General features: G+C 46.4%; 16 protein-coding genes, 6 long non-coding RNA genes, 3 other non-coding genes and 13 pseudogenes across 154 annotated transcripts, besides 125 other annotated features; 16 read left to right on the forward strand and 22 right to left on the reverse strand.

Moving 5' to 3' along the window:
- Positions 1,487-2,082: an enhancer, noted in NCBI's record as "H3K4me1 hESC enhancer chr3:46702285-46702880 (GRCh37/hg19 assembly coordinates)". NCBI's record gives its function as "activates a minimal SCP1, AML or CMV promoter by ChIP-STARR-seq in naive H9 embryonic stem cells {active_cell/tissue: H9 hESC(naive)}" and the evidence as "EXISTENCE:reporter gene assay evidence [ECO:0000049][PMID:30033119]".
- Positions 3,063-3,708: an enhancer, noted in NCBI's record as "H3K4me1 hESC enhancer chr3:46703861-46704506 (GRCh37/hg19 assembly coordinates)". NCBI's record gives its function as "activates a minimal SCP1, AML or CMV promoter by ChIP-STARR-seq in primed H9 embryonic stem cells {active_cell/tissue: H9 hESC(primed)}" and the evidence as "EXISTENCE:reporter gene assay evidence [ECO:0000049][PMID:30033119]".
- Positions 9,687-34,371, reverse strand: ALS2CL (ALS2 C-terminal like). Of its 4 annotated transcripts, none has more exons than NR_033815.3 (26): positions 34,335-34,371; positions 30,030-30,157; positions 28,790-28,988; positions 28,311-28,376; positions 27,675-27,840; positions 27,000-27,131; positions 26,217-26,336; positions 24,681-24,739; positions 24,474-24,540; positions 23,822-24,018; positions 22,721-22,786; positions 22,196-22,290; positions 21,938-22,099; positions 21,122-21,233; positions 19,902-19,979; positions 18,951-19,081; positions 17,541-17,714; positions 17,334-17,430; positions 16,937-17,094; positions 16,310-16,668; positions 15,258-15,431; positions 14,031-14,073; positions 12,832-12,893; positions 12,576-12,725; positions 12,180-12,276; positions 9,687-11,756 (listed from the first exon to the last, which is right to left on the reverse strand). NR_033815.3 is itself a non-coding variant. In NM_147129.5 (26 exons), exons 2-26 carry the CDS (start codon positions 30,130-30,132, stop codon positions 11,676-11,678), a joined length of 2,862 nt encoding a protein of 953 aa, NP_667340.2. In that variant the 5' UTR covers positions 30,133-30,157; positions 34,335-34,371; the 3' UTR covers positions 9,687-11,675. The 4 variants fall into 4 exon arrangements, 2 of the variants coding, with proteins under 2 accessions (NP_667340.2, NP_001177636.1); NM_147129.5 differs by having other exon boundaries at positions 16,310-16,378; positions 22,192-22,290; NM_001190707.2 differs by having other exon boundaries at positions 16,310-16,378; positions 22,192-22,290; positions 34,181-34,371.
- Positions 12,362-13,172: an enhancer, noted in NCBI's record as "H3K4me1 hESC enhancer chr3:46713160-46713970 (GRCh37/hg19 assembly coordinates)". NCBI's record gives its function as "activates a minimal SCP1, AML or CMV promoter by ChIP-STARR-seq in naive H9 embryonic stem cells {active_cell/tissue: H9 hESC(naive)}" and the evidence as "EXISTENCE:reporter gene assay evidence [ECO:0000049][PMID:30033119]".
- Positions 16,472-17,020: an enhancer, noted in NCBI's record as "H3K4me1 hESC enhancer chr3:46717270-46717818 (GRCh37/hg19 assembly coordinates)". NCBI's record gives its function as "activates a minimal SCP1, AML or CMV promoter by ChIP-STARR-seq in naive H9 embryonic stem cells {active_cell/tissue: H9 hESC(naive)}" and the evidence as "EXISTENCE:reporter gene assay evidence [ECO:0000049][PMID:30033119]".
- Positions 19,387-19,886: an enhancer, noted in NCBI's record as "H3K4me1 hESC enhancer chr3:46720185-46720684 (GRCh37/hg19 assembly coordinates)". NCBI's record gives its function as "activates a minimal SCP1, AML or CMV promoter by ChIP-STARR-seq in primed H9 embryonic stem cells {active_cell/tissue: H9 hESC(primed)}" and the evidence as "EXISTENCE:reporter gene assay evidence [ECO:0000049][PMID:30033119]".
- Positions 32,935-33,726: an enhancer, noted in NCBI's record as "H3K4me1 hESC enhancer chr3:46733733-46734524 (GRCh37/hg19 assembly coordinates)". NCBI's record gives its function as "activates a minimal SCP1, AML or CMV promoter by ChIP-STARR-seq in naive H9 embryonic stem cells {active_cell/tissue: H9 hESC(naive)}" and the evidence as "EXISTENCE:reporter gene assay evidence [ECO:0000049][PMID:30033119]".
- Positions 34,171-34,465: a silencer, noted in NCBI's record as "tiled region #4085; HepG2 Repressive non-DNase unmatched - State 10:DNaseD, and K562 Repressive DNase matched - State 4:PromP". NCBI's record gives its function as "represses a minimal TATA promoter and a strong SV40 promoter by Sharpr-MPRA in HepG2 and K562 cells {active_cell/tissue: HepG2 | K562}" and the evidence as "EXISTENCE:reporter gene assay evidence [ECO:0000049][PMID:27701403]".
- Positions 34,196-34,445: a silencer, noted in NCBI's record as "silent region_14291". NCBI's record gives its function as "represses an Ori minimal core promoter by ATAC-STARR-seq in GM12878 lymphoblastoid cells {active_cell/tissue: GM12878}" and the evidence as "EXISTENCE:reporter gene assay evidence [ECO:0000049][PMID:35858748]".
- TMIE (transmembrane inner ear) lies at positions 34,470-51,578 on the forward strand. 3 transcript variants are annotated; one of them, NM_001370525.1, is made up of 5 exons: positions 34,470-34,827; positions 35,138-35,310; positions 46,482-46,599; positions 49,818-49,967; positions 50,271-51,578. In NM_001370525.1, the coding sequence occupies exons 3-5, from the start codon at positions 46,548-46,550 to the stop codon at positions 50,378-50,380; spliced, it is 312 nt and encodes a 103-aa protein (NP_001357454.1). In that variant the 5' UTR covers positions 34,470-34,827; positions 35,138-35,310; positions 46,482-46,547; the 3' UTR covers positions 50,381-51,578. The 3 variants fall into 3 exon arrangements, with proteins under 3 accessions (NP_001357454.1, NP_001357453.1, NP_671729.2); NM_001370524.1 differs by having other exon boundaries at positions 34,470-35,310; NM_147196.3 differs by lacking the exons at positions 34,470-34,827; positions 35,138-35,310 and adding an exon at positions 42,084-42,272.
- Positions 34,596-34,675: a silencer, noted in NCBI's record as "silent region_14292". NCBI's record gives its function as "represses an Ori minimal core promoter by ATAC-STARR-seq in GM12878 lymphoblastoid cells {active_cell/tissue: GM12878}" and the evidence as "EXISTENCE:reporter gene assay evidence [ECO:0000049][PMID:35858748]".
- Positions 35,308-36,097: an enhancer, noted in NCBI's record as "H3K4me1 hESC enhancer chr3:46736106-46736895 (GRCh37/hg19 assembly coordinates)". NCBI's record gives its function as "activates a minimal SCP1, AML or CMV promoter by ChIP-STARR-seq in naive H9 embryonic stem cells {active_cell/tissue: H9 hESC(naive)}" and the evidence as "EXISTENCE:reporter gene assay evidence [ECO:0000049][PMID:30033119]".
- Positions 37,187-37,686: an enhancer, noted in NCBI's record as "H3K4me1 hESC enhancer chr3:46737985-46738484 (GRCh37/hg19 assembly coordinates)". NCBI's record gives its function as "activates a minimal SCP1, AML or CMV promoter by ChIP-STARR-seq in primed H9 embryonic stem cells {active_cell/tissue: H9 hESC(primed)}" and the evidence as "EXISTENCE:reporter gene assay evidence [ECO:0000049][PMID:30033119]".
- Positions 47,105-47,862: an enhancer, noted in NCBI's record as "H3K27ac-H3K4me1 hESC enhancer chr3:46747903-46748660 (GRCh37/hg19 assembly coordinates)". NCBI's record gives its function as "activates a minimal SCP1, AML or CMV promoter by ChIP-STARR-seq in primed H9 embryonic stem cells {active_cell/tissue: H9 hESC(primed)}" and the evidence as "EXISTENCE:reporter gene assay evidence [ECO:0000049][PMID:30033119]".
- PRSS50 (serine protease 50) lies at positions 52,809-58,561 on the reverse strand. Its single transcript, NM_013270.5, has 6 exons — positions 58,411-58,561; positions 58,129-58,329; positions 56,227-56,389; positions 54,910-55,193; positions 53,593-53,759; positions 52,809-53,174 (listed from the first exon to the last, which is right to left on the reverse strand). Exons 1-6 carry the CDS (start codon positions 58,514-58,516, stop codon positions 52,938-52,940), a joined length of 1,158 nt encoding a protein of 385 aa, NP_037402.1. The 5' UTR covers positions 58,517-58,561; the 3' UTR covers positions 52,809-52,937.
- Positions 54,619-54,868: an enhancer, noted in NCBI's record as "active region_19798". NCBI's record gives its function as "activates an Ori minimal core promoter by ATAC-STARR-seq in GM12878 lymphoblastoid cells {active_cell/tissue: GM12878}" and the evidence as "EXISTENCE:reporter gene assay evidence [ECO:0000049][PMID:35858748]".
- Positions 58,647-58,716: a silencer, noted in NCBI's record as "silent region_14293". NCBI's record gives its function as "represses an Ori minimal core promoter by ATAC-STARR-seq in GM12878 lymphoblastoid cells {active_cell/tissue: GM12878}" and the evidence as "EXISTENCE:reporter gene assay evidence [ECO:0000049][PMID:35858748]".
- Positions 60,275-77,119, reverse strand: PRSS46P (serine protease 46, pseudogene; annotated as a pseudogene). Its single transcript, NR_147121.1, has 4 exons — positions 76,999-77,119; positions 74,757-74,934; positions 74,328-74,587; positions 60,275-60,695 (listed from the first exon to the last, which is right to left on the reverse strand). The product of NR_147121.1 is annotated as a serine protease 46, pseudogene (transcript).
- A 5,663-nt stretch (positions 77,120-82,782) lies between these two features.
- On the reverse strand, positions 82,783-85,447 carry PRSS45P (serine protease 45, pseudogene; annotated as a pseudogene). The gene is made up of 4 exons (NR_160553.1): positions 85,335-85,447; positions 84,663-84,832; positions 83,605-83,774; positions 82,783-83,275 (listed from the first exon to the last, which is right to left on the reverse strand). The product of NR_160553.1 is annotated as a serine protease 45, pseudogene (transcript).
- An 8,287-nt stretch (positions 85,448-93,734) lies between these two features.
- Positions 93,735-97,547, reverse strand: PRSS43P (serine protease 43, pseudogene; annotated as a pseudogene). Its single transcript, NR_160552.1, has 6 exons — positions 97,466-97,547; positions 97,097-97,321; positions 96,734-96,890; positions 96,102-96,364; positions 95,180-95,340; positions 93,735-94,613 (listed from the first exon to the last, which is right to left on the reverse strand). The product of NR_160552.1 is annotated as a serine protease 43, pseudogene (transcript).
- Positions 97,548-149,331: 51,784 nt separating this feature from the next.
- Positions 149,332-153,266, reverse strand: PRSS44P (serine protease 44, pseudogene; annotated as a pseudogene). Its single transcript, NR_160551.1, has 3 exons — positions 152,914-153,266; positions 151,798-152,565; positions 149,332-150,281 (listed from the first exon to the last, which is right to left on the reverse strand). The product of NR_160551.1 is annotated as a serine protease 44, pseudogene (transcript).
- Positions 152,222-152,846: an enhancer, noted in NCBI's record as "H3K4me1 hESC enhancer chr3:46853020-46853644 (GRCh37/hg19 assembly coordinates)". NCBI's record gives its function as "activates a minimal SCP1, AML or CMV promoter by ChIP-STARR-seq in naive H9 embryonic stem cells {active_cell/tissue: H9 hESC(naive)}" and the evidence as "EXISTENCE:reporter gene assay evidence [ECO:0000049][PMID:30033119]".
- Positions 153,244-153,323: a silencer, noted in NCBI's record as "silent region_14294". NCBI's record gives its function as "represses an Ori minimal core promoter by ATAC-STARR-seq in GM12878 lymphoblastoid cells {active_cell/tissue: GM12878}" and the evidence as "EXISTENCE:reporter gene assay evidence [ECO:0000049][PMID:35858748]".
- Positions 170,234-174,787, reverse strand: PRSS42P (serine protease 42, pseudogene; annotated as a pseudogene). 2 transcript variants are annotated; one of them, NR_160554.1, is made up of 5 exons: positions 174,574-174,787; positions 174,212-174,368; positions 173,639-173,898; positions 172,568-172,728; positions 170,234-171,185 (listed from the first exon to the last, which is right to left on the reverse strand). The product of NR_160554.1 is annotated as a serine protease 42, pseudogene, transcript variant 1 (transcript). The 2 variants fall into 2 exon arrangements; NR_148409.1 differs by lacking the exons at positions 172,568-172,728; positions 174,212-174,368; positions 174,574-174,787 and adding an exon at positions 174,403-174,515 and having other exon boundaries at positions 170,235-171,185; positions 173,684-173,898.
- Positions 170,749-170,878: an enhancer, noted in NCBI's record as "active region_19799". NCBI's record gives its function as "activates an Ori minimal core promoter by ATAC-STARR-seq in GM12878 lymphoblastoid cells {active_cell/tissue: GM12878}" and the evidence as "EXISTENCE:reporter gene assay evidence [ECO:0000049][PMID:35858748]".
- Positions 186,429-186,528: a silencer, noted in NCBI's record as "silent region_14295". NCBI's record gives its function as "represses an Ori minimal core promoter by ATAC-STARR-seq in GM12878 lymphoblastoid cells {active_cell/tissue: GM12878}" and the evidence as "EXISTENCE:reporter gene assay evidence [ECO:0000049][PMID:35858748]".
- Positions 186,579-186,858: a silencer, noted in NCBI's record as "silent region_14296". NCBI's record gives its function as "represses an Ori minimal core promoter by ATAC-STARR-seq in GM12878 lymphoblastoid cells {active_cell/tissue: GM12878}" and the evidence as "EXISTENCE:reporter gene assay evidence [ECO:0000049][PMID:35858748]".
- Positions 186,951-187,684: an enhancer, noted in NCBI's record as "H3K27ac-H3K4me1 hESC enhancer chr3:46887749-46888482 (GRCh37/hg19 assembly coordinates)". NCBI's record gives its function as "activates a minimal SCP1, AML or CMV promoter by ChIP-STARR-seq in naive H9 embryonic stem cells {active_cell/tissue: H9 hESC(naive)}" and the evidence as "EXISTENCE:reporter gene assay evidence [ECO:0000049][PMID:30033119]".
- Positions 189,385-190,212: an enhancer, noted in NCBI's record as "H3K4me1 hESC enhancer chr3:46890183-46891010 (GRCh37/hg19 assembly coordinates)". NCBI's record gives its function as "activates a minimal SCP1, AML or CMV promoter by ChIP-STARR-seq in naive and primed H9 embryonic stem cells {active_cell/tissue: H9 hESC(naive and primed)}" and the evidence as "EXISTENCE:reporter gene assay evidence [ECO:0000049][PMID:30033119]".
- Positions 198,564-222,874, reverse strand: MYL3 (myosin light chain 3). 6 transcript variants are annotated; one of them, NM_001406939.1, is made up of 9 exons: positions 222,766-222,874; positions 207,200-207,292; positions 203,954-204,088; positions 201,652-201,679; positions 201,368-201,517; positions 200,167-200,340; positions 199,076-199,153; positions 198,923-198,964; positions 198,564-198,793 (listed from the first exon to the last, which is right to left on the reverse strand). In NM_001406939.1, exons 3-8 carry the CDS (start codon positions 204,080-204,082, stop codon positions 198,936-198,938), a joined length of 588 nt encoding a protein of 195 aa, NP_001393868.1. In that variant the 5' UTR covers positions 204,083-204,088; positions 207,200-207,292; positions 222,766-222,874; the 3' UTR covers positions 198,564-198,793; positions 198,923-198,935. The 6 variants fall into 6 exon arrangements, with proteins under 6 accessions (NP_001393868.1, NP_001393867.1, NP_000249.1 ...); NM_001406938.1 differs by having other exon boundaries at positions 207,082-207,292; NM_000258.3 differs by lacking the exons at positions 207,200-207,292; positions 222,766-222,874 and having other exon boundaries at positions 203,954-204,136.
- Positions 200,988-201,488: an enhancer, noted in NCBI's record as "H3K4me1 hESC enhancer chr3:46901786-46902286 (GRCh37/hg19 assembly coordinates)". NCBI's record gives its function as "activates a minimal SCP1, AML or CMV promoter by ChIP-STARR-seq in primed H9 embryonic stem cells {active_cell/tissue: H9 hESC(primed)}" and the evidence as "EXISTENCE:reporter gene assay evidence [ECO:0000049][PMID:30033119]".
- Positions 213,946-214,800: an enhancer, noted in NCBI's record as "H3K4me1 hESC enhancer chr3:46914744-46915598 (GRCh37/hg19 assembly coordinates)". NCBI's record gives its function as "activates a minimal SCP1, AML or CMV promoter by ChIP-STARR-seq in naive and primed H9 embryonic stem cells {active_cell/tissue: H9 hESC(naive and primed)}" and the evidence as "EXISTENCE:reporter gene assay evidence [ECO:0000049][PMID:30033119]".
- On the forward strand, positions 218,413-244,491 carry PTH1R (parathyroid hormone 1 receptor). Of its 8 annotated transcripts, none has more exons than XM_011533967.4 (16): positions 218,413-218,535; positions 221,754-221,810; positions 224,204-224,326; positions 234,599-234,701; positions 236,388-236,561; positions 238,547-238,657; positions 238,766-238,884; positions 239,070-239,164; positions 239,354-239,549; positions 239,995-240,148; positions 241,717-241,777; positions 242,106-242,172; positions 242,458-242,552; positions 243,218-243,359; positions 243,441-243,482; positions 243,962-244,491. In XM_011533967.4, exons 3-16 carry the CDS (start codon positions 224,252-224,254, stop codon positions 244,346-244,348), a joined length of 1,821 nt encoding a protein of 606 aa, XP_011532269.1. In that variant the 5' UTR covers positions 218,413-218,535; positions 221,754-221,810; positions 224,204-224,251; the 3' UTR covers positions 244,349-244,491. The 8 variants fall into 8 exon arrangements, with proteins under 8 accessions (XP_011532269.1, XP_016862423.1, NP_000307.1 ...); XM_017006934.2 differs by having other exon boundaries at positions 243,222-243,359; NM_000316.3 differs by having other exon boundaries at positions 236,427-236,561.
- Positions 228,577-229,334: an enhancer, noted in NCBI's record as "NANOG-H3K27ac-H3K4me1 hESC enhancer chr3:46929375-46930132 (GRCh37/hg19 assembly coordinates)". NCBI's record gives its function as "activates a minimal SCP1, AML or CMV promoter by ChIP-STARR-seq in primed H9 embryonic stem cells {active_cell/tissue: H9 hESC(primed)}" and the evidence as "EXISTENCE:reporter gene assay evidence [ECO:0000049][PMID:30033119]".
- Positions 229,335-230,092: an enhancer, noted in NCBI's record as "NANOG-H3K27ac-H3K4me1 hESC enhancer chr3:46930133-46930890 (GRCh37/hg19 assembly coordinates)". NCBI's record gives its function as "activates a minimal SCP1, AML or CMV promoter by ChIP-STARR-seq in naive H9 embryonic stem cells {active_cell/tissue: H9 hESC(naive)}" and the evidence as "EXISTENCE:reporter gene assay evidence [ECO:0000049][PMID:30033119]".
- Positions 230,851-231,606: an enhancer, noted in NCBI's record as "H3K4me1 hESC enhancer chr3:46931649-46932404 (GRCh37/hg19 assembly coordinates)". NCBI's record gives its function as "activates a minimal SCP1, AML or CMV promoter by ChIP-STARR-seq in naive H9 embryonic stem cells {active_cell/tissue: H9 hESC(naive)}" and the evidence as "EXISTENCE:reporter gene assay evidence [ECO:0000049][PMID:30033119]".
- Positions 238,559-238,628: a silencer, noted in NCBI's record as "silent region_14297". NCBI's record gives its function as "represses an Ori minimal core promoter by ATAC-STARR-seq in GM12878 lymphoblastoid cells {active_cell/tissue: GM12878}" and the evidence as "EXISTENCE:reporter gene assay evidence [ECO:0000049][PMID:35858748]".
- Positions 249,751-250,326: an enhancer, noted in NCBI's record as "H3K4me1 hESC enhancer chr3:46950549-46951124 (GRCh37/hg19 assembly coordinates)". NCBI's record gives its function as "activates a minimal SCP1, AML or CMV promoter by ChIP-STARR-seq in primed H9 embryonic stem cells {active_cell/tissue: H9 hESC(primed)}" and the evidence as "EXISTENCE:reporter gene assay evidence [ECO:0000049][PMID:30033119]".
- Positions 250,311-250,605: an enhancer, noted in NCBI's record as "tiled region #5172; HepG2 Activating DNase unmatched - State 8:EnhW, and K562 Activating DNase matched - State 8:EnhW". NCBI's record gives its function as "activates a minimal TATA promoter and a strong SV40 promoter by Sharpr-MPRA in HepG2 and K562 cells {active_cell/tissue: HepG2 | K562}" and the evidence as "EXISTENCE:reporter gene assay evidence [ECO:0000049][PMID:27701403]".
- Positions 259,499-259,627, reverse strand: BLVRBP1 (BLVRB pseudogene 1; annotated as a pseudogene).
- Positions 262,422-322,686, reverse strand: CCDC12 (coiled-coil domain containing 12). 3 transcript variants are annotated; one of them, NM_144716.6, is made up of 8 exons: positions 322,624-322,686; positions 317,329-317,535; positions 281,690-281,757; positions 266,148-266,227; positions 264,299-264,360; positions 264,021-264,055; positions 262,928-263,004; positions 262,422-262,831 (listed from the first exon to the last, which is right to left on the reverse strand). In NM_144716.6, the coding sequence occupies exons 2-8, from the start codon at positions 317,461-317,463 to the stop codon at positions 262,749-262,751; spliced, it is 540 nt and encodes a 179-aa protein (NP_653317.2). In that variant the 5' UTR covers positions 317,464-317,535; positions 322,624-322,686; the 3' UTR covers positions 262,422-262,748. The 3 variants fall into 3 exon arrangements, 2 of the variants coding, with proteins under 2 accessions (NP_653317.2, NP_001264003.1); NR_102269.2 differs by lacking the exons at positions 317,329-317,535; positions 322,624-322,686 and adding an exon at positions 317,045-317,193; NM_001277074.2 differs by lacking the exon at positions 322,624-322,686 and having other exon boundaries at positions 317,329-317,437.
- Positions 265,327-265,828: an enhancer, noted in NCBI's record as "H3K4me1 hESC enhancer chr3:46966125-46966626 (GRCh37/hg19 assembly coordinates)". NCBI's record gives its function as "activates a minimal SCP1, AML or CMV promoter by ChIP-STARR-seq in naive H9 embryonic stem cells {active_cell/tissue: H9 hESC(naive)}" and the evidence as "EXISTENCE:reporter gene assay evidence [ECO:0000049][PMID:30033119]".
- Positions 267,918-268,297: an enhancer, noted in NCBI's record as "active region_19800". NCBI's record gives its function as "activates an Ori minimal core promoter by ATAC-STARR-seq in GM12878 lymphoblastoid cells {active_cell/tissue: GM12878}" and the evidence as "EXISTENCE:reporter gene assay evidence [ECO:0000049][PMID:35858748]".
- Positions 271,297-271,812: an enhancer, noted in NCBI's record as "NANOG-H3K27ac-H3K4me1 hESC enhancer chr3:46972095-46972610 (GRCh37/hg19 assembly coordinates)". NCBI's record gives its function as "activates a minimal SCP1, AML or CMV promoter by ChIP-STARR-seq in primed H9 embryonic stem cells {active_cell/tissue: H9 hESC(primed)}" and the evidence as "EXISTENCE:reporter gene assay evidence [ECO:0000049][PMID:30033119]".
- Positions 271,319-271,368: an enhancer, noted in NCBI's record as "active region_19801". NCBI's record gives its function as "activates an Ori minimal core promoter by ATAC-STARR-seq in GM12878 lymphoblastoid cells {active_cell/tissue: GM12878}" and the evidence as "EXISTENCE:reporter gene assay evidence [ECO:0000049][PMID:35858748]".
- Positions 271,813-272,328: an enhancer, noted in NCBI's record as "NANOG-H3K4me1 hESC enhancer chr3:46972611-46973126 (GRCh37/hg19 assembly coordinates)". NCBI's record gives its function as "activates a minimal SCP1, AML or CMV promoter by ChIP-STARR-seq in primed H9 embryonic stem cells {active_cell/tissue: H9 hESC(primed)}" and the evidence as "EXISTENCE:reporter gene assay evidence [ECO:0000049][PMID:30033119]".
- Positions 272,519-272,628: an enhancer, noted in NCBI's record as "active region_19802". NCBI's record gives its function as "activates an Ori minimal core promoter by ATAC-STARR-seq in GM12878 lymphoblastoid cells {active_cell/tissue: GM12878}" and the evidence as "EXISTENCE:reporter gene assay evidence [ECO:0000049][PMID:35858748]".
- Positions 274,457-275,224: an enhancer, noted in NCBI's record as "H3K27ac-H3K4me1 hESC enhancer chr3:46975255-46976022 (GRCh37/hg19 assembly coordinates)". NCBI's record gives its function as "activates a minimal SCP1, AML or CMV promoter by ChIP-STARR-seq in primed H9 embryonic stem cells {active_cell/tissue: H9 hESC(primed)}" and the evidence as "EXISTENCE:reporter gene assay evidence [ECO:0000049][PMID:30033119]".
- Positions 276,191-276,485: an enhancer, noted in NCBI's record as "tiled region #2536; HepG2 Activating DNase matched - State 5:Enh, and K562 Activating DNase unmatched - State 25:Art". NCBI's record gives its function as "activates a minimal TATA promoter and a strong SV40 promoter by Sharpr-MPRA in HepG2 and K562 cells {active_cell/tissue: HepG2 | K562}" and the evidence as "EXISTENCE:reporter gene assay evidence [ECO:0000049][PMID:27701403]".
- Positions 277,174-279,448, reverse strand: LOC124909375 (uncharacterized). Its single transcript, XR_007095901.1, has 2 exons — positions 279,415-279,448; positions 277,174-277,402 (listed from the first exon to the last, which is right to left on the reverse strand). It is a non-coding gene; the product is annotated as an uncharacterized LOC124909375 (long non-coding RNA).
- Positions 280,489-280,990: an enhancer, noted in NCBI's record as "H3K27ac hESC enhancer chr3:46981287-46981788 (GRCh37/hg19 assembly coordinates)". NCBI's record gives its function as "activates a minimal SCP1, AML or CMV promoter by ChIP-STARR-seq in naive and primed H9 embryonic stem cells {active_cell/tissue: H9 hESC(naive and primed)}" and the evidence as "EXISTENCE:reporter gene assay evidence [ECO:0000049][PMID:30033119]".
- Positions 280,991-281,490: an enhancer, noted in NCBI's record as "H3K27ac hESC enhancer chr3:46981789-46982288 (GRCh37/hg19 assembly coordinates)". NCBI's record gives its function as "activates a minimal SCP1, AML or CMV promoter by ChIP-STARR-seq in naive H9 embryonic stem cells {active_cell/tissue: H9 hESC(naive)}" and the evidence as "EXISTENCE:reporter gene assay evidence [ECO:0000049][PMID:30033119]".
- Positions 288,931-289,225: a silencer, noted in NCBI's record as "tiled region #10220; HepG2 Repressive DNase matched - State 5:Enh". NCBI's record gives its function as "represses a minimal TATA promoter and a strong SV40 promoter by Sharpr-MPRA in HepG2 cells {active_cell/tissue: HepG2}" and the evidence as "EXISTENCE:reporter gene assay evidence [ECO:0000049][PMID:27701403]".
- Positions 301,158-301,257: an enhancer, noted in NCBI's record as "active region_19803". NCBI's record gives its function as "activates an Ori minimal core promoter by ATAC-STARR-seq in GM12878 lymphoblastoid cells {active_cell/tissue: GM12878}" and the evidence as "EXISTENCE:reporter gene assay evidence [ECO:0000049][PMID:35858748]".
- Positions 301,305-301,806: an enhancer, noted in NCBI's record as "H3K4me1 hESC enhancer chr3:47002103-47002604 (GRCh37/hg19 assembly coordinates)". NCBI's record gives its function as "activates a minimal SCP1, AML or CMV promoter by ChIP-STARR-seq in naive H9 embryonic stem cells {active_cell/tissue: H9 hESC(naive)}" and the evidence as "EXISTENCE:reporter gene assay evidence [ECO:0000049][PMID:30033119]".
- Positions 305,323-305,880: an enhancer, noted in NCBI's record as "NANOG hESC enhancer chr3:47006121-47006678 (GRCh37/hg19 assembly coordinates)". NCBI's record gives its function as "activates a minimal SCP1, AML or CMV promoter by ChIP-STARR-seq in naive H9 embryonic stem cells {active_cell/tissue: H9 hESC(naive)}" and the evidence as "EXISTENCE:reporter gene assay evidence [ECO:0000049][PMID:30033119]".
- Positions 305,937-305,986: an enhancer, noted in NCBI's record as "active region_19804". NCBI's record gives its function as "activates an Ori minimal core promoter by ATAC-STARR-seq in GM12878 lymphoblastoid cells {active_cell/tissue: GM12878}" and the evidence as "EXISTENCE:reporter gene assay evidence [ECO:0000049][PMID:35858748]".
- Positions 306,790-307,720: an enhancer, noted in NCBI's record as "H3K4me1 hESC enhancer chr3:47007588-47008518 (GRCh37/hg19 assembly coordinates)". NCBI's record gives its function as "activates a minimal SCP1, AML or CMV promoter by ChIP-STARR-seq in naive H9 embryonic stem cells {active_cell/tissue: H9 hESC(naive)}" and the evidence as "EXISTENCE:reporter gene assay evidence [ECO:0000049][PMID:30033119]".
- Positions 307,252-307,423: a silencer, noted in NCBI's record as "fragment chr3:47008050-47008221 (GRCh37/hg19 assembly coordinates)". NCBI's record gives its function as "represses an EF-1alpha promoter that drives an FKBP-Casp9 reporter gene in an ReSE screen in K562 erythroleukemia cells {active_cell/tissue: K562}" and the evidence as "EXISTENCE:reporter gene assay evidence [ECO:0000049][PMID:32094911]".
- Positions 307,721-308,650: an enhancer, noted in NCBI's record as "H3K4me1 hESC enhancer chr3:47008519-47009448 (GRCh37/hg19 assembly coordinates)". NCBI's record gives its function as "activates a minimal SCP1, AML or CMV promoter by ChIP-STARR-seq in naive H9 embryonic stem cells {active_cell/tissue: H9 hESC(naive)}" and the evidence as "EXISTENCE:reporter gene assay evidence [ECO:0000049][PMID:30033119]".
- Positions 315,921-316,623: an enhancer, noted in NCBI's record as "H3K27ac-H3K4me1 hESC enhancer chr3:47016719-47017421 (GRCh37/hg19 assembly coordinates)". NCBI's record gives its function as "activates a minimal SCP1, AML or CMV promoter by ChIP-STARR-seq in primed H9 embryonic stem cells {active_cell/tissue: H9 hESC(primed)}" and the evidence as "EXISTENCE:reporter gene assay evidence [ECO:0000049][PMID:30033119]".
- Positions 316,624-317,325: an enhancer, noted in NCBI's record as "H3K27ac-H3K4me1 hESC enhancer chr3:47017422-47018123 (GRCh37/hg19 assembly coordinates)". NCBI's record gives its function as "activates a minimal SCP1, AML or CMV promoter by ChIP-STARR-seq in primed H9 embryonic stem cells {active_cell/tissue: H9 hESC(primed)}" and the evidence as "EXISTENCE:reporter gene assay evidence [ECO:0000049][PMID:30033119]".
- Positions 316,624-317,459: a biological region, named in NCBI's record as "H3K27ac-H3K4me1 hESC enhancer GRCh37_chr3:47017422-47018123".
- Positions 317,150-317,459: an enhancer, noted in NCBI's record as "active region_19805". NCBI's record gives its function as "activates an Ori minimal core promoter by ATAC-STARR-seq in GM12878 lymphoblastoid cells {active_cell/tissue: GM12878}" and the evidence as "EXISTENCE:reporter gene assay evidence [ECO:0000049][PMID:35858748]".
- Positions 317,550-317,689: a silencer, noted in NCBI's record as "silent region_14298". NCBI's record gives its function as "represses an Ori minimal core promoter by ATAC-STARR-seq in GM12878 lymphoblastoid cells {active_cell/tissue: GM12878}" and the evidence as "EXISTENCE:reporter gene assay evidence [ECO:0000049][PMID:35858748]".
- Positions 318,029-318,729: an enhancer, noted in NCBI's record as "H3K27ac hESC enhancer chr3:47018827-47019527 (GRCh37/hg19 assembly coordinates)". NCBI's record gives its function as "activates a minimal SCP1, AML or CMV promoter by ChIP-STARR-seq in naive H9 embryonic stem cells {active_cell/tissue: H9 hESC(naive)}" and the evidence as "EXISTENCE:reporter gene assay evidence [ECO:0000049][PMID:30033119]".
- Positions 320,085-320,274: a silencer, noted in NCBI's record as "silent region_14299". NCBI's record gives its function as "represses an Ori minimal core promoter by ATAC-STARR-seq in GM12878 lymphoblastoid cells {active_cell/tissue: GM12878}" and the evidence as "EXISTENCE:reporter gene assay evidence [ECO:0000049][PMID:35858748]".
- On the forward strand, positions 320,358-350,393 carry NBEAL2 (neurobeachin like 2). Of its 14 annotated transcripts, none has more exons than NM_015175.3 (54): positions 320,358-320,604; positions 329,361-329,449; positions 329,534-329,662; positions 329,777-329,858; positions 329,952-330,073; positions 330,203-330,285; positions 331,911-331,996; positions 332,098-332,380; positions 332,532-332,638; positions 333,167-333,247; positions 334,629-334,712; positions 335,147-335,245; positions 335,724-336,325; positions 336,406-336,538; positions 336,624-336,743; positions 336,963-337,284; positions 337,443-337,525; positions 337,646-337,738; positions 337,951-338,125; positions 338,253-338,386; positions 338,759-338,918; positions 339,155-339,257; positions 339,409-339,571; positions 339,651-339,809; positions 340,007-340,166; positions 340,322-340,407; positions 340,581-341,096; positions 341,693-341,871; positions 341,971-342,130; positions 342,381-342,518; positions 342,612-342,980; positions 343,063-343,212; positions 343,337-343,494; positions 343,649-343,773; positions 343,866-344,001; positions 344,508-344,668; positions 344,769-345,085; positions 345,187-345,282; positions 345,664-345,788; positions 345,873-346,013; positions 346,181-346,311; positions 346,430-346,539; positions 346,638-346,755; positions 346,857-346,954; positions 347,025-347,141; positions 347,758-347,847; positions 347,933-348,042; positions 348,217-348,389; positions 348,508-348,602; positions 348,762-348,878; positions 348,975-349,133; positions 349,212-349,360; positions 349,681-349,816; positions 349,911-350,393. In NM_015175.3, the coding sequence occupies exons 1-54, from the start codon at positions 320,554-320,556 to the stop codon at positions 350,010-350,012; spliced, it is 8,265 nt and encodes a 2,754-aa protein (NP_055990.1). In that variant the 5' UTR covers positions 320,358-320,553; the 3' UTR covers positions 350,013-350,393. The 14 variants fall into 14 exon arrangements, with proteins under 14 accessions (NP_055990.1, XP_011531835.1, XP_006713135.1 ...); XM_047447785.1 differs by lacking the exon at positions 320,358-320,604 and adding an exon at positions 328,682-328,769; XM_011533533.3 differs by lacking the exon at positions 347,758-347,847.
- Positions 320,375-320,714: a silencer, noted in NCBI's record as "silent region_14300". NCBI's record gives its function as "represses an Ori minimal core promoter by ATAC-STARR-seq in GM12878 lymphoblastoid cells {active_cell/tissue: GM12878}" and the evidence as "EXISTENCE:reporter gene assay evidence [ECO:0000049][PMID:35858748]".
- Positions 320,375-321,412: a biological region, named in NCBI's record as "H3K27ac-H3K4me1 hESC enhancer GRCh37_chr3:47021430-47022210".
- Positions 320,632-321,412: an enhancer, noted in NCBI's record as "H3K27ac-H3K4me1 hESC enhancer chr3:47021430-47022210 (GRCh37/hg19 assembly coordinates)". NCBI's record gives its function as "activates a minimal SCP1, AML or CMV promoter by ChIP-STARR-seq in naive H9 embryonic stem cells {active_cell/tissue: H9 hESC(naive)}" and the evidence as "EXISTENCE:reporter gene assay evidence [ECO:0000049][PMID:30033119]".
- Positions 321,413-322,193: an enhancer, noted in NCBI's record as "H3K4me1 hESC enhancer chr3:47022211-47022991 (GRCh37/hg19 assembly coordinates)". NCBI's record gives its function as "activates a minimal SCP1, AML or CMV promoter by ChIP-STARR-seq in naive H9 embryonic stem cells {active_cell/tissue: H9 hESC(naive)}" and the evidence as "EXISTENCE:reporter gene assay evidence [ECO:0000049][PMID:30033119]".
- Positions 325,502-326,254: an enhancer, noted in NCBI's record as "H3K4me1 hESC enhancer chr3:47026300-47027052 (GRCh37/hg19 assembly coordinates)". NCBI's record gives its function as "activates a minimal SCP1, AML or CMV promoter by ChIP-STARR-seq in primed H9 embryonic stem cells {active_cell/tissue: H9 hESC(primed)}" and the evidence as "EXISTENCE:reporter gene assay evidence [ECO:0000049][PMID:30033119]".
- Positions 327,735-327,794: an enhancer, noted in NCBI's record as "active region_19806". NCBI's record gives its function as "activates an Ori minimal core promoter by ATAC-STARR-seq in GM12878 lymphoblastoid cells {active_cell/tissue: GM12878}" and the evidence as "EXISTENCE:reporter gene assay evidence [ECO:0000049][PMID:35858748]".
- Positions 328,575-328,754: a silencer, noted in NCBI's record as "silent region_14301". NCBI's record gives its function as "represses an Ori minimal core promoter by ATAC-STARR-seq in GM12878 lymphoblastoid cells {active_cell/tissue: GM12878}" and the evidence as "EXISTENCE:reporter gene assay evidence [ECO:0000049][PMID:35858748]".
- Positions 331,287-331,536: an enhancer, noted in NCBI's record as "active region_19807". NCBI's record gives its function as "activates an Ori minimal core promoter by ATAC-STARR-seq in GM12878 lymphoblastoid cells {active_cell/tissue: GM12878}" and the evidence as "EXISTENCE:reporter gene assay evidence [ECO:0000049][PMID:35858748]".
- Positions 338,305-339,198: an enhancer, noted in NCBI's record as "H3K4me1 hESC enhancer chr3:47039103-47039996 (GRCh37/hg19 assembly coordinates)". NCBI's record gives its function as "activates a minimal SCP1, AML or CMV promoter by ChIP-STARR-seq in naive H9 embryonic stem cells {active_cell/tissue: H9 hESC(naive)}" and the evidence as "EXISTENCE:reporter gene assay evidence [ECO:0000049][PMID:30033119]".
- Positions 349,812-350,321: a silencer, noted in NCBI's record as "silent region_14302". NCBI's record gives its function as "represses an Ori minimal core promoter by ATAC-STARR-seq in GM12878 lymphoblastoid cells {active_cell/tissue: GM12878}" and the evidence as "EXISTENCE:reporter gene assay evidence [ECO:0000049][PMID:35858748]".
- Positions 349,812-350,748: a biological region, named in NCBI's record as "NANOG-H3K27ac-H3K4me1 hESC enhancer GRCh37_chr3:47050749-47051546".
- Positions 349,951-350,748: an enhancer, noted in NCBI's record as "NANOG-H3K27ac-H3K4me1 hESC enhancer chr3:47050749-47051546 (GRCh37/hg19 assembly coordinates)". NCBI's record gives its function as "activates a minimal SCP1, AML or CMV promoter by ChIP-STARR-seq in primed H9 embryonic stem cells {active_cell/tissue: H9 hESC(primed)}" and the evidence as "EXISTENCE:reporter gene assay evidence [ECO:0000049][PMID:30033119]".
- Positions 350,749-351,545: an enhancer, noted in NCBI's record as "NANOG-H3K27ac-H3K4me1 hESC enhancer chr3:47051547-47052343 (GRCh37/hg19 assembly coordinates)". NCBI's record gives its function as "activates a minimal SCP1, AML or CMV promoter by ChIP-STARR-seq in primed H9 embryonic stem cells {active_cell/tissue: H9 hESC(primed)}" and the evidence as "EXISTENCE:reporter gene assay evidence [ECO:0000049][PMID:30033119]".
- Positions 352,234-354,159, forward strand: NRADDP (neurotrophin receptor associated death domain, pseudogene; annotated as a pseudogene). Its single transcript, NR_024046.1, has 4 exons — positions 352,234-352,276; positions 353,013-353,203; positions 353,315-353,457; positions 353,525-354,159. The product of NR_024046.1 is annotated as a neurotrophin receptor associated death domain, pseudogene (transcript).
- Positions 353,501-354,000: an enhancer, noted in NCBI's record as "H3K4me1 hESC enhancer chr3:47054299-47054798 (GRCh37/hg19 assembly coordinates)". NCBI's record gives its function as "activates a minimal SCP1, AML or CMV promoter by ChIP-STARR-seq in primed H9 embryonic stem cells {active_cell/tissue: H9 hESC(primed)}" and the evidence as "EXISTENCE:reporter gene assay evidence [ECO:0000049][PMID:30033119]".
- Positions 357,128-505,532, reverse strand: SETD2 (SET domain containing 2, histone lysine methyltransferase). 12 transcript variants are annotated; one of them, NR_146158.3, is made up of 22 exons: positions 504,546-504,805; positions 467,340-467,355; positions 460,874-465,240; positions 457,315-457,446; positions 454,568-454,696; positions 446,689-446,812; positions 444,038-444,115; positions 442,150-442,247; positions 438,647-438,773; positions 428,805-428,939; positions 426,887-427,006; positions 424,412-425,074; positions 421,608-421,775; positions 407,762-407,810; positions 402,855-403,038; positions 397,513-398,182; positions 387,179-387,313; positions 383,253-383,392; positions 378,358-378,469; positions 360,452-360,532; positions 358,330-358,431; positions 357,128-357,946 (listed from the first exon to the last, which is right to left on the reverse strand). NR_146158.3 is itself a non-coding variant. In XM_047448045.1 (21 exons), exons 3-21 carry the CDS (start codon positions 465,193-465,195, stop codon positions 357,785-357,787), a joined length of 7,563 nt encoding a protein of 2,520 aa, XP_047304001.1. In that variant the 5' UTR covers positions 465,196-465,240; positions 467,340-467,355; positions 505,492-505,532; the 3' UTR covers positions 357,128-357,784. The 12 variants fall into 12 exon arrangements, 6 of the variants coding, with proteins under 6 accessions (XP_047304001.1, NP_054878.5, XP_024309255.1 ...); XM_047448045.1 differs by lacking the exons at positions 421,608-421,775; positions 504,546-504,805 and adding an exon at positions 505,492-505,532; NM_014159.7 differs by lacking the exon at positions 421,608-421,775.
- Positions 360,107-360,186: a silencer, noted in NCBI's record as "silent region_14303". NCBI's record gives its function as "represses an Ori minimal core promoter by ATAC-STARR-seq in GM12878 lymphoblastoid cells {active_cell/tissue: GM12878}" and the evidence as "EXISTENCE:reporter gene assay evidence [ECO:0000049][PMID:35858748]".
- MRPL57P3 (mitochondrial ribosomal protein L57 pseudogene 3) lies at positions 369,536-369,731 on the forward strand (annotated as a pseudogene).
- Positions 382,031-382,240: a silencer, noted in NCBI's record as "fragment chr3:47082829-47083038 (GRCh37/hg19 assembly coordinates)". NCBI's record gives its function as "represses an EF-1alpha promoter that drives an FKBP-Casp9 reporter gene in an ReSE screen in K562 erythroleukemia cells {active_cell/tissue: K562}" and the evidence as "EXISTENCE:reporter gene assay evidence [ECO:0000049][PMID:32094911]".
- Positions 408,109-408,714: an enhancer, noted in NCBI's record as "H3K4me1 hESC enhancer chr3:47108907-47109512 (GRCh37/hg19 assembly coordinates)". NCBI's record gives its function as "activates a minimal SCP1, AML or CMV promoter by ChIP-STARR-seq in naive H9 embryonic stem cells {active_cell/tissue: H9 hESC(naive)}" and the evidence as "EXISTENCE:reporter gene assay evidence [ECO:0000049][PMID:30033119]".
- Positions 424,444-424,945: an enhancer, noted in NCBI's record as "NANOG hESC enhancer chr3:47125242-47125743 (GRCh37/hg19 assembly coordinates)". NCBI's record gives its function as "activates a minimal SCP1, AML or CMV promoter by ChIP-STARR-seq in naive H9 embryonic stem cells {active_cell/tissue: H9 hESC(naive)}" and the evidence as "EXISTENCE:reporter gene assay evidence [ECO:0000049][PMID:30033119]".
- Positions 424,444-424,969: a biological region, named in NCBI's record as "NANOG hESC enhancer GRCh37_chr3:47125242-47125743".
- Positions 424,830-424,969: an enhancer, noted in NCBI's record as "active region_19808". NCBI's record gives its function as "activates an Ori minimal core promoter by ATAC-STARR-seq in GM12878 lymphoblastoid cells {active_cell/tissue: GM12878}" and the evidence as "EXISTENCE:reporter gene assay evidence [ECO:0000049][PMID:35858748]".
- Positions 429,300-429,439, forward strand: LOC124906375 (uncharacterized; annotated as a pseudogene).
- Positions 454,402-454,909: an enhancer, noted in NCBI's record as "OCT4-NANOG-H3K27ac-H3K4me1 hESC enhancer chr3:47155200-47155707 (GRCh37/hg19 assembly coordinates)". NCBI's record gives its function as "activates a minimal SCP1, AML or CMV promoter by ChIP-STARR-seq in naive H9 embryonic stem cells {active_cell/tissue: H9 hESC(naive)}" and the evidence as "EXISTENCE:reporter gene assay evidence [ECO:0000049][PMID:30033119]".
- Positions 454,910-455,418: an enhancer, noted in NCBI's record as "OCT4-NANOG-H3K27ac-H3K4me1 hESC enhancer chr3:47155708-47156216 (GRCh37/hg19 assembly coordinates)". NCBI's record gives its function as "activates a minimal SCP1, AML or CMV promoter by ChIP-STARR-seq in naive H9 embryonic stem cells {active_cell/tissue: H9 hESC(naive)}" and the evidence as "EXISTENCE:reporter gene assay evidence [ECO:0000049][PMID:30033119]".
- Positions 482,966-483,065: a silencer, noted in NCBI's record as "silent region_14304". NCBI's record gives its function as "represses an Ori minimal core promoter by ATAC-STARR-seq in GM12878 lymphoblastoid cells {active_cell/tissue: GM12878}" and the evidence as "EXISTENCE:reporter gene assay evidence [ECO:0000049][PMID:35858748]".
- Positions 504,098-504,407: a silencer, noted in NCBI's record as "silent region_14305". NCBI's record gives its function as "represses an Ori minimal core promoter by ATAC-STARR-seq in GM12878 lymphoblastoid cells {active_cell/tissue: GM12878}" and the evidence as "EXISTENCE:reporter gene assay evidence [ECO:0000049][PMID:35858748]".
- Positions 504,458-505,207: a silencer, noted in NCBI's record as "silent region_14306". NCBI's record gives its function as "represses an Ori minimal core promoter by ATAC-STARR-seq in GM12878 lymphoblastoid cells {active_cell/tissue: GM12878}" and the evidence as "EXISTENCE:reporter gene assay evidence [ECO:0000049][PMID:35858748]".
- On the forward strand, positions 505,062-584,808 carry KIF9-AS1 (KIF9 antisense RNA 1). The gene is made up of 7 exons (NR_033373.1): positions 505,062-505,289; positions 509,861-510,088; positions 572,459-572,555; positions 576,749-576,851; positions 579,096-579,261; positions 580,307-580,886; positions 583,671-584,808. It is a non-coding gene; the product is annotated as a KIF9 antisense RNA 1 (long non-coding RNA).
- Positions 505,258-505,307: a silencer, noted in NCBI's record as "silent region_14307". NCBI's record gives its function as "represses an Ori minimal core promoter by ATAC-STARR-seq in GM12878 lymphoblastoid cells {active_cell/tissue: GM12878}" and the evidence as "EXISTENCE:reporter gene assay evidence [ECO:0000049][PMID:35858748]".
- Positions 516,442-516,501: an enhancer, noted in NCBI's record as "active region_19809". NCBI's record gives its function as "activates an Ori minimal core promoter by ATAC-STARR-seq in GM12878 lymphoblastoid cells {active_cell/tissue: GM12878}" and the evidence as "EXISTENCE:reporter gene assay evidence [ECO:0000049][PMID:35858748]".
- Positions 528,357-528,557: a silencer, noted in NCBI's record as "peak4632 fragment used in MPRA reporter construct". NCBI's record gives its function as "represses an SCP1 promoter by STARR-seq MPRAs in K562 erythroleukemia cells {active_cell/tissue: K562}" and the evidence as "EXISTENCE:reporter gene assay evidence [ECO:0000049][PMID:32103011]".
- Positions 538,128-538,628: an enhancer, noted in NCBI's record as "H3K4me1 hESC enhancer chr3:47238926-47239426 (GRCh37/hg19 assembly coordinates)". NCBI's record gives its function as "activates a minimal SCP1, AML or CMV promoter by ChIP-STARR-seq in naive H9 embryonic stem cells {active_cell/tissue: H9 hESC(naive)}" and the evidence as "EXISTENCE:reporter gene assay evidence [ECO:0000049][PMID:30033119]".
- Positions 568,643-568,902: an enhancer, noted in NCBI's record as "active region_19810". NCBI's record gives its function as "activates an Ori minimal core promoter by ATAC-STARR-seq in GM12878 lymphoblastoid cells {active_cell/tissue: GM12878}" and the evidence as "EXISTENCE:reporter gene assay evidence [ECO:0000049][PMID:35858748]".
- KIF9 (kinesin family member 9) lies at positions 568,690-623,491 on the reverse strand. Of its 18 annotated transcripts, none has more exons than NM_001413975.1 (22): positions 623,187-623,491; positions 621,644-621,887; positions 617,974-618,071; positions 616,017-616,182; positions 614,244-614,350; positions 611,929-612,153; positions 607,872-607,955; positions 607,668-607,760; positions 606,422-606,569; positions 604,978-605,042; positions 598,175-598,252; positions 588,710-588,778; positions 588,065-588,169; positions 586,889-586,944; positions 586,113-586,203; positions 585,483-585,616; positions 583,743-583,937; positions 581,493-581,707; positions 577,135-577,311; positions 576,726-576,841; positions 576,205-576,309; positions 568,690-569,394 (listed from the first exon to the last, which is right to left on the reverse strand). In NM_001413975.1, the coding sequence occupies exons 2-22, from the start codon at positions 621,678-621,680 to the stop codon at positions 569,344-569,346; spliced, it is 2,415 nt and encodes an 804-aa protein (NP_001400904.1). In that variant the 5' UTR covers positions 621,681-621,887; positions 623,187-623,491; the 3' UTR covers positions 568,690-569,343. The 18 variants fall into 18 exon arrangements, with proteins under 18 accessions (NP_001400904.1, NP_001128350.1, NP_001400905.1 ...); NM_001134878.3 differs by lacking the exon at positions 621,644-621,887 and adding an exon at positions 622,832-623,077; NM_001413976.1 differs by lacking the exon at positions 621,644-621,887 and having other exon boundaries at positions 617,974-618,067.
- On the reverse strand, positions 591,209-591,301 carry SNORD13J (small nucleolar RNA, C/D box 13J). The gene has a single exon (NR_145712.1). It is a non-coding gene; the product is annotated as a small nucleolar RNA, C/D box 13J (small nucleolar RNA).
- Positions 591,217-591,318, reverse strand: SNORD13P3 (small nucleolar RNA, C/D box 13 pseudogene 3; annotated as a pseudogene).
- Positions 600,564-601,470: an enhancer, noted in NCBI's record as "OCT4-NANOG-H3K27ac hESC enhancer chr3:47301362-47302268 (GRCh37/hg19 assembly coordinates)". NCBI's record gives its function as "activates a minimal SCP1, AML or CMV promoter by ChIP-STARR-seq in naive H9 embryonic stem cells {active_cell/tissue: H9 hESC(naive)}" and the evidence as "EXISTENCE:reporter gene assay evidence [ECO:0000049][PMID:30033119]".
- Positions 622,815-624,014: an enhancer, noted in NCBI's record as "CDK7 strongly-dependent group 2 enhancer chr3:47323613-47324812 (GRCh37/hg19 assembly coordinates)". NCBI's record gives its function as "activates an origin of replication core promoter dependent on BRD2, BRD4, P300/CBP, MED14 and CDK7 cofactors, with strong dependence on CDK7, by STARR-seq in HCT116 cells {active_cell/tissue: HCT116}" and the evidence as "EXISTENCE:reporter gene assay evidence [ECO:0000049][PMID:35650434]".
- Positions 623,230-623,619: an enhancer, noted in NCBI's record as "active region_19811". NCBI's record gives its function as "activates an Ori minimal core promoter by ATAC-STARR-seq in GM12878 lymphoblastoid cells {active_cell/tissue: GM12878}" and the evidence as "EXISTENCE:reporter gene assay evidence [ECO:0000049][PMID:35858748]".
- KLHL18 (kelch like family member 18) lies at positions 623,636-687,508 on the forward strand. 8 transcript variants are annotated; one of them, XM_005265001.4, is made up of 10 exons: positions 623,636-623,786; positions 660,345-660,475; positions 663,260-663,400; positions 670,643-670,841; positions 673,849-674,009; positions 675,375-675,511; positions 677,212-677,449; positions 681,249-681,368; positions 683,411-683,522; positions 684,247-687,508. In XM_005265001.4, exons 1-10 carry the CDS (start codon positions 623,658-623,660, stop codon positions 684,631-684,633), a joined length of 1,755 nt encoding a protein of 584 aa, XP_005265058.2. In that variant the 5' UTR covers positions 623,636-623,657; the 3' UTR covers positions 684,634-687,508. The 8 variants fall into 8 exon arrangements, with proteins under 8 accessions (XP_005265058.2, XP_005265059.2, XP_005265060.2 ...); XM_005265002.6 differs by having other exon boundaries at positions 681,264-681,368; XM_005265003.4 differs by having other exon boundaries at positions 677,227-677,449.
- Positions 632,392-632,501: an enhancer, noted in NCBI's record as "active region_19812". NCBI's record gives its function as "activates an Ori minimal core promoter by ATAC-STARR-seq in GM12878 lymphoblastoid cells {active_cell/tissue: GM12878}" and the evidence as "EXISTENCE:reporter gene assay evidence [ECO:0000049][PMID:35858748]".
- Positions 640,417-640,466: a silencer, noted in NCBI's record as "silent region_14308". NCBI's record gives its function as "represses an Ori minimal core promoter by ATAC-STARR-seq in GM12878 lymphoblastoid cells {active_cell/tissue: GM12878}" and the evidence as "EXISTENCE:reporter gene assay evidence [ECO:0000049][PMID:35858748]".
- Positions 664,411-664,705: a silencer, noted in NCBI's record as "tiled region #13740; HepG2 Repressive non-DNase unmatched - State 15:Elon, and K562 Repressive DNase matched - State 25:Art". NCBI's record gives its function as "represses a minimal TATA promoter and a strong SV40 promoter by Sharpr-MPRA in HepG2 and K562 cells {active_cell/tissue: HepG2 | K562}" and the evidence as "EXISTENCE:reporter gene assay evidence [ECO:0000049][PMID:27701403]".
- Positions 703,039-704,238: an enhancer, noted in NCBI's record as "MED14-independent group 3 enhancer chr3:47403837-47405036 (GRCh37/hg19 assembly coordinates)". NCBI's record gives its function as "activates an origin of replication core promoter dependent on BRD2, BRD4, P300/CBP and CDK7 cofactors, and independent of MED14, by STARR-seq in HCT116 cells {active_cell/tissue: HCT116}" and the evidence as "EXISTENCE:reporter gene assay evidence [ECO:0000049][PMID:35650434]".
- Positions 719,784-722,184, reverse strand: PTPN23-DT (PTPN23 divergent transcript). Its single transcript, NR_185912.1, has one exon. It is a non-coding gene; the product is annotated as a PTPN23 divergent transcript (long non-coding RNA).
- Positions 721,099-721,776: an enhancer, noted in NCBI's record as "H3K27ac-H3K4me1 hESC enhancer chr3:47421897-47422574 (GRCh37/hg19 assembly coordinates)". NCBI's record gives its function as "activates a minimal SCP1, AML or CMV promoter by ChIP-STARR-seq in naive H9 embryonic stem cells {active_cell/tissue: H9 hESC(naive)}" and the evidence as "EXISTENCE:reporter gene assay evidence [ECO:0000049][PMID:30033119]".
- Positions 721,286-721,345: an enhancer, noted in NCBI's record as "active region_19813". NCBI's record gives its function as "activates an Ori minimal core promoter by ATAC-STARR-seq in GM12878 lymphoblastoid cells {active_cell/tissue: GM12878}" and the evidence as "EXISTENCE:reporter gene assay evidence [ECO:0000049][PMID:35858748]".
- Positions 721,516-721,735: an enhancer, noted in NCBI's record as "active region_19814". NCBI's record gives its function as "activates an Ori minimal core promoter by ATAC-STARR-seq in GM12878 lymphoblastoid cells {active_cell/tissue: GM12878}" and the evidence as "EXISTENCE:reporter gene assay evidence [ECO:0000049][PMID:35858748]".
- Positions 721,713-754,127, forward strand: PTPN23 (protein tyrosine phosphatase non-receptor type 23). Of its 3 annotated transcripts, none has more exons than NM_015466.4 (25): positions 721,713-721,872; positions 736,835-736,909; positions 745,344-745,471; positions 745,697-745,773; positions 746,441-746,490; positions 746,607-746,738; positions 747,017-747,097; positions 747,173-747,304; positions 747,395-747,442; positions 747,822-747,878; positions 748,001-748,059; positions 748,197-748,276; positions 748,389-748,503; positions 748,582-748,647; positions 749,037-749,182; positions 749,468-749,779; positions 749,855-750,009; positions 750,109-750,260; positions 750,347-750,526; positions 750,620-752,378; positions 752,475-752,659; positions 752,786-752,890; positions 752,975-753,113; positions 753,206-753,319; positions 753,398-754,127. In NM_015466.4, exons 1-25 carry the CDS (start codon positions 721,789-721,791, stop codon positions 753,875-753,877), a joined length of 4,911 nt encoding a protein of 1,636 aa, NP_056281.1. In that variant the 5' UTR covers positions 721,713-721,788; the 3' UTR covers positions 753,878-754,127. The 3 variants fall into 3 exon arrangements, with proteins under 3 accessions (NP_056281.1, XP_005265088.2, NP_001291411.1); XM_005265031.3 differs by having other exon boundaries at positions 746,637-746,738; NM_001304482.2 differs by lacking the exon at positions 745,344-745,471.
- Positions 721,777-722,452: an enhancer, noted in NCBI's record as "H3K27ac hESC enhancer chr3:47422575-47423250 (GRCh37/hg19 assembly coordinates)". NCBI's record gives its function as "activates a minimal SCP1, AML or CMV promoter by ChIP-STARR-seq in naive H9 embryonic stem cells {active_cell/tissue: H9 hESC(naive)}" and the evidence as "EXISTENCE:reporter gene assay evidence [ECO:0000049][PMID:30033119]".
- Positions 739,224-739,405: a silencer, noted in NCBI's record as "fragment chr3:47440022-47440203 (GRCh37/hg19 assembly coordinates)". NCBI's record gives its function as "represses an EF-1alpha promoter that drives an FKBP-Casp9 reporter gene in an ReSE screen in HepG2 liver carcinoma cells {active_cell/tissue: HepG2}" and the evidence as "EXISTENCE:reporter gene assay evidence [ECO:0000049][PMID:32094911]".
- Positions 745,639-746,138: an enhancer, noted in NCBI's record as "H3K4me1 hESC enhancer chr3:47446437-47446936 (GRCh37/hg19 assembly coordinates)". NCBI's record gives its function as "activates a minimal SCP1, AML or CMV promoter by ChIP-STARR-seq in naive H9 embryonic stem cells {active_cell/tissue: H9 hESC(naive)}" and the evidence as "EXISTENCE:reporter gene assay evidence [ECO:0000049][PMID:30033119]".
- Positions 746,332-747,197: an enhancer, noted in NCBI's record as "H3K4me1 hESC enhancer chr3:47447130-47447995 (GRCh37/hg19 assembly coordinates)". NCBI's record gives its function as "activates a minimal SCP1, AML or CMV promoter by ChIP-STARR-seq in primed H9 embryonic stem cells {active_cell/tissue: H9 hESC(primed)}" and the evidence as "EXISTENCE:reporter gene assay evidence [ECO:0000049][PMID:30033119]".
- Positions 754,373-817,819, reverse strand: SCAP (SREBF chaperone). Of its 19 annotated transcripts, XM_047447739.1 has the most exons (25): positions 808,745-812,207; positions 807,068-807,139; positions 784,914-785,026; positions 783,564-783,783; positions 775,700-775,829; positions 769,205-769,362; positions 768,139-768,359; positions 767,849-767,954; positions 766,689-766,861; positions 766,177-766,303; positions 764,625-764,737; positions 763,134-763,228; positions 761,623-761,721; positions 761,246-761,464; positions 760,020-760,396; positions 759,347-759,535; positions 759,013-759,214; positions 758,826-758,941; positions 757,996-758,515; positions 757,814-757,899; positions 755,790-755,872; positions 755,519-755,685; positions 755,264-755,344; positions 754,872-755,078; positions 754,373-754,791 (listed from the first exon to the last, which is right to left on the reverse strand). In XM_047447739.1, exons 4-25 carry the CDS (start codon positions 783,683-783,685, stop codon positions 754,546-754,548), a joined length of 3,837 nt encoding a protein of 1,278 aa, XP_047303695.1. In that variant the 5' UTR covers positions 783,686-783,783; positions 784,914-785,026; positions 807,068-807,139; positions 808,745-812,207; the 3' UTR covers positions 754,373-754,545. The 19 variants fall into 19 exon arrangements, with proteins under 19 accessions (XP_047303695.1, XP_047303693.1, XP_047303688.1 ...); XM_047447737.1 differs by lacking the exon at positions 784,914-785,026 and having other exon boundaries at positions 808,745-809,709; XM_047447732.1 differs by lacking the exon at positions 784,914-785,026 and having other exon boundaries at positions 757,996-758,518; positions 808,745-809,709.
- Positions 756,471-756,972: an enhancer, noted in NCBI's record as "H3K4me1 hESC enhancer chr3:47457269-47457770 (GRCh37/hg19 assembly coordinates)". NCBI's record gives its function as "activates a minimal SCP1, AML or CMV promoter by ChIP-STARR-seq in naive H9 embryonic stem cells {active_cell/tissue: H9 hESC(naive)}" and the evidence as "EXISTENCE:reporter gene assay evidence [ECO:0000049][PMID:30033119]".
- Positions 756,973-757,472: an enhancer, noted in NCBI's record as "H3K4me1 hESC enhancer chr3:47457771-47458270 (GRCh37/hg19 assembly coordinates)". NCBI's record gives its function as "activates a minimal SCP1, AML or CMV promoter by ChIP-STARR-seq in naive H9 embryonic stem cells {active_cell/tissue: H9 hESC(naive)}" and the evidence as "EXISTENCE:reporter gene assay evidence [ECO:0000049][PMID:30033119]".
- Positions 762,204-762,253: an enhancer, noted in NCBI's record as "active region_19815". NCBI's record gives its function as "activates an Ori minimal core promoter by ATAC-STARR-seq in GM12878 lymphoblastoid cells {active_cell/tissue: GM12878}" and the evidence as "EXISTENCE:reporter gene assay evidence [ECO:0000049][PMID:35858748]".
- On the forward strand, positions 807,041-807,140 carry LOC124906372 (small nucleolar RNA U13). Its single transcript, XR_007096339.1, has one exon. It is a non-coding gene; the product is annotated as a small nucleolar RNA U13 (small nucleolar RNA).
- Positions 807,628-807,729: a silencer, noted in NCBI's record as "fragment chr3:47508426-47508527 (GRCh37/hg19 assembly coordinates)". NCBI's record gives its function as "represses an EF-1alpha promoter that drives an FKBP-Casp9 reporter gene in an ReSE screen in phorbol 12-myristate 13-acetate-treated (for megakaryocytic differentiation) K562 erythroleukemia cells {active_cell/tissue: K562(+PMA)}" and the evidence as "EXISTENCE:reporter gene assay evidence [ECO:0000049][PMID:32094911]".
- Positions 810,469-810,679, forward strand: SPMIP3P1 (SPMIP3 pseudogene 1; annotated as a pseudogene).
- Positions 816,181-816,720: a silencer, noted in NCBI's record as "silent region_14309". NCBI's record gives its function as "represses an Ori minimal core promoter by ATAC-STARR-seq in GM12878 lymphoblastoid cells {active_cell/tissue: GM12878}" and the evidence as "EXISTENCE:reporter gene assay evidence [ECO:0000049][PMID:35858748]".
- On the forward strand, positions 816,637-823,162 carry LOC105377073 (uncharacterized). Its single transcript, XR_940821.3, has 3 exons — positions 816,637-817,056; positions 817,334-817,394; positions 823,028-823,162. It is a non-coding gene; the product is annotated as an uncharacterized LOC105377073 (long non-coding RNA).
- Positions 828,905-829,406: an enhancer, noted in NCBI's record as "H3K27ac hESC enhancer chr3:47529703-47530204 (GRCh37/hg19 assembly coordinates)". NCBI's record gives its function as "activates a minimal SCP1, AML or CMV promoter by ChIP-STARR-seq in naive and primed H9 embryonic stem cells {active_cell/tissue: H9 hESC(naive and primed)}" and the evidence as "EXISTENCE:reporter gene assay evidence [ECO:0000049][PMID:30033119]".
- Positions 829,407-829,906: an enhancer, noted in NCBI's record as "H3K27ac hESC enhancer chr3:47530205-47530704 (GRCh37/hg19 assembly coordinates)". NCBI's record gives its function as "activates a minimal SCP1, AML or CMV promoter by ChIP-STARR-seq in primed H9 embryonic stem cells {active_cell/tissue: H9 hESC(primed)}" and the evidence as "EXISTENCE:reporter gene assay evidence [ECO:0000049][PMID:30033119]".
- On the reverse strand, positions 836,332-854,404 carry ELP6 (elongator acetyltransferase complex subunit 6). Of its 31 annotated transcripts, none has more exons than NM_001424222.1 (8): positions 854,229-854,404; positions 851,840-851,918; positions 850,876-850,946; positions 846,608-846,714; positions 845,022-845,140; positions 842,342-842,543; positions 838,978-839,124; positions 836,332-836,889 (listed from the first exon to the last, which is right to left on the reverse strand). In NM_001424222.1, exons 5-8 carry the CDS (start codon positions 845,123-845,125, stop codon positions 836,761-836,763), a joined length of 582 nt encoding a protein of 193 aa, NP_001411151.1. In that variant the 5' UTR covers positions 845,126-845,140; positions 846,608-846,714; positions 850,876-850,946; positions 851,840-851,918; positions 854,229-854,404; the 3' UTR covers positions 836,332-836,760. The 31 variants fall into 31 exon arrangements, 30 of the variants coding, with proteins under 30 accessions (NP_001411151.1, NP_001411155.1, NP_001411140.1 ...); NM_001424226.1 differs by lacking the exon at positions 854,229-854,404 and adding an exon at positions 854,013-854,104; NM_001424211.1 differs by lacking the exons at positions 846,608-846,714; positions 854,229-854,404 and adding exons at positions 852,004-852,059; positions 854,013-854,104.
- On the forward strand, positions 840,533-841,099 carry BOLA2P2 (bolA family member 2 pseudogene 2; annotated as a pseudogene).
- Positions 845,219-846,112: an enhancer, noted in NCBI's record as "H3K27ac hESC enhancer chr3:47546017-47546910 (GRCh37/hg19 assembly coordinates)". NCBI's record gives its function as "activates a minimal SCP1, AML or CMV promoter by ChIP-STARR-seq in primed H9 embryonic stem cells {active_cell/tissue: H9 hESC(primed)}" and the evidence as "EXISTENCE:reporter gene assay evidence [ECO:0000049][PMID:30033119]".
- Positions 853,819-853,928: an enhancer, noted in NCBI's record as "active region_19816". NCBI's record gives its function as "activates an Ori minimal core promoter by ATAC-STARR-seq in GM12878 lymphoblastoid cells {active_cell/tissue: GM12878}" and the evidence as "EXISTENCE:reporter gene assay evidence [ECO:0000049][PMID:35858748]".
- Positions 854,259-854,368: an enhancer, noted in NCBI's record as "active region_19817". NCBI's record gives its function as "activates an Ori minimal core promoter by ATAC-STARR-seq in GM12878 lymphoblastoid cells {active_cell/tissue: GM12878}" and the evidence as "EXISTENCE:reporter gene assay evidence [ECO:0000049][PMID:35858748]".
- Positions 863,128-863,317: an enhancer, noted in NCBI's record as "active region_19818". NCBI's record gives its function as "activates an Ori minimal core promoter by ATAC-STARR-seq in GM12878 lymphoblastoid cells {active_cell/tissue: GM12878}" and the evidence as "EXISTENCE:reporter gene assay evidence [ECO:0000049][PMID:35858748]".
- LOC105377074 (uncharacterized) lies at positions 873,687-878,363 on the forward strand. Its single transcript, XR_940822.1, has 3 exons — positions 873,687-873,747; positions 874,696-874,814; positions 877,560-878,363. It is a non-coding gene; the product is annotated as an uncharacterized LOC105377074 (long non-coding RNA).
- Positions 883,637-884,137: an enhancer, noted in NCBI's record as "H3K4me1 hESC enhancer chr3:47584435-47584935 (GRCh37/hg19 assembly coordinates)". NCBI's record gives its function as "activates a minimal SCP1, AML or CMV promoter by ChIP-STARR-seq in naive H9 embryonic stem cells {active_cell/tissue: H9 hESC(naive)}" and the evidence as "EXISTENCE:reporter gene assay evidence [ECO:0000049][PMID:30033119]".
- RN7SL870P (RNA, 7SL, cytoplasmic 870, pseudogene) lies at positions 900,921-901,216 on the reverse strand (annotated as a pseudogene).
- On the reverse strand, positions 902,930-920,932 carry CSPG5 (chondroitin sulfate proteoglycan 5). 6 transcript variants are annotated; one of them, NM_001206942.2, is made up of 5 exons: positions 920,582-920,932; positions 917,525-918,620; positions 913,378-913,566; positions 909,844-909,919; positions 902,930-903,453 (listed from the first exon to the last, which is right to left on the reverse strand). In NM_001206942.2, the coding sequence occupies exons 2-5, from the start codon at positions 918,301-918,303 to the stop codon at positions 903,292-903,294; spliced, it is 1,206 nt and encodes a 401-aa protein (NP_001193871.1). In that variant the 5' UTR covers positions 918,304-918,620; positions 920,582-920,932; the 3' UTR covers positions 902,930-903,291. The 6 variants fall into 6 exon arrangements, with proteins under 6 accessions (NP_001193871.1, NP_001193874.1, NP_006565.2 ...); NM_001206945.2 differs by having other exon boundaries at positions 909,763-909,919; NM_006574.4 differs by lacking the exon at positions 920,582-920,932 and adding an exon at positions 919,289-919,557.
- Positions 912,976-913,476: an enhancer, noted in NCBI's record as "H3K4me1 hESC enhancer chr3:47613774-47614274 (GRCh37/hg19 assembly coordinates)". NCBI's record gives its function as "activates a minimal SCP1, AML or CMV promoter by ChIP-STARR-seq in naive H9 embryonic stem cells {active_cell/tissue: H9 hESC(naive)}" and the evidence as "EXISTENCE:reporter gene assay evidence [ECO:0000049][PMID:30033119]".
- Positions 913,477-913,977: an enhancer, noted in NCBI's record as "H3K4me1 hESC enhancer chr3:47614275-47614775 (GRCh37/hg19 assembly coordinates)". NCBI's record gives its function as "activates a minimal SCP1, AML or CMV promoter by ChIP-STARR-seq in naive H9 embryonic stem cells {active_cell/tissue: H9 hESC(naive)}" and the evidence as "EXISTENCE:reporter gene assay evidence [ECO:0000049][PMID:30033119]".
- Positions 916,871-917,165: a silencer, noted in NCBI's record as "tiled region #12920; K562 Repressive DNase matched - State 8:EnhW". NCBI's record gives its function as "represses a minimal TATA promoter and a strong SV40 promoter by Sharpr-MPRA in K562 cells {active_cell/tissue: K562}" and the evidence as "EXISTENCE:reporter gene assay evidence [ECO:0000049][PMID:27701403]".
- Positions 918,768-918,857: a silencer, noted in NCBI's record as "silent region_14310". NCBI's record gives its function as "represses an Ori minimal core promoter by ATAC-STARR-seq in GM12878 lymphoblastoid cells {active_cell/tissue: GM12878}" and the evidence as "EXISTENCE:reporter gene assay evidence [ECO:0000049][PMID:35858748]".
- Positions 918,908-918,967: a silencer, noted in NCBI's record as "silent region_14311". NCBI's record gives its function as "represses an Ori minimal core promoter by ATAC-STARR-seq in GM12878 lymphoblastoid cells {active_cell/tissue: GM12878}" and the evidence as "EXISTENCE:reporter gene assay evidence [ECO:0000049][PMID:35858748]".
- Positions 919,008-919,057: a silencer, noted in NCBI's record as "silent region_14312". NCBI's record gives its function as "represses an Ori minimal core promoter by ATAC-STARR-seq in GM12878 lymphoblastoid cells {active_cell/tissue: GM12878}" and the evidence as "EXISTENCE:reporter gene assay evidence [ECO:0000049][PMID:35858748]".
- Positions 920,182-920,886: an enhancer, noted in NCBI's record as "H3K4me1 hESC enhancer chr3:47620980-47621684 (GRCh37/hg19 assembly coordinates)". NCBI's record gives its function as "activates a minimal SCP1, AML or CMV promoter by ChIP-STARR-seq in naive H9 embryonic stem cells {active_cell/tissue: H9 hESC(naive)}" and the evidence as "EXISTENCE:reporter gene assay evidence [ECO:0000049][PMID:30033119]".
- SMARCC1 (SWI/SNF related BAF chromatin remodeling complex subunit C1) lies at positions 925,961-1,122,585 on the reverse strand. The gene is made up of 28 exons (NM_003074.4): positions 1,122,295-1,122,585; positions 1,113,509-1,113,628; positions 1,086,600-1,086,685; positions 1,078,721-1,078,802; positions 1,076,726-1,076,818; positions 1,069,717-1,069,786; positions 1,061,358-1,061,427; positions 1,055,107-1,055,182; positions 1,051,375-1,051,500; positions 1,047,101-1,047,222; positions 1,041,970-1,042,094; positions 1,033,933-1,033,992; positions 1,030,079-1,030,116; positions 1,026,741-1,026,862; positions 1,021,129-1,021,200; positions 1,018,890-1,019,003; positions 1,017,321-1,017,474; positions 1,016,167-1,016,280; positions 1,011,350-1,011,409; positions 1,003,026-1,003,284; positions 1,001,986-1,002,147; positions 979,417-979,472; positions 976,714-976,828; positions 975,882-976,036; positions 962,899-963,033; positions 950,758-951,019; positions 931,353-931,529; positions 925,961-928,998 (listed from the first exon to the last, which is right to left on the reverse strand). The coding sequence occupies exons 1-28, from the start codon at positions 1,122,487-1,122,489 to the stop codon at positions 928,901-928,903; spliced, it is 3,318 nt and encodes a 1,105-aa protein (NP_003065.3). The 5' UTR covers positions 1,122,490-1,122,585; the 3' UTR covers positions 925,961-928,900.
- On the forward strand, positions 940,915-955,067 carry LOC124906234 (uncharacterized). The gene is made up of 3 exons (XR_007095902.1): positions 940,915-940,975; positions 944,561-944,625; positions 954,992-955,067. It is a non-coding gene; the product is annotated as an uncharacterized LOC124906234 (long non-coding RNA).
- Positions 1,002,257-1,002,386, reverse strand: SNORD146 (small nucleolar RNA, C/D box 146). The gene has a single exon (NR_145791.1). It is a non-coding gene; the product is annotated as a small nucleolar RNA, C/D box 146 (small nucleolar RNA).
- HIGD2AP2 (HIGD2A pseudogene 2) lies at positions 1,003,412-1,004,626 on the forward strand. The gene is made up of 2 exons (XM_047449430.1): positions 1,003,412-1,003,443; positions 1,004,305-1,004,626. The coding sequence occupies exons 1-2, from the start codon at positions 1,003,412-1,003,414 to the stop codon at positions 1,004,624-1,004,626; spliced, it is 354 nt and encodes a 117-aa protein (XP_047305386.1).
- Positions 1,009,272-1,009,475: a silencer, noted in NCBI's record as "fragment chr3:47710070-47710273 (GRCh37/hg19 assembly coordinates)". NCBI's record gives its function as "represses an EF-1alpha promoter that drives an FKBP-Casp9 reporter gene in an ReSE screen in K562 erythroleukemia cells {active_cell/tissue: K562}" and the evidence as "EXISTENCE:reporter gene assay evidence [ECO:0000049][PMID:32094911]".
- Positions 1,083,813-1,083,952: an enhancer, noted in NCBI's record as "active region_19819". NCBI's record gives its function as "activates an Ori minimal core promoter by ATAC-STARR-seq in GM12878 lymphoblastoid cells {active_cell/tissue: GM12878}" and the evidence as "EXISTENCE:reporter gene assay evidence [ECO:0000049][PMID:35858748]".
- Positions 1,122,059-1,122,298: a silencer, noted in NCBI's record as "silent region_14313". NCBI's record gives its function as "represses an Ori minimal core promoter by ATAC-STARR-seq in GM12878 lymphoblastoid cells {active_cell/tissue: GM12878}" and the evidence as "EXISTENCE:reporter gene assay evidence [ECO:0000049][PMID:35858748]".
- Positions 1,122,479-1,122,698: a silencer, noted in NCBI's record as "silent region_14314". NCBI's record gives its function as "represses an Ori minimal core promoter by ATAC-STARR-seq in GM12878 lymphoblastoid cells {active_cell/tissue: GM12878}" and the evidence as "EXISTENCE:reporter gene assay evidence [ECO:0000049][PMID:35858748]".
- Positions 1,122,479-1,122,825: a biological region, named in NCBI's record as "Sharpr-MPRA regulatory region 56".
- Positions 1,122,531-1,122,825: an enhancer, noted in NCBI's record as "tiled region #56; HepG2 Activating DNase unmatched - State 1:Tss, and K562 Activating DNase unmatched - State 1:Tss". NCBI's record gives its function as "activates a minimal TATA promoter and a strong SV40 promoter by Sharpr-MPRA in HepG2 and K562 cells {active_cell/tissue: HepG2 | K562}" and the evidence as "EXISTENCE:reporter gene assay evidence [ECO:0000049][PMID:27701403]".
- Positions 1,123,109-1,123,158: a silencer, noted in NCBI's record as "silent region_14315". NCBI's record gives its function as "represses an Ori minimal core promoter by ATAC-STARR-seq in GM12878 lymphoblastoid cells {active_cell/tissue: GM12878}" and the evidence as "EXISTENCE:reporter gene assay evidence [ECO:0000049][PMID:35858748]".
- Positions 1,123,269-1,123,328: a silencer, noted in NCBI's record as "silent region_14316". NCBI's record gives its function as "represses an Ori minimal core promoter by ATAC-STARR-seq in GM12878 lymphoblastoid cells {active_cell/tissue: GM12878}" and the evidence as "EXISTENCE:reporter gene assay evidence [ECO:0000049][PMID:35858748]".

Below are 1,126,413 nucleotides of genomic sequence, written 5' to 3' on the forward strand. Positions count from 1 at the left end.
CTAGTGCTGCACTAAAAAGCCATCCCAAAACAATGGCTTGAAACAATAGCCGAGGTTTATTTTGCTCAGGAATCTGGGGCTGACTGGGCTGCTAGGCAGCTGTTGCCTGGGGGCATCTCTAAGGTTCCAGTCCATGGAGGCTGCAGTCACACGCGAGTGTCCTCACTCACGCGCCCAGTGTCTGGGCTGGTAAGACTCCAGGCACTGGATGCTGGATAGGCTGGGCCTATTGGGTCTCTCTCTCTGAGGCGTCCCCACACAGCAGCTCAGGGCTGCCAGACTCCCAGCATGATGGTTAAAGGCTCCCAGAACAAGGATCCCAGGAGAACTGGCAGGACCTATGTGGCTTTCTATAAGCAGCCTCAGAAGGCACTCGGCTCTCTCCTGCTGTAATCATTAAGGGCTGTGGTTTAAGGTGAGGTTCGTGGCCTCTGTGTCTTGATGGGGAGAGTGTGGAAGAATTGGTGGATATGTTTGAAAGCCACCACCAGGGCAGAAAAAAAAATACTGAGAGGCTGAACATTAGGGGATATGGGGAAATGCCCCTGCAGGTTTTGAAAGTCTTTCTCACTTGGGGTTTGCCTGACCTCCCTGCAACTCATTTCCCAGCTCTCTGCATTCTGGAAAGTCATGCCCTTCTACCTCTGGGCCTTTGACTCTGCCTTCCCCCCTGCCAGGCAAGCCATTCCTCCCTCTGGCAAATTCATTCTTCAAGATCCAGTTTCATGGTGCTGTCTGCTAAGACAGGGCCCCCACCTCTGCCCTCTTCCTGCTGTGACCACACAGACTAGGCATGTTTTGCAGACTCTTTCTCCAGAAGGACCGGGCACACAGGAAACCAATGACCACTCACTTCCCCAAGGTCATCTTTCCTCAGAGGCACTGGCAAGACTCACTGTGTAAGCACAGGTTGATTTCAGCTCACCTGCTGTCATCCGTGCTTGTCCCTGGGGATGCCTTGGCCAAACCTGAAAGAAATGCAGGAACCAGTGATGAATAGTCCTGTGCTAGTGCCTGAGACAGGCCGGGGGCCTCCTGCAGCCACTTGTCCGCACTGCTCATGTACAGATGCGTGGGTGCACCTGCTTGCTCGTATGTCCGCCTGGTTTGGCTGCATGACAGCAAGGTATAAAAGATCCTTTCTGGTTTGAAACAGTGGTTCCCTGAGGTCAAGGTATCTCCCATGTGCCTGCTGGCCCCTTTCTCTCTCCTCCAGTGCTCTCTGCCGCCCCTTAAAAGGGTCCACCACATTTCCCACGAGGATCAAAGCAATTGTGTGGGAGAGAAGAGCTTGCCTCTGAAGGCAGGCCTTGGAGATGGCCTCTTATTGATGGTCCTCACCCCTTCCTCATGGTCCTGTGCTAACCAGGCCACACAGACCGAGTCCTCACTGCACCAGGCACCGCTGCCCCAGCTCCAGGCTGCCACCCTCTGGGCTCCAGCAGCTGGGGGTGCAGAGAGCACCTGGCTCCTCAGGACACAGAGGAAGCACCTCAATGCTCCCCTGGGCAGCTCAGCCATGCAGGTCCTTTCAAGCTATCAGAGCAGGGAAAGATGTCACTGTCCCCAGAGGAGACAGTGGGCAGGGTGCATCTGTCCCAGCCATCAGCAACCTCCACCCAAAGGCACCCCATGCACTCCAGTTAGCTCTGTCTTCACATGCCCTGGCATGAGCTGCAGCACTGCTCTGAGCTCCGGGAGCCAAGGAAGACAGCCAAATCCCCTGGGGCACTAGGTCACATGGCCCTGCAGCTCGGTCCCCGTTGCCCAAGCTCTGACTTCCCACTCCTGTTCCCTGCCCTCCAGGAAAAGCCACATGTTATACTCACCCTCACCTGCACCTCCCTTCACCCCTGGGTCTGGAATTGCTGGTGGGTTCAGGGATGAAGGATTTCCCACTGAGCAGACCTTGGGTGTGGACTTGAAGCTTCAAACCCTCCTTGCTCACTTCTCGGCTTAGTGCTGGGGCAAACAACCTGAAAACCGATCTGAGTCTCCAGGAGTGCTGCCCTCCCCCACTCCACCCCCAACACAGAGGGGCCCAGTGGGTCTTATTTCCATTGGAAATTTCACTGCTGGGTGGTTTAGAGTCCTTGTCATTCTCTTCCCTGTCCTAGCTCATGGATGTGTGTTACTGTTTCAGTTCGGAGCAGGGTCCTTAAAGGGGCAGGGTCATGGCTCCCCAGCCTCAGGGGTGTCATCAATAATGTTCTGGGCCAGGTGTGGTAGCTCATGCCTGTAATCCCAGCACTTTGGGAGGCTGAGGTGGGTGGATCACTTGAGGTCAGGAGTTCAGGACAAGCCTGGTCAACATGGTGAAACACTGTCTTTACTAAAAATACAAAAATTATCCAGGTGGTGCATGCCTGTAATCCCAGCTACTTGGGAGGCTGAGACAGGAGAATCACTTGAACCTGGGAGGCAGAGGTTGCAGTGAGTAGAGATCATGCCATTGCACTTCAGCCTGGGCAGCAGAGTGAGACTCTGTGGCAAAAGAAAAAAAAACAGTGTTCTGAATTATTCAAGCCCTGTCCTGGAGTCAAACTGAACTCTTCCCTCTAACTCCCCAACTAGCGCCACACTGAGGAGCAACAGCTGCCTTGAATCCCCCGCTGTTCCATTCACTAAACTAGATTAGATGGGGAGGGGGAGGGCATAGAAGGTGCTGGGGAGCTGCAGCCTCATTGTTGTGATTCATTCACTTAATGGATCTTGTGCAGAGCACAGTTCAAGGCCCTGGGGATGAAGTAGTGACCAAGACAGAGGAGGCCTCTCCCTGCCCTCCCCAGGCACCCAGTCCAGCAAGGAGTGGGGGATTTAGCCAGGAGAGGGTGTCAGTGAGGACAAAACGTGCTCAATGACAGGATACAGGGAGAGGGCAGAGGCGGCAAACCGCGGGTCAGGGAAGCCTCTCGTGGGAAGCACTGTTTAGCCTGGAACCTGAAGGACAAGAATGAGACTGCTCCAGGGAGAGTGAGGGCCAGGAGGAGGACACCAGTGCAGGGCCATGAGGTGGGAGAGGCTCAGGGGGCTCCAGGAGCATCAAGACAGGTGGCAAGAGTGACGAGAGCACAGAGAGGAAAGGGGGTAGGAGTCATGAGGGGCTGGCAGAGGGATTCCAGGGCGACCCCAGGGACCGGGCCTGTGAGTCAAGAGAAAGAGGCTGGATTGATTCTAGGCACTGGGAAGCCATGGAGGGATGTCAGCAGGGTTGATTTCACGAAGCTGCCTCTGGCTGCAGTGTTGGCACCTGGCTGGGATGGGGGCGGGAGAGGCAGCAGGAAGACCAGGGAGGAGGCTGGGGCAGGAGGTGTCCAGCTGGGAGGGGACCAGGGCCTGGAGAAGGGTGTGCATGGGCACGGAGAGAAGCAGATGTGCCCAAGACCCATGTTGCCTTCGGGCTGACAGAGGTGCTGATGGAACAGAGGTGTGGACGAGGAGGGAGGAATCCCAGATCAGAGTGCTCAGCACTGAGGGGTGCACTCTCAATCAGGGCCTGACCAGGGATGAAGGGAAGCTCTGAAGATGGGTGAGGGAGGGTGTCAGATCTCCATTAGGAAACGGAGTGGAGAATGGTCTGTGACTCTGCACGACTCCCTGGGAATCTTGCGCGTATCCACGCAGGCCACATAAGCAAGGCTCAGCTGCGGTCCAACCTGTGTCTCGGCTGAATGCCCTACAATTCCTCCTGCAGCCAGGGGAGCTAAGACTTGGGAGAAGCCACTGAGAGGTCTTTCTCAGCTGCAGGCTACAAAATTGTTTGGCTGTAATATGGAGGCAGCTCCTAAATGGCTGAGTGACCCTCTGCTCACACTGTCATCCGATCCCTCCGGGTCAGAGTCAGACTGTGGGATGAGGGACAAGGGAGCTGACCTCCTGCCCATTTTGCTTCTGCTGTTCTTGTAAATAATAAACTGTCTAAATCCACGTGGGCTCATTGTCTCATCCCTGGCTGGATGCATGGAAGTGCGCCAAATCCACCAGCAGCTGCAGTCATGTAGCCACCCACGCTGTCGCTTGGAAATTGCTTCACAGTTTGATAAATTGGTCCCAAACGTGGGGCCAGTAAGGGTACAATGCCTTTCTGGAGAGAAGACAGAAGAGGCCCACGTGGCCGACCAAATGAAGAGATGTGGAAGACCCCAGGATCGCCCAGGCATGCTGTCACCCAGGGAGGGTGAGAGGAGGGGAACAGGGTACCCCTCTGTCCTACCTCCTGAGGAATGTTTGCAGGCTGAGTAGCAAGAGGAAGAATTGAAACCAGCCAACCAAATGCTGCCCCTCCTGATGTCCAGAGAGTTCTTGGGCTCAGGGAGATGTAAAAATGAAAACAAAAACAAAACCAGACAGGATGAAATAGAGGAGGAGGCTGGGTCGGGGGCCTGGAAGGAGAGAGCAGCTCTGCACATCAGCCGATGCTGTGACTCCTGACTGCAAGGTCTGCTCCCACAGGGGAAGGGCCACAGTTAGGACAGTGGCCGGTGGGACAAGCACACACCTGGGAGCCCACCAGGCTTCACCTGCCCAGCCACTTGATGGCAGTAAAGCAGCATAGAATAGAAGAGGGCAGGGGCCACAGCACTAAAGAGCTGTAGAGGAAGAGGTGCGTAAGGAAACCATCCAGCAGCTGTGCGGACTGCCCTCCCCAGCCAATTAGTCCTGAAGAGCCTTGAAAATTATGAGTGTGCGTGGCGGACAATTACTCAGCCTGGAGCCAGTTGCAGCAGGATGCTGGCAGTCAACAAAGGTGACCCCTGGTGTTCTGAGTACAGCAGTGACTTGACAGACAGGGCCCAGCACACCCCCTCGAGTGGTAATTACTGACTTGCAGCTGGGTGTAGGTAGACACTGAGGGTAGAGCTCCCCATGCATGGTTCCTCCCAGGCAGACCCTTATAGGGTGGGTCTGGAGGAAAGACACCAACACAGTGGACACTGCCCAGCAAATGTCTGTCATCAAATGACAGGGGGACAGCCAAGAAAGGAGGAAGCCAGGCATCAATGGAATCTCCCATCAGCCTGAAAAAGTGGCAATCACCCGCCAGGGGCAGCTACCCCAGACCTGGGGTCTGCACCAGCACCTCAGGCTCCTTGTGAACTTCACCACAGCGCAGTCCCTGAGGAGGCCTGGGCCTGATTCACAGACAGATCAGCCAAGCTACAGGACCCACAGAAAACACTGATGAAAGCTGCATATGAAGAAAGAAGTCTGGCCAGGGGCAGTGGTGCAGGCTATGGTTCTTGCCCTGGAAACAGCCCCCACCAAAGTTCACAGCCAGTGGGCTGACCATGTGGTCTGGCACTTGACAATGGAACAACTGGATGTCAAGTCCCAACCCTGGTTGGGACAAACATTAGGCTTCAGATTGCACAGGGCCCAGGGCCTCTGAAAACCCAGTGAAAAGGACCCCTTGGCAGTGAACGTCAGTGAAACCAATAAGCTGACCAATTCTGCATAGCCCAGGTAAGCATCAGAGCCACCTGGATACACCATCACACGAGGCCTGGCCATCTGTCCATAGCTCAGGACTGGGGCCCACGTCAAAGCCTAGTGAGGCCAGCACATGAGGCCAAGCAAGCCTGCAAGTGTACCAGCTCCACAGTCAAGGGACAAAGTGACTCCAGTGCACACAGCGACCTGTGCACTCCAGTACACTGACCTGGCCAGTCCTGGAAAACAGACTCCACGGACCCCTTCCCCTTCTGCCAGGAGCACCACTGGGTGCTGACGACCGTAGATGCAGCAATTCCCATCTGCGGGGAACGTGGGCCGTGCTGCTTGACAAGTCCTAAATGTACTGCTGCATATCTGAACTCCTGGAGCACATCCAGTCGGACAATGATGCCGCCCTCATAGCCAAGAGAACCAGCAATAGGCAGCTATCTGAGGGCTGCTGTGTGGGACATTTCATGTCGCCTACCACCCACAGACAGCAGGTGACTTAAAAGATGAACTAAAAAAAAAAAAACTGAAAAGATAAGTGGACTCTAATTGTGGCAATTCTCCAGGAAGGTACCATTCATTTAAATAAAATATTTAGTTATGAGGTAGGGAGGGGGAATAAGAAAAGACCCACACTGGCTGTGAGAGACCCTGCTGCATAATTCATCCTCCTCACTCTTCTCTGCCCACCTCCATCCCTGCATGGAGGAACCCGGGCTACTGACCCGTGGGCTGCAAGGTGGGGGTTGGTGTGGGAGATGCTAATCCGGTCACTCTTACCTCCTGGCTCTGCGTGCGAGCGCTGGGCAGTTGTGGATATTGATGATAATGATCATGATCATTATCTCAGGCGTGATCACTCCTAAGAGTGCCGCTGGCGCAGCCCGCACGTCTGGGGTGATACATAGTAATCACCTCCAGAAGAACACTGTGGGTTAGGAATAGTGAGGATTTCGAAAAGCGGAGCAGCTCTGCTGGAGGAGAAGGAACACCCTAGGCTCCCGGAGGCATAGAGAGGCCAGACCATTAGCGTCTTTTGGCTCTCGCCTGCAGGACACCTGGCCCACCTGTCGTCTCAGAATGCTGTGGTCACCTTGTCCCAGACCATTACCACTGCCCTCAGTCTAACTCCTGGACACCCATTCTCTCAAGAGAGCCTCAACTGAGGACTGTTGACTTTGGAGGCAAGACAGCCCCCGCCAAAGCAATGAAACATGATTAATTTTCCAGACACTGATGAGGCCTCCCTTGGCCTCATCTTATTATCGCTGGTACCCTACTGCCAAAACAAACGAACAAACAAACCAAACACTCTCTTGTGTGCTTTTCACAGATCATAGCTACTGCTCTGAATTTAATGAGCCACTGGACCTATCATCCTCCACCTGACCCTGATGACTAGACCGCACTCCCTCATTTCCACCTCCTCCCAAATACTTTTGGACATGAGGGGCCAGGCCTCAGCCAGGGGGCATATGAGAAGATCACTTTGGGAGAAACTTGCCTGTCTTGAAGGCAAGGAACAGGGACAGGTGGCCAAACACCTGGGCTCCAGCTCTGCACCTGGTAGTGCTGGAGTCGTGCAGTCACCCAGCTGGCACCTGGGCTCTGGTATGAGGCCGTGTGGGTCCAGTCCATCATAGCTACTCAGCCCCCTGTTTATTGGGGACAGAGTGTGTGTTTCTGCTTGCTCCTGAGGGCCTAGGTTTCCTGGGTTGTGACTCCTGGGGCTTTGGTCATGAGGAAGTTGAGATAAAGCCCATAAAGTGCTTAGCCCGCACGTGGGTCCTCTTCAGTGCATCCAGAGCCCAAGCGGCATCTCTTGCCTGCCCTTCACAGCAAAGGGTGCTCCTCATGGCAGAACAGGGTGTCTGGGCAGCTCCTTTGCTTACAGACAACAAACAGGACCCAGTTAGGAAAAGGACTTGGCCAAGGTCCCAGAGAGACCAAGACCTGGCAGCCTGGACCCCATCCCAGGTTCTCGCCCGCAGCAAGAGTAAACACCAGAGTACGTGTCTGTACAACCCTTGACAAAGCCAACCAGAAAAGCCCTGACCCGATCTGAGCTTGACCTTGACCCTCATTCTCACTCCAGTCCCTAAATCTAACTTGACACTGACCCTGACTTCAACCCTAATCCCTAATTGTATCCCTCACACTGACTTTAACCCAGACCCTCGCCTTATCCTTTCCCAGGTGCCCATAAGAGGGCAGCCCCTGTCCCCTGCTGGGCCCCAGTGGTCAGCCGTCCCTCTGGGAGAGTGACAGCTGAGGTCCTGGGGCCCTCCTTAGGGCCCTACTAGTGAGCATCTGCTTCACTCACACAGTGACACTAAGCACCTCTCCAGCAGCCCCTGGTCACCCCTCTGGCCTCAGCATCCCTCCAGCCTTCTCTGGAGCTGCAGTAGGCAAGGGGCATGCACAGTGGGCACCCTGCTCACGCACTGGCTCCAGCATCCTCGGGGGTGGTGTGAATGAACAGAGGCTTGGTCAGCACTCGGGTCCCTCAGATGCCTGCCAGCTCCCACTGTGGGGCAGCTGTTCCAGACCATACTCCAGACAGGGAACAGGGCTGCCATCCAGGAGGCCCCTGGGGAGGCTCGCTGACAAAGAAGTCAGCAGTCCCTTCAGAGGACTTCATGGGGCCATGCTGTGCCCTGGTCCCTTTCAGAACGCCCTCTCCATCCACCACTACCTCTGGGTCACTGGCTATAGCCTGGCCACGCCACTCTGTGGCTTTCCTGCAGCTGGAGCTCCAACCAAGCAGTAGGGCAGTGCCTGGAGGTGTCCTGCCACACTGGCATCATAGCTGCCTGGTGTGGGCACACGGCCCCAGGAGGGCCAGGCCTGAGCCTCTGGTGCCGTGTGTGACTATGGAGCAAGGCACAGAGGGTGTCCATCTTTTCTTCCCCTTCTCCTGAGGCATCAGCATCAACTTGCTGTCTACTCCTGGCCTGTGTTTGCCCGGGGCTCCATTTCCCTGGGGCCCGTCCATCCTGGACACACCAGAGGGGTTGTTTGCACGGATGCTTCTCCAGCCAGTCTGAGATGCTGACCTACTCTGGGGGTCAGGCCCTTCAGAGTCCAACCCCTCCCGTGTCAACCTGTATTCTGTCCTCGTCCCCAACTGCTGTGGAGCACAGGCCCCTGGCGAGGCGGCCTGCACTGTGCCCGGGGGAAGGATGGGAAGAAGACACCACAGAGGACTGTTGACTTTGGAGGCAAGAGAGCCCCCGCCAAAGCAATGAAACATGGGCCCAGGTCTGGAAAGGGGCTGTGAAGAGAGAAGCCTTCTTCCTAGGGGAACAGGGGCTTCATATGACCTAGGCCTGCAAGGATGGATCTGCCTAGGACCTAGTGGGACTGGAGGAGGGCATTTCTGCAAGAAAAGAGATGAGTGAGAGGGGCAGGAGCAGGAGGGCAGGGCAGAACAGGGTGGCAGATGGAGTTGACTGGTGAAGGGAGTAGTGGGCCTGGGGGAAGCAGGACTAGAGGTTGTATGATTGACTGCATGCAGGCCCGGGTGCAGTTGTGGGTGGGGCGGTTGTCCAGGGCCAGGGCTGCCGTCTAGGATAAGCAGGTGGTCCGGCTGTGCAACCTGGACACATCTGCTCACTGAAAAGGCCTTTGGCCCCTTGGGTATCTGTCATTCTCAGCCCCACGTCCTGGCCCCCGAGGGCAAGGCCAATGTGTTTGAGTCCCACTGTAGCCTGGGACTCAGCCCTTACAGGAGAGGAAACTGCCTGAGTCCGTGAATGGGCCGTGTCTCCCTGTGCCTCTCTCCACTCTGTCCCAGGTGATTGTGAAGTGCCATTTGGGATTATTAGGAAGAATCTTAGCACTTCCTCAAGATCACCACTGAAGAGAGAATCCTCATCCCGGGAAAGAGGTGGGAACTAGAATGGTGGAGGGACTGGAGCTAGGCCCTGCCAGGCTGCTCTGAACATCAGTGAGATCACTGAGGTGCTAGGGTCCCTGCTGGCCAACCCTGCCATCCAGAGACTGGGCACCAGCAGGCTCTCTGGGCAGCCAGGGGCTCCTGCAGCAGCTGGGAGAGGTCACCCTGGAATGTGGACTGGGTGGGTCTTCTGTGCATGAAGCACTCACTGCAGTGGTCAGGCTCATCTACAGCAAGGACTCCTGCCTGCCTGCCTGCTCTGTGGGTTTCGTTGTAAGGGTCTGATATAGCTCTGTCTGCCCTTGGACTCTTCCAGGACCCTTTTAAAACACTGCAGCCCCCTAGGCTCTGTCCAGATGCTCTTTTTTATTTATTTTATTTTTATTTTTATTTTTATTTTTGAGGCAGGGTTTCATTTTGTCACCCAGGATTGAGTGCAGAGGTGCGATCTCCGCTCACTGCAACCTCGACCCTCCAGGCTCAGGGATCTTCCCACCTCAGCCTCCCGAGTAGCTGGGACCACAGGCACACACCAACACACCCAGCTAATTATTTTATTTTGTATTTGTAGAGACAGGGTCTCACTATGTTGCCCAGGCTGGTCTTGAACTCTCAGTTTCCAGCAGCCTTCCTGCCTCAGCCTCCCAAAGTGAGCCACTGTGCCCAGCCAGAGGCTCCAGTTCCACTGGTGTTGGGTGAGGCCTAGTGAGAGGGTGGGCAGAGGGCCTTGTTGAATCTGAACTGCAGCAAGGGCTCGCAGATCTCAAAGGAGGCAGGGAAGTGTGCTGGGGTCCCGTCAGCATCGCATGAACTCAGGGATGGCTGCATTTGAGGCCAGGGTCAGGCTGTCCTCACTTATCAGGGGACAAGAGCTGGCTGATGCCGATTGGAAAGGATAGAATCCTAGTGAGCTGCCCCAGTCCCGGTAAGCATGAGTGCCTGCATATCCTCGCTCTTCCTCAGTTCCACCCCCTTCCTGGGGGTGTCACAGGCTCCTGGCAGAACCAGAGCCCATGCCCTGCATTTGGGCTGGCACATTTAGTGGAACCAGCCAGAGAAATGCTGTCCCTCCTTCCTGGGGAAGTGGTGGCAAACAGAGGCGCCAAGGCTCTCTCTGCCCACTGCCCACATCATCTCTGGGACTCTGCGGGTGCCCTCTGCCCCAAGGCTACTGCCAGGGACTCAGGTGTGGCTGGGCTTTCCAGAGCCTCCCTCAACCCTCCCCTCACAGGCTGAAGTCAGTACTTCGTTTGGGGGAGCCACACCCAGAGCCAGGAGCCTGACTTGCTCAGGGCCTAGGGAATGGGACCAAGAGTGATCCAGCTTCTTCTCCAGAGCTGCACCCTGCACAAATCCACCCTCTCCCTACGCTTTGCCCTGGACACTTTCAGAACACATCACACTGCCTGTCATCATGCATCTCCGGCTAGGGCAGAGGGAGACCGTGCACGTCACCCGGCACAATGTGACGGAAGATAAACTGTGTGGGGAAGAGAAACTGAGGCCCAACAGGAATAAAGCTGCCCCAAGACCCAGCTCCTGCCTCTCTTGGTCCCACACTAGAACCACTGTTTAAATAAAGTCCTCCCCTCCCAAAGGTACTCCTGCTCCCCAACTACAGCAGGGTCCTGGGTCCTGGGTCTGAGGGTTTATTGGTCAGGGCCCAGGCAGATGTCATGTGCCCCTGTTGTCCCCACGCAGGCCCACAGACATCACAGGAGAATGATTTACAAGCCACTTGGGGCCTGCTGGCAGTGAGGGTTTACCCACCCCCCGCCCCAGCTTGCTCCAGTGCCGCCGTTTACGTCATGGGTACGTGGCCTGCAGTTCACGGATCTCCAGGCCCATCCTGTTGACTGCATACCCAGTGAGGCTTCGAGCCTGCCAGAGGTCAATACAGCCCAGCAGACTAAAGTCAGTTTTCCAAAAGGACTCTGGAATTCAGCAAAATGAATGGAAGGTCCTTTACAGCGTACTCACTCCACCATTGTACAGATGGCAGCACTGAGGCCCGGAGAGGCTCTGGAACTTGGGAGAAAGGCTCAGGCTAAGAGAAGCCAGGGACTCCTCACCCCCAGCCTGTGAGCTGCTGCAGATTAAGGGGTCATTGAAGATGGGCTAGTGGCCAAGGGAAAACCACCACATCCAGGGCCACACCCGTCACCCCTCACCCTCATCCCAGTCAGGGCAGCAGCAGCATCTTCCTGTGCAAAACAAAATGCTCATCTCCTCCAAGAGCTGCTTCTGAGGGCCTGTCCTGCCCCTTGCCTTGGGTAATGAGGGACAGGCTGGCAGTGCCCTGCTCAGCTCTTCAGTCTGTCCAGGAAAGGCCAGGCTACCAGAGCTCCCTGGAGTGCCAGTGGCCAGGTAAGCGGTGCAGCCTCATGTCTTCTTTCTGGATGTGCTCGTAACAGGACTGGAGGGAGAGAGGCAAGGCTGAGGCCAGTTGACCTGCCTGATCCCAACCACATGCACAGGATCTAGGGCTCAATAGCTGTGTGCACCCACCTCCCAACCCAGAGGAGGCGTGTCTCCAACTCAGCCCTCAGCCACAGTCTGCGAGGAAAATGGGGCCCTTCCTCTCCCACTGTGCTTGGGAATGCAGCATGGAGCAATCATGGCCCCAGGGTCCCCAGGGCTGGGATGCACTGTGGGACCCCTCCCTGGCTCCTTTAATAAGAGCAGGATCAGGGACACTGTGAGGACCCTTCCCAGAGTCACACATGAGCTGTGAATTTGAGCTCCCTCCCACTATGGTGTTATGATGTCTGGGAAGGGAAAAGGGTCTGCCCCAGGGGCCAGGGCATTTCCACCTCGGTCCACAGCCCCTGTCCCTTACCTCCAGGGCTGTGAGCAGGAAGTCATACAGGCCTCCTGTGTGGTTGGGGTCCATCATGTCACGGATCAGGTGGATCTCGGCTCCCAGGTGCTGAATTCTGGAGAACACCGCCCCACCAAGAGAGCGAGGGAGACAAGGAGAAGAGGCCTGTCGCGGACAGGCAGCTGGGGAAGGAGCGCTGGCCTGGATGGCTGGACACCTGGGGTGTGGTCCTCACTCTACCTCTAGCACCCCAGCACCCTGGCTGGGACCCTCCCTTTTCTGGGCCTTGGCTTCCCCATCTGTACAGAGAGAAGCTGCATCCATAAACCCTGGGGTTCAGAGGTATCAGAAGATATCGTGGTTGGGGGTGGGACCCTGCCCCTGCCCTGCACCCCCAGCTCCTGACTGCCTCACCGGGCGCGCGACACCACGTAGATGAGAAGTGGCAGCAGGTCGTCCATGGGCAGCTTGTACTCCCGGCCCAATACCCTCGACACCGTGCCCTCAATTTCCCCGTATGTCCTCTCCAGCACCTCCAGCTTCTCCCGTGGGTCCACCGTGGTCCTGCAGCAGGGTAGCTGGCTCCAGGTCAAGGCCCTTGGTTCAGTCCCAACCAGGAGCACCCCACACTCTGCCTCCGGACCCCCAACCCACTACGGCTCACACTCACATGATCTTCTGCAGGCACTCGGTGGCTGACAGGAAACACTTGTCCCTGACCAGGGAGTACCTCTGCATGGTGGAGGGAGTGGGCTGGATGAGGCCATGGCCCCCCAGCTCTGACATCCCCTCCTTCCCAGGGCCGGGCCTGAGTCCCCCGCCACCCTTCCCTTCACTGCCAGCTTTAGTGCAGCCCCACCCTGAGGGCTGAGTGACCCAGGGCAAGTCACAGCTCCACTGTGGGCCTCAGTTTGTGCAACCATAAAACGGGGTGAATAGTCTCCATGAGGTTGGGAGGATCCAAACGGATAAGAAGATAATAATCATAACAGGCACTGGCCACTGGGTGCCGCCCAGTTCTGAGTGCCTATGTCGATGGTTCTCAAACCCAAGGGCTTAGTGAAACACAGGTTCCCGGGCCCACTCCCTGCATTTCTGACTCGGTAGGTCTGAGGTGGTTCCAAGAATCTGCTTTCCTAACAGGTTCCCAGATGATCCTGATGCTTCCAGCCTGGCAGGCACATTTTGAGAACAGCTGCCTCATGTGCCCACTTCACCCTCACAACAATTTTGAGGTGGTTCTGGCCAAGCGCAGTGGCTCACGCCTGTAATCCCACCACTTTAGGAGGCGAAGGCAAGCAGATCACCTGAGGTCAGGAGTTTGAGACCAGCCTGGCCAACATGGTGAAATCCTGTCTCTACCAAAAATACAAAAATTAGCTGGGCATGGTAGTGAGCACTTGGCAGGCGCCTGTAATCCCAGCTACTCGGGAGGCTGAGGCAGGTTAGTCACTTGAACCCGGGAGGCGGAGGTTGCAGTGAGCTGAGATCGCACCACTGCACTCTAACCCGGGCGATAAAGTGAGACTTTTTCTCGAAAAGTAAATAAATAAATAAATAAAATAAGAATTTTGAGGTTGTTCTAGTGTTGGCTCCCTTTTACTGATGAGGCAGCTGAGGCACGGTGCACGAGCCTCTTGCACACGGTCACACAGCCAGGTAAGAACCTGTGTTTGAGCCTGGTGGTTACAGGCCAACAGCTTACCTCCACCACACTGGGAGGTCAGAATGACAGTGTCTCCTCCCAACCCACCCTGCCCCTCCCCAGCTCCTCTGCAGCCTCCGCCCAGCAATCATGAGGCAAAGGGCTCCTCAAAGCCTGCAGGACCTCTGGGGGCCCCTGGCTTGGGGCTCTGGCCTCCCTCTCACCTGATTGCTCGTCAGCGTGAGGTCCTTGAGGGGCCACAAGTGCCTGAAATTGAAAAAGTGAGACAGGAGGCTCTGCCTCGACAAGGGGCAGAGTCTGAGGTCAGAGGGCAAATTCCCTATGCCACTGTTTCCCCCGGCAGATCTGGGTCCTGAAAAGGGGAAGGAGATCAGCCTAGGTCATGGGGAGGATGGAAGGATTCCTGGAGAAGGCAGAGCTCCAGAAGCTCCAGGGAGGTAAGGGCGGCCCAGGGGCTTGTATGAGCCAGGTCGTGGTGACCAGTAGAGAGGGAGGGGTGAGGAGACTGCACTCCATCCAGGAGGCTCTGCTGAGCCAGCACAGGGCTGTGAGCAGGGGGATGCAGCCCTCATGCAGCAGAGGTGGAGGCTGGTGTGGGGAAGCGACACTGAGGTGGTGAGGGAGGCGGGGCATGCTTGGGAAGCACTGGCAGCCAGGTCTTTAGGCTGGTGGCTGGTCAGATGCAGGACACAGTCACCAAGATAGAGGAAGAAACAGGGATTTGCAGGGTGGGTGGGAAGCACCATCCCTGTGTAACAAAGGAGACCTGGATGTGGGAGCAGAGACAGTGCCCGTGCCCTCTACTGTGGACAGTGGGGTCACTTGTGGCATCAATGGATAGATGGGACACTGAAGAGAAAGGACATTTTGGAGACTGAGGGTGGAAGGGAGGCCCTGGGGTGTGGTAAACACCTCCCGACATGCACCCAGAGCAGTCCTCAGTCTCCCCTGAGGGACCTCCTCTCCCCTACTCTCAGCCCAAGTGCTCAGAGCAGGTGATCTTGCCCCAGCCTCAGCAGTGGATATTCAGGCAGGCCTGGTCAATCACGGCTGGCACTCAGGGGTGGGCTCAAGACCCAAGCCCCAAGCCGAGCCAGTGAGGGACTTCAGGGGCTCTGAGGGAGCTGTTGGAAGGCAATGCCAGCTCCTGTGGGGACTCTGGGAGAGGAGCTGGGAGGGTATGAACCTTGAGCGGTTGGTGCTTATGGTGTTTGTCACCACAAGGGGGAGGCTGAGAAAGACCAACAGAAATGGAAGGTGCTTCCCTCTGTCATTCAGTTGAACACCTAGATCCAGCCACACCTGAATGCATAAGCTTAGAACTTGGTGGGTACATGAACCTATCAACCCCAGCCCCACCTTTTGGCTGAAGACAGTCTGAGTCGAGTTTGAGTCCTGGCTAACACGGCACGGGGGAAGGGAAGGCTTACTTCTGCACATCCAGGAACTCGAGCAGTTGGGTATCAGGAAAGAGGCTCAAGTTGGCAATGCCCTGGCTGTAGAAGCTGTCCTCCCGCTCATGAAGCAGCAGGTAGAGCGTGAAGAGCTCTGAGTAGAAGCTGGGCAGCATGAGGGGCAGCACCAATCCATGCACCTGGAGGTCCCTGATGGGGAGACCGGAACAGGTTGGGATGAGCAAGGTGGGGTCTGGGATTACTACTTGGAGTCTCGTCTCAAAGAGCTCCTAGTTCCACAACAAACAGTGTCCTGGCCTCCAGCCTCCTCCTCCCCAGAAAACCTTTTCCAAGCCTGTTCTCAGTCATCATTTGCCCAATTCAATTCATAACTTCATTCCCTCCTTTGACTTTGACAACCAAGATGGCAGGTGGGGCAGGAGTTGGATCCCCATTTGACTGAAAGCAAAACCAGGGCCCCAGATGGACCAGCAACTTGCAGCTGAGCTCTCAGCAGCCATTCCAGGCTGATTCAGTTCCACCTCCTGGTTTGCTGTGCTAGGACTCCGGGCGGGGAATCCTCCCTAATGTCTAACCCCATTTCCCTTGCCTCCTGCAAGGCAGTGACAGGAAGGCCTCTCTGATCAGGAACACTTTCAGGTCTAGAATCTAAAGGCAAATTGTAAGGTTTGCTCCAGGGACTGGGGGAAACAAATTTCATGCCCACCTAACTCCTGTATAACCTCAGGCTCATCCCTACCAGCCCTCGGTTTCCCCATCTGTGTGCAGGGAGAGGAGGGTGCCTCGGGGAGCTACTCACCTTCTGCATGCGAAAGATGAGATTGGGATCATACATTTAGAACAAAGATGCATTCAATGCATTGTAGCAGTGCCCCCTCCCTGGTTCCTCACAGAACAGAGGTCATGGGTCATTCTAATCCACAAACGATCAATGCACAATGTTTGGTCAATAGAGTGAATGCCCAGCACTTCCCCAGAAGCACCTCTTTCCCCAAGGGAGGTCCTAGGAGCAGACGCATGAGGCCTCCCTGGACACGGCAGGCCCCAAGGAGACCTGCGCCAGTCACCTTGTCTCTGTGTCTTCATCCTCCTCCAGGGCCTGGCCCTTGCGCTCTAAGGCAACTCGCAGCAGACCCCTGTGAGTCAATGAGAGAGAAATGGTGTGGCTGCCCCTTGCCACAGAACTGGAGTTCTACCACCAGTCAACAAAGGCAAAAGCAGGTGGCCTCTCAGAACTGTGGACATGGCCTGCAGGGTTCATCCTCTCAAACCACAGAAGTTAGAAGGTTGGAGCTCCAGGATGTTAGCCTGAGAATCCAGCAGCAGAAGGAACTATAGCATCTAAGGCTTCTATTTGCAGTGTTTCATGGGGTCACAGCCCAGCCTGGGACTGCAGGTGTGTTCCGAGTCCAGGGCCAAGCTCAGCCTACAGTGGGGTGAGAGTGCACCTGCGGTCAGAGTCAGCCCAGCGCCTGGTTGGGTCTTGGACTCTAGCTGAGGGCTGCAGCTGGGCCTTTGCTCTCACCTCCCCACCCTCTAACCCTTTTGCTCAGCAGCTGCACACTGACCAAGCCTCTGGTTCATTGTTGAATCAGACACTTGGCATTCCTCCCAAATGCAAGGCAGAACTGATGCCTGGAAAGGGCACACTAGTGTCACAGGGCAGTAGCTGTCCCGTTTGCCACCGAGCCCACCTGTAGGCAGCCCAGAGTTCCTGGGCATGCTGCTTCACCTCCTCCTGGGCCAGCTCCTGCAGGTGCTTGTTGGCCCCGACACCTGCGTAGGTAGCCTGGAAGGTCAGCATCAGTGTCCGGAGCAGCTTTCCCAGGGGGTGCAGTGAGTTGCTCAGAGCCTGGGCCAGTGCATAGGCAACAGAGAGAGACTAAGCACTGGGGTCTGGAGCACAGCATGCCCACACCAGCCTCCCAACACTTCTCCCATCTCATACACGAGAACACTGAGGTCCTCTGAGGACAAGGGATCCACAGGCCTGTCCCCTTCAGTCAGCACCCTGCTATGAAAAATGGGAGCCCTTCCCCACCAGGGACAGTGACAATGTCACCCCCTTGGCCACCCCAGCAGGGCTCTCACCTTCCTGAGGTACAGCTGCAGGGCCTTGGGCTCCCGGTGCTGCAGCAGCTCCTCCAGGATGTCTTCCATACTGCCCACACTGTCCTCAGGGTGGGTCCTGGGCACCACACACAGCATCCCTCACCCACACCTCGGCCCAGCCCCCTCCCCCCAGGAAGCCCTCCCCAGCCCACCCTAACCTGTGCATGCTCACACAGCCGGCCTCACCTCTCGCAGGACAGGTAATCCTGAGACCTACGCAGCTCCCTGGAGCTCTGCACGTCGAAGCCCAGCAGGGCCTCCTGCAGGTCCCTGGGGCAGCCAGCACACACAAAGTCCCGGAAGGGGCTGTAGACTCCCTGCCAGCGGCTTTCCACGGGGAAGGCACCCACGCCCAGCTGCCTGCGATGGGGATGGAGGGTGGGTGATGGGGCAGAGAGAGATGGAGCTGAGGTAGGCAGGACTCTGCCCAGGCCCTTGGAGGGGTGGGGGTATGAGCCTGGCCCAGGATCAAGCCCCAAGAAGGGTGGATGGATTGAACCATGCAGAGGGGGCTGACCTCCACGGCTCCAGGAGGAAGAGCAGCAGAGAAAGGGACAGAGAATCTACCCTGCGACGAGAAGACAGACAGAAGCATATGGAATCCTGGAAAGACGGAGACAGAAAGGTGGGCAGATCTGGAGGCCAAGCCAGAGAGGGGGTCTTGGTCCAAGAGAGACCAGTGTCCAAAGTCTGGGATTCCCCTCCAAGACATCCCCCTCTGCCCTCCCTTACAGCTGGTTCCTTCCTGTGGTTGATCCCGCCCTGGCCAACAGGCTGGGGCCTGGCTGCGCATGTCTAATGGAGCCCTGCACTCCAGTGTCATGCTCGTAGGCTACACGCAGCCCACACTCACACCCAGGCTGGGGCCTGCCCCTAGGGATTGCTGTCCACTCCCAGCTCCTGCTGTCAGGGAGAAGCAGCATGCAGGGACAGCGGGCCAAGTAGTCAACTGTACTCCCTCCCTACATCTGAAATGCTGCCTGGGACCACTTCCCATTAGAACTGCCACCCACACAGATTCCTTCCTCTGTGCAATACTGAGTCTTCCTCAACAGACGCAACAAGAGCAACTGTTTTCCAAGGAGGAACTCTGTTCCTACAGGAAAAGAAGTCTATCCTTCTCTGGAATACTCCTTGATAATGACTGTGATTCCACTTAGCAAGTTTCCTTCTTTACCTTGGCTGCCAGGAAACTCAGAGCCAGGCTCAATGATCAGTTGTAAATGCCGTAGGACATGTCTACATATCCCTTTCTTTTAAGGTTAACATATGCTCTTATTTTCTATTTTTTTTTTCCTGTATGTTTGGTTTGTAAACCGTATTGTATCCTTTCGAGACAAAAAAAAAAAAAAAGCAGGACCTAAGCAAAGCCTACAAATAATATTTCTCTCCAGTTTTGTGGTGTACCGCATTATATCCACACAGCCCCTGATCCCAAGAGTCTCTGACTGGAGTTGTACACCCTGGGCTCTCGGAACTCTCTAGAGGGCTAAGAGGTGGGTGCAAAAAGGCCCCTCTGAGGAGACCTGAGTCTTTGGGATGGAAACACAGACACATCCCCAGATAGGCCCAGAGCCAGAGGGGCCAGGCACTCACCTCTTGCAGGTACTGCTCGGGTCTGGTGGGAGGGCAGCCGTGTCCAGCACACCCTGTGTGTGCAGTCCTCTCCCTGCCCCACTGCCGAACGAGCCCTCCAGGGTGAAGCCATTGGGGAAGGTGACCTTGCCCTGGGAGCCAGGAGAAGGAGCAGGGATGTCTGTCTGCCCAGTTACCCTTCCAGCCAATCATGACAGGCCACAAGCCTGTCCATCAGTGTCAGAGAGGCTAAGGACTAATGAATGGGCTTCCCGCCATCCATTCAAGCTGCTCCATGCTGAGGGGTTCATAATCCTCTATGCCTGCCAGAGCCCCCCACCAACAGCTGTGCCCACGTCTCAGGGGCTCGCTCACCTCTGAGGTAGGAAGAGGAGAGAGATGCAGAAGGGACTCACAGGCAAGAGTGGGGAGACCACCACTGAGGGGCTGGGGTGGGGGTAAGCCCAGGGACAGGCAACGCCTGAGGAGGGCGGTGTCTTGCCACATGAGGCTGTCCCATTCATAGCAACCTGATCTCCACCCCTTTGCTCCAGTCATTATGAAACCAAAACAGCCCCTACATTTCCAAAGGCTCCAGCGGGGACACATTGCCTTTTCCTGGGTTAGCTCAGGGAGGCACACACTGAAGGCCAGTGCCTCCAGGGACAGCTGCTCGAGGCACTGGTACTGGTGGAGGGCGTGTATTCTGAACTAGGAGGGTATGGAGGGACACAGCCAGGAGACCACCGGTACCCTCTGGATAGCAGGCAAGGCCACTGGTCCCCTCTCACCTCACTCCAGAATCAATCGCAACTCTGTGGCAGGGTGGAGTTGCTGTGCCCACTCCTTGGCTCCAAGGGAGGTGGGACAGGCCCTCCCCTACCTGCCCCCAGCCCTGAGTCTAAGTGGGGAGATTACAGACACCAACCAAGGCCTTGGCAGGGTGTGGAGGGGGGCCTCAGTGGTCCTCACCTTCCCCATGAGGGTCAGGTCCCTGGTGAAGGTGCCCTCATACAGGGAGTCGTCTTCAGAGAGGAGGATGCCCGGGCCCTTGGGGAGAGGAAGCCAGGGAGGGTAGAAAGGGTGGGTGAGGAAGGGCCAGGAAACTCAGGGTGGAGAGAGATGGCCAAAGAAGGGAGATGTGCCCTGACACATGGCGAGAGGGGCCCTGAGCCTCATCACGCCCCACAGGACTGTACCTAATTGGGACTCTAGCCTTTGGCCTGCTAAGCACCAGCCCCGAGGACCCCATCCCTGGATTTCCCCAAATGACACCCTCCGCCCTGGCTCCTCACCCCAGCGGCTTCTTCAGGAAGCCCTTGGGAGCTCAAGAAATGTGGGGCTTTCTCTGAAACATCCCTGCTTCCCTGCTTGTCACTGGCCCTGGGAACGGCAGAGCTGACCAGGCTCCCTTGCCCCATGGGCTGCCGGGAAGCTCAGAGCCGAAAGGGTTACAATTAGTGTTCGGCTTATTTCCAAATCTATTTTGTGTACTTATTCTTCCCCTTGTCTTCCTCTTTCCTTGAAGGCCTCCTTCAATCCTTTCGAGAATGAAGTAGAGCATAAACAAACCAACAGACCATAATAACAGGAACAGCCATCAGGCCAGAGCCCCACATTCCCCAGGCACCTGGAAGGGTATGGGTGAGGCAAACATGGGAGTCCCAGGCTCGGCGGCCAGGCTCAGCAGACCAGGGTGTGAGTGTCAGCTCTGCCACTCAGTGAAGGTGACATGGAGCAGGTCCTCTGATCCCTCTGAACCTCTCATTTGTCATTCACTAGGGACACACTAGGGATAATAATGACATCAACCTGCAGGGCTCTTGGGAAGATCCCACAAGATCAGGGTGGGAGCTTAGCCCAGAGCCAGGTGTCAAGTTAGGACTCTGTGAATGTCAGCTAATGCATCATCATGAGCAAGTGCTCCATTCTTGTTAGTTCATTGAGTCTATGGTAAGTATTCTTAACCTGAGTTGCTGATGGGGAAACCAAGGTCAGGCAGAGCAGGGATTGGCCAGGGCCAGGGGAGGTGGGTGGTAGAGCTGGCTTCCTGCCCAGGTTCTGGCTCCCTCCAGCACCCAGGAACACAGCCCCCTTTCCCATCCCTCCCTGAAAGGCCTCAGCTCAGCCTCAGTGCCCCCAGCGGGAGTGGGGTGCAAAGAGAGGGATAGCCCAGGATACACTCCACTCACCACCGTCTTGTCCGCCTGGAAGGTGCCCTGGTAGCAGACACCTGCCTGGGTGACCATGACCCCTGGGCCGTGGCGCTGACCAGCCTGCCACATGCCAATGTAGCGCTCACCTCTGGAAGGAGAGGAATGTGGCCAGAGTTGGATCAGACTCATTCCCATGTACCTCCTGGGCACTCTGCTGGCACGGGGCGGCAGGGAGTGCAGATAAGGGGCAGTGACATCACCTGAATCCACTCAACAGACACAGTGCCAGAGAGGTCAGGACCCCCAAGAGGAATAGAGAATGGAGGAGGGAGGGAGGCAGCCTGGGAAGGGCATCTGGGAGGCTTCTCCGTGGAGGTGGCAGGAAGGACAGGGGGAATAGGAGTGTGTGCAAAGCCATGGAGGTAGGAGCATGTGATGGATACGTGGGGACTTCAGTGGTCCAGAAAGGCTGGAGGGGTGCCCAGGAGACGCAGCTGGGGTGAGGTCAGAGAAGCAGGCGAGGCTGTGATTGCCAGGCCAAGGATCCAGGGCTTTATCACACAGCCCAGAGAGCCAGCAAGGGCTGCAGTTTTTAGACGTGACAGAGCAGGGGGTCAGAAATGCCTCTCCAACACCATGAGGAGGGGTGAGGGGCGGGGGCGACCCTGCAGTCAGCGTGACCAAGATTCGCTCAGCCTGAGCCTCCGCAGCAACCGAGGGACTGGAGGGGAAGTGAGGGGCTTAAGAGAGACACAGTGGGGGACAAACAGGAGCCTGTGTCCTGCAACAATCTGGTCTGTGAGGGCCCGGTCCACCCCTCCGTCCTGGGAGTGGTGGCTGCAGGGCGCTCACCTGTCACCATCCTCCTCAATGCCATAGCCGCTCCTCTGGCCCCTCTCCCAGTGGCCCGTGTACCTGAAGGGCTGGGGGGCCTGCGGACCACTCTCAAGGACCCCAAATCCGTGCCGCAGGCCCTCCTGGAAGTAGCCCTTGTACACCTCGTCGGTGCTGTACCTGGGGAGGGCCATCAACAACGAGCTCTGCCTCATGGAGCTCAGCCCAGAGGATGGGCCCAGCCCATGAACCCCCCAGCCAGGGTCACTTACTCACAGATGCCGTAGCCACACATGCTGCCTTCTCGCCAGTGACACTTGTAACAGTCGAACTTGTCCTCAGAGGCCTGGGGCAGCAGGCGGATGCCGAAGCTGACAGCATGGTTGTGGGGGTGGGGATCAGCCCTGACCTGAGACGCCCATTACACCTACTCCATGCCACCCAGGAGTATCCCTGCCCCCAAGGAGCCTTCCAGACAACAGGGAGACTCTCAGAGGCCCTCAGCCTTCCTATCCTTCAAAGGGCCCCTCTCAGGACCCCTCCCTCCAGCCTGGTCCCGAGCACCTTGGAGCACCTTTTGGCCTGTACCACTCCCTCTGTGACCTCGAGCTGAGACGGGCCCCCTATTCAGGCCCCCGGTTCCCCTTTGGTACAGTGGGCGGGGGCTGGACCGGATTGTCTCTAAGTTCCTGCTTGAGGTTTGGGAATTCAGGATGGGGCCGGGCTGGTGACCACAGCAGGGGAGGAAAGCACCCTTCAGCCCACTGCACGCCTCCCAGCAGTAGCCCCAGCCAGCCTTACCCATGCTCCAGGCCCTGGCAGAAATTCCCCACGTGATTCCGCCCATCCGGCCATTTCAGGGTTCCCCTGGAACACAGTGGAGGTTCACGAGCCTCAGGCCTACCCACCCCTCAGCAACCTCAGCCACCTACTTTCTCAGACGCCCTCCCTTCCTCTTCCCTTGGACTGGGCTCCCTGCACCCACCCAGCCCTCTTGTCTGAGCTCCGAACATTCCTTGCAGAAAGCCCCTTTAGCCCTTTTCTACTCCTGGCCCAACTGTACCAGCAGCCTCATGGGGCACACTCACCACATCCCATAAGGAAAGCCCTGGAGACATCTAGGTTCCCTTTTTTCCCTTGACCAACAGGAAGCTCAGAGCTAAGAATCAAGCTCAAGTTTAATGCTGGTCTGTGGGGTTTCTACCACCCTCCTCCCCACTTCTGTGTTTTTTCTGTCCTTTTGTTCATAAGTCTTCTCGAGCCCTTTCTGAAAGGAGGCAGGGTATCAGAAACTAGCGGAGGTGCTTGAGAGTGTAGCCTTGTGAGTCCCTTCTGCTCTCTGGGTCTGTTTTCCCAGCTGTGGCATGGGGTGGGGCCACATGGTCTATAAAGGCTTGCCTGTCTGTGGGGTCACACAGACCTGTGATTGAGGCCGGCTCACCCTATCACTTGCCCTGAGACCTTGGGCAGGTTATGCCCATCACTAGGCCTCAGTGTTTGTACCTATGAAATGGGTAAAAGCACTCCATACAGAGCGTCTTCATGAGGACCGATGGAGATAGAATGTGTGCAAGCCATTTCAACACTGCCAGACAATGAGGTACAGATGTGAGAATTATTCTCCCACCCTCCTAAGAATGGAATGGCACCTGCAGGCTGTAAGGCCAGCGCGTGGTTGCTGCCCCTTGTCCTCTAGCGTCACCATCAAGACTTTATTTGGCACAGACTGTCTCTGGGCCAGGCCCAGTCCAAGAGGACTTAAGAGGGACTCTGAGAATTGACTGTCCACAGAGAGTAACCGCTCCTGGAACATGTCCTGAGACAATTAGGCTTGTGTGCTGCTCTCTGCCCCGCAGACCCCCAGGGAGTCCCACCTTGCCACCCAGAGCTCCAGCCACTCACTTGCCGTGGGGCCGGCCCCTGCACCACTCGCCCTCGTAGGTGGCCTGGCAGAGCCGGCCCTCTGCCTGGAAGGTATATTCTGCGCAGCGGCAGTCGGGAGGCTGGGAGGGCTCCAGGCCAGCCCCCAGCACGGGGAAGTCCTTCTTCCCATGCAGGGCCTGGTGAACAGCCCAGGTCACCTTCCACTGCCAGACTGCCTGGTGGGAGGGGGAACATGGGGAAGGGGATCACTGCTGCTGGAGGCTTTCCCTCCAGGAAGCCTTCTGGGGTAGCTCCAGGTACCACCCCCTCCACCCTCCACCTCCTACTCCATTTTGTCACCTTGGGGACCCTTCAACTGCTTCTTGCTACTCTCTGGGCCCTCCACCCAACCTGAGATCCTCCTCTGCAGTTTCAGGGCCTGCCCAGAGGGGCCAAACAAGACCTCAGGGCAGGGATCAACACAGGACCCAATTCTGTCTTTAGAAAGAAAAATACCCTGTTCTTTTTGACATTCTAATTCTTGACCCCGATTTACTCTGACCAGGTCCCCAGAAGCCTGCCAGACACTCGCCGGCACTCCTGTGGGGCCCTGCAGGGTTGCATACTTCTGCCCTCTTCCTACCCTGTCCTCTGACCCCGCTCCCGCAGTTCACAGCTCACCCACACTCACCTGGCCCTGGGAGTCCTTGGCACAAAAGGAGAACTCTTCTTCGGGCGTGAGGAGGTGAAACGTGCACCTAGACAGACGGAGGTGATGAGTAGGCCCCAGCTTTGTCCAGGAGGGTGGAGGGGCCCAAGCCAGAGTCCCAGGGTGTGGGCAGGTGTCATGGGGGTAAAGGGAAGAAGGCCTGGGGTGTCAGCCGAGGGGGTTGCTCACCCGTCCTGCCCAGGATCCACCCACACCAGCTTCAGATCAAAGGTGTGGACATTGTGGCCCTGGAAGAGGATGGACACAGGAGTCATCCAGAGCCCAGGCCAGATGCTCACCTACCCTCTGGCCAAGGCTTGCCCCAAGCTCAACCTTGTGTGGCCACCAAGGCTATTCTGCCCAGCATGTCCAGGACTGAGTCCCTCTCCCCTCTGGCTTGCTCCCCACCTCAGGGACAGCTCCTCCATGTCCTTTCTACCCCAGAGCTTGGCCAGGAACTCAGAACCAGCCTCTAGCCCCCTGTGGCTACCAGAGTGGTCTACAAATGAAGCTGGGACCTGGTCAACCCCTGCTGGAAACCTCTCTATGGCTCCTACTGCCTGGGGGTTGAGACACTGCTGAGCCTAACATTTAAGACCTCACAGACCACTACGCCATCAGGGCCACTCCACAATCACACCTTCATGAGCTTGCCCCAACCTCTCCTCACTGTGAACTTTTGCTCATACTGTTCCTTCTACCTGGAATGCCATCCTGCTCTGACAGCCAGAAAAAAAGCCCCTTCCTATGGGAAGATTTTGTGTAGCAACTTCCTACCCGGCCCAGTCAGGCCAATCACTGCTCCATACCAGAATGGGGAGGACGTGGGAGGCCCAGGCCTGAGGGGTGAGGAGGAGCTTGCCAGCCGCAGGCCAGGGACAAGAGATGGCCCACCAGACACAACAGCATGTGCAAAGGTCCAGCGTCAGGAGAGGGCTAGCACAGGGAAGGGACAGTAGCTCATCAGTGTACCTGGAGTGGAGTGTGAAGTTGGGAGTGGAGGGGAATTCAAACTAAATCAGAACCAATCCCAAAATCAGGCTTCAGGGGACACAGGTCTAGGCTGGGCAGCAGCTTCCTGCCAGGCCCCGGCCACCTGTCTGCAAGGGGGTTCCAGGCCAACCTTCTAAGGGGTAGAGAAGACTGTGCTGTGGACCTCACCAGGACAACATGATTTCAGGATGGATGAACCACAGTTGGTGACTGGCCATGTAACAATTCCCAGCCTCAGGCCTGGCTCCCTTCTGACTTCCACAATGCTGAAAGCCCAGGCACTGCTCCTGTAGGGTACTTTTCTCTAGAAGCCTTCTCATCCAGCCCTCCTTAGTCACCCCTCAGTCACCCATGACTTTCTGTCTGGGGTTCCTCTCTCATTTGAGTACAATGGGAACTAAGAGTTGTCTGGTGTCTACTGTAGAACAAACTCACTCACAATGACCCCCACATTCCCGATGGGAAAACGAAGGTGAAGACATGTAACCAAGGACACCAGCTGGGAAGGGCTGAAGCCGGGACAAACCCTGGACAGCCTTTCCCCTCAGCCCATGCTCCTCTGGGGACAGCTCCAGTGGACCGCCCCTCCCCAACACAACGCCTTTCTATCCCTGACCATCCCTCCCAGCCCACTTTCTCAGTCCCAGCAGCATGCCCCTTTACTGCTCCTTTTCCAGCCAGACCCCAGAACCCTACTGTGGCCTCAAGACCTTGGGTCAGCCCCACCCCAACCTGCAGCAGGACGAGGGCATCATCAAAGAGCAGCACACGCTCAGCCCGCAACGGTGCGACCGTCACGGGTACGTCCTGGCTGTCCTGAAGGAGTCTGTGAGCAGGGGTGCAGAGCACATCCTGGTGGGGCAAAGAGGACAGTACAAGGCTTAGGCACCTCTGTCCTGCAAGCTGCCTGCCACTCTGCCACCTCCCAATGTACCCCAGACACCTCCCAGAGGCCCCCTCCAGTAGACCTGGAGCGGACCCTGGGTCAGAGATAGGCAGAAATGCACTGATTATACATTCCTGGCTCTCTTGAAGCTTCAGTGTCCCCTCCCACACCTCTGTGCCACGGCCCCAGCCATGCCCCTATCAGTCCTCTCCCAGTACTCGGCCACCCCTGCCTCCCTTCCACAATTCTCGTTCCTCTACCTAGTCTCCTAATTCTCCACACCAGGTCCAAACCTCAGGGCACAGGGGACTCTCCTCCCTGCAGGGGCAGTCCATGCCATGGTGGGCAGTGACGCAAGGGTGTGATCGGTGATATCCCCAGGGGAGAGGACTGGTTCTGCTGATTGCCTCTTCCCTAGGCCGGGTCAGGGCCTGGCCCAGGACGTGCTCAGCAGACAGATAAGAATGGCTGGACAGAGGGACCTTACAGCCACCTGCTTCAGCCATCACTCCCCCTTCCATATAGGGAAACTGAGGCCCAGAGAATACAGCAAGCAGCTCAAGCCCCCCAACATCTCCATGCCCAATGTGGAACCCCCTCCCTAACTGCCCCTCAGGCCCCCAACTCACCCTCAGCCGGCCTCTCAGGGTGTGCCAGAGAGCCTGTGTGGCCACAGCCTGGTCCAACTCCTGCTTCATGAAGGACTGCAGGTTCCCAAAGAGGGTGACTGCGTTCACCACCAGCTCCCGGGTTGGGTGATGCTGAAGGGGGACAGGGCAGCCAGTGAGAGGAGAGCTTACTGGAATCTTCCCTAGCCCAGTCCTGGTCCCGGCTGGTGGGGAGGCCTGAATCTAGGCCAGACCTTGCCCTTCTCTCCCTGACAGCTCCTCTTCTGCTGGTGGGGCAGGGGGTGGAATATGAAGGTGCTTCCCCAGCTTGGCCCTGGGCCCACGTGTCCTCATTCCCAGGACGTGATTCTACCCCTGCTCTCTGGGTCTCTGCTGGCTCTACCAGGGCAGGGCCACGTGCCTCAGACACCGCAGGGAAGGGCAGTGCTTTCACCCACTAAGATTCCCTAGGACAGAACCATGTCTTCGGACCCCCTCCTCAGGGCTGGGCCACGTCCCCCATGTCCCCTGAAAACCACAGGACAGGCCTGTGACTTCCTCAACCCTCTCCCACCTGCCGGCATGGCTGAGTCCTTCTTGTACTAGGGTTCCTGAGTATAGGCTGAGCCCCCTGAGTCTGGGCCCTATCCCTCCCTTCCCTCGGCTTCCCCACATGCTGCTGCCCCTGGTACCCACCTCCCCAATGGTGTCCCCGAGGCTCAGCAGGAGGAGCACGTACTGTTGCACGTGATGGGCGAGTGGCTGGTGGAGGGCCTGGCCCAGCGATGCGCCCACCGAGCCCTCTGAGCTCACACCTGAAAGCAGCTGCCGCAGCGCCTTCCGCTGGCCCCGCCAGTACTCGCTGCGTGTAGAGAGGGCCACGCACCACCTTCACCCCTTCCTCCATTCCTGCACCCACACCGCCACCTCCCTGCCCCAGCTAATCCCCTCAGATCCCAGGGCCAGCCCCAGGCCCAAAACCTCTACCCTATCAGATCAACACAGTACCTGAGTTGCCCTCACAGGTTTAAGAGCAATATCTCAGAGTATGAAGGGATTGCTGATCACAACCATCCACCCTGAAGGGATTCCCCTCCTTCCCCGCCCCAAGGCCAGCCCAGCTAGAGCGGGTCTGGATTCTGTTCCTGGCCTCACTGGGCCTTCCCTGTTTCTCTTCCAGTGTGGATCAGTGCAGATTTGTAGAGCCAGGAGTCCTCCAGGATGAGTTGTGGGCTGTGACACCTGCTGCTCTGGGGAGGGGGCTTCCCCGACCCCACCCTCACTCAGGCACTCCCACCCTGTCAGGGGCCAGTGCACCAGCCCTGTGCTCACCTTCTCCTCTTTGCTGCCTTCTGGAAGGCCTGCACCACCATGCAGCTTGTGTAGGACTCAATGTACCTGCAGGCAGCACAGGGGACACCCTGCAAACCCAGTCCTCAGCCCCAGACCTAAGCCCCTGGTCCCTGGGATCCCCAGATCCCACCCACTAGTCAGCTGCAGCCCTGAGGGCCCACACAGTGGCCTGGCTCTGGGCACTGGAGACCTCAACTCCTGGGCCAACAAGACAATTCTAACATACAGTCTGTCTTCCCTGAGAGGCCCCAAGCCTCAGGTCTGGAGTGTCTGAGCCTGCTGTCAGGCGAATACCCAAGCCCAGGTGAGGCTGAACCCAGGTGAGCACCAACCATGGACTGAGCCCAAACCTTTGCTTGAACCCTGACCCATGTGAGCCCCAACCCCAGGTGAACCTTAATGCCAGGTGTCACTCTGACACCAGGGATGAGCCCCAGCCCCACCTCCAGTGGTCTTACTCTATGTGGGCCTGCAGTACACGGTCAGCACCTCGCAGCAGCAGCAGGGACTCCAGACCGGTGGAGTCCGGGTAACGCAGCCTCTCCTGCAGTGAGTGCAGGCTTTCCTCCGTCACCTCCCAGAGTTGCTGGGAGCTCTTGTGCAGCTGTTGCAAGAGCCGCAGGCACTCTCTGCCCCAGGGATCCGAGGGATCTGGGGCTGGGGAAGGAGTACAGTCACACTGTGAGTAGAGGACGTGGGCTCCATCTCCCAGGGAACATGCACAGGCCCCAGGTGTTCACATGAGAGCCACCAGCACCGGCCAGCCCTGGAGCTGCAGCAGGGTCTGCATCCCTGGGATCCGCAGGACAGAATTGGTGAACCCTAGAGCTGAGCAGGGGAAGGGCAGGCTGGAGCAGTGGGCAGTATCCTCGAGGAGGAAACAGGAGACACACCCACTCCTCACTAAACAGGGACAACCCTGACAGCCTCAGGGAACTAAGTACATACACGAATTCCCCCCTGGCTCTGGGCCTCCTCATCCTGGACTACTCAGATCCAGAATGTGAAGTCCACAGGGTCACACAGTCCTCTGCCATTTCACAGATGCACAGAGGCACCTGTCCAAGGCCTCACAGGTGAGAATTAAACTGGAAGTAAAACCTAGGCATCCTGTTCCAGTCAGTCTTGTTCCCCTCCCGGCACCATCAGGTGCCCTAGGTGGGAGCAAGATGAAAATTCAAGCAAAGGGCAGTTTCCAGTTTTTTACCCTGGGAAAGGAGGAATTCCATCTCTTTGTACAGCCTGGTCTGGGCTACAGGTAGGTTCATGGCCTGGCCCCTCAGCGTTCCTTTAAAAAAGGAGCAGTCAGACTTGGCGCAGTGGCTCATGCCTATAATCCCAGCAATTTGAGAGGCTGAGGCGGGCAGATCATTTGAGGTCAAGACTTTGAGACCAGCCTGGCCAACATGGTAAAACCCGTCTCCACTAAAAATATGAAAATTAGCCAGGCGTGGTGGCAGGCACCTGTAATCCCAGCTACTCAGAAGGCTGAGGCACAAGAATCGCTTGAACCTGGGAGGCAGAGGTTGCAGTGAGCCAAGATCGCACCACCTGCATCAGAAGATGCTGATACCAGGTGTCACCACTCCTATTTGAGGTTGAGAAAGCTGTGGCTCAGCAAGTCCAACAAGGTAGGTCTCCTGTCCCTGGGATCATTCCTCGGTGCCCTTCCCTCCCCACTAGAAAGCCTAGACTCACCGGCTGGGAGCAGGGGCTGGAGGACAAGGCTGTTGACATGGGCGAGGGTGGCTGAGAAGACCTCCTCCAGCCGCAGCAGAGCTGCCTCCTCAGGGTTGCACATGGCCAGGTGCCGGACTCAGGGCCTCCTAGGTAGGGCACAGGTTACAGCTAGATAGCACAGACAGGAGCAAGGCCAGTGCCCATCCTCTCAGGCAGGGTGCCCAGAAGCAAGGTCCATGACCACCCACATCAGAACTGAGCAGTGAGCCCAGATCGCCTCAAAGGGGAGTTCCTGGACTGGCCACTGACCTCTGCCCTGCTCCCTGCCTAGGCCCAGCTGAGGGGTCCCTGAAGGAGAGAGAGAGCTCAGAGCTGCCAAGGGAAGCAACCCTTTCTTCCCCAAAGGGTAGATGTTCTTTAAGCCCAGTTTGGCCTGCTCATTCCTCTGCTCAAATATCCACCATGGATCCCAAGTGCCCAGGATAGTATTAGTAGTGCCCTGGTCTTAGCCTCCTTTCCATCAAGTCTCCCTTCAGGGATTCTGCAGTCTCTATAAACAGGGTCATACTGTCAGAGGATCCCAGCCCTGTCCTCTAGCCCATGGTTCGGGACTCCCTGTCACCCAACCAGGCTGTGTAAGCAAGGAGAGTTTTGGAGGTATGGGGGAGTCCGGAGGCCTCCTGCTAGAGCCACGAATGATGGGCAAGAAATGAAAAGGAAGACAGGACCCAGCAGGCAAGTGGAGGAACCCTGAGAGTAAAGGCTCATGGGTGTGAGGGCCCAGCCTCTGAGGGCAGCCCACCAAGCAGCACCCCAAAGGACCACAGCTTCACTGTGCCTCAGTCGGCCGTGGACAGCCATGGAGGACTTTAGAGCAAGGTAATGATGGGATCCAAAGTCACATTTGGGGAAATAAATGTATGACAGTTGTAGAGGAGATAGTGCCAGGCAGTGAGAGAGAGTTCAATGTGGATGGGAGCCTGGACCCTCCATGGTCCCCTAACCAGACAGAGGGATCACTGATCACAACCATCCACCCTGAAGGGGTGCCTGCTGGATGGGTGGGGGCCCTTGGGGTGGGCAGGTGGGCTTGAGCCTTGAGATTTCCTGCCCTGGAGTGAGGGACCTTCCAATCAGGCAGGAATCACCTGGGAATGCAGTGTCCTGCCTAAAGGGAGGGGTGAAGAGAGGCCTGGGCTCAAACCTACCCCCACAGCCAGGCTACAGGCTCTACTCCAACAAAGCCCTCCCCTACCAGACCCTGGTACCCTCACTTGGCAATGTTCATCTGCCCAAATGACCTGATCAGGTATCTGGGGCGGAGAGTTAGAGGGTCTTTTAGCCCAAGACCCGCAGACTGTCTCTCTCCTTGTCTCTGACACGCTGAGGCTTTGGAGTTAGCCAACCTGTGTGGGGCAGGGGACAAAATCAGGGCAGCCAACGATGGGCAGGTGACACAGGCAGACCCAAAAGGGTGAGTGGGAAGGGGTCTCAGCCCTCCCCTCTCCACCCTGCCCCGAGAGTGCCATGCGGGCATCCCAGGCCCCTGGCAGAGCCTACAACTCCCAGGGAATTGGCTCTGGAATGGAGTGGGGCGGGTCCCTCAGAGCTCTGGCCAAAGGCCCAGGCCAGGCATTCCTGCCCCACCTTTCCTGCTACTGCTGCTTCGAGAGGGTGAGGCTGCAGAGAGAGAGGCAGGAAGGGGAAGCCACCAGACACCCAGCTGCAGCTTCTGTGCTGCAGCTTCTTCTCCCTCTGTGGGCCCCTGAGGCAGACCCAGGCCCCCAGGACACAGGGGGCTCCAGGTCAGCTCAGGCAGACAAGGAAAGCCCAGCCAAGGGAATAGGGGTGCAGCCAGGCCCACCTAACTCTCACCCGTATCTCCCGAAACTGCTGGAATGGAAAGGCGCTTTGGGGGTGACCTTTTCACTCTCAGCTGGCAGTCAGCTGGGGTCTAAGCTAAGAGGTGAGGATATCCAAGCCTGGTTGGGAAGGTAGAAGAAAGGGTGAGGCTAGGATAGGAGATGCAGACTAGGAACCAGATCAGTGCACGTTGAAAAGATACTGCAGTAAATAACTCGCTGCTAGGAAGACTTGAACACCAACATCCCTACACTCTCCGGGGGGCCAGCACCATGACCCCAGCCGACACCATACCCTGGCAAGGAGCTCTCTGACCCTAGAGATAGCCTCTCCTCCTCAGGCTTCCTGTCCCTCGTCCCCACTGCCCAGTCTCAGCTGCTCCCCCAGGAGCAGCCCTCACCTGGCTGCTCAGCCCTGGACATGCTTCAACTTATCCACAGCCTTACTCCTCTCTGTACCTCAGCCACCCCTCTACGAAATGGGGGTTCAACCAGATCACAGCATTTTTTTCTTTTTATTTGTTTGTATTTCTTTCTATTCTTTTTTTTTTTTTTTTTTAGAGATGGGATCTCACTATGTTGACGAGGCTGGTCTCAAACTCCTAGCCTCAAGTGATCAACCCATCTTGGCCTCCCAAAGTGCTGGGATTACAGGCGTGAGCCACTGCGCCCAGCCAAAGAGGATCACAGCTTTTCAAACTACTTAAGTCTCCCCTCAAAAGGACAAACAGGTGGAAGGGGGCTTCTCTGGGTGTGGGGATCTGGTCCTTAGACTCCCCACCCCACAAAGCAGCCTATGACTCCGGGGGTGAGTCCTCCAGACTCAAGTTGGCAACTGTTAATCTGGGAGTCTTCCACATCTGTGGCCCCAAAGGGATCTATAACCCTGGGAAACTGAGTCACACCACCCAGAGGAACGGGCAGAAGTTAAGCATGGCTGGTGAGGCAGTGGGTTGGGGGAAGGCCGCAGTGGAAGCTGGGATTCTGGTTAGGTGACCCTGAGGGACCCAGCTCCCAGGCTAGGGAGTCTGGGGCTTCATCCTGGAAGTGATGAGGAGAGTGTAAGTGCAGGGGTGAGGCAGCGTGAATGTGCATGAGTGTGCACGTTTGCAGGGCAGGAGGAGGAGGTGCTGAACCTTAATATGAGGAGGATCCTGCAGGAGTACCCCCCTCCCCAACCCCTGTCCCATCCCTAACCTTCCCCCTTCCAGTCAAGGGCATAGCTTCCTCACCCTCTCCCTCCCTCCAGTTCAAAGGTTCCTTAGTGACAGGCTGTGCCTAATGTACAGATGGGGAAACTGAGGCCCAGGAACAATGGGAGGGTCCAGAGACCCTTGTGTAGAACTTGTGCAGGGCTCAGACCCAGACTTCTGGCTCCAGCCCACCAGGTTCACCTAGCTAGATGGCTCAGAGAGGGTGGGCAACTCACCTGAGGCACAGAGCAAGATCCTGACGGGCCCTGCCTCACAGCTGTCCTCAGGCAGCCCTGATGCTCACCACGGGGTGCGGTGGGGTGGGGCAGGGTGAGGACAGAACTGGCCAGTCACGGCGTGCCCAGGTGAGTCAGCGGCTGCCCCTGTGGCGCTCTAACCAGTAGCCAGACCTGGTCTCTCCTCTGCATTCCTGGCCTCTGTCCACGCTAGGTCCCTCCCGGGCAGGGTCACTGGGGCCTTCCCTGTCCTCTCCCAGGCCTGGCTCCTTAGGCCCCTGACACACCTTGTCGTGACACTCACTCACTCTGGTATTTCCTGGTCTGAACAGGCAGGGAAGTTCTGCCTGCTGTGGAGGCTTTTTCATGGGCTGCCGTGGCAGCCCCTTCGTTGTCTGGTGCCCAGTGGGGGAGAGTAGAGACACGCACTGCCCCAGGGAGGGGGCGCTGAACTGTCACACCTGATCCCTCAGTCTCATGCTCGCCTCTCCCCGCTGCACCCTTCCTCGGCCCCACCATGGCTACAAGCCTCTTGTCCTAGACAAGCACCCCTCCCTGCTGTCGCATATGTCCCAGCTTCCCTTCCTCTCCCTGCCCAGGCACACACTCAGTCGCTGGAGTTTCCCAGACCCGAGCTCCTGTTCCGGCCGCCAGGCATTTGCCATGCCGCTCCCATGCGAAAAGGCCACCTCCTGGAATCCCGGGTCGGGCCCTTCCGCCCTAACCAGCCGGCGTCACCTCCTCCTGGCAGTCTCTCCTGCTGGCTGGGGCCCCGTGGCCCTGCCACCACGGCTCAGGTCAGGCCCGGGGCGCTGCCCCGAACCCAAGCAGGCTAGCAGCCAGGCAGGGAGGACGACGCTGTGAGCGGGGTATCTTACGAGGGACTCGGACGGCCGGGGGATGACTGCCGCCGGGACCAAGGAGCTGGGCGGGGACCGCAGCAGCCGAGGAGGCGGGAGCCCCCACCTGGACGAGCTAAGCGTGGAGCGCAGACACCCGTCCGCAGACGCGCGCCCTTCGTCGCGCCCTTACCTGAGCGCTGTGGTTGCCCCGCGCCGGGACTGCCTGTGCGGCTCCTCGCTCGCACCCCCACCCTGCCCCCTGCCAGTCCCGCCCCCTGCCAGCCCCGCCCCCTTCGCCCAGCCCCGCCCCGCCCCGCCTCCGGGTGTTGCTCTGGAGTTGCGGGGGCCACGGGCGGGCCACCGAGGAGCTGGCGCGCGGTATTGATCCGTCCCGCCGCCCCAAGCCTCTCCTGAGGCCTCCCTCTGGCGTCCCCCGGGATCCGGAGGCCCCTGGGACCCGGCGCGGGGAGGAAAAGTGGGAGTCTTGACCCCTCCGCCCCCTACGCACCCACGCGCACACTCAGGCTCGCCTCTCGCGCCCCGCTTCCCCTGCAAGGCTCCGAGGCCGCCGTGCCACCACCTCGCCCCGCCAGTCAGTCGCTCTGCGAGCCTGTGGTGCAGCCCCGTGACCTCCCGGGTCTGCCCTGAGTCACAGAAGCCAGCACACGCGGAGCGCTGTGTGGGTTCGTGGAACTTGGAGCCTGTAGAGGGGTATACTGAGGCGCCCTGCGGCCCCCTGGGCTGGGTGTCCACGGCCGGCCGCCCCTCCTGTGCGACCTTGGGGAAGTCCCCTTTCCTCCCCACTCCTGAGTCTCAACAGGCCTAGTAGAGCATGAAGCCGGCCGCGTGTGCTTTGTGCGAAGGCCTGAGACCTTGGAAAGGGTGGCTGAAGACTTATCTGGGACAGACCCCCCGGGAGCGGGAGGGAACTTAGTTCAAACCTGTAACAAAGAAGCCCCCCGTCAGCAGCCTGATTCCCCCTCTGGCCACCAGGTTAGTCACCCATTGCTCTCAGTGGCACTCAGGTTCCAGTGAGGGGGAGGCTCAGGGTCCAAGGCGGCCGTGGAAGAGCAGAAAGGGTGGCCCACCAGCCCCCTACTCAGCCCCCTACTGAGGAGGTGGGAGGCATCCCCCAACCTGCCAGGCTGAAGAGACCCCCAGTGGAGGTAAGTAGGGGCCTGGGGCCTGCCAAGCTCATCCCCTGGCTCCCTTGGGTTGTTGCGAGGTGGGAGTTTACTGTCTGCCAAGCTGCACATCACCCCTTGGAGGGTTTCCAGCCTGGGACCCTTGTCTGAGTGACTGCAGGTCCCAGTGACCTCACCCTTTTGCCCCACATTGCTCTCCTCCTGGGTCCCAATCCTGCAGAGCCGCCCCTTCCTGCTTCTCCATCCCTCCCCACATTGCCAAAGCCCGCCCTAGCTCTGGCCTCCCCTTTTCCAGCCTTGTTTTCTTGCCCCCTTCTGCACCCCCTGCTGCCTGAGGGGCTCCACTCCCAAAGGCCTTGCTCCTCTGGTCCCTGCCTGCTAGAGGTGTTGCTGTGTTGGTGGGTGGGGGCTACCTCAAGGAGGCTTCTGGTGAGGTGTCCCTCTGGCCCTCTGGGAAAGCCTCCCCTCCCCATGCCCTCCACCCCCAGGCTCCGGACCTTGGCCCCCACTCCCCTTCACAGCCCTGTTGGCCTGCGGGACTGTCTGCTGGGGCACTTGGCTCCCTGAGTCTACAGCACAGCCTGGCAGAGCCACCGCCCCAGCAGGTGGAATGAACTGAGGCTTCAGGTTCTAAACAGGCCTCCAAGGTCTTCCCTGTGGGGATCCTTTGTGCCTGTGGGGCAGTGGGAGGTAGCGGTACATTCTGGAAGAGCTGGTATGGGGCCTTGTGCTGCTTTCCTCTTGCTGTGTGATCACAGGCAGTGTGTGGCCTCTCTGTAACGTAGTGCCCCTGCTGGTGAAATATCTTACCTGCGCCTCCTTCTCGGGGTTATGTGGGACTCTGAGAGGAGGGGTATGGTGGGTTCAAGGGGCTCCTTCAGGGATGAGCACGGTTTAGAGGATCTATGGGTCCCCTAGAGCATGGGTGTGGGCCACCAGGCATCCCTGGGGCTTAGGAGGGAGGCAAGGGCTGGAGAGTGGCCATGGCCTCAGGAGGAGCATATGGCCTCACCACTTGTGACGAACAGGGACAGGTGGGGCAAGGCCCCGAGCAGGACAGATCTGATCTTATGCTAGGTGTCTCTGGGCCTCACTTTCATCATCTGCACGTGCAGCTGAGGGAAGGCAGTGCTGCCTGGGCTCGAGCAGGAAGGGAAGGGCTCCCACGGCTTCCTCCCTAGAGCACAGACTTCCTGTTCAGCCACATCTAGGGGAATAGAAAGGCTGACTGAGCTCTGGGCAGCAGACCAGTCCTTCCCCCATTCCCTGGGTGACCTCATGGGCATTGCAAGCCCAGTTTTCCTATCTGCTAAATGGGGCAAGACCTGCCCAGCCTCTCTTACAGCTCATTCTTGGCTTGGGGCCAGGTAAGGCCTCTGGTAGTGCCCAAAGGACAGCCTCTGCTGAGTCCACCTGCCTTCAGTCCCCTGCAGCACAGCCAAGGGCCCCTAGCCAATCCCACCACAGATGTGTATACCCACCCACACCACTCCCACACCCGCTGCACACAGATACAATTCCACAGTCAGGGAATGGGTGGGTCCCTGTGCCACATGGACCCATCTACCATTGAACCCACTGGTAAGGACTCCAAGTTGCACAACTCTAGTGGCAGCCCTGGGTATGCGTGTGCAGATCATGTGCCCATCCACAGGGACACAGACCTGCACACTACTCCAGGGAACACACACGTATGTGAATGGCACCTGTGATTCTGGAGCCATTGAGACTCATACCCAGCCACACACAAAGCTGCATGCAGAATGCACATGCACTCCCATGTGCACCAGTGCCTTAGTACACAAAGCACATGCTCAAGCACACGCAGGTCTGACACAGGCCTGGCCCAGCCCCACAGCTATTCTGAGCTGAGCCTGGGGCTGATGAGGTCAGGGACAGCCAACTCCCAGCAGGCCCCAGCTGCTGTGGCACAGGCCTAGGCTGCCCAGCTCCCACCCCCACCCTAGGCTGAGTCCCTGGATCCTAGCCTAGCTTTGTGACTGGGGGTCCTCATTTCCTACCCCCAGCTCCCCCAGAGCTAAACTTTAAGCCCTGGGATTTCAGGCTCCAGGAGAGAACATTCCACAGGGTCCTCTGGCCACTACCCCCTGCCTTGCTCACAGCTTCCAGTTCAGAGGCCCTGGAGGCTGGACTGGGTCCCTACAGGAAACTCACAGGAGCTAAAATTAGTACAGGAGGGAGAAGCAGGGATCTGCAGACCAGCATTCACAGCACCATGTATGGAGGGGACACTGTCTTCCAGGGAGCAAGGGTGGGGGACTTGGAGTCCAGAGGTCCCCAACCCCAGATATGATGGGCCCAACTGATTTTGGGGTGCAGGGGGATGTGGAGGCCTCCTAAGAAGCAGAAACAGTACTGGACACTGAGCAGTGTCCTGGGTTGGAGGCAAAGGCTGAGGTGGAGGCCATAGTTCCTGTGTGACCTTAGGCAGGGCATAACCCCTCTATGAGCTTAAATTCCTCACTGAAAAGCCCTCAGAGATGTAAAGTCCCTCAAAGATGGGGGAAAAAAAAACCCATGTGGTGTTAGGTATTGATTTTCATCCTCGGCTACTGGCTCATAGCTCCCATTGCCCTTGTTACGGTCTTTGGCTATAATGTGTTGGGCCTCAGGGCAGGCCCCAGGAAACGGAATCTCTCTGACCTTCTCCTGCTCTGCTTTCACCTGCCCCAAGTCAGGACCCTAATTTTCCCACACCTTTCTGATTGCGAGTCTTAAGACCCTCCCCAGAGAGGGTCCTGCCCTATACTCTGGGAGGAAGGAATGCAGATGTCGTGAAGCCTCCATAAACCCCAAGAGGACAGGGTTCAGAGGGCTTCTGAATAGCTGAACGTGTGGAGGCTGGGTGGCATGCCCAGGAGGGCATGGAAGCTCCATACCCCTTCCTCCATATCTCGCCCTATGCATCTCTTCAGCTGTATCCTTCGTAATACCCTTTACAGTAAGCCAGTAAAAGTCAGTCAGTGCTTCCCTGAGTTCTGTGACCCACTCCAGCAAATTAAGCCCAAAGAGGAGGTTGTAGGAACCCCAGCGTGAAGCCAGTTGGTCAGAAGTTCCAGAGGCCAGACTGGCAACTGGTGTCTTGGGGCTGGGTGGGCAGTCTTGGGAACTGAGGCCTCAATCTGTGGGATCTGACACTATCTCCGGGTAGATCATGTCAGAATCGAATTGGAAGGCACTCAGTTGGTGTCTGCTGCTTGGCATTTAGGGAAAAAACCCACACATTTGATCACAGAAGACTTCTGTGTGGATGATTGTTGTTGTGTTGGTGTACGAGCAGAGGAAAAGATATAGTTTGAGAGAGTTTTCAAAACTACTTTAACTTTCAGGATGTTCGCCTTAACGTGGTGTTTAATACTGGAGAATTGGAAGCAATGGAAATGTCCAACAATAGGACAGAGATCCAACAAGGTTTTTTGTTTCTTTTGTTTTGTTTTGTTTTGTTTCTTTTTTTTGAGATGGAGTCTTGCTTTCGCCCAGGCTGGAGTGCAGTGGCGCCATCTCAGCTCACTGCAACCACCTCCTGGGTTCAAGCAATTCTCCTGCCTCAGCCTCCCGACTAGTTGGGACTACAGGCACGTGCTACCGGCTAATGTTTTGTATTTTTAGTAGAGATGGGGTTTCACTGTGTTAGCCAGGATGGTCTCGATCTCCTGACCTCATGATCCGCCCACCTGAGCCTCCCAAAGTGCTGGGATTACAGGTGTGAGCCACCGCACCTGGCCCTTGCTGAGTTTTTATACAGTGTAGTATCACACAGCCTTTAACAAGAATGATAATAATTATAATGACTAGCGTTTAATGAAGGCTTGTGATATGCTGGTGCATGATACTGAATTAAAAAAAAAAATAGAGATGGCGTCTTGCTATGTTGCCCAGGCTAGTCTTGAACTCCTGGGCTCAAATGATCCTCCTGCCTTGGTCTCCCAAAGGTGTGAGCCACTGCACCTGGCCCATGATCCTGAATTATATCTGTTTTACAGATGAGGGACTGAAGCTCAGAGGGGTTAAGTAGCCCACCTGAGGGTTCACAGCCGGCAGTATGCTCATGTCCCAGAAACCTTAGTGCAGTTTTAAGCTTTAACAACTTCAGAAGTTAGGACATATAAAGCTATGAATTTACCAAAAAATTTTTTGGAAAGTTTGTTTAAATTCTCTTATGCTACTTTAGTTTTGTGAATTTTGAATGACCTAAGTTTCTTTTTCTTTTCTTTTCTTTTTTTATTTTTTATTTTTTATTTTTTAGAGAGACAGGGGTCTCACTATATTGCTTAGGCTGGTCTCAAACTCCTGGTCTCAAGCATTCCTCCCACCTCAACTTCCCAGTGTTAGGATTACAGGCATGAGCCACCACACTCAGCCGACTTAAATTTCTTTCAGTCAACTTTTACCATCTTCAGAGGGCACAAAAGGAAACTTAAACTTTCAAATGGTGTTTCTTATTTTTTTTTTTTTTTTTTTTTTTTTTGAGACAGAGTTTCGCTCTTGTTGCTGCCCAGGCTGGAGTGCAATGGCACGATCTCGGCTTACCGCAACCTCCGCCTCCCGAGTTCAAGCGATTCTCCTGCCTCAGCCTCACGAGTAGCTGGGGTTACAGGCATGTGCCACCTCACCCAGCTAATTTTGTATTTTTAGTAGAGATGGGGTTTCTCCATGTTGGTCAGGCTGGTCTCGACTCCTGACCTCGGGTGATCTGCCCACCTCGGCCTCCCAAGGTGCTGGGATTACAGGTGTGAGCCACCATGCCTGGCTAAATGGTGTTTCTCATACATTTGTAGCTTTATACTTCTGAGGTTATTAAAGCTTACAACTGCACTGAGACTTTTGGGACACCCTGCTGTTTAAGTTCAGTCAGTTTGATTTTGAAGCCCGTGTGATAGTATTTGGCTGTGGTGGGGTCAAGGAGGATCTAGAGTACTTGAGTTGGTTAAAAAAAGTTCTGGGTACAAAAGTATACTAGAAATAGTGTACTGTAAGATCTCAGCTGTGTTCAGGAGTCTGCAGAGAAGTGGAACCCACGCAGAGCAGTGGCCATCTCAGGGAACACCGGGGGACACATATGATTGTATTTTCTTTCAGATTTCTTCACTAGGCTTGCCCTACTTCTTGATGGATGGATGAACTTTACAGAAAACAGAAACAGCTCTCCTCTGGGCTGAGCTGTGATTGGGAGCCTGTAAGCAGCAGAGCACTGCCTGTCCTGCTAAGGAGAGCCAGCACTCCCATATTCATTAATTCATATCATCCTCACATCAATCATGGGAGTCTCACCCTCCCCATGCCATGGATAAGAAACAGAAACAGAGGAGTAATGCTTTGCTCAGTGCATTACTGACAGGCTCACTTAGTCCTCACCCTGTCCAGCCTCCCTGACCCCATGTCCCGAGGGTGACCTCCCTGACTGGTCAGTGTGGCTTTCCCTAGCCTGGCCTGTGACCAGCAGCATGAGGAAGTGGGGATTGGAGTGCTGCAACAAGTGATTTGGATTTTAGCAGAGTTCCTGTTTGCCTGGCCAGGGCATGCCTGGGGAGGACTGGGTGGCCCAGCCCACTCAGTCCCCAGACTTTACCTCCCACTGTTGAGCGTTTCCTCGATGGGTCTCCTGGGCTGCAGTCCTTCTCCAACAGCTCTCGTTTTCCTGCCTGGCTGTCATCTCCGGGCCCTGACACTGGCAGGTGACCGCAGGTGGCCCTCCGCTCCCTGCTGCAGCCTGCTGTGGTCCTTGCCCATTCATGGCATGTCCAGGCCAGAACCTCACAGGGCTCTGGAGCCACAGGGTCTCCCTGGTTCTCAGGGCAGGCCTTGCTGGGCCATCCCCAGCCTGCGCAGGCCTTCACCAGTGCCCCTGGTGATAAGGGTTCCAGGGGCCCAACACCTGGGCTGCTTCTCCTAACACTCAGCAGCAGGAGATAAATAAGAATAGAAGGAAGGAAGAAAAGGAGGGAAGGGGAGTCTACCAACTCCAGGCCTCCCCACTCCTCTTCCTAAGTCTTCAGCCCCCACCCAGGTCTCTACATCTCCTCAGAACCTCCCTCTGTCCCTCAGTTGTCAAGGCTCAACATGGGGTCAGGGCCAGAGTGCAGTGTGGGTCAACTTCAGCATGAGGTCAGGGTCCTGGCTTAGACTGAAGTCAGAGTCAGTGTTCAGGCTGGGGCAGAGATTGAGGGCAGCCAGGGTCAGAAAATGGTCCTCCAGCCCTTCCAGGGACAGCCCACTTCTGTCCTGTGGGGCTGAAGATGCTGGCTTCTTCTGGAACCCTCCATAACACTGCCGGCTGGCAGCTCTGACCATACCATCCCCTGCTCTCCAGCTCTGGTGTCCAGGGTGACCAGAGCCGCCTCTGGGCAGGAAGCCAAGCCAGAAAGCCCAGGACATCCCTGAGCGCCTGTCACCATGGCAACCTGCCCGCTCTGCCCCCCCCCCAAACTCAAATCCAGTATATTTTTCAAATCCAGCATGACAGAATGGGAAGGGCCTCCTAGATCAGCAGATTCCAGTCCCACCCCCTTGTCCCAGATGGAGAAACTGAGGCCCATTTGCAGAAGGGAGGGGGACCTGTTGATTAGGGACCTGGCCCCAGCCTGTCCTCCCTCCCGCCCACCCCCACCTCAGTGTCCCTGGGGATGCGGAAGGTGGGGGCAGGGAGGGGGAGCCTGCGGCCCGATCTCCCGGGAAGGAGGGGGCGGGCCCTCCACCGCAGCGATGGCGGGGGCGGGCGGCGCGGGAACCTGACACCGAGGATGAATAAATGATGCTCGCTGACTACCCGTGGCCAAAGCCCGTGGCCACCGAGCGCCGGCTGGCAGGGGCAGTGACCGGCGGCCGGCCCGTTCGTCCCTGGGCTCCGCAAGCGGCGCGGTGGCACGAAGATGGCGGGGTGGCCGGGCGCGGGTCCCCTCTGCGTGCTGGGCGGCGCCGCACTCGGGGTGTGCCTCGCGGGGGTTGCCGGGCAGCTGGTGGAGGTGAGGCCGCGGCACGGAGGGACTGGGGAGGCTGTCACCCTCCAGGCAGGGGGCTGGGGGAGAGGGGACGCCTTTTTGATCCGGAGCTTGTTTGATCCCTTACTCTTGCCCTGAGAGATCCAGTCTCCCGGGCGATGCAGCCCTGCCCCAAGCCCTGCCAGGCTGTGAGAGAGACTCAGCCCCACTCTTAGGGTCCCTGGTCTGATGGAAGGGCACAGTACCCGATTTCTGGAACATTAGTCTGACGGGGGAGACTCACCTTGACCTTAGGGATTCCCAGCCTGACTTGGGGACACAGCCCTGCCCAGACTGATGGGGGATACTGGGCCCCCATCCTCCAGCCTTTGGTCTCACTGGCAGGGAGGTGCACAGCCCTGGGTTTCCTGGACCTCTAGTCTGATGGAACAGACCCTGAATTTAGGGTCTTCTGGAGGCAACAGCCTCTATCTCCAGAGATGTTCCAGGGACCCCTGTCTAATGGAGGGGGAGACATAGCCTTAAGATGGAGACGAGGGCATTCCAAGTTGGAGGGTGGGGGCAGCAGGATGAGGAGACCCTTTACAGAGAAGCTATGTGGAGCACTAGGTCCAGAGGGGCAGGCAGGGCAGGACCTAGGGACTGGGAAGTCTGACTTGGTCCTGGTGATAACCGGGAGCTTTAGAAGGTTTCTGCTCAGGGACAAGTCATGATGAGTTCTGGTTTGGAAGGAGGGTAAATTGGGAGCAGGCACACAGTGGGAGAGGTGGGAGGAGCTGCTGAGATAGCACAGAAGCTGGGGGAGAGCCCTGGTGGAGAGCCTGGCTGGGGCCAGGAAGGGTGGGGCCATCTGTAGCCTCCCTAACCCCCTTGTACCCCACTCCTGCGGAGCCTGAAAGGGGAGCCAACGAGGGAGCTGGCAGACCAGACCTAGAGTTCTGAATTGTGAGGCCAGAGGGAGAAGGCCCAGGAGCCAGGGCCAGGGAGGAGCAGGGGATGGAGGCTGTGCAGGCAGGGGCGGACCAGAGGGAGCAGGAAAACAGAAATGCAAGAGGCAGTGAGAGGTGCCCAGGGAAGTCCTGAGGGGTGGGGGCTTGGGGACAGTGTGGGATAGAGAGGACAGAGCCATGGGGAAGTTGTTATGGGGGGACACAGCCCTGAACTGGAGGGTTTGATGGGGACATAGGGACAGAGCCCTGGACCCAGATGTAGCCTGTCCCTGCTGTTGCCCAGAGGGCATGACCACAAGGCTGGGCTAGAGTCAGGTGTCAGCTCCAGTGTCCCTGTAAGGGGAGCTATGCTGGCTTGAGCCCTGTGAGGCGTACTTGGGCCCCTCACAGGCTGCCCTGAGGCCTGGGTACAGAAACTGAGCTGGCCTAGGTGCAGACAGAAAGCTGGGGGTGGGGGTTAAGTCAGTTCTCAGCCAAGGACTCTTCTCCCTCACCCCCAGGAACTCATCTTTTCCCAGTTCTAGGGAAATTGCATTTGGAGGCCATCTGCCTGACATCTGCCTACAGTCTGAGCAAGGCCTTAGCTCTTCCCTCACGGAAGCACCAAAGACATGGGCAGGGCTGGGGGCCATGTCACCACCCACCTTAGCCCTGTGTGGGTCACCATCACCCTCCATCAGCCCGTGAGGCTCTGAAGGAGGTGGGGACCTCCATGCTCCAGAAATCAGACCCCAGCAGGGCCCAACATGAGGAGAAGACCAGCTGTCATCTGCTGCCGTCCACCCAAGACCCCTATCAGTAAGAGTAGGCCCAGCTCCACCCACATCAGGGCTGGGGCAAGAATGTGTAGGAAGTGAGCTGCCTTGGCTCAGAACCTGAGAACTTTGCCATGGCCCTCAGAGTCTTCCAGTCATACAACCAGCCGGGCCAACACATTGAGCCTTAGAATTAGGGCAGCTGCCACCATCAGGGCCCTAACCCTAATGGCACAGACATGTCCCTGACCACACCCACATGCATGCCAACCACACATGTGCCCAACCTCACACATGTTCCCCAACTTTATGTACATGTCTGACCCCACACATATATCCAGGGGAAAGTACTGAGGAATGGTGTCTTCTTGTCAATAGCTCACCCTGGCAGGGAGAAAAGAGCCTGAGAATCAGGTACCAATCCCAGCCCACAGATCCTCTGGGTTACCTGGGACAGGTTGCTGATCCTCTCTTGAGTTCTGCAACCCACGCTGAAGGGTGGCATTCACTAGATGAAGAAGCGCCTGGCTCATGACAGATGCCTAATCCATGTTTACGGACCTGGGGGAAGAAGGGCTGGATGGTCGAACTACAGGTTGCCTTTCTTCTCAGAGAACCAGAAGGGACTTCTCGTGTCTGTCCTTATTTAGTAATCAGTGCACAACATCTCGCTCATATGCCCCAGGGTTCTCTCTCCCTCAGAGGACAGACCCCTCTCCCTGTCCCTCAGCCACACTAAGTGACAGACATGGGGTCATATCCATCTCTGGTCAGGGACAGATCTTACTCAAATTCTACAGTGTGGGTCCATGTCCCTTCAGACCTAGGCAGGACTGTGTCCCCTAGACACCCAGGGTAGAGCTGTGTCCTCTAGACACCCAGGGCAGGACCGTGTCCCCTAGACACCCAGGGTGGACCATGTCCCTAGACACCCAGGGTGAAGCATATCCCCTAGACACCCAGGGCGGACCATGTCCCTAGACACCCAGGGTGGACCATGTCCCCTAGACACCCAGGGCAGGACCATGTCCCTAGACACCCAGGGCAGGACCATGTCCCTAGACACCCAGGGCAGGAACATGTCCCCTAGACACCCAAGGTGGACCATGTCCCTAGACACTCAGGGTGGACTATGTCCCCTAGAGACCCAGGGTGGACCATGTCGCCTAGACACCCAGGGCAGGACCATGTCCCCTAGACACCCAGGGCAGGACCATGTCCCTAGATGCCCAGGGCAGGACCGTGTCCCCTAGACGCCCAGGGCAGGACCGTGTCCCCTAGACGCCCAGGGCAGGACCATGTCCCCTAGACGCCCAGGGCAGGATCATGTCCCTAGACACCCAGGGTGGACCATGTCCCCTAGACACCCAGGGTGGACCATGTCCCCTAGACACCCAGGGCCAGGGTCATGTCCCTAGACACCCAGGGTGAAGCACGTCCACTAGACACCCAGGGTGGACCATGTCCCCTAGACACCCAGGGCAGGACCATGTCCCCTAGACACCCAGGGCCAGGGTCATGTCCCTAGACACCCAGGGTGAAGCATGTCCCCTAGACACCCAGGGTGGACCATGTCCCCTAGACACCCAGGGTGGACCATGTCCCCTAGACACCCAGGGCCAGGGTCATGTCCCTAGACAGCCAGGAGCAGGGTTGTCTCCCCTCAGACCTGGGCAGAACTATGTCCCCTAGACACCCAGGAGAAGGGCTGTGTCCTCTCAGACCTGGGGCTGGGCCATGTCCCTTAGATATCCAGGATGAGGCCATGTCCTCTCAGAACTGGGGCAGGACTGTGTCCTCTAGACCCTGGGGCAGTGTCCTATCCCCTCAGTCCCCCAGGGCAGGGTCATGTCCACCTGGAAAGTGGGAGTGTCTGGCTGTGCTCTATTCAGGCTTGCTACAGCCGCACTTCTGCCTTTTGGCCTCCAGGTGTCGCCACAGCACTGCAGACCTTTTATTTATCCAGTGCCTGTCCTGTGGACACTCTGGGAGAGTCTTCTGTTCAGAGTGACTCCTAGTAGGGTAGGCGACCAAAGGAGGCCACCTGGCAGGGGTCCAGGCCAGCTGGCAGAACTATGTGGCCCAGACTCCTAGCTCCACACCCCACCCTCACTGGGGAGATGTGAGAGCAAAGCCAGTTAGCCAGCACCCCCCAGGCCTCGCCTTGTCTCTGGCCTTGGTCCTGAGACCCCATCTGCCTGGGTGGAGCCCAGGACTGGAGTAGGAGGGTGTGTTCATAGGGGCCTTGAACCTGGCCAGGACAAGCCATCCACATTTGCTCCTCCAGGCCTTGGTTTCCCCAAGCATCAACCACCCTCCCACTTCAAGTACCTGGCTCTGCTCAGTTCTCTTGCTCTAAATCTGGAACTTTCCAAGGTCTAGGGTGTTGGTAGTGCATGCTTAAGAGAGTTGATTCTAGGAGATTCTGATATGCTTGGGCTGAGTGTTTGCTGAGACCTGGGCCCTTCTCAGCTGGTTCCAGCCAGCTGGCCTCTGCCTAACTCACTCCCCTCTCTCCTGACCCACAGCCCAGCACGGCCCCACCCAAGCCCAAGCCGCCTCCGCTGACCAAGGAGACAGTGGTGTTCTGGGACATGCGCCTGTGGCACGTGGTGGGCATCTTTTCGCTCTTCGTGTTGTCCATCAGTGAGTAGCTGTTCCCTTCCCTCTCCACCACACTGCAGTGGGAACACAGCACCCCCTGCCCCCCAGAGGGCTCAGAGCAGCAATTCCGGGCAGTGCAAGTAGGCCAGGCACCCGCAGGAGACCCGCGGTGGTTTCTGGCACCTCCTGATCCACACAAACTCCCCGTGGAGGGCTGACAGGCCGGTGGTGACCTGAAGTATTCTGCAGGACCCAGGGAGGTAGCCACATGGCAATTATGGTAATTACAGGGAACTCCACTGAACCAAGGACTGGGACGAGGACGTGTCATTTTTCCCTATGGCTGGCCTCCTGATGCTTTTCCTGCAGTTTGGCCAGCTTAAAGGCCCACACCCAGGGGCCCCAGCAAGGCCATCCTCCACTAGAGGCTCCCCAGACACCCAGCAGATGTGGCTCCCAGGCTTCAATCCCTGCCTTGTCAAATACCATTTTCCGGGAGTGACTCACACCCGCCTCAATTAAAAGCAGGAAACCCATTCCTCTCCTGGGCTCTGGGAGCTTCTTGATGCAAAGTCGCAGCAGAAATGGGCTTGGCCGGCTCCCCTTAGCCCTCCCCTCAGAATGGAGGTCTGGAGTTGGGGAAGGGGACAGAAAGGCACAGGAGACAGAGGCCAAGTGGGGAGGCTGCCATGGCACAAAGCAGTCTGACAGAGGTTCCCACGAGGCAAAAGCAGAGTGGGGGGGAATGTAGGAGGTAAAGGGAGAAGCAGCCCACTCCCCTGCAAAGGCATCACAGAGGAGGGTCCTCTGAGGAGGAGGGTCCTCTGAGCTGCAGACCGGTGGGAGGGTAGGTGGGGTTTTGCAGGAGGGAAGGCTGGAAAGGCATTCCGGGAGAGGGGATGTGAGCAGAGGCTGGAGGAAATGCAGCCTCACGCAGGGTCTCAGATGAACCCAACTGGACATTTGCTGAGTGCACCCTGGGTGGGGAGGCAAAAGCTGCACTTCGTCCCAGCCGGAGCTGTCCCGGGATGAGGTGCCCCAGAGAGCTGGGTGGCCCACAGAGAGCCCACCCAGATGTGAGGGGCTCCAAGGAAGACGTGACATCTGATTTGCACGTGCTTCTCCTGGCACCAGAAGTGCTGTCCCAAGAGAAAATATCTGCCCTGCAGAAAATCCCCGCCCCCCATCTGAGCAAGAGCCTGTGCTTTGTTCCCAGCCGAGGCTGAGAACCAGTCAGGCATCTTTGTGGAGGCCCCACAGACAGATAGGTGTGCCTGCAGCCTCAGCCAGGTGTCCAGAGAGGGAAACAGCCCGCTGCAGGGCTCGGGGGTCATCTGCCCTACAGGAGCCACAGGCACAGCCTAGGATGCAGGTCTACGGAGCAGCAGGGAGAGCACTGTGGGCCTCAAGACACAACAAAGGTGCCTGGGGCCACATGAGAAAATTGCAGTGTCAGACCCCAAGCGGCACTTGGACATCAACCACACAGACCATCTCTAACCCCATTTCCTAGAAAGGGTAAAGGATAGTCCCAAGACACCTGAGCAGCAGGCAGCACTTGTTACCTTCCATTGCCGGATCTAGGCAGTGGGGGCAACACAGCTCCCTCTCCTGGGGGGAAACATTTTTCCTGCTTCCCAGTCTGCCTGGGCTGTTATTGGAGCATCACCCCCAAAGCCCTGCAGGAAAAGGGGCTGGGGCTAGATGGGGTGCCCCTGGAGGTCTCCTCCAGCCCCAGGGACTTATATCCCAAGCCCCTGCCTGGGCCCTGGAACTTGACCCAAAGCTCTTTGCATCTCCCCTTCTTTGAAGAGAAGCAAACAGGCCAGGCTGTGCGGGGCAGGCCTGAAGTGAGGGGTGGTGTTTGAGCCCGGCTCTGGCTGCCGTCAGTGGCCCACTGAGCTCCTTAGGAAGCCCCAGCCTCCCGGGGCCTGGGACCAGCCTGCATGGAGCCTGAGTGGGCATAGTCCCAAGGAGGTTCCTGGTGGGGTGGCTAGAAGAGGTGGCCTAAGCCGGGAGGGTTAGGATTGGGTACCAACTTCGAGTCTCAGGCATGAACACAGGTTCTGGAGAAATCCAGGACCCAGCTTCTTGGATAAGGCCTGCTGTCTGCTCAGGTCCACCCCTGGACAGTCGGATCTATAGCTGGGGCCCTTGTGCAGCACCCTCCTCCAAGTGTATGCCTGGATGCTATTGGCTCCCCAATTCATTCACTCTAGTCCAGTCCTGTTCCCAACAGCAAAGGCTTTGAGATCATCCCATTCATTCATTCATTGATTTTTTTCTTTTATTCTGAGCCTGGGTGAGACCTAGTAGGACCACAATATTTGTCTGAAGGGGTTCTGACTTGGTTGCATAAAATGACCCCAGAAGGTACTCCAGTCCAGGCTACATAGATCTGATCCATCTTCCCCAAAATAGACCTGGTTAATCCTCCGTGGGCCCTTCTGCCCCCAGGAGTCTGCCAGGAAGTTATGTCTGGTCATCTGATTTATAATAGGAACCAGCTCCATCCCCTCCTCTAGGGCTGGGGCCAAGGTGGTCAGGCTGTGGGGGCCTTAGGAAAATAAACTCAGTCCAGCCAGGTCCTGGCAGCCCTAACCTGCCCTACCCATCCCTAGACAGGCCAGCTCCATGACCTGGCCCAACTGGCGTGGGTGCAGCTGCCCTCAGCCGGAAAACCACTCCTGAAATAACTCCGTCTGAGGTGAATGCCTCAGGGCAGGGTCTGTGCCCTCTCATGGGCTCCCGCCCTAGCCAGGGAGAGCCCAGGGATGTCCTCAGGGAGGCTGAGGAGGACATGCAGAGCCACGTCCTCTCATGACTGAGGCAACTTTGGCCTAGCTCTCAGTGGTGTGGGAAGGAGAAGCTAAGTTGCACACCCGGAGGCCTGGGTTGGAAGTGCTGGATGGCCCCCAGGAAGCTATGGCTTAAGTCATGGTGCAGACCTCTGCCTTACCCTCCAGTGACTCTCAGTCTAGTCAGAAAGACCCTCAGGACCAGGACTGGTGACATAATTTAGCCAGGGTCCCTTCCAAGCACGGGGGCCTGTGCAGCTGCATGAAGTCAGCCCTGCTTAGGAAAGCCACCTTGGTCATCATAGGGTCCACAGGGGTTTTGTCAAGATGCTGAGCCTCCTGCCAGGGTCTGGTGGGTGAGACACATGTGGGTGGATGGGGGCGGGCCTGAAGGAAGGCGGATGCCATTCCTTGGGTCTCTGAACCCCAGCCCCAGCCAAGCCTGCTCTGTCCTCCCTACAGTCATCACGCTGTGCTGTGTCTTCAACTGTCGTGTGCCACGGACCCGGAAGGAGATCGAAGCCCGGTACCTGCAGCGAAAGGCAGCCAAGATGTACACAGACAAGCTGGAGACTGTGCCACCCCTCAATGAGCTCACAGAAGTCCCAGGAGGTGAGTTGGCCCTGGCTTGAGCCCTGCTGCGCCAGCCAGTTCCTCAGTCCTGCTGCCTGGAGTCACCCTGTTCCTCTGCTCCAACCAAAGCAGGTTCAGGGAGGGGCCCCAGCCCTGCCCCTGGAGACCAGAGCACAGAAATTGGTTGGCATGAGGCAAATAGAACGATGAGCCTATTCTCCAGTAGGAAGAAGGAAGAAAAAGGCAGAGTGTAGGAGGTTCTGGGGCTCTTCCCCTCAGGACAGTCAGACCCCAGGACCTTGTCTCACCACTATCACATGGTCTCTTCCCCCTGCCCCACAGAGGATAAGAAGAAGAAGAAGAAGAAGAAGAAGGACAGTGTGGACACAGTGGCCATCAAAGTAGAGGAGGATGAGAAGAATGAGGCCAAGAAGAAGAAAGGAGAGAAATGAAGACATCCTGGGCAGCTTGGGCTGGCGGGCCCTGGAGCTCAAGCCGTGGCCGGGGTCCAGGCATGTTGGACTCTGAGCTCATTTGGGGACCACAGAGGCTGTGGTCAGAGAGGGAAGCTGAGGCCCATGGCCACATCCTCATGGCCCATCAGGGGCAGGAACCAGACAATCTCGTAGGTGTCCTGCCCCCCAGCCTAGGCTTGGCTCCTTTCACCCCATCCACATGGGTACTGTCTCGGCAGAGGTGGTCTGGTGCCACCGTCCCTCTGCAGATACACTGCTCTCCCCACCCAGACCTGCCTGTCTCCCACCCTTTCTGCCAGGGATGGCAGTGGCTGTGAAGGAGTAATGGGATATGGGGTTACTTCAGCCACCCTTTCTGGCACGAAATGGCTGAAGTGCATGGGTCAGGGTGTGAGGCCACACCCAGAGTAGCCATGAGGAGGCAGAGAGGGTCACTGGGGGACACTGTGGCAGCAGGAGGGACTCTGTCTGGCCAGGGAGGAGCCCCAGTGGTGAGAAGACTTCCCCAAGCCTGGCAGGGGATCCAGCTCAAGGGAGTAAGTAGAGGTGGCTTCAGAAATGGAACCCCCAGCCCAGCAGACATCAAGCTCAAGGCAATGGGCTACCCTCATTTCACACGTTGTGATGAAGCTGAGGCTGCTGCCAGGCCCGGCATGAGGCCCCGAGGCTCGAGCTCGGGGCTGGGGGCTGCAGGGCTGGGTCAGGGGTACACAGAGCTAAGGCCAATGGGCTAGAGGGTGCCGGAAAGAGAGCTGGAGTCTGGGCTCCTCTTGGGAATCAGAGTATATTTAAGAAGCCAAGGGGGACCTCGGGCTGTTCTGGTGGCCCCTTCTATGCCCAGCTGTGCTGGGAGGTCCCAGGGCCCTAGAAGATCACAGCAGGGCCTTCTGCCTGCTGACCATAACAGTGCCAGCTTCTTTGCAGCTTCCTCTTCTACCATTTCCCACTACGGGCACCTAAAAGAAGCATCTCTGACCAGAAGACAAAGGCCCAAATAGCACCTGGGGGAGGGAAGATGCACAGAGGCACTTCCAGATGGCATCGAACAGACTAAGGCTCTGAAACCTAGGCCTGAACACTAAGGTCTCGAGACACCAGAGGTTTCTGAGCCAGGAGAGCCTGCTGGAAAAGCAGCCTGCAGAGATTTGTGAATAAAGCTGATTGCCTTCTCAGAGCCAGGCCTAGAAAATGGCCTCCTGAGATGACCCCTCAGGATGCGCTATTCCTGGGGCATTTATGTGGAGGGTGATGCAGCAGTCAGTGACAGATGGCTCAGGCCAGGCCAAAGTCCCCTCCCTGACTCTTCTGCCAGCCTGAATTAGGATGAGATAGAGGGAGAAATGGGAGCCAAGAGGCTGAGGGGCAGCTGCAGTCACCTGGGCCCATCCCGGAGGCAGGCACAGGACTCGGGAGGGACGCTGCCAGCTCTCTGGGTGCTGAGTTCACAAGGCTGCATTCATGATTTTCAATAGACCTGTGATGGTCTGTGCCCAGTGCTGGGGACACAGAAGAGTCAAACCTGGCTCCTGACCTGGACCTGGATCATCACTGTACAGGGAGGAGAGTGATCCAGGCTGATGAGGAAAGCGCATGACATGGGGTCTTAGGAGCAGTGAGGGGCAGAGCCATGGCCAAAGGCCCCGCCATGGAAGCTGAGGACTCTGACACCAGATGGAGGCAGTTGACCGACCTCTGCCCTTGGGGTCCAACCCATGGGCTTCTCATACATAGGGGTGAAAAAGGCCATTCTATTTATGCAGAATTTTCCCATGTGGCCAGGCAGCAGAAGTCCAGAGGGGTAGGGGCCACTCAGGGTCACACAGAGCAGCAGTTGCTGAAGACTGGGGAAGTCCAGGCCTAGGCTCCACCTGCCCTTCCCCTGACATGGGGCCACCACTAGCCTTTTATGGGCAGGCCTGGCTGCTGGTGGTTGGAATAACATCTGACTCCAGTGGGTGTCTGTCACTGTCTCCAGACAGGAGACAGAGACAGAGGGTCAAAGTTCACTATGGCTCTTTGGGGCAATGAAATGCTGTGTTCTAGCCTCTTGCCAGAAATCAGCCAAAGTCAAGGAAAGCCCGACTCCCACAGTTATCACAGAAAGAGCACCCACTTTCCAGCCCAGACAGCTGCACCCCAGCTGGGTCCTGGCAGCCCCAGCTTCAGCCTGGGCGGTATGTTCCAGGCCCCTCGATCATCTGACCCTAATATCACCCCTTCACACCCCCTCCACCTTCTGCGGGAGCCACCCCGAACCTTTGAATGGGGGAGATCCTGGAGGCTCTGCAATTTTCAGTGTAAACTGCCTGGAGTTCCCCACTTCACCCTCATCTGGTTCACCTGTGGACTCCCAACAGAGCAGGCCCAGGAAACGTGGGGCCTCTGAGGCCGGGGAAGAAGGAGGCATGGAAAACAGTAATGTTTAATTGAGCACCTCATCTCCACCCTGACTCTCAGGGCTGTGACAGCTGCACCCACAGCAACCTGGGCACGGAGGCAAGGGGGGCCCACAAGTGAGGGAGGGCACACAGAGTCAGAGGGCAGCAAGGAGGCTGAGGGGCAGTGGGAGTGCCAGGAGCAGGGTCCTGGATGGGGCTGGCAGGGCCAGGGCCTGCCCGTTGAGGCAGTCCCAGATCCAGTGTTGGTAGGAGGAGACCTGTAGGTAGATGGGTGGGGCCTCGCTCTTCTGGCAGCCTGCACCCCAGCTCACCAATCCCACCAGGTACCACGTGCCCTCCATGGAGCAGACCAAGGGCTCTCCAGTTAGCTCCTGTGGGAAGGGTTGGGGGAGTAAGGGTCAGGGAGGCCAGGCAAGGCCAGAGACGACCCAGCTCCAGGACAGGCGGGATGTCCTCACACCACACCTCCACAGTCCCCCAGTGCCAACATAGGTGAGAAGTGCTCCAGACCCAGGAGCTCTTCCTCAAAGGGTTTCATCCCCCACCTCTTAACACCCACCCTCCATCTCCCCACGGACCCCCCACTCCTCTCACCTCCAACAGCCATCCCCATTCCCAGCCCCCATCTGTTTCCTCCCAGTCTCCCCCGACATCCTCCATCCCCATATCCCAGAGTCCTGCCCACCCCCTTCCCTTCCCCTACCCAACCTCCACCGTTCCGCTCTCCCTCCCCAGATGCCTCTCCCCCAGGTGCCCCTGAAGGGGAGTGAGCGAGGAGAGGCCGCTCACATAGCAGAACTTCTCCCTGTGGGTGTCCTCCGCACACATCATCTGGGACTTGATGATCTGAACCAGAGTGGGGATTTTGGTGAAGTTGTGGTAGAAATTGTCACACTCTTTGTTGTTCAGGATGATGACTTCCTTCTCCTGAATGGTCCGGAACTGAGGCCACATGCCTGTGGGACAGGGCCCCATTTAGGCGCAGCCACTCACCGCTGCCCACTACCGCCAGCCTCACTCGTCCTCTCTCCACTGTTCCCCACGTCCCACCTTTTCTGCTTTAGCCACACACCTCTGCCCTCGTTCTAGCCCATACCCATCTAGGGCCCTCAACACAGAGCCCCCGGAGCAGAGTACCCCCAACCCAGCCTTGCCGGGCCTGCTCTCGCTTCCTGCAGTGCCCAGGCCACTGGGGCCCTTGACACCACCTCCACCACACTCGGCCTCTTGGCTTTTGCCACTCCTTCCCTCCTGAGGGCCTGCCAAGCCTTCCTTCTCTTCAAGCATCCCTTCTCCCACAGGCCTCTTCCCTGCTGAGCCTTCCCAGACCCCTCCATGGAGGCCAGGCACTGCTTCTTCCTTCTGCCTCCCTGAGTAGTGTGTCCCTGTCCCTGGCCTAAGCTCCTGGGAGACAGGAGACAGGCCACAGCAGGGATGACAAAGTCACTCCCAGGTCCTCCCACATGGGCTGAAGCCCCCTTGAGCTGTTTTGAGAGTAAGTTGGTTCCTTGAGGCCACAGGGAAGGGCATCTCTCTTATGGGCTGGGGACCCCCTGAAGGAAGTAGACAGTTCTAGGGTCCCCTGGATGTTCCTGAGAGAACACACCTGCTCTCTGGGCCTTGCTCCTGAATTGGGACGACCAGGAGTTGAGGCCCACTGAGGGGAGGGGAAACCATGAGCTCCAGCTGCAGACGGCCCCTAGCCAGCCATGTGGGCCTTCTGGGCAGCATTTTACAACACAGAAGACTGCTCCCCCGACCTCAGGTGCTCTGCTGCAAGCTGCCGATGCCTGGGCAGTGGGTGTGGACTGTGAGGTATTACTCTGTGCCTCTCTGCCTTCAAGGAAGTTCTGTTTACATGCCCTGGCCTGACTCAGGATTCAAAGGCAATCAGGGTCCCCTGAGGCTGGAGCAGCAGTGAGGTGTTCCCCACGAGATCCTCAAGGGGAAGGAGACCTCAGAGATGAGAGCCTGGCAGGAAGGTCCCGGGAGCGGCAGGCTCCCTGGGGAAGGTGCCTCAGAAACATCCATCTGTGGTGGCACCCTGGCCTGCACCCACGTCCTTTCTCACAGCACCCGCCCTGGTCTGCAGAGGCTTTGACTCACCGTCAGCCTTGGAAAGTCCCCAGCCCGTCACAGTGCAGCGGGAATGGTCCTTCAACACATAGTCCGTGCCAGGCAGGCAGATGGGCCGCACGTAATTGCTGTACTTGAGTTCCTGCTTGAGCTTGAGGAGGCCGATGTCGTTGGCCTGGCCCACCCAGGACCAGAACCGCTGGGCCCGGTACCTGCTATGCATGATGACCTGGAGCACCGGGACATCGGAGGCGGTCTGCGTCATCTGGTCAATCCACGGACTCCCCACCCTCACTGAGTAGATAACATCACGCCTAGGGGGGCCGTGAGGGGAGGCCATGATCAGCTCCAGGCCCCCTGCCCCAGCCTCCAGCCTGGGCCTTCCCCCACTCTGCTGCCCTCCCAGAAGATCCAGGAGGGGCCACCCACCCGCTTCAAGCCCCCTGAGCCTACTCCTCACCACAGACATGAACAGGGCCCTGCACACTCACTGTGTGGTCCAGTCCTCAAGACCCTTCATTTTATGGAGGGGGAAACTGAGGCTCAGAGAAGCCCAATGAACCACTCAGGGCTGCATAGCTAGGAGGCAGTGGAAGGGATGCGGACCCAGTTTTCTCTGGTTCCAAACTCTACTCTCAGTCCATAGCATGGACTCTTTCACCCCATGCTGTGCCCTGGAGGAGGCAATTCTACTCCTTCCAGCTCCATGGAATGTGCCATGGCCTGGCTATCTAGCTGCGCACCCCGGGGTACCCCTTGGAGTCTGTATGTTGGCCCTTAGGCCTGGAACACATTTCACTTGTCAGCTCTCACAGCCAGCACTCCTGGCCCCAAAACATCAGAACACTCCCTCTTTTGTCCCCACACCAACCAGGCACCCTTGTGAGCATCTATCTTCCTTTCTGTCTCCCCCAACAAGCTGGAAGGAATGATCCATCCCTCCTCTGCCCCCAGTGTCCAGGCCAGGGCCTTGCTCAAAGAAGTGTCAGAGACGGTTGATTGAAGGGAGGAACAAGGATGTGGGTGCAAAGGGGGTGAAATGAAAGAACTAGGAGCTTCTTCCCGTGGAGAGGAGGCATGAGGCCAGACAAATGGCTTCTGAGCTTCCATTTCCCATCTGCGGAATGACTGCACGGGACTGAGAGGCCAGACGAGGGGAGCGAACGGTGGGACACTGAAAAGACTGGAGCTCTGAAGGAATTTTCAGGACTCAGCCTCCACCTGCTTGGAGCCCAGATGAGGCTGGGGCTGGGACTGTGGGCCCAGAACAGCTGGCAGGGAGGGGATGACTGGGCCCACAGCAGCTCCAAATACCTCTCCACCCACCCCACCTCAGCCTTGACTCACCAGATCAGGCAGTGGGCCACAGTCAGCACCCACTGGGAGGCAATGATGGTGCCGGCACAGATGTGTGTGCCATTGGCCCGCACGCTGACCATCCAGGGCCACCGCCGAGCCACGGCTTCTGGGTCCCTGAGGGTGGGGTCCTGCTCGTAGGAAAAGCCACAGGCTGAGGAGGAAGGTGAGAGCTTGATGAGGGATGGATCTTTCCCTGTCCCTCCCCTCCCCCAGCCTGACCTCGTGCCTCTCCAGCCACTGGCCTGCACCCATCCAGGGGTGCTCCCTTTTCACCTGTCACCATGGAATGATGCTGTCCACATGTGGACTGGAGTCTCATGCCTCAGAAGGGTCCAAGCACTGCCCAGATATCTCTCTCCCTGTTCCCACAGCCCGGGCCCTAGAGCATCCCCAGCCGACCAGCCCAGTGTACCACTGGCCCCTCTGCCGTCACCAACACACTCTCAGCTCCAATCAGATCCTTCACTAACTTGTTCTCATTTCCACCTGGTTCCACCCTCACCATGTCCCCTACTTCAGCCAAGGCAGAGCTCTCTCCCTCCTCTGGGAACCCCTTTCTGTGGCTCAGTGAGAGGAAAGTGGATGCCCCAACAGAAAAATGGGCATAGTCCAAGGAGAAAATCCCAGTAGCCAATGACCACAGAAGCTGCTCCGCCCTTAGTCTGCAGGGAAATGCAGACTGCTTCTTCTTCTTTCCTCTTCTTCTCTCTTCCCTTTTCCTCCTCCTCTGATGAGGTCTTGCTCTGTCACCCAGGCTGGAGTGCAGTGGTATGATCATTGTTCACTGTAACCTCAAACTCCTAGGCTCAAATGATCTTCCCACCTCAGCCTCCTGAATAGCTGGGACTACAGGCACACACAACCACACCCAGCTAATTTTTTTATTTTTTAATTTTTTGGAGAGATAGAGTCCCACTATGTTGCCCAGGCAGGTCTCAAACTCCTGACCTCAAGTGATCTTACTGCCTCAGCCTCCAAAAGCGCTGGGATTATAAGCATGACCCACTACCTCCAGCCTGAAAATGCAGATTTCAATCATGATGAGATTCTGCTCTGTACCATCCGCCTGGCAAAAACGCAACATCTGTGACACCGAGTGTCAGTGAGGATTATCACCCAGAATGCCTACCCACGGCTGGTGGGAGTGCTCACTGCTGCAGCCGCTTTGGAAAACAATTTCTCTAGATTGAAGATGCACATATCCAACATCTCAGGAGTCCCATTCCTAGTGTTTTCCAAATGGATTCGTGGATTGTAAATGTAAGTGGGCCGTGACCAGCCTTTTTAAAGGATAACATAGGCAAGAAAACATCGGCATGCACAGCACAGGGTACTGGAAGTCCTGTTTGGGTGACTTTCTGTGGCAGTTAAATGCTATGTGCTGAGTCCCAGTCTTATGTGGGTCTGTTAAACATGCCTGAAAGCCACTGGGCAAGAGAACGTCTTACGTGTGCACCCTGGAGACACCACAGGAAGGCTCACACAGCCTGGCCCTGAAAGCTGTGCTGGAGATCCCAGAGGTCCCTGGCTGGGAGCCTGGGTCAGAGGCATGATGGGTGTCAGGGCCTGGAGCAGGGTGAGAGGCCACCTGCCCCACAGCCAGCTCAGGCGAGGCGGGAACACACAGCCGGCCCCAGGCCCCTCTGACTTTCCTGCCCCCTACCTCAGCAGGAGGGGAGGCCTGTGAGGACAAGACACCCAGAGCTCTGGGCCTCCAGACAGGACCAGGCCTGACCCACAGGTGTTTAGTGCTCAATGAACACCTGTAGAAGGAGGCGCTCCTCTATCCTGCTCGCCCCCGTCCCTTCTGCTCCCCTAGCCCCAGCCAAGGTCCTTAAGACTCCTCTGTCACCCTCCTTGCCCCACGGAGTCTACACCCCTGGTACTCACAGCGGTATGGGTCGACTTTGCCTTCAGAAACTGGGAATTGGGTCTCCATGGTGGTCGAGGGCAGTGTCTGGGTGGTCGGGGTCTGCCAGAGAAGGCGAGGCCGGCTGGAAGGACAGGTGGCCTTGGGGACACACTGGACGCTCTGGTCGGCGGGATCAGCAGTGGACAGCGCCCCCGGGGCTTCCCCTGCGCCCCAGCAACCTGCGGAGGACGTCGAGCGGATTAGAGGTGGAAGGCGAGGGCCGCGTCAGGCGGGTGGGGTAGGGATCGGGAGGGACTCACCTGCAGACCTCAGCAACAGAAGCAGCAGCAGCAGGGCACCGGCGCGGGAGGGGGCAGACGTCCGGGGGCGCTGCCCGCGCGCGACGGTCTGGCACCAGCGACCCATCCCGGGGTGGCAGCCGACTGCGTCTCTCCGGAAGGCGCTCCCAGTGCCGCCCCCACGACGGCGCCCCCTGTTGGCCGCATGCCGCGGCCTCTGGTGAGCTGGGTGGGGATGCTCCTAGTGCCCCGCCTGCGTGGCGCCCCCCAGGGGCCACCCGCCACGGCGCTCGTGGTGTCTGACCCGCAAGGGCGCCCCTAGTGACAGCCCTCCCTTATACCTCCCGGGCTGGGTACGCCCCGGCTGACTTCCCTCCTTGGCCCCTCCCTCTCCTCACTCCGCTGGTCCAAGCAGTCTCCTGGAGTCCCTCAACTTAATCTCGGCCGATTCTCAGACCTCCTCACCCTCGCAGCCCATTGCCCTGGACTGGCTCATGGTGTCACCCCTCCCGCAGTGAGATGAAGACCAAACCTCAGGGGCTGGCATCCAGGATCTCCAAGTGACCCTACTTTCCCTCCAGCCCCTCCAGTGGGGCTTTGCCCAAGGAACTGAAATTAAGCAGATAGATGTGTTTTAAATAATGATTTTGAAAGACTGCTTCATTCTAAGCAACTACACCCCACCCCCACCCCATTCAGCAGATGCCCTTGCCCCACAGATCCATCTGCTTAGGAAAGAGAGTGCAGGCAAAGGGTCCCTCCACAGAGGAACACTGGTGCTTACCATTGCGCCACTGTGGGATGAGGAGGTCACTTTGCATGTTACAATTTGGGGAACACATTGATGGTTCAGTGACACAGGAGGGTAATACATTTAAAAAGTCATGTGGGGTACTCAAAGCTGTTGGAAAATTCTAGCCTAATAGAAGATAAGGTGATCCAGCATTGTGGCATGCACCTGTCCCAGCTACTCTCAGCTACTCAGGAAACTGAGGCAGAAGGATCACTTGAGCCCAGGAGTTCGAGTCCAGCCTGGGCAACATAGCACCCCCATCTCTACAAGAAAATATTTTTTTCTAAGGTACGGTGAAAGTTAAATCAAGCCAGGATATTCTAACATGTGTCCAGGCTTGTGGTCTTGGGATACACACTTGAGCTGGCCAATCCATGCTCCAATCTCTGAAAAGACAGTAAATCACACCCTTCAGGTGCCCTAAGGGATAGGGGTGGCTGGTTGCTCAGCACCTGAGGACCACCAGGTCTGAGCAGCCCCTCATTCCTCACACAGGGGCAAGGCTCTGTCCTCAGCTTGGCTACCTCCAGTAGCCTTGCTCGTGCTGTAGAGTCTAATGGAGGTCACCAAGGCAGCTCAGGAGCTCAGGGCATAGTGATCTCACACATTCATTACCCAGGCAGGCACTCTGCCCTATCCCCACATCACCTACCTCTGCCAAAGAGGGAGGAGGAATTGGTCAGGCTCTGCAGACCCATGGAAGGATATGAAGGGTAGGGAGAAGCTAGTGGGTTCTGAAACATGGTCCATGGTTGTGGGTCTGTGATCTGGCCATGGTGAGTTACTTGGGAAGAGGCCAGGCCTCGCAGGAAGGCCTGAGGGAAAGTGTCTGTCACATACCCAGGGGAGGGCCATGGGGACCTGGGGATTACTGGATTGCTGGGATGACTAAGAAGGAGCTGCAGTCCCACATTTGGAAGAAGAGGGAGGGGAACAGTCTCCCAGGGTCACACAACAAGCACAAGACAGACATGGCATAAAGCTATCAGAGAAGGCTCAGCTTGAGAGAACAGCCAGGACTGCTTGGGGGTTAGGAAGGTTGTGAAGGGCTCTGGCCGAAGTCAGGAAGCAAGATGATCACTTGAGTGGCTCAAAGTTCAAAAGCATCTTCATTGAACAACAGAAAGTAACAGTGGCTCTCGGACCCTCCCCCTCACTCTGCCCTGCCATCCTGGGCAACCTCTCGTCTCCACTTCTGAGGGTAGAACAGAGGGGAGGGAGAAGCAGCCTCTGGGAGGGACTGTCCTTGAAACACCGCTCACAGGAGCCACAGGGAGCTCAAGGAGCCCAGTAGAATGTAGCCAGTGAGGAAAACTGGGCTCAGGAAGGCAGGGCCAGCCCTACTGATGAACCTTATGTTAGCAACCTCAGTCCTGATCCACTGGTTGAAGTGGGCAGTGCTGGTGTAGATACCTGGGAAGTGGCGCTGGCCACAACTAAAGCTCCAGCTTACCACTCCTATCTGAATCCAGGTCTTGTCCATTTGGCAGACAAGGGAGCTTCCAGAGTCAACCTGTAGAGAAAAGGAGGGAGGGCATAAGGATGGCAGCAGGAGGGCATCCCTGGCCTGAGCCCGCCCCTCAGGATGAGCTCTGTGACACATAAGCTCTGCACTGGACCACGCCAGCCTCTGTCTTCATTTTCCTGCTAATTCTGACCCTAACTCCCCATCCCATCCCCTCCTCTGCCTTCCCCTTAAATCTTGGTGGTCTTTTACTTTCCTGAAATCCTGCTTGCAGAGTGAGCTGTTTGAAATGCAAACCAGTTCTCCTCTTTTTGTACAAACATGGGTTTACAGATAAGAATACTGTTTACAATGACATACAACAAAAGGTCATAGCTGTTATTGCTGCTGATAGTGGGTTTCTTATGATTTTTTAAAACTTTCTTTACACTCTTCTGTAATGTCAGAAAATTTTATAAATCAGAAAAACCACTCAATTACATTTATTTTTAAAACATAATGCACACCAAGATTTACAGGACATAATCTAATGAAGAATGCAAAAGACTCTTAAGGAAAAAAGTAATAAACTGTGCCTAAGAATATAAAAAAAAGACCTACATCAATGTATAGATATACTGTTGTTCAAAGCTGAGATAACTTAAAGCAATGTGAAAATGTCAATTCTCAGCATTTGGCTTCCTGCAGTATGGAAGACAAGATACCCTAACCAAATTTATTGCTAAAGATACCTACAAATGTGAGACTTTTTTTAAAATTATGATTTTAAATGCATGGGTAAGCTAGCAAGAAAATAAAGACTCTTCAAAGTCCAAAACCTAAATGAGGGTTAGAATATAGAGGTCAGTAGAGCCCAGAAGACAGCTTTTGTTCCAAGGCCCTTTGTCAAACCCAGCAAAACTGAGCTTCAGTTTTCATAGCCTTGTTCATGGGCTCAGGAGACAAAAGACAAAACCCAGGGCCTAACTAAGGGGAGGAGCCTCAGAGTAGACCCCTGCAAAAAGTTATGCCTTCAAAAAATGACCACACCCTCACAGTGAGGGTGAACTGGAAACACTCTCGTATGAACTCACAACATGACTTCACACTGTCTGGGTGGTTCAAAAAACCTGAACCAAGGATGGATGTGGTTTAAAGTGGTGCTGGGATATTCACAATAGCAAAGACATGGAATTAGCCTAAATGCCCATCAAGGATAGACTGGATAAAGAACATGTGGTACATATATACCATGGAATACTACGCAGCCATAAAAAAGAACATGATCATGTCCTTTGCAGGGACATGGTTGCAGCTGGAGGCCATTATCCTTAGCAACCTAATGTAGGAACAGAAAACCAAACACCACATGTTCTCACTTGTAAGTGGGAGCTAAATGATGAGAACTCATAAACACAAAGGGAACAGACACTGGAGCCTACTTGATGGGGGAGGGTAGGAGGAGGGAGAGGATCAAGAAAAACAACTAATAGGTACTAGGCTCAAAACTTGGGTGATGAAATAATCTGTACAACAAAGCCCCATGACACAAGTTTACCTGTGTAACAAACCTGCGCTTGTACCCCTGAACTTAAAAGTTAAAAATAAGTAAGTAAATAAAGTGATGCTGGGTTGGTCATACCTGCAGGCACCTGGCTGAAGCAAATGTAGATTCTGTCTGGAGGAACCTATCTTTCAAGCCACACCTCAGAGTAGTCGTATAATTAACACTCTAAGGAGCATGTCCTCCCTCCTCAAAACATTGCACACCACACAAGGAAGTTGAGGCACCATGAGCAAATGTCAGCCAGCAAAATAACTGGGAGCAGTCAGAGCCTTTGAGGCTTGAGATACAGGAATGGCCACGGGGAAACTTTAACATGCCCATAAGGGCACTCTTTCTTAGGCTTGCTGATGGGTACGTGGATGTTGCTAATGTTATTCTTTATTCTCCATATATGTTTTATAAATATCCTTTTGTCTATTCAATACAGAGTAAAAGCAATTAAAAATCATAACAATGTCAGTTCTCCTTACATTAGTCTCTCAAAGCAATTCCAATTAAAACGCCAGCAGGGTTTTCTCAGGAACTTGACAATCTGATTCTAAAATTGATATTGAAGGATAATAGTCCTTAAATTCTAGGATGGTTTTGAGAAAGGGGAGAAAATTGGAGAGTCAGGTTGGGGGCAGATTTGACCTACCAGATAGTTACACATATTTTAAAGCTATAATTATAGAAATATAATTAAAGATGAGAAAGCTATAATTATAGAAATAGTGGGGTACTGGCATAGAAACAAAAAAAATAGCCCAGTGGGGGTCGCGGAGAGCCCGTAACCTGATGCCTATCCAGGAGGACACTTGACACATGTCACACAAAGCATCACGTCTGCGGGAAATGAGGGCTCTGCGGTAGATGGTGGCAACATTGGCTCACCAGAAGGAGAAAAGCGAAGTTGTATCCTACCGTAACAAAACTTCAGAGGAATTAAAACTCTGAATGTGAAAAGTAAAAATGATAAAGCTAATTAAAACATATAAGACCAGCACAGTGGCTCACACCTGTAATCCCAACACTCTGGGAGGCCAAGGTGGGAGGATCACTCGAGCCCAGGAGTTCAAGACCAGCCTGGTCAACATAGTGAGACCCTGTCTTCACAAAAATGAAATTAGGCAGGCATGGTGGCACACACCTTAGTCCCAGCTACTCTGGAGGCTAAGGTGGGAGGATCGCTTGAGAGCAGGATTTCCGGGCTGTCGTGAGCCATGATCATGCCGCTGCCCTCCAGCCTGGGCAACAGAGCCAGACCCTGTCTCTAAAATAAAAAATAAAACCAAAACCAAAATGCATATAGGACCATGTTTTTATGACTTGGGATGAAGCATATTTTTAAAAATAAGATTCAAAACCCACAAACTGCTGGGTGCAGTGGCTCACACGGGTAATCCCAGCACTTTGGGAGGCTGGGGTGGGAGGATCTCTTGAGCCCAGGAGTTCAAGATCAGGCTAGGCAACATAGTGACACCCCATGACTACAAAAAATTTAAAAATTAGTTCCAGCTACTCAGGAGGCTGAGGTGGGAGGATCACTTGAGCCCAGGAGGTTGAGGCTGCAGTGAACCATACCACGCCACTGCGCTGTAGCCTGGGTAACAGAGCAAGACTCTGTCTCAAAATAACAAAACAAAAACAAGCGAACAAAACAAAACTCACAAACCTGAAGAAATGTGTCAGGCCTGATTACATCAAAACTAAGGTTATCTGTTCAGTAAAGGACACCAAATCTCAATGAAGACTGATGAATTAAGATAGGGCTCTGTCTAAAACAAACCAGAGGTCAATATTGAACATATCTAAGGACCTCTTGAAAATAACAAGCAGACCGGGCGCGGTGGCTCATGCCTGTAATCCCAGCACTTTGGGAGGCCGAGACGGGTGGATCACGAGGTCAGGAGATCGAGAGCATTCTGGCTGACACGGTGAAACCCTGTCTCTACTAAAAATACAAAAAATTAGCTGGGCGTGATGGCGGGCGCCTGTAGTCCCAGCTACTCGGGAGGCTGAGGAGGGAGAATGGCGTGAACCCGGGAGGCAGAGCTTGCAGTGAGCCAAGATCGCGCCACTGTACTCCAGCCTGGGGGACAGAGCAAGACTCTGTCTCAAAAAAAAATAAGAAAAGAAAATAACAAGCAGAGTGAGTTGGGGGAGATGTGAGGCTTCCATGGCCTCACCATGGAGATTACACCAGGCCAGCTTCCTGATCTCCTAGCAGGGCAGGGAACCCCATCCCCAGGAGCACCAGAGAGTGGGGGGCTCCTGAAGTGAGGTTTAAATTTAAATAGAAACTTCTAATGGCACAAGGCATTTCATAACTGAAAGTGACTCAAAATTATGAGCTCTGCCCAAAATGACGTTTGGGGAAGAAAGGAAAATTTGACATAGGATATGTGGGGGCAATTATTTGAAAGAATAAAACCATTTAATGTGAATACCTTAACAAATTCAGATGCCTCAGTAAACAACTACAGGAGGAGATATGCAGCACAATATAATTTATACCAACTAAAACACACACAGCAGCACTATGCATTCTTCAAAGACACAGATATCTTTAATTTCACTTTATTATCATTATGATTATGATTATTTGAGATGGAGTCTTGTTCTGTCACGCAGGCTGGAGTGCTGTGGTGCGATCTTGGCTCACTGCAACCTCCACCTCCTGGGTTCAAGTGATTCTCCTGTCTCAGCCTCCCGAGCAACTGGGACTACAGGCGCGTGCCACCACGCCCAGCTAATTTTTGTATTTTTAGTAGAGATGGGGTTTTGTCATGTTGGCCAGGCTGGTCTCGAACTCCTGACCTCAGGTGATCCACCCACCTTGGCCTCCCAAAGTGCTGGGATTACAGGCCTAAGCCACCGCGCCTGGCCTAATTACACATATTAGACAGATTTCAGTTGATGTTCTTTTGCGGGGAAGGGCAAATGGAAGATGCAGGAGAAAATGAAGCCAGTGATAATCACACCAGCAATGATAGTGTGAGGGCCCTTGCCTGAGATAGGACTGATGGGACTCTAGGGGCCCAGAGAAAGTAAGAACATGAGAAAAGAAGAGAGAGAGAGAGATCCGCTGTAGGTAAGCATTCTCTCACCTCAGTGAAATAAAACCAGAGTTTAGTAACAAAATGTGAGTCACTCCATCAACAGGAAAAAAATAACTTTCAAAACGTTAAAGTAAAAACGAAATCTACAATTAGAATGTAGAGTAAAGAGAGCATCACGTATTGCACAGGATGTGGGCCTAAACTGCACACAGATTGTCCTGGTCTAAAGTACTGTTAATATCAAGCAAGAGAGAATAAAAATAAATTATTTGTTATTATCATCAATTATCACTGCACATTCAGCTCAAGACACTTGAAAAGGAATTAATAAAGACAAAAAGAGGATAGTTCATGTGTTACAAAGCAGAAAAATCATAGACTTGAGAAATAAAAATCAATAGCTTATTCTTAAAAAACAACAAGGCTGGGCACAGTGGCTCACGTCTGTTATCCCAGCACTTTGGGAGACTAAGGCAGGAGGATTACTTGAGCTCAGGAGTTCCAGACCAGCCTGGGCAAAACATAGTGAAATCCTGTCTCTAAAAAAAATTTAAAAAATTAGCTGGGCATAGTGGCACACGCCTGTAGTCCCAGCTTCTCAGGAGGCTGAGGCAGAAGGATTTCTTGAGGCCATGAGTTCAAGGTAACAGTGAGCTATGATCACACCACTGTACTCCAGCCTGGGCAACAGAGTGAGACCCTGTTTCAGACAAAACAACAACAAGAACAACAAAACAGATAAGCACCTTGTGACTCTTACCAAGAAAAACAGAAAGAGAAGGAAAAATGGAAACACTTCATGATTTGAGTAGAAAATAAACTAGAACACATCCAGGGAAAATATACTTTATCAGAATCTCAAGACTGTTGACAATTTCCTCTTTGTGGATTTACACTCTGGATGAAATGACCTTTTTCTATGAAACAGAAATCATTTAAACAAATTTAAAGAGTGACAGAAAGCCCGACAAGTCCAATAACTATGGGTGAAACAACTTAAAATATTCCCCAAGAGCAACCACTCAAAGGAAAACAGGCTTATGTGGTTTCACAGGCAACTGCTATCCAGCGTTCAAGAAGGAGATAATTTGTGTTATTTCAAATGTTCCAGAACATGAACAAATATTTTTCAAGTGAAGCATCGTCCTGATACTATCACTTGACAAAGGGGTGTCTTTCTCTCTACATACCTTAAAGTGGAGCCCAGCGTCCCTGGAGGAAAAAGTAAAAAGGTTGTGTGCATTGTGCTGTGTGGACTGTGCCACGTGGTACCATTTGTTCCCCGGGCCCAGACCTTTCTTAAGCCCAGTGTTATCCATGTCTGGCCCAGAGCCCAGCATACGGTGTCTGTTGAGTGAATAAATAAATTAAAGTGTGCTCCACAAAAAGATATTATGAATCTGAATCCAACAGATGAATGAAACAAAAGTACACCATAAGCAGGGAGGAATGATCTTGGAATGCAGGGCGCATGGACATGAGGAATCTGTTTAGGGAACAGACTCTGCATCCTGAGTTAGAGCAGAGAGTCAGAAAACATGTGTATAAAGGAGAATGTTCTTTCCTGAAATCAAATGCTGTGGTCAAACAGAAAGGAATGGCTCTCCCCTCAACAGATGACAGGCCAAATCACCACCATGGCATGCTTCAGGGTGAAGTGTAAGAAGCACTTCCCATCAAAGTGGGCAGCAAGAGAAAACACAGCCATGACTCTAGGTTGTTTTGGGGAGAGAGGGGGACTCAAAACAATAAAAAAGTAAAACACAAATAAAAGAGGTGAAATCGTTACTAATTACAACTCATATGAGCATAGGCCTAGAAAGCTCAAGAGTCCACTAAAAATTCTTCGATATAATAAAAGAGTCAAGCAAGCTGAACTCCCAGATATCTTCAACAAGAGGGGGAGTCTGGAGGATGGAAATGAAGAAAGCAAAAATGCAGGAAGTCTCTGGCCCCCTGCTAAGGAGGCTGTAGACACTGATTAACTACGTGACAATTCAATTTTAAATATATATGTGGAAAATACAAGGTGACCAATAGCAGAAGGAAATGTACATACGTAACTTCTAAACCGCTAGAGGATAAAAGTAGAGTGAAGAAAAAAAAATCAAACCAAAATGTAAGGTGAGGGAACAAAAAAAATCCCCAGTCTTCTTGGTAAATAGATTAAAGAACAATCTCTCAGATGTGTTGAAAAATAATAGCATCCAGCTTTGTATTGTTTACAAGAGATACACCTAAAACTAAATGACACACTGTCTCATGGGAAATAATAATTTTTCTGGAATACGGTTCTGAATATTTGCAATTACACAAAAGAAAGAAATAAGAGGAAGACTTACAGGATTTTATTTTAGGAAAGAACGCTCAGCTTTATAAATGTGTTTTCTGACTGTATGCTCTAACTCAATGTGCAGTCGATTCCCTGAACAGATTCTTCACGTCATGCACATACACATTGGCAGGTGATGTGTCTGTGGTCCACTCAATTGAAGAGAATCAGCTAGGTCCAGGAAGGTTGCTTATTACAAAGTAAATACACAAAAATCTAAAATAAAAAAACAGAAAATACAACAAAAGAAAATATACCAGTCTGGGCACTGTTGCTCATGCCTGTAATCCCAGCATTTTGGGAGGCTGAGGAGGGCGGATCACCTGAGGTCAGGAGTTCGAGACCAGCCTGACCAACATGGTGAAACCCCATCTCTAATAAAAATACCAAAAATTAGCTGGGCATGGTGGCACACATCTGTAATCCCAGGTACTTGGGAGACTGAGACAGGAGAATGGCGTGAACCCGGTAATCGGAGGTTGCAGTGTGCCGAGATCACGCCACTGCACTCTAGCCTGGGGCCACAGAACGAGACTCTGTCTGAAAATAATTAATTAATTAAAAATATATATACACCACTCACAATAAGGACATAATATATAACATTTAGGAATAGACTCAGGAAGCAGCATGCAGTAAATACATGGAGAAAGCTACAAACTCCTGCTCTATAGACATAAAGAAATAGTGCAAAATAAAAAGTCTTTATTTCCCTAAAAGGATCTATCAATTTCCACCAAAATCCCCATGTGACTTTCTTTTTGACAACTTTATTCTAAGACTGTGAAAAGGAACGTGGGAGAACAGCAGGTAAATTCTTTAAAAGATGGAGAATGAAGGAGGACTTGCATTACCACATAAAAAAGAATTCTAAAGCTACAATAATTTTCAGAGTGGTGGCAGCATAGAGATGTAAATGGTAGGAAGACAACAAAATAGGGTGGGAATTTAGAATACAATAAAGGGGGCATTTCTAATTCATAGCCAAAAAAACAAGTATTCAACAAAATATTTTTATATAACAGGCTACCCATTTGGAGAAAAATAATACTGAACTTCCTCTCTCAATCATCCAGATGAATCAAAATTTAAAGTATTTAAAGAAAAGAATTAGAAAATGATGAGTAAATAATTTTATAATCTTAGGACAGGAAAGGTATTTCTTTGTTGTTGTCATTGTTGTTGTTGTTTGAGTCTCGCTCTGTCGCCCAGGCTGCAGTGCAGTGGCGCGATCTCGGCTCACTGCAAGCTCCGCCTCCCAGGTTCAGGCCATTCTCCTGCCTCAGCCTCCCGAGTACCTGGGACTACAGGGGCCCACCACCACGCCCGGTTAATTTTTTTGGGGGGATTTTTAGTAGACACGGGGTTTCACCGTGTTAGCCAGGATGGTCTCGATCTCCTGACCTCGTGATCCGCCCACCTCGGCCTCCCAAAGTGCTGGGATTACAGTCGTGAGCCACTGCGCCCGGCCAAGATAGGAAAAAAAAACCTAAAATCATGGAGGAAAATAACGATAGATACAAACACATAAAAATTTTACATAACCTTATGGGAAAAAAAACCTACACCAGAAAAAAAGGGTAAATGAGGTACAAATAGGGTAAAATATTGTAAAGCATTTTACAATGGGTTAAAACTTCCAGTAACCCAAAGTTTTGGGGTAAATTTGTATTCTGAAATAATTTGAGACTTTCAGAAAAGTTGCAAGTATAATATTTTACCCAGATTCACTAATTTTGATGTTTTACCATATGTTTTATGTCTCCAAATGTATGTATACATATACACATATATATATAAATGCTTATGAGCCATTTGAAATTAAGCTGAAAGAGACATAATGCTCCTTTACCACTAGTTACTACAGAATAGAATATCCAGAGTTTTTGTAAATCAACAAAAACAAAAGTAGTTTAATAGAAGAACATGGGCAAAGGACGTGGAAAAGTGTAAATGGTACATTAAATGAAGCAAGCATTTTATTTGGACTTCCTTTGTTCTTTTAAAATTGATTTAGAAGGTGAGGTTTTTTCCTTGACCCCTGGTAAAAACTTGGGCAGAACCAGAACATTTTGCCCACTGTGGTTAACGTAATCGTAATTGCCATGATTATACCAAGTGTCATATGAACATCTCACTTCAGAAATCAGAATATTCATTTCCATATAATAATCACAATGTTAGACTTGATTTAAAGTAAAACTCCCCATTGCCATCAGGGCTTTAGCAAGTAGGAGGCTTCCCTCCCTGTAGCTTCCACTCCTCCTACCCCATCTTACTAACCTGATCTTCCTAACCTGCCAAGGTAACAGCAGCAGAGTGAGAGGGAAAGAACTGTCTTAACCGCCCCCACCCCTCCCCTCCAGGCCACTGTGAGCTCTCTGAGCCTGGAGGGATTTAGAGCTGACTCTCCCCCTACCTTGAGGGGTACGCATCAGGCTTTCTGAGTGATCCTGCGGGTACCACTCCCAGTAGACTTGCAGTGTGGAACGGGCACCCCCAGCCTGCTCATCCCTATCCCCTTAAAGGGAGAAAGGTGAGCTCATAGATGCAGTTCTCTCCAGAGAAATTCTCCTCACAAAATCACCTCCAACCCTACCCTCTGGACCCTTTGATACAGACATGTAGCCAAATATCAGTCACACAACTCTTTGAATTCTGATACTTATTGTATTTTGATATCTTTATTGAAACTTCCTACTTATCCTATTAAACAAGCAATTTACAGAATTTCTCAATGTCATGAAATAACAACAAAAATATGATACAAGTTTTAGTCTACCAAAAAGACAAAAGTTAAAATAAAAATAATACCTAGTTCTGGTGATGATGCAGGAAAAGTCATTTATCTACTGTTGGTGTTAATATAAATGGATCAAATCTTTGGGAGGCTAATTTGCAAATATCTATTGAAATTTTAAATATATATACAACTGATTTTGTAATTACACTTCTAAAAAATTATTGTAGCTAAATGTTTGAACAAATGTGAAAAGGTATTCAATTTTTTTTTATTCTGGTATAGTAAAAAAATACTGAAATGAGCTCAAATATCTGTCAATAGAAGAATGGTTAAGTAGATTGTGGCATAGCCATATGAGAAAATTATTATTCAAGGAAGATGGAATATATTTATATGTATAGACCTAGAAAGGAGTCCAAGATATATTTTAAGTAAAAATTTAAAAGTTGGAGAATAAAATTATATAACAGTCCTTTATTAAAAATCATAACCAGAGGCCGGGCACGGTGGCTTACACCTGTAATCCCAGCACTTTTGGAGGCCGAGGTGGGTGGATCACCTGAGGTCAGGAGTTCGAGACCAACCTGACCAACATGGTGAAACCCCATCTCTACTAAAAATACAAATTAGTTGGGCGTGGTGGCGCATGCCTGTAATCTCAGCTACCTGGGAGGCTGAGGCAGGAGAATCACTTGAACCCGGGAGGCAGAAGTGCAGTGAGCTGAGGTTGTGCCATTGCACTCCATCCTGGGCAACAAGAGCAAAACCTCGTCTCAAAAACAACAACAACAAAAAAAATCAAAACCAGAAAAAAAAAAAAACTAATGTAGAATTTTATATGTATAGAAAGACATGTTAGGAATATAAACCAAACAATTTAGTGTAGAAATTTCTAGGTAGTTTGATTATAGGAGAGTCTCATTTTCTAATTTTGCACTTACGTATTACTTTTTAAACAAAATGTGTGCTTTTTTTTCAAAATCACAGAACATATTTTAAAATAAACTAGTGATGATGGAATCACAACAGTGAAAATTTAAGAGATGAATTTAAAGTTCAAATCAAAACTGATTTTATGATCTTAAATTCTTTAAACACAAAACTAGAAAGAGTAAACCTTCTCAGCATATTCCATATAATTGATACCACTTTAGAACTAATTTTAAGACAAGGAAACTGAGCTGGAAATCAATAACAACAACAAAAAAACCATGCATAGGTCAAAATAAAATCAAAATAGAAATTTTATAAAATATTGTGGCATGAAACTAAAGCCATACTTAGAGGGAAATATGTAGCCTCAAAAATTTGTATTGAGAAGGAAGAAAGAACAAAAATAAATTATGTAAGTGTCCAACTGAAAAAAACTATCCCTTGTGTTTACACAACCTTGATATATGAGAGAGGTAGTGACAGCCAGTGCAGGAAATGACTTTTTCAATAAATAGCATTAGGAAAATTGGTAGTCCACATGAGAAGATAAATAAAAATAGATTCCTATCTTACACCATTCCCAAAATGAATGCCACATGGTTTCAATACGTGAAAACCGTAATTTCCAAATTCTGAGGAAAAAAATATAGGAGAATGTCTTTATGACCTTGGGAAAAGGAATGATTAAATAAGACACAAAAAGCATAAATCAGAGACATGATATATTTGACTAAAATGAAACCTAAATTGCTGTTCAGCAAAGTACAGTACAAACATAATAAAAAGATACATGGGAAACTGGGAGAAGATTTTGCAGTATACACAATGAACATAGAACTTGTATCCAGAATATTAAAAAATAAAAAAAGAAAAAGGAAAACAATAGTAAAATATCCAAAGTATATGAATAAGTGCTCATAGAAGAGGAATCACAAATGGTGAATTAACATGTGAACTGCACAACCGCATTAGTAACTGGGGACGTGCACATTACAACCGCAACGGGTGCTATTTCCCGTCCATTGGAATGGAAAACATTTTATAGTCTGACAATACCAAACGCTGGCAAGAAATGGAGCAAGGAACTCTCAAATACTACTGTTAGAATATAAATTAATACGATCACTTTGGAAAACAATTTGACCATGACTATTAAAGATGAAGGTAAACATAGCCTATGACCCAGCACTCCTGTGCAGATACATCTTGCTGAGAAATTGTGGAACATGTAAATAGGGAGGTGTGTGTGAGAATACTTAGAGTAGCAGCAGAGTTTCTGATATGAAAAAATTGGAAACTCCCTCAATGTTAATAAACAAGAGCTTGGGTAAATTGCGGCATATTCACAAAAGAGAATATTGTAGAGCATTTAATGCATAAAACCTGCACGTATCCATATGAATAAATCTCAAAACCAATGTTGAATAGAAGGTGCAAGTGGCAGGTGGCAGAAGTATTCATTCTGTGCTGGCAGAATGAATGTCACTTATGCAAAACAGGTTCTGCCCGCACATGGCCCACATCTGGGCATGTAGCTGATGCCCAGAAGTGGTAAACTAACCTGAGAAGGACTGCCATCACTACCTTCACTGTGGACAGGGACAAGAGTATTTTACCCTTATTTTACAGGCTAAATGGAAGCCCAGGGGAAGGAGATTTTCTTTTCTTTTCTTTTCTTTTCTTTTTTCTTTTCTTTTTTTATTTTACTTTAAGTTTCGGATACATGTGCAGAACGTGCAGGTTTGTTACATAGGTATGGTGTGCCATGGTGGTTTGCTGCACCTATCAACCCATGATCTAGGTTTTAAGCCCTACATGCATTAGGTATTTGTCCTAATGCTCTCCCTCCCCTTGCCCCCTACCCTCCGACAGACCTTGGTGTGTGTTGTTCCCCTCCCTGTGTCCATGTGTTCTCATTGTGCAACTCCCACTTATGAGTGAGAACATACGGTGGTTAGGTTTTCTGTTCCTGTGTTAGTTTGCTGAAGATCATGGCTTCCAGCTTTATCCATGTCCCTGCAAAGGACACAATCTCATTCTTTTTATGGCTGCATAGTATTCCATGGTGTATATGTACTACGTTTTCTTTATCCAGTCTATCATTGATGGGGCTATTTAGGTTGGTTCTATGTCTTTGCTATTGTAAATAGTGCTGCAATAAACATACGTGGCATGTGTCTTTTTTTTTTTTTGAGACAGTCTCACTCTGTCACCCAGGCTGGAGTGCAGTAGCACAGTCTCGGCTCACTGCAACCTCCACCTCTTGGTTCCTCCTGAAGACTGTAGGGGGTACTTGGGGTCACTGAGGAAACAGAGAGCCAGCCTTGTCATCCCCTCTGCTTTTCGGCACATCCCCATCACAGAGTTGTCCACGTTTGCTAAGGTGGGAGGGAGGGCCATTTCCTGGGATGGTGATTGATAAAGGCCCCAGCCCACAGCCTAACTTTTGAAACAGCCCAGCTCATTAAAAAAGACTACACAAAAGTGTCCCAAGGGGCTTGGAGTGATATCCAGGCACCAAAGGACAAATAGGACAAGAGGGGATTTCTCCAGGAATTCAGGTTCCATGAGGGTGAAGAGTTCAGTTCTGCCCCATGGCCACCGGCAAGGTGCCAAGACCCTAGAGCCCCAAGACGGCACCCCCTGGAAAGCAGGCCCCCACAAAGCCTCCCAGATTCTAGGACCCAAGGAGAGCACCAACAGGGGCCGGACCTCCAGGAATTTGGGGGTACCTCAGGATAACCAGTACACAAGATGGATAGAGAAACCTCAATACCTCAGTATGTCCTGAGATCGTGGCCCTCATGCCATTAATGGGAACTCCATTAATAACCAAGAATTCACTTCCTGCCATGCTGCAGGGTAAGCACTTGGCATTTCATTTAACTTCACTTTGGGAACTGAGGTCCATGCAGGTCACATGTGTCTTTTACACTAGAGCACTGGGTACATCTTTGTATTAAGAGGTCAGGAAATGTTTGCTGCCTGAGTGAATGAGTGAATAAAGGAATGAATGAAGGAGCCCGTGATGGGGCTGTGTTCTGAGGAGGCGAGTGTCTTGTAACCTCTGCCAGCCTTCACTCACCTTTTTTCCCTGTAGTTCCCCAGCCGATTACCCAGCACATGCTTCCAATGGATGGCTTGAATTTGATGTTAGGGAGGCAGACAGGCTGGACGAAGGGGGACCACGAGATGGAGTCCCTGAGCTTTAGGAGGGCAATGTCCTGAGACATGAGATTGCTGAAATCCTTATGAATCACCATGCGAGTGAGCGGGAGCTGAGTGCTATTTTCTGGGCGCTGGTGGACTCCCACCATCACGGAGTACAGGCTGAGGTCCTTGAATCTGCAGGACCATGGGTAGGAGGCAGGTCGCCAATGGTAAGGCCATAAGTAAAGGAGGAGACAGGCCCTGAGCTCAGGACCACCCAGCCAGGCCCCCTGCTCCCAGATCCCTAGATTCACCAGGGACTCCCCAGGCCAGAAAGCAAAGTCCCCAGCCCCCGCTGACTGACCTCTGCAAGCAGTGCGCAGCCGTGAGGACCCACTGGTGGTGGATGAGGGAGCCACTGCAGATGTACGTGCCCAGGAAAAGGATGCTCACCTGCCATGGCCACTTGCCTACCTCTACCAGCTTCCCCTTCACCACCCTGCAGGACACGTTGGTCTGACCGCAGGCCCGGAGCCAGGGCCCTGAGGAAAGAGGATCTCAGGCAGCAAAGGGCAACCCTCACACCCCTGGACACAGCAGATTTGAGACAGAGAGAGCTGCCTTCCAGCCCTGTCATAAGCAGCCACTGCCACATGCACATGTGAGAAGGGGCTTTTCCCACTGCCTCAAAACTGGCAACCAGCCGGGCGCAGTGGCTCACACCTATAATTGCAGCACTTTGGGAGGCCAAGGTGGGGGGATCGCTTGAGGTCAGGAGTTCAAGACCTGCATGGCCAATATGATGAAACCCCATCTCTACTAAAAATACAAAAATTAGCCTGGCGTGGTGGCACGTGCCTGTAATCCCAGCTGCTCAGGAGGCTGAGGCAGGAGAATCGCTTGAACCTGGGAGGTGGAGGTTGCAGTGAGCCGAGATCGTGCCACAGCACTCCAGGCTGGGCGACGGAGCCAGACTCTATCTCAAAAAAAAAAAAAAAAAAAAAAAAAGGCAACCAAAGGCCAGGGTCAGCAGGTACCCCACATTCTAGAGTTCCCAAACAATGAGGACCAGACAACTCCTCCTGGGCTTGTTGTAAGCCATCACCCAGGACTCATCCTTGCCCGTAGTTTACACAAACAGATGGTTGGGGGAGAGAAGCAGAAGAGAGAATCACCACAGGGGCGAGCTGTCAGCCAGGGGATAGGTGATGGGGCACAAGTCGGCCAGGCTGCCTGTCCCCAGTGAAGAGTAATGTCACACTGCACTGCTCTAGGGGCCACCCATGCCCCTGGAGGTGCAGTCCTTGTGACCGTGTAGGGAAGTGAGTAGAGATGTGTGTCCATTCCCTCCTTGACTCTCACTGGCCCCAGCAGCAGGGGTGAGAAGAGAGCAGGCTGCACTGAACCAGGTGTGAGATGGAGATTTTAAACAGGCCCAGTCTGGATTGCTACAGGTATTTACTAACTAAACATCATAAAGGATAAGAAAGGGAGAAAGTCACACCAGTAATCACAGAGCTTTGGAAAGCCCAGGAGGGAGGATGGCTTGAGGCCAGGAGTTCAAGGCCAGCCTGAGCAACATAGCGAGATCTTATTTCTACAAAAGCAAAATTAATCAGGTGTGGTGGTGCACACCTGTAGTCCCAGCTACTCAGGAGACTGAGGCGGGAGGATCACTTGAGCCCAGGAGTTCAAGGCTACAGTGAACTAGGATTGCACCCTCCATTCCAGCCTGGGTGACAGAGCAAGACCCTGTCTCTAAAAAAATTTTAATCTTTTTTTTTTAAATATGGAACGCTTCACGAATTTGCATGTCATCCTTTTTTCACCCCCAAAGAGTCTATTGAACACAGGTATTGAATTCTGGCTACAGCACTCGCAAACCACTGAAGCTCTGTGAGTCTCAGTTTCTCACTGTGAAATGGGATGCTGGTGAAGCTCGCCTCACAGGGTGTTGCGACCTCACTCAGTCTCAGCCGCGCTGATACAGAGTGGGCACTAAGCCTCACTTCCTCATCATCGCAAGATGGGGTCTCCTATGACTGTGCCTCCCAAACAAGCTCACTCGTTCCATGGATGTTAGTGTTAGTGTTAGTGTTAGTCTGTTCCTTTTTTTTTTTTTTTTTTTTGAGATGGAGTCTCACTTTGTCACCCAGGCTGGTGTGCGGTGGTGTGATCTCAGCTCACTGCAACTTCCACTTCCCAGGTTCAAGCTGTTTTCGTGCCTCAACCTCCTGAGTAGCTGGGATTACAGATGTGCACCACCATGCCCAATTTTTGTATTTTTAGTAGAGACAGGGTTTTGCCATGTTGGCCAGGCTAGTCTCAAGTGATCCGCCCTCCTTGGCCTCCCACGGTGCTGGGATTACAGGCGTGAGCCACTGTGCCCACTGCGTTCCCCCATTTTTAATAAGGCTCTTCCCTCCTGTCATGGTCACCCTTGAAATTGGAACCGCCCTGACACCGTTTGGGTCCCCAGTCTGCTGAGGATGTACCACCCACCAGGACATGGACACACCAAGGCCCTTCAGGCATGAGGACAGCCCGACACAGGCACCCGGCAAACAGACCCCTCCAGCCTCCGTCCCATGCCCCTGAAGCCTTACCTTCAATAGACGGCTGATAATCTAATCTGGCAGAGGAAAGCGGAGATGTAAGGCTTTGAAGATCCCCCGGCCCACAGGCCATGGCAAGTGGGTATCTACTCCTCAATGCTCCTTCTAACGGATGTGGAGGCAGAGGGGATGGGGCACCTCTACTATGCCAAGATTCTAGAACTCATGCTTTGTGTGTTCATGACTGTGGGGAGTAGGCATCCGCCCCAAGGTTGGAGGCCTACCTGGCTGTGGCAGTCACAGGACTCTGAGAAGGAGGCAGTGTGGTCATGGCAAGGCCCTGCCAGGGCCACAAGGTGATGCTGCTGTCAGGAACCTCCCTGGAGTGGTACTCCCGGTGCTCGGCCCGTGACAGTGCCTCCTAGGCCCAGCTCTCTGCAGTGTACCCTATGTCCAGCCTTGGCCTTGATGGTGCCCCCAGTGTGTAGTTCTGAGCCTGTGACAGTACGATGTGCCTGGCTCGTGACAGTGCCTGGTACCTGGCCCATGAAGCACCCTAGTGCCCAGCCCAGGCTCCTTTGTGAACCCCCTCTCACGCCTCCCTGGAGGTGTGGAAACTGAGGCACTGAGAGGGAGATAACTAGTTCTTGTAGTATGTGATGTGATTGAGGTGGAACTGGAGGTTTCTTTTTTCCCTCAGGGTCTGTATTTTCTTTACTTTTCTTTTTTTTTTTTTTTCCAGACAGGGTCTCATTCTGTCACCACGCTGGAGTGTGATGGTGGTGAGATCATAGCTCACTGCAGCCTCCACCTCCCAGGCTCAAGCAATCCTCCTACCTTAGCCTCCCGAGTAGCTAGGACCACAGGTGTGCACCATCATGCCTGGCTAATTTTTTTTAATTTTTTGAGAGACAAGGTCTCACTGTGCTGCCCTGGTCTCAAGCTCCAGGGATTACAGGCATGAGCCACTATGCCCAGCCCAAGGTCTGTATTTTCAAAGGAAAGAGCTCCTGGGTTGAGGAAATCTAGGTATGTTTAACCTGGCAGGGTGGCTTCCTAAGAGGAAGCCACTTGCAGACTTGGGTCTTCACAAATCAGCAGAATGAATGACATCTGGGGACACCTCGTCACCACTCCCCCGAGGTCTCCCTTCCCAAGGATCCCAGGCTCCTCACACTGTCCATGCAGGAAGCTCCTGCTCCACCCTGCAGCCAGTGCTGCCAAGGACACGGAGTGACGAGGTTGTTCACACACTGCTGGGGAGATAAACTGACATGACCACTATAAATGACTGTTTGGAATCATTTAGCAGAGCAGAAAGTGTGCCTACCCCACAACCCACAGTTCTACTCCTGGCTTCATGCCCTAGAAACTGCACAGATGCAGCAGGACAGGTGCAAGAGACTGTTCACTAGCAGTGCTGCTGGGAAGGGTCCCAGCTGGAAACTACCCAACTGCCATCCAAGGTGCAACAGCTACGCGGAATCTTCAGCGGCAGTGAGAATGGATGAGCTGCTGCTACACCTAGCTGGAAGGTGACGCTCATAACCCTATTCTGAGTGAGACAATTCAGATACAAAAGTCAGATACAGTCTGTGTACTGTATGAAATTAAAAAACAGGCAAAACAAACTAATTTTAGAGCTATATGGTAGAAAATCAAGGAAATTATTATCTGTACAATCAAATTCCCTCCAGGGGGAAAGACATAGAAAGGGAAAGAGGGAGAAAGAAAAGAGAAACTTCAGAGAAGAGAAACGCTATCACTCTTCTGCCTTTGCAGAAAATAATTCTTTGGGGGAAACAACCAATCAATAAAACAAAACAGGATAACTGAATAAAGATCAGGCATATCTGTTATCACAACCAATGTGAATGCATAGAATTCTACTTTTAAAATAAAAAGATCTTCATGTTGGGTAGAAAAAAACCCATCCACATACTACTTATTAAAGACACACCAAAAACAAAGTGGCATAAATAAGGTGAAAGTAAAAAGATGTGGCTGGGCTTGGTGGCTCACACCTGCAATCCCAGAACTTTGGGAGGCTGGGGTGGGTGGATGGCTTGAGCCCAGGAGTTCGACACCAGCCTAGCCAACATAGTGAGACCTCGTCTTTAGAAAAAATTTAAAAAATTAGCCAGGTGTGGTGGCATGCACCTGTGGTCCCAGCTACCCGGGAGGCTGAGATTGTGGTGAGCTGAGATCACGCCACTGCACTCCAGACTGGGCAACAGAATGAGACCCTGTCTCAAAAAATATTAATTTTAAAAATTAGAAATTAATTAAATTTTTAAAAGATAGGCAAAAATATATTTATATGCAAGCAAAAGTGGCAATGGCAATGTGAATCTCTAAAAATGATTCAAGACAAATTATTTAAACAGAAAAAGAAAGCTATTTTGTGTTGAAAAAGGCACAAATTGCAATATGTAACATCATAAAGTTCTGTCCATCAATAAAATAACATCAAACATATGAAACAAAATCAATCAGCAACACATGAGAAGCTGGAAAATCTCTCTTGCAGTGGGAGAGTCTTCTCCAACTCACTCTGTCCTTGAGAGACGGAATAGCTATAAACTACTAATAAAATAATACTAATAATTAGAGCAATACGTTATTTAAAAACCTTACTGGGTGTGCCCAAGGCAAATTCATAACCTTAAAGATATTTAGTATTGAATAACAGAGAATGAAAATAAATGACCTAAATACTCAAATCTAAAAACTATAAAAAGTGGAAAATAAACCAGAGGAAAATCTGAAGGAAAAAAAGTACAAAATATAAAATTGTACCTCAATCAATTAGAAGAACTGCCAAAATTAAGAATGAACTCTGATCTGGATCTTTGAAAAAACAAGTAATGTTACATAGGACAAAAGGCATGTTTTATATTGATAGGGTGTAACCCACTAAGATAATACAGCAGGCATGAACCCTGTATTCCTAACAACACAGCTTTGAAACATAGAAAGCAAGAATTGTGCAAGAAGAAATAGGCAAATTCTTAAGTTTTGCAGTAAACTTCTTAGAAATCAACAAATTATGCAGCCGTAAAATATGTCAGGTGTTGAGATAATTTGAATAACACAATCAACAAGCCTGATCCAATCAGTTATGGCTCAAACTTCGTTCTAAAACACACACTTTTAACTATTTTAGGTTCAGGAGTACATGTGCAGGTTTGTTACTTAGGTAAACTTGTGTCACAGGGGTTTGTTGTACAGATTATTTCATCACCCAGATACTATGCCTTGTATCCAACAATTATTTTTTCTGCTCCTCTCCCTCCTCCTTTGCATCACTAAAACCAAGGAGGCTCCAGGAACAATGCTGCTGTTGTTCCCCTCTATGTGTCCATGTGTTCTCATCATTTAGCTCCCACTTAGAAGTGAGAACATGTGGTATCTGGTTTTCTGTTCCTGCATTAGTTTGCTAAGGATAATGGCCTCCAGCTCCAACCATTTTCCCGCAAAAGACGTATCTCTTTCTTTTTTATGGCTGCATAGTATTCCATGGTGTTTGTGTAACACATTTTCTTTATCCAGTGTCATTGATAGGCCTTTAGGTTGATTCCATGTCTTGGCTATTGTGAATAGTGCTGCAATGAACACTTGTGAAAACACACACTTTCATTTCAGACGCACAACACTCACTAAGACTAACCAAATACTAAGCCACAAATAAAACCTCAAAAAATTCAAAAATGCAGAAATAATTAAATTCATACACAGTCGTGCATCACTTAATGACAGGGATACAGTATGAGAAATGCATTGTTAGGCAATTTCATCACCATGCAAACATAAGACTGTGCTTACACACGCCTAGATGGTACATATATATTTTTATGTATATGTATTTTTTCATCAGGAAAACCAAATGTCCCAGCACCATTAGTGAATGTCAGTCATTCCCTTACTTGTCTGCAATGCCACTATCAACTACCATATATCAGGTTTCTATATATGCTCCATTATAATCTTATGGGACCACTCTTGTATATGTGGTCTGTAATCGACTGAAATGTCATTATGTGGCATATGACTGTAGTGATATAGAGAAAAAGAAGCCCTCATTCCTCCCAAGAACTACCCATCAGGAAATTAAATAACACCCTTCTATATAACTCTTGGACTAAATAAGAAATATACTGTGAAATTATAAACAATACAGAAATGAATGACAATGAGGCCAGTACGTATCAAATCCTGTGAAATATGGCTAAAGTGGGACTCAGAGGAAAATTTATGGAATTAACTGAAAATACTAGAACACAAAGAACTCTAAAATAATGAACTAAGCCCACTACTCAAGAGGTTACAAAAAGAGCAATAAAATAATCACATGGAGGCATCCACTTCTCATTTTGGTATATTTTCTTCTACATTTTTTTCTTAAAAAAGAAGATTATGAGATATATATATATATCTAGATATATATATCTTTGAAATATATATATATATTTGAAGGCAAATTCATAACCTTAAAGATATTTATTATTGAATAACAGAGAATGAAAATAAATGACCTAAATACTCAAATCTAAAAACTATAAAGAGTAGAAAATAAACCAGAGGAAAATCTGAAGGAAAAAAAGTACAAAATATAAAATTGTACCTTAATCAATTAGAAGAACTGCCAAAATTAAGAATGAACTCTGATCTGGATCTTTGAAAAAACAAGTAATGTTACATAGGACAAAAGGCATGTTTTATATTGATAGGGTGTAACCCACTATATATATCTAGATATATGTATCTATATATACAGATATATAGACATATATGTAGATATATATCTCTCTAGAGATATATGTAGATATATATCTCTCTAGAGATATATGTAGATATATATCTCTCTAGAGATATATGTAGATATATATCTCTCTAGAGATATATGTAGATATATATCTCTCTAGAGATATATGTAGATATATATCTCTCGAGAGATATATGTAGATATATATCTCTCTAGAGATATATGTAGATATATATCTCTCTAGAGATATATATAGATATATGTAGATATATATCTCTAGAGATATATATAGATATATATCTGTATAGCTCTAGAGATATATATAGATTTTTTTTTTTTTTTGAGACAGAGTCTCACTCTGTCACCCAGGCTGGAATGCAGTGGCGCAATCTCGGCTCACTGCAAGCTCCGCCTCCCAGGTTCAAGCCATTCTCCTGCCTCAGCCTCCCGAGTAACTGGGACTACAGGTGCCCACCACCACGCCCAGCTAATTTTTTGTATTTTTTAGTAGAGACGGGGTTTCACCATATTAGCCAGGATGGTCTCGATCTCCTGACCTCGTGATCCACCCGCCTCAGCCTCCCAAAGTGCTGGGATTACAGGCATGAGCCACCACGCCTGGCCTATGAGCAATAATTTTTAAGAAAAAAATGTAGAAGAAGATATACCAAAATGAGAAGCGGATGCCTCCATGTGGTGGGACTCCAGGGGACGTCTATTTTCTTTAGGCTCGACTATGTTTTCTAATTTTCTACAATAAACATGCACTACTTTTATAATTGGTTTAAAAAAAAAGAAAGCTGCTTTTGGAGTACTATTGTGAGTCACTCCTACTGCAGCCTAAAAGCCTGCATGTTTCAACTGTTCCCTTAACAGCATGCCCACTTTACAGACAAGGAAACTGAGGTCACAGGCCCAGACTTTTTCCTTAAACCCCAGCACTAATGATACAGCAAAAACCAGCAGTCCCCACTCCAGACAGCCTCCTGGCAGACTTAATTCCAGGAAGCTCTGCCATCCCACCCACGGCCAACCCCCAGGACTACCCCAGAAAAGAGAAAAGAGTCAGCTCAAGTTTGCACATGTTTAATCCCTGCTCTCCTGGTCCCAGATTCCAGAATCCTTCTAGGCCACACTTCCCTTCTCCTGCTCACCCAAGGCCTAGTCATCCACCACACTTCTCCTCACCGGGATGCCAAAGCCAGACCCATTCTCCCAGGGGTTACTCTTCCCCACCCTGACTCTTTTTGAAGATGGACACATGACCTTGGTCAAACCATCTGGCCCCATTCAGCAGAGGCAAGGCAGGAGGAGGAAAAGGTAGGGAGGTCAGGAGCCCATCTGGGGCTGCAGCAGCCAGCACAGGAACAGGAGGCAGGCAGAGGCACAGGGACCTGAGAAGGCTCCATTGCTCATTTGCTTCTTGATCCATTTGGTGTATTTGGTGATGCGGGTGTACACACCTGGATTCTGTGCCTTCACGCAGGCCTTTTCCCAGGACAACACCCCAGCCAGAATCCATCTGCCCTCAACTTCACAAGCCAATGGCCCTCCAGAATCCCCCTAGGCAAAAAGAGAGGAGTGATGGAGGCTGTGGGTCCAGCTGGGCCTGCTGGGCCCTGTGGACCCATGCCCACCCTCTGAGCTCTGCTGGGAGGGTTTTCACTCCTCCAGGACCTCACTACTTGGGGTCCTCTTTTGGCTCCTCAGTTGGGACCCACACCCCAGAATCAGGGCAAAAGTCAGCATCACAGGGGAAGGAAGACAGGAGCAGAGCACTACTGGGTGATGGTAACGGAGGGAGGCCGGGCCAACCCCGCCCCAGGGAACTGCCTCCACCCAGGAGTGGTTCCCAGCAGAAGCAGAGCTACCAGAACCTCCCAGAAACTCACATAGCACAAGTTTTCCCCATAATTGGTGGCACAGATCATGTCCCCCAGGACAAGGGGGACAACTGGGGGGAAGAAGGACTTCTTGTAATGCCGGTCACACCTCTTGTTGTCCATGATAAACACCTCAGCCTCCTGCAGCTCTGGGGTCAGCATGGAGTTGGCTGTGGAGCCTAGCAGGGTGAGCAGTGACCTCTCACTCCACCCAACCCTGACCTCTGTCCAGGGTCCTGTCCCCTTCACCCTGGAGACTCAGCCCAGCCACCGCCTGTCATACCTCCAAGCCCTCCCCTCCTTCACCGGCCCCTCCCCCTGCAGTGCAGGCCTTGTCTGAAAAGCCCCCGCCCTCGAAGGCTCTGAGTCCAGATCCCCTTCTTGGGAAACTTCTGCTTCTGAACCAAACCAGCCATAACTCAAGTCTCAGTGCAGCCGCTTCCAATCTGGGGCCCAGCCCCGCGCTGCTTCCCTGCAGACTCTCAGCTCTGCTGGCACGGCCGCTCTCCCCACCTTCGTTAACACTCGCTCCTCCTCCAGGGCCTCAAGGCAGTCCCTCTGCCCAGAGCTCATTCCAGATCCCTCCCAGCTGGATCTCAAGACCACCAGACAAGAACTTTGCCTTGTTCTCCTCAGCCTGTGCCCACACCCACACCCAATCATGACTTCCCTCCAGGCAGGGCATGCATTTCTAATCCCAAGGGCTGGGTGCCGACACTCAAAGTGTGTCAAGTGAAGGAATGAGTGAATGCCCAGCTCTGAGCTTCTATAAGACACAGATGGTCATGCCCAGCCCAGGCACTACCAGGCCTGAATGAGGTGTCCACATAAACAGTGACAATGGTCACCACATGAGGAGTGGTCAACACATTCAGAGAACCAGGTCCAGCAGGAAAGGCCCCAGAAGGAAAGGAGTGTGCTCTCGGTGGTACTGCACCCACCCCCCATCCCATCCTGCTCATCTGAAAAGCGCTGCTTAACCTGGCTCCAGCCAGTCACCCAACACTGCGTCCCAACCTTCAGGTTGAAATTGGGCTCCGGGAGGCAGATGGGCTGCACGTACTCACTGAAGGTGACAGGTGTTTGAAGGTGGACAAGGGCAACGTCACCCATGATGAAGGCCCGGCCCCAGTACTTGGGGTGCATAATGATGTCCCTCACAGGGACCCAGAGGGCCCTGCTGAAGTTCATGGGCTGCAGCTTGGAGGTGCCAAGCACCACTGAGTACTCTTTGGTGCTGTGGGAAACAGAGAGCCCCACCTGGTAGGTATCAGACTCCCAAGCAGGAACACACTCCTACCTCCCCGTGGCCCTACCCCTTTAGCAAGAGTCCTGCCTCCACCCAATCTGCCTAATCCAGCCTGAGGGCACTGAAGATCTCAGAGCTGACTGCCTCCTCATTCATCATTCAAATTGATTCAAGGTGGCCTGGTCTGTGTGTTGTGCGTGCAGGTGTGGAAGTGTTGGTGTACACATATGCTCTCATGCGTGATGGGGTAGGGGGCGTGTTCTGGGTTTTCCTGTTGCTCAGCTTAGGGTGCAGTCTTTGTTGCTAGGGGCTCCCGCCCTAGCTCAGTCCCTGGCCCCCAGGAGACCCCGAGCACAATTCTCACTTATCCCAGATGCCCTTCCCACTCCCTACCTCCCTCCCACACTGTTTCACTCAGGAAATGAGGAAGCTGGGCTGGGCCCATGGTAGCTTGAGGTCTCCAAGCCCTGCACACATGGGCCATACTCACCCTTGGATGCAGTGGGCCGCAGTCACCACCCAGCTGGGGTCAATGAGGGCCCCTCCACACACGTGCTCATTTTCCATCCGGAGGCTCACCTCCCAGGGCCAATGGCGGGTCATTTCCAAATCCTCCGACCACCAGGGCTCACCACAAACTTCAGGAAGAAGTGTGCCAGGGAGACACAGGAACCACATAGAGGAGGATGAGAAAGACTGAGACCTAGATGCCCTACAGGGCCAATTTGCACAAAGCTGTAAACTCGGGGCCTCTTCCCATTTCAGAGATGGGGAGAGTGAGGGTGAGAGAAGGGCAGTGGCCTGCCCAAAAGCACTGAGCTTGACGGAAAGTGACAGTGACAGAGGTAAAAAGCATCAAGGCAGAGACATGGAGAGAGAGAGATTCTGAGTCACAGGGAGCCTTCAGCCCAGGACCTCAAAACAAAGGCAAGCAGAGAAGGAGCCCCAAGGCAAGCAGAGAAGGAGCCCCAAGGCAAGAAATGCATTTTCTTGCATCTGGGGAAGTTCCTCCGCCACTTCTGAAAAGCTATAATGCTTGCTGCATTTCTTAGATGCAGAAGGCCTGTGTCCCCTACACTGCTAAGAGTCAAGAAAAGCTCCTGACTTCTGTGTCAGAAGTTTTCACATTGAACATTCAAAGTGCCAGCAGGGAGACCCCAGAGGCCCCTCATTCACAGGTCACACACTCAGTTTTCACACAGTTCTATCAGTCAAGTTATATGGTTGTATGAACGTATGAAGAAACACAGATGCACGCATTCTAAATAAAATAGTAGCTCATGTTGTATTTTTAAAAAACAATGCACCATGATGATTAAGGATTGGCCCAGGAGTGCAAGGGTGGTTCCACATTGAAAGAATTCTCAGTGGATTCTCCACATAAAAGGTTCTAACAATCTGAAGACAGAAAGACCATGTGCTTTCCTCCACGGACACAGAAAAAGTCATTTGAAAAATTTAACACATATTTATAACTTACAAAAAAACCCCTCTTACTTAAACTAGAAATAGATGGAAAACCCTTAACTTTACAAAAGTTGGATATACCCCAAACTTACAACAAACATCATACAACACTAAAGAACAGGCAGAAAAGAACCTATCCCACCAGAGACCAGGAATAAGGACACTTTGTGGAAGGAGGGCAGAGGAAATAATTGAGAGAACGCAAGGGGGCTGCTGGGTGCTGGTTTAGCCTTTTTTTTTTTTTTTGGGACAGGGTCTCACTCTGTCACCCAGGCTGCAGTGCAGTGTCACAGCTCACTGCAGCCTTGACCTCCCAGGCTCAAGCGATCCTCTCACCTCAGCCTCCCAAGTCACCAGGACTACAAGCAGTTGCCACCACACCTGGCTAATTTTTAAAAAAATTTTTATAGAGACAGTCTTGCTATGTTGCCAGGGCTGGTCTCAAACTCCTGGGCTCAAGCAATCCTCGCACCTCAGCCTCTCTACATACTTATTCTACTTTTTAACCTGGGTGGTGATAACACAGGTATGCTCACTGTGTGACAATTCCTTCAGCTGGGCCTTCATAATTTGTGCATTTTTTTTGGAATGCATATAATACTTCAATAAAACAATTTCCTTTTAAAAACAATAATGTTTTTTTATCCCAGCACAACCAACTAGAAAATATACTGAAGTAACATACATTTTCAGCAGCGAAAAAATGATAAAAGTTCATAGGAATTAACTTACCTAACACCACATAAGACTCCTGTGGTAATAAATTTAAAACTCTAATAAAGGACACAGAAAATGATCAGCATAAATGGCAAGACAGTCCCTGCTCTTAAAACAACAGCTAAGGCCTGGCGCGATGGCTCACGCCTGTAATCCCAGCACTTTGGGAGGCGCAGGCAAGTGGATCACAAGGTCAGGAGTTTGAGACCAGCCTGGCCAACATAGTGAAACCCCGTCTCTAGTAAAAATACAAAAAAATTAGCTGGGCGTGGTGGCGGGCACCTGTAATCCCAGCTACTCGGGAAGCTGAGGCAGGAGAATTGCTTGAACCCAGGGGCCGGAGGTTGCAGTGAGCCAAGATCACGCCACTGAACTCCAGCCTGGGCAATAGTGCAAGATTCTGTCTCAAAAAAAAAAAAAAAAAAAAAAAAGACCAGCTAAACATTTTAGATGTAATTTTTCCAAAATTAATCTATAAATTCATTTTGTAAGTTAGAATTTTTAAGAAACTTGATAAACTTATTCTGAAACTGAAACAGAAAAACAAAGGTCTATGAATAGTTCAGTCTTTGAAGAAGCACAGCAAAGAAGGGTCATTTGTCCTAGCAGATATTAAGACACATGTGAAAGCCATAATAATAAAAACAATGTGGTACTGTCACAAGGACAGACAATGGAAAGTGACAATGGAAAAGAATAGAGAGCTTGAGATTGTTTCATGTGCTGCACAAACTTGATGTAAAGAAAGGAGCCACCACTATCAGTGGGTAAAAGAAGGACTGTTGAGTACATGGTGTTGGGAAAACTCGCTCACTATAAGAGAAATAAGAAAACCAAAACTGGATTCTTTGCTAATAGCACTTGAAGATCTAAAGGTAAAAGGTAAAACTGTAAAATAAATAAATCATGTGACATGGGGTAGGAAAGGACTCCTTAAAACCTCAAACACAAACCATAAAGCATAAACTGATTAACGTGATTATATCAAAATCGAGAGGTTTTGGCCCGGGAGCAAAGTTAACAGACAGAGGACAGATAGGGAGGAAATATTTGCAATATCTAAAATGAATACAAGACTTTATGCAAGAAACTTTAGGAAACCAACAAGAAAAAAAAAGATAATAGGCAAAGGATAGAGACAAGCAATTTATTAGAAGAGGAAACTCAAGAAGCCAACAACATATTGAGACATGATCAAACTCATCAGTAATGAGAAAAATGAAAATTAAATCAATAAGTGATTTTTCAATCTATTAGATTGGCAAAAAACATAAACGCAGGATCACACTAAGGGTTGGTAGGTCTGTGGCAACCTATACACCTTCATGCACTGCTGAAGTAGGAGTTTAGAGAACTGACCAAATTAGAATATGGATAGTAGATAAAAGTACGGTATGAATGTAAACTTTTGAAGTTGTTAAGCACACTGTAGTTATGGAAGAGAATATTCTCAGAAAATACATACCAAAGTATTTAGCAATAAAGAGCCATGCTGTATGTTACCCTCCACTGATTCTGAAAAAAATTATATATGTATGCGTGTTCCTTGTACTACTTGTATTTTTGCAGTGTTTTGTAAGTTTAAAATTATTTCCAAATTTTAAAAAGTCTTAATGAGGCTGAATTAAAAGGGATAACCGAAAGAGATACAGAGAACATACCATTTATGTAAATTAAAAATACATGCACACAAGACAGCAATATGTATTTTTACAAGAGCACACACAAACAGAAAGATCCCCAAGAAAGATTAAGCGGGTGGAGAAGGGGAATGGGAGTGGAGCTTGGACAGAAGCAAGGATAACTAACTTAATCCATCAGTCATCCATTCTATAATGAATTAGGGTAGAGTTCTGGCAGGACCGATGAGAATAGAGGCCCATAAACTGAAGAACAGGAGTAACCCAACGCTCCATGCCTAAGGTGTAAGGAAAAAGACAGGAAACCCAGAAGAGCTGGGCTCTACTGACACTGCCACAAGGCCCAGGAAGTTCTATCTGCAACTGAATGGCTTAGAGCTCAAAAGGTTCTGTGTGCAAAAGGGTCTGAGATGAGGCCTGGGCTGAATTCCAAGAGGCTCAGCATTCTTATGGGAGGCCAAGATCCTCTTTCCTCTAGACTGTTAGGTCTATATGTTCTGGTAGCTGCAGGCTGTTCTTTAGAAAACAGACCCCTTAGACCAAATGCCTGCTTCCTACAAACCCAGCACCACTGTCTATGTGACTCCCTTCAGACATACCCTCCCAAGAGCTTCAGCTTTTCCTGCAGCAGGGTCTCACCCTACCTACCTGGATTGGTTGTGTCCTCTTTATAACCTGGAGGAGAAAAGAGGGACAGAGATGAAGCAAGCATTCACGACAGGATGACAGCAAAGAGGTGCATTTTTAAATTAGTTCATTCATTCATTCACCAAATAGGTCCTAATCTCCCACTCTGTTCCCAGCCTGGAGCCAGAGGCTGGGGAGACAGAGGTGTGTCAAATAGAGCCTACTCTCAAGGAATACAGTGTCCAGCAGGGTGGACAGAGGTAAATACACAACCACCTGCATGAGATCAGTGCAGGGACAGGGTGGCAGGCTTCAGGGGAGCCCAGAAGAAGTGGTGGACAGAAAAGACCACTTCAGTGGGAGGAGGGCTTACTGTGCCAGGTGTTAAAGATGAGAAGGTAAACAGAAATGAAAAGTGATCATCACATTCCTTGCAGGAGAAACATCGTCGTGTATGCCAGACTGCAGAGGATGAAGGGCAAGACCTGTGATGGCAAGAGATGAGCCAGGGGAGGAGAGTCAGGCATCAGTCATGAAGGCCTCGAAAGCCTGGCCAAGAAGCCAGGGTGAGACCCTCTGGGAAAAGGGAGATCAACAGAGGTATGACTGAGCCAGGCTTGCATAGGCAGCCCAGATATTAGACAGGAAGATGACAAGACTGAGGCACTGAGATCCCACCAGAGGCTCTGCAGAACCAAGGCAAGAAATGAGGAGGTCCGAATGAGGAAGTGGCTGTGAGAACAGACACGGTGAGCTGTCTGGGGGACTTAGGCACATGGGTGGGTCTAGGATCACACCGCAGTTTCTGATTTTGGAGAAAAGTGGCTGCCATCCACTTAGTTAGGAAACAATGAGAGAAGTCAGTTGGCAAGAAGAAGAAGACCTCAGCATTGACCCCAAGGGGTTGAGATGTTCCTAGGTCTTTCAGGTAGAGATGTCCAGGAGGCAGCTGCACATCCAGACATGTTTTATGAGGCACCATCACATAAATGGCAGCTCAAGTGAGTTCACCCAGGGAGCAGTTAAGAGGGGAGGAGCAGGAAAAAGAGAGCAGCTTAGGGGACACCAACACGTCTGGGATGAACAGAGCACGGTGGCATGGGACAGACACAGAGGAGAGGGGGAGTTACCCTTGAGGTAGAGGAGAATCAGGAGACCACAGAAAATGAAAGAGGAGGGGGTGGTACAAAGGTCAGGGATGATCAGGGTGGAGAGAGCCCAGGAAGGAACTAAGGGTTAAGTGGAGAGCGAGGAGGCACTGGCAGGAAGCATGGAGTGAAGACATTTGGGAGGTCTCGCAGTGAAGGGGCAAGAGATGGGGGAGAAAAATCAGCAAAGCAAAAACAAGAGGATACCTATGAGAGAGGATGGTGGAGGGAGTGTCGCACAGGGAGAGCCCACACAGCAGGGCACAGGTGAGCCGCTGGCCCTGCACCAGAAGCAGGCCTCTCTGACTCCTAAAGAAGTAGGTGAGGGTGGTGTTGAGCAGTCCAGTTTGGAGGGGCCCCTGTGGGTTTGGGGATTGGGTTCAGGAAGACAGCACCCAAAGCCTGTGTTTTCTGAGGGAATGATGGGCTGCTAGGGAGGCAAGCTGGGTTGGAATAGAGGATCTGGGAAGAAGGTGAATTTTAGAATATTCCTGTAGTGGATGGGGACCAAGAATTTTCCTGGGCCAAAGAGCATGTCCAAGTGGGGTCTCCAGTGGGGCTCAGCTCCATGAGAAGATCAGAGCGGGGGGTGGAGGGGGAGCCTATGAGAGGCCTGAGGGCGGCTCGGGTGGTAGGGACATTAGCCACGGTGTCCAGACTGGCAGCGAAAGGGGTTCCCGCACCGCTGGTTCAGGGCGCTGTAGGACAGGTGTGCCCTGACGGAGGAGGCCAGAGAGGGCAGGAGTTTAAGATCCTGGAATCGCCCTGGCGAGGTCCTGGGCGCGAGTAGTAGAGGAGAGCTGACCGCGGGGTGCGTGGGCCGCAAAAATCCCCGACCCAGGAGTAGGCAGCCACACCCCGGGCCAGTCCCCCGCCTCCAAGGCCAGGCACGGAGCTGGAGGCGGAGCAGGGCTGGGGCCGGGGAGAGGGAAGGTAGAGCTGCGGAGGAGCGCCCACCTCACCCGAGCTCAGCGGCAGCAGAAAAAGCAGCGGCAGCAGGACGCGGCGGCTCAGGACCGAGGGCCTGGAGGTTCCGGGCCCCACGCCCGGCCATGAGGCTGGAGGGTCGAGGCCATGAGGCTGGGGGCCATCATAAGGCCATGAGGCTGGGGGATCGAGGCTCGACCGTGAGACGGCCATGAGGCTGGGGAGGTGCCACCTGGCGGCTGCGGAGACGGTTCCCGAGAGCCCGGCATGTGCCTGGCGTCTGCACACGTGACCGCACTGTAGCACGTGATGGCGCCGGGAACTCCCGACAGCTCCCCGCAAAACTGGCGCATTTCCCTCACCTCTATCTCCTGCCTGTTCTTGAGGACGACCTGGGAGTCCTGAGTCTGTGATTGCTCCCAGGGTGGCGGGCCCCATGAAAGCACCCCCAAGGGTTTTAAGTTGGTGACAATGCCCAGAGAACCTGGCCGATGAAGGTGCACCGCATCCCTGGACTACTAATGGCATCCTGTTGCCCAGCCTCTGACTACACCCTTGGTTCCCTGGTCCCAGCGCACTGGAGAGTTTCACAATTACTCTTGGTTTGAGAATCTGGAAAGATGGAGAAAGCACAAAAAAAGGAAAAGAACTGTAAGGCTATGGAATCAGAGAAGATGTCTTTGAAAAAGTGATATTTGAGCTGGATCTAAGACTACTGTAAAACAAGGACTCTTGGGGGAGACCAGACAAAGGAAAGACATGTGTCCTCTTCCACAGACAACCAGTAAGATCGTGGCAGCTAAAAGGAATGGTGGCTTGTGCCAGGCCTTGGGCTTCCACAGGGATTTTTTGCAGAAGGATGCTGTCTTTGGATCTGCTAGGCATGGCAGAGATTGGGAAGTGATCAGCTGGACTTGGAGCCACATTCCCTCCCCAGCCTGGCACCTAAGTGGGTCCACATGAATAGAGGTGATGTGTGCCACTTCCATGCCAAGGCAGTCAACAGGAGGTTGCCTTTTCTATTCTTGTTAATGCAGAGCATTGCTTCTCAAAGTGAGGTCTCCAGACCAGCAGTATTAGCATGAGCCAGGAACTTAGAAATGTACATTCTTTAGGTCTTTCAGGTAAATGTACATTCTTGTTAGAAACGTACATTCTTTTAAGGTCTTTCTACCTGAAAGACAGAGAATGTAGGCCCCGTCCCAGACCTACAGGATTGAAAACTCCAGGGGTGGAACCAGGAACCAGCAATCTGTAATTTTGTTTTAAGAGATGAGGTTTCCTCCAGTCCCCCAGGCTGGAGGGCAGTGGCATGATCATATATCTCTGCAGCCTCAAACTCCTGGGCTCAAGACTTCTTCCTGCTCAGCCTCCAGAGTAGCTGGGACTACAGGCACAGGCCACCATGCCCAGCTAATTTTTTTTAAGAGACATGCTACATGCTCCTGGCCTCAAGGGATCCTCCTGCCTCAGTCTCCCAAGTAGCTGGGATTATAGGGATAAGCCACTGTGCAGGCCAGTAATCTGTATTTCACAAGCCTTAGGGGATTCTGATGCAGGTAAAGCATTAACTACAGGACTGAGAGCAAGCCACGAGATGGAGAAAGCTACCTGCTGACCAAGAACGCTGTAATGGGATGTTCTAGGGAAAAAAAGTTAAATTTGTTTTATTAATCTATGAATAAATCAGTGGTTTCTTAAAGCAGGTAGTGCTATATTCATTAAGAGACTGGGTTTGATGTAAGCTCTCAGTCTCTTGGCCTCAGCCTTCCTCAGGCAACAGAAGGGACTGATACAGACTGTCCACTGAAGCCCACCCATACCTGGGGGTTAAACATTCAACCCTAGAAGGGCAAAGGGCAAGAGGCTGGGAGGGGGTTGATCAGTAGCTAGACAGAGAGACTCCAGGACACCAGACTTTGTAATGAGGGGAGAGAACCTATGTATACTACAGTGAATCTCTCTTGCCCTTCTCCCGGTGGGAACGCCTATCTTTGGTAACCAAGTGGGAGGGAGCAGCAAGGAGAAGCAGTAGATGAGGAGGAATGTTTCTCACACCCGAACTTCACTCCTGGGCCTACTTCCAGTGTCTCTTGATCCCCTATCCCTAACTGTAGAGACTGTTAAGCTCAACTACAGAGCTCCCTGCAGAGATGCTGATGGCTATAACAGGCATACAGGGAACAAGACCCATTGGCTCAAATCATCCCTAGAGCTCATGTCTGAGGAAGCAGGGCCTCACCTGTCCTTCTACATTTTAATAAGAACCACAAATAGCTTCCTTAGTTAAATGGGAAGCCAGTTCTCTATAGAGTATGTTATATTCAACCAAACTCGCCAGTGAGCAGAGCTTCAGAAACAGGAGACTCTCCAAACATTTATTCAGTTGATTTATGAAAACTCCACACTTCATAACTGCCTCAACACAACTTGTGGTGTCCCTGAAAGTGGCCACTAGGGCACTGAGGAAGGGGGTGCCAAGAATGGGTTGCTCCAAAAGAACTAGTGTGGCAGAGGCTGTCCACTCACAGATGGATCCACACTGGGCTGCAGGGGAACTTCTCCCAGCCCCAGACAACTGAGCCAGAGTGGAAGTCCCAGGCCTCACACGTCTGCAGGGACCTGGTAACGCCTCCTTCACTCTCTGTGAGCAATCACCCAGCTGGCTGGTTTCACAAAGTCTCAGGTGAGAGCCCTGAAACCAGAACCACATCTAACGCTTGCTTCACCGTTGATGATGTCTCTTCTTTGATAGATGTTCCTCCAGATATTGACGAGTCACCGTGGCCCACCTGGCAGAGCAGCTGGCCCTCTAGACCAGAGCACCAGGCAGGGGCACTTTCCAGGCCCCAGTCTCCCTGCCATGCTCTATTGTACGGATCTCCAGAGGGCCCGTGGATTCCAACTGGGATTTGCGGAAAGGGCATTGAGAAGGAGTGGGAAGTTGGTCAGAGGAGACACCTAAGTGTGAGACTCAGAAACAGCAGAAGAGTGGAATGGGGTCTGATCACGAGGTCACCAGGATGCCCAGGGGCATCACCAGACACAGGACTAGGATGAGGAAGTCTTTGAATTCAAACAGGAAGCTTGTCTCAGGTGATCAATAATCCATTTCTTGTAGAAACTAACTTCTGTGTAAACTCCAGGGTATCCTTTGCGACCGCAGCCAATGCCCCAGCTCACAATCCCCACCTGGACCCATGTGCCATTTAATTCACAGACCAGGGGCCCCCCAGAATCTCCCTGGAAAAAGAAAGACAGTCACTGTAGGAAAGAAATAGGATCCACATCAGAGCAGGCTAATTGCACTGCAATGCGCTACAGAGCTAGGCACTCAGGGGGCTTCCCCAGGAACCCCTAAGACCCTCCTAGCCTTAGGTATCTGTCAATATGAGATCTGAGAATTGACAATTTCCAATAAACCAAAATCATGTACCTACTAAAAAGGCGTGTTCCAAAAAACGGAATATACCTAATGAAATCGTGCCTACTCTGAGACAATAATGAGTCAAGTGCTAACCTGAGTACACTGCCTGTCACACAGAAGGGTCTCAAAACATGGAGCATGTATTGTTGGTGGGACCTGCCTGATTCACCCCTCCTCCCACTCCAGGCTGTGTCAGTTGCTCTCTCCTGAAGGATCAGGTAGGCTGCCCAGGAGAGCCTTGGTGGCTTGTCCTCACATCCCATTACCATGAATAAGGGTAAACAGAGGGGCTAGGAGATAACCCAGGCCCTACTGGCTGGGAATGAGGAAGCTTTGAGGAGACAATTGCAATGCTGAGGCAGCAAGACGCCCATGAACTGACCTGACAGGCATCCTTCCCTTGGTCATTATAGCCACAGACGGTCCCCCTCGTGACCATTTTACTCTTGGATATATTCTTGTTCTTGAGCATCTCACAACATTTCTCATGACGCATAATGTTTAGCTCAGTCTCCTGAAGAACAAGTGGCATTGGTCCTGAAACTGCAAAGACACAATTTACAAGAGAGTGGATCTTCACAAAGGGATAGAACAGGAGCCCCCAGTGCCCACTCTGAGTCCTGATTGGTGTGTTTAACACAACTGCCCAAATTAAAGGAAGTCAGGGCAGTGGACAATGTCACCACTTGACATAGAAGGAAACTCGAGCTTAATGTTGACATGGAGAAAGGAAAGGACAAGAAGCAAAATCAAGACAGTAAAAGGAAAAACAGATCAGGAGAGGGAGAGGCAAGGCCTTGTCAGCCTGAAAAATGGCAACCAAGTATCTGTCACTCTGAGTATCAGCAGAAATGACAGGCTGTCCTGTGCATCAGTAAAGCATCTTTACTTTCTAGAGCAGGATCACAGACTCTTAGACAGGTAGTGCCTCTCCCTAAGGATAGGAGTCCCCACAGCCTCACTGGCAGGGTTGCTCTGGCTTGGCCTACACTGCTAGGGTGAAGAAGTTCAACCCATCAAGGCAGGTCCTTCTAGTGGGGGTTGGCTCCTATTGGCAGACAGCTCATCACCCTGAGCTGAAATTTACCCTGAAGAGAACCCACTACACTTGGCCCCCAAGCCCCAAGGTCCCAATATGACGACAGAAATTCATAACATAGTTGTTAAATTACTTCCTGGCAGCATCTTCTCCACCCTCCTCCCTCACCCACCTGCTAGAAAATGGCCTCCCTGCCTCTCCCAATAGCTTGCAGGCCAAGCCCAGCCCACCAGACTGTCCCACCTCAGCATCCTGCCTGTCTCACCACTCTCTGACACTTGGCCCCATCCAGTCACCCAGCACTCTGTCCCAGCTTCCACTTCAAAAAGCTTTTCGGGGAGGCACGCAGGCTGGATATGTGAGGAATAATTCACAGAGTAGGCGAGCAGAGCAAGGGCAATGTCGCTTGTCAAAGTGGCAAAATCAAAATTGCTAGGAAAAATGATGTCTCAAACTGGGATCACCAGTGCCTCTTTGGAACCAGCATGCAAGTCAGGGTCTCCCAGCTTCACCTTGTATTCCAAATTACTGTTGAGAGAAAAGATGGCCTTCACAGAGATCCTGGGGGGACGTCTATGCTCCCCTTCCACACCTTCCAGGTGCTTCCAAGCCTGGTCCCATCTTCCTATGCCAGCCAGCAGCCACCTCCCTCCCTCCCAACCACATCCCCTCAGGACCCCTGACCACTTTAGCCAGTGGTCCCCAGATCGGCGGCGGCGGCAACACCCGGAAACTTGTTAGAAATGCAAATACTCAGGTCTCACCCAGACTGGATAAAAACTATGGGGCTGTCACCCCCTTTTACAGATGAGGAAGAGGAAGCTCAGGGAAGGGGACAGACTGGCTCCAGGTCCCACAGCCTGATCAGGGCCCAAGCTCTGAGCCCCAAACACTCACCTAAAGACACAGTGGGCGGCAGTGAGCACCCAGCGCCTGTCGATGAGGGAGCCTCCGCAGTGGTGTATGTTGCTGGTCTGCAGGCTCACCTGCCAGGGCCACTTCTTGTTTGGGGCTGGCAATCCTCCAATCATCCTTGAAACACGGTGGCCACAGGCTGGTGGGCTCAGTAAAGAGAGGGGACTGGAAGTGAAGCCACTACCTTCCCACCACCCCACCAGGCTGCCCAGGGCGGAGGCGGGTTATCTATCCTCTCTCTCAAATCATCTAGGTCAGGGTCTGACCCTCAACCTCCCTGAGCCAGGCTGTGTCCCCTTTGACCTACCCCGCAGGCCAGGACAGATCTAGCACCAGAAACAATACCCTGAGAAAACTGCCTTCCAAGGTCAGAGATTCCGTCGGATTCCAAGGCTTCTCCCACTGTAGATGCTGAAGTAACCCAGGATCCTGGAGGCCCTGCGGTCGCTGGAGACCCTGGAGCTACAGAAGTTTCTGGAATTTTGGGGAATTTCGGGTGCACAGGAGACGTCCGGGCTTCTGGGCTTGCCGGGGTCATTCTGGAATCCTCCTCGGGTCGGTATGGCTCACCTGGTGAAGACGGGGACCCGCGGCGAACAGGAGCTGGCCTGGCGGCGCCTCCTCCGCGTCTGCCTGTTCCCACAGCGCCCCCACTGCCACCCCACACCCAACGTGGGTGCAGCCCAGCCCCGCCCTGTCCACTCCCAGCCTCACTGAGCAGGGGTTGAAGGAACTGAAGCCAGATCAGGAGGTGGAGGCTCAGGCGTGTGCCTCCACGGCCCCTGCGGAGGCCGTCCTGGGACGCCATGGGCACCGTCAGCACGCCTCGTGGTGCCCCCTCGCGGCGGCTCCGCCCTGGTCGTGGTGTTGGCGGGACCCCAGTGTGCCGGCGGAGACCTGAGGCGGCTCTCGCGAGCCCCGGTCACTCAGCAAAAACTAATCCGGGTAGTGCTGTGAAGGAAGTGGCTTTCAATATGTAATTCGTCCTGTGAACCTTAAGATAGAGATTTTCCTGGATTATCCAGTTGAGTGTAATTTTTTTTTTCTATGGAGTTTCACTCTTTCGCCCAGGCTGGAGTGCAGTGGCATGATCTCAGCTCACTGCAGCCTCCACCTCCCAGGTTCAAGCAATTCACCTGCCTCAGCCTCCCAAGTAGCTGGGATCCCAAGCGCGGGCCACCACGAGCGGCTAATTTTTATATTTTTAGTAGAGACGGGGTTTCACCATGTTGCCCAGGCTGGTCTCAAACTCCTGACCTCACGTGATCCTCCCGCCTCGGCCTCCCAAAGTGCTGGGACTATAGGGGTGAGCCACCGCACCCGGCCCAAGTTGAGTGTAATCTAATCACTGGATACCCTTCAAAGCAGCAAAAAATACAGTCTACCCAGTGGAAGGTTTCAAGCAAAACAGAAAGAGCCTGCTTTCCTGCAGCCTGGGGTTCCAGCTACTCCGAAGGCTGCGGCTGAAGGATCACTGCAGCCCCGGGGTTTGCGTACAGCCTGGACAACATATTGAAATGCCATCTCTTTAAAACAAAACAAAACAGAACAAAGTATGATAAATAGAAAACACAAAACAAGATGGCTCTAATCAATCCTAATACAATAGCAATTGTGTTACATGTAAATGTGTTGGAAAAAAACAAACAAAACAAATACTTTACAATTAGAGAAAAAAGATATCATCCAGAAATATACTATATGGAGAGACAAATTTAAAACAAAAAGATACAGATAAATTGAAAAAGGGGGATAGAAAAAGAAATCCCAAGCAAATCTGAAACACAAAGTAAGTAGTATAGCAATTTTCTTCTTAGATCATAGTATTTAAGGCAAGATCATGATAAAGGGACAAAAAGGAATCTTATTATATAAAGTATAAATAAGAAATGACCAAGAAGATGCAGAAAAAAGCCTATAATACTCAAAGAAACAGGTGACCAATTAATGGGAGACTGGAGTTTTTGATATGTTACCCTTAAGAAACTGCTGGATTACACAGACAAAATTAAGCAAAGATAAAGAAGATTTGACTATTAATAATCTTCACCTTAGCTATATAATAAATTTTACAACTACCAACAGAGAACACTTGCTCAATGACCACTAAGGGAACATTCAGAAACGATGCCACAGAGAACAACAAACTCCAGGGAATGATTGGTATATAGATTCTGTTCTTGAGTCACAAGTCAATAATATTAAAATCAATTTTTAACATATCAAAAAATCCCATCTTTCTGAAACAAAAACAAAACCCTTCTAAGTGGTTCTTCTATAAAAAGAAAATCATGAGGGAAATAATGAACATTTAGAGGTGACTGCCAATGAAAACACTACATATCAAAGCATATGTGATGCAGATAGACCAGTCCCAGAAAGTAATTTACAGCTTTGACAAGATCAGAAAAGAAAGACTGATAGCAAATGAGATAAACATCCAACTCAGAAAGTGAAAAGGATCAATGGAGTAAACTCAAAGAAAGAATTTGCGACGAAGGAGAAAATAATGGAAAAAGGAGGCAGAAATCAATAAAGTAGCCAGGCACAATGTCTCAGGCCTGTAATCCCAACACTTTGGGAGGCTGAGGTCGGAGAATTGCTTGAGCCCAGGAGTTCAAGACTATCCTGGCAACATAGTAAGACCCTGTCTCTACTAGAAATAAAAAAACCAGCAGGTGTGGTGGCGTGCACCTATAGTCCCAGCTACTTGGGAGGATGAGACAGGAGAATCGTTTGTGCCCAGGAGTTCAAGGATACAGTGAGCTATGATCAGGCTGCTGCACTTCAGCCTGGGTGATAGAGTGACACCCTCTCTCTTAAAAAAAAGGAAATCAATAAAATAGAGAAAAAATTGTGGAGAGAATTAGCACCATCAGAATTTTGTTATTTGAAAAGCCTAATAAATTAAACAACATTCTAGTAAGATTAAAATAAAAGAAAAAAAGCAAATACAGAATGAAAAAGGGAAAGCAACTTAAAGAGATATTTTTAAATTACCTATGATAGATATTTTTAATTATAAAGGAATATTGGCTGGGCACTGTGGCTCATGCCTGTAATCCCAACACTTTGGGCAGCTGAGGCAGGATTGCTTGAGCCCAGGAGTTTGAGACCAGCCTAGGCAACATAGTGAGACCCTGTCTCTGAATCAAATAAAATAAATTAGCTGAGGATAGTAGTGCATGCCTGTAGTCCTAGCTACTCAGGAGGCTGAGGCAAGAGGATCACTTGAGCCTAGGAGGTTGAGGTTATAGTAAGGTATGATTGTACCACTGCACTCCAGCCTGGGTAACAGAGCAAGACCCGGAAAAAAAAAAAAAGAAGAAAAGAAAAGAAAAAGAAAAGAGAGAGAGAAAGAAAGAAAAGAAAGAGAAAGAAAGAAAGACAGAAAAAGAAAGAAAGAAAGAAAGAAAGAAAGAAAGTAAGTTATTAAATGCTGACTTCTCCTTCTAGCCGTGGAATATAAAAAGACTGACCTTCCCACCTGAAACAACCAAAAATGGACAAACATCTGAAACAATAGTTTTTAAGATACTGGACACCCACCAAAAAAAATAGAATCCCTAATAGATGGGAAACAAATGGTGTAAGCCCTGTGACTGCCTCAGGTTTATGACTTGAGAGAATTTCCAGGCCACAGTACAGAGAAGGAGAACGTAGGCAGAATCCAGCAGGCTCCTGGATGTGAGCAGGTATTGCTGAGAGGCCAGGAACATGGAAGCGGCTGTGCTGATAAAATACTGCAGAGGAGAGTGGCACAAAGAAAGAACACAAAGATCTGCAGAGGCTCCCTGCTGTAGTTTGGATGTTTGTCCCCTCCACATCTCATGTTGAAATTTGATCCCCAGTGTTGGAAGTGGGGCCTAATGGTATGTGTCAGGGTCATAGGGGTGGATCTCTCATGAATAGATTAATACCCTTCCTGGAAGAGGAGGAGTGAGTGAGTTCTCACTATATTAGTTGCCAAGAGAGCCGGTTGTTAAAAAGAGCCTGGCACATCCATGTCCCCTCTCTTGCTTCCTCTCTTGCCATATGATCTCTACATACTAGCTCCCTTTTGCCTTCTGCCATGAGAAAAAGAAGCATGAAGCTCTCATGAGAAGCAGATGCTGGCACCATGCTTCTTTACAGCCTAGAGAACCATGAGCCAAATAAACCTCTTTTTCTTATAAATTATCCAGCCTCAGGTATTCCTTTATAGCAACACAAATACTCCCCCTTGAGTATTAAACTGAGTATTGGTCAGTGCATGTCTGTGAGGAAACGACCTGAAGCTAGAGAAATAACCACTGAAAAGAATTAGAAGTAACAATGCCTGGTGCTCACACAGGGCCAAGAATAGAGCCTGCTTCCATTAGTTGGACAAAGAAACTCAAGATTCACAGAGCACTGGGTAGAGTATCCAGGAAGGTCTTGCCTCAGCAATGGGGAATAATTAGGCCTAGACTGAGAATTGTCCTGCTTAAAAAATCTTAAAAGCAAGATCTGAAAAGATCAAACAGTTTCCAAGTAATTTAAATGCATCCCCAAACAAAGCTCAAGAATATTTATGAGAATATGAAAATATCAAACAGCCAACAAGGTAAAAGTCACTATGTCCAGTATCCAATCAAAGAATACCCAACATGCAAGAAGCATGAAAATACAACTGATTATGAGGGGAATCATCAATTAATCTTATCCTCTCCAAACTGACACAGATGTTAAATGCACAGGCAAGGGCATTAAAACAGTCATTATAACTTTAAGTTATACATATACATATATATTCAAAAAGTTCAGGAGAGATATCTAAGATGAAAAATGACCCAAATCAAACTTCTAAAAATGAAAACTACCATGTATGTCAGAAACACACTCACGGGATTAGTAACATATTAAACTTTGTGGAAGAAAAGATTAGTAAACTTGAAAACCTAACAATTAAAAAAAATTTGACCGGGCGCAGTGGCCCATGCCTGTAATCCCAGCACTTTGGGAGGCCGAGGAGGGCAGATCACCTGAGGCTGGGAGTTCCAGACCAGCCTGACCAACACAAAAATTAGCCAGGCATGGTGGTGCATGCCTGTAACCCCAGCTACTCGGGAGGCTGAGTCAGGAGAATTGCTTGAACCCAGGAGGCAGAGGTTGCGGTGAGCCGAGATTGCGCCGTTGCACTCCAGCCTGGGCAACAAGAGGGAAACTGCATCTCAAAAAAGAAAAAAAAAATTCAAAATGAAACAGAGAGTGTTAAAAGAAAAAAAGAGAGAGAGAGAGAGAACATCAGTGAGCTGTGTCCTAATGTGTGAGTATTTGGACAAAAATATTTAAAGAAATAATGTTCAAACGTTTTTAATTTGATAAAAACTATAAGCCCACAAATCTAGTAAGCTCAATGAACACCAAAGAAAGAAACATGAAGAAAACTAAACCAGGCCAGGAGTGGTGGCTCACGCCTGTAATCCCAGCACATTGGGAGGCTGACGTGGGCAGATCACCTGAGGTCAAGCGTTTGAGAACAGCCTGGCCAACATGGTGAAAGTCTGTCTCTATTAAAAACATGAAAACTAGCTGGATGTGGTGGCATGCACCTGTAGTTCCAGCTACTTGGGAGGCTGAAGCAGGAGAATTGCTTAAACCCGGGAGGCGGAGGTTGCAGTGTGCCAAGATCGCGCCACTGCACTCCAGCTTGGACAACAGAGAGAGACTCCATCGAAAAAAAAAGTATATATATGTGTGTGTGTATATATATATATATATAACAAGTATGTGTGTGTGTGTGTGTGTGTGTGTGTGTGTAAAACTAAACCAAAGCACAACTTAATCAACTTGCTTAAAACCAGTGATAAAGTAAGTACAGAAGAATAAAGATAAGGATGACAGTAGATTTCTCATCAGAAGCTGTACAAGCAGGAAGACAGATAAGCACCATTTTTTAAGTGCTAGAAGAAAAAAACTTCTAGAATTTTATTTCAAAAATGAAGGCAAAATACAGATTTTTTTCAGGCATGCATAAGATGAAAGACTATCACCAGCAGATCTGCACTATAAAAAAGTTAAAGTCATTCAGACAGAAGGAACACTAAACCAGACGTAAATCTGGATTTACATAAAGAAATGAAGAGTGCTGGGAAAGACAACTGCACGGGAAATATGTAAGATACTTTTCTTTTATGTAAATATCTTTGAAAGATAATTGAATTGACTATTTAAACAAAAATAACAATGTACAGTGAGGTTTGTAACACGTATGCAAGAAGATGTATGACAGTAGCACAAAGATCGGGAGAGAGAGAAATATAAATACATTGTGTGTGTGTGTGTGTGTGTGTGTGTGTGTGTGTGTGTGTGTGTGTGTGTGTGTGGTTGGGGTTTTTTTTGCGTTTTTTGTTTGTTTGTTTTTGTGTTTTTTTTTTGAGACAGAGTTTCGCTCTTGTTGCCCAGGCTGGAGTGCAATGGCACAATCTCGGCTCACTGCAACCTCCGCCTCCCGGGTTCAAGCAATTCTTCTGCTTCAACCTCCCGAGTAGCTGGGATTACAGGTGCCCACCACCATGCCCGGCTAATTTTTTGTATTTTAGTAGAGACGGGGTTTCACCAGGTTGGCCAGGCTGACCTCAGGTGATCCACTGCTTCGGCCTCCCAAAGTGCTGGGATTACAGGCGTGAGCCACTGCGCCTGGGAAATATGTTGTTTTCAACCTGAGAAAGCTAATTGAAAAAAAAGAAAAAGAAAAAGAAAGAAAAAAGAAATATGTCATAAGTTTTTTATCCTAAACGTGAAGTGGTATAGTATCACATTCAGCTGCAAGAGCTACAAAGTTCTCCAGGATAACAGCACAAAGAGAAGACCAAAAGCCAAGTGGAGGAGGCAAAAACAAGGTATTACTGACAGACTTTTAAATCTCTGGTGCCCATAGCCACAAAAAAATTCAACTCTGGTAGCTACAACAACAAATTAAAGCACAGCCCACTCCCGATTAGAGTATCACAAATCTCCGTAATAACCACCAAGCAGAAGGAAGCCTGTGTTTTTCTCCAAGCATAGAAAATATTTATATTAGTTATCTCCTGATACAGTAACAGAAATGGAGAATGTCTAACTTTCAACAAAAATTACAAGGCAAATCACAAGGCAAAAAAAAAAAACACAGTCTAAGAAAAAGCAATAATCAGTACTAGACTCAGATATGACATAGATGTTGGAACTGTATGTATATTTAGGAAAGACCTGAGAAGACCCTAATCTCTCACCTCCAGCTAGCCTTCTGACATGTCTATGCATGTCAGAAATGAAAACTAAGAATGCTAGGGCAAACTGAAGTGTTGTAGACATGCCCCAACAAACAGAGCTCCTTAGCACAGGCTGGAAAATTTGTTGATTTAAGGCACTTAAGAAAATCTCTAATTATTAGCTGAGCACTAAAGCTAACAAGCAGAGATTTCATGGCCATATATGACAAAGAAGAGGCTTACAGAGTTAGTTTAGAAAAGTCACTAACCAAACAAACAGCAGCAGCAACAACAAATAGCAACAATAACAAAACAAAACAATAACAAAACCTGAGGAAGGTGAGAATGTGATTCCCATACTTACAACATATAGTATTTAAACTGTTTCTGTTAAAAAAATTATGTAACATGCAAAGAAACAAAAAAATATGGCCTGTACCAAGGGTGGGAAAACAGGGAAAAAAAGTCAAAAGAAACTGCCACTAGGAAGCCCAGAAGTTGAACTTACTAGACAAACAATTTAAGTAAGCTATTTTAAATGTGTTTGAGGAACTAAAGTATGCTGTCTACAGAAGTAAGGAAAGTATGAAAATGCCATCTCGCAAAATAAAAATATTACCAAAGAGAAATGATTTTTTTAAATAGAAAATCTAGAGTTGGAAATTACAAACACTGAAATGAAAATTCACAGGAGGAGCTCAGAAGTAAACATGAGCTGGCAGAAGAATCAGTGAACTTAAAGATAGGTCACTTGAGATTATCTACTCTGGAAGACAGAAAAGTAAAATAATGATGAAAAATAAACAGGGCCTCAAAAACCTGTGGGACTCCATTAAGTATGTCAACATACATATAATGGAAGTTCTGTGCAAAGAGGAGAGAAAGGGGGAAGAAAAGATATCTAAAGAAATAATTGCCTACCATGTCTCAAATTTGATGAAAAACATGAATCTACACATCAATGAATTCCAAATAAAATAAACTTGAAAATATGCACATTTCAAAATTTTATAAGCAAAGAGTTGCAAGACAATGACAAAGAGAGACTCTTCAAAGCAGCAACAAGGAAGCAATGCATTACATACACGGAATCCCCAATAAGATTATGAGCTGACTTCTCATCAGAAAGTATGGAGTCTGAAGGCAGTTGGGTGACACATTTAAAGTGCTGAAAGAAAAAGACTGTCAACCAAGAATTCTATATGCAACTCAAGTATCCTTTAAAAATAAAAAATATAGGGAGTTATGTCAGGGAAGATGGCAGAGTAGGAAATTCCAGGAATATAACTCCTTACCTAGATGACAATTGTATTGGCAGGAACTGTTTGAAGTAACTAGAGTCTGGAGTCTATTTGAACCCTTACAGCTTCAAGGAGAAAACTTGGCTAGTAGATTAGTTAGTTTCTACCAATTTAAGCTTTAAACACCCCTTACTCCTAGCCTCATGGCAGCCAACTATGCCCATGTTCCTGGTGCAGCTTACTGGAGCCAGAATGGGCAATCACAACCTTCTCCTCCAAGTAACAGGAATCAGTGTTCTGTAACTTATTGCTGCTTTTGATCACTGAGGTGTAGGCACACAGGCTAGCCACCATTGATTCAACTGCCACAGGCTGACACAGCTTTCAGGGGATTTAAAGGAACCACACCTGCTTATTTGTTTGTATTTCTTTTTTCCCTTTTTTCCCACTGGGGAGCCAGAAGTTTAAGGATTCAGACATTTCAAAGCAACTGTGAGCTGGGCATGGTGGCTCACACCTATAATCCCAGCCCTTTGGGAGGTCAAGGCAGGAGGATCACTTGAGCCCAGGAGTTTGAGAGCAGCCTAGGCAACATGATGAAACCCTGTCTCCACAAAAAATAAAAAAATTAGCCAGGCGTGGTGGGATGCTCCTGTAGTCCCAGCTACTTGGGAAGCTGAGGTGGGAGGATGACTTAAGTCCAAGAGGTAGAGGTTACAGTGAGCTGAGATTGTGCCACTGTACTCCAGCCTGGGCAATGGAGCCAGAACCTGTCTCAAAAAAAAAAAAAAAATTATTGAGTCTGAGGAACAGAAAGGAAAAAATAAAAATGAAAGGAAATAAAATATAGACCAGGCCAGGCATGGTGGCTCACATCTATAATCCCAGCACTTTGGGAGGCCAGGGCTGGTGGATCACCTGAGGTCAGGAGTTCAAGACCAGCCTGACCAATATGGTGAAACCCCACCTCTACTAAAAATGCAAAAATTTGCTGGGCATGGTGGCACGTGCCTGTAATCCCAGCTACTCAGGAGGCTGAGGCAGGAGAATCACTTGAACCCGGGAGGTGGAGTGAGCCAAGATCATGCCATTGCACTCCAGCCTGGGTGACAAGAGTGAAACTCCATCTCAAAAAATAATAATAATAATAATAACATATAGACCAGTATTTCTTAAGAATGAATTTAGATGTAGACATTCTCAATAAAATAATAGCAAACTGAATGCAACAATAAATATAAAAGGTTATACACTATCAACACCATGACCAGTGGACTTTATCCTAGGAATGCAACTTTAGTATAACATCCAAGAATCAATCAATATAATATACCACATTAATAGGATTTTAAAAGACATAATTATCTCAATAGATGAAGAAAAAGCATGTGAAAAGATCTAATGCCCTTTCATGATAAAACATTCAACAAAATAGGAATAGAAGGAAATTTCCTGAACTTTATAAAAAGGCATCTATGAAATCCCCACAGGTAAAATCATACTTAATAATGAAAGAATGGATGCTTTCACCCTAAGATCAGGAAAAAGTCAAGGATGTCTGCTTTCAGCACTTCGATTCAACGTTGTACTGGCAGGCCTAGCAAGGTCAATAGACAAGAAAAATAAATGAAAATCATCTAGATTAAAAAGGAAGAAATAAAACTCTCTCTATTCAAAGATGAAGCTTGTATGTAGAAAATTCTACAGAATTTTAGAGAAATTTTTACAGAATTCTACAGAAAATTCTGCATGGATAACAAAGTGTCAGGCTAACATGACACAAGCAAAGGAAACTAATAAAGCTCCAGTAGCTGAGCCCACAAAAATGGAGCTCTACGAATTGCCTGACAAATAATTTAAAACAACCATCTTAAAGATGCTCAATGAGATGCAAGAGAACACAGATAGACAACTAAACAAAATCATGCATGAACAAAATTAGACATTTAATAAAGAAATTAAAACAATAAAAAGTCCTGGAACTGAAGAACACAATGACAGAGCTGAAAAGTCAATAAAATTTTTTTTTTTTTTTGGACAGAGTCTCGCTCTTTCACCCAGGCCGGAATGCATGGCACTATCTCGGCTCACTGCAAGCTCCGCCTCCCAGGTTCACACCATTCTCCTGCCTCAGCCTCGTGAGTAGCTGGGACTACCAGTGCCCACCACCACGCCAGGCTAATTTTTGTATTTTTAGTAGAGATGGGGCTTCACCGTGTTAGCCAGGATGGTCTTGATCTCCTGACCTCGTGATCTGCCCGCCTCAGCCTCCCAAAGTGCTGGGATTACAGGCATGAGCCACTGCATCCAGCCTAATAAAAAATTTTAACAGCAGAAGAGATCATATAGAAGAAAAATATCCGTGAACTCAGTGATAGGTCATTTGAAATTAGCCACTAGAGAAATAAAAATACAATAGAAGTAAAAAGAATAAAGGGGCTTAGTGCAGTGGCTCACATCTGTAATTCCAGCACTTTGGGAGGCCGAGGCAGGTGGATCACTTGAGGTCAGGAGTTCGAGACCAGCCTGACCAACATAGTGAAACCCCATCTCTACTAAAAATATAAGTATTAGCCAGGCATGGTGGCACACACCTGTAGTCTCAGCTACTCAGAAGGCTGAGGTAGGAGAATCACTTGAACCCAGGAGGTGGAGGTTGCAGTGAGCCAAGATTGCACCACTGCACTGCAGCCTGGGTGACAGAGTAAGACTCCATCTTAAAAAAATTAAAAAATAAAAAATAAGAGATCTATGGGGTACCATCAAGGTAATGTATTTATGAATTATGGGAGTTCCAAAAGAAGAAGAAAAAGAGAAAGAGGCAGAATGTTTAATTAAATGTAGTTTAATTAATGATTCCTGATGCCTAAAGGATCCCAAGCAAGAGCAACCAAAAGAAGAATATCCTGAGACACACTACAGTGGTCCTTCTGTCTCCATGGAAGATTGGTTCCAGACCATCCACAGATACCAGAATCCATGAATGCTCAAATACCTTAAATAAAATGCATAGTATTCACATGTAACCTATGCACAACTTTCCGTATACTTTAAATTATCTCAGGATTACTTATGATACCTAATACAATGTAAATGCTATGTAAATGGTTGTTATATTGTATTTTTGTATTAGCTTTTATTGTTGCATTATTATTTTATTTATTTTTTAATATTTTCAATCTGTGGTTGGTTGAATCCATGGATGCAGAAATCACAAATTTGAAGGCTTGATTGTATAGTCAAATTATCAAACGCCTAAGACAAAAAATCATGAAAGCATAAGAGAAAAGAGATTAATCACAAAGTCTTTTAGTCCATTTGTGTGCTATAACAGAATACCACAGACTGGGTAATTTATAAAGAAAAGAAATTTATTTCCACCACAGTTCTAGAGGCTGGGAGTTTCAACATCAAGGTGCTTTGGCAGCTGGGCAGGTTGTTCTGCTACATCCTAACATGGCAGAAGGCATCATATGGCAAGAGAGCAAAAGAGATCAAACTAGAAGCCTCTAACCCTTTCATAATCAGCATTAATCCATTCATGAAAGTGGAGTCCTCATAGCCTAATGACCTCTCAAAGGTCACACTTCTTAACACTGTTGCACTGGGGATTAAGTTACTAACACATGCTTTTGTGGGGACACATTCAAACCACAGCATGAGAGAACCCTCATAAGGATATCAGTAGACTTTTCAGTAAAAAGCTATAGGCTAGGGGAGGGTGGGTGAAAGATTTAAAGTGCTAAAAGAAAAAAAAAGCTGCCAACCAAGAATACTATTGCCAGCAAAGCTGTAATTCAGAAATGAAGGAGAAATAAAGACATTCACAGACAAACAAAAGCTGAGGGAGTTCATCACCGCAAATCTGCCTTACAAGGCTGGGCCCAGTGACTCACACCTGTAATCACAGCACTTTGGGAGGCTGAGGCAGGAGGATTGCTTGAGCCCAGGAGTTCAAGACCAGGCTAGCAACATAGGGAGACTCCACCTCTACACAAAAAATTAAAAATTAATCAGGTGTGGTGGTACACATCTGTGATCCCAGCTACTCAGGAGGCTGAGATGGAAAGATTGCTTGAGCTGGAAGGTCAAGGCTGCAATGAGCTATGATTATACCACTGCACTTCAGTGTGGGTGACAAAGCAAGACGCTGTCTTTAAAAAATAAACAACAACAAAAAAATAGAATGAAAAGAAAAAAGAAAAAGGAGGCCAAGCACGGTGGTTCACGCCTGTAATCCCAGCACTTTGGGAGGCTGAGGCGGTTGGATTACCTGAGGTCAGGAGTTCAAGACCAGCCTGGCCAACATGGTGAAACCCCATCTCTACTAAAAATACAAAAATTAGCTGGGCTTGGTGGCACAACCCTGTAATCCCAGCTACTCGGGAGGCTGAAGCAGGAGAATTGCTTGAGCCCAGGAGGCAGAGGTTGCAGTAAGCCGAGTTCATGCCACTGCACTCCAGCCTAGCCGACAGAGTGAGACTCTGTCTCAAAAAAAAAAAAAAAAAGAAAGAAAGAAAGAAAGAAAGAAAGAAAAGAAAAAAGAAAAAGGATAAGAAGTTCTTCAAGTTGAAATAGAAGGATGTTAAGTAACAATGTGAGAACATGAAAATATAAAACTCACTGGTAAAGGTAAGTATAACATCAAATCTATATATTATAATGATGGTGTATAAATCACTTTGAAATCTAGAATATAAAGTAAAAGACAAAAAGATTAAAAATAACTGTAGTTACAATAATTTGTTAATGGATACATAACATTAAAAGATGTAAAGTGTGACATAGCATAAAATGTGGAGATGGGGGAGAAGCAAAAGTGTATAGTTTTGTATAAAATTGAAATTAAATTGTTATTAGGTTAAGATAGAATGTTATAACTTTAAAATATTTTATATAAACCTCATAGTAACCACAAAGAAAAACCTCTACTAGACCTGCAAAAAATAAATAGAAAGGAAATGAAAGCATACCATTACAAAAAAATCAACAAATCACAAAGGAAGACAGCAAGACAGGAAAAAAGGAACTAAAAAATAGAAAACAATTAACAAAATGGCAATAATAAGTCCTTACCTATCAACAATTACCCTAAATGTAAATGAATTAAATTCTCCAATCAACAAATAGAATGGCTGAACAAATTTAAAAACAAGATCCAACAATATGCTACCTACAAGATACTCATTTCAGTCTTAAGGACACACATAAGCTGAAAAGTGAAGAAATGGAAAAAGATATTCCATGCAAATGGTAACCAAAAGAGAGTACAAGTAGCTATACTTACATCAGACAAAATAGAATTGCATTCAAAAACTGCCTCAAGAGACAAAGGTCACTACATAATGATAAAGGGACCAATTCATTAAGAGAGTATAACAATTGAAAAATATATACATTATGTATATTTTATTTCTATCTATGTATGTATGTGCCCCAGTATTTAGAGCACTTAATTGTATAAAGCAATATTAACAAAATAGAGGGGAAAATAGACAGCAACACAATAATAGTAGGGAACTTCAATACCCCACTGCCAATAGTAGATAGATTATACACACAGAAAAACAATAAAGCAACTGTGGTCTTGAATAATACTACAAACCAAACAGACCAAATAGATCCAACAGACAAATACAGAATATTCCATTCAACAGCAGCAGAATACACATTATTCTCAAGCACACACAGAACATTACCCAAGATAGATTATATATTGGATCACAAAACAGTTCTTAACAAATTTCAGAAGAAGATTTTAATTATATCAAATGTATTTTCTGACCACAAAGATATGAAACTAAATGTCAAGGCTGGGAGCGGTGGCTCACGCCTGTAATCCCAACACTTTGGGAGGCTGAGGTGGGTGGATCACTTGAGGTCAGGAGTTTGATACCAGCCTGGCCAGCAGGGCGAAACCCTGTCTCTACTAAAAATATAAAAATTAGCCAGGCATGGCAGCACATGCCTCTAATTCCAGCTACTAGGGAGGCTGAGACAGGAGAATTGCTTGAACGTGGGGGGCAGAAGTTGCAGTGAGCCAAGATCAAGCCACTGCACTCCAGCCTGGGTGACAGAGTGAGACCCTATCTCAAAATAAATAAATAAATAAATATCATTAACAAGAGAAATTTTAGAAATTTCAGAAATATGTGGATTCTACATAGCCAATAGGTCAAGAATAAATCAAAACAGAAATCAATAAGTGAGACAAATGAAAATTGAAACACAACATACAAATGTGTGGAATGCAGCAAAAGCAGTTCTAAGAGGGAAGTTTGTAGCAATAAATGTCTACATTAGGGAAAAAAAACTCAAATAAACAACCTAACTTTACACTTTAAAAAACTAGAAAAAGAACAAACTATGCCCCAAATCAGCACAAAGAAGGAAATAAGATTAGAGAGCAGAAATAAATGAAACAGAGACTAGAAAGATAATAGAAAAGATCAACAAAACTAAGAGGTGATTTTTTGTAAAGATAAACAAAATTGACAAACCTTTAGCTATTAGTAGAATAACCAAGAAAAAACTGAGAGGACTCAAATACATAAAATTATAAATAAAAGAAGAGACACTACAACTGATACCACAGAAATACTGAGGACTGTAAGAGACTATGAACAATTATATGCCAATGAATTGGATAACCTAGAAAAAATGGATAAATTCCTAGAAACATACAACTAAACAAGACTGAATCATGAAGAAATAGAAAATCTGAACAGACTGAGTACAGAGATTGAATCCATCAGCAAAAGTCCCAATAAAGAAACAGCCTAGTGCCAGACGGCTTCACATGTGAATTCTGCCAAGCATTTAAAGAAGAATTAATGCCAATTTTTCTAAAACTCTCCCAAAAAAATTGAAGAGGAGGGAATATTCCCAAAACTCATTTTATGAGGCCAGAATTACCTCATACCAAAACCAGATAAAGACACTATAGGAAAAAAATTACAGGTCAATATCTTTGCTGAACATAGCTTCAAAAACCCTCAGCAAAATACCAGCAAGCCAAATTCAAGAGCACATTAAAAAGAATCATATACCATGATCAAGTAAGATTTAGTCCTGGAATGCAAGGATGGTCCAACATATGCAAATTAATAAATGTGATACACCATATTAACAGAATTAAGGATGAAAATCATATGATCATTTCAATAGATGCAGAAAAAGCATTTGACAAAATTGAAAATCTTTTCATTATTTTTAAAAAACATCCTCCCAACAAATTAGGGGAGCCAGGCATGATGGTGCATGCCTATACTCCCAGTGCTTTAGGAGGCCAAGGCAGTATGATTGTTTGAGGTCAGGAGTTTGAGACCAGCCTGGACAACATAGCAAGGTCCCATCTCTAAAAAAAATTTTTTTTATTATTATTATTATACTTTAACTTTTAGGGTACATGTGCACAATGTGCAGGTTAGTTACATATGTATACATGTGCCATGCTGGTGCACTGCACCCACTAACTCGTCATCTAGCATTAGGTATATCTCCCAATGCTATCCCTCCCCCCACCCCACAACAGTCCCCAGAGTGTGATGTTCCCCTTCCTGTGTCCATGTGTTCTCATTGTTCGATTCCCACCTATGAGTGAGAACATGTGGTGTTTGGTTTTTTGTTCTTGCGATAGTTTACTGAGAATGATGGTTTCCAATTTCATCCATGTCCCTACAAAGGATATGAACTCATCATTTTTTATGGCTGCATAGTATTCTGTGGTGTATATGTGCCACATTTTCTTAATCCAGTCTATCATTGTTGGACATTTGGGTTGGTTCCAAGTCTTTGCTATTGTGAATAGTGCTGCAATAAACATACGTGTGCATGTGCCTTTATAGCAGCATGATTTATAGCCCTTTGGGTATATACCCAGTAATGGGATGGCTGGGTCAAATGGTATTTCTAGTTCTAGATCCCTGAGGAATCGCCACACTGACTTCCACAATGGTTGAACTAGTTTACAGTCCCACCAACAGTGTAAAACTGTCCCTATTTCTCCACATCCTCTCCAGCACCTGTTGTTTCCTGACTTTTTAATGATTGCCATTCTAACTGGTGTGAGATGGTATCTCTGGTATCTCATTGTGGTTTTGATTTACATTTCTCTGATGGCCAGTGATGGTGAGCATTTTTTCATGTGTTTTTTGGCTGCATAAATGTCTTCTTTTGAGAAGTGTCTGTTCATGTCCTTCGCCCACTTTGTGATGGGATTGTTTGTTTTTTTCTTGTAAATTTGTGTAAGTTCATTGTAGATTCTGGATATTAGCCCTTTGTCAGATGAGTAGGTTGCGAAAATTTTCTCCCATTTTGTAGGTTGCCTGTTCACTCTGATGGTAGTTTCTTTTGCTGTGCAGAAGCTCTTTAGTTTAATTCGATCCCATTTGTCAATTTTGGCTTTTGTTGCCATTGCTTTTGGTGTTTTAGACATGAAGTCCTTGCCCATGCCTATGTCCTGAATGGTAATGCCTAGGTTTTCTTCTAGGGTTTTTATGGTTTTAGGTCTAACGTTTAAGTCTTTAATCCATCATGAATTGATTTTTGTATAAGGTGTAAGGAAGGGATCCAGTTTCAGCTTTCTACTTATGGCTAGCCAGTTTTCCCAGCACCATTTATTAAATAGGGAATCCTTTCCCCATTGCTTGTTTTTCTCAGGTTTGTCAAAGATCAGATGGTTGTAGATATGCGGCGTTATTTCTGAGGGCTCTGTTCTGTTCCATTGATCTATATCTCTGTTTTGGTACCAGTACCATGCTGTTTTGGTTACTGTAGCCTTGTAGTATAGTTTGAAGTCAGGTAGAATGATGCCTCCAGCTTTGTTCTTTTGGCTTAGGATTGACTTGGTGATGCGGGCTCTTTTTTGGTTCCATATGCACTTTAAAGTAGTTTTTTCCAATTCTGTGAAGAAAGTCATTGGTAGCTTGATGGGGATGGCATTGAATCTATAAATTACCTTGGGCAGTATGGCCATTTTCATGATATTGATTCTTCCTACCCATGAGCATGGAATGTTCTTCCATTTGTTTGTATCCTCTTTTATTTCATTGAGCAGTGGTTTGTAGTTCTCCTTGAAGAGGTCCTTCATGTCCCTTGTAAGTTGGATTCCTAGGTATTTTATTCTCTTTGAAGCAATTGTGAATGGGAGTTCACTCATGATTTAGCTCTCTGTTTGTCTGTTATTGGTGTATAAGAACGCTTGTGATTTTTGTACATTGATTTTGTATCCTGAGACTTTGCTGAAGTTGCTGATCAGCTTAAGGAGATTTTGGGCTGAGACGATGGGGTTTTCTAGATATACAATCATGTCGTCTGCAAACAGGGATAATTTGACTTCCTCTTTTCCTAACTGAATGCCCTTTATTTCCTTCTCCTGCCTAATTGCCCTGGCCAGAACTTCCAACACTATGTTGAATAGGAGTGGTGAGAGAGGGCATCCCTGTCTTGTGCCAGTTTTCAAAGGGAATGCTTCCAGTTTTTGCCCATTCAGTATGATTTTGGCTGTGCGTTTGTCATAGATAGCTCTTATTATTTTGAGATATGTCCCATCAATACCTAATTTATTGAGAGTTTTTAGCATGAAGGGTTGTTGAATTTTGTCAAAGGCCTTTTCTGCATCTATTGAGATAATCATGTGGTTTTTGTCTTTGGTTCTGTTTATATGCTGGATTACATTTATTGATTTGTGTATATTGAACCAGCCTTGCATCCCAGGGATGAAGCCCACTTGATCATGGTGGGTAAGCTTTTTGATGTGCTGCTGGATTCGGTTTGCCAGTATTTTATTGAGGATTTTTGCATCAATGTTCATCAAGGATATTGGTCTAAAATTCTCTTTTTTGGTTGTGTCTCTGCCCGGCTTTGGTATCAGGATGATGCTGGCCTCATAAAATGAGTTAGGGAGGATTCCCTCTTTTTCTATTGATTGGAATAGTTTCAGAAGGAATGGTACCAGTTCCTCCTTGTACCTCTGGTAGAATTCGGCTGTGAATCCATCTGGTCTTGGACTCTTTTTGGTTGGTAAGCTATTGATTATTGCCACAATTTCAGCTCCTGTTATTGGTCTATTCAGAGATTCAACTTCTTCCTGGTTTAGTCTTGGGAGAGTGTATGTGTCGAGGAATTTATCCATTTCTTCTAGATTTTCTAGTTTATTGGCATAGAGTTGTTTGTAGTATTCTCTGATGGTAGTTTGTATTTCTGTGGGATCGGTGGTGATATCCCCTTTATCATTTTTTATTGCATCTATTTGATTCTTCTCTCTTTTTTTCTTTATTAGTCTTGCTAGCGATTTATCAATTTTGTTGATCCTTTCAAAAAACCAGCTCCTGGATTCATTAATTTTTTGAAGGGTTTTTTGTGTCTCTATTTCCTTCAGTTCTGCTCTGATTTTAGTTATTTCTTGCCTTCTGCTAGCTTTTGAATGTGTTTGCTCTTGCTTTTCTAGTTCTTTTAATTGTGATGTTAGGGTGTCAATTTTGGATCTTTCCTGCTTTCTCTTGTGGGCATTTAGTGCTATAAATTTCCCTCTACACACTGTTTTGAATGTGTCCCAGAGATTCTGGTATGTTGTGTCTTTGTTCTCGTTGGTTTCAAAGAACATCTTTATTTCTGCCTTCATTTCGTTATGTACGCAGTAGTCATTCAGGAGCAGGTTGTTCAGTTTCCATGTAGTTGAGCGGTTTTGAGTGAGTTTCTTAATCCTGAGTTCTAGTTTGATTGCACTGTGGCCTGAGAGATCGTTTGTTATAATTTCTGTTCTTTTACATTTGCTGAGGAGAGCTTTACTTCCAACTATGTGGTCAATTTTGGAATACGTGTGGTGTGGTGCTGAAAAAAAATGTATATTCTGTTGATTTGGGGTGGAGAGTTCTGTAGATGTCTATTAGGTCCGCTTGGTGCAGACTTGAGTTCAATTCCTGGGTATCCTTGTTAACTTTCTGTCTCGTTGATCTGTCTAATGTTGACAGTGGGTGTTAAAGTCTCCCATTATTAATGTGTGGGAGTCTAAGTCTCTTTCTAGGTCACTGAGGACTTGCTTTATGAATCTGGGTGCTCCTGTATTGGGTGCATATATATTTAGGATAGTGAGCTATTCTTGTTGAATTGATCCCTTTACCATTATGTAATGGCCTTCTTTGTCTCTTTTGATCTTTGTTGGTTTAAAGTCTGTTTTATCAGAGACTAGGATTGCAACCCCTGCCTTTTTTTGTTTTCCATTTGCTTGGTAGATCTTCCTCCATCCTTTTATTTTGAGCCTATGTGTGTCTCTGCACGTGAGATGGGTTTCCTGAATACAGCACACTGATGGGTCTTGACTCTATCCAATTTGCCAGCCTGTGTCTTTTAATTGGAGCATTTAGTCCATTTACATTTAAAGTTAATATTGTTATGTGTGAATTTGATCCTGTCATTATGATGTTAGCTGTCATTATAACGAGCTGATTTTGCTCGTTAGTTGATGCAGTTTCTTCCTAGTCTCGATGGTCTTTACATTTTGGCATGATTTTGCAGCGGCTAGTACCGGTTGTTCCTTTCCATGTTTAGTGCTTCCTTCAGGAACTCTTTTAGGGCAGGCCTGGTGGTGACAAAATCTCTCAGCATTTGCTTGTCTGTAAAGTATTTTATTTCTCCTTCAAAAATTTTTACCTAGCCGGGCATGGTGGCATGTGCCTGTAGTCCTAGCTACTCAAGAGGCTGAAGCAAGAGGATCTCCTGAGTCCAGGAGTTTGAGGTTATAGTGAGCTATAATCACACCACTGTACTCCAGCCTTGGTGATAGAGCAAAACTCTATCTCAAAAAGCAAAACAAAACAAAACAAAAAAACAAATTAGGCATAGAAGGAATGTACCGCAACATAATAGAGTCCATATATGACAAGTTAACATCATACTCAATGTGAAAAGCTGTCTTATTCCTCTAGGATCAGGAATAAGACAAGATTGCCCACTCTTGCCACTTCTATTTAACATAGTACTGGAAGTCTTAGCTGGAGCAATTAGGCAAGACAAAGGAATAGAAGGCATCCAAATTGGAAAGGGGGTAATTAATTTTCTATGTTGGAAAAGAAATAATCTTACATATAGAAAACCCTAACGATGCCACAAGAAAATGATTAGAACCAGTAAAGGAATTCAGTAAAGTTGAAGGATATAAAATCAACATGCAAAAATCAGTTATTTTTCTACACTCTAACAACAAGCTATCCAAAAAAGAAATTAAGAAAACAATCCAGCCAGGCGTGGTGGCTCACGCCTGTAATCCCAGCACTTTGGGAGGCTGAGGCGGGTGGATCACAAGGTCAGGAGATCGAAACCATCCTGGCTAACATGGTGAAACCCGTCTCTACTAAAAATACAAAAAATTAGCCGGGCATGGTGGGGGACACCTGTAGTCCCAGCTACTTGGGAGGCTGAGGCAGGAGAATGGTGTGAACCCAGGAGGCAGAGCTTGCAGTGAGCCGAGACCGCGCCACTGCACTCCAGCCTGGGCGACAGAGCAAGACTCCATCTTAAAAAAAAAAAAAAAGAAAGAAAACAATCCCACTTACAATAGCACCAAAAATAATAAAACACTTGGGAACAAATTAACAAAGTAAAAGATCTATATATGGAAAATTATAGATAAAAGAAAACATTGATAAAAGAAATTGGAAAAGACATAAATAAATTGAAAGATATTCTGTGTTCATGGATTGGAAAAAATAGTATTGTTGAAATGTCCGTACTACCCAAAGTGATCTACAGATTCAGTGCAATCCCTATCAAAATTCCAATGTCATTTTTTTCAAAGCAATAGAAAAAGCAATCTGAAAAGTCATGTGAACCACAAAAGACATTGAATAACCAAAGCAATCACGAGAAAGAAAAAACAAAGCTGGAGGCATCACACATCCTTATTTCAGACTATATTACAAAGCTATAGTAATCAAAACAGTTTGGTACTGGCATAAAAACAAACACATAGACAAATGGAAAAGAACAGAGAGCCAAGATATAAACCCACTCATATAGAGTCAACTAATCTTTGACGAGGATGCCAAGAACACTCAATGGGAAAAGGATAATGTCTTTGATAAATTGTGTTGGGAAAACTGGGTGTTGACATGCAAAAGAATAAAATTAGACCTTTATCTTAAATCATATACAAAAATCAACTAGAAATTGATTAAAGACTTAAATGTAAGACCTGAAACCATAAACTCCTAAGAAAAAAAATTAGGGAAAAAGCTCCTTGACACTGGTCTTGGCAATGATTTTTTGCATATGACAACAAAAGCACAGGCAACAAAAGCAAAAATAAACAAGTAGGACTACATCAAACTAAAAAGCTTTTGCACAGCAAAGGAAATAATCACTATATGAAAAGGCAACCTGTGGAATGGGAGAAAATACGTGCAAACCATATATCTGATAAGGGGTTAATATCCAAAATATATAAGGAACTCATAAAACTCCACAGTTTAAAAAATAACCCAATTTTAAAAATCAGCAAAACCAGGTGCAGTGGCTCATGCCTGTAATCCCAGTACTTTGGGAGGCCAAGGCAGGGGGATCGCTTGAGGATAGGAGTTTGAGACAAGCCTGGGCAACATAGGAAGACCCTATCTCTATTTTAATAATAATAATAATAATACAATTAAAAATAGTCAAACTCATAGAGGCAGAAAGTACAATGGCAATTGCCAGGGGCCGAGGGTGGGGGAAATGTTAGTTAAAAGACCTGAGCAGATATGTTTCCACGTGGCCAATAAGGAAATGAAAAGGTGTTAAGCATCACTGCTCATCAGGAAGTTGCAAGTCAAAACCACAATGAGCTATTACTCCATACCCGTTAGGCTGGCTATTATCAAAAGAATAAGAGATAACAGGTGTTGGCAAGGGAGCTGAGGAAAAGACACCCTAGGACACTGTTGGTGGGAATGTAAACTGGTACAGCCATATGAAAGAGTATGGAGGCTCCTCAAAAAATTAAAGCTAGAACTACCATGTGATTTAGCAATCCTAATTCTAAATATACATCAGAAAGAAATGAAATCAGTACCTTGAAGAGATATTTGCAGTCCCATGTTCATTGCAGCATTATTTACAACAGTCAAGATATGAAAACAACCTAAGTGTACATCAATGGATGAATGGATAAAGAAAATGTATCATTCACACACCCACACAAACATACACACATATACACATTTTACATATTACATATATTATATTTATACGTTATATGTGTATATTTGTGTATATTTTATAGGCCCATATATACATTGAAATACACACAGACTCATATGCAATGGAGTATTATTCAGTCATAAAAAAGAAGGAAATACATGGCCAAGCATGGTGGCTCACACTGTAATCCCAGCACTTTGGGAAGATTGCTTGAGTCCAGGAGTTCAAGCCCAGCCTGGGCAACATGGTGAAACCCTGTCTCTATAAAAAATTTAAAAATTAGCTGAAGGTGGTGGTGCATGCCTGTGATCCCAGCTACTTGGGAGGCTGAGGTGGGAGGATTGTTTGAGCCCAGGAGGATGAGGCTGCCATAAGCTGTGATCGCACCACTGCACTCCGGCCTGGGTGACAGAGTACTATCCTATCAAAAAAATAAATAAATAAGGAAATCCTGTCCTTTGTGACAACATGGATAAACCTGGAAGACATTATGCTATGAAATAAGCCAGGCACAGAAAGACAAATATTGTATAATCTCACTCATATGTGGAATCTGAAAAAGTCAAACTCATAGAGGCAGAAAGTACAATGGTAATTGCCAGGGGCTGAGGGTGCCCCAGATAAATGAGAAGACGTTGGTTAAAATTCAGTTATAAGGTTTATAAGCTCTGTAGATCTAATGTACAGCATGGTGACTATAGTTAATAATACTCTATTGTTTACTTAAAATTTACTAAGAAAGAGTTGTCACTACACACATACCCAAAATGGTAATTATGTGTATAGATGTGTTAATTAATTTGATTGTGGCATTCATTTTATAATTTATATGTACATCAAATCATTATGTTGTACACCTTGGATATATACAATTTTTTTTGTCAGTTATCTCTCAATAAAGCTGACAGCAAAAAAAAAGAAAAGAAAAAGAAACACAAGGGACTCAGAACAACCAAAACAATTTTGAAAAAGAATAACAAAATTGGAGGCCTCACTGTTTTTGAGACTTCATATCCAGAATACATAATACATAATAAATATTAGAAGTCAAAAATAAGTCCTTTGCTGCTTAGAAATGTCTTCTATGAGATTGCTATTTCATCACTCTTACATTCAGCTTTCCACAAAGCTCAAGGGCATGGACACAATGCAGCCAGGTTTTTTGCTACTATATAACAAGGGTGGCCTTTACTCAAGTTTCCAGTAAGCTATTCTACATTTCCATCAAAGAACTCATCAGAATGGCTTTTACTGGTCATATTTCTATCAGCATTCTGGTCATGACCACTTAACCAATATCTAGAAAGTTCCCAACTTTCCTTAGTCTCATTTCCCATTTACTGGACCCTCACCAAAAAATCACCCTTAGTACTCCATTCATGGGAATACAGGCTTTTTCTAGCCTGTTCCTCCTAATTCTTCCAGCTACAACCCATTACCCAGTTTCAAAGCTGCTTTCACGTTTTCAGGTATCTGTATAGTAACACTCCAGTCTCAGTACTAATTTCCTGTCTTAGTCCATTTTCTGTTGCTATAACAAAATATCTGAGAGTGGGTAATGTATAAAGGAAAGAGGTTTATTTAGCTTATAATTCTGGAGGCTAGAAGGTCCAAGATTGGGCAGCCCCATCTGGACAGCCTCTGTGAAGGCCTCATGCTGAATCATAATATGGCGGAGAAGCAGGAGTGTGCAAAGTGGGCAAAACATGAGAGACAACCTCGCTTTATAACAACCTACTCTCATGGGAGCTAATCCATTCCCAAGAGAACTAACACAGTGTTATGAGAAACACATCAATCCATCTTAATGACCTAATCACCTCTTAAAGGAACCACCTCCCCACACTGCCATATTGGGCAGCCTCAACCAAGCCTCAACATGAGTTTTGGTGGGAACAAATCATATTTTAACCATAGCTCTGTTAAATAAATTTAATTAAAAAGTAATAAACTTCCAAAATAGCATCAGGCCCAGATGGGTTAATAAGATAATTTTACCAAATACTTAAGGAAGAAATTAAACCAACTGTAATTGGTATAATCTCTCCTAGAAAATAGAAACAGAGGGAATACTCCCTAACCCATTCTATGAGGCCAGCATTACCCTAATATCCAAACCAAAGACATTATAAGAAAGGAAAACTACAGACCAATATCTCTCATGAACATAGATGCAAAAATAATCAACAGATATTAGCAAACCTAATATAATAATGTGGACAAAGATGATACACCATGACTACGTGGGATTTATCCCAGGTATGAAAAATCAGAAAATCAGTTAATGTAATCCATCACATTGACAGGCTAAAGAAGAAAAATCTCATAGTTATGTCACTAGATGTAGGAAAGTCATTTGACAAAATCTAATATTCATTTATGATTTTAAGTTTCTCAGAAAGCTGGGAATAGAAGAGATTCTTATTCAACTTGATAAGGAACATCTATTTTTTAAAAGACCTACAGCAAACATCATATTTAATGGTGACAAACTAGATGCTTTCCCACTAAGATCAAGAATGAGTCAAAGAGGTCCACTCTCACCATTCTTATTATACATCCCTCTGGGAGTCCTGGTAAATGCAACAAGAAAAGAAATGACATGAAAAATATACAAATTGGGAAGGAAGAAATAAAACTGTCTTTGTTCACAGATGTCATGAGTGTCTGTAATGGAAATCCCAAAATATCAACAAAAAAGCTCCTGAACTATAGCAAGGTTGCAGGATATAAGGCTAATAAACAAAAGTCATACTCGTGTCTCTTTGGGCCTGAAAAAAGACCCAAAGAAATGAAAAAAGAAATTTTTTAAAAGTCAATTTCTTTCTTTTATACTAGCCATAAACAATTGGAATATGAATTTTTTTTTTTTTTTTGAGATGGAGTCTCACTCTTGACGTCCAGGCTGGAGTGCAATGGCGCAATCTTGGCTCACTGCAACCTCCGCCTCCTTGGTTCAAGTGATTCTCCTGGTTCAGCCTCCCAAGTAGCTGGGATTATAGGTGCCCGCTGCCACACTCGACTGATTTTTTATTTTTAGTAGAGACGGGGTTTCACCATGTTGGCCCAGCTGGTCTCAAACTCCTGACCTCAGGCAATCTGCCCACCTCGGCCTCCCAAAGTGCTAAGATTATAGGTGTGAGCCACCACGCCCGGCCAAAATTTGAAATTTAAAATGTAATACCATTTACATTAGCACCCCCAAAAATCAAATACTTAAGTATAAATCTAACACAATATCTACAAGATGCATATGAGGAAAACGACAAAACTTTGATGAAAGAAATACATGTTAAAAACAAAGATCTAAAAACAGAGAGATGCTCCATGTACATATATGAATTGTACATTGTCAAGAAGTCAGTTCTTCTCAACTTGACCTACAGATTTGATGCAATTCCAACCAAAATCCTTCCAAGTTATTTTGTAGTGGCAAACTGATTCTAAAATTTATATGGAGAGTCACAAGACCCAGAATGTCCAACACGATATTGAAGGAGATCAAAGTCAGGATCAACACCACTCAACTTCAAAACTTACTACAAAGCTACATCAATCAAGACAGTGTGATGCTGGTGAATGAATAGACAAATAGATCAATAAAGCAGAATAGTAAGCCCAGAAATAGACTCATAGAAATAATATAAACAACAGATTTTTAACAAAGGAACAAAGGCAATTCAAGTAAGAAAGGATAGTCTTTTCAATAAATAGTGCTGGAATCCATATCCACGTGCCAACACAAGGAGAACATGGGGGAGGGCAGAATCCAGTCACAGACCTTGCATCTTTCACAAAAATTAGCTCAAAATGTATCACAGATGCAAAACTATAAAACTCCTAGAAGATAACATAGGAAAAAATCTAGGGACCTTGGGTTTGACAATGACTTTTTAGATACACCAAAAGCATGACCCCATGAAAGAAAAAAAATATGGTAAGTTGGATCTCATTAAAATGAAAAATGTTTGCTCTGCAAAACACATTGTTCAGAGAATGAAAAGACAAGAAGCCATAGACTTGAAGAAAATATTTGCAAAGCTCATATCTGATAAAGGACTGGCATCCAAAATATACAAAGAACTCTTAAAACTCAACAATAAGAAAACAACTAGATTTACAATTTTTAAGTAGATTTCAAAACAGACAAAAGATCTGAACACACACCTCACCAAGGAAAATGCACAAATAGAAAATAAATATATGAAAAGATGCTCCATATCATATATCATTAGAGAAATGCAAATTAAAACAATAATGAGATACCACTATACACCTATTAGAATGGCTAAAATCCAAAATACAACACCAAATACTGTCAAAGATGTAGAACAGCAAGAAGCTTCATTTATTAATGGTGTGAACACAAACTGGTATAACCACTTTGGAAGACAGTTTGGCAGTTTCTTTTTTTTTTTTTTTTTTTTTTATTATACTCTAAGTTTTAGGGTACATGTGCACATTGTGCAGGTTAGTTACATATGTATACATGTGCCATGCTGGTGCGCTGCACCCACTAATGTGTCATCTAGCATTAGGTATATCTCCCAATGCTATCCCTCCCCCCTCCCCCGACCCCACCACAGTCCCCAGAGTGTGATATTCCCCTTCCTGTGTCCATGTGATCTCATTGTTCAATTCCCACCTATGAGTGAGAATATGCGGTGTTTGGTTTTTTGTTCTTGCGATAGTTTACTGAGAATGATGGTTTCCAATTTCATCCATGTCCCTACAAAGGATATGAACTCATCATTTTTTATGGCTGCATAGTATTCCATGGTGTATATGTGCCACATTTTCTTAATCCAGTCTATCATTGTTGGACATTTGGGTTGGTTCCAAGTCTTTGCTATTGTGAATAGTGCCGCAATAAACATACGTGTGCATGTGTCTTTATAGCAGCATGATTTATAGTCCTTTGGGTATATACCCAGTAATGGGATGGCTGGGTCAAATGGTATTTCTAGTTCTAGATCCCTGAGGAATCGCCACACTGACTTCCACAATGGTTGAACTAGTTTACAGTCCCACCAACAGTGTAGAAGTGTTCCTATTTCTCCACATCCTCTCCAGCACCCGTTGTTTCCTGACTTTTTAATGATTGCCATTCTAACTGGTGTGAGATGATATCTCATAGTGGTTTTGATTTGCATTTCTCTGATGGCCAGTGATGATGAGCATTTCTTCATGTGTTTTTTGGCTGCATAAATGTCTTCTTTTGAGAAGTGTCTGTTCATGTCCTTCGCCCACTTTTTGATGGGGTTGTTTGTTTTTTTTCTTGTAAATTTGTTTGAGTTCATTGTAGATTCTGGATATTAGCCCTTTGTCAGATGAGTAGGTTGCGAAAATTTTCTCCCATGTTGTAGGTTGCCTGTTCACTCTGATGGTAGTTTCTTTTGCTGTGCAGAAGCTCTTTAGTTTAATTCGATCCCATTTGTCAATTTTGGCTTTTGTTGCCATTGCTTTTGGTGTTTTGGACATGAAGTCCTTGCCCACGCCTATGTCCTGAATGGTAATGCCTAGGTTTTCTTCTAGGGTTTTTATGGTTTTAGGTCTAACGTTTAAATCTTTAATCCATCTTGAATTGATTTTTGTATAAGGTGTAAGGAAGGGATCCAGTTTCAGCTTTCTACATATGGCTAGCCAGTTTTCCCAGCACCATTTATTAAATAGGGAATCCTTTCCCCATTGCTTGTTTTTCTCAGGTTTGTCAAAGATCAGATAGTTGTAGATATGCGGCATTATTTCTGAGGGCTCTGTTCTGTTCCATTGATCTATATCTCTGTTTTGGTACCAGTACCATGCTGTTTTGGTTACTGTAGCCTTGTAGTATAGTTTGAAGTCAGGTAGTGTGATGCCTCCAGCTTTGTTCTTTTGGCTTAGGATTGACTTGGCAATGCGGGCTCTTTTTTGCTTCCATATGAACTTTAAAGTAGTTTTTTCCAATTCTGTGAAGAAAGTCATTGGTAGCTTGATGGGGATGGCATTGAATCTGTAAATTACCTTGGGCAGTATGGCCATTTTCACGATATTGATTCTTCCTACCCATGAGCATGGAATGTTCTTCCATTTGTTTGTGTCCTCTTTTATTTCCTTGAGCAGTGGTTTGTAGTTCTCCTTGAAGAGGTCCTTCACATCCCTTGTAAGTTGGATTCCTAGGTATTTTATTCTCTTTGAAGCAATTGTGAATGGGAGTTCACCCATGATTTGGCTCTCTGTTTGTGTGTTGTTGGTGTATAAGAATGCTTGTGATTTTTGTACATTGATTTTGTATCCTGAGACTTTGCTGAAGTTGCTGATCAGCTTAAGGAGATTTTGGGCTGAGACGATGGGGTTTTCTAGATAAACAATCATGTCGTCTGCAAACAGGGACAATTTGACTTCCTCTTTTCCTAATTGAATACCCTTTATTTCCTTCTCCTGCCTGATTGCCCTGGCCAGAACTTCCAACACTATGTTGAATAGGAGCGGTGAGAGAGGGCATCCCTGTCTTGTGCCAGTTTTCAAAGGGAATGCTTCCAGTTTTTGCCCATTCAGTATGATATTGGCTGTGGGTTTGTCATAGATAGCTCTTATTATTTTGAAATACGTCCCATCAATACCTAATTTATTGAGAGTTTTTAGCATGAAGGGTTGTTGAATTTTGTCAAAGGCTTTTTCTGCATCTATTGAGATAATCATGTGGTTTTTGTCTTTGGCTCTGTTTATATGCTGGATTACATTTATTGATTTGCGTATATTGAACCAGCCTTGCATCCCAGGGATGAAGCCCACTTGATCATGGTGGATAAGCTTTTTGATGTGCTGCTGGATTCGGTTTGCCAGTATTTTATTGAGGATTTTTGCATCAATGTTCATCAAGGATATTGGTCTAAAATTCTCTTTTTTGGTTGTGTCTCTGCCCGGCTTTGGTATCAGGATGATGCTGGCCTCATAAAATGAGTTAGGGAGGATTCCCTCTTTTTCTATTGATTGGAATAGTTTCAGAAGGAATGGTACCAGTTCCTCCTTGTACCTCTGGTAGAATTCGGCTGTGAATCCATCTGGTCCTGGACTCTTTTTGGTTGGTAAACTATTGATTATTGCCACAATTTCAGAGCCTGTTATTGGTCTATTCAGAGATTCAACTTCTTCCTGGTTTAGTCTTGGGAGAGTGTATGTGTCGAGGAATGTATCCATTTCTTCTAGATTTTCTAGTTTATTTGCGTAGAGGTGTTTGTAGTATTCTCTGATGGTAGTTTGTATTTCTGTGGGATTGGTGGTGATATCCCCTTTATCATTTTTTATTGTGTCTATTTGATTCTTCTCTCTTTTTTTCTTTATTAGTCTTGCTAGCGGTCTATCAATTTTGTTGATCCTTTCAAAAAACCAGCTCCTGGATTCATTGATTTTTTGAAGGGTTTTTTGTGTCTCTATGTCCTTCAGTTCTGCTCTGATTTTAGTTATTTCTTGCCTTCTGCTAGCTTTTGAATGTGTTTGCTCTTGCTTTTCTAGTTCTTTTAATTGTGATGTTAGGGTGTCAATTTTGGATCCTTCCTGCTTTCTCTTGTAGGCATTTAGTGCTATAAATTTCCCTCTACACACTGCTTTGAATGTGTACCAGAGATTCTGGTATGTTGTGTCTTTGTTCTCGTTGGTTTCAAAGAACATCTTTATTTCTGCCTTCATTTCGTTATGAACCCAGTAGTCATTCAGGAGCAGGTTGTTCAGTTTCCATGTAGTTGAGCGGCTTTGAGTGAGATTCTTAATCCTGAGTTCTAGTTTGATTGCACTGTGGTCTGAGAGATAGTTTGTTATAATTTCTGTTCTTTTACATTTGCTGAGGAGAGCTTTACTTCCAACTATGTGGTCAATTTTGGAATAGGTGTGGTGTGGTGCTGAAAAAAATGTATATTCTGTTGATTTGGGGTGGAGAGTTCTGTAGATGTCTATTAGGTCTGCTTGGTGCAGAGCTGAGTTCAATTCCTGGGTATCCTTGTTGACTTTCTGTCTCGTTGATCTGTCTAATGTTGACAGTGGGGTGTTAAAGTCTCCCATTATTAATGTGTGGGAGTCTAAGTCTCTCTGTAGGTCACTGAGGACTTGCTTTATGAATCTGGGTGCTCCTGTATTGGGTGCATAAATATTTAGGATAGTGAGCTCCTCTTGTTGAATTGATCCCTTTACCATTATGTAATGGCCTTCTTTGTCTCTTTTGATCTTTGTTGGTTTAAAGTCTGTTTTATCAGAGACTAGGATTGCAACCCCTGCCTTTTTTTGTTTTCCATTGGCTTGGTAGATCTTCCTCCATCCTTTTATTTTGAGCCTATGTGTGTCTCTGCACGTGAGATGGGTTTCCTGAATACAGCACACTGATGGGTCTTGACTCTTTATCCAACTTGCCAGTCTGCGTCTTTTAATTGCAGAATTTAGTCCATTTATATTTAAAGTTAATATTGTTATGTGTGAATTTGATCCTGTCATTATGATGTTAGCTGGTGATTTTGCTCATTAGTTGATGCAGTTTCTTCCTAGTCTCGATGGTCTTTACATTTTGGCATGATTTTGCAGCGGCTGGTACCGGTTGTTCCTTTCCATGTTTAGCGCTTCCTTCAGGAGCTCTTTTAGGGCAGGCCTGGTGGTGACAAAATCTCTCAGCATTTGCTTGTCTATAAAGTATTTTATTTCTCCTTCACTTATGAAGCTTAGTTTGGCTGGATATGAAATTCTGGGTTGAAAATTCTTTTCTTTAAGAATGTTGAATATTGGCCCCCACTCTCTTCTGGCTTGTAGGGTTTCTGCCGAGAGATCCGCTGTTAGTCTGATGGGCTTTCCTTTGAGGGTAACCCGACCTTTCTCTCTGGCTGCCCTTAACATTTTTTCCTTCATTTCAACTTTGGTGAATCTGACAATTATGTGTCTTGGAGTTGCTCTTCTCGAGGAGTATCTTTGTGGCGTTCTCTGTATTTCCTGAATCTGAACGTTGGCCTGCCTTGCTAGATTGGGGAAGTTCTCCTGGATAATATCCTGCAGAGTGTTTTCCAACTTGGTTCCATTCTCCACATCACTTTCAGGTACACCAATCAGACGTAGATTTGGTCTTTTCACATAGTCCCATATTTCTTGGAGGCTTTGCTCATTTCTTTTTATTCTTTTTTCTCTAAACTTCCCTTCTCGCTTCATTTCATTCATTTCATCTTCCATTGCTGATACCCTTTCTTCCAGTTGATCGCATCGGCTCCTGAGGCTTCTGCATTCTTCACGTAGTTCTCGAGCCTTGGTTTTCAGCTCCATCAGTTCCTTTAAGCACTTCTCTGTATTGGTTATTCTAGTTATACATTCTTCTAAATTTTTTTCAAAGTTTTCAACTTCTTTGCCTTTGGTTTGAATGTCCTCCCGTAGCTCAGAGTAATTTGATCGTCTGAAGCCTTCTTCTCTCAGCTCGTCAAAATCATTCTCCATCCAGCTTTGTTCTGTTGCTGGTGAGGAACTGCGTTCCTTTGGAGGAGGAGAGGCGCTCTGCGTTTTAGAGTTTCCAGTTTTTCTGTTCTGTTTTTTCCCCATCTTTGTGGTTTTATCTACTTTTGGTCTTTGATGATGGTGATGTACAGATGGGTTTTCGGTGCAGATGTCCTTTCTGGTTGTTAGTTTTCCTTCTAACAGACAGGACCCTCAGCTGCAGGTCTGTTGGAATACCCTGCCGTGTGAGGTGTCAGTGTGCCCCTGCTGGGGGGTGCCTCCCAGTTAGGCTGCTCGGGGGTCAGGGGTCAGGGACCCACTTGAGGAGGCAGTCTGCCCGTTCTCAGATCTCCAGCTGCGTGCTGGGAGAACCACTGCTCTCTTCAAAGCTGTCGGACAGGGACATTTAAGTCTGCAGAGGTTACTGCTGTCTTTTTGTTTGTCTGTGCCCTGCCCCCAGAGGTGGAGCCTACAGAGGCAGGCAGGCCTCCTTGAGCTGTGGTGGGCTCCACCCAGTTCGAGCTTCCCGGCTGCTTTGTTTACCTAAGCAAGCCTGGGCAATGGTGGGCGCCCCTCCCCCAGCCTCGTTGCCACCTTGCAGTTTGATCTCAGACTGCTGTGCTAGCAATCAGCGAGATTCCGTGGGCGTAGGACCCTCTGAGCCAGGTGTGGGATATAGTCTCGTGGTGCGCCGTTTCTTAAGCCGGTCTGAAAAGCGCAATATTCGGGTGGGAGTGACCCGATTTTCCAGGTGCGTCCGTCACCCCTTTCTTTGACTCGGAAAGGGAACTCCCTGACTCCTTGCGCTTCCCAGGTGAGGCAATGCCTCGCCCTGCTTCGGCTCGCGGACGGTGCGCACACACACTGGCCTGCGCCCACTGTCTGGCACTCCCTAGTGAGATGAACCCGGTACCTCAGATGGAAATGCAGAAATCACCCGTCTTCTGCGTCGCTCACGCTGGGAGCTGTAGACCGGAGCTGTTCCTATTCGGCCATCTTGGCTCCTCCTCCAGCAGTTTCTTATAAAACTAAATATATTTTGCCATATGATCTGGCAATTGCACTCAGTCTTTTTAATCAGGTGAGTTGGAAGCTTATGTCCAAACAAAAACCTACACACACATGTTTATAGCATTTTTTTAATAATTGACAAAACTTGGAAGGAACCAAGATATACTTCAATAGGTAAATAAATAAGCAAACTGTAGGATAGCCATACAACAGAATATTATTCAGCAATTTTAAAAAGAGCTATCAAGCCATGAAAAGACATGGAGGAACTTTAAATGCACATTGCTAAGTTAAAGACACCAATCTGAAAAGGCTACATACTGCATGATTCCTACCATATGACATTCTGGAAAGGGCAAAACTATGAAGACAATAAAAAAGATCAGTTGTTGTGAGGATTCGGGGAGTGGGGAAGAGGGAAGGTGAGATGGATAGGGAAGACAGGGTATTTTTAAGGCAGTGAAACTATACAACGTGATACTCTAATTGTGGATACATTTTATTATACATATGTCTAAAGTTATAGAATATACCAAACAAAGAGTAAACTCTATGAGCTTAGTCAATAATGTGTCAATATTCACTCATCAATCGTAACAAATGTACCACACTAATGCAAAATGTTAATAAAAGGGGAAAGTGGATGGGGAGGTTAAAAGAATATATGTGAACTCTGTACTTTCACTCATTTTTTCTGAAAAACTAAAACTGCCCAAATATAGAGTCTGCTAATTTTTAAAAGATAGAAATGAAAAATAGATCAGTAGTTTCCAGGGGTTGGTGGCTATGTGTGGTTGACTATAAAAAAGGATGGCATAGGGAAATTTTTAGAGTGATAACACTGTGCTACATGGTACAGGGTGTTTGATACACAGGCTCTACGCATAGAACTGTACATCCACAAAGAACAAATTTGAAAGTGGGAACATTTTAAAATTCAACCAAGAAGTCAGGAGGTCTTGGTCTGAAACACAGACTGTGATGAAATAATCTAACTATATTACAAATGTTGACATAATCTTACTGAAGGGGATGTGGGAAAAGGTAACCGACTTAAGTAAATTTGGAAAAATGGTATTTGACTGGAATCTCTACAGAGTTAACACTAGTTTGTAAAGTTTTTCTCACAGAGGTACAGGTTACAATTCTGAAACTGCTTTACATGTACAGTGGAGTAGAAAAAATGAATACTGTCATGTACTGCAGAGCAACCATTTGGTCAAGGATGGACCATATATATGACAGTGATCCCATAAAATTATAATAGAGCTGAAAAATTCCTATTGCCTAGTGATGTCATAGCCATCGTAACATCATAGCGCAATGCATAACTCACCCGTTCGTATTAATGCTGGTGTAAATAAAACTACTGCACTGCCAGCTTCAGTAGACTTAAACATTCCTGCCTGCCAGCTCTGAGAGCAGCAGATCTCCCAGCACAGCTCTTGAGCTCTGTTAATGGACAGACTGCCTCCTCAAGTGGGTCCCTGACCCCCATGCCTCCTGACTGGGAGTCACCTCCCAGCAGGGGTCGACAGACACCTCATACAGGAGAGCTCTGGCTGGCATCTGGTGGGTGCCCCTCTGGGATGAAGCTTCCAGAGGAAAAAGCAGGCAACAATCTTTGCTGTTCTGCAGCCTCCGCTGGTGATACCCAGGCAAACAGGGTCTAGAGTGGACTTCCAGCAAACTCCAGCAGAACTGCAGAAGAGGGGCCTGACTGTTAGAAGGAAAGCTAACAAACAGAAAGCAATAGCATCAACATCAACAAAAAGGATGCCCACTCAAAAACCCCATCCGAAGGTCACTAACATCAAAGACCAAAGGTAGATAAATCTACAAAGATGAGGAAAAACCAGCACAAAAAGGCTGAAAATTCCAAAAACCAGAATGCCTCTTCTCCTCCAAAGTATCACAACTCCTCGCCAGCAAGGGAACAAAACTGGACAGAGAATGAGTTTGACGAATTGACAGAAGTAGGCTTCAGAAGGTGGGTAATAACAAACTCCTCCAAGCTAAAGGAGCATGTTCTAACCCAATGCAAGGAAGTAAAGAACTTGAAAAAAGGTTACAGGAACTGCTAACTAGAATAACCAGTTTAGAAAGAACATAAATCACCTGATGGAGCTGAAAAACACAGCACGAGAACTTCGTGAAGCATACACAAGTTTCAATAGCTGAATCGATCAAGCAGAAGAAAGGATATCAGAGATTGAAGAGCAACTTAATGAAATAAAGTGTGAAGACAAGATTAGAGAAAAAAGAATGAAAAGGAACTAACAAAGCCTCTAAGAAAAATGAGACTATGTTAAAAAGACCAAACCTACATTTGATTGACGTAATTGAAAGTGATGGGGAGAATGGAACCAGTTGGAAAACGCACTTTAGGATATTATCCAGGAGAATTTCCCCAACCTAGCAAGACAGGCTGACATTCAAACTCAGGAAATACAGACAACAACACAAAGACACTCCTTGAGAAGAGGAACCCCAAGACACATAATCTTCAGATTCACCAAGGTTGAAATGAAGGAAAAAATGTTAAGGGCAGCCAGAGAGAAAGGTCAGGTTACCCACAAAGGGAAGTCCATCAAACTAACAGTGGATCTCTCGGCAGAAACTCTACAAGCCAGAAGAGAGTCGGGGCCAATGTTCGACATTCTTAAAGAATAGAATTTTCAAGCCAGAATTTCATATCCAGCCAAACTAAGCTTCATAAGCTAAGGAGAAATAAAATCCTTTACAGACAAGCAAATGCTGAGGGATTTTGTCACCACCAGGCCTGCCTTACAAGAGCTCCTGAAGGAAGCACTAAATATGGAAAGGAAAAACCAGTACCAGCCACTGCAAAAACATACCAAAATGTAAAGACCGTCGACACTATGAAGAAACTGCATCAACTAACGGGCAAAATAACCAGCTAGCATCATAATGACAGGATCGAATTCACACTTAAACAATATTAACCTTAAATGTAAATGGGCTAAATGCCCCAATTAAAAGACACAGACTGGCAAATTGGATAAAGAGTCAACACCCATTGGTGTGCTGTATTCAGGAGACGCATCTCACGTGCAAAGACATGCATAGGCTAAAAAATAAAGGGATGGAGGAATATTTACCAAGCAAATGGAGAGCAAAAAAAAGAAAAGATTTCAATCCTAGTCTCTGATAAAACAGACTTTAAACCAACAAAGATCAAAAAAGAAAAAGAAGGGCATTACATAATGGTAAAGGGATCAATGCAACAAGAAGCGCTAACTATCCTAAATATATATGCACCCAATACAGGAGCACCCAGATTCATAAAGCAAGTTCTTAGAGACCTATAAAGAGACTTAGACTCCCACACAATAATAGTGGGAGACTTTAACACCCCACTGTCAATATTAGACAGATCAATGAGAGAAAATTAACAAGGATATTCAGGACTTGAACTCAGCTCTGGACCAAGCAGACCTAATAGACATTTACAGAACTCTCTACCCCAAATCAACAAAATACACATTCTTCTCAGCACCACATAGCACTTATTCTAAAATTGACCACATAGTTGGAAGTAAAACACTCCTCAGCAAATGCAAAAGAATGGAAATCATAACAAACAGTCTCTCAAACCACAATGCAATCAAATTAGAACTTAGGATTAAGAAACTCACTCAAAACCGCACAACTACATGGAAACTGAACAACCTGCTCCTAAATGACTACTGGGTACATCACAAAATTAAGGCAGAAATAAATAAGTTCTTTAAAACCAATGAGAACAAAGACACAATGTACCAGAATCTCTGGGACACAGCTAAAGGAGTGTTTAGAGGGAAATTCAAAGCACTAAAATGCCCACATGAGAAAGCGGGGAAAGATCTAAAATAAACACCCTAACATCACAATTAAAAGAACTAGAGAAGCAAGAGCAAACAAATTCAAAAACTAGCAGAAGACAAGAAATAACTAAAATCAGAGCAGAACTGAAGGAGATAGAGATACGAAAAATTCTTCAAAAAATCAATGAATCCAGGAGCTGGTTTTTTGAAAAGATTAACAAAATAGATAGACCATTAGCCAGACTAATAAAGAAGAAAATAGAGAAGAATCAAATACACACAATAAAAATAATAAAGGGGATATCACCACTGATCCCACATAAACACCTCTATGCAAATAAACTAGAAAATCTAGAAGAAGTGGATAAATTCCTGGACACATACACCTTCCCAAGACTAAACCAGGAAGAAGTAGAATCCCTGAATAGACCAATAACAAGTTCTGAAATTGAGGCAGTAATTAATAGCCCACCAACAAAAAAAAAGGCCAGGACCAGGTGGATTCACAGTCGAATTCTACCAGAGGTACAAAGAGGAACTGGTACCATTCTTTCTGAAACCATTCCTAACAATAGAAAAAGAGGGACTCCACCCTAACTCATTTTATGAGGCCAGCATCATCCTGATACCAAAACCTGGCAGAGACACAACAAGAAAAGAAAATTTCAGGCCAATATCCCTGATGAACGTCAATGTGAAAATCCTAAATAAAATACTGGCAAACCAAATCCAGCAGCACAATAAAATCTTATCCACCACAATCAAGTGGCTTCATACCTGGGATGCAAAGCTGGTTCAACATATGCAAATCAATAAACGTAATCCATCACATAAACAGAACCAATGACAAAAACCACATAGTTATCTCAATAGATGCAGAAAAGGCCTTTGATAAAATTCAACATCCTTTCATGCTAAAAAAACACTCAATAAACTAGGTATTATGGAACACATCTCAAAATAATAAAAGCTATTTATGACAAACCCATAGTCAATATCATACTGAATGGGCAAAAGCTGGAAGCATTCCCTTTGAAAACTGGCACAAGACAAGGATGCCTTCTCTCACCACTCCTATTCAACATAGTATTGGAAGTTCTTGCCAGGGCAATCAGGCAAGAGAAAGAAATAAAGTGATTCAAATAGGAAGAGAGGAAGTCAAATTGTCTCTGTTTGCAGATGACATGATTTTCTATTTAAAAAACCCTATCGTCTCAGCCCCAAAACTCCTTAACCTGATAAGCAACTTCAGCAAAATCTTGGGATACAAAATTAATGTGCAAAAATCACAAGCATTCCTATACACCAATAATAGACAAACAGAAAGCCAAATCATGAGTGAACTCCCATTCACAATTGCTACAGAGAAAATAAAATACCTAGGAACACAACTTACAAGGAATGTGAAGGACCTCTTCAAGGAGAACTACAAAATGCTGCTCAAGGAAATCAGAGAGGACACAAATGGAAAAACATCCCATGCTCATGGATAGGAAGAATCAATATAACAAAAATGGCCATACTGCCCAAAGTAATTTATAGATTCAATGCTATTCCCATCAAGCTACCATGACCTTCTTCACAGAATTAGAAAAAACTACTTTAAATTTCATATGGAACCAAAAAAGGGCCCATATAGCCAAGACAATCTGAAGCAAAAAGAACAAAGCTGGAGGCATCATACCACCTGACTTCAAACTATACTACAAGGCTATAGTAACCAAAACAGCATGGTACTGGTACCAAAACAGATACATAACCAATGGAACAGAACAGAGGCCTCAGAAATAATGCCACACATCTACAACCATCTGAACTTTGACAAACCTGACAAAAACAACCAATGGAGAAAGGATTCCCTATTTAACAAATGGTGTTGGGAAAACTGGCTAAGCCATATGCAAAAAACTGAAACTGCATCCCTTGCTTACACTTTATACAAAAATTAACCCAAGATGGATTAAAAACTTAAACGTAAGACCTAAAACCATAAAAACTCTAGGAGAAAACCTAGGCAATACCATTCAGGACATAGGCATGGGCAAAGATTTCATGATTAAAACATCAAAAGCAACTGCACAAAAGCCAAAATTGACAAATGGGATCTAATTAAACTAAAGAGCTTCTGCACAGCAAAAGAAACTATCATCAGAGTGAACAGACAACCTACAGAATGAGAGAAAATGTTTGCAATCTATCCATCTAACAAAGGGCCAATATCCAGAATCTACAGGGAACTTAAACAAATTTACAAGAAAAAAACAACCCCATCAAAAAGTGGGCAAAGGATATGAACAGACACTTTTCAAAAGAAGACATTTATGCAGCCAACAAACATATTTAAAAAGCTCATCATCACCGGTCATTAGAGAAATGCAAATCAAAACCACAATGAGATACCATCTCACGTCAGTTAGAATGGTGATCATTAAAAAGTCAGGAAACAACAGATGCTGGAGAGGATGTGGCGAATTAGAACACTTTTACACTGTTGGTGGGAGTGTAAATTAGTTCAACCATTGTGGAAGACAGTGTGGCAATTCCTCAAGGATCTAGAACCAGAAATACGGTTTGACCCAGCAATCCCATTGCTGGGTATATACCCCAAGGATTATAAATTATTCTACTGTAAAGACACATGCACACATATGTTTATTGCAGCACTATTCACAATAGCAAAGACTTGGAACCAACCAAAATGCCCATCAATTATAGACTGGATAAAGAAAATGTGGCACATATACACCATGGAATACCATGCAGCCATAAAAAAGGATGAGTTCATGTCCTTCGCAGGGACGTGGATGAAGCTGGAAACCATCATTCTCAGCAAACTAACACAGGAACAGAAAGCCAAACACTGCATGTTCTCACTCATAAGTGGGAGTTGAACAATGAGGACATATGGGCACAGGGAGGGGAACATCACACACCAGGGCCTGTCGGGGGGTTGGGGGCAAGGGGAGGGATAACATTAGGACAAATACCTAATCTAGATGACTAGTTGATGGGTGCAGCAAACAACCATGGCACATGTATACCTATGTAACAAACCTGCATGTTCTGCACATGTATCCCAGAACTTAAAGTATAATAAAAAATAAAAATTAAAAAAAAAACTACTGCACTGCCAGTCATATAAAAATATAGTTCATACAATTATGTACAGTACATACTTGATAATGATAATAAACAATGATGTTACTGGTCTATGTATTTACAATACTATACTTTTAATCATTATTTTAGAGCATACTCCTTCCACTTATTTTTTTTTAAGTTAACTGTAAAACAGTTTCCGTTAGGTCCTTCAGGAGGTATCTAGAAGAAGGCATTGTTATCATAGGTGATGGTTCCATGCGTGTTATTGCCCCAGTGGAACAAAATGTGGAGGGAGAAGACAGTGATATTGAAGATCTTGACCCTGTGTAGACCTAGGCTAATGTAAGTGTTTGTGTCTTAGTTTTTAACAACAACAACAAAAGCTTAAAAAGTAATAAAGAAATTAGCCAGGCGTTGTGGCTCATGCCTGTAGTCCAACACTTTGGGAGGCTGAGGCGGGTGGATCATGTAAGCCTAGGAGTTTGAGACCAGCCTGAGCAACATGGCTAAACCCGGTCTCTACAAAAAAATACAAAAAAGTTAGCTGGGCACAGTGGCAGCACTTGTGGTCCCAGGTAATTGAGAGGCTGAGGTGGGAGGATCGCTTGAGCCTGGGAGGTAGAGGGTGCAATGAGCTGAGATGGCACCATGGCACTCCAGCCTGGGTGACAGAGTAAGACCCTGTCCAAAAAAGATAAAAAATAAAAATAAATTTAAAGTAAATGAATAATTTTTAAAATAGAAAAAAGTTTGTAGAATAAGGATGTAAAGAAAGAAAATATTTTTGTATAGCTGTACAATGTGTTTGTGTTTTAAGCTAAGTGTTATTACAAAAGAAGCAAGTTTTTAAAAATTTAAAAGTGTACAAAGTTAAAAAGTTAAGTAAGCTTGCCGGGCACGGTGGCTCATGCCTGTAATCCCAACACTTTGGGAGGCCGAGGTGGGCGGATCACCTGAGGTCAGGAGTTCAAAACCAGCCTGGCCAACATGGTGAGACCCCCGTCTCTACTAAGAATAGAAAAATTAGCTGGGCATGATGGCAGGTGCCTGTAATCCCAGCTACTTGGGAGGCTGAGGCAGGAGAATCGCTTGAACTCAGTAGGCAGTGGTTGCAGTGAGCCGAGATTGCACCACTGCACTCCAGCCTGGATGGCAGAGCAAGACCCTGTCTCAAAAAAAGAAAAAAAAAAAAGTTACAGTAAGCTACAGCTAATTTATTATTGAACAAAATATTTTTATATATTTAGTATAGCCTAAATGTACAGTGTTTATAAAGTCTACAAAAGTGTACGGTAATGTCCTCAGCCTTCACATTCACCCACCACTCACTCACTGACTCACCCATAGCAACTTCCAGTCCTGCAAGCTCCACTCATGGTAAGTGCCCTATACAGGTTTTCCATTTTTTATCTTTTATACCATATTTTACTGTACCTTTTCTATATTAGATAGGTTTAAATATACAAATATTTACCATTGTGTTATAATTGCCTACAGTATTCAGTACAGTAATATGCTGCACAGATTTGCAGCCTAGGAGCCATAGGCTACACCAGATAGCCTAGGTGTGTAGCAGGTTTGTGAAAGCACACTATGATGCTTACACAATGACTAAATTGCCTAATGATGCATTCCTCAGAATGTTTCCCCATCATTAAGCAGCACATGACTGTATATAGATAAATACAGAAATGATAATATGTATGTGTGTTTACTTGGGTTAGTATATATATCCTAGCTCTGTCTGCTGAAAGGTCTAATTTCCCCACTCACTTCAGTGTTGGCAAGACTTAGTAACTTGCTTCCAAAGAATTGGATATTGAAAGAGTTTTTTTATATGTAGAAATGTAACTTTAAAGTACAGAAACCTGGCAAATATAATCTTAACCAAAGACAAAAGTTAAGATCACCAGTGATGCCATGCTGATAGGATGTAACCTCTGATACAATGTGACAAGAAGGGTACTTCATCTCTGTGGTATTTTCCCCCAAAACCCATAACTCCAGGCTAATCATAACAAAAACATTAGGACAGTGGACATCCAAGACTCCAAGATGGTGTCAGTTCTACCAGTTTAGGAAAAGAATTGTACTCAATGGATGTCAAAATAGAGGGATGACATGCTGGATACTGATGTGGGATTTCATCCCTAAAGGCACTGTTGGGGCATTTCAATACAGCCACAACTGGTATTACAAGTATGTCAAAGTGAAGAAAGGGAGCACTCTCAGGGTTTCTATGCTGTTGGCAGCTTACATGTTTTTCAACTACTGCCTTTCTTACAAGGAGCTCAAACTTGAAAGGTTATACAAGTACTACTGAAGTGGAAGCCAATGCAAAGGACATACACTGCATTTCTTACTGTGACTTTCTTTGCCCTGGCATCATTCCTTGAGGAATACAGTTGTTATTGAAACTTTTCCTATCTTAATTGAGAATTTATGCCTATGATGATAAATTGTATGTGTCAGCTTGACTGGGTTAAGGGATATCCACATAGCTGGTGAAACATTATTTCTATTGATGGTGTTTTTGGAAGAGATCAGTATTTGAATCAGTAGACTGAGTAAAGATCTGCCCTCGCCAATGTGAGTGGCATCATCCAATCCAATTAGGGATCAGACAGAACAAAAATGTGGAGGAAGGGCAAATTCTCTGTCTCCTTGAGCTGGGACATCCATTTTCTCCTGCTTTTGGACATCAGATCTCCTGGGTCTCTGGCCTTCAGAGTCCAGGACTTATTCCAATGCACCACTGGCATAAGAACTTATTTCTCACCCCCAGGTTCTCAGGCATTTGAACGCTGAATGAATTACACCATCAGTTTTCCTGTTCTCCAGCTTATAGATAGCATTTCATGGGGCTTCTTGACCTCCATAATTGTACAAGCCAACTCCCATAAGAAGTATCCTGTTACATATACTTAATATATCCTATTGGTTCTGTTTCTCTGGAGAATCCTGACTAATACAATGCCCAACAAAAAATAACCAGTATATATATTTTTTTAAAAATCAGACAAACCCAAGTTGAAGGACATTCTACCAAATATTTCATCAGAAGTCCTCAAAACTGTCAAAGTCATCAAAATAAGGTAGGACTGAGAAGACCAGAGGAGACTGAGGAAGAATTGTGACTAAATACCATGTGTATCCTGAACTGGATCTTAGAACAGAAAAAGAACATTGTGAGAAAAACTAGTAAAATTTGAACACAGTCTGAAGTTTAATTAATATTAAGGTACCAGTGTTGATTTCTTAGTTTTGACAAACATACCATGGTAATATAAGTTGTTAACATTAGGGAAACCTGATGAGAAGTATACAGGAACCTCCCTGTACTATCTTTGCAACATTTCTGTAAATCTAAAATTATTCCAAAGTAAAGCTTTTATTTTAAAAAATGCATGAAGCAAAAACTGATAGAAGATGAAGAAGAAATAGCCAATCCACAATTATAGTCAGATACTTCAAGACTCCTCTATCAATAATTGATAAAACAGGTAGAAAAAAGCCAGTAGAGAAAGGGAAGATTTGAACAATATTATCAACAAGTGACATTTATAGAATATGCCACTCAACAGCAGAATACACATCCTTTTCAAGTTTTCATAGAACTTTTACCAAGAAGGGTCATATTTGGAGTAAATTCATAAAAAATCTGTCATCTCATCACAGTGGAATTAAATTTGAAATAAATAACAGAATAATATTTGGGAAATCTCTGATATTTGGAAACTATATAACACAACTCCAAACAACTGATGGGTCAAAGAATCAAGGGGAAAATTACAAAGTATTTTTAAGTGAATAAAAATGAAACTACAACATATCAAAATTTGTGGGATACCTCTAAAGAAGTACAGAGACAATTACAAAACATTGCTTAAAAAAATTAAAGGAGACCTAAATAAATGAAGAGATAGATCAAGTTCATGGGTTGAAAAATATCAATATTGTAAGGTGTCAATTCTTCCCAAATTGATGTACTACAGATCCAATGCAATCCCAGTAAAAATTCCAGCATACTTTTTTTCATAGAAATCAGTAAACTTATTCTGAGGTTCATATGAAAATGCAAAGAACCTAGAATGCTTAAGCAATTTTGAAAAAGAACACAGTTGGAGGACTAATACTACCTCACTTCAAGACATATTATAAAGCTACAGTAATCAAGTTGTTGTGGTATTATCATAAAAACTGACAAATTGATAAATAGAACAGAATAGAGAAAGAGTCCAGAAATAGACCCACACATATAGGGACAGCTACTTTTTGACAAAAGTGTAAAGACAATTCAATGGCAAAAGGATAGTATTTTCAACAAATGGTGCTGGAACATTTAGATATTCATGTGCAAATAAATAAATAAACTTCAATCCATTCCTCATGATATATAAAATGTTTAACTTAATATGCATCATAAACCTAAATGTAAAACCAACAACTATAAAACATATAGAAGAAAGCATAAATGAAATCTATTACCTTGGGTTGGGCAAGATCACATTGATAAACTGGACTTCATCAAAATTACAAACATCTACCCTTCTTAAAATATTCCTATGGTAATGAAATGGCAAGTCACAGATTGGGAAAAAATAATTACAAACCATGAATCTGATAAACAAGTTGTATCGAGAATATATAAACTCTCAAAGCTCAGTTTAAAAAGATTTAAACCCCAATTTTTAGAAATAGGCAAAAGATCTGAACAAACACACCAAAGAATATATAGAGGCAAATAAGCACAAGAAAAGGGGCATATCATTAGTCATTAGGAAAATGCCTTCTTTTGAGAAGTGTCTGTTCATATCCTTCACCCACTTTGTGATGGGGTTGTTTGTTTTTTTCTTGTAAATTTGTTTGAGTTCATTATAGATTCTGGATATTAGCCCTTTGTCAGATGAGTAGGTTGCGAAAATTTTCTCCCATTTTGTAGGTTGCCTGTTCACTCTGATGGTAGTTTCTTTTGCTGTGCAGAAGCTCTTTAGTTTAATTCGATCCCATTTGTCAATTTTGGCTTTTGTTGCCATTGCTTTTGGTGTTTTAGACATGAAGTCCTTGCCCATGCCTATGTCCTGAATGGTAATGCCTAGGTTTTCTTCTAGGGTTTTTATGGTTTTAGGTCTAACGTTTAAGTCTTTAATCCATCATGAATTGATTTTTGTATAAGGTGTAAGGAAGGGATCCAGTTTCAGCTTTCTACTTATGGCTAGCCAGTTTTCCCAGCACCATTTATTAAATAGGGAATCCTTTCCCCATTGCTTGTTTTTCTCAGGTTTGTCAAAGATCAGATGGTTGTAGATATGCGGCGTTATTTCTGAGGGCTCTGTTCTGTTCCATTGATCTATATCTCTGTTTTGGTACCAGTACCATGCTGTTTTGGTTACTGTAGCCTTGTAGTATAGTTTGAAGTCAGGTAGAATGATGCCTCCAGCTTTGTTCTTTTGGCTTAGGATTGACTTGGTGATGCGGGCTCTTTTTTGGTTCCATATGCACTTTAAAGTAGTTTTTTCCAATTCTGTGAAGAAAGTCATTGGTAGCTTGATGGGGATGGCATTGAATCTATAAATTACCTTGGGCAGTATGGCCATTTTCATGATATTGATTCTTCCTACCCATGAGCATGGAATGTTCTTCCATTTGTTTGTATCCTCTTTTATTTCATTGAGCAGTGGTTTGTAGTTCTCCTTGAAGAGGTCCTTCATGTCCCTTGTAAGTTGGATTCCTAAGTATTTTATTCTCTTTGAAGCAATTGTGAATGGGAGTTCACTCATGATTTGGCTCTCTGTTTGTCTGTTATTGGTGTATAAGAATGCTTGTGATTTTTGTACATTGATTTTGTATCCTGAGACTTTGCTGAAGTTGCTGATCAGCTTAAGGAGATTTTGGGCTGAGACGATGGGGTTTTCTAGATATACAATCATGTCGTCTGCAAACAGGGACAATTTGACTTCCTCTTTTCCTAATTGAATACCCTTTATTTCCTTCTCCTGCCTAATTGCCCTGGCCAGAACTTCCAACACTACGTTGAATAGGAGTGGTGAAAGAGGGCATCCCTGTCTTGTGCCAGTTTTCAAAGGGAATGCTTCCAGTTTTTGCCCATTCAGTATGATTTTGGCTGTGGGTTTGTCATAGATGGCTCTTATTATTTTGAGGTATGTCCCATCAATACCTAATTTATTGAGAGTTTTTAGCATGAAGGGTTGTTGAATGAAAATGCTAACTAGAACCACAATGAGACCATTATAAACTTATTCAAATGACTACAAACGGGAAAGACTGACCATACCAACTAGTGGCAAGGATGTACAGGAAATGGAACTCTCGTACACTGCTGCGAACCTAAAATTGTACAACCACTTGGAAAAAAAGTTTGGCAGTTACTTAAAAATGTAAATATACACTTATTCTATGATCCATCCATTCCACTCCCACATATTTACCTAAGAGAAATGAGAGTAAGTGTACATGCAAAGACTTGTACACAACATGTTCATACCAAGAGGAAAAGGTATTCAAACTTCAGCACAATTTAAGACAAAAGTATAGTATTTCTTCAGTGTAGATTTATTAAATGCCTATAGAACAGGGTTTTGATTTGCTTTTTCTGTTTCTTGAAAGAGCTAATGCAGTTGTTGAAGCTTCTAACCAAGACAGAACTTAAGTAATTGGGAGACTTGGTCCCCTTGTTTTCAGGGCTGTGCCTATAACTCCCTCCCCACCTTTGGATATTGCTTAAATATGGCAAAAGGATTTCTAGTTTTTATAACTAATAGTTTTTGTTTGTTTGTTTGCTTGCTTGCTTGCTTGCGGATTTGCATAATCATTGATGCTTACTATTGCTGATTCATAATATAAAGAATGACTCCTGTCCTCCATATTTATGCATGTGCTAGAAATAGTATACATGATATAAAGAGTATGAAGTTTTCGTAAGCATTTATATTTCAAGCTCTTTATTTAAACATTGTTGAAACATGTGGCATAAACCTTGTTTCATTTATTTAATAAACTAGAGTAGTATAAAATAATTTAAAAACAGACACTTGTACACAAATGATCATAGTAGCTTAATTTGTAATAGTATAAACCTGGAAACAACCCAAATGTCCATCAATAGATGAATGGGTAAACAAATTGTGGTATATCCATACAATGAAATACTACTCGTCAATAAAAATAACATATTGATACACACTGTGATTGTGGATAAATTTCAAAATAATTGTGCTGTGTGAAAGAGGCCAGACCCCCCTGAAAAAGAATACTCTATGTTTCCCCTTTACATAAAATCCTAGGAATTACAAACTAATGAATAGTGACTGAAAGCAGATCACCAGTTGAGGACAGAGGAGCAACCAGAAGGGCTGGGAAAGAGGGATTACCAAGGCTAACAAAGAAACTTTTGAGGGAAATGTTCATTTTCATGATTACAGTAATAGCTGCAGATGTGTGTCCATATATCACAACTTATCAAATTGTACATTTTAAATAAATGCAGTTTATTGTATGTCAATCATACTTCAATAAAGCTGTTTTCTTTTTTAAAAAAAGTATGCCAAAAATTTGAAAATCTAGATTAAATATATTTCTAAAAAAAATTAAAATATCAATAATAACACAAGAAGAGATTGACAACCTGAAGACCAATAACCATGAAATAAATAAATAATAAAAGGCTCCCCCCACCCATCCCCACAAAGCTTCACACAATAGCAGTTTTAAAGATGAGTTCCACCATTTTCCTTTTACCTTTTACTTGTTTAAAAAAAAATGATACACAAAAACCATTTCATTTAAGTAATTATTTTAAGGGGGCCATACTTGTAACTGCAATTTTGGTCAAGAAATAGAGCTATGCCAGTCATGCTTGAAGCCCTTCCATGTGCCTTCCATAACACAATTGCCTTCTGTCTCTCAAATATAACCTATTAATCTGACTTTTAAGTAATTCTTTCCTTGTGTTTCTTATAATTTTATCACCCAAATGTGTTTTCCTGAACACTACACTTTTGTCTTGCTATGACTGTTTCATATTTGATATGTCTTTAGAGACACTCTTCACTTATAATTTTCCCCTATATTGCCTTACAGTTCATCTGTTGAAGAATCTGGGCTGCCTGACGTGTAGAGTCTCCCACAATCTGGACTTTGTTAATTGCCTTCATGGTGTGGTTCAACATGTTCTGTTTTCTGTATTTCCTGTAAATCAGCAGCTAGTCTCAGGTTCAATCCCTTTGTCAACATAGTAGGTGTTGCATTCTTTCACTTGGAGACACACAATGTCTGGATGGGCTCATTTTCTGATGTTATCAGCTGTTGATTATTTTTGCCTGGATCTACTAATTCACTGAAGGTTGAAAAATAGTAATCTAATGGTATCATTTCTCTTTTTGAGGTGGAAAAGTTTTATGAAGATTTTGGATTTTAACATATTTTATGAGTTTTTATGCATTGTAATTGTTATGCTTACTGTGGTAGATTAGAAAATATGGACACAATATTTTGCATATTCTCCCATCAAGAAATGAAATTTAGTTCTCCATCCTCATTTAAACTGAACTGGCCTTGTGACATGCTCTGACCAACAGAATGTGGTAGAAATTAAGTTTTACAACTTCTGAATCTAGGCATAAAGAGGCCTGGCAATTTCTGCTTTCACCCACTTGGAGCACTGTCCTGAGTCCACCTGATCTAATCTACAGGAGGATGAAAGGCCTTTGGAGGAAAAGTTAGGGCACCCCTACCTATATTCCCATATAACCACTCACCATTTGAGCAAGAGCATCTTGGGACATCCCCACCATGCTTGAAGTGTAACTACAGGAATTAGCTCAGACTAGACCAGCAGAACTGCCAACTATTCTACAAAATTATGAGGAATACAATTGAATCTCATTATTCACAGAAGTTATGTTTTATAAAGTCATCATGAGGACTGAATGCGTGAATACTGAATCATTGCTCCTAGAGGAAATGTAGGGTTAGATTCCTGTGAGCCTCTAGTCAAAATAGACTCATCAACCAGTCAACATATAACCTTGTTTTATGTATGTTCCTTTAAAGACATCTCCTTTAGCACACTCGACTGGTTGAACTCCCAGGCAACAGAACTATGCATGCCTAAGGAAAGCTTATCTAACACGCCTATTTTTCCTCCATAAGGCACATCACAGCCTTATTGCACTTAGGAGCACTAACCAGCATTTCAGCAGTACTCTTGGGGTCCTTTTATTTATTTATTTTGAGATGGAGTCTTGCTCCGTCACCCAGGCTGGAGTGTAGTGGCATGATCACAGCTCACTGTAACCTCTGCCTCCCAGGTTCAAGCAATTCTCCTGCCTCAGCCTCCTGAGTAGCTAGGATTACAGGCATGCGCCACCATGCCCAGCTAATTTTTGTATTTTTAGTAGAGACCGGGTTTCACCATGTTGGCCAGGCTGGTCTCGAACTCCTGACCTTATGATCTGCCCGCCTTGGCTTCTCAAAGTGCTGGGATTACAGGCGTGAGCCACCGCACCTGGCCCCAGGGCCCTTTTAAACAGCAAAATCACCAACAACAAGCACAAAAATGTTTTTTTAAAAGTGACAGTTAAGAGATGACAAAAAAGATACTTGTTTACAGTAAGAGAGATGAAAGCAGACAAAATAGCACATTGTACAGCCTCAGCTAGGAACTTAGGCATCAGAAAACTCAAATTTTTCCATGCCCTGGGCATGTCCAAAAATCACTCTGAGTACTGATTTGGGGGTTAAAATAAATTTCAGCAAGTAGGTGAATTTGCAAGTACGAATGCTTGAACAATGAGAATTGACCATAATACAATGTGTTGTTTTAGGCCACTGAGTTTGGGGTGATTGTTACACAGCAATAGAATCCTGAAACACACAAAGACATCTTTTGCCAGGCAGGGTAACTTAGATTGGGTTCCCTGAACATAGGCTCTGAGAGAGAATTCTGTCCAACGGTTTGTTGAGGAGTGCTCATAGGAGAAGCTGCTCACAGAAGGCAGTTGCAACTGACATCTCAGCTGATCCTACAAGAGGCCTTTCCAAGTTGTCCCAAATTGAGGGAAGAAGACTGGGCCTTTATATCTCTGCATAGCAATTATTTGCTATGGGATACCCCTGTGAAGAGACTTAATCTTGAGGGAATCAGTTCCCTGAGGCTGAGTGCCCATTTTGTGAGGGGTGCAGCTGTGAATCAGTATCTTCAGAAGCTGAGGGATGGCTGTGATTTCTCTGCAATGGGATCTAGCAGGAACACCACATGTCAGAACACAGGGTGCCTCTTCTGATTGGTTCTGAGTCCTGTTGACATGATAGCTTCCTTGCTATCTGGTATGACAAGAAATTTCAGGCTTATTTTATATATTTCCTGTTTCATACCTGTAAATTTTTCAAGCCATTTCTCCAAGAAGCCCTGGTTTCTTTTGGTGGCAAACAGTATTTCTTGTTGTTGTTGTTGTTGTTGTTGTTGTTGTTGTTGTTGTTGTTGTTTGGGGGGGGATGGAATTTTGTTCTTGTGGCCCAGGCTGGAGTGCAATGGAGCGGTCTCGGCTCACTACAACCTCTGCCTCCCAGGTTCAAGCGATTCTCATGCCTCAGCCTCCCAAGTAGCTGGAATTACAGGCACCTTCCACCACGCCTGGCTAATTTTTTTGTATTTTTAGTAGAGACGGGGTTTCACCATGTTGGCCAGGTTGGTCTCAAACTCCTGACCTCAGGTGATCCACCCACCTCAGCTTCCCAAAGTGCTGGGATTACAGGCATGAGCCACCGTGCCTAGCCGGCAAATGGTATTTCAAGACCACTAAAAATGCTTATTGCGCCCTATGTCACTTGCCCCTTATGACTAGAAACCCATAGGGAATTTTGTTGTTTGTTTTTATTTCCTTTTTGTTCAAGTCTGGCATTTTTAGTAAAACTGATTGCCTGCCAGTCAACAACTCCTCTCCCTGTGTCATCTATCTCTTTCAGGTTCTACCTAGCCACCAAGCTCCTTACCTAGGAGTCCTCCTAATGACCACCTCTATCCCCCAACTGCCATCTACATCTTATCTGTGGATGAAGGCCAGTGCCTCATTCATAAAAGATAATTCAAAATTTTTGTTGGAAAGAGTAAAATCGACTAACGTTTACTTGGCACTTGATGTTTTGTTCCCTGGGGGGCCATGCCCATCTTTTCTGGTAGCCAGAGGCTATTCCTCAGTAGCCAAGATGCTTGAATGGAATTTCTATTCTCCTATAACAAGAAACATGCTCTAATATTGGCAGACCAAAGGGCACCCCATCCAGAACCATAAACTTCCTGGAGCCTGGGACTTTCCCCACTGCAGGGGCTGTAACCCTTGCCTACCCAGTTGTGTTTTTTCCCCCCTTCACGAAGGCAACCTGGAAAGCAAAAGGAGGACAAAGCAATGAGGTGAAAGGGCAGAGAGAGAAAAAAGTAAGGCAATAGAGGATATATGAGCACCTAATTATCTATATATGAGCATCTAATTATCTATTATCACTCACTCACTCACCAAATAGTTCCTAAACTCCTGCTCTGTTCCACACCTGGAGGTGGAGGATGGAAGATAAGGAAAGATTAGACAGAGTCCCATGGCCATGAGGAACAAAATGTCAACCAGTGGAAACAGAGAAATTAACAGGCACAGAGACTGCAGAGTCCAGGGAGCCCAGAAGAAGGCACATTACATTACACAGCCCAGCAGAGTCCACAGGAGTGGTCTGTGGAAAGGGGGAATGCTTTTACTGGGGCTGAACTGATGAGGAAGAAGAAAGAAGGAAATGAGAAGCCATACTGGCATTCCCCGCAGATGGAACATGGAAAAGGGTCAGTCAGTCTGTTCTGAAAGAAAGCTGCAAGTAACAGAAATATGTGGCAAGTCTTGGGCATCCAACTTTTCTTCATGGGCATTTCTGTAGGTCATGACCTAGGACTTGCTGGGTTTAGCTGTAACCATGTAGAGTTTGAAAAGCAGAGTGTTTTCGCTCACTGAGCCCCAGCTCCCTCAGGCAGCAGGTTTTTTTTTTCTCTCTCTCTCTCTCCCCCTCCCCTCTTTCTCTCTCTCCTGCATGCACACACAAACACACACACACATACACATACAAAGAGAGAATGAGCTCTTCCTTCCCACCCTCCTCCCTGTGGGTACTCAGCTCTCTGGGCTCAAGGACCAGCCCATAGTCCATTTTGTCTCCTCAAGGCACACTTGTTATAGAGCAGCAAGGAGAAGCAGGAAGGTGTCTGAGTGTGCTACACCCCAGTCTCTGTCCCTCTTGATGCCCCACTCCTGATGCAGGGTTTGTTAAACTCAAGTACCACACTCCCAGCTACAGAGATGCTGATGGAAAAAAAAAAAAAAACAGGCAGCAGGACCCACTGGGTAAAGCCACCTGTCAGACTTAAATGAAGGCAGACAAGCTCCTCATCCCTGGCTCTGCCAGAGTTTAATAAAAACCATGAATATCTTCCTAATAAATGGGAAGCCAATTCTTTACAGAGTATGTTATATACAACCTCACACCCCAGTGAGCAGAGCTTCAGAAACACAGGAGACTCCCCAAATATTTATTTAGTTGATTTCCGAAAACTCCACACCCCATAACAGACTCAATACAATTTGTAGTGTCCCTGAAAGTGGCCACCAGGGCACTGAGGAAAGAGGTGCAAGAATGGGTTGCCCCAAGAGAGCTGGTGTGGCAGAGGCTGTCCACTCACAGATGGATCCACACTGGGCTGCAGGGGAACTTCTCCCAGCCCCAGACTACTGAGCCAGAGTGGAAGTCCCAGGCCTCACACGTCTGCAGGGACCTGGTAACGCCTCCTTCTCTCTCTGTGAGCAATCACCCAGCTGGCTGGTTTCACAAAGTCTCAGGTGAGAGCCCTGAAACCAGAACCACGTCTAACGCTTCCTTCACCATTGATGATGTCTCTTCTTTGATAGATGTTCCTCCAGATATTGATGAGTCACCGTGGCCCACTTGGCAGGGAGGCTGGCCCTCTAGCTGGAATCGGTTCACTCCCTCCTTCCCACCAGCCAGAGCACAGCCCTGGTGCAGGCATGGCTGAGGCAAGTGACCAGAGCACCAGGCAGGGGCACTTTCCAGGCCCCAGTCTCCCTGCCATGCTCTATTGTACGGATCTCCAGAGGGCCCGTGGATTCCAACTGGCATTTGTGGAAAGGGCATTGAGAAGGAGTGGGAAGTTGGTCAGAGGAGACACCTAAGTGTGAGACTCAGAAACAGCAGAAGAGTGGAATGGGGTCTGATCACAGGGTCACCAGGATGCCCAGGGGCATCACCAGACACAGGACTAGGATGAGGAAGTCTTTGAATTCAAACAGGAAGCTTGTCTCAGGTGATCAATAATCCATTTCTTGTAGAAACTAACTTCTGTGTAAACTCCAGGGTATCCTTTGCGACCGCAGCCAATGCCCCAGCTCACAATCCCCACCTGGACCCATGTGCCATTTAATTCACAGACCAGGGGCCCCCCAGAATCTCCCTGGAAAAAGAAAGACAGTCACTGTAGGAAAGAAATAGGATCCACATCAGAGCAGGCTAATTGCACTGCAATGCGCTACAGAGCTAAGCACTAAGGGGGCTTCCCCAGGAACCCCTAAGACCCTCCTAGCCTTAGGTATCTGTCAATATGAGATCTGAGAATTGACAATTTCCAATAAACCAAAATCATGTACCTACTAAAAAGGCGTGTTCCAAAAAACGGAATATACCTAATGAAATTGTGCCTACTCTGAGACAATAATGAGTCAAGTGCTAACCTGAGTACACTGCCTGTCACACAGAAGGGTCCCAAAACATGGAGCATGTATTGTTGGTGGGACCTGCCTGATTCACCCCTCCTCCCACTCCAGGCTGTGTCAGCTGCTCTCTTTTGAAGGATCAGGTAGGCTGCCCAGGAGAGCCTTGGTGGCTTGTCCTCACGTCCCATTACCATGAATAAGGGTAAACGGAGGGGCTAGGAGATAACCCAGTCCCTACTGGTTGGGGATGAGGAAGCTTTGAGGAGACAACTGCAATGCTGAGGCAGCAAGAGGCCCATGAGCTGACCTGACAGGCATCCTTCCCTTGGTCATTATAGCCACAGATGGTCCCTTTCTTGACCATTTCACTCCTCATTCTTATCTTTTCCTTGAGCACCTCATTACATTTATCATGAAGAATAATGCTTAGCTCAGCCTCCTGAGGCTCAGTTACTATCTTTTCTGATGAATCTACAGAGAGACAATTTACAACTGAGTGGGTGTGTATAAGTGGGACAGGACAGGAGAACCCCATACCCACTCTGGGTCTCAATACCATGTGTTCACACACAGACACGCTCTTAGGCATTGGATATTGTCCCATTTGACAAAGGAAGATATGAGGCCCAATGTTGACATGGGGAGATAAGGACATAAGATCCAAACCAAAACAGGGGAAATAAGAACAGACAGGAAAGGGAAGGCAAGGCGTTACCACCCTGAGAAACCAAAACCAAGCATCTGTCACTTTGAATAGTAGTACTAATAGTGACACAGTATCCTGTACATCAGTAAAGCATCTATACTTTCTAGAGCAGGATCACAGACTGTCAGACAGGTAATGCCCCAAAGGTACCAAATCCAGCCTCTCCCCAAGGATAGGAGGCCCTACACCTCTCTGAAAGGTCTCTGGCCTCTTCTCACACACAGGAAGCTTCCTATCTACCAAGGCAGGTACTTCCAGGGAGGGACAGCTTAAAAGGGCAGACAGCTAGCTCATCGCCCCCAGAGGTAAAATCCACCCTAGAGAGAACCCTCCATGCCTGGCACCCAAATCCCCAGGTCCTGACAAACCAAAAGAATTTCATAGACCAGTTGTTAAAATTATTCCCAGGCAGCATCTACTGCACCCTCCTCCCTGACTTACTAAAAAAATCTGCCTCTCTGTCCCTCCCTTTAGCTTGTAGATCAACCCCAGGGCACCGAGCAACATTTTCCCTGGTCTGGGGCTGCTGTAGTCTTGCTTCATAGTCTCACCTGTTTCATTTACTTTGCCCCATCCGGTCACCCAGCAGTTCGTACCAGCTTGCACCATGAAAGCCTGTTCAGGGAGGCACACAAGCTGGATGTGCGTGGAGTAATTCACAGGGAAGTCAAGCAGGGCAAGGGCAATGTCATTTTCAATTATTCCAGGAGACGTAAAATATCGGTGGATAACGACGTCACGAACTGGGACCACAAGTGCTGTTTTGGAGCGATGATGCACATTTGTGTCTCCCAGCTTCACTGTGTATTCCAGATGGCTGCAGGAAGATCCTCCAGGGTCTACACTCTGCTTCCACACCTTCGAGGTGCTTCCCGCCTGGTACCATCTTCCTATGCCAGCCAGCAGCTACCTCCCTCTCTCCAAGCCACATCCCTCCAGGACCCCTGACCACTTTAGCCAGTAGTCCCCAGATCAGCGGCGGAGGCAACACCCAGAAACTTGTTAGAAATGCAAATCCTCAGGTCTCACCCAGACTGGATAAAAACTATGGGGCTGTCACCCCCTTTTACAGATGAGGAAGAGGAAGTTCAGGGAGGGGGACAGACTGGCTCCAGGTCCCACAGCCTGATCAGGGCCCAAGCTCTGAGCCCCAAACCCTCACCCAGAGATGCAGTGAGCGGCAGTGAGTACCCAGTGTCTGGCGATAAGGGAGCCTCCGCAGATGTGTCTGTTGCTGGTCTGCAGGCTCACCTGCCAGGGCCACTTCCTGTCTGGAGCCGGCAATCCTCCAGTTATCCTTGAAGTCCGCTGGCCACAGGCTGGGGCAGGTCAATGAAAGGAAGGGACTAAGAGTAACGCTGCTGCAGCACCTTCACCAGAGCCAAATGCGCCTCGGAACCCTCAAAGCAAGGCCTGCATCCCCTGAGGCTCTTCGGAAAATGGCTGTGTCCTCCCAGGTCTCAGGGAGCCGCCCCGCCCCTGGACAGATCGTGTCCCCTGAGCCCCTCCTCCTCTAGGGCAGGTCCCCTCCCCCTCAAACCAGGCCAGTTCTCTGCGGCTGGGCATGGCCCAGAAGCGTCACCTGACGTTTAATGCTACTGTCCCTTTGGTCCATGTTGATGATAGTGTGTGTGGGATTGCCAGAGCCTGGTAAGAATCAGACTCACCTGAGGGAAGTAACACCGAAGCGGGGCGCACTGCGTTCCCCCTGGACTGGGGGGCCGCTGGGGATCCTGGAGCCCCTACAGGTGGCGGCTCCCATCCGCTCGCTCCGGGGTCCTGGCCGCCTGGCCCTGAGGGGAGCGCGGAGGGGAAGAGCAGTGCTACGCCTCCCTGCGCACCCACCCTGCCTGCCCGGGCCTCTTCGAGCCATGGCTGAAGAAGCAAGAACCAGGCCAGGAGCCCCAGGGAGCTGCCGCTCTGGGACGCCATGGATACTGCCGGCGACCTCAGCCTCCGTCGTGGCGCCGCCTCGCAGCGGTTTCCACGCCGGCCATGGGTTCTGGCGGCAACTTGGAGCGCCCGGGAGGGACGAGGGGGCGGGGCGGGGCCACCAGGCCGTCCGAGGGGCGGGGCCTGGGCGGGGTCGCGCCGTGCAGTCCTGACTCAGATGAGTCCTCTCTCTCTTCGCAGCTCTCCGTGGACTCAGGGCCCTCCACCTCATCGGGAGCCTCCCAGGCACTCAGCGTCTCCTGGCCTAGGGCCCTCGCCTCAGAGTGGCAGCTGTCTAGCCCTTTGTTCACACAAAAATGCGACCACTACTCTACGGCAGAGCTTCCTCCAGCCAGGGCTTTAGAGTCTCCTTCCCTTACTTGTTTGCAATAAAAATTAAAACTCTTTAACGTGCATGTTGCACTTAACATTACTAACCACTGCGTTAGAGACGATACTGCTACCTTTTTGAAAATCAACACCCACATTAGAGACGACACTGCTACCTTTTTGGAAATCAACACCCACGTGAGAAAAGGGGCATTGAGACTCTAAAGCAGTAGACAATCCCCAGATACCATCTGTAGAGTTGGAACTGCATTATTTTAAAGTTTTATATGCATATATTTTAGGGCTGTAGACTTACTTTCCTATTTTGTGTTCCAAGGCTTATTCTTGAGCACAAAATGATAATCATTACATTTATACATCACCTTTTTTACTTTTCCAAGCCCTTTTACAGCTCTTGGCATTTTCCTCACCCAGGCCTGTGAGGTAACTGGGATTGCACCTTTTATACCAGAAACCTGAGGCAGATGAAATTTATTTCCATCTAGGACTAGAAAAACTGGTACAGCAGCTGCAATTGGAGTCACCACTTGGTTAAACTTATGATAATCCACTGTCATTCTCCTAGATCCATCTGCCTTCTGCACAGGCCGAATGGGAGAGTTGAACAGGGATGTGGTGGGAATCACCACCCCTGCATCTTCAAGTCCTTGATGGTGGCACTGATCTCTGTAATCCCTCCCGGGATGCAATATTATTTTTGATTTACTATTTTTCTACATAGAGGCAGCTCTAAGGGCTTCTATTTGGCCTTTCCCACCATAATAGCCCTCACCCTACCAGTCAGGGAGCCAATGTGGGAGTTCTGCCAGCTGCTAAGTATGTATATGCCAATTATGCATTCTGGCACTGGGGAAATGACCACAGGACGAGTCCAGGGACCCACTGGACCGAGGTCAGACCTGAGCTAAAACTCTATTAATTACCTGACCTCCATAAGTCCCTACTTTAACTGGAAGACCACAGTGACATTTTGGGTACCCTGGAATCAATGTCAGCTCAGAACCAGTGTCCAGTAGTCCCCAAAATATCTGACCATTTCCCTTTCCCCAGTGCACAGTTACCCTGGTAAAAGGCCATAGGTCTCCTTGGGGAAGGATGGGAGAAATATTAACAGCATAAGTTGTCGGTAGTGTAATGGGGTCCTTCCTCAAGGGGACCCAGCCTCCCCTTCATTCAAGAGGTTCTAGGTCTGTAAACTGGCTCAAGTTTGGAAATTGACTGAGGAGCCGTGATTCTCTATGTTTATAATTCAAATTAGTCTGTTGTCCATCCGATCTAGAAGTTTTCTGCTTATATAAATTAAGTAGGAATGCAGTGGGCTTCCTATCAATTTCATTTCTAGAAACACCTTGATTAATTACCCAATGCCAGAGCTCTACACGAGTCAGACTATTCTGATTGCTGCTTTGCCTCTGCTGCCCATTACAGTAGCTATGCCCACCTTGCCTTTGATGGTTGAGTGCCACCACTTGGCCCCTGCCACCTTGGGATCCAATTATTCCCAATGTATTTAAATTTTGTAGTTTAGTGACTGCAGTTCCCACTGTTAGATCTGAAATACAGAGAAGAACAATTACAGGACCCTTCAAAGATGCAGGTACTGCCCTCACAAACCTATTTCACAAGGCAGTGATCAAGGGTATATCTTCTGGACCCTCTCAGCTGGGATGAGTAGATCTAAAGTGACTAATCCACTCCACCATCTCAATCTCCCTAAGCCTTTGGATGCCTTCTTCTATATTAAACCAAGGGAGATCAGGCATTTCCAGCTCCCTCACAGTGGGCCATCTTTTAATGCGTATTTCAGCTAACCAAGCAAATAAACTATTAGAACCTTATTTTAACTCACTGAGCTGCAACATTAAATGCAGAGTCCCTACTTAGTGGGCCTGAAGCAATAAATTCAGCCTGACCCAACTCTATGTTCCTTCCACCATTATCCCATACCCTTAATATCCATTCCCATGCCTATTCTCCAGATTTCTACTTATACAAATGAGAAAACTCAAGTAGTTATTTTCAAGTGTAGTGCACCTTCTCATGGGTCACACTCTCAACCTCACCTCTAAGGGCCCACCAGTACTTTAGTCTAGTTACAGGTCTAGAAGCAAATGGGGGTGTTGGGGGTGGCTCCAGAGGAGAATCAACATTACATTGTCTGGCAACTGCCTCAGAAGAGGCCATCACTTTTGCCTCAGGCAGCACAGGGTTTATCTCCTTAGACAAAGGTAGAAAGGCTGATGGCAGCATGGGTCAGGGAGGGGATGTTGTCACTACTGGGGATGGGAAAGCTTTTCTTCTAGCCAAAAAGGTTCAGCAGAGTTTACAAATTCAGTGTCCCCAGCTTCATCAGGGTCCTCTCACAAGTCCCCATTCCAAGTTGCAGGGTCCCATTCTTTTCCAATCAATGCCCTCACTTTAGCAGTACACACCTCAGGTGGCTGTGCGTGCATCTTTTGTTGCAGGTCAGCCACTCGCATGATAAGCGCTTATGTCTGTTTTTCCACAATTTCAGCTCTTTCTCTACAGGAGATAAGACTCTCACTCAGGGCAATCTTGGCAGATTTGAGGCTCAGTATCTGCTTCTGAAACTGGGTGTTAGAATCCCTGAGTTCATCATTTTCTTTCATCACTTTGTCCACTGAACTTAAGAGCAAACAACCAGCTTCATTACGTTCCTTGGCTCTCCACATATGGTCAAAGGTATTATGTATAGAGTCACTAAAGTCCTTGCCTTTCATGAGCGGTGAATCAGGAGTGTCAAATGCATTTATTTTGCATAACTCTCTAAACAGTTCATGCTGAGGACTATCATGTTCTCCATACTATTAGTAGAGTCCTGCTGGGCATGGTAGCTCACGCTTGTAATCCCAGCACTTTGGGAGGCCAAGGCGGGCGGATCACGAGGTCGGAGTTCAAAACCAGCCTGACCAAGATGGTGAAACCCCGTTTCTACTAAAAATATTTTAAAAATTAGCCGGGTGTGGTGGCCCGTGCCTGTAATCCCAGCTACTCCGGAGGCTGGGGCAGGAGAATCGCTTGAACTCGGGAGGCGGAGGTTGCAGTGAGCCGAGATCGCACCACTGCACTCCAGCCTGCGCAACAGGGTGAGACGCCATCTCAAAAAAAAAAAAAAAAAAAAATTTAGAAGTAGAGTCCGCATTTTTGGGACTAATCATATTAAGCAGCCAACTCCAGAAACCCCAAAACCAATGAAAGAACTCCATCCTTAATATTCTGTTCCTTTAGAACCACTCCTGGTATCAAAATCTGTATTAGTCAGGGTTCTATAGACAGGAGACATATATATACATACATACATATATATATGAGAGTTTGTTAAGTATTAACTCACACGATCACAAGGTCCCACAATAGGCCATCTGCAAGCTGAGGAGCAAGAAAAGCCAGTCCAAGTCCTAAAACTGAAGAACTTGGAGTCTGATGTTCGAGGGCAGGAAGCATCCAGCACAAGAGAAAGATGTGGGCTGGGAGGCTAGGCCAGACTAGTCTTTTCATGTTTTCTGCCTGCTTTATATTATAGCTGTCCTGGCAGCTGATTAAATGGTGCCCACCCAGATTAAGGGTGAGTCTGCCTTTCCCAGCCCACTGACTCAAATGTTAATCTCCTTTGGCAACACCCTCACAGACACACCCAGGATCAATACTTTACATCCTTCAGTCCAATGAAGTTGACACTCAGTATCAACCGTCACAATCCCCCATTCATGAGTGGCCCTAAAAGACAGTGGTGAGGGGAAATCCTGTATGTAGAGCTTCACACAGTACACCTGGTCATCAGCTTGTTGTAAAGGGAGAAGTGGCCTGAGTAAGAATACATATGGACCCTCAAGCAGTGATGAATGGCTTGTCTGGTTGGTTGGGCCTTAGAGCAAAATTCAAACATCTGGGGAAGAAGCACATGGCTAGACCTATAGGAGTGGATATAATATGTGTGGCTTTTTAAAATCTCATACCAATGCCCACCAATGGGTATCCGCTGAAGAGGAAGTACTCAACAACCAAGTGGATAGGATGACTCCTCCAGTAGAGGTCAGCTAGCTCCTGTCCTTGTCAACCTCTGCACTACACACTGTGCTCAGGAAAAGAGTATAATTGTGTTGGCAGGATTGGAGGCTATTCATTCACCCAATAAAACAGCACCAGTTTCCTCTGAACAAAGGTGATCTAGCTACTACTGCTCTGAATGTCTAATCTGTCAGCATCAGAAAGCAATGCCAAGCCTTTGATGTGCTACATTCCTGAAGGAAACCAACTAGATATTTGGTAGGAAGATGATTATATCAACCCCCTTCTACCCTGGAGGGCCAATATCTCATCCTTACTGGGGTTCATACATATTATAAAAAAATACATATATGTATATCTTATAAATAATCTTTGTAAAAATTACTAATTTATTAAGTATTGATCTTTTAATGCACATGCATTTAATTATTTTGTGTGATGAAATGGCAAGTATGCATAAAGCACTGCTGCTGTACACAGAAGTATGATGCTGACTCAAGAAAACACATGTGCAGTTGTTTGAGTTGTGAACTGAACTAGCTGGTTTTATCATGGGACATCATTTTTACTTTCAAAGAATGAATCGCAATAGAACTATTGTTATTTTGACCTAAGTATTTGGCAGGCTTTTTCTCAAAAATAAACTAAGTTAGAATCTGTGACTTTAAGAAAAATGACTGAAAGTATTTGTTGCCAATATTAAAATTTGAGCTTTCAAGTGAAAATTTGAATTTTGGAAAATGTGTATGTGCTACCATGAACACAACAGCTTTCCAATAATTAAAGACTTTTCTGATGACACTGGTGGTGATATGAGTGAAGGCAATTCTTTTTTGATATTGTACAGTACTGTATAATGAAATGTGTCAACTTTTGGAAAATCTGCATAACTAAGTAAACCAATATTTTCCAATGATTTTACAAAGTTATGCATGGGTGAAAGGCCCATTCACAGTGAAGGGCCAACTGATTTTAACGTAATGAGTACAAAAGTTCAGTTTTATATTCTACATTACAAAAATCTACCACTTGTCAAGTTCTGGCAGAGTGTAAACAGTAATTTGAAAAGGCACAATTACTTGAAAAGGCTATTAAACTAGCCCTTCACTTCCAACTGTGTATCTGTATGAGGCTAGGTTTTCTTCATAAACTTCAATCAAAACAATAAACAATGCAGAAGAGACATTAAGCCTGACATTAAGGAAATTTGAAAAACTAAAAAGTAATACCATTCTTTTCACTAATTTTTTTCTTCTGGGAAATATAGTTTTTTCATAAAAGTCCGTCATTCATGTTTACATGTATGAGTTTATTTTTATTCTTAAATAAATAATAAAATAATTTTTTAATTTCTGTTTTAATTTCTAAAGCAGTAAACATTGGTAGATATATAACACATCAACCAGATTCTAGGATTCTCAATAATTTTTGAGAGTGTAAGGTGATCATGAGACCAAAATGTTTGAGAGCTTCTCTATTTGTTATCCATTTACTGTTTCATTGATTTTCATTTCAGTCTTTATTTCCTTCCTCTTTTTCATTTGAGAATAATTTTCTTTTTCTAGCTTCCTAAAGTGGAAGTTTGGATAATGAACTTAAAATCTTTCTTCTTTTTTCATAGGCATTTGAAGTCATAAATTTATATCTTAAGCATTGCTTTAGCTACATCCCACAAAATTCGATATTTTATGTTTTCATTATAACTCAGTTCAAAATATTTTCTAATTTCCCTTGTGATTTATCTTTGATACATAGGTTATTTGGAAGAGTATTCTTTAATTTTCACATATTTGGGGATTTTTCAAGATATCTATTTGTTACTTTTTTATTCCATTCTCATCAGAAAACATACTATTAATGATTTCAGTCATTTCACATTTATTAAGACATGTTTTATGGCTCAGGACATGATCTTTCTTGAGAAATATTACGTGTGCACTTGAAAAGAATCTGTTCTGCAGTTGTTAGATGAAGTATTCTATACATGTCAACGAAGTCAAATTGTTTAATAGTGCTACTCAAGTCTTCAACATCCTTACTGATTTTTTGGTCTACTTGTTCTATCTATTATTAAGAGAGGAGTGTTGAAATCCCCTATTATAATTATAGATTTGTCTATTTTTCTTTGCAGTTCTGTCCATTTTTGCTTTATTGCTTTTGTTGAAACTCTGTAATTAGGATTATTAAGTGTTCTTGGTGAATTACACATTTTATCATTATGAAATGTCCCTCTTTGTGTATGGCTATCTTCCTTTCCCTGACGTCTACTTTTCTAATATTAATATAGCCTTACATCTTTCTCATTATTAGTATTTGCATAGTATATCATTTTTCTTCCTCTTACTTTTAATCTAATTATGCCTTATATTTAAAGCGCATTTCCTGCCAGGCACAGTGGCTAACACCTGTAAATCCAACTTGAGGAGGCCAAGGCAAGAGGAGCACTTGAGCCCAGGAGTTCAAGACCATCCTGGACCACATGGTACAATCTCATCACTACAAAAATTTAAAAATTAGCCAGGTGTGGTGGCACTTGCCCGTGGTCTCCGGTACTCAGGAGGCTGAGGTGAGAAGATCACTTGAGCCTAAGAGGTTGAGGCTGCAGTGAGCCATAATTGCACCACTGCACTCCAGCCTGGGCAACAGAAAGATTCTGTCTCAAAAAAAAATTAAAAAAAGGGCATTTCCTGTAGACAGCATATTGTTGGGTCTTTCTTTTTCCATCTAAAAATGTGTCTTTTAAATGGATTACTCAGCTTCTTTACACTTAATGTAATTATTTATGTGGTTGAGTTTAAGTTTACCATCTTGCTATTTCTTCTCTATTCCATTTGTTCTCTATCCCATCTTTTCTCTTTTCCTGCCAAATCTTGGATTAACTCTTTGTTTGTTTGTTTGTTTGTTTGTTTTAATTCATTTAGTATCCTAAACTGCCTTATTATATATATATATTTTTTTTTATTTTTTAGTGGTTGCTTGAGTGTTTTCAGTATGTCTTTAAATTATTACAGCTTACCTTCAAATATTGATATGACTTGGCTCTGTGTCCCCACCCAAATCTCATCTTGTAGCTCCCATAATTCCCACGTGTTGTGGGAGAGACCCGATGGGAGATGATTGAATCATATGGTGGGTCTTTCCTGTGCTGTTCTCGTGATAGTGAATGGGTCTCATGAGATCCGATGGTTTTTAAAAATTGGAGTTTCTCTGCACAAACTCTCTCTTTGCCTTCTGCCATCCATGTAAGATATGAATTGCTCCTCCTTGCCTTCTGCCATGATTGTGAGGCTTCCCCAGCCACATGGAACTGTAAGTCCAATTAAACCTCTTTCTTTTGTAAATTGCCCAATCTCAGGTAAGTCTTTATCAGCAGCATGAAAACGGGCTAAACAATATTATACCACTTCGCATTTGATGTAATTTTCTAAAGAATTTTTTTTTTTTTTTTGAGACGGAGTCTTGCTCTGTCGCCCAGGCTGGAGTGCAGTGGCACAATCTCGGCTCACTGCAAGCTCCGCCTCCCGGGTTCACGCCATTCTCCTGCCTCAGCCTACCGAGTAGCTGGGACTACAGGCGCCCGCCACTACGCCCAGCTAATTTTTTGTATTTTTAGTAGAGACAGGGTTTCACCGTGGTCTCGATCTCCTGACCTCGTGATCCACCCACTTTGGCCTCCCAAAGTGCTGGGATTACAGGTGTGAGCCACCACGCCCGGCCTAAAGAATTTTTTAAACAAATTAGATGGGCATGGTGGTGTGTGCCTGTAGTTCCAGCTATGTGGGAGGCTGAGGTGGGAGGATCACCTGAGCCTGGGGAGGTCGAGGTTGCAGTGAGCCATAATCATGCCACTGCACTCCAGCCTGAGCAACAGAGCAAGACAATCTCAAAAAATAATAAAAAAGAAATTTTAAAACAAAGGCTTTAATATTTACTAACAAAGCTATCATTTCTGGTCCACTTCATTTCTTTGTACAGATACAAATTTCCACCTGGTATCATTTCTGTTCACCCTGAAGAACTTCCTTAACATTGCATGAAGTCCAGGAAGGTATTCACTCAGCTTTTGTTTATAAAAGTTTTTATTTCACTTTCAATTTTGAAAGATACTTTTACTTAATAATGGAATTCTACATTCACTTTTTTTCCTTTCAGCATTTGCTGATACTCTACTGTCTTCTGACTTGCATTGTTTCTGGAGAGAAGTCTGTAATCATTCTTATTTTTGTTTCTCTGTCTATGTCCTTTTAAACTCTACTACTGAGTTTTAAATAGCAATTCAATTATTATGTTCTGTAGTGTGGCTTTGTGTTTACCTTGCTTGAGATTCACTGTGCTTCTAGAATCTGTGGCTTTTAGCTTTTATCAAATTTGAAAATTTTTAGCTATTATTTCTTCAAATATATATTTTTGGCTCCTACTATTTTCTTCTGTCATTCTGTACTCTAGTTTCTCACATGTCACATTACTTGCTATAGACCCCCAGGTGAAATTATCATACCTAATTTTTTTCAAATTTTTTGGTCTGTACTTCAGTTTGGATAGTTTCCATTGCTATGCCTCCAATTTCATTAATATTTTCTTCTGCAGTGTAATCTATGGCTAAAACCATCCAGTTAATTTTTCATTTCAGATGTTGTATTTTTCAGCTCAAATGGTCCCATTTGGCTCTTTTTACATCTTGAATGTCTCTCCTAATTATGTTAATGTTTTCTTCTAAATCCTTGGTCAAATTTATAATATTAATAATAGATATATTAAAGTATTTGTCTAAAATTTCATAATCTCTGTCACTTCTGTGCCTGTTTCTATTAAATAACTTTCCTCTCAATTACAGGTCACAATTTCCTGCCTTCTCACATATCTATAATTTTTAATAAATGCTGACCACTGTTAAATGTTACATTGTTGACTATTTCAATTACATTGTCTTTCTTTAAGAAATGTTGAAATTTGGCAGACAGCTAAGTTACTTCCAATTCATCTTGATCCATTTGAGGTTGATTCTGAAGTCTGTTAGGATGAGTCTAGAGCAGCCTTTATGCTAAGACTACTGCATTAGTCCGTTTTCACACTGCTATAAAGAACTAACTGAGATCAGGTAATTTATAAACAAAAGAGGTTTAATTCACTCACCATTCCACATGGCTGGGGAAGACTCAGGAAACTTACAATCATGGCAGAAGGAAAAGGGGAAGCAAGGCATGGCTTACATGGCAACAAGAGAGAAAGTGAGTGAGCGGGGAACTGTCAAACACTTTTAAACCATCAGATCTTGTGAGAACTCACTCACTATCACAAGAACAGTATGGGGGAAACCACTCCCATGATCCAATCACCTCCCACCAGATGCCTCCATTGACACATGGGGATTACAATTTGAGATGAGATTTGGGTGAGAACACAGCCAAACCATATCATTCTGCCCCTGGCCTCTCTCAAATTTCATGTCCTTCTCACATTTAAAAACCAATCATGAGCCAGGTGCAGTGGCTCACACCTGTAATCCCAGCACTTTGGGAAGCTAAAGGGGGTGGATTGCTTGAGGCCAGGAGTTCAAGACCAGCCTGGCCAACATGGAGAAACCTCATCTCTACTAAAAATACAAAAATTAACTGGGTGTGGTGGCACACACCTGTAATGCCAGCTACTCTGCTTGAGAAGCTGAGACATGAGAAGCACTTGAATCTAGGAGGTGGAGCTTGCAGTGAGCCAAGATCATGACACTGCACTCCAGCCTAAGCAACAGAATGAGACTGTGTCTCAAAAAAATAAAATAAAATAATAAAAAAACAATTATGCCTTCCCAACAGTCCCCCAAAGTCTTAATTCATTCCAGCATTAACCCAAAAAGTCCAAGTCCAAAGTCTCATCTAAGACAAGGCAAGTCCCTTTCATCTATTAGCCTGTAAAATCAAAAACAAGTTAGTTGCTTCCTAAATAAAATGTGGGTACAGGCATTGAGTAAATGTTCCCATTCCAAATGGGAGAAATTTGCCAAAACAAAAGGCCTACAGGCCCCATGCAAGTCTGAAACCCAACGGGGCACTCTTAAGGCTCCAAAATAATCTCTTTTGACTCATGTCTCACATCCAGGGCACACTGATGCAGAATAGGCTCCCAAAGTCTTGGGCAGCTCCAACCATGTGGATCTGCAGGGTACAGCCCCCGCAGCTGCTTTCATGGGCTGGCATTAAGTGCCTATGGCTTTTCCAGGTACACAGTACAAGCTCTCAGTGGATCTACCATTCTGGGGTCTGGAGGACAGTGGCCCTCTTCTCACAGATCCACTAGGCAGTGCCCCAGTGGGGACTCTTTGTGGGGGCTCCAACCCCACATTTCCCTTTTGCACTGCCCTAGCAGAGGTTCTCCATGAGGGCTCTGCCCCTGCAGGAGACTTCCACCTGGACATCCAAGAATTGCCATACATCCTCTGAAATCTAGGTGGAGGTTCTCAAACCTCAACTCTTGTCTTTTGTACACCCACAGGCCCAACACTATGTGGAAGCTGCCAAGGCTTGGGGCTTGCACTCTCTGAAGCAATGGCCTCAGCTGTACCTTGGCCCATTTTAGCCATGGCTGGAGTGTCAGCAACTGGGACACAAGGCATCATGTCTCAAGGCTGCACAGAGCATCAGGGTCCTGGGCCTGGCCCACAAAACCATTTTTCCCTCCTAGGCCTCCAGGCCTGTGATGGGAGGGGCTGCCATGAAGATCTCTGACATGGCCTGGAGACATTTTCCCCATTATCTTGGATATTACCATTTGGATCCTCCTTACTTATGTGGATTTCTGCAGCTGGCTTGAATTTCTCCCCAGAAAATGGGTTTTTCTGTTCTGCCACATGGTCAGGCTGCAAATTTTCCAAAGTTTTATGTTCTGCTTCCCTTCTAAACTAAGTACTAATTTCAGATCATCTCTCTATGAATGCATACAGCTGACTCTACACTTTCAGAAAAAGCCAGGTCACCTCTTGGATGCTTTGCTGCTTAGAAATTTCTTCCACCAGACACCCTAAATCATCTCTCTCAAGTTCAAAGTTCCAGAGTTCTCTAGGACAGGGACAAAATGCCACCAGTCTCTTTGCTAAAGCATAGCAAGAGTGACCTTTGCTCCAGTTCCCAATAAGCTCCTCATCTCCATCTGAGACCACTTCAGCCTGGACCTCACTGTCCATATCACTATCAACATTTTGGTCAAAAGCATTCAACAAGTCTCTAGGAAGTTCCAAACTTTCCCACATCTTCCTGTCTTCTTCTGAGCCCTCCAAACTGTTCCAACCTCTGTGCATTACCCAGTTCCAAAGTTGCTTCCACATTTTCAGGTTATCTTTAGAGCAGTACCCCACTATTCCAGTACCAATTTTCTGTATTAGTCCATTTTCACACAGCTAAAAAGAACTAGCTGAAACTGGGTAATTTACAAACAAAAGAGGTTTAATTGACTCACAATTTCACATGACTGGGGAGGCCACAAGAAACTTACAATTATGGTGGAAGGCAAAGGAGAAGCAATGCACAGCTTACGTGGTGGCAAGAGAGAGAGCAAGCAAATGGGGAACTGCCAAACACTTTGAAGCCATCAGATCTCATGAGAACTCACTCACTATCATGAGAACAGCATGGGGGAAACCACCAACCTTAATCCAATCACCTCCTACCAGGTTCCACCATAGACACACAGGGATTACAATTCAAGATGAGCTTTGGGTGGAGACACAGAGCCAAACCATATCAGCTACCTTACCCTTGATATTAAGGTATGAATCTTGTAGGATCTCTACTGATCACCCAAGTATTCAATGAGATCCCTCCTCTCTGGTTGGATGAAACTTGAATGTCTCCTGGTACTGTGTAAGTTCTGATAATTGCTCAGCTTATGGCTCCCTAGCATTTGTTCTTTGCCTAGTCATCTGGAAATTTACCCTATTCATGTGCAAATTAACATTCAGCCAAAGACTGAAAGGGAGTGCTCCGCAGATTTCTGTAACTTTCTCTGTGTATCTTCATCCTATATAGCAGGGTTTGGCAAACTTTATACATAGCTAGATAGTAAATATTTGAGGCTTTGTAGGACACACATAGTTTCTGCTATATTCTTTTTTAAAAAACAAGTCTTTTAAAAGTGTATAAATCATTCTTATCTTAGGCCTGTAAAAAAAAAAGACTATGTCTTGAATTGGTCCACAACCATAGTCTGCCAACCTCTGCTCTACAGTATTCTGATCTGCAAACTCCAGATACCTAGCCTTCCTGAACTCCAATCTCTGTCTCCTTCACTTAGTGATATCAGTGCCCTATTTGGGTTTCCCTCTCTGTGCCATCGGAAAATTGCCTCCACAAAGGAGGCCAATATAATTATAGAATTCACTTCACTTGTTTTCCTTCTCTCTAGGATCACAGTCCTATACTGGCTATTGTCCTAATATCTGAAGTTATTTATTTTATTCTGTCCAGTTTTTTCTAATTGTTTGTAGTGGGAAAGCAAGTTCTTTAGTGAATATTCCTTAATGGCCCTACAATATCATTTTGTGTCTTTTAAAAAATAGGTAATAGAATAATGCTTGGACTGATTTCTAGGTCTCTTGATCTGAAATTTCCACATCACTCTTTTTGTTTTTAAAAAAATGCCTAACCAAAGTCTAGAGTTAGCCCAGATTTTGATAAATTCCTAATCAATCTGGTGATGAAGTTATCTCAGAATCTCTTTGGCTACTCCCTTCTCCTCCCATACCCCTTGCTGTGAGACATCTGACTTTCTTAGATAAGGCAATCACATAGAAATGTAGGAAAGAAAAGAAGTTGGGTAACTTCGGAATCTTCGTTCTTTCCTTGTCATTACTCCTCCAGCTACTCAAGACCCAAGTGTTTAATGGTCTGAAATTTCTGTTTTGCAACTGGTGACCTGCAGGAAAGTAACATGTGTGAAAGGTAAAGCTAGCTTTTTATGTGTGTGTAAAAGGTAAAGCTAGCTTTTTTTTTTTTTTTTTTTTTTTTTTGAGACAGAGTTTTAATCTGTCACCCAGGCTGGAGTGCAGTGGCGCAATCTCGGCTCACTGCAACCTCCACCTCCCAGGTTCAAGGGATTCTCCTGCCTCAGCCTCCCGAGTAGCTGGGACTACAGATGCAAGCCACCACACCTGGCTAATTTTTGTGTTTTTAGTAGAGACAGGGTTTCACCGTGTTAGCCAGGATGATCTCGATCTCCTGACCTTGTGATCCGCCTGCCTCGGCCTCCCAAAGTTCTGGGATTACAGGCATGAGCCATCGCTCCCGGCCAGTAAAGCCAGCTTTTAAAGCTCATGCTGTTGACCTATAGGAGGAACCTTAAAGGTCATTAAGTGAAGACATAGCACTTGCACCAAAGAAGTCATCAAGGACAAACGTGTGGTGAGAGAGTCCCTAACCTGCAATAGGAAAGTCCTCAATTGTTCTGCTAACTTGGAAGACTACTTGCAATCTAAATTGAGGGAGTCTAATTTCTTTCACTCAACATAATGTTTTTTAAATTTCATCCATGTTATTTTGTATATTCATAGTTTATTCTTTTTCTTACTTTTTAAATGTTATTTACTTTTTCTTTTCATTTATTTTTAAATAAACAAAAGTTTATTATTTTATTGCTAAGTAGTATTTCATTGTTTATCACTCAACTGTTGACATTAGGATTGTTTCCAGATCCTGGCTGTTATGAATACAGATGCGATAAACATTCATATATAAGTCTTTGAATGGTGACAAAAGTTATTTGCCTGGCCAAACTTTAGTCAGGCTTCTAAATCTTCTCCTCGGTCTGTCTGTGCACTTCCTCATAAAATCTACTTTTAGCAAAAGAATTCTGCTAAGTCCATTTAGCCAGAACTCCCATTCTTGATATCTGATTATCCTCATTATCTGATCAGGTTCCTCATCCTCTCCCGTCCCCCAGGTGATGTCTGATCACTCTGGTCTATCTTAAGCAAGAATTCTGTTAGGTCAGATTAGCCAGGATCCCTCTTACCCCTTACTATGGTTTCACTGTGTCCCCCAAAGTTCATGTGTTGGAAACTTTATCCCTAAAGCAAAAATGTTTGGAGATGGGCCTAATGGGAAGTGTTTAGGTCATGAGGGCTCCACCAATTAATACATTATAATCAAATTTTATAACAGAATTAATGCTGATTATGAAAGGGCTTCAGGTTATAAGTTATCTCTCTCTCTCTCTCTCTTTCTCTCTCTCTCTCACCCTTCTGCCTTCTGCCACAGGATGACACAGCAAGAAGGCCCTCACAAGATGCCAGCACCTTAAGACTGGACTTTCCAGCCTCCAGAACTGTAAAAAATAAATTCTCTTTTATAAATTACCCAGACTGTGGTATTCTGTTAAAGCAACACAAATGAACTAAGACACCCCTGATGTTTCTTCTCAGTAATTTTCCATCCACTGATCCCCACACTGCTCTTTGGTTATAAATTCCCACATGTCTACGCTGCATTCAAAGTTGAGTCCAGTCTCTCTTCCTCATCCTGGGAGACCCTATTGCAGTGATCCCTAAACCTGTTTTAATGGTCTTCAATAAAGTCTTCCTTGCTGTGCTTTAATAAATATTACTGAATAATTTTTTCTTTAACAGTGAACATTGTTGCTATTTTCTTCAGGTCTGTGGCTTTTACTTTCATTTTCTTAATACTGTCTTTCTAAGAGCAGAAGATTTTAATTTTGTTAAGATCCAATATATCATTCTTTTCTTATGTGGTACATACTTTTTGAATCTTATTTAAAGAATTTTTGCCTACTAAAGATCAGAAAGATTTTTCTTCAAGCTTTCTTAGAGAAGCTTTATAAATTCAGGTTTTACATTTAGTTCTATAATATGTTTTCAGTTAATTTTTCTACATAATGCAAGATAAGGACCAAGGCTCATTTTTTTTTTTTTTTTTTTTTTTTTTTTTTTTTGCATAGGAATATCGCATCATTCCAGCACCGTTTATTAGACTTACCCTTTCCCCCAATTAATTACCTCAGCACTTTTGTTGAAATCAATTGGCCATATGGGTGGGGGCCTATTTCTGGACTCTCTATCCTGTTTCATTGATATATATACGTATGGCAGATGCACCTGAAAGCAATAATTTAACTTAAGCATACCTGGAGAATGACCCTACCATCTAAGAAGAATGTGTATTCAAATTCCAGAGCTAAGGAATCCAGGAGTGGCCATCCTAGAGATTTCCTCCTTGTCTATGAAGAACATCTGAACCTCCAGCCCATCCCTTGGAACACAGGCCATATAGGGGGATCAAGGCCCTTTGTTTTGGATTAGATGGAGGTTGCTAGGTGGTGGGTGCTAGGTGAAAATGCATGTTTCTTACAAACAGTAGCAGTTCTCCTGTCCAGCCTACTGCCACTGGACCACCCCTGTATATAAGTCCCCCCAATAAACCCTATGTCTCATTCACTGCCTCCAGCTCTTTTCTTCAGCCTCGTGGATACAGTGCCATCCCTATTAGAATCAACAGGGCTCCAGCACAACACCTTATGCCAATACAACTCTGTCTTAATTACCATACCTTTATAGTAGGTCTTGAAATCCAATAGTTATCTGCATCGGTTAATTCTAGGTCCAATATGGATGAATCTCAAAAACAATGTGTGGAAAAAATATGTGGAGGGTAAGAAGCCAGACACAAAAGAGCATTTGCTATATGGCTCCATTTATATGAGGTTCAATAACATGCAAACCTAATCTGATAGTAATCAGAACGGTAGCTAGCCGCCAGTCTCTACCCTTTTTTTTTTTAAACAGAGTCTTACTTTGTTGCCCAGACTGGCATGCAGCAGCACAATCTCGGCTCACTGCAACCTCGACCTCCCAGGTTCAAGCAATCCTCCCACCTCAGCCTCCTGAGTAGCTTGGACTACAGGCATGCACCAACATGTCCAGCTAATTTTTGTATTTTTAGTGAAAAGACGGGATTTCACCATGTTGTCTGGGCTGGTCTCGAACTCCTGGGCTCAAGAAATCTGCCTTCCTCAGCCTCCCAAAGTGCTGGGATTACAGGTGTGAGCCACTGTCCAGCCTCTACCAATCTTTATTCAAGTAAATATTCACATGCACCTTCTTTCCATAGGCAAAACACACTAATCCTCTCCTAAAAGGAGGCAACTTCAATGTTTCATAAACAAAGAAGGAAACTGGAAGCAATAATGGGCTCTGCATCATATCAAAGAACTACCCTGGGACCCATAGGGTAATGAGGGAAATGAGCCAGAATCAGTAAGCACCCCAACCTGTCATCTCCCTAACCCTCAGCCCTGTGTTTTCCATAGAGCCTGATTAAAGTGATCTGGTGCTCAAGGCTTGGAGAAGGAGGGGCAGAAATAGGCAGAAAATGGAGGTTGCAGTTTGGGGTGTAGTGCCCTGACCACTCTCTTGCTTCCAGTTTCTCTCGCTTCCTCCTTCCCAGATGCAATGACTAGCAAACTCAGCTACAAAGCTCCATGCGGAAATGCTGATGGCCATGGAGAGCATAGGCAGCAAAACCCAACTGTCTAAAACCATCCATCCAACTCACAACTGGGCAGGCAGAGACTTCCTCTCTCACTCTTTAGTTTAAAAAGAATCATCAACATCTTCCTAAGCTTAATGTGAGGTAAGTTGTCTTCAGTGTCCCCAATAACCAGGCCAGTAGACATGGAGAACATAGGAGACTCTCCAAACATTTATTTAGTTGATTTCTGAAAACTCTGCACTCCATAACTGCCTCAATACAACTTGTAGTGTCTCTGAAAGTGGCCACTAGGGCACTGAGGAAGGGGGTGCCAAGAATGGGTAGCCCCAAGAGAGTTAGTGTGGCAGAGGCTGTCCACTCACAGATGGATCCACACTGGGCTGCAGGGGAACTTCTCCCAGCCCCAGACAACTGAGCCTAGAGTGGAAGTCCCAGGCCTCACACCTCTGCAGGGACCTGGTAACGCCTCCTTCACGCTGAGCAATCACCCAGCTGGCTGGTTTCACAAAGTCTTAGGTGGGAGCCCTGAAACCAGAACCACATCTAACACTTGCTTCACTGTTGATGATGTCTCTTCTTTGATAGATGTTCCCCCAGATACTGATGAGTCACTGTGGCCCACCTGGCAGGGAGGCTGGTCCTCTAGCTGGAATTAGTTCACCCCCTCCTTCCCACTAGCCAGAGCACAGCCCTGGTGCAGGCATGGCTGAGGCAGGTGACCAGAGCACCAGGCAGGGGCACTTTCCAGGCCCCAGTCTCCCTGCTGTGCTCTATTGTATGGATCTCCAGAGGGCCCGTGGATTCCAACTGGGATTTTCAGAAACGGCATTGAGAAGGAGTGGGAGGTTGGAGGAGAGGCCTAGTATGAGACTCAGAAACAAAAGGGGAGTGGGCTGGGGTGATCACTGGGCCACCAGGATGCCCAGGGGCAGCACCAAATGCAGGACTAAGATGAGGAACACTGCTGGATACAAACAGGTAGCCTGATCCACCACTGCAATCAGCCACTTACTGTAGACACCAATTTCTGTATAAACTCCAGGCAACCCTCAGCGACCACAGCCGATGCCCCAGCTCACAATCCCTACCTGGACCCATGTGTCATTATATTCACAGGCCAAGCGGCCCCCAGAATCTCCCTAGAGAAAGAGAAAGAAACGAACTTCAGAAATTGAATAGGATCTATATCAGAGCAGACTGACTGTACTACAAGGTGTTGAGGAGACAGGCACACATAGGGCTTCCTCTGGCACCTCAAAGGCCCCACCACCCAGATTTCTGTGAATATGACAACTGAATATGTGAGCATGGGAACTAAAAAGTTAATGGGAAAACTTTAATATGCTCTGAGAAAATGATGGCTTCTCATTTTCCAAACTATAGTGGCTGTTAAACGTCTTGAACCTCTGCATGGCAGCCCACTAAATCCTCATATTTAGCCTGAAGTTTCTCTACAACTCCTAACCTACATAGCCAGCTCCCTCCATATTTTCAGTTCCACTCTCAGACAGCCCCACACCCTCCAACTCAAGCAGAATTCTGCGTGTCCTTTCCCAAACCTCCTCTGCTGACCAATCATCTCAGTCAGAAAAACAGGGTCCTCCTGAACCTCTCCCTCACCCCCACCCCTACATGCAGTCAGTCAACAAGAATGAATGGGTCAAACTCAAAAACACCTTCACCGGCCTCCCTGCCCCAGGCACTGCTCAGGACTCCATTTATCACAGCCTAGGTGATGAAAACAAGCATTTAGACTTCTATCTATGCACCACACAGCTCAGGGAGTCATTTATCTAAAAGGCAAATCTAATTATGCTCACCAAGCCTCCCTCCCAAGTCCTGCCAGAGCAAAATCTAGAAACTTGGCACCGCACTCCAAGCCATACACATTCTGACTCCAACCCACTTCTCAGCCACATTTGCTGCCTCATTTCTCCAAATGTGTAAAGTGTCCCTTAACATGAGAAGTTCCCTCAGACCTCTGAGCCACTGTACATGCTATTCCCTCTTCTTACAATGCTGTTTTCCTCTTTCCAAGAAATCCAAATACTCATTCTCTAAGACCCAGCTCTAATGCCTCCTCCTCAGGAAGGCAGCTTGGTGCCGAGGGAAGAGCATGGGTCTGGGAGTTGGTACTCACAGGAGGATCCTGAAGTAATGTCCTTGGATATCACCTTTCACATTCATCCAAGGGGTGTGATGTTTATGTTGCGGGGTTGTGGTGTGGTTTAACTGAGATAATGAGGGTTAATGTCCACACTGGCATGGTGAGCGTCACATAGGAGAACCTCAATTAGTACAGCATATGTTATTAGCATTACCCACCCCAACTTTCCCACATGCCAGCAGTGCCCCCAGGCAGTGCAATCTCCCTTTTGAAAGAACAGACCAGGCCAAGTTAGGGCAGCCATGGCAGGTTTCCCTCTATGAATCTCTTTAACTCAACTAGGTGTGAATAGAGGAAGCAGCAAATAACCCAGACTCTGCCATCTGAGAATGGGGAAAGGATCCATGAATTTACTTGACAAGAATCCTTTCCTTGTTCTTTATAGCCACAGACCATCCCTTTTATTATTACATCCTTAGTAGATGACAAGGCCTTCTGTATTATCTTATTACATTCCTCATAGCACATGATGTATTGGTCCACATCCTGAAGAATTTCTGATGCAAGTTTCTCTCCTATCAAAGAAGATCATCAGATCTGCACAAGTGGACAATAGGCCCCTAAGCACCCAGCATCCCTCTGGAAAAAGGCCAAGGCAGTGAGTATTATTCTCATTTGACACAGAAGGCCCAAAGTTGACATGGAGAGAGGAGGACGTAAGAAACAAAACCAAGACAGGAACAGGAAGAATATTTCAGGAGAGGGAGAGGCAAGGCCTTGCCAACCTGAGAAATGACAACCAAGTATCGTCACTGTAAGTATCAGTAGTAATAGTGAGAGTGTGTCCTGTGCATCAGTAAAGCATCTTTACTGTCTAGAGCAGGATCACAGACTCTCAGGCAGAAAATGCCCCAGAAGTACCAAATCCAGCTTCTCCCCAGGGATAGGAGGGCATACACCCGACCCATAGGAGTCTTCTGGTTCTCTCTACATCCCCAGGAACAGAAAATACCCTATCCACCAAAGCAGGTGCTTCGAATGAGGAGCAGCTCTGACTGGCAGACAGCTCATCACCCTCTGAGCTGTTCCTGGGGAGAACTTTATAGCATCTTGCTCTGTCCAGGGAACCTAAAAATCCCCCAAACCAGTCAAGCACAGTGCCCCCACGAATCCACAGAAGGAGATGTTGCCCATGTGTTTCTTCTTCTCCTGGCTGAGCAACTCCAGTTCCAGGACAGAAGTCTTCCTAAATGGCTGCCATCAAATATTTGTGTTGCAACAAAAGAACTCAACCCAGTTTCTGATGTCACCCAAGCCAACCAGGAACCATGACCCTGACTGCTGCTAAACTGCGTGCCCCTCACCACCTGCCACTCACCAGGCAGTTTGCCTCCCTGCCCCTTTCTGTGGCCTTCATGTCTACTCCAGGAGTAAGGGTGCCTCCTCTCTGCCCCAAGTTTGCTTCCTGCCTTGAAGTCTCACCACGTTCTGGTGTTTTGCCCCATCCGGTCACCCAGCACCTGGTCCTACCTTCCACCTGGAAATTCTCCTGAGGGATGCAGATAGGCTGGATGTTTGAGGTAAAATTCACAGGATGTTGGAGCTGGAGAAGGGCAAGGTCATTTCGAATGGTTGTAACTGTTGAGAACTTAGGGTGGACAAAAGCTCTTTGGACTGAGACCACCACACTTGTGTTTTCATTATAGACACTCCGATCTCCCATCTTGACACTGTAATGGAAACGGCTGTGGAAGAGATGCCTCTAAGAGAAGGCCTGGGAAACATCCTTTGTGCCTTTTCCATACATTTCCAATGTTTCTGAAACTGGCCTCAACCTCCCGGGCCACTGTCCCTACCACCCCATCGCCATCACCAAAAACCCTTCCTTGATCACTCTCAAACTTGGTTTGTCTGCCCGACTTAGACATGCCTACAGCAAGACGACCGATGCACTCCGGCTTCACTGTGAGTTTTGTTTCTTTGTCGCCAAATTGCCGGGGCAATGGAACTGTGTGTGCTTGAGGGGGCCGGCCCCCAGCCCCGCGTGCCGCTCCTCACCTGGAAATGCAGTGGCCTGCCGTCAGCACCCACGTGGCGGTGACCAGGGTGCCGCCGCAGATGTGCCTGCCTTTGGTCCTCACGCTCACCTGCCAGGGCCACCTCCCTTCCTCCGCGTCCACTCCTCCCACGATTCTCAGAGGGGTTCGGCCACACACTGGGGTGAGGATAGTGTAGGATGAAGAACTCACTCAAAGACACAGGAGTTGACTCCCCCGGGCGCCCCGACGACAGCCAAGAAGGAGGCCATGTCCCCCGGGGCTCCCGAGCCACGCTTCAGATTCCCCGGGCCGCGGACCGCAGGCTCCCAGGTAGCACCTGCCCCAGCCTGGCGCCCCAACCTCCGCCTCCGGGCCTCCCACGCAGTGAGTCACCTGGAAAGGACGTAAACAGATTGAGTGGGGGGCCCGCTTCAGGTCCTGGAGCCGGGCTCGCTTCGGGGTTCTCGCCGCCCTCCTCTGAGAGGAGAGGGGACGGGAGGCGTGGCGCCGCCATGCCCGCCCAGTTCTGCCCGGGCCAGGGCTGAAGGAGCAGAAGCCACGCCAGGAGGCCCCGGGAGCCGCCGCCAGAGGACATGTCATGGATACCGGCTGCCCCTCTCCAGACAGCTCGCGCCCCTGCCAGGGGTTGGCTGGAACCAGGGCGCCTGCGAGGGACGAGGGGGCAGGGCCGGTGCCTAGGGGGTGGAAATGGCCGAGCCGACTTGTTGGACCCCGGTCCTGCTAGATTCCTTGTCTGAATGGGAAATGTCGCCCTCGCGGTTTCACTCAGATCCTCACTCCAGACTATGTCCAGCCAGAACCCTGCCCAGGGCCAAGGGATTAGGGTACTTCTGAGGAAACTGCCCCTGATGGAGAACTCCCGCTTTAGGGTCGGCACTTAGGAGGCTGGTGCGATGCTGCCCCTGACCTTGTAGGCATGGTACCTGGCCTGGAGCTGGTCAGGATGGGCCTTCTGGGAATTCATGGAGGAGCCCTCATTCTCCATAGCGTCCTCAAATCAGGGCTTCATTCACCAGACCTAGATATCGGGGTAGGAGGGCTTTACAGATTAAGCAGGCTAGACAGAGGAGTGGGCTGCTCTTCTGTTTCAGTCGCAGGGACATCTTTTAAACAGCCCGCAGGTCAATCCACTCTTATTAGCTCTGTGTCCCTAATGTCTAATCTGTCTGTTCTGGTAGCTCATCCTTTTGTCTGCTGCCCAAGAGCTACTACCAAGCCTCTGCCTCTCCTGGCTTCATCTTTGTTGAAGTTGGAGGAAAAACAACAACAATAACAACTTTTGAATTGCTGTATGTTCCACTTTTTCCTGTCCAAAAGTGGACAGCCATGACAGTGTTTTCCACGGATGCCAGTGCTCTCCTCACCAATTTATTGTTCTAAGTCTTGGTGAAGGGGGCATTCTCTATGGCCCTCTTGGAGCTCAGAGGAGTGGGCGAGCAGGTCACACATCATGAATCCATCCCAATATTTGCCTCTCTCTAACTCTGTCTCTACATTGAACAAGTGTAAGGACCAGCCCTACCAGGCCTGTGGGTTTTTCTCCTCGTGTGCGGAGACAAGAGATCGTAGAAATAAAGACACAAGACAAAGAGAGAGACAGACAGCTGGGCCCAGGGTACCACTACCACCAAGACGCGGAGACCGGTAGTGGCCCTGAATGCCTGGACACGCTGCTATTTATTGTATTCTAGGCAAGGGGGCAGGGTAAGGAGTATGAGTCATCTCAAATGATTGATAAGGTCACGCAAGTCACGTGTCCACCCGACAGGTAGCCGAGGGAGAGAGGAAAGGCAGCATACATCAGCATTTCTTCTATGCACTTATCAGAAAGATCAAAGACTTTAATACTTTCACTAATTTTGCTACTGCTATCTTCTAAGAACTTAAAAGGAGGAGCCAGGCGTACAGGCAGAATATGAAAGTGGACAAGGAGCATGACCACTGAAGCACAGCACCACAGGGAGATGTTTAAGCCTCCGGATGACTGCAGGCAGGCCTGGCCTCCCACAAGAGCTGGTGGAGCAGAGTGTTCTCTAACTCTTCCAGAGAAAGGGAGACTCCCTTTCCCAGTCTGCTAAGTAACAGGTGCCTTCCCAGGCACTGGCACTACTGCTAGACCAAGGTCTGCTAAGCAACGGGTGCCTTCCCAGGCACTGGCGCTACCACTAGACCAAGGATCTCTCAAGAAGCCCTTATCTGGGCATGACAGAGGGCTCACGCTCTTGTCTTCTAGTCATCTCTCACAGTGTCCCTTCAGCTCCTAATTCTGTATGGCCTGGTTTTTTCTAGGTTATAATTATAAAACAGAGATTATTATAATAATAGAACAAAGTAATACTACAAACTAATGATTAATAATAATCATACCTATATCTTATTTCTAGTATAACTTTTCTTAATTTAATTATTTTCTTTATTATACTGGAACAGCTTGTGCCTTCAGTCTCTTGCCTGGGCACCTGGGTGGCTTGCCGCCCACAAACAAGGAATTTCTGACATATCACACTTGGTAGTCAAGTGTGGGCCACCACTGAGTTCAGGTTTAAAACAACCAAGTGGCAGCCAGGTGCGGTGGCTCACACCTGTAATCCCAGCACTTTGAGAGGCCAAGGCAGGAGGATTGCTTGAGCCCATGAGTCACGAGTTCATATCCAGCCTGGGCAACATGGAGAAATCCTGTACCTACAAAATATAAAAAGATTAGTTGGACATGGTAGGCTGTGCCTGTAGTCCTAGTTACTCAGGAGGCTGAGGTGGGAGGATCCCTTAAGCCCGAGGGTTCCAGGCTGCAGTGAGCCATGATCGCACCACTGCACTGCAGCCTGGATGACAGAGCAGGACTCTGCCTCAAAAATAAAAATAAACAAGTAAACATGTAAAGCAAGGGTGTCCAATCTTTTGGCTTTCCTGGGCCACACTGGAAGAAGAATTGTCTTGGACCACACACAAAATATGTTAACACTTATGATAGCTGATGAGCTTTAAAAAAAATCACAAAAAATTAATGTCTTAATAAAGTTTATAAGTTTTTGTTGGGCCACATTTAAAGCCGTCCTGGGCTGTATGTGGCCCATGGGCCGCAGGTTGGACTAGCTTGATGTAGAGTCACTTTCACCTGCCTGTTTGGTATCTACAAATGGACACCAGCAAACTGAATTCAGAATTTCTGGTAAATGTACTCTTGGTAAATTTAGGCCCAAGCCTCTCTAATCAAGAGTCTGTAGAATCCAGTCCTGTACATATCTCCCATGTTCTTTCCCATGAAAGTTAGCAAAATCTTGCAGTTCTTTTTGTAAGGAAGCCTTCTCCCCCTGGGTTATACTTTGTATCTGTCCTTCTAGAGTTTGCTGGGATCTGACTGTACTTATTAGGTGTAGAGGCAGTAAAGATTTGCTGGGGTGGTACGGGTCTAGAGGCAGTAGACCTTTAGACCTACTAGAGGTAGGTATGGAACTGGCATGCCCTTACCATGTAACTTCCTCAGTTGAAGTCAATACAGTAGCTCTAGGGTAGAGAAGACCACCCTTGTCAAAACAGAAGATGCACTGCTTCTGTTAGCAAGGGAGGTTCAGTGTGGCTGGGGGTCAGATGTCCTAAATCTATCCAAATATGCCTCATTGAAATTTTCATGGTCTCACTCTTTCCCAATCAATGCCCTGACTTTTATGTAAGAATTATAATGAAGCTGTTAATTCCATTTATGTTGAAATTCAGCAGCCCAAAAGATGAGATACTACATTTTATTTTCAACTACATCAATCCTGCAGTGACAAGGAATATGAAATTATTTCAGGAAATCATAGAAGCTTTTAATCCAAGAAACTAAAATTCAATATTGCCATTTGCCTTCTTTAAAATTTTCGTGTAGTAATAAGTAACCAGTCCTCCCCACAGTCCTTATATCTTTCATTTCCACAATAACATCTATTGTGGCAGCCTGTTATCTTTTAATGAACTGTGAAAGGCAGAGTGTGGCCTAGAGTAAGACTTTAGAATTTGTGGGAGCTGCAAACGTGAAGCAAATTTGCATCTACTCACAGGCCCTTCTCCACAAATTTCCACCAGGTCTTCAAGAGAAAGATTAGAGGAAGGGCAAGAGACCAAAGAAAGCCTTGCCCGCAGTGCAGTCTTTGGGGAGGTGAGCAAAAGCCACTGTGGGAAAGTCATGACATCTGGCCTGGATCCTCTACTCTGATTCCCAGCAACCCCACCACCACCACTAACACTACCACTACCACACACACACACACACACACACAAAATACACCAGCCCTATGCCACCGGGGTGGAGAGGGGGCATAAAAATGTCACTTCCAGGGCACAGGTAAAAGCCTGTTATAGCTGGGTGAAGATAACATTAAATACCCTCTATTTCTCGGGGAAGAGTAGCAAACTGTCCTGCTCCAAACTTTTAAAGACTATCTATTCTGGGAGAGGGGCAAGGTCACTTAGAAGGCCCCATGACTAACAGCCAAGAACATAGCACTTGCCTAAGAGTGAGGCTGAGCCAGAACAATAAAGAAAGCCCCCCAGTACCAGGATAGCAAGTGTCCAGGAACAAGTAACAGCAGTCTACTGCTGGAAGAGTGAGGGTAAAAGCACAGAAAGATATCCTCTCTTAGACGTAGGCACAAAGAAAAGACCAATAACTGTGATTTGAACAGACACTGAGAAAAACTCTCCAACAAACCAGCCACTAAGCAAAAAAATAATACTGGAAGAATTTGAATTATGTACTTTTTGAGAGTAACCATACTAACAACAAAACCTGACAGAGTTGTCTCAATGCCTCCTCCTTAAAGAAAAGGCATGTCCATTTTTGCACATAAATAGTGTTTACCCAAGTCTCCACTAGCCTTCACAAGAAGGCTTTAGCTTTCAACCAAAAATTATGAGACACATAATGAAACAAAAAATAACACACTATCAAGAGACAAACCAATCAACAAAACCAGACTCAGCTGTGACATGGATTTTGGAACTATTACACGGGGAGTTGAAAACACTATGATGGATATATCTGTAGACTCTAGTTCATAGGTCAACAAACGTTTTCTGCAAAGGGCCAGATAGGAAACATTTTAGGATTTGCAGACCATGAGGCAAAACTGAGGATATTATGTAGGTTCTTATATAGCAACAAGACAATTTTCCCACAAAATTATTGTCATAATACTAATTGCATACAATATTCGCTGATTCAGATCTACTAATGAGAGGAATAAAATTGTTTTGAGGGGAGTATAACATTTTACTTATTGGGGTTCAAGTTAGTGTTCTCTATTGTCAAAATCAATTGCACATTTTCTGTTAATGGTGAGCTGTAATGATATTTTGTGCACTTCATCTTTTCTTTTTTTATTTTTTATTTTTACTTTTTTAAGACAGGGTCTCCATCTGTTGCCCAGGTTGGAGTGCAGTGGTGCAATCTTAGCTCACTGCAGCCTCTGCCTCTCTGGCTGAACATGGGGGGAAATAGTAAATTCTCTAAACTGTGAAGCAGTCTCCCAGCCACACACACATCCAGTGGTAAATAGTGGAAGTAAAACTGACTAAAGGAGCTTACCTACAACCACCAACAAATAAGTGATGCATGAAAATTGAGAGGGAAAATGGCTTCACATAATTATCTCACCCAAGTCACTAAACAAACAAAAGACCAAACAAACAACAAAACAGGTTGGGGCCAGCAAAAGGCAGGAATCAGTGCCTGGGCTTGCTACAGTATATCATCTAAGATGTCTTCTTCGAAATGGAAAAATTACAGAACAGGCAAAGAAACAGGAAAGTTTGGTCACTTCACAGGAGAAAAAAGCAAGGTAATAGAAATTATCTTTGAAGGGCCCCCTATCTTTGGCATAGTAGACAAAGACTTCAAAATGACTATTTGAAGTATCTTCAAAGGACTAAAGAAAAGCATGTTTTAAAATTAAAGGAAGGTATAATAATGGTGATTTATAAAATAGACAATATTTAAAAGAACCAAATGGAATCAAGTGAAGAAGCACAATAACTAAAATGAAAAATTCATGAGATGGCCTCAACAGTGGATTTGATTTGGATCAGTAAACTTGAAGATAAGTCATCAGAGATTTTACAATATGAAGAAACAAAAACAAAACCTCAATGTAGAAAGATGAACAGAGGCTGAGCATGATGGCTCATGCGTGCAACCCCAACACTTTGGGAGGCTGAGGCAGGAGGATTGCTTGAGACCAGGAGTTTCAGACAAGCCTGGGCAACATAGCAATACCTTATCTTTTAAAAAAAAAAAATTTTTTTTTTTTTTAGACGGAGTCTCGCTCTGTTGCCCAGGCTGAAGTGCAATGGCATGATCTCAGCTCACTGCAAACTCCGCCTCCCGGGTTCATGCCATTCTCCTGCCTCAGCCTCCCGAGTAGCTGGGACTACTGGTGCCCGCCACCATGCCCAGCTAATTTTTTTGTATTTTTAGTAGAGACGGGGTTTCACTGTGTTAGCCAGGATGGTCTCAATCTCCTGACCTCGTGATCTGCCTGCCTCGGCCTCACAAAGTGCTGGGATTACAGGCGTGAGCTGCCGTGCCCAGCCACAAAAAAAAATTTTTTTAATTAGCCAAGTATGGCGGCATATGTCTGTAGTCCTAGGTGCTCTGGAGGCTGAGGAGGGAGTATCACTGAAGCCCAGGAGTTTAAGGTTACAGTGAGCTATGATCATGCCCCTACACTCCAGCCTGGGTGACAGAGCAAGGCCCTGTCTCTGAGAAAGAAAGAAGGAAGGAAGGAAGGGAGGGAGGAAGGGAGGGAGGAAGGACGGAAGGAAGGAAGGAAAGAAGGAAGGGAGGGAGGGAAGGAGGGAGAAAGGAAGGAAGAAAGGAGAAAATGAATAGAGCCTCAGAGAAATGTGGAACACCATTAAGCACACAAACATAAACATAATGGCAGTACCAGAAGGAGAGAGAAAGGAACAGAAAAATATTTGAAGAAATAATGGCTAGAAACTTCCCAGATTTTATGAAAAACATTAAGCTACACATCGAACAAGCTTAATGAACTCCAAGTAGAATAAACTCAAAGAGACCTATACCCACACATCAGAGTCAAAATGTTGGAAGCCAAAGATAAAGAGAACATGTTGACAGCAGTAAGAGAAAAATGACTCATCACATACAAGGGAACCATAATAAGATTATACCTGAGTTTTTACCAGAATAAAATGGAGGGCTGAAGATAGTGTGACAACTTACTTGAAGGACTGAAAGAAAAATGTTCAATCCAGAATGTTATATCCAGCAAGTCCATGTTTTTAAAATGAAGATGATGAAAGTGAGACATTACTACTGATTTTACAGAAATAAAAAGAATTAAAATAGAATACTATGAACACTGTACACCAATAAACTGAATAACCTAAAAGAAATGGACGAATTCCTAGAAATACACAATCTACCAAGATTGAACCTTGAAAAAATAGAAAATCTGAGTAGACCTATAACTAGTAAGGAGACTGAATTAGTAATCAAAAATCTCCCAACAAAGAAAAACTGTGGATCAGATGGCTTCACTGGTGAATTCTATCAAACATTTAAAGAATTAATACCAACTCTTCTCAAACTCTTTCAAACAATTCAAGAGGGGGAAACATTTCCTAACTCATTCTATAAGGCCAGCACTAGTCTATTACTAAAGCTAGACAAATACATTATAAGAAAAAACTACAGGTGCATATTCCTTATGAACATTGATGCAAAACTCCTCAGTCACATACTAGCAAAATGAATTTAGCAGCATATTAAAAGGATTATACCCAATGGCAAGTGGAATTTTTCTTTTAATGAAACTAGAGATGGGCTCTCACTGTATTGTCCAGGCTGGTCTTGAATTCCTGGACTCAAGTGATCCTCCTGCCTTGGCCTCCCAAAGTGCTGGGGTTGCAGGCATGGGCCACCATGCCCAGCTAATCAAGTGGAATTTATTCCCCAAAAGCAAGGATGATTCAATATACAAAAATCAATCAATGTAATATGCCACATTAATATAATGAAGGGGAAAAAATCACTTGATGATCTCAATTGATACAGAAAAGCATTTGACAAAATTCAACACCCTCTCACGATAAAAACACTCAATAAACTAGGAATAGAAGGAAACTTCTCCAATGTAATAAAGACCACATACGAAAAACCACCATCTAACATCATGCTCAATGATTTAAGACTAAAAGCTTTTCTCTCAAGATCAGGAACAAGACAAGGATGCTTACTTTCACCACTTCTATTCAACATTGTATTGGAAGTTCTGGCCAGAGCAATTAGACAAGAAAAAGAAACAAAAGGCATCCAAATTGGAAAAGAAGAAGTAAAATTATCTCTGTTTGCAGGTGCCATGATCCTATATTTAGAAAACCCCAAAGACTCCACCCTAAAACTCCCACAAAAGCCTGTTAGAGATAATAAACAAATTCAGAAAAGTTGAAGGATACAAAATCAACTTATAAAAATTAGTTGCATTTCTATAACTGTGAATGATCAAAAAGGAAATTAAGAAAACAATCCCATTTACAATAGCATCAAAAAGAATAAAACACTTGGGAATAAATTTAACCAAAGATGTGAAATACCTGCATACTGAAAACTGTACAACACTGCTTGATGAAATTAAAGAATACTTAAATAAATGGAAAGATATTCCATATTCGTGGATTGGAAGACTTAATATTATTAAGGTGACAATAATTATCCAAATTAACTCAATTCAATCCCTATCAAAACCCCAATGACTTTTTTTGGCAGATATAGAAAAACCGTCCTAAAATTCATTTGGAATCTGAAGCACCCCAAATAGCTAAAACAATCTTGAAAAAGAGAACAAAATTGGAAGACTCACACTTTCTGATTTGAAAATTTACTATAAAGCTATATTAATTAAAACAGCATGGTATTGGCATAATGACAGACATACAGACCAATGGAATAGAGAACCCAGAAATAAACCCTCTCATATATGGTCAAATGATTTTCAACAAGGATGCCAAGAGCATTCAATGGAGAAAGGACAGTCTTTCCAAAAAATAGTTCTGGGAAAAATGGATATCCACAAGCAAAAGAATAAAGGTAGAACTTTACCTTACATCATATACAAAAATTAACCCAAAATGTATCAAAAGCCCCATGTACGAGTTAAACTATAAAACTCTTAGAAGAAAACATAGGAGAATATCTTCATGATATTGGATTTGGCAATGATTTCTTGGATATGACACCAAAAGCACTGCCACAAAAGAAAAAAGTAGACAAACTGGACTTAATAAAAATTGGTAGCCTTTGTGCTATGAAGGACACTATCAAGAGAGTAAAAAGATACCCCACAGAATGGGAGAAAATATTTTCAAATCATATACCTGATAAGGGATTAATATCCAGAATATATAAAGAACTCCTACAACTCAAAAACAAAAGGACAATTCTATTTTAAATGGGCAAATAAATTTGTAAATAAACCTCTTCTCCAAAGAATATAAATAATGGCCAGTAAGCACATGAAAAGATGCTCAACATTGAGACACTCAATCATTAGGGTAATGCAAATTAAAACTAAAGTGAGATAACACTTCATACCCACCAAGATGGTTAATTAAAAAGAAACGAGCAGAACAGAAAATAACATGTATTGGAGAGGACATGAAGAAATTGGAATGTCGTGCCTTGCTGGTAGGAATGTCAAATGGTGCAGTGACTGTGGAAAACAGTATGACAATTCCTCAAAAAGTTAAACATAGAATTACCATATCATCCAGTAATTCTGCTTCTAGGTATATACCCAAAAGAAGTGAAAGCAGGGATTCAAACAGATACGTGTTCGTGTACCCAAAATCTGTGAATATGTTACTTTACGTTGTAAAAGGAAATTTATAGATGTGATTCAGGTTCAGGACCTTGAAATGGGGATATTATCCTGGATTATCTGGAAAAGCCCAGTCTAATCACATGAGTACCCAAAAGTGGAGAATGTTTCACAGGGAGATAGGACTACCAAAGGGTCAGAGAGATGTAACATTGCGGCTTTGAAGATGGAAGAAGGGGACCAGAAGCTAAGGAATGCTGGTGACCTCTAGAATCTATAAAAATCAAGGAAACAAATCCTCCTCTTGGCATCCAGGAGGAACTGGCCCTACCTGGCTAATTTTATTTATTTATTTATTTATTTATTTATTTATTTATTTATTTATTTAATTTTTGTAGAGGTGGGGTTTTGCTATGTTGCCCAGGCTGATCTCGAACTCCTAGGCTCAAGCAATCTTCCTGCCTCAGCCTCCCAAAGTATTGAGATTACAGGCATAAGCCACCAGACCCAGCTGCAAATGTTCTGTAACAACCATTCTCAGCTCATGGGCTAACAAGAGGCGGCCAGATGTGGTCTATACTCAAATATTGCCTCCTCAATGAGGCCTTCCTAGGACACCCTCAAAAACTGTGTCCCCCATCCTTCCAAATCCTCCTTATCCTCCTTTAATTTTTCCCATAGTACTTCGCACAGTCTAACATACTATGTATTTTTCTCACACATATTACGTTTTCTGGGGCAAAGATTTTTACGACTACTTTCAATGGTGAAAATCGCAATTACTTTTGCACCAACCTAATACATTGGGTATCTTCCTCTTTCATAAATTCTTCCTCTTGTAAACTTTATGTGGGCAGATTTTTTTGTCTGTCTTGCTTATTGCTGTATTCCCAGCACCTGAAACATGTCTGGCACTCGATAAACATCTGTTAAATGAATGAATGAATCAGTGAGTGAATTAATAAATAAATAGATCCTATATAGCCTAGCAGTTAGGAAAAATAAAGAAATAAATAAATAGAAATGAAGTGGAGATAGAACACATTGATACCTGTAAGTGCTTAGTGCACTGCCTAGCACACACTAAGTGCTCAATAAATATTAGTCACCCTTATTCCTTATTGTAGTTATAGTTGTTACCTTCACGAGGAGCCTCAAGCATCTGAAAGGTGCAGGCACCAGAGCAAGCAAAATCTCCCAGCCACTATCTGTATCCAGCCGCCTGCCTCCCTGTCTACTGCATCTCCTCTCCTGGTTTCCCTGCTCCTTCTGGGGCTGCTGGTCTCCCTCTCTGCTACTGGAGCCTGTGTCCCCCTCTGGTTCCCTCAATCTTTGTCCCTCAATTACAGATGGGACTTCTGGACTCTCCACAGTGCCTCAGGCAGAGTCCCCCTAAGATATCCTGAACCCGACTGCCTGCTTCTACTCTCCTCCATTCTGTTCCCCCCATTCCACCCCTTCACTTGTTCCAGCGTCCAGGCTGTTGCCTTAGGATTCTGCTCCCACCCTGAGACCCCCCACCCCACCAACGCCGCCACATTCCACCTAAGCGCCCATCCTCTAGAAAGCCTTTGCTGACACCCTCCCCAACCTTTTGGTGCCCACAGCCTCCCCCCGACCCCCCACCGTGCTGATCCCTTACGAAGCACTCTCATTCTGCTGGAACCTCTGTGCTGTCCCTGTCTCCCCCAAGGCTGACAATTTCCCAAGCTCCCCCTCCTCCCACAATGCCCCACCCAGGAAGCCCAGGGCCTGATCTCTGGCGCCTCAGCTCCTGAGACCCCCCTCCCCCTGCCGTCTAGAAACGTTCCTGGAATCCACCGACCCTCCCCACAGTGTTCCCTCTCTAATCCCCACAACAGTCTCAACCCTACAGTGGAGGAAATGAGTGGCGAGAGGTTAAGCAATTTGCCAAGATCACACGAGGCAGGAGTAAAGCGGGGCTTGAACCCAGGGCCCTGGGCAGGGCTGGGGTGCGGGGGCTGGCAGGGTATCGACCCAGGGTACACAACACAGCAGTCAAACAGATAGACAGAGTTTTGGATGAGCCAACGGCTGAGATGGGACGAGAAGCCAGCGCCTCCTCCCTGCGCGTCTGTCTGCAGGCCAGGGGCTCACACGGGAGCCGGCTCCTGCCCCCTGGCCCAGGGCCAGCCGTCATCCCCATGAGGTCAGCCACAGCTGGCGATTTCGGGGAAATACCAGCTCCTTATTAAAAACAGGCGGTGGTCAGGCCCCCGCTGCTTTCCCAGTAGAAACTGGAGTGTTTGTTCCAAAAGGAACAAGAGTGGGCAGGGCCTGGCCAGGGCCCTGAGGCGGGAGGCTTGAGCTGCAGTACCTGGTCAGGGTGTCCCGGGAGCTGCGGGGAGAGGAAGTGGAGGGGACAGCCCCAGTCCGGCAGTCGCGGGTGGGGGCTAGCAAAGGCAGCCTGTGTGAGGGGCGGGCACCGGCCCGGGAGGGGATGGTCCCACAACACCTCGAGGCTGCGCCGACCAGGGAGGGGTTGTGGACTGTGACCTCCACAGCTGCACCCCCCACCCCGGCCCGGGGACAAATCTCAGGCAGTGGGCAAGGCCTGAGAAAAAGCAGGCTCATGGCGATAAGTCCCTCCTCTTCCGGGGTAGGCAGCCGCCACCCGCGCCCCTGTGCCCAGAGCCTGCAGCCCCCGCCTCCAGGAGATCTGCGGAGGCCTCCCCTGCAGGGGGCGCGAGTGGGCCATGCCTCCCCCGGCCCCGGCCCAGGCCCCGGCCCACCCCGCCACTCTCCGCGCCAGCACAGGCCGCCCTGCATCTGGAGCGAGTTAGGGTTGGCGGCCTGGCGGGCGGCGGCGTGAGCTCATCCCGGCCCGCCCCGCTGCGGTTTCCACGCGGCTGTGAAGGGAACAGAACACAGAAACGCCGCGCCGAGGGCCGGGCCGGAGGAGCACAGAGGAGCGGCCGCTCCTCCCGGGATGTGGGTGGGAGTGGGAGAGGCGGGAGTGTGTATCACTGGCGCGTCGCCGAGGGAGGCTGAGCCCTGGGAGCCGGCCACCAGCATGCGTCGCTGGTGTCACCGTGTGTGGTGGCTTGCGAGGGTGTGTGTGTCCCGAAGGGAAAACACTGTGCGTGTGATAAGTTGCACACCTCCCAACACACACTCCTCGTTTTACAAAAATCAGCAGCTGAGGGCAGAGGACAAGGAGGGCTGGCCAGTGCACAAACTGGGGCTTGGCTCCCACCCGGGGCCTGTGTCCCTGAGTGGATGCAGAAGCTCTGGACCAACCAGCCCAGGTGTCTGGCAGGGCCCAGGGCCCACCTCCCCAGACACACACATACTTTTCCTGGTCACTGCCCCCCTCACACTCCCCCCAAGGAGCCCAGGCATCTTCTCCTTCAGGAAGGAGAAAGGAACCCCTCACACCAGGGTATTGGCTAACAGAGACACTCACAGCCCACACGGAAACAGGAACACATACCTGGACACAGGCTCACACCTGGAAGCACACCCAAGGAAAGCACTCCTGCTCTTGGAATCCTAGTTGGGAGAGCCCACCAGCAGGCTGTGAGGCAGTGGCAAGGCTTGAAAAGGCTTCTTGGTGAGATGCCCCTTCCCTCTGCCAGGGGCTGGGAACAGGAAGGCTGGAGGTCACTGAACCTTGAACCTTAGCGGCCCCAGCACCTTGTGATGGGCCCTGAGGGTACCGCCCTGTGTGAAGGGCCTCAGAACCCCAGCACTCCCAAGGACCGGAGCCAAGGTGGGGATATGGGCACTGTAGTGATATTGATCACCAGACACCGGGGGGGGAGCTGGGCTGGAGTGGGTGCTTCGGAGCATCCAAGGTTCCCTCCACCCATCAGGCCAGTCCTCACCTTGGGCACTCGCCTCAGGGACCTACTATCCCAGCTTCGGGTAGATGTCACCCAGCTGCACTGGGAACTATGGGAGGTAGCCCAGGCCATGCAGCACCTGCCAGCCTTCCCGCCTGGGCTCACAGGGCTGTCATGCTCCCATCCTCCTCCCTTCACCCTACAGCTGGGCCATGGCTCTGAGACAGTGACCTTGCCTGCAGGATGGCACACATGAGTCTTTCACCCCTCCTTACCAGCTATTTCCCCTGGGCCCAAAGCACAGGATTGCAGAGGGCTGGTGGGGCTGAACTTGCCAGGAGCTTGGGTCCTCCATGTCCCCACCTGTGAGATAGAGAGGACACCCTATCCTGACCACTCCACCACAGGGTGCCTAAACTGTAAAGTGCATCTGCAGTACCCACGGGGGTCTTCAGCTCCCAAAACACTGGGGCAAGCTGGGTGAGGGATGTTATTTAACTGGAATGGCTATGGTTTGCAGAACCAGAGCTTCCAAATTACTTAGCAAAGCATGTTTGCTTTTTAATTAACATGTGCTTGAAAAACAATGGTTTTCATTAAAGTGGGTGGGGGAGAGAAGGGACTGTAGGGGAGAATATTTCAAGGAGCTCCAAGTTCCAGGCCAGACTTCTTAAAAATAAAGTGGGAGTCTTGCCCCAACCCGGCAGAGGCTGGGAGGCAAGAATCCCTGCTGGAGAGCCCAAGGAACAGCCCTACTACCTGCCTCCACCACTCTCCGGCTCCCTGGCTGAGAATTTGCCCTTTCGCTGATGGCTCAGTTACTTACCTACTATTCCCTGGGCCACTCTGGGAAGGGGAGGTCTTTTTTTTTTTTTTGGAGATGGAGTCTCACTCACCCTGTCACCTAGGCTGGAGTGCAGTGTCTTGATCTCAGCTCACCGCAACATCCGCCTCTGGGGTTCAAGCAATTCTCCTGCCTCAGCCTCCTGCATAGCTGGGATTACAGGCACGCACCACCACGTCCAGCTAATTTTTCTATTTTTAGTAGAGACAGGGTTTTGCATTGTTGGCCAGGCTGGTCTTGAACTCCTGACCTCAAGTGATCTGCCTGCCTCGGCCTCCCAAAGTGCTGAGATTACAGGCATGAGCCACCGCGCCTGGCCGGTGTGGTCTTTTATAAAGCAGTCTTGGCGTTCAATGAATGAGGTCCACCAGGCAGATAAGCAAAAGGAAACAGCATGAGTAACAACCTGAAAGCATGGGCCTGGAAGCCACTGATGTCCAAGCCCCAGGGAGATTGGGGCAGGGAGGCTGAGCTGGTGCCAAGGACAGAAGGGTGGGAAGGGAGGATGACCTCACATGGAGCAGAGGGGATATGTGAGGAACTGGCCAGAGGAAGTGGAGGGCTGGGAGACTGGAAGCAGGACGCATTCCAAAGCCTCAGGGCTTGCTCCCCAGAGGCTGATGGGCAGGACTGCAGGTTCAGTCAGTCCAACAGGGGGCAGCGTTGACTCCATCATCCAGCATGGAGAAGGCATGCCATCGGTGTTCAATAAATGCATGTAGAAGGGTGAGAATGAAGAGATGATCCCTCCGAGTCAACCACACCTTCTCCTATTTCTGGCCTTTTGGGGACAGGGTTAGCACCAGCGTGCAGCCTGAGGTCAGATGTCAACATAGGGTTGGGACACATTTCACCCATTCACCCATACAGACCAAGGGAAGGTGGAGGGGAAGCTTCTGGGGAGTGAGGGCATCCCCAGGGGTCGGGTCAGATGCCCAGAACCCCCAGCTCCCGGCAGCCTGCCCAGGACCCTGTTTCTCATTTGGGGCCTTCTTGCTTCCCCCAACCCACACCCCCACATGAAACGTGCCTGCCTATACTTAATTCATTATGCTCGGCTGGGTGGGAGGCCTGGCGAGCAGGGTTTTTTTTTTCCCCTGAGCTCAGACATTCCTCACTTTATTATTCTCCACATTTCAAAGCAGCTGTCGCCTCCCCCAACCGCCCCCAGCCCGAAGCTCAGAGTCCAGAAGGGGCCTCTCTAGGGCTCAGAACACCAGAGTCTCCAACACCTCCAGCCCGGCACAGGAGGAGAATTAAGGCCAGAGATGGATAGGGTAGCACCCCAGGGAGACCTGCAGGGCTCTTCCCCAACAGTCTGCACCTGAACTTATCCTCCCCTAAGTGCCGCAGTCACCCTCCCATAACACTGTCTTCTTGCCTCTCTGCACCCACTCTGTTCCACCCTCCACACAGGTGACCACAGTGGTCCCTTCATAACACAAACACAACCCCTGCCTCCCCCACTGGAGCAGGTGCTAGAAGAATTATCAAAGTCCCTGCCCTGCTCAGGCCCCTGGCAAACTGAGCCCTCACTGAGTCAGTGGCCTTACAGAGGGCAAGGCCCATCCCTAGAAAATAGCAGGGCCAGGGTCAGCCTAGTGAACCACCAAGGGGCCAGCCAGGGGAGAAACAGTTCTGGAGACTCAATTTCAGAGAAACGGGGAGGCCCTAGACAGATTTCTCCCCTACATCTGAGAGCTGCCCATGCAGAGCTTCCTTAGCAAGGGCTAAGATCCCTGTTGCATTTAAGCAAGCAGCAGCTTAGTCAGACTTGCCCTGGAAAAGAGGTTGGAGGAGGGACTTTGGCCCCAGGAGAAAATGGGGGAGGGGTCCAAGTGGGGCAGGCAACCCGGGGGCCTGGAAACTGAGTCTGGATGTCCCTGTCCCTGTCAGCACTCAGGCTGTCTTGCCCACACTCACCCTATCACTGGGCATGCCCACTCAGGCCTGGGGCTTGATGGTAGCATTCTCGAGTGCCCAGGAGGGTAAAGGTGACTCTGTAATGTGGCCCTGGAGGGTTCTTGGAGTCCACTGCAAGCCTGGGAGCCGAGAGCCCTCCCATACGTCCAGCTCTACTCTGTGAAACACCCCAAGGACTCCATCACTATGAGAAAGGCCCCCTCTTGAAGACGGACTGCACAGAGCCTGAGTCAGCCCTCAGAGCAGGCCCCTTTCCAGCAATAGAGCTGTCCCAGCCTAGAGCTTGGGATCCGGCCATGTCACCCTCCCAGAGCTCCCAGCCCAGGGCCCCCCACTGAGCCTGGGCCATACAGAGGGAAACCTTGCTTCCCCTCTCATCCCTCAGCCTCAAGATCCATCCACCTTTCCCGGGGCTAGAAGCCATTGAACATTTGCCTTCCTGCCACAGCAGCCACCATCCCACACCTTGTGCTGCAGCTATGGATGAGAGGTCACTGCCATGAGCTTCCCCACCTCCAGCTGCAGGCCCCAGAGGTGAAAACAGGTATGGACATCCAGAGGTTTGGGGACACTCAGAATCTCAGGATCCCAGATACTCCAACAAAGAGCTGAGGCATCTTCTCCCTTGTGCCCCACCACCCCCTAGCCCTGACCTCACAGCACCTGGTTGTCCCACAGGCTCATCAGCACCTCCCTGCCAAGTTCCCATTCCCCACTCCATCCCAGTGGCAAGGCTGGGCCTCTGTTACTTATCACAGGTCGGCACAGTTAGCACCTGAAAATTACATGATGGATGGATGGAGGGAGGGAGGGAGGGAGGGAGGGATGAAAGGAGGGAGAATGGATGGATGAATGGATGAATAAGCTGATTCAAATGAGCCTTGGGCCTGGCAAAGATCTGCTCCATTCAAGGGTCTCTATCCAGGGGTTTTGGGAAATGCTGACTACAACAAACCGTGAAATTTCTTCAAAACTTAAAAACTGACTTGTAAGGTAAGCTCTTATTTTGCCAAGTAGAGATATGGAAAACAACAGCTACCGTCGTTATTGTTTCTGTAAACAGAGGGATATTCTCAAGGCAAAAGAAAGTAGGCAGGATGCAATCTTGGAAGAAAGACAGGCATTGAAGATGCATAGATTGGGCTTCTGGAAAATATACAAGATAGGACATTTTTTCAAAACTTTCTTGGGTATTGTGATAAGTTGGGCCTTAGGGCTTGGAAATGCCCAAGTGCTTCCAATCTCCACCAGGGTAAGAGCCCCTTCTGCAGCCTTTCTGGCTCGGATTGGTTCCCCTCTGCTTGCATATTCCTCAGAACAGAGGGCTCACCACCTCTCCCAGTTAGCTCAGGAGCTGACGATGACATTCTAGAGCACCTTTAAATGCTTCCAAGCCTACCACGGGAGAGAGGTAAGGAGACCAGGAGCAGGGTATGATGGCAGAGGTGTTGAGGGGAGGGAAGACCAAGGCTTCCAGCCCCAGGGCATAGGTGTGGTAAGGTAAAGGGCATACTCATGTTTAGCTGGACCAAAGTAGAAAAATCAGGAAGCTGCCAAGACCTGAACTTGCCCAAGGGGCACCTGGAAGTGCAGAGTCTGGAGTCTGAGTCTTCCAGCTGCCACATTCCACCCCAACTAGCCCTCCAGAAAGGTTCTGATGGCCCCATGGCCACGGCCTTGGTAGATATGTGAGGTACCCAAGCCCATAGACCAGAGGTGGAGGTGGAGAATGGAAAAAAATGGTGGAACCTCAGGAGTCCTCAGGCAGTGGAGAGGAGGGTGCAGGCAGGAACCCTGCCCAGACCTGACCTTCGAGGGCCTTCTCTGTCCAAGAGGCCCCGGGCCCTGGCTGCTGAGACTGGAGGGGCCCGCTGGGTGATCCGGCCTGGGGGAGTATCGTGTGCACACACTCACACACACATGCCACATTCCAGTTGTGCTCTGTCAGCGTTTGGGCAAACCAGGATTGTGTGGCTTTGGGAGGGCAGGGAACAAATAACCCCCAAAAGTGGGTGAGGGAGGGACTGGGGCTGGTTGGAAGGAACTTGGGAGAACCCCAGGGAACCACTTCTGTGGTGGGTCACCAGGTTCAAGATCCGGGCTTTCCTGCTGTGCTCTGAGGTGACTGGATCAGCATTTCCCCTGTTCCCAGGCAGGCCCGCCCTCTCCCTGACCCCACAACTCTCACTACTACCCATGGCCCCAGGACCGACCACGGAGGACACCCCAAACACCCCCTTATGCAACACAAGGAGCTCCTGTCACACTGCTGCCAACTTTTTTTGGCCCCTCCTCCCCTGTTCCATACATTCCGTCACCCCCGACCTCTCTTAAGGCCTCCATCAGCTTTCCATAAGACTCTCTGCCACTGAGTGCTTTGAGCACTACAGTCCACTTTCCCACAGCTGCACTGATTTCCTTCCTTCTTGTGGCCTGGCAAAATTTTCATCCAATGCCTGACTTCTTCAAGATCCCACCTGACTTCTTTCTATCTCGGCCTGAATTTCTGGCCTTCCTGGCACCGCTACTCCATGCCATCTCATTCATGTCCCAGTGGTAACCCCAGGATCCCTGGGGATGATGTCTGGAAGAGAAGATGCAGGGTGCGGCAGGCTAACAAGAGCCATGAGCATCCATGCAGGAACATCCGAGCAGCGGAGGGACGCTTTGTTCTGGGACCATCGCGGGCCCAGCTCCGATAATCCTCTGTCCCTTGTGCTCAAGTTCTAGATCCCCAAACTCTGCCCTAAAGCTGTGAGTGTCAAGGGCCCATCAGAACCTTGTTCCTGCAATGTCACTGGACCTTCTGTGTTAGGTTTTGCAGTTTCAAGGGGACTGCCTGGCCCTGCCTGGGGTGCTGAAGCTGAACTCTGCCCCTGGACTACCCCACTGACCCTCTGATTCAGCATGGACTGAGAATGTAGTGGTGGCTCCTCCTGCCACCTTGAGGAGACCTCAGAGATCAGGCCCCAGGCCAGAGGAGGAAAGTGAGGCATAGAGAGACCCCAGAACAGACCCCAGCCTTATGGGGCACATGACAGGGCACTTGAGGCATGAGGGGTATCAAGGTAGCCCAAGGGCAAACCCCCTGCCCCCTCCCACCCCTCTCTACCAGCCACAGGGCCATAGGCTGGACCACCCTGCTTGAGGGGGAAGCTGGGACCAGTGTTTATGCCACTGTAGGGAGGCCACAGCCTGCCTAGGAGTGCCACCTGCCCAGCGCCAGTGCTGATTCAACAGAGCCCCCCCAGCACATATGCACTCAGACATAGGCACACACACTCACGCACACACAGTGGCAAACACACATGTACATATGCACAGACAAATGGGCACCTACACACTCACAGACACAGACACACATATACAACACACATACAAACACAAGCCCACATTCACTTACAGACACAGATCCACAGGCATACATGCACAACTGTGGACCTATGCACACATACACACGCACATTTCACCCAGCCAGGATGGGAGGATGCTGAGTAAGGAGAAAGCTCACCTCTGCAGCTGAGTCCCACCTTTAGGTGCCTCCACCCCATCCATTCTGATGTCTGCACCCACAGCCAGTGAACCAAACCCAGGAACATGTGGTCAGCAGAGCCACATATGAGAGGTAAATGGCCCCAGGGTAGCAACATGGCCATGGCTGGGCCAGAGGCACATTCTAAGTGGAGCTGAGCTGCAACAAGTGGAACCAAGCTGCCCCTGCCAGGGCTCATCAGACAACAGCTCCATCCCTGCCCTCACCAAGGGGCCCCCAACCCGTCCCCTCCCAGCTACGCAAGAAGAATAGGGGCTGGGAATTGCAAGATGCTCCCTTCTACCACCAAGCCAAACCAAGTGGGACAGTAGCTCCCAGGGACTAGGGAAGCCTGCAAGAAGAAGGGTATGTTTGGGGAAGGCCTGGGAGTACTGTGGGCCACCCTGGAAACCAGAAGGGCAGGCATTCTTGAGAGAGCGGGACGTGTATGCCTGAGGACTAAGACACATGTGAACTTGGATGCAGGGCACTCCTTGCTGGAGACGACTGAGAGCAGGTGCAATCTGTGCTCAGGACACCAGCCCAGGGTAGGCATACCCAGAAAGAAAATGCTGAAACTACTCAGTCCCATGCAGAATTCTGAAGGGGAGCTCAGCACTTCTGGGCTTGGTTTTCAGGAGCAAGGTGCACCGGACAGGCGGGAACTGGGGACTGCCCGGGAGAGTGTCAGCCACTTCAGGTGGTGCCCTACCCCGGAGGTGGCTGGAGGTGGAACCTGATTGGGATCTGCTCCCCTCTGTGTGGGTCCTCAGTCACTCATGGGCCAGGAAGGCTGGCCAGAGCCCGCCAAGATCACACACACACATGAAGATGCCCTCATTGGCCAAGTGCACTGCAACGGGGCACAGGGCGTCTTTATCTGCCCCACCAGCCGACAGACTGTGCACCTCTCAGCACAATGGCGGTAAACTGTGAAAGAGCAGATTACGACTCCTTCCCCTGAATTAGATCTGAGGCTGGAGTGGACTGAACCAGAAGGCCTTGAAATCTGTCCTTGATGTTGCTGAGGATGTTTTCAAAACAGCCCTGGAATCTGACCACTTACGACCATCACCCCCACCAGTACCCTGGGCCAAGTGTGCATCTCCTCTCTCCTGGACCCTCCTCACTGGCCTCCCTGCTGCCCCTGTGGCCCCCACAGTCTCTTCTCCACACAGCGGCCAGGGTGGCACTGAGAAAACATCTCCCCAGGGCGCATGCTGCAGCCCTCCCTGACCTCTCTGACTCAGGACCTGTCCCTCTCCATGGCACTTTCTGCTCCCATCACCAGGCCTCTGTGCCCTCTGCCAGGACGTCTTCCCTCAGATGCCCACACAGCCTCCTGAAGCAGATGCTGAGGTGCCGCATAGGAATGTTCCAGCCAACCTAGGGGCCCTGCCCAGCCAGTGACAGATGGGAGTCTGTAGATAGTCTGCCTTCCTCATCCCTCAGTGAGACAATACCACCATCTCCCGGAGGTTCCCAGCAGGGCTGAGACCCCTTTGCTCATAGTGTCATCTGCTCTGCATGCACCCCTTTGGGGGGATTTTCTTTCTTCCCACGCCCCCCACCCCACCCCTCTCCCACGCTCCCTGGAATCACCTTCCAGGGAGACTACTTGCAGGTAGTCCTTGATCTGGTCCTTGTCTCAGGGATTACTTCTGGGGGAGCCCAGCCTAAGACACTTCATCTCTCCCTTTTCCCTTTAGCAATAACTCCCCATCTCCCCTCCCCCAGCCCCTACCATTTACTTTCTGTCTGTATGAATTTGACTACTCTAGGACCCTTAGATAAGTGGACTCTACAGTATTTTGTGTGTGTGTGACTGGCTTATTTCACTTAGTGTAACATCCTCAAGGTTCACCCGCATTGTTGCGTGTGTCGGCATGGCCTTGCTTTGTCAGGCTGAGTAATACTCCCTTGTGGATAGACCACATTTGCTTACCCACTCACCCCTCCACGGACACTTGGGTTGCTTCCACCTTTTAGCTACTGCGAATAGTGCTGCTGTGAACGTGGGTGTGCAAATACCTGTTCAAACCCTGCTTTCAAGTATTTTAGGTACATGCCCAGAAGTACAATTGCTGGTCATCTGGTCATTCTATTTTGTGGGAAAATGCTATAGCGTTTTCCACAGTGGCTGCACCATTTTACTTTCAAATTTCAACAGTGCACAAGGGTTCTAATTTCTCCACATCTTCAACAACACTTGTTATTTTCTGCTGTTTTTTTATAAAAACCATTCTAATGGGTGTGAGGTGGTATCTCATTATGGTTTTAATGTGCATTTCTGTAATGATTAGTGATGTTCAGCATCTTTGCATGTGCTTATTGGTTATCTGTATATCCTTTGGTGTTTTGTTTTGTTTTGTTTTGTTTTGTTTTTTTGAGATGGAGTCTCGCTCTGTTGCCCAGGCTGGAGTGCAGTGGCGCAATCTCAGCTCACTGCAACCTCCGCCTCCCGGGTTCAAATGATTCTTTGGCCTCAGCCTTCCGAGTAGCTTGGATTACAGGCACCGGCCATCATGCTGGGCTAATTCTTGTATTTTTGTAGAGGTGGGGTTTCACCATGTTGGCCAGGCTGGTCTTGAACTCCTGGCCTCATGTGATCCACCCGCCTCAGCCTCCCAAAGTGCTGGGATTACAGGCGTGAGCCACCACGCCCAGCCTGCACATCCTCTTTAGAGAAATGTATACATACAAGTCCTTTGCCTATTTTTTAGTTGGGTTGTTTGGGGGGTGGTTTTTGAGTTATAGAAGTTCTTTATATATTCTAAATATTATCTTCTCTCCTTTAAATCTTTGCTCAACTATTTCCTGCCCAGATAATCCTTGACCTCATTATTTAACATGTCACCCACCTCCCGGCTTACACACACACATGCACACACACACCACAGCCCTCCCTGCTTTCAGTCCTTCTCTGCCTTTAGCACCATTCGATACTCCACTGTCAGGATTTGTCTGGTTTGTGTGAGTTCTACACAAAGGGCAGAGGTTTCCACTGCCTTCTCCACTGCAGTGTTCCCAGCACCTAGAACAGAGCCTGACACACAGTCGGTGCTCAGTAAATGCTGAGAGAATGAAAGGAGGATGCAACAGACTCCTGCGACACACTCACCCCTAACATGCACTCTCTCCCACACACTGCCAGCAGCCCCCATCCACACACACTCACTCTCACACACACTCAGGACTCCCCACACAACACAGCCCCTTGGACAGTCTGATCCACGCAGGCCTTCCAAGTTGCTCTCACCCCACCACATCCCCCCTGCCACGCAGACACGCGCATCCACACGAGGTCATGAAAAGGCGCCCCCTGGAGCTGCCCTGACTCCTGGGTCCTGGCCTGCAAGGTGTTTCCCATCCAGTGTGGCCCACTCCCCACTCAAAGCCTTTGATCTCCCCCACATTTCTATATCTGGGGCCCCCAGCCTCTCTGCAGGGCTTTGCTCTCTCTTCACATCAAGCCTGCGTGAATCATCTCCTCGAGGAAGCCTCCCCTCTCTATCCTCATCAGGCTCCAGGACTCAGGGGAGGGGCCCTGGCCCCAGAGCAGGGGATAGAATGGGGCAGGGGTCTGCAGGTGTGTGCACCTCCCTCCACCACGCAGGGATTGCACGCTGTCTTCTGCTGAGGAGCCCGGGGCTATCCCCACAAAGCCTCTACCTCTGACCTAGAGCCACACTGCTGGCAGAGTGGCTCAGTTTCACCATCGGAGTCAGGGCAAGGGGTCAGCTCTGACAGCCTGGGGACAAAGTTAGCTCCTGCCCTGCCACCCATTCCCAATGTCACTCAGGCAAGGCCATTCCCTGTGCTGGGCCTCAGCTTTCCCACCCGTGACAGGGTGGCTCTGGGCCAATGCCCCATGGTCACCCAATTGGTGGACATGCAGTGAGACAGCTCAGACAGTGCTCTCAGGCTCCCAGCAGCCCGCATACCTGTGTTAGCGGCCCCAGCATGGCTGCCTCCTGCAGAAGGCTAGGTGAGGGGCAAGCGCAACAGAGAAGCACTCGGCCTCCTCCAGCTCAGCGTCCATGGGCCACAGAATTCACATAGGCAAGCCAAGGGCCACAGAGAGGAAAGAAGGAGAGAGGGAAAGAAGGAGGAAAGGGAAGAGGGGAAGGAGAAATGTGGGACAAAGAGGGAAAGGAAGGAAGGAAGGAGGGGAGGGAGGGAGAAAAGGAGGGAGGAAGGAAAAAAAGGGGGAAGGAAGAAGGAAAAGAGGAAAGGAAGAAAGGAAAGGAGGGAAGAAGGGGAAGAAGGGGAGGAAAATGGGAGGGAAGGCAGGAAAGAAGAAAGGACGAAAGGGAGGGAGGTGGGTAGGAAGGGAGGGAGGGAGAAAAGGAAGAAAAAAGAGGAGGGGAGGGAAGGAAGGAGAGAAGGAAAAAAGAGAGGGAGGAAGGGAAATAAGTCAGAAAGGAAGGCCGGCAAGAAGCCATTTATTCATGAGGCCCATGGGGTGGGGACAGAGCTGCTGTCACAGGTAAGCACAGCCTGAGAGGGGCCAGAGACGGCAACCACGTGGAGAGGTCCAAGGGTTTTTGCAGGAGTCTTGGTAAGGCTCCCCTCCTTCCCACGACTCCAGGCCGCTGGTGTCAGCATCACACATGGGAGATGAGACGTCCCTGCACAGCCTTCCCTGGGCTTCCTGAGAGCAAAGGCAGTGCAGATTACAGAGGAGGAGGGAGACGGAGGCAGCAGGATGTCAAGTGAGCACTGCAGCTGGTGGAGTGTGGGCAGGTGGCAGCAGCGGGTTCAGGAGGGAGTGGGTGCCTACCTGGGCACGAGGTTTAGCTGGACATGATGTGCTTCACAAATGCTGGAAAGAAGAGGAGAGTGAGTGGCAGGAGTGCAACATGGGGAAGCCATGGCTGGGAGCCTGGGTCCCAGCACTCCCCTCCCAGAAGACCCCTGCCCCTGCTGAGCCCACCTTCATAGTTGATGCAGCCATTGGAGTCCTCTTGCCCAGCCATCAACTTCTCCACTTCGTCTTCTGTCAGCCTCTCACCTGGCAGGAGTGGGAGGCTGAGTCAGCACCGTGCGTGCAGAGGCATGATGGGGTGGGGGCACCCACTGAATCCCTCTAGATGGTGGCTCAACCTCTCCAGTATTCCCACAACCAGCACTGTTCACAAGACCTTGGCCATCACCCCATTTCTGAGGCCAGGAGAATCAGTGACAAGTTAAGAAGGGGCCTGGGGTGCAGTACGTGCTGTCCTCTGTCCCACTAGGCTGGGAGGGGGTCCCTCCGCCAGGACGAAGCCAGGGCTCCCTAGAAGCAGTCCCTTGGGGCAGCCCCTTGAGGCTAGAGGAAGGGCCCATGGGGTGGAGTTGGGGATCTTGGGAGAGGGTGGTGGAGGGAGCCAAGAGACCACCCGCTGCTCCCCAAGTCTGGTATTCTCCTGCCTCCGTACTTCTGTGTGCTGTGCTGGCCCCCCTTCAAAATGCCAGCCGCAGCTCCCCCTTCTTACCCCCACCTTTAGACACACATGCACACACAGAGAGAGAGAGGAGAGAGAGACCAGCACGGAGCTGAAACAGTAGACACTCAAATGTTTGCTGCAGGAAAAAATCACTTTGAAGAGGGACCCCCTGCTGCAGGCAGCCGATGGTAGGGGTATAAGTGGGAGGTACACAGGGCTCCACAGAGGTCAGGATCCCCCCAGGCGGCAGGCACTTGACCTGCTTGACCACTTAGGGCTGTGGCCCTGGAATTTGACCTTGGAGTAATGACCACCAGGACGGTGGCCTGGAGTCGTGGGAAGGAGGGGAGCATATCAAGACGGCTCCTTCCTGCCCTGCTCTGTCCCCAGAGCTGATGTCATCCCCCTTCTGTGAGCTGCACCAGCATGCTTGCTTTACTCTCCTCCTAAGTAACATTTCTGTTGTCTGCCATTGAGGCTCCCTAATTATGTAACTCTCTCCATTTCACCAATGGGTCACAGGCCTGGGGGGCAACAGAGTGGTTTCTCCCAGGATGTCCCTGGAAGGAGTTGGGGTAGGGGAGGAGGCTGCCCTCACCCAGCGTGGCCAGCACGTGGCGAAGCTCAGCACCCATGACAGTGCCATTGCCCTCCTTGTCGAAGACCCGCAGCCCCTCCACGAAGTCCTCATAGGTGCCTGTGTCCTTGTTCTTGGAAATGTGCTGGAGCATAGGCAGGAAAGTTTCAAAGTCCATCATCTTGGTATTGAGCTCTGCAGAGAAATGGTCCCAGGTTCCAGGGTCTAAGGCTGGGGTGGGCACACCCCTCCCCCATGCCTGATAATGAGGAGCTATCCCCACCTCTCACACAGTTCTACAACAGTCTACACCAGTTCTCACAGCAGTCTACACCAGTTTGCCATTTAAAAGCAAACTACCATCGCGAGGCACTTTACAGTCTACTGAGCAATGCACTGTTTCCATAGCCCTTTGCTATTCACAAAGGGAGTTTGCTGCCCTGAGCCACCACGGAGGGCTCTGTCCAGAACCCCTTGCCTACTTTTGGGAAACAGTCCTCCCCTCGTGGCATTTTCTTATAGACCTCACCCTCCACCACCTGTGATTGGGTCAGGAGCAGCTAGGCCAATCAGAGACCTTCCCTGGGACTTTTGAACCCTTGGTGGGGGCTTGGGCCTCACTCCTTTTTTTTTTTTTAGCTTTAAAATTTTATTCATTTATGTATTTATTCATTCATTTATTTATTTTTAGACACGAGGTCTTCTTGTTACGTCACACAGACTGGAGTACAGTGGTGTGATTATAGCTCACTGCAACCTCAAATTCCTGGGCTCACGGGATCCTCCTGGCTCAGCTTCCTGAGTAGCTGGGACCATAGGTGCATGTCACCATGCCAAGCTAAATTTTTAATTTTTGTAGAGATAGAATCTCACTATGTTACCCAGGCTGGTCTCACTCCTGGCCTCAAGTGATCCTCCCAAAGCATTGGGATGACAGCATCCCACTGCCCACTGCTGTCACTGCCCGACCTTCTCACTTCTCCATAGGTGTCAGCGCCTACCACCAGGGGGCCTGGCAAATCAGCATGGATCCAGATGCTCCAGCAAACCATTACTGCATGTCACCTGGTCGGCATGGCCCTGTGACTGGCCTCGGTGCCCTCATCGGGACAATGCGAGATGTCAGGAAAGATTCTCGTGCTATCCCGCAGGATGGATGGCAGCCCACCCAGCCAGTCTCCCCGGTACTAACACTATGGGGGCTCTCGGGCAGGTGCACTACCTTCCTGTCTTGGCTTCCCCAGGACACGGAGCACTTCTGCCTGTGTGGGGTTCTGGCCCAGCGCCCGCAGGACATCCCCACACTGCCCGTAGGTGATCTTCATCTCACACTTGGGTGTGCGGTCGAACAGCATGAAGGCTTCCTTGAACTCTGCCAGGAGAGGGCAGTGAGCCACAGACACTCCCAGGGTCAGCCTACCCCACTCCCCACACCCCTGGCAGGACCCTCAGACCAGGGAACCCCAGCCCAATCCTGCAACCCCTGGGTTCAAGACCCCTGCTCACCTTCAATCTGCTCAGGTGTGAACTCAATCTGAAAAGAGACCCCAAAGACTCAGATGCCCGGCTTAAAAGGTGGGGCCACACCTCCTCCTGGGCACTCGGTGGCCAGCCCAGAATGTCAACTGTCTCAGCCTGTCCCATTCCAGCATCCCAGCCTGCACCCCCAGGACCTCCTGCAGTCCATCTTGACGCCCTCCTGCCTCCTTGCCCCCCTCCACCTCTCCAGCCAGAAGGCCTTGAGGCTGTGTGCACCGAGGCCCTGATGCTCGGTGGACCCTGGCAGGGGTAGCAGTGAGGAGGGAGGCCACATGCCCAAGGCCTCAGGCCAGCGTGGGCCTTACCTGATGCTCCCGGTTCTGGACAGATGTACCTTAAGCCACAAGCCCCAGTCAGGCTGGCTTTGCTTGGGGCCTGGTGGGCAGGACTGTCAGCAAAAGTGAGATGGGAGGGCCCAGGGTGGTAGAAGGAGTAAGGGCAATGGTACAGGCCGAGGGCTGGTGGCTGGAAGCATCGAGGGTGAGCACAAGTGTGCATGTTTGTGTGTGAGCATGTGTCTACATACGTCTGCCCTCACAGAGCCCCCTAAGCCCTAAAGACCAGGCAGTCACTCACCAGCCCCACTATACCTATTTCTCACACACCCTGTCCGTAGGTCCCTGGGAAGCTCCCACACCCCAGGACAGCACAGGGCCAGGGCAGTGCTGCTGAGTGTTTGCTGAAGTCACATTGGGGCCACCTTGATTGACGTCAATCAAGAGGCCTCCCGGGATCCAGTGTCCCCCTCCTCACCGGATACCAGGTCTATTTTTATCACTGCAGTCACTCGCCCCAAGGTCAAGGTCACACAAGGGAAAGGAGGTTGGGGGAGGGGCATGACTGGCGTCTCTCTCATGGCTGCTGCCACGGAGCCCCACCAATCTCCACAGTGCATGCCGGCACAGAGGGACACCCTGTTCAGGGCCACCCTACCATGACTGTCCCTCCTGGCTTCTGGCTTGACCCAGTGTTGGGAAGAACAGGTTGTCATTCCTGGCTCCCTGAGAGCTCTCTCCACCAGGAAGCCTACTGAGATTAGGGTCTCTGGGCTCCTGGCAAAGGCTCCCTGCCCTTTACCTGCAACCTGGGGATGGGGGAAGAGGGCGCATGAGGGGTCTCATTGTCCCCACCTCTCAGAAGGAAGTCTGTGCCAACCTAAGGCCTGGCGAGAAAGGACAATGCCACTATGGGCCGTGGCTGTGGTCACAGCCTCACCATGAGGCCTGCAGAATGCAAGCCTGGGACCTGGGTGGCCAACTCCAGGTGCATATACTCTGAATGGTTCCCAGCAGCCCTGCAAGAGGGGACTTGCTGTTCTGTTTCACAGCTGAGGAAACCACGCCTCAGAGCAGCGAAGAACTTGGCAACTAAAATGGAGCAGAGTTGGGATTTGAACCCTTGCCTCAAAGGACATGGTAGGTGTCTCTGGGAAGGGCTCATGAACAGGAGGCAAGACTTCACCGATGGAATGTAGGTCCTGCTGGGCATGCAGGGATGGCGAGGGTTCCACAGGGCTCCTGAGGAGGCAGCCAGGGCAGCAGTGGTCCCAGCCAAGAACAGGGAGCAGGCAGGACACAGGGTACGTGCTGCTATGCAGATACCACAGGTGGGAGTCATGGCTCCCTCCAAGTTTAGACTCTGAGAAAGACTTTGCAGTTGGGGAAGGGCTCCTGGGGCCACTGGTCATAGCTCCATGACCAGCTTCCTGCACAGCTTTCAGAATGTCCCCAGCCAGCTGATGCTTCAAGTTCCCTACCTAAAAGCTGAGGCCTGGAAGTGCTCTACCAGCTCTGGGCTCGGTGATTTGAACGAGACCCAGCCTGGACAGGGGCCCTGCTTCTTCTTACTCCCTATCTCATCCACGCTGGGAGCGTGTATGGACTTGGGACCCCTCAGCTGAACAAGGAAAATCCCTGCCTGGCTCCAGCTGACTCCAGGATTCCCCAAGGATGAGAAGTCCAGGAAGAAGGGCAAGGGAGAGTCCATTTCCAAAACCACTAAAAAGACAGTCCAGACTCAAACCCCAGTCTAGACTCCACCTTAGTTCTCAGCAGCACCAGAGGAGTCCTGCAGAACGTCTGACCACCATCCCTCCTGCTGCAGCCCTTCTGATGCCTGAAGCAGTCAGGGCTTGTCTGACCTCTGCACAGAAGCTTCCAGCGTCAGCTCAGTGCTCACCTCCAGAGCCTGACCTGCCTCTTGCTAGGTCCACTCTGGGATCCACTCACTTGCCCTGCTCCTATTGCCACCACCCAGCTTCCATACCCACCTTGATCTTGGAAGCATCAAACTCGACCTCCTTAGGGCGCTCAGGCTCAGGGGGAGGTGCGGGAGCTGGAGCTGCCTTGGGGGCTGCCTTGGCATCATCCTTCTTGGGCTCTGGCTTTTTGGGGGCCATTGGGGGCTGTAAGTACAGAGAGGGATGTGGAGAGAAGAATGCAGAAAGCAGGGTAGGTGAGCCGCCTCACCCAGGCCTTTATCCTGCCCGGATACCTCATGACCCCAGCCCCACCCCTGCAGTGCACAATAGGGACAGGGCCATAAAAGGATATGGCTAGGCTTAGGGGCTATTTTGGGGCCTGGGGAGGGCATTGTTCAGGCTCAGGAATGGGTAGTGGAGGAGGGATCTCCATTCCTCCCAATCACCTGTTGGGAAGGGGGAGGGAGAGAGGGGGACAAAGGCCACTGCTTAACACACACATACACACATACACACACACTCATCTGCACACCCGCACATACCCACACAGGGCCCTGCTGCCTCTCTGCAGGTCCGTAAGTTGAAGAGGTGAAGAAGGGTGGACCAAGTACATGCTACGTGTTGTGTTGGGGCCAGAAGGACTGGGATGATCTAAGGGCACCTCTGAACTTAAGCTCTCCAAAGTCCCCTGTGTCTGTGTCTGTGTCTATGACCGTGTCCATGTGGGGGAAGGCGGAAGTCAGCATGTGTCTGTGTGTGTTGTCTGTGTCTGTGTCGGGGTGTCTATGTGTCTGTGGGTCTCTCTGTGTCTGTGTTTGTGTGGAGGGGGGTCTGTGTACACCTGTGTGTATTGTCTGGGTGCCTCCGTGGTGGGGGGCTCTGTGCGTGCCTATGTGTGCTCCGTATCTGTGTCTATGTAAGGGATGGCCCGGGTGTCTGCATTTGTCTCTGTGGGTCTGGGTCTTTATGTGTGCGTGGTGTGTCTATGTGTCTATGTGAGTGTGTCTGCGGGTGTTGCTTCTGTGTGTTTATGTCTGGGTGTTTACATGTGTCTGTATGTGAGTGTCTGGTCATGGCAGGCAGCTGTAGCCCTGGCTATGGGTCCAAGGGTCTCCAGGAACCCCCACAAAGGGCAAGAGAAAGGATGCTGCTCCCTCTAGGGCAGTCGCCCCAGGCCAGTTCAGCAGCCTCCCTCTTCAGCCCCTGCTGGCCCAGGGACCAGTTTCTCAGCTTTCACCCCTAGATTCCTACTTCCCCTCTCTACAGGCCCCAGGGATGCACATTTCCCTACACACCCCAGGCCTGGCTCCCCACTGCACCCTCTGCCCAGAGTGCCCTCGCCCCCTCTGCCTGACATATTCAAGGCTTGGCTCTACTGGCCCTCTTCCAGAAAGCTCTCTCCAATGCTATTCCACTGCCACATGTTGCCCTCTGCCGACCCTTTTGGCAGGGGCTCTGAGAGGGTCTGCCTCTCTGAGGAACCCCAAGCTGCCAAGCAGGGTCTGCCCCAGTGCAGTGATGCTCATTCCCTGTTCCTACCACTCAGTGCCCACCCCCAGTGCCCATCCTGCAGTGCCCGGCCCCCAGGGTCCATCCCAAGCCCAGCCTTCAGCAGATGACAGTGACAGAGTACAGCCTGACGGGACTGCCACTTGGGGAGGTGGGAGGGCTGAGGTGGCACAAGGCTCTTCCCGCATGGGGACGCCAACAGTGGGGACATCTTGTAAACACATTGGGCTCTGTTCCTTGCCCAGCATCTGTGCCTGGGGGGTGGGAAGGAGGTGCTCCTGGTTACTTTTAAGTGCCTGGAGCCTTTGATAGAAACTTCAAAGCCAGGGATTTCCCTGGTGTGGCAAGGGGCTAAGCCTGAGGCTGAGAGGTGCTGTGGGGCCCAGGGCCTCTACCTGGCACGCCCTGCTGTCTTCCTACTGGGCCCAGTCCCTCTCATCCTGTCACTCCGCCTCACAGGGAGGGACAGCAGTCCAGGGCTGGGGCCAGCCCGCTCCTGACTGGAACACGTTCTGCCTCTCATCTGGAGGGCAGAACACCCACATCTGGAAATCTGACAACATCCGGGACTGGCGGGGGGGCAAGTTTTTCACTTTTCTTCCAAATGTTTGGCAACAGTATTGAGAAAGAAAGGGGTGGGGGGATGGTCAGTGGAGACGAGCCAGAAATACCACAAGAGGAGAAGACAGCCAGAGGGCCACACAGAGGGGCCCCGGGGAGGCCCCACCACCCAGGCCTGCCGACCCTCAGGACAACGGGCTCTGGAAGTCACACGGGAGCCCCAGCCACCCACAGACACCGCCAACAAGACCAATTTCCTTGTGTTCATCATGAGGGAAGCAGAGGGCCAGAGCAGAGGACATATACAGGGCCCTCTCTCCCATCTCATTTCTTTCATCCTCACACAATTACCACCCCTTGGAAACCACCCAACGTTGGCCCAAATGGGGGTAAGCCAGTGACAAGAGCATCCTGGGCCTCAGTGTCCAGGTCTGTGATCTGGGATGGGCAGGCTCATGCAGCCAGCCAGAGCCACATAGTGCCACCTTCCTCCACCTGTGTGTGGCAGAGTCAAGGCAGTGGCTTGGGCCCCTCCTGTCACACACAGGGCAAACGTGGTCCTGCAGCAGGGACAGGGTGCACAGAGCCATCCTCACTCCCTCATCAGGACCCAGATGAAGGCTAGGGCCAGGATGGTGACTGCCTGAGCTCTGATTCTGGGCATGTCCCTGCTGGCTTGGGAACAACAGTGCCCCAGGACTCACCCACAGGCCCACCCTCAAACCTATAACAACTGCCTAGCCCCCAGTAGGCACTCTTCAGGACCAGCCAGAGCCCTCCCAGGCACACCGAGACCAGGAGCAAGGCATGGGGTGAACAGGAGGCAGGAAGGTGGGCAGGGAGTTGGGGGTGGAGGGAGGGAGGGTGGGCAGCAGTTGGCGGTAAGAACAGGCCACACCATGCCTGGCACTTCCCTCTCTCTCCCACATCCCAACCTGAGCTTTGTGCCCTTCAGGAGTCAGCCTAGCAGGCAGGATCTGGGCAGGGCCTCGGGGGCCTGGAGAGCCAGGGCTGGGGGTCTGGGTCCTACTGCTTCAGCTCCCAAAGCTCTGATGTCTGAGCTGCAGCCCAGTGTGCTGCAGGCTGGCACACGCCATGTCCCAGAGCCCTCTCAGGCAGCCACTTACCTCTCCCTTCCCCCAGCCAAGGAGAATGCGGGGAAGATATGGGCCCTGACTTCTGAGGAGCCTGTGGACTAAGGCAGGAAAGCCCGGCCACGCCGGCCTTCTTCTGGGCTCTTGTTACCTGGCGTCTTCCGTGTGTCCGCCTTCCTATGAATGTCAGCCATCACAGGAGGGAGGAATGTTCTGCTCTTCCACAGCTACATTTTCCCAGGACCTGGTACACCACAGGCATTCAATAAATGCTGGATGAACAAATGTTCCAAATATCTCAGTTTACCCACCTCTCACAGAGGTACTGGAACCCCTTGCTAAACCCTGTCCTGGAGTGGGCCCGGAGAGATGGGGAGATTTGCCAACTGACTGACAGGAGCTCTGGCGGTGCAGAGGGCACTCTGGGACAGTAGTGCGGCCAGCAGCTGCCTCCAAGCCCACCCACCACTTCCCCATGCCCACCCCAATTCAGGCGTGCTCTTCACAGACTAAAGAGGTGAGGGTGACCCCTGTGGTACAGGCAGTGACTGGACCACGATCAGCCAGCAGGGGGCGCAGAAGGGATGGGAACCGACCTTTGGTTCCTGAACTCAAACCCCAGAACCCAGAATCCCAACCCAGACCCCAGATCAGGAAACCGGAACCCCAAGCTCAGACCCCAGACTCAGGTCTCACAATTTGAGTGCCAAACTCAGAACCCAGAACCCAGATTCCAGGACTAGACCCCACTGTGGAGACCTAGACCCAGATCCTGGCACCCAAACCCTGACCAAAGACTCCAAGACCCAGGATGGTAAACCCGGACCTTCAACCCAGACTCCGGACCCCAGACCCCAGACACAGGAACCAGGATTCTAAACCCAGACCCCAGATCCAGGACTCAAGCCCCAGGACTCTAAACCCAGACTTCCAGGACTGCAAACCCAAACCCCAGACCCAGGACCCAGGACAAGGGCTGACGGATTTCCAGATCAGCGTGGCCCTGTGTGGACAAGGCCAGTGGGAAGGGGCACCGGGGGGTCACACTCTTGGCAACAGCGGGGGTAGCTGCTTGGCAGACCTCCCTGGTAGCGTTCAGAAGGGCATGAAGAATGTCCATCATCCTGTCAGAGCCAATTTGGGGAGCTCAGACTATGGTTGCCACGTGGAGGGTGGGCAGAAGGAGGTAAGGGCCAGCTGTCCCCTGGGCCTAAGAGCCAGAGGCAGGGAAACAGGGTCGGGCTCCCCACGTGCCCTTGTCCCCTGGGCCGCAGTCTCCGCAGGCAGCCATGGCCCGCCCTGGCCTGCCGGTCCCGCCCCTCCTGGCCCACAGCCTCTGGGCTGGGACGCAGGCCCACACTTCCCGGAGGAGTCGAGAACACGGCCTGGGCCAGACCCAGAGCCTTAGAAGTAGGTCAAATGTTGCCGCGCAGCAGGTCCTGGGGACCCTGTCCTGGTGTGGGCAGGCCCGTAGGCTGCAGCTCACTTACCAGGGCCCACTTGTGTGTCCACATAGATGTGAACCCACCGCTACACACTGGACACCCATGAACACAGACCCCACGCGGGGCCCCTAGGTCCCTGTCCAGTTGCACAGATGGGGAGACCGTGGCCCCAAGGAGGCAAGAGCTGCCCAGCAATTCTGACTAGAGATGGCACGAGGCAGGTACAAGGACCAGCAGAAGGAGATAAATTTCTACACCATCCCATGGCCCTGGAGCCTCAGATGAAAGTCTGACTCCTAGGAGGACTTCCCAGCAAAGCCGCTCTGCCACTAACAGGATGGGGCCCACCTCCCAGAGGCACAACCCCGGGCCTTGAGAGATGGAAAAGAGTACCCAAGGGGAAGGCAGTAGACTCCCTATGCTCCTGTGACCCGGGCTGGTCCCTGCTCCTCTTGGCCTCAGTTTCCCCACCTGTACCATGGCCATGGGTGGGGCACTGTGATTCCAGGTTCAGAGGACAGTCTCTGCCCCTGAGTCCCAGCCCATCCTCACTACCCCCACACCACACACAGACAACTCTGTCCTCGAGCAGGCCAAACACAACCCTCAGGCCCCTCCCTCTGCCCACTGTGCTGACGGGGACCAGATGCTCCAACCTTGTGGTTCTAGGGGTGGGGGTGGCAGGGCCCAGCGGGCTGGCAGGCAAACCCTGGTTTTGGCCCAGGGACCTATAATCAGCTCCTGCCCCTCTGATCCCGGCCCAGGACTGACGCTTAGGGCTGTGGTGTCCTGGCCGGCTGTGGCCACGGCCGCTATATTTGGGAGCCCAATTCAGCATGAGGGAGGGGTGGGCAGGCAGAAGCCTCTAGGGACCCAAGCCTCATGGGGGACAGGATGGGGACAGCATTGGCCAGGCTTGGTCCATTCTGGAAGAAGGGCATGGCCCTGACTTCTCAGGGGCCTGGACTGGGGGACCTCAGCCCCACTCTCAGCAGCTAGTCTCAGGAGGGAGATTGAAAATGTGTCTGGAGATACTGCACCCCTGTTTAGTCCAAAGAGTGAGCATCAGTTGGGTCTGTGCATTCTGGGTGCATGAGATGGAGTCTCGGGCTGCCAAGGGTTTGTGGGAGCTCTGGATGGGTGAGGTTCGGGATACCGGGGTCTGGGATGGGAGGAGGGGGTGCCAATGTGCTAATCAAAGGAACTGAGAAAACAAAGGCCTGGGGCTTGGGTCAGGAGGAATGGAGCAAGATGCAGCCCTGAGCCCCAGCTCCCCAGCTCTGCCTGCTGGTCCAGCTTCCGGACAGGGGCCCGGCCCCTCCCCCCACAGCATGGCCTGTGGCCTCCCTGAACTGCCCTGGACATTCCCTGCCACTGGGCCAAACCCTGTACTCTCCCACCAGCAGCTTCCCAAAGAGCAAATATTTATTGTCCTTGGAAGAAAAAAAAAGACTCCCCTTTTAGGATCGGGGTCTGGGAGCTGCTATTGAGGTTTGCAGGGGCTCAGCAGCGGCCTGAAATGACCAGAAGCCCCACCTAGACGGGCTGAGGAAGAAAGGAGGGTGTTCCATGAGCCGGCCTTGGAGGAGACTGCAAAGGCTGCCCTGGGTGCTGGGCTGGGGCTCTGCCCAGCGCTGCACCCTGGGCCACATTCCTCCCTCCCCTTGCCTCCATTTCCCCAAGGTTTCCCCAGAATAGGTGTGAGGACATGCAGACACTGCCACACGAGGTGTGAACATGTGTGACTGGACGGGTGTGGATAGTCTATGTGTGTGTAACCATGGACAAGAGGATGAGGCCACACGTGTGATTGTGTGGGAGTGTGTCGTCTTGCGTGCTTCCACGTGTCACCATGGGCACGAGGCTGTGACTCTGCGTGGGCGTGAGCATGTCTGCGTGCTCCTGGCTCTGTGTGCATGTCTGTCTGCAAGCCTGTTCATCTGTTGGCATGGGTGGGGAAGGGGCATGTGGACACAACCTCTGTTGAATGGCCAATTCAGTCAAAAATGCAAGTAAATTTAGCAGGAGAAAAAAAAACCCGTCAGTCAGACGAGGAGTCTGAATTGAGTGGTTGTTTGAGTGGATGGACCGACTGTCTCAGGCAAACAGTTCACACTGGCTGGGAGGAGGAACCGGCTCCCCTGGGCCATCACGGAGAAACTGGAGACAGGGACCCTTGGCTATGGCAGAGGTGAGACACAGAGACTGAGACAGAGATGGGAGGATGGAGAGAGACAGAGAAAGAGAGAGATGGGGCAGTCAGAAACAGGGGGGAGAGAGGGTTGGTAGGAGGGTCAGGGACAAATGTTGCCCCAGGAAAGGATGTACCTTCCTGGAGCCTGCAGACACGTACGCATGCACACCATCATGCCACCCCTCACCCCGGCTCCCAGCCAGCATAACCCAAATTCATTCCCACCTCTCACCCATCCTCAAGCAGCTCCAAGTGGACAAGAAGTGGGCACCAGACCAGGATGCAAGGAGAGAGGGTGGGCATGGGCACCTGGACAGAGGGACAGGATGACAGATGAAGAAGGCAGTGCCGAGGACAGGGACAACAGTGATGGAGGTGAAGACAGGAGGGTGACAAGAAGGCCACAGTGGTGGTGACAGTGAAGAGGGAGTGCTGGCTGGGAGGACCTCCCTGACCCCTTGCAGACCCCACCTAGCCATGGTGGCCCCCTACACCCAGGGCTCTCCCCACTCTGCCCCCGCCAGAACCAGCTGTGGCCTTGCCTCCAGTGGCCATACAAAAATCCTCTGTGGCCCAGGGTGTGGATGCTGCAATAAAAATGGCCCAAGCTCCCAGCCAGGAATAGTTAGGGTCAACTCTGGTACCTGCCTGTGTGAGTATTTATGTATCCACCCTCCCAGTGTGGCTATGTCTGAAACACACACGCACTATCCCCAGGCAGGCTAACCCACCCCTGATGTGTGTCTGTCTGGAGATACCTATGGGCCCCTAGACACTCCCTACTCCACCTACTCCACCTTTGCCTAGTCCCTTTCCACCAGTACTGGGACAGCAGGAATCACACTGAAATGTGTGTGTGCACACGTAGCTTCCTGGAGCCTGCAGACATGCACTCAGGAATCCTGGCCCAAGGGAGCTTGGGCCAAGAGCAGGCACGCTGTACCACACACCTTTACCATATATCCTCATGCTTCATAGAAACCTTTGCATGCATGTTCACGCGCCTGTGCACACATATCCACACTCCTTTGTACACATATACTTTTGCACACATGTATACACACATTCACATGCCTTTGCATACACATCCATGCACTCTCCCACATACACCTAATGCACCACATCTTTTAGCTCACGGGTATAGAAAGAACACCCAGGTATAATTTCCAGGCAGAAATGAGCACTGGGAAGGAGGAGCAGGGCTGAAGGCAGCAGAAATCAGGGAACCCTACCAGGCCTGCCTGGCACGGTAGTGTCCGCATCTGTTTGTGTGTGAACGTGTGTGTCTGGACATTTGGGAGCTTTCCACTGCCTCCTCTCACCCCACCCTACCCTGTTCACAGAAGGGGAAACAGAGGCCCAAGCAGAGTAGCTGAGCCGGGAGGTCAGCGTCCTGGTTTGGGGCTTTCGAGCTTCAGCATCTGTGTTGTTCTTGGCACATCCGGGCCAGATAAGGACGGGGTCAGAGCTTGGCTCTCGTGGGAAAGGACTCTCTGGAAGGCTCCCGACCCATTCCTTTCCCAGATCTTGGACCCCAGTGCAAGCAGAGGGAAGACAAAAGGGAAGGAGAGATGGTTGGGAGACAGGCAAGCTCCCATCAGGTCAGCCTTGAGGGCTGTGGGGAGACCACAGCAGGTTCAGAGACTCACGGGTACCCAGGAATGTGTAATAACCCCCTCAGACCAGCACAAGAACCCCCAAATGCAGAGCCTAGAGCCTACGGGTAAGGGTGAGGCCAGGAGCCCAGCTCTCTGCAGCATCTGGCCTTGGAGCCCTCTGCTCCAGGGAGCCTCATGCGGTTTTAGAGCCAGGGCTGAGGTAAATACCTCTGTGCCCCAAAGGTCTGGAGCTCGGTTGGATGAGAAACTGTTCTGGGAGGACAGTGGAATGTTAGGAGACACTGGAGCATCATCCTCCCATCCAAAGCTGATGAGGGTACAGGTCCTGGGATTGGGGTTGGGTTGGCTGGGGAGAGAGAACTCAGTTCTGGTGCTGGCCCCTTCACTGACTCCTGGAACCTCTTCCCCTCTGGAGACCTCAGTGTTCACACCTGCACAGTGGGGCGAGAGTTCCCTAAAGGTGGGCTCAGCAGGTGCACGGTCCTCCCAGTGCAGCCAGGGTGGGGCATCCCTGGACCTGAGTGTCCTCCTTCCCCACTGCCTCAGCCTGTGCCCCTGGCCAGGTCTCAGTGAGGGGCAGAGGGCTGGAGCTTGAAGCCAAGACAACAGGGGAACAATTGGCTGGAATTCTGCATAAACAGAGGGGCTCATCCAAGGCTGCAGATGAGCTGGGAGGGGCTGGGGAGTTCCTGCGCCCCGAGGGAGCCCTGCCTAACAGTGAGCCCATCCATCCAAAGGGAGGCCCTGCCTTCGGGAGTCCTGGTCTGAGAGCATAAGCAGGACAGCCTCTGTGGGGGATTTAGCAGGGGATGCTGTAGGGCCCCAAGACCCCCCCCCTCAGCCCACCCCCAACCAGCATGCTCGTGGCCCCTGCCCCACCTAGAATCATTGGAGATACACCTCCCAGGGGCAGGAAAACAAGGAGAAACCATCATTGATTGCGGCTGCCAGAAGCCGTCACCACCTCTCAGGCCCCTCCTCGCCTGACCTTGGGGTCCAGAGAGAGGACATGCCAGTCTCCCCACTCCCATGGTCTCACAGCAGCAGCTGCAGGGACAGCCAGGCTGGTCTGGGATGGGGGTCGAGGGTGGGTCCTCTCTGCCAGCTCCAGGTTCAGCTGCTGTCTCAGGGTTAGGCTCCAGCTCAACCCCTGGGGCTGCTCCCTGGCTTTCTGAGAAGATGCCGTCAGGCAGATTCCATCTCATAACGTTTCCTGGAGGAAAACGTTCCGACAATGAGCGTTCCAACAATGAAGGGATCTGTCTCTGATCCTGGGGCCTGCTCATGAGGAAACTGAGCCTACCCATGGCAACTGAGAGACAAAGAGGTAAGGGAGCAGGGTGTTTGGAATCCACAGCTCTGGCCAATAGGTGTGCCCTCCCCCAAGAGATGGAGGCTTCTCAGCAGAGCCACAGAGATAACCTAGCCCCTGTCCTCAAGGGCTCGCCGTCTATTGGGACAGAGGCAGCAGCATATCATGCCGTGCTAAATTTTCTAGTCATACCAGGAGGTCTGAGGTCTCACTCTGCTGGGAGTTGAAAGGTGCAGATCCAGGAAGGCTTCAGAGAGGAGGGGGCCTTTGGAGGGCATACAAGAGCCACCCAGGCAGAGAAGGGAAGGACAAGTCAGATGGCAAGAAGTGCAGGGGCAGAGGCCAAGAGCTCATGGAGGGTTCAGGGAATGGGAACACAGGGCAGTGGGGCCAGGCAGGGAGTTGGCTCCCCCAAACTCTTGAGTCTCTGCATCTCCCAGCTGAGCCCAACACACAGTAAGGTGCAGGCAGGGGCCACGGAAGGCAGGGCTGAGCTTGCAGAACACATTGTTCCTCCTCCTCCTCTTCTTCCTCCTCCTCTGTTTGCGAGGTCATCACTTCCTTGCCCCCCTCCACCCCCAAGGAGCCCTGTGTGGTTACGCTTGATTGGAAAAATTGATGTGGGGCCGCTGAGTTTAAGGGCGGGGGTGGTCACCCTTCCATCTTGAACCCAGCTCTGCTCGTTGGGCCAAGAGTGGCTTCCAGAGCCAGCTGTGCTGAGAGAGGGTGCTGCTGTGAGGACAGGATGTACTGGATGGCCCTGAGTTCAGTGCTCCAGTCCCTTGCCTCCACAGCCCCCACACCAGCTCAGGAAAGGAGTGCAGTGGGACTGGGGGAAGCCTAGACCACTGACCTCCCCAAAAAGATCATGACTAGTCCGGGAGGCAGAGAGGCCCCAGAGATAGAGCAGAGGTCAGGGCAGGCAGGAGCTGGGTGTGTGACTTTGGGCAGAGGCCTGACCTCACTGGGCCAGACCAGCTGCCAGTGTCCCCTCCAGCTTCAGGGAGGCATCTGAGTTATGCCTAGCCACCTCCCGTTAAGCCCAGAACCTCCTCCACACTGGCGACCCACCTGTGCCCAGTGAGAGCCCTTCGGCCTCTTCCAAAGAGGCTCACCTCAGAGGGCACGGGTGTCGGAAGGCCTGGAGACTTGCTCTGGATGAGCGGGGTGACCTCTGGCATGCCATTGCCCTTCTCTGGATGTCGCTTTCCCATACACGGTTTTATAAACTTCCCTGAGTGCTTCCCCTCTCCAGCCAGTTCAGCCAATGTCCACGGTGCCTCTGGGCCAGGCTTGGTGCAGCCTGCAGGATGGCCAGGCAGACACAACCCTGATTCCAGCCCTAGAGACATTCCCAGTGTCCGCCAGCTCATTGCCTTGCCCCAGCCAGTGTCCCCTGAGGCATTTAGAGTGAGAGGAAACTGAGGCCCAGAGATTTGGCAAGGCACGACAAAGGACCACCCACATAGAGGGTTCCTCCAGGCCTAACAGGGCAGGAGTGTCAGGACTAGGGGTTCTCCACTCGAGGGCTCCCGGCCACAGCCCCCGGCAAGGACCCAGTGTCTGAGCTAACCCCCTCCCCACCACCTCCTCCTTCCTGGCCCCCTCCTCCCTTCAAACCGCAGGGCCCAGCCGGCCTCTGGAACGCGTGCCCGGGACCTCGGTGATATTTTGAGTTTAAGAAAACTTTGCAGTCGGCAGGAGCTCTTAAAGGTTATAAATAGCAGCAGCGGGAGCCCATGCAGGGAGAGGCGGAAACACGTGTCAAACACGCCTGGGAGGGGGTATTCCGAGGCACAGACCCCCCCCCACACACACAATAGGGACGCACTAGGCTTCTGGGGATTTTACAACCACTGGAGCGGGAAATCACACTCTACCCAGAAGGCGTCTGGGAAACAGGACCCGCTTTGGACCCCCAACCAGTGTCCCCAGTGGCTGGCCAGGTTGCCCGGGCATGTGGGGGCACTGATGAAAGGGGATCTGGTGGGGAGGCCTTTCTCCTACCCCACTCCCCGCCACCATGCCACCAGGGATCTCCCTCAGAGCTGCCCTTGGGAACAGCAGGGCTGGGGGTGGGTTTGGAGAGAGTCCACTCTAACCCGTCTGTGGCAGGGAGAACTGAAGACCTGAGTGGGGACAGAATTGTTACCAGGTCATGGGAAAGCTGGACAAGATTTGGACCCCCAAGCCACAGTTCTTCCCATTGAACACTGTTGCTGCCTCCCTTCCATTTCCAGGGACCACGGGACGGTGCTCTAACTCACCCAAAGAAAGCACAGAGATGGGCACAAAGGTAACAACACGCAACACTGAGGGATGCAGACCTGAGGGCCCCATCCCTCAGCATCCAATCCCAGTGCTTCCCCTTCCGGTGAAGACCTCCTGCTGAACAGATGAGGAACAGACCAGAGACTTGCCCTACTCCAGTGGGATGCAAGCCCATGCCCACACTGCCAGGGAGTGGACTGTCAACAACCCAAGGCCAGGTATGCAGCCTCAGCAAGGACATCAGCTCCGCTTTGGACACAGCAGTCTCAGCCTTGCCTTGAGGGTCATGCAATTTGAGGACATGCCCTCAGGAGCCTAGTCTGAGGAGACACCCTTCTGGGGCCTGATCTAAGAGAAATCAGTTTTGATGGCCTCGTGGCCATGGAAGGAACCCTTCAACCTCCACCACCTCCCTGGATTTCCCAACTGCTCCACAATGTGCATGGGGCAAGAACTGTTACGACGCTGCAAATACCTGGAAACTCAGGCGAGTCTCAGGCTCCCACCCACCATCCCACTTATGCCTCACTCATGCCCCACCTGCTGCCCACAGCTCCCAGCAGGTCTGGGGGCGGCATCCAGCCTTGGCATCCAGGCGTTCTGAACCTCAGGGAGCCCCAAAGGGTTTATGGGTCTCCCAATGAATGGGAGCCTGTTGAGCTCGGAGGGGGCCGGGCCCGAGTAAACATGGCTGGGTCTGAGCTGCCATTCTCCCCCTACCTCTTCCCCAGAACCCAGGACCAAAATACAACTTCCTGTCCCCGGAGCTGAGGGCCAGACTTGCCCCCCAGAGCCCTGGGCTGGGGCCCACAGGAGGAACGCAAACTGGCAGGCCCAAGGCTCGAGGAGAGAAAGGCCTTCAGGTTTTCAGACTCCCAGGTCTGCTTGCATCCAAGACCCAAGTGCCTGGGCACTTTACAGATCCCCTTTGAGCCTGAAACTGCCCAACTGTTAACAACAGATCAGGAAACTGAGGCCATGAGCAGGAAGGCGTCTGGCTCAGGGATCCACAGGTCAAAGCAGAAAAGGCCCCAGCCTCCTGCTTCCCTGGCCAGTGAGGATGGGGCCTGTGGGCAGGGTAGGGCAGTGCATGTGGACTCAGGGGAGGTAGAGGCTCTGGCAGTCAAGAGCCAGGGCAACAGGGAGGCTTGACAGAGCACAGGGGAACTCTCCCTCCTTTGGGCACAACTGCCCACTGACCTCCGCTGGCCTGGTCACAGAATAGCCTACGTGTCCCAGGATACCCCTTGGAGCAGTGCACTTCAGAGTAGCTGGGGCAGGAGTCCCATAAGTGCTGTTTGTCATAGTTTCACTATGTCCCCTGGCCAGTCCATTCTGCTCTTTGGTCCCGTTTCCTCCACCTGGAGGCCAGGTATCACCGAGCCTGCCTCCCTGACTAACTTGTGAAACAAAAAGTACTTTGGAAACTCTAATGAGTGGTACCCTCCCCAGGAGCCTGGAAGACCCAGGGAGGGGGGCCCTAGGAATGTGCCCAATGGCTGGGGGTGGTTGGGGCCAGCTGCCTCACATGCAGGGCACTGGGGGCTACAGCTGGAATGTGCTGAGTGGCAGCTGCCACGTGAATCATTATACCTCATCAGGCTGAGCCTAGGACTTCCAGACACAAACCAGCTCAGACTGGGCTCAGGCAGAAGGGCAGCCTCCAGCCGGGTCACAGGGCCTGGGGGTGAGGTTTCTGGGATCTTGCAGGGTCTCTGCCTCCCTGTCTGCCCACATCTTCATCCTGAGCAACCAGCCCTGGTTCTGAACACAGCTCGTTCTACAGACCCACAGAGAGAAGTCATCCTGTCCACAGCCCCCTGCCTTTGAGACCTGTGACAGCTTAAGCAGACCCTGGGCCTGGAAGGGCCTGGGAGGCAGATAGGGAGGGCTTCCTGGCTGACTCCTCACCAGGAGCCCACATTCCAGTGGGCAAGGAGTCAGATATGAGGTGGCTGTGGGGCTGTAGGGGTCAGGACACGGGCTGGAGTGGAATGACGGCCCCCTCCATCTCTTCCGTCTAGGAGCCACTGGGTACCCAGTGCTGGCAGATCAGGCTTTCTTGGGCCTCAGTTTTCCTGCCTGTGACACAGGCAAGAACCACCTCCAGCCCCCCTCTGATTTCTCTGGGTGCCTTAAACTTGAGTGAAGTCACTAGTAGGGGCTGTGTTCATACCTCGTGGCAGCCTGATATTCCTGAGATGTGGAAAGGACCAGAGGGTTAGACAGGGACACAGAGACTAAGAGAGAGGCATGGCAGGGCAAGGAGAGGACTATTGAGGCACACACACGTGTCTGGCAGCCTGAGTGGGCCCAGTTACCTGGCAGGCAGACCCATGGGTGCTGAGGGGAGGGCCCAGCCCTGGGCATCTGAACACCGGCACACTTGGATCTGCCTCTGTTGCCTCCTACTCCTGACTAGGAGCCTGGGACAAAGTCCTGGGCCAGTGTAGGGCTTGGTAAAAAATAATTAATTTTCTTTTCAAGTGGAAGCTCTGACTCAGGTCTTTTCTTGTCCCCAGCAGCACTATCCTTGCTTAGGCCTGAGCCACAGAAGCTGCTCAGGGACTATCCATGGCCTCCCCGTGGCCAACTTGAGTCTGCTCTGCAGCTTTAGGCCCGACTTGGAAGGCCCATGGGCTGCAGGTGAGTGGGGGCCAGGGGAGCCTAGGGGCCTGAGCACAGCTGGGAAGCCCAAGTCTGTGGTTTCCCTGGGGGTGAGTGTCTAAATACCTGGGCCGTGCTATGGGGCAGACAAGACATGCCCGCATGGAGACACATCTGTGGACCTGGTGTTATGACAGCAGGGGGCTTGTAACCATGAGGCCAGCAGGGACAGAAAGCCCATACCTCTAGCTCCTTGGGAGCCTTAGGAGTGCTCCCTGGTTGGGACAGAGCCTGCTGGCCCCAGGTGCCCCCATCGCCCCTCCCTTCACCTTCCTGAGAGGCAAGAAAGCCAGGCAGCCATGCTTCTGCTGCAAGGGAAGGGGGCTACCCAGCCAGCTGCCATGGGAGCCTCCAGCGACTCAGCTGGGTGTCAGGGGGTGTTTATGAGCAGCCGAAATGGCTGTAAAAGTGGCACCTCGCTTCACTTATGGCCTAGCCATCCCCTCCCCTACTGGGCTCTTGCCTCAAAAAGTTTCCAGAGGGGCCTAGAAGCCGAGAGAGGTCTGGGGTTGAGGGCTGGGTGGAGGCACAACCTGGGGTCAGAGTTCAGCCAGGGGCTAGAAATCAGACTGGGATAAGAACTCAGCCTGAGGCTGGGGCTCATGATGGAGATAGAGCTCAGTCTGGGATCAGGGCTAAGCTTGGATGCAGCCTGACTTTGGGGCTAGTGTTGGGATGAAGCACTGGGGAAATATAAGGACTCAGAAATAGATGTGAGCCATTAGTCCCAGAGAACCCCTGGTCTGGCCAAGGGGTTTTCTGAGGGAGGAAGGCCAGGCTGCATTGCTCAGACAGCTGAGCCTCTTGCCTTGCTTGTTGGTGTCTGATGCCCACCCTGGCCCCAGGGTCTGTGTACCTTGGCCAGAGCCCTACTCACGGTGGGATGGCTGCAGCAGAGGCCTGTCAGCCTGGGGCTGCCACACCAGCAGGGGTGGGGCCAGAGTCTGGCCCCTACTGCAGTTCTGAGATCCAGTGACCACCCTGGCTCCTCCTCCTAGGCCCCAGCCTGGGGATTAGAGACAGGGACTCACTCCTACTCCCCACCCCCAGCCAGGCCTTTTCAAACCCCATTGAAACTAACACTGACCTGACACTAACCAGAAACTGACTCTGAGCCCCTGGGGCGTGCTTGTCAAAAAGGGCAAGCTGACTCTGCCAGGTGCTTGGGTGCTACCAGTTAATGTGTGACACCCCCACCCTCATGGTAGCACTTTAACCAGAGGCCCGAGGGTGAGAGAGATGATCTGTGGCCCCACCCACAGCTGTGGAATGTCCAGCAGGGGACTCTGGGGTGAGGCACATGAGTTATGGCAGGAGGAATGCCCTTAAGGGACCCAGCACCCATCAGATTCCTCTCTGCAGCCCTCTCCACAGCCCACCCTCATCCTCCCAAGTACAAGTAGTATGTTTCCAAATCTCAAGTTTTCCCTGGTGTCAGATCTGAAAAGAACTCCTCCCCTCAGCCTCTAGTTTTATCTCTCAGTCCTTCCAATCCCTCCATTAATGTTCTTTTCTCATCACCAAGGGGGAAAGCAGGGTGGAAGATCAGTGGTCACAGAACCATAAAACTTAGAGACACTTAGAAACAGAGGCATAGGCCAGGTGCGGTGGTTCATGCCTGTAATCCCAGCACTTTGGGAGGCCGAGGCAGGAGGACTGCTTGAGCCCAAGAGTTGGAGACCAGTCTAGGCAACAAAGTGAGACCTCGTCTCTACAAAAAAAAAATTTTTTAATTACCCAGGTGTGGTAGCTCATGCCTGTGGTGCCAGCTACATGAGAGGCTGAGGTGAGAGGATTGCTTGAGCCCAGGAGGTCAAGGCTGCTGTGAGCCATGACCGTGCCACTGCACTCCAGCCTGGGTGACACAGCAAGACCCTGTCTGGGGAAAAAAAAAATGCTGCGTGTGGTGGCTCACGCTTGTAATCTCAACACTTTGGGAGGCCGAGACAGGATCACTTGAGGCCAGGAGTTTGAAACCAGCCTGGCCAACATGGAGAAACCCCATCTCCACTACAAATGCAAAAATTAGCCAGGCGTGGTGGTGCACAACTATAATGCCAGCTACTCAGGAGGCTGAGGCCAGAGAATTGCTTGAACCCGGGAGGTGGAGGTTGCAGTCAGCCGAGATCGCACCACTGCACTCCAGCCTGGCCAACAGCCCTGTCTCAAAAAAGAAAAGAAACAGAGGCATAATAAAGCTGAGACCATTAAAATATAACACTGAAGAACCACAAGTGTTCTTTAGGTGCCCATTCTGGCACCTGGGCCTCCGTCCCAAGGAGGCTACATACCATAGGAGGCAGCCCTGAAATCACAACCTCCCTCCCCAGTAACGGAGGATGTGGGCACACAAGGAGGGAGGGGAGTGTCCTTTACACCAGGCAGAAGAGTATGATCCTGGCAGAGGAAGCAGCAAGGACAAAGGCAGGAGAGTGGATGTGTGAAGAAGACCAGGAGTCTAGCAGACAGTTCCTGTTAGGGAGAGTCATTTTTGGAGGAAACTGTCTCAAATAGCACAGCCCTTGAACACCAGAAAAAGAAATGAGGGCAGTGGGCACAGAGAAGGGAGGCAGCCATAGAAATGCATGGGGAGGGCCAAGGCTGGTGGTTCATACCTGTAATCCCAGCACTTTGGGAGGCTGAGGCAGGTGGATCACTTGAGGTCAGGGGTTCGTGACCAGCCTGGTCAACATGGTGAAACCCCGTCTCTACCAAGAAATGCAAAAATTAGCCAGGTTGGTGGTACACACCTGTAGTCCCAGCTACTTGGGAGAATCACTTGAGCCTGGGAAGCGGAGGTTGCAGTGAGCAGAGATCATGCCACTGGACTCCAGCCTGGGTGACAAAGTGAGACTTTGTCTTGAAGAAGAAGAAGAAGGAGAAGGAGAAGAAAGAAGAAGAAAGTAGCAGCAGAAGAAATACATGGGGAATGCACCTGGGAGTGCAGTCTGGAAGCTGGATGGGCTTGAGCCAGCAGAAGGGTGGCTGCAGCTGGATCCTAGGCCTTAGGACTTGGGCTTGACAGATTTGCACTGAGGGTTGGAGGGCAGGTTTGCAGGCTCCGAGGAGCTCAATATCCACAGGCTGAGTCTTGAGAGCCCCTGGAGCCCATGGGCCAGGATGCCCACCCTCGTGGAAACTAAACAGTAAAGTTAACATTGCCCTTGAATCAGCTGGCCAACCTCTCCATTTTGCAGATGAGGAAACTGAGGTCCAGACAGCCGAAGAGTGGTAGTGTCCAGGACACACAACTGGTAAGCGGGCAAGCACAGGCTGTTGCTTAGCCCAGACTCATTTCCCAGGGCCTCATGCATTCGCTTCCTCCGCGATCCTTAAAGCCCTGCGCTCCAGGCATCCCCAGCCCCTCCCTCTGCCTCAGTTTCCCCACTTGGTACCGGGAGGTGGTAGGTTTGGGGTCGAAGGGCCCCTCCTCTTAGAGCTCCAGCGTGCCCTCCCCAGCCAAACACAGAAATCCCGCCCCGTTCAGCCCCAACCCCCGCGGACTCCTCCTTGCCTTCCCCTAAGTCGAGGGTCCCAGGCGGCCCGGTCCGAGCCGGCCGATAGCTTTTGGGAGTGGGGGTGGGAACGGGGGAGGGAGGTGAAGCCTGAGAGTGGGTGTCTGGATTGAGCCCCAGGTCTGGCAGCCTCGAGCCTCCGGGGTTGGGGCTGGGCAAGCTGGAGAGGCCCGGCCAGCAGCTGAATGGGTCGAGACTCGGAGACCCGGACCCGAAGAGACGCTGGGCAGGGAGGGAGCGGGATGTGTGGCTGCAGACCTGGGCGGGGGTCGGGGCTGGCCTAGGGCCGAGAGGAACGACAGGCCTGGGATGGGACTGAGGGCAGGGGACGAGGCGAGGGTGGGGCTGGACGTGGGGGAGGGCGGCAGCAGCCAAGCCGGGCTCGGGGCTGGCAGCCGAGCGGCCTCCCCAGGGACCCCGACCCGGCCCGAACGGGAGCCCAGTGGACTGACAGCGTCGCGGCCGGGGGCGCGCGGGGGTACCGGGCAGCCTCCTCAGGGGATTCGCCCATGATGAAAGAGGGCTCGCTTCTCGGCTCAGGGTCTCTATTCGCCAGCGGGGGCCGGATGATCAAGGGAAAAAAAATTTAAAAGCCCGTGCTTTCCAGAAGAGAATGAAGCGGCGGCGGCGTCCCGGGTTCCCTGCTCGGGTCTCGATGTTACAGCTGCCCCCGCCCCGTCTCCCCAGCACTCACATCCCGCCGCCGTAAGACTCCGGGCCTCGGCCTCTAGCGCAATGTCCCGGGGCGGGGGGCGGAAGGCTCCTCTCGGCCTCTCCACACTCCCGCGTCGGCGGCTGCGGAGGGGGTGGGGGCGGGAGAGGCCCGGGAGGGCGCGGGGGAGGGAAGAGGCGCCCGGCCGGGGAGAAGGGGAGCGGCAGACGCCGAGGCGAGGGATGCGCGCGGCGGGCGGTGGCTCCGAGCGGCGGCCGGGCGGGGGGCGCTGGAGGCCAGGCCGGCCAGCGGGGGGTATCCCGAGAGCTCCATGAAGTCCCCCCGGGGCCGCGGACGGGGCGCTGGCTTGGGGAGGCTGTCGGGGGGGCCCCGACATCCATGGCAAGGCGGGGGCCGCGGCGGCGCGCTCGGAGTAAGTCGGGGCTGGGGACCCGCGCCGAGGGGAAGTGGCCGGAGTCGGGGAGGAGCGACTCCGGGCCTGGCCGGAGCAGCCAGGCTGCTCTGTCTCGGTGTCAGTCGGCGGCGCCTCCTCGGAACCCGGGGGAGTCGCCAGCCCCGCGCCGCTCGGCTCGGTGGCTTTTTTGGAAACTTGCAAATGTTTTCGTAGAGAGAAAAGGGGGAGGGAGGGAGCGAGGGAGTGACCGAAACGGAGCTTGGGGCCGCTGGAAGAACTGAGGCCAAGGCCGGGGGAGCTAGAGACGGACTGACAGACAGGCAGACCGACAGAGCGTCGGGGCCGCTGCGCGCCCGAGCCGCACAGGCGCAAGCGGGGCTCTGGCCAAGGATGGGGAAGGGGTGCGGGAGGCGGCTGCCGAGGGTCTGGGATCTCAGGAGGCCGAACGGCCGGGGGCTGGCGGCCGGAACACCTAAGGGCTCAGTGTGGCTGCAAAGTTGAGATCGCACCCCCTAACTGCACGCCCCGCGCGGCTCAGAACGCGCCCCCTGCCCGGCCCTGACTCCCTACGCCGAAAGTCGCGGAGCTAAAAATAACAGTCCTGCGCGCCCCCCGCAGACCGCGACCCCGACCCCTCCCCCGCCCCCTCCCCCCACTGGGCGTGGGGCGAAGCCACAGCTCCCATTTCCCCAAAAGAAAAAAAAAGAAAGAAAGAAAGAAAGAAAGAAAGAAAAGGCGGCGCGGGAGGGGGGCGGGGGGCGGGCCGGGGGCGGGGGGCCCGGCCATATGGATGTGATTTCTTCGCTCCGAGGCAGACGGGCCGCTCCGCAGCGCTCGGCGCCCGCCCGCCGCCCGCCCGGCCTCCGGCTCTCCCTCCCTCCCTCCTGTCCCTCCCTCCCTCCCTCCTTTGCGCTGCTCGCTCGCTCGCTCGCTCGCTCGCCCTCAGCGCATGGGCCCCGCGCCGGGCCCCGGGGCCTCGGGCCGCCGGGACGCCGGGGTCCCATAGGCCGGGGCGTGGGCGGGGCGGCCAGCCTGACGCAGCTCTGCACCCCCTACCACCACCAGGGCCGGCGGCGGCGGCTGCCCCGAGGGACGCGGCCCTAGGCGGTGGCGATGGGGACCGCCCGGATCGCACCCGGCCTGGCGCTCCTGCTCTGCTGCCCCGTGCTCAGCTCCGCGTACGCGCTGGTGAGTCCCCCGCCGCCAACACTCCGGGACAGGCTGCGGGCTTACCCTAGGGTCCGCGGGATAGGTCTAAGGCACGCAGTCTTGAGTTCCCCCAGTAGTTCGAACTTTGGGTGAGAGTCCCCTCTGATCCAGGATCCTGGGTGCCTGCTGTCTCTGGGATGTCTGGACTGTGGGTTCCAGCTGCCTGAAGCCTCCCTATTTCTGAAGCCTCGTTTGGGGTCCCAAATCTGGCAATTTGTGGTTGAGTTTTCACCATCCTCTGCTTCTGTGAGCACCATGGCTGTTTCTCCCTGGAAGATGACAGTGTGACCCAACAGAAGGCTGGGCTTTGGCCCTGCTGCGTACTCCCACAGACTTTGCTTTGGGGACCTCTGTTTTCTGCAAGTTTTGTTGCAGTCCCGGACACAGGGAATGTAGGTCTGAGGTCAGAATCATCCAGGCAGGGGGTAGGATTTAGGGGCCCCCTCCAGCCCTCACACACACACATGCACACGTCTGGCTTCACCCAGGGTAGAAGCTGTTTCCCCAAGGAGGTGGGTGTGGTGTGGCATGGAGAAGGGATGGAGTTCCCTGAAGGAGACTGACCTCACAGTGCACCCCTGTAGGAGAAGCACAGCATATCCTGTGGGGAAGTGAGGAGACCCCTGGAAAGACTGTCACTCCCTGAGAGTGACCTAAAAGCAGAATGGTAGGGAAGGCTAGAGGGAGAGGAGAGACAGAGACAAAGCCGGGTGGGGAGGAGAGATCCCCCCAGCTGGAGGGGTGGACAGACTAAGAACAGCAAAAAAAATAGGGAGACAGGCAAAGGCAGAAAGCTGGAGACACAGAGTGGGCAGCACCTCCTCCTCCTGGGCCAGGGTCTGGGGCCCACTTGCTGGGAAGGGGGCTGTCCCAGCCCCTCAGTCCTATTCCACAGCAACCCCATCCCCTGGGACGAGCCCGTTCCTGGGGAGGCTGTCTGCCTGTGCGCCTAACTTCAAAGCCTCTTCTCCCTGCTCCCCAGTGGGGGTATCTGCCTGCTAGAGAGCAGGGCAGTCAGGCAGCCTCCTCCTCCTGACCAGCAGCAGCTCCCTACACGGGGCAGAGCTCCAGGCAGTTCCAATGAGCCTGGGATTCCTCCACCTTTGCATGATGCCTGTGTAAGCCTGGGCTGTCCTTCTCCGTGCCTCAGTTGCCCCATCTGTAAAAGAGAGGGCCTGGAAGAAACATCTGCCTGAGAATCCCATCATCAGAGGCTCTCCCTTCCTCTGAGGTCCTCAGCACTTCCCACTTACCTGTGCCTACACCCTCACAATTCTGGCCCCAGCAAAGGCTCCCCACCAAAGACAGCCCCATACAAGGCCTTGTGGATGGGGAAACTGAGGTTCAGAGGAGCTCAACACCCTCTGCAGAGACACTCCAAGTACTGACGAATGCCAGGGGATAGAACTACCACCAACCCCACCCCCGGAGTTTGGTGTGTGACGGCCTGAGGGGTAGACAGGGTGATGGGTGTGGGTGTCCTGAGAGTAAGTCTATGTGTCAGAGCAGGGTTCTGTGGGACTCTGGGCATGGTGTTCATCTGGGTCTGTGTGATTGTGAGTGTCTGAGTCCCTGTGTGAGTTCACGTGTCTGAAGTTGTGGTGCATGACTTGGAGGCGCAGTTGTGTGTGTTTGTGTGTGCCTTTGTGAGCGCCTGTGCACCCGGGCCTGTTGTTTTCTTATGTGTATTTCATAAATGCTTCTGTAGGGCTTTCTACTTGCCATTGTTCTAAGCAATTCACGTACATTAGCTAGTCTAATCCTCCCAACCACCCTCAGAGGAAGGTTATTGTCCCCATTTTTAACTGGCCCGAATCACACAACCACAATGACCATTATTTATCTCATGCCAAGCCCTGTGCCTCTATGTGTGTGTGGAGTATGGGTACCCAGAGCCCCACTGCTCTCCAGGGAAGCTGAGATATATGCAGAGAATCTTCCTGGCTTTGCCCTGGCCCATGTCTGAGAGTAGAAGGACAGATGCCAGTGTTCAGTCTGCCCAGGACCTTGTTGGGGCATGTGAGTTCACTGGACACTCCCTGGCTTCGGGGCCAGAAGATTGGGACTGAAGGGCGGGGGCAGCCTACTCACCCATCCAATATCCTATGGGCCCCCTGGACTCATCTGGGGCCAGCAAGAAGCTGGCAGCCTGCCAGCTCCCTCTCCTGAGCCCAGAGGGCTACTGCCCCCCTTTAGATCTGCACCTATGCCCCTCAAGCCCACCAACCTTATCTCATGGCCGGTCACCAAACCTGTATGCTACCTGCCCAGCTGGTCCCAAGACCAGGCTCACATCTCCAGTGACCTCACATTTGGGGGGCCAAAGAGCATTCCATCTGGAGGACACTGGTTGTGGCCAGACTCAGCTGGTCCATCTTCTGCTGTACAGGAAACAGTTACCTGGGAGCCTGGAGTCTGGGGCGGGGTGGAGTTTGGAGGAAGTGATAGACCCACAGATTGTGAGTAGGAGGCAAAGGGGCACTCTTGTCCTTGAGGATGCGTCCTCCTAAGGACCCCCCCAGCATGTACACATGTGGAGGAGAAACTGCAACAAGAGAAGCTGGAGCTCAGCATGGGGCAGGCCTTGAGTGTGAAGATGTGACCACTGGGTAGGACTCACAAGAGACTGTGGTGTGGACTCACAGGCTGGGAGTGTGTGGGACCTTTTCCAGCCTGCTCCAGGGGCAGCTTGGCCATGTTGCTTGCTTGCTTTTTTTCTTGAGACAGAGTCTCACTCTGTCGCCCAGGCTGGAGTGCAGTAGTGCGATCTCGGCTCACTGCAAGCTCTGCCTCCCGGGTTCACGCCGTTCTCCTGCCTCAGCCTCCTCAGTAGCTGGGATTACAGGCGCCCGCCACCATGCCCAGCTAATTTTTTGTATTTTTAGTAGAGATGGAGTTTCACCGTGTTAGCCAGGATGGTCTCGATCTCCTGACCTCGTGATCCGCCCGCCTCGGCCTCCCAAAGTGCTGGGATTACAGGCGTGAGCCACCACGCCCGGCCGGTTGCTTGCTTTTAAAGACAGGAAGAAGCCAACATGTACAGAACAGTGGCTGTCCCCAGATTCTGAGCTAGAAACTGTCACAGATTGTTTTCTTATTTCATCCATTCACCCAGTGATTTCTACGCTAAAGGGCCCTGAGAGTCACACAGTGAGTCTGTGGCACAGCAGGATTTGAACCCAGATCTTTAGACCTTTGCACTGAATTCCTTCCTCAAAAGCAGCACGAGATTTGCTGCTGGCAGGAGATCCTCATGTCTCACTCTGGGTTTTCTCTTTCTTTTTTCTTTTTTAAAAATTAAATCATGGCCGAGTGCAGTGGCTCACACCTGTAATCCTAACACTTTGGGAGGCCGGGCAGATCACCTGAGGCCAGGAGTTCGAGACCAGCCTGGCCAACATGGTGAAACCCCCATCTCTACTAAGAATACAAAAATTAGCCACGCGTGGTGGTACGTGCCTGTAATCCCAGCTTATTGGAAGGCTGAGGCAGGAGAATCGCTTGAACCCAGGAGGCAGAGGTTGCAGTGAACCGAGATCACGCTGCTGCACTCCACCCTGGGCGACAGAGGCTCTGTAAAAAAGAAAAAAAAAATTAAATCCTTCTGTTATTTTGTTAATTTTTAACTTCACAACTGATATATGAATATGTTCTTATAAAAGAGTCAAACAAGTCTGTAATCCCAGATACTTGAGAGGCTGAGGAGGGAGAATTGCTTGAGCCCAGAAGTTCAAGGCTGCAATGAGCTACGATCATGCCACTTCACTCCAGCCTGGGTGACAGAGTGAGCCCCTGTCTCTGAAAAAAAAAAAAAAAAAAAAAGAGAGAGAGTCAATCAATAAAAATTAAACAGAAGCCCTCCTTGATCACTCCCAAGCCCCAGTTCCCTTCTAGGGAAAACCATTTTTAGCAGTTTGGGTAGAGGGGCGTTCTCCTTCCTCTTTCTGTGTGTTTCCAAATGGTACCTCTTTGTGTACATATCAAGTAGATAATTTTGTCATTTTCTATTTGTCTGGTTGTTTTTAAATAAATGGCATCGGTTTCTAGATAGGGCTCTGCCACATACATATTTTGACGTAAATGTGTGTCTTAGAGATCTTCATTTCAGTAAATATGAATCTATATTTTTAAATGCTGCATAGTATTCCAAAACCTGGGACTCATTAAGTAGTCCATAGGAATGTACATTTAGATCATTTCTGCATAATTTGTGTGTGTGTCTATATGTGCGTGATTCCAGATGGTGGCAGGGAAGCTCCTTGAAATGCCCTCTAGTGTCCCCATGTGACTATTTCCTAGTAGGATATTTCTAGATTTTGTCATTGCTGGGCCTGAGAATATACATATTTTTTATTTTAATAGCATGGCCAAATTGCCCTCTAAAAAGCTTGTGCTGCTTTGTACTTATACAACACCAAGACCAACCAGGAGGGCCTCTCTGCCCACACCCACTGTCTCATAGGATGTTAAGAGGATTCTTTGTGTTTCACCTTTGCTTGGATAGGTGAAAATGGTGTCTCTTGTCATTTTAATTTGCTGATTACCAGTGACTTCTGGGCTTTACAGTGAGAGCTTGCTCGGGGCCATTAACCATCATTCTATGGGTTATTTGTCTTTTTCGTATTGATTTGTTGAAGCTTTTTATATCACCTGCTCTTAAACACATTCACCTCAGCTCTTGAAACGGCTTATGGACAGAGCAGCAGGAGGGTGCCGAGCCCTCCGAGGAACTGGGGTTTTCTTCGGAATGTTTTAATGAGGCGTCAAGTAGCCTCCCTCAGATTCCTGTTGTGGGCCTTCTGGGGACACTCCCTGGTCCAGCCACCACATCAGGAAGGCAGCTATTTCAGAAGGAGAGTCCTCAGGAAAAAGAAAAGGTGGGGCGAGGGTTTTGCAGACCTCTGAAATTGTCTGCAAAATACGGTGTGATTGGGAGAAGGGCGCAAACTTTTGCTCAGGTTTGCAGAAACATCAGAGACCTTCAAACCCTTAAAAGCCCCAACTCTGGGGCCAGTCTTATGCCCGAGGTGAGACCTAGTGGGATCCCATTCTGCTGAGCAGGCGATGGCTTAGATTAGGCCATACTGTTCTTCTGGGCCTTGATTCCTCAACCCAAGTAGGGCCTGCTTATGAAGATCCACCAGGTCGTAGCAGCCAACTCCGCTATCCCAGGCTGCATCCCACTGCCTGCCCCGAAGGCGGCCACGCTGGCTGGCCAGGATGAGAGGCGTCACAGTGCCTCTTCCCCCCCAGCCCCTCCCAGCCCCAAACACAGGCAGCCTGTTCAGGAAAGCCTGGCGAAGGGGAGGAAAAGTCAGCACTTGTCAGCGGTGGCGGGGCAGGACGAGGAGCCTGCTCAGGCCAGCCGGACAGAGAGAGGGCAGCAGGGGTGGGGGAGCAGTCCCAGCCAGCTGGCACGGGAGACATCCAGGGGTGCCAGCATGGGTCCCAGTAGTAGAACCTGGAGGAGGGCTGTAGGAAGGCCAGGAGGTCATGAAGGGGTCTCCTGTTAGCCAGGGTTTTCTCCTTCTGGCTGTGCTGGAGGCATCAACGGCCTGGTTCCCAACACCAGAGCCCAACTGTCCTCTACCCAGTTACAGCTGGGGACAAGCCGCCATCACTGGCATCACCGGCACCTTTATGTCTACACACCTCTGCTCCTAAATCGGCTTCGGGGAGGCTGCCTTAGGGGATCTGCAAAGGGAGACTTGCTTAATGTAGCAGCTAAAATCCAGGATTATGGAAAGATGATACCGTGGCTGGTGCCAGGGTACCCGTGTGGCTGGGCACTTCCTCCTCTCTTTCCCTTCTTCCAAGGCTGCTGCTTCAGTGTCAAGCAGATCTTAGCTCCATCCCTGGCCCTCCTCTTTCTGTGACTCTTGGCCTCAGTGTCCCTGTCTGTAAAATGGGGATGTGGTAGAAGGTGCAGGAGGCATGGGTTTTAAAGCTCCTTGCTGACCATGGGGAGGATGTGCTACAGTGGAGGGTATTGAAGCCAAGCACCATGATGGCTGGGTTGGGGGAGTCAAGTCAGCCCTAATCAGGACCATAGGAGGAGTGTTGGGGGGATATGGGACAGCTGGTGCAGGGCTGGGTGGCCTGTAAGTGGTGGGTATGGACTAAGTGACCCCTGGCCACAGCCCAGCCCCAGTCCCTCAGTCCTCACCCCTGAGACCCAAGATCTGCAGATCCGCTGGATCTAAGGGGACGCAAGCCTGAGTCCTCTGCACCCTGGCGCTGAGCCAAGAAGACAGGAACTCCTCAAGGGAGAGAGGGTTGGAGGGGCGGGGAGAAGGGAGTAGCAGACAGGGGGCATGCCAGGCTGAGAAGAGATACAGCTGTCAGCATTTCCCCTTCATCCCCAGGAGATAAGGCCTCCTCAGTCAGGGCAGAGGCAGAGGAGGGGGTCCTTTTTCCTCCTAAGCTCAAGCTTGGGGCCTCTGGCAGTAACCTTGAATCCTAATGTAAGTCCAGAGTGGATCCAGAAATGCAAGGAGCCATTGGGATACTCTTCCATCCCAAAAGCTTGCCAGGAACACCTTATCTAGCAGGTCCTCCTGTAGTCCCTGCCCCCAGTCCACCCTGGGGCCCCATCTCCCATCTGCCCCTCACTGTCACCTGCTGGACTCAGCCATCTACCCAGATAATCTCCCCCAGCCACCTTGGGTCCCTGGCCTGGCTGGGAGCACCCATGTCACCAGGCAGCAGGGGTGCACATGGCGGGGATGTGACTTGCTGCTGCTGCTGCTGCTCACAGTATCAACAATAGCAACCAGCTTTTCCTGAGCTTCACCCCTGCACAGGCTTGTTGTGAAGTACTTCATTTAATCTTCACAGCAGCTTTTTTTTTTTTTTTTTTTTTTTTGAGATGGAGTTTCGCTCTTGTTGCCCAGGCTAGAGTGCAATGGCGCGATCTCGGCTCACTGGAACCTCCGCTCCCAGGTTTGAGCGATTCTGCTGCCTCGGCCTCCCGAGTAGCTGGGATTACAGGCGCACCACCACACCCAGCTAATTTTGTATTTTTCAGTAGAGACAAGGTTTCTCCATGTTGGTCAGGCTGGTCTCGAACTCCTGACCTCAGGTGATCCACCTGGTTTGGCCTCCCAAAGTGCTGGGATTACTGGTGTTAGCCACCGTGCCGGGCCAACAACAGCCCTATTATTACCCTGATTTTACAGGAAAACTGAGGCACACGGGTTAAGCAACTTTCTCAGACACGAAGCTAGTCAAGGGTGGAGGTGGGATTCACATTGTGGGGCTGGTGGCAGAATCTCCTTGAAGAGGAGGGCACAGCTGGAGGGAGGAGTGAACAGGAGTGGGGGCATTCCAGGCACGGAGCTGTGAGCTAACGTTTGGAGGGGTAGCGCACTTGGTGTGGGGTTGTCCTCCTCTTCTTGGGAAAGTGCTTCCTTAACTTTAACATGAGTTATTCTTGTTGCAATGGCTGTGCTAACAGATAAATAGGTCCTAAAGTTCAGGGAGGCCAGAGGTGGGGCCACCACCCCTATGGATGAATGAAGGAGTGTGGGAGTCATGCGTGCTGGAAGCACATATCTTTCCCTCTCCTGAACATCCCAACTCCAGAAAAAGGGGTGTGCCTCCTCCTGGCCATGGAGAAGGTGAAGCCAACAGCTGGAGGTAGAGGCTGAGCCAATTCCTTGAGCCAGTGAGGGGTGTGTTGGTCAGCTTTCGGTGGTCAGGCTGCCCAATGGCCACTCAGTTTTCAACCCATGACTGCCTGCCTGCAGTCTAGGCCATCAGGGGTGACCCCCAGTCATATCAGTAGGCTGGTCTGTCTGTTGGGAGGCCCAGGGAGTCAGCAAGTCTCTAAGGATGTGTGGGAGCCTCCGTCAGTCACTCCAGAGCTCTCCATCAGCTGGAGAAAATACAGCACAATGGGTTTGTCTTGAGAGGGGTGGAGGTGGCAGAAGAAGAAGGATAGTGGGGAGGGGGTAAGACAACAAGATGGCAAAGGCAGTGTAGATGGTAGTTGTTGGGCAGGTGGCAGTATTGCTGATGGTGCTAATGTTGCCTTGGTGATGCTGGAGGTGGTGGCAGTGGTGCTGGTGCTGGTGATGTACCAGTTGTGATGGTGCAGATGGTGGTGATGGTGGTTATATGGATGGTTACAGTAGTGCTCATGGTGGTAACGGTGATGCCAGTGGTGGTGGTGGTAGTACTGGGAGGGACTGGTGATGCTGGTGTTGGTGTTAGTGACAGTAATGATGGTTATTGATGGAGGTACTAGCAGCAACGATGGAAATGGTAGTTAATGGGTGCTGTAAATGGAGTGAGGTGGACAGGGATCAGCCCCCTCACCAGCATGGATCCCCCATGTCAGAGGCACAGGGAGAGCTTCAGGTTAGTCTTGGAGGCCCCTGGATCCTGGCAAGTCCAACTTGTCCTCCCTTAAGCCATCCCATCATTCTGTGTCTACCTCTGCCCCAGCCAGCTCAGCCATAGCTGGGGAAGCAAAGAGACTAGGATAGAGGAGCTTAGGCCAGCCGCCAGCACGTGAGGATCTGCTCCAGCCCTTCCTGGGGTCCATAGTACCAGCGGAGATCTCAGGGTCCACCTCAGCCCCCAGAGACACCAGAAGCACGGGCCACCCACAGACGCAAAGGCTAAGGAGCTGCCGCCTCACTCACAGACGCACACACGCCGCCCTATGCCCAGAAATACATGTGCACGTGCATGCTCACAAACACGTCCGGCTCGCGTCCCATACTGACAGGCTGGACAGTCTCCATGTGAGAACGCGCACGGACGGGCACACACAAGTGCACGCGCCGGCCACTCGAGAATGCGCTGCCACTCGCGCGCGCACGCACAGGGACGCGCACGCGGCTCCGCTAAGTGGAACCAGCAGAACCCAAGGCCGGCCGAGCCAATTGGAGACTCCTTGGCCCTGGAAGCCCTCGCTGCTGCCGCCAAGAGACGCGGTCAATTAACTTCTCCCTGCAGCCAGGCTCTCTGACCCGGCCTGCCCGCCCCTCTCGCCGGTGCCCGCCCCATGCCCGACCCGCCTTCTTCCTCCCCTGCCTCCTCTGGGTCCTCCCGCCCTTCACAGCCATGCTCGGACTGCAGGGCCCCGGCCCCGCCTTGGCGCGTCTGAAGGATGCAGCTCTGCCGCGGAGCTGAGGAGACGTAGCCTTCTGGGGTAGGGATGGAGGGGGTCGTCTCAGGGGACATACCCCTGCCCAGGGGTCTGAGGAAACACGACCCTGAATTAAGAGGGATGGGGCTGAGGGCTTCACAGCCCCGCCCTGGGGAGGTTTCAGAGACCGCCTTAACCTCTGCGGGTCACATTCACGGGAATGGCTGGGCTAGGCACACCAGGCTGCTCCCAAGTCAGAGGACAGAGGCTGAGACCCCTCAGCAGCCACCTGCTCTGGGTGAGCCTCCACCCGCATGATATTTCATTTCCTTTCTTATAATGAGGCCAGTGAGTCCCGGTGGGTGGCAGCCAGGGCCCAGGGTGTGCAGGTTGGAGGGAAGGGAAAGGACATTCCAGGCAGAGAACAGCAGGAGTGAGGGCCTGAGTGTCATCAGAACTCCGAGTCTGGATGGAGGGAGCTCCCAGATAAGCAGTGGAATGAGAGGGACTCCCACCCCCAGCCAGCACCAGAGTGCCCAGCCCAACCCAGGCCGCATGCCAACAGTTCCTCCATCCTCTCTTTCTCTCTCTTGGGATTGTAAGGAGGGGAGGCATTGAGGCACTCACCGTTCACTGGGGACAGCATTGACTGGGGAGCTGGGCCAAGATGGAAACTGGTGACTCCCAAGACCCCCCAGGGTGCCAGGACTTGAAGGACTCCAGGCTGGGTTTGTCTCCCCACAGTTCACCACTCCTTATCCACCCCCTGCCCCCGACTCATGTCCCCAGCAGGCAGCCAGGATCCTGTGTGGATCCATCCTGGGACATTCCATTCCAGTCCCATGTACCCCTGGGGAAAGGACTGGACAGAGAATATCAGTGACTGCAGCCTACAGGGTTACTGGCGGGCAGGCAGGAGAGAGCCCCTGCTTTTTCCCTTCGATCAGGCAGGCCCTACCCCTCAGAGCCACAGCTTCCCATCTGTAAGGTGTGAGCTCCATAGAGCAGATTCCCCACATGCAGGGGAAATCCCACCTTCCCTCTAGAGTCAGGGCCTTTTGAAAGGGGGTAGTCCCTCTGGGAAATTGGGATGTCTCTGGGACCTGCTGCTGCGCCGGAAAGTCCTGCCTGTGGTCTGACCTTCGGCTTGGCAGGTGGATGCAGATGACGTCATGACTAAAGAGGAACAGATCTTCCTGCTGCACCGTGCTCAGGCCCAGTGCGAAAAACGGCTCAAGGAGGTCCTGCAGAGGCCAGGTGGGGGTCAAAGGAAGAGGGTCTGGGGATGAGGTCAGGTGAGGGAGGGGCCAGTCAAGGGCGGGACCCAGGATACAGAGCCAGGTGAAGGCTCTCTGTGGGGGCGGACTTAGGTAAAGGGGGCCAGGCCAAAGTGAGAACCAAAGTGGGGTGCGTGGTGCAAGAGTGGAGTCAGCAGGCTCGGGCATCCATGGCTTGTCCTAAGTCTCGAGCTCAGGTCCCTGTGTTGCCCACAACCAGCACTCAGACTGATAGCTGTCGGGTTAATCTCATCAACTGAAGAGGCCCAGACCCCAACTGACTGAAGGAGAGGAGCCGCTTCCTCCCCTGACAAGCCCTTAGGGTTCTGCAGGGGTTGAGGCTGGTGATCGCCCAGAACACAAGCACACAATGACAAACACACTCTGTGGCACACAGATTTTGCTCACACTCACAGAGACTCACATGGTCTCTGCAGTCACAGCCCCACCGATGCCAGCCCCAACAGTGGCTCCCAGTCACATCGAGATCTGGGGGGTCAGATGGGCCCCCTCATTCTGGGTCCTGAACCCAGCCCCTCTTCTTAATTGTGAAAGCCTGGAGGAGCCTCTCTTTGCCCCTCATCATCCACCATGGAGCCTCTCGCTTCCTACTGTACCCCACCCTGCTACCCACATCCCCACACTGAGGCCCGAGGGTGGAGGCAGGAAAATGAGCACAGTCATTCTCATCCCAGTCCAGGCTGCTTGGACTCAGCTTCCCATCATTGCCACAGACCCGACATGTAAGGACCAGGGGGGCCTAGCTTGGGCGGTGGCTGAAGGAATACAAGTCAGAAAATGAGGAAGACTTTGTGGCTAGGAAGAAAGACCTCTCCAGCCTGGGCAACATAGTGAGACCCCATCTCTAAAAAAAAAATTTAAAAATTAGCGAGGTATGGTGGTGCACACCTGTAGTCCCAGCTATAGGGGAGGCTAAGGTGGGAGGATCACTTGAGCACAGGAATTTGAGGCTGCAGTAATTTGTGATCATGTCACTGCACTCCAGGCTGGGCGATAGAGGGAGACCTTGTCTCAAAAAAAAAAACAAAAAAAACAAACAAACAAAAAAAAAAAACGTCCAGCATCTCTCCAATGAGAAGAGAGGCCAGGCTCCATCTCAGATTAGGCATCTCAACGGCCACTGTGGAAGCTGTGAACCACATACTTGAGGATCCAGGGCAGGGGATGGGGTGGTCTTCTCTGTCCACTCTTGACTGTACCACCTTGCTCTTGTCTTCTCACCACCAGCTTCTTTACCTGCACAGCACTCAGGCCAGACTTAATTTTCGCTATGTAACCTGTCCATTGACATCACCCACTCTGTCTGCTTTCACCGTGCGCCCCCTGGTGGGGCCTTCACTGCTGCGTGGCCTTGGCCCCCACCCACTCCTGACTCCTGGGTGGGAGGATACCACCTCTGCTCTGTCTTGCCCAGTTTAGTGCTCACCCCACTAGCTGATCCTGCACTCCCATTCCAACCCTGGGGGACAATCTCCACCTCCTCTTATTACTTCACCTGGCAAGCACTTTACACTTTGTTAAACACCTCCTCACCCATCGTCTCAGATCTCCCAACAGCCTAGGTGTCACCAGGGCAGGAGACAACCCCCCCATTGTACAAAGGGGGAGTCTGAGGCCAAAGAGTACCCTGGGTCTCCTGTTGTAGCACAGCTGACAGCCATCATTACCACCCTGGTTTCTCCAGCCAGCATAATGGAATCAGACAAGGGATGGACATCTGCGTCCACATCAGGGAAGCCCAGGAAAGATAAGGCATCTGGGAAGCTCTACCCTGAGTCTGAGGAGGACAAGGAGGCACCCACTGGCAGCAGGTACCGAGGTACGTCTCTGCTTCCATGCATCCAGCTGGCATGGGCTTGGATCCACCCACCCCCATTGCACTGTCCCTCTGATGTGAGCTCATGCTTCTTGGCTCTTATAGAAAGTAAAAGGCTGCAGCCACATCCCCAGGCAAGGGGCTGGGAGAAGACAGAGTGTAGTGGGAAGGAAGGGGAGCTAGATGGCTCAGGCCTCAGAAAGAGATGAACAGAGAACTCTCCAGCACCACACCAAGAGTGGACCCAGGGCTACGGTCCCACCCATGGAGAGAAAGAGAGATGACAGAGAACCCTGGGGGACAGAGAGGCAGGGAGAGATACACAAAGACAGACAGATAGTGACAGAGAAAGACGGGGAGAGGCATGGAGACAGAGATCAACAGAGGCAGGGAGAGACAGTCACAGAGATAGAGGGGACCAGGAGGCACACACTGAAGTCTGGGCTCAGTGTGTCAGAGGAGGTACATGGGGACACATAGTGGATAGGGCCACAGAAATAGAGAAGGAGAGGAGGGCAGTGGCAGAGGGTGGGGCCAGAGGCAGTGGGACAAGGAGGGGAGAAGAGAAGGGAGGGAAGCAGATGAGGAAAGGCAGACAGAGCCCAGGCTTTGGCCACAGGGCCGGTTTCAGCCGGCCGGGTGGGCAGCAGATTCCAGATGGGCCACATCTGGGAGGCTGTGGTCACCCTGTGGCTCCCTGGGGACCAGAGGGAATTGTGGGCCTGGCTGGGTGGGGCTGGGAATATGGCGCCCAGGACAGAGAGCCTTTCACCAAGCCAGGGCGGGTCCAGCCATCAAGGCAGCCTTCCAGGGTGGCTGGAGAGTCCTGTGGTTGGAGCCCTACAGAGGGAGAGAAGGGGGCTGCAAGCTGGGAGTGGAATGTGGAAGATACAGAGGCTGGGGACCCTCCAAGGTCACTTAGCCTCCCTGCAGTGAGGCTGGGGCTCCAAAGTGGGATGTCACCCTACTTTGAATCCCACCATTAGCACTTAGATTTGGGGAATCGATCTCCCCCAGCAGTGGCCGTGGGAGTCTCACAGCAGGTACTCAGGGCAGGCATTGAGTGGTGGTAGAAGCATGGGCCAATGTGGTTAATCCCAACTTCCCAATGAGGAAATGGAAATAGAAAGACTTGGGACACCTGCGTGAGGTCAGCAGCTCCTTGGAGTCCAGCTGGCACTAGAAACCAGACCTCCTGCCTCCTGTCCATGATCCCAGGGGAAGGGGCACACAGGGAGCCTCCCAGCTGAGGGAGAGTTAGTCTGGGTACTTGCCCTTCTTCAGAGACACCTGGAAGGTGGTTCCAAGAGCAGAGAGAAAGGCGAGAGGCCTGGCCTGGGGCTGAGCACTTGAAGAGGACAGGGCCCTGTGTTGTATGACCTCAGCAAGTTGCCTACCTCTCTTGGCCTCTGTCAGCCCATCTGGAAAATGGGGCCAGTGCCAGTACCTGTATCGCAGAGGCCATAGTAAATTCTATGAGGTGGGTACAGCCCACAGAAATACATTTTCTCCAGAGTGCTCCAAAGCCTGAATTTTCCTGCTTGGGGCACACCTGTCCCTGCAGGAACCAACAACCACTGATGGGCCGGGTGCAGTGGCTCATGCCTGTAATCCCAGCACTTTGGGAGGCCGAGGCAGGCAGATCACCTGAGGTCAGGAGTTTGAGACCAGCCTGACCAACATGGAGAAACCCCATCTCTACTAAAAATACAAAATTAGCCAGGCATGGTGGCGCATGCCTGTAATCCCAGCTACTCGGGAGGCTGAGGCAGGAGAATCGCTTGAACCTGGGAGGCGGAGGTTGCAGTGAGCTGAGATCACGCCATTGCCCTCCAGCCTGAGCAACAAAAGCGAAACTCCGTCTCAAAAAAACAAAACAAAACAAAAACAAAAACAAACAAACCACAGATGTATTCATCCTTCTGGGTCACTAATCATGGCCTTGACTCTCCCTTGGTATCCCCTACCCTGTCTGTCTCTGGGCACAGGGCGCCCCTGTCTGCCGGAATGGGACCACATCCTGTGCTGGCCGCTGGGGGCACCAGGTGAGGTGGTGGCTGTGCCCTGTCCGGACTACATTTATGACTTCAATCACAAAGGTGAGGCCTGCTGGAAGGGGTGGGGATTACAAGGAGGCTGAGACTTGGAGCTAGGGGTTCAGTGCCTCGAGACCTCCCTGCCGGCCCTGACCTCCCATGGACCTGCAGGCCATGCCTACCGACGCTGTGACCGCAATGGCAGCTGGGAGCTGGTGCCTGGGCACAACAGGACGTGGGCCAACTACAGCGAGTGTGTCAAATTTCTCACCAATGAGACTCGTGAACGGGTGCGAGCCTTTCTCCTCCCCAACCTGACCAGGATAAATTCACTCCCACCCCACGGGTGACCCCTGACCCAGCCCTGACCCCTGACCTTGACTCCTCCAGCAACCTTACCCTGGCCTCTTGCTCTTACCCTGATGCTCTCCCTGGGTCCCAGGGCTCTGACTGTGTCTCCCCCCGCCCCGCACAGGAGGTGTTTGACCGCCTGGGCATGATTTACACCGTGGGCTACTCCGTGTCCCTGGCGTCCCTCACCGTAGCTGTGCTCATCCTGGCCTACTTTAGGTGGGCGGGGCGGGGCGAGAGGCGGCGGGACATGGTGGAGGGGGGGCGGTGGCCGAGGTCTGATGCGACCCCCTCCCTGCACCCATCACCCCCGGCGGGTGTCCCTACCTACGGCGCACAACCCAGCTTCCTGTCCACCCACCGCGCGTCCCCGTGCCCCCACCCACGGTCATGTCGCGCGCCCCGCAGGCGGCTGCACTGCACGCGCAACTACATCCACATGCACCTGTTCCTGTCCTTCATGCTGCGCGCCGTGAGCATCTTCGTCAAGGACGCTGTGCTCTACTCTGGCGCCACGCTTGATGAGGCTGAGCGCCTCACCGAGGAGGAGCTGCGCGCCATCGCCCAGGCGCCCCCGCCGCCTGCCACCGCCGCTGCCGGCTACGTGAGTACCCCTCTGCCCGCCCGCTCCCGGTGCCGCCACTGGCCTCGTGGGGCCCCGCCCCGCCCCGCTCCAGCCCGGCCCTCGCCCTGCCCGCCTCCTGCCAGCGCCACTGGCTTCAGCCACTCAAACCCGTCTTATAGGGTCCCTCGCAACCCTCAGCTCTGCCGCCGACCCTGCTGCCAAGGGCTCCGAGTGTCCCACACGCCCCGCGCTGCCATCAAGGCTCCTACCTCAACCCAGTACCCTCTAGCCACTCTACCTCTTCACTTTGCCTCCTGCCCCTGACACCGCATCCCCCTGAGAGAGCCCCCCAAACGAAGCCTGCCCCTTCCTGGCCTGTTTGGCCGGCACCACTTGTCCTCTCCTGCCGCCCCAGCCCCCCAGCCCAGCCCTGACTTCCCGGAGGCAGGCCCTGCCCTCTGACTAACACCAGCTGGTCTCTTAGGCGGGCTGCAGGGTGGCTGTGACCTTCTTCCTTTACTTCCTGGCCACCAACTACTACTGGATTCTGGTGGAGGGGCTGTACCTGCACAGCCTCATCTTCATGGCCTTCTTCTCAGAGAAGAAGTACCTGTGGGGCTTCACAGTCTTCGGCTGGGGTACGCGGGCACAGCGGGTAGCGAGGTGCCGGCAGGGGTGGGACCGTGGGTGACAGGGAGAGGGCAGCCCCTGGGGGGAGGCGCCCACACAGCACATCCCGCCCCAAGTGGAACAGCAGGAGAGAGGCCTGCCGCCCTTCTGTGATCCTGACCCTATTCCAGGCTCAGGAAACAGCAGGGCTTGGCCAGGGATCAGGTTCACCTGAGGTTAGATTCACCTGAATTGAGGCTCGGCCCAGGAGAGGGAAAGGAGGAACCATCAGGCCAAGATTCAGCTCAGGATCAGAGTAGGATACTGGGTCAGAGGTCAGCCTGGGGCTGGAATTGGGATCCGGGACCCTCCCTCTACCCTGAGCCCCATGGACTAGGCCAGCATCTATTACCCCACCAGTCCCCTTGCTGGGATGGGGCGCGGGGCTGCCCACACCATTGCCAGCCTCAGCAGGCCTGCGGGGTCCATGGCCCAGAGCCGTGGGCCCAGCACCTCAGCATCACCTGAGCTTCACAGCACCTCTGCAGAATGGGTTGCTGGAGCTGCGCACTCCTCCCAGCCCCCCACAGGCTCTGGGATCCAGTTACCGATAATTGTCCATTATTGTTGGCAGCTGCAGAGCTTGGCTGGGCTCCGGGACAACTGGCCAGACTGCAGAGGGGTGGGCCGGGTGGCTGGAGCCCTCTCTGCACTCAGCACCCAGAGGCCCACAGGTCAACAGCCACCGCCTCCCTGCCCCTCGACATACATCCTGACCCTGACCTCACCATGACAAGCCCCAGAGTTGGGGAGACCTGGGCCCAGTCCCAGGAACAGATGCAGGCTCTGGGGCTAGGAGGTGTCCTAGTGGACTGGCGACATGCAGATTGGGAGTGCATAGAATCCTGGGGCACAGGAATGTCACAGCTCTTTTTCTTACCGTAAAGCCAGGTCATACCCTATCCCTCCAAGGGTGTACCAGGCCTAGAGTCAAGTTGGTGGTATGTGGTCGGGGAGGACCTGGGGCTCCCTTCCCAGAGGCACAGCTCACCCAAATATACCATGTGCCCCTTGAGCTGGCGCAGGCCAGGACATACTGACACACCGAGGTCTCCCTGTGGCCTCTGCTTGGGACAAAACCTCTCACCCCATCCAGTCTCATCCACGAGGGCTAGGACCTTTCAAACCAGGTTGTGGGGGGTGCTGTGCTGGGGCAAAAAAAAATGCGGAAAATAGGCTGTCTCCCCATGGGAGCTGCAAGTCCAAAGCAGTGCCCTCTGCAGAGGGAGTGGACAGGGCATGGATCAGTTAGTGATACCTTATTATTATATTATGCCTTGTACCCCATATATGTGCATATGACATGGAGCCAAGATGAGGGCAGAGGCTGAGCTGGGTTTTGAGGGCTGGAGCCCCAAGGGGAAGCTGTTAGGGCACCACATGGCAGAGTGTGGCTCTGTCACCAAGTGGACCAAGTGCCCAGTGTCAGGGGTTCAGGGCAATGGTGGGGTAAGCTGGGGGTCATCGAGGATGAGGGGGGAATGACCTTGTGGACAGCAGCCACAGTCCTGCACACTGTCCCCCTCTGTGCCCACAGGTCTGCCCGCTGTCTTCGTGGCTGTGTGGGTCAGTGTCAGAGCTACCCTGGCCAACACCGGGTAGGTCCAGGTGGAGAAGGGGCCCAGGCAAGAAGCACCCCTGGGTCCCTTTTCTTCCAGGAAGCATGTGAGAGGGCCTCCTGTACCCTGGCCTCAAACGGCCCAGCCTCAGGAGTTCTCAGTCCAGCCTCAAGCCAGGAGCACCCTCAGGGTCACAGGAGGCTACTTCCAAAGAGGCCTGTGAGGGAGGCCTCAGGCCTGGCCACACCCAGCACCCCTGCCCTGTGTCCTCAACAGCTAATGTCAGACCAGACCAAATCTGGGTCTCTGTGGGCAGTCTTAGGATGGGAACAGGAGGGATGGGAGCTAATGCCTCAACCTCCCCCAGGTGCTGGGACTTGAGCTCCGGGAACAAAAAGTGGATCATCCAGGTGCCCATCCTGGCCTCCATTGTGGTGAGCAGGGGTGGGCTGCTGGCCACAGGGGTGGGTGGGATGTGCGCCTGCGTCCCCTGGAACCAGCCCCTGACAGGGACCTAGGAGGCTTCCCTGGACCCCAGTGTCAGAGCTACAGAGGCCGGAGGACCAGCTGATCCACACTCCAGCCCAGAAAGGAAAACCAAGGGCTCAAGGAGCCACCCAGAGATGCAGTGACAGAGCAGAGCCTATGGCCGTGGCTGCCAGGCCTTGCCCCGCCCCACTAGGGTGCAGCCTCCAGACGCAGCCCCCTCACTCCCACAGCTCAACTTCATCCTCTTCATCAATATCGTCCGGGTGCTCGCCACCAAGCTGCGGGAGACCAACGCCGGCCGGTGTGACACACGGCAGCAGTACCGGTGAGCCCACCATGCCTGCCATGCCCTGGCTCCTCAGGGGTCCCTGAGTCCTGGTACCATGTACCCCAGGAAAGACAGTGGCCCCATGAATGATCCTGGGGCAAGGGAAAGGACCCAGCGTCTGACTCCCTGGCTGTCCTCACCCACCTGGCCTGCCCAGCAGTGATGGGAGGCCCTAGGGCACCCCAAAGCCAGCCTGCCCACTTGTACCAGGCCCTGCACTAGAGCTGGAGTCTGTGAGTGTGCAACGAACTTGAACCTCTCCTCAAAGAGTTGGTTGCAGGGGGTCTGAGGAACAGGTAGGCGGTGAGTGGCCCCGGGAAGGCTGCAGCTCAGCTGAAACCTGAGGAGCGGACTGTGGGATAGTGAGGTTCGACCGTGGAGGGGAGTGCTTGCCAGCTGAGGGCTCCACAGGTGCGAAGGGCCCAGGGACAGGGGGACTGTCATTTGAAGTCCGCTCCGGGACACCGCTGAGAACCAACGGGCCCTATTAGCACTTAGCCAGGACAGCAGCCATGCAGGTGAACTGGGTTGTCCTCCCATGGTGACTGGAGCCCTGGGCCCCTTTGAGCTTCCGGAGCCTGGGGCTCGCAGGGTGGGGGGTGGCACAATGCTTGTTGAAGGGGAAGTGGCTTGGCCCTGACCTACCTGCCCCGCTGGCCCAGGAAGCTGCTCAAATCCACGCTGGTGCTCATGCCCCTCTTTGGCGTCCACTACATTGTCTTCATGGCCACACCATACACCGAGGTCTCAGGGACGCTCTGGCAAGTCCAGATGCACTATGAGATGCTCTTCAACTCCTTCCAGGTGCGCAGTGCTGGCCCGGGCCTGGCTGAGGGTGGGAGGGGTTCCGGGGGCAGGCCTGATTCGAGACACCCCTCTTCACAGGGATTTTTTGTCGCAATCATATACTGTTTCTGCAATGGCGAGGTAAGCAGGAGACAGTGTTGGCATAGGGCAGGGTGGGGCAGATACCCCAGAGGCTTCCTCAAGGCTCATTTCTCCATTCTTCCACCCTGTTATTTCTTTGTTCCTCCAAGAACACCCCTGAGGACATTCTGAAAGCAGAGAAGTCTTTCCAGATGATGCAGGTTCAGGATGTGCTAGGATGTGGGGACTCTTCAGTCACTGGCATAGCCAAGTGTCTTCCCAGCCCCATGGTTCAATTATCTGTGACCCAGATTGGAGGACTCAGCCACCTTTGGGGCAATTTGAGCCTTGTAGATTCTGGGTGTGTCGGCTGCCTGTAGCCAAACACCCTGTTGTGAGGATGGGATTTCACTTGGCCTTGGAGTTTCCCAGGAGTCCCCTATTCCCATTTTCATTCCGTGCTGGGTGTCCAGGGGCCGGGATGGGGCATCGCTGGGGTTGGGAGACACACCTGACTGCCGCACCCTTACTGCCCCAAGGTACAAGCTGAGATCAAGAAATCTTGGAGCCGCTGGACACTGGCACTGGACTTCAAGCGAAAGGCACGCAGCGGGAGCAGCAGCTATAGCTACGGCCCCATGGTGTCCCACACAAGTGTGACCAATGTCGGCCCCCGTGTGGGACTCGGCCTGCCCCTCAGCCCCCGCCTACTGCCCACTGCCACCACCAACGGCCACCCTCAGCTGCCTGGCCATGCCAAGCCAGGGACCCCAGCCCTGGAGACCCTCGAGACCACACCACCTGCCATGGCTGCTCCCAAGGACGATGGGTTCCTCAACGGCTCCTGCTCAGGCCTGGACGAGGAGGCCTCTGGGCCTGAGCGGCCACCTGCCCTGCTACAGGAAGAGTGGGAGACAGTCATGTGACCAGGCGCTGGGGGCTGGACCTGCTGACATAGTGGATGGACAGATGGACCAAAAGATGGGTGGTTGAATGATTTCCCACTCAGGGCTGGGGCCAAGAGGAAAAACAGGGAAAAAAAGAAAAAAAAAAGAAAAAGGAAAAGGAAGCGGTGTGTGGCTTCCTGTGGCCCAAACTGGGGACTCACTCCGAGAGGGTGGGGCTGGGAGCCAGGGAAAGCTGTGGCGGGAGGGCCATGAGTCATGGAGGAATCCTCAGGTCTCACTTCAGAATGGGGAGGGATCTGGGGCCTGTGGTATCCAGCAGAAAGGGCCCAGAGTGGCTCAAGTCTGCAGGGGTCACACAGCAGCCAAGTGGACCCATGTGGAAATCCAGCCTCAGCCTCCGTTGCTGCCAGCTGTGGAGCTGCTCTCCACACTTGTACCTAGACCCCATGGGGGACCCAGGCTCCTCTGGGCCAACTCTTCTGACTGCTGCCCCCATCACTGCCACCCAGGGCTGCTGGCAGATCCCTCGGGTCCCTGGCCACACCCCCAAGCCTACGGCCCTGCCACAGAATGGACCTTTCCTGGCTGTCCAGTGGCCACTCAGGGAGCCCTCCACGCAGGAGCCTTAGCATCCACCCGTGACCTGACATGCCTCTGTGACTGAGGTTGCAGTAGGAGCACCAGGCCAGCAGGTGAAGGGTGGGCTGGGTCCCTGCTCTGGCTCAGGACTTGTGGGGAGCCAGGAGTCTGAGCCCAGAGGGCTGGCTGGGCAGGGGCCTGCAAGGTGGGACACATCCATTCACTATGCATCTGGGACAGTCACTAAGTGTCCTCACCTGACACCCACCTACCACCTTACTCACCCCCCCGGACCGTGCCCTCTCCCACCTTGGGCCATTCGTGGGCCCCAGAGTGGCACAGAGCCCCTCAGCCCGACACCCTGAGGACTGACCCTACAGCATGCCCACCCCGGGCTCTGGCCTGAACGAGCTTCTTGCTCTTGCTCCAGCCTAAAGACAGCCCCGCACGAGCCCTGCCCTGCCTTCCCATCTCCCGCTCAGCCCGTCTTACTCTTCTCCACGGACTCGGCATCCAGGAGTGCACCTCATCTCCAGCAGCCCACACACACCCCATAGGGCATAGGGGAGGGGTCAGGAGGCCCAAGACAAAAAACTCAGGTGGGCGTTAGGAGGTGTGGGTGCCTGCTGAGCAGCCCCACACCCAGCCCTGCCTGCCCTTCCAGATGACGGACAGGACCAAAGGCTGTCCAAGGGCCTGGTGCACCCGTGGAGCTCCATGCAATGGTTGAGGGAGGCATAGGCCAGTCTTGAAGGGCTGCAGAGCCAGGCTGGGAGCCACTGGAAGTTCAAGAGGGAGAGCAACAAGGTCTGAATGTTTAAAAAGTCCCCACAGCAATGTGGAGACGAGAGGAGGCTGCACAGGGGTTGGAGAAGAGGTGGCCTGGCAGGAGGCGGGTGGCCTCGCAGGGAGATGGTGACAGGGAGGGCAGCAAGAGTTAGCTGGGGGAAGGAGACCTCAGCAGGGCAGACCCTCATCCTCCTCCCCAGGGATGTCCGATGCCACTCTCTAGGGTCTGAACTGAGGTTTCTGAAGTAATAAGCCAATGAGGCCCACTCACCTAGAAGCATTCAGACTGGGCACCCCGCAACAGGGCTGTGGCTTCCCCCTCAGACTGGGTGCCCCCCCAGGTGGAGGTGGGCCTCTCCTCTCAGATTGGATTCCCTCTAGGACAGGGTTTGGTCTCTTCCTACAACCAGGGAGCCCCAATCCCCACCCACACCCCAGGACAGGGCTGTGTCTCCCCACTCAGTCTGAGTACCCCAAGGTCAGGGCTGAGCCTCTGTCTCAGGCAGGGTGCCCCCCAGGGCAGAGGTGCGCCTCTCCTCTGCCCTACTGGGTCACCCCAAGACAGGGCTGTCACCCCCATTAGACTTGTCTCCATCTTCCCTTTAGATGGAACTCCCCTCCAGATAGGGCTGTCCTTCCCCTTTGAACTAATGCCCCCAGGACATACTGGGTACCCCCATCTCAGGTTTGGTGTCCCCAGGCCAGGGCCGGGCATCCCACACCAGCTGGATGCCTCTAAGAGGAGGACTGCCCTGCCCTGAGGATATCTGCACCCAGGGCAGTGCCAGGCCTCCCCCTTTAGACTAGGCACCATTTTTCCCCTCAGTCTGGATGTCCAAGACAGAACTGGACCTCTCACCTCAGTCCAAGTCCCCTAGGCTAGGACCAGTTCTCTTCCCTTAGACTAGGAGCCCCCAGGCCAGGGCTGGCCTCCACTCAGAGAGGCCTCAGAGCCCCACCTGGGCCATCCAGGTATTGGCAGTGGAAGTGGAGCCCTCAGCAGGCCTGGCAGGCAGGCAGGACCCTGTTTGCCTTGAGCAGGGGCTGGATCCAGGTGGTCACTTCTCCCTTCAAGGCCCCACAGCAAAGCCAAGCCACAGGGAACACGTAAACATTAGCAGAGCTGGGCGGGGTGGTCAGCAGGGTGGAGGGCACCTAGAGACCCCAAATCCTCAGCCCACTTGGCTATGGGATCCGGCACCTTGCAGGCTGCCCCAGACTCCAAGGCAGGCCAGTACAGTGGCCAGTTTCTGCTCCCACCTGTCTTGAGCACGTGGACGGCCCCATCCCTCGCTGGCCTGTCTCCCTCAGCCCAGGCTGCGAGAAGAATCGCTGAAGGCCCTTGGAAGGAATGGACCTCCCGGGGGTGCTCGTCCAGCCCTGGAACACAGGCCTAGCCTCAAGGGGAAGCTGAGTGGATGCAAAGCTCCCAGCTCAGAATAGGGTCGAGCTCTGCCACCCACCACCTGCCAGTCCCTGTCGAGAGCAAGGACTGAGCTGGGCCCCAAGTGCCTGGAGTGGGCAGGCTCTGAGGGGCCACAATCTTCAGCCCTCACCCTGGGAGGTGGCCAGAGGGGGTGTGGACAGACAGGAAAGGGGGCTGAGTTCTCTGGAGGTTCAAGAGGGACATGACCCTGCCCCTCCCTCCCTGGGATCTGGGAGGACACAGCCCTGCTCTGGGGGTCTGAGGGGACATGGACCCATCCTGGGGATCTGAGAGTGCATTGTCTCTGCGTGGATTCCTGGAAGAGCTGTCTGGCTGCAGGGACCCGTTGCGGGGGGCTGGGGTGAGGGGGTACAACTCTCTGTCCCTGGTTCCTCCTCAGCCAACTCCAGGAGAATGATCCCAGCCCAAGGCTGCCATGGCCAACTGAAACAAACCTTGCCTGAGGGACTGGTCCCACTGGCTGGGAGGGACAGAGGAGGAAGTTACTCCAGAGCTAGGCAGGGGCCTGAGCCCTGGCTGGCTCCAGGTGTGTGCTGTGTGGCTCTGGGCAAGCCACCTTCCCTCTCTGAGCCTCAACTTCTCTTCACAGGTCAAGCCCCTGCTCAGGCTTCATGACCTGAGTGGACTCAGGATCCTACCTCGCTCCTCAACAAGGATAGGGACAGGACCCCTATCCTTCCCTCAGGCAGGCGTGACAGCCTAAGGACCTCCCCCTTAGCCTCAAATATGTCTATTTGTGTATGTCTGTGTGTGTATTTATATGTGTGTGTCTGTGTGTATGTCTATTTGCATGTGTATTTGTTGTCTATGTGTATTTGTGTGTGTCTATTTGTATGTGTCTGTGTACTTGTGTGTATGACCGGCTCCTTCCCTCTTCAGTGCCACGGGCATGCAGGCAATGGAGGCCAGGTGAGGGTGGATTCTTCTTGCTCCAGCGTTTTTAACAGGCAGGGCAGGAGCAGCCTTGGCATGGCCCGGACACTGGCGCTTGCCCGGAGGCCACAGTCAGACAACCTGTCCACAACAAACTCATATCCATACATCAGCAAGACAGTGGGGCGTGTTGGGTGTCATTCTCCATGTGCGAGCGTTTGTATGCGCGTGCTGCTTGTGTATTTCTTTGTGTTTGTGTACACGAGTGTCCATGTGCCTATCTATGTGTGTCTGTGCTTGTGTACCTGTGTGTGTGTGTGTGTGTGTGTGGCCATGTGTGTTTCTATGTGTGTGTGTCTGGATATGCCTGTATGTCCATTTGTATGTGTCTGTGTCTTCTGGCATGTCTATGCGTGTGTGGTTGTAGGTTTGTGTACCAGTGTGTCTATGTGTGTATTTGTGTGTGTGTGTGCATTTGTATGTCTATTTGTGTATTTCTGTATGTGTGTCTATTTGTGTGTGTGTATCTGTGTCTATTTGTATATCTGTCTGTTATGTGTATGTGTGTGTGTGTATGTGTCTATGTTTCTGTGCTGGTGTACGTATGTCTATCTGTGTGTATTTATATGTATTGTGTATGTCTGTGTATGTGTATTTGTGTATTTGTGTAAATATGTGTGTCTGTATATGTCTATTTGTGTATGTCTGTGTGTGTATTTATGTGTGTGTATGTCTATTTGCATGTGTATTTGTTGTCTATGTGTATTTGTGTGTGTCTATTTGTATGTGTCTATTTGTGTGTATGTCTCTGTGTGTGTCTATTTGTGTGTGTCTGTGTATTTGTGTATGTCTCTCTGTGTGTGTCTATTTGTGTATGTCTCTACGTGTGTATGTGTGTCTATTTGTATGTGTCTGTGTGTTTATGTGTGTATGTCTCTGTGTGTGTGTGTCTATTTGTGTGTGTGTGGACTCGTGGTCTAAGAACGCCGCCTGTGGGTGGAATTTGGCTCATAGACATGTTTGGTTTGGCACCTACAGTATTTTCAACATCCTGAGCCAACATTTAAAAATCAGGATATTTCACATAAAAATTCAGCTTTCCAACTTCTCTTAAAAATTCAGAAGCCCTGGCAGCCCTGGGCCTGCGTTCCCCTGAGGCCACGCTCCTCCCGAACTGTGCAGGGCTGCCCTCCTCCGTGCACCCTCCATAGCCTCGCCCACTTGTCTCGCCCAGCAGTGTCTTGAGGATGGCTGAGTTTGTGAACCCAGTGTGTGGTCACAACTACGTGTGAGCCTGGCTGTCAGGGAATACGTGCATGAGTGGGGTGTGTGTGCATGTGTGTGAATGTGTGTGTGCATGTGCAAAGCAACTCTGTGTATGAGGCAAACCTGAGTGTGTGCGGTGCGTGTGAATGCCTGCATGTGCGCGTGCGTGTGTGAAGAGTCTGCGTGGGGGAACACGTGTGTAAAGGCATGGATGTGCACGTGTGTGTGCAGGGGAGTGGCCATATTTGTGGCTGTGTGGAGTGTGTGGGCCACAGCGGACTGGCATGCTCTGCCCAGGGGCCTCTTCCGGTCTTTGAGGGGGAATTGGATTCCCGGCTTCTGGCTGGGCCGCCTTGCGGGATTTATTTCTGTCTCAGTGCCCACTGGAGTCCTGAGTAATGGGAACATTTAAAGAAAACCAGTAAATAGATACAGAAGGGGCAGGCTGGCTGGGAAACTCAGCCCAGACACCCCTGCCCAGCCCACAGCTGCCAGAGCCCCTGGGGGCAGGCCTGAGCCCAGGGAGAAAGGAGCTCCAGCATGCGACAGCACCCCCTCACTCTGTGGGGTGCCCACTGCTACCCATGCATGCCCCCACCACCTGGATGGATGGTCCCTGGGTCAACACTGGGCATCTTGAGAGCTTCCTTGGCTCCGAGCAGCAGATGTTCAGGAGATTCAGGGGATGCCAGCTCAGGCCTGGCCCAGGGGCCAAGAGGACCTGACCCTCCAGGGGTGCCCTTTCCCAGCCAGGCTACAGGCATTCTGCCCACACACACCCTCTGCACATGCAGACGCACCCACAGTTCAAGGAGGGGAGAGGCTGTGCTGACCTGGCAGGGCTGGGCGGGCACTCGATACCCCACCCGGACCTCACACACCCGGCAGTGCCTTGGAACCTCATCTGCCAGGACACGGCCCCTGCTGTTCTGGGTCTCAGGCTGACTGGACCCCACTCTCTGGATCGTCTCTGATGAGCAGTCACTTACAAATGACATAAACCCCACAGGAAAGGATAGGCGTGCGTCATGCGGTGGGGTGACCTGCTTTACAGAAGACCCGCTGCTGGCAGGAGCTGTTTGGACCAACGCGCCCTGTCAGGGACCCCATCGGGGATCTCCTGCTGCCCCCCAGTGGCCATGGGAGGACATGGGGAAATAAAAGTCAACAGCTGCATGGAGTTGCTCATCCGCGTCTGAGTGGACTCTGAGGGCCCCACGTGGTTCCCAGCCAGACAGTTATGGGGAAGCAAGGCCTTTCAACTGGTCTGAGGGAAGGGGCTTGGATCCCAGCACAGATCTGGAGACCACCTGGAAGGTCAGCTCCTCGAAGGCAGAACCATCGTCAGTCACAGCTGCATCCCCGGATACAGTGCCCAGCATGACATGGGTCCTCGGGAAGCATGCTACACTAATGGCCCACTCCCCAGGCTCCTGGGGGTGGGCAGCGCTGTAGCAAGCCCTGGGCCCAGCTCAGAGCCCCATGGAGAGGCCGCCTGAAGGTGAGCGGGCATCTCACATGTTGAAGCCTCCAAGGCAGTGAGGGGCTTGGGCTTGAGGCTGGACAGTAGTTTTCCCTTGTGACTTCAGGGGTTGTGCCTATCTCTGATCCCAAGCCCATAGTTCCTCACTGTGGTTACAAGGCCCTGTCCTGGCTGGTGACCTGCCTGGTCCCTGACTCTGCAAGCCCAGGTGGGACTTCCTCCCAGCCCTCTTGCTGCCTCCCCAGCAAGAGTCAGAACCGAGAGGCCCTGCGCCTGGGTCTCTGGTCTCCTGTCCTCTTCTAGGGAAGGAGCATCCGTGCTGCTGTGGAAAATATCCCAGGCCTGACACCTCTCCCAAGATGAAGAGGCTGGGTGTCCTAGAGAACCCCAAGATGAAGGGACCTGAACACTGCGAGGTTGGTCAGGGCTGTCCTGGAGAAGTGCCTGGGCAGTGATGGACCAGGCAGTGGCAGGCACACCAGGGCTCCATCCACAGTGCTGGACACTGGCCCCTGGCCCTCGCTGGCCCATCTTAAGCCTGAAGGGCTTACGACAAAGGGGCTGCCAGGGCCTCAGGGCACCCTCCCCACCTAGCCCTCCAACCAAGGCTAGGGCTGAGACTTTTTTTTTCTTTACCAAATTTTCAGGGGACTATGAATCACTGAGACTAACTCTGAACTATCCTCACCTGGATGAAGACTGTAGTCCACACCCCAGAATGTTTGTTTTAAATGGAGAAAGCATACTTTAAAGAAACACACATTTTAGTAACATGTTTTACCAGTTTCTTTGCTCACCACCTGTATTTTTTAAACCTTTTTATTTTGAAATACGGATTCATAGGAAGTTTTGTTTTTGTTTTTGTTTTTGTTTTTGTTTTTATACAGAGTCTTACTCTGTTGCCCAGGCTGGAGTGCAGGGGCACGATCTCGGCTCACTGCAACCTCTGCCATCAGGATTAAAGTGATTCTCGGGCCTCAGCCTCCCAACTAGCTGGGATTACAGGCGTGCGCCACCATGTCCAGCTAATTTTTGTTTTTTTTAGTAGAGATGGGGTTTCACCATGTGGGCCGGGCTGGTCTTGAACTTCCGACCTCAGGTGATCCGCCCACCTCAGCCTCGTAAATTGCTGGGATTACAGGCATGAGCCACTGCACCCAGCCGATAGGAAGTTTAAAAGTACAGAGAAGTCCTGTGTAACATTCACCCAGTTTCCACCTGGTTACATTTTCCATAGCTGCAGTACAATATCGAAACCAGGAATCTGACATTGGTGCAGTGTGTATAGTTCTATTCCATTTCATCGGGTGCATAGATACAGGTAACCACCACCACAATCAAGATACACAGAGGTATTCCATCACAACCATTCCAGAGATCTCCTTGGAGCCACCCCCTTTAGAGTCACCTGTCCCCACCATCGCTAACCCCTGGCAACCACTAATCTGTTCCCCATCTCTATAATTCTGTCACTGTCAGAATGTTACAGAAGTGGAACCATACAGTATGTGACCATTTGATACCTACTGTTTTCACTCACCATAATGCCCTTGAGATCCATCCAAGCTGTGGCAGGTGTCAGTCCTTGGTCCTGTTTTATTGCTGAGTTGCATTCCATGGTACGGATGAACCCGAGCTTAACCTGTCCCCTATTGACAAGACCTTTTCCCTAGCCTTTGGCAACCTACAAATAAAGCTGCTATGAACATCTGTATATGCATTTTTGTGTAAACATTCGTTTTTATTTCTCTGGGATAAATGCCCAGGAGCATGACTACTGGGCTATATGATAAGTGTACGTAAAGTTTTTAAAGAAATGGACAAACTATTTTCCAGAGTGGGTGTTCCATTATACATTCCCACCTACAATGTATGAGATTCAATTTTTCCACTTTCTTGTCAGCGTTTATCACTATTTTTATTTGTTCGAATACGTGTGTAAAGATATTGTGGGCCAGGCGCGGTGGCTTACGCCTGTAATCCCAGCACTTTGGGAGACCAAGGCAGGTGGATCACGAGGTCAGGAGATCGAGACCATCCTGGCTAACGGTGAAACCCCATCTCTACTAAAAATACAAAAAATTAGCCGGGCGTGGTGGCAGGCGGCTGTAGTCCCAGCTACTCAGGAGGCTGAGGCAGGAGAATGGCGTGAACCAGGAGAATGGCGTGAACCAGGAGGCGGAGCTTGCAGTGAGCCGAGATCGCGCCATTGCACTCCAGCCTGGGCGACAGAGCGAGACTCCGTCTCAAAAAAAAAAAGATATTGTGATCTTTACTGGTATATCCGTAATGGCTCGTAATGTTGAACATCTTTACCATCTGTATATCCTCTTCAGTGAAATATTTCTTTATGTCTTTTGCCCACTTTCTAATTGTTTTTTTGTTTGTTTTGTTTTGTCTTACCGTTGAGTTTGGGAGTTCTTTATGTATTCTTGATATAAGTCCTTCTTTATTTGATTTGCAAATATTTTGTTTGTAGCTTTTCATTCTCTTAACAGGGTCTTCGTTGGAGCAAAAACTTTTAAGTCAAATTTATCAATTTTTTTCTTTATGGATTGTGCTTTTGATCTCAGGTCCAAGAACTCTTGACTGAGCTGTAGGTCCTGAAGGTTTTCTCGTTTACTTCTAAAATTGCATAGTTTTACATTTTACATTTAAGTCCACAGTACAGTTTGAGTTAATTTTGTATAAGATCTGAGGTTCAGGCTTGGGTTTTTTTGTTTGCTTTTTTGCCTATGAATTTCCCTTTGCTCCAGCACCATTTGTTGAAGACTGTCCTTCCTCCAATCAATTTGTTTTGCACCTTTGTCAAAAATCAGTTGGTCAGCCTGGGCAACAAGGCGAAACCCCATCTCTACCGAAAATACAAAAAGTAGCCAGGTGTGATGGTACACACCTGTAGTCCCAGCTACTCAGGAGGCTGAGGTGGGAGGATCGCTTGAGTCCGGGAGGTTGAGGCTGCAGAGAGCTGAGATCTCCCCACTGCACTCCAACCTGGGTAGAGTAGAGCAAGACCCTGTGCCCTGTGTCTCAAACAAACAAACAAACAAAAAAAAAAAAGTTGGCTGTGCTTGTGTATTGTCTTGTTGATCTGCCTCTTTTTCCACCAACACCACAATCTTGACTGCTATTACTGTAAAGTAAGCCCACAATAGGTAGTGAAATGAGTAGTATTCCTTACGCTTTTTTCTTCTAGTTAAAAATTGTTCAGCTATTCCAGTTCCTTTGCCTTTCCATATACATTTTAGAATAATCTTTATATCCAGAAAAAAAATAACTGGGCTTTTGGTAATAGTTACATTAAACCTATCAATACTCCATTGAAACACCTGGGCTTGGAGGTTTTTCAAGGCTTTAAAATAATAAATTCAATTTCCTTAATAGTTATAGAGCTATTTAAATTATCTATTTCATCTTGGCTGAGGTGTGGTATTTGTGCTTTTCAAAAAACTGGCCCCTTTGAACAACCTGTGGAATTGATGTGGGTACAGTTATTGACAGTGTCCTCTTCCTGTCCTTCTGATGTCTGTGGAGTATGATGCCCTTATTTCATTGCTGATATTCGTAATTTGACTTCTCTTTTCTGTCAGTCTTCCTAGAGGCTCATCAATGGTATCCGTCTTTCCAGCGTTTGCCAGTCTCTTTGCACACCACTCTTCCCTGCACCCTGTAGCTCACTGCTGGCTGCATTCCCAGGATCTTCTACCTTCCTCAGACAGTCTCAATTCATTGGCAAAGTGCCCAGCTTAAAACACCCATATCCGGTGCCTTCACGGCTGCTGACACAGTCATGGCCAATGCGAAGTGAAGACAGGTCTGTGGACAGGGTTGGAGCCAGGGTTTCCTCAGCTGGCCTGCCCTTCGCCCTTCTCCTCCTAACGGTACCTCGAATCTGTGATGGGGCAGAAGCTCCCATGAGGAGATGAGGATGGCAACTGGGGAGACAGAAGGGACTCACATCCCTGGTGGCCTCAGGGAGCCATGGTACCACCTTGGACTTAACACAAGACAATAAAACCCCTTCTTGCTTAAGCCCAGTCGTGGGTGACTGCCAAACAGTCCCGATTCCCATATCCACTCCCCGCTCCCGGACTGGTTTTTGCTCAGCATCCCATCCTTTAGTTCTTTCAGCAAAGATCAGTACATGGTAAACACTTAGTGTCATAAGCTTGGAAACGTCTGTCATGCCCCTACTTATGGTAACTGAGCAGACTTGACATTTGTTTCCTGAGCACTTAGGAAAACTGTCTTCTGGTATCTATTGTTGATGAAAAGCGAAACTAATTCCTTTGTAGGTAATCTCTTAAAATTTTTACATGTAGCCTGTTGTTATTTTTTCCCTTTAGCTTCGATGTTCTCATCTAGAACACTGGAGTCAAACTGCAGATGTAGTAAAACTGCTCTTAAAAAAAAAGAAAAAATAGGCTGGGCACGGTGGCTCATGCCTATAATCTGAGCACTTTGGGAGGGTGAGGCGGGAGGATCGCTTGAGGTCAGTTTGAGACCAGCCTGGCCAAAATGGTGAAACCCTGTCTCTACTAAAAATATTTAAAAAATGGCGCGGGCTCACGCCTGTAATCCCAGCACTTTGGGAGGCCGAGGCGGGCGGATCACGAGGTCAAGAGATACAGACCATCCTGGGCAACATGATGAAACCCCCTCTCTACTAAAAATACAAAAATTAGCTGGGCATGGTGGCGTGTGCCCATAGTCCCAGCTACTCAGGAGTCTGAGGCAGGAGAATCTCTTGAACCCAGGAGGCGGAGGTTGCAGTGAGCCAAGACCGCACCACTGCACTCCAGCGTGCCGACAGAGCAAGACTTCATCACAAAAAAAAAAAAAAAATTAGGCACGGTAGCACACAGCCACAGTCCCAGCTACTTGAGAGGCTGAGGTTGGAGAGCTGCTTGAGCCCGGGAGGCGAAGGTTGCAGTGAGCTGAGATCGTGCCACTGCACTCCAGCCTGGGTGACAGAGAATCCATCTCTAAATAAAGATAGATAGATGATAGATAGATAGATAGATAGATAGATAGATAGATAGATAGATAGATAGAAAAAAAAATAAGCCTGTGTGTTGAAATACAGCATATACAGCAAGTTGTATAAAAATAAATACATATAGAGAATAAATTCCCATCACTCAAGCCAAGAAAAACACTTTGCCATTATCTCAAAGGGCCCCACTCCAGAGCTAACTACAAGCCTGAAGTTGACGATCACCACCTTGCTCTTCTGCCCTGGCCTTACCACCTGCGTGTGTCCTTACATTGTCTCACTCCGCCTGTTTGGAACGTCACACAAATGGCTCATACTCTATTTCTTCCGTGACTTGCTTCTTTCAACATCTATCCATTTGTTGCACATGACTGTAGCTCTTCTCACAGCTATGGAACATCACACTTTCAGAATGACAACTTATTATTACCACATTCTGGCTTTGATTTAGTGTGTGTGTGCACACATGTGCCCGTGCTATTACAAACAATGCTTCTACAAGCATTTCTGTCCCTGTCTCCTGGTGTACATGTGCAAGTTTTCTAGTGCACTAAGAGCGCAACTGATGGGTCCCAGCGTGCACATGTTCAACTTTCCCAACGTGGTTACACATTTCACACTCTTATGGCTGTGGGTGAGAGGTCCCACTGCTCCACAGTACAGTGGTGTAGCTAATGACACTTCTGAAAGTCTCCCTTGCCTGGCCTCACTCCTGCCACCTCCACTTTCTTTTGTTGATCCTGTGCTTGATAGAGCTTTTCTAGTCCCATTAATCTTTGTTTCTATTAATTTATGAGGCAGGGTCTCACTCTGTCGCTCAGAACTCCCAGGCTCACATGATCTCCCACCTCAGCCTCCCAAGTAGCTGCGACTACAGGCAGGCACCACCCCGCCTGGCTAATTTTTTTATTTTTTATTTTTGTAGAAGACGGAGTTTCACCATTTTGCCCAGACTGGTCTTGAACTCCTGGGCTCAAGCAATCTGCCTGAGACTCGAGCAAATTCAGCCTTCTCAAGTGCTGGGATTACAGGCATGAGCCACTGCACCCAGTCGGCTTCAGGTTTTTTTAAACTCAGCAAACTGAGTTTAAAGGAAAAAAAAAAAGAAAGAAAAGCAGTCTAATACCTTGCTATTACTGATATATCTGGATTCAACTACTCAATCCACCTTTTCTCTCTGCTTTCTTTTGGATAGTTACTTTTTTCCCATTCTGGTTTTTTTTTTTTTTTTTCCTCTCTCATCTCCTCTGAAAGTGGTACACTCTGTTTCTACTCTTTTCAGGTTACCCCAGAAATGTCAAGAGGCCTGTTTCCTAGTCTTATCCCTCTTCCTAAGTGAGCGTCTTCAAGGACTGTAACCCCAACCACCTCCTACCTCTGAACTTACATACCATTGTTGTTATGTATTCTAAATAGCCCCTGCTTTACCCCACAACACATTTTTGTTTTACAAGGTCAGTGCTTATTTACATTTATACTTCCTTTCTCTGGACTTTCCATCTGGGATTGTGCCCCTCAGTCTGAAAATATCCTTTATGATTTTTTTAAAAGGAGAATGCTTATTTCATTTTTAAAAAACAACTTTATACATATACAGCCCACCCATTAAAGTGTACAATTCAATGGCTCTTGGCATATTCAGCATATTCACAGATTTGTGCAACCACAATCACTTTTAGAACATTTTCATTACCCCAAAATAGATTTTCATTTAGTGAGAGTCTGCTGGTGACAGAATCCCTGACTTCGTTGGTCTAAAAACATCTTAGGCCAGGTGCGGTGGCTCAGGCCTGTAATCCCAGCACTTTGGGAGGCCAAGGTGGGCAGATCACTTGAGTTCAGGAGTTCAAGATCAGCCTGGGCAAAATAGTGAGACCCCATCTCTGCAAAAAAACAAAAAACACGTCTCATATTTTCCCTGAGTATGCAATTCTAGGATGACAACTTTCTTTCATTCCTGTTTACACTGGTTATAGCTGAGATATCTGCTGCTATGTTGCTCCTCAAAAGGTAGTATGTCCTTTCTCTCTGATTTTAAGGTATTTTCTTGGTCTTTGTGCTCTTTAATGTTATTACAATGTGATTAGGTATGTGGTAGTTTTTAAATAAGTCCACAAATTCTTACACAGTCCTCCCTTCAGGAAGTGGAAGCTAATTCTTCTAAGTGTCGACTGGGCGTAGTGACTTGCTTCTAACAAACAGAATGTAGCAGAATATCACTTCCAAGCCCAGATCATAAGAAAGCCCCACAACGCTCCCTCCTGCCTTCTTTCTTAGACTGCCACTCTGGGAAAGCCACCTGCCATGTCTTGAGAACACACAGGCCGATGGAGAGGTCCATGTGGCAAGACACAGGGGCCACCAATCAACAGCCCCATGAGTCATCTTGGAAACAGATCCTCCAGCCCCAGTCCAGCCTTCAGATGAGTGCAGCTTCACAACTGACCCCAAGCTAGACTTACCCAGCTAAGCCACTCCTGATTCCTGGCCCACAGAAACTGAGGTAATAAGTGTTTGTTATTTTAAGCCCCCGAGTTTTGGGTAATTTATGTGTAGCAACTGATGATTAATAAAAAGTGTAGAATTTTTTTAAGTAAATTTGCTTACTTAGAATAAACATACAAAAAGGGCATAAAACATGTATACAGTTCAATGAATATTCATAAAGTAAAAATACCTAATCATCACCCAGATGAAGAAACAGAACATTTGGATGTATAGTTCTTCCTATTAACCTGCCTGAGACTTACTGGTCTTCTTGAATCTGTGAATTGGTGATTTTTTCTGGAAAGTTCTCAGCCAGTTTTTAAATATTGCTTCTGCCTCATTTTCATTTTTTTTTTTTCCCACCTGGAACTCCGTCACTTTACGTTGGATCTCTTCATTCTACTCTCCATGTCTCTCAGCCACTTGCTTTACATTATCACTGTTTATCTTGCTGGGCTGCATTTTGGAAAACTTCAGATCTAGCTTCCCATTCACTAATTGTCTCTTCACCTTTGTCTAATTCACAGATACAAGGTTTTTAATTGCCATAATACACTATAGTGCTATATAGTCACTCCTTATCTATGGGGGGATGTTCCAAGACCTCCAACCCCAGTGGATGCCCGAAATGGTGGCGAGTACTGAACCCTATATATGCTGTGTTTCCCCTTTACATACATACCTATGATAAAGTTTAATTTATAAATTAGGCACAGTAACAAATTAACAATAACTAATGAGAAAACAATTATAACAATACACAGTAATAAAAGTTATGTGAATGTGGTCTCTCTCAAAGTATCTTATTGCATGTGATAGTTTCGGACATGGTTGACCACAGGTAGCTGAAACCACAGAAAGGGAAATTGGAGATGCCAGGGGTGGGGGCCAGACTACTGTATTTTTTATTTCCAGAATACTGGTTTGGTTCTTTTGCAAATCTGCTCCTATGTTCACATCTTTTAGTTCTTAAGTAATTTTTAAACATACCTAAATTCCATGGCTGATAATTCTGATGTCTGAAGTCTTCATAAGTCTGGTTCTACCATGTGATTTTCGATGTTGGTTATTTTGCACCTGAGGCTCTGTTACCTTGTGTGTCTGATGAGCTTTTCTGCAACCTGTTCGTTTCTCTTTTCTATTTTAAAAATAACTTAAAGCTCTTGGCTCAAAATGTATTGCTCCCTTCCTTTGATGCTCATTTCCCAGCAAGCTATCGTCCTACATGGGGCCAGACTCCTAGTCGCACTGTGGGGAGGGACAGGTGCTGTGCCCATCATACTCAGCAGCGGTGAGGCAGTACATCATGAAGTGGCCCAGGTCATGTTTGGGGATGATCCTTGAGGGTCATTGTCCATCCAGGGTCACTGAGTAGGCCCTAAGATTCTCATATGTCTTGAAACTTTATCAGGGAGAATTCTTTGAGAGCTGATATGAATAAAGCTTTGTCCAGGTAGGATCTACATTTTCTTCTATCAAGTGTTTGAGACTTCCAACATTCTGGGACCAGTGGGACCACTTAAATTCTTGGATTCTCATGTACAAAAACCCACATGAAGGTTGGCTCAGTTCTCAAGGAAGACCTTTTTTTCAGTCCAGTAAGTGGCAAGGTTTAACTTTTGTATGGGATGCCAGGAGGGCAGATTTGCTATTAGTTCACAGAGGGTGTCACCCTTTGGGGCCCCAGCTTTACAGAGAGTTCTATTAGGGCCCTCATTTTGCAAAGGTTTTGGTTTGTCTTGAGCCCACGCATCGAGAACCCCAAAAAACAATGTTCAGTTTCACCTGGTTTGTCAAATACCCTCAAGGCAAAGGTCAGACTTTGGCATTCTGCTACCTCTTTTACATTCTGCCAAAGTATTCCTTATTTTCTTGCCAGCTCATTGCTGTATTTTTAAAATATTTGTTGCTATTCTTTATTTACCTAGTATTTTTAGCTGTTTGCATAGAGAGGATCAGATCAGGTAACTATTCCACCATGAAACTAGAAACAGAAGTGGCTGGCCGGCTGGGTGCAGTGGCTCATGCCTGTAATCCCAGCACTCTGGGAGGCTGAGGCAGACGGATCGCCTGAAGTCAGGAGTTTGAGACCAGCTTGGCCAACATGGTGAAACCCCATCTCTAGTAAAAATACAAAAATTAGCTGGGCGTGGTGGCACGCATCTATAATCCCAGCGACCTGGGTGGCTGAGGCAGGAGAATCACTTGAACCCGGGAGACAGAGGTTGCAGTGAGTCTAGATGGTGCCACTGCACTCCAGCCTGGGCGACAGAGTGAGACTTTGTCTCGGAAAAAAAAAGAAGTGGTTGGCCATTCTTTCTTCAGGTACCTTCTTTCTCTGGTTTCCTTTTCTTGGAACTCCTGTCATCTATAGGACAGGTATCAGTATAACAAGGTTCTCAAGCTACCCTCCATCTCGCCCTCTTTATCTCTCACTGCCACCTTCTCATGACCGTCTCAGCTTTAACTTCCAATTTACTAATCCTTTCTTGGACTGTAAGTTAATACTTAGCTCTCTGGTGAGTTTATTTTAAGAGCTGTATTCTTTCTTTCCAAAATTTCTAATCAGTTCTTTCTTATGTCTAATCTCTGTTCTTAAGGATACCACACGCTCTTTTATCTCTCTGATGTAAAAACAAATGCTCATTTTTAAAACCTTGTAGGCTGTTACTATTTCAGTTTCCTTGGGTATAAATCCTCCCACCTGGGTTACTGGTCATTCTTTAAGGCATTGGATTTTCTCGTGTATTTTGTAAATTTTGTTTGAGTACTCATGATGCATGGTACTTTGTTTTTCCTTCTAGGACAACACCCAGGGTCATGAAACCAGAAGCACATCTTTCATTAGCTCTGGGACTGTCGTACTGGGGGATAACCCTACTCTAGTCCCAGAGCTGATGCTGAGTGGCAGCTTAGTTGCCAGTCACCAGGTATCCAAGTCCTTCAACTGCTACAGACACGGATCCTGTTTCCAGCTGCAATCCCAGGAGACGCAGGGAGTCTTTTCACCCTTTTGTTCATAGGAAAAAAAGCCCAGCTCCAGTTTTACCAACTGGACAGACGGAGCCTGGCTCCAGTCCTGCATGTACCCCTGGACCTAGGAAATACTGGAAGGGTTTCTGCCCCATGTGGGAGTCAGGGTCTTGGTCTTGTCTTACTACTCAATGCAGAAGGTGGCCAGCTACCACTTTAGCCCTCACCCACAGCTAGAAGTTTCTGTTTCTTTTCCACACAGGAATTACCTTCCAAGAATAGTTGCATAATTTTAACTTAAAGGGTTTTTCATTGGTTGTGAGCGTGCTGGTCTCTGTGTGCACAAACCCACTCTGCCTCTATGACCAGAGTGCTTGGCACTGTCCGCCAGAGATGGGCCATTGTGTTTCTGGAATACTGCGGAGAGGAAGAACACACTAGATGGCTTAGGGCAGAGGCAGAAGGCTCAAGGAGAAATCCCAAAGGAAACTCAAGGGTGTAAGCATCCTGGAGGAGATGCAAGTCCAGCTGGCCACCGGTACTGCAGTCAGAGATGATGCAGCCAGCCAGGTACTCTGGAGAGTCAGTTCCACAGAGAAGGCTCATGTCCTAAAGCCAGAACCTTGGAGATCTAGGGTCCACAACCACACCTGAAACCCAGCCTACAACGTCCCCATCTCTAGCAGAATGGGCCACCCCTCCCATGCAGGGTCTCTGTCCTAGGGGAGCCACAGTCTAGCTCTGACTGGTGGAGTAGGGAGAGAGGCCGCCTGGGGCTGGGGAGAGTGGGGAAAGCAGTGCCAGCGGCATCAAATCTGGAGTGGCCCTGAGTTGGGGCTTGCCAAGGCCCAGTCTCTCTCACACTGAGGATCCCCAGAGGACCAGGGTGGGAGCCTCTCCAGCTACTCCATAGACTACTACAAGGCCTAGGTCTGGGGGAGGTCTTAAAAGGACTTTCTCAGACCCTGTCTCTATCACCCAAGGATCTTGAGATGACCAGCACTGACCATGGACTGGGCCAGGACTTGGCCGCAGAAGGCAGCCCTGAGTGTTTCCCACCCCTCCGGCCTCAACATGCCCAGCCCAACACAGGGGTTATTCATACATATTAAGTACCAGCTCTGCAGTCACCCTGTCTCCATCCTGTGGAGCCCAAATCCACTGCACCCTCAGACCTAGGAAATATCTGACACATTTCTGCCACACACAGGGGTTTACTTGTTTCTATTTCCAGATTTTTTTTTAGAAAGTTCAAAATATATACATATATACAGACATATGTACATCCACATGTGCAGACACAGGCACGCCCAGAGTTGTTGCTGGTTCTGCCTCCATTCAGAATGGCAGGGGCCACCCAGCAGACAAGGAGCTGACCTCATCCATGGGGGTTTCAGACTTGATGGGCAGGGAGTCTCTGCTCAGAAGCCAAACTGGAGGTGATGGCAAGCCTAGCCCCCATCCCTGCCCAAGACCATCCTCTGCAGGACAGGCCTGATGGGCGAGTGGTGGGGCAGGGCATGCCTCAGTCGGAGTCACAGGTCTTTTGTTCGGTGGCAGCATCCACTGCAGAGGCTAGGCTGTCTTCCTGGCCTTTCAGCCTTTCACCTGGGATGGATGGCAGACAGAAGGGGTGGGGAGGGGCCCGGTGCTTGGGCCACCACCCAGTGGGCAGGACCCCACCTTCCCAGGCACTGCACTTACGGATCAGCTCGGCAATGGCCCTCTGAGTCCGCTTTTTTAGTTTCTCCAGCTTCTTGGCCACATCTCTCTTGAGGTCCCTGGAGCAGGGAGGCAGGGAGAAGCAGGAAGGTGAAGGCTGGCCTGATGTGGCATTGGGTCCCCTCCCCTCTTGCAGCCCTCTGGCATTAGGAGTCATGCTCGGTTGCTGGAGGGGGCTGCCCTGGGGAAGAGGCCAGGACATTCCCCTTCTGTACCCTCCGAAACCCAGCATAAACCATCATTCCCTGTCCCACTGAGGCAGGGGGACTAGCATCACAAACCCACCCAACACAAGGGACTGAGCTAAGGCAAAGGTGGATGGTTTCTCAGAGACCCTCTCTTGCTCTGGTCCTCTGGTCACCATCAGGGAGTGACTTGCTCCTGCCCACTGTGGGCCCTGCTCCTCCTCCAGCCACCGGCCCAGCCCCTCCACTGTGGGCACCCAGAAGTGCACAAGCACTCAGCCCATTCTCTCTGGCTCTGGGTTTCCCAGGACATATGCCCCATGCTTTTGTTTCATCAAATTAAAACAGCTGGTGTTAACTCGACCAAGAATCAGGCGAGAGGGATATAGCTCTACCTCCGGCTCAAGGTGAAGACAGACACAAGCCTCCCGGCCCACAGCACCCTCTCTCCCACTCTCTCTCAGCCTAGCAAGAAGGATGACGACCTCCATTTCACAGAGGAGGAAACCAGGGCCAGAGGGAACAAGCTATGGTGGTAGAACAGGAACAGAAAACTGTGTCTGCCCTTCCCTCCACTCCTGGCCCCCAAAGACAGCGGTTGGCCTTGCTCAAATGGGAGCTCTGGAGCAGATGGGCTCTCAACCTCTCAGGAGGGCCTTCATGAGGGGCCTGCTGCTCCCCGCGCCTGAGCCCCACTCCATCACTCCCCTCTCATCCCACCACTTATGTCCTCCTCAGCACTGGTTTCCAACAGTAGCTATCTCGTGTAACTCTATGTCTGTACTGCCAGTCTCTGCACTGTGACGGCAGGAAGGGCCAAGCCCCAGGCCCATGCTGGCACCAAGAGTCCCCGAGTCAGCCTGCACCCGCCACGCACGGGCAACACTCACCAGTCAGGCTTCCGAGGAGCGAGGTTGGCCAGGTCCTGGGAAGGGAGGAGACACACATCAGGGTGGAGGGGCCACCCCAGGACAAGGGGGAGGGCAGGCTCGAGAAGGAGGGAAATGGGAGAAAGAGGAGGAGGAAGGAGAGGGACGAGAGCAAAGGGGCTGGTGGGAAGGGAATAAAGAAGTGACGAGAAGGAATGGGGGGCAGAGGGAGAGCAAGTGGCGAAGAGAAACAGGACACACAGAAGCAGCGAGGATGCCAGGGTGGTCCAGGCACTCACCACCTCCTCGATGACGGGCTCGGGCTTGGCGGCCTCCAGCTGCTCCTTCACCTTCTCCTCCACTAGAGGGTGCAATTAAACAGAGAAGGCCTGTGGAAAACGCGCTGCCACTCTGCAGGGACACTGCCTACCGTGGCCCCCAGGGAGAGACGGGACCCCAGGCTTCCTTGCTCCCACCTCTGTGTGGCCCGCAACCAGCCAGAGGTGAAGACCCTGCAAAGGCAGCTCTGGAGGAGGGGCCTGGGTTTCCCAGGATGAAGCATTCCCCACAGGCCAAGAATGGGACAGCAGGAGGCAGCCAGCCACAGTCAGTCAGGAAGCATGGATGCTGACAATAACTACAAGACCAGAGAGCTGCCTGGATACATACAAAGTGAGGACTGGCTTCTCACATAATCCCAGGGCTCCTGGGCTCTGAGGATGTCCTCTGGGTCCCGGCCTAGCCAGAGCCACAGGTGGCTTTTCCTCCATCCCACCTCAGGTGTATGCTCCCAAGACCAGGGCACAGGCACCTCCCAGCTCCTCCAAGCTACTGCCAGCATAGTGGGCCTCTGAGCAATCTGACTAGGAGGGTCCTGCCCCTTGGGGACAAATGGCAGAAGCACTAACAACTCTGGGCTCTGTGGGCTTCCTCCAACCCCTGGCATTCAGTGGGCCCATGAGTGCCCTCCTGCTCTGCCTCACCTCCCTCCAGATACAGATGAGAGTTGAGGGCTTCCCCTGACCTGGGCAGTTCCTCACCTCTCTGTCCTGCCTACTATCCCCCAGTGCACCATTACCCTACCAGGTGGGGCCCAAACTACAAAGCAAATCACGGGGAAGTGTCTGGATTTCAGGGATGAAGGAAGTGGGGAAGCAGACCGGGATGTGGCCAAATGGGCAACACTTTACTTTTTCCCAAGATAAATGTATTTATTCACTTGTTACTTATGCAATTCAAAAAAAGTTGATAACAAGGCAAGGCACAGTGGCTCACACCTGGAATCCCAGCACTTTGGGACGCCAAGGCGGGTGGATCACTTGAGGTCAGGAGGAGTTCAAGACCAGCCTGGCCGACATGGTGAAACCCTGTCTCTACTAAAAACACAAAAATTAGCCAGGCGCAGTGGCACACACCTGTAATCCCAGCTACTCAGGAGGCTGAGGTTACAGTGAGCTGAGATTATGCCACTGCACTCCAGCCTAGGCGACAGAGCGAGACTCCATCTCAAAATAAAATAAAATAAAATAAAATAAATAACAAACATAAAGAATTAAAATGGGGACCCTCCAGGGCAAGGGCCCAGGGATCCGCAGGACTAAGAAACTTCCTGGCATGAGTGGTGTGGACGGCCAGAAGCTCCTGGTGGCTGTGCTGTTCCCACGCCATGGCAAGAGTCTAGGCAAGCCCTGGGCCAGGCCCTCTCCCCTGCCTCAGTGCTCCACACTGCCCGTCCACTGCTGTGTGTGGCTGAATGACTGGCCCCTGTCTCTGACCCACCCAGGGCCCACAGGACCCATCACCCTGCCCTGCTGCCCAAGGGCCCCATGACCACATCCACTTCTCAGCCAGGAGTCCTCTGAGAGGATGTGGCCTTTTTCAAACCCCACTCAGATCCCTGGGAGGCCTCGGTCTCAGGGTGTGAGCAGGACTGAGAAGGCACAAGAGGACTCTTCAGTGCCCCGACAGCCTCTGCTGCTGCCGAAGGCCGACTGTGTGCATCTGCCATGAGATGGTAACAAAGGGTCCTGCCTGCAGGCCCAACTCCTGTCCTGGTACTGCTGGTTATTCTCAGAGAGCAAAGCCTGCTGAGGTGGAGGGTGGCTGACAGTGCCAGGAAGCAGAGGTGGAGAGGGACAGCTTGCTTACCTGCAACCGGTTTGGCCTGGGGCACCCTCCTCTTCTTCAGGTCCTCATCCTCCGGGACATAGTTCCGCAGCCTAAGTTCCCTGCAAGAATAGAGGGAACAAGCAGAGATGAAGTCAGTGTGTGACATGGTCTCATTCATTCATTCATACAATTTGCATAGCCCGTGAATTCCTGAATTTCCTCTGCACTCTCTGGAGATAGCCTGGTAAGGAGGAGAAGCACAGAATGGAGTGTCATCAGGCAGGCCCCTTGGCACCGTCCCCTGCCACTTAGCGGGACTGGCTGCCCTCCAGAGGCCCTGTCTACTCTGTTGGAGTACGGTTCTCTTCCAGAGCTGGGCCAAGGACGCCTAGGGAGCATTCACAGGGTGTCTCTCCTGGATCATCCCATTTGACAGATAAGGGGACTGGAGGTCAGAGAGACTGTACCCTTTTCATAGGATCACACAGCAGTGGCTGCACATCTTAGCTCAAGGCAATGTATAACTCCCAGCCAGGGCTAAAGCTCCTAGGCTGAGTGATTCCCAAAAGAGAAGGCCAGTGGTCACCCACAAATTCCCCAAGTCTGGCCCCTCTTCAGAGCCTTCCTGCCCTGGGGCTCATGCCATGGAATACGCCTCAACTACTTAGAGAAAAGCATCTGGGTGTGCTGGGCCAGGGGCATGTGGCAGTGAGGAGTGACATGTGGACAGAGAAGCAGGTGCTGGAGGGCTCCAGAGGGGCGTGGCTGCCTACAGCTGTGGGAATGTGGAGGGGAGACACTCCAGGAGGAGGTGGCGCCTGGGCCTGCAATGACGCGGACAGGGTCAAGGCACAAAGCACACGAGAGGCTGACTCAGCTCCAAGACTGTTGAGAGTGGCCAGTGAGGGCTGTGAAAATAGGCATGACCATGTGCAAGGCTGGGAAGGCCACAGTCCACCAGGACAGCAGTGAGAACTGAACAGCCCCAAAGGCCTCCATGAAGAGAGAGGAGCCACAAGGGGCCAGAATCTCCCGGCAGGAGCTGCGGCTAGCTACTATGTTTTTATGTTCTTCCTGCCTCAGTCTTTTCAGGCAGGGGTGGCTGAACCAAGAACTCACTGGGGTCCTCTCTGGCTCAGGGGCTCATCAAATCCTAGCCCCACACACACAGAAGCAGGCTCCCAGGAAAATGTGTCCCTGGTAACTCCACAGGGCGGCAGGGCGAGAGGTCCTGGGGGCTGCAGGGTCTAAGAAAGGCAAGGCAGAGGCAGTGGGACAGACCCCTAGCCCCAGGGGATGCAGGAGTGGCCCCTCAGATGCTGGCCAGGTGAGACTAGGCCGCAGGTCCTCCTCCTTCCCCAGTACCTCTTTCGGTTCTTGACCAGTGGTCCCTCAGAAAAGTCCTGGGCCTCTAAGGCAGGAAACAATTTCCCAACAGGCCTCCCACAGTCTGCCATCTCCCAAGCCCTCTGTCTGGACCAGGTAAAAGTGCTGCTGACTTCCTCAGGCCCTGCAAAAGCAAGCTTTCCCAGAGGCAGGGGTGTCTGTGGCTACACAGCTAGCAAGCGGCAGTGCTTTGGACTCAGGGGCTTTCAGATGCTATTCACTCTCCTATTTAAGGGCTCCACCTGCTTCCTGCCCCCAGCTTACTTACCATCTCCTTCCTTCCTGCCAGGGCCCCTGAGCCTGGAGCCTTGGGGCTGGGCTGAACCACTGCGGGCGATGGGGCAGTACCAGCATAGCCTGTGTGGAGGAAGCCCACCTGCACTCCCAGAAGGCCCAGAGATACCCCACCCCGTCCCCCATCCTTGAACACCTGCCTCGGGCCTGGAGGTACATGTCAGGTCACAGAGGTACAGGGAGACAAAGTGGGGCATGACTGGGTGCAAAGGCTTTCGTTCACAACAGGGTGGGGAGAAATGAGGAAGAGAAACTGGGTGTGGGAAGAAAACTGCAGGGATTAGTAAGAAAAAAAACTGTCGCTTTCAGAAACGGTCTCCAGGGTTCTGTGAGAAATCAGAAGGAGAGAGGAGAGGCCACAGGGAACTGTACCCAGAACTCACAGCAGCAACACGCACCCATGCCTCCAGACCCACCCACTGCCCGAGGCTTCAGAAGGCCAACTGGAGGAGTGAACCAGAAGCAAGAGGCGGGAGCAGAGCCTTGCGCCCACTGTGCCCTGCCACCCCCAGAGCGGAGCACTGGCCAAGCAGCCAAGAACATCTAGATCCCGACCACCATGGGAAGGTCTCATTCTGGGCCTCAGTTTCCACATTTAGAAACATTACGGCTGTGCTGGGTGCATCCAGCTCTATCAAGCTGGGTCCACGCCCTCCCCAGACTCACTCTTGGAGGGTTAATCTGATGTGCAGCCACTGTTGTGTGATCGCGTGAAAATGGTGCAGTCTCTGACCTCCAGTCCCCTTAGCGTGGAGAGCTAAGAGACTTCCCCTCCCTAATGCCCACTTAACTGCCCACCCCCGGAATTCCACCACTACCAAAGGACAGGAGTCTCTGGGAGAGGTCAAGGAGCATGGGGGGGTTCAGCTTGGGGACCTGGCCTTTCCAACACAGGCCCAAGATTTAACCTCCCTTATAAAAGCAGGTGGATCACTTTAGGTCAGGAGTTTGAGCCCAGCCTGGCCAACAGGGCGAAACCCGGTCTCTACTAAAAATACAAAAATTAGGTGGGTATGGTGCCACATGCCTGTAATCTCAGCTATTCAGGAGGCTGAAGCAGGAGAATCGCTTGAACTGAGGAGGCAGAGGTTGCAGTGAGCTGAGATCGCACCACTGCACTCCAGCCTAGGCTGCAGACTGTCTCAAAAAAAAAAAATGTATATATATGTATTTTAAATGGCTTTAGAGAAGTACCAAGACAGCAAGGATTTCAGGGGCTGCAATCATGGAGATAAGGGAAGTACAACAAAGTGAGCCTGACATCACGTCCCTCTTTCCCCTTAAAGCATGTCTATTTACATGCAGCAGCTGAAAAGCTGAGAGACTGAGCAGAGCTTCCCATTAGGTTGATGCAAAAATAACTGTGGTTTTTGCCATTGAACATAGTGGCAGAAACCACAATTACTTTTGCACCAACCTCATATAATCTCATGGGCCTGGAGAGAAAAAAAAAAGTGTGTTTAAGCAGAAACTAAAACAGACTACTGACTTCTCAACTGCAACTATGGAAACCATAAGACCATGAAATGGTATCTCAGAAGTGTGGACAAAATAAATGTCACACAAAATTCTAAATCTAGTTAAGAAGCCTTCAAGAGAAAGACTTTTTCAGACAAAGAAAGGTTAGGAGAATCAGTTATCAGTGAATCCGTTATTCAAGAAATACTAAAAGGAATACTTTAGGCTAGAGGAAAATGATCTCAGACGGAAACATGGAATTGCAGGGAAAAAATAAAATGCCTCAGAAAGGGTAAATACAATGGCTTGTGTCTGTAATCCCAGCTACTTCGGAGGCTAAGGCAAGAGGATTGCTTGAGCCAGGCGTTCAAGGCTGCAGAGAGCTATGATCACACTCTGCACTCCAGCCTAGGTGACAAAGCAAGACCCTGTCTCAAAAAAAAAGCAGGGGGAAAAGAGAATTTAAATGAATATTGACTGTATAAAAGAGTAATAACAACTTATAGTATTTAAAATATAGCAACAATAGTGTAAAAGGCAGAGTGGCAAATAGCCTTAAAGTGTTCTAAGGTCCTAAGCACTGTAGAGGAAATGGTAAAAATACTACTATTTTCTATTAGACTTTGATAAGTTAAGGATGTATGTTGTTATGCCTGTGGAAATCACTAAAAGAAAGGGAAAACAGCATACAATTAACAAGTTAACAGAGGAAGAAAGTGGAATAATTAAAAACAAAAAAATCCAAAAGGAGACAAGAATGGAGATAAAAAAGGAAAGTCAAGAAACAAATAGTAGGACAACAGGTTCACACACAAAGCAGGTCCAGGCTGCTATCCTAGGAGCTCCCATAGCCTTACAGTGTCCGGGGCCACCACAGCTCTTGGAGACTGGGCAGGGTGTGACGAGATGGTGCCAGCCAGAGCAGTAGGGCAGGCCAACACCTAACACCTTGTCAGCTGGCCAGGAAATACTGAAGCAGCCTGCACTCACCAGCAGTCACTGGCATCTGGAAGCCACCTTTCTGAGGACAACTGGAGCCAAACAATGGTTCTGCCACCCCCATTTTAGAATGAGGAAGTTGCTAAGGGGAGAAGGTACTAGCTCTAGCTAAAAGAAAAGAAATAAAAACAACAAAAATGTTGACAGTGGTTATCTCTAGGACTGACTTTTTTTCAAGAGATGGGGGTCTTGGCTGGGCATGGTGGCTCACACCTGTAATTCCAACACTTTGGGAGGCCGAGGCGGGTGGATCACCTGAGGTCAGGAGTTCAAGAACAGTCTGGCCAACCAACATGGTGAAACCCCATCTCTACTAAAAAAACAAAAATTAGCCAGATGTGGTGGCGGGTGCCTGTAATCCCAGCTACTCAGGAGGCTGAGGCAGGAGAATCACTTGAACCTGGGAGGCAGAGGTTGCAGTGAGCCGAGATGGTGCCACTGCACTCCAGCCTGGGCGAGAACAGCAAGACCCCATCTCAAAAAAAAAAAAAAAAAAAAAAAAAAGAGATGGGGGTCTCCCTATGTTGCTCAGGCTGGACTTGATCTCCTGGGCTTAAGCAATCCTCCTGTCTCAGCCTCCTGAATAGCTGGGACTACAGGCATGAGCCACCATGTCCAGCTCTGAGTGATTTTTACTTGCTTCTCTGATTTTCTGTAGTTTCCGGAATTTCTAATCAGTATTCTTCCTACACAGAAACAACCAACGAAGTACTCAAAAACATAAAGAGGAAACAGGCAGAGGGGCCATAAGGCAGCAGAAGACTGTGGCAGGGTTCTGAGTCAGGCAGCACCAGCACCTCAGCTCTGCTGGTGGCCAGTCTCTGTGGCTTAGGGCCAGGCTGTCCCCTAGCCAAAGGGAAGCAGAGACCAAGCCATGCTTTTTTGGGGCTTTCTGCCCCCAGAGTCTATGGGAAGGAGGGCAGCCCAGAAAGCCCAATGGCTTCTAAGACACTATCCTTTGCACCAAATGCCCTAGGCCACCCAAAGTCCACCCTATACCGGCAGCCAGTGTCTGGGTGGAGCTTTGCTGTCTCTCCACAGGAGCAGACACATCAGCCACCTCAGTGCCTCCACTGGCCCTCCCTCTGACTCAGGGACCCCAGTGTCCCCAAAACAAGTCTAAGCTTCTTCACGTGGTCCTGGCCCCACAGCCTGCTCACCCCCTCAGCTACACACTTCCCCGTCCATCACGCTTAAAGAGCCAGCTCCAGGAGGTGGCCCTGTGGGCCCCTCCCAGTGTCCCTACTCACCCTGAGGCACAGTAACCGCCCTTCTCCTGGGCCCCCTTTGCCCCACTTGCCTCTCTACCCTCTCCACAGCAGGCCCCACTCCATGCACGTGGCCCTGTGTCGGCTGCATGTCTGTCTTTCACAGCCTGCCCTAAATGCACCAGGCAGCTCCAGGAGGGGCTCAGCATACATTGCCTCAAGCTGGATAAAGGAATTCAGAAGGCACTCAAGAAAGAGCTTTATGGGTAGCCTGGGGCTCTCTGAGCCTTTCAATGACTTGAGAAGACATTTGGAAGCAAAGAAGTTGTGCCCAGCAGAGAGGGCAGGAATGTGGCTGGGCCGGGGCAGCCAACCCCTAAGCAACTTCTTTGTGGCAAAGCAACAGGGAATGCCAAGTTTGCATTCCATAGAGTTTCCTTCTAAAATGGGTAGCTGACCTTTTCTATTTACTTTACTCTGCTTCAGGCCAGCTGCAGGAGCCCGGGACATGGGCTGGCCAGGGAGGTTCAGGGGAAATCACCCCTAGGGTGCTTTTTCACATGTGCCAATGAGAGGAAGCAGGTGGAGAAAGTTGATGTTCTCTGTCAAGTATAGAACCAGAGTAGAGTTCTAGAATGGCGAAATGAAAGGAAGCTTTGAGATTATGAATCTGATCCAACCCCATCACTGGCAAACTGGCCTCAAAGCCTACACTGCTCATGGGGGTTTCATGGCCCCTGGTCCACTTCACTCACTCATGCTACCAGGCTTATCCTTTGGGGCGCTAGCCTCCCTTCTCATCCCTTATATCTTGAGGCTACTCCACATTCACCTGCTGCCCTGGGCCCCTGGAGGGAGGCAGAGAGGATAAGGACAGGACAGTCCCACATGGCCTGTTCCCTGAGAACAAGGTCCTCCACCTGGCCACCCTGGTCCCTCCTGGCCATACAGGCCCCATCAAGGGCCAGAGAGAGAACTGCTGTGAGGCACTCCTCCTAGTAACAGACCACAGGGAAGGCCACGCCCAGGATGCGCCTGCAGGCCTTGCAGAGGCCACCACTGACCAGAGAGACTGGCAACTTTGATCAAAGAACACTTTCATTTTTAATATTCAGAGTACAGAGACACTGGAGCTCTGCCAGGAAAACACACTCATGACACTCAGACATGCCCCTAATAATCCTCTGTTTGCTTTAGGCTCTGCACATAGAGACCTACCCCTTGTCCCCAATATAAATAACAAGGCTTCAGTTGCTGCTGCCAGAGGCCAGACTCGACAGAAGCATGAAAATGAGGGGAGAGGCAACTACCCCAAATGAGGTACACAACTGCTCTAGAGGCTGATCTGGTCTTTCTTTCAAGGGCCATTAAAATGTTCAAACTCCCTGACCCGGTAACCCTGCTCTGGGGAAATTATTCCATAGAAATAGTAACAAGACAGGAGCAAGCAAAACAAAGCATTCTATATACGCACGATCCTGGCAGCATAATTCATAATAGCTACAACACCTCTGGGATCTCTTCTGGCAGAGTGCCCTAGAGTGGCCTAAAGTACCACCAGGCTATGAGGGCAAAGGACAATTTAGTACAGGGATGTTTTTGTTTGGTGGTTGATATTTTTCTTTAGAACACTCAATGGCTGGCTTTGCAGCAAATGAGACTTTTAAAGAGCCCAGTGGCTTCCCCACTCGTGGGCAGAGGAGACTGTCCTCCAGCTGTCACCCAGCAAGGCAACTGTGGCCCCAGCCTGAAGAACGGGTACAGTGTAAGGCAATAAAACCTCCCTTCCCTTCTCTTATCCAGCCCACCCCAAGCCTCCTGTCCTTCTGGCCACACAAAGAGGACAAGGTCTATTGGAGCACATGACACAAGAAGTGACCATGGGCAGGACAGGGCCACATCACAGCCTCAGGGGGTGGACAGGCCTCCAAGCAAGTCCTGGCAAATGCGTCCTCAGCGGGTTTCAGAAAAAGGAGTGGGAGCGCCTTTGTGCCCCCACCTGAAACCACAGGCCAGAAAGCATGAGATAATGCACCCTCCCCAGTAGGGGCAGCCTCCACACATGGCCTCTCAGAGGCCACCTCTCGAGACCACCCTTCCACAGAGGAAGAGGGTGTCACTGACATTTTCTCAATGTGGAAAACAGTCCAGAAAGACTATCCAAGGTGCCAGAGTTGAAGGAAGAGCCGGAGGCAGAATCCACACCCTGCTCTCTGGCCTAGGGGTGGACCCCACACCAGCTTCCTGCATCTGGCTCCTCAGGGACCAGCAACTGCAGTAGAGAAGCTACCTGACACAGTGACTGGGGCCTGGCCAGGGCTGCAGGTGGCTGTGCCAGGGCTCTGAGTGCTCAAGTGTTCCTCAAAGGAAAAACTCCTGCAGCCTACCCCACAGTGGAGTTCAGCCTACAGCATTATCCTGGAAACTCCCTCCCTCAACGGGAGCCCAGCCTCTCAGCTCTCCCCACTGCCAGGAGAAGCCTTCCTCAGCCCTAAAAATTACAATTTTAGGTCACAGGTCTTAGAGGCAGAAGGAGCTTCAGAAGTAGTACAGTCAAGCCCTTGCCTTAAAAACAAGGAGGCCGGAGAAGCCAGAGCTGGCTGGGGATGAGATCTGTATGGGAGCCCCCACCAAGACAGATCAACAGCTATGGCCACGTGTTGGCACCAAGGCCTACCCAAAGGCCCCTGAGGGATGGCTTATAAGCAGCCAACGGCTGTTCCAGGCAATGACCAGGGCTGAGTGTTAGTTAAATGAGGCCCCTGCCCTGCTGGAGCTGCCATCGCATCTGCATCATGCGGTCTGCACCCACTCTCATCCCAGACGCTGCAGAACCTAACCAAGGTGCTCTACACTGACAAGTTTGAACTTTGCACCCATCCCACCTGAAAGCCCATAGCTAGTGGGTACTTAAGGCGTTAGAAAAAACTGGTCTGCCAAAAGCAAAACAAAAAACCCCAAGACTGAAAAATAAATCATGGTACTCTCAAAGAAATATTAAGCTGCCATAATTTCATGAAAGTGTATTTACCAAAAGATAGTCATGACACGGCTCATGAAAAAATGTTACAAAACAGCATGATATGCACAGATACATGTTGATCTGTAGTTTCTAAGTTTTCTACAATAAAAAAATCTATAATTTATGTAAATATCAATTGAAAATTTTTTTTTTTTTGAGATGGAGTCTCGCTCTGTCGTCCACTGGAGTGCAGTGGAGCAATCTCGGCTCACTACAAGCTCCGCCTCCCGGGTTCACTCCATTCTCCTGCCTCAGCCTCCCAAAGTGCTGGGATTACAGGCGTGAGCCACAGCACCCGGTTGTAAATATCAATTTAAATTTTAAAACAGGAGAGGAGTAAACGTTTATGGCAGATGAGCTAAGCCCCAAAGGGCCCATAAGGTGAGAACTGGATTGGTCACACTGGCCATGTGGGACCCAGATGTTGGGGGACAGGGGCCTGCATAGCCCACTGCCCCTCACCCTCCCAGGGCCCAATCTAGCCCACAGACCACTCTGGGAAAGTGGATGGTGCTCAACCCCATAAGGCTGCCCTGAGTGGCAAACTGCCAGCAGCTGCTGCACTCTGCCAAAGACTCTTTTCCCCACACAGGGAGGGGTCTCAGTGCCAGCTCCACTCCCTTTCAAAAGTTGGAGGATTTTAGCCAAGGAAATTTTAGCCAAGTCACTTCACCTGCCTGGACTGTAGTTTCTTCACCTATAAATGCAGATCACATTAGTCCCAGAACAGAGGTGAAGACTTCATAAGAGGGGCTTTGGAAGCTGAGATCAGGACATACAAGATATCAAGACTTAATGCACACAGAAAGGATTCAGCTGTGCTCCTACCCCACCCTACCCAGAAGGGAGGTGCCCGGTGCCAGCACATGGTGAGTCGGCTTCACCATCTTCCTTAAACCAGTTCTCTCTTGATTCATTCTCCCACATTCCCAGGCCTATTCCCAAGAAACAGGGTCAGGAAAAACGAGGCAGTCGTGGGTCCCTGTGCTGCTGCTTCAGCAGGAGATCTCCACTGCCCATGACTGGGACATCACCAGATGTAGACATCCTCTACAGTGGGACTGAAAGAACTCAGGAGGCGTGATGGGAGCCGCCCTGGTCGGTACCACTACGGTGGAACAATGCATGCCAAATCAAGCTGATGTCATGGATCAAACAACCATGATCTGTGATACACCCTGGTGTGTGGAAACCATCAGTGGGGCCCAGCACACAGAGCAGAGAGGCCTGGCATTGGCTGGACTCAAGGGTTTGGGCACTGGGCCAGGGCTGGGCCTTAGCTGGGGTGGGAAGTCTCTCCACAAGAGGGTCATGCACACATTGAGCTGGGGAACAGATTTTCCATCTCTGAAGAAGGAAGGCTAGTGGCCTCATTGCTTTTGCAATATGTGACACCCAGCACCGGTCAAACAACTATCTCTGATGGTGACCGACTTTTCCAGCTGTGTGCAGACCTCCATACAAAGCCACAGGGAGGTGGTGGCTGTGGAGGTTGGGAGGTCGGGACTTGCTTGTTCAGGCACTTTCTGGCATAGGAGGAGGCGAGTGCTCCTGGTTAAGTGCCTCCTCCCTTCTCCTCCCACCTGTCAGCCCCAACCCAACAGTCCATCCATCCCACAAGGCAGGGTGGCAATGGCTGTCAGCCACAAACGCTGCCCTAGACATGCCTCCATGGCACATATCAGCCAACCTCCCATCAGGAAGAAGTGACGGAGAGCTTTTTAAAAAAAAAAAAAGCAGCTAAGCAGCTGACACTGACATGAACGCCCCTGAATGCCCTCTTCCATGGGCCAGCTTTCCAGGGCACATCTTATCTGGGCAGTACACAGGGGGCTGGGGGAAGGGAGCTGCCTTAGGGATGAGTCATCCATGCCTCTACAGAGTTAGCTACAAGAGGGCTGGCAGAGACAGGGAAGAGTCAGCCCAGAGAAGTAGGGCCCATCTAGGGGTAGGAATGCATCCTTTCTTCCCACAGAGCCTGGGCTGGTGGAGCTGCTGGAGCTCACTCCCACCCAATGGGGATTTGGTTGTATGGGGATAGGACAGGATTTATCCTAGGAGAATAATACAAATTTTAAAAAGGAATCTGGATCTATAGATTCAATGCAATTCTATCAAAATCCCAGCAAGCTTTTTCTAATAGATATTAACAAGCTAACTATAAAATGCATAAGGAAAGGCAAAGGAACTGTTAGAATAGCTAACATAATTCTGAAAAGGTCTCCTCAGGCAGTGGGGCAGGAACACAGGCAGGCAGGCGAGTGGCTCTTCAAGATGGCTGGTGAGGGGCAAGGTCCTGGGGTGGCTCCCTCCAATCCTGCTGGATTTTCATTTACTTAGCCACAAACCCTGGCCCTACAGTGTATCTGGTTAGACAAATGAATCTGCAAAATGAGACCACTCAGCTTATTTCCAAGGACTATCTAATGCAGCAAATAAGCGAGGCTCTACAAAGTGGTTCCTAATCACAAACTTCTAAGTCACATTTCCTTATTTCTACTCCCATCCATTGCCTCACATTTCCCCCAACTGTTGCCTTATTTGCAAAGCTGGCACATGCTTTATGTAAAAGTTACTTCTGCCTTTTCGAGGTGTGTCCAGAGTCCTTTCACTCTCTCGGGAGGACCTCACGGTGCCTTCCTTCTGCCCAGAGCCCCAGCACTAGCTGGGCAAACAGGTATGGCATTTGCTCTGTTCGTCAGGTGAAGCAAGTTTTATTTCATTTTTTTCCACCTTTGGTTGAAGATTCTGCGGCTCACTGAGGCAATGTGACTTGCCCAGGGTTAGAAAATTAACTGGCAGGGCTTGGCCTCAAACCCGGGAACTGCTTCCAAAGCTTGACCTTACTCCATCTGTCTATGTCCTTTCATTTCAGGGACTGCTGCTGAACCAAGAATCTTCTCAACATGTGTTCTTCCCCTAAGTCCCTAAATTAAAGCAGAAAAAAAAAATTTAAAGCATGATGAACTAGCTACATCAATATATGGAACTGACCACCAGGCAGGGGACACTGAGTGACCTGGAGAGTAACTGAGGCAGATGGACCCTGCTCTCTGCCAGCTAATGGGACATAGGGAGCCGAGACACTCACAGGCAGCAGGCCCTGGGGTCACCCAGTCATTAGAGTTCAGAGCTGAGTGGCCGTGTGGGATGGAATGACTCAGGGAGGAATCCTGGTCAGGGCATAAGAGGAGAAACTAGGGAACAAGAGGAAGAGGAGGGCGCCCCCTCCATCTCTCTGTAGGGCCTGGGTCAGGGACGCATCAGAGACAACTTAGTCTTTCCCATCCAGGTTGGGCCCTTGGTCTCAGATGCAGATCTGTGTAACTCCCTTGGCGTCACTCCTGAGATGGTGAGGGGGTCAGACTGGAAGGGGCCCCCAGGGACACTGTGTAAAGGAGAGTTGGGGTGATGTCTGTTCATGCCTCCCCAACAAGAGGCTATACCACCCACCCTTTCACACTGCAGATTCATGCCTCTGGACCTTTGCCACCCAAACCCTACCATCTGGATTCCAGACTTAAAAGGTATGTTCTCCATAAGGCCTTGTCCCACTGAAGGCAGGACAGTGTTAGTTGAAAGCACCCCTGAGTGGGCACCACACTCCTCTCAGCACACTCCAGAATGGCGGGTGCTGGTGGGGCTTCACACCTGGCACCTGGGCTCAACCCAGAGTGACCCTGACTGAAGTAGGCTGTTCTCGCCTCCCAGCAGCCGAGGAAGAAGGATGCTCACTGGCGAATGGCCTCAGGGGTCATCTCTCCAATGGACTGGAAGGTCACTTCTTTCTCTCCAGTGGCAAAGGAGGCTGTAGCAGGGGCTATGGCCTAGGGGGTTCTCTGGAATCAGCTCCCAATCCATAAGCATCCTGCATGAGAGCCCCTTTCCAGACTTGGGGTACAAATAAAAAGCAAGATCCCCTGGGATGGACACGGCCTCTGCTGCATCCTGCTCTTCCTGGAAAGTCCATCATCCCCAATCCCTGGACCCTGCAGTCTAAAGTTACGTCCACATAGGTCTGGCCCTGTGTTAGGCAACCAATGTTCTAATCTGCCTTCCTAAATAACCTGAGCAAGCCCTCTGCTCTGGATCTGTTAAAGTCAGAAGAGTCTGCTTTTCTCTGGGGCCTACAAATACAGGCACAACTCCTTGCTAAGGCTAGGCTTCCTGGCAACCAAGGGAGTGACCGAGTAGCAGGCCCTGCCAGGTACAGGATGCTAGAAGTCCACCTGCCCAAAGTCTCTAGAAGGACAGCCCCAAAAGCCAAGCTCTCAACGACTGGGAGGCAAACCTGTTCCACCATGCTCCACTGCCTCAAAAGAGGCCAGATTAGAGCAAAGCAGAAGAATATGATGAGCTGAAGCAGAACCCAATTCAATGTCCAGCATGGTTGGTCCCTGGGCTGCGGTGAGAAAAAACAAAACAGGGCCCTGCACCTGCCCAGCTCAGTGGGCTCAGGACAGGGCCTCAGAGCAGGTCTTGTGCTCCACTACAAATGACCTGTAAGACCTAACAGGAAGCAGGTCCTCACATGGCAGGGCCTCTTTTATCTAGAACTCACTGACAGGAGCCTGGAACTACACATGCCCTTTGGTTTTTTTCCCACAGTTTTCATTATGATATATCTCAGGCACACAGAAAAGTCCGGAGAATAACCTAACACATATACTCACCTCCTGCAGAGTCAATAAAAGTAATGTTTTGCCATATTCCAGACAGGTTTGTTCCCCTCCTGTTTTTTTTTTTTTTTTTTTTTTTTTGGTACAACAAAATCACACATCATTGGCCAGGTCCACTGGCTCACACCTGTAATTCCAACACTTTTGGGAGGCTGAAGTGGGTGGACTGCCTGAGCTCAGGAGTTTGAGACCAGCCTGGGCAACCTGGTGAAACCATGTTGTTTTTGTACCAAAAATTAGCTGGGCATAGTGGTGCGCACCTGTGGTCCCAGCTTCTTGGGAGGCTGAGGTGGGAAGATCGCTTGAGCTTGGGAGCCACGTGGAGGTTGCAGTGAACTGAGATAGCGCCACTGCACTCCAGCCTGGGTGACAGAGCGAGACCCCATCTCAAAAAAAAGAAAAAAAAAATCACACATCATAGAGCCTTTCCCTAATCCTGTTTCCTCCTTGCTTCCCCAGACAGCAATCGGAGGCATCACTCCTCATGTATGTGTTTACACTTCTGCTTTCGCTTTCTTGGCAGCACCTGACACTGTATCACACGCCTGCTTCTTCGTTAACAGCCTGTCTCCTTCCAGAAAATGTCAGCTCCATGAGGGTAGGGGCTGTACTTTGTCTGCTGTTGCCTTCCAGGGGCCCACAATGGTGCCCTGCACAGAGCAGACAACCAATAAAGTCAGTACTTGCCAACTGAGTAACACACATATATCATTTTGTGTTCCTAAATTTGATATAAATGTTCCTGCCCTGTATGCCTCAATTCTGAAACCTGCTTTTTTCCTTCACTCAACACCATGTTTGAGATTCACAACCATATGGTTCAACATTCAAGCCTCTTACTGTATGACCCACCCACCCACCTGCTAAACCAGCGACCCTTCTCTCTCATCGAGGAGGGGGAGGGGTGGGGATCAGAGAAAACACCACCAGCAAATCAAAGCCCAGAAACTGGAACTCAGGCTCCAGCCAGAGTTCCAGTTTTTGAGAAACTAAGAATAAACCAGAAGACCAAAGGGCCTCTAATATGTAGTTACCACAGAATGGGGGAAACTGTGCCAGCACCCACCCATAAAGCCACATATGTTGGGGTCACCTGGCAAAGGAGCAACTAACTGGCCTTCATCTTCCCATCACCAGCCAGGGACCTTCAAGAGCTGGGGGCTGAGGCCCAACAAAAAGCCCCAGGCCCAGTGCCGGCAGACCCACTCACTGTTTAGCATCACCAGCCTCTAAGCATAGAGCTGGTAGCATGTCTGAACCCGAGTAGGGGGCATGGACTCTGCAGGGCTCTCAGGATGGTGTGAAAACACTCTGTAAGTCGTGTCTGTGATTGCTCCTGATTACAAAGGCAGAGATGAGGCCCGCATGTGGGGAGGTTCTACTCATACTGGTGAAGGTGAAAAAAGGCTGTGGCATTAGGAAAGCCTGCTCTGGTGTGGCTGCCCAGCTTCCTCTAAAGAGCATTCCCTCCCCTCCCGCTCCCCCTGGGCAAAGCAGAGCCTAAGCCCATCAAGATCTACACCCCCCTGTGCCTGAAGGAAGCTGCTCAGAGCAAAGGAAATCAAGGCAACCTGTCCAGAAAGACACACAGTCTGGCCCCAGGAAGAGAGCCCCATCTCAGGGCTAGGCATGGGAGGGAGGACATGAGACCTCTGGAACTGCTGACACGGGAGTGGTAGTCAGACACTCTGCTCACAAAGATCAGCAGCACAGCTTTGCCTCGCTCACCCCACACACTGGTTCCGGCAACAGTTTCCAGGCTCCAGATTTTTGGGAGGCAAAGCAGCATCTGAGGCTCTGTGGAGGTTGCAGCCCTCAAGACTGCGGGGGAAGACCTTGTGCCTGCAATCACGAGGGAAGTGTACCCAAGACCCTCACGTGTGCTGTGTTTAGGCAACTTAAGTGGACCCAACCAGATGAGAGTATTCGACAAAATAAGATAAATACTACAGAGGGAAATGAAGCCAGAGGGACACAGACAACGAGAAAGGCGCCCTTTGAGCTGAACTCTATGTGAAGACCCAGACATCAAAGGTATAGGAGAGATGAGAAGGACCTCCAGGCTGAGAGGACGGACAAAAGACTGGTCAGGAAATGCTGAGTGGCCAGAGGTGGCAAGGGCCGACCACAAAGGGCTCTGGCTAGAGGGAAACCAGAGGAGGTTGGATGAGGCTAGATGGTCCAGGCAGAGCTTCACATGCCAAGTGCAGAAGGGGCACTTACTCAGTAGGCAATGGAGAACCACGCCACAAAAGGTGTATGAGAAGGGTAAAAAGGCATAATGTAAGGGCTAGAAAGAAAATGCTGGGGGCTGAGTAACAGCCAAATGGAAAATGAGGGAAAGGAGGCAGAGAAGGCCTCGACAAGGGCCTTCTGAGATGTTGAGATTTTAAGGTCTGAACAGGACAGCCATGGGCAGAAAGAAGAGGGGAGGGAACAGGGCAGACACTGAACAGAGTTGGGAGGACCCAGAGACTGGGAGACCGATGAGTGCTGGAGGAGAGAGCAGACCCTGGAGCTGCACACGGGCATTACCTGTGCTTCTCGCCTTCTTCCTCCTCTTCTCTGAGATGCTTGGTCTTTGGCTCCCCATCTTCCTTGTCCTGCAAAGAAAGGGAGAAAACCACCAGCTCAGTTGAAAGCTCCTACTTCCAGTCCACGTGGCCCAGGGAGCTAAAGAACAGGACATCTCAGAAGGGGGGCACCTGGCAGGGCCCAGCTTGGTGTCCCAGACTCCAACAGGGTACACGCCTGCTGCATCTCATAGGCACAACTGGAGCCTCATTGCCTGTGCAGAATTTAAAAATCCATAACTCTTGGCTGGGCGCGGTGGCTCATGCCTGTAATCCCAGCACTTCAGGAGGCCGAGGTGGGCGGATCTCGAGGTCAGGAGATCGCAACCATCCTGGCTAACACGGCGAAACCCCATCTCTACTAAAAACACACAAAAAAATTAGCTGGGCGTGGTAGTGGGCGCCTGTAGTCCCAGCTATTCGGGAGGCTGAGGCAGGAGAATGGCGTGAACCTGGGAGGCAGAGCTTGCAGTGAGCCGAGATCAAGCCACTGCACTCCAGCCTGGGCGACAGAGCGAGACTCCATCTCAAAAAAAAAAAAAAGCAACAAAAAAAGTCCGTAACTCCAGCCCAGTCCCAGGTACCTGGTAGCCCTTAGAGAACACTCACAGAAAGAGCTGGATGGCTTTAGGTGGTGAGAAATGCAGCCACTTGGTGCCATGGAGGGGCCATGCTGGCAGGCCAGCAGTCACCTTCATGGGTCTAGACAGAACCACCTGCTAAGCTAGGAAAGACTGGGGAAAGAAGTTACCAGCAACCAGGGCAGGATGAGAGCTCAGGCCTCCTGAGACACCTTTCAGGCCAGAGTCCTCTCCAGAAATACCTATTTGATTCGCTTTAGAAGTAACATGAACTAGGACCAGGCTTGCAACAAGATTCACTGCCTAGGCCTATGCTATATTCAGGGAGACAGAGGCAAGGGGAATTAGTCTGAAGTTTCCATGAAAATTTTCTTAATCTGGTTCTTTTGACTTCCCACCAACTGCACCTCTTTTTGAAGTCTACAGAGTCATGTTCATCTCAACCTTGACATGTTATGCTTGTTCTCAGGTGCACTGGGGGCCACAACAGAAGGAAACTGCCATACTGCTTCCACCTGAAGCAGAAAATGTCTTCCTGGACTTTATCCTTTATTATGTGATTACCTCTGTTAGGTCAGCCTGCCTGTGGACAAACTGACGCAGGGCGTGTGTGCACATGCACAAATTCGTGTGACCACACCTGGGGCCCAGGGCATGGACTGAGAGGCCCCAAGACAGAGCTGTCGTGGGTCTCCCTGCATGCCAGGGTTGGCACTCCAGAAGGTGACAATGCTCACTTCACTATGGCAGCGTCCTGCCTTTGACTCTCGCAGAGCAGTGTTCTAAGAGAGATCTGTGAGCTCCTTCCATTGGGAGCCTGCTCTGGTGGACACAGAATGCGCTGGAGCCTGCATATAAATTATAAGTAAAACAGCTACTTGAACTACCTTTCCTAGACATTTATTTATGCCATTGACAACTGCCTTCCTAAGAATGGTATCTGCTTTATGTGGAGACTGCAGGCATCAACCAGACCCTGCCATTCCTTGGCCACACAACCTCCGGGGAGCAGACTACCAAAACCAGGTCGGAGGCCTGGCCCAGAGAAAGGCTTCTGTCATGAGAACAGATCAACATGCCCCCCACCCCAACTCAGGGCAGCTCATCTCATGGCAACGAGGCAGCGAGAACAAAATAACTGACCAAGTGACAGCAGCTACACGAGAGAGGTCAACATGGAACGTGGTTCTTGGGCGATGGGTGAGAGGTTTCCTACTGAGAGATGGGCTGGGCAGAATTGGGTGATACAGCATAGGGGGAGAGAAGTGGGAAGGGCATTCCCGGTGGGAAGCAGAGCTTGAACAAAGGCAGGGTGTGGTCTGAAGAGCATGCAGGTGACTGGGGTTGGGGGAGGGGGTGACAATGATTGCCAGGTAAGACAGTCAAGGCAGGCAATGGCCGAACACAGAGGGCTCTGGCCGGTGTTCTTAAGCAATGGAGAAACCGAGGAGAGACTGGAGAGAGTTCACTGACCTCTGCTGGGGAAGGCAGGCCCTGGGGTGGACAGGCAGATGCTTGGTGATGGCCAAAGAGGGAAGGGAGAACAGAGTATAAATGCTTCACTGAGAAACAAGTCAGGATTCTCCAAATGGCTCCCAGGGCTGCTGGGACCTGGACGGGGCTTCCACAAGGGCCCTGCTGACACATGCAGCCCTCCCTGACTAAAGACTAGCCGATGAAGCAAGCCAGAGCCTGCAAATTCTAGCAAAAAATTCCTTCCCAACTCCCAACCAGCGGACACCCTGAAGGCTACTCCCTGCAGTGCCTACCTCAGGGGAAGGAGCGGCAGACACCTGCCCTGGGTAAGGGCAGAGAAGGAAAAGCAGAAAGGGCTCTTCTTTCCCCACACTGGGCTAGTGGGGCAAGACCCCCAGCCACAAAGACGACTCCTTTCCACAGGGGTTCTGTTAACCCGAACCACCTGGCAGAAGTAGGTGGGGACTACGGGAAAGTGTCCAGCCTTTGGGAGGAGTGCTTTGCAAATACCATGCCCTTTCTCGGCTCTCAAGCAAGGTCAAACAGCTGTCACCACCCTCCTGGAGCCCCAGAGACATTCAAGTGCCTCAGCAAAGGCCAAGTTATTCATTAATAAATGAGAAAACACCCAACTATCTAAATGACTTTTAAAAATGCCCAGCAATCTGGTGGGTGGGGGGCAGCACTAGCTCTGCAGACAGCATGAGGTTAAAAATGACCCCAGCCTGGGATGCTGTGCAAAGAGCAGGGGCTCAAAAAAGATAAAGATCCACATCTGTGGCAGGAGCAGGTGAACAAATGAACAGGCCACACAAGTGGGGGAGATAAGGTGTACCTCAGCCTTCCTGACAAAGAGTGATTCATAAATAGGACAATGGGCATTCACGGGAAGGAAAATCGCTTTTGGTGACACTGGCCTGAATCACAAGATAAGGCCCTTTGCTGCCCGGGATAGTGGAGGGAAGCGCAGACCACTTGAAGCTCACCCCTACCTGAGAGACTCAAAGAGCCTCAGACCTGGAGGGCTCGCAGGATCACCCATTCTAGGTCCTCAGTTTAAGCCATGGGAAAACCTGGGAAATGGCAGTCAGGGAAAAGGAAAAGATTTGTCCAAAGTCACAGAACCCATCAGCGGTAGCTGCAAGTCTGGATCCAGGTCGTCCTGATGCCTGGCCCTCAGTCTTGCCAAGGAGACGAGAGAGAGGCTATCAAGAGTGGAAGAGTGGCGCTGAGTTTCTAAAGAGCTCTGATTCTACCCGCCTCTCCTGCGCTCCCCACACAGTTCAGACCTGGTCCCATGTGCTCAGATGCGGCCACAGCCAGCCCAAGTCCAAGCCTAGGCCCTGCTGGACACTCAGTAGGAAAGCAGGCAAGGCCCTAGGTGCACAGCCTCCCCAGGAATTTAGAGACACTTCGCTCACCCTGAGACCTTTAAATCAGACTCAATGCCTCACCACCCCCACTCCCCACTCAATACCCTTCCCAAATCTTGCCATCTTCTCCCTCCTTCCCAATCCCTAGTCTCGTCTACCACCTCCTTAGCTCCCCACCACAACCAAGCCCCCAGCCATTCCCCTCCACCCCTGCCTGCCAGCCAGCCTTCCCCTCTACTCTGGAGAATACAGCTGCCTCCTGCATTTTTCCCTCTCTTTCTCCAACCTGTCTCCCCTAAGTCTCTCTTCAACTTATCAATCCACATTCCTGGCCTCCTCTTCAAAGATACTGGTCAGACCACACTGCACCTCCGCTCAAAGCTCTCACTGGGTCTCCACACCCCCAGGACAACAGCCATTCATCTCGACCTCACATCTGCTCTGTCCAGAACACTCTTACACCCCACATTTTGTCTCAAATCCTGAAATATCTACTCTGATAACCCCCAAGAAAACACACCATCTGGCCAGTCCTAAAGGCCAGGCCAAAGGCCACCTCCTCAAAGCAGCCTTCTAAGATTCCCAGGCAAAAGAATCCTCTGGGCCTACCCAGTGCATATCAGGGTCTGACCGTAGGCCCAGGGCACAGGCCTGTGGCCATTCCTATTCACATGTAGGCTTTACTACCCCTTCCCTTCAAGAACCTCTCAGCACGGGGCATCTCCTAGAGCACCTCAAGGCCTAGCCCAGAGCCTGGGCTAGACAACCTTCAGAAATGCTACCAATTTAACTGCTACCCTCTCCACCAACTCCAGAAGAGTAAACCTCAGGAACGCTGATGGCTGGAGGGCAGGAGAGTCATGGTCTGGGCTGGGGCCCTCCCCATAGCCTATCTGCCTATTAATGGAGGTACTCCCCCATTTCTCACCCCTGCCCACATCTCCACACCTAGACCTTGCACCCCTGCCCTCACCTCCTCCCAGAGCCTTCAGCAGGAAGAAGCCTTTGAGGCAGGATTTCAGGGGGTCTCAAATACAGCCCTGCTCAGGACAGAGTCTGACTGACCTGTTTCCTAATGTTTGAAATCCTTTTTATCAGGGACAAAACTGTTACAAATAAAATTAGAGCTGTGCAAAGTTGGTATTGTTTCTTCCTTAAATGTTCAACAAGACTTCAGTGAAGCAATCTTGGCCTGAAGTTTTATTTGGGAAAATATTTGTTATAGGACTGTATAGATTTTCTATTTCTTCTCCAGCCAGTGTTATTAATTTATGTCTTTCAAGATGTCTGTTTCACCTAAGTTATTGAATTTACTGGCACAAAGTGACTTATATTGTTCTCTTAATAGCCTAATGTCTGTAAGATCTGTAGTGATGTTCACTGATATTGATAATTTGTGTCATTTTTCTTTATCAGACCAGCTAGAGGTTTATCAATTTTGGGACGTGCCTCCATCTCATCTCCTCAGACTCGGTGTTTCAACAATGGCTTTGCTCCTCAGTCACCTCTCTCTGGAAGGATCCCTCAATGGATGAGTACACCTGCCTCTGGATGGCACATGAAGCGTGGGGGCAGAATCAATCCACATTGCTGTCTGAATGTAGTACCACTGCTAGAAGCAGGTCAATCAACAACCAGGCCTACAGGAGGAGGGAGGAAGAAGAGAGGCTGCTCTATGTCCTCCTCTTGCCCCTTCCCACCCACAGTAAGATGAAGATCTCTTTCCTTGCACCCCTCAGTCTCCTTTGTGGGCCAGGTCTACCTTGGGCACAAAGATAAAGTAAGAACCCTATCGTCAAGAATCTCAAGTCTACTCAAAGGATCAGACTTAGAAAATGTAACTCTGTGCCATGAGTAGTAAGGAAAGCTTTACTAAATATCTTGTACACTTAGGGAATTAGCAAGGGATAGGTGTTGTCGGGGAAGGAAGTAATGCTTAAACTCAATTCTAAATGTCCACTGGGGGATTATGAGGCAGCTAAAGAAGGCAGAGCATTCCTGGGAGTGGTAACTGCCTACAAAGACATGAGAGCGGAGCAAGAGCACTGTCACAGCCTGCAGAGCAGGCCCACATGGCTGGCCCAGCCTCACCTGATGCTGTCAGGGGCAGGGCTCACAGGGCATTCCTCCAGCACCGTGGGAGGGCTGAGCCCAGCATGAGGGCCGACACCCTGAACGGGCACTGTGGTAGCCTACAAGATGTGTCATGGGAGGAACGGGGAAGACCAGAAGTCAGGTGAGATCCTCCACTCCCAGCCTGGACCTGCCCCAGCCTGCTGCTGTCTGTGTGTCTGTGTTTGGGAGGGGGGTTAAAGTTAAAATGAGGGCTGGGAACTGTCACTGGGGGCGGGTGTGCCGAAGCAGGAGGACTTGAGTTCAGGGGATGAGGAATAAGCCCCTCCCTCTCCCTAAGACTTCCCAAGGACTCAAACTTTTAGGAGCTGCTGACTAGAGCTCTCCCTTCCAGAAGGAAATAAGAGAAGCAGGAAAGGGTTAAGAGAGAGACATTCAACTTCTCATCTAGGGTCTTCCCACCCTTCTTTAGCTTCCTGAAGAAGCTAGAGACTCACCAGGAACTCATGGGTACAGAAACACTTTCCAATCCCCAGGTGATATGCCCCATTAGCTCTGAGTACGCCTGCTATAATGTCCATGGGAAACTGCCCTCTGTTCAAAAGTTAAAGAGAAAATAAGACCTCGAAATCCTAGCCCCCTAAGAAGAGGCCAAACTGGCCCCACTTTGAGCCTTTCCAGTTCTGATTTGGGCCCAGGGTGGGGAAAAAAGCAAAAGAGATGGGCACATAGTGCCTGAAGGTGACAGGAAGAGACAGACAATGCTGGGGCAAACTTGGCAGGCTCCCCAGTGTCACCTTGTGCCCATCCTCAGGGCCACTGCAGCCCCATGCCGGGGTGGAGGGACTTCCTGTCGGGTGCTGCCGTGGTGGGAGCTGTGTTCCAAGGGCACTTAGCGGGTAGGGCAGTCACCCGGAGTCTGACTCACCCTGAAGATGGAGTGATAAGAAGTGAGCTGAACACCACCATGCCTGGGACCAGAAACTGCACAGATCTCTACTGCCCAGAGACTGGCAGGGGGAAAGGGGGAGAGACTCTGCTTCTCCTGGGCAGGCTGAGATCTCGTCAGGCTGCAGAGCTCCTCACTCTGGGTCCCCTGCACTCAATGTGCTGCTAGGATGACTTGGTCCGAGTATCCACTCTATCTGCTGACCAGACCAAGAGTTCCTAGAGGGCAGACGTTTGTTGTACCAGTTTGCACCCACAGGCCTGACACCAACTACAGCAGGCACAGCACTGTGGTAGAGGAGTGCACAGGAGCGGGGAAATCCCAGCTCCATTTCATCTTGGCTGTGTGACCTTGGGCAAGTTATATGACCTGTCTGGCCTCAGTTTCCTCATCTACAAAAATGAGGATAATCATACTGACATCATATCACCATTACAAGGAAATGATGAAGGAGAAAAGCCTGCAGCTTAGGGAGCCTGAAGAACAGGGAGAATCAGGCCAGGGCAGGAAGGAAAGGGCTGCAGAAAAGCCAGCGGGGCACAGGCCCAGAACGGTGTGCCTCTGCAGAGGTCATGGGAAGCTCCCATGCCCATCATCCTTATCAGATGTTCTCAGCAATCCTGTAAGCAGACAGGGCAGTGTTGTAATACCTGCTTCACCAAGACATTAGGAGATGACGTCAGATGATCTGTGCAGTGTAGACAGATCTGATTCCCCATTCAGTGCTTCACCAAGAGTCAGCAGGAACAGGTGGTGACTACCATCCAAGAGGCTGGGATTAGCTAAGAGCCACTGCTCTCCTGTGGGTTCATGTGTTCCCTAAAGGCTTCTGAGCAGAGCAAGAACAAAGCGCTGAGCGGGAGGCTGGGAGAACAGCGAGGCTAGAGATAAGGACTGGAGATAAGGACGGGAACTAGGTCAACAGCGGTGGACTAGAACAAGGAGGTGCCTCAACGCTGTGGGGAGACAGGGAGGAGCAGAAACAACTGAGGTTCTGCTGGTGACTCACTGGGGGAAGGAAGGCGCCTTTGACAAAAAGGTGGTGGCACTTAGGGGACAAAGAGAAAGGGTGTGGCAGCCTTCAGGCATTCTAACGGTGAGGCTTGACACCCAAGGCCTGACGAAGGTTGGTGCCAAGGGATAGCACCTGTCAAGGTGCCCTCAGCGGTGGAAAGGAGGGCCCGCTCCACTCAGAAGAGAGGCACGCTGGGCCCCACCATCCATATGGCACCTCAAGGGCCAGGCCACGGCATGCCTAGTGCAGCTCCTCGCCAGGCCCGTCACACGGCCCTGCCCAGATATCCTCCATGTGTCTGTCAGGAGTGTGGGGAGCCAGCCCAAGTCAACTCTGATCCTATTCTTGCTGCAAGTGCTCAAGGGAGGCACTACAGAGCTCCTCCAGCAGACTTTATCAGTCGACAAATACTGACTGGCTCCCCTGTGGTACTCCATGCTGTACTCAGATACTCCATGCTGGGTACTGAGGAGGAAGAGGAACGAGTAGGCACCTAGTGCCCACAGAGCAGGGCAGGGGTTCTTATCCTCGGTGCACAGATTCCAGAGGTCAATGACCAGACAGAAACACAGGCGAGTGTGAGAAGGTGAATCTTAGTGGATGAGAAATCTGGAGCTCTTCAGATTCTCAAGGGGGTGGTGACCCACAGGGGAAAAGGGAAGGTGTCAACAGCCAGGGAAGGCAGTGTTTTTTTGGGTGGCATTAAGAGGTGTCTACAGAGGCTTTCCAAAGGAAGTGTCACCTTAAAGGATGAGTGACAGTGGGGACAGAGGGACGGAGGGGGAAGAGAGCAGAGGGAACAACCAGAACCATTAGTATGCAAAAGGCCCCTCCCACTGCCCTGAGACTTCACCCACACTGGCCCCAGCAGGAAATAACCTCTTGAAAGGTCACACAGAGGGCAGGGCAAAGACCAGTCTCTTCCCCTTCCTTCATATGCAGCCAGACTGGACGAGTTCCTCTGGGAAGTCTGGCCTGGCTCCAAACTCCCTCCAGGGTCCTCCCTGTAGGGGCACTGTGGTATGCAGGAAGCCCAGCCTGCAGCCCTGGACTGGGCAGGTGGTGGGAACATCAGGACACACTGCTTACCAGTGGTGGGACCTCCCTGAGGCTCTGTCTCCTCCCCTGTCAAAGTGGGGCTGGCACTACTTTAACAGGGGCATGTGAGGATTATACAAGGCAACTTGGGTCCACCATGTGGTACAGGGTCCCGCATGACCCTGCACCATGAAAAACTGCCTGCTGGCCGGGCACAGTGGCTCACGCCTGTAATCCCAGCACTTTGGGAGGCCAAGGCAGGTGGATCATAAGGTCAGGAGTTCGAGACCAGCCTGGCCAATATGGTGAAAACCTATCTTTACTAAAACTACAAAAATTAGCCGGGCATGGTGGCGGGCGCCTGTAGTCCCAGCTACTCGGGAGGCTGAGGCAGGAGAACTGCTCGAACCCAGAGGTAGTGGTTGCAGTGAGCCAAGATTGCGCTACCACACTCCAGCCTGGGTGACAGAGTGAGACTCCATCTCAAAAAAAAAAAAAAAAGAAAAGAAAAAAAAACTGCCTGCTGACATCTTGCAGTGTCCCAAGTCCTGCTGTCCCTCAGCGATGGGCCTAATTCGAACCCTGGTTCTTGCTGCATCCCTCTTAGGGAACCTGATGCTCCTTCTGTTCTCACCCACCCCTTGCCCTGACACAAAAACCAAGAAAGCACTTAACAAGAACCCAGGACCCAGCACCCAGGGCCCAGATCCATGCTGGGAAACAGAAGGCCTATTAGTATTAGACCAACCAGAAGAGAAATTGATCTACATTTGCATTTTTTTGAGATAGGGTCTCGCTCTGTTGTCCAGCTGTCCAGGCTGGAATGCATGGTGCAATCATAGCTTACCACAGCCTGAAATTCCTAGGCTCAAGTAAACCTCCCACCTCAGCCTCCTGCATAGGAGTAGCTAGGACTACAGGGGCATGCCACCATGCACAGCTTTTTTTTTTTTTTTGGGGTAGAGACAGGGTCTAACTATATTGCCAAGGTTGGTTTCGAGCTCCTGGGCTCAAGTAATCCTCCTGCCTTGGCCTCCCAAAGTGCTGGATTATAGGCATGAGCCACATGCCCAGCCCATTTTTTAAAATGTAACAACATTCATGTGAATGGAGCACATTATCCTTTTCTGAAAGTGCTACATTTTTTTGGCTAAGTCTCTGTATATGCTAAACTTAATTTTTAAAAGTGAGGCTCAAATGGAAATAACCTGTGTCCATAAATGGATGAATGAGTAAGAAAATTTAGTATATACACACAATGAAATACTATTCAGGCTTCAAAAAAAAAAGAGGAAATCCTGTCATTTGCAACAACATGGACAAATCTGGGGAACATTATGCTAAGCGAAATAAGCCAGGCTCAGAAAGACAAATACTGCATGATCTCACTTATATGTGGAATCTAAAACAGTAGAACTGGCCAGCCACAGTGGCTCACACCTGTAATCCCAGCATTTCGGGAGGCCGAGGCGGGTCCCAACTACCCAGGAGGCTGAGGTGGGAGGATCAAACAAGGCCACGAGGTCAAGGCTGCAGTGAGCTGTAACTGAACTACTGCACTCCAGCCTTGGCAACAGAGTGAGACTCGTATCTCAAAAAAATTAAAAATTAAAATAAAAAAATAAAAAGTAGAACTCACCGAAACAGAGACTAGATGGGTGGTTACAGAGGCTGGAGTTGCAGGAGAGGTGGAGAAAGTGAAGATGTTGGGCAAAGGACACAAAGTTCCAGTTAGGCAGGAGGAGTGTGTTTAAGGGAGCTACTGCACAGCATGGTGATCGGTTAATAATAATGTATATTCAAAATTGCTGAGCCTAGATTTTAAAGTCTCACCACAAAAAATGTTAAATCAGCTTGATTTAATCTTTCTACAACGTATATTGTAGAAACATCACGTTGTACACCATAAATATACAGCTATTATTTATCAATTAACAATTTTTAAAAAATCATTTTAGGGCTGGGCACGGTGGCTCAGGCCTGTAATCCCAGCACTTTGGGAAGCCGAGGCGGGTGGATCACGAGGTCAGGAGATCAAGACCATCCTGGCTAACACAGTGAAACCCCGTCCCTACTAAAAATACAGAAAATTAGCCGGGCGTGGTGGCGGGCACCTGCAGTCCCAGCTACTCGGGAGGCTGAGGCAGGAGAATGGCGTGAACTAGGGAGGCGGAGCTTGCAGTGAGCCAAGATTGTGCCACTGCACTCCAGCCTGGGCGACAGAACGAGACTCCGTCTCAAAAAAAAAAAAAAAAAAAATATATATATATATATATATATATACTTAATGAGGATCAAATTAACAATGATCTATCTGCTATCTGATTCCTTTAGGATTGTCAAGAGGCCCCAGGCTACAAGAACAGGCACCACCCATCTGTGAAGTTTCCCCACAGAATCCTTAATTCTGACCCCACCACAAAACTCGGTGGGTGGGTTTCAGCACATTCTCCTGTGTGGGCCAAAGGTCATGACCACTTTTAGCACAAAGGTGTTCTTCCCATGCCTTCTAATGATAACCATCCCAGACATATGATTCTACCTTTATTTCCCCACATGAGATTTTGTTTGACATCTGTCTTCCTTCCTAGACTGGAAGCTCTCAGAGGCCTCTCCATCACTGCTCACAGCACCTGGCACTAAGAGCAGCTGGACCAATAGTAAAGGAACCACCTGGGGAGGCAGAAGGCACATGCTAACTTCCCATGTTACAGGAACTTCTGTTGTGTGAGCCTTCCAACAGCACCCACGTATTCGGTTATCACTAGCCTTGTTGCACAGATGCAAGAACTGAGGCTGGACCAGGTCTGTGCATGTCATACCTAATACTCTTTCCATTGGGTAGAGCACAAGTTTTGGGAAATAAACAGAAGCCCAGCTCCCCGCTGCCACATCCTCAGTTCTTTCTACCACACATGCTGCTTGTTTATCCTTTAGTTGTCTGTTCTATCCTCTTTTCCAACAACTATCTGCACCTCTGCTTCTCTCCTGCAAAATGAAGACAAAAATCCCAACCCTGCCCACTTCTTGGGAGTGTGGTTTTAACTAGGTTCCATAAAATTGGAAGATTTTCCATTAGAAGGTGAGCCCTGGGCAGTGCCGAACCCAAATGTCACTCTTCTCTGTTCTGCATGTCTTACAACACTGTCAATTCTTTGGTAATAACAGTATGCCAGGCAACTGATTATTCCATTAATTAAACAGTAGTACTGATATTATCAAAAATAATCAATAATTAATCACTATGAAAATCTAATAAGGTCAGCACTCCTTTCTCCTACCACAGATGAGAAAAATGGAAGCCCAGGACAATTAAGTAACCCATCCAGAGTCACACAGCTAGAGGTTGCCAGGACGCAAATGGCAGGGCAGGCTTCAAGCATAGGCTGATTCCCTCTAGAACCCCTGCCCTTTGCTCTTGTCCCACTCCTGTCCCTACCTTTCACATGCAAATGGTTTCAAGTGTGTCTAGGGTGCCTCCATCTGTCATCACATGAGAGTTGACAGCTCTTTCTGGTGTCATTTCAGAGAGATACAATCAAACCCATCGAGAGCCCCAAATATTGTCATTTCTTGGCCAAGAACTCCAGTCCCAAAAGACATCACAAGGAAATAAAAGAGCAATGCATGCAGAGGTGTTTAGAGCTGTGTTTCTCACAGTAGGGAGAAGTGGAACTATGCAGTGAGCCCAACACCGTAGGGCACAGTTATGCAGGCCAGCATTCACATGATGGGCCAGGGGAGGCATTAAAATAGCGAGGCAGCACTATGCAACAGACAAACACACAAACGCCAGGGGTAAGAGTCCTATATTACATACTCATGATTGCAACCATGGCAATACCATACATACAAATGGCCAAAGACTTCACAGACTCGCACTCAACCGTGGGTAGTATTTTTTCCATCTTCCTTAATTCTGCTGTCAAAATGACTTAATAATAAAAGTAACCAGAGGAACCTAGCTGACTATGGCTCACTATCTTGACTCATACCCTAAACAGATTCTCTTGACCCTCACCTGGCTAAATGGGGAAGCAGGAAACCATGGCTGGCACTCAGGCCTGACACAGCCTTGTCAATGCCTAATGACTTTTCTCAAGCTTGGAAAAAAAAAAAAAAAAAAGTCCAGCTTTGCTGGTGCAGAAGAGGACAGGTTGAGCCTGCACACACCAGCGTCCCTCTGCAGCCTGGGACTCTAACCACAGTAGCAAATGCAGCAGCCAATTGTAGACTAAGCCCTCTTAAATCAGGATAGACATCTCCATTACTGGGGGGCTAAAAATGTCGGTTAAGAAACTAACTGGTGATGAGCAATGAAGTCACCTCCCCACCCTCTCACCCTACCCCACCATTTCCCTTTTCTTGGAGGGGAAAAAAGCCTCCTTCACCACAAAGCAGAATTCACAACCACTAGGACTTCCTCACCATTCTAAGCTCACGAGGGGAGCAGCAGTGAGCAAATCACAAAAGCAAATGATAAGGTCCATGCAGATTGGAAGACCCCTCCCCTGGTGGGAGACAGCTTCGTGTGGCACCCAGAAACCCCTTCCCCATTGCCTCACAGTGGACAGTCAGAGGAATCAGGCACAGGGGGCCCACCTGGTCAGTTCCAGGGACTGGAACAACCACCCAGACTCTCTGGTCCTGAGGACATGTGGCTGCTACCTGACCATCCCCAGATCTGTAAGGCCTGTAGAACAAAAGAAGGTGACCTTTCTCCACAAACTCTGGCTGGTAGATAGGATCCTTAGGCTGAGCCCAGGAGGGAAGAGGAGGAGAAAGCCCAACCACTATGTGTTCACTTTCGCTGGATCCAACAGAGACAGCAAGCAAGGACCTGAAAACCTCAGTGGGTGGCCCCTGTAAATGATACCCTTTCGCCTCCCACACACACCCTAGTCCCATGGCCCTGTTTACATCAATTCTGGATCCCCTAAAACAGTTTCCTTGATAGCTGCCAACGGCCCTCACTCAAACCTGGCACCAGATGCATCAACCTCTATAGCATCTATGTGACCTTTCATGTGGGTAGATTTGTTCTTAAAATGGGGTGGGTCAAGGGAATAAGAGCTACCATTTATTAAAAGAACAGGTATTTCCACCGGGCACGGTGGCTCACGCCTGGTAATCCCAGCACTCTGGGAGGCCGAGGCGGGCAGATCACAAGGTTAGGAGTTCAAGACCAGCCTGGCCAACATGGTGAAACCCCATCTCTACTAAAAATACAAAAATTAGCTGGGCATGGTGGCGGGCACCTGTAGTCCCAGCTACTCAGGAGGCTGAGCAGGAGAATCGCTTGAAACCAGAAGGAGGAGGTTGCAGTGAGCCAAGACTGCACCACTGCACTCCAACCTGGGCAAAAGAGCGAAACTCCGTCTGAAAAAAAAAGTTATTTCCCAACCAACCGACAGCCAACACCACAGCTGGGACATCAGTGTTCCTGGTATCCACGTCACACCACTGGCTTATTCAAAGCCTGTGACCAACTAAAATGCCCAGTTCTTTTCCAATGTTAACGGCTGTCAAAGCACCCCTAGTCCATGCCTAAACTACAGATCGAAGAAACCTAACTGACTTCACAATCACCCAGTGAAGTTCTTCTTGCTGTTAGCATCGCCACAGCCTGCACTTTTTAAATAAACTCTTGGACTTGTCCTCGTGGGCAAGTCTGTTTTTCCTGAGGAAAATCTCAGCCCAACTAACTCCCAAATCCATGTGCCTGCCTAGTTGCTTCTTCATTTGAATGTTTACGGAGTCTCTGAGTCTTGTCATGGGGCAGACAAAAAGGTGACTAAAGCAAGATGGCTGCCCTCAGGGAAGTCAGGGGCAGGGAAGAGAGAAGCAGACAGTGAACAGATAACCACCCTATAGTGCATCCAAAGCCTGAATGCCACTGGGAATGAGAGAAGGTGGGACCCGAGAACACCTGGAAGGCCAGCCAGGTGGGCAGGCTGTCCAGGGAGAGAAGAGGGAAGATGCAGACTGAGCGGTCAGAGAGGGGAATGTCAGGGTCACTAGAAGGAGCGGGTGTGTCCAGGCAGAGAGTGGTGATATCCAAGGGCACTGGGGAAGTGGGATGGGCCTGCCTGATGGGCTACAGACTTTATCTCACAAGCACTGAGAACCTGGAGGACAGGTAGAGAGGTGGCAACAATATGATTCGAGTATTTTATAAAGAGCATTTAGCAAAGCCCAGAAAGCAAAGGGGCCCCCCGAAAAACAAGCTGGATGTGAGTTAGGAGAGCCACCTTCTCACCCCAAGGACAGCAGAAGAGCAGCTGTCTCTGAGTCTGTCGGGAGGAACAGTCCCTTCCAACTGCAAGCTGCCATGTGGTACTTGCTCATCTACTCACACTTCACTCTTGTGCACACCAGGGCCTCTGGCCCCCACCAATACCCCGGAATCAGGTATTATCACTGCATACAAATGACCAGGTTCAGAACAACTAAGAAACTTAACCAGTGGCTCAGGGCTAATAAAAGATAGGCCCACATTTAAACAGGGGCTTTCTGATTGCATCAGGCTTTCAAAATTCTCTCAAATAAACAGCCCTAAGGCTTAGGTCTGCTTTCTGCCTAACAGCCAGAGAAGTGTGATCACATCTATTCTTACACCAAATGAGAAAAATAAGAAAACCACCAAACTGGTAGGGCTGCAGAGGCCTCAGATATGAGCTGATAGAGGATAAACTAGCAGCAGCCCAGGGAACGGTTATAAACAGCACCTGCCAAATCAGAATCTTCCACGGTAAGACCTGGGAATCTGAATGTTCAAAGAGCCCACCTACTCCTGGGTCACATCTCTAATACATGGCCCAGTTGAGGAGCCTCTGAGTGAGACCACATGCTGCCTCCTCTTCAAGAGGCTGACCTAGAAGAGAAAGCGGACTGCATGAGGCCACACTCAGCTGCCTGAGGGCTACTGTGGTCACCAAGGTGGGCTCTGGACACAGGGCAGGCAGGATAGGAAGAAACACAAAGAAATCATTCATAAGGGGCTAGGCTCAGTAGCTCACGCCTGTAATCCCAACACTTTGGGAGGTTGAGACAGGAAGATTCCTTGAGCCCAGGAGTTCAAGACCAGTCTGGGAAACATGGTGAAACCCTGTCTCTACCACAAAAAAACACAAAGCCAGGAGTGGTAGTGTGCACCTGTAGTCCCAGCTACTTGGGGGGCTGAGGTGGGGGAATCATCTGAGCCCAGGAGGTTGAGGCTGCAGTGAGATTGCACCACTGCACTCCAGCCTGGTTGACAGAGTGAGTCCCTGTCACCACCACACCCACCCCCCCAAAATAAAAATCATTCATACAACGTAAATATCCGGAGGGCCACAGGAGATCCAGGTGAAGTGTGCAGCAAGAGAAGGGGAGAAGCCAGGGCCAGACCTCGGGTCTCGACCTCAAGTAGACTGGTGTGTCCAATGCACCATGTTCCCAAGTTATTCTATGGGCTGCCCAGAGCCCGAGCTCCTCCCTTCACTTACAAAAGCTCCACCTTGAGTCTTGGGGGAGGAAGACCCTGCCCCTTACTACAGAAGCCAAAAGTGCCCCACTCACTTTCCCAGCCTGCCTTGAAGCAGGAAGGTAACTGTGGCCCTATTGATCCAATATACCCATAAGAGACTCCAAATGGTGAGTTGTGACCTGCAGAGAGGTAGGGGTGGGGTGGCACAGACTTCTCTCTAGGGAAGCTGCAATAAGATTTGATTCAAGATTGATTCCAGGGCACAGGGCAACAGGGCTAACTGTAGTATCTAGTACTCGAAGGCAGTAGCAGTTTCCTCATTGAGCCATTTTCCATTTTTCTTATGAAATGTTGGGCTTCTTTCAGGCTGTGTACCTCTAAGGCTGGCTCTCTTTCTTTTTAATTATTTTTTTTTTCTTTTACTCCTGGTAAGCTGTAAGTGGCTCGATTTCTAAAACAACAAGCACTTTGTATTCTTCTACAATCAGCCAGAATGGATTTCTGTTGTTTGCAAATAAGTGCCTTGGCTACACATGGCCATTTATAGCAATAACCTAACAACGAAGTGTGTGGCAGGCCAGGTCTCACTAACGCAGGCCTCCGTTACGTTTCAGTACTGACTGAGTAGCTAGGTTAAATATTAAAAGCTAGCCAGGGCGGCGGTGGCTCATGCCTGTAATCCCAGCACTTCAGGAGGCCAAGGTGGGTGGATCACCTGAAGTCAGGAGTTCGAGACCAGGCTGGCCAACATGATGAAACACTGTCTCTACTAAAAATACAAAAAATTAGCCGAGCATGGTGGCAGGCGCCTGTAATCCCAGCTTCTCGGGAGGCTGAGGCAGGAGAATCACTTAAACCCAGGTGGAGGAGGTTGCAGTGAGCTGAGATCGTGCCACTGCACTCCAGCCTGGCCAACAGAGCGAGACTCCATCTCAAAAATAAAAAAATAAATACACACACACACACACACACACACACACACACACACATATATATGTAAAGCTAATAGAACCAGTGCCCTTACACAAAGGCTAGAATGTAACAAAAGCCCACCAAGAGTTTGGCCTAGGCCTTTCCTGAGCCTTGAAGCACGACAAGATAACGAAGAATTCTTAACAGGATCTGTTTAGGATTAAATAAGTTTTATTGGCGGTCTGAAGAAACTCCCCAGGCCTCCACAAACAAGTTTATTGGGAGACTAAAAGGAACGCCCCAAACCTCCATGATTTAGCAGGAGACAAGATAAGGGTAATCACCCCAGCACCTGGACCCATTATATTAAGTAAACTTACTGAGGGTCCAGAGGAAGGTCTTCAGGACTCAGATCTTAGTTATAGACTAGAAGAAGTTAATCATTTAAGTCTTTAGATGAATGCACATTTACACATAGATGTATAGCTTAGAAGATATACAAGCTCTGGAAAACTTTGTAATTTTGAATTGGTCTGGTGATAATTTCCAGGCCTTCTCCCTGTAACCAGCTGCAGAAATAAAAAAAACTCCCTTCTCTCCCAGTTCATCTGCATCTCGTTATTGGGCCAAGGGAATAAGCAGCCCGACCCTCGGTTTGGTTCTGGAACAAACGCATCCAGCACTTTATAGAGCTCAAAGTTGCGTTACATTCCATTGTTCATCCAATCCCCAACGAGAACCCAAGATAAGGGCAGGGCAAAGGTTGTGATGCCCACTCCGCGAAAGGAGGAGCTGAGACTCGGGATGTTTGTTAAGTGTTCTATGAGCTTGGTCCCAGCATCCTCCCCAACTCTCCTGACCACCACAAAGGCCAGTCACTGATGTAAGCCAAGGCCCTTACCTGAGCTAGGAGCCATCTCTCCATTCCCTCCATGCCAACACACAGCTGAGCATGAAATATACCAGACCCCAGCATCAGGCACCCCAGTATGAAATGCAAAATTCTTTACAAGTCAATTTCCAGGCAAGTCAGAGGTTTACACAGCAACAAAATGTGCTGAAGCTCCTAGACTAGAAGCTATTTTAACCTCTGGTCAGCTGCTTCTTGGAGTGTCACAATCTGAGAAGTAAAGGTAAGACAGCTGTCTGCTCTCTGGTGTGATCTACAAGTGATAAAAATCCTAATTAAACCAAATTTAAACAAGTCAGAACTGGCACATTTTTTTGTGGGGGGAAATACTGCTTCACAAGGTCTTATCCCCACCTACACACACTTCCTTTAGCTACAAAGCGTTTTTAAAAATCCACATGCTCAGCATATGGAAAGGTTGAGAAAGCAGAACCACATGAGGAGTCAATACCCAGCACTAACAACTGTGTACTGTGGTACTCTGGGCCAGTTTAGCTTCTCAGAGCTGCAGTTTCTTCAACTGCTAGATGGCATGACTTAAGGGTACGCATGTGAGTGACAGCCCTACACTGTGGCTGGCACAGAGTACGTCCTCAGTCAGTAGGCGCCAACCACAGTGATGATGATGGTGGAGCCTGAGACTCTCACCTGTGTCTTCGGGGTGAGGCCCTCTCATCCCGTGACAAAGGGGTCACATAACAGATCCCCACATTCATGCCTTGTTCCTTCCCTCAGTTCACCCAGAGCAGCCATCAGTGTCACCCGGAGGAAGCCCCAGCCCTTGCCCTCGAGCTACCACAGTTGAGAAGAGCAGACCCTACACGTGTGCAGAGAATATGAATCCAAGTCAGAAAACGCTAGCCAGTGTGGGGGGACAGGGAGGTGGCAAGGAAGAAGGGCCTTCCACAGATCATCTTCCCAAATTCAGACCACCTCCATGCCTGCCTGTTCTGCTCCTGCCCCTCCTCTGCCTAAAATCCCTCCACCTCTTTCACACCTGGAAACAGCTATCACTCTCCATGCCATCCACTCAATCCCTCAAGTGTTTTCTCAGCACCTCTACCAGCTCAGGCTCTGTCTTGTGAGTTATGCAGCCTGGGACAAAGCCCAAATGGGGACACTACTCATAAGCCAACCAATGAGATAAAGCAGGGTATGTATATCGATACTGGGTTGAGCGCTCTCCTCCACGCGACATGCATGCAAGTGTTGTCCCCCATCCCCTGTCCATGCCCTCCCTCCAAGACACTGACAGCTCTCCTCTGCCCCTCCTCCGTGGATGGCAGTATACAGTATTATACCTGGGGGTACACAGATCAGCCTTCCCACAGGGCCCCAGCCTGACCGTGCTTGAGGCAAGGGCCAGCCTCACTGACCCCATTTCCCACCCAGGCTCTGTGCACAGAGAGGCCTCAACAATAACACTTGTAACAGCCAGATGTGGAAACTGACTCCTCACCCCAGACACAGCCCAGCATTCACTCTCACTTCCTACATAGATGGAAGCTGCCTGAGTCATGGACTCCTGGGCCCAGGACAGGAAAGTCCTGCTTTAACCAGATGATGTCAAACACAGGTGCTTTTTCTTCAGGATTCAAATTACCCTGCAAGAAATCTAGTGGTGCCCTGCCCTGAAAACAATGGGAGGGGGGCTGTCCTTGAAAGGACAAATGTTTTCTGCTCCAGCCACTCACATTTTCTCTAGACAGAGCAGCTCTTTAGAGCCCTGAATCAAAACAGCCCAGGAGTGTGGATGTTACTGCCACAGGGCACCGTTGCCGAAGCAACTGTTTTTCCTCTTGGAATTCTTTCAAGGATACAAGCTGTTGCTTCCCTCCAAAACAAAACCAGGGAGAAGCCAGGGCCCCAGAATTTAAGGGAAAGCTCCGAAGGAAGGAAGAGGGCCAGGCATGACTGAGCCTTATCAAGCTCGCTATGGGGTCTCCCAGATCTCCGAACAACTGGCTTAGAAACAGCAAGTCCGTCTCAGCTGCTGAAGGTGTATGTGTAGGGAAAGGCAAATTGTGGGTATGGAGGTATAAAGGTGGTGCTGCTTATGTGTGTTTTGAGGTGTGTATGAGATATGTATTGGTGTAAAGGGGTTGGGGTTTGTAGGTGTGGGTTGGGGGCATGTGGAGGGGTGCTGTGGAGTGTTGGAGGTGTGCAGGGAATGGGAGGGTGTGGGGAGAAGGGAGGTACTATTGTGGGGGGAAGTGTGTGGGGTAGGGCCTGGGGTGTGTGGTGGTGTTGTGAGGTTAAGGGAGTGTAAGGAGGTGGGATGCACTGTAGGCAGGGGGCTGGGTGTGGAGAGTACATGCTGTATGTGCATGTGTATATGCGCTGGAGGTGGGTTGGAGGTATGTGGGATAGGTTACAGAAAATATTCCAAGATGATATATGAGACATCTTCTCCAGAAACAAAAATATGAATTGCATTTCATTTCTGTATTACAATTCTTAGTGCTACAGAATCACATGCTGCTCCCAATGTCTGCAGGGTCAATGGAAGAGCCAAAAACCATTTAAAACATACAGCCCCAGTTTGAAACAACTGACCCTGAAGCAACTATCGGAGGTAACACATATTTCTAGTCAGAACACCCCTGGCTCGGTAGGTCCAGAGTATGGACAGAGTCTGGCTAGCAGGTCAGGAGGCCAGCACTGGAGGGCCTGGCTCAGCAGGTCCTTGTCTTCCCTGGGAGTCCATGTTGTCTTTTCTCTAGTGCACAAAGCCTAAGGGGCTCAGAGTCACAGGACGCAGCATACCCACTACAGTGCCATGGGGCACCCAGGAAATGTCTGAATGTTTTGTTAAAATAAGTTTAAGAGTTGTCTCTGCCTACAAGGAACTGCCTGTCCACTGAAGGGGTGGCATGAATTGGGACTTAGAAGCATGAAAAAACAAATATATTTTAGCAGCTACCACTGCTACTACTACTACTACTATATGTACAATGACAATTATCAGGATGTTATGGAAGGTTAACAGCATGATCATAAACAGTGCATGCCAATTAAGTCACGGGAAACTCTTCTAAAACACAAATGTCAAATATCAAATAGTGCCAAGTCACTGATACCCATATGGGGAGAAAAAGAATCTTGATCCCTACGCACACCACACAAAAGTAAATTCGAGATGGGTTAGAGGTCTAAAGGTTAAAGTAAAACAAGCAAACTTCTAGATTATAACATAAAAGAATATCATCTAGACCTATATGTAGGCAACTATTTCCTTAAACAGGCCACAAAAGATATTAGAAAAAAATGATAAACTACATTAAAATTAAGAACTACTATTCGCCAAAGAATTCAATTTTGGGCCAGGTGAGGCGGCTCTCGTCTGTAATCTCAGCACTTTGGGAGGCTGAGGGGGGTGGATCATCTGAGGTCAGGAGTTCAAGACCAGCCTGGCCAACATGGTAAAACCCTGTCTCTACTAAAAACACAAAAATTAGCTGGGCATGGTGGTGGGCACCTGTAATCCCAGCTATTCAGGAGGCTGAGGCACAAGAATTGCTTGAACCCAGGAGGCGGAGATTGCAGTGAGCCAAGATTGTGCCATTGCACTCCAGCCTGGGTAACAAGAGCAAAACTCTATCTCAAAAAAAAAAAAAAAAAAAAAATTTAATTTTAAGAGCCTGAAAAGTCAAAGCCAAGGCAGGCAGAAGAGATAGTCACATCACATACACAGAACAAAGGACACATAAGGAACTTCTAGAAATCAATAGGAAAAACAGGCAACTGAATAAAAAGGAGAAGAGGTGAAAGACATGAACAGGCACTTCACATAAACATATGAAAAGATAATCCAACTTCATTAGGTAGGAAATACAAATTTAAACCACAAAAGGATGCCACTATACCTCCACCAGCCTGGCTAACATGAAAAAAACTAACTATACCAAGTATTAGAGAGGAACCGCCATACAGTGCTGGTCAGAGTGCAAAATAGTAGAGCCATTTTGCAAAAGTGTTTGACAGTATCTGTCCTATATACACCCTACGGCCTAGCAATTCCACTCCTAGGCATAGATCCTACAGATGGGTACATATGTTCACCAAGACATGTACAAGACTGGGAAGAGCAGCACAATCCATAATAGTTCCAGCCTGAAAATCCAGAGGAGAATGGATAAAATCTGGTCTGTTCAAACAATGGAATACTATACAGAAATAAGAATGCACTAATTCCACACCCAACAACTGACAAACATATGATGAATGAAAGAGGCCAGATACAGAAAACTACATACTGTTTAATTCCATTTATATAAGGTTCAAAAGGAAGGAAGGCAACTTCTCGTGTTACAAGTCCAGAGTGGTTCCCCTTGAAGAGTGAGCACCTGAGAAGTGATTCTGGGATGTTATCATGTTTCTTGATCTGAGTGACTGATGACATGGGCATGTTCACCTTAGGAAAATTACTGAGCTGATTTATGTACTTTTCTCTCTGTATAGTTTGTATGCTTAATTAAAAAGATTTTTTATGCCACTATAAAGTCATTAAAAAGAAAAACTTAAGCCCACTTAGAAATCAAAAATAAAATAATTAGCCCTCTCCCTCTCCCTCTCCCTCTCCTCACGGTCTCCCTCTCCCTCTCCTCACGGTCTCCCTCTCCCTCTCCCACGGTTTCCCTCTCCCTCTCTTTCCACGGTCTCCCTCTGATGCCCAGCCGAAGCTGGACTGTACTGCTGCCATCTCGGCTCACTGCAACCTCCCTGCCTGATTCTCCTGCCTCAGCCTGCCGAGTGCCTGCGATCGCAGGCGCGCGCCGCCACACCTGACTGGTTTTCGTATTTTTTTGGTGGAGACCGGGTTTCGCTGTGTTGGCCGGGCTGGTCTCCAGCTCCTAACCGCGAGTGATCCGCCAGCCTCGGCCTCCCGAGGTGCCGGGATTGCAGATGGAGTCTCGTTCACTCAGTGCTCAATGGTGCCCAGGCTGGAGTGCAGTGGCGTGATCTCGGCTCGCTACAACCTCCACCTCCCAGCCGCCTGCCTTGGCCTCCCAAAGTGCCGAGATTGCAGCCTCTGCTCGGCCGCCACCCCATCTGGGAAGTGAGGAGCATCTCTGCCTGGCCGCCCATCGTCTGGGATGTGAGGAGCCCCTCTGCCTGGCTGCCCAGTCTGGGAAGTGAGGAGCGCCTCTTCCCGGCCGCCATCCCATCTAGGAAGTGAGGAGCGTCTCTGCCCGGCCACCCATCGTCTGAGATGTGGGGAGCGCCTTTGCCCCGCCGCCCCGTCTGGGATGTGAGGAGCGCCTCTGCCTAGCTGCGACCCCGTCTGGGAGGTGAGGAGCGTCTCTGCCCGGCCGCCCCGTCTGAGAAGTGAGGAGCCCCTCCGCCTGGCAGCCGCCCCGTCTGAGAAGTTAGGAGCCCCTCTGCCCGGCAGCTGCCCCGTCTGAGAAGTGAGGAGCCCCTCCGCCCGGCAGCCACCCCGTCCGGGAGGGAGGTGGGGGTCAGCCCCCGCCCGGCCAGCCGCCCCATCCGGGAGGGAGGTGGGGGGTCAGCCCCCGCCCGGCCAGCCGCCCCGTCTGGGAGGTGGGGGGCGCTTCTGCCCGGCCGCCCCTTCTGGGAAGTGAGGAGCCCCTCTACCCGGCCACCACCCGTCTGGGAGGTGTACCCAACAGCTCATTGAGAACGGGCCATGATGACAATGGCGGTTTTGAGGAACAGAAAAGGGGGAAAGGTGGGGAAAAGATTGAGAAATCGGATGGTTGCTGTGTCTGTGTAGAAAGAAGTAGACATGGGAGACTTTTCATTTTGTTCTGTACTAAGAAAAATTCTTCTGCCTTGGGATCCTGTTGATCTATGACCTTACCCCCAACCCCATGCTCTCTGAAACGTGTGCTGTGTCCACTCAGGGTTAAATGGATTAAGGGCGGTGCAAGATGTGCTTTGTTAAACAGATGCTTGAAGGCAGCATGCTCGTTAAGAGTCATTACCACTCCCTAATCTCAAGTACCCAGGGACACAAACACTGCTGAAGGCCGCAGGGTCCTCTGCCTAGGAAAACCAGAGACCTTTGTTCACTTGTTTATCTGCTGACCTTCCCTCCACTATTGTCCTATGACCCTGCCATATCCCCCTCTGCGAGAAACACCCAAGAATGATCAATAAAAAAATAAAATAAAATAAATAAAATAAAATAAAATAATTAAAATCTAGAGAGAACTAACTCAGTCAAGAGGACCATAAGGAAAAAGTCCTCCAAAGAGAAGATTAAGGACTCCCAAGCACACCCAGAAGACAGCTACTTGGACACTGAGAGGGAAGCACATCCCATTCACACCCTCCTGGCTCCAGGAGACAGGAGAAAAAAACTGAGGGATTCACCATCAAGACCATGCAAATTCTTTTGTTGCAAAAGCTAACAGAAAGATTAAAAACCAGCTTGAATTTCAACATTCCTTTGCTTTCCAATTCCCTGCCCCCTATCAGTGAGGCCTGGGGAACACAACTTACACCTTGTAATACCACAGAAGTCAACCAAACGGGAGACTGTGGCGGAACAACTGTGTCACTGGCACAGCAAGAAAGAGGAACCTTGTCTTGTGGCTGTCTAGTGCCTCTTCTGCTACATGGAGGGTGCTTCAGCCACCACAGGTGAGCTAAACCGTGAAGGATCCTGAATAGCCACCCATCTGCCTCGATGGAAACCGTGCCCTCTGAGGGAAATCCAGAGAGAGGCTCACCCTTCGCCCAGGCCAGGTGTTTCTCCCCAGCATATCAGACCAAACTGAACGGGGTCCCATTCTCTTCCCTGTAGCTCACTGCAGAGCCCCTCCTTGCAAAGCTCCAAGGGATGAGGGCAGCACCAATTCTATCCCAGAGGAAGAGCACCCCCAAACTTGGCCAGGAGGCGGTGGGCTCCCTGGCCCATCCCTCTGGCTCCATCTCCAGAGGACAAGGGATTGGCCCTGTGTGATTGTGTTTGGTCCCTTACTTCTCCACATCTGTGGTGTCTCAGGTACAAGTTAAAGGGGCCCTCAACCAGAGGTAAAATAAGAGTATAGGAGAAAGAATAAATGCACACATCACACTTCCCACCTCTCAGCTCCCTTCTGCACACACCATCTCACTTAACCCTTATCCTGGGAGGGAGGAGGTACTGTGGCCATCTTCCAGCTAAAAAGGATGTGAAGAGACTTACCTATCTACACATCCCAAGGTGAGCAGGGTGGCGGAGCCAGGTGGGCAAAGCAACCTGTCCAGAGAGCAGGGAATCATGAGAGAAACGGCCAGCCTGACCCAGAAGCAGTGGTCATATTGTAGGAGCTGCAGTGCAGCCCTCAGGACCTACGTGCAGGGACAGAAAGGACAGGGGAGGGGGGAGTGTACATTTACGGCAACTTGAATCTGTGCTCCCAGGTTGAAAAAAGAAAGAAAGAAAGAAAGCGGGCTGGGCACGGTGGCTCACGCCTATAATCCCAACACTTTGGGAGGCCAAAGCAGGGAGACGACTTGAGACCAGGAGTTTGAGACCAGCCTGGACAACATGGCGAAACCCCATCTCTACTAAAAATACAAAAATTAGCCGGGCGCGGTGACACACACCTATAATCCCAGCTACTCAGGTGGCTGAGGCAGGAGAACGGCTTGAGCACGGGGCGGGGCAGAGGCTGCAGTGAGCTGAGACTGCGCCACTGCACCCCAGCCTGGGCGACAGAGTGAGACTCTGTCTCAAAAAAAAAAAGAAAGAAAGAAAGAAAGAACGAAAGAAAAGGGCTAGAGTTGCTAGAGTGGCAATATGAAGACCTGAGCACTAGCAAGAAGGCTGCCAGCATCCAAACACCAGGTGAGTTCAGACAGCAAGGCTATAAGGGCACTGCCTCAGACTGGCGCTACCCTCCTGAGAGGAGGGATGGATGTCCCGGCTGGGGTCCAGTGAGGACTTCAAGCAGTGGAAAGGAGGCTTAATTTACAGGAAGGCTTTGGCCAGCATGCTGCACCTCAACCCAGCTGGCCTGGATTCCACTGGCACCACACACTTCCCTGAAACAGCTGGACCAAGCTCACCTATCACCTTGTCTTGCCAAAACCCATCCCCAGTCTTCGCCTGGCTTCTCTCAGCCCCACTGTCCTCATGCCGCCCCACCCCACCAAGTTTCCTTGGATTCTTCTAACTCCTGCTAAATACCTGCAGAGCGAGCCTCAGGGCACAGAATGATCTCCCAGTCCTCTGTCTCTGTGGTCTAAGCTCTGTCACCAGAGGGCCTCGTCTAGCCCCAGGGCTTGATATCCTGTATCTGTTTCTAGTCCAGATGCCTGCTTATGTCTCTCTTCGCTTACCTGTCTAACAGTCATCTCTGGCTTAATGTGGCCAAAGCCAGACTCTTGCCTTCCCCTTCAAAGCCCCTCTCCCCTGTACTTTGCCATCTCAGGAACCCTGTCTGTGCGCACTGCCTCACACCTGGGCTCCTGCAGCTGCCTCCTACCTCCACACACAGTCATCCAAGGGCATGTCAGCTTTGCTCAGACCTCCAGTGGTTCCCCAACCCCCTTAGCCTGAGGTCCAGCCTTGGTGGTCTGCAAGGCCCCCTTCTAACTAGCCCAGCCTCCCAGGCCCTCTCCACCCTCATCCCCCTTCCATACCTCCCACTGTTCACTCTACTCCTACTCCTCAAACATGCCAAGCTAGTCTTGCTCAGCTTGGAATGCTCTTCCCTAGATCTTGGCATCTCACTCCTCCATCCCCGTCTCAGAACTCCCAGGTGGTGGTCTTCCCAGCCTGGGCAGCTGCACAGCCTCTCCCCAACACACACACCACATTCCCAAGTTCCTGGGACACATAAACAGGGACACCATGTTCCTTGTTTCTAAGTATTCCCACTCCTTCCATAGAAGCCCCTTGAGGCAAGGAGGAAGTCTTGTTCATAGCTGTATCCCCAGGGCCTGTCATACAGCTGGTACTCAATAAATACTTATTAGTGGCTAGCTGCAGAGTTCCTGCAGTGAGCATGGGCAGCTAAGGTTCCAAGGGAAAAAAAAGTATCCTTCTTCCAATGAGAGAATGCCAGGGACTGATCAGAGATGTCCAGAAAAATTCATCAGAATCACCTGGGGAACTTTAAGAATGCATGAATTTATAGGCTATATACCAAGACCACAATAGGTCTGAGGTAGGGCCAGAAAAAAGGACTGCAAATTGTCTCTCAAGACAACCCAACGAACAGGTAGGTCTGAGAAACTCAGATAAATCCAACACCATCATTTCATACGTGAACATATTGAGGGCCTCAGAAGGAAATGCTGGCTCACCATAGGTATGTGTTGGGAACCCCAAATCTCCCACCCAGAAGATTCTCCCTCTCACTGCCTCCACAACCTTGGAGTCTGAGAGCTTGGGCAGAAAAGCTGAGTCCTTAGGAAGAACGGGCACTCACACTCCACCTCGGCTGTGACTGCAAATCCATTTTCTTCTTAATCTAACACTTTGCACTAACACTCCATCTTCAAAAAATTAGGGCTAGGATGAGTAAAGCCAGGGTGCAGGAGAAGGACCTCTTTGCTTCCACTGGAACCGGGCCAGTTCCACCCACTGTCACCCAGCGGAGAAGGCTGCAGGACCACCTGGATGTCCCCACTTACAAGAGGGTAAAGAAGAAAGGACAGGCATCCACGTTTATAAAAGGCCTGTGTGCAAGATCTCGAGCTAGACACTTCATAGACAGCATCTTTCTCTGTTCTCCTAGCTACTGATGAGTTCAGAAGCTGTATCTCGATTTTATAGACAAGAGAGAGGCTCAGATTTTTCAAGGCTTGCTCTGAGTACCATAGATGCGATTAATGGAGCAGAGGTTTAAATCAGATCTGTCTCCAAAGTCCATTCTCTCCACTCCACCACTAGGCCTCCACCTGGCAGCCTGGTTACAGTTTATATGTGTGATGGGTGGAGGCTCCTTCCCGGGAGGTACTTATTCCCAAGCACCTGGGGGTGAGAGGTGTAGAGGGATAGAAGGCCAGAGCCTAAGGGACAATCTAGGGTCAGCAACAACTCAAAGCACGACTGTGGGATGTTCCTTCAGCCCAGGGTTTCCTGGTCTATCAGACAGGGATGAAGCAATACACCCTGCTTCAAAGTCCTGCTTCAGGGATGGAACACGATTCTGCCACAACTGCCACGCAAATGTTATGACTGCCAACCTGCCAAAAGCTGTCAATACAGGCGGCAGTGATCGCCTTGGCTGACTTTGCAACCAGGCTGCTGGGCCTGGGGATGTGGCCACATGGGATGTAGATAGAGGCAACTTCTTGAGACATGATCAGGACACGGACAAGTCTGACTCCTCACCCAGCATACTAGGCCTCTCACCCACTGCCTCTGTTCCTCCAGCAAGACTTGCTAGCCCCTCCCTCTGGTTCCCTCTTTTACCCTCCCCCAACCTGGCCAGGGACCCTCCCTAGTACTCCCAAGTCAGAGAGTACTAGTGCATGCCTTCTACCTTGGCATTGCTCCCACTCTCTGCACTGTGCATTTTTTTCTTTCTGTTTGTTTTTTAATCCTCCCACCTCAGCCTCCCGAATAGCTGGGACTGCAGGAGCGGGCCACCATGCCCGGCTAATTTTGTTTACTTATATTTGTAGAGATGGTGTCTTGTTATGTTGCCCATGCTGGTCTTGAACTCCTGAGCTCAAGCGATCTGCCCACTTTGGCCTCCCAAAGTACTGGGATTACAGGCGTGAGACACCACACCTGGCCCGCACTCCCATTTCTTGAGTGTGTAAATCACAACTATACCACTCTGAATCACCAGCACTTAACTCCACAGGGTACATACACAGATGGCCCCAAATCAGCATCTGATGGAGATACCAGCCATGAATATGGCCAACTTCCAAGCCCTCTGCCCAGCTTTGGGCTCCCAAGGCTGATGTGATGGTCATCTGGGTTTCCACTTGCCCCTTAGCGCTCAACAACTGGAGCTCAGGTAGAGACACAGTTTCTTGTAAGTCAGGCTGAAGGGAGCAAGTCCTCCAGAGATGCACCGTCGAATAAGGCAATCACGAGTCAAGTGTGGCTGTTTAAATGTAAACTAACTAAAATTAAATGTCGCAGTAGCCATATTTCTTTTTTTTTTTTTTTTTTTGAGACAGGGTCTCACACTGTTGCCCGGGCTGGGGTGCAGTGACGTGATCTCAGCTCATTGCAACCTCTGCCCCTACCAGGCTGAAGCAATTCTCCCTGCTCAGTCTCCCAAGTAGCTGGAACTATAAGTGCACGACACCATTCCAGGTTAATTTTTTGTATTTTTTGTGGAGATGGGGATTTGTCATATTGCCCAGGCTGGTCTCAAACTCCTGGACTCAAGTGATCTTCCTGCCTCCACCTCCCAAAATGCTGGGATTATAACAAGCTTGTCCAACCCGCAGACCAAGGCCCAGGACCACTTCAAATGCAGCCCAACACAAATTCGTAAACTTTCCTAAAACATTATGAGATATTTTTTGTGATTTTTTTTTTAAAGCTCATCAGCTATCATTAGTGTTACTGCATATTATGTGTGGCCCAAGACAATTCTTCTTCCATTGTGGCCCAGGGAAGCCAGAAGATTGGACACCCCTGGATAACAGGCATGAGCCACTGTGCCTGGCCGGTAGCCACATTTCAAGGGCTTGAAAGTCACAGGTGGCCCATGGCTACAGTACTAGACAGTGCAGATTAAAGAACACTATCACTGCACAAAGTTCTAGTGAGCAACACTGCTGCTCTAATCTCTAGAGCCAGGTGACAACCAGGAATTGCTGGTTGCCTGGAACCTGCAACTTGACAGCCAGACCTCAGCCCCAAGGGCTGGTCAGCCAGACAGCCAGTCTCCCTGTCTCAGAGCAGCAAGAGACAGCCCAATTCAGGGCAATCGCTCAGGAAAGCTTGGCATGTTTATGCCAAGTTAATCATCACCTTTAGAGAGCCTCCATTTGGCTGCTGAAGAAGAAAGAGGTCAAAGGAGGACAGAGTGGCCTCACACTGCCCTGCCGGACAGCACTGTAAAGAGATGCCAGAGTTTCATCCACACAGCCTTGAACTGTTCACCTACTCACCCAGCCAGGAACTTCTGGATGAGCATCAGGAAATGAGGTTCAAATACAATACAGAAAAGTGTGCCCAGGCTGGCTACCATCCCTGCTGGAAACCCTGGCTCTTGCAAAACTTGGCTACCAGAGTACCCCAGTCCAGCACTTTCAGACTGTACCCCTGCCCCTGTATCACTGCCAAGTGCTTGCTGTCAAACTCCCTGGAGCATCTCCACTCTCACCTCTATGCACCTGAATGTTCCCACCTCTAAAATGCTCCCTGGGAACACTCTCCTTTCCAGCTACCTCGATGACCTTCTCCCACTTCCCCATCCTCCGTGGCTCAGCTCAAGTTCCATGCTGCCTTCCCATGAAGCTTCCTCAGGCTCTGCCTGGCTTTCCCAGAAAATGAACCCCAGCAGTACTGTCTTTCTGCGTGTCAACGGGAACTGGCTGACCTACAAGATGCTGCTTCAGGCAGTGCTGTGTCCTCTACAGAATCCCCTTCCCCCAGGGGGTCTTGCATGGGCTGGAATCCTGGAATCCAGGAGACATTACTTCCCCTCCTCAGCCTTGGACATCCCAGCTCTCCTCAGCCTCTTGCCTTGCTCCTCTCACTAATAAGTGGCATCAGGTGGGCTGACCAGGACGTCTTTGTAAAACTACAGCTGCATGACTACAAGAGAGTTTTGCGCAGAATAATACACGGAAACATTGCAACCCCTAATCTTGTCTCTTTCCATCTGCCACAACCTCAGGACCCTGAATTGTCTTAATATCACTAAATTATGAGTTTATAGTCTGGTGAGAGTTAGGAAGAAAGATAAAACTGTGAGGAAAACCAACTCCATGCCTGAAATTCCTAAGGCCTCCAGCAAAACCATGCCCACAGTAAGAACTCAATGAAGGACCTGCCACTGAGTGCTAGGAAACCAGCAAGATGCCATCCTCATGGGGCAGACAGGTGCTCTCCAAGTGCAGGCAGAGAAGGTGCTCAATCCTGGTGTCTGTTGTCACATCAGAAACCTGAACTAAAAATGTGAAGCCGCTTCCTCTCTGAAGGAGGAGACTCAAGGGGTTTTATCTGGCCACAGCAGGCAGTCATACTTCCTCACCAGACTCCCCACTTAAAAGGTCCAGCAGAAAGGGCCACAGGCTGGAAAATCAACTCAAAGGTTAGACCCTTACCTGTCCTGTCCCCAGGCATTCACCTTAATAAAAAAAATCACTCAAGAACTATAGGGATTAAATATGACACTAAAAATACATGCAACAAAATCAAAAACAGATAAATTGAACTTCATCAAATTTTAAACTCTTTGCGCAGCAAATGAGACTATCCACCAGGTGCGGTGGTTCACACCTGTAATCCCAACACTTTGGGAGGCCAAAGCAGGAGGACTGCCTGAGGCCAGGTGTTTGAGATCAGCTTGGGAAACACAGTGAGACCCCCATCTCTACAAAAAATTAATTTTTAAAAAAATGACACTACTAAGAGAATGAAAAGATAATCCAGAGAATGGGAAAAAATATCACTAATCTCATCTCTAATAATGATTTAATATCCAGAATATATGAACAATTCAATGACAACTCAATAACAAGAAAAAGAGCCCAATTAAAAATATGGGCAAAAGGAATCTGGATACTTCTTCAAAGAAAATATATATACAAGTGGCAAACAAGCATATGAAAGGATGTTCAACATCACTCATCACTGGGGAAATGCAAATCAAAACCACAATGGGATACCACCACTTCACACCCATTAGGAAGGTTATAATTAAAAAAACGAAAAAAGAAGATGGCTGGGCTTGGTGGCTCACACTTGTAATCCTAGCATTTTTGGAGGCCAAGGCAGGAGGATCACTTGAACCCAGGAGTTCAAGACCGGCCTGGGGCAACACAGTGAGACTCCTGACTCCTTTAAAAAAAAAAAAAGAAAGAAAGAAAATAAAATAATAAGTGCTGGGGAGGATGTGGAGAAACTGGAAGCCTTGCACACTGCTGCTGGGAATGTAAATGGTGCAGCCACTACTGAAAACACTATGGTGTTTCCTCAAAAAGCTAAACAGAATTATCATATGATCCAGCTGTTTTCCCTACACATAATTACATTCCTCTCCCTGCTATATAAACCCCTGATTTTAGTTCGTCGAAAAGACAGATTTGAGACTGATCTCCCTTCTCCTCACCTGACATCACCCGAATTTAAAAAAAAAAAAAAGGCCCAGTGTGGTGGCTCACGCCTGTAATCCCAGCACTTTGGGAGGCCGAGGTGGGTGGATCACCTGAGGTCAGGAGTTTGAGACCAGCCTGACCAACATGGTGACACCCTGTCTCTACTAAAATAAAAAATTAGCTGGGCGTGGTGGCATACACCTGTAATCCCAGCTACTGGGGAGGCTAAGGCAGGAGAATCGCTTGAACCCAGGAGGTGGAAGTTGCAGTGAGCTGAGATCGTGCCATCGCACTCCAGCCTGGGCAACAAGAGCGAAGCTCCATCTCAAAAAAAAAAAAAAAAAATTAATCCCAGCTACTCGAGAGGCTGAGACAGGAAAATTGCTTGAACCCAGGAGGCGGAGGCTGCAGTGAGCTGAGATTGCACCATTGCATTCCAGCCTGGGCAACAAGAGCGAAACTCCATCTCAAAAAAAAAAAAACAAGAATTACCATATGATCCAGTAATTCCACTTCTGGCTATCTACCCAAAAGAATTTAAAGCAGATACTCAAACAGGTATCTGTACTCCCATGTTTCTTCTTTTCTTTTTTTTTTTTTTTTTTGAGATGGAGTCTCACTCTGTCGCCCAGGCTGGAGTGCAGTGGCGCATCTCAGCTCACTGCAAGCTCCGCCTCCCAGGTTCACGTCATTCTCCTGCCTCAGCCTCCCAAGTAGCTGGGACTACAGGCGCCCACCACCGCGCTCGGCTAATTTTTTGTATTTTTAATAGAGACAGGTTTTCACTGTGTTAGCCAGAATGGTCTCGATCTCCTGACTTCGTGATCTGCCCACCTCGGCTTCCCAAAGTGCTGGGATTACAGGCGTGAGCCACCGCACCAGGCCTTGTACTCCCATGTTTATAGCAGCGTTATTCACAACAGGCAAAACGTAGAAGCAACCCAACTAAACAAAACATGGTATACACAACGGAATATTATTCAGCCTTTAAAAAAGGACTGAGATTCTGACATATGCTACAACATGGATGAAGTGTGAAGACATGCTAAGTAAAATAAGCCAGTCACAGAAGGACAAATACTGTATGATTTGATTACATGAGGTACCTAGAGTAGTCAAATTCAGAGACAGGAAGTAGAACAGTGATTGCCAGGGGCTGGGGAAAGGGGGAATGGAGAGTTATTGTTTAACGGGTACAGAGTTTGGGATGATGAAAACGTTCTGGACATTGAATTATACATTTAAAATGGTTAAAATAGTAAATTGTATGTGTATTTTCCCACAATTTTAAAACATAGAAAAAATAACAATCAGGCCATACTTCCAGCCCACTGAGAGGATCCCTCTTTAAAAGCCAGTTCTCCTGATGATCTAGCACGTCCTTCCCTGGCAATGGGCTCTGTGGATGCTATTTTGTCCGTTGCATTCCGACCTCAAACCCGGCCCCAATAACCTGCCCTAAATCCAAGCGAACAGCTCAGGTGAACTAGCCATTGTTTGAAAGGCTGAGGTTTGAGCTTCTCTGGGACAGGCAATTTAGGGGCTGTCTGATATGTTCCACAGGCAGCCAACAAAAGCAGAAGCCACTCTAGCCAGCTTTCACACCCTATTACTTCCCTTTTCACTTTCACACAGGACCCCCAGACTGCCATGCAGTAAGGAAAATAGGGGTCAGACTGTCCAGCCTGTTTTTTCAGTTGGAAAGTGGGAAGTGCCCCCCATCTCTGACAGGTCTAGCTATTTAACATTCTTTTACTTCACACACTGAAGGACACAGTTTTCACCCATCTAAAACTACGGCCCTCATTGGTCTGTCTCTGTAGCCCTTTCACACAGATTATCCCATTAGATCTCACAATAACCCAATGAGAATGAATGTGTACGGACTGTCATTCCCCACTGGAGACATGAAGAAACCCAGCTCAGAGAGATGAAGCAATGTGTCCCAAGTCCAGGTAAAAAAGCAAACTAGGGTTTGCACACAGGTAGTGAACTTCAGAATTCTTCTTCCTCTCCATTACGTTGGAAAGATGAACAAAGTAGAAATGGAACTTTTCATTTGCTGTTAAACGACAGCAAAGAAAAATGCTTCCGAATATGGCAATTAATAGGCTAGTAGGCCCATCCCCAAAGAAAGAACTAAGGCCCTCTTCTTTTTTCCCAATTTTTTTTTTTTTTGAGACCAGTCTCACTCTGTAACCTAGGCTGGAGTGCAGTGGCGCGATCTCGGCTCACTGCAACCTTTGCCTCCCAGTTCAAGAAATCCTCCTGCCTCAGCCTCCCGAGTAACTGGGATTACAGGTGCCTGCCACCACACCTGGCTAATTTTTGTATTTTCAGTAGAAATGGGGTTTCACCATGTTGATCAGGCTGATCTCGAACTCCTGACCCATCTGCCCGCCTGGGCCTCCCAAAGTGCGGGATTACAGGCACCAGCCATTGTGCCCGGCCCTCGTTCCCAATTTCTAAGGCCCACCCTTAGTTAGAAATAAATCTTTTCTTTTTTTTTTTTTTTTTTTTTTGAGACGGAGTCTCGCTCTGTCGCCCAGGCTGGAGTGCAGTGGCAGGATCTCGGCTCACTGCAAGCTCCGCCTCCTGGGTTGACGCCATTCTCCTGCCTCAGCTTCCCAAGTAGCTGGGACCACAGGCACCCGCCACCACGCCCGGCTAATTTTTTTGTATTTTTAGTAGAGACAGAGTTTCACCGTGTTAGCCAGGATGGTCTCGATCTCCTAACCTCGTGATCCGCCCACCTCGGCCTCCCAAAGTACTGGGCGCGTGAGCCACCGCGCCCGGCTAAATCTTTTATTTTCGATTTTTTTTTTTTTTTTTTTTTTGAGACGGAGTCTCGCTCTGTTGCCCAGGCTGGAGTACAGTGGCGAGATCTCGGCTCACTACAACCTCTGCCTCCCAGGCTCAAGCGGTTCTCCTGCCATAGCCTCCCGAGAAGCTGGGATTACAGGCGCGCACCACCACGCCCGGCTAATTTTTGTATTTTTAGTAGAGGCGGGGTTTCACCATGTTACCCAGCCTGGTCTCGAACTACTAACCTCAAGTGATCCGCCTGCCTCGGCCTCCCAAAGCACTGGGATTACAGGCGTGAGCCACCGTGCCCGGCCTCTTTTTGATTTTTGCACGAAACGACTCCGGCTGTATACCCACTGCTGTCACTTGCTGCCCTGTCCAAGGAGTGCTGCCGGACTGGGGAGTCTGTCTGACTCAGAATCGAAGGCGGGGGTTAAAGACCAGCTAGGCCATAGAGGAACGGAACAAATCACGCCTAACCCAACAAGCATCTGAACCTACAGGCAGCCCTAGATACCTACACGAGCAACACCCGGGAAGCAGGAGTCAGATGGACTGCGGGTCGCTGACCACTGCCTTGCCCACCCCCGCGCATGCGCGACGACCGCACCAGCGCCAGAGGAGTCCCACGCCAAGCAGCCCCAGACATCGTGGGAGGGCGCCGTCTTCTCGCGCATGCGTTAGCGCCCGCGCATGCGCGCCCTCGGCAGCTGTCTTTCCTTATTAGCCCTTTGCTCTCCTCAAGCGCGACCCGGACCCCGAACGCTGGACGCCTCAACTGCGACCCTCACTCCACACTTCTCACCTTGCGCCCGGTTTTCTCCCGTAGGGCCTTCAGCCGTTCCTTTCGCCGCAACGCCTCTTCCTCTAGCCGGCCCACACCAGCCGTAGTTGCCTCCATCTTGCCCGCGTACGCCCCTCCTTTTCTCCCGTCTTGCATCGCGCAGGCCTAAGGAGAGTGGATAAATGTCTCGCGGCCAATCCAAGGACGAGAATGAGAGACTGGGAGGTCCTGAAAGCCAATCAATGCGGGGTTATTATGGGCGAGCCCTCCCCGCCTTGCCCCGCCCCGCCCCGCCCCGCCCTTATTCTTCCGGACAACTTGCCTAGTGGGTGGGGAGCCAGCAAAAAAAAAAAAGAAAAAAAAAAAAGCTAAGGCTCGATTTATCCAACGCTGATCAGTGAAAGAGCAGCAAGTGGAATTCAGACCTGAGAGAAGGAGAAAAGAGTGCGTCGATCGCTCCGGTTTTGCCCAAGTACTAACCACACTAATCACTCCATGCTGGCCTCTTGGAATGCCCTGACTCATCCTTGTCCACTTGACCTGACAAGGCTCGAATGCCTTCAAGAAACCTTCCCTGGGCCGGGCGCGGTGGCTCACGCCTGTAATCCCAGCACTTTGGGAGGCCGAGGAGGGCGGACCACGAGGTCAGGAGATGGAGACCATCCTGGCCAACATGGTGAAACTCCATCTCTACTAAAAATACAAAAATTAACTGGGCGTGGTGGCGCGTGCCTGTAATCCCAGCTACTCGGGAGGCTGAGGCAGGAGAATCGCTTGAACCAGAGAGGCGGAGGTTGCAGTGAGCCGAGATCGTGCCACTGCACTCCAGCCTGGCAGCAGAGCAAGACTCCGTCTCAAAAAAAAAAAAAAAAAAAAAAAAGCCTTCCCTGATCCTCCACTTCGATCCCACCCTAATACAAGGTATGACTTACACCTCTGCAGCTGTCAGTGGCTCCCCGGACTCACCTGACAAGCGCCCCTAAGCCCCTCTGTGACCACTCTCAGCTCAGACAAAGCCTGCACAGTGAGGGGGACCTGACTGTATGGCTGTTTCCCTCTGGACTCAAAGATGATCCCCTCTCATTCCCATCCCCTCCTGGAGCAGCAAAGTCCTCAGGGTCAAGTTACCTTTCCCGGGGAAGAGCAAACCCCAACCTGGGTCCAGTGGGCCTCAAGTACTGCCCCCAATCCCCAGCTTAGAAAGACTTGGGGTGGCCTCGACTGCAAGTCGCCACAAGATTCATGGCTACCCAGCAGAAGCTGCCAGAGTCTTCTTTCCTGCATGAACTAGAGTGTCCTGATAACCGCGAGACCACTTAGGCTGAAGTCAAGATATTCTTTCAGTATGTGGGGGTCCCCAAAGCCACACCCCCTCTCACTTGGGAATAGGAGACCATGCCGCCCCCTCTCCACCTCCACTGCCAGGGGACAACTAGCCTCTTAGGCTGTTCCCTCCCTGAGTCTTCCCTTCCCAAGCTGGCTACAGGTGGACATCCACTCTTCCCCTTCCAACTCCCTTCAGAGGCCCATGGGCCACAGACTGCAGATCTAGCCCTCCCTTCACTAACCCTCTTGTCCTCACTAACCTGGGTCTGTCTAAGCCTTCTTCCCTGTAGTGGATGGGTTGCTCTGCCAAGGCCTGGCATGCAGTTTGGAGGTGCTCAGGAAACCTCAGCTCAGAGCTATGATGGATGAAGCAGGACAAAAGGCCAGAGGTGAACCAAGAAGCTGGGAGAACAAAACAGGACAGGGTCTCTGTTGTCTTGGCCAACCAAGGTCTAGGAGTCTCCAGACTGGTCAACTCCTGGAACGAGTAGCACCCCTCTGGGCCCAGAAAACTTCTCCCCAGCCCCAACAAAGAGCCTGATCCCTGCCCAACACCAGGGGTTGGGTCCCTGCCACCATCACCCCGTGCCCCTTTCCCCGTGTCCAGACTGTGAGGTAAGGGGATGGGGAAGGGGGCACGGGGTGATGGTGGCAGGGACCCAAAAAAGAGTCAGTCAAGCCTGGGTCCCTGCCCCTGCTGCCCAAGTGGTCCTCATTTGGTCAACTTGGGCCTCAGTTTCTCCATCTGTAAAACAGAGCCGGCCGGGTGCGGTGGCTCATGCCTATAATCCCAGCACTTTGGGAGGTCGAGGCGGGTGGATCATGAAGTCAGGAAATCCAGACCATCCTGGCTAACACGGTGGAACCCCGTCTCTACTAAAAATACAAAAAATTAGCTGGGCCTGGTGACACGCGCCTGTAGTCCCAGCTACTCAGGAGGCTGAGGCAGGAGAATCACTTGAACCCAGGAGGCGGAGATTGCAGTGAGCCGAGATCGAGTCACTGCACTCCAGCCTGGGCGACAGAGTGAGACTCTGTCTCAAAAACAAACAAAAAACAGAGCCATGAGGCACCCACCTGTTGAGGTTAAAGAAACAACATATGTGAAGCAAGTTCTGGGCCCTGGAGTTGGGGAATGGGGGGAGCCCCTCCACTGGAGCGTTTGGGAAGGCTTCCTGGAGGAGGGAGGGGGACCCGTGGCAACGGTCTAAGCCTCTCTGGGATCTGGGAGGGCACCGCGGCCCCGAAGGTATTTCAGGCTAGTCCTGCTACTCTCTAACTTCCCGCCATCACACTCCACAAACAGCTAGAGCTCAAAAGTTGCGTTTCGGTCTTCCCATAAAGCGACAGAGTAGCACCTGGCATTTGATAAGCGCTACAAGGGGTCGTCATGGTGGTGGTGGAGATTATTGTTGAAGGACCCTCGCCACCTCCACGCGGCCCGCCGCCCCTTCCCTGAATGGCGGCAAATGCAGTCAGGCGAGCAGCGTCCTGGGCGGATTCAGACCCTGGGGAAGTCTGGAATTCCTCACCCCGACCCTCGTCCCGGAGGCTCAGGCTGGCCCTTCCAATGGCACTGGTGGGGCAGGGCAGCGGGGCACCCTCCCGGGCCGCCCGGCCCATAGGCCCCTCCTCCTGCCAGGCTCTCCGCCCTTTACATGGTCCCAGGAGAGGCGGGGCGGCGGTGACTGCAGCGAAGTGCAGGAAGCTGGGCGGCGGCCGGCAGTGAGGAGGAGGAGCGAGCAGACTTGGGTGGCTCTGCGCCGCGGAGGCCACAGCCGCAGACTTCCCCAGTAGTACCGCGCCGCTCCGCCCCGGAGTGACGCCCTCCGCCCATGGGCCTGGCCGAGGGCAACCGGCGGGCGGCGCGGAGGAGGCGGCGACAGGTGGCGCGCAGCAGGGCCGGAGCCGGGCCGGGCCATGGCCGCCTCGGAGCGGCTGTACGAGTTGTGGCTGCTCTACTACGCGCAGGTGAGCCCGCCCCGCCCCGCGCCCGCACCCGCACCCGCGGTGCCCCCAGCTTCGCGCGCCCCGCGCCTGCTGCACCTGGCGCCCCGCGCCGCTGGGGCCGCGTAGCCGCGCGCGCGGGCGCGCGCGCGCAGGGCATGCTCCGGCTCCGCACACACGTGTGTGCCCCCAGCCCGCCGGGTGCCTCTGGCACTTATGCCTTGGGGACAGAGCTCGCGGTCGTGCACTTCATAGCAACCCACCCCCGCGAGCAGGACCGTGCAGCCTGAGTCTTTCTTGCTAGAGGAGAGTGGCCTGGGCCGAGGCGGCCGGACACTTGGCCTTTTTACAAATGGGGAAACTGAGACCTGGAGAGACCTGGAGACTGGCCAGGAGGCTAGGGGGAGGGGGACTCAATTTGTCTATGAGCTGCCTCTCCCTTGGGCGCGGCCTGATTGGGTGGTCGTGGCCAACGGGTCTGGGGGTGTGGGCCAAGGTAGGGAGGTGTGTGGAAGGGGAATGCTCCCACTTCAGGTCCTTCTTGAGTTGCATCCCCCCACACCCCAGCGAACAGGCTGTGATAAGCTCTTCCCTGACTTGAAATGACCCACCCCACCCCACCCCCATTCTGAGGGGTAGACCCAGGACCTCTCTAGGAGCAGAAGAAAAGGTTTTCCTCTGGATGCCCAGGGTGAGGGTGGGTCCTTGAGGCCCTGAGGGATGTCTGAAAAGGTTGGAGGGAGGCCCGTTCCTCCTGAGCTCCCCACCCATCTCAGAAAATACTTCAGGTGGAGTCAGAAGGTGAGGGGAGTGACTCAGACGTGGGTGTCCCATCAGCTGAGAACCTGGTATCACTCACACCGTCTCACACACATAGTCCCCCATTTTCCTTCTGTACCCACAGCAGGGAGGGATCCCAGGGTAACACTCCCCTCCCCTTCACCCAGCACCTCCCTCCCTGCACCTGCCTGGCATCATGCTCCTGGCTCAGGTGTGCCCTGGGCACAATGGACCATTGTGTGCCCTGAACAGTTTGTCAGTGGGGGGAATTCATGCTCAGACACGCTGGCCCTCCATAAGGAGGCTGGCCCACTGTCTTCCACGGACCTGGAGTCCAGGCCAGAAGGACCACAGCCTCTTCAGTCCGCTCAGGTTGTGAGAGGTCCAGGCCCCAGCAGGAGGCCAGGCATGGAGTAGAGTCCCTCTTTGGTATAACTCAGATCGAACTCGACTTCTGAGCCTCTGCTTCCTGCCTGTAAAACTGACACAGCCCTGGCCGGGCACGGTGGCTCACACCTGTAATCCCAGCACTTTGGGAGGCCGAGGCGGGCAGATCACAAGGTCAGGAGATCGAGACCATCCTGGCCAACATGGTGAAACCCCATCTCTACTAAAATACAAAAATTAGCCGGGCGTGGTGGGGTGTGCCTGTAATCCCAGCTACTCGGGAGGCTGAGGCAGGAGAATCGCTTGAACCAGGGAGGCAGAGGTTGCAGTGAGCCGAGATCGCGCCACTGCACTCCAGCCTGGTGACAGAGTGAGACTCCGTCTCAAAAAAATAAAATAAAAATAAAAAACTGACACAGCCCTGACCTCAGGGGCTTCCTGGACTCTGTGGAGAGGTAGCCATTATAGCTGGTCCAGACCAGAGAAGGCTCCTGTTTTCCTGGCCCCATTGGGTCCCCTCGCCCCAGCTTCTCTGCCTGCATCCCCAGTGGTTGTGAAGGAGCAGAGGGTTTGAAGAGAAGCCTACCCTAGTCCTCCTTCCTCGGACTGCCCCATAGCTATGGGCAGGCTCTAGGTGCATGGGCAGGTAAAGGGGGCTTAAACCAGCTGGTGAGTGTGAGGGATGTTAATGATAGGTCTTCAGCCTGGGTGGCAGGCTGCTGGGAGTGTCTTGGTATCTCCCAGGACAGTAACTCCAGCATGGTTGCCTCCTGATGCCCCATCTAGCTGAGCTCTGTACATGGCCACCCCCCATCCCCTCAGGAGGTGGTTATGGCTCATATCTGTGCTGAGCCTCCCCCTCCCGGAGCTCCTCACCTCGCAGGGCAGGTATGGAGCATAGGCTGGCAGGTTGTAGCTTTGGAAGCCTGAGCAGACAGTGGGCAGCCTGGGGCCAGGCAAACAAATCCAGGATGTAACAGCAAACCCCCAAGCCAGGCGGGGCCAGGCTGCCTGGGAAGAGGAAGCTAGGGCCAGCCTCCCAGCTCGCCTTCCTGCCCGCCTGCTCCTGACCCTGATCCTGGAACCCCCAATCCAGGGAGGAGTAGGCTATGCAACTTTGAGTCCTGTTAGGGACCTATTGTGTGTGTGCTTGGGGAGGGGGAGTGCAAGGTAAGGGGCAGAGCTGAAAGTGGGTGTTTAGAGACCCTTTAGTTGGCCAGCCACCCAGCCAGCAACACCTGCACCCCTCCCTTCAGCAGTGAGAGCTGACATCAGCTGGCAAACCTGTTTCCCCAGTTGTGGGTCTGGGTGGGGATGGAGAGGGGGGAGTAACTCCTTCCTGCCCTTCCTCTTCCTTAAAGACCCCAGGTTTAGACCCACCCACCCCCTCCCCCTGGGGGCCCGGCTCAACTGGGGGCCTCATAGTGAGGGAGGGGGCTGTGGGTGGCTGCTGAGGGAAGAGGGAAGGGTCAGAGCATCCCAGGACTTCACTCAGTTGGAGCTCCTTAGGGCCCTGGTGGGGAAACCAAGGCAGGGTCCTACTACGATTGTCAGACCTCACATGCAGTAGGTGCTCCTTGGGTATTAGCTGAATGACTGGATAGAGGAGGTGGGTCCCATGGCAGTGACCAGTCAGGAAGTCACCCCAGAGGAGGCTGAGTTTGGGCTTTGAAGGCTGAGAGGAAGAAACAGCAGGAGCAGTGGGACAAGAAGCAAATTGTCAGGAGTTGGGGCAGGGCAGAGCTAGTCAAGCAGGCCTGGTGGACAGGTGGGGGCTCATCTAGAGGACTCAGAGCCCACCAGAGCTCCCCCAGGGTAGGCATAGGAAGGGCAGGAGAGTCTTGGGGGACTGGGGACAGCACCTGACAGGCTGGCGGTTGGGCAGCCCATAAAAGTTAATGCCACATAGCATGCAGATGAGTGGCCCCTGTTCAGGCCGGAGCAGCAGTGATGTTCAGCAACCCCTCCAGTGAATGGGGTCACAGAGTGAGGGGGCACTGAATGTGGAAGGGCACTCAGGGTCACAAAGTTCAGGGCAGAACAAACCCTCAGGTGACAGGAGGGAGCAGAAGCTGACCTGTCCAGCTATGCCACTGAGGCCTCAGAAGGGTTCAGGGAGGTTAGGTCAGGCTGGAGGCAACCTCGTCCTGCCTACACTTCCCTGAGAGTTCCCTCTCCCTAACTGATGATCTCTACTGCCTCTCAGAAACCTGGTCAGGCCCTCCACTCCCCCGGTACTTTACCTGGTCATATTCCTTTTTTTTTTTTTTTTTAGACAGAGTCTCACTCTGTCACCCAGGCTGGAGTGCAATGGCATGGTCTCAGTTCACTGCAACCTCTGCCTCCCGGGTTCAAGCAGTTCTCCTACCTCAGCCTCCCGAGTAGCTCAGACTACAGGCGTGTGCCACCACACCCGGCTAATTTTTGTATTTTTAGTAGAGACGGGGTTTCACTATGTTGGCTAGGCTGCTCTCAAACTCCTGACCTTGTGATCTGCCCGCCTCAGCCTCCCAAAGTGCTGGGATTACAAGCGTGAGCCACCGCACCTGGCTTTATCTGGTCATATCCTTTTTGGGCTTCAGTTTACCTTCCTGAAATGGGTAAAGGGAAGGTGGAGTCACTTCTTTGGTGCTTGGTCCCCTGCCTCTATTACCAAGGCACCTGAAGGAGAAGGGCCTGTAGTGATAGGGAGATGAGCACACAGCCCAGGCTTGGGTGGGCACTGGTGATTCCTGGAGTTGTTATGACAACTGGGGAGCTGATGGGGAAGTGTGGGGTCCCCGTAGAAACAGGGTCAGTTACCATGGGGTCTATGGGGACCCTAGAAGGAAATTCCCATTTTCCTTAGTGATAGTAAAAGGGATTGGTCAGCTCTTGAGCCGCTTGCTTGAACCTACTTCCATTCTGTGGAGTGTACTTTCATTTCAATAAATCTATGCTTTCCTTGCTTAAAAAAAAATAGTGTCCAGGCGCGGTGTTTCACGCCTGTAATCCCAGCACTTTGGGAGGCTGAGGCGGGCAGATCACGAGGTCAGGAGATCAAGACCATCCTGGCTAACACAGTGAAACCCCATCTCTACTAAAAAAAAAAAAAAAAAAAATTAGCCAGGCGTGATGGCGAGTGCCTGTAGTCCCAGCTACTCAGGAGGCTGAGGCAGGAGAATGGTGTGAACCTGGGAGGCGGAGCTTGCAGTGAGTTGAGATCGCGCCACTGCACTCCAGCCTGGGCCGGCGACAGAGCGAGACTCCGTCTCAAAAAAAAACAAAAAAAACAATAGTACAAGGGGATGGTCAGGCCCTGGGGCAGGGTGGGTGTCATGGAGATCAGAAGGTCCACCCTTTCAGCACCCCCTCTCCAGGTAAGTGGGAGAGACTGGCCCAGCCACCCAGGCACTCAAACCACTATCCTCAGTTGTCCCTGCCCCAGCAAAGTCCCATCTTCCTGCTTCATCCCATGGCCTAACATCCTCCAAGCCTGACCTCCAGTCCTGGTGATGTAGCCAGAAGTCACGTTTAGCTTGACATTGTCCTCCCCGTCCTGATACTGAATGGGGGGACCCCCTAGGCCTGGGATAGGCTATTCCACATAAACACCACCCTGTCCCACTTCTGCTTGTCTGTCCCTGAAGATGGAGTGCTCACTACCGCCCAGGCAGCTCTGACTGAGAGGAGTCACCCACTCTTGAGCTGTGCTCTTCTCTCCCTTCCTGCTCCTAGCTCTTCCCTGGGGTCCATTAATGCCTCTTACTGTCACTCACAGAGGGGGCTGGGGGTTGTTGCCTGGAATTCAGGGAGCTCGGGCAGGCCAGAGCCCCTGGATCTGGAACTCCACTCACCTTACCCTGACCTCGAGTTGGGTAGGTGTGGCTGGAGAACTTTTACCCAAGAAGCAAAGGGATGGTTTTAAAGAGGTTAATGTTAAGTAACAAGCTACTGAGAGTTAGAACGGGGACTGGACTCCGGAACCCATGCCCTCACCTGATTCGGTTGGTGAGAGGCACCAGACAGGAATGGGTCTTACAAAGGGTGCTGATGCCCCTGATGGGGGCATTCCAGCAGAGCAAACAAGAGCAAAGCACAGGCAGACCTGTGGGGGTAGAGACAGTGATTCACGCCCTTGGGCCCAGGCATCCAGCGGGTTTGGGGTATGGAGGCTGCAGGTGAGGTGGGCACCACCCTACAGGGCCTCAGATGTGAGCTTGTGATAGGGCATGTGACTGGCTGATCAAGCCGTGATGGTGACAGATGTCTACTCGAGGCCCATTGTGCAATGGCCTTGGGGTACGTCAGGCAGGGTCTGGGAGCAGCATGGTGTCAGGCAGCTCAATGATCCCTGTCAGCTTGGCAAACAAGGTGTACTCCCTGTACTCCCCACCAATGTCACAACCACCAGCCCTCAGCCCTCCAGGTTACTTCAGAATTCCAGAGGAGTGGCAGTTCCATGCCCACCCAGGGACTGTTTGAGCCTAAGCAGCCCTCGGGAGCCCCTCACCCCCAGCACTCTCAAGTGCCCTCACAGCTAGTTGGGCATAAGTTGGGGTCTCTGTGGTGGTGCACATGAGACCCCCTCTTCCCAGGGACACCGGCCTTCCACATTCCCACAACCTTCTCCCCTGCTGCAGGACCTGGGCATCACTTACCTATGGACCCTGGAGAGGGCTTGGCAGGTGTGGCTGCTCCCGACCTGCCTTCAGTGGGGGACAGGGTTGGGGCCCTGACCCAGTTAGGTTGGGGCAAGGGGCTGGACTGTCCCTGACCCGTGTTCCTGCTCAGAGCTGGCACAACCGACCAAGGCAGAAGCTCTGAGAGGGGCATGGGAAGCCTGAGCATCATGGCCACTCCTCCCAGGCCCTGGACCCTCACATGCAGCACTGCCACCATGCTCTCGTCCCCTGCCATTCTCTGCCCTCTGACCCTGGCTCCCTGAGGGACTCCCGTACCCCGACACATTGCAGTCTCAAGCCATGGGGCCTAGGTCAGAGTTGGCCTGAGGTCTTCCAGGGAGAAACAGTGAGACCCAGGGAGGCAGGACAGGCAGCCACCCCACCCCTGCCTAATACTGTGCTTTGGAGACCTCGTCATCCCCTTTCAGAGCCCCTGAAGGCTGTCTTGATTGTCCCAGCCCTGAACCCAGCTCAGCCCAATCTGCTGAAAGTTTACAGGACTGGACAGGCCAAGGGTGTGGTTCTAGGGACAGAAAGTACTATCTACATACTCTAGGAGTATGTAGAGATTGAGGGACCCACCCCTGTGCTGGGAAGGCTGATCAAGGTGATGGCCACCAGGAGGGTGGGAGGTTCCTGCTCAAGTACCAAAAGCCCAAGTCACACAAGGCAGTGGGGCATAGGGTGGGAAAAGGCCTGGATAGGAGGATGTGAACCACAGAGGGGGAGAGGTGGAAGCTGGAGAAGCAGGTTCTGGTTGGACCAGCAGCCTGGAATGCTGCTCAGCAGTTGAGCCTTTATGGGGAGGGGTTAGACACGGTCAAATTTGGGCTTTCAGGTGCTCAGTAGAGCTGCAGCTGGCAGGAAGACTCACATTTTGAGTGACTAGCTTGACTGAGGGGCAGAAGAGAGGAAGACAGTATTGGGACATTTTTGAAGGCAGCTAGGGGTCTCTGTGGGGCCACTGAGGCAAGGATCGGGGCCCGCATGGTCCTCATGGGCTGGCTTGCTAGCAATCATGAGTGGTCCTGGCCTAGAACTAAGGTCTGGCTTTTAGCATCCTCAAAGGTACACTGAAGACAAAGTAGTAGATAAGGCATCCCCTGTGGGGCCTCCTGTTTCCCCATCTGCAATGGGAGAGGTTCAGAAGAAATGGTCCAGGGCCCCTGGCCACCTCTGCTGTCTCAGGATCTGGGTATTTTGGGCTCCTTGCTGATTGTTCGGGAGGAGGCTGCCAGCAGGAGAGGGTGGAGAGGTCAATAAATGTAACTGACAGACAAAATGTCATGGTTGTGTGGGTCTGCACCATGGTGGCCCTGGCACCTCTCTGAGTTGTCTGGGCTTCAGATCTGCACTAAACTGTACCAGGGAGTTCCCCAATCACAGGGTGGACGGCTGCTCTGCCTAGGTTTTTTGGGGATCTGGCTCAGGTCTGCTGCAGTCAGGCCTCTTGCCCTGGGGCCATTCAGGCCTTGCCCGTGGTCTGGGCCCATAGGCTGCAAAAATTAGCCATCCATCCAAAGATAGTTCTGGAGGTCCTTGGGTATGAGGCCCATGGCCCCTGGGGAGCAGCCTGAGGCCTGCTGAGTGCTGACTGTGATGTGTCCCTTGCCTCTTCATCCTTTTCCACTCTAGCTCCCCCTGTCCACCTCTCTGACTCTAGGAAAGAAGGCTGCCTTTTGGACTCAGCTGGTTAGGAGCTCCATATGGGGCCAGCCTGGAGGAGCTCCTGTATAAGCCACAACCCACCCCTGGCCCCTGGGAGGGGCTTAGAGATTAGAGCAGATACGGGCTAGGCTAGGATTTATCAGCTGTGTTCCTGAGCGAAGAGAACTGCAGAGTTCAGATGAGGTGGCCAGGACATGGCGGGCGGCGGGGCGGGACAAAGGTATGGCTGAGTCTTCTACATCGACCCCTGTGGCCTGAGGCCTTGCGCGCAGGTCAGGGAGCTGTGGGTGCCTTAAGTGAAGGGTACTGCAGCAGCAGGATCAGAACCCTCACCTGGATAAGAGCTCTTCCAGGCGCCAACCTCATGCTTGTAAAACTAGTCTTGGCCCACAAGCCCCACCCAGGACAGGTGACTCCACCCCTCTGTAACAGGTCCCACCCTCTGTGCAGGCCAGGTCGCTTGCAGCCTCTCTCACTGGGGCCCAGGGTGCCCCGGCCCCCCCACATCCCTGCGGTCTGCCGGGAGGAAGCGGTCCCCCTCCCCCACCGTGACTCTGCGCTTCCTGCCCCAGCCCCGGGGCGGGAGGAGACATTTCCCGTTCACACCAAAGTTTTCCTGGCAGCGCCTAGACCTGGGCTTAGCCACTGCCCCTCTTGCCCATGGAACCAGCTCTGGGGCCTGGGGTCCAGGTAACCAGCAAGGGTGGGTGGAGGTTCCCGGGGCAAGGCAGGGCCGCACATGAGGATGTGCGCATGTCTGGGTCTGCCTGTCTAATGGTACACGTGTGTCCTGGGATCCACAGTTAAAGAAGGCTACTGAAGGTGGTGGCTGCTGGGCTGGGTGAAGATGGCAGATGAGGACCCAGCCCAAGGCTCTTGGTAGGGGGTGGCTGCTGTGTGGGACACCTTCTCCAGCCCTAGCACCAGTGTGGGCCACAGCCACACCCCACTTACGCCCCTCCCCTGGCTGTGTCAGACCTGCCTAGGACTGCAGGCATTAGGGAGGTGGGAGCAGAAACTGGGAGGCTGAGAGAAGCAGTGGGGTGCCTGGAAAAGTGGTCAGTATGTACCTAACTCTCTGATGCTGACCTTCCAATGTCCTGCCCTCCCTCCCCCGTCCCCCACTCCCCTTCTCCACACCCTCCACTCTGCCTTTAACCCCTTGTCCATGCCCTCTGTCCACCTCCATTCATTCTTCGCCTCTGTCTACATCCCCTTGTCCCTGCCCTGTTTACTGCATCCCTCCTGCCCCCCACCACTGTTCCCCTGTTCTGCCTACAGAAGGACCTGGGTTACCTGCAGCAGTGGCTGAAGGCCTTTGTAGGTGCCTTCAAGAAGAGCATCTCACTGTCCTCTCTGGAGCCACGAAGGTGAGGCTGGATCTGCACTGAGGGCAGGGACAGAGCAGGGAGATTGAGGGGTCCTCAGCACCCGTGTCTCCCCTTTCCTTGCAGGCCAGAGGAGGCAGGTGCAGAGGTCCCGCTGCTACCACTGGATGAGCTGCATGTGCTGGCCGAACAGCTGCACCAGGCTGACCTGGAGCAAGCCCTCCTGCTGCTCAAGCTCTTCATCATTCTCTGCAGGTGTCTCTGTTGTCCACTCTACAAGCAGGGGCCTAGAACTGTGGGCCAGAGGGAGAGGGGACAAGGAGGGGCATGGTGTATTATTGTGACCTCTCTCATCATTGACTCCCCCAGGAACCTGGAGAACATAGAGGCAGGCCGGGGCCAAGTGCTAGTGCCCCGAGTGCTGGCACTGTTGACCAAGTTGGTGGCGGAGGTGAAGTGGCCTCTACCTTGGGGGGCAGAGGGTGTATGCAGGGAGGCAGGCGGTAGCCATGGCGGGGCTAACCCTCTCTCCCCACACCTACAGCTGAAAGGATGCCCACCACCCCAGGGCCGAGGCACGCAGTTGGAGAATGTGGCCCTACATGCTCTGCTTCTCTGCGAGGGCCTCTTTGACCCTTACCAAACCTGGCGGCGCCAGCGCAGTGGGTGAGACCCAGCCCACAGGAAGGGAACCCAGAGGAGGGTGGGGAGAGGATGGCCGCGCTGGGCCCAAGGAGGGGTGACGGCCAGGAGTGGTGAGAGCCGGGCTGATGTACTTGGCCTCACTGCCCCCAGGGAAGTCATCAGCTCCAAGGAGAAGAGCAAATACAAGTTCCCTCCTGCTGCTTTGCCCCAGGAATTCAGCGCCTTCTTCCAAGGTCAGGCCCCGCCCCTGCCCCCACTTGGCTCCACCCCCAAACCTAGGCCCCTTCCTGTCGTTCCTTGATCCTGCCATACACAGGAACCACTTGGTGGTGGCTGCATGCAGGACTGGGAGAACCAAAGACCAAGCAAGAGTTTAGGGACAGAGACAAGAGAAGACATCTTGGGCTGGAGCGAGGGCCTCCCATCAGGTGGAGGGGTGGGGTCAACCTGCCTACCCAGATTTCTCATCCTCTTTCCCCGCCATCTCCTGGATCCTTCTAGCCACTTGTACCCTACTGTGATCTTAAAACTCTCTGGTCCAATCCCTTTGTCCCCATAGCCTCCACGCATCTCCACCCATCCCGGAGACACAGGAGGTATCTCCACCTCCTGTTCCCTGGCTGCTGGAGGATCTGGTGCCCAGGACAGCTGTGGCTGCCTGTTCACAGGTGGTCCTGTGAACCTGTTCTCCCTGGTGACCCTCCACCCCTGGGTCCCCTCTCTCCTCTCATTGGAGGGAGACTGGCCAGGACTTTAGATAGGCTCAGGGTGGGATATGGCCTGGACAGAGGTGGGCAGGGCTGTGAAAAGGTGGTGACCTATTGGGATATTAAATGTCTCAGTGATGCCCCCATGGAGCTGTGGGCCTGGATCTAGAGTTGGGGCAGCAACTCCAGGAGGGGAGGCACCCCTAGGGAGCTCCTCGACTTTATTTTCCCATAGCCTGGGTGCTGTTATTAAAACAAACTGGATTTCATTTCTCCTCCCATCATATCCCTTGATGTCAACCTGACGTCCTCAAGATGAAATCCTACTCCTCCCACAGCCTTTCTCTCCACTTGCCCTGCTGCTCAGCCTGGCTTCTGTCCTCTCATTCCCAGACTGCTACCACTGACCCCACCTCAGGGTCTTAGCCCATGCTGTGCCTTCTCCCCTCCAACTGCATTCTCAGGTCTCCCCTCAAAAGCCCCATCCCCAAGGAGGCCTCCCACCCATCCAGCCGGAATCAAGCCCCAGCCCTACTCTTCCTCCTCTGCCAGGCATGTGACCCGGGGCTAGTCCCTTCTGCCCTCTGAGTTTCAGTCCCTGGCCTGGCATCCTGTCCAGTTTTGCTGGCGCAGGGCCAGGTGGGCCTCCTACGTATTAGGTTGTGAAAGCCCCTAGAAGTCCCAGGCAAAGGCATGGGCGTGGGGGGAGGTGGCATCAGTATAGTAGATACAGCAGAGTCCCCAGAGCACGGCATGGGAAGCACCAACCGTCACAGGGCAGAGGCAGCAAGAGATTTGCATCTGAGAAACTAAGCCCTGGTCATCATGGGGAAGTGGAAGGGTATGTGCTCATGCTGGGGCCCTCACTTTGGGGCTTAAGGATCTGGGAAGCTGGCTAGACTCTCAGGGCTGGTCTTTGTCACCCTTAAGTCCCCCAAAGAAGGGTTGTCCCTTTCAGGCCCTCTACTATACAGCCATAACTCCTTAGATGCCCCCCAGGGCAGAGCCAGCTCTTATCCCTCACACTGGATCTTTTACTTGGCCCAGCTCCCTCTCCCCTCCACCCCAGGGCACTCACCTCTTGTGCAGCCCCCTGGGTCCATAGCCCTGCAACCTTGGTGACATTACCCTGCCCACACCCCCCTACCCAGAGAGCCTACAGAATGCAGACCACTTGCCTCCCATACTGCTGTTACGTCTCATCCACCTCTTCTGCGCCGTCCTCGCTGGAGGAAAGGTAGGCTGGGAGGTGAGCCTGTGGACTAGAGAGCAGCTCTTTCAGTATCTCTCTGCTGGGTGAGCCCCTTGCCCACTGCCCATCTCTGTCCACACCTGCAGGAGAACGGGCAGATGGCTGTAAGTGATGGCTCTGTGAAGGGCCTGCTGAGTGTGGTGCGGGGCTGGAGCCGTGGGCCAGCCCCGGACCCGTGCCTAGTGCCACTGGCTCTAGAGGCACTGGTAGGTGCAGTCCATGTCTTGCATGCCAGCCGCGCACCTCCTCGTGGCCCAGAGCTTCGTGCCCTGCTTGAGAGCTACTTCCATGTCCTTAATGCTGACTGGCCAGCTGGTCTGAGCTCAGGCCCCGAAGAGGCCCTTGTCACCCTCCGGGTCAGCATGCTCGGTGGGTATGGGCTCCCAGGCTCTTGGGGAAGGGGCACCATGAGGGAAAAGCCTAAGTGATGATGGAAGGTCTGGATAGGGCAGCATAGGAAGGAAGGCTTAAGGCTGCCTAGAGGGGTCTGGGCAGGGCCTGACCCTTGACCCTTCCACAGACGCCATCCCCATGATGCTGGCATGTGAAGACCGGCCAGTGCTGCAAGCCACCTTCCTCAGCAACAATTGCTTTGAACACCTCACTCGGCTCATTCAGAACAGCAAGGTGGGTAGGGCCCAGCCTGGGGGTGAGGGTCTGGAAGCCAGAGGCTAGGGGAGCCACGCATAGGTGCCAGGCTGCTGCTGAGCAAACATGGGCTGGACAGAGTCAGTGTTTTGCAGCTGGTGGGATGGCTTGCAGTTCAGTGGGAGGGTGTGGGGCATGGACAAGGGCCCATCCCTTGGGGCCTCTATAGGACTGGGCTTGAGGCTTAGGACATCTTTGTGCCCCATGGAAGCGGGGCTTGTTATGGAAGGAAGGGAGCTGCTCTGGTGCCTTGTTTCCCTTTCCGTGGCCCCAAGTACAGGGGCTAGAGGAGGGCACCACTGCTTTCAGATGCAGTGCCTGCTCCCACCCGCTCATCCCCCCGACTGCCCATCTGAGCAGGGCACAGGGGGCTCAGCACCCTACTCTTCCCTAGTGCCGGGCAGGGCACCTGGCAGCTGCCCCTGGTCCTGCTCTAACCCCACCCTCTCCCATCTTCCTCCTCTCTTCTTTGCCTCCTCCACCCTGTGCCTCCCCACTTCCCCACAGCTGTACCTGCAGTCCCGGGCGCCCCCCGAGGGGGACAGTGACCTGGCTACCCGGTTACTGACTGAGCCCGATGTCCAAAAGGTACCATCCTGGGGCTGACCAGCTCAGACACCCCCTGGGACTCCCTCTTTGAGCTTTTCCTGCACTATAGCTGGGGAAATGAGCAGATGTGTGTAAGGCCTGGTGTGGTCTAGAAATGGGTGTGGGTCCTCCATGCTGTCTCGCCTGCCTTCCAAGTCCCCATCCTAGGGAACAGGACAGAAGGTGGTCTATCCCCTGCCTGGTGTTTGATTGGGTGTTGGGGGTCTGGCTGTGCCAAGCTGGATGGAACCTTCGAAACTCAGCCACCTACCTCATTTCTCAGAAGGGGAGACAGAAGCCCAGACACTCAAGGATTTGGCTATAGTCACAGAGAAAGGGGTCTCCCTCATGGTGCCATTTCTTTCTGTAGATTCTTGCACCCACCCTCAGCGGGTCACTGGGTGTCCCCCAGCCCCTGATGATGTGATCCCTGATTCACCTTGCATGTGGGCTGTAGGAGGCTGCAGGGTGTCAGCTGGCAGCTTCACAGCGGGCACCCTTTCTGGGGGCTCAACCTGTGGGCCCCAACCTCCATAGCCCCTACCCTGGCTCTGTCTTCATGAGGTAACCCTATGTGTTCACCGCATGTGGTCATTTTCTTAGAGCTTACACGTCTATTCATCTGCAAAGCAGGCAGGGCAAAGTGACTCCCCTCTGTTTTTACAGATGAGGACACTGAGGCCTGGAGGGGGAGGACTGATGCCTTAGGTCACTTGGGGAGTCAGGCAAAGCTGGGACCAAAGGCCCCATGGAGCCGAATATGACCTAGTCCCTGCTGAGAAACTCTCCAAGCCCTCCCAACCCCTGACCCCCTCAGGGTGGGGCAGGAGAGGCAGCAGCATGCCTCTGGCTGTCAGGTTCAGCCAGGCTGAGCCTCAGTGCCCCCACCTGGATCTAGGGGGAAGGGGCAAGGTGGGACTTAAAGGTCTCGAAGGTTCTTCTGGTTCTAACATCCTGTGATTGATTGTCCCTAAATCTCTGACCCCTGTCAATCACTGTGGGTGATGGGGCACTTGCTGGCCTGTCTGTACTCATGTGTCTAGCTTTAGGGAGACAGGTTGGGGGTAGGGCCCTAACTCCACTAGAGAAAGGGGGACTGGAGGGTGCAGTCAGAGTGTCCACCATTAATCTGTCCCAGTGAGGCCCTTCCCAGCCTTTGTTAGAGTGGGTCTTGCTGAGCTGCTCAGAGAGGGCCCTAGGTCATGATAGGGTCACAGCAGTTGGGGCAAGGAGTAGAAGGCCTGGTGCTCTGACAGAGTTGCTGATCCAGCACATGCCACATGCCTTGGGGTGCTTGGCTCTGCACCTTTTTTACTGCAGGGGGCTGCCAGCTGTGACACCCTGGCCCCTGCCTCTCCTGATGGCCCCTCCCCACCCCAAGGTCCTGGACCAAGACACAGACGCCATTGCAGTCCATGTAGTCAGAGTGCTGACCTGCATCATGAGTGACTCCCCCTCGGCCAAGGTGAGGCTGCTGCACTGCAGCTTTAGTAGGGGTGCGGGGTGGAGTTCAACTGACCATATCCCCAGAACAGGCCTGGCCGGTGGCCATAAGCATCCTGCTCCCTGGAGCAAAGCAGGCGAGCTGGGAGGTGACTGCCCTGCCCTAAAGCTCACTGGGCAGGTGTGGTCGCCAGTCTGTCCTGGGAGCTGCATCTTCTCTGTCAGGGCTGGATGGGGAATGGACACTTGTAGGCCCACCTCCATCTACAGCCTTCTGAGATGTACTCACGTCCCCCCCATCCCTCTGCAGCCCACTGCCCACCAGCACTGTCACCCAGAGGCAGAGCTACGCAAGGGAACCCCAAAACATGATGCCCCTCCAGAGTTTCCAGGGGGTCTGAGTTTGCCCTCCGGCCCATGTATGTGTTCACTTCTTCCCCATACTACCTTACACAGGAGGTGTTTAAGGAGCGCATCGGCTACCCTCACCTGCAGGAGGTTCTGCAGAGCCATGGTCCCCCCACCCATCGGCTGTTGCAAGAGCTGCTCAACATGGTGAGGGAAGGGGCTTGGGACCAGGGTCCCAAAGGCAACCAGAACTGAGTCAGGGTTACCACAGATGGTGAGCTCTCCACCCTGGGGGACCGTATTGACTGCGGCCAGTACATACTGTTACCTGTAGCCTGGCCATGTCTGTTAGTGTCACTGGAATGAGGATTCTGGCCCTGTAGGGGTCCTGGAAGCAACTGCATGTGAGCAAGCCCCAGGATTATCTTAGGAACATGCAGTTAGGGGTTAGGCCAACCCAGGCTGAAAACTAAGGTTGAGGGATTAACAATGCTGAAGGACTCTTAGTAGTAGTGACTGTCATCTGTGCCCCTCTGACTTTCCTGAGCCTCACACACAACCTGTGGGCAGGATGGAGTAGATCATGTTGCTGACTGCTGCCGTAGGCAAGTAAATGGAGCCAGAAAGTCCCACTGTTGACAGGGTGCCACAGCTGACCAGGGACTGTCATTCTCTCCACCCACAGGCTGTGGAGGGTGACCACAGCATGTGCCCACCTCCACCAATCCGCAACGAGCAGCCGGTACTGGTGCTGGCGCAGTGGCTGCCGTCATTGCCCACCGCTGAGCTGCGGCTCTTCCTAGCGCAACGCCTCAGGTGGCTCTGTGACAGCTGCCCTGCCAGCCGTGCCACCTGTGTGCAGGCAGGCCTGGTGGGCTGCCTGTTGGAGACACTCAGCACAGGGCTAGCCCTGGAGGCCCGCTGCCAAGAGCAGCTGCTGGCACTGCTACAAGCACTGGGCCGTGTATCAATAAGGCCCATGGAGCTGCGTCACCTGCTGCGCCCCCGGCCAGGATTGGACTCGGAACCAGGCGGAGCTGAGGCTGGAAAGGCCCGACACGCAGGTGCTGTCATCCGCACATTATCAGGCATGGCCAGGCACCAGGGTCCTGCACGTGCTCTGCGCTACTTTGACCTCACGCCCAGCATGGCGGGCATCATGGTACCCCCTGTACAGCGATGGCCAGGGCCTGGCTTCACCTTTCATGCCTGGCTCTGTCTGCACCCTATGGATACAGCACCTACCCCTGCCCCCACCCGACCACTCCAGCGAAAGCAGCTGTACAGGTGGGTGACTGCCAGGGGCCAGGGACCTCCTGCCAGGGTGAGCAGGAACAAGCAGACATAACTGGCTTGCCTGCCCCCAGCTTCTTTACCAGCAGCGGCTCAGGGTTTGAGGCCTTCTTCACGGCGGCCGGGACCCTGGTGGTGGCTGTGTGCACACGGAAGGAGTATTTGACCATGAGTTTGCCCGAAGTGTCCTTTGCCGACTCTGCCTGGGTGAGACCCCATCCTTCTCATGTGGCCCAGTAGAGAGAGGGGTGCTGAGTCCCAAGTATGGCCTAATGTGAGGCTTCTGTTCTAGCACTGCGTGGCTATCGTCCATGTGCCTGGGCGCCGGCCCTTCAGCCAGAACCTGGTCCATGTCTACAAAGACGGCCATCTGGTCAAGACAGCACCCCTTCGCTGCCCCTCCCTCAGTGAGGTGTGCCAAGCAAGGTTTGGGGAGGCCTTGGGTAGATGGGAGGACTTGGAACACAGTGGGCAGGTGTAGCCTGGAGCCCTTGTGTCCCGTGCTGCCCCACAGGCCTGACTTTAGCCACTGGGGTCCATGCAGCCATGGGGGTCACTGTGAGGAACTGGTTGTAGGCGGAGCCCCAGGTTCTGCTGTGACCTGACCGCTCCCCCAACCCCGGCCCCACAGCCTTTCTCCTCCTGCTGTATCGGCTCCGCTGGATACCGCACAACGACCACCACCACAGGGCTGCCCACACCACCAGTCCCCGCCACCCTGGCCTACACTCACCCCGCCCTCACCCGCTCCCAGTCAGTCCCAGCCTCCACAGGGCTTGGCTGGGGGTCCGGGCTGGTGGCCCCCCTGCAGGAGGGCAGCATCGACTCTACCCTCGCAGGCACCCAGGACACTCGGTGGGGCAGCCCCACATCCCTGGAGGGTGAGCTGGGGGCTGTGGCCATCTTTCACGAAGCCCTGCAGGCGACGGCTCTGAGGACCCTGTGCACCCTGGGTATGCAGCATTCTCCATCTCTGCCACAGCCCCAGGCCAGAAGCTAGGGGTCCGGGGGGAGAAGGCATCTCTGGGGGTCTCTCCTGTGGTCAGGCAGTCTCTGGATGGGGTTTGGCCAGAGGCCTAGCAAGGTCTGAAGCCCCCTGCCCACCTCCCAGGGCCCAATGAGACGGCACCCTTCAAGCCTGAGGGGGAGCTGCATGAGCTCAGCACCAGGCTGCTCCTCCATTACTCACCTCAGGTATTTGGGGGCCCCAGGGGAGTGGTTGGCTCGACTGTGCTACTTCCCCGGCTCCCACACTCTGCCTGCCACCCCCTCCTCCCTCTGACCCTGGCTGCCTGCCCATTCCCCTATCCCTAGGCTTGTAAGAACAACATCTGCCTGGACCTGTCCCCCAGTCATGGGCTTGATGGGCGCCTGACGGGCCACAGAGTGGAGACCTGGGATGTGAAGGTCTGTGAGCACGTGTGGGTGGTGTGTGCAGGAGGCATGAATATGGGGCACATGTGTGTTCGGAGTCAGCTGGGGAGCAGCGCTGTGCCTGGGGAGGATTTGGACAGTCCAGCTCAAGAGAGCAAAACTTCCTTTCTGGGTGGTCTGCTGGGGTGGAGTAGGGCAGGAAACTGGCTGGAAGGTCCCCCTCACTGCCATCCTCCTTCCCCCAGGATGTGGTGAACTGCGTTGGGGGTATGGGTGCCCTGCTGCCCCTGCTGGAGCGAGTAGCTGCACAGCCCAAAGAGGCTGAAGCAGGTCCAGCTGAAACGCATGACCTCGTGGGTCCTGAACTGACCTCTGGTCACAACACCCAGGGCCTGGTTCTCCCATTGGGTAAATCTTCAGGTAAGTGTTCCTGGTGCCTATGTTGTGGAGAGGGAATCTTGGCATGGTAGGGGGGTGGAATGCCCAAGGTCTCCTGGCCACTGGCAGGCCCTTGACACACATCTGTCCCCTTCCTGATGGCTGGCAGAGGAACGGATGGAGAGGAACGCAGTGGCTGCTTTTCTGCTGATGCTGCGGAACTTCCTTCAGGGTCACATGGTGAACCAAGAGAGCCTGGTGCAGTGCCAGGGGCCTGCCATCATCGGGGCCCTCCTGCGAAAGGTGGGGCCCGGTGGGACAGGCATGGGGGTTAGGGGTATGGTCAGCCTGTCTGACCGAGGGGACTGAGTGGGGAACCCTGTCAGTCATGAAGAACCTCCTGGGAGAGTTGCCACTTGAGTGGGGCCTGAAAGGCCGAGCAGGGTTGGGTCTGGAGGATCTGGGGAAAGGCCCAGCACAGGTCGGGGCAGGGACCCGCACAGCAGGCAGGAGGCTTGCGTGTCAGAGGCGGCAGGAAGCCCCCAAAGGGTTCTGAGCAGGCTGGTGGCCATGTTTGTGGCCGTCATGGCTGTGCAGGGAAGAGTGGCAGCTGAAAAGCTCAGACAGCAGACAGGCAGAGCCTGAGCCCTCACTCCAGCTCCTGTCTTATCCCAGGTCCCAAGCTGGGCCATGGACATGAACGTGCTCATGTCCGCCCAGCTGCTGATGGAGCAGGTGGCAGCTGAGGGCAGCGGGCCCCTCCTGTACCTACTCTACCAGCATTTGCTCTTCAACTTTCACCTCTGGACCCTCAGTGACTTCGCCGTGCGCCTCGGTAGGTGTGAGGACCTGAGCAAGGGGCCGGCCATAGGGCAGCTGAGCACTGAGAAGTTAGAACTCTGCTCTGGGGGATCTGAGGGACTCACCTGTTAGGAATCCAGAATGCCATGGGGCGGCTGAGGGGACTATGACCCTGCCCTGGAAGTCTGACAGGCACATGGCCCTGGCCTGGAGGATCTGAAGGGCCCAGCTCAGCCTAGTGGCCTGAGCCCTCTGCTCATTCCCGCTCAGGTCACATCCAGTACATGTCCAGCATAGTTCGGGAGCACAGACAGAAGCTGCGGAAGAAGTACGGCGTCCAGTTTATCTTGGATGCTCTGCGCACCCACTACAGGTGAGGCCAGTGGGGCCAGATGGGCCATGGGGGGCTGACACAGTGGCCTCCGGCCTTGGGGACTGGGCGGTGCGCTTCCCTGACTCACCTGCCCACCCTCTCTCCCCGCCTTTCTTTGGGACCTGGCTGGGTGTGCCTACTGACCTGCCAGCCCGCAGCGGGAGCGCCCCCTGGCTGCTGACGACCTACGCACCGTGCAGACCTCCCTCCTGGGCCTGGCGAGGGAGTTCCTGGTGCGGAGTCTCTCAGCAGATGACGTGCAGGTCACGCAGACCATGCTGAGCTTTTTGGCGGCCACAGGCGATGACGGTCAGGTAGGCTGGAGGTTGGGGAGCGGGAGGCTTGGGTGAGGGGAGTGGGGGCCCGACACAGTGTGAGACCCTGCATCCCCAGGCGGTGGGTGCGCTGGACCTGCTGCTGGCCCTGCTGCACGGTTCCCTGGTGCAGGAGTCCTTGGCTGTCTTTCTGTTGGAGCCAGGGAACCTCGAAGTGCTACTGGCCCTGCTAGTGCGGCCAGGGTCACTGCCCCTGCTGCCCGATCGAGTCTGCAAGGTACACCCAGCCCACCCCCTCCCCTGGCATCCCATTCACTGGGGCCCCTGCCTGGGGTTCAGGGAGGTACAGCAGGCCTTGGGCCAGCGGATGAAGCTGCCTTCAAGGGCCTCTTGAGCCACACACCTGCACGGTGACTTCCCCTCCTACAGTAACTCCTTCCACATGATGACAGTCCTCCGATGACCCCCACACAGATCCTGCGCAGACTGCAGCAGAATGAGCGGCTACCTGAGCGGAGCCGCCAGCGCCTCCGGCTGCGGGAGTGTGGTCTCCAGGGTCTGGTTGCCTGCTTGCCTGAGGGGACTGTTTCCCCCCAGCTCTGCCAGGGCCTCTACAAGCTGTTCCTGGGGGCAGGTACAACCTGGTTAAGGCCAAGTGGAGGGGGTGACATGTCAGAAAAACAGGGCAGGCAGGCCGGAAGAAGGAAGATAGTGGCATAGGGGCCAGGGCTGGGCCCTGCCCTTTCTAGTCTGGTCAGTCCCTCAGGTCCCCCCAACCCATCCCCCCAGATTGCCTGAACCTCTCAGATCTGCTGGCTGTGGTACAGCTGTCCCTCCAGGCTGACCTCAGCGTTCGCCTAGACATCTGTCGCCAGGTGAGCATGAGAGGTAAAAGCTTTGGGGGAGGGGGAGGGTGGCTTCTACCCTCTGGCCTTCCACCTTGCCTGTCTCATGAGGGGTCTCTGGAGCCCTCCTCTGCAAAGGCCCTGGATGAGGGTCTGGAGCAGGCAGTTGGATGCGTCCTCACTTGCTGTGCTCTCGCCTGCAGCTTTTCCACCTCATCTACGGACAGCCAGATGTAGTGCGGCTTCTGGCCCGACAGGCTGGCTGGCAAGATGTGCTGACCCGGCTATATGTCCTGGAGGCTGCCACAGCCGGCAGCCCCCCTCCGTCTTCCCCAGAGTCACCTACCTCCCCCAAGCCAGCCCCACCCAAGCCACCCACTGAGTCACCTGCTGAGCCTTCAGATGTCTTCCTGCCCTCAGAGGCCCCCTGCCCTGACCCTGATGGCTTTTACCATGCTCTCTCCCCATTCTGCACGCCCTTTGACCTGGGCCTGGAACGGTCTAGTGTAGGATCAGGCAACACTGCTGGTGGTGGCGGCAGCAGTGGGACTCTTACTCCAGCCAGCCAGCCCGGCACTCCTTCGCCACTGGATGGGCCGCGGCCCTTTCCTGCTGCTCCTGGCCGCCACAGCTCCAGTCTCTCCAATGTGCTGGAGGACGGCAGCCTCCCGGAGCCCACCATTAGCGGGGATGATACCTCGAACACCAGCAACCCACAGGTGAGGTGGGCCCACCCTCTGCCACTGCATGGTACCCAAGGGAGGACACTTCTGGTACACAGGGCTGGCAGTGTAGCCTCTCCAAAGGTGTGGCCCTGTCTGACCAGGGTTGCAGCCACTGGTCAGGCCTATTGCTGTCCCCTCATAGCTCTCATCTGCAGTTGTGTTCCCAGAGGGCTCCTGGAACAGGGTGAGTCATGATGAGCCACAGTGGGTGACACCAGCCAGGCTTCAGAAGGGCCCTCAAGAGAGCCTGTAGGGCAGACACCTCACAGGGTCCAAGGGCAGCAAACTCCAAAGGCCCTGCCCTGGGCTTCTGGGTTTGGGGATGGGCCTCTGCTTGTTCTATGTGAACTGCCTCATCTCCTCTTGGGAGTCTGGCAAGACCCCAGGATTCTGCCTGGAACTCAGGTAGTAGTTGAGACCCCTATACCATTCTTCCAGGCCCTTAGTGCCAGGCTCACTGTTAGCCAAATGCTCTGACTCCTGGGTGGCTACCCCAGGAGGGGTGCTGAGTGGGGATGGGTGGGCGTCAGCCTGATTCCCTCCCTTAGCCGCCCACAACCCACGCCCACACCACCCACCTGTGCCCACAGCAAACCTCTGAGGAAGAGTTGTGCAATCTGCTCACCAACGTGCTGTTCTCGGTGACGTGGCGTGGCGTGGAAGGCAGCGATGAGGCTGCCTGGCGGGAGCGTGGCCAGGTTTTCTCAGTGCTCACCCAGCTGGGGGCCTCAGCCACACTTGTGCGCCCACCAGACTGCATCAAGCGCAGGTGAGAGGGAAAGTCTGGAGGGGGAGGGGCTTCAGGAAGCCTCGGGGGAAGGAGAGAAGATAGTCAGGTAGACCCTTGAGTTCCCCACTCACCCGCCAGCCTCCTGGAGATGATGCTGGAGTCAGCCCTGACCGACATCAAAGAGGCCCCCGTGGGGGTCCTGGCCAGCCTCACCCAGCAAGCGCTTTGGCTGCTGCGTCTGCTGCAGGACTTCCTGTGTGCTGAAGGCCATGGTAACCAGGAACTGTGGAGTGAGAAGGTGCGACCCCTCAGAGAGGCGTGAGCCACATGAACACTCATGTTCATGCAAGCCTGCAGGGATCTGGTCTGGGAGGTGGATGGGTACACGTGCGCAGGTGTGGGTGCATCAGCATGAATGCCTGTGAGTGTGGACTTGCCTGTGTGCACAAACCCTACCTGGCCCCCAGCGCAAACTTTACTTTGCTCCCTTTCCATGGACTCCTGGCCTCCCCTGGTGATGTCTGTTGGGAACCTGTTTTCTGTGGCAGCTCTTTGAAGGTGTATGCAGCCTACTTGATCGCCTGGGAGCCTGGCCCCACCTGGCCAACGGCACAGCTGATCTCCGTGAGATGGCGCAGATTGGCCTACGGCTTGTACTTGGCTACATCCTGCTGGAAGACCCACAGGTGAGCACAGGGTGAGCATGGGGGCAGGGGGCGTGTGAGATGTCGGGAGCTCCAAGAGTGGCTGGGTGCCACTCATCTCTCTTGCGCCCACAGCTGCATGCCCAGGCCTACGTGAGATTGCACATGCTGCTACAGACTGCAGTGCCAGCCCGCCGCGAGGAGGCCTGCTATGTGCTCTCCAAGCTGGAGGCTGCACTGGGGCGGGTGCTGAACACCTCTTCCTTGGAGTCAGCCACTGATGAGGCAGGGTCCCCACTTGCAGCTGCAGCAGCTGCAGCAGCTGCAGAGCGCTGCTCCTGGCTGGTGCCACTGGTGCGCACGCTGCTAGACCGTGCCTATGAGCCGCTGGGGCTGCAGTGGGGACTGCCCTCCCTGCCACCCACCAATGGCAGCCCCACCTTCTTTGAAGACTTCCAGGCTTTTTGTGCCACACCCGAATGGCGCCACTTCATCGACAAACAGGTGCCTGGAGGTTGGGGCCCAGGAAGAGGAGTGGGGGCTGGGGCCCACATCGAGCACTGTTCTCCTCTGCCCAATCCTCCAGGTACAGCCAACCATGTCCCAGTTCGAAATGGACACGTATGCTAAGAGCCACGACCTTATGTCAGGTTTCTGGAATGCCTGCTATGACATGCTTATGAGCAGTGGGCAGCGGCGCCAGTGGGAGCGCGCCCAGAGTCGTCGGGCCTTCCAGGTGTGCCACCCGGGGTAAGGGATGGGAAACTGCTCCACACATGCACCCAGGAGATGACTGACAATGTGGAGAAACGGGTAGGGCAGGCAGCAGCCAGGGGACTGACCTATTACCCCCACCCCAGGAGCTGGTGCTGGAACCTGCGCAGAGGCGGGCGCGCCTGGAGGGGCTACGCTACACGGCAGTGCTGAAGCAGCAGGCAACGCAGCACTCCATGGCCCTGCTGCACTGGGGGGCGCTGTGGCGCCAGCTCGCCAGCCCATGTGGGGCCTGGGCGCTGAGGTGGGCCGGGCTTGGGGCAGGGTCGCTGTGGAGGGGTGGGGCTTGGGAGGGAGGGAGCCACCTGGAGCCCCAGACTGCCTTTGGGGTGAGGCCAGGGAGGGATGGGGGTGTCTACAGCCTTCTACCGACCCATGACCTGGGGGACATTCTGCAGGGACACTCCCATCCCCCGCTGGAAACTGTCCAGCGCCGAGACATATTCACGCATGCGTCTGAAGCTGGTGCCCAACCATCACTTCGACCCTCACCTGGAAGCCAGCGCTCTCCGAGACAATCTGGGTGAGGGAGTGTGCTGAGATGGGTCCACCCAACTCGATTGTCCCGTCTCCTGTCCTGCCTTGCTTCTGCTGAGTACCCTTGGCCCCTTGCAGGTGAGGTTCCCCTGACACCCACCGAGGAGGCCTCACTGCCTCTGGCAGTGACCAAAGAGGCCAAAGTGAGCACCCCACCCGAGTTGCTGCAGGAGGACCAGCTCGGCGAGGACGAGCTGGCTGAGCTGGAGACCCCGTGAGTGGGGCCCTGGAGAGATTGGACTGGTGTGGTGGGCAAGGGGTCTGCTCCAGTGTGTGCATGCCTCTGTGGGATCAACTCCCTGAGTGTGTCCTCTTCTGCTGCCCGACTACGTCCCCCTGAAGGGACTGTCCAAAGCCAGATGGTGAGTGGGAGAGTCTCCTAACAGGGCTGAGAGTTGCTCTTTTAACAGCCAGGCACCTGAGGACAGCACTGAGAAACACAAACCAGAGCAGGAAGGGGGCCCAGGGAGTGGGCAGGGGCTGGGTGAGGGGAGCAGGGGACAAGGGTTGGCATCCTGGCAAAATATTCAGAAGCCCAGTGGGTGGCAGGTGGGGGACAGGGGCTGGGACCAGTAGGTTCTGGACCCTAGGCAGCCCCTCCCCATCTCTGGGAGTCATGAGAGTATATACCCCATGACTCAATGGCACTTGGATGCCCTTTGGGCTTGTGAAGAAGGGGGTCCCAGAGCCTACAGCGTGAGGTGGGTTGCTGGTCTTTAGGATGGAGGCAGCAGAACTGGATGAGCAGCGTGAGAAGCTGGTGCTGTCGGCCGAGTGCCAGCTGGTGACGGTAGTGGCCGTGGTCCCAGGGCTGCTGGAGGTCACCACACAGAATGTATACTTCTACGATGGCAGCACTGAGCGCGTGGAAACCGAGGAGGGTGCGTCCTGGTGGTGTGGTTTAGGAGGATGGCAGGGAATGGCTGAGCTCTGGGTGGGGCTGGGGTGAGTGACTCCCGTACCTGCTGTTCCTCCCCATAGGCATCGGCTATGATTTCCGGCGCCCACTGGCCCAGCTGCGTGAGGTCCACCTGCGGCGTTTCAACCTGCGCCGTTCAGCACTTGAGCTCTTCTTTATCGATCAGGCCAACTACTTCCTCAACTTCCCATGCAAGGTGGGCACGACCCCAGTCTCATCTCCTAGCCAGACTCCCAGACCCCAGCCTGGCCCCATCCCACCCCATACCCAGGTACGGAACCAGGTGTACTCGTGGCTCCTGCGCCTACGGCCCCCCTCTCAAGGCTACCTAAGCAGCCGCTCCCCCCAGGAGATGCTGCGTGCCTCAGGCCTTACCCAGGTGAGAGCCCTGGGTGTGAGGGATGTGAAGTCGGGACCCTGAATCACGGGGCAGTGCTGGACAGCCCACCTGGCTCACATCTTGTCTGCCCCTGTCCCCAGAAATGGGTACAGCGTGAGATATCCAACTTCGAGTACTTGATGCAACTCAACACCATTGCGGGGCGGACCTACAATGACCTGTCTCAGTACCCTGTGGTGAGGGTCCCACTCTGCACCCCTCCACCCCTGCCCCTCTGACCTGTCAGCCCTTGGTTCCCCCAAGTGTAGGTACCTGCCAGTGGGCCAAGCTCTGAGCTTGGTCAAGGGTAGATGTGCCAATGAAGACCTGGCCTCTGTTCCCTGCCAACCCCCAGAGGTCCCCAGCCTCACTCCCTTCCCCTCCCTGCCTAGCCTCTATTCCTCAAAAGGAATCCTGTTCCAGGACACTCTGTCCTTCTCCCCTGTGACCCCTCTAAGTGGTGCTCCCCCAACCTGTGGGCAGGCTCTGTGCCCGCCTTCTTGAGGGTGTGGGCAGGGCAGGGTGGGCTGGTAGGCCATCAGGGCCCTCATGCAGCCCCTGCTCGGGTGGGTGGCCAGTTCCCCTGGGTCCTGCAGGACTACGTGTCCCCAACCCTGGACCTCAGCAACCCAGCCGTCTTCCGGGACCTGTCTAAGCCCATCGGTGTGGTGAACCCCAAGCATGCCCAGCTCGTGAGGGAGAAGTGAGCATGTGGGCAGGGCTGGGCTCAGCGGGTAGGGAAAGGCGAGGGGAGGGCTTCTGCTGACACGTCCAACTGTGGCCCCAGGTATGAAAGCTTTGAGGACCCAGCAGGGACCATTGACAAGTTCCACTATGGCACCCACTACTCCAATGCAGCAGGCGTGATGCACTACCTCATCCGCGTGGAGCCCTTCACCTCCCTGCACGTCCAGCTGCAAAGTGGCCGGTGCGGCCCAGGGGCTGGTGGGCAGACTAGGGGGCAGATAAGGGGAGGAGGCTGGTCCTCCCCACATCCTGGGCCCACCCCTGGCTCCCTTCTTCCCTCCAGCCACAGCATCTCCCTCCCTGTCTCCATTCTCCCCACCTCACCTTGGCCCCGTGCCCCTCCCCCAGCTTTGACTGCTCCGACCGGCAGTTCCACTCGGTGGCGGCAGCCTGGCAGGCACGCCTGGAGAGCCCTGCCGATGTGAAGGAGCTCATCCCGGAATTCTTCTACTTTCCTGACTTCCTGGAGAACCAGAACGGTAGGTGTGAGGTGCTCACACTGGAGCGGGCAGGTGTAGGGATGGAGAGCAGATGGTGGAGTGGCCAGGGGGCAGTCGGGATGGACAGGGAGACAGCTGACCCAGTCCTCTGTGCCAGGTTTTGACCTGGGCTGTCTCCAGCTGACCAACGAGAAGGTAGGCGATGTGGTGCTACCCCCGTGGGCCAGCTCTCCTGAGGACTTCATCCAGCAGCACCGCCAGGCTCTGGTGAGGAAGGAACCACAGGCAAACGGCAGGCAGCCGGGGTTCTGAAGATCATGGGGGGTCAGCTGTCCCTGCACTGATTGCTGCCTCCCTACTCTCAGGAGTCGGAGTATGTGTCTGCACACCTACACGAGTGGATCGACCTCATCTTTGGCTACAAGCAGCGGGGGCCAGCCGCCGAGGAGGCCCTCAATGTCTTCTATTACTGCACCTATGAGGGTGGGCAGTGCGCTGGACTCCAGTCAGGGCCAGGACAAGATCAGGTCGGGTGGATGCAGAGGGCACGCAGGGAGCCCTGACTGCTCTGCCTGCCTTCCCAGGGGCTGTAGACCTGGACCATGTGACAGATGAGCGGGAACGGAAGGCTCTGGAGGGCATTATCAGCAACTTTGGGCAGACTCCCTGTCAGCTGCTGAAGGTAAGGCCAGCTTAGAGGATAGTGGCCAGGGATGCCCATGCCATGGTGCTGACCAGCCACTTACCCACAGGAGCCACATCCAACTCGGCTCTCAGCTGAGGAAGCAGCCCATCGCCTTGCACGCCTGGACACTAACTCACCTAGCATCTTCCAGCACCTGGACGAACTCAAGGCATTCTTCGCAGAGGTGAAAGGAAGACAAGACCTCAACTTTATATTCTGTGAAATGGGTTTAACCCCACTGTCCTTACCAACCACGTGGGGCAGATGGGAATCCTAATCAAGGTCACTGATTTCAAGGCACCTTAGAAAATGAGCTAAACATGGGAAGAGTATGGGGGCAGGAGGGGTGCCTTCTTCATCAGGGCCAGGATAAAGTGTCGACTCAACAAGCTCTGAAAGCCTTAGGGAGATCAGGAGGGAGATCTGTCCTTGGACCCCTTCCATCGCCTTCCTAGACAGGAACATTCCTGAATGTTGCCCCCAGGCCTGACTTTTTTTTTAGGTTTCCCTCTCTTCCTGCCTTTGGGCTAGGGGGACAAGGAATAACAGGGTGAGAGGACCAAGTTGAAACTAAGTGTGATACTCTGGAAGCATCTTCCATGTCTGTCCCAGCTTCTCACCCACTTTCTGAGATGCCCTCCTAAAGTCTCTGCCTGTTTCTTGGAGGGAACCTCTGCATCTGTGACACCTACTCTATGACCCCTGGGGACTGACAGTAAAGGAAGGGATGATGCTTCAGGGAGCAGATAGTGTAATCTGATAGTACTCAGGCATAGCTAGGCCTGCCCTTGCCCCTGCAGGTTGTCAGTGATGGTGTACCCCTGGTGCTAGCCCTGGTCCCCCACCGGCAGCCCCACTCCTTCATCACCCAGGGTTCCCCAGACCTGTTGGTAAGTGCATTGTGCAGAGCCCCAGCTCAGCTCCACTCCCCCTTGCCTCTGCCAGAAACCCACCTCTGCCCCCTCCTGCCTGCAGGTGACTGTGAGTGCCAGTGGGCTGCTGGGCACCCACAGCTGGTTGCCCTATGACCGCAACATAAGCAACTACTTCAGCTTCAGCAAAGACCCCACCATGGGCAGCCACAAGTAGGACAGAGGGCTGTGGGTGGGGTGGGCTACAAATGCCCTGCACCCGGAATTATTCCCCTCCCTAATCAGAATGTAGGCCAGCTGCAGGGGAAAGGTCTGGCCAGGCTCCCTGAGGGCCTGGGTCTCTTCCATGTGGCCTGGCCTCACTTGCTATCCCCCTCACTGGGTCAGGACGCAGCGACTGCTGAGTGGCCCGTGGGTGCCAGGCAGTGGTGTGAGTGGACAAGCACTGGCAGTGGCCCCGGATGGAAAGCTGCTATTCAGCGGTGGCCACTGGGATGGCAGCCTGCGGGTGACTGCACTACCCCGTGGCAAGCTGTTGAGCCAGCTCAGCTGCCACCTTGGTATGAACAGCCTTGGAGCTGGGGAGAATGAGGCACACAGGTATGGGGCCGGGTTCTGAGGCTGGCCAGGGCGGATGTGACTCCTCCGTTCTGCCTGTACCCTCCCCTTCCCATGCAGATGTAGTAACCTGCCTTGCACTGGACACCTGTGGCATCTACCTCATCTCAGGCTCCCGGGACACCACGTGCATGGTGTGGCGGCTCCTGCATCAGGTGTGCCTCGTGGGCAGCTCTGTGGGGCCCCCGTAGCCCAGACCTGCAGCCCATCCGTCCCTCAGTGGCCTTCCAGTCCTGTCCTCCTCTAGTCTTGGACAAGGCCTTCATTTCCTGAGCCTCAGGGGACAGTCCTAAGCCAACCCTGGTCCTCCACAGGGTGGTCTGTCAGTAGGCCTGGCACCAAAGCCTGTGCAGGTCCTGTATGGGCATGGGGCTGCAGTGAGCTGTGTGGCCATCAGCACTGAACTTGACATGGCTGTGTCTGGATCTGAGGTGTGTGTATGCATGTGCCCTGGGGAGGGTGAGTTTCCTGGGCAATCCCCCTGGAGCCCAGACTCCTGCCCAGGACCCTAAGTTGCCTTCCTGCAGGATGGAACTGTGATCATACACACTGTACGCCGCGGACAGTTTGTAGCGGCACTACGGCCTCTGGGTGCCACATTCCCTGGACCTATTTTCCACCTGGCATTGGGGTCCGAAGGCCAGATTGTGGTACAGAGCTCAGCGTGGGAACGTCCTGGGGCCCAGGTATGGGGAAGGGGTGCCCAGCAAAGATGGAGGGGCAGTTGGGATCCTGTCCTTGCTGACACTCCCTGCTTCCTCCAGGTCACCTACTCCTTGCACCTGTATTCAGTCAATGGGAAGTTGCGGGCTTCACTGCCCCTGGCAGAGCAGCCTACAGCCCTGACGGTGACAGAGGACTTTGTGTTGCTGGGCACCGCCCAGTGCGCCCTGCACATCCTCCAACTAAACACGTAAGCCCCCCATTTATGGGTTCATGGCCCCTGAAGGTGGTGGTCATTGGTGTAGGATAAAGGCCCTAGGAACCCACACACCATACATGTTTGTGGGCACATATTTCAAGGTTTGTTACCTGTCCCTTCATCTTCCCATGGGGAGGTCTTGCCCTGGGCCTCCGCTTAGCCACAGTTGTGGGAGATTTCTTTGTGTATAAGAATTTCAATTTAACCATCCTTAAAATGAGGACAGAGAGGGTATATGGGATAAGGGATATCTGCTGGTCGCAAAGCCCCCTTGCAGTCGCAAGTTGGTGTATATCCCCTCTCCCTTCCAGACTGCTCCCGGCCGCGCCTCCCTTGCCCATGAAGGTGGCCATCCGCAGCGTGGCCGTGACCAAGGAGCGCAGCCACGTGCTGGTGGGCCTGGAGGATGGCAAGCTCATCGTGGTGGTCGCGGGGCAGCCCTCTGAGGTGAGGATGGGGCGGGGGTGGGGAGGCCCCTCGAACGGGGCGGGGCGTGGCGCGGCGATCCCAGCTGATCCTACTCAACCCTTACGCCCACCAGGTGCGCAGCAGCCAGTTCGCGCGGAAGCTGTGGCGGTCCTCGCGGCGCATCTCCCAGGTGTCCTCGGGAGAGACGGAATACAACCCTACTGAGGCGCGCTGAACCTGGCCAGTCCGGCTGCTCGGGCCCCGCCCCCGGCAGGCCTGGCCCGGGAGGCCCCGCCCAGAAGTCGGCGGGAACACCCCGGGGTGGGCAGCCCAGGGGGGTGAGCGGGGCCCACCCTGCCCAGCTCAGGGATTGGCGGGCGATGTTACCCCCTCAGGGATTGGCGGGCGGAAGTCCCGCCCCTCGCCGGCTGAGGGGCCGCCCTGAGGGCCAGCACTGGCGTCTGCGGCCGCAGCAGCACTTTTTGCACAGTCTGGGGCGGGGTTCCCCGGCTTCCAAGTCGCTGTTTCGTCAAAGCACGAGGGCCGCCTGTGGCCTTAATTCCTAACGGCGGCCCCGGTTCTCCCTTCTCGGCAATAAACCAGGCCTAGTTTTGTAGCTGCTCCGTCTCCGAGTGTGCGTTCGCGCGCAGCGTCTCGGCCTGCCATGGCCACCGTCCCAGGGTCGCCGTCTGAGTCTGGCCTGGCTCGCGTTCCCCTGGCCCGTGACCCCCTCTGGGCCCACTCGCCCCCCCTCCGCGTGGCCGTCGCTGAACTGGGGCCTCAGTTTACCCGGCAGTGTAGCCCCTGCCCCACATCTCGCCCCGGCTTGTGGTTTCCCCACGATCTCTTCATGGGGTCGCCTTCGCACGCCATTCGTCCACAACCGCAACCCGGCCAGGCGCCCCGCAGGCGCGTTTGCATTCCTTCGCCGGGCAGGGGCGACAACACCCGAGGCCGCGCCCCTCCAGCTCGGCCCTGCCACCTCATTGTCTTGCCTACTTCTTGGGCCGCCCTGTGGCGCCGCTGTGGTCTCGGGGTTGGGGGTGGGGGGCCAGAACCACCCCAGAGAGTCCACGTTGTCTTCCCGGAGGGCTCGGTCCTGCCCTGCTGAGTGGATCCATCCTGGCGGCCACTGGTCATGAGGAGTTGGGGGCAGAGCCCTTGCTGAGCGGAGGGAGCCGGGGGCTGCCTCTCTGTCCCCCATCTCCAGACTCGCGATCCTGCGGGTGTTGTATGTGCTGGTGTCGGCGTGTGCGTGAGAAGTCAGGGGTAGTGTGGGTGTGCGGGGTGGTTGCATTGTGTGTGCGTATTCGTGGGCCTGGAGACAGGTGGGAGGCGGGAGGGGTTCCAGTCCCGCTGCTCAGAGTAGGCTGGGCGGAAGCCAGGCCTGTCTGCTGCTGCGTCCTGGTCACAGGCCCATCCACTATCCAGGATCCTGCAGGGCCCCTTAATGTAAGTGACACAAAGGTACACACCCATATGTGGCAAGGGCTACCAGGTCGCACCCACTTGGCCACAGCACTGGGTTGCTGATTTAGCCATACACATGGGCACATGGTGTGGGATAGATCGGTACCCAATATGTGGTGGTGGATACTGGGGAGCTGGAGGGCCTTCCCGGATGTCTCCTCCATTCCTTCTCCAGGCAAGCTCTCCTTAGTCTAGACGAGGAGCTTCTCTTCCCCAAACCTCAGGAAGTGGGTCCCAGCAGATTCAGCCCTATAGGATCCAGGTAGGACTGAGCGGTCCTATCCTTTGAGTCTCAGGCCCTCTCTGAATTTCTGGATGAAGCAGGATCAACTAGGGAGTCTCTGGGCCCATATCCCCTATTCCCTCGCTGAACCCACCAGGGTAGCATTCCACCCAGTTCCTGATCAGGAGAGGGCTGGACACTGACCCTTGAGGAAAGAGTGCGAGCATGGTCACTGCAGAAAGTCCTCCTGCCTTGGGGCTTTAGGATGTTGGGTTCCTGAACTCTAGTTTAAAAGCCTGGTGGTGAGCCTCCCACTGGCCAGTACATCTCTCCAGCCTGGTTCTGGCCAAGATGGAGCTAGAAGGCACGTCTCCCCTATCCTCCCTACCATCCCTGGACTCAGACCAGGTGTTTGGCAACGTCTTTGAGACAGGGTGGTTTCCAACCTGTCTTCCATCCTGAGCTGTATCTGACCCTTCTAATTTTGGCCAGCTGGGACCAGCTCTGTCACCTCCGCCCCATCTGACACAGGAGGAAACTGGTCCAGCCCTAGAATGAATCAGGTTGAAGTGAGAAAAGGGGGACAGACTACCCCAAGGGACTGCCAACGTCAGGCCTGGAGATTTCCCCCATATTCCTCCTGCACACAGCCCTTTTTGGACTGAGAGAAGCAGCTCCCAGCTCCCCTGCCTGGGCGCTGCCTAAAACTCTCTAACGTCTTCTCCAAGAAACAGCCCCAGGAGTATTAACCACTAACAGAGCCATGATTCACAACTCTAGCCACAGCAAAGTCCTGGCCTATGTGGGTAAGCATCCGTTGATCCAGATCATGGGCACTGGGCAGGCTGGGAGGTACCCCAAGTGGGTAGGTCACACCCAAGTCCAGCCACAGGTTCTGGAGTCTCTGCCCCGTGTGCCCTGACTGCACTAGATTGGAAGGACAAGTCGCTTCCAGGCAGAAGAAAGCAACAACACTTCCTTTCCAGTTCAGCTTTATTTTGCAAAAATTTACAAGGCCTCCTTTGCACAGAGATGCTTGTGGGGACCACATGAATCAATGTGCCCTCACAGTCCAGACTTGGTGGCGGAGACAGGACACAAGTGCCATGGTAGACAGTGCCATGGTCTTTCTTCCTGTGCCCTGGATAATTGGATAAAAAAAATTGGATTTAGTGCCGTGGTAGACAGGAGGTGCAAATGGACCCCAAAAAGGAAGAGATCAAGAAGTCTTCCCAGAGTAGAAGATTCTTGCCAATATGTCAGATGGAGAAGGGAGATTGGCAAGAGCAGAAGTCTGGAAGGTTATGAGAACAGGGTGCATCTAGGAAGGACAAGGTGTCCAGAGTGGTAAGCAAAGGGGAAGAAGTAGATGAAAATGGAAAAATAGGCCAGACAGCTCCTGATGCTGTGGTATAAGCTTTTGACTCTAATAGTAGGGACTACTGGCTTCAAATCTTTTTGGCAACAAAGTTTAGGTGAGGCTACCCAGGGACCCTAGCCTTTGTTCCTTGCTCCTGACCTGATCTGTCTTTTCTTCCACAGGTAAGATCCTGAGGAGGCAGGAGAGGGACAGGGAAGGAGTATGGGTAGGGGCAGGAGGAGCCCTGGCCCCCAATACCTCCTCCCCTTTCCTCCTGGAGTCTCCAAGAGGTCTCAGGCAGCATCATCCCAGTCTACTGTACCCTTCTGGCCACTGTGGTCCTCGGTCTGCTTGCCTACATGGCCTTCAAGTGGTAGGTGGTCTGGGCACTGCCCTGTGGCACCCCCTTCCCTGTCTGGACTCCCAACCAATTCCCTGTCTTGAAGGTGGGGGCAGGTTGGTAGGTCTCCCTTTCTCCCCACAGCTGGCGCTCACATAAACAAAGACAGCAGCTGGCCAAAGCTCGAACTGCAGAGCTGGGAGGTCTCAACAAGGACCAGATGCATGGGGATAGCAGTGTCTTCCTGGACTCTCCTAGCAGTCTGGAGCCCTGTGCCCCCAGCCAGGGTGAGCCCCTTTCCCAGAACTGCCTCACCACCCAGCCCTTGTGTGATCCTCATGTCTCCTGCCCCAGGACCACATCCTGAGCTTGGGTGCCGACTTCACCTTGATCTCCCTCGGCAGCACCAGGAGAAAGTGGAGCGGCTGTTAGAGGTGTCACGTGAACCTGACAAGGGCTGGCGGGGACTGGCAGACCATCTGGGCTACCAAGCTGAGGCTGTAGAAATCATGGCCCAAGGCCAGGTGTGAGCCTACACACTGCTGAGGGACTGGGCTATCCAAGAAGACAGTGGTGCCACCCACAAGGTGCTAGAGAATGCCCTGGTTGCCATGGGCCAGGAAGATGTGGTCCAGGTCCTGGGCCCCCAAGCTGAGGGCTGTTCTGTGGTGTGAGTGCTGTCTCCATAGCCTGCACTCTCGGAGACTGCTCCGGTGCTCCCCTACCCCCATCTCATATATCTTTCCCTTTGTGGGCTTCCTGGGGTTGCTGGGCTCAGCCTGCTCTGTTCTGGGGAAGAAAACCGAAGATCCAGCCACCATTCACTTCCCCTTATCCACCCATCCCCTCCAGAAGAGGGCCCAGGATATGGTGGGGAGTGGGCAGTGAGGAGTGGTTCTGCCCTTTGGATCCCTACTCCACCTCCTCTTATTAAGCCTCAGCTGGTTTTGCTACTTTTGTAACCCATATTAAAGGTGATTCGGACTTTTCCGCTGGCTCTATCTGGCTCCTTGGGCCTGTGAGACAGTTGAGTGGGTGGCTATGAGGCAGAGGCCCAGAAAAGGGGTGGGGGTCCCTAGGCTGTGGGAGGGGCCTCTCCAAGCAGCACCTGGGATGGCAGGCAGTGTGATCCTATAGGATGCATGGGCTCTGGAGGCACAGATCAGAGTTCATATCCTGCGCCTACTACCATTTGCTGGCTTTATCATGTTTGGAAGGTATTTTACCTTGCTGATTATTTTACCTTGCTGATTATTTTACCTTGGTATTTTATCAACTTCCTTAGCTGGAGAACAGTAAGTTTAAGTGACACATTCAGTAGTTTCCCCCACACCTAAGACTCCCAGGTTGGTGCTGAGGGACCCTGGGTTTGAGATCATTTTCCTGACTTGTTCTATGAGCAGCACCAAGGGGAGGCTGGAGGCCTGTTCCTCTAGACAGGAGGCAAGAAGCAGGCTGGTCCTGGGCAGTTAATTACCAAGGGCCTCAGGTCACCTCTAGATAAGAAAAAAGAAAACGCTCTCTTTACAAGACCTGAACTCAGGACAAGGAGTTCCAAATGTACTTCCACATCTGCTCATGTGGTTGCTACACATGCCAAGGACAGGTGGGTCTCCTGGGCAGCTCAGGACAAGGCAGGTGCAGCCAAGTCCATGCATATGCACTCCATACATATGCCCACCCCAAAGGGGGAGGCAGGTAGGTTGGCACAATAAGTGCCTTTTGAAGAAGGTGCTATAAAAGACAAGCCTTGCCTAGGAAGGAACAATGGCTACCATCCTGGCATCTATCAGCATAAGTAGGCTTCAGAAGCACAGCCATCCAAACTCACTCAGAAGACATGGGTTCCAGTCATGGTCTAGGGGGGCCCAAGGTAGATCCTGTCCCTCTGCTAAAATGAGATGCAACTAAGATTGACTACTCTGTGAGTACCAAGCTCATCAGATTGCTGCTACTGCTACCCTCAGAAATAGTTGACCAGGGCTGCTTAATACTCTGTAAATCTTTCCCTTAAACTAAGGAAGAACCGGAAGTTTATAGCCACCTTCCTCCTCAGATGACCTTAGGGCAATAACCCTGAAGAATCAGGAGAGAAAGCAGGGAAGATACGCACCAGCTGCTGGAGACATCATAACCTGGAGATTTGGGTCAAAACCATGCATTTGATTTGGTTGCAAGCAGCAGTGCATGTGGCTGTACCCCTGCACTGTAAACCCACTGAAAAAGAAATGCCCCCTTTCAATGTGCTTAAGCATATTAACTAAAATATTCTCTGTAACAGACATAATTCCAAGACGTTAAGAGGGTTGAGCAAATTACCATCTGCGCATGTGATATAATAATATGCTTTAGGCCAGGCGTGGTGGCTCACGCCTGTAATCCCAGCACTTTGGGAGGCCGAGATGGGTGGATCACCTGAGGTCAGGAGTTTGAGACCAGCCTGACCAACATGGAGAAACCCCATCTCTACTAAAAATACAAAATTAGCCGGGCATGGTGGTGCATGCCTGTAATCTCAGCTACTAGGGAGGCTGAGGCAGGAGAATCGCTTGAACCTGGGAGGCAGAGGTCGCAGTGAGCCAAGATCGTGCGACTGCACTCCAGCCTGGACAAGAGCGAAACTCTGTCTCAAAAAAAAAAAGTGCTTTACAGTTTTGAAGGCTGCAGTATCATGAGAAAACAATAGCATGTCTAAGTTTAAAATAAGGATTTTCCCCTCTTTTAACACTTCCTTTAATATGAGGATATTAGAAGAGTTACTGAACCTCTCTGACCCTTAGTTTTCCTCATTATAGTGCCAATTCCTGTGCCTCAGGACTGTGACCACAACCTGAGCTCTAAGTGCTCAGCACAGTGCCTAGCAGGCAGTGACTGCTCTAATTGCTACTCACCCTGCCAAAGATTTGGCAGGCCACAACCTGACCTGACCTCAAGAACACTGCTGCAGCAGGCAGAATAACCCTGGTGAGAAACAGGTGGGACCAACCTTTTTGCAAAGATGGGCCCAGTCTGGCCTGAAGCCCTTAGCCTTCCTCACTGCCTAGATAACTGATCCAACAAGTGGGAGAGAGGTCTCTCACCAAGCCCTGCATCTTCCTGGAAATGTTCACTATCATCATAACCTGTGCACTATACCTCTTTTATAGGGGTCCTATCCTGTCCTCTAGTGTCCAACCCCAGTGTTAGGGAGCACAGTGGGAAGCTAGGGAACCCAAACATCAAATGAGCATTTCAAACCAGGTGTCCAACACTTTGGGAGTCTAAAGCAGGAGCATTACTTGAGGCCTGGAAGTCAAGACCAGCCTGGGTAACATAGCAAGACCCTGTGTCTCTACAAAAATTTTTAAAAAGTATTAGCTAATAGTCCTAGCTACTCCAGAGGCTGAGGCAAGAAGACTGCTTGGGCCCAGGAGTTCAGGGATGCAATGAGCTATGATCACACCACTGCGTTCCAGCCCGGGCAACAAAGCGAGACCCTTTCTCCCCACCCCCCTCCCCCACCCCCCCCCAAAAAAAGCATTCCAGTGGGCTCAGAAAAATCAAGTCCATGGGGGAGAAAAGATTCAATGCTTCTCTCCAGCCAGGAGAAAGTATCAAGGGAGAAGATAAATTTGCCTTTCTCTTGACTGATAATTAACCAAAATAAAGAAGCCTAGTGCCAAAGAGGCCCTAGATGCTGCTTCTTTTGCTCTGGAATGCATGTGCAAATTGACCCAATGCCTGAGCACAGCCAAAAGATCCCAAGCCTACAAGTGTCAGTCACCTGGCAAATGTGCAAATGTCTGCCCCAGTCATAGTAGGACCTGTGGAGAATGAACAAGTCCTGTAATAAAATCCAATCACAGGGATTAACCTTGGACTTCACACACCTAAGGCCACTCACTATCTCTCCTTCTTCCAGTGACATCATTACACACAAATATGCTTGATTAACTTTTAGGGAACACACATGCCAAGTTCTTTAATTGATTTTATTTTTTTACATAAAAAGTTCAGTAAAAATTGGATAAAGTAAAGTGATTTTAAGCAGTAAATCAATCTTATCAACATAGCACAAGGCTGGCCAAAACCACAAGGCAGCCTGCTTTAGAATATTTACATGATAACAAATTAAACCTTGCAGGAGAACTTAAACTGTCCTTACAAAGTCTTCCTGTGATCCTAGCATGTAGAGGCTAAAAGCAAAACGAAAACCAAACAAAAACCAGGAAAAAACAAATTATTTTCAATATATTCACATATACATTAAAATATAATACAGATCATCAGGGTAAAGGGTTGTGGGTGGGGATGCGCATGGGTCTGTGCGCTGACAGCACCGCCAAGGAGAAGACCCAGGTTTAAGAGTGGAGTCAGGTCTGGCCAGGGTCTTTTCTAAGCCCTTGCACCTCTGATGGCTTCTAACCACATGCCAACAGCTCACAACTAGGTAATCACTTGTAGATGGAGTTCATTTTTGTGGCCTTCAGTTGACATCTGCAGGGTTGAATTCCCCAGGGTGATGTATCATCAGTAGCACAGTGCTGACAGGGGTGGGACAGAAAGGCCCACAGGATTTCCTCTCCCTAGAGTCTGTCTTACCTGACCACCCATCCTCCCACCCTGGCCCAACAGTCACTCTAATTCAGTGTCCTCTTTGGGTTTGTAAACAGCCCCAAACTTCTGCATGTACTTCTTAATGTACTCCTTGGTTTTGTGTTTCACATTCTCATTGCACTCCAGGTCCTCAGGATTCTTACAGTACTTCAGCTCCTTATTCATAACACCGTGAGTCAGCTGTCCAGGGCACAGGAAGAGAGACCACAGCCACCAATCAGAGCAGAAATTATATGAGGGGGAGGACAGGGGTGGTAATCCAGCCTGCTGCTTCAGGGCCCTTCTCACCAAGACAGGAAGTTAATAAGGGGGTAGATGTTGGGGCAGGCTGGTGCTATGATCACCAGAAAGGACAAGCTGAGCTCTGAAAATTTCTTAGAGAACTACTGCTGTCATGTAAGGTACGCATCCCTCCCCAAACCTTCCCTCCCCGTTCCTGGGTCCCCAGCTCTGACATCTGACAAGAAAAAAAAAAATACTTTCTATGATGAAAAGGGCTTCTTAGAAGGTACACAGTTTGCCCAGAACATTGCCTGGTGGGCTACCAAAAGCAAGGGGAGTACCTTGCGAGCCAGATGTTTAAAGTCTTCAGTTGTGGTAATTCTTCCCACTTTGCAGTCAGGTTTCCGGTAAGGGTTCAGGCACTGGACGATGAACTGGGACATCTGCAGGCAGAGAAAAGAGAACACGTTGCTCAACAGTCCAGAGAGGGCAAGGAGTTGTACTGAGGAAATAACTAGAAAAGGTAGTGAGTAAAGCCAGCCAATCCTTCTCCTTTTCCTCCCTCAGGTTAACTGGTTTGGACAGTGGAATACTAGTAAGCCAGTAAGATCTGAGAAAAGGATACGGGCTCAGCCTGAGAGGGAAAGAGCTCCCCTGGATGGACTAAGCAAGCCTTAAAGGAGGCTGGAGGGACTCAACAGCATGACTTCAATGCTGAGTCCTTCAGCAGCCCCAGGTTTCAGTCAATGAATTTTGTGTCCTTGGCATAAAGACAGTAGCTGGGTTCTCTGGGCCCTGGAGGCAAGGCAGAGCACAGCAGGTGTTCCAGAGCTTCTATGAGGCTTAGCAATCCCAGGAACCACAGGAATTTTGTCATTGAAGGGTACTTAGATTCTTTAAGTGGTCATACCACAGCATGTGAAGCAGATGGAAGCATGATATGACAGCCAGCAAAGGAAAACCTAAGCAGAATCCTTTTCCTTCCACCACTTACTATGTCCTCCCTGGGCTGTCTAAGTATGGTCTGTCCTACCCAGGTGCTCCCAAACACTCTAGGAATAGGACCTTCAGAGGTATTTGTGGTGCTAAGATCATAGGGGACAAAGAGAATAAAGAGGCCAGTCATAGCCATTTCATCAGAGAGCACTTTGAACAAAGTCTACCCATCACTAAAATTCAGTGAGCCTTCAGGTGTTCAAAGAACAAGGCTATATCACAAGGTAGGCACTAAATAAACAGCTGCTGGTTCAATGAGCTGAAATACCAGTATGTTCACAAAGGGACCATAAGAAACTAAATTTTATCCCTGCATAAGCCTTTTAACTCAAGGTTTTTCTGGGGTTTCCTGGCCTCCAAACTCTCTTCCTTCAGTCTATCCCCTCAAACACAGATAGGGATTTCATTACCCCCTGCTTAAAATTCTGCAATGGTTCCCGATAACCCACAGACACATAGTTCCTATATGAAGAAGAACAATACCATTCCACCTCATTTTCAACAGCCCTCCCATATCTTGTGCTATAGCCCATCAGGCCACTTACAACTCCCTGGAAGGGAAGATGCTCTCTCTTGCCTCTGTACATTCTATTGATATAAGTTAGATCCCCTGCTGATCCATCTGGCCAATTCCTACCCCTGATTCAAGCGCCCTTCCTGACTGCCCAGATTGTGGCTCCCAGCCCTAATATGGCATACTTTTCACACAGCTGTCGCTACTTATTTACAGGTCTGTTTCTTCCAAAACACTACAAGCCCCTTCAGTGAATGAAGATTGGAGTTTAGAACCTAGATGCTATGAAGCAGACAAGTTTAGTGTCTTGATGGTTGGTAAGACACACTTCTGGTAGCATAAAAAGGAGCAGCATTCTCCCAAGCCCTGGAGAATTAGGCAGCTACCAAATGAGATATTACAGAAAGAGAACTGGACTTTGAGCCAGAACGCCTGAGTTCAAATCTTTTGTCTAGAACTTGCCTTCTCTGAACCTTAAGAGTTCTTTCACCTGAATAAGAGGAAAGGCAATCTGTCTTGCCTACCTCAAGGGCTGTTGTGGGGACAAAATGAGTCAATGGGTACTGAAGTGCTTAACCAGTTGAAAAAGGCCACACCTCTTTCACCAATGTGTCATTCACATAACAACTAAGTCAAATCACAGAAGCAAGAGGAATACCCAAAGACAAGGCAGCCTACCACTACAGACAGCTTTCTTTTGCCATAGATGCTACAGAAGGCCCACAGTCAAACAAGCAAATGTGGTCTGAGAGGGGCTCCTGTCAAGCCAAGAAAAGATGGCTGAGGAGTTTTCAGTGCTAAAAGAAGCACTTCAGCAAGACATACACACAAGGAACACCTTGTGTTCCTGCCTATCTTGGGGCAAAGGAGATATTCGACATACTTAGGACAAGAAATGAAAGGGTTCAGATTTAAGCCTGAGGAGCTTAGTGCTTATATCCACCAAACCTTACCTCTTTTCTGAATACTTCTTTGCTTTTCTTTGCTAGTTCACTGGAGGTGTCTGCTTCTGCTGTCTTGGGCTTTTTCGAGGCCTAAAAATGGAGGAGAAAACACAGTGGTGCTGGCATGAGAAGTCAGTTTAGTGATGCCCTACTGTCCCAGAACCCTCCTTTCTTTCCCCTAGCAGGGATACCTGATTCTTGGTATTAGAATCCGTTTAGAGGCCCTGACTCAGGTACAAGGCCTGGAGTCAACTTGGCTATTATGTTTCAAATCCTGTTACATGGTTTGGCTCTCCTTCTTATAAGTTAAGTTCCAATTCTCTACCCTAAGTCAAAGCTACAACTTTGATATAGCCACACATTTCAGAGTCACTCATGTCCCTGTTCTGGGTTCAGCTCCCTGAACTATCAAGCAAGGCCGGCACAAAACAAGCTCCATCTCTCCCACCTCTGACACTCTAGGATTCCAGGACAGAGGCGAAATGCTCTGTTCTGAAGACTCTTGAATACTCATCACCTTTCCTCCAAAGGTGGAGTTGGCTAGACTGTAGAAGACAGTCTCAGTATGCAAGAGAGGCTCCTTGGAGGTTGGTACCTTCAGTTTAGGAACAGAAAGATTAAGGAAGTATCACGATATTGACGGGGAGGTGATGAAGGTCATCAAAGCCAGTGAACAGATAAGTAGATGATGACACAGAAGATACTCTATGTCCCCAGCTGGCAAGATAATGACAAACCCAGGAACATTCCCTTCCAGCACTGCTAGAGGGAGGCTTCCAAGTTCCCTCTAACTAGGTACTGCACCAGGAGGCGATGAGTTGGAAGCTTTGGTATTCAGAGCACCTGTCATGCAGGCCATCTCCCCATACCTTTGCCCACCACTAGCCATCAGGCCCCTTCCCAGTAAATGTGCTTTTCCACGGAAAATAATAATTATGAGCATTCCCCTCCAAATATAAGTTACTTCATAATGGATCTAGAAGCTGGAGTTGATATTATAGGTACTTCACACTTTTTTGTTAGGGGCACAGGGTAGAATAATTTTCCTGCTCCCCACCCATCTCCTGGTTCTGCTTCTTCCATTTCCATAAACAGTATGAAGGCTCTGGTTCTAAAGCAGCTGGACTAGCTCCAGAGAAAGGTGGCACTCCCTTGGCTTTAGGCTGTTACAAATCAACTTTCTCTGCTGTGTCATAAAAGCTTTACGTATTTTCTATTTTTCCAATTTCTTCATGTAGCTGTATGGGGAGATTAGGGGGTAGAGTAAAAAGAATATAAAGATCCAATTTGTTTTTTAAGAAAACAAAACTAAGCAAAAATAATGCTAATAATATAAGTTAAGTCTATTTTCAAGTGTTTTGCTTTGGGATTTTGTTATTTTTTTTCCCCCAGTTGTAGATGGTATGAGTATGCTCCACAGTAAGACCTTAGGTAGCAAGGGATCAAGAATTATTTGAGTAAGTCAAGAAAACTTCAACACATCCCCAGCTACTCTCTTGTAGCTCTCAGAAGTCAGCAGCAACAGAAATGAGTACAGAAAGCCCCTTCAGGTCTGGGTATCTCAAAGATCTGGGTCCTATAGAAGAGGCCATGCTCTCAGCGAGGGTACTATGTAAATAGAAATGTCCTGTTTCACTCTGGATAGGGTATGCACTCACAAAGCTAAATGAACCCAAAGCACTTTTAATAGATTTATAATTTAATCCCTGACTTGATGAGGTTGGCGGGGGATTGGTGGGGGGTGGCCTTTAAAAACACAATTATAGAATACAATCCACTGAGCTCTGTCTAGGAGCTTTCTTGGTCCTCCTGAGTGCTGAGCAATTGGGATCGAGAAAGGAAATGATAAAATGAGGGGTCCCCAGACTTACATCATGGAAATCATGAACCAAAATGGAATACTCTTGAGAGTACTGAAATTCATGAAACCCTCTCTTCATGGTCTGTGATTTGCAAATGGCATGGGAAATAATTTCAGAAACTGGCTAACATTTACTCAAATCTAATGCCAGGCAAAGTAACCAGAGTCTGAGTTGAGGACAGCACTTGTTATTGACATGAACAACCTTAGGACCCCCCACTCCAAAAAAGTCCCATTTAAAAATTTAGCAGGTAAGGCTGGGTGTGGTGGCTCACGCCTGTAATCCTAGCACTTTGGGAGGCGGAGGAGGGCGGATCACGAGGTCAAGAGATCAAGACCATCCTGGCCAACATGGTGAAACCTCGTCTCTACTAAAAATACAAAAATTAGCTGGGCGTGGTGGCGCGTGCCTGTAGTCCCAGCTACTTGGGAGGCTGAGGCAGGAGAATCGCTTGTGCCTGTAGTCCCAGCTACTTGGGAGGCTGAGGCAGGAGAATCGTTTGAACCCGGGAGAGGTGGAGGTTGCAGTGAGCTGAGATCATGCCATTGCACTCCAGCCTGGGAGACAGAGCAACAATCTGTCACACACACACACACACACACACACACACACACACACACAAATTTAGCACGTGGGGTTCAGTGACTCATGCCTGTAATCCCAGCACTTTGGGAGGCCAAGATGGGGAGATTGTTTGAGCCCAGGAATTCGAGACCAGCATCTCTATAAAAAAACTGAAAAATTAGCTGGGCATGGTGGCTATGCCTGTGGTCCCAGTTACTTGGGAGGTTGAGGTTGGAGAGTTGCGCGAGCCTAGGAGGTTGAGGCTGCAGTGAGCTGTGATCATGCTACTGCACTCCAGCCTGGGCAACAGAGTGAAATGCTGTCTCCAAAAAGAAAAAAAGCACTTTTAAGGAAACCACCAGAGAACAGGGTAGGGGCTCTGATACATAAAAAAGCGAGTGCTTCCAGATCCTCAGCAATAAACAATAATCAGTTTGCCTTTTCTCTGTGTTGGCTTATATAGAGTATCAGTCAATTAAAGATTCTGGTGGAAATCTATGTGAGGCCGTGGACAGTTAAGAGTACACAATGAAATGAGCAGGCAAAGGGCCTGGCAGAAAGCCAGAGCTTACTGCCTTTAGAAGCTGACCCTGCTGTCAGCCTTCACCTGTGGCACATTTGGATTCCTAGGAAATCTGTTCTGATTATGACAAGGCAGGCCTGAGTACCTTTATATTACCCAAGGTGAAGCTTGAGACCTTCTGGATTAGTTGGCAATGGCCTTAAGCTTATTGGGCAGTTCTGGTAACCATACACAGGCTGTGTAACACAACAGAATCACCCTTTATTATAAATATTGACATGACTATGTCACAAAGCCCATGTGACTTGGAACCAAGAGGGTATGGCTTGAGTTACAGAAATGAGTCCTGACAAAGGCAGAGCAGGACATACCCAGCTAATACTTCTCTCTCCCTGTATTTAATTAAATACTGATTAGAGGGCTGGGCACGGTGGCTCATGCCTGTAATCCTAGCACTTTGGGAGGCTGAGGCGGGTGGATCATGAGGTCAGGAGTTCGAGACCAGCCTGGCCAAGATGGTGAAACCCCGTCTCTACTAAAAAATACAAAAATTAGTCAGGCGCGGCGGCGTGCACCTGTAATCCCAGCTACTCGGGAGGCTGAGGCAGGAGAACTGCTTGAACCCGGGAGGTGGAGTCTGCAGTGAGCTGAGATCGTGCCACTGCACTGCAGCCTGGGTGACAGAGCGAGACTCTGTCTCAAAAAAGAAAAAAAAAATACTGTTTAGAACATAAAATGTAAATCATTCAGTGAGGAACTACATCTTTTGTGGCAGCATGAATCCAGAAGCAGGAGGAGAAGCTGAGCCATCATAAACACTATCCACACAATTCAACCTAAGCTCTGCAGCACATGAACCTGTACATGTCAATTTTTAAAAGGTTAAGATCATTGAAAATAATAAAAACTTAGTACAGCTGGTGTTCTGCATCTGTAGGCCAGCCATGGATAGAAAATATTGAAAAAAAATACAATAAAAATAATACAAATAAGAACCAATTTTAAAAAACCCCAATGCAGTATAACCACTATTTATATAGCATTTACATTGTATTGGGTATTATACGCAACACAGAGGTGATTTACAGCATATGGGAGTATGTGCGTAGGTGACATACAAACACTACGCCCTTGTATATAAGGGACTTGAGCATCTTTAGACTTTGGCATCCATGATAGGGTGTCTTGAAATCAATCCCCTATGGATACAGAGTGACAACTGTAATGTGTCTCAAGGTATTCTTCTTTTGGTTGATTTTACTTGGGATCCTTTAGGCTTCATGAATCCGTATGCCTATTTCCCTCTCTCAAGATGGGAAATTTTCAACATTATTTATTTCTTAAACAAATTTTATATAGCCTGGATGTGGTGGCTCAGGCCTATAATCCCAGCACTTTGGGAGGCCGAGGCGAGCAGATCACTTGAGGCCAGGAGTTTGAGATCAGCCTGGCCAAAAAAGCAAAACCCCATCTCTATTAAAAATACAAAAAGGCCAGGCGTGGTGACTCACGCCTGTAATCCCAGCACTTTGGGAGGCTGAGGCGGGTGGATCACGAGGTCAGGAGATCGAGACCAGCCTGGCTAACGAGGTGAAACACTGTCTCTACTAAAAATACGAAAAATTAGCCAGGCGTGGTGGCAGGCGCCTGTAATCCCAGCTACTTGGGAGGCTGAGGCAGGAGAATTGCTATAACCTGGGAGGCAGAGGGTGCAGTGAGCCAAGATCACACCATTGCACTCCAGCCTGGGCGACAGAGTGAGACTCCGTCTCAAATAAACAAATAAACAAACAAACAAACAAATTAGCTGGGCCTGGTGGTGCATGCCTGTAATCCCAGCTAATTCGGAGGCTGAGGCACAAGAACCACTTGAACCTGGGAGGCAAAGGTTGCAGTGAGACCAGATCACACCACTGCACTCCAGCCTGGGCGACAGAGCAAGACCCCGTTTGAAAAATACATTGGCTCTTGATGCCACCTCTCTGCAACTCCCTCAATGCAACAAATACTCTAAAACTACTATTTTAACATAACATAGTTAGAGGAGATCTATTATACCTTATGACTGTTAATTAAAAGCCAGGAGGCAGCAGTAAATAAACTGCTGCCTCAATTGTGCAAGTAGTAATAATTCAGGTCAGAGGTGCTCAAAGGGAAGACCTGACTTTACACTTTACACTTACCACCACTTACACTTATCTTGATGGTGAGTACAAGACAATGAAGGGAACAACAATGGATGGAAAAGAGAAAAGGAACAGTCTCACAATGTTTAGTCTCATCATCAAAAGCTTTTACTACCAGACAGCACTCTTCAAAGAATTATCTGACCATTATATGCCTTCCCTATGTCACTCCATACAGCTCTGTCTCCAACAAGCACCAATTTACTGATGACTCAAACCCAGATTTGCCTGCCTAGCAGCCACTGCAGGGAGCTCAAACTCCACAATGAACTTAATCTCCACACCTCCTCCTCCTCTTTCTTTCATTCCCTAGGCTGAATGATGGGATCTTATCCACCCAAGCTAAGAATGAGGGTGCAGGCCATCCATGACTCCCTTACTCACTTGTTTGCTAAACCCTCAATCCTGCTTTTCAGTCTTGGCAAGATTCCCCAGCATCTCCAGTCGTAGTTCCTAACTTTGCCTAACTATTAACACTCTCCAATTTGATTTCACTATTACTGATCTCACCTTTATTAATGAGCCCATTTCACTAGAAGGACACACATTTGACTGTCTGACTCCCTTGCATTAAAACCATTTATTGACTCCCAAGTACCTATTATACAACATTACATTAACCATACTAGCAAAGCACTAAGACTTCAGACAATTTAAATCTAACCTACTTTTCCATATCTTTGTCTTGCTAACTTCCCTATATGCATCCAAACTCTCACCAAACCAAATTATTTTTCAGTCTCCTATATATACTGGCTTGTTCTTTCTTAAGCCTTTGCAAAAAATCACCTTATCTACCTAGCATACTCAGTCCTGGTTACCTATAGGTGAAACTGTACTCCTATACATCTCAAACCATGTATCTCTCTGTTCCCAAAGCATTTCATACTTTCTTCTACTATAGCAATTACCCCACTGTATTCTTGCTTTATAAACTTAAACATAAGACCTAAAACCATAAAAAGCCTAGAAGAAAACCTAGGCAATACCATTCAGGACATAGGCATGGGCAAAGACTTCATGTCTAAAACACCAAAAGCAATGGCAACAAAAGCCAAAATTGACAAATGGGATCTAATTAAACTAAAGAGCTTCTGCACAGCAAAAGAAACTACTATCAGAGTGAACAGGCAACCTACAGAATGGGAGAAAATTTTTGCAATCTTTCCATCTGACAAAGGGCTAATATCCAGAATCTACAAAGAACTTAAACAAATTTACAAGAAAAAAACAAACAACTCCATCAAAACGTGGGCATGGATATGAACAGACACTTCTCAAAAAAAGATATTTATGCAGCCAACAAACATATGAAAAAATGATCATCATCACTGGTCATTAGAGAAATGCAAATAAAAACCACAATGAGATACCATCTCACGCCAGTTAGAATGGCAATCACTAAAAAGTTGGGAAACAACAGACACCGGAGAGGTTGTGGAAAATAGGAATGCTTTTACATTGTTGGTGGGAGTGTAAATTAGTTCAACCATTGTGGAAGACAGTGCGGCAATTCCTCAAGGATCTAGAACCAGAAATACCATTTGACCCAGCAATCCCATTACTGGGTATATACCACAAGGATTATAAATCATTCTACTGTAAAGACACATGCACACATATTTTTATTGCAGCACTCTTCAAAATAGCAAAGACTTGGAACCAACCCAAATGTCCATCAACTATAGACTGGATAAAGAAAAGGTGGCATATATACACCATGGAACACTATGCAGCCATAAAAAAGGATGAGTTCATGTCTTTTGCAGGGACATGGATAAAGCTGGAGACCATCATTCTCAGCAAAATAACACAAGAGAACACAAAACCAAACACCACACGTTCTTACTCATAAGTGGGAGTTGAACAATGAGAACACATGGATACAGGAAGGGGAACATCACACACTGGGGCCTGTCAGGGGGTAGGGGACTAGGGGAGGGATGGCATTATGAGAAAAACCTCATGTAGGTGATGGGTTGATGGGTGCAGCAAACCACCATGGCACGTGTATACCTATATAACAAAACTGCACGTTCTGCACATGTACCCCAGAACTTAAAGTATATATATATAAAATAAATAAATAAAATAAGCCAATCACAAAAGGCCATATATTGTATTATTTCATTTACATAAAATGCCCACAAGAGGCAGATCTATCAAGAAAGAAAATGGATTGGCTCATGCCTGTAATCCCAGCACTTTGGGAAGCTGAGGTGGGCAGATCACAAGGTCAGGAGATCGAGATCATTCTGGCTAACACGGTGAAACCCCATCTCTACTAAAAAATATTTAAAAAATTAGCCATGCGTGGTGGCGGGCGCCTGTAGTCCCAGCTACTCAGGAGGCTGAGGCAGGAGAATGGCATGACCCGAGAGGCGGAGCTTGCAGTAAGCTGAGATCGCACCACTGCACTCCAGCCTGGGCGACAGAGCGAGACTCCATCTCAAAAAAAAAAAAAAAAAAAAAAAAAGAGAACACATGGACACAGGAAGGGGAACATCACACACCAGGGACTGTTGTGGGGTGGGTTGAAGTGGGAGGGATAGCATTAGGAGATATACCTAATGCTAAATGACAAGTTAATGGGTGCAGCACACCAACATGGCACGTGTATACATATGTAACAAACCTGCACATTGTGCACATGTACCCTAAAACTTAAAGTATAATAATAATAAAATTTAAAAAAAAATGGATTAGTGCCTGGGCTAGGAAGTCACTGCAAATGGGTATGAGAGGTCTTATTGGGAGGAGGAAAATGTTCTAAAACCAGATTATGGTAATGGCTGCATAATTTGGTAAATTACTAAAAGCTATTAAATTGTAAATCTAAAGCGACTAGATTTTATACTAGGTTTATTATACCTCAATAAAGTTGCTGCTGCTGCTGGTTTTTTTTTTTGTTTTTGTTTTTTTTTTTGAGATGGAGTCTCGCTGTTGCCCAGGCTGGAGTGCAGTGGCGCGATCTCGGCTCACTGCAACCTCCGCCTCCCGGGTTCACGCCATTCTCCTGCCTCAGCCTCCCGAGTAGCTAGGACTACAGGCGCCCCCCCGCACACCTGACTAATTTTTTGTATTTTTTTTAGTAGAATTGGGGTTTCACTGTGTTAGCCAGGATGCTGGTTTTTTTGTTTTGTTTTGTTTTTAAAAAGCTTGTCCAGACTTGTGCTTCTGGTCATGACAGATTAACTGTTAAATGAATTAGCCCTCTCAGAGTTAAAAACTGGAAAACTAGACAAAATACATGAAAAAGGCAGTTTGCACACACTGGACATTAAGCAGCACTAAACTATGATCCTGAGACAAGGGACAAAATGAGGTAAGCCCTATGATTACCTTGGCTTTTCTGCGTGGAGAAATTTACCAGACTCTGGGGCAGAGAGGAAAACCCACGCACAGCATGGAGTTCTCAGTGAGCTAAGGAGACAAGGATTGGAATTTAGAGTATCTGAGATAAACTATAAGCTAACAATTCTCAGAGCTCACAAAAGGCTGGGAAACATGTGAGCTTCCATCAGCTAAAGTGAAGAGATATCCATTAGATAACCTGTGGCATTCAGTGGAGATCCCAGACAGGTGATGCCTTAGGAGATACCCTAGAGAAAAAATTACTCTGGACTCAACCCGACAAAGATTAAGAACAGCCTCTAAAAAATCAAGGTGATCCACAAGTAACTTGACTGGCTATCAGAACAAAGCTCAACATTCTTAATGGAAAGTAACAAAATTCTGAAACTCAACAATGTAATGGTCACAATGTCCAGTGTTCAACTGAAAATAGCAGGCAACTATTAAAAAGCTATTATAAATGCTCACAGTTATGAAAGAAAACATGAACACAGTGAAGAAATTAAAACTACTGGGCCAAAGGGACAGACTCCTGAGAAGCACAGGTGGCATCATGTTCCTGACTGTCCTCCCCAACCACAGTAGCATTCCTGGTGGCAGTAGATTGGTCATCTGGAGAACCACTACTGGCTGAGCATGCCCTACCTGACCACAGGGCAGGAGTAGGCTACACTGTAGTGCACAGGGCAGAGGCCTTTGAGGCCATGAAGACAGCCAACACTTCCAAGTTCCCCTCACATAGATTTGTTGTAGACTAGCTCGACCATCTCAATGTCACCAACAAATGGTCCTAACCCTGAACTATCAAACACCCCCAAACTTTTAATTTTTTTTTTTTTTTTGAGACGAGGTCTCACTCTGTCACCAGGCTGGAGTGCAGTGGCATGATCTTGGCTCACTGCAGCCTCGACCTCTGGGGCTTAGGTGATCCTCCCACCTAAGCCCTCCAAGTAGCTGGGACTACACATGTGCACCAACATGCCTAATTTTTTTTTTTGCATTTTTTAATGGTTTTGCCATGTTGCTCAGTCTGGTCTCAAACTCCTGGGCTTGAGGGATCCACCTGCTTTGGCATCCCAAAGTGCTAGGATTATACAGGTGTGAGCCACTGCGTCAAGCCACCCTTCAATCTTGTAGATCACAGGGCTGCCCTGTCTTTATCTGGTCATGGAACTCAAACTGTAGCTTCTATAAAAATGTAAGCCTATGGATCAGAAACTTATTAAAACACACAAATAAAAAGCAAAAAAAAAAAACAAAATAAAAAACACACAAATATAAGTATAGTGGTCTGCATATAGAATACCTGGGACTCTAACCCCCTTAATACTTAAAAATATAATCACTGTCCTATTGTGTTTCTTGTTTCTTTGACCTGACAGGAAGATATCAGGGATTTCCTGGGGAACACATGGTATAAAATGTATTTTGAAAAAAGCTACAATAAAGCTACAAACTATGATTTGGGGGTATTTGCTTAAGTATGAGATACTTGATAGGGGCTTTATCATGCAAAGTTAGTTTGCTTAACTGCCAACACTTAAATGCAGTTTTTCAGTTAAACATATTCCTAAAAATAGCATTTTATTCTGGGACTTGACTACAAAAAGCGGACATTTAAATGAAGTAAAAATGGCTGGGCACGACGACTCACACCTGTAATCCCAGCACTTTGGGAAGCCCAGATGGGCAGATCACTTGAGGTCAGGAGTTTGAGACCAGCCTGGCCAACAGGGCAAAACCCCATAAAAATACAAAAATTAGCTGGGCGTGGTAGCAGGCACCTGTAATCCCAGCTACTTGGGAGGCTAAGGCAGGAGAATCACTTAAACCTGGGAAGCGGAGGTTGCAGTGAGCCGAGATCGCACCACCGAACTCCAGCCTGGGCAACAGAGTGAGACCCTGTCTTGAAAAAAAATAAAATAAAATAAAATATGAAAAATACAATGAAGTGAAAGGTATTTATCAGCACTGTTAAAAATAAAAAAGAAATTAAAACTATTAAAAAATATGCAAATTAAAATTTGAGAGCAGAAAAATATAACTGAAATTTTAAAATGAATCAATGGATGAGCTTAGCTAATTCAATACAGCAGAAGGTAAATCAGTGAACTTTAAATAGAGGCCAACAGAAACCACGCAAACTGAAGCACAGGGAGAAAAGAGCTGAAAAAAATTTGACAGAGATGTGGTGCTCTGTGAGACAGTATCAAGCGGTTTAATAACATGTATGTAATTGGAGTCCCAGGAAAAGGGACAATGGTATAAAAAGATATATTTGAAAAAATTTCCATATTTGATGAAAACTACCAATCATGGATCTAAAATGTACAAGAATCACAAGCAGATTAAACACAAAGAAAACAAAACCAAGGTATACCACAAACCGCTAAAAACTGTTTATAAAAGGCAAAATCAAGACATATGGGGGAAAAAGATAATTATATTTTTATTAGAAACTATTATTAAAAAATGGAAACATCTTTTAAGTGTTGAAAGGAAGAAAATATAAATTTAGAATTCCATATCCAGTGAGAGTATCTGTCATAATAAACCTGTACATGGATGTTTTTAGTAGCTTTATTTATAATTGCCAAAAGTTGGAAGCAACCAAGATGTCCTTCAGTAAGTGAATGATAAACAAACTGCGGCGCACTCAGACATTCAGTGCTAAAACGAAATGAGCTATCAGGCCATGAAAAGACATGGTGGAAGCCTCAATGCATATTGCTAAGTGAATGAAGCCGATCTGAAAAGGCTACCTACTGTAGCTAACTATATGACATTCTGGAAAAAGCAAAACTATGAAGACTGTAAAAAGATCAGTGGTTACCAGGAACTGGGGAAGAGGGATGAGGAGAGAAGGCATGATGAGTAAGCAGCAGCTCAAATGATTTTTAGGGCAGTGAAACTATTCTGTACGTTACTATGATGCTATATAGATGACACGATACCTTTGTTAAAACCCACAAATGTACAATACCAAGAATGAACCCTAATGTAAATTATGGACTTTGGGTGGTAATAATGTGTCATAGTAGATTCATCAATTGTAACAAAGTACCACTCTTGTGCTTTGATGTTGACAGAAAGGGAAGCTTGTGCGTGTGTAGTGACAGGGGGTATATGGAAACTCTCCGTACTTCCTGTTCAATTTTGCTATGCCAAAACAGAACTAAAATTGCTTTAAAAATAAAGACTACTTTTTAAAAAGTGGTAAGATAAATACCTTTCTTCAGACAAACAAAAGCTGACAAAATGCATCAACAGTAGATCTGAAATACTAGAAATGTTAAAGGAAATTCTTTAGGCTAAAGGAAAATGATTCCAGATGGAAATTCAAATCTACATGAGAGAATGAAGAGTGCTGGAAATGGTAAATATGTGGGTAAATATAGGACTTAATGGTAGATTGTGATAAGATAAATATGCATACTGTAAACCTTACAACACTGTTTTTTCAAATGTGTAGGTACAAAGAGTATAAATATCCCTTTATATTCTTAAAACACTGAGGACCGCAAAGAGCTTTTATTCGTATGGGTTATAGCTATCAAAATTTTTCATATTAGAAATTAAGTTAAACTGAGAAAAAATAAAGCATTATTTTAAAATAACATTAGCAAATCTATTATATAACAATACATATAACAATAATATAATTTTTTGTGAAAAGTAACTGTTTTCCAAAACTAAAGCAATTCAGTTAAGAGTGGCAGTTTTACATTTTGGAAATCTCTTTAAACATCTCGCTTAGAATACAGCTGAAGTCTCATTGCCTTCTGCATTCAAATATGTCATGTGCCCCCTGGAAAATTCCATGGTATATTTGTGAATGTACCAAATGTGACAGAGGCATGTAATGTTTTCATATTATTATTAAAACAGCTTTGACCTTGTGGCTCCCTTGAAAGAGTCTTAGGAACCTAGAGGTCCCCACACCAAACTTTGAGAACCACTGTCTTAAAACCACCACCAAGAAGTAAAGCAGGCCAGGTGTGGTGGCTCACACCTATAATCCCAGCACTTTGGGAGGCCACAACAGGAAAATTGCTTGACACCAGAAGTTTGAGACCAGCCTGGTCACCAACACCACCAGACCCTGTCTCTACAAAAATGTACAAAACTTAGCTACTTGGGTGGCTAAGACGGGAGGATCATCTGAGCCTGGTAGGTGGAGACTACAGTGAACCCTGATGGTGCCACTGCACTCCAGCCTGGGAAACAGAGTGAACCATGGCTCAAAAAAATAAAAAATAAAAGAAAATAAAGAGGTATGGCTAAGCCAATAGGAAAAACAAAAACAAAAAAAAACCAGAATACTTGAAATAAATTCTAAATCAATCCAAAAGAAAGCAAAGACAAATAAAAATTTAAAAACAAATAATAAAGCTGGGCACGGTGGCTCACACCTATAATCCCGGCACTTTAGGAGGCCGAGACAAGTGGATCACCTGAGGTCAGGAGTTCGAGACCAGCCTGGCCAACATGGTGAAACCCTGTCTCTACTCCAAATACAAAAATCAGCCAGGCGTGGTGGCAGGTGCCTGTAATCCCAGCTACTCAGTAGGCTGAGGCATGAGAATCGTTTGAACCCGGGAGGCAGAAGTTGCAATGAGCCGAGATCGCACCACTGCACCCCAGCCTGGGCAACAGAACTAGACTGTCTCAGAGATGAAAAAAAAAAAGCCATCCTTAAAGACTGAATTGCTTTCCACAAGTACTTGTCAATTCCTTTATTTACAGTATCATTTCTGAATTTTAGGGCCTATAAACATAAGCCTTGAGATAAATTTTACTAAAAAAAAATTCAAAGGTTTCCCACCATACAAAGGTTCATATTCTTTTACATTTTCAAATCCCCAAGATCTATCCCCAACAATGCCCTTCCAACCTCATGCTGGATTACAAGTTTTATGATGCCTATGTTCCCATACAAGTAAACAGAGCTATTCCCCAAACATATCCCGAACACTCCCTTCCTTCCCTGCCTTTGCTCCAGCTTTCCTTTTAGCCTATCTTTGCTTACTGAAAAATTCCTCATCCTTTAAAGCTCAAATGCCACTTTCTCACAAAGTCCTCCTAACTTTCTCTGGTTGAGTTTCTTCTATGCTCCCAGGATGAAAAAGCATAACAGAGCTATAAGCAACCATTTGTACCATGCTGAGGAAGCACATGGTGCAGGACTGCCAGTGTAGGCAGGGACAGGCTTGAAGGAGAAGTAATCTAGAAGGAGGCTGGCTTGAAGCCTAGGGGAATGTGTGTATCTCCTAAGAACTGAGGGGGACTCAGCTCTTGAGTATAGAGAAGTTAATCTGATTGATTGTATATGTGAATTTCTGACTGAAAACCAAGACCAAATCTTAACACTTGCACTCAAGTAACTAAAGTTATAAGCCCTGTCATGGTTTGATTTTTTTTTTTTTTTTTTTTTTTTTTGAGACAGAGTCTCGCTCTTGTTGTCCAGGTTGGAGTGCAGTGGTGCAATCTTGGCTCACTGCAACCCCCGTCTCCCGGGTTCAAGCGATTCTCTTGCCTCAGCCTTTCAAGCAGCTGGGATTACCATGTGCTCAGGCATGTGCCACCATGCCCAGCTAATTTTTCTATTTTTAGTAGAGACAGTGTTTCACCATGTTGGCCAGGCTGGTCTCAAACTCCTGACCTCAGGTGATCCACCTGCCTGGGCCTCCCAAAGTGCTAGGATTACAGGCTTGAGCCACAGGGTTTCACCATGTTGGCTAGGCTAGTCTTGAACTCCTGGCCTCAAGTGATCGGGCCACCTCAGCCTCCCAAAGTAGGCTGCCGTGCCTAGCCTATGATTATTCTTTTTGGGAGAGAAGACCTCTACCTTTATTTGTTCACAACAGGAAATACATTTGGCAGCTTAATTCTTTCTGCACTCTCATTATTATTTGCGGATTTATTTATGTATACATACAATGGCAGAAAAGAATAAAAGTGCCTCTCCAATCTTCTCTAACAACTGAGTGAAGCTGATACCTTTGAATCTCCATTGGAACTACTACTCTATAACCCCCCGAGGCAGTTAAGAGCTAGTATTAGGAGGAATGTTTTCTCTTTATAATCTCCCGTTCCCTTTCGTTTTTATACATGTACCTCCCCCAACACACATGAGCATATCAATATATCAGAATTAATTGTGAATTAAGTGTTAGATTTAGTTTAGTGCTCTTTTCCTTCCTAGGATAGACTATATTTTCTTTTGCAGGCCTCTAAAGTCCTTGTTTGTTGTCTCTACAACAATTTTTAACAATTAGCCAGGCATGGTGGCATGTACCTATAGTCCTAGCCACTCAGGAGGCTGAGACGAAAGGATTACTTGAGCCTGAGAGTTCGAGGTTACGGTAAGCTATGCTTGCACCACTGTACTCCAGCCTGGGCTACAGAGTGAGGGAGACCCTGCCTCTAAAAACAAAGCAAAGCAAATCAAATGACAAAATAAATAAATCCCTCAGTTTACCACTTAACATATAATACCGTACATTTTCAAACCTTACCTTCCTATGACCCCTGGGAGCAATAGCCTTGCCTTATACTGTTTTTGTACCCCCAGGTCTGGGCATGGCATTTGTGCTGAATAGGAACTCAAATGTCTGATAAATAACCAAAATGTGAAAGAGTGAGATGAAGTTCAGATCTGTGTGTATTTAAAATGTGTATTTAGAGATCCAAAGTTCCAAGCTAGTAGATTATAATTCAGGCATTGCCTTTTGGATATAATACTTTCAAGAGCCTACTCCCCAGGCACACATGCACCTATGGTAACAGAGGAGTAAAGATCAAACATAACCTGACAAATATACTCACTCTGGGTGGTTGGATATAGTAAGGTTTTATGATCATACTTCTCTTACAGTTGATCACAGACAATACTGCCAATTATTTAGACTTGAATGTGTAATTACCTTGGGACCTTGTATCACTTCAGATTCTGATCTAGCAGGTCTGGGACAGGGAGTGAGACTCTGCATTTTTAACAGGTGGTGCCTGGTGCTCTTGGGTGCTGAGCAGACCTAACTACTACAATAAGCTCATTGTGAAGGCGCCAGCTCCATGGTCAACCCCTCCAGTCCATCTCCAGCAGAGAGCCTTGTAAAAGGCAAATGTTACTGATCAAATCACTTTAAAGGTTTCCCTTTCTCACCAGCTAGCCAGAGAATGAACGTCTAATTGTGTAGCATGGCACATAAGCTGCCCTTTTACTTGGCCCCTACTTCTCAGCTCCTACTTTGTGCTTGGCTAGTTTGATGACCTGGATTTCCTAACACAGGTCTTCATATAAGAAAGGCAATTCCTTGAGCATTAAATAAGCAACAGTGAACTTCATGCCCATTCCTCATTCGCTTTGAAAGGCCTAATTTAATATGCATATACTAGACCAAAAGACTGAATCAAGATTAATAGTTACGGTGCCCATGAACTTGGGCTTTTAAGAAGGGTAAGGCCTCCAACATGCTTTATAAACTTGGCCCCAGAACTCAGCTGTATTGCTGCACCAGATCTTATCTTAATCCCTTTGTTTATTTTTCAAAAGATATAACTAACACAGTACAGAAGTCTGGAAATGGGAGTTGTGATTTTTGTTTGTATTTAAGCTTACATATAATTTAAATGTCAAGTGCCTAGCAGTCTTGGGCATATTCCTAAATGATTCAGGAAAACAAGACAGCACAACAGCTGGAGTGAAGTGGCTAAGTGATTTATGTGATTCATTTGAAATTTAGCAAACTCCACATGGATTGAACGTAAGTGTGTATCTTTTTGCAAATGCCAAACACATGTGAAAAGAGGAAAATATTTCCTCCAAAAGTGAATAAAATATAAACAAGAATGAATTCATTTCTACTTTAATCCCTTCTCACTCCAGCTCCTTTTCTTCCCTCTTCCTTCTTCCACCTATTCCCAATAATTTAACCACTGAAGTACTTAATTCTTTTCAAAATTAAAAAAATATTAGTCAGGTTTTAGAACATAAAAATATGATATCTGATTTCATTCAAGACACTTCATACGGTCAGCTGTGGTGGCTCATGCCTGTAATCCCAACACTTTGGGAGGCTGAAGCAGCCAGATTGCTTGAGGTCAGGAGTTCAAGGCCAGCCTGGGCAACACGATAAAACCTCATCTCTACTAAAAATACAAACATTAGCCAGGCATGGTGGCGCACACCTATAATCCCAGCTACTTGGGTGGTTGAGACATGAGAACTGCTGAAGCCCAGGAGGCAGAGGTTGCAGTGAGCCAAGATCACACCAAAAAAAACAAAAAACACAACAACAAAACCCACCCCTCCTATTGGTTTTGAACAGACCAATCACGAAAGCATATGTTATGGGCACTAACAACAGAATGCAAAGAGAGGCCGGGCGTGGTGGCTCACATCTATAATCCCAGCACTTCAGGAGGCCAAGGCAGGCAGATCACCTGTGGTCAGGAGTTCAAAACCAGCCTGGCCAACATGGTGAAACCCTGTCTCTACTACAAATACAAAAATTAGCCGGGCGTGGAGTGCACATCTGTAGTCCCAGCTACTCGGGAGGCTAAGGCAGGAGAATTGCTTGAACCCAGGAGGCAGAGGTTACAGTGAGCCGAGATTGTACCACTGCACTCCAGCCCGGGCAACAGAGTGAGACTCCGTCTCATTTAAAAAAAAAAGGCAAAGAGAACAAGAGAGGCCCTGAAGCGATCATAGTAATGGGTGTTTTGAACACCCATCACAATTCTTGGCCATATATCTCCCTCAAATGAGTAAGTAGTTAGTATGCATCTGAGTCTCTCAATGTCTAAAAAAGGCCATTCTTTTTTTTTTTTTTTTTTTTTTTTTTGAAAAGGGATTCAGGGTTGTAATGGGATTATTTTTTATATTTTTTTATTTTATTATTATTATACTTTAAGTTTTAGGGTAGATGTGCACAACGTGCAGGTTTGTTACATATGTATACATGTGCCATGTTGGTGTACTGCACCCATTAACTCGTCATTTAGCATTAGGTATATCTCCTAATGCTATCCCTCCCCCCTCCCCCCCACCCCACAACAGTCCCCAGAGTGTGATGTTCCCCTTCCTGTGTCCATGTGTTCTCGTTGTTCAATTCCCACCTATGAGTGAGAACGTGCGGTGTTTGGTTTTTTGTCCTTGCGATAGTTTGCTGAGAATGATGATTTCCAGTTTCATCCATGTCCCTACAAAGGACATGAACTCATCATTTTTTATGGCTGCATAGTATTCCATGGTGTATATGTAAAAAGGCCATTCTTTCTCCCTGACTTCATCTCTACACCTTGATACATGCATAGTCACTCACTTATTTTTCAGAATAAAGAAAAAAGAATCCCAAGACCATGCGGGATGGTCTTGGACGGACTCCCAAATGATCAGGAAATACATGTGTAAGCCACACTCACCTTCATGGGGTTTTCATCATATGTTGGAGTTCCCAGGTCCATCTCAGCTTCATGCTCAAGGCTGGCATCATCTCCTGGGCTTTCCCAAGTAGGAGGATCCCACTGAGTCTGCCTAGAAAGAGACAAAAACAGCCATGCTGTCAGGGCTAGGAAACAGAGAATCCTGACATAAACATCACTGCTCATACATACATAAAATACAACATACAATAAGACATAGAATAAGTCAGCTCCATGAGTTAAAGACAAACTTTTTCTATCTTCCTAACAGCAATGATTCTAGCACAGAGATATGCCCCTCTTCAATGACTGTATTTCTGTGGGCAATGATGTGGCAACACTGACTGGGTGTCAAAGAGAGCAGTAAACCCAAACATCCTGTCTGTCTCTCACCTGACTCTTAATGTCATGCAAATAAGACTGGGCAAAGCCTAAAATGTACAGGAAATAGGTCCCTGCCTATGTCACCCCTCTGTAGATGAAGAGGTAAACAGTGACTGTACCTAGCATATAAATGGAGCAAAATAAATCATGTAACACCTCTCACAGTCCTTGACCACGTGAGAAAATTATCCCTTGCTTTAGGAGTTTTCTTTTTAATAGTTCTGCCCCTCTGGTTTAATGACTGACAAGAAAAATACGTACAGGTTAAAAACTTGTACCCCTGGCCAGGCATGGTGGCTCATGCCTGTACTCCCAGCACTTTGGGAGGCTGAGGCAGGTGGATCACCTGAGGTCAGGAGTTCGAGACCAGCCTGGCCAACACGGTGAAACCCCATCTCTACTATAAATACAAAAAATTTGCCAGTCGTGGTGGCGGGCGCCTGTAATCCCAGCTACTCAGGAGGCTGAGTCAGTAGAATAACTTCAACCTGGGAGGCGGAGGTTGCAGTGAGCCAAGATCGTGCCATTGCACTCCAGCCTGGGCAACAAGAGTGAAACTCTGTCTTAAAAAACAAACAAAAAAAAAAACAAAAACTTGTACCCTCTGCTAAAAATATTCCCGACCGACTGCAAAAAGAAGGTTTCGGCCATGTTAACCCTTTAAATGTTTACAGTCATTTTGAAAATAAGCAAGCAAAGATTTTTCTTTTTTAAAAAAGATCTGTAGGATAAAAAGTGGAAGTAAGGATATTCACGTTCAGGAGTCTGAAGCCAGCTGTAACAGAGAATGTTATGAGGACAGTGACTTAAAATGTCAAAAGCCTCAAAGGATCTAACAAATCTGGCAGGTCAGTCTTGTCACTACAGTCTTCTGCTTTACCACCACATCAATCTTCAGTCAACAACATAACAACATTAAAGACACTTGATATAAATCAGTGTATATACATATATATAGACTATTGTAAAAATAGGCTTACCTCTGACCTATGGAACTCATTTATTTTAAAAGGCTCAAGATTTCTACCATAATAAAAGAACCACAAGCAGCTAAGGATGTTATTATAGAAACTGAACAAATATATACATGTCTGTTCTTAGCTACCAGATAAAGAAAACCTAGAAAAGATGGGAAAGGTACACATATAAATAAGAAATACAAACTTTTTTTTTTTTTTATTCTGATATGGAGTCTCGCTCTGTGACCCAGGCTGGAGTGCAATGGCGTGATCTCAGCTCACTGCAACCTCTGCCTCCTGGGTTCAAGTGATTCTCCTGCCTCAGCCTCCTGAGTAGCTGGGATTACAGGTGCGTGTCACCACGCCCAGCTAATTTTTGTATTTTTAGTATAGGTGAGGTTTCACCATGTTGGTCAGGCTGGTTTCAAACTCCTGACCTCATGATCCGCCCACCTCAGCCTCCCAAAGTGCTGGGACTACAGGCGTAAGCCACCATGTCCGGCCCAAACTTTTTTTATTTTTGGAAGATTGATAGAATATTTAAAATTTGTTTTGGTGTTAAAAAACAAAGTTCTGGCCAGGTGTGGTGGCTCACACCTGTAATCCCAGCACTTTGGGAGGCCGAGGCAGGTGGATCACCTGAGGTCAGGAGTTTGAGACCAGCCTGGCCAACACGGTTAAACCCTGTCTCTACCGAAAATACAAAAAAAAAAAAAAAAAAAATTAGTTGGGCATGGTGGCAGGTGCCTGTAATCCCTGCTAGTCAGGAAGCTGAGAGGCAGGAGAATTACTTGAACCCTGGAGGCAGAGGTTGCAGTGAGCCGAGATCACGCCACTGCACTCCAGCGTGGGCAACAAAAGTGAAAACTCTGTCTCAAAAAAAAAAAAAAAAAGTTCTGGTTAAACCACACGTGGTTTTTAAAATCATTACACATTCAATTAGCAACATAATGAGGACTCATTTTATAAAAGCCTTTTTGTTTTTTGAGATAGAGTCTCACTCTGTCACCCAGGCTGGAGTGCAGTAGCGCGATCTCAGCTAACTGCAACCTCTGCCTCCAGGGTTCAAGTAATTCTCCCGCCTCTCGGCTTCCCAAGTAGGAAGGATTACAGGCACCTGCCACCAAGCCCAACTAATTTTTGTATCTGGAGTAGAGACGGGGTTTCATCATGTTGGCCAGGCTGGTCTTGAACTCCTGAAATCAGGTGATCTGCCCATCTTGGCCTCCCAAAGTGCTGGGATTACAGGTGTGAGCCACTGCACCCAGCCTATAGAAGCATTTTAATGCGAGTAAGGAAGGCCCTTCTAAGCAGAAAGGGAAAATATATGAAAATTTTAAGCTTCTTTATGTCACAAGATATCAGAAACAAAACTCTTGATAAAGAAATCTAACACTGGACAGAAAATGGGTAGATGGCCCACACAAGTAACTCACAAAAGATACAAATGACCAACAATCGAATGAAGACATCCCATCTCAATAGTAAAATAACTGAAAATAAAAATATTTCCCACCTGTTAGACTTGCAAGGTTAAAATAGATGACATGAGGGAAAAGGATTTTTTTTTTTTTTTTTTTTTTGGAGACAAGGTCTTGCTCTGTCACCCAGGCCGGAATGCAGTGGCGCAATCATGGCTCACTACAGATCTGACCTCCTGTCTCAAGTGATCCTCTCGCCTCAGCCTCCCAACTAGTTGTGACTACAGGTGCACACCACCATGCCAAGCTAATTTTGTATTTTTTGTAGAGATGGGGTTTCACTATGGTGCCCAAGCTGGTCTCAAACTCCTGGCCTCAAGCGATCCTCCTGCCCCAGCCTCCCAAAGCATTAGGATTATAGGCATGAGCTGCTGTACATGGCTAAAAGGAACTTATACATACTTCTTTTTGTGAGAGTCCAAATTGATACAAACTATTGTTTAATGGTAAGCTGACAATATTTCTCAATTTAAAATGTGTACCTGTTTTGCCCAACAATTCCACTTCTAAGTACCCTCTCGAAGAAGTAGTAAGATTAGTGTCCCTAAGGATGCCCAAGGTTATAGTTAGATATAAAATAGTGAAGACCTATCAATGAGAGTGAGTTAAATACAATTTGATATAGCTATACAATAGAGCAGGGGTTGGCAAACTTTCTCTGTAAATGATTAGATGATAAATATTTTGACCTGTGGGCCAAATGGTTTCTATCACAACTACTCTGTCATTGTAGTGTGAAAGCAACCATAGACAATTTGTAAGCAAATGTGCATGGTTGTGCTCCAATAAAACTTTATTTGCCAAAACAAGTGGCCTGTGGGCATAGTTTGCCAGCCCTGCAGCAAAGTATAAACAATTACTAAAACTAACAGTTGTAGCTGGGTGTGGTGCCTCACGCCTGTCATCCCAGCATTTTGGGAGGCTTAGGTGGGAGGATCGCTTGAAGCCAGGAGTTCGTGCAGATCAGTCTGGGCAACAAAGAAAGACTCTGTCTCTACAAAAAAAAGAAAAAAAAAATTTTAAAGAAAAAATTCCATAGTTCTATGTTAATTGATAAAGCTCTATGAAATAGATTAGTAAATAAAGCAGACTACAAAAACATCTATCTTAACAATTTACGTAAGATTATATAGATGGGTGTATATATACACACACACACACACAGAGACACACACACACAAAGTACATATACCCACATAAAGCTATCTGTCTAAACGGTATTTTTTAAAAACATTAAATGAGTTATCTCTGAGTAGTGGCAGTTCCAGGAATTATACTTCCTTTTTTAGTACTTTTCTACTATATTTGCTTTCTACAGTAAGCATAAATAATGTGTGTCAAGGATAAACAATCTAGCTATTTAATTTGGAAATAGAAAAGCGCTGTCCGTAAAAAAAATTGAACAGCAGAGTTGAGTAGCTATGATATAGACTGCTTGGCTGGCAAAACCTAAAATGTTTATTTTCTGGCCTTTTACAGAAAAGATCTGTCTATGACCCCTGATACTTATACAATATTAGATGAAGGAGCATTTAAAAAATCTCCTCAGCTTTCTCCAAGAGTCTTGCAGATTAGAAATACACCAAAACTGCCAGGTGCAGGGGCTCAATCCCAGCACTTTGGGAGGCCAAGGCGGGCAGGGCAGATCACCTGAGGTCAGGAGTTCGAGACCAGCCTGACCAACATACATGGTGAAACCCCGTCTCCACTAAAAACACAAAAATTAGCCAGGCATTGTGGTACATGCCTGTAATCCCAGCTACTGGGGAGGCTGAGGCACGAGAATCACTTGAACATGGGAGCAGAAGGTTGCAGTGAGTTGAGATCACACCACTGTACTCCAGCCTGGGTGACAAAATAAATAAAATAAAAATACACCAAAACAAATACAAAAAGAACCAAAGTCTAACGTCTAAAATACACTTAAGATGTGATTCTGGAAATCCAGCAGCCTTCAAGCACAGTGAAAAGCTAATGACAAGAAGTTTACAACTGTAAAACTCCCCTTATAGTGGCAACTTCTTTGATTAAGTAAAAGCAGACATGGGAACGCCCATACAGCTCCTCTTACCTTGTGATCACATGGTAGTAATAAATCTTCCCTTCTGGATCTCGAGCTGTCTTCCAGTTGGGAGGTAAGACAATGGTTTTTGGTTTGGGAGGAGAGGGGGGCGGCAGATCCAAGAGATTATTTGTCACAACCATTTCAGACTACAAAGAAAACACACACATTTTTGATCAGTGATCTCTCTCTTAATCTGGCTGAATAGGACAAAATAGCCCACTTAAATATGTAAAAATGTACATCTACCTCCTCTTAAAAAAAGGATAAAGGAAAGGTACAGTCTGGGAAATAAGGGACAGTATATATAAAGAGGTTTACAGAGCTATCAGAAAATTGACAGTTGGCTCTAAGTTTACCATCCAAGATACCATATAGTTTATCATATAGAGCAGCATTTTTCAACTTTAAAACACCAATTCTAAGGCATATCAACTGCAGGATACCAATTAACTAAATGGGATACAGAAATATCTTTATCTTTAAAAAAAAAAAAAAAGAAAAACCAAAAAACCCCCTGAGAAGCAAATATGACAGAATGTTAACATTATCCATTATATTTTTTCCGTACTTGAAACCTCAAAACTATAAAATATTAGTGCCACATTCTGAAAAACATAAAAACCTCATAATCACTTATGGACTGATTTTTGTTTCCCCAAAACATGTATGTTGAAGCTCTAATCCTGCTGTGACTGTTACTGGGACACAGGGCCTGTAAAGAGCTAATTAAGATTAATGAAGTCAAAAGAGTGAGGACTTTTTATCTAATAGGATGGTGTCCTTATTAAAAGAGAACTGACACCAGAGGACACTCACAGAGAAAAGGTATATACAGCAAGAAGGCAGCCATTTGCAAGCCAAGGAGAGAGGCCTCAGGAGAAACCAACACTGCTGACACCTTGATCTTGGACTTCCAGCCTCAAGAACTGTGAGAAAATTTCTGTTATTTAATCCACTCAGTCTGTGGTATTTTGTTACCGCAGCCCTAGCAGACTAGTAATCACCACAAGGATATATACTTGTTCCTTCTTTCAAGCCTATTAATGAAGAATACATTTTTTACCTTTACCTTTGCTTGCACAGTTAAAGAGGAACCTGAAGACCCCAGGCTCAGATAAAATGTGTTCACTTTTAAGCAAACACGGGTCTTTGAGCATTCTTGCTTTGTGTATACTCTTTTTTATCTCTTATTTCACCCAGCTGGGGTTTTCTGGCCCAGCTTAAGTTTCAATTCCTCCATTACCCTATCCTTTAGCTTATAAAGTGACCTCTTTTCCCCAAGCTTCTGTGTCCCTTAATATTCCAAACCATTTATCTCTTAATAGTTTAAGGCAAAAAAGAAAAAATATATATTCCAAACCATTCAGTACTTATTCCCAACACAAAACTTTATTTTTAGTGTAGTCACCATCTTTCTCTTGTGATCATCATCTCTCTTATTTGAAAGATCAGCTTTTAAGAATACAAATGGAAACTTATTTATGTTTGTATTAAAAATGCCTAGTCGGCCAAGCACAGTGGCTCATGCCTGTAATCCCAGCACTTTGGAAGGCCGAGGCAGGTGGATCACGAGGTCAGGAGTTTGAGACCAGCCTGGCCAACATAGTGAAACCCTGTCTCTACTAAAAATACAAAAGTATTAGCCAGGTGTGGTGGTGTGCACTTGTAATCCCAGCTACTCAGGAGGCTGAGGCAGGAGAACTGCTTGAACCTGGGAGGCGGAGGTTGCAGTGAGCCGCGAGATCAAACCACTGTACTCCAGGCTGGGCAACAAAGCAAGACTTCATCTCAAAAAAAAAAAAAAAAAAAAAAAAAAAAAAAAAAAAAAAAAAGGCCTAGAAGGGCTCAACTCGTAACAAGCACTCAAACATCTGCTCTAAGTACACATTATCTTATTATCCTGTTATTTCACATATAGTATTTTTAGTCCATCTTCACTAACTGTCCTGTCTAAAGTCATCATCAATTGCTGGATTGCTGCAAGAGCTTTCTCCAGAACTGTAGGTGTTCTAAAGTGCTGATTTGACCATGCTATTCTGTTTAGTTTTTTCAGTTGTTTCCCATGCCAACCTCTTATTTTCCACTTTATCCAAAAACAACAACACTTTGAGATTTCACCATATCCTCCTACATATGTTGCAGAATACCAAAAGCTTATCTTAATATTAAACATCATATAAAAAACTTTTTTTAAACATTGTACAACATGTATAGTGAAGTATATCACACAATTCTACATGCCTAGTCCATGGTGACTAGTACAGTATCATATTCTAGTACAGGTTAAGCAGCCCTAATACAAAAATACAAAACATTTTGAGTGCTGACATGACACTCAAAGGCCATGTTCAAAGGAAATGCTTATTGGAATATTTCAAGCTATACATTTTCAAATTAGAGATGCTCAAGTGGTAATTATAGTGCAGATATTCCAGAATCCATAAAATTCTGAAATGTGAAATACTTCTGGTCCCGTGAAGCTCAGATAAGGGATACTCAACCTGTACGCGGTAAATACTGATAGATAGCTGGTCTAGGAAATTGTTACTTCGGCCAGGTGTGGTGGCTCACGCCTGTAATCCCAACACTTTGGGAGGCTGAAGCGGGCGGATCATGAGGTCAGGAGTTCAAGACCAGCCTGGCCAACATGGTGAAACCCCGTATCTAAAAATACAAAAATTAAGGTTGGGCACAGTGGCTCATCCCTGTAATCCCAGAACTTTGGGAGGCCAAGGCGGGTAGATCACGAGGTCAGGAGATTGAGACCATCGTGGCTAACACAGCGAAACCCCGTCTCTACTAAAAATACAAAAATTAGCCAGGCGTGGTGGCGGGCGCCTGTAGTCCCAGCTACTCAGGAGGCTGAGGCCGGAGAATGGTGAGAACCCAGGAGGCGGAGCTTGCAGTGAGCCGAGATCATGCCACTGCACTCCAGCCTGGGCGACAGAGCAAGACTCCATCTCTTAAAAAAAAAAAAAAAAAAAAATACAAAAATTAGCTGGGTGCAGTGATGCACACCTGTAGTCCCAGCTACTCAGGAGGCTGAGACAGGAGAATCACTCGAACCCAGGAAGTGGAGGTTGCAGTGAGCCAAGATCGTGTCACTGCACTCCAGCCTAGGTGACAGAGTTAAAAAAAAAAAAAAATTATTACTTCAAAAATTCATAGTAAAATATAAAAATACAAGGTCAGGGTAAACAACAAATAAAAAGGATCCTAGGAGCATTTTTTTTTTTTTTGAGATGGAGTCTTGCTCTGTCACCTGGGCTGGAGTGCAGTGGCGCGATCTTAGCTCACTGCAAGCTCCGCCTCCCAGGTTCACGCCATTCTCCTGTCTCAGCCTCCTGAGTAGCTGGGACTACAGGTGCGGAGCAAAATATGTATTAACGGAACTATAAATTCCACAGAATTAAAAAAATTTTTTTTTTACAAAATGGTTGAGTTCACGCCCTCAGGGTGGCTCAGGTGAATTTGGTGGCTACACAAATTTAAAAACGGGCCGGGCGTGGTGGCTCATGCCTATAAATAATCCCAGCACTTTGGGAGGCTGAGGCGGGTGGATCACCTGAGGTCATGAGGTCAAGACGAGCCTGGTCAACATGGGGAAACTCCGTCTCTACTAAAAATACAAAATTAGCCAGGCGTGGTGGCACACACCTGTAATCCCAGCTACTCAGGTGGCTGAGGCAGGAGAATCGCTTTAAACCAGGAGGTGGAGGTTGCAGTGAGCCAAGATTGTGCCGCTGCACTCCAGCCTGGGTGACAGAGCGAGACTCTGTCTCAAAAAAAAAATAAAATAAAATAAAATAAAACAAAGAACACGTGAAAAAAAAACCCAAAAATAAAACCCAAAACAAATCCAAACCAAAAAGAAAACCTTCCAAAGACAAAGTAGACAGCCAATGAGTTTTAACAACTGAAACATTTCTTACTGGCTGCAAGGGCTGAGGCTGCCCTGGTGCAACTATTGTAGTCACTGCTGCGGCTGGCTGTACCACCACTCCTTGTGGATGAGCTGTGAAAATCTGTTGCCCCTGGATATACTGAAGACTTGGCTGGGCATAACTCTAAAAGATAAAATGAAGAAATCAATAATTTAAGCTTTTGTCACTTTAATAAACAGACTGACTTCCAAGTTGGCACAATCTTAAAGATATACCCATAACATTTTAAAATTTTTTGTTTATATATTTGGACATAAATGTGCAAAACAATTTTTTGTTTCAAACCCCAAAGTTTCTTTTTTTACTAATTCCCTATTCATTTACTTACTTTGATTTTACTTTATCATAAGAAAATAAAAGCTTTTTTTTTTTTGGTCATAGAAATTCTCCAACTGTTTAGCTTTCAATGACATTGGAATGACATTGAAAATTAAACAGGTGGACAGTTTCTATAAGCAAAAACCAATGAAGTGCTGCTCCTGGGATATCCAAGAAACAATGCCACGCTGCTCTTTTCAGGAAGGCTTTTGCTACCAACTTGTAATAACAAACAGGTTGTTTGGATCAGAAAAGGTCAAAGGGTGTGAATCATAGTAAATAAGATGATCAAATTTTAAGCTACCTTTTGTTTTAGCTTTTTGTAGTCTTCTATGATAAAACCCCTTGGCAGAAAGCAGAATCAATGCATCTGAAATTCTCACAACACACCAATTTATACAGTGTTCTATGATGCAAGAAGCCCCTTAACATACATCATCTCATTTAGTGCTGACCACCATCAAAACCAGGTACTGCCCATGCCTGGAGTTTCATAAGAAATAAGTACTATGCTAGGGCTTAAACCTACTCTGTAATTATTTCTCAAGCATAGAAAATCTGCTTAAATAAGAAGAGGTGATAAGAAGACTGAAAAATAGCCTTGCTGTCCTAAGAGGTGGTGACTGTTAAGGAATTGAATAGACATGTATCCTGTGCTTAAGGAGAGATTTTGCTCCTATGGACTGAGATTCTAGCAGGTAAAATGATTACAGAAACATCAAATGCTAAGTACTCAAAATACAAAATATAATTCCAAATGACACCAGTAAAAACTCAAGTAGTCTGAATAGGCAATGCAGCTATCTAGCAGGTTTCTGAATGAATAATTACTGACAGGACACAGGAAAAAGGAAAAGAACACTTAATTTGGTATTCTGGATCAGCTTAATCTACTTGGATAATAAACCAGACTGAAAAACATTAATTGTTAAGGCAGAATTACCATCAGAATAGTATCACAAAGCCTGAGAGGAAAATGTACAGTCATGTATTGCTTAACAAGGGGGGTACATTCTGAGAAATGCATTGTTAGGAGATTTCATTGTTGTGGTAACATCATATAATGTACTTTCACAAACCTACTAAGTGTATGAGGTACTTACACATCATACAGTGTACTTCACAAATCTATTAGATACCTAGGCTATATGGTATAGTCTGTTGTTCCTAGGCTACAAACCTGTACAGCATGTTTCTGTAATAAAGACTTGTAAGCAACTATAACTTAACAGTATCTGTGTATCTAAACATGGAAAAGTTACAGTAAAAATACAGTATAAAAATTTTTTAGGCCGGGGCACGGTGGCTCACACCTGCAACCCGAGCACTTTGGGAGGCCAAAGTGGGCGGATCACGAGGTCAGGAGATCGAGACCATCCTGGCTAACACGGTGAAATCCCATCTCTACTAAAAATACAAAAAATTAGCCAGGCATGGTGGCATGCACCTGTAGTCCCAGCCACTCAGGAGGCTGAGGCAGAAGAATCGCTTGAACCCAGGAGGTAGAGGTTGCAGTGAACCGAGATGGCACCACTGCACTCCAGCCTGGGCAACAGAGCGAGATGCCGTCTCAAAAAAACAAAATTTAAATGGTACACCTGTATAGGGAACTAACTATAAACAAAGCTTGCAGGACTGGAAGTTGCTTTGAGTAAGTGAGTGGTGAGTGAGTGAATATGAAGGCCTAGGACATTACTGTACACTACTGTAGACTATAAACACTTGGGCTACACTAAGTTTATTAACATTTTTTTAATAAATTAACTGTAACTTACTATAACTTTTTTACTTTATAAACAAATTTTTTCAACTTTTTAACTCTTTTATAACACTTATCTTAAAATACAAACACATTCTACAGCTGTATAAACAACCCTCCTCCCTCCTCCTCGCCAGGGTGGAGAGCAGTGGTGCGATCTGGGCTCACTGCAACCTCCACCTCCCGGGTTCAAGCAATTCTCCTGCCTCAGCCTCCCGAGTACCTGGGACTACAGGTGCGTGCCACCACGCCTGGCTAATTTTTTTTATTTTAGCAGAGACGGGGTTTCACCATGTTGGCCAGGATGGTCTCCATCTCCTAACCTTGTGATCTGCCCACCTCAGCCTCCCAAAGTGCTGGGATTACAGGTGTGAGCCACCGTGCCTGGCCTATATTTTTTTTAAAAAAGAGTCTCATTCTGTCACCCAGGCTGGAATGCAGTAGTGTGATCATAGCTTACTGTAGCCTTGAACTCCTGGACTGAAGCAATCCTCCCATCTCAGCCTCCCGAGTATGTGCCACCACGCCCAGCTAATTAAAAACAAATTTGTAGAGACAGGGTTTCGCTATGTTGTCTAGGCTAGTCTTGAACTCTTGTGTTTGAGTGATTCTCCTGCCTTGGCCTCCCAGATTGCTGGGATTACAGATGTGAGACAACACACTGGGCCAAATATTTTTTTTATATCCTTATTCTTATTCTATAAGTTTTTTATAGAATAAGTTTTCTAAATATATATATATATATATATATATATATATATATATATATATATGTATTCTTATATATATAAACTTATTCTTTTTTTTTTTTTTTTGAGACAGAGTCTGGCTCTGTCGCCCAGGCTGGAGTGCAGTGGCACGACCTCGGCTCACTGCAAGCTCCGCCTCCCGGGTTCACGCCATTCTCCTGCCTCAGCCTCCCGAGTAGCTGGGACTACAGGTGCCCACCACCACACCTGGCTAATTTTTTGTATTTTTAGTAGAGATGGGGTTTCACCTTGTTAGCCAGGATGGCCTCGATCTCCTGACCTTGTGATCCGCCCGCCTCAGCCTCCCAAAGTGCTGGGATTACAGGTGTGAGCCACCGCGCCTGGCCTATATATAAACTTATTCTATGAGTTTATATTATATATTAAATATATAAACTTATTCTGAGTTTATATTATATATTATATATATAAACTTATTCTATGAGTTTATATTATTATATATAAACTTATTCTGAGTTTATATTATATATATTATATATATAAACTTATTCTGAGTTTATATTATATATAATATATAAATTTATTCTGAGTTTATAGTATATATTATATATATAAACTTATTCTGAATTTATATATTATATATAAACTTATTCTATAAGTTTATATATTTGTACATATATTTATATGTTTTTCTTATATATATAAATTTATGTTTCTTATATATATAAACATATATATATATGGGAAAAACATACATTTTGATAGAGGAAACATGACCAAGTATTTCATAGATCAGTAAGGTATCTATATTTTAGAATAATCTTATTGTATATTTCAAAATAGCTAGAAGAGAATAATTGAATGTTTCTAGCATAAAGAAAAGACAAATATTTATGGTGATGGATATCTCAATACACTGATTTTTACAAATTATATGAATATATTAAATTATCACATGTACCCTGAAAATATGTACACCTATTATGTATCAACATAAAAAAACAAAAACTAAGATATAAACACACACACTAGCCTAGGCTTACACGGAGTCAGGATCATCAAGATGTCAGAAGGCCAGAAGAATTTTTCACCTCCATAATAATCTTACGAGGATCACTGTCATAAATGCCATCTGTTGTTGACCAAAACGCCATTGCATGGCACATGATTGTATTTATGTACAGGCTGAGCATAAACATTTCTGATTTCCCTAATCAGAAATCCCAAATGCTACAAAATATGAAACTTTTTGAGCGTCCACATGGTGCTCAAAGGAAATACTCGCTGGAATATTTTGGATTTTGACTTAGGGATGCTCTACCACTAAGTATATATAACGTAAATATTCCCAAATCTGAAAAAAATCCGAAATACAAAACACTTCAGGTCCCAAGCATTACAGATAAGGGATACTCAACCTGTATACATTTCCTCTCTCTTTTTTTTTTTTTTTTTTTTTTTTTGAGACAGAGTCTCACTCTGTCACCCAGGCGGAAGTGCAGTGGCGCAATCTCAGCTCATTGCAACCTCTGCTGCCTGTGTTCAAGCAATTCTCCTGCCTCAGTCTCCTGAGTAGCTGGGATTATAGGCGTGCGCCACCAAGCCCAGCTAATTTTTTTGTATTTTTAGTAGAAACAAGGTTTCACCATGTTGGCCAGGCTGGTCTTGAACTCCTGACCTCAAGTGATCCCCACACCTCGGCTTCCCAAAGTGCTGGGATTATAGATGTGAGCCACCGCACCTGGCCTATTTTCTTATCCCTCTACTCATACCATGTGCAAGTGACCATATTCTCTTGCCATGACCATTATTTGTCTCCCTACATTTTTTTTTTTCTGAGACAAGGTCTCACTCTGTTACCCAGGCTGGAACGCAGTGGTGCCATCAAGGCTCACAGCAGCCTTGACCTCCTGGGCTCAGATGATCCTCCTGCCTCAGCCTCCCGAGTAGCTGGGACTACAGGAGCATGCCACCACATCCAACTAATTTTTGTATTTTTTGTAAAGATGAGGTTTCGCCATGTTAACCAAGCTGATCTCAAACTACTAGGCTCAAGCGATCCTCCCACCTCAGCCTCCCAAAGTGCTTAGATTACAGGCATGAGCCACCATGCCTGGCCAGTCTCCTACTTTTGCCCTTGACTCCTGCAATCTCTTTTACCCAGAGCAGCCAGTGATCCTCTCAAAATATGTCAGATCACGCTATTCAATTCTAACTGCTCCAGTGGATTTCCACATTACTCAGTCTAACAACCAAAAATCCTTTTAAAGCTCCCCCTAAGACCCTATTGTAACTTCTTTGACTTCATTTCCTACTACTGGTATCTTCACTTATTTGGAATAGAATGGGTTTCATAATTACCTAACATATTTTGAGTGTGAACATTTAATATTCTGATATTGATTTTATAAAATAATAAAAAAGCTAGTTCGAATTCTAGTTTTGAAAAAAAAAAAATCACCAGGGTAAAACATGTTATTTCTAGAGTGACCAGGAAGTCAATCATCCAAATGTACAATAGAAAACTGCTAATATTTTGGAAGACAAAATTTCTTTGGCCATCAGTGACAATATGTTCATGAAGAATTTTTCTGACAAGACCGGATGTTTAAGTAAGGCTCATTATGCAGACACTAGTATTTGATTCATATGGAATAAAGCTGTGGTTTAGAAGAACACTTCCAAATGTTGGCTGGGAGATAACAACAGCAGTATCTACTTATGTTAAAAGCCTAGACTTCTAGGCTTTTAACAGTATTAATTTGGTTTCTATAAACCAGTTTGACTGGAATAATGCAGAAGATATACACGTTTGTTGACACATGTACATATATCATGTGACTTTTCTATTTGCTAAGGAAAAACCTATACGAGATTTTTGTTTTTTCTGTATCACAGAAAAACATGAATGTTCGTTTTTTTGTACCCAGGCTGGAGTGCGGTGGCACAATCTCGGCTTACTGCAGCCTCAACCTCCTGGATTTAAGCAATCTTCCCACCTCAGCTCTCCCAAATAGCTGGGACCACAGGCATGTGCCACCACACTCGGCTAATTTTGTTTACTTTTTGTAGAAACAGGGTCTCACTATGTTGCCCAAGCTGGTTTCAAACTCCTGGGTTCAAGTGATCTTCCTGCTTCAGCCTCTCAAAGTGCTGGGATTACAGATGTGAGCCACCACGCCCGGCTGAAAAACCTGTATCACATTTAAAGAGCCCACTCATTCAAATGACTTAAAATTACACAAATGTGGCCAGGCATGGTGGTTCAAGCCTGTAATCCCAGCACTTTGGGAGGCCGAGGCAGGTGGATCACCTGAGGTCAGGAGTTCGAGACCAGCCTGACCAACATGGCGAAACCCTGTCTCTACTAAAAATACAAAAAATTAGCTAGGAATGGTGGTGCACACCTGTAATCCCAGCTACTAGTGAGGCTGAGGCAGGAGAATCTCGAACCTGGGAGGCAGAGGTTGCAATGAGTCGAGATTGCACCACTGCACTCTAGCCTGGGTGATAAAGCCAGACTCTGTCTCCAAAAATAAAAAAAAATTGTTACACGAATGCTAGTTTCTCAAATATATACCCACTAGAAGTATCTTTAAACTGTGACTTTTTTTTATTTTTTGAGACAGAGTCTCGCTCTGTCTCCCAGGCTAGAGTGCAATGGCGCAATCTTGGCTCACCACAACCTCCACCTCCTGGGTTCAAATGATTCTCCTGCCTCAGCCTCCCCAGTAGCTGGTATTACAGGCACCCACCATCATGCCCAGCTAATTTTTGTATTTTTGTAGAGATGGGTTTCACCATGTTGGCCAGACTGGTCTCGAACTCCTGACTTCAGGTGATCTGCCCACCTTGGCCTCCAAACGTGCTGGGATTACAGGAGTGAGCCACCATGCCCGGCCTAAAATGTGATTTCTAATGGGAATTACAGAAGAAATGTGAGAAGGTCCAATAGGTTATAGAGAGAAAAATACAATTTTTCTGTTACCACCTCTAGAATAATAAAAAATCATTATTACTTTATATCTGGATCACTTCACTTTATACTATGTCAGTGCAAAAGTAGTTTTCACCATTTTTAACAGCAAAAGCCATGACTACTTTTGCACCAACCTAAAATGAAAAATTATAGTCTAAGCACTCAAACTCTTGAGATGTAATTTTGTATAACTTTGTGAGAGTAAGTCACTTATTAGTGTCACAAGACCACTACAAATTACGTGACCTCTGTTAAAATTGAGCTTTTATGTTTAGTATGCAGTTGTGTAAAAAAATCAGTCACCTCTGATAACACATTTGCTCCAAATATTAAAGATACTGAATATGTAGATACACAGACGTAAATGTATATTATATCATGTTACATATTACTTCACCGCCAAGGTTATCACAGCTTGCAAACTCTGAGTAGCCATGTTGTATGGTTAACACTGGGCTTCAACAACACAAACTTCAAGGCTCCTAGAGGTCAGATTTTTAGGGCTAGACAACAGATGGATGAACATGACCAGATGTTACTTCACAGCCCATTAATGTCAATAATCTCCCCTGAATACTATTAAGGTAACTATTTGTGTAAGTAACCATCAAGGTATATGGTGCTTTGAATCTATCATTATTAATATCCCTTATCTTAATGCAAATCAAACCATTCTGAGGCATTCTGCTCATTTTATAGATGAGAAAACAAAGACTCAAGAATATTAATGCCTGTTTCTAGGATGCACAGTAAATGATAAACCAGGACTCAAAACACATACTAACAATATATTCTATGTTTCTCAATACCCCCAAAGCCCAGTATCATCTGATCAATTAATCTCACACAGTGGGGAACGGAAGGATAGTTGAACCACCACAGCCCATTTACCTACTACTTAAGTACACACAAAGTAGATTAGGGAATCAGTAAGTACTTCTTGATAGGGACAGAATGAAAGACTAGAAGCAAGTAAATTGTGATGCTTGGCTCTTAGGGCTAATGAATAAAACCAAGAGAATCTTTTTTTCTCATTGGGAAGGAATAAATGGATTTTATTTTATAAGAAAAATCATATGACCAGGGAGCTCTTTACTGAGGAGTCTTTAATGGATATCTTTCATTGCTGTTGCTTAGGCTCTAGTACTGAGATGGGACCTATTTCAGGAATAGGAATGGGGATAGACATAAACCATTTTTACTGTATCCCTGATACATATTTTTAGGGAAAAACTCAAAACTAATGGCTTGGTCCAAGAAAGAATATGGCTCATACCCAAGTCAAACTGACAGTAAAACAAAACCAAAACCAAAACCCAAAACATTCTGTAGGAGGGAGAATGAAACATACTCTCTCCCTACACACACACACAAACAATTCACACCTGATGACCAATAATGCCCACATTTTTACTAGCCTTCTGTAACAACAGTCATTTTAAACCAAACAGCAAACAAAAAGCAGAAAAAAACTATAAGCATGTTTAATGGAATGCTATTTATAATTATGAAAAATAACTTTTCATTTAAATGACTACCCCCAGTAAAATGGATGACTATATAAGCAAATAGGGTATTATACCCATTAAAACATTTATGTATGTATATGTATATGTACACACACACATATAGTATAATAGTAAATAATTTGAAAAAGTGGTTACAAATCATTTTAAGGAATTGAGTCAAATCTCTTTCCCCTACTCCAAGATCCCATCACAGTGGTCCCCATACTTATCCCCACTGGCTCCTCTTAAATAAAGTCTGACTTACTATCTTAAAAAAAAATCATTTTAAGTAGGAAAACATGGGATAAAAAACTTCAAGTCAAGACAAATATATAAAATACATAAAACTTGCTTTAAAGGATCATAAAAAATGAAAGTAGTTAATACAGTTAGGGTTTTAGTAATTAAAACAGGATACCTTGTCATGGCCATTTTAACAAATGTTTTAATACAGCTTCATTATGAAAATATGAACAGAAGTAAAAATTACTGTTTAATACTAAGTATTATGTGCAGGAAACATTGTTGGGAGTCTTCAACATCCACAATAATTCATTTTTAAGGGGTAATGAGGAGTGCTGGGAGAGAGACAGAAATGTGGTGATGATAATGCTTTGAACATTTTTTTTTCAAAGCTTTAAATGTACTGCTGGCCAGGCACAGTGGCTCACGTCTGTAATCTCAACACTTTGGGAGGGCCAAGGCAGGAGAACTGCTTGAGGCCAGGAGTTCAAGACCAGCCTGGGCAACACAGTGAGACCGCATCTCTTAAAAAAATTAGCAGGGTACAGTGATGCACACCTGTAGTCCCAGCTATTTGGGAGGTGGGAAGATCACTTGAGCCCAGGAGTTTAAGGCTGTAGTGAGCTATGATCGCATCACTGTACTCCAGCCCGGGTGGCAGAGCAAGACCTAATCTCTTAAAATAAAATAAAAAATAAAAAAAAGTTCTGCCGGCCAGGCACGGTGGCTCACGTCAGTAATCCCACCAGCACTTTGGGAGGCCGAGGTGGGTGGATCACGAGGTCAGGAGATTGAGACCATCCTGGCTAACACGGCGAAACCCCGTCTCTACTAAAAATACAAAAAAATTAGCCAGGCGTGGTGGTGGGCGCCTGTAGTCCAAGCTACTCGGGAGCCTGAGGCAGGAGAATGGCGTGAACCCGGGAGGCGGAGCTTGCAGTGAACCGAGATCGCGCCACTGCACTCCAGCCTGGGGGACAGAGCGAGACTCCGTCTCAAAAAAAAAAAAAAAAAAAAAAAAAAAAAAAGTTCTGCCTTGTATAATCTAAAAAAAAAAAAAAAGAAAAGAAAACATGATTTTTATTTATTTATTTATTTATTTATTTATTTATTTATTTATTTATTTTGAGATGGCATCTTGCCCTGTTGTCCAGGCTGGGGTACAGTGACGCTATCTCAGCTCACTGTAACCTCTGCCTCCTGGGTTCAAGCGATTCTCCTGCCTCAGCCTACCAAGTAGCTGGGATTACAGGCATGAGCCACCATGGCCGGCTAATTTTTTTTATTTTTTAGTAGAGATGGGGTTTCACCATGTTGGCCCGGCTGATCTCAAACTCCTGACTTCAGGTGATCCGTCCACCTCGGCCTCCCAAAGTGCTGGGATTACAGGTGTGAGCTACCACGCCTGGCCTGACCATGATTTTTAGAAAACACAAAAATATTACCATGATGAAGGGTTCTCCCTTGGGAGAAATGGAGGCCTGCTAACAACAATGTGAGTAGGTTGGAAAGTGAATCTCTATATCTAGTTCAGCCTTCAGATGACTGCAGCCATGGCCAACAGCTTGACTGTAATTTCATGGAAAACCCTGAGCCAGATCCACCCTGCTAAGCTGCTTCTGAGTTACTTATTGTCTTAAGCTGACAAGTTCTGGCAATATTTCACACAATAGATAACCAATACATATAAAGTTGATCAATATATACAAGTAGTCCATGGTAAGACTTCCTCCCCTATACCAGATTTAACTAACATCCCATGAACAGACCATAAAGCAGAAAAGAAAAGTTTCAGAATTAGTTACCTGTACAATTGGTGGAGTTGTCTGTGAATAAGGTGATGTCACACCATAGACTGTTGGACATGTCTGTCCTTGATAATATATGGTTGCTTGAGACTGTGCAGGAGAGTACTGCTGCTGTACACTGACAGACTGTTGGTTTGAATCCCAAACACTATAATTCTGTCCCTGAACTGGGCCGGGGGCCGGCACTGGCAAGACAGCAACGCTGGAGTCTTGGTGTACTACACCATCACTCTGGGCCACATACTGGGAACTGGAAACTTCCACAGGAGCTGCCACATGTGGCACCACTGGTACTGGTGGAGGGGCAGAAAGGGGTTCTGTAGAATGTCCCACCAAGGGCTGAGCATGATCATAAGGAGCAGGAGAACACACTGGGTCCATGCTGGGTGTGGGCAGGAGCACCTTTCCAGCATTAGGGTTGCTGGGATCCACATAGGCCTGCATGGGATAACCTGGTGGGTAACCAGCAAAGGGATGATGCGGGGCATTATAACCAAGAGAGTCATAGGGCAGTGGTGATGTCATTCCCAGGTTCTGCATCTGTTGCTGTTGTTTCTGAGCCTCCCGTTGAGCCACCTCTTGCTCAAACAACTTCCGGCGTTCCTCTGTAGAAAGTTTATTGCGGTCTTTAATTCGTACTTTCTTTTTAGAAGTTGGTGTATCATATCTAGAAAGAAAATAAGGACCACAAAAAGTTGCTCCCTAAATCATAGACACAATCAAAGCACTAATAAGTATTATGTCACTCATGACTAAACCACTAACCACATCAAACCCTATTTGGCACTGGTTTACAACTATACTCAAAATTACTCAGCTTGTCTTGCACACAGAACAGAATCCCAAGGAATTGACAAAGAGATGAAAATAATTTCATCTCTAATTTCATCTCTACCCTTAGTTTCTAGAATTTTAAGATTAAAGATAGATACAGCATCCTATTCTTTATAGCTGGGGACATTTCTATAATCACAAATTCTAAAATTAAAATAAAAAACAAAATAAGTGTCATAAACCAAGAAATAATCCAATACTCAATCCAATTTATTGTCCCTAAATTCCACAGTACGGTTAAGCAGGAGATTAGATATGAAGAGAAATAGTTGAAAAATAACCTTCAAATTCAAAAGTCCAATGAATTCCAACTGGGAAAAGAAAAAGAAATCCTCATAAAAACATACAGCAGAAAGACATATACAAAGAGAGCCTCTTAAAAGCAGACCAAGAGAAAAGCCCGATTAAAGAAGGATGAAAATTAGACCAAGTCTCACAAAACCAGTTAAGGGAAGCCAGAAAACTGAAGAATAAATAGAGTCAGAATGTTGAGAGAAACTATTTCCCCAAAAAAACTTCCTTTCAAAAATGAGGGAGAGGCCAGGCATGATGAGGCAGGCAGATCACCTGAGGTCAGGAGTTCAAGACCAGCCTGGCCAACATTGTGAAATACCCATCTCTACTACAAATACAATTAGCTGGGCCTGGTGGTGTGTGCCTGTAATCCCAGCTACTCAGGAGGCTGAGGCAGGAGAATCGCTTGAACCCAGGAGGCAGAGGTGGGAGTGAGCTGAGACTACGCCACTGCACTCCAGCCTGGGCAACAGGGCAAGACACCGTCTCAAAAAAAAAAAAAAAAAAAAAAAACACAAAGAGGGAGAATATTCACATAAGACTTGTACATAGCAGCAACATTCACAATAGCCAAATGTCTCTGAAATGATGAATTTATAAACTATGGTACATGAATACAATGGACTACTCAGCAATTAAAAAAAAACCTACCGAGACACAAAATAACATAGATGAATGAATCTAAAATGCAATACGACAAGTGAAAGAAGGCAAATTCAAATGCTATATACTATATATCACTTTTTTGACATTATGGAGAAGACAAAACCAGAGGGTCAGAAAGCAGATCAGTGGTTGCCAGGAGTTAGGGATGTGGAAGGGACTGACTACAAAGGGGCACAGGGGAATTTTTTTTTTTTTGAGATGGAGTCTCACTCTGTTGCCCAGACTGGAGTGCAGTGGCGCGATCTCTGTTCACTGCAAGCTCCACCCCCCGGGTTCATGCCATTCTTCTGCCTCAGCCTCCAGAGTAGCTGGGACTATAGGTGCCCGCCACCATGCCTGGCTAATTTGTTGTTGTTGTTGTTGTTGTATTTTTAGTAGAGACAGGGTTTCACAGTGTTTGCCAGGTTGGTCTTGATCTCCTGACCTCGTGATCCGCCTGCTTCAACCTCCCAAAGTGCTGGGATTACAGGTGTGAGCCACCACGCCTGGCCTTTTTTTTTTTTTTTTTTTTTTTTTGAGAGGTTGTCTCATTCTTGTCACCCAGACTGGTGTGCAATGGTGTGATATCAGCTCACTGCAACCTCCACCTCCCGGGTTCAAGTGCTTCTCCTGCCTTAGTCTCCCCAGTAACTGGGATTACAGGGGTGCATCACCATGCCTGGCTAATTTTTGTATTCTTAGTAGAGACAGGTTTCACCATGTTGGTCAGGTTGGTCTCAAACTCCTGACCTCAAGTGATCCGCCCGCCTCAGCCTCCCAAAGTGCTGGGATTATAGGCGTGAGCCACTGCGCTCGGCCGCAAATTTTTTGTTTTTTTTTTGAGACGGAGTCTTGCTCTGTCACCCAGGCTGGAGTGCAGTGGCGTAATCTCAGCTCACTGCAACCTCTGCCTCCCGGGTTCAAACAATTCTCCTGCCTCAGTCTCCCGAGTAGCTGGGACTACAATCATGTGCCACCACACCCGGGTAATCTTTGTATTTTTAGTAGAGATGGGGTTTCACCATATTGGCCAGACTGGTCTCAAACTCCTGACCTCATGATCCACTCGCCTCGGCCTCCCAAAGTGCTGGGATTACAGGCACAAGCCACCACGCCTGGCTGGGAATTTTTTAAGGTGATGGAAGTGCTCTGTATCATGATTGTGGTGGTGGTTACAAAACTGTATGCATTTTATTTATTTATTTTTTCAGACAGTCTTTCTCTGTCACCCAGGCTGGAGTGCATGGTGTGTTCTCACCTCACTGCAACCTCTGCCTCCTGGGTTCAAGTGATTCTCATGCCTCAGCCTCTCAAGTAGCTGGGATTACAGGCATGAGCCACCATGCCCAGCTAATTTTTTGTATTTTTAATAAAGACGGGGTTTCACCATGTTGACCAGGCTAGTCTTGAACTCCTGACCTTAGGTGATCCACCAGCCTCGAGACCCAGGAATTCAAGACCAGCCTGGGCAAAATGGAGAAACTCCGTCTCTACAAAAAAACCAACAAAAAAACCGGGCATCGTGGCACTTCCTTGTAGTCCCATCTACTGGATGGGTGCTGAAGTGGGAGGACTGCCTGAGCTGGTGCAGGTAAAGCAAGGCTGCAGTGAGCCATGATCATGCCACTGCACTCCAGCTTGGGCAACAGAGTAAGACCCTGTCTCAACAGAGACCTCATTAGACAGAGATAAGCATACTCAAAATTGTATCAATGTCAAGTCGCTACAGAATCATCTCTTTGGTGGGTAGGGTTCTAAGGAAGCAGATTTTAAAGAAGAGTAAAAGTCTGAGAAAAGACAAGATTTCCCAGAGGAAAACCAAGAAGGCAGTAGTGATTTGCTACCAAGACCTAATAGAAGCTACAGTCATCATGAGCCCCAGAAAGAGATCTTCCCATATATGAAAATTTGTGGGAGAGAGGCACCACTGCAGACAAGTGAAAAGGATGGGTTTTCAAGTAAATGGTGCTGGGACAATTGGGTATTAAATAAAACTGAATCCCTCCCTTATAATATATACAAAAATTAATTGCAAATGGATTAAGGATTTAATTCTCTTAAAATACAAAAAAAATCACCTCCTCAAGGGAGGATTTCTAAAAACACAATTTAAAAAACCATAAAGAAAACATACCATATATGACACATTCAGCTAAACCATAATTAATAAATTCCATGTATCAAAAGGTACAAAAAGTGTCAAAATACAAGCCGTAAACTGGGAGAAGATATTTGCAACAATTATCACCAAGACAAAATTATATTTAGAATATAAAGGACACATAAAACTAAAAAAGACAAATAATTCAATGAATGAACAACACATATAAGATACTTCACAGAACAGCCAGGCGCAGTGGCTCATGCCTGTAATCCCGCACTTTGGGAGGCTGAGGCAGATTACGAGGTCAGGAGATCGAGACCATCCTGGCTAAAATGGTGAAACCCCATCTCTACTAAAAATACAACAAATTAGCCGGGCATGGTGGCGGGCACCTGTAGTTCCAGCTACTCAGGAGGCTGAGGCAGGAGAATGGCGTGAACCCGGGAGGCGGAGCTTGCAGTGAGCCGAGATCATGCCACTGCACTCCAGCCTGGGCAACAGAGCAAGGCTCTGTCTCAAAAAAAAAGATACTTCACAGAACAGGAAACAGAAATGGCCAATACAAACCTATAGTAACCAAAACAACATGGTACTGGCATAAAAACAGACACATAGACCAACAGAACAGAATAGAGAATGCAGATATAAATCCACCCGTTTATAAACCAACTCAACTTCAACAAAGGCACCAAGAACTTACAGTAGGGAAAGGACAGCACCTTTTCAAGGACAGCACCTTACAGTAGGGAAAGGACAGCACATTTTCAATAAATGGTGCTGAGAAAACTGGGTAACTACATGCCAAAGAAAGAAATGGACAATAAATACATGACACGATGTTCAATCTATTTAGTAATTAGGGGAATGCAAATAAAAATCACATTACATACCGAGATACTTTAAAACTAAAAAATTCTGCCAAATGCAGTATATAAATGCTTTATCTCAATTTTTTAAAAAGCAAATTTAATTTAAAAAGAACTTGTCTGGGATAAATGTTTTCTAGCCTCCAGTAAACGATTACATGGTTTGTTTTTCTACCAGCATAACAAGAGAGCTTCTGACTAGATTTATTAAAAATCAGCATTTTAATTAGTATGGCACAAAACTCATAAGAAAACAAAGTTCTAGCTTTTAAAGAATAACCATTATCTTTGAAGACTTATCTCCCACCAACCCCCATTGCGCTCGAAAGAACAAATCTTTGGCTCCCAAAACGACATTTAAATATTATCAAATAGGAGCCATTCAAGAATCAAAACCTATTAATCTTCACAGCTACTACTACTGTCAACAGAGAATCTGTCTTAAGATTATCAGTAAAGTTGTATACTCACTCATCAAAATGCAAATACTAATTCCAAAAGCCCTTGATGTTCACAATCAGAAGTATATGACTTGGGTACTTTTTAACTTGCTCAAAACAAAAACAAAAACAAAAAAACTCACACAGGCCACTTACCTGTCATCTGGCCTTTTTGTTCCCCGCTCATAGGCAGAAGAGGGTGGTGAGAGGGAGCTTCTTCGTTTCCTTTTCTCTTTATTTTGAGTTTGCTTGTCTGGGTCTCTCTCTCTTGACCTATTAGGAGTCTTCGGGGCAGGTGTTTGATCTCTGAAGCCAACAGCATCCCTTCCTCGTTCAGTTGCTAAGGGAAAAGGGTGGTTTGTTTGTTTTTTTTTTTTTTAAGTTTATTTGGTGGACTTTTCTCCATCATGACAATGTATCAACTGTATAATAAAACTTCTATCCAACAAATGTATCTATGGACTCCTCCGTCATCTACCCAGTTCTGAATTTGAAAGAGATACAAGGTCTTATGTCTGTGTTCACTCTACTCACTAAAAGTCTCTTTCACAAATGCCCTTTTCTCCTCTTTCCCTCCAAAGACTCAGTCTAAGCCGTTAACATTTCTATAATAAGTTCTGTGAGCACATGCATGCAAGATATTCCCATTACATTTAGCAAGGCAGTTTACTTGCCAGTTCAAAAATGTAAAAGCCTTCAACTACCCTATAACTCTTCATATTTATAATCTATAGAAAAGCAGCCTGATGTGCTAAGCATAAGAACCTCAATGAGAAAAGTTTATTTTTTTTTTTAAAGGTACGCATGGTGGCTGTAGTCCCAGCTACTTAGGAGGCTGAGCTGGGAGGATTGCTTAAGCCCAGGAGTTCAAGGCAGCAGTGAGCTATGATTGCACCACTGCAGTCCAGCCTGGGCAAACGAAGCAAGACCCCATCTCTTAAAATTAAAAAAGTGGCTTATCAGGCAACATTTTAATGAACTACAGTTATCTCTTGGTATAAATGGGGGACTGGTTCCAGGAACCCCCTTCTCTCCATACCAAAATCTGTGCATACTCAAGTCCCACAATCCACCTCACGGAACCCACATATACAAAAAGTTGCCCCTCCTTATAGGCTGGTTTCATATCTTATGAATACTATATTTTCTATGTAGATTTGGTTGACAAAAAAATCCACTGTATGTGTGGACTTGTGCAGTTCAAACCTGTGTTGTTCAAGAGTCAAAGGTATAAATATAAAAGGAAAATATATCAAACCCAGGTGATAACTTTGGAAGTCATCAAAGCCAGAGAGCTACATCTTAAAAAAACATAATACCAGGCTGAGCATAGTGGCACACACTTGTAGTCCCAGCTACTTGCAAGAGGCTGAGGCAGGAAGACTGCTTCAGCCCAGGCATTCTAGGCTGCAATGAGCTCTGTTTACACCACTGCGCTTCAGCCTGGGCAACAGAGCAAGATCCTGTCTCTTAAAAAAACAAACCGACAAACCAAAAAATCAGAATGCCAGCTTCCTATTCAAAGATGGTATTAATAACCTTCTTAATTTACAGTGTCTCTCTTTACCTAGAATCGTTCTTAATCTCACTGTTTTCACTTACCCAATTCCATTCCAGTGCTCTCCAAAGCTGTCCTAAGTACTACTTTTCACTGATCACACCTCCTAGTTTCTCATCTCCTTAAGAAGTCAATCTCGGCCGGGCACTGTGGCTCACGCTTGTAATCCCAGCACTTTGGGAGGCCAAGGCGGGCAGATTATGAGGTTAGGAGTTTGAGACCAGCCTGGCCAACACAGTAAAAACTCTCCTCTACTAAAAATACAAAAATTAGCTGGGCACGGTGGCAGGTGCCTGTAATCCTAGCTATTTGGGAGGCTGAGGCAGGAGAATGGCTTGAACCCGGGAGGCAGAAGTTGCAGTGAGCCGAGATCGCGCCACTGCATTCCAGCCTGGGCGACAGAGCTAGACTCCATCTCGGGAGGAAAAAAAAAAACAACAACTACTAAATCTCACCACTAAACATTTCAGTATCAATTGACTGGCATAATATGCTGTTGCTTTGTGTATGTTAGTATTGCTCTCTTATTGAGAATTTCTCTCATAGGACAAGGAAGAGTCTCAATAAACATTTACTGCTTTTTCTTTTTCTCATCTCATAAAAATGTTCTATGGGTTGTTTTACTCCCTCAGCAACCGAGTTAGGTTTCATAAGCATTTCTCACAGTTCTTTTAGGTGGCCCAAAACCCCAAGTATTTGCAACATGGTTACTAAACTACAGCCAGGTATGAGCATTCGTCAACAAGAAGCTAACAGAACTCATTTGTACCACATCCGGGTAGAAAATGCAGTATAATTAAATTAAGTGCTCCAGTTCACAAGGTATTAGCACTATATCCTTTTATGAGGTACCATTATCCAGTTGCATCTGGATCTACCCACGTCTATCTTGCTTCCTCCTGCAAACCCAGGTTTCTTACCTAGTATAAATTTCCTTAAAATGTGACTATTTCTTCACTATACCCTGATAAAACAAAAAAGGAATCATACCAACAGTTCATATTCTGACTCTGCACCTTAGAATATGTGAGGCAGACAAGTCATTCCATTTATTCAGGCTGATTTCCTAATATTATAAAAATGAGGGTAAAGTTAGACTACGTATTTCCTGAAGTGTTTCACAATCCTTCCAAATTTTAAAGGTTCTATGCTTTGTTTGACATTAAGAAATGGAAACCAGGCTTATATATATTATATATATGTAAATATATATAAAATATATAAAATAATATAATATATAAAAATATAAAATAATTATAAGCATTATATATTATAAGCATTTTCTTATTTTAGAAACCTGAGACTGAGATGAAGGGTTCTACATGTGAAAGAGAGACTAAGGTCGGCAGAAAAGAGGCTACTCCCTGAAAAGATATAGTTGTTCATTACAGATCATCCTCTGCATCTCATGGATGCAAAATATTTCTCCACAATAATTTGCAAATATCTAGCCACACCAGACTAGATATTTACAAAATATTATGGAGAAACGCTCATAGGTATTTAAGCTTTGCTTGTGTGCTACTAATAGTTTTAACTCAGTGATCCCAGAAAGCTAGCTTCTGATAATCAACCCTATAGTGGTGCCACTGGTTTTGCCAACCACTATTGCCCAGTCCTGCCTTCTTTTTTATAGGAAGAGTTATTTGCAGCCCTAAGTAGAATGTGAGGCTATGAAGAGACTAAACCAGAGAGTGGAACTAAAAATATTCGAAAGACAAACAATGGTGCAAAGGTTATCTCACAGGTCTTTAACCAATAAGACTAAGATTATATAAAAAGTTATGCACACCAAAAATAAAAAGACAAAAAAAAAAAATCACACTGGCTTCTTCATTCTACTTTTAGTGGGTCAGTGGTGGAGGTACTCATGAAACCAATAACCACCATAAGTGACCCTATTCCTTGAATCTCTAAGTAAGTGTGCTGGAAGAAAGGAAGGAAATTCTTAAGGCTGGGCATAGTGGCTTACATCTGTGATCCCAGCACTTTGGGAGGTGGAAACAGGAGCACTTAAGGACAAGAGTTCAAGCCTAGCCTGGGTAACATAGCGAGACTCTGTCTCTACAAAAAATAAATAAATAAATAAATAACCAGGCATGGTGGCACACACCTATAGTCTCAGCTACTCAAGAGGCTGAGGCAAGAGGATTGCCTGAGCCCAGGAGTTCAAGGCTGCAGTGAGAGCTATGATGGTGTCACTGTGCTCAGCCTGCATGACAGAATAAGACACTGTCTCTAAAAAATAAATCAATAAATAAGTTTGTTGGAAATGTAACTAAGTGGTAAAGTCCAGAAACCAGATTCCCATGGCCTCCCTGCTATCCATTCTGAAACAATGATTCTAACTTTTTCAGGGGTGACTGAGAATCTGATCAAAGTTTTGAACTTGCCTCAGAAAAGTAAATACAGTCAACCCTTGAACAACATGAGTTTGAACTGGATGAAAGTCCACTTATATGTGGATTTTCTTCTAACTGTGCCACCCAAGACAGCAAGACTAATCCCTCTTCTTCCTCGTCAGTCTGCTCAAGGTGAAGATAAGGATGAAGACCTCTATGATGATCTATTTCCACTTAATGAAGAGTAAATATATTTTCTCTTATGATTTTCTTAATAACATTTTTATCTAGCTTACTTTATTTTAAGAATACAGTTACATAATACACATAACATACATAATATGAGGAGTCAAAAGTTATGTGGAATTTCGACGCACAGGGTATCTGTATCTCCTATGTTGTTCAAGGGTCAACTGTGTACATACAGAATTTTACATGTAAACATCTTTTTTCCTTTTAGAGACAGGGCCTCACTTTGTTGCTCAGGCTGGAGTACAGTGGCACGATCATGGCTCACTGCAGCCTCAATCTCCTAGGCTCAGGTGATCCTCCTACCTCAGCCTCCTGGTAATTAGGATTATAGGCACACACCACCACACTTAGCTAATATTTTTGTATTTTTTGTAGAGACAGGGTTTCACCATGTTTCCCAGGCTGGTCTCAAACTCTTGGGCTCAAGCAATCCACCTGCTTCAACTTCCCAAAGTGCTAGGATTACAGGTGTGAGCCACCCTGCCCAGCTGCATATAAATATCTTGAGGTAAAGACCCTCCCAAAGACATCTAGAAGTATAGGTTTAAGAATGTCTGCTCTATCTGGTGCGAAGGAAAAAAAAAATCAAAATCACAATAATAAAAGAAAAAAAGACTAAATAAAAAAAATAAAGAATGTCTGCTCTAGAGGACAAACGAATAGAAAAAAAGCTAGTAAAGACTGAGTTCAAGGAAAGCGACAACAAAACAGTGTAAGAGACATTTCCTTTGGCAAAATGCATTAAGAATAAAAGCACAAGTTTCCAAACTTTTACACCAAATATTTCATTTACCTAGTTATATATTCTCTAGTTTCAAAAACAAAAACGCTTAAGTTCTTATCAGTTACCTCTGCACATAACAAAAGAATATTTGTAAAGCCATCAACACAGAGTATCTCTGAATACCTACTTGTGTTTTCCTTTTCAGTTTGACTTTTCTTTGGAATTCGATATACCTCCTGCAAAAAATAAACCAGAGGGAGGGTTATTAGTGAGGGTGGAAATGGTGATTGCTTTGAAACTGACTGTTTTCACATGACAATAAAGAAATGGAAAGTAACAAGCTGGTACTTATTCTCTAAAATTTGACTTATATCTGGGCTTTAAATAAGAATATATCCTGGCCCCTTAAAAACAAGAAAAAATATATAGCAGAAATACATATATTTACATCTATCAAGCTTGTACGATCTCACTAGCAAAGCAGCATACTAAATGACTGGGCAAGGATACGCTTCCTGAGCATCTTTTTTTTTTTTTTTTTTTTTTTTTTGAGACAAGGTCTTGCTCTGTCACCCAGGCTGAAGGGCAGTGGCATGATCTCGGCTCACTGCAACCTCTGCCTCCCAGGCACAAGCAATCCTTCTGCCCCAGCCTCCCAAGTAGCTGGGACCACAGGTGGATGCCACCATGCCCCGCTAATTTTTTCTATTTTTGTAGAGATGGGGTTTTATCACATTGCCCAGGCTGGTCTCGAACTCCTGGGCTCAAGCAATCTACTCAGCCTCCCAAAGTGCTGGGATTACAGGCGTGAGCCACCATGCCTGGCCAAGTATTCATAATTCTAATGTGCACTTGCCATCTCTACTTAGAGAAAGAAAAGGTTAATAACTACCCAGTTATATAAAAACACTTCAGAAAAATTGTATGTGTAAAGACAATTCCTACTATTCAGTGTATTTTTCTATAAATGCAAAACCAACATGACTAATGGCCAATGTAATATCTACTTTCACATTGTGTTTGTTATAAAAAATAAAAAATATAAAGGATAAGCATTAGATCACTGCTCCTCTTGATCACTGTACCAAAATTGATCCTGAGAAATGTGAACTGTTTTAAAGGCTTTTAAGTACCTTTTCTTGTGTTATCTAAGGCCTAGAACCTATTTTGTTCTTTAACAGCTCTTCACTATTCCACCGTCCATCGAGTAACTATTGGGCACAATACTTTCTTATCCAGTCATCTTAAGTGGGACAGTAACAAGCCTACACACTCTCAATAGTACATAAGGTGATATCATCCCTTCAGAGGAATCTCATAATATTAACCACACCTGTGGCCTCCTCTCCACAATTGTTGCTTCTCACAATATTTGTGAAAAATAATAAGCCACATGTCACACAACTGAGGAAAGGTCATGATGTAATATTCAGTTGCCATTAAAAAGGATCAATATGGACTGCACAGATCCAGGGAAATCTATATAAATGAAAAATTTTTTTAAACCTCCAATACTATATGCATGCTGACAAATTAATAAAGATGATTATAATTAATTGTGCACTTATACTGTGTGCCAGATATCATGCTGAACATTTCAAATACACTATCTTTTTTTTTTTTTTTTTTTTTGAGACGGAGTCTTGCTCTGTCATCCAGGCTGGGGTAAAGCGGCACAATCTCAGCTTACTGCAACCTCTGCCTCCTGGGTTCAAGCAATTCTCCTGCCTCAGCCTCCTGAGTAGCAGGGATTATAGGCACACACCACCATGCCCAGCTAATTTTTGTATTTTTAGTAAAGACAGGGTTTCACCATGTTAGCCAGGTTGGTCTCGAACTCCTGATCTCATGATCTTCCCACCCTGGCCTCCCAAAGTGCTAGGATTACAGGCGTAAGCCACTGCGCCCGGCCTATCTTTTTGTTTTGTTTTGTTTTTTGAACCGGGGTCTCTGTCGCACAGGCTGGAGTGCAGTGGTGCGATCTCAGCTCATTGCAACCTCCACCTCCCAGGTTCAAGCGATTCTCCTTAGCCTCCCCAGTAACTGGGATTACAGGTGCATGCCACCATGCTTGGCTAATTTTTGTATTTTTAGTAGAGATGGGGTTTCATCATGTTGGCCAGACTGGTCTCGAACTCCTGACCTCATGATCTGCCCACCTTGGCCTCCCAAAGTTCTGGGATTACAGATGTGAGCCACCGCACCCGGCCCTTCAAATACATTATCTTATTTGAGCTTCAAAACGACCCTATGAGGTAAGTACTATTACCTCAATTTTCCAAAAAGGAAACTTACTTAAAAAGCTTAGCAATCTACCCAAGGTTATGATGCTACCAGACAGTCTAACTCAAGAGCACTTTTATCTTCTGTATTAGATGACACAGGACATGCCTAACAACATTATTTTGAGAAGGAGTACCATTCTGAGATTTATGCACAAATGCAGGTGACATCCTCCATCCCCTTAACCTCTCCTTCCTATGTAGAAGAACTTTCATTAGAGCTGTGATTCTCTACCCTGGTTGTACAATTAAACCACCCAAGAAGCGTTCATGGAAATACCACCCCAGACAAAGTGAATCTAAATCTCTGGATGTGGATGCCAGACATGCGTATTTTTTAGAAGCTCCTCAGATGATTCTGATGCACAGAGAAGGCTGAGAACTACTGAACTACTGGCTATTCTTATCCTCACCCACCCCTCCCCACAAGAGAGAATCTGGGAGAAAAAACTAGGTAGGCCTGCCCTCAGCTAAGAGACATCTGGGCTCTCTTTTCTCTTGATCTGCTTTTGCCTTTAGAGAGGGGGTACATTCCCATCTGCTACTATGAGGGACATCTGAAGTTACTGAGTTGTCAATTTCTAGCTGTGGGTAATACTGAATCAGGAATAAAGACAGGAAGGAGCAAGCTGGCACTCTTAGTTCTGTGTGTCTTACTCCTCTGTCTGCCTCTCAGAGGGGTTATTAGACAGGAAAAAGTAAGAACGCCATTTATTACCATCTACCCACACTATAAGGGAAAAAAGGTATTCTGCTAATTTTAAGAAGCTTGGAAATGACATTTGCATTAGGTACTCTGTAAACCTAGGCACTCCAAAAGACAGCAGGTTCATTCACAAAAGGTACTTAGAATTGGTGTATTGAGGGTCCCACTAAGAATAACACAATTTTGACCTAGTTTCTTTTGCATAATATCTTGGCATTATAAGCATTTATTACAAAAATTTAAAGTAATTTATTACATAGGCCTCAAGTTGGGGACCCACTCTGTAGCGGCAGTTAATGTACCACCAGAAACGCTTCTCAAAGATAAATTCTTAGTTACGTTCAAAAGTTTAGATCAACTACTAAGTTGAAAATGTATTTTGATGTTCACAAAATAATGATTACTACTGACTAATGACCAGGAGCTACTATTTACTGTGTGCCTAATCACATGAGAAACAATTTCTATCAATATGTACCTAAGCACTTGGAGCTGCTAACTTGATCCTCTCTCTTTCTAGTCAAGGCTACATACAAAATTTAAGCTGGCAACTCAAATTACCTACTGTCTCCTCCTTATTTTATATATTAAGAGAATGGGGTCCTGAAAATACAACTGAAGTTTTCCAAAGTCCCACAACATTGAAAGCTGAGAAGGAAGCAGCCACGCGAGGATAACTTTGACATTTCTTAAGATCATTCTGTCTTGTGAATAATAGTATTAGTCTCAGTGATACTTGAGTCTGTCTGGAATAATGTCACATCCATAGGCCACAGAGTCTGTTACAGAAAATGTTTAAATTGGCTTCATTCATGTTAACCCTTAATGTAAGATCACCTTACTTTGTTAAATATTCCACTCAAGAGACTGGCATACTATAACAGAAGATTTCAAAATGATAATTATATGATCTGCCAAACAAGGGAGAATAGAATAAGGACATTTTTCAGATCTATAAGGTCTCAAAATGTTATTTACTGGAAGAGAATACTGAAGACAATACTGTGGATGTTCTAAGATTTAATATTGTGTGTGTATATGTGTGTATAGCGATGGGGTCTTGCTCTGTTGCCCAGGCTGGTCTCAAACTCCTGGCCTCAAGTGATCCTCCTGTCTTAGCCTCCCGAAGTGCTGGAAGCCATCATGTCCAGTGCAGTGGTGTGATCATAGCTCACTGCACCCTCAAACTCCCATGCTCAAGGGATGCTTTGATCTTCAGCTTCCCAAGTAGCTGGCCTACAGGTGCGTGCCACTATGCCTGGCAGGTTTGATATTCTGTAAGTTAGGTTCTAGGACTGCTCTTGCCCTCAGACAGACCTAAAAGAATCTGCTTCCACACTCCATCTGATACTTTTTACATATTGTCCTCTTATTTCTTTAGTGTCTAGGTGCAAACCTCAACTAACACACAATTCATACACACTCAAGCTATAATTATTATGGGCCCATACTGTCTTATTCTTTATTGTATCTCTAGCACCAAGAACAGTGTCTGGCACATAATCAACACTCAATTCCTTTCTGAATGGACCAACAAGTGAAATTCTACTTCTAATTTATAGAAATCACCTACACAGTGCTACATAAACTCAAAATACTGCATATACCCTACGCTTTTATCCCTGGAAAGAACTACTGTTTAAAGGCCTCACCTACAGCCCAAAACATTGTGTTTCCAGGGTCAGAGTGATAAATATACATTTGAAATTCAGGAAACAGGCTAAAGCAAAAGATCACAATTTGGGGAAATTTAAGAAACAATAACATATAGTGATACTGCTGGAGATTGCCCAGACACAAAACATACAGAAAAAAAAAAACAAATAAAAGTAAAAGGTAGAAAGTCTTTAACTCGAAATAGTATGTTCCATATAGTATGTTTTCTATTAATAAACACTTGAACAAGTTACCTACTACTACCAGGTCACATGGCTTACTTTACAACGTTTTCTTATGACAGGCTCAAAAGGTACTCATTGGAAGCAATGCAGCACTTCATTAATACATCCCAAATAAACTCTAAAAATATACTGTAGAAACAGGATTAAAACAAAATTATTAAATAATTTATAAGAAATCTTTTTCTGACAAGAAAAAGGTTACCACTGGTTTAGACTGTTCCTGAGCTAAACAACACTTATAAGAACAAAATAATTGGTGGGGCGCAGTGGCTCACGCTTGTAATCCCAGCACTTTGGGAGGCCGAGGCGGGCAGATCACGAGGTCAGAAGATCGAGACCATCCTGGCTAACACGGTGAAACCCCGTCTCTACCAAAAATACAAAAAATTAGCCAGGCCTGGTGGCGGGTGCCTGTAGTCCCAGCTACTGGGGAGGCTGAGGCAGGAGAATGGCATGAATCCGGGAGGCGGAGCTTGCAGTGAGCTGAGATCACGCCACTGCACTTCAGCCTGGGCGACAGAGTGAGACTCTGTCTCAAAAAAAAGAACAAAATAATTTACAGGCGCAAGATTTCCACCTTTTGTTATATAGAGATCAGATTATCTGTTCTGTAATAACAGATTTATTTTTGAAAACTAAGACTAGATTTAGTTATTCCTTGTTAACAAGTACAGATCAAATCTCGTATAGGCCAACCAAACCTTTTTTCCTAAATATTTTCCTAAATGACAGCAATACTGAGAAAGAGAAAAAAAGACTGCAAGCAAGCCTGGGTGCAGTGGCTCACACCTGTGATCCCAACACTTTGGGAGGCCAAGGCAGGCAGATCGCTTTAGGCCAGGAGCCTGGGCAATATAGCAAGACCTCGTCTCTAGAAAAATGAAAAAATTAGGACCGGGCACGGTGACTCAAGCCTGTAATCCCAGCACTTTGGAAGGACGAGGCAGGCAGATCACGAGGTCAGGAGATTCAGACCATCCTGGCTAACACGGTGAAACCCTGTCTCTACTAAAAAAATACAAGAAATTAGCTGTGCGTGGTGGCGGGCATCTGTAGTCTCAGCTACTCAGGAGGCTGAGGCAGGAGAATGGTGTGACCCTGGGAGGCGGAGCTTGCAGTGAGCCGAGATCTTGCCACTGCACTCCAGCCTGGGTGACAGAGCGAGACTCCATCTCAAAAAAAAAAAGAAAGAAAGAAAGAAAGAAAAAAAAAAAGGAAAAATGAAAAAATTACCTGGGCATGGCAGCCCATGCCTATAGTCCCAGCCACTCAGGAGGTTGAGGCAGGTGGAGCTCTTGAGCCCAGGAGGTTTGAGGTTCCAGTGAGCTAAGATAGCACCACTGCACTCTAGCCTGGGTAACAGAGTGACATTCCATCTCAAAAAAAAAAAAAAATACTGTGAGTAAACTGTCACTTTCATAGCTAAAAGAACAGACAAAACGCAGTAGGAATGGATAAAAAGAAAGTAGAAAAGCAAAGCTATGGAGCCTAGAAGTTCAGGTGCCAACTTCAGGTAAAAGGCATTCTAGGAAAGAAGAAAATATTTTACAAAATTAAGCAGATAAATTTTCCAGAATTAAAGAAATATGAAATACTACTGAGCAATAAGGCTAAGAGGGCCAAAGGGAAAACAGAAGGATTATGACCTAGCAAGTCTGCACCTGAGTAGAGGGGAAGCGCAAGTAGGTCAAAGAGATTTGATTAGAAGATACTATACATGTCTGGAGGGTTTCATAAAAATCACATACATGGGTGGGAAAGAGGAAGAAAAGAGTGAGAGGGAGAAGAGGAAAAGGGGAATGAAATAATTTTGTTTATGCTTTTAAACCCCTGAAGAAACACTCTAACTTCGAATAGCAGGGCTCCGAAGAAATGAAAGGTAACAAGATCTGTGCAGTTTTCAGCCACTAAGAAAAATGGGTGAAGAATATGAACAAAGTTCTTAAAGTAGGAAATACAAACAGAAAGATGTTCAATACCTAATACATATGAGAAAAATTAAATCAAAACTGCAATATTCCATTTTTGCCTATCAGTCTGACCAAGATAAAACTTGACAGTACTTGTGCTGGCCAGGGGTGGTGAAATTCTCATTCTTACGTATATACACTGCCAATGAGAGCTGAATTGATATAATAACTATGAAGAGCAATTTGGCAATGCTTATCAAAATTACAACACAGACTGTAGCTCAACAACACTAATTTTTAGTAACTTAGCCAACATGCATATTCCTACGTGTGAATGTGTGCAATGACTTAGGTGAAAATTACTTGCTGCTAAGGCAAAGAAAGCAATCAACCTAAATGGCTATGAGAATGATTAAATAAATTATGGCATACCTATACAGTAAAATAATATGCAGTTCTGAAAAATAAATTCTTTATAAATTGATATCAAGTAATCTTCACATTCTATTAAAAAGGAGCTGAATAATGCTGCCAATTTTATTTTAAAAAATAAAATATATGCATAATATGCATAAATTATCTCTGGAAAGCTACACAAGAAACTGCTTGATTGCCTCAAGGAAATCAGATGGAAGCCAAGGGTAGGGAGGAAACATTTCACTGTATGTCTTTCATATTTTGCCTCATGTGCAGAAATAGCCTGTTTTTAAAACTAAAAAAGAAGAAGAAAAGATAAAATACCTCAGAAAAAGTCCTAGGCATAGTACCAAAGACTCTTGTGCATTATGGGTGTATTCTTGGTAAAGACCATAGCTACTCACAAGGCAACTTGTAAATGTTGTTCTTCAGTAAGTGCCATACCTAGAAAGTCCTCCTAGTTCACTGCCTCTATTTAAACTTGGTCCCCCAACCACCTTCTTTTCTAGCCTTACCCACCCTTCACTACAAAGCTAAGAGTAGGAGCCCTCCTGATACCCAAATCATCTAGAAACACTTTTTGAACCACAGTTCATTCCTTTCTCAACCCAGATATATACACGCCCCTGTTAGAGAAATTGCTTATATTTATGGACCCTCACCCCAGAAATGCTATAGTCTTACATGTAATTTTAGAGGTTCTAAACATCTCCTGAAGTTCAATTATGGATCACAGATTAAAAATCTCTGCAGTAGGCCGGGAACGGTGGCTCACGCCTGTAATCCCAACACTTTGGGAGGCTGAGGCAGGTGGATCACGAGGTCAGGAGATTGAGACCATCCTGGCTAACACGGTGAAACCCCGTCTCTACTAAAAATACAAAAATTAGCTGGGCGTGGTGGCAGGTGCCTGTAGTTCCAGCTACTCCGGAGGCTGTGGCAGGAGAATGGCGTGAACCCAGGAGGTGGAGCTTGCAGTGAGCCGAGATTGCGCCACTGCACTCCAGCCTGGGCGACAGAGCGAGACTCCGTCTCTTAAAAAAAAAAAAAAAAATCTCTGCAGTATTAAAGGAAAAAAAGATACTTGAACAAAACACTAAAATGGTTTCTATGACATTAGAATGAATTCAGACTTATTATAGTTTCTAAATCAGAAGCAGATTAAGAATGATCTAAAAAGGCTGGGCGCGGTGGCTCACACCCGTAATCCTAGCACTTTGGGAAGCCGAGGTGGGCAGATCACCTGAGGTCGGGAGTTCGAGACCAGCCTGACCAACATGGAGAATCCCCATCTCTACTAAAAATACAAAAAGAAATTAGCCGGGCGTGGTGGTGCATGCCTGTAATTCCAGCTACTCCGGAGGCTGAAGCAGGAGAATCGTTTGAACCCAGGAGGCAGAGGTTGTGGTGAGCCAAGATCATGCCATTGCACTCCAGCCTGGGCAACAAAATCAAAACTCCGTCTCAAAAAAAAAAAAAAAAAAAAAAAAGAAGAATCTAAAAAGTATTTGCCAAAGAAACACAATTGCATGAACTGCCTAGAAAAGACAGAGAAATAGTTATTTTTTGGACCAGAAAAGTGAGTGGAAGAAGGCAGTATTTAAATCAGAAGACATAAGTCAATTGTCAGCTGTCACTTAAAAGCTAAGTTACAACCTCATGGGCCTGTTTGATTCCACTTTACAGCTGATAAAAACACCACCACTTAACTTCACAGGGTTGAAAAGATAACAATGTGCTTATGAAAATATTTTCTGACCATCTATCAAATAAAAAATATGTTCTAGGGATTCGAGAAGCAGTATGAAAGAAAGTATGAAGTTACCACAGAAAAAGATGGACTTTCTTCATATTTTCATTCACATATTTTTGAAATGTCAAACTACATTACCAAGCTCTTCACAGGACACTGGGAAGACCCAAGTGACCAAGACATAAGCAGTCTCTTCCTTCACTCAATGTACCACTATAAAATGTTATCTGCCTTTGATTGGAAAAGATGTTGTGAGAGCCTATACAAAGGGCAAAACAAACACTCTATCTTGGAGAAACAGGAAAGACTTTCCGGGGGGGAAAAGGAAGAAATTTAAATGAGAAGAGACATCCAAAACAAAAGAGTTTTCAGGAATGAATGTATGTGTGTGAATATTAGCAGCAGAGGTCTACTGCCTGTCTACAATGGCTTGAGAGGAGACTGCAGAAATAAATGGAAACCAGACCATGGCCAGGCATGCAAGCCACGTTAAGAAAAATGAACTTAATTTCAACAGTGTAATGGTGAGCCATTTAAAAATTTTAAATAGGAAACTGAGATGAAGGATTTATATTTCCGAAAGATTGCTCTAGCTACTGAATGTAGCACAGATTATAGAGGGCACATAGTAGTCACTCACTATTAGTAAGAAGTAATTTATAATAACCATTACTGCCAAGATGCCACAATAAAAGTAACTCTTACTACAAAGATTAAAAAATTGTCCATGCCTTTGAAGAAAGCAATTCCATGGTCTAGTGAGGGGAAACAAGCATCTACACAAGAAGTTTTAGTAATCGGTTAAGATAATTACAGTTGTATAGAAGTACAGAAAAGGACAAAGCATGAACTGCAACTCATTCAAAAGAAAAAAAAGTATTCCAAGTAAGGAGAACAGTATGTTCAAGGACATGAAGAGGTGAATATGTATGAGAAGACTGATGTGCCTCATGCACTGAGTGTGTAAAGAGAAACTGCCTGCTAGGCAAGAAGTTTAGACAGATACGGAATTACTTTCTCTATCATACACTAAAGGCTTTGTTCTTAGAGTAATGGAGTCTCTGAGATGTTACTAGAGGTTCCTGTTAATCACATCTATGTTTTTAAAATACTGTAGCATAATGAAGGGTTACATGAAAGGGGAAAAGAATGAGAGCAAGAAGGATAAATGTTGTAAAAGTGTAAGTAAGAAATGGCAGGAGCCTGAATTAAAAGTGGCAAAGAAGAGATGCTGTGCCTTATTTATTTTTCGAGACAGAATCTCGCTGTGTCACCCAGGCTGGAGTGCAATGGTGCAATCTCAGCTCACTGCAACCTCTACCTCCTGGGTTCAAGCAATTCCCCCTCCTCAGCCTCCCGAGTAGCTGGGATTACAGGCACTGCCATCGTGCCCGGCTAATTTTTGTATTTTTGTAGAGACAGGGTTTCACCATGTTGGCCAGGCTGGTCTTGAACTGTTGACCTCAGGTGATCCACCTGCCTCGGCCTCCCAAAGTGCTGGGATTACAAGTGTGAGCCACCACGCCCGGCCTGCTGTGCCCTATTTAACATGTAGAACAAAATACATCTCAGGTACCCCAAGAAATACAACTTTTTAAGGGACAGGCAAAAGAAGAATGAACAACTGAGAGTTACAGAAGGAATCTCAAAAGATTCAAAGGAGGGTATGGTGTCAGATTAACAGATGGAAACAAATGATAGATAATAGAGTGGTGAAGTACATTGTGTGTACGTACATGTTAATTGATACACACACACATATATTTTATACAATCTACTGACGGGTCCTAGAAACACTGTCCTAGTATCGACAACTTCATCTAGAATCCAGATATTGGTTTCAAAAACATTTCCCAACGCGAGGAACAAGAGATTCTTGAAGAAATGACCAATTCCGGGGCTGGGGAAGGGACAGTACAAGATGAGCCTGGAACAGCATATTGTAGCAAAAAGGTAAAAGAAAATAATGGAGATATGTCAGAATGACACAAAAGCCAACATGAAAGGGCTTCTACTGGCCAAATATGGGACAATGAAGGCATCAAGTAAATAATGAAGTTAATGGATTATAATCTATTGGGTAAAATAAGAATCTATGAGTAAAATAGTATAAATCAATGAATGAACAAATAGGAGAACAAGTAAACTTCTTGCTTAAAAAAGAATGTCCAATAAACAAAGTAAAAGGAATAATGAATTAGAAAATCACCATTTGGCAACCACCACAGTAAGTAATTCAAGCAAATCACTGGATGCTAAATCTAATGGATACATTTTATGAAAAATAGGGTATTTACATATTTCCAAAGTTGCTCATATGTGATGCTTTTTAATTATAAAGGGAAAAATCGTAACTTTACACTGGAAAAGTCTGGCAGACTACTGCTTAATCGAGTGATAAAAGTTGACAATGCTAGTAATGGGACAATTCAGTACCATGAGAAGAACACTACTGTAATATTCCTGACCAAAAAAATGTATACCTGAATCCAAGCAAAGGAAAGTTTCAGACAAACCCAACTGCGGGGTATTCTACAAAAATTCAAAAATACTTTAAAATGTGAACTTTATAAAAAATAAAGGCAGACCGAAGAACTATTTCAGAGTAAAGGATACTAAGGAGACATACAACTCAATTAATGTGTGCTCCCATATTAGATTCTCAGCCTTTTTTTTTTTTTTTTTTTTTTTTTTGCTATAAAGGCCATTATGTGAACAACTGGCAAAATCTGAAAGAGGTCTGCTGATTAGATCATAGTATTTTATCACTGTGATTTGCTGATTTTGGTAAGTACACTAAAGTTACACAGAAGAATATCCTTGGTTTTAGGAAATACACAATATCCAGGGGCATCATATCTATAACTTAGTTGTTGTTGTTTTGTTTTGTTTTTTTTTACACAAAGTCTCACTCTGTCATCCAGGCTGGAGTGCAGTGACACCATCATGGATCACTGCAGCCTCAACCTCCTGGGCTCAAGCAATCCTCCCACCTCAGCCTCCCAAGTGGCTGGGACTACAGGCATGTGCCACCATGCCTCGCTAATTTTTTAGTTTTTGTAGAGACAGGGTTTTGCTTTGTTGCCCAGGCTGGTCTTGAACTCCTGGGCTCAAATGATCTGCCCACCTCTGCTGTAACTTACTTTTTTAAAGTTCAGAAACAGAAAACAATAAAAAAAATAAGGTAAAATGTTAACACTGGGGAATCTCAGTGAAAAGTTTAGAGGAATTTTTCACTGAATTTTCTCTAGACTCGTCACTAGAATGTGTGTAACATGTAGAATATGTACAGAATGCTGTTCTTGCAGTTTTTCATTGAGCCTGAAATTATATCATAATTAAAAGTTTAAAGTATTAAGAAGGAAAATGTATGTGTTTTCATTATGGTTACTATAAGACTTAAATTATACTGCCTACATCTATACTAAAACAGTCTCAAGTTTCTGACTTGGTCACAGTCCTAAGGGAATAACAATATTCCTTAATGATCACTTCTAGCTTGGAAATTCTATAATGTATACACCCTCCCACCTCTCAAGATAGTTGTACAACCAAATCACTTCCTAAACAGCATCAAGACTTTTTTAAAAAAACTAATTTCATGGGCAGCAATAGAAACATGATCATTATGTCTTTAGGGAAACAGAATTAAGAGCTCACCCAAAAGAGTAAAGTGAAAATGACTTCATTCAAAACCAGAATGTTTAGAGCAGCCAGATTCTGCACTTTATCTTTTAGATCAGATGTTGGCAAACTTTTTCTGTAAAGGACAAGATAGTAAATATTTTAGGCTTTGTGAGCCATCCAGTCTTTCTCACAACTACTCAACTCTACCACTGAAGTACAAAAGCAGCCACAGATGATAGTACATAAATGAATGAACATGGCTGTGTTTCAAAGAAAATTTTATTTACAAAAACAGACAGTGGGGCAGATTTGGCCAACCCTTGATTTAGATGAAAGTATTTGGTTAAAAAATGGACCAATAAATTTTAGACCATTTTTGCCTTCTACCAAACGAGACATTTATTTAAAAATTTCAATGTTGCTGTAGCTAAAACAGCATTCTTTAGGGGCAATTCTAATTTTGTTAAAGGATAAGTAATATTAATCCTTATGGATACAGAATAATCTTACTCTAGTAAGAATTCAAAAATTATCACAGAAATCCAGGAAACATAATTTCATTTTCAAATGTTGCACAGCAGATTTCACATACAATATTAGCGAGGGAGTGAAATTCCAAACAGTGACTCAAAACTTCTCAGTTTAGGCAACTCTATGTTTTATTTTAACTTTTCATAGAGAGTTTTAATACATAGCTTTCTAGGGAAATACTTGATTTGCTGAATTAAAGATAATGTCTTGAGATAAAGATGAAATAAGAGAAGAATAAGAATAGTCATTAGGAAGAGTTCAACTTATCACATGTAGGTAATTTTGTCCCTAAATCATCTAAATCCAGATGCAAATGGAAATACCCAGACTTCATTCTAAGGAGAAATGCACATCCTATAATCTAAGTGTTTATAAGAGAGGCTCTGGAATCACTAACCATTACAATCTCTCGGTGTTTAATGGCAAATGAAATTGCCAAGTTCACAGGAACCTTACCTCCTCTTCTTATGATCCAAATGAATGAAGATATTCCAGTCAAGTTACACTTAGTCACCACTGGTAACCAGCTGTTTTGCCCTATGAAGTCTAGGGTATATTTTCAGCATGAAGGGTGATATGCAACAATTTCTTCTGCAAACAGAAATATATGCACATATCCCTGCTGAAAATGTAGCCTAGTAAATTTTCACATGAAAATGAATACATGCTCACAAGTGGCAATGTGCTAGGTGATGTTTCTGGTTGAGGTCTACTTTAGGAGTCAAAATGTGTAAGCCTTGTGGAGTCAAGGCAGTGGTCCTGTGTATATAGGTATAGAAAAAGTAGCTCACTTAATCCTTTCTCGCCAGGAGTAGGGATTTTCCCGGAACGACATCCATTGTCGGCAATGGACGCACCAAAATAACGCCGGCGCCAGTGAGTTAACCACCTCTGTCCTCTTTTCACCTATTATATTTTTCATGCATCATCCAACTTCCCAACCATCTTCCTGTTTCTTCACAGAATGCACGCTAGGTTCTCGTTTTTCTTCAGCACGAAGTTGGAAATGGAGTTGAGAAAAGGAGACACATGGTCAGCTGGTGATGTTAACAAGCTCCTTGCTGCCCTGAGAAGCTAGATGGAAATGGTTCAAGTTACAAGGGGGATCATCATCAGATCTGGGAGGACAAAGAGTAATTCATGAAGCTTCATTCCCTTCCCTCCCACCCTCTTTCATTTACTGATGATTCCTATAGTCTGCCATCACAGCAAAACCAAGATTAAGGAATCTGAAGCAATCCCTTTCTGTTCTTCACTCCATCCAGTGTGTAGAAAAGCCAAGCGGAACACATGTCCACCAATGTTATGGTGGCCCCCGGTTGGCTGGGGAGACTTGAAATGGCCATAACCACATAACCACAATCTTAGACCAATGCTTTTTAGTACGATCTTGGAATTAAAGATCAGCAACTAACACAGTGTTTGACAATAGGTGCCTAATAAAGGTTGGTTGAATAAGACATTTTCTTTTCAGCCAATGTCTACTCGAACACATAGGTGGAAGTCAGACAGAAGTAGTTAACTCTTTCAATGCCGGGATCGTATGGATATACAGTAATCACATCATGTCAATGTGTTTCTCTAAAACATGTTCAAATTATGGATTCCTGATTTCAGACTTCTGGTTAAATGCTATCTATGTTTGTCTGGTTTTTTTAAGAACCACCATAATCAGAGTTTTGAAAACAGAGCCATAGTAAATGTTAATTAGAATGATGGATGAATTAAGAACCCCAGCACCAATGTATAACAAAACATCACAGTTCACAGTCAAGTAAAAACATTTCTCAGTAATACAATTCTAGATGGGTAATGATTCCAGAGCAAACTAAAGTTTGAAGAAGAGAGGAGAATTTTACTTAACGGCTCCCTTGACACTAAGAATCAGGAAAAATCCAAAGTATGAAGGATAAGAAGGATATATTTTAAGTACAAATAAAGTTTTAAACCTCAAATCAAGAGGATCATCAAGCTACATATAAAATTGCTTTGATGTTTCAGATAGGAGTGGGGAAGATAAGAAGAAGGGGAAGAAATAATTTTGTAGGACTCAAATGTGTGTCCAGAGTGTGAGTTTAAATTACCATGGTTACATCTAATTGGGTTAAGTATATCCTAGAGAGTAATTCATACCATCACAATTACAGAAACCCACTATCATACGAAGAAACAAGAATATTTACTTTTTCCAGATTTTAAGATAGCTTTACAATGATTACTTCTTAGCAGTTTTAAAAAATAACATCAACCAGAGACTTCTCCGGCAAAAGTAAACTACTGGTCTACAACCCTACTTATTCTTCCTTCCATAAAAGTACAGCTATAAAGGCCTTTTCTGTGTCCATTTGTGTACTTGTCTTCATCTCCACCTTCTTAACTGAGCTTCTTTACAGGCTCCACTAGCAGCCTCCAAACACAAGAGGGACTCCTTTTAGGGACTCCTGTGCTGTCACAAAGCAGGCCTTAAATAAAAATCCATCAAGTGACTATCCCAGCACTTCTTTCAATTAACTGCAATTCTGATTCCTGCAGTTCACATACTGACTTCATAAGTAAATTTACTACGAACTCTTCCTTTCATATTTAGAAAAAGGCCTGATTTCCTAAGACATAATAAGGCTGACTTTATACTGAATTGTAAGTGATGAAAGTAACATGAGTAAGAGCTCAAATGGGTAAACAAAAGCTGAAACCACAACATACTTAAAGAAGGGTCTCAACACAGCAAATGAGGAAGCATAGTACACAACCACCAACTACTCATTTTGCTCAGTGTTTAAGGCCAGTTTCATTGGGTCAAATCACAGGATCTAATGGAGTGAGCTTTGTCATCATAATTAGGGGCAGGGAGGATTCAGGTGTTCATCTTGCTGCAAAGAGTCAGGATTGCTGGTTTATTTGGTTGCTTCATCTCCGGCAGAAGAAAGGAGGAACAGAAAAATAGAAGCTAGTTAAGTAACCTGTTCCCACAGGGTCCTCAAGACGTGGATCCCAAGTCCAGATCACTTACAAATGAAATGTACCACACCTCTCCTAGGTTTATCCTGTTATTCATTCTTGTGTTTATCCAAGACTCAGTCTGGGTTTTCTGCAAAGCAAACCCTGCACATCTTGCTACATTCTTCAACAAGAGATTATGTATGTAATAGGCATAAGAGTTCCAGATCTATTTTTCCTCTTTTGTCCAAAGAAATAGGCATTTAAAAGCAGGCCCATTTCAGAAACAATAATAGAAGTGAATACGAACTAGTTCCATAAAGTTGTTTTTCTAAAATAAAAATTTACATTCAATCATTTTTAGTAAGCTGCTAAATTATCTTAGTTTTCCAATTATTTTTAATTTTCCATTAATACAACTGATTTCCAATAAATTTAAACACTAATTTTTTCTCATTACAAATAGAATCCTAAGTTTGCTCCTCAAAGGATTTTTGTTTTTAATGTGAAGAGCACTTAAATGACTGAACTCACTATTGTGATGTACTTTTCTAAGTGACAGAAAAGAAGACATTTGTATATTAGTTTGGCTAATATGACTCTTGCCACGGTTTAGAGGATGTTTGAGACACTTATAAATAAAACAGTAAGAGAGACAGTATTCCATTTTTCAGAAATATGCATGGCTAAAAAAAGTAGTTAATTTTGCTTAGGTTTGTAGAACTCTAAACCTGAGTAATTCAAGTTGAAATGAACAAAAGATGCTTCCTTACCTTTAGGTCTTTCCAACTGTCCAGGAGTTTGGTGGCCAAATCACTTATATCCACTGTTTTATCTGGCTGTTCTTGGCTCCTTTCACTCTCCACATCAGACACACCCTCCTCTTCATCTTGGGATGGTGTTTCTTCATTAATAGGTTCTTCTAGTTTTGTGCCGTTGCTCTCTTTGGGCTCTATTTCAGCGTCAGCTTCTGGTTCAGATGTAGGTAGCTTACTAGCTTCTATGTTGGTTTCACTATCAACTTTGCATTCAGGCAGCTGTTGTGGGAGTAGCTGTTGTGACTGCAATTCTTCCTCTTCCTCTACAGGGACATTTTCTAATTGATCAAGATCCTCTTTGCCATCCTTGCCTTCTAGCTCACTGGTTGCATCAGAGATTGCACTGTCCATGCTATTTTCACTTATAATTTTCAGTCTGCGAAACATTAGTTTCTTGGGAGTGTCTGTGTCAGCTTCTGTGCTCAGCTTGGTGGAAGGATCAGGTGTGTTGAGTGGTGTATGAGCACGCGATGTATTCTCACTAGAATACCCATCTCCTTCACTCAACGGAGGGACAGCAGTCTTAGTCTGAGACCAGCGTTGAATAATTGGAAGTACTTTGCTTTCCTCCAACATATTTTTAGTAGGAATGGGCAAGTGTTCCAAAGTCTTTATAATCTGATTAAACATAAAAAAAAATTACATCACTTTGTACAGTTGACTTTTTTTTTTTTTTTTGAGACAGAGTCTCACTCTGTCACCCAGGCTGGAATGCAATGGCATGATCTTGGCTCACTGCAACCTCTGCCTCCTGGGTTCAAGCAATTCTCCTGTCTCAGCCTCCCAAGTAGCTGGGAGTACAGGCGCTAGCTGCCACGCCTGGCTAATCTTTTGTATTTTTAGTAGAGACAGGGTTTCACCATGTTGGCCAGGCTGGTCTCAAACTCCTGACCTCAAGTGATCCACCCACCTCGGCCTCCCAAAATGCTGGGATTACCAGCATGAGCCACCACACCTGGCTACAGTTGATTTTGTTTTTTTTTTGAGATGGAGTTTCGCTCTTGTTGCCCAGGCTGGAGTGCAATGATGTGATCTTGGTCACTGCAATCTCTGGCTCCCTGGTTTAAGCGATTCTCCTGCCTCAGCCTCCCGAGGAGCTGGGATTACAGGGATGCACCACCATGCACAGCTTTTTTTTTTTTTTTTAGTAGAGATGGGGTTTCTCCATGTTGGTCAGGCTGGTCTTGAACTCCTGACCTTAGGTGATCCACCTGCCTCAGCCTCCCAAACTGCTGGGATTACAGGCATTGAGCCACAGCGCCTGGCCTACAGTTGACTTTTTCAATTTCTGGATGGGACTCAGATTATTTCTGCAAGAGTAGTGCAGTTTTGCTACTGCTTTATTAAGAACTACATCTCTGTAAACACAAGCATATTTAAAAATCATAATATTGTTTTCCTTAAGAAAGAAAAACTTTTAATAAGACTGATCAGCAAGAATCACAACATCAAATAGGACTGATTAATATTCTCTACCAGTAGTTCCTAAACCTGGGTAGCTTTTTAAACATATACACTACTGGACCAATCCTGGGTATCTTTTCTTAAAAAGTTTACCAAGTGTCTGTGATATACACTTAGCAGCTATGTAACAACATATTTAAATGATGTCTGTCATACACACAAAAATGCAGACATCTCTTCAGCTTTTGATAAACAGCTGTCTAGCAAAGAGAGATCCCCTCCTCATTCTTAGACAACCTCCCCCATTTTGAAATCCAAGAATTTTTTCTGAAGTATTCCTCAATGTAGTTCCACAGAAACCCCAAGGCTTCCTCAATTTCCTCAAGCCAAATCTCCTGGGAGAAGGACAGAGGCAAGAACAAGTACTTATCTGCCCATTCCTTTTTGTTTGTTTTTAAAAGTGTTTTATTAAATAAAAGACTCTGGGATTATATTACAAATTAGAAAGTTAGAAAATTTTATTAATTTCATAGAAAGGTAAAGACATCGTAACTCCACTAATAATGCTGCCAATGAACCTTTACTTAGATCTTTTAAAACACTTATTTAAAAGATTCCTCAAAATGTTCATACTCTTGTTATGCAGAATTCAGATCTTTACCAATTCTTTAGACCCCACAGTTCAAATTTTATATGACTTCCCATCTTTTTAAAACTCTGGTTTTAACAACAAACTGGATCTTTCACTTAACTATGTTGTTGTTATTATATCTTGCTCTTGTAGTTCCCTGCTATGTAGTACCAACTTTAAAAAGATACTATAGGAAAACCATGGGACAAACTACTAACAAGGTGTATGTACGGTTAGATACGTTAAAGGAATGATACTGAGATGAAAAAATTATTTGATTATTTAATACCAATGATACAGTGCTAAATTCATAATTACTGATATTATCACATATCCACAACCGAGGCAATCAATATAACAGTTTTAAGAAACAAGCAAGCTAAATGTGAACTGACCTCTTCCTGAAGCTTCTGGTTACTTTCCCGGCCGTCACCTAGCTCTGCCATCCAGATCCACAACAAAGACAGCCCATGACGTTCCAGAAAGGACTTCAGGCAGGACTGTGAGTGTGTGTTCTTTCATGGGGGAAGGGAGACACGATGCAGAGCATTGGGAGGCAATATCAGAATATTACAAAGAGCCCGAGGAGAGTTCATGTATACGTTACACATTATAGGGTTCACTTACATTCACAAAAAAAACCTAGAAACTCTGTTTTCATTAGCCTAAATAGAACTCTACAACAAATGCTTTAAACAGATTATAATCTTCTCTGATACACAAAATACAGCCAGTCAACTGGGATTTTACTAACGTAGAAAATTATATGAATATTAATAGGTCATTTATAATGAAAATTCTGAAGAACTAAGAAAAAATTGCATCTAACTTTTTAAATAAAGCTAAAACCATAAAAATTAGTCCTTAAATAATTCTTTCTTCTCTCCCTTTCAGATGATTGTTGAAAAGACCTCTTTTTCCTGTTAGTTTTTTTTTTTTAATCATCATGGTTTTTTTACACTGTGGCTTACAACTACAATCTCAGCACTTTCGAAGGTGGAAGAGGGAGGGACTGGTTGAGGCCAGGAGTTCAAAACCAGCCTGGGCAAAATAGCAAGACCCTTATCTCTACAAAAATATAAATATAAAAATTAGCTGGATGTGGTGGTGTGTGCCTGTAGTCCTAGATACTCAGGCAACTGAGGCAGGAGGATCACTTGAGCCCAGGAGTTCCAAGGCTGCAGTAAGCTATGATTGCACAACTGCGTTCCAGCCTGGGCAACAAAGCAAGACCCTAAAAAAAAAAAAAAATCATTTTGTGTTATCTAACATCTTGTGGCATACTTAATAAACTGGTGTAAAAAAGGGTACCGTTAAAATTTTGTGCTTGGAGATCACGTAGTACAAATGGCTTTGGGATGCTAGTAACTGGAGGGTAAAAGGCTATGGCAAGTGTGATGAATTATTACAAAAAAAAAAAAAAAGCCACCACATTCTTTGAATATAGACAGAAAGCAAACCAGGTCTAATAATGCCATGGTCCCCAACCTTTCTGGCACCAGGAACCAGTTTCAGGGAAGATAATTTTTCAACAAACTGGGTGGGGGATGGATTCAGGATGAAACTGTTCCACCTCAAATCATCAGGCATTAGATTCTCATAAGGAGTGTACAACCTAGATCTCTCGCATGTGCAGTTCACAATAGGGTTCGTGCTCCTATGAGAATCGAATGCCGCTGCTACTCTGACAGCAGGTGGAGCTCAGGCAGTAATGCTCACTCACCTCCTCCTGTGTGGCCCCGTTCCTAATCAGCCCATGGCCTGGGGATTGGGGATCCCTGTACTAATAGATTAAATGATACTGAACTCTTTAGCCATTTTAAATAATATGGTACAAGCTTTGAAAGTCATACACAACTCACATATCCATTTAAAAAATAAAACTGGCCGGCCATGGTGGCTCACGCCTGTAATCCCAGCATTCTGGGAGGCTGAGACGGGTGGATCATCTGAGGTCAGGATTTCCACACCAGCCTGGCCAACATGGTGAAACCCCATCTCTAATAAGAAAATACAAAAATCAGCTGGGCGTGGTGGCTGGCGCCTGTAATCCCAGCTACTCAGGACGCTGAGGCAGAATTGCTTGCACCCAGGACACAGAAGTTACAGTGAACCGAGACTGCACCACTGCACTCCAGCCTGGATGACAGAACAAGACCCCATCTAAACAAACAAACAAACAAACAAACAAACAAATAAATAAATAAATAAAATAAGACTAACTCTTATCAGAATTATTCCTTCTTCATTCATCTTCATTCATTCATTCCCACCACAAAACCAGAAATAAAAAACAAACATTAAAGTGTTCACCTGTATGAGTTCCAGACAGGTAAGTTTCTGCTCCAAAGTTTCAATTCTAACCATTAGCCGGGATAAGCTGAGCACCTGGTTTTTATCAGAGAGACCCTCACCATTTTCCATCAGAGCTTCTAGCTCTCCATCCACCTACCACAGCAAATAAAAATACCTTTTTATAAAACAACAACAACAAAAAAAAAAACCAAAAACCCAAAAAGTTGCTCAACCTTATCAATTATCAGGAAAACACAAATGAAGACCAAACTGGGAAAGTACTAGACTGGGGGAAAAAGTTAAGAAGGCTGATAATAACAAGTCTACTGTTGATGAAAGTATAAAGTGGTATAATACATTTGAAATGCATTTCATTCACTCATCAAATACGTAGCAAGAACTTATATGAGTCAAGTATAATTCTAGGTGGAGATCTGCAATGAGCCAAAACAGAAAAACCTGCCCTTATGGGAGACCATGAACAAATTACATTAAACCAAAAGGACTTCAGAGATCCTTTATGGTTCATAAATATGATGAATGGGTTTTCACGCTGCTGTGTGAGATATATCTCCTTCAAACTTATATAATTTATATGTTATAATATATAATGACCTTTTTATGATGTCAGCATATGAATGACCCAGCTGATAGGGGCCGGGTGCTTCAGAAAAAAATAAAGCATTAGCCTGAAAAATAAAATAGTTGTATCCCCATGCACAGAAATTCTACTTATCAGAATAAACTGTAGAGAAATTCTGCACATGTGTACCTGGAGATTCATAAGAATGTTCATTGAAGCAATATTTATAATAGCAAAAAATTGCCAACAACCCAAATATCTGTACAAGTTGGATAAACGGCCATGTTCACTCAATGAAATATAATACTACAGTGAAAGGAATCAAGTACAGCCAAATGCAACAACATCCATCAATCTTAAAAATATGTCATTAAGAAAAAGCAAGTTCCAAAGAATTACATGCTATATGAATCCATTTTTATGCACCTCAAAGCTGAACTTTTTAGTGATACATATGTGAAAAACTGCTTTTAAACAGGCAAGGATGACCGGGCATGGTGGCTCACACTTGTAATCTCAGCACTTTGAAAGGCTGAGGCAGGAAGATGACTTGAGCTCAGGAGTTTAAGACCAGCCTGGGCAACACAGCCAGACTTCATCTCTACTAAAAATCAAAAAAATTAGCCAGGTGTGGTAGCATGTGTCTATAGTCTCAGCTATTCAGGAGGCTGAGGCAGAAGGATCACCTGAGCCTGGGAAATTGAGGCTACAGTGAGTTATAATTTTGCCACTGCACTCCAGCCTGGGTGACACAGTGAAATCCTGTCTCAAAAAAAGGCAAGGAAGTAAGACCCAAAATGTACAACAGTGGTAACCTCTAGGTAGGGAGAAGGAAGCAGAGAAGCACTAACAAGGATTTTATAATTATGCTTTGTAACATATATATTCTTTAAGTATTTTAAATATTAAATGTAAATAACGGGGGGTGGGAATCAACCTACCAAAGGTTATTTCCAGCCCTGCATTATGGCAGTTACAGGACATAAAGATTCTTTCAAAGAATTTATTATGGGTGAGATTAAATTAATTCATATGAAACCAAACAAGGAAGCATTAACTGCAAATGTTACATAGAACTAAGAGGCCTACATAAGGGAGTAATTAGAATGAGTCACTGAAATAAGATTAGAAATAGGTAAGATAAAGACAAGAGGAAAGGGTAAGCAAAGTAGTGGGGAAAAGTGTGAACAAAGGAAAATAAGAAATCATGACAGTGCTTAGGTCAACAAAGCTCAAACAGGTAAGGCATGGTGACGGACTGAGAAAAACCATACCAAATAAAAGACTGGGCCAGATGCAGTGGCTCATGTCTACAATCCCAGAACTCTGAAAGGCCAAGACAGGCGGATCACCTGAGGTCAGGAGTTCAAGACGAGCCTGGCCAACATGGTGAAACCCTGTCTCTAATAAAAATACAAAAATTAGCCGGGCATCGTGGCGGGAGCCTGTAGTACCAGCTATCGGGAGGCTGAGGCAGGAGAATAGCTTGAACCCACGAGGTGGAGGTTGCAGTGAACCAAGATTGTGCCACTGTACTCTAGCCTGAGCGACAGAGTGAGACTCCTTCTCAAAAACAAACAAACAAACAAACAAATAAAAGACTGGTGTTAGATTAGAAGATCTCAATTTAACATAAAATAACTTGAATTTGATAAAACCTGAACAGAATCCTGAACAAGGGAATATATATGATCAAAATGGATTATTATTTTTTTATTTTTTATTTTTTTGAGATGGAGTTTCGCTCTGTCGCCCAGACTGGAGTGCAGTGGCGCGGATCTCAGCTCACCGCAACCTCCACCTCCCAGGTTCAAGTGATTCTCCTGCCTCAGCCTCCTGACTAGCTGGGACTACAGGCCCGTGCCACCATATCCAGCTAATTTTTTGTATTTTTAGTAGAGACAGGGTTTCACCATGTTAGCCAGGATGGTCTCGATCTCCTGATCTTGTGATCTGCCCGCCTCAGCCTCCCAAAGTGCTAGGATTATAGCCGTGAGCCACTGCGCCCAGCCCAAAGTGGAACTTGATAATAATTTGTGCGGCAATAACAGAATAAAATTCAGATAAGCTAGAGACTAAGGAGAAGACAGGTAACATTACAACTTAGCAGGAAATGATGAAAGTCTAGAATGAAATGATTCAGAGAAAAGCAAGCTAAAAGGAAAGAATCTTAAGAAAATTTTCTATTACTTTTTTCTTTTACTTAACTAGCTATTTATCCCTTAATATAATTTCAGGCAAGGCACTGAACATTTTTATTTCATATTGTACCCAAAAATTCACATTCTGGTAAAGAACAAGAATAAATGAGAAAAAATAAAGTGCTGCCTGAGAGAGGTTGTAGAAACTCAAACCCATTTTTCTTTCTAAAATGTACATTTAAGGCTCATTCTTTTTCATTTCCAATACCACTTAAGTTTTTGAGTAAATACATGAACAGAAAAACCAATTTAAAGTTGTCTTAATCCAAGAAAGACAATTTCATTAAAGATATCTTTTCCTTGCATATCCTAAATGTAAGCCTTCCTGTGTCCCAAATTCTACGGTATTAGATGAGTTCAAGGGCTTTAAAATTCTACTTTCCCCCTCAACTGTAACAGCCAGAATACTGCTTTTGACAGATTTTTGAGACGAAAATATTCACAGGGCTAAAAAATGAGATATTTTCAGCCAGACACAGTGGCTCACACCTGTAATCCCAGCACTTGAGAGGCCAAGGCGGACAGATCACCTGAGGCCAGGAGTTCGGGACCAGCCTGGCAAACATGGTAAAACCCCATTTCTACTAAAAATACAAAAATTAGGCCAGGCACGGTGGCTCACGCCTGTAATCCCAGCACTTTGGGAGGCCAAGGTGGGTGGATCACCTAAGGTCAGGAGTTCAAGACCAGCCTGGCCAACACGGTGAAACCCAGTCTCTACTAAAAATACAAAAATTAGCCGGGCATGATGGCAGGTGCCTAAAATCACAGCTACTCAGGAGGCTGTGGCAGGAGAATCACTTCAGCGCGGGAGGCGGAGGTTACAGTGAGCCAAGATCGTGCCACTGTACTCTAGCCTGGGCGACAGAGCAAGACTCTGTCTCAAAAATAAATAAATAAATAAAATAAAATAAAAATTAGCCAGGTGTGGTGATGCACATCTGTAATCCCAGCTACTCTGATGGCTGAGGCAGGAGAATCACTTGAACTTGGGAGGCGGAGGTTGCAATGAGCTAAGATCATGCCACAGCACTCCAGCCTGGGTGACAGAGCAAAATACTCTCTTAAAAACAAACAAAAAAAAAGAGGTATTTTCTTTTTAAAATTAGGCATGTTATGACTGTTTAAAAACTCTAAATTATGTTATTTACATTCATTCAATAACATTTATTGAATAGATATTGTGTAAGGCATTTCCAGGATATAAAGAAAATCACGTTCTAACTAAAGAAAAATAAACCGTAAAAATGCAGAAACTGCAGTATAAATTAAGTTTTGCAAACAAAATAAAGATGAATAACCCTTGAACATTCCTCAGCGGTTATACTGTAACACACATACACATAAATGCATGCCAATTCCAGTGGTGATAATACAGCTTCCCTAATTTTGGGTGCTCAAGCATAGCAATCAATTGTGCAATAACTTTTAGGGTACCTGGGAGACAGAGGTGGGAAGACTGAGTTTGTCTCCCTTCCTTTCAATTAAATTACATTTATTAAAAGTCTTAGATTTTATGTATGGGTCAACATCATCCAAGAATATGAGGTAAGTAACTAAAAGTAAACATAAATGTAAGAATGATTAGGGTGTATTTTTAAATTATTGATAAACTGAAAATTTATATATATTAAATATATATTTATACATTATATATTTATCTGTAATTTATAGATAGTATATATTTACTATATATAGTGCATATATATGCACAATTCTATAGTACTTGAAAATGTATTAAGTACCTAATCATTGCAAGATACTATTTTTTAATACTTGAATATTTGTGGCACTAAGGGGTCTAAGTAGCATTTTAAATACTTCTTGATGGAATACAACATACAGTATGCAGAATACACATATAGACAGAAATATATAAAAACAATTAGTAAATAGGTTTAATAAACAGGTGAGCAACACCCATACAGCCACCATCCAGGTAAGTTTAAAAAACAGAATACTGCTAGCATTCCTGTAGTGCCCCATGTACCTACCCCTTCCTGGTTATAACAGCAACCCTTCCTATGCTTTGGAGATAACTTATCCTAACATTTTAAGAAATAGGTCTTCAATTTTCTTTATAGGTTTACTATCCATATGCAAATTCCTAAATATTAATTTTTTTTAAGTGATGGAAGCTAACTTTATTAGAAATGAAAGGTTCACTCTTGTCCTTGCTCCCTAATTACTTTAATTTTACTTTAAGTTCTGGGATACATGTGCAAGAACATGCAGGTTTGTTACATAGGTATATAAAATTTTGTCTATCTTTATGGAAATGAAATCATACTGGACAAAATATTTTGTCATGCTTCTTTCACTCAACCTTACATTTTAAGAGTTATCCATGTTACTGTATGCAGCCAGTTTATTTTCATGACTATTTCTTTTATAATTTATCCATCCTTTTTTTTTTTTTTTTTGAGACTGAGCTTCACTCTGTCGCCCAGGTAGGAGTGCAGTGGCATCATGTCAGCTCACTGCAACCTCCATCTCCTGGGTTCAAGCAATTCTCTTGCCTCAGCCTCCCAAGTAGCTGAGATTACAGGCACCCACCATTACACTTGGCTAATTTTTGTATTTTTAGTAGAGACAGGGTTTCATCATGTTGGCCAGGCTGGTCTCGAACTCCTGACCTCAGGTGATCTGCCCACCTCGGCCTCCCAAAGTGCTGGGATTATAGGCATGAGCCACTGCGCCTGGCCCATTCTTATGTTAATAAATATTTGAGTTATTTCTACTTTTTCTGATATCATAAGCAATGCTGTTGTGACTTCTGATATACATTATAGCTAGCCTCTCTGCTTATACACCCAGGAACTGCTGGCTCATATGGTATATGTTCTTTCACTTCAGTAAATAATGTCAAAGTATTTTCAAAAGTGGTTGTCCCTCATTTACACCCCTCACCAACAGTGTATGAGATCTGTTGTTCTTATGTACCATGGAACTTAATTTTTATCAATCTGGTGAGAGTGTAAATAACATCTAATAGTAATTTTAATTTGCACTCCCCAATTACTAATAAAGTTGAACAGCTTTCCACGTTTATTGGCTATTTCAATTAGTAAAGTGTCTCTGGAAGTTGTCTATTTTTCTTTTGTGCTGGCTGTTCTTTTCTTATTAATAGGATACTAGTTACACTCATTATGCATATTCTGGATAGTAGTATTCATTTGTTATGAGTTGAAAGTTAAGTATTTCTTCTCACTCAGGTGGGTTTTCACCCTCTTTATTACATAAATTATTATTGATTTGTTTCAAAAACTCAAACAATAGAGACTAAGGGAAGTTTCAGATTATTTTCTGTTCGTACCATAAACTACAAATAACATCAGGTCATAGTAGGGACATATTATACTTCCATCAAGTAAGTAAGTACTTAAGTACCCAGTGTGTGACATAGCCAAAGATAATCACCTGTCCTGGAAGAGCTTATAGTTTGGTTAAGGAAAGAAGCTGTATACAGATGCAATCATAAGAACAAGGATAAAAAATGTTTAGCAATCAAGGGGTAACATGAGGGATGTGGATTATAGTGCAATCATTATTAACATCTTCTTGTCAACAGTTTATACATGCAAAACTGCATTCTGAACTGCTAGCTATCTTGTCCTTTCCATGGCATCCTTTACCCAAGAAATTCCCAAGGCTCAACCTTGTGAGTTCAAACAGTTGAATTCTGTGATTCTGCTTCTGTGATTCTGCTCAACTGTAACTGACCAAAACTCAGAATCCAGGCATGCAAAAAAGAAATTTCTGCAGCAGATAATCCAAGTAAAATTAAAGTACAATTAACCTCTGCATTAGAGTCAAGGGCAAATGATCTTTCACATCATTCTAGGAACCTAGGTTCATTCTGGGATATTCCTCTATCTGGGCAAAGTTTCATATAAAACATCATTGTTCCGGAATAACTTCAAATTCATATCTGGAGCAACCGATGACTGTAGCCTATGGAATGACTGGATACAAGTTACATCTAATTCAGTCCAAAGGCACTAAGACCTATCCTGAAATTGGCACACTATTACCTGAATACAACCAACCAACCAATGACAGAAATATCTAGTCCTTAGTTCTTCAGAGTTATCCTTAAATCTTCTCAGAAAGGTAAAAAGCCACCTAATGGAGGTATGATACAGATATAATGCCACCTCTTAATCCATAGTAAGGTCACTTCTCATCAATAAATTAGTTTTAAAAATGTGTTTATTCTGTAAGTTTTGAAAATAGGAAACAGCCATTGGGAAGTTTTTCTTTTTGTTATTTTTTTAGATGGAGTTTTGCTCTGTAGCCTAGGCTGGAGTGCAGTGGTGCCATCTCGGCTCACTGCAAGCTCTGCCTCCTGGGTTCAAGCAATTCTCCTGCCTCAGCCTCCGGAGTAGCTGAGATTACAGGTACCCGCCACCACGCCCAGCAAATTTTTGTATTTTTAGTAGAGACAGGGTTTCACCATGTTGGCCAGGCTGGTCTTGAACTCCTAACCTCGTGATCTGCCTGCCTCAGCCTCCCAAAGGGCTGAGATTACAGGCGTGAGCCACCGTGCCTGGCCTGGAAAGTTTTTATGGAGATACTAGTTTAGGTCAACATGTTTAATAACTACTTTGTGGTTGCTCTGGTAAACCATGAATTATATGAAACAAGAGTTAACAACAAAAGCAATCTAATGGAGTTTAAAGAAAAATGTCCGGTAGTCAAGTGAAGAAAGCTAACAGACTAGGTATGACCCAGTGACTACACTTCCATAGATAAATCTTAAAGAAACATGTGCAAAAGAGACATGTGCAAAGATACTAACTTTGAAATTAATAGCAAAAATTGGAAACATAAGTATCCATCAGTAGGAAAATATGTCAATAAACTGTTACATGATGAAAAAAAAAAAGAAAAACTTTCAAATGACCATCATGCAGAAGTTGAGAAAAAAAAAGAAAAAAATTACAGCAATTAGAAATAAATGTTCATCTACATATATGAATACAGATCAAATTCAAAAATAAGAGTAAAAAATGCACACAAATACATCTATATTATCTCATTTCTTTTTCTTTTTTAATAGAGATGAGGTCTCACTATATTGCCTAGGATGGTCTTGCACTCCTGGGCTCAAGCTATCCTCCCGCCTTGGCCTCCCAAAGTGCTGGGATTATAAGCAAGAGCCACCACGCCCAGCTATATTTTACCATTTCTAAAAACTTTTAAAATGCCACACAAAACAATATGTTCTAAAATGCAGAAACATCTATTGTTATGGCCATAGTTGCCTCAAAGGTAGGAGGGGACTCCACTCTACAGTTTAACTGTAGTTTAACACAATGGTTAAGAGCAGAGACAAGATGCTGGATTGGAGCTTATTTCCACCACCTATTTGGGTGACACTATAATCTCTCTGTGCCTTAGTGTGTTCTTAACTGTAAAAAAGGAAAGATCATTACCTAATTTATGAGCTTATTGTGAGAATTAAATGAGCTAATACATCAAGTGCTTAGAAAAGTGCTTGGCATAAAGTTACACTATATATGCTATCTAAAAAGAGGGCTGAAGGCTGGGTGTGGTAGCTCATGCCTGTAATCCCAGCACTTTGGGAGGCCAAGGCGAGAGGATCACTTGAGCCCAGGAGTTTGAAGCTGCAGTGAGCTATGAATGCATCACTGAATTCCAGCCTAAGCAACAGAATGAGATTTTGCCTCAAAAAAAAAAAAAAAAAAAAAAAAAGGGGGGCTGGGCACTGTGGCTCATGCCTGTAATCCCAGCACTTTGGGAGGCCAAGGTGAGAGGATCACTTGAGCCAGGAGTTCAAGGCTGCAGTGAGCTGTGATCACTCTACTGTACTCTGGCCTGTGGAACAGTGCGAGACGTTGTCTCAAAAAAAAACAAAGCCAAACCATTTGAAAATATATACATTTTTTAAAAGAGAGAGAGAGAAAGAAAGAGCTAAAGAACACATGACATTCCAATGCATTTGTTCATGTTGGGTGGTGGAAATACAGGTGTTTGTTATATAAACTGTCCTTTTCTGCTTTTTTTAACGGACCTTTCCAATGCTTTTTTTAACTTTTTTTAACTGAATCTTCTTACAGAATTCAGATTCTTAATACTTAATTCCCTCAAATTAATTTGTGCTCAATTGATGTTACCTTTTAACCATTATACTCTCATCACCTCCCTCATGTCTTTTTCTATCTCCCCATCTAAACAGAAAAATTGCTGTCATCTATAGTTCTTATGAGTATTAAGTTCCTGAAAAGTCCAGGAATGAGCTAACTGCAAAAGAATCACAGGGGAATTTGCTGACTAACACCGGTAAACCCTCAGCCCTTCCACTAAGATTCACAGGTCTAGAGAGTAGCCCAAAAATGTGCATTTTTACTATGGATCCAGCCAGCTGGTTCTAAAGAAAGTGATCCAAGGATCACATTTTTGAAAAACAGTGCTCTAGCAAAGGGATCCTCAAAAAAGGGAGGAGAATATTTTTTTAAACACAAAGTCCTTTTTGCAATTGATAGTCCCTTTAGTAACAGGATATTCCCCACCAACAATCCCATCCCCATCCCAGGAGTAACTCAGGCAAGACAGGGTACAAAATGAGGCTATCAACTGCTGTTTCATTAAATAAAAAGAGCATCTGTGACTACTCCTGTTGGTCTTAGGTTACCTACTTCCTCTCAAAACTTTTCTCACACTCAAAAGAGGATTTTCAGAGATTTGAAGAACACTCAAAGTTTAGAGTACCAAACAAAGACAAACCAATAACAAGAGATTAGAAACGTACAGCAGACATAGTGAGCTATCAGGGAGAAAAGATATGTTTTACTTGTACTTAGGAGTTTTAAAGAATCTGAAAAACTATTAGTCCAGGTGTTTTCAATAATACTTTAATAGTTCTCAGTACCCAATTCCAATCTCTATGAATCTGAAATAAAAATAGCAATTGCATCTCTTTTCTGGTAACAACTCATCTGATCTTGGATTTCTCTGGTGGCAGTAGTATGACTTTATAACCTTCAATCAGAAAAGCCACCTCGCTTTTTAAATTTTTTATTGTGAAAGTTGAAAGAAAAATGCAAACTTACTGAATCCTTCTTACGAGATCGTTCCTTCTTCATTTTCCCTCCTGCTGCTCTGATGCTGACTCTGTTTTCTCCTCCCAGGTAACCCCGGCAATTGGCTGATCCGCAGAAACATTTCTGGGCTTCTTTTCTGTTCAAAGAGCATAGGAAAGAAGTCAGCTATGTGGAAGTAAACCATACAAAACTGTTGGCAATACACACAAAAGTCATACCAGTCTAAACAAAATCAAACAAACAAAAACCATAACTTGAAGAGATTCCAACAAGTCTGCTATTACTAATAGAAATGTCTGAAAACTGCTCTTTAAAAATATTCATTATTTTTCCAATCATCTTTCTTTGGGAGACAAAACTAGCCAAGAAATAAACAATTCTTCCATTTTATGAGAATACCTAGTAATATGAAAATAAGAGATCATATACATGTTTGGATTAAGAATAAAATTGCTTAAATAGTTCAGAGAACTATTACTTATATGTAAATGTTTAATTGGCACATAGAACAAACAAACATGCATTAGTATAAGCAGACATAAAATGATTAATACAGGATACTTAAAAGGAAACATTTGATTATTAAAAGACTGGCTGGGCACAGTGGCTCACGACTGTAATGTCAGCACTTTGGGAGGCCAGGAGTTTGAGACCAGCCTGGCCAACATGGTGAAACCCCATTTCTATTAAAAATACAAAAATTAGCTGGGCATGGTGGCACACACCTGTAATCCCAGCTACTCAAGAGGCTGAGGCATGAGAATTGTTTGAATCCAGGAGGCAGAGGTTGCAGTGAGCCGAGATTGCACCACCGCACTCCAGCCTGGGTGACAGAGTAAGACTCTGTCTCAAAAAAATAATAATAATAATAATTGAGTATTCTAATAGTAAACTGGTGGACTTAGGATATGATAGTGGCAATTAGAGGGATAAAAATAAATTGTTCAATAAGTAGAGCAGGAATTCCCAAACAGCACTTGATTTCCACTTTTCTTTCCCTCAGAGAGGACAATACAAGCACAGAGGCAAAAAAATGGAGCCCGACACAGAACCTGGTCTGCATTCATGCCCTGAATATCTGACAAGAGAAGCAGACAGAATCGGAAACAACCATCTGGCATTTGTCCTAGATTATAATCAGATCATCAGTTTCAGAGTTCACTATGTTTAAGACATGAAGCATGTATGAAACAATGTGAAGGAGTATGTAAAAGACCTTCATTGCCAGAAGTCTGGTAACTGTCACCAGACTGAACAGAGTACAGGAATTAAAACCTCATCATATGGTAGCATTAAAAGAATTAAAATATTCAGGAAACTCTGCAGCTGTGTGCTTTTCTAGCATAAACACCAAAAGCTACTAATTGATATAGGTATAATCTGAAAAAAATAAAATAAAAACTTTTAGGGTTTTGTATCTTACTTAAATTTTCCAATATTTTAATTGTACTGGTTTCTTAATAATCAGAAAGTATCTTGCATAGGTCACTGGTCCTAAAGACCCAAAGAAGATAGACTGTTTCACGGGTAATGTTGTGTTCTTTCATTATGAGGCACACATTAGTTGTCTTTTTCTGATATTAGCGGCCACTAATGACCACTGTTTAGGACCCATACCTTACTAAGTGTTGCAAAATGGTGATATTTTTACTACTTAATTTAGTTTTATCTTTTTGTTTTCTGAGACAGGGTCTTGTGCTATGGCCCAGGCTGGACTGTAGTAGCAAGGTCATGCCTCCCTGCAGCCTCAATGTCCTAGGCTCAAGTGATCCTCCCACCTCACCCTCCTGAGTAGCTGGGACTATAAGCATGCACCACTCACCTACTACTACATTTATTAACTGGAAGACTTGTACAAAGAAAAACTTCTTCTCATCAACTATTTGGTTTAACCTAAAGCAGAAGTCACTTGAGAAAGGCAGAATAAATGTTTAAATGCTTAATTTTTTTCCTTTTTTATTTTTAAACTAGTCTTCAAAGTCATGAATTGGTTGACTAATATACCTTTTTTTTTTTTTGCTTTTTTGTTTTTGTTTTGTTTTTTTCGAGACAGAGTCTTTCTCTGTGCCCAGGCTGGAGTGCAGTAGCACGATCTCAAGTGATTCTCCTGCCTCAGCCTCCGGAGTAGCTAGGATTACAGGCATGTGCCACCCCACCTGGCTATTTTTTGTATTCTTAGTAGAGACGGGGTTTCACCATGTGACCAGGCTGATCTCGAACTCTTGACCTCGTGATCTGCCCACCTTGGCCTCTCAAAGTGCTGAGATTACAGGCATGAGCCACCGCACCCAGCCTCCCAGGCGTAGTTTTTTGTTCGTTTGCTTTTTATTTTTTTTAGATGGAGTCCCTCTGTCACCCAGGCTGGAGTGCAACAGCACGATTTCAGCTCACTGCAACCTCCGCCTCCCAGGTTCAAGCTATTCTCCTGCCTCAGCCTCCAGAGTAGCTGGGATTACAGGCGTGCGCCACCACGCCCAGCTAATTTTTATATTTTTAGTATGGACGGGGTTTCACCATGTTGGCCAGGCTCAAACTCCTGACCTCATGATCTGCCCGCCTCAGCCTCCCAAAATGCTGAGATTACAGGCGTGACCCACTGCAACCAGCCTGTAGTTTTATTTTTAAGTAGTCATTAGAACACAGGGATTTTACATAATGTGCTTCAAACCTCCTCAGTATCTTTATTAATGCTTCAGTGTTAATAAGAACTCTCACACTTTTTGCTTAGGCAGTCTTTGCTATTGCATCGGTTACTGTTTTTAGGAAACAGAACTAGGTAACCAGGCCGGGCGCAGTGGCTCAAGCCTGTAATCCCAGCACTTTGGGAGGCAGAGGCGGGCGGATCACAAGGTCAGGAGATCAAGACCATCCTGGCTAACACGGTGAAACCCTGTCTCTACTAAAAATACAAAAAATTAGCTGGGCGTGGTGGCGGGCGCCTGTAGTACCAGCTGCTCAGGAGGCTGAGGCAGGAGAACGGCATGAACCTGGGAGGCGGAGCTTGCAGTGAGCCAAGATCACGCCACTGCACTCTAGCCTGGGCGACAGAGCAAGAGTCCATCTCAAAAAAAAAAAAAAAAAAAAAAAAAAGAACTAGGTAACCAATTATATTTAAGAGTACAAAATGGTACAGATGAAATAGACTGGTTATGAGTTATGCTAACTGTTAATGCTGAATAACGGATACAGAGGAATTTATAATACTGTACTATTCTCTTCAGACACAAAAAGAGTTGGCATGTCTAAAGTTTTTCAGAATTACATAAGAAATATAATTATACAAGTAGACCATATGAAGTTGAGGAGAAAATTATACAGTTCCTGTACAACATCCCTTAAGGGTCAGAAGTGTCATACAGTAGAAAAACACACAAAACCAAAACAATATCTTATAGATAAGAGTTAAGAGTAAATATAACTTTTAAGTAATTTATATTAAAGTTTTATATCCTTATATCTGAACAGCCTATTTCCCCATCAGAAGCAGCAAAATTAGTAGAAACAATACTTACCCATATCTCTGGAACTGATAGTCAAACGTTAACTCTGAGCCTGAAGGAACCAGTTTGGTGGTAAAAAACCCAACCCTCAGTTGTCCGTTCACAGTCCACTGAGATGATGTTTGAAAACAAAAGAAATTAGTAACTTATTAGTGTGTGTGTGTGTGTGTGTGTGTGTGTGTGTGTGTGCGCATATATAAAGATCATCATCATCTGCCTTAATTATGCAAGTGGGTCTTTAGGCAATGAAGGTTTTCCCAAATAGCACATGGAGACTTTTTTCTTTAAAAGAACTAAAATATTTAAGTGTAACTCTCATTTAATGGACTACCAGATTGCATATATCTCTAATTCGTCTCTAATAAAAGTAACTGCTAAAAAAAAGAAAAAAAAGTAACTGCTATTTTAATTTATCTTAACATTTCCATACAGTAAAGATTCACTTGTACTAAAAATTGGCAAACAGAGGATGCTTGTGTCACTGAGTATCAAAGGCAAGTCTATATTAACATATGTTAAAAGTAACCATGTTGTAAGATAAGATGAGATATAGAAACTAGGAAACACTGATCCCAAAAGTTTAATTCCATGAAGTGGTGGTCATCTGGCTGAGTATAGTGAAAGGGACATCAGAACAGATGCATAAGACTCAAGAATTAAAATGGGGGCAGATACATGTTAGGCAGATCTTTTAGTTCCAAAACATGTAAGCAAGTCAAGGACTGAGGAGCTCTGATCCAGACAATTTGCACATGTTACTAATGAAAACTCTGGACTTGCAGAGATTAAGGGACACTGTACAGTGAGAGTCTCACAGCTAGACATGTGGCCACCAGCTCTGGCAGAACTATAACCAAAACCTAGGTTGAATGATTCCACAGTAGGTTCTCCTTTTTGTTATACAACTTGGCTCTTGGAAGAGCCATGCATAAAATCTATTAGTGTATAGTTCAAAGGGCAAAAAATATCCAGACTCAAAAGTGCTATTTCAACATGAGAGGAAATCAATGATATACATTTGCAGAGCGGGTTCATAGCTTTAACCTTAAAAAGTTACAATCCCAGCTGGGTGCGGAGGCTCACGCCTATAATCTTAGCACTTTGGGAGGCTGACGGGGGTGGATCGCTTGAGGCCAGGAGTTCGAGACCAGCCTGGCCAACATGGCAAAACCCCGTCTCTACTAAAAATACTAAAAAAATTAGCTGGACGTGATGGCACGCACGTGTAATCCCAGCTACTTGGGAGGCTGAGGCAGGAGAATCGCATGAATCCAGGAGGCGGAGGTTGCAGTGAGCCGAGATCATGTCACTGCGCTCCAGCCTGGGCAAAAAAAAAAAAAAAAAAAAGATACAATCCCTCTCAATGTTAGTCCTTCAGTCCCTCATCAGTGTTATTAAAAGTCAAATGTTGCACCTAGATAAGACCTAATAAAGAATCCAAATACACACTGAACTTTCAAAATTAAAATTTAGTTTTGTATTTTGGCACCATTAAAATAATATACAAAATAATTATGGGCAAGGAAGGAGAGGTGACAACTAAATGCAATGTGAGTTCCTGGATTGGATCTTGGACCAGAAAAACAACAGCTGTCAAAATTGGAATACGGTCTTCATATTACTTAATAGCATTCTCTGGATCTGATCCTTTTATTATGGTTATATATGATGTTAACATGGGGAAAGCTAGGTGAAGACTGATATATGGGTGTAGTCAATACTATTTTTCTAACATTCCTATAAATCTAAACCTATTTCCAAATAAAATCTTAAATAATAAAGTAGAATAGGAAAAAGGGACTAAAAAATTCATGAGTACCTTAGATATGGGATCTAAAATTAATGGTCAGAACAGCAATCGTGAACAAATACCTCAAACTCTAAATCCACCTCAACTTACTTTTTGGGTTTCACAATTTGGTTCACAGCTGTGATTCATGAAACGAGAGCAATTTCCTTTTTGAGTGGCATCTATTATCTGGGAGAAGAGGATCATTTAAGAATTAAAAAATAATACCTTAAATATTCATGCAATTACCTGCAAAACTACATACATCTCTTATGCATCAATTAAAAAAAAGATTGTGCTGCGAAACCTAACCAGTTAAGGTAGGGCAGTGAGGCCTCCTGACTACCAGCTTCAAAGTTTTTCCACTGTAAACAATGGCTCAGTTTCCATTATTTCTAACTGAAGACAGATGACACTGTGAATTAAATTAACCCAATCAAAAAAAATTTACACATTTTACAAAGGAAAAGCATTAAGACAAATGTAAGATACATGCAATGCACACGCACGCACACACACACACACTCCCTTATCCCCACTTTGCCCTTGCTTCAGAGAACTGTCACACTGCTTCCCACTTCAAAGCAACAAATACCTAACTGATGCTTTTGGAAGATCTGCTAATTATTAACTTTTGCCCATAGGCAAAATTATCTTTATCAGTGTCTCTCCCATTTATCCTTAGCCATTTCTTATATTCTATTACATCCTAATCTCACTGCATGGTATAATACTTCACTTTAAAGTGTGGGCTATGTCACAATGCCATAGGTCTCAACCTTGAGTGTGTATCCAAATCCCATGGAGAGTTTGTTAAAACTTGCTGAACCCATCCCTAGGGTTAAACTAAACAGCTCTGGGGTTAGGTCCCTAGAATTTACATTTCCACACTGAATACAGAGGCAGATATATGAGAATTGAACTGAATTTTATTAAGCCAGACATTAAAGAGATTTATAAAAATGTAAAGCGATGCAACTCTTTTCACTAAAAAAAAAAAAAAAATTTAAATAATCATTTTCCAAGGCCAGGCACAGTGGTTTATGTCTGTAATCCCAGTGCTTTGGGAAGTTGAGGCAGGAGGATTGCTTCAGGTCAGAAGTGAGACCAGCCTGGGCAACACAGCAAGACCCTGTCTCTACAAAAAATTTAAAAATAAGCCAGGCATGGTGGCATGTGCCTGTAGTTCCAGCACCTCAGGAGACTGAGGTGGGAGGACTGCTTGAGCCCAGCAGTTCAAGGCTGCTGTAAGCTATCATCATGCCACTGCACCCCAGGCTGGGCAACAGAGCAAGACCCTGACTCAAAAAAAAAAAAGTTATTTTTCATAATACCATGTTATTTTTATCAATAAGTAATGGGCTTACTATTGTTACAGTTAAGTCCTCACTTAAAGTCATCAACAGGTTCTTTGAAACTGCAACTTACAAAAGCAAAACAACATACAAGGAAACCAATTTTACCATAGGCTAACTGATACTAAACAATAGTTAAGTTCCTATGGCAGATTTCTGGCCACAAAACATCAACAAACTTCTAAATAAAGACCAAGATGGGCTGGGTGTAGTGGTTCATGCCTGTAATCCCAACGCTCTGGGAGGCCAATCTGGGCCAACACTCAAGTGATTCTCTGTTTTAGCCTTCGGTCTGAGCCCTTGGAGCAGCTGTAACTAGATGCATGCAAAACCATGCCCGGTTAATTTTTTTTTGTTTTTGTAGAGATGAGGTCTCACTATGTTGCCCAGGCTGGCCTCCTTTGGCTTCAAATGATTCTCCCACTTGGCCCTAATGTGGTTTTAAACAGACATTCTAAATTTCTCAGTTGTGATTTTTAATATGATTAAGTATAAGTAATTATAACCCACATAACCTATATAAGCAAAAGCACTTTGGGGCCAGGCACGGTGGCTCACACCTATAATACCAGTACTTTGGGAGGCTGAGGCACATGGATTGCTTGAGGCCAGGAGTTCAAGACCAGCCTGGCCAACATGGCAAAACCCCGTCTCTACTAAAAATACAAAAATTAGCTGGGCATGATGGTGTGTGCCTGTAGTCCCAGCTACTCAGAAGACTGAGGCACAAGAATCGCTTGAACCCGGGAGGCAGAGGTTGCAATGAGCCAAGATGGCACCACTGCACTCCAGCCCAGGTAATATAGCAAGACACTATCTCTAAAAAAAAAAAAAAAAAGGCACTCTGGGGGTCATCAATAATTTCTAAGAGTTGTAATCTAAAACACACTACGTTTATCTTTACATATATATATGTAAATTCCTCTCTCTTCCATGTTTTTATTTTCTACCTTGTCATGCAACAGTAACTTCCACGCTTTTTGAAAACAAATAGACGCTATTTATACTGCTCTGCCCCTCATTTTTGTCGCTTAATATATTTTAGAAATCAGTCGGCAGGACACGGTGGCTCATGCCTGTAATCTCAATGCTTTGGTGAGGTCAGGAGATCGAGACCAGCCTGGCCAACGTGGTGAAACCCCGTCTCTACTAAAAATACAAAAATTAGCAAGGCGTGGTGGCGGGCGCCTGTAATCCCAGCTACTCAGGAAGCTGAGGCAGGAGAATCTCTTGAACCCAGGAGGCAGGGGTTGCAGTGAGCCGAGATCTTGCCACTGCACTCCAGCCTGGGCGATAGAGCGAGACTCCGTCTCCAAAAAAAAAAAAAAAAAAAAAATCAAATCAGTATCAATGGCTCCTTCAAACCTAACAGATCTGTTTCAAGGCAAACATATCCAAGCTGCTTACCTCATCATTCTTCAGGGCCATGAAATAGTAATGGATGTTTTTGTTTCGTGCATACTCCTTCACTCGAGCTTTAAACTCTTTATGATCGAGTACCTCTCCACAATATTCTAGGACAAAGGTGTTCCTGCAAACCAAAAGGAAAAAAATAGCACTTCCTACCTAGGAGCAGTAGGGAAAACATATATGCTCAGGCAAAAATAAGGAATTTAAATAAATACTGCAATGTGGATAAATTCAGTTATTACACAAAATAAATTTCAAACACATGTCAAGTATCTAGCTTCTAACCAAGGTTACTTTTCTCCTTCACAGTACTTTTCAAAGAATGTTGATTCTAAGATGCTTTTATAATTTATACCTACTACCAAAATATATATCCTTTAACTAGATACTAAATCATTCAAGTCTGGCTTACAATATCAAAAAAAGTTATTAACAGCTGGAAAACAGCTCTGAAGAAATCAAGAGACACTGAAAAGTTAGAGGATTTTTGCTCTAAAAAAAAAAAAAAAAAAAAAAAAAAAAAAAAAGGCAGCCGGGCGCAGAGGCTCATGCCTATAATCCCAGCACTTTGGGAGGTAGAGGCGGGTGGATCACCTGAGGTCACAAGTTCGAGACCAGCCTGACCAATATGGTGAAACCCCATCTCTACTAAAAATACAAAAATTAGCCAGGTGTGGTGGCATGCACCTGTAGTCCCAGCTACTTGGGAGGCTGAGACAGGAGAATTGCTTGAACCTGGGAGGCAGAAGTTGCAGTGAGCCGAGATCGCGCCACTGCACTCCAGCCTGGGCAAGAGAGTGAGACTCCGTCTCAAAAAAAAAAAAAAAGGAAAAAGAAAAAGAAGAAGGCAACTTAAATATAGCAGCCCTTCTGCTGTCTTTACTCTCAAAGGTCTCTAAAAATGTTAAAGATCAAATCTAATTCCCTTTATGTAATGACATTCTCTTTGACGTCTCTTTAGAATGTTATCAGTAATTGTTATTTATCTTCTTCTTTGGCATCTTTCAGTTACCCTTTATCTTTGAATGTTCTTTTCTTGATTATTTACCTATTTATTCTGAACTGAAGATATTAAATTATCAGTCTTTTCCCCTTCTCTTAATTCTCTAAAAGCTCATTCTAACCAATGACTTCAACTATTAGTTCTATGTAGACAAATGTTATACTATGTTTTACTCTGAAGTTCTGACATAAAATGGCCTGCCTGAAAGTCTTTTCTTATCCCCTCAAAATAAACATACCCTAATTCTAATGAAAGAAATTTTTTTAATGTAAATCTTTTGTATTTGTTTACAACATACTGGCATAATCAATGTACTTATTAAAGGAGTTAACTTCGCCAACTGAAAAAAATTAAATCCTTTTACTTTAAAAAATAAAGCAATTAAAAACAAATGAGAAAAGAACACATATATTAAAAAGCAGAGCTCAAAAACAGGATTGGAGAAGTTTATAGTGGATGTATATATATATTTATATAGTAGTCCATCACAAACACATTTAGGTCTCAATAATAAAAATCTGATTATTCATGGGTAAACCTAGAAAGTCAAATTATTACCTCTATAACCAATATTTGAAATGTCCTTTCTAACCCCAGAAGCTTATCATCTTGCAAATAATTTAAAATGATGACAAAATTTGAGGTCCTACAATGTTGGACTCTCCACTTCCAGGATTAGTGCCCTCCCTCAAGAAAAAGAAAAGTCACTTTGGGTGGCGGGGGGGGGTGGGGGGGGGGTGGCAGGATTGCTTTGGCCCAGGAGTTCAAGACCAGCCTGAAAAACACAGGAAGACCTCATCTTGACAAACAATAAAAAATTAAAAAATTAGCCGGCCATGGTATTATGTGCCTATAGTCCACTACACCAGTTGAAAGCCTGGGGCAGGAGAATTGCTTGAGCCCTGAGTTTGAATCTACAATGAGCTACAATCACATTACTGCACTCCAGGCTAGGTGACAGAGCAAGACCCCATTGCATTAAAAAAGAAAAAAAAGCTGGGCACAGTGGCTCAAGTCTGTAATTCCAGCACTTTGGGAGGCCGAGGTGGGTAGATCACTTAAGCCTGGGAGTTTCCGACCAGCTGGGCAACATGGTGAAATCCCGTCTCTACCAAAATAAATAAATTTTAAAAAATGTTTTAAAACATTTTTTAAAAACTTAAAAAAGAGAGAAAAAGAAAAATGACATCATGGACTGCCTTGTGAATTAAATGTGGTGACTACAAAACATATATTATCCAGGATCTGGAACTGCACACATAAAAAATATTTCCAATCCCTCTTCTGCCAAAAATCTATCTTCCCTAAACTTACTCATTTAAGGCTTGATTACCTGCTTTTGAAAGGTAGTATGAAAAATAAAAATAAAGCATATTGATGTCATCTGGCATCGATATTATGCCCATTTGACAAATAAGACAGAGTTTGGATAATGTAGGTGATCTATCCAACTTCATAAAGCTCAATTACAGCCTGGGATTCAAACTCCACCTAAATAACTATTTACCTCATTATATTATAAAGATGCTTTCTTGAATTTTACTAAAATATTCAATTCTAATGATATTACTCTCAAATCACCTTATTTAGAAAAAGTTCTTAAATATCAGAGCCTGACCAGCCAGTAAATCACTCAGAGTAGAGACCCCACATCAGGAAGTTGGAAGGATATACCAACACACATGGATCTAACAGTTTGAGCTTGAGGAAGCAGCTGAGAGAAGCATCTCAAAGTCCTCAGGAATTTGGGGAATGTAGGAAGAGTGGCTAGACCCTCCAGCTGCCTGACCTCCAAAAAACTAAATGAGGCCAGTGTAAAAGTCTATCATGCAGTCCTTAAAACTCTAAGATTTAGGTTTCTTAGAGAAGCTACGTGTCTCAATTAAAAACCAAAATAAAAACAAAAACAAAGCAGAAAACATCATATTGCCTGGCATGCAGTGACTAAATCCCATGAAGGCAAAGGCAATGAGAAGTGTGATTCTTATGATTCTTATTAATCTTTTTCTAAGCCTGAAATTTGCTCCTGGCTGAATAGGGTCACTTCATTGAACTCCTTCTCCTTAAAGCCTGTTCAGGGCAACAGGGCTCTACTATGGCAGGTGGGTGGGGACAGAAATTGTCACTGTCACTGCAAAGCTATGGAAGGTTTAGGGGTTAAGGGTAACGTCTGCAACTCCCTTTAAGCTTCATCAAAAAAAGACTGATAGATAAAAAAGAGACGGGCAGACAGAGAATGTAAAATAAAGCAAACAGAACAAAATGTTAATAACTATAAAACCTAAGTGGTGCTTACATGGACACTAACTGTTCAACTCTTTCAACTTTTCTGTAAGTTTGAAACTTTTTATTAATAAAACGGGCCAGGGGTGGTGGCTCACGCCTGTAATACCAGAACTTTGGAAAGCCAAGGTGAGAGGATCACTGGAGCTTAGGAGTTCGAGACCAACCTGGGCAACACGGCAAAACCCTGTCTCTACTAAAAATACAAAAAAATTAGCAGAGTATGGTAGTGTACACCTGTAGTCCCAGCTACTGAGGAGGCTAAGGTTGGGGGATCACCTGAGCCCAGGAGGTTGAGGCAGCAGTAAGCTGTGATCGCGCCACTGCATTCAAGCCTGGGCAACACAGTGAGACCCTGTGTCGGAAAACAACAAAAAAATGTGGAGGGGAAAGATGGCTTCTAAAAAAGCCTCATTTCGGCCAGCCACGGTGGCTTACCCCTGTAATTACAGCACTTTGGGAAGCCAAGCCAGGCGGATCACCTGTAGTCAGGAGTTCGAGACCAGCTGGGCCAACATGGTGAAACCCCCTCTCTACTAAAAATAGAAAAATTAGCTGGGCATGGTGGCGCACACCTGTAATCCCAGCTACTCAGGAGGCTGAGGCAGGAGAATCACTTGAACCCGGGAAGCAGAGGTTGCAGTGAGCCGTGATCGTGCCACTGTGCTCCAGCCTGAGTGACAGAGCAAGACTCCATCTCAAAAAAAAAAAAAAAAGCCTCATTTGCCCAAATGTCCATCAACTAACAAAAGGATATACAAAATATCGTATACCCATACAAGAGAGTATTATTCAGCCATAAATAGGAATTAAGTGCTGACACATGCTGCAATACAGATGAAACCTCAAAAACATAATGCTAAGTGAAAGAAGCCAGACACAAAAGGCCACATATTGTATAATTTCATTTATACGAAATACCGAGAATAGATCAACCCACAGAAACAGACAGCAAATTAGTGGCTGCCAGGCCTGGGAGGAGGCAGGTATGAGAAGATTCTGCTTAACAGGCAGAGTTAGTTCCCTTTTCAGATGATGAAAATGTTTTGGACACAGACAAAAGTGGCAGTTGCACAAGATTATGAATGCACTAAATGGTACTGAATTGTAAACTTTAAAATGGTCAATATTATATTATGTGAATTTTACCTCAATTAAAACCCTATCTGGTATCCAATTACATTAAGTCAACCTGGACTGCCTTCTCTTCCTACAACTGGGAGATTTCCTAAAACTACAGGGGTTTTGGTAATAACCTGCTTTTTTGGTGGGGTCTGCCATGGCACTTTAACACTAACTAGTAACTTAGCTCCAAATAATTTCTCATCCTGTGTAGCTCTGACAATCTGTCCTTATTAAATGGTAATACTCTACCAGTAAACAACGCAAGAGTTTTGACTAGTTTATGAAATTCATAAACTATTGGTATTACACATCATCATGTGGCAGTTATAGGAGTAGGAAGGTATGGGAAACATGGAAACATTAAGTCCTAGTATATTTTACCAAAGCAGGGTTCTCTGTGAATAGCTGAAGAAAACGGAAGAGCTTTAGGAAATTTTAACCTGGCTTATAAACTGGAGCCATATATCCTTTCCTCCCTTCCCCAGTCTCCTTTCCCCTTAATATGAGAAGAGCACTGAGCTATCAAAGAGTGTCTGTTGCAAGTAACAGAATTTAGATCAGGTTTGAAGCTATGTGTTTTACTGCAGATACCACAAAAGACCAGCATCCAGACAGCTCATCCACTATTGTCCCTGTAAGAGAGGCTTGTGTCCAAACTGTGGTTCCTTTAAAAAAAAAAAAAAAAAAAAAAAAAAAAAAAATCTCAAGAAGGCCTGGCTGGCTAGGGCAGAATGAAAGAAGGCATCTTTGAAAATGTGCGTCTGGACTAGAACTAGTGATTTTGGAAATTCAATGGGCTGCTTTGAGAGGTATTGAGTTCTGTATCAACAGTGTTCAAAGGAAGTGTAACCAATTATTTGTTTAAAATATTATAAAGAATCCAATGAATGGATATGGGGCATATGACAATTCTGTGGGATATTTGCTTCAAATAAACAATTAAAAACCAGTTATGAGAAGCCTAGGCAACATAGTGAGGACCCCATCTCTACAAAAAATAGAAAAATAAAGTAGCTGGGCATACTGGCTCACACTTATAGTCTCAGCTACTCAGAAGGCTGAGGCAGGAGGATAAATTGAGCCTGGGAGGTCGACACTGCAGTGAGCTATGATTGCGCCAGGATACTCCAGCGAGGGTGACAGGGCAAGACCCTGTCTCAAAAAAATAAAAAACAATAAAAACCAGTTATGAGCCAGGGTGTGTTTTTACAAAACTTAGAGGAGAAGAGAAATCTATGAGGTTCCTACTAGCCCCCTTTTTGTGTAACAAAACATGTTGCTTTCTGATTGGTTCCCAAAAGGATAGATTAATATCAACATCATTTCTTATCTTCAAAGGAAAAAAAAAAAAAGAACAATTTGCTTATCAAAAGATATATGAGGATTCCTGTCATAAAACTAAATTATTGCCAAGGGGAAAACAGTGAGAAAAAAAAATTATTGTCTTTATTACCTGTGTTTTGAATTCCCACAATAAACAGATTAAACCCCACCAAGTCCTGCCCCAACTCCAACTCCCATCCAACTGTGGCCATATGCTCAGAGGGTTCTGAAAGAATAGTTATGTCTAAGTTACTAGAATCCAGCAAATGTTTTATTTCCTTCCATTTTTTCTTTTATATATTTTTTAAATGTTTCAACCATAAACACATGTAATCTGTTTATATTTAACTTCAAAGAGGCACTTGACCTTCATTAAGAATACTTTTTTTTTTTTTTTTTGGAGACAGTCTCGCTCTGTCCCCCAGGCTGGAATGCAGTGCCATGATCTCGGCTCACTGCAACCTCCTCCTCGTGGGTTCAAGCAAATTCTTCTGCCTCAGCCTCCCGAGTAGCTGGGATTACAGCTGTGCGCCATCATGCCTGGCTAATTTTTGTTTTGTTTTTTGAGACAGAGTTTCACTCTTGTCACCCAGGATGGAGTACAATGGCGCAATCTCGGCTCACTGCAACCTTCGCTTCCCCGGTTCAAGAGATTCTCCTGCCTCAGCCCCTCAAGTAACTGGGATTATTGGTGCCTGCCACCACATCCAGCTAATTTTTGTATTTTTAGTAGTGACAGGGTTTCACCACATTGGCCAGGCTGGTCTTGAACTCCTGACCTCAGGTGATCTGCCCACCTCGGCCTCCCAAAGTGCTGGGATTACAGGCGTGAACCACCACGTCCAGCGTAATTTTGGGTTTTTTGTTTGTTTTCGAGATGGAGTCTTGCTCTGTCTCCCAGGCTAGAGGGCAGTGGCATGATCTCGGCTCACTGCAACCTCCACCTCCCAAGTTCAAGCGATTCTCCTACCTCAGCCTCCCAGGTAGCTGGGATTATAGGCGTGCGCCACCACACCCATCTAATTTTTGTATTTTTAGTAGAGACGGGGTTTCGCCATGTTGGCCAGGCTGGTCTCGAACTCCCGACTTCAGGTGATCCACTCACCTTGGCTTCCCAAAGTGCTGGGATTACAAGCATGAGTCACCATGCCCGGCCAAGAATACTTTAAATATGCTATATATAAGAAAATTAAACATTTCCAGGAAATACTGAATATGGTAGAAAATAAAGTGAACCTTTTGCTGTATTACATTAAAAACTTACATCAGTTACATGGAAAGCAACATTTATTCATTCAAGAAATGTTTAATGATTATCTATCAAGTATGTTTTAATTCTTAACCTTGATATGCTCAGGTATTCTCTTCTACTCTTTTTTTTTTTCTTTAAGAGACAAGAGATCACTGCCATCCAGGCTAGAATGCAGTGGCGTGATCACAGCTCACTGTAACCTTGAACTCCCAGGCTCAAGCAGTCCTCCCACTTAGCTTCCCATAGCGCTGAGATTACAAGCATGAGCCACTGCACCTGGCCTTCTCTTCTACTCTTATCCCAACTCAATTTTATGTATACTAATGGATTCTGTCCCAACTTCTTTTTATATAGCTTCATAGAGATTCTGGGGGTCCACAGTAAACACTTGGTAGTTGCTTGGAATTAAAGAAAACATAATTACCAAAAAAGAAAAAAAGATTTTTTAACAACAAACTAGCTACCAAGTGGTCATTCTACATAATAATCATCATTAAACCTCAGTGTAATAAAGAAATTGTTTCCCTACAAAAACATCTAAGTTCAACAACACAAAAATGAAGTGAAGCCCAGGCGCGACGGCTCACACCTGTAATCCCAGCACTTTGGGATGCCAAGGTGGGCGGAAAACTTGCGGTCAGAGTTCGAAACCAGCCTGGCCAACATGGTGAAACAACGTCTCTACCAAAAAAATACAAAAAAAATTAGCTGGGCATGGTGGCATGAGCCTGTAGTTCCAGCTACTTGAGAGGCTAAGGCAGGAGAATTGCTTGAATCCGGGAGGTAGAGGTTCCAGTGAGCCAAGATCGTGCCACTGCACTCCAGTCTGGGTGAAAGAGTGAGACCTTGTCTCAAAAAAGGAAGTGAAAGGTAATTAAAAAAGAACTTACGAAGGAAGGTCTTTGGCAGCTCTCAAGCCCCAGCCTTTCTTTTCTGTGAGTATGACTTCCACATCTGCATGCTGTTTTCTCTGAAACCGTCTATTGGAACAATAATCCCCATTTGGACACCGAGAAGAACTGAAATGAGAAAAGGAGGAAATTTAATTCTTTAAAGCAGCAAAAGAACCAAAGTAACTTTGAAAAAATGTGTTAGTATAACTACATATATACATACTTTTATGGTATAATTAGCATATGTATGACTAACCCCCAACTAAGTCTTCCTTTCCTTCCATCACAAAGGGATTCCTTAGAACTGAGTATCTACATTGTTACTTAAACAGATCATACCCACAATACAGCCTTGATATCTGGTCATCACAGAAATATCTACCACTCCCTAGGTGTCTAGAATACATTTTCAGGCTGCATGTAAGCTTTCAGTACATTGACAACTCTGCAGAACTTATATTCTGTAAGTGCACCTTCCCTTCCTTCTACTCTAATCACTTTTAATTTCATTTTTTGAATGCAGCTAACTACTTGATCTACAATTGAGAAAATCTAAAGTCATTATTAAATATATCCTTGTTCAGAGTAAACAGAATAACATGGCATGGCTCTTCTCCCATGGATCCTAGAGTAAAAATGATAAAATCGAACACTGATTGACTTCTTAATATGTGATAGATATAAAGGTTTTAACGATGATTAAAACTACACCAGAGGGGGCTGAGTACGGTGATTCATGCCTGTAATCCCAGCACTTTGGGAGGCCAAGGCAGGTGGATCACTTGAGGTCAGGAATTCAAGACCACCCTCGCCAACATAGTGAAATCCTGTCTCTCTGAAAAATACAAAAATTAGCCGGGCATGATGGTGCACGCCTGTAATCCCAGCTACTTGGGAGGCTGAGGCAGGAGAATTGTTTGAACCCAGGAGGCAGAGGTTGTAGTGAGTCAAGATTGTGCCACTGCACTCTAGCCTGGGCGACAGAGGGAGACTGTCTCAAAAAAAAAAAAAAAAAAAAAAGACCACTGGAAATTACCAATCATTTTGAATATATTATTATTTATTGCCCACCCAGCAGCAAATAACATTTTTAGCAATGGTCAAAGGATGAAGGATTTGCTCTAGAGTGAGGCAGTATAAAGGAAAGCTTTCAGGAGGGAAGAGAATTTAAGGCAGAATCTCTAATGATACATAGGATATGCATAAAGAAAGCTGGAGATACAACTGTCCCTGTCTGTGTGCAGAAATAGGAAAACAATCCCTGTTTGGACAAAGAGAAATGAAACAACTAAAGATAACTGATAAGAAAGGTGAGTTGCTGGAGGATGAAAAGACAGGCTGATGATATGCTACCAAGGGCTCTGAATACAAGGCTAAGTTTGAACCTAATCATGAGAACAACCGAGAACTACCAAAAGCTTAAGTGTGTGAATAATATGAAGAAATATTTTTCTTCATGTATGCTTCACAAGGTTGGCAGGAAAACCCAGAAGAATGACTAGGGCAACAATATGAAGTTAGAATAATGCTAACTCTATGTCTTCTCTTCTTACATCTGTACTGTCATCTCTCTCTCTAGTTTGGATAAAAGAATACCAAAAATCCTTTCTCTTTATTTTTTCAAGGTATATATATTTTATTTTTGCAACACTATAACATGAGCAAAACCAAAAACTGAGCTTTGGGGAAAAAAAACCTTCACTAACATCAAAAATAAGGTATACTCTTTCCATGTAAAAGACAAGAATATATTTTTCATCAATCAGATTGGTTAAAAAAATTTTTTTGAGACAACATCTCGCTCTGTCACCCAGGCTGGAGTATAGTGGAATGACAGCTCACTGCAAGCTCCACCTCCTGGGTTCAAGTGCTTCTCCTGCCTCAGCCTCCAGAGTAGCTGGGATTACAGGTGTGTGTCATCATGCCTGGCTAATTTTTGTATTTTTTAGTAGAGATGGGGTTTCACCATGTTGGCCAGGCTGATCCTAAACTCCTGGCCTCAAGTGATCTGCCCGCCTCAGCCTCCCAAATAGCTGGGATTACAGGCATGAGCCACTACGCCTGGCCAAAATTAAATTTTTTAATGTAAAGATATTTACTATTTATAAGAACAATACAGAAGCAAATGTCTGTCAACAGACTAATTACCGGCTAACTATGAATAGAATACATAATGCAGTCAAGAGAAAGATTTAGGCAGGTCTGTACACAGAGCTCTGATTAGGTCTGATTAGCAAATCCAAGCAAGTATATAGAATAAGATTTTATCTGTATACATAAAAAGAGGAAAACATCTACCTATGCTAGCATAGGCATTAAAAGTTTTCTGGAAAAATGACAAAACAATGGGACTGATGTTTGGGAGAAGACATTCACTTTATGCATTTCTGAAATGTTAGGGTTTTATTTCACTTTATAGTGAAAGCTAAAAAATACCAACATTTACCTCTAGGACATAAATATTATAAAAGATAAAAAAGTACTGAATAGAAATTAATATTATAGGACTACTTTACCAAGCACTTAAAACATGGTGGGTACTGTAATCTAATGCACAATGCAAGGGATATTTGTTTCCCTATTAATATGTTTTCTACTATACATCAAAGTGTCTACTATACTTTTTTGCTTGTAGTCATCCATAGGTAGGAGAAAGGTTAAATTTTATTCTTCATTGATAATTCAATATTTAGAGACATTTAATAGAAGTGTTGAGCAAAAGCCGAGTATTCTAATTTACTTACCATTCAATCATGAGAAGACGATTAAGACAATCTTCCCCACATGCTATTTCACCTTGAGCTCTTTCATCTTTAGAAAGAGGTGTACACTCACACTGCATTCGCTTAATATCTCGATGAGATTTATTCTTCTTTCTATTGGGTAAAATTTCATAAAAACTGATTAAATAAATTTCCTGGTAAAGATATAACATATATAATCAAATATGTGCCAAATCTCATTAGATTCTTTTGGGTTTTTTTAAACAGGGTCTTGTTCTGTCACCCAGGCCAGGGTGCAGTGATGCGATCATGGCTCACTGCAGCCTCAACCTCCTGGATTCAAATGACCCTCCCACTTCCACCTCCTGAATAGCTGGGACCACAGCTCATGCCACCACGCTTGGTTTTTGTTATTGTTGTTGTTTGTTTGTTCTTTAATATTCTGTAGAGACAGGGTCTCTCTATGTTACTCAAGCTGGTCTTGAACTCCTGGGCTCAAGAAATTCCCCTGCCTCCACTTCCCAAAGTGCTGCAATCGCAGGCATGATCCACTACGCCTGGCTAGATTCACATTTAATGATTCCTGTAAGTCAACCATTCAAAATAAAACATCTAATTATTAGTACTTGTGAGACTGAAAATCCTAAGACCTGCATTACCAAAAAAAAAAAAAAAAAAACAAACAAAAAAAAAAACATGAGAAGGGCAACCTTAACCTTGGCAAATGGGGAAGATGAGATGAGTTCAAGACTACTCATTCTGGAACTCAGCCCTTATTTCCTACTCCAGGTCAGCTAAGCCTTGGATTCAGAACAGTTTCAAGTGTTAAAGTCATACTAGGTTCTAGGAAAAATAGGAAAACTCATGCATTTCAAATAGTGACATAGCTGGTTAAAGTTAAGTTTAAGAATCAGACCTCATGGATGAGCAAATAATAGTTGAGATATAAGATTGAGGGAGAAAAGGGGTTTCTAAAAAAATAAGAGTGAGTTCTAACTCAATCCAATATTTTAGAGAATCTTTCAGTAACATCACATCTGCATAAATTTTGTTTAAAAGCAGACTGAATTTTTTAAATGAAGTGTAATTACAGAATAATCAGGTAAATGTTTAAGAGGGCTCAACTTTCTCCATGCAGACAGATTTATTTTGGAGAAGAACATAAACTGCTAAAATTTGATTGCGTTCATAATAAGCCATGCCAGAGTGTGCAAAGCAAAAGTGAAAATGTGATTATTTATTGGCCTTTTTGCTGATGAACTAGTCTTTTACCCTGGTCTAAAAACAAAACAAAACAACCAAAGATGGTCAAAAAAGATCTGTTATGTTTAAGATTAGGGAACTATAAGAACTATAACTCACTCTTTGACTATCAAACAGGAAACAGCATAGCTGCTCTAAATGGTTATCTAATCTCCTACCTCTAATCTGCTTTGATCTTCAACATATGTTCTATTCTAGTGCCAATTTTATGAAGTGCCTCAAGAGTGTTATGATAGTTTTAACTAAGTTTAGGTGAAAAGAATGATTCCTCTTGATTAAAGACACAATTCGTTAATGAGTATATGAATATGCTTAGCCTGAAGATGACTAAACGAAATTATCTATTTAGAAGTACTTAGCTACAATTTTGAAGAATCAGCAGCAGCTTTATTTTGTATTGCTCTAGAAGGCTGGAATAGGACGAATGGGCATAGATTTTGGCAGGTAAGCCCTTTTCCATTAAACATAAGAAAAATGTTTTCATTATATTCATATTATTTTTTATAAGAGTTTGTCTTCTTAGTGGCTCCTAAATGCCTAGCATATAACAGGCACTTCAAAATTTTGAATATATAGGCCAGGCGTGGTAGCTCACGCCTGTAATCCCAGTACTTTGGGAGGCTGAGACGGGCGGATCACCTGAGGTCAGGAGTTCGAGACCAGCCTGGCCAACATGGTGAAACCCATCTCTACTAAAAATACAAAAATTAGCTGGGCGTGGTGGCACCCGGCAGAGGTTGCAGTGAGCTGAGATCACGCCACTGCACTCCACCCTGGGAGACAAAGTGAGACTCTGTCTCAAAAAAAAAAAAAAAAAGTTAAATATATATAAATCCTTCCCACTGCAAAGTGGTGGAAGCCCTCTTATGCCTCCACTAACCAAATCTATGTGCACAGTTTTATATATATATATCTGATTCTCAATGCTAAAGAAAAGTCAGAGAATTGGACTGATTAGTTTTATTTATATTCTTTTACAAAGATCTTGTAAGTTCCATTAGTCTACTCACACAATTCCTAAAGGGTACTACTTAAAATATTGAATATTTTAAATGTAAACTTAATTTATAACTAGATATAAATGAAAATAGCTGTAAAAGGCTCTCTGTTAAAAGGTTATTTTGTAATAGAAAAAAATTTCTGGTAGGACCTACCTTTAAAATTAAGTCTTTTACCTTATACACAGAGGAAAATTTGATTTAATAACATTTTGATCCTTAAAGATACAATGGCTAGGTTGATTCTCAACTAGCAGGAAAACTTCCAAAAAAGGAGAGTAAGGGGGCAGGATACTTTTTGTTTTGGTTTTTTAAGCACAATCAATATAAATTTACATCAGGAAAATGAGAAAATTATCAAGGAGGGGTTAAAGTTAAAACAGACTGAGAAGCCCTGCTCTAGAGGACTATGTTTTCATTACTCTTATTCTCATTATAATTTGTTTCATGTTAGGGATTTTTTGATAAACCACTTTATCATTTCTAAAATATTTATTACACTATTGCCAGATTTAATCTATTAACAATAGTCTAAAAAAAAATGAGAGAAGAAAATTATGTTCTAGTCTAGTTCTAACTTTATAAGTACCTGATATGGTTTGGCTGTTTCCCCACCCAAACTCAACTTGAGGAGGTAACTGAATCATGGGGGCCGGCCTTTCTCGTGTTATTCTTGTGATGGTGATTAAGTCACACAAGATCTGATGGGTTTATCAAGGGTTTTCACTTTTGCTTCTTCCTCTTTTTCTCTTGCCACCACCATGTAAGAAGTGCCTTTTGCCTCCTGCCGCAATTCTGAGGCCTCCCCAGCCATGTGGAACTGCAAGTCCAATTAAACCTCTTTTTCTTCCCAGTCTCGGGTATGTCTTTATCAGCAGCATGAAAACGGACTAATACAGTACCCAAAGATACTTCATTCTGCACATTTTTGAAAATAAAATCCAAAGTAACCACTTTTTTCTTCTCTAAGTACAGATTATTTTGCTGGGGTTTTATTCTGTTTTTTTGGTCAGACTTTCACATGTAAAAGGAATTACAGAAATACTGGGCTAGCCTAAATTGTACCTTGAAAACCAAACAAGTAATGAAAGAAAAAAATAGACATCTCCTTTCCTGGGGATGGGGCGGCGGGGGGAATGGGGAAAGGAATCTATACTATCAAATCTAAATAGGTAAAAACACTTTTTTAGACTTTTAAATTTACTTTATCCCACAACTCTTTCATGTGTTTAATCTCATACAGTCTGAATTGTTTAAAGGCTTTTTCTAACAACAAAAAAAGAGTTAAAATTTGTCAAACAAGTATTAATTAGACTTACCTTTCTGTTAAATAAACATTTTCTTCAATAAGATCAAAGTAACATGGCATTTTCCCTTGCTTGGCACATTCCTTCCATCGCTGTGGGTCCCTGAAGTCATCCATGACACAGGAGGGCCCAACCAGTGCTGAACCTGGGGGCACTGATGTCTCTCCCTGCTCTACCTCCACTCTAACTTTCTTTCTGTCCTGAAGCTCACCATCACTTTCAGAATCACTCTCTATTTCCTGCCTCCTTTTTTTAAGAGGCCCTCTATCTTTGATATCATTTTTTTCTAAGTTTTTTGAAAAATCTTTCTTTTCATTCACAGCTAAAGTGTCCTTAATGGAATTGCTGCTTATTTCAGGTGCTTGCACTGACCCCTTGTCTTTCTGAAGGGATAGAAGAAATTTATCGGACTGGTCTGAAAAATGGGATCCATCCTGTTGATCCCAATTCTCCTCTTCTTCACGATCATCTGTTAGGGAATCTGGTACTTGTCCTTGAGTTCGATCATACACAACCCCAGTTCCAGGAGGTCTACCTGATCTTGGATCCCAGTAACCATTGCCTTGCCAGTAATCACGTGTCCCACCATACTGTTCTGCATTTTGCTGATACTTGTGTCCACCACAAGCTCCATAGCTACTGTCAGGTTGCTGATACGTGGTAGAAGGCTTTTCTTGAGAGAAGTCCCAACCTAAGTTTCTGAGCTCTTCTGATGAGTGCAAGCCATCCACATGTGGTATCTCACAAGAGGAAGAAAAACTCAATTCTGTTTTTCCCAGTCTACTATCTGGCCTGTTTTGGAAAGTGGTCTGTTGCCAAGACTTATTTGGGACATCTTCAAAATCAGAAGAATAAATTGGCAGCTCTTCTTGCTGCCTAGAAGGTATTTTGGCTTTCACGGTTTCCTCTGAATTTGGGTGACCCAGAGGGTCAGATTTCACATCTGTATGACTTGTACTATCAACCCCATCACTCTGAGGATGAGAAAGTTCAGGCAGGCGATTATCTATTTGTTTTCTACTGGACTGTGTAAAAGAAATTTCCGGATTCTTCTCTGTTCCTTTATGAAGGAAAAACTTATCAGTTTGAGGACAGGCTTTACTTGCTATACTTTCAAATTTTTCCTCATACAAATGTCTCCTTGACTCCAATCTCTCATCTTCCCAATGGTCAGAATAGTGTCTATAACTTTGACTGCTCCGAGAAGAACAAGGACTTGTTTCTTCCATGGGCAAAGTAGAATTCTTTGGCACAACCACAACAGACTGGAGACGGTTTCTTGGAATACTGCTATCATCCGAATCTGTATCTTCTGAATCACTTTCATCATTTGAACTTTCAGAAGAGCCAGAATAATCTTCATGAACTGTAGACACAATTTCTGGGGCATGACCACTACTGTCACACTTTAATGCATAAGTTACACCATCACTGTCTTCCATGGTTAAATTCAAATCACAAGAAGAAAATACAACTTCTGAGTCATCAGAAGTATGCACATGTCCTCCTTCTCCTCTTTCATCTAAAGAGATTTCTGGTCTTCCTCTTCTTTCAGGCAATATGGAATTCCCTTCTTCTTGAGCCTCTTGCAAACATTTCCCAGATAACCCATTATTACGCCTGTTCTCCCTGGAAGCAAATCCCTTTCCTGAATCAGGAAGGTCACTACCTACTTCTACTATTGTTTCTTTCCCTGCATGCTTTAAAAACTCTGAACTTTTTTTACTCTTTAGCACTGCATCCAGAACTGGAGATGTGTTCTCTCCGCATTTCAAGAGAGTTAGACTGTCCACCTTTATTCCTGGTGGAAGACTCTGAAGAGATGAAGCAATACCTGAACTCCCAATAGGTTGATATAAATCATCAAAATGATTAACAGAAGCTGAACTAGTGCTACCGATGCTCTGCTTATATTCTTCACATGCAAATTTTGAGTGATCTGTCAAATTTCTACTATCACATATAACTGGTTTTGATTCCAAATGCACATTCATAAAGCTATTTGAAGAAATCTTCATAACTGAAGGCTCAATATTTTCAGCTTCAGAGTTACACAAAGAAGGGTTGCTATCGTTCAAAGTACAGTATATGTCTGAATCTTTGGTTTTGCAGCAAGAAACCCTCGTATCAACTGGTTCTTTAACTACTGTTTTGGAATAATCCACAGTCATAACTGGCATAGACATGAGTTTATCTTGGTGTGGTGACACCAGAGGTTCTGTTTCTCTAAATGGGCTTTCTGACTTCTTATGCAGCATGCAGGTATCATCCAAGTCTTTTTCTTTGCACCTACTAATATTCTGAAATCCATTTGATGAAAGCATGCATGCTTTGACCAAAGGGGATAATTCCGATCCAGTCACACTATCATCAGAAGTCATTAAAACAGCATCAGTTTTAGAAGTGCAAAATGTTGCCAAATCAGATTCTGCCCCAGGAGATCCATTTATATTTAATTCTATGGGACAAAAACTTCTTAATTGATCATTCTTCACTTTAGATAAAGAGTCTAATTCCTTAATACTATCATGGCTATCATGTGTTATAAATTCGGACTTAAAAATAGGCAATTCATCTAGCTTTTTTAAAGTAGGTGAATCATTTAATCGATTTGATGGAGCTGGAGACCCAGCCTTTTCTCTTTCAGGATTTTTATTAATCATTCTTAATTCACTACCTTTTGAACAAGGTGTCTGTAAACTAAAAGAATGAGACTGTTTGATTTCTTCATTTAATTCTGTACAACAGAAAGAATTTTTAAATTTATCAGACTTGGGTATAGGTTTTGAAAGGGTAGATTTATAACGGGAAGCACTACTGTCATGCTTAGAATATGATGACCCTCGTCGGAATCCCAGTTCATTAGGGGGAGAACAACATCTTTTAATTGCTTCATTTTCTGAAGTCCTTTTAGATTCTCTTTCTAGTTTTGAAGAATACTTGCCTCTTCTTTCCATCTCTAAGTAAGAGGTCTCAGTTTTACAGTCCCGATCAGATTTAGAATAGGATGATGTCCTTAGGTCTCTGTAAGAAGAGGAATGAGATGAGGTACGCCTTGAGTATGTCTTCTTATACTCTTCTTCTGAGTCAGAACTCTCTCGTGCTCTGTTATCTGTGTATGGCCGAGAATAGCGCGTCCTCTCTCGATAAGGGGAGCTCCTATGGTAGCGACGATCAGAGTCATAATAATGAGATCGTTCTGACCTGGAATAGGATAAATTAGTTCTAGAGCCTCTCTCAGACCTAGAGTGAGATCTGCTCCGCCGTCGCTCTCTTTCTGATCTACATCGGGAAGATACATACCGAGTATCTCTTTCAAGTTTTGAATAGCTAAAATATTTATCATCTCTGTCTGTTTTAGATCGTGAAGGTTTCCCTAGATCCTCACTTTTTAAAGGTGCTGAGCTCTTTTTAAAATCTCTTTCCTTTTCAATGCTTGCTGAAAATTTTAAATCATGTGATCTTTGACTTGAAGAAGTCCGTACAGAATCTTCATCAGATTCTGAACCAAGAAAGATGCCTTCAGATTGTGAGGATTTCTTCTTAGAACCTGTTTTTTTACAGCTCAGACTAATCTTAGAACTATCTGGAATTTCTTCATCCTTCCCAATATGGGAATCTTCTTTTTTTGAGGAAATATCTGCTTGCTCATTCAATATTTGAGTTACGTGTTCTTCTAAACTATTAGATATAGTGTCCTGCTTAGTATCTGCTTCTAAAGATTCTGGTACAATTATAATTGGTGGTTCTTTCAGAGATCTAACTGCTACATCTACTGGTAAGGGTACTGGTGCTGCCATTAGAACTGTTATTGGTGTATGTGGCAAGGCCACTGGCTCTGTTACTGGTGCTGGTGATGAGAGTGTTGTGGCTTGGGCAGGTGGAGGCGGTGGAGGCGGAGATGAGGGCGGTGAGTCTACAGTTGTTGATTCTGCTATCACTGCTGGTAATGGTGCTGCATGAGTAGGTGGAGATGCTACTGCTGTGGTAGTAGCCAGCAGTGGCCTGGATGTTACATGAAGCAGATGTTTCTTAAAATGAATTTTGCCCAATTCCACCCTTGACTTTGGTGGGGAAGATTCTTCTGCAGTAGATAAGGTATCACCAATTTCCATTTTCATTTTAGGAGTCGAGTCTACCTGAAGAGGTACAGCTGGAGGGTTTGGAGTATCACTTTGCTTTTCATTGCCAAGTGCAGTGAGAAACCTATTCTGCAAAGTTTTCTTTGTAAGGCTGAAGCTGAATGACACCTTCTGTCGTCCCTGTTCTTCCAAATTAACTTTTGTTTTGGTGCCTTTGGGCAAAAATCGACTAGAAGCAACACCTTTGAACATTGGTCCTTTGATGAAACCTGTTTTCTGCACATTTTCAATCTTTGCCTACAAATGAACAAAATAAGCAATTACTACTACAATAAATAGTTACTTTCAAATGGACTGCACAGTTTAAAATGTTTACTGGAGAAATGAAAAGCCCTTTTTAATAACAAATAGTATGAATTTCACTAAGCTATATATATCTTTATTATGAAAATTTTCAAACACAGTCAAAAGTATAGAAAATGGTATAATAAATCCCTAAGTATCCACTCCAAGCTTCAACAATTACCTATTTTCCCCATTCTTACTTTCTCGTACATAAATAACTTTTTTCAGTTTTATAACTATTTTCCAGGTAGCATTTTTTAAAAAGAATTTTTTAAAAACCTGACATATGTTTGAAAGACATTTGTATAAAGGGCAATATCTAACATCTCAGTACTCAATATGGTTTGTTCTTGTGTTCTATCAGAGATGAAAAATCAGAGGTCATCAAGACCAGTGGTCTCCTGGCATCACATGGAGTGCACAGTAAAAATACTCATCTGGGTCGAGCACAGTGGCTCACACCTGTAATCCCAGCACCTTGGGAGGCCGAGGCGGGAGGATCACTTGAGGTCAGGAGTTCGAGACCAGCCTGGCCAACATAATGAAAACCCATCTCTACTAAAAATACAAAAATTAGCAGGGTGTGGCAGCATGCACCTGTAACCCCAGCTACTTGGGAGGCTGAGGTGGGAGAATCACTGGAACCCCGGAGGCAGAGGTTGCAGTGAGCCAAGATGGCACCACAGAACTCCAACCTGGGCAACAGAGCGAGCCTCTGTCTCAAAAAAATAAAAAATTTAAAAATTAAAAAAAAAAACATACTCATCTGTGATCCACACTCTAGGAAATATCAAATATCAACGAGCTATTGAGCTCTAAGATGAGGAAAGGGTTTGTTTTTTGGGGTGTTTTGAGGTTTTGGTTTTTAAAAAAAACAAACAAACAAAAAAGCATTACATAGGCAATTCTAATCAATGTCCCAGGTTTGGGAAACCACTGATACAGAGGAACTTCCCACCTTACTTGTTTTACAGATGAGGTAACCAAATGAGGACCAGGCCTTCTGCCTTCCTGGAGAGTACTCTGCCTTGGCACATATCACTGTCTCTGCCTGGGCCCCCCACCCTCAAGTAATAATACTGCTGTATAAGCAACAGTTACAAAGTATAAACCTAAGAAGACTACTTTTCTTCCATGTTTGCCAAATCACCAAAGGAAATGGTTAGCCTTGGAAGTTCAAGGCATAACGTAGGTTGTACAAAGAGCATCAGAAAAATCTACAGCAACAAACTCAATCCTAAATTAAAGATGGTGGTATACTTCTCATATGCAAAATTCTTCTAATTAATGTTCTTTAATCCACTTTGGCTATTTAAGAGAGTAACTTCCCTTTCAACACAGTAAAATCTGAAATCAGTTTTCAAAATTACATAGTAGTCATTCAAGTTGGAAAGTAAATACTTTCACATATATTATCATGGAGCAGTGAATTCCAAATACTTTATTTTTTTGAGACAGAGTCTTGCTCTGTTGCCCAGGCTGAAGTGCAGGGGCACCATCTTGGCTCACTGCAACCTCCTCCTCCCCAGCTCAAGCAATTCTCCTGCCTCAGTCTCCTGAGTAGCTGGGACTAAGCCACCATGTCTGCCTAATTTTCTTATTTTTAGTAGAGATGGGGTTTCACCATGTTGGCCAGGCTGGTCTCAAACTCCTGACCTCAAGTGATCCACCTGCCTCAGCTTCCCAAAGTGCTGGGATTACAGGCATGAGCCAAATACTTTTAAGAAACAGAATCCACTTTTCAAGTTAAATCTTAAATGGAAGCTCAATACATAAAAAACAAGTAAAAGATATTTTTAGAACTTCCAACTTTCTCTACCTTTCCTAAATCTCTTGAAGCTCTAAAGTTTAAAAACCATTTTTCTGAGATACACAACATCCCTCACTGGGATAAGTTACCATGGCTCTAAAAACAAAATTAAAAACTATTACTTCATTTCACATTCAAAATGATAGCTACATTTTGAGTGTTTTCAGCTTTTACCCAATTTCTAAAATGTGTTTAGTGGTCCATCTCATAATCATTGAATGACTAGTTAAATTATACTTACCTCATTTTCTTCTTCTCTATTTCCATTCAGCCAAGAAAACATGCAAAAGAATAAAAAGAAATCATAAATACTTAAAAACGATTGAAATAATAGTTATTTGTATTAAAACTTGGGATACTTACTACCTACAGGTATATTCTATATGGATTGTCCATTCCTTCACACTCAGTTACATTTAGTTTAACAAATATTTACTCAAGATAGTGTCACATACTGTGCTAAGGGCTGGAGACCAAATTTGAATAAAGCAGCATCCCTGCCCTCAAAAAGCTCAGCTTCCTGTAAGTCACAAAAAAGAAATTTGTAACAAAAGTAATACCAACATAATGGAGTAAATATAAGAATAGAAATATATATAGTAAGGCAGCAAAGAGGACGATAAGCAACTCAGTTTAGTGGGAAAATAGGAATGCAAAGAATTTTTCCTGCCTAGGTGTGGTGGTTCACACCTGTAATCCCAGCACTTTGGGAGGCTGAGGCCGGCTGATGGCTTGAGCCCAGGGGATTGAGACTACACTGGGCAACATGGTGAAACCCTGTCTCTATAAAAAATACAAAAAAATAGCCAGACATGGTGGCGTGCACTTATAGTCCCAGCTACCTGGGAGGCTGAGGTGGGAGGATCACCTGAGCCCAGGAGGTCGAGGCTGCAGGTAGCCATGATCACACCACTGCACTCCAGCTGTGGTGATGGCTGTCTTTAAAAAAAAAAAAAAAATCCTGAAGAGACGATTCGTTTTTGAAGAATACATTTGTGAGAAGATCCCAGGCAGAGTCAGAGATTAACACATAAAATAAGGCTGGGTGTAGTGGCCCACACTTGTAATCCCAACACTTTAAGAGGCTAAATTGGGAGGATCACTTGAGTTCAGGAGTTCGAGACCACCCTGGGTAACATAGCAAAACCTCATCTCTCTTAAAAATAATTTTTAGGCCAGGTGCGGTGGCTCACGCCTGTAATCCCAGCACTTTGGGAGGCCGAGGTGGGCAGACCACCTGAGGTCAGGAGCTCGAGACCAGCCTGGCCAACATGGTGAAACCCCATCTCTACTAAAAATACAAAATTAGCCGAGCATGGTGGTGCGTGCCTGTAATCCCAGCTACTCGGGAGGCTGAGAATCACTTGAACCCGGGAGGTGGAGGTTGCAGTGAGCCAAAGTCGTGCCATTGCACTCCAGCCTGGGCAACAAGAGCAAAACTCCATCTCAAAAAATGAAAAATAATTTTTAAAAGGAAGGCTAAGTTGGGAGGATTGCTTGAGCCTGGGAGACAGAAATTGCACTGAGCCAAGATCATGCCACTGCACTCCAGTCTGAGCAACTGAGTGAAAACCTGTCTCTCTCTCTCACACACACACACACACACACAAAATAACATAGAATAATATGTGTAAAGTATCTATAAACAGTTCAATATTACCTGAATATAAGGTGTAAGGCAGAAAGAAGCCAACAATAAGATGGAGTAGGAGGCAGTGGTCAGGTTTCTCATGAGAAGAATCATATTTCATCTTATGGATCAATGCTTCTCAATCGTTTTTGGTATCTGTTCAACAGTTCCAAAGGCAAGACTATTCCACATTACAGTGCATCTGCTCCATAACACAATGCGCAGCTCTCTGGGTTATGTTCTAACAAAGGTAACCACACTGACTAAGAGCAATCAAAAGCCACAAGTCTAGTGTACACTAGCACACCAACGCATACTGAGGGACTGTCTACTTGGAGAAAAGGAAGCTACAAAAGGACATGACAGCGAGATTTGTATTTTCAGCTAGTCACTCATTGGACTATGTGGCAAGACTGGAATACAACAATCTGTTTTCAATGTTCCTGAAAGGAAACATATAAAACCCTTTTCCCCAAATGTAGGCCTAACTTCATCATAATTCATTCCATTCGCCAGTGTCTGTGGTAGCCATACAAAACCAAGTAATGACAGGGGGAGAGGGGGCAGTAAGCTGATAATACATGAATGAGATCTGAAGCAGTGCCAAAATTAACCATTTTTTTCTACTCCAAAACCACTAAAAACCTCATAAATGTGATGTTAGCACTACTGTACTTCATCAATTCTATGATGTACATTTTGCCCACAGGATGCATGCTATCAATGGTATAATAGTTTTAACTGAAAATTTTTTTCACGTCTCAACGTTCATAAAATAATCATTTTCTTACAATCGATGGCATATTAGAACCTATGGTATATTCAATTTGATTTAAATTAGTACCATTTGAAATTTTTTCAAGACAGAAGGTACCAGGAGATGTCCAACCAAGGCTTATCTGCATAGTACGCACACATACGAAATGCTAGAAATACAAAAGTGACCAGAACACTTTCTTAAGCCTCAGCAGTTCTATTTTGGACAGGCAGATGAAAAGAATAATCCTGACAAAATATGATGAAAATAGGCTCAGGTTATATTGTAAATTTGTGGAGTTGGGAGGGAAGGGGGCATAATGAAGGTCCATTTTAGAAATCAAAGAATTGTTTGACAGAAATGACAAGACAGGAGGGGGAAGTGTTTAAAAAAGAAAAGAAAAGAAATGACATTTCCCAGAACTTGATAAAATAAAATGTTTATAATAAAAGAATATAAGCACAATCAGAAATTTGGAGGGAAATTTTCTCATCATTAAAAGCATTTAGTGTTAATAGATAAAAATCAAATTACAAACAAGCAAAAGAAAAGTCCACAATCCAACTTTCCAGAGACAACTACTGTTAACACTTTGATCTACAGAGCTTTCTGCACTCGTTTGTGCATGCACTTGAGTGTGGTTTTTAAACAGAGATCATTGTTTTTCTTTTTAAAAACATACAAGCCATTCTGTATCTTGCTTCCCTCCCTCATGATAGAGCTGGTGAGCAGACAAGTTGTTTAGATCACAGAAAAAGTATGGAATCACCAAATTAGATTGAGGAAGTGATCTCAAGAGAAGGAGATACAGGCTGGGCGCAGTGGCTCACGCCTGTAATCCCAGCACTTTGGGAGGTCAAGGCGGGTGGATCACCTGAGGTTAGGAGTTCAAGACCACCCTGCCCAACGTGGGGAAACCCCATCTCTACAAAAATACAAAAATTAGCCAGGCATGATGGCAAGTGCCTGTAATCCCAGCTACTTGGGAGGCTGAGGCAGGAGAATCGCTTGAACCGGGAAGCGGAGGTTGCAGTGAGATCACGCCATTGCACTCTAGCCTGGGCGACAGAATGAGACTCCGCCTCAAAAAAAAAAAAAAGAAAAAAGAAAAGAAAAAATTGGTCTCTACTTTTCTGACATAATTAGTTGAAAGCTGGGGGAAGAGACAGGGTAAAAGACAAAGAAAATTCAAGCGTTAGGCAACAGAAGTGGAAGTAGACTGTAATCCTCAATGTTGCTGCCCAAAGTTGGACATTACCAATTTATAATTGAGCTCATTAGCATACTTATTCTATTTTTGTTGAAGGGATTAAGCCATCAGAGGTAACAGCTAGTGAATTAATCCAGCAAGATTGGCGGGACAAGAGGGGTAGAAGGCAAGAAGTTGAGAGAACTGATTTCTCAAAAATATTAAAATAACTGACCTAAAGATCCCTAGATAATAGACAGGGAGTGAAATCTGAAGGAAGCTCATAAACTCAATAGGGTAGGGACAAGATATTGGGGGCTTTAAAGAGTGGATTTGGTGGAAACCAGGAAGAGAGGTAGAAGGGTCAATAAGGTGGAAGAACTGGAAATTATGGTCAGAGTATTATTTTAGAGTTGAAGTACATTTCCAGGAGAGTCTTCTTGGGTAGGAGACCTAGGTACGGCCAGGAAGAGTAGACTGCTGCAGCAATAAGAAGGCAGGACCTTTTTGAAGAAATTAATACAATTGTGAGACCACAATTAACAGCAAGAATTAGCTACAAATGTTTTTAACATAAGAACACTTGTTTCGGTAAATAATATCAAGAGCAAAGAAGAGAGTTTTTGAAGAAAGGTTGATGAAACAAGGGTATAGAAACAAGAAGTTAAGAGTATTAAACTTCCTGTACTCCCTACCATAAAAAATAAGGAGGCATGTGAAAACAAGTATTTAACTCCACAGGATGAGATCATGCTAGAATAGCCTATTTCTTCTTTCAAAAAACTACTACAGAGAAAAAAAAAAGAATATGTTAGCCAGTTATCTGTCAAAAAAATAGTGAAGTGGGCAAATCTGCAGCTTGCTGATGGAATTATATATTTAAAGAATCCATATCAACACGAAGATAAATCTCTATTAGGTCACATGGTATATATAGAAAAAGACTTAGTTAAGAGTTTTAGTCATGGCAAGCTCAAGGAACCAAAGAATGACATGACTTAAAAAAAACCAACCAACCAATCTCTCAGGCTAGGACATTAGAAGTAAGGTTTACAAAGGGAAGCCCTATAAATGAGAGCAATTTGGCCCTATCAAGCGCATTAATAAATATAAACAAGTTGGATAGTAAAGAAATCTATTCTGGATACCATGTCACACAAGAAATGGTTAAAGCTAAATAGAAGTATTTTTATCTACCTTAGAAGAAAAAAGATTTACAGGACCATAGTAGTTTATTTCAAACTACCAGAAAGTTTAGAAGATGAAATAATCTTATTTTGTGCAATTCTGAAAGTCAGAACTGTGACCAACAAATAGAAGTTACAGAATGACAGCTTTTAGCTCATTTTTAGTACATTTTAAATTAATTTTTTTTCTTTGAGACAGAGTATCGCTCTGTCGCCCAGGCTGGAGTGCAGTGGCGCGATCTCAGCTCACTGCAAGCTCCGCCTCCCAGGTTCACGCCATTCTCCTGCCTCAGCCTCCCGAGTAGCTGGGACTACAGGCGCCCACCACCACACCCGGCTAATTTTTTGCATTTTTAGTAGAAACGGGGCTTCACCGTGTTAGCCAGGATGGTCTCGATCTCGACCTCGTGATCCGCCTGCCTCGGCCTCCCAAAGTGCTGGGATTACAGGCGTGAGCCACTGCACCTGGCCAAATTAATTTTCTTTATTTGAAAAAGTACTATATGTAGCTGCGGGAAATTTTATAATACAAAGAGATATACAACTAAAAACAAATCACTCTCCCCAGAGCAACTATTGTTAAGTTTGCATATTCTTTTTTTTTTTTTTTAATTTACTTATTTTTTGAGACAGAGTCTCACTCTGTCACCCAGGCTGCAGTACAGAGGCGTGACCTCAGCTCACTGCAACCTCCACCTCCTGGGTTCAAGCAATTCTCCTGCCTCAGCCTCGCGAGTAGCTGGGACTACAGGCGCGAGCCACCGTGCCCAGCTAATTTTTGTATTTTTAGTAGAGACAGGGTTTCACCATGCTGGCCAGGCTGGTCTTGAACTCCTGACCTCGTGATCTGCCCACCTCAGCCTCCCAAAGTGCTGGGATTACAGACGTGAGCCACTGTGCCTGGCCTAGTTTGCATATTCTTATTCGAAAACTTTGTGTGCATATATGAACATACACATATCTTTTTTTTTTTTTTTTTTTGAGACAGGATCTCATTCTGTCTTCCAGGCTGGAGTCCAGTGGCGCAATCTTGGCTCACTGATGCCTCAACCTTCCAAACTCAAGTGATTTTTCTGCTTCAGCCTCCTGAGTAGCTGGGACTACAGGTGTGAGCCACTGCACCGGGCTAATATTTTTTGAGACAAAGTCTACTACAAAACTACAAAAACTAGCCAGGTGTGGTGGTACATGCCTATAGTCGCAGCTACTTGGGAGGCTGAGGCAGGAGGATCCCTTGAGCCCAGGAGGTGGAAGTTACAGTGAGCAGAGATTGTGCCACTGCACTCCAGCCTAGAAGATAGAGGGAGACTCTGTCTCAAACAAAAACAAAACTAGATGTGTCACTGTACAGGACACTTAAGATTCCTTGACATCAAAAATGTTTAAGAATCTGGATAAGAACTTAACTAAGATAAGACAAAGAATATTCCTGTCCTCAAGGTGGACAGCCAAAAGTGAGGTCCTAGGTCTCACTCCAGACCTTCTACTGAATTTCGTAACTACAAATCAGAAATAGCTTTTTACTTTACCTTGATTTTAATAAGCAAAGACTTCAAAAATTCACTCCTACCTAAAGATTTCTTACTAAAACTAAAATACAGTGTTTCTTACACTTGAGTGTAGTATAGGCCTCATTTAAAGAAAAAAACTGTCAGACATATAAGAATAGATCACAGTTCAAGATTTCTGACAGAAAACAAAAATTAGCCTATTAAAATTTATTTCATTTGAAAACTGTCATTGCAGAGAATTTTAAACTTAAAACTTGTCAAAATAATTTTTAAGGTCTATAGGTTAGAAAATAATATTGTATCAGTGTTAATTTCCTGAATTTGATCATTGTAATGTTGTTTTTAGGAAATACATATTTGAGGATATAGGAGTAAAGAGGCATCATGTCTGCAAATTTCCAGCATTCCAGGAAAAAAGTAATGATGTATACATATATGTATATAAACAAAGAATGACAAAACAAATGTGGTAAAATGTTCTTATCTCGGGAATCTGGGTGAAGGGTATATAGGAAATCTCTGTGTTTTAAAAAAATATATTTTAATACATATTTTTTGTAGAGACAGGGGTCTATGTGGTCCAGGTTGGTCTCGAACTCCTGAGCTCAAACGATCCTCCCGCCTTAGCCTCCCAAAGTGCTGGGATTACAGGCATGAGCAACTGTACCCAGTGGAAATCTCTATTTTTTAAACCATTCTGTAATTATTTTTTAAACTTAAAGATAATCAAATATGAAAAGTTGTTAAAAATTCTCACAGAATCCCCCCCAACCCTTAAGAATATGTGGGCCAGGCGTGGTGGTTCACTTTGGGAGGTTGTGGCAGGCAGATCACATGAGTCCAGGAGTTGGAGACCAGCCTGGCCAACATGGTGAAACCCCATCTCTACTAAAAATACAAAAATTAGCCAGGCGTGGTGGCACATGCCTGTAATCCCAGCTACTCAGGAGGCTGAGGCATGAGATTCGCTTGAACCCAGGAGGCAGAGGTTGCAGTGAGCCAACATCACGCCACTGTACTCCAGTCTGGGCCACAGAGTGAGACCCTGTCTCAAAAAAAAGAGTATGTGGACCCTTGGAAATCCTAGAGCCTCAGCTGGAAAAACATTACCTCAAATCTTCCTAAATTTATATTCTGGTAAGCACTGATAAAAATAAGCTACATAAAAACTAGACTCTGGAGTATGAGATTACAGGGGTAACGATACTGTGAAGAGAAAACTCAAAGACAGGAAAACTGATAACAAAAGAAAGGAAGCCACCAATTACAAATCAAAGAGTATTTCATAATATTGCTTTTAACATATCCTAGCCCAGAGGTAGGATAGCAGTACCCTTAACTTCCTAGAAGAAAGGTGCTTGTTGTCCCCTGCCCAAAGCAAGACAGAAACAGAAATATTGGCAGGGAACTCTTCTCAATTACTAAGTGATTACCTTCACCATTAGGAAACCAGGAATTTCATTGCTCCTGCTGCCCCATCCTACACTATACCTCATGTTTTGTTTTAATTTTAGGATTCTAAATCCTTGATCCGCTTCCCAGCAAGTACAGGTGGAAGCCTCTGTTGTGGGGGGGAAAAGTTTGGAACGAATGAGTTAAAGTCATGCATGTTTTGACATTTATACATTTAAGCACCTATGGCGTTATATATTCAAGAGTTAAACTTCCTCCAATCTTCACTGATCTAGAAATATGCATCAGGCAGAAATCTTCAAAATTAAAACTTTTATCACAAAAGGTCACACCTACCTAGCTCTCTGCTTGGACTATGGTCATACACATTTGCAAACCTCTTCTAAACACACTGAGCCAATCCTTCTGTAGGCTAGAGTTTTGGTAGGGAATGGATGTCCTAGCTAACTACCAAGAGTGAGCTGGGCTTATGGCAAATGTGAAAACTACATCAGAACGTATCTCAGTAGCACACAACCATGCTGATGGACTGCTCAATGACTTTTTTTTTTTTTGAGACAGAGTCTCACTCTGGTGCCCAGACTGGAGTGCAATGGCACGATCTTGGCTCACTGCAATCTCCGCCTCCCAAGTGATTCTCCTCCCTCAGCCACTGGAGTAGCTGGGATTATAGGCATGTGCCGCCACACATGGCTGATTTTTGTATTTTTAGTAGAGACAGGGTTTCACCATGTCGGCCAGGCTGGTCTTGAATTCCTGACCTCTAGTGATCAACCCACCTCGGTCTCCCAAAGTGCTGGGATTATAGGTGTAAACCACCACACCCGGCCTGAATGACATTTTAGAAAGGTAACACTTAACTATAAATATCACCTCTCATATCAATCAGAGGCTATTTGTTCAATAATTATTTAAGGATCCACCTTGTAAAAGCAGTGCTAGGTCTGTAAAGGCAAAATGTCAGTTCACAGTCTCTACCCCACCAGGAATTTCATACTTACTTGAAGTAACATGGCACAGAGGTACATCAAATAACTATAATACAAGGTAACAAATAATAATTGCCATGAGTAGAAAAGCCAGTAAGGTGCTTTCTTTTAAGCTTCACTTTTGGGCTCACCTGGTCTCAATTTTTCTGATTCTCTATGAAAACACACCTTTAGTATTTATTACTTTGCTTGTTAGGGTGGCTTTTTAAATTTGAGACAGGACCTGGCTGTCACCCAGGCTGGAGGCAGTGGCACAATCTTGGCTCACTGCAACCTCTGCCTCCCGGGCTCAAGCTGTCCTCCCACTTCAGCCTCCTGAGTAGCTGGGACTAGAGGCACACGCCACTTACGTCCAGCTAATTTTTATATTTTTTGTAGAGACAGGGTTTCACCATGTTGCCCAGGCTGGTCTCAGAACTCCTAAGCTCAAACAATCTGTCCGCCTTGGCCTCCCAAGTGTTGGGATTACAGGCATGAGCCAGTACAGGCACGCCTGGCCTAGGGGTGGCAATTTAATACAGAAAAAAAATCAAACTTGATACCTAGGTCAGAATCCTATCCCTGCCATTTATTAACTCTATGGCTTGTGCCACTCTGTTCCCTTACTCTCCTAGATGCCTATTTCACACATTCCCCTACCCCAAATCTCTATCACCATGATCTCCATGACCACTCTCAATTGACGATCCCACCACTTTGCTCAGTGTCCTATCCTCTTGCCTCAAGGACTTCCATTTTCTATTTATTTCCTCTCCTCTATCATCAGTCTCTCTCTCTTTCCTCTCTATTCATTCTCATTAGCCAAACAGCTTTTAGTAAGTTACTAGACCAGCATCTTAAAGCTAGTGATCAATTTCTTTCCTAGGCTTTCACAGACCACATTCTTCAGTTTTTCCTCCTCCCCTCACTGCTACTCCTCCTTAATCTCATTTGTTGGCTCCTCCCACCCATCCAACTAATAGGTACTACTTGGATACCTCCTACATCTCAAATATAGCATGGTCAAAATTGAACTGATGACGATTATCCCATATACCTAATTCAGTCCTCCCCCAAGTCGTTCCTATGACAGTAATACTACCATCTACCCAATTGCTCAGATCAAACCTCATTTGTCCTTAATTTTTCTCTCTCCACTCACAGCCCACTCCACATACCTGCTTATCCTCTTTCTGACCTTACCTCTTTCCATAGTCCCTCCTCCTCATTCTCTAGGTTTTAGCCACATTAGCCTTCTCTCTGTCCCTCATACATTCCAAGATAATTTCTGGCTCACAGCCCTTTCACCTGCTTGTTCCTTCTTGGAATACCATTCCCTCCAGATCTTCACCAGACTGCTGCTTCTCGATAATAAAATGACATCTCACACAGCCATAAAAATGAATGAAATCATGTTGTTTGCAGCAACATGTATGGAGCTGGAGGCCATTATCCTTAGTGAACTAACTCAGAAACAAAAGACCAAATACTAAATGTTCTCACTTGTAAGTGGGAGCTAAACAATGGGTACACATGGACATAAAGAAGGAAATAATTAACACTTGGGGCTCCAAAAGATAGGGCAGTGGGTTGAAAAATTACCTAATGGGGGCTGGGTGCCGTGGCTCACGCTTGTAATCCCAGCACTTTGGGAGGCCAAGATAGGTGGATCACCTGAGGTCAGGAGTTCCAGACCAGCCTGGCCAACATGTCAAAACCCCGTCTCTACCAAAAATACAAAAATTAGCTGGGCATGATAGCGGGTGCCTGTAATCCCACCTACTTGGGAGGCTGAGGCAGAAGAATCACTTGAACCCGGGAGGCAGAGGTTGCAGTGTGCCGAGATGACGCCACTGCACTCCAGCCTGGGCAACAGAGCAAGAATCCATCTAAAAAAAAGGATTACCTAGTGAGTACAATGTTCACTACTATTTGGGTAATGGGCACACTAGAAGCCCAATCCCCACCAACATGCAACATACACGTGTAACAAACATGCACATGTACCCTTTGAATCTAAAATAATTTTTTTAAAAAGATGACACCTCAAATGTTATTTCCTTTGAGATTCTCCCATCATTCTATATTATAGTACCTTATTTTATTCCTAGCATTTATTATTATTTTTATTTTATTTTATTTTTATTTTTGAGATGGGGTCTTACTCTGTCGCCAGGCTGGATTGCAGTAGCGTGATCTCGACTCACTGCAAACTCCACTTCCTGGGTTCAAGCGATTCTCCTGCCTCAGCTTCCCGAGTAGCTGAGACTACAGGCAAGCACCACCACACCCAGCTAATTTTTGTATTTTTAGTAGAGATGGGGTTTCACCATGTTGGCCAGGATGGTCTCGATCTCTTGACCTTGTGATCCACCCACCTCAGCCACCCAAAGTGCTGGGATTGTAGGTGTGAGCCACCGCGCCCAGCCTTCCTAGTATTTATTACTATAAGAGTTGGTTGTTTATTTTTTATTTATAAATATTTTATGTAATGCCCATTTCCTCCCACTAGCATACAAGCTTCTTTAGGACAGAGATTTGGTTTTATCTTGTTTACAGCTGCATTTAACTGCCAAAAACACCACTTAGAAGATATGGAGCACTCAATAAATATCTGACATTATTATAAATTTTTCTTTTTTTCTGAGACAGAATCTTGCTGTCGCCCAGGCTGGAGTGCAATAGTGCGATCTTGGCTCACTGCAACCTCTGCCTCCCAGGTTCAAGCAATTCTCCTGCCTCATCCTCCCAAGTAACTGAGATTACAGGCACCCGCCACCACACCCAGCTAATTTTATTTTTTTTTTAGTAGAGATGGGGTTTTGCCAAGTTGACCAGGCTGGTCTCGAACTCCTGACCTCAGGTGATCCACCCGCCTCAGTGTCCCAAAGTACTGGGATTACAGTATTATCACTTTCTTTTTTTTTTGAGACGGAGTCTCGCTCTGTCGCCCAGGCTGGAGTGCAGTGGCGCGATCTCGGCTCACTGCAAGCTCCGCCTCCCGGGTTCACGCCATTCTCCTGCCTCAGCCTCCCGAGTAGCTGGGACTACAGGCGCCCGCCGCCACGCCTGGCTAATTTTTTTGTATTTTCAGTAGAGACGGGGTTTCACCGTGTCAGCCAGGATGGTCTCGATCTCCTGACCTCGTGATCCGCCCGCCTCAGCCTCCCAAAGTGCTGGGATTACAGGCGTGAGCCACCGCGCCCGGCCCACTTTCTTTTTTTTTGAAACCAAGTCTCACTCTGTCGCCCAGGCTGGAGTACAGTGGCGCGATCTCAGCTCACTGCAACCTCCACCTCCTGGGTTCAAGCGAATCTCCTGCCTCAGCCTCCCATGTATAGCTGGGATTACAGGTGTTATTATTATTATTATATTTTGAGATGAAATTTCACTCTTGTTGCCCAGGCTGAAGTGCAATGGCATGATCTCGGCTCACCACAACCTCCACCTCCCAGGTTCAAGTGATTCTCCTGCCTCAGCCTCCCAACTAGCTGGGATTACAGGCATGTACCATCAAGCCTGGCTAATTTTGTATTTTTAGTAGAGATGAGGTTTCTCCATGTTGGTCAGGCTGGTCTTGAACTCCCAAACTCTGGTGATTCACCCACCTTGGCCTCCCAAAGTGCTAGGATTACAGGCGTGAGCCACCGCGCCCAGTCAAGCCTGGCTAATTTTTGTATTTTTAGTAGAGACGGGGTTTCACCATGTTGGCCAGGCTGGTCTCAAATTCCTGGTCTCAAGTGATCTGCCCACCTCAGCCTCCCAAAGTGCTGGGATTATCATTTTCCTACCTAGTTAAGCTGCTTTTACACTACTCCCCAGAAGGAATCTCAATAGCTATGGTGGTCTCTTTTAAGTTCAAATCTAGATCAGTCTTGTTCAACGTCTTTCTTTCTTTTCTTTTTTTTGACAGGGTCTTGCTCTGTTACCCACTGTCACCCAGAGTCTAGGCTGGAGTGCTATGGCACGATCATAGCTCATTGCAGCCTCGAACTCCTGGGTTCAAGCAATCCTCCCTCCCAAGTCTCCTCAGCTGGCTAATTTTCTTTAACTTTTTATAGAGACGGGCTCACTTATCTTGCCCAAGCTCTCAAATTATTTTTTGTATTGCTCGTTTCATCACCTTCCTCCCTCTCAGCCTCCACACTACACACATACCACATCACCCCCATATCTACCTTAATCCACTCAGGGACCACTAAAGCCTTTCCTTCCTTTGACAATTATCTGAATGTCTAGTAGGTACTCAGCACTATTATGCCTTTTCCTATCCTTTTCTTACCTTTCCAGATACTACTACTAAATTCAACTCCTACAGCATATACTTTACAATCTGACAATCACATACAGCCTTGACTTGCATTTATTGTTCTTGTCTCCCCATATAGAGTTTAAATTTCAAAGAGACAAAGGCAACATCTTGTCCTTATTATATAATCTCCCCTGGGCCTAACATTCCCGTTCCTATCATACATTCTCGTTACTTTTTGAATCAAAGAAACTCCTTAACAACAGTACTAGTTTTTAGCTTCCTCACTTCAAGCAATTCTTAAAGGAAAAGAGGGAAACATCTCAAAACTGACATGTAGAAAAAGCAAGATATATAGGCCATAAAATTTATGAAATTTGCCGCATTCTCATCTAAGAACAAGGACACGTGAAGACAAGTGAATTAAAAAAAAACACTGATGAAAAATATACGTTATTTATGTGGTCAATAAAGCTATGAGTGATACACTGCTTTATCAAAGACATTGAAATTTCAGGTAAAGCACTTTGGAGTAAGTATGCTAACCTGAACTAGCATGAGTAGACTTGATATACAAGCACTCCTTCTCACTTGTTTAAGTCCACATCTTCAACTGGTATAGTATCTCAAACATACAAAGAATCCTATTGATCAATATATACCGACTAAATCTAGAAAAAAATAACTTGATCATACTCACCAACTATTCTTACACCCCAAAAATAGCTGAAACTTTATTTTAATGTGGAATTACTACACAAGTGAGTAAAGCTAACTTATTTTCTTTAAAAAAGTCACTTCTAACAAGAAGTGACTTTGTTAAAAAGCTAATCTCAAATGTGTCACTACGGAATTCTAATCAGTGAGGAAAGGTTAAGACTATAATCCCAAATGTTAACAACTGTATTTATGCCTGAAATGTTTCTCTACTTGTCTGCCAAATAGATACACAAGAATACCTACCTAAAGTGAATGATATTCACCTGTTAAAGCCATCTGCTTTTTCCAAAACCCATAAGTTGGAACGTTGGGTGACCTAACCTGAACATTTTAGAGCCCAGTGTTGAAGACTATTGTATTCAATTGAATTCCAGTAATTTTACTCATTACTCTGAGTTAATCTTTTCAATTATCCATTTGTTTTCCTCATTAGCAAAAAGTGAGAGAGGAAAACCTCCAATACCAAATAAGCCTCAAAAGATAAATATGCATAAATGCTGAAATTCATCTTTAGTACAAGCCAGTGAATCACACAGAAAGAGTTGACTGGCCAGGTGCAGTGGCTCACGCCTGTAATCTCAGCACTTTGGGAGGCCAAGGCGGGTGGATCACTTGAGGTCAGGAGTTCAAGATCAGCCTGGCCAACATGGTGAAATCCTGTCTCTACTAAAAATACAAAAATTAGCCAGGCATGGTGGCAGTCATCTGTAATCCCAGCTACTCGGGAGGCTAAGGCACAAGAATTACTTGAATCCCAGTGGGGTGGAGGTTGCAGTGAGCTGAGATTGCGCCATTGCACTCCAGCCTGGGTGACACAGCGAGACTCTGTCTCAAATAAAAAATTAAAATTAAAATTAAAAATTCTAAGTATCGAATACGAAGAAAGACATGAGATAGGTTTCTGAGGGAGATGGCTTGTTATAATTAGACTATTATAATTAGACTGTAGACTCTAAGCTCGCTTGGTTAATATTGTTTTTTTGTGAGACAGGATCTCACTGCCCTCACCCAGGCTGGAGTGCAGTGTCATGATCTTGGTTCACTGCAACCTCACACCACCCACCCCCGCCCCATTCTAGTGATCCTCCCACCTCAGCCTCCCAAGTAGCTAGGATTATAGGCACACACCACCATGCCTGGCTAATTTTTGAATTTTTAGTAGGGATGGGGTTTCACCATGTTGCCCAGGCTGGTCTCAAACTCCTGGGCTCAAGCGATCTGCCTGCCTCAGCCTCCCAAAGTGCTGGGATTACAAGCATGAGCCACTGCACCCAGTTGGTTAATGTTTAAACTGTACCTATCTTGTATTGTACCAGACTAAGTACTTATGTCAGCCTTCCTGTCCTACTCTTGCTTAACCACATTAAATGAGAATACAAAAACAGCTCTTTCAAGTTACAGCCTTTCATGCAAATTAGCTCTGAAAAACCCACCTTCTAAATAAAAACACAGAAATAAAACCTGTGATGTGATTAAATGGAAAGACATGAGAAAGACAAGGTCTCTCTTTTTATACATATTTCAGATCTCTTTCCATCATAAATAACTGCTTACTTTCATCTTAATACTAAAAATGCTTCTGAAAATAATTTTATTATTTCATGTTTCACAAGTAAGTTTTCTTTTGTTATAAAGAAAAAATAAAAAAATGTGTGGGCTGCTTTCTATTTTAGAAACATACCAAGTACAACAATTCAAAAAGTTTCTAGCATAAGTTACCACCCGACCAAAATCAAAACACATTAAAAAACAATTCAGTACTCTTACGGAACAAAAGCTTAAATGCAATAAAAATAGCCATTGTTTATTTTCTGGTTTTGGTAAAGAGTTTAAGCATTTTTTTTTCATTGTAATTAATGTCTGAGGTATAGAAGGAAAAGGTTTCAAGTCAACTAACACAACTACAAGTAGGGTAAAAGCTATCCATACCTTAAAAAAAACACTTGAAACACATATTCTTACAAGGCAAAGCCAAATGATAATATAGGATGATTGTGAATTACAATGCACTGAATGCACCACTATCCATCATTTCATACAGAAAAAGGTTAAAATAAACTGCAAAAGGCTATCTGTGTGCTAGTAAAAGGTTGTAACAGTGACTGAATAACCCTGGTACATCCGTTCAATGTGGTAGTATGCAGCTTCAAAAAGTTCTAATTACGAACTTTGATCTAAAAGATCATAATAATGGGCTGGACGTGGTAGCTCCCCCATCTGTAATCCCAGCACTTTGGGAGGCTGAGGCAGTAGGGTTGTTTGAGGCTAGGAGTTCGAGACCATCCTGAGCAACATAGTGAGACCTCGCCTCTACAAAAAATAAGCAAAATTAGCCAGGTGTGATGGTGTGCGCCTGTAGTCCCAGCTACTCAGGAGGCTGAGGTGAGAAGACTGCTTGAGCCCCAGAGGCCAAGGGTGCAGTGAGATGACATGGTGCCACTGCACTCCAGCCTGGGTGACAGAGCAAGAATCTAAGTTAATTAATTAATTTAATTAAAATAAAAGGTCATAATGAAGATCTCTGTATACTGCTCCGGAATGTACTGTTAAGGAAAAAAAGCAAGAAACAAAACAGTAAATTTAGTATGCTACTTCGTGGTGGGGGGAGGTGGGGAAGGGGAATACCATATATACATTGTCTTTTTTTTTTTTTTTGAGATGGAGTTTTGCCCTTGTCGGCCAGGCTGGAGTGCAATGGCGCAATCTCGCTCACTGCAACCTCCGCCTCCCAGGTTCAAGCAATTCTCCTGCCTCAGCCTTCTGAGTAGCTGGGATTACAGGAGCCTGCCACCACGCCCAACTGATTTTTTGTATTTTTAGCAGAGATGGGGTTTCACCATGTTGGCCAGGCTGGTCTTGAACTCCTGACCTCAGGTGATCTGCCCCACCTCAGCCTCCCAAAGTGCTGGGATTACAGGCGTGAGCCACTGCGCCTGGCTCATTGGCTTCTTATTTTCAAAATGGAAAAATGAAAGTTGGGGCTGGGCATGGTGGGTCACACCTGTAATCCCAGCACTTTGGGAGGCTGATGCTGGAGGATCACTTGAGCCCAAGGAGCTCAAGACTAGTCTGGGCAACATAGTGAGAGCCCATTTCTACAAAAAATTTAAAAATTAGCCAGGCGTTGGTGATGCATGCCTGTAGTCCCAGGTACTCAGCAGGATGAGGCAGGACCACTGCTTGAGCCCAGGACGTCAAGGATGCAGTGAGCTACGATCTCACCACTGCATTCCACCGTGAGCAACAGAGCAAGACCCCGTCTCAAAAAACAAAACAAAAAAACTTTATTGGGGAAAAAACCTTAACAAAAGTAGACATAAAATTCTGCTGTGTTCAAGGAGAGAAACACTAATATTCCAAATATTTAAATCCACTTTCCACCTATCTGTAATCTTTTAGGATAAGGCACTACAGTGCTAAATTTTCATTTCCTGCAAAAAATATCTTTTGTGCTCTTAAGGTAAACAGAAAAATAAGAGTATTTTTGAACATCATTTTGCAGATTAGAATTGCTATCTAGTCTACTGATCTTTTTAATTTCTGTAAGTTGCTCATTATTAAATACTAACAGTATATAACTGCATATTCATATAATAAAGCTAGTTGATCTATAAAACAAACTTTTATCAGAACTTTATCCCATTGGTTTTATATCTCAAATGTCAAGTTACATTATACCAGAACTTTTTTTTTTTATTTTGAGACGGAGTCTCGCTGTCGCCCAGGCTGGAGTGCAGTGGCGCGATCTCGGCTCACTGCAACCTCCACCTCCCGGGTTCATGCCATTCTCCTGCCTCAGCCTCCCGAGTAGCTGGGACTACAGACACCCACCACCACACCCGGCTAATTTTTTGTACTTTTAGTAGAGACGGGGTTTCACCGTGTTAGCCAGGATGGTCCCGATCTCCTGACCTCGTGATCTGCCCGCCTCGGCCTCCCAAAGTGCCGGGATTACAGGCATGAGCCACTGCGCCCGGCCACATTACACCAGAACTTAAGAAAATGCAGTTGTCCCACAGCTCTAGCTGTCAAGTTTCTAGCCACTTAATCAGAGACAAAACTTAAGTGCTATAAACAGCTCACTTGAGGAGGCCAAATCTTATGCTCTATGACAAAGAACTACTCCAAGCTGACAAAGTAAATGTATACCTCACAGAAACAACACAGGGCAAAATATCAGAAGCCAGGTGCAGTGACTCACACCTGTAATCCCAACATTTTGGGAGGCCAAGGCAGGAGGATCACTTGAGCCCAGGAGTTCAAGACCAGCCTGGGCAGCACTGTGAGACCCTGTCTCTAAAAAAAATTATAAAAATAAATAAGTCCAGCCGGGTGCAGTGGCTCATGCCTGTAATCCCAGCACTTTGGGAGACCGAGGCAGGCGAATCACGAGGTCAAGAGAGCGAGACCATCCTGGCCAACATGGTGAAACCCCGTCTCTGCTAAAAATACAAAAATTAGCTAGGCGTGGTGGTGCATGCCTATAGTCCCAGTCTCAGCCACTTGGGAAACTGAGGCAGGAGAATCGCTTGAACCAGGGAGTCAGAGGTTGCACTGAGCCGAGTTCGCACCACTGCACTCCAGCCTGGTGACAGAGCGAGACTCCGTCTCAAAATATAAAAATAAAAAATAAGTAAGTCCAGAAAAAGAAATAAGGCCAGGCACGGTGGCCCACACCTGTAATCCCAGCACTTTGGGAGGTCGAGGCGGGTGGATCACTTGAGGCCAGTAGTTCATGCCAACGTGGTTAAAACCCCATGTCTACAAAAAATACAAAAATTAGATGGGCACACACCCGTAATCCCAGCTACTCGGGAGGCTGAGGTACGAGAATCGCTTGAACCCGGGAAGCTGAGGCTGCAGTGAGCTGAGATCACACCACTGCACTCCAGCCTGGGCGACAAGTGAGACTCTGTCTCAAAAACAATCAATCAATCAAACAAACAAACAATAAATAAATATTTTAAAAATAACAGAATATGGCTTGGAATTAAATAGTAGACAATATTATATCCAAAAGTTAAAGTACGCAGCTGGTTTTCATGCCTACATCTACAGAGGTGAGAACACTGAAAAATCAAAACTGACAATGTGTAAACATAACTAGAATGATGAAAAAAACTGCAGGTTGAGTAACGCTTACTGAAAACACTTGGGACAGTAAGTATGTCCAACTTTTTCAGATTCTGGAATATCTGCATATACACGAGATATCTTGGGGCCAGATATCTTGGACCCAAGTCTACACACCAAATTTGTTTATGTTTCATATACCCCTTATACACATGGCCTGAAGGTAATTTTATACAATATTTTTTAATAATTTTGGGACATGGAATAAACTGTGTTGTATGCCTGTGTTTTGTTTTTGTTTTTAAGAGACGGGGTCTTGCTTTGTTGCCCAGGCTGGAGCAAGTACAGTAGTACAATCCCAGCTTGCTGCAGCCTTGAACTCCTGGACTCAAATGATCCTCCTACCTCAGGCTCCTGAAGGGACTACAGGTGCATGCCACCATGCCCAGCTTGGCTGTGTTTTGACTGCAGCCCCTCACATCAGGTCATGTGTAAAATTTCCCACTGTGGCATCATGTCAGCATTAAAAAAGTTTTAACTTTTGGAGCATTTCAGATTTCACATTTTTGGATTCAGCTGAGGCCTGTATACAGTTTAAGAACTATATAACCTAAAAGGAACTATGCAGCTGAACAGGTGTGGTGGCTCATGCCTGTAGTCTCAGCACTTTGGGAGGCCCCCAACAGGAGGAGTGCTTAAGGCCAGGAATTTGAGACTGGCCTGGACAACATAGCGAGGCTCTGTCTCTACAAAAAATAAAAAATTAGCTGGGTATAGTGGCTTACATCTATAGTCCCAGATACTCAAGAGGCTGAGGCAGGAGGATCAGTTGAGCCCAGGAGTCTAAGGCTACAGTGAGCTATGATGGTGCCACTGCACTTCAGCCTGGGTGACAGAGCGAGACCCTGTCTCAAAAAAAAAAAAAAAAAAAAAAAAAAAGCTATACAGCCTAAATTGTCTGCTATGGTCTTTCTAGTGCCTCTGTCCAGAAAGCATATCCCACTTGCTCTTATCTCCCATCTTGTACTCTCAAAATGTCAGCTGGAGAGGTACCACCCACAGTACAATATATTAGGAGCAAAAGCTCTTATATTCAGTCAACCTGAATTTGAATACTGACTCCAAAGTTTTTTAACCTAAGTTACTAAAAGAAATGGAGGCCAAAGAAGCTAGCTATAAAACTGAAATAGTACTATATTTACTTTAAAAAGAGAACGAGTGTCTATTTAAAATCCTTCATATAGCCGGGTGTGGTGGCTCACGCCTGTAATTCCCACACTTTGGGAGGCCGAGGCAGGCGGATCACCTGAGGTCAGGAGTTCAAGACCAGCCTGGCCAACATAGCGAAACCCCGTCTCTACTAAAAATACAAAAATTAACCAGTCATAGTGGTAGTCGCCTCTAATACCAGCTACTCGGGAGGCTGAGGCAGGAGAATCGCTTGAATCCAGAGGCAGAGGTTGCAGTAAGCCGAGGTCATGCCACTACTCTCCAACCTGGGCGACACAGTGAGACTCCGTCTAAAAAAAAAAAAAAAAATTCCTTCATATAGGCCAGGCATGATGGCACATGCCTGTAATCCCAGCATTCTAAGAGGCCAAGGCGAGATGACTGCTTGAAGCCAGGAGTTCAAAACCAGCCCGGGCAACATGGAGAGATCTTGCCTCTACAAAAAAATTTTAGAATTATCCAGGTATACTGGCGTTTGCCTGTGGTCCCAGCTGCTTGGGAGGCTGAGACAGGAGAATCACTTGAGAGTCCAGGAAGTCAAAACTGCAGTGAGCCAGGTTTGCATTACTAGTCCACTCTAGGTGACAGAGTGAGACCCTGTCTTCAAAAAAAAAAAAAAATTCCTTCATATAGTGCCTGGCAGAGAGTTTATACTCAATAAATGAGAGCTGTAACATATTTGTTTTTGTTTGTTTGAGACAGGGTCTCACTCTGTTGCCCAGGCTGAAGTGCAGTGGTGCAATCTCAGCTCACTGCAACCTCTGCCTCCCAGGTTCAAGCAATTCTCCTGCCTCAGCCTCCCAAGTAGCTGGGATTACAGGAACTCGCCACCACACCCGCTAATTTTTTTTGTATTTTTAGTAGAGACAGGGTTTCACCATGTTGGCCAGGCTGGTCTCGAATTCCTGACCTCAGGTGATCTGCCCTCCTCAGCCTCCCAAAGTGCTGGGATTACAGGCGTGAGCCACCAAGCCTAGCCACTGCATGTCATTTTTTTTTTTTTTTTTGAGACATAGTCTCACCCTGTCGCCCAGGATGGAGTGCAGTGACGTGATCTTGGCTCACTACAACCTCTGCCTCCTCGGTTCGAACGATTCTCCTGCCTCAGCCGCCCGACTAGCTGGGACTACAGGCATGCACCACCACGCCCAGCTAATTGTTGTATTTTTAGTAGAGACAGGGTTTCACCAGGCTGGTCTGGAACTCCTGATGTCAGGTGATCCACCTGCCTCAGCCTCCCAAAGTGCTGGGATTACAGGTGTGAGCCACTGTGCCCAGCCAGCATGTCATTTTTTAAGATAGTTTCTAGGCCGGGCGCGGTGGCTCACTCCTGTAATCCCAGCACTTTGGGAGGCCAAGGCGGGCAGATTACGGTCAGGAGATCGAGACCATCCTGGCTAACACAGTGAAACCCTGTCTCTACTAAAAATACAAAAAAAATTAGCCGGGCAAGGTGGTGGGCGCCTGTAGTCCCAGCTACTTGGGAGGCTGAAGCAGGAGAATGGCATGAACCCGGGAGGCGGAGCTTGCAGTGAGCAAACACCACTGCACGCCAGCCTGGGCGACAGAGCAAGACTCTGTCTCAAAAAAAAAAAAAAAAAAAAAAGATATTTTCTTTCAGCTCCTATACTTTCTGCACTCTTGTTCATAAAGGTATGCTTAGAACCCTCTTACAAAATTAAAGTATTATACTCATTGGTGGGCTAAAAATATATTTTAGTAAACCTAGGCTTCAACTATAACATAACCAACTGAAACTTGTTTTTTTGGTTGTGTTTTGTTGTTGTTGTTGTTGTTGTTGTTGTTGTTGTTTTTGATAAAGCGTCTCGTTCTGTCACCCAGGCTGGATTGCAGTGGCGCGATCTCAGCTCACTGCAACCTCTGCCTCCTGGGTTCAAACAATTCTCCTGCCTCAGCCTCCCAAGTAGTTGGGATTACAGGCACCCACTGCCACGCCGGGCTAATTTTTGTATTTTTAGTAGAGACAGGGTTTTGCCATGTTGCCCAGGCTGGTCCCAAACTCCTGACCTCAGGGGATCCGCCCACCTCAGCCTCCCAAAGTGCTCGGATTACAGACATGAGCCACTGTGCCTGGCCCTGAAACTTTATTGAAACAGAACAATGTTACTCCCCTCAAACTTTCTTTTAATGAAGACAAAAAATACAAAAACAGGGAAATTTCAAAGTACAATCTGTGTTCAAGTATTCTCCAATTTTTTATACCTTCTTTCTACCTCTATACTATTCTAAAATGAGCACTGGTTTTTAAATGAACTTCAAATAAATGCACATTTCTGAATCAGACAATCATTAATTAGGGTCTTAAATTAATGATGTTTGACTTAGAACTGAGGTTAGAATAATAAAAACCCCATTTTCCAGTAGGAAAAACTTTATAGACATCCAATCGACTTACATACAAGTTTCTTTTTTAAAAGTGGCCATAGGCCAGGCACGGTGGCTCACGCCTGTAATCCCAGCACTTTGGGAGGCTGAGGCGGGAGGATCACTACATGGAATAATGGTGAATGAAGGCTTGAGTTTCATACGGGATTAAGCTCATTTCCAGTAAAGATTTCAGACTACTTAAGGCACCTGGACAGAAAAACGGGCAGATCTGAATGATCCCCATATCCAGTTTACCTTTTGCTGAATGATATTCATACCCATAATCCTCCAGCATATACATTTGCAAAGTCAGAGGAAAGAACCAATTCAAATACAGAATCACCTGCACCCTCCAAATTGAACAATTATAAGTACATCAAGGTCAATTCTGAAGACCTTTAGGAAAACAAGTAACTCAATACAGAAATCCAGTTGTTTATGAATGGCAGCTATTCTAAATGTTATTCCTTAACATCATTAAAAAGTCAGTTTTGGACAAACTGGTAAATGAATATTACCCAAGTTCTGATATGCCACTAAACTAGCTAGTGAGCACAACCTGTATGTCTTTGGACTTCCTTTTCTTCCCTTTATAAAATTAGAGGCACTAGCTCCCCTTGCCCTTTTAAAATCACACTCATGGCAAGTCACAATGAGCAAGCTAAAGGGGAAAAAAAAAAAGTTGGGAGCCACAGAAATGAGGAATTATTAGATATAGTAGAAGGACTCCCTACACTAGACACCTCTTATAGCACTCAGCAATTTACACTTGGTTAAAAACTGAAGGGGAAATGGGCATAGGGTTCATCCTCTCTCTGTATCCTCCCCCATAATGTAGCCCTACAACATCCTCTACCATCTGCCTACTCCATTTTTGCCTAAGTCCTACTCTTCAAGGCTAAGTTCAGGTATTCTTCTGGGCTGCCCTCCCTGATTGCCCACCTGATCCCCATCCCAGTAGAAGTCAGATATCCCTGCCATAGCACATTGTGCTTACTTCTGTATCCTTAGCACAGGTCTGGCATTCAACAAATGTTAGCTGAATAAATTGTCAAGAGTTCAAGAGTTCAATCTCAGCTAGTTGTTCTAAACATTAGGTTAAAAGGCTCGATATAATGAAAAGAGTTTAAATATAACGTTTTTAATTGCCTCATACAGTTAGAAACTGACAGACTTTAGAAAACTGAATTTTTTTGTATGCTAGGTATAAAAAGTATCAGCTACCCTAGAGAAGAACAAAAGCCTCTATTTTTGGAGTACTAAATTTTCTATCATTTTTCAGTGTCTTTTGGCATATCCAAAAATACTTTTTTTTTTTTTTTTTTTTGAGACAGAGTCTCGCTCTGTTGCCAGGCTGGAGTGCAGTGGCGCAATCTCGGCTCACTACAACCTCTGCCTCCTGGGTTCAAGCAATTCCCCTGCCTCAGCCTCCTGAGTAGCTGGGACTCCAGGCACCTGCCACCACGCCCGGCTAATTTTAATTTATCTTTTGTATTTTAGTAGAGATGGGGTTTCACCACGTTGGCCAGGATGGTCTCGATCTCCTGACCTTGTGATTCGCCCGCCTCGGCCTCCCAAAGTGCTGGGATTACAAGAATGAGCCACCGTGCGCGGCCTCAAAAATATCGTTTGATTTACCACTGCATCTGAGGTTCCTCACTTCCTTTTTGCCCGTAATATTTTGCCCATAATATTTATAAAGAGATAAATGAGATTACTGATCTGAGAAATTTGGATAGAAAGTCAACAGAACAAGGGTAAAGTGCAGCTTACCCTTAGTTTAAGGATTACCCATCCTGGAAAATACACAAGTACAAAACAACTGAAAAGGCTGGGAGAAAAAAGTGGTCTAGCATACCAACAGAAGAAGCATAAAAAGTGCTATGAGCACCAAGTCACTGCCATTAGCCCAACACATACCACTCAATTCCCTGACCTCTGTCCTAATCTTATAGTTATTTAAGAATGTCTGGTAATAGGCTGGGCACGGTGTCTCACGCCTGTAATCCCAGCACTTTGGGAAGCTGAGGTAGGGAGACTGCCTGAGTCCAGGAGTTCGAGACCCTGTCGCTACAAAAAATAAATAAATAAAATTAGGCGTAGTGGGAGGATTTCTTGAGCCTGGGAGGTTGAGGCTGCAGTGAGCCGTGATCGTGCCACTACATTTCAGCCTGAGTGACAGAGAAAGACCCTATCTTTAAAAAAAAAAAAAAAGAAAGAAAAAGAAAAAAGAAAAGCATGTATTATAATAGAGGTCAGCAATTATTAACAATGCTGCTGGTAATCAAATTAGAATAATGATCGTTACAAAGAATCAGGTCAATTCAAACATTTACTAAGCATGTACTACCATGTACCCAACTACTAGTTACTAGGATTCCTCCATTAAAAGAGAAGAACATATTCTATAATATATTCATCATGGGTCTTGAATTTTCTGATACATAGATCTACAAAATCCCTTAGGTCCTAGCAACAAAACCAAACAGGTCTAATGAGAATAGATGAATGCTAAGATAGCCAGGCTTCAATGAAATGTTAGCCTTTCTTGAAACTTCGTATTAATAATCAACCAAAACATCTTAAAAATTACAGAATTATAAAAATACATATATAAAAACATATCTTTTAAAAACTTATATGAAAAAATAGCATCGATGAAAATAAAAAAGCTTAAGCAATCGGTACATTTCAAAAAAGCACACAGCTAACAAAAAAATTGTGCAGCACACATACGCACAACTGGAAAAAAAGTCCTATCACAGATTCTAACTCCTGCTCCCAGTTTCATATCCTGACACCATCATGATCTTCTCTAAGAGCATGCCGCGTACAGTGGCTCATGTCTATAATCCCAGCATGTGGGGAGGCCAAGGCGGGTGGATCACCTGAGATCGGGAGTTCGAGACCAGCCTAGCCAACATAGTGAAACTCCATCTCTGCTAAAACACAAAAATTAGCCGGGCGTGGTGGTACGCGCCTGTAATCCCACCTACTTGGGAGGCTGAGGCAGGAGAATTACTTGAACCCGGGAAGCGGAGGTTGCAGAGAGCCAAGATCGCACCACTGCACTCCAGCCTGGGAGAGAGACCAAGACTCTTGTCTCAAAAAAAAAAAAAAAAAAAAGTTTGGAAAGAAAATAGGTAGTCAAAGAAGGAAGAGCACCAAATACTTCTTGCAAATCTCATCATCTCCCTAATTCATATGAGCAATACTATAATTGGGGGAACAGTCTTTTTATATTCAATCACTACGGTTTGAATGTGTTCAAGGTGTTCATATCAGCTAGTAACACTACTTCCTTACACAAACTGCTAATCTGCCAAAAAGTATACTATACTTTTCATAATTGTGACAACTGGTTTCCTGAATAATTGTACAACAAAAGTTGTTTTGTTTTTGTTCCTCAATAGACATGGTAAGCTTAAGCTTGAAAATATACCTATTATGGTTACCTTGAGGCAAACTTGAAGAGATTTTCACCAATTTCTAAAATGTTGTATTGTACCTCAAAGAAATTTGCCTTTACTACAGATAATTCTTAACTACATTTTCAGCACAGAACCAGTACCATAAAATGTGTAGCTTATGTTTTAGAGTTGATACTCCAATCAAGTATTGATAAATTAATGGAAGAGTCGTATTTTTAACCAGGCAATTTTTAACCAGATGTATTTTCAACCAGGTCTGTGTGTGCTCAAGGCCAGAATAAATGGATTTCTATAGAAAGAGTTTTTACAGTCATTTAATATAATTTGTGAAAAACAGTATTTGCTCCACTTTACATTCACACAAAACTCATAAAAAATTTAAACTTTAAACCTAGCATCTTCTGCTTCTTCAAATAGAGTATGTAATTAATAACTATTCATCATGAGGCCAAATATCAGACAAAAGCCTCAAAACACAAGTTAGACCACGGATTCACAAAGAGCTAACCATGAAGCAAATAGTGTTGATTACGATAATAGTCCTCCCCAAAGAGAGGGTCCAACCACACTTGGCAGGGAAGTGGGCCACAGGAAGAACTACAATTGGAAACCACCACTTGCTCTAGGTTCTTGCAAGCCCAGAGCAGTGCTCCCAGTAAGCAGACCTCCCAGAAGCCTGCCAGCACAATTGCAGTCTTATCAACACCCACATCATCCCAAGGATATTTTCACTTGCAAGATGTTAGCATTTGACAGAAAAAGCATTCTAAAATAAAAAGCAACTATGGGAATTCAGACCTATCTTAAACCTCCATTGAAATGACAATATGTTTGCTCAGCTGGAAAAAAGACTGAAGTAACCATTAGCTTGACCAAAAACACAAAAAACAGGCATGGTGGCTCACGCCTGTAATCCCAGCACTTTGGAAAGCTGAGGCAGGAGGATCACTTGAGACCAAGAGTTCAAGACCAGCCTGGGCAGTGAGGTGAGACCCAGTGAAGTGATTATCTAATTTTTAAAATTAAAAAATTAAAAAGCAAAGACTACCAAATTAAACAAAGTAAATTTACACAAATTCCAAAGCTAAGAGACTCAAATACAACATTTTATTACACAATTTTTATTAACCAAAAATTATACAAGGTAATTAACCAAAAATTATACAAGGTAATTGCCTTTCATTTGAATGAGAGACTTCCAAATACTGTATAAGTCCAACTATGGAAAAATGACAACAACAAACCTATCAAATTTTGTCTTAGCTCTGTTGGCCAGCCTCAAACCAACCATTTTCAAGAGACTCCCCACTTAAGGCCAGGCACAGGGGTGCCCAGCACTGTAATTCCAGTGCTTTGGGAGGCCGAGGTGGGAGGATTCCTTGAAGCCAGGAGTTTGAGACCAGCTTGGGCAACATAGTAAGACTCCTATCTCTACAAAAAAAATTTAAAAATTAGCTAGGTGTGGTGGCGCATGCCTGTTGTCCCAGCTACTTGGGAGGCTGAGGCAGGAGGATTGCTTGAGCCCAAGAGTTCGAGGCTACAGTGAACTGGGATCATACCACTGCACTCCAGCCTAGGTGACAAGGGAGGCCCTGATCCAAAAAAGAAAAAAAAAAAAAGAGATCCCACTTAAATGCCTTCAGTTTCCTTTTTAAAAGAAACAAGTAACTAATCAAAGTAAGGCAGGAATAAAAATTATCTGCTTAATCCATCAGTACCATATACAAATAGAAATAAGTACAGATTTTTTAAAAAACTCTAAACAAAATCCCCCAAACACCATCATAACCAGAAAAACTCACTCTGTGGAGAAATACATTTGGAAAGAGACACCTTCCACGTAGCACAATATGCCCTAAGGCTCTTTTAAACTGCCTAATATACTAACCAGACATCTTAAGAAAATCAAACAACTTAACATGGTACATCCATACTACAGAATATTGTTCAACTATTTAAAAAAATAAGCACGTCTTGGCCAGGCGCGATGGCTCACACCTGTTATCCCAGCACTTTGGGAGGCCAAGGAGGGCGGATCATGAGGTCAAAAAATGGAGACCATCCTGGCCAACATGGTGAAACCCCGTCTCTACTAAAAATATAAAAATTAGCTGGGCGTGGTGGTGCGCGCCTGTAGTCCCAGCTACTTGGGAGGCTGAGGCAGGAGAATCGCTTGAATCCAGGAGGCAAAGGTTGCAGTGAGCCGAGATTGTGCCACTGCACTCCAGCCTGGGCAAGAGAGCGAGACTCCATATCAAAAAGAAAGAAAGAAAGAAAGATAAGCATATCTTATATGTAAATGGAAACAAATACAGAATGTAGGAAAAAGGCAGAAAAATACATACAGTAATATGACTCCATTTGTGTAAAAAAATAAAAACCAAAAAAAGGAAAAGATCTCGAAAAATACATTAAGTTCTTGGATATGGTATTTGGAGAGGTGGAGCAGAGAAGAGATACTCAGGGAGGATTTTTACTTTTTCTTCTATAAACATTTGTATTGTCTGACCCTTTTGCAATAAGCATTTATTGTTGTGGTAATTAAAAAAACAAAACATTGGCCGGGCGCGGTGGCTCAGGCCTGTAATCCCAACACTTTGGGAGGCTGAGACGGACGGATCACAAGGTCAGGAGATCGAGACCATCCTGGCTAACATGGTGAAACCCATCTCTACTAAAAAAATACAAAAAATTAGCTGGGCGTGGTGGCGGGCGCCTGTAGTCCCAGCTACTCCGGAGGCTGAGGCAGGAGAATGGCGTGAGCCCAGGAGGCGGAGCTTGCAGTGAGCCGAGATCGCACCACCGCACTCCAGCCTGGGCGACAGAGCAAGACTCCATCTCAAAAAAAAAAAAATCTTAAACATACTATCAGACCCTGTTATTGTTTTTAAAATATCACATTCATGGTTAGTACATAGTAATAAAGTACTTCCAAAACAAATTTAAAGTTATCCTCAGAGATTGAAAAAGACTAAGAGACATGACAATTAAATGCAATGTGTAATACTAGATTGAAAAAAAAAGACATCTTTGGGACAACTGGCAAAATGTATAAATTACATATCAGGTAATAGTAGGGTTACAAATGTTAAAATGTCTGAATTTGATTACTGTATATTGATTATCTAAGACAATACTTGTTCTTAGGTAACACTATCAGATATTTAGGAAAGAAAGATCATGATGCCTGCAATTTACTCTCAAAAGGTTCTGCCAAAAGTAAATAAAACTTTTTTTAAAATATAGAAAGGTAATACAAACGTGGCAAAATTCCAATTACTGGTTAATCTAGGTTAAAAGTACATTATGGGAATTCACTGTGCTATTCTTGCAACTTTCCTGAAAGTTTAAAATTTTTTCAAAATAAAAAGTGTTTTCTGACAGGCGCAGTGGCTCACACCTGTAATCCCAGCACTTTGGGAGACTGAGGTGGGTGGATCACTTGAGGTCAGAAAACCAGCCTGGGCAGCATGGCAAACCCCATCTCTTCAAAAAATACAAAAATTAGCCGGGTGTGGTAGTGTGCACCTGTAGTCCTATCTACTCAGGACACTGAGGTGGGAGGATCGCTTGAGCCTCAGAGGCAGAGGTTGCAGTGAGCCAAGATTGTGCCACTGCACTCCAGCCTGGGTGACAGAGTGAGACCCTGTCTCACACACACATAAAAAAGTGTTTTTTTGTTTTTGTTGTTTTTTTTTTCTGTCAGAAAAACATTCTAACCTGATTTCAGTGACTTAGGTGTAAATGGCTTAGTTTCCAATATAAACTATCTCTCAGGGTTTTACAATAATAGTTCTTAGTGTATTACAAAATCAAGTACTCTACGGTACTCTTGGAAGAATTAACAGAAATGAAGCTAGTCAACTTTTTTAAGAAACTGAGCAAAGAACAATTAGCAAATTGAGCAGCCTCTTAACCAGGATAGGTTCAGAGAGGCTCCAGCAGAGCCACGTAATAGATTTATGGACAGAGAAGCTGGTCAACTTTTGATTCTCAAACCCAGGCTGGCCATCCTGCTTCCATCCAAAACCTGACAATGCTCATGGAACAATGAATATTAGGGTTGAGAAAATTTATTACAAATATCTATTACAGAATAAACTGTAATGTATTAAACAAAATTTTTAAGTGAATAAATTAAATCAACGAGTCACTACAGTGAAAAATGACTGAGAAGATCTGGAAACACCAAAGTCCTGCTAAGGAAACTAGGAAAGTATGACTGATAGATAATCTTGTATGTATAAAATACGGCTTGGCAACTAGAGACAATTCTTAGGAAAACACAGTTGTATCAACAGTTGCTTGATACTTTTCTAAAGACATAATGTGTCAATAAAAGGAGAATGGTATGCCTAAAATGTAGCAAAAGCAAATGGCAAAGAGGGACATGAATATTAAAGAGGTATACCCTAGCCTAAGCACTAGGATAGTTCAACAGGCTTTCCATACTTACCAGCAAACCCTCCAAGTACTATACTGGCCTCCTGTGCATCTCAGTAGCCCAAAGAAGGTAACCTGGCCTGTAGCACCATACCTCCATCACTACAAAGCTCTCTCTCTCATCAGAAAAATGGATTCAACTGTCTATAAAGCTACTAAAGGTCCAGATTATATATGAAATCTGGTAACCACATGATACTTTCTCTCAGTTGGCTTCCTAAGGTATCTCTATCTTCTCCATTCTAACATGAATTATAAGAATTTGACTTGCTGGGCACGGTGGCTCACATCTGTAATCCCAGCACTTTGGGAGGCCAAGGACAGGAGTTCGAGACCAGCCTGGGCAACACACCAAAACCCTGTCTCTATAAAAAATAAAAAATTAGCCAGGGCCAGGTGCAGTGGCTCACGACTATAATCCCAGCACTTTTGGGAAGCCGAAGCAGGAAGATCACTTGGGCTTAGGAGTTTGAGACCAGCCTGGGCAACATGGTGAAACCCCATCTCTACAAACAAAATTAGTTGGGCATGGTGGCATGTGCCCACAGTCCCCGCTACTCAGAAGGCTGAAGTGAGAGAATCACCTGAGCCTGGGAAGTTGAGGCTACAGTGAGCCATCATCGCGCCACTGCACTCCAGCCTGGGCAAGAGCGAAACCCTGTCTCAAAACAAAAAAATTAGCCAGGAGTGGTGGTGCACATTTGCAGTCCTAGATACATGGGACAATCACTTGAGCCCAGGAGTTCAGTTACAGTGAGCTATAATCTTGCCACTGTACTCTAACCTGGACAACAGAACAAGTCCCTAAAAATAAAAAATTAATATAGAATCTGACTATCCTGACTGCTTTGTATCTCATTTGAACATGCTGAAATATTCTTTCCCAGTTAAACTTTCTTTTGACCAAATTTGCCATACTTTCACATCATGGCGCCTCATAAGTACCGTTCTTTCTAGCTGACTTGTTCCATTCAATACTAACAATAAAAGAACTGACCAGGGGCGTGGTGGCTCATGCCTGTAATCCCAGCACTTTGGGAAGCCCAGGTGGGTGGATCACCTGAGGTCAGGAGTTCGAGACCAGCCTGACCAACATGGAGAAACCCCATCTCTACTAAAAATACAAAAGTAGACAGGCATGGTGGCGCATGCCTGTAATCCCAGCTACTCGGGAGGCTGAGGCAAGAGAACTGCTTAAACCCAGGGGGCAGAGGTTGTAGTGAGCCCAGATCACGCCACTGTACCCCAGCCTGGGCAACAAGAGCAAAACTCCATCTCAAAAAAAAAAAAGAAAAGAAAAAAAAAAGAAACTAACACTGTCCTAATTCTTAAATTCTCATAAAACCCTTTGCAGATGATACTACCATGATCCCCACTTTATAGGTAAGGAGTAATTAAGAAACTTGCCTAGGTTCACAAAGCAATTAAGTAAAAGAGATGAGATTCTAAACCAGGAGTTCTGTCTCCAGAGCCCAGGGATTTAACTTTTTTTGTGCCCTATACCATTTTGGCAATCTAATGAAGCTTGTGGATTCCTTCTCAGTCTAATATTTTTTAATGCATAAGATAAAATACATATGATTGCAAAGGAAGACAATTATATTGAGGGGAAAAAAACCAATGTGTCATATTGCTTAGTATGTGCTTCTCAATCTAGTGGATTTTGATATAATGATAAACATATTTCAAGATTCTATAAAAACCACAATACAGTTTGCCTTTGAACAACATGGGCTGGAACTGTCCAGGTCCACTTATACACAGATTTTTTTCAATAAAAGTTACACACCTTGTGCCTGCCTCCAGTTCTACCTCCTCCACCTCTGTCACTCAAGACAGCAAGACTAAAACCCCCTCCTCTTCTTCCTCCTCAGCCTACTCAGTGTGAAGACTACAAGGATGAAGACCTTTATGATGATCCACTTCCACTTAATGAATAATATATTTTCACTTCCTTATGATTTTCTTAATAACATTTTCTTTTCTCTAGCTTACTTTCTTGTAAGAATACAGTATATAATACACATAACATACAACAAAGTATGTGTTAGTAGACTATGTTCTCAGTAAAGTCAACAGTATCCTAGTAGCAGTTAAGTTTTGAGGGAGACAAAAGTTATATGCACATTTTTGACTGTGTTGCAGATTGGTACTTCTAACTCCCATGTTTGATCAAGAGTCACCTGCATATTTTATTATTAAAATATCTGATTTCTACACAAATCACAATTAATACTACTGTAGTTTGTTATTTATATTAGTAATTGAAAGAAATGCTAACTTCTAGTCAGAGGTTACCGAAGAGGTAATTTTCCCAAGTTCACAGATGTCATCCATGTTAAAACCTCAAACTGCACACTAAAACAGTTCTCTTAACACAGGCATTTAAAAAACCAATCAAGCCAAGTGTGGTGGTACACATCTATAGTTCCAGCTACTCAGGAGGCTGAGGTGGGAGAATGGCTTGAGCCCAGGCTGAAGACCAGCCTGGGGAAAATGTAAGATTCCATCTTAAAAAAAAAATAAAAAGACCAATCCTTGGCCCTTCTCTCTTTCTACCAAGGATTCTCTGGTAATCTCATCCAGCTTCATGGCTTGAATAATACCTAAACTGGTGAAAACAAAATTTATCTCCATTCCAGACCTTTCCCCTGAACTTCAGACTTGGTTATCAAATCAACTCAATATCTAACAGGCAATCTCAAACTTACTATGCCTAAAATTGAACTCCTCCTAATCTAGTCCTCAAATTTGCTCCTTTTAGTCATCACTGTCTTTGTTGATGGCAACTTTCTAACGCTGAGACCAGAAACCCTGGAATCATCCTTGGTTCCTCTCTCACATGTCATATTAGTTCCATCTTCAAAACATATCCAGTATCCATCCATTTCTCACTACTCTTATATTACCATCTTGGTACTGGCAGCATCTCTTTTCTGGATTACTAGCTTCCTTACTAGTCTCCAGGCTTCCACTGTTGTTCCCTTTGCAATTCAAATGATCCTTTGAAACTGAAAGCAGACTATGTCACTCTTCTGTTCAAAACTCTTGGCAAAGTTCTTAGAATGGCTTTACAAGACTGTAAAAAAGCTAAACCTCAGCCGAGAGCAGTGGCTCACACCTGTAATCCCAGCACTTTGGGAGGCCAAGGCAGGTGGATCATGAGGTCAGGAGTTCAAGACCAGCGTGGCCAAGAAGGTGAAACCCCATCTCTACCAAAAACACAAAAATTAGCCAGGCACAGTGGCAGGCGCCTGTAATCCCAGCTATTCAGGAGGCTGAAGCAGGAGAATCGCTTAAAGCCAGGGGGCAGAGGTTGCAGTGAGCCGAGATCACACCACTGCACTCCAGCCTGGGGGACAGAGTGAGACTCCATTCCAAAAAAAAAAAAAAGCTAAACCCCATCTCACCCTAACCCAGTTTATTATTACACCTTCTTGCTCATTCCATTCTAGCCATAATGGGCAAAACTCACAGGTCTGCCTCAACACCTTGAAACTATTCCCTCTTATTGAAATGCCTTCACCCCAGTTATTAACATGGCTACTTCTCCTTTAAATCTTTCCTAAATATCACTCTCTCAAGGATACTCACCCAGTATACCTCACTTTAAATTGCAACCTCTTCCTCAACAATTCTGAATCCCCCTTACTCTATTCCACTTTCCAAAGCACTTACCTTTGAACACTCTACATTATTTATTTAATTTTATTATTTTTTTTTCGAGATGGAATCTCCTTCTGTCCCCCAGGCTGGAGTGCAGTGGCACAATCTCAGCTCACGGCAACCTCCGCCTCCAGGTTCAAGCAATTCTCCTGCCTCAGCCTCCCGAGTAGCTGGGATTACAGGCGCCTGCCACCACACCAGACTAATTTTTTTTTTTTTTGTATTTTTAGTAGAGACGAGGTTTCACCATCTTGGCCAGGCTGGTCTCCAACCACTGACCTCAGGTGATCCACCCACCTCGGCCTCCAAAAGTGCTGGGATTACCGATGAAAGCCACCCCACTTGGCCAGAACATTCTATATCATTTATTATCACCCCTATTAGGATGTAAACTCCACAAGGGCAAAATTTTGTTTTGTACACCAATTACCCTTAGTGTGCCTATGTTTGGCATACAACAGACATGCATATGTTCAAAGACCTGCACCTCTATCACTGTAAAGTACTTGCCTATCTCCTTCATTAAAAGAGTTCCTTAAAGACTAACTGGATCTACTTTGCCGTGTCCTCAACACCTGTCCCTGGGCCTGCCCCATAATGGACACCCACTGCACAGATACTCAAGTGATTACAGCCATTTTCACCTGAAACACAATGTCCTCTATGCTGCTGAATAAAAAAGACATCTTGCAGCTGTGTCTGATTAAAAGCATGGGTACAAGACAAACCCAGAACATCAGACGCTAAGTGTTACTTCAGTCAAACTGAATTTACATTTTTGCCTCAATTTCTTCATATGTCTAAGTACCATTTCAAACCATCCAAAGTCTAAAAAGGGCACTTGGTCATTTCTCCCCTGAGCCATGTTGCCCACCTAGTCTTTTCATCCTCAACTTAAATCCTACCTTTTAACTTTTCCCTGATGACCCCAACTAGAAGCACTTACACGTGCCACATTCTGCGCCAAGTGCTCTTCATGCATTATCTCATTCAATCCTCCCAAAAAGCCCCAGTAAGTTGTTAACCATTATAATACCTATATAAAAGATGAGAAAACCCAAGTTCAGAGAGATGAAGTCATCGTCCAAGGTTAAAATAGTGTTCAGATTCAGGTCTGACTCTGAAATCCAGGTTTTTTAAACCCTATACTGCCTTTCTCTCTCCTCTCTCTAGCATTATAAACACTAACTAGCTTACTATCTCAAGAGTTTGCTGTCACTTCACTTCTCTAGCCTTCATTTTCTTCATATGCCAAACAGGTGATATTGCTCAGGATACCTACCATGATCCCCTCCAGTCTTTATAGTATTATGAAAAAAAGGAAAAACAAAACAACAACAACAAAAAACATGTTACAATTCTTTACTCCATACAGGTTAATACACAAGAAGAGGCCTGGCACAATGGCTCATGCCTGCAATCCCAGCACTTTGGGAGGCCAAGGCAGGAGGCTCACTTGAGGCCAGGGATTCAAAACCAGTAACGTAATTTATTTTTTTTTAATTAGCTGGGTGTGGTGACACATGCCTATAGTCCCAACCCAGGAGGCTGAGGCAGGAGGACTGCTTAAGCCCAGAGGTTCAAGGATGCAATGAGCCATGATGACACCACTGCACTCCAGCCTGGGTGACAGAGTGGGACCCTGCCTCTAAAAAAAAAAAAAAGGAAAAAATACACGAGAATTTAAAAATATATAATCACTGTTAGAAATCCAAAGCAGTGGATTTCTACTACATTAAAGCAATAAAAATAAAAACTCCAAAACATGTAAAACCATAAAACATTCTTGATTCCTTCCCCACTCAGGTCTACCAAAGATGCACTTCTGAGTCCATTTTCCCACATATTATGAAAAATTGTTTTTCCCCAAGAAGTGTAAGGATGTGATCCTTAAAGCTTCCGGACTTCACCAAACAACCTGGTAAAAGGAAGTGAAAGCAGGCACTTAGCCTATTCAGGGGTTAGCATGTTACTTTGTACAGAGCAAGTGCTATATAAGCATTTATTGAATCGTGATATAAAATTTTTTTTGAGGTTTTTCAAACTAAAAACCTATAACATGAGCTTTGTAATTGGACTGATGGTGCAGTAAATCAAAACAATCTTACCTAACTGACCCTGCCAGTAGCAAAACAAAAAGACCAATCTAATTAAGGTAATGTTAACCAATGGCCAAGAACCCATGAAAGGAAAAAGCCATGTTAACTTACTATTGCAAGTAAGAGTTGGGTTTTTAGAAAAGCAAAATAATGATTTATCTTGTTGTGCAGAAATGACCAACACCTCAACAGAATCCGTTTGTGTTGCAATCAAAACTATCAATTAAGATCCAGACATTTCTGGACCAATGTGAGAAGATGTGGCAAGGGATTCAAAAACGAGCCAGAGCAAACCTAAGGTAAAATGTGTCAAAACAGCAAAGCTCTTGGAATCATCCTGGTCATAAAAGTTTGACAGTTTCATGTGAAACCCCTATCAACCGATAAGTTTTAAATCAATAGTATATTCCTAGGTCTAACACCAGCAAACGGTGTTTAAGAACGGCTTTTCAAAACAATGGTCTCGTGAGGGTTCAGGGAAAGAAGTGACTCCAGGCTTTCTGAGATAGCAGATACAGCAGCAGATTCAGACCTCAAGAGAAATGTAAAGGTGTCCTAGACTGAAAAATTACTATTGGGCAAAACTGTGTGTCGGTTTTCCACAACATTGTCTTCTTTAGAGAATCCTCAAACGATTCTTGGTTTTTAACCAAGTCTTCACAAGAAATAGAAAGTCATCCGTTTAGGGTAAGAGATTCCTGTTACCAAGAAAATTGTGTCCGAAAGTGTGAAAATCTCACAACCTGCAAGAAAATGTATGTCCCTCAGGAGGCTTTCATTTTCAAGCGGAAAAACAAACCCGGTGTCACCTCAACAACGGGACCACACAAACCTCGCCATTACAAAACCCAAGTGCCAAAGGTGCACAATGTGAATCCGGAAGCACTGCAAGGCCAGGATCGAGTTCCCAGGAGGAAAAAATCAAACTCAGGAGTGCAGCGCGGGCCCCTCCACGGCCCGGGGGCCAGGCAACCCGCGCTAGGCCCTTCCGGTCCGAGGCGCCGCCGTCGCGGGGAGGTCGGGCGACGGGTCGAGCTTCCACCCGAGCCCGGGGATTCGCGGCCTACCCTCACCGGCGCCCTCTTGCCGGGCCCGGCACCGGCAGCTCCTCCGACTCTGCCCTTTGGCTAGCAGCGGGGCCCGGACGAGCCACGAGGAGCCCGAGAGGACCGCCGAGCCCCGGGATGGCCGGGTCGGTGCGGACACGGCGGTAACCGTAGGGACCGTGGCCGCCCCTCCCCCACCGGCCCGGCCCAACCGCCGCCGCGACACGAGCAGCGGCGCCAACGCCGGGCCCAACCGCGGGCCTGCTGCGGCCCCGGCCAAGCGGCTCGAAGTGGCGGCGCGGGCCTGCTCCCGACACCGACCGCGCGAGGCCACCGTGGGCCTGTTACTCCTCGCGCCGGCCCGCGCCGCCACCCGTCAGGACGCGCCGCCCTCGGCTGGGGATAAGGCGGCCGACAGCAGCGGGGGGCCGCGGAGCTGATACTTACTCAGGGGTCGGGTGCTCCGGGTCGTAGAAATCCCCCATCTTCGGAGGCGGCTGCGGCTGCAGCTGCTTCATCGGGAGCGGCTGGAGACGGCGACGCGAGCCCCCTCCCCGCAGCAGGGCGACGCGGGGGAGGGGAGGGGAGGAGGCCGCAGGTCCGACCGCGGCGGCGGCGGCGGCGGCGGCGGCGGCGGCAGGGGCGGCCCGCGTCGCTACCTCGCTCGTCGCTCCCTCCCTCCCTCGGACGCCCGCCAGCCGCTCTCTCCCTCTCACCCTCACACCGGGAGCGACGCACACCCCACCCGCCCCTCAGCTTCGCAGGCCCGGCCCCTTAAAGAGACACACACGGGCCACCGATCTGCCGCCAGTCGGCGTGCCTTGCAGCTGTTGGCTTGACCCCAGGCCGGGACGGGCAGAGCGGAACACTGCCCGGCGGGTCCAGGCCGACCGTGCCTGTGGCTCTCCGGAACAATAAACCCCCGGCCCCAGTGATGTGGGCCAGACCGGACCTGGAGAGGCGGCACCGCGACCCCTCCCGCAACCCGCCTGGCGGCCGGGGGCAGCGTGACCCGGCCCGCTACCGTGTCACAGCTGGCGACTGACAAACAGCAGGCGACGTCGGGAGAACTCCCCGAGACACCCGAGACATCAGCCTTCTCGCTCCGCGGCCCTGCAGGACCTGCCCGCCGGGAGCCCCGGAGTCCGCGGCAGCGCCGAGGGCCCCTCCCCCAGGCCTCTGGGCTCTGAGGTAACGCGGCCGCGGCTGCTCCCGGGCCCCTCGTCCCACTCGCCCCTCTCTTTTTTATTTTTCCTCGCCCTCTCTCTCCCTTGCCCGTTCATCTCGACCCTTTAGCAAGCATGGAAGCCCAGCGAGGCGGGGGATTGCTCGGAGGCCGAGCTCCCGGCAGCCTCCTCCGCCTTCCTTCCCGCTGTGCCCTCGGGGCTCCTACCTCCACCTCGGCGCGGCGCTCTGCCCCCACCCGAAGTCTCCAAGGCGGCAGCTCCCCTCTCCTGTGTGGTTCTTGGGGCCTTAGAGGCAATGTCATGAAAAAAAGGGTATTAATCACTTTCCTACAGAAATGATAAGATGAGACTAAGTAGAATAACTTGAAAGAGCTACGAGTTGTTATTTTTGGAAGGAGAGATAGGAACGCGTAAATCCAATAGCTAAACTTTCTAGACGCTGAAGAGTTTTTGGCGATAGATCATTTTGACATTGGGGGTTCATAGGGTTAGCGTTTTTTGTGTTGTTGTTGCTGTTGTTTTTCCACTAGAATTTTGAATCGGATTTTACCAGCAATTGGTAACGGAAAGGAAAGGATGTGTCTTCCAATTGAGAAACAGTGGTTAAAAACTGAAAGTGGGCCGGGCGCGGTGGTTCACGCCTGTAATCCCAGCACTTTAGGAGGCCGAGGCGGGCGGAGTAACTGAGGTCAAGAGTTCCAGACCACACTGGCCAACATGGCGAAACCCCATCTCTACTAAAAATACAAAATTTAGCCGGGCGTGGTGGCGCACGGCTGTAATTCCAGGTACGCGGGAGGCTGAAGCAGGAGAATCGCTTGAACCCAGGAGGCGGAGGTTGCAGTAAGCCCAGATTGTGCCACTGCACTCCAGCCTGGCGACAGAGCAAGACTCCATCTCAAAAAAATAAATAAATGAATGAAAATAAAAAATAAATTAGCTGGGCGTGGTGGTGCGCCTGTAATCCCAGCTACTCGGGAGGCTGAGGCAGGAGAATCGCTTGAACCCAGGAGGCGGAGGTTGTAGTGAGCCCAGATCGCACCATTGCACTCCAGCCTGGGCGATATAGCGAGACTCCGTCTCAAAAAAATAAAACAACAACAACAAAAAAAAACTGAAATATGATACGAAAGAATAAACATCCTTCAGTGGTTAACTTTTTAAAATAGCCTTTATATGTATGTAGGCTACAGTGTCTATTAGTGTTTTATAATCATTGTTTTTCACTTAGGGATTATTTTGGCTTTTGTTTTTTTTTTTCCTGGTACCTTTAGGGTTAGCATGGAGGTCCAGGGTCCATCTGACTCCCTAGGTTCGAATCTCCCAAGGCCATTTTTTTACACACCGTGATTATTACTAATTTCCCTGTGGTTTTTCTCATTATAAAATGAGAATATTGCTGCCGACAGGTCTTCTCATTATTGTGAGGATTAAATGAGCTATTTGTTAAAGGCTTAAACTTTCAGTAAACGTCAGCATTCTTCAGCCATGATAGTGCAGAGTTTAAGAGGTAGCTCTACCTGGCATTGTGTACCAGGCACTTTCTAGCCCTGTGACATTGGGATGCTTGCTTCTTATGCTTCCCGTGCCTCACCTGTAAATGGGGTATTAGCCACTGTGCAGAGAATGTTGTGAACATGCTTGCACAGTGCCTTTCATTGAGTAAGTGCCCAGTAAGTGTTATCTTTTGGGCTTTGAAAGAATAGATTGAGGCCCTGTGCCTTAGATGCCACATAGGCAATTGGGAGTCACTTGACCTTGGACAGGCAGGAAAGGACAATTTTAGGTGGAGGTGGTTGAAACAATGTGAGGTGGTAAGGACCTAAGCTGAGGTGAATGAGAAAAAAGCAGTCAGGTGCAGGTTTCCTATTTCCTTAATAAGAAAGTAAGCAATTCTCTTGCAGGAGGTACAGCTGGGCACTGGAATGCCTGGTCTCATGATAGCATTGGTTTGGTCAGAACCCAGTGCAATAAGCTTGTCAAGCCATGGGAATCAGTGAGAATTCTAAGCCCCAAACAGAAACAAATGAACTGGGTTTTTACAGGCAGTGCCTTCATCTATAACTGCACTCAGAGTTCTTTGGACTCATATTTTTAAGTCAAAGAGAATGCATGCTTGGAGCACGTACTTGGGCCTGGCCTCCTGATCAAAGCTGTGGAATAATTTGGTTTTTCATGTTATTAAATACTGACCATCCCCTACTTTCTGCACATGTTTAAAGGAAAAATGTCTAAAAAGCCCTAGCATGAAATATTTGAGGCATTCACTCCCAGAGTGCTAAAATCGTAAAAGCCTTTATAATTTCAGCTGGGTGTGATGGGATCATGCCTGTAATCCCATCACTTTGGGAGGCTGAGGCAGGTGGGTCACCTGAGGCTGGGAGTTCAAGACCAGCCTAACCAACATGGAGAAACCCGGTCTCTACTAAAAATACAAAAATTAGCCCGGCGTGGTGGCACATGTCTAATACCAGCTACTAGGGAGGCTGAGGCAGGAGAATCACTTGAACCTGGGAGGCGGAGGTTGCAGTGAGCCGAGATCATGCCATTCCACACCAGCCTGGGCAACAAGAGCGAAACTCATCTCAAAAAAATATATATATATTTATACTTTCTCCTACTGTTACTGTCTCCTGTGGGTCAAGACCAACCCTATCCCAGGAGATTCCAGGGTTGCCAGTAGTGACCCTGAAACAAAATCATCTCTTGCCTTAGGGAAGACAAAGGCCAAAAGCCTACTCTCCACAGGTAGGCTTCGGGTACCTGGTAAGGGTAGTAGAAAGAAGAAATGTAGACCGGGTGCGGTGGCTGACGCCTGTAATCCCAGTACTTTGAGAGGCCAAGGCAGGCGAATCACCTGAAGTCAGGAGTTCGAGACCAGTCTGACCAACATGGAGAAACCTGGTCTCTACTAAAAATACAAAATTAGCCGGATGTGGTGGCACATGCCTGTAATCCCAGCTACTCTGGAGGATGAGGCAGAAGAATCGCTTGAACTCTGGGAGGCGGAGGTTGCGATGATGAGCTAAGATCGCGCCACTGCACCCCAGCCTAGGCAACAACAGCAAAACTCCATCTCAAAAAAAAAAAGAAATGTAGGTCGGGCACAGTGGCTCATGCCTATAATCCCAGCACTTTGGGAGGCCGAGGAAGGCAGATCACTTGAGGTCAGGAGTTCAAGACCAGCCTGGCCAATACGGTGAAACCCCATCTCTACTAAAAATACAAAAATTAGCTAGGCATGGTGGCGCACGCCTATAATCCCAGCTACTCGGGAGGCTGAGGCAGGAGAATTGCTTGAGCCCGGGGTGGGGGGTGGAAGTTGCAGTGAACAGAGATCGCATCACTGCACTCCAGCCTGGGCAACAAGAGTGAGACTCAGTCTCAAACAAAAAAAATGAATAAAATAAATAAATATGTATTTTCTCCTCTGTAGCACAGAAACATTTACTATCAACATCTTAGCATTTTGGGGAGCGGGAAATGAGATAATGTCTGACAAAGTACCTAATGCCTGTAAACTAATAGCCATACAACAAAAAATTGGCTACCTTATAAATTTAGGTAGATATATGAGGCTCAATACAATTGAAGATTTAGATTTAGTCAGTATACAGAATAAAGGCAGCATAATTTAGAATAAATTACTCATTCACATAAGTTTTGTTATATTGTTATAACTGTTTTATTAACTACTGTTAATCTCTTAGTGTGCCTAATTTATAAATTAAACATCATAAGTATGTATGTATAGGAAAAAACAAAGTATATTTAGGGTTCCAGGCATCCACCAGGGGTCTTGGGACCTATCCCTTGTAGATAAGGTGGGGACTACTGTAATTACAACTTTTTTTTTTTTTTTTTTTTTTTTTTTTTGAGATGGAGTCTCGCTCTGTCGCCCAGGCTGGAGTGCAGTGGTGCGATCTCAGCTCACTGCAAGCTCCGCCTCCCGGGTTCATGCCATTCTCCTGCCTCAGCCTCCCAAGTAGCTGGGACCACAGGCACCCGCCACCATGCCCGGCTAATTTTTTGGATATTTAGTAGAGATGGGGTTTCACCGTGTTAGCCAGGATGGTCTCGATCTCCTGACCTTGTGACCCACCCACCTTGGCGTCCCAAAGTACTGGGATTACAGGCATGAGCTACCGCACCCAGCCTAATTACAACTTATTTTTATTCCTATTCATTCTGCACATCCCAACACAAGGCAAGAAGAATCTAGAAAACAATGCACAACCTACATTGAGCTCCACCTCCTATAATTCCTATTAGATGTTATTTGTATCAAGTCAGCACCCTCCTACATAGTATTATTATACTCTGTAGTTGTTTTTCCTATACAGATAATCTTTCTGTTACATATTGCTTTGTTAACAGATTTTAATTACATAATATATCTATCTTACCAACTTTATAAGTTTGTTGTAGGCAGAAGCAATCTGTCTTTCCTATTTTATAGTGTTTGAGGCTGTAGGTAGCAAGTGTTGAATGAATAACTACTTTGTTACTTCTGAAAAGCTTACTTTTTGATTAATACTTTTCCTTTTTACCAATTCCTTTTTCTTTTTTTTTCAGGCTCATCCATGGAATACCAATTCTTTTTCTTAGTGTTCACATTGGATTTTTCTGTTAAAAATAGATTGTTGGAGTTGGCTAACAAGTTGATTACTTCCAGTCAGGCACTCTCTTCTGTAAAGTCTCTTTTGTAAACTCCTACAAGCAGCTATTTCACTGGATTTGAAAAGACTGACTAAAAAGAACCATGCACTGTAACTCTCAAGTATACAGGAATATTGTTATTAGGTAATTTTTTTTTTCAATATGTGTTAACCTTGTCTTCCCTACAATTTTCTTTTTCTTTTTTTTTTTTTTTTGAGATGGAATCTCACTCTGTCGCCCAGGCTGGAGTGCGGTGGCACAATCTCAGCTCACTGCAACCTCTACTGCCTGGGTTCAAGCGATTCTCCTGCCTCAGCCTCCTGAGTAGCTGGGATTACAGACGCGCGCCACCATACCCAGCTAATTTTTTGTATCTTTAGTAGAGACGGGGTTTCACCATCTTGGCCAGGCTGGTCTTGAACTCCTGACCTTGTGATCCACCCGCCTCAGCCTCCCAAAGTGCTGGGATTACAGGCATGAGCCACGGCGCCCAGCCTCCCTACAGTTTTCAAACATTCAGAGAGGTGATTATGGTGTATCTTTTATTCTGTTTTGCTTTGGATCTTGGCGTTCTTCTAGAGAACTCATCTGCTCAGGAGCTTCTCAGTGCATCTTCCCTCCCAAACTTGTCTTACCCAGCAGAGAATGAATGTACTCAAGATTACCAGTTTTGCAGATGAATAAACCAATGATTCCAGAGGTTATGGTGCATATCTAGAGTCACATGACTAAGAAATGATAAAACCAGGATTTCAGCCAGGTTATCTGTTTCAAGACATTTTCAGACAAAAAAATCTGGAGTTTGCCACCAACAAGAAATGATCCTAGCCTCAGCATCTCAGCCCACACTGGGAGTGTCAGGTGCTGAAAAAAAATTTTTTTAATTTTACATAGTAAATAATTTTATAAAAAAGAAAGAAATGATCCCTTATACAAGAAGGAATGATAAAAATATTAGTAAATAAGTGGTTAAAACTAAAAACTTTTTACCATACAAAGTAATAGTAAGTAATTTGTGTGGTTAATAAGGTAAAGCAAGATGGAACTGATACTCTGGACAACAAAGTCATATATTTAGAAGCAGGATGAGTGGAGTGATGGTTGGAGTTGAAGTTTTCCAAGGTCCTGGTATTGTTTGGGAAGTGGGTAAAAATATTGATTAACTTTAACCTTTACTCTTTTAAGTGTATAAGATAAAATATGTAGGGTAACTGCTTTTCCAAATTAACAGAAGAAAATAGAATAAAGAAAAATACAAAAAAAAAGGCCGAGCATGGTGGCTCACGCCTGTAATCCCAGCACTTTGAGATGCTGAGGCGGAAGGATTGCTTGAGACCAGGAGTTTAAGACCAGCCTGTGCAACATAGCCAGACTCCCTCCCAGCTCTACAAAAAACAAAAGAGATTAGCCAGCTGTGGTGGTGCACACCTATAGTCCCAGCTACTTGGGAGGCTGAGGCAGGGGGAATACATTTCAGTTTTAAAGAGTGCAAAATGGACAAGAAAATAAAACTTAGGCCAGGTATGGTGGCTCACGCCTGTAATCCCAGCACTTTGGGAGGCTCAGGCAGGTGAATTGCTTTAACTAAGGGGCTCAAGACCACCCTGGACAACATGATGAAACCCCATCTCTACCTAAAATACAAAAAAATTGGCTGGGTGCGGTGGCTCACACCTGTAATCCTAGCACTTTGGGAGGCTGAGATGGGCAGATCACCTGAGGTCAAGAGTTCAAGACCAGCCTGCCCAACATGGCAAAACCCCATCTCTACTAAAAATACAAAAATTACCCGGGCATGCTGGCATGTGCCTGTAATCCCAGCTACTTAGGAGGTTGAGGCAGGAGAATCACTTGAACTCAGGAGACGGAGGTTGCAGTGAGCCGAGATCACGCCACTGCACTCCAGCCAGAGCAAGACTCCATCTCAAAAAAATTAGCCAGACATCATGGCACATGCCTGTGGTCCCAGCTAGTCAGGAGGCTGAAGTGGGAGGATCTCTTGAGCCCAGGAGTTCAAAGTTACGGTGAGCAATGATCTTGCCACTGTACACCAGCCTAGATCACAAAGCAAGACTGTCTCTTTTAAAAAAAAAAGGCCAGGCATGGTGTCTCACACCTATAATCCTAGCACTTTGGGAGGCTGAGGTGGGCGGATTACTTGAAGTCAGGAGTTCGAGATCAGCCTGGCCAGCATGGTGAAACCCCTTCTCTACTAAAAATACAAAAATTAGCTAGGCATGGTTGCATGCACCTGTAGTCCCAGCTATTTGGGAGGCTGAAGCATGAGAATCGCTTGAACCTGGGAGGCAGAGTTTGCAGTGAGCTGAGATTATGCCACTGCGCTCCAGCCTGGGCAACAGAGCAAGATCCTGTCTCAACAAAAAACCATTTCACCTCTTTATGTGGCTTCTAGAAAATTTAAAATCACATTTGTGACTTCCATTTTATTTCTCTTGGACAGCACTGATCTAGGATATATATAGAACTAATGTAAGTGAATAAGAGAAAGACAACCCAGCTTTTTAAATTGGTAAATACCTCAGAAGAGGAAAAATTAATGTCCAGGAAACATTTGAAAAGCTGTTTCAGGGAAATCAGGGTGCTGGTCAGAGTGTTAATTGATACAATCATTTTGGAAAACAAGTTGGTTGGCATTACCTAGTAGAGTTGCATATGGGCATATCTTAAAACCCAACAATTGTTCTTAGATATACAAATTAAAACTCTTGCAAATATACACCAAAAGACATGTCTAGGAATGTCTGTAGCAGTATTGGCAAATGGGCAAATGTCTATCAACTATAGTATATATAATGAACTACTATTAAACAGCTTAAAAGGCAGGGTTTTGCATTTGTTGCTGAGGCAGGAGTATCACCTCAAACACTTGGGCTCAAGCGATCTTCCCACCTCAGTCACCCAAGTAGCTGGGACCACAGGTGTACTCCACCATGCCTGGATTTTTTTTTCCCCTGTCTTATGGTGCTGATGTATAATTGTTTTTTAGTTTTTTTAGAAACAGGGTCTCGCTATGTTGCCCAGGTTGGTCTTGAACTCCTGGCCTCAAGTGATCTTCCCACACTGGTGTCCCAAAGCATTGGGATTACAAGCATGTGCCACCAAGCCTGGCCATAACTGAAATTTTCAGCTATGCCTACCAAAATGGTAAAGTCTTGGGGACATAATAATGAACAGGAAATAAAAGGCATAGAATGTTTTTCCATTTATGTAAAGTTTTAAGAGTCAAAATTAAACAACAGATGGTGTTGAGAAATATGGTAAAACTATAACCAAGAGAAAGGTAAAGAAAAATTTTAGGATAGTTTTGGTTTGGTTTGGTTTTCCTTTCTGAACAGGAAAAGGGATTATATAGGGGACACCCAGGAGGCCTCAGAGCACAGGTAAATTTGTATTTCTTAAACTAGTTAGTAAGTGGACAGATATTTGTTTTGTTATTTTGTCTACACTAGATGTAATGAATGTTATTTATATCTATTTATTATTCCGTAACAACTATGTGTGTGCGTCCTTTGACCCAGCAAATTCTATTTCTAAAATTTTGGTTCACGGAAATAAAAGCACTCGTACATAGACTAAATGTACAAATTAATGGTATAATTTGTGGTGGGAGAAATGAAGTGAATGCTCATAAATAAGGGAATGGGTGAATATATTTTGGAACATCCATACAGAGGAGTATTATACTGTCATTAAAAAGAATTGAGTTTGCCAGACATGGTGGCTGACAACTGTAATCCCAGAACTTTGGGAGGCTGATGTAGGAGGATCACTTGAGCTCAGGAGTTGGACACCAGCCTGGGCAACATAACAGGACTTCATCTCTACTAAAAATAAAAAATTAGCTGGGTATAGGGTCATACACCTATAGTCCCAGCTACTCAAGAGGTTGAGGTGGGCGGATTGCTTGAGCCCAGGAGATGGAGGCTGCAGTGAGGCAAGATCGCGCCACTGCACTCCAGTCTGGACAACAGAGCAAGACCATGTCTCAAAAAATAAATAAATACATAATAAGTATATGCATATGTATTTAGATATCTATTAAGAAATTAGGCCGGGCGCAGTGGCTCACGCCCATAATCCCACCACTTTGGGAGGCCAAGGCAGGCGAATCATCTGAGGTCAGGAGTTTGAGACCAGCCTGGCCAACATGCCAAAACCCTGTCTCTACTAAAAATACAAAAATTAACCGGGCATGGCACGCGCTGGTAATCCCAGCTAGTCGGGAGGCTGAGGAAGAAGAATCACTTGAACCCAGGAGGCAGAGGTTGAGTGAGCCAAGATCACACCACTGCACTCCAGCCTGGGCAACAGAGTAAGATTCCGTCTTAAAAAAAACAAAACAAAACAAAACAAAACCCTCACACTATATTCCAAATCCTGAAATAAGAAACAAATTTGCAAATTAAGAAATTATGGATTAACTTATTGATTATTGCTCAGAAAACGTACCTTATTTTTACTCTGAAATTCACTTTATTTATAATACTTTAAAACAATTTAGCTAAAGTAGTGTTTATAGGATGTTACTTCTCTGGTTAGACATGTTTCACACAACAGTTTTCAATGCTGAAAATTCATTTGATAATTTTAATCACAATTTATGATTGATTGATGGATTAATCAGTAATTTAGATGCCATAAGAACCATTGAAAGGAATAATCTGACTATTGCTCATTGTACAATCTTGATCATTAGTTATAAGCCAAGAATCTGATATCCCACTCTTGAATTACATTTTTCAATGTGTGTATTTGGTCAACAACAGGTCACAGTGAGCCGAGATCATGCCACTCCACTCCAGCCTGGGTGACAGAGCAAGACTCCATTTCAAAAAAAAAAAAAACTGAAAATACCAAATATTGACAAGGATTTGGAGCAAGTGGAACCCTCATACATTGCTGATGGAAATGCAAAATTATACAGCCAATTTGGAAAAATAACTGGGTGTGGTGGTGTGCACCTATTTTTCCAACAACTTGGGAGACTAAGGTAGGAAGATCCCTTGAGCCCAGGAGTTTGAGGTTACAGTGAGCTGATGGCGCCACGGCTCTCCAGCCTGGGTGACAAAATAAAACTGTTTCAAAAAAAAGAAAAAAAAATGATGCTATAAGAAAAAAACTATATACCAATGTCCTTCATTAACATAGATACAAAATGTTTAATCACAATTTTAGCAAATTGAATCCAACTGTCTCCCCCACCCCCACATCTATCTATATATCTATATTTGTTTGTTTGTTTTGAGACGGAGTTTTGCTCCTGTTGCCCAGGCTGGACTGCAATGGCATGATCTCGGCTCACTGCAACCTCCACCTCCTGGGTTCAAGTGATTCTCCTGCCTCAGCCTCCCGAGTAGCAGGGATTACAGGCATGCCCCACCACGCCTGGCTAATTTTGTATTTTTAGTAGAAACGGGGTTTCACCATGTTGGACAGGCTGGTCTCAAACTTCTGACTTCAAGTGATCCGCCCGCCTCATCCTCCCAAAGTGTTGGGATTACAGGCGTGAGCCACTGCATCCGGCCTTGTTTTTTTGTTGTTGTTTTTTTTTGAGACAGGGTCTTGGTCTGTCACCCAGGCCAGAGCGAGTCTCATGGTTCACTGTAACCTCCGCCTCCTGGGATCAAGGAATCCCACCTCGGCCTCCTGAGTAGCTGGGACTATAGGCACAAGCCACCACGCCTAGCTAGTTTTTGTTTTGTTTTGTTTGATTTGGTTGGTTGTTTTTTTCTTTTTGTTTTTGTTTTTGTAGAGATGGCGTTTTGCCATGTTGCCCAGGGTGGTATCAAACTCCTAGGCTCGAGTGATCCACCCACTTCAGCTTCCCAAAAGGCTAGGATTGTAATCACATCTGTAGGCATGAGCCACCACGCCTGATAAATCTAACAATACATTAAACGTAAAATACCAGGCCAGGTGCAGTGGCTCACACCTGTAATCCCAGCAGTTTGGGAGGCCAAGGCGGGTGGATCACCTGAGATCAGGAGTTCAAGACCAGCCTGACCAACATGGTGAAACCCCATCTCTACTAAAAATACAAAAATTAGCTGGGCATGGTGGCACACGCCTGTGGTCCCAGCTACTCGGGAGGCTGAGGTGGGAGAAGGGACTAGCCTTGTCTCAGATGAGTCTTTGGACTTCTGAGTTAATGCTGGAATAAGTTAAGACTCTGAGGGACTATTGGGAACACATAATTGTATTTTGCAATGTGAGAGGGACATGAGATTTAGTGGGGCCATGGGTGGAATGATATGATTTGGGTCTGTGTCCCCACTAAATCTCATGTCGAATCCCCAGTGTTAGAAGTGGGGCCTGGTAGGAGGTGATTAGATTATGGGGATGGTTTCTCATGAATTGCTTAGTACCATGCCCCCTTGTGAGTTCTCACAACATCTGGTTGTTTAAAAGTGTGTAGCACCTCCCCACCCTCTCTCTTGGTCTAGCTCCTGCCATATAAAATGCCGGCTCCTGCTTTGCCTTTCACCATGAGTAAAAGCCTCCTGAGACCTTCTCAGAAACAGATGCTGCCATCCTTCCTGTACAGCCTGCAGTACCGTGAGCAAAATAAGCCTCTTTTGTCTATAAATTACCTAGTCTCAGGTATTTATTTATAGCAATGTAAGAAAGAACTAATACAAGTGGTTTCACTTCTTATAGCCTAAAACTACCTAGCATGCCTTTGAAATTGCAACTGCTTTCTATTTCTTATAATTCAGACTTGTCTTTTCATTTGTGACCAATTCCTGTTATTTCAAAACCAAAGAGTGCATGAGGGTGAATTATATTACCCTGAAGAGATGAGACAATGACTCTGTCTGAACCATTCAGCTGGTCTAGGTGACTAGAGACTGCAGAGATGTCAGGACTGTTGCCTAGGACACAAAGCAGACTTACAGGGCATTCCTCACTGAAAGAACATTTTAGGGACACTTACTTATCCAGAAAGGCATAAATAAGGAACTGGTAACCCTGATAACTTGAGAACCCTACTGCTACCTGGTGATTAGAGGCAGTCTGAGACACATAAGAGAGTGGTTCAGGCCAGGAGTGGTGGTTCACACCTGTAATCCCAGCACTTTGGGAGGCCAAGGTGGGTGGATTGCTTGAGATCAGGAGTTTGAGACCAGCCTGGCCAGCATGGCGAAACCCCCCTCTACTAAAAATACCGAAGTTAGCCAGGTGTGGTGGCACATGCCTGTGATCCCAGCTACTTGGGAGGCTGAGGCACGAGAATCACTTGAACCCGGGAGGTGGAGTTTGCAATGATCCAAGATCATGCCACTGGACTCCAGCCAGAGCAACACAGTGACACTCTGTCTCAAAAATATATATATATATTTTGGGACCTGGACAGGTGACCATGGTGAGACCTTTGAAGACATATGTATGTCCATAGCATGCATATGTCTTTGAACTGTGTATCTTGAAGTAATGTTATGTTAAATTATGTAATAGATAATCATAAAGTGTCTGAGTCATTTCTAAGTAAGTTAAAATGCTGAGATATCAATTTAATCTTTTAGTTTTTTGTTGTTGACTTTAGACATCTAGAAATATAAAGCATAATCAATTTAAGAATAAAAAATACGGCCTGGGTACAGTGGCTCATGCCTATAATCCCAGCACTTTGGGAGGCCGATGCGGGCAGATCGCTTGAGTCCAGGAGACCAGCTCGGTAACATGGAGAAACCCTGTCTCTACAAAAAATATAAAAAATTAGCCAGGTGTAATGGCAGGTGGGTGTGGTAGTATGCGCCTATAGCCCCAGCTACTAGGGAAGCTGAGGTCAGATGATCACTTGAGCCTGGGAGGTGTAGGTTGCAGTGAGCCAAGATTGTGTCACTGCCCTCCAGCCTGGGCAACAGAGTGAGACCCTGTCTCAAAAAGCAAAAACTATGCAAATAAGGACAATTATTAACAAAACAATCTGAAATCCGTATCTGAAAAGTGTTTCTGGCCAGGCGTGGCTCACGCCTGTGATCCCAACATTTTGGGAGGCCGAGGTGAGTGGATCACTTGACACCAGGAGTTGAAGACCAGCCTGGCCAACATGGTGAAACCCTGTCTCTACTCAAAATACAAAAATTAGCCAGGTGTGGTGGTGCATGCCTGTAATCCCAGCTACTTCTTAGGAGGCTAAGGCAGGATAATCGCTTGAACCCGGGAGGCAGAGGCTGCAGTGAGCCGAGACTGTGCCACTGCACTCCAGCCTGGGTGACAGAGCGAGACCCTGTCACAAAAAAAAAAAAAAAAAAAAAAAGTGTTTCTAAAGGTAACCAGGCCAGGCACAGTGGCTTGCCTAGGCCTACCAGCTGCAGGGCAGGTTACAGCTAGTGGCCCAAGCTCTGGGATAAAATATTAATCAATATTAATGATACTTAGTCTTTTAAGCTTAAGCTTATATACTTTGTTGTCTTTATGGTTTAACAAAGCTAAATATATTTCAATCTGTTAATAAAAATGGAAGAAACATCTTTAAAAAATTATGAAGTAATTTTCATCTACAAATATTGACAAAAAAGTTCAAAATTACTTTCTAGGTTTTTCACTAGAAATTAGGTTACTAAAAGTTAAAATTATAGTAAATATATATATTAAAACTACTAGGCTGGGCCTGGTGGCTCGTGCCTGTAATCCCAGCACTTTGGGAGGCCGAGGCAGGTGGATCACCTGAGGTCAGGAGTTCAAGACCAGCCTGGCCAACATGGTGAAACCCCGTCTCTACTAAAATAAAAAAATTAGCTGGGAGTGGTGGCAGGTGCCTGTAATCCCATAATCCCAGTTACTTGGGAGGCTGAGGCAGGAGAATCGCTTGAACCTAGTAGGTGGAGGCTGCAGTAAGCAGAGATTGCGCCACTGCACTCCAGCCTGGGAGAGCAAGACTCTGTCTCAAAAACAAACAAAAAAAATTTCTAGCTATAAGAGAAACAATTCTGTGTACACAGCATTTAAAAACCAAATGTGTCTTTGGTAAAGAAGATTATAAAGAAGGCATGAGAATGTAGTTTTTCTTAAAGGAAAAGTACTTTTGTCTAGAGATTCCTAAAGATTATTTTAAGTTGAAAGGATAAGAAAGAATGATAGATAAAACTAAATGGAGGCCAGGTGCAGTGGCTCACACCTGTAATCCCAGCACTTCGAGAGGCTGAGGCAGGCGGATCACCTGAGGTCGGGAGTTTGAGACCAGCCTGACCAACATGGAGAAACCCCGTCTCTGCTAAAAATACAAAATTAGCCAGGCGTGGTGGCGCATGCCTGTAATCCCAGCTACTCAGGAGGCTGAGGCAGGAGAGTCGTTTGAATCTGGGAGGCAGAGGTTGCGGTGAGCCCAGATCGTGTCATTGCACTCCAGCCTGGGCAACAAGAGCGAAACTCCATCTCAGGAAAAAAAAAACAAAACAAAACTGAATGGATATAGAAAGTTGAGGAAAGAAAGAGATTGGGAAAAAAATGTAAGAAATTATAAAAGTCTCTAGAAAGCTTATCTTGTGTCATCAAAGCTGATTGAAATTGGATGGGTTGGCTGGGCGCGGTGGCTTACACCTGTAATCCCAGCACCTTAGGGAGCTGAGGCGGGCGGATCATGAGGTCAGGAGTTCGAGACCAGCCTGGCCAACATGGTGAAACCCCATCTATACTAAAAATACAAAAATTAGCCAGGTGTGGTGGCGGGCACCTGTAATCCCAGCTACTCGGGAGGCTGAGGCAGGAGAATCACTTGAAACTGGAAGGCAGGGGTTGCAGTGAGCTGAGATGGCGCCACTGCACTCCAGCCTGTGTGAAAGAGCAAAACTCCATCAATCAATCAATAAGATGGATCAGCATTTCCATTGTACATACCACCCTTAGTCTTCCAGAGTGGTGGAAAACACAAATCAGATAATAAAAGAATCAATTGGCAAAGCTTATGCAAACTTTTAACTTTCCCTGGCTTAAGGCTCTTCCATTTGCTTGACTTACATTCTACCTGGTTTGGAAAACATCAGGTTTCTTTCTCCCTTTGAAATAGTAATGGGAAGGTCCATGTGCCTAGGATGAAGGAGCCTATGAACCAGCTTTCCTTAAAGGTGATATTCTTTGTTTTTGCTAAGGGCTTGTAAGCTTCTCACTAAAATTAAGGATTAATGAAGGATTTTTCTTTTTTTTTTTTCCAGATGGAGTGTCGCTGTGTCACCCAGGCTGGAATGTAGTAGTGCGATCTTGGCTCACTGCAACCTGCACCTCCCAGGTTCAAGCGATTCACCTGCCTCAGCCTCCTGAATAGCTGGGATTACAGGCGCACACCACCACACCCAGCTAATTTTTTGTATTTTTAGTAGAGACAGAGTTTCACCATTGGCCAGGCTGGTCTCAAACTCCTGACCTCAAGTAATCCACCTGCCTCGGTCTCCCAAAATGCTGGGATTACAGGTGCGAGCCACACACCCAGCCTAAGGATTATTTTAACAGTGAGCTCCCAGAATATAAGACCATCAAAGATCACAGTCTCCAACCTGGAGATTTTTTAAATACAAAAACATCAAATAGGGGACTCTTTCCAACATGTTAGAAGGAACCATATCAGGCAGCCCTGCCTCAGTGGGCATCTTCAACAGCAGAGATCTTCAATACCTTATTTTTCAGACTAGTACAAGGAATAGATGAAATATTTATTTGGTTACATTTATTTGTTTAAAAAAATTTTTTTTAGAGATAGAGTCTGGCTCTGTTGCCCAGGCTGTAATGCAGTGTCATGATTATAGCTCACTGTAGCCTTAAATTCCTGAGCTTGAGTGATCCTCCTGCCTCAGCCCCATGAGTAACGGACTGCAGGTGGATGCCACTTCACCTGGCTAATTTTTTATTTTATTTTTATTTATTTATTTTTTTGAGATAGAGTCTTGCTGTCACCCAGGCTGGAATGCAGTGGTGCAATCTTGGCTCACTGCAAACTCCGCCTCCTGGGTTCATGCCATTCTCTGGCCTCAGCCTCCCGAGTAGCTGGGACTATAGGCGACTGCCACCATGCCTGGCTAATTTTGTTTTTGTATTTTTAGTAGAGACGGGATTTTACCACGTTAGCCAAAATGGTCTCGATCTCCTGACTTCGTGATCCGCCCGCCTCGCCCTCCCAAAATTCTGGGATTACAGGCGTGAGCCACTGAGCCTGGCCTATTTTTATTTTATAGAGATAGGATCTTTCTATGTCGCCCAGGCTATTCTCAAACTCCTGACCTCAAGTGATCCTCCTGCGTTGGCCTCCCAAAGTTCTGGAATTATAGGCATAAGCCACTGCACCTGGCCTGGTACTTTTAGAAATAAGAACACTTTTCAGACCTGGATTTCAAGTTGTTTTGTCAATAATTGTCCTTATTTGCATCATATTTTTTATTCTTAAGCTGATTATGCTTTGTACTTTTAGATAACTAAGGTCAACAACAGAAAATGAATTATGATAGTTAGATGCTTAGAAAGAATCCAATATTCTGCAGCTTCCTTGTAAGCGGATGGCCTGACCAAGGTCCCATTGCTCTGTCTCTTTTTTTTGTTAATCAATTCAGCATTGAGACATCACTAAGTTCATAAGCCACAATACCTCTCCTCTCTTCCTCTGACATGGAACAAGGTTACCTGGGAATGAGCCTTCCCAGCTACATGGGAGAAACATACATCTAAAATGTTGAACATCAATGCTTTCAGAAGAGAAAGGTTTCAATCAAAAGAGAGAAATGAGAAAAAAAATCAGAGCAGTCTGAGGTACATGAGGTATGCAAAACTTATCAGGCACAAAGAGACATGAGTGGTCAGGCGCCATGGCTCACACCTGGAATCCTAGCACTTTGGAATGTTGAGGTGGGCAGATCACTTGAGCTCAGGAGTTCAAGACCAGCCTGGGCAATATGGCAAAACTCTATCTCTACAAAAAAACACAAAAAAATTAGCCAGGCATGGTGGCATGCACCTGTAGTCCCAGCTACTTAGAAGGCCGAGGTAGGAGGATTGCTTGAGCTGGGGAGGCAAAGGTTGCAGTAGCCAACATCGCGCCACTGCACTCCAGCCTGAGCAACAGAGACAGATCCTGTCTCAAAAAAAAAAAAACAAAAAAAAAAAACACATGAATATGGGACTTCAGCCACACACTCCTGCACTCATGCCTGGGGACAATGGTTTAAAGGCATTTTGTTATTTCTTTCTTTCTTTTTTTTTTTTTTTTTTTTTTGAGACAGAGTCTTGCTCTGTTGCCAGGCTGGAGTGCAGTGGCGTGATCTCGGCTCACTGCAACCTCCACCTCCCAGGTTCAAGCAATTGCCCTGACTCAGCCTCTTTAGTAGCTGGGACTACAGGTGTGCACCACCACACCCGGCTAATTATTTGTATTTTAGTAGAGACGGGGTTTCACCATGTTGGCCAGGATGGTCTCAATCTCCTGACCTCGTGATCTTCCCACCTCAGCCTCCCAAAGTGCCGGAATTACAGATGTGAGCCACCGTGCCTGGCCTGTTATTTCTTTTCTTCCCTGTAGGTTCCTGACTGCCTCACCCATTATCTTTTTTTATCTTTCTTTTGACAGGGTCTCACTCTGTCACCTAGGCTGGAGTGCAGTTGTGCAATCACAGCTCACTGCAGCCTTGACCTCCTGGACTCAAGCAATCCTCCTGCCTCAGCCTCCTGAGTAGCTGAGACTACAGGCATGCACTACTACACCTGGCAAATTTTCCTTTTGTTTTTCTGAGACGGAGTCTCAGTCTGTTGCCCAGGCTGGAGTGCAGTGACACCATCTTAGCTCACTGCAGCCTCCACCTCCTGGGTTCAAGCAATTCTCCTGCCTCAGCCTCCTGAGTAGCTGGGACCACAGGTGCATGCCACCACGCCTGGCTAATTTTTGTATTTTTAGTAGAGACAGGGTTTCACCATGTTGGACTGGCTGGTCTCAAACTCCTGACCTCAGGTGCTGGAGTTACAGGTGTGAGCCACCGTGCCCGGCCCTAATTTTTGTATTTTTTGTAGAGATGGGGTATCCCCATGTTGCCCAGGCTAGTCTCAACTCCTGGGCTCAAGTGATCCACCTGCCTCAGCCTCCCAAAGTGCTGAAAATACAGGTGTGAGCCACTATGCCCAGCCTCAGCCATTATCTTCCTGTTCCTGGAATTTGTGATATAAAGAACAATGTACAGCCAATCAATAGCTTATATTACTTTAACATAAATTCTTTTTTTATTTTTTTTGAGACAAGAGTCTCATCCTGTTGCCCAGGTTGGAGTACAGTGTTGCATTCTCGGCTCACTGCAACCTCCGCCTCCCGGGTTCAAGCAATTCTTCTGCCTCAGCCTCCTGAGTAGCTGGGATTACAGGCACATGCTACCATGCCCCAGTAATTGTATTTTTGGTAAAGACAGGGTTTCACCATGTTGGCCAGGCTGGTCTCAAACTCCTGACCTCAGGTAATCTGTCCACCTTAGCCTCCAAAAGTGCTGAGATTACAGAGGTGAGCCACCATGACCGGCCCTAACATAAATTCTTGATAAGCAACTTAGAAATTGCCTCTTCTATATTCCTTTAAAAACCCACTTATAACTGCTGTTAATCAGAGCGTATATTCAGGGCAACTTGAATCTGTGCTCCTGGGTTGTAGTCCATTAACTTGGCCCAAACAGACTCTGTACTTAGTTAATTTTTCCTCAGTTTTTTTCCTTTTGGTTAACAGAAGAAAACAAGGAAACAACAGCAAAAGTCTAGAGGGGAGGGTGGTGGGTGGGAGAGAGTGGGAATAGAGATCAGGACATGGACTTGCTACAATATATTATTATTGTTATTATTATTATTATTTTCCGAGACAGAGTCTTGCTCTGTCACCTAGGCTTAGTGCAGTGGGATGATCTTGGCTCACTGCAACCTCCACCTCCCAGGTTTAAGCAATTCTCCTGCCTCAGCCTCCTCTGTCAAAAAAAAAAAAAAAAAAAAAAGATTTATATTTTTCTTTTTTTTTATCAAGTCATAATCATGGAACAGGGTATGAAGAAGACCAAGTTGGGCTGGAACTTGGTTCCCTGACTCACATGAGCTACAACTCCCACCTCTGTCTGGCTAATTTTTGTATTTTTAGTAGAGATGGGGTTTCACCATGTTGGCCAGGCTGGTCTCAAACTCCTGACCTCGTGATCTGCCCGCCTCGGCCTCCCAAAGTGCTGGGATTACAGGCGTGAGCCACCATGCCCGGCCTAACAATATATTATTTAAAATGTCCACTTTGTAACACGAAGTTACAAGATGAGCAAAAAACATGAAAGTGTGATCCATACACAGGAGAAAACAAAACAGGTAATAGAAACTGCCTTTGAAGAGCCCAGATGTTGACTTTAGTAGACAAACAAATACTTTTTTTTGTTTGTTTGTTTTTGAGACGGAGTCTCACTCTGTCGCCTAGGCTGGAGTGCAAAGGTGCAATCTCAGCTCACTGCCAACCTCCGCCTCCTGGGTTCAAGCAATTCTGCCTCAGCCTCCTGAGTAGCTGGGATTACAGGTGCACACCATCACATCCGGCTAATTTTGGTATTTTTAGTAGAGACGGGGGTTTCACCATGTTGGTCAGGCTGTTCTTGAACCCCTGACCTTGAGATCCGCCCACCTCAGCCTCCCAAAGTGCTGGGATTACAGGCGTGAGCCACCGCGCCGGGCCTTTTATTTATTTATTTATTTTTTTTTGAGAGCATCTTGCACTGTTTCCTGGGCTGCAGTGCAGTGGCACAATCTCGGCTCACTGCAACCTCCACCTCCTGTGTTCAAATGAATCTCGTGCCTCAGCCCCCCAGGTAGCTGGGATTACAGGTATGCGCCACCACACCCAGCTAATTTTTGTATTTTTAGCAGAAATGGGGTTTCGCCATATTGGCCAAGCTGGTCTTAAACTCCTGGCCTCAAGTGATCCACCCACCTCAGCCTCCCAAAGTGCAGGGATTATAGGCGGGAGCCCCCACACCTGGCCTAGCATACAAATACTTCCAAGCAGCTATTACAAATATGTTCACACAACTCTTAGTTGGTTCAGGCTGCTATGACAAATTACCATAGACTGGGTGGCTTAAACAACAGAAATTTATTTCTCATAGCTATGGAGGCTAGGAAGTCTGAGATTTTGGTGCCAGCATGTTCATGTTCTGGTGAGGGCCCTCTTCTGATTGCAGACTACTATGTTCTTACTGTATCTCATATGGCAGAAACAGACACTCTCTGGGATCCCTTTCTTCTTATTATTATTTTTTTTGAGATGGACTCTCGCTCTGTCACCCAGGCTGGAGTGCAGTGGCACGATCTCGGCTGACTGCAAACTCCGCCTCCCAGGTTCAAGCGATCCTCCTGCCTCAGCCTCCCAAGTAGCTGGGATTACAGGTGCATACCACCACGCCCGGCTAATTTTTGTATTTTTGGTAGAGAGGGGGTTTCACCATGTTGGTCAGGCTGGTCTTGAACTCCTGACCTCAGGTGATCCACTTGCCTCAGCCTCCCAAAGTGCTGGGATTACAGGCATAAGCCACTGAGCCCAGCCCCCTTTCTTTTCTTTTCTTTTTTTTTTTTTTTGAGATGGAGTCTCGCTCTGTTGCCCAGGCTGGAGTGCAGTGGCATGATCTTGGCTCACTGCAATCTCTGCCTCCTGGGTTCACGCCATTCTCCTGCCTCAGCCTCCCAAGTAGTTGGGACTACAGGCGCCTGCCACCATGCCTGGCTAATTGTTTCTATTTTTTAGTAGAGATGGGGTTTCACTGTGCTAGCCAGGATGATCTTGATCTCCTGACCTCGTAATCCGCCCACCTCAGCCTCCCAAAGTGCTGGGATTACAGGCGTGAGCCACCACGCCTGGCCTCTTTTTTTTTAATAATAGAGATGGGGTCTTACTATGTTGCCCAGGCTGGTCTTGAACTGCAGCCTCCAGCAGTCCTCCCACTTCAACCTCCCAAAGTGCCAGGATTCTAGGTGTGAGCCACTGCACCTGGCTTGGGGTTCCTTTTTATTTTTTATTTATTTTCTAACTTAAAAAAATGTATTTCCATAGTTTATTGGGAAACAGGTGGTGTTTGATTACATGAGTAAGTTCTTTAGTGGTGATTTGTGAGATTTTGGTGCACCCGTCACCCAGACTGTATACACTGCACCCAATGTGTAGTCTTTTATAAGGGTTCCTTTTTAAAGGAAGGGTACTAATCCCATTCACAAGGGCTCCACCCTCATGACCCAAATACCTCCCAAAGGCCCTACTTCCTAATACTATCACTTTGGGGATTAGGATGTCAACATATGAATTTTGAGGGGACACAAACAGTCCATTGCAATGGGTAAAAGATTTGAACAGTAACTTCACCAAAGATGCACTGATGGCAAATAAAAAGATACTCAACATCATTAGTCATAGAGGAAATGCAAATTTAAATCAGAACAAATACCACTACACACCTATTAGAGTAGCTGAAGTTAAAAAGAGTGAGCATATTGAGTGTTTATGACAATGTCTGGTGCTTTCTTCTTGGTGGTAGAAAGTGGAAGATGCAATAATTTGTTTTTTATTTTGGAGGAAATGTCCCAGATTACTGGGACCCTAAAAATTTTACTGGGTTGGGCCCAGTGGCTCACACCTGTAATCCTAGCACTTTGGGAGGCCAAGGCTGGTGAATCACGAGGTCAGGAGTTTGAGACCAGCCTGACCAACATGGTGAAACCCCATCTCTACTAAAAATACAAAAATTAGCCAGGCGTGGTGGTGCACGCCTGTAATCCCAGCTACTCAGGAGGCTGAGGCAGTAGAATCGCTTGAACCCAGGAGGTGGAGGTTGCAGTGAGCCGAGATCATGCCACTGCACTCCAGCCTGGGTGACAGAGCGAGACTCCATCTAAAAAAAAAAAAAAAATGTACTGATGTGGTGGGCCTCTGAATTGCCATAGGGTTTATCTCCTATTCATTGTAACATGAATCTTCCAAAGGACTATATCATGCTAGCCACTTATTACTTATTTGATCAGTTTAGTACAATGCCATCAATATAACAGACCTATAGTATTCTGAATATAGTATTCTGAAGGATAGCCAGATTATTTATTTTTCTTCAGTTTATAGATTGACAGAGGCAGGAGAGGTAAGATAACTTTGGGCAACACTGAAATGTATACTGTTGTCCATTCCAAGTGAATGTGAACTGTTTCTGATTCTCATATCTGGCAGGGGCAGGAAAACAACACACTCAGCAGAATAATCGCCATATATCATCTTCCTGAGGCTGTGATAATCTGCCTAGGCCAGTATACCACATCTGGCACAGCAGCTGCATTTGGGACTACTACTTGACTGAGTTTGCAGTAGTCCAAATGTCTTTCTCCAGGATCCATCTGATGTTTTTTGGGGGTCGTATTGGTTAATTAAATGGGGATATAAGGAGTACACTATCCCTGATGTCTTTAAGATAGTTGTATATTTTGGCTGGGCGTGGTGGCTCATGCCTGTAATCCCAGCACTTTAGGAGGCCAAGGCAGGTGGACAACTTGAGGCCAGGAGTTGGAGACCAGCCTGGCCAACATTGCAAAACCCCATCTCTACTAAAAATACAAAAAAATTAGCTGGGCATGTTGGTGCACGCCTGTAATCCCAGCTACTCAAGAGGCTGAGGCAGGAGAATCGCTTGAACCTGGGAGGTGGAGGTCTCAGTGAGCCAAGATGGCACCATTACACAGGAGCCTGGGCAACAGAGTGAGACTCTGTCTCAAAAAAAAATAAAATAAAAATTATCTTTTTAACCATCTGTGCAAGTTCCCTTGGCTACCATGCTGACTTTGCCAGTCATTATGATTATATCCACCTGGCTTTTAATGGTTAAGCTATCTGATATCTATGGGGGTGTGCACAATTATTGTTATTCACATTGCTATTAGAGAGCCCAGATTAATGGCTTCTTCTAACTTCAACCCTGACCTACAGAGAAAAGCCACTGTTTGACTTAGTGATGCTTGGTGTCCCCTCACCAATTCATTCCTTACAGTTTTAGTAAATGGTGTCTCCTTCAAGCCCTCCCATGGACTATTAGGGTATGGATTCCTCTTAGGAAAAGAACCTTTTCTGAATTCACAGATAAAATATATCTGTTTGAAATGTAGAATTTTCTAGTTACAACTTCTGAAGTCAAGCCCATCAAAATACAGAATATATATTGCTAATATTTTGTATATTCCCTGTGCTGTAAATACCTGGATCTATTGTGCCAAATTTTAGCTAATACAAGATTATTAGTGTCAAACAGCAAATATAAAATTATTAGTGCTTGAGATAAAAAAATGGTATATTATTTTAACTAGAAATTGTTTGTCTAATATTCACAAACTCCATCTTTTAACCCCATTGTAACATGCACAGCTTCTGTAAATTTAGTTCATACTATTATATTTAACTCTACCCTATGAATGTAATTCAGCATAGCCAATTCCCCCACGTGTATAGACATTTTTATGTCATTTCATCCCTCTGACACTGTCTCATTTCTGCCTCTTCAGATAGCACTCACAACTATATCTCTCTCAGAAAGAAGACTCATGTACGCTACAAGGAGGTATTATAGAATCACTTCCTATGCTTTTTTTTTTTTTTTTTGAGATGGAGTGTTGTTCTGTCACCCAGGCTGTAGTGTAGTGGCATGATACCAGCTCACTGCATCCTCCGCCTCCTGGGTTCAAGCAATTCTCCTGCCTCAACCTCCTGAGTAGCTGAGATTACAGGCACCCACCACCAGCCCCAGCTAATTTTTGTATTTTTAGTAGAGACGGGTTTTTACCATGTAGGCCAGGCTGGTCTTGAACTCCTGACCTTGTGATCCACCCTCGTGATCACCTGAGCTTTTTTTTTTTTTTTTTTTCCTGAGATGGAGTCTCTCTTTGTCGCCCAGGCGGGAGTGGAGTGGTGCGATCTCAGCTCACTGCAACCTCCACCTCCTGGGTTCAAGTGATTCTTTTGCCTCAGCCTCCCAAGTAGCTGGGACTACAGGCATGTGCCACCACACCCAGCTAATTTTTTTGAATTTTTAGTAGAGACGGGGTTTCACCATATTGGCCAGGCTAGTCTCGAACTCCTGACCTCGTGAGCCGCCCGCCTCACCTCCCAAAGTGCTGGGATTATAGGAGTGAGCCACTGCTCCCGGCCCACCTCGGGCTTTTAAAAAAAAAAAAAAAAATTGAGAAGATGGTTTCTATCTAGAGAATTGGTGTTCAGATCTTACTGCAAAAGGCTAATTTTTACTGACTTATACAAATGTTATATTTTTCTACTGTTTCATTTAACCCAACAACATTTCATCCCCACCATGAGAAACCTAAACAAGTTGAAATAAACCCCAAGCTTGGAGTAGTAAATTAGATTAGTAAAGTAGGTTAAATTAGTAAAGTAGATTTCTGCTTCTCCCTATCAACATCCTTTATTTTTATTTTTTGGTTCCCAGTAATAGCATCTGCCAATAGAACTTTTTTGAAAAAAATGTTCCTTTGACAGCAATTTATTGAATGCTTTTTACATGCTAAACACTATGGATAGAAATAGAGCATACAGGCCAGGCACTGTGGCTCATGCCTGTAATCCTAGCACTTTAGGAGGCCGAGGTGGGTAGATCACGAGGTCAGGAGTTCAAGACCGGCCTGGCAAACATGGTGAAACCCCGTCTCTACTAAAAATACAAAAATTAGCTGGGCGTGGTGGCATGCACCTGTAATTCCAGCTACTCAGGAGGCTGAGGCAGGAGAATTGCTTGAGTCTGGGAGGCGGAGGTTGCATTGAGCCGAGATCACACCACTCCCTCCAGCCTGGGTGACAGAGTGAGACTCTGTCTCAAAAAAAAAAAAAGGGAAAAAATAAATAGAGGATACAGAGATAAACGAGATAATTCCTGCCTTTGGGAAGCTCCCAAACTAACTGGAGAAACACTTCTAAACAGATAAGGAGGGCTGGGCATGGTGGCTCATGCCTGAAGTCCCAGCACTTTGGGAGGCTGAGGGGAGGAAGATTACTTGAACCCAGGAGTTTGAAACCAGCCTGGGTGACACAGCAAGACACCAATGCACTCCAGCCTGGGCAATGGAGCCAGATCCTATCTGTAAAAAAATAAAATAAGGCCGGGCATGGTGGCTCACGCCTATAATCCCAGCACTTTGGGAGGCCAAGGCGGGTGGATCACAAGGTCAGGAGTTCAAGACCAGCCTGACCAAGATGGTGAAACCACGTATCTACTAAAAATACAAAAAGCCAGGCATGGTGGCAGGCACCTATAATCCCAGCTACTCGGGAGGCTGAGGCAGGAGAATCGCTTGAACCCAGGAGGCGGAGGTTGCAGTGAGCTGAGACTGTGCCACTGCACTCCAGCCTGGGCAACAGAGTGAGACTCCATCTAAAAATAAATAAATAAATAAAATGAACAAATAAGGAGCACTACTGTATTAAAAATGCTGTAAAGTACTGTAAAGATGGCAACAGAGTGCTAAAGGAAAACGAAGTACCTCTCTGCCTGGGAGAGTTGAGAAAGGTGGTGATATATAAGCTGAGCACTAAATGATGAACAGTTATTTGACAAAAAAGGAGGCAGAAATTTTAAAAAAAAATTTAAAGAAGGAGGCAGGAAAGGGTCTTTTCAGGCAGTGAACATTACTAGCTCCATTGGTGAGTTTGTTAGTAACTTTGCGGACCATACTAGAAGACAAGAGGGGTGTTCCTTCCTGTACTACAGAGAACCCAAGCAGTAGCCAATCAGCTCTATGCGCTAGATTATAAGCATCTGAATATATATATATATATATATATATATATATTTTTTTTTTTTTTTTTTTTTTTTTTTTTTTTGAGACGTCGTTTTATTCCCGTTGCCCAGGCTGGAATACAAAGGCGTGATCTCGGCTCACTGCAACCTCCACCTCCCAGGTTCAAGCAATTCTCCTGCCTCAGTCTCCCGAGTAGCTGGGATTACAGGCATGCGCCACCACCCTCGGCCAATTTTTTGTATTTTTAGTAGAGACGGGGTTTCTCCATGTTGGTCAGGCTGGTCTTGAACTCCTGACCTCAAGTGATCCGCCCGCCTTGGCCTCCCAAAGTACTGGGATTACAGGCGCGAGCCACCGTGCCCGGCAAGCATCTGAATATCTTAACGTGGACTTATAATAATGGAACAGCAGTTAACCAAAGCAGGGTCTAAGATGAAAGACTGCCTGAAATCATTCCTAAACACATGCTCATGTGAGGATGCCTCACTTACCTGCCATGTCTGTGAGTACAAACCTGGAGTTTGTTTTTTGGGATTTTTTTTGGTGGGGGGGATGGAATCTCGCTCTGTCACCCAGGCTGGAGTGCAGTGGCACAATCTCGACTCACTGCAACCTCTGGCTCCCAGGTTCAAGCAATTCTCCTGCCTCAGCCTCCCGAATAGCTGGGATTACAGGTGCCTGCCACCACACCCTGCTAAGTTTTGTATTGTTAGTAGAGACAGGGTTTTGCCATGTTGGCCAGGCTAGTCTCGAACTGCTGACTTCAAGTGATCTCCCGCCTCGGCCTCCCAAAGTGCTGGTATTATAGGCATGAGCCACCACGCCTGGCCTGAGGTTTGTATTATGGTGTAATATCACAGTGGTCCTTGGGAAAGAGCTCCTCTCTCCCTTGGAATACATTTTCTTTTCTTTCTTTTTTTTTTTTTTTTTGAGATGGAGTCTCACTCTGTCGCCCAGGCTGGAGTCCAATGGTGCGATCTCAGCTCACTGCAACCTCCACCTCCAGGACTCAAGCCATTCTTCTGCCTCAGCCTCCCAGGTAGCTGGGACTACAGGCATGCACCACCACGCCTGGCTAATTTTTGTATTTTTAGTAGAGACAGGGTTTCACCATGTTGGCCAGGCTGGTCTCAAACTCCTGACCTCAAGTGATCCACCCATCTCGGCCTCCCAAAGTGCTGGGATTACAGGTGTGAGCCACCGTGCCCAGCCTGGAATACATTTTCCCAGGTTCTTAAAATTTAGTCCTTTACAAATCCATGAAGAAAGAGGAGGAATCCAATGACAATTTAGAGTTGGGCTCCTTGGTGGAGTGAGGACTGCTTTTTTTCACAAAGTACCCTTAACCTTGGTTAGTTTGGATCATCACAGTTTGAACCCTGTCAAGGTATAATTTTCAAAAAGTTGAAAACATGACTCATACAAATATAGTATGAACATGTGTCAAGTATTTATTAACTTATTATAAGGGAACCGATAAGATGGTAAGTAAAGCTGGTTCAAAGAGCATGTTGAAGAACTAAGTATTCACAGATATTTAAGAAGGAATGGCCAGATGTGATGGTTCACACCTGTAATCCTAGGACTTTGGGAGGCTGAGGCGAGAGGATCACTTGAGTTCAGTTTGAGACTAGCCTGGGTAACATGGCAAAACCCCATCTCTACAAAAAATACAAAAAATTATCTGGGCATGGTGGTGGGTGACTGTAGTCCCAGCTACTCAGGAGTCTGAGGTGGGAGGATTGCTTGAGCCCAGGAGGTAAAGGCCGCAGGGAGCCAAGATGGCACCACTGCACTTCAGCTTAGGCAACAGAGCCAGACTCTATCTCTTAAAAAATAAAAGAAGAAGAAGAAGAAGTAATGTTATTAGCAGGGAAGAGGTGTTAAAGTACTAGATTAGATATAAAACTGGTTTATGTCTAAATCAGTTTATGTTTAAATACATAGGGCAGTAAACTGTTAACCTTTAGGGCTATCTTTTCTATTGGATAACATGTAGCATACAACTTCAGAGTCTAAGTTAATGGATAATAAATAGCAAAGTCAGGTGGGGTGCAGTGGCTCATGCCTGTAATCCCAACATTTTGGGAGGCCAAGGCAGGTAGATCACCTGAGGTCAGGAGTTCAAGACCAGCCTGGCCAACATGGTGAAAGCCCGTCTCTGCTAACAATACAAAAATTAGCCAGGTGTGGTGGCGCATGCCTGTAATCCCAGCTTCTTGAGAGGCTGAGGCATGATAATTGCTTGAATCTGGGAGGTGGAGGTTGCAGTGAGCCGAGATGGCACCACTGCACTCCAACATGGGTGACAGAGCAAGACTGTCTCAAAGAAAAAAAAAACAAGTAAAACAAACAAAAGCACATTCCCTTAGCCTGGATAACTAAATTATTCTTGGATGAGACTATCATGTCTCTCAATCTCCAGTATGACATTGAAAGTACATGCCACCTACCTTTTATCTTGTTCCCACGTTTGAAATAATTTTTCTTTTTTTTTTTCTTTGAGACGGAGTTTCACTCTCGTTGCCCAGGCTGAAGTGCAATGACACACTCTCGGCTCACTACAACCTCCACCTCCTGGGTTCAAGTGATTCTCCTGCCTCAGCCTCCTGAGTAGTTGGGATTACAGGCATGCGCCACCACGCCCGGCTATTTTGTATTTTTAGTAGAGATGGGCGTTCTCCATGTTGGTCAGGCTGGTCTTGAACTCCCTACCTCAGGTGATCCACCCGCCTCGGCCTCCCAAAGTGCTGGGATTACAGGCGTGAGCCACCATGCCCTGGCTGAAATAATTTTTCTTAACACCTTTATATTTCTTCAGCCAAGCATTTGAACCCTCTGCCCCTCACCACTCATCAGTATGCCTTTATATGTCCCAATGCCTTCTATACTTTCCCCCCATGCATTTCACACACTTACACCTCAGAATCATTGCCCCCCCTGTTCTCCCCTCAACCAAGAACCCTGTGGCTCTTTGCTGAAGTCAAGGTACTACTTTTCCTCAAGGGCAATATGGTTGGCACCTCCCCCATAGAATCAGTGCTGTAATGAATCCAATCACCCTTGATCATTCTTCCAAATTACTTAATACCTATCTTTCTTAGCTTGTGTAAACAAAAGGTGTCTTGGGATTTCACTATTTTATTTACTTGGAATCTCTCTAGAGACATCCTGATGAAAAAGAAAGTCTTCAACTATTAAGGCATTTGGCCCTGTTTAATTGGATTTGACTGCTTGGGCACACCTGCACAAAAGCTTTCAAATGAAATGTGCATTTTTTTTTTTTGAAACGGAGTCTCACTCTGTTGCCCAGGCTGGAGTGCAGTGGCGCTATCTTGGCTCACTGCAAGCTCCGCTTCCCGGGTTCACACCATTCTCCTGCCTCAGCCTCCCAAGTAGCTAGGACTACAGGCACCCGCCACCACGCCCGGCTAATTTTTTGTATTTTTAGTAGAGACAGGGTTTCACTGTGTTAGCCAGGATGGTTTCGATCTCCTGGCCTCGTGATCCGCCCGCCTCAGCCTCCCAAAGTGCTGGGATTACAGGTGTGAGCCACCGCGCCCGGCCTGAAATGTGCATTTTTGTTGCATGGGCCTAATTTAAAACTGGCCCAAGGGGACATTTTGTACAATCGCCGAGAAATTTGCAATCTCAGATTGAGACTTAAAATTATTAAATTCAGCTTTGACTGAATTTTTGATGCAAAAAAAAATCACGAAACCTTAAATACTGAACCACCAAAGAAGGGTGATAGACAATTAACTCTGGCTGTTAGCCTGTGTTACTGTCATTACAACACTTAAAAACTGTGCTAGGGTAAATTAAACCTTTTGGGTTTCAGTAATTAAGATACCCTGAGAGGAACACAACCTCATAGATCTTGGTTTCTTGTGTTGTGTAGTTAAGTGGCCTTACAGGCTGGCTTGTGATGATGTCAGAGAATGGGATGTGGAGCTTAACTGTTCTTAGCATTTTGCTAGGCCCTATGAGGTAGAGGAGGCATTTTTCCCAATATAGAGTCATGTAGCTTATATGTGGTGTGGAAATAAATGAAGACCAACCAAATAAGAACAGGCAAAAGCGATTTCATCAGAGCTTGCTATAGCAAAGGAGTCAGACATCATCACATGTTTTGGCAGAGACTCAAAGTCAGGCAAAGGAGTGGGAAAGCTTTATGGTGGAAAAAAGGGAAGACTTCAGGTGTGACTCAATTAGAACCCATGAGTGGTCTAATCAGAAGTGGGACATCCTATATGGATATTTGGCTTTCTTTCATTGGTCCTAAATTGGAAGCAAGGACAAAAATTACGTAAGCTATCTGTTATTATTCAAGTCCTGGCTGTTTGGGGCTGATTGTTACAGGGTTGTTGTTTGGCTTCCTGGACTGGTTGCTAAAGATAGGGGTCTGATTTCCTTCAAGTCTGACTTATAGATAGTAGGCTAGTTACTGTAGATAATGGGTTGGTTTCTTGGGCTGGTGGCTGCAGATTATGTATCAGAGTCCTATTTTTATATACGGTCTTGCTATTGTCCATTTGCATATTCAGTCTCTCTGTGTTAAAACTGCTTGAATCTGGGGCTTTTTTAAAAATAATAGAGGTGGGGTCTTGCTATGTTGGCCAGAGTGGTCGCAAACTCCTGGCCTCAACAGTCCTCTTGACTCAGCCTCCCAAAATGCTAGTGTGAGCCACCATGCCTGGCCTGAATCCAGGGCTTTTTTATTCCACAGCTATGTTCTTTCCACTATTGAATGCTATCAGATAATATCAAGGAATTAAATAAAATATAATCAGCTTCTCCCTTTTCTCCTTCAAACACATCAGCCAACAGCTTTTTTCTTTTCTTTTCCTTTCTTTTTTTTTTTTTTTTTTTGAGATGGAGTCTTGCTCTGTTGCCCAGGCTGGAGTGCAGTGGCACGATCTCTGCTCACTGCAACCTCCGCCTCCCGGATTCAAGCAATTCTTCTGCCTCAGCCTCCCTAGTAGCTGGGATTACAGGTGTTCACCACTATGCCCACCTAATTTTTGTATTTTAAGTAGAGACAGGGTTTCACCATGTTGGCCCAGCTGGTCTCAAACTCTTGACCTCAAGTCATCCACCTGCTTTGGCCTCCCAAATTGGTTGGATTACAGGCATGAGCCACCAAGCCCAGCCAAGAAATCATTTCTAATTTAGGCACAATAGGAGGTTGAATCACATCTGATGTAAGGCTTGTGGACTACAGGCATTTAACTGCTGAGTGAGCTTAGTTACACGTGCAGTATCCTCCTTTTCGTACATTTCTGATGTTCTCTTTTTGCCATAAAGTATACAATTTAGTAGTATTAAGTACATTCACATTGCTATGCAGCCATAACCACTATCCATTTCCAGAACATTTTCCTCATCCCAAACAAGAACTTTGTATTCATTACATGATAACTCCTCATTCCCTCCTTTCTCTACCCTTGGCAAACACCATTCTACTTCTGTCTGACTACTCATACAGTATTTGTTCTTTTTGTCTGGCTTATTTCACTTAGCATAATGTTTTCAAGTTTCGTCCATTTAGTAGCATGTATCAGAATTTCGTTACTTTTTAAGGCTGAACAAGTACTCCATTGTATGTATATATTACATTTTGTTTACCTATTTATCTGTTGTTGCATATTTGAGTTCTTAAAGTTAATTACACTAAGTATTATAGTTAAGAAGCACCAGTTTTTCTTCTAATACTATATTTGGAAAAATGGGGAGACAAAAATAGTACAAGATAGAGATGCTCAATCTGTAGCTTGTGGCGAAAAGATTCACAAATATACAGTAAGTAATCAGAGATGGAGGTAACCTATCAACCAGAATGTGACAATGTAAGGAACTTTGGAATAGGCAGAAAAGAGGACTTGGTGTCTCTAATAAAAAGCTATGCATTTTTAGTGCACACTCTTACAGGTAATCTAAATATAACTCTATCACTCTATCATTGCCTTTGAGCTACTTTACAACTCTGTAAGTTGTAGATAACTGATATTAATGCAAAATAATTCTTGTATAAACATGAAAATAAATTATATTCTGTGAAAAAAAAGTTTGGCTATTGTGAATAATGCTGCTATGAACATGGGTGTACAAATATCTGTTAGAATCCGTACTTTTGATTATTTGTATATATACCTGGGAGAGGAATTACTGGACCATATGTTAATTTTTTTTTTCTTACCATGAGTTTGACTTTTTTTTTTTGAAACCGAGTCTGGCTCTCTTGCCCAGGCTGGAGTGCAATGGTGCGATCTCGGCTCACTGCAACCTCTGCCTCCCGGGTTCAAGCGATTCTCCTGCCTCAGCCTCCCGAGTAGTTGGGACTACAGGCGCGCACTACCACGCCCAGCTAATTTTTTGTTTTTTTAGTAGAGACAGGGTTTCACCATTTTGGCCAGGATGGTTTCGATCTCTTGACCTTGTGATCCGCCCGCCTTGGCGTCCCAAAGTGCTGGGATTACAGGCGTGAGACATCGCGCCCGGCCACCTAGCTAATTTTAAAATCATTTTTTGGCCAGGCGCGTTGGCCCCCCTCGCCAATCCCAGCACTTTGGGAGGCTGAGGCAGGTGGATCATGAGGTAAGGAGTTTGAGACCAACTTGGCCAACATGGTGAAACCCAGTCTCTACTAAAAATGCAAAAATCTCACTATGTTGCCCAAGCTGGTCTCGAACTCCTGAGCTCAGGCAATCTGCTGCTTCAGCCTCCTGAAGTGCTAGGATTACAGGCATGAGCCACCGCGCCCAGCGGATGATGTTTTTGATGTCGTATCTAAGAACTCTTTGCCCAACTCAAAGTCACAAGATATTTTCTCCCATGTTTTCTTATAGAAGTGGTTTTGTTTTGTTTTGTTTGTTTGTTCATTTGAGACAGAGTGTCACCTTGTCGCCCAGGCTAGAGTGTAGTGGTGCGATCTCGGCTCACTGCAACCTCCGCCTCCTGGGTTCAAGCAATTCTTCGCCTCAGCCTCCCGAGTAGCTGGGATTACAGGCACCCGCCACCATGCCCGGCTAATTATTGTATTTTTAGTAGAGATGGGGTTTCACCATGTTGGCCAGGCTGGTCTTGAACCCCTGACCTCAAGTGATCCGCCCACCTCAGCCTCCCAAAGTGCTGGGATTACAGGCATGAGCCACTGCACCCAGCCGATTTAGCACCTTAATCAAAAATCAACTGACCAGCACTCACATTCCTGATTTCAAAATTTATTACTCCAGTCTGGGTAACCTAGTGAGACCTCACCTCTACAAAAATAAAAAGATAAATTAGCCAAGTGTGATGGCAAGTGGCTGTAATCCTAGCTATTCAGGAGGCTGTGACAGTAGGATCGCTGAGCCCAGGAGATCAAGACTGCAGGGAGCTATGATCAGTCGTGCCACTGTATTCCAGCCTGGGTGATAGAGCAAGGCCCTGTCTCTAAAAAAACAAAAACAAACAAACAAAACTACTGATAATCTACAGGTCACATTTGGCAGGCTTCCAAATTAACCTGCCTAGAAAAGGTCTTAGGATTCTTGGCTTACATTCTGTCCCTTAATAAAAAATCTTGGCATGCCTGTAATCCCAGCACTCTGAGAGGCTGAGGCAGGCAGATCACTTAAGCCCAGGAGTTTAAGACCAGCCTGGGCAACACGGTGAAACCCCATCTCTACACAAAATTCAAAAATTTTGTGGTTGTGGTGGTGCCATCTGTAGTCCCAGCTACTTGGTAGGCTGAAGTGGGAGGATTGCTTGAGCCGGGGGAGTTCAAGGCTGCAGTGAGCCACTGCACTCCTCCAGCCTGGGGCATAACAGAGCGAGACCCCGTCTCAAAAAGACAAAACAAAACAGGCAGGGCACGGTGGCTCACGCCTGATCTTGCGGTGAGCTGAGATCGCGCCACTGCACTCCAGCCTGGGCGACAGACTGAGACTCCATTTCAAAAAAAAAAAAAAAGAAAAAATTACCTTTTTTTTTTTTTTTGAGGCAGAGTTTTGCTCTTGTTGCCCAGGCTGGAGTACAATGGCGTCATCTCAGCTCACCACAACCTCCGCCTCCCGGGTTCAAGCAATTCTCCTGCCTCAGCCTCCCAAGTAGCTGGGATTACAGGCATGTGCCACCACGTCCAGCTAATTTTTTGTATTTTTAGTAGAGATGGGGTTTCTCCATGTTGGTCAGGCTGGTCTTGAACTCCTGACCTCAGGTGATCTGCCCACCTCAGCCTCCCAAAGTGCTCGGATTAAAGGCTTGAGCCACCACGCCTGGCCAAGAACCTTCTCTCTTAACCTGAGTTCCTCAGCCTTAATGTGAGTTCCTCAAACTGTTGACATACTAATTAATATGTATCTACTGAGACTGAAAAAGACACTAATTTCTTTCTAAATCATGAAGTTTTACTGATTATCTTATATGTAAAACATTTTAGCCTATATGTTGTAATCTGTAGCCAATGATTGACCCTCTATATTATACCCTCTAGTGGAAAAAGACAAAGATAACTCTGCCTGGTGTGGTGGTTCACGCCTGTAATCCCAAGGCTTTGGGATAAGCGTAGAATTTTTAGAGAAGAATTAAAAATAATGCTGTGCCTAGGCAACATAGTGAGGCCCTGTCTGTACAAAAATAATTAGCCTGGCCGGGCGCAGTGGCTCACGCCTGTAATCCCAGCACTTTGGGAGGCTGAAGCAGGCGGATCATCTGAGGTCAGGAGTTCGAGACGAGCCTCAACATGGAAGAACCCCGTCTCTACTAAAAATACAAAATTAGCTGGGCGTGGTGGTGCATGCCTGTAATTCCAGCTACTCGGCAGGCTGAGGCAGGAGAATTGCTTGAACCTGGGAGGCGAAGGTTGCGGTGAGCTGAGATAGCGCCATTGCACTCCAGCCTGGGTAACAAGAGTGAAACTCCATCTCGAAAAAAAAAAAAATTAGCCAGGCGTGGTGGCATACACCGGTACTCCCACTACTTGGGAGGCTGAGGCAGGTGGATCGCTTGATCCCAGAACCGTGAGGTTAGAGCAAGCTATGATTTTCCACTGCACTCAAGCCTGGGTGACAGAGCAAGACCCTGTCTCTAAAAAAAAAAAAAAAATGCTGGGCGCGTTGGCTCACGCCTATAATCCCAGCACTTTGGGAGGCCAAGGCAGGTGGATCACCTGAGGTCAGGAGTTCGAGACTAGCCCGGCCAACACGGTGAAACCCCGTGTCTACTAATAATATAAAAAAATTGCTGGGCAATTTTACAGTGCCTGTAATCCCAGAACTTTGGGAGGCCGAGGCGGGCGAATCACAAGGTCAGGAGATTGACACCATCCTGGCTAATACAGTGAAACTTCATCTCTACTAAAAATACAAAAAAATTAGCCGGGCGTGGTGGCGGGCGCCTGTAGTCCCAGCCATTCGGGAGGCTGAGGCAGGAGATAGCGTGAACCGGGGAGGCGGAGCTTGCAGTGAGCCGAGATGGCGCCACTGCACTCCAGCCTAGGCACACAGAAAGACTCCCTCTTAAAAAAAAAAAAAAAAAATTAGCTGGGCGTGGTGGTGCATGCTTGTAATCTCAACTACTCGGGAGGCTGAGGGAGGACAATCACTTGAACCCGGGAGGCAGAGGCTGCAGTGAGCCGAGATAGTGCCATTGCACTCCAGCCTGAGTGACAAGAGCGAAACTCCGTCTCAAAAAAAAAAAAGAGAGAGAGAGGGGGCTCTGATATGGAGTCCCCATCGCTTCTCCTAAAATTTCTTATAAAAACATTCCAGGCCAGGCACTTTGGGAGGCCTAGGCGGGCGGATCACGAGGTCAGGATATCAAGACCATCCTGGCTAACACAGCGAAACCCCGTCTCTACTGAAAATACAAAAAAAATTAGCCAGGCGTAGTGTCTGGCTTGCGCCTGTAGTCCTAGCTACTCGGGAGGCTGAGGCAAGAGAATGGCGTGAACCCGGGAGGTGGAGCTTGCAGTGAGCCGAGATGGCGCCACTGCACTGCACTCCAGCCTGAGCGACAGAGGGAAATTCCTTCTCAAAAAAAAAAAAAAAAAAAAATTCCAGGCCAGGCGTGGTGGCTCACCTCTGTAATCCTAGCACTTTGGGAGGCCAAGGCAGGTGGATCACTTGAGGTCAGGAGTTTGAGACTAGCCTGGCCAACATGGTGAAACCCCGTCTCTACTAAGAATACAAAACAATTAGCCTGGCGTGGTGGTGGGAGCCTATAATCCCAGCTACTCAGGAGGCTGAGGCAGGAGAATCACTTGAATCCAGGAGGTGGAGGTTGCAGTGAGCCAAGATCGCACCACTGCACTCCAGCCTCAGCGATAGAGACTGTTTCAAAATAAAACAAAAAAACCCATTCCAATTTATAACAGTTTAGAACACGTCCAACTTTGTTTATTTATCTTCCTAGGTTTATCCTCACATTTGGCTTCCAATAACCTTTATCAAATTATTTCTGCCTCAGCAACCTTAATTTTGGTTGGCAAAATGACATAGGTGGCAGGATTTCAGAGTGACCTCCCTAGACCAAAAGCAGCTTCCAGCCTTTGTGCATGTACGGGCAACAAATCCACTGTGTTCCCGAACTTGGATGCCCTGCTGGGCTACAGGTGAGTTTCTACCAAAATCAGGCTGGGCACAGTGGCTCATGCTTGTAATTCCAGCACTTTGGGAGGCTGAGGCAGTCAGCTCACTTGACCCCAGCAGTTCAAGACCAGCCTGGGCAACATAGTGAAACTCCGTCTCTACAAAACGTACAAAAATTAGCTGAGTGGGGCCAGGCACAGTGGCTCACGTCTGTAATCCCAACACTTTGGGAGGCTGAGGCGGGCGGATCATGAGGTCAGGAGTTCAAGACCAGCCTGGCCAACATGGCGAAACCCCATCTCTACTAAAAATACAAAAATTAGCGGGGCATGGTGGTGCGTGCCTGTAATCCCAGCTACTCGGGAGGCTGAAGCAGGAGAATTGCTTGAACCCAGGAGGCGGAGGTTGCAGTGAGCCAAGACCGCACCACTGCACTCCAGCCTGGGGACAGAGCGAGACTCCGTCTAAAAAAAAAAAAAAAGCTGAGTTTAGTGGCATGGGCCTCTAGTCCCAGCTACTTGGGAGGATCTCTTGAGGCCGGAAGGTCAAGGCTGCCATGAGCTGTGATGGAGCCACTGTATTCCAGTCTGAGCAACAGGGCAAGATCCTGTTTCCAAAAAAAAAAAAAAAAAAATTCAATGAACTTCGTGTCTTCGTCAAAGTTCTGTTTGTTTTGTTTTGTTTTCAGACAGGGTTTCACTATGCTGTCCAGGCTGGAGTGCAATGGTGTGATCTCAGCTCACTGCAACCTCTGCCTCCTAGGCTCCAGAGATCCTTCTTCCTTAGTCTCCTGTGTAGCTGGGGACCACAGGTGCATACCACCATGCCTGGCTAATTAGTTGAGGTCCTGGTTTATTGAAGCTAGTTTCCTCCTTGGCTAGGAGGTACAATGACTCTCTCAGAATCAGAGTTACTGCTGTGAATTCAAGGCAAGAGTTTCTGTTGAATTCTAGGCTAGGATAAAATGGGACCTCTGTAAATTGTCTCACTGGGGTTTTGGTGTGAGACAACTTTTCCTTAGCTTCCTCCTTTTTCAATTGCATGAGCGTGCTCTTGCTCCACTACATAGCTTGTTTCATTCAAAACAACCAGGATGGAAAAGGGGTCCTCTAAAACTGAAGATGCGCCAGCTAGGTTTTATGAATAATGTTTATGGGTCCTTCTACTTACCTAACCCAGATTGGTTATAAAACAGCAATGGCCAAAATGGGGATCTTTTGAATGTGCCTAAAATAATTTATTTGCACGCATAATTAGAAAAGCTGGTTATAGAACCAAATAGAATGGGAGACTTAATTCCAATAACACCTAAAAGCTTTTAAGATACATTCTAAAAAAAAATTTGCCCCATTCAAAAGGTAAATATATTTAAAATTATTTCTTACAGATGATGAAACTGAGGCAAACAAAAAAGAAAAATAAAGAAAACTATTTCTAAATTGAAAAAGACTTTGGAGGTTTTCTCCCTTTTGCCTCCAACTGCTCCTCCTCCTTCGATCCCTGTGATATGAACGCATCCCTTTCTACTGGTTCCCTTGGCTCCCATACATCTCTTAGGCAGAGAGTTTTAGAATTTCACAATGTGCATATTTCTTTCTCTCAATAGGTTAAAATATTAATTAAATTTGGAACAAAAAGAACAAACAGAACAACTACAAAACACAAAACTGCTGATATTCAGATCCAACAAATTTTTCTAAACTGACAATAAGAAACAAAATGATGCCAGGCGCGGTGGTTCACGTCTATAACCTAAGCACTTTGAGAGGCTGAGGCAGGAGGATTGCTTGAGCTCAGGAGTTCAAGACTAGCCTGGGTAACATGGTGGCTTTTGTTGTTGTTGTTGTTGTTTCCCAAAAAAAAAGAAAAGCAAAAGAAAAAATAGCTAGGCGTGGTGGCACACACCTGTGGTCTCAGGTACTTGGGAGGCTGAGATGGGAGGATTGCTTGAGCCCCAGGAGGTCGAGGCTGCAGTGAGGTGAAGGCTGCAGTAAGCAGTGATTTCAACACGTAACCTGGATGACGGAGTGAGACCCTGTCTCAAAAGAAAAAAAAAATCTGTTTCTGTTTAAAACTTACCAGATTTATATCTAAAAAATTCAGCTTTTTCTATGCCTCACTACATATGATTGACAGGTTACATACATCATTGTCTTCTGTTCCTTTTTTCCATAAAAAGGTATATCTTTTTGCTTAGCTGAGTTAACTCTCTCCTTCAACCTTTTTGTGAACTTTTTGTGTAACTTTTTCTACCCCTACTGTGATGGCTAATACTAAAACATTTGTCTTGAAGGTCTAAATAGGCAATGTTTTCCTCCAGTATAACTTGATTCTGTGTTCTAGGCTTTTCTTGATATATCTAAATTGTTCCACATAACCAAAAAACTTCCCATGCTGTTACTAAGAGCCATATATCCCACTGCTCAAGATACTAGTTTTCTTATTTACATTCCTTTATGATTTAATATACATTTATAACCCTAGACACACTCATCCTGGGTCTGATTAATGTGAGCACCCTCTTTTTTTTTTTTTTTTTTTTTTTTGACAAAGTCTCGCTCTTGTTGCCCAGGCTGGAGTGCAATGGTGCCATCTCGGCTCACTGCAACCTCTGCCTCCTGGGATCAAGCAATTCTCCTGCCTTAGCCTCCGGAGTAGCTGGGATCACAGGCACCCACCACCACGCCCGACTAATTTTTGTATTTTTAGTAGAGATGGGTTTCACCCTGTTGGCCAGGCTGGTCTCAAACTCCTGACCTCAGGTGATCTGCCAGCCTCGGCCTCCCTAACAGCTGGGATTACAGGCGTAAGCCACTACGCCAGGCCCACCCTCTTTTTTTTTTTTTTTTTTTTTTTAATGTTAAGTTTGACTTCCAGGTTATCTAAATGGGCTTCCCATTTAGTAGGGCAATTCCCATACAATTGCACTACAAGAGGTTTTTCTTTACCATTTTGGTAACTGGCCTCAAAACCAAATATTCTGCATTTTATCAAAATAACTTCTAGGCTGGTGGGGTGGCTCACACCTGTAATCGCAGCACTTTGGGAGGCCGAGGTGGGCGGATCACTTGAGGTCAGGAGTTTGAGACCAGCCTGGTCAACATGGTGAAACCCCGTCTCTACCAAAAATATAAAAAATTACCAAGTGTCGTGGAGTGCACCTGTAATTCCAGTTACTCGGGAGGCTGAGGCAGGCAAATCACTTGAACCCAGGAGACGGAGATTGTGGTGAGCCGAGATCGTGCCACTGTACTCCAGCCTGGATGACAGAGTGAGACTCCGTCTCAAAAAACAAACAAACAAAAACAACAAAAATAACTTCTAGGCTGGGCACTGTGGCTCACGTCTGTAATCCCAGAACTTTGGGAGACTGAAGCAGGAGGATCCCTTGAGTCTGGGAATTGGAGACCAGCCTGGGCAGCATAGGGAGACCCTGTCTCTACAAAGAATACAAAAATTAGCCAAGCATGGTGGTGTGTGCCTGTAGTCCCAGCTACTCAGGAGGCTGAGGTGGGAGGATCCCTTGAGCCCCAGGAGGCAAAGGTTGCAGTGAGCTGAGATCATGCCACTGCACTCCAGCCTGGGCAACAGAGAGAGAGAGAGAGACTCCATTTCAAAATAATAATAATAATAACAATAATAATAATTTCTGTATTATCTGTGTAGGTTTTTTGTGGGTTTTGTTGTTGTTTTTATTTTATTTTTGAGACAGGGTCTGGCTTGTTGCTCAGGCAGCAATGCAGTAACATGATCACAGCTTACTGCAGCCTCAAGCTCCTGGGCTCAAGTAATTTTCCCACTTAAGCCTTCCAAGTAGCTGGGACCACAGGTGCATGCCACCATGCCTGGGTAATTTTTGTTTAATTTTTTAAGAGATGGGGATCTCCCTATGTTGCCCAGGCTGGTCTCGAACTCCTGGGCTCAGCAATCCTCATGCTTTGGACTCCTGAAGTACTGGAATTACAGGTGTGAGCCACCAGGCCCAGCCATATAGTTCTATCTTGATCAAGTGTTTTAAGCCTTTTGACATCTTTTACAAATTTCTCCAAGATCAAAATCCTAAATTAAGTCTTTTAAACAATTCAACTTGTTTTGATAAATAATACTAAATCCTCTTTTAGTTACATCTAATGGGTATGTTATTAATATAAATGTTCTTAAAATTATATAAATTCATAAAAATCTAATGTTATCAGTCATAATTTTAATTATGTTAAATATTTTCTAAAGTTACATAGATATATCATTAATATAACTATTCTAAAGGTCATATAACATTTATAAAGGTCTAATAGTCCTGATGTGATATTGTCAGTCATAATTCTAATTTTTATGTTAAAATGCTACATATAATAAAAATGTAGCAATTGTCAATTAAAAACTTTCATCAGACTCTGACCATGGCTATTCTAAGTTTTTGTCATCCACAGCCATTATTATTATTGTTGTTATTTTTTGAGACAGGGTCTCACTATGTTGCCCAGGCACAGCCATTATTTTAAATTCTTCTCTAAAAACATTTACAATCAGCTATAATCCAAAATTGCTTTTCATAAAAGACTCTAACAAGTACTCCTAAACACAGGTTTCTAATAACTTTAAGATTAATAGACTAAAGAAAAATTTCAAAAACTCTAATGAAATCTAATACATTCATAAAGATTGCTAACCCAACACCAAACAAAACAAAATTACATGAGACTAAACTGATAAAATGCTAAGATGATTTTTATGACTTTTTGACTTTTTTTAAAAACATTACTGGTTCTTTTTTTTTTTTTTTTTTTTTGGGACAGTGTCTGGAATGCAGTGGTGTAATCACGGCTCACTGCAGCCTCGACCTTCTTGGCTCAAGTGATCCTTCCATCTCAGCCTCCCAAGTAGCTGGAACCACAGGTGAAAACCACCACGCCCAGCAAATTTCTGTATTTTTTTGTGGAGACAGGGTTTTACCATGTTGTCCAGGCTAACATATACTTTTATAAACAAAATTAAAGCATTGGCCAGGCATGGTGGCTTATGCCTATAATCCCAGCACTTTGAGAGGCCAAGGTAAGTGGATCGCTTGAGACCAGGAGTTTAAGACTAGCCTGGGCAACGTAGTAAACCCATGTCTCTACAAAAAATACAAAAATTAGCTGTGCGTGCTGGAGTGTGCCTGTAGTCCCAGCTACTTGGGAGGCCAAGGTGGGAGGATCACTGAGCCCAGGGAGGTCAAGGCTGCAATGAGCTGTGATTGTGCCACTGACCTCCAGCCTGAGCTACAGAGTGAGACCCTGTCTCAAAAAACAAACAAACAAACAAAACAAAGAAAATTAAAACATTTACCTTTCTTTCAACCTAAGTTCTGCAAAATTCATAAACAATCAATGGCTAAGGAAGGCCAAAATCATAGTCCCCCAGAGACTAGAGATAATTTATTATTCAAAAAATAACATATAGCCTCCTGTCATGATGGACCCCTGGGCCCCTTTTTACTAACAACCTGGCCTGCCTGAAATAACGAGGTGGTTCTTTTTGTTTGTTTGTTTTGCTACAGGGTCTTGCTCTGTTGCCCAGGCTGGAGTACAGTAGTGCGATCTCAGTTCACTGCAGCCTCGACTGCCCAGGCTCAAAGGATCCTATCACCTCAGCCTCCTGAGTAGCTGGGACTACAGGTGCACACCACCACATCCAGCCAATGTTTTTCTATTTTTGTAGAGACAGGGTCTCACTATATTGCCCAGGCTAGTCTTGAACTCCTGGGCTCAAGCAGTCCTCCCACCTCGGCCTCCTAACATGCTGGGATTACAGTCATGAGCCATAACATCCGGCCTGCAATAACAAGGTTCTTTCTCCAAATCAAAAGACATGACTTCCTGGAAATGAGCATTCCCAATGCTGAAATATTAAAAAAAAAAAAAAATCTACTGCCAGGCACTGTGGTTCACGCCTGTAATTCCAGCAGTTTGAGAGGCCGAGGTGGGAGGATCATTTGAGGGCAGGACTACTAGCCTGGCCAACATGGTGAAACCTGCTCTCTACTAAAACTACAAAAAATTAGCTGGGTGTGGTGGTACATGCCTGTAGCCAGCTATTTGGGAGGCTGAAGTATGAGACTCTCTTGAACCCAGGAGGCGGAGGTTGCAGTGAGCTGAGATCGTGAGTGAGACTCTGTATCAAAAAAAAAAAAAAACACCCTAACCTTAGCAGAGATTGCTCATCAATGCTTCCACGAGAAGATTTTTGATTGAATGGGGAAAATGATAACCTACAGGTCACATTTGACAGATTTTCAAATTAGCTGTCTGGGGAAGGTCTTGTGATTCATGTCTTACATCCTGTCCTTGTATAAAAATCCTTATAAGAATGAGATCTTGTCATTTGCAACAATATGGATGGAACTGGCGGTCATTATGTTAAGTGAAATAAGCCAGGCACTGAAAGACAAACTTTGCATGTTCTCACTTATTTTTGGGAGCTAAAAATTAAAATAATTGAACTCATGGAGACAGACAGTAGATGGATGGTTACCAGAGGCTGGAAAGTACCCTGTTGTACTAGCAAATACTAGGTATTATTCTTTCTAACTATTTTTTTTGTACCCATTAACCATTCCCGAGACTATTTTTTTGTACCCATTAACCATTCCTGAAGTGACTATACTCAATAATATATACATAATTTTTTGGAGATGTAGTCTCACTCTGTCACTCCGGCTGGAATGCAGTGGCACAATCCCAGCTCACTGAAACCTCCACCTCCTGGGTTCAAATGATTCTCCTGCCTCAGCTTCCTGAGTAGCTGGGATTACAGGTGCCTGTCACCACACCTGGCTAATTTTTTGTATTTTTAGTAGAGATGGGGTTTCACCATGTTGGTCAGGCTGGTCTCGAACTCCTGACCTCAAGTGATCCAACCTGCCTTGGCCTCCCAAAGTGCTGGGATTACAGACATGAGCCGCTGCACCCGGCCAGTCAATAATAATTCAATTGTATATTTTCAAATAATAAAAAAAAATAATTGCATTGTTTGTAACACAAAGGATAAATGCTTGAGGTGACAGATATCCCATTTAGCCTGATGTGATTATGCATTGCATGCCTGTATCAAAATATCTCATGTAACCCACAAATATATACACCTACTATGTACCCACAAAAATTAAAAAAAATCTTATTGTGAACCCCTCAAATCTTATCAGAAGTTCCTCAGACTTTTTTTTGTAGTTGTTGTTGTTGTTGTTGTTGAGACAAAGTCTCACTCTGTTGCCTAGGCTGGAGTGCAGTGGCAAGATCTTGGCTCACTGCAACCTCCGACTCCCAGATTCAAATGATCCTCCTGCCTGAGCCCTGCTGGTAGCTGGGATTACAGGCACACACCACCATGCCCGGCTAATTTGTATATTTTTAGTAGTGACGGGGTTTCGCCATGTTGGCCAGGCTGGTCTCAAACTCCTGACCTCAGGTGATCCACCTGCCTCAGCTTCCCAAAGCGCTGGGATTATAGGCACGAGCCACTGCACCCAGCCAAGTTCCTCAGACTTGATGTACTGATTAGTGTATAACCTACCAACACTAAAAAAAACACTAATTTATTTCTAAATTATTAATATAAAGTTTTACTGATTTGTTTCTAAATCATAAAGTTTTACTGACTATCTTACATATAAAACAATTCCTGACTTTGGAACTGCAATGTTACCTCATTTAAGAGTGGAAAATGTCAGCCCTACAATCCAGTTGGTAATGCTCGTCTTCTCTGTCATTCAGTCAAATCAGAATTACTTTCTGTTAGAAGAAAAATATTCATTTTTTACCTCAAATAAATGTGTTAGTTTTTTTTTTTTTTTTTGAGACGGAGTCTCGCTCTGTCGCCCAGGCTGGAGTGCAGTGGCACAATCTCGGCTCACTGCAACCTCCGCCTCCCGGGTTCAAGCGATTCTCCTGCCTCAGCCTCCTGAGTAGCTGGGACTACAGGCGCCTGCCACCACACCTGACTAATTTTTGTATTTTTAGTAGAGACGGGGTTTCACCATATTGGCCGGGCTGGTCTCGAACTCCTGACCTTGTGATCTGCTCGCCTCAGCCTCCCAAAGCGCTGGGATTACAGGCATGAGCCACTGTGCCCGGCCGTGTTAGCATTTATTTCAAGGAATGTGATTGTAACCAATAGGAAATAAATAAATCTTATAAATCGGTTACTAAATCCTATCATCAGGATTAAAATTATATAGGTCTAATTATGTTATCACTTTTATTTTATTAAAAACAAGGTAGAACATCAATGTACTGTTTCTCACTGCTTAATTTTTTGTTGTTTGTTTGTTTGTTTTCTGAGATGGGCCTGGCCAAATTATACATTATTTTTGAAGCAAGGAGTATATGATAACTGCATGATTTCCCTGGTAAATTGTGCATATGTGTATGTGTAAGTGATTCAAATTCTGGTGTGGCCAGACATGATGGCCCATGCCTGTAATCCCAGCATTTTAGGAGGCCAAGGCAGGCAGATAGCTTGAGCTCAGGAGTTGGAGACCAGCCTGGGCAACATGGCAAAACTCTTGTCTCTTCAAAAAAATTAGCTGGGCATGGTGATGCATGCCTGTAGTTCCAGCTATGTGAGAGGCTAAAGTGGTAGGATCACCTGAGCCTGGGGAGGTTGAGGCTGCAGTGATCCATGATCACACCACTGTACTCTGGCCTGGGCAACAGAGTGAGACCTTGTCTCAAAAACAAGCGAACAACAACAAAAAAAATCCCACCAAATTCTAGTGTTTGGTTTTTGAAAAAAATTAAATAAAAATCAAGTCGAAAAACTATAAACAACTCCATTCTTTTCTTTTCTTTTTTTGAGACGGAGTTTTGCTCTTGCCCAGGCTAGAGTGCAATGGCGCAGTCTCCACTCACTGCAACCTCCGCCTCCTGGGTTCAAGCGGTTCTCCTGCCTCAGCCTCACAAGTGGCTGGGATTACAGGCATGTGCCACCACACCTGGCTAATTTTTGTATTTTTAGTAGAGACAGGGTTTCACCATCTTGGCTAGGCTGGTCTCGAACTCCTGACTTTGTGATCCACCTGCCTCGGCCTCCCAAAGTGATGGGATTACAGGCATGAGCCACTGCGCCCAGCCTAACTCCATTATTTTCATTAGGTAATATTTTCCAATGTATTTAATAAAAGATAAAGATATTTACTGCTAAAAACTAATCAACAGAAGATAGAAAATATTTAACAATTTTTAAGATAAATAAGAATTTACTGTAATAAATATTTTGTGACATGATTTGTTTAGAATGATTTTAACTACCTTATTGAATAATGAACAACAAACTGAAAGAAATCACATAAAAGTTTCATCTGGATACTTTACCCAATGTACCTGGAAAGATTTAGTAGTCCCATTAAAACATTTCAATTATATTTAAAAGAATCACTGCCAATAACTATACTCCTTTTCATTCCAGGAATGCACATTTAAAGACTTGGCTTATGTTAAACATATGTAGAGAGACATTTTTAGCATCTAGAACTGAATTTCTTACCCATACTGTCTCTGCTCACTCTCGAGTGATTCTCTAATAAGAGGTAAGCATTCTAGGGCAAGTCAAGGGATGGAAGAGGCAAAATTGTTGAAAAAAAATTGTCATTTCTCCCACCACCCTGCTCTTATTTATCTGAATTCAGATCTTGGGGGCAGAGTGCCCAGGTTTTAACTTAGTTTCACTCTTTTTTTCATATATATATATATATATATATATGTGTGTGTGTGTGTGTGTGTGTGTGTGTGTGTGTGTGTGTGTGTGTGGTTTTCACGAATAAACCATACACAGCTTCTTTTATTATTTATGCCTAGTTTGCACATACACTAATTTTTACTAGTGTTGAATGTTATTTGACATTGAAGTTGACAAGAGAGACCTTTTCATTAACAGTTTCATGATTTTTTAGTTTTAATAGTTTAATAGTTTTCATTTTTTTGAATAGTGTAAAATCAAAATTTGATTTTCCCTTTAGAGCTCTTTTTGTTTAAAGATCTGTAGTCGCTGGGTGCGGTGGCTCACGCCTGTTATCCCAGCACTTTGGAAGGCCAAGGCGGGCGGATCACCTGAGGTTGGGAGTTAGAGACCAGCTTGACCAACATGGAGAAACCCTGTCTCTACTAAAAATACAAAATTAGCCGGGCAAGGGCGCGTGCCTATAATCCCAGCTACTCGGGAGGCTGAGGCAGGAGAATCGCTTGAACCTGGGAGGCAGAGGTTGCGGTGAGCTGAGATCACACCATTGCACTCCAGCCTGGGCAACAAGAGCAAAACTTCATCTCAAAAAATAAAAAATAAAAAAAAATCTGTAGTCACTGTGTGGCCTTGTTTAATTTCCTATATTGAGGCCATTGCAGAGCACTTTTTAAAGGATCAAACTGCCTATACTTGGAAAATGGCTCAAAAGATGCTAATTGTCTGGATGCAGTGGCTCACACCTATAATCCCAGCACTTTGGGAGGCTGACGCAAGAGACTGCTTGAGCCCAGGAGTCTGAAACTAGCCTGGGCAACATAACAAGACCCTGTCTCTATTTTATTTTTTTTTAATTTTATAAAAAAACATTAATTTATCAGTGTGATGAAATACCAGGCAATCAACAGAACTTGCAATGTCGAAGACAAACCATGTGGAGATGTGTATAATAGCATTTTAGGTACAAAAGCTAGAACATTGATTTCAACAAGTCAGAGTCTGTTTTGGTTCCGAGGTAAACTGGAAAAATTTGATGTGTTAGGTGGGAGATATAAGAGGACTGTGTTTTTCTTAAATTTTCTTCAATGTGGTTAAAATATGGATTGTACAATAAGAGTATACAGTCTGTCAAGAGCAGTGGTCATTGTTAATGAGTAAACTAAAGCACTCTTTGCAAATTAATTAGTAAATAAAAGGTCTTTCAAAGGGCAAAGAACTTAAAATTATAAAAGGGGGGGTTAGTTATAGAAAAACCTATGTGGCAAAATGCTGCCAAAGACACGGGTAAATTTAGGAAGAACAGAGTCATAATTATTCCTGAAGAGGGCATTCTGAAGGAAAAAGCCCTAAAACATCTCTCTAGGGGAAAACTTCAAGAAAGGCCAAAGTGGCCAGGCACAGTGGCTCATGCTTGTAATCCCAGCACTTTGGGAGGCCGAAGTGGGTGGATCACTTGAGGTCAGGAGTTCGAGACCAGCCTGGCCAACATGGCGAAACCCTGTCTCTACTAAAAACCAAAAATTAGCTGTCTGTGGTGTTGTGCACTTGCAATTCCAGCTATTCAGGAGACTGCAGCAGGAGAACCGCTTGAACCTGGGAGGTGGAGGTTGCAGTGAGCCCAGATTGTGCCACTGCACTCCAGCTTGGGTGACAGAGCAAGTCTCTGTCAAAAAAAAAAAAAAAAAAAAGCCAAAGTAACAGGCTCCTGGGGCAGAAAATGAATCTGCAGAATGCAGGTCCAAGGACCTGATCCTGTTGATAAGCTTAAATGTTTTGACATTCCTTCTCATAGTGAGAAAACCAGCCAATGCTGGTGCAATGGGAAATATAGTAGGTATAAATTCAACAACCACAAATCAAATGTGTGCAAAACTCTATTTTTGAACCTGAGTAAGGAAACCTGAACAGGAAAGGTGAATGGTTCTTACTTGTTCAGACCACTTGGAGTCTACCCCTGTTCTGGCACCTCACTGGGATACACTAGTCAGTGAGGCTGACCTCAGACTCTGCTGCCTGATAGCCTTCCTCAGGCACAGGCACTCTATGGCTCAGGTCATGTTGGTCCTGACGTCACGTTGAGTCTAGTGCCATGGGGGATAGAGTACAACTGTGGTGGGAACCCCCTGTTGGATATAGCACCATATTAGTGGTGGCACCATGTTGGAGGAACACCATGTTGGCTAGAGCACCACGTTGGCAGGGGTGACAAGTTGGAAGGGGGATGTTAGTCGGCTATTACTGAATGCTCCACAGGCTCTCTAATGGCAGCTCCAGGGAATCTAGGACGAGCTGCCCACTCTGGCACTTCTGACACCACCGCCAAAACTGTGGACCTTTATTGCATACACCATCCTCTGAAGTTCAACCCTAAAAGAGAGTATGACTAGAGCCTCTGACTTCTTTTCTCCTCCTTCTTCCAAAAAAAAAAAAAAAATCACCCAACATCCCACTCTCCAGAGATAACTACTGAAAATATTTGCAGAGTGATATTTTTTATTTCTTGTGCATATGTATTTGAGTGAAATGGAACACAATATACATAATGTTTTATTATATATTTTGCTTAATAATATATCTATCTTATTTTCAATAGCTTATTTTCATTTATACTCTTCCATAGTATAAATGTGCAACTCATTTTGGGTTGCACCCTCCACATTTTGGGTTCTAACAATTGTTCACTCTTATATAAATAATGCTGCATATTGTTGCAGATAAATCTCAGTGCATCATCGTAGTGTTTTCCTTAGTCAATTCCTAGAATTAGAATTTCTGGGCCAGATATGGTGGCTTATGCCTGTAATCCCAGCACTTTGGGAGGCCGAGGCAGGCAGATCTCTTGAGCCCAGGAATTTGAGACCAGCCTGGGCAACATGTTGAAACCCTGTATCTACAAAATATATAAAAATTAGCCAGGTTTTTGAATGTGGCTTTTGTTGTGGAAAAATAAAAGACTATAATTTAAAAAAATTAGCTAGACATGGTGGTGACCACCTGTAGTCCCAGCTACTAGAGAGGCTGCAGTGGGAGGATTGCTTGAGCCCAGGAGATCAAGGTAGCAGTAAGCTGTGATTGCACCACTGCACTCCAGCCTGGGTGACAGAGCAAGACCCTGTCTTTAAAAACCAACCAACAAACAAAAAAAACCCTTAGACTAGGTGGCTTATAAACAACAGAAATTTATTTCTTACACAGAGTTTGTGAAGTGCAAGATCAAGGCCCTGTCAGGATAATGTCTGGTAAGGGCTCTCTTTATCATGGATGGCTCCTTCTCATTGTGTTCTCACATGGTGGAAAGGGTAAACACGCTCCCTCGGCCTCATTACAAGGGCACTGATATCATTCATTCATGAGATAGAGCCCTCATGACCTAATGACCCCTCAAAGGCCCTACTTCTTAATACCACCTCAGTGGGGATTATGTTTCAACATATGAATTTGTGGGGGGACACAAACATTCTGACCAGAGCAATATCCTTCCAGCCCTTTTGCTCTGTGCACTCACACATATGTGTATGACACACACATTAATAAAGGGTAAAATGGTGTCATACTATGCATATTGTTCCATAGCTTGCTTTTTAATTAAAAACTACCATAGTTCATGAACATCTTCCTAGCCTATAGATTATACATTTACCTTTTATTTAATTAATTAATTTTTTTTGAGATGGAGTCTCACTCTGTTGCCCAGGCTGGAGTGCAGTGGTATAATCTCGGCTCACTGCAACCTCTGCCTCCCGGGTTCAGGCAATTTTCCTGCTTCAGCCTCCTGAGTAGCTGGGATTACAGGCACCCACCACCACACTCAGCTCATTTTTGTATTTTTAGTAGAAATGGGGTTTCACCATGTTGGTCAGGCTGGTCTTGAACTCCTGATCTCAAGTGATCCTCCTGCCTCAGCCTCCCAAAGTGCTGGGATTACAGGCATGAGTCACCGTGCCCAGCCTAAATTTACCTCATTAAGTTGCAAAGTATTCCAGGATACAGGTGTAGCATATTTTGTGAACTGTTCCTTTATGGATAGATATTTGTCTCCAATTTTTCTCTCTTATAAATCATGTGGCAGTATACATTCTTGTAGTATAACTTTGCAAGGTTGTGTGAGTAATTTATTCTGTAGGATAAATTTCTCGCGGTGGATTGCTGGGTCATAGGGTGTTAGGGATGTACTGAATTTCAGTCTCAGCCTTGGTAGTCTACCAAATCTATTATTTGAATTTGACTTCAGCCAAACGGCAAAATAGCTACCTTATAATCATTTCTGGTTTTCCTGACCTTGTCATCAGTGCCCATGTGGTAGCCCAGGACATCAGCAAGTCCATCTAGTCACTTGGTGACTTTGATAGGCAGAATAATGTGCCCTTCCCCACTCATCCCCGAAGATGCCCATGTCCTAACACCTGGAATCTGTAAATATGTTAGATTACAGGGCAAAAGCAAATTAAGGTTGCAGATAGAATCAAAGTTACTAACCAACTGATTTTAAAACAGAGAAATTATCCTGGATTATGCAGATAGAGCCAATATAATCACAAGGATTCTAAAAGGTAGAAGAAGGAGCCTGAAGAGGAGAGTCAGAGGGAGACATGACTATGGAAGAATGGTCAGAGGGATGGCTTTGAGGATGAAAGAAATGGCCTATGAGCCAAGGGATGTGGCCAGCCTCTAAAAGCTGGAAAAGGCCAGGAAATTGATTCTCCCTTGTTGCCACCTTGATTTTAGCCTTACATCAGACTTCTGACCCTAAGATAATAAATTTGTGTTGTTTTAAGCTACTAAGTTTATAATAACTTGTTACATCAACAATGGAAAACTCATACAGTCATCAGGAGAGTTCTGGGTCTCACACAGCCAGGAACAGAGTAAATCTGGTTAAGGAAATATTTATAGGATGGAAAGTTGGTAAAACAAAACAAAACAAAACAAAACAAATGCTTGTTGAGCATTCTTGACAATGGCACACACATGGTGAAGACCATGAGGGGTTTGGGAATAATAAACATACAGTGTTTTATTTATACCCTTCAGGTGTTGTTCAGACAATTCCTTTAGCACCACAGGGTATAACAAAATTACTAGTCAAATCACAGAGTGAGCTGCTTTCATAATTTATTTTCAGCCAAAGACATTATGTAACCTGCACAGACTTGGGGACTGGCTTGTCATACACTTATACAAGTTGCTCAAGAAAGATAAAATGGCATCCGTTAGGTGTTAACTACAACAACTACAAGCCTTATCACTGTTTTCTTTCAGTAATTATGCCACCACAGCAGGACTTACTAACAACCAATCTCCTCTCACAACAAAAATAGTTTGCAGAAACCTGACAAACAGAACTGATACCAACATTAATTTCCTTTCCCTGGGTTAGAAAATACTAGGACCAGGAATACTTTCCTGTCCTTACATTAAATAATACTGAGAACAAGCAAAAATAACTTAGCTATTTGCTTTAAGAAATACTCGTTCCAGGCTGGGCACGGTGGCTCATGCCTGTAATCCTAGCACTTTGGGAGGCCGAGGCAGGCGGATCACCTGAGGTCAGGAGTTCAAGACCAGCCTGGCCAACATGGTGAAACCCTGTCTCAACTAAAAATATAAAAATTATCCGGGCATGGTGGTGGGCTCCTGTAATCCAAGCTACTCTGGAGGCTGAGGCAGGAGAACTGCTTGAACCCAGGAAACGGAGGTTGCAGTGAGCTGATATGGTGCCACTGCACCTCAGCCTGGGCGAAAGAGTGAGACTCTGTCTCAAAAACAACAACAACAACAACAAACAAACTTGTTCCTGGAAGATAAGACTGTGAACTAGCAAAAAGAGCATATTTATAAAAACTAGAAGCTGACTAGGTGTGGTGGCTCATGCCTGTAGTCCCAGCACTTTGGGAGGCTGAGGCAGGCAGATTGCTTGAGACCAGCCTGAACAACATGGTGAAACCCCGTCTCTACAAAAGATACAAAAATTAGCTGGGCTTGGTGGCACGCACCTGCAGCCCCAGCTACTCAGGAGGCTGAGGTGGGAGAATCACTCGAGCCCAGGATGTTGAGGCTCACACCACTGTACTCCAGCCCGGGCAAGAGTGAGACCCTGTCTCAAAAAAAGCAAAAAACTAAAAGCTAAGTCACCAAGACCTGCTTAAAGACTTTTGCCTCACTGTGCCCATCAATCCAAAATTATTATATCATAAATTCTGCCTAATCTCAGTTTCCTGCTTTGCAAGACCCTCCTGAAAATATCCAAGTTAAGGCCCTAAAACCCTAAAAATATCCTCCCAACTCTCCCCTTCTGAAAAACAATTACAACTTTCTCATATTGGTGTTCTCCTTAAGTTTAATAAAATTAGCTTTACTTAACAAACATGTTTTTTCAGGGGGCGTTTTGGAGAGTTAATATTCCTTTTTACTTTGTAGAAATGGGGTCTCTCTATGTTGCTCAGGCTGGGCTCGAATTCCTGGGCTCAAGCTATTCTCCCACCTCAGCCTCCTGAGTAGCTAGGATCACAGGTGTGTGCCACCGCATCTGGCTAATTTCTTATTTTTAAAATTTCTGGAGAGACAAGGTCTCGCTATGTTGTTCAGGCTAGTCTTGAACTCCTGGCTTCAAACAATCCTTCTGCCTCTGCCTCCCAAAGTGCTGGGATTACAGGCATAAGCCACCACTAGTTTCTTTTCTTTTCTTTTTTTTTTTTTTTTGTAGATGGAGTCTCCCTCTATCACGTAGGCTGGAGTGCAGTGGCACGATCTTGGCTCATTGCAACATCCGCCTCTGGGGTTCAAGCAATTCTCCTGCCTCAGCCTCCCGAGTAACTGGGATTACAGGCACATGCCACCACACCTGGCTAATTTTTTATATTTTTGGTAGAGACGGAGTTTCACCATGTTGGCCAGGCTGGTCTTGAACTCCTCACCTCAAGTGATCCGCCCGCCTTGGCCTCCCAAAGTGTTGGGATTATAGGCATGAGCCACTGCACCCGGCAGTGGGATCTGAATAATATAAAACTATTAAAAATTTACATTTGAACAAAATGTGTTTATGAAACACCACTAGTATAGACAATTAAAATTCTGAAAGGTATTGCCAAGTTTTATCCAAAAAGTGTGTACTAAAGTATGTACCAATATATACATTTTTTGGTTTTTTTTTTTTTTTTTGAGACGGAGTCTGGCTCTGTCACCCAGGCTGGAATGCAGTGTCACGATCTTGGCTCACTGCAAACTCTGCCTCCAGGTTCAAGCAATTCTCCTGCCTCAGCCTCCTGAGTAGCTGGGACTACAGGTGCATGCCACCACCCCTGGCTAATTTTTTGTATTTTTAATAGAGATGGGGTTTCATCGTGTTAGCCAGGATGGTCTCGATCTCCTGATCTCGTGATCCACCAGGCTCGGCCTCCCAAAGTGCTGGGATTACAGGCATGAGCCACTGCACCAGGCCCAATATATACATTTTCAAGCCTCTGGTGATACACTACTTAATTGTTCTCCAGAAAACATGAACCAATTGATGCTGTCTCCAACAGTGAAAAATAATGCCTGTGTATTTTTTATTAAAGGATAACTTTTCAAACAAGTTGTCATTGTGACTGACATACATATGTTAAAATGAATATGTAGCAAATATTTTATTTATTATTATTTATTTATTTTATTTTTATTTATTTTTTTTGAGACAGAGTCTTGCTCTGTCGCCCAGGCTGGAGTGCAGTGGTGCCATCTCAGCTCACTGCAATCTCCGTCTCCCAGGTTCAAGTGATTCTCCTGCCTCAGCCTCCAGAGTAGCTGGAATTACAGGTGGCCACCATCCCACCCAGCTAATTTTTGTATTTTTAGTAGAGACGGAGTTTCACCATGTTGGCCAGACTGGTCTTGAACTCCTGACCTCAAGTAATCCTCCCACTTCGGCCTCCCAAAGCGCTGGGATTACAGGCATGAGCCACCAGCGCCCAGCCAATAATTTTATTTAACTCATTAATTAATGAGGGAACCAGTAAGATTTTACAAGTTCAAAGGAGAATATAAAGTACCACACTTACATGATAAATGTTAGAGGTAATGAATATCCCAATTATCCTGATTTGATCATTATACATTGTATACATGTATCAAAATATCACATATACCACAAAATACATACAACTACTAGATATCAATTTTAAAAATTAAAAAATAATAAAGTACCATACTTATATAGGTCAGGAATGCTGAAATGAATTTACAAATAGATGTAAAACTGGCCTTTTTTAAAAAGGGGTTGGGTGGGGAAAGAGAATTTGAAGTCTAGGGGCAATTACATTTGCATTTCTATCCATTATCTACAATTTACTGGACTGAAAATAACTCGAAAGACAATGAAAGGCCAGAGCCCCCTTAGAATCCCATAACTGGGCTGGGCGCGGTGGCTCACTCCTGTAATCCCAGCACTTTGGGATCCCAGCTGAAGCATGAGAATCGCTTAAACCTGGGAGGTGGAGGCTGCAGTGAGCCAAGATCGTGCCACTGCACTCCAGCCTGGGGGACAGAGTGAGACTCCGTCTCAAAAAAAAAAAAAAAAAAAAATCCCATAATTGGGAAGGGGCTGCTAGATACCACCTTGTTGTTGTCTATTGAAGACACCAGATTTCATCTTTTGTTGCATTTTAAAGTCTTTCACAGTTTTTCCCTACACTCTGGGCAAACTTATCTTCTATAAATCTTTATATTTACAGAAACCTATATTTTCATTAAAAAAGAAAGAAAAGAGGCCAGGCGCAGTGGCTCACGCCTGTAATCCCAGCACTTTGAGAGGCTGAGGCGGGCGGATCACCTGAGGTCGGGAGTTGGAGACCAGCCTGACCAACATGGAGAAACCCCGTCTCTACTAAAATCACAAAAAAATTAGCTGGGCGTGGTGGTGCATGCCTGTAATCCCAGCTACTCGGGAGGCTGAGGCAGGAGAATCACTTGAACCCAGGAGCTGGAGGTTGCGGTGAGTCAAGATCACGCCATTGCACTACAACCTGGGCAACAAGAGCAAAAACTCCGTCTCAAAAAAAAAAAAAAAAAAAAAATCCAAGCAACCGGAAAAACAATGACCTGCAAAAAAGTCAGGGAGCTGTTTCTGAACATCAGGCCCAATGGCTAGACAATAGCTGGATTTTACCCAGAGAAACTTTTTTTTTCTTACCCAGATAAACTTCTGATCTCATTATTGTTATTATTTTACCAGCCAGATGTTTTGACTCTGTTTGGAAATACAGATATTTTAATCAGGATCATATCGACAATGATAAATTTGGGAAAATATTTCTTGAGCAGGCTCCACTAAGTCTGTTTAATCCCTTCACACATTTTCTACACATTATTACTAAAGTGATTTTTTTCATTTAAAATTTATTTTCAAAAATAATAATTTGAAAAAACCCAAATATTTAAACACTATTTTATTGAGGTTATTATTGTACATTTTATTTTAAAATATTTAAATCTTTGACCATTTTTATACTAAATATAACTATAGCTTTTCTCAATCTGAATTTTATTTTGTGGCATTTATTGCTATCAAATCTAGTTTTCTTGGGTCAAATTTTTATATTTTGATGTTGTGGTGAAATTTTATTTTTTTGTCAATTTTCAGTTAGTAACAACTTACTATGGTCAGTTTTAGCTATAATTGGTTTTATTTTATCTCAGTTAGGTTTACCAAGTCTGCTTTTTCCTGGATCAGATTTGACCAAAGGTGACATCATAGCATGATGTCAAGGTCTGAAATTTTAAATTTAGCCCTATTTTACCCTTCCAATTATTTTGTATGCCAAATATTTACTCTCCATGTTATGCTATGTTATGGACAAAGAGCAAAGAATGTCCTCAAAGTCAAAACTTCAGGATCAAAGACATTCAGTTAGGTTTATGAGGCCTGATCTTCCTTTTTTTCTTTTTCTTCTTTTTTTTTCTTTTTTGAGACAGAGTCTTGCTCTGTCACTCAGGCTGGAGTGTAATGGTACTATCTCGGCTCACTGCAACCTCCGCCTCCTGGGTTTAAGTGATTCTCCTGCTTCAGCCTACAGGCGCCTGCCACCACGCCTGGCTAATTTTTGTATTTTTAGTAGAGATGGGGGTTTCACTATGCTGGCCAGGCTGGTCATGAACTCCTGACCTCAAATGATCTACCCACCTCGGCTTCCCGAAGTGCTGGGATTATAGGAGTGAGCCACCCCGCCTGGCCGAGGCCTGATCTTTCATCCATCCACCCTTCCACTCACTCATCCACTTGCCCACTCGCTCATCCACGTAGCCATTCATCTATTTTTCCACCCACTCATTCATCAACTCAACACTAATCTACCCCATCCAACCACCATTCATCAATCCATCAACCTATATAATCCATCCATTCAGCCATCCATCCATCGATCCTTCTATCCAACCACCTGTCCGTCCATTCATCCATTGATCTGTTTACCTCTTCATTAATCTATCCAAGTGGTTCTCAATCGGGGCAATTTTGCTCCCTGGGGATATTTGGAAACGTGTAGAGATATTTTTGGCTGTCATAATGGACAGTAGGGGGTTTGGGGGATGCTACTGGCATCTAGTGGGTAAAGGCCAGAGATGCTGCTAAACCTCCCATTTAACACATAGAACAGCACCCCTACCCCAACAACAAATAATTATTTGGCCTAAAATGTCCATGGTACCAAGGTTGAGAACCCCTGCTCTACCTTGTCCAGTGATCCACCCATCTATTCATCCATAGTCATCCATCTAAATGTTTATTGAGCACCTATTGCAATGTCTCTCAATATATATATATTTTAAGAGACGGGGAGTCTCACTAGGTTGACCAGGCTGGTCTTGAACTTCTGGCCTCAAGTGACCCTCCTGGCCTCAGCCTCCCAAAGTGTCGGGATGATAGGCATGAGCTACCGCACCCAGCCTGTCTCTCAATATTGACTGCAAATCAGAATCACCTGTGGAGCATGTACAACATAGCTACCACCCAGATATCACCTTGGACTATTCAGAGCTTTATAATAAGAAACTATGGAAGTTTATGAATTGAAAGGTTATAAGTAGAGAAGCTTCTGTGCTTGTTTTTAAGAGAGTACGTGTTATGAAATAGTTGCCAATTGGCCGGGTGTGGTGGCTCATGCCTGTAATCCCAGCACTTTGAGAGGCTGAGGCGGGCGGATCACCTTAGGTCGGGAGTTTGAGACCAGCCTGACCAACATGGAGAAACCCCATCTCTACTGAAAACACAAAATTAGCCAGGCGTGGTGGCACATGCCTGTAATCCCAGCTACTCAGGAGGCTGAGGCAGGAGAATCGCTTGAACCTGGGAGGCAGAGGTTGCAGCAAGTCGAGATCATGCCATTGCACTCTAGCCTGGGCAACAAAAGAGAAACTCCATCTCAAAAAAAAAAAAAAAAAAAAGAAAAGAAAAGAGAAGAAAAGAAATAGTTGCTAATTAAGGTTAACGGCTCATCAACATATTAATCAGGTAAACAGTGCATGCCAAAGGTGAAGAACAAATATATATACAAGTTTCCTTCTATGGGGCAGGGGCCAAGGGTGTTTTCAACTCAGTGTGCACATTAGAGTCACTTGGGGAGCTTTTAAAACATACTGAGGCTCAGGTCCCAGAGGCTCTGATTTAATTTATCTAACATGTGGCCTAGGCATCAGGATTTTATAAAAGCACTCCAGTTGATCATAATATGCAGCCAGGGTTAAGAACAGCTGTCTCAGAGCTCAAAAATGCACCTCCCTTTTTCTTTGTTGTGTGTGTGTACATAACACGTTTTCTTTTTCACTTTATTCAGAGCCCAGTCTTTTTTTTTTTTTTTTTTTTTTTTAGAGTCTTTCTTTGTTGCTCAGGCTGGAGTGCAGTGGTACAATCTTGGCTCGCTGCAACTCCACTTCCCAGGTTCAAGCGATTCTCCTGCCTCAGCCTTCGGAGTAGCTGGGATTAGAGGCATCTACCACCATGCCTGGCTGGTGTTGAACTCCTTACCTCAAGTGATCTGCCCACCTTGGCCTCACAAAGTCCTGGGATTACAGGCATGAGCCACCGTGCCTGGCCCAGAGTCCAATCTTAAAATAAGGTTTGGCATAAGAATTTGCCCTTAGATTATTGGTTTGCCCTTTTTTTTTTTTAATTTTTTGAGACAGGGTCTCACTGTTTCACCCAGCTGTAACACCCAGCTAATTTTTTAAAATTTTTAGTAGAGATGGGGTTTTACCATGTTGGCCAGGCTGGTCTCGAACTCCTGGCGTCAAGTGATCCGCCTGCCTCGGCCTCCCAAAGTGCTGGGATTACAGGTGTGAGCCACCGTGCCCGGCCAGAGATTGGTCTTAAAATGCCATGACAGTCAGCATTAATTGGAGAGAGATAATATTGGCCCAAATGCTGCCTCTTCAAATCCAAAATCCATTTTGGGGAGTGGAGAGGGAGACTAACATTGGTTGTATGTGTGCATGCATGTATATGTATGTGCGTGTGTGTGTGTACAAGCTAATCACCTATCAAACATAATGCTGGGTACATTCGCATCTTTATTTTCATAGTTATTGTTACTGTCATGGCTGTTTCAATTGGTTGAGGACCTGCTGTGCACTTCACATCATTCCACAAAGCCCTACAGTGATCATGGTTCTATACACAAGGAAAGGAAGGCAGAGAAATTAGACAACTTACTCAATGTCAAATGTCAGTAAGATACAGAATCCCAATCTAAACTCAGGTGTCTCTGGCCCAAAGCCTGTGATCTGTCCCTATTTTGTATTGCTTCATAAAAGTGCAATCCACTGACCAACAATCAAGCCCAGACCGATACTCCCTGGGCCCAACTAGTGCGGACCAGGTGGATTGGAACTTCCCTGCAGTGCCAGAGGAAATAGCAATAGAGGTATCTGAGCTCTTTGGATTAAAGATAATGGAACATAGGAGGGACTCTCCAGAGCTTTTTGTCCTACCTTGAATCTCAGACCTCTAGAAAGAAACTTTGGGTGCTATACTGATTCAATTGTATCCTTTTCATTACACTTTTATAATATATATTATTAAAAATATAGGCCAGGTGCAGTGGCTCATGCCTATAATCCCAGCACTTTGGGAGGCCAAGGCAGGAGGATCACTTGAGCCCAGGAGTTCAAGACCAACCTGGGCAATATAGTGAGAACTTGTCTCTATAGAAAGTTAAAAAAAAAAAAATTAGCCAGGATTTTTAGTGGGATGATTGCTTGAGCCCATTAAAAAAAAATTAAAGCTGTTAAAATAATGTTATATATATCATACATATATTCTTTTTTATGCTTCTTTTTTGTTTTCTTATTTTTACTTTTCTCCTCAAATTCCATTTACATATATATATATAGACAGGGTCTCACTCTGTTGTCAGGTTGGAGTGCCACCATGCCCAGCTAATTTTTTATTTTATTTTTATAGACATGGGATTTTGCCATGTTGCCCAGGCTGGTCTCGAACTTCTGGGCTCAAGCAATCCTCCTACCTCAGCCACTCAAAGTGCCAGTATTACAGTCATGAGTCACTGTGCCTAGCCTAAGTATTTTAAGATGTTATCATTTCATTGACAAGCCCACAAACAATATATCAACTATTTTTTTCTTTGGCTCCATTCGTGTATGTGTGAATTTGTGTGTTTATGCTGGGAAGTCCTGGGAAAGTTCCATTTAGTGGAAAACATGCCCAGAGGAGTTGTTCTACCCAAAGGGGAGAAAGTTGAGATAATAATCCACTGATTTATTGGTTGAGGGTTGCTCCTAAAGGTGTCGTTAACTCCCTGGCATTTGGAACTACCCTGAAGCAGATGAACACCTATGTAGACAAAGCCTTTATGTGGAAAGTTGCAGATGCTTTCACTAGGAAGCCATTAGCAGGAATGGCAAGTGCAAGGGACTGTGTCAAGGCATGACAGCATCTGCTACAGAATGTGACATTTAAAGCCGGGTGTGGTGGCTCATGCCTATAATCCCAGCATTTTGGGAGGCTGATGCAGGCAGACCACTCGAGGTCAGGAGTTTGAGACCAGCCTGGCCAACATGGTGAAAAACCCCGTCTCTACTAAAAAAAAAAAAAAAAAAAAATACAAAAAAAAAATTAGCTGGGCGTGGTGGTGCGCGCCTGTAATCCCAGCTACTTGGAGGCTGAGGTGTGAGAATTGCTTGAACTCAGGAGGCAGAGGTTGCAGTGAACAGAGATCGCACCACTGCACTCCAGCCTGTCAAGAGAGTGAAACTCTGTCTCAAAAAAGGGCCGGGCGTGGTGATTCACGCCTGTAATCCCAGCACTTTGGGAGGCCGAGGCAGGCGGATCACGAGGTCAGGTGATTGAGACCAGCCTGGCCAAGAGACCAGCCTGGCCAATATAGTGAAACCCCATCTCTACTACAAATACAAAAGTTTGCTGGGTGTGGTGGCACGTGCCTGTAATCCCAGCTACTTGGAAGGCTGAGGCAGGAGAATCGCTTGAAGCTGGGAGGCGGAGGTTGCAGTGAGCCAAGATTGTACCATTGCACTCCAGCCTGGGAGACACAGCGAGACTCCGACTCAAAAAAAAAAAAGAAAAGAAAAAAGTGACATTTAAGCAAGGACTTAGGAAAGTGAATCATGTGGACATGTAGGGAAAGAATGTTTTAGGCAGAGGAAACAGCCATTGCAAAGGCCTGGAAGCAGGAGCTGTCTGTCTGGCATGTTGGGAGGAAAAGTAAGGAAGCCCATGTGGCTGGAGTAGAGTGAGCAAGGGGACAGTAGATGAGACAAGAGTAGAGAAATCATAGAAGTCACGATTATATAGGATCTTGTGGGATGTTTTAAGGACTTGGGTTTCACTCTGAGCAAAATAGGAAACCATTAAAAATTTGAGAAGAGGTGTAATGTGATCTAACATATTTCAGAAGGTCAACCAGGGCTAGACCTGGTGGCTTGTAATCCTACCTACTCTGGAGGCTGACATGGGAGGATTGTTTTAACCCAGGAGTTCGAGGATGCAGTGAGCTAGGATCATGCCACTGCTCTCCAGCATGAGGAAAAAAAAAAAAAAAAAGGTTCAGCCAGGCTGCTGTTCTGGAAATAGAGAGCAAAAGGAGAAGCCAGGAGACAGGAAGCTGTTGCAATATCCAGGCAAGAAGTGGTGAGAAATGGTCAGATTTTGAATATAGGAGGAAGGTAAAGCCTACTGAATTTCTGGATAGATTCAGTGTGAGGTCTGAGAGAAGAGAGGAATGAAGTACAAAACTAAGGATTTTAGCCTGAGCAATTAGGCTAAGGAAGGTTATGGGTAAAGTATGTTTAGGGAGACAATTAGACATTCGGTTTTCTAGCTCACCTCTTCACCAGTGATGAAGCCTTCAGGGTGCCATCTTTATTCAGGCAGTCCCATTTCCAGCTTCCTATATGGCATGAACTGACGTCTTATTTCTCATACTTATGTGGACATTTAACCTTCAAAAGTAACAATCCGCTCACATACCTTCTCCTAGTCCCTAGAAGACATAGCCAGTTCACACGCTGACCACTCAGGTTTTCAGTTCCTCCTTTATGTTCAGCTCCTGACAGTTCCCTTTCTTGCTTGCAAATCTTACTTTGTACAGTCGTCCCTTGGTATACATGTGGGATTGGCTCCAGGGCCCCTTCCATATGCCAAAATCCACACATAAGTCCTGCACTCAGTCCTGCGGAACCTGCACATACAAAAAGTTGACTCTCCACATATGCAGATTTTGCATCCCTTGAATACTGTATTTTCAATCCACCTTTGGTTGAAAAAATCCCATGTATAAGTAGACTTGTGCATTTCAAACCCGTGTTGTTCAAGGGTCAACTGTATTTCTTTTCTCTTTTTCTTTTTTTTTGAGACAGAATCTCTGTTCCCCAGGCTGGAGTGCGGCAGCATGATCTCAGCTCACTGCAGCCTTCGCCTCCCAGGTTCAAGCAATTCTTGTGTCTCAGCCTCCCAAGTAGCTGGGATTACAGGTGTGCACCACCACACCCGGCTAATTTTTGTATTTTTAGTAGAGACAGGTTTTTGCCATGTTTGCCAGGCTGGTCTCAAACTCCTGGCCTCAAGTGATCTACCTGCCTCAGCCTCCCAAAGTGCTGGGATTACAGGCATGAACCACCACATGTGGCCTCAAGGGTCAACTGTATTTAAAAGAATGTTATATTTTAGTCAGCACCTCTATTTGTAGCAGGAATGTTTTCAGATTATCTCACCTGTCACATTGTTGCAACTGGAAGTCCCTCCAGGGGTGACTTGGCTGGCAAATTAACTCAGCAGGAACTATTTTCTGGAATGACAGACCCATCTGAATGAACACAACACCCCTACCTTCCTGCCATACTGGAAGCATCGACTCCTGGAAGCATCAGTCAGGGGAAGAGAAAGGAGCTGGAGGAGGGAGAGGGCAGAGCCCCCAAGGCAATCCTATCACTTTCTTCAACAAAATCCATGTCCATCTGCTGATGGGCTGAAGAGCAGAATCACAGGGTTTTTGATTGGATAGATACTATCCAGTTCAACCTTCAACCAGGTGCAACCTCCTTGCCAGACAGCCTACTGCTGCAGGGCCCTCACTAATGACTTCATGCCAGGACTGCTCTCATTTTAAGCCTCTTCTTATTTTGAGATAACAATCTTAGCCAGGAGAGGTGGCTCACACCTGTAATCCCTTGGCACTTTGGGAGGCTGAGGTGGGAGGATCGTTTGAGCCCAGAAGTTTCAAGACCATTCTGGACAACATAGTGAGACTCCATCTCCAGAAAAAATTTAAAAAACTAGCCAGGCATGGTGGTGCGCACCTGTAGTCCCAGCTACTCAGGAGGCTGGGGTGGGAGGATTGAGCCCAGGAGGTTGAGGCTGCAAGGAGCTGTGATGGCACCACTGCACTCCAGCCTGGATGACAGAGTGACACCCTGTCTCAAAAACAACAACAATAACAACAAAACCTTTGGGAAAAATGTTTGCTACTCATTCAGCCCACATCCACATCCTCTTGCTTTCCCTTCTACCTGGCAGCCCCTCATGGCCTCTGTCACATTTCTCTTCCTCTTCAGGTAAGCAGACCTAGTTCCTTCCATCTTTCCTCATACAAAGTGGTCCCAGAGCTAGATATCACCCATCAGAAGTGATGTATTTTTCTCTCACAGCTTCCCATGACAGGACTGCCAGGTGAGCAGAACCTCCTCTCCCACTGTTGGAAGAATAACAGAAACCTCAAGGCCCTGATGAGGGTGTCAGACGGGGGAGCACCCACAGAGTGTCAGGCCAAGGCCTTGACCCATAAGAACAGAAGAGGGGGTGAGATACAATTCCAAGGAAGCACTGAAACTTTTCGCTCAGTGGAGACTTGGTTTACCAACCCAGGGGCGTATCAGTCAGCCTGGAAGGCCCCAGAGGGCCTGAGTTTGTTCTCTGAGCAAAGTAATGAACTCTTTCCCTTTGGTGCCACCACCAAGGGCCCAAGCTGCAGCCTGGTAACTTGATAGAGAGTGATATCTTCTCTCTTCCCTGCTCAGCCTTGACAGTGATCCCAGTTCCTATTCAGGGTAAATCGTTCACTTTCACTTCTGCTCAGTGCAGCCTACACGGAGAGAGAAAGCGGGGAGGGGAGGCACCCTGGTGCCTGGTGGCCGTGCATGCTGCGTAGGGAAGGCCGTGGTGTTCTGGAAACATGCAGAGGACATGTCTCCCAGAAGCTGCTCATTTATTCCCTGGTACATGGAGCCAGCTCTGCCTCATCCCTTTCTGGTCTCTGTGGCTAGACCTTATCCTCCCCTGGTTGCCAAATGAAGGAGGGCCTCCTCCTGTCTTCTTCACTGGCTCAGAAACACAGAAAAGATGTCTTGAGAGAACTTAGGGTCTGAGGGAGCTGTGAGAAGCAGAGCTCCTCAGACCGAGCTCACCACCCCCACCCTAGGATGTCTATCCAGGAAAGGGGCTGACCAGTGTGACAAAGGCCTGCCAGGAGGAGCCTGGCTGAGCTACTTTTCTGCCTTCCTACTTGAGACTCAGTTCTGACCTCACACATACATAGAGAATATGTCCTTTCAGACAGGAAATAAGACAAAGTTCTCAGATGAGCACTGAAAGTCCAAACTAGAAAGTTATTTTATCCTGTCCCTGCATATAAGACAGTGAATTAAAACCCAAAGTGCTCTGTGGAGATGAGCAAGGTTGTCCTTGGAGGATGCTCCTCCCAACATGCAGGCCAAATGTGTTCTCTGTGCTGGGTCCCAGCATTGGAGTAGAGGGGGCTGCAGCTCTGGGCAGGTGGTTGAGCAGCTCCACTACAGTAGGTGGGAGTTGCTGGTCTTGTCCTTTAAGGTACTGGCGATGAGGTTCTATTTTCTATGTGCCTGCTGGAGGCCCATCATGGTTTTCAAGTAATTATGCTGGACACAGAGGGAAGAGAAAACAGGAACTTATTAGGAGGGACAGACATAGCAGGGACTCAGACCAGGCCACTCACATTCACCCTATCATTCCTCCTGCAAACATCATGGGTTGTGGACAAGGATTCCTTCTGAGTAGCCCCAATTCTCTGAGAAATAACATCCATTCAAACTCTTTCATTCTTTTATCCTAAAGAAAGTGTGTAAAACTATTTTAAAACAGTCTGGCAGGCATATTTGAAAGGAGGCATATAGGTTTCAAGGGCATTCTTGGGAGTTTCTGATAGGGAATAGGTTCAGAAAGAAAAGAAGAGGGTTCTATCTCCAGAGGAGTTAGGGGCCAGGTATTCAGAAGGGCCCTCTCTTTGCCACTGCAATCAATCAGATGTTCACAAATTATACCTTTTTAATGCATCACTAGGCTCTTAGAAAGCAGGTGAAAACTGTAGGCTGAAACAGAAACAGTGGGCTGTAAGCCAGCAAACGCTAAAACTAGCTTGGAACATGGAATCTTAGGTTCCCCACAAAGTAGGAGTCTGAATTGAAGCTCCCATATTAAACTGGAATTCTTGAAGAGGGTTAAAATGGTCCTGGGTTGGTAATGCCCCATGGGTAACTGCAGAAAGCAAGTGCAAACCTTTTCAGGGGGAAAATAATTTCTATTTATGTGTTCAGGTCTCCTTGAGCTTAAGTTCAATCAAACACAAGGTCACGATTTCAATACACACACAAACACACACACATACACACGCCACTGTCAAGCCACCATGAGACTCAGTAAAACAGGAAACAGATTTTGACCATGAAAAATCTGATCTATATGTTTCCTATATAAAAGTATATATTTAAATAACTAAAACATAGAATTGAAAGAACATGGAATGGTTCGAGTATAACATTTGCATAAAAAGTCTGTGCATGGGCATATCTTAAACATTAAAAATGGCCAACACAGAGAATTATAGAGATTGGGGAATGAGAGAATAGAATTTTGACCTGTAGAAATACAGGACTCCTCTGCTTAATGATTTAGAATTTTTTTTTTTTTTGAGATGGAGTCTCGCTCTGTCACCCAGGCCGGAGTACAGTGGCGCAATCTCGGCTCACTACAACCTCTGCCTCCCGGGTTCAAGCGATTCTCCTGCCTCAGCCTCCTGAGTAGCTGTGATTACACGTGTGCACCACCATCCCCGGCTAGTTTTTGTGTTTTTAGTAAAGACAGGGTTTTACCATGTTAGCCAGGCTGGTCCTGAACTCCTCACCTTAAGTGATCCACCCACCTCAGTCTCCCAAAGTGCTGGGATTACAGGCGTGAGCCACCGTGACTGGCGAGTTGCACATTTTAAATGGGTGAATTGTATGGTATGCAAATTCTGTCTCAATAAAGCCTTTTAAAAAGCATAAAATAAGAATTTATTTAAAATAACTATCTGGGCACAGGGGCTCACGCCCATGATCCCAGCACTTTGGGAAGCTGAGGTGAGATGATTGCTTGAGCCCAGGATATCAAGACTGCAGTGAGCTATGATCGTGTCACTGCACTCCCTCCAGCTTGGGTGACAGAGCAAGACCTTGTCAAAAAAAAAAAAAAAAGGCTGGGTGCAGTGGCTCATGCCTGTAATCCCAGCACTTTGGAAGGCCCAGGCAGGAGGATCCCTTGAGTCTAGGAACTGAAGACCAGCCTGAGCAACATAGGGAGACCCAGTCTCTATTTTTAAAAAATTGTTTTTAATTAAAAAGAAAAAGAATGCCAGGCACGATGGCTCATGCCTGTAATCCCAGCACTTTGGGAGGTCGAGGCGGGTGGATCACCCGAGGTCGGGAGTTCGAGACCAGCCTGACCAACAGGAAAAATCCCATCTCTACTAAAAATACAAAATTAGCCGGTAGTGGTGGCGCATGCCTATAATCCCAGCTACTCAGGAGGCCGAGGAAGGAGAATCGCTTAAACCTGGGAGGCAGAGGTTGCAGTGAGCCAAGATCACACCATTGCACTCCAGCCTAGGTGACAGAGGAAGACTCCATCTTGTGGGGGAAAAAAAAAGAAGTTACCCAGGCTGGGCACAGTGGCTCATGCCTCTAATCCCAGCACTTTGGGAAGCCAAGGCGGGTGGATCACGAGGTCAGGAGTTCAAGACCAGGCTGGCCAACACGGTGAAACCCTGTCTGTATTAAAAATACAAAAATTAGCCAGGCATGGTGGCGCATGCCTATAATCCCAGCTACTTGGGAGGCTGAGGCAGGAGAATCACTTACAACCCAGGGGGCAGAGGCTGCCGTAAGCCGAGATTGCGCCACTTCACTCCAGCCAGGGTGAAAGAGCAAAACTCCGTCTAAAAAAAAAAGTTACCTAAATTACAGCATAGAGAAATGAGGAGCTGGAAGAAACATAAGATATTTTAAGAGATACAGAGGACAGAATGAAATAAAATACATCTAATCAGAGTCCTGGGAATGAGAATAGAAAGAAAAGGGAGGCAGTATGCAAAAAGATAACGGTTCCAATATTCCCTTCATGATTGAGAAAAAAAATACACACTCAATGAATAGGAACAGAAAAGAACGTCTTCAACCTAATAAAGAGCAGGTTCTAAGGTAAAGCCTCTAAGTGTGCTACCCCAAGTGTGGTCCTGGACTAGCAGCATGGACATCATCTGGGAGTTTATTCAAAATATAGAATCTCAGGCTCCATCAGTATCTACTTTTTTTTTTTTTTTTTTTTTTTTTTTAGACAGTTTCTCTTCGTTGCCCAGGCTGGAGTGCAGTGGTGCAAGCTTGGCTCACTGCAACCTCCACCTCCCTGGTTTAAGCAATTCTCACACCTCAGCCTCCCAAGTAGCTGGGATTACAGGCGTGCACAGGCATGCACCACCATGGCTGGCTAATTTTTGTATTTTTAGTAGAGATGGGGTTTCACCACAATGGCCAGGCTGGTCTCGAACTCCTGGCCTCAAGTGATCTGCCCGCCTCAGCCTCCCAAAGTACTGGGATTATAGGCACGAGCTATTGTTACCGGCCATCTGCATTCTAAAAAGACCCCTGGTGATTTGTGTGCACAGCACAGGATGGGACGTGCTGCTCTATGGGACCTTCAGAATCCATGTAAGAGACCCCTATGCTTAAGCCTCTCTGGATGGGCTTCAGCTCCTCACAGCCATCAGGTAAGTGAAGATGTCAGCTTAATCCTAAACGTAAAGAGTGAATTCAACTAGGGGAAATGATGACACAAAATCCAGAAACTAAGAAAAAGAATACCGATAAACTTGTGCTATGGTCTGAATATCAGTGTCTCCCCAAAATTCATATGTTGAAAGCTAACCCCCATGGTGATGCTATGAAGAGGTGAGGCCTTTGAGAGGTGACAGGTCTTGAAGGCTTTACCCTCAGGGATGGGATTAGTGCCCTATAAAAGGGGCCTGAGGGAGCTCGTTAGTTTATTGCACTTCTGCTGTGTGAGGACACAACTAGAAGGCACCACCTCTGAAGCGGAGGGCAAACCCTTACTAGCCCATATCTGCTGATGCCTTGATGTTATACTTGCCAGCTTCCAGAACTGTGAGCAATACATTTCTGCTGTTTTTTTTGTTTTGTTTTGTTTTTTTTACGGAGTCTCACTCTGTCACCCAGGCTGGAGTGCAGTGGTGCGATCTCAGCTCACCGCAACCTCCACCTCCCGGGTTCAAGCAATTCTCCTGCCTCAGCCTCCCGAGTAGCTGGAACTACAGGCATGCGTCACCACACCCGGCTAATTTTTGTATTTTTAGTAGAGACGAGGTTTCACCATGTTGGCCAGGCTGGTCTCGAACTCCCGACCTTAGGTGATCCACTCATCTCAGCCTCCCAAAGTGCTGGGATTACAGGTGTGAGCCACCGCGCCCAGCCCATTTCTACTGTTTATAAATTCCCCAGTCTAAGGTATTTTGTTGCAGCAGCCTAAATGGACTAAGCTTGATTTCTTAAAAATAACAAAATACCTACAAAAAACTATAAGGAAAGTCGGCCGGGCATGCTGGCTCACACCTATAATCCCAGCACTTTGGGAGGCCGAGGCGGGTGGATCAAGAGGTCAGGAGATCGAGACCATCCTAGCTAACACGGTGAAACCCCGTCTCTACTAAAAATACAAAAAATTAGCTGGGCGTGGTGGCGGGCACCTGTAGTCCCAGCTACTCAGGAGGCTGAGGCAGGAGAATGGCGTGAACCCGGGAGGCGGAGTTGCAGTGAGCCGAGATCACGCCACTGCATTCCAGGTTGGGCGACAGAGCGAGACTCCATCTCAAAAAAAAAAAAAAAACAAAAACCATAAGGAAAGTCAAAAGACAAATGACAAACAGGAAGAAATAGTTGTAAATCATATCACAAAGAGCTAATTTCTTGGTCAGGTGCAGTGGCTCATATCTGTAATCCCAGCACTTTGGGAGGCCAAGGTGGGTGGATCACCTGAGGTCAGGAGTTTGAGACCAGCCTGGCCAATATGGTGAAACCCTGTCTTTACTTAAAATACAAAAAAATTAGCTGAGTGTGGTTGCGGGTGCCTGTAGTCCCAGTTATTCAAGAGGCTGAGGCAGGAGAATAGTTTGAGCCCAGAGGCAGAAGTTGCAGTGAGCCAAGACTGTGCCACTGCATTCCAGCCTGGGCGACAGAGTGAGACTCTGTCTCAAAAAAAAAAAAAAAAAAAAAAAAAGTTCCTAAAAATTAATAAGAAAAAACCGGCCAGGTACAATGGCTCATGCCTGTAATCCCAGCACTTTGGGAGGCCAGGGCAGGCGGATCACTTGAGCCTAGGTGTTTGAGACCAGCCTGGGCAACAAGGCAAAACCCCATCTCTACCAAAAAAAAAAAAAATTAGCTGGGCATGTGGTGTATGCCTATAGTCCCAGCTACTCGGGAGGCTGAGGTGGGAGGATCGCTTCAATCTGTGAGGTCGAGGCTGTAATGAGCCATGATCATGCCACTGCACTCTAGCCTGGGCAACAGAGCACAACACCGTCTCAAAAGAAAAGAAAAGAAAAAAAAAAGACACAGAAGCACCAATAGGTTGACACAGCATGATCTTCAGGATGTGTTGCTAAGTAGAAAAAGCAAGGTGCAGAAAACTGAGGGGAAGCCAGGCACGGTGGCTCACGCCTGTAATCCCAGCACTTTGGGAGGCCAAGGCGGGTCGATCACCTGAGGTCAGGAGTTCGAGACCAGCCTGGCCAACATGGTGAAACCCCATCTCTACTAAAAATACAAAAAATTAGCCGGGCATGGTAGCATGCCCCCAGCTACTCAGGAGGCTGAGGCAGGAGAATCACTTGAACCTGGGAGGTGGAGGTTGCAGTGAGGTGAGGACACGCCATTGCACTCCAGCCTGGGCAATAAGAGTGAAATTCCATCCCACCCCCCCCAAAAAAAAGAAAGAGAGAAAACTGAGGGGAACACTAGAAACAAGTGATGGGGTGTCCTGTCAGAAGGGGTTTCCAGGATCTGAAACAAGTGACAGGGGTGCCCTATCAGAAGCTGATAGAGGGGGACAGCATTTGTACTTTCTTTTTTTTTTTTTTGGAGACGGAGTCTCTCATTCTGTCGCCGAGGCTGGAGTGTAGTGGTACAATCTCAGCTCACTGGGACCTCCGCCTCCCAGATTCCAGCAATTGTCCTGCCTCAGCCTCCCGAGTGGCTGGGACTACAGGAGCATGCTGCCACACCCAGCTAAGTTTTTGTATTTTAGTAGAGACAGGGTTTCACCATGTTGCCCAGGCTGGTCTCAAACTCCTGAGCTCAGGCAATCCACCTGCCTCAGCCTCCCAAAGTGCTGGGATTACAGGCGTGAGCCACCGTGCCCAGCCAGAGCCACTGTGCCCAGCATTTTTTTTTTCTTTTTTTTTGAGATAGAGTTTCGCTTTATTGCACAGGCTGGAGTAAAGTGGTGTGATCTTGGCTCACTGCAACCTCTACCTCCCAGGTTCAAGCGATTCTCCTGCCTCAGCCTCTTGAGTAGCTGGAATTACAGACATGTGCCACCACGCCTGGCTAATTTTTTGTATTTTTAGTAGAGACAGGGTTTCATCATGTTGCCCAGGCTGGTCTTGAACTCCTGACCTCAAGTGATCCACCCACCTCAGCCGCCCAAAGTGCTGGGATTACAGGCGTGAGCCACCGTGCCCAGCCATATACTTTCATGCTTTCTTAATGTTTGAAACACCTGAATGTATCACCTAATGAGTATGTTAATAAATAACTACAAAAATATTTGCGAAAGAATGAACTCACTTGGGCTTCTGCCCCGTGTGCATCTGCCACTTGCTGTATAAGCACTGCCTCTGTGCAAAGAGGAGTGTGCAGTGCACAGGGCCCTCTGTGTTCTGGCTCCAGACAAGGCCTTAGTAGAATGGAGACCCTCTGCACCAGCCTAACCTGCTCGAGGAGGAGAGTACCCCACCCACTCTATAGCTAACGCCATGTCTAGCTATGCCTCAGCTGCATGTGATCCTCTGTCCCCTGCCACCTGTGCAGAGTGGACCCCGTTGGAGAGGTCCTCCCTGACAGGTGGAAGCCTCAGGGGATCCCTGGGCCTTGTTCTGCGAACCATACATAGGCTAGTCAGTACTCACCAGCCATGTCCTGGCCTGGCCGTGGTTGGTGGGACTCCTCTAGGGTCCAGCCCAATTGCAGTCTAGTTGGCAGAAGACACCCACTGACTGAGGGTGACTAATCTCCTTGGAATGGTGCCATTCCTCCCCTACCTCTCTAAAGTAGGGAATATGATCCTGGGTTTCCTAGTCACTGAGGCCCCCATCCTCCTGGAGACATAGGCCTCTGAGTTACCTTCTGCTCTATCTTGACTTTGGCATTGTAGAAGGAGATGGAATCAGGGCCCTCAGGAAGCACCCTCTGCTGCAGCTGGCTGAATTTGTCCTGGTCATCTTCTCCCTGGGGGAGGACAGTCCCTTTAGCATGGTATTGTCAGGATATACCCTAGCAGAGCCTGTGGTGTGCATCAGGGCAGTCCCTTGCTGGGTTTGTGCCACACACCGCCCCACCGCCACCAAAAGGGCATCTCACAGCCCTCCAGCCCCCATGTCTGTCAGTGTTCCCACAGACAACCTGTAACTGCTGCCTGAGCAGGATGAACTGCTTTAGAAAGGTGGCAGTAGTAAGAGTGGTATTTTCCCCCATTCCTTGATAACCGAGGAGAGACCTGTACCTGCCCACCTGCCTGGGCTGGCTGTGGAGAGGCTGGGAGCACCACACACACTGCCATCTTTGTGTTGAGAACAGACATCAAGGGGCACTGCCCATTGCCCCATGTTCAACCACTGCCACACCCCTGCCCCTGTGCCGCTCACCAGAGACACAATCCTGTTCACAGGGACCATGCCTGGCCGGATGCTGCCGCCTGGCTTCAGTGCCATCTGCATGTCCTCAGGGATGACAAAGGACTCATTGTACCAGATGTCAAATTCTACAAGGAGGTGAGGAGACAGAACTTGAGGAAGCCGGTAAGGGCTGTGTGCTGTCATCTGTCTTATATCTGTTGCAGGCTCACCATCTGTTCACTTCCTGCTCCAAGGTCTTACCCTGTCCCCATCTCCATCTCTGGCCCTCACAGTCCTGGGAACCACACATCTCAAGCCCCTGCCCAGCCCCTGGCTCTGCCAGAGAGAAACTCTGAGGGTGCTTCCAGAACTCAGGCTGTGGCCTCTCCCTGAGTCTCCTTGTACCTCAGGTGGCGGCCAACCTTCCCAACTGTCGCACCCATGAGCAGGCGGTGGCGACACTGATCCACTAGGTGCTGGCAATACTGGATCTCAGCCCTGAGGTCACGCAGGTCCTGGTACTCGCTGCGGTACTGCTTCTTGAGGTCTTTGAGCTTGAGGATCAGCAGGAATTCTTCCTCATCGATGATCATCAGCCCCTTGTTTTCGTACTTGCCTGCAAGGTGATGGAAGAAGTCAGGAAATGAGGAGGTGTCCACCTGAAATTGGGGGAGGAAGGGATTCCAGAAGGTGGGCACAGAGCTGGCAAATCATGAAGACAGGAGACCACAGGCAGGGCTGGCCCATGGCAAGGAGATGGGCAAAGCACAAGAAGGCCAGGCTGCCAGGGCATAATCTCACAGGGAGGGGAGCTCAGCTCAGTGGGGCCACACTGGCATTTTAGGGCAAACAAGAGCAGAGGGCAGGGGAAGGTACAGAAGGCCCATGCTCCATGCTTATTTTATTTAAAACTCTAGTAGCCAAAGATATTTAGTAAGCACCCCTAGTATACAAATGTCTATTTTTCTTGTAAATTACATCTACAAACTGCCATCACTGGCTAGTACTACAAGGCACTTGGGCAAGGCTCCTTATTAATAACAGCAGATGTTCAAATTGTCTCTTGCTGATACACACATCCACCAGCTACTTTCTTTTTTTTTCTTTTTGAGATGGAGTCTCGCCTTGTTGCCCAGGCTAGAGTGCAGTGGCACAATCTCGGCTCACTGCAACTCTGCCTCCCGAGTTCAAGCGATTCTCCTCCCTTAGCCTCCTGAATAACTGGGATTACAGGCATGTGCTACCACGCCCAGCTAATTTTTGTATTTGTAGTAGAGACAGGGTTTCACCATGTTGCCCAGGCTGGTCTTGAATTCCTGACCTCAGGTGATCCGCCCGCCTCGGCCTCCCAAAGTGGTGGGATTACAGGCGTGAGCCACCATGCGCAGCTCACCAGCTACCTTCTTGTTAGAGATGATTAGACATCTATATCGTGTTGAGTAGCTATCAAAGGGCTCCAGGGACAAGGGTCAGTGCTATTAGTCTCTTTGCATGGATCTTTTAAGGTCTGTCAGTTCAGTGACAGTTGTTGGGTTAAGACAAAATAATTTGGTGTGCAAAGCCATTCACCCTGCTCTCCACTGCTCACAGCACCTGAAAGCTTAGCAAAGGCATCACATCAACCGCCATCCCCAAGTGTAGGGTAAGTGTGTTCTGCATGTGACCTGAGGTGTGTGGCTGGGGTGCATGAGGCAGCCCCCAGGTGCTAGAGGAAAGTGTTAGCACTTCCACTGATGTTTATTGAGAAAAAAGTGAGACACATTAAAAGCCACTAATGGAGTCATTAATGGAAAAGCAAATGTCTAGACTCTGGGATCTGGGATCTGGAGTGGGGAGTGGGAGTCACCCTCACCAGGTGTCTCACCTTCAATGCAGAGCAATCTGCTGTGGTCTCTATGCTGTGGGAGGTCCCTGATGTGATTATTTGGATAAGCCACAATCCTTTACAGAGTAGAGGCTTTACAGTACTCTATGAAGATGGGGAGTAACTGTGAACATCTTTTGTTCTACCCAGAGGATCTCTGATTATCTCCAGGAAGAAAAAGAGTTGAATTTAAAGATGATTTTACATTTTTACATTTTTCTTTTTTTCTTTTGTTTCTTTTTCTTTTTCTTGAATTACTGGCCTCAAGTTCTTTTACAAGAGACTAATGTTCCAAATATGTTGACCTTCCTGGGTCAACAAGTGGCTGTCAATAATAAGGTATCTAAGAGATTGATTGATTGATTGATTTGACAGGGCCTCACTATGTCGCCAAGGCTAAAGTGCTGTAACATGATCATGGCTCACTGCAACCTCAACCTTCTGGGCTCAGGTGATCCTTTCACCATACCTCCCAAGTAACTGAGACTATAGCCATGTGCCACCACGCCCAGCTAATTTTTTATGTTTTTTTGTAGAGACGGGGTCTCACTGTATTGCCCAGGCTGGTCTCGAACTCCTGTACTCAAGCAATCCACCCGCCTCAGCCTCCCAAAGTGCTGAGATTACAGGCGTGAGCCACTTCGCCTGGCCTAGGAGATATGAGTTTACTTGATCTGTTCAAGTAAATTCAATAAAATAAAGGTATTTTATTAATATTTTAATAATCAGTGGAAAAACAACTACTTTGGGGGGACAGCACAAAAATGGGGTTTTTTTTTTAATACTGATAAATTTTTTTTGTTTGTTTTTTGAGACGGAGTCTCGTTCTGTCTCCCAGGCTGGAGTGCAGTGGCGCAATCTCGACTCACTGCAAGCTCTGCCTCCCGGGTTTTACACCATTCTCCTGCCTCAGCCTCCCCAGCAGCTGGGACTACAGGCGTGCATCACCTACGCCCGGATAATTTTTTTGTATTTTTAGTAGAGACAGGGTTTCACCGTGTTAGCCAGGATGGCCTTGATCTCCTGACCTCGTGATCTGCCCGCCTCGGCCTCCCAAAGTGCTGGGATTATAGGCGTGAGCCACCGCGCCCAGCCGAAAATCGGGCAGATCACCTGAGGTCGGGAGTTCAAGACCAGCCTGACCAACATGGAGAAACCCCATCTCTACTAAAAACACAAAATTACCTGGGCATGGTGGCGGGTATGCCTGTAATCGCAGCTACTTGGGAGGCTGAGGCAGCAGAATCACTTGAACCCAGGAGGCGGAGATTGCAGTGAGCCGGGATCATGCCATTGCACTCCAGCCTGGGCAACAAGAGTGAAACTCCATCTCGAAAAAGAAAAAAAAATTTAATGTCTTCCTCATCTCATCCTTTGAAACTGTCCACTTTCAGGTGTATTTAGGAGTAAATGATATGCCAGCATACCATGCGTATATTTTATCTTAAATATGTAATAAGGGGCTGTATGTTCAAAGAAAGTGTGAGCAGAGAGGACAAAGAAGTGCTTGTTTGTCCCATAAAATCTTCACCATGTCCTCTCCCTGTGGCTCTGGATAGGGGTATGTCTATAGCCACCATCACTGGCCTTCTCCAGCTTCCCAGACCCGTGGAGGGCTTTGCCCTCAGGAATAGCATGTCATAATTGGTCTGTGAGGTATGATAAGAATGGCCCCAAGAATTAGAAAATAAAGTTGCCCTCTGAGAAATAATTGTTTAATTGTTATTATATTTTTTTTCCAAGACAGTCTTCATCTGTCACCCAGACTGGAGTGCAGTGGCGCAATCTTGCCTCACTACAACCTCTGCCTCCTGGGCTCAAGCGATTTTCATGCCTCAGCCTCCCAAGATGCTAGGATTACAAGTGTGTGCCACCACGCCCTGCTCCTCTGAGAAATAAATGAGTAAAATGCACCCCCTGTGAGTGAGATGATGCATCTGACTTGCAGGAATAAACCAAGTGACATCTGGAGATCACTCATGGAAGCTGGCCTGGAACAGGGTTGTGATTTAGCGAGGGAAAGCCCAGTAACCTGTGGTGTTTCCTGTCTGGAAGAAGACAGTAAGACTGAGCCAGGAGTGTGAAGAACAGTGTGGCCTCTGAACCACCTGTCCCAGAGTTGGAATGGTCACTCACTAAAATGCAGGTCCTGGGCCCTGCTCCATCTCTCCCAAGTCAGAACCACTGGCTGAGGGGCTGGGAATCTGCACTTGACCAGCCCTCTCAGATAAGTCATCTGAACACGCAAGCTTGGTGGGCCTTGGCCCTCAGTGCAGGTGTGGGCGGCGCACGCCACCAGGACAAGGACACTGGGTCAGAGTAACCAGGTGAGCACCCTCCCCACGTTGGGGTTCTTTGCTCTTTGAGCCTGGAGCACCCCCTGCCACCAGCTCTAGGAGATAAGACTCTGACAGACCAGCACGGGTGTCAGGGATTCAGCATAGGGAATGGCCTTACTGAAAGTGAGTCCCTTGGCTCTCTGGCATCCACATTCTTGTTCCCTTACTTGGTTTTTCATAGTCCCTACCAGCAGCCCCACCTCAATCTGACCACCTGGGGCAGTGAGGAAACCACACAGAGACCCACGGACCTTGTAGAGGTCACCAGCTACCCATCTCCCAGTGATACCTCTGCAGGACAAAGGGCCTGTTTCACCAGGGACAGTAGCACATATGGGGTGGAAGGCCCAGCACCTAGGTCTGAGATAATGCAACAATGAGGGACCCACAGGCAGAGGCTGGCTGACAGGGAGGACTCTGCGGCTCTCAGGGGCTGACCAGAGCTAAGTGATCTGACCTATGGGTGAAGGCCACATCCCAGCACCCCCACTGGCCCCCTCCCATCTCAGACCTCTAGTGCCAAGGGCTGTTCTGCTTCAACCAGCATGACTCTGAGACCCCAAAGCTCCCTAGCCCTCTTTCCAACACATTTACCTTGCTTCTCCCGTAGTGACTTCTGGAAATTCAGGGCCTCCTTGGTCACATCAATCTCCCGCTTGATGGCATTGATGTGCTGTGTGGTCTCGCTGGCCCTTTTCCTCCGTTCATTCAAGATGGATTTGTTTTCTTTGAAAATTCGGTTGATCTCACTACCTTGCTCATTCTTAAACTCCTCAAAGGCCACTGGTTTGGAGGGTGGGGTGTCGGGCCTTGAGATGAAAAGGTGAGACCAAAGAGGATAAATGAGGTGGCTGCCTTGGAGCCACCAGGCACTTCATCTTTCTTCCCTGGGACTTCTGTGGCCAGGAGGCAGAAGTGCTAGGCACCACCTACCCAAGACAGGAGCTAAACTGTGTGTGAATCATTCCCTCCTCTTTGTTTTACTCAGCACACATACAAGGACATATGCCCATGGCAGAAAGTGAGGAAAGCAAGGAAAAGTATAAGAAACAAACAACAATAAGAAAAGAAAAGAACAATGGCATATGGTGGTGTATTTCCTTCTGTATTTCTTTCTTTTTTTTTTTTTCTCGAGACAGAGTTTTGCTCTTGTCACCCAGGCTGGAGTGAAATGGCACAATCTCGGCTCACTGCAACCCCCACCTCCTAGGTTCAAGCGATTCTCCTGCCTCAGCCTCCTCAGTAGCTGGGATTACAGGCATGCGCCACCACACCTGGCTAATTTTTTTATTTTTAGTAGAGACCAGGTTTCTCCATGTTGGTCAGGCTGGTCTCGAACTCCCGACCTCAGGTAATCCACCCGCCTCAGCCTCCCAAAGTGCTGGGATTACAGGCATGAGCCACTGTGCCTGGCCCTGGATTTCATATATGTGTGTGTGTGTGTATATATATATGTGTGTGTGTGTATATACATATATGCATATATACATATATGCATACACACACACATATAAAACATTTTATATATGTGTGTGTATATATACGTATATATACATATATACGTATATATACATGTATATACGTGTATATATGTATATATGTATATATGTATATATATACACACACACATATATAAAATATATATATATATATATACACATATATATATATATATATATTTTTTTTTTTTTTTCTTTGGAGACAGCATGCTCTGTTGCCCAGGATGGAGTTCAGTGACTCGATCACAGCTCACTGTAGCCTCGAGCTCCTGGGCTCAATCAATTCTCATGCCTCAGCCTCCTGAGTAGCTCGGACTACAGGCATGTACTCCCATGCTCAGCTCCCTTTTAATTTTTTATAGAGACAGAGTCCCACTATGTTGCCCAGGCTCTCCAACTCCTGGGTTTAAGCAATCCTTTCGCCTTGGCCAACCAATGTGCTGGGATTACAAGCATAAGCCACCGTGCCTGGCCTTTTTGATATATTTTTGAATGGCTAAGGCCATGCAGTATGTTTAATTTTACATCTTACTTTTTTCAAAAAAGCATTTCATGTTATTAAAAACCCTTTGAGAACTCTGGTTAATGAGTGTAAGATGAAGTGTTGGGGTAAGGGGAATTGGATTGATGTGGGCAACTTTGAAATGCATCAAAAAAAGAACATGGAGGGATAGAAGGATAGAGGCAGAATGAAACAAGAATAGTAACATATAAATTGTAGAATTGGGAGGATGGTTGGTGTACAGGTGTTCGCTGTACAATTATTTCAACTTCTCTGAATGTTTAGAAATGTTCATAGGTTGAAATTCTTCACGGACAACCCAATGGCAGAGAACAATTCACTTAGTGCCCTTTCCCTAGTGTTGGCTACTGAAGGTTTTCAAAAATGTATATATTTTGCTTTTTAAATAAATGATGAAATAAACATCTTTTGCATAAATCTTGTTTCACATCTATTTCCTTAGGATAGATCCTTAAAAACTCATGAGGGAGAGGGGCTGAGTGATTTGAGGAAAGGGAAGAGGTTATATTCTTTCATACTTTAAAATTTTTAAATCTTTTGAATGCAGTACTTGTACAAAAGATACATAACTTTAATTATTTAAATAATTGCTATTTGGAGGGTCTAAAATGATTCCATGTTTAATTGTGCATCTTGGATGACTCCTGAGGTTGGATCATTTTGCAGATGCATAAGTCATGTTTCTTCTTTGGGGACTGTGCTCCTAGTCTTTGCCTATTATTTCTTATTTTATTTCTCTTTTATCTGCAGGTACTCTTCACATGTTGAGGATCACATATGGTTTTGTTTGATCTGGTGCAGAAGCTAACATTAGCTGATTACCTAATTGGGCGTAATTCCTCCTTCGGGGAGTCTGAGGGAAGGGGCTCAATGCTGGAAGTTTCCCGGTCCCGCGAAAGCATGTCTTTGACATCCCCATCTTTGGAGGATGGGACCAGCTGGGTCTTGGAGGTGGAAACGTAATCCAAGTCCTTCCCATTCACAGGGCTGCTGGCACCTTCCTTTCTTGCCAAGGAGCTGGAAGAAGGCACGGAAGCCCCAGGGTTCAGTCATGGACAGTGAGTTATCAGATGCCAGGATGAGTGACCTTTCTCAGCACTGACTACACTGGGAACCCCACCTCATTCAGCTCCCATCTTGTTCATATGCCTAGGTAAAAGCGCAAATAGTGTGATGCTAAGCCAGGCAGATGTGGAGGAAGAAGAGGGCATTTTTCTCCCTTTTATCAGAACAAAGAGCCCTCGGTGGTCTTGGCAGGAGACGCTTGGGAAAAATGGGTACAATCTCCAGGGATTGAAAGTGTATGGACCTGTAGGATGGGCCACAGGTTCTCAGGAACCACCACGGCTGCTGAGGTCTGAGTCATACAGGCTTCCCCGGGAAGGACTGGCAGAGCCCCACACAGGGTGGTTCTGTCTGTGGATCAATGGTAAAGCAGGATGGCTCTGCCCTGCTGTTCTTACTGGTCCACACCCTGTTCTCCACACCAGCTCCCAGAAAAGTAGCTGTCCTCCCTGCTGAAGTGACAGTGCTTGGTGCCTTTCTCCGAGAAGAGGCAGATCTGAGGACCGAACTGGCAGGAGGATGCCCATGGCTCTTCCCAAAGGTCTGAGGATAGAAAATCTGTTTCTTCCTCTTTCCTCCTCCTTGCAACGAGTATGGCTCAGGGAACTGAGCCTCAACCCATTGAATACTGCACTGATTATCCGGAAGCAGAACAGAGAGGGTTGGGGTGTGACTGCACTCATGAAGAGGCAGGAGGAAGCCAGGGACACTGGCATCCTCTGCTGCCTGACTCTTGTCCTGCGTGTAACAGTTTTCTACAATCAGCTCTGGCCTGTGGCCTGTGCTCACACACTCTTGCTCACAACAACCTCAATGACTTGGATGCTATTATTATTATTCCCATTTTGGAGATGCAGAAACAGGCACAGAGCGGTTCTCATGTCTCACATGGGGTGACCCCTTGGGTGTGAGAAGTGCAGAGCAGGGAAGGGAGCCCAGGCGTCAGCTCCAGAGCCTGTGCTCTTACCCACCACTACACAGCACCCTGGGAGGGCTCACTAAGTGAACCTAAATGCTCTTCCCACCTTGCACATACAAACGAGTCTTGCCTGAAAGGTGAACTGGAGTTTTAGGTGACCTGAGTGCCAGTCGGCGGGAAGACCCTAGTGAAGTGAGGGGAGGGGGTACAACATAAAGTACCAGAGGGCATGGGCTCTGGAGAGCTGGTCCAGCTTCTTGCTGCCATTCCACTACTCATTGGTGGTATGGCCTTGGTGAGTGACTTCCCCTCTCTAAGCCTCTGTTTCTTCATCAGTGTAATGAAGACATTAACTCCCACCTCACCAGGTTGCTGTGAGGACGAGAGATGATTCTTGTGCGGTTCCAAACCAGCCCCAGCCCGGGCCCCACAGACTTGCTAGTATTGGCAGCAGTGACGTCCATTGTGCCAACCCAGTAGCTGAGACACCAGGGGGAAAGTGGGAACAGTGCACATCCTCCCATGCACCCACCGAGGAGGGCCAGCTGCTGAGGAGGCAGAGCGGCAAGGTCACTCACCTGAGTGGCTCTTTGAATGTCTTCTTGGACTTGGCTTTCTTCCCAGGTTTGGTAGAGAAAGGGGCGACTCCGAGTCCAAAGTTTTGTCCTTCAGGCTCACCCACTAGGTGGCCATCAACATCCACAAGCCCCGCCTACATAGAGAGGCCAGCCAAAGGTCTGTGAGTTAGATTAAGGGCTTGGACCCCTTGGGGACCCACATGTATATGGCCCAAGGCTCAGGGTGGACATGTTCACCATACACACCAAGGTTTGACAGCTGCTGATGCCAGCCTCAGGCTGTCCCCTGTAGAGCGGTCCCTGACCACTCTGCCAAATGTCCACTTTCCACATGCACCCCCTCACCAGTATGGCACCTCATTCCATACTCTGGGGATCTTAAAGCTTATTTCCAACCTAATTCCAGGAAATCGTCTTTAATATTATTATCCATGTCTCTACCTTATGGAAATTATTTTTAATTCAAAAGTGGTTTACTCTTAACACAGGTCACCTGTGTTCATTCTGGTGTTACCTTTATCTGTTGCAATCCTAGCTCTGGTTTAATGCATTAATACTTGCTGGCTCTGCAAAGGTCTGAGGATGGGAAATCTGAGGTGAGTGCTGTCGGCAAGTAGCAACTATGCTTACCTTCTGGATAGCAGAAATGGCTGCAAAGTCATTCCTGTCAATGAGGGTGTACTTCCTGCGCAAAGTGGACTCCACTTCCTGTTCCTGTTGGCTTGGGAGACAGCAAGAGAGAACAGCTTGTACCTGGGGCCATGCTGAATCCACTGGGGCAAGAACCAAGTACTGGGGTTAAAAGTCATATGGGTGAGGCCCCTTGTGTGGGGCCACACCTTCATCATGAACCAGACCAGACAAAAGGACAAAGGACTCACTTCCCCCTGCCCCATTGCATATACCCACTGTCCGACCCCCATACCCACAAGGGCTACCTTATGTCATGTGTGTCTGCTCCAAGATGACACTTGATAAGGACCGTAAGCTTCACTTGGGACCATGTGGGGTTCTGTCTTAGGTTCTGTCTCTAAGAGGCCACTTGGAATCACATGACCAGCTTTAGTGACACCACCTAGCATAAGCTGCTCAGACTATGGGTATGTTTGCACCCAAATAAACCACAAATGCCTCCTGAGGTGGGAGTGTGTGTTGCAATATTCACAAGGTGAATATTCACAATGCCCTGCTCTGGGCACTCTCAGAGCTGGCACTCCATAAACACCTCCTGTCCAATTAATGAACTCACTGAATATCCACCAGGGACCCAGGCATGCCCCCAAGGACTCTGATTTGGCTCTTCATCCACAAGCAAGAAGAGGAGCTCTTGGAGGCAAGTGCCCAGATGGCAGGAGATGAAAATGGCAGCCTGATGTAGGAATGAGGTAGGGGTGGGGGTCTCTCACCTCAGAACCACCCGGAACTGGTTGAACACCTCCTTGATCTGTCTAAGGCTGATTATCTGGAGGGAAGACAGCAAGGCAGAGGTTAGACCAAGGGCACCTCGAGGGACCAGGGGGCATCTATGTTAGTAGAGAAATCAAGACCCCTTGGCTGACCCCTGGACCATCTGTCTCGAGAAGAGGACGTGTGCACACAGCCTCTCAGCGAAGTGGCAGCCAAGCCCTCCTCCAGAGCAGAGAAACACCTGATTAATAATTTTAAAACTAAGTATTTGCTGAGGCTATAAAAACCACCTTTTCGAAGTGGAGACCTCTATAAAATGAAATGATTCTATACCTTGAAAATACCTTCTAAAGGTTTTTTTTTTTTTTTTAATAAAATGTACTTCTCAGCTTTCTCTTACTTCCAAAAGGTTCTGCCTGCTGTCTTCAGATGGAGCCCATTTATGGTCCTGTCTGCATGGGCACAGACACACACACGAGGCTGGAGGAAGGTTACTGGCCTCCCCCCAGCCTAAAGCCCACAGCATTCCCCTTGATCAAGGGTTAATTTGGGACTGCCCCTCCTGTGAAGGCCAGAAGAGTCCATCCCTTAGTTGTCCCAGGCCTGCTTCTCGGAGCTGCCCACAGTAACAGCCAGGGGGGTCTGCCCATGTCTCCAAGAAGAGGGGTTTGATGGACTGCACTGTGAAAACAGGATGCAGCCTTCCCCCTGAGGACCCTTCCTTGTGGGGTGGTTTCCCCCTCCTTGGCCCACTCCAACATGGGCCCTGGGGTCTACCTTGTAGACAACCAGCATGACCACCATCCTTCATCAGCTTCATTCTGCGGACACAGTCAAGCACCCCAGGTGCAGCAGCTCAGTTAATCCCCACTCTGTTTCCCTCCCCACTAGGCAGGTGAGGCCACTGAAGTACACGAGGTTGAGTATTTTGCCAAGGTCACTCAGCAAAGAGGCAGCTGAGCTGGGATTCAATCCTAGAAAGCCTGGCTCTAGGGCCTGTGCTTGTGCCCCTGAGATGAGCTGAAGGGACCCTGACATCAAGAGTCCAGCACCACCCTCCACCCACTGCACCCATTCACATGAGGCTCTGAGGCCAGCAGAGCATGCGTTGGGGTGTGCCCAGGACTGGGAGGCCCAGGCTGGCTGAGCATAGTGGTCACAGAGGGGTTCCTTACGTCGATCTCGTCCAGTGTCCCCTCCAGGTACCTCCGCACCTGGGAGTTGATCTCAGCAATCTGGATTTCATCCATGGGGTCATAGGTCACAAAGGTGCGGTTGGTCTTGAAGGAGGATGAAGAACATGTGGATAAGCAACAAGAACCTGAGCCCACAGGGGAGTGGCAGGGGCCATTCTGAGAGGCAAAGTGGGGAGGCTGGGCACAGGCCCTGGCTGCCCAAGCTGGCTCCTTCCCTTCATCATCGGGTCCTGCCAGAGGGCCTGACACAACAGGCCAGGTGCTTGGGTCAGAGAGGGATAATGGGGTCGGGGAGGAAAGGAAAGACCCTCAGACATGGGTCCTGCTACTCCAGACAGAGGCTCTGCTGGCTGAGTCCCAGCAGACTCTGCAGCATGAGAAAGGCGAGGACGGGAGGCATGCGCTGCCTCTGCCTCGAGGCCCCTCAGGACCGTTGGAGGACTCTGCTCCCAACCCCTGTCCTCATGGACCCTTGCTGCTGCCCCTTTCCTGCCACTGAGCCTGCCCCCCAACCCCGCCCACCATTGGCCTTGACCCATGATGCTGTCTGCCCCTAGCCCCAGTCCCTCTAGTCACCCCCTACCCCAGCACCTCTGCCCTCCTTCTTTGCCTCTAGCCTCTTACCAGGCTGTCATGGATAGCCAGCTCCTGCTTGAGTAGTGCTAGTTCCTTCTCCAGGTTCTTGACCATTCTCTGCCGGGAAACATGGTAGGGTGGGGGCCGACAGGAAGGATCATCAGAGAAGCTACCCTGTCTCTTCCACAGCAAAAGTACAATTCCTCATTCTGTGCCCAGACATCCTGGCCATTCCTGGATCCACAGGGTATGCTTTCAGCTTCTGGTGATTCCCTCCCGACTGGTGACTCTTCCCTAACTGGGGTGAGTTTAGGGTCTGGGAGGACCTGAACAGTCCCCTGGCCTTTGCTACTGCCAGTAGAAGAGACAGCACAAGCCACACAGCCACCTCAAACCCCAACTCCCAGGGGCCCCAGGCTCCTTCCAGTCTACCAGGATAATGGCCCTTTTGGTGCAGCCTACAGACTCCAGAATGCTTTCTTTTTTTTTTGAGACAGAGTTTTGCTCTTGTCGCCCGGGCTGGAGTGCAATGGCATGGTCTCAGCTCACTGCAACCTCCGCCTCCCGGGTTCAAGTGATTCTCTTGGCTCAGCCTCCTGAGTAGCTGGGATTACAGGTGACCGCCACCACACCTGGCTAATTTTTATAATTTTAGTAGAGACAGGTTTTCACCATGTTGGCCAGGCTGGTCTCGAACTCCGGACCTCAGGTGATGCACCCACCTCAGCCTCTCACAGTGCTAGGATTACAGGCATGAGCCACCATACCCAGCACCAGAATGCTTTCTTTTTAGAGAAAGGCTCTTGCTCTGTCCTCCAGGCTGGAGTGCAGTGTCACCATCATGGCTCACTGAAGCCTCAACCTCCTGGGCTCAAGCAATCCTCTCACCTCAGCCTCCTGAGTAGGTCATGCTACAGGTACACACTGCCATGCCCAGCTAATTTTTGTAGAGACAGGGGTCCTACTATGTTGCCCATGCTGGTATCACACTCCTGGGCTCAGGCAATCCTCTCGCCTCGGCCTCCCAAAGGGCTGGGATTACAGATGTGAGCCACTGTGCCTGGCCTCCAGGATGCTTTCTATGCATGGTTATAACCTCATCCTTTCACCCTCATCCTCACCAACCACTGCATGAACATGTCACCACTCCCCAATAATAATCATGTATGTCACCTCTAATTTTTTTTTTTTTTTGAGATGGGGTCTCGCTCTGTCGCCCAGGCTGGAGTACAGTGGCGCAATCTTGGCTCACCGCAACCTCTGCCTCCCGGGTTCATGTAATTCTCCTGCCTCAGCCTCCTGAGCAGCTGGGATTATAGGCATGTGCCACCACGCCCGGCTAATTTTTGTATTTTTAGTAGAGATGGGGTTTTACCATGTTGGCCAGGCTGGTCTCGAACTCTTGACCTCAGGTGATCTGCCCGCCTCAGCCTCCCAAAGTGCAGGGATTACAAGCGTGAGTCACTGTGCCTGGCCTCACCTCTAATTTTTTGCTGCTTACAAACAATGCTGCAAGAACATTTTTGTACTCATATATTTATGTCCTCATAGATTTCTGTAGAATAACACAGTGATCTATGAGGCTTTTGAGATCTGCCCCCATTACCTCTTTTCTGCTTCTCTTCTCTGGTGCACTCCAAACACTTCCACAAATTGGTATGCTTCTGCCTCTGCATTGCTTGTCCGCTGCCCTGGAATTCTCTTCTCCTAAGTATTTCCAAGACTCATTCACTTACCTCCTGATAATCTTTGTTCAAAAGCTTCTAAATTAGGTGCACCACAATTACTCTTTAAAATTGTAATTCCAGCCAGGTGCGGTGGCTCATCCCTGCAATTCCAGTACTTAGGGAGGCCAAGGCAGGTGGATCATCTGAGGTCAGGAGTTCGAGACCACCCTTGTGAAACCTTGTCTCTACAAAAATTACAAAAATTGGCCAAGCATGGTGGCATGCGCCTGTAATCCCAACTACTAGAGAGGCTAAGGCAGGAGAATTGCTTGAACCCGGGAGACAGAGGTTGCAGTAAGCTGAGACCGCACCATTGCACTCCAGCCTGAGCAATAGAGCGAGTCACTGTCTCAAAAAAAAAAAAAATTGTAATACCTTCTCCACCCCTGCAACATGCTTTAAAAATCTCTAATTTTTTTTCATAGCACATTTTGCCTTTTAACATATTCTAGATTAGTGCTGTCCAATAGCACTTTCTGCAATTATTGAAATGTTCCATATTTGTGCTGCCCGGTATGGTAATGATGAGACAAATACAGCTACTGAACACTTGAAATGTGGCTAGGGTGCCTGAAGAAGTAATTCTAATTTTAATTAAATAGCCACATTTGAGTAGCAGTTACCGTATTAAACAGTGAAACTTTAGAACTTACCTATTTATTGTGATTATTATTATGTATCTCCCCTATTCCCATCAGACTGCAAGCTCAGAGATTTGTGTTTCTGTTCATGCAGTCAGGTATTCCAAGTGCTTTAAAAAGCACTTGGCACATAGTAAGCACTCCATAGATTTTAGGTAAGTAAATAAATGATACTTTTTTTTTCAGATCAGACGGGTAATGTGCCAATGTCGTAACAAGGTTCAAGGGTGGCACATCTCACACAAGCGTATGAACACACAATCATCACACTCATGAACTACAAAAGGATCATAAATGACACATTTTGAGGAGAAGAATCGCTAAGTCATTTTATACTCGATATACCATCTGAGTGTCTTCCCTAAAAGAGGCACAAGGAACTTCAAGCTGAGAACCCTCGCTGTGAACAATAGGACTTCCTTTAGTTGTCATAAAAGGGCCACTGGAGGGAGCCCCTGACACCTGGATCCTGGGACTGGTGACCAAAACTGTGACCAGTCCACTGCCCCACTGGCCCTCTCCCAGACCAAAGGCCTGCTGTATTCTAGCCCTCATCCAACCAGGTCACCTGGGCACTGAGGCCCAACTGCCCTCACATAGCAAGGGTCAACAGAACCCCTGGCATCCTGATGGCTCTGTGGCAATTCAGGCACAAAGCCTGGGACCCAAGGCATGTGACCAGTGTCCAGATCCTGGATCTGCCCCTCTGGAAGCCCCACAAAGGTCCCCTTCAGGTGTGGACTTCCTGTGGGGTCAACAGGAGAGGCTTGCTGGCCAGTCTCACCTGTCCACATGCCATCCTTCTCCCAGCTCTAGAAAATGTATCATGGCCCAGCTACAGAAAGTTCGACTGAGCCATCAGGGTCCTCCAGCTTGATGACTCTGTTCAGTGAGGCACAGCAGAGCCAAACTTACATGTCTGGGCCAATCAGAAGGTGATGTAGGAGGCTGGGTGCAGTGGCACATGCCTGTAATCCCAGCACTTTAGGAGGTCAAGGCGGGCAGATCACTTGAGGTCAGGAGTTCAAGACCAGCCTGGCCAACATGGTGAAACCCCATCTCTACTAAAAATAAAAAATAGCTGGGTGCGGTGGCACATGCTTGTAATCCCAGCTACTCAGCAGGCTGAGGCAGGAGAATGGCTTGAACCCGGGAGGCAGAGGTTACAGTGAGCCAAGATTGCACCACTGCACTCCAGCCTGGGCAACAGAGTGAGACCCTGTCTCAAAAACAACAACAACAAACAGGGACATTTTTTAGATAGGAAAAAAATGCCTTGGAAACAGCACAGACTCATGTAAGTTTCCTAATAGGCATTTTCATTATAAATGTAATGAGGATAATTCAGAGAATTCTGCTTAAGCTGCACATCAGGCTGTGGGGCAGCTCTTGGGGCAGGCAGTTTTCCGATTTTCATCCCACTGCAGCTTGCCAGTGTATCTTCTCTTGGCAGAGTGGAGTATACTAAGTCTCTCCCTGCTGTCTGTTTATGCCTGAGGCTCACAGCCCTTTACACCACTTCACAGAATCACCGACTGGCAGAGTGGGAGGGTCACTGCAGGTTATCAGGCCAACTTCCTTGTTCACAGAGGACGACCCTGAGGTTGAGAGGGTCTGAGCAACTCGCCACAGAGAGCTTGTGGAAGAGGTGGATTAGGAACCCAGTCTTCTGCCTTATAGCCAGCCCCATCAGCCAAAGAAATTCTGAAGAAGCAATTCTACCCTCTTGAAAACAGGCATCAATACCGAAGACAGTGCTGAAAATGACCTGAGAATACTGGCTACAGTCTAGGAAAGGCAGCAACCAAAATAATTTTTCCACATCTCTCTCAAGAACTCATGTTTGTAAAGAAAAATGCTTATCAGAAAGATTATAAACACATTCACACTGGATGGCACAGAGACTCACTCAGTTGGCCAAGGCCAACAATGCAGATCTTAGAACACAAATTACATGAAAAAGCATGATTGTCCAACTTCACCAGGCGTGGTGGCTCACACCTGTAATCCCAGCACTTTGGAAGGCTAAGAGGACCCCCTGAGCCCAGGAGCTCAAGACCACCCTGGGCAACATAGGGAGACCCCATCACTAGAGGAAAAAAAAAAAAATTAAGTCAGGCGTGGTGGCGCAGGCCTGTGGTCCCAGCTACTTGGGAGGCTGAGGTGGGAGAATTGCTTGAGCCCAGGCAGTTGAGGCTGCAGTGAGCCATGACAGCACCACTGCACTCCAGCTTGGGTGACAAAGCAAGACCCTGTCTAAAAAACAATAATAAAAAATAAAAAATAGGGGCATGAAAAACCTTCAAGACAGGTACAACGTCCACCCAGCCAGGTTCACGGGTAGCAATGTTGATAATCCTAAGCTAAGGGAACACCAAATAAGAAAAGATAAGAAGGCCAAGCATGTTGGCTCATGCTTGCAATCCCAGCCCTTTGGGAGGCTGAGGCTGGAGGCTCACGAGGTCAGGAGTTTGAGACCAGCCTGGCCAACACAATGAAACCCCGTCTCTACTAAAAATACATAAATTAGCTGGGGGTGGTGGCAGGTGCCTGTAATCCCAGCTACTTAGGAGGCTGAGGCAGGAGAATCGCTTGAACCTGGGAGGTGGAGGTTGCAGTGAGCCGACATTGTGCCACTGCACTCCAGCACTCCAGCCTGGGCGACAGAGCTAGACTCCATCTAAAAAAAAAAAGATAAGAAAATCTTCAAGAATACAGAAAAGCAGAAAACCATACAAAATAATGCCATAAAACCTGGGCAAACCGCCCCAAAATGTGACTTTAATAGCCTGCTGTCACATTGGCTTCAGGGGTGGTTTTTTTGTTGTTGTTTGTTTAGACAGATTCTCCCTCTATTGCCCAGGCTGGAGTGCAATGGCATGATCTCCACTCATTGCAACCACTGCCCCTCAGGCACAAGCGATTCTTGTGCCTCAGCCTCCCGAGTAGCTAGGATTACAGGCATGCACCACTACACTGAGCTAATTTTTACATTTTTTAGTAGAGATGGGGTTCTCCATGTTGTCCAGGCTGGTCTCGCACTCCTGGCCTCAAGTGACCCGCCTGCCTCAGCCTCCCAAAGTGCTGGGATTACAGGCATGAGCCACGCACCCGGCCCAGTGATTTTTTTTTTTTTAAGAAGTAAAACATTTCAGATAAATGTGAAGCTTCTGCATACCATGCTACAAATCCACTCCCCTCCCATCCCAAAAGGAAACCTCTGGCCTCAGTCTGGTTTTTTCACTCCCATGCATTTTTTCTTTTACTGCACACACATATATCCATCAATGATATCAGCATCTCTCTGCATGTTTTTATATGTGGTGTAAATAATAGAGACTGTCGTTTGGGCCACTTCAGGCATCTAGTCTTTTTCTCACTTGAGATTTATCCATGCAGGTAGCTCTAGCTCTGGCTCCCTCATCCCACAACTCACTTAGCTACTCCCCTGTTAAAGGATATTATGTTTCTAATTTTTTGCTATTATAGTAAGTACTATAAAGAGTCACTATTTAATCCTTATTACAATAAGTCTATAAAGAGACTTATAGACTCTATAGAAGAATGGTGCTCACAGTGCTTGTTTTAATAGTGACCTATAGTCTCTCACACATGTGAGAATGTCTCTAGACTATATATACCTAGAAGCAATACTGCTGCTCTGTAGAAGGGAGAGGAGTGCTAAACAACATTTATTGAACATTTACCCCATGACAGCACTATGCTAAGAGGTTTCTACACATTATCTCATTCTTCACAAGATCTCTTTGAGCATGGATTGTGTTATCTACCCAACTTACAAATGAAGAAACTGAGCCTTAGAAAGTGTAGGTATTTTGGCCAGGTGTGGTGGCTCACTCCTGTAATGCCAGCACTCTGGGAGGCCAAGGCGGGCAGATCACCTGAGGTCAGGAGTTTGAGACCAGCCTGGCCAACATGGTGAAACCCTGTCTCTACTAAAAATACAAAAATTAGCTGGGTGTGATGGTGTGCGCCTGTAGTCCCAGCTACTTGGGAGGCTGAGGCAAGAGAATAGCTTGAGCCTGGGAGGGAGAGGTTGCAGTGAGCTGAGATCGCACCACTGCACTCCAGCCTGGGTGAGACTCCATCTCAAAAAACAAAAATTAGCTGGGCATGGTAGCATGTGCCTGTAATCCCAGCTACTTGGGAGGCTGAGGCAGAAGAATGGCTTGAACCTGGGAGGTAGAGGTTGCAGTGAGCAGAGATCGTGCCACTACACTCCAGCCTGGGTGACATAGGGAGATTGTCTCACACACACACACAAAAAAGTGTAGGTATTTTGCTAAGGCTATATACAGCTAATGGAGGAAAGAGCAGGGTGCTAAACCCAGGAGAGCCCAATCCAGTCACCATGGCCTTAACTAGGATGCCAGTGGTTCTCAAGTGTGACCTCAAGAGAGGAGGCCTCAGTGTCATAAAAGGGCCTAAAGAACTTATTAGAAATGGGATAGAAGCCGACCTTAAGATGAAATTTTTAAAAAAGAAAGAAAAAAAAGGGCATCTTCAGGCCCCACCCTAGACCAGCAGAATCAGAAACTCTGGGAATGGATCTAGTGACCTGTGGTTCAACATCAGTCAGGTGATTCTGATGCCTTGTCACATTTGAGAACCGCTGCTCTAAGCTCCACTCCCTCCCCAGTCTCCAAACCATGGGTTAGTTCTACAGAGCCACAGGGACTGTCATTTTCCTTCAGGATTTAGAATCTGAAAAGTTTAACTGGTTTGTCGAGCTTAGGGCTTACAAATGCTCCTTTCTCCATGAGCTATGATTCCATGAGCATCTTAGAGGAAAGCCAAATTAACAATAAATGTGTTTTTACTACACCAGATGTTGCCAGAATGCTCCCCAAAGTGGTTGTATCAATTACACTTTGACCAGAAGTGGACAAGAGTTTCCATTTCTCCACATTCTCATCATCATTTTGTGTTGTCAAAAACATTCTAGTTTTTGCTAATTTAAGGGTAGAATTCCAAAGAGGTTTTAATTTGTATTTCCCTTGTTAATGGTGATGCTGAGCACTCCCTCTGATTGGCCAGCTGTTTACTGGGACGAAAGAGATTCTGTAGTGACATAGCGAGGTGATTCTGAAAGATGGTCCACACTTTAGCCCTTAGCTCTAAGGAAATCTCATGTAGAAGCCTAGAGCACCCAGAGTTTGTAGAACTAACCCATGGTTTGGAGACTGGGGAGGGAGTGGAGCTTAGAGCAGCAGTTCTCAAATGTGACAAGGCATCAGAATCACCTGACTGATGTTGAACTACAGGTCACTAGATCCATTCCCAGAGTTTCTGATTCTGCCAGTCTAGGGTAGAGCCTGAAGATGCCCTTTTTCTTTTCTTTCTTTTTAAAAAATTTTCTTCGCTCTCCCTCTCCCTCTCCCTCTCCCCACGGTCTCCCTCTCCCCACGGTCTCCCTCTCCCTCTCTTTCCACGGTCTCCCTCTGATGCCGAGCCGAAGCTGGACTGTACTGCTGCCATCTCGGCTCACTGCAACCTCCCTGCCTGATTCTCCTGCCTCAGCCTGCCGAGTGCCTGTGATTGCGGGCGCGCGCCACCACACCTGACTGGTTTTCCTATTTTTTTGGTGGAGACGGGGTTTCGCTGTGTTGGCCGGGCTGGTCTCCAGCTCCTAACCGCGAGTGATCCGCCAGCCCCGGCCTCCCGAGGTGCCGGGATTGCAGACGGAGTCTCGTTCACTCAGTGCTCAATGGTGCCCAGGCTGGAGTGCAGTGGCGTGATCTCGGCTCGCTACAACTTCCACCTCCCAGCCGCCTGCCTTGGCCTCCCAAAAGGCCGAGATTGCAGCCTCTGCTTGGCCGCCACCCCGTCTGGGAAGTGAGGAGCGTCTCTGCGTGGCCGCCCATCGTCTGGGATGTGAGGAGCCCCTCTGCCTGGCTGCCCAGTCTGGAAAGTGAGGAGCGTCTCTGCCCGGCCGCCATCCCATCTAGGAAGTGAGGAGCATCTCTGCCCGGCCGCCCCATCTGAGAAGTGAGGAGACCCTCTGCCTGGCAACCGCCCCGTCTGAGAAGTGAGGAGCCCCTCCGCCCGGCAGCCACCCCATCTGGGAAGTGAGGAGCATCTCCGCCCGGCAGCCACCCCGTCCGGGAGGGAGGTGGGGGTCAGCCCCCGCCAGGCCAGCCGCCCCGTCTGGGAGGGAGGTGGGGGGGTCGGCCCCCCGCCCGGCCGGCCGCCCTGTCCGGGAGGGGAGGGGCGCCTCTGCCCGGCCGCCCCTGCTGGGAAGTGAGGAGCCCCTCTGCCCGGCCACCACCCCGTCTGGGAGGTGTGCCCAGCGGCTCATTGGGAACGGGCCATGATGACAGTGGCAGTTTTGTGGAGTAGAAAGGGGGGAAGGGTGGGGAAAGGATTGAGAAGTCGGATGGTTGCCATGTCTGTGTAGAAGGAGGTAGACATGGGAGACCTTTCATTTTGTTCTGTGCTAAGAAAAGTTCTTCTGCCTTGGGATCCTGTTGATCTGTGACCTTGCCCCCAACCCTGTGCTCTCTGAAACATGTGCTGTGTCCACTCAGGGTTAAATGGATTAAGGGCGGTGCAAGATGTGCTTTGTTAAACAGATGCTTGAAGGCAGCATGCTCTTTAAGAGTCATCACCACTCCCTAATCTCAAGTACCCGGAGACACAAACACTGCGGAAGGCCAGAGGGTCCTCTGCCTAGGAAAACCAGAGACCTTTGTTCACTTGTTTATCTGCTCACCTTCCCTCCACTATGGTCCTATGACCCTGCCAAATCCCCCTCTGTGAGAAACACCCAAGAATGATCAATAAAAAAATAAATTAATTAATTTTAAAAAAAATTATTGACTGGCAAAAAAAAAAAAATTTTTCTTCATCTTAAGGTCGGCTTCTATCCCATTTCTAATAAGTTCTTTAGGCCTCACATGTGAACTTGTTGGTGGCCTGACCTAGCCCTTTTACCCCATGACAGCCCCTAAGGGTCTCCAGGGACTCTGAAGACTCTGGCCAGTCCAGGAGTGGAAAAGGGCTGACCCAGGGCTGCATGGGGATCTTTGGTTGAGGCAGGAAGGGAAGGCTCGCTTGTGTGACCCAAGCAGCAAACCCATACACTTTCCCCACAGTGGGACACCTGTCCACAACCCCTGCTGTACCTCAGCATCATACTTTTCATTGATGGCAGGCTCAGTGGTGACTAGCTTCATCCTGCTGGCAAATCTCAGTGAAGATAGCTGCAAAACAGAGCAGGTAGACATTAGATGGCTCGCCACTAAAGTGAGACCCCAAGAGACCGGCCTTCTCAGAGACCTTGCCTGCCCTTTCCTGGCTCCTTAAGCTCCCTTGTCAACCCATGTTGGTTCCCTTCCCCCAGAGGACATTGGTCAAAAGAGTTCTTGGGTATGAGGTCCCCATGAGAAGAGCAGGAAGGTGACAGAGGGCACATCCAGCAGCCTGGTCCTCGTCATGTAGACTGTGAGGATGCGCACTGGTCTATTCATCCAAACCTGACCACTTTCTATCTCTAGGCCTCTGCTCAGGTGACCCCCTGCCTGGAGTACCCTTTTCTGTCCTCCTATGCTGTCTGCCTTCCTGCGTTCCACTCTCTCTCCAAGGCTCAGCTGAAAATCAGCTTCCTTCCTGAAGCCCTCCTGGTTTTCCTTCACATGAAACGTTTCTGCCCCTTCCACAAACCACAGTGATCCCCCTCCTTCACGCAGTTTTCAGGGTCTCGATCAGCCATGTCCAACAGAGATACAATGCAAACTACAAATGTAAGCCATACATGTAATTTTATATTTTCTAGTAACCATGTAAGAAAAGCTAAAAAGAAGCAGGTAAAAATAATTTTAATATGTTTTATTTAAATTTTAACCCAAGATATCAAAAATATTATGGTTTGTTTGTGGGGTTTTGTTTGTTTTGTTTTGTTCTTTTAAGACAGGGTCTTGCTCTGTCATCCAGGTTGGAGTGCAGTGGCACAGTCATAGCTCACTGCAGCCTCTACCTTCTGGGTTCAGGCAATCCTCCCACCTCAGCCTCCTAAGTAGCTGGGGCTACAGGTGTGAGCCACTGAACCTGGCCCCAAAATGTTATAAATTCAACATGTAATCAACATTTTTAAATTATTGAGATATTTTACCATCTGACATGGTTTGGATCTCTGTCCCCACCCAAATCTCATGTTGAAATATAATCCCCAATGCTGGAGGTGGGGCCTGGTGGGAGATGATTGGATCATGGGGATGGACTTCCCCTTTGGTGCTGTTCTCATGGTAGTGAGTGAGTTCTTATGAGATCTGGTCATTTAAACATATGGCACCTCCCTGCCCCTCACTTTCTTCCTCCTGCTCCTGCCATGTAAGACGTCTTCTCCTGCTTTGCCTTCCACCATGAGTAAAAGCTCCCTGAGGCCGCCCCCAAAGCAGATGCTGCCATGCTTCCTGTACAGCCTGTGGAACCATGAGCCAATTAAACCTCTTTTCTTTATAAAGTACCCAGTCTCAGGTGTGAGAATGGACTAATACACCTTCTTTTTTGGTGCTGGGTCTTTGAAATCTGGTGTGCATTTTACACTTGCATTATATGTCAGTCAGGACCAGCCACATCTGAGTGCTCCATAGCTACATGTGGCCAGTGGCTGCCATAGTGGCCAGTGCAGGTCTAGCCCCTGAGCAGCGTCTGCTCAAACTTTACCCTGTGAAGACACCCCTGAGCCATTCCTGGGAGGGCAGATGCTCAGGCCCCCTGATGAATAGACTCAGCAGTCTGGGTGGGAATGGGTAGTTCTGCTGCATTTGGAGGCAGGGGCCTCTAGCCACACATGCTAAGAAAGGCTGCTCTGGGGCGTGACCGATCTGTTAATGAAGCCTGGACTCTGCCCACCAGCCTTAGTCAAGTGTCCTCCCCACCATCCACAGGGAGTCTCCACAGGTTTGGGCTGAAAGGCTTCACTGCCAGCACAGAGATGGGCTCCTACCAGTTTTGTCCCCTGTATACACTTCCCTCAGGGACCTCTCTGCTGCCAAGCCACAAGGCCATGTCAGGACAGGAGGCGTACTGGGCTCTCTCAGCCTCCCTTCAGCAAGGCTTATGGCTATCATGTCTAACCCTGCATCCAACATCTGGGGCCTGGACCTCCCAGAGTGGCCTCAGCTTGCTCAGCCCTTCATTCTGTGAGAGAAGGGGCAGATAATGGGTAGGTAAGTGTGGGGAAAAGCAAGAGAGATCAGATTGTTACTGTGTCTGTGTAGAAAGAAGTAGACATAGGAGACTCCATTTTGTTATGTACTAAGAAAAATTCTTCTGCCTTGAGATTCTGTTAATCTATAACCTTACCCCCAACCCCGTGCTCTCTGAAACGTGTGCTGTGTCAACTCAGAGTTAAATGGATTAAGGGCGGTGCAAGATGTGCTTTTTTAAACAGATGCTTGAAGGCAGCATGCTCCTTAAGAGTCATCACCACTCCCTAATCTCAAGTACCCAGGGACACAAAAACTGCGGAAGGCCGCAGGGACCTCTGCCTAGGAAAGCCAGGTATTGTCCAAGGTTTCTCCCCATGTGATAGTCTGAAATATGGCCTCGTGGGAAGGGAAAGACCTGACCGTCCCCCAGCCCGACACCCGTAAAGGGTCTGTGCTGAGGAGGATTAGTAAAAGAGGAAGGAATGCCTCTTGCAGTTGAGACAAGAGGAAGGCATCTGTCTCCTGCCTGTCCCTGGGCAATGGAATGTCTCGGTATAAAACCCGATTGTATGCTTCATCTACTGAGATAGGGAAAAACCGCCTTAGGGCTGGAGGTGGGACCTGCGGGCAGCAATACTGCTTTGTAAAGCATTGAGATGTTTATGTGTATGCATATCTAAAAGCACAGCACTTAATCCTTTACATTGTCTATGATGCAAAGACCTTTGTTCACGTGTTTGTCTGCTGACCCTCTCCCCACAATTGTCTTGTGACCCTGACACATCCCCCTCTTCGAGAAACACCCACAGATGATCAATAAATACTAAGGGAACTCAGAGGCTGGCGGGATCCTCCATATGCTGAACGCTGGTTCCCCAGGTCCCCTTATTTCTTTCTCTATACTTTGTATCTGTGTCTTTTTCTTTTCCAAATCTCTCGTCCCACCTTACGAGAAACACCCACAGGTGTGTAGGGGCAACCCACCCCTACAGGTAAGCTCATGCCAAGTTATGATAGGGCCAACCCTTCCACAGCGCTTGCTGTGGCCAGGCTCTGTTCTAAGTGTAGAAGTGTGGTTGCTCATTTAATCCTCGCAACTTCCTGTAAGGTAGACGTATCATCAACCCAGTTTTATAGACGAGGACACTGAAAAACAGGGAGGTCAAGGCACCCACCCATGGCCACAGAGCTGGTCTGTGGCCACACAGGAATTCAACTCAGGCACTCCAGCTCCCAAGTCTGTGCTCTTCACAGCTGGGAGCAGGACCAATAGGAAACCCATCCTAGTGCCTGGGTGGGGCCTGGGAGGGGCCAGAGGAGTAGTTTGCCAGGTGATGGGGAAGGGATAAGTGCATCCTGATGGAGGGACAGTACGCCCCAAGTGTGAGGGAGGCGAGAGCCAGGTCAACATCTCAGGTGGACTGAGACAATGACAGGGTGCTCTGGGAGGAGGCTCAGTGGTACTGGCAGTGGAACTGAGAAAGGCCTTGAGGAATCATGGGCCTGGGGAATCAGTTTCTCAGGTAAGGCCAGCAAGTGGTAGGTGTTTGGTAAATGTTGAACCTGAAAGGAGGGAAGCATTGGAATGTTCGTTAGCCTTTGCTACTCAGTAACAAGGCCAAAAATTCAACTCAGCAGAGGTCTAAAATGTGTGTGTGTGTGCTGACTGGCCTCTGTGTCTTTGGCCCATTGCTTGTGAATAGAGATTATTTGCAAAATAGGTAAAATGAGACCACTAGGAAAGATAAATCTCTGCATAGAAGCATGCTCCAAAATGGACTCTGGGGTCCCCGGGACACTAAGAGTGATGCCTGGGGGGTCGCAGCAGAGTCTCTCTGGAGGGGGAGCCAGCCAAGGATAATTATGGCTGGAGGCCTATGAGGCAGCTATGGGAGCAGGCCCAGATGCCATGCCTCATTGCTTGGATGTTAGCTGAGGGGTGGAGAGCTCCTCCTTGGCAGTGACGAACAGCCAGGGGCCTCAGGAGGCAGGCCCAGAGATTCTTGCCTCAGGCCATGCTGGGCTGTCTCATCTCTCAATGAATGATCCTGAAATGAGGAAGCAGTCTAGGAGTGGCTGGCCCCTAAGTGGGCCAGAGGAAAGACTGAAAGGGCTCTTCCTTGGGCAGTCTACTCTGGTGGCTCAGAGCTCAGCCACTGACCCCCTGCAGGACCACTGACAGATCTCACATCTTCTCTGTAAGGTGAAGGGAGAGCTGCCTTGATAAGGTGTATATGCGCTCTGTACAGAGCTGGCTCACAGCGAGCCCTCAAGAAGACGTCTCTGTCATTACAGGTGGTGTTGCTTCTATGCAGGGCCAAGTCAGACTCTCCTACTCCAAGTACAGCCGCAAGTATGGCCATGTCCCATCCCTGTGGTTACTCAGCACACATGTACAGTGTCACTGCATAAAGCAATACAATCCATGATGAGAATAGTTTTAAAGTTTCAACACATTTGGAAGAGACAATCATTAGCTTCCATACCCCCAATATACCTTTGTCCCAAACCCCTGAGACCCCTCCAACAGCTCCTCTGAGCTCTGGGTTCCGTCCTGGGCAGAGAACCCAAGTGGTATATGGGCACAAGCCCCCGGAGACTGCGGGTACCAGGAGTTGTTTCCTGAGCTGTAACCATCACAGGAGGTGGGGATAAAGGGAGACAGGGAGCTTCTACTGTCTTGGAGGGCATCTTTGTTAACAAGGCAGCCAGGAGGCCCATTTCTTATGGCTCTTCTTGGGTTCAACCATGCGGGGTTTTTTTGTTTTTTTTTTTTCTTTTCTTTTGAGATGGAGTCTTGCTCTGTCACCCAGGTTGGAGTTCAGTGGCCCAATCTCCGCTCACTACAACCTCTGCCTCCAGGGTTCTCCTGTCTCAGCCTCCCAAGTAGCTGGGATTACAGGCGCCCGCCACCACACTCTGCTAATTTTTATGTTTTTACTAGAGACAGCGTTTCACCATGTTGGCCAGGCTGGTCTCAAACTCCTTACCTCAAGGAGTGATCTGCCCACCTCAGCCTCCCAAAGTGCTCGGATTACAGGCATGAGCCATTACACCTGGCCTCAACCATGCATTTTATGCCATGAGACCAAGAAGTTCCAGAAGCCTTCCTCTGGGGATGCTGCCTGCACGTCAGCTGGAGCTCTCCTCCCCTGCCTCCCAAGTCCCAGGGTGCTGGATGTACGACAGGAGCACTCTCCTTGGAAGCTGGGACAGTCCCTAATGCACACAGCTGCGAGACCCTGCAGGCATGTCTTGCCCTGAAGCATCTTTGGAAATAATCTGTTTCTCCTAAGTAGATTCTCCAGGTGACTGAAGCTTGCCTTAAACATCCACACTTGAAAAGTAAAATGTCTAATGATAGCTTTCCTAATCTGTCTTTTGTGGGGTTTTTTTGTTTTGTTTTTTTGAGACATCTCACTCTGTCACCCAGGCTGGAGTGCAGTGGTGCAATCTCAGCTCACTACAACCTCTGCCTCCCAGGTTCAAGCGATTCTCCTGTCTCAGCCTCCCGAGTAGCTGGGACCACAGGCATGCACCACCATGCCTAGCTAATTTTTGTATTTTTAGTAGATAGGGTTTCACTATGTTGGTCAGGCTGGTCTTGAACTCCTGACCTCAGGTGATCCACCCGCTTCAGCCTCCCAAAGTGCTGGGATTACAGGCGTGAACCACCACGCCCGGCCCCTAATCTGTCTTATTTATGATGGGTGGCACTTCAGAGGAAGGTTGGGAAAGCCCCAAGCTGGAGGTGCTCAGCTGTGTGGACTCACCTGTGTCACTGGGCTAGACCTTTATTCCTGCCTCTAATTCTCACAAGCTTCTCCCTTCCCCAGGCCACCTGTGTCCTGCCACTTGGATAATCTCCCTGACTAATCCCACCTCTGGCCACAGCCCTCCCCTACTCAAACCCTGTGACAGCTCCAGCCACCTGCAGGAAAACAGCCAAGGCCTCAGCCAGGACACCAGAGCCGATTCAGCCCCTGTGATTTCTTTTCTTCTTCTTGCTGAGAGCCCCCACCCCCCGCAGTAGATAGATGTTCCTGGTGTGGGTCACATCTTCAGTCCCACTATTACCTCTGCCAGGAATACCTCTGCTTATCCTACCACCCATCCTTTAACCCCAGCCAGCTCAGTGCCCATCTTTCCCTACTCCAGCTTCAGGAAAAGTTCCCCATCACCCCCATCCTGGCCTCCTCTGAAGGTCTCCTCCCTCTGGGCCTCACGTTACTTAGGACCATGGCTTCTCTCTCTTTCTGGGTTGAGGATGCTGAGGCCCAAGGGCATTTAAGACTAATTTCTACCAGGTTACTCCTGCTTACCATGGTGCACATGGCAGGTGCTTAATACCATCTGCTCATACTGGCCTTATAACCACAGCCTGGAACCCTGTGGGGTTTTCAAGATGTTTAAACATGTGTGATTATAAAGAACAAGTCACCAACGATCCTTCTTGATCCCAATTCCAGGAGCAGCACCCCAGGAAACATGGTCCTTGTCTTCACAAAGCTGGCTCTCAGCCTCCCTCCTCACACAGTCTCCCATGCTGAGCCTGCCTGCTGGCTGGCCCTTTTCCTCCGCACAGCTTAGTGCTTGGTGTGTGGATCCTAGCTCTGGGCCCCCTCAGCAACTGTGGCTCAGACTCACCCCTGGATCCTTCCACTCTTGACAATGTCTATGGCCACTGTGCCAGGGTAGCCAGCCTGGAGCCTTACCCTGCCCTGGCACCCATGAAGGGGGATTCCAGCCTGGTTTCACTGACTGTCTTTACATACCGTTTCTTCTAACTGGGCAGCTTCTCCATAGATGTTTGTCACGAGGACCATATTGCAGTTTCCCCCTGCGGAAAGCAAGACACAGAAGGGCTATGAACCATGTGTTTTTTCTGCTCCAAAGGAGTTGATGGGGTCTGTTATATACTGAATGCTTTTTATTTGTTTTTTTGAAACAGGGTCTCACTATGTCACCCAGGCTGTAGTGCAGTGACACAATCACAGCTCACTGCAGCCTCAGTCTCCTGGGCTCAAGTGATCCTCTTGCCTCAGCCTCCCAAGTAGCTCGCACCACAGGTGCACACTACCACACCTGGCTAATTTTTTTTGTTTTTAGTAGAGATGAGGTCTTGCTATGTTGCCCAGGCTGGTCTTGAACTCCTGGCCTCAAGCGATCCTCCTGTCTCAGCCTCCCAAAATGCTGGGATTACAGGTGTGAGCCACCACACCTGGTCAAGACTGAATGTTTTTGTCCTTATAAAATTCATATGTTGAAGTTGTAACCCCGACGTGATGGCATCTGGATGGAGGACTTGGGGAGGGGGAGGTAATTTGGTTTAGTTGAAGTCAGAGGGTGGGGCCCCCATGATGGGGTTAGTGTCCTTATAAGGAAAGAGACCAGAACCCTCTCTTTCTTTCCATGTGAGGATACGCGAGAAGGTAGCCATCTGCAAGCCAGGAGGAGGGCCCTCGCTAGGCATTGAATCTGCTGGCACTTGAATCTTGAACCTTCCAGTCTCCAGAACTATGTGAAATAAATGTCTATTGTTTAAGCCACTTAGTTTATGGTATTTTCTTATAGCAGCCTGAACTGAGACAGGGTCAGAGAGGACACACACATCTGTGAGGCTGGGAGGTAAGGGGAAGAGAGAAAGAGAGGCCACCACATGTACCTAAAAGAGGATCCAGGAGAAAACAGCAGAGGAGAGATGATACAGGGCAGGGAGGGGCAGGGACAGGAGAGGGAGGTATGAGTTGGAGCTTTGCTCAGGGTGGCACTCAGTTAACAATCAGACACTAGTGACTGTGTTGTCAGGCTCAACACAAAGGCCTAGGGCTATGGGGATGATAAGACAAAGCCCCCGCTGCTCTGTACAGGAGGCTGCAGGGGAAGGGAAGACACCATGGGAGAGAGGCCCTCGCCCCAAGTCTTCAGGCTGTGAAGGATTCTGCCAGCTGTCTCCTCAGGACAAGAGGAAAAGAGAAGGTATTCCTAGCACAGGTAAAAAGCCTAAGGAAGGTTCTGAGGAGTGAATAGCATAGTGTGTTCTGGGCACAGTGCTTGATTCTGCCTTTCCAGGTGTCTGAAGTCACTGTGAATGTGCTGCAGGTGAATCCATGCCACCAGGAGGGAGCAATTCTATCATCACCAGTGGCAGATGTGCCAAACCTGTCCCTCCCCAAAGACACAGACCCTCCTCCCTGGGCAGCAACTGTACCCCCTCACCTAACGAGTCCTTCAGAGCGTGGGTGAGCTTGCACTGCCGAAAGGGGATGTGGTCCCGCTTCTGGTCCCCAAGGGCAATGATGGCCTGCTCCAGGAATGAGAGCGATTTGTTGATGTAGGTGGCTTCCTTCAGGACTTGGCCCTCAGACTACAAAGCAAAGGTCAGTTCCACTTTGGATGGAATAAAGCAGCTGCCCCACTAAGAATAGCAGTCTTCCTGGTCTGGAGAAATGCTATAAGTCTGTGGTCAGGTCAGCGCCTCCTTCCCAGAACCAGGGTCTTCTTTCAATGTCATGCGATTGTATTCCATCTTGGGCTAATAATGGTAATACCAAAACTCAGAAATATTCATGTGAACACTCATGTGAATACTCATGCGAATGTGAATGCTTACATGAATATTCATATGGACATTCACTCAAAGATTCACACTAATATGAATATGTACTGAAATACTTGTCTAGATATTTGAGCAAAGAATCCTGTGAATATTCACACAAACACTCATGAATGCACATACAAATGCTCATCTGAATACTCTTGTTAATACTTCTGCTAATACACTCATACAAATATTTATTTGAAATACTCATGCAAATACTCATACGAATACTCATATTCATTCACAAAGAAGCCAGGTGTGGTGGCTCACACTTGTAATCCCAGCACTTTGGGAGGCCAAAGCAGGAGGATCGCTTGAGCCCAGGAGTTCAAGTTCAGCCTTGGCAACATAGCGAGACCCCGTCTCTACAAAAAAATTTAAAAATTAGCTGGTCATGGTGGTGCATACCTGTGGTCCCAGATACTTGAGACACTGAAGTGGGATGATCACTTGAGCCTGGGAGGTCAAGGCTGCAGTGAGCTGTATTTGTGCTACTGTACCCCAGCCTGGGAGACACGGCGAGACTGTGTCTCAAAACAACAACAACAAAAACACACACAGAGAAATGCTATACCAGCAAGGAATATTTACTGAGCACTGAGTGCCAGGCACTTTGCTAAGAATGTAGAGGGCACTATCTCATTTAATGTTTACAAAAATCCTCTGAGGTAGGAACCGCCCCCAGGTAATAGCCGTTCCCTTTTTGCAAATCCTGTCCCTCCAGCAAGCCCACATGTCCCACTTCGCCTAGCTCAGGACTGTGTTCACAAATATCCAATGAGTCATGGCCCAGATGTGCAGGCACTGTGCCAGAAAAAGGGCTTGTGGTTTATTGAGTAGCAACCTCCAGCCCCCATCACTTACCCCAGACTTCCCCAGCCTCTCTGAGCCTGCCAGATCCACCAAGTTAATTTTGGAAGTGATGTACTTTTCCTCTGATAAGGTCCGGGAATGGGCCTACAAAACATCCAAGCAGAAGTTAGACTGTCACAGGGAGAAGTTTCTGACTGAGCAGGCCCCGTGGGAATTGACTGCCCCGCCTGGGCTGATCAAAGAGCTTGCACCTACCTCTAAGTAGATGGTGAAAATGCAGTGTGATCTGGAAGAGTTTTTGTTCATAGTGTGGGAGGCTATAATCCTGTTGGTCTCACCCTGAAGAGGAAGGGAATCATAGGCAACATTTCGAAAAACTAAAACGACAAGGCACTTGGGTCATTTTTCAATTATACCAATAGCTACACAAGTGGTCTCATATCACTGCGATCAGCTGGGCCTTCCAGGCAAACCTCTTTTATAAACTAATAGAAAGGGAGTCAAATTGGAGTCCACATCTACACTTTCACCCGCCGCTGGGGAAGTGTGAATTGGTATAGCTTTCTGGAAAGCAAAGTGACAATAAAAATCAAGAGCCTTAAAAATGTTTATGAATATTGAATCAGAATCAACCTGCATGTCCAACAATTTGGGAATGATCTATGTATACAGTGGGATATTGGGCAGCCAGGAAAATGCTGACACATAGTTTTTAATAACAGAGAGAAATGTAGAATCCAAAATCATATTATAGCTGATCTAAGAAATGCAAAAGCATTCATAGAAGAAATAAGCAGAATTCTGCTAATAAGATGTTAATAATAGTTGCTTCTGGGTTGGGGTTTATAGGTTATTTTATCTTTTTTATACAGTTTTGTGGGTTTTTTTTAGTGAGCATGTATTACTATAAAAATAATAATTTATATTTTTATTTATTTTGTGTTCTCCTTTTTTTTTTTTTTTTTGGGAGAGCATCTCAGTCTGTCACCCATACTAGAGTGTGGTGGCACGATCTCGGCTCACTATAACCTCTGCCTCCCGGGCCCAAGCCATCCTCCCACCTCGGCTTCCTGAGTAGCTGGGACTACCAGCGTGCACTACCACACCTGGCTAATTTTTGTATTTTTTGTAGAGACAGGGTTTCACCATGTGCCCAGGCTGGTCTGGAACTTATGAGTTCAAGAGATCTGCCCGCCTCGGCCTGCTACAGTGCTGGGATTACAGGCATGAGCCACTGTGCCTGACCTAGTAATTTGTATTTTTAAAGGGACAGTAGGCCCTTACCTCTAATTTACAGGAGGAGGCCTTATGACCAGAATATACTTAAAAAGGAATTTTTTGTAGAGACAGGGTGGTGGTGTGGTGGAAATGGCTGTTCTTGGAGAAAAAGGTCCTTGAGGGATAGACTGATGTCTCCTTAAATGCTGATGAGAAGTGCTATGAACAAGCCCCAAAGTGAGGGTGGGGGACAGCCCCCCCTGGGGAGAGGAGAGCACCCGCTGAAGAGGGAAGGCCTGAGGCTGTGGAGCAAGCCTAGCAGACTCCTGTGGCCATACCTCTATAGCTTATAGTAGTGAGGCTATAGTCTATGGTCAGGCCTGTTCTACAAATCCAGTGACACTCACCAAGAATATAAGGGGTCACTTCATTTTTCTTCTTCTTTTTTTTTTTTTTTTTGAGATCATTCTCACTCTGTTGCCCAGGCTGAAGTGCAGTGGCGTGATGTTGGCTCACTGCAACTTCTGCCTCCCGGGCTCAAGTGATCCTCCTACCTCAGCCTCCCAGGTAGCTAAAATCACAGGTACAGGCCACCATGCCAGGCTAATTTTTTATATTTTTTTGTAGAGACAGGGTTTCGCCATGTTGCTCAGACTGGTCTTAAACTCCTGAGCTCAAGCAATCCTCCTGCCTTAGCCTCCCAAAGTGCTGGGATTACAGGCATGAGCCACCACAGCAGGTCATTCACCTTTACTCTTCAGTCCCCCTTCTGAAGTACCCTCTTGCCTTGTCTTTCTTTTTTTGTATTTTTAATAGAGAGGGGGTTTCACCATGTTGGCCAGGCTGGTCTCGAACTCCTGACTTCCAGTGATCCGCCTGCCCCGGCCTCCCAAAGCTCTGGGATTACAGGTGTGAGACACCGCGCCTGGCCTTGCCTTGTCTTTCTGGCCCTTTAAAAAAGATCCTGCTATTGACGTTGAGGAAGTAAGTTGCTATGTTGTGAGAAGGCACTATGATCATGCCTGTGAATAGCCATTGCACATGTGCCCATTGCCTGGGCAACACAGCGAGAACTTGCATAAAAAAATAAAGAGTTCCTAGCCTATATGACTTCTAAAAGAATAACATACACTTGACTGATTTCTTTTCTTGTTTTTGAGACAGAGTGTTGCTCTATTACCCAGGTTGGAGTGCAGTGGCATGATCTCAGCTTACTGAAACCTCTACCTGCTGGGCTCAAGTGATTCTCCCACCTCAGCTTCCCAAGCAGCTGGGACCACAGGCATGCGCCCCCATGCCTGGCTAATTTTTGTATTTTTGGTAGAGGTGGGGTTTCACTGTGTTGCCCAGGCTGGTCTTGAACTCATGAGCTCAAGTGATCCACCCGCCTTGGCCTCCCAAAGTGCTGGAATTACAGGCGTGAGCCACTGTGCCAGTGCATTTGACTGGTTTCTAAGAGCCTTTATTTTATTTTTTTGAGATGGAGTCTTACTCTATTGCCCAGGCTGGAGTGCAATGGCTTAATCTCAGCTCACTGCAGCCTCTGCCTCCTGGGTTCAAGCAATTCTCCTGCCTCAGCCCCCCGAGTAGCTGGGATTACAGGTGCCCACCACCACTCCCAGCTAATTTTTTTTTTTTTTTTTTTTTTTTTTGAGATGGAGTCTCCCTCTGTCGCCAGGCTGGAGTGCAGTGGCACAATCTCAGCTCACTGCAACCTCTGCCTCCCGGGTTCAAGCTATTCTCCTGCCTAAGCCTCCTGAGTAGTTGGGAGTTAGCGCCACCACATCCAGCTAATTTTTGTATTTGTAGTAGAGACGGGGTTTCACCATGTTGGCCAGGATGGTCTCAATCTCCTGATCTTGTGATCCGCCTGCCTCCGCCTCCCAAAGTGTTGGGATTACAGGCATGAGCCACCGTGCCCAGCCTAATTTTTGTATTGTTAGTGGAGATGAGGTTTCACCATGTTGGCTAAGCTGGTCTCGAACTCCTGACCTCAGGTGATCCACCCACCTCAGCCTCTCAAAGTGCTGGGATTACAGGCATGAGCCACCGCACCTGGCTCTAAGAGCTTTTGTATAGTAAGGATGCTAATTCTTATTTTTCTCTTTTTCTTTTCTTTTTTTTTTTTGAGAAGGAGTTTTGCTCTTGTTGCCCAGGTTGGAGTGCAATGGTACGATCTTGGCTCACTGCAACCAGTGCCTCCCGGGTTCAAGTGATTCTCCTGCCTCAGCCTCCCTAGTAGCTGGGATTACAGGCACCCGCCACCACACCCAGCTTATTTTTTGTATTTTTAGTAGAGATGGGGTTTCACTATGTTGGCCAGGCTGGTCTCAAACTCCTGATCTCAGGTGATCCACCCACCTCAGCCTCCCAAAGTGCTAGGATTACAGGCATCACCCACTGCACCCGGCCTTATTTTTTTCCATACAAGAGCTCATAATTTAACTGAAAAAAGGGACATAAGAATCATTTCAACTATGTAAAGAAAAAGCTGCACAGGAAAAAAGACTGGAAGGAAATGAGCTAAAATATACATTATTGTTGCCTTATGTAAAAAACAGATTATGCATGAATCATTTTTTCTTTTTATTTACGTAACAGGAAAGGAAGAGGAAATAAAATTCTTTTTTGTTCCTTTTTTTTTTCAGCACTATCTGAACTTGCTAAATGTGCATATATTAATTTCCATTCTGATAATCAAAGTAAGTAAAAAACTAGCTGGACACAGTAGCTTGCCTGTAATCCCTGCACTTTGAGAGGCCGAAGTGGGAAGATCGCTTGAGCCCAAGAGTTCAAGACCAGCCTGGGCAACATGGCCAGACCTTGTCTCTACAAAAAAAAAAAAAAAAAAATTAAGTGGGCATGGTAGCATGCTCCTGTGGTCCCAGCTACTTGGGAGGCTGAGGCAGGAGGATCACTTGAGCCCAGGAGGTCGAGGCTGCAGTGAGCCATGTTCATGCCAGTATACTCCAGACTTGGAGAAAAACCAAGATCCTGTCTCAAAAAAAGAAAAAGAAAAAGAAAAAGAAAAGCTGAGAAGGAGGGTGGCAGGGAGGGAGAGAAGGAAAGGAACCCTCAGGTTTTATTATCTCACCTCAAAAAGGAGGCTGAATGCATCCTCCTCCTGACTTGTGAGGTGAACTGACAAGCCCTTAATGAAGACTCCTTGAGGGTTTTCCACGATGGTCATTGGTGTGACTGAGGGTCCAACATAGGGCAGAGTGGACAGGAGATCAAACAGGCTCTCATTATAGATTTCCAAGTAGGAAACACGCACAGTGATGGCATGTGTGGGGCGTTCTTCGATCATCCTAAAAACCTAGATGACAGATTGTACAGCGGTCACCAAGAGCAGAACCCCAACAGCCAACTAGCATAAGGGGGGCTTCCTAACTCAGAAGGGAACATCAAGATGTATAGAATAATTATTGTCCTAAAGGAATTGGGTGATATTTAGTATCATCTTGTAGTGTTTTGAGGCTTGACATCAGATTGGCTAACACTTAAACCATCTCACGAAGTAGAGGCATAATGAGTGGAAAGGACTCTGGAGTGAGGATTTCTTATTTTAGAGTCTCATCATTTATATGCCTCTTTCAAATCTATTTAATTCCATCCACATATAAATCTCTGTGAATGAGGCAGTGCAGGAGCAATACGTATTTGTGGAAGGCACTACAAAATAAAATTATTTGTCAGCCGGGTGTGGTGGCTCACACCTGTGAGCCCAGCACTTTGGAAGGCGGAGGTGGGCAGATCATGAGGTCAGGAGATCGAGACCATCCTGGCCAACATGGTGAAACCCTGTCTCTACTAAAATTACACAAATTAGCTGGGCGTGGTGGCGTGCGCCTGTAGTCCCAGCGACTCGGGAGGCTGAGGCAGGAGAATCTCTTGAACCCAGGACGCAGAGCTTGCAGTGAGATGAGATCACGCCACTGCACTCCAGCCTGGGTGACAGTGAGACTCCATCTAAAAAATAAATAAATAAATAAATAAATAATTTGTCTATTGGTCACTCAGCTAGTAAGGGTAGAAGTAAAGCCAGAACTCAGCCTTCTCAACTCCTAATTCCCTCCCCAGTGCTTATCAAGGAAGGGATAATTCCTGAGGTCCTGCCTTCCTCTAAGAATTTAGACCGGTTTTGTTCAAAATAGTAGACACAAGTTACAGATGGCTGCTGAGTATCTAAAATGTGGCTAGTACAAATGAACTGAATTTTAAATTTTATGTAATTTTAATTACAGTTAGATTTAAAAACTGATGCAATTCAGTTATTGGTAAACTTTAAGTATGTCTGGAACAACTTGGGTATGTAAATCTACTTTTTCAACATTTTATGAAATCTAAATACAGATCAAGCATTTCTGATAATATTTATGCCTAAACTGAAATGTGCCCCAAGTATAAAATATGTACTGGATTTCAAAGACTTAGTATGAGAAAAAGAATGTAAACTATCTCAATAAGTTTATATTGATTACATGCGGAAATATTTTAAATATATTTAGTTAAATAAAATATATCATTAAAATTAATTTCATCTGTTTATTTTTACTTTTTAAAATGTGGTTACTGGAAAACTCAAATTTGCATGTGACTTACAGTATATTTCTATTAGTGGCACTGGGCTAGATTACTAAAGTCTAAGATGCTGAGATACTGAAGCTTTGACAGTGGGATATTAAGGGTATTGCTCCAAAAACAGGAGCATGGATGGTTCACATACTAGAGGAATGTATACACTTCTTATAGGACAGGGCTGCAAAAAATCCTGTCCTATAACACTTCTTATAGGACAGGGCTGTAAAGCTGCCTCTTGGCAGCTTTTGCCTCCTACCTCCGACCAGAGGGTCCTTACAGAACCCAGGCTAGTGGGGCCCAAAGGAAGGCCCTTCTGTCTTATCTTCAGTTATGCTATTGAGACCCCCCGGGCTGACACAGTCCTGAAAGCTCAAGTCATGCCCTCCTTCTTGCTTTTGATCTTTCAGGGGCTGTGGTGGTGAAAAAAGCCAGAGTAGGCCAGTAAGGAAGTTCTGCAAGGGTCTATATGCCCCTCATTAAAACCAGGAAAGAGAATGATTAGGACCTCCAAATCCTTAATTACAGGATCACAGACCACTGGAGCAGCAAGAGGCTGATTAGCATGCCTGACTCCCTCCTTCCCAAATGAGGAAACAGGCTCAGTGTGGGTATGGCTCAGAGTCTGACACCCAACCTCCTGGTTTCCTGAGGCCCCTGACTCTACTGACTCCAGAGCCCTGTGTATGTTGTCTCCAGTACCAGTATCCACTGCAACTCCTTTGAGGCCTGGTCCCCACTGTCTCTAGTAGCTGGCCCAGGGTCAGTAACATCTATGGCAGAGAGAGGGAACCTGTGTGGCATCCCACCCTTGGGCCCACTCTCTACCTGCTGCAGGGCACGAGGGAGGATCCCCCGGTGCTTGTAATTCTCAGTTGCCCCCATCATGGTGTATGTCTTGCCAGCTCCCGTCTGCCCATAACACATGATGGTGCCTGCAAACATTTCAAAACACGGTGACATCCAGGAAAATAGCTCCAAGGATAACTCTCCCCTCTCCCAGCATGCCTGGTGCCAGCCAGGGCCCTTTGCATGAAGATGGCCAGTGGGGGCAGCCAAGAACATCAGGAATTCCACCATGGAAGAGGATGGGTGGGCAGGGGAACAGGGACAAAAGTGGTCAAAACAAGGACATCTGCCCTGAATCTGTGGTCCCCACAATGCTCTGCTGTTCCCTCCACCAAGAGATGATCCGGCCCTAGGGCTTCTGAGAAGGACAGGGAATCTCAGGGTACAGAGGAACTGGAACTTTTCCTAAAAAGATGAGGAGGGAGATAGGAGCATTAGACTCCAGCCCTTCTCTAGCACAGCTATGAACTGCCAGGGTCTCAGGGTTGGCAGGAGGCATCAACTTCCCCACAGAGGCAAAGAGGGGCTTTCAAAATCTCCAGGAAGAGATGGAGTGGAAAGGGCATTTTCTGTCAAGGGTGAGAATTCTTTGTAGACTACAAATTCCTGCAGGATGAAACAGGGCTCCTAGTTGGTTCCATGTCACTTCCAGAAATGTACCACCATGATCAGGCCCTGATCTGGTCCACTGCCCACCCTGGGAAGACTTTCATTGCACTTCTCAACATCCTTTAGGTCTACCATCACCACCAGGCTCCGGGACACAAACCATGCAGTCACCCTGAGCTCCGGCTCCTATCTGTTCTTCCCCTTAGCATGGGCAGCCTGAGCCAGACCCCATCCCACAGGCTGCCCATGGGCATTTACATGGCAGATCTGCCCAGGCAATGCTGGGCTGTGAAAATTTTTTGCCTTTGTCACACAGACACTCTAGTTCTTGGGACTGGTGGCAGGTTTTACACAAGCGATCCTGATTCAGCATCTGAGTTGGAGCCAGAAATGGTGTCTATTAACCCAACACAAATGAACAGGAAGGAGTCACTTCAGCTGCAAATCAGAGCCCATTTGTGGTTCCACAGCACCAGTGCTCAAGACTATTCATCTCCCTGGGCCTTAGTTCCTCTGTCTTCACCTCCTCAAGGTCACAATCAGAGCATCATGAAAACCAAAAGAGAACCTCCTTAAGTCAGTGGGGACCACACCTACGTATCACATTCAGGATAAATTACAGCATCTACACTCAATGCACTTTTAAATATAAAACCTAAACTTGCAAAACAGGGAACATCCTAGTCAGCAGCCACCAGATGGCAAAGTCTACAAACTGTGACATATTCTTTTATACAATCCTATACTAGAATATCAACTGTACATTGATTGTGTTGGTAGAATACATGAAAATAGCTCCTAGCAGGAAGCTGAGAGACAAATGTTTGGACTCCATCAAATTTGTCATAAAGACGTATCTTCAAAACTAATACTTGAGAGATTTGAAACAGGATAATTGAACCCCTGTGACCTATAGAGAGCCATAGTCTTTTAATTTTCCTATGAAGGTAGAATCCCAGGACATTGGATCAAGCCATGCCCACAATGTCAACAAGCAAACAGTAAGTTTTGCAACGTAAGAACATGGAGACAGACAAACATACAAATGATAGTGAGTGAGCTTTTATTTTATTCACCATAAAATATTTGCATCTCTTACTCCTCAGGTTCTTACATAAGACAACATTTAATTAATTAAGTTACCATTATAGCCATCGAGGGCCTGAGAAACCACATCCTTTGCAACTGTCTCATAAACCAAGTCCTGGGAGGCATCGTGAAGAACTCCATCCAACTTAAACGACCAGTCTGTCTGTTGGTTATTGACAACTCCTCTCCGAATGTCTTTTTTTAAGTGAATATCAATGCTCTAGGAAAAAAGAGTGAGAAAGAAAAAAATGTTATTTGTTCAAAAATGGGTATAAAAAAAATCACTGATAGCTGAGGCCTAATCTGGAGGGAACAGAGGAAATGAACTGTAGGATGAATGGGGACTCCCACGTAGGGGCTGATATTCCAGATGAATTCTTTGGGATGGGAGAAGAGAGTTCCTGCAGGGAGATGGAAAGATCAGGAGAGTGGAGCACTTTCTAGTTTTAGCACCTCTAACCCTAGTTCACACGGTGCTGTCTTTGTTTCCCCACCTATGATATGAGGTCAAATTTATCATGTTCTTATTAAACAAGTTTTAGATAGATTCCATAAGCATAGGGAGGCCTTGAATTATGCCAGAGGGAATAGTGAGCCTGGTAACAGAGGCCTGGGCTCCAGCCTCATTGCTCTGGTTGCTGGCAGTGAGGCCTCCCTCAGCTCTGCATTATGGTGAACATCTACTTCCACACACACGCTATGAGCCAAAGTGAGTGATGATGAAATGAAAGCCACAGAGAAGGCTATGGACTTCTCAGACATAGGAATTAAGAGTAAATTGAGGGTGTCATCAGCAGATTTTTAGATGCATGCCCCTTCATAGTAAGCCATTGTAGTAGCAGCTGGCTTAGGGACATACTGGGTAAGGTCAGTGGTAGATTCCAATCTTCTTGATGAGAACTTCTGATGTAAAGACTCTTGCTGAAATCTTACACTGACTGCCCTAATGCAGGAGCTATACCTGGCTACAGAGAGAAAAATTAAGATGAAGAAAGACAGACTTGGCCGGGCATGGTGGCTCACGCCTGTAATCCCAGCACTTTGGGAGGCCGTGGCAGGTAGATCACCTGAGGTCAGGAGTTCCAGACCAGCCTGGCCAACATGGCAAAACCCCGTCTCTACTAAAAATACAAAAATTAGCCAGGCATGGTGGCACGTGCCTGTAATCCCAGCTACTAGCAGGGCTGAGGCAGGACGATCGCTTGAACCTGGGAGGCGGAGGTTGCAGTGAGCCAAGATTGTGCCACTGTACTCCAGCCTGGGCAACAGAGTGGGACTCTGTCTCAAAAAAAAAAAAAAAAAAAGAAAAGAAAGAAAGAAAGACTTGGTCCACTCACACATTAAATGCTCTGTGCTTCTGTGTTCGCTGAAAACCATGTCCAGCAGGACACATTTGATAGGGCTGCATGTGAGCTCTTTTCTGACCGCTAGGACCTGCGAGGCTTGGGCAGTTTGCCCTTGAATTTTTCCTTTGAAGAATGTCTCAATGCTGCCCAGAGTAGGCCCATAATTGTTTGCTGAATGAAAATATCTAACACTCTTACACTGTCCTAAGCCTTCAGAAGCATTCTCAGGGTGAGGATATAGGGACGGATATATCTTTCCACTTCTCTTGATAAGTATTTCTCCAGCTGTTTTGATAAGCTAAACAGTAATGAACTCAAGATATTCTTACTGCACCCCATGGGCGATTATACAATGACAGATCAATCATTAGAAAGCTTTATGAATGTGAACAAATGTCAATTCTTCTGTGTCAGATACGAGGGTAAAGGTAAACTTATTAATTTATTAAAGGTAAAATTATTAAAAGACAATTAACGATGGGATTTTATTAATTTCTTCATTAGCAGTGTGTGAGGGGGTGGTTTGGATTTGATGGGCTCTAGAGTCCATTGGATCCTGTCCAATTCTGTCTTGGTCCTTCAAAGGTTGCTTGGAAATACGGTCACACTATAGCAAGGTGGGACAGAGAGGCCCAGTCAGTTGAAGGCAAACACATCGCACTTACTCTTTTGTCATCTCCGTATCTGATCATTTCATGAGCAAAGTCATCGGTGGGTTTGACACGGACAAATGCATGAACTTTTTTCCTAGTACCCATTCTAGCTAAAAAGAAGGGAACAATGAAATTTTGAGTAGTCATTATCAAATAACAAGTAGAGGAGAGGGGTCATTCATTAAGAAGATCAGAAAAGAGTGACGAGCAGTCCATTTTTCCCTCTCTCCCTGAAAGCCAGTTTTCCTTTTCACCCCTCAGCATTTCAGTGTTCTACCCACAAGACACTGCTCAACAAATACACGCACTTTCTGCTTCACAGACTGCTTTGCCATTTTCCACCAATGACCCCAGAGAGACTGAAATACAAAGTGAAAAGAATGCTTCCTTTAGTGGCCTAATCTTAGATGTCATTTCTAGAAATGTTCTGCAACTAAGATGATGAGTCCACTTATGCTTTCCTTCATTTATTATATTTTCTTCTAAAATACTTACTATGAAATACATTAAAACTAATTTTCTTTTCATTAACTTATCTTGCTTCAGATACAGCATCCTCTTCTCCAGTAGACTAACTAGATCAGAAATAGATGACCCAGACGTATATTTGGTCCATAATAAATATTCTTTCTTCTCTTACTATATTGAGAAAAAATATCACAGACAGTCCCCTACCTCCTCTTGCTCTCCTAAAACCTAACTATATTCTCATCATTTTCTTTCAGTGTGTGTGTGTGTGTGTATGCGTGTGCATATACATATATATAGTAGTATAAATAAAGGAAGACATAGGACATATATACATACATTTTTTTTTTTTGAGACAGAGTCTCACCCTGTCACCCAGGTTGGAGTGCAGTGGTGCTATCATGGCTCAATGCAGCCTTGACCTCCCAGGCTTAAGTGATCCTCCTGCCTCAGCCTCCCCAGTAGCTGGGACTACAGGTGCGTACCACTGTGCCCGGCTAGTTTTCTTACATTTTTTTTGCAGAGATGGCGTCTTACTATGTTGCCTAGGCTGGTCTTGAACTCCTAGCCTCAAGTGATCCTCCTATCTTAGACTTCCAAAGTGCTGGGATTACAGGCATACCCAGCCGATGTTCAATATTTTTTAAAAAATTAACATTTATTTCATTGTTTTATTTTTGGAGACAAGGGTTTCTTTATGTTGTCTAGGCTAGCCTTTAACTTCTGAGCTCAAGTGATTCTCCCATCTCAACCTTCCAAGTAGCTAAGACTACAGGCGCATGGCTTGGCTTTAAAAAAAAACTAACTTTTGGCTGGGTGCAATGGCTCATACCATAATCTTAGCACTTTGGGAGGCCGAGGTGGGCAGATCCCTTGAGGCCAGGAGTTTGAAACCAGCCTGGGCAACATGGCGAAAACCCATCTCTATAAAGAATACAAAAATTAGCCAGGCAGCCAGGTGCGGTGGCTCAGGCCTGTAATCCCAGCACTTTGGGAGGCCGAGGCAGGTGGATTACCTGAGGTCAGGAGTTCAAGACCAGCCTGGCCAACATGGTGAAATGCCATCTCTACTAAAAATACAAAAATTAGCTAGTTGTGGTGGCAGACGCCTGTAATCCCAGCTACTCAGAAGGCTGAGGCAGGAGAATCGCTTGAATCTGGGACGTGGAGGGTGCAGTGAGCTGAGATCGCGCCATTGCACTTCAGCCTGGGCGACAGAGAGGGACTCCATCTCCAAAAAATAAATAAATGAATAAATAAATAAAATAAATAAATTACCAAGCATGGTGGTGCATGCCTATAGTCCCAGCTACTCAGGAGGCTGAGGTGGGAGAATCACTTGAGCCTGGGGAAGCTGAGGCTGCAGTTAGCTTTGATCATACCACTGCACTCCAGCCTAGGTGACAGAGTGAGACCATATCTCAAAAAAAAAAAAAAAAAAAAAACTAACGTGGGCCAAGTGCGTTGGCTCTTGCCTGTAATCCCAGCACTTTGGGAGGCTGAGGATGGCAGATTACCTGAGGTTAGGAGTTCAAGACCAGCCTGGCCAACATGACGAAACCCTGTTTCCACTAAAAAAAAATACAAACATTAGCTGGGTGTAGTGGCAAGCGCCTGTAATCTCAGCTACTCAGGAGGCTGAGACAGGAGAATTGCTTGAATCTGGAGGGTGGAGGTTGCAGTGAGCCAATGTCATGCCACTGCACTCCAGCCTGGGTGACAGAGCAAGCTCAGTCTCAAAAAAAAAAAAAAATCAAAAAATCTAAGTAACTTTTAAGATGTTAACCATAAAAACCCCTCATGTATAACAGGGACTACTTTTAATTAGATTATCTTGCTTTTTTAAAAAGTACATTAAATAATGGTAATATTTTATTTTATTTTATTTTTTTTTTTTGAGGCAGAGTCTCGCTCTATCACCCAGGTTGGAGCGCAGTGGCGCCATCTCAGCTCACTGCAAGCTCCGCCCCCCAGGTTCACGCCATTCTCCTGCCTCAGCCTCCCGAGTAGCTGGGACTACAGGCGCCCGCCACCAAGCCCCGCTAATTTTTCTGTATTTTTAGTAGAGATGGGGTTTCACCGTGTTAGCCAGGATGGTCTCGATCTCCTGACCTCGTGATCTGCCCACCTCAGCGGATCATTTTATATAAAATTATCTAAGAGAGGTCCAATGGGTGTTACCTGACAAAAGTTATTCCAGATTTTATTTATTTATTATTTTTGAGACATTTATTTCAGACAGAGTCTCGATCTCTCTCTCAGGGTGGAGTGCACTGGTGTGATTTCAGCTCACTGCAGCCTGTCTCCCAGGCTCAAGCAATCCTCCCACCTCAACCTCAACCTCCAGAGTAGTGGTAGGACAGGTGTGTGTCACCACACCCGGCTAACGTTTTGCAATTTTGTAGAGATGGGGTTTCAACATGTTGCCCAGGCTGGTCTCAAACTCCTGGGTTCAAGCAATCCACCCACCTCAGCCTCACACTCAATTTCTAAAGCTTGGGGAACCGGGGAACCACTCTTCACATCCAAGGGCCCATTCTCCTGCCCAGGGAAATTCAGATGCCATCCAGGGTATGCTCCGAAAGGGACCATGAAGAAGCAGGGGAGCTCTGGGAGCAGGTGCCCAGGCCTCTCTCCCTGAAGCCCCTGCACAAGAGTAGCACAGGCCAGTTCAGAGCATCAACCTCAGCTGGGCATGGTGGCTCACGCCTGTAATCCCAGCCTTTGGGAGGCCAATGTGGGAGGATCGCTTGAGGCCAGGAATTAGGAACCAGCTTGGGTAACACAGCAAGACCTTGTCTCTACAAAAAATTTTAAAAATTTGCCAAGTGTGGTGGTGCACGCGTGTGGTCCCAATTTCCCAGGAGGCTGAGGCAGGAGGATCACTTGAGCAGTGATGGCACACCACTGCTCTCCAGCCTGGACAACAGCGTGAGACTGTCTCAACAAAACAAAACAAATAAGCAAAAGCATCACTCTCCCTCCAGAGCCTGGCCCTTCTCTGCCCTGCTATTTGCCAACATGCACATGCACACGCAGTCACCCCATGTATGCTTCCCAAGGCCCTCCCATGCTGACACCATGGCTCCAAGCAGGCCAGGAGCCATATCCACCTGCAATAAAGTCTTCCTTTGCACACCCGTCTTGTGAGCCTGCTACTCAGCAGCCCTTTAACACCCAAACATTTAGGGACCCCATGCCATCTTGCACTTACTGAAATACTGCTTGTTACCATTCTTACGTCGCTTCATTTGAGTGGGTTTCAGTTCCCAAAATTAAATTACAAGCTGCTTGAAGGCAAGGATTGTGCTTTTTATCTCTTTTGAATCCCCTCACAATGTCCAGGGCAGAGCCCAGCACAGAGTAGGTATTCAGGAAATGGCGGTGGTTGGTGATGGTAATGGCTGGAAGTCAGAGGGCAGCTGAATCTTCATATGTGGGTCTATCTTCAGTCACTACTGAGAGAGTCCCAAGGGGCATATGATGTCACTCCCCTTCCATGACAACTCCAACCAAAGCCCACAGCCCTTCCAGGAGGACACTTGGTTTCCAGGTGCAAAAATCCACATCCAGCACCTCACCACACGCTTTTTTTGTTTTTGTTTTTGTTTTTTGTTTATTTGTTTTTGTGACAGGGTCTCACTCTGTCACCTAGGCTGGAGTGCAGTGAAACAATCTCGGTTCACCGTAGCCTCCACATCCTGGGTTCAAGCGATCCTCCCACCTCAGCCCCGCAAGTAGCTAGGACTACAGGCGTGCACCACCACGCCCGGGTAATTTTTGTATTTTTCGTAGAGACAGGGTTTCGCCATGTTGCCCAGGCTGGTCTTGAACTCCTGAGCTCAAGCAATCCGCTCACCTCAGCCTCCCAAAGTGCTAGGATTACAGGCGTGAGCCACGGCGCCCGGCCCCCTCCCTTTCTCCCTCAGGACCTTGTGGGGAATGTCTCTCCTTGGGGAACCACCCTTTGATATTTCTGGTATAACAAAGCAAGTCTCTGAATGGCCACCAGGAGACTTCTGTGTTAAGGCGCTCGAGGTTTCCTCATTTGTCTTTAGTGGGAATGAACAGAATTGGCAACAAGCAGCCATGAAGACTAGACAAGAGGAAAGGGAGCGTTTGGTGGGGTGGAAGGCACCAGGTGGGTCCCTATCTTCCAGTGCTCCCGTCCAGATGAGGGGCTGTCATGGGGAACCCTCATAGCTACCCGTAGCGGCAGCACCAACACCCGAATCCAAAACACTGGGTCCAACTGCACCTGGCCTTGGCTGAACAAGACTAGGATGCAGGCAAAACTAGACTTTCTCCTTTTTCTCACCCAATGTGCCGGACCCCCGCGTGGAGCCTGGGCGGCAGTGGGCTTTGGACCCATTCCGGTCCCTCTCTGGAGAGGTTTCCTCACCTGTAACACGAAGGGCTCCGACTGGTGATCCCAAAGCCCCCTCTAGTTCGAAAACTGACTAGTACGGAAGAGTCCAGACGACCTCTGGCTCCCTGCCTCACGGCCTCTATGTCCTGGACGCGACGTGGGACCCCTTTGTGGGACCAATGAACATTAGCTCCGAAGACCGTAAGCCGCGGTCAGGTTGAAAGGACTCCCGCGACGTCGAGCCCTCCTTCGCCTGGGTTTCAGAGATGAGCGACCCAGCTGGGAACCCCCAGATAAAGCGGTTTTTGGACCCCAGCCACTTTCAGCAGTCCGGGCGCACACCCTTTTCCCGTCTCCCCACTCCCACCGGCGAGCAGCCCCTGCTCACCGTTCACCAGGCAGCGACGCTCCCGGGACGCGACTGCCGCAACCGAAACCACCTGCACTCCCCACGCGGGGCTGCCTGGCTGTGTACATAGTCGCCATGGCAACGGGTCGCTTCCGGGGATTCCGGAAGTGTCGGGGTGGCGGAAATGAAGTCCGAGGTCCTACGTCGAGGATACGGGTGAGGTCATGGCCGAATCGGGAAGACGAGAGATGGGGCCGATTGATCTAGAAAGACTTCGGCGGATGCACATGCGAAGTCAAGGTCGAGATAGCGAGGGAACGAAGGCCGCACATGAACCAGGAAGCGGAGTGGCGGGGCTTCCGGCGCCGAGGAGATTCAACTACGGCGGCCGCGGAGGCCCGTCCGATTGCTGCTCCGCGCTCCGAGCGGCTGTCGGCGTGCGCTATCGCCCCGCCCTGGTTAGTGTCTAGCCGGCCGGCGAGGCCTGCGCAGTTGCAGCGGCCGGGGAAGATGGTGGAGGACGGCGCGGAGGAGCTGGAGGATCTGGTGCACTTCTCCGTGTCTGAGTTGCCTAGTCGCGGCTACGGCGTCATGGAGGAGATCCGGCGGCAGGGCAAGCTGTGCGACGTGACCCTCAAGGTACCGCGGACTGGGCGGCAGCGGGCTGAGGGAAAAGGGGTCGAGCGGGGAGTAAAAAGGGGCGGGGGACAGAGAAAGAGAGGTCTAGCAGGGAGAGGGGTGGGGAGAAGAGGTGTGAGGGGGGCCGAGTAGTGGGGAGAGAGGTGCCGAGCAAAAGGGGATCGGGGCCGAGTGGGGAGAGGAAGAGGACAACCTTTCAGCCCTTGAAAGGAAAGGTTGAGAGGTGCGCCGCTTAGGCCCTTGGAGTGGGAGACACGGGTGACAGCCTCCTTTTTCTGTCATGCAGACAAGAGAAAATGGACTTACCTTCTATGGAGGCAGGGGCGGTGGCCGGCTCCACATGCTGATGGGCACCACTGAAGAACCTTCTCTTGTCACTACAGATATTTCTTTGTGCCTGTCGAACTTGGCTGTGCTGTTCTAGAAGAGAAGGCTTCTCCTTAGGAATCATTGCCCTTAATTGTTGAATTACTACTTTGTCTCTTAAGAGCTTTTAAAATCTTCTCTGGAAAATTTTTGAGGTGGGAAGCCACCCTGCCCCATACTGGAAGGCACCACTCACCACCACAAAGGTCCCCGGGGCTGGGCCTGCTGGCCGCGTGGGGAGAGGGATGCTGACTGATATTAAGAGGGAAAGATATCTTAACCACCTGTTCCCCACCAGCATTCTGGTCGCTAGAGCCAGCCTCCCTCCTGTGCCTGGGTCTTTTCATGAGGAAGAGGCATGCTGTGCTGCTGCCTGGCCAAGCCACCGAACCATGTGGAGACGTCCGGTTGGGGAGATGATCAGTGGGGCTCCCTGTTGGGCTTTAGCTGGAAAGCTCTCAGCATCTGTGCGTGATCCCTGTTTAAAAAACAAACAGGGCAGGCATGGTGGCTCACACCTGTAATCCCAGCACTTTGAGAGGCGAGAGGATCACTTGAGTGGGGGAATTGGAGACCAGCCTGGGCTATGTAGGGAGACCCTGTCTCTACAAATAATAAAAAATTGTCTGGGCATGGTAGCCTGTGCCCGTAGTCCCAGCTACTCAGGAGGGTGAGGTGGGAGGATCGCTTGAGCCTAGGAGGTCAAGCCTGCAGTGAGTTGTAATCACACCACTGCACTCCAGCCTGGGCAACACAGCAAGATCCTATTTCTCCTATTTCTCTCTGTCTCTCTCACACACACACACACACACAAATAAATAAATAAAAGAAAAAATAAAACTATGCAGAGATTCTTTTGCTCTTCTTTTCTTTTTTCTTTTTTTTTTTTTTTTTGAGACGGAGTCTCGTTCTGTTGCCCAGGCTGGAGTGCAGTGGCGCTATCTTGGCTCACTGAAACTCTCTCTCCTGGGTTCAAGCGATTCTCCTGCCTCAGCCTCCCCAGCAGCTGGGACTACAGGCGCGCACCACTACCCCTGGCTAATTTTTTCTATTTTTAGTAGAGACAGGGTTTCACCATGTTGCTCAGGCTGGTCTCGAACTCCTGAGCTTCAGCAGTCTGCCTGTCTCGGCCTCCCAAAGTGCTAGAATTACACGCGTGAGTCACCGCGCCCAGCCTGCTCTTCTTATTTTCTACATGGTTAAGGAAACTTTTCTTCTGCAACATAGTTGAGTCAGACCTCTGGAGATGGTAGAGTAGGATGGTTGAGTATGGCTTTGAAAGCAGAAGGATTTGGATTAAAATCCTAGTTGTAACCTTGAGCAAGTTACTTAATCTCTGTAAGCCTCGGTTTTTTTGCTTTTATTTTTATTTTTTTGAGACAGAGTCTCGCTGTGTGGCACAGGCTGGAGTGCAGTGGCATGATCTTGGCTCACTGCAACCTCCACCTCCTGGCTTCAAGCCAGTCTCCTGCCTTAGCCTCCCAAGTAGCTGGGACTACAGGCGCCCGCCACCACGCCCGGCTAATTTTTGTGTGTGTTTTTAGTAGAGACAGGGTTTCACTACGTTAGCCAGACTGCTCCTGACCTCGTGATCCGCCCACCTCAGCCTCCCAAAGTGCTGGGATTACAGGCGTGAGCCACCAAGCCCGGCCCTTTTCATCATTCTAAACCCCTCCTGAAGGAGGTTGTTTTTCCAGGAGAGGAGTGAAGTGATCTGAGAAGGCGTGAGATCTTCTCATATGGGAAAGAGGAACCAAGAGAATTGAGAAAAAATGAGCTAGACTAAAGGAAGCAGAGGAAGTAAAAGTAAATTAGAAGTTTTTGTCCACAGTGATTACATGGTAGAAGATGTTAAGGCCACTAGAAACTTGTAAGCAGAAAAATGATCCGGTTTTGGCAGCAACACTTGGTGTAAATAGAGACTAGTGAAAAGCAGTAATAGGTGTGAATTTCTAGATTAAAATTTAGGCTGTAGGCTGGGCACCGTGGCTCACGCCTATTATCCCAGCACTTTGGAAGGCCAAGGCGAGTGGATCGCTTGAACCCAGGAGTTTGAGACCAGCCTGGGCAACATGGCAAAACCCCGTCTCTATTGGGGAAAAAAAAAAAAAGATTTAGGCTGTAAGGGTGAACCAGGGGAATCTTACAAGACACAGGGAATCAAAAAGGGCGTGGCAGCGTGGGATGGTCACAGATACTTCTACATAAAGTATTAATAGTACATTTAATGCAGATACTGAATATGGTAATCTTTTAGCAGAATATTGCTTGTTCATTCAAAGGGACAAGTAAATTATCAGACATGGCTGGGTGCAGTGGCTCACGCCTGTAATCCCAGCACTTTGGGAGGCCGAGGCAGGTGGATTGCATTGAACTCAGGAGTTTGAGACCAGCTTGGGCAACGTGGTGAAACCCCATCTCTACAAAAAATTAGCTGTAGTGGTGTGTACCTTTAGTCTTTCTTAGCTGCTCAGGAGGCTGAGGTGGGAGGATCACTTGAGCCTGGGAGGCAGAGGCTGCAGTGAGCCGAGATCGTGCCACTGCACTCCAGCCTGGGCAACAGAGTAAGACCCTGTCTCAAAAAAAAAAAAAAAGAATCAGACGTAGTTTCAACTGAGACGGTCAGCCCGAATTGCTGTGTTAGCTTCAGGGATCTAGAACATAAGGACCAGTATATTTATTTTTTTCTCTCTTTAATAAAAAGCCTTCAGTGGGAAGGACTAGTATAAACGCATGGGCTAGAGCTGGACGGGACTGTAGAGAGCATTTACTTCACTGATTTTGAAAACTTTATTGTAGAGCCCAAGGAGTAGCTCTGTAGCAATATAATGGTGGGACCGGGGAAAGAGCATGCAAACCAGGCTCTGCACATTTCACTACTTGCCACCAGAGCTGTCCTGGGAAATCTATTTTGTCTCTCTTTCTTGTCAAAGTCTTCCTTCAGTTTTCTGGTGACTCCACAGTGTTTTTCAAGTAAACAGACACTGAAAAACTGGTTGGAAGCTTTTGGGTGTGAGATGTTTTCTTGACTGGTGGGCCTCCCTGTCAGGCAGTGGTTCTTAAACTTCAGTGGACGTCAGAATCACCTGGTGGCCTTGTTAAAACGCTGGTTGTTGGACCTCACCCAGAATTTCTGATTCATTAGGTCTGGCATGGATCTGAAAACTCATATTTCTGACAGGTTCCCCTGTGATGCTACTGTTAGTCTGGGACCACGTTCTGAGAGCCATGGTTGTAGGGTGATGGACCTGTCGTTTTTCTGTGGGATGTGTTCAAAGTCCGTAGATCTTCCTCCAGGCTTCTTCCTAGGTGGTATAAGCCTGGCTGTTATTTTGGGAGCCTTATGGTAGGAGAGGTCTGGAGGTTCTCCCTTCTGTATGCAGACTTTCACTTAATCCCCCTAAATGGTACCACTTCCTTGTCTTCTGTGGTGCCCTGGTTACCCAGATCCAGAGGCTCTTGTTCATCCTGTCTGAAGAGTAAACCTCCAGTCTTCTGCAGTTGCTTGTCTGGGGAGGGGGACCAGTACTTCCTGATTTCGGCCCTTCTTCTTGCTCACAACTTCAGAGGAAACTGGTACCTCCAGTGGTTCCATTTTGGAGGGGATTCTTCAGTGGCTTGCCATCCGCAATACTCAGTATCCTCTAAGTCAGTTACTACTCATGTGTCTTCTTTTCTTCTTCTAAAATTTTGTTGACCCTTCTAAAATTTTGTTGACCCTTCTAATGTGCTGTCTCTCTCTGCATCTTTTTCCTTCAGAGCTTTGCTGTTCCTTGATCATCAGTCCGAAAGGCGGTATCACACAGACTCTGCAGCCACACTGCCTACGTTTGAGTTCTGGGTCTGCCACTTGTTAGCTGTGAAAATGAGCAGCTTCCTTAAACACTGGTGATTCTCTGTCTCGTCTGTAAAATGCACATCACCACCTACTTGAGTGTTGAGGATTCAATTAGTTAATGTACTTCAAATAATCATGTAGTAAATGCTCAGTAGTGTGTGTGTGTGTGTGTGTGTGTGTGTATTTTTTTTTCTCTCTTTTTTTTGAGACAGAGTCTTGCTCTGTTGTCCAGGCTGAAGGGCAGTAGCGCAATCTTGGCTCACTGCAACCTCCGCCTCCCAGGTTCAAGCGATTCTCCTGCCTCAGCCTCTTGAGTAGCTGGGATTATAGCTACATACCACCATGCATGGCTAATTTTTGAATTTTTGTAGAGACAGGGTTTTACCATGTTGGCCAGGATGGTCTCAAACTTATGACCTCAAGTGATCTGCCTGCCTCGGCCTCCCAAAGTGTTGGGATTACAGGCATCAGCCACCACGCCCGGCCAGTAGTATATATTTATTAATAATAACTTAATGGAGTTTCTAGAAGGAGTGGAGATAAATTCATGTGTTCAACCTGCCATTTTGAATTTGTTTTAGCTTCTGTTGAACTTTGAATGATTTTATCTGGACAAAATGTTCATTGCCTTAAATGACTTTGCTGGCAGGACACAGTGGCTCACGCCTGATCCCAGCACTGTGGGAGGCCGAGATGGGCAGATCACGAGATCAAGAGATCAAGAACATCCATGCCAACATGGTGAAACCCCATCTCTACTAAAAATACAAAAATTAGCTGGACATGCTGGCGCGGGCCTGTAGTCCCAGCCACTCAGGAGGCTGAGGCAGCAGAATCGCTTGAACCTGGGAGGCGGAGGTTGCAGTGAGCCAAGATCACGCCACTGCACTCCAGCCTGGGGACAGAGTGAGACTCTGTCTCCAAAAAAAAAAAAAAAAAAAAAAAAGACTTTGCCAACCACTGCACTAATTCATTAGCCTGCTCTTTACAAATGAAGACCCAAGCCCAGAAAGGGAAGGGACTTACTCAAGGTCACAGGTTGAGTTAAGCAGCACTGGGACTAGACTCTTCGTCTCCATATTCAGGGTCAGGTGTTCTCTCATGCTCTCCTGTTGCATCTTCTGTCACTGACGGTAAATGAACTGATTTCAGCTGCTACCACGTGAATTAATCTACCTCAGGTCTACTGTATTCATCCTTAATGGCGTGTCATCTTTTCTATCTTCCTGAATTTTAGGGAGAACGTGAAAATAAATATTAGCAGGCATGCCACATTCTCAAAATTAACTGCCAACACTTGAACCTAGGCTTAATTTCCTTTTGGAAAATATTTGAAATTTAAATTCACTGGAAGCCTGTCGGATAGTGAGATAGAGGCATGACAGAAAAGAGTAACATATTCATTTAAAAAAAATCACATTCTGTATCTCCCATGGCTTGAACCTGTTATGAGAAAAAGCCCATGGTCCTTTTCCTTGGCAAATCATTTTATCTTAAAAGTTATGAGGATTGTAGTGCAAGACTTGTTGGCATAAGGCTTGGCCTAGGTAGAGAGATTTGTGTCCATGGACGCTCTCATCCCTTCTTCCCAGCGTTGAGTTTCGTGTCCTTTGCTCTGGGCTGCCAGGAGCCCAAGGCTCAGGAAGCATTGTCTGATTCATCTGGGTCTAGCCAGTTGGGCACACTTGCTAGGTTTAATGAGTTTTTCTTCTTATTCATGAGATTTGGAGCCAGATTTTATATATTTATTTTTTCCCCTATGCTTCTGTAAGGCATTGAAATTCATATATTTCTGCTCTCCCTTTATCTCACACATTTATTTTCTTTTTGAGTGACAGCATAATGAGGTCACCAAACCTGAGTATTATTCACAGGGCCATAAGCTTAAAGGAGAGAGGAGCTCCCTATATAGACACACACCCTTTATTTTGCAACCGCTGATAAATGGTTCCTGAAAGATCTGCTGGCATTAGTCTTCTCAGCATTTTCCCAAGGCCCCTGCTGAGGTTTCGAACCTGGCTCTGATAATTTAGCCCTCAGAAGGAAATGTTTTTTCCATGGGTGAAAGGTACAGTATTAGAATATTTCCTTGTGTTACCCACTAAATGTAGGCACACAGTTTTCACGAAATTGGCTTCAAGAGCTACACATTTGAATCTGGAATCTTGCCTAATTTGTTGTCACCACTGGCTTTGTGATGAAAGAGTAGGTGGAGAAGGATATGAGGAAATGAAGTAAGGGCTTGTTGATGCATACCATTTTTATGTTGTGTATATAGTACAGTGAGTTACACAGGGTTAATTATAGAGCTAGAATAATCATATTAAAAGGAGCTGTAGGCTGGGTACGGTGGCTCACATCTGTAATCTCAGCACTTTGGGAAGTGAGGTGGGAGGATTGCTTGAGCCCAGGAGGTCAAGGCTGCAGTGTGAGCCATAGTTGAACGACTGCACTGCAGCCTGGCAATAGCGTGACTCTGTCTCAAAAAAAGAAAAAAGAGAATTGTAGAGGTTCCCTATCAAAGCTATCATTTTACATGTGAATGCATGGACATAGAGTGTGGAATGAATGGAGACTGGAGTGGGATGAGGGATGAGAAATTACTGGGTACAATGTACATTATTTGGATGATGGTTACACTAAAAGCCCAGACTTCACCACTATGCAATATATCCATGTATCAAAACTGCCCTTGTACCCCTAAATTTATACAAATAAAAACATTTTTAAGCCATCATTTTACAGATGTAAAAAACCCTGAGGCTTAGAGCTATTAAGGGATTTGCCCATGGCACAAAGCTGTATCAGCTGAGATCTAACACAGCTGTTTATTGGTGGAAGCCATGCTTTTACATCCTGTCAGATTATTCACCTGCCCTGCTGATGGTATGAAGCATAGTAGGGAACAAAGCATCCTTAGTGTCATTCTTGAGCACAGAGGGCAAAGATGTGAATGTCCAGATGCCACACCAACATTTTATTTCAGGAGAGAAGATGCAGGCTTTTTCTACTAGTCTTTTAGACATATGAATTCTTGACTCTGATTTTGAAATGACATTGTATTGGAAAACTTGTGCTTCTGAATATTGCTCATTCCCAGGGTTTTCTACTGACATTTTTCATGTAGTTAGGTTTATCTCTCTCTGTGTAGTTAGCTTTGTCTCCCTCTTTTTTTTTTTCCTTGAGACAGGGTCTCATCTCTTGCCCAGGCTGGAGTACAGTGGTGGATCACAGCCCACTGCAGCGTCGAAATCCCTGGCTCAAGCCATCCTCCCACCTCAGCCTCCCAAGTAGCTGGGACCACAGGTGTATGCCACCACGCCTGGCTAATTTTGTTTATTTTTTGAGAGATGGGGCCTCACCTTGTGGTCTAGGCTGGTCTCAAACTCCTGGGCTCAAGCGATCCTCCTGCTTCCACCTCCCCAAGTGCTGGGATTACAGGCATGAACCACCACACCTGGCCCAGCCTTGTCTCTTTCTAATGAGCAATAAGAACTGAGAGGAAGAACATGCTCCTTGAGGGGCACAGCACTTGTTATACAAATTTCCTATCAAAAATTCAGTTTTAATCTCCTTGTTCAAGTTATGTTGTGAATAATGCTGTTAAATTTGGACACCAATTAGGTGAATTAGAGAGCTTGATGCTGCCTGACATGTGGGTGGGGAAAGAGAGTTGGAGGTACAGCCTGGACTATCCGTTACCAGTCAAGCAACATTCATCATGTTCACCCTAAGGCTTCTGGAGCTTGCTGGCTGGCTGACTGGCTCGCCAGGTACATTTAAGAAGCCTGTGCTTGGGGATGTTTCTTAACTGCAGACGGTTCCTTTATTATTCTGTACATGAGACTCCATTGTTTGCCCCTTAGCCCCACTTGGTTTAGCTTGTAGGCTAGTTGATGGAAGATGAGACCACATTGTTTTTCTAAATGTGTGTTCCTAGCCCTTCCCAAATTACAAGCATGGCAGCTACCTTTCTACTTTCGAACTTGTTGAGTATTGGCACTGTCATTGCCTCTTTGGCATGGAACCAGCCAGCTGGCCTGTGGTTAGCTTAGGAAGACCTTAGGAAGAACATCCAAGCAGCTGATTACATCACCACTTTTTTCCAATTGGGGACAAAAGTGGGTGAACCAAGGTGCGTGAACTAAGAGTTAACAAGCATTTTCTGTAAAGGGCCAGATAGTAAATACTTAAGGATTCGTGGGTAATATAGTTTCAGTTGCAGCTACTTAACTCTGATGCTATAGTGCAAAAGCAGCTATACACAATGTATAAATGAATGGGTGTGGCTGTGTTCCAGTGAAACTTTACAAAAGAAGCATGAGCTGAATCCGTTGCCTATAGTTTACTGACCTGTTATATACTGATAGGGCCTCTAAGGCTTTTGAAGTAGGTTTTATTTTTATTATTTATTGCTCTAGCATATACTTCTGTAGTTTCAACACAGTATTTAGGAATTGAAGCATTTCTTGTTAAAGAATACAAATGAACCGGAAGTGAAAAAAATTTTCCCAGCTTACTACAGGTGATCATGGGACTATACTGATTAGTAAGTGAGTAAGTAACATAGAAGTTACTGTTAAATTTAGCATCTCATTTGTAAAGCCTTCACGCTCTGCTGGAACTTGAAGCAGAATGTTTCCAAAGTCTTAACTAAAGACACCATGCTCCCATTCTGTCTCAGTTGAAGCTGAGGATGCTTAGCTGCTGGCAGAATGGCAGGCCAGAGACCCTGATGGCTCTTACGTTCCAGTGAAACAGACAGTCTGTGTTCAGGGCCTTGAAGGTAAAGGTCAGAGCTTGGGCTTTTGGCAGGCAAAATAGGTGAACTGTAGTTCAAATATGACCCAATATAATGGTATATGTGGGCAGAGTGTTCTGAATAGCTGATCAGAACACAAAAATGCTTTTCACGCCTGTAATCCCAGCACTTTGGGAGGCCAGGGTGGGTGGATCACCTGAGGTCAGGAGTTCGAGACCAGCCTGACCAACATGGTGAAACCCCATCTCTACTAAAAATATAAAATTAGCCAGGCGTGGTGTCGCATGCCTGTAGTCCCAGCTACTCGGGAGGCTGAGGCGGGAGAATTGCTTGAACCCAGGAGGCAGAGGTTGCAGTGAGCCGAGATCGTGCCATTGCACTCCAGCCTAGGCAACAAAAGTGAAACTCCATCTCAAAAAAAAAAAAGCTTTCAAAAAATAAGCTCAAGAACAGATAGATACTTGTACACCAATGTTCACAGCAGCATTATTCACAATAGCCAAAAGGTGGAAGCAACCCAAGGGTCTACCACTGGGTGAATGGATAAACAAAATATGGTATATGGCTGGACACAGTGGCTGATGCCTATAATCCCAGCACTTTGGGAGGCCAAGGCAGGCAGATGGCATGAACCCAGGAGTTTGAGACCAGCCTGGGCCACATGTCAAAACCTTGTCTTTACAAAAAATACAAAAATTAGCCAGGCGTGGTGGTATGCACTTGTAGTTCCAGCTACTTGGGAGGCTGAGGTGCGAGAATCACCTGAGCCCCGGGAGGTCAAGGCTGCAGTGAGCCATGATTATACCACTGCACTTCAGCCTGGGCAACAGCGAGACCCTGTCTCAAAAAAAAAAAAAAAAAAAGTATATACATACAGTGAAATATTACTCAGCCTTTAAAAAGAAGAAAATTCTGCTGCAACATGGGTGAACCTTGAAGACATTACACTAAGTGAAATAAGCCAGTTACAAAAGGACAAATGTTGTGTGATTCCACTTATATGAACTACCTAGAATAGTCAAATTCATGAAGACAGAAAGTGGAATGATGGTTGCCAGGGGCCGGGAGGAGGGGGAATGGAGAGTTACTGTTTAATGGGTATAGTTTCAGTTTGGGAAGATGAAGAATTCTGGAGACAGATAGTGGTGATGGTTGTAGAATGTACTTAATGCCACAGAACTGTACACTTGAACATGGTTAAAATGGTAAACTGTATGTTATTTATATTTAATCCAATTTTCAAAAGATAATTAGCTCAAGAAGACTTGTTACCAGGTGGGCAAGAGAGATTGCTTATAGTGCTTTGTGACTGTAGACACTAAAAACAATTTGTCTTTCTATTGAAACCCAATGATTAGAAACATCTGATGCTAAGGAGTAATCTTTCCTACTCTTTATTTTTGTACTTGGTGCCTCAGCTGTTAAGAGTCAAATTGTATTAGTTCAGCCCTGTAGCTGCACTTCAAATGGTCACTTAAAAGGAATTGCCTTCTAAGAGGTACATATTTAGGAGATGCAGATGTGTTGTGAGCTTATTTTTCTTGGGTTGGTTTGTAAGCTGTAAATGTCGTGTAACCTTGACAGAGCTATTTTGAGGACCAGCAAAACAAGCCGTGCTAACATGTCTTCCAAGTAAAGGTGTGTTGGCATCATCTGCAAATTACAAATAGCTTTCAAACCTATAATTCTACCCCATTTGTCCTGTGGGTCCTCATACTCATTATGTCTAAAGTGAACACCCTTGCCCATCTTTTGTTTCCTCTGTGTTAGGGGGGCACACAATCCATCTAGTCGTGCACAGTTGAAACTCTGGGATTGTCTTTGGCTCATCCTCTCTTATGTGTATTTTGTGACACTTATTACAATAGTAATTACATAACTATTTATAGTGTTGTAACTCCACAAGAGCAGGGCTGTGACTGAATTATTTACTGAGGTATCTACATAATAGCTGCTCAGTAAACCACTGTCCTAATTGAGATCCTCTTCATCTTTTACCTAACCCAGGATTTCTTTAACTTTACTAGCATGTTGAGAGAATTCTTACCGACCTTCTAGTGAATGAGCCTACTAACAGATTGTTTTTCTAGGGAAAAACAGATTTCATTGTAGGGAATGAGCTACTAACAGATTGTTTTTCCCCAGGCTTAATTCTGATCTTATTCTGCTCTGAGTGGCTTCTCATTTCGTTTTCATTCAGCAGGGTGCTCAGCAGGTATGTCAGCACCTTCCATGTGCCAAGTACTGTTCTAGGTGCTGAGGGTGCAGCAGTGAGCAGAGTAGGCCAAGCCTTTTTGAGTATGAGCTTACATCCTAGTGGAGTAGCAGACAATAAACAGATGGAAGATGTCCAGTGGTGACCAGTGCCATGAAGAAAAGTAAAGCAGGAGCCAGCCTCTCTTAATAGAGATCTAAATGAAGTGAGGGAGCAATCCATGAGGATATCTGAAGGCAGAGGGAACAGTAAGCACGGAGCCCTGAGGCAGGAGCACACTTGGTGTTTTGGGGAAACAGCAAGAAGCCAGAATGATAAGGGCAGAGTGACCAAGGAGAAAAGTGGAAGGACACGAGGTCAGAGAAGTAGCCACCCAGCCCAGCACAGTTCCTTGCATGTGTATGGTATGGCTCAGTAAATACGTTGTGAATGAATGAATGAAACCAATCAATAATTATGTATTTATGAATAAAAAATCAGGGCAGGGTGTTAGAGGTATACCTAAGGTAATAGAAAGTTAGGATGCATATTCCATGGTTCATGAAGACAGCACTGCGTTTTGCTTGCACTTTCCCCTTCGGTTTAGGAGAGATGATGATAATGGCCGGAGCCAGAAGACTAATTCTGACTTGTTCTTGAAGGAAATTCTGTTCTGCACACAGTGACAATCAGAGGTTAGAAACTTGTCAGCGGAGCCGTGAGTCGAGCAGAGCTGCTCAGCTCTTGGTGGTTGTAAAACGTGCCTCTACCTCATGTTTGAGAAAGCTTGTGTTTTCCGTGTATATGGCTTAGCATTTTAAGTAATCACGATATCTGAGGGGTAATGGGAATGCAGGAGCAGCAGGTGGTGGCTAGTTTTCTGTAGGATTTAGGAAAGGACTGCTGATTTAACTGAATCTCTGATTATTCTAAGCTGCTCATAGAAATCCACCAGTCACTGCTGTCTCAGACGTCAGAGGGAGAAGCTTAAGCATGTTCTGTTGTTGACAGCCATTCTGGTTGACTTCTCTAAGACTGCCAGCTGTATTCTTGATATTCAGAGTCCTGCAGATGTGGCCCCTCTCTGCTATTCTACCCTGCTTTCCCACAGTGTCCTCTTGCATCAGCTGGCCATCTCTCCATGACTGTGTTCCCCCTCCTCTGGGCCTTTGCTCTAGTGTTCCTTTGGCTTGGAGTATCTGCTCACATCTGCCAAGCAGAGCCGTATCCATGCTTCAAGCTTTCTTCCATATTTTCTTCCTTTGCTTTCTTTCCTTTTTCTTTCTTCCCTTGCTTTCCCTTTCCCTTTCTCTTTCTCCTCTTTTCTTTTTTCTTTCTTCAGGGTCTTGCTCTTGCCCAGGCTGGTGCAGTGGTGCAATCATAGTTCATTGTAACCTCGAATTCCTGGGCTCAAGTGATCTTCCCACCTCAGCTTTCTGAGTAGCTGGAACTACAGGTGTGTTGCCACCACACTCAGTTAATTTAAAAAAAAATTTTTTTTTTTTGGTAGATACAGGGTCTTGCTTTGTTGCCCAGGCTGGTCTCGAACTCCTGGCCTCAGGCAATCCTCCCACCTCGGCCTCACAAAGTGCTGTGTAGCCACTGTGCCCGGCCCCTTCAAAGTTTTCTTTTCTCAAAGGGACCCATGCCCTCTTTCTTGTGCTCTGTCCTATCACAGTGGGGGGTTGTGTGAAGTCCCATCTCTCTGAAGACAGTCTTCTCATATCCCTCCAGGTGTAGTTCATCTCCCCCTCTTCCACTGCACCTTAACCCCTCATTACTTAGTGTTGTCATTGGACTAATAGCGTCAGCATCACCTGGGTGGGGGCCTGTTCGAAGTGCAGAATTTCAGGTCCCGCCCCAGACCTACTGAACTAGAATCTGGTGCTTCTTACATCCTGTGCACATTAAAGTTTGAGAAGCATTGCCGCCACACATTGGTCCTACTCCCCTTACTGGTCTGAGCAGGATGTAGATGGTTCGAGTGTTTTTGTTCCCCTCTAGATGTTGAACTCCTGAATCGTGAGCCATCTCTTACCTAGTATAGTTCTTAGCATGTTTCAAGCACTTAAAAGTATTTACTGAATTACCTTAACTAACCCCTGACCTTATGTTTGAGATGCTTCTTCAGTCAACATACTATATAAGTGCATTTACCTGTGCTTGGTGCTTGTAGGTGCATGAGACACCCTGCTGTGAATGGGAGTCAGCCTCTGTCTTTGGCATTTATAGATGAGTGGGGAAGATAGATTATGCATCAATTATTAATAATTATGAGAAAAGGCAGAGTCTGATAAATTCTGTAACTGCATAGGCATCACCAGAGGCCTAAGGGAACATCAAAGGAGTAGCTGATATTTACAGTTCTGAGGGTTTGTGACTGTTGCATGGAAAGGATGGTATTTAGTTGGTACATTGCAAGATGAATAGGACTTTGACAGACAGGCACAGTGGAAAGAGGCATTCCAGGCCAGGGGAGAGTGTTCAGAGGCCCAGGCATGAAAGTACACCTACAGTGTTTCTTAAATAAGTAAGACATAGAGGAGCAAGGTGGAAGGTGGGATTGGAGAGGTCGATTGAGTACAGACTGTGTACTCCTTAAATTTTCATGGTGAGGAGTCTAGACTGCTAAGAAACACCTGCAAATCAGTTGAAGTTGGTATAGTTACATGTTCAGTGGTTCCTGAGGACTCTGCCCACTTCTCTCCCTTCCTCTGCTCCCATTCTACCTTGCTGGATCTGAGTAGTAGGAAGTGGGGGGAGGGTTTAGAAGAAGTGGGAAGCAGCCTGAATGTTTTAGCCAGCTGTTCATATGGGACTGGAGCCCCAAGTCCTTTTTTAGTGTCAGCTGGTCAGCTACTTCCTTCCTCACCCCCTTCCTGTGTCACTACCCAGTGGGGCACTCTAAAGCAGAGAGACCAAAACTCCATCACAGAGTGTTCAAAGAGTGTGCTCTAAAATGCTATCGAAAACTGCAGACTGAGCCCAGTATGTTTTATTATACTTGCCATCAGTTTCTTAACCCCAAGAGTTTATGAGGACTCATCATTTCTGCTTGTGGTAGTACTATATGAACCTGTGTCTCTCTGTCCGTATTCTAGGCTGGCAGTCAGGCCATCAGCATTGAAGGTGAAAGAATCCCCCTGACTTCCATTTCCTTATATGCCATCTTGTTAGAAACCCACAAAGTAGCTAGTGTGGTCTGTTTATTTCTTCAGGACTGGGAATGCACTGTTACCCTGGGAGTCAGGCCCTCCACAAATTGACCCTAAGCCTCACCATCTTTTTCTTGAGCTTTTTACTTCAGCCAACTGAATTTTCAGATGAGATGAGAAGGTCATGCTTTTCCACCTTTGAGCTCCCACTTTGACCAGCTCTGCCAGTCCTGAGCCAGAAGGTCAACAGTTAAAAAGAAGAGGTAAAATTCATCAGAAATTTTGTTACTTGTTTGTATCTCAGATGAAGCCTATTTTTAGATGAAATAGGCTTTAGAATTCATTAAGTACAACTGAGTATGAGGCACTGTGTTAAGTACTAGGATATAACCTTCCTTTCTTTGGGAAGAATATTCAGCCTGGATGGAGAGACATTCATTAGGGACAATATAATGTGTGCTGTAGTGGACGCTTGTACCAAGTGCCACAGAAAGGAGAGAGCTGACTGCCTGGAAGTCAGAGGCCCCTCAGAGGAGGGAACATTTCAGCTTAATCTTCAAGGATGAGGAATAATTCACTGGGCAGAAAAATGAGGGGATAAGAATCCAACCTGAGGGAACAAGACAATTTCTGGGAATTGCCAACAGTTTTTAGAAGAGAGTCATGGTGGGGGATAAAACTGGATGGGGGCCAGGTGCAGCGGCTCACACCTATAATCCCAGCACTTTGGGAGGCTGATGCAGAAGGAAGCCTTAAATCCAGGAGTTCAAGACCAGCCTGGACAACAAAGTGAGACCCCATCTCTACCAAAAATAAAAAAATTGGCCAGGTACCTATAGTCCCGGCTACTTGGGAGGATCACTTAAGCCCAGGAGTTAGAGGCTGCGGTGAGCTATGATTGTGTCACTACACTCCAGCCTGGGCAAGAGTGAGATCCTGTCTCTAAAAAAAAAAAAAAAAAAAGAGAAAAAAACCTGTTTAGGGTTTGGATCTGACTTGTAGGCAGTAGGGAGCCCCCTAAAATGGGGACTGACATGACCAGACTCAATTATATGTTGAGTTGACTCATTCAAAAACATCATTTATTCGACAAATACTGAATATTAATTTCTGACTATTCCAGGAAACATGAAACATGAAGATTGCCCCCTTGGTGCAGCCCATGTTTTAGTAAGGATTAGATAAGTTAGTTATATCAGGCCACCACCATTTGCTCTTGTCAAGGTTACTAATGACCTCCACAATACAGAGCTAGTTCATAACCACACAGATCTCCATGTGCCACCTTTTATAGTCACATCCAGCCCCCTCCCACCCACCATCTCTAATCTCTGGCAACCATGAATTTGTTGTCTCTCATTTTGAAACTGTTATATAAATGAAATCGTAGAGTTCGTGACCTTTTTTCACCCAGCCTAATGCCCATGAGGTCCATCCAAGTTATTGTGTGTATTGATCATTTTTTCCTTTATATTTCTCAGTAGTAGTCCATGATATGATTGTACCATAATTTGTCTAACCATTTCCAACCATCGAAGGACATTTTTCAGTTTTTAGGTATTATGAATAAAGCTGCTATGGATATTCATGTACAGGATTTTGAGTGAACTTGTTTCCATTTCTCTGTAGTAAATGCCCAAGAGTAGAATTTTATGTCATACAGTTTGTGTATTTCAATTTTAGAAGAAATTGTCAAACTATTTTCCAGAGTAGCGATATCATTTTGCATTCCCATTGGCATATATAAGTGTGGTGGTTAATTTTATGTGTCACCTTGGCTAGGCCCAGTTGTTTGGTCAAACACCAGTCTAGATGTTGCTGTGAAGATATTTTTTAGATGTGATTAACATTTAAATTAGTAGACTTTAGTTGAGTACAGTGGTATGTGCCTGTAATCCCAGCTACCTGGGAAGCTGAGGCGGGAGGATTGCTTGAGCCCAGGAGTCTGAAACCAACTTGGGCAACATAGTGAGACCCCATCTCATTTTAAAATAATAATAAGTTAGTAGACTTTCAGTAAAGTTGATTACCTTCCATAATGTGGGTGGGCCTCATCCAGTCAGTGTAAGGCCTTAAAGAGCAGAAATTGAGCTTTCCCCTGAAGAAGCAGTTCTTCCTCAAGATTGCAAAATAGGCTGGGCGCAGTGGCTCACTCCTATGATCTTACCTCACTTTGGGAGGCTGAGGTAAGAGGATTGCTTGAGCCCAGGAGTTTGAGACCAGCACAGGCAACATAGTGAGACGCTGTCTCCACAAGAAATAGAAAAATTAGCCAGATGTTGTGGCACATGCCTGTAGTTGCAGCTACTCAGAAGACTGAGGCAGGAGGATTGATTGAGCCTGGGAGGTCCAGGGTGCAGTGAGCCGTGATTGCACCACTGCACTCCAGCCTGCGTGACAGAGTGATACTGTGTCTCAAAAAAAAAAAAAAAAAAAAAAAAAAAAAGATTGCAAGATAAAAACCCTACCTAAGTTTCCTGCCTGCTCACCTGCCCTGCAGATTTCTGACTCAAGACTGTAACATCAAACCTTATCTGAATCTCCAGCCTGCTAGCCACACTGTATATTTTGGATTTGCTAGCCTCCGCAATTGCATGAGCCAATTCCTTAAAATAAAAATAAGTTTCTCTGTCTCTCCCCGCCATACCTCCTCCCTCTCTCTTTCTCACTCCCTGTCCTCTTTCCCTTCTCCATTCCCTTCTTCCCTCCCGCTGTCTTCCCCTTTTCCCTTCTCTCCCCCTCTCCACTCTTATCCCTCACCTTCTCTCTCTCCCCACCTCCTTCTTTTCCTCCTTCCTACTTTCTTCCCCATTCTATTTCTCGGGAAAACCCTGACTAATATGGGTGACCCAATTCTTTTGCATCCTCACCGGCATTTTATATATATATATATATATATATGTGTGTATATATGTATATGTATATACGTGTGTATGTGTATATATGTGTGTACATATGTATATGTGTGTATATATATGTGTATATGTGTGTGTGTGTGTGTATATATATATATTTAAATTCTCTTTATTTTTATTTTTTAGTAGAGATGGGTTTTGCCACGTTGCCCAAGCTGGTCTTGAACTCCTGGGCTCAAGACCAGCTGGGATTAGAAGCATGAACCACCATGTTACAGGCATGAACCACCACACCCAGCCTAGCATTTTATATGATCACTGTTTTTTATTTTAGCCATTCTGTTAAATGAGTAGTGGTATCTCATTGTGATTCTTTTTTTTTTTTTTTTTTTGAGACAGAGTTTTACTCTTGTTGCCCAGGCTGGGGTGCAATGGTGCGATCTCAGCTCACTGCAACCTCCGCCTCCCAGGTTCAAGTGATTCTCCAGCCTCAGCCTCCCAGGTAGCTAGGATTCTAGGATGCGCCACTATGCCTGGCTAATTTTTGTATTTTTAGTAGAGACAGGGTTTCGCCATGTTGGTCAGGCTGGTCTCGAACTCCTGACCTCAGGTGATCCGCCCACCTTGGCTTCCCAAAGTGCTGGGATTACAGTCATTGAGTCACCACGCCCGGCCTCACTGGGATTCTAATTTGCATTTTGCTAATGGGTAATGATGTTGGACATCTTCTTATGTGTTTATTTGCCATCTGTATATCCTTTTTAATGAAATATCTTTTCATGTCTTTTGCCCATTTTCTCATTGGATTGTTTTTTGTTTTTTTATTGTTGAGTTTTTAGAGTTCTTTACATATTATAGATACAGATAGATCTTTGTCAGGTATGTAGTTTGCAGATATATTTTTTAGTATGTAGATTGTCTTTTAATTCTAACTGGTTCTTTCACAGAGCAAAAGTTTTTCGTTGTGATTTAGTCCAATTTTTTTTTTAATGGTTTGTGCTTTTGGTCTCATGTCTGAGAACTTCTCACCAAACCCCAAGTCCTGAATATTTTCTGCTATATTTTATTCTAAAAGTTTTATAGTTTTAAGTTTTATATTTAAATCTTTGGTCCATTCTGAGTTAAGTTTTGCCTCCAGTGTGAGGTATAGGTTGAAGTTCTTTTTTTTTGCATATGGATATCCAGTTGTTCCAGCCCCATTGATAGTTGAAGAAACTCTTTTCTCCATCTAAATGCTTTTGTACCTTTGTCAGTAAGCAGCTAGCCATTCTTGTGTGAGGTTACCTCTGGGTTCTCTATTCTGTTCTATTGTTCTTTGTTCCTGTCCCTTCACCAATATGACACAGTCTTACTGTAGCTATGTAGTTGACCCTTGAACAATGTGGGGGTTGGAATGTTGACCCCCTGCCCCCATTCAGAAATCAAAGTGCAACTTTTGACTTCCCAAAAACATAATTACTAATAGCCTACTGTTGACTAGAAGGAAACCTTACAGATAACATAAACAGTCAATTAACTTTGTTTTGTTTTGTTTCTTCTTCTTCTTTTTGAGATAGGATGTTGCTCTGTCATCCAGGCTGGAGTGCAGTGGCATGATCATAGCTCACTGCAGCTTCGACCTCCCAGGCTCAAGCAATTCTCTCACCTCAGCCTCCCGAGCAGTTGGGACCACAGGTGCACACTACCACTACCATGCCCAGCTAACTTTTTTATTTTTTGTAGAGACGGGATCTTGCCATGATGCCCAGGCTAGTCTTGAACTCCTGGCCTCAAGCAATCCTTCTGCCTAGCCCCCTAAAGCAGTGGGATTACAGGCGTGAACCTTTGTGCTCAGCTTATTAACACATATTTTGTATGTTATGTGTATTATGTTATGTGTTATACTGTATTCTTACGATAAAGGAAATTAGAGAAAATAAAATGTTGTTTAAAAACTCAATGGCTGGGCATGGTAGCTCACGCTTGTAATCCCAGCACTTTGGGAGGCTGAGGTGGGCAGATCATGAGGTCAAGAGATCAAGACCATTCTGGCCAACATGGCGAAACCCTGTCTCTACTAAAAATACAAAAATTAGCTGGGTGTGGTGGCGTGCACCTGTAGTCCCAGCTACTCAGGAGCCTGAGGTGGGAGAATTGCTTAAACCCAGGAGGCGGAGGTTGCAGTGAGCCAAGATCGCGCCACTGCACTCCAGCATGGCAACAGAGCGAGACTCTGTCTCAAACAAACAAACAAAAAGAAACATAAGGAAGAGAAAATATATTTACTATTCATTAAGTGGAAGTGGATCATCATAAAGGCCTTCATCACCATCATCATCTTCACATTGAGTAGTCTGGGAGGAGGAAGAGAAGGGTTGGTCTTGCTGTCCCTGGTGGCAGAGGCGGAAGAAAATTTGTGTACAAGTGGACCTACACAGTTCAAGCCGGTGTCGTTCAAGGATCAACTGTACATTGTCATTTCTATCTGACTTTTTGCTTTTTCGTTTCTCCAAACATTTTTCTATATGGTACCAATTCTTTTCCACCATTTGTTTTAGTTTCAGTGCCCGTATCATAGAAGAGTCCATGTCATAAAAGAAACCATGAATAATTGAAACTCTTTTGCCAAGTTGTCTAATGTCAATTTGTTTTCTGGCACTGCTTCTTGAATGTCTTCCTTGTTGTCCAGCACTGGTTTGGGAGCTCTCATCTCTATCAAGTTGTCTTCTATTAATTCCTCAGGTATAGTATCAATTAGCTGTTTAATTTCTCAAAGATCTATATCTTGAAACTCTTCACCCCTCACCTTTTTGCCATATTCATGATCTCTTCCATGACTGGCTATGTCATAAATCCCGTGACGTCATGTACAACAGCTGAACAGCTTTCTCCAGCAGGAACTTACTGTTTCAGTCTTGATGGCTTTCACAGCTTTTTCTATAACAATGATGGCATCTTCCATGGTATAATCCTTCCAGGCTTTTATGATGTTCTCTCTACTAGGGTTCTCTTCCATAGCATTGGCAATCCTTTCCATACAGTACTGTGTATAATGAGCTTTAAAGGTCCTGTGACACCCTGATTTAGAGGCTGAGTTAGAGACATTGTGTTTGGGGGCAGGTAGACCACTTTGATGCCTTCATAGGTGAATTCTTGGGGTTCCAGATGGCCAGGGGCATTGTCCAATACCAAAGAACTTTAAAAGACCATCCCTTACTGGCAAGGTACTTCCTGACTTCAGTGACAAAACTTCAAAGGAACCAATCCAGAAAAAGTTTTCATCATCCTTATCTTCTTGTACAACCAAAAGACTGGCAGCTGGTGTCATCCTTTCCGTTCAAGGCTCAGGGCTTAGCAGCTTTATAGGCAAGCTCTCGTTCTGTCACCTAGGCTGGCTTCAAACTGCAGGGCTCAAGCAATTCTCCTGTCTTGGCCTCCTGTCTTGGGATTATAGGCATTAGCCACTGTGCCTGACCAGAATTTCATTCCCTTTTTAAATTGATTTTATTTGTTTTATTATCATCATTTTTTGAGACATGGCCTCTCTGTCACCTAGGCTGGAGTGCAGTAGCATGATCATAGCTCACTGCAACCTCAAACTCCCAAGTAGCTGGGACTACAGGCACATGCCACTATGCCCAACTAATTTTTAATTTTTTTTTTTTACAGAGATGAGCTCTATCCTATGTTGCTCGGGCTGGTCTCGAACTGCTAGCCTGAAGTGATTCTCCCACCTCAGCCTCCCAAAGTTCAACTTTTATTTTTTTAGAGCAGTTTTAGTTTCACAGCAAAATTGAGTGAAAGCTACAGAGATTTTCCTTATATCCCCTATCTCTACATACACACATACAGTGGCTAACAATGTTGAACATCTTTTCATGTGCTTGTTGGCCATTTGCACTTTATTCTTCTCATTCAAAATTGTTTTAGCTATTCAAGTTCCTTTGTCTTTCATATAAATTTTAGAATAATATCATCTATAGCTATAAAAACAATCTTGCTGGTAATCCCAGCACTTTGGGAGGCCAAGGTGGGAGGATCAGTTGAGGCCAAGAATTCGAGATTAGCCTGGGCAACATAGCAAAACTCCGTGTCTCCAAAATAAAAAATTAGCTGGGTATGGTGGTGCGCATCTTGTAGTCCTAGCTACTCGGGAGCCTGAGGTAGGAGGATTGCATGAGCCCAGGAGTTTGAGGCTATAGTGAGCTACGATTATGCCACTGCACTCTAGCCTGGGCAACAGAGCAAGACACACAAGTCCTGTACATTGGTTTGTTAGATTTACACATAAGTATTTAATTTTTTTAGTGATTGTAAATGTAATTTTATTTTAAATTTTGGTTTCCAAGTGTTACTTGCTGGTACATGGAAAACACAACTGATTTTTGTATGTTGATCTTGTGTCTTGTAACTTTGCTGAACTCGCTTATTATTTCTAGGGTTATTTGTTTTTTTGCAAACTGCTTTGGATTTTCTACATAAACCATAAATAATGTCAGGCCAGGCGCTGTGGCTCACACTTGTAATCCCAACACTTTGGGAGGCCAAGGCGGGTGGATCACTTGAGCTCACAAGTCCAAGACCAGCATGGGCAACATAGTGAAATCCCATCTCCACAAAAAATACAAAAATTAGCTGGGTGTGGTGGTGCCCACCTGTAGTCCCAACTACTTGGGAGGCTGAGGTGGGAGGATGGTGTGAGCCCAGGAGGTGGAGGTTGTAGTGAACTAAGATTGGATCACTGCACTCTTAACTTGGGTGACAGAGGGAGATCCTGTTTCAAAAAAAAAAAAAGAAAGAAAAAAACCCATAATGTCATCAGCAAATAGGGATAGTTTATTTCTTATTTTCTGATTTGTATTCCTTTTATTTCATTTTGTTGCCTTACTGAGCTTGCTAGAACTTCCAAGAGTGTGCTAAATAGCAGTGGTAAGAGTCTTGCCTTGTTCAGCATCTTAGGGGTGAGCGTTCAGTGTTTTACTAGAATACTAGAAGTTTTTTGTAGATGTTCTTTGTCAAGTTGAGGAAGTTCCCCTCAATTCCTAGTGTTCTGAGAATTTTTATTATGGATGAGTGCTGAATTTTGTCAAGTTTTTTTTTTTTTTTTTTTTTTTGCATGGAGAGGGTTGTGTCACTTCTTTTTTCTTGAGTCTATTAATATACTGGATTACATAGATTTATTTTCAAATATTAAGTCTGCCTTAACCCGGATAAACCCTATTTGGTTATGGTATATAATTATTTTTATATATTGCTGAATTCTGTTTGCTGATATTTTGTTAAGGATTTTTGCATATATATTCATGAGGGATATTGGTCTGTACTTTTCTTGTTTTATACTGTCTGTCTAGTTTTGGTACTAGGGTAATACTGCATAAAATGAACTTGGAGTTATCCCTTAATCTTCTGTTTTCTGGAAGAGATTGTTTAAAATTGGTATTAATTCTATTTTAAACATTTGGTAGAATTCTCTGGTGAAACCATCTGGACCTGGTAGATTTCTTTTTCAAGCATTTTAAAATTACAGATTTAGTTTTCTTGTTAATTATAAGGCTTTTCAATTATTCCCCCATCTTGGGTAAGTTGTCATTTTCAAGAAATTGGTCAATTTCATCAGTTGTCAAATTTATGTGTAGAGTTGTTCATAGTATTCTCCTGTTATCATTTTTATGATTGCGGGGTCTGTAGTATTATCGACTGTTTCATTCCTGTATTGGTGATTTGTCTTTTCTGTCTTTGTCAATTTTATCAATATTTTCAAAGAAGCATCTTTTTGTTTCATTAGTTTACTGTTTTCCTGTTTTTAATTTCATTGATTTCTGCTCCTTTTAATTTCCTTCCTTCTGCTTGCTTTGAGTTTATTTTTTCTCTAGTTCCTTGGAGAGGTAGTTTGGGTTATTCACTTGAGACTTTTCTAATGTAAGCATTTAGTGTCATAATCTCACCACTGCTTTAGATATGTTGTATTTTCACTTTCATTCATTCAATGTATTTTTAAATTTCCGTTCCTTTTTTAGAGACTCCTCTTTGACCTACAGACTATTTCGAAGCATGTTGGACCTTTGATGGATTCATGGGTTTATTTTCCTAATTTACAGATATTATTTTCTATGTATCAAATATTGCATAATGCAAATATCATTGTAAGAGAGGAAACATTTTTGACATGGTCAGATTCCTGCCCTTGGGGATTTTACATTGTGTTGTGTGTAGCTTTTAATTCATTCATTTTCACTGATGAATAATGTTCCATTATATGAATATCAGAAATTAGGATTCTCCTCTCAGTGGTTATTTAGGTGGTTTTTTATTTTGTTTAGTTTTCTGCTTTTCTGAATAGTGATGTAAACATTTTATTACATATTTTCTGGAGCGTATGCATCTAAGGTATATAGCTAGGAGTTAAATTGCTAGGTCATTGAGTATGTGCGTGTTCAACTTTTCATGATCATGTTAGTATTGGCATTATTTTTCAAAGTGGAAATTGTGTAAATTTACATACATTCTAGCAGTGCTTAAGAGCTCTTCTGTCCATCCACATCATCATCAGCTTTGGGTATTATTGGACTTCCTAATTGGACTTCTCCTGGATGTGAAATTATATCTCATTGTGATGCTAGCATTCCCCTGATTATTACTGAGATTGATCATCTTTTCCTTTGTTTTAGACCATTCTGTTTCATTATCTATGAAATACCTAGTTTTAGGTAAGTCTTAAGCTCACTTTTTTTTTCTCAAATTATGATTCGTTGATTTATTGGAGTTCTTTATGTACTCTGGATACTAATTATTTGTTGGTTTTATGTTTGCAAATATCTTTTCTCACTTGTAACTTGTCTTTTTTTCGAGATGGAGTCTTGCTCCGTCACCCAGGCTGGAGTGCAGTGGCAAGATCCTGGCTCACTGCAACGTTCGCCTCCCGGGTTCAAGCGATTCTCCTGCTTCAGCCTCCCAAGTAGCTGGGATTACAGGTGCATGCCACCACACGTGGCTAATTTTTTATATTTTTGGTAGAGATGGGGTTTCAGCATGTTGGCCAGGCTGGTCTTGATCTCCTGACCTCAAGTGATCTGCCCACCTCAGCCTCCCAAAGTGCTCGGATTACAGGCGTGAGCCACCACACCTGGCCTGGACAGAAGTTCTTAATTTTACTGTAGTCAGATATTGAAGTCTTCTCTCTTAAGGTTAATGCTTTTTGAATTATTGTTTAAGAAATCCTAATCTCAAGGTCAAAAAGACCTACAATATTTTCTTCCAAAATTTTGAAGTTTTGCCTTTAATGCTTAAGATTTTTCTTCTTTTTTTTTTTTTGTATTTTATAAAAAAAATAGAGACAAGGTCTTGCCATGTTGCCCATGCCAATCCCAAACTCCTGGGCTCAGGCAGTCCTCCCACCTCGGCCTCCCAAAGTGTTGGGATTGTAGGCGTGAGCCACTGCACCTGGCCATTAAGGCTTTTTTCTATCTGGAATTGATTTTGGAGTGTGATGTGAAGCAGAAATTCAATTTGATTTTTTTTCCATGTGGATAACTAGTTGTCCCAACACCATTTTTTAAGTGGACTCTCTTTTCCATATTATCTGCAATGCCATTTCTGTCATTTATCAAGTTTACATATATATGGGATGTATTTCTGACTGCTTATTCTGTTCATTTGGTCGGTTTGTTTCAGTACCACAATTTCCTAATTTCTATTGCTTTATAGGTGTTGACATCTGATAGGGCAGTTCTGCCTACCTTATTCTTTTAAATTTTTGGGGGGGATTAATTTATCCCTACTGCTTCTCCATTTTATAGACTTATTCTTACCCACCAGCTTCATGGCCTTTATGATTCAAATATGTGCATCAATAAAAGTATGGATTACTACTTATCATGCACTTTCAGCATCCTTTGTGACTGTGTTAAAGCTTAGTCTTAACCCCACTGATCCCAAGGGCATTCTTTCCATGCAGTCTGGGCACTTAACTGTTCTTTTTTTTTTTTCCTGGGTGCAGGCATTTATTTTTTTAAAAATTTTAGATTTTTAGGGGGTACACGTGCAAGTTTGTTACATAGGCATATTGTGTGATGCTGAGGTTTGGGTTTCCATTGAACCTGTCACCCAAATAGTGTACAGAGAACCCAATATGTCGTCAATATGTAGTTTTTCTTTTCTTTTCTTTTGAGACAGAGTCTTGTTCTGTCCCCCAGGCTGGAGTGCAATGGCACGATCTTGGCTCACTGCAATCTCCACCTCCCAGGTTCAAGTGATTGTCCTGCCTCAGCCTCCCAAGTAGCTGGGACTACAGGTGCATGCCACCACACCTGGCTAATTTTTGTATTTTTAGTAGAGACGGGGTTTCACCATGTTGGCCAGGCTGGTCTTGAACTCCTGACCTCAGGTGATCCGCCCGCCTTGGCCTCGCAAAGTGCTGGGATTATAGGCGTAAGCCACTGTGCCCGGCCAATATGTCATTTTTCAACCCTTATCTCCCTCCTTCCTTCCCTCCCTCCCTCCTCTCATCGTCCTCAGTGTCTATTGTTGCCATCTTTTTTTTTTTTTTAATTGATCATTCTTGGGTGTTTCTCGCAGAGGGGGATTTGGCAGGGTCACAGGACAACAGTGGAGGGAAGGTCAGCAGACAAACAAGTGAACAAAGGTCTCTGGTTTTTCTAGGCAGAGGACCCTGGGGCCTTCCGCAGTGTTTGTATCCCTGGGTACTTGAGATTAGGGAGTGGTGATGACTCTTAAGGAGCATGCTGCCTTCAAGCATCTGTTTAACAAAGCACATCTTGCACCACCCTTAATCCATTTAACCCTGAGTGGACACAGCACATATTTCAGAGAGCACCGGGTTGGGGGTAAGCTCATAGATCAACAGCATCCCGAGGCAGAAGAATTTTTCTTAGTACAGAACAAAATGGAGTCTCCTATGTCTACTTCTTTCTACACAGACACAGCAACAATCTGATTTCTCTATCTTTTCCCCACATTTCCCCCTTTTCTATTCGACAAAACCGCCATCGTCATCATGGCCCGTTCTCAATGAGCTGTTGGGTACACCTCCCAGACGGGGCGGCGGCCGGGCAGAGGGGCTCCTCACTTCCCAGAAGGGGCAGCTGCCGGGCGGAGGGGCTCCTCACTTCTCAGACGGGGCGGCCGGGCAGAGATGCTCCTCACCTTCCAGATGGGGTCGCGGCCGGGCAGAGGCGCTCCTCACATCCCAGACGGGGCGGCAGGGCAGAGGCGCTCCCCACAGCTCAGACGAGAGATGCTCCTCACTTCCCAGACTGGGCAGCCGGGCAGAGGGGCTCCTCACGTCCCAGATGATGGGCAGCCAGGCAGAGACGCTCCTCACTTCCCAGACGGGTTGGCGGCCGGGCAGAGGCTGCAATCTCGGCACTTTGGGAGGCCAAGGCAGGCGGCTGGGAGGTGGAGGTTGTAGCTAGCCGAGATCACGCCACTGCACTCCAGCCTGGGCAACATTGAGCACTGAGTGAACGAGACTCCATCTGCAATCCCGGCACCTCGGGAGGCCGAGGCTGGCGGATCACTCGCGGTTAGGAGCTGGAGACCAGCCCGGCCAACACAGCGAAACCCCGTCTCCACCAAAAAAATAACGAAAACCAGTCAGGCGTGGCAGCGCGCGCCTGCACTGGGCAGGCTGAGGCAGGAGAATCAGGCAGGGAGGTTGCAGTGAGCAGAGATGGCGGAGTACAGTCCAGCTTCGGCTCGGCATCAGAGGGAGACCGTGGGGAGAGGGAGGGGGAGGGGGAGGGGGAGGTTAACTGTTCTTAATGCCTTATGTATATTCATTGTGAGCTCCTGAAGGTAGGAACAGTAGTATCAAAATGTTTTCCATCAAAGAGAAATCTACTCTGGGTATATCTTTTACTTTCTTTGGGAACACCTGTCTCAGATTACTCCTAACTCAGATTTTGCCAGGCTGCTTTACTGTTTGAATGCTGAGCCCCACCTGCCTGTGGTAGGGAACAGAATTTGTGTTGAGCAGCCCTGTCTGAGGTAGCAGAGCTGGTGAGGGCCTTCTGATTCCATCCAGTCTCTATGCCACATTGCCTGTCTGGTGGACCTACACTCTTTTCTACCTCCAGACATCTTCCTGCTTCTCTTCTCATTTCCTTTCTGTGTACCTCCCTTCTGTGTCTTCTTTGCTGATAGATCCTCTACTAGGTGATCTTTAGATGTTGAAGTTCTTCAAGGCTGTCTTATAGCCTCTTTTCTTCACACTTCGAGTTCTCTCCCTGAATGATCTTTTTTCTGTCTTCACTGATTATTTCCAAAAGTGTTATTTGAGCCCAGACTTATCTCTGTATACCAGACTCTGTCATCCACTTTCTACATAGTCTCTGTTTAGATGCCTCCCAGGCACTCGGTGTCAGCTTGTCCAAAACTTTATTTGGTCATTTACTCCTGACTTTGTCCTTCTCTGTCGTTTCTGATCTAAGTATATGGCACCTCCACATGCCAGATCGCACCAGTAACCTGGAAGTCATCTTGACACCTCTTTTCCCTCACTCCCACATCTACTCAGTCACCAGGTCACAGCAGTTCTAAGGTCAGCATCTTTCCTGAGTCTGACTTCTTTTCTCCTTTCCCACTGCCACCATCCAGGCCGAGCTCAGCTCTTCTCTCTCTGGACCAGGCAGTGGTCTCATGGCTGGACTCCTAGCTGCCACTCCTGTCCCTCCAGTTCATACTCTATCTCCACAGAGTGGCCTGGTCAGCTTCGAATTTCTTCCTTAGTCCTGTTCCCTGGTTTCCTGATACTTTTTTTTTTTTTTGATCTGGAGTCTCGCTCTGTCGCCCAGGCTGGAATGCAGTGGCGCGATCTTGGCTCACTGCAAGCTCTGCCTCCTGGGTTCATGCCATTCTCCTGCCTCAGCCTCCTGAGTAGCTGGGACTACAGGCGCCCACCGCTTCGCCCGGCTAATTTTTTGTATTTTTAGTAGAGACGGGGTTTTACCATGTTAGCCAGGATGACCTCGATCTTCTGGCCTCTTGATACTTTTAAAGTAACATGTAGAATTCTTGAGTGTCCCATCTATTTAGTCAGCCTCACATCACATCACTTTGCTTTTCATAGCTGTTCTTGAATCATGGAAGCCACTGATCTCAAACATTTACCAAAGGAATAGTATGTTCATGATTTTAAAAACCAAGTATAGGCCAGGCGTGGTGGCTCACACCTGTAATCCCAGCACTTTGGGAGGCCAAGGTGGGCGGTTCATGAGGTCAGGAGATCAAGACCATTCTGGCTAACATAGTGAAACCCCGTCTCTACTAAAAATACAAAAAATTAGCCGAGCATGGTGGCAGGTGCCTGTAGTCCCAGCTACTCAGGAGACTGAGGCAGGAGAATCACTTGAACCCGAGAGGCGGAGATTGCAGTGAGCCGAGATTGCGCCACTGCACTCCAGCCTGGTGACAGAGCAAGACTCTGTCTCAAAACAAACAAACAAACAAAACAAGTATAGTAGAGTTACAACATATGAACATATAAGTTATCTGTTGACTGGTAGACCTAATCTTCTTCCCCCTTGTGTAACTCCATCACTTCTTTTAATTTACCAAACAAAGCTGTTGACAGGTGTTAAAGTTTCAGGGCCATAATAATAAAAAATAATATAGAGGCAAGCAGGAGTACTGCATTTTCAGTCTTCAGAGTGTATTATGCAGAGCCCTGCTCAGGAAGAATTCTGTATCCACTCTTTGTAGAAGCCAAGGGGCATGAATGCTGAGTCTTTGCTAGTTTTAGTGGAAGTGGTTTAGTCTTTCTCATTTGAATTGATCTTTTTTTCTTAGAAGCAAATTCGGAGGTGTTGTACATATCTAGGAAGTCCCATGATTGCCCCAAATTTGCTTCGTAGATGCTATTCATTGCAAATAATTCCACAGTGGTAGTATGGGCAGGGGCACTGTTTGTTGAATACACAAGGAGATCTCATGTCCTGATCTAGCCTCAGCAGCTTCCATGTGTATTCATGGGTATAGCTATTTTAGTGTAGAGTGTTTTGTGTATACCATAGATTCATTTCTTTTTTTCTGTCCTATCTTGGACTTTGAACCTAACTCTAATACTTTAAATCTACTGTCTGATTCCATTTCATTGATAATATTTTATAAGAAGTATATTTTTAGAGGTGGGTATGTAGCAAAATGTGACTAAAGGTAGAGATGTATGCTAAATAGCCTTAAGTTTTCTAACCAACCAGTTATGTGTTTCTTACAGATGAATTTTTTTGAAAAAATTGTGTGGCACCAGTTCACATGTCTTTGCCACCTTAGGAGTGGGGAAGAGGGGAGATTTGAGGTAATTGCAGATCAGTGGAGAAAGTGGCCTTTGCATGGGCCTGTGTAATTCTAGATATTAATTATAGGGAACCCACTTACCCTCTTATATAAGCTATAGTTTATGTTACATTTATTGGTAAGAAAATAATATTTTTATCTCCCATTCGCTTTGTGCTCCCTCCGCCCCCTGAGAGGCTAGGTTTCATTATGTTGCCCACGCTGGCCTCAAACTCCTAGTAGCTGAGATCCAAGGCATGTGCCACCATGCTTAGTTTAGTCCTTTTTTTAAATGGATGTTTTATTTTGAGATAATTGTAGAATCACATGCAGTGGTAAGATAATTCAGTGAAATCACACATACCTTTTAATTTTTTTTTTTTTTTTTTTTTTGAGATGGAGTCTCGCTCTGTCGCCCAGGCTGGAGTGCAGTGGCGCAATCTCGGCTCACTGTAGGCTCCGCCTCCCAGGTTCACGCCATTCTCCTGCCTCAGCCTCCTGAGTAGCTGGGACTACAGGCGCCTGCCACCATGCCCAGCTAATTTTTTGTATTTTTAGTAGAGACAGCGTTTCACTGTGTTAGCCAGGATGGTCTCGATCTTCCGACCTTGTGATCCGCCCGTCTCGGCCTCCCAAAGTGCTGGGATTACAGGCGTGAGCCACCGTGCCCGGCCTAATTTTTTTTTTTTTTTTTTTTAATAGAGAAAGGGTCTCACTTTGCTGCCCAGGCTGGAATGCAGTGGTGTGATTATAACTTCCTGTAACCCCCAACTCTCAGGCTCAAGCAATCCTCCTGTGTCAGCTGCCTAAGTAGCTGGGACTACAGACGCATACCACTGCACCCAGCTAATTCATTTTATTTTATTTTTTGTAAACACATGGTCTTGCCATATTGCCCAGACTGGTCTGAAACTTCTGGACCCAGGCAGTCCTCCTACCTCAGCCTCCCAAAGTGCTAGGATTACAGGCATGAACCACCATGCCCACAACTTTTTCCTTTTGCCCAGTTTCTCCCAGTGGTAATATCTTGCAAAACTATTAAGCCAGAGGAACTGAAAGTACAATATTGCAACTAGAATATTCAGTTGCAATCTTATTCAGATTTCTTCAGTTTTACTTTTATTCATTCTGTGTATATGTATATTTAATTCTATGTAGTTTTATCATGTGTAGGTTTTTTATTTATAATTTTTTTCTCAATTGACTGAGAACTCAAGCTGAGAGAAGGTATGCTATTTATTAGGTCCCTCTCCAATTCCACCAGTAACAACCTAAGCATAATTCCTTCTCTTCACATAATAGCTACCTGACATTGGGTGAGCTACTTAACTTCCAAATCTTGGTTTTCTCATCTATAGAACATGATTCACAGTAGCTGCCTACTGCAGAGGGTTGCTGTGAGGACTGAAATGAGAAAATGTGCAGAATGGGTACCTGGCATAGTCAGTGGCATACAAAAGGAGCTCAATAAATGATCATCTCTTTTTTTAAAAAATGACATTTTATTTTATTTTATTTTTCGAGACATTCTCTTGCTCTGTTGCCCAGGCTGGAGTGCAGTGACAATTATAGCTCACTGCAACCTTGAACTCCTGGACTCAAACCATCTTCCCAAGCATGCACCACCATGCCTGGCTAGTTTTTTGTAGAGATGAGGTCTTGCTGTGTTGCCCAGGCTGGTCTTAAAAATCCCTGCCTCAAGAAACCTTCCCACCTTAGCATCCCAAAGAGCTAGGATTAAAGGCATAAACCACTGTGCCCAGCAAAAAATGAGACATGTAAAAACTGAGATTACAAATGAGAGTGTTTGGGTTTTTAAAAGCTTTTCACAAAAATGTAGTATCACAGGATTGTAGAATTGGAAGGCCTCTAAGTAGTCACTTAATAGTTTTGAAACCAGTCCAGGACCCCGCTAAGTGTTCTTAGCTCTTATTCTTACGCTTATTTGTTTTTTGTCTTTTTTTTTTTCTTCCTTTTTGTGAAGAACGGAGTCTCGCTATATTGCCCATGCAGGTCTCGAACTCCTGGGCTCAAGCTATCCTCCCACCTCTGCCTCCCTGAGAGCTCGGATTACAGGCATGAGCCACCGCGCCCTGCACTTAGCTCTTATTCTTTATGATAAAAGAAAATCTGCCTTCCTGTAATTTTCTAGATCTGCCCTAATCCATGTGATAGCCCTTCTAGGATTTGACAACAACTATCAGGTTCCTCCTAAATTACCTTTTCCAGACTATCCTTTAGCTATTCCTTATAAGATGTAGCTTTCAGACTCTTGCCCATCTTGGTCTTCCTCATCTAGACAAGGTCCAATTTGTTGTTCCCCTTAGCTGAATACAGAACTCAAATGTAATCAGGCTAACATATCCCAAGATAGGCCTATCTTCTCTGTAGCTGGTTTTTTTTTGAAACCAGGTCACTCTGTTGGTGCACATACAGCTTGTTCTTTTGTCTTCTGTTTATTTTCTAGATGAAAAATAAATGCACAGCAGTTAAACACAGCCAGTTGAACACATACTTAACTTTCATTCCCCTCCATAACCCCATTAAAATAGTAGTAAGAGGGGAAAGACATATCAGCAAATGAGAAATCAATGGAATATTAAAGCCAGAGAGCATGTGTGGAAGACTTAGTGGGCCAGAGGAACTGAAAGTGCCTCCCGGGGGAGAAACTGAGAAGGAAGAGGATTTCTAGTGTAGAACCCTGGAATTGTTCCAGAATTGGAGACACCAAATACTGAAAACAGGAAGATTACTTGGAAGTCTGTATGAAAGGCAATTAGATGCCTGCACCCCCTCCCCCACTCTCTCAGGAGATAGGAAGTTTAGTCTTAGATACTGAACCAGAGGCTCCGAATCAGGCACACCAAGCATAGGAGAAAGGGTGCAATATGGAACAAAACTGAAAAGAAGGGCTTTAAGATAAGAGTTATCAGTAGTGCATGGTAGAACCATCCACCTCTTAGACCCAGTTTCCAGAATATCTGTAGGCCGACAGATATTTCCCTGCAAGAGACTGGAAGATCGTGCTCTGATAAAATTAACTCCAGAGAAAAAGTCCTGAAGATACTGAATACTTCTAGGGGTCCTCAATCAAATGGCCGATTCTTGCCTGATCACCCTAATGTGAAGCCCACAAATCAACAAGCCTACCCCCTAGCCAAGTGTCACCAGACATTTAAAGAAAACCTCTAACATAGAAGACAGAGATCAAAACAATTGGAAGAGAAAATATCTCAGGAAACAGTAAAAGCAGAGAGATAAAGAAGAAAAAAAGTTGTAACTATATACTGTCTCAGGAGAGATTTGAGAAAATATTGCATTCATGAAAGATGAACAGGATTCTTTTAAAAAGGAAGCTTTTGAAAACAAGAACTCTAGGAAATTAAAAATATGATAGCCAGTATAAAAACCTACAACACAGAAAGATTGTAAGATAGGGTTGAAGAAGTTTCCTCACTGATAGACCAAATGAAAGAGATGGAAAGTGAGGAAGAACAATAAGAAAATTAGAGGATTATTCCAAGAAATCTAACACCTGACTAATAGAAATTTCTGAGGAGAAAAAATTACAATAGGAGGGAGGAAATTATCAAGGATTAAATGGTGTAAAGAGATTTTTCCAGAACTGAAATAATGTCTGTAGATTGATACAGCACAATAAAAGAAAACCAATACCAAGATACAATACTGTGAAATTTTAGAACTACAAGAATACAGAGAAAATCCTAAAGGCTTCTAGAGAGCACAGTTACATACTTAGAGTTAGGATTCAAAATAGCATTGGATTTCTCAATAACAACAAACTAGGCCAGGTGTGGTGACTCACGCCTGTAATCCCAGCTCTTTGAGAGGCTGAGGTGGGAGGATTGCTTGAAGCCAGGAGTTTGAGAACAGCCTGAGCAACAAAGCAGGACCTGTCTGTACAAATATATATATATGTATATATATACATATATACATATATATGTATATATATACATATATACATATATATGTATATATATACATATATACATATATACATATATATGTATATGTGTGTATATATATACATATATACGTATATATGTATATGTGTGTATATATACATATATACGTATATATGTATATGTGTGTGTATATATACATATATACGTATATATGTATATGTGTGTGTATATATACATATATACGTATATATGTATATGTGTGTGTATATATACATATATACGTATATATGTATATGTGTGTGTATATATACATATATACATATATATGTGTGTATATATATACATATATATATTTTTAAACATAGCCAGGTGCACACTAGCATGCCTATAGTCTCAACTACTCAGGAGACTGAGGCAGGAGGATTGCTTGAGCTCAGGAATTCAAGTCCAGCCTGGGGGACAGAGTAAGACCCCATCTCTAAAAACAAAAGAACTAGAAGACAATGGAGCAATACTTTCAAAATTTTGACAGGAAAAAAGTCTAAACTTTGAATTTTTTAACCAACTAAATTATTATCTAAGCTTGAGGGTAGTAAAGACATTTTCAGACATTGTACATAGACCCCTTCTTATGAGGCTCTACTAGAAGACACATTTTTATTTGTTTGAGATGGAATCTCGTTCTTCTTGCCCAGGCTGAGTGCAGTGGTACGGTGTCTGCTCACCGCAACCTCCGCCTCCCAGGTTCAAGTGATTCTTCTGCCTCAGCACCTCGGGTAGCTGGAATTACAGGTGTCTGCCACCACGCTGGGCTAATTTTTTGCATTTTTAGTAGAGACGGGGTTTCACCATGTTGGCCAGGCTGGTCTCGAACCCCTGACCTCAGGTGATCCACCCGCCTCAGGCTCCCAAAGTGCTGAGATTACAGGTGTGAGCCACCATGCCCAGCCTAAAAGACACTTTCTACCAGAACAAGTGAATAAATAAGAAAGAGGACTACGTGGGGTTCAGGAAACGGGGGTGTTAGTATAGGTGAGGGAAACAGAATTCCCAGGAAGAGTTCCAGTAGATAATGTCTCAAGAAACAGACAACTTAAAACAAACAACTGATAGAGTACCTGACTGAATATATTAACCAGAGTTTTATGCTCTAGGGAAAAGAAAAATTATACAAAAAGGAAATATATACTGACAGTATACAGCATGGCTTGGCTACAAATAATATTTACATAGACTTAATGCAACTCTTCATATTAATTTAACCAAAATTTGACCTAATTATATTGGAAAGATAGGGAGAGTGTAGGGGATAGTACATGAAGAAAGGTATCAGGACAAATTCTTAATCTTCCATAATAGGAATTAGATTAGTAATATAATAGTTATCTTTTGCCGCATAACAAACTACCCCAAAATTTGTGACTTTTTTGTTTTTGAGACTCCATCCCAGGCAGGAGTGCAGTGGCACGATCTTGGCTCACTGCAGCCTCTGCCTCCCAGGTTCAAGCGACTCTCCTGCCCCAGTGACCCAAGTAGCTGGGATTACAGGCATGCGCCCACTAATTTTTGTATTTATTGTAGAGACAGGGTTTCATCATGTTGCCCAGGCTGCTCTCAAACTCCTGATCCACCCTCAAGCAATCCACCTTCCTTGGCCTCCCAAAGTGCTGGGATTACAGGCATGAGCCACCCTGCGTCCGGCCCAAAATTTAGTGACTTAAAACAAGTATTTATTATCTCACAGTTTCTGCTGGCCAGGAGTTCAGAAGCAGCTTAGACATTTCTCACAAAGTTGCTGTCATCTGAAGGCTTGGCTGGAGCTGGAGGATGCTCTTCCAAGCTCACTCAGGTAGCTGTAGAAGTCTTCAGTCTTCTTCATATGGGCCTCTCTTAAGGATATGTTATTTAGCTTCTCTTAGAGCAAGTGATCCAGAAGAAGAGGGTAAGAGGAATTTCAGTGCCTTTTATGACCTAGCTTTGAATGTGACATACCATCGTCACTTCTGCTATATTCTGTTGGTCACATAGACCAACCCTGACATGTTGTGGGAGGGGACTGCACAAGGGTGTAAATACCAAGAGTGAGCATTTACTGGGAGCTATTTAGAGGTTGGGTACCACAGGGAATAACTCAAAGTGAAAAGTCAACAAGTAATATGTAAGCACATATTATTTAGAAAGATGGAGAAAAGTCCTAGAAGCAAGAGGTTGCCCCTGGGAGTAGGAATCGCGGGCAAGGAATCAAGAAAACAGAGACTGCTAGTTGTTGTTTTTTCTTTTGTAATAAACCTCATAGAACAACTCTAAGAAATTTGAGCAGAGGCTGGGTGCGGTGGCTCACGCCTGTTTAATCCAATGATTCGATCTTCCAACCTCAATCCTTGGATAAATATGACACAAAGAGATGACCATCAGATAGTGAGATTCCCTGGCTTTTCACTAATGTGGAACCTGATAAAAAGGAAAAAAGGACTGTTTTGCTCTTCCTGGAGAATAGAAAGTTCTTAAGTGGAAATGTTTATATAGCTTGGAGCTATAAATGGCTTATTGAAGGGAAGAGCCTTTTGGCAGATAGTTGGAAAACACTTTATAGAATTCCTCAGGCTAAGGGTGTGTCAGTGAGGATTTGACACTCATTGGAGGAAGAGTTGGCCTCTGTCCCTGCTAGCCATACAGAGCAGCAGCCAGTCCACAACACCAGTGTATCTCCTCATGCCCCTGCCTCCGGCCCAGTCACTACATATTTACTCTTCTTGAGGAGCATACTGTTAGGAGCACCAGCATTCTTGGACCATTTGTCTAGTCCATCTGCCTGAGGTTGGGATAAAGTGTTACAGGAATCAGGTATTTGAGTTGGTGGAGTAGCTGAAAGGGGTGCATTGGAGACTACCATATAAGTAAAAACGATTACATGAAACCATTCAGGCTTAAATTTTTTAGCTGTTTTAACGCTTCATTAAAATGTATTGTTTACATTCTTCTACTGTAACTGAGTATATTGCATTTAAAATACTTCAGGGTCATCATGCTAAGCCTTGGCCTCCATGCCCTGGGATGCCTTCACCGCCTTTGCAGTGGGCAGTGGGGTATGCTGTGGAGCCGGGCGGAGGGGCAGGGTGGGTTTTTTTGTTTGTTTGTTTTTGTTTTGCATTCCTCAATATCTGTCTTTGTATTTTACTTTGCCCACAGATTGGGGACCACAAATTCAGTGCCCACCGGATTGTCTTAGCAGCCTCGATCCCGTATTTCCATGCTATGTTTACAAATGACATGATGGAGTGCAAGCAGGATGAGATTGTAATGCAAGGAATGGACCCAAGGTACTGAATCCCACCATTAGGTTTCGCAGGCTGCTTTCCAAGTGCAGTTTCAGCCTGTGCACGGTTCCGTTGAGGACCTGCAGCAGGACACAGTGTCTAATAGCCTAGCTCTACACAAATAATAAGTGATTAATAAGCAGATTAGAACCTGGGCCAGTGGTCTGAGATAGGGTTAAAATGAAGGGAGTTTTGATGGGGCTGTTTTTACCTTACTATAAGAGAAATACATTTAATAGGACCTAGACTCCATGATTTTTTTTTTTTTTTTTGACTGGGGCTGGGTTTAAGAGTGGTGGTATATTATTCTCTGCACTTTTCTGGGCTAGTCATTTTAGCTGACAAAACAGTTCTTCAAATAAGTGTCTTCATTTACATCCCTTCTTATCAGTCTAGAACAGTGTTGTCCACTGGAGGTTTCTGCAGTGATGCAAATGTTCTTTCTATTTGTATTGCCCAAAATGGTAGCCACTAGACACAGATGGCTATTGAGCACTCGAAATACGACTAGTGGGACTGAAGAACTGAATTTTAAATTTTGTTTAATTTTAATCAATTTAATTTTAAAGTTAAATAGTCACATGTGGCTAATGGCTACTATATTAGACAACACAGGTTTAGAAGGTGGCAGATCTTATGGTTATTTCATGGTTCAGAAAATTGAAGCTCAAGGAGATCAAGCCCAAGGTTATCCCCTTAGCTGGTAGTCAGTTATTGCCCAACCTCTTAATCTGACAGTGGTGACAACTAGGGGGAAAAGAGCTAGGAGACTGTGTGTTACCCTCTAGATGATCAAAGTGCCCCAATACCGGAAGAGGATTTATATACCCATGGCAAGGTAGAAATCTCAGGTCAGGCCAGGCAAGGTGGCTCACACCTGAAATCCAAACAATTTGGGAGGTCAAGGCGGGAGGATTGCTTGAGGCTAGGAGTTCAAGACCAGCCTGGACAACATAAACCACATCTTTATAAAAAAAAATTGTTTTTAATTAGCTGGGCATGGTGGTGCACACCTGTAGTCTCAGCTACTTAGAAAGCTGAGGTAGGAGGTGAGCCGAGGAAGTCAAGGCTGCCGCGAGCTGTGATCACACCACTACACTCCAGCCTGGGCAACAGAGTGAGACCTTGACTCTTGAAAAAGAAAGAAAGAAATCTTAGGCCAGTTACTTATGAGGAAAGACGTAGAAGTAAGGTGTCCAAGGGCAGTTGTGCCCTCCTATTCTCTGAGGTGTGTGTCTGAAGGAGGCATGCTCGTCCCATGAATAGTCCAGGGGCTTCATTTAACAGAGATTGCCTGAACATCCATGATGAGCACAGCTCTATCAAATATCTGAGGTATAGCAGTGAGAAAACAGCACCTCTTCTCATTCTGCCAACCTTTTTTTTGGGGGGAGTGGAGGGGGAGGCAATGGAGTCTCACTCTTGGCACCCAGGCTGGAGTGCAGTGGTGTGATCTGGGCTCACTGCAACCTCCACCTCCCAGGTTCAAGCAGTTCTACTGCCTCAGCCTCCCATGAGTAGCTAGGATTACAGGCACCTGCCGTTTTTTTTTTTTGTTTTGTTTTGTTTTGTTTTTTTTTTTTTGAGATGGAATCTCACTCTGTCGCCCAGGCTAGAATGCAATGACATGATCTCTGTTCACTGCAACAACCTCCGCCTCTTGGATTCAAGCGATTCTTCTCCCTCAGCCTCTCAAGTAGCTGGGACTACAGGCTCATGCCACCACGCCCGGCTAATTTTTGTATTTTTAGTAGACACAGGGTTTTGCCATGTTGGTTAGGCTGGTCTCGAGCTCCTGACCTCAGGTGATCCGCCCGCCTCGGCCTCTTAAAGTGCTGGGATTACAGGCGTGAGCCACTGCGCCCGGCTTCTGCCAGCTTTCTAGTAGTGATTTGGCAGTCACCAAATACATGCATGGTATGGCTAAGAGTGAAAGTGATATGAGAAAAGTAAAGCAGAGTAAAGGCTAGTGAAGGATGGTGGAGTCTGTGCTATTTTCAGGTGATCAGGGAAGGCACCTGTCATGGGGTGGCATTTGAGCTGAGACATCTTAATTGAAGTGAGGGAATGAGCCATCTGGGGGAAGAGCCCTCCAAACAGGGAGCAGTCATTGCAAAGGCCCTGAGGTAAGAATATGTCCAGAATGTTGGAATCAAGTAAGAAAGGGAGAAAGTGGAGGTGAGGAGGATAGATAGATGGAGAGGGACCAGAGCACATACAGCCTTATAGCTGGAATTTGGATTTCATTTTCAGTGTGAATTGAAAGCAGAAAAAATGTCAGAAATCTCATTCTAGAAATTTACCCCAAAGAAATAATTCAAAAACGTTCTAACAGCAATAAGATGGTAATGGCTATTATGCTTACCAATAAAGGAAATAAATGATAGCATATTTGCATGTTGAAATATTATATAGCAGCCACTAAAAACAATAAACATGAAGACAGTGTACCAACATGGGAAAGGCTTGATAAGTATTTTATGATTATATCCATATAATTCATGCATGTTGGCGATCAAGGACTAAAAATGAATGTAGAAAAATGACCGCTGTTGACTTTTTCAGTAGTGAAATTGTAGGTGATTGTGTTCTCTTTTTTAGAATTTTCTGTAGGGCAATGAAGACAACTTGGTAGAATGAGTTTTAGGCTGTGGTGAAGTAGTTACTCCATTAGATAGATTCTCAAAGGGCCTGGGCTAAGTAATGTCAGTTCAGTTAGGGCCTGAGTCTCCCGTGGGCCAAGACTCGTCTCTGAAAGCACCTCACAGCTTTCCCTCTTTCCTCTAGTGCCCTGGAGGCTCTGATCAACTTTGCCTACAACGGCAACCTTGCCATTGACCAGCAAAATGTCCAGTCATTGCTGATGGGGGCGAGCTTCCTGCAGCTGCAGAGCATCAAAGACGCCTGCTGCACATTCCTTCGAGAACGGTGAGGTGATGTGGTGGGCCTGGTGGAGAACATGACTATTTCATTTCTGGAATCTTCTGCCAGTTTGCTGAGTTCTTGGGACCATATATAGGTTTATGAAGGGAGTGAGCTGGAAAGGTTATTCTGCAGCACTTACATTTCTTGAAATCAGTTTGTAGCAGTGCCCACTTCTTTGAGATGAATTTTTTCAGAACATGATTTACATAGTCCAGCCTGCCCTTTCCCTTGGCTTGACATGTACATCTTCTGTTCCTCCCCCTCCGATCTCACCAGCCACTAATTTAGCTGATTTCTCACCAAACTGATTTGTGCAGTGCTCCTCTACTGTTCCATAGCCATCTCCATCTTTGTTTAGGTACTTTGCTCTCTGAATTTCTTTTCTTTTCTTTTTTTTTTTCAAGACAGGATCTTGCTCTGTCACCCAGGCTGGAGTGCAGTGGTATGATCTCGCCTCACTGCAACCTCTGCCTCCCATGTTCCAGCAATCCTCCCACCTCAGCCTCCCGAGTAGCTGGAACTACAGGCACGTGCCACCACACCTGGCTAATTTTTGTAATTTTTTTGGTAGAGATGTGGTTTTGCCATGTTGCCCAGGCTGGTCTCAAACTCTGCCCACCTTGGTCTCCCAAAGTGCTTGGATTACAGGCATAAGCCACTGCTCCCAGCCCTCTTTGAATTTCTTGACCTTCCTTTTCATACTTCAGTTATTTAAGAGCCTACCCAAATTTCACTTACTGGAATTCTCTATCCTCCTTAGTCCATTGGGAACTATCATTGTATGCACTTTTATGGTTGGGACCATGGATTATACCCCCACCTATTTCCAGTGCTTGGCAGTAGGCCTCGTGGGTCTCCTGTGACCTTCTGCCTGAGCAGTTAAGAAGGCTCTCCCTCCCCCTCAAGAGCCAGAGCTCTTAGTCATAAGGTAAAGGCCTTTTAACCAGCAGAGGCTTGGGGATGTGGGTTAGTGCTGGGCCACAGACAGGCAGGAGGACCCCAAACAGCACCCCTGTGTCTATGGTGCTTCACACACCCAGCCTTCACCTGAGCCTACTCTGATCACTAGGTATCTGGTCTGTCAGCATTCCTCCTGACTCAGATCTGCCCTCCGAACCTCATCCCCTCATGGAGCTGACCTCCCCTCCCCTATTCTCACTCCACCTATCCAGTTCAGTTAGCAGCTTATGGACCACACCCGCTGTCTGTTCATATCCTGCCCACACGGTGCTCATGGTCATCACACTGAGTACTGCTGTGTGTACAGCTAATCAAATAACCGTGGTAATGATGCCTAAGATTTAGTGGGGAGCTCATCTGCTGAACACTGGGTAAAGGGTTTCATCCTGAGGTAAGTGGTGCTGTTCGCAGTTTTATAAAGACCTTGTAGTAAGAGTAAAGCTGCGGAACCAACCTTGTCCCTGCTGTGGGATGCCTTCTGGGGCAGGCCAGAGGGTGCATATGGAGATGTGAGGAGCACACACTATCTTTCCTGCTCGTTTGTGAGCTTTTTAAGACACAGACTGGACTTAGTTCACCTCTTTTTCCCACAGAACTTGGAAAATGACTTCCTTTTTTCTTTTTCTTTCTTTCTTTTTTTTTTTTTTTTTTTTTTTTTTCTGTAAGGTAGAGCCCCAGGCTTGGAGGCCTTGGGCTTTACCACTGCTGAAATGACTCTGTGGCTAAGTAGGATTAATCCTGGAAAGGATTGTTGACGAGCCTCGAATCTTCACCAATGGACAACAGCTCCACCTAGGGGGCTTTTGAGATTGTCACTGTCAACACTGGATCCAGGCTATGTTGTAAAGTACTGTTATCTAAAAGTTGCTTAGAAAAGTGATTTTTAGGCCAGATGAGGTGGTTCATGCTGTAATCCCAGCATTTTGGGAGGCCAAGGCAGGAGGATTGCTTGAGGTTAGGATTTCCAGACCAGCCTGTATGGCAGAGCAAGACCCTGTCTCTACAAAAAAAAAATTTTTTTAATTAGTCAAGTGCAGTGGCTCACATCTATAGTCCCAGCTACTGGAGAGGCTAAGGTGGGAGAACTGCTTGAACCAGGAGCCCAAGGCTGCAGTGAGTTACAATCACCTTACTCCAGCTTGGGCAACTGAGCAAGACTCTGTCTCTAAAAACTAAAAAGAAAAAAGAAAAGTCATTTTTAGGCCAGTGCAGGTTTGCATGCACCAGTAGCATTTTAGGAATAAGTACTTACGCATAAACCTGATGTTTTGAGCCTATCTTTGACATTTTTTCATTCAGCCCTTCAGGACCCTTTCTGAGACCTAAACCTATACCTCTCCTGTTTCCTGCCACAGACTCCAGAGCCATGGCCTGCTTTCTGTTTTCTCACCAGTAGTTCCTATTATTGTCTCTGTTCCTTGGAATGATTCTCCCTGAGCCTCGCTACAGAATGTGATGGTGTCTCCCAGCTCCCCACTTCGTATGTGCCCTTGAAGGTGCATCATTTTCTTTTTTTTCTTTTTTTTTTTAAGGCGGAGCCTTGCTCTGTGAGACAGAGTGTCACTCTTGTTGCCCAGGCTGGAGTGCAGTGGCGCGATCTTGGCTCACTGCAAGCTCCGCCTCCTGTGTTCACGCCATTCTCTCGCCTCAGCCTCCCAAGTAGCTGGGACTACAGGCGCCTGCCACCACGCCTGGCTAATTTTTTGTACTTTTAGTAGAGACGGGGTTTCACCATGTTAGCCAGGATGGTCTCGATCTCCTGACCTTGTGATCCGCCCGCCTCAGCCTCCCAAAGTGCTGGGATTACAGGCGTGAGCCACCACGCCCAGCCGAGGGTGCATCATTTTCAAGATTTGATTGCCAGCGACTTGAGGAAAACCATTCTGAGCACCAGTGGAAAAGATATGTGACAGCACAGAGAAGCCACAATGCCATCAGAGTTCTTAAAGCCACAGTTCCTGAGGCTGCTCAGTCTATTACATCTTCAGCCCGCTGCTTTTTTTCCCCCTGAGGCTGGGGTTGACTTTTTCTGGTGGCCCTATTTCCGGCCTTCAAATGTATGGGCCTCCTTGCTTTTAGGCAAGCACTGGAGCTGTGTATTTTCTTGCTTTTTTTTTTTTTTGAGATGGAGTCTCACTCTGTCACCCAGGCTGGAGTGCAGTTTCGTGATCTCGGCTCACTGCCACCTCTGCCTCCCGAGCTCAAGCATTCTCCTGCCTCAGCCTCCGGAGTAGCAGGATTACAGGTGCCTGCCACCATGCCCGGCTAATTTTTGTATTTTTATTTATTTATTTATTTTTGAGACAGAGTCTTGCTCTGTCGCCCAGGCAGGAATGCAGTGGCATGATCTCAGCTCACTGCAACCACCACCTCCCAGGTTCAAGCGATTCTCCTGCCTCAGCCTCCGGAGCAGCTGGGGCTACAGGCGTGTGCCACCACACCCAGCTAATTTTTGTATTTTTAGTAGAGATGGGGTTTCACCATGTTGGCCAGGCTGGTCTTGATCTCCTGACCTCAAGTGATCTGCCCACCTCGGCCTCCCAAAGTGCTGAGATTACAGGTGTGAGTCACCACACCCAGCCTTGGAGCTGTGTATTTTCTGAAATTCTCTCAGAGGTAGATTGGTACACCAAATGCGTCAATGAACCACGTCAGTAACCTGTTTAATTCAAGTCACCGCTTCCTGCCTCTGATAAAGCATTATGTCTTATGCTGTCTTCTTGCTTCCAAAGTCAAGCTGTGTCAGCAAGGAAGAAGGTTGTGATGTGGCTAATGAAAGACGTGGGTCTCCATCAACCCTGTAGCTGTAGGTTTATTTTCCCTCATATCTCCCTCCTCCTCTTGCATGGGCCCCTTTCCTGTGTGGCCGCTCTCCTTCCTTTTCCCCCACTAATTGCCTCACAAACAGGCTCCCCACGTCCCCCATCCTCTTGGATGTAAAAGCCCAGTTCAGTTAAGAAGGTGTGTTTTGGCTGGGTACGTTGACTCACGCCTGTAATCCCAACACTCTGGGAGGCCGAGGCAGGGTGGATCACCTGAGGTCGGGAGTTCGAGACCAGCCTGGCCAACATAGTGAAACCCCATCTCTACTAAAAATACAAAAAACTTAGCTGGCTATGGTTGCAGGCACCTGTAATCCCAGCTACTCGGGAGGGTGAGGCAGGAGAATCGCTTGAACCTGGGAAGTGGAGGTTGCGGTGAGCCGAGATCGTGCCATTGCACTCCAGCCTGGGCAACAAGAGCGAAGCTACATCTCAAAAAAAAAGAAAAAAAAAAAGGAAGGTGTGTTTTGGCCGGGCGTGGTGGCTCACGCTTGTTATCCTGGCACTTTTGGAGGCCGAGGCAGGCAGATCGCCTGAGGTCAGTAGTTGGAGACCAGCCTGGCCAACATGGTGAAATGCCATCTCTACTAAAAATACAAAAATGAGCCGGCCGTGGTGGCGCACGCCTGTAATCCCAGCTACTTGGGAGGCTGAGCCAGGAGAATCACTTGAACCCAGGAGGCAGAGGTTGCAGTGAGCTGAGATCATGCCGCTGCACTCTAGCCTCGGCAACACCAGGAGACTCCGTCTCAAAAAAAACAAAAGGGAAAAAAAAAGGTGTGTTTTGTGCTCAGTATTATGCCAAGCTAATCAAAGACACCCAAAAATAAGGTACGAGAATCCTAACCTGAGAAGGAGAGTTTGGAAATGAATGCCAATGGCTACGTTGATCATTGGCTCCCATATCCTTGGACTTGATCCAGCTTCTGCCCCGTGGCATTTTGAATCCTCCTCTCAGGTTGATGTCAAAGTGTTAGGAAATAGTGAAGCACATGCTGTAGAGGCCCAGGGAAGGTTTATCTTTATATCTGCCTTATATTTGTAAAGTGCTTTAACAAGTCTCATTCAATCACTATAAGTGCTTTAGGAGAAAGGCATTTGACAGATGACTGAGCTGACATTCTGACCTTCAGCGCTGTATTCCTCAGTGGCCATGAACTTTGCCTACATCTTGCTCTCTGCTTATGTTTCTGTGCTCTTCTAAATTCACATCAGTTTCCAAAGCAATGGACAGAGCAAGCTCAGGCTGGAATGAAATAACTATGTAGAATTTTGACTAGTCATAAAGCCAGGCTCCAAGGTACCTTGCCCATTCATTCAGTCCTTGATGGGTCAACTGCTAGGGGACAATAGTGAATATTGCTAAATAAATATAACCCTGTGCCTAAAACCTTAACGTCGGGGAAAAGACATAAACCTTTCTAATGAAGAAAAGCATGCCCGGCCAATTTTTAATCTGATCAATACCATCCCTACAGAGAATCAGTCATGGAGCCAAATAAGAATCCCCCAGGGTCTGCTGCTGTCACCAAGATTTTAGAATCGCACTGGGCTCGTTTGGAATTTTCTTAGATGCAACAGTAGTAAGAAAAACAAGCTGGGCACAGTGGCTCATGCCTGTAATCCCAGCACTTTGGGAGGCCAAGGCAGGAGGATTGCTCGAGCCTAGGAGTTTGAGACCAGTCTGGGCAACATAGGGAGATGCTTTCTCTACCAAAAAACACTTTTTTTTTTTTTTTTTAATTAGCTAGGTGTGTGGTTTCAGCTACTTGGCAGGTTGAGGTAGGAGGATCACTTGAGCTCAAGAGGTCAAGGCTATCATGAGCCATAATTGCACCACTACACTACAGCCTAGGTGACAGAATAAGACCTTGTCTCAAAAAACAAAAACAACCATAATAAAAAATTAAGACAGCCATTAACTTCATACCAGGTACCATGTATCATGGCTCAGCCCTAAGAGGTGGGTAGCTGTTGTCATCATCTTCTTTCAGGTGAGCAAATTACTGACACTTGGAAGAACATAACCCACCCAAGTTGCCCCATGAGCATCAGGGCCAGGATTTATCCTGGGTTTCTCTAGCCCTGATGAGTGTAAGTCTGCCAGGCTACCGTGGGAATGTGCACAAGAGTCCTGATTTCAATCTCAGCACCACCACTTGCTTATCTCAAGGGACTGTGAGCACCATTTTTGGTTTCCCTGAGCCTGTTTTCCATCTGTGAGTGCGTTACTACTTTACAGGTTAAGAAGATTCTGGAGAATGTGTATAAAAGGCCTAGCAAAACACTTGACTCACTGATGGTAAATAAATGATAGCTGCTGCTGTTGTTTCTGCTTGTCTGAACAATTAGGCCCGTGGAGTCTCTTTCTATCTAAAACAAGAAAAAATCTCAGCATTTTGGGAGGCCGAGGCAGGTGGGTTGCTGGAGTTCAGGAGTTCAAACCTGCCTGGACAACATGGTGAATCCCTGTCTCTACCACAAAAAGTACAAAAATTAGCCAGGCATGGTGGCACCTGTAGTCCCAGCTACTTGCAGGGCTGAGGCAGGAGGATCGCTTGAGCCCAGGAAGTCAAGGGTGATGTGAGCCGTGTTCACGCTACTGCACTCCAGCCTGGGGGACAAAGTGAGACCCTGTCTCAAAAAAGAAAAAAAAGGAAAAAAAAAGACAAGTATAAGAGTTCCCATACTAAAGAAGCCATCTGTCCGTGTTGTGTTTTTTTTGTTGTTGTTTTGTTTGTTTTTTGTTTTTTGTTTTGAGACGGAGTCTTGCTCTGTCGCCCAGGCTGGAGTGCAGTGGCGCAGTCTCGGCTCACTGCAAGCTCCGCCTCCTGGGTTCACAGCATTCTCCTGCCTCAGCCTCCCAAGTAGCTGGGACTACAGGCGCCCGCCACCACACCCGGCTAATTTTTTGTATTTTTAGTAGAGACGGGGTTTCACCGTGTCAGCCAGGATGGTCTTGATCTCGTGACCTCGTGATCTGCCTGCCTCAGCCTCCCAAAGTGCTGGGATTACAGGCGTGAGCCACCGTGTCCAGCCCTGTCTGTGTTTTTTAAACTCTAATTCTGTGACTTCAGTGCCTTCCTTGTGACCAAAGTTGAGATAATGCCCTGGACACTCAACCAGGAATTTCAGTGGTGGAACGTCTCAAACAGATTTTCAGTGCCTGCACTCCTGTGATGGTTACTTCTCACCTTCTGACAGTTACTTTACAGAACTACCCAGAGAGCTCATTCCACCTGACGCACAGAGCACCAGGCCCAAAAGGCAGGGACCTTTGAGGATAATCTTTCTTCTTAATTTTATACCTTTAGAAGTTGAGTCCCAGAGAAATACAGTTTCCAACAAAGCTGAGGTTAAGAATTTGTTTTCATTCTGTGGCTCTACCCAGAACCAGCCTGAGAATGATCAAAGATAACATCCTTTCTTCCTCTAATTTTTTTTTTCTTTCCTTATGCCAAAGGCTTCACCCAAAAAACTGCCTGGGTGTGCGCCAGTTTGCTGAGACAATGATGTGTGCTGTGCTGTACGACGCTGCCAACAGCTTCATCCACCAGCACTTTGTGGAGGTGTCCATGTCAGAAGAGTTCCTGGCCCTGCCCTTGGAAGACGTGCTTGAGCTGGTGTCTCGGGATGAGCTGAATGTCAAATCTGAGGAGCAGGTATGTGAGCCCAGTAGCAGTCTGTGCAGGTGACATGAGATGCTGCTCTTTATAGTCATTGTTTTGTTTATGTATTTTTTTACAAAGTTAAGATCATGACATGTATGTGGCTGTTGTATATTATTGGGCTTGTTTTACTGTATCATGCATTTTTCATGAAAACTTTCTATGTTTTATTTATTTTTTTGAGATAATATCTTGCTCTGTCACCTAGGCTGGAGTGCAGTAGCAAGATCATAGCTTACTGCAGCCTCATCCTCCCACATCAGCCTCCCGAGTAGCTGGAACTACAGGCACATACCACCACACCCAGCTAGTTTTTGTATTTTTTGTAGAGACCGGGTTTCACCATGTTGCCCAGGCTAGTCTTGAACTACTGTCCTTAAGTGAGTTCAGCCTCCCAAAGTGCTGGGATTATAGGCGTGAGCCACCGCACCTGGCCTCCATACATTTTAGTGTCTAAATAGCATTCTGTTGATTTTTGTCAACCTACTCACCTTATTCTTGCATGTTTGGGTTATTTCCAATATTTACTATTAGAAATAATCCTCCTGTGAACCAGAAACAGCAAGCATAGATAATTTTTTTGTTGTTTTTTTGAGTCAGAGTCTCATTCTGTCACCCAAGCTGGAGTGCAGTGGTGCGATCTTGGCTCACTGCAACCTCCATCTCCCAGGTTCAAGCAATTCTCCCGCATCAACCTCCTTGAGTAGCTGGGATTACAGGCATGCACCACCATGCCAGGCTAATTTTTATACTTTCAGTAGAGACGGGGTTTCACCATGTTGGCGAGGCTGGTCTCGAATTCCTGACCTCAAGTGACCCGCCCATCTTGGCCTCCCAAAGTGCTGGGTTTACAGGCGTGAGCCACTGTGCCCGGCCTAGTATAGATAACTTTTTGAAAGAATCTTGTTCTAAGGAAGAACAGAACATTGGGGCAGCTGTGGGAGGGGTCTGTGAAATCAAGAGGGGTTGTTGTTTGTTTGTTTTTGAGAAAGAATCTTGCTCCAACGCCCAGGCAGGCTGGAGTGCAGTGGCAACAATCTCAGCTCACTGCACCTCTGCCTCCCGGGTTCAAGCAATTCTCCTGCTTCAGCCTCCCAAGTAGCTGGGATTACAGGTGCCCGCTACCATGCCTGGCTAATTTTTATATTTTTAGTAGAGATGGGGTTTCACCACGTTGGCCAGGCTGGTCTTGAACTCTGGCCTCACATGATCCTCTCACCTTGGCCTCCCAAAGTGCTGGGATTATAAGCATGAGCCATCATGCCAGGCCTTTTTTTTTTTTTTTTTTTTTTTGTGAGACAGAGTCTCACTCTGTCACCCAGGCTGGAGTGCGATGGCACAATCTCAGCTCACTGCAGCCTCAGCCTCCCAGGTTCAAGCATTTCTCCTGCCTCAGCTTCCCAAGTAGCTGGGATTACAGGTGTGCGCCATCATGCCTGGCTAACTTTTGTATTTTTAGTAGAGACGGGGTTTCACTATGTTGGCCAGGCTGTTCTCGAACTCCTGACCTCAGATGATCTGCCCACCTCGGCCTCCCAAAGTGCTGGGATTACAGGCGTGAGCCACTGCGCCAGGCCCGACCTTTTTTTTTTTTTTTTAAAGTGAGAGAAATTACAGCATATTTGACTGCTGTTGGGAGTTTTCCAGAAGAGAGGGAAGAATTGATAATATTGGAGAAATGGGAGAGCAGTTGTTGGAATGATGTTCTGGAATAAGTGAGGACAGTCTAGGGCATAAGGGTGTGCATCTTTGATAGGAGCACAAGCCATCCATATCCACAGTAGCAGGAGGGAGAGCTGGGGCACACGCCCAGGGACGGGGGACAGGTAGATTCTTACTGAAATTCTCTTCTGATTTTCTATTTTCTCACCTGAGAGTGAGGATGAGGGACGAAGGTTAGAAACTTAAGGAAGGCCGGGAGCAGTGGCTCACGCCTGTAATCCCAGCACTTTGGGAGGCCAAGGTGGGCAGATTTGTTGAGCTCAGGAGTTTGAGACCAGCCTGGGCAACATGGCAAAACCCCATCTCTACTAAAAGCACAGAAGTTAGCCAGGCCTGGTCCAGCTTAAACTCCTGGCCTGTAATCCCAGCTACTTGGGCTGAGGTGGGAGGATTGCTTGAGCTGGGAGGCAGAGGTTGAGGTGAGCTGAGATTGCGCCACTGCACTCCAGCCTGGGCGATGGGGCAAGACCCTATCTCCAAAAAAAAAGAAAGAAAGAAAGAAAAGAAAAAAGAAATTTGAGGAGGGATTAAAAGGTATGATTTATTTTCCTCTTTCCTCTAGAAAAGGGGGATGCTAGAGAGGTGAAGCGGGCTTGATAGGAGCCTGGGAGAAAAGTGGATCCTGGGCTTGGCAGCATAGACACTGTGGTTTCGAGGAAAAAGCCTCATTCCAAAAACTAGGTGTCCTGTCCCTAGCTCTTAAACTAATTAATATGACGGGGGGCGGGGGGGCAGCTCACATTTCTTTGAGTGATACATTTCATAAGGGCTGTAGGGCTTTAGAGGGAGAGGTCCTTGTGGTTGGAGCCATTAAGAAAGGCTCCTTGGAGAACATGGATCTAGAGCCAGGCCTTAAAAATAGGGGAGTGGGTTTAGATGAAGAGGAGGAGATGAGGGCATTTTAGATGAGGGGGGACAGTGTAAACAGGAGAACCAGCCCAGCCTTGCCGGAGTACAGAGAGGGTGATGGAGGGAGTTTAGAGGGAGCAGGGGTACAGGAGCAGCGGGAAGGGAAACAGGCATTTTGTTTTCACAGAAAGTAATAAGATGCCATTGATGATTTTTCACTAGGAAATCATAATCATAATGAAATTCAGGAAGCTGTTCTAGTAGCCTAGGAAGTAGAGAGAAATCAGGGATTTCAGAGACAAGTAGGAGAAAAGATTGATGGGCCCAAGGGACTGCTTCAGTATAGGAAGTGGAGGCATTGAGATTGGAGGCCTGGGGTGTGGCCTCTGGGTGGGAGGATTTGCTGCCAGAACATCCACTCTCATGACAGGTCTTTGAAGCTGCATTGGCCTGGGTCAGATACGACCGGGAGCAGAGGGGTCCCTACCTGCCTGAGCTGCTGTCCAATATCCGCCTGCCCCTCTGTCGGCCCCAGTTCCTTTCAGACAGAGTACAGCAGGATGACCTGGTGCGTTGCTGCCACAAATGCAGGTGAGTGAGGGTGGACCTGCACAGGACACTGCCAAAGGTCTAAGCAGGGAAGAGGAGTTGGCCACCTGTTCCAGTTCTGGAAAGAAAGCATTTAGAGTGATCAGTCTAATTCATGGCACACAGATTGGTCTGCCCTCTGTCTAGAAGCTGGAACAGGAAGTGTGAAGAGCCCGAATCTTATGCCTTGGGCAGAGAGATGTGCCATGTGGGAGCATCAAAGCAGAAAGGGCTTTCCCCTGCTGAGTTATCTGAGGATTTTCCAGCATCTTTCCCCACTGAGCTATTTATGAATGTGCAACCATCTTTACTGCCTGCTCTGACCCTGTCCACACCAGCAGCTCACTCAGTGGCGCAAATGGGACTTCCTGGGGCTCATTGCCCTCTTCAGTAAATATTAGTCAGTGCTGTGGGCATGGAGGGCCTCTGCCAGGTGTAGGCTTTACATCTACGATGATGGGCAAGGGGCAGACATGTTTACCAACACATGAAACTTTTACCCAGAGCAAATCAATGACAACATGGTACAGCAGAGTTACCCAAACAGTTCAGAAGATGGCAGCCCTATAGGATGATTGCTGTAAAAGTAGAACAGCAGAGAAAAATGTTCATTCTCCTCCAGATTGCTTATCAAATTCACAACCCTGAAATATTTTTTTCTCCTTTGCTGATAAAAACTTTACACACATTCAGCTTTCTTTCATTTTCCAACTCCTGGTTGGGATCAGCTGGTTCAGGAGGAAGTAAGTGCCTGTCCATGGCAGATGGTGTGAAGGTGTGTGTCAGGATGGGGTGGAGTAGTGTCTGGAGGTAGCTAGGGCCCAGTGACCAGCGGTCTCAAGGGTGCTGTTGAGGAGTTTGGACTTTATTCTGTCGGCAGTGGGTGGCTATTGAAGGTTCTTAGCTTGAACTCTAGTGTGGAAGTGGAATGGAGGGGCAGGCCTGAGGCAGGGAAATGTGTCAGGAGCTGCCACCGTGGAGATGAGTGGTGATTAATTGCAGGTTGCAAGCCACGGTGCAGTCGTAGGGATGGAAAGGAAGGGCTAGGTCTGAGTGGCAACAGGGTGCATGCTGCTTGTCGAAACTCCCAGGTCCAGCCATTTTGGCCACTACCTTGTTTTTCTCATGCCTAATCTACACTAGCTGAGGTGGTCTTTGCTTGTCTTGCCCCTTTAATTTTGAGTATATCTCAGTAGCCATGTATGATTTTCCCAGAACTCACCTGGTTTCTTTGAGACCAGACCTTCCAGAAGGCTTCTCCTCCCAGGTTTCCCCTGCAGTTGGCAGTGGAGAGCCAGGCTCAGAGATGCAAACGAGGACTAAGTCAGGGGGATACCTCCTGTTCTAGCATCTTCCACCTTATTCTAGGGACCTGGTAGACGAAGCAAAGGACTACCACCTCATGCCAGAGCGCCGGCCCCACCTGCCAGCTTTCAGAACCCGGCCACGCTGCTGCACATCCATCGCTGGACTTATCTACGCTGTAGGGGGCCTCAACTCAGCAGGTACCTTGCGGCTCCCCTTTATAGACCCTCCTCTTGGACTCCATGGATGAGGAAGCACCAGACAAATTAGCCTGGCCCTTCTGGTTTCTCTGTTTTGTACTGTCACCACCCTTGCCCCTCTTGATTTTATACAATTGCTCTACAGTTAGAGCATGTCACATATTCATGCCATTGAATCAGAATATCAGTGCTAAAGAGACCTTCTAGAAATCTTTGAGGCCTAGCCTTCTTACCTGACAAGTGAGGAAATTGAGCCCCACAGAACTTTCACTATGTTCATACAATTGTTTTTGGCAGAGCAAGGACTAGAACTTGGGTGTTCTGATTCCTGAGCCAGCACTTTTGCCCTAATATCACATTGGCTATGGTATAGCATCCTTCAGCCCCGGATAGGATACAGTCAGAGACCCAGTTCCATACCAGGCTATTCACATTTTGTCATATGGATCTCTGGGGTTAGACTGAGAAAGTCCCCAAGAGAAAGATTATCCAAATACACAGGGTCTACCACTGTCAATAATACTTTTTACTCTTCAGCCCCACCCCCTGTGAAACACACACATGCTTTACAGTCCGTGGGTTATTGGCAGTTTTTGAATCTAAGAGTAAGGTTTTCAGAAAGCTGCATGGCCTCCCAACTTGGGGGCAGTTGGTGGGCACTCCCAGGCAGTTTTGTTTTTATTTTTTATTGTTTTTAATTTTTTTGAGATGGAGTGTCACTCTTGTCACTCAGGCTGGAGTGCAGTGGCGCAATCTCAGCTCACTGCAACCTCTGCCTCCCGGGTTCAAGCAATTCTCCCGCCTTAGCCTCCTGAGTAGCTGAGACTACAAGCTCATGCTACCACGCCCAGCTAATTTTTCTATTTTTAGTAGAGATGGGGTTTCACCATGTTGGCCAGGCTGGTTTTGAGTTCCTGACCTCAAGTGATCTGCCCACCTTGGCCTCCCAAAGTGCTGGGATTACAGGTGTGAGCCACCGCACCTGGCCCAGTTTTGTTTTTAATTGAAGGTTAATGAGAGTTGGGTACTAGCTGCTGCTTGTTAATCAGAGGGCCTGGAACAGGTAAATCCTCAACTCAGTGCACGCTGGAGCGGCGTGCAAATGAAATGCTAAGTGCCCCATAGCAGCATACCACAGGAAGAGGGGGTTATTTTGTTTGATCATCACAAAAACCTGATGAAAAAGGTAGGGCTGGAATGATCATTCCTTGCTACTATGACTATTTATTGAGCGCAAAGTTTATTCTAGAACCATGCTAGGTGCTTTACCTGTTATATCATTTAATCCATAAAGATTATCTCCATTTCACATGTGAAGCAGAGGGTGGGGACACAAAGCCCCTTGCCTTGGGTCACCCCCTAGCAAATGAAAGCACTGGAGCGCATGCCCGTCCCTCTGGCATGCCTCCTGCCTGGAGGAAATATTGTATCGATTCACCTATACCTTTGGCTTTAAGCAGGTGGAGTACCTGATTGTAACTGAAAACTACCCTCTCTAAAAAATAAATACCTCCTGTCTGATTCTGATTTTCCTTAAAGAATTAGGTTTGAGGTGATCATGGCTGAAATTTCTTAGTGGGCCCTTGTGCCTTGAGTAATTCTGTGGGAAGAGCTAATAGAATTGAGTCGAATGTTCCATATAATCAATGCCCAATAGCTGTGCTCTAAACAAGTGGTCTCATTTGTTTTAATTTGAGTAGCAAATTTTTATGCAGGTGATTCCCTGAATGTGGTGGAAGTGTTCGACCCCATTGCCAATTGCTGGGAGAGATGCCGTCCCATGACAACAGCCCGCAGCCGCGTTGGCGTGGCTGTGGTGAACGGGCTTCTCTATGCCATCGGAGGATATGACGGCCAGCTACGGCTGAGCACTGTGGAGGCCTACAACCCGGAGACAGACACATGGACCAGAGTGGGGAGCATGAATAGCAAGAGAAGGTATTCTGGAAGCCACGTGCAGCCCGAACATACACACTGAGCACCTGGGGAGCGCCATGCTAGACGAGCAGGGGCACACAGTAGAGTAAAATACAAGCTTTGGCCTGGGAGTTTCCTGCAGCCAGGCCAGCCACTGCCAGTACCTCCTGGGAGCGAGCCCCCATCTGCTTAAAAGTAAAATATCCACCTTGTCCTTTGGGGAACTTGGGGAGACCAGGCATGGACATGTGGAAGTTGTGTTGTTATTTTAAGTGCCAGATAAGGACTGGAAATGTGTATTATGGAAGATTCGAAGAGGGAGAGAAACTGGACTGGAACTTCTGGAAGATTTCAGGGAAGAGGTGGGATTAAAGTTGAAACTTGAAGAATAAGGAGGATTTACCTTTATTAGTGATAAAAGGAAATCCAAGGTGTTTTTCTGTGTACCTTCCTTCCCCAGGACTCCCCTCACACATGCACTTCCACTACCTGGGGAGAATACGAACCAAAGCAATGTTCTTTTATTTAGGTCACACACATTCTCCCAGACAGGAGCACATAGGTATTTGCAAGGTGGGCCAAGTTGATATGTCACTCAGTACATTCTAGCTACCTGCTCTCTCCACTTCTCTGCTTATATTGTCTGAATAAGAAGTGGGATTAGAAGACATCCCAGTGCCTTTGTTTAGCCCTTCTTACTGCTGAGGTGACAGGTGGCATGTTTCATTATGTCAGACACGTGATGGAGTCATCACATGTGTGGGCAGCTGAAAAGCTGGCGCAGCCCAAGGAGGGGAGAGGAAAGCTGCCCAGAGCCCCCTGGCCGTTACCCAGGACAGCTCTGCACTGATTGCTTTTACACATTGAGCTTCCTTGATATATGCCTAATGTTGTTCCACATCCAGCAGCGTTTGCATGTGGATGTGAGCTGGGAGGGATCTGCCTTTGTACTGGTGAGACCAGTTCACAAAGCATCGGAGTAGGTTCCTTTGGGAAGAAAAAAATACGTAAGATCTGCCCCTCCCAAGAACGCATTGAGAGTCCTTTCCTCCCACCATCCCCACTTTTGCTCCTTGGATACTTTGCAGCTTCCTATGTTTGAGTGACTCATTGCTCCGTGTCCCCAACCATGAGTAGCTTTTTTGCTTTGACTGCAGTCAGCTGTCCTTCCTTGTGTGTCTGCTCTGGACCACTTCCTTGCTTTGATGTTACTGGGTTTAGAGGGCTGTCTTGGAGGAAAGTTCTCTGGGTATTCCTTTCCTTCACTGTGGTTAATATCCTGTTATTAGTGTGGGCCCGGTTCCATTACATCCCTTTTAAATTACAGGCTACCTTAAAACGTTCCTAGTCACTTCTCTTCTGACATCCCACACAGCTGTCTGTTCTGCCAGTTAGTGACATCCTGCCATCTTTCCTTCCTATCTCCCCCAGTGTTCTACGCCATCCCATAGACCTTTCTTACACTGGACTATTCCAGTCCATGCTGATCAGCATTTTCTCCTTCTCTTCACACTCGCCTTTACCACCTAGTTGATAGTTAATCTCATGCAGTTTTGGGGCACCTCTTAATTCATTTTCATATTGTTCAACACCTGTTTTGTTATGTAATTTTTATGTTTGTTTTGTGTCCGTATCCAGAAGGATAGTGATCATGTCTAGTAAATTTGTGATCTTCCCACAATACTTGCCTAAGGCAAGTCCCTCTCCTCTTTCTGGCTGGTTCAGGGGGTCAGTTATCATGTCCCTGAAAGGGACATTCTGTGGATCAGTTTGATTACTATGTACATTTAAAAGGTAGCAGCAAGCCAGGTATGGTGGCTCACGCCTATAATCCCAGCACTTTGCGAGGCCAAGGAGGGCGGATCACCTAAGGTCACGAGTTTGAGACCAGCCTGGCCAACATGGTGAAACCCTGTCTTTACTAAAAATACAAAAATTAGCCAGGCATGGTGGCGGGCGCCTGTTATCCCAGCTACTTGGGAGGCTAAGGCAGGGAGAATTGCTTAAACCGGGGAGGCGGGGGTTGCAATGAGCTAAGATCGTGCCACTGCATTCCAGCCTGGTTGACAGAGTGAGACTCCGTCTCAAAAAAAAGAAAAGGTAGCATTAAGCCTGGTATGTTTTATTTTCCTGTTTGTTAGAAACCTAGATTCATTTTTAATCTTCACCAGCATCACATTTGAAAATAGTGAATTGGGCAGCTTGGCATTTGTGCTGAATTCCTTATAAGGCGTTGTGTAGGAGGGAAGATTACATGATTACACCACCAGACCCCTGGGTCTTTGATATTAGGAGAGCTTGGCATGTAAGGAGTTGGGGAGTTGGGCTTGTCTCATTTAAATCTGAGGCAGGCCTCTCTCTGGGCAGTCTTGAGGAGAGACCTCAGCCTCCCCAAGCTATGGCTGCCTGTCTGTACAGTGATTATGGTGCTCTTTCCTTCCTTGCAGGGTGTGCTAAGGGCTGAAAATAGCAAGTGGGCCATGCACAGTGGCTCACACCTGTAATGCCAGCACTTTGGGAGGCTAAGGCGGGAGGATTGCTGGAGCCCAGGAGTTTAAGACCAGCCTGGGCAACATAGTGAGACCCCCGTCTATACAAAAAAAAAATTAGCCAGGCATAGTGCCATGTGCCTGTAGTCCCAGCTACTGGGGAGTCTGAGGTGGGAGAATCCCTTGAACCCAGGAGGTCAAGACTGCTGTGAACCATCATTGTGCTACTGCACTCCAGCCTGATGATAGAGCAAGACCTCATCTCAAAAAAAAAAAAAAAAAGAAAATAACAAATGTAGAGTACCTAACACATGTAGTAAATGCACAGCAAACAGGAGCTGTGGCATCAGCCACTATGATAAATTAGAGGCCATGCACATGATGAAAACAACATCTGTGAATTGAGTGGGAAAAAGCAGAGGTAACACAACAAACATACATTCAGTGCCTGTTACATACAGGACATCATACTTATCACTGTGAGGGTCACACAGGTGAAGGCCCTTTCCTGTCTTCCAGGAGCTCCTCACTTATTAAGAGGTGGCAGATAGATTGGCTGGGTGTGGTGGCTCACTCTTAACAATCCCAGCACTTTGGGAGGCTGAGACAAGAGGACAGAAGTTTGAGACCAGCCTGGGCAACATAGCAAGACCCTGTCTCAAAAAAAAAAAAATTAGCTGGGTGTGGTGGTGCACACCTGTAATCCCAGCTACTTGGGAGGCTGAAGTGCAGGAAGATCAATTGAGCACAGGAGTTCAAGGCACAGTGAGCTATGATGGTACCACTGCACTCTAGCCTGAGTGACAGAGCAAGGCTCTGATTAAAAATTACACACAGAAGTGGCAGATAGATTCCTGGTAGCCTATAATGTCAGAACATAAGTGCTTTGTGGGCTGGAACTTTGGCTTGCTTACCACTCTAAACCCCAGCTGTTACAGATCTGATGGATGAATGAATGATTGTAACAACTGCTGATTAATAAGCCACTCAGGGAGCGTGGGGGTGGGAAAGAGTAATTCTTACAAAGGGGAGGAAGAGGAGAGTGGAAGTTGAGTTGGGCCTTCAAGGTAAATTCGACCTTCACATGGTGAGGTGGAAGGTAAGCATTTTAGAAAGATTAAGGACAGAGAAGAGCAGGGAGGGGAGGCAGCCTGCGGTAGAAGGGTGGGGCACAAGAGGAATGATGGGGCAGCTTCTGTCACCTCAGTTTTATGCCTTTACTTAGTCACATACCTTAGATTTACGTTGCAGAAAGAGGCAATTGATAGGTTTGTTTCTCAGTGGGCAAGAGAGGCTGCTCCAGGAAGGCTGCGGCTCATCTGGGATGACAGCTCTGTCTGTTTCAGTGCCATGGGGACAGTCGTGCTGGATGGGCAGATCTACGTCTGTGGGGGCTACGATGGCAACTCTTCCCTCAGCTCCGTGGAGACCTACTCACCTGAGACGGACAAGTAAGGACTCCAGCTCCCTTGGGGCAACTGGAGCTTATAAACAGAGAGTATAAAAATCAGAACTGTAGTTTTTTTAATTTAAGCTTCTCAAGGGTAGAGAATGTCTTACCTTTTTGCCCGTATAGTACTTTGTATATACTAGATATTTAATAACCCTTGGTTAAGTGAAAGAATGAGTAAATAAAATTTTAAAACAAATAGTCTACATAGTTGCTTGGAAATACTTATTTAATGGTCTGTACCTCTTAGCTAAATCAGCCCATTTTAATGGAAATACAGGCAAGAGGGAATAAGAAGTAGATGAACAGCATGTTCCAAAGTGGGTAGGATATGATTTGGAAAAAAAAAAATGTTTTTAAGTTCTGTGGTCAGATAGGCTTGGGAAATGTTGATGTCTGAACTGCCAGAGTCCTTGTCTTTCCATAAGATATATTAACATTTTAAAGACTCTAAGAAACCCTGCAGTAAATAACTCTGTTTAACCTCGGGTTTTATATACACAACAGTCACCATCTTGTGGGACTCATTTGTGGAACACTCTTTGAAAAACATTGACAAGGTTAGCCCGAGTTTTTCATTTCAGTATTTGAATCCTCTCATCTTATATAATAAAATATAAACAAATTAGTTGAATGGACTTATTAGGATGCCTTTAAGCCAGTATTCTGTTCACTTGACCAATCTACTGTGGATCAGACAGCAAGCTGGGTGTCTGAGATCCTTTAAAGCATCCAATGTGGTTGGGCCATGGGTTGCATCATGATCATCCTACCCTGGAGGCCTGTGTCAGAAGCTCTTGGGCACAGAGCAGAGAGAACCTTCATCTTCCCCAGGGTTGCAGGAAGGGACAGGGTAGCAGGGATGTCTTCCAAGGTGAGACCTGTCATGGATAGCCAATGGGAGGTGTTTGCTCATCATAGGGAGACAACAAGGAGTGAGGCTGCAATAAGAAAGTGTTCACTGTAATCGAGAACAGCAATGATCCTCTCATGGGCTAGAGCACAGCGTGTGGATGGGAGACGGAGCAGGGTGGGTGGCATGTGGTGTGGGGTGAAGCTGAAGGGTGGTTGAGGACCAAGAGGTGAAGAACCACATGAAGGGCTGGGCACAGTGGCTCACGCCTGTAATCCTAACACTTTGGGAGGCCAAGGCAGGAAGGTAACTTGAGCCTAGGAGTTTGAGACCAGCCTAGGCAACATAAGAGAGACCCTGTCTCTTTTAAAAAAAAAAAAAAAAAAAAAGGAGAGAGAGAAAAAAACATTAGCCAGGCATGGTGGCATAAGCCTCTAGTCCCAGCTACTGAGAAGGCTGAGGCAGGAAGATTGCTTGATTCTGGGAGGTCAGAACTGCATTGAGCTATGATAGCACCACTGCATTCCAGCCTGGGTGACAGAGTGAGACCCTGTCTCAAAAATAAAAAAAAATTAAAAACCACATGAAGGAACCTGGATTCTCTTAGAGGAGACAGTGAGGAGCCACTGGACGGACATGGTGCAGGTACAGGAGGAGCAATCCCTCTGGCTGGGTGGGGTCGGATGGGACTGGTAGGAAAGCCAGGCTGCCTGTAAAGAGGCTGTTGCAGTGGTCCAGATGAGAGGTCAGGGGTAGGGCACTGGTAGTGGGGATGGGAGCAAGCACTGACTAGGAAGCAAACCAGCCAGGACTTGGGGGACCACAGGAATGTTGATGGTGAGGGAGAAGCAGCCAGAATAGCACTGAGCTTTATAAGTACAGCAGCTAGAGGGCTGGTGGTCTGCTTAACAAGGCAGGGAGTGCAGGGAGGAGCAGAACTGTAGGAGAAAGAGGTCTTGTATGAGACAATGATTTTGAGCAGCCATGGAGATGAGCAGAGAAGATGGGCTGTGGGTTTGCAGCTTGGGTGAGAGGCGGCAGCCAGGGAGAACTGTCAGAGAGGTGGTGGGAGAGGTGATAAGAGATGGAGAGATGGCCAGCACAGTTCACCTAAACCCTGCTAGGCTGTCTTGAGGGAACAAGAACCCTGAATCTCATGCTTCCCCTCCTATTTTGACTCTTTCCTGAAGATGGACAGTGGTGACCTCGATGAGCTCGAATCGCAGTGCTGCTGGGGTTACAGTCTTTGAGGGCAGGATATATGTGTCAGGCGGCCATGATGGTTTGCAGATCTTCAGCAGTGTGAGTCTGGGCTCCCCCTGGGATAAGGGTACCTACTTCTGTCTTTGAGATTTATTTTAGAAGATCATTATTTGAAAAAACTTCAGCCTTGCCACAGCTGAATAAAGTATCATCTAGTGAGGTTTCAGGCTATCCACTGCACCTTCTGAAATTCTGAACTTCCAGAGAATGAGCCAGTGTACACAAAAGAAGGGCAAAGGGTAGTCACATCTGCAGCCACCACCCTGTTCTACTGTCTGTTGAACACTACATAGAACTTGTGAGATTCCTGCCCAAAGTAAGTTCAGTTATAGACCAAGTGTAAATTTGCAAACAGTTGTATTCTTTTGGATAATTTGTTTGAAATTGTATTTATTCTGTAAAAAAGGCTCAACAGCCATTTACTAGTCATTCCATAGTCAGTCAGTGCTGCAGTGGAGAGCCCTGGAGATTACAGGAGACCCAGCTCTCATACAGGTTCTGTCACTACCTAGCATTGCATCCTTGGGCACATCCTTTTTGTTTCCTTAGATGCAAACAGAAAGGGTTAGGTGAGGTGACCTCTCCCTGTCCCCATACACCAAAGAGCAGGCCTGCAGCAGAGGGAATACTGGGAGAGCTCCTTGTCCCCATACCTCCCACAGGAGTTTGACATCATGGGGGGCTGCTGTGCCCTGCACGGTCACTCCATGGACTGAGCTTTGCCTCTGACTGTCCTGTACCTGTGCCTCTCTCCCCACTGCAGGTGGAACACTACAACCACCACACAGCCACCTGGCACCCTGCAGCTGGCATGCTCAACAAGCGCTGCCGGCACGGAGCCGCCTCCCTGGGGAGCAAGATGTTTGTCTGCGGGGGCTACGATGGCTCTGGCTTCCTCAGCATTGCCGAGATGTACAGCTCTGTGGCAGACCAGTGGTGCCTGATTGTCCCCATGCACACGCGCAGGAGCCGGGTCTCCCTGGTGGCCAGCTGTGGGCGCCTCTACGCTGTTGGGGGCTACGACGGACAGTCAAACCTAAGCTCAGTGGAGATGTATGACCCAGAGACAGACTGCTGGACATTCATGGCCCCCATGGCGTGCCATGAGGGAGGGGTCGGTGTGGGCTGCATCCCTCTCCTCACCATCTAAGGCAGAGGATGGGATGTGGTGGGGCAGGGATCTGGTACAGACATAGGCGCTTCCTTCCAGGAACAGTCCCTCAGGAGAGGCAGTGGACCAGAAGAGATGGCGAAACGTGAGCTCGCCGGAGGTACAGTTTTTCCAGGTGCTTAAGCCCTCCCCCACTGTGCCACCCTTGTGACCTTCAGGCTTGGGTCATCAAGATGCACAGCATGGAACACAAGCTCCTCTGGATCCTGCAGCTGGTGACATGGAACTGTTTTCTGGTCCACATGAACACAGGCTCCATCCAGGCCCAGCTCCTACCCACCGCCTCTCTGTGGGCCAGCTGTTCACAGAAGGCCTTCCATCTGATGCTCCCCATCGCCTGCTTGCTCTCCAGCCGAGTCTGGCCAATTTGCCATGGGGAGGCTGCAGTGTCCAAGCCTGCTGGAAACTGGGATGTAGCTGGGGACGAAAGGACAGACCCAAGCGTTCTCCCTGCCTGAGATGGTGTGGCCACAGCAGTGGAAGGCTGCACACAGGCACATTCCTTCTTCCACAGTGGGGCACCAAGGATTCTGTCCTCATTGCTGGGTAAGCAGGGAGAAGAGAAGTTTTCCCCATGTCTAATTTTGGGATTTCAGTGAGGCCTTTTGATCTGTCCAGGAGAACAGAAGGGAAAAAAAGATACTTGAAAGAAACTGAAGGAAATTTAAACAAAGAAACACTTGAAAGAAACTGGAAAGAAAAATAATTTTTTTATGTGAACAAATTTTGCAAGAAGAAAAAAGCATAAAAGACACTAACGGCAAATCTATGTTTAAATGGAAAATCGTCTAACTGGAGAAGGGCGGTATCCACCCCACATTCGGATCCCAGGGTCCTGAGGCCTCGCATTGAGCTGGGGGTTCCCTCTGAGCCCCAGTGTGTGTGGAATCAGTGCACTCTTGACTGGGCCTGTAGTAAGGTGCTCATGGGGTTTGTCTTCTCACCCACCATCAGAGGACTTTTAAAATCATAGGCGTAGAGAGTTAGGCTATCTGCTGAATTACTGCCACTCTTCTTGGTGGGGGCTCCTAGCTGTGGCTGGGGGCTCCAGGCGCCCCTGTGATTACCTCCTACTGCCACCATGGCGCTCATTCAGATTCCCCACTCTCACTAACATTGCTTCCTTTTTTGACCAGCAGGAAACAGCAGGTCTGGCCAGATTCTCACTTGCCCATCAATCTCGTTCTTGGATGATTTCCCTCATTGTGATGCTTCTGGGGCACGTTGACCATATGCACCTCTAGAACCTAACCAGGGCTTCCTTCTACCAGCTGTGGGCGGGCTTGGTCTGGTAACCTTGTCTGCTCTGCCATTCCACTGCTCCTCCATCCACTCGCCAATCCCAAGAGTCTGGCCTCCCTCCAGCCCTGGGCAGACTGACCAGCAAGGTGGACCTTTACATTCAAGCACAGCTGGCTTTTATGACATAAAGAACTAAAGGCCGAAAGAATCTCTTGCTGCTGCAAAGAACAGATTTTATATTTCTTCCTCTAATCTTGGCAAATGACCTTTACCTTTTGGAAAGATTTCATATTGCTTCCTCCTCCCTGGATAGGACCTAATGTAGCACAGCGGGACTCAAAGAGGAGGACATTTTCTCTTGCCAGTGCACTGGGCAGTGGGGCTGTCCTTCAACTGCTGCTGCCAAAATTGGTTTTCTAAAATTCTTCCAGTAGAGACTAAAAGAAGATTCAATTCCTGTAACCCAAGACTGAGTCTTAGGGCTCCAGTCTCCACCTGCTTGGTTTCCTATCCTTTGCTGCCTGCCTGGGGTGGCCTGGAAGCCTGTTCAGAAAGGCACAATGTGGAGCCTGGGGTGTCTCCCCCACCCCAGGACCGTCAGGTTTACCAGTGTGTGCAATCGCCATGTATTCAGAGGGAAGTACCTTTGTTACCTACAACTTAGGAGCTAGGCCTCTGCTACAAGCACTTGAAAATGATATTTTTATTTTTAACGTCTCAACAATCTGATATCGGATGTCGTTTAACCTGGGCTCGTGGTAGGGCTCCAGCATTTCTCCCTCCTTCCTGGTTTGCCTGTAGGGGTAGACTCGGAAGGTGGGTGGGGTGTGCATTTCCTGTTAGGAGTGTATCAGTGCTTGTCTTATTATAAGCCCCTTTCTTTTGTGAATTTGAAGTAGCACCAACAAGCCTGGATTGTGAAGGTATTAAGAATCGGTCTGTGGGCTACTGAGTGGGTCCTTAGGATACTGGCCCAGATTTTGCCACTGGGTATGGCAGATCATTTTCTACCATGGCCTGCTGCTCTTGTAGTGGACTTCCTGAGTCCAATCCCACCTCCTGGTGTAGAATTTACACTGCTGCACCTGAGGTCGATGTTTCAAAGTAAGATCAAGCCAGTGTTTTGATCTGGGCTCTGAGCACAAGTCAGGAAACACCAACATATTCACACTCTCCCAGTAGGTTCCTCAGTCCGATGGTGAATGGCTATTCGTAAATGGCTGGTCTGGCTCTTTGGTGTTGGAGCCTTTCCAATAGCCCCATGAAAAGAAGCATCACCCAAGGATATTGTAAAAAGGATGTAACAAGGAGATAGGGTAGACATTGTACTCAGTGGGCCTTGGGGCCTAGCCCAGCTCTGAGCAGAGGACTGTGGCATTCACTGTCCTTGAGTGTTTCACCTTCTTGGATAACACACGGGCCTTCTCTTCTGGATTTCATCAGAGATTACAGCCAGATGGGGGCTGAAGACCATCCTCTTGACCACAGAGGTGTGACTGTGGGAATTCCTCCCAATTTATGGTTTCCCAGAAAATCTTAGTTCCTTTTATTTATAGAATGCATGTCTTTTGTGTTAAGAAACCAAAGAGAAATAAAGAGAACACTCCTAATAGCTCTTGTCCTTTCTTGGTTTATTTCTCAGATATTAGAAGTACATGTTTGTTTTTTAATTGTGATTCACTGAAAAAAATATATTGGACAAAATGGGAATATTTCTGTGAATATAAGGGAAAAGCCAGATGTACAGCAAAAGTAGTCTTTGGAGAGATTTATTTTATGAGAGTCACTTCTGGTGAAAAATATGCAAAGACTTCATTTGCACTTTGGGACTGCATATTGGTGCCTGTCCTGATCGCCCCTACTCTCGGATTTCCCCTTTTCTCCATTCACTGCCCTAAAACTCCAGAGTTTCCCAGTGGAATGTGGCTGCCTGTTGACTGCCTGGAATCAGCATCTCCAGCTCCTTTTTTATGCTCTAGGCGAGAGGTGCTTTAACTTTGGTGCACATAAAAGTCACTGGAAAATGTTTAAACCACAGATCCGTTCCTAAGTCCCTCTCTAGAGACAGGTTCCCTAGGGCTGGGGTGCAGCTCAGCATTCTGGCGTGAGCAAGTTTCCTTGGTGATTTGCATGCTCTTCAGTGTGAGAACTATACTCCCATCTTCAGTTTCACTTCCCCAAATACAGCCGCATTCCAGATCTGCTCTTCCAAGATTACACTGTGGTTAGTGTGGTTTTGCCTGTTGGGAAACTCTTCAGTCACACTTTTCCAAAAGTCAGCTTGTGATCAATCTTGTCCATTGGACTCCTGGATGGCAACTTAATTTTTTTAAGTTTTTGGAAGGCATATCACTCCCACACACACCCCACCAGGACATGTCTTACATATAAACACTCTTATCAGTTGAATCTCACATGGTCCTCAGTAATCCCCACGGAGCAGGTAACATTTTAGCATAAGGAAACTGCCTCAGAATGGCCAAGTAATTGACCTGACTCCAGCTAACCAGTGGCATTGTGAGAAATTGAGACCAGATCTCCACACTCACAGTCCAGTCTGCCTAAGGACAGCAGTGTCTTCCACCTGTGAAGGGAGCAGCATTCCTCCCAACAGTCATAGACCTTGGAAAAGCAGACTGGGCAGCAAGGGGAAGAGTGAAGAAGCAGGTGCCTTCATGCTGAAAGAGATAGCCAGACTATCTGGGAACTCTGCCCTCTGGGAGAAAGGCCTGTTGCTTGTAAAGTAGTAGCAGCCCTTTCCATGTAATCTATGCCCCCTTGACCAGAGCCAAAGAGCCCCATAGGTGAAGAGTGGACTGCTAAGTCAAACTGGATTCATCTGCTTGACTTTCCATTTCTTTTTTCTTTCTTTCTTTGTTTTTGTTATTTGGACTCCTTTCCCCCTCATGACCAACAGCAGAGCCCACTCCATTTCACCCCAAAGTCCAGCACTGCTGCTTTTTATTGCTACTCACAATAACCTAACAGTACACAACATTGCTTACTGCAGCCTTGAACTCCTGGGCTCAAGCGATCCTCCCACCTCAGCCTCCTGAGTTGCTGAGACAGCAGGTATGCACCATCATGCCTGGCTATTTTTTTTATTTTTTGTAGAGAATCGGTCTCACTATGTTGCCTAGGCTGGTCTTGAATGCCTAGCTTCAAGCAATCCTCCCGCCTTGGCCTCCCTAAGTGTTGAGATTACAGGTGTGAGCCACCACGCCCAGCTTAGTTCTGCAGTTCATAAAACCTAAACTTCATAGCATGACATAGAATGTCACTGAGATACTGACACTTCCTCTCAGCTGCCCAGCAGCGGTCTTCAGGATCTCAGTTTAGATGTTACCTTCATGAAAACATCTCTGGTCAGCGTGGCACTCCTCCTCCATCTGCTGTGCTGGCCCTTGGCCATATTCTACCATGCAGTGACCTGTTTACCTGTTTTACCTGCTACGTGGTGAGCTCTGTGAGACTCTCCATTACTGTAGACACAACAATGGACATGAAGAAGAGGCTGAACAATAGCTTCTTGAAGAATTTAGGGACAATCAGGTATATCCACATTCAAATGTCACCTAATCATGCTTCCCTTGTCTTCCTCCTTTTTACGTCACTGATTTTTTAATAGTTTCATTGAGTCATAGTTTACATACCTTAAAGTTCATTCATTTTAAGTGTCCAACTCAATGACTTTTAGTAAATGTACAGAGCTGTGCAACCATTATCACCATCTTGTTTTAAAATATTTTCATCACTCAGTTAATCCCTTTTGCAGTTCCCCTTTTCACCTGCATCATCAGGCAACCACTATTTTATTTTGTCTCTATAGATTTTCCTATTCTGGACATTTCACATAAGTGGAATCATATAATATGTGGCCTTCTGTGTCTGGCTTCCTACTTTAGAATAATTTAGTTCATTCATATTGTAGAATGTACCAATAGTTCCTTTTATTGTTTTTAAGTTGTATTCCACTTATACCATATTTTGTTCATTCACCGATTGATAAATGTTTAGATTGTTTCCAATTTGGGGCTATTATGAATAATACGGCTATGAACATTCATTTATAAGTCTTTGTTAGACATATATTTTCATTCCTCTTGGGTAGATCCTAGGAGTGAAACTGCTGGGATCATATAGTAGGTTTAGGTTTAACTTTTTAAGAAATTGCCAAGCTTTTCCAAAGTGGCTGTCCCTCTTTACATTTCCACCAGCAATGTATAATGAATGGTTCAGGTTCCTCCACATTCTTGTCGGCACTTGGACTTTTCTGTTTTGTTGTAGCCATTCTAGTGGATGCAAAGTGGCATCTCATTATGGTTCATTTGCATTTCTCTGACAACTAATGATTTTGAGCATCTTCATGCGATTGTTAACCATTTGTATATCTTTAGTGAAATATCTATTCAATTATTGCCCATTTTTAAATTGGTTCACATGTCTTATTAATGAATTGTAAGAAAGTTTTACATATTCTGGATACAAATCCTTTATTTATCAAATATATTATTTGCAAATGTTTTATCCCAGTCTTAGCTTGTCTTTATTTTCATTTTCTTTCTTTCTCTCTCTCTCTTTTTTTTTTTTTTTTTTTTTTTTTTTTTTTTTGAGACAGTCTTACTCTGTCGCCAGGCTGGAGTGCAGTGGTGTGGTCTTGGCTCACTGCAACCTCCACCTCCCAGGTTCAAGCAATTCTCCTGCCTCAGCCTCCTGAGTAGTGGGACTACACGTGCCCGCCACCACGCCTGGCTAATTTTTGTATTTTTAGTAAAGACGGGGTTTCACCATGTTGGACAGGATGGTCTTGATCTCCTGACCTCGTGATCTGCCCTCCTCGGCCTCCCGAAGTGCTGGGATTACAGGCGTGAGCCACCACGCCCAGCCCTTTCTCTTTTTTTTTTTTTTACTCACCACTATACTAACAAGGGCTCTTTTCATTTTCTTAGTGGTGGTGGTTGAATTGTAAAAGTTTTTTACTTTGATGAAGTTTAGTTTATCAGTTGTTTCTTTTATGGATCATGCCTTTGGTGTCGTATCTTAAGAACTTTTTGAAGTCTTCTTGTTTTATTCTTACATGTAGGTATGTGATCCACTTTGTGTTCATTTTTGGGCATGGTGTAAGGGAAGAGTCTAAATTCATCTTTTCATGGACCGATTTCCATTTGTCCAAGCACCATTTGTTGTAGAGTATCTTTTCCCCATTGAATTGCTTTGATACCTTTGTCTAAATCAATTGGGCATAAATATAAGGGTTTATTTCTAAACTCTTAGTTCTGTTCCATTGATCTGTGCCTGTCCATGATTGTGTGTTATTGATGACTCTGGCTTTAAAGTATTTGTAAGTCATTAAATCAGGTAATGTAACACCTCCAACTTTGTTATTTTTCAAAATTCTTTTGACTTTTCTAGATACTTTGCATTCCCATGTCACTTTTATGATCAGATTGTCAGTTACTACAGAAAAGCCTTCTGAGGTTTTAAATATATATTGTGTTTAATTTACAGATCAAGTTGAGAATTGCCATCTTGACAATATGAAGTCTTCCAGTCTGTGAACATGGAGTTTGTGTCCATTTATTTAGATATTCCTTGATTTCTCTTAGCAATATTTTGTTATTTTCAGTATATACATCTTACACTCCTTTTGTTAAAATGTTCATATTACTTTGCTATTACGAATGGAATTGCTTGCTGAATTTTGTTTTCAGACTTTTTGGTGCTAGTATATAGAAATACCATTGATTTTTGTTTATTGATCTTATATCCTGTGACCTGTCTAAATTCAATCTGTTAGTTTTATCATTTTTTAAAAAAATGTCCGTGTGTGTCTTCCTTGAGATTTTCTACATTATCATGTCATCTGCAAATAAAGACATTTACTTCTTTCTTTCCAATCTGTATGCCTTTAATTTTTTCCTGTCTTATTGTACTGGCTAGAAATCTAGTACAGTGTTGAATGAAAGTGGCAAAAGTGGACATCCTTGCCTTGTTCTCAATCTTAGGGAGGAAAACCTTCAGTCCATCACTGTTCAAGTTGATGTTAACCTGTGGGTGTTTCATCTATACCTTTTCCAAATTGAGGAAGTTTCATTCTGTTATTAGTTTCTTGAGAGTTTGTATCATGAATTGGTGTGAGATTTCATCAGATGCTTTTTCTGCATCTATGAGGTGACATGTGGTTTTTGTTCTTTAGCCTGTTAATGTTATAACATTAATTTATTTTTAAGATGTCGATCCAACGTTGCATTCCTGGGATAAATCCCACTTGGTTATGGTGTATAATTATTTTTTATGTTGTCAGATGTGGTTTGCTAATATTAAGTATTTTTGCATCTGTGTTCACTTGAGATATTTTCTGTAGTTTCCTTTCCATGTGATGTCTTTGGTCAGTAACACCAGCTTTACAGAATGAGTTAGGGAGTGTTGCTTACATCTCTATTTCTGAAAGAGTGTGTGAAGGATTGGTATTTTTTCTTTTTAAAATGTTTGATAGAATTCACCAAAGGAGCCATCTGAGCCTCTGTTTTTGTGGGCAATTTTTAAATTTCTAATTCATTTTCCTGACTCATCTGGGGTCCCCCTTAGGGTGGGCACCTGCTTCTCTTAGGGAGTGGGACCCTTGTGGTTAGGGAGATTCTTGCCCCACCAGCAGGGATTGAGATCACCAGAGTGAGCATGGTGTGTGTCCTTACAAGCTCCTCACTTTTCCTCTCTCCCTTGCCTTAGGGTGCTCACCTCTCCTTGTCTCAGAGACCATCCCTGTTCTCCACTCATACTGCCCACCACCACCTTTTTCTAACTTCTGAATATAAGAGGCCTTAGAGCTCAGCCCTGGGTTCTGATTTCACTCCATGCATTCTCCCTAGCTGGTACCACCTTATCCCACATGTGAGGAAGGTGTCTGGAATCTTATTTTTTGGACTGGCCCAGATTCATGCGTTCACTTGGATATGTCCAATATGATCATAGTTCAAAGTGGAAATTTTGATTTTATCCTCAAACCTGGTCATCCCCCAGTTTCCCCCAATCTTCTCACCTACCCAGTTGCTCATTTAGGAACCCAGCAGTGGGTTTTGGAGGTGGGAGAAGTTGAGGGTCATTCATTTCCTTCTTCCTCCTCTCCAATAACCAAGTCATGACCTAGTTCTGTTGACGCTACTTCCAATCCAGTTCTCTCCTCTCTTGCCATACTAGTCCACACCATCAGCATATCTTTTAGAAGCTGGATTATGGGCCGGGCGCAGTGGCTCACGCCTGTAATCCCTCCACTTTGGGAGGCCGAAGAGGGCAGATCATGAGGTCAGGAGTTCAAGACCAGCCTGGCCAACATGGTGAAACCCTGTCTCTACTAAAAATACAAAAATTAGCCGGGCATGGTGGTGGGTGCCTATAATACCAGCCACTTGGGAGGCTGAGGCAGGAGAATCGCTTGAACCCAGGAGGCAGAAATTGCAGTGAGCCGAGATTGTGCCACTGCACTCCAGCCTGGGCAACAGAGCAAGACTCTGTCCCCCCCAGCCCAGGAAAAAAAAAAAAAGAACCTGGATTACTACAATGATCTCCTAACTGGTCTTCCTACTTCCCCTTGCTCACCCTCCAATCTATAGACAGCAGAGCAGCCAGAATGAAATTGTAAAGTTGTAAATTGCAGCATGCTCAGATCCCTCCAGTGGCTCCCAGGACCTCAGGGCTTATTCTCCTGTTGGGATGGCCTGGGGAACAGTTTACACGTAGCACCCCTAACAGACAGGATGTGTGCCCCCGACCCAGGATGGAGGGGCTGGGGCACTTAGCCCCTGCATTCCAAGCAGAACTCTCCTTCATTCTTGATTTTTTTTTTTTTTTTTTTTTTTTTTTTTTTTTGAGACGGAGTCTTGCTCTGTCACTCAGGCTGGAGTGCAATCGCGCGATCTGGGCTCATTGCAGCCTCCGCCTCGGGTTCAAGCAATTCTCCTGCTTCAGCCTCTGGGGTAGCTGGGATTACAGGCACCTGCCACCACGCCCGGCTAATTTTTGTATTTTTAGTAGAGATGGGGGATTCACCATGTTGGCCAGGCTGGTCTTGAACTCCTGACTTCAGGTGATCTGCCTGCCTTGGCCTCCCAAAGTACTGGGATTACAGGCGTAAGCCACCGTGCCCAGCCTCACGATTTATTTTTAATTAAAAATACTGAATTTTAGGTATGGGGACAAAGCAGTAAACAAAACTGATAAAATTCCCTGCATCTTAGAGCTTAAACTAGAACAAGACCTGTCTTTCCGTCGTATTCAGATCTAATTTTGTGTGTTTTAATACGATTGGGCTCTAATTTGGTTGAACTTAATCTGCAAGAATCTAGAGGAAGCCTAAACTGGGAGTTTTAGGGTAGAAAAGGATTTGGCTTCATGTCTGCTGGGTGTAACAGTGTGGGTGAAGGACCCCGGGAGAGCAGGGCCACGGACACTATTCCAAGCATTACTTTTATTATTTGCCAGTAGACTATGGCAAACTTGTTCATAATGTTATTTTTCATACCATCTTTAAGTTTTAGCATTAAGCATGGATTGCGGAGCTTTACATCTTCTTGATTTTGAATTAAATAACTTTTTTTTTTTTTTTCTGAGGTGGAGTCTTACTCTGTTGCCCAGGCTGGAGTGCAGTGGTACGATCTCAGCTCACTGCAACCTCCTCCTCCCTGGCTCAAGTGATTCTCCTGCCTCAGCCTCCCGAGTAGCTGGGATTACAGGCATGCACCACCACACCCAGCTAAGTTTTGTATTTTTAGTAGAGACTAGTTTTCACCATGTTGGCCAGGCTAGCCTTGAACTCTTGGCCTCAAGTGATCCACCCACCTCAGCTTCCCAAAATGCTGGGATTACAGGCATGAGCCACTGTGCCTGGCCAAATTAAATAACTATTATCTAGGTGCTCACACATAAATTATTTTATGTAAACTATTGGCAAAGTTTAAATAATTTTGGAAGTGCATGTCCTTTAAAGCCTCACTACTCAACATGTAGTCCATGGATAGGCAGCATCAGCATCACCCGGAAGCAGGGCCTTGTGGCTGGTACTACAGGCCAGCCTCATCTTGCAGGGCCAGTTTCCCCAGACCTTGTGTGATGTGTGATGTTGACCACCATAGATGGGCCCTGAGTTTCCTGGGAGAAGTCACCCAACCCAGTCCCATCGTGTGCAGGATCCAAGAGGCTGGGCCTAGTGACCCACAGAAGACCTGGATGAGGCCAGGAAGCACTCTTTTTTCATAGTGGAGGGTTCTGCAAGGGAGTGATGTGGCATGAATGAGGTACGTTTGCATTCTGTGGGCCTGCAAGGGTTGGAAGTAGCCTTTGCCAGCTGAACATCAATTTCTCCACTGTGGGAGAGGATCTGAGGGTCTCGACTTATCTTGCTCAGGTCCAGAGTCACCTCTTGCAGCATCCCTTTTCCCCTCCTCTTACCCACTAGTGGGTGCCAACCAGGATTTAGGTGTCAACTAGGCCGGGCGTGGTGGTTCACACCTGTAATCCCAGCACTTTGGGAGGCTGAGAGGGGCAGATCGCTTGAGGCCAGGAGTTCGAGACCAGCCTGGGCAACAAAGCAAAACCAAGTCTCCTCAATACAAAAATCAGCCGGATATGGTGGTGCGTGCCCATAGTCCTAGTCTGCTGTTCAGGGAGAAGTTCTGGCTGGAGCTGTGTTATAAAGGTGGGGGCATTAAGAAACTAAGGGGCTGAGGGGGCTGGCAGTCGACTCCTCTGCCTTCCTGAGCCTCCAGACCCGCCCTCTGATGGCCCCCAGTTTCTCTTCATGGTTCCTACCCACCCAGAGCCTGACTCATTGGTCTCCTTACCCCACATCAAACCAGTCCAGCCTCTCTCTAACACTTTATTCATTCACTCATTCACTTAATCATTTTTTCCAGAAATGCTTTATTAAGCCTTGCTTGTGGTTCTCTCCCAAGGATGGGCAGCCCCCTTTGGGGGTGTCCGGATATGTGAAAGGGCATTTGGTTGTCACGTGACTGGGCAGGGAGCAGAGGTGTTCAGGTCCCTCACAAAACAAACTGCCTCTCAGGATGCCAGGAGCACCTTATAGAGAACCTTGTTCCACAGCCACCTACAGCTGGTTTAGGAGGGTGCGCTGTGAGCCAACACAGTACTGTCTGAACAGTGAGAGTAAAAAGATAAGGGAAGGGCATTTCTACCTGGGAGAGGAGAGAGGCTTCCTGGAGGAGGTGACTTTTGAGCTGTGCCTTGAAGGATGAGTAGGGTTTACAGATACAGGATGCGGCAGGAATTCCAGGCAGAGGAAAGCAGGTGTGCGAAGGCAGAGGAGTGTGGACAGGCTTAGAGTTTTGGGGGCTCTCTAAAAGGGACACCCCCGGACTGTGCAGGACAGGGGTGCTGAAGGCCCCAGAGTGAGCTGGACAGGTGGGGAAAGGGAGGTCTGTGGCAGGCCTCCCCTCCCTTTTCCAGCCCTAGAAATGACTTAGGATGTTGGTAATGGTGTCTACTTGACTTTCTCATATAGGTCCCTGACCACAGGTGGTAGCTTGGTGTTCCCAGGCTGGGAGGAGGGCATGGCTGCCTCAGAGGACCCACAACTCCCTGGAGGCACCTGCAGAAGCTACGCTGAATAGTCACCACCATCACCGTCACTGACCGACCCCTCCCTCAAGGCCTGGGTGAGGGGGCTGAGGCGCCGGCAGACAGGGCTAAAGGATGGGGCTAGAGGTGGCCACTAGGCTGAACCCCTTTCCCCAGATCCCAGAGGGCCCAGACTCTGAGACTTGTTTCCGTCCTGGCTGTTCTTCTCAATTGCCAGGAGGCTCCACTTCTGCCTCCAGTTTTCCCAAATGTGGGATTAAGGGGAGGGTGGGTTTCCAAGGAATCTCTTGGGGCCAGAGCCCAGGGTCCAGAGCACAGCCAGGGCCCTGAGAGCACCGAGCGCCCTCAGCCAGCCCGGACCCCTCCTCTTCGTCTCCTGCGGAGGACTAGCAACAACCTAGACCCTCGCATTCCCCACACACTACAGGCCTCCCCCTTCCCAACAGCTTGCGTTAAGTGCTGGATCCGCTCCTACTTTCCAGATGAGGAAACTGAGGCGCCATGCTCTAAATTGCTGGCCCAGGCGGCGGCACCCCAGTGGTCGGGAGGTAACCAGGCTAAAGCCGCCGGCGAGGGGAAGGACGGGATTCGCGGCGGAGTTTCAGGGAGGCGCGTCTGCAGGCTAGAGGAGGGACCCGGGGGACCACACCGGGGCGGGCTCACCTCTGACTCGCGCCGGGATCTTTGTTGGAACCGAGTGTCAGGAATCGCAAATACCGCGTGAAGAATTCCCCCGTGGCCAATCTGCACGGGAGAATGCTTCACGCTGGGCCATTTGCGGTTCCTGACCCTCGGTTGCAACAAAGACCCCGGCGCGAGCCACAGGTGAGCCTACCCCGGTCCGGGCCACCCACCCCGAGAATGGCAGGACTGCCCGAGCCCAGGACCCCGGCCGTCCAGGGAGGCCGGAGCCTGGAGGGCCGTGTAGACCCATGGGACCATGCCCCACTGTGGTATTTTCCCCTAAGTCATCCTCAAACCATAGACGCAAGCCAGAGCCAGGAGCGAGAGACAATCGCTAGGAAGAACCCCAGTGGACTAGATGCGCGTCCATTAAAATAAAGGATGGCCACTTATTTATTTATTATTTATTTATTTATTTATTTAGATACAGGGTCTCGCTCTGTTGCCCAGGCCGGAGTGCAGCGGTGAGATCTCAGTTCACTGCAGCCTCGACTTCCTGGGCTCCAGCGATCATCCCACCTCAGCCTCCCCAGTAGCTGCTACCACAGGCCCACACCGCCACACTCGGCTAGTTTTTGTATTTTTGGTAGAGAAAGGGTTTCCCCATGTTGCCCAGGCTGGACTCAAACTCCTGAGTTCAAGCGATCCAGCTGCCTCAGCCTCCCAAAGTGCTGGGATACAGGCTTGAGCCACCCTGTCAGGTGTGTTCTCTTTATATAAATTTAGTAATTTTTAAAGTATGTATTGCTTTTATAAATAAGGATTTGCAATAATTTGTAGCAAGAAAAAACAATGAGAAAAAATCAGATTTTTTCCACATTCGAACCTCAGGTGAAGTGATCAGGTGAGGTGGGTGGAGGCAGACACACATCTTCTTTAGAGCAAGAGAGGAGGGGACCTTTTGCTCACAGGGCTGGGAGCTGGAGGGATGAAGACTCAGCTGCCCTCCCTGAAGGCACATTTTTGGGGCCATCTCCCAGCTGGAAATGCATACTATCTCTTTAATCCTAAAGCTGAGTTCTAAAGAAGCAACAAAAAAGTCATGATCATCTCCCTTTTACAGGTGAGGGAACAAAGGCACCGAGAGGTTAAGGTTACACAGCTGGAAGGGTCTTACCCCAGGTCTGCACTTTTCACCAAAGCCAGGGGGCTTGTTAAGTAGTCTCAGCAGAGGTTTAAGGTGCTTCAGCTTTTGGAAAGTAGCCAAAGGATACCGCTTACTAACTGTACAACCCTGAGGGGTCATGATATAGTTTGAGCGTATCTTCCTGCCAAATCTCATGTTGAATTGTAATCCCCAGTGTTGGAGGTAGGACCTGGTAGGAAGTGTTTGGATCATGGAGACTAATCCCTCATAAATGGCTTGGGCCATGCTCTTGGTGATAAATGAACTCTTGCTCTGAGTTCACACAAGATCTGGTCATTTAAAAGTGTGTGGCAACTCCCCCTCCATTCGCTCTCTTGTTTCTGCTTTCACCATGTGCCTGTTCCCACTTCACCTTCCACCATGATTGCAAGCTTCCTGAGGCCTCCCTGGAAGCCAAGCACATGCCAGCACCATGCTTCCTATAAAGCCTGCAGAACTGTGAGCCAGTTAAACTTCTTCTCTTTATAAATTACCCAGTCTCAGGTATTTTTTTTAATATAGCAATGCAAGAACGGCCTAATACAGAAAATTGATAGCAAGGATTGGGGCATTACTATAAAGATACCTGAAAGTGTAGAAGTGACTTTGGAACTGGGTAACAGGTAGAGTTTGGAAGAGTTTGGAGGGCTCAGGCTGGGCATGGTGGCTCACACCTGTAATCCCAGCACTTTCAGAGGCTGAGGTGAGCAGATCATCTGAGGTTGGGAATTCAAGACCAGCCTGGCCAATATGGTGAAACCCTGTCTCTAACTAAAAATACAAAAATTAGCCAGTCATGGTGGCACGTGCCTGTACTCCAAGCTAATCAGGAGGCTGAAGCAGGAGAATCACTTGAACACGGGAGGTGGAGGTTGTAGTGAGCCAACATTGTGCCACTGCACTCCAGCCTGGCAACAGAGTGGGACTCCGTCTCAAAAAAAAAAAAGAGTTTGGAGAGTTTGGAAGAAGACAGGAAAATGAGGGAAAGTTTGGAACTTCTTAGAGACTGGTTAAATGGCTGTGACCAAAATGCTGATAGTGATATGGACAATGAAGTCCAGGCTGCCAAAGTCTCAGATGGAAATGAGGAACTTATTGGTAACTGGAGCAAAAGTAACGCATGTTATGCCTTAGCAAAGAGCTTGGCTGCATTGTGTTCATGCCATAGGGATCTGTGGAAGTTTGATTTAGGGTATTGCAGAAGAAATTACTAAGCAGCAAAGCACTCAGAATATGGCCTGGCTGCTTCTAACAACCTATACTCAGCTGTGGGAGCAAAGAAATGACTTAAAGTTGGAACATATGTATATTTTTTGTTTATTCATTTATTTGTTTGTTTTTGAGATGGAGTTTCACTCTTGTTGCCCAGGTTGGAGTGCAATGGTGCAGTCTCAGCTCACTGCAACATCCACCTCCCAGGTTCAAGCAGCTCTCCTGCCTCAGCCTCCCGAGTAGCTGGGATCACAGGCATGCACCACCACACCTGGCTAATTTTTTTGTATTTTTAGTAGAGACAGGGTTTCACCATGTTGGTCTGTCTGGTCTTGAGCTCCTGACCTCAGACAGTTCACCTGCCTCAGCTTCCCAAAGTGCTGGGATTATAGGCATGAGCCACCATGCCTGGGCAGAAGTTATATTTAAAAGGGAAGCAGAATGTGTAAGTTTGGAAATTTTACAACCTGGCCATGTGGTAGAAAAGTAAAGCCCATTTTCAAGGAGAGAATTCAAGCAGGCTGTGGCACAACGACTTGCTAGAGATATTTGCATAGCTAAAAGGGAGCCAAATGCTAATAACCAAGACAATGGGGAAAAGGTCTTGAAGGCATTTCAGAGACCTTTGTGGCAGCCCCTCCCATCACAGGCCCTGAGGCCTAGTGGGGAAGAATGATTTCATGGGCCAGGCCTAGGGCCCTGCTGCCCTGCACACCCTCAGGACACTGCTTCCCACATCCTGACCACTCCAGCTCCAGCCAGGGCTCAAAGGGGCCCAAGTATAGCTCAAGCTGCTGCCACTTTGCAGTCTCACTTTGGAGAATGCAAGTGGTAAGCCTTGGCAGCTTCCATATTATGTTAATCCTGTGGGTGCACAGAGTCCAAAAGTGAAGGCTTGGCAGCCTCCGCCTAGATTTCAGAGGATGTATGAGGAAAGCCTGGGTGTCTGGGCAGAAGCCTGCTGCTGTAGCACTGCCCTCACAGAGAATCTCTACTAGGGCAGTGCCAAGGGGAAATGTGGAGTTAGACCCCACACACAGAGTCCCCAGTGGGGCACTGCCTGGTGGAGCTGTTGGAAGGAGGCTGCCATCCTCCAGACCCAGGAATGTTAGAGCCACCAATGGCTTGCAATTTCAGCATGGAAAAGTCACAGGGGCAGAGCTGCCCAAGGCCTTGGGAACCCACCCTTCCCACCAGTGTGCCTTGAATGCAGGATATGGAGTCAAAGAAGATTGTTTTGGAGCATTAAGATTTAATGAATGGGCTGGGCGCAGTGGCTCATGCCTGTAATCCCAGTGTTATAAAGTTTTGGTGCAGCAAAAGAAATAGCACTTGAATATAAAATTTTCTTTTTTTCGTCTCAGCAAGGCAATTTACTTCTATAGAAGGGTGCGCCCTCACAGATGGAGCAATGGTGAGTGCAAACCTGGGCAAGGGAGGGGAAGAATTTCTCCTGCTGCTGTGTTGTTCCCCTATTGGCTAGGGTTAGACTGCACAGGCTAAACTAATTCTGATTGGCTAATTTAAAGAGAGTGATGAGGTAAGTGGTTTGGCAGGAAAAATGGTTATGGAATGAGTCAGGGTGGAGAATGAGTCAGGGCGGAGCAGGTAATTGAAATGAGTCAGGGTGGAGCAGGTAATCGGAATGAGTCAGGGTGGAGCAGGTGATGGAAAAAGGTTGCTTTATGAGGAAGTTAAGTTTAAAAGTAGAAGGCAAAGAATGGAACATACTGACATATTGACTCTTTGAAGAGAAATTTAGGACTCATATCTAACACCAGGACTTTGGGAGGCTGAGGTGGGCAGATCACCTGAGGTCAGGAGTTCAAGATCAGCCTGGCCAACATGGTGAAACCCCATCTCTACTAAAAATGCAAAAATTAGGCAAGATGCGATGGCTCATGCCTGTAATCCCAGCACTTTGGGATGCCAAGGCAGGTGGATCACCTGAGGTCAGGAGTTCGAGGCCAGCCTGACCAACATGGTGAAACACTGTCTCTACTAAAAATACACAAAAAATTAGCTGGGCGTGGTCGTGGGCACCTGTAATCCCAGCTACTCAGGAGGCTGAGGCAGGAGAATTGCTTGAACCTGGGAGGAGGAGGTTGCAGTGACCCGAGATCCCACCATTGCACTCCAGCCTAGGCGACAAGAGCAAAATGCCATCTCAAAAAAAAAAAAAAAAAAAATTAGCTGGGCATGGTGGCACATGCCTGTAGTCCCAGCTACTTGGGAGGCTGAGGCAGGAGAATGGTTTGAACCTGGGAGGCGGAGGTTACAGTGAGCCAAGATCTCACCACTGCACTCCAGTCTGGGTGACAGAATGAGACTCCATCTCAAAAAAAAAAAAAAAAAAAAAGATTTAATGAATGGCTTCTGGATTTTGGACTTGCATGGGGCCTGTAGCCCCTTTCTTTTGGCCAAATTCTCCCTTTTGAAATGATAATGTTTACTCAATGCCTATACCCCCACTGTATCTTGGAGGTAAATAATTTCTTTTTGATTTTACAGGCTCCTAGGTGGAAGGGACTCATCTCTAGCTAAGACTTTGGACTTGAGACTTTTTTTTTTTTTTTTTTTTTGAGTAGGATTTTTGCTCTGTCACCCAGGCTGGAGTGCAGTGGCTCGATCTTGGCTCACTGCAACCTCTGCCTCCCGGGTTCAAGCAATTCTCCTGCCTCAGTCTCCTGAGTAGCTGGGATTACAAGCGCGTGCCACCAAGCCCGGCTAATTTTTGTATTTTTAGTAGAGACAGGTTTTCACCATGTTGGTCAGGCTGGGGGACTTTTGAGTTAATGCTGGAATGAGTTAAGACTTTGGAGTCTAAGTGCTTGGGAGTTGATAAAACAATTTTTAAAATGAATAAATAAGTAGGCCAGGAGCAGTAGCTCATACCTGTAATCCCAGCATTTTGGGAGGCTAAGGTGGATGGATCACTCAAGTCCAGGAGTTCAAGACCAGCGTGGGCAACATGGTGAAACCCCAACTCTACAAAAAAAATATAAAAATTAGCCAGGCATGGTGGCATGTGCCTGTGGTCCTAGCTACTCTGGAGGCTGAGATGGGAGGAGCACTTGAGCCTGGAAGGTGGAGGTTGCAGTGAGCCGAGATAGCACCACTGCACTCCAGCCAGGGTGACAGAGCAAGAACTTGTCTCAAAAAAATAAAATTAGGCCAGGCACGGTAGCTCACACCTATAATCCCAGCATTTTGGGAGGCCGAGGCGGGTGGATCACCTGAGGTCAGGAGTTCAAGACCAGCCTGGCCAACATGGTGAAACGCCATCTCTACTAAAAATATTTAAAAATTAGCCAGGCATGGTGGTGGGTACCTGCAATCCCAGCTACTCCAGAGACTGAGGCAGGAGAATCACTTGAACCTGGGAGGCAGAGGTTGCAGTGATCCGAGGTCGCAGTGATCCGAGGTCGCACCATTGTACTTCAGCCTGGGCAACAAGAGTGAAACTCTGTCTCAAAAAAAAACAAAAAACAAATAAGATTTTAGGGGACTGTTGTAAAGGCATAATTGTATTTTGCAATGTGAGAAGGACATGAGATTTGTGGGGGCCATGGGCAGAATGATGTAGTTTGACTGTATGTCCCTACCAAATCTCATGTCAAATTGTAGTCCCCAGTGTTGGAGGTAGAGCCTGGTGGGAGGTGTTTGGATCATGGGGGTGGATCCCTTATGAATGACCTGGGCCATCCCCTTCATGATAAGTGAGCTCTTTCTCTGAGTTCCCACAAGATCTGGTAGTTTAAATGTGTGTGGCACGTCCCCTCCACCTTGTTCCTGCCTTCACCATATGACGTGCCTGCTCACCTTTCACCTTCTGCCATGATGGCAAGTTTCCTGACGCCTCCTCAAAAGCCAAGCAGATGCCAGGACTATGCTTCCTATAAAGCCTGCAGAACTGTGAGCCAATTAAACCTCTTTTCTTCATAAATTACCAAATCTCTGGTATTTCTTTATAGCAATGCAAGAACGGCCTAATACAAGTCACTTCCTGTCTTTGTCCCTCAATTTCCTCCTCTGTGTGAGGAAACAGGAAGAAGAATCCCTGCCCTGCGTATTCAGCTGCCACGTGAGGTAATAGTGCAGGAAGGGGAAACCGGAAACCCCCAAAGGTGTTGGTGAGACCAGTTCCCTTCCTGTCTGTCCTCTGAAACAGCTCTGCATATTCCCCCAAGCCCAGGACCTGAGTATAGTCTGGATCCCCAGACTTCGCTGGATGAAGCTCTAAATTTACCAGCCAGCTGGCTTTCAGGCCCAAGATTACTATCTTGTCTTACCTTCAGGTGAGAGAAACATTATAATAACATCAATAACGAACAGTAACCAAGCACTTGGTGCCTGTGCCAGGCATTCTCTCCTGCCAGCCATCCTTACAGGTATGAGGCAGGTAATACCTGCTTCCCCACTGTCTCCTACCCAAGCCTGGGCCCTTGAGACACTCACCGACCTAGCTAATGGGATGGCCTCCAGCAGTGGAAACGGGACTTTCCCAATTATCCCCATGGTAGATTTTTAAGGCCTGGGTGACAATCTCATAGCTCAACAGCACTGGGCCACCACTGTCAAGCCTGCCAACACTCACGCCCTCCAGGCCCCTGCCATTATCCCTTCTCTGATAGACTGCCACTTTTAGGAAGAAGAGATGTGTAACTTACTACTCTTTATATATAGATATTAGAATTCATCTCTTGAAATGATACACATTTTCTAACACCCCCAAAATGCCAGTAAGAATGATTAAAGGGCTGGGTGTCGTGGCACATGCCCATAGTCCCAGCTACTCCAGAGACAGAAGAGGGAGAATGCTTGAGCCCAGGAGTTCATCAGCCTGACCCCAACACAGCAAGAGCCCATCTCCACAAAAAATTAAAAAATTAGATAGGCATGGTGGCACACACCTGTAGTCCTAACTATTCAGGAGGCTGAGATGGGAGGAGTGCTTGAGCCTAGGAGTTAGAGGCTCAAGTGTGAGAACAGACACTCATAGCTCATGGCATAAGCTATGATCATGCCACTGTATGTATTTAAAAAAAGATTAAAGGTTGAGGGGATGGAAAATGGGATGGGATAGGAAATGGGGTGGGAAAAATAAAAATAAAAGCAGAGAGGGGGATTGCGCAGACCAAGGAAGATAGCATGTCAACCCACCCCCGATTAAGGCATAACTCCTTGTATATAAAATTAAGCACCAATCAACATCCTAACAATATCATTATTAGGGCATCTGAAAGAACGTTCACTAAAGTATGCTTATCTCTATGTTTCTTCTTTTAGCTTTTATTATTTGAAAACTTTCAAAATAATAAACTTTCAGTTTTACAAAAATAACAAAAGTATTTTAAAAATGCCCATGCGGAGTCTGCATTTTATTCCACAATACATCTGCAACTTTTTTTTTTATTTTTTTGAGGTAGGTCCTGCTCTGTCGCTCTGTAGCTGGGTGCTCTGCATCTGTAGCTACAGGCATGAGCCACCAAGCCTGACTAATTTTTTGAGGAGGCAAGGGTCTCACTATGTTGCCCAGTCTGGTCTCAAACTCCTGGGCTCAAGCAATTCTTCCACCTTGACCTCCCAAAGTGCTGGGATTGCAGGCATGAGCCACCATGCCTAGCCAGCTTTTTATTTTTTATTTTTTATTTTTTTTGAGACAGAGTCTTGCTCTATCGCCCAGGCTGGAGTGCAGTGGTGCCATCTCGGCTCACTGCAACCTCCACCTCCCGGGTTCAAGTGATTCTTGTGCCTCAGCCTCCCGAGTAGCTGGGACTACACGTGCCTGCCACCACACTGGGCTAATTTTTGTATTTTTAGTAGAGACAGGATTTCACCATGTTCGCCAGGCTGGTCTCAAACCCCTGACCTCAGGTGATCTGCCCGCCTCGGCCTCCCAAAGTGCTGGGATTACAGGAGTGAACCACTGCACCTGGCCAAATTATTATATTTTTTATGTTGAGTTGTCTATAAATGTTTTAACATTGAAATATTTTGTATTGGGCCGGGCGCGGTGGCTCACGCCTGTAATCCCACCACTTTGGGAGGCCAAGGAGGGCGGATCACGAGGTCAGGAGATTGAGACCATCCTGGCTAACATGGAGAAACCCCGTCTCTACTAAAAATACAAAAAATTAGCCGGGCGTGGTGGCAGGGCGCCTGCAGTCCCAGCTACTCGGGAGTCTGAGGCAGGAGAATGGCGAGAACCCGGGAGGCGGAGGTTGCAGCGAGCCAAGATTGCCCCACTGCACTCTAGCCTGGGTGACAGATCCGAGACTCTGTCTCAAAAAAAAAAAAAAGAAATATTTTGTATTAATATTTCCATGGTGGGGCAGAAACTCCAGTAAAATCAACCCTTTAGATGCTGCGGATGTGTTTGTTCAGGGACTGTGTACTCCCAATACATGACCCGCCGTCAGTTTGAGAAGCTTAGATTGTCCCCACCATTGACAGATGAGGAAAATGAGGCCCCTAGCCAGCTTTTTAAAATGTTCAATAGAACTCTTTTTATTGAGATAAAGTTTATGTACCATAAAATACGCCCTTTTAAAGTGTACAATTCAGAACATTGTCATCAGCCCCAAAAAGAAACTTTGTACCATTAGCAGTCATTCTCCCATGTTCCCCTCCTCTCAATCCCTGGCAACCAATCCACTCTGCCTTTATGGATTTGCCTATTTAGGACATTTCATGTAAATGGAATCGTGTTAATCTGTGGCATTTGGTGTCTGGCTTCTTACACTTACTTCGGTATTTTCAAGGCTCATCTATGTTCTGCCGTGTGTTAGTACTTCATTCCTTTTTATGGCTGAACTGTATTCTGTGGTATGAATAGTCCACATTTTATTTATTCATTCATCAGTTTATAGCCATTTAGGTTGTTTCCATGTTTTGGCTATTATGAATAATGCTGCTATGAATATTGATATATGAGTTTTTGTATGGAGATATGTTTTCAATTATCCAGAAATGTATAGCTAGGAGTAGAATTTCTGGGTTATATGGTAACTCTATGTTTAACTTTTTGAGGAACTGCCAAACTGTTTCCCACAGAGGCTGTGTCATTTTACATTTCCGCCAGCAATCTGGGAGGGTTCCAATATTCCCATACCCTTGCCAACATTTGTCTCTCTCGCTTTTTTTTTCTGAGACAGACTCTGTTGCCCAGGCTGGAGCGCAGTGGCTTGATCATGACTCATTGCAGCCTTGAACTCCCAGGTTCAAGCGATCCTCCACCTCAGCCTCTCGAGTAGATGGGACTACAGGTGCATGTCATGACACCTGGCTAATTTTTTTTTAATTAAAATTTTTTGTAGAGATGGGATCTCACTATGTTGCCCAAGCTGGTCTTGAACTCCTGGGCTCACATGATCCTCCTGTCTTGGCCCCCAAACTGCTAGGATTACAGCTGTGAGCCACCATGCCCAGTCTGCCCCTCTTTTTTTATTACAGCCATCCTAGTGTGTATGAAATGATATTTCACTGTGGTTTTGATTTGCATTTTCCTAATGGCTAATGATGTTGAATATCTTTTCTTGTGCTTATTGTCCATTTACATATCATCTTTGAGAAATGCCTATTCAAGTCCTTTGCACATTTTAAAATTATTATTATTACTATTATTTTTTTGAGACAGTCTCGCTTCGCCCAAGCTGGAGTGCAGTGGTGCAATTCCAGCTCACTTCAACCTCCACCTCCTGGGTTCACACAATTCTCCTGCCTCAGCCTCCCGAGTAGTTGGGATTGCAAGCGCCTGCTACCACACCAGCTAATTTTTGTATTTTTAGTAGAGACTGGGTTTCACCGTGTTGGTCAGGCTAGTTTCAAACCCCTGACCTCAAGTGATCCATCTGCCTCGGCCTCCCAAAGTTCTGGGATTACAGGTGTAAGCCATTGTGCTCAGCCAAATTATTATGTTTTTTTATTGTTGAGTTGTCCATAACTGTTTTAACATTGAAACATTTTGTATTAATATTTCCACGGTGGGGCAGAAACTCCAGTAAAATCAAGCCTTTAGATGCTGTAGCGTGTTTGTTCAGGGACTCTGCACTCCCAATATGTGACTCCCCATCAGTTTGAGAAGCTTAGATTGCCCCCAGCATTGACAGATGAGGAAAATGAGGCCTGTACAAGTTAGGAAACTGGCTGGGTGTAGTGGCTCATTCCTGCAATCTCAACACTTTGGGAGGCTGAGGCGGATTGCTTGAGCCCAGGAGTTCAAGACCAGCCTGGGCAACATAGCAAGACCCCATCTCTACAAAAAAATAAAAAATTAGCCAAGGGTGGTGGCATGCACCTGTAGTCCCAGTTACTCAGGATGCTGAGGTGGGAGGATTATTTGAGCCCAGGAGTTCAAGGCTCCAGTGAACTATGATTGCACCACTGCACTCCATCCTGGGTGACAGGAAGATCTTGTCTCTTAAAAAAAAAAAAGAAGAAAAAAAAATGTTGACCGGGTGTGGTGGCTCATGCCTCTAATCCTAGCACTTTGGGAGGCCAAGGCGGGCAGATCACCTGAGGTCAGGAGGTCGAGACCAGCCTGGCCAACATGGTGAAACCCCATCTCTACTACAAATACAAAAATTAGCTGGGCATAGTGGTGTGCGCCTGTAATCCCAGCTACTCAGCAGGCTGAGGCATGAGAATCGCTTGAACCTGGGAGGCGGAAGTTGTAGTGAGCCGAGATCACGCCACTGCACTCCAGCCTAGATGACAGAGTGAGACTCTGTCTCAACAACAACAATAACAACAAAAGTTAGGAAACGTGTTCAAATTACACAGCCAAGTCTTATGTAGAATAGTGGGAAACTGGGGAGATTTACCTGGAGGAGAGGAGCAACAAGGTTTCAGTTCCCGGCTCTTGAAAGGCTGCGACAAACAAGACAACCAGAATGTTTTTGTGGCCTCAGAGCCAGAATCAGAGATTGCACTCTCAGAGGGAGACATGTCAATGGGAAAGGCCTCCTGACAACAGCTACAGCCTAGCATGACGGAGGCGGCTTGGGAAACATTGAACTATGTCTGGACAATCCACTGGCAGGAAAATCATAGGAAACTGTAGGGGCCATCTGATGCTTGGCCTCTTCGGCATCTATTTCCCCTACCTTTTTTCCCTTCGAATAGGGCCTCAATTTCCTTTTGAGGATCTGCATGGTTCTAGGAGTGGAACTTAGAGTAACTAGACTTAGCCGAAGTCTACCAGTGCCTCTCATCCCTCCATTAATGTGGTTCAGGGTATGCATGTGATTAGCTGGTCCAATTAGAATACATCTCAAAACTTTTGGTGGGAACACAGAACACTTTCTCTTTCTTTCTTCCTTCCCTCCCCTCCCTCTCTTCTTCTTCTTCTTTTTTTTTTTTTTTTTTTTTTTTTGTTTTTGAGACGGAGTTTTGCTCTGGTTGTCCAGGCTGGAGTGCAGTGGTGCGATCTCGGCTCACTGCAACCTCCACCTCCTGGGTTCAAGCGATTCTCCTGCCTCAGCCTCCCGAGTAGCTGGGATTACAGGTGCCTGCCACAACACCTGGCTAGTTTTTTTGTATTTTTAGTAGAGACAGGGTTTCGCCATGTTGGGCAGCCTGGTCTTGAATTCCTGACCTTGGGTGATCCGCCCACCTCGGCCTCCCAAAGTGCTGGGATTATAGGCATGAGCCACCATGCCTGGCCTGCCTGCCTGCCTTCCTGCCTGCCTGCCTGCCTTCCTTCCTTTTTTCTTTCTCTTTCTTTCCTCCTCCTCCTTCTTCTTTTTCCTCTTCTTCTCTGTCTTTGTTTCCTTTCTTCTCTCTCTCTCTCTCTCTCTCTCTTTCTTTTGAGACAGACACTCTGTTACCAAGGCTGGAGTACAGTGGCAAAATCCTAGCTCATTGTAGCCTCAACCTCCCAGGCTCAAGCAATCCTTCTGCTCAGCTTCCTGAGTAGCTGGGACTACAGGCATACACCACCACACCCAGCTAATCTTTTTAATTTTTTGGTAGAAACAGGGTATCACTATGTTGCTCAGGCTGATCTCAAACTCCTAGGCTCCAGCAGTCCTCCCACCTTGGCCTCATAAACTGCTGGAGTTACCAGTGTGTGCCACTGCACCAGACCAAGGTATTTCCTGCTCCTTGGAAATAATAAGGGAGCCTGACTAGATGTGACAAAGACGACATCTTGGATATGAGGTGGGCTGCCCTTAAAATGAGATCAGCAGCACAGAAGGCACAGAGGAGAGAGAGAAACAAATCCTTACTGATATCGCTGAGCTGCTGGGTCACACTTTGCCTGAAGGTGGAGGGGGCCTCTGGAGTTTACTGTTTAAACTAGTTTGAGTGGGCTTTTCTGTTACTGGCAACATGAATGCAATAAATATAGGGCTCAGGCATCCAATGGAGAGGGGTGGGGACAAAACCTTGTAGCCTTTATGATCCTGTCAATCCCTAAGCCTCTATAACATGTCCAAAGACTTGAGGTTGGAAGGCAGTAGTCAGTCTTGGGAACTCAGGTGGGAGGCTCTCAAGTAGAAGAAAGGTGTTTTTGATAGGTAGACTTTACAGGGTATAAGTTCAAATGATCAAACTCCGTTATAGCTACATGAAAACCCTTCAATAACCTATGCTTGATAATCAACCCAGAGCAGCTTCAGGGTACAGCTGTATAAGCCCCTCCTCTGCTCCAGGGTCCCATAGATCTGGGTTCAAATCCCACCTCTGCCGCTTCCCCACTGCTTCTTAGTCAATCTCTCTGGGATTCAGTTTCTTCATCTATAAAGCAGACAGAAAGCTAATATGGGCAACCTGGGCCAGTGTGGGAGGTAGGGGAAGCTTCAGGTATGGTGGCTTTTGCTGCAGTCATGGCGCAGAGATGCACTGGAGACCCTTATCAAACACAGAGCTCTTACCCCTGCCAAGCATAGACAAGGGGACTACCATTAACTCGATTTTGCAGATGAGGAAACAAAGGCACTGGGAGGTTAAGAACGGGACGCAGGCCGGGCGCGGGGGCTCACGCCTGTAATCTCAGCACTTGGGGAGCCAAAGCAGGTGGATCACTTGAGGTCAGGAGTTCGAGACCAGCCTGGCCAACATGGTGAAACCCCGTCTCTACTAAAAATACAAAAAAAAAAAAAAAATTAGCCGGGCGTGGTGGCGAGCACCTGTAATCCCAGCTACTCAGGAGGCTGAGGCAGGAGAATCACTTGAACCCAGGAGATGGAGGTTGTGGTGATCTGAGATCACACCACTGCACTCCAGCCTGGGCAACAAGAGTGAAACTCCATCTCAAAAACAACAACAACAACAACAACAAAAACAGGACCCAGGCACAGAGCTGGTAAGTGGAGGTGCTGGGGATCCACCCCAGGGTAGTGTCACACACCCAGGCTGCTCTGCTCGCAGTCAGAGGAGGAGCGGCAGTCAGAGGAGGAGCGGCAGTCAGAGGAGGAGCGGCAGTCAGAGGAGGAGCGGCAGTCTGATGTTGGTTTGGCTGCTGGGGCCTGAGCTGCAGAAGGCGAGGGCAGGATTCCAGGCACCCAGGAAGAGCTTTCTCCGAGACCCACCCACATGGGACTTGACCCTGGGGCCTGAGGTTGGGTGACAGCTGGAAGGTGCAGAGAGCCGGAAGTGGATTCCCCTACCTCACCCTGGGAAAAGTCTTCACCTGCAGGAGATGAAAGATCCCTTTCAGGTGAGTGGTTCCGCTCCACAGTTATTACTTCCATCTTCTCCGCACAGAGCCAGCACTACAGGCAGCTGAGACCTGTGACTCCTTTTGGATGTCCCCAAAGCCTCTACACCTCCCTTGAGAAGATGGCTGAAGCAAAAAGCTTTCACAAGGGCTGAAGAACTGTGATGAAAGAACCCTGGTGGGCCTGTGTAAGCCCCGGACCTCAGTGGCAGCTTCTCTTTGCTATAATGAAGTAGCCAGGAGGCGGGCACAGATTCTAGGAACCCTTGCCTAAGCGGCCTGCACAAGTCGAATGGGGTGAAGAAAGCGGCTGTGGCCACAGTGGGGCCACATGGGGCACCACCTGATGTTCCAAAACCCAAATGGTGGATACAAGTCACTCTATTACCCATGGAGACAGAGACCTTGACTAGGAAGGCTTTGCATCTGAGAGTCCCACAGGTGATCCCAGTCCTGACCCAGTGGCTTTGGCACCCTCAAGAGGGTGCTGCCCAGCCAGCCTGCAGGGTCTCACTGCAAAGGCGAGGATGTCTCAAAGTTCCACCATGTTCTGCTGTGCTGTAGCTCACTGCCTGGCACCAGACAACCTCGGAGGGTGTACCTGGGCAATCCCGAAGGCCCCATCCGCCCCGGAGGCCCTTCCTTCCTTTCAGTGGCCTGAACTTGGGAGTTTGTACCAGCCAGGAGAGGAATAAATTCTCCATTGCTACCTTTCCTTTCACAGACACTGGTACCAAAGGGCCACTTGCATAAGAATTAAATCTGGTCCTGAGCAACAAAAAGCCCTGATTTTAAATATGTGGGTGTGTTTTTGTGCAGCCAAAGGCACCCCAGGATTGTGGCTGTGTTGTGGCAACACTGTGGCCTTGGCGCCATCTGCTGGCCAAGTGACCCCCTCCCCCCCACCCCCACCCCGCCGCCGGCCCCCCAACCCCTAGGCTGGGAGCTGGGGAAGGGTTGTGATTTTGTGGATGGATTCAGAGGCTTCCAACCTTCCTGAATATTTGCAAACCCGGGATGTTGGATCCTTTCCTAGGGAGAATGTGCCCAGCGCTCCTAGAGTTCCTGGAGGGTCTGGGACCCTCTGGAGGGAAGAGGAGTGCTGCACCACTGAGCAGCCTTTTTTCTGCTCTGACGGGGAAGGTCCCCACTGCTTTCTAGGCCAGTGGAAGAGGGCTGCCTCAGAGGCCCCTCCCCGACCTCTAGGATCCTGGCTGGTGGCTGGGAGGGAAGGAATAAGATGGGGATGCTTCCTGCTCTGGCCTCCACTCTGCCAAGTGTGAGACCAAGAGAGCTCCCCTTCCCCCTTTTGCCTTCTCTTATCCTCCTCCCCACTTCTCCTGCCACAGCTAACCTCTCTTCTGGCCCTCCCTCAGAGCCCACGTGGTGTTTTGGACAGCCCCTTTCCCATCGCACACCTCAGTTTCCCCACCTGTAATGCAGTGGTTCTGGATTCTCATACATGGGAGATGGCAGCAGGGGAGGACTCCATGTTTCCTGTTTGGGTGGCTATGACTATTCCTTTCTGACACAGCTCCTGGTGCTGTACACAGGAGTCTTTCAACGGTATACAGGCACCCAGCAGGTCACAGGGGCTGATAGTGTCAACTTGGCTAAATAAGGCCAGTTTTCCAAAATGGTGGCACCAATTCACAGCCCTATCTACAGCCCCATCTCACCAACACTTATTATTGACAGATGTATACTCATCATTCTGATGACTATCAAGTGGCATTTCAGTGTAGTTGGGGTTTGCATTTTCCTGGTTACTGATGAGGTTGGACATCTTTCCATGTGGTTTTGGCTGTTCCTGTAAGTTCCCATCCAAGTTGTGTGCCCATTTGTCCATTGGATTGTTTGTCTCTCTTGAGAACTCATCAGACTTTTTTACATATCCTTAATGGTAATCCTTTTTTGATTATGTCTCACAAATATCTTCTCCCAATTTGGTCTTGTCTGTTCATTTTCTTTATGATGTCCTGTTTTTCTTTTTAACTTTTTATTTTGACATAATCTCAGACTTACATCGAAAAGTTGCATGAATAGTGCAAAGAATTTCTTCATACCCTTTACCCCAGTTCCCCAAATGTTAACATTTGACATTTGTGTCCCTCTCTCTTTCTTTCAGTGCCCCCATATATACACACATATCTCCCCTCCCCTTCCCTGAGCCCCAAGTCACTTGGGAGTAAGGGGCAGAATACTGCCTTTTTACTCCTAAATACTTCAGTGTATATTTCATTTTTGTTTTTAGATGGAGTTTCACTCTTGTTGCCCAAGAATGCAGTGGTGCAATGTCTACTCACTGCAATCTCCTGGGTTCAAGTGATTATCCTGCCTCAGCCTCCTGAGTAGCCGGGATTACAGGCACACACCACCACACCTGACTAATTTTTGTATTTTTAGAAGAGATGGGGTTTCACCATGTTGGCCAGGCTGGTCTCGAACTCCTGACCTCAAGTGATCTGCCTGCCTTGGCCTCCCAAAGTGCTGGGATTACAGATGTGAGCCACTGCACCTGGCCTGGTGTATATTTCTTAAAAACAAGAACATTATCCTATATGTAAACATTACCACAGAACAACTGTCAAATTCAGGAAATTAACACTGAAACACTACCATTATCTAATCTACAGACTTTATTCAGATTTCATCACTCATACTAGTAATGTCCCTTGGAGCCGAGGTGAGTGGTGGGTGGCAAGCATTACCACCTGAGCTCCACCTCCTGTCAGATCAGCTGCATTAGATTCTCATAGGAGTGCAAATCCTGCTGTGAACTGCACAGGTGAGGGATCTAGGTTGTGTGCTCCTTATGAGAGATGATCTGAGGTGGAACAGCTTCATCCTGAAACCATCCCCTGCCCCTCATCCACGGAAAAATCGTCTTCCATGAAAGCGGTCCCTGGTCCCAAAAAGTTTGGGGACCGCTTCCTCAGAACAAAAAGAACATCCCATATCATGTGTTACACTTCTTTAGTATGCTAAAGAGGTTATGTCTATGTTTCTTTATACTTTAATCTAGAATAGTATTTCTTTGTGTTTCATAAGACTGACTTTTTGGAGATGATAGACCAGTTCTTTTATAGGATGTCCTTCAATTTGGGATTATCTAATGTTTCTTCGTGATTAGATTAAGGTAATGCGTTTTGGGTACTGTGTCCTCAGAGCATCATACCAGAAGGCACATGATCTAGATTTCTCTCATTGCTGGTGACATTAAACTTCATCACGTGAGTAAGATGAGGTCTACTAAGTTTCTCCATATAAAGCTACTGTTTTTCCCTTTGTGATTATTAAGTATCTAGGGGAGATACCATGGACTGTGTAATTACCCTATTAGTTTATTTCTCAAGTCTACTGGTTTTTATGTCCATTGATGATTTTTGTCGAATTATTAATATGGCTGCCAAATAGTGATTTTCTAATTTTATCCTTCCTCATACCTCATACATCTATTAGTTGGCTTTTGGTTGTTTGTTTGTTTTGTGACGGAGTCTCTCTTGTAGCCTAGGCTGGAGTGCAGTGGCACAATCTCAGCTCAGTGCAACCTCTGTCTCCCGTGTTCAAGTGATTCTCCTGCCTCAGCCTCCCAAGTAGCTGGGATTACAGGCGCCTGCGACCATGCCCGGCTAGTTTTTGTATTTTTAGTAGAGACGGGGTTTCACCATCTTGGCCAGGCTGGTCTTGAACTCCTGACCTTGTGATCCACCCACCTTGGCCTCCCAAAGTGCTGGGATTACAGGCGTGAGCCCCACTGTGCTTGGCCTGATTAGAACCTACTTAATCCAGTATGACCTCACCTTAATTTGATTATATCTACAAAGACCTTATTTCCAAATAAGGCCATATTCACAGATACTGGTGGGGGATGCCAAGGCTTCAATATATCTTTTAAGGGGAACAATTCAACCTGTAACAGACTCCAATTTGTTTTTTTGTTTTTTGTTTTTTTCATATGGATGACCAGTTAGCCTGCATCATTTATTCAGTAGCCATCCTTCCTCACTGGCCTGCAATACTACCTCTGAGTCCATTAAGTAGATGTGGATGCCTTGGGTCTATTTCTGGGTTTTCTGTTCAGTTCTGAGGGTCTAATGTTGCATTCCTGAACAAACACCCACACTGTCCCAATTACTCAGCTTTCTAGCAGGCCTAGATATCTGGTAAAACAAGTCTGCTCATTTTGTTTCTCTTCAAGACTGTCTAGTGGCTGGGCACAGTAGCTCATGTCTATAATCCCAGTACTTTGGGAAGCTAAGGCAGGAGGATTACTGAAGGCCAGAGTTTGAGAACAGCCTGGGCAACATAGCAAGACCCTTCTCCATAAAAAATTTAAAAATTAGCCAGGCATGGTGGCACACACCTGTAGTCCTAGCTACTTAGGAGGCTGAGACCAGTGGAGTACTTCAGCCTAGGAGTTTCAGGCTGCAGTGAGCTAGGATCATGCCACTGCACTCCAGCCTGGGCAACAGACCAAGACCTTGTCTCTCAAAAAAATAAAAAAAAAAAGAGAGATAGATTGTCTAGGCTCTTCTGCGGTCTTTGCTTTTCCATATAAATTTGAAAAACAGTATGCCAACTTTCTCACAAAAAAACTTGGGAGTTTGGCAGGAATTGCACTGAGCCTATGGATCACATCTCCTCTTCCAGGTTCCAGGAAACCTTCCCTCCTCACTAGCCCCATTAGGCTCTCTGTCCCCTCTGGTTTCACACTATCCCCACCCCATTCTGTGGGGGTGATCTGGCCCCCTTGACTGGCCTGAATACCGCAAACCACAAGGGTATGTTCCTTTCAAAAGTCTCCTTCATGTCTCTTGCGTGTGTCCAGACCAAGATCTGACTATGACGACCCTGAAAGCTAGATCTGAGTGACACAGTCCTCCTGTCTCCACTCTCCCCTCTACAGAGCCCAGAGTGTTGTCTTAGGAATCCTTGGTAGGGCTCTTCCTCTAATCCCCTACTCAGTCTATGTAACCCTTAAACAAACTTAGGCCAGATCATATCCCTAGGTCTATTCAAACCCTCCCCATGGTTCCCCAGCTTGTCCAAAGAAAACCCACGTCCTCATCATGGTCTTCGAGACCCAACTCCATCTGCAACCACCCCACTCCATCTGCAACCCCTCACCTCACCCCTCCTCATTGCCTCTGTGACTCCATCTCCTCTATTCTACACACTCACTCGACCGCAGACACTCTGGCCTCCCTGCTGTTCTTCAGGTATGCCAGACACAGTCCTGGTTCAAGAACTTTGCATTTGCTGTTCCCCCTTTCTGAAACATACTTCCCCTAGTTATGCCCTGTCTTGCTCCTTCACTTCGTTCAGATCTCCGCTCAAATAGTATCTTCTCAGTGAAGCCTCCCCTGACCACCCAATATAAAATTGCATTGTCCCCTACCTATACTCCCACCTTCCTCTCCGTTTGATTTTCTTCCAACCACAACAGTTGTTGCCATCTAACATACTGTCTATTCTTTATTGTGTTAATGTCTATGTCCCTCCCTAAAATGGGACCTCATGTGGGCAGAGCTCTTTACCTGTTTTGATCAACAGCACCTAGAACAAATGTCTAGGACACTGTGGGTGTTGAATAAATATTTGTTGAATAAAAGAACTGAGAGAGATGAGACTCATGCCCAGCCCAGACTCTTTTTTTTTTTTTTTTTTTTTTTTTTTTGAGACAGAGTCTCGCTCTGTCCCCAGTCTGGAGTGCAGTGGCATGATCTCAGCTCACTGCAACCTCTGCCTCCCGGGTACAAGCGATTCCCCTGCCTCAGCCTCCCAAGTAGCTGGGATTACAGGTGCCCGCCACCATGCCTGGCTAATGTTTGTATTTTTTAGTAGAGATGGAGTTTCACCATGTTGGCAAAGCTGATCTTGAACTCCTGACCTCAGGTGATCTGTTTGCCTCTGCCTCTGCCTCCCAAAGTGCAGCCCAGACTCATGTATATTCACTTGTTGAGACTTTGGGTGGTCCCCTCCCCAGTCCAGGCCTGGGTTTCTACATTGGTAAAATGGGGAAGGGTGTGTGTGTTTTTAAGGGCCCATCCAACTCTGCTGGGTGTGATGGGGAGGCTGTCTTGAGAAAAGGGTGTGCTGCCCCCTCGTGATGAGGCAGACTCTTCCCCAGGACCATCAAGTCTTAGGCTTCTAACTCCCAACCCTGCCTGGAAATACATGTTAGGAGGGCACTCCCTGCCCCGGAGTCACCCTTTCTGCTGTCTCACCTCCACCAACCCATCCCCGCCCTCAGCATTCAAGGCCTGTGAAGGTCCTCTTGGTCTTTGATGCCTTTCACACCAATTGCCCTTCATGTCACTGTGACCCTGTGTTATGGGCTAAATGTGCCCCCTCCATTACTCCTCATTTCATGTTTGAAGTCCTAACCTCCAGTACCTCAGAATGTGACTGAGTTTAAAGGCAGGGTCACCAGGCCCAGGGATAAGATGGCCATTAACAAGCCAAAGAGAGAGGCCTCAGAAGAAACCAACTCTACTAATACCTTATCTCAGACCTCTAGCCTCCAGAACTGTGAGGAAATACATTTCTGCTTAACCTACTCAGTATGTGGTACTTTCCTATGGCCACTCTAGCAAATGAATACACCCTGGAACTCACAGAATACTTTATTTCTTTTGTTGTAGTTCAACTCCAGAAGCACCATGTGGGGACAAGGTGTTCCCATTCCACCTCGGGAGTAGAGGCCAGGGGAAGGAAAGGCAGTAGGGCCAAAGCTATCACTGTAGGAAGCTCATGAGATAGGGACCCATCTGCCCAGCTCTCCTGAATCCTGGAGCCTCGCCAGAGCTCCCTCTTGCATCTGCAATTCCACCTGCCTGGAATGCCCATCTCTATAGGTCTTCTCTGTCTTGCAAGGCCCAATTTAGGGCTTCCTACTTCTCCCCTTCCTCTCTCACTTCCTGTTCCAGCCCATACTGAACTGCAACAGCTTAATCCTGACCCCTTGCTGGCCTCAAGTTTGGGTCCTGGGCTGTCTGTGTCCTGTGGCCAAGCAGCCGCCTGCTTCTTTGCTCAGTAATGCTATGATGTAGTCTCCCAATTCCCAGCCTGCTCTGGACTCAGCTGTTGTGCCTAGGTCTTGCAGCTCCCTCATGGCTGACCACTGCCTCACCATCAGAAAGCCCCAAGGTAGGCTGCTTTATGCTTTTGTATTTTACTTACTACAAATTGTGTTCGGGCAGTTTTGCAGGTTGTAGGCCTTCCCATACTTTCTTTCTTGTGTTTGTTTTGAGACAGAGTCTTGCTCTGTCACCCAGGCTGGAGTGCAGTCGTGCAATCTTGGCTCACTGCAACCTCCACCTCCCAGGTTCAAGCGATTGTCTTGCCTCAGCCTCCCTAGTAGCTGGGACTACAGCCACACGCCACCACACCCAGCTAATTTTTGTATTTTTAGTAGAGGTGGAGTTTCACTATATTAGCCAGGTTGGTCTTGAACTCCTGACCTCAAGTGATCCGCCCGCCTTGGCCTCCAAAAGTGCTGGGATTACAGGCGTGAGCCACCATGCCCAGCTTTGCCCAAAATTTCTCTATCTCTGTCCAGGTGACCTCAAGATGGTCTTCCAGGCTGGGCGCAGTGGCTCTTGTCTGTAATCCCAGCACTTTGGGAGGCTGAGACAGGCAGATTGCTTGAGCCTAGGAGTTCAAGACCAGCCTGGGCAACATGGCAAAAACCCATCTCTACAAAAAATACAAGAAAAAATTAGCCAGGCCTGGTGGCACACGCCTGTACTCCAGCCACTAGGGAGGCTGAGGTTGGAGAATTGAGTGAGCTCAGGAGGCCAAGGCTGCAGTGAGCCGACATCACACCATTGCACTCTGGCCTGGGCAAACAGAGCAAGACTCTGTCTCAAAGAAAAAAAAGTCTTCCAGAAACAAGCTCTTCTAAGATGCTGGAAGAACTGGCAAAATTTTTCTTTCTCTTTAAATAAATTATTTGCAAGGTCTTATATTTTATTTTTTTTAAACTGTGGTAAAATATACCTAACAAAGTTTACAATTTTTCTTTTTTTTTTTTGAGACAGAGTTTCGCTCTTTGTTGCCCAGGCTGGAGTGCAATGGCACAAATCTTGGCTCACCGCGACCTCCGCTTCCCGGGTTCAGCGATTCTCCTGCCTCAGCCTCCCGAGTAGCTGGGATTACAGGCATGCACCATCAGGCCCGGCTAATTTTGCATTTTTAGTAGAGATGGGGTTTCTCCCTGTTGGTCAGGCTGGTCTTGAACTCCCAAATCAGGCGATCCACTCGCCTTGGCCTCCCAAAGTGCTGGAATTACAGGTGTGAGCTACCGTGCCCAGCCACAAAGTTTACAATTTCAAGCATACAGTTCAGTGGCATTAAATTGTTCAGATTGTTATACAGCCATTAAACAGTAACTCTCCATTCTCCCCTCCCCTAGCCCAACAGACACCATTCTACTTTCTGTCTCCATAACTCTGACTAACTAGGTATCTCAGATAAGCAGAATACAGTATTTGTCCTTTTGCAACTGGCTTATTTCACTTAGCATAATGTCTTCAGGGTTCATTCATGTTGCAGCATGTAACAGAATTTCATTCCTTTTTAAGGCTGAATAATATTCCATTGTATGTACACACATCATCTTTATTCATGCATCCATCCATCACTGCATGGATTGCTTCTCTTTTGGCTACTGTGAAATGGTACTGCTATGAACATTCATGTAATTTCATTTTCTTCTGCTCTAACTCCAACTGGAATGAAGCTAGGCCCTTGACTAAGTCTTGAAAGGGTTTGAGGTCTCACAACAAAGGGACCTGGGCTCTACCTTGTGGGTGAAGCCTGTCTTAGAATCCCAGATCCCACCCACATCCCACGGTCTCCATAATTTTTCTTTTTCTTTTCTTTTTTTTTTTTTTAACACATGGTTTCACTTTTGTCGCCCAGGCTGGAGTACAATGGCACAATCACGGCTCACTGCAACCTCTGCCTCCCGGGCTCAAGGTTCCTCCCGCCTCAGCCTCCTGAGTAGCTGGGACTACAGGCGTACATGAGCCACCATGTCCTGCTAATTTTTATATTTTTTGTAGGGACGGGGTTTGGCCATGTGGGCTAGGCTGGTCTTGAACTCCCGGGCTTAAGCGATCCGCCCGCCTCGGCCTCCCAAAGTGATGGGATTACAAGCGTGAACCACCGCACCCGGCATCGTGGTCTCCACATTTCATCCAGAACGAGTCAAAGGCCTTGACCTCGAGCTTAACACGGACCTGAACCTTTGCTCTTCCCTTGTTTTCCCTTATCAGTAAACAGCCCCACAGCCACCCACCTGCACAAGCCAGAAGCTTGGAAATCATATTCGACGTCCTCATGCCCTTACATCCATCCATTCCAAGTTCTGATACTTTTGTCTCCAAAATATTCCTCAAATATTTCTCAAAGTGGGCAAAATATTTCTTTGCTCACTTTTTACTTCCCTCTGCTCCAAGCCACAATCACCTGTCTCCTGGAAGACTACAAAAGGCTCACTGATCTCCCAGCTCGCACTTTTGCACTCACTATCTCCAGGCCATTCTCTGTTATTTCTATTGTTACTATTATTATTTTGAGACGGAGTCTCGCTCTGTCGCTCAGGCTGGAGAGCAGTGGCAAGATCTAGGCTCACCGCAATCTCCGCCTCCCAGGTCAAGCGATTGAACCTCCAGCCTCAGCCTCCCGAGTAGCCTATTATTTATTTCTAAAAGTAGGTGATACAGCCATATGATTTAACAATTCCTGCTCTATAGGTCCCCTCTCCAGAGGCAACAGGTGCTCTCCATTCCGTGGTCTCCTTCCAGATACTGTGGGCGTCCCTGGGTGCTCACCTGGCCGTATACCTTCCCCCACCCACTTCCCCACAGGGCCCGGGGCCTCCTCACTCCGCTTGAGACCCTCCATCCAGGCGCTCCCTCCCTATCGTCCGTCTCCCTTGGGCACTGCCCGGCCTCCCAGGCTGGGCTGAGTAGGCCAGTCTCCGGTCAGTGATTCTGTTCCAAAGCTCGAAAGCCTTCGCAGCACTGGGACTGAAACCCCCAGCTCTCAGCCCCGACTCCTTCAGGCCAGGTGCTCCCTCCGCACCCTCTCTAAGGCCCGTTTTCGCGTCATCTCTTTCCAGCGGCCCGCCCGCCACGTCATCTCTACCACAGCACCAGTCCTCCACGGCTCTTGACAATACGTGGGAGGGCAAGTTCATAGGTGAGGTCTCATGCTCTTCCTAGGAGGGAGGAGCGCGGCGGGCGGGACCCGCAGCTGGGCTTGGCCCGGGAGCGGGGAATAAGCTCGCTCCGCGCCTCTCAGTTTAGTGGATGAAGACTACTATCCCAGAAGCCGTTTCGCCTCGGGCTGGCGAGCTCCTCCCCGCCCTACTCCCTCCGCGCGAAGAAGACTGAGCATGCGCAACAGGGACAGCGCCTGCGCAAAAGACTACGCGAGCGGGTGGCTGGGTTCACTGCAACTCCCGGCAGGCCGCTGGCATTTTTCATTCCCTCCCGTGACCAGTGACTTCCGGCACGAAGGGGCGGGGCTGGGCTCGTGGCTGAGCCAGCAGCTGCAGCAGCTACGGGAGTGGCCGGGTGGCCGGCGGGTGCCAGCCGCCATGGAGGCCGTGCCCCGCATGCCCATGATCTGGCTGGACCTGAAGGAGGCCGGTGACTTTCACTTCCAGCCAGCTGTGAAGAAGGTGAGCTTGCCTTCCATCTTCCCCCCTATCCGCCGCGTATCTCCGTCGTCTGCAAGCGCGTGACGCCCCCCTGCGCGCCCATCACCTCCTCAGGCCCGGTCGCAGGGTCCGGTGAGGCCAGGAGGGGCCTTCGCCGGTTTTCCTCAGCCTGTCCCACACCCCGGCGCCCGCAGGCCATTCTTCTCCTCCCCGATAGCCCCGTGCTAGCACCTGCATCTTCATCTGAACCCGGTTCCCGACTTCTGCCCCGAGTCATCCGCTGTTCCCACTGAGGCAGCACACTTCCTCCTTCTGACGCTCGGACCCAGTTCTGCCCCGCCCCTCCTCCATGCCAGGACCGCCCCGCGCGGGAGCGGTGGGCGGCCCTGACCGTGCGGATTCTTTTGCTGCGCCCGGCCCTCGGTGCGCTGTCAAGTCCACGCCCGCCTGGGACAGACACTGGGGATGGCTCAGGGGCGTGTGTTTAAGACGTGAGCCCCGGTGGCCCAGGGAGATGCCCGACCCCTGCGGTGAGGGTTTGTTTTACAATTGCTGCGATTCTGTATGGTCTCCCATTCGGGAGTCTCTTTGGACCAAACAATACAATCCCACGACATTTTTAGGAGGGTTACTGCTTTTCGTAACCGACTGGAGGGCATAAACAGTGTTGTAGAGCTCAGAGAAATCTTACTGTGTTGGAAGAACAGACGGGCAGGTTTGGCGTTGACTAAGGCAAGGAACTTCTGTGGAGAGGTTCAGGTGTGGTGATTGAACACAGGTGCCCTCCGAGACATCCGCTGTATTGGTAGCACTGAGGGCTAGAGCAGAAATGAAAAGGAACAACCAGGAGGCCGTCGCAGGTGGGGGGCCTTGTGGGCTTAGCACAGCAGATGCCAGAGTAAGCCCCAATCTAGATGGTGCACCACTTAGCGAGACGCTTGGGAAGACAAATAGGAAAAAGAAAATGGGTTTGGAAGTAGTTTCCCAAGAAGCTGTCTCCCCTCTAATCGCCATACACCATTGCCTTAGTTCAGACAGTGTTTGAGTCCATCATCTAGCCTCTTGGGGCCAGGAAATGAGGGTAATTGATCCAAAATTCTAGAATTTTGTTAACGGTTATCCAGACGTTGCTCTCTTCTTCATCTGCTGTTTCTTTTTCCTACCTTTTTTTTTTTTTTTGAGACGGAGTTTCGCTCTTGTTGCCCAGGCTGGAGTGCAATGGCACGATCTCGGCTCACCGCAACGTCAGCCTCCCGGGTTTAAGCGATTCTCCTGCCTCAGCCTTCCAAGTAGCTGGAATTACAGGCATGCGCCACCATGCCCGGCTAATTTTGTATTTTTATTAGAGATGGGGTTTTGCCATGTTGGTCAGACTGGTCTCGAACTCCTGACATCAGGTGATCCGCTTGCCTCGGCCTCCCAAAGTGCTGGGATTACAGGCCTTCATCTGCTGTTTCATACAAATACAATTGGATGAATTTTTCTAAGACACAACAGAACTCCTGTTTTCTTTTTCTTTTCTTTTTTTTTTTTTTTTTTTTTTTTTTGAGACGGAGTCTCACTCTGTCACCCAGGCTGGAGTGCAGTGGCGCAATCTCAGCTCACTGCAAGCTCCGCCTCCCGGGTTCACGCCATTCTCCTGCCTCAGCCTCCCAAGTAGCTGGGACTACAGGCACCCGCCACCACCCCTGCCTAATTTTTTGTATTTTTAGTGGAGAGGGGGTTTCATCGTGTTAGCCAGGATAGTCTCGATCTCCCGACCCGTGATCCACCCACCTTGGCCTCCCAAAGTGCTGGGATTATAGGCATGAGCCACCGCGCCTGGCCAAAACTCCTGTTTTCTGTTTTACAGAATAGATCCGGTATCTTTTTTTTGGAGACGGAGTCTTGGAATAGAGCCAGTATCTTTAGTTTTCCATTAGAGTTCTTCCAGACTTATCCCACTTCTTTCAGCATTTATTGAGTCCCCACTGTGTGCTTCATCTACTGTGTGCATCTGATAGAGGTACCCTAGATTCTGTTCTCAGTCACTTGCTGTTTCCTTACCATACTCTGTTTCCTCTTCTGTGCCGTTGGTCATGGAATTCCTCCTGCCTAGAAGAGGTCTCATTTTGCCCTGTGGGGTGGTGAGGTGCCCTTCTTCAATCTCCGTGAATTCCATTTTCTTGTCTCCCATCCAACTTTCAAGGTCTACTTAAGCTCTCCTTTCTGCAGAGCCTTTCTTAATCTTTCTACCTGGATTAATCTTTCTCTTCTCTTAATTCCTTAACTCTTTTCATCCTTTCCCTGGTGACAGTTATGTATGCTGTGTTTTAACCCCCCTGTTCAAGTGTGTGTTACCTGAGAAGCATCTCTGTGTTCCCCAGAGCCTAACAGTGTACCCTCTACATAGTTGGCAGTCAGAAAAATATTTCTCAAATGATTGAATTACAGCTGAGCGGAAATTTAGAGATGGTGACCATAAATATATGGGAATGCAGTAGATAAAATCTTGGCCCAGAAACTCCTAGGAAGTATTTTTGTTTGAACTTAGCCTTTGCTGCTCTGACGATTCACACCGACCCAAAGGGTATTGTGTGACCAGTGACTTCCCTCCATGCACCTGGGCCTCCAGGAGAGGAGTTGCTCATTAGCCCTTTAGCCCGAGGTGGTATCAGATATGAAACAATTACTCCTATAGACACTGGAGGAGACTGTGCAGACACCACTGCAGCCTGGGGACTCTTCCCAACCTGCACCCCCTTCCCCAACTGCAGAGCCCCTTCTCTGCCTTCTGCCACTGGCACCCTTGTCCTGCTTTATGCTTGCTCTGAGCTGTGGGAACCTCTGCCAGTGAATTGGAGCTGAGGGTTAGAATTTAATTTAGAATAGAAGGGTGAAAATTGGTTCTGTTTACATCAACTGGTTAAGTACTATGCTGAACCTTGATAAGCAGACAAGTAAGAGACAGCCTTTTTTTTTTTTCAAGGAATTCATAAAGGAAATTTAAAAATTATAGTGATGACATTAAGAGTAGAAGTATTTGTAGGCCGGGTGCGGTGGCTCACGCCTGTAATCCCAGCACTTTGGGAGGCCGAGGCGGGCAGATCACGAGGTCAGGAGATCAAGACCATCCTGGCTAACACGGTGAAACCCCATCTCTACTAAAAATACAAAAAATTAGCCAGGCATAGTGGCGGGTGCCTGTAGTCGGGAGGCTGAGGCAGGAGAATGGCGTGAACCTGGGAGGCGGAGCTTGCAGTGAGCCAGGATCGTGCCACTGCACTCCAGCCTGGGTGATAGAGCGAGACTGTCTCAAAAAAAAAAAAAAAAAAAAGAGTAGAAGTATTTGCAGTGTATAGAAATACCAGCCTGAGGAGGGGCCATCAGGGAAGGCTTGCCAGAGATGGATTTTAAAGGATGAATAGGAGTTTTCCAGACAGGTAAAGGGGTTCGTTGTTTGAGAGGGCTGGGCTTTTGACAAATCTTTCATGGTGGCTAGTATTGATTTTCACTCCCAGTAGACAAGCCTTCCATTATGGCATAATGTGAAATAGAAGCCAGAAAAACAGGATGGTTTTGAACTGCAGTGGCAAACTTTAGGTTAGGATATTGGACCCGTGTGAATTTTTTTTTTTTTTTAGATGGAGTTTTGCTTTCGTTGCCCAGGCTGGAGTGCAATGGCACCATCTTGGCTCACCACAACCTCTGCCTCCCGGGTTCAAGCGATTCTCCTGCCTCAGCCTCCCAAGTAGCTAGGATTACAGGCATGTGCCACCACGCCTGGCTAATTTTGTATTTTTAGTAGAGACGGGGTTTCTCCATGTTAGTCAGGCTGGTCTTGAACCCCCGACCTCAGGTGATCTGCCTGCCTCGGCCTCCCAAAGTGCTGGGATTACAGGTATGAGCCGCCACACCCAGCCAGACCCACGTAATTTTTTAGTGGGGAAATGCTGCTGGCCTTGCATCTTCTTAACTTGTGCTTTGGAGGCCAGAGTGCTGATTCACTGGAAACTGATGATGGATGACTCTTGTCCTCTTTATCAGTGAGTGATTTGGCCTCAGGTATTTCTGTTTGAAGTTCTTTATTCTTTCTGGCCCAAACACTTGCCCTTAACCAGCTGTACTTGAGCTCAAGTCCAGCTTACTTGGACTGAGCTGTTACGTTCATCCCTGATTCATTCATTGAACAAATAGTTATTGAGTGCCTGTCATGTGCCAGCCCTGGGTACAGTGGTGACAAAAACCTGTGTCTTGGCTGGGAGCAGTGGTTCTAACCTGTAATCCCAGCACTTTGGGAGGCTGAGGCAGGTGGATTGCTTGAGTCCAGGAGTTTGAGACCAGCCTGGCCAATATGATGAAACCCCATCTCTACTAAAAATACAAAAATTAGCTGGGCATGGTGGTGCGTGCCTTGTAGGCCCAGCTACTTAGGAGGCTGAGGTGGGAGGATCACTTGAACCCAGAGGTGGATGTTACAGTGAGCCAAGATCACACCACTGTACTCTAGTCAGGGCGACAGAGTGAGACCCTGTCTCCAAAAAAACACCACAAAACCCTGTCTTCATGAAACTTACCTCCTAGTAATCTACACAGTAACCCTCATCCTCAAGTGCAGGTGTACATCTGGCTGGTAGCCACCCTGCCTGTCACTTGGCTTCTCTTCATCTCCCATCCTCCCACTCTGGCTGAGTTGATCTCTAAATCTCTACTTTCCCATCAGGCTGCTCATGGCCTGTCCCCAGCTTGCTTCAGCCTGTCTCTCTAACTTCACTCCCCAGTCCTCTCCTATGAGAACTTTCAGCTTCTCTTCCTTCCACATCTGGTCACTGCCCTTGCTCAGGCCCTTACTGGAATTCCCTTCCTCCTGTTTATCACATGGGTTGAACTGTACGTCATTAGGGTCCTCTCAGCCACCCAGCAAGTGTTTGGGCCAGAAACAAGAAAGAACTTTTCCCTCCTCTGAATTCAGACTGTCTTGCTGTCCACCACTGGGTTAGCCTGCACCACAGAGTGCACGCTGGTTTTTTTTTCTTTTTTTTTGGAGACAGAGTCTCGCTCTGTCACCCAGGCTGGGGTATAAATGGTGCAATCTTGGCTCACTGCAACCTCTGCCTCCTGGGTTCAAGCAGTTCTTGTGCCTCAGCCTCCCGAGTAGCTGGGATTACAGGGGTGTACCACCACGCCCAACCAATTTTTGTATTTTTAATAGAGATGGGGTTTCGCCGTGTTGGCTAGGCTGGTCTCGAACTCCTGACCTCAAGTGATCTGCCCACCTCGGTCTCCCAAAGTGTTGGGATTACAGGCATGAGCTACCGTGCCCAGCCCACAGTGCACACTCTTGTTGCCTTTTTTTTACTGTTCATTTTATTCACATCCGGGTAGAAGCCTGGTTTTTCAGGCTTATGGAATTTTTTCCCCTTCCAGATTTTCCATGGGATGGCTGGCTCTTGAAAAACTAGCTTGCACATGTATGTACATACACAGACACATACATAGAAAGGTAAATAAGAGGACTAGAGGCCTAAAAGGCCTCTGGCTGCTCAGCAGTGAGGGGCATGGGACATTGCCTGTTACCTGTGGTGGTGACCTGTCTTATCTCTTGTCACAGATTTGGAGTCACCCAGTTGCCTGAGCCTGTCTGTTCACTTGTATTTGCAGCGGAACAGCTCCAGGCACAGATGACCTGGATTGTCCATTATTCTCTGACTTGAATCTCATACACCAGAGGCCTATATCCATTTCAGTTAGAGTTTAGACCAGATTCTTTCCTTTACTCAGGACGTAATAAAATATTTGTATATAGGGAGTGCTTAACAAGCATTGGTTGAATGACCTAGTCTAGTTCTAGGACCTTCTGGGAGAGGTAACCTGAGTCTTCCTCACTGTGTTGTTCAGACAGGCAAGGGGCCATTCAGAAAAGATGTGGGAACGAGGCCTTGAGTATTATTGTAGGGATTAGACAAGGGGAGGATGAAGGTATGTTTTTATCCCCAGTACTCTTGGCCTATGGCGGTTTTCTTTCAGGCTTGCTGACATGGACCAAGGAGCTGAAGATTTCACTTGGCAATACGCCATTCTCTGAATATAATTAGTCTCATTTGAAATTTAGTAGCTGAACATATACTGTATTAATTAACAATACTGGTCAGGCACGTTGGCTCATGCCTGTCATCCCAGCACTTTGGGAGGCCAAGGCAGGAGGATCAGTCAAGACCAGGAGTTTGAGACTAACCTGGGCAACAAAGCAAGACCCTGTCTCTACAAAAAAAAAAAAAAAAAAAGAAAGGTCAGGCGTGGTGTGGTGGCACACACCTGTAGTCCCTGCTACTCAGGAGGCTGAGGTGGGGGGTATGGCTTAAGCCCAGGAGGTCGAGGCTGTGGTGAACCAAGATCTCGCCACTCCAGCCTGGGTGTCAGAGACCCTGTCTCAAAAAAAAAAAAAAAAAGTTTGTTTCTTAGAGTAGCCCAAGGAATGCCCTACATTTGAGTCAACTCTGGAACTGGAGAAAAAAGAAACATAATGTAACTGGTGAATAAAGGTAAAACTAACACATGTGATGCCTTTTAATTGCCTTTTCTTCTTGTCTTATTGCTTTAATTAGCATGATGAAATTCCAAATGTTAAATTAAGAGCAAAGCATACATAGAAGAATGAGAACATACTAGTACAAGAGAAGGTGACACAGAGGGATTAATATTAGGTCTGGAGTCAGGAAATCTGTCTTGGGGTCCTAGCACTATCATTGCTTATCTGTGGTTTGCCCTTTCTCTAATCTGCAAAATCATGGCAGGACCAGGATGGTTGTTTCCAGTGATCTCACCTAGCTACAAAATTCTCTACTGTTTGGTGCTCAGTAAAATAGCAGAGTAGCATCATGGAAATAGCATAGCTATTGGAATCAGACCTTGGTTTAGGTCCCCTCTCATTCCTTTAATAGCTGAATGATCTTGAGCTGTCACAAAGATTACATAACTAATGTAGTCCTCACTTTTCTTACCTGAAACATGGAACTAATAATATACCTCATAAGCTTCTGAGAATCAAAATTAATGCTTCTAAGTTCTTTTTTATTTTTATTTTTTTAGAGATGGGGTCTTGCTGTAACACCCAGGCTGGAGTGCAAAGGCACGATCTTGGCACACTGCAGCCTCTGCCTCCAGGTCTCAAGTGGTCCGTCCACCTCATCCTCCTGAATAGCTGGGACCACAGGCACGCACCACTCTGCTAATTTTGCTTATTTTTTTTTAGAGATAAGGTCTCACTGTGTTGCGCAGGCTGGTCTCAAACACCTGGGCTTAAGTAGGTATATAAGTATATACACCTACTATGTACCCACAAAAATTAATGGGGTACTTGATATGGCCAAACAGGTATAGTAATCACATCAGGGTAAATGGAGTATCCATTACCACAAGCATTTATCCTTTCTTTGTGTTACAGACAATCCAATTATACTTTTATTTTTAAATGTAATAAATTATTGCTGACTATAGTTACCCTGTTTTGCTGTCACTACTAGATCTTTTTTTTTTTTTTTTTTGAGACAGAGTTTCGCCTTGTCACGCAGGCTAGAGTACAGTGGCACAATCTCGGCTCACCACAACCTCCGCCTCCCGTGTTCAAGCGTTTCTACTGCCTCAGCCTCCCGAGTAGCTGGGATTACAGGCACCTGCCATCATGTCCAGCTAATTTTTGTCTTTTTAGTAGAGTCTGGGTTTTGCCATGTTGGACAGGGTGGTCTCGAACTCCTGACCTCAGATGATCCACCCGCCTTGGCCTCCCAAAGTGCTGCGATTGCAGGTGTGAGCCACCACGCCCAGCCTCAAATACTAGATTGTATTCATTCTATCTAACTATATTTTTGTACTCATTAACCATTCCCACTCCACTCCCCCACCCCACTCCCACTACCCTTCCCAGCCTCTGGTATTCATCATTCTACTGTCGGTTTCCATGAATTCAGTGGTTTTAATTTTTAGCTCCCACAAAAAAGTGAGAACATGCAGAGTTTGTCGTTCTAATGCTTGTTAAGTTCTTAGTACAGGTCTTGGCCTATTGTAAACAATATTTTCACCTGAGCATCTTCCTTCCCTGTTTGGGAAATAACTCGAATCCTTATGACAGCTCTGAGCTAGACGTAGCAAGTGATATTAACCCCATTTTACACATGAAAAAAGCCAAGCCTAGGCTGGGCATGGTGACTCATGCCTGTAATCCCAGCGCTTTGGGATGCCGAGGTGGGAGGATAGCTGGAGGCCAGGAGTTCGAGACCAGCCTGGGCACCATAGCAAGACCCCTGTCTCTACAAAATAAAAATAAAAATTAGCTGGGGCCAGGCATGGTAGCTCACGCCTGTAATCCCAGCACTTTGGGAGGCCAAGGCGGGTGGATCACGAAGTCAAGGGTTCGGGACCAGGGCCTGGCGCAGTGGCTCACGCCTGTAATCCCCGCACTTTGGGAGGCCGAGGCGGGTGGATCACGAGATCAGGAGATCAAGACCATCCTGGCTAACACGGTGAATCCCCGTCTCCACTAAAAATACAAACAATTAGCCAGGCGTGGTGGCGGGTGCCTGTAGTCCCAGCTGCTCAGGAGGCTGAGGCAGGAGAATGGCGTGAACCCGGGGGGGTGGAGCTTGCAGTGAGCTGAGATGGCACCACTGCACTCCAGCCTGGGTAACAGAGCGAGACTCCGTCTCAAAAAAAAAAAAAAAAAAAAAAAGGAGTTCGAGATCAGCCTAGCCAACATGGCAAAACCCCATCTCTACTAAAAATACAAAAATTAGCTGGGTATGGCTGCATGCACCTGTAGTCCCAGCTACTTGGGAGGCTTAGGCAGGAGAATTGCTTGAACCCAGGAGGTGGAGGTTGCAGTAAGCCGAGATGGCGCCATTGCACTCCAGCCTGGGTAACAGAGCGAGACTCCGTCTCAAAAAAAAAAAAAAAAAAAAATAGCTGGGCATGGTGGCACACAGCTGTAGTCCTAGCCACACAAGAGGCTGAGGTGGGAGGATCACTTGGAGTTTGAAGCTTCATTGAGCTATGATAGTACCACTGCACTCCAGCCTGCCTGACAGAGCAAGACAATTTAAAAAAACAAAAAACAAAAACCAAGCCCAGATTTCACAGCAACTCAGGGGCACTGTTTCCCACTTGTAATCTGGTAACTCCTTTCTTTTCTTTTTCCCCTCGGTGGCTGTGATCCCTGGACGTGCCCTCACTGAGAGCTCTCCACGGGTCTTCTTTTATTCCTTCAGAAAAGGATCCCCAGCTACTTCAAAGCCTGGCTGTTTTTGGAGGTTCTCTGGTCTTCTTCCTGTTAGTTGTGTAGGTACTGGGGTCCTGTCAGGGCCTCTGGTTCTTTCTCCTCGTCTGCTGCTGGGCCTGCCTTCTCAGCCTCCATTGGAGCTTCATACTTCCCGCTAGACTGTTCCGAGTTCTGCAGAGTCCCAGACCATAGCGAAATGGGGACAAGGTCTCTGTCCCTTACTCCAGGAACTTCACCCAGCCTCTTTCTTCTTTTTTAGTGGAGGAGTGATCAGCAGTCACAGAGGATTTTGTTAGGGTTTTAAAAACATCCTTTTGCTTCTAACAGGCTGCAAATAATAATAATAACATAAATATCCTGGCTGCTCCACTGACTCACTGTGTGGCCAGGGATTCATTTTCTGTGCCTGTTTTTCAGAGTTGTTTGTAAGAACCATATTTTTAAAAAATAGAAATGCTCTGGGAGGCTGATGTGGGTCAACTGCTTGAGCCCAGGAGTTTAAGACCAGACTGGGCAACATAGTGAGACTCCCATCTCTATAAAATAAAAAAAAGTTTGGGCGTGATGGCTCATGTCTGTAATCCCAACACTTTGGGAGTCTGAGGCAGAAGGATTGCTTGAGGCTAGAAGTTCCAGACCAGCCTGGGCAATATAGCAAGACACTACCTCTACAGAAAATTAGCTGAGTATGGTGGTATGTGCCTGTAGTTCCGGCTTCTTGGAAGGCTGAGGCAGGAGAATTACTTGGACCCAGGAGTTTGAGACTGCAGTGAGCTATGGTTGCAGTACCACTGTAACTCCAGCCTGGGCAACAGAACAAGACCTTGTCTCGAAAATAAAATAAAACAATAAAAAATAAACTAAAAACAATTTAAATAGAAATGGAATGGTCTAATATGGAAAGAACATGGGCTCTGGAGCCCAAATGCCTGGGTTTCAGTCATATCCCCATCAGTTATTAGCACCGTGACCTTGGTGAATACCCTAACTCTTTGCCTCAGTTTCCTCATTTCCTCATCTGTAAAGTGGTGATGATAATAGTGTCTACCTCTTAGGGTTGTTCTAAGGATGGAGTGATTACTAGGCACTCAGCACAGTGCCTGACCTGTGGTAGGTTCTCAGTTAAGCATCTGCTGCTGATCTTATAGGAGGACGGAGATGAGATTCAGATAGAATGTGACCTCTAGGCATGATTTGCTAGGGGTGGGAGCAGCATCTTTCTGTCACCATTGTGTGAACAGCAGGGTCAGATGTTCCTAGTGATATCACGGGAAGCCTTGTTTCTAGGATGTAGGAGTCTCCTGTCCATCTGATTCCTTTGGCCTCTATCCCACGAGACCTCTGAGCTACACTTTTACTCATTTTCTCTAACCTAAGGGTGGGCAAAACCTCTTACTGCAAGGGAGTTAACCACAGAACATTCTCTCATATAGTCAAGTTTTACCTCATAGCTTAGGCCACATTTTAAAAAATATTTTAGTTAATTAATTATTTTTGAGATAGTGTCACACTCTCACCCAGGCTGGAGTGCAGTGGCACAATCATGGTTCACTGCAACCTTGAACTCCTGGTGTCAAGCAGTCCTCTCACCTCAACCTCCCAACTGGCCAAGAGTATAGGCGCACACCACCACACGTGGCTAATTCTTGTGCTTTTTGTAGAAATGGGGTTTTGCCATGTTGCCCAGGCTTGTCTTGAACTCCTGGGCTCAAACGATCGGCCCACCTTGGCCTCCCAAACTGCTGGGATTACAGGCATGAGCCACTGTGCCTGGCCTATTTTTATTTTTTAATACAGACAGGGTCTCACTCTGACACCCCAGCTGAAGTAAGGTGGTGCCATCATAGCTCACTGCAGCTTCAAACTCCTGAGCTTAAGCAGTCCTGCCTCAGCCTCCCAACTAGCTGAGACCACAGGCATGCACCACCACTCCTGGCTAATTTTTAAATTTTTTTTCGTAGAGATGGGGGTCTCGCCATATTGCCCAGGCTGGTCTGGAACTCCTAGCCTCAAGTGATCCTCTCACCCCAGCCTACCAAAGTGCTGGGATTATAGTCATGAGCCATCATGCCCAACCCAAGGCCACTTTTTGTAGTTGTGTTTTTGTTGTTGTTGTTGTCATAATTATTTTTGAGGGAGGGAGTGGAGAGGGGGTGGAGTTGGATAGATCAGAGTGAAGATTGTTAAATGCCTGTCAGCTCCCTAAAGTTCTTGGTAAATCCTTATGTTTGTGCATAGTTGAAAATTTCTAGGGGGATTTAATTCATGGCTTTTATCATATTCTCAAAGGACCCACAAAAGGCTAAATAAAAACCACTGATAGGGGAAAGTGGTATTCAGGTACCATTTAGCTCTTCAGCAACTCTTAAGACATTTGTTTTCCAAATTTCAAACATATAGAAAAATTGGAAGAATAATTCAGTGCTCACCCAAATTCTCACTATCTAGTATTTTTGTTTTGTTTTGTTTTTAGAGATGGGATTTACTCTTTGTTGCCCAGGCTGGACTTGAACTGCTAGGCTCAAGTGATCCTCCTGCCTCAGCCTCTGGAGTAGCTGAGACTACAGATGTGCGCTGCACCTGGCTGATTCATTTTTAAATTTTTGTAGAGATGGGATTTATTGTTATGTTGCCCAGTCTGGCCTTGAACTCTTGGGGTCAAGTGATCCTCTGGCCTCGGCCTCCCAAAGTGCTGGAAGTACAGGTGTGAACCACTGCACCCAGTGTGTTACCTAGTTTTGTTTGTTTGTTTTGTTTTTTTAAGATGGAGTCTTGCTGTGTGGCCAAGGCTGGAGTGCAGTGTTGTAATCTCAGCTCACTGCAACCTCCCCCTCCTGAGTTCAAGCGATTCTCCTGTCTCAGCCTCCTGAGAAGTTGGGATTACAGGTGCCCACCACCATGCCTGGCTAATTTTTGTGTTTTTAGTAGAGATGGGGTTTCACCATGTTGGTCAGGCTGGTCTCGAACTCCTGACCTCAAGTGATCCACCTGCCTTGGCCTCCCAAAGTGTTGGGATTACAGGCATAAGCCACTGTGCCCGGCTACCTAGTTTTGATGGATGTATTTCACCTTATTTGTTTTCTCTCCAGATAGATAGATAGATAGAGAGAGATCCCACAAGCCCTTTGAAAGTAAGTTTTGGACATCACTTTTCCCGGACACATCTCAGCATGTGTTTCCTAAGAGTGAGGACATTCTACACAATCACAATGTTATTATCATACCTAAGAAAATCTACAATAATTTTCCCCTATCTTTTATGACTTTTCCTTTTTTTTGCAGACTCAGATCCAGCTGGGGTTCTCATATTGCATTTAGTTGTGTTCTGTCCCTTTAATCACTTATTTATTTGTTTATTTATTATTATTATTATTATTTTTGGAAACAGACTGGAGTGTGCACACAGCTCACCACAGCCTCAACCTCCCAGGCTGATTCTCCCACCTCTCCCTCTTGAGTAGCTGGGACTACAGGCGTGGGCTACCATACCCAGCTAATTTTTTTTTTTTTTTTTAATTTGTAGAGATAGGGTCTCATGTTGCCCAGGCTGCTCTGGAACTCCTGGGCTCAACAGTCCTCTGACCTCAGCCACCCAAAGTGCTGGGATTACAGACTTGAGCCACCATATCCAACCTGTTTAATCATTTTTAATCTAGAATAGTCCACTGCTCAACCCCCTCCTTTTACATGACATTAATTTTTTGAAGAGAGTGGGTTCATTGTTGCCCCATTTTCTGAATTTTTCTGAGTGTTTCCTTTTCGTGTTCATCTGTCCTCTGCATTTCCTGTAAAAGCAATCATTTGCTGAGTATACAACACATCTGATAAGGCCCCTACCATTCCTTAATGCTTATTGTTTGAGGCTGGGGTCACTGGCATGACCCTGCCGTCGGCACACAGTATGTTGGAGGCATGTTTGGAATGTGAGCGGAAGAGCAGCTAATGTTCAAGGCAGTGACATTTCGGCTGAGTCTTAGTAGAGAAAGTAGGGACAATGTAGATAGGCATTGATACCTGAGAGCAGCAATTCCCAAGTACTATTGGCTGGTTGTCCCTGGGAGGTGCCAGAGGAAAATCCTTGAAGGTTGTGGGGAGCAGGTTGTTTATTTTTGTAGAGACGGGTCTTGCTCTTTTGCCCAGGCTGATCTCTAATTCCTGACCTGAAGTGATCCTCCCACCTTGGCCACCCAAAGTGTTGGGATTACACGCTTGAGCCACCTCACCCGGCCAGGAACAGGTTGTGCAGGGTCATAAACTCTGTGCCAAAATTAGATTTGGTCCTAGAGGCTTTGGGAAGCTACTGCACACATTCTTTTTAGATTATATATCATTTCCTATCATCTCACTGTCCTGAGATAAGCATGTTTTGGTCTATCTTCTCCCTAAGGGTGTGTGTGTGTTTCAGAAGGATTTAAAGCTGGAAGTGACCTCAGAGTTGTGCTAGAAATAACAATTCTGGCCACTTGGTAAGGGACGGATTTGAAGGGGTGGGTTGTCCAGGACAGAGGTGGCATGGGGAGAGAGAAAAGAGCTTATGGACACAGGGACTTTCAGGAGCTGAAACCAACAGAAGAACCAGGGTTAGACTCAGAGGTTTGGGAAAGGGTTGCTTGATGCTGTAATTAGCTCAGCTGTCGCCTCCCTGCCATCTGTTCCTCTTCTCCCTTTGCTCACCAGGCAGACAGAAGCTGTCACCCAGGCTTCCCGGTTCCCATGTGGCTGATTCCTTAGCTATGCATCCTGGGTCCTGGGAAGGGACCTCAGGAAAGATGGGTGGGCCACACACATGGTGTGAGTGAGTGTGCTCCCAGACAGAGCAGGCTGCCTCATCTCAGCCTTTCTCAGCCACCTCTCTCTACCTTGCAAACCTTGGTCATGGCCTTAAGGAGCCCTGTGAGGTGGGTATCAGTGCTCATAGTGTTTGTGGCGTGAGTGGATCTGGCCTCCCAGATTGCTAGCCAAGACACCAGCAGCAAGTACTGCAACAGGGACAGTTGCAGTTGCCTTAGTCTGGTGATCTGAGTTGAACAGGGGGCCCTTTGGGCTAAGCCTGTGCCTCCAGGTGGGTGTGTATGCTCACTGTCCAAGACAGTCTGCTCTGGAGGTGGTGAGTGCCACTGTGGACAGGCACTCCAGTGCTCTCTCTGATGTGGGTAGTGACCTCCCCTTCTCACCTTCTCCCACCTGGGCCATTCTCCTCACACAGCTGCAAGTCTTTCCTCACAGATGAGGACACTGCAGATCACATGTTTCTATGCTGTCCTTTCCCAGGCCAGGAGAATGGGTTGGTGAGAGAGGCTTTCTGTTCCCACTCTTGTTTGGTGCCTCTTGCCTGCAGTTGCTATCAGCTTAGGGTTATGGTAGTCACCCCACAACGCAGCAGGGCCCAATCTTCTAGGGAGGCTTGAGTTCGTGACCCTTTCTGGAATCCTTATTAGGACCCCATTTCAGTCCGCTGAGTTCCTTGGCTTCCTGAGCTGGCAGACTCCTGGACTTTGTAGAGAGACTGCAGCGTTAGGAGGACCTGCCAGAGTGTTGGTGCAGGGTCACGGCTCTCGTGGTCAGCATTTTGGTGCTGCCTGTTCAGGAGGCGAAGTTCCTGGTGGTCCAGGAGACACGCTTATGGTTGTAGGTCTGCACTTAATCCTGAGTCCTGGTTGGTGCTTGCCCAGGACTCAGAGGGCAAGGCGGGGGTCTTCTCTGCCACTGGCTTATGTTCTTCTCTCTCTGTAGTTTGTCCTGAAGAATTATGGAGAGAACCCAGAAGCCTACAATGAAGAACTGAAGAAGCTGGAGTTGCTCAGACAGGTAGGAGGATAGTATTATCTTTTTATGCATGGGTAGACAGGATTGGTTTGATAGGGAGATAAAGAAACTGCCTAGGCTGGGCATGGTGGCTCAACGCCTATAATCCCACCACTTTGGGAGGCCGAGGTGGGCAGATCATTTGAGGTCAGGAGTTTGAGACCAGCCTGGCCAACATGGTGAAACCCCATCTCTACTAAAAATACAAAAATTAGGCAGGTGTGGTGTCATGTGCCTGTAGTTCCGGCTACTCAGGAGTCTGAAGCAGGATAATTGCTTCAACCCAGGAGGTGGAGGTTGCAGTGAGCTGAGATCATGCCACTGCACTCCAGCCTGGGTGATAGAGCGAGACTCCATCTCAAAAACAACAAAAAAGAAACCACCTGGCCCTTTCTAGCTTTTGATGTAAAGTGAAAGACAGCTGGATGTGTGACTCATGCCTATGATCCCAGCACTTTGGGAGGCCAAGGCAGGAGGATTGGTTCCTCCTGGAGTTCAGGCCCAGGAGTTTGAGACCAGCCTCAACATAGTGAGGCCCTGTCTCTATAGAAAACAAAAAAAATTAGCCAGGCATGATGGTGCACAGCTATGTCCCCAGCTACGCAGGAGTCTGAGGAGGGAAGATCACTTGAGCCCAGGAGGTTGGGACTGCAGTGAGCCAACCATGTTCATACCACTGTACTCCAGCCTGAGTGACAAAGTGAGACCCTGACTGTTTAGAAAACAAAACAAAAGTGAAAGATGTGTGACTCTTCCTTTCACTTAAACACTTAAGAGGCCATTGTAGGTTATTAATTGGCCTAATTTCAATATTATTGTGTCTCAGGGAATAGGGAGCCTGAGGAGAGGGAGAGAGGCAGGAAAAGGCCAGCCAGTGAAGCAGTGAGAACACACGGAACATTTATAAGTCTGCCGTCTTCTATGGGTGCAATTCATGGCACCAAAAACAATTATAATAGTAACATCAAAGATCACTGATCACTGATCACCATAACAGATATATAATAAAAAAGTTTGAAATATTGTGAGAATTACTAAAATGTGACACAGAGTCATGAAATGAGCACATGCTGCTGGAAAAATGGTGCCGACAGGCCTGTGTGATGCAGAATTGTCACAAACCTTCAGTCTGTAAAAAACACAGCACCTGTGAAGTGCAATAAAATGAGGTATGCTGTATTTTTTTCCTGATTATTGTATGTACTATTGGATAACAACATGTTTTCCCTTATGTTTTTGTTAGAAGGGTAAGAGTCTGCACTGGCATGGCTGAACTTGAGTACCAGTAATGTAGATACATGCCATAGAAATCAGTAGCTGTTAGTGTTTTCTTGTCTATCATGGACCACATACCAATCCTTGCAATAACCCAGCAGTACTAGCAACTATTGCCAGTATACTACCCATCAGTAAATTTTTGGATACATTTTCATTTAGTCTACTGAGTGAAGATATTTTCTTTTTTCTTTTTCTGAGACCTAGTCTTACTCTGTCACCCAGGCTGGAGTGCAATGGCGCGATCTCAGCTCACTGCAACCTCTACCTCCCAGGTTCAAGTGATTCTCCTGTCTCAGCCTCCTAAGTAGCTGGGACTACAGGCGCCCACCACCACGCCCGGCTAATTTTTTGTATTTTTAGTAGAGACAGGATTTCAACATGTTGGCCAGGCTGGTCTCGACCTCCTGACCTCAGGTAATCCACCTGTCTCGGCTTCCCAAATTGCTGGGATTACAGGTGTGAGCCACCGCGCCCCGCCTGGTGAAGATATTTTCTATGTCAGTTATTCAAAATTAGTACAAGGCCAGGTGCAGTGGCTCACGCCTGTAATGCTATCACTTTGGGAGGCTGAGGCAGGTGGATCACTTGAAATCAGGAGTTCGAGACCAGCCTGGCCAACATGGCGAAACCCCCTCTCTACGAAAAATACAAAAATTAGTCGGGCATGGTAGCAGCGCATGCCTGTAATCCCAGCTACTAGGGAGGCTAAGGCAGGAAAATTACTTGAACCCAGGAGGTGGAGGTTGCAGTGAGCCAAGATCGCACCCCTGCATCCAGCCTGGGCAACAGAGTGAGACTGTCTCAAAAAAGAAAAGCTAGAAATTATTACACTTAGTAAGGAAGGCACGTGAAAAACTGAGATAGGCCAAAAGCTAGGCCTCTTGCACCAGATCACCAAGTTAGGAATGCAAAGAAAAAATTCTTGAAGGAAATTAAAAAAGAATCGAATGATGTCATATCTCTGGATATCAGATTCTCCCCCTTCCCCGGGATTTGCTGGGTTTTTTTGTGTGTTTTTGATTGTTGTAGGCTACCCCTGTGCCAAGAATCAGCCTGAAATGTAAACTTAAAGTTTTTTTTTTTTTTTTCCCGAGACAGGGTTTCGCTCTGTCGTCCAGGCAGGAGTGCAGTGGCACAATCACGGCTCACTGCAGCCTCCATCTCCCCAGTTCAAACCATCCTCCCACTGCAGCCCCCAAGTAGCTGGGACTACAAGTGCACACCACCGCATCCAGCCAATTTTTAAATTTTTTGTAGAGATGGGGTTCCCCTGTGTTGCCCAGGCTGGTCTCAAACTCCTGGGCTCAAGTGATCTTCTGGCCCCAGCCTCCCAAAGTGTTGGGATTAAAGGCATGAGCCGCAGCACCCGGCCTTGTAAACTTAAGGTCTTCACAGGTCTTTTCTGAGCCTGTACCATTCCCTGCACATGTGCAGACTTTCTCATTTGCCCTATATATGTGGTTGCTTTTGAACATCTTACTCTTTAGTGTCTGCCTCCCAAAGGAGGAAAAAGAGAAAAATGAAGAAGGGAAAAGATGCCAGGCCTTTAGATCCCTTGGAAGTTCCTTCAGCTAGAGGTGAAGAAGCTTACAGCCGTGGAGGGAGGTGCAATAGTGGAGGAGCTGCCTCTTTCTCTGTACCTCTGTGATCAGAAGCAGCAATCAGCAAGATCTCCTGTATTTGGAGGACAGAGTCCTTTTTGTCCATGCTGGCTCCCACAAGCTGCTCCTGGAACTGGTGCTGGGGGTGGGGGATGGGTGGCTGCTACTATGGTAGGGGCTGAAATTGACCAAAATTAATGGCAGTGAGCTGTACTGTCAAAGCCTTTGCCTAGAAGTTGCAAGCCTTTAATAGACTCCAGAGTTAAGTCAGATTCTGCCAGTGCAGCTTGTCTTGGTGGGGAGACCAAGCTTCTTCTTATGCTGTCTTCTCAGAACCCTCCTCATAAGTTGAATCTTTAAAAAGGGTTTATTTGAACAAAGTTTGAAAACTAGTGAGATAATCTTAGCCCCTGGGGCAACCGTCATTTTGCACACACAGGCACACACTACACACAAGGACGCAACACACCCTAGAAGGAGCATTACCACCAATCTCCAAAGCATCCTCTGAGACATATCCTCCAAAGCATAAGGCAGGCAACCTGCACAGAGCAATGGGCTGGGTAGAGCAGCCCCTGAGAGAGCTGTGAGCCAGCAGCCTTCAGACCTGTGCTTTTCCAGTGCGAAAAAAGCTCACACATGGCCATCTGGGGTAGCCACTTCCCCTTCCTGGGACTTGGTTTAATTTATCCCAGCAATGTGGGAGTTGGACTAGATCACTGTTTTTTTTGTTTTTGTTTTTAAAGACAGAGTCTCACTCTGTCACCCAGGCTGGGGTGCAGTCTATCTTGGCTCATTGCAACGTCTGCCTCCTGGATTCAAGCGATCCTCCTACCTCAGCCTCCTGAGTACCTGGGACAAGTATGCACCACCATGCCTGGCTAATTTTTGTATTTTTTGTAGACATGGAGTCTCGTATATTCCCCAGGCTGGTCTTAAACTACTGGCCTCAAGCAATCCTCTGCCTCAGCCTCCGAAAATGCTGGGATTACAGGCGTGAGTCACCACGCCTAGTCTAGATCACTGTTCCTTATACTTGTGAAACCCCAGAACAAATTTTCTTACATAGGACGTTGATAATAATCTTTCAGTGAAAAAGTTATTGGAAGCTTTAGGCAGTCCTCTTTCCCTGATCTGAGCCTCAGTTTCCTCATCTGTAAAACCAGGGTTTGAATAGTTGTTTCTAGGAAGACTTTCCTTTTTAAACTCTGAAATAAATTCTTGGCTCTGTGATTACAGGGAATAAAACTGACAGGTGCAGGGGATGCTATGGGGGCATCACAGCATCAAGCTCTCTCTCAGACTCCTCTGTGCGGCTCTGCGCAGCTCGTCTGAGAGTCTGACAGACCAGGCTAGAACCACAGGGGGCTGCATTCTTGGGTGGATTAAAGGGTACAGGTGATCTCTTGGATCTGGAGGGGAGACTGCTTCCATTGTTTCCCAAAGATGGTTTTAGGAAGTACAAGACAAATTTTATTTTATTATTTATTTATTTTTGACACAGAGTTTCACTCCTATTGCCCAGGGTGGAGTGCAATGGCACAACCTCGGCTCACCACAACCTCTGCCTCCAGGGTTCAAGCGATTCTCCTGCCTCAGCCTCCCGAGTAGCTGGGATTACAGGCACTCGCCATCACGCCCAGCTATATTTTGTATTTTTAGTAGAGACAGGGTTTCTCCATGTTGGCCAGACTGGTCTCAAACTCTCAACCTCAGGTGATCCACCCGCCTTGGCCTCCCAAAGTGCTGGGATTATAGGTGTGAGCCACAGCACCCGGCTTTTATTTTATTTTATTTTATTTATTTTGTTTTATTATTTTATTTTTTGAGATGGAGTCTCACTCTGTTGCCCAGGCTGGAGTGCAGTGGCGCAATCTCGGCTTACTGCAAGCTCCGCCTCCCGGGTTCACGCCATTCTTCTGCCTCAGCCTCCCAAGTAGCTGGGACTACAGGTGCCCGTCACCATGCCTGGCTAATTTTTGTATTTTTAGTAGAGACAGGGTTTCACCTTGTTAGCCAGGGTGGTCTTGATCTCCTGACCTCGTGATCCGCCTGCCTCGGCCTCCCAAACTGCTGGGATTACAGGCGTGAGCCACTGCGTCCGGCCTTTTATTTTATTTTTTGAGATAGGGTCTCACTCTGTTGCCCAGGCTGAAGTGCAGTGGCATGATCATGGCTCACTGCAGCCTCCACCTCCCAGGCTCAATCACTTCTCCCCCTTCCCAAGCCTGTAGTCCTGAGTAGCTGGGACTACAGGTATGCATCACCGCACCTGGCCAATTTTTGTATTTTTTGTAGAGGCGGAGTCTCGCCATGTTCTTCAGGCTGGTCTCAAAATCCTGGGCTCAAGTGATCCTCCCACTTTGGCCTCCCAAAGTGCTGGGATTATAGGCATGAGCCACCATGCCCGGCCAAGATTTTTCAATACTTTTATATGTGCTATTTTAGTGAGTATTGAAAAAAACTGTGTGGCTAGCGCATCACACCTGTGATTTTAGAGCTGTTATTGCTTAGGATGTGGCTCTTAATTTTAAAAATGGATTGTTTAAAGAAAAATGTTAAGTACAAGTGGTATTTGGATATGGCAGAGGTCATGATGGAGGGGTATGATAAGAATGACTAGATTTGAGAAGCATTGGCCTAATGCTGTGAGCTGCAGCTGTGACATGCCTTATCCTTGCACTGGGCATTCTAGAAGCCTCACTACCAGGGAGATTATCATCCCTGTTTAAAGAAGAGACTGAGTTTCAGAGTCTCCCAAGACACTGCTGGGAAGTGGTGTAGAGTACAACTGGTGCCTGACTTTTCTGTTCCACTGTCCCCAGGGTGTATGTACCCCATCTGAGAGCATCCCTGCTGGCAGCTCAGAGCCGAGCTCCCAGAGTGGAGTGTCCTGGAGGATTTCTTCTGGCTAAGTCCTAGTGAGAGGCTCTGGTCCTCTCTGCAGGGGGCTGAGGGCAGACAGGTGTCAAGCCATCCCCCTCACTGTGCACCTGCTCCTTGGAGGGTGTATTGTTTGCTTTTCTGTTTGTTTAAGCAGAGGGTTCATTTTTTTGTTGTTTTCCCCCCAAAATAATAGCTCTGTTGTTTATCATAAATATTGAAAATGTTTAATATAAATACATAAACAATATGAAGAATTAAATACATGTCTGTCAGATGTATACATATTTATCTATTTATTTATTATTATTATTATTATTTGAGACCGAGTCTCACTCTGTCACCCAGGCTGGAGTGCAGTGGTGCAACCTCAGCTCACTGCAACTTCTGCTCCCCGGATTCAAGTGATTCTCCTGCCTCAGCCTCCTGAGTAGCTGGAATTACAGGTGCGCACCATCATGCCTGGCTACTTTTTGTGTTTTTAGTAGATACGGGGTTTCACCACGTTGCCCAGGCTGGTCTCGAATTCCTGGGCTCAAGCGATCCACCCGCCTCAGCCTCCCAAAGTGTTGGGATTATAGGCGTGAGCCACCTCGCCCAGCCATATCTATCTATTTATATAGAATAAGATAAATTACTTAAATCCTGTCATTCAGCGATAATCACGGTTAACATTATGGTGTACAGTCTTCTGAATTTTCTTTTTGTTTATGTACCTATTTGTGGGTTTTTTTGTTTTTTCTTTTGAGACAGAGTTTTTCTCTTGTTGCCCAGCCTGGAGTGCAATGGCATGATCTCAGCTCACTGCAACCTCCGCCTCCCAGATTCAAACGATTCTCTTGCCTAAGCCTCCCGAGTAGCTGGGATTACAGGCACACACCACCACACCCAGCTAATTTTTGTATTTTTAGTAGAGACGGGGTTTCACCATGTTGGCCAGGCTGGCATCGAACTCCTGACCTTAGGTGATCCATCCGCCTTGGCCTCCCAAAGTGCTAGGATTATGGGCGTGAGCCACCTTGCCTGGCCTGTGTACCCATTTGGATATCAGTATTTGTATGATCCCATTTGTTACATTCTTTTTTTTTTTTTTTGAGACGGAGTCTCGCTGTCGCCCAGGCTGGAGTGCAGTGGCGCGATTTCGGCTCACTGCAGGCTCCGCCCCCCGGGGGTTCACGCCATTCTCCTGCTTCAGCCTCCCTAGTAGCTGGGTCTACAGGTGCCTGCCACCACGTCCGGCTAATTTTTTGTATTTTTAGTAGAGACGGGGTTTCACCGTGTTAGCCAGGATGGTCTCGATCTCCTGACCTCGTGATCCTCCCGCCTCGGCCTCCGAAAGTGCTGGGATTACAGGCGTGAGCCACTGCACCTGGCCACATTCTTTTCTTTTTTTTTTCCCCCAATAGCATGCCATAGGCATCTTAACATATGAGTAACTAGAGACTCTTGTCTTTAGTTTTCATGGCTGCAGCATATTCTCTTGTGAGGCGCCTTGACATAATTAATTTAAAACAGTCCCCTTTAGTGGGAATTTTGGTGGGTATCCAGTTTTACCTTTTGCTTTTTTTGAGAGACAGGGTCTTGCTTCATCACCCAGGCTGGAAAACAGTGGCACAACCATAGCTCACTGCAGCCTTAACCTCCCAGGCTCAATCGATCTTTTCCCGTCGGCCTCCCAAGGAGCTGGGACCAAAGGCACCATCACGCCTAGATAATTTTTAAAATTCTTTTTTGTTGAGACAGGGTCTTGCTACATTGCCCAGACTGGTATCTAACTCCTGGCCTCAAGCGATCCTCCCACCTTGGCCTCCCAAAATGCTGGGACCACATGTGTGAGCCCCTGCACCTGACCTGGAGTCCAGTTTTTGACCCTGGTAATAATGCTGTGATGAATATCCTTGCGTTCATATCCAAGCATTTGCTTTCCTGGAAGTCTGTTACTGTAAACTTTTAGATACAGAACTGTAGGTCATGCTGAGTGTGGCAGCTCACACCTTTAATCCCATCACTTTGGGAGGTAGAGATGGGAGGATCACTTGAGCCCAGGAGTTTGAGAACAGCCTGGGCAACATGGCAAAACCCTGTCTCTATTAAATTCAAAAAACTGTGGGCCAAAAGTTAAGTAGAGTAAAAAACTTAAAACATGTTGCAAACTGCTTTTCAGATGTTTGAGATGGGCTGGGCACAGTGGCTCATGCCTGTAATCCCAGCACTTTGAGAGGCTGAGGCGGGTGGATCACAAGGTCAAGTGTTCGAGACCAGCCTGGCCAAAATGGGGAAACCCCGCCTCTACTAAAAATACAAAATTAGCCAGGCATGGTGGCGTGTGCCTGTAGTCTCAGCTAATTGGGAGGCTGAGGCAGGAGAATTGCTTGAACCCAGGAGGTTGCAGTGAATACTGCATTCCAGCCTGGGTGACAGAATGAGACTCTTTTTTTTTTTTTTTTTTAAAAAAGGAAAAACTATGTGGGATAGATTCAGTCGGCCAGCTGCCAGCCCTGGCTTGTGGAATGTTTTGTTGAACGACTATAGGTATAGCCATGGACTTTTTGGGATCCCTTGGTGTGTGCAGTCGGCCAGCTGTGATGCATTTTCCTGGCATTTGTGAGTTAGCTGGCCTGCGTGTCCACTGCCCCATATGACAACAGGCCTGCTTCTCCCATCCTGCCCCCCAGAATGCTGTCCGTGTCCCACGAGACTTTGAGGGCTGTAGTGTCCTCCGCAAGTACCTCGGCCAGCTTCATTACCTGCAGAGTCGGGTCCCCATGGGCTCGGGCCAGGAGGCCGCTGTCCCTGTCACCTGGTGAGAGCCGCAGGCAGGGCTGGAGGATCCCACGGGGAGTCTGGGTGGTGGGGGTGCTCCTCCCCTCCCTTCCCCCTTCTCCTTGCTGCATAGGATGGGGAATGGCCTCATATGGTCCCCCCAGGCCTCCCCACATCCCCACAATGGGGTGTTTAGTCCCCTTACCTAATCTCAGGGCCCTGGCTAGCTCCTGCCCTCGAGATAACTGGGGTGCCATGTCTGCAGGACAGAGATCTTCTCAGGCAAGTCTGTGGCCCATGAGGACATCAAGTACGAGCAGGCCTGTATTCTCTACAACCTTGGTGAGCTGCCTGATCCCTTCCCCCGGCCCTACTCCCCAGTCCTGCCAGCCTAGCTTTCAGCTCTTCAGATGGCCACAAAGGCAGTGGGCTGATAAAGGGAGGACTCCAGGATTCCCGCCCCTCCACTGACCTCCCCACAGCCCTGCCAGCTCCTCCACTGTTTTCTGGGCTGGGCCCGTGGGGAGCCTCTGCTGGGGCGAGGCTCTACTGGGCTGGCTGCCACACAGAGTTGCCACTGTGTGCTCTGTCTGGGAGAGAGGGCCTTTCTTCTTTGACTGGACAGCCCCTCCCCACTGTGGTTTTGGGCTGCTTCAGGCAGGAGGAGAGTGTGGCTGGCCTCAGCTTACCCTGCTAGTCAGCCTTAGCCTGGCTCAAGGGAGAAGCTTGGGGAGCCCCAGAGTTCTGTGCAAACATCCCTGAAGCTTCAAGATTGGACCCCTTGGACAGGAGCCCTTCCATCCTCTGCCAAATGCAGAGCAGGAGACTGAGGGCTGGGCAGGACTTCTGAGTTTCCCTGTTCCCTCCAGCTTGGGTGTCCTTGGACTCGTTGCCCTGGTTCTCAGAGCCATGTTGTCCTGATTGTGGATAACAGCAGTGCCCCCTCTGTCTCACCTTCACATGGGTGTGAGCAGCCCCAGGCCCCTAACACTGTCCCCTCCCTCCCCAGGAGCGCTGCACTCCATGCTGGGGGCCATGGACAAGCGGGTGTCTGAGGAGGTGAGGAGAGGGGCAGTAGTGGAACATGTGGACATACCAGGGAGGGGCAGCCTCCCAAGTATGGATGAATCCTGACCCATGGAGTGGACACAGGCCATCCTCCCACTCCCTCCCAGGGCATGAAGGTCTCCTGTACCCATTTCCAGTGCGCAGCCGGCGCCTTCGCCTACCTACGGGAGCACTTCCCTCAAGCCTACAGCGTCGACATGAGCCGCCAGATCCTTACGCTCAACGTCAACCTCATGCTGGTGAGGAGGCGCCCTGGTTGGAGTGGAGTTGAATCCAGGGAAGGGGATGGCCAGGGAGGGGGCAGTTGGGCCTGGATCCTGGACCAAGGCAGTGAGGGACAAGCAAGGGGCCTTGGCTTTGTTGAATCAGGAGCACCGTGGTGCTGCTTGGAGTGGGGGCAGCTGGGGGAGAGGGCAGTGAAGAGGGATCCCTCAGTCTGCCCCTGGGGAAGGATAAAGGGAAGGGGAAGCGGGAGGCCTTGGGTGAGCGAGGGAGTGCACCTCACGTGTCGCCCCAGGGCCAGGCTCAGGAGTGCCTCCTGGAGAAGTCGATGTTGGACAACAGGAAGAGCTTTCTGGTGGCCCGCATCAGTGCACAGGTAGGGACGGGGCTGAGGGGAGGCCTTCACTTTACTGCTGACTCCCCCACTCATTGGGCCCCACCCTGTTCTCAGGTGGTAGATTACTACAAGGAGGCATGCCGGGCCTTGGAGAACCCCGACACTGCCTCACTGCTGGGCCGGATCCAGAAGGACTGGAAGAAACTTGTGCAGATGAAGATCTACTACTTCGCAGCCGTGGCTCATGTGAGGGCCTGGGGCCCCAGGGCGGGGCAGGGCGGGGCTGAGTGGCCACAGCTCAGGAAGCAAGTCGTGGCGTCTCTTCTTCTTTCCCAGCTGCACATGGGAAAGCAGGCCGAGGAGCAGCAGAAGTTCGGGGAGCGGGTGAGCTACAGCGAGGAGGGGACTGGGGACCAATGGCAGCCTTCAGTGAGATGCCGGTGTGCTCCCGCTCCTTACACACCAGGGGGTGGCCTTCTCTGTCTCACCCTGGCCATCACCCTGCTGGAGGCCTGGTGTCTTAAGTGTTGTCCCATCTGTGCAGCCCTCGTCCCTCGGGGTCTGAGGAGGTGGGGCAGGCTCCCTACAGAGCAGGTGGCTGGGGCAGGGTGTGGCGCCACCTTGCTGCTGTTGGCTGGGGTGGTGCCCGGCTGCCTCCTGAGCTGCTTGTCATCTGATGGACAGGCAGGGCCGGGTGGGAGGCAGGAGGAGAAAGGGTCCAAGCAGAGGAGGACAGAGCAGGCTTTCCTGCCACCCTCCACAGGTTGCATACTTCCAGAGCGCCCTGGACAAGCTCAATGAAGCCATCAAGTTGGCCAAGGTAAAGCTGAGGAAGGCCTGGCTGCCCTGAGGGTATAGGAGCAAGCCCGGTAGGACTGAGGGGGTGTCCTGGTGCCAGCCTTGGTTAGTGCTAAGGCCCCACCCCTGTCCCTAACCCCACAGGGCCAGCCTGACACTGTGCAAGACGCGCTTCGCTTCACTATGGATGTCATTGGGGGAAAGTGAGTCTGTGGGGGTGGCCCTGGTTCCCTCTTTTTGTGAAGGGTCTTGTCCCTCTGCTGGCATCTACATGGGAAGTAGGTTCTGGATCCCCACTGACACCCCGTGACTGCCCACTCCCCCTGCTCCTGATCCCCAGGTACAATTCTGCCAAGAAGGACAACGACTTCATTTACCATGAGGCTGTCCCAGCATTGGACACTCTTCAGCCTGTAAAAGGTCGGGGAGCTGAGAGGTGGGGGCAGAGGTGACGGTGGGGTGGGGACAGGACACAGGAGGCTGCCTCAAGGACTCTGCGTGGGCCTGATCTCCACAATTCCCACCCCCCCAGGAGCCCCCTTGGTGAAGCCCTTGCCAGTGAACCCCACAGACCCAGCTGTTACAGGCCCTGACATCTTTGCCAAACTGGTACCCATGGCTGCCCACGAGGCCTCGTCACTGTACAGGTGGGTGGAGGGTGGCACAGAGGGAGGTGGGGTGTCTTGAGATGTGGGTCTTCAGCAAATGCTCTGTCGCTTCTGCAGTGAGGAGAAGGCCAAGCTGCTCCGGGAGATGATGGCCAAGATTGAGGACAAGAATGAGGTCCTGGAGTGAGTGTGGGACTTGGGCAGGGAGGCGGAGGCAGGCAGCACTTCCCGGGCCTCTGGGGGCCCCAGGGCTGCCTATGCTGGGAGAGGAATGAAATGTCCATTCCAAACAGGTTTCCCAATGCTGCCTTCCCGCCTGGGGTGGTGGGGCTAGTGTGTAAGGCAGGAGTCATGTCTTGGGAGGAGGAGGTGCCTTCTGTTCCACTGTTTCCAGCAGTGCCCTGGGCATGTTCTGTGAGACCAGGCCAGACCTGGTAGTAGGGGTCCGAGGTCACAATTTGCTCTCTGCTGAGACCTCAGATTGAGTGGTGAGGCTTGCCCTAGCGGCTCCTTTGACATGGTCAGAGTTGGATCAGCACCCAGCACCCACCTGGCCCTGTTGCTCCCCACAGCCAGTTCATGGATTCAATGCAGTTGGATCCCGAGACGGTGGACAACCTTGATGCCTACAGCCACATCCCACCCCAGCTCATGGAGAAGTGCGCGGCTCTCAGCGTCCGGCCCGACACTGTCAGGAACCTTGTACAGTCCATGCAAGGTGAGTAAGGGGCAGAGCAAGCAGGTGGAAGGGAGTGTGGAGGTCATCTGCTGTGGCCTCCTCCGTGTCCCTGGTCACTGAGGATGGAGGCTGCACCCCTCTAGGCCCTGGCTTGGGCATCCACACCCACTCCTCTGAATCAGCATACCTCTTGCACCCTGCTCAGTGTGCGCTGGGCCTCACTTAAGCCCTGACCTGAGGGGGCGGTTCTGTCTCTTGGGGGAGGGGCCCATGGGTGCCCGGTCAGCCTGCCTCAGGGGCTGCCTGTACAATCCACAACCCCAGTGCTGTCAGGTGTGTTCACGGATGTGGAGGCTTCCCTGAAGGACATCAGAGATCTGTTGGAGGAGGATGAGCTGCTAGAGCAGAAGTTTCAGGAGGCGGTGGGCCAGGCAGGGGCCATCTCCATCACCTCCAAGGCTGAGCTGGCAGAGGTGAGGCGAGAATGGGCCAAGTACATGGAAGTCCATGAGAAGGCCTCCTTCACCAACAGTGAGCTGCACCGTGCCATGAACCTGCACGTCGGCAACCTGCGCCTGCTCAGCGGGCCGCTTGACCAGGTCCGGGCTGCCCTGCCCACACCGGCCCTCTCCCCAGGTGAGCCCCACCAGACCCCATTGGGAGACTCGAGCTGGGGGTTTCTCTGGCCTCACTGACCACTGCTGCCCACAGAGGACAAGGCCGTGCTGCAAAACCTAAAGCGCATCCTGGCTAAGGTGCAGGAGATGCGGGACCAGCGCGTGTCCCTGGAGCAGCAGCTGCGTGAGCTTATCCAGAAAGATGACATCACTGCCTCGCTGGTCACCACAGACCACTCAGAGATGAAGGTGGGCTGGGTGAGCAGGGTAGAGGGGCTCTGGCTCCGGGCCCCACCCTTAGGAGTCGAGGCCCTGAGTGTCCGTCCCTGGCCCCCACCCCTTCCTCAGAAGTTGTTCGAGGAGCAGCTGAAAAAGTATGACCAGCTGAAGGTGTACCTGGAGCAGAACCTGGCCGCCCAGGACCGTGTCCTCTGTGCACTGACAGAGGCCAACGTGCAGTACGCAGCCGTGCGGCGGGTACTCAGCGACTTGGACCAAAAGTCAGTGCCCAGTCCTCTGCTCTTTCCCGGAGCCACCTGGAGCCCAGCCCCATGGTTCACCTGGAGCTGGCCCTTCTGCCCACCAGGTGGAACTCCACGCTGCAGACCCTGGTGGCCTCGTATGAAGCCTATGAGGACCTGATGAAGAAGTCGCAGGAGGGCAGGGACTTCTACGCAGATCTGGAGAGCAAGGTGGCTGCTCTGCTGGAGCGCACGCAGTCCACCTGCCAGGCCCGCGAGGCTGCCCGCCAGCAGCTCCTGGACAGGTTTGTGTGGCCCTGGGGCTGTGGTGCGGCTCGGGTCCAGACAGGCTGGGGTGATGGGAGCCTGGCCCCACTTTTTCCTTGCCTGTCGCACAGGGAGCTGAAGAAGAAGCCGCCGCCACGGCCCACAGCCCCAAAGCCGCTGCTGCCCCGCAGGGAGGAGAGTGAGGCAGTGGAAGCAGGAGACCCCCCTGAGGAGCTGCGCAGCCTCCCCCCTGACATGGTGGCTGGCCCACGACTGCCTGACACCTTCCTGGGAAGTGCCACCCCGCTCCACTTTCCTCCCAGCCCCTTCCCCAGCTCCACAGGCCCAGGACCCCACTATCTCTCAGGCCCCTTGCCCCCTGGTACCTACTCGGGCCCCACCCAGCTGATACAGCCCAGGGCCCCAGGGCCCCATGCAATGCCCGTAGCACCTGGGCCTGCCCTCTACCCAGCCCCTGCCTACACACCGGAGCTGGGCCTTGTGCCCCGATCCTCCCCACAGCATGGCGTGGTGAGCAGTCCCTATGTGGGGGTAGGGCCGGCCCCACCAGTTGCAGGTCTCCCCTCGGCCCCACCTCCTCAATTCTCAGGCCCCGAGTTGGCCATGGCGGTTCGGCCAGCCACCACCACAGTAGATAGCATCCAGGCGCCCATCCCCAGCCACACAGCCCCACGGCCAAACCCCACCCCTGCTCCTCCCCCGCCCTGCTTCCCTGTGCCCCCACCGCAGCCACTGCCCACGCCTTACACCTACCCTGCAGGGGCTAAGCAACCCATCCCGGCACAGCACCACTTCTCTTCTGGGATCCCCGCAGGTTTTCCAGCCCCAAGGATTGGGCCCCAGCCCCAGCCCCATCCTCAGCCCCATCCTTCACAAGCGTTTGGGCCTCAGCCCCCACAGCAGCCCCTTCCACTCCAGCATCCACATCTCTTCCCACCCCAGGCCCCAGGACTCCTACCCCCACAATCCCCCTACCCCTATGCCCCTCAGCCTGGGGTCCTGGGGCAGCCGCCACCCCCCCTACACACCCAGCTCTACCCAGGTCCCGCTCAAGACCCTCTGCCAGCCCACTCAGGGGCTCTGCCTTTCCCCAGCCCTGGGCCCCCTCAGCCTCCCCATCCCCCACTGGCATATGGTCCTGCCCCTTCTACCAGACCCATGGGCCCCCAGGCAGCCCCTCTTACCATTCGAGGGCCCTCGTCTGCTGGCCAGTCCACCCCTAGTCCCCACCTGGTGCCTTCACCTGCCCCATCTCCAGGGCCTGGTCCGGTACCCCCTCGCCCCCCAGCAGCAGAACCACCCCCTTGCCTGCGCCGAGGCGCCGCAGCTGCAGACCTGCTCTCCTCCAGCCCGGAGAGCCAGCATGGCGGCACTCAGTCTCCTGGGGGTGGGCAGCCCCTGCTGCAGCCCACCAAGGTGGATGCAGCTGAGGGTCGTCGGCCGCAGGCCCTGCGGCTGATTGAGCGGGACCCCTATGAGCATCCTGAGAGGCTGCGGCAGTTGCAGCAGGAGCTGGAGGCCTTTCGGGGTCAGCTGGGGGATGTGGGAGCTCTGGACACTGTCTGGCGAGAGCTGCAAGATGCGCAGGAACATGATGCCCGAGGCCGTTCCATCGCCATTGCCCGCTGCTACTCACTGAAGAACCGGCACCAGGATGTCATGCCCTATGACAGTAACCGTGTGGTGCTGCGCTCAGGCAAGGATGACTACATCAATGCCAGCTGCGTGGAGGGGCTCTCCCCATACTGCCCCCCGCTAGTGGCAACCCAGGCCCCACTGCCTGGCACAGCTGCTGACTTCTGGCTCATGGTCCATGAGCAGAAAGTGTCAGTCATTGTCATGCTGGTTTCTGAGGCTGAGATGGAGAAGGTGAGAAGAGGGGGTGGGTGCCCACGAGGGCAGTGTGGGGTGGCAGGGCAGGGGATCCTGGAAAACCAGGTCTGTCTTGGCTTATCTGTCCCTCAGCAAAAAGTGGCACGCTACTTCCCCACCGAGAGGGGCCAGCCCATGGTGCACGGTGCCCTGAGCCTGGCATTGAGCAGCGTCCGCAGCACCGAAACCCATGTGGAGCGCGTGCTGAGCCTGCAGTTCCGAGACCAGAGCCTCAAGCGCTCTCTTGTGCACCTGCACTTCCCCACTTGGCCTGAGTTGTGAGTCCACTGCTCTGGATGGTGGTTGGGGGTCTAAGTGCTGTCCAGTCCTTGGTGCTGGGAGGGATGAGAGCCTCAGGTCAGGCCTGGCTCATAGGCTCTTCCTGGCCCCATCCTGTCCCACAGAGGCCTGCCCGACAGCCCCAGCAACTTGCTGCGCTTCATCCAGGAGGTGCACGCACATTACCTGCATCAGCGGCCGCTGCACACGCCCATCATTGTGCACTGCAGGTAGAGGGTGGGCCTGAGGGTCTCTCCTCTATGGGCTCTTGGCCTAGCCTCATACCCCGGCCTCATAACCCCTTCTTGGCACAGCTCTGGTGTGGGCCGCACGGGAGCCTTTGCACTGCTCTATGCAGCTGTGCAGGAGGTGGAGGCTGGGAACGGAATCCCTGAGCTGCCTCAGCTGGTGCGGCGCATGCGGCAGCAGAGAAAGCACATGCTGCAGGAGAAGGTGAGGATCTGGGCAGATGGGGCTGGGATGGGCCTTCTGTCCCAGGGTGACGGGCCCCTGCCCAGCTGACCTGGCCAAATGCACCTGTGCAGCTGCACCTCAGGTTCTGCTATGAGGCAGTGGTGAGACACGTGGAGCAGGTCCTGCAGCGCCATGGTGTGCCTCCTCCATGCAAACCCTTGGCCAGTGCAAGCATCAGCCAGAAGGTGAGGAAGGTTCCGTGGAAGCTGCTGGGAGAGCCACAGCCTTGGGACTCCCTCTCCTCACTCACTCTGTCTTCTCAGAACCACCTTCCTCAGGACTCCCAGGACCTGGTCCTCGGTGGGGATGTGCCCATCAGCTCCATCCAGGCCACCATTGCCAAGCTCAGCATTCGGCCTCCTGGGGGGTTGGAGTCCCCGGTTGCCAGCTTGCCAGGCCCTGCAGAGCCCCCAGGCCTCCCGCCAGCCAGCCTCCCAGAGTCTACCCCAATCCCATCTTCCTCCCCGCCCCCCCTTTCCTCCCCACTACCTGAGGCTCCCCAGCCTAAGGAGGAGCCGCCAGTGCCTGAAGCCCCCAGCTCGGGGCCCCCCTCCTCCTCCCTGGAATTGCTGGCCTCCTTGACCCCAGAGGCCTTCTCCCTGGACAGCTCCCTGCGGGGCAAACAGCGGATGAGCAAGCATAACTTTCTGCAGGCCCATAACGGGCAAGGGCTGCGGGCCACCCGGCCCTCTGACGACCCCCTCAGCCTTCTGGATCCACTCTGGACACTCAACAAGACCTGAACAGGTTTTGCCTACCTGGTCCTTACACTACATCATCATCATCTCATGCCCACCTGCCCACACCCAGCAGAGCTTCTCAGTGGGCACAGTCTCTTACTCCCATTTCTGCTGCCTTTGGCCCTGCCTGGCCCAGCCTGCACCCCTGTGGGGTGGAAATGTACTGCAGGCTCTGGGTCAGGTTCTGCTCCTTTATGGGACCCGACATTTTTCAGCTCTTTGCTATTGAAATAATAAACCACCCTGTTCTGTGGCCCGTGTCTGAGTCTGCCCATTGCTGCCTCAGCTCCAGTAGCACTGCCAGGAACTTAACTTACTTAGCACCTTTTGTGGATGACAGGATGGTACCAAACTGCCACACTACCAGGACAGTTCTTTAAGGGCCCTGCAGTTCTGGCTTGCTCATCCTCCCCGTGCCACACTGTATGTATGTTTCCTCAGCAGCTCTGAGGAGGGTCCAGGCAGAGTGTGTGCACAAACAATTCCAAGAGACACAAGTAGCTCCCAAAGTGCCTGACAGATGATGATATGGTTTTTTAAAAAAGTTTAATATTATTACAGTCAGGAGGCAGCGGCTGGAAGATACTCGGCTCTTTCCCCCAAGTCCAGGTTCAGTGCATTGGCCCCCACACAGCACCCCAGCCTCCTGCCTGGGCAAGGAGGCCCTGCGCTCAGTCCAGCTTCTCCAGCACAGAGGGCACATACACCAGGCTGAGCTCACTGCCAAAGTTGCAGACAATGGCAGCGTTGTCCAGCACCAGGATCTGGCGGGCAGGCTGGGCCTCACTGTTCTTCCCCAGGTAGACTGTCTGTAACAGGTCCCCGTAGTTTAGGTCCCAAAAGGAGACACAGCCCTGGCCGCCAGTCACCAGCAGGTTGTCTGAGATGACACCCAAGCTTGCACCACAGCCCAGGTCCTGGAGGCAAGGACATGACAAGCTCAGTCCTGAGTCCTTCCCTAAAATCCCAAGAATCCTATGATCCCCATCCCCTCTACCTGCTGAATGGAGTAGAACTTGATGCCTGTGCTGCGGTCCCAGATGCTGATGAGGTCATCCAGGCCACTGCTGATGACACAGGAGGTGGTACAGGTAAGGGAGGTGACATCCCCACGGTGAGCAAACACATGGCTGACCCGGCTGCCAGTCAGTACATCCCACAGGCAGATGGCCCCATCTTGTCCTCCACTGGCCAGCACCATGGTCTGGGGAAACAGGCCAGGGGAGTGGGGTCACCATGGTGTAATACCTCTGTCAACAGTGGTGTCCCTGTGCCCCAGTGGGTGGGGCCCTGACTGCTTCCTGGAAGGCCCCTGGGGACCAGCTCCCAGGAGTCAGCAAACATGGGCCACAGACTCTGTACCCCCTACCCCACCTGCAGGCCGCTTACCTGGTCAATGTACACGGTCGTGATGGCCCCTGAGTGGCCCTGAAGGGTGAAGAGGCAGCACGAGTCCTCCAGACGGAACACCTGGGACAGGGATGGGCCTCAGGTTCTGGTCTCTGGGATTTTCCAAGTTATACTTTGGCTGGGAAATGCCCTCTGTTCTTCATCAGGACTCTTCCAGCCTCTCCCTGACGAATGCATCAGGCTCCCACCCCGTGCCGGGCCACTCCAGCACCCAAGAGACAAGACAATACTCACTCTCAGTGTGTGGTCTTGGCTCCCAGTCACCAAGCGCCCAGCAGCGGCTTTCAGGGCTGTGATGGGTTTTTGGTGTGCACAGGGCACTGTGTGGGTCAGGTGACAGGCCACTGTGTCGCTGCTGCTGTACACTGGAGAGGCAGGGGAACTGCCCCGCCCTGGGGTCCCTGAGGACAAAAGGCCAAGTGAAGAATCTCTGAGAAAGCAATGGGTAGACGGCCCCTGCCCGTCCCACCAAGTGTGAACACCTGCCCACCCCAGGCCCTCCGACCTCTAAACTGCAGGGGGCTGAGGGCAGTGTGGGTCTCCAAGGAGAAGAAATCAAGGGAACCGTTGAGCCGTGCAGCCACAATCCTGGAAGAGAAGAACAGCTGCCAGGGGCCTCTCCCTTAGAGCCCCAGCCCTGGGGCTGAGCATGTGGACATGAGAGTTAAGGGCCAGTTCAAGAAGGCACAGGAGGGACATGGCCAAGAGGAAAGCACATGGTGCCAGAACAGATGCTGGAGCCAGAGGGCAACTCCAAATATTAACCACCTTGTGCCTCAGTTTCTTCATCCGTAAAATGGGGATAAGAGTACCCACCTCACAGGGTGGTCATGAGAATCAAGTGAGCTAACGTGTAAGGTGGTACCTGGTGAATATCACGTAAGTTTGTAAATTAAAAACAAGCAGAGGGCTCCATGTAGCCTGGAGCTGAAGGGAGGGCTGCTGAGGGGAAACAGGATGCAGGGTGGGCTATGTTGGGTGTTGCGGAAGCCTGCATTCTCCACATAAAAGCAGCTTCAACCCAAGCACAGCTCACATCAATTCCTTTTTCCATAAAGAAACAAGGATTTTCTTTGCTCTCCAAAATTCCTAGGTACAGTCTGACAGGCAGGGATGGGTATATTTGCCCAGTAACCCCAAAGCCTCAAAGCAGATGGGGTTCAAAATCTTACTGCAGGGAAAGGCAATGCATGTCTGCCTACAACCTCTGCCCATGAATTTGAAGGGCCTGCACCAGAGCTGGGGAAGCCAGTTTTATGATTGGAAGTGGGTGGACAAGGAGAGACCACAGTCACCAGGAACCCTGATGGTCAGGTTGAGACATCGGGGCTTTCCTTAAAGCTAAAACAAGCAGCAAAGGAGAATTTCCAAGAAGCATGGAGGGGCCTGGTGAAATTGGCCAGGCTGGAGGGGAGGATGTCAGCCAAAGCCCATGCAGAACCTGTGGTGACAGGAATGACGGCAGCAGCCCACTGGCAGAAATCAACATCACTAAGGGCAAGGGACGCCCCCTCCCCAAGGAAAAAGACTCCAGCTCTAGGTCAGATGGTGCTGCCACCAACAGTCAAGGAGCCTTGGAGGAGGAGCCAGTGTGGGACAGGCAGGCAAAGGCGTCCGGCAGAAGGCACCTGGCCACTGGGTGGAGACCCAGGTTCACCAGCTTGGAGGTGGGGCCAGAACCCAGGTGGCTGAGACTCCCCAAGGAGTGTGCATGCAGACGGAGTACTGGGGACGCCCACAGCCAACAGGCTTGCTGAGGAGGCCAAGCACGACAGAGGCAGGGAGAGCAGAGAACAGCTGCCAGCGGCCAAGGAGAAGAGAGGGTTCTGCAAGCGCACTCTGTAACTAAAAATGCAACCAAGATACCCCAAAGGCTCAATATTGACAAGCTAATCAGAGAAACTGGCTTCATTGAGAAGGGCGAGAAAGGATAGGAGTATATCACTCCCCACTGTCACTGCTTAAGGCCCTGGGAGGTCACCATGTGCCATGCCCTATTCCAAGCACGTCACACCCCTAACGCTTTTTTTTTTTTTTTTTTTTTTTTTTTTTGAGACGGAGTCTCGCTCTGTCGCCCAGGCTGGAGTGCAGTGGCGGGATCTCGGCTCACTGCAAGCTCCGCCTCCCGGGTTCACGCCATTCTCCTGCCTCAGCCTCCCAAGTAGCTGGGACTACAGGCGCCCGCCACTACGCCCGGCTAATTTTTTGTATTTTTAGTAGAGACGGGGTTTCACCGTTTTAGCCGGGATGGTCTCGATCTCCTGACCTCGTGATCCGCCCGCCTCGGCCTCCCAAAGTGCTGGGATTACAGGCGTGAGCCACCGCGCCCGGCCACCCCTAACGCTTTTAATTGTTACCTTCCCATCCAAGTGGACTGCCCTCTGCTCACAGGTGTGGAGCTGGGCACCAAGAAGGTCAATCGAATCATACAGTACAGCAGTTGAAGAGAACCAGAACTCAAGACTCAAGAGAGTATGGCCTAGCCAACAAAGGCTGGGGACATCTGGGGCTGAGGCAGGCCACGCTCACCTTTTGTCCAAGAACACCAGAGCGGTAATGCCTGAGGAGACCTCCTCGCTGCTGCAGCACAGCACCCCTTCAATGGCGTCCCACACCTACGAGTCCAGAGGCTGTGAGCACCTGCCAGCCAGAAAGGCCCACAATCCCCGGGGCGGACAGCCGCTCTGCCCACCTTTAGCCCCTCTGCCCACCTCCAGCCGGCCGCTGCTCCGCCCCACCACGATGAGGTTGCCCTGCAGCTCCAAGCTCCAGATGGAACCCTCGGCACTGGGGGCCCAGGCGAGGGAAGGGGAGCCTTTCTCGGGGGAGCCACCCTCGTCCTCAGGGGCCTGGGACAGCACCGGCCCAGGCGAGGGTGGGCGCAGGGCTGGTGTGCAGACGGCCGCCAGCCCCTCCTCCTGGTACACCCGCTGCACCAGGCAGCTGAAGTCATAGCCTGGGGAGTCCCGAGAGCGGCCACAGACCGCCCGGTGCCGGGGCTCGGGCTGAGTGGGCTGTGAGGACCGAGGCTGCGCTGAAAAGTTGGTGTCAATTAAGCAGGTGAGGTCAGGCTGGTCCCCGAAGAGGGAAGGCGGCGGAGGGCCCCGGGGGCGGTGTCTCAGGGGAGGGCTGTCCCCAGGCTCCTCTGGACCAGCCTTCCCACCATCTGAAAGTCGTTCCCAGCTCTCCTGAGCCTCAAGCCCGCTGCCCACGCCACTGTCCCGGCGCTGCCTGCTGGGGGCCAGGAGGGCGGAGTGAGAGGGGGCACGGGGGAGGGGGGTGAGAGGGGGCGGGGGACGGGGGTGAGAGGGGGCGTGGGAGTGAGAAGGGGCAAGGGAAAAGGGGGTGGGGGGAGAGGGTGGTGCGGGGTGGGGAGAGGGGGGTACGGGGTGGTGGGAGGGGGTGCGGGGGTGGGGGGAGAGGGGGCCTGGAGGGGTTGGGGGATACCTCGGAGGAAGAAAGGAGGGGAGATACGTGGCGGCGGGGGGTGGGGTGAGGGGGGTTGTGGGGGCACAAAGGAGGAAAGGGCAGCCGCACCTACCCTGGGCGCGGAATGCGCGTTAGGCAATCCCCGGTCTGCGCGTCCCACACGCAGACGTGGCCTGCCAGGCAGCAGCTCACCAGCAGCATGCCGTCGCTGGCCAGGCACTCGATGTCCTGCAGAAGCCCGGTGTTGGTATGGGCCAGGCTCCGGCCCTCCCCTACCCGGCCACTGTGCCCCTGCTCACCATGAGGTGGCCGCGCAGCACAAGCGGCACGATCTCCGTCTCGGGTGGCGCATAGCCGTAGTCGTCGCAGGGCAGCTCCCCGCGCCTCCGCCGCCCGGGCCCACCACCCAGCTGCCCGTAGTTGCGCGGGCATAGCACGCGGTAGAGGCAGAGCAGCAGCAGCACCAAGACGATGCCGGTGGCCAGGCCCAGCGCCGCCACCCTGCACGGGAGGGCGGACTGCTGTGAGACACACCTCACAGCCTGTCCCCTCCCCTCCTCCCTCTCCCCTACTCTTGCCTACCCGTCCCCCTCCCCGCACTCTTTCCCACCCCACCCCACCCAGCAGCCTTACTTGTACAGCGTGACGTCTCCATGGGCCTGCACCCCACCTGGGCCCTTGGGTCCTGCTTCCCAGTGCCCAGCAGGTATGGGCCCCGGTGGGGGCCAGGCACTGCGGCCGTCCTGAGGGTGCCGGCCCTCCAGAGCCTCCCTCGGGTTCAGGCGGAGCGTGACTGGGATGACGGGCAGCAGGCTGATGTACCTGGATTCGGACAGTGGGCAGCCTCAGCGGGGGGCCTCCCAGGGCTTCCTCCTGCTGTGCTCGCCAGCCAGTCCTCTCCCTCCTCCCCAGGCAGGCCTCAGCTCCACCGGCCAGACTCTCCCAGCATGGGGGGTTGGGGACAGAGGTAGGTCCCTCCCCAGCCCAGCTTAGCAGCCAACTTGCTGTCCCAGATACCAGCACCCAAACAGCCCTGGTGGCCGTGTGGGGTATCTCCCTCCCCACTCCTGGCACAGGTGGGTGGGTCTCATTCTGGTGAGGGCTGGCAGCCACCAGTGACTCCTCAGAGCAACCTGGGACTCCTCTCTTGGGTTATAGCTGCCTAAACCACCAGTTCCCACCTCACAACCTTATGAACTGTTTTAATTATTTGCATAATTCAAACCTGTGGGCCTCCTGCATTGGGGAAAGGGGATGGTGAGTTGACACCATCGAGTGAGGTGGCACCTGGCACGGCCCAGCTCACCTCTTGGCCAGTGTGATGTTGTAATAGCTGAAGAGCGTCGGCCAGTGGCGGAAGGACAATTTCCTCCAAAGTTCCTCATCCTCAGGCCCCCAGGTTACCTCTGGGACTGGGCTGTCATGGACAACCTCTGCTGGACCTCCACGCTCAGGTGACTCGCCTGGCGACGTCTGGTTCTCAGGTAGCTTAGGGGCATCAGGTGGGAAGATGGAGAAGGCAGGGTCCGGGTGGCTGGGGGGCAGCATGCCACTAGGCACGGGCATGGGAGCCAGGGCTCCCTCACCCAATGGGCTCTGTTCCGTCACCTGGGCAGCGAGGTAGTTGCGCAGCCCTGCTGGGTCTGTGTATACCAGGATGCCAATCCAGACAACGGTGCCAGCCTGCAGTGGGGCAGGGGGTACTCAGTGGGAGGAATGGGCCCCAACCCCCAGCAGCTTCAGCCCTCATGCTGAGAGGAAGCAGCACAGGGACCTCAGGCCTGGGGATGGAGAGAGGACACAGGCCCCACTGCGTCCTTTTCTCCTGCCTCTCCAAGTCCTCCTGCTAACACCTGCCAACACTTGCTGCTGGAGGGGCCTGCTTGCCTTTCCACAGTTAGGGGCTGAGTTTCTTGGCCTGGAAATACACTGAAGCACCCTGAGGTTTGACACAGAATGTCCCCACCCCTAAGCTCCACCTCAGCTGGAGCCAGAAAGCTGCTACCATTCCTACGGTCAGAGGGCCAGCAACCTGACCTGCTCCAGAGTCCCCCAGAGGTCCTAGTCCCAGGGGGCCTCAGCCTTCCTCCCATCTCAGTTCAGCTCCCTGGAAGAGGCACTGCTGCCCCAAGGCCAGCCCAGCCCGGCTGGTGAATGATTTTGCCCAGCACTTTCCAGTGTCTGCACACCATGCAGCGGCCGATGAACCCGACCCAGGGCAATGTGGTGGCCACAAGTGGGTCCATCCCAGAGCACTCAACTAACAGGCTCCTGTCCTGGGCCACTCTGGGGAGAGGATGGCTCCTGTACCTGAGAACCCTGGAGCTGCTTCTCCCACAGGCTTATCTCCTCAGAAGCCACTAGGGTCTGGGCAGGGAGGACACAACGGGCAACTCCCCAGAGCCAGGCTTCCAGGGGCCACCAGGGCCTGAGGAATACCCTTTGCCACTCTAAGGCCAAGTGCAGCACCACAAGGGGCCTGGAGCACCGGCCCTCCAGAAGAGGGCAGGGCAGGGCAGGGGTGGCAGGTACCATGATGAGGCGCTGTGCCAGGCGGGTGCGGGCCAGGAAGTAGACAACACGCAGCCTCTTGGGGAGCCGCAGGTTTCGGAAGGAAGACGGCTGCAACGTGATGGTGTGGGGTGTGGACGGCCTCACAGCCAGCTGCCGCTCGTAGCGCGTTGGCTGTCCCACTGGCTTGGCTGAGGGCAGGCAGGCCTCAGGGGGCAGTCGCTTGTTCAGGTCTGCTAGCTGTTGGGGGCACAGTGGTCAGGGCCTGAGTCCACCATCCAGAGGCTGCTCGCACAGGACCGCTGTCCTGCCCGAGGTCTACACCCTTCTCACCCAGGACTCCCTCAGTACAGCCAGGGCTGAGGAGGCGGGCAGGGCAGGGCTCAGCCCACTCCTACCTCCATCCGGCGAATGTCAATGGACAGGACAGTGGTGAAAAACAGCATCTGAAGGAAGAAGTCAGACACCAGCCCCACGACAGCAAAGAGACAGAACTCCTGGAATCAGAGCACATGGGGATGGGGGGGTGCCGTGACCTCACTGTCCCAGCCCAAGAGGAGCAGTACCCGGACTGCAGCCACCTCATAACCGGCAGGGCAGCAGCAGGCAGGGCACAGCAGAGATGAGAGATGCTGGTTGGTCCTCAGCTCACATACCAGCAGCAGCTCACCCCGTCTCCACCAGGGGGCAGAAGAAACCCTCACACTTTCTTCAGAAAGGGCTGAAAGGGAAGGGGAAGTACCTTCCCTGAATCTTCCGGTCCCTCTAGAGGGGACTGAAGGCCTGATCCAACCCGGAAACCTCTAAGCCCCACCAGCCTGCTCCCCAAAAAGTCCTTCCCCACTGAGCCCCCGCCCTGCTCATGCATCACCAACCCAGCTAGAGCCCAGGCCTGATTCAGGGGCTCTCAGAAAGGTTCCCAGCCAGCAACTGCCCCGGAACAATGAAGAGAGAGAGAGAGGGATTAATTCTCTAAAACTGAAAAAGGGTGAGCTCTCTGCTCCCCAAGCTCTGTCAGCAGACAAAATTTTCTGAGATGTCGGTGTTGAGACCTCTAGCACATCACCACAGTGCTACTCCGATCTGGGGTAAGACCATGGAGTGCAGATAGTGGCACAGTGGTTGTCTCAGCTCTAACGTCCCAAGACTGTACCCTATCCTGCAGATACTACTGTTTTTCCAGGAGAAGCAGCCCACAGCCCATCTGTTCTCTGCTCACCCCCATCCCTCAGCTGGCCTGCCAGCCCTGGGGGAAAGACGGGCGAGAAAAGATGGCATCCTCCCCTTCCTGCAACTCCTTCTGGAATGGCTGGCATCAGTCTGGGGTTCCAGCTCAGTGCAGGGCCACCTCCACCTCTGCTCACAGCCCACAGCTGAGTGAGGGCACTTTGCCAAGAGCAGGGTCACTCTGGGCAATGGGTGGTGGCCCTCCCACTGGTCAGGCCAGGCAAGGCCATGCGTCTGGCGACTGCGGCACAGGCCAGGGCCAAGGGAGGAGACCGGAGGAAGGGTCTAGGAACCCCACGGTGCTTCTCCCTCAAAAATGGGAAACAGGTGTGACAAACTGCACAGCCAGTCCCCAGCTCCTGCCATGCCCTTGCAGCCTCCTCCTGCCACTTGGCTGAAAGGGAAGCAGGCAGGGAGGGGTAGGAAGACAGGGTCAAGGGCAGAGTCTGCCTGGCTAGGTGCTCAATCTGGGAACCCAGCCAGGGTTTGCTGAGCACTTCTGAGCCAGGCATGCCAGGGGCCATCTGGGTGCTGTAGTGATCTGCTTGCCAGGCAAAGAGGTCCCACCTCAGAAGCAAGGATGCCTGTGCTGAAGAGGGGAGCACCCTGCCCATGGCTGCACAGCTGGGGAGCACAGCAGTTGCTTCCATGCTCATCCAGGTGGCAGGCCTTGGGGCCTTACCTGGATGGCGGGCACTAGGGTGAAGTAGCCGATGAGGATGATGCCCAGCTCCGTGGCCATGTTCTTCATGATGGACCAGCTCTCGCTGCTTAGGCCTGCAGAGGGCAGCAACAGGGCACAGGGCAACACATGGCCACTCTGCGACATGACTCACACAACCTCATGGGCCTCGGAGTGGCAGAGGCATGGCAAGGCCCCCCAGCCCTTTGAAGGAGCCATTCCACCAAAGCACCCCAACCCTCAGGGTCCTGCTAATGCCCAGACTTTAAGGGGCCATCACCACCACACAGCTGCTACGGGGAACGGGTGTTCACAGCCTGGAGGGTGCAGAGGAGAGCTATAATCATCAAAAGAGGGAAGAAGCAGAGTGTGGAGATGAGAAAATCCACAAGGAAAGCCAAGTGCCACCCACAACAACCACATCCAACCTCCGCATGTGGTTCTTGTCTGGTCTGCACGGGCCAGCATGACAGTGTGCCCATCAACCACATGGCAGAAGCACTCGGCGGGTAGAGGACCTGGCTGCGTTCTTCCTCAAGCCCCTTCCTGTAGTGAGCCCTGATCCCACGCTATCACACTGTCGCATGTCTAAGGCTCTGTGCTCTTACTGGGTAAGGACAATTTCGCCCCATCTCTTCCTAACTCCATATCCAGCACAGGGCCTGGCTTATCACAGAGGCTCACAGAGGTCTGGATGAATGGACGGCTGCCTACAGCCCCATTCCTCACAGACATGGGGTGACGAGGAAGAAGAGGCTCAAGTGACCAGGCCTCCAAGGCCAGGCTCTCCCTTTTCTCATTTTCCCTAGAACCCCAGATCCCCAGTTTCTACCAGCAGGGCCAGAGGGAGCTTTTCTGGCAGCCGTGAAGGCAGCGTCTCTGAAATGGCCAGCCCCCGGGGCTTGGGCCTAGTGTGCTGGAGTGAGGCAGTAAGAGAAAATACTAGGCGCTAAACTCCCCAGACAGAAAGCCACCACCAAACACAAGCCCCACCCACACTGAAGTGCAGTGGTGTGATCACGGCTCACTGCAGCTTTGACCTCCCAGGCTCAAGCAATCCTCCCACCTCAGCCTCTTGAGTAGGTGGGACCACAGGTGCATGCCAATATGCCCTGCTAATTTTTCTATCTTTTGTAGACATGGGGTTTCACCATGTTGCCCAGGCTGGTCTTGAACTCCTGGGCTCAAGTGATCCACCTGCCTCAGCCTCCCAAAGTGCTGGGATTACAGGTGTGAGCCATGGCACCCAGCCTGGTTTACTTTCTTACTGACACATGAACCAGGACGAAGTACAGTCCAATGGCCCCATGGCTCCCCAGGGCACACACTCAAGAGCTGCCAGGGCCCAGTGGCCCACTGCATATTATGCCGGAGGCAAGAGCAAGGGACATTTCAAGGGCTCTGTTTGCTCACAGAGCGTTAACAGCAAGAGGAACAGGCCCCATTCCAGCCCCTCCTGCAGCCCTCTGCCCAACTCTCCCACTGCGTTACCTTGGGCGATCCGCAGCTTCACCTCCAGGTCTACCGGGGTTGAGACCACAGACTTGGTGAGCACCAACACATTCTCTAACCCAATAACCACCACAAGGTAGGGGAAAATCTCGCTGGGGACAGAGAAGGAGAAGGTGAGGACAGTGTTGTGGTGGTTCCCAACAGACTGGGGCCCTCAGGAAGGCTGTGGGGTTTCCAGCCTGTCATGGGGGCTGCTGAGTGACTCCCACAGGTGCTGGGCAGAAACCCTCCCTTGTCCACCTCACCCAACAAGACCTGCATCTACACAGCACTCAGCTTTCAGGCAGGCTCCAGAGCCTTGCAGAGGGGCCAGCAGCCATCCTGTCTCTAGCCATCCAGCACAGGAGGGCTGGAAGAGGCCCCTCAGGGAGAGCTGTGCAGCGCCACTGCTAGACCACACTTCTGCTGGCCCTTCCCAGGAGAAGACTGCTGGCTAAAGACAATGACTGCTGCCAAGACCCACACCAGTAACTCTGGGTGGACCCATCACAGCTAAATGCAAGGAGATGAAACCATCCTGAAGGCCCACTCACCTTTGTTGAGAAGCTGTGTGTGGAGAAGAACGACTGTTCCTACACAAAGCTCTACCAGCTATCTGAGCCCACTGTCCCACACTCCCCGCAGCAAACCCTAAGAAAGTCTATGTGCGAGGAACGCCAGCCAAGTTATACCTTGCAGGACCTCTGCTTTGGAGCCGAAGGAAGGGAGGGCCCTGTGAAGGGTATGGCAGACGGTATGGGGGAGGGTGGTGTTTAACAGTGTCAAGCTCAGGAAAGGGAGCAGGTATCTAAGAGCAACGAAACTACCAGAAACAAAATACGACGTCGCTTTTCATACGACCAGCCTGATGGGCCAAAGTGGTGGACAGGCCAATCCATAATCCATTAATAACCATTAATAGACAGGCAGGCGGGCCTAGCCAGAGCCAAGATCAAAGCCTGAGGACAAGCCGAGGGAAGGGCTTCCAGACTAAGGTTCAGAGAGGAGTGGCAAGGGGAAAGTAAACATCAGTGAAAAAGGCGACAAATTACAGTGTGCTCATATCTTCCAAAGAGCTTCCTCTAAAATGACCTATTTCATTAGGCATTTAAATGTTCTAATCATGAAAAAAAAAATGTTCTCTTCTCTATCTCACACCTCCAGTGGCTTAAGCCATCAAGCTGCAGTGTGTGTGTGGTGTGTGTATATAGAATACATAAACACAGACACACAAATCCGACTACACACATGCAATACATACTCATGTATACACAAACATACCAACACACACCCCTTATATACACACCCAGCCCACAAATATGCACTTTTGTACATATGGACACTCACTATAGCTAGATATGCTATATACAAACACAAGTATGAATACAAGCCAGACAAAGAAGAGGAAGAAAATGTACCTCTTAAATGTCAAAAACAACAATGTGAAGACGTGAGGTCACAGCAAAGTCCAGGGAAGGCCAAGAACCCAGAAGTGCAAGGCTCTCTGGCCTGAGCCCACCCTGTGGCCCAGTGGAGCCTGCTAGGGACCTACCCGCCATTGAGGGTGGGCGTCAGGCCGAAGAGTGTGCAGAGTCCCACAGACATGAGCAGCGAGCTGAGCACTGTGACCACGGCAGCCAGGGCCAGCCCCCACTTGGACTTGACCATGTCGATCTTCCCTGGAGGGCAGAGAGGGCGTATCAGGGCGGCCCCTCCCCCAGCCCCCGGCCCACTGGGGCTCCCGGGAGTAGGTTGCCCTGACAGTCGAGGAAGGGAAAACTCCTGGTTTCACCAAAGGAAAGGGACAGGCACAAGCACTTCCCAGTGTCATGGACACAGTACACCTTTTAGGAACCCTAACCCAGGAAGGGGCTGAAAGTGGGAAGAGCCCCGGCCCCACCCAAGCTCCTAAGACCCTGCTGGGGGACAAAGCCCTAGCTCTGATGACCACCAGGTGTGTTCTATCTCTCTACCCCAAGCCACCTCCAGAGCCAGGGAAGCAGGTGACATGGAAATGCCCGTTTAGCTTGGAGAAAGCCCTCAGCCTCCCTGCCATGAACCTACGCGTGGAGAAGTAGATGTAGGCAAACAAGATGATGTAGGTGGTCACAAGGGGGATGAGCTCAGCGACACCAATCTCCTCCTTGAAGTGCACGTGGACCAGGCTCTCCGCCCGAAGGCTGCAGTTGGGGCTGGGGTGCAGAAGCATCAGGCGGGCACGCAGGCTGCCCAGGAACCTGGTCAAGGAGCAGGGTGGGGGTAAATGGAAGTGTTGCTCTTGGTTCTGGGGACAAAGACAATCCCCGGACAGAGGGTCCATCAGGACCTCCCTCCTGCCCCTGTGTTGAAAGGGAACTTCTCTATGGTGCCTGAGCTTCTCTATAGTCTCCAGGGGCACTGGGAAAATCACAAAGGGGACAAAGTTTTCTCAGGAGCTCCCCCTGCTCCTTTCTTTGTCTCCCTTTCCGGACCTACTCCAACACTCTCTTTTTTATTTATTTATTTATTTTATTTTTTATTTTTTGAGACAAGAGTCTCGCTGTCGCCCAGGCTGGAGTGCAGTGGCGCCATCTGGGCTCACTGCAAGCTCCGCCTCCTGGGTTCACACCATCCTCCTGCCTCAGCCTCCCGAGTAGCTGGGACTACAGGTGCCCACCACCACGCCCGGCTAATTTTTTGTATTTTTAGTAGAGACGGGGTTTCACCGTGTTAGCCAGGATGGTCTCGATCTCCTGACCTCATGATCCGCCTGCCTCGGCCTCCCAAAGTCTGGGATTACAGGCGTGAGCCACCGCGCCCGGCCTCCAACACTCTTGATTGCCAGAGGCCTAGGAGAGCCGATCAGAAGCACCTCGAGTGCCCTTGCCAATTGGGGAGCTGCCTGCAGTGCCCCACTGGGAAGGACACAGGCCATATAGGGTGCTCAGTAGTAACCAGCTGGGGATGCCTGCCCTAGGCTCAAGAGAGACCAGAGGAGGCACCAGGACACTGAGACCGCCAGCCCTACCTTAGTCCCCTATGCTTAACCAGCTGTCAGGTCATCCCCATTAAAATGTGGTAGACAGCATCATCTAGTCTGAGGGATGTAAACATTCAACAGGAGGCCTGGAAACTCTCCCAAGTTTCCAGGGGGCATTCAGAACACTCTAACCAGAAGAGGGACTACTCAAAGCCTCATGTCACCCAGCAGACCAGTCAAGAGCCCAGGGTACTGTCAATCTTACTTGGCATGGTAGTGCTGGAAGACCAGGGTGATGGTGTAGGAGACCATCCTCTTCCTGGTGTAGAGGCTCACCCCGCTGTACTTCCCAGGAACACCAAATAACAAGTCTGCAAGCAGAAACCAGCAGGTACTGACACAGAAATGACAGCTACTGCAGAGCCACCAAGGACCCCTTTCTCACCCCCACCCTGGGAAACAAAGGGTAAACCCTGATCTGCCTAAGCACACATCAAAAAGACGGTGACCAATGGGCACCTTTACAGGTCTGAAGGGAACTTGTACTGGGGCTACCTTTGAGTGTGGCTGAAGTCTGCAGGGTTTTAGGCTCGTGCTGGTGGATGGTCCCAATGATGTCAGGATCAGCATGGAAGCGTTCCCAGTCATTCTGCCAGAAGTTCCCAGGGGACAGCAGCAGGCATCCATGCTCAGGGAGTAGGTTCCTGAGCTTCCTAAGGCCTGGCAGCAGGTCGGTCACTTGCAGACACAACTCCTCCAAGCTCCTGATCCCAGAGCTGCACAGGAGACAGGACAAGGCACCTGCTGTGTCTGCCACCACAGGGCAGACCTGCTGTACTTAGGGGACATCCTCTGTCTGTTCTTCAATGCCCCATATTTGCTCTCTGGTATCGCCAAAGAGCCTGACCACTAGGGCAGCAGGGGGAAGTACTTCCAGGTGGCCAATAACCTAAACATGTGGCTGTCTGACTTTCAAAGTGCATCTGAAGCCCAAAAGCCCATCAGCTCTGAGGACGGGCAAGTGTACTATAAGAGCATGCACAACCCCACCCACTAAAACACCCTGGCCAGTTCAGTGGATGAGCAGGGACCGGGGTAAATTAGGGGCTTCATTTAGTTCACCAAAATATCTGTCAACGCCACTAGCTAACTAAAACCTGGCAGTGATGCAGCTTGCCAATTACACACATTGTATGCCAAGCCAGCATAACCCAGGGACCCACTGATAGGCAGGGGAGCACGACTTGGGCTGGGGCTTCAGAAGGTACCCCCAGGTAGAGCTTGCTTCTCGTCGGCAGAGACACCACCATTACATTCACACCATAACCCACAGGCAGGAAGCCATGTGGGTCATGAGTTAGCACAGTGGACACTGACTCCATCTGAGATGTAAGGATGAGACTCAAGGCTATGTGTGTGCCATCTGCATAGGTCCAAGCGGAATGCAGCCACCGTAGACCCACAAGGATGCTGAGAAATTCAAGGCTAGCTCACCCTCCATCCTTCTTGCTTGTTCTATCTCTGCAGAGCTGACTGGCTCACTGCAGTTACACTGAGGACTGTAACTCTCCCTTCAGTACAGAATGGGATTCAGGGAGGCCAGGGTCCCTGAGAGGGGTACCTGTCTCTCAGCACGTGGTTCCGGATCTCCTCCACCAGTTGGAATGCCCGGGACAAAGGTGAACGAAATACATCTACTGCCAGGAGGTTCTTGTGCCAGGGAAACACTGAGGACTTCACAAATATCTGCTGGACATAAGCCACCGGGGCACCCACATACTGCAGAAGAAATGAGGGAGGGCAGAAAGGGCAGCTGAGCACAGGAAGAAGAAAGACGGTCCAATTCAAGGGATTTAATGGGCATTGGAAACCGTGCCCCACAGAGTTAAAGAAACCAATGACTAATACAAGTTCTTGAGTTTGCAGGATGGCAGATAAGAAAAGAAACAATTTGCTGAAACCCAGAAACTCCCTCCGCTTATGAGATAAAAGAACTGGCTGAAATAAGCTGGAACCAAGATGGCCGACTGGAGTTGTGCAGAATGAGCTTGCCGATGTCACAGCCTGAATTTCCACTGCCATGTTTCATACTAACTCCCCCCGGAATTTGCACATGGGACCTGTGAGGTGGCATCAAGAGATAACTGGGCATGCTCAAAGACTTCCCAGAAATCACCCTTCCTTCCATCAATCATCTGCTAATCCTAGTATCCACCCTCTAAACCTTTCCTAATAAAATTACTGCCTTAAAGCCAGCACAGGGAGACAGATTTGAGCTGGACTCCGGTCTCCTAGGGAGTCAACCTTCAATATAAAGCTTTTCTTTTCCCCAAATCCTGGTGTCACAGTATTGGCTTCTAGCACATTGGGCAGCGAGCCTCTTTTGCTCAATAACACATCTACTATGGGCAAAGCACTGTGGGACCAGGTGTAGGCAAACGATGGCCTGTAGGCCAAATCAGGGCCCATGCCTGTTTTTCTTTTTGAGACAGGGTCTTGCTCTATTGCCCAATCATGGCTCACTGAAACCTCAATCTCCCAGGCTCAAGAGATCCTCCCACCTCAGCACCCCCACCCACCAAGTAGCTGAGACTAGAGGTGTGTGCACCACCACCACGCCTAATTTTCAAAAATGTTTTGTAGGGACAGGGTATCACTATGTTGCCAGGCTGGTCTCGAACTCCTGGGCTCAAGTGATCCTCCCATTTTGGCCTCCCGAAGTGCCACACCTGGCTAACTTCTTTATTTTCTGTAGAGATGGGGTCTCACTATGTTGCCCAGGCTGGTTAGTGCCTGTTTTTCCACTTCCAATTTTTACTGAAGCACAGCCACACCCCTACCATTACTATTGTCTATGGCTGCTTTCACTCTACAACAGCAGGGTCAAATGGCTGCAACAGAGGCCGTCTGGCCCGCAAAGCCTAAATGTTTACTATCTAGCCCTTTATGGAACATGTCTGCTGACCGCACTATAGACTCTACACTCCCCAAAGCATGTAACCTGTCTTACTGATTCAGGTTTTGTCACTTGCAGCAGAGTAGCGGGTTTTGAAGATCAAAGGACCCAATTTTAAATCACAGCTTTCCAAACATATGGCCTTGAAAACACTTTTGACATCTCTGGATTTCAATTTCCTCATTGTGAAACAGGAATAACGACATTCACCCTGCAGCATCAAGATGTATGCACACACCACACACGCATACAAACAGTGTCTGAAAGATTAGCAGAAATATTAACAATGAACAATCAGGCATTTCACTTCATCTGACCCTCACAACAGCCTGATGAGAAGCAAGGAGAGGCTCAGGCATTGTGCCTGCCTAGAGCTTCACACTCCAGGCAGGGTGGTGTAAGGACTCAAACCAAGGTCTCCTCACTAAATATCACATACTTTTCTCACTAGAATCTGCCATCTACCTTTCAAGAGCTTAACAGGGATGTAAATGACAAGAGTGTTCACATATGCAACCCTCAGTAACAGGCATGTCGCGGAGCACCCCAAAACATGCTGGGTCAGCCACAGCAGAGTTATGGCCCAGGAGAAGCTGAGTAGAGCCATAAGGTTAGAAAAGAACAGGTAGGAGAGGAGCAGGAGGGAATGTGAGTTGCAAGGGATGCTGAGAGCACAGAAGGCCTGGACATCTGCACCAAGGAAACCTGTCAGGGGATAACAGAAATTACGAGGAAGATGACAAGCAGGCTTAGACTGAAGCCTGACTGAGCTGTCAGGATTTTAATCAGTTGACAAAGCAAAGCCCAGTGTCTCTGAGGTGAAGGGGCAACCTGATGAAAGCAGTGCTCTGTAAAGACTCCCCGGGAGTTGGTGACAACTGGAGACAAGGAAACATGGCCCTAGACAGCGGTGTACTGCGAGGTGTGGACTGAAGGGGGCAGGGCCCAGCCCAGCTGAGGGATGAGGGGCTGTCTCCACGCCTGGGCTGCAGTCGGGAACTCCAAGGGGCATGCGTGTGGATGAAAGGGAGGCCATGGAGCCACTCACCAATGCAGTACTCCAGGTTACAGCATAGGCAAGGGCCAAGATGCTGACCAAGCACAGCAAGTTAATGCCTCCTGGGACCCTGGGCACAAAGGAACAACCAGAGGCAACCGTCTGAGCCTTTGTGAACTTTATGTGGCTGTGCCTTAGTGAGGGCTCTGGGGACAGAAGGCCTCATCCACTTTGTCTTCTGTATCACGCTCAGCCACTAGAAGCTGCTGGGAGGCACAGAGGCACCTGGATGGAGCTGGCTGCCACAGGCTATGACCAGAACAGAAGCTCACACAGGTCTGAGCAGGAAAGGAGCACTAACCTGGTAAGGAAGATGTGGGCAGGGCCCACACTCACTGTGCTGAGTGAACTCCCACAATCCCTACTTTACAGCACAAAGACTGAATCTTAATGTACGTGAATTTTTAAATAATTTAGGAGGCTGAGGTATATAAAAAGAAGGACATTTCATCTCTGTAGTCCTCCTTCTGAAAACCAAAGTCCACAGTGAAATTCTTAACCAAAGTCCAAAGTATATTCAGGTTTTCTAAGTTTTTGCCTAATGTCCTTTTTCTTTTCCAGGATCCCATCCAGGAAACCACGTTACGTTTAGCTGTAGTGTCTGAGGCTTCTTGTAGCTTGTGACAGTTTCTCAGACTTCCCTTGCTTTTGATGATCTTGGCAGCTTCAAGGGGTACTGGTCAGGCATTTTGTAGGGTGTTCCTCAACTAGGATTTGTCTGATGTTTTACTTCTAATTATACTGCGGTTATGGGTTTGGGAGAGGAAGATCAGCGGTAAAATGTCCTCCTCCTCCTCACATATCAAGGGCACAATCAATCAATGTGATTTATCACTGCTGCTTTAACCCCAATCACTTACTGTAGGAGGTGTCTGTCAGGCTTCTTCACTGTAAAGTTACTTTTTCCCACAGTCACACTGTCCTCTTTGGAAGAAAGTCATCATGCATAGTCCACACTTTAGGATACATTACTTAGAATTTTTTTGCCCAGGAGATTTGTCTATTGTCATCCATTCATTTATTTATATTTATTCAAGCATATGGACTCAGGAATGGACTCACAGAGAATTATTTTATATTTTGGGTCTTAATTCAATACCAGTTTATTTTGTTGCAAAAATTGCTCTAGGCCAGGCATGGTGGCTCACGCCTGTAATCCCAGCACTTTGGGAGGCCGAGGCGGATGGATCAATCACAAGATCAGGAGATCAAGACCATCCTGGCCAACATGGTGAAACCCCGTCTCTACTAAAATACAAAAAATTAGCCAGGCGTGGTGGTGCGTGCCTGTAGTCCCAGCTACTCGGGAGGCTGAGGCAGGGGAATCACTTGAACCCGGGAGGCGGAGGTTCCAGTGAGCTGAGATCGCGCCACTGCACTCCAGCCTAGCGAAAGCAAGACTCCGTCTTGAAAAAAAAAAAAAAAAAAGAAAAGAAAAAGGAAAAAAAAAAAGAAAAAAAAATTGCTCTAGCACTGACCACTGGGGAGCTCTTTCGATTGCCCCCCTATGTCTCTTTGACATACACTATATTTACTTTAAACTTTGAAAAATCTTTGTCTTCTCTTTCCAAACAGTATAGGATCTCCTCAAGGACAGTGAGCCTCTATCTGTCCCCCACATCATCCCACACCACGCGTATGCAATAAACGAGTGCTGAACTCAGCAGTGAGTCGAGTAGGGAAGGAAGTTTTGGCTCCTTCGTATAGGCAGCAGATGCCTGCAATGTACTGTCTACTGCCCGAGTCTCCTATTTTCCCTTTTTTAAAATTTATTTATTTTTTATTTTTTTAGAGACAAGGTCTCACTCTATTGCCCCAGCTGGACTGCAATGGTGTGATCATGGCTCACTGCAGCCTTAAACTCCTGGGCTCAAGCGATCCTCCTGCCTCAGTACTGGGATTACAGGTATGCACCACTGCACCCGGCCCTATTGTCCCTTTGGAAACCATCCTCTCTCATTCCCAGCAAGGTGCTGACAACAACAATGAAATACCTGCCTTTAGCCATAGGGCTTGGGAAGGGGACAGGCAGGTAACCCTATTCATAGCCAACTGGGCTCCCTTTTATCCTCCACTGGATTGGATGATGCAAAAACATGGGGCTGAAGCTGCTAGGGCCACTGTTGGGAAGACCAAAAGTGAAGCTGACCCAGAGAGGACAAAGTCAAGAGATGGACTCCTTTTGAGGCTCAAACTATATCGTGCTTAAGTCAGCCCTGCACCTGGCTGAGTTATATGAACCAAAAATTCCCTTTCACTTACTCTGATTTGGGTTGAATTTCCTGTTCTTCATAACTAAAACAGTCCTTACCACCCACTTCAGTATCGCTGGCCTGTATCTTTATCAAGGACAGCCAATGGAGGTGAGATAACTGACCACTGAGCTGTGTGACACCAGGTGACTGCCCTGGGCCCATCTCCTTCTCAATCCTGCAGGGGATGAGCGCTCCAATCAGAGAGAGAGGAAATGGACAATGCTCCTGATTCCCGAGCCCTCTAGTTATTCTGCACCAACACTTTCTATCATCATCCCATCATTCAAAGAGCTCACAAACACATCACACCCCTTACGGCCTCATCATTAAACATCTATTCCACACCAATGGGCCAAATGAACTCTCCTAGTCAGGAAACACAAATATTCCCTTATGTGCTAACATTGCATTAAAAGGTTAATGAAGTCCGGACACAATGGCTCACGCCTGTAATCCCAGCACTTTGGGAGGCTGAGGCAGGTGGATCACCTGAGGTCAGGAGTTTGAGACCAGCCTGGCCAACATGGTGAAACCCCACCCCTACTAAAAATACAAAAATTAGCCGGGTGTGGTGGCAACATGCCTGTAGTCCCAGGTACTCAGGAGGCTGAGGCAGGAGAATCGCTTTCAACCCAGGAGACAGAGGTTGCAATGAGCTGAGATCACGCCACTGTACTCCACCCTGGGCAACAGAGTGAGACTCCATCTCAAAACAATAAAAAAAAAATGGTTAATGAAGGTAAAAGGTTTAAGCAAGAAGGTCCCACAATGAGCCAGTGAGCCAATGGCCAACCTGGGACATAAAGCCACAAAACTGGTTTCACCACAAAACTGGTTTCAGCCAGCATCAGACCATGCATCCTTTGACCTTCATAGGCAGAGCCTCATGAAGCCAGGGTGGTGCACTCCCCACTGACACCATGTATAGTTGTGCCACAGACCTATCTTGCCAGATATGCCTCTATTTCAGCCGCAGAGTCAAGTTCATAACAAGTTACCTGACTACTACGTTAACCAAAAAGGAAATGGGAATATGCTATGACTGTCAGAGAGAAGGGGGAGGAGAGCTCTGTTCGCTGAGCTTTGGTTTTCCTCAACAACAGATTCAGCAAGTCCAGCACGAATCCAGGGACCACAGAACAACACAGAAGAAAGGGCACTTTGTCCACACCTGACAGGCAAAAGGTACACAGATGAGCTAGTCAAGCTTCAATGAGCTCCAAATAATGAGTGCGGTGTGATGGTGAGTTAGGTCCCTTGACTGAGCCCCTCAACTGAAGACCTTTTTTCTCATTTATATCAGTGTTCGGCCCAGAGACAGTCAACTGAAAACAGTACAGTCCAGAAGGAGGAGTGGGCTGGGGTCAGGAGACCTAGAGTTCCAAACTAAATAACTGGCCAGGTGCGGTGGCTCACGCCTGTAATCCCAGCACTTTGGGAGGCCAAGGCGGGTAGATCACCCAAGGTCAGGAGTTCGAGACCAGCTTGGCCAACATAGTGAAACTCCATCTCTAATAAAAATACAAAATTAGTTGGGCGTGGTGGCGCACACCTACAGTCCCAGCTAATCGGGAGGCTGAGGCAGGAGAATCACTTGAACCCGGGAGGCGGAGGTTGCAGTGAGCCGAGATTGTGCCATTGCACTCCAGCCTGGACAACAGGAGCAAAACTCCATCTCAAAAAAAAATGTATAAACTAAGTATCTATATGGTACACTGATAAAGCTGTTAAAGTACATGAATTCACAAATCAGAAGCTGACCAACCTCAATCTCACTGGCAGACCCCTGCCTCAGCCAGTCTCCACCCAACGCTCTGTGCTGGCCTCAGGAACATGACGAGTACCCACCCACTCAGGCTGCTCAGTAGGCTCTCCTTGTTTGCGGTCAGAGTCCACAGGTGGGGGCGAGTAATCCTTCACAGGGGTGGTGAATTCCACAGGTCCTGTTCCTGGCAAGGGGAGTTTCAGCAGTGGGTAGCTGGGATGTACAAAAAGGAGATAAGAATTAGACACTATGAGAGGCAGTCCTCTCTCAGCACTGACACAGGAGCCACTGGAGTTAATAACTAAATTCTGTCAGGACTGTACAAATGTGCAAAATATTAGAATCACAAAATTGCAAAGCTGAAACTCAGAAGTCATCTAGATTAGAATTTTTCAAACTTATTTTAGTCACATAAACCTTACGAAGAAGCCCAACTGGTAAAATAGACTGTTCTGTTAAATGTTTTCAGGCTGTATAAGCTAAGTATGTATAAATATACTTAGTTATAACATTATATATAACATTAACATATATAATATAAACATACACACACACACACACACACACACACACACACACACACACACACACACAGATAGATAGGCGCCTGCCACTACATCCAGGTAATTTTTGTATTTTTAGTGGAGACGGGGTTTCATCATGTTGACCAGGCTGGTCTTAAAACTCCTGACCTCAGGTGATCCACCCACCTCAGCCTCCCAAAGTGCTGAGATTACAGGCGTAAGCAACCGTGCCTGGCTAGTTTATACATTTAATGAGTAACTTTTACTGAAAGGAAACACCAACATGTTATAATATATAACATTATATTAATATTTTCAGGCTGGGCGCAGTGGGTTATGCCTGTAACCCCAGCACTTTGGGAGGCCCAGGCTGGAGGGCTGCTTGAGCCCAGAAGTTTGAGACCAGCCTGGACAACATAGTGAGACCTCATCTCTACAGAAAATCAAAAAAATTAGCCAGGCATGGCCATGTGAACCTGTGGTCCCAGCTACTCAGGAGGCTTAGGTGGGAGGACTGCTTAAGCCTAGAGGTAGAGGCTGCAGTGAGCCATGATTATACCACTGCACTCCAGCCTGGGCAACATAAGACCCCTGTCTCTGAAAGAAAAAAGTTTTCAGAGACTTAATAAAAGCAAGATGCTAAAAACAAACAAAAAAAAATCACCTTGCCAAATTAGATATAAGGGAACAATAAAAAACAAAAGTGGGGGTACCTTTAAAAATCCAGAAGGATTCCAATTCAGATAGCTAAGCAACTATTCCACTTAAAGGGACAGACCATGAAAATTATGTATAATTAACTAAGGATGTGGTTTATACTAGGATCATGAGGAAAGTTAAGTTAATGGACCCGATATACGCAAGGAAAAGCCCTGACCTTTCATCAAAAAGTTGGCAAATAAGCTGGGTGCGGTGGCTCAAGCCTGTAATCCCAACACTTTGGGAGAGGCCAAGCGGGCGGATCATTTGAGCTCAGGAGTTTGAGACCAGACTGAGCAACACAGTGAAACCCCATCTCTACCAAAAATACAAAAAATTAGCTGGGCATGGTGGTGTGCACCTGTGGTCCCAGCTACTGGCTGAGGCAGGAGGATCATCTAACCCTGGGAGGTAGAGGCTGCAGTGAGCTGAGATCATGCCACTGTACTCCAGCCTAGGCAACACAGTGAGACCCCATCTCAAGTGAAAAAAAAAGAAAAAAAAGAAAAAGTTGGCAAATAGATGTACATTTTGTTTCAGATCTCACTTTCTTAAAATTTAGAAATAACTTCTATATAGTACAATGCACAGATCTTAAGTATAAAGTGCAGTAAGTTTTTACATGTGTATATCTGTGTAACTACTATCTAGATCAAGCTATAGAATATTTCCAGAGCCTCAGAAGGCAGCCTTGTGCCCACTCCCAGTCAACAGCATACCACTCCCCACCACCAAAGGTAACTGTTAGAATCTCTATCACCATAAATTAGTTTTACCTATTTTTGAATGTCATATAAATGAAACCATTCATTCTACTTATATACTCTTTTGTGACTGGCTGCTTTCACTCAAATTCTATCTGCTAGATTCTCCACACTGGCGCACATAGCAGATCATTGCTTTTTGGATACATACTAGTCCACTAATGAATAAAGTATAGTGCATTTGTGTATTCCACTGGTTGAGGAACATTTGGCTGTTTCTGGTTTGAGCTATTAAGAATAAAGTTGGGCCAGGCACAGTGGCTCACGCCTGTAATCCCAGCACTTTGGGAGGCTGAGGCAGGTGGATCACCTGAGATCGGGAGATCGAGACCAGCCTGACCAACAGGGAGAAACCCTGTCTCTACTAAAAATTCAAAATTAGCCGGGCGTGGTGGCGTATGCCTGTAATCCCAGCTACTCAGAAGGCTGAGGCAGGAAAATCACTTGAACCGGTGAGCTGAGATGGCGCCACTGCACTCTAGCCTGGGCAACAAGAGTGAAACTCAATCTCAAAAAAAAAAAAAAAAAAAAAAAGGAGAATAAAGTTGGCCAGGTGAGGTGGCTCATGCCTGTAATCCCAGCACTTTGGGAGGCCAAGGCAGAAGGATTTCTTGAGCCCAGGAGTTTGAGACCAGCCTGGGCAACATGGTGAAACGCCATCCCTAAAAAAAAAAAAATACAAAAGTTAGCCAGGCATGCTGGTGCACACCTGTAGTCCCAGCTCGGGAGGCTTAAGTGGGAGGATCGCTTGAGCCGGGAGGCTGAGGCTGCAATAAGCCATGATCATGCCACTGCATTCCAGCCTAGGTGACAGAGTGAGACCCCCGTCTCAAAAAAACAAAACATTTTGGGCTGGATAATTGTTTTTAATTAAAAAAAAGAAAAAAAAAGAATAAAACTATTATCCTTTATTGGTTTTTGGTGGCCTCATAAGCACTTATTTCTGTCGGGTATATTCCTAGGATGAAATGGCTGGGTATGGAGTTATATGCACATTGAGCTTAGTAGATGATACCAAACAGTTTTCCATAGCGGTTGTACAAATTTATGTTCCCACTATCACCAGTGTAATAGGAGTTCCAGTTTCTCCAAATCCTTGTCACCTCTTGATACTGTCAGTCCAATTAATGTTAACCATTTAGAGGAAGAGACAGTGGTATCTCAGCATGGTTTTAATGTACATTTTCCTGATAAGAAACAATTAAAAAAATTATTTCATTTACTTACTACTGGCCACTTGGATATAGCAACTTTTGTGAAACGCCTCTTCAAGTCTTTTGACAATACCATGTTTTGAATATTTTAAATACATTTATTATGTTAATTACAGAAAACAATTACACAATCTCCTTACCTTCACAAAAATCAATTTTTACTTTTCTCTGGCTTTTCCATCTTTACCTACACTCAAAAACCATTTATTAAGTATGTATTATATGCTGGGAACTGAGAATACAAAAGATAATACTACGGTCTGCCTCCAAGATGCTCTAAGTAGGAAGAGAGAAACGACTACAAGTGATCAGAATTCATTTAGGGCTGCTCTGCCTATGGAGCAGCCATTCTTTATTCCTTTACTTTTCTAATAAACTTGCTTTCACTTAAAAAAAAGTTAATTTAGGCTGGGCACGGTGGCTCACGCCTGTAATCCCAGCACTTTGGGAGGCCGAGGTGGGTGGGTCACGTGAGGTCAGGAGTTCAAGACCAGCCTGGCCAACATGGTGAAACCCCGTCTTTACTAAAAAAACAAAAATTGGCCGGACGCGGTGGCACACGCCTGTAATCCTAGCTACTCGGGCAGCTGAGGCAGGAGAATCGCTTGAACCCGGGAGGTGGAGGTTGCAGTGAGCCAAGATCATGCCATGCCAGTGCACTCTAGCCTGGGCAACAGAGGGAGACCCTGTCTCAAAAAAAAAAAAAAAATTTTAGGCTGTGGCTACAGCGTTTGCATAGTAATCACAGAGTATAGTCAGTTTTTGTTCTATGTTTAGACTATACATGTTTTTGGATTCTGCTTGTGCTTTCTGGCTGTGAAGGTAGAAGACTAGGAAGACAGTGAATAATAACAATGAAAAACTCATACATGATATTTAATATGTGCCAGGCACTATTCTAAGCACTTGATATGTACAGATACATCTTGACTTACGATGGGGTTATGTCCTGATAACGCTGTCGTAAATTGAAAATATCCTAAGTCAAAAATGCATGACTAGGCTGAGCAAGGTGGCTTATGCCTATAATCCCAGGACTTTGGGAGGCTGAAGTGGGCAGGTTACTTGAGGTCAGGAGTTTGACACCAGTCTGGCCAACATGGTGAAACCCCGTCTCTACTAAAAATACAAAAAATAGCCGGACGTGGTGGCTCACACCTGTAATCCCAGCTACTCGGGAGGCTGAGGCAAGAGAATCACTTGAACCTGGGAGGCAGAGGTTGCAGTAAGCCATGATTGTGCCATTGCACTCCAGCCTGGGCGACAGAGTGAGACCCCGTCTCAAAATCAAAAACAACACAATGTGATTCCAATTTCCTCTCCAAATTAAAATCCACCTCTCACCATGAGCAGCAGCTTGTTGAATCAAATGTCTCAATGATTCACATCACTCTCTGACCTGCACATAGGGCAGTCCAACTAACATGGCATCTGGGTGCTCTTTTTATCCCATGGCGCACCCACTGCTTACCAGGGCAGGTTCAGATTAACAGTACCCTCTGTCTTGCTGGGCTGCTGCTGGGACATATCCTGGGCCCAGTGGTCTAACCTCCAAGAGTTATAAACAGACACCTCTTGCCATAATGCCTATTTGCTACACATTTCATCAGATTTTCCCAGAGGAAAGAACAGTCACTGCACCCAGGGGCCAGGCAGGAAGAACAGCTAACTCTAGCTCACCTGCAAGGCTCAGCACTGGGTTCATTTGAAGTAGTGTCCTTGGCTCTCAGTCACTGAAACCTGCAGCCTCAACAGCAGCTCAGAGAAGAAAGTCACACATCCTCAGTGCTGTTTGGGGTGAGCCTGATGCATATACAGATGCCCTCTCTCACTCCCTGGATTCTTCTGCCTGATGGAGACAGGCACATTCCCAAGCTGTCATTGATCACCATCCCCCCAGTACTGCTCTGTACTTTCCCTGGGGTGACCCAGTGGTGGTGAGCCAGTGGTGTGCAAAAAGTATTTCTGCAGCTCAGGTGGCTGTTAGATCTGAATAGGGAAATTAAGTGCAGCAGTCCTTTGGGTTTGGCTGTACAAGTCTTTCATCCCAGGAACAATAAAAGGTAAGCAATTAAATGGAAACTGAATGTCTAGCAAAACTACTAGAAGCAGTCTATATCCATACTTTATTTTCTGCAGGCAATCCCAGGCTCTGGAAGAAGGGGGCACTGCTCTGCTGCTCTGGACAGAAAAGCTTCAGTGGGTTGAAGACAATGGTGAGGCTTGTGTCCCTGGGTCCATGATCTCTGGTTTTCTGGCCAAGTCCCAGAATCTATGGATTCTCTTATACAACCTTTTATTAGTCTTTGGAGGCTGAGAGACTTCACCCAGCCTTGGAAAAATTTTCTCAAGTCAATCAGGTTTTAAGAAAAAAACAAAATTAAAAAAAAAACTTTAAGATCACATGACAAAGATACTCATTTGGGAAAATAAGTACACAGCACTAAGAATGTGACAGTACAAGGCCAGGTTTGGTGGCTCACACCTGTAATCCCGACACTTTGGGAAGCCAAGGCGAGGGGATCACGAGCTCAGGAGTTTGAGACCAGCCTGGGCAACATGGCGAAACCCCAGCTCTACTAAAAATACAAAAAATTAGTGGTGCACGCCTATAGTCCCAACTACTCAGAGGGCTGAGGTAGGAGAATCACTTGAGCCCATGAAGTCGAGACTGCAATTAGCAGTGATTGCACCACTGCACTCCAGCCTGAGCAACGGAAGCGAGACCCTGTCTCAAGGAAGAAAAAAAAGAATGGGATAATACAGAAGGGTCTTTCCTCCTCTTTTTTTTTTTTGAGATGGAGTCTCACTCTTTCGCCAGGCTAGAGTGCAGTGGCGCGATCTCAGCTCACTGCAATCTCCGTCTCCCGGGTTCAAGTGATTCTCCTGCCTCAGCCTCCCGAGTGGCGGGGACTACAGGTGCAGGCCACCACACCTAGCTAATTTTTGCATTTTTAGTAGAGACGAGGTTTCACCATGTTGGCCAGGATGGTCTCGATCGCCTGACCTCGTGATCTGCCCGCCTCGGCCTCCCAAAGTGCTGGGATTACAGCCGTGAGCCACCACGCCCGGCCAGGTCTTTCCTCTTAAAAGAAAAACAGGGTGACTACAAAAGAGGAAACCATAGTACCATCAGAGAGTAAAACCAAAGGAGGGCAACATAATGAGACCCCATCTCTACAAAAGACGAAAAACAGCCAAGTGTGGTGGCGCACACCTGTGGTTGTGGCTTCTTAGGAGGCTGAGATGGGAGGGTCGCTTGAGCCTAGGAGGTTGAGGCTGAGGTGAGCTGTGATTGTGCCACTACATTCCAGCCTGGCTGACAGAGTGAGACCATGTCTCAAAAAACTTATTTTAAAGAAGAAAAAAGAAAGGTCAATTAACTTAAAGGAAAAAAAAACCCAAGAGCTGAGTTCTTAGAGCACTCCAAATTCATCACTTATGGGACACAGCTATAAGTATTTTATCTTGTACAACACAATTTAGCAGTTTAAACACCAATACAAACATACTGAGCCAGAGTGAAACCAGGTGACAGTAACACAGGTGCAGGCGGGCACCAGAGTCCCTATGGCTTGGATTTGAATTTGAACCCCAGTTTCCCTAATTATTAGTTATGTGGACCAGACAAATCTCTAAGTCCCTACCCCTCTTTGTTAAATGGAAACATAACTGGACCACTTCCTAATGTTATACCTGAAGCATCAACACAGCACCCAGCAAGAAACTCTCAGTGATGTTCATCTTTCTTTTTTTTTTTTTTTTTTTTTTTTGGTCTTGCTATGTTGCCCAGGCTGATCCTGAACTCCTGGCCTCAAGTGATTCTCTCACCTCAGCCTCCCAGTGTTGGAATTACAGGTATGAGCACTGCACCTGGCCAAAGTTCATCTTTCTTACTGATAATCAGGGAAGAGCTTGAGATCATTAGCAACTGAACTGAACAGGGAGTTCCCTCCTGACTTCTCATCCTCCCTTCAGCATAGCACTGAAAACATCTATAAATGTTTTAGACAATGAATCTGAAGAACAGAATTCTTTCCAGAGAAAAGAATAAGATGGGCTCTTTTCACAGCTGTCAGCATTTTAGAGTTAAAAGGGTCATCAGATGTCATCTCATATCAAACTCCTCCTTTACGACGTCATTGTCAGCCATAGCCTTCAGGCTTCTATGAGGCCTTGAGAAAGACAGACAGGAACAAGGGCAGCTACAGCTCTCACAACTGTCCTTGGCAAGTGCAGCTGGCCACAAGAATCAACAAGAAGTCTGAAGCAAGCTCCATGTGAACACAAGAAAATGACTAGAGAGCAAAGAAGCAAGTCTCTGAGGTTAGCCTGCCACAGGTTGTCCAAGATACTGTTCTAATGGACTTTGCCTCGCAACACACAAAAAAGGCTCTTGCACTTAACCAGGTACTAAAACGAAACCACTACTATTGAGAAAGAAAACTGAAGTATCATATCTTTCAATTATTTCAGTGTCTTAGAAGTATCTAAACATTATTTTGAGATAGAGTACCAGTGATATGAATAAATCTGGTGAATCAGTAGGTCAGGGCCAGCCAGGACTATTTTATTATATTAGCTAACCAGGCCAGGACTAGAGTTCTCCACTCACAGTTATAAGGAGCCCAAGCTCCCATTGTGTAAAAAGCATACAGAGGCCAAGGGCTCCATAGTGGTTAGGGTTAGAAAACCTACTGTCCTAAGACACTGGCCCACCATATCCAAGGCAACCCAAAAACATACCAGCAGGCTAAGATGCAGAACCCTGTGAAGAGGATGATGGGGATGGGATAGGATGCACAGAGGAGCCCATGGTTGTAGAAGGCCCGAGATATCTTCTCACGCAGCCTTTCAGTCAGGGTCATCCTCAGCCGAAGTCACCTTGCTGCCATCCCGGAAAGTGACCATGGATCACCCTGGCACACACTTGACAGCACTGACAAAGAACAACATGTGCAGGTACCTGGTAAGAAGGGAGAAAAGCCAGTTAACAAAGAGTACTTGGCTCTGCACACTAGGGCTGCTGGAGGGAGGCGATAGTTATGTGGCTGGGGAATGGTTTCAGAATGCCTATATGCAAGGTCTAGTGACCTCAATCCCAAAATACACACACACACACACACACACACACACACACACACACACACACTCTCTCTCTCTCTCTCTCTCTCTCTCTCTCTCTCCCTCCCCGCCCAACTCCCTCCCTCCTATATTAGGCAATGCTAAAAGGCCACTCCCCAAAGGGCATTTTTCTCATGTGTGGCACACGAAACCATGCCTGTGTAACAGACGTCACCTTCAGCTGCTCTCTGTCAAACAGGCATTCTTCCCCCCCCTCCTCTATGCACAAATCCCACTGAGAAAAGTCCTTTACATAGGGATACAGAGAAACCCTTTACATAGGGATGGCCTCCTCAAAACACACTGTTGTACAAATAGTGATTCACTCGTGAAGAAGGTCTAGCGAGGTCAGCCCTCAACATAAAAACGCTAAAAAGCTTAGGTCTCTGACATAATGGTCACCAAGCAAAATTCACTCTGGTAGAACTCTCTGCTCTTGGTCCTATAGTTGTTCCTGGGAGTGCAAAGGCAGAGAGCAGCTCCTGTTCCTGCCTGCCCAGTACCCGTCCCCTTCCATAAGTTAACAGCAGCCTGGTATGGCTCAGGGGAACCACCTCGCTCCACAGGATTTAACCTGGATTAACTATGAGTCAAGGTGCCCCGTGCCGACCCAAGCTACACAAATTGGGCCTCTCTCCCTGGACTTTGACTTCTAAACACAAACAAACAGGAACTTGGATATTCATGATGTTTATTCATCCCACAGAGGTTCCTGCTCCCAAGATCCCCAGGCTGTTCTGGCTCCCATCCTTTCTGAGGACTGGCTCATCAACTTTTTTTTCCGTTTTGTAAGCTATTCTATACCCTTCTAATAAATTATCTTTTTGCTTATGTTGGCCAAAGTTAATTTCTGGTGCTTTCAAACAAATAACATTAAACCAATAAAATCAGAATAGAAAACTCTAGGAGGCCCAGGGATCTAGAATTATCTTCCCTACTGAGCCCTCTGATGGAATCCAAGTTTAAACCTACTTCTCTTGTTCCATGTTGCTGTTTTCTTCGGTCTGTGCTAGAGGGAACCTGCCCAGACACATTTCTTGGCTTGACTGTACTCACTGATGAAAACCCAGACTCAAAGATGACTCCTCATAAGTGTCAAGATCAGAAACAAGAAGCAAAAGGAGTCACACCACAGCCAACTCAAAAGCCAAAAGGAATGCCTATTGCTCGTTCTACCTTTCCGAAAGCAGAAGCGTTAAGCGCACATGCAAGTTTCCAATCCAGGAACCCTTTATTTTTTTTGACATAGAATCTCACTCTATCGACCAGGCTGGAGTGCAGTGGGCACTCTCTTGGCTCACTGCAACCTCTGCCTCCCAGGTTCAAGTGATTCTCCCACCTAGTTTTCCAAGTAGCTGGGATTACAGGTGTGCACCACCATGCCCTGCTAATTTTTGTATTTTTTTGTAGAGACAGGTTCTCATTATGTTTTCCAGGCTGGTCTCAAACTCCTGGGCTCAAATGATCCAGCTGCCTCAGCCTCTCAAAGTGCTGGGATTACAGGCACGAACCACCACACCCGGCCAGTACTTCATTACTTTTTTTTTTTTGAGATGGGGTTGCCCAGGCTGGAGTGCAGTGGCACAATCTTGGCTCAATGAAATCTCTGTCTCCTGGGTTTAAGCTATTCTCCTGACTCAGCCTCCCAAGTAGCTGGGATTACAGGTGCCCGCCACCACACCTGGCTAATTTTTGTATTTTTGATAGAGACCAAGTTTCACCATGTTGGCCAGGCTGGTCTCAAACTCCTGACCTCAAGTGATCCGCCAGCCTCAGCCTCCCAAAGTGCTGGGATTACAGGCATGAGGCACCGAGCCCAGCCACTTCATTACTTTTTATGGCTGAATATTTCATCAAATGGGTATGCCACATTTTGTTTGTCCATTCATCAGTTGATAAACATTTGGGCAGTTTCTATGTTTTGCCTATTGTGAATAGTGCTGTGATGAACATTCTAACATTCCTGTATTTGTTTGAATACCTGTTTTCAATTCTTTTTTTTTTTTTTTTTTTTGAGATAAAGTTTTGCTCTTGTTGCCCAGGCTGGAGTGCTGTGGCACAATCTCCACTCAATGCAACCTCTGCCTCCCAGATTCAAGCGATTCTCTTGCCTCAGCTTCCTGAGTAGCTGGGATTACAAGTGCCCGCCACTACGCCCAGCTATTTTTTCGTATTTTTAGTAGAAATGGGATTTCATCATGTTGGCCAGGCTGCTCTCGAACTCCTAACCAGGTGATCCACCGCCTCGGCCTCCCAAAGTGCTGGGATTACAGGCATGAGCCACCACGCCAGGCCACATTATTCTTGTTTACTTGGTCTCGAACTCCAACTTTTTTTTTTGAAACGGAATCTTGCTTTGTCGCCCAGGCTGGAGTGCAGCAGCGCGATCTCAGCTCACTGTAAACTCCGCCTTCCGGTGGTTCAAACAATTCGTGCCTCAGCCTCCCTTGTAGCTGGGAGCACAGGTGCACACCACCACACTTGGCTAATTTTTGTATTTTTAGTAGAGATGGGGTTTCACCATGTTGGCCAGACTGGTCTAGAACTCCTGACCTTAGATGATTTGCCAGCCTGGCCTCCCAAAGTGCTGGGATTACAGGTGTGAGCCACCACACCCTGTCTCAATTTTTTTTTTTTTTTTTTTTGAGACAGAGTCTTGCTCTGTCACCAGGCTGGAGTGCGGTGGTGCGATCTCAGCTCACTGCAACCTCCACCTCCTGGGTTCAAGCAATTAACCTGTCTCAGCCTCCTGAGTAGCTGGAATTACAGATGCGCGCCACCACGCCCAGCTAATTTTTGCATTCTTAGAAGAGATGGGGTTTCACCATCTTGGCCAGGATGGTCTCAATCTCTTGACCTCGTGATCTGACCGCCTCAGCCTCCCAAAGTGCTGAGATTACAGGCATGGCCACTGCACCTGGCCAACCTTTTTTTTTTTTTTTGAGATGGAGTCTCGCTCTGTCGCCCAGGCTGGAGTGCAGTGGCACAGTCTCAGCTTACTGCAACCTCCACCTCCTGGGTTCAAGTGATTCTCCTGCCTCAGCCTACCAAGTAGCTGGGACTACAGGCACTCACCACCACACCCGGCTAATTTTTTATTTTTAGTAGAGACGAAGTTTCACTATGTTGGCCAGGCTTGTCTTGAACTACTGACCTCATGATCTGCCCTCCTTCGCCTCCCAAAGGGCTGGGATTACAGGCGTGAGCCACCGTGCCTGGCCCCCCTCAATTCTTATGTTTACTTTTTTTGTTGTTGTTGTTCTTCAGTTGGGGTTTTTGTATTTTTTTTCTTTTTGTTTTCTTTTGAGTATATTCATTCTTAGGAGTGGAATTGCTTGGTCATAAGGTAATTTTCCCCAATGTCTTCTCCTAAAAATTTGTAGTTTCACATTTGTTTAAGTCTGTAATCCAGCTGGGTGCAGTGACTCATGCCTGTAATCCCAACACTTTGGGAGGCTGAGGTGGGAAATCACTTGAAACCAGGAGTTTGAGACCAGCCTGGACACTGTGAGACCGTGTCTTTACAAAAAAAAAAACATTAACAATTAGCAGGGCAGGGTGGCACATGCCTGTAGTCCTAGCTACTTGGGAGGCTGAAGTGGGAGGATCACTTGAGCCAAAGAGTTTGAGGCTGCAATGAGCTATGACCACACCATTGCACTCTAGCCTGGGCAACAGAGCGAGACTGTGTCAAAAAATAAAAATAAAAATCTGTGATCCATTTGAGTTAATTTTTAGATAAGGTGTGAGATATAAATTCCTTTTTTTCCCCTTTGGTCTAAAGATAGCCAATTGTTCCAGCACCATTTGGTGAAAAGACTATCCTTCCTCCATTGAATTGCTTGGCATCTTTGTCAAAAAGCAGTTGTCTGGACCAGGCACAGTGGCTCACGCCTATAGTCCCAGCACTTTGGGAGACCGAGGTGGGCGGATCGCTTGAGGCCAGGAGTGTGAGACCTGGCTAACACAGTGAAGCCCCTTCTCTACTAAAAACAGAAAAAATTAGCTGGGTGTGGTGGCACACACTTGTAATCCCAGCTACTTGGTACGCTGAGAATCACCTGAACCCAGAAAGCAGAGGTTGAGCAAGCCAAGATCACGCCACTGCACTCCAGCCTAGGTGACAGACTGTGACTCCGTCTCAAAAAAGGAGAAAAAGGCCAGGCGCGGTGGCTCACGCCTGTAATCCTAGAACTTGGTGAGGCAAAGGTGGGCGGATTACAAGGTCAGAAGTTCAAGACCAGCCTAGCCAATATGGTGAAACCTCTTCTCTACTAAAAATACCAAAATTGGCTGGGTGTGGTGGCGAGTGCCTGTAATACCAGCTACTTGGGAGGCGGAGACAGGAGAATTGCTTAAACCCGGGAGGCGGAGGCCACAGTGAGCCAAAGACTGTGCCATTGCACTCCAGCCTGGGCAATACAGCGAGACTCTGACTCAAAAAAAAAAAGAAAAGAAAAGAAAAAAGAAAAAAAGGCCAGGTGTGGTGGTTCATGCCTGTAATCCCAGCACTTTGGGAGGCCAGGGCAGGCAGATCTCCTGAGGTCAGGAGTTCAAGACCAGCCTGGCCAACACAGTGAAACCCCGTCTCTATGAAAAATACAAAATAGCCGGGCATGGTGGCGTGTGCCTGTAATCCCAGCTATTCTGGAGGCTGAGGCAGGAGAATCGCTTGAACCCAGGAGGCAGAGGTTGCAGTAAGCTGAGATAGTGCCACTGCACTCCAGCCTGGGCAAGAGGGAGACTCCGTCTCAAAAAAAAAAAAAAAAAAAAAAAAAAAAAAACTTGATAGAATTTTGATAGAAACTGCATTAAACCTGTTTATCAAATTTGCAAAGAACTGGCATGTTGAGTCTTCCAATCCATGAACATGGTATATTTTTCCATCTACTTAGATCTTTGATTTCTTTCATCAGCATTGTATAGTTTTCAGCATACATGACTGTACATGTTTTGTTAGATTTATACCTACCATTTCACTTTTTAGCAACTATGTTTTCAATTTTGATTTTCACATGTTCATTGCTAGTACATTGATTTTTTTATGTTAATCTTTTATCCTGCAACTGTCCTGAAATCACTTATTAGTGCCAGAGTCTTTCTGCATGTGTGTGTGTGTGTGGATTCTTTGGAAATTTCTACGTAGACTTATCATGTTATCTGTGAACAGAAACATATTTATTCCTTTCCATAATTTCTTCAAATTTTTTTCTGCACCACTCTTTCTCCTCTCTTTTTGAGACTTCAAAAACATAAAAGATAAACTTTCTGTTATTGTCCCATGGGTCCCTGAAGCTCTGTTCATTTTTTTTTTTCATTTTATTTCGATCTCTGTTGGTCAGACTGGATAATTTCTATTATTCTACCTTCATGTTCACTGACTCTTCTGTCTTCTCCATTCTGCTATTGAGCCCACCCAATTAATTTTTCATTTAGGTTGTCATATTTTGCAGTAAATAAATTTCTGATTTTCTGTTCATTTCAAGAGCATTCACCCTTACTTGTTATAGCAAGGTTTTAATTAATACTTTAATTATACTTTGGCTTTTAATTTTTTGATAATTTCAACATCTGTGTCATGTTGTGGTTGCCATCTGTTGGCTGTCTTTTCCCCTTATGATTTTCCTGATTTTTCATAGCTGAAGTAATTCTGAATTACTGGACATTTTGAATATTATGCTATGTGACTCTAGCTCTTGTTTAAGTCCCACGTAAAATTTTGAATTTGTCTTTGCAGCAATCAACCTAATTAGGTCCAGTCCACAAGTTCCTACCCACCTTCTGTGGGCTGTGGTACCAATATGATATCAGTTTTCAAAGCCTTTTAAGTATTATTTTGATTTTTCCCAAGCATACCGTCCAGGGGCCAGTGCAGAACTACTTGAGCAGTAATGTACTCCACAGTTTGGTCCTCAAAGCCTTTGGTATGCTGTTTAGGGTCAGATGCACGTATGTTAGTTCTGAGGAACAGCCCAAGAGTTCATATGCAACTTTATGAGTTCAATTTGTTGAGCTCCTTCCTCTACACAATCTTCCTAACACTTTCCAGATCCCAAGGGCCCCTTTCCTGGTCTTCTGGCTAAAAGTCAGGGGTTTAATTTCCCTAACCTGCTGAGTACCTCCCACAACTGTGACTACCTCCAAGGAAAAGCAATGAGAGAAAGGAAAGAACAAAATCAAGGATTCCCTCCATGCTCCTGGGACCACAGTCCCTTTAAATAGAAGACTTCCTCTCCTATCCATTTGCCAATGTCACTGCTGTCTCCACCACTACACAATTACGTGGAGGGCCAGAGCAAGAGAAAAGGAGAAAAGACAAAGCAAACAACACACGAGATTTCTTCCTCCATCCCCATTCCTGACCCATGAGGATCCCCTTTCCTGCTCCTCAAACTAGAAAGATGGCTTCTGTTAGACCTCTTTCTGTGCACATCCAGCACACATTTCCAGGTTTGGGGCTGACTTTAAGTGCAGGCTGGAAAATATTGTATGGAGGAAAAAAAATTATGGGAAACTCACTACCAGTTCACTGGTATTTGGAGTTCTGGTTTCCTTCTCCAATTCGCATGCTAACATTTATCTTTCTGGGGTTACTCCACTGATCCATGCATTCTGTCCAGGGATTTCAGTTGCTCTCTTCAGACATAAAGGGTGGAGTATGTTTACTCCATCTTTATCACATCAGAACTCTTAAATTTTTTTAATGTGATAATCTTCCTACATTTCAGGATTCTTTGCCTTCAAAGAAACTTTTTTTTCTTTTTTTGAGATGGAGTCTTGCTCTGTCACCCAGGCTGGAGTGCAGTGGCGTGATCTCGGCTCACCGCAACCTCCGCCTCCTGGGCTCAAGCAATTCTTGTGCCTCAGCCTCCCAAGTAGCTGGAGTTACAGGCGTGCGCCACCCCACCCAGCTAATTTTTATATTTTTGGTAGAAACGGGGTTTCACCATGTTGGCCAGGCTGGTCTCCAATTCCTGACCTCAATGAATCTGCCTGCCTCAGCCTCCCAAAGTGCTGGGATTACAGGTGTGAGCCACTGCTCCTGGCCCTAAGGAAACTTTTCACACTACGCCTACTGGCATTTTTCTGTCAATCACATCATTTCATTGTGAGAAGCATGTAGTAAAGTTTTCTACAAAAAGCACACATTACTTTTACAATTTGAAAAAATAAAAATTATATACAAAAAGTGCACAAAAGGAGAATAGAGGGAAACGTTAGTAGTGGTTGCTTGTCTTTGTGTAATGTGATTATATGCAGGGTTTTTTTTTTTTTTTCCTTGAGACAGAGTCTCACTCTGTCACCCAGGCTGGAATGCAGTGGCAGGATCACAGCTCACTGCAGCCTCAATCTCCCAGGCTCAGGTGATCCTCCCACTTTAGCCTGCCTATAGGCACGTACCACCATGAGAGATAATTTTTGGTAATTTTAGTAGAGACAGGGTTTTGCCACGTTGCCCAGGCTGGTCTCAAACTCCTGGGCTCAAGCAATCCTCCTGCCTCAATTTCCCAAACTGATTATAGGTGTGAGCCACCACACCCAGCAGAGAAATTTTTAAACTCAAATCTCAGTATCTTTACATTTTTCACTATAAGCATTTATTTATTTTTCTTTTTTTAGAGATGGGGTCTCACTCTGTCACCCAGGCTGGGGTACAGTGGCACTATCATGTCTTACTGTAGCCTTGAATTCCTGGACGCAGTCCTCCCAGCTCAGCTTCCCGTGTAGCTAGGATTACAGGCATGTGCCACCATGGCCAGCTAATTAAAAAAAAAAAATGTTGTGGGGAGACAGGGTCTCAATATGTTGCCCAGGTTGGTCTTGAACTCCTGGTTTCAAGCAATCCTCCTGCCTCAGCCTCCCAAAGTGTTGGGATTACAGACATGAGCCACCGTGCAAGACTATTTTAAATAAACTTTTGAAGTTTAGTATAACATATCACAGAAAAGCACACAAATTATAAGCACACAGCTCCATGAATTACCACCAAGTAAACAAAGCCATGTAACCTAAACACCATTCCATCAAGAAACAGAACATTACCCCAAAGGTCCCCTTTATGAGCCCCAATGCTGACTATTTTTCAATTATAAAAGTAAAAATATACATGTTTATATTCAAATATTCAAACAGTCCTGGAATGCCTTTTTTTTTTTTTTTTTTTTTGAGACAGGGTCTCACTCTGTCACCCAGGCTGGAGTGCAGTGGCACGATCATGGCTCACTGCAGCCTCCACCTCCCAGGCTCAATCAATTCTCCCACTTCAGCCTCCCAAGTAGCTAGGACTATAGGCGTGCACCACCACACCCAACGAAATGTTTGTATTTTTAATAGAGATGGGGTTTTACCATGTTGCCCAGGCTGGTCTTAAACTCTTAGACTCCAGCAATCCTCCTGCCTCAGCCTCCCAAAGAGTTGGGATTACAGGCTGAGCCACCCACCATGCCTGGCCCTCATAGACCCCTTCCTACCTATCCCTTTACAATTCACTTTATCTCAGAGGTCAGAGTGGACACAGATTCTACTAATGCTGTGAGCTGGATACCCTTCTGCACTTAGAACAAAGCCCAAATGCCTCCCCCTAGCTCTCAGGGCTCTGCACAACCCACCCCGGTCCTCTGCAACTTCACTTCGTGTCACCTCTCCCTGTTCTGGTTTCTTCCAATGCCTTATGTGTGCCAACCTCATTCCCATCTCAGGGGCCTGGCACATACTGTTCCATCCTCTATTCCCTCTTCTCTTTATAGGCTGGTTCCTTTTCATTCTTCAAGTCTCAGCTGAAATATCACTTCTACAAAAAGACCTCCCTTGACCATATATTTTCCAGTAGTTCTCTTTATTGTTCCTTACAGAGCCTATTTCTTCTTTTTCAGTGCATTTAAAACTCTGTAATTGTACAAATGACTTATTCCCTGGTTTACTATCTGTCCTCTGTCAAGACTATAAATAAACTCCCTGTCTGTTCTTCAGGGTCTTTAATAGCACTTGGCATGTTAAATTTTTATTAAATGCACCTATAATCCCGGCTACTCAGGAGACTGAGGTGGGACAATCCCTTGAGCCCAGGAGTTTGATGCCAGCCTGGGCAACACAGTGAGACCCTGTCTCTGAAAACAAACCACTTGTTGAATAAGTGATGAACAAACCAACCAACCCAACCAGGATCAGATATTATTAGGACAGTGCTCAGTACATATCTTCTCAACTTCTAACTGTGATACAAAGCACCTCAGGCATTCTGGAAGAAAGAGAGCTAATAATCCCCTCTCTCTGAATGAAATCATAAACAAGGAACACTTCATCCATCCTGTTCTTCACAAATGTCCCAATCTAAATCCTTGTTAGAAATGCAAATTATTGGGCCTATCCCAGACCTGGTGAATCAGAAAATCTGGCGGTGAGGCCCAGAAATCTCTATTTAACACACCCTCCAGCTGACAGTGATATGCTCAAATTTGAGAAACACTGCCCTACCAAACCTGGAGCCCAAGAGTTGCCTAAGTCAACTCTATGGTGCCCACATCTTGAACATATGTCTAAACTGGACGAGCAGGGCAGGCATCGTAGCTAACTAATGTCTGTAATCCCAGCAGTTTGGGACACTGAGGCAGGAAGACTGCTTGAGGCCAGGAAAGTTCAAGACCAGCCTGGGCAACATACAGAGATCCTGTCTCTACAAAAAAAAAAAAAATTTAAATTAGCCAATTGTGGTGGCTCATGACTGTAGTCCTGGCTACTTGGAAGCCTGAGTGGGAAGGACTGCTTGAGCCCAGGAGGTCAAGGCTACAGTAAGCTGTGATTCCGCCACTGCACTCTAGCCTGGGCAGAAGAGCAAGGCCTATCTCAAAAAATAAAAAATGAACTGGACTAGTGATAGATATCCAAAACCACCAGCCTGAAAAATTCTAATAGTCTCCTACCTGATTTTGCTACCTGCATTTGCACTTCACTTCTGGTTTGTCTTCCCACATGGTCAGCATGGACAGCTTCCTAAAATAAAGACCTGCTTATGGCCAGGCACAGTGGCTCACACCTGTAATCCCGGCACTTTGGGAGGCTGAGATGGGAGGATTGCTTGAGCCCAGAAGTTCGAGACCAGTCTGGGCAACATAGTGAGACCCCATCTCTTTAAAAAAAATTTTTAATGGAAAAAAAAAAGACCTGCTTATGTCACCCCTTGCACAAAAGTTCTGAATGGCTCTCCAGTGCCTGCATATCTGAGGCCATACTTCTTTGCTTATTATACAGGTACACTCAAAATATACTGAAACCTCTTTCCAGCTTTATTCTCTTGTCAAATAAAAATAACTAGTATTTATAAACCATGTGTCAGCCTCTGGCCTAAGACTTTTGCCTACATTATCTCCTGAATCCTTGTAACAACCCTTAAACTAATAACTACTTTTACTATTTCAGTTCCACAAAGGAAGAATCTGAAGTCCAGAGGTGTAATACGCCCCCATGTTACCCATCTAGAAGGCCCTCATGAATATCACAGTAATGTTGGGATGCTGGCATTCTTCCCCAAAATAACCTACATTCCCACTTTCCACACCTTTGCAGTCAAGGCTCTCTCTTTACTGAATGCCCTTTTCCTATCTTCCCACTCTAATTTCCCACCTCTAATTTTCTCCATTCAGCCTTCAGGCACTAGATAAAATGCTATTTCCTCCATAAGCCTTCTCTAAACATCATCCTATTCATTTTGTACCAGAAACATGTAAGTACTAATGTTAAAACAATGTTATGTTCAACATATTAACAGAGATCATCTCTGCCAATGCTGAAGACATCTGATAAAATTCAACCCTCATCCTTTTAAGATAAGAATAGACAGGCCGGGTGCGGTGGCTCATGCCTGTAATCCCAGCACTTTGGGTGGCCGAGGCGGGCGGATCACAAGGTCAGGAGATTGAGACCATCCTGGCTAACACAGTGAAACCCTGTCTCTACTAAAAATACAAAAAATTAGCCGGGCGAGGTGGCGGGCACCTGTAGTCCCAGCTACTCGGGAGGCTGAGGCAGGAGAATGGTGTGAACCCCGGGGGACGGAGCCTGCAGTGAGCAGAGATCACGCCACTGCACTCCCATCTGGGCGAAAGAGTGAGACTCCGTCACAAAAAAAAAAGAATAGACAGATGCTTAGTAGATATGTGTACGTTGATTTACATACATACATAAATACATACATATTAGGCCAGGCACGGTGGCTCACACCTGTAATCCTAGCACTTTGGGAGACCAAGGCTGGTGGATCGTTTGAGGTCAGGAGTTCGAGACCAGCCTGGCCAACAAGGTGAAACCCCCGTCTCCACTAAAAAATACAAAAATTAGTCAGGCATGGTGGCGGGCACCTGTAATCCCAACTATTTGGGTGGCTGAGGCAGGAGAATCGCTTGAACGCAGGAGAATCGCTTGAACCCAGGAGGCAGAAGTTACAGTGAGCCAAGATTGTGCCACTGCACTCCAGCCCAGATGACAGAGACTCTGTCTCAAAAAATAATAATAAAAAAAATACACATATATATATAAAAAATAAATACAGACTTCAACTAAATGTTTACATCTTTCTCAATCTCAAAGCTAAAATCAAGCCCAATGGGAACACACTAGAAGTGTTCTCACTAACGTCAGGGGCCATACAGGCTATGCATTTAACCATCATTATTTATTACTATTGTGGAACTACTAGTTATCACAATCAGTCAAGACAAAGAAAACATAGGTATACAACTGGAAAGGAAAAAGTTAAATTATCATTATTTGCAAATGATATTATGTACAAAATCCAAATATATATACAAAAAAATTACATATATATATATATATATATATATATATATATAATCAACTGAAAACCTTTTACAGTTGATAAAAGAATCACCATAAGGTAGTGAAAACTAATATATATCAATGCCTTCACATACATCAACAACAAGCAGGCAGAAGTAAAATAATGATAATATTGATTATAATAATGATTCATTAACACTAAAATAAATAACAAAACCAAAAACTTGAAAATAAACTTAAAAAGAAATGTAAGAAATCTCTGAAACTCCCAGCAGGACACAGTGGCTCACGCCTGTAATCTCAGCAACTTGGGAGGCCGAGATGGGCAGATCACCTGAAGTCAGGAGTTAAAGACCAGCCTAGCCAACATGGTGAAACCCCGTCTCTACTAAAAATACAAAAATTAGCTGGGCATTGTGGCACGTTCCTGTAATCCTAGCTACTCAGGAAACTGAGGCAGGAGAATCACTTGAACCTGGGAGGTGGAGGTTGCAGTGAGCCGGGATTGCACCACTGCACTCCAGCCTGGGTGACAGAGCAAGACTCCACCTCAAAAAAAAAAAAAAAAAAAAAAGAAACCAAAAGAAATCTCTGAAACTCCGAAAGACAGAAAAGATGACTTCAACAAAAAGAAAAACATGCCACATTCTTAATGAGGAAAAGTCAATATAACGTAACCAAAGTGTCACTCTTCCTACATTCATCTAGAAATGTAACAGTCCCAATAAAAACAGGACTTCTTTAACTAAACAAACTTCAAGTTTATACAGAAAAACAAATATAACCAAGAAAGTTCTGGAAAATAAAGATGATGAAAGGGAACTAACTTCACCAAATAACAAAACATGCTAGAGTAATTAAAACAGTGTGGTCCTAACACATAAATACACAGATTAATGTAACAGAACAGAATGTCCAGGAATAGACCAAAATGTACACATATGGCAAAGTATACTATATACAGTAAATGATAAACAAGTAGGAGAAAGATTAATTGCGCAACAAAAGGTGTTGCAACAAATGGGTAGCCACGGAAAAAAATTAAGCTGGATCTAACACTTCACATCAAAATAAATTCCAAAAAGCACAGTGGCTCAGGCCTACAATCCCAGCACTTTGGGAAGTCAAGGCAGACAGATCACTTGAACCCAGGAGTTCAAGACCAGCCTGGGCAACATGGCAAAACCCTTCTCTACCAAAAGTACAAAAATTAGCTGGGCATGGTGATGCACACCTGTAGTCCCAGCTATTCAGGAGGCTGAAGCGGGTGGATTACCTGAGCCTGGCAAGGTCCAGGCTGTAGTGAGCCATGATCACACTACTGTGCTCCAGTATGGGCAACAGAATAAGACCCTGCCTCAACATAAAAATAAAAAATAAAAATAAATTCCAAATAGAGAAAAGATTTAAAGGTAAAATATGAAATATAAAAATTACTTTAGGCCAGGTGCAGTGGCTCATGCCTGTAATCCCAGCACTTTGGGAGGCCGAGACAGGTGGATCACCTGAGGTCAGGAGTTTGAGACCAGTCTGACCAATATGGCAAAACCCTGTCTCTACTAAAAATACAAAAATTAGCCAGTGTGGTGGTACACGCCTGTAGTCTCAGCTACTCAGGAGGCTGAGACAGGAGAATCACTTGAACCTGGGAGGCGGAGGTTGCAGTGAGCCGAGATCATCCGAGATCGTGTGAGATCGTGCCACTGTACTCTAGTCTGGGCAACAAAGCGAGACTCCGTCTCAAAAAAAAAAGATAAATAAGATCTGGAAAAATACAACTGCAATTCATATCGCTGACAAGGTGCTAAATTCCCGCGTATATAAGCAATTTTGACAAAATCAATTTAAAAATACCAAAGCCCAGCTAGGCACAATGGCTCACACCTACAATCCCAGCACTTTGGGAGGCTGAGGCGGGTGGATCACCTGAGGTCAGGAGTTCAGACCAGCCTGGCCAACATGGTGAAACCCTGTCTCTACTAAAAATACAAAAATTAATGATAAACTATCATAAAGAAACATTCAGAGAAAAAAGCAAGGGAGCAGTGTCCTACTTTCATGTAAGAGAACAGAAGTCTCTGCTTATTTGTCTATAAATGCACAAAACACCTGGGAATGGACACATGAGAAGTGGCAGCACCAGCAGCCTCTGGGGAGAGGATCTGGTAGCCAGGTGCAAGATGGAAGGGAAACTTTCCCATGTAGTTTACCTTTCCAATTTTGTGTCATGTAAATGTATTTCTACATTGAAAAGCTGAAATTAAAAAATAATGAGCAAAGTTTCCTGTGGAAGCAGCAGCCCTCTTCTCTGAGCTTCTCTAACTGTGAACTTCCACCTTGCTCATTCTGACTCTCTCAGCCTCCTGGATTGACTGCGTTCCCCTTCAGGAGAAGGGAATAACTGAATCACCTTGTGTTCCCTAGAGCACCCAGCACCTCACCTGGTGCTGAGCAGAAAGTCACTATAGGTCTGCTCACTGAGCTAAACTAGTCCACTGGTGCAAACAATTCATCCCTTTGGGATAATGTTTTTCTGAAAGTTGTCAAGCGGACCAATGCTAAGGGCAGAAAATTACTTCTCTGGGCCGGGCACGGTGGCTCACGTCTATAATCCCAGCACTTTGGGAGGCCGAGGTGGGTGGGTCACGAGGTCAGGAGATCGAGACCATCCTGGCTAACATAGTGAAACCCCGTCTCTACTAAAAATACAAAAAATTAGCTGGGCCTGGTGGCGGGTGCCTGTAGTCCCAGCTACTCAGGAGGCTGAGGCAGGAGAATGGCATGAACCCGGGAGGCGGAGCTTGCAGTGAGCTGAGATGGCGCCACTGCACTCCAGCCTGGGCAATGGAGCGAGACTCCGTCTCAAAATAAATAAATAAAAAGAAAATTGCTTCTCTAAGCTTCAAAATTAGCCAGTAACCTGGGAGAATTTTCAGCAGATCAAGTTAATAGTATTGAAAAAAGGTCGGGCACGGTGGCTCACGCCTGTAATCCCAGAACTTTGGGAGGCTGAGGTGGGCAGATCACCTGAGGTCTGGAGTTCAAGACCAGCCTGGGCAACATGGTGAAACCCCGTCTCTACTAAAAATACAAAAATTAGCAGGGCGTGGCCAGGCGCAGTGGCTCATGCCTGTAATCCCAGCACTTTGGGAGGCCAAGGCGGGTGGATCACGAGGTCAGGAGTTCAAGACCAGCTGGCCAACACAGTGAAACCCCGTCTCTACTCAAAAACAAAAATTAGCTGGGTGTGGTGGCATGCGTCTGTAATTCCAGCTACTCAGGAGGCTGAGGCAGGAGAATCGCTTGAACCCTGGAGGCAGAGGTTGCAGTGAGCTGAGATTGCACCACTGCACTCCAGCCTGGGCAACAGGGGCAAAACTCTGTCTCAAAAAAATAATAATAATTAAATAGTATTGAAAAAATAAAGGAATTTCAGTTAATGAACGAAAGCTGATTTCAGAGAATTTAAAGCCTAAAAACACACATATTCAAGAAGATGAGTACTGGCACATTTTAGAGTAACTGTTGGGATGGCACAGCAACACCCAAATTGAAGTAAGACCAAATTATATTAGTTGGTTGTAATGGTTGTCACAAATAACCACGTGCATAATGTCAACCCTCTTTACAATAGAACACCAACAAACCTATTAAAGATTTTCTTCCACAATGCCAGTTACCTACATTCTTACTCCCTCTTGACCTGGTCAGGAATGACTAACAAAGGGACTGAACTGCTGCTGCTAAGAATCAGTTTTATTTTTATTTATTTCTTTATTTGAGACAGAGTTTTGCTCTTGTTGCCCAGGCTGACGTGCAACGGCGTGATCTCGGCTCACTGCAACCTCAGCCTCCTGGGTTCAAGCGATTCTCTTGCCTCAGCCTCGCAAGTAGCTGGGATTACAGGTATGTGCCACCATGCCTGGCTAATTTTTTATTTTCAGTAGAGATGGGGTTTCACCATGTTGGTCAGGCTGGTTTCAAACTCCTGACCTCAGGTGATCTGCCCGCCTTGGCCTCCCAAAGTACTGGGATTACAGGTGTGAGCCACCGTACCCAGCCAAGAATCTGTTTTAAAGCTAGAAACAACTTGAGAGCCCATGGGGGCAGCCTTGTCATTTCACACAATGTCTTGGCCCATGGACAGAGTGTCCTCAGCCTCCACTCCAGCAGGTACTTGTAGGAGCACAGCCAGGACCAGCCTCCTGCCACCAGCTACACATGAGCATATCAGGCCACACAGGCTAAACACCCTTTGCCTGATTTCCTGCAAGAAGCGTGCTTTGCTGGAGGGCATCAAAGCTCTTGACAGTTTTATACAATCAAATCCCAAAATGGGAGATGTGACGAGTCTCGTTGCGTTACTACTTCAATATTAGGGGAACCCACCCCCAATATTTCAACATAGGTTCTTTCTATTTTCCGTAAGTGTCGGCCGGCTGAGAAATAAAGAGAAACAGTACAAAGAGAGGAATTTTACAGCTGGGCCTCCAGGGGTGACATCACATATGAGTAGGACCGTGATACCCACCCGAGCTGCAAAACCAGCAAGTTTTATTAAGGATTTCAAAAGGGGAGGGGGTGCAAGAACAGGGAGTAGGTCACAAGATCACATGCTTCAAAGGGCAAAAAGGAGAACAAAGATCACATGCTTCTGAGGAAACAGGACAAAGGCAAATTCAGAACTACTGATAAGGGTCTATGTTCAGCTGTGCACGTATTGTCTTGATAAACATCTTAAACAACAGAAAATAGGGTTCAAGAGCAGAGAACCGGTCTGACCTCAAATTTACCAGGGCGGAGTTTCCCAATCCTAGTAAGCCTGAGGGTACTGCAGGAGACCAGGGCGTATTTCAGTCCTTATCTCAACCGCATAAGACAGACACTCCCAGAGCGGCCATTTATAGACCTCCCACCAGGAATGCATTCCTTTCCCAGGGTCTTAATTATTAATATTCCTTGCTAGGAAAAGAATTTAGCGATATCTTCCCTACTTGCATGTCCATTTATAGGCTCTCTGCAAGAAGAAAAATATGGCTCTATTCTGCCAGACCCCACAGGCAGTCAGACCTTATGGTTGTCTTCCCTTGTTCCCTAAAATAGCTGTTATTCTGTTTTCAAGATGCACTGATTTCATATTGTTCAAACACACGTTTTACAATCAATTTGTACAGCTAACACAATAGTGGTCCTGAGGTGACGTACATCCTCAGCTTACGAAGATAACAGGATTAAGAGATTAAAGTAAGACAAGCATAAGAAATTATAAAGTATTAATTTTGGGAACTGATAAATGTCCATATTAAAAGGAAATATTAACGATTTATGTTCAGAGATTGAAGTAAAGACAGGTGTAAGAAATTATAAAAGTATTAATTTTGGGAACTGATATATGTCCATATTAAAATGAAATCTTCACCATTTATGTTCCTCTGCCGCGGCTCCAGCCAGTCCCTCCGTTCGGGGTCCCTGACTTCCCACAACACTTCAAGAACTGTTTTTTGGTTTTTTGTTGTTGTTGTCTTTTTGAGACAGAGTCTCACTCTGTCCCCCAGGCTGAAGTGCAGTGGCACAATCTCGGCTCACTGCAACCTCTGCCCCCGCCCCCAGGTTCAAGCGATTCTCCTGCCTCAGCCTCCCAAGTAGCTGGGATTACAGGTGCCTGCCACTGTGCCCAGCTAATTTTCTTATTTTTAGTAGATATGGGGTTTCACCATCCTGGCCAGGCTGGTCTTGAACTCCTGACCTCGTGATCCACCCGCCTCGACCTCCCAAAGTGCTGGGATTACAGGCGTGAGCCACTGCGCCCAGCAAGAACTCTTAATATAAACGTTGCATGGAAGAGGGTTCCAAACAGTGCAAAGAGGGGAGGAGTTTGTGAGGAGAAATGTGGCAAAGAAGAAAGCCAAGAGATGAGGCTCACCTGGGCCCCTTTTCCTTGGGGTGAGGGTCCAGGAGCCCCTAGAGCTCTCTCCAGCACACCAGACTTCACCGGCCCCTTCCACCACCTTATCTCCCAGGAGAGCCTCCCCTCTGTACCCCCTCCATGCCCACCAGCTTCTAAGAACCTTTCATCCTGCTCACCGCTGGCCCTAAGACTCCCTCCACACTCTTCAAGGCAAAGGGTGGTACTCTGGGCTCACAAACCTAAGTGCTATGGGTTCTTGTCAAGTCACAATGTGTGAAGCCTCACAGATAAACAAATCACATCTACATGGTGCTCATTCCCAAATATTTGGTCAAAGTCTAAAAAACAAAGATTTTGTTTCTGTCTCAAATTGTAAGGCCTGCTGTAAGTTTTAATTGCTTCTTTTTCATATCTATAATCTGGTACTAAGTAAAACTTTCCAGCTAACAGGACAACTGTGGACTGTGATATGCACTGGGACCACACAATTCTTCCAAATGTTCACAGTCACTTCTCAGACTGGAACTTGCTTGCCTTCCAGACATTTATAGAGACAAAGGAACAGAAAGCTACCAGATTTCAGAGCTAGGAGAGATGGGATCCTCCAGCACAATATCCTATTGGTAAGGAAGAAACTGAGGCTTAGGGAAGGTCATGCCAGATGACCCAGGTCATGTAGCAAATGACAACAATCAACACTCTGGTTCCAACTCCCAGCCCGGGGAACATTTCCATGACAGAGTTGATTCCCCAGCACCTCCCAACAAAATAATGTGTTTTAACCTATGTAAGAGCAGTCTAGGCCGGGCACGGTGGCTCACTCTTATAATCCTAGGACTCTCGGAGGCCGAGGCAAACAGATCACTTCAGGTCAGGAGTTTGAGACCAGCGTGAGCAACACGGTGAAACCCTATCTCTACTAAAAATACAAAAATTAGCCGAGCATGGTGACAGGCACCTATAATCCCAGCTACTTGGGAGGCTGAGACAGGAGAATCACTTAAACCCAGGAGGCAAAGGTTGCAGTGAGCTGAGATCACACTGCTGTACTCCAGCCTGGGCGACAGAGTGAGACTCCATCTCAAAAAAAAGCAATCTAGCATTCAGATTTAAATGTTTACTATAATCAGTGACAAAGTATTCTACTTCGTTTTGTGGTAAAAAAAAATTATTAACATAAACATCATTTTAACCCCTTTTAAGTGTACAGTTCAGTGGTATTAAGTACATTCATATTGTTGTGCAGCCATCACCACCATCCATCTTTTTTATCTTCCTAAACTGAAACCTTTTGTCTTAGCTAGGAGATCAACTTTTTCTTTTAACAAGTTTACTATATAACTTGTCAAAGGTTTTTCTGTAAAACAGTCATCTGACAGCCTCTGCCCCATCAGCTATACAACCTCTGCCCCATCGGCTATCTGTGTAGTAAAGGCACACGCAGTGAAGCCTCCATTCTTTCAATCTAAGGACCTGCCTGCTTGAAGACAGACTGTAAAACACCTTCATGGATGAGTTATGACTTATGATCAAACACCATCAGAGGCAGCCACTGAAAGGGCTGACCATAAAGACACTATGCTGAAATGAGAAACGCCTACAACCATCCTGGCTAACACGGTGAAACCCCGTCTCTACTAAAAATACAAAAAATTAGCCGGGCGTGGTGGCACATGCCTGTAATCCCAGCTACTCAGGAGGCTGAGGCAGGAGAATCGCTTGAACCTGAGAGGCGGAGGTTGCAGTGAGCCAAGATCGCGCCATTGCACCCCAGACTGGGCAATAAGAGCGAAACTCCGTCTCAAAAAAAAAAAAAAAAAAAAAGAAAGAAAGAAAGGAAAACACCTACTTATTTCCTAGTTGTGAGTGACATCATGTCCCTACTGATGTCCTAGAAGGTTGTGCTTCTCAGCCTCCCTTCCTGCTTCCCCATAGGCTTTGTTCCTGGCCTGCTTTCCTCATCTACCCTTTCTCCCCAGGGCTTCTCAGCCTGACTCCTGGCTCCAATTCTCATCTGTTTGCTGATGTCTCTTACATACACACCTCTCAAGCCTCTCCCCTAAGCTCCTTATTTACACTATTTCCACTTGGTATCTCCACTCAAATGCCTAATAAGCACTTCAAATCTAACAAGACCAAAAACAGAATTCTTGATTTCCCCACAGTAGCTGTTCTTTCCCAGCCATCTCAGTTAATTATACCACTAGCTACCCTGTTTATTCCTCCGGCGGAAAGTTTAGGAAACATCCTACAACAAGCCCACATCTGAAACAGCTGGTTACAACAGTTTTACCTCCAAGTCAGATCCCCAACCTGACCAACAATCATCATCTCCCTGGCTACTCTCCCATCACTGACCATGGGGACAGCAGGAATGCCTCTATTCATTCCTGCCTCATTCCATCCTCGATAAATCTTTCTAAAGCACAAATCACTAATGTCACTACCCTGCTCAAAACACTCCAGTGGGCCGGGGTGCGGTGGCTCGTGCCTGTAATCCCAGCACTTTGGGAGGCAGAGGCAGGCGGATCACTTGAGGTCAGGAGTTTGAGACCAGCCTGGCCAACATAGTGAAACCTTGTGTCTACTAAAAATACAAAAATTAGCTGGGTGTGGTAGTGCCTGTAATCCCAGCTACATGGGAAACTGAGGCACGAGAATAACTTGAACCCAGGAGTCAGAGGTTGCAGTGAGCTGAGAATGCATGACTGCACTCGAGCCTGGCAGCCTAAGTGACAAAGTGAGACTGTCCCTAAAAAAAAAACTAAAATTAAAAATTAAAAGAAAACAGGGGCTTAGCCTTGTTCACTGCTGAATCCCCAGAACTTTAACAGTGTCTGACACCTAGGAAGAATTCAATAAGCATCTGTTGACTTCTAAGTTTTTTGGTTTTTTGTTTTATTTTTGAGATAGGGTCTTGCTCTGTCACCCAGGCTGGATACAGTTGTACAATCGTGGCTCACTGCGGTCTCAACCTCCCAAGTGATCCTCCCATCTCAGCCTCTCACACTGCTGGGACTACAGGCATGAGCCACCACATCTGGCTAATTTATTTTATTTTATTTTTTAATATTTATTTATTTGAGACAGAGTCTCGCTCTGTCACCCAGGCTGGAGTACAGTGGCATGATCTCAGCTCACTGCAACCTCCGCCTCCCAGGTTCAAGCAATTCTCCTGCCTTAGCCTCCTGAGTAGCTGGGATTACAGGCGCTTCCCACTAAGCCTGGCTAATTTTTCTATTTTTAGTAGAGACGGGGTTTCACCATGTTAGTCAGGCTGGTCTTGAACTCCTGATCTCAGGTGATCCGCCTGCCTCGGCCTCTCAAAGTGCTGGGATTACAGGCGTGAGCCACTGCACCAGGCTTTTTTTATTTTTTGTAGAGATGAGGGTCTCACTATGTTGCCCAGGCTGGGACTGATTTGTGTTTTTTTTTTTAAAGTAGATATTAAACATACATCTCAGATGACAAGTGGAATTTATTCCCAAAGTGCAAGGATGGTTTAACAAAAATCAATTAAGGTAATATGCCACATTACTAGAATGAAGGAGAAAAACAATGATCATCCCAACTGATGCAGAAAAAGCATTTAACAAAATTCAAGATAACTTTTTGATTAAAAAATACTCAATGAAATAGGAATAGAAGGCAATATCCTCAACATAATAAAGGGGTATATATGAAAATCTCACAGCTTACATCACACTTGATGGTGAAAGACTAAAAGCTTTTCCCCTAAAATCAGGAACAAGACAAGGATGCCACTTCTATTTAATCCAGTACTGAAAAGTTTTAGCCAGAGAAATTAAGCAAGAACCTTCTCACTGCCTCATTTACCCTTTCTCTCCAGGCATCTCAACTGGACAGGAAGTAGTAAAATTATTTCCGTTCCTAGATGACATGATCTTACATGTAGAAAACCCTAAAGATTACACACACACACAGCTAATAAATGAATTCAACAAAGTTGTAGGATGCAAAATGAACATGCAAAAATCAGTTGCATTTCTATTGTTCACTGACAGTGAACAATCTAAAAACAAAATTAGGAAAACATTCCATTTATAATAGCATCAAAAAGAATAAAATACTTAGGAATAAATTTAAGCAAGGGAGACAAAAGACATAAACTGAAACATTGCTGAAACAAATTAAAGACGTAAAATAAAGGGAAAGAAATCCCACTTTCCCACTTTCATGGATTGGAAGATGATATTCTTTTTTTTTTTTCTTTTTTTTAGACAGAGTCTTGCTCTGTCACCCAGGCTGGAGTGCAGTGGCACAATCTCGGTTCACTGCAATCTCCGCCTCCCAGGTTCAAGCGATTCTCCTGTATCAGCCTCCTGAGTAACTGGGATTACAGGTGTATGCCACCACACCTGGATAATTTTTGTATTGTTAGTAGAGACAGGGTTTCACCATGTTGGCCAGGCTGGGAAGACAATATTCTTTAAATGACAACGTTATCCAAAGCTATCTACAAACGCAATCCATATCAAAATGCAATGCAATCCCTATCAAAATTCTAACAGCTGGCCAGGCACGGTGGCCCATGCCTGTAAACCCAGCACTTTGGGAGGTCAAGTGGGGAGGACTGCTTGAGCCCTGGAGTCCTCAAGACCAGCCTGGGCAACACAGTGAGACTCCATCTCTACAAAAAATTTTTTAATTAGCCAGGCACAGTAGTACATTCCTGTAGTCCCACCTACTTAGCAGGCTGAGGTGGGAGGATCACTTGAGCCTGGGAGCTCAAGGCTGTAGTGAGCAGTGACTGCGCCAATGCATTCCAGCCTAGGTGACAGAGCAAGACTCCGTCTCAAAAAAAAAAAAAGAATATTGTCTTCCAATCCATGAACGTGGGATTTCTTTCCATTTACTTGTTTAAAAAAACAAAAAAAAAAAAGCTGGGTGCAGTGGCCCACGCCTGTAATCCCACCACTTTGGGAGGCCAAGGCAGGTGGGTCATGAGGTCAAGAGATCGAGACCATCTTGGCCAACATGGTGAAACCCCGTCTCTACTAAAAATACAAAAATTAGCTGGGCGTGGTGGCAGGTGCCTGTAATATCAACTACTCAGGAGGCTGAGGCAGGAGAATCGCTTGAACCCAGGAGGTGGAGTTTGCAGTGAGCCAAGATTGCGTCACTGCACTCCAGCCTGACAACAGAGTGAGACTGTCTTAAAAACCAAAAAAAAAAAAAAAAAAAAAGAAAGAAATTCTCCCCATTACTTTGTCCAAAGAAAAAAGTGGGAACCCTGAATAGCCAAAACAAACTTGAAAAACAAGAACTAAGTTGAGGACTCACACTTCCTGATTTCAAAACTTACTATAAAGCTACAGTAAGCAGAACAATGTGGTACTGGCATAAGGTCAGACATATAAAACAATAGAGAGCCCAGATCTTCTGTAGTTCATCAGTATGATACCTGGGTGTTTCACACACATGTGAGATGAGTCATTCTTGAACCTTGTTATGATGTCAGCACTACCCATCTAACCTGAAAAAAAGAAAAGAAGAAGAAAAAAGAACCCAAAAATAAACTCTCACAAATATAATCAACTGATTTTTGACAAAGATGCCATGACCAGTCACTGGGGAAAGGACAGTCTCTTCAACAAATGCTACTGGGAAAACTGGATAGTTACACGCAAAAGTGAAGTTGGACTCTTATACACAAAAATTAACTCAAAATAGATCAAATAAATGAAAAAAGAAGAGCTAAAACTGTAAAGCCCTTAGAAGAAAATATAAGAAAAAGATCTTCATGATGCTGAGTTTAGCAAGGATTGAAAAGTATAGGCAACAAAAGAAAAAAATTGATAAACTGGAATTCATAAAAATTAAAAACTTTTGGCCGGGCGTGGTGGCTCACGCCTTAATCCTAGCACTTTGGGAAGCCAAGGCAAGCGGACTGCTTGAGCTCAGAAGTTTGAGACCAGCCTGGACAACATGGCAAGACCCCATATCTTAAAAAAAAATAAATACAAAAAAAATTAGCCAGGCATGGTGGTGTGCACCTGTAGTTTCAGCTACTTGAGAGGCTGAGGTGGGAGGACTGCTTGAGTCCAGGAAGTGGAGGCTGCAATGAGCCAACACTGTAGCACTGCACTCCACCCTGGGTGACTGAGGGAGACTCTGTCTTAAAAAAGAAAAAAAAAAAAAAGTTAAAAATTGTGCAAATCACACAATAAAGAGAGTGAAATGCTAACCAACAGAATGGGAGAAACTATTCACAAATCATATATCTAACAAGGGTTTAATATCCAGAATTTGTAAAGAATTCCTACAACTCAACAATAACAACAAAATAACAATTAATAACTCAAAGTGAGAAAAGGACTTGAATGAACATTTCTCTAAAGAAGATATACAGGCTCGGTGGGGTGGCTCATGCCTGTAATCCCACCACTTTGGAAGGCTGAGGTGGATGGGTCACTTGAGCTCAGGAGTTCAAGGCCAGCCTAGGCAACATGGTGAAACCCCATCTCCACAAAAAATATGAATATAAGCCAGGCATGGGGGCACATGCCTGCAGTCCCAGCTACTTGGAAGACTGAGGTGGGAGGATCACTTGGGACCAGAGGCTTGAGGCTGCAGTCAACTGTGATTGCGCCACTGCAGTCTGGGCAACAGAGCAAGAAGACCCCGTCTCAAGAAAAAGAAAAAGAAAAAAAAACCCAAACAACAACAAAAAAGAAGATATACAAATGGCCAATCAACATATGAAAAATTGCTCAACATCAATATTCCTTAGAAAATACAAATTGAAATCACAATGAGATACCAATTCCCACCCACTGGCCCTTGGGTACATGTGCACAACATACAGGTTTGTTACATATGCATACATGTGCCATGTTGGTGTGCTGCACCCGTTAACTCGTCATTTACATTAGGTTTATCTCCTAATGCTATCCCTCCCCCCTCCCCCCATCCCCCGGCAGGCCCTGGTGAGTGATGTTCCCATGTCCAGGTGTTCTCATTGTTCAATTCCCACCTATGAGTGAGAACATGCGGTGTTTGGTTTTCTGTCCTTGCGATAGTTTGCTCAGAATGATGGTTTCCAGCTTCATCCATGTACCTATAAAGGACATGAACTCACCTTTTTTTATGGCTGCATAGTATTCCATGGTGTATATGTGCCACATTTTCTTAATCCAGTCTATCATTGATGGACATTTGGGTTGGTTCCAAGTCTTTGCTATTGTGAATAGTGCCGTAATAAACATACGTGTGCATGTGCCTTTATAGCAGCATGATTTATAATCCTTTGGGTATATGCCCAGTAATGGGATGGCTGGGTCAAATGGTATTTCTAGTTCTAGATCCTTGAGGAATCGCCACACTGTCTTCCACAATGGTTGAACTAGTTTACAGTCCCACCAACAGTGTAAAAGGGTTCCTATTTCTCCACATCCTCTCCAGCACCTGTTGTTTCCTGACTTTTTAATGATCCCCATTCTAACTGGTGTGAGGGTATCTCATTGTGGTTTTGATTTGCATTTCTCTGATGGCCAGTGACGACAAGCATTTTTTCATGTGTCTGTTGGCTGCATAAATGTCTTCTTTTGAGAAGTGTCTGTTCATATGCTTCACCCACTTTTTGATAGGGTTGTTTGATTTTTTTCTTGTAAATCTGTTTAAGTTCTTTGTAGATTCTGGATATTAGCCCTTTGTCAGATGGGTAGATTGTAAAAATTTTCTCCCACTCTGTAGGTTGCCTGTTCAGTCTGATGGTAGTTTCTTTTGCTGTGTAGAAGCTCTTTAGTTTAATTAGATCCCATTTGTCAATTTTGGCTTTTGTTGCCATTGCTTTTGGTGTTTTAGTCATGAAGTCCTTGCCCATGCCTATGGCCTGAATGGTATTGCCTAGGTTTTCTTCTAGGGTTTTTATGGTTTTAGGTCTAACATTTAAGTCTTTAATCCATCTTGAATTGATTTTTGTATAAGGTGTAAGGAAGGGATCCAGTTTCAGCTTTCTACATATGGCTCCTGGATCGATAGTTTCTATGTAGAATAATGAAAACATTCTGGAAATGGATAGTGATGATGGTTGCATAACAATGTGAATACATTTAATGTCACTAAATAGTACACTTAAAAATGGTTAAAATGGGCCAGGCACGTTGGCTCACACCTGCAATCCCAGCACTTGGGGATGCCAAGGTGGGCAGATCACTTGAGGTCAGGAGTTCAAGACCAGCCTGGCCAACATGGTGAAACCCTATCTCTACAAAAAATACAAAAATTAGCCGGGTGTGGTGGCACATGCCTGTAGTCCCAGCTACTTGGTAAGCTGAGACAGAAGAATCGCTTGAACCGGGAGGCAAAGGTTGCGGTGAGCAGAGACCACGCCGTTGCATTCCAGCTTGAGTGACAAGGAGACTCCGTCTCAAAAAAAAAATCACCAAATAATTTTTGTTTGTTTGTTTTGAGAGTCTTGTTCGGTCACCCAGGCTGGAGTGCTGTGACACGATCCTGGCTCACTGCAACCTTTACCTCTGGGTCCAAACAATTCTTCCTCAGCTTCCCAAGTAGCTAGAATTACAGGTGCGTGCCACCATGACCCTGCTAATTTTTGTATTTTTAGTACAGGCAAGGTTTCACCATGTTGGCCAAGCTGGTCTTGAACTTCTGACCTCAAGTGATCCACCCACCTTGGCCTCCCAAAGTGCTGGGATTACAGGCATGAGCCACTGCACCCAGCCACCAAATAATTTTAAAAGTATAATGAGAAGAGGCTTGCCTGCCACCATGTAAGACATGCCTTTGCTCCTCTTTCACCTTCTGCCATGATTGTGAGGCCTCCCCAGCCATGTGGAACTTATATTCATTGCTCAACAAGGAAGAGACTTGCAAGGCTATTACCCTGGGCAGTTGGCAAGACTCCATTTTGATCATAGTGCAAAGAGAGCTCTCAGATTGGAACAAGAAATTAGCCACAGATTCACTGAATCCTTGACCTCTTAGTTCACTGCCACAGCTCTACTATTGTGAAGAGAGAAGCGGTTTTGAAAGAAATGCTTTTAAATTAAAATAACCAAGGCATTCGAACAAAATATCGTTTGGCATTCTTAGGTAACTCTTTTAGACTAATGTAATGGTAGCAAAACTACTTTTAAGTGTGTATACAGATGGCTCTAATCCTAAAATATTTACATGCTGCAAATTATTTTCAGATTAAGTTGGTCAGCTTACAACAGGGGATCAAGAGCTAGCCTTAAGAGAACTTGTTTTTTACCCCATTACCAGTCTTATTGCTGATGCTGGCAAACCATCATACATTTAGGCCAATGGTTATATGTAGGCTCAGGTAAGAAGATTACTGCATCTGCTCAGTAAGTGCATCACCGTTGGGAAAAATAAAAAAGAACCTAGGGGACATAGCCAATGAGGAAGAAGACTGGCACTAGAGACCCTAAAGGGGCTTGGGATGGAGAAACCCAGGTGTAGCATAGGGCTATAGTGAGATGTGGGACTGGTAAAAAGGATTAAGTGAACATCTGTACACAGGAGTTAACACCCTTATCTGGGCAAGAAGAAAGCCTGACAACTAGGCATCAGCTCCTCAGGCAGAAAGCTAAAGGGTCTTCTCTAAGGACAGGAAAGGATCCCAAAGAAAAGAACCTTTGCGGGGCGCAGTGGCTCACGCCTATAATCCCAACACTTTGGGAGGCCGAGGCAGGCAGATCACCGGAGGTCAGGAGTTCAAGACTAGCCTGGCCAACATGGTGAAATCCCATCTACTAAAAGTACAAAAACTAGCCAGGTGTGGTGGCAGGTGCCTGTAATCCCAGCTACTTGGGAGGCTGAGGCAGGAGAGTCGCTTGAACCCAGGGGGGCGAAGGTTGCAGTGAGCCGAGATCGCACCACTGCACTCCAGCCTGGGCGACAAGAGCAAGACTCTGTTTCAAGAAAAAAACAAAAAAACCTTACCAGTTCCCCAGCATACTAGTGGGCTCCCTCCTCATTTACCCCAAAGTAACACCTATCAATTAATAAACTTCTCCCCCCAAAAAAAAGTATAATGAGGATTAAAGGATATAGATGAAACAAGAGTGTCCCCAAGTTAATGACTAAGTGACAGACATAACTGAGTGATAGGTACACAAGGGCTTATTGCTCTCTATTTGGATGTATATTTGAGTTTTACTATAATAAATATTAAAAAACAAACAAGTCTTCAAAATGTGCAAAGCTTTTCAAGAATTTATCCCCTTACAAATTTTAGCAAAAATGAGTACAGAAGAGGAGGCAGGGAAAGGCAAGGCTCAGAGGGATTCAACAGTATAAAAAATAAAATAAAATAAGAATAAGAACAAAGATTTGGCTATAAGAATACAATCACAGTAATATTTAGAACGGGAAGGAAATGTGTTATGTATTTTATAGTAAAACCTGAGACAAAGAGCAGAAACCATTAAAAACAATCTAGACGATTAAAACACTTAAGCACAAGCTGGAAGACCCTGGATACAAACTTGACTCTGAGCTTCCTAGTGGCCAAGGCAGAGAGAGGAAAACATCAACATAGTTCTAGTATACTTAGAGGTATACTACAGGCGCATGCCACCACACCTGGCTAACTTTTGTATTTATAGTGGAGACGGGGTTTCACACATGTTGGTCAGGCTGGTCTCGAACTCCTGACCTCAGGTGATCCACCCTCCTCAGCCTCCCAAAGTGCTGAGATTACAGGCATGAGCCACTGTGCCTGGCCAACACCTTGTATATTTTATGCTTTCTGAAAATGCTAAATATCAAATAAGCCACTGGTTCCCAAATGTTTTGATCATGAATGCCCAACAACAAAAATTCAAGTATATGCTCCCAATACATGTACACTTACATATAAATTATATATGTACTACAGTGATAATACAGTGTACATTATAAAGTACATAATAAAAATTATTATGGTGGTTCATGCCTGTAATCCCAGCACTTTGGGAGGTTAAGGTGGGTGGATCACTTGAGGCCAGGAGTTTGAGACCAGCCTAACCAATATGGTGAAACCCCATCTCTACTAAAAATACAAAATTAGCCAGGTGTGGTGGTGCACAGCTGTAATCCCAGCTACTCGGGAGGCTGAGGCAGGAGACCAAGATTGCAGTAAACCAAGATAGCATCAATGCACTCCAGCCTGGGCAACAGATTGAGTGAGACTCCATCTCAAAAAAATAATAATAATAATTAAATGGGGCCGGGCGCGGTGGCTCACGCCTGTAATCCCAGCACTTTGGGAGGCCGAGGCGAGTGGATCATGAGGTCAGGAGATCGAGACCATCCTGGCTAACAAGGTGAAACCCCGTCTCTACTAAAAATACAAAAAAATTAGCCGGGCGCGGTGGCGGGCGCCTGTAGTCCCAGCTACTCGGGAGGCTGAGGCAGGAGAATGGCGTAAACCCGGGAAGCGGAGCTTGCAGTGAGCCGAGATTGCGCCACTGCAGTCCGCAGTCCGGCCTGGGCGACAGAGCGAGACTCCGTCTCAAAAAAAAAAAATAAAATAAAATAATAATAATAATAATAATAATTAAATGAAGCTGAAATAAACAGGAAAATTAGTTTTATTTTTTTCCTGAGATCCACGTGCATCTTTATGCTTACATACCAACTTTGGACCCCACTGCAAAGCTTCCTTATGATTTAGCATCCCTGCAACCATTCTAGGTTAGTGCCCTTGACTGCTTAAGCAGAAACTGTCAAATGGCAGTGGTCAAATTGCTGTCACCTTCTTGCTGAGTTCCACCATCCCCACACTAGAGTCAGTGACGCTGGCTTCCTCCCACCACCCCTACCACCTTCTTCCACTACCCTTACCTGCCAATGAGCAACAGAAAAGACTGTGGGCTGCGTGCAGTGGCTCACGCCTGTAATCCCAGCACTTTGGGAGGCCGAGGCGGGCGGATCACCTGAGATCGGGAGTCTGAGACCAGCCTGACCAATAGGGAGAAACCTCGCCTCTACTAAAAATACAAAATTAGCCAGGCGTGGTAGTGCATGCCTGTAATCCCAGCTACTCAGGAGGCTGAGGCAGGAGAATCGCTTGAACCTGGGAGGCGGAGGTTGCAGTGAGCTGAGATCACGCCATTGCACTCCAGCCTGGGCAAGAAGAGCGAAACTCCATCTCAAAAAAAAAAAAAAAAAAACAGACTGTGGAAGCAGGTACAAGAACAGCATAAAAGGATGGACTCTTTTGTCAGCCAAATCTCAGTTTGCACACAACACACTCCGTCTCAAATTCGCTAGGTGACCCAGGGCCAGTCAAATAACTTTTCTAAAACTCTCCGTAAAGGGGGTGATAACAGTGTTATCTCACCTGGTTATTATGAAAACTAAGTGAGATAAGCTAATATTACAGTACCTAGGACACTGCCTAAACAGCACAAGTGCTCGATATCACCCAGAATTATTACTCTGAGTGGCAAAAGACGACACCTGAACCTTGTTTCTTTAGCCAACTCAGTAAGGTAGCAAGTTCTAACGGAAGGAGCTCAGGTGGCAGAGGTGTGGCAGACCTGGTTTGAAGGATGATCCACCCTTGACAAGCTGGGTGACCTTGTAAGAACCCAGCTTCTCTATGAGGAGTCCTCTCATCTGTTCAACGGGGGTGATGACACAAACTGTATATGAAGTACCTGTCAGAGCCGGTAAAACACTGGCAACCACCAATGGTGAGAGTAAGCAAACAGCACATGAACCTGTCATTCCAGGATCCCTGAGGCACATTCACATGCATGGCTAGATTCTGAGAGAGAAAACATCCCTAAAGTCTACCACCAAATGTTAATATACATACCTGCAGTGAAGCCCACAGGCACACTTTTTCTTTCCTTTTTTAGTTTATTTAATTCCTGAATCGCATATGCCTCCATTTTTCTAGTAATAAACTTGTAGTAAACTTTTTACCCACCTAATGACAGTGACTGAGGGAACGGGGGAAGGGCCCCAAACCAGTGATTATAAAGTCCACGGAGATCTCTAGAGAGGGGGCGTTTTTGCCGCAACAGCAAAAGAAAAGAGAGAGCATTCAAGCCAGGCGCGGTGGCTCACGCCTGTAATCCCAGCACTTTGGGAGGCCGAAGCGGACGGATCATGAGGTCAGGAGATAGAGACGATCCTGGCTAACACGGTGAAACCCCGTCTCTACTAAAAATACAAAAAAGTAGCCGGGCATGGTGGCGGGCGCCTGTAGTCCCAGCTACTTGGGAGGCTGAGGCAGGAGAATCGCTTGAACCCGGCAGGCGGAGGGTGCAGTGAGCCGAGATGGCGCCACTGCACTCCAGCCTGGGCGACAGAGCGAGACTCCATCTCAAAAAAAAAAAGAAAGAAAGAAAAGAGAGAGCATTCAAACATCAGATCAGTTCATAATAAATTTAAAAAGCCTAATTCTTTCCATTTCAATTTATGACCAAAAGAATAAATATGGAAATATATTTATACAGTGTTAAATATATTTATATAGTGTTTTTTACATCATGTGCTCAGTGGGAATACTGCAAATGTGTAAAACACCTAAAATGTAAACTATATTAACACACATTTTAAAAGATACAGGTCTTGGCCGGGCACGGTGGTTCACGCCTGTAATACCAACACTTTGGGAGGCCAAGGCTTGTATAATGCTTGAGCCCAGGAGTTAAAGACCAGCCTGGGCAACACAGCAAGACCCCCATCTCTACAAAAAAATACAAAAATTAGCCGGGCGTGGTGGCACACACCTGCTGTCCCAGCTACTGGGGAGGCTGAGGTGGGAGGATCACCTGAGCCCAGGAAATCAAGGCTGCAGTGAGCCGAGATCGCGCCACTGCACTCCAGCCTGGGAGACAGAGTGAGACCCTGTCTCCAAACAAACAAACAAAAAACAAGTCTTTAGGCATCACTGAGGAACACCTAAAATGGATACAGCACTAACTAGACACCCTCGACCCTGACTCCCTAATAAAAGCGTCAGTCTTTTGCTCAATATCCTGACCTGACAGCAAACCAATAAAGACACGGCATAACCAAACTCCACAAATTTTTGGCCAAATAAAAGAAACACACGCAACGCTAACATTAAACCTTTTCTATGGCCGCTTCACGATAAGTATTACAAAATCCCCAGAAAGAGTTTATTCACCTAGCTCCGACTGTCGCCATACAAGGTGGAGCAGTGAGTGACCCGAACCAGGGGCTGACCCCTGCCAGAGCCCCCACAGCGACTCACTGCCCCCCCCTCCGCATTCCCATCTGCACAACTTTCTGTGATTCAAACAGTCCGGAGCCAGGGCTCCCTGCAACTAACGCTATCGTGACATTATAAGCCGGTTAAATACTGAGGTCATAAACCCACTCAGAAGTAAACAGAAGCAACATTAGTGAGCAAAGTTGAGGTTTAAGCAATACGGAAAACTAGAAACCAAGCAAAACCAGCAAAGCAACTAGCGTTGTCTCTCAATAAGATCTTCCAAAAGAGGCAAAGTGGAGAACCTGCTCTCCCCCGCACTCCGGAAAACCCAAACAGCACCAAAGCAGGTTCTACAACAGCTTCCCGGAGCAACTAGGCCAGGGGATGCGACGCCGCGCATCTCCCCCCGTCACACCAGGGGCCCGCGGAGGTCTGGTGGGGACGCGGAGCTCCAGGGGCCGGCCGGTGCAGGGACACGGCCGGGTTGGGGGTGGGGACGCGCGGCCCTGCCTCCTTGCCGGCCTGCGGTCTCCAGGGCCGGCCCGCACGGCTGCTGGACAGCGCCATGCCCACGCACCCCCGAACCTAGCGGCCCCCATTCCGGAACTCCCAGCTCCACGCGGCTGGGGTCGAGCTGGGGCCCGCGGGCAGGCGCCCTGAGCACCCGCGTGACGGTACCTGTGGTGGCAGCACCTCCCAAGCTGCGGCGGCGGCGGCGGCGGCGACGGGGGCGGCAGCAGGGGCGGAGCGCGGCGTGCGCGCTCTCGGCCCGCAGTCCGGTGCGTGGCGCCCTCCCTCTCTCTCCTGGCCGCCGGGTGCCCGCCCCTTCACCTCTCACCTCCTACCTTTACCCTCCCGCCCCGCCGCCCTCCGCACGTGCGCCCAGCGGCGTGCGCATGCGTAGTCGAACCACATTCGCGTCTCCCGTTCGCCCTCTGGTGGACACCGGAGGGAAGTATGGACGGCCGGGCCGGGCCGGGCCGGGCGGAGCGTGAAGCCGGGTTAGGGCCCGCCGGGTTTGGGCCCACCGGCTCTCATCGGTCATCAAGAACTTGCAGAAAGCCGGGCACGGTGGCTCGCGGTTGTAATCCCAACACTGTGGGAGTCCAAGGCGCGAAGATCGCTTGAGCCGAGGAGTTAGAGACCAACTTGGGCAACGTAGGAGACCTCCGTCTCCACAAGTAAAATTAATTAGCCGGCTGTGGTGGCGCGCACCTGTGGTCCCAGCTACTCAGGAGGCTGAGGTAGGAGGATCACCTGAGCCCGGGAGGTCGAGGCCACAGTGAGACAAAAAACAAAAAACCCACCCTGCACAAGATGCTCATGTTCCCTGTTTTATAATGGCAAAAAATTAGAAGCAGCTGGGCCGAGATACACTGCAAATGCAGATGAGAAGAATAAATAATGTCCATAAAACTAGTTTCCCTATAGACATTTAAAAGCATAAGTTGACATTTAACCATTTTCCACAGGGAACAGGTATTTGTTATAATAGCAACAGCTACGTTCACTGTTTACTAGGTGTCAGTTGCGGAGCTGGTATTGTACATGTCCTCGCATTTGGCCCTCCTGAAAATCCGAGGTAGGTCTTGTTACAGGGCCTCACAGAAGGGGAAGGGGAGGCTGCCTCCCCTCGAGGGAAACACAGGTCCCCACCTGCCCAGCTCTGGCCCAACTAGAGACGCTGCCCGGACCACTCTGGGGGGACTTTGATCATGCTACTGCATGCCCTTGCTGTACCCAGGTCTTGTGTCAGAGGTAAGCCTCCCCTCAGCCCCTGCCTACTGCCCGAGACACCCGCACCCACCCCAGGGCTACCTGGATAAGGCAGGCCCTGTACCTGCCCTCAAAGGCACCAGCAAACTTCTCTGGGAGTTCCAGAAAGTGCAGATCTAGTCACCAATGCAAGGCAGAAATTAGAGGTGGCCCTTCTGACCGCACCAGCCCCCGACCCACTACACATTCTTCAGATACCTCCTCCTAAAACCCAGTTCCCACCGGACTCTGGCCTCCCTCCTTGCCCACCACACTATTGTCACAATGAAAGTAACAATGGGGACAGTGGGCCTTGGCCCAAAGTGACTTTCAGGGTTATGACATTTTCAGCATTGTCTTTTGGCTTAATATGGGAATTTTGATCCTATAAAGAAAGTATTCGCTGGGCGCGGTGGCTCACGCCTGTAATCCCAGCACTTTGGGAGGCCAACACGGGCAGATCATGAGGTCAGGAGATCGAAACCATCCTGGCTAACACGGTGGAACCCCATCTCTACTAAAAATACAAAACAAACAAAAAAAAAATTAGCCGGGCGTGGTGGCAGGTGCCTGTAGTCCCAGCTACTCGGGAGGCTGAAGCAGGAGAATGGCATGAACCCGGGGGGCAGAGCTTGCAGTGAGCCGAGATCATGCCACTGCACTCCAGCTTGGGCGACAGAGCGAGACTCCGTCTCAAAAAAAAAAAGAAAAAAAAAAAGAAAGAAAGAATTTTTTAGGTTATTTTTATTTTTACATTTGAGGTCTCACTCCTTTACCCAGGCTGGAGTGCAGTGGTGTGGTCATAGCTCACTGCAGCCTCAACCTCCTGGGCTCAAGTGATCCTCCCAAGAAGGTAGGACTACAGATGAGCGCCACCATGCCATTTTTGTTTTTGTTATTTTTATCAAGATGGGGTCTTTTGCTGTGTTGCCCAGGCTGGTCTCAAACTCCTGGGCTCAAGCAGCCTTCCCATGTTGGCCTCCCAAACTGCTAGGATTACAGGCATGAGCCACCGTGCCCATCCTGTTTGTTGTATTAAATGAGAGAGAAGCAACAATAGAGAGCATTCAGGGGAACTTACCTACACCCCTTACCTATCCTGACATCACTCTCTCCAGGTCTGATCCCTTGAAATACCATCATTTGTCCCCTCAGAAACCTTGGGCATGAAGGAGTCCTCCTGAGCCCTGGGCCCACTGTACCAAAGTCTTCTCTCCAGAGAGGGTCAGGAGCCTGTCTTTTAACCACCTCCATGGCAGGACTTAGCCAGACTGCCTTGGGAACTGCTGTCATTCTCCTCACTCACCACCTCTTCCCACCCAACCACTCCATCAAAGCTGTGTTTGCAGAGGACTGACCCTCAGTGAAGTCTGGACACTCCCCCACAAAAAATAAGAGGCTCCAAAACTGACAAGCACCTAGCTAAGTACCTTTGTGCCTTGAAGCATGGCAAACAATCCTCCACTGCCCTAAGAGAACCCACTGAGAATCCTGTGGAGCCTCTGGGGAAGCTGGGGTTTATGGGGCCCTGGTAAATCTGCTACAGAATGCCCCCCATGGAATATAATGAAGTGGACATGATTTTTGGGCTTCTCCCACAACATTTTTTTTTTTTGAGACACAGTCTCATTCTGTTGTCCAGGCTGGAGTGCAGTGGTGAGGTGTTGGCTCACAGCAACCTCCCCCTCCCAGGTTCAAGTGATTCTCCCACCTCAGCCTCCTGAGTAGCTGGGATTATAGGTGTGCGCCACCATGCCTGGCTAATTTTTTTTTGCATTTTTAGTAGAGACAGAGTTTCGCCATGTTGGCCAGGCTGTCTCAAACTCCTGATCTCAGGTGGGATCCACCCGCCTCAGCCTCTCAAAGTGCTGGGATTACGGGCGTGAGCCACCTCACCTGGCCCTTTTTTTTTTTTTTTTGAGACCAAGTCTCTGTCACCCAGGCTGGAGCACAGTGGCACAATCTTGGCTCACTGCAACCTCCACCTCTCAGGTTCCAGCGATTCCCGTGCCTCAACCTCTTGAGTAGCTGGGACTACAGGCTTGCGCCATCGCGCCAGGTTTATTTTTGTATTTTTAGTAGAGACGAGGTTTTTGCCATGTTGCCCAGGCTGGTCTCGAACTCCTGGGCCCAATCGATCCACCCGCTGTAATCCCGGGATTACAGGTATGACCCACCATGCCCAGCCTCCTACAACATTTAATATGAAAACATAACAGAAAAGTTGAAAGAACCATAGAGTGAACACTCATATACCCTAGATTCAACTATTAATGTTTTGCTTAGTATCTCATGTCTATCTAAAAAAATCTATCCTTTTATTCATCTATCTGTAATTGCCCAAGGGTTCTTCTTGCCCACTGCGCAGACAAAATCAATTCACTGAGGCCTTGGCATTGCAGTAAAGAGTTTCACTGACGCAAGGCTGGCGATGCACAAGGCCACGCAGAAGATGGAGCTGTTACTCAAATCAGTCTCCCCAAAGGCTTAGAGGTCAGGGTTTTTCAAGGATAGTTTGGTAGGCAGGGTGCTAGGGAATGGGAAATGTTGATTGGTTGGGGATGCAATCATAGGAGGAGTCCTCAAGCGCTGAGTCAGCCTCTGGGTGGAGTCAGCAGAAATGCAAAAGTCTGAAAAGAAACACCTCAAGGCCGGGCGCGGTGGCTCACGCCTGTAATCCCAGCACTTTGGGAGGCTGAGGCAGGTGGATCACGAGATCAGGAGATCGAGACCTTCCTAGCTAACACGGTGAAACCCCGCCTCTACTAAATATACAAAAAATTAGCCGGGTGTGGTGGCGGGCACCTGTAGTCCCAGCTACTCTGGGGGCTGAGGCAGGAGAATAGCATGAACCCAGGAGGCGGAGCTTGCAGTGAGCCGAGATCATGCCGCTGCACTCTAGCCTGGGCAACAGAACGAGACTCTGTCTCAAAAAAAAAAAAAAAAAAAAAAGAAAGAAAGAAAGAAAGAAAGAAAAGAAACATCTCAAAAGGCAAGTCTTAGGTTCTACAATAGTGATGTTATCTATAGGAGTAACTGAGGAAGTTACAAATCTTGTGACTTCCAGAGCAATGACTGGTTATCATTTAACTACACCTACACCTTAGCAGAATTCAGGCCCCTCCTATAAAAATCCTAGACTTGTGGCTTTTCATTAGTTTTACAAAGGCGGTTTAGTTTTGGAGAGGGCTAATGTCATCCTTGCTTTAAGGTTGAACTATAAATTCCTCCCAAAGTTACCTTCGCCTATCCCCAGGTTGGAGGTTAGAAGCAAGATAGAGCTGGGCACGGTGGTTCACTCCTGTAATCCCAGCATTTTGGGAGGCCGAGGCAGGCAGATCACCTGAGCAGGAGTTCGAGACCAGCCTGACCAACATGGAGAAACCCTGTCTCTACTAAAAATACAAAATTAGCCAGGTGTGGTGGCGCATGCCTGTAATCCCAGCTACTCAGGAGACTGAGGCAGGAGAATAGCTTGAACCTGGGAGGCAGAAGTTGTGGTGAGCCGAGATCGTGCCATTGCACTCCAGCCTGGGCAACAAGAGCAACACGCTGAGAGAAAAAAAAGAAAAAGAAAAGGAAGCAACATGGAGTCAACCATGTCAGGTTTTTCTTACTGCCATAATTTTGCAAAGGTGATTTCGTATCAATCCTTTATTTTAAGAGATAGGGTATTGCTCTATGGTCCAGGCTGGAATGCGGTGGCACAATCACAGCTCACTGCAGCCTTGACCTCCTGGGCTCAAGCAAGCTTCCCAAGTAGCTGGGACCACAGGTGGGTATGACCACTCCCAGCTAAATTTCAGAGTTTTTTAAATAGAGATGAGGGTCTCTCTGTTGCCCAGGCTGGTCTTGAACTCTTGGCCTCAGGCAACTCTCCCATCTTGGCCTCCACAAGTGCTAGGATTATAGGTGTGAGCCACCATACCCAGCCCCTATCTTATTTTTGATGCACTTCCAGTTAAGTTGCAGAAACCTGATTTTAGTTTTTATATATAGTAAATCAAATGGAACAGTTCCATTTAGCCCTAACTAGGTAGAGCTCAACTTTACTTCAGATTGTTCCCCATAAGAAAGGTGAATTCAGGCCGGGCACGATGGCTCATGCCTGTAATCCCAGCACTTTGGGAGGCCAAGGCAGGCGGATCACGAGGTCAGGAGATTGAGACCATGCTGGCTAACATGGTGAAACCCCGTCTCTACTAAAGAAAATACAAAAAATTAGCCAGGCGTGGTGGCGGGCGCCTGTAGTCCCAGCTACTGGGGAGGCTGAGGCAGAAGAATGGCGTGAACCTGGGAGGCAGAGCTTGCAGTGAGCCAAGATTGCGCCACTGCACTCCAGCCTGGGAGAAAGAGCGAGACTCCGTCTCGAAAAAAAAAAAAAAAAGAAAGGTGAATTTGAATTCAGGCCAGGCATGGTGGCTCACGCCTGTAATCCCAGCACTTCGGGAGGCCAAGGCGGGCGGATCACTTAAGGTCAGGAGTTCGAGACCAGCCTCCCAACATGGTGAAACCCCATCTCTACTAAAAATACATAAATGAGCCAGGCATGGTGATGCATGCCTGTAATCCCAGCTACTTGGGAGGCTGAGGGATGAGAATCCCTTGAACCTGGGAGACGGAGGTTGCAATGATCTGAGATCACGACACTGCACTCCAGCCTGGGCAACAGAGTGAGACTCTGTTGTTGTAACCGAGTGAGTTATAGAGAAACACCACACTTTGAGATGAATTGAGGAGTCCTTTATTAGCCAGTGACCGAGAGACGGCTAGCACTCAAAATTCTCTCAGCCCCAAAGAAGGGTCTAGATTTTCTTTTATACTTTGGTTTGGCAAGGGGAAGGGAAATCGAGTTGAAGCAATCTCACAGAAGTAAAAACAGGCAAAAAAAGTTAAAAAGACAAATGGTTACAGGAAAACAGTTCCAGGTGCAGGGGCTTTAAATTCATCACAAGGTGATAGGTGCGTGGGCTCTGGGTGCTATCTACAGGACACAAATGCGGGGGCTTAGGATACTATCACCTGAGCGAATTTCTGGGAACTGTGGACAGAGCTTGCCACAGTACCTTATCAGTTAATTGCACTTTTTGATGTGCTGGGAGTCAGCTTGCACAAGTTAAGTCCTTGAGGAAGGGGGTGGGTAAGGAGCCCTTGATGTCTTGCAAATGAAGGAGCCAAATGGAGTCTGTCCGGCTTTCTCAGCTAAGGAAGAGTCTATTCATATTAAAACAAGGTAAGGTATCACACTGTCTCAAAAAAAAAAAAAAAAAAAAAAAAGAAAGGTAAATTCAAAAACTTTAAAAACTAAATGTGGCATGGAAATCAAGAAATGATAACAATTTCTAATACTTGAGCTTCTACCCTGGGCCAATTCTCAAACCTGATCTCAATTAATCCTCAGAACAATCTTGAAATATAGAGGCTAAGTTTATTTTACAAATGTAGAAAATTTCTCTGCAGAGAGGAGATGATGTGTCCAAGGTCACTCTGAGAACTGAACAGAGGGCCGCCTTCTGGGACCCAAGACTCCAGGTTCCAGCCCACTGCCCAGCTGCCTCACCCTGTCATGAGCACAATAAAGGAGTTTCATGATTATGTGGATGTGTCTTTGCAATCACTCACACTGAGGATCATGCTTATCATGAATTAGCCATTAGTGATAGCAGCTGGCAACATCTTAAAGTGGAAAGAGCTGCTTCAGGGCCAGACTCCTTTTATTCAAATCCTGGCTCTGACACAAGCAGTACCTCTGTGGCTGGGAGAATTAACTTCACCTCAGGGAACCTCGAATTAGGAGTCAGGTTCCAAGATGCAAACAACACCAACAGCTGTGGGTTTTGAAAACAATAAAATTGGAGGGTGAACACATGTAAAATGCCTACACTGAAATAAACGGTAGCTTTTTTTTTTTTTTTTGAGATGGAGTCTCGCTCTGTCGCCCAGGCTGAAGTGCAGTGGAGTAATCTCAGCTCACTGCAAGCTCCGCCTCCCGGGTTCACACCATTCTCCTGCCTCAGCCTCCCGAGTAGCTGGGACTACAGGCGCCCACCACCATGCCCAGCTAATTTTTTGTATTTTTAGTAGAGACGGGTTTTCACCATGTTAGCCAGGATGGTCTCGATCTCCTGACCTCGTGATCCGCCTGCCTTGGCCTCCCAAAGTGCTGGGATTACAGGCGTGAGCCACCGCGCCCAGCTTTTTTTTTTTTTTGAGATAGAGTCTCACTCTGTCGCCCAGGCTGGAGTGCAGTGGCGCGATCTCAGCTCATTGCAACCTCCACCTCCTGGATTCAAGTAAGTCTCCTGCCTCAGCCTCCTGAGTAGCTGGGACTGCAGGCACGCGCCACCACAGCCAGCTAATTTTTGTATTTTTAGTAGAGACAGGGTTTCACCATGTTGGCCAGGATGGATGGTCTCAATCTCTTGACCTCGTGATCCGCCCACCTTGGCTTTCCAAAATGCTGGGATTACAGGCATAAGCCACCGCACCTGGCCCCAATGGTAGCTTCAATAACCATGATACAATCATTTAAAAATATTTAAAATGTCAAAGTTGAATGAATACATTTATTCAATGTCTTTATTACCTATCAAATTCCTACCATGTGTCAGAGACCAGGAATACAATAAGTTAATTTCCTGTACTAAAGAAGTTAACTGTCTTAGTGTTGAACCTTTAAACAAAACCTTATAGGAAATATAAGGTTTATTACAGAGGTCATAATAGCCCATAATAATAACCAATTATTGATTGTTGGGTTCTTGCCAGAAGCAGGTTTTACAATATATTTATCTCAAATAATCCTTGTGATGACCTTTAGAGGCAGGTAAGATAAACCCCTTCTTTTTTATTTTTATTTTTTTGAGACGGAGTCTCGCTCTGCTGCCCAGGCTGGAGAGCAGTGGCAGGAACTCAGCTCACTGCAAGCTCCGCCTCCCAGGTTCAAGCGATCCTCCTGCTTCAGCCGCCCCCGGTAGCTGGGATTACAGGCACACGCCACCATGCCTGGTTAATTTTTGTTTTTTGTTTTCTCAGTAGAGACGGGGTTCCGCCATGTTGGCCAGGCTGGTCTCTAACTCCTGACCTCAGGTGATCCACCCGCCTCGGCCTCCCAAAGTGCTGGGACTATAGGCATGAGCCACCGCGCCTGGCCGATAAACCCCATTTTAAGTTGTAAAAACCATTGCATCCAGAGCTCTGACAACTTCTCTGAGGTTCCACAGTTGCTGTGTTGCAGAGGCATCATCACATGTTGATCCACCTATCCCCAAAGCCCCTGGACTTCTGCCACTGAGCTTCCAAATGCTATGAGGAAAAGGGAATTGGAAACCAAAGACCAGGAATCATGAAGAAGGTGCTGATGTGATTTTGGGTAGGGCCTTATAGGGTAAGAGCTTGTCAGGCAATAAGAACAACAGCAGTCAGCCAGGCGTGGTGGCTCATGCCTGTAATCCTAGCACTTTGTGAGGCCGAGGTGGGCAGATCACCTGAGGTCAGGAGTTCGAGACCAGCCTGGCCAACATGGAAACCCCATCTCTACTAAAAATACAAAAATTAGCTGGGCGTGGTGGTGCACGCCTGTGGTCTCAGCTACTCGGGAGGCTGAGGCAGGAGAATTGCTTGAACCCAGGAGGCAGAGGCTGCAGTGAGCCGAGATCATGCCACTGCACTCCAGCCTGGGTGACAGAGCAAGACTCAGTCTCAAAAAATAATAATAATAATTAATAAAAAGAACAGCAGCAGTGGCTAATCCTTAAACCAGTTACCAGGCCTACTTTATATGTCATTGCTTACTTATCCTAACAACCCCAATAAAACCCATGAAATGGGCACTCTTTTCTCCCCATTTTTTTTTTTTTTTTTTTTGAGACGGAGTCTCGCTCTGTCGCCCAGGCTGGAGTGCAGTGGCGTAATCTCGGCTCACTGCAAGCCCCGCCTCCCGGGTTCACGCCATTGTCCTGCCTCACCCTCCAGAGTAGCTGGGACTACAGACGCCCGCCACCATGCCGGGCTAATTTTTTGTATTTTTAGTAGAGACGGGTTTTCACCGTGTTAGCCAGGATGGTCTCGATCTTCTGATCTCGTGATCCGCCCGCCTTGGCCTCCCAGTGTTGGGATTACAGGTGTGAGCCACCACGGCCAGCTTGTCTCCCGATTTTATAACTAAAACAAACTGGGGCCTAGAAATGTCCAATCGCGGCCAGGCGAGGTGGATCACGCTTGTAATCCCAACACTTTGAGACGCCAAGGTGGTCAGATCATGAGGTCAGGAGATCGAGACCATCCTGGCTAACAAGGTGAAACCCCGTCTTTACTAAAAATACAAAAATTAGCCGGGTGTGGTGGCGGGCACCTGTAGTCCCAGCTACTCGGGAGGCTGAGGCAGGAGAATGGCGTGAACCCGGGAGGTGGAGCTTGCAGTGAGCCGAGATCGCACCACTGCACTCCAGCCTGGCCAACAGAGCTAGACTCCATCTCAAAAAAAAAAAAAGAAGAAAAGAAAAGAAACCCCTTCTCTACTGAGAATACCAAAAATTAGCTGGGCGTGGTGGCGGGTGCCTGTAGTCCCAGCTACTCAGGAGGCTGAGGCAGAAGAGTGGCGTGAACACAGGAGGCGGAGCTTGCAGTGAGCCGAGATCGCGCCACTGCACTCCAGCCTGGGCGACAGAGCGAGACTCTGTCTCAAAAAAAAAAAAAAAAAAAAAAGAAAGAAATAAGAAATGTCCAATCACTTGAGTAAGATCACTATAGTCAGTTATTTCGTTGTTGTCTTCTCTGTAAGCTGATCAATCATACACATGCACCCCTTGCCCAATGTCCAGTGGCTGTAGAGCCTCCTGGCTGGATGAGTGCACCTCCCCTCTCCATTGTCAGCCTTGGCCAATAAAGCGTGAGTGAACACGACCTACACCAAGTCTAGCAGAAGCTTTAAGAGCCACTGCTTGTGTGAATGTGCCTCTTGTTCTTCCCCTTAGCCAGGAGAACATAGTCCTGTGTTGGAACTGTTCCTTCAGACCAGGTGCCAGGATGAGAAGCCATGTGGAGCAGAACTGCAGCACATTACCCATGGTCCCCTATATGTAATGTGAGTGAGGAATGTGCTGTCCGTTTTAAGCCAACTGGGATTTGAGGGCTGTTTGTTACTACAGGAGAGCTGTAAGTGGTTACGAGTCAGGATCGTAACCTCAATAGATGTAAACACCATAAAATTCACCCATTGTCCAGTGTATATTTCAGTGACTTTCAGTAAATGTATGGTGAAACTATCATCACAATCTTCTTTTAGAACATTTTCATCACCCCCTTTCCATTCTCACTCCCAGCCTCAGGCAACTACCAATTTATCATCTATCTCTATAGATTTGCCTTTTCTGGACATTTCATATACATGGAATCATACTATATATATATAATATACACACACACACACTATATATATATATACACACTATATATACATATATACACATATATATATATACACATATATACATATATATATATATACACATATATACATATATATATATATACACACATATATACATATATATATATATATATTGCTCTATCGCCCAGGCTGGAGTGCAGTGGCACAATCTTGCCTCACTGTAAACCTCCGCCTCCTGGGTTCAAGCAATTTGTCCTGCCTTAGCCTCCCGGGTAGCTGGGATTACAGGAGCCCACCAACACACCCGGCTAAGTTTTGTATTTTTAGTAGAGATGAGAGTTTACCATGTTGGCCAGGCTGGTCTCGAACTCCTGACCTCAAGTGATATGCCTGCCTCAGCCTCCTGAAGTGCTGGGATTACAGGTGTGAGCCACTGCGCCTGGCCTATCTTTTGTATCTGGCTTAATGGTTTTTGGTCTCACTATGTTGCCCAGGGTGGAGTACAGTGGCTATTCACAAGACATGATCACAGCACATTACAGCATTGAACTCCTGGGCTCAAGTGATCCTCCTGCCTCAGTCTCCTGAGTAGCTGAGACTACCGGTATGTGCCCGACTAGCATACTGCTTTTGAGGTTCACCCATGTTGCAGAATGTATCAGTACTTTAATTCCTTTTTTTACTGCTAACATTCCACTGCACAGATAGACTACATGATGATTTTTATCATCAGTTGATGGACATTTGGATTTTTTCCACTTTTCAGCTATTATAATAAACACAGCTGTGAATATTCCCATGCAAGTTATTCCATGAAAGGGCCATATATGCGAAATGACCCCCAAATGCAGAAGGAGCTGAGAAACCAAAGAACAAGGCAGACAAATCCAGTTTATCAGCAGAGGGCAATTTATTAGGGAACTTATGGACACAAGCATGGTCTTGGTCAGCAACAAGTCAGGTAGATCTCCACACCATTATTCCCCAGACCCGGGACTTATATACCACAGGAAAAAGGGTATGTGCACTATAGAGACAATGAAAGGCAACCCTCTAGAACAGGCCAGAATGAGTTGCGTGATAACATCAAGGTTGCTTTGACCTAAAGGTAGGATATATTGTGAGTACATATTCTTACATTAAAGACAGTAAATAAACAAGGAATCAGGAGGCATTCACAGGACTGCGGTTAATCTGAGGTCAACATGGCAAATTAGCATCCAAGATGGAGTCACTTTTGTCACCACACAAGAGTTTGTGTAGAACTTTGTTTTCATTTCTTTTGGGTAGATAGCTATGAATTGAATGGGTTGAGTCATATAGTATTTATTTATTCATTTATTTATTTATTTATTTTGAGACAGGGTCTTCTCTGTCACATACTGGAAGTGCAGTGACGCGATGTCAGCTCACAGCAACTTCCACCTCCTGGGTTCAAGCAATTCTCGTGCCTTAGCCTCCTGAGTAGCTGGGATTACAGGCGTGTACCACCACGCCCAGCTAATTTTCTGTATTTTTAGTAGAGATGGGGTTTCACCATGCTGGCCAGGCTGGTCTCAAACTCCTGGGCTCAAGTGATTCACCTACCTCGGCCTCCCAGTGCTGGGATTACAGGCTTGAGTCACTGCACCCAGCCTAGGTTTAACATTTTAAGAAACTGCCAAACTATTTTCCAAAGTGACTGCCCCATTTTACATTCCCACTAGCAATGTATGATATGAGGGTTCCTATTTCCTCACATCCTTGTCAGCACTTGTTACTGTCAGTCTTTTTGATATAGCCATTTTAGTGGCTATGTAGTAGTATCTCATGGTGGTTTTTTTTTTTTGAGATGGTGTCTCGCTCTGTCACCCAGGCTGGAGTGCAGTGGCGCGATCTTGGCTCACTGCAACCTCCGCCTCCTGGGTTCAAGCGATTCTTCTGCCTCAGCCTCCCGAATAGCTGGGACTACAGGCTGGGACCACCAAGCCTGTCTAATTTTTGTATTTTTAGTAGAGATAGAGTTTCATCATATTGGCCAGGCTGGTATCGAACTCCTGATCTTGTGATCTGCCCGCCTCGGCCTCCCAAAGTGCTGGGATTACAGGCACACGCCACTGTGCCCAGCCCTCACTGTGGTTTTAATTTGTACTTCCCTAATAATGTTGAGCACTTATATACGCATGTTAGCCATTCCGATGTCTGCTTTGATGTCTATTCCAATATTCCGCCTTTTTTTTTTTTTTTAAAGAGACAGGGTCTCAGCCAAGCACGGTGACTCATGCCTGTAATCCCAACACTTTGGGAGGCCAAGGCAGGTGGATCATTTGAGGCCGGGAGTTCGAGACCAGCCTGGCCAACATGGTGAAATCCCATCTCTACTAAAAATACGAAAATTAGCTGGGCATGGTGGTGCATGCCTGTAGTCCCAGCTACGTGGCAGGCTGAGGCAGGAGACCTGCTTGAACCTGGGGGGCAGAGCTTGCAGTGAGCTGAGATTGTGCTGCACTTCAGCATGGGTGACAAAGCAAGACTGTCTCAAAAAAATAGGACAGCATCTCACTGCATCACCCAGGCTGGAGTGCAGTAGTGCAATAATTGCTCACTGACTGTTGCCTTAACTTCCTGGGTGCAAGCAATCCTCCCACTTTAGCCTCCTGAGTAGCTTGGACTATAGCCATGCACCACCACACCCAGGTATTTTTTTTTTTTTTTTGAGACGGAGTCTTGCTCTGTTGCCCAGGCTGGAGTGTAGTGGCGCAATATCAGCTCACTGCAAGCTCTGCCTCCTGGGTTCATGCCATTCTCCTGCCTCGGCCTCCTGAGTAGCTGGGACTACAGGCGCCCGCCACCGAGCCCGGCCAATTTTTTTTGTATTTTTTAGTAGAGATGGGGTTTCACCTTGTTAGCCAGGATGGTCTCGATCTCCTGACCTCGTGGTCTGCCTGCCTCGGCCTCCCAAAGTGTTGGGATTACAGGCGTGAGCCACTGCGCCTGGCCACACACAGGTATTTTTTTTTAAATTTTTTGTAGAGACATGATTTCACTATGTTGTCCATGCTGGTCTTGACCTCCTGGCCTCAAGGAATTCTCCTGCCTCGACCTCCCAAAGTGCTATGATTACAGGCATGAGCCACCATGCCCAGCTTGCTGCCCATTTTTTAACTGGATTATGTGTCTTCTTCTTCTTCTTTTTTTTGACATGGAGTCTCACTCTGTCACCTAGGCTGGAGTGCAATGGCGTGATCTCGGCTCACTGCAACCTCCACCTCCTGGGTTCAAGTGATTCTCCTGCCTCAGCCTCCCAAGTAGCTGGGATTATAGGTGCGCACCACCACACCCAGCTAATTTTTGTATTTTTAGTAGAGATGGGGTTTTACCATGTTGATCAGGCTGGTCTTGAACTCCTAACCTAGTGATCCACCCGTCTCAGCCTCCCAAAGTGCTGGGATTACAGAAATGAGCCACTGTGCCCGGCAAGTGTCTTCTTTCTTTTATTCTTTCTTCCCCCTGCCCTCCTCTTCCCCCCCTCCCCCCACCCCTTTCTTTCTTTCTTTCTGTTTTTGAGACAGAGTCTCGCTCTGTTGCCCAGGCTAGAGTGCAGTGGCAGTCTCGGCTCACAGCAACCTGCATCTCCTGGGTTCAAGCAATTCCCCTGCCTCAGCCTCCTGAGTAGCTGGGACTATAGGCGTGTGCCACCATGCCCTAACTTTTGTATTTTTAGTAGAGACGGGGTTTCACTATGTTGGCCAGGCTCGTCTCAAGCTTGTGACCTTGTGATCCACCCATCTTGGCCTCTCAAAGTGCTGGGATTATAGGCGTGAGCCACCACATCCAGCAAGTGTCTTCTTCTTATTCAGTTGTTAAGAGTTCCTTCCATATTCTGGATACAAGTCTCTTATTATAAATATGAACGCAAAATTTTTTTCAGGAAAACAAGTAGAATGAATAACTATTTCAGAAAAGGACTATTAAAACTGATATCACGAAGTGACCGGAAATAAAGACCAATAATAAAGAAAAAAATTTTAGATACTCTCCAAAAATGTTATTTTCTTGGCTGGGCGCGGTGGCTCACGCCTGTAATCCCAGCACTTTGGGAGGCCAAGGCGGGCGGATCACGAGGTCAGGAGATCGAGACCATCCTGGCTAACACAGTGAAACCCCGTCTCTACTAAAAATACAAAAAATTAGCCAGGCGTGGTGGCGGGCGCCTGTAGTCCCAGCTACTCGGGAGGCTGAGGCAGGAGAATGGCATGAACCCGGGAGGCAGAGCCTGCAGTGAGCCGAGATCGCACCACTGCACTCAAGCCTGGGTGACAGAGCGACACTGTCAGAAAGAAAAGAAAGAGAAGAGAAGAGAAGAGAAGAGAAGAGAAGAGAAGAGAAGAGAAGAGAAGAGAAAAGAAAGGTGGGGGGAGGGGAGAGAAAAAGAAAAGTTACTTTCTTTTTTTTTTTTTTTTTGAGTGGCTGAGATGACAGGCATGCACTACCACACCTAGATAATTCGTGTATTTTTAGTAGAGACAGGGTTTTGCCATGTTGATGAGGCTGGTCTTGAACTCCTGGCCTCACGTGATCCACCTGTCTTACCCTCCCAAAGTGCTGGGATTACAGTCATGAGCCACTGCACCTGGCCTACAAATTTTAAATGAGTTGAAATGTTATCCATATTTTAAAAATTATTTTACACTAGAAAGCACAGAATAGCAACTTCATTCCAGTGAGAAAGAAAAACATATTTTTGAGTCCTGAAGAATTAAGACACCATCAGAGATGAAACAGGAACATTACAAGGTCTTGTTCAAATAGCACTGCCCCCATAAATTCTTCCCCAATTTTCTGTGCCCGCAACAAAAAAGAAAAAAAAAATTAGGGGGAAATAATTGTTCTTTCCTATGAACATCAGCCTCATGTTAGTAGAATATTTTTATGGCCCATATCACACCTTATGATCCTGTTTTTCTACCCCTGTATTAGTCCATTCCCACACTGCTATAAAGAAATACCTGAGGCTGGGTAATTTATAAAGAAAAGAGGTTGAATTTGCTCACAGTTCTGCAGGCTGTATAGGAAGCATGGCAGCATCTGCTTCTGGGGAGGCCTCAAGGGAGCTTTCACTCGTGGTGGAAGGCAAAGCAGGAGCAGGTGTCGTATATGGCAGGAGCAGGACCAAGATGGGGTCTGGGGTGGCGGTGGGTAAGTGCTACACACTTTTAAACAAAAGATCTCATGAGAACTCAGGACAGTACCAAGAGGGAAATCCACCCCTGTGATCCAATCAGCTCTCAGCAGGCCCCATCTCCAACAGTGGGAATTAATTTCCACATGAGATTTGGGCAGGGACACAGACCCAAACTATATCAACCTCTCATTAGGCTACAGCAGTCTTTAGGATTGTTTTGGTTTTTGGTTTCAGGGTTTTTGTTTGTTTGTTTGTTTGTTTTTTTGAGATGGAGTCTAGCTCTGTCGCCCAGGCTGGAGTGCAGTGGTGTGATCTCGGCTCACTGCAAGCTCCACCTCAGCATCCCGAGTAGCTGGGACTACAGGCGCCTGCAAGCACTCCTGGCTAATTTTTTGTATTTTTAGTAGAGACGAGGTTTCATCATGTTAGCCAGAATGGTCTTGATCTCCTGACCTCGTGATTTGCCTGCCTCGGCCCCCCGAAGTGCTGGGATTACAGGCGTAAGCCACCACGCCCGGCCGGTTTTGGGTTTTTTTTGAGACAGTTTCGCTCTGCCATTCAGCTTCGAGTGCAGTGGCTTGATCATAGCTCACTGCAGGCTTGAACTCCTGAGCTCAAACAGTCCTCCCACCATAGCCTTCCGAGTGGCTGGGACCACACCACCATGCCCAGCTTTTTGTTGTTGTTGTTCAAGACAGGGTCTTGCTATTTTGCCCAGGCTGGCCTCCAAACTCCTGGCCTCAAGCAATCCTCCCACCTCAGCATCCCAAAGCGCTGAGGTTACAGGTATGAGCTACCATGCCCAGCCTTTAGGATTGTTTTTATCTTTATAACCCTTTTTATAAAACAGATCTTCTGGCTGGGCACGGTGGCTCACACCTGTAATCCCAGCACTTTGGGAGGCCGAGGCAGGCGAATCACGAGGTCAGCAGATCAAGACCATCCTGGCTAACATGGTGAAACCCCGTCTCTACTAAAAATACAAAAACTTAGCTGGGCGTGGTGGCAGGCACCTGTAGTCCCAGCTACTCGGGAGGCTGAAGTAGAAGAATCGCTTGAACCCGGGAGGTGGAGGTTGCAGTGAGCCAAGATTGCGCCACTGCACTCCAGCCTGGGCAACAGGGCAAGACTCTGTCTCAAAATAAATAAATAAATAAAAATAAAATCCTGGACTCAAGTGATCTGCCTGCCTCAGCCTCCCAAAGTGCTGGGATTACAGGCATGAGCCACCATGCCCGACCAACACCAGGTTTTAATTGATAAGTAAGCAAGGATAAGGAACAGATTCTGTACACACGGAAAAATACAGAGAAAATTATATGCTAGTGATTAAAGAAATGTCCATTTCACACTAGAATCATTTTTATGGACCATATCACACCTTATGATCCTGTTTTTCTACCCCTGTATTAGTCCATTCTCACACAACCACCACTATTAAATTAATTAAAAATAAGTTAAACCCAAAGTTGACAGAGCAAAATCTCTGCATCATTGTCAACTGGCTCCATCATTCTGAAGAACAACCTGATAATGTGCCAGGGCCAGTTTCTGCTGTAATTCAATAATTCCATTAGAGGGTATGGACTAAAATGTCATCACCCCTCACTTCTCACAGGCCCCTGTGCTGGTTTATTTATAGCACTTATTGTGGTCTAAGTTAAATATGTCCTTTGTCGATTCTGTTGATTGCCTGTCTTCTCTTCCAGAACGTAAGTTCTATGAGCTCTGCCAGTGACCTGGTTTGTCAGGTTCTAAACAAACAAGTACTTATCCCCACCCGCAATAGGTAGAGTATATAAAATTTATAACAGCATAATTGATAACTGTAAAAACCAGAATCTACATGCCCAGAGGATAACTAAACAAACTAGAATATAATGATAGCATAAAATGCTGAATAGCTTTTTTTTTTGAGACTGAGTTTTGCTCTTGTTGCCCAGGCTAGAGCACAATGGTGCATTCTCGGCTCACTGCAACCTCCGCCTCCTGGGTTCAAGTGATTCTCCTGCCTCAGCCTCCCAAGTAGCTGGGATTACAGGTGCCCACCACCACGCCCAGCTAATTTTTGTATTTTTAGTAGAGATAGGGTTTCACCATATTGGCCAGGCTGCTCTTGAACTCCTGACCTCAGGTGATCCACCCGCCTTGGCTTCCCAAAGTACTGGGATTACAGGCGTGAGCCACTGTGCCCCGCCCTCAATAGCTATTAAACATAAAATATTTAAGGGGAGGCTGAGACGGGAGGATCTCTTGAGCCCAGGAGTTCAAGACTACCCTGGGCAGCAAAGTGACACCCCGTTTCTACAAAAAAATTAAAAACAGCCAGGCATGGTGGTGGGCACCTGTAGTACCAGCTACTCAGAATGCTGAGGTAGGGGAGGATCACTTGGAATTCACGTGAACTAAGAAGTGCCACACTGCACTCCAGCCTAGGCAACAGAGAGAACCTGTCTCAAAAAAAATAGTGAAAACATCTATAAACTAAGTGAAGAAACATGATAGCAACATTTATGTCATGTAAAAAATGGTGCCTTGCCCATTCAAAATCGTAGCTCAAACGAAGTTTGCATAAATAATGAAGTCTTAGTCAAAGAATCATTAGATTCTTTAATAACTACTTTCTCTTAATTGCACTCATAACTTTCAAATATTCTATCAGGTCTACAGTATTTTGAGAATAAAAGCAGCTTACTGTTTCAGACGGATAACATACACAATGGTATGATTTGAAGAGAAGTGTGATAAATTTTTCCTAAAGACTAAAAATCCAAAAAGTTAAAATTAAACAACAGATATGAGCTGGGCGTGGTGACACGCACCTGTAATCCCAGCTACTTGGGAGACTGAAGTGGGAAGAGCCCTTGAGCCCAGAGAGTCGAGGCTGCAGTGAGCTATAACCACACCACTGCAGTCCAGCCTGAGCAACAGAGAGAGACCATGTCTCAAAACAAAGAAAAGAGGCTGGGCATGGTGACTCATGCCTGTAATCCCAGCACTTTGGGAGGCCAAGGCAGGCAGATCACCTGAGGTCAGGAGTTCAAGACGAGCCTAGCCAATATGGCAAAACCCCATCTCTACTAAAAATACAAAAATTAGCTGGGCACAGTGGCACGTGCCTGTAATCCCAGCTACTTGGGAGGGTGAGGCAGGAGAATAGCTTGAACCCGGGAGGCGGAGGTTGTGGTGAGCCAAGATCATGCCACCACTGCACTCCAGCCTGGGTGACAAAGCAAGACTCCATCTCAAAAAAAAAAAAAAAAAAAAAAAAAAAAAGGCCAGGCATGGTGGCTCACATGCCTGTAATCCTAGCACTTTGGGAGGCCAAGGCAGGCGGATCATGAGGTCAGGAGATCAAGACCATCCTGGCTAGCACGGTGAAACCCCGTCTCTACTAAAAATACAAAAAATTAGCCGGGCATGGTGGCAGGTGCCTGTAGTCCCAGCTACTTAGGAGGCTGAGGCAGGAGAATGGCATGAACCCGGGAGGCGGAGCTTGCAGTGAGCCGAGATCGGGCCACTGCACTCCAGCCTGGGTGACAGAGCAAGACTGTCTCAAAAAAAGAAAAGAAAAGAAAAGAAAATAACAGCTATGTAAGTTCCTTAGTATACAGCAAAATAGTATTATTTTTTCATTTTCTTTAAGATAAAATTCATTGTAATATAATTTATATACCAAAAAAGCAGCCATTTTAAGAGAATACACCTGGTGTCTACTCTGAGGTGACCTCAACTGAGGGGCTGAGTGGGACTAGTTGTCATCTACAGGATGCGGGGCAAGAGCCCACCTCCTGCAGTCTTCACAGGTGAGGGAGGCACCAGCAACTCGCCAAGGCCTGATCCGCCTGGCAGCAAGAACATCCCTTACCCCTCTCACCAAGACCATACACACCTGCGCCTACACAGGGCCTCATGTGGCCAAGGCCCTGGTGCCAGGCCCTTGATGGCTAGGATTTGTTGGCATAAAGGCAAGGCACCACAGAAACTGGAGAAGCCAAAGGTCCCCACCTTTGGGTGGGGAGCTGGCCTCTGGGTTCCATGACTGTCAGTCAGCAAGTGTGGACTGTGGAGTGAGGCACAGTTACTTACAGCCTGCTGTGCAGCCTGTGTGCTTCCAAACCTCTCTAGGTCTGTTTCCTCGCTGAACTCATAGGGAAAGGGAAAGTACCTTTCCAGGATGGAAATTGAACAAGACAACCCACAGGAAGCTCCAGTGTGGAAACTTACTTTATTCCAGCCATGATTATCCTAGTTGTCACCTTGCACACCTGCCATCCGGTGCCATCTCCTGGCTGGCACATCTATACCCACTCTGGCTCTGAAAGGCTTGTCAACCAAAAATGGGCAGCTGGGGCTAAGGCATATTTAAACAAAGGCTCCAAAGGACCCCTTTCACTTGGGTCTAGCATCCAGCCTCTCTCTCAGCAAAGGCAGGATTGTGGTCCCTTGTGTTTTCTGAACAGGGCCCAGGGCAGCCAAGGCATGCCATCACTGCAGCACTCAACCCTCTGGTCACAGTGGAGTCGCCGGTCCAGCCTGAAATATTACTACAGAGGAGAAAGACCCATTCTTGCTATGTTGCTCTATCTTCCACGTCCAAAAACAGTCCTATGTAGCTTCAGCTGCTCCGAAATCAGGTCACAGAACAGCAGGAGACATTCCTTTGGCAAAAAAGGACACGCTTTTGTCCTGTATCTTATACTGGTAAGTGAAGCTCTGATCCCGGTGGACTGCGGGCTGCGATGGTCTCCTCCACAGGATCCTCAGCTACAGAGACAGAGAAGAATGAAAGAGGAGCAGCCACCCCAGGACCTGCTCCACTGGGAACCCCACCCTACCTTCTCTGTGCCCTTCAGCTGAGGCCTCTATGAGATGATAGTCAGATGTGCCATCTGGTAATGGGGCCAACTTGTAAAATAAAGCCTATCACCAGCTAACTACAAATAAAGGGTTCCCCTCCATTACAGTAGTCATATTGGCTCAATACAGAAAATGTGAAAGAGGAAAAAAAAAGGAAACAGAAGGAAAAAGTCTTTCAGAGGAAGACCCTTAAAGTATTTTTATGTTTTTTTTTTTTTTTTTTGAAGCAGAGTCTCACTCTGTTGCCCAGGCTGGAGTGCAGTGGCGCAATCTTGGCTTACTGCAACCTCTGCCTCCTAGGTTCAGGCAATTCTCCTGCTTCAGCCTCCCAAGTAGCTGGATTATGGGTGCGCATCACCATGCCTGGGCAATTTTTGTATTTTTAGTAGAGGCGGGGTTTCACTATGTTGGCCAGGCTGGTCTGGAACTCTGACCTCAGGTGATCCGCCCACCTCGGCCTCCCAAAGTGCTGGGATTACAGGCGTGAGCCACTGTGCCCGGTCCCTTTGTTCTTTCTTCTAAGCATGGTTTTGTACTTGCGGGCTAGACTAATTTTGAAAATCACATTAGAATTTGTACATTCACTACAGAGGCCCAGGAAGGCTAGATACCTGTTTTGATGGTGTTACTGCTGACTACAATGCTCTGGGGGTCTGGCTGAAGAGAGGCCACAGCTGCCCAGCAGCACCTTCTCCTCAGGCCCTGCTGCAGCACTACACACATAGTACTGCTGGGCTTGGTCCTCTGTGTGACCTACCAGACTTGCCTCTGAAGGACTCTGGGCCAAGACTCCTAGCCACTCTTATTGGGTCAGGAGTGCTCAACTTGAAGTTAACCAGGAAGCTGTGGTGGAGGCTTGGGAGTGGTTCCAGAAGAGAAGTTTGAGAAGGCACAGAGCCACATGGCAGCCCATTTAGAGGGGTAGAATCCAGCTTCCCTCCCAGGGCAGGACTCTCAGTTTCTGCCCAAGTACTCCAATTGTTCTGGTGAGTGGCAGCAGTTGGGGCAGCAACCCTGGTCCACGGGTACGGCCTCCCCAAGTCGTTTTTCTTTTTTCTTTTTTTGAGACAGAGTCTCACTCTGTCGCCCAGGCTGGAGTGCAGTGGCGCGATCTTGGCTCACTGCAACCTCCGCCTCCTGGGTTCAAGCGATTCTCCTGCCTCAGCCTCCCGAGTAGCTGGGACTACAGGCCCACACCACCATGCCTGGCTAATTTTTGTATTTCTATTAGAGATGGGATTTCACCATGTTGGCCAGGCTGGTCTCGAATTCCTGACCTCAAGTGACCAGCCCGCCTCAGCCTCCCAAAGTGCTGGGATTACAGGTGTGAGTCTCCACCTGTAAAAGGAACAGGCTGGGCACGGTGGCTCACACCTGTAATCCCAGCACTTTGGGAAGCAAAGGGGGGTGGGGGTGGATCACGAGGTCAGGAATTCAAGACCAGCCTGGCCAACATGGTGAAACCCCGTCTCTACTAAAAATATTTTAAAAATTAGCCGGGCATGGCAGTGGGTGCCTATAATCCCAAGTACTAGGAAGGCTGAGGCAGAGAATTGCTTGAACCCAGGAGGCGGAGGTTGCAGTGAGCCAAGATCGCGCCACTGCACTCTAGCCTAGGTGACAGAGCAAGACTCCGTCTAAAAAAAAAAGGAACAGTGTTGACCTGAATAGACGACGCCTGCTGCAGTACTGCGGAGGAATTTTGCTGTTATTTGATGGCATGCCCCTGCATTCCACTCTAGACAGCTGTCTCCTCTTTAAGAGTGCCCCACTTTGGTCACAAATGGGACCCCCATGGAAAACGTGGGCTGGTCCATGAGGCTAAGCGCAATCTGGAGCAGGTCTATTACCTGAAGTCTCACAATTTCCAGTGTTTCCCTTCCACCTGAAGTCATGTCCCAACCAGACAGTCCCTCAGGCCTGACTCTCCCCTATGTAGTCAAGAATCACAGGTACACGGGCAAGAAGCCTGTTGCCCAGGAGGCCCCTGCATACCTGCCCGTGCACATCCCTGCAGAAGCCAGTGGCCAGGCCCTCAGCCCGCAGTATCAGATGGCTCTGATGACTGAGGCCATTCAGCAGGATGTCATTCTCCTCATCCTCCGCATCTCCACTGTCGTGCACAAGGACCACCATGTTTCCCTGCATCAGATACAAGATGGAAGCCTGCTCCTTACTGGAAAGGACACCCAGAGTCAGGGAGTGCCAGCCTCTCGTTGCCTCCACTCCCCTGTACATCCTCTCACAGATCACCCTCCCTGCTGCTGCTACAGCCAGCCCCTACCTGTGCTCCCAGACCCTAATTCCAGTCACCTACTGGACAACTTCACCCATATTTCACCCATAATGAGCCAACCCATATTTTCAGCTCACTTCATCTAAACCAACAGTCTTCAAAATTAGCTCAATCTCCTGAATTCCTGAATGTTACTAAAAGTGTCACCATCCTGCCAGGCAACCATTCATTCAGTCAACAGTTCCTGAATACTTAAGAGTGTACCAGATCCCACAGTAGGAATAACAAGTGAGAGATATGGGCCCAGGAGACAGACAGATGCTGACAATACAGAATGATAAGACCAAGGGAGAGGGAAGCATGAGGTGTATGGGAGCACAACGAAGAGGCATCCCCTGTAACCCGGAGGAGCAGGTCAGGAGGTGAGCTCATGTGAGCTGAATCTCAGAGGGCAAGTAGGAGTTAGCCAAGCCAAAATGGAGGGGAAGGTCAACCCTGCCAAAAAGTGACAGCTTGAATAATGAGAGCTTTCAAAGGAATACTGTTCAGTTGTTAAAAAGAATAAAGCTGGCCGGGGACAGTGGTGCATGCCTGTAATCCCAACACTTTGGGAGGCCAAGGCGGGAGGATCATTGAGCCAAGGAGTTCAATGCCAGCCCAGGCAACATAGTGAGACCCTGTCTCTATTTTTAAAGAATAGTAATAAAAGGCTGGGCACGGTGGCTTACGCCTGTAATCCCAGCACTTTGGAAGGCCGAGGTGGGTGGATCACCTGAGGTCAGGAGATCAAGACCAGCCTAGCCAACATGGTGAAACCCCGTCTCTACTAAAAAAACACAAAATTTAGCCGGGCATGGTGGCATGTGCCTGTAATCCCAGCTACTCGGGAGGCTGTGGCAGGAGAATTGCTTGAACCCAGGAGGCAGATGTTGCAGTGAGCCGAGATCGTGCCACTGCACTCCAGCCTGGGCAAAAGAGCAAGAGTCCATCTCAAAAAAAAAAAAAAAAAAAGCCAGGCGTGGTGGCAGGCACCTGTAATCCCAGCTACTTGGGAGGCTGAGGCAGGAGAATCACTTGAACCTGGGAGGTGGAGGTTGCAGTGAGCCAAGGTCACTGAGGTCGCACCACTGCACTCTAGCCTGGGCAACAAGAGCAAAACTCCGTCTCAAAAAAAAAAAAAAAAAAAAAGAATAGTAATAAAAAAGAAAAAGAATAAGTGGCTCCTGTAGGGGTGCAAAGCAGCATGGCCAGGCCGGGGTCTGAGTTGGGGTTCTGTCCCTGCTGGGCTGTGGCCCCAGCTGGACTGCTGCCACAGAACTCAGCACCAAATAACTCCAGGAGAAGCTGCAGTGGGACCCGGAGGCGAAGCATATGGAGGTGGAGGACGTGACCCTCAACCGTCGTGCCTGCAGCTTCCGAGTCCTGGTGGTGTCGGCCAAGTTTGAGGGGAAGCTGCTGCTTCAGACACACTGGCGGGTAAATATGTGGCTAGCTGGAGGCTCTCGCACATCCATGCTTTTGAGCAGAAAACCCTCATCCCAGAGCAGTGGGCTTGTGAACGGCAGAAAGGAGGGACTGGCATCTGCACAGCCATTAAATTATAAATCAGGACCAGAAAAAAGGGAAAAGAATGAAGCAGATCCATGTGTTATTTTTGGGCAATGGACAACAAAATATACCGTGTATTAATAAATGAAAAAAAGAAGTAGCGAACAGTGTGGATGGCAGGTTACCAGTAATGTGAAGAAAAATGCAGGGAGACAAATATGTGCATATACTTTGAGAGGCCGAGGCAGTAGAATCACCTGAGCCCAGGAGTTCAAGATCAGCTTGGGCAACATAGTGAGACCAAGTCTCTACAAAAAGTAAAAATATAGAAAAAAAACAAATATGTGCATAATTGTACAGACTGGCTGGAAGGATGCACGTTGGAGGGAGGGAGAGAGGCAAGAGCACTTTTTGCTAAAGTACCCTTTATACTCTTCCTTCTTTTTCTCTTTTTTTAAACAATGCCCAAGTTTTACTTTTTCAACTAAAAGAAGTATTCTTACAAAAAGAGGGTGGTAGCAGGTCACAGACCCAGCTGGGCTGCAGAAGGTGGCTTTGGCTACTTACTGTCACCCCCTAATCCTAACTGTGCCTTCCACACCCCTAACAGTTCCTCCTCCTCCCATTCTTTCTGCATTACCCTGGTTCCTGGCTCTGCAACTGTAGCCAGGACGGCCTCAGAAGTTCCCTGAACAGAGCTTCCAGGCAGGACTTTGCATACAGGTGTTCAACACACACTGCTGGATACCCACACACCTGGCTAACTCAGTTAGCTTATCTCTCCCATTGCTCTGTACGCTCAGTCTGACCGCACCATACCACTGTCCACACGTTCCTGCCAGCTACACCATCACACACTGACAAGTGGCTACTGTGGGCCAGACACAGTGCTGGCATGTTACAAGCTTCATCTCACTTCACTCTTGCAGTCAGGTACCTGTGAGGTAGGCACCACAGCCATTCCTATTTTATTGATTGGCCTATTATTATTGTTAAAAACCCTATTATGGCTATTAAGTGCAGTAGTATTTACATCTAAATGATCACAACCAGTTACAGATTTCTTTGTTCCTTCTCTGTTCCCACTGCTGTATTTGACTAACCAAAAGAAAACAAAAACAAAAACTCTAAAACCTCTATTATGGCAAAAATCTCTATTTGTCCCTCATAACTTGGTAATCAAGGTAATATTGTATATCCTATACTTGTATTGCCCTTTACAATTTTAAAGTAGTTCATACTCATTATTTTAGCTGATCTATAAAATACACTCAGGGATGATAATAACTTGCCCCAGGACACACAGGCTATTCTGACAGACCTGGGACTGCAGCGGTGCCACACATAACCAGCCCCACTGAATGCAATGTTGATCATCCCTTTATTTTGGGGGGCTTTACTTTTCAGCAATGGCAGGTAAGGGAAAACAGGGTGGCTGCAAAAGCTTTCTGGGCCTGCCAGAGTAAAGCCAAAACCCCAAGCAAATAAAAAGATCACAGCAAGCAAGTGAGGTCTGGACCTGTCTGAGTTCTTGGAGGTCACAGGTGGGCGCAGAGAAGGCAGTTCCATGAGTACCTTTAGTTCCCAGCACACGGTGGCTCTGCAGTAGTGAATGAAGTCTAGCACAGCCACCGCCCCCATGCCCAGGCTCAGGAGCACACTGAGGTCGTCCACCAACAGCACCGGGTACGTCCACCGAGCCTCTCCACTGTCTACTGGCTTCAGGGCCTCCCGTACAAACTCAAACAATGGTTTCAAGTTCCCAGCATTAGCCTCCCTGGAGAGACAGGACAAAAGTTACCAGACTTCACTCTCTCTACAGATGTTTATCAAGGACCAAGTAGCACGACAGGAGAGGGCTAAGGGGGACAAAGAACTGTATCACAATTCTTGGCAACAAAGACTTCATGATCTGGTTAGAAAGAAAAGGCATGCACATGTACAGGAGTAATTCAAATATTTCCTGAGGCCTACTAGGTATAAAGCACTGTGTTAGAAACTGGAAGACACAAAAATAAACAGCTCCTAGCGCCCTTAAGAGACACCATACGTAGCTGGGTGCAGTGGCTCAAACCTGTAATCCCAGCACTTTGTGAGGCTGAGGCGGGTGGATCACTTGAGGTGAGGAGTTCGAGACCAGCCTGGCCAACAATGGTGAAACCCCGTCTCTACTAAAAATACAAAAATTAGCCAGGTGTGGTGGCGCACACCTGTAATACCAGCCACTCAGGAGGCTGAGGCAGGAGAATTGCTTGAACCTGGGAGACGGAAGTTGCAGTGAGCCACGACTGAGATCATCCCACTGCACTCCAACCTGGGCAACAAAATGAGACTCTGTCTCAAAAAAAAAAAAAAAAAAAAAAAAGAGACACCATACAGCCTCTCAACCCAAGAGCTTAAGGAATCTGGAAGATCAGCTTGGATTGGGCAGGCGGAAACCTTCCCAGGAGGTTATACACAGCTGGAAAAAGTTAAACAGGCTGGGCACAGTAGCTCACACCTGTAATCCCAGCACTTTGGGGGGCCAGCGGGGGAGGATCATTTGAGCCCAGGAGTTCAAGAACAGCCTAGGCAACAGAGTGGGACTATACCTCTACAAAAAAAAATTTTTTTAAATTAGCCAGGCATGGTGGTACGCCCCTGTAGTCCCAGCTACTTGGGAGGCTGAGAAGAGAGGAGTGCTTGAGCCGAGGAAGTTGAGTTTGCAGTGAGCCATGTTTGCACCACTGCACTCCAGCTTGGAAAACAGAGCAAGACCCTGTCTCAAAAAAAAAAATGAAAAGAAGAAGTTAAACAGCAACTCAGTTGCCCTGATGGTGAGTGGCAGTGGCCTAAGGCTTCTGTATACGTAACAGATTTGACCTGTTTCTGACACAAGCCAGCTTGCCTATCTCCGTCTTCTCCAGTGACTACCCCTGGCCATCATTTCTCAGCAATGAGTGGAGGAACAGAGCCCAGGGCCCAGGGCAACTGGCCTACTGCCTTATGCTCCAGGGATGAGCCCCTGGCATTGGGTTATCTTCACTAACAATGAAGACATCTCCCCATACCTTGGGATGAGGTATAACCAGCCCCTGCCTTCAAATGAGGAAACCCCAAGTCAGAGATGCTAAGGGATGTGTGTGAAGTCACACACAGGGTCAGGAAACATGGCCTCACACCCACTGCATAAGGGTGTGTGTGTCTGAGAGATAAGGCAGTGGGGGAAGTTCCTGTGTGGACCACTTTGTAGTGGACGAAGAACAGCAGCCAAGCGGGGAGTCTTCACAGAGCTATGTTTGTGGCCAATGTTCAGAAAGGAGGAAAAGCAGGAAAACCAGTCTCAGGCCTGTGATGTTGAATACCAAACCAGGGGAAAAATTTTTTCTTAAATGTCTGAAAAGTAAATATTTTAGGCTTGCAGGTCATATGGTCTCTGTCCCAACTACTCAACTCTATTTGTTGCTGTAGTGCAAAAACAGCCAAGGACAACATGCAAACAAATGAACGTGGCTGTATTCCAATAAAATTTTACTTACAAAAAATAAATTTAAAAAAAGGAATTTTGGCCGGGCGCGGTGGCTCACTCTTGTAATCCCAGCACTTTGGGAGGCCGAGGCGGGCGGATCACGAGGTCAGGAGATCGAGACCATGGTGAAACCCCGTCTCTACTAAAAATACAAAAAATTAGCCGGGCATGGTGGCGGGCGCCTGTAGTCCCAGCTACTCAGAGAGGCTGAGGCAGGAGAATGGCGTGAACCTGGGAGGCAGAGCTTGCAGTGAGCCGAGATCACGCTACTGCACTCCAGCCTGGGTGACAGAGCGAGACTCCATCTCAACAACAACAACAACAAAAAAAAGGAATTTTAAAAAAGACAAACAGTTTAAAAAATATGAAACAAAACAAACAAAACAAATGTATTTACAAAAACAGGCAGCTGACCCATAGCCCATAGTTTGCCATTGCAGTCTCCACTGTTGCAGAGCACAGGTGTATACTAGGGCTCTAAGCCAGGGCTGGAAAACACAGCAAAGCATATAGTTCTGCCATCCTTCCAGCAAATGATCCTCTCTATAGCTTTTGGGACAAATGTCCACCCTCAGCCCCATGATAAGAGCCAGCATTTGATGATGCTGCAACACCAGATGAAGTGTCTGACTCCTGAAGCCAGTTCCATCCTCCTGCACAATAAGAAGGAATCACACAGCAACCAGGAACCCTGCCTGGGCCCACCTGCCACGTGTTGCTTCCGGGCTGGGCTGTAGGCTGACTGACCTGAGAAACTGCAGGGGGTGTGGCTCCTTTTGAGCCTGGAAGACGACGTCCACTGCAGACTTGAGTCCCTCAAGGAACACAAGCTGCCCACGCTCCCGCGCCATGGTCAGGCTGACACCCTAAACATGAAAAAGAGAGTGAGTTACTATGCCTTGTAGGGGAACCCATCAGACTAGATGCCAGCTTGCAAGAGGGCATAAGACACCTTCCAAACTTGGCAGAAGTGTATCTGATCACCCAATGTACAGGCCTGTCTTCATTCCCCTGGGTGCTCCCAAACCCATAATGCCCCAACTGTTTTCAGATGTGTATTTCCATTTAATTGTTACATTAAAAGAAAAACTAGCCAGGCATGGTGGCACATGCCTGGAGTCCCAGCTACTTGGGAGGCTGAGGCAGGTGGATCATTTGAGCCCAGAAGTTTGAGACAAGCCTGGGCAACATGGCAAGACCTCGTCTCTACAAAAAAAATTTAAAAAAATTAGCCAAGTGTGGTAGTTTGCACCTGTAGTCTCAGCAACTCAGGAGGCTGAGGTAGGAGGATCACGTGCGCCCAGGAGGTCAAGGCTGCAGTGAGCCATGATCATGCTGCTGCACTCCAGCCTGAGCAACAGAGCGAAACCCTGTCTCAAAAAGACAAAAAAACAAAAACCTAGGCCAGGCTTGGTGGCTCACGCCTATAATCCCAGCACTTTGGGAGGCCAAAGTGGGCAGATCACCTGAGGTCAGGAGTTCAAGACTAGCCTGGCCAACCTGGTGAAACCCCATCTCTACTAAAAATACAAAAATTAGCCAGGCGTGGTGGCGGGCGCCTGCAATCCCAGCTACTCAGGAGACTGAGGCAGGAGAATTGCTTGAACTGGGAGGTGGAGGTTGCATTGAGCCGAGATCTCACCAGTGCCCTCCAGCCTGGGTGACAAGAGTGAAACTGTCTCAAAAACAAACAAACAAACAAACAAACAACAAAAAAACCCCCACAAAAAATGGGATGCAGAAATTTAGTATGCCTATCCCTGCTCAGACTAGGACTTTTTTTTTTCTTTTCATTTTTTACTTGTCACTGACTTGAAGCTCAATAACTTTTTTTGTTTTTGAGACAGTCTCTCACTCTATTGCCTAGGCTGGAGTGCAGTGACGCAATCTCAGCTCACTGCAACCTCTGCCTCCTAGGTTCAAGCGATTCTTGTGCCTCAACCTCTTGAGTAGCTGGGATTACAGGTATGCACCACCAGGCTAATATTTATTTATTTATTTATTTAGAGATGGAGTTTCGCTCTTGTCGCCCAGACTGGAGTGCAATGGTGCGATCTTGGCTCACTGCAACCTCCGCCTCCTGGGTTCAAGCGATTCTCCTGCCTCAGCCTCCTGAGTAGCTGGGATTACAAGCATGTGCCACCACGCCCAGCTAATTTTTGTATTTTTAGTAGAGATGGGGTTTCTCCATGTTGGTCAGCCTGGTCTTGAACTCCTGACCTCAGGTGATCCACCCGCCTTGGCCTCCCAAAGTGCTGGGATTACAGGCGTGAGCCACCGTGCCCGGCCTAATTTTTTTATTTTTAGTAGAAACAGGGTTTCACCATACTGACCAGGCTGGTCTCGAACTCCTGGCCTCAAGTGATCCACCTGCCGATATCAGGAAACCTGCCCCGATAGTCACGTAGGTTCTTTTCTATTTTCCCTAAGCGTTGGCCGGCTTGAGAAATAAAGGGACAGAGTACAAAAGAGAGAAATTTTAAAGCTGGGCATCCGGGGGAGACATCACATGTTGGTAGGTTCCGTGATGCCCCACAAGCCGCAAAACCAGCAAGTTTTTATTAGGGACTTTCAAAAGGGGACGGAGTGTGCGAATAGGTGTGGGTCACAGAGATCACGTATTTCACAAGGTAATAGAATATCACAAGGCAAATGGAGGCAGGGCGAGATCACAGGACTGCAGGACCGGGGCGAAATTAAAATTGCTAATGAAGTTTTGGGCACCATTGTCATTGATAACATCTTATCAGGAGACAGGGTTTTGAGAGCAACTGGTCTGACCAAAATTTATTAGGCGGGAATTTCCTCTTCCTAATAAGCCTGGGAGCGCTATGGGAGACTGGGGTCTATTTCATCCCTACAGCCTCGACCATAGAAGACGGCCATGCCCAGGGGGGCCAGTTCAGAGACCCACCCCCAAGCGCGTATTCTCTTTCCCAGGGATGTTCCTTGCTGAGAAAAAGAATTCAGCGATATTTCTCCCATTTGCTTTTGAAAGAAGAGAAATATGGCTCTGTTCCGCCCGGCTCACCAGCGGTCAGAGTTTAAGGTTATCTCTCTTGTTTCCTAAACATTGCTGTTATCCTGTTCTTTTTTCAAGGTGCCCAGATTTCATATTGTTCAAACACACATGCTCTACAATTTGTGCAGTTAATGCAATTATCACAGGGTCCTGAGGTGACATACATCCTCCTCGGCTTGCGAGATGACAGGATTAAGAGATTAAGTAAAGACAGGCACAGGAAATTATAAAAGTATTAATTTGGGGAACTAATAAACGTCCATGAAATCTTCACAATCCACGTTCTTCTGCCATGGCTTCAGCCGGTCCCTCCGTTTGGAGTCCCTGACTTCCTGCAACATGCCTCGGCCTCCAAAAGTGCTGGGATTACAGGTGTGAGCCACTGCACCTGGCCTCAAGGACTTCTTAAATATGGTTCATGAACCACCATCCAATTAAGAAACCCTTTAAGATACCTGATTAAAATGTAGATTCCTGGCTGGGCATGGTGGTTCACGCCTATAATCCCAGCACTTTGGGAGGCTGAGGCAGGTGGATCACCTGAGGTCAGGAGTTTGAGACCAGCCTGGACAACATGGTAAAACCCTGTCTCTATGAAAATACAAAATTAGCCGGGTATGGTGGCACATGCCTGTAATCTCAGCTACCTGGGAAACTGAGGCAGGAGAATCACTTGAACCTGGGAAGCGGAGGTTATGGTGAGCTGAGATCACACCATTGCACTCCAGCCTGGGCAACAAGAGTGAAACTCTGTCTCAAAAAAAAAAAAAAAAAACAAAAGCAGACCCCTGGGTCTAATTCCAGAATGAGGGCAGAACTCAGGATCTACATCTCAACAAACACCAGGAATGGTGATACATTCTAAATGTGCAACCCACTGCTCCACCTGTGCAGAAATAGGTCACATGGGGCTCGGCATGGTGCCTCACACCTGTAATCCCAGCACTTTGGGAGGCTGAGGCAGGAGGATCCCTTGAGCTTAGGAGTTTAAGACCAGCCTGGGCAACATAGGGAGACCCATTCTCCAAAAAAAAAAAAAAAAAAGAGAAAGAGGCAACATGTAACTCTTTAGACTTTCCATGCCCCTACATCAGGTCTCAATTGCTCATTCACACACAAAATGCCCAGGGTCTTCCAACGTCCAACACCATTTGTTCCAATAGCTGCAGCTGACAGGGAAAAAGACTCCTGATCATCACCCTTGCTCTTGCTCACTACCACTCTATTTATGTAAGTGCAACAATATGCCACGAGTATAGAAGCTCACGCTCCAGTACTTCACGTGCCAAGTACTGTGCATGCCATTCCTGCTGTGCTGATCATCATTCAAAGGTAAAAGAAAAAGTAGCCAGTTTAGATATGCGAACACACAGCTATCTCATCCTGAAACAGATCCAGTGGCCATAAAGCCATGCTGCAGAGCCCTGGAATGCAACATTATTTTCTTTACATCCTGACTGTTCTCCCTGGGCTCCTGCCCCGATGTCTAACACAGGAAGTTCTCCCTTCTCTGCAAAGGATGGGAAAGAAAGAATCTACCATTCTCTCACCTCCTCATTTGCTTCTGCCCAACAGAGAAGAGGCAGTGACTTGGTCCAATAGTAAGACTGGATTTTATTTTATTTTTTATTTTTATGTATGTATGTATGTATTTATTGAGATGGAGTCTTGCTCTTTCGCCAAGGCTGGAGTGCAGTGGCACGATCTTGGCTCACTGCACTTTCTGCCTCCCAGGTTCAAGTGCTTCTCATGCCTCAGCCTCCCAAGTAGCTGGGATTATAGGCGTGAGCCACCATGCCTGGATCCTCTGAGAAATAAATGAGTAGAATGCACGCCCCATGAGTGAGATGATCCCAAAGTGTTAGGATTAAAGGTATAAGCCACCACCCCTGGCAGCCAAGAATTTTTATAATGACTAGGCCTTGGGTTTTATCAAATGCTTTTTTTGCATTAAGTGACATGATCATATGAATTTGTTTCTTTAGCCTATTGACATGGTGGATTACAATAGCTGATTTTCAAATGTTGAACCGGCTTTGCAAAACTCTAATAAACCCAAGTGTGGTGTATAGTTCTTCTTATACATTTCTGGACTTGATTTGCTTATATCTTGCGGGGGCAGGGGTGGGGGAGTTGCATCTCTGGGAGATTTTTTTTTTCCTTTTTTTTTTTTTTTTTGAGATGGAGTCTTGCTCTGTCTCCCAGGCTGGAGTGCAGTGGCGTGATCTCAGCTCACTGCAAGCTCCGCCTCCTGGGTTCACTCAATTCTCCTGCCTCAGTCTCCCAAGTACCTGGGACTACAGGCGCCTGCCACCATGCCCAGCTAATTTTTCGTATGTTTAGTAGAGACAGGGTTTCACCGTGTTAGCCAGGATGGTCTCCATCTCCTGACCTCGTGATCTGCCCACCTCAGCCTCTCAAAGTGCTGGGATTACAGGTGTGAGCCACCGTGCCCAGCCTTTTTTTTCCTTTTTTTATTGAAACGCTGTGTCACTCTATAGGAGCATGCCAACCACCTGGCTAATTTTTGTATTTTTAGTAGAGATGGGGTTTTGCTATGCTGGCCAGGCTGGTCTCCAACTCCTGACCTCAGGTGATCTGCCCACCTCGGCCTCCCAAAGTGCTGGGATTACAGGCATGAGCCACCACGCCTGGCCCAAGACTGGCATTTTAAAGATCACTGCTGAAGAGTAGCCCAGTTCTCTCCCTCTCTAAGCCTGGCCTGTCCAAATACAAACCAAAAAACAGCCCTTCAGCTTCCATTCACAGGCAGTGAAGTCCACCTAGTAACAGGTAATGTCCCAGGCTAGGTCAAGAAGTTCATCGGCCTTTTGGCCATCTTATTCTTGCCTGCCTGTGTCTGATGTGGTGAGGGGCAGGAAACGAAAGTCCCTCTCCCCACACTGGGGTCTGAAGCCCTAGACTTAGGGAAAGACAGTGGGAGGCATCCAACTTAGCAGCAGACCAAAGTGTGATCTCCAACCAAGGAGGACGAAAATCAAAACTCATACGGAGAAGGAGAAAACCTTAACTGGTCCAGAATGAGTAGAGAAAGGTTTGATTAATTAACATCTACAAACAGCAGGTCTGGTTCTACGAAGTCTCGAATAAGACATGCTGAGATGCTACCTTAGCCCTTCGAGTAAGGGGTTCAGGATCCCAAGATTTCTTTTTTTTTTTTTTTGAGACAGAGTCTTGTTCTGTCGCCAAGCTGGAGTGCGATCTCAGCTCACTGCAACCTCTGGCTCCCGGGTTCAAGCGATTTTCCTGCCTCAGCCTCCTAAATAGCTGGGACTATGGGTATGCACCACCACGCCCAGCTAATTTTTGTATTTTTAGTAGAGATGGGGTTTCACCATGTTGGCCAGAATGGTCTCCAGCTCTTGACCTCGTGATCTGCCCATCTTGGCCTCCCAAAGTGCTGGGATTACAGGCGTGAGCCACCACGCCCGGCCCAATATTTCTTTAGTCCCTCTTTTGCTAAGTTCTGTACAATGCAAACAGGAAAGCCAAGCTTTAGACCATGTGTGACACACACACTCACTCAGGGACCTCATCATGGAGCTCCAAAATATTTACCAGCTTCTGTCCCACGATACTGTAGTGGCTGAAGGACTGGATGAGTGCCACAAAGCAGACTTTACAATTAGCTAGAAAACAAAACAATTATTTTAAATAAATCCTCTGGTTACAACCAGACTCACTGATTTCATACCTCTGGAAAAAAAAGCACTGAGGCAAATCTAGAGACCCAGAGGCTTTGCAACCTGACATACGCAATTTGATTCTAAGATGTACTTTTTTTCTTATTTAACAGTTATATCTTATTTTACTGGTTCTAAGATATACTTCTGTTAGATGTAGTACTAGGTACTTATTATTATCATTTGAGATGGTCTCGCTCTGTTGTCCAGGCTAGAGTGGCACAATCATGGCTCACTGCAGCCTAAACCTCTCTGGCCTCAAGTGATCTGACCACCTCAGCCTCCCGAGTAGCTGGAACTATAGGCATGCCCAGCTAATTTTTGCATTTTTTGTAGAAACAGGGTCTCCCTATATTGCCCAGGCTGGTCTCGAATCCCTGGCCGCAGCTCATCCTCCCACCTGGGCCTCCCGAATGCTGGGATTATAGATAATGAGCCATTACGCCCAGCCATGCAGCAGCCATGTTCTTTAGGAAGCATCTACTGCCAGGACAAAGTGTCAATGGGGTCGAGTGCCCAGAGACCTCGAGATACACAAAGACCAAGGAGCAACAAAATCAGGAGGCCACATAGGACCTCAGTGAGGCAATGTCCACACAGTGGGTGGAGAAGGGGAAGGTAGGACACAGAAACAGTGAGCACATGCCACTCTTTGGCAGGGCTGGGGAAGGAACGAGATGGCCTAGTAACCTGTTATCCTAATAAAATAGCCCCCCTAGGTATCCCAACACCAAGGCTTGGCTTGTAAATGCTGTTATTGCTTCCTTAAATAGTTTTGGTTTTTATTATTTCTGCACCCATCTTGGGTTTCTTTTCTACAGCATCAATGAGTCCCATACCTTTGAGATAGAAGGAGAGAAAGTGGTGTACAAGGAAACTCCCATCTGTCTTGGCATCACAGAGTAGAGTCAGTTTCCCCTAAAAGTTACAAGGAACACAAAAAGGTTAGACTCCCTGGAAAGAGGTCAGCTTAGTGCAGAAATCTAGTCAATTGTGTCCACACCTTAATTTCTCCACCTGAAGAGTTTATTTTTTTAATGACATACATGCTAAGGTACCCTGAAATGATGAAAATAAGTCAAAATTATGGAAAATCCATGACTAAAGTTATCACTTATTGTTACTCATGATAGGCAAGCATATCTCAGCCTCCACCTCCTCAAAGCAAACAGAGAATAAACTTATTTCTCTTCCTCACTTCTCATGTTAGTCACTCAGGAACCAGTCTTAGGAAGAATTGGATCCTGAACAAAGGATGCTTTTACCATCAGACTCCAGTGAAAATCAGATTGCTAGGACTGGAAGAGGCCTTCAAAAGGCCTCCCTGCCAACTACTTTATATTCTGATGCCAATTCTATTCTGTAGGGTGAGGGAGAAGGGAGGAAGAAGCAGTTGCTGATACAGATGTCTGATAACAAAGTTCACCCAATGGCCCTGCTTCAGAGGCCTGATCATGGAGAGCTCTAGAAAGACCTCTAAGGGTGGTCTCTGCAGAGCCTGACTGTCCTGCTCCATTCACCTCTATTTCTGTCAGTGACAGGGAAGGTCAGGATCAAGTGATATCATGCATGCCACCTCCTTGCCGTGTGACCTTCCACAAATGCCTTAACTTCTCTGGGCTTCAGGTTTTTTCACTTACAAAATGTGAAAGATCACATCGTCAGACCTTCAGTGTTACCCCTAGTGCTGTCATTTCCTGGTGCCCACTTGATTACTCCATTCTTTCACCTGGCCCTAGGCTGACTTTGGAAGTGCCAGTGGTAACTGGCAAGGTAATCAGAGTCATCTGGACAAGAACTGCCTGGCAACTAAAATCCACAAGGATCTACTGAAAGCTACAATTTGGCGCTATGGGGTCATAAAAAGGCTTTAGACACTTAGTATCCTGGTTGCCTGGAGGAGTTTACCATTTCATTAGGAAGACAAAGATTATGAATAAACCAGGCTGGGCGTGGTGGCTCACGCCTGTAATCCCAGCACTTTGGGAGGCAGAGGCGGGCGGATCACCTGAGGTCAGGAGTTCCAGACCAGCCTGGCCAACATGGTGAAACCCCGTCTCTAACAAAAAATACAAAAAAAAATCAGCCAAGTAATTAGCCCGGTGTGGTAGCGCACGCCTGCAATCCCAGCTACTTGGGAGGCTGAATAAGGAGAATCACTTGAACCCGGGAGGTGAGGTTGCAGGGAGCCGAGATCGCGCCAGTGCACTCCAGCCCAGGCGAGGGAGCGAGACTCCATCAAAAATAAATAAATAAATAAATAAGCCAAAAGATACACTCCTGAAAGAGGTTACTCCTACGTTAAAATGTGAAAGGTTTCAAGGTACCCCGGAGTGTGAGGAGGGTGGAGAGAACAGGCCAGCCTGGGGTGCCCAAGACGGACTTGGTCCAAGCCAATTTGGCTCTGTCCTGCTTCTAACAGTTCTATTAGAGATCACAAGGAGGAAGAGTAAGAAGAACAGCAGCGTTCAATACAATGTGCCAATTGCTCCGGGGCGAGGTGGCGGTTAGGAAGCTCGCCCATGAAGACGGCGGCGAAACGAACTCCCCTCTCCTCTCGGGCCTATTCTGCAGTCTCCTCTGAGCGCCTGGGACCCCCCACCCCAGTGAACATGCACAGCGCGCCACAGTTCACGTCCGCGAATATAACCCAACCCCACTGTCGGCCATGCTTCCCAGGTACTTTTTTTTTTTTTTTTTGAGGTGGAGTCCCGCTCTGTCGCCCAGGCTGGAGTGCGGTGGCGAGATCTCGGGTCACTGCAACCTCCGCCTCCCGGGTTCAAGCAATTCTCCTGTCTCAGCCTCCCGAGTAGCTGAGATTACAGGCATGAGCCACCACGCCCGGCTAATTTTTGTATTTTTCGTAGAGACGGGGGTTTCACCATCTTGGCCAGACTTGTCTCGAACTCTTGACCTTAGATGATGCACCCGCCTCGGCCTCCCAAACTGCTGGGATTACAGGGGTGAGCCACCGCGCCCGGCCGCTTCCCAGGGACTTTTAAGGACACGCACAGCCGTTGAGAATATGCGAGATGGCCCAGAAGCCCACTTTCGGCGGGCCCAAGCCTCCAGTCCAATCCCCGGGTCGATCCTCTGCGGACTACAACTCCCAGGTACCCCGTGCCGGGTCGTCGCGCCATTCCCCGGGGTCGTGCGCACCGCCTCCCGGATGCAGTATTCCGCTGCCCTGCCAGGTCCCGCCCCCTTCCGGCCAGCGGGACCTCTTACCTGCTCCGCCCTGTCGGGGGTGGTGTTAAGCAGGTTATTAAGTTCCACGAACATTCCGAGCTCCTGGGACTAGCGCTCTGGAGGAGAACCCGGAGTGCTGCAGAGACGACGGAGGCTGGAGAGCAAAACACACCCGACAGCCCGGCTCGCGCAAGGAAGCGCGCATGCGCAATGCCACTTTTGCGAGCCAGCCACAGCCAATGAGGCGGGTGCCTCGATGGGACCGCTGCGCACGCGCGTAGACGTCCGTCGAGTCCCAGGTGGTAGGAAACGATGGGCTTCTCTGTGCGACTGCCAGCGGCCTCTGGCGGCTCATTCCGCGCAGATCTGCGTGGCGCCCGAGCCCTCCCAGTGGGCCCCCAAGGCTCCACGCGACCGAGTATTCTTCTTCCCTTGGCCTCGCTCTCTGCCCAGCCCCGGGCTCCTTTTCTCCACACGTGGCTGTCAAGCGCCTTCTGTATGCCCCACACTCCTGGGAGCTTGGGCTACATCGATGAACAAAAACAAAGGACAGGGAATTTATTATTATTATTATTATTATTATTATTATTATTATTATTTAATTGAGACGGAGTCTTGCCCTGTCGCCCAGGCTGGAGTGCAGTGGCGCGATCTCGGCTCACTACAGTCTCCGCCTCCTGGGTTCACGCCATTCTCCTGCCTCAGCCTCCCGAGTGTAGCTGGGACTACAGGCGCCCGCCACCACGCCCGGCTAATTTTTTGTATTTTTAGTAGAGACGGGGTTTCACCGTGTTAGCCAGGATGGTCTTGATCTCCCGACCTCGTGATCCGCCGGCCTCGGCCTCCCAAAGTGCTGGGATTACAGGCATGAGCCACCACGCCCGGCCGACACGGAATTATATCTTGAAAAGTTGTGTGGAGAAAAGCAAAGTGGGATTAGAGAGTACCAATGGGGGCAGGGGTAGGTTCCAGAATTAAAGAGGTTGTCAGGGTGGGTCTCACTAAGAAAGTGTGGTTGCGGCTGGGCGCGGTGGCTCACACCTGTAATGCCAGCACTTTGGGAGGCCTAGACGGAGGGATCACGAGGTCAGGAGTTCGAGACTAGCCTGGCCAATATAGTGAAACCCCCTTCTCTATTAAAAATACAAAAAATTAGCCTGGCGTGGTGGGGGGCGCCTGTCATCCCAGCCACTCGGGAGGCTGAGCCAGTAGAATCGCTTGAACCTGGGAGGCAGAGGTTGCAGTAAGCCGAGATCACGCCATTGCTCTCTAGCCTGGGCAGCAGTGTGAGACTTCGTTAAAAAACAGTGTGGTTGCAACACGCCCTGTATGCCTGTCCTCAGAGCCTTTATACTAACTCTTCCCTCTTCCTGGAATGCCCCTTTTCCCAGATATTAAGCTGATTTTAAAATTCCCCACTTCCTTCAGGTCTCTGCTCCGATGTCACTTTATTCGTGAGGCCTTCCCTGAGCACCTTACTTAAATCACAAACTGTCCCTTTCCCAACACTTCTTTTTCCTTGCTTTTATTTTTTTCCATAACATTTATATCTATTATACCGTATATAGTTTTGTTCTAGCCCAATCAGCCTCAGATCAGTGGACAAACCTGTAATTCCACCAAAGTCAAGTTTATTGACAGTCACTAAAATAATTGTTATATGATTTGGGAAAGAGTCGAATTCAGGTGAAATTTAAGTGAACCGGTGTTTGATATGCTCAAAGCACAGCACAGCTGTGTGTGGAGTCCTAATCTGGCGTGGACTGCAAAGGGGACCCAGGGTCATTTCTGTGGAAACTACAAGGTTAAGATCGATGTGGAATGTAATCGTTAGCTGAAGCTCTGCACCTGGGATGGAAATCAAGGCTGCTTCTCTGTGTCAAAGGGATGTAGATCCTTCAGCCAAGAATGAGATGTTTCATGCTTATTGAAATGTGAGAAAGAGAAAAAAAAATTGGCCTGACACTCACAGCTAGGTCTTGGTGTTCCTGTTGAGCATAAACAATTTCATAAAACACCAACATCAGACTGATTGTGACGGATCAAGACAAAACTAGAACACTCCATAATCATGTTGAACACAAAACATGTACATTGTCCAAGCCACAACCAAACATCTCATTTCCCAGCAAATAAGAGTACCACTTCTTTACCAATCTCTTTAGCCTGATACAAGTTCTTTTTTTTTTTTTTTTGGCCTGATACCAGTTGTTTATCACATACTGGCTTTGCAAAGATGCCTCCCTGTAAATAAGATATATCAGGGTACCTAATCATAGAATTACCCCAATCTTCTGACAGCCTCCATCTCCAAGCAAAGCTGTACTTCCTTAAACCCTCCCCTAAATCACTTAACAAGCCCAAATCCTATAATTATTTTCTAACACTCTCTTAATGAGACACCCCATGGTTCCCCCATGGTGTACATTCTCCCTCATAGCAATGAGTAATAAACTTAGTGTTTTCAGTAATAAGTATATTCCTGGTGGTCATTGCCTGGAGGGAATAGACATGATGTCAAGCAGCAAAGTTTTAATTTTAGAGAACAAAGTTTCTTGCTAAGAAAGCAGTAGTCGCCACCGAGTGAGGTGGCTCATGTTACATGGGAGGCTGAGGCAAGATAATTACTTGAAGCCAGGAGGTGGAGGCTGCAATGAGCCGAGATCACACCACTACACTCCAGACTGTGCGACAGAGCAAGACTCTGTCTTAAAAAAAAAAAAGAAAAGAAAAGGAAGAAAAGAAAAAGAAAAAAAGCGGTAGTCTCTCAAAGAAAGGGGTTATTTATGAGACTACAGCTGCAGCATGTTTAATCCCAGCTACGTGGGAGACCTTGAACCTGGGAGATGGAGGTTGCAGTGAGCTGAGATCGCGCCATTGCACTCCAGCCTGCACATCTATTATCTGTGATGAGAAAATAGCAGGACAGGTTTTCACAGTCTGAACTAATTTTACGTTTCTTACTTTCCTTATTTGAACTTTAGTACCAGAAGGCAAGAGGACAGGGATTTTTGCCTGTCTTCTTTGCTGTTATTTCCTCAGTGCCTAAAAGACTGCCAGGCATTGGGCCGGGCACGGTGGCTCATGCCTGTAATCCTGGCACTTTGGGAAGCTGAGGTGGGCAGATCACTTGAGGTCAGGAGTTTGAGACCAGCCTGGCCAACATGGTGAAACCCTGGCTCTACTAAAAATACAAGAATTAGCTGGGCTTAGTGGCACATGTCTGTAATCCCAGCTACTCGGGAGGCTGAGGCAGGAGAATCATTTGAACCCGGGAGGCAGAGGTTGCAGTGAGCCGAGATCTCGCCATTGCACTCCAGCCTGGGTGATTATTTTCCAAAGTGGTTGTACCATTTTACATTCCCACCAGCAATGTATAAGGGCTCCAGTTCCTTGGCAATAGGTGGTATGGTCAATCTTTTTAATTTTAGCCACCCTGATATTACACTGCTTTTTCTTTTCTTTTCTTTTTCTTTCTTCTTTTTTTTTTTAAGACAGAGTCTTGCCCTATCGCCCAGGCTGGAGTATAGTCTGTGATCTCAGCTCACTGCAACCTCCACCTCCCAGGTTCCAGCAATTCTCCTACCCCAGCCTCCTGAGTAGCTGGGATTACAGACGTCCACCACACATCCAACTAATTTCTGTGTTTTTATTTTTTTGTTTTTTGTTTTTGTTTTTTGGAGACAGAGTCTCACTCTGTGGCCCAGACTGGAGTGCAGTGGCACGATCTCGGCTCACTGCAACCTCCACTGCCTCCTGGGTTCAACCAATTCTCATGCCTCAGCCTCCCGAGTAGCTGGGACTACAGGCACATCCTATGCCCGGCTAATTTTTTGTATTTTAGTAGAGATGGGGTTTCACCGGGTTGCCCAGGCTGGTCTTGAACTCCTGAGCTCAGGCAATCCGCCTGCCTCGGTCTCCCAAAGTGCTGGGATTACAGGCATGAGCCGTTGTGCCTGGCCAATTTTTGTATTTTTAGTAGAGAGAGGATTTCACCATGTTGGCCAGGCTGGTCTCGAATGCCTGATCTCAAGTGATCCACTCACCTCGGCCTCCCAAAGTGCGGGGATTACAGGCGTGAGCCACCGTGCCTGACCACATTGCACTTTTAGTTTGCATTTCTGTAGTAATGAATGATGTTGAGCATTTTTCATTTTTTCATGTGCTTATTTGCCATCCATATGCCTTTGGTGAAGTGTGTCTATTCAAATATTTTGTCCTTTTTTTTTTTTTTTTTAGACGGAGTCTCACTCTGTCGCCAGGCTGGAGTGCAGTGGTGCAATCTTGGCTCACTGCAACCTCCGCCTGCTGGGTTCAAGTGATTCTCCTGCCTCAGCCTCCCGAGTAGCTGGGACTACAGGCGTGTGCCACCATGCCCAGCTAATTTTTGTATTTTTAATAGAGATGGGGTTTCACCATGTTGGCCAGGATGGTCTCGATCTCCTCACCTTGTGATCCACCTGGCTTGGCCTCCCAAAGTGCTGAGATTACAGGCATGAGCCATTGCGCCCGGCCAAAATACAATTGATTTCTGTATGTTGATCTTATCCTGCAACTTTGCTAAACTTGCTTATTCATTCTAGTAGCTTTTTGAAGATTTCCCTTGGATTTTCTGTATAGATGATTATGTCATCCATGAATAGACAGTTTTCTTCTTCCTTTCTAATCTAGATGCCTTTGATTTCCTTTTCTTGCTTGAGTGCAGTGGCTAGAAATGGTGAGAGCAGACATCTTTTATTTCTGATCTTAGGGCAAAGCTTTCAGTCTTTCACCATTAAATATATGTTAGCTGTGGGTTTTTCATGGATGCCCTTTATCAGGTTGAAAATGTTCCCTTTTTTGATACTCCTTTTTCTGGCCTTGGTAGTTTCCTTGTATGCTGAATGCTTGGTGACCCTCTGCAAGTCTCCAGGTTCTCTCTCTGTGCAACACTGTCATCTCTGGTGCTCTGTCCTATGAACTCCAGCTGCCTTGGTTTCCCCAGACTCTTAGCTCTGTCTTTTCTTTTCTTTTCTTTTTTTTTTTTTTTTTTTTTTGAGACAGAGTCTCGTCCTGTCACCCAGGCTGGAGTGCAGTGGCGCAATTTTGGCTCACTGCAAGCTCCGCTTCCTGGGTTCATGCCATTGTCCTGCCTCAGCCTCCCGAGTAGCTGGGACTACAGGTGCCCCCCACTATGCCCGGCTAATTTTTTGCATTTTTAGTAGAGACGGCGTTTCAACGCGTTAACCAGGATGGTCTCGATCTCCTGACCTCGTGATCCGCCCGCCTCGGCCTCCCAAAGTGCTGAGATTACAGGTGTGAGCCACCGCGTCTGGCCTTAGCTCTGTCTTTTCAACTCAAGGAGTATTCCAGGGCCAGGCGTGGTAGCTCACACCTGTAATCCCAGCACTCTGGGAGGCCGAGGCGGGTGGATCACAAGGTCAGGAGATCAAGACCCTTCTGGCTAACACGGTGAAACCCTGTCTCTACTAAAAATACAAAAAAATTAGCTGGGCATAGTGGCGGGCGCCTGTAGTCCCAGCTACTCGGGAGGCTGAGGCAGGAGAATGGCGTGAACCCGGGAGGTGGAGCTTGCAGTGAGCCGAGATCGCGCCACTGCACTCTAGCCTGGGCAACAGAGCGAGACTCCGCCTCAAAAAAAAAAAAAAAAAAGACGAAAAATACAGCATGCGGGCATGGTGGTGCACACCTGTAGTCCCAGCTACTTGGGAGGCTGAGGTGGGAGGATTACATGAGCCTGGGAGGCTGAGGCTACAGTGAGCTGTGATTGCACCACTGCACTCCAGCCTGGGCAACAAAGCGAGACTCAGTCTCAAAAAAAAAAAAAAAAAAAAAAAAAAAAAGGAGTATTCTAGGCTCCACCTTAGTTTCTCCTTACTGTCTGGAAATTCTTTCAAGGTAGTGTGAACGTAGACGATCCTAGGTTCATCACATTATTTTCCCATCTCTCATGGATTATGTCCTTTGCTGGGAATGGAAGTCTGTGGATTATCTTTTTGTCGTTGTTCTATTTTGCTTTGATTATCTTTTGAGATCCAAAGTTAAGAACATATTCCTTTACTGTTTGAGCTTATTGAGTTTTTAAAAAAAGGTCTTTCTTACCCCAAATATCATAAAGATATTCTCTTATATTTTCTTGAAAAGTTATAAAGTATTTCTTTTCACATTTAAGTCTTTAATCTACCTGCAATTGATTTTTGTGTTTGGTGTGAAGGAATACAGATCAATTTTAGAATAGCATGTTGCATTTAACTTTGCTGGTAAGTTGATTGGTATTATGTTTTATCTTTTTTTTTCCTTTTTTTTCTTCCATTTCTTTCTTCTTATTACTTTTTGGTTCTAGTCTAATCCATATATATTGAATCTTAGATATAGTTGAGGATAATCAATATATTTTTAATATACAATATTGATTCTTCCTATATTTATTCATTCTTGTTTTGATAGTGATGAATTAGTTCTACTTATTTTCCCATTAGAAAGATGCCCTCATTGGCCAGGCGCGGTGGCTCACGCCTGTAATCCCAGCAGGTTGGGAGGCCAAGGCGGGTGACTCACTTGAGGCCAGGAGTTCAAGACCAGCCTGGGCAACATGGTGAAACCTTGTATCTACTAAAAATACAAAAATCAGCCAGGCAGGCTGGGCGCGGTGGCTCACGCCTGTAATCCCAGCACTTTGGGAGGCCGAGGCGGGCAGATCACGAGGTCAGGAGATCGAGACCATCCTGGCTAACACGGTGAAACCCCATCTTTACTAAAAATACAAAAAATTAGCCGGGCACGGTGGTTGGCGCCTGTAGTCCCAGCTACTCCGGAGGCTGAGGCAGGAGAATGGCGTGAACCCAGGAGGTGGAGCTTGCAGTGAGCCGAGATCGCACCACTGCACTCCTGCCTGGGCAAAAGAGCGAGACTCCGTCTCAAAAAAAAAAAAAAAATCAGCCAGGCATGGTGGTGCATGCCTGTAGTCTCAGCTACTCAGGTGGCTGAGGTGGGAGGATGGCTTGAGCCCAGGAGACAGGGGCTTGCAGTGAGCCAAGATTGTACCATTATGCTCCAGCCTGGGCAACAGAGCAAGACTGCCTAAAAACAAAACAAAACAAAAAACGATGCCCTCATGAACATACTAAACCATGTCTCTTGGTGAACATATGCAAGAGTTTCTCTAGTATCTGGAGTGGAATTGTTGGGTTATAGGCAGCGTTGAATTTATCATAAAGCTAATAAAGCTAATCTACTGTTCATAATGTTGTATTCTTTTTGTCAAAGAGAACTCCCCTCCAATTGTATAAGCTTCAGGTCCTGGAATACTTGGATTTGCCCCCATTGTTGCTTATGCACATGTTGAACAGCATAGTGCAACTATGGAAAATTCAAACAGCTTCTCTGCAGGAAAGAATAGTGTTCAAAGGACTGGAGGAACAAAAGGGTGAAGGGGATTTTACATAGCAATTAGGAAGCTCCTACCTCCCCTGGCCTTGAGTGCTCTCCTCTGTATTGAAGTGGGCTGGAAGCTTGTAAACTAAATCTTCCAGACTGCTTTTCCAGCTGGTTTCTAATGCAGCTCTGTCAGGGAGACACTGGAAGGAGACTGGAAGGCAGGAAGAAGGAATTTTTCTGTTCATGATCACTCCCCTGGCAGGGTCAGCATCAGTAGTGGGTGACTGGGCTGCAGCAGGCAGCGACGGTCTCAGCAGAGGCAGCAGGGGTGAGCACAGGTGCCTGGGTTCCAGCAGCCACGAGGGCAGCCACACTTCCGATGGCTCTGCAGTTCCCATAGCTCCTTCTGTCCACAGTCCCCATCACGCCCTCAGTTCGCCATATATTCAGCTTCTTTTGGATCTACAGGCCTTCATCATCTGCATTTTCTTTCCATTAGCTCCATTTCCTTCCATCCCTAGCAGGAATCTATGAACTATCCTTGAACTCAGAGTTCTCTTGCAGGCACCCTCAACATCTTCATCTTGTTGGCCTCCTGGGAATGGCACCTGCTCTGCAGCTCCCCGTCCTGGATGCATCCTGTAGCCCCACTTCTCTTCCAGGTGCTGGTGACCCTCACTTCTAGAAAACAGCACGGGCCCTGCCAGCCCCAGTCCCCGCGCTGCTGCATGGACACTATGGCTCCCTGTGCCTCCCTGTCTCTCAGTTGATGACTTGCTGCCTCATCAATAGGTTGTTGTCTGACACCTCTATCATCTGTGACAAGAGGTTGTGTTTTTGTTTTGTTTTTTAATAATAGAGATAAGGGCCAGGTGTGGTGGCTCACACCTGTAATCCCAGCACTTGAGGAGGCTGAAGCAGGCGGATCACTTGAGGTCAGGAGTTCGAAACCAGCCTGGCCAACATGGTGAAACCCCGTCTCTACTAAAAATACAAAAATCAGCCAGGTGTGGTGGTGTGCGCCTGTAGTCCCAGCTACTCAAGAGGCTAAGACACGAGAATTGCTTGAACCTGGGGATTGAAGGTTGCAGTGAGCCAAAATCACGCCACTGCACTCCAGCCTGGGCAACAGAGCAAGACTTCATCTCAAAAAAAAAAAATAATAATAATAATAATAGTGATGGAGTTTTGCCATATTGCCCAGGCTGGTCTCGAACTCCTGGGCTCAAGCGATCCTCCCATCTCAGCCTCCCAAAGTGCTGAGATTACAGGTGTGAGCCACCACGCCCAGTCTAGAGAGTTTTCATACCACAAAGTTGAAGGTGAACCTGTAGAACCCATAAACTGTTGACAAAAGAAAAAAGCGGGAAGCAGCCTTGGGTTATCTCCAGCACACCCACCAGAGGGCAGCAGACACTGGCTAAAGCTCTTAGTCATAAGTCCTGAGTGCTGGAAACAGTTGCAATGGCCAGCACGTGGGCAGAGCTCACCGCAGACAGTCCTCAGAGGTCGGAATCTGCCGTGCATCTGGCAATCTCTCTGCTGCCCCTGCCCCAGCCTGCCCTTAGCTCATCTCTCTGGAGCCCAGTGGTAGTCTTCATGGGCTCTCCTGCTTCAGGCTGTCCTGACTTAAGGAATGTCCCCACTGCCCTCATCCCTTCACAGCTCCTCTGCAGATCAGAGTGCAAGCCAGAGTCCTACAGTGGCCTCACAGCCCTGGCTGCTTGGAATCCTTACCCGTTCCCCACTCACTGTGGCACCACCAGGCTCCGCGCTGTTATTCCAGGCCTCAGAGACGGGCACACTCAGGGGCCATGTGCTTCTGTTCCCTTTGTTTATGAGCTATTCCCCCAGGTGTCTGCAGAGCACGCTTCCTTGAACTCCTTCAGGCCTTCCCTGAGCACACCCTTGTAAGTACACACAGACGGCACCACCACATCCCTTTCAGCAGGACCCAGGGGAAGAGCAGTCACCAGACACCCTCCAGCTCTCTGTTCCTGCAGGGCCCAGCACGGCTGCATACAGCCTCACCTGAGGTCACACCCTTCCTAAGGCAGCCTTCATCTGGTGACTGAGCAAAGCAGGGGCTATAAAGAACTGGCCATTTCCATCTCATGTGAGACTCTGTCCGACTGTCTAACTTCTCCAAGACTTTGTTGGGTGCCCATCACTGTTCAAGTTCTCCTGCCCCATCCTGCTTCCGCCTCCTTCCTTCCACAGGTGTTGGCCTCATATTCCATCTCAGTAAATGCCTCTGAAGAGCCCACACCTGTAATTCTAGCACTTTGGGAGGTCGAGGCAGGAGGATCACTTGAGGCAAGGAGTTTGAGACCAGCCTGGGCAACATAGTGAGACACTATCTCTACAAAAAATTAAATTAGCTGAGCATGGTGGTGCACACCTGTGGTCCCAGATACTCAGGAGGCTGAGATTGGTGGATCACTTGAGACTAGGAAGTTGAGGCTGCCATGAGCCATGACTGCACCACTGCACTCCAGCTTGGGCAGCAGGACAAGAACCTGTCTCAAAATGAATAAATAAAAAGAAAGTTGTTCCAGTCACCTGTCTGGCATGTGTACAGCTCTGGGAGACACTCTGCTGGCTTTTCCCAGACGCCAGCCAGCTCCTCCACTTTGACAACTCTTGCCTGCCCAGGCCTCTCCTACTTCTGCCTCACTCCCAGCTGGGGTTTCCTTCCTCATAAAGGACCTCCACTCAGCTCAGCCTTTGGGGAAGCAAGGCTAAATACACTCTTTTGTCATCTTTTGTGACCCTCTTGCAAGCACATCTTTCTCCAGCTATACCATAGGTCCTTGTCTCATTCCTCACATTTTTTGGCACCTACTGTATCAGAGGTATTCTTCTAGATGCTAGGGATACATGACCTCAGGTTATCTGCCTGCCTCAGCCTCCCAAAGTGCTGGGATTACAGGAGTGAGCCACGGCACCTGGCCGCCAGTGCATGTTTTAGACCAGCCACTGAAGCCACAGCACTGGCTGCCTCAGAAGGGGTGGGGCAGGAGGCTGGGAGGGGCTAAACCAGGACTTGCAGTGGGGACGGGGAGAGGAGAAATGTTAAAAAAACTATCCAGGGCCAGGTGTGGTGGCTCATGCCTGTAATCCCAGCACTTCTGGAGGCCAAGGTGAGAGGATCACTTTAGCCCAGGAGTTCAAGGTTGAAGTGAGCTATGATCATGCCACTCCACTCCAGCCTGGGCAACAGAGAAAAACCCTGTCTCAAAAATAGAAACACAGGCTGGGCACAGTGGCTCACACCTGTAATCCCAGCACTTTGGGAGGCCAAGGTGGGCGGATCACCTGAGGTCAGTAATTTGAGACCAGCCTGGCCAACATGGTGAAACCCTGTCTCTACTAAAAATACAAAAATTAGCCAGGCATGGAGGCTGTAGTCCCAGCTGCTTGGGAGGCTGAGGCATGAGAATTGCTTGAACCTGGGAGGTGGAGGTTGCAGTGAGCCAAGATCACGCCACTGTACTCCAGCCTGGGCGACAGAGTGAGACTCAGTCTCAAAAAAATTAAATAATAATAATAATAATAAAGCCTCTGGAAATGGTCCTAAGTGCATTCAGAAAATGAGTAAATATTTATTCAAGTAAATCTACTAAAACTTGGTAGGACTAATCAAAGCTATGATATTTAAACCAACATGCATTCCTTCTTTCTCCTTCCCAGTTCAGTGAGATGGAAAGTCCACTCCAGACTGGTTCAGCCAAGAACAAAGGATTCCCTCTCCAACTAGCTCCCAGTTGGAGAACTGTCTTCCCAAGAGGGATAGAATGCCGGCATTTTCCACCCGGCTCCCAGCTACCGGTTGCGGAGGCTAAGCCCTATATGAGTATGGCCAAGATGGTAGCTCTGTTAGTGCACCTAGGCCTCAGGCAGGGAATAGAGACACTACATTGTGTGTGGTGCCACTGAAAATACCGGGGCCCTGATTGTCTTAATTCTGGCTCATAAGGCAGAGGCAAGCCAAGAAGACTACTTCCCTACTCTCCACAGAGTGACAATCTCTTACAGCAGGTGTGTCACTCAGCAAGAGATGGGCCATTGTCCCTGACCCCAGCTCCAGAGCTGTGGCTCAGAGATTTTTGCCTGGGTAAAGGGGAAGGCCGGGAGCTTCAGATTTTTTCCCAAACAAATTGACTTTGTTTGCAAGAATGTGGAGAAGTTCAAGCCTAATGGTGCTCTCAGAAACAATGGAGGTTCTGATTTTAAAAACAAATGCCATTAAGAGGAATTGAGAAAATAAATCAGAGATAGAAGCAAAACCATAAGTTGGCTAGTTTACTAGACAGGACCAAGGAAAGATACAGTTAAGAGCCATTCTGGAGTCACAAGTCTCAATCATTGACCTAAAGAGATATCCCTTCAGGCCAGGCACGGTGGCTCACACCTGTAGTCCCAGCACTTTGGGATGCAGAGGCGGGAGAATCACTGGAAGCCAGGAGTTCAAGACCAGCCTGGCCAACATGGCGAAACTCCATCTCTACTAAAAATATAAAAATTAGCCAGGTGTGGTGGCACACGTCTGTAATCTCAGCTACTTGGGTGGCTGAGGCAGGAGAATCACTTGAACCCAGGAGGCAGAGGTTGCAGTGAGCTGAGATCACACTACTGCACTCCAGCCTGGGGGACAGAGCGGGACTGCCTCAAAAAAAAAAAAAAAAAAGAAAAAGAAAAAAGAAAGAAAAAGAAAAAAAAAGAGAGAGAGAGAGATTCCTTCAAAAAAGCCCAGATTCAATTGGATTCCTCTGTAGAGCAATTTGTACCCCAAGGAATTGTTGAAAACAGTAGAGCAATCAGACAGCAATTAGCGGAGTGTAACAGCTGTATGTGGTCAGGGAATGAGATCAAGTCCTGCCAGAATCACTGCCATCCCAGGGTGACTGTGGGCATACCCAAGGCTGTGCCCTCTGGGGAGCAACATAAGAGGCTGCACACTATGGGTGGTGATCGGGATTGGGGTGGGGGCCGATGAGTGTAGACTTCACTAAATAATCCACTAGTCACCAAACAAATAAACAAAAACCAATAACAAGCCATGGAACAGAGAAACCAGTGCCCGAAGTTTTACAATATATCACCTAAAATGTCCAGTTTCCAATAACAAATTACATAGAAGACATGCAAAGAAACAGGAAGGTCTGACCCAAACCCCAGGGGAAAAAACAGGCAATAGAAACTACCTGTGAGAAAGCTCAGATGTCAGATTTAATGGAAAGACTTTAAAGCAATCATTATGAATATTTTCAAATAACTAGAGAAAACCATGATTAAAGAAGTAAAGGGGCTGGGCACTGTAGCTCACACCTGTAATCCCAGCACTCTGGAAGGCTGAGGTGGGAGGATCGCTTGAGCCCAGGAGTTCGAGACCAGCTTGGGCAACATAGTGAGACCCCGTCTCTACAAATAATTTAATAATCTAGTTGGGTGTGGTGGCATGTGCCCCTGGTCCCAGCTAGTTGGGAGGCTGAGGTGGGAAGATCACTTAAGCCTGGGCAGTCAAGGCTGCAGTGAGCTGAGATTGAGCCACTGCACTCCAGCCTGGATGATGATAGAGCAAGATCCCACCTCAAAAAAAAAAAAGAAGTAAAGGAAGGTGTGATGAAAATGTCCCATCAAATAGAGAATATCAGTTAATAGACACTGGGCATGGCGGCTCACGCCTGTAATCCCAGCACTTTGGGAGGCCAAGGTGGGTGGATCACTTGAGGTCAGGAGTTAGAGACCAGCCTGGCCAACATGGTGAAACCCCGTCTCTACTAAAAATACAAAAATTAGCCGGGCGAGGTGGCGCATGCCTGTAATCCCAGCTATGTGGGAGGCTGTGGCAGGAGAATCGCTTGAACCCAAAAGGTGGAGGTTGCAGTGAGCCGGCACACCACTGCACTCCAGCCTGGGTGACAGAGAGACACTTCATCTCAAAAAAAAAAAAAGATAGATAGAAATTATTATTATTTAAAATTTTTTTAGAAACAGCCTCTGTTCCCCAGGCTGGAGTACAGTGGAGTGATCACAGCTCATTGCAGCCTCGACTTCCTGCGCTCAGGCGATCCTCTCACCTCAGCCACCACACCCAGCTATTTTTTTTTTTTTTAGACAGAGTCTTGCTCTGTTGCCCAGACTGGAGTGCAGTAGCATGATCTCAGCTCACTGCAACTTCCGCCTCCTGGGTTCAATCGATTCTCTTGCCTCGGCCTCCTGAATAGCTGGGATTACAGGCGCCCATCACCACGCCCAGCTAATTTTTGTATTTTTAGTAGAGACGGGGTTTCCCCATGTTGGCCAGGCTGGTCTCAAACTCCTGACCTCAGGTGATCCTCCTGCCTTGGCCTCCCAAAGTGCTGGGATTACAGGCATAAGCTACTGTGCCCAGCCTTTTTTGTAATTTTTTGTTTTTGTTTTGTTTTTTTTGAGACGGAGTCTCACTCTTGTCGCCCAGGGTGGAGTGCAGTGGCACCATCTTGGCTCACTGCAAACTCTGCCTCCCAGGTTCATGCCATTCTCCTGCCTCAGCCTCCTGAGTACCTGGGACTACAGGCGCCCACCACCATGCCCAGCTAATTTTTTGTATTTTTAGTAGAGACAGGGTTTCACCGTGTTAGCCAGGATGGTCTGGATCTCCTGACCTCGTGACCTGCCCACCTCAGCCTCCCAAAATGCTGGCATTATAGGCGTGAGCCACTGCGCCTGGCCCTTTTTTGTACATTTATAGAGACAGGGTCTCGATTTGTCCAGGCTGGTCTTTATCTCCTGAACTCAAGCAATCCTCCTGCCTTGGCCTCCCAAACTGCTGGGATTACAGGCTTGGGCCACTGTGCCCAGCTCAGAAATTATTTTTAAAAAAACAATCAAATGGGCCAGGCGCAGTGGCTCATGCCTGTAATCCCAGCACTTTGGGAGGCCGAGGTGGGTGGACAATTTGAGGTCAGGAGTTAAAGGCCAGCCTGGCCAACATGGCGAAACTTCGTCTCTACTAAAAATACAAAAATTAGCCAGGTGTGGTGGCACATGCCTGTAATCCCAGCTACCTGGGAGGCTGAGGCCCAAGAATCCACTTGAGCCTGGGAGGCAGAGGTTGTAGTGAGCTGAGATCATGCCACTGCATTCCAGCCTGGGCAACAGAGTGAGACTCTATCTCAAAAAAAAAAAAAAAAGAATCAAATGGAAATTTGGGAGTTGAAAAGTGTAATAATTGAAATGAAAATTTTATTAGATGATCTCAACAGTAGATTTAACTGGCAGAATAAAAAAAAAGAAAACTTGAATGTAGATCAACAGAGATTATGCCATCAAAAGAACAGAGAGAAAGAAGAATGAAGAAAAACAAACATAGCCTCAGAGGAATGTTGGACACTGTTAAATATACCAATTATATGCATAAGAATATCAGAAGGAGAAGGTAGAGAGAAAGGAACAGAACAAAATACTCAGAGAAATAATGGCTGAAAACGTCTGAAATTTGCTATAAAGTGTTAATACATCCAAGACACTCACTGAAATCCAAGTAGGGTAAACACAAAAAGATCAATGAACCAAAACATTATATTAAGAATTCTGAAAGGCAAAGACAAAGAAAAATCTTGAAAGCAGCAAGAGAAATAATATGACTCATCACTTGACAATGAATGCCAATGCCAATAAGCCTTACAGGTAGCTTCTTTTTTTTTTTTTTTAGACGGAGTTTCACTCTTGTTGCCCAGGCTGGAGTGCAATGGTGCAATCTCGGCTCACTGCAACCTCCACCTTCCGGGTCCCAGTTCAAGCAGTTCTCCTGCCTCAGCCTCCTGAGTAGCTGGGATTACAGGCACGCGCCACCATGCCCAGCTAATTTTTGTATTTTTAGTAGAGATGGGGTTTCACCATGTTGGGCAGGCTGGTCTCAAACTCCTGACTTCGTGATCTGCCCGCCTCGGCCTCCTAAAGTGCTGAGATTACAGGCGTGAGACACCGCACCGGGCTACAGGTGGCTTCTTATCAGCAACAATGGAGGCCAGAAGGTAGTAAGAATGCATGTTCAGGCCAGGCGAGGTGGCTCATGCCTGTAATCCTAGCACTTTGGGAGGCCGGGCAGATCACCTGAGGTCAGGAGTTGGAGACCAGCCTGGCAAACATAGTGAAACCCCGTCTCTACTAAAAGTACAAAAAAATTATCTGGGCGTGGCAGCAGACGCCTGAATCCCAGCCACTTGGGAGGCTGAGGCAGGAGAATTGCTTGAACCTGGGAGGTGGAGGTTGCAGTGAGCCGAGATCGCACCACTGCACTCAGCCTGGGCAACAGAATGAGACTCTATCTCAAAAAAAGAAAAAAAAAGAGCATGTTCAAAGAGCTCAAAAAAAATGTCAATTAAGAATATTAGGCCAGGCATGGTGGCTCACACCTGTAATCCCAGCACTTTGGGAATCTGAGGCAGGAGGATCACTTGAGACCAGGAGTTCAAGACCAGCTTGGACAACATAGCAAGAACCCCTGCCTCTACAAAATAATTAAAAATTAGCTGGGCATGGTGGTGAGCACCTATAGTCCCAGCTACTGTGTAGGTTGAGGCGGGAGAGTTGCTGGAGCCCAGGAGTTCAAGATAACCGTGAGCTTGATCATGGCACTGTACTCCAGCCTGGGCAACAGAGCAAGACCCTGCCTCAAAAAGAAAGAAAAGAAAAAAAAAGAATATTATATTCAGTAGAGCCACCTTTCAAAATGAAGGTGAAATAGGCTGGGTGTGGTGTCTCATGCCTGTAATCCCAGCTCTTTGGGAGGCCAACGTGGGCGGATCACGAGGTCAGGGGATCAAGACCATCCTGGCTAACACGGTGAACTGCGTCTCTACTAAAAATACAAAAAAATTAGCCGAGTGTGGTGGTGGGCACCTGTAGTCCCAGCTACTCGGGAGGCTGAGGCAGGAGAATGGCGTGAACCAGCGGGACGGAGCTTGCAGTGAGCCGAGATGGCGCCACTGCACTCCAGCCTGGGTGACAGAGCGAGACTCTGTATAAAAAAAAAAAAAAAAGAAGAAGAAGGCGAAATAAAGACATTCCCAGATAAACAAAAACAGAGAATTTGTTGCTAGGCTGCCTTACAAGAAATACTAAAGGAAAACTTTTTAGCCTGAAAACAAGCAACTCCAGATAGTAATTTGAATCCATATTTTTTGCCTGTGTTTTCATCTTTTTTTTTTTTTTTTTTTTGAGACAGGGTGTCACTCTGTCACCCAGGCTGGAGTGCAGTGGCACAATCTCAGCTCACAGCAACCTCCGCCTCCCAGGCTCAAGGTATCCTACCACATCAGCCTTCCAAGTAGGTGGGACTACAGGCATGAGCCACCATGCCTGGCCATTTTTTTTTTTTTTTGGCTGGCTATTTTTTTTTTTTTTGAGATGGAATTTCACTCTTGTTGCCCAGGCTGGAGTGTAATGGTGTGATCTCGGCTCACTGCAAGTTCTTCCTCCCAGGTTCAAGTGCTTCTCCTGCCTTAGCTTCCCAAGTACCTGGGATTACAGGCATGAGGCCACCACGTCTGGCTAATTTTGTATTTTTAGTAGAGATGGGATTTCTCCATGTTGGTCAGGCTGGTCTTGAACTCCTGACCTCAGGTGATCTGCCCGCCTCGGCTTCCCAAAGTGCTGGGATTACAGGCGTGAGCCACCGTGCCCAGCCACCTGGCCAATTTTTAAATTACTTGTAGCGATGAGGTCTCACTACGTTGCCCAGGTTGGTCTCAAATTCCTGGGCTCAAGCAATCCTCCAGCCTCAGCCTCCCAAAGTGCTGGGATTACAGGCGTGAGACACCACACCCGGCCTTGCCAGTGTTTTCATTGCCTTTATACAGAGACAAATTTTTGGAGGTCCTACCATTTTTGCTGATGTCATTATAAATTTTGTTGCCTTAGTTTTAGGTCTTCTAATTTTTGCGTTTTGTTTAGAGACAGAGTCTCACTATGTTGCTCGAGCTGGTCTCCAATGCCTGGCCTCAAGCACCCTCAGTGTCCCCAGTAGCTGGGATTACAGGCATGAACCACTATGCCCAGCTATTTTAAAATTTTGTTTTATTTATTTATTTTCTTACTGACAGGGTCTTGCTCTGTTACCCAGGCTGGAGTGCAGTGGCACAATTGCAGCTCACTGCAGCCTTCAGCACCTGGGCTCAAGCAGTTCTTCCACCTTGGCCTCCTGAGTAGCTGAGACTACAGGCTCATGCCACCATGCCTGGCTAATTTTTTATTTAGATGGGAGTCTTGCTCTGTTGCCCAGACTGGTCTCAAACTCCTGGGCTCAAGCGATCCTCCCACCTTTGGCTCCCAACGTGTTGACATTACAGGCATGAGCCACTGCGAGGGGTCTTCTGCCTGTTTTATTTTGAATTAGAAAGTGTGAGTCCTCCAAATTGGTTCTTTTCAAGATTGTTCTTTTCAATGCAACAATCTGGGTTCCTTGCATTTCAAATGAATTTTAGGATCATCTTGTCAATTTCTGCAAAGAAGGCAGCTGGGATTTTGTTGGAATTGCATTTAATCTTCAGATCAATTTATGGAGCATTACCATCTTAATAATATTATTTTTTATTTTTTTGAGACAGGGTCTCACTCCAATTGCCCAGGCTGGAATGCAGTGGCATGATTTCAGCTCACTGCAGCCTTGACCTCCCTGGGCTCAGGTGATCCTCCCACCTCAGCCTCCTGAGTCTCTGGGACTACAGGTGCACACCACCATGCCCGGCTAATTTTCATATTTTTAGTAGAGACAAGGTTTTGCCATATTGCCCAGGCTGGTTTCAAACTCCTGGACTCAAGCAATCCACCCACCTTGGCCTCTCAAAGTGCTAGGATTACAGGTGTGAGCCACCACACCTGGCCCTCGCTTAATCATATTAAGTCTTCCAATCTGTGAACACAGGATTTTTTTTTTTTTTTTTGAGACAGAGTCTCACTCTATCGCCCAGGCTGGAGTGCAGTGGCGCAGTCTCGGCTCACTGCAACCTCCCCCTCCTGGGTTCACGCCATTCTCCTGCCTCAGCCTCACGAGTAGCTGGGACTACAGGCGCCTGCCACCACGCCCGGCTAATTTTTTGTATTTTTTTTTAGTAGAAACGGGGTTTCACCGTGTTAGCCAGGATGGTCTCAATCTCCTGACCTCTGATCTGCCCACCTCGGTCTCCCAAAGTGCTGGGATTACAGGTGTGAGCCACCGGAACACAGGATATTTTTTCATTATTTTGGGCTTTAATTTCTTTCAACAATGTTTCTTTTTTCAGTGTAAAAGTCTTGCACTTGTTTTGTTAAATTTATTCGTAATTTTTTTTTTTTTGACACAGAGTTTCACTCTTGTTGCCTAAGCTGGAGTGCAGTGGCACAATCTCAGCTCACTGCAACCTCAGCCTCCCGGGTTCGAGCAATTCTCCTGCTTCAGCCTTCCAAGTAGCTGGGATTACAGACATGTACCACCACACCCGGCTAATTTTGTATTTTTAGTAAAGACGGGGTTTCTCCATGCTGGTCAGGCTGGTCTCGAATGCCCGACCTCAGGTGATCCGCCCACCTCGGCCTCCCAAAGTGCTGGGATTACAGGCATGAGCCACTGCACCCAGCCTTCATAAATATTTTTAAGTAACTAAAAATAAAAAAGAATATTTAATTCTTTTTGATGCTATTGTAAATGGAATTGTGTGTGTGTGTGTGTGTGTAACTTCTCTTTTTTTTTGAGACAGGGTCTCACTATGTCACCCAGGCTTGAGTGCAGTGACACAATCACAGCTCACTGCAGTCTCACCCTCTCAGGCTCAAGCCATCCTCCCACCTCAGCCTACTGAGTAGCTGGAACTACAGGCACGTGCCACCATGCCTACCTACTTTTTGTATTTTTTGTAGAGACAGGGTTTCACCATGTTACCCAGGCTGCTCTCAAACTCCTAGACTCAAGTTATCCTCCTGCCTCAGCCTCCCAAGTTGTTGGGATTACAGGCGTGAGCCACCACGCCCGGCCATTCTATGTGTTTTGACAAATGTATAATGACATGTTGATACCATTATAATGTCATACAGAATAGTATCACTGCTCTAAAGATCCACTGCACCACACCTATTCATTCCTCTCTCCTCCAAAAACTTTGTCAACCACTGATCTTTCCACTGTCTCCATAGTTTTTCCAGAGTGTTATACTATACAGTATGTAGCCTTTTCAGATTGGCTTCTTTTGCTTAGTGATATGCATTTACAATTCCTCCATGTCTTTCTTTCTTTCTTTCTTTTTTTTTTTTTGAGACAGAGTCTCGCTCTGTTGTCCAGGCTGGAGTGCAGTGGCTCGATCTTGGCCCACTGCAACCTCTGCCTCCCAGGTTCAAGTGATTCTCCTGCCTCAGCCTCCCAAGTAGCTGCAATTACAGGTGCCCGCCACCATGCCCAGCTAACTTGTATTTTTAGTAGAGACGGGGTTCCACCAATTTGGCCAGGCTGGTCTCGAACTCCTGACCTCAAGTGATACGCTCACCTTGGCCTTCCAAAGTGCTAGGATTATAGGTGTGAGCCACCATACCCGGCCACCTCCATATCTTTTGTGGCTTGATAATTTATTTACTTTTAGCATTGAATAATAATCCATTGTCTGGATGTACCACAATTTATTCATTCACCTACTGAAGGACATCTTAGTAGCTTTCCCAAGTTTTAGCAATATGAATAGAGCTGCTACAAACATGTGTATGCAAGTTTTTGTGTGAACAAAAGTTTCAACTCATTTGGGTAATACCAAGGAGCATGACTGCTGGATCATGTGGCGAGGGTGTGTTTAGCTTTGTCAGAAGCTGCCAAACTGTTTTCCAAATGACTGTACCATTCTACATCCCCACCAGCAATGAATTTGAGTTAATGAATTTTTTTTTTTCATTTTCAGATAGTTGCTAGTGTATAGAAATATAATTGATTTTGTATATTAATCTTGTATTCTGCAACTTAACTCATTTATTAGCTCTAATCGTTGTATGTGTGTGTATTCTTTAGGATGTTCTGTACTTTCTATACACAATATGCAAGTTCATGGCACATAGAAATAAAGATAGTTTTACTTCTTTTCCAATGTGTATGTTTTTAATTTTATTTTCTTGCCTAATTGTCTAGGCTGGACCTTCCAGTACAACGTAACATCCAGATGTACATTTCCAGCCCACACCCGGTTCCAGCTACCTCACTGATGTGGAGTTCTAACTGGGGAGGAGGAGCCAGGCTGGCTGGAGCAGGTAAAAGCAAAAAGAGAAAGCAGATAAGCTATGAGTCTGCCTTTCTTCATGGTCCAGGACACATAGCCCTCCTGTGTAAATAACTCACAATCTTCCTGCAGCCAGCTATCACCAGACCCTCGGCTGATAGAAAAATGCAAGTTAGCTCACTGCAACCTTGACGTTATCATGACTACACAAAGCCCTCTTCGACACACAGCACAAACACCACCCTATAAAATCCCCAGCAAGGCTTTGTCTCTTTGCAGTCAGCTCCTCTCTTGCTGACTTGCCCATTGCACCCTTGCAACATATTTTCATGCTTTTTCTAACAACTCTACCTTTCTTTACCTACAGCTGTCTTGGTAAATTCTTTTACCACCCAGGTGACACCAGCCCCAGATAGTTGTGACCTGTGACACTTCGGTGGCCCGTATGGGGAACTCTCTCTCCTTACAGGAAACTCTCTCCCCTCTGTCTTTCTCTTTCCCAACTTGGGACCCTTGGTGGAAAGCATCTAAGCACAGAAACAACTGTAGGTCTCTGGCTGGAGCTACACTCTGGTGGGACTGAAAGGTGTCCGTGTGAAAGTGTCTGACTGCCACCGGTCCAGATAGTCGCTGCTCACCCACAACAACTGACATAGCTACTTAGATGCCTAATAGGAGTCTCCAACCAACTCATGATCGTCTCACCAAACCTGCTTCTCCCACAGTGTTCTGCAGTTCTATCCTTCTAGTATTGAAACCAAGTCATCCTTCACTTCTCATTTTCTTTTTCTTTTTTTTTTTTTTGAGACAGGGTTTGACTCTTTCACCCAGGCTGGAGTGCAGTGGCACAATCTCAGCTCACTGCAACCTCTGCCTCTTCGGTTCAAGCAGTTCTCCTGCCTCACCCTCCCAAGTAGTTGGGATTACAGGCACCTGCCACCATGCCCGGCTAATTTTTGTATTTTTAGTAGAGACAGGGTTTCACCATATTGTCTAGGCTGGTCTCGAACTCCTGACCTCAAGTTATCTGCCCACCTCGGCCTCCAAAAGTGTTAGGATTATAGGCGTGAGCCACTGCACCCAGCCTACTTCTCACTTTCTTTCATCCCACATTGGGACCACCAGTAATATCTGTGGTCTCAACCTTCACAATATGTCCAGAATGTGACCACTTCCCACCAGCTCTATAACCAGCAGTCCACTCTGAGCTTCCAGCATCTCCTGCCTGGGTCAGTGCAGTAGGCTCCTAACCAGTCCTCTTAGTCTACTCTTGCCCTAGCTTCAGCTAAGTGATCCTTCTAAAATTAAATCAGGCTGGGCACAGTGGCTTATGCCTATAATCCAGACACTTTGGGAAGCTGAGGCAGGAGGATTGCTTGATCCCAGGAGTTTGAGATAAGCCTGGACAACATGGCAAGACCCTGTCTCTACAAAAAATAATAAAATTAGCCAGGCATGGTGTTGTGTGACTGTGGTCCCAGGTATTCGGGAGGTTGAGGCAAGACTACTTGAGTCTAGGAGGCCAAGATTGCAATGAGTCATGTTCACAACTCTGCACTCCAGCCTGGGTGACAAAGTGAGACCCTGTCTCAAAGAAATAAATAACAAAACTAAATCAGACCACAACATCCTTCTGCTAAGTACCCTTCAATGGCTTTTACCACATTCTGTGAGAAAAGCTGGGGTCCTTACAGTGACCTAAAGGCCAAGGTTTCACTTCATTTCATTTGATTTCCCCTCCCTCCCTCCCTCCCTCCCTCCCTCCCTCCCTTCTTTCCTTCCTTCCTTCCTTCCTTCCTTCCTTCCTTCCTTCCTTCCTTCCTTCCTTCCAAGGGTGGGAATAACTCAGCCCCTGGCTAGAGGGCAAGGCCCCACTCCTGGGCGGCCCCCATGCCTTGCATTCCATATTCCAGTCCCAGCTCAGGCGCTCCATCACTGAGTGGCATTGGGCAAGTCATGGCCTCTCTCTGGGCATCAGTTTCCCCATATGTAAGTTTCCACAGAGGCTGGTATAGGTGGCCAATGTTTCCTTCCATCCTGACTGTCCAGGATTCTGTGATTCCCTTCTAAGCCACTGTGTCCTCAGGAAATCCCTTGTGCCAGCCTGTGGGTAGCTCAGGCCTTTATGGCAGGGTGAGGGTGGCCCCCGGGTCCTGGAGCTCTGGCCTCAAGCAGATCTGGATGGGGCTGGATGCCAGCCACCCACCAGAAGTGAGACTGGGGCTCCCTGTGCCCCCCCAAAGCACAAGACTTGGAGGGCATGGGATTGGCGGTCCCTCGTCACCTTTTGTTCCTGTCTCTGGGGCTTTGCAGGCCAATGGAAACGCAGCCCTGAGAATAAAAGCCCCTTGTCCAGAGTTCTGAGCCCTAATCCTCTTACGTGTCACCAGCGGAAAGCCGGAGCCGGTGGCAGAAGGGCTGCTCTGATTCCCTGCCAGCCTGCCCCTCGTCCCACACTCTGGTGCCAACCCAGTCGCATCACAAAGGGCTGCTGCCCCAGCCAAGCAACCGCACCACTGAATGCAATCACCACTCGGGCCCCGGCGACGGGGTGCTCAGACCGAGAGCTCTGGACAGGGCTTGGATGGTTCAGGAAAGGCTGAGCATCCACCCTGTCCTGAGAGCCACTGTCCAAGTCAGAGCCCCAGCTTTGCCCGGTGTGGCTGGGCCCAAGGTTCTTCCTCCCTCCCTTGGGATCCCAGATTGTTGTTCTAGCCATAAGGTGGCCCCGGATTAGGTAGTCATGGGACCTCTTTTGGCTCCCTCTTCCCTTTAGGAGGCGTAGACAGACCCACAGCTCTCTGCTGAGACTGACGGGGCCTGGAAGAGGTGGGTGCAGTGGCCTCCCACACAGAACCTCCCTGTCTGAATAGTTGAGGGACAGACACCTCCATACAAGGCAAGAAGTGCCCCTGTTCCAGTGCGGCCTCTCAGAGGATACAGCAACCCGCCTGACCCCTGGGGAAGCTGGACAAGGCTCTGCTGGACTTGGAAGAGTGGGTAGGAGCAGGACAGATGACTGAGGTGGGGTTGGGAGAAGAGGAAGGAGGTGGGGCCTGCCAGGAGGACAGCGGTACAGCCGAGGACGGTGTTCTGAGGATGGGGGTGAGCAGCTGGCAGCGGCTACACAAGGACTGTAAAAAGTGAACCCTGTCCCAGAGGCCTGGGCATGCAAAATAGGGACACAGGTACCCCACAGAGACAGGACTTCAAGAAGACAGAGGACAACTGGCCACCAGTTTTACCTGAATATTTAGTTGGGAGAAGTTAAAAAGATACCATATAAGCACTATAAAGTCAGTGCTTTAAAAGGAAAACAAACAGCCGTGAAGTGAAATGCAAAATTCACCTGAATTTTAAAGACGAAACAAAGAACTGTGTATCCATGGAGACACTTCAGACTCTGCAGGCAGATCCCGGGCCCTGTCTCACTCCTGAGCCATATGTTTGAGTAAGGTGGCTATGTAATTGGGACTACATGCAGTTAGACCACCCAGTCAATCAGACAAGTGTCCCACCCGCCAAAGAGCACAGCGTGGAGCCGGGGAGAAGGTAGATCCATCCACAGACAAGTGTTTTTTGTTGTTGTTTTGTTGTTGTTGTTGTTGTTTGTTTGTTTGTTTTTTGAGACGGAGTCTTGCTCTGTCGCCCAGGCTGGAGTGCAGTGGCGCGATCTCGGCTCACTGCAAGCTCCGCCTCCCGGGTTCACGCTATTCTGCCTCAGCCTCCCAAGTAGCTGGGACTACAGGCGCCCGCCACCACGCCCACCTAATTTTTTGTATTTTTAGTAGAGACGGGGTTTCACCGTTTTAGTCAGGATGGTCTCGATCTCCTGACCTCGTGATCCGCCCGCCTCGGCCTCCCAAAGTGCTGGGATTACAGGTGTGAGCCACCGCGCCCTGCCGTTGTTGTCTCTGTCACCCAGGCTAGAGTGCAGTGGTGTAATCCTGGCTCACTGCAGCCTCCACCTCCCAGGTTCAAGCGATTCTCCAGCCCCAGCTTCCCGAGTAGCTGGAACTACAGGTACCTGCCACCACATCCAGCTAATTTTTGTATCTTTAGTAGAGACGTGGTTTTGCCACGTTGGCCAGGCTGGTCTTGAGCTCCTGAACTCAGGTGATCCAACCTCCTCACCATGGTGGTCCCCAGGGCTCAAGCCTGCAGCCCACAGGGGCTTACATTTCTGCTTTTAAAGTAATTAATGCAGCCGGCCTGGAGGCTCACATCTGCAATCCCAGCACTTTGGGGGGTTGAAGAGGGAGCCCAGGGGTTCAAAACCAGCCTGGGCAACATAGTGAGGCTCTATCTCTACAAAAAATAAAAAATTGGCCGGGCATGGTGGCTCACGCCTGTAATCCCAGCACTTTGGGACGCCGAGTCGGGCGGATCACGAAGTCAGGAGATCAAGACCATCCTGGCTAACACAGTGAAACCCCGTCTCTACTAAAAAATACAAAAAATTAGCCGAGTGTGGCGGCGGGCTCCTGTAGTCCCAGCTACTTGGGAGGCTGAGGCAGGAGAATGGCATGAACCTGGGAGGCGGAGCTTGCAGTGAGCCGAGATGGCGCCACCGCACTCCAGCCTGGCGACAGAGCAAGACTCCATCTCAATAAAAATAAAAATAAATATAAATAAATAAATAAATAAAAGAACAGTTCTCTCCTTCCTTCACCTATACCGCCCACCCGCATCCACTGCTGGGAACCCTACCCTGATGAACTCCTATCCTGCTTGAGCCCAGACATTCAAGACCAGCCTGGGCAACATGAGGAGACCCCCATCTCTACACACACATACATATAAAATACAAAATTAGCGGGGCATGGTGGCATGGTGGCATGCACCTGTAGTCCCAGCTACTCAGGAAGCGGAGTTGGGTGGATCAATTGAGCCCAGGAGGTCCAGGCTGCATTGATCTGTGACTGCACCACTGCACTCCAGCCTGAATGACAGAGCAAGACCCTATCTCAACAACAACAACAACAACAACAGAAATAAAGAAACTTCAAAAATATTTTTCCCTAAAGGATTAATAAAAGCATGAAGATGCAGCCTGGGTGAAGCTATTTGAGTGAATAGATAAGAAGGGTGAGAGATAAGATATACTGGTATGAGGCCGGGTGCGGTGGCTCACACCTGTAATCCCAGCACTTTGGGAGGCCGAGGAGGGCGGATCACAAGATCAGGAGATCGAGACCATCCTGGTTAACACAGTGAAACCCCGTCTCTAGTAAAAAAAAAAAAAAAAAATACAAAAAATTAGCCGGGCATGGTAATGGGCGCCGTAGTCCCAGCTACTTGGGAGGCTGAGGCAGAACGGCATGAACCTGGGAGGCGGAGCTTGCAGTGAGCCGAGATCGCGCCACTGCACTCCAGCCTGGGCGACGGCGAGACTCTGTCTAAAAAAAAAAAGAAAAAAAAAAAAGAAATACTGGGCTGAAGTAGGACGTCTTGAATGAGTAACTTCCCCACACTGCAACCTCAATGAAATTCACTGAACTTCAGCTTCCTCCTGTTTTTGAGACAAGGTCTCCTCTGTTGCCCAGTATGGAGTGCAGTGGTGCGATCATAGCTCCCTGTAGCCTTGACCTCTTTCCCTCCTCCTGCCTTGGTCTCCCAAAGTGCTGGGATTACAGGTGTGAACGTTTTTTCTTTTTCTTTTTTTTTTTTTTTGAAATGGAGTCTTGTTCTGTCATCCAGGCTGGAGTGCAGTGGCGTGATCTTGGCTCACAGCAACCTCCACCTCCTGGGTTCAAATGATTCTCCTGCCTCAGCCTCCCAACTAGCTGGAATTACAGGTGCATACCACCACACTCCCTGCTATTTTTTGTATTTTTAGTAGAGACGGGGTTTCGCCATGTTGGCCAGGCCGGTCTTGAACTCCTGGCCTCAAGTGTTTTGCCCACCTCAGCCTCCCAAAGTGCTGGGATTACAGGCATGAGCCATCGTGCCTAGCTGATTTTTTCAAAAGGTTAGGCCGGGCGCGGTGGCTCACGCCTGTAATCCCAGCACTTTGGGAGGCTGAGGCTGGTGGATCACCTGCAGTTAGGAGTTTGAGACCACCCTGGCCAACATGGTGAAACCCCATCTCTACTAAAATTACAAAATTAGCTGGTTGTGGTGGCAGCCTGTAATCCCAGCTACTTGAGAGGCTGAGGCAGGAGAATCGCTTGAACCTAGGAGGCAGAGGTTACAGTGAGCCGAGATCGTGCCACTGCACTACAGCCTGGGTAATGAGAGCGAAACTCCATCTCAAAAAAAAAAAAAAAAAGAAAAAGAAAAACAGTAAAGGTAATGCCTACATACATCTGAGGGTTGTCATGAGAATTAAATGAAATAATGCTGTTGAGTACTGTGCATAGTGTCTGGCTCTGTGACAGTTACTACTAAGCTTATGAATCATGGCTTAATAAAGCCTGAGGATTTGAGGGTTACTCTGGAAGGAATATCCTGGCCACCCAAGGGTTGAGCAGAAACCTTCTAAATTTCCTCATCAAACCCACTGTCCTCAGCAGTCCTGTGTGCAGTGCCGTGCACAGTGACCTCCCTCCTGCAGGTTAAGCCAGCTAAGCCAACAGGCTGGGAAATGGTCAACTAGCGACCCAGGAAACAAGAACAGGAGCTTCACAGTTTCCAAAGCATTGTTCACACTCCCCACCACCCCACCCCTCATCAGCTTGCTTTTAGCGCCACTGACACCGCACCCTGGGACCAACCAACACACAGGCAGAGAGGAGTGTGACACCAGGTGAAACAGCCAGGCTCTGGGACTGAGACTGGTGAAGGTCTTGGCTGGGGGTACAAAAGGCACACCCAACAAAGGTGCACATGGCAGGTGGCACTTGTAGTTAGCTCAGAATTCTGGAGGACAGAATTGGAGCTCAAAAGAATTTCAACAGGTTAGCAATATGATACTCAGTTTTTACAAAGGCCAAGTCTGTCCTTGTGCCCCCAAACCCATCTGAACAAATGGAGTAGTACTTCTATCAGAAAAATGACATTGGGGACCAGCTCAGGGTGACTAAACTGAGAGATGCATGATGTTAGCAAGTCACTGAGGTCCTCAGACCCGGGCAAGAAGGGCCGTGATCCTCCCCGTGGGGCAATGCTCCTCAGAGGCAAAGGACATGCCCACTCAGAGGCCACACACCATGCTTGGCACTGGGGATCCCAGAATCTCTTGCCCAAAAGGCTCCAAGCCCCTGCTCCCCTAGCGATGGGGTCTGAGAGGAGGCTAAGGGATTGTGAACAAAGCGGGAACATGTGGCCTCAGGGGGCCGCACGCGGATCCCTGAAATCCCCTGCATTACAGGTACAGCCCGGGATACAAGGAGAGGGACCAGGTTGGGGGCAGCAGGGCTCCTCTCCCGGCCCCAGCACATTCTCAAACAGAACTCTGAGGAGTCCAAGAAATCTAAATTCAAACTTAGCATTCCAAGTCATCATGAAGGTCAGAGTGGAGATTTGCTTATTGAATAGTTAGTTTGTACGATTACTCATAAACTTTCAGACATGGCCCTCTGTGTGTCCCCCAGTCCTGCCCTGTGAATGTTCATGTGTGCCTGGGCAAGGAGGCATGTGTGCTCCTCTGAGTTCAGGCAGCACCTAGAGAAGCGCAGCCCCTTCCGAACCCCCACAAATGTCCTAAGAAAAGCACCTGTGACATTGAGGGGCCAGGAGAGCTGTCACGTGAGGGTCAGCTGAGGGGACTAAAGACATTCAGCCAAGAGGAGAGAAGGTTCAGGAGTGGCACTCTAGTTGTATTTTGTTCTTGGAAAGATGATGAAAGAAAAAGGAGGACTTACTCATTTATTCCAAGCGCTCAGAGAGTAGACTAGGTCCACAGTGTGACTCAGGGAGGCAGGAGGGCTCACTGAAAAAATGACCCATCTAACAAAAGGTGGGGAAGGTGGGGAAGTGGTAGAAGAACAAAACAGGGAGTGAAGCACGGTGGGAAGTCATGAGGGCTTTCTGCTGGAGGAAGTCCAACTGTGCGAGGTGCATGATCTTTGAAATTTTGCAGGGGTGATTTCAGCCACAGATGGAGGTCTGGGGCCAGCTGATGATCAAGCTCATCCTGCCCCGAGAGTCTCTCTGAGTCTGCCTGGGGAAAGCATGTTGCAAGTCCCTCACAGACAAGCCTCCCCTGGTCCCTGACATTATGCATCTGAAACTCTTTCCATTTTCCAGGAAGGGTAAATCAAGGCACAGGGCAGGGAAGTCACATGGGTACCTGGTTACCAGCTTGTCCCGCTCCGTGTCAGAGGGGCCTGCAGTGTGCTCCTGCTGGTCATGCTCTCCTCCACTTTTTTGCAGGTTGGCAGGGTCTCTGGGGTGGGTGACAGTTCTCACATGGATAGTTCTCTATGAATGCCAGAAGCTAGAGTCCGGTGTCTGGCATTTGGCAGGGCCTGGGAAGCCAGGGGAGCCAAAGGGAGGTCTTTTTTCCTGTGGGAACTCATTCCAGTTGCCAGCAGAGTGAGGAGCAAAGCCATGGCACTTGGCTTTCTGGTGGTTACTCCTGGCAACCTTGTCGTGGCCTTGGACATGGACCCGGTCTGCCCCAGGGTTTCTGTTTCTCCATCTGTAGAACAAGGGTGAACTTCTGCCCTGGCTGGCCATAGAGCCGGCCGGACCAGGAAGCGTGCTGTCCTCCTTGAGAGGGCCAAGCAGTCACCAGAGTAAAGACAAGTGAGAATCAGGGCCTGCCGCCTCCCAGGAGAGGCCCAATTAGAGCAGCGAGTGGTTCCCACCAGAGGCTCTGGCCGGCCCTCAAAGCTAGCCGCGTGGGCAGGCAGCAGCAGGCTGTGTGATTAACGATGGCAGCTCGGGCCGCCCACTGGGCCTGGCCTCAGGAACTTCCAATGAGCACACATAGTGCCAAGGGGAAAGAGGGCCAGCTCCCTTTCTTCTGCAGCGAAGGGAGGAGGGAGCCGGCCGAGGGAGCACCCGGCAACCAGAGGGCAAACCCAAACAAAGGGCCACGCTTTTGAGGGCTCCTGAGACCTCGGCACAGGCCTCCCCGGGGGCCTCAGAGAGGGGTGGCATCAGGGATCCAGAGTTCAGCTCACTCCACAGGCCCCATCAATACATCCCAAGAAGGCTCAGCCCTCTTCCAAGCCCAGGGCCACGATGCAAACAAGAAACTGCTCCATCCTCAAGGAAACAGAGTCTACCATGCATTCATTCATCCATCCATCCATTCACTCAACAAAGACTACCACCTACTGAGTGCCCTGAGACCAGGTAGTGAACAAGACAATCAGGATCCCTGCTCTCAGAAATCTCTATTCTGACTCCTCAGGCAGAAAGCAAGTAAACCAATGCGGAAAAACTACACAGAGGCAAAGAATGGTTATGGGCACTGACTCCACAGGCTGAAGGCTCTGGGTTCAAAGCCCAGCCCTGGCTCCACCATCTGACCACCGGAAAGCTATTTAACCTCTGTGCCTGGGCCTCCTCCTCTGTAAGGTGGGATAATAAAAGTATCTATCACACAGGATAGCTCTAAGAATTAAAGGAGTTAATATATGTAAAGCACTTCAAACACTACCTGGCATATAGTAAACATCACAGAAATATTGTTTTTCATTTGTTTGTTTGTTTGTTTTGAGACGGAGTCTCGCTCTGTAACCCAGGCTGGAGTGCAGTGGCACGATCTCAGCTCACTGCAACCTCCACCTCCCAGGTTCAAGTGATTCTCCTGCCTCAGCCTCCCGAGTAGCTGGGATTACAGGTGCCTACCATCACACCCAGCTAATTTTTCATATTTTCAGTAGAGACAGGGTTTCATCATGTTGGCCAGGCTGGTCTCGAACTCCTGACCTCAGGTGATCTGCCAGCCTTGGCCTCCCAAAGTGCTAGGATTACAGGCGTGAGCCACCACGCCTGGCCAAGTGTTTGTTAAATGAAAAATAAAGTAGTTTCCAGTAGAGACATATACTCTGAAGAACCTGAGTGGGAGGGAGTGTCGGGGGAGGTGTGGGGTGAGGAGAGCCACATCAGGGAAGGTAAAAATTAGACTGCTTTTGGCTTCAAGTAATAAGAAACCTGGAAACTGGGCAGCTCCAGAACTGACCATTTCAGGGACTCACGGACATCTGTGAAGAACCAGGCACTTTGCTGCTCTCTGTTCTGTTACCTTCAGCCTTGGCCTCAGGCTGGTGCCCCTCGTAGCCACAAGATGGCTGCCACTGTGCCAAGGATTATATCTAAGGATGTAATGCATGTCAGAGGTCACTGGAGAAGAGATCGTCTATTCCTGGTGATAGAAAAACTTTCCTGGAATTCACCCCAGTAAGCTTCACTTCACAACTCATTTACCAGAGCAGCGTCACGTGTTCACGCTTAAAGCTGATCACCAAGGCTGGACGCAGTGGCTCACACCTGTAGTCCCAGCACTTTGGGAGGCTGAGGCGGGCGAATCACTCGAGCCCAGGGGTTTGAGACCAGCCTGGGCACCATGGCAAGACCCTGTGTCTACAAAATTTTAAAAAATTAAAAATTAAGGGCTGGGCACGGTGGCTCACACCTGTAATCCCAGCACTTTGGGAGGCCGAGGTTGGTGGATCACCTGAGGTCAGGAGTTCGAGACCACCCTGGCCAACATGGTGAAACCCTGTCTCTACTAAAAATCCAAAAAATTACTGTGGCGGTGGGCACCTGTAATCCCACCTACTCCGGAGGCTGAGGCAGGAGAACCGCAGGAACTCTGGAGGTGGAGGTTGCGGTGAGTCGAGATAGTGCCATTGCACTCCAGCCTGGGGAACAAGAGCAAAACTCCGTCTCAAAATAAATAAATAAATAAATAAAAATGTAAAAATAAAACCAATCACTGGCAAGGTGACAGAAATCACCTGGATTGGGTTACCAATTAGGACTCGCTCCTAAACACAGGGGCTCTCAGGGGAGGCATGGTAACGAAACAAAGACGAGGTCCTCAGGAAGGATCACCATATTGTTGTTGGGTAGGCAACCACCAAATTCTGCAACAAAGGGTCAGGGGAGGCCTCGTTGAGGACGTTGCTCTGAGCAGGGATCTGAATGATGGGAAGGAGCCATCCGTACAGCGATGTGAGGGAAAGACATTCTCAGCAGAGGGAGCAGCACGTGCAAAGACTCTGAAGTGAGTCTTGTTATTCAAGGAACATAAGGAAGACCACAGTGGCCATAGGATGGATTGAACAAAAGGGAAACAAGACGATAATAGCTTTTGGAATTTTAAATATATAGTGAGAATTTAAAAATATTAACTGTAGCATATATATGAGGAGAGAAACAAATGAGTTAGTGCTCTAAGGTTCTTTAATTGCCTGGGAAGAAGATAACAATAATGTGAAAACCATATATTGACAAGAAAGGGATGCAAGTTATAATTTCTACAACCATGCTATCTAATATAGTAGCCGCCAGCCACGTGACATTGAGGGGCCAGGAGAGCTGTCGCATGACGGTCAATTTACATTTAAATTAAGTAAAATTAAACAAAATTAAAAATTCAGTTTCTTAGTTGTATTAGCCACACTTCAAATGCTCAATAGCACATGTGGTTACCACACTGAACAGCAGCAACACCGAATATTTTCATTCAGTACAGAATGAAAAATGGGTCAAAACTCTTCTAGAGAAATTACTAAATGAATATAGAAAAAGCGAGTAACTTTCATTTCTTTTTTTTTTTTCTTTTTTTGAGACAGAGTTCTGCTCTATCACCCAGGCTGGAGGGCAGTGGCATGATCTCAGCTCACTGCAACTGCCACCTCCCAGGTTCAAGTGATTCTCCTGCCTCAGTCTCTCGAGTAGCTGGGATTACAGGTGTGCACCACCACGCCTGGAAAATTTTTGTGTTTTTAGTAGAGACAGAGTTTCGCCATGTTGGTAGGCTGGTCTCAAATTCTTGGCCTCAAGTGATCTGCCTGCCTCCGCCTCCCAAAGTGCCAGGACTACAGGCATGAGCCACCGCTACCAGCCTTGAAAAAAGCTAATAACTTTCAAACTGATAGTGGCAAAGCATAAAATGATAAAAATAATCATTTCTTATTTTGCAAACTGGGCAATGGTAATGAATAAAATTTGAAATTTTAATTTTACTCATGGATTTTCAAATGAGATTTTTTTTTTTGAGACTGAGTCTTGCTCTGTTGCCCAGGCTGGAGTGCAGTGGTGTGATTTCGGCTCACTGCAGCCTCCGCCTCCTGATCTCAAGTGATCCTCCCACCTCAGCGTCCCGAGTAGTTGAGACCACAGGTGCCCGCCCCACGCCCTGCTAATTTTTGTATTTGTATTTTTAGCAGAGACAGGCTTTCGCCATGTTGGCCAGGCTGACCTCGAACTCCTGATCTCAGGTGATCCGCCTACCTCAGCCTCCCAAAGTGTTGGGATTACAGGCGTGAGCCACTGCGCCCAGCCGAGATATTTTTTAAAAAATATTTTATTAGGTATTAGATAGTAGTGCAGGTCAGGCATGGTGGCTCACACCTGTAAAACCAGCACTGTGGGAGGGCGAGGCGGGCAGATCGTTTGAGGTCAGGAGTTGGAGACCAGCCTGAGCAACATGGCGAAACCCTGTCTCTACAAAAAAAAACTACAAAAACTAGCTGGGCATGGTGGCACGCATCTGTGGTCCTGGCTTTGCAGGAGGCTGAGGCGGGAGGATCGCTTGAGCCTGGGAGGTCAAGGCTCCAGTGAGCCAAGATCGTGCCACTGCACTCCAGCCCAGGAGGCAGAGCAAGACCTTGTCTAAAAAAAAGAAAGAAAAATAGAAAAAAAATTCCACAATGTTCTACTAAACATTAAAGGAAGATATGGTGCCAATATACACAAACCCCTCAGGAAAATATAAAAAGAGGTACATTGGCCGGGCGCGGTGACTCACACCTGTAATCCCAGCACTTTGGGAGGCCGAGGTGGGCGGATCACGAGGTCAGGAGATCGATTCCGTCCTGGCTAACATGGTGAAACCCCGTCTCTACTAAAAATACAAAAAAATTAGCCAGGCGTGGTGTCAGGCGCCTGTGGTCCCAGCTACTCGGGAGGCTGAGGCAGGAGAATGGCGTGAACCTGGGAGGCGGAGCTTGCAGTGAGCCGAGATCGCGCCACTGCACTCCAGCCTGGGCGACAGAGTGAGACTCTGTCTCAAAAAAAAAAAAAAAAAAAAAAAAAGAAGTACATTACCCAACACATCTTTTTTTTGAGATGGAGTCTTGCTCTGTCACCCAGGCTGGAGTGCAGTGGCGTGATCTTGGCTCACTGCAACCTCTGCCTCCTGGGTTCAAGCAATTCTCGTGCCTCACCCTCCCGACTACCTGGGATTACAGATACCCCCCACCATGCCCAGCTAATTTTTGTATTTTTAGTAGAGACTGGGTTTTGCCATGTTGGCTAGGCTGGCTTCGAACTCCTGACCTCAGGTGATCTGCCTGCCTCCGCCTCCACATCCAGCTACTCAATATATTTTAGAAGGCTGACATAACCTTGATACCAAACACCCAACAAAGATAGGCAGGTTATAGGCCAATCTAACTCATTAACATATATGCAAAGACTAAAAATACACTTTGGCAAATTTGATCTAATAATAATTTGAAAGGTTAATGCATCTGACCAAGTTAGGTTTATTCCAAAATTACAAGATTGGTTTAACATTTGAAAAATCAATGTAATTTTCTGTATTAAGCAAATAAGTTAGGAAAATTACATGATTAGCCTAATAGATGTGGAAAAGCTTTTGATATAATTTAACATCCATTAAAATTAAAACTCTTCAAAACTATGAATAGAAGAGAACTTTAATGTGATAAAGGGTAGCTGCAAAAAAAGCTTACAGCAGGCAGTCTTAATGATGAAATGTTGAAGGCATTTTTTCTCTTTGAGATTGGCAATGATATGAGGATGTCTGCTCTCACCATTATGTATTCTTAAGGTACTGAAAGGTCCTGGCTAGTGTGATATCCAAGAAAGAGAATTAAAACGTGTAAGGATTGTAAAGGAAGAAACAAAGCTATTATTATATGGAGATTACATGATTTTATACATAGAAAATCCCAGTGCACTGTGGGAAGCAGAGGAGGGAGGATTGCTTGAACTCAGCAGTTCGAGATCAGCCTGATAACATAGCAAGACCTTGTCTCTACTAAAAACCAAAAAATGTAGCTGGGCATGGTGGTGGGCATCTGTAGTTCCACCTACTCAGGAGGCTAGGGTGAGAGAATCGCTTGAGCCCAGGAGATCAAGGCTGCAGTGAGCTGTGATTGCACCACTGCACTCCAGCCTGAGCAAAAGAGCAAGACCCTGTCTCAAAAAAAAAAGAAGAAGAAAAGAAAATCCAAAAGAATGTATGGATGAATTATTATAAGGGTATTTAGCAAAGTTTGCTGAATACCAAATCAATACTAAAAAATAATTGAGCTTCTTTACAAAAAGCAGTATGTATGTTTCAATATGAAAAGCAATATATAACTAAAAAATTAAAAACTAAAAAGTTGGCTGGTAGCAGTGGCTCACACCTGTAATCCCACCACTTTGGGAGGCTGAGGCAGGAGGATGGCTTAAGACCAGGAGTTCCAGCTTACAGTGTTATTTGTGTGTCACTGCAGTCCACCCTGGGTGACAGAGTGTGATCCTACCTGTAAAAAAATAAAAATTAAATTAAAAAAAAAAACCAAATCAGCCGGGCTCAGTGGCTCATGCCTGTAATCCCAGCACTTTGGGAGGCTGAGGTGGGCGGATCACCTGAGGTCAGGAGTTCGAGACCAGCCTGGCTAACATGGTGAAACCTCATCTCTACTAAAAATACAAAAATTAGCTTGACGTGGTGGTGGGTGCCTGTAATCCCAGCTACTTGGGAGGCTGAGGCAGGAGGATCGCTTGAACCTGGGAGGTGGAGGTTGCAGTGAGCTGAGATATCCATGATATCTTTTTTTGAGACTGTGTCTCAAAACCAAACCAAACCAAACAAGAAACCCCAAATTGTATGGTATGTGGCCTTTTGAGTCTGGCTGCCTCTGCTCAGCTTAAGGTTTTTGAGATTCACCCATTTGATGTAGCTCATACTTTTTTTTGTTGTTAAATAGTATTCCACTGTATGGCTGTACCACAGTTTATCCACCCACAGTTGGCATACTTTGGGTTATTTTTTGGTTTCAGTTATTTTAAAGCTGCTAGCCCCATACATATGCAGGTCTTTGTAAGGACATGTTTTATTTCTGTTGACTAAATATTTAGAAATGCAATTACTGGGTTCTGTACATGTTTACCTTTATAAGAAACTGCCAAATTGTTTTCCAGGGTGGCTATACCAACTTGCTTTCTAAGCCATGTTCCAGTGGCTCCTCCAGTCCTCTTCAGCACTTATCTTCAGCAATTTTTTTTTTTTTTGAGATGGAGTTTCGCTCTTGTTGCCCAGCCTGGAGTGCAATGATGCGATCTTGGCTTACTGCAACCTCCACCTCCCAGGTTCAAGCGATTCTCCTGCCTCAGTCTCCTGAGTAGCTGGGATTACAGGCGCATGCCACCATGCCTGGCTAATCTTTTGTATTTTTAGTAGAAATGGGGTTTCACCTCGTTAGCCAGGCTGGTCTCAAACTCCTGACCTCAGGTGATCTGCCCGCTTCAGCCTCCCAAAGTGCTGAGATTACAGGCGTGAGCCACTGTGCCCGGGCTATTTAGCCTTTTTAATTTGAGCAATTCTAGTGGGTAAGTAGTGGTATCTTACTGTAGTTTTTATTTGTATTTCCCTAAATACTAATGATATTGTGCATCTTTTCATGTGCTTATTTGCTATCCAAATAACAACTTCTTCCCCTTCCCCTTCCTCCTCCTCCCCCTCCCACCTCCCCCTCTTCCTCTTCCTCTTCCTCTCCTTCACCTTCTCCTTCTCCTTCTCCTTCTCCTTCTCCTTCTCCTCCTTCTCCTTCTCCTTCCCTTCTCCTTCTCCTTCTCCTTCTCCTTCTCCTTCTCCTTCTCCTTCTCCTTCTCCTTCTCCTTCTCCTTCTTCTTCTTCTTCTTCTTCTTCTTCTCCTTCTCCTTCTCCTTCCCTTCTCCTTCTTCTTCTTCATCATCCGGGTCTTGCTCTGTTGCCAAGGATGGAGTGCAGTGGCACAAAATAGCTTCACTGCGGCCTCAACCTCCGTGGCTCAAGCAATACTCCCACCTCAACCTCCCTAGTACCTCAGACTACAGGTGCGCACAACTACGCCCAGCGAATTTTTGTATTTTTTGTAGAGATGGGGTTTTGCCATGTTGCTCAGGCTGGTCTTGAACTCCTGAGCTCAAGCTATCTGCCTGCTTTGGTCTCCCAAAGTGCTGGGAATACCTTTTTTTTTTTTTTTTTTTTTTTTACAGGGTCTCACTCTGTTACCAGGCTGGAGTGCAGTGGCACAATCTTGGCTCACTGCAACCTCTGCCTCCCGGGTTCAATTGATTCTCCTGCCTCAGCCTCCTGAGTAGCTGGGATTATAGGTGTGCACCCAGCTAATTTTTGTATTTTTAGTAGTGACAGGGTTTCACCATGTTGGCCAAGGTAGGGAATAACTTCTATGGTGACTTTTTTGTTCAGATCTTTTGCTCATTTGAAATACCAGGTTGTCTTTTTTTGTTTTTTTCTTTTTTAAGACAAAGTCTCTCTCTGTCTCCCAGGCTAGAGTGCAGTGGAGTGATCTCAGGTCACTGTAGCCTCGACCTCCTGTGCTCAAGTGATCCTCCCACCTCAGGATACTACCCCCAACCACCCTGTCCCCGTCTCCCACCAGTAGCTGGGACTATAGGTATGTGCCACTACACCCACATAATTTTTGTATTTTTTTGTAGAGATGACATTTCGCCTTGTTTCCCAGGCTGGTCTCAAACTTCTAGGCTCAAATGATCTGCCTGCCACACCCTCTCAAAGGGCTGGGATTACAGGTGTGAACTACTGCACTTGGCCTGTTGTGTTTTTATTTTCATTCAGTTTGAAATATTTTCTTATTCTTCTTTAGGAATTACTGAGTGTTTGAACTATAGGTCTAAATGTGTTATTTAATTTCCAAATGCTTTGAGGTGAAAGTTTCCAGATATCTTTGTCATTGATTTCTAGTTTACTTCTATTATAGTCAGAGAGCATGCTTTGTATGATTTAAATACATTTACATATATACACACAGTTTAAGAGACAGGGTCTCCCTCTGCTACCCCAGGCTAGAGTGCAATGGCATGATAACAGCTCGCTATAGCCTTGAACTCCTGGGCTCCAGTGATCCTCCTCCCTCAGCCTCCTGAATAGCTAGGACAACAGAAATGTGCTACCACACCTGGCTCATTTAAATTTTTGAGGAATTATTTTATGGTCCAGAATATCATCTGTCTTGAGTAATGTTCTTTGTGCTCTTGAAAATAGTATGTATTGTGCTGCTGTAGGAAAGAGTGTTCTACAAATATTGATTAGATCATATTTGATTGTCTTAATTATGTCTTCTATATCTTTATTGATTTTTGGTTGCCATGTACTGAGGGAGGGTGTTGAAGACTCCAATTGTAACTGTAGTTTAGCTATTTTCTTTTTTTTTTGAGACGGAGTCTCGCTCTGTCTCCCAGGCTGGAGTGCAGTGGTGTGATCTCGGCTCACTGCAAGCTCCACCTCCCGGGTTCACACCATTCTCCTGCCTCAGCCTCCCGGGTAGCTGGGACTACAGGCACGTGCCACCATGCCCAGCTAATTTTTTTTTGTATTTTTTAGTAGAGACGGGGTTTTCACTGTTTTAGCCAGGGTGGTCTCGATCTCCTGACCTCGTGATCCACCCGCCTCAGCCTCCCAAAGTGCTGGGATTACAGGCGTGAGCCACCGCGCCTGGCCTTAGTTTAGCTATTTCTCCTTTCATTTTCATCAGTTTTCACTTTATATATTTTGAAGCTGTCAGGTGCATATACTTTTAGAATTGTCTTCTTGATGGACTGATCTTTTTATCACTGCATAATGTCCCTCTTTGTCCCTTGTTCTGAAGTCCATTTTGCTGTTGCTGTTGTTGTTGTTGCTATTTTTGAGAGGGGGTCTCGCCCTGTTGTTGAGGCTGGAGTGCAAAGGCATGATCATGGCTCACTGCAGCCTCTTTCTCCTGGGCTCAAGTGATCCTCTCACCTCAGCCCCACAAGGAGCTGGGACCACAGGTGCGTGCCACCACACTCAGCTAATTTTTAAAAATATTTAATAGAGATGAGGTCTCACTGTGTTGCCCAGGCTAGTCTCAAACTCCTAGGCTCAAGCAATCCTCTCACCTTGGCCTCCCAAAGTTCTGGAATTACAGGCGTGAATCACCACACTCGGCCTCTGAAATCTATTTTGTCCGTTATTAATATAGTTGAAGGAATTCTTCATCTCCGATTTTGTGGTGGTCTTTTTGTTGTTGTCTATTTCTAGCGTTTTCATGACTCCTTTTTGTAGTTTCTGCCTCTGCTCAAGTTCCCCATCTTTTATGTGTTTCGTTCACCTTTTCCACTAGATCTTTAAACATATTAATTAGTCTCTGTGTGATAGTCCCATCATCTGGCTCATCTCTGGCTCTGATTGTTTTGTCTCCTTTATCACTTGATAAGTTCTTTCTTTTAAAAAAAAAAAAACCAATAGAGGCCTAGTTAAATAGTATATATGCCCAGAGACGGATGTGTCTCTCTCTTTTTTTTAAGATGGAGTCTCACTCTGTCACCCAGGCTGGAGTGCAGTGGTGCGATCTCAGCTCACTGCAGCCTCTGCCTCCCGGGTTCAAGCAACTTTCTTGCCTCAGCCTCCTGAGCAGCTGGGACTACAGGCACATGCCACCTCGCCCAGCTAATTTTTGTATTTTTAGTAGAGACGGGGTTTCGCCATCTTGGCCAGGCTGGTCTCAAACTCCTAACTTCAGGTGATCCACCTGCCTCAGCCTCCAAAAGTGCTGGGATTATAAGCGTGAGCCACCACACCTGGCCGATAGATGGATATGTCTCTTTCTTCTGTTTTGCTTTCAGTGTAAGGGATTGAGTTGGTCCAGCTGGTACTAAATAGCAGAGCTGGGTTTGAATTTTGTTGTTCCTATAATTCCTCCAAACATGCCAGGTGTGGTGGCTCACACCTGTAATCCCAGCACTTTGGGAGGCTGAGGTGAGAGGATCATTTGGGCCCAGGAGTTCAAGACCAGTCTGGAAAACATAGCAAGACTCTGTCTCTAAAAAAATAAAAAATAAATTAGCCAAGCATGGTGGGAGACACCTGTGGTCCCAGCTAATCATAGAGGCTGAGGCGAGAGGATCCCTTGAGCCCAGGAAATTGAAATTGAGGCTGCAGTGAGCTATGATCGCGCCACTGCATTCCAGCCTAGGCAACAGAGCAAGACCCTGTCTCTAAAAAAGAAAAAACAAATGCCTCCACTGGTAGGCTACTTCTACCTTTTGATTAGCGTGAGGCCTGAGGTGCTGGAGCGTTCTGCTCAGTGTTTCTGCTCTGCCTACACTTTCGGCAGGCCCTGTATGCCTGCACGTCAGAGAAAGAGGCCTTCTCTTTATGCTTTTCCCACTCGTCCAGCTGTAAACTGTCGCTGCATGTTAATCAGGGCCAGTCCTGCGGTGGGAGCAGCTTTTCAGTTTTCCTGGTCCAGCTTCAGGCTTAGGCAGATGTTGTGCTCCTGACTCTCAGGGTGGGACTCTCTTACCTTTTTTTCTTTTTCTTTTTTTTTTTTTGAGACAGAGTCTTGCTCTGTCACCCAGGCTGGAGTGCAGTGATGTGATCTCGGTTCACCGCAATCTCTGCCTCCCGGGTTCAAGCGATTCTCCTGCCTCAGCCTCCCGAGTAGCTGTGACTACAGGCACGCACCACTGTGCCCAGCTAATTTTTGTATTTTTAGTAGAGATGGAGATTCATCATGTTGGTCAGGCTGGTCTTGAACTCCTGACCTCAGGTGATCCACCTGCTTTGGCTTACCAAAGTGCTGGGATTACAGGCATGAGCCACAATGCCTGGCCTTTTTTTTTTTTTTTTTTTTTGGAGACAGAGTCTTGCTCTGTCGCCCAGGCTGGAATGCAATGGCATGATCTCAGCTCACTTCAATCCCCGCCTCTTGGGTTCAAGTGATTCTCCTGCTTCAGCCTCCAGAGCAGCTGGGATTACAGGTACACGCCACCACACCTGGCTAATTTTTGTATTTTCAGTAGAGACGGGGTTTCACCATGTTGGTCAAGCTGGTCTCAAACTCCTGGGCTCAAGTGATCCACCCGCCTCGGCCTCCCAAAGTGCTGGGATTACAGGTGTGAGCCACTGTGCCCGGCAGGGCTTTCTTGGCTTTCTTGCCCTTCCCTTCCTTGGCAGCCAAACTCTGGCTTGTATCCGTGGAGGGCTGGGTGGGAGAGTTTTCCGCCCCTCCCTCAGTGGTGGCCGGCTTCTGCTTTGTGTCAGGGCAGGGTTCTGGGCCCAGGAAGGTTTTCCCCACCTCCACCAGGTGGATATGTCTTTGCTTTGACCCCTGCCTCTGTGACAGTACCTTTGCTTGGAACTGATGGCAGGAGAGGTTCCTGCCCATCCCCCAACAGTTATTTGTGGCCAGGCTTGTAGTGGGGAGAGGGTTTTGCTGCACCCCTTCCAGAGGCCGTTGATTTTTTCAGGAGGGTTTCTTGTCCCTCCTTCGGCAGCTTAAGGCTTTTGCTTGGATTGCTAGAAGAGTCTGGAAAATGAGTGGGGTTTTCTTCCTGTGCACCTCTGACTGGTGTTCTCAAGTCTCAGACCCATTACCCAGTTTTTTTCTTTTTGTTTTTTGTATTTATTTTTCTTTTGAGAGGGGGGCTTGCTGTCACCCAGGCTGGAGTGCAGTGGTGCAATCATGGCTCACTGCAGCCTTGACTTCCTGGGATGAAGTGATCCTCCCGCGTCAGCCTCCTGAGTAGCTGAGACCACAGGCACACGCCATCCCTGGCTAATTTTTTAATTTTTAATAGAGATGGGGTCTCACACTGTTGACCAGGCTGGTCCCACCCAGTTTTTCCTGTGAGCACCAAACAGGCTTGTGGAAGAGGCTGTGCATGGCTGCACTCTCGTATCTGGAGCTACAGGGATTCTGACTGTTCTACTCTTCACACTCCACCTTCACACATGTGCTCGCATCCTAACTGTCTTTCTTCCTGCTTTTGTGGTGTTGCGTCTTCCTCCTGGCTCCTGCCTTGGATAAAGCAGCCCCTGTGTCCTCTCTGGCTTAGAGGGGCTTGTCATCCTTTGGAATTCAATGTATCTGGTTGCCTCGTGACCTCAACACTTTAATGGGCTCAAGAAGTTGTGATTGTGTAGGTTTTCTGACTTTTTTCTTGCTATTAGGGTATGAGTGACATTCTCATGTGACTTTCAGGTGGAAACAATGCTTCAGGAATGATTTTATAACCATAAAGGAAGATGGATAAATTTGACTACATAAAAACTAGCTTTAATATTAACCTAATAGTGTGAAATTAGGAGTCATAAATAGGAAAAAAATTTGCAACACATATAAAGAATAAAGGGGCTCATAAACAAGATATTTAAAGAATGCCCTTGAATCATTAAGAAGAAGATAACCTAAAAGAAAAATGGACTCAAGAGTTAAGAAAGTACTTCACAAAAGCAGAAATCCAGATTGCTAATAAACATATTAAAAGCTGTGCAACCCGGGTGCAGTAGCTCACACCTGTAATCCCAGCACATTGGGAGGCTGAGGCGGGAGGATCACTTGAGCCCAGGAGTTTGAGACCAACTTGAGCAACATAGGGAGACCCCCATCTCTACAAAAAATTAGAAAATTAGCCAAGTGTGGTGGCACATACCTATAGTCCCAGCTACTTGAGAGGCTAAGGTGGGAAAAGCCTGGCCTCAGGAGGTTGAGGTTGCAGTGAGCCATGATTGCACCACTGCACTCTAGCCTGTGCAACAGAGCAACACCCTGTCTCGAAAAAAAAAAAGCTGTGCAATCTCATTAATAATTAGAGAATGCGAATTAAAATCACTATTACTTGCCACTACATTTTAGCCAACAAGAATCGCTAAAATTGACAAAGTATAAAACTATCAAGCACTGCTATGGATGTGGAGCAAAGGCAGCTCATCCACTGTTGGTGGAAGTCATTCACTGATACAACCACTTTTTTTTTTTTTTTTTTGAGACAGAGTCACACAGGCTGGAGTGCAGTGGCGTGACTTCAGCTCACTGCAACCTCCGTCTCCTGGGTTCAAGAGATTCTTCTGCCTCAGCCTCCCAAGTAGCTGGGATTATAGATGTGTGCCTCCATGCCCAGCTAATTTTTCTATTTTTAGTAGAGACAGGGGTTTCACCATGTTGGCCAGGCTGGTTTCGAACTCTTGACCTCAAATGCTCCTCCTGGCTTGGTCTCCCAAAGTGCTGGGATTACAGGCATGAACCACCATGCCCAGCCTGATACAACCACTTTTAACTATGATCTTGTAAAGGTGAAGATAAGTTAAATTCCACTCTAGCAATTCTGCTCCTAGGTATGTGCTCCAGAATTGCATGCACATGGGTACCAGGAGGTGAATGCCTCTGATCGTCACATTCTTCTTCTGGTTTTGATAAACCATTGGCCAGAGTGTTACTTAGTCTGGCTGGCCATCTGAGTCCTTAGGGTAACTCTGCAATCTTGTTCCCATGTACTTTGTGTCATCTCATGGTTATACACTCAGAAGACAGTATTATTTCCAAGCTTGCTTTAGAGGAGTTCCTCACTCTTTCCCCATAGCTGGTTGTATGCCTGCAATGAACTCTTGGGCTGAGGAAAGAGCTTCTGCTGTAGCACCCAGCAAGGGTGGTATTCCCACACTCCCTGCTCCTGGACCAGTGAAGCTGCCCCTATTCCCCTGCTGGTACCCACCCTTTCCCTTGGGCCTGGAAAACCCTGAATGAATTTCATGACACTGAGAAATACACTTCATAAGGCAAAGTTTTTGGTCTGTTTTCTTCATTGCTATATCCCTGATGCCTAGCTAGTCCTAGAAAAAGGCAAAGATTCTATAGATGAAAAGCCTTAGGTTCAGAAAGCACATGGCTCCTAAACAGAGAGAACTTCTAGCTCCAAGTTCAGTGTTTAGTGCTGCTTTCTGGAGCACAGATGAGACTTTTCACCAGGATAAATTATCTGAGAAAGGACAAGGTCTCCAGAGGACTCTTGCCAGGCCTGTGGATCACAATCATCAAGAAGCACAAACACTCCGGCAGGAAATAGGACAGGCACAGATGGAAATCAATATACCCTGTTCTAACACTTCAGCCCCTTCTTTGGATCAAAGACTCTTGGCAACATCCAGTAACTCTATTCCACAGGCCTACACCACCTCCTGCTCCCCTTCTGATCTGGGCGTTCCTATCCCTCCTGCATTGTGCTGGGTAGGTGAGACAGAGCCAAGGGCTTTGACACATATTTCATAACACTCTTGTGGCAGAAACAAAACAGAGCACAACACTAAGAAACCCTTATGTCTGGTTGGGATCTAGTATTTACAAAGCACTGTTTTTTGTTTTTTGGAGACGGAGTCTCGCTCTGTCGCCCAGGCTGGAGTGCAGTGGCGCAATCTCAGCTCACTGCAACCTCTGCCTCCCGGGTTCAAGCAATTCTCCTGTCTCAGCCTCCCGAGTGCTTTTTTTTTTTTTTTTTTGAGACAGAGTTTCGCTCTTATAGCCCAGGCTGGAGTGCAATGGGGTGATCTCGGCTCACTGTAACCTCCACCTCCTGGGTTTAAGTGATTCTCCTGCCTCAGCCTCCCGAGTAGCTCGGATTACAGGCGTCTGCCACAATGCTTGGCTAATTTTGTATTTTTTCTTCGTAGAGACGGAGTTTCACCATGTTGGCCAGGCTGGTCTTGAACTCCTGACTTCAGGTGATCCGCCCGCCTTGGCCTCCCAAAGTGCTGGGATTACAGGCATGAGCCACCACGCCTGGCCTACAAAGTACTTTTATATCCAGTCCCTCTTGATTGGGCCTTCTTATGAAAGGATCCAAAGGTACTTAACCATGAAAGTTAACAGAGTCCAGGAAGTCCTAAGCAGAACCAACGAGCTGTCCAAAGTGGGTAAGAGATATGGTTAGGAACCCATGACACACGTCCCAGTATGCAGCCCTATGCCACAGCAAAGAGCAGCCTGAGCTCATGGCGCCAGCTAAACACCATCTGGGTAAAAGGCCCAAGATGAAAACAGAGGACTTCTGTTGTTAGTAAATGGGAGGCTAGGTAAATTGTACCAACTCTTGCACTAGGAGCCAAAACATTTGAAAAGCATCAAAAAGCTAACAAGATACTAAAGAATTACTAGGCTAACATCCCAGAGAGGACACGAATCCAGACAGGTGAGCCCAGCGTTTGGGCCACTTGGACCTGGAGGCAACTGCCCATTTAGCAGAGGTGATGGAGAGAATGGGTTGTGTTTCTGAAAGTTTTGTAGAGCTGGGCAGGGGAAGCTGGAGTACGGGGCCTACCAAAGGTGGGATACTGGTAAACCACTGCCTGTTTTGAGGTGTGACCTGAGAGGATTATACCCTAGGGTTAAGGATAAACCAGAAGCAAACCAGCCCTTGCATAGTCTGACAGGTCTGTGGGTTGGTTTCAGTGGCTTAGAAAATCTCCAACCTTGAATCTGGATTACTGTGACCCCAGAATTCTAGAGCTCCTGGGTACCTGACAGAAGCAAATAAAATTCCTCTCTGGAGGGAGAAATCGTCCTAGGCTTCAAAATACTTTAATAAACAGGTTTTCAAATACGATGTCTAGCACAAAGTAAAAAATGAGGCACATGTGAACACACATCAGGGAGAACCAGCAGAAATTAGGTGACAGAAACACACAGGGATTCCAGTTATTGGAATGATCACAGATTGAACACAGGCAAAATGTTCAAGAAAACTCCTCCAGTTGTTGGTAAGTCTGGCTATTTGAAATCTTCACTCTCTAATCTATCCCCATTCTACAACCCCCATCCTCAATCTGCCTTACCCACTGTCTCCAGAGTTGTCTTTACACAAAACAAATCTGACCATCCTTCAGCTCTGTGCTTAAATGGCATTCAAGGCTGTTTGTAATCTGTCCTAAATTGCCCTTTTCAGCCTCGTCATATACTCATCATATAGACTACTTTCCTGAGTATTCTACCTTTGCCTTTAATGCCCTCATCTCCTATTTTATCCTGAAAAATGCCTCCTTATCCTTCAAAGTGCAATTTAAACCTCCTCTCTTTGAAGCCTTTCAGAAAAATATATATATGTGTGTATATATATGTATATGTATAAAATGTATATATATGTGTGTGTGTGTACATATATATATATATATATTTTTTTTTTTTTTTTTTTTTTGAGACGGAGTCTTGCTCTGTCGCCCAGACTGAAGTGCAGTGGTGCGATCTCGGCTAACTGCAACCTTCGTCCCGAGTTCAAACAATTCTCCTACCTCAGCTTCTCGAGTAGCTGGGATTTCAGGTGCCCGCCACCATGCTCAGCTAATTTTTGCATTTTTAATAGAGACGGAGTTTCATCACGTTGACCAGGCTGGTCTCGAACTCCTGACCTCAGGTGATCCTCCCACCTTGGCTTCCCAAAGTGCTGGGATTACAGGCGTGGGCCACTGCACCCGGCCGCTTTCTGAAATCTTTTTTTTTTTTTTTTGAGACGGAGTCTTGCTCTGTCGCTCAGGCTGGAGTGCAGTGGCACGATCTCGGTTCACTGCAAGCTCCGCCTCCTGGGTTCACGCCATTCTCCTGCCTCAGCCTCCCGCTTAGCTGGGACTACAGGCACTCGCCACCACGCCCGGCTAATTTTTTGTATTTTTAGTAGAGACAGGGTTTCACCGTGTTAGCCAGGACAGTCTCGATCTCCTGACCTCGTGATCCGCCCGCCTTGGCCTCCCAAAGTGCTGGGAGTACAGGTGTGAGCCACGGCGCCCTGCCCTGAAATCTTAACTCCAACTCTCATAGCTTTCTACACACTGACACACTATTCTAATTATTTGTACTGACACACTATTATAATACACACTGTTACAATTGCTTGTTTATGTCTGTTTCTCAAGCAGACTACTAACTTGTTGAGGTTTGGATCTATTTTATTCATTTAGTATTCCTAGCATCTAGCATAGTGCCTAGCTCAGAGTAAGTGCTTAATAAACATTATTTTAATTTTCAGAGGCAGGTTCTCAGCTGTGTTGCCCAGGCTGTGGTGCAGCGGCTATTCACAGGCTTAATCCCATTAATGATCACCACGGGAGTTTTGACCTTTTATGCTTCTGAACTGGGCTAGTTCGCCCCTCCTTGGGCAACCTGGTGGTCCCATACTCCCAGGGGGACAAGATATTGTTACCAAACTTAGTGTGGACACCTGATCATCATAGTGCACTATAGCCCAGAACTCCTGGACTCAAGTGATCCTCCTGCCTCAGGCTCCAGAGTAGCTGGGACTATATGTGTGTATCATGCTGCCCAGCTTACTAAACATTTTCGAAAGAATGAAAGTGTATATATTTGTTCGAGACAGAGATTCACTCTGTCACCCAGGCTGGAGTGCAGTGGTGCGATCTTGGCTCACTGCAGCCTCCGCACCCCAGGTTCAAGTGATTCTCCTGCCTCAGCCTCTTGAGTAGTTGGGACTACAGGTGCCCACCACCATGCCCGGCTACTATATATATATATAGTTTTTTTTAGTAGAGATGGGGTTTCGCCATGTTGACCAGGCTAGTCTCAAACTCCTGACTCAGGTGATCCCCCTGTGTCATCCCAAAGTGCTGGGATTACAGGTGTGAGCCACCATGCCTGGCCTGAAAGAGTTTTTTTGTTGTTGTTGTTGAGACAGAGTCTCCCTCTGTCGCCAGGCTGGAGTGCAGTGGCGCCATCTCAGCTCACTGCAACCTCTGCTTCCCGGGTTCAAGTGATTCTCCTGCCTCAGTCTCCCGAGTAGCTGGGACTACAGGCATGCGCCACCACGCCCAGCTAATTTTTGTATTTTTAATAGACACGGGGTTTCACCATGTTGGCCAGGATGGTCTCAATCTCTTGACCTCGTGATCCACCCGCCTCGGCCTCCCAAAGTGCTGGGATTATAGGCGTGAGCCACTGCGGCCAGCCAGAGTATTCTTAATAATAGGTGATACAGACTGTTACAGGTTGAATTGTGTTCCCCCAAAATCCATATGTTGAAGCCCCAGTTTCCACTGTGACTGTATTTGAAGATAGGGCTTTTAATGGGCTAACTAAGATTAAAAAGGTGATAAAGGAGGGGCCCTAAACCAATAGGATTGGTGTCCTTGTAAGAACTGGAACTGACATCAAAGATCTTTCTCTTTCCACATGCATACAGAGAAAAAGCCGTGTGAGGACGCAATGAGAAGGCAGCTGTTTGCAAGCCAGGAAGAGAGGCTTCGTAAGAAACCAACCCTATTGGGTTGATCTTGCACTTCCAGCCTCCAGAACCATGAGAAAATAAATTTGTGCTGTTTAAGCCACCCAGTCTGTGGTATTTTGTCGTGATAGCCTAAGCAGACAAACACACAGAGCATTTCTGATATTTCAAACATGTTTAAATATACATCTTTGCCAGCCTGGCCAACACGGTGAAACCCCGTCTCTTCTAAAAATACAAAAATTAGCCAGGCATGGTGGCACACACCTGTAGTCCCAGCTACTTGGGAGGCTGAGGCATGAGAATCGCTTGAACCCGGGAGGTGGAGGTTGCATTGAGTCGAGATCGCGCCACTGCACTCCAGCTTGGGCAACAGAGTGAGACTCTGTCTCAAAAAATAAATAAACAAATAAATAAATATAAATAAATATACATCTTTGGCCAGGTGCAGTGGTTCACACTTGTAATTCCAGCACTTTGGGAGGCTGAGGAGACAGATTGCTTGAGCCCAGGAGTTTGAGACCAGCCTGGGCAACATAGTGAGACCCTGCCTTTCCAAAAAAAATTTATAGATTAGCCAGGTGTGGTGGCTTGCACCTGTAGTCCCAGCTACTCAGAAGGCTGAGGTGGGAGGATCACTTGAGCTGGGGAGGTCAAGGCTACAGTGAGCCTTGCACTCCAGCCTGGGTGACAGAGCGAGATTCCACCTCAAAATAAATAAATAAATAAACAAACATCTTCAATGAAGGTTACTCAACTCAAACTTAAAGGAGTGGACACAAAGACTAAGAAAATGAATAACTTTTTAAAAAGTTTTATTTCAAGAACTTTGTTTTTTACTGGTATTTCAAAAAAACGTGGGTCAAAGTACAAAAAAAAGTCAGTTGAATAACAGCACAGGTTTAGAAATCACAGCAGCAGAAGCAATGTACAGACAGCACAGAAAAAACAACCCAATGTATGCAATTCTGTTCAGTTTCTTTGCTTATTTTAAGTATTTTTTTGCCTCCTGTACAAAATACATAAAAGCATGCCATGAGATCAGAAAAAGAAAAGAGTTTAACAAATGGTTACAAGAAATAGACTCTGTACAAGAGGAGATAATGTTTCTTCCCCTACCCCCCACCCACTACCCCCGCTTCCTCTCTTCTTGCTCTGCTTTAGGTTAAATTATTCTGAAGACAGTTCACATCCAAGTCAGCCTGGTCACCTTTGCCACCCTCAAGTTTGGGCGACATGGAGTTCTGGATGTTAAATGACTCCTCCTCTTTCAGGCAGGACTTGAGAACCTCCTGGATTTTGTGGGGAGCACTAGGATCATCCTGGAAGAGGGAAAAAGTTGGGGGGGGGGAGACAATGCATACAGCAACCAAATAATAATATCAGCGTTTTCTATCTGGTTGAAGGAAGCATCACTGAAACAAGGAAAAAGCTCCAAGACTTGAATGAACTAAAAGGAACCAAAGTAACTCATTAGCAGCAACTTTTTAGGAAAGTCATCCTTACAAGAAATGGCCAGGCAGAGAGGAAAACTTGACAGTAATCAGTTTACAAATAACTTTAATTTGTGCCATGTCCAAGGTTTTCTCTTGGACAGAGATTGGGGAGAAAGAGTCCCTTGGCCCAGGCGCCTCTATAGCCTCATGTGTTGATGAGCTCTGCGGGGCCTGCTGAGCCCGGCCTTCCTCTGGCCTTCCATCCTGTTGAGTTTTGCTTTCACAAAGATGTCTTGGTCAGGGAACATGTCTCATCAGTGTATACAGTGGGGTATGCATAGAACTGGTAAAGTGCAGAACTGCTCCTGACTATGCTGGGGCCTCTCTCCCCACAGTAAGAGCATCTCCGCTGACTAGAGGTCAAAGATGTGTCAGCCTCTCATTGTCACAAGTGAACCTGCTAAAAGATGCTAGCTAAAAAGGTATGTCCTCAATCCAAGCCCGAATGACCCTGGCTGCCTCAATGGCTTGCCACACTCTGCATCACATGATATTCGTACTGCTGATTCTAATGTAATAATCCATGTATATTGCCTACAGCCCTGTGACAAGCTCCCTCTGACAAACTCCTGAACCTGAGCTGAATTTGCATTTTATGTATTTATGTATTTATTGATGTATTTATTTATTTATTCTTGAGAAGGAGTCTTGCTCTGTCGCCCAGGCCAGAGTACAGTAGTGTGATCTCGGCTCACTGCAATCTTGAACCTCTTGGGTTCAAGGGATTCTCGTGCCTCAGTCTCCCCAGAACCTGGGATTATAGGCGCTCGTGACCATGCCCGGCTAACTTGTATTTTCAGTAGAGATAGGGTTTCACCATGTTGGCCAGGCTGGTCTCGAACTCCTGGCCTCAAGGGATCCACCCACCTCGGCCTCCCAAAGTGCTGGGATTACAGGTGTGAGCCACCACGCCGGCTTGAATTTGCCTCTTAAAGGTTCTCAGGAAGCTCACACTAGCACATAGTCCTCCAGGTCTACATTCTGCACGTTCAGAGAACTTCTGTGGCAAATCTTGCTTTACTCATTTCCTTTAGGACCACCTAAGGGGAATATACCCAGTGCAATTCAGTGGGCCTCAGTTCTTTCTCTGGTGCCCCAAATAGCTGTTGTAAGTGCTTGGAACTCTGCTGATAGAAGACAGTGTGTAACCACTAAGGCAGATTCATGGATGACAAGAAGGTAGAGAGTGTCCTAATCTGACCAGCTAGCTAAGGCCATTCTTGCTTTAACCACTACCAAAATTCAAGATTACCATCATGCTTAAGGACCAGAGTGTTCTCCAGAGAAGTCTGGTGAGCCCTCGTCTGTGCTGCCTGCTACCAAGTTTGACCCATAACAGCACTAGGTTATGGGAGTGATGAGTTGGAAAGAAAGTAGGGAGAGACCCCGGGCTTTCCATGGTTCTTGTACACACAGGACACCGGGGCATCCATGAGTTCTGTGCATATGGAAATCACTGCCAGCTGCCCACTGCCCACAGCCTCACTCGGTGCTTCTCCAGAGGCCCAGATTAAGGAGGACAATTTAGTAGAGTTTCAAAGACTTCACACATGATTTATAGACAGGGGAACACATGTTTCTTGTTCCAATGAGACAAGAACAAGAAAATGAACTTCATAGAGTACTGAGGCAGATGTCAGGTAAGGCAGCTGCACACAGCACGCGCGGCCAGTTGAATGGTCAATCACTGCTTAGAATCACAAAACACTGTGCAGTGACATAAATGTCCATCTCCTGAGACGGAAAGATCTCCATCATACACTGATTGAAAAAAAGTAAGGGGTAGAACATGTATAGCAAACTCTCATTTATGTTTTAAAAATATAGATATAGGTGTGTGTTTGTGTGTGTATATATATATACACACGTGTGTACTTTACGGAGAGGGAGGTGGGGGTGAAGTAGAGCTGCACTTTTTTATTTCGTGTACTTCTGTACTGTTTGGGGGAAACCATGGTCATGAAAGCTGGAGAGCTGAGCTATAAGTATCTTAGGTAGGATGGACTTTGAATCACACTAAAATCTAGAACAGGACAAGAGGACCTATAATCACCTCTCCTCTTACAAGGATACAACTTGCTTTTATGTCTTTCAAGATAACCTCCCACCCTCAACTCCTTCATCACATATTCTCTGGGGGCATACAGGGGTACAGAAACATTCTCATGATGTGAAGAAAAGTGGACTAAGTGACTCCTCACAGACCCTGGTCTCAGAGCTCTGATGCCATGAAGGTGGGCTCCCAGATTAAACCTGAGCCCTCGAGGGCTCATGGGATCTAGATTAGAAAACTGTCTTCTGAGCCAAGGGATGGAAGAAGCATATCCCAAAAGCAAGAGATATGCAAACAGTGCTATTAGACAAGCTGAATACCTCCAACAAACACAAGAGGCAAAGGAATGTCTACACCAAGATGGGGCTCTCCTAACTCAGGTGTTTGCTCCAGAACTTGATCCTATTAAGCCAAGGGTAGCTGAATTCCACAGCAGGTCCAACTGCCTTTGACTTAATAGAAGTACCTCATCACAAGGGAGCTGGATCAACATCTGGCATAAGTTCCTAGGAACCACTGTGGACTCACTGCTCCCAGCATTCAATCCCAGCAGTATGGGCACCCTTCAACCCAGGGGTCATGTGGGTTCAGGCCTGGCCAGAGGCAAACATCTATTGGAAGAGGGTGGGCAGTCAGTGCTTTAACAAATACATGCAAGAGAAGAGTCTGGAGAGTAGGAAAGAGTTAAATAGGAAAAAAAAAAAAAAAGCACAGGAACATCAATGGAGAAATCCTAGGAATAAACTGAAATCCCGGAAGGTCTGTCAAATCTTAGCACAACCCAAGTTACCCCCATGGTCTCGACAGCACCGTTGTGAGGACCATCAGGGCAGCCCAGTGTTGGGGCAGCTGCCCTGGGTTTCTGGTGGCTTCATTCACGCAGTGTGCCTGGAGCACGGGCAGCTTCCTACATTCTCTGTGCCTCCTGACATACCCTTCAAGGCTGGTTGCTCAGCTACGCAAGACACTCACACAGACTCAGCCTAAGGCCCACCAGCTACAGAGCCGCACATCAGCCTGAGGGCAGAGAGGAGCAGAGGAGGGAAAGAGGTGCCACCGGCACAGATACCAGCCACTGACCCTTCCCTGTCACAGGCCCAAAGCCCCAGACTTTTTTGCTTGCAATCTTTTCAGAGTGTGGCTGGTAGAGGTGATTGCGACAGTGTAGGAAAATGACCTGCTCAATCTATTTTACGTATGTAAAAGAAATAACACCTCGATGCAAATAAATAAAACTCTCCAAAATTTTAGAGAAAACCAATACCAGCAAGGAGTTTGGGGGTGGGGAGAGAGGGGTGGGGAGAAGCCACGAGGCAGGCTGGACTCCGGCGCCCCCTTGTCTCTCCTCCCGTATCATCTGGAGGATCTCTCACTCTCCCCGGCTGCTGGCACCCCTTGCAGGCAGTGAGTGTGGCGGCTGTAGCAGTGAGCAGGGCTTCACTTCACAAACAAGTGGCAACCGTGTTCATCGGCAATGCCCACAAGATCTTGAATATGACTAAGTTTGACCTTTGGATGAGGTGGAGAGAATTAGAGATGAAGGTAGAAAATCCACCACTACATTCCTTGCTGGATAGGAGAGTCACCCCTCACATCCACAGTGCTTTCAGAGAGGAGAAGATGATGTCCCCTTGGGCACAAGCTGACGGAAAGACACCAGCCTCAATCTCCTTGAAGTCTGGGTATTTGGTTACAATAAAAAAAGGCACCAGCCTCAAGATCCAAGAGGAGCCAGGAGAGAACCAGAGCCAGATCTTGCTGCTTCCTAAGGGATGGCTTGAGTGCCGCCCTGGCCACCCCATCACCCTGTCTCAGGCAGAGCCCACTATGGCCGACCAGCCTCACCCGCCCTGTGGCTGACCCCCAAGCCCCATGCTAGATCACCACTGCCTGTGGCCAACCACACACCGTGGCCGACCACCACCCTCCCGTGGCTGACCACCCCCTGCTCTGCTGTTTTCAAGGCTTGCCATCTTCTGAACTAAGGGTCAGTGGCAGCGTTCAGGTACAAAAGCCTCACTTTCCACAAAGCTGGATCAGCCAAGAACAAGAAACCTTCGCACCGGCTGTGTAGCCAAGCCCTCCAAGAGGAGCTCTTTCTTTTCCCCCTCTGAGAAGAAGAAAGGTGTCTGAAGCTGTGGTATTAGAAACACAAGGGTCAGAAACTTTCCTAAGGATGCTTGCACTCTGTCAAGCAGAGTGGGAGGACTCTGTCCAACCGTGGACAGTGAACATGCTGACTACAGGAGCTCCCGTCCTGGCAGACCTGCTGCCATCTGCAGGATGGCAGATCAGCCAATGGAACTGAGAGCCCCCATAGCCCACCATCACTCACTAGTATTCAGCAAGTGGTAACTGTGTGCATGTTACTGCAGAGGGCGGGATAATGTGCTCACCGAGACTCTGTCCTGCCCTCTGTGGGTTGATGAACATGGTGACCAATTTTAGAGTTTATAAGACATAGTGTTTCCTTGGTTATAATGTTCATCTTGACCTTACTTGTTGTATCTTGGTACAAACCAAGTGAAATAATCTGTTCTTTTTCTACCCTTTATATCAAAGACTTTAAAAAATTATCCTAAGTTTACCTCTTTCATTTCATATTTAAATTCACCCATTTACTTCTCCTCTACCAGGCCAAAATTTCCTGTTCTGGGGTTTTGTGAATGAGGCCACACATTTACTCTTATTCTCTCTTCCCCCTTCTGGGGCTGCAATTTCCCCATCTATAAAAGGAAGAAGGCCAGGCATGGTAGCTCACACCTGTAATCCCAACACTTTGGGAGGCTGCGGCAGGAAGATCACTTGAGCCCAGGGGTTCGAGACCAGCCTGGGCAACATGGCAAAACCTCAACTTTACAAAAGTTAAAATAATTAGCCAGGTGTGGTGGCACATGCCTCTAGTCCTAGCAACTCAGGAGGCTGAGGCAGGGGTATCACTTGAGCCCAGGAGTCTAGGTCTGCACTGTGTAATGTGGTAGTTAAGAGCTCTACAGCCGCAAGTGGCTAGTGGCTGTTGTAGTAGACAGAGCAGATATAGAACACTTCCATTTCACAGAAAGTTCCACTGGACCGTATTGGTCTAGAGTGCTGAGGCCCCTGTGAGGTCTGACACTCTATGGTCCATGATTTCTAAGAACTTCTTCTAAATTTCCTCTTAAAGTCCATTGCTTCAGTCTGAAGTCTCAGTTTAACTTGCTTATCTGTGTAATAATCTGTGTAAAAATGCATTTATCTTGAAGTATGGAACCTGCATTATATAGAGAATTCTAGGATTTGGATGTGGCATGATTTGAGATTTGGATATGGTTTCTGCCTTGTTTTTGAAATTCTCTCTAGTATTTGACTGGTCAGTCTAATCCAGGCAATACACTAGGCCAGGGTCTTTAGAAAATGGTCTATTAGGATCTTTTATTGGATTTCAACTGATATTTATAAGCCCATACTCCTAAGAACAGGATTACTCCTGGACTTAAGGCTCTGCCAGTGTTTTGTATTTGGGCCTTGGCCTTAACCAGCTGTGTATAACCCTGCCAGTTCTTAGGATCCTCAAATAGCAGCAAGGACACAGAAGTCTTTCCACCCATCCCAAAGAGCAACCACCGTTTGCTTCACTGACCACCATGAAATTCCCCAGCAGTGAAAGCAGAGCCTTTCTCCTTGATATGGAAAATAAGACAATAATCAGACTTCTAAAGCTTAGATGAAGCTAAAAATCATGAGTAACCCTAGAAAAAGATCTTCTCAGCCAGGCAGGTGGCTCACACCTATAATCCTAGCACTTTAGGAGCCTGAGGCAGGAAGACCACTTGAGGCCAGGAGTTCGAGACCAGCCTGGGCAACACAGGAAGACCTCATCTCTACAAAAATTTTAAAAAGAAAAAGACCTTTTGTATCGAAAATTCTGCTTGTCAAATAAGTGATACACCATCAAGTGCTTATTCCCACCTTTGCTGCCCAACTCAGTTGCCCTAGGCTGACCTCCAGAGCTCTCTGGGGATTTCATATTCTGAAATAGACATCAGACATGGGCCAGGGGCCAAAGCATGCATAAGAGGAGAGATGTGAAGAAAACAAGTTACCTGACAGATAACGTTATCATAGTGAGCCAAGGCACGGGCATGGGGGGAGGAGGTACGGGGAGTGTTGCAAAGTTTCCTTACATTTGGGTGAGAGCCCTCGGCAATGGTGGAGAGGGAGAAGTTATCATTGTGGAGCTCAGATGGGGTCCGGAATTTGCTGGTTAGGAGAGAAGAGTGAAGGAAACATGTAAGTGAAATAATCACGGCAAAACATGACAATGTCTCAGCTTCTGGATCAAATACTGTATTTCGGCTGGGCGTGGTGGCTCGCGCCTGTAATCCTAGCACTTTGGGAGGCTATGGTGGGCAGATCACTCGAGGTCAGGAGTTTCAGATTAGCTTGGCCAACATGGTGAAACCCCGTCTCTACTAAAAATACAAAAATTAGCTGGGCGTGGTGGCAGGCGCCTGTAATCCCAGCTACCTGGGAGGCTGAGGCAGGAGAATTGTTTGAACCCAGGAGGCGGAGGTTGCAGGGAGCCAAGATCGTGCCACTGCACTCCAGCCTGGCTGACAGAGCGAGACTCCATCTCAAAAAAAAAAAAATTACAAAAAATCCCTACAAAAAACAAATACTGTATTTCTTTCTTTATTAAAAAAATTATTTTAAATTTTATTGATAAGTACAGAATTGTACCTGGTGCTGGTTATCGGTTTTTAAAGGCTTTTCTATTCTTTTCTTTTTTTTTTTTTTTGAGACAGGGTCTCACTCTGTTGCCCAGGCTTGAGTGCAGTGGCACAATCACAGCTCACTGCAGCCTTGACCTCCTGGACTCAAGTGATCTTTCCACCTCGGCCTCCCAAGTAGCTGGGACTACAGGTGCATGCCACCATGCCCAGGTAATTTTTGTATTTTTTGTAGAGATGGGGTTTGACCATGTTGCCCAGGCTGATCTTGAACCCCTGAGCTCAAGCAATCTGCTTGCCTCAGCCTTCCCAAAGTGTTAGGATTACAGGTGTGAGCCACTGCGCCCAGTCAAATACTGTATTTCATCAAATGCCATGGATTATCTTTTTTTTTTTATTTTACTTTAAGTTCTGGGATATAAGTGCAGAATATGTCAGTGTGTTATATAGGTATATGTGTGTCATGGTAGTTGGCTGCACCTATCAACCCGTCATCTAGGTTTTAAGCCCCACGTGCATTAGCTATTTGTCCTAATGCTCTCCCTTCCCTCTTCCAGATTATCTTAAAACAATTTTTTTTTTTTTTTGTAAAGATGAGGTCTTGCTATGTTGCTCAGGCTGGACTCGAACCCTTGGGCTCAGGTGGTATTCCTGCTTTGGCCTCCCAAAGTCTTGGGATTACAGGCATGAGTCACAGCATCCAGCCAAATGCCATGGATTGTAATAAGGTGCACCATTATTTGATGTACCATTAAGAAAAAATAAAAACACTTCCACCACTTAAACCATCATCCAATACTTTCTTATCACCTAGAGCTTTTTTTTTTTTTGAGACAGAGTCTTGCTCTGTTGGCCAGGCTGGAGTGTAGTGGCACAATCTCGGCTCACCGCAACCTCCACCTACTGGGTTCAAGCATTATCTGGCTCAGCCTCCCGAGTAGCTGGGATTACAGGTGGCTGCCACCATGCCCAGCTATTTTTTGTATTTTTAGTAGAGACGGGGTTTCACCATCTTGGCCAGGCTGGTCTTGAACTCCTGACCTCGTGATCCACCCATCGTGATCCACCTGCCTCGGCCTCCCAAAGTGCTGGGATTAGAGGCATGAGTTACCGTGCCCAGCTGAGCTTTTCTTATATACTTGAAGTAGTTCATTTAGACTTTAGATAAGGGACTGACAACAATATGAACAGCTAGGAACCCATTTGTGCATGCCAGGGAATTACAACTACATCATAACTACCATATGGCCAACAGTGATCATAAGATGCCAGTGGCTGGGCACAGTGGTGCATTCCTGTAGTCACAGTTATTTGGGAGGCTGAGGTGGAAGGATCACTTGAGCCCAGGAGTTCAAGACCACCCTGGGTAACATAGTGAGACCCTGTCTCAATTAAATTAAAAAAAAAAAAAAAGATGGCAGTGATTGTAAGACACAATCCAATTTCAGAGATGTTAATATGTGGGGAAAAAAGGTATATTTTAGAATAAATAAATTATGGCAGTATCTGCAGTGCACCAGGCACATGTCACACCATCAAAGCAGTAACCAGGCTTGGGAAAGAAAGAAGGCATGTGGAGAAACAAGAGGGCCATGCTCTGTGAAAAACACAGGGCTGGCTAGAGGAAGAGGCCCTAGAATAGGGTCCTGCACCTGGCCTCAGCTCTTGCTTCTCCACTGCCCTGGCTGTTGTTCCTTTCTCTCCCCCATCCTCATCAGCAGCTGCTGTGATTGAAGCAGTCCCATCTCCTGCCCCCTGGATACCCCTGCTCACCCACCCCCTTGGTGTAGGCGTGAGGAGCCAGGGGTCCAGGACTGTGTCTTTCTGGAGTGATCACGTGTGTAGATGCAGCCCGCCTCAGTGCACAGGCACAATGGAGAGGCCGTACCAGCCCCGCGGCGGTTAGCTGAAAGGCTGCAGAGAGCTGCTGGCATCTGTACATTGCATGAGTCTACCCAGCAAAGGAGCAACAGATGGTGTTTTGTCCTTTTCCCAGGACCCAGGGAAAGTCCTTCAGTCACATTCTCTAGAGGGAGTCTCAGGTCAAGGGGAGGGGGATTAATGGGGCAACAGGTTGAAAGGGAAGTGGGGGCAGTTCTGCATAAATTGTCTCTGGGGTCCCAAGGAAGCTGAACTCCAATCTCCCTTTTGTGACTCCTGTGACACTTCCAAAAGGTTTTCTAACTTTGCTTAGTAATAGGAGTAATTTTCTCATAGCGTATAAGGTCACATCCGAGTGTTCAAGGCATGGGCTTAAAGGCAAACACATGTTGATTCTCACATGCACACAACAGTCACTGCTTTGCCAAGAGAAGAGCTGAAATAAGATTCTACATCCCGTATGGCCCTTAAAATCCACAGTAGAGGAAGTTAACCCTAGTTCTCCCCACATATTCTACTCAGGAGAGGTAAAGAGGATTTTCTTAAGTTCCTTGCACTTCTGATTGGACACAGGCTTGACTAGCTTTCAAAAAGCAATGCAGTGTGGTGCTAAATAAACCCTTTCTCCTCAGTGTTCACCGAGGAGGAGCTGATTTTGGGTGACAGATGTGAAGGAGATGGAGTTCCTCCACGCAGAATTATGAATGAAATCTCGCACTGGCCGCTGGCTGTCACAGTCCAGGGAAGAAGGGTCTATCAGGCAGGTGGGCAGACTGAGTAACTTACCTGGGGACTAGAGGAGGAGTAGCTACATGCTGGCTGCCTTTTTCACAGCAGGCTCTCAGATGCCTAGTGCAGGGTTTTGGGAAAGCTGCTGGACAGTGGCAGTGTGCCACAGGGGCTTCACCTCTGCTGCAGCTCCAGCACATTTTGTGTAGGAACAGATGAGCCTGAGTGAATTTTTAGCACAGACAAAACAGCTGGGAATGGAGCACAGGTGCCAGAAACCCTCACGACAAAGTCCCTGGATCAGTTGGAGGGGTGCAGCAGCGTCGGGGGGCCTCCCACACCCTGACCTGGGTGGATGGGTGAGTGACACAGACTCACTTGGTCCTACGCAGCTTGGTATTCTCCGTCTTGAGCAGGTAGAGCTTCTTGGCAAAGAACACCGTCATCATGAAGAGCAGGAGCAGGACGAGGGCAGCCGAGCCCACGGCCACGCACATCACCTGGAAGTCGGTGATGATGGACTCGCAGCGCATCCCCTTGTGCCAGATGTAGTCCTGCGTGTTGCACCTGCAGCAGCGACATTGAGAAACCGTGGCGATGGAGCAGGCAGCCACGGCCACAGTAAGGGCCTGGGCCCTGACCCCAACACCTATCTCCACAGCCTGTTCCGAAGGCCATCTAGAGGAACTGCAATGCTCCGAATCTGCACAGACCTCAGAGCTGGTGTGATCGCCCCTGCCTTTACAACCATTCTATGAAGTGGGCCAGGGAGCTCTGAGGTCTGTGATATAAATGAGGTAACCGAGGTGTAGAGAAACTGAGTGAACTGGTCAAAGTTCTCTGACTGCTAAGTGACCAAGGAGGGAAGGGAATCCTGGTCTTCTGCTCTGCAGCCTCAATGAAGACACCTACAGGATCCTCTCAGGCCTCTCCCTGCCCTGGGCTCTGGGTGAAAGAAAGATGAAAAACAAGAGGAATAAGAGCTACAGCTACAAAGTCCCAGGACCTGCCCTGCACATGCAAACCTATCTTGCTGCTTTGCAGTCCCACCTAGTTCACGTGGCTGAGAAGACACCTAAAAATAAGGAAGTGACAGACAAGGACAAATAGAAAGATGGATGTAGATTCTTCTATCTCTGCAGCCCCCCCAAGTTCTGCCCCTAAAGCTCCCTATCCTAGTACTATGAGAACTGTCATGCAAGCACAGTGAGAATCAACCCTCTGGGTGGGTTTTAGCCTTTTTGTTGAGTGACTTTCTCCTGCCCTTGGGGACATTCCCAGGCTCCAACTCTTCCAATGACATTGCTGTTTCCATGGGAACCAGGCTGCTTCAAAGAGGAAAGATGTGGAAGGATACAGAGGCAGGCAAAGGAGGGAGGACATGAACCTCAGGGTGAATGACAGACAAGAGAAAGGGCTCCAGAAACGGGGAAATTATGCACCAGAAAACTGGCTACTCCACATCTAGAATAGGGTGGGGAGACATGGCTAGCAAGAAATTCTTCATTTTCCAACTGAGCCTCTGCCGTCATGGGGAGGCTATCTGTTTGAGGTTGCCAGGGAATGCAGACCCCTGTAAGTGGGGCCTCTACCCCGGTGTTCTAGAGAAGTTCCGCCACAGCTCTGCTCATTTCCCTGCAGTGGGTCAGGGTGACAGAGACAAAGGCACACTGCAGTCTGCAACCAACGGCTCAGCAGTCTCCTGTGAGTGGAATGCAAAAATAGTTTTCAAGCCGTGGCCAGGCCTGGGTGTACACAGCCAGGGGAGGAATCTGGTAGGGAGGCCCGAATGTGATCCTGGGATGGAAGCTAAGCAAGGGGAACTGGAGTGGACACGTGGAGAAGCCCTTGTGAGGCAGTGAGAGGCTGGTAGACCCATGCTGGCAGAGCCATGTAGCTTACTGAGGAAGACAATCTTATTCTTCCACTTGGGAATTTTCTGAGAGTTCCAGGAGATTCTGGGGACTTTTACAGCTCTCTAGAGGCAGCAAGGGCTCCAAATTTCATACTATTATGGGGAGTTCACTTTGAAGGTGAAAATTCCAGGCCTCCAATAGGATGAAAGATGATGATTTTGCAGAGAGGTTGCACAGCCCCCAGGCTGAAATCATCACTATAGTCCCCCAAACTGAATTTTGAGGAGCAAAATCACAGGGTTTCCTCATATTTCTGGTAGCCCTTAATCAACTGGCAAGTTAGTTTATTGCCATATTTTCTTTTTAAAAATAAAATTGCTACAATTTCTTAATCATAGTACCTCCTTCTGGCAATGGCTGGACCACTCCAAGAACTGTGTGGTCACATCCTATGAGTGACCCTAATGTCATGACCATTTATAATAAAGAACTTCGGCTGGGCGCGGTGGCTCACGCCTGTAATCCCACCACTTTGGGAGGCCAAGGAGGGCAGATCATGAGGTCAGGAGATTGAAACCATCCTGGCTAACACAGTGAAATCCCGTCTTTACTAAAAATACAAAAAATTAGCTGGGCGTGGTGGCGGGCGCCTGCAGTCCCAGCTACTCCGGAGGCTGAGGCAGGAGAATGGCATGAACCTGGGAGGCGGAGCTTATAGTGAGTCGAGATTGCACCACTGCACTCCAGCCTGGACGACAGAGTGAGACTCCGTCTCTAAAAACAACAACAACAAAAAAAAGAACTTCATAGAAAGAAACTGGAACTTAAGTTACAACGCCAAGGACAAAATACTCATTGCTTTCTACATGTTATTCTCTGATATACTACATCAAGACCTAAGGAACTTGAATTCATCATATACTTGCAGAACGAACAAGAACAAGAAGGATGGAGAATGACACTTGAAAAAGAGATACCCTGGCCGGGCGTGGTGGCTCACGCCTGTAATCCCAGCACTTTGAGAGGCTGAGGTGGGCGGATCACTTGAGGTCAGGAGTTTGAGACCAGCCTGGCCAATATGGTGAAACCCCATCTCTACTAAAAATAAAAAGAGACACACAGATGACAGAAATGCTCCATCTAGGACTAATGGAGACAACCCTCAAAGGAGTCTGAGGGCTCTCCTCCATTTCTACAGCCTGTAAAGGATGGAGACAAGCAAACCACCTGATCACCCCACCCTGGGATTCTTCCGGAATCAGGCTGCAAGCTCTCCAGCAAGTTAAATACCTCACTGTGAGGACAGTTCCTAAGAGTGAGGTGAGTAGGGTAATTACTGATGAGCTACAGACAATGCCCTTAGGAAAACTAAACTCTGAGTCTTTAAAAGGATTATGGATTTGATATCCCAAGGTAGACAAACATCAAAGTAGAAAGAAAAAAGCCACCTCCCAAAGTCAAGAAACACCCGCACATCTGCAATGCGAAGACTCTCAGCTTGATTTTATCTGTGTGAGTGGCTGCATTTTGGGGTCTGTTTCCAAGAAGGTCCTCCCTTTTGAGTTTGCGTGCCTACATTCCTTCCAGGGAACTGGCCCCTCCTCCCGCCGAGCACAAGGCATGGAGCGGTGTTCAACAGCTGTCTTTATCCCACAGAGTAGGTTTATGGGCCTACCCCTCTCACCAGTACCACCAGAACCCTCCAGCAAACACCCCTCAACCCAGCCCTTTTTCCAAAACTCTTAAAGAATTCCCTTCATTTTGCCTTTTTTTTTTTTTTTTTTTTTTTTTGAGACAGAGTTTCGCTCTTGCTGCCCAGGCTAGAGTGCAATGGCGTGATCTCGGCTCACTGCAACGTCCACCTCCTGGGTTCAAGCAATTCTGCCTCAGCCTCCCGAGTAGCTGGGATTACAGGCATGTGCCACCACACCCGGCTAAATTTTTTATGTTTTTAGTAGAGACAGGGTTTCTCCATGTTGGTCAGGCTGGTCTCGAACTCCCAACCTCAGGTGATGTGCCCACCTCGGCCTCCCAAAGTGCTGGGATTACAGGCGTGAGCCACCACGCCCGGCCTCATTTTGCCTTTGTAATTGAGGGTTTGGGTAAGGACACAACACACAGAGGAAAGACATAATCTTATTTCTGAGGAACCTCTCCTAGTGATAAGGTCACAGGAAGTGCATTTTACCAAGTAATTCTGTAGAAGAAGCCTGAGTGAACATTTCTCCACCTGGGAATCCTGCGACTGTACAACCTCTTGCAAGTTGTGCCTGTCACGCTGCCCTCTGTTTTGTTTTGTTTTTTTTTTTTTTTGAGATGGAGTTTCACTTTGTCACCCAGGCTGGAGGGCAGTGGCACGATCTTGGCTCACTGCAACCTCCACCCTCCGGGTTCAAATGATTCTCCTTCCTCAGCCTCCTGAGTAGCTGGGACTACAGGTGCCTGCCACCGCGCCCAGCTAATTTTTTGTATTTTTAGTAGAGATGGGGTTTCACCAACTTGGCCAGGCTGGTCTTGAACTCCTGACCTTAGGAGATCCGCCTGCCTCAGCCTCCCAAAGTGCTGGGATTACAGGCGTGAGCCAACGCGCCCGGCTACGCTGCCCTCTGTTGAGTCGGCCTCACATACACTCTTCAGTGTCCCTATGCACCTGCCTGCCATGCCCTTACCTGCAGAAGGCCCCTATGTTCTCCACCAGGTAGCACTGGCCGCCATTGTGACAGTAACTTGGGAAGAGGTCGCACACTGACCGGCAGGAGCCGTTATGCCGCACAAAGCCACTGCGGCACTCAGTGCCATTTTCACTGGAGGCCAAGTCCCTGCCTGGCTCTCCTGGGCGGGGCCTGAGGGCGATGCTGCTGCCGGGGACCGACCCCAGAGTGTGCTGTGGAGGGACAGCATGCCACCGACTGGTGGGCTGGCCTGTCCCGGGCCCCAGACCAGGCTTCCCAGTGGGCACTAGAAGCTCATTTTCATCTTCTAGGTCTCCACCTCCTACTGCATCTTTGTCATCCTCCTCTTCCTCCTCCTCTTCATCCAAGTCATCATAAAAGGATGTGGTGGGGTAGAAATCAGATTCATCGAAGGGGGTGAAATCATCGTATAAGTCAAGCAGGCTCCAGGAAGGGGTCTCTCCCTCAGTATCAGGGTGGTTCTCTGAGGTTCCTGGTGACCCTGGGAAGCTCCCCAGATCTGCGCCACGACCCTCACCATCCAGTCCTTCGAAGTAGTCGATGTCAATGATATCTGATGCCGGTTGGGGCTCCAGGGTGCCCTGAAATGGGTAAGTCAGCTCTGGCCCTTGAGGGTCGGGTGTGCTGCCCCCCAGGTTCAGCCAAACCTCCAAGGGGCTCTCCTTGGGGAGTTCAGAAGCTGGGCTCAGCTTGTCGCCGGGGGTGGGGGAGGGTGGCCCGCTGGCCTCTGTAGCCTCAGGAATGGCAGGGGGCATGATTGACTGCCCGAGGACCTCGTGGGGAGCCTGGAGCGTAGCTGGAAGGGCCTGGGCATCGCCGCTGCCCGCCTCTGCGGTCACTCCTCCCAGGCCTGGGCTGTCAGCTTCCAGCCAGGCGGTGCCGGTCACCGCAGCCGACTCCTGCAGCACCTCTTCTGGCCCGGCCAGCTCGCCACCGGGCGCCGTCCACGACGCCTCATCTTCCCCAGCCGCTGGTGGGCCGGCTTCTTCCCGCGTGTCGTTGGCAGGCGGCTCCCACGCCGGGCTGCCCTTCACCAGCTCTTCGGCCTCAACCGCGCTGCCCGCCTCACGCGCTGCGGGCGGGAGGGCAAGGGGCGGGACGTCAGGGCGGCGCGCTGAGGAGCCCTGGAGCCCCGGCCCGCCCCGGTCAGGCCCGCTCGCCTAGACCTGGTCAACCCAGACCTCGCCACCCTCAGACCCCACCGCCCCAGTGTGACCCCAGCCACCCGGTACCTCTAAGCCCCGTCCCGGAGTCTGCCCCCAAGACGAGGATCACACCCCGCCCAACGCCTCGCGGCTCGGCCCCGCCCGACCTGCCCCGCCGTCTGAAGAGCCAGGCCAGGGCGGCCCCCAGCTCGGCCCACCCATAAGTCTCACCCTCGGGAACCCACCCTGAGCCGCGTCCACTGGCTCCCGCCCTCAGCTCCAGGTCCCGCCCCGAAGTCTCACCCTCAGGCCCCGCCCCGGCCCCGCCCCGGCCCCGCCCCCGGCCCCGCCCCCAGTCCGCACCGCGGCCCGCGCGCTTGGGTCCCGGCTACCCCAACCGGGGTCGGCCCCCACGCGGGTCGGCCTTTCCCGGACCCCCACCACCTCCTGGGACCATTCCGCCGCCCGGCCGCGGCCAGGCGGTGCCCCGCCCCCTTGCCACAGCTCACAGCTCCACCTGTCCCCGCCGCCAGCGGGACCCCTGCCCTGGGTGGGGCACGAGGGCCGCGGGGGTCCCGGGCGCAGTCATACCTACCCGGCACGGCCCCAGAGGCCAGGACCAGCGCGGCCCCCAGAAACAGCAGCAGTGGCGGCGGCCCCCGGCCCGGGCCCCCGCCCCCGGCTCGCCCCATGGCGCGGCGCCCCGACCGCTGTCCGCGGTCCGCCCGGCTGGCTGCGCCCTCGGCTCGCCCGGCCGCCGCGCCTCCCGCCGGTTCTGCGGCCGCCTCAGCCCACGATGGGCAGCGCGAGGAGCCGCATGCCGCCGCCGCCGCCGTCCGCCGCTGTCCCCGGCGCGCCGCGCCTCCCCGCCTCCCGCGCCGCCGCTGCCGCCGCTGCGCTCAGCGCCGCCCTCACCCCGCCCGCCGCGCCGGCCCCGCCGCACGTAGCGGTGACGCCGGCCCCTTGGTCAGCCTGCCAGGGGAACAGACAGACCCCTCGCTGGGGACTAGGAGACACACGGACGGGGAGTGCGGGGCAGGCGGACGGGGAGCGCGAGGCAGGCGCACGGCGCGGCGCGCGGCGTTAGGCGGCAGGTGCACGGGCGGGAGACCTGTGGGATGGGGCCACGGTCCCGCCCCAGGTGAACAGGCGGCACGGGGCCCCGACCCGGAGGAACCCACCCGCCACGCGGCAAGCACGGAGGCGGGGACGTCGCGGGCCCAGTTACCCGCAGGGTCGGGGCGGGGTCCAGAAGAGCCGCAGGGGGCGGAAGCACGAGCCCCCACTGTGGAAACAAGCCAGGCCCGGGGCGCATGGAGCCTCTCGGATTCTGCACCAATCCCGTGTTCCGGGCGGGAAGGCTCTCAGGGAGGTCTCCGGGTCTCCACGAGGGAGGGGCGGGCGTTGGCAGAGCCTGGCAAGGGGGCGAAGCCGACCGCCCAGGCTCTAATCGGATCAGATCTAATCCGTTCGCAGCCAAAGCCACTAGCCTAGATCTCGCACAGCCAGGCCCGCCATAACGCATCCCGGGAGCAAGGGGTAAGACCCTCCCTGGGACTGCGGCTACCTCGCCTTCCTTCTAGTCTCCGGGCAGCCTGGGGAGCGGCCTTTAATCCTGGTCCCTTCTCCGGGATACGTCGTCCCCCAGGTGTCTCAGACCACCAAAACTCAGGTTCCTGGGTAGACCAGGGGGGTCTAGATCCCCAGCCGGGCACACATGGATGCTTGGCTTTAGAGTGATCTGTGGGGCCCATTCACAGCTTCAGGGCTCACAGGGCAACCCAAGACCACGCACCAGGAGGTCTGCTTAGTCGGCAGGAGGAACCGCAACCTAGTTACTTAGTTTATTCCCCCAAACCGACCGTCTACCCCTTAATGTGTTACTCACCCAAATGACAGTTCAGGGTATCAGCCCAAGGAGATAGGACAACTCCAGTATTTAAGAGACGGTCCCATTGCTGTCTTAGAAGACCAAATAAGTGACCAAGATGGAGATTCTATCTCCTAATCTTTCTGATACATATCTCCAGATGGAGTTGCCTTGGTTCAAAACCTGTTTCTCAGCAGAACTATGGCTGCAGCCTATTTGCCTAGCCTAGCGTCTCCACCTCTCCTGCCTGGTAAACTCCTCATGCCAGAAAAACTCAGTTCTTATCACCTTTCCCTCTATGAAGGCTTCTCAGCAGTTACACTTAATGCCCATCATCTCATCTTATCTACAGTTATTCCTCACTGGACTGCAAGGCACTTGAGTGCACAGGGCTGGTAACAGAGGGAGGCTCCATATCAGACAGGCATAAATGAACGAATGGCAACCACCCACACCCATCCCAGAACTGTGGTCTGGAGAGCCTTGAAAAAAGGGGTAAGGCTCTTTCTTTCATAGTTTCATGCTGCCTCCGGGGACCAAGTAAAATATGTTTGAAACAATAGCCTTCTCTAAACAGGGGACCATGTAGGGCTTTGCACTCACCTCAGCCACAGAGGCAGCAACGCACCCTTAACTGCCTCCAACCCATCTCTGCTTCCCTTGTGTGCAGCTTAACTCCTGTCACCTTTTACTGTATGTAGACTCTCTGTGTTCCTTTGCTTGTTTCCTCAACTCGGGTTGTGGCTGTCAGAGCGGCCTACCTCCTCCTTCCCTTCCTGAGGCCAGTCTGTGTGGGAAGACCTCATGGATGGGTTCCTTGATGTCTGGGGCATGACAACCACTCACACATTTTCAACAGGGTTTAATGGAGGAAGTTCTCCCACTCATTTTAAATATATTTTGTTAATTATTTAAGTATCTTCTTCTTCCCTTTCCTGGAGATGAAGTCTGCTAACGCTTCCTTCAATTTGGAATTTTTTTTTTTTGTTGAGACAGAGTCTCACTCTGTCACCCAGACTAGAGTGCAATGGTGTGATATTGACTCACTGCAACCTCTGCCTCCTGGGTTCAAGTGATTCTCTGCCTCAGCCTCCCGAGTAGCTGGGATTACAGGCATGCCACGCCCGGCTAATTTGGTATTTTTTGTAGAGACGGGGTTTCTCCATGTTGGCTCAGGCTGGTCTCGAACTCCAGGCCTCAGGTGATCCGCCCGCCTTGGCCTCCCAAAGTGCTGGGATTGCAGGCATGAGCCACCGTGCCCGGCCCAACTTGAGACTTTAAATCAATTGTTGCCACTCAGTTTCATTCTGATCTTCCCTAGTGGATCTCACTAGCAGTTTGAGAACTGAGCATAGCACACTTGGTTGGGTAACACCTCCACAAGATGAATGGGAAAATTCAGTCAGTGGAACGTGATGGGAAGGGCAGGATTCAGCTGCAGCGTGACTTTGAGTTAGCAACCTGTCTCTCATATGTGAAAATGCTTGGTAACCAGAGAGTCAAATGAGTATTTCTTCTGAGCACAGGACTGTGGTAGGGTAAAGAAGAGATAGAAGATGTAGGAACCACAGAGTGAAAGAAAGGGAAACTGACGTCCTTATATCCATGTCCCCGTATTTATGTCTCTTGCACCTGGGCATCAGGGATGTTTTATGTGTCAACAGTTTCTTCATGCCTCTGAGGTTCTTACTGGGTTGGCAGCCTGCCTCCAGAGCTCAGGTAGGCTCAAGGTCCATTGCCACGAATGCAGCCAGCCTCCGACTGCATGAAAAACCCCCGGCTTGACCAGGGGGCTGCAGTCCAGAGGAGTGCTCCAGTTGCCATGGCTGGGGGCATAGCTGTGTGGACTGGAAATTCCTGGCTTTAAGTCCTCAGTATTAACCACTAACATTGATATGGTTTGGATGTTTTATTCCCTCCAAATCTCATGCTGAAATGTGACATCCAGTGTCGGACGTGAGCCTAGTGTGAGGTGTTTGGGTCATGGGGGTGGACTCCCCATGAATGGCTTGGTGCTCGAGGTAATGAGTTCTTGCTTCATGGGTTCATGTGAGATCTGGTTGTTTACATGAACCTAGTACTTTCTCTCTCACTCCTGCTCTCACCATGTGATGCTGGCTCCCCTTTGTCTTCCGCCAAGATTGTAAGCTTCCTGAGGCCCTGACTGGAAGCAGATGCTGGCTCTATGTTGTGTACAGCCTGCAGAACCGTTAGCCAAACACACTTTTCCTTATAAATTACCCAATCTCAGATATTCTTTATTCTTTTATAGCAACACAAACAGGCTAACACAAACATATTGAGTTTTTAGTTTTCCTTGTGCTAATTTGCCTTATTCTTCACAATCACACTACAAATATCGTCAGTCCTATTTTACACATCTGCAAACTGAGAGAATTAGCAATTTTGTCCAAGAGTACGCTAGTGAAGTGGTAAGGACAGGATTTGAACTAAGACCCTGATTCCAAACCCTTTCGTTTTAATATGGAGGCTTTTCATTCCTGCTTGAGAAGAGGAATCAGGACACAGAGGTAGACTATTAATTGGCAGAACAGAGGACCTCCCTCCTCCCCTCCCCAACTCTCCCACCTTCACTTAGCCATTTAAGAAATAATGCCATGATCTCTTACCAGGGAACACAGCAACAAGACCAGACTCCTGGTTCTAGGCTGCATGGCAATCTGCTCTGTGACCATTTTACGCGATGTGCCTCTTTACACCATCCCCCAGAAAGGGAAGGGCTAAGAGGTAGGGGGTCTGAGTTCTTTGTGCTGACCACCACCTCTGGACTGCAGAAAACTCTGGATTCTCAGTTGAGCAAGTGCTGTCATCTAAGGACATCACAACCTGAAGGTGATAATCTTGTTCAGGCAATGGGTCTGCAAACAGATTGGAAAGGCCTCTTGAATTTCATTACCCCAAAGCCAAACCAGCTGGGAGAAAGCCACATAGCACAAGCAAACACAGGGCCTCACCATGTGGAGCAACTTTTTTTTTTTTTTGGAGACAGAGTTTCGCTCTTGTTGCCCAGGCTGGAGTTTAATGGCATGATCTCGGCTCACTGCAACCTCCACCTCCAGGGTTCAAGTGATTTTCCTGCCTCAGGCTCCCGAGTAGCTGGGATTACAGGCATGCACCACCACACCGGCTAATTTTGTATTTTTAGTGGAGACAGGGTTTCGCCATGTTGACCAGGCTGGTCTTGAACTCCCGACCTCAGGTGATCTGCCCAGCTGGGCCTCCCAAAGTGCTGGGATTACAGGTGTGAGCCCACCGCGCACGGCCAAGCAACTAAGTTTGTCTGCAGAAGAGACCTGCTGCCTCAGCAGGTGACCTAAGCACTTCTCGGGCATCCTGTAGCTACTGTGGAATAAGCTGACTGTAAACAGGGATGCCACAGGAAACTCATCCATGTCTGAAACAAACCAGACACATCAATCAGCCTGGGCCGGTTTGGTTGGACCCACCTTCTACCACCTGCCCAGTTCTGAAACTGCTATAGAAATCTGCTAGGGAGGATCAGAATGAAACTGAGTGGCTATCATCATCCAAGACTGCTGCCACTTCCTTACATTCTTCTGGACCAACTGCCCCAAGAAGGCACCTTAGATGGTAGATTACCACAGAACCAGAGCAGGAGGCATTTTCCTTGTCACTTGTCTGAAGGTGGTTGTCACACTGTATTAAGGCATGGCCATTTTCCAGAGGGGTGGTGGGATTATCTCCCCTGAAGGGTAAAGTTGCTGTCAGAATTAGTCAACTGGCTGCCCTCTATAGGTTAAAAGCGCATGGAAAGGCCTTTGGGGGCAGTGGTAGTAAAGATGACTACAATTCTGCATGACAGGCAGGGGTTCCATAAGAATTGCAATAGGGCTGGAACAGGAATTGGTGGTCCTAGAGCTAGCTAGCTAGCTGCAGCTGGTTTTGGAACCTCTGTTTAGGTTGATTCATAGCACCTTCTCTATCCCTTTAGTCACCCTTTGGGTATGATAGTCTTGCCTCAACTTTGTCCCAAGGACTTCAGGATCACGTGTTTCCTAATGGCCAGAGTGCTGGCATGCCTAAAAACAAGCCACAGGGAAATGAAGCTGGGGGGAGGAGCTGTTCACAAGGAGATCCAACAAAGGAGGTTTGGGCCTGAAGGCAGGTAGCACTTCCTTCAGGGATATACCTTTGCATCCCATTCTGAGACCACCTCCTTAAATGGAGATAATCCATCAACAGGGGATTGAGGGTGCTTTCACACTGTTTCCAGGAAGACATCCCCCTTTAACGGGAGCGAAAGAACTATGCTCTTGGAACTGTAGAAAGCAGGGGTTTTGTAATAGTCACAGGCAGAGCAGTTTGCAGAGTACTCTCACAAACTGGCATTATATAGACAAAAGGGTGCTCTGGGTATTCAGATGGATGTTTTTCTGGAATGAAGGTCAACCCCTCAGGCTACCATATCCAGCAGGACAGAAATCATGGGAGACCACCCAATTCACAGACTATCCACATTGTCCCCAGGAAACTCTTAATTGCATTGTTTCATTTTCTTCATGAACACTTGGAAGTATGCAAAATATTATTAACCGTTTATGGTCTTGTACCCCACCCCATTAGAATAAGTGGCCTGGATGGCATGGGTCCTGCCTACTGTATTCACAACTGCAATTACACTGTATTAATGGATCAATGTCTGGCACATAGTAGCCCCTCAAATGTTTACTGTATGAAAGGTCTCATACAATAAACTGTAAGGAACTATAGGGATCTTGCTCTATCATACGACCTTCTTAACCACTGGTTCTCCAAGGGTGGTTCCTTGACCAGCTTCATCAGCATCCCCTGGGAACTTGTTAAAAATGCAAAATTTGGCTGGGCGTGGTGGCTCTCGCCTGTGATCCCAGCACTTTGGGAGGCTAAGGTGGGAAGATCACTAGAGTCCAGGAGGTTGAGGCTGCAGTGAGTTATGATCGTGCCACTGTACTCTAGCCTGGGTGACAGAGCAAAACCCCACCTCTAAAAAAATAAACTTAATTTTTTGAGATGGAGTCTCGCTATCACCCAGGCTGGAGTGCAGTGGCGTGATCTCAGCTCACTGCAACTTCTGCCTCCTGAGCAGCTGGGATTACAGGTGCGTGCCACCATGCCTGGCTAATTTTTTGTTTTTACTAGAGACAGGGTTTCACCATGTTGGCCAGGCTGGTCTTAAACTCCTGACCTCAGGTATCAGCCCACCTCGGCCTCCCAAAATGCAAGTGCTGGGATTACAGGCGTGAGCCACTGCACCCAGCCTAAACTATTCTTAATTGAATGTGGGGGAATTACTCCATGGTAAGGACCCAGGGAACCTATGTAAGACTGGTTGATCTTGCATGTCCTCCAATATTCTAAAAATAATTCACACACAAGTTTATAAACCAGTCTTTAGTTTCGATAAAGGATTAACCTCCCCCAACATCCTTGAGAAAGTATAGGAATCTGGTGAGACCCAGCTGGCTTTGGCTCTCTTTATTAGAGGCACACCTTCGTGAAGAGCAGGGCGTTCATCTCATGGCAGACACAGAATCCTCTTCTTTTGCTTCACTCGATTTATAAGCATCCTGAAAACAATCACTTCTTTTTTTCTGCACAGGGTTTATATCTGTGAGTACCCAAAAGCTGTCCCCCAAGGTTCACAGAATCTTCTGCCCTCAAGGCCTGCCTCCAACTTGGGACTGTCTAAACTGCATCCTGACAAACATTATCCCATTCACCAAGCAAAGCTATTTCTCACACCTGGAGGTGCCAGGATGTTGGCCATCATTTTTGGAGAACTTCCACTCATTTTCACTTTGACCATGCAAATGAACAGTGGGTGAGGTACCCTCAAAATGTATGTTCCTTACACATCATGAAGGTGGGCAGTCGGGAAGGAAGCCCGAGTCACAGAATTTTAACTGCTGATCAAACCAAGACCAGGTGGGGCCAAATGTTTAGGTTCTTCATAGGATATATGAAGAAACTGGTGTATGAATGCAGAGAATGGGACTAGAATCCAGAAATGGTGTTCCATTTATTCACTGAAAAAGAGAGAGATTAGGCCTTCTTCATTCATTTTCTCCATTCTTGCCAAACTCCCTCCCCTCATTTTTTCCAAAATAACAACACACTGAGAAACATGTTTGTACAAAAACCACATATTATTCCCCCCCCTCACAAAATCAGGTGGCTGAATTACAGGAATAAAACCAGATCAAAGACATGAAAAGAAAAAGCCACCACTTATACTGAAATATAACAGTGTTAAGAATTCAGGTATTTTGTAGAATTATTACTATAGTAAAAATATTTCCACCTGGATCTTTTAAATTTGAAAGTGATCACATTAAAGACCTGAGGTTACAAGGGACCACAGTATGAACCAGAATTCCATTTTCCTTCTCGGACTCCAGGGGAAAAAAGAAGTATTTGGAATGAGTTTCCTTTGGGAAAGACTGGCAGGAAGTAGGTAAAACCCTGGCCATTGTCAAAAGGCACTGGGGTCTTTCTGGAGCCAAATGCATTGGAACTAAGCTCCAGTAGGAATAAACTCATTCTCATTTCCACTCCCAAGAGTCCAGAACAAAAACAAAAGGACCAAGGTCTCCTCGGTTCCCGTATTCCAGTACTCTGATGGTGACCAGGGACACCTGGTTAGAGGCAAACCTGAGGGTTTGAAAGGCAAATCTCAATTGTGGTTTTATTTTTTTGCTTTCTGATATTAAGGAAAAAAGTTCTCAAGTGTTTTATAAACACCTCCCTATACCCTCTCATATGTAAAGCTTTAGAAAATATATAGAAAAAGATATCCAAAAGATGTCCACCTTGCATTCTAAATAATGAAACTGCCACTTGAGAATGTGAAGTGAGAAAGCCAGGCGCTTTGGAAACCAAGCTCTACCAAAAACACCCTTTCCCCACACATGGAAGGACAGAAGGGAGGGAAGGACAAGAGGAAAAAACCGGGAACTCTCAAGTCACTTATCAGCAGGGGTAAATACGAGCTCAAATTAAGGCATTTTTGTGGCTTGTCCTCTGGAATGGCATTCTACCCTCCCAGCCTGAGCACCCCAAACCTCAAAGCATGATGCTCTGACTGCCAAGTGAGTTCCTTGTTACCCTCAGCATCTCTTTGAAAACCCTGTGATAGATGGAATGTGAGATCTCAGAAATGGAAGGGAGAAGGTATAAGGAGCTAATATCCTGCTTCACTTTTCCCGTCCCATCCTAACCTTAAAAGTACCGGTTGACGAAATTCCACTCCCTGGCTACTGTAACAAGAGGTAGTTTGGGGACTTGTACCCCCAGCCATCCTAACCAAGTTTCATGAGCTAAAATATTTAGCACTATCTACTTTTTTTTTTCTTTTAAAGGGTTTTTTAAAGAGGGAGAAAAAAATGCACACAAAGCAGTGAATAGTAGGCTAGACTCATTGGGGGTAATTACCCTAGACTCCTAACTTTCCAGGCTAGTTGAGGAAACTAAGGAATGCCTCCCAATATTCCAACCCTCAAAGCTCACACTGCCCCCAGAAAAACAAAACACTCACCCCCAATCCAATGAATCATCTGCATAGAAAACCAGAGCCAGCAGGCCTAGGGAAGGAGCGGATGTTTGTGCCCTCCTCTAGCACATACTAGTTCAGTGGTATGTTCTGCCAGGCAGTGTGGAGGCCCTCAGAGGCCTCACTAGGGAATAAAATCACTGAGGTTCTCCTTCCACATCTCGTTTAATTTTCACAAATTTGTGTGTGGCAAAAGTCTCAAACTTTACCATCAGCACCATTCTTAGCTCAGAAAAGCAGAAATAAGGTCACTTATAATGCCTTAAGGTTTGTCCCCTGTGGCTATTCCCCCCCTTCTGCCCATCATTATTTTTTGGTTCCTATTAACTTAGGATGCTCTCCTTTAAAACAATAATAACAGAAAGATAAAAAGATAATGATTATATAGCATTATCCATAGAAGCATAAGACAAAGCAAAAAACTGCAAGAGAGCAAAAATGGTAAAGACATAGCATGCTAAAGTTGACAGGACCTGCAGAGAAACTGTCAGCTTACTCCCACACCAGGACAGGGGAGATGCAGGTTATTTTAAGGATGACCAGGGCACACTGTCACTACAGGTTTCCCCTTGAGTGTTGGCTGAGGACCCAACACAAAAAGTGTCAGAGAGAGGGGTGGTAAGAGGAGTGGGGAGGCACGGGACACGTGCTTGGAGCTGTGAGAAGAAAAATCCTGAAAGAAACCCAAGAAAGTTGAGGAACACAAGTCTTGTCATCCCCACTCCAGCTCATGGTGGTGGGCGTGGAGGTTCCCTGCATCTTCCAGGCTAAGGAGCAGCTGAGGCTGGCGGGCCAGGAGCAGGAGGCGGAGGGACCCCATCTGCAGGTGGTGGTGGCGGTGGCTGCTGCTGTGGTGGAGGGGGATCTGCAAACATATCCAAGAGTAACTCGTTATTGCTGGAAATACAAGAGACTCAGGAAAGAGCCTATTCAGTGAAAAAAAGACACAGAAGTCCTTTCCTTAGTGGCAGGCAACCAATGCACCCTGTGAGGCATTGATTCCACTGTGGTCTATGCAAGTCAATTCCTTCTGAACCTCTAGGGCACTGCTCAAGTTGCTTAGCCTAACCCTAGTGGCTGGGGAGTGGGAGGTGTCTGAATTTCCCCCACCCTCCTTCCAGGCCAACTCCTTCCAAGAATCGCTCCAGGCCCTTTCAGAAGTTAATTTTGATTGCATTGTATTTCAAGGGTTCTAATTTTATTTCTTCAGTTAAAAAATAAGCTCCTTCCTGGGACAGTTCTATGTCTTGTTTTTCTTCCCGCCCCCCCCCCGCCCCCACAGTCCCTAGCCTAGCTGGGCACAAAATAGATTATCAATAAATTCTTGCTATATAAATGTCTCCACCAGGGCCAGAGAGCTTCACTTGAGGCAGTTGCTGACAAACTGGATAGTCCAGGGAGGCCTCCACAGCTCCTGAACTGCAGTCCTTCGATTTTTGGCCCAAACTAGGTCATGTCCTGAAGGGAACAATTAGTATGAGTGTCTGGGACTCTTTCCTATTTCAACTTTACCTGCTTTAGTGTACAAAAGAACCCGAGAGATCATTTAATCCGGGTTTTAAAAACCCCTAGATCTTGTCAGAATTGAAAACATATGAAATAAAGTGCAGCATTGCTCACCAATCAATTCACCCAACTCTATGCCCAAGAGGTTTCTACCAAACCCTTAAGACTCTTGAAAGCATTCTGAAGCTCACTGATCTAATCCCTTGTGTCATCTTTCAGTGGAGGAAATGAAGGGCTGAAGTGGAGAAGCAACTCATCCAGTGTGGCCTACCTAGTATCCTAGAACCAATTCACATGGTTCAGAATTCCAGAGCACTGACTTATGGCAGGAACCAGGCAGCAGGTGGGAAGGTTCCACCTGAAACCCTCCACATTCTCAAGGAGCTCTACTGAGGTCCCTTTGGGAAGGAATCCTGAAGTACAAAACATGGGTGACCAGCAGGACATGACAGTGGTAAATTGGTAAAGACCAGTGATACTACCTCTGCAATAGGGATGGAAAACTGGTCAACTCTCTTGATAGGCGAGCTCATTTATGTATGGTCCACAGGGTGGCTTGGCAAACATTTTCTTGCCAAGAAAAAGAGGTACCTACTGTACTACACAACCACTGACCACTAGCTTAAGGGAGATAATTTTAAAAAGTTGTTGTGATCTTATATACCTAGATAAATTAGTGTCTTTCTTCTGTGCACCTACTTTGTCCCAGACTCTGGGGGCCAGAGAAGAGTCAGACATGTCTCTGTCCATGAAGCCTCCCAGAGTATTAGAGTGTACTTAAGGCACATCACAGTCTCATGTAACCTTTGGTAAGTTCTATATGCCTTCATTTGCTAAGTTCTATCCAAGTTTTCATTTCTTGTTTTCTCAACTAAAGCTCCTACAGAGCAAGAATTCTTATGCTTCCTATCTCTCTGAACTATAAATAGTAGCTAAACTTTTGGCCACACGTGAACTTCTACATGAACCTAAGATTACAGATGTGGCTGGGGTACCTGACCTACTACTGGCTGCATTTCAGCATCATCCTCACTGGGAAGGCCTTCTGGAGTAAAAGGCAGGCCAGGGTCTCAGAAACAACCCTCAGGCCAAGGCTGAAGCCGAGCAAGAGCCTATGGGAGAAATGACCTGGTCTCTAAACACAGCCTCAGACAAGTATCACTTAGCAGCACTAGTGTTGTCCTCATTGAGCTTGCTGGAACTTCGTATTTCCTCTCAACACAGCCCCTGAATACTACTTTCTTAGCCTACACAGCCACTACTAATATAACAAAAATGGCTATAAGAAACATATTTGTAATTCCAGCTCTAAACTCACTTCTATTCTTTTCTTTACACGCATCACTTTTGAACCCTGTATCCACAAAAGGCTGCTGTAGGGAAAACCACCACCAGTAGCTCTACATGTCTGTTGAGAGTCATAACAAGACAGGCTTAAACAGGTGTGGGAGAGGAATATCTTTATGGCCCCAATGCTGACAGTGCATGCCATAAAGGCACAACCCTGATTAGAAGCATTTTGTCACCTGTGCACCTGTCCATCAGGGGTGCTGAAGAACACAGACTGAAAACTGGTCTTTGAGAAGCCACTGTCACAGACTGCATCATCCATGGACCTGCCAAATCTCGGGGAGAGAACAAAGCCTCCTTCCCTTATCTACAGCCCTCCAGAACGGACCCTGAGATAATGCATCCCCCCTCCATGTTACTTACACATGCCGTTAGGTGCTGTCAGGGGTACCCGGGGTCCTAAGATGTTTCCTGGCATTGGTGGCATGCCAGGAGGGGTAGGGCCACTCCCAGAGGGGTGGATGTTGGCTGCAACAGTGGGAATCATGCGGCCTGGCATGTGCTGCCCGGGCATCATGGAACCTGGGCCTGGTATCTGACCTGTGGAGGGAGATTTAAAGTACTGTAAGTATACTAGAAAGGGGTGTAAGAAAGGGATCAACTTAAATCCAACTCCTAAATACAAATATCCAACCTTCCAAAGGATCTGAAATATCAACAGAGCAATAATCTGTAATAATCTCTATGTTTAGCTTTTTGTATTCTGGGTTTTTTGGAAGAAGGGTGTTAATGGGGGTAGGTCTGTGGAATGACTGATTATTCTAAACACTGGCAAGAAGGTGGCTGTAAAAAGAAATGGCAAAGGTCCCCTAAAATAAAGCACTCACTCTGGTTAGTTTGGGTGAGCAGTAGATTGTCAAATGTCTTCCTGAGGATATACAATGCCAAGCACAGCCCACAGGGAATGAAGTGGACTTTAAAAGGAAGTCAGTAAGTAAAAGTCAGTAAAAGGACCACAATTCAGTCCAGATTGTGCTCCATGGCTTACAGGGAAGGTTTGCCTGAAAGGGTATTATTACTGTGAAATCACCATTAAAAGGGGATTCTGATTTGAATCCCCAATTCCTGTCCACAAATATTTCTCCCATTAAAAGCCTCATGTATGGTTCATTTAAAAAAAAAAAAAAAATCATTCCTAAGAGCCCACTATGAAGCACTGGCCTGATAGACTCATAAGGGAAAACAAAGACAGCTCCATCTCTTCCTACTGTTTTCTCCCTTTCCTTTTCCCTTCCTTTCCTTTTGTTTGTTTCTTTCTTTTTTTTTTGACAGTCTCACTGTGTTGCCTAGGCTGGAGTGCAGTGGCATGACCTTAGCTCATTGCAACCTCTGCCTCCTGGGTTCAAGCAATTTTCGTGCCTCAGCCTCCCAAGTAGCTGGGATTACAGGTGCCCACCACCACGCCCAGCTATTTTTTTTGTATTTTTAGTAGAGATGGGGTTTTGCCATGTTGCCCAGGCTGGTCTTGAACTCCTGAGCTCAGGCAGTAAGACTGCCTCAGCCTCCCAAAGTGCTGGGATTACAGGCGTGAGCCACTCTTCCTATTGTTTTCTAATTAGTGACAGAAAACCCTACAGTATTCAATACTGTTGTTCAATACTGAGGGACATGAACACTAACAGAATCATTTGAGAGATGAGAATCATATGAGAATCAATGTAGTTTTTTTCTTTAAATCCAGGGGCTTTACTATCTATGTAAGGACAACTGTATGAAACTGAATATAGGTTAGAACACAGTACCAAGACAGCTAGAAATAAGAAAGCTTGATCTTGAAAAATGTGGAGATGGGACCATTTGATAGCTAACTGGCAATTAAAATACAGAAAGCAGTATTGAACACTGAAGAACACTAAAATACCTCCTGTATTCAGTTTCACAATGAGCCTTCTGACCCTTTAGAATGTTTAGCCAACTTTTTCTATAAAGAGCCAGATAGTAAATATTTTAGTCTTTGCCAGCCATATGGTCTGTGTCACAACTATTCAACTCTGCAAAGTAAGCATGAAGGCAGTCACAGATGATACACAACAAATGGACGTGGCTGTGTTCTAATAAATACATCTTTATTTATGAACCCTAAAAGGTTAATTTCACAAATTTTTCATGAGACATAAAACATTATTCTTCTTTTGATATCCTCCTCCAACCATTTAAACTATAAAAACCACTCTTAGCTTACAACCTGTATGAAAAACAATTGATGAGCCAGATTTCAACCTAGGCTGTAGGCGATCCCTGCTTTGGATATGATGGTAAACATTCACTAGTTCTTAAACCAAGCGATTTGGCTGCTGGGCTTGTTTTGTTTTGTTGAGACAGAGTCTCATTTTCTACTCAGTTTGGAGTGCAGTGGTGCAATCACAGCTCAGTTCACTGCAACCTCAACCACATAAACTCAAGCGATCCCCCTGCCTCAGCCTCTCAAGTAGCTGGAACTACAGGTGAGCACCACCATGCCTGGCTAATTTTTAAATTTTTTGTAGAGATGGGGTCTCACTACGTTTCCCAGGCTGGTAGTCTTGTTTTTTTTTTTTTTTGAGACAGAGTCTAGCTCTGTCACCCAAGCTAGAGTGCAGTAACACGATTTCAGCTCACTGGAACCTCTGCTTCTTGGGTTCAAAGGATTCTCCTGACTCAGCCTCCTAAGTAGTTGGGACTACAGGTGTGCACCACCATGCCTGGCTCTTTTTTTTATTTTTTATTTTTAGTAGAGACGGGGTTTCACTATGTTGGCCAAGCTGATCTTGAACTCCTGACCTCAAGTGATCCACCCACCTCAGGCTCCCAAAGTGCTGGGTTTGCAGGTGTGAGCCACCGCACCTGGCCGTAGTCTTGGTTTTAAAGAGTAATAAATTAAGAAGAATAGTTTAATGGAAACAATCAAGGCTTTAATTTTTTTTTTTTCTTTTTTGAGACAGAATCTCGCTGTGTCGCGATCCTGGCTCACTGCAACCTCCGCCTCCTGGGTTCAAGCAATTCTTCTGCCTCAGCCGCCCGAGTACCCGGGATTACAGGTGTGCGCCACCATACCCGGATAATTTTTGCATTTTCTGTAGAGACAGCGTTGCACCATGTTGCCCAGGCTGGTATTGAACTCCTGACCTCAAGTGATCTGCCCGCCTCGGCCGCCCAAAGTGCTGGGATTACAGGCGTGAGCCACCGCGCCTGGCCTGAAATTTTTTTATGTAGGACAAATTATATTCTCTACAGAATAAGAAAAAGAGAATCAATGTAGTTTTTCTTTAAATCTAGGGACTTTACTATCTATGTAAGGACAACTATGAAACTGAATATAGGTTAGAAGACAGTACTGAGACAGCTAGAAATAAGAATGCTTAATCTTGAAAAATTTGGAGATTGGACCAAATTACAATACACAAAGCAGTACTGAAGATAATTCAAATACAGACTCTCTGTCACTATAGAAAGAGGTCTATCTAAACAAAGACATACAAAGCTTCAAACCACACCCTGCCTATCTCCAGTGGCTGTTCCTTGATCTAAGAACCTGAGAGAGGAGCCCCTTACTTCAGGGGTGTCAATGAAGAGAACTACAATGAGGTATGAGAATTAGGAATAAGGGGCTGGGCACAGTGGCTCACACCTGTATTCCCAGCACTTTGCGAGGCCAAGGTGGGTGGATCACCTGAGGTCAGGAGTTCGTGACCAGCCTGACCAACATGGTGAAACCCCATTTCTACTAAAAATACAAAAATTAGCTGGGCTTAGTGGCATGCACCTGTAATCTCAGCTACTTGAGAGGCTGAGGCAGGAGAACTGCTTGAACCCGGGAGGTGGAGGTTGCAGTGAGCCAAGATTGCACCATTACACCCTAGCCTGGGCAACAAGAATGAAACTCCAAAAAAAAAAAAAAATAGGAATTAGGGTAGTCCAGTCTTCTAGGGACTACTTTTTAAAGCAAAGTACATCAACATTATGACCCAGAATGTACATAATAGAGAATTTTGGGCCCTGTGGCCCATCTTTCTGCACTCTATAATGTAACGCAAAGCCTAGCAGAGGAGTCTCAGAGATCCGCTTGCTGGAAAATAACTTGGTCAAATCACTTTGGCAAAATCAAGAGCAGCTGCTGGATCTACTCCTATGTGAACACTGCGACTAGGACCAACTGACCATCATTAATTTTTGTCTTTTTGTGCTTGTGCCGTGTATCTAGGACAGAAATAGGCAGTGTTGAAGAGTCTGCCAATCTAGGGACTGATTCAGGATAAAAGGGACAAATGGCAAGAACACTAAAGGCATACGAGGGATGAGTGCACATAAAGGAGTGAAAGGCAAACCAAGGAAAAACTATGGAAGGAGCAAGCCAAAAAAAATGAAGACTTTCCAGCTGATCAATAAAAATTTGTGAGTAACTTGGAATTGTGGATGAGATGTAAGTAAAGTGAAGGAAAGGGATTAGGGATAGGACTAATCCTAAAAACACCTGGGACAGCAGGGACCCAAGGACTCAGGCATCCTTGTGGCGGGACTGTGAGGCCACATGCTTGTAGATCCACAAACCAGTAAGAAATAATAGAAATCCTGGGTGCCTTGGCCCACCCCCAGGGGATATGCTGCAGCACAGCAGGTAGACCTTGATAAGATCTGCATACCTACATCCCTACAACCCATCCTGACTCCTGCTGCCACTCCTCTATTCTCCATCTCTGACCTGTTGTTGCAGGAATGTTACATAAGTGGAAGCACCGTTTGCAACATTTTGGGATTGGTTTTTTTTCACTCCAGGTAATTTCCTGGAGAGTCACCGGTTCTGTATGCAGCCACAGGCTGTTCCTCTCAGTGCTGGGTGGTGCTCCCTGCTGTGGATGGACCACACAGCCTGAAGAGGACATCTGGCGGTTCTCACTTTTTGGCTACTATGAATAATCTGCTAGGAAAGTTTGTGTACGGGTTAAAAAAAATTTTTTTTAAACACATGGCCAAGCGGGCGCGATGGCTCACGCCTGTAATCCCAGTACTTTGGGAGGCCGAGGCGAGATCACCTGAGGTCAGGAGTTCGAGACCAGCCTGGCTAACATGTTGAAACCCCATCTCTACTAAAAATACAAAAAAATTAGCGAGATGCGGTGGTGGGCACCTGTAATCCCAGCTACTCGGGAGGCTGAGGCAGGAGAATCGCTTGAACCGGAGAGGTGGAGGTTGCAGTGAGCCGAGAATGAGCCATTGCACTCCAGCCTGGGCAACAAGAGTGAAATTCCGTCTCAAAATAAATAAATAAATAAAATAAAATAAAATAAAATAAACACACAGCCAAGCCTAAGTTAAAACAATCAGAAAATAATGTTAATGTCACTCCCATTATTACTGAGAGGTACCATTTATATGCAGCATCTATATAAATACCATACCCTTTTGTGGTACCTTACTATCTTTCATCTGTATTACACCGAGGCTTATAAAGGTTTCTTTTTCTTTTTCTTTTTTTTTGAGACGGGAGTCTCACTCTGTTGCCCAGGCTGGAGTGCAGTGGGGCGATCTCGACTCACTGCAACCTCTGCCTCCCTGGTTCAGGTGAGTCTCCTGCCTCAGCCTCCCGAATAGCTGAAACTACAGGCACGTGCCACCACGCCCAGCTAATTTTTTTATTTTTAGTAGAGACCGAGTTTCACAATGTTGGCTAGGAAGGTCTCAATCTCTTGACCTCGTGATCTGCCTGCTTTGGCCTCCCAAAGTGCTGGGATTACAGGTGTGAGCTACCAAACCCGGCCAGGTTTTTTTTTTTTCTTTCCCAAAAACAAAAACAAAAACAAAACAAAACAAAACTGCTGGGTCTGTCATGATTCAAAGGAAAAAGGGCTATATTAATTCAAAAAGGAGTCATGCATGTAGAACAAGGGGTGAGGACTTCAAAAGTAAGGCTACAGAGGACTTAGTGAAAGGTTCTGAAAAGAAGAGAAGCTTGAACCTAATTTTCTGTGGGATGGAAAGCAATTTTTTAGAAAATGTTTAAGAGATGGAGTCTTGGCTGGGCGTGGTGGCTCACGCCTATAATCCCAGCACTTTGGGAGGGCAAGGCAGGTGGATCAAGAGGTCAGGAGTTCAAGACCAGCCCGGCCAAGATGGTGAAACCCCATCTCTACTAAAAATACAAAAATCAGCTGGGTGTGATGGTGGGCACCTGTAATCCTAGCTACTCGGGAGGCTGAGGCAGGGAATTGCTTGAACGTGGGAGGCGGAGGTTGCAGTGAGCCGAGATCATGCCACTGCACTCCAGCCTGGGTGACAGAGTCAGACTCCGTCTCAAAAAAAAAAAAATAAATAAATAAATAAGAAGAAGAAGAAGAAAAAAGATGGGGTCTTGCTACGTTGCCCAGGCTGGACTAGACCTCCTGGGCTCACGTGATTCTCCTGCCTCAGCCTCCTGTGTAGCTGGGGTTACAGGTGCATGCCACCATGCCCAGCTAGGATAGAAAGCTTTAAGAAGGGATGCAGAGGAGTTAGTGCCTAGAGCAGAGAAAAAGTGCCTTTGCAGAGAAGTATGGGCTGAATGTCAGGCTGATGAGACAGAAAGGAATAGGAGATGGAGATGGCACTCTGCAAGTTCCTTCTTTTTTTTTTTATTTTATTTTTTTAAAAGAGATGAGGTCTTGGCTAGGGGCGGTGGCTCCTGCCTGTAATCCCGGCACTTTGGGAGGCCGAGGCAGGCAGATGACGAGGTCAGGCATTTGAGACCAGCCTGACCAACATGATGAAAATAAAAAAATTAGCCAGGCGTGGTGGCACGCACCTGTAATCCCAGCTACTAAGGAGGCTGAGGCAGGAGTTGCAGTGAGCTGAGACTGCGTCACTGCACTCTAGCCTGGGCGACAGGGCGAGACTCAGTCTCAAAAAAAAAAAAAAAAAAGAGAGAGAGATGAGGTCTTGCTCTGTCACCCAGGCTGGAGTACAGTGGTATGGTCATAGCTCACTAAAGCAGTGAACTCCTGGGTTGAAGTGATGCCCCCGCCTCAACTTCCTGAGTAGCTAGGATTACAGGTGTGCACCACCACGTCAGCTAATTTATTTATTTATTTTATTTTTTATTTTTTAATTTTTTGAGACGGAGTCTCACTCTGTTGCCCAGGCTGGAGTGCAGTGGTGCAATCTCCGCCTCCCGGGTTCATGCCATTCTCCTGCCGCAGCCTCCCGAGTAGCTAGGACTACAGGCACCCGCCACCACGCCCGGCTAATTTTTTGTATTTTTAGTAGAGATGGGGTTTCACCATGTTAGCCAGGATGGTCTCGATTTCCTGACCTCATGATCCGCCTGCCTCGGCCTCCCAAAGTGCTGGGATTACAGGCGTGAGCCACCATGCCCGGCCCACGCCAGCTAATTTTTTATAGAGATGGGGCCTTGCTATGTTGCCCAGGCTGGTTTCAAACTCCTAGGCTCAATGATCCTCCTAACTCAGTCTCCTGAGTTGCTGGGACTATGGGTGTGAGCTATTGTGCCCAGCCACAGGTTCTGTAAAAAGAGGCATCCTCGGGATTGGAGACAGAGCAAGAAGGAAGGGCGAGCATGGAGCTGAGATGGAAAATGAATTTGGGTTTGGTATCTGACTGCTGGGAGTGTGAAGATGGGATGACGTGAAGAGGACACAGAACTTTTTGCTTTGGGAACAGATGTAGGCTGGGCAGCCATATAGTGAAATACAGAGGTATCGGTGAAGGGAAGGTATAGAACTCCCAGAGTTTCAAATAGAGCAGTGGCAAACAGAGACTTACTATTCTAAGATTCTCCACAAACTGCCAAAGAGGCACCTTTGTTTTTAAGGTGGTACTGTCCCAGCTCCCTTTTGGAAGCCCTTTTTTTGTTCTCTTCCTACCCCACATCACCTGCTAGGCCATTAATAAAAGCAATGCTTTGTTTTCCACACTCTAAATCACTACTAATGATTCTCTAATGGTATTCTAGGTGGCGTGAAGGACAACAGGAGATGATTTTGTTGCTGCTGGAAACAGGAGGCCTACTTTTAAAACTAAAAAGTACAATATTCTAGCCTGCAGACGAAAGAACACTCCTAATGGACTTGTTGTGACAAAGGGAAGCCATATACTAGGAGAAATAATGCTGCCCATGTTTATCAACAGGTACAGGTTGCTCGCTTCCACCAAGTCCGACCTGGACAGAGGCCTTAAACAAGTTAGGAAGAACATATTGCCGCCCTTCACAGGTCTCCTCCTCTCTCTCTCAATCCCTGAGCTTTGGTTTCCTGAGATTTTATTGATTAAAGCTATGTATGTGGCCCAGTGCAGTGGCTCATGCCTGTAATCCCAGTACTTTGGGAGGCTGAGGTGGGTGGATTACTTGAGGTCAGCAGATCAAGACCAGCCTGGCCAACATAGTGAAACCTCGTCTCTACTAAAAATATAAAAATCAGCTGTGTGTGGTGGTATATGCCTGTGGTCACAGCTACTTGGGAGGCTGAGGAGAAGATAGTTTGAACCTGGAAGGTGGAGGATGCAGTGAGCTGAGATCACGCCACTGCACTCCAGCCTGGGCTACAGAGGGACTCTGTCTCAAAAAAAAAAAAAAAAAAAAAAAAAAGAGAGAGAGAGACACACACACACACACACACACACACAGAGACAAAGACAGAGAGAGAAGAAGGTGATGTAAAGATGGAGCAAAGAGAGACGTGGCCGTAAGACAAGGAATGCTGCAAGCCACCGGAAGTTGGAAGAGACAAGGAACAGGATTCTTCCCTATATACCTTGGAAGGAGCATGGCTTTGCTGGATATTGGACCTGATTTCCCAGAGAGTAAGAATACATTTCTCTTGTTTTAAGTTATTCTGACAGGCTGTGCGCAGTGGCTCACACCTATAATCCCAGCACTTTGGGGGGCTGAGGAGGGCGGATCACCTGAGGTCAGGAGTTTGAGACCAGCCTAGCCAACATGGTGAAACCCTGTCTCTACTAATAATACAACAATTAGCCAGGAGTGCACATGCCTGTAATACCAGCTACTTGGGAAGCTGAGGCAAGAGAATCACTTGAACCCGGGAGGTAGAGGTTAGAGTGAGCAGAGATCACACCACTGCACTCCAGCCTGAGCGACAAAAGCAAACTCTGCCTCAAAAAAGTTATTATAGCAGCCTCAGGAAACTACGTAGGAAACATGTGCTATGCCTTAGGCACTATATTTAAGAGTTTTATAAATGTTAACTCATTCAATCCCCATAACAACACTATAAACCAGGCACTATTATCCCTGTGGAAGAAAGGGAAGGACACAAAGATTAAGTAGCTTGCCCAATGTCATAAAGCATGTAAATGAGGGAGCTCAGATCTGATACAGGTACTCTGATTCTAGAGATGGTGCTTGCAGCCAGTGTGCACCCCTGACAATCAAGGTCTGGGGGAGAGGGGTCCAACAGGTGCTCAGAGACGACGTGATGCAAACCCTGGTGTCACCAAACTGATTGATCCATTATTTGCCCCATGCTCAGCTCCAGACAGAAATTACTTTCTGAACCCGCAATTCAGAATATATGTTCCAGCAGAGAAATCAACTATTCAAGAAATAATCTGGCAAAGAGGAGCATCACTGGCTGATTGACAAACACCCACAAAGTGATGTCTACCTATCATGCACTGGGAAATGCCTGCAGGCTCTTGCTCTTAGGCCCAGTAGTACTATTTCCAAAGCTATCTGCTCAGTGGCAGTGGCCCATTTACCTATTACCCTACATCTTTATGAATACAAGCTGGAATAGGGCAGCTTTAGGGTTTTCCAAGGCTGTTAGCCCAACAGCTAAAAAAACCTTTCTTTTCATTTATTATAAATTCTAAAGCCTTGTGAAAAAGATTCTTTATCCTATTGTCACAAACAAGGTCATAAAGCCACTGGGATACAGGTGTTCTGAGTATGAGAGGACAACGGCTCCTTGGCAGCAAAAATGAAGGTCTAGAGGAAAAGCAATTTACTTCTGCTTATGGCACCCTGCAAAAACAAACATCTCTCAGGAAAGCAAGAGGTACCTAAGAGTGAATGATGTCCCTTTGCCATTCAGAGGTTCCTTCTGTCAGATGCTAAGCAACTCAGCACTGGTGTACCTGGGGCAGTGGGTTTAGAGAAAAGACAGGAAAGGAGGTAAGAATAAGGTTGAGTAAGGGTTGACCGTGCCAGGTGATTTGACAGTTATCTCTCTGAAGTCTCCAGGTTGTTAGTAAGATGATGGTAAGGGCCTAGTTTTGAGATAAGGAAACTAAGCCTCAGAGAAGCTATGTAATTTGGCGCAAAGTCACAATGAACAAGAGACTGAGCTGAGATTCAAATCCAGGTCTCTCTGACCCTGAGGTCCATTCTCTTTTCCTTTACCCCACCTTCCTTTCTAAGGAGTAACTTTCCCCTTAGAAAAGGTAACTTCCAAGGATGAAATCTGAAATGGGGTAGAATTTAAGAAGACTCAGGAGAAGACAAAATCAATTTCGCACAAAGCAACCCTTGTCCTTAAGAAGTCTAAACATCTTTATGGGTTTTTGTGGTGTCTGATATAGGTCTCACCACTTTTAAATGAACAACAGTGTCTGCATTTCCATTAATTCTTACTAACATTAAGAGATCTGGCCCACACAAATCTGAAATGCATAGGAACAGGCCTTAGCAAACAAAGTAAAGGATGTATGTCTTTTCCATTAAAAAAAAAAAATCAGGTATTTTTTCCCAGCAGACAGGGAGAGGAAGAAAATGAGAGAGAGAGAGAGAGAGAGAGAGAGAGAGAGAGAGAGAGAGAGAGAGACATGGCATCAAAACAGCAGTATCAAAAGCTTAGAATGGTGGGAGTCTGACCTACATACAAGCTTTTTTTCTTTTCTTTTTTCTTTTTTTTTTTTAAACAGCAGGCATCTGAAGCCTGAAAAATTAAAAGCTTTGCTAAAATTAGGTTTAACTAGTAGAAAAATCCCTCATTCTCTCTCAGGTTTATTGTATCTTTTACTAAAGCATTACACTCATGACACTTAATGGAATATTAGTAAAGGACCTTAATTTTATACTTTGGGTTGGGAAAGGAGGGTAGGAAAAGAAAGTGAATCTAGGAAAGGGAACCTGTGAATTTCCAGTCTTGAGCACATTTCATCAATCCATTTCTAACTGTCTATAGCACATCCTCTGGCTGAGTCTCCTGGAGAATGGAAATAACAAAATCAGGGCCAAGTGAGGGGAAGCCCAGGCTCCTCAGAGACTGTGCCTTCCCCACAGCAGCTTCCTGGGGATGCCTGTGACAGACTCTCTTTGTTGAAGACTGGGCCCTCACTGTTCTCTTTGTGAGGGTAACCTGCTACTCCGGAAAGTAGCATGGCTACTCCGGAAAGTAGCATGTAAGTAGGACCAAAGGCACCGCAGATAATAAAATCTTGGCTGATGTGATGGGCTACGGCTTTTTTTTTCTTTTTTTTTTTTTTTGAGATGGAGTCTCACTCTTGTCGCCCAGGCTGGAGTGGTGCAGTGGTGTGAACTCGGCTCACTGCAACCTCTGCCTCCTGGGTTCAAGCGATTCTCCTGCCTCAGCCTCCTGAGTAGCTAGGATTACAGTTGCCTGCCACCACACCCGGCTAATTTTTGTACTTTTAGTAGAGGTGGGGTTTTGCCATGTTGCCCAGGCTGGTCTTGAATTCCTGACCTCAGGTGATCCACCCACCTCGGCTTCCCAAAGTGCTAGGATTACAGGCATGAGCCACCATGCCCGGCCAGGCTATTGCTTTTCTTTTTCGGTGTGGGGTTGAGTCCAGGGGTGGGTTAGAAAGTGGTGATTGGTTGTAATCCTTTCCTGAGCTTTATTTCTCATGAGGTAGGGTTGTGTAAGTAGGTGTGAGGGGCTTAAAAAGCCAACTGTAGCTGGGTGTGGTAGCACATGCCTGTAAGTCCCAGCTACTCAGGTGGCTGAGGTGAGAGGATTGCTTGAGCCCAGGAATTCGAGGCTGCAGTGGGCCATGACTGCACCACTGTACTCCAGGCTGGGCGACACAGCAAAACCCTGTCTCAAAAAAAAGTTCCAGTTTTTTTAAAAGACAGGGTCTTGCTCTATCGCCCAGGCTGGAGTGCGGTGGCACAATCTTGGCTAAATGCAGCCTTGACCTCCTGGGATCAAGTGATCCTTCTGCCTCAGCCTCCCAAGTAGTTGGGACCACAGGCACACGCCACCACACCAAGCAAATTTTTTTTATTTTTGTAGAGAGAGGGTTTCACCATGTTGCCCAGGTTGGTCTCGAACTCCTGAGCTCAAGCAATCTGCCTGCCTTGGCCTCCCAAAGTGCTGGGATTACAGGCGTAAGCCATCATTTCCAGCCCATTCTAGTTTTAACATTAGAATACCATTGTATTATGTCTGAGTTCTCATCAAATCAGACCAATTCTATTCTGATTTTCAAGGCACTTCCAAAAATTCTTCCACTATTAATAATGAGGAAACAATGAAAATATTTAAATCAAACATGTTCTTTCCTTCTGCTTTCACACATAGAGTACACACGAAGGCTTCCCCAGTGCAGGCAGCTGACTTAAGATCCATGAGGCAGGAATGTTCAAGAGTGCCTCATTTATTACAAATGCCTAGGACGGGCTGGGCCTAGTGGCTCAATCCTATAGTCCCAGCACTTTGGGAGGCCAAGGCGAGAGGATCGCGTGAGCTCAAGAGTTTGAGACCAACCTGGGCAACATAGTGAGACCTTGTCTCTACTAAAATACATCCATGCCTATGGAGAGCAGAGCTTACCACTGTAATTATACACTAGATTTCTGTCATTTCCTTCTAACTTAATGATAGGTAATCTTCCTTTAAACATGTGCTGAAGTTCCTACAGTCCTGACCATCTCAACTTAAAGGAGATCCCGCCGGGTGCAGTGGCTCACACCTGTAATCCCAGCACTTTGGGAGGCTGAGGCGGGTGGATCACCTGAGGTCAGGAGCTCAAGACCAGCCTGGCCAACATGGTGAAACCCTGTCTCTACCAAAAATAAAAAAATTAGCTAGGCATGGTGGCAGGTGCCTGTAATCCCAGCTACTCGGGAGACTGAGGCAGGAGAATTGCTTTAACCTGGGAGGTAGAGGTTGAGGTGAGCCAAGACTACAAAATTGCACTCCAGCCTGAGTGACAAGAGCAAAACTCTGTCTAAAAAAAGAAAAAAAAAAAAGGAGATCCCAAGCAGTCAGAGGTGCCCTCCTGCTTGAGTAAGCAGCACACCTCAGCAAACAGCAGCCACCACCTAGGCCATTCTCCTCTGTGGTTCCCCATGTGCTTTCATATTAACAGATACCATGGCCCAGGGTGTGGTCAAGGGAATACCACACATGTGCTTAAGAATTGGTTTCTATTATGACTATTCACCTTTTGCCATCTGGAATGGCAGTCTTATAGGGAGAATCTTAATGTAGGCATCATTTGATATAATTTTATAGTTTAAATGAAAAGGAATGAAATGCAATGCTGTGTATTTCATTAAGATCAACAAAACCTAAAGGTGGTCTAAGAACAGTTGGGGCCAACCTCAGTTTCCATTTGCCAACTGGATACCAGAAACATTCTACTACAGATACTTCCCGTGTCTTTTTGTTTGGTAGGAAGAAACCAAGTTGGGACACTATAAGAGACAGGAACAAAATCTACCAAAAGTTGGAGTTATCAGGTGAGTTAGGAGTAGGACCAAATAATAAGAGCCAAGGAAGAGCAATAGAGGCATGCACGCAGTAGTCTCCAAACAAAAATTATAAGCATTTGATGAATCAAAGGTAGGGGACAGGGCAGAGGGGCTGAAGAACTTACAGAGGTATCGGTACAAACTAAATGGAATATGTACAGGTGCCAGCTTATACCAGCTACATTCATACCTAGAAGTCCGTAAGTGTTTAAGAGCCTAGCAGATTCATAATACCAAGCTGCTACTTTAACAGGCTCTACCACTAACTGATGGAGAGTTTTGTAGAGAAGAATTACATGTAACTTATCTGCATACTTATACAGAGGCCAGAGAGATGAAAAATTAACCACTTGGTAATAAATCTGCCTAGTCCCTCCTCTCAGCACTTCCCCAACCTTACTGGCATTCAGAAGCTGATTATTCCCATCATATATCATAAAGTCGAGCCAAATACCAAAGACAGCCAACTGACCCAGATAATCTTCAGCTCCCAATGTAAGCTGTGGCCTGTTAACTTTTCTGGAACTTAGGAATCATGAGTTGGAAGGACCTGCTCATAGTTCTTACCTTACCCTGTGGCAACTCAGAGACTAAAGCCATTCTGGCCCCAAAATGCTACGGACAATCTTACTTGCCCTGGTTTGAAAGTCCTTTTTAGCTGACCTTTAGAATATGGTCTATCAGACCTACGTGCTAGAACCAGCTTTTTCTGAACTGGTAACTTTAAAATAGTGGGTTTAATTTACTGTTGTTCTTTTTTTTTTTTTTTGAGATAGGGTCTCTCACTCTGTTGCCCAGGCTGGAGTGCAGTGGCATGACCTCGGCTCACTGCAACTTCTGCCTCCTGGGTTCAAGCGATTCCCGTGCCTCGGCCTCCTGAGTAGCTGGAATTACAGGTGTGTGCCACCATACCCGGCTAATTTTCCTATTTTTAGTAGAGATGGGCTTTTGCCATGTTGGCCAGGCACTGGTCTTGAATTCCTGGCCTCAAGTGGTCCACCTGCCTTGGCTTCCCAAAGTGTTGGGATTACAGGCGTAAGCCACCGCGCCCAGCCTAATGTGCTGTTGCTTTTAATTTTACTCTTTAACAGACTTGATTTTATATTCAAACTCCAAAGCAACCCAACAAAAGGGGTAATTTGGAAAAATTATTATCTTGAATTGCTGGAACTCTCACATACTGCTAGAGTGTAAACAGGCACCACCACTTTGCAAAAAGTTTGGCAGCATCTATTAATCTGAACATATGCATATCCTATGATCCACTCTTAGGTTCATAAATACTCAATTCTACACCTTAGGGATATATACAACAGAAATGTACATATATGTCTTATCAAAAGACGTGCTCATGTATTTCACAACAGCACAAACTATTCATAATAACTAAAATCCAGAAATCAGTCAAATGTCCAACAGAACAGACTAATAAATAGTACAGCCACAGAACACTGTATAGCAAACAGAAGGAACAAATGTACAACCACAAACAATAATGTGGACACATCTCAGATATACAGTGTTGAGTGGAAGAAGCCAGATGTGGCCGGGCATGGTGGCTCATGCTTGTAATCCTAACACTTTGGGAGGCGGAGGCGGGAGGACTACTTAAGCCCAGGAGTTCAAGACCAGCCTGGGCAATATAGTGAGCCCATGTCTCTACAAAAAAATTTAAAAGGCAGTGGGGTGTCGTGGTGTGCACTTGTGGTCCCAGCTACTCAAGAGGCTGAGGTGGGAGGATGGCTTGAGCCTGGCAGGTTGAGGCTGCAGTGAGCCCTGATAATGTCACTGCACTCTAGCCTGGGTGACAGAGTAAGGCCCTGTCTGTCTCAAACAAAACAAAACAAGGAAAGCAGCCAGACATAATAAATGTAATTGTGGTTACATTTAGATAACATTCAACCAGCCCAACTAGTCTACGGCGCTAGAAGTCAGGACAGTTGTTATCCTTGGAAGGGAAGGTGACTCAGTATGATGAGGGCCTCTGTGTGTTGGTTACACATGAATATTCTCTGTTAAAACTCATCAATTCTGCAAGTATAAAGGAAGTAAAAAAAAAAAAAACTCAGCTGAATATTTATGATTGTGCATTATCCAAAATGTACATTTTATTTCAATAAAAAATCATGAGACTATCTTGTCATAGACTAAAAATAAAAAAAAAACCTCTCATCATGCACTGCACTCAATAATTCTTTCCTTTACAAATTCACTTTAGAAAAGCCTATTTTTGTGAGAAAGTAAAAAGATTAAAATGACCTATTTCTCTTCCAAAGACTATTTTTATGAACTCTAGTTTGCGGAACTGCTTCACTAGAATAGCTGTATCTGAATCTGCTATAAATCCCCTTAGTCTTCCGTCACGGGAGGCAGCACTGTGGCACTGGCCTCACTTTGGAATCAGATGGAGCTCAGTGTGAATCCTGGCTCTACCATGCAGCAAAGCTATGCGGCCTTGCCATGCATCAGTTCTTCAACTGTAAGGTGAGAATGAGAAATAAGTGAAACAATGTGGGTGAGGGGCATGGCATACAAACACCCATTATCATCAAAATCTCATTTAGGGAAGAAAGTAGACGCACCTCTCTGCCCATCTTTTACAAAGTAAATGCAGATGCTAGCACTCCTTAGATGTTCTGTGAGCAGTTAATGTGAATATGATGCTTTAGCACCATCAAGAGCCAAATACCAAGTAGCTACAGTAAACTTCCTCTTAAAAGTTTATCCCAGTATTTCAGAAACTGAATTTTTATTTATTTATTTATTTTTCAGAGACAGGGTCTCACTCTGTTGCCCAGGCTGGAGTGTAACGGTGCAGTGTCACAATCACAGCTCACTTGCAATCTCAAACTCCTGGGCTCAAGTGATCCTCCAGCCTCAGCCTCCTGAGTAGCTAGGACTACAGGTATGCAGTACCACCACACCTGGCTACTTTTTTTTTTTTTTTTTGGTAGAGACAGCTTCTCTCTATATTGCCCAGGCTGGTCTCAAACTCCTGGGTTCAAGCGATCCTCAAGTCTTGGCCTCGCAAAGTGCTGGGATTAATGGTGTGAGCCACCAAGCCTGGCCTAGGAATTTAATTTTTAAATAACTATTGTTCTTGAAAAATTACTTTGAGATGTGAACTCTTAAGCATTTGTATCTTTTGAAAGCTTAACTCTGGAGAAAATCTGATTCCATACAAAGAATTTAAGATCCACTCAAGTAGACAGAAATAAGACTGAGAAAGAATGCACCTTGTTGTGAGCAGGGTAAACTTCTAAGGCTATCTCCACAAATGTCATTTAGAGTGGCAAGTCTGACGATGGTAGTAATTCTTATGATTGCAAATTAATCCTGTGAGTGTGTGTAAACGAAAGCTTCCCAAAGTAAACTTAGCCCTGTTTTTCGGTAAAGTCAATAAAAACTACTAAAACTACAGCCTAAAATATATTTTGGGTTGTGAATAAGTGTGTTGATAATACCGTGACTTGGACAGAGAATTTGCATCCCATCCCCAAAAGCACAAACTTTGGCTCTAAGCACTTGGTATATTACTGTGGATAAGCAAACTATAAAAATCTTACAAGATGACTTTCACTAGACTAACATAAAACACAGCACACACCCATATATATTGCCCTCTAAGAAGAGAAGGAATGTGGGGTTTGGGGGGTGAACTGGAATTAAAAGTACATCTTAGGTTTTAATGATGCTGGCAGTTAAGCTTGAAGGAACTATGAGTTCAACTTCCAAAGTAGTTAAAATTTAGTAAACAATAGCCAACTCGAAACAGTTCTCACAAGCTACAAATGGGACAATTTTAGCATCAAAAAAAGCCAGGCACAGTGGAACGTGCCTATAATCCAGCTACTTCAGAAGCTGAGGCAGGGGGATTGCTTGAGCCCAGGAATTTGGGTCCAGTCTGGGCAACTCAGTGAGACCCAACCTCTTTTAAGAAGCAACAAGAAACACAAATAGTATCTATGATAGACTGAAACACACAAAATATTAAAAAATTTATAATTTTACAATATTAAAAATATACACAAAAAAACCCTTTGCTGGTCACCTTTGGTTACTGAGGGGCAGCAACTCATTATACAGATAACCAATAGAGGGAAAATATGAAGCATTTATCCAGGCTTTCCTATAAGAACTGATTTTCAGGGTAACTAACTGAGACACAGTCTCGCTCTGTCACCCAGGCTGGAGTGCAATGGCACAATCTTGGCTCACTGCAACCTCCGCCTCCTAGGTTCAAGCAATACCCATGCCTCAGCCTCCTGAGTAGATGGGACTGCAGATGTGCACCATTACACCTGGCTAATTTTTGTATTTTCAGTAGACACAGGGTTTTGCCATTTTGGCCAAGCTGGTCTCGAACTCCTGACTCAGGTGATCCGCCCGCCTCGGCCTCCCAAAGTGCTGGAATTACAGGCATGAACCATTGCGCCCGGCCTAAAATAGCTAATTTAAGAAGCAATTCTGAACGCTCAATTCTAAAACAATTTAGTCGAATGGGGATTTTTATAATGGATGATCCGACTGACAACACCAGAACTACTGATCAATCTTAATTACCACAAAAAGAAAAACTGACACTACAAGAATGCCTGACCTCATAAGTGAATCTTGTCTGGGTGTGGTAGAGCTCATGCCTGTAATCCCAGCACTTTGGAAGGTCGAGGCGGAAGGATTGCTTGAGCCCAGAAGTTCAAGATCAGCCTGGGCTACAAGGCGAAACCCTATCTTTATAAAAACAAAACCAAAAATTAGCCAGGTGTGGTGGCATGCACCTGTAGTCACAGCTACACAGGAGGCTGAGATGGGAGGATTGATTGAGCCTGGGAGGTTGAGGCTGCAGTGAGCCATGATCATGTCACTGCACTCCAGCCTAGACAACAGAGCGAGACAGTGTCTTTAAAAAAAAAAAAAAAAAAAAAAAAAGTGTGAATTTGAACCTGAGCAATCCTCTGGTTTATAGGAAATGTGTGTTTGTGTGGGGGGGTTAGAAGGACATATGACATGACACTATGCACCTCTGGTGTACAATCAGGCACAGCCACATTGTGGAAAAACCCTGGTTTCTTCAACACATAAATGGCACAAAAAAGGGAAGGTGAATTATTACATAGATTTTTAAGAGACATGTCAACAAATGTGTGAATCTTAACTGAATACTGATTCAAACAAACTAAGCACTCAAAAGATATTTAACAAATGATATTAGGAATTATGATTACTTTTGTTTGATGGTGATGATAGTTATGTAAAGAATAAGACTCCCGGCCAGGCGCAGTGGCTCACGCCTATAATCCCAGCACTTTGGGAGGCTGAGGTGGGCGGATCACGAGGTCAGGAGATCGAGACCATCCTGGCGAACACGGTGAAACCCCGTCTCTACTAAAAATACAAAAAAATTAGCCAGGCATGGTGGTGGGCGCCTGTAGTCCCAGCTACTCGGGAGGCTGAGGCAGGAGAATGGCATGAACCCAGGAGGCGGAGCTTGCAGTGAGCCAAGATCGCGCCACTGCACTCCAGCCTGGGCGACAGAGCGAGACTCCGTCTCAAAAAAAAAAAAAAGACTCCCACTGGTTAGAGATACATTTGAAGTCTATCTCATTTCCCAAAGTGAGGAGGAAAAGATAAAAACAGACTCTAAAATGTTGATAATTTTGAAGCTGTCCAATAGGTACATGGGGGATTATCATACTATTCTCTCTACTTTATCTGTGTTTGAAGATTTCCGTAACAAAAAGTAAAAGTGGCAGAAAGATGATGGTTGTTGAAACCAGGTCATGGGAGTTTGCTGTGTTGTGTGTATTTATCTTTGAAAATGTCTATAATTTTTTTTACGGTATCAATAATCCAAGATAAATTCTGAATGAACTCTGAGATATTACTGTCCAATCAGAGGCTGACCTACTCAACAAAAAGGCATCATACCAAGAGAAAAAGAACATGGAAGGCTTCATGTGGCGATAACCCTAAATCTCACATGCCTACAATTTTCTAGATGACAATGAAAATTTTGAGCAGTCTTCATCAGAAAACACCAACTGTGTGGTTGGCCCCAATGATGCTCTGTGCCTCTGTAGTGACCATAAGCTTTTTCCAAGAGCAGGGCCTTCCTCTTACCTGGCTGGGGTGGATGAGGTGGTGGCATCTGGTGGTGCATCAGAGGGTAGGGAGGGGGCTGTTGATGAGGCATCATGCCAGGGTGCCCTGCTGCTCCAAGTGGGGCCAGGCCAGGTCCTCCTGAGTGCTGGTGTGCCTGTTGAGGGTTCTGGCCATGCTGCTGCTGTTCCATTTGCTGTCGTGCTCGTAATTCAGCATACTTCAGCTGTTCCATGTGGAAGTTTTGGCGTTCAGTAAGCAACTGCTGCCTCTGTTGTTCTAGCTGTAAGCAAAGGAAGTGGAAGAGAAATGACACCAGAAGAGGCTTTCAGGATTGGATAACACAAAGGACAACTACATAATGCCTGAATTACCTCTATCCCATCACACTGACATCACCACCTCACTTCCTGCACCTTCTACAGTGAGAACAAAGGCATTATTTCTTGAGTAGCATATTTCCATTTGGACATCTGTTACCATGGTCAAAGTCTTCTCCATGTTGAGTCTAAGTCTTTCCTTGCAATCTTCCCGCAGTAGGGCTACTGCTCTTTGGGCTCACTTGGACACATGTAATCCCCTCTATGTTTGGCAGGCCTTTAGATATCTAAAAATACTTTCTATGGCTGTCTGAGTCTTCCCCAGGTAAAACGAGCCTCTCTTGTCCTTGTAATAGTTCCTCAGATGTTAACATTTCAAGTTCACCCAACCTTCCTATGTGCTCTCTTTTGGATGTGATACTCTCATGGTTACTGTCTATTTTAGAACATAACACCAGAGTTAAATTACTCTGCATGAGTTGACGTGGCCTTAGCTGCAAAGATATGCATTTCTCTATGTGGAACTTTGGCAGTGCCACTGCAAATCTTAGCTTTCAAGTACCCAAAATTATACTTGGTGACACATTCACGGAATATTTTAGTTGCCTATAAAAAAATTTGCATGAATCTTAGTTTAACGACTACAAGCATTTCAATATTCAAGATAATCTTTCTGGCACCCAAATGAGAATAAAGAGAAATACAGTATTATATGTTTAGTTCAGAGAATGAAGCCTATCCTAAATTAATTTAATTCAGGGATGATAAAGAAAATCAACCTGAACATGCAGGAAAATGAAAATCCAGATCTCTGAAAGTAGTATAAAAATCATAAGCATAAGGAGGGTTAATAAACCCACTTCTTTTCAATAACATCTCCATCCCATCATTTTGATAGAAAAATCTAAGTCACTGGGAATCATTTTCTAGTGCTGTGTTGTCCAATACAGCAGTTAGAAGCCACACACAGCTACTGAGCACTTGAAGTGTGGCTAACATGAAATGAGATGTGCTGTTGGTGATGCACAGTAAAATTTGAAGACTTAATATGAAAAATTGTTCATATAAATTACATATAGAAACAATGTATATATGTAGGTTTTACATATACTGGATTATGTAAAACATCATTTCACCTGTTTTTAATTTGGCTACTAGAAAATTTTAGTTATATATATGGCTCACATATTTCTGTCCAATAGCACTATTCTGAGGCATTTAATAGGTTAGGGAAGTATAACATTTTTGCTTTTGGGGGCAGCAAGTTCTGTGGATAAACACTACACACTATTATTTGCAAAAACTAGATGGAATAAGCATGAGAATTAGCCTAAAAATCTGGGCCTTTGGCAGAGGGCCGACTGGGGAAAATCCCTGTGAAATTGAGTGAGAAGCATCACTGGTTATAGGAGTAGCAACTGGGGTATTTCCATGGACAGATGGGGTGTGGGAAGACAGGCCATGAACACAGTATGAAGAAAAGATGCATGAGCAGGCTAAGAGGAGAACAAATAAAGAGAGTAAACGGTATAGCTTATGTCCTGGATTTTGGTAACTGGCTTGTAGACTTTCCTTAGGGAGAGGGAGATTTTCTGAAACAAAACATTTTGAGAGAGGTTGAGGGTTACCAGGAACAAGCAAGACAGGGTTCTACCATGGTCCTAATAGTCTAGTGTGGGCTCTTCATTTTCTGGGAAAGGTAATCTGAAGAGGGTAAAGCCTAGCCTGGTTCAGTTTCCTGTGTGCATGATGAGAAGGGAGATGTAATATGTAAACAGCAAGAGAATCTTCTGGAAGTCCAGTTCTGCAGGAAGACTAATCAGATTAGTAAGTAAGAGGCAAAATGACTGTAAAAGGTGGGGTGGGAAATCTAAATATTCTGGCTACAGATCCTTGGTTTTGCTTTCTTCTAATCATTCTTTCTAGGAATTTAGGACTCTGAATTTGCTTAAGAGGTGGCCAGAAAACATCCTCTTATCTGTTTTTGTTGAGTGACTACTGGTCTGAACAGCTTGGCTGTAGTCCTACTGTTATGTAAGAACTATGGAATTTAGGTCAAGATATGCTTTATAAGGAAGCTGAACTGCTACTGGAGGGAGCAGTGACTCTAAAAGGAAATTCTGGTCTCTGCATTACCTAGCTGAATTTTGGGTTCTGCTTTTAACCAAACTAGCCTTTCTTTGAGGGCTTACCTTAGTATCAAGGTATTAACCTTGGAAAGAAAAAAAGAATCTACTAATAAGAGGATGAGAGGGCCAAGCTGGGAAGAAAAATTTGCCCAATTTTCCTTGCCTACAACATGAGCTAGCCTGTATTATCCTCTTTATTTTCTGAGTTTCATCTGTCATTTTAAAACTTAGAAGGTAATTTAAAAAAAGTAATTAGAAGAATTAGAAAGGATAAGTGATTAAACACATACATAAACCTGAAAGAGAACCCAGTTTAAACCAAAAGTTCCAATGTGGGGCCAAACATGTCCTATGAGTTGAGAGCAATGCCCAAATAACAGGCTACCAGTTGGCTCCATAAGGGCCATCTCTGTTCTGCGGCAGATGCAGCAGAGCTTGCCACCATGTACTGGCCTCGTCATGCAAATAAAATAACTTTTCTTGTTCTAGATACCTTATTTTTATTAAATCAAGTTGAAGACTGCATTCACTTTTGTGGCAATCAGAAAGAATGTTAACTAGGAATTTCTGAGAGAAAATTGCCAGTACTGGTCATATTTTAAATGCACTTAACCAATGACCCAGTGATTAGGCATCTGGAAATCTGTCCTAGAATACTGTATGTATGCATGTGTAAGGATGGTCATCAAGGCATTCTTTTTGATGTTCAGTTACATAAGATAACCTGAATGGGGGAAAAAACAAGTTGCAATAAAAATATTTATAAGATAATCCAAGTATATAAAAATGACTTTGTGATCATGTATAAACACATTTAAAATGTTCTGAAAGATACAAACTATTAACAGTGATCATCCATAGAAATGAAACTGGAAGTAGGAGAACTTTTCTCTTTTTTTTTTTTTTTTGAGACGGAGTCTTGCTCTGTCGCCCAGGCTAGAGTGCAGTGGTCGCCTTCCGGGTTCAAGCAATTCTCCTCCCTCAGCCTCCCAAGTAGCTGGGATTACAGGTGCCCACTACCACGCCCAGCTAATTTTTGTATTTTTAGTAGAGATGGGGTTTCACCATGTTGGCCAGACTGGTCTTGAACTCCTGACCTCAGGTGATCCGCCCGCCTCAGCCTCCTAAAGTGCACAGGCATGAGCCACTGCTCCTGGCCAGAACTTTTTATTTATGATTTGAAAATTTAAAATATCACACACATATGTTTAATAACAAAAAAATAGGCTCCAGCGAACCCAGTTTTTCATACAAGGCTGCCTATGGCCCTGCTCTGAAGACACATCCTGAGCCCCCACTTCCCCTGCTTTCAAAAACCCTGCCTTCCTCTCCCTCTTCACTGTGTATGTATAAAGCAGCCGTATCCAAGCGAAATCTAACACAACAGAGCACTTTTCAACACCAAGACACCAAACGCAGACACAGCTGCAAGTGCAGCTGAAGTTCACACAAAGCTCTTCTCCCTTCTATTTGCATAAAGCAGGGAGGGGGGTGGGAAAGAGTAAAAGACAGTGAGGGCCACAAAAATCTATCTGCAATGCCAAGGACTGAAATATCAGCTGAGACTTGAAGCCTCAGAGCTAAAGTAAATAATCACACCTTCCTTTTCAATGCTTTGTATCAGTGATGAGAAATTCACTGAAAAAACCCCAAATCCAAAACAGACATATCCATCCCTTTTTATACCTGAGGTAAAAGAAAACAATATAATTGCATTTTGCTACTTCCATGTGTACTTCTGGTAGCAGAAATCCAAAAAGGGAGCCTGCATCATTATTGTGACTTGTCATTTTATCTTTGTTGCAGTGTGCTTGCTTCTTGAGGCCACAAGTCTTTCTGCTTCAGAACTGAACCTGCTACTGGGTATGGCTTTCTAATCTCAAATAAAACTACCTTTAATGTAATAGCAAATGTTGAACAATAGATTCAATTGTATGACAGGCAGCACAGAAGATGAATTACTACAACTACACAGAAAACAAAGTTAAATATAATTACTCTGGGACACTATGAAATTCTTTTTTGCTGTTCTTTCTTCCTCAGTTTGTCATAAAATATAACAAATTTTTCTAAACTTACTATTTGTGAGGATAGCCCATTATCTCTATCTTGAAATTCCACCCAGAACTTCACCATTTCTCTTCACTTCCACGGCTGACACCCTGGTCCAAGCCACCATATCTCACGTGCATTAACCTAACAGCCTCCACACCAAGTCTCCCTGATTCTGACCTTGCTGCCTTATAATTTACTCTCTCTAACACAGTAGACAGAGTGATCCCTGATAAACTGTAAGGAAGATCACTTCAGTCCTCAACTCAAGGTCCCGCAATTATTTCACATTTCAGAGTAAAGCAAAAAGGCCTCTGGACTGCTTTCAAGAATTTCTGTGATTTGGTCACCATGATCTCTTTGACTTTATGCTCCTAACTCCCTTGACTCATTTATGCTCCAGCCCACCCACCTACTCCCTTGTCTCTGAACATGTCAGTCATACTCCTGCCTCAGGGCCTCTGCACTGGCTGTTTCCAGCACCTAGAAGTGCTTGCCCATCAACTGTCAAGTTTCTCAATAAGGCCTAATCTGATGACACCACTCAAAACAGAAATCCCTTCCCTGCCACTCCTAATCCCCCCGACTCAGCCCATAACATACACACAAAGCTTGTATGTATACCTATATATATGCAGCATATAATACCTTATTACTTATAAAACTTCCTTAATTCACTCATGGTTTCTAATTATTTGAAATCCACCAAGGCAGAGATCTTTGTTGGGTTTTATCTACCACTGTATCCTCAGTAGCTGTATGCCTGGAGGACAGCAGATGCTCAGTGAGTATTTGGCAAATGAACAAATAAATCATTTTATCTACCACAAAAACTATCAAGGCAGGCTGACCCTCCAGTCTCCTAAGCAATCATTCTTTTCATATTTCAAGAGCTGGGCCTTTCTTACAAATCATTATCAATCCTCCTCCTCCAGGAATCTTACCTTGATAATCTGAGCTGACCATGACCTCCCCTTTCTCTGAATTTTCATAGCCCCATCATCTCATAGTATTTGGTTTCTTTGAGTCAATGTCTCATCCATCCTTTAACTTCCTTAAGTACAGGGTCTGGGTTTCTCACAGTTCCGAGTTCCCTAATAGTCCCTCTTTTCTGAAGGTACACAATTTCTTTCTTTTCTTTTCTTTTCTTTTTTTAAGACAGAGTTTTGCTCTTATTGCCCAGCCTAGAGTGCAATGGCGCCATCACGGCTCACTGCAACCTCTGCCTCCTGGGTTCAAGTGATTCTCCTGCTTCAGCCTCCTGAATAGCTGGAATTACAGGTGCCCACCACCACGCCCGCCTAATTTTTGTATTTTTAGTAGAGACGGGGTTTCACAATGTTGGCCAGGCTGGTCTCGAACTCCTGACATCAGGTGATCCACCTGCCTCATCCTCCCAAAGTGCTGGGATTACAGGCGTGAGCCACAGCACCCAGCCTCTGAAGGTATAAAATTTCTATACCTAGCCAAATGAACTTCAGAGAGACAGACAACATTTAGTCCAAAAGCTATAAATGGAATCAGCTCATAGATCCATTCTCAATGGCCTCAAAGTGTCTTTTAAAAAAACATTCAAATGTAAACGGCTTATGTGGGGCCCAGGCCCTTCAATTCTCTCCAGGTAATTTAGTCTACAACACAACCCATGTCTGAAACCTGCTCTGTTGACGGCTGTGTGCTTCTGCCTAGCATCAAAAGCTACTCAGTCTACAGACACAATGAGTGGTAGACCCACTGGCAGCTCAACACCCTCCCCTGAACTGGAATGCTTTTCTCATGTCAATTCCCTGATATACTCTGTAACTTCCATAACTGCCTTTCCTTTAATATTAATGCTTTAAAATATGAGGGAGCTGGAATAGCTACTAATTATAGCTGAGTTCATGATACCCATAACAAATTCGATTTTTTTTTTTTGAGACAGAGTTTCGCTATTGTCACCCAGGCTGGAGTACAATGGCATGATCTCTGCACGCTGCAACCTCTGCCTACCGGGTTCAAGTGGTTCTCCTGCCTCAGCCTCCCAAGTAGCTGGGATTACAGGCGCCCACCATCACGCCCAGCTAATTTTTGTATTTTTAGTAGAGACGGGGTTTCACCATGTTGGCCAGGCTGGTCTCAAACCCCTGACTTCAGGTGATCCTCCCGCCTTGGCCTCCCAAAGTGCTGGGATTACAGGTATGAGCCACCATGCCTGGCCCTGAAATTTTTATATGATTACATTTAATTACAATTACTTAAGACTAAAAAGAACATCTGGCTTTAAGTCATTAGAGGGAAAAAAAAAGCTTTATATTTGATTTTGAGTCTTAATTTCTGAAACCTATTGCTATTTAAACCAAACCAAACGTTCTATTTAAAAAAATGTTATCCTAAAGCTACTGCTTACTAGGTTAAGATGAGCAAGAGTGCAATCTAAAATGAACTGAGGCAGTGGGGGAGGTGGAGAGTTGGGTGCCTCTACTCCTAGCTGATCTATTCACTATCTGGAGTATCAACTTTATTGATTCATAATAGGATGACAGAAGCTGCATATATATCTGAGTCCCTAGGTTAAAATGAAATAGCAAAAGCTCATTTCTTTATAAATTACGAAGTACTAGATAAATACAAAGAGCTGAACAAACAGGTTTGAGATCTGGCTCTGTCATTTCTGACCCATGTGATCTGAGGTACACAACCTACCAGGTTCAAGCTCCAGTCTGGAATGTAAGAAGGGCTAACAAAGAAGTGGCTTATGCTGTCATCCAACATCACTGCTGGATTCTTGAATAAGGGGATTCAAAGCAAACATTACTTTCTTGCTTATGGCTTCCTCACATAGTTTGCCAGGAAATAAAGTGAGTAAATCCATTTAAAGTGCTTTGGCATAGTAACTGACCCAATAAATGCTCACAAAGCCAACAATGGCTTATGAATCTTAAGAATTTTGTACATATTTGTTGATTACTGGTTTGCATAACGGGAGGCATATATTTACCAAACACTTACTATGTATGTGCTAGACACTGTGCCAGGCATATGCCATACTTCTCTCAATTTTCACAAGAATTCTGTGTGGAAATCATCAGTAGAAAAACATTCATAGCTTTGCTTCCCACAGGGAAGGATAGGATGCTAGTGCTAGAGTGAGAAAGAGGTTATGTCTTAATTATACACAAAATGAGCGGGTGGCATTTTGAAGTTCAAATGACACATTTTGGTTGGTAAGAGAACAGGTCTCCAAGCTGGTTGCCAACGATCCTGCTTTCTAATATTTATACATTCCCACTGAAAACTATTCACCTAACCCAGATCCAAAGTTGGTCTGTGACCAACAGGATGTGGCAGAAGGGATGTGACTCGTATGTTTACATTATAAAGAACATTATAGCTCCCATTTTGTGTGCTTTTTCATACTCTTACTTTTTTAAATCACTTACTCAGAAACCATGGCAATTTATAACTAATACAATTGGATTATTGACATTCATTCAGTAGGGGTAGGGACTGTCTCATACAAAGAATTTTCCTGCCACAAACAGCTGACACCAAATGCTGATTAAGAAAATAACAGTCCACCATGGAAGAATTCAAGCAGAGCAGCGTTGTGTATTGGGATGGAGTCCGGAGAGTATTTTCCCAACATTTTCAGCTGTGTTGTTTTATTCAGAAAATATTTATGAAATATTGTGTGTGATCTGATTAGAAAGTAACATTTTTTAAAAGTCAAAAAGCTGGACACAGCAGCTCATGCCTGTAATCCAAACCCCTTGGGAGGAGAAGGTAGGAGGACTGCTTGAGGCAAGGAGTTTGAGACCAGCCTGGGCAACATGGCAAGATCTTGTCAATATTTAAAAAAAAAAAAAAAATTAGCTGGGCACAGTGCCTCATGCCTGTAGTCTCAGCTGCTTGGGGAGGCTGAGGAGGGAGGATCACTTGAGCCCCAGGAGTTTGTGGCTGCAGTGAGCTATGACTGCACCACTGCACTCCAGCCTGGGCAACAGAGTGAGCCCTGTCCTCCCAGAAAAAAGTCAAAAGAGAAAAAATAGTGAAGTTATATAATTTAAGTAGTTATTTAAAAAATAGACATCACACAAGGAAACTTCTGCAGGGCTGAGAGAAGAGGAGCGGTTATACACTGCCCCTTGGTGTCTGGGGGCCAGTAGACAGAAGTGGAAAGGGGATGCGAACTCTGCTATTCTTAGGGGACAGACAACAGATCCATCAGAAGGTTTAAAAAACCGGGGGACCTGCAGGTTCATTCTTTGAAGAGAAAGCAATTTAGTGCTGAGGAAAGAGCTCCTTGCCAAACTAGATATATTCTGTAAGCGCTCAGGGTTGACTCAATATTCAAGGCTAATGGATCAGTTATGCTTTGCAAATGACAGCAAGATGTCTTACTGCCAGTGGGATCTACCCAACCATCATTTGAATCCCGCATATGCCAACAATCCACTCCACTATATTATAGCCCCCTATTACTCCAGGCCCTCTAAGAAAATCTGTAAAATGTCAAAAGGGAAGCTTATTAGGGAAAAATAAACACAAAGACTCATCCCCTAAAGCTCCGCCTGTAGGACGTTTTCTCTGATAACTTCTCCCTCTCCCCATCTCCTGGGAACTCCTCCTTTCTGTTCCCATAGCAGCATCTGTACAACTGCTGTACTATACAAACATACTGTATTGTCGTTATTTGTTGACTGTTTCCCCCATTAAACTAAGTCTCAAAGGGTGGATTATCCTTTCCACTTTCCCAACTACGGCAACAATGCTGGCACGCACTCATTTAAGTAAGGGCCTGTGATGTGCTACTTCTGTGTTAACAAAGACATCTGATTAAGTCCCTGCCCTCAAAAAGTATATACTCTGGTACAGAAATGCGAACCCATGAACTGGTGATTACAGTGCAATTAAGCGCTCTGTGAGGCTGCCACTGCAGTAAATGTGAAGGCCATGCCACCCACAGCTGAGGACTGCAGGAGGTAGGCAAAAAGTGGGGCAAAGGGCCTTCTTGGCCAGAGAAGCAGGATGCAAACAGGTGGCAAAGAGAGTAAGGCTGTGAAGAAGCCTGCATTTGGTCCAGCATACACAGAGGGTGACAGAGATGAAACCCAGGTCTCATGAGCTCCCGGGGCAGGAGACAATCAATGGTGTGAGAGATGCTTACAGAGACATAAGCTCAATGACAGATGTACAGCATGGAGTGAGAAGCACAGTAAGTCCCTGACTAGGCTGCTTCCTAATCAGGGAACTGAGGGTGGGGTGGTATAGAGTTGGGGTAGGAGAGCTACTGAAGCAGCCTCTTCCTACTTTTGGGGCCAGCTGGTCTTAGGACAAAATGGATATGGGCTATGGTGACAGGTACTGGGCTACTCATCATGAGGAGTTCAACAGAGGACTTGCTTGGACTGGCCACTAAGAAACACTTTAAATAATGCAAGAAGATACTTAGGCAAATGTAAATCCTAAAATGATCAGTATTCTGGAATAATTTCTTTTTAAAGTTCTACCATTTGGAGTCAGAATCTCTCATGTAGATAAAAAAGTCAAAATCGTCAGAGGTAAAAAGTCCTAACTAAATGCTCAAATTTAGCCCATGCTTAGGGAGTCACTAATTCTTTATCTAGTCAACTCATTACAAAAATTTATTTTTGGCCAGGTGCGGTGGCTCACGCCTGTAATCCTACCACTTTGGGAGGCTGAGGCAGGCAGACTGCCTGAACTCAGGAGTTCGAGACCAGCCCAGGCAACACAGTGAAACCCTGTCTCTACAAAAAAACAAAAAATTAGCTGGGCGTGGTGGCGCACGCCTGTAATCCCAGCTACTCGGGAGACTGAGGCAGGAGAATGGCTTGAACCTGGGAGGTGGAGGTTGTGGTGAGCCGAGATCATGCCACTGCACTCCAGCCTGGGTGACAGAGTAAGACTCCGTTTTCAGGAAAAAAAAAAAAAAATTTGTTTTTGTTTTTTTTCCACTAAGAGCTTACTTAATCTCTTTTTCTCCAGAACTTCTCCCAAGATAACCAAATGTTTCTCTGCTTCTAAATTTCTTACTTTTTATGACTTCCACTCTCACTTTTGGCCCTTTTCATAATTCTCTTGGTCCCGTTTGGCCCATGACCTTATGTCAAAAGTTTCTGCTCCAGGGAATGCTACGTACAAGACTCAGGATGGGCCTACTTCCAGCTACCATTCAGTATAGGAGAGGGAAGAGAAGTGTGAGAAAGCCCAAGGATGGATCTGAGGGAGGATAACAGAAAACTAGGTTCCTAACTCAAGATGAGATTAAGTTCTCCTTTCTAGTATTTATTTTGAAGAAGTCAGGGAATCAAGAAAATCTCTGAACACTTATATAACTGCTGATAAGACTGTACATTAGTTCAGCCCCTGTGAAAAGCAGTTTGGAGGTTTCTCAAAGAAACAAAAATATAACTAATATTCAACCCAGTAATCCCATTACTGGGTATATACCCAAAAGAAAATAAATTGTTCGGCCGGGCATGGTGGCTCACGCCTGTAATCCCAGCCCTTCAGGAGGCTGAGGTGGGCAGATCATGAGGTCAAGAGATAGGGACCATCCTGGCCAACATGGTGAAACCCCGTCTCTACTAAAAACACAAAAATTAGCTGGGCGTGGTGGCGTGCGCCTGTAGTCCCAGCTACTTGGGAGGCTGAGGCAGGGGCATCGCTTGAACCTAGGAGGCAGAGGTTGCAGTGAGCTGAGACTGTGCCACTGCACTCCAGCCTGGCAACAGGGCGAGACTCCGTCTCAAAAAAAAAAAAAAAAAAAAGAAAAGAAATCGTTCTACCAAAAATGCACCTGCACATGCATGTTTATTGCAGCTCCATTCGCAATAGCGAAGACATGAAATCAAACTAGGTGCCCATCAATAGTGGACTGGATAAAGAAAATGTGGTACATATATACTATGAAATACTACACAGCAATAAAAAAAAGAATGAAATTATGTCCCTTGCACCACCATAGATGCAGCTGGAGGCCATTATTCTAAGTGAATTAACCCGGAAGCAAAAAATGCCACATGTTCTCAGTTTTAAGTGGGAGCTAAACACTGTGTATACACAGACATAAACATGGAAACAATAGACACTGGTGACTCCAAAAGGGGAAGAGGAGAAAAGGGTGAAAGACTGAAAAGCTACATATTGGTACTATGTTAACTATTTGGGTGACAGCTTCAATAGAAGCTTAAACCTAAGCATCATACAATATATCCATGTAACAAACCTGCACAAGTACCTCTGAATCTAAAATAAAAATTAAAACTTTAAAAAAAAAAAAAAAAGAAAGAAAATCCCTGACTCAGATAATAGAGTTATACAGTTTCTACTTTATTGGTAACAAGTAGGTAATGAAATAACTCTAAGATCTAAGTTTTGTAGAGTGAAGAATTTAATATCATCATGTATCTTCACAGCCAACACGCACAAGAAGCTGAGATTTAGATAATTCACTTTAGAGAGTTAACAGAGTGCCTTTTATTTAACATCACTGGCTAACAATCCTTTTGAAAGGGCAAATCAAACACAGAAAAAAGGACAGAAGTTAGCCATGGAGACCAAGAGAACAGGCTACCATTTATTTTATCTAACTTGTTTTGTGAAAAGTGACCAAGGTTTAATTGTGAAAAAGCCACTAAAAAATTCCAAATACTTACAGCTTCTTTCTCTCTGTCCATGATAGTTTCCAGCTCTTCAAAATGTCGAAGTTTGATCTCTAGTTTCTTCATTTGTGTCTCAACCAAGAGAGCTACCAGGGACTTGATCTTTCTTTCTTCCACTGCAGCCAGGTGCTAAGGGTACAAGATCATTCAAGCTATTTAGGTAAACATTTGCTTAAAGAACATTAAGAAAATGCTGACAATATTCAAAGTAGAGATTATATAATTTACAATGGTACCCTATATGTCTCCTTTGTAACGTACAATCTAAAATAACTGTCTCTGAATTTCTGGTCCTTATAGAGATAAATCAACCCTTAAAAGATTAAAGGAAATGCCTCATGTGGTAAACTACTACCTTCAAAAGGGCTATCAAGAAGGAGAGGGCAAACCAGGACCCTGATGGGCCAAAGATGAGGACAGGAGGTACTTTGCCACCTACCACCCCATCCTGGCACTCGGTCTGTCCCCTCACTATCCTTTCCTCCCTAAAACTTTTCTAGGGGTGGGCAGGCAGGCAGGCTGCTGAGGACAGCACCTGACACTCTTATACAAAGCCTCTCCCTTCTCTTTGGTGAGCAGACCTCATGTGTGGAAACAAAGGGGAAAACAATATTTGATCTGTAATTCCAGGTCCAAGTCCATAGCTGGAAAAATAAATACAGTACTAAACAGAAAGGTACTCTGGAAGACTCACTCCTTTGCCACAAGACTGATGGTGAATGCTTCCTGCCAACTCAACAGCACAAACAGGAAGATGCCACATTACTTATATCTGCTTAAGACCCTAACTACTAGCTAGTAATCAATCCCACCCTCTATAGACGTCATCCAAGAACTTTCCCAGCAAACTCCCAGCACCATTTTTCATTCACTTTTATTATGTCTGCTGAATTTATGTGTTTATCTTGCTTCTACACAAGGCTTTTTTTTTTTTTTTTTTTTTTAAAGAAGCAGGGTTCTTCATAAAAAAAAAAAAAAAACCTATGTTGCCCAGGCTGGCCTCCAACTCCTGGGCTCAAGTGATCCTTCTGCCTAAGCCAACTGAGTAGCTGTGACAAGCCACAGCTGTGTGTGTCACAGCACGCATCTTACCAAGGTCTTAAGAAATAGCATGGAGTGGCTATTTTACTGATCTCTTAATGATCTTAGGTTTCCCAGAGAACCTAGGAGCAACCATGCAACTTAATACAGGCTTTTGGGAACTATGCTGAGACCTAACACTTAGACGAAAGCCTAATTTTTCATTCATTTACAGTTGAAAACAAAAACTGTAGTTTTACAAATATGGAGACCCATTTGCAAAAAGATTCAGAAATGTAGACAAGAGGTGACAATGAGGTTTTATAGCTATTAATGATCATGTCTGCCACCCTAAACTACAATGAGCTACATCAATGACACCAAAACTTTAAATAAATATTATGTAATTTAAGGCATTATCATTGTACAATGTTATACAATTTATATTTTTGAACAAAAAAATTTATGCGCACGATATAAACTGAAAAGTTACAAAGAGGTATAAAATAAAAAGTAAGTCTCCCCCTCACTTCTGTCAGCTATACATCAGTAACTCTTCCTTTGAAGATAATAATGTTATCAATTTCTGGTCTATTTTTATGAGAATATGACTCCTAGAACTCAGCTGGTTTGAAAGAAAATGTTTCTGGTATTTTTTTTTTTTTGAGATTTATGCAGGAACTTGGTGGGGGGAGCGGTAGGTGGAAAGGGGGTCCTTAAGTGTTATTCAATAAAATAATACCAAAATATTTCCTTTTAAAACTGCAGGTCATTGGTCAGCCGTGGTGGCTCACGCCTGTAATCTCAGCACTTTTGGGAGGCCTAGGTGGGCAGATCACATGAGATCAGGAGTTCGAGACCAGCCCGGCCAACACAGCAAAAACCCTGTCTCTACTAAAAATTAAAAAATTAGCTGGGTGTGGTGGTGCATGTCTGTAATCCCAGCTACTCGGGAGGCTGAGGCATAAGAATCGCTTAAAGCCAGGAGGCAGAGGTTGCAGTGAGCCGAGATCCCTCCACTGTACTCCAGCCTAGTGACAGAACAAGAATCCATCTCAAAAAAAATAAAAAATAAAATAAAAGAGGCAGCAGGTATCAAAAAAATTAAAAAGATCCACAGCAAGAAACATTACTGAAATTTTAAGAACACAAGACATAGAAAATCCTACAAGCTTTCAGAAAGGCACCCTCCCAAAAAAACAGGTTACCCAAAAAATTGGACTGCATCAGACTTCTTAAAAGTAAAATGAGATGTTTGAAAACAATGGCAAAATGCCTTTCAACTCTGAGGGCTAATGAATTTCAAACTAGAATTTCCTATATAGCAATCTGTAACAGTGTGAATAGAGAACAGACATTCCTGAAATCAAGGACTAAAAAGCTCACTTCCTACATGTGCTACTGAGGTATGTGTTCTAGCTCAAGTAATGTAATACCAGAAAAAGATAAAGACCTTAGATTCAAAAGTCACAGACCAAACCTAAGAAAGAAACTCTGAGTTTATAGGGCAAGCGATGATTCAAAAATAAATTGAGGCTGGGCACAGAAGCTCATGCCTACGCCTATAATCCCAGCACTTTGGGAAGGCGAGTGGATTACAGAAGGCCAGGAGTTCAAAACCAGCCTGGCCAACATAGTAAAACCCTGTCTGTACTAAAAATTAAAAAAAAAAAAAAAAAAAAAGCTGGATGTGGTGGCACATGCCTGTGATCCCAGCTACTCAGGAGGCAGAGGCTGTGGTGAGCCAAGATTGCGCCACAGCACTCCAGCCTAGGCGACAGAGCAAGATGCTTTCTCAAAAAATAAAATAAATTGAGACAAATGAAACAAGACTGGTAAAAATTGATAACCAAAGCTAGATAATGTGCATGCAGAGACTATTTTACTACTTTGTCTACTTCTGTATATGTTGGAATTTTTTTTTTTTTTTTTAAAGACAGAGTCTGGGCCGGCGCTGTGGCTCATGCCTGTAATCCCAGCACTTCAGGAAGCCGAGGTGGGTGGATCACTTGAGGCCAGGAGTTTGATACCAGCTTGGCCAACATGGCAAAATCCCTTCTTTATTTTTCTTTATTTTATTTTTACAATTTTAAAAAAAGAAAGGAAAAAAAGAAAGACCAGCCTCCCAAGTAGCTGGGACTACAGGCACACACCACCACACCCAGTTAACTTTTGTATTTTTGGTAGAAACAGGGTTTTGCCAGGTTGCCCAGTCTAGTCTCAAACTCCTGAGCTCAAATGATCTGCCTGTCTTGGCCTCCCCAAGTGCTGGGATTACCGGCATGAGCCACCGTGCCCAGCCTACTTCTATATATATTCTAATACTTCCATAATAAAAGTTTAAAGGTGGGTTGGGGTAGGTCAACAAATGGAGCTGGGAAAACTGAATATCCAAATACAAAAGAATGAATTTGGACTCCTATCTCATACCACCCAGAAAAATTAACTTAGTGGATCATAGATCTAAATATAAAAGTATACACTAAAAAATTCTTAGAAGAAAAAACAAAGTATATCTAAATGATCTTAGCTTAAGCCAAAGATTTCAAGACATGTAAAAAGCACAAATGATAAAAGAGAAAATTAGGTTGGACCTCATCAAATTAAAAACATTTGTACCACCAAGAAGTCCACTGAAAAGAGGCCAGGCGCAGTTGCCTACCATCTGTAATCCCAGTGTTTTGGAAGGCTGAGGCAGAAGAATCGCCTGAGGCCAGGAGTTTGAGACCAGGGCAACATAATGAGACCCCGTTCTACAAAAAAATTTAAAAATTAGCCAGGCATGGTAGCACATTCCTATAGTCCCAGCTACTCAGGAGGCTGAGGAGGAAGGATCACGTGAGTCTGGGAGTTTGAGGCTGCAGTGAGCTGTGATCTTGCCACAGCATTTCCAGCCTGGGTGACAGAGCGAGGCCCCGTCCTTTTTTTTTTTGAGACAGAGTCTAGCTTTGTCGCCCAGGCTGGAGTACAGTAGCATGATCTCGGCTCACTGTAACCTCCGCCTTCTAGGTTCAAGTGACACTCCTGCTGCAGTCTCCTGAACAGCTGGGATTACAGGCGCCCGCCACCAAGCCCGGCTAATTTTTGTATTTTTAGTAGAGACGGGGTTTCACCATGTTGATCAGGCTGGTCTTAAATCCTGATCTCATGTGATCTGTCTGACTCAGCCTCCCAAAGTGATGGGATTACAGGTGTGAGCCACCGTGCCTGGTGAGACCCTGTCTTTAAAAAAAAAAAAAAAAGAAAGAAAGAAAGAAAAAAAAAGGAAAAAGAAAAAAGAGACGAGTAAATGGCAGAGCTGGAACTAAAAATTAAAATTCCAAACCCAAAGGCCCATTAGTTATTTTCCAATGCATCTTTGGAATAATTGATACTTGAGTGGATACTTTCCTGGGTAATTCTTAGAAGGGACTTGTGGTAGATTAAAGATAGCCACAAGTTCACTGGCCTTTATTTCATTAAGAGGCAGATCAAGACAGGCTCTCTGCCTTGCCCAATAAAAATTAGTGGTAGCCTTTTCTAAGCCCAGGCCTTACAATCCTGCAAACTTTCATGTCCTGTTTCTTGGAATGTTCTCTCTGGGAGTCTCAAGTTGCCATGTACAAAGTATGATCACCCTGCTGGAAAGACCACAAGGGGAAATTCTGAGACTACATGGAGTGGAAAAAAACCTCAGTTACCCCTGTCAAGGACTAGGATTCTAATGAAGCCGTCTCAGACCTTCTACATAAACCTACCTATGAAGTTAATACTACTAAATGACTCAATTGATACATGTAGCAGAATTGCCCAGCTGTTTGGTGTTAAAATTTAACAAAATTATGAGATTTAATAAAATTGTTATGTTTTAAACTACTCAATTTTGCTATTGTAAAATAATTTGGTATCTGGAAATGGGGAGCTTTTGTAACAGAAACCTAAAATGTTTCTCTTTGGCTTTGGGACCACATAGTGGGTGCAAGCTGAAAGGGCTTTAAGAAAACCATCATTAGGTAATAAAGTACAGGGAGGAAAATAGTACTGAAGGTTGAAGAAATAGATCTTTATTATCTAGTAGCACAACTTTTGGAAACACCATCATCTCTAGTCATGAGGAAATAGAAAGGGTAATTAATAAACTTGTGGATATGGCTGGGGCATTTCCAGGCCATGGAAAAATTCTTTTTCTATTTTATTGTGAGCAGCTAGAAGAGCATTGAAGTAAAGAAGCAACTATTAGGTTTTCAGGCAGAATTTAGAGGAAATATGAAAAAGTGGGATTTGAATAAAACATTATTTCTCATCTCTGGTTCCTTCCAGCAAGAGTCTGAAGCTAAGAAATGGCTTTGGGAGAAAGATCCAATCCAGAGCACTACCAGCAAAGGATGACCTCAGGGTAAAGAGCTCGAGGTGCGGCTATAAAGCTTTTTGAATGGTATTTATAGTAGGACTTCTAAGAGTCTTGAGTATATGCCTTAGAGCTTTCTACTAGACATGAGGGCCTCTAAGCATCTTTTAGATGTTTTTTTGAGACAGGATCTCACTGTCATTCAGGATGAAGTGCACCAGTGAGATCACAGCTCACGGTAACCTCAAACTCCTCAGCTCAAGAGATCCTCCTGCCTCAGCCTCCCGAGTAGATAGGATTATAGGCATTACACCACCACGCCTGGCCAACTTTAAAAACTTTTTGTAGAGACATGATCTCTCTCTGTTGCCCAGGTTGGTCTCTAACTCCTGGCCTCAAGCAATCCTCCTGCCTCAGCTTCCCAAAGTGCTGGGATTACGGTGTGAGCCACTGTGCTGGGTCTAAACATCTTTATAGCATGTCTCCTATATATATATATATTTTTTCTTTCATTGAGCTTCTTAGGTCTGTAAGTTAAAGTTTTCATCAAATTCGGAAAGTTTCCACACAGCCAATATTTATTTTTATTCTGCCTACAACACTCTTTCCTTTCTGAAGCCCCATGTTTGGACACTTACTTGTCCCACAATTTCCTAACCAAGCTCTTTATGACCTTTCAGGAATAACTGCCTTTGCTTTTGTTTTCTGCTTAGTTCATATCACTGTGCTGAAAGATTTGTTTCTAACCACTGTCCCTAGTTTTAAACTAGTTTTCTGTGTCACCTCTACAAGTTCACCTCTCAGCTTCTTTGCATCATCATTACTGAAGCTACAAATCTAAGATCCTTCCAACTAGACAAAAAGGGATCCAAAAATTAAGGGCTTTGTTCTCATAACATCTTAACTAAGACTAGGCAAAAATTGGGGGCTTTGTTCTCATAACATCTTAACTAAGACTAGGGCAAAAAGGGAACTATGTAGGCAAGAAAACATAGGTGTGGCTTTTGTCTAACGGGAATTACTTTTTTTCTTGAGACAGAGTTTCACTCTGTCCCCAGGCTGGAATGCAGTGGCATGATCTCAGCTCACTGAAATCCCAGGTTCAAGTGATTCTCGTACCTCAGCCTCCCAAGTAACTGGGCCTACAGGCACGTGCCACTATGACTGGCTTAATTTTTGTATTTTTAGTAGACATGGGGTTTCACCGTGTTGGCCAGGCTGGTCTTGAACTCCTGACCTCCCTCAAATGATCCGCCCACCTCGGCCTCCCAAAGTGGGGATTACATTTTAAACACAGAAATCCCACAAAGTTCTCAAAAAATTACAACACCTTGAACTGAAGTAGAAAGAACATAAACTGGGCCTACAACAAGTAGAATGCAGGCCAAGACAGCCAATCACTGCAAAACTCTGCTAATTTTTTAATGGAAAAGGAAAAAGACTCAGAAGAAAAAACTGAAAGCCCAGAGGGCCAAGTCAAACTGTGGAGAACAATTCTGCGAGTAGGACTGGGCCCTGATGAAGGAACTGGAAATGTGTGCCTGGCTAGATTTCAAATTTGCCATCAACGATGACTGCTCTGTGTCTCCAATTCAAACCCTCCTTGAACAGAGTGCAGTTAACCTTGATGTGTCTCACCCCTACTATACTAGTCCAGAAAATCTTCAAATTATAGTATCAGCATTCAAGAAGTTGTAAATAGGAACCACTCCTAAAGAGCCTCATCTGTATGTGGACCTGATTTACATAAGATCCGAGACCTCCAACCTCAGCTTGATATCATAATGAGATAAAGCCATGAGAGATCTATTTTTCAGTGGGGGAAAGGTATACAATTTATGACAAGAGAGTAGACTGTGGAGGGTTAAGGTGGCACATCTTCTACCTTGAGCTGTGCTCTGTGTCCCCTTACCTTGAATTTGGACAGAACATTTGACCAGTAGAGTAGGGCAGAAATTATGCTGTGTCAGTTTGGGGTTCCAAGTCATAAGACACTGGCAGATCCTCCTCCTTGCTACTTGTGACATTCTTCTCTCAAAGTTCTAAGCTTTGTAAAAAGTCCAACTACTCCTGAGACTACCTTATACCAGCTTCTTAGAAAGGATGTATAGAGAATGATGGTAGCCATCTCAGCCGAGGCATAGGCATATAAATGAAGTTGTCTCTGGCCCTCTATAATAGCCCAGCGATGAGGTAGTACTGAGTGACTCTAGTCAATGCGACATGGAGCACATTTTACCAGCTAAACCTGCCCAAGTTCCTCACTGCAATATCATGACAGATAATAAAATGACTGAGGTTTTAAACGACTAACTTCAAGGGTAGTTACATCGTTACATAGCAATAAATAACTGTAACAGGAATATTGCTGATGCTCAGATTACAGATTCTTGAAAGGTCTGGCAACAGTGGTGACCAGGGTGTTCCAAGCAGAAGCTACAGGGAGAGGCCCAACCTTTCACATATTGGCTTTATAGAGCCTGAGAAGAATGATGAGGTCTGGGATGGTGCCACAGAAGATATACGGCAGCAGTCCCCAGCCTTTTTGGCAGCAGGCACCAGTTTCACGGAAGAGGATGAAAGACAATTTTTTCCACGGGGCCTGGGGCAGGGTGGGGGTGGGGGGTGGGGGGTGGTTTCAGGATGAAACTGTTACACTTCAGATCATCAGACATTAGATTCTCAAATGAAGCACACAACCTAGATCCCTCGCATGCACAGTTCACAAAAGGGTTTGCACTCCTATGAGAATCTAATTCCACCACTGATCTGAAAGGAGGCAAAACTCAGGCAGTAATGCTTGCTATCACTTGCCCTGTCACTCACCTACTGTTGTGTGGCCTAGCTCCTAACAGGCCAGTGGGGTTGGGGACCCCTGATATATGGAACATAGGAGAAACAACTGGAGATAAATGATTAACAAGAAGCAATAATCCAGCTGGCATAGGGTTGAGGCCAATTTTGCATTACAAAGCATGAATTCCAACGAGTAGAACAGAAGTAGTTTCTATGTAGTCATACAAAAATGAAACTGAACAGGACTAACTGTAGGCAAAATAATCAAATGGGCTATTTTTTCCTGACACATTGAGAGGATTATTAAGGTATGGTAACAACGATCAACTTGCTTAGTGTAAATCAATTTCAATCAACCCCTGTCCGTTAATACCTTGTGACTAAAGTATACAATGACATTTTTCACACCTCCAGAAAGAGTTTCATGCTGGAAGCAGTGGCTGACACCGGTAATCCCAGGACATTGGGAGACTGAGGTGGGCAGATTCCTTGGCACCAGGAGTTTGAGACCAGCCTGGGCAATATAGGGAGACCCCGTCTCTACAAAAAATTTTAAAATTAGCTGAGTGTGGTGACACATGTCTGTGGAACCAGCTACTTGAGAGGCTGAGGTGAAAGGATCTCATTTGAGCCCAGGACATGGAGGCTACAGTGAGCTGTGATCACATCACTGCATTCTAGCCTGGGCAACAGAGCAAGACCCTGACAAAGCAAGCAAGCAAGAGAGTGAGAGAAAGAAAAAGAGAGAGAAGGAGAGAGAAAGAGAAAAAAGCAAGAATGAATGAAAGAGAAAGAGAGAAGGAGAGAGAGAAGGAAAAGAATGAGAAATTGCAGAAACAATGCATCAAGTTATGAGACATTTCTAGGGGGTAAGAGTCTTCCCGTTGTCCCAGAGCTAATACCCAATTACCATGTTGCCACGAATACAAACCTACTTTTGCCATTTTGGAAAACGTATATATGAGGTGGTTTGTAGAATAAATTCAAAGGAAATATCTGTGGTTTTAAGAAAATGTGATCTCTGCTTTCTTGGAAGAACTGAACCTACTACTGCTGACAAAAAGAGAACATGCTCTAATATGGGGGATTTATAGTTTATCCTGGCAATAGTTCTGGGCCTTCCTTCTCCTCTAAGCCTAAAGACCCAGATAGAAAGGATCCAGAGCACCCAAACAATGGTACTTCTGCTTACACCCACACACCACTCCTTTAGTTGAGACAATTCACAGCTTGTCAGCAGGTGCAATGAAAAAATGGACATGCTCTTGAAAAACCTTTCAGGGGACAATAACAGAAGCCATAAAGCATGCCACCTCATCTGTTTAGGAGATAGACCTAGAACCTCTAATTATCACTCCACGTCAGTATGACAAAAGATTCTTAAGGAAAACTTTTAATAACAAAGCTGTTTATAGACACAGAAGAAAATGAGAATAAGAGAAACTTGGACTGGCTACATAAGTTATATATTAATTATAGTAATTTAAGTGAATTCCTTACCCCCCTAATTACCATGTAGTATGAAAATGATCATGTGTGCTATCAAATTTATCAGATCCCAGCTGTAAGTGGCACTGAAGGGTTCACATGTGCCAAGTCGTGCAGCATGAGCATTTGTACACTTTCATAACTCAGAGGGAAACCTAGGTGTTTTGAGAATGAAGATACGAGCTCCTAGTAAATAGAAGGAAGAGTGACTGATGACGAGGGAGTGAAAGTTCAATGACCTGGAGAGAAATTCTTCTTTGGACACCTTTTAAATTTTGTATGGAATAGTGAAGGGGCAGGCCAAATGATCCATAAAAGTAGTTTCTCTGCAGTGAAGGAGTCAAGCTATTTTAAGATAATCAGTAGTGTATACCAGGCAAATCTTTGTGCCCAAAGTTGCACACAGTAACAGCTATGAGGCCAGAGGAAAACATCATGAAGGATTTGTGAAACTTAAAAAAAAAATTTTTTTTTTGTAGAGACAGAGTCTCACTATGCTGCCCAGGCTGGTCCTGAACTCCTGAGCAAATGTGATCCTCCTGCCTTGGCCTCCTAAAGTGCTGCAATTACAGGTGTGAGCCACTGCACCCAGCCTCATGAAACTTTTAAAAGGTAATCTACCATTTTAGTTCTTCCTATGGCAATATACACTGAAGCATAGCACAGTGGTATCAAGAGGAGAAACTGGCCAGGTGAGGTGGCTCACACCTGTAATCCTGACACATTGAGAGGTCAAGGTGGGCAAATCTCTTGAGCCCAAGAGCTCCAGACCAGCCTGGGTAACATGGCAAAACCCAGTCTCTACAAAAAAATTTAAAGAGGAGAAATAATAGGAAGAAAAAACCATGCTCTGTAAGAAAAGAATGTCCGAAAAAGCTTAGATAGAGATAAAAGAATCAATTCTGTTTGGCAGAACTACAAGAAACAGTTCAGGAAGGACAGGTAAGAAATAAGGGTTGAGAACTAAGTAGGGTCCTGATTATAGAAAAATCCTAAATTCTCTACTAAAGAGTTTGAAATTGCAGCCAGAGAGAGATAGGGAGGTTACTGAAGAAAGTAACATGTTCCTATTTGCATTTTTAAAGATTTCTGCACATAATGTAGGATTCCATTTATATGAAGTTAAAAAAAAAAAAAAGGAGAAACTAATCTACGGTGTAATGAGACAGACTAGTGATTACTCTCCAGGGAAGGCAAAGTAACTGGAATAAGAGGAAGCTTCTGGAGGGGCTGGTAATGTTGTTTATTGAAACGGATGCTTGTGACATAGGTGGGCCCAGTTTGTCAAAAATTCACAAAGGTGTAGGCTTCAGTATGTCCATTTATTTGAATGTGAGTTATACTTAAGAACAAGTTAAAAAGCAAGAAGATTACATTGGCTGCGGGTTAGAGAATGGGACTGAGGAGACAGGCAAAAGATTAAGGGATGCTGACCTGAGTGAGCAGTTGAACATTAGCAGGTGATCTAAAGCACCATGAAGAATTTCCTGGCTGAATAGCTATGGAAAATGATGGAACCAGGAGTCAAAAATGAGCCGAGGTTGCAGGTTTGAAGACTGAGGAAGGGCACAAAGGAGAAAGCCCTCTCCACCTCTAGCTCCTCATTTATAATGCGAGAGGCCGGGCATGGTGTCTCATGCCTGTAATATCAGCACTTTGGGAGGCTGAGGCAGGTGAATCACCTGAGGTCAGGAGTTCAAGACCAGCCTGATCAATATGGCAAAACCCTGTCTCTACTAAAAATACAAAAGTTAGCCGGGTATAGTGATGGACGCCTCTAATCCCAGCTACTTGGGAGGCTGAGACAGGAGAATCGCTGGAACCCAGGAGGCGGAGGTTGCAGTGAGCCAAGATCACACCACTGCACTACAGCCTGGGGGACAGAGTGAGACTGTCTCAAAAAAAAAAAAAAAAAAAAAAATATATATATATATATACACACACACACACACACACACACACACACACACACACATATATATAAAATGTGAGAGACTATGACCACGATAATCCTTCAGATCTCTAAAACACCTAATGACAGTATTACAGTAAGAACTTGAGCAGCTCAGAGACAAAGAGATGCACAAACACTCCAGGGTAGCAGAAGACAGACTAAAAAAGATGTTTGCAATGAAAGAGCAAAACCGGACAAATGGTGAAAAAGAGTCAAGTTATATTAGCCGTCACTTAAGCAAGCATGTACCTCAAAACTTCCCAGAGGGGGATGTAGGGGAGATAGAATAACTAAAATTAGCTAAAGAATCAGACAGGAGATATCTTTCTGATTCTTTAGCTAATTTTAGTTATTAGGAAGTATTACCTAGTTTTAGTTATTAGGAAAAGGGCAGGTAGTATAAATTTGTAGGATTTCGAGTTAGTATAATAACAATGATCAGCCGGAGTAACTCTCTGGGTTGACTGAGCATTTGCTGCGGCCTGTAAACACCTCCCTAACCTCCATTGTCTCTATCTATGTCAGATGGGTGGGCATTCAAAACAGTAATCTTGTAGTTTGAATTGGTTCATCATATCAGATTAAACACTTAGAGAAGTAGTTCACAGTAGCTGAATGATCTGGGGAATTAAAGATCATGAAAAAGCATCTTTATTAAAAGATCAAAAACAGTTCAAAATAAAATGATTAGCAATGTTCTAGTAATCACTGTTTCTTGAAATGTGGTATCCTATAATGGAAGGAAACTACTTCTGAAGTAGAATGAAGAACAGGGGAAAAGATTTTTAAAAACTTACATATTCATGTTTAGAATTACTTAAAATGCTAAATTAACACAGAGAGGAAAGTAACATTCTCATGTCTTCTTAAATATGCTCTGCAGCTAATACTATAAATAGAAAAAACCACCCCCAGAAAAGCTGGCAAATTCAAGAAGAAAAAGAGCTATTTTAGGGTCTCTCTCTCCTTTCAGTCTGTAAGATCAGGGTGAAGTATTTAGGCAAGGAAACAGGTTTTTGTCTTAAAAATCATAAATATTTCAATCTGGTAGAAATTATTGGAACAATAGTCCAAGATAAGTTCTGCAGGCAAATTAAAAACAAAATGATAATCAGTTCCTTAAAGAGACTTTAAAATTTGCCTTCAATCTCTGCAGTCTTTACAAGGCTAAATGGTATAATGAATGGAATGAAAAAAGTCACCCTTTAGACTGGATCTACTATTTCTATAACCCTCCTCCTGCCTGTGGATTTCTTAACCTAGAAATGCCATTCAAGCAGTCATCTCCTATTGGGAGCAAAGCTCTTTATACTAAATGTTCCCAATTAACTAAAAACAATACGACCATTCATGCCTTAAGAGAGCACTGGAAAAGGGCTGTCAGGGGCAAACCTTGGCTTTGGTAGCCGCTGAGGCAAGAGCAGCTGCTGCGGCTGTGGCAACATTTCCTTCGGAAATTTCATGTTCTACTTTCTTCTTCCCAGTATCACTTTCTCTTTCTTTACATGTATCAGTGAGTTCTTTGTTCTCTTCAGTCTCCTTTTCTTCTGAAAATATCAGAAAGCTTTGTTACTAGCGTGCCCACTCTCGAAAACCCATCTTTCTCCTTACCTCCACCACTATAACAAACTAGGACTGATATGACAAAGAGATGTCAATGCCTTTTTCTTCTTTTTAAGAGTTCTGTTGAGCCATTCCATGCATTTAGGTTTGCCTCTATTGGGGACATATTTTCTAAACAGCACACTTGTTTTCCTATCATTTTGCTAAGTTCTATGTGGAGGTCCCTTGGATATATATATTTAAAGGAACATACAGGGGAACTAAGTCTAAGGCCAACGTACTTGCTCATCAATCAATGAAATGCTCTAGGAACTCTAGTGTCTGTAGGAAATCAGAAGCTGAGAACAGACTACTTCTCTAAGCCTGACAGGCATGATGGGGTGTATCAGCAACTGACACAGAAAATGAAATGGGAAGTCTGTGAGGTGACTTCAATACTGTTGAATAACTTTTTCTTCTACATATTAAAAGCACAGAAAAAAGTGTAGCCACCAGCATTAGTATTAGCACCTATCTGAATGAAACTCAATTACATACTTATTGTTACATTAAGAAACAAACCCAAAATAAATGAGGAAATATTTCTATATAAACCACCTTCATTTCTCCAGTGCCTTTTACAGTTTTACATAATAATATCTAAGGAGTTTCCTCAAATTACCTGATTTGGTATCCTCACTCACTTCACTATCCTGTTCCTTTTCACTATTTTTTTCATTTTCTCCATCTTGTGCTTTATCACCTTCATCCGTTTCATTTTCCACTTTATTTTCTGCCTGAAAGGGATATAAAACAAGAGGACAGGCAGTGAACAAAAAAACCCCAGACCTTTTTATGAGTAATTATCTTAGACTAGCAAAAGGTTCCAATATTTTTGGCAAGAAATAGACTAGATTCAAAAGTGACTTGTAGAGAACAGCTCGAAAAGAACTAATACATTCCAAGCAATACTTTCTACCACTTCAACACTTGAGTGCTCACAAGATGTTCCTCCAAAGCACAGAGTCGCTGCCCTCTCTGCATACTCTGCTATAAAGCAAGGGTTACCATGCCCAGAGGAATGTGAAGGGAATTAACTGATATTTTTGTTGATTAAAAACAGGCCGGGCCGGGTGCAGTAGCTCACGCCTGTAATCCCAGCAGTCTGGGAGGCTGAGGCAGGCAGATCACCTGAAGTCAGCAGTTTGAGATCAGCTGGCCAACACAGTGAAATCCTGTCTCTACTAAAAATACAAAAAAGAAATTAGCCGGGCATGGTGATGGGAACCTATAATCCCAGGTACTCAGGAGACTGAGGCAGGAGAATCCCTTGAACACCCGGGAGGCAGAGATTGCAGTGACCCAAGATCACACCATTGCACTCTAGCCTAGGCAGCAAGAGTGAGACTCCATCTCAAAAACAACAACAACCACAACAAAATATATATATGTGTGTGTGTGTGTGTGTGTGTGTGTGTGTGTGTGTGTGTGTGTGTGTACTTAATAATTACTGATTGATTTAAAGAATTAAGAGCATTTAAATGTCACACCATCAACAAAGAAGCAAGTTGAAATGCTGCTGGAAAAGTTGACAAAGTCTTTTAATACAGCCATCTGCTAATAATTTCAGGAAGAACCATGAGAGAACATCAGTGATCATGCTTTAGAAACTGAAAAAACCGCAACTGACTATCACTGACTTCATGAGGCTATATTGTTTGCTTAGAGGCAGGGTCCCCCTATGTTGCCTAGGGTGGTTTCAAAGTCCTAGTATCAAGTGATCCTCCAGCCTCCCAAGTGATCCTACAACCTTCCAAGTAGCTGGGACTACAAGTATGACACACCACACCCAGCTGAGACTCTTTTAGGAATTAAATGAAATTAAAAATGTGAAGTACAAATATCGTCTTTAGAATAATGCAGGAACTATAATCAATTTCATTATTACCCTCACCCTCCCCTTAACTATATACAATTTTAGAATACCACATATAATCAAGACCTTCAATCTTGGCTTATATATATTCACTCAAATAGTGACTGACTGATCCCTATGTGCAGTAACAGTATTAGGAACACAAAGGCCCAGAGGCTGGGCGTGGTGGCTCATACCTGTAATCCCAACACTTTGGGAAGCCAAGGTGGGTGGATCACCTGAGGTCAGGAGTTCCAGACCAGCCTGGCCAACATAGTGAAACCACGTCTCTACTAAAAATACAAAAATTAGCTGGATGTGGTGGCGCGTGGCTGTAATCCCAGCTACTTGGGAGGCTGAGGCAGGAGAATTGCTTGAACTCAGAAAACGGAGGTTGCAGTGAGCCAAGATTGCGTTGCTGCATTCCAGCCTGTGCGACAGAGTGAGACTCTGTCTCAAAAAAAAAAAAGGAATACAAAGGCCCACATCCTGACCTTTGTAACCTCCTGTTCTGCCTCACCCATCATGCATTTACAGTCTCCTACAGAAGAGAGATTGAGCCACTAACACACTGGCTACTTTGAAGCTCTTCACACACTGGCTTTAGTGTCTCTCCTCTCCAACTAGTGGGAATCTTTGATTTTCTAACCTCTATTTCAATCTTTATAGTTCTACCTACTCTTTAAAACCTACCTCATATGTCATCTTCTCATTCTTTTCTTAAGATTCTTCTGCAGGCAGTTAGCCCTCATAGGAAATCACTTACTATTCTGTCATTCTCTCCTGGCACAAGAATAGGACTCAAACCTTAAAATTCGATATTCACAAGAACCACAACTTTTGTTGTTGTTGTTGAGACAGAGTCTCGCTCTGTCGCCCAGGATGGAGTGCAGTGGCGCGATCTCGGCTCACTGCAAGCTCTGTCTCTCCCGGGTTCACGCCATTCTCCTGCCTCAGCCTCCTGAGTAGCTGGGACTACAGGCACCCACCACCACGCCTGGCTAATTTTTTTGTATTTTTAGTAGAGATGGGGTTTCACCATGTTAGCCAGGACGGTCTCGATCTCTTGGCCTTGTAATCCGCCCACCACAGCCTCCCAAAGTGCTGGAATTACGGCGTGAGCCACCGCGCCCAGCCAAGAACCATAACTTTTGTATTCATAGTCCCAACTTGTGTATTCATATTCCCTCTTCTTTTGTGGGAAATTCATATTCCTTCTTCTTCTAATGCAATGAAATTAGATGTTTAAAATATAAAAGAAGAGGATAGGGAGTGAATACACCTCCCCAGTGAACAAATGAAAAATGTCCTATATTATATCCTGTGAGAACTATACCTTAAACCAGCAAAGTCCAAGTAGCTGATAGAATTATTTAGAGTCCCCTAAGAGGGACTCAAAAACACCCAAAAAACAAACCATTATGGTCTGAAAGGCATGCTATCTGTGGTTTTACTGCTGTGAGACTTTACCTTTTCAGGCTGCTGACCATCAGGGTCGGCTTCCATTTTTTCCTCTTCAGCTCCTTCTACAAGTAAAAGAATAAGAACAAGTACTCCAATGTGGAAAAAGGTAAAAGCTATTATTATACAGCTGTGAGAGTGTCTGAAATACAAATATATACAGTAATACATAACGAATATCATAGCCATACAGTTGAAAAAAGAAGTCAGGCACAAAACAACACACACTGTATGATAAAGTTCAAAAACAGGTGAAAAGTAATCTATGGTGTCAGCACTCAGAACAGTGGTTAACAGGGGGAAGGGGTGAATTATACAGAAAGCAGATTCAATTGGGAAAGGGGAGGTCCTAGGGTGCTGGTAACGCTCTGTTTCTAGGTCTGGAATTTGTAGAAATGAACTAGGCTGTCTGCTTAGGATTTTCGATTTTCTGTATGTATTAAAATATAAAGGCAAAATAAAAATAATTCATTATTATTTAACAGATGCCTGACAAGTATGTATTTTGACTCAGGTACTGGGGAAACACTATGACCCAGATATTCACTGAAATCTCAAGAGGATATCATTTTGGCTAGACAGGACACAAACCAGCACAGTATAACAGAAGCACATATCAATAAATTACATGAGAAAATTATTATTTCAAATATGAGAAAATTATTAATTTTCTACACTTTTAGGAACCTAATAAACTAATGTCAAACTGTGTAAGCAGCCAGGCATGGCCGCTCATGCCTGTAATCCCAGCACTTTGGGAGGCCGAGGCGGCTGCATCACAAGGTCAGGAGTTCGAGACCAGCCTGGCCAACTTGGTGAAACCCTGTTTCTACTAAAAATACAAAAAAATTAGCCAGGTGCGGTGGTGTGCACCTATAGCCCTAGTTACTCAGGAGTCTGAGGCAGGAGAATCACTTGAACCAAGGAGGCGGAGGTTGCAGTGAGCCGAGATTGCACCACTGCACTCCGGCCTGGGAGACAGAGTGAGACTACATCTCAAAACCAACCAACCAACCAACCAACCAACCAACCAACCAACCAACCGTATAAGCAAAAACTGAGAGTGGCAGGGAAGAAACAAAGACAAACATCATCATAAAGGATTTGAATACACCTCTCAATAAGATATAGAGCAGATATGAACACAGAAAGATGGTACAAATGTACACATGCTGAATTCTACATCCATCAATTAGGTGATAATACACATTAATTTCAAGCTCACACAACATTTTAAAAATAGTGATCACAAATTAGGTCACAAAGTGAGTCCTCAACAAATTTCAAATAACCACTACCATACAGATCAATTTCTCCAACCACAATGCAATGAAATTAGATGTTTAAAATATAAAAATAAACTTCTCTATGCATGGAAACTTAATTGTGGGAAGTAAAAGTAGTAATTACAGAGAACGTAAAGCCTTAGGCTTAAATCAGAAAAGAAATAAAGGCTCAAAGTATATGAGCTCCATGTCCTTTATGAGATAGTGAAAAAAGAAAACAATATAGAAAGTAGGGATGGAAAAAAAGAAAATAGAAAAAAAATACACTAGAGATTTAGAAAAATATACAAGAGAATTAATATTCCCAAACGTTGGTTCTTTCAAATGATGAATAAAAATGATAAATATAACTGATGAAGAAAAGAGAGAGATGACATAAACAAACTATATGAGGAATGGATGAAAGAAAGCTCATGACAGAACAAGGTCAAAAAGGAAGTGATAATATATTCTGAAAAACTTTATTCCAAGTAAAATTTAAAAATTAGATCAAATGGGAAAATTACTAAAAATTTATTTTTATCAAACTGATTCCAGAAGAAAAAGAAGTCCTGAATTGTCTTTACATTAGTCAGAAAAACTGAAACAACTATAAAACTTAAAAATACACAGGTCCAGATGTTTTACACTGGGGAATTCTACCAAACTCTTAGGGAAAAGATTATTACAATCTTACATAATATTTCCTAGAGAATAGAAAAAGAGGGAATTCCCCTACCTCAGTCTATGATACCAGTATAACTTTGATTCACAAATCAAACAGGGACAACGGATAAGAAATATTAGACGACACTAGGCTAAATCTCATTTGTAATCACAAACGAAAAACTAAGCAAATTATACTAAAAAAAAAGAATAGAGCAATATGTTTAACAAGAAAATCTATACTAGACAGAGTAATATCAAGGATGACTTAATATTAGTACTCTACAAACCTATTTAATTAAATGCATTGAAAAGTATCTGACAAAACTCAGTACTGTCCATTATAAGCTCCTGGAAAATCAAGGCTACATGGAAGGTTCCTGATCTCCAGAAGGCTGTTCTCAAAAATCCTACAACAAATAACATTCTTTGCTGAAAGATGCCAACAGTATTCTCTATATAAAATTAAGAGCAAGACAAGAATACAAATATTACTATTTCCCTTCAATATTGTCATACAGGCCAAAGCCAACACAGTCAATTAAGAAAAAGAAATTAGGCTGGCCGTGGTGGCTCATGCCTGTAATCCCAGCACTTTGGGAGGCCAAGATGGGTGAATCACTTGAGTCAAGGAGTTTGAGACCAGCCTGGGCAACACTGTGAAACCCCGTGTCCACAAACTATACAAAAACGAGCCAGGCATGGTGATGAGCACCTGGTCTCAACTACTCAGGAGGCTGAGGGAGCAGGATCGCCTGAGCCTGGGAGGTCAAGACTGAAGTGAGCTGAGACCTTGCCACTGCACTCCAGCCTGGATGACAGAGTGATACCCTGTTTCAAAGGAAAAAAGAAGGAATAAAAGGAAAGCTGAAAAGAAAATAGTTAAAATGTGCACAGACTAAAACTGTCTACATACAAAGATCTGCAGAAAATTTATTAGAAATAATGATAGGGTTTAGGAAGGTAGTGAGCTATAAAACTACCATATAAAACCAACTGCTACATTTTGATATGCTAACAAAAAAAATCTAGATAAAGACACGTGAAAAAATAAAACTTGAATGTTATCTTAAACAAGACACAAAAAGCATTTAGGATAAAAATGATAAACATCACTTTTTAAAAATTACTTTTATGTACATTTTTAAGAGAAATGGTCTCTGTAATGCAGGTTGAAGTGCAGTGGCGAGACATAGCTCACTGCAGCCTCAAACTCCTGGGCTCAACTGATCCACCCGCCTCAGCCTCTTGAGTAGCTGGGATTACAGGCGTGTACCACTGTGTCTGGCTAATTTTGTTTATTTTTTGATAGAGATGGTAGTTTCACCGTAATGCTCAGGCTGGTCTTAACTCCTAGCCCTAAGCGATCCAATCGCTTCTGCCTCTCAAAGTGCTGGGATTACAGATGTGAGCTATCGCATCCATCCCTGAAACATATAACTATTAAAATCAAGGACTTCTCCTCTTCATTAAAAGACTCCAAAAAAAAGAAGAAAGAAGTAGCAAAATGGAAGAAAACATGTAGTGTAGTAACTTGCAAAAGATTAGTACATAAGATCTATAAAGAAAAAGGCAAATACTATACAAAAGTAAGCAAGTCAGGAAGAGTTGCTTTACAGAAGTACATATGACCAATAAATATAAGAAAAGATACTAGGTTTTGCCCGGTGCAGTGGCTCGGACCTGTAATCCCAACACTTTGGGAGGCCAAGGCAGGTGGATCACTTGAGGTAAGGAGTTCGAGGCCAGCCTGGCCAACATGGTGAAACCCCGTCTCTACTAAAAGTACAAAAATTAGCTGGATGTGGTGGCGCATGCTAGTAATCCCAGCTACTCAGGAGGCTGAGGCAGGAGAATGGCTTGAACCCGGGTGGTAGAGGTTGCAGTGAGCCGAGATTGCGCCACTGCACTCCAGCCTGGGCAAAAGGGCGAGACTTTGTCCCAAAAACAACAACAACAACAACAACAACAAAAACCTAATAGAAGACCACAATGAAATGTCATTTTACGCTTGGTAGATCAGCAGAGAGTCTAACACCAGGAAGGACTGGATCAAGTGGTGCTGCCTGGAATGTAAAATAGTACATATGCTTTGGGAAAAAAACCTGAAATTTCCAGGCCACGTGTGGTGGCTCATGCCTATAATCCCAGCAATTTGGGAGGCAGAGGCAGGAGGATCACCTGAGTCCAGGAGTTTGAGACCACTCTAGGCAACATTGTCAGACTCTGTCTCTATAAGAAACAAACAAACAAACAAAAAACAATTAGCCATGCATGATGGTGCACGCCTGTAGTCCCAGCTACTCAGTAGGACTGCTGAGCCTGGGAAGTTGAGGCTGCAGAGAGCTTTGATCACACCACTGTACTTCAGTTTAGGTGGCAGAGCGAGACCCTGTCTGAAAGCAAGCAAACAAATAAATAACTGGAATTTCCTAAAATGTTGTTACTCGTAGAACCCGTCCACCACAAAATAAGGAGTTGAGCAAGAAGTGTTCAAAGTTCAATATTCAAGAATGTTCACTACTCTTCCTTCACGGACAAATTCATCTGAAGAAAAAGTGACAAATGATATAGACAGCAAGCTCAGTGATGCAAGCTCCTTATCTTGGCGTGTCGGCTGGTCGACCAATCACACTTTGAGTAGCAATGCATCTAAGGGAAATCCTGTGTATGTGCACTGTGAGGCACATGCAAGACAGTACATGCATGTGTAACACAGAAACCACTGGATACAACCCAAACTGCTCATTCAATAATAGAATGGATAATTAAACTGGATTAGAATCACACAAGAGGATTTTACAGCAGTGAAAATAAATGGCTACATGCATAATGTAACCACATGAATAAATCTTAAAAACATAATATGGAGTGAACAAAAAAGAAAAAAAAAAGCAAGTCTCAGAAGTCTGACACGGTCATTTAGAGGTCCAAGAAAAAAATAAAGTCTGAATATACCATGTTTTATAAACTTTAAAAACAAAATTACATGTCACACAGTGCTTAAGTACATTTATGTTTGTGATAAAAGTTATTTTCACAGTATTTAGAATGATTCAAAATTCAAGATGCTTAGTGCTGGGAAAGGGAAAGTGAGAGAAGATATGGAAGGAACAGAATGATTCAAATTATTGGTAATGTTCTAATACTTGGTTCAAATTAAATACATAACCTGCATTAAGACACACTATAATACAATAATGAAGAGAGCGGAACAAAAAACTAAATTAAATGCAGATGGGATTATAAAAAACCCCAAAATGCAAGGCACGGGAAGCTCACGCCTATAATCTCAGCACTCTGGAAGGCTGGTGTGGGAGGAATGCGGCCAGCAATTCAAGACCAGCCTGAGCAACAAAGCGAGATTCCATATCTATAAAAAAATTAAAAATTAGCTGGGCATGGTGATACGGTGGTCCTGGCTACTTGGGAGGCCGAGGAAAAGGGACTGCTTGAGCCTAGAAGTGCAAGGCTAAAATGAGAAATGATCACCACTGCACTCCAGCCTGGGTGACAGAGGGAGACCTTGTCTCTAAACAAATAAAAATTAAGGCTGGGTGCAGTGGCTCATGCCTGTAATGCCCAGTACTTTCGGAGGCAGGGGTAGGAAGACAGCTTGAGGCCAAGAGTTCGAGACCAGCCTGGTCAATACAGTAAAAGCCCACCTCTACACAGAAAAAAATTAAAATGAAAAACAAAATTAGCTGAGCACAGCGGCATACACCTGTAGTCCCAGGTACCTGGGAGGCTGAAGCAGGAGGATCACTTGGGCCTAGGTGTTTGAGACTGCAATAAGCTATGATTGTACCTCTGCACTCCCGCCTAGGTGACAGAACAAGACACTGTCTCAAAAGAAAAACTTTTTTTGTTTGTTTGTTTGAGCTGGAGTCTCGCTCTATCACCCAGGCAGGAGTGCAGTAACATGCTCCCAGCTCACTGCAACCCCTGTCTCCCAGGTTCAAGCGATTCTCGTGCCTCAGCCTCCTGAGTAGCTGGGATTACAGGTGTCAGCCACCAGGCCTGGTTAATTTTTGTATTTTTAGTAGAGACAGGGTTTCACCAGGTTGGCCAGGCTGGTCTCGAACTCCTGAGCTCAAGTGATCCGCCCGCCTCGGCCTTCAAAAGTGCTGGGATTATCAGCATGAGCCACCGTGCCCAGCCAAGAATAACTTTTTTAAAAACTAAAAATTTTAAAAGGTTGGTTTTATGCAAATAGGAAATGAGGATGAAAGATTAATTTCTGTATTTCTCAGTATCTTTATTAACTGTATCATCCTCTTGGTATTCCATGAAACGGCAAGGTGGGGGGAGTCAACCCAATCTTGACTTTCTTCACTCTCTCACCTTCCAATAGCAATTAGTCAATAATTTCTATCAACTCCATCAATGAAAATATCTCAGGCTGGGTGTGGTGGTTCACTAGAGACTAGGAGTTTGAGAACAGCCTGCATAACAAAGTGAGACACTGTCTCTACAAAAAATTAGCTGGACGTGGTGGCGCATGCTTATGGTCCCAGCTACAAAGGAGGCTGTGAAAGAAGACTGCTTGATCCCAGAAGGTCTCTTGATCCTAGGTCAAGCCTGCACTGAGCTGTGTTCATGCCACTGCACTTTAGCCTGGGTGACAGAGCGAGACCCTGTCCCCCCCACCAAAAAAAAAAAAAAACCAACCCTCAAATATGCAACCCCACAGTGAGTATGAGCAGACATTAGATGAAGATAAAGGTTCAATCTTCTTAAAATGAGTAAAATTGAAGTTAAATAAAACTGAAATAAAAATTACAGGCTACCTGGCTGAGAAGGCAGGAGGATGGCTTGGGCCTAAGAGTTTGAGGGTACAGCAGGGTATCATTGTGCCACTGCCGTCCACACTGGGTGACAGAGTAAGACCTTGTTTATTAAAAACAAACAAAACCCCCAAACTTCAGGTTACTTTTAAAATTTCTTTCTAATCCCATGACAGATTAAGCACAAATTACTTGTAAATAAATATGAATTAGGTCACCTTGACTGAGTTGGCTCAGAGACTGAATAAGTATAATGTGGGAGAAACGCAATATGATTTTTTGTCTCGCAAAGATATCTGCTTTTGAAATGACTACACACCATCTGTAGGTCCACATTCCAAAAGGATGACACACCCACTTTCTGTATTGGTAAGGCAAGCCAAATTTGAAATCAATTCTTTAATTAGCTATGGTTCCAAGATGAAGTTACATAATATTAATATCTATATGATAATAGTACAGATAGAGACAGACTCTCTATAAGTGGAAAAATCCAGAGACAATGCTCAGGCATTTGTTTTTGTTTTTTAAGATGGGGTCCCGCTATGTTGCTCAGACCTGGCTCGGACTTTTAAGGTGATGTCTGTTAAGGATTTAATGATAGGGCCAGGTGTGGTGGCTCACACCTGTAACCCCAGCACTTTGGGAGGCCGAGGCGTGAGGATCACTTGAGCCCAGGAGTTCAAGAATAGCCTGGGCAACAGAGCAAGACCCTGTCTCTAAAAAAAATAAATAATTTAATAGTTTGTTGTGCATTTCTCAAGATGCTATGTGGAACAGTATGTAAAACAATTTCTATTCCACAAAATATTTGTTTAAATCTCTTATATCTCTTGAAAAAAGAAAAAGTCTCTCTTTGGTCTAAATTCTGGTCTGAATCATAAACACTTAGGAGGCTGCAGCCTCTCCATGTATCTCATGTCATTTTGTTATTGTTGATAAACCAACAGGTTAAAAATCCTTCCCCAAAAATGTGTAATCTGACCCATGTCTGCAGCGTTAAAAGAGGATTAAACGACTTAAACAAGAAGGCATATAACTTAAACTAGTGGGTCCCGTGCCAAAGACATTCTAGTAATAACATGGTTAGCAAAAACAGTATGAAGAAAGGTCTAGTAATTATTTCCTAACAGGCTGAAATAACTGGGAGAGGCATATTGGAGAAGAGATTTAAATGTTTGCCACATAGCTGCCTTTAATATAAGTGTGTAATAATCATGAATTACGACTATTTGGCAGGAACCACCCTCCATTTTCTGCACTTCATTTGTAAACTGCCAGCAGTTATTTTCAAAAACAGACTGAATCATGCTACTTCTATTTTCTGATGACTTCCCAATGTCTGCAAGGTAACAACCCTTCAAAATCAGTCCCCCAGCCATCTCCAGAGTTGCATGCACTTGACCAGAGTACCTGCTCCCCACAGACCTCTTGGCATTCATTCCAGAATATGCCACCTACCTTCATTTTTTCCTTATTTGTTCCTGTATAAAATGTCACATTCTTTGTGAAGACTTCCCTAATGGACCCAAGCAAAACTAACTGTGTTTCTTCTGCATGAGCCTCTACTTAAGGTCAAAACTATTTTCATAATAACACTAAGATGTTATTTGCCTTTTCATTCTCATTCTCACATAGATTTAGAGTCTGACACTTTAGAGGCTGCATGATGCACAATGAAATGATCGGTCAGACAGCGAAAAGAATGCACTCGTGAATTCTTTCAAAAGTTCCTCAGTCTTGATTTATATTACAGATGGTACCTGACTTACAGTGATTTGACTCATGGTGTTTCAGCTTTACAATGGTGCAAAAGCGATGCATTCTGTTGAAACCATAATCTGAATATCCACATGATCATTCTGCTTTTCATTTTTGATGTAATATTCCATAAATTATATGAGATATTCAATACGTTAGCAAGCTTTGTGTTACATGATTTTGACCAACTGTAGGCTAACGTAGATGTTCTGAGCATGTTGAAGGTAGACTAGGCTAAGTTACGTTTGGTAGGTTAGGTGTATTAAATGCATTTTTGACATATTTTCAACTTATAATGAGTTTATCAGAATGTAATCCCATTGAAAGCCAAGAACCATCTGTATAGCAAACATCAACAGACATAATCCACATAAACTAAAGCATTTCGGGTTCTCCTGGATATCTTTTAAGAGTATAAAGGAGTCCTGAGGCCAAAAACTTGGGAGAACTTAGTCTCAGAGATTTCTGTCTTGTCAAGAACAGAATGAAGCACATGGCAGGAACCCAGTCAATACTTATGTGAGACTAATCACGTCATTCCCTATATTTAACTGCAAGGTTCCATAAAGCCAGCAATACACAGTCCAAGCTCACAACCTTTGGCATCACAATCTCTATAATCTAGCTACAACCTACCTTTGTAGGCTATTCTTTCCATGTCCTTATTTGAACTTTGTATTGTGGCCAATCTAGTTTATTTCCCATTCTCTGAATAACTTTCCACTTCTGTTTCTGTGACTTCAATCACACTGTTTTACATAATCAAATACTTTCTTGAATCTGCTCACTGACATTCTAAACCTCTTTTACTTTTTTTTGAGACAGAGTCTCACTCTGTTGCCCAGGCTGGAATGCAGTGGCATGACCTCGGCTCAATGCAGTCTTTGCCTCCTGGGTTCAAGTGATTCTTATGCCTCAGCCTCCCAAACAGCTGAGATTACAGGGATGCGCCACCACACCCAGCTAATTTTTGTATTTTTAGTAGAGACAGGGTTTCACCATGTTGTGCAGGCTGGTCTCGAACCCCTGACTTGAGGTGATCTGTATGCCTCAGCCTCCCAAAGTGCTGGAATTACAGGCATGAGCCACCGCACCCGGCCTTATAAACCTCTTTTTCTATGTTCAGCTCAAATACTACTTTTTTTTGTGAAGCATTCCTCCATCAAAAATTACATGTCCCCTTGTAAGAATTCATTTTTTTATTTTTTAAGAGACAGAGTCTTGTTCTGTCACCCAGGCTGGAGTACAGTGGCACAATCAGAACTCACTGCAGCCTCGAACTTCTGGGCTTAAGCGATCCTTCCATCTCTGCCTCCCAAGTAGCTGGGACAACAAGTGTGTGTCACCATATCTGGCTAGGTTTTTTTTCTTTTTTGTAGAGACGAGGTCTCACTATAGTATGTTGCCCAGACTAGTCTCAGACTCCTTAGCCCAAATGATTCTCCCACCTCAGCTTCCCAAAGTGGTGGGATTACAGTTGTGAGCGACCACACCTGGCTCCTGTGTAATAATTCTTATAGCCCTTCCTGTGTAGAGTCTTCCATGGACAAATAATACTATGCTTCACTCTATTGCCAACCCACCAAATGCTAAAATTATTTTTTTCATGTATGTGTAGCACAAAAAATAGCTTCAATTAGTAGAGTATTAACTGTATGTCGCATGACATGACTTGCCCACAGCAAGGGGAATATCTCAAATATCCAAAATGCCTGATTTGATTAAACAATCCCCCAAAGGCAGACAGTTATATTTTGTAACAAAAGCCAATTTCTTCCTGAAAATATACATCCTACTACCTAATAAATATGAGACATCAGGAAAGTCACGTAAACCCTAGTCAGTCCTTAGAAATTAAATGTCCAATTATGAGCTATTCAGAAGTTTGAGTCTATATTTCAATATGTTTTTACTATACTTGAAAGAGCCCTTTAAATATAACAAAGAGAAAGAGAGAAGCCCACTCCACGTGATGTAAGTCTGATGATCAAATATGGTTCCACATTTTTCTTACATGCATTGGCCTAGGGTGTTTTCACACATGGTGTTTTAGAAGTGCCTGACTTTAAAAATAATGTTATGGAAATCCTCATGGTGAGAAGAGCAAGGCTACTTATAAGCTATGAATAGCATCTGAGGCGAGAATTCTAACAGTCATTTCTGGGCTGTATGTTCTTAGAAAGTTACTTCTTCGGTATTATTTATTTCAGGATTATCTTAATCTCATAATGGTCTAGAGACTAGTTAGTCCTTAACCTTCTTAAAAACTAGGAACCATTAGTTGGGTTCTTTAACACAGAGCTGTGACAACTGGCTCAAGATGTACTCATGGGAAACCTGTATTCCACAGGCTGTTAAGGAGCTCGGTAGACAATCTACTCATTGATATATTTTTAAAAACTCTTGATTATTCTATTTGTGATTAAATTTTACCAAAAGTCATCAACTTGTAAGGAAAACACTTCAATTAACTCAATCCCTCAAAACCTGTCCAAACCAGAATTGAGATGCAGACAGTAAATCCACTCAGTAGCAAAAGAAATGAAACTAATACTTGAGATCAGGAAATATAAATGAGGGTAACAATAAAAGATTTTTGAGAAACCCTTGACTAGCCCTTGAATGTACAAGTACATTCCAACTCTCTTGAGGGAAAGGGCTGGTGTCCCAAAAAGGGACTAAAATTCATTGTATTAAATAACTGATGTAGGAAAATGTCCTTATCCTTAGGAAATACATGGTGGACTATTTAGGCTACAAAGAATCATCGAATGTCTTCAACCTACTTTGAAATAATTCAGGCCGGGCTTGGTGGCTCACGCCTGTAATCCCAGCACTTTGGGAGGCCGAGGCAGGCGGATCACGAGGTCAGGAGATCGAGATCATCCTGGCTAACACGGTGAAGCCCTGTCTCTACTAAAAATACAAAAAATTAGCCAGGCATGGTGGTGGGCGCCTGTAGTCCCAGCTACTTGGGAGGCTGAGGCAGGAGAACGGCGAGAACCCCAGAGGCGGAGCTTGCAGTGAGCGGAGATCGTGCAACTGCACTCTAGCCTGGGCGACAGAGCGAGACTCTGTTTAAAATAATAATAATAATAATAATAATTATTATTATTATTATTATTCAAGAAAAAAATAAAAACATTTCTTTAGATAGCTAAATAAATATCAAAAAGTTGAACCTAACTAGTAGGTATACAAGATTTCACTGTGCTATCCTATCAATGTTTGCTGTAAGTAAACAAACTACAAGATAGGCGATTTTGTTTAGTTTCCAAGTCATGTAAAAAAATATCTACCTGTAATCCTAGCAAAACACAAGCATAAAATGTGGCCTTGGGTTGAGTGCAGTGGCTCATGACTGTAATCCCAGCACTTTGAGAGGCCAAGGTGGGATGATGGCTTGAGCTCAGGAGTTTGAGACTAGTCTAAGCAACATAGTGAGACCCTGTCTCTACAATAACTAAAAGAATTAGCCAGGGATGGTGGTGCACACCTGTAGTCCCAGATACTCGGAGGCAGAAGTGGGAGGATCACTTGAGCCCAGGAGGTCAAGGCTGTAGTGAATCATGATCATGCCACTGTATCCAGCCAGGGAGACATAGCAAGACCCTGTCTCTTTAAAAAAAAATAAAAATAAATAAAGAAAAGTTTAATAAAATCTTTATAGAGCTTTTTAATAAAAGCCTTAGTGATGCAATGAAGAAAATTTTCTTTGAAAATCAAATATGTTATCTGCATAATAAATCAATTTAACAACTTCTACATGGGGGTATATTCTCAATCGAAAAGTTACAGTAAGACTTGAAAAAATATAGGTCAGACTCAGGCCAGGTGTGGTGGCTCACGTCTGCAATCCCAGCTCTTTGGGACGCTAAGGCAGGCAGATTGCTGGAGTCCAGGAGTTTGAGACCAGCCTAAGCAACATGGCGAAACCCTGCCTCTATAAAAAACACACAAAAATCAAGGTGTGGTGATGCACCCCTGTGGTCCCAGCTATTGGGGAGGCTGAGGTGGGAGAATCACCTGAGCCCAGGATGCAGAGGTTGCAGTGAGCCAAGATTGTGCCACTGCACTCCAGTCTAGGCAACAGAGTGAAACCCTGTCTCAAATATATATGTCAGACTCTGACACTCTTTTGGTCAAACTGCTCCACTTGCTCCACTTTGCATAAAGACTTAAACATTAATATTTTACAATAGCCCACAAATTACCTTAACATCTCATATGACCTCCCCTCCCCCACCAATCGAGCTATTATAACTTTACATGAGCCTCCTTGCTGTTCTTCAAGTATGCCAGGTAGCTCCTGCCCAGGGGGCTTTACACTGGCTTCTGCCAATACTGGGAACACTCTTACACTGGATGCCTACATAGCAGTCTTGCTCACCTTATTTACATCTTTGCTCAAAAGTCACTTTCTCAATGAGACTTTCCCTGATCATTTAAAATTGTAATTCCCACACTTTACTCATATCCTTGCAACCCTGCTTTGCTTTTCACCATAGCACATCAGCCAACATACTCTTCATATATAATTACATCTATACACGTTAAGTTTTACTTATTTGATTAGATTGCTGTCCATCTTACACTCTATAAATATAAAATATAAAGGGGAGAAATTTTGGTTTACTTTGTTTACCAGTATCCTAGCATCCAGAACACAAAGAAATGATGTGATAATATGATACACTGAGTTTGATTTTTTGTGATTATGTCCAAGAAAGCTTCTCTGGCACAGGCTCATGCACTGAATGACACTGACTGAATTTTGGTGTAAGGTTTTTGGTTTTTATTTGAGACATGGTCTCGCTTAGTCACCTAGGCTGGAATGCAGTAGTGTGGATCACAGCTCTCTGTAGCTTGGGCTCAGGTGATCCTCTCACCTTGTCTTCCTGAGTAGCTAGGACTACAGGTTTGCACCACCATGCTCAGCTAATTTTTTTATTTTTACTTTTTGTAGAGATGGGGTCTTGCTATGTTGACCAGGCTGGTCTCGAAATCCTGGCCTAAAGCAATTCTCCTGCCTGCCAAAATGTTGGGATTACGAGCATAAGCCACAGCACCCAGGCTTCTGTGGGTTTTGTTGGCATTCAGTGGCATATAGAGGAAGTCAACCACAGCTGCTCTGCCTGATGCATTTGCCTATTTCAGGAGACAGGTGTTAAGTTCTCAAGAGGGCCTGGGCTCTTCAGCATTATATTTCCCATAGTATCTAAGACGGAATAGTATTTTGGAGCTATTAAGCCTTTAAAGATGCTTGTTCAATGAATGAAAACCACACAGACACATCTACAAATTTTACTTCTGGCAGCCTGCTACAATGAAGAGAAGTAGAGCTTTGGGATTAGAGAGATTTAGGTTAAATTTCTGGTTCAGATACACACTTATGTAACCTCTCCATGCCTCAGTTTCCTTGCTTTTGCAAAAAAAAAAAAAAAAAGTTACTTCCTCCAAAGGATTCTCCTGAAAAGAAACTCAAATGGCCAATCAAAAATCCCTATACAATGTGGACTAAATATGGGTACTCAGAAGTATTTTTTGTATGCCTAGAATGGTCCAGTCAATGAAAAACAAAAAATATATAAATGTACAGAAATTAATAGTTCTTGGTGAGTGACCATAGTTAAAAAGATGGACTGAAGAAGACCCTTCTCATAAGAAAACACTCATTTCCTAAATAATTCCTATGGGAAATCACTTAAAATATAAATGTAAGAGGTGTTTTGAGTGTTCATCCAGCTTTACTTTCTTTTTTTTTTTTTTTTTTGAGACGGAGTCTCGCTCTGTCGCCCAGGCCGGACTGCGGACTGCAGTGGCGCAATCTCGGCTCACTGCAAGCTCCGCTTCCCGGGTTCACGCCATTCTCCTGGCCTCAGCCTCCCGAGTAGCTGGGACTACAGGCGCCCGCCACCGCGCCCGGCTAATTTTTTGTATTTTTAGTAGAGACAGGGTTTCACCTTGTTAGCCAGGATGGTCTCGATCTCCTGACCTCATGATCCACCCGCCTCGGCCTCCCAAAGTGCTGGGATTACAGGCGTGAGCCACGGCGCCCGGCCGCTTTACTTTCATTTCACCATATACATCATATATTTCTTTTCTTATCCAAATTCACAATGAAATGTTAGATAGGTTAATGACAGGAACCCAAAACAAGTACTATATTTCTTAAGGAAGCTTATTTTCCCTATAGTATGATTTTACCATAGTTAATACCTATGTGTACACATTTGTAACACAGTAAATTATCACAATAAATAGTACCATGAACCCACCACCCAAGTACACTATTATCTTGCTAAGTAAAATCCTATATCACTCGGTTTCAAATCAGTGTGCTATGCAATAAGGCAGTATTTGTGACATGAAACGTAAGAGACATACTGTTGACTTCCTACTACAATTTTGTTGAGCCAATTCCCAAGGGAGAAACATTTGCTGTTTTTCAATTTATTCCATTTGTCAGAATCCAATATAAATCATATTATCTATAATAGTCCAGCATAAGTTACAGGGACCTATTCTCAACTCATTTGAAATATTTATGTTATGGTCTGTTTTCCTTACCCTTATTATAAGAGGACCCAAATTCTGTTGCTGCAATTAGTGAGTACAGAACACACTTGAAAGAAGTTAACTGGGAGGCTACTTCCAGATACCGTGAATGAATTTTACTGTTAATGCCACTCAAAGGTCAGCCCTTGTAGTCTCATGTGCCTCCTGTAGCAGTCTAACCTCTGCATGCTCCACAAACCATAAATTCACTAATGAATCAGGAGAATCCAGCCCCAAAGAAACCAAGGTTGCTAGATACTTCAGTCTTGTTTCAAAACCCACTAAACTAGAAATGGCTAAATTTGCAACCTATTTCATAGCCACTAATGCTCTATGGTATCGTCTACCAAAATGTGTTTTCAAAACATACATGTAAAAACACATCCCTCATTTGGCAAAGTACACAAATCTCACTGAATCAAATAAGACTGCCAATGTTTTTTCAACTCCATAACCACAGAGAACCAAAAGACCCTACAAATGAACCAATACCAAAAACATTTAGGAAATTAAGACCCAGGCTTCATTAGCCCCAGGTTTTTCCAGCCTATGCTGGGTACTGTCTGGTGGTGCAGAATCAACATAGAAGAACAGAGACGTGACTTCGCCTGCTAATTTCAGTCTCCATATAAGAAAAAGAAAATAAGTTAATTTTCAAACTAAGAATTATAGATACTCTCAAATTGCTTTTAAATCAAAGAGTTGGTACTCTAGGTGTAACCAACGTTAAGAAGAGTTAGAACAATAATTTGCGCAGAGGACTGGGATCTTAGTCCATTTTCTGCTGCTATAAAAGCCTATCTGAAACTAGATAACTTATAAAGAAAAAGGGTTTATTTAGCTCACAGTTCCACAGACTTAGAAGTTCAAGGGCATGGCCCCGATTCCTAGCAAAGGATTTTGTTCTGTGTCGCAACATGGCAGAGGAGGTCAAAGGAGACGCAGACAGGTGTACCAAGAAGAGAAACCTGAGGAGGGTCCTGAAATTATAACAACCCACTCTGAGGCGAATGAATCCATTACTGGGATAACTAATCCAATTCCCCAAGAGTGAGAGTGGAAACTCATTCACTACTACAAGAATAGCACCAAGCCATTTATGAAGGATAGGCCTCCACAACCCAAACACCTCCCAACACCATAACACTGGGGATCAAAGTTCAATATAAGTTTTGGTGAGGACAAAGAAACCATATCCAAACCCCAGCAGCAGGGATAAGAGGCTTCATTAATCTGAAAATGTTTCCATATAAGCAAAATGAGATGGCTAGACTGGCACTTAATTCAAACAAAGTAGAGAGAACAACAGGGGTAGGCCCTATGCAAACTCATAAAAAATGGTAAGATTTTAGGTTTGAAAGGACCTCACTGATATCCACTTGAACTGCCAAGAAGGGAGCACTAGGTGTTTATATGATATGTTCTGTAGAGCACTAGCTAGCAATTTTAATTTTTACTTCCTATTATCTTTATTCTAAGAGTAAATGAAAAAGACAATAGCCAGCAATGGTGTCATGTGCCTGTAGTTCTAGCTACTTGGGAAGCTTAGGTGGGAGAAATCACTTGAGCCTGGGAGGCAGAGGTTGTGATGGGCTGTGATCACGCCACCGTACTCCAGCCTGGGTGACAAAGCGAGACACTGTCTCAAAAAAAATAATAATAGGCCAGGCACGGTGGCCCACGTCCATAATCCCAGCACTTTGGGAGGCTGAGGCGGGCAGATCACTTGAGGTAAGGAGTTGGAGACCAGCCTGGCCAATATGGTGAAACCCTGTCTCCACCAAAAATACAAAAATCAGCCAGGTGTCGTGGCACACACATGTAATCCCAACTACTTGGGAGGCTGAGACAGCAGAATCGCTTGAGCCTGGGAGGTGGAGGTTGCATGCAGTGAGTTGAGATCACACCACCATACTCCAGTCTGGGTGACAGAGCGAGACTCTGTCTCAAAACAAAAAATAATAATAATTAAAAAGACAAATGAAAATCACTGTATCTAAAGCACAGTGTATATAAATTTCATACCAGTGAGATAAAGATGGAAATAATTAGGCAAAATGACACCTATAGTTCTTTAATCACCAGACATACATAGTTTCATAATGATAGAAAAGAAAAATATTAATGAACAATGTAAAAAATGCTGGGAATATACTACAAATAATTACAGAGACAATAATGTTTTTAGGTTGGCTCATGCCTGTAATCCCAGCACTTTGGGAGGCCGAGACGGGCGGATCACAAGGTCAGGAGTTCGAGACCAGCCTGGCCAATATGCTAAATTCCCATCTCTACTAAAAATGCAAAAATTAGCTGGGCTTGGTGGTGCGCACCTGTAGTCCCAGCTACTAGGGAGGCTGAGGCAGGAGAAGCGCTTGAACCTGGGAGGCGGAGGTTGCAGTGAGCCAAGATCACGCCACTGCACTCCAGCCTGGGTGACAGAGGAAGACTCCATTTCAAAAAAAAAGCCTCTTATGTAAGAGCACTTCCATTTGAGAAGCCGGTACTACGTATAAAGTTGCTTTATTAATTTCACTCCTCTTTAAGACTGATTAAAGAGAAACAGGTAATTAAGTCCTTAATAGCAAAAATGTCTCCTTTCTAACATCATAAAACAGCACTAGTAAACAATACATTACAGAAAGTATCTAATAATACCTGTTCTTCTACAGATGAGATAATTCAGAGCTAACCAGCAAAGGTAAATTGCTTTTTAAAGCCCTATGGCTATGAAGGGTAGAAAGAAAGGTAGAACCTAAGTCTCAACTTCTCAAATCCAATGATGACAATGCAGTCTACAAGAGAGGCACTTTTCATACCAAGAAACAAAGAGACTGAAAGTAACAAGATGGAAAAGTAAATCGATGTAAACAGAAACCAGGTCTGGCATGGTGGCTCATGCCTGTAATCCCAGCACTTTGGGAGGCAGACATGGGTGGATCACTTGAGCCAAGGAGTTCGAGACCAGCCAGGAAATATGGTGAAACCCCGTCTCTACTAAAAATACAAAAATTAGCAGGGCATGGTGGTATGCGCCTGTAGTCCCAGCTACTTGAGAGGCTAAGGCAGGAGGATCACTTGAGCCCAGGAGGTGGAGGCTGAGGTTGCAGTAAGCCAAGAGCATGCCACTAAACTCTAGCCTGGGCAACAGAGTCAGACTCCATCTCAACAACAACAACAACAACAACAAAAGTAAACAAACCTAAAAACATCTGAAATGGCACGCTAATATCAGGTAAGATAGACTTTAAGACACAAAACGTTATATAAGACAAAAAGGACATTCTGTAAAAGATAAAAGGTTCAATACATCAAAAAGATGTAACAATTATAAACATATAAGCAACAACAGAGTCTCTAAATACATAAAGCAAAAACAGAACTGAAGGAAGAAATAATTCAACAATAATAGTTGGAGATTTCAATACCCCACTTTCAATAAAGGAGAGAGGTATGCAAAAGATAAACAAGGAAGTAGACAACTTGAACAACCCTATCCAATAAGAGCAGAAAACATATTTTTCTCAAATGCACAAAGAATGTTGTCTAGAATAGACCACATGTTAGGCAACAAAACAAGTCTTAATTTAAAAATACGGAAATCACACAAATTACCTTCTCTGATTACAACGAAATGTAACTAAAAATCAGTAAAAGAAGAAAATCTTTAAAGTTCACAAATTTATGAAAATTCACAATAACATCCTCTTAAAATAGCCAGTGGGTCAAAGAAGAAATCACAACAGAAATTACAAAGTACAGGGGCTGGGCTCAGTGGCTCACGCCTGTACTCCCAGCACTTTGGGAGGCCAAGGCAGGTGGATCACCTGAGGTCAGGAGTTCCGAGATGAGCCTGGCCAACATAGTGAAACCCCATCTCTACTTAAAAACACACACACACACCAACAAAAATAAGCCAGGAGTGGTGGCGGGTGCCTGTAATCCAGGTACTCGGGAGGCTGAGGCAAGAGAATGGCTTGAACCTGGGAGGCAGAGGTTGCAGTAAGCCAAGATCACACCACTGCACTTCAGCCTAGGCAACAACAGAGAAACTCTGTCTCAAAAAAAAAAGAAATTACAAAGTACTTGAGAAGAATGGAAACATAAATAAATACAGCAAAACTTATAGAATGTCGCAAAAGCAGTGCTGAGGGAAATTTATACAGCTGTAAACACCTACATTACTAAATAAGATCTCAAATAACATACTCTACCTTAAAACAACCAGGAAAAAAGCAAATTTAACCCAAAGCAAGCAGAAGGAAAAAATGACGATTAGAGTGGAGAGAAATTATAGAACAGAAAAACAGAGAATCAATGAAACAAAAAAGCTGGTTCTTTGAAGAGACAAAATTGACAAGCCTTTATCTTGTCTGACTTTAAAACAAGAAAAGCAAGTGGATGAAATTACTATAATCAGTAATGAAAATGAGGACATTACTATCAACAGTTATGAGAGAACACTGTGAACTTAAAAAAATAGCTTTGAGATATAATTCACATACTATAGAATTCACCCATTTATTGAGATGTAATTCACATAATATAAAATTCACCCATTGAAGGAGTACAAGTCAATTAAATTAAGTATATCAACAGATACGTGCAACCATCCCCATGGTAAAACTTAAAACATTTTCGTTACTTCAAAGAGATATCCTTTTGCTATCAACCCCCAATCCTCCATTCCGCTTATGCAGAGCAACCATTAATCTACTTTGTTTTTATAGATTTCCCTCTTCAGGACATTTCTTATAAATGCAATCATATAATATATTGGCTATTTTCACTGGCTTTTCACTTACCAAATGTTTCAAAATTCATCCATCATGTGGCAAATGTAAACACTTCATTCCTTTTTACAGCCAAGTAATATTCCATTGTATGGATATACCACATTTTGCTTATCACATATCAGATGATGGACATTCCAGTTGTTTCCCCTTTTTGTTGTTATAAATTTTTTGCCAACAAATTAGATAATCTACATGAAACGAATAAATTCCTATAAGACACAAACTACCAAAACTGACTCATTAAGAAATGTTTAAATCTTGGTAGAATTATAACAAGAGACAGAATGAGGGCTAGGCACGGTGGCTTACACCTGTAATCCCAACACTTTGGCAGACCGAGGCGGGTGGATCACAAGGTCAGGAGTTCGAGACCAACCTGGCCAACACAGTGAAACCCCATCTCTACTAAAAACACAAAAATTAGCCGGGTGTTGTGGCACAAGCCTGTAGTCCCAGCTACTCCAGGGGCTGAGCAGGGAGAATTGCTTGAACCCAGGAGGCGGAGGCTGCAGTGAGCTGAGACCACACCATTGCACTCCAGCCTGGGTGACAGAGTGAGACTCTGTCTCAAAAAAAAAAAAAAAAAATGAGAGAGAGAGACAGAATCAGTAATCAAGAAAGTAAGAAAAGTCCAGGACACGATGGCTTTACCAGTGAATATTACCAAACACTTAAAGAATTAACTCCAATGCTCCTCAAACTTTTCTAAAAATAAAAATAAATAAATAAAAAATAAAAAAAAAAGAAAAAAAAAAGAACAATTCCTAACTTATTCTTTGAGGCTGGTTATTACCGTAATACCAAAACTAGATAAAGATATCATAGGAAAAGAAAACTATAAACAATATATGAATACAGATGCAAAAATCTTCAACAAAAGACTAGCAAACCAAATCTGATAGCATGTTAAATGGATTATTTACAAAGGCCATGTCGGATTTATCAAAATAAAAACCAAAAAACAAAAAGGGAGGGTGGTTCAACATGTGAGAATCAATTACAGAATAAACTAAAACTTTGGACTGTGGTTGATGATGATGTGTTAAAGTAGGTTTATCAACTATAACAAATGTACCACCCTGGTATTGATCGTGGGGAAAACTGTGCATGTAGGGGTAGTCAGGCAGTATACAGAAACTCTGTAATGTCTACTGAATTTTGCTATGAACCTAAAACTGCTCTAAGACATAAAGTCTACTAAGAAAAAAAAAAGGGGGGGGGGGCAAGAATCTGAGTAGGTATTTCCCAAGGCAGACATAAAAATGGCCAATAAACACATGATATTCAAGATGATTAGTCATCAATGCAAATACAAACCCCAACATCAAACCACTAGATTGGCTATTACAGGTAAAAATGGAAAATAAGTATTGACAAGGACATGAAAAACTTAGAAATGTTATACATTACGGGTAAGAACATAAAATGGTATAGCCACTATGAAAAACAGGCTGGCAGTTTCTCAAAAAGGTAAACAAAATTACCATATAACTCAGCAATTCTACCCCTAGGTATACACCCAACCAAAAGAAGTGAAAATCCTTAGTTCACAAAAAAGCTTGTATATAAGTACTCATAGCAGCATTTTTCATAGTAGTATAAAAGTGGAAACAATAGGCCAGGTGCGGTGGCTCATGCTTATAATCCCAGCACTTTGGGAGGCCGAGGCGGGCAGATCACGAGGTCAGGAGATCGAGACCATCCTGGCCAACATGGTGAAACCCTGTCTCTACTAAAAATACAAAAAATTAGCTGGGCGTGGTGGCAGGCGCCTGTAGTCCCAGCTACTCGGGAGGCTGAAGCAGGAAAATGGCGTGAACCAGGGAGGCAGAGCTTGCAGTGAGCTGAGATCGCGCCACTGCACTCCAGCCTGGGCGACAGAGCAAGACTCTGTCTAAAAAAAAAAAAAAAAAAAAAAAAAGTGGAAACAATAAAAATGTCCATGAACTGACAAATAAATATAATTGGGTATATCCACACAAAGAAATAATCAGCACTGACAAGAATGAGATACTGATGCATGCTACAGCATGGAAGAACCTTGAAAACATTATGCTAAGTCAAAGAAGCAGACACAAAGGCCACATATTATATGATTCTGTTTATATTAAATGTCCAGAATAGGCAAACCCATAGAGACAGAAAGCAGATTGTTAGTGGGTACCACAGCTGAAGAGCAAAAGGAATGGGGAGTGACCACTTAATAAGTATGTGACTTCCTATTGGGATGAGGAAAATGTTCTGGAATTAGATAGTGGTGATAGACACACAGCATTGTAAATATAGCAGAAGCTACTAGGTTATATACTTTTAAGCAGTTAAAATGAGGAATTTTATGTTACAGGAATTTTTCCTCAGCTAAAAAAACCCCCAAAACAATGAATTTAAACCCACTCAGCAACATATAAATTAACATAATCATAAGTCCTTTCAATATTCTTTTTTTCACCTACAGTTCCATGCATCTTTCAGTATTCTTGTATCTGTCTATTCAAAACCTGGATCTACAAACAGCAACCAGATAATTCACAACTGTAATACCATTAACAGTTACAAGATAATTTTTTAGTTCTAGCTACCAAAAGAAACAGACAAGAGAAAAAAAATCATGTACTAATCTTAAAAGACAAGTTTATACTGATCATTGTACTCACTTTTTAGTGCAAGTAAACCCAATTATTTGAGTAAACTGACAGGAATACAAACATATATTAACCCTGTCCCTTAAAAGCAGCAGTGACTCACCAAGCTTCTCTGGCTCATCGGGCCCTGTGCCTGCAATGCAGCTGCTCTCCAGACCGTAGGTGGGATCCACTTTCCCAGAGGCTCGTGCTGCTTCTTGTACTTTCTTGACATGAGCTTCAACCAATTCCAGTGGTACCTCCTCCCGGACCCGAGAAAACTCCTCTGGTTCAAGAATAAAAATGGAACAGCAATCTAACTTTGCACAAAAATTTGCTTCAGTGTAAAACCACCACCAGGAAACCCAACACAGTATTATTGTCTTAGGTGTAGCAACCTCTTCAGGCTCTCAGTCCCTCTATACCAGAAAAATGAGAGGACTAAATGAGACAAAAAATAGTAATAATAATGAAATTCTATGGTTCTACATTTTCTCCTACACATCACAGAGCCTTGAAATAAGAGATCTTTCAACTTATGCCAGTAATAATCAAAACTGCTGTCCATATTTTAACTGCTTACTAGATTAATAAGTCAAAAAAACAAAAACAGCAAGGATTAAACATCCATAAAACCAAGAAAGAGTTCTATGATGTGACAAAGTTCTAGTTACAATTAATGTGTAACCCATGAATATTAAATGACTTCCTTTGCTAGTTACACCAAATTCTAAATTAATCACAAAATACACAATAAAAAACCTCTGTCCCTCCAATTCCTAAAGCTCTTAATTTTAAGGTGCATTACTTAAAAATTTTGTAATACTTTTTTTTTTTTTTTGAGACGGAGTCTTGCTCTATTGCCCAGGGGATGGAGTGCAGTGGCACGATCTCGGCTCACTGCAACCTCTGCCTCCTGGGTTCAAGCGATTCTCCTGCCTCAGCCTCCCAAGTAGCTGGGACTATAGGCATGTGCCACCACACCCAGCTAATTTGGTGTCCAGCCAAATATTGTAATACTTTTATAAAGAATATGGTATCTTTCACAGGTAATATCTGATTTTTGTTATTTACATTAAAAGAAATGAATGTAACGGCTGGTAATATTTAAATTGGGATAAACTGAGTTTTTCTGTTGAGGAGATGGTTTAGGGAAGTCCATACCCAAAGCCGCTTTTGCTGCAGCAGATGCCACGCGAGGGTCCACCACAGATGCCAAAAAAGCAACAGTACTCATAACTGGATTTCCTGACTGACTGAAGGGGACAGGCTGGTAGGCCAAAGGCCCAAGGGAAGCATCTGAATTCTCAAGGTATGGGTCCTCAATGGGAAGTCTCAAAAAGTGGAGGATGCATTCATCCTGAGTACGACTTCCAACATGTTCCGACACTTTGTTCCAATCATCCTTGTACATCTCCAGGGCCTAAGACAGAAAAAACAGATGCTTTCATGTCAGGTAACAAGAAAGTAATGTGTAATATTAGAAGTTCTTTAGATAGCTTTTTTAAAAAAAATTAATGCAAATATTTATGCATAAATAGAAAGATTTGATGGTTTCCTTAGATTATTTTCAATCAGGCAAGTAAAATAAATAAAAGACATGCATACTGTAAAGAAAGTAGTCCAGGCACGGTGGCTCACGCGTATAATCTCAGCACTTTGGGAGGCAGAGGTGGGCAGATCACCTGAGGTCAGGAGTTCGAGAGCAGCCTGGCCAATAACATGGTGAAACCCCATCTCTACTAAAAATACAAAAATTAGCTGGGCATGGTGGTGCGTGCCTGTAATCCCAGCTACTCAGGAGACTGAGGCACCAGAATCGCTTGAACCTGGGAGGCAGAAGTTGCAGTGAGCCGAGATTGTGCCACTGCATTCCAGCCTAGGCGGCAAGAGTGATAGAAAGAAAGAAAAGAAGAAACAAAAGAAAAGAGGGAGGGAGGGAGGGAGGGAAGGAAGGGAGGGAGGGAGGGAGGAAGGAAAGGAGGGAAGGGAGGGTAGGGGAGAGGAGGGGAGAGGGGAGGGGAGGGGTGGGGAGGGGAGGGGAGGAAGGAAGGAAGGAAGGAAGGAAGGAAGGAAGGAAGGAAGGAAGGAAGGAAGGGCTTTTTTACTAATACATACAGACATGACTGTTTATGTAGAAAATTCTAAGGAAGCTATAAAAAAAAGTACTAAAACTGAATAGCTGAGCAAAGTCACAGGATAGAAGGGCAATAGAGAAACTGAACTATATTTCCATACATAATAGCAATGAACAATTTTAAATAGGAAGAAAAAAGTATTTAAAATAACATAAAAGCTGGGTGTAGTGGCACACATCTGTACTCCCAGCTACTCAGGGGGCTGAGGCGAGAGGATCTCTTGAGCCCAGGGGTTCAAGGCCAGCCTGACAAACACAGCAAGACCCTGTCTTAGGTCGCGATTTTCTCCTGCTGCTGTGGCCCAGACATGGCGACTCCGGCCCTGTGATTCCAGAGGTCCCCTTTGAACCATCGAAGCCCCCAGTCATTGAGGGGCTTAGCCCCACTGTTTACAGGAATCCAGAGAGTTTCAAGGAAAAGTTCCTTCACAAGACCCACGAGAACCCGGTGGTACCCATAGGTTGCCTGGCCACGGCGGCCGCCCTCACCTACAGCCTCTATTCCTTCCACCGGGGCAACAGCCAGCGCTCTCAGCTCATGATGTGCACCTGGATCGCCGCCCAGGGTTTCACGGTCACAGCCATCTTGCTGGGTCTAGCTGTCACCGCTATGAAGTCTCAACCCTGAGCCCAGGGTCTGGCTTTGAAAGCTCCGCAGAAATGATTCCAAAACCCAGGAGCAAGCACTGGCCCTACCATGGGACTTACTCCCTCCTCTCCTTTGAGAGGCCCATGCGTCGTTGGGGGAGGAAGTGACCCTTTGCGTAACTGTAACTGAAAGTTTTTTCAAAAATCCTAGTTTCTGTTGTTTGAATGTTACATACTTCTATTTGTGCCACATCTCCCCTCCACTCCCCTGCTTAATAAACTCTAAAAAAAAAAAAAAAAAGACCCTGTCTTAAATAGCATAATGAGATACTTAGGAGGAATAAACATAATAAAGAATGTATAAGAGCAACAGACTAGAATGAGTAAAACATGAGAGAACTCAAAGACCCAAATAAAGGAAGAGATATATTGTGTTCATTCATTAGAAGTCTCAGTATTAAGATGTCAGTTCTTTCCAAGTTGAACTACAGATTCAATACAATTCCAGTCAAACTCCAAGTAGGCTTCTTTTTAGTAGAAATTGATAAACTGATTCTAAAATTTATAAACTACATACATTTCTAGTTTTATAATTTATTATTTTTTCAGAGAAAATCCTGAAAGAAACCAACAAAAAGAGTAAAAGGAGTCTCCGAGGGAAAAACGGATAGAACAGTAGAAAGAAAACCACAACTATGTGGTGCTAAGAATGTTGAGGAATTAATTGGATAAAAAGAATTTATTTAGTGGCATACTGAAGTTGCTACTCTCACACCATTCTCTCCAGGACCATGGTTCTCAATGAAGGGTAATTTTTGCCCCCTTGAGGACACTGGCAATGTCTGCAGACATTTTTGGTTGACCCAACTGGAGAAGTGCTGCTGGTATCTAACAGCAAGGAGGGGCCATGTATGCTGTAAAACATATATGAACCCTCCACCCCAACAACAAAAAAATCTGGCCCAAATGTCAATATTGAATGCTCCAACTGAAAAACCTTGCATTAGAGCCTAATTTGCTGCTCTACACTGTGAGATTGAGCTTTCTATAACAATAGTTGTCTCCATGTTTACTTTTTCAGTTAATTATTTTACTTCAAAGATTTTTTTTTCTTAATTTTTAGAGACATGTTCTCACTGTATTGCCCAGGATGGTCACGGACTTCTGAACTCAAGGAATCCTCCCGCCTCAGCCTCCCAAAGTGCTGAGATTACAGGTGTGAAACACTGCACCTGGACATCAATTAATTCTTAACTCTGGGTTCCAACTGCTGCTCAGGCTTTCATTTCTGCTGGAATGGTAGAGGACTTCTCAAAACCCAAGCCAGCAAATGGCCTGACACATTAAATCCCTTGAAAAACTAGGCTAATTCTGGGTTTCCTCTGGATATTCAGTAACCTCAGGTAGTTCGAGAAGGAATTACTTTTTGAAAGATCCAGATTGTAAGAAAAAAGAAAAATAAATCTCACTCGGGTCCACGGAAGTAGAAATATATCTACTGGGGCTGTATTATGTTTCTAATTATAAATAGGGATTTTCTAGACATGCTCTATCATGCCCTTTTCCAATGAAATTTTTAATTAAAAAATATTTTTTCATGTTCCTTTCGCCAGGGAACAATAAGAAAGTTCATCAAGTTTTTTTCCAGAATAAAGGTGGAGTTGGGGAAACTTCTGAGATACAAAATCCAAGCAAGACTCAGCATCCAGAAGAGCACAGAGTTGAGAATCTGTAAATGTCTGAGCCTAGGAACTGATAATAATGCTAATAAGAGAGGCAAATTAAAGTGATGTTTTGAAAAGAGAATAATGCGGTGACACACTGGCCAGGAAGGAGGATGATTCAATGAAAGTTTTTAGTAAGTATCTTATAATGCTACAAAACAGCTTCATTCATCCTGCCATAACCCAGGTTCAGGTCTTCATCATTACTTAACCTGGATACACTCACTCACTCTCTTTTTTTTTTTTTTGTGAGACACGGTCTTGCTATGTTGCCCAAGCTGCTGTCCAATTCCTGGCCTCAAGCAATCCTTCCATCTCAGCCTCATAGATCGATTATTATAATTACCTTTCTATAGTAATTTCATCCTTCTCCACGCTGCTAGGGTGAAATATGTTTTACATAAAACACTCTTTCTCTCCTGCCTAAAACTATTTTATTATGTGTCATTATCTTATGAAATTAAGCCAAACATGATCAGGACACTGCCTACTTCTCCCGCCCTATTCCCTACTCTTCACGTTTCAACAATACACAGGCCCCACTGATCTATTCCTACTAGGTATTGTGCCTATGAACCATTTGTTCTGCACTGGAAACATCATGTTTTAGGACCAACACAGCTATACCATTCCCAGAAGCCTGTTCATTATGTCTTATCTACCTGGCTTGTTTGCAAAGCAACTCCTCTGTACAGCTCTTGTGCTCTGGACATACCTCTAATCATAAAGCTGGGAATTCCGCATTCAAGCTTTGTGTTTTATCTTTCTCTGTCACTTAAGCAGACTATGAATTCCTTAAAGGTACAGATTGTGTTCTACAGATCTCTACCTGCAGTGTCTGTCAGTGTCCAAAACACAATACCTAATAAAGTTTACTGAACTCAAACCACAGGAAACTGAACTAAACCAAGAAATAAATCTGACTTTGCTATGGCTCTCAAATGTAAAAAGGCAGACTGTTTTCCTAATTAAAAAAAAAAAAAAAAAAGGTTCTCTTAGCTAAACCAAGCTTGTCCAACCTGTGGCCTGCAGCCTACATGTGGCCCAGGATGGCGCTGAATGTGGCCCATACAAATTCATAAACTTTCTTAAAACACTATGATTTTTTGGGGGGATTTTTTTTTAAGCTCATCAGCTATTGTTAGTGTTAGTGTATTTTATGTGTGGCCCAATGTGGCCCAGGGAAGCCAAAGATTGGACATCTCTGTCCTTAAGAAAAGTTTTTTAATAGAAGATTTACTATGCATCTTAGTGTAGTTCAAAAGTACATAGAATGATATATTTCCTGGGTTTTGCATCAAGAAAAAGTATGTAAAGTGTATGCACACTGTGAGGAAATCTTTCATGTTGGTTACTGAATATCTTCTAATGCTATGTTTCCTATTATTTAGCTGGCATAAAAAATGAGAGAAACTCGGGCCAGGCACGGTGGCTCACGCCTGTAATCCCAGCACTTTGGGATGCTGAGGTGGGCCGATCACGAGGTCAGGAGATCGAGACCATCCTGGCTAACATGGTGAAACCTCGTCTCTACTAAAAACACAAAAAAATTAGCCGGGCATGGTGGCAGGCACCTGTAGTCCCAGCTACTTGGGAGGCCGAGGCAGGAGAATAGTGTGAACCCGGGAGGCGGAGCTTGCAGTGAGCCGAGATCACGCCACTGCACTCCAGCCTGGGCGACAGAGCGAGACTCCGTCTCAAAAAAAAAAAAAAAAGAGAGAGAGAGAAACTCTTACAGTGATAAATAAATGTTAATAAATTACAAGTTTTCTTTGCAGGCATAGCCTTTATGTCTATTAATTATCTAAGGGAAAATAAATAGCATGAGAAAGCAAAGCATACATGACAAACACTAGAGCTATCACGGGAGAATCAGTGAGCTCACAAATTCAAGTCTTGTCACTTTCAAGCCCAAGAATAATTATAAATGAACAGGAAGAATACTGCAATCAGTTGTGGACTTAAAAGAAATTGTGAAGGCCAAGCGCGGTGGCTTGTGCCTGTAATCCCAGCACTCTGGGAGGTTGAGGCGGGCAGATCACGAGGTCAAGAGATCGAGACCATCCTGGCCAACATGGTGAAACCCCGTGTCTTCTGAAAATACAAAAATTAGCTGGGCATGGTGGCGCGTGCCTGTAGTCCCAACTACTCGGGAGGCTGAGGCAGAAGAACTGCGTGAACCCAGGAGGCAGAGGTTGCAGTGAGCTGAGATCATGTCACTGCACTCCAGCCTGGTGACAGAGTGAGATTCCTTCTCAAAGAAAAAAGAAACTGTGAACCCAGTACAGTGGCTCACGTCTGTAATCTAAGTACTCTGGGAGGCTGAGGCAGGAGGATCACTAGAGACCAGGAGTTCAAGACCAGCATGGACAGCATAGCAAAACCCTGCCTCTATATTAAATAAATAAATATGTGCATATATATATAGATACGCATGTACATATATATTAACTTGAAAAAAAATTCTTTAGTCACTGTGGAATAGAGTGGCTCCATTATCTCTCTTTCATTCTGGTGCCCTGATTATATCAACAGAATTTCAAACTTCCATAAAGACTGTCATGGCCTTTTATAGCTACTTATTCTTGTTGTGCTGTTTTGTTTTTTTACCTCAAACTTTAGACTTTATAGGCCTACTCATTCTAATGACATATTTTCAAGTAGAAATTCCCCACACCTTTTTACAACTGAAGTCTTATTCAAACAGGCCATCATCATCTTGATCTTACAGAGTAATTTCTTTTTAAAACGTTAATATAAAACCTTACATTATCCTTCATTTCTACCGATTAAAGATTTTTCTTTTTCAAACTGCATTCCTTCATCTATCGTATACATTCCACTTTGACTATTTCCAAAATTGAAATGTTGCCTCCAATATTTACAATAAGATAACAAGGAAATGAACATAACCAGATATTAACCTTCAGCATTTACCCAAAAGCTGTGCTTTGATAAAAGACTTTATGAAACAAGGTCTTTTAAAAATCAAAGGGGTGTGCTCAAGAATACGATAAATATTTGGAATGCTGCCTGTGTGGTATATTTGTTTAATAAAATAGTATGCCAGCCTGAGCAACATGGTGAAACCCCATCTCTATTAAAAATACAAAAAAACTAGCCAGGCATGGTGGTGCACACCTGTAGTCCCAGCTACTCGAGAGGCTGAGCTGGGAGGATCGCCTGAGCTCGGGAAATTGAGGCTGCAGTGGACTGAGACTGCGCTACTGCACACTAGCATGGGGGAAGGGAGAAAAACCCTGTCTTAAAAAAAAAAAAAAGGTACGATGCTATTTTGAAAACAGCAAACCCCAATGAGTCTACCAGATTTATCGATTTATTAGAAAGAGACTATATTTGATTATAAATCCATTTAAAAATACTCATCTGACTTCATATTCTTAAGCTATTAAGTATCTCTAAATAAACTATATAAATCGAAGATGTTAGTGGTAAACACTGATGTGGAGAAGTCTTTTATTTCTCTTTGTGTTATTGCAAACAATTCCTGTTGACTGAATTGCAAGATTAAAAGAAAAATCAAACACTTCACAGATTCCACCTGAAGGAGAGAAAATGCACTGTTGTGTAATACTGTGGTTTTCTTGGATGTCTTTAGTGTCAACAGTAGCTCAGTCATTCTTACCTCACTTTTACTACCTACTAATCTTAAATGTGAAAAAGGAGAAAAGTTCCAGCATCAATGTGCAGCAGGAAAAAGAACAACTGTTGCTCCAGTCATTGTTATACAACTTACTTTCTCTCCAGAGCCCAAAGATTCCAAAATAGCAATACAAAAGTGTGTTTATAGTCACCCACAAGTACTGAAAACACGGTTCATTTTAATTAATATTAAAATCTAGTAGATATGGCTATACAAAATAGTCCTGAAATTGAAAGTGAGTCAGTCAGTACCATAGGAAAGATAGTTAAATAAATAAGTAAAAAGTGAGTCAGCAAAGCTCTCTGCGTATCACTGATACTGAATGGGCATATGAGAATATATTAAAATAGAGGCAAAAAAACACAAAACAAGGGATTGTTTTGATTTTGATCACAACAGAGAAAGATAAGGTTGGGGGGAGAACCAGAAAACAGCAAGAAAAAGTAAAAGAGGAATACAAAAAAGAAATGGAAATAGTTTGATGATGCACCAATGATACTTCTACAGTAATTACAACTATTGGAACAACCTGAAAAACCATCAAAGCAGTACAGCAACCAAAATGTCACCAAGTCCACTCTATGTGGTCTGGGAACCCAGAGGGCACCAGGCTCTTTTAGGAGGACTGCGATGTCAAACAATTTCCTTGATAATACTAAGACACTACTGCCTTTTTCATTATGTTGACATTTGCATTCATGGTGCAAAAGGAGCAGCGACATCTTAGGATAAATCCAGGCAATGACACCAATTGTCTTAGTAGTCACTTTATTTCTAATTGTCACACATTCACAACTTATTTTGTGATTAGGAATTAGCTTCACTTAAACATCCTCAATGAATCTATAAAAATTATCAATTTAATCATCTCAATACCTAACTACATGGAGACACAGAAAAGGATTTAAGTATCAACTATCAAAGCATGATGGCTGTTCTAAAGGAAAACACATTTGTGATTGAGTTTTGAGCTCCAGTGGACACTTTTTAAAACAGAATACTATAGGTGAGTTTAAAATGCTAGTCACAGGCCAGGCACAGTGGTTCATGCCAGAACTTTGGGAGGCCAAGGTGGGAGGATTGCTTGAGTCCAGGAGTTTGAGACCAGCCTGGACAACATGGTGAAAGCCCATTGCTACAAAAAATACAAAAATTAGCCAGGCATGGTGGCACACGCCCTTAGTCCCAGCTATTCAGGACTGAAGGTAAGAGGATCGCCTGAGCCTGGGAGGTAGAGGCTGCACTGAGCTACCATCAGGCCACTGCACTCCAGCCTGGGTGACACAGCGAGACCCTGCCTCTAAATAAAACAAAACAAAATAAAATGCTAGTCAAAGAATCTTAGCACACATCCCATATGCATTAATCTGCTTACCTCCAGGAGTAGAAGGGTCTCCTGTTCAGTCCATTCTCTTCCAGCACTAGCACCTTTACTCTAAGGAAACAAAATCAGAAATTATTTGCTCATTTTTAAATGCTGAAGATGGAGCTCAGTAGAATTCCTTTCCAAGCTCAGGGGACTGTGTTACGCAAACTATCATGGTAAGTCTTTGACTAACAGGAATAAAACACTTTAAGGAGCCTAAACTTCTATAAGAAATGCTGGCTTATTTCAAAGACTGGCCAGGCGTGGTAGCTCCTGCCTGTAATCTCAGCCCTTGGGAGGGCAAGGTGGGTGGATCACTTGAGGTCAGGAGTTCTAGACAAGCCTGGCCAACACGGTGAAACCCCATCTCTACTAAAAATACAAAAATTAGCCGAGAGTGGTGGTTCATGCCTATAGTCCCAGCTGCTCCAGTGACTGAGGCAAGAGAACCCAGGAGGCAGAGGTTGCAGTGAGCCAAGACCGCACCATTGCACTCCAGCCTGGGCAACAGAGCGAGACTATCTCAAAAAAAAAAAAAAAAAAAAAAAAACACACACAAAAACCAAAACCAAAAAAGACTTCCTGCTGTCAAACAAGGACCCATAACTATTTGGATATGTTATTTCTATTATTTTGATACTTAACAGTATCTTTGGCAAGCTAAAAAGGCATATTGTTTTACTGCATACCATAAATCAGCTGTAATATCACAAACATAGTACACATCTTGGTAATAACTTGAAGAGACTACTTCTTCCACGATTCAAGGATCAGATGTACTACACACGTAAAACACTGACAGGTTCTTGATTCCAACTGCAATAAGCCCATATTATCTCATTTTAAAACATTTCTCAATTATGAAAGAATCTCCAAGTGAGTCCCTAAACTCAAAATCACCTTTTCCATGTGAGTCCCTTATAGTTTATGATTCATGTGACGATGTGAGTATAACAGAAGTGAGACTGGCTTGTGTAAAAACTAAAATTTAATTGATTAATTCATACTTCTTTATCTGCAGACCCTGCTGCATTCACTCATCTTCAGGGGACTTGATTTGTAGTATAGCTGATACTATCATGCAGCTATAAACATTACTAATTCAAAATATACATTCTAACATATTTCCCTCTCTCAAAACTCTATTTTGAGAGATTACCATTTAATAAATAAACATTTCTACAATCTGTGATTTTCCTGTATATGTCAATAAAGTTTCTCAGTTTAGATAATTAAAACTCTCAGTGCATTAGTGCTACACACTGCATGAAAAAAATTACATTCTGTATGAAGGAAGAAAGAAAAAACAAAAATAAAACAACAACAAAATTAAACCCTGATTTGCTACATCTCTGGGGCATTCAATTCATAGCATTCTGACATACGCTGTTCACTTGCACAAAAAAAAATAATGCATCAAAAATAAGTAGTCTTTGAACTAAAGAATAAACAGTTGACCTAAGCATTGCAGAACTAAGAATTAAACTCCTACAGTATGGCTTTGTGAGAAAGAAAAGATGCCTGTATCTATAACGCAGAATATACAGCTCAGGTCCCCAAGGATTACTTTTCTTTTCTTTTTTTGAGATGGAGTCTCGCTCTGTTGCCCAGGCTGGAGTGCAGTGGCACGATCTTGGCTCACCGCAAGCTCCGCCTCCCGGGTTCACACCATTCTCCTGCCTCAGCCGCTGGGACTACAGGCGCCCGCCAACACGCCCGGCTAATTTTTTTGTATTTTTAGTAGAGACAGGGTTTCACCGTGTTAGCCAGGATGGTCTCGATCTCCTGACCTCGTGATCCGCATGCCTCGGCCTCCCAAAGTACTGAGATTACAGGTGTGAGCCACCGCGTCCAGCCCCGCAAGGATTACTTTAAGATAACCAAAGGTTCTTTTAAAAAACCAAAATCAGAGGTAATCACCAATCAGATTTGGAGCCCCAAGAAGAACAAAATTCATTAACATTTAATCTAAATTCTGAAGAAACAAAACCTGAGCAAATATAAGGAAGATCTCTACAACCTAGACACAGACATTTATAGGATAGGTCCTCAACAACCATTTCTCCACTTCTCAGCCACAAAGTGTAGAAAGAATTTTTTCTGCCCCACAGACTTAAGTCAATGTTTCTTCTTCTTCTTCTTCTTTTTTAGATGGAGTCTTGCTCTGTCACCCAGGCTGGAGTGCAGTGTCATGAACTCGGCTCACTGCAACCTCTTCCTCCTGGGTTCAAGCGACTCTCGAGCTTCAGCCTCCTGAGTAGCTGGAATTACAGGCAGCCGCCACCATGTCTGGCTAGTTTCAGTATTTTTTTTTTTAGTAGAGACAGGGTTTCACCATGCCCAGCCCGTTTCCTCTCTTGATAACAATTGGCTCTACAATATAAGCCTCATTAGAGCCCACAAAATGACTGCTGAAGCTTTCATATGATTTTAAAATATTTTTTTCTTGTATTAGGCTGAGCATGGTGGTTCATGCTTGTAATCCTAGCACTCTGGAAGGTAAAAAAGGTCGATCACTGGAGCTCAGGAGTTCAAGACAAACCAGGACAACACAGTGAGATGTTCTCTCTTTAAAAAAATAAAAATAAAAAAAAAGCCGGGTGTGGTGGCTCACACCTGTAATCCCACCACTTTGGGAGGCTGAGGCAGGAGAACTGGTCGAACCCGGGAGGCAGAGGTTGCAGGGGAGACTGCGCCACCGCACTCCAGCTTGGGCGACAGAGCGAGACTCTGTCTCAAAAAAAAAAGGGTGGGGGGGGGGCAGGCCAGTGGCTCAGGCCTGTAATCAGAGCACACCGGGAGGCCAATGTGGGTGGATAACCTAAGGTCAGGAGTTCAAAGACCAGCCTAGTCAACATGGAGAAACCCTGTCTCTACTAAAAATACAAAAATTAGCCAGGCGTGGTGGCACACGCCTGTAATCCCAGCTATTTGGGAGGCTAAGGCAGGAGAATCACTTGAACCGTGGAGGTGGAGGTTGCAGTGAGCCAACATCGCGCCACTTCACTCCAGCCTGGGAGAAAAGGGCAAACTCAGTCTCAAAACAAAAAATTCTTTTGTATTTCTGGAGGTATGATACATACACAATAAAATACACAAATTAGTATAAAACTTGACACAATTTAACTTATATGACAATGTAATAATACTCAAATCAAAACCCAAAAGGCTCCCTCCTTTAAAACTCAATTGATAGCCACTCACAAAAGTATATACTAGTCTGACTTCTGTAACCATAGGTTAGTTTTTCTTGGATCTGAATTTTGTATTAACAAAAACAGGTGTGAGCCACTGTGCCTGGCCAGAAGATGTCTTTTATACTGACTCACATGTTGACCTTTTTTCTATCACTCTTTATTCTTCCATTAGATCCAGTCAGGTCCCAAACTGTTGTGTCAAATTATAGTTTACCCTGAATCAGGACTTTTGTCATGTTTCTAAATAATGTAAACTTTGTAACAGTTTATTCAATTTAATCTCCTTCTGCCTTTCTGCCATTCTTGTAATTTCTACACGTTATAAATCCCAAATATTATTGTTTAAACAACCTGTATTACTTTATATTTAACCACACAGATTACCCTTTTCTCTGCTCCTTATTCCTTCATGGAGTCATGTGCTTTCATCTGGGATCATTATCCTTCATGCTGAAGACATTCCTTTACTTTTCTTATACTGTGTGCTAGCGATAACTTCTGTACATTGTGAATGCCTACAAACGTCTTTATTTCACCTTCAATTTTGAAAGTAATGTCTACTGGATAGAGAATTCCAGATAGATAGTTTTTCTTTTCCAATTTAAAAATGTCCTTTGGCTTTGATCATTTTTGTTGAAAAGTCAGCTATCAGTTTTATTATTGTTCTTTTGAATGTAATATGTTCTTCTCTACCCTCGCCCCCACCCTCCATGTCTGCTTTTAAGATGTTAGTTTTTAAGAAATTAAGCATAATGTACCCGAGTGTGGTCTTCTCTCTATATAAATTTGGATCTGTTCTTTTTATGTGTGTGTTTTTCAGTAGAGGCAAGGCTGCTCTTGAACTCCTGGCCTCAGACAACCCTACTGCCCTGGCCTCCCAAAGTGTTGAGCTTGGCCTGGCTCTGTCTTTCTTGTTTTGTGAGTTGGTATCTTTTTATTTGTTCTGAAGTCTTTTTAGCCATTATATATTCAAGTATCACTCCTCCTCCATTCATTCTCTTATGGGTTTCTAATGATAAACATTAATTCTTTGGACTGTATCATTCATTTTTCTTTTTCTTCTTTTAATAATAGAGACACAGTCTTGCTATGTTGTCCAGGCTGGTCTCAAACTCTGGGGCTCCAGTGATCCTCCTGCCTTGGCCTCCCAAAGTGCTGAAATTACAGGTGTGAGCCACCGTGTCCAGCCTGAACTCTATCTCACATATCTGTTCCACTCTCCTCTCTTTGTCCTGGCCCCTCCCTACCTCAATCCAATTTTTTCTCTTGGTACTTTAGTTTCAATATATCTACTAATTTGTCTCTGAGTTCACTAACCTGTCTTCTGCTGTATGCAGTCGTTATTAAACCTATCAAATAATTTCAAGTATACTTTTCAGTTCTAAAATATTCATGATTCTTTTTACAGATTCTAATTCTCTCTTCAAATTCTCCATTTTCCCCTCGAATTTCTCTAATAGTGTTATTTTTAAAATACCTATCTACTAAGTCATATAGGAATATAAAAGGTAAGATAAATCATAATTGTTTTTAAAAATACCATCAGATTTGAGTAGAAAGCTCATTAGATGTATCTTAGAAGGACTAAGATGTGCTGGATTGCAGCCCATGTGTGATTAGAAAAATTACCTTTGCTAATGTTTTCTTGGAGTAAATGTCAGTACGGAGACCAAAGTTCTGCAAATCAACTGGTTTTTCCTTGTTTTTCTCAGGAAAATTTAGCATCTGTTGAGCAGCAGGAACCTGAGTCAAATAAATGATAAATGGCTGAGTTAGCCTCTTTAAAGTCAAGAGGGTAAATGTTTTTAAAAATTTGTTTGGGCCAGGCGCCGTGGCTCACACCTATAATCCCAGCACTTTGGGAGGCCGAGGCAGGCGGATCACAAGGTCAGGAGTTCAAGACCAGCCTGACCAACGTGGTGAAACCCGTCTCTACTAAAAATACAAAAATTAGCCGGGCGTGGTGGCACGTGCCTATAATCTCAGCTACTCAGGAGGCTGAGGCAGTAGAATTGCTTATAACCCAGAGGTGGAAGTTGCAGCGAACCAAGATCATGCCACTGCACTCCAGCCGGGGGAACAGTGCAAGATTCCGTCTCAAAAAAAAAAAAAAAGTTTAATATTGGCACTTAAACCACTCTTGGTGGATTTCCTACAAAAAACAATAAATACCCACACTTCTACACTATACTTCTAACAAAAATTCAACATATAAGTCACATTTTGGTGTCCCTTTAAATCCCAGAAAGGATAACAAATTTTCATTACTATCTTCTATTTCACAATGGGACAAAATTTATACCTTAGGTTCCTGTGAATCCAACTTAATGCTATATATAATTTGTTTGACATAATCTGTTTTGATAATGTATATATGGATATACACTTTACAAATCTTAGGACAAGTTATAAAGATTTCTTTGCTTCACATTTCTAGAACACAGATTGAAGGAAGGGAAAGAAGATTTTGCATCATCTGCTTACTTATGAGTGTCTTTTTGATGACAGAAGGATAATTTACTTTTATGCATATAAAAGTAAATTAATAATTTGACAGAGTAAGGCATTCGGTCTTGGGATTGGTGGGACAGCATTAACTTAAACACTATATATTCTTTTGGACTGTAATATTTACAGTACACCAAAATACACACACAAGCAAGGATCAAAGAAATAGCACTAATAATAGCATTATAGTATAATAATAATTGTTTCTAAATAGATATGCTATAAATGGCCATTTGTTACTATCCAGGTCTGATGAAAAGTCAACATTAATTTACCTGAGGTGATCGAAGATGCAGAGGCACAAGCCCAGAGGGGGTATCAGCTAATACATTAAAATGAGGAGTAGGAGGAGGTCCCATTGCCATGGGTCTACTTTCCGGGTCAACTTGGTAATTAACGAGTCCCCACTGCTCTAAAAAGGCATGGACCCTAAAGAATAAAGCTCGGAAAGTTAAAATCTAAAGAATCAACTTCATGTGCTTTTACTATCATCATCATGCCATTAAAAAACAGAAACAATAAAACCAGTAAATGTGCTCAGCAGGCTGTCAAACATCACAAACTACTTGACAGATTTTGTTATGTGACGAACAATTTCTACAAGCCACAAGTAATGTTGATAACACAGCACCCCCAAACCTATTACAAAGCCTAATCATTTCAATCACAGAAATGAGAGCACGAATACGCATTTAGGTCCATGGTAATAAAAGAACTCACACATAGACCAAATACACACATTAAAAAAATCCGCATTTTTCGTGACAGAGTCTCGCTCTGTCTCTAAGGCTGGAGTGCAATGGTGCGATCTCAGCTCACTGCAACCTCCTCCGCATCCTTGGTTCAAGAGATTCTCCTGCCTCAGCCTCCCAAGTAGCTGGGATTACAGGTGACCATCACCATGCGCAGCTAATTTTTTGTATTTTTAGTAGAAATGGGTTTTCGCCATGTTGGCCAGACTGGTCTCGAACTCCTGACCTCAGGTGATCTACCCACCTCGGCCTCCCAAAGTGCTGGGATTACAGGTGTGAGCCACCATGCCTGGCCGTTTTTTTTTTTTTTTTAATTTCGGCAGAGCTAGGGCGCAGAGCTTATCCACTCCCAACCTGAATCCACTCCATCCCTGGTTATTTTATGATTTGACTAAAAAATTTAAAATGTGAACTGTAAAATCTAGAAGGCTAAATTAAATATTTTATTTTGTGTTTTTTTTTTTGAGACACAATCTTGCTCTGTTGCGCAGGCTGGAATGCAGTGGGACGATCTCAGCTCACTGCAATCTCTGTCTCCTGAGTTCTCCTGCCTCAGCCTCCCCAATAGCTAAGATTACAGTCATGTGCCACCACGCTTGGCTAATTTTTATATTTTTAGTAAAGATGGGGTTTCGCCATGTTGGCCAGGCTCGAACTCCTGACCTCAGGTGATCCGCCCATCTTGGCTTCTTGAAGTGCTGGGAATACAGGTGTAAGCCACTGCACCCAGCCTAAATTAAATATTTAAAATTTTCAACCTCTAATGCTGAACACAGTGCTCATGCCTGCAATCACAATACTTCGGGAGGCGGAGGCAGGAGAATCGCTTGAGGCCAGGAGATCGAGACCAGCCTTGGCAACACTGTGAAACCCCATCTTGACAATAAAATTAAATTAATAAAATAGAATAAAAATAAAATAATTAAATTGAATGAAATGAAAGGAAACAAAATATAATCAACCCCTAAATGGCATAACTAAAATTAGGTGTTTTACCCAGTTGAAACAACCAGTTTAATCAAGCAAACATTAGACAGCATGCATAAGTAAATTCCTACAGTTAAATGTCTCAGAAAAAGTCAAACAGTTTACCTCATCACAGCACACACATCTCCAGTCAAGTTCCTCCGACAAGCAGTGCTAGTTAAATACTCTTGGGGGTTTAGACGATACGTGTCAATCATAAAATTTCGATATGCCAAGTATCTAAAAAGCAATGGCAAAATTCATAAGGTGGACATGTATCCTCTCAGAAACAATGTTACTTAGAAACTCAAAAATCTTCAGATTCCTTAAAAATACAACAACAAATTAAGACAAGAGCATAAAAAACATTGATATTATATTGCACATTTAAAGTTATGAGTGAATTTAGAACCACGAATATGCAAAACAACTGTTTATTAATGTATAACAACAAGTAATCTAATGACATTAATGTGAAGTAACATAAATTCAAACTTGGTCATGGTGGTAGTTAACTGCAGAATTGGAAACTAACACGTGGTTACATAGGCTATCTGCCTCACTACCACATATCTATACTTTACTGTGTACAGGGCACTGTTATAAGCAATGTATGTCTGACAATTGAATCCTCATAATCGCTCTATATTGCAGGTAGGGTCTGCTATCATCCCATTTATGGGTGAGGAAACAAACACTGAGTTGTTAGAGAATATGTCCTAGCCACAGGGTTGGTAACTGATGGAGCCAGAATTCAATGCTGCCAGTGTGGTAGCTCTTCAATCTATGCTCTCAACCTCTGCTGCCTATCACTTCTGTATTTCACACATGTCATGTGGATTTGGCTCTGCAAATAGCTATGTAATTTCTCACAGCAGTTCTTTAAGGGAGATCACGGCGGGGCAATAAGTAGAATCCATGAGACCAAATTCAGAAAAGAACATACAAAAATGGAGAGAGAAATTGAGATTCTGTTACAGCAGATACTAAGGACTTCTGTCACAAAATATAGTACTTAACAACAAGAGTGTTAAGGACTTTGAGACCTAGCAACAGTTCTTGGCACACAAAGAAAACAAAATGCAGGCAGCCAAGATCACACCACTGAACTCCAGCCTGCATGACGGAATGACTTTGTCTCAAAAAAAAAAAAAAAAAGTAACAGATTAATACCCTGATTAATACATGGGAGGGTATGTACAGTATTGACAGATATGTACTTATATATAGGGACAAGGGTTCCAGAAGTATATACTGATGAATCACCAGGGAAAGACAAAAAGTACTTCCGGCCAAACTTCTTCCTTCCAATAAGAGTTTTTCTATTTCCAATGCAAAACCACAAAAATCCTTTATGCAATTAAGCTCCATTCACATGCAGCTATATCATCATATCTCTCTTTTAATTAGCAGTCACACATCAGGAAGATAAAGATTCTATTTTCTCCTGGATGAATAGAAACAATCCAAAACATACATTCACACACAAGTTGAAAGTTGTTAGGACAGGCCGGGCTTGGTGGCTCACGCCTGTAATCCTAGCACTTTGAGAGGCCGAGGCAAGTGGATCACTTGAGGTCAGGAGTTCGAGACAAGCCTGGCCAACATGGTGAAACCCAATCTCTACTAAAAATACAAAAATTAGCCAGGTGTGGTGGTGCATGCCTGTAGTCTCAACTACGTGGGAGGCTGAGGCAGGAGAATAGCTTGAACCCAGGAGGCAGAGGCTGCAGTTAGCTGAGATTGCAACACTGCACTCCAGTCTGAGTGACAGAGCGAGACTCCATCTCAAAAAAAAAAAAAAAAAAGGAAGAAAGAAAAAGAAAGTTGTGAGGATAGACCTGAATTCATTATAGTAAAAATTGGTTTAAAATCCAAACTTTAACTCTAAGAGTTGATGTGCATATAGTTCAAGGTTTAGAAATAAAAGAATACTCTAGGCAACATGGTGAAACCCCCGTCTCCACCAAAAAATAAACAGATAGATAGATAAATAAACATCAGCCAAGTGTGGTGACATGTGCCTGTAGTCCCAGCTACTTCAAGAGGCAGAGATGGGAGGATCCTTTGAGTTCAGGGGGCAGAGATTTCTGTGAGCCAAGATCATGACACTGCACAACAGCCTGGGCAACAGAGTGAGACCCTGTCTCAAACAAACACCAAAAAAAACCCCCCAAAACAAAAAACGAAACTAGATACAATTTCCTGTGTACCATGGAATGCTATGCAAATGAGATATGAACACTGTTCTGAAAGGAGTATTTGCAAACTTCCAAGAATCAGCAATAAGGAACTCAGGTGGATGCTTGAAGAGCCCCTACCGCACACAGGCAAATAAACAAGTTTTCTAAAACACTGGCCTCACATTTCTGGAGTCTTGGATTTGTTTTTTCCATTGAAGAACTCAGGAAGAGCACGCCGTTCAATCACATGAATACTGAAAAGAAGAAGAAAAAAAGATTTAGGAGTGTTCTTTTTTTTTTTTTTTTTTTTTGAGACGGAGTCTCGCTCTGTCGCCCAGGCTGGAGTGCAGTGGCGGGATCTCGGCTCACTGCAAGCTCCGCCTCCCGGGTTCACGCCATTCTCCTGCCTCAGCCTCCCAAGTAGCTGGGACTACAGGCGCCCGCCACTACGCCCGGCTAATTTTTTGTATTTTTAGTAGAGACGGGGTTTCACTGTTTTAGCTGGGATGGTCTCGATCTCCTGACCTCGTGATCCGCCCGCCTCGGCCTCCCAAAGTGCTGGGATTACAGGCGTGAGCCACCGCGCCCGGCCGGAGTGTTCTTTTTAAAAGAATAAAATCATTAAATATTCTAAGTAAAAGTGATAAATCCAAAACCTGAGTACTGCTTGCCAAAATTAATTGGCTTACACTAGTTTCTATGTATTAACAGCATACAAAAAAGTTAAGGAAAGCTTTCTCTTTCTCACTCCCAGTACTTACTGTAGTTTTTCTATTCCCATAACCAAACTAAAAAACTACTATCGACACACTGAAAACTATACATTTTATTATTTTTTGGGATAATACAACATAACTAGATAAGAAGCCATAAGATATGAAGAATTCTTTGAAAAATGGTGACAAAAACAAAGGAGCTGGCACGGCATGGCAACAAACTGATGAAACAAATGACCAGAGTAGAGACAATGAATTTGCTAGTCTCAGCTTCTCAGGCTGTTAACATAAATGAGCCTTTGTCCAGCCCTCAGAAACACTGTGATAAATTAATAACTTTTTAGTTTTTATTTTTGGTGGAGGTGCTGGGGAGATATATTACTTTTTTAAAAATTTCACTATCAATTGCTTTTAATAATATCACAGAAGTACATTTTAACAATATATGCAAACGCTAATAATTTTATGACATGTTACAGGTCATAAGCAGAGATCAGGTAAAATGATCAGGCCTAACAGTAAAAAAAGAACAAACTGTATATCTAGCACAAAGTTTCTGCTGCTAATATAAGTGTGTGTTTCTTCCTGATGACATTTTAGTTTCTCAGTGACTTTCCAGATATGCAACATGTTAAGTAGTGGTTGCACGGCAAAGAGCAAATCAATGGTCTGGGAATATAATTCAAATTATTCACTTTTTGAATATTTGGTAACATTTAAATTAAATTGGATTTGTAGGGTCAAATACTATAAATACAATGAATTACCGGCAAACTTCTAGAAAGATAATTTCTAAGATGGATTAATGCTATATAAATATATATAATGACTCTTAAAAGAATAACCGTAAGGAACTAATTACATAATTCTAATATAACTCCTAATGTTTTCATTGTTACAGGTTAGGAAAGGCCCACTTTTAAAAAAAATTCTGTATCATAACTAGTATTTCTATTATTTAACTGCATGTAGTGTGACATGCAAAGATGATCAGGCAAATGAAAACGTTTCTGTAAACTATAATCTTACATAGTTATTTACTGTAATGATTTTCCATTTTCTAATTTTATTTTTTAATTAAAAAGAAATTCACACACACACTTTTTTTTTTTAAGACACAGGGTCTCATCCTGGGTAGCATGGTGAAACCCCGTCTCTACTAAAACTACAAAAAATTAGCCGGGCATGGTGTTGGGTGCCTGTAGTCCCAGCTACTCGGGAGGCTGAGACGGGAGAATGGCGTGAACCCGGAAGGCGGAGCTTGCAGTGAGCCGATATCGCGCCACTGCACTCCAGCCTGGGGGACAGAGCAAGACTCCGTTTCAAAAAAAAAAAAAAAACAAACAACAACTGGAGTTCAGTGACAAGATCATAGCTAGCTCACTGTAACCTAGAACTCCTAAGCTCAGGCAATCTTTCTGCCCCAGCCTCCAGGATAGCCGGGACTACAGGCATGTGCCATCACGCCTGGTTAATTAAAAAAATTTTTTGTAGAGACGGGTATCACTATGTTTGGGCTCAAGCGACCCACCAGCCTCAGCCTCTCAAAGTGCTGTGATTACAGACAAGAGCCATAGCACCAGCCCCCTTTATCTAATTTTAGAGAAAAAGAATGCCGGTTTCTCATGTGTGTCCTCTTAGGCCATTGTACTAACGAGTTTTAAAGTTTGTCAATTTTAACAGAACAACTCACTATTTTGGAATAATTAAAACAGCAAAAATATATAAAGATAGAATATGTTTTTTAAAAGTAATTTACTGTTTACTATTTAGTATGTCATATATTAATAATTGTTTATGATATAAAAATTGGTGTCAGCTGACAAAAAGCTACATTAAAAGTACATAAACATAATTTTATTGTGAGCCAAAAGCAAAATTGTGAATGTTTAAAAATTCTGAATGTTAAACACATAATTGCAAAGATAACAAGACTGAGACACTTCCAAATGTTTAAAAATAATTAAAGAGAGTAACAAATGTAATGAAGACTGATGTTCAAAGATATGCACTTATTCTGTTCCAGGTTGTATTTACTGAAAACATCCAGAAATAGCATTCGTTTTTTGTTTTGTTTTTGTTTTTGTTTTGAGACGGAGTCTCGCTCTGTCGCCCAGGCTGGAGTGCAGTGGCGCGATCTCAGCTTACTGCAAGTTCCACCTCCCGGGTTCACGCCATTCTCCTGCCTCAGCCTCCTGAGTAGCTGGGAATACACGCGCCCGCCACCACGCCCGGCTCATTTTTTTTTCGTATTTTTAGCAGAGACGGGGTTTCACCGTGTTAGCCAGGATGGTCTCAATCTCCTGACCTCGTGATCCACCCGCCTTGGCCTCCAAAAGTGCTGGGATTGCAGGTGTGAGCCATCGCGCCCGGCCTATTCAGTTGGTTTTAAATGTACTCAGGAAAGTCTCAATATTTGAGCCACAGAATGATGTCAGACAAAAATAAGGCATATCAAGTGGATCACTGACTATATTCTTTTAAATTGTCTCCAAAAAGACTTCTGGACATACATGGATTTTAAAAATCACATTCATCCTTTAAAAATAACACGGTAATCATTGAGAGCAGGCAAAAGGTATAAAAAGTACCCCAAGATTGGCCGGACGCAGTGGCTCACACCTGTAATCCCAGCACTTTGGGAGGCCAAGGTGGGTGGATCACCTGAGGTCAGGAGTTCGAGACCAGCCTGGTGGTGAGCCGAGATTGCGCCGCTGCACTCCAGCCTGGGCAACAGACTGAGACTCCGTCTCAAAAAAACAGAAACAAAAAAACCCAAGATTTTGAGTAATGGCAGCATCAGCAATGTAGACAACTTTCCTGTAAAGGTACCTTAAAGATGCTAACATCTATTTGGAGTGGTAAGTTCTGGTATTTATGTTTTTAAAAAAACAACAACAACAAAACAGTCGAGGCACAGACAAACAAAAAGACAAACAAAAATCATTCTAATATTAAATAGTCACATCTCATAAGCAATCAATAAAAAAGACAGTACTCGGCCGGGCGCGGTGGCTCACGCCTGTAATCCCAGCACTTTGGGAGGCCGAGGCGGGCGGATCACGAGGTCAGGAGATCGAGACCACGGTGAAACCCCGTCTCTACTAAAAATACAAAAAATTAGCCGGGCGTAGTGGCGGGCGCCTGTAGTCCCAGCTACTTGGGAGGCTGAGGCAGGAGAATGGCGTGAACCCGGGAGGCGGAGCTTGCAGTGAGCCGAGATCCCGCCACTGCAGTCCAGCCTGGGCGACAGAGCGAGACTCCGTCTCAAAAAAAAAAAAAAAAAAAAGACAGTACTCCAGTTACATCCAACTATGCTCGAAGCATGCCACAGTGCTTGCTGTAAAAATCAGAGACGATGCTAAGGAGGTCTGTTTTCTTAAACATTTTTACATGCCAGGATTTATATTTTAAAAGCCTCCTGATGTTAAAATATTTCCTATTAAAATAAAGCTATTATTGGGTAGTAATTTTTTTTTTTTTTTGGGAGACAGAGTATTGCTCTTGTAGCCCAGGCTGGAGTACAATGGCTTGATCTCGGCTCAATGCAACCTCTGCCTCCTGGGTTCAAGCGATTCTCCTGCCTCAACCTCCCAAGTAGATGGGATTACAGGCACCCACCACCACGCCTGGCTAATTTTTTTGTATTTTTAATAGAGACGGGGTTTCACCAGGTTGGCCAGGCTATTCTTGAACTGCTGACCTCAGGTGATCTGCCCACCTCGGCCTCCCAAAGTGCTGGGATTACAGGCATAAGCCACCATGCTGGGCAATTTTTTTCCTTTATATAAAGTAGTCCCTTCATATCTGTGGAGTTTGTGTTCCAAGACCCCCAATGGATGCCTGAAACTGTGGACAGGGCCATTAAGTTTTTTCCTACGTATACACATAAACACACACATACCTATGACAAAGTTTAATTTATAAATTAGACACAGGACTAGATTAACAAAAACCAATAATAAAAAAGAACAAGTATAACAATTTATTATACACAATTTCATGAACAGAAGATTTGTTCTTATCATAGATCTTAGCAAGCTCAGCACACAATTCTTTTTAAGTCGGAAACATTCACCTTTTCACTTAAAGGAAGCGCTTTATACATTCACTTTGGCGTATCCGAACTATCACCATCACTACTTCTATGCATTGGGGCCACTAACTAAAATAGGGGTTCCTTGAACAGAAGCACTGAAATCCCTTGACAGCTAGTCTAATAACTGATACGGATACTAAATGACTAACAGGTGGGTAGCATGTACAGTGTGTCTACATTGAAAAAAAAGGATGATTCATACTCCTGGCATGAAACTGCAAGATTTCATCCCACTACTCAGAATAACACACAACGGAAAATTATGAATTGTTTACTTCTGGAAATTTTCAGTTAGTATTTTTAATCTAGAGTTAATTTCAAGTAACTAAAAACTTTTTATAATAATTTAAAACATTTTATACTACTACTCAAGTATTTGCTTGTTTGAATTATAGCTGATTCTAAATGAGTTAGATTCAAGCTTACAAAATTTTACAAACCTAAATTACAACAAAATCTAGTTTCAATCCCTGAATTGTTTTTCTTTAAAAAAAAAAAAAAAAATTCGAGCCAGGCGCGGTGGCTCACGCCTGTAATCCCAGCACTTTGGGAGGCTGAAGCAGGTGGATCACGAGGTCAGGAGTTCAAAACCACCCTGGCCAAGATGGTGAAACCCATCTCTACTAAAAATACAAAAATTAGCCTGGCACGGCGGCGGGAACCTGTAATCCCAGCTACTCAGGAGGCTGAAGCAAGAGAATCACTTGAAACCGGGAGGCAGAGGTTGCAGTGAGTCGAGATCATACCACTGCATTCTAGCCAGGGTGACAAAGCAAGACTCTGTCTCAACAACAACAAAACAAACAAACAAACAAAAAACACAAACACATTCCAAAGATAAAAATCACTCTCCATCTCCCTTCATCCAAAGTGATAGTAATTTCTGATAAGGAACATGGGCAGAAAGGCACAACCTGATTTCAAGGAAAGTTCTTGTACTGCTCAGTACCATGCTCACAGATGGAAGTGGTCCACTCACCAGTTATAATCAAACCATGATGCATAACTAGGAATAATAATGTGATTGGTCTGCTCTGTCACATTATCTTCCCCAAGGTCAACTGATCGACTCTGATCACCTTTGGCAGGATCTTCATCTTCCTATAGAAAAGAAGACAAAGTTCAAAGAAAGAAAGAACTACAGAGAGAGATATATATAACATCTCTTACACTTCAGTTGTTAGGTTAAATAAAATGAAGCTCCCCGATTCGATCAGATATTTGAAAAACAAATTTCAAGTAAAAACAACCTTTCACAGTATTTAAGGTACAAGGTAGCCAGCTGATAAGGTTTTGTTGCTCATTTATGATGATGAGGGAATCAATGCAGAGAAGGTAGGTCTCTCATAATAAGATTAACAAGTTGATTGAAGAAAGTCTGTTTCAATGCACAGGACTTCAGACTAAATAAATAACTCATAACCCAGATCTCGTTCCATAATAGCTTGCTTCTTCCTTGTCCAGTTTTACTTAATCTGAAGTAAATGTTTACTTGATACACATTTTTATTGCATACATTTAAACGTATTTTAAATACTTTTTTTGATATTGAAATGTTTTACAATTTTCTCTCTGTGGTGATTTTATTATTTGTAACCTAATGAAATTATTTTCTATTAAGAAACCAAATTATGGGCTGGGCAAGGTGTCTCATGCCTGTAATTCCAACACTTGGGAGGCTGAGGCAGGAGGATCACTTGAGACCAAAAGATCAGGACCAGCCTGGGCAACATAGTCAGACTTTGTCTCTACTAAAAATTTAGAAATTAGCTGGACATAGTGGTACATGCCTGTAGTCCCAGCTACTTTAGAGGCTGAAGTCAGCAAGATTGCTTGAGCATGGGAGGTCAAGACTACAGTGAGCTGTGTTTCCACCACTGCCCTGCACTCCAGTCTAGGCAAGACCCTGCCTCAAAAAAAAATAAAATAAGCAAAAACCCAAATTTTGAATCAGTTTTCTTTTACAATGGTTCCACAATTTAATTTCTACCTTTTTCTTAATTCAACCTAAATCTCCTGTTACAGTATTTGAAGTGACGATCTAGTGTTACTACCTATAACAGTTTCTATAAGAATAGTAAAAAGGAATAAATTTAAAGCATGAAAACACCAAGGACTCTAGTTATTACTTAAATGATATTGAATACAAATGTGATACTAACGATGACAAGGGTAACAAATTTTATTTCCCAAATCACAGAAGCTAGCAAAAAATATTCTCAATGTTCACCTGTTTTTATTTTGGCTTTAGTTAATATATTTTTGTGTTACAGACTTTACAAATCATTAGGAGACAAAAAATTTCCCTTATTCAGAAAAAACAGGAAGAGGCTGGCATTGCAATTAATGAAGGCCAACAGTATAAGTTTTAATGACTTCAATCAGAAAACAACAAGGAAGATGACATTGTGGGAGACAGCTTTAGAGACACTACCTCTAATCCTTTTAAGATATATAAACGACTGGTATATGGCTTCAAATCCTCTTATCTTTGGCATTAAAACGAAGGAATTTGACTTTCCTTTTTAGCTGGGACCATAGGCAGGTGCCACCACACCAAGCTAATCTTTTAAGTTTTTGTTGATGCAGAGTATCCTTGTGTTGTGCTGGCTGGTTTTGAACTCCTGGGCTAAAAGTGATTCTCCCACCTGGGCCTCTCAAAGAACTAGGATTACAGACGTAAGCCACTGCACTCAGCACTTTTTATTAAAAAAAGAGTGTCTTGCACTGTCACCCAGGCTAGAGCACAGTGGCAGGATTTTGGCTCACGCCAGCATAGTAATTCCTAACCTCAAGCAATCCTCCCATCTCAGCTTTCCAAAATGCTGACGTCATAGGTGCCAATCTCTATTTACTCTAAATAATGACATATTTTTGCACAGGTAATGTTCATTAATAAGTGGCTCTTGGCTGGGTGTGTTGGCTCACACATGTAATCCCAGCACTTTGGGAGGCCGAGGCAGGTGGATCACCTAAGGTCGGGAGTTCGAGACCAGCCTGACCAACATGGTGAAACTCTGTCTCTACTAAAAATACAAAAATTAGCTGGGCGTGGTGGTGCATGCCTGTAATCCCAGCTACTCCGGAGGCTGAGGCAGGAGAATCGCTAGAACCCGGGAGGCGGAGGTTGTGGTGAGCCTAGATCATGCCATTGCACTCCAGCCTGGGCAACAAGAGCGAAACTCCATCTCAAAAAACAAAACAAAAAGAAGTGGCTCTTTGACTAAATAACTTTGATTTTTTTTTTTTTTTAATCATAAGAACAATACAGGTGAAGAGTCATAAGAAAAGAGTTTCTTGAAATACTTTTCCGGAAATCCTGTCATGCATATGTTCATCCTTGAATGTATACAACAATGATAAGGATCATCTTAGGGAATTTCTTTGCAAATGAAAAAAAAAATCTATATTCAGCAAGTTAAGGAAATTATTTCAAGAAGATTGGGGGTTAATCACACAGTCAAACATGATAGCCTGAGTAAACAAGACGCCGTTTATTTTTAAAAAATTAAATCCTACCTTAAATCTAACATGTTCCAAAAGCATAATGATTGAGGTATCGCTACAGCAGAATTCATAAAGCAGGAAGTAGCTCGCAATAAGGCTCAAGAAAGGTCAAAGTATGATTCAAAGTCTACACTGCATCAATAGAAATGGCAGTGAGAAAAATCAAGACAACACATGGCCCCTGCTCATCTGCACTGTCGGATAACATCTGAAATACTGTGGTCGGCACTGAATATTACCTTGCAACCAGGGGAGTATGAAACTAGAAATTACAGCACATGAGGGACACTAGCAGGGAGGACAAAAATTTCCTCTAAGTAAAATCTTGGGGTCCAAGAAAGTCAAGTATTTTGCCGAGCGCAGTGGCTGACACCTGTAATGCCATCACTTTGGGAGGCTGAGGCAGACAGATTGCTTGAGCCCAGGAGTTCGCAACCAGCCTGGGCAACATAAAAAACTCCATCTCTACAAAAAATAAAAAAATCAGTTGGGTGTAGTGGTGCACACAAGTAGTCTCAGCTACTCGGGAGGCTGAGGTGGGAGGGGGATCACCTGAGCCCAGGAGGTCAAGGTTACAGTGAGAACCAACAGCCTGTCTCAAAAGAAAAAACTAACAAAAACACCTTCCAGAAATGGTTCTTATATTGTATTTGTTTTCCTTAGGGGAAAAACTAAAAACAAAAAAAAATTCAAAAACCAGAAGGGCTTCATAGTCCAAAAATTGGGTTATGTCCAATTCAGTGCTTCTACTGTTCGGTACACAGGACCCTTAGAGAAGCTCTCTCACACCAGGCTTAACTGAATTGTTACCTTTCCTCCTGCTGTGACTGTTTCTTCATCCTGCTCATCTGCAAAACCAAAACACACAATTCATTTTAAAAACAGGTAAATGTTCTTTGGGTTATTTGGAAAATTAATGGTCTAAGAACTGATACTGGACAGAGAAAAGGAATGAAATAGTGCATTATTAAAGCAAAATCACTCTGAATAATTCACTAAATTAGAATTCTACACAGAAGCACAGAGGTAATTAGAAATTCAAAGCAAAGATCATTAAAAATTTCAAACAGTGGGGAATTTACAATTAATTACTACTTGAGCTAATATCATAGTCATGATCTTAATAACAGATACAGGACTTGATTACGATTCTTGTCTCCTGAGTTTTGCTAAAATAACAACATTTTGGGTTTCAGAAGAAGTGAGTAAAGAATGATGAGTAAAAAAACGGGTGATAACCAATCCCTTACTAATCTTAGTAAGACAATGCCTTCTGAGGATAGAGGGCTTAGCATGAAAGAAAGCCCAGGTAAAATTTGTAAACTAGACAGTTGATTTCCACAATGAAAAGTAAAACTGCCAGTACAGAATAGGAAAGAGGTAGTATTAAAGAACAACAAGTTACATTATTATATGCCTGTAATATTTAAGCTTTTTATCACTACTGTGACCGCTGGCACTAGGTAAGGCATGATGAAGTTCAAAAAGAACATGGGATGCTGGGTGCAGCAGTGCACATCTACAGTCCCAGATACTCTGGAGACTGAAGTGGGAGACTCACTCAAGGCAAGGAGTAGAAGTCCAGCCTGGGCAACAGAGCAAGATCTTGTCTCTTATTAAAAAAAAGAAAAGAAAAGAAAAAGGGTTGGGTGCAGTCGCTCACACCTATAATACCAACACTTTTGGTGGCTGGTACGGGACATAGCAAAAATAAACAGAAATTTATCAGATTTTGAAAAATGCTATACAAAGAATAAACATAAACATATTAGAGAGGAAGTGGGTAGGTGGACACTTCAGAGCAAGTAAACTGGTGTCTCTGAAAAGGTGGCCTTTAAGCTGAAATGTTAAGAGATGAGAAAGACAAGGTAATTATTCCACAAAAAGTAAGAAACCAAATCAAAGGGCCTCCAGTTGGATTGGCTTGGTAACTTCACAAAACAGAAAGCCACTATGAACATGAATAAAGGCTGAGCAAAATAGACAAACCACAACAGCCAAGTGCAGTGATACAAAGCATTGGCAGGAAAGTAAGACCAGGACCCAAATCGGGGTTCTGCAAAATATTTGGAAAGAGGTTACTGAACCTCTTTAAATCTCCATTTCCTCATCAATAAAACAAAACAGTTTAATAGTGAAGTGCAAACACATGTAGAACAAGACCTGACAACTACTCATGCCACCCAGAGATGGACACGGTGGCTTAATGTGTGAGTTAGTCACAAATACTTGCTAACAAGGAATAGGTGATTCTGGATGTGAAATAATATGGTATTAATTACCAGTAGGAGTTCTGCAGCTCTGCATAGTGACTATTTTTATGTAGGAAGTAACTAACAGAAAGAAATCTAGGTAAGGCTGCCAAAAACAAACACTTGGTCCGTTGGACAATGGTAAACCATAGCATAACCAACCTCTTACTAGAAACTGTTAGTTTGACTTAATAATCTCTCCCATTACTCAAATTACACATTTTTAGTCTGACGAATTTCATTCCCCAAAGTAGTCTTGGTACTCAATGGGAAGATACTTCTGATAATATTAAATTATATATGATCCCTAATATTAATAATATCCCTAATATTATTGAATGGTAATATTCAATAAATGTTCTCTTCCTCCTTTCAGATGTGAGAAAATATGCTCCACACCAAACACCTGAATCTCCTTCAGAGACCTGAAGAATGAAAGAAAGACCTATATTTGATGAGGTAGCATATAAGGCAGAATATAGAGCAGTTAAAACAACAGCTCTGGTCAGGCATGGTGGCTCACGCCTGTAATCCCAGCACTCTGGGAGGCCGAGGTGGGTGGGTCGCCTGAGGTCAGCATTTCAAGACCAACCTGGCCAACATGGTGAAACCGTGTCTCTACTAAAAATACAAAAATTAGCCGGGAGTGGTGGCAGGCGCCTGTAATCCCAGCTACTTGGGAGGCTGAGGTAAGAGAATTGCTTGAACCTGGGAAGTGGAGGTTGCAGTGAGCCAAGATCACACTATTGCACTCCAGGCTGGGTGACAAGAGCGAGACTTTGTCTCAAAACAAAAAACAAAATACAACAGCTCTGAGAACAAAAATTTACAGTTGATGGATCACTCTCCAAAATACCCACTCGTATCTGCCATCAATAATAACTGTAATTGCCAGGCCCGAAAGCTCATGCCTGTAATCCCAGCACTTTGGGAGGCTGAGGTGGGTGGATCAACTGAGGTCAGGAGTTTGAGATCAGCCTGGCCAACCCGGTAAAACCCCATGTCTACTAATAATACAAAAATTAGCTGGGCGTGGTGGCACGTGCCTGTAGTCCCAGCTACTCAGGGGGCTGAGGCAGGAGAATTGCTTGAACCCGGGAGGAGGAGGTTGCAGTAACCAAGATCGTGCCACTGTACTCCAGCCTGGGTAACAGACCGAGGCTCCGTCTCAAAAAATAATAATGACTGCAATTTATTCAAATACAGAATTCCTTAATTAGAAGATAGAACTGACATCTCATTTTCTAAAAAAGATCTTGAAAATCCCTTTCAGGTTTAAAGTTCCGTAAAGTCAAAATTTTAGTAAATACTGAAAACAATAGGTTCTCCTTTACAAGTGAAGAAAAGAAATCAAGCCTAATGTCTCATCTACAACTCTCCAGAACAAAGATGTTTAAAACTACCCCTATTTAATGTTTAAGGAGAACAAGTGATTATACTCTTTTCTATTCTCCTGCAAAATCACTCAAGAATTATACCTTACTTGTGAAAATGTACTCTAAGACTTGGAAATACTAGGAAAGGATGATGTCATTCTCATTTTATACTGCTTAGAAACTTTAATTTGGCTTACAAAGTATTAACACTCCACAGATTTTTGTTCTAACAATACAGTATCATTTTGCATACTGTTACAAAAACAATTCTTTCAGTGACATTTGAAAAAGTACTTTAATTAGAACTATTTCCTTAAAACTCATATTCTTATTCAATTATATTATTACCACCTTCCCTAGTTTGTACAAAAATATTATGCTCCAAGAGGGGGAGATCACTAAGAATGGCAACAATGGATCACAGGAAATTAACTCTCTTACAACAGTAGCAAACCAAATCATAATGGCACTAAGAATAAGCCACAGCTAATATCCTGTAGTGGCTAAGCACAAGTCTCACTTAAGAAAGGAGTATCGGCCAGTCACGGTGGCTCACGCCTGTAATCCCAGCACTTTGGGAGGCCGAGACAGGCGGATCATGAGGTCAGGAGTTCGAGACAGGCCTGAACATGGTGAAACCCCGTCTCTACTAAAAATACAAAAATTAGCTGGGCGTGGTGGCGCAAGCCTGTAATCCTAGCTACTCAGGAGGCTGAGACAGGAGAATCACTTAAACCCAGGAGGCAGAGGTTGCAGTGAGCCCTGGGTGACAGAGTGAGATTCCGTCTTAAAAAAAAAAGAAAAGAAGGAGTGTATCAAGCTGGGCATGGTGGTGTGTGCCTATAATCCGAACTACTTGGAAGACTAAGGTAGGAAAATCGCTGGAGCCCAGAAGTTTAAAGCTGTGGTGAGCTATATTACACCACTGCACTCCAGCCTGACCAACAGAACAAGACCTTGGAAGAATAGACTATCAAAGGAGATGACATATTCAAGACAGAAAGCACAGACCAGTGTATAGATTTTAGGTGCTTACCTAGATCCGCTACAGTTCCTCCTTTAACAGGTGTATTTTCACTATCTTTCTTTAGGTTCACTAGAAAAAGAAAAAAAAGAGTTATGTTTATGTGGGAAAAGTTGTACTTCTTTTTAGAAAGAAAACAGAATAGGACATGATTAAACGACATGCATCTCACTACAACTGCAACACCATTCAATACACTTTCAGGTAAAAATCATAAGCCCAGCTATGAAATATTTAACAGACTATATTCTCATTACCCAAGCACCATATAGTTTCATCATAAAAGCAAACAATACAAAATACTCAACAAAACATGAAAACAATCTTTCAATCCCTTCCACAAAAGTTTTTTTTATTAAAGTTTATGATGCATTTGTTTTGATTCTCACTTCTAATCCATTCATTCTTTTAAAAAAAATTAAGGAAGAACTAATACCTTTTTAGTTTGTTTTCAGACAGGGACTCAGTCTGTCGCCCAGACTTGAGTGCAGTGGTGCGATCATGGCTCACTGCAGCCTTGACCTCCCAGGCTCAAGCGATCCTTTGATCTCAGGCTCCCAAGTAATTGGGACTATGGGCGCATGCCACCACACCTAGTTAATTTTTGTATTTTTTATAGAAACATGGTTTTGCCATGTTGCCCAGGCTGGTCTCGAACTCCTGAGCTCATGCAATCCATTCGCATCAGCCTCCCAAAATGCCGGGATCACAGACATGAGCCACTGCGTCCGGCCAAACGAATATCTTTTATACATCCACATGGATGTCAAAATATATCCTGAGAGTTTTTTAACTCTATGTAAATGTTATCAATACTGTGCTTAGTTCTTAGCACGGACCTTCTTTCCATGTAAGAACTTTAAATTACATTACATTTCTTTCATTTTTACAAGTCCACTGTGTCCATAGGTGGACTGTAAGTTAACCAGCCCTACACTGATGGAAACCATGTTTATTTTGAATATTTCACTGTTCAAAAACATTCTTTTGTAATTATCTTTGTGGGTGCATGCAATTATTTAAGATAAACTCTAAAAATAAAACACTGCAACTAGAGGTACACATTTTAAAATTTTAAAAACACAGCCAAGGCCAGGTGAGGTGGCTCATGCCTGTAATCCCAGCACTTTGGGAGGTTGAGGCAGGTGTATCACTTGAGGTCAGGAGTCTTAGACCAGCTTGGCCAACATGGTGAAATTCTGTCTGTACTAAAATACAAAAACTAGCTGGGCATGGTGGTGCGCATGTGTAATCCCAGCTGCTCGGGAGGCTAAGGCAAGAGAATCACTTGAACCCGGGAGGTGGAAGTTGCAATGAGCTGAGATCGCACCACTGCATTCCAGCCTGGACAACAGAGCGAGACTCAGTCTCAAAAACAACAACAACAAAAAACCACAGCCAAATTGCATTGAATGTCTTCATTAATTTACACTTTCATCAACAGCATTTGATAGTACTCATTCCTCAAAACTTTCACACTTTTCCATCTACCTTTTAGGTTTTGAAAATCTTATAGATGAAAATAGTGATTTGAAGAACTTGCATATTCTTAAGTGAGGCTGACCATCTGTTCACACACTTCTTGGCCATGTATTTATTTCTAACAAATTACCAATCTGACATAATCAACGGTAAATACTATGTAATTTAGTCTAAGGGGTTCAGATTCTTTATACATTTTTAGGATTCTAGTCCTTTGTTAAATGGTAAATACTTTCTCCCCCTACAAAAAAAACCTGTTTAAAGTGCTAAATTTCTTACATTTTAACCTCAATTATGTAACAGTGATTCTAAACATATTTGATGAGCTAAACACATAGTAACGGGAAAAAATGTGTGCTCACAAAATTCGTATGTTGAAACCCAACTGTAGTGTCCTGGTATTTAGAAGTAAGGCCTTTGGAAAATAATTAAGTCAGGAGGATAGGCCCCTCAAGAACAGGATTAATGCCCTTATAACTGGGTGTAGTGGCTCATGCCTGTAAGTCCTAGCTACCAGGGATGCTGAGGCACAAGAAACGCTTGAGCCTAGGAGGTGAAGTCTGCAGTGAGTTATGATCGCATAGCTGTTATTCCAGTCTGGGTGACAATGCAAGTATGTACTTTACAATAATTAATTTAATGTTATGTGAAGTATATCTCAATTAAAACAATGCTATATTATGCATAAAATCATACACTGGAAAACTGAATGCCTGTTTTCTACTTCACCCTCAGCATCTGTCCCTGTAGTGGTTGAATAAAAGTTACTTTGTCATCCGGGCGCGGTGGCTCATGCTTGTAATCGCAGAACTTTGGAAGGACAAGGCAGGCAGATCACCTAAGGTCAGGAGTTCAAGACCAGCCTGGCCAACGTGGTGAAACCCTGTCTCTACTAAAAATACAAAAATTAGTAGGGCATGGTGGAAGGCACCTGTAATCCCAGCTACTAGGGAGGCTGAAGCAGAAGAATCACACGAACCCGGCGGAGGTTGCAGTGAGCAGAGATCATGCCAATGCACTCCAGCCTGGGCAACAGAGCAAGATTCTGTCTCAAAAAAAAAAAAAAAAAAAAAGTTGGACGCAGTGTGGCTCACGCCTGTAATCCCAGCACTTTAGGCAGCTGAGGTGGGCAGATCACCTGAGGTCAGGAGTTCAAGACCTGCCTGGCCAAGGTGAAACCCCGTCTCTACTAAAAATACAAAAAAAATCAGCCGGGCGTGGTGGTGCATGCCTGTAATCCCAGCTACTCGGGAGGCTGAGGCATGAGAATCACTTGAACTCAAGAGGCGGAGGTTGCAGTGAGCCGAGATTATGCCACGGCACTCCAGCCTGGGTGACTGAGCAAGACGCTGTCTCAAAAAAAAAAAGGGGGGGGGGGGGCCAGGCGAGGTGGCTCATGCCTGTAATCCTAGCACTTTGGGAGGCCAAGGCGGGTGGATCACCTGAGATCAGAAGTTCGGGACCAGCCTGGCCAATATGGCAAAACCCCATCTCTACTAAAAATACAAAAAAAATTAGCCAGGCGTGGTGGCGGGCGCCTATAATCTCAGCTACTCAGGAGGCTGAGGCAGGACAATCACTAGAATCCTGGGGGCTGAGGTTGCAGTGAGCTGAGATTGCACCACTGCACTCCAACCTCGGCAACAGAGCGAGACTCTGTCTCAGAAACAAAACAAAACAAAAAAACAAAACACAAACAAATTTATACAACACTAGACTCAAAAACGGCACAACATATGTCCTTTTCAAGTAGTATAAGCAAAGGTTCACCAAAGTAGACTATATGCTGTGAAATAAAACAAGTGTGAATAATTTTTTTTTTTTTTTGAAACAGAGCTTCACTCATCGCCCAGGCTGGAATGCAACGGTGCAATCTCGGCTCACTGCAACCTCTGCCTCCCGAGTTCAAGTGATTCTCCTGCCTCAGCCTCCTGAGTAGCTGGGATTACAGGCACCCACCACCACACCCGGCTAATTTTTTTTTGTATTTTTAGTAGAGACAGGGTTTCTCCATGTTGTCCAGGCTGGTCTTGAACTCTTGACCTCAGGTGATCCACCCGCCTTGACCTCCCAAAGTGGTGGGATTACAGGCATGAGCCACCGCGCCCAGCCAAGTGTGAATAAATTTCGAAAGACTAGATTTTCAGTGAATGATTTTGGGTTTTTTTGAATCGGGGTCTCACTCCTTAGCCCAGGCTGCAGTGCAGTGATGCAATCATGGCTCACTGAAGCCTCAATGTCCTTGGTTTCCAGCAATCCTCTCACTGAATAGCTAGGACTACAGGGAAAGGCCACCATGTCCAGCTCTGCCATAGATTTTAATTAGGAATTAACTACAAAATAAGCCAGACATGGTAGCTTGCAATTTGGGAGGCTGAGGAGGGTAGATTGCTTGAGCTCAGGAGTTTGAGACCAGCTTGGGCGGTATGGCAAGACCGTGTCTCTACAATGAATAAAAATTAAGCAAATGTGGTGGTGAGCACCTGTATCCCAGCTGAAACGAGAGGCTGAGGTGGGAGTATCACTTGAGTGAGCAGCAAGACGTGACTGCCAATGCACTCCAGCCTGGGCGAAAGAGCGAGAGATCCTGACTTTTTTTTTTTTTTTTTAGATGGAGTCTGGCTCTGTCGCCCAGGCTGGAGTGCCCTGGCGTGATCGTGGCTCACTGCAACCTCCGCCTCCCGGGTTCAAGCGATTCTCTTGCCTCAGCCTCCCGAGTAGCCTGGGACTACAGGTATGCGCCACCACGCCAGGCTAATTTTTGTATTTTTAGTAGAGCTCTGGTTTCAACTTGTTGGCCAGGCTAGTCTTGAACTCCTGGCCTCAAGTGATCCTCCCGCCTCAGCCTACCCAAATGCTGGGATTACAGGTGTGAGCCACTGCACCTGGCCTTGACCCTGACTCTTAAGGGAAAAAAAAAAAAAAATTCCAAACTCATTTTATGAGGCCAGCATAACCATGACAGCAAAACCTGATGAGAAAATGCTAAGAACAGAAAGTTAAAGATCAATATCTGGACGGGCACAGTGGCTCACGCCTGTAATCCCAGCACTTTGGGAGGCCAAGGCGGGCGGATCATGAGGTCAGGAGATCGAGACCATCCTGGCTAACATGGTGAAACCCCGTCTCTACTAAAAATACAAAAAAATTAGCCAGGCATGGTAGTGGGCACCTGTATTCCCAGCTACTCAGGAGGCTGAGGCAGGAGAACGGTGTGAACCTGGGAGGTAAAGCGTGCAGTGAGTCGAGATCGCGCCACTGCACTCCAGCCTGGGCGAGAGCGAGCCTCCGCCTCAAAAAAAAAAAAAAAAAAAAAAAAAAAAGATAAATATCCTCCACAAATACAGACTAAAATAATCCTTTTAAAGTATATTAAACAATCAAATATAGCCAACACATTAAAAAAAAAAATACAATGTCATCAAATGAGGTAAATTCCAGGAATGCAAAGTTGATTCAACCACTACAAAAATCTTACAATTAAATAATATTAACTGATTAAAAGGAGAAATATCATTACATCAGTGGATACTGAAGAACGGTATCAAAATTTGGCATTCATTCATAAAAACTCAGAAAAATCCAGGAAGAAAGCTTCCTGAAATTGATGAAACATCTATTGTGTGATATCACACACCATGGTAAAATATAAATGTGTTCTTTCGAAGACAGAGAAAAAAGCAAAAATGTCTGCTTTCTAAACCGCTATTGAAAATTACAGTGGAGGTATAATATAATTGGAGGTTTGTGTAATAGAAAATCCTAAGAAATCTACAAAAAAGTGCCAGAATACATGATTTTTTAAAAAGCAATAGAATACACGGCCAAAAATTAAGGAATATTAATTCTCTTTCCACATACTAGGAAAAAATAAGTGGAAAAATTTACACTGTCAGTAACAAAAAAAATGAGATATAAATTTAACAAAATGTGAAAGACCTCTAATAAAACATACAAACCACAGAAGAGGAAAAATTACATTAAATGCTGGTGCTAAAACTTACATGGAAAACCTAAGAGCTATAATAGCAAAAACAATATTGAAAAATGTGAACAAAAGTTGAAGGAGTTTACTCAATTTCAATACTTACTAAAAAAAAAAACTATAATAACTCAGGCCCTGTGGTATTAAGTACAATGAGATGGTTAGAATAGAATACTGAATCTAAATGTAGACATGTGTGATGATTTTCAACAAAGGCAGCAAAATAGTTCAATGTGAGAAGTAGTGTCTTTTCAGCAAATGGTATACAAACAACTAAATACCTATGTGGGGAATAAAATTAACTTCAACCCTTAATTCATAACATCCTCAAAAACAACTTTAAATTGGGTCACAGACCTAACTATAAAAGCAGAAGGCATAAGCTTTCTACAAGAAAACACAGAAAAACACATTTGCAACACTAATATAGGCAAAAAATTTCTTAGGACACAAGAAAAGTTAAGAGCACCTGTCCTCCAAAAAAAAAGTGTTAAGAAAATGAAAATCCAAGCAACTGTGAATAGGGGCTTGAACTGGTTATACTTAAATTCAGAAAAATCAAATGCTAAATTTATAAATTCACTAGAAAACAGAAAACCAATAAAAAGGACAAGTACTAATTCTCCTGCTTATTATTTTTTTATCCTTTAATCCCTCCATCTGGAGTTCAAGAACTGCTTGGGACATTTTCCTTGCATCTTTGTCACCTTCAGCGTTAGTGCTTTAGCCTTCGACCAGACAACACACCATCAGCTGAGTGCAAAATACATACAGACCAACGCTGATGAGTCTAGCTTCTCCTAGTATTCTTAACTGCCCTGTATGTATATACATATGTATATACATATATACATCCAGTGCCCATCTTATACATATGTATATTGCCCTATATGTCTATACATATGTATATTGCTCTATATGTCTATACATAGGTATATACATATGTATATTGCCCTACATGTATATATCTATGTATATACATATATACACCCAGTGCCCATCTTAATTATCAATTGCTCTGTGTTTAGTGCCAGATAAATCATACAGACTTATCAATTGCTCTGTTTAGTGCCATATAAACCATATAGTCTTCTCCTATTTTTAACCGTATACTTCCTGAGTTTTAGTAACTCATCTTACTTTTAGATCCAGATAGCTTCCTATATTTTACAAATTTCTCAATAATGAAAAATAATGTTCTGGTTTTCCTAGGCTTTTTTTTAATACTCTTTTCTGTCTGTCACTGTACAAGTTTAGGGCAGGAGAGATGGTTATATGCTTCATATACATCTTAATCTAAATCCTAGATTTTTTTCTTCTACTTTTTCATTATTTTTCATGCTCACAGAATAGTAAAATAAAAAAGAGATATAATTTACTACAATCCTTCATCTTAGGCTGTTTTGAAGAACTGTAATTCATCTCCTAATAACCAGAAAAGGTTCTAATTCCTCCTGTTATTTCATTTCAATAAAGTATATTAAAAAAAAAAACCTACCAATAACTTTAATGACTTAGTTTCTAGTCCCCAAATTTTAAATCTCCACTTTCTAGATTTCAGTGAAATTCTATAAACTTGGATGATTAGTATGAGACCTGTAATTCACCAACTGATATATATAGTCTCTTATTTACAAGCTGCTCCCACAAAGATGGGTGAAGAAGGCTAATAAATCATAAAATGCCTATCATAGGTCTTTACTTTTCGAAGTATGCTAGAGCTTATTTTTTGAAAATGTGATCACTGGCTCACTGAGGACACAAACATTTAATGGTCAATAAAAAATACCTTATCAATAAAGAACATTTTGGGTTGTTTTTTGTTTTTTGTTTTTGTTTTTGAGACTGAGTCTCACTCTGTCGCCCAGGCTGGAGTGCAGTGGTATGATCTCAGCTCACTGCAACCTCCGCCTCCTGCAACCTCCTTCAAGTGATTCTTCTGCCTCAGCCTCTGGAGTAGCGGGAATTACAGGCACGCACCACCATGCCTGGCTAATTTCTATATTTTTAGTAGAGATGGGGTTTCACCACATTGGCCAGGCTGGTCTTGAACTCCTAACCTCAAGTGATCTGTCTGCTTTGGTCTCCCCAAGTGCTGGGGTTACAGGTATAAGCCACCATGCCCAGCCCACTTTGAATTTAATTACATTGAATAGAAGTTAGGCCAGAATTTACATAACTGGTAACTAAGGTTCATCACACTTAGAAGAAATTCATTACCAGAGAACTTCAAATTTGCATCCACATAAAGCATTCCCTAGAGATTTCAATAAGTTAAACTATATATAGGTACGTATTCCACTTTTTCATATGAATGTGATTCTGTTGCAATTTAAAAACCATTAATTTTAAAACATTACTAAATTAAAGATGTTTTTGGTCGCTGTAAGTTTTCTCTATAAACAAAGAGTAAAACTACTCAAATGATTAAAGAAAATTAAAAAAAGATATCCATAAAAGGGACAATCTATTCATACTTGAAAGTCGAGAACTGTGGACCCACAGCAAGCAATGAATCATCCCATGGTATTGCTGAGAATGACTAAATTAAATCTAACACTCTCATGCAGAAGAATACAAACCATTTTTGGGAAGTACTACTTCTTCTATATTGGGTACAGGTGTTGGGTCTTCCATATCCTTGGTTAGATCTTCTTGCTCATCTTCCTCTTTCTGACTTCTGCGCTTCCCATAAAGGCTAGCTTGGCTAAAACATACAAGTATATGAAATATAAACAAGACTGATTATAGCTACTGATAGCAAACAGTTTCTGAGGTTGTACACCTTCATTATTTGTAGAACATATGCTCAAGATCACTTTAAAAGACAAACAGTAGGTCGGTCGCGGTGGTTCATGCCTGTAATCAGAGCACTTTGGGAGGCCGAGGCAGGTGGATCACTAAGGTCAGGAGTTTGAGACCAGCCTGACCAACATAGCGAATCCCCGTCTCTACTGAAAATACAAAAATAAGCCGGGCATGGTGGCAGGCGCCTGTAATCCCATCTGCTCAGCAGACTGAGGTAGGAGAATCGCTTGAACCCGGAAGGTGGAGGTTGGAGTGAGCTGAGATGGCGCCAGTGCACTCCTGCCTGGGTGACAGAGAGAGACTCCATCTAAAAGAATTTTTAAAAATAAAAAAGGCAAACATTAAAAAGAAAAAATTAGATAACTTCCCCCAAATTACATCTAACCAGCCAATAAAAGAAAAATAAAAGTTAACAGGCATAAAAAATGGGCAAAAAATCCTACTAGACAATTGCGGGCAGTATCACAAAAGGGACCTAAATTAGTGTAATAAAATAACAACTGCTAAGGAAATATGATATATTCTAAGATTATAAGCAATCACATATGTGATCAAAGATACGTACCATTGTGTTTTAATGGCCCTTTTATCATCCAAATATCAGGAACTACAAGTAGAATCCCTAAATATAGTACTAATTCTTTTGTATAAAATCTTCCACTGCTCTTGCACCAAAAATTCAATCAAATCATTATTAATTTTAAAACTAATAAATGTCAGGGGGCTCAAAAAAAAAAAAAAAACCCCAGTGATGATTCTTTACCTTTAGGGATTACAAGGGATATAGGACAGAAATCTTTACCTCACATAACATGATTCATACAGAGAGAAATACGATAGAAGTATTATATTTCAGTGCAGAGAAATGAATAAAAGTACCAAGAAAATACATCATAGAGAGATTGTAAGGACTGAAGGTCAGAGTTAAGCTGAACCTTGAGAATTGTTTAACAATTCACTAAGAGGTAAGGGCTGGGTGTGGTGGCTCATGCCTGTAATCCCAGAACATTGGAAGGGCAAGGCAGAAGAATTGCTCGAGGCCAGGAGTTCGAGACCAGCCTCGGAAACAGGGCGAGACCCCATCTCTACCAAAAAACAAAAAATTTAAATTTTAAGACAGGGTCTCACTCTGTTGTCCAAGCTGGAATGCAGTGGTGCAATCACAGGTCACTGCATCCTTGAACTCCTCAGCTCAAGTGATCCTCCTGCCTCAGGCTCCTGAGTAGCTGAGACTATAGGTGCACACCATCATGCCCAGACTATTTTTCTTTCTCTAATTTATTCTAGATACAGGGTTTCACTATGTTGCCTCAGGTGATCTCAAACTTAAGCCATCCTCCTACCTTGGCCTCCCAAAGTGCTGGGATTGCAGGCAAGAGCCACTGGCTCCTGGCCCAAAAAGTTTTGTTTTCTTTTCTTTTGTTTTGGTGGGGGCGGGGGTAGGAGACAGTCTTGCTCTGTTGCCCAGGCTGGAGAGAAGTGGCACTATCTCAGCTCACTGCAATCTTTTCCTTCCCAGGTTCAAGCAATTCTCATGCCTCAGCCTCCCCAGTAGCTGGGATTACAAGGGCGCTCAATCACGCACCGGCTAATTTTTTTTTTGTATTTTTAGTAGAGACGGGGTTTCACCATGCTGCCCAGGCTGGTCTCTAACTCCTGAGCTCAGGCAATCTGCCCACCTCAGCCTCCCAAAGTGCTAGGATTACAGGCATGGGCCATCACGCCCGGCCTCCAAAAAGTTTTTAATGCTAAGCCGGGCATGGTGGCATGCACCTGTAGTCCTAGCCACTGAGGAGGACTGCTTGACCTCAGGGTTTTAAGGTTACATGACTGCACCACTGCCCTCCAGCCTTTATTCTGCATCCTGAAGCACTGTCTTGTTTTAATTATTATTTTTATTCATTTATTCCTCAGCAGATGTTATTATACTAATTTAAACCCCTAATTTATTTGTTATCATTTTTTTTTTCTGCCAAAGAGCAAGATCTTGTCTGGCAAAAATAAATAAATAAAATAATAAAGAAAGACAATGCTTCAGGATGTAGAATAATGGCCAAAAGGTATAAGAAAAGAAAAACACACTTGCTTTGGGAAGTACTGGGTAGCAATCTAAACTGCACTGTGAAGTGAGAGTGGAAATGGAGAAAAAGCTGTCTGAAACAGCATGCTGGGCCAGCCTGAGTTCTACAGTGCAGAGCGAATGCTCAAAGTTCCCTTTGAGGGATGACATATTGGCTTAGGTTGAATAGGATACATAAAGGAAAATTTTTTTCCAAATAAAAATCGCATGATGAGTTTTGTTTTTGTTTTTGAGATAGAGTCTTCCTCTGTCACCCAGGCTAGAGTGCAGTGGCGCGATCTCAGCTCACTGCAAGCTCCGCCTCCTGGGTTCATGCCATTCTCCTGCCTCAGCCTCTTGAGTAGCTGGGACTACAGGCGCCTGCCACCACACCCGGCTAATTTTTTTTGTATTTTTAGTAGAGACAGCGTTTCACCGTGTTAGCCAGCATGGTCTCAATCTCCTGACCTCGTGATCCGCCCGTCTCGGCCTCCCAAAGTGCTGGGATTACAGGCATGAGCCACTGCACCCGGCCTTTATTTATTTATTTTTTAAACAAAAGGAAGGAGAGTACACTTGGAAGAGGGCCAAGCAGGCAACTTGAAAGACAAGTGCTGCATGATGATTTTTTTAAAAGCCTATAAACCTAAAGGCAGCAGAGAGATAAAATACTTAAAGGGGAAGAAAACATACAGTGCAGATGAATGAAACAAAAGTTGGGAAAACAGATTTCAAAATATTTTCTAAGTATATTTTTAACATAACTCTAAGGAGAAATGTAAAATGAGAAAAGGCGTGGTCATTACAAGGCAAATGTATTCCATTAAAGTACATGCATACATATATTTTAGAGAACTCAATCTGGTATGCGTTATATTCAGAGTAGAGGGTATATGTCACCACTGTGAGCCTCATGCCTCCTAGAGATCACATCTTGGTTCAATAACCACTGGTGTCCTGGCACCCCATTTTATCTCATTATAGTTGACAGTGCGCTCCCTGCAAAGATCTCATGTAGTTCCAAAATCTCTGAACAGCAACAACAATATTCAGATTAGAAATGTAAGAAACAGGCCAGGTGTGGTGGCTCACGCAAATAATCCCAACACGTTGGGAGGCCGAGGTGGAAGAATTGCTTGAGACCAGGAGTTGGAGACCAGTGTGGGTAACAAGACAAGACACTATCTCTACAAAAAATACAAAAATTAGCTGGGTGGGGTATTGCGCACCTGTAGTCTCAGCTACTCCAGAGGCTGAGGTAGGAGAATCGCCTGAGCCCAGGAGATGGAGGCTGCAATGGGCCAAGATCGCACCACTGTGCTCCAGTCTGGGCAACAGAGCAAGACCCTGTCTCAAAAAAAAAGATGAAATGTTAAATATATATAAAAAGAATGTAGGCCAGGCACGGTGGCTCATGACCCTGTCTCAAAAAAAAAAAAAAAAAAAGATGAAATGTTAAACATATATAAAAGGAATGTATGCCAGGCACAGTGGCTCACGCCTGTAATCCCAGCACTTTGGGAGGCCGAGGCAGGTGGATCACGAGGTCAGGAGATTGAGACCACCCTGACCAACGTGGTGAAACCCCGTCTCTACTAAAAATACAAAAAAAATTAGCTGGGCGTGGTGGCACGAGCCTGTAGTCCCAGCCACTAGGGAGGCTGAGGCAGGACAATCGCTTGAACATGGGAGGCAGAGGTTGCAGTGAGCTGAGATTGTGCCACTGCACTCCAGCCTGGTAACAGAGCGAGACTCCGTCTCAAAAAAAAAAAAAAAAAAAACGAACTATAAAAAATAGTTACCCCATAAACAGCTAACGAAAAATCTATTTTTATAATTTCAATTTTCATGTCATAATATGTGTGGGCTCAAAAACTAAGTTTTTAAAGGTTTTTTGATGAGTGTAACTTGCTTAATAATATATGAAACTAAGAGGTTTTTAAATGTCCCTAAAGACTTCTATTAGTAAGAGTGTTGTCATAACTACCCTTCAGGAAATAATACGATTCAAGGCATGTTCTGGGAACAGAAATGCCAACTAGGGTAGAGAGGAAAGTCTATATAAGGAAGCTGCAGGAGAGATGTCAATTGTATCTTTACACTTCAATCAACATCCAAAAAGTTGACTGTCACATGAAAATAATCAATTTACAAACCATAATTGTCTTGCCAAGTCTAAACTATAAAAATTATAATGAAAATATTTTAAGCTAGGCAAACCAGAAATTATGTAACTTAATATATACCAATTAATTATTAAGTACTATTTACCATTTATTAAGTGTGTATTTAAAGCCAGGCAATGTGCAAAGGCTTTAAAGTCTCATTTAACCCTCAAAACAATCTATTCAGTAGAAATCGTAATCCTCATTCAACCAAAGCTCACTAAGTACAAAAGTGTAGCCCTGAACCAGGCGTTGTACTGCCATGCTTTGCAGAACATCAAGCAGCCACATATTCATCTCTTCTATGAGCTTATTTGATCACAAATGGGACAAGTGGTAAAATCAGAAAAGGAGACACTAAACATGGTGAATATAATGTCTTAAACTTCTTACCAGTCATGCTTCTCAATACATACTTAGATACAAAAAAAAAAAAAAATTCCAAGTGATTCTCCAGCCTCAGCCTCCCAAGTAGCTGGGATGACAGGCGTGCACCACCGTGCCCAGCTAATTTTTATATTTTTAGTAGAGACGAGGTTTCACCATGTTGGCCAGGCTGGATTTGAACTACTGACCTCAGTTGATCTGCCCACCTCAGCCTCCAAAAGTGCTGGGATTATAAGTGTAAGCCACCACGTCCGGCCTGTTTTAATGCCCTTTGAATCATGTAATAGTTCTTACCCTTTCTTCCCACTCTTCTTCCGTGATTCTGTTGGTGTCGGAGGGGGAGGCGAAGGCGAATGTTTCCTCTTTCGAGCATTAGCTGATGCTTTTCTATCTCTTCTTTCTGGACTTCTGACTGGCTAGGAAGAAGTAAATGGAAATAAGTATCAGCTATCTTTGCTCCTCAGTTTCTACAAATCCTTGGCAAAAGGTGAATCTCCACACACAAAGACAACAGCATATCCTTAGTTCAGAGCAAATAAAAAGAATATCATTAATCATCCAGGAACACCAGTAATCAAGAAACTTTCCCTGACCTTTCAGGTGATATATATCATCAATGGAAATATCGGCTATCAGTTATTCAAACTATGCTATAACAGACATGCTGAAACCCTGCACAACTAAAAACTGCTACTGTTCACATTCTGTTTTGAGGTGAGAATTGTATTTCAATAACTACTGGAAAAATGTGAAATACACTCTACTAAACTGACAAAATACAAAGACAGGCCAAACGATCCTGTGAAAATGTAGCATTATAGGAATTATTCTTAATCTCTAAAATAAACAGAAGATAACTTCATGTCATAAGAAATGTTAAGCAAGATGGCAACATGATTTAAAGTCAATGTCTAGGCTGGGTGCCATGGCTCATGCCTGTAATCTCAGCACTTTGGGAAGCCGAGGCGGGAAGATCACTTGAGGCAAGGAGTTCAAGACCAACCTCTCCAACACAGGGAAAGCCCATCTCTACTAAAAATACAAAAATTTAGCTGGGTATGGTGGAGCATGCCTGTACTCCCAGCTACTCAGGAGGCTGAGACATGAGAACTGCTTGAACCCGGTAGGCAAAGGTTGCACTGAATCATGATCATGTCACTGCACTCCACCCTAGGTGACAGAGTAAGACTCCGTCTCAAAGAAGGAAAAAAAAAAAAAGTCAACCTTTATAAGTAAAAACTATCCCGGCTTGCAGATGATACAATTTTATACATAAAAAAAGCTTCCAGACCTAATGAACAAGTTCAGGAAAGTTGCAAGACATTAAGATCAACAAACAAAAGTAAGCCTGCATACAGCAACTACCAATTTAATAAAATAGACTATCATAAAGAAAAAAACACCTAAATTATCAGTACTAGATTAGGTAAAAGCATCAGAGGCATAAGTAAATAATCTAAAATTAAAACATCAATTAGGCTGGTCACGGTGGCTCACACCTGTAATCCCAGCACTTTGGGAGGCCGAGGCGGGGGGAATGCTTGAGCCCAGAAGTTCAAGACCAGCCTGGGAAACATAGTAAGACCTTGTCTCTACAAAAACAAACAAAAAAAAGTTAGCTGGATGTAGGGGTGTGCGTCTGTGGCCCGAATTACTCAGAATACTGAGCCGGGAGGATAGCTTGTGCTCCGAAGGTCAAGGTGACAGTGTGCTATGATCGCAACACTGCACTTCAGCCTAGGCGATAGAATGAGATTCTGTCTCATGCTAAAATGAAAAAATCCATGAATTAAACATTAATTTTCTCTGTTGCCATCCTATTCCTTACAACTGTATTTCCATTCAGAAGCTCCATAGCATCAAACTGAGAAGCTTAAACACCTTATGAGTATGTAATAGCAGTTTGAAAAAAATCTAAAGGATATACACCTTTGAATGATACAGTAAATCTGAAGTTGAATTTTTTTTCTTTTTTTTTTTTTTTTTTTTTTTTTTTTTTTTTTGAGACAGGGTCTCACTCTGACACCCAGGCTGGAGTGCAGTGGCGCGATCTCAGCTCACTGCAACCTCCACTACCCAAATTCAAGTGATTACGGATCACTGAAGCCTTAACCTCCTGGGCTCAATTGATCCCCCTCACCTCAGCCTCCCATGTAGCTGGGACTACAGTTGCGCACCACCATGCCCAGCTAATTTTTGTATTTTTTGCAGAGACAGCGTATTGCCATGTTGCCCAGGCTAGTCTTGGACTCCTGGGCTCAAGCACTCCACCTACCCTGGCCTCCCAAAGTACTGGAATTACAGGCTTTAGCCACCATGCCCAACCCTTAATTTTTTAACAAATATCCATTTCTATATAACCTCCTAAAAATAAATGAATAAACAAACAAACTAAATCTGAACAGAAATGGGTATGAACTGGCCAGTTAAATAATGTAATATAGAAATTGGAATATTCCTAATGACAAAAAAGCCTTGGATTAAAATATATTCAGGGAAAGCAAATATGTAAGTATATCTTCTGGAAAGGTTAAAATAAGAGAATATGAAGAGTCCTCAGCACCATAAGACAGTGGTGGAAAAAAAAAATTTTGAATAGTCCAATTCCAAAACAAACGACAACCAACTGCAAGTAAAAAGGTATGACAAAGACTCAACTGTAAAACATTTTTCTTTTCTTTTTTTTCTCTAAATTTTTTATCAGTTGAAGAGACGAGGTCTTGCTACATTGCCCAGGCTGGTCTCAAACTTCTGGGCTCAAACTATCCTCCTACCTCGGCCTCCGAAAGTGCTGGGATTACAGGTGTGAGCCACTGGGCCCAGTCATTTAATATTTTTGTTTCCTAATATTTTTCCTAAAAATTGGCAAGGCATAGTGGCTCATACCTGTAATCCCAGCATTTTGGGAAGCCAAGGCCGGTGGATCAACTGAGGTCAGAAGTTCAAGATCAGCCTGGCCAACATAGTGAAACTCCATCTCTACTGAAAATAAAAAAATTAGCCAGGTGTGGTGGCACGTGCCTGTAATCCCAGGTACTTGGGAAGCTGAGGCAGGAGAATTACTTGAACCCAGGAGGCAGACATTGCATTCAGCCAAGATCATTCCACTGCACTCCAGCCTGGGCAATAGAACGAGACCCCTTGTCAAGGGAAAAAAAAAATTAATGTGAAAAACAGTAAGGTTTTCATAGTAAAGTCACAGCACTGAAATAGGTATGAAAGTACTGTACTCTGCATGTCAGTGGTTCAAAGAATATCCATCTCTAAGATTTTTCAATAAAGTAAAACAGGTCAGGCGCGGTGGCTCATGCCTGTAATCCCAGCACTTTGAGAGGCCGAGGCAGTCAGATCACCTGAGGTTAAGAGTTCAAGACCAGCCTGGCCAACATGGTGAAATCCCGTTTCTACTAAAAATACAAAAATTAGCCAGATGTGGTGGCACGTGCCTGTAGTCCCAACTACTTGGGAGGCTGAGGCAGGAGGATAGCTTGAACCCAGCAGGTGGAGGTTGCAGTGAGCCGAGATCGCGCCACTGCATTCCAGCCTGGGCAACAGAGTGAGAATCTGTCTCAAAAAATAAATAAATAAATAAAAAATAAAAGTAAAACAACACCCCAGGAAAAGGAACCAGAAGTCTCTAAAAGCTATCACAAACCCAATACTAACACACCTTCTTCTCAGTGTCAAGTCGTCTTCTAGTGACACCTACCACACAAGTTGTCCTTCCACAACTTGTGCCTTACAAGGAATCATGGGTAAATATCTAAGCAACTGAACGTCTTAAAAGATTAAATGATATAAAATGTCAAGTCCTCCACCCTCAGAAAAGTGGATTGAACTATAACTGTTAACATGTTTAAGGCCTATACTTTACACTAACTACCATCTGTGGATTAACAGTTATTTAAGAATATTAAACAGGTCGGGTGTGGTGGCTCATGCCTGTAATCCCAGCACTTTGAGAGGCCAAGGCAGGCTGATCACCTGAGGTCAGGAGTTCGAGACCAACCTGGCCAACATGGAGAAACCCTGTCTCTACTAAAAATGCAAAAATTAGCCAGGTATGGTGGCAAGCGCCTATAATCCCAGCTACTTGGGAGGCTTGAGGCAGGAGAATCGCTTCAACCCAAGAGGCAGAGGTTGCAGTGAGCCGAGATAGTGCCACTGTACTCCAGCCTGGGCTACAGAGCAAGACTCTGTCTCAAAAAATATATATACATACTAAACAAAATGAGTTTTGCATAGGAAAACCAACAGCTACATTAAATTCTGCTGTGATATTACACTTCAGATCTAGTGGGCAAAATCAGCTATACCACTACCCTTCTGCATGGGCCACTTTAAATCTTAATAACCTTTTAAGATTTTCATACCACTTTTTGGGAGGTTATTGTTTCTGAGATGGCTATTACAGCCACTTTGGAATTTTCACCTGATGGCACATCAGCCATCAGGCAGATGTGAAAGTTCCTAAGTGGTTTGTATATGACAGCTTACTGATGAAGATTTAATAACATTTAGGCCAAGAAGACAGACTTAATGATGAGAAACTGTGCCAAAGAAAATACCTCTTCATTCTTGGTTGAAATCCGCTGACGAAAACTCACAGGCTTCCTATTTTCATCCACCTCATAATCCTCCTCATTCATCCATTCATTGAAAATATCAGTGTCCAAAATCCATTTCACATGAACCTAAAACCATATCAAAGCATCAATATCTACATAAATAACAAAATCACTCAAGGTTTTACAGTATTGAGAAGGAAACAAGCTGATTTATTTTCAAAGCCTCAAATGCATAAAACATTAATAATGTGATACTACTAATGATATGTGAGTTGTAATTTAATCATCTCTATTTTTATTCCATATTAAAGAGAACAAGAAAGCATCAATAATTTATACTAGACCCAGATTTTGATAGCAAAGTCCCTCAAATTTGTTTTGCTTAATCATTTCATCCTTATGTTCATGAAAATCACTGATAAAAACATTCAACAGCACAGAGCCAAAATCAGTCATTGCTTTAGGCACGAAGGATGTCTTTGGGTTTATCAACAACACTCTAAGTGTTGATGACAGAGCACATTCGCAGAGGCCGATCACCTGCCCCATCATGTACACATGGTGCTCTAGGTAGGAATGGAAAAGTGACAGTCAGATGGTGGGTTCTTCCTAGTCCTTTATATGGCCACCTCCCTTGTTTAATTTCATGCTTCTGAGTAAGAATAAAATGAAAGGTTGTGTGGACGTACAAATGTAGATGTATATATACATATAGATAGATACTTAAACCACAGGCCTAACCCATATAACATTCCATATTATCCAACAGTATTTCTCAATGGGGGCACAACTGGAATTTGACACTAGAAAATTCTTCCTTGTACAGAAAAACTCAAGTCATGGTGGAGGTTTAAGTTGGAGTAGTGTTGGTTGAAATGAACATGTTCAGTCAAGAACAGATTACAATTATGAAGCCTTTCTAGAACACTGTAAAAACAAGATACACTGTGGCAATGACTAGAAAACAATATGAACTTCCTAGTAATTTGTCAATCTAAACTCCCTGTTTTCAAAGAGCTACTAAACTGGTTATTTGGGATATGCCTTTCAAGTACCTTGAGTTAAGAATGATACCCATCTGACTACACGCCTCCTCTCCCTTGAAAACTATAGTTACACAGTAATATACAGAAACACCAAATTAACAGCCTGTCCAAGACAAATAAAGCCTCCAATAATGTAACCTGAAAAGACTCCTAAATGGACAAATTATGGGAAGAGTGTATAAACAGAGCAGTATAAATAGAGCAGAATAAATAGAGTGTATAGGCCGGGCGTGGTGGTTCATGCCTGTAATCCCAGCACTTTGGGAGGCTGAGGCGGGCAGATCACCTGAGGTCGGGAGTTCAAGACCAGCCTGACCAACAAGGAGAAACCCCGTTTCTACTAAAAATACAAAAATTAGTTAAGGTGGTGGCACATGCCTGTAATCCCAGCTACTCGGGAGGCTGAGGCAGGAGAATCACTTGAACCCAGGAGGCGGAGGTTGCAGTGAGCCAAGATCACGCCATTGCACTCCAGCCTGGGCAACAAGAATGAAGTTCCGTCTCAAAATAAATAACTAACTAACTAACTAAATAAATAAATAGAGTATATAAATAGAGGCTTAAGCTAGTTAGAAAAAAAAAATAGGACTGTGCTAAATAAAAGGGTTAATTAACTGATAGTTTAGAAAATAAATGTCAAAATAGTGTTTTCCAAAGTGTGAGAAACATGTGTATACATTGCTTCCTTTTTTTTTTAAAAGAGCTGAATTTTCACACTGATAATCCTTTAACTACTGAGAAATCCTTGAAAGAAATCTCCTGAGAAAGAATGTTAGAGGAGTATGTGACAGCTAACAACTGTTTGTGTCAGGCACTATGCTGAACATCTTACACGTATAATCTCATTTAACTCTCCTAAGCACAGTGAAATAATGCGGGTATTATACTCTCTGGCTTTCCAAATCAGAAAACTTGGGCAAACAGTTTTAGTAAGCTGACTATTTACACTCCTAATTAGAGGCAAAGCTTGGATTTGCACTAAGTTCTCCCTGAGCTCTCAAGTCCTATGCTTTGTTATCTCTCTCATAAAAAATACCTTCATGTCAAAATAATACAAAAGTCCATGTGTCCTTGGGTAAAACTACTTAACTTGTGGAGCCTAGTTTCCTTCCTAATAATGTGATACCATAGTTAAGTAATCATTCCCAGTTCTGATACTATAATCTACAGGGAAATAGATGTCTAAAAATCCTTCAGTAGTACTTCACAACATTACATGGCTCATGAGTCACATGGCTTACTCCTTTACTATTAGATGATAGTATAATTTCAACATTTAATTTCCAAAAATAGTTAAAAACAGAAAAATCTGGGCCAGGCGCAATGGCTCACACCTGTAATCCCAACACTTTGGGAGGTCCAGGCGGGCAGATCACAAGGTCAGGAGATCGAGACCATCCTGGCTAACACAGTGAAACCCCATCTCTACTAAAAAAAGAAAAATTAGCCGGGCTTGGTGGCGGGCGCCTGTAATCCCAGCTACTCAGAAGGCTGAGGTAGAATGGTGTGAACCCGGGAGGTGGAGCTTGCCGTAAGCCGAGATCGCGCCACTGCACTCCAGCCTGGGCGACAGAGCCAGACTCCGTCTCAAAATAAATAAATAAATAAATAAATAAATAAATAAATAAATAAAAGATAAATCTGGAAGAAGGGTACCAAGTAGTGCTTTGTTTTGTACTACTCTTGCAACTTGTAAAATTAATTTTTTTGTTTTGAGACAGGGTCTTAACTTGTTATAAAGGCTGGAGTGAAGTGGTTGCAATCACGGCTCACTGCAGCCTCAACCTCCTCAGCTCAAGCAATCCTCCTGCCTCAGCCTTCCAAGTATGTAGCTAGGACTATAGGGCACTTGACATTATGCTCAGATAATTTTTTTTTTTTGGTAGCTCAGGCTGGTCAAGCAATCCTCCTGCCTTAGCCTCCCAAAGTGTTGTTATTACAGGTGTGAGCCACCATGCCCCATAAACTTTATTTCCACATCAAAAGTTGATTAAAAGTCAATGTATGGACTCTTATTACATTATGGTAGAAATGATTAATAAAGTAAGTCTGTATCATTCTAAAAGTCACACAGGCATTGCTTCCAAGCTACCCAAATGACATCATCAGTGATGTTCAACTCTACTCCTCACACTCCTCTCTCACAAACCACAATCTGACCTGCCTTTGGATTCTCCTCAAACATCAAGCACTGCAGACATTTCATCTAAGACCTAGATAATAAAGTCTTCATGGCCGTACGTATCTTGTAAATGGATGACAGGAAAGGGAAACCAACATTCTGTATCTCCTTAGAGAGACTGCTGTAGAAAACAGCTGAGAAGAGCTATTAGATTATTGTAAGAATTTTTTTGGCCAGGCACGATGGCTTACACCTGTAATCCCAGCACTTTGGGAGGCTGAGGCAGGCCGATCACCCGAGGTCGGGAGGCTGAGGCCAGCCTGACCAATCCAGTAAAACTCCGTCTCTACTAAAAATACAAAAATTAGCCTAACGTGGTGGCGTGTGCCTATAGTCCCAGCTACTTGGGAGGCTAACGCACGAGAATCACTTGAACCCGGAGGCGGAGGTTGCAGTAAGCCAAGATCGCACCACTCCACTCTAGCCTGGGCGACAGAGTGAGACGCCATCTCAAAAAAAATTTTAAAAAGATTATTGTAAGATTTTTTTTGTTAAATCATTTACCTTCCATGGTTTTTCTGGAATTGGTGGATCTTCAATTTCAGCATCAACATCATTACTATGGACCCAAGTATCATAGCTATAAAGGAATCAAAATGAGAAAAACAAATTAGAGTCAAAGGTAATTCATTAGAAAGACTTTTACAAATAATAAGAACATGTTTTAGAAATACTACTAAAATCCCAGCCTGGTCAACATGGTGAAACTGCGTCTCTACCAAAAAATACAAAAATTAGCCGGGCATGGTGGGATGTGATTGTAGTCCCCACTACCCAGGAAGCTGAGGTGGAAGAATCGTTTGAACCCAGGAGGCAGAGGTTGCAGTGAACTGAGATCACACCACTGCACTTCAGTCTAGGCAACAGAGTGATACCCTATCTCGAAACAAAACAAAACAAAACAAAAAACTAAAAGAAATACTACTAAAATCTATTAATAGAAACTTATCAGACACTTTTGTCCTTACTATTCTGCCAAGAAAGCTCCTCTGTAGAGGTCACCAGTAACGTATATATTGCTAAACCCGAAGTTCAAGACTAAGATCAAAAAATTTTAAACAGCTGCTTGGTCTTTCCTCAAAGCATTTCCCTCACTTGGCCACCAAGAAAGTACTATCACCTGATAGTCCTTATATTCACCAGCCTCTCTTCAGTTTCCATGTCAGTTTCTGGTCTTAGTCCCAAATGTCTTCAACCTCCAAAAGTTCCTGGGTTCAGTTTTTGGAAAAATCCTTCTCCCTTGCTAATTTCATTCATTCCTATAACTCCAAATATACGCTGATGACTTCAAATTTTATATCAGCACTCTCCCATGTATTCTGAACTCATAAATCCAACAGCCAACTCCACATCTCCTTGTGTAGAACATCTAACAAGCATTCCAAACCTAACACTCAAAGCTCAACTTGCAATGCTACCCTGGCCCCAGCGATGTACTCTAGCCAATCATTTCCATTTCAGTAATGACAACTTTATCCTTCCTGCTGTTCGCCAAAATCCTTGGAAACAGCCTTGATTCCATTCTCAAGCACATCCTGTAATCAAACCAACTGCAAATGTGACCAGCTCTAACTTCAAAAGTATGTCTAGAATCTATCTAATTCTTACCCCTCCACTCTGCTCACTGGTTTTCCTGCTTCTGCCATTGGTCTCTTGGTCTCTCAAAGAGTTAATTTTTCACATAGCCATTGTGATCTTTTTGAAAACTAAGTCAGTCCACATCACTCTACTGATCCAACACTTCCAACTGCTCTCACCCTATCAGAGTGAAAGTAAAAAACCTAACGATGGCTTGCCATGGCTTCAAGATCTAATTATCTGACAGAGACTCTGACCCCATTTCCTGCTCTTCTGTCCTTATTCATGTTATATTTGAGCCACACAGGCTTTGATAACATTATTCCAACATTCCCTACTAAGCCTGCATACACTCTACACAGATTGCTCCCTCACTGTCCAGATATCCATATAGCTTACTCTCTTATTTCTTCACATCTCTTTGCTCAAGGAGCCTCTTTATCAACAAGAACTCACTGACATAAATCAGACCACCTACTCCAACAAAATCATAAAATAGGCACAAAATTTTAACCAAAATAAAACACTGTGAATATCACTATACTGACCAGTAAACTATGAAACCAAATGACATCTAGTATGATGACAAGTATTAGCTTCCTTTTAGTCACCATTCAGAGGTCAGTTCAAAAGAATATGGAACCTGGCCAGGCACAGTGACTCACGCCTGTAATTCCAGCACTTTGGGAGGCCAAGGCAGTGGACCACCTGAAGTATAAGGAGTTCAAGACCAGCCTGGCCAACATGGTGAAATCCCGTTTCTATTAAAAAATACAAAAATTAGCGGGGCGTTGTAGTGTGCACCTGTAATCTCAGCTACTTGGGAGGCTGAGGCAGGAGAATCGCATGAACCTGGGAGGTGGAGTTTGCAGTGAGCTTAGATCGCACCACTGCACTCCAGCCTGGGTGAGAGTGAGACTCCATCTCAAAAAAAAAAAAAAAAAAAAAAAACCCAACCTTATACTCTTCCAGTCTTGATTAGAAATTGAAATGTGGGGAGAAGTGAGGGCACAGGCCATAGTTAATTTTTAAAAAGTGAATTAACAAGACTCCTTAAGACAAAACCTGAGCCAGCTGCCACATCTTATTCGATACATAAGGAAAAAGTGAGCAAACAGGCTATGGTCTTAAAATGTGTTATTTTGGAACTTATACCAACTCTATACTTATGTAGCTTGTCATCATAAATTTAAGTTTCCATTGAAGGGTTTCAAAGGGCAAACCTTTTCCTATATAGTTGCTGAAATATTAAAAGGTGTTTTTGGATGCAAGGACTACTGACTTGAAGCCTTTAGACTGGGAGTGCTTTACAGAAAGAACTTATTCAAATGATGTTTTAAAAATAAGCTGGGCCTAGTCACATGTACTTGTAGTCCCAGTTAGTAAGGAGGCAGAAGAATCACATGAGCCCAGGAATTTGAGGCCAGTCTGGGCAACATATTTTTAAAAAGTAAAAAACTAATCCTTAGGGGAGGGGAAGTTATTCACTTAAATTTGTCAATTATGGTTCACATGAGACTGATTACAAAGCTGACTTGATTTAGTTGTAATTAACTCGAACTACATAAAAAGATTGTATATACTTTTAAAATGTTGAATGAATCTAAAGACAAACTTCCTTCTTTTAAAAATATAATTACAAGCAAAATAAACTTAAATAGACTAATAAAAACAATGCAAAACCTGATGTTTTATGTTTACTGATAAAGAATACACATATATGCAATAGTCTTGTTCCTCCCCAATTAAAATGGAATCTGACTAACCTTAGATCCGGCTACCAATTTAAGGGAAATACAGAGAACACAGTAATCCGTTCAAATAAACCATAGTGCTGCCATTGAAAAACTCCATACTGTGGTAAACGAAACATGACAAACCAACTGGTTTCTTAAAACCAGTAAGGTTTTAAGAAAGGGGAGGTCATGAAGACAGAGGAAGAACCTATAAAACTATAAATCAGAAAAGTACTTAAATATACCAACTAATCCCAACAGGTAGATTTTATCTAAATTCTAATTCAAACAACTATCAATCAATCAATCGTGTCATTTAATTGACAACATTGACTGGATTTTTATTTTTATTTTTTTGAGACAGGGTCTCACTCTGTTGCCCAGGCTGGAGTGCAGTGGCACGGTCTCAGCTCACTGCAGCCTCAACCTCTGGGGCTCAAGTAATCCTCCTGCCTCAGCCCCATCCCAAGTATCTGGGACTACAGGCACGTGTCATCATGACTGGCTAATTTTTGTATTTTTTGTAGAGACAAGGTTTCACCACGTTGCCCAAGGTGGTCTAGAACTCCTGGCCTCAAGTGATCCACCCACCTCAGCCTCCCAAAGTGCTGGGATTACAGGCATGAGCCATCATGCCCAGCCATGATATTTTATATTAAGGAACTGTTTGGGTTTTTTTAAGATGACAATGGTATTATTACTTTGAACAGTTTGAGGCCAGGAGGTTGAGACCAGCCTGAACAACATACAGAGCACCCCCCCTGCCCCCGCCAACAAAAAATTAAAAAATAAGGCACCTATGGGTGGCACGTGCCCGTAGTGCCAGCCCCCAGGGAGGCTGAGGTTGGAGGATCACTTGAGCTGTCTTCATGCCACTGCACTGCAGCCTGGGTAACAGAGCAAGACCTTGTCTCAAAAAAAAAAAAAAAAAAAAAAAAGGCCAGGCACGGTGGCTCACACCTATAATCCCAGCACTTTGGGAGGCCAAGGTGGGTGGATCACCTGAGGTCAGGAGTTTGAAACCAGCCTGGCCAACATGGCAAAATCTCATCTCTACTAAAAATACAGAAATTAGCCAGGTGTGGTGGCATGCGCCTATAATCCCAGCTACTCAGGAGGCTAAGGCATGAGAATCGCTAGAACCAGGGAGGCGGAGCTGAGGTTGCGCCACTGCACTCCAGCCTGGGAGAAAGAGTAAGACTCCATCTGAAAAAAATTAAAGAGAGAATGTATTTCTTTTTAAATACATACTAAAACACTTATGATTCAAATGGTGTTTGGGATTTGCTATAAATAATATGAGAAGACGAGAAGTAGATAGAAGAAGAGGTTAAAAAAAAGTGGGGGGTAGGGGCAAGGGATAAAAGACTACAAATAAGGTGCAGTGTATACTGCTCGGATGATGGGTGCACCAAATCACCATTAAAGAATTTACTCATGTAACCACATATCAACTGTACCCCAATAACTTATGAAAAAATAAAATAAAAAAATAAAAATAAAAAAAGTAGGTGAAAGAAGACTGACTAGACCTGTAGAAAACACAATGAAAATCTCCACTTTACATGACAAGAATGAAATAAATACTAAAACTGCTCTACTATAGGTTTAGAAAAATATAGTACAAACAATGTTATCCCTATTTCCATGTGCACTATGCAGGCATTAATATTAAATAATTATTTAATAAATTAAAAAAAATTTTTTTTTGAGATGGAGTCTCTGTCACCCAGGCTGGACTGCAGTGGCGCAATCTCGGCTCACGGCAAGCTCCGCCCCCGGGGTTCATGCCATTCTCCTGCCTCAGCCTCCCAAGTAGCTGGGACTACAGGCACCCACCACCATGCCCGGCCAATTTTTTTGTATTTTTAGTAGAGACGGGGGTTTCACCGTGTTAGCCAGGATGGTCTCAGTCTCCTGACCTCGTGATCCGCCCGCCTTGGCCTCCCAAAGTACTGGGATTACAGGTGTGAGCCACCACGCCCGGCCCCACTATTTTCACTAATATCTAGCTCTTGTTTATAATACTCGTTATTCATACTGTAGATACTGAAACTAGTATGGGTTATAACATGTAAAGCCACAACAGTACTAGGCAAATAAATTTCTGATGAGAAAACTCAATTTTCAACATAAATTAATTTCATCCTTAGTGGTTTCGCATAAGTAGTTTTTGAAAAAAGCAAACTGATCAGGCTGGACGCGGTGGCTCACACCTGTAATCCCAGCACTTTGAGAAGCCAAGGTGGGTGGATCACCTGAGGTCAGGAGTGCAAGACCAGCCTGACCAGCATGGTGAAACCCCGTCTCTACTAAAAATACAAAAATTAGCCAGGCATGGTTGGGGGGCATCTGTAATCCCAGCTACTAGGAAGGATGGAGGCAGGAGAATCACTTGAACCCAGGAGGTGGAGGTTGCAGTGAGTCGGGACTGTGCCACTGTAATCCAGCCTGGGCGACAAAGCGGGACTCTGTCTCAAAAAAATCTGATCAGTAATAAACACTAGAAAAAAAATTATTTATTTTTTGAAGACAGAGTGAGACTCTGTCACCAAGGATGGAGTGTAGTGCCATGATCTCGGCTCACTGCAACCTCCGCTTCCCAGGTTCAAGTGATTCTCATGCCTCAGACACCTGAGTAGCTGGGATTACAGGCGTGCGCTACCATGTCTGGTTAACTTTTTATAGTTTTAGTAGAGATGGAGTTTCACCATGTTGGCCAGGCTGGTCTTGAACTCCTGACCTCATGTGATCCACCCACCTTGGCCTCTCCAAGTGCTGCGATTACAGGCATGGGCCACTGTGCCCGGCAAAATTCATTTCTTAAAAGAAACAAATATAAATTAGCAACCTAATACCACACAGACTTTTTTGGCAACTACATAAAAGATATGAGGTTTTGTTTTTGGTTTTTTTTGAGACGGAGTCTCACTCCGTTGCCCAGGCTGGAGGGAAACGGCGCAATCTCGGCTCACTGAAACCTCCACCTCCCGGGTTCAAGGGATTCTCCTGCCTTAGCTTCCTGAGTAGCTGGGATTACAGGCACCTGCCACCACGTCTGGCTAATTTTTTTTATTTTTAGTAGAGATGGGGTTTCACTATGTTGACCAGGCTGGTCTTGAGCTCCTGACCTCATGATCCACTGCCTCAGCCTCCCAAAGTGCTGGGATTACAAGCATGAGCCACTGTGCCCAGCCTTGATATCAGTTTTTTTTAAAGCTAAATAAAGCCATTTATGGCTTATTCATTCACCATTTAATGGTGACCTCATTAAATTTTGTACCTTAAATAAGAAAACAGTCAATAAAAGACTCCATAAGTGAGAAAAATGACTAAACACAAAGCAACAAATTGTCACTATTCAGAAAATAAAACTATAAATAAATGTGCCTTCCTTTCACAGAAATCTTTATACCAGGTCTCACAGCATATGAACATTACCTGTCTGGGTAAAAGCCCCAATGCACTAACACTTGCTTCTCTTTTCTCATCACCGGTCTCAACCATTCTTCTGGAAGAGAAAAAGAAACAACTTTACTCAAACTGACAAAATAATAAAGAAACTATGATTTTTAGCCTTAATTTTTACTAAGATGTTTTAGTTTGCTAACGAACAACATTTTTCGAACATGCTGTTGCTGGTTTGGAAAGAAAAAGTTTTCAAATTGAGTACTATCTACCAGATTAAAGGGAAATTTCTCAGTCTTTCTGACTTTCCAAACTGTAGGTCTACTATCCATCACTCTTGACAAAACCAATTATCCACTGCGGTAAAATACTCCCATCCCATTCACCCACCAGCCTCCCCTCTCTCTTCTATCAAAATAATAATCACCATATTATTTAATGTTTCACTTCCCATGGTGAACCTCTCATCCCTCTTTCTGTGAGGCTTAGCAATTATTACACATCTTTCAAGATGTAAACCGTACTTCATCTCATTGATGAAAGTTTTACTAACTACTCTGCTTCCTCTAGATTCCCTTTTTCTGATGTCCTATAAGCTGTAAAGTGCTACATCAAAGCTTTTACCAAAAATACTATTTTTACTATTCTTTCACTGCCTCATACCTGTTAGCCCTCCCAACAAGAGTGTAAGCAATGTGATTACATATTGTAGACTTTTTTTCAAAAATTTTTTCCAAAGATAAGTGCAAATTATATAATAAAGTGATTCTTAGTATTCTAATCACAGTTAAATTACCTCCACATTTCAGCACTGGTAATCATGTGCTTCTTTGGTAGTCTGAATTTAGCTTAGAAAATGGACGCCTAATAGTAAGAGAGAAGTTCTGAAGTAAGCCCCCTTAAAGCCCACAGCAAACAAACAAACAAACAAACAAACAGATCTAAGTAAATTAGCCAAGTAAAAATTACTTTCCAGTGCAGATTTTAACAAGATATAGCCTCATTTTCACTGAATAAAGCCATGAAGCCCTCATACCTGTGCTGTTTTTGAAGTATACAATGACTCACCTAACTATCTTAAAAGAAAGTGAAAGGGGGCCAGGTGTGGTGGTTCATGCCTGTAATCCCAGCACTTTTGGAGGCAGGGGCAGGAAGATCACTTGAGCCCAGGAGTTCAAGACCACCCTGGGCAACAAAGTGAGATTCAGTCTCTTAAAAAATTTTAAAAATAAAAGTAAATAGCTAGGCATGGTGGTGTGCATCTATACTCCCAGCTACTCAGGAGGCTAGGGCAGGAAGATCACGAGCATTATAGTTTGAGGCTGCAATGGGCTATTAATAAGTACACTCTTGCACTTCAGGCTGGGCAAAAATGAGTCTCCATCTCAAAACAAAAGGTGAAAATGACAGAATCAGGCCCTGTTCCCTAACATGGTAACTCAACATGGCAGAGGAAAAAAGAAAAGGGGCCAGAGGATCTTTCTAAATCCCGACTACCTAAACTAACCTGTCCTGTCCTGTTAAGTGTGTCTTGGTGGTGTTCTAACTAGTAAAAGCTGCCTTTCAGAATACTGAGTCCATTATCAAAGACTATGCACCTTTATGAAAAAGAAGAAAAGGTATCTTTCCTAACCACAGCTGACTTTTGATACAAATTTTGATTTTTTTTTTTTTTTTTTTTTGAGACAGAGTTTCACTCTTGTTGCCCAGGTTAGAATGCAATGGTGCGATCTCGGCTCACCACAACCTCTGCCTCCCGGGTTCAAGTGATTTTCCTGCCTCAGCCTCCCAAGTAGCTGGGATTACAGGCATGCGCCACACCATGCCTAATTTTTTGTATTTTTAGTAGAGACGGGGTTTCTCCATTTTGATCAGGCTCATCTCAAACTCCTGACCTCAGGTGATCTACCACCTCGGCCTCCCAAAGTGCTGGGATTACAGGCATGAGCCGCTGTGCCTGGCCAAAAAAATTTTTGATTTTTATCAAGACAATTTTTTTAATTATTTGAAATATTTTCCAATAGCAGAAACAACAAAAGGTGTGAGATGTAAGCTCGCTCTCTTCCCAGGTATTATAAATTTATACCCAAAAATGAATTTATAGAAGTATGGCTGAATGACAAAAGAGTAAGGCCAATGCCATTGAAAGATGAATTACTTATATATCCCAAAAGAAGGAAAATAACATACCATGCAGAGCCACTGCAGAGGCATCACAATAGTCAAGAGGTAGAAGACAGGAACAAGGGGAAGCCTAAGCCAAAGCCTGCATTGGGGTTTCCACAGAAAAGGTAACACAGGGCAGAGTAACAGTTTAAGGTGGGGATGACTGAATAATTGCAAGAAACACTGGGGTACAGAGGTTGTCTCTAATTGCCTGGTACCTCGCCCTGGAATGATTTAGAAAAGGGGAAATACTGGTTTGGTGTGTGAGAGTTAGATAAGGAGACGGTTACAGCTATATACTCAGATTGGTTGGTTTACATATGAAAGATGTGCTCCTAGGCAAGTTATTATCTTCAGAAATTAGCTAGCCCTCAAAAGGGCAATCTCTCCCCAGGTCATCAAATGCCAGAGCAACAAGAACACAGAAAATAAAAATACACAGTTAATATAATAATTAGTATAATGTAAAATACAGTTAATAATTAGCATATCATACAGTTAATATAATAATTGAAATTAGCTTAGATAGAAGAACAGAATTGGGTTTTTTTGTTGGGTTTTTTTTTTTTTTTTTTTTTTTGAGACAGAGTCTCACTCTGTTGCCCAGGCTGGAGTGCAGTGGCACGATCTCAGCTCACTGCAACCAGCCAGGGTGACGGAATGAAATTCTGTCTTAAAAAAAAAAAAATTTAAAAGGCCTACAACTGAACAACAACAAACAATTTAAAAAGGAGGCCAGGCACAGTGGCTCACACCTGTAACCCCAGCACTTTGGGAGGTCAAGGCGGCAGATCACCTGAGGTCAGTAGTTTGAGACCAGCCTGGCCAACATGATGAAACCTTGTCTCTACTAAAACTACAAAAATTAGCTGGGCATGGTGGCGGGGGCCTGTAATCCCAGCTACTTGAGTGGCTGAGGCAGAAATGCTTGAACCTGGGAGGTGGAGGTTGCAGCGAGCGGAGACCACACCACTGCACTTTAGGCCTGGGCAACAAGAGTGAAACTCCGTCTCAAAAAATTAAAAAATAAAAAGAAAAAAGAAAAACGAAAAAAGTACTTGAGTAGGTATTTCTCCAAAGATGATATACAAATGACCAATAAGCATATGAAAAGATACTCAATGTCACTAATCATCAAGACAATGAAAATCAAAACAATGATATATCAGCTTTTTATCTGTTAGGATGACCATTATAACAAAACAGAAAATAAAAAGTGTTAACAAAAATACAGAGAAACTGGAACCATTGCGCACCGTTGGTGAGTATGTAAAATGATGTAGCAGCTATGAAAGGGTCCTCAAAACAATTAAAAACAGTATTACCATACGATCTAGCAATTCCACTGCTGGGTATATGCCCAAAATAAAGTAGGATGAAAGTAGGATGCTGAAGAGATACTTGCACACCCATGTTCATTACAGCAGTATTCACAATAGTCAAAATGCAAAAGCAACCTAAATATCCATCTAAGTATGAATACATAAAAAATGGTATACAAATATAATGGAATACAGGCACATGCTATGACATGAATGAACAATAAGGACACTGTACCAAGTAAAATAGGCCAGTCACAATAATACAAATACTAAATGATTCCACTTATATTAGGTTATCTAGAGTAGTCGAACTCTTAGAAAGCAGAATGGTAGTCAAAAGCAGTAGCACAAACTTGTCCAACCCAAGACCCATGAGCTACGTGCAGCCAAGGATGGCTTTGAATGTAGCCCAACACAAATTCATAAGTTTTCTTAGAACATTATGGTTTTTCTGGGTGTGTTTTAAGTTCATCCACTATTGCTAGCATTACTGTATTTTATGTGTGGCCCAAAACAATTATTATTCTTCCAATGTGGCCCAGGGAAGCCAAGACTGGACATCCCTGTGCTAGGGGAAAGAGAAAAAGAGATGTTTAATGGGTACAGAGTATCAGTTCTGCCAGATGAAAAAGTTCTAAAGATCTCTTGCACGTGACTGTGCACAGTGGCTCACGCCTGTAATCCCAAAACACTGGGAGGCTAAGTGAGGCAGGAGGATCACTTGAGCCCAGGAGTTTGAAACCAGCCTTGGCAACATATCTCTACAAAAATTGTTTTTAAATTAGCCATGTGTGGTGTTGTGCACCACCAGTCCCAGCTACTTGGGAGGCTGGGGTGGGAGGACAAGGCTACATGGAGCCACGATCGCACCACTGCACTCCAGCCTAGGTAACAGAAAAAGACTGTCTCCACAAAAAAAAAAAAAAAAAAAAAAAAATCTATTGCACGACAAGATGTTTATACTTAACACTACTATACTGTATATGTAAAAATGATTAAGATAAATGTTATGTGTTTTTTACCACAATAAAAAAGGAATACAATATCAAACAGATTCACCTTGAAAATATTATGCTAAATGAAAAGAGTGAGACATAAGAGATCGTATGTCATCATGCTTTCATTTCTACGAAATGACCTGAACAAATATATCTATACAGCAAGAGAGTAGACTGCTGGTTGTCAAGGACTAACGTGGGAGAAGGGAAAGTGACTGCTAACAGGTATGGGTTTATTTTTAAAGTGATGAAAACATTTTGAAATTAACAGTGATGGCTGCACAACTGTAAATATACTAAAAAATTTTCAATTGTGCACTTTATTATTATTATATATATATATTTTTTTGGAGATGGAGTCTCACTCTGTTGTACAGGCTGGAGCACAGTGATGCCATCTTGGCTCACCGCAACCTCCGCCTCCTGGGTTTGAGCAATTCTCCCACCTCAGCCTCCCAAATAGCTGGAATGACAGGGGCCCGCCACCATGCCCAGCTATTTTTTTGTGTTTTTAGTAGAGACGGGGTTTCACCATGTTGGCAAGGCTGGTCTCAAAATCCTGGCCTCAGGTGATCCGCCTGCCTCAGCATCCCAAAGTGCTGGGATTATAGGCATGAGCCATCGGGCCCAGCCCAACTGTGCATTTTAAAATGGTGAATTTTGCTAGGCGCAGTGACTCATGCCTGTAATCCCAACACTTTGGGAGGCTGGGTCGGGTGAATCACCTGAGGTCAGGAGTTCAAGACGAGCCTGGCCAACATGGTGAAACCCCGTCTCTACTAAAAATACAAACATTAGCTGGGTGTCGTGGTGGATGCCTGTAATCCCAGCTACTCAGGAGGCTGAGGCAGGAGAATCGCTTGAACCTGGGAGGCGGAAGCTGCAGTGAGCCAAGATCACGCCACTGCACTCCAGCCTGGGTAGAAGAGTGAGACTCTGTCTCAAAAAAAAAAAAAAAAAAAAGGTGAATTTCATGGTATGTGGATTATATCTCAATTAGCCTGTTATTAAAAAATAATAAACAATATTACTTGGGAGGCTGAGGTGGGAGGACTGCTTGATACCAGGAGTTCAACACCAGCCTAGGAAATATAGTGAGACACCCATCTCTAATATATTTAATAATAATGTAAAATAATTTAAAAAATAAAAATAAAGAGAGAACATGGCCCAGTCAGGAAGCTGAAAGGCAACCAATATGTATGGATATAGAAAACAAACAGGAAAACAGTGGAAACAACAATTTAGCTCTACATGGTGGAACGCTTTTAAAGAGTTTAACTCTATTTGGATTGCTTCATCATTATTATTGTTATTGCCAATGCTTTATTCTATTAATCAGTGTTTTGCTTGCTTTCTGTTAAGACGGTAAACATAAAATTTACCATTTTAACCATTTTATAAGTAAGCAGTTTAGTACTGTTAGGTACACCCAGTGTTGCATGTCCAATCTCCAGATCTCTCTGTACATTATGAAACTAAAACCCTACACCCAATGAACAGCAACTCCCTGATGGAGCATTAGCCAGGCTTAAAAAGGAAATTCTAGCACATGCTGTAACATGAATAAACTTTGAAGACATTACACTAAGCAAAACAAATTAATCATAAAAACACAAATTCTGTATGATTTCATCTAAGGTGGTCAAATTCTTAGTCTCTGATAACAACCATGTTATATTCAGTATCAATGAATTTCACTACTTTGGGTACTTCATAAAATTGGAATCATATGGTATTTCTCCATGTTATTAGCATGTGTTAAAATTTCCTTTTTTTTTCAAGGCTGAATAATATTCCACTGTGTGGGACCAGGAGTGGTGACTCACGCCTCTAATACCAGCACTTTGGGAGGCTGAGGCGTTTGGATCACTTGAGGTCAGGAGTTTGAGACAAGCCTGTCCAACATGGTGAAACCCTGTCTCTGCTAAAAATACAAAAAAAATTAGCTGGGTGTGGTGGTGCACTCCTGTAGTCCCAGCTACTCGGGAGGCTGAGGCAGGAGAATCGCTTGAACCCAGGAGGCGGAGGCTGCAGTGCGCCAAGATGACGCCACTACACTCCATTCTGGGTGACACAGCAAGACTCCACCTTAAAACAAAAAAACTGGCCGGGCACGGTGGCTAACGCCTATAATCCCAGCACTTTGGGAGGCCGAGGCAGGTGGATCATGAGGTCAGGAGTTCGAGACCAACCTGGCCAAGACGGTGAAACCCCATCTCTACTAAAAATACAAAAATTAGCTGGGCATGATGGTGGGCACCTGTAATCCCAGCTACTTAGGAGGCTGAGGCAGGAGAATCACTTGAACCCAGGAGGCGGAGGTTGCAGTGAGCCGAGATCACATGACTACACTCTAGCCTGGGTGACAGAACAAAGACTACATCTCAAAAAAAAAATTGTACTGTGTGTACATACCACAATTTGTTTATCCATTCACCTAATTATTTTAACCTGGGTTTTGGCCATTTTCCTCTTTTACCAATAGGTTGTTTTTTGTTTTTTTTTTTAGGTAAGACAGAGTTTTGCTCTTCTTGCCCGGGCTAGAGCGCAGTGGTGCAATCTCAGCTCACTGCAACCTCCACCTCCCAGGTTCAAGCGATTCTCCTGCCTCAGCCTCCCGAGTAGCTAGGATTACAGACACCTGCCACCACTCTTGGTTAAATTTCGCCATATTGGTGAGGCTGGTCTCAAACTCCTGACCTCAGGTGATCCACCCGCCTTGGCCTCCCAGAGTGCTGGGATTACAGGCCTGAGCCACAGCGCCAGGCCTTGTTTTTTAAGACATGAGATTTCACTATGTTGCCCAGGTTGGAGTGCAATGGCTACGCAAAGGCACAATTATCACATGCCACAGTCTCAAACTCCTGACCTCAAGTGATCCTCCCACCTCAGCCTCCAGAGGAGCTGGAATACAGGCACGTATCACCACACCCGGATTTAACCACCTTATTAGTCCCTTTTTTTTTTTTTTTTTTTTTTTTTTGAGATGGAGTCTCCTTCTGTCACCCAGGCTGGAGTGCAGTGGCAAGATCTTGACTCACTGCAACCTCCATATCCCAGGTTCAAGCGATTCTCCTGCCTCAGCCTCCCAAGTAGCTGGGGTTACAAATGGGTGCCAGCACAGCCGGCTAATTTTTGGTATTTTTAGTAGAGATGGGGTTTCACCATTTTGGTCAGGCTGATCTCAAACTCCTGACCTCAAGTGATCCACCCACCTCGGACTCCCAAACTGCTGGGATTACAGGCGTGAGACACCAGGTCCAGCCCTCATTAGTCTAAGAACCACCTGACATTGCTGAATATCTCACTAATGTGTACTTTCTACATCATTAATTTTTGCTTTTATTATTTCCTTTTTCGTTAGGTTTAATTTGGTGTTGTTTTTCTAATTTCTTGAGAAAGATGTTTGGACCACTGATTTCTAACCTTTCTCCTTTCCTAATATAAAGAAATAAATGTTCCTCTAGGCACAGCTTCTACTACATCTTTTAAAAGTTAATGTTGGCTGGGCGCAGTGGCTCACACCTGTAAACCCAGCACTTTGGGAGGCCAAGGTGGGCAGATCACGAGGTGAAGAGATTGAAACCACCATCCTGGCCAACATGGTGAAATTCTTGTCTCTACTAAAAATACAAATATTACAGCTGGGCATGGTGGTGGGCGCCTATATTCCCAGCTACTCAGGAGGCTGAGTCAGGAGAATCTCTTGAACCCGGGAGGTGGAGGTGGCAGTGAGCTGAGATCGCGCCACTGCACTCCAGCCTGGGCGACAGACTCCATCTTCAAAACAAAACAAAAACAAATAAAAAGCTGGTTATTCTGTTTAAGTCTTTGGGGGTATGACATAAAATCCATTTGGTATGATGTATGAGCTCATCTGTTCACAACGCAAAACTAACTTACCATCGTCTTGTGAGGAAGAATATGGGTAAATGTGGTGGGAAGCTTTTGACTTCTCATCCGTAAATGTTCCCTGGAAAGCAAATGAACAAAAACCACAAAAATAAAGCACATGGCAATGAACTATGAGATTCCAGATACAAATTCCATACAAATTCTAAAAGCATGGTTTTACTTATAGACTTTATATAAAAAAGACTTGCTTCTTTTTAGTCAAATAAAAAAAAGTGATTAACAACAATAAACCAAAAAATTGTCTACACAGTTTAGACTGCTGTATAGAAAAGTAATTCGAGCACCTATTAGCTAGTTCTCTACAGATCTCTCTCTCTGGGTATCCATATCAGTAATATGGGTACTACTAATTCTTTTTTTTCCTGAAATGGAGTCTTGCTCTGTCACCCAGGCTATAGTGTGGCAGCACAATCTTGGCTCACTGCAACCTCCTCCGTCTCCTGGGTTCAAACGATTCTCCTGCCTCAGCCTCCTGAGTAGCTGGGATTACAGGCACCCGCCAGCACGCCTGGCTAATTTTTCTATTTTTAGTAGAGATGGGGTTTCACCATGTTGGTCAGGCTGGTCTTGAACTCCTGACCTTAGGTGAGCTGCCTGCCTTGGCCTTCCAAAGTTCTGGGATTAAAGATGTGAGCCACTGTGTTCAGTCAGGTACTATTACTTCTTAAAATTACTTCCAAAGTCATCACAAATTATCATTACTTCAAGTGAATCAATGCCATTCCTGGCCTTGAGCCATAAACTAGGACTATGTGCAAGCGTAACACAGATACATCGTCAAGTTCAGTTTCAGACCACCGTAATAAAGCATTACAAAATTAGTTGCACAAATTTAGTTTCCTGATGCATATAAAAGTTACATTTATGGCCAGGTGTGGTGGCTCATGTCTGTAATCCTAGCAATTTGGGAGCCAGGTGGATCATTTGAGGTCAGGAGTTCGAGACCAGCGTGGCCAACACGGTGAAACCCCATCTCTACTAAAAATATAAAAATTAGCTGGGCGTGGTGGCACACGTCTGTAATCTCAGCTATTCAAGAGGCTGAGGCAGAAGAATCACTTGAGCCCAGGAGGCAGAGTTTGCAGTGAGCCGAGATGGCACCACTAGCTTGGGGGACAGAGTGAGACTCCGTCTCAAAAAAATAAAAAATAAAAAAAAAGTTACATTTAGGCCAGGTGCAGCTGCTCACACCTGTAATCCCAGCACTTTGGAAGGCTGAAGTGAAAGGATCACTTGAGCCTAGGAGTTCAAGACTAGTCTGGGCAACACAGTGAGACCTTGTCTCAAATTAAAAAAGAAATTAGCCCGGCACTTTTGTGCCTGTAGTCCCAGCTACTCAGGAGGTGAGGTGGGAGGATCATTTGAGCCCAAGAGTTCAAGGTTGCAGTGAACTATGATTATGCCAGTGTACGTTAGCCTGGGCAATACAGTGAGAGAGACCCTGTCTCTCAAAACAAAAATCAAAAGTTAAGTTTACACAGTTTTAGAAAACAGTGTACATACCTTAATTTAAAAATATTTTATTGCTAGAAAACGCTAACAATAGCGGCTGGGTCCAGTGGCTCACGCCTGTAATCCCAGCAGTTTGGGAGGTCAAGGTGGGTGGATCACCTGAGGTCAGAAGTTCGAGACCAGCCTAGCCAACGTGGTGAAACGCGTGTCTATTAAAAATACAAAAAATTAGCCAAGTGTGGTGGCAGACGCCTATAATCCCAGCTACTCAGGAGGCTGAGGCAGGAGAATCCCTTGAACCCCGGAGGCAGAGGCTGCAGTGAGCCGAGATTGCGCCATTGCACTCCAGCCTGGACAACAAGAGCAAAATGCCATCTCAAAAAAAAAAAAAAAATGCCAACAATCATCTGAGACTTAAGCAAATCAGTCTTCTTGCTGCTGGAGGACACTGCCTCAATGATGCTGGCAGCTGACTGATCAAGGTGGTGGTTGCTGAAGGTTAAGGTGGCTGTGGCAATTTCTTAAGTCAACAGTAAAAGTTTGTCACATTGATTGACTCCTTTCACAAATGATTTCTCTGTAGCATGCGATGCTGACAGCATTTTACACACAGCAGAATTTCTTTCAAAACCCTGCTGCTTGCTGTATCAACTAAATGTATGTAATATTTAAAATCCTTTGTTCTCATTTCAACGTTAACAGCGACTGTGCCAGGAGTAGATTCCATGTCAAGAAAGCACTTTGTTCATCCATAAGAAACAACTCTTCCATCTGTTCAAGTTTTGTCATGAGATCGCGGCAATTCAGTCACATGTTCCAGCTTCACTTCAAATTCTAGTTCTCTTATTTGAACCACGTCTGTAGTTACTTCCTCTACTAAAGTCTTTAACCCCTCAAAGTCAACCATGAGGGTCACAATCCACGTCTTCCAAACTTGTTACTGTTGATATTTTGACCTCTGATGAATCGCATGTGTTCTTAGTGGCATCTAGAATGATGAATCTGTTCCAGAAGATTTTCAATTTACTTTGCCCAGATCCATCATAAGAACCACTAACTATAGCAGCTCTATCTTTACAAAATGTATTTCTTAAATAACAAGACTTGAAAGTCAAAATACTCCTTAAAACATGGCTGCAGAATGGAAGTTGTGTTACTATGCATGGAAATAACATTAATTTCCTTGTACATCTGCAACAGAGTGACTAGGTGACTGTCAATGAGCAGTAATATTTCAAAAGAAATTGTTTTTCCTGAGCAGTAGGTCTCTACAGTGGGCTTAAAGTATTCAGTAAACCATACTGTAAATAGATGTGCTGTCATCTAGGCTTTGCTGTTTTGTTATGGAGCACAGGCAAAATAGATGTACAATAATCTGTAGGGCCTTATGACTGTCAGAATGGCAAACGACCATTGGCTTCAACTTACAGTCACCAACTGCATTAAGCCCCAAAATAGCCTGGCTGAAGCTTTTAAGCCAGGCATTGACTTCTCTAACTATGACAGTCCTAAATAGCATCTTATTTTAATAGAAGACTATTTCATTTACATTGAACATCTGTTGTTTGGTGTAACCAGCTTCACCAATTATCTTTACTAAATCTCCTGGATAACTTGCTGCAGCTTCTACATTAGCACTTGCTGCTTCAACTTGGCATTTTTATGTTCTGAAAACGGCTTCTTTCCTTAAACCTCATTAGGCAACCTCTGCTGGCTTCAAACGTTCCTTCTGCAGCTTCCTCACCTCTCTCTCTCAGCCTTCACAGAATTGAAGAGAGTTAGGCCTTTGTTCTGGATTAGAATTTAGCTTAAGGAAATGTTGGGCTGCTCTGATCTCCTAACCAGACCACTGAAACTTTCTCAGTATCAGCAATAAGCATGTTTTGCATCCTATCATTTGCATGTTCACTACAGTCCCACTTTTAATTTCCCTCAAAAACTTTTCCTTTGCACTAAAAACCTAGCTGTTTGACTTAAGAAGCCAAGTTCTCAGCTTATCTTGGCTTTTGTCATGCCTTCCTCACTAAACTAAATCACTACTAGCTTTTTATTTAAAGTGAGAGATAAGCAACTCTTCCTTTGACTTGACCAGCTAGAGGCCATTGTAGGGTTATTAATTGGCTTAATTTTAATACTTGTGGGTCTCAGGGAATAGGCAGGCTAGACAAGAGGTAGAGAGATAGAGAAGTGGCCAGTCAGTGAAGAAGTCAGAACACATACATTTATCAATTAACTTCACCATCTTCTATGGGTGTTGTGCTAAACCAAAGCAATTAAAATAGTATCAAATAGCACCTATCACAGATCACTATAACATGTATAATAATACTAAAAAAGTAAGCCAGGCGCGGTGGCTCACACCTGTAATCCCAGCACTTTGGGAGGCCGAGGGGGGTGGATCACGAGGTCAGGAGTTCAAGACCAGCCTGGCCAACACAGTGAAACCCCGTCTCTACTAAAAATACAAAAATTAGCCAGATGTGGTGGCGGGTGCCTGTAATCCCAGCTACTCAGGAGGCTGAGTCAGAGAACTGCTTGAACCCGGGAGGTGGAGGATGCAGTGAGCCGAGATCACACCACTGCGCTCCAGCTGGGCGACAGAGAAAGACTTCATCTCAAAAAAAAACAAATAAACAAGCAAAAAACTAAAAAAGTTTGAAATACTGTGAGAATTACCAAAATGTGATACACAGACATAATGTAAGCACATGCTGTTGGGAAAATGGCACCAACAGACTTGCTTGACACAGTTTCCACAAACCTTCCATTTAAAAAAAGGAGCAGGGCGGCTGCGGGGTGGTGCTGCAGGGCGGGTTCTGCGGCTCACGCCTGCAATCCCAGCACTTTGGGAGGCCGAGGTAGCAGGGGGAATCTCTTGAGGCCAGGAGCTTGAGGCGAGCCTAGGGAAGACCCTGTCTCTTCAAAAATAAAAATAAAATAGCCAGGGGCAGTGGAGCACACCTGTTGTTAAAAAAAGAACAAGAAGGCCGGGCAAGGTGGCTCATGACTGTAATCTCAGCACTTTGGGCAGATCATGAAGTCAGGAATTCGAGACCAGCCTTTCCAATATGGTGAAACCCCGTCTCTACTAAAAAATAAAAAATTAGCAGCGCAAGGGCCAGGTGCGGTGGCTCATGCCCGTAATCCCAGCACTTTGGGAGGCCGAGGCGGGCGGATCACAAGGTCAAGAGATCGAAACCCCGTCTCTACTAAAAATACAAAAAAATTAGCAAGGCGTGGTGGTGGGCGCCTGTAGTCCCAGCTACTCGGGAGGCTGAGGCAAGAGAATGGTGTGAACCCAGGAGGCAGAGCTTGCAGTGAGCCAAGATCACGCCATGGCACTCCAGCCTGGGCGACACAGCGAGACTCTGTCTCAAAAAAAAAAAAAAAAAAGGTATATATACACGTATATATATACACACATATGTGCTTGTATATACATATATACAAGCACATATATACATGTATACACATATATGTACGTGTGTGTATATATATACATATGTATGTATATCTACATATATGTATACACATATGTATATACAGACATACACACACGTATGTAACAGCTAAATATTCAGCATAAACTGTAGGCAATATATAAAATGTTTCCAGTATGACCCGGTGACAAAAAGAGTAGGTAATTTCAGCTTCAAGGCAAGAAACAGCAGGTTAATTTGTTCTACTTCTGCCCTGGTAACATTCCACATATACTTTAAACTGCATTTGACAGTCAATCCAATAAAAAGATATTCCAAAAGAGAGATGTTTAAGGAATCTGTTCAAAGCCATGATACTAGTGAAAAAAGGAACTGGACTTCAGATTGCCCAATATGATAAAATAATTATATTACCTTACACTTTGAGAGAGATGTCATATATAAGAGGAAGAATGTACTCAATCTATAATTGTACGCAGTATTAGAAACATTAACTTTCAGAACATGCAAGATATTTTACTAAATGCTAAAACATAATACAATTGGTAATCTCTTTTGCAGCAGGAAAAAAAGACATTTCATGAGGCTTCTCAACCAATTCTAAGGATCCATAAAACTCAGTCACATAAAGAATGTTTCAGGAAAATTATCTTCTACGTAAGTCTCCTCAGCTAGCTTACTATGTGATGGGCTTAATTACAGTTTAGTCACATGTAATCACAAACTTACATGTAGTAAATACCCAAAGTCTCAGCCTAAAATGAAGTCAGAAGAAGAAGGCTAAGATGTCAGAACACAGTACTAGTACATGTGTATCAAGACAAAGCAAGCTTGAGGGGGCAGAATTTTTCTGAGACGGAGTCTCGCTCTGTCACCAGGAGCACAGTGGCGCCATCTCAGCTCACTGCAACCTCCACTTCCTGGGTTCAAGTGATTCTCCTGACTCAGCCTCCCCAGTAGCTGGGACTACAGTGGCATGCCACCATGCCCAGCTAATTTTATATTTTTAGTAGAGACAGAGTTTCACCATGTTGGCCAGGATGGTCTCAATCTCTTGACCTCGTGATCCGCCCGCCTTGGCCTCTCAAAGTGCTGGGATTACAGGCGTGAGCCACCACGCCCGGCCTTCAATTTTTTTTTTTAAATCATATATGTAACAGAATACATAAAATGGGGGGTTAGGGAAGACAGGATTACTTGAAAGTAATACTTCATTTCTTCTTACCAACAATTATGTTACCAACTCTATTTGACTTTATAATCTCTGTGATATAGGGTTCTGTGATACATAATACACTAGTTTCCTTAGGTCTATGTAAGCACACTTTACAATAAGACTAACGACTCCATAGCAATGACTTTATTAAATGCTACTCTAGGCTAAAAGCTAAAGATGAGGGGAGAGAAAAAAAACACTGGTACTTTAAGAACTCAAAAAGAGGCCAGGTATGGTGGCTCACACCTATAATCAATCCTAATACTTTGGGAGGGCGAGGCTGGAGGATGACTTGAAGCCAGGAATTCAAGACCAGCCTGGGAACATAGTGAGAAACCATTGTGGCCGGGCACAGTGGCTCATGCCTGTAATCCCAGCACTTTGGGAGGCTGAGGTGGGGAGATCACTCGAGGTCAGGAGTTCGAGACCAGGCTCACCAACATGGCAAAACCCCACCTCTACGAAAAATACAATTAGCACACACCTGTAGTCCCAGCAATTTCGGAGGCTGAGGCACGAGAATCACTTGAACCTCGGAGGCAGAGGATGCAATGAACCGGGATTGCACCCCTACACTCTAGCCTGGGCGACAGCGCGAGACTCTCTCAACCACAACAACAAAAAAACTGGAAGATCTCTTGAGCCCAGAAGTCCAAAGCTACAGTGAGCAAGGATGCTAGGATAGTGCCATTGCATTCCAGCCTGGGCAACAAAGTGACACCTCATCTCTAAAAAGAAAAAAAAAAAAAAAACTCAAGAAAAAAATTTCTTTTGATGCAAATATATCAAAAAATCCAAAACATTACTATGGTTGTCATTTATTAGAGGCTTACAACTACAAAATGAAGTGATCGTGTCTATTATTATCTGAAGTGATTGTGTCTATTACCTGATGTCGTTTGATGATATCTTTCAATTTGTTAGCCAACTTCAGATCAATGTCTGGAATGAGGTAGATGTTGGGTCTGGTCAAACAATTGTTCTGAGGATGAAAAGAACAGACTTTCAAATTCTCTTAGTTTTGAAATAATATCATATTATTTATGCAATATACAAACCACCCCCAGATAACCTTTTCTGCCACAAAAAATATTGAGAAGCATGACCTAAAGAAATTCAGCAACTTTTTCATTAAGATACCATACCAGATTGCCAGATTAATCTTCCTCCCCAATTTTACCCAAATTTACTTTAATGGTCTAATGTAGTGTTTTTAGCTACGGAAGGGATTACAGTTAATCTTAAAAATAGCAATGGCAAGTGGCTCACGCCTGTAATCCCAGCACTTTGGGAGGCCGAGATGGGCGGATCATGAGGTCAGGAGATCAAGACCATCCTGGCTAACACGGTGAAACCCTGTCTCTACTAAAAATACAAAAAAATTAGCCAGGCGTGGTGGTGGGCGCCTGTAGTCCCAGCTACTCGGGAGGCTGAGGCAGGAGAATGGCGTGAACCCGGGAGGTTGGAGCTTGCAGTGAGCCGAGATCACACCACTGAACTCCAGCCTGGGTGACAGAGTGAGATTCCATCTCAAAAAATAAATATATAAAATCAAATAAAATAAATAAAAAAAATAAAAAATAGCAATGGCAAAACATGTATGTTAACTCCCCAAATCATGAAGAAAACCCTCACCCAACAAACAAAACATATCCAATTGTTTCCCTAGCTAAGAATCTGTGGGACAAACAACTTTCACATATTAAGTTAACAATAATATCTAACTGAATTTTTGCCAGCTACCTCTCCCCAGGAAGGTTAATTTAGTGATCACCATAAATTATCAAACAATAAACATATTAGGAAACACAAATAAGGACATTAAGCATTCTCTTTTCCAAGTTATAATACATTTAGAGAAATAATATGTATATTTATGGTACAACCATGGAACAAATCCAAAGAAAATATTCAATCAAGTGAACAGTAGGATGGAAGAGTGCTTATACTAAATAAAATGAAGGCAGGCCGGACTCTGTGGTTCATGCCTGTAATCCCAGAACTTTGGGAGGCCAAGCAAGCAAATCGCTTGAATTCATGAATTTGAGACCAGCCTGGCTAACATGGCAAAACCCCATTTCTACAAAAGATATAAAAAAATTAGCCAGGTGTGATGGCGTGTGCCTGTAGTCCCAGCTACAGGGAAAGCTGAGGTGGGAGAATCACTTGAGCCCGAGAGTTCAAAGCTGCAGTGAGCCTAGCTCTGACTGCACCACTGCACTCCAGCCTGGGTGACAGAGTGAGACCCTGTCTCAAAGAAAATAAAAATAAAATAATAAAATAAAGACAACTCAAACAATACATTAGGTAAAATTAATGAAGAAAATTACCATAAATTATCTCACCATAAATTTTAATACTCTTAAAGACAAGATTAATCATAGCTCTAATCCCCAAACACCCATAAAAATAATAAAACAATACCTTTCAGAACATTTTCTTCCTTTGTTCTTTTGGCAATCCAATAAAGCCAATCTGTGGTTTTTTTTGTTTTTTTGAGAGCCAATCTTTTTTTTGTTTTTGTTGTTTGAGACGGAGTCTCGCTCTGTTGCCCAGGCTGGAGTGCAGGGGCGCAATCTCGGCTCACTGCAAGCTCCGCCTCCCAGGTTCACACCATTCTCTTGCCTCAGCCACCAGAGTAGCTGGGACTACAGGTACCCGGAACCACGTGCGGCTAATTTTTTTTTTTTTTTTTTTTAAGTAGAGACGGGGTTTCACCGTGTTAGCCAGGATGGTCTCGATCTCCTGACCTCGTGATCCGCCTTGCCTCGGCCTCCCAAAGTGCTGGGATTACAGGCATGAGCCACCGCGCCTGGCCAGCCAATCTTAAAACTGAAAATATATTAAAGGTAAACTTTTTAAATAACCTAAGTTTCCAAGTTACCTGCACCAATGTTTTTTCAATGTTCATAAACATTTCCACATTACGATCCATTCGAGATGGGTTCTGTAGGTCAAACCTCCGCCTAAAAAAAAAGAAAAACCCTAGTTAATTTGTCTCCCAGCTTAAACACAAATGAAAACTTGGTTTTAGAATTCGATGCAAATGAGTTAGAAAGATTTGAAAATTAAAATAACTCTACAAAATGTGTGAGACATTCTCTCAGTAACATAAGAATACATAGTATCAACACCCTTATAAAAGAGATATTAAGATCCACCTCAGTGAAAATGAAGTATCAATTCCATGACATATCTATCTAATTTTCCTTAAATCTAAGACATCTTACATCTTATAGAAAAGTAGTCCACATATCCAGGCTGGGCGCAGTGGCTGACGCCTGTAATCCCAGCACTTTGGGAGGCTGAGGCGGGTGGATCAAGAGATCAAGAGTTCAAGACCAGCCTGGCCAACGTGGTGAAACCCCATCTCTACTAAAAATACAAAAATCAACTGGGCATGGTGGTGCACACCTGTAATCCCAGCTACTCAGGAGGCTGAGGCAGGAGAATCACTTGAACCCGAGAGGCGGAGGTTGCAGTGAGCCGGGATCACGCCACTGCACTCTAGCCTGGTGACAGAGCAAGACTCCGTCTCAAAAAAAAAAAAAATCATTTGTTCAAATTCAGCAGTATCTGTGTTCTCTTAGATAAAGGAAAGCATCTTGGGTATTTAATTCTAATACAGCTGTAAGACTTGTGATTTAAACAGACAAGTTTTCTCCAAATAAAATTTTTAACTGGCCACAGTAGCAGTCAAGAGCAGAGACTATCCCTTAATCTGAAATCACTTGATAGCTGGGGGTATCCCAAACCCACAAGTATGAATAACAAGTACTGTTTTCCTAAATGTGGTAACACTGATCTATTTACCTTTACTTGAAACTCTTCTCCAATGTCTCTTTACATTAAGTTCCCAAGCATGTCACCTCCATTTGGTAAAATCTTTACAAAGTCTAATGCCTGTTTCTCCTTACTTTTTATTCAATACCTACTTTGTTTTTGCTCTGTTTTAATTCTTTTAACACTAACATCCAGGACAGGAGTAGAGCTTAGTGACTGAAAGTAAGGATTGTGGAAAACTACATTAGTCTTGAGCAATTTGTTAACCCAAGGATCCACTGCTTCATAAATATAACAGCTTACTGTGGGCTTTTGTGAAGGTTAAATGAGGTATATATTAGAACAGTGCTTAAGTTTAATATAAAGTAACTGATCAATAAATGTTAGCTATAGTTATAATTTTTGTTTTTTGAGGCAGAGTCTCACTGTGTCACCTAGGCTGGAATGCTCTGGTGCAGTAAGAGCTCCCTGTAACCTTGAACTCCTGGGCTCAGGGGATACTCCCACCTCAACCTCAGCCTTGAGTAGCTGGGTCCATAGGCACCAGCCATCACACTCAGGTAACTGTTCTTTATTTTTATTTTTGTAAAGCCAAAGGTCTCACTATGTTGGTCCAGACTGGTCTCAAATTCCTGAGCTCAAACAATCCTCCCACCTCAGCCTCCCAAAGTGCTGACATTACAGGGGTGAGCCAACACGCCTGGCCCAGTTATAATTTTCTTAATCATTACCAGGTACTACCTAGCATTAGGCAGTCTGAGTCCAGAGCTCATACTTTTAACTCACATGTCATGCTATTTTATTCTGGAGATGTTCCCCACACTTCCAATCTTTCTTTTTAAACTCTATAGCCTTTCCAGGCTACCCACTACCACTCAATGGGCCTGACACTATCACTTCCAGAATCAGTCCCCAAGTCACTTGCTCTATAAAGCTAAGCCTATCTTCTTTCATGTTGTTGTTGTTTTAAATGGAGTCCCACTCTATTGCCCAGGCTGGAGTGCAGTGGTGTGATCTCGATTCACCACAACCTCCGCTTCCTGGATTCAAGCGATTCTCCTGCCTCAGCCTCCTGATTAGCTGGGATTACAGGTGTGCTCCACGACACCCAGGTATTTAATAAGTAGAGACAGGGTTTCACCATGTTGGCCAGGCTGGACTCGAACTCCTGACCTCAGGTGATCGCACACCTCAGTCTCTCAAAGAGCTGGGATTACAGATTACAGATGTGAGCCACCACGCCCGGCCATCTTTTTTTTTTTTTTTTTTTTTTTTTTTTTTTTTAAAAGACAGACTCTCGCCCTGTCGTCCAGACTGGAGTGCAATGGGGCGATCTCAGCTTACTGCAACCTCCGCCTTCTGGGTTCAAGCGATTCTCCTGCCTCAGCCTCCCGAGTAGCTGGGATTACAGGCATGCACCACCACACCCTGCTAATCTTTTGTATCTTTAGTAGAGACGGGGTTTCATCATATTGGCAGGGCTGATCTCAAACTCCTGACCTCGAGATCCACCCACCTCGGCCTCCCAAAGCACTGTGATTACAGGTGTGAGCCACTATGCCTGGCCCACACCCGGCTAATTTTTGTATTTTTAGTAGAAATGGAGTTTCACCATGTGGGCCAGGCAGGTCTTGAACTCCTGACCTCGTGATCCACCCACCTCAGCCTCCCAAAGTGCTGGGATTATAGGCATGAGCCAGTGCGCCGGCCTTTCATGTTCTTAATACATCCTGTGCACAATGCTGATACAGCCCCATCAAAGAACTATCTTGTTAGTGAGACATCTCATTAGATACCTTGAGGACAATGGCCAGGTTTTTAAAACTTTTCCTTTACAGCCCTACTGGCTAGAAGAATGTGCAGCTTTACAGAGCAAACTATAAACTGCACTCCAGCCTGGGCGACAGAGGGAGACTCTGACTCAAAAAAAAAAAAAAAAAAACAAAAACCTACAATCTAATTTTCAAAATTAGAATATTGTGACTTTGTAAAGTTGTAATGAAATGACTCTAGGCAGTGAACATCAATGTCTGCCCACTACACACATAAACAACCAGATATTGTATACCTCCAGATAGAAGAATAAAACATTATCTATGATTATTATTGTTGCCAAAAAAAGATAAGGAACCAAATCAGACTAAGCTTCTACCACCAGTTTACAAGAAATTTAGAAGACCATGTTAAATGATAAACTGGAGGCATATAAGCAAAATCTAATAAAACATGGACAATCCTACGAGACAACTGTTTCAGTAGAGCGGGAGGTACTTGTGAGGAAAAGAGACGGAAGAGATAGAAAACTTTAACTTTTTCGAAGAGAGTTAGTCATATCAACCAAAGGCAATGTCTGCACTGCACCTTGTTTGAATATTAATTCAAATAAGATATAAAAATCATTTATGAGATAAGGGAAATTTGAACACTCAACGATTTAATATTAAAAATTATTGCTAATTTTCATATCTGTAATAATGGTAGTGTTATTACACTTTCTAAAATCCTATTTGAGAAATAAATACATGGCAAAATATCTAAACTTGACCCTTAAACAACATAGGCTGGAAATGAGGTCTATTCATATGTGGATTTTCTTCTACCTCTACCATCCAAGAAAGCAAGAACAGCCTTTCTCTTTTCCCTTACTCCTCCAACTACTCAACGTGAAGACAAGGATGAGTATCTTTACGATACACTTCCATTTAATGAATAACAAATATATTTTCCTTTCCTTATTCTTCAATTCTTCACCCCTCATTCTTCATACTTGTATACCTGTTTTCAGAGCTCTAATTGCCTCCAGGATATCTATTTATTTTACTATTATTTTAAAAAATAGAGATGGGGTCTTGCTATGTTGCCCAGGTTAGTCTTGAACTCCTGGACTTAAGTGATTCTTCTGCCTCAGCCTCCCAAAGTGCTCAGATTATAGGTGTGAGTTACCACACCTGGCACCACTATGATGTTTGCCACCCTTTTGGGGTATGGCATACTAGACCATCCTGTGGGGATGGCCTCCAGGGTATTATAGCTTGCTGTCATCATACAAAGCTCCTTATTTGAGGCCAGCTTTTGTCACTTCCCCACAAAACTGTTTGGTTCTATTGTTGTCTTGCCTTTGGCTCAGTGCATTTTTGTTTTTCCTTTTAGAAGTTTGCTTCTGATGCCCTTTTACAGGCATGAGCCACCACACCAGCCTAATGATTATAGTTCTAATTTGCATTCCTCTTTCGGGTTGAAGCTTGAACATCTATCTGTATTATTAGAAAGCAAAACTTAATATAAACATTCTCAAGATAGGGTTCCAGCCTGCTGGGTGACAGAGCAAGACTCCGTCTCAAAAAAGAAAAAAAAAAAAACATGTAACAATCTCTTTAGAACTGTAGGAAAAAATAAACAACGTCCTAATCTCTGGGCATGTGGGCACTAACAGTCAACTCTCTATTACTTAATTGAACTTGGTATTTAATCTCTCCTTTGGGAGATCCGTTTGGATTTCCATGAATAGGTCAAACTTGTTATCCTTCAGTTACATATAACTATACTTCAACTCTATACAAAGTTTTATCCTTCAGGAGAAAAACCATAAATAAGACACTCATTGATTTTACCTATTTAGAAACATCCAGAAAGATCAAACTTAACATTTCAATTCTGTAATCTCTCTTTCTGTTTTTGACACAGGGTCTCTGTCACCCAGGCTGGAGTGCAGTGGTGCAATCTTGGTTCACTGCAGCCTCTACATCCTGAACTCAAGTGATCCTCCCACCTCAGCATCCGGAGTAGCTGGGACTATAGGCATGCACCACCACACCCAGCTAATTTTCCTATTTTTTGTAGAGGCTGAGTTTTCCCACATTGCCTGGGCTGGGTTCAAACTCCTGGGCTCAAGCAATCCGCTGACCTCAGCCTCCCAAAGTGCTGGGATTACAGGCATGAGCCACCACAGCTGGCCAATTCTGTAATATTAATCTGTACAGTCTCTTCACAAATATGCTAGTAATTACCAGGTATTCCCATTCAACCTCATATGCATGACATTAGAGCTTCGTGTCACTAGAGACTAAAACAAAGACTACTGAGAAGTCAGTAAGAAAGCAGAACCACAATGAAATAAGAAGAAAATAGTGCTTGCCGTAATAACAAAACCAGCAAACTTTGGACCTAAAGCCAGAAATGCAACCTAGACTGTGAGGTTCAATTAAAGAACACAGACAAAGTTCTGAGAGGCATGTTAGGCATGGGGCAAGAATGACAGGTCAGTATTCAGATATCCAAACAGAGTGGGGAGTTACTAAAATATGCACTCACTTCAAGTGTGCGAGGCACAAGAGATGAGAGAAGGTGCACACTGAAACTGGACACATAACTATACCTGAAAGGAAATAATTCTGGCACAATCTGCATAAAAGACTTGGAAAAATTCTTATTCCTGACAATGCTAACCCTATCCTTTACGTCTTTTTTAGTCCCACTTTTAATTTTAAGGAAACTGTATTACATATATCTTCCTTTTTTTTTGAGACAAGCCACTGCACCCGGCCTGTATTACACGTATCTTTCTAAACTACTGCAAGTGATTTCAGATAAAAATATTTCACTGTGGCCGGGCATGGTGACTCATGCCTGTAATCCCAGCATTTTGGGAGGCCGAGTCTGGCGGGTCACCTGAGTCAGGAGTTCAAGACCAGCCTGGCCAACATGGAGAAACCTGGTCTCTACTAAAAATACAAAAATTAGCCATGTGTGGTGGCAGGCACCTGTAATCCCAGCTACTCAGGAGGGTGAGGCAGGAGAACTGCTTGAACCTGGGAGGTAGAGGTTGCAGTGAGCCGAGATTACACCACTGCACTCCGGCCTGGGTGACAGAGCGAGACTATGTCTCAAAAAAAAAAAAAAAAAATTTCATTGTGCAGAAACTACAGACACAAAGCAAGTTCCACAATATGTGACCTAGGAAAAATCATATCACTTTGGTATTCTATCCTCAAGTGTCCAGGTTAGGACTTGTGATAAAAGCTAAACAAGAACCAAGGACAGAAAAGAGTTCCAACTGGGAACCCAGAGTTAACAGTAGGGTACAAACCATCTCTACAAGTACAGAGACATGCCGTTGCTCCTAGATAGGGAATACCATCGTGAGAGGTCCAACATCAGAGCTAGACACAGAACTGGAAAACAGAGAGCTACCTCTGATAACAAAAAGAAACAAGTCTCATGCTACTTTAGTCAATATCTTTTTTTTTGGAGACAGCCCAGGCAGGAGTGCAGTGGCGCAATCTCAGCTCACTGCAACCTCCGTCTCCCGGGTTCAAGCAATTCTCCTGTCTCAGCCTCCTGAGTACCTGGGATTACAAGTGCCTGCCACCAAGTCTGGCTAATTTTTTTTGTATTTTTAGTAGAGACAGGGTTTCGCCATGATGGCCAGTCTGGACTCGAACTCCTGACCTCAGGTGATCCAAATCAATATCTATTAAACACCATCCATATATAAAAAGTTTCAGTAAATACACATGTAAGTTTGTATCTCCTACTATTTACTATATAAATAATTTATTTAATTACACACTTGTCCTTATTGTTGATCTAAATATTTATTTGCACTTCCCAACCATAAAGTATTGGGTTAGCTTAACTTTTAAAGTAAAATATATAAATTACATGTGTATTCTCCTGGAAAGATGCTAAGGTTATAAACTGTGCACCACTAACTCAACTGAAAATACCAAACAATTTCAGGACAATATACTCCACTCCCCCAACCCTACCCTGTGAACTATGTCCCTGACAACCCCACAGCTCAGGACATCACTAGTCCCAGTAACTGATGGAAACTCCAGAGTTCAAGAGAAAAAAAAGAAATAGTACCAAGAGAGACAGCTAGAAAAGGGGAAAAGACTGAAGGGAGCAAAATGGCAGGAATATCTGCAGGGATTCTCAATCTATCTACAACACTGACCTAGGCAAAGATCTCTATTTCTTTTATCCCTGTCCTGAGGATAGCAAAATGGAATACTCTTGCAGGCCTAGATAACTTTATCTCTTAAAACTGCTATCTGGCCAGGCACGGTGGCTCACACCTGTAATCCTAGCACCTTGGAAGGTCAAGGCAGGTAGATCGCCTGAGGTCAGGAGTTCGAGACCAGCCTGGCCAACATGGTGAAACCCCATCTCTACTAAAAATGCAAAAATTAGCTGGGCATGTGGTGGCAGGTGCCTGTAATCCCAGTTACTCAGGAGGCTGAGGCAGGAGAATCACTGGAAGGTTGCAGTGAGCTGAGATGGTGCCACTTCACTCCAGCCTGGGCGAAAAAGCGCAACTAAGTCTCAAAAAAACAAAACAAACAAACAAAAATACTATCTATCCACTTCAAATATAATGTATGAGTTCATTATACACACACATTTCATGGCAAGCCTACCTTCTAATTTGCTAACAATGTACACCTGTTACTATAAAAATCAAATATAAGAAATCACTTCCCTAATAAATACTTGGTTGTGGCCGGGTGCGGTGGCTCACGCCTGTAATCCCAGCACTTTGGGAGGCTGAGATGGGTGGAGTGCTTGAGGCCAGGAGTTTGAGAGCAGCCTGACCAACATGACAAAACCCTATTTCTACTAAAAATAGAAAAATTAGCCAGGCATGGTGGTGCACGCCTACAGTCCCAGCTACTCAGGAGGCTGGGGCATGAGAATTGCTTGAATCTGATGCGCGGGATGCAGTGACCTGAGATTCCACCACTGCACTTCTAGCCTTGCCAACAGCCTTGGTTGGTCCTATTTTTAAGACCCTGTCTCAAAAATAAATAAATACGTGGTTGCTTGATATTTTTCTTGGATGTAGAAACAAGGTAAATTAGGGCTCTTGGTAAAACACATTAATCATCATGTGCTTACAGGATTTTCTAACACAAGGAAACAGGACTTAAAAGTAAATAACTTAAGATCAAAACATGCAAACAAATACAAAAACTTACCATCCCTGTTCATTTTTATACTTGTAAGCAGCCCCAAGAATGTGACATAAGGCGCCTCCAGCTTTGAAATCCATGAAACACTTTGCCTAAAAATGATACAAATTACACATGAGAAAAATAAAGCTTCTGACAAAATTACTCATGTCTTAATTCTAAGTTTTATAAATTCAAATATATAAACAAATACTAATTAAACAACCTCCTTAAACATCTTCTTGAATAAACTGAGGAATCAATACATTTTTCTAAAAGTAGATTAGGCTGGGCATGGTGGCTCATGCCTGTAATCCCAACACTCTGGGAGCGTGAAACAGGAGGATCACTTAAGCCCAGGAGTTCAAGACCAGTCTGGGCAACACAGGGAGATCCAGTCTCTAGAAAAAAATTTAAAAATTAGCTGTGCATTGTGGCACACACCTGCAATCCTATCCAGGAGGCTGGGGTGGGAGGATCACTTCAGCCTGAGAGGTTGAGCCTGCGGTGAGCCCTGATCGCCCTACTGCACTCCAGCCCTGGATGACAGAGTGAGATGCTGTCTCAAGAAAAATCAAATGAAATAAACTGAAGTGAAACTACTTTCTTGTAGCCAGTACAGTGGCTCACACCTATAGTCGCAGCTACTTGGGAGGCTGAGATGAAAGAATCACTTGAGCACAGAAATTCAAAACCAGCCTGGACAATATAGCAAGACCCCATACCCCTCCCCAAAAGAATTCCTTTTAAATTCCATAAACATATTATAATTTGAGTAATTAGTCTGTCAAAAGAAAGATTTTAAAAAGCTAAATATAGGCCAGGAGCAGTGGCTCACATCAGTAATTTTTTTTTTTTTTTTTTTTTGAGATAGAATTTTGCTTTTGTTGCCCAGGCTGGAGTGCAATGGTGCTATCTCGGCTCACTGCAACCTACGCCTCCCAGGTTCAAGTGATTCTCCTGCCTCAGCCTCCTAAGTAGCTGGGATTATAGGCATGCATGACCACGCCCGGCTAATTTTGCATTTTTAGTAGAGACAGGGTTTCTCTATGTTGGCCAGGCTGGTCTCGAACTCCCAACCTCAGGTGATCTGCCCGCCTCAACCTCCCAAAGTGCTGTGATTACAGGCATGAGCCATCGTGCCTGGCTACACACCAGTAATTCTAACATTTTGAGACACCAAGGTGAAAGAATCACTTGAGGCCAGGAGTCTGAGACCAGCTTGGGCAACACAGTGAGATCCTACCTCTACAAAAAATTTAAAAATTAGGCCAGGTGCAGGAGTGGCTCACACCTGTAATCCCAGCATTTGGCAGGCCGAAGCGGGCAGATGGCTTGAGCACAGGAGTTCAAGACCAGCCTGGGCAACATGGTGAAACCCCGTCTCAACAAAAAATGCAAAAGAAATTAGCCAGGCATGGGGGGAGTGTGCCTGTAGCCCCAGCTACTGGGAGGCTGAGGTAGGAGGATGGCTTGAACCTAGGAGGCAAAGGTTGCAGTGAGCTGAGACCATGCCACTATACTCTAGCCTGGGCAATAAAACCAGAATTTGTCTCAAAAAAATATAAATATAAATATAAATATAAATATAAATATAAATATAAAAATTAGCCAGGCATGGTGGCACACGCCTGTAGTCCCACCTACTCAGGAGGCTGAGGTAGGAGGATTGCATGAGCATGGGAAGTCAAGCTGTAGTGAACTGTGATGGTGACAAATCCAGCCTGGGTGACAGAGTGTGACCTTATCTCAAAAAACAAATTTTTTTATAAAAAAGATAAATCAAAATGGTTCCAAAGAAAATGCCTGTAACCCCAGTACTCTGGTTGAGAAAGAAGGCAGGGAGGAAGGGAGGACTGCTTGAAGCCAGGAGTTTGAGGCCAGCTTGGGCAAGGAAGTGAAACTTTGTCACAAAGAAACAAAAGAAAAAAAGAAATATAAGGATAGTGGACTTCTTCGCCTTATAAATTCTTGACTATAAATATACAAAAATTAGGCCAGGCATGGTGGCTCACGCCTGTAATCCCAGCACTTTGGAAGGCCAAAGCGGGTGGATCATGTGAGGTGAGGAGTTTGCCACCAGCACGGCCAACATGGTGAAGCCCCATCTCTACTAAAAATACAAAAATTAGCCAGGCATGGTGGCGGGCGCATGTAATCCCAGCTACTCGGGAGGCTGAGGCAGGAGAATCGCTTGAACCCAGGGGCAGAGGTTGCCAAGATCACACCACTGCACTCCAGCCTGGGCGACACAGTGAGACTGTCTCAACAAAAAATAAAAAATAAAAATAAAAACATAAATTATGCAAAAATTGTAAGTGAACACTTTTATTATACTTTTTTATCTTTTTGAAACAGGGTCTCACTGTGTTGCTCAGGCTGGAGTACAGCTGGGTGATCATGGCTCACTGTAGCCTCTGCCTTCTGGGTTCAAGGAATTCTCGTATCTCAGCCTCCCAAGTAGTTGGGATTACAAGCAAGTGCCAATACGCCTGGCTAATTTTTTTTCTGTTTTTTGCATATTTAAAAGACAAACTTTTGCCATATTGGCCAAGCTGATATGAAACTCTTGATCTCAAGTGATCCGCCCACCTTGGCCTCCCAAAGTGCTGGGATTACAGGCATGAGCCACCGCACCCGGCCTATTATAATATTTAATGACCATAAAAATGTGGTGTAACTATATAAAACTATAATAGCTAAAATCTATGCCACAATTCAAGAGATCTGTGCTTTACAGATTAAAAATATAGCTCAAATTAAACGAAATGGTGAATAATTTCCACATTATGAAGGTAAAAACAATATAAACTGAGCATCGAATAGGCTAAATAAGATGAAGTGTTATTAGAAACACCCATGCATTTTTTTCTCTAAAAACTATTACTACAAAATAATATACTGGAAAGAACCACATAGGTGGCAAACATTAAAAAGACAAAAAGCAGAATGGTGGTTGCCAAGGAAAGAGGGACAAGGAATGAAAGTTATTGTTTAATAGATACAGAAGTGAGCATAGTTTCTCCATCCCATAATCCCAAACCTTTGGGAGGCTGAGGCAGGAGGATCACTTGGGCCCAAGAGTAGAAGACCAACCTGGTCAACATAGTGAGACCTCATCTGTTTAAAAAAAAATAGTAATAAATAAAAATAAAGAGTATCCTGTAATCCCAGCACTTTGGGAGGCCGAGTTGGGTTGATCACTTGAGGTCAGAAGTTTGGGACAAGCCTGGCCAACATGGTGAAATCCCATCTCTACCAAAAAATACAAAAATTAGCCGGGCGTGGTGGCACGCACCTGCAGTCCCAGCTACTTGGGAGGCTGAGGTGGGAGGATCACTTGAACCTGGGAGGCAGAGGTTGAAGTGAGCTGATGTCATGCCACTGTAACAGAGGGAGACCCTATCTCAAACAACAAATAAAAATCATTTAAATGGCATATTTTGTTACAGATATTCTAACATAATTAAATATATATAAAATTTTAAAAAATAAATAGGCCAGGCACAGTGGCTCACGCCTATAAAACCAGCACTTTGGGAGGCCAACGAGGCAGGATCATATGAGACCAGGAGTTCAAGACCATCCTGGGCAACATAGCGAAACCTCATCTATAAAATAAATTATAAAACAAAAATGAGCCGTGTATAGTGGCACATGCCTGTGGTCCCAGCAACTCAGGAGGCTGAGGTAAATGGATTGCTTGAGCTTGGGAAGTTGAGGCTACAGTGAGCTGTGACCACACCACCGCACTCCAGCCTGGATGACAAAGTGAGACCCTCTAAATTAAACACACACACACACACACACAAAGTGAGACCCTCTAAATTAAACACACACACACAGAGAAAGAGACAGAGAGAGAGAGAGAGAGAGAGAGAGAGAGGTGGCGGGGAGAGGGATAGAGGGAGGGGGCAGGCAAATAAAAAAGGTGGCTCACGCCTACAATCCGAGCACTTTGGGAGGCCGAGGCGGGTGGATCACGAGGTCAGGAGATCGAGACCATCCTGGCTAACATGGTGAAACCCCGTCTCTACTAAAAATACAAAAACTTAGCCGGGCGTGGTGGCAGGCGCCTGTAGTCCCAACTACTCAGGAGGCTGAGGCAGAAGAATAGCATGAACCCGGGACATGGAGCTTGCAGTGAGCCAAGATGGTGCCACTGCACTCCAGCCTGGGTGACAGAGCAAGAGTCCATCTCAAAAAAAAAAAAAAGAAAATGCACGAGTCATTATAATTCTGTAGTGCTGACATCTTAAAATAGACTAATGTAGGCTGGGCGCGGTGGCTCACGCCAATAATCCTAACACTTTGGGAGGCCAAGGTGGACGGATCACAAGGTCAAGAGATCCAAGACCATCCTGGCCAACATGGTGAAACCATGTCTCTACTAAAAATACAAAAATTAGCTGGGTGTGGTGGTGCACGCCTGTAGTCCCAGCTACTTGGGAGGCTCAGGCAGGAGAATCACTTGAACCCGAGAGGCAGAGGATGCAGTGAGCCGGGATCGCGCCAGGGCACTCCAGCTTGGCGACAGAACGAAACTCCATCTCAAAAATAAATAAATAAATAAATAAATAGACTAATGTAATAGGTGGGTATCTACTACAGTAGAATGAGACTTACTTCTCCTACAGAAAGCCTTCCCTAAATCCCCAGATTGGTCTAAAATGTTCTCCTCAAACCATGCATGTAATCACTATTGCACTTCAGCATAATAGTGACATGACTGATTCATATATTTAATGTGGAATATGAATTCCTTGTGGACAGGAACAGTGCTTATTCAAATCTATCACCAATATTCAGCAATGTGCCACCTGACAACATAGGTAATCTGAATTTTCTCAACAGTTCAACTATATTGACACCACTTAAAATTAGAGATCCACGCTACTCAGAAATATATACTGAGCTGGCCATAACAATAAAACATCTATATAAATAAGGTCAATTTCTCAACAGATATTAAATTTGAAAAATGAAATCATTACCAAATATAGGCTTAAGACAAAGTAATTTTTTTTTTTTTTTGAGCCAGAGTCTCACTCTTGTCACCCAGGCTGGAGTGCAGTGGCGCAATCTCAGCTGACTGCAACCTCTGCCTCCCGGGTTCAAGGGACTGTCCTGCCTCAGCCTCCTGAGTAGCTGGGATTACAGACACGTGCCACCACGCCAGGCTTATTTTTGTATTTTTAGTAGAGACAGGGTTTCACCAGGTTGGCCAGGCTGGTCTTTAATTCCTGACCTTAGGTGATCCGCCCGCCTCAGCCTCCCAAAGTGCTGGGATTACTAGCGTGAGCCACCGCGCCTGGCCGACAAAGTAACTTTTATTCAGCCACTACAGGGACAGATGATGAGAATGAAGTAGAAAACAGATGGCCAGGCGTGGTGGTTCATGCCTATAATCCCAACACTTTGGAAGGCCAAGGCAGGCTGATCACGAGGTAAGGAGTTCAAGACCAGCCTGGCCAATATGGGGAAACCCTGTCTCTACCAAAAATACAAAAATTAGCTGGGCATGGTGGCAGGCACCTGTAGTCCCAGCTACTTGGGAGGCTGAGGCAGAAGAATCGCTTGAACCCAGGAGGCGGAAGTTGCAGTGAGCTGAGATCACGCCACTGCACTCCAGCCTGGGCAACAGAGCAAGACTCTGTCTCAAAAAAAAAAAAAAAGAAAACAAAACTGACATTCAATTTTCCAATGGTAAAATATACATAAAAGTAGTGTAATCCCAGCACTTTGGGAGGCCACAGTAGGAAGACCTCTTGAGCCCAGGAGTTCGAGACCCGCCTGGGTAACACAGGGAGACCTTGTCTATATTATTTAAAAATAAAAATAAATAAAAAGGAATAGACGGAACTCATGAACCTATCAAAGGTACTAGTTCCAATAATGAAGTTCAACGAGATAAAAACCTTGGCCAGGCGCAGTAGCTCACGCCTGTAATCCTAGCACTTTGGGAGGCAGAGGAGGGTGGATCACGAGGTCAGGAGTTCAAGATCAGCCTGACCAACATGGTGAAACTCCATTACTACTAAAAATACAAAAAAATTAGCAGGACATGGTGGCACACATCTGTGATCCCAGCTACTCAGGAGGCTGAGGCAGGAGAATCACTTGAACCCGGGAGGCAGAGGTTGCGATGAACCGAGATTGCGCCACTGTACTCCAGCCTGAGTGACAGAGCGAGACTTCATCTCAAAAACAACAACAACAACAACAAACCTCTACAGATGTGGCAGAATAAAATGGTACTGGCAGGGGCAAGGCCTATCCATACATCAAGGATTCTTACGGCTTGCACACAAATGGATTTGGGATAGAAACGGACTTGGGATTGGCTCAAAAAAGCTCAGTAGCACAATCACCCAAATGAAAACGTGAGAAATCAAAGTCAGGTAATGGAAAGCTGGAGATAGGAACAAGAAACTTCTTAGAGACATTCACTGAACCTTGACTGTATCTCCCATTCCAGCCCCATCCTATAAACCCCCATGCTGAAGAGGCCCTGCCCTAATTCAAAATGAGTATAGTTCTTAAACACTCCCTAAATGAAAAGCACAGGATGTTAGAGCAAATACTTGTTAATTCGTATTGGAAAACCTAAAGAATAAAAAGGCAGCCGGATGCAGTGGCTCGCACCTGTAATTCTAACACGTTGAGAGGCCGGGACAGGAGGATCACTTCAGGCCAGGAGTACAAGAACACCCTGAGCAACATAACAGAGCGAAACCCTGTCTCTAGAAAATAATTAAAATAAAATTAGCCCGGCATGGTAGGATGTACCTCCCAGCTACCCAGTAGGCTGAGTCAGGAGGGCTAGTTGAGCCTAGGAGGCTGAAGCTGCAGTGACCCATGATCACAGTCCTGTCTGAAAAAAACAAACAAAAAAAAGTAGCAAAAACTGAAATTTCTAGAGCCAGCAAAATGATGCCTTATATGAGTATCTCAACAGCTGAACACTCCAATTAGAGACTCTGGGGGTCAAAGTCAACTCTAACAGGCTGCCTCTACTCTCAACTGTGTGACCCAATTGCTTTTAATAAACAATTCTATCCCTGGCTGACTCTATTGGAAATTTAATCTGATCTTATCCTGGGTATATATAAGTGGTTTCACCCTACTTATTTATAGCCCACCTAAAATCTTGCTGAGCTGAATGAAACTTAGAATAAATCTAGGCCGGGCACTACGGCTCACGCCTGTAATCTCAGCACTTTGGGAGTCCAAGGGGGGCGGATCACGAGGTGAGGAGTCTGAGACAATCCTGGCCAACATGGTAAAACCCCATCTTAGTCGGACGTGGTGGGACACGTCTGTAGTCCCAGCTACTCAGGAGGATGAGACAGGAGAATCACTTGAACCCAGGAGGTGGAGGTAGCAGTGAGCTGAGAACGCACCACTGCACTCCAGCCTGGGCAACAGAGCGAGACTCCATCTCCAAAAAAAAAAAAAAAAGAAGAAAAGAGAAGATAAATCTACTACAATAATTTGTGCCATGGATTCCTTATTTCTTTATTCCTTTATTTATTCATAAAAGACAAAGTAGGCCGGGTGCGATGGCTCATGCCTGTAATCTGAGCACTTTGGGAGGCCGAGGCGGGCGGATCACCTGAGGTCAGGAGTTCAAGACCTGCCTGGCCAAGGTGAAACCCCGTCTCTACTAAAAATACAAAAAAAATCAGCCGGGCGTGGTGGTGCATGCCTGTAATCCCAGCTACTCGAGAGGCTGAGGCAGGAATCGCTTGAATTCGGGAGGCGGAGGTTGCAGTGAGCTGAGATTGCGCCACTGCACTCCAGTCTGGGCAACAAGAGCAAAACTCCATCTCAAAAAAAAAAAAAAAAAAAAAGACAAAGTAGTGCTAACAATTGGTAAAAAGAAACGTGTTTCTATGAAAGGAGTATTCACATTTCTAACACTATGTTTAGGTCTATCAGTCAATAAATGACTGTGCCAGAAAAGGGATGTGAAGTAGTAAATAAGCAGAGAATGTGTCCAAGAAAGTTCACAAGAAATCACAAAGTCATCCTCACACCTTGAAAATGGTTGAAAGAGAAAAAAATACATCATTTAAATTCCAGAATTCTTATACCTCACAAAATAAAATGACACACGTCAAAAATTCCATACATTTACTTATCTATTAAACTTATTTGGAATTTGTATTATTATCAGCACCTCTAATGATAGGTCACTGCTACCGTAATAGTCTTGGAGACAACAAAAAGTATTAGCATTGACACCAATCACTGAGAATTTATCATGAAGCACTTTTGACTTATTTCCTCATTTACTTGTCACAACAAGCATATGAACTTTACTCTTTTTTTTTTTTTTGAGACTGAGTCTCGCTCTGTCGCCAGGCTGGAGTGCAGTGGTGCAATTTCAGCTCACTGCAACCTCCGCCTCCCAGGTTCAAGCAATTCTCCTGCCTGAGCCTCCTCAGTAGCTGGGACTGCAGGCGCGCACCACCACGCCCAGCTAATTTTTGTATTTTTAGTAGAGACAGGGTTTCACCATGTTGGCCAGGATGGTCTCGATCTCTTGACCTCGTGATCCACCAGCCTCGGCCTCCCAAAGTGTTGGGATTACAGGTGTGAGCCACGGCTCCTGGCCTGAACTTTACTCTTTTACACCCATTTTACAGATGAGAAAAGTGTTGCTGGCTCCAGCAATATTGTATACTAAAGAACTATTACACTCTACCACTATAAACATGTAGAAATGTTGGGTAAAAGTAACACGCATTATTTTAAATGAGCAGCTGAATTCCTAGAAAGAAAGCAAATCCCCAGGTGCAAAAATCAAAGGGAGGAAAAAAAAGAAACAACTAAAAGTCAAAGTGGTAATCATGCGAGGTAAAAAATACAACCCTAGGCTAGGCACAGTGCCCCACGCCTGTAATGCCAGAACTTTGGGAGGCCAAAACAAGCAAACCACTGTAAGTCAGGAGTTCGAGACCAGCCTAGCCAACATGGTGAAACCCTGTCTCTACTAAAAATAGAAAAATTAGTCAGGCATGGTGGCGGGCACTTGTAATCCCAGCTACTTGGAAAACTGAGACAGGAGAATCGCTTGAACCCAGGAGGCACAGGCTGCAGTGAGCTGAGATCGTGCCACTGCACTCCAGCCTGGATGACAGAGCAAGACTCTGTCTCAAAAATAAATAAATAAAAATTATCCGGGCACAGTTATGCACGTCTGTAATCCCAGCTACTCGCGAGGCCGAGGCAGGAAAACTGGTTGAAACCAGAAGGTGGAGGCTGCAGTGAGCCAAGATCGCACCACTGCACTTCAGTCTGAGTGAGAGTCTGTCTCAAAAACTAAATTAATTAAGGGCGGGCACGGTGGCTCATGACTGTAACCGCAGCATTTTTGGAGGCTGAGGCGGGCTGATCATGAGGTTAGGAGATCGAGACCATCCTGGCTAACAAGGTGAAACCCTGTCTAAAAAAAAATACAAAAATTAGACAGGCACGGTGGCAGCCTGTAGTCCGAACTACTTGGGAGGCTGAGGCAGGAGAATGGCGTGAACCCGGGAGGCAGAGCTTGCAGTGAGCTGAGATCGCGCCACTGCACTCCAGCCTGGGCAACAGAGCAAGACTCTGTCTCAAAAAAAAAAAAAAGAAAAACTAATTAAATAAAAAGCGAATTTAAAAAAAAAAAGAATTATAAGTTTAAAATGTAAAACAGGCCAGGCACGGTGGCTCATGCCTGTAATCCCAGCACTTTGGGTGGTCAAGGCGGGCGGATCATGAGGTCAGGAGTTCGAGACCACCCTAGCCAACATGGTTAAACTCCGTCTCTACTAAAAATACAAAAAATAGGCCAGGCGCGGTGGCTCATGTCTGTAATCCCAGCACTTTGGGAGGCCGAGGCGGGCCGATCACAAGGTCAGGAGTTCGAGACCAGCCTGACCAACATGGTGAAACACGTCTCTACTAAAAATACAAAAAGTAGCCAGGCGTGGTGGCAGGCACCTGTAATCCCAGCTACTCTGAAGGCTGAGGCAAGGGAATCGCTTGAATCCGGGAGGCGGAGGTTACGGTGAGCTGAGATGGTGCCACTGCATTTCAGCCCGGGTGACAGAGCCAGGCTTCATCTTAAAAAAAAAAAAAAAAAAAAAAAAAAAAAAAGGCTGGGCGTGGTGGCGGGCGCCTATAATCCCAGCTACAGCCACTCAGGAAGCTGAGGCAGCAGAACCATTTGAACCCAGGAGGCAGAGGTTGCAGGGAGCCAAGATCGCGCCATTGCACTCCAGCCTGGGCTACAGGGCAATACTGCATCTCAAAATAAATAAATAATAAAGCTTCTTGAAGAAAATACAGAAGAATATATACATGACTTCAGAAAAGGCAAAGATTTCTGGCCAGGCGTGGTGGCTCATGCCTGTAATCCTACCACTTTGGGAGGCCTAGGCGAGCAGATCACCTGAGGTCAGGAGTTCGAGACCAGCCTGACCAACATGGAGAAACCCCGTCTCTACTAAAAATACAAAACCAGCCAGGCATGGTGGCGCATGCCTGTAACTCCAGCTACTCAAGAGGCTGAGGCAGGAGAATCACTTGAACCCGGGAGGCGGAGGTTGCAGTGAGCTGAGATCGCGCCATTGCGCTCCAGCCTGGGCAACAAGAGCGAAACTCCGTCTCAAAAAAAAAAAAAAAAAAAAAAGGCAAAGATTTCTATAAGAACACAAAAAGTATTAACAACACAGAAAAATTTTACTAAATTGTTCTGTATCAGGAAATGGCAAATAATGGTCCACGGGTCAAATGTAGTCCACTCTTGTTTTTGTAAAGTTTTACTGAAGCAAATTCACATTCATGTATTTCTTGTGGCTACTTTCACACAATAGCAGCAAAAGCAAGTACTTGCATCACAAACCATATGACCCAAAAGGCCCAAAATATCTGGTATTTTACAGAAAAAGTTTACCGTTTCCTGCTGTATATGACAAGTACAAACCTCTGCTCATCAAAGGACATCATTATGAGAGTAAAAACATAAACTATTAAGTGGGAGAAGAGATCTGGAATAAATATTTCTGACCAATGAACCATATCCAGAATACCTAAGAAAAATTCAGCCAGGTATGGTGACTCACGCCTGTAATCCCAGCACTTTGGGACGCCGAGCTGGGAGAATCACTTGAGCCCAGGAGTTTGAGATCAGCCTGGGCAATCAGGCGAGACTGTCTCTACAAAAAAACAGAAAAAATTATCCGGGTGTGGTGGTGTGGACTGGTAGTCCCAGCTGCTTGAGAGGCTGAGGTGGGAAGATCCTCTGAGCCCAGGCGTTTGAGGCCGCAGTGAGCTATGATCAAGGCAATGTACTCCAGCCTGGGTGATTAGGCCAGACCCCGTTTCAAAAAAGAAAAGAAAAAAAGAGAGAGAGAAAGACCAATGTGCAAATTTTTAAACAGGCAAAAGATTTAAACAGGTACTTCTCAAAAAAGGATAGCCAAGTGGCCAATAAATAAAGTTGCTCACATTAATTAATTATTAGCAACTAGAAAATAATGCATTATAACCACAAATCTACTAAATAACCAAAATGTAAAAGACAAAAAGATTCCAAGGATTGGTGAGAAAGTAGAAAATCAGAACGCTCAGCCAGGTGTGGTGGCTCATGCCTGTAATCTCAGCACTTTGGGAGGCCAAGGCAGGTGGATCATGAGGTCAGGAGATCGAGACCATCCTGGCTAACACGTGAAACTGGTGAACCCCTATCTCTACTAAAAATACAAAAACTTAGCCGGGCATGGCAGCATGCACCTGTAGTCCCAGCTACTCGGGAGGCTGAGGGAGGAAAACGGCATGAAACAGGGAGGCGGAGCTTGCAGTGAGCCGAGATCCCGCCACTGCACTCCAGCCTGGGCGACAAAGCGAGGCTCCGTATCAAAAAAAAAAAAAAAAGAAAGAAAGAAAGAAAAGAAAATCAGAATGCTCATACACTGTTTGTGGGAGTATAAATTGGTAGAACTGCTGTGGAAACCTGTTTAGCAACATCTACTAAAGTTGACCAACCTATGACATAGCAAGTAAACTCTTAAGAACACAACCAAAAGAAACATCTAAGTTGAGCAAAAGAAATATATAAAAATATTCACAACAGCACTATTTATAATAGCTCTAAGCTGCAAATTACCCCAAAAGCCTATCAATGCAAAATGAATAAAAAAAATTGTGGTGTATTCCCACAACGGAATACTATACAGCAACTGTTGGCAAATTATGAAACAGCTATCGAAAAACAACAAGGGTCTCACTGTGTCACCCAGGCTGGAGTGCAGTGGAATGATCACTACTCACTGCAGCCTTCAACTCCTGGGCTCAAGTGATCCTCACACCTCAACCTCCTAAGTAGCTCCAACCACAGGAGTTTGCCAACATGCTGACGCTAATATTTTAATATTCTGTAGAGATGTGGTCTCACTATCTAACCCAGGCTGGTTTTGAACTCCTGGGCTCAAGCAATCTTCCCACTTCAGCCTCGCAAAAAAAAAAAAACAAAAACTAGCCACACGTGGTAGTATATGCCTAGGCTAAGACAAGAGGATTGCTTAAGCCCTAGAGGTCAAGGCTGCAGTGAGCTGTGTTCATTCAGGACACCACTCCAACCTGGTAACACAACAGGGTACCATCTCAAAAAAATCAAAATTAAAGTTTTACCAGTACACAGCCATACTTATTATGTACTGCATATACATACACTCATTTACGTATTGTATATAGCTGCTTTCATACTACACTGAGTGGCTGTAACAGAGCCCACAGAGCCTACAGGCCTAAAATATTTACTATCTAGAATATTTACTATCTGTCCCTTTAATTAATTAATTTATTTATTTATTTAGAAACAGGGTGTTGGCCGGGCGCGGTGGCTCAGGCCTGTAATCCTACGTTTTGGGAGGCTGAGGTGGGTGGATGACCTGAGGTCAGGAGTTTGAGACCAGCCTGGCCAAGATAAACACAAACACAAAATTAGCCAGGCGTGATGGTGCATGCCTGTAATCCCAGCTACTCAGGAGGCTGAGGCAGGAGAATCACTTGAACCAGGGAGGCGGTGGTGGCGGTGAGCTGAGATCGCACCATTGCACTCCAGCCGGGGCAACAAGAGCGAAACTCTGACCCAAAAAAAAAAGAGGAGAAACAGGGTGTCACTTTCATCCAGGCCATAGTGCAGAGGTGCAATCTCAGCTCACTACAACCTTCGCCACCTGGCTCAAGCAATCCTCCCACCTCAGCCTCCCAAATAGCTGGGACGACAGGGGCCCTCCCAAACGCCTGGCTAATTTTGATATTTTTTTGTAGAGACCAGCTTTTGCCATGTTGTCCAGGCTGGTCTTGAACTCCTGGACTCAAGTGATCCACCCACCTCAGCCTCCCAAAATGCTTGGATTATGGGAGTGAGCCACAGCATACAGTACACTCTGTCCCTTTAGCAAAAAAAATTAGGCTGGGCGTGGTGGCTCATACCTGTAATCCCAGCACTTTGGGAGGCTGAGGCGGGCAGATCACAAGGTCGGGAGTTCAAGACCAGCCTGGCCAACATGGTGAAACCCCGTCTCTACTAAAAATACAAAAATTAGCCGAGCATGGTGGGGCGTGCCTGTAATCCCAGCTACTCGGGAGGCTGAGGCAGGAGAATAGCTTGAACCCGGGAGGCGGAGATTGCAGTGAGCCAAGATTCCACCACTGCACTCCAGTCTGGGACAGAGCTAGACTCCGTCTCAAAAAAAAAAAAAAAAAAGAAAAAGAAAAAATTTAGCCAGGCGCAGTGGCTCATGCCTGTAATCCCAGCACTTTGGGAGGCTGAGGCAGGTGGATCACCTGAGGTCAGGAGTTCAAGACCAGCCTGGCCAACATGGTGAAACCTCATCTCTACTAAAAATACAAAAAAATTAGCTGGGTGTGGTGGCGGGTGCCTGTAATCCCAGCTACTCGGGAGGCTGACGCAGGAGAATCGCTTGAACTCGGGAGGCTGAGGTTGCAGTGAGCTGAGATCATGCCATTGCACTCCAGCCTGGGCAACAAAAGCGAGACTCCATCTCCAGAAAAAAAAGAAAAAGAAAAAATGTATCAGCCCGTACACAGCAATGACAATAAACAAATTACAACTATAAGCAATAACACAGAAAAATTTGAGGCCAGGTATGGTGGCTCACGCCTGAAATCCCACCACTCTGGGAGGCCGAGACGGGCAGATCACTTGAGGCCAGGAGTTTGAGACCAGCATGGCTAACATGGTGAAACCCCATCTCTACCAAAAATACAAAATATCAGCTGGGAATGGTGGTGCACACCTGTTAATCAGCTACTTTAGAGGCTGAGGCATGAGAATCGCATGAACCCAGGAGGCAGACTGCAGTGAGCCAGGATCGTACCACTGCATTCCAGCCTGGGCAACAGAGAAAGGCTGTCTCAAAAAAATTAAAAAAAAGAAATTTTTACAAATGTAACATTTGTCTGCATGCTTCAAAAATGTTAAGTCATGGGCCAGAGGGAGTGGCTCATGCCAGTAATCTCAGCACTTTGGGAGGCCAAGGCTGACAGTTACCTGAGGTCAGGAGTTGGAGACCAGCCTGGCCAACATGGTGAAACCCAGTTTCTACTAAAAATACAAACATTAGCTGGGCGTTGTGGCGCATGCCTGTAATCCCAGCTACTGGGGAGGCTGAGGCAGGAGAATCATTTGAACCTGGTAGGGGAGGAGACTGCAGTGAGCCAAGATTGTGCTACTGCACTCCAGCCTGGGCAACTGAGCAAGACTCTGTCTCAAAAAACAACAACAAAAATGTAAGTCATAACAAACAAACGTCAATCAGCTGTGCGTGGTAGCTCAAAGCAGCAATCCCAGTACTTTGGAAGGCCAAGGCAGAAGGACTTCTTCAGTCCAAGAGTTCAAAACCAGCCTGGGTAACACAGTGAGACCCTATCTCTATCAAATTAAAAATTAAAAAATTTGGCCAGGTGCTGTGGCTCACACCTGTAATCCCAGCACTTTGGGAGGCCAAGGCAGGCAGATCACTTGAGGTCAGTAGTTCGAGACCAGCCTAGCCAACATGGTGAAACCCCATCTCTACTAAAAATACAAAAATTAGCTGGGTGTAGTGGTGCACACCTGTAATCCCAGCTACTTGGGAGGCTAAGACAGGAGAATGGCTTGAACCCGGGAAGGGGAGGCTGCAGTGAGCTGAGATCGCGCTACCACACTCCAGACTGGGTAACAGAGCAAGACTCTGTCTAAAAAAAAAGAAAAGAAAAGAAAAGCCAGGCGTGGTGGAATGTGTCTGTGGTCTCAGCCACTCAGGAGGCTGAGGCAGGTGGATCAGTTGATCCCTGGAGGTCAAGGCTGCAGTGAGCTATGACCATACCACTGTACTTTAGCCTGGGTGACAGAGCAAGGCAGTATCTCAGAAAAAAAAAAGACAGGCTGAATTATCTCAAATTAAATAAGACTAAAAATATATAACTAAATAAAATATGTGGTGTTGGTGTGGATCTTATAAAGGACATTTTTGAGACAACTGGTGAAATGTGAAGATAGATTATATGGTAAATAATGGTATTATATCAAAGCCAATCTCCTAAATTTGATCACTGTATTTGCCAGGATAAATCCCATGTTCTACAGAGATCTGTGCCTCAGTCTCAAGTCTCTCAAGCTATTCCCTCCCTGCTAGATTGGACCTGATGGATGATGACAACTCAAGTGACTACGACTGCTGATTTCTTTCACGTAAGTCCATCCTTTTATTCTTGCTTCCAAGACCTATATGCTAATCTGTTTTCTCCCTCATCCATTCCACAAAGTCCTAGAATCAGCATGATTTTGGCAAAACAATACCATTCTCACATACGGATCATAAAATGTTCAGTAAGAGAGATCATAACATTTGCCAAATTCAATAGTTTTCTCCTATTTCATTTTTTTCTTTTTGAGACACAGTCTCACTCTGTTGCCCAGGCTGGAGTGCAGTGGCACAATCTTGGCTCACTGCAACCTCTGCCTCTCAGGTTCAAGCTATTCTCCTGCCTCAGCCTCCTGAATAGCTGGGATTTTTTTTGTATTTTTAGTAGAGACAGGATCTCACAAGGTTGACCAGCCTGGTCCAGAACTCCTGATTTCAGGTAATCCGCCCGCCTCAGCCTCCCAAAGTGCTGGGATTACAGGCGTGAGCTACCATGCCCAGCTTGCTTTCTCCTATTCCTTTGCCACAGAACATTTTTAGAAACTCAGAGAGAGGACTATTAAGAAAAATTGTTCAAAGTGAAACTTGAAGACAACAGATTCTTCTTAGCCCTCTGCATTTACTCCTCCCCTCCCTCTTCTCAGATGCTACAGGTACTCCCCAGGAAATAATTATAAAACCAGTGATCAAGTCCAACTCCAACTGTAAGCCCCTTCTTATTAACTTCACGTTCCAAACGGTTTATTCAATCAAATGAAAACAGACTGTTAAAGTGACAGTCCTCCAACTCCCACCCTTTCCATTACACCAGACTGATCCAGTTGGTGAGAATTCCTGCCATGAGGTCAGTCATACTTACTGGGAAGAAATTCAAAGGTGTCAGAAAGAGATAGCTTATGAACTGTGACTCATCTAAAACATCCCAAAATAGTATTATCCAGTTCAATCACACCACCACATTTGTTAGAACTGGCTATGACAACATTTTATGCTCAACGTATTTACAGGTGTTCCACCAAATCACGTAACAATTGAAAATAAATTTAGAAAATGTTGAATGAGGCTAGGCACAGTGGCTCACACCTGTAATCCCAGCACTTTGGGAGGCCGAGATGGGAGAATCACCTGAGGTCAGGAGTTTGAGATCAGCCTGGCCAACATGGTGAAACCCTGTCGCTACTAAAAATATAAGAATTAGCCAGGTGTGGCTGGGTGCAGTAGCTCACGCCTGTAATCCCAGCACTTTGGGAGGCCGAGGCGGGCAGATCACGAGGTCAGGAGATCGAGACCATCCTGGCTAACACGGTGAAACCCTGTCTCTACTAAAAATACAAAAAATTAGCCAGGTGTGGTGGCAGGCACCTGTAGTCCCAGCTACTCGGGAGGCTGAGGCAGGAGAATTGCTTGAACCCAGGAGGCGGAGGTTGCAGTGAGCCGAGATCACGCCACTACACTCTAGCCTGGGCGACAGAGCGAGACTCCATCTCAAAAAAAAAAAAAAGAGAAAACGTTGAATGATAGTTCCCTTAAAATAGGTGTATCCATCTCCTCAATGCATCTCCTTCTTCAACAGTAATAATCTTTCTTTTCCTCTTTTTTATTTTTCAATCTTTTTTAGAGACAGGGTCTCACTTTGTTGCCCAGGCTAGTCTCGAGTTCCTGGGCTCAAGTGATCCTCCTGCCTCAGCCTCCCAAAACGTTAGGATTACAGGCATGAGCCACCACACCCAGCCCTTTTGGGTCAACACTTTCAGAGGACAAGGCAGGAGGATAGCTTGAGCCCAGGAGTTTGGGACCAGCCTGGGCAACAATAGCGAGACTCCAGCTCTAAAAAAAAAAAAAATTATAAAAACATAATAATTTTTTCAGTGAGTTCTGACAACTGCTTTAAAATACGTCAGTATTACACTTTACATTTTTGTAGATATATTAAGAAAAGCTCAATTTCACAAGATTGTTGCTCAGGCTAGTCTCAAACTCTTGAGCTCAGAGGACCCACTCACCTAGGCCTCCCAAAGTGTTGGGATTATAGATAGGCATGAGCCACAGTGCCCAGCTGAGATTTTTTTTTTAAGAAAAAAAATATATATATACAGTATTCTGTTTTATGTTTACACTATATTTTCACAACACAAAATACTTCAGTTAGGTTTTTTTTCTCAAACAGGGACTCACTGTCGCCTAGGCTGGAGTGCAGTGGCATGATTATAGCCCACTGCAGCCTCAACCTCCTGGGCTCAAGAGATCCTCCTACCTCAGCCTCCCAAAGTAGCTGGGACCACAGGCATGCACCACCACACCAAGCTAATTTTTTTTTATTTTTTGTAGACGGCTCTCACCATGTTGTCCAGGCTGGTCTCAAACTCCTGGGCTCAAGGACTCCTCTAGCCTCAGCCACCCAAAATGCTAAGATTATAAGCATGAACCACTGCACCCAGCCTTTCTCTTTAGGAAAAAAAAAAGAGAAAGAGATATTGATGGGATTTCGCTCTATCACTCAGGCTAGAGTGCAGCAGTAGTACTACTGTAACTCATGGCAGCCTCTAACTCCTGGGATCAAGTGATCCTCCTGGGTCAGCTCCCAAGTAGTTGGGACCACAATCACACACCACCATGCACGACTAATTTTTAGTTTTTCTGATAAATAGGGTCTCAATATGTTGCTCAAGCTGGTCTCAAACTCCTTGCCTCATGTGACCCTCCTACTTCAGTCTCCCAAGTAGTCTGGATTACAGGCATGAGCCAGTGTGCCCAGCTAAATATGTACTGTTCACTGTACATTGGCCATACTTCAGCAAAGCTGTAGGACACATTACAGGGAGAGAGAGAAAGATGAAAAAAGTAAAAATATAGAAAAAATAAATAAATGAAACATCAATCAAATAAATAAGTACAATGTCAGTGAACTCAGGTTTCTACCTACGAATCCACATGGTACGGAGTACAAACCTGCACTGAAGTTGATCATATAGCTTTCCAGAGCCTTGCCCACCACCTGGTCCAGCATGCCCTCTGCCTGGAATACTAGTCCATGTCTCCAGCACAGCAGCCCATATTCTGCAGCCTACTGAGCTCTATCTAACTGGTCATGCTACATCATGTAGGCTCACTGCCCTTGCACATGAATTATAAAGGCCAGAAGCTAGCTAACTAGATTTTTCAGATTTAACTATTCTTCTACAGTAATTTGTTTTATCCACACGTATGTGGCTGAGCAGTTCAGTTAGACTATTTGTTTTCTCCATGTTGGCAAATTATTTCCTACATGGCCCCCAAGTTACAAGAATATCTATGAGTTCATTAGTACAAAATTCAAAAACAAGCAAAACATAATACTATATTATTCAGGGATGCACACTAACACAGTGATACCTATAAAGAAAAGCAAGGAGGCCAGGCGCGGTGGCTCACGCCTGTAATCCCAGCACTTTGGGAGGCTGAGGCAGGCAGACCACCTGAGGTCGGGAGTTCAAGACCAGCCTGAACAACATGGAGAAACCCTGTCTCTACCAAAAATGCAAAATTAGCCGGGCGTGGTGGCGCATGCCTGTAATCCCAGCTAGTCAGGAGGCTGAAGCAAGAGAACCGCTTGAACTCGGGAGGCAGAGGTTGCAGTAAGCCGAGATCGTGCCATTGCACGCCAGCCTGAGCAACAAGAGAGAAACTCTGTCTCAAAAACAAAAACATACAAAAAAAAAAACGGCAAGGAAAAGATTATCTGTGGGGAAAAAGAGGAGTTTATGGTTGGGGAAGGAACACATACGTTTGTTAGGGTTGTTAGCAATTTCTGACCTGGACTGTGGTTAAATGGATGTTCTCTTTATAATTATTTAAGTCAAAATTTATTTTACTCACTTTCTATATATTTTACAATAGGAAGTTGTTTAAAAAAAAAAAGAAAGAAACTAAACCATTATTCCACAAGTAAATTTCCTACACTATTTTGCTTAAACAGGTGCTCATATTCCACTTTCATCAGACAGAGTTCTAAGCTACAAACTCAAATGCTCACTTCAAATATATATACAACACTTACGGTCTCCTTCCTAGTCCCATGTTCCCAAAGATAGTCTCTCCATTCTGAAATTCATACAACAGCAGAGTGAAATCAGTTCAGGAATATAATATTCTACATTTTTCCTCCAGTTGCAAATTAATTTTTTTTTTTTTTTGAGATGGAGTCTCACTCTGTCGCCCAGGCTGGAGTACAGTGGCATGATCTTGGCTCACTGCAACCTCCGCCTCCTGGGGGCTAGCAGTTCTCCTGCCTCAGCCTCCCGAGCAGCTGGGATTACAGGCGCCTGCCACCACACCCGGGTAATTTTTGTATTTGTAGTAGAGACAGGGTTTCACCATGTTGGCCAGGCTGGTTTCGAACTCCTGACCTCAGGTGATCCACCTACCTCAGCCTCCCAAAGTGCTGGGATTACAGGCGTGAGCCACTGCCCCCAGCCTAAATGATTTTTTTAAGTGCAATGACAGGTTTACAATTTTGGGCATAAGGGTACATGTTCTCAAGATCTCCTGGAGCTGTGTCACGTAAAAAAGAAAACAAAATCTTGGATATCTCCCAAACACAATTAAAATCCAGTTACTTGAGACTCTCACTTAACCTTCTATATTTCTTACTCTCAGAGCTTTCCTGTTTTTTTAAACACAGATGCTTATAATCCATTTTAAAATGCAGAATAAAAAAACAGCTCTAGGCCGGGCACTGTGGCTCATGTCTGTAAACCCAGGACTTTGGGGGGCCAAGGCGGAAAGACTGCCTGAGCCCAGGAGTTCGAGAACAGTCTGGGCAACAGGGCAAAACCCTGTCTCTACAAAAAAAAAAAACAAAAATTAGCAGGGTGTAGTGGTGCATGCTTGTCCCAACTACTCAGGAGGGTGAGGTGGGAGGATCTACCTGAGTCTGGAAAGTCATGGTCGAATATGCAGTGAGTTGAGATCATGCCACTGCACTCCAGCCTGAGTGACAGAGTGAGAGAGACCCTGTCTCAAAAAAAGAAAAACAGCTCTATCCTATTATTACAATTATGTTTACATTATGTATGCACACGTACTAAAGCCTTGGAGGGCTTGTGGGAAAATTAGAAACTTTACTTGTAGTGAAGGTAAAATATATTTTTCTTTTTTGTTTTATACCCACATCTTCTTAGCAATTTTTTTTGTTTCAAATCATGTGTTTGGTAATGCAATATACCTTTAGCCTTAGCCTTATGAAATGCTTGGTTCTTTCTAAATCTCTCAGCATTTGATAGAACAAGAGCCAGCTGTCCGACATCCAGCATGACTTGGGAAGTTACTATATAAAGTTCCACTCTAGCTGGGCATGGTGGCTCACGCCTGTAATCCCAGCACTTTGGGAAGCCGAGGCATGCGGATCACGAGGTCAGATCAAGACCATCCTGGCTAACACAGTGAAACCCTGTCTCTACTAAAATACAAAACAAAATTAGCCGGGCGTGGTGGCGGGCACCTGTTGTCCCAGCTACTTGGGAGGCTGAGGCAGGAGAATCGCCTGAACCCAGGAGGCGGAAGTTGCAGTGAGCCGAGATCACACCACTGCACTCCAGCCTGGGCAACAGAGCATGATTCTGTCTCCAAAAAGAAAAAAAAAAAAAAAAAAAAAGGTTCCACTCTGATTTTTTTCTTTTCCTTTTTCTCTTTTTTTTTTTGAGATGGAGTTTCGCTCTTGTTGCCCAGGCTGGAGTGCAATGGGCACAATCTCGGCTCACTATAAACTCCACCTCCCGGGTTCAAGTGATTCTCCTGCCTCGGCCTCCTGAGTAGCTGGGATTACAGGCATGTACCACCACACTCGGCTAATTTTTTATTTTTAGTAGACATGGAGTTTCTCCATGTTGGTCAGGCTGGTCTCGAACTCTCAACCTGAGGTGATCCACCCACTTCAGCCTCCCAAAGTGCTGGGATTACAAGGTGTGAGCCACCGCACCCAGCCTCCACTCTGATTTAAAAAAAAAAAAAAAAAGTCCAAATAGTGAACTCGGCCGGGTGCGGTGGCTCACGCCTGTAATCCCAGCACCTTGGGAGGCCGAGGCGGGTGGATCACAAGTTCAGGAGTTCGAGACCAGCTTGGCCAACATGGAGAAACCCCGTCTATACTAAAAATACAAAAATTAGCTGGGCGTGGTGGTGGGCGCCTGTAATCCCAGGTCCTCGGGAGGCTGAGGCAGGAGAATAGTTTGAACCCGGGAGGCAGAGGTTGCAGTGAGCCAAGACTGCGCCATTGCACTCCAGCCTGGACAACGACAACAACAACAAAAAAACAGTGAACTCTTTTTTTTTTTTTAAGACAGAGTCTCAGCTCACTGCAATCTCTGTCTGCCAGGCTCAAGTGATCCTCCCACCTCAGCCTCCCAAGTAGCTGGGCCTACAAGCGTGCAGGCACCACCACACCCAGATAATTTTTCTTGTATTTCTTTGTAGAGACGGGGCCTATGTTGCCCAGGCTAGTTTCAAACTCCTGGGCTCAAGAGTTTTGACCACCTTGGCCTCCCAAAGTGCTGAGATTACAGGTGTGAGCCATGCCCAGCATAAACTCTTATACCATACTGATTACTCAGGGAAAAAACTTTTTAAAGTATGTGATTTATATGTCTCACTGAAACATTCTTTGCTTTGTTAATTATCTATCTCATCGAATTTTGTTTTATACCATTATGGATTGTATCAATCCCTTTCATCTGGGAAAGTGTTGAACACCATTTTGAGAGGAAGGCAAGTACATCGGTTCCCAGTGGCACTAAACCAGGAATTGTTTTTAATTACGGCTTCTGCCTAAAAATATTCTTCCCTAATATTTTAAAATCTGGAACTAAATAATGGTTTAGTTCCCAGGAGTCAAATAGCCTACATATAACACTCTCTGAAAACACCATTTTTGAAAAGATTCATACATTCCTAATTAAGAATCCCAATATAATTTCAATCGTATTATGTAAAATACTTTATATAATGTAATCTGTAATTTTACTCTAAATTATGTTACAATTAATAAAGTGCAATCAATATGTACTATATTATAGTGAATTAAACTATTGAAAACCTCAATCAATAGCTAATTTGATAATTCTAGCCCAGTTCATAATGTAAGAGAACAGGAAATGAATACTTTAGCTGTAAAGGAACATGGAACTTTCAAATTTTTCACACATAAAATACATAACACACACACATCCCACAGAAAATGATAATGATAAAGCAAATGGGTAAAATGTTAACTGTAGATTCTGAGTGAAGAGAAAATAAAAGTTCTTCATACTAATCTTGTAAGCTTTTACTTTTAAGTATGTTTAAATTTTTGTTATAAAAAACATCAGGCAGCTAGCTGGGAGCGGTGGCTCACATCTGTAATCCCAGCACTTTGGGAGGGAGAGGTGGGCAGATCACCTGAGGTCAGGAGTTCAAGACCAGGAGTGGCCAACCTGGTGAAACCTTGTCTCTACTAAAAATACAAAAATAAGCCAGGCATGGTGGCAGGCACCTGTAGTCCCAGCTACTGGGGAGGCTGAGGCATGAGAATTGCTTGAACCCAGGAGGCGGAGGCTGCAGTGAGCCGAGATCGCACCACTGTACTCCAGCCTGGATGACAGAGCGAGACTCCGTCTCAAAAAAAAAAAAAAAAAAAAAAAGGGCCGGGCACAGTGGCTCACGCCTGTAATCCCAGCACTTTGAGAAGCAGAGGTGGCCGGATCATGAGGTCAGGAGTTCAAGACCAGCCTGGCCAAGATGGTGAAACTCTGTGTCTACTAGAAAATACAAAAATTAGCCGGGCGCAGTGGCAGGTGCCTGTAATCCCAGCTACTTAGTAGAGACGGGGTTTCACCTTGTTAGCCAGGATGGTCTCGATCTCCTGACCTCGTGATCCGCCCTCCTCAGCCTCCCAAAGTGCTGGGATTACAGGCATGAGCCACCGCACTCCGCCAACCATAACACTTTTATGTGTTGCCACCACTACCTGAAAATCCCATCCTCCCCCACTTAGCTGAAGAACTCACACTCAACTTTCAAGACACAATTCAAATGTCCTTTTCCACAGAAATATTTCCTGACATCACCAAGTAAGTCAAAGGCTCTACTCACACAGCTCATTAGACTGTGAGTCCCCTGAGGACAAATAATATAAAGTATTTGTTTGTATTCTTAGGACCCTGCACCTAATCAAATTCTTAACATTTGCTGAGCTGCAATCAGTGGAGAAAAGGAGCCCTTTTAAATAAACTTTTCTGGAATAACCAGATAACCATAAGGAAAAACAGAAAAATGGATCTGCCATTTCCCACACTAACTACCAGGGCAAATCCTAAATGGATAAGAGAGTGACATGTAAAAATAAGGCTGGGGCCGGGCACGGTGGCTCACGCCTATAATCCCAGCACTTTGGGAGGCCGAGGCAGGCAGATCACGAGGTCAGGAGATTGAGGCCATCCTAGCTAACACAGTGAAACCCCGTCTCTACTAAAAATACAAAAAAAAAATTAGCCAGTGTGGTGGTGGGCGCCTGTAGTCCCAGCTACTCGGGAGGCTGAGGCAGGAGAATGGCATGAACCCGGTAGGCAGAACTTGCAGTGAGCTGAGATTGTACCACTGCACTCTAGCCTGGGTGACAGAGTGAGACTGTCTCAAAAAAAAAATAAATAATAAGGCTGAGCATGGTTACTCATACCAGTAATCCCAGGACTTTGCAAAGCCAAGGCAGGAAGATCACTTGAGCCCAGGAGTTCAAGACCAGCCTGGGACCAGGCACAGTGGCTCACACCTATAATCCCAGCACTTTGGGAGGCTGAGGCGGGTGGATCACCTGAGATCAGGAGTTCGACACCAGCCTGGTCAACATGGTGAAACCCCGTCTCTACTAAAAACACAAAAAAATTAACCAGGCATGGTGGCAGGTGCCTGAATTCCCAGCTACTCGGGAGGCTGAGGTACAAGACTCACTTGAACCTGGGAAGCAGAGGTCGTGGTGAGCTGAAATTGCACCACTGCACTGCAGCCTGGGCAACACAGCAAGACTTTGACTCCAAAAAAAAGATCAGCCTAGGCAACACAGCAACACCCCGTCTCTATCTTTATAAATTAAAATTAAAAAAAGGTAAAAAATGAAATCATACAAGTACTAAAAGAACACATTGCTGAATTCCTTTATAACCTAGGAATGATAAAAGCTTCCCAATTATAATTCAAAATGAGAAAAGTAACCACATCAATATATTTAACTAAATTTCTTTAACTTTTTGGATAATAAAAACATCACAGACAAACACATTTACAGCAAGATCACCGAAACAATACTATTTTTTAAAATTTTATTTATTTATTTATTTTTTTGAGATGGAGTCTCACTCTGTCGCCCAGGCCGGAGGCAGTGGCGCAATCTCGGCTCACTGCAAGCTCTGCCTCCCGGGTTCATGCCATTCTCCTGCCTCAGCCTCCCAAGGAGCTGGGACCACAGGCACCCGCCACCACGCCCGGCTAATTTTTGTACTTTTAGTAGAGATGGTGTTTCACCTTGTTAGACAGGATGTTCTCAATCTCCTGACATCGTGATCCGCCCACCTCAGCCTCCCAAAGTGCTGGGATTACAGGCATAAGCCACGACGCCCCGCCTATTATTTCTTATTCTCAATTATATTTGAAAGATCAGTAAGTTGTTAAACGATTTAGTGATCAAGAACAGTCCCCACAAAAAAGGTCTACTGATCATAGATTCATACAGGCAGCTAACAGCACGCTAGAAACAACGAAAACCAAAATGAATTAAAAGACAAAAATTATGAGGAAAGATATGACAGACAATTCCTAAAAAGCTAGTATTTGTAAAATCAGAGTTCGAAAATATAAATAAAGGAGTATAAGATAGCAGAGGCTGGGCACAGTGGCTCCCACTTGTAATCCCAGTGCTCTGGGAGGCCGAGGTAGGGAAATCACTTGAGTTCAAGACCAGCGGGGCCAACACAGTGAAACCCCATATCTACTAAAAATACAAAAATTAGCCAGGTGCGGTGGGTGGTGCATGCCTGTAGTCCCAGCTACTCAGGAGGCTGAGGCAGGAGAATCGCTTGAACCCGGGAGGCAGAGGTTGCAGTGAGCCAAGATCACTCCACTGCACTCCAGCCTGGGCGACAGAACAAGACTGTATCTCAAAAAATAACATGATATAATATAACATAACATAACATATCATAACATAAAAATAAAGGCTGGGTGTGGTGGCTCACACCTGTACTCCCGGCACTTTGGGAGGCCGAGGTGGGTGGATCACTTGAGGCTGCGAGTTCAAGACCAGCCTGGCCAACATGGTGAAACCATGTGTCTACTAAAAATACAAAAATTAGCTGGGTGTGGTGGCGCGCACCTGTAATCCTAGCTATTCGGGAGTCTTGAGGCACAAGAATCGCTGCAGGTTGCAGTGAGCCGAAATCACACCACTGCACTCTAGCCTGGGTGACAGAGCGAGACTCTGTCTCATAAATAAATTAATTAAATAAAATAAAGATAGCAGAGAAGGGCTGGTGTGGTGGCTCGCACCAGTAATCAAAGAGCTTTCAGAGGCCAATGCAGAAGGATCGCCTTCCCGCCAAAAATTTGAGACCAGCCTGGGCAACACAGCAAGATCCCATCACTACAGAAATTTAAAAGTCACCCATATGCGCGTGGTAGCACATGCTAGTAGTCCCAGCCTCTTGGGAACCTGAGGTGGGAAGATGGCTAGAGCCGGGAGATCAAGGCTGCAGTGCGCTGTGATCAAACCACTGCACTCCAGCCTGGGCAACAGAACAAGATCCTGTCTGTAAAAACAAAAATAAAACACACAATTGCAAGGACACCAAAATTATATTCTCACACAACTTCAGAAGGTATCTCACCTACAAAATATAAAAAATTCCATAAATTCTATTTATGGCATAAGAGCTGCATCAGGAGAAAGCATGGAGAAGACTCGGTACGGCGAGAGGATAGGGAACTGCAACATAGTAAAATATTGTTAGGTCTTCACAATGACTGCTGCAATATTTAATGCAAATGTTAAATGCCTCTTCAAAAAGCAGCTTCCTACAGTTAAAAAATAGTAATATTCTATAACTAAAATTTGTTTTTTGCTTTTTTTTTTTAAATTCTACACGCTAGCAGCAGCAAAGGAAAAAAGCTGGATGCTACACCTAAAAGTATACAGCAACTGAGGATGCCCAAATAACAGTAAGCTGATGTACTTACAGGGAGTTTGGTGAAGGCCGGGTTGGTGACATGCTTCCCAAAGGCATCTTCCTGGAACTGAAGAAGCTGCACCACCAGCCCAGCCAGTGTTTTATTGGTAGGAGCATCCGCATGAACATACTGCAAGATAAAGACAGGCATTCAAAAACTAGTACAATTTTTGCAGGAGAAAATGTTGGCTTACTTCCTAGTACCTACTAAGTACTTACGTTATGGGAAATTTATAGATGTCTGAGACACGCTCTGTGCTATAAAGGAGCTTACAAAAACAAATATGTGTGTGCATTTAAAAATGGTTAAGACGGTTAATTTTTTTTTTCTTTTCTTTGAGACGGAGCTTCGGTCTTGTCACCCAGGCTGGAGTGCAGCGGTGCAATCTCGGCTCACTGCAACCTCTGCCTCCCGGGTTCAAGTCATTCTCCTGCCTCAGTCTCCAGAGTAGCTGGGATTACAGGTATGAGCCACTACCCCCAACTACTTTTGTATTTTTAGTAGAGACGGGGTTTCACCACATTGGATAGGCTAGCCTCAAACTCCTGACCTCATGTGACCTGCCCCTGCCTCGACCTCACAAAGATAAATCTCCTGTGTTTTTTACCAAAAAAAAAAAAAAAAAGTGAAATATTATCCATATTAATGTAAAGAATGTCAAAAGCCCAAACCAGTAGTAGACACATCAGCTAGGAAGCTTCACAGCAAGGAAAAATAATGGGTAACACAACAAGAAAAGAATAAATTAGTGAGTTAAATGTAAAAGTTTTATTTGGCAATTACATGTTCAATATCACTTTGAGTAGCCAATACTCTCAAAAAATTTTTTTTCTTTTTTTTTGAGACAGAGTCTTGTTTTTCACCCAGGTTGGAGTGCAATGGCATCATCTCAGCTCACTGCAACCTCCGCCTCCAGAGTTCAAGCGATTCTCCTCCCTCAGCCTCCCTAGCAGCTGGGACTACAGGCGCGCAACCACCATGCCCGGCTAATTTTGTTTGTATTTTTAGTAGAGACGGGGTTTCACTATGTTGGCCAGGCTGGTCTTTAACTTCTGACCTCATGATCCGCCCACTTCGGCCACCCAAAGCGCTAGGATTACAGGCGTGAGCCACCACACTCAGCCTCAAAAAGTATTTTTAAACCTCCAATTCCAAGCAAGAAAAACATCTATACCTGCCTTTCAGTTGGACGAGAGAATTTTTATTTTTTTATTTTTTTTTGCCGGAGCTAACTTTCGAACTACCATCCAACATTTCAAGGTTAATGTGGTATGTCTCTATTACAATAAATATTTTTTAGATGAGTGGTGTATGGTCAAAATTACATCAACTGCAAAGTCTACAATTATTATGCATAGGACAAAGGGCACACAATTTCTGCTACTACCATTGAAACTTACTTACAGCATATAAAAAGGCAATCATTTACTTTTTTTTTTTTTTTTTTGAGATGGGGTCTTCTTCCATCACTTAGCCTGAAATGACGAAACCCCGTCTCCACTAAAAAACAAATACAAAAAATTAGCTGGGTGTGGTGGCGCACACCTGTCCCCATGCACTCCAGCCTGGGTGACAGAGCCAGACTCCGTCTCAAATAATTAATTTTAAAAACTTTTTTTGTGTGTGTGTTTTTGGAGTCTCGCTCTGTCACCCAGGCTGGAGCACAGTGGCGCAATCTCTGCTCAGTGCAAGCTCTGCCTTCTGGGTTCACATCGTTCTCCTGCCTCAGCCTCCCAATAAACTGGGACTACAGGCACCCACCACCATTCCCGGCTAATTTTTTGTATTTTTAGTAGAGACGGGGTTTCACCATGTTAGCCAGGATGGTCTCGATCTCCTGACCTCGTGATCCACCCGCCTCAGCCTCCCAAAGTGCTGGGATTACAGTACTGTGCCCAGCCAATTTTAAAAACTTTAAAAACTACATACTACTTTCCCCTTCCTTATACTATATTGATAATTTGCAACAAAAACTAGCAAGCCTAGTTTTTGAAGGACCATATACTTTTTTTTTTCAAGACAGTGGTTTCTTGCTGTCTCCCAGGATGGAATACAGTGGTGTAATGACAGCCACCGCAGCCTCAATCTCCTGGGCTCAAGTGATCCTCCTCCTCCACCTCCCAGAGAGCTAGGACTACAGAGGCGTGCCAACACATCTGGCTGATTTTTAATTTTCTGTACACAACCGTTTTCACCAACTTCTCTGGGCTAGTCTAGAACTCCTGGGTTCAAGTGATTCTCTCACTTTGGCCTCCCAAAAAGTACTGGGATTAGAGGCATAAGGTACTGCACCTGGCCCATATACTTTCAAGTGAAAATTTGAAGTCAGTTTTTCTCCAATATACTCAACATAGTACTTTTTTTTTTTTTTTTGAGACAGTCTCACTCTGTTGCCCAGGCTGGAGTGCAGTGGTGCGATCTTGGCTCACTGCAAGCTCTGCCCCCCAGGTTCACAACATTCTCCTGTCTCAGCCTCCCGAGTAGCTGGGACTACAGGCGCCCACCACCACGCCTGGCTAATTTTTTGTATTTTTAGTAGAGACGGGGTTTCACCATGTTAGTCAGGATGGTCTCGATCTCCTGACCTCGTGATTCGCCTGCCTCGGCCTCCCAAAGTGCTGGGATTACAGGTGTGAGCCACCGCGCCCAGCCCCGTAAATTTTTAATAAACGGTATTCAAGGGCCAGGCGCGGTGGTGGCTCACACCTGGAATCCCAGCACTTTGGGAGGCCGAGGCGGGCGAATCACGAGGTCAGGAGATCAAGACCAACCTGACTAAAGCAGTGAAACCCCGTCTCTACTAAAAATACAAAAACTAGCCGTGCATGGTGGCACTTGCCTGTAGTCCCAGCTACTCAGGCGGCTGAGGGAGGAGAATCGCTTGAACCCAGGAGGCGCAGGCTGTAGCGAACCCAGATCGCGATCGTGCCACCGCACTCCAGCCTGGGTGCACTCCAGCCTGGGTGACAGAGCGAGACTCACTCTCAAAAAATATAAAATAAAATAAACTTTGAAATAGACCTGCTATGTACCCACAAAAATTAAAAATTAAAACTCTGGCCGGATGCAGTGACTCATGCCTGTAATCCCAGCACTTTAGGAGGGCAAGGTGGACAGATCACTTGAGGTCAGGAGTTCAAGACCAGCCTGGCCAACATAGTGAAACCCCGTCTCTACTAAAAATACAAAAATGAGCCAGGCATGGTGGTGCATGCCTATAATCCCAGCTGCTTGGGAGGCTGAGGCAGGAGAATGGCTTGAATCCGGGAGGCGGAGGTTGCAGTGAGCCGAAAGTGCGCCACTGCACTCAAGCCTGGGTGACAAAGCGAGACTCCGTCTCAAACGAGAAAAAAAAAAATACTTCAAGTGTATCTTACAAAACTGACAAAATACATTGTACTTATCCGCAAGGTAACTTCATAATCTTTAATAAGCACAGGTTTCCTAAAGGAGTCATATAATGTACTGCACTTTTTTTGTACACGGTAAAGCAACATAAAAAAATAATGACCGGCTGTGCACGGAGGATCACACCCATAATCTCAGAACTTTGGGAGGCCGCGGCGGGTGGACCACTTGAGGTCAGGAGTTTGAGACGAGCCTGGCCAACATGGCCAAACTCCATCTCTACTAAAAAAATACAAAAACTACCCAGGCAGAGTGGCACACACCTGTAATTCCAGCTACTCAGGAGGCTGAGGCAGGAAAATTGCTTGAACCCAGGAGACAGAGGTTGCAGCAAGCCAAGAGCGTGCCACGCACTCCAGCCTGGGTGACCCAGTGAGACTGTCTCAAAAATAATAACTACAATCTGTATTTTACAGATTAACTAAACAATGCCAAACTCTATAGCTGAAAAAGACAATGTCCTTGAAAAAGGCTGTTCAGATGGAACCAAATCAACATTTCAGGTAAATATACATATATATGTAAACATATATGTAAATATATAGATGTAAATATATATATATTTTTTCTTTTTTTTAAACCGAGTTTTGATCTTGTTGCCCAGGCTGAAGTAAAATGGCGCGATCTCAGCTCAGCACAACCTCCGCCTCCCGGGTTCAAGCAATTCTCCTCCCTTAGCCTACCGAGTACCTGGGATTACAGGCATGCGTCACCACATCTGGCTAATTTTGTATTTTTAGTAGAGATGGGGTTTCTCCATGTTGGCCAGGCTGGTCTCGAACTCCCAACCTCAGATGATCCGCCTGCCTCGGTCTCCCAAAGTGCTGGGATTATAGGCGTGAGCCACTACACCTGGCCTCAGGTAAATATTTATTTTTTTTTTTTTGAGAGAGTCTTGCTCTGTCACCTAGGCTGGAGTGCAGTGGCGTAATCTCGGCTCACTTGCAGCCTCTGCCCACCGGGTTCCAGCGATTCTCCTGCCTCAGCCTCCTGGGTAGCTGGGATTACAGGCGCACGCCACCACGCCTGGCTAATTTTTGTATTTTTGGTAGAGACGGGGTTGCACCATGTTGGCCAGGCTGGTCTCAAACTCCCGACCTCAGGTGATCTGCCCGCCTTGGCCTCCCAAAGTGCTGGGATTACAGGCGTGAGACACCATGCCCGGCCTATATTTTTAATAACTACAGTGAATATAGGCCGGGTGCAGTGGCTCATGACTGTAATCCCAGTACTTTGGGAGGACGAGGTTAGAGGACTACTTTGAGTCCAGAAATTTGAGACCAGTCTGGGCAACACAGTAAGACCCTGTCTCTATTTATGTATTTATTTTTTGAGACACTTTCGCTCTGTAGCCTAGGCTGGAGTGCAATGGCCCGATCTCAGCTCACTACAACCTCCACCTCCCAGGTTTGAGTGATTCTCCTGCCTCAGTCTCCTGAGTAGCTGGGACTACAGTCATGTGCCACCACACCCGGCTAATTTTTGCATTTTTAGTAGAGCAGAAGTTTCACCACATTGGCCAGGCTGGTCTCGAACTCCTGACCTCAGGTGATCCACCGGCCTCGGTCTCCCAAGGTGCTGGGATTACAGGTGTGAGCCACAGCCCCCAGTCTCAGTCCAATTTTTAATAAACTATAAAATATTTAATTCTGATTAGATTTTTTTTCCAAATCATCCTACCAAATTACCAAACATGAAAATGCATGTAGGCCAGGCACAGTGGCTCATGCCTGTAATCCCAGTACTTTGGGAGGCTGAGGCTGGCGGATCACCTGAGGTCAGGAGTTCAAGCCCAGCCTGGCCAACATGGTGAAACCCCAGCTCTACTAAAAATAACAAAAATTAGCAGAGCGTGGTGGCGGGTGCCTGTAATCCCAGCTACTCAAGAGGCTGGGGTAGAAGAATCACTTCAACTTGGGAGGCCGAGGTCACACCACTGCACTCCAGCTTGGGCAGAAGAGCGAGACTCCATCTCAAAAAAAAAAAACAAAAAACAAAAAACAAAAAAAACACTGACTCCTAATTAAGAAATTTTAATTTCTATGTCATAAACAATTAATCTGGTTTTTTTTTGTTTTTGTTTTTTGTTTTGTTTTGTTTCGTTTTGTTTTGAGACAAGGTCTCGCTCTGTTGCCCAGGCTGGAGTGCAATGGTGCCAACACAGTTCACCGCAGCCTCGACCTCCTAGGCTCAAGTGATCCTCCAAGGACCCTGCCTCAGCCAAGTAGCTGGGACTACACGTGCATGCCACCACAACTGATGTATTTTTTTGTTTTGTTTTGTTTTGAGACAGGGTCTCATCATGTTGCCCAAGCTGGTCTCCAAATCCTGGGCTCAAATGAACCTCCCACCTGGAATTCCCAAGTGCTGGGATTACGGACGCAAGCCACTGCACCTGGCCCAATTAATCTTTTGATCAAAAAAAGTCTATTATATTTTATTTAAGAAAACAAAAATTTATTAGTCTCAAAATATTTCAAGTAAGAGTCAGTGTGGGCCAAGTGTGGTGGCTCACACTTGTAAGCCCTGCACTTTGGGAGGCTGAGGCAGGCAGAGAGCCCAGGAGTTCGAGACCAGCCTGGGCAACACTGCAAAACCCTGCCTCTACTGATAATACAAAAAATTAACCAGGTGTGGTGGTTCGTGCCTGTAGTCCCAGGTACTCAGGAGGCTGAGGTGGGAGAATCACCTGAGCCCAGGAGGTTGAGGCTGCAGTGTGCTATGATCTCACCACTGCACTCCAGCCTGGGCAACACAGAAAGACCCTGTCTCAAAAAAAAAAGAAAATTCCTAAATGAAGTCTCAGGTATCTTCCATTTGAAAAAGAAGGTAAATAATATCTATCATTTAGGACTGCTATGAGGACTTTAAGTGAGTTATACTTTAAGTACCCGGCACATGGTAAATGCTCAGTTGTTCACTGAATGCATGAGCTGAATGCAAGAGTTTGAGGTTGCAGTGAGCTATGATCACGCCACTGTACTCCAGCCTGGGCAACACAGAAAGACCCTGTCTCAAAAAAATAAAGTAAAATAAAAATAAATAAAAAATGACACTAACAAAATCATGTTTACTGAGACTGAAACTGTTGTCTGCTCTGAAAATGCAGTATTAAATGCACTAGAAACGGTTAGTTAAAACCAATGCGTACACCAAATAGAAATGCACTGTGTAGAAAAGAAGCAAAGAACTTTGTGATAATATTTTCACCACTTCAACGCTAACACCCAGAGACTGAAAAGATTCTGGCTGTCAGGCCTAGGGTATATACGTTTCTCAATCTCAGTAGACCCTAGAAATACACTCTGGCTTTACAAAGTCCTGAGAAGTCAAAGGTAACTTTGTCTATAAAGTCTCAGGGATAGTGAATCAACATTAGCCTAGTGGTCTCAATACTGCTGGGCAATTCCTCAAACTGCTTTGTAGCCACTTCCCTACCCACCCAAACAAATATCGAAGGATTATCCATGTCTAAAGCTTCTTGTAGTTGATCCCAAACTGATGCACACTGAACAGTGCGGAGAGGTAGAAATTACTGAAATTTGCCTTTTTCTACTCTCTTCCTTGATATTATTCAAAGGAATATGCCTGTAGATTATTTTTCTTTGTTAAAGCTTCACTGAATTTAAGACCCAAAGCATTGGCTAAAAGGAATGTAATAAAGAAGAATTAACCAATATTTTCATAACATATTCAATTCCATTAGCCACTTCTGGAAGCTCTATTACTTACATTTAAAAAGTGACCAATTTATCACTGTGTAAGAAAGGGCAATATTACTAAAAATCTACAGTCTAAATGTAATTTCAGAGGAGGAAAAGTCCAGACACCTAAAAATATAATTACTGTCTCTCACTTCCTCAAACTTCAGATAAGAAATGTAATTTTTCTAGCTGACCTTCAAAAACAAGAAAGAAAGAAATGATCATTTCTGGGTCTTTGGTTTTTTTTTGTTTTTTTTTTTTTTTTTTTTTTGGAGACAGTCTTACTTTATTACCTAGGCTGGAGTGCAATGGTGCAATCTCGGCTCACTGCAGCTTCTGCCTCCTGGGTTCAAGAGATTCTCCTGCCTCAGCCTCCCGAGTAGCTGGGATTACAGGCATGTGCTGCCACACCCGACTAATTTTGTATTTTTTGGAAAGACGGGGTTTCACCATGTTGGTCAGGCTAGTCTCGAACTCCTGACCTCAGGTGATCCACCCGCCCGGCCTTCCAAGCCGCGCCCGGCCAGAAATGGTCATTTCTGAATGTACCACGTGTAATGCCAAAGGAACCCAAGATCCCTGCCCATGCCTAATAACTGCCAAACACTGACAGGCTTCACTGAGCTGCTGAGGCCAAAAAAATAGGTTCCTAAACTAGTTTATGTTTTCATTCATTCAACAAATATTTACTAAGCAGCCACTAAGGGTAAGGCAATAAGTATCAGCCACGTTCCCGGATACACTGCAGTGAACAAAGCCCTTGCTTCAGTGCTATGATTCTCAATAGGAGAAAGTACAGAACTAAAGAGGGTGATAGGAAAACTTCAGAGGCTGGGGAGCCTTTTCGGCTACCTGCTTCATTACACCCTTTAAGGGAGTCCTCCTGAATATTTACACAAAAGGGAAGTTGGAAAAAAAAAAAACATTTGTTATAAACAAAGGATTAAGTCAAAACTTTGAAAACTACTGACTCGGCGGAACTTCCGTTCCAAAGGTAGGAGAAATCAGTAAATGAATAATTTCAAAATGTGGTAAACACTACGAAGAAAATAAAGGTGACACAAGAAAAGTGCTCTAATAAAAACTGGGTTCTTGGGGAAGGCCTCCCTTTAGAACACTTTACGTACAAGCGACCATCAACTCTCACGCCACACAGAACCAGAAGCACGATGAGGTAGAACCGTCGTTAATAGTTCTCATCCATCCTAGAATTCATATTGCCTGTTATTAATTAACGAATACAATCATCCCAGTCGTTTAGCAATTCAACAACAGGTAGCAAACCCCCTCGAGACTTTGAATACGCTCTAAACAAAACTTGAAGCTGCTTTTACCACGCTTGCTCGGTCTTTAGGGATCATTGTTCACACACCTAAGGCAGCTGACAAAAGAGAGAGAGTCACACTCGCTTAGTGGCTGAGCTCGACCTGCTCTGGCACACGAGACTGAGCAGGGGCTTTCACCATGGGTGCGTAGGCTCAGAGGAGAGAGCCCCGAACCCCAGTCAGGCCCCGGGATCGCGGGCGCCCAGAGCGGGCGGCGGGGGCGTGGCGGGCCCGGCGCCTGCCTTTGTTGTCCCTCGTGGCGTGCGGGGGGGAGGGGCGGCCCGAGGCCCGCGAGGCCAGCTGCCGCCTCCGGCCCCGGTCGCGTGGTCTCCCGGCCCCCACGGGCGCGCGAACCCACCTTCTTGTAGTGCTTGCCCAGCCAGACCCGCACCGAATCCAGCTGGGACACCGTCTCCGGGCTCTCCCAAAACTTGGTGGCCGGGCCCCCATCCTTCCGTCGATAAACAGCTAGGCCTGCGGCTGCCGCCGCAATCCCCGAGCCCGTGGCGCCTACCGCTGTCCCCGGCCCGCCGCCGCCCGCCGCTGCGGCCATCGTCGCAGCCCGTCGTCCCCACAGCCTGGCCCACCCCGGCCCTCGCGGTGTTTCCCGGTCGTTCCCGCGCGCACCCCCGCGCGCGTAGCCGCCACTGCCGCTTCCCGGCCCCGCCCAGCCAACCCTCTTCCGGCGCGGACGCCCGGCCCCGCCCCATCTGGGAACTGGCACTGTATCTGACGCGAGCCAGCGCACGCGCATGCGTAGCACTCGTGCGGCCGTGCCTTGGAATAGCACGTCCTGCGGCCTCAGCCGCCTCTTCCGCCATCCTCCGTAGGCTGCATTCTGCCCTAGTGAGCGCCGGTTTTTGAGCCTTGCTCTTCCCTCGCTACCGACGTCGAATCATTATGCGGTCAACAACCGCAGGTGGGTTATGTGTCATAGCCCGCCTCCGCTGGAGGGAAAAGGCCTGGTGCGAGAAATGCCCAAGGGAAAGCCTGTCTAGGGTATCGAGTGCTGGCCGAGGGCCCTGCACCCGGACTGGGACTGCGCCGGGCCCCGCTTTCCCTCAGGCCCTCCACCCCCAGCGGCCCGGCGGCATTTGTGAACAGCCATCTGGGACTCCCACGCCTAGGCTTTTCGGCTTCACAGACCTTCCACTCCCTCAGGGGTCCAGCCACAGCGGCTCATTCCTGCCCCAGGGGCCCTTGCACTGGCTCTTTCGAGACCTCAGCAGGTCTTCCCTTCTGATTTGCACTTACGAGACGCGTTCAGATTCACTGCTTCAAAGGACTTCAGAAAGTAGTTGTCAGATCTTAACAATCTTGAACAACTGTTCACACCCATACACTTTCTGCATAGCGCTCACCACGACCCGGCGTTTCTAGTTTCTCATTTACCTTCCACATAAATTACATGAGAACCTAATCTTAACTTGTTCACAGGTGTATCCTGAACACCTGAGACAAGGAACAGATGTACAGTAAATACTTGATGAGTTAATGAATGGCCCACATAGAAGCCGAAAATTTTTAAATTATTAACAAGGTATATTGGCCGGGTGCGGAGCACTTTGGGAGGCTGAGGCGGGAGGATCAATTGAGCCCAGGAGCTCTAGACCACCACACCCATCCCCGTCTCTACAAAAAATACAAAAATCAGCCAGCGTTGTGTTGCAAGCCTGTGGTCCTAGCCTCTTGGAGGGCTGAGGTGGGAGGATCCCTTGAGCTGGGGAGATGGAGGCTGCAGTGAGCTATAATCGCGCCACTCACTACACTTCAGCTTGGGCGACAGAGCGAAACCCTGTTTCAGAAACATAAAAAGTATGACTGGCCATAATGGAGTTGTGAACATAATGCTATATGATCGCAGAGAAGCAAGTAACTAATTGCTTGTGAGAACGTGACTAACTGCTGGTAAGTTTCTGAGATCTTTTAAAAATGAGGGTGTGTACATGTTTTCAGGATCTCCTGAGGGCTGTGTCACGGACAGTAAAATATATTAAATAAAAAAGTTAATAGAATGTGATCAAGAGGGCCAGGCGAGATAGCTCACGCCTGTAATCCCAACACTTTGGGAGGCCAAGGCAGACTGATCACGAGGTCAGGAGTTCCAGACCACCCTGGCCAACATGGTGAAACCCCGTCTCTACTAAAACTACAAAAATTGGCCAGGTGTGGTGGTGCATGCCTGTAATCCCAGCTACTCGGGAGGCTGAGGCAGGAGAATTGCTTGAACCCAGGAGGAGGTGGAGATCGCAGTGAGCTGAGATCACGCCACTGCACTCCAGCCTAGGCGACAGAGCCAAACTCGTCTGAAAAAAAAAGTTTTTAATTTGAAACTTTCTCAGATTTAACAGAAAAGTTGCAAATATAATACAAAGAACTTTTCCTGAATCATCTAAGAGTAAGTTGCTGACATAATACCCATCACTATCAAAAAGTTTAATGTGTATTTTCTACAGACAAGTATAGTCTATATATTCTCTTACATAATCACAATACAATCATTTATACCAGGAAATTAACACTGATGCCATCCCCAGACCCCATTCAGGTTTTTCCTATTGCACCATGAAGTCCTTTATAGCAAAAGTTTCCAGTTCAAAATCACACTTTGCATTTAATAAAGTTTCATCTCCTTCAATATGGAACAGTTCCTTAGTCCTTAAACCTTAACAACATTGATACCTATGAAGATTACAAGGCATTTATTTTGTAGAATGACCCTCAATTTAAGTTTGTCTGATGTTTGTATCTTTGTGTTCTTTGCATTGCATTCTATCAGGTGGTGCATAATTTCATTTCTCCTGTTACATTGATGACAGAGTATCATCCAGGTTTCTCTACTGCGAAGTTATTCTTTTTGCCTTTGTAATTAATCACTATTTTCTATGGAGGTATTTTGTTTTTTTGCTTTTCGGGGGTTTTTTGAGATAAAGTCTTGCTTTGTCACCCAAGCTGGAGTGCAGTGGTGTGATCATGGTTCACTGCAACCTCCACTTCCTAGGCTCAATTGATCCCTTTGTGGAGGTATTTTGAAAGTATATTGGCCGGGCGCAGTGGCTCACACCCGTAATCCCAACACTTTGGGAGGCCAAGGCAGGCAGATCATGAGGTCAGGAGTTCGAGACCAGCCTGGCCAACCTGGTGAAACTCCATCTCTACTAAAAATACAAAAATTAGCCGGGTGTGGTGGCAGGCATCTGTAATCCCAGCTACTTGGGAGGCTAAGGCAAGACAATGGCTTGAAACCGGAAGGTGGTGGATGTTGCAGTAAGCCAAGATCTCGCCACTGCACGCCAGCCTGGGTGGACGAACGAAACTCCATCTCAAAAAAAAAAGAAACTTGTTTCTAGAGTATAGAAAGAGCTCTTACAACTCAGTAATGAAAAGACCAGTAACTCAGCTGACCAATTAATCAATAACCCAATGGAATAAACTTGATACATGCAACACTGGGGAGTCTTACCCAAGTTATATGGGTAACTATATATATATACCCAATGTATAGTGTATGATTCAATATACGTGGAGTTACAGAATAGGTTAAACTGAAGTGTGGTTGCCTCTGGGGAAGTGAAGGGGCATGAGAGAACTTTCTGGGGTGATGATAATAAGCTGCAGTTTGATACAGATTTGTATTACACAGGTGTCTCCATACCAACTTATGGAATGATATGCAAGAGTTGTGGATTTTACTGCATGTAAATTTTACCTCAAAAGAAAAGAACTCTAGGAGCTGGCCATGGTGGCTGAGTCAGGAGGATCGCTTGAGCCCAGGATTTCAAGTCCAGCTTGGCCAGTGTGGCAAGATCCGTATCTAAAATTAAAGCATCAGGCCAGTGCAATGGCTCATGCCTGTAATCCCAGCACTTTGGGAGGCCAAGGAGGGTGTATCAATTGAGGTCAGGAGGTGGAGACCAGCCTAGACAACATGGAAAAACCCCATCTCTACAAAAAAGGTTACCTGCATGTGGTGGCACATGCCTGTAGTCCCAGCTCCTTAGGAGGCTGAGGCAGGAGAATTGCTTGAACCCAGGAGGCAGAGGTTATAGTGAGCTGAGATCATACCACTGCACTCCAGCCTGGGGACAGAAGGAGACTCTGTCTCAGGAAAAAAAAAAAAAAAAAAAAAAATCAGAAACTGCATGACCATTTACCAGCCATTACAGACATTAGCTTTCTCAGTTTATGGTAAGTTTACCAAAAAGGTTTCTCAAAAACATAGGAAAGGCCAGGTGCGGTGGCCCATGCCTGTAATCCCAGCACTTTGGGAGGCTTAGGTGGGTGGATCATCTTAGGTCAGGAGTTCGAGACCAGCCTGGCCAACATGGTGAAACCCCACCTCTACTAAAAATACAAAATTAGCTGGGCCTGGTGGCACATGCCTGTAATCCCCAGCTACTTGGGAGGCTGAGGCAGGAGAATTGCTTGAACCTGCGAGGCAGAGGTTGTAGTGAGCTGAGATCGTGCCATTGCATTC

This window comes from Homo sapiens, chromosome 3 (assembly GCF_000001405.40).
Source record: "Homo sapiens chromosome 3, GRCh38.p14 Primary Assembly".
In the NCBI taxonomy this organism is placed as follows: Eukaryota; Metazoa; Chordata; class Mammalia; order Primates; family Hominidae; genus Homo; species Homo sapiens.

Bases quoted from the DNA above. Each gene is read 5' to 3' on its own strand.
- ALS2CL (NM_147129.5), bottom strand. From the start codon at position 30,132: ATGTGCAACCCTGAGGAGGCAGCTCTGCTGCGGCTGGAGGAGGTCTTC. The intron at 27,841-28,310 runs GTGAGCACAGGG...CTCTACACGCAG, and splicing joins AAGGCAGCAAAGAGGAGAAG to CGAGTACTGGCGGGGCCAGC. The intron at 19,082-19,901 runs GTGAGGACCACT...CCTGGCTCCCAG, and splicing joins ACCTGACCCTCATGGGGAAG to GGCAAGGTCACCTTCCCCAA.
- TMIE (NM_147196.3), top strand. From the start codon at position 42,180: ATGGCGGGGTGGCCGGGCGCGGGTCCCCTCTGCGTGCTGGGCGGCGCC. The intron at 42,273-46,481 runs GTGAGGCCGCGG...CCTGACCCACAG, and splicing joins TTGCCGGGCAGCTGGTGGAG to CCCAGCACGGCCCCACCCAA. The intron at 46,600-49,817 runs GTGAGTAGCTGT...TCCTCCCTACAG, and splicing joins GCTCTTCGTGTTGTCCATCA to TCATCACGCTGTGCTGTGTC.
- PRSS50 (NM_013270.5), bottom strand. From the start codon at position 58,516: ATGGGTCGCTGGTGCCAGACCGTCGCGCGCGGGCAGCGCCCCCGGACG. The intron at 56,390-58,128 runs GTGAGTACCAGG...CTTCCTCCTCAG, and splicing joins CAAAGTCGACCCATACCGCT to CCTGTGGCTTTTCCTACGAG. The intron at 53,175-53,592 runs GTGAGCGGCCTC...CCCTTCCCACAG, and splicing joins ACAGGGAGAAGTTCTGCTAT to GAGCTAACTGGAGAGCCCTT.
- MYL3 (NM_001406939.1), bottom strand. From the start codon at position 204,082: ATGGCCCCCAAAAAGCCAGAGCCCAAGAAGGATGATGCCAAGGCAGCC. The intron at 201,518-201,651 runs GTGAGCAGGGGT...CTCTCCTGGCAG, and splicing joins CACACCTGAGCAGATTGAAG to AGTTCAAGGAAGCCTTCATG. The intron at 199,154-200,166 runs GTGAGGGCAGCC...CACTCCTGCCAG, and splicing joins CCACGTGCTGGCCACGCTGG to GTGAGAGGCTGACAGAAGAC.
- PTH1R (XM_011533967.4), top strand. From the start codon at position 224,252: ATGGGGACCGCCCGGATCGCACCCGGCCTGGCGCTCCTGCTCTGCTGC. The intron at 224,327-234,598 runs GTGAGTCCCCCG...TCGGCTTGGCAG, and splicing joins TCAGCTCCGCGTACGCGCTG to GTGGATGCAGATGACGTCAT. The intron at 238,885-239,069 runs GTGCGAGCCTTT...CGCCCCGCACAG, and splicing joins CCAATGAGACTCGTGAACGG to GAGGTGTTTGACCGCCTGGG.
- CCDC12 (NM_144716.6), bottom strand. From the start codon at position 317,463: ATGCAAGACGGGAGAAAAGGAGGGGCGTACGCGGGCAAGATGGAGGCA. The intron at 281,758-317,328 runs GTGAGAAGTGTG...CTTTCTTTGCAG, and splicing joins GGGAGAAAACCGGGCGCAAG to GACAAGGAAGATGGGGAGCC. The intron at 264,056-264,298 runs GTGAGTGCCTGG...CTCCCTTCCCAG, and splicing joins AGCCCGTCATCGAGGAGGTG to GACCTGGCCAACCTCGCTCC.
- NBEAL2 (NM_015175.3), top strand. From the start codon at position 320,554: ATGGCCGCCTCGGAGCGGCTGTACGAGTTGTGGCTGCTCTACTACGCG. The intron at 337,739-337,950 runs GTCTGTGAGCAC...TCCTTCCCCCAG, and splicing joins TGGAGACCTGGGATGTGAAG to GATGTGGTGAACTGCGTTGG. The intron at 341,097-341,692 runs GTGAGGTGGGCC...CTGTGCCCACAG, and splicing joins CGAACACCAGCAACCCACAG to CAAACCTCTGAGGAAGAGTT.
- SETD2 (NM_014159.7), bottom strand. From the start codon at position 504,616: ATGAAGCAGCTGCAGCCGCAGCCGCCTCCGAAGATGGGGGATTTCTAC. The intron at 446,813-454,567 runs GTAAGTTCTTTT...TTTGGTTTGCAG, and splicing joins GCTGCCAAAGACCTTCCTTC to GAACACCTTTGTCCTAGAAT. The intron at 358,432-360,451 runs GTAAGGTTTGGT...CTCTGCCTGCAG, and splicing joins AAGAAGTATTCAGAAAAGAG to ATGTCCCAGTTCATCGTCCA.
- KIF9 (NM_001413976.1), bottom strand. From the start codon at position 623,284: ATGGCGACTATGTACACAGCCAGGCAGCCCCGCGTGGGGAGTGCAGGT. The intron at 588,779-598,174 runs GTACAGCAGGGG...GTTTCCCGGCAG, and splicing joins ATGAAAAGTATGATGCTGAG to AGAATGGTCAAGAACCTGGA. The intron at 576,310-576,725 runs GTGAGCGGCACA...GTCCTCCCCCAG, and splicing joins TGAACAGGATTGTGTCTCTG to GGAGAAGATGACCAGGACAA.
- KLHL18 (XM_005265001.4), top strand. From the start codon at position 623,658: ATGGTGGAGGACGGCGCGGAGGAGCTGGAGGATCTGGTGCACTTCTCC. The intron at 623,787-660,344 runs GTACCGCGGACT...CTTTGCCCACAG, and splicing joins TGTGCGACGTGACCCTCAAG to ATTGGGGACCACAAATTCAG. The intron at 675,512-677,211 runs GTACCTTGCGGC...TAATTTGAGTAG, and splicing joins AGGGGGCCTCAACTCAGCAG to CAAATTTTTATGCAGGTGAT.
- PTPN23 (NM_015466.4), top strand. From the start codon at position 721,789: ATGGAGGCCGTGCCCCGCATGCCCATGATCTGGCTGGACCTGAAGGAG. The intron at 750,010-750,108 runs GTGGGCTGGGTG...CCCCTTCCTCAG, and splicing joins CAGACCACTCAGAGATGAAG to AAGTTGTTCGAGGAGCAGCT. The intron at 750,527-750,619 runs GTTTGTGTGGCC...CCTGTCGCACAG, and splicing joins CGCCAGCAGCTCCTGGACAG to GGAGCTGAAGAAGAAGCCGC.
- SCAP (XM_011533501.2), bottom strand. From the start codon at position 783,685: ATGACCCTGACTGAAAGGCTGCGTGAGAAGATATCTCGGGCCTTCTAC. The intron at 766,862-767,848 runs GTAAGATTGACA...CTCCTTGACCAG, and splicing joins TTCCAGCACTACCATGCCAA to GTTCCTGGGCAGCCTGCGTG. The intron at 764,738-766,176 runs GTAGGTCCCTAG...CTCTGTCCCCAG, and splicing joins ACGCCCACCCTCAATGGCGG to CGAGATTTTCCCCTACCTTG.
- ELP6 (XM_011533851.4), bottom strand. From the start codon at position 854,282: ATGTTCGTGGAACTTAATAACCTGCTTAACACCACCCCCGACAGGGCG. The intron at 851,919-854,228 runs GTAAGAGGTCCC...TGTAACTTTTAG, and splicing joins CCCCCGACAGGGCGGAGCAG to GGGAAACTGACTCTACTCTG. The intron at 850,947-851,839 runs GTATGGGACTCA...TTTGTTTTCTAG, and splicing joins TCTCTCCTTCTATCTCAAAG to CTAATTGTAAAGTCTGCTTT.
- CSPG5 (NM_001206943.2), bottom strand. From the start codon at position 919,385: ATGGGGCGAGCCGGGGGCGGGGGCCCGGGCCGGGGGCCGCCGCCACTG. The intron at 913,567-917,524 runs GTAAGGGCATGG...TCGCTGCTGCAG, and splicing joins AACATAGGGGCCTTCTGCAG to GTGCAACACGCAGGACTACA. The intron at 903,454-909,762 runs GTAACTTGTTTT...TCCCTCTTCCAG, and splicing joins ATGATAACGTTATCTGTCAG to GATGATCCTAGTGCTCCCCA.
- HIGD2AP2 (XM_047449430.1), top strand. From the start codon at position 1,003,412: ATGGTTTCCTTAGATTATTTTCAATCAGGCAA. The intron at 1,003,444-1,004,304 runs GTAAAATAAATA...GCTGTGGCCCAG, and splicing joins GATTATTTTCAATCAGGCAA to ACATGGCGACTCCGGCCCTG.
- SMARCC1 (NM_003074.4), bottom strand. From the start codon at position 1,122,489: ATGGCCGCAGCGGCGGGCGGCGGCGGGCCGGGGACAGCGGTAGGCGCC. The intron at 1,016,281-1,017,320 runs GTAAATTAATGT...TATTTGACTCAG, and splicing joins TGCATCTTCGATCACCTCAG to GTTCCTGCTGCTCAACAGAT. The intron at 1,002,148-1,003,025 runs GTATGGACTTCC...TTCTTGAACCAG, and splicing joins TGCAGCAAAAGCGGCTTTGG to AGGAGTTTTCTCGGGTCCGG.